This window comes from Misgurnus anguillicaudatus, chromosome 24, assembly GCF_027580225.2.
Source record: "Misgurnus anguillicaudatus chromosome 24, ASM2758022v2, whole genome shotgun sequence".
NCBI classification, from domain to species: Eukaryota; Metazoa; Chordata; class Actinopteri; order Cypriniformes; family Cobitidae; genus Misgurnus; species Misgurnus anguillicaudatus.
In genome coordinates, this window is record NC_073360.2 from 20,922,595 (window position 1) to 21,997,500 (window position 1,074,906).

At 38.1% G+C, this 1,074,906-nt stretch overlaps 41 protein-coding genes and 3 long non-coding RNA genes across 86 annotated transcripts; 20 read left to right on the forward strand and 24 right to left on the reverse strand.

Annotated features, from left to right (window-relative positions):
* Nucleotides 1–864: 864 nt before the first annotated feature.
* On the reverse strand, nt 865–3,000 carry rad1 (RAD1 homolog (S. pombe)). Of its 3 annotated transcripts, none has more exons than XM_055196520.2 (6): nt 2,882–3,000; nt 2,125–2,341; nt 1,932–2,040; nt 1,596–1,854; nt 1,307–1,405; nt 865–1,199 (listed from the first exon to the last, which is right to left on the reverse strand). In XM_055196520.2, the coding sequence occupies exons 2-6, from the start codon at nt 2,317–2,319 to the stop codon at nt 1,022–1,024; spliced, it is 840 nt and encodes a 279-aa protein (XP_055052495.1). In that variant the 5' UTR covers nt 2,320–2,341; nt 2,882–3,000; the 3' UTR covers nt 865–1,021. The 3 variants fall into 3 exon arrangements, with proteins under 3 accessions (XP_055052495.1, XP_055052493.1, XP_055052494.1); XM_055196518.2 differs by lacking the exon at nt 2,882–3,000 and adding an exon at nt 2,512–2,666; XM_055196519.2 differs by lacking the exon at nt 2,882–3,000 and adding an exon at nt 2,566–2,662.
* On the forward strand, nt 2,882–5,460 carry ift20 (intraflagellar transport 20 homolog (Chlamydomonas)). 2 transcript variants are annotated; one of them, XM_055196521.2, is made up of 5 exons: nt 2,882–2,999; nt 3,517–3,661; nt 4,320–4,405; nt 4,478–4,581; nt 4,717–5,460. In XM_055196521.2, the coding sequence occupies exons 2-5, from the start codon at nt 3,535–3,537 to the stop codon at nt 4,796–4,798; spliced, it is 399 nt and encodes a 132-aa protein (XP_055052496.1). In that variant the 5' UTR covers nt 2,882–2,999; nt 3,517–3,534; the 3' UTR covers nt 4,799–5,460. The 2 variants fall into 2 exon arrangements, with proteins under 2 accessions (XP_055052496.1, XP_055052497.1); XM_055196522.2 differs by having other exon boundaries at nt 2,893–2,999; nt 3,520–3,661.
* Nucleotides 5,242–6,914, reverse strand: tmem97 (transmembrane protein 97). The gene is made up of 3 exons (XM_055196523.2): nt 6,527–6,914; nt 6,281–6,425; nt 5,242–5,941 (listed from the first exon to the last, which is right to left on the reverse strand). The coding sequence occupies exons 1-3, from the start codon at nt 6,638–6,640 to the stop codon at nt 5,667–5,669; spliced, it is 534 nt and encodes a 177-aa protein (XP_055052498.1). The 5' UTR covers nt 6,641–6,914; the 3' UTR covers nt 5,242–5,666.
* Nucleotides 6,915–7,376: 462 nt separating this feature from the next.
* On the reverse strand, nt 7,377–12,828 carry LOC129438022 (tyrosine kinase receptor Cad96Ca). 3 transcript variants are annotated; one of them, XM_055196514.2, is made up of 12 exons: nt 11,975–12,828; nt 11,771–11,829; nt 11,529–11,616; nt 10,816–11,014; nt 10,583–10,721; nt 10,378–10,476; nt 8,855–9,015; nt 8,613–8,750; nt 8,418–8,529; nt 8,243–8,342; nt 8,040–8,139; nt 7,377–7,949 (listed from the first exon to the last, which is right to left on the reverse strand). In XM_055196514.2, exons 2-12 carry the CDS (start codon nt 11,787–11,789, stop codon nt 7,893–7,895), a joined length of 1,212 nt encoding a protein of 403 aa, XP_055052489.2. In that variant the 5' UTR covers nt 11,790–11,829; nt 11,975–12,828; the 3' UTR covers nt 7,377–7,892. The 3 variants fall into 3 exon arrangements, with proteins under 3 accessions (XP_055052489.2, XP_055052488.2, XP_055052490.1); XM_055196513.2 differs by having other exon boundaries at nt 7,378–7,949; nt 11,771–11,843; XM_055196515.2 differs by lacking the exon at nt 11,975–12,828 and having other exon boundaries at nt 7,379–7,949; nt 11,575–11,616; nt 11,771–11,807.
* A 149-nt stretch (nt 12,829–12,977) lies between these two features.
* On the reverse strand, nt 12,978–64,192 carry usp32 (ubiquitin specific peptidase 32). 3 transcript variants are annotated; one of them, XM_055196511.2, is made up of 34 exons: nt 63,974–64,192; nt 54,643–54,770; nt 46,233–46,338; nt 44,448–44,566; nt 43,429–43,588; nt 34,057–34,188; nt 33,840–33,947; nt 33,367–33,482; nt 31,362–31,424; nt 31,190–31,273; nt 30,993–31,054; nt 30,439–30,541; nt 30,175–30,358; nt 28,036–28,214; nt 27,590–27,730; nt 26,833–26,992; nt 25,223–25,377; nt 24,959–25,040; nt 24,776–24,850; nt 23,841–23,979; nt 21,492–21,597; nt 21,228–21,401; nt 20,948–21,122; nt 20,720–20,871; nt 20,523–20,634; nt 20,252–20,448; nt 19,988–20,172; nt 19,789–19,875; nt 19,572–19,692; nt 18,844–19,035; nt 17,361–17,619; nt 16,849–17,276; nt 14,692–14,784; nt 12,978–14,582 (listed from the first exon to the last, which is right to left on the reverse strand). In XM_055196511.2, exons 1-34 carry the CDS (start codon nt 64,029–64,031, stop codon nt 14,409–14,411), a joined length of 4,809 nt encoding a protein of 1,602 aa, XP_055052486.2. In that variant the 5' UTR covers nt 64,032–64,192; the 3' UTR covers nt 12,978–14,408. The 3 variants fall into 3 exon arrangements, with proteins under 3 accessions (XP_055052486.2, XP_055052487.2, XP_055052485.2); XM_055196512.2 differs by having other exon boundaries at nt 26,875–26,992; nt 30,169–30,358; XM_055196510.2 differs by having other exon boundaries at nt 30,169–30,358.
* Nucleotides 64,193–64,699: 507 nt separating this feature from the next.
* On the forward strand, nt 64,700–68,407 carry LOC129438027 (uncharacterized). Its single transcript, XM_055196526.2, has 6 exons — nt 64,700–64,978; nt 65,121–65,216; nt 66,207–66,319; nt 66,407–66,530; nt 66,628–66,800; nt 66,900–68,407. The coding sequence occupies exons 1-6, from the start codon at nt 64,939–64,941 to the stop codon at nt 66,963–66,965; spliced, it is 612 nt and encodes a 203-aa protein (XP_055052501.1). The 5' UTR covers nt 64,700–64,938; the 3' UTR covers nt 66,966–68,407.
* A 1,182-nt stretch (nt 68,408–69,589) lies between these two features.
* appbp2 (amyloid beta precursor protein (cytoplasmic tail) binding protein 2) lies at nt 69,590–79,059 on the reverse strand. Its single transcript, XM_055196524.2, has 13 exons — nt 78,676–79,059; nt 77,184–77,272; nt 76,670–76,821; nt 76,466–76,589; nt 76,216–76,384; nt 76,051–76,140; nt 75,698–75,765; nt 75,489–75,594; nt 75,262–75,386; nt 73,399–73,484; nt 72,369–72,559; nt 71,788–71,953; nt 69,590–71,645 (listed from the first exon to the last, which is right to left on the reverse strand). The coding sequence occupies exons 1-13, from the start codon at nt 78,811–78,813 to the stop codon at nt 71,383–71,385; spliced, it is 1,767 nt and encodes a 588-aa protein (XP_055052499.1). The 5' UTR covers nt 78,814–79,059; the 3' UTR covers nt 69,590–71,382.
* A 1,436-nt stretch (nt 79,060–80,495) lies between these two features.
* myo18ab (myosin XVIIIA b) lies at nt 80,496–208,593 on the forward strand. Its single transcript, XM_073862804.1, has 44 exons — nt 80,496–80,653; nt 82,112–83,263; nt 124,730–124,852; nt 125,760–125,822; nt 126,864–126,951; nt 127,129–127,235; nt 129,887–130,063; nt 131,518–131,728; nt 132,167–132,309; nt 133,359–133,459; nt 133,612–133,675; nt 133,846–133,990; nt 137,295–137,306; nt 138,842–139,015; nt 139,150–139,240; nt 140,712–140,904; nt 141,360–141,446; nt 144,748–144,889; nt 144,988–145,159; nt 146,064–146,238; nt 146,406–146,646; nt 147,788–147,897; nt 148,934–148,999; nt 155,824–155,952; nt 164,592–164,735; nt 165,634–165,723; nt 166,981–167,100; nt 167,945–168,056; nt 172,081–172,208; nt 172,797–172,947; nt 174,393–174,520; nt 174,606–174,806; nt 175,237–175,347; nt 178,084–178,188; nt 178,520–178,666; nt 178,756–178,869; nt 184,744–184,860; nt 187,866–187,949; nt 189,266–189,403; nt 192,191–192,376; nt 193,986–194,125; nt 203,440–203,562; nt 204,362–205,834; nt 208,453–208,593. Exons 2-43 carry the CDS (start codon nt 82,232–82,234, stop codon nt 205,824–205,826), a joined length of 7,650 nt encoding a protein of 2,549 aa, XP_073718905.1. The 5' UTR covers nt 80,496–80,653; nt 82,112–82,231; the 3' UTR covers nt 205,827–205,834; nt 208,453–208,593.
* A 15,084-nt stretch (nt 208,594–223,677) lies between these two features.
* Nucleotides 223,678–244,423, reverse strand: pipox (pipecolic acid oxidase). Of its 4 annotated transcripts, none has more exons than XM_073862813.1 (8): nt 244,279–244,423; nt 239,275–239,423; nt 238,179–238,392; nt 234,270–234,452; nt 233,215–233,367; nt 231,983–232,132; nt 228,210–228,285; nt 223,678–224,391 (listed from the first exon to the last, which is right to left on the reverse strand). In XM_073862813.1, the coding sequence occupies exons 2-8, from the start codon at nt 239,337–239,339 to the stop codon at nt 224,261–224,263; spliced, it is 972 nt and encodes a 323-aa protein (XP_073718914.1). In that variant the 5' UTR covers nt 239,340–239,423; nt 244,279–244,423; the 3' UTR covers nt 223,678–224,260. The 4 variants fall into 4 exon arrangements, 3 of the variants coding, with proteins under 3 accessions (XP_073718914.1, XP_055052517.1, XP_055052518.1); XM_055196542.2 differs by lacking the exon at nt 244,279–244,423 and adding an exon at nt 240,552–240,815; XM_055196543.2 differs by lacking the exon at nt 244,279–244,423 and adding an exon at nt 240,421–240,442.
* sez6b (seizure related 6 homolog b) lies at nt 241,687–528,881 on the forward strand. Of its 8 annotated transcripts, XM_055196551.2 has the most exons (20): nt 241,687–241,923; nt 242,666–242,733; nt 243,441–243,543; nt 404,723–405,406; nt 407,739–407,872; nt 444,366–444,555; nt 490,808–490,993; nt 496,745–496,913; nt 497,439–497,605; nt 500,724–500,918; nt 503,977–504,115; nt 512,958–513,154; nt 517,321–517,515; nt 519,909–520,100; nt 520,181–520,375; nt 520,503–520,559; nt 520,652–520,760; nt 522,544–522,640; nt 526,062–526,174; nt 527,452–528,881. In XM_055196551.2, exons 4-19 carry the CDS (start codon nt 404,731–404,733, stop codon nt 526,137–526,139), a joined length of 2,976 nt encoding a protein of 991 aa, XP_055052526.2. In that variant the 5' UTR covers nt 241,687–241,923; nt 242,666–242,733; nt 243,441–243,543; nt 404,723–404,730; the 3' UTR covers nt 526,140–526,174; nt 527,452–528,881. The 8 variants fall into 8 exon arrangements, 6 of the variants coding, with proteins under 6 accessions (XP_055052526.2, XP_055052523.2, XP_055052520.2 ...); XR_008642430.2 differs by lacking the exons at nt 241,687–241,923; nt 242,666–242,733; nt 243,441–243,543 and adding an exon at nt 263,746–264,090 and having other exon boundaries at nt 526,062–526,236; XR_008642429.2 differs by lacking the exons at nt 241,687–241,923; nt 242,666–242,733; nt 243,441–243,543 and adding an exon at nt 263,746–264,090 and having other exon boundaries at nt 526,062–526,189.
* Nucleotides 528,882–529,056: 175 nt separating this feature from the next.
* phf12b (PHD finger protein 12b) lies at nt 529,057–538,459 on the forward strand. Its single transcript, XM_055196552.2, has 15 exons — nt 529,057–529,778; nt 530,245–530,423; nt 532,031–532,103; nt 532,464–532,881; nt 532,959–533,079; nt 533,186–533,318; nt 533,497–533,661; nt 533,753–533,905; nt 534,104–534,635; nt 535,492–535,599; nt 535,721–535,876; nt 536,473–536,571; nt 536,656–536,738; nt 536,832–536,970; nt 537,043–538,459. The coding sequence occupies exons 1-15, from the start codon at nt 529,713–529,715 to the stop codon at nt 537,405–537,407; spliced, it is 2,790 nt and encodes a 929-aa protein (XP_055052527.2). The 5' UTR covers nt 529,057–529,712; the 3' UTR covers nt 537,408–538,459.
* A 672-nt stretch (nt 538,460–539,131) lies between these two features.
* dhrs13b.1 (dehydrogenase/reductase (SDR family) member 13b.1) lies at nt 539,132–542,786 on the forward strand. The gene is made up of 5 exons (XM_055196557.2): nt 539,132–539,568; nt 539,693–539,811; nt 539,917–540,040; nt 540,663–540,989; nt 541,122–542,786. Exons 1-5 carry the CDS (start codon nt 539,445–539,447, stop codon nt 541,382–541,384), a joined length of 957 nt encoding a protein of 318 aa, XP_055052532.2. The 5' UTR covers nt 539,132–539,444; the 3' UTR covers nt 541,385–542,786.
* Nucleotides 542,787–543,499: 713 nt separating this feature from the next.
* gemin4 (gem (nuclear organelle) associated protein 4) lies at nt 543,500–548,156 on the reverse strand. Its single transcript, XM_055196544.2, has 2 exons — nt 547,924–548,156; nt 543,500–546,793 (listed from the first exon to the last, which is right to left on the reverse strand). The coding sequence occupies exons 1-2, from the start codon at nt 547,931–547,933 to the stop codon at nt 543,612–543,614; spliced, it is 3,192 nt and encodes a 1,063-aa protein (XP_055052519.2). The 5' UTR covers nt 547,934–548,156; the 3' UTR covers nt 543,500–543,611.
* A 178-nt stretch (nt 548,157–548,334) lies between these two features.
* dhrs13b.2 (dehydrogenase/reductase (SDR family) member 13b.2) lies at nt 548,335–558,277 on the forward strand. Of its 4 annotated transcripts, none has more exons than XM_055196556.2 (8): nt 548,335–548,540; nt 548,813–548,986; nt 549,084–549,359; nt 549,786–550,118; nt 550,203–550,532; nt 551,023–551,058; nt 551,174–551,193; nt 551,414–552,989. In XM_055196556.2, exons 1-8 carry the CDS (start codon nt 548,495–548,497, stop codon nt 551,420–551,422), a joined length of 1,224 nt encoding a protein of 407 aa, XP_055052531.2. In that variant the 5' UTR covers nt 548,335–548,494; the 3' UTR covers nt 551,423–552,989. The 4 variants fall into 4 exon arrangements, with proteins under 4 accessions (XP_055052531.2, XP_055052529.2, XP_073718913.1 ...); XM_055196554.2 differs by having other exon boundaries at nt 548,341–548,540; nt 550,966–551,058; XM_073862812.1 differs by lacking the exon at nt 551,414–552,989 and adding an exon at nt 557,759–558,277 and having other exon boundaries at nt 548,342–548,540; nt 550,966–551,058.
* Nucleotides 558,278–559,269: 992 nt separating this feature from the next.
* LOC129438046 (tapasin-related protein) lies at nt 559,270–571,213 on the forward strand. 4 transcript variants are annotated; one of them, XM_055196565.2, is made up of 9 exons: nt 559,271–559,599; nt 559,875–560,057; nt 560,138–560,416; nt 562,819–563,151; nt 563,235–563,564; nt 563,731–563,823; nt 563,934–563,953; nt 567,687–567,764; nt 570,680–571,213. In XM_055196565.2, the coding sequence occupies exons 1-8, from the start codon at nt 559,542–559,544 to the stop codon at nt 567,720–567,722; spliced, it is 1,332 nt and encodes a 443-aa protein (XP_055052540.2). In that variant the 5' UTR covers nt 559,271–559,541; the 3' UTR covers nt 567,723–567,764; nt 570,680–571,213. The 4 variants fall into 4 exon arrangements, with proteins under 4 accessions (XP_055052538.2, XP_055052540.2, XP_055052541.2 ...); XM_055196563.2 differs by lacking the exons at nt 567,687–567,764; nt 570,680–571,213 and adding an exon at nt 564,203–564,925 and having other exon boundaries at nt 559,270–559,599; XM_055196566.2 differs by lacking the exons at nt 563,731–563,823; nt 567,687–567,764; nt 570,680–571,213 and adding an exon at nt 564,203–564,925.
* Nucleotides 571,214–577,100: 5,887 nt separating this feature from the next.
* Nucleotides 577,101–583,318, reverse strand: LOC141361464 (uncharacterized). The gene is made up of 4 exons (XR_012367560.1): nt 582,846–583,318; nt 578,874–578,971; nt 578,516–578,626; nt 577,101–577,354 (listed from the first exon to the last, which is right to left on the reverse strand). It is a non-coding gene; the product is annotated as an uncharacterized lncRNA (long non-coding RNA).
* Nucleotides 583,319–583,885: 567 nt separating this feature from the next.
* smtnl (smoothelin, like) lies at nt 583,886–609,410 on the forward strand. Of its 2 annotated transcripts, none has more exons than XM_055196561.2 (10): nt 583,886–584,019; nt 584,302–584,929; nt 603,212–603,293; nt 603,376–603,633; nt 603,705–603,767; nt 603,890–603,953; nt 604,962–605,105; nt 605,359–605,482; nt 607,715–607,866; nt 608,996–609,410. In XM_055196561.2, the coding sequence occupies exons 2-10, from the start codon at nt 584,441–584,443 to the stop codon at nt 609,120–609,122; spliced, it is 1,503 nt and encodes a 500-aa protein (XP_055052536.1). In that variant the 5' UTR covers nt 583,886–584,019; nt 584,302–584,440; the 3' UTR covers nt 609,123–609,410. The 2 variants fall into 2 exon arrangements, with proteins under 2 accessions (XP_055052536.1, XP_055052537.1); XM_055196562.2 differs by lacking the exon at nt 583,886–584,019 and adding an exon at nt 584,167–584,190.
* A 570-nt stretch (nt 609,411–609,980) lies between these two features.
* On the reverse strand, nt 609,981–611,973 carry vma12 (vacuolar ATPase assembly factor VMA12). Its single transcript, XM_055196570.2, has 6 exons — nt 611,468–611,973; nt 611,307–611,380; nt 611,138–611,227; nt 610,616–610,658; nt 610,378–610,490; nt 609,981–610,281 (listed from the first exon to the last, which is right to left on the reverse strand). Exons 1-6 carry the CDS (start codon nt 611,637–611,639, stop codon nt 610,186–610,188), a joined length of 588 nt encoding a protein of 195 aa, XP_055052545.2. The 5' UTR covers nt 611,640–611,973; the 3' UTR covers nt 609,981–610,185.
* A 189-nt stretch (nt 611,974–612,162) lies between these two features.
* poldip2 (polymerase (DNA-directed), delta interacting protein 2) lies at nt 612,163–618,239 on the forward strand. Of its 2 annotated transcripts, none has more exons than XM_055196568.2 (11): nt 612,163–612,509; nt 613,200–613,281; nt 613,382–613,479; nt 613,563–613,659; nt 614,098–614,173; nt 614,273–614,380; nt 616,366–616,502; nt 616,608–616,634; nt 616,723–616,848; nt 616,954–617,033; nt 617,401–618,239. In XM_055196568.2, the coding sequence occupies exons 1-11, from the start codon at nt 612,325–612,327 to the stop codon at nt 617,513–617,515; spliced, it is 1,131 nt and encodes a 376-aa protein (XP_055052543.1). In that variant the 5' UTR covers nt 612,163–612,324; the 3' UTR covers nt 617,516–618,239. The 2 variants fall into 2 exon arrangements, with proteins under 2 accessions (XP_055052543.1, XP_055052544.1); XM_055196569.2 differs by having other exon boundaries at nt 613,206–613,281.
* Nucleotides 618,240–618,556: 317 nt separating this feature from the next.
* lrrc75a (leucine rich repeat containing 75A) lies at nt 618,557–642,779 on the forward strand. 2 transcript variants are annotated; one of them, XM_073862810.1, is made up of 5 exons: nt 618,557–620,092; nt 623,369–623,497; nt 627,176–627,231; nt 628,340–628,453; nt 640,053–642,779. In XM_073862810.1, the coding sequence occupies exons 1-5, from the start codon at nt 619,838–619,840 to the stop codon at nt 640,876–640,878; spliced, it is 1,380 nt and encodes a 459-aa protein (XP_073718911.1). In that variant the 5' UTR covers nt 618,557–619,837; the 3' UTR covers nt 640,879–642,779. The 2 variants fall into 2 exon arrangements, with proteins under 2 accessions (XP_073718911.1, XP_055052546.1); XM_055196571.2 differs by lacking the exon at nt 627,176–627,231 and having other exon boundaries at nt 618,559–620,092; nt 628,341–628,453.
* A 584-nt stretch (nt 642,780–643,363) lies between these two features.
* crk (v-crk avian sarcoma virus CT10 oncogene homolog) lies at nt 643,364–647,576 on the forward strand. The gene is made up of 3 exons (XM_055196572.2): nt 643,364–643,913; nt 644,498–645,075; nt 645,243–647,576. The coding sequence occupies exons 1-3, from the start codon at nt 643,694–643,696 to the stop codon at nt 645,378–645,380; spliced, it is 936 nt and encodes a 311-aa protein (XP_055052547.1). The 5' UTR covers nt 643,364–643,693; the 3' UTR covers nt 645,381–647,576.
* Nucleotides 647,577–648,294: 718 nt separating this feature from the next.
* On the forward strand, nt 648,295–652,805 carry ywhae1 (tyrosine 3-monooxygenase/tryptophan 5-monooxygenase activation protein, epsilon polypeptide 1). Of its 2 annotated transcripts, XM_073862468.1 has the most exons (7): nt 648,295–648,500; nt 649,684–649,880; nt 649,963–650,072; nt 650,184–650,390; nt 650,579–650,715; nt 651,110–651,149; nt 651,750–652,805. In XM_073862468.1, exons 1-6 carry the CDS (start codon nt 648,437–648,439, stop codon nt 651,115–651,117), a joined length of 723 nt encoding a protein of 240 aa, XP_073718569.1. In that variant the 5' UTR covers nt 648,295–648,436; the 3' UTR covers nt 651,118–651,149; nt 651,750–652,805. The 2 variants fall into 2 exon arrangements, with proteins under 2 accessions (XP_073718569.1, XP_073718568.1); XM_073862467.1 differs by lacking the exon at nt 651,110–651,149 and having other exon boundaries at nt 648,296–648,500.
* A 1,248-nt stretch (nt 652,806–654,053) lies between these two features.
* Nucleotides 654,054–670,281, forward strand: cpda (carboxypeptidase D, a). 2 transcript variants are annotated; one of them, XM_073863283.1, is made up of 22 exons: nt 654,054–654,804; nt 654,903–655,150; nt 659,651–659,793; nt 659,946–660,115; nt 660,247–660,384; nt 660,439–660,722; nt 660,799–660,990; nt 662,261–662,428; nt 662,509–662,618; nt 663,449–663,557; nt 663,734–663,876; nt 663,975–664,144; nt 664,553–664,855; nt 666,527–666,721; nt 666,800–666,936; nt 667,029–667,175; nt 667,273–667,368; nt 667,455–667,519; nt 667,601–667,732; nt 667,806–667,991; nt 668,063–668,165; nt 668,249–670,281. In XM_073863283.1, the coding sequence occupies exons 1-22, from the start codon at nt 654,170–654,172 to the stop codon at nt 668,473–668,475; spliced, it is 4,101 nt and encodes a 1,366-aa protein (XP_073719384.1). In that variant the 5' UTR covers nt 654,054–654,169; the 3' UTR covers nt 668,476–670,281. The 2 variants fall into 2 exon arrangements, with proteins under 2 accessions (XP_073719384.1, XP_073719383.1); XM_073863282.1 differs by having other exon boundaries at nt 660,247–660,722.
* Nucleotides 670,282–671,323: 1,042 nt separating this feature from the next.
* Nucleotides 671,324–694,092, forward strand: gosr1 (golgi SNAP receptor complex member 1). The gene is made up of 9 exons (XM_073862668.1): nt 671,324–671,481; nt 672,501–672,610; nt 672,698–672,787; nt 673,482–673,589; nt 673,883–673,974; nt 675,986–676,060; nt 688,737–688,766; nt 691,170–691,252; nt 693,489–694,092. The coding sequence occupies exons 1-9, from the start codon at nt 671,451–671,453 to the stop codon at nt 693,611–693,613; spliced, it is 744 nt and encodes a 247-aa protein (XP_073718769.1). The 5' UTR covers nt 671,324–671,450; the 3' UTR covers nt 693,614–694,092.
* Nucleotides 694,093–700,777: 6,685 nt separating this feature from the next.
* trarg1a (trafficking regulator of GLUT4 (SLC2A4) 1a) lies at nt 700,778–710,960 on the reverse strand. Its single transcript, XM_055196579.2, has 3 exons — nt 709,942–710,960; nt 701,241–701,367; nt 700,778–700,894 (listed from the first exon to the last, which is right to left on the reverse strand). Exons 1-3 carry the CDS (start codon nt 710,332–710,334, stop codon nt 700,884–700,886), a joined length of 531 nt encoding a protein of 176 aa, XP_055052554.1. The 5' UTR covers nt 710,335–710,960; the 3' UTR covers nt 700,778–700,883.
* A 2,667-nt stretch (nt 710,961–713,627) lies between these two features.
* Nucleotides 713,628–746,006, reverse strand: aipl1 (aryl hydrocarbon receptor interacting protein-like 1). Its single transcript, XM_073862811.1, has 9 exons — nt 745,298–746,006; nt 744,741–744,824; nt 744,554–744,636; nt 718,820–718,948; nt 717,695–717,874; nt 715,776–715,964; nt 715,330–715,510; nt 715,087–715,224; nt 713,628–714,254 (listed from the first exon to the last, which is right to left on the reverse strand). Exons 3-9 carry the CDS (start codon nt 744,575–744,577, stop codon nt 713,719–713,721), a joined length of 1,377 nt encoding a protein of 458 aa, XP_073718912.1. The 5' UTR covers nt 744,578–744,636; nt 744,741–744,824; nt 745,298–746,006; the 3' UTR covers nt 713,628–713,718.
* Nucleotides 731,582–733,772, reverse strand: LOC141361465 (uncharacterized). Its single transcript, XR_012367561.1, has 2 exons — nt 732,310–733,772; nt 731,582–731,718 (listed from the first exon to the last, which is right to left on the reverse strand). It is a non-coding gene; the product is annotated as an uncharacterized lncRNA (long non-coding RNA).
* A 15,597-nt stretch (nt 746,007–761,603) lies between the features above and the next one.
* Nucleotides 761,604–767,596, reverse strand: abhd15a (abhydrolase domain containing 15a). Its single transcript, XM_055196580.2, has 3 exons — nt 766,520–767,596; nt 762,743–763,095; nt 761,604–762,555 (listed from the first exon to the last, which is right to left on the reverse strand). The coding sequence occupies exons 1-3, from the start codon at nt 767,036–767,038 to the stop codon at nt 762,000–762,002; spliced, it is 1,428 nt and encodes a 475-aa protein (XP_055052555.2). The 5' UTR covers nt 767,039–767,596; the 3' UTR covers nt 761,604–761,999.
* exo5 (exonuclease 5) lies at nt 762,972–800,145 on the reverse strand. The gene is made up of 8 exons (XM_055196590.2): nt 799,817–800,145; nt 799,362–799,452; nt 799,017–799,270; nt 798,807–798,911; nt 798,542–798,714; nt 797,023–797,433; nt 792,093–792,308; nt 762,972–763,095 (listed from the first exon to the last, which is right to left on the reverse strand). The coding sequence occupies exons 1-7, from the start codon at nt 799,926–799,928 to the stop codon at nt 792,120–792,122; spliced, it is 1,335 nt and encodes a 444-aa protein (XP_055052565.2). The 5' UTR covers nt 799,929–800,145; the 3' UTR covers nt 762,972–763,095; nt 792,093–792,119.
* On the reverse strand, nt 780,108–783,302 carry LOC129451824 (uncharacterized). The gene is made up of 4 exons (XR_012367763.1): nt 783,120–783,302; nt 782,552–782,616; nt 782,335–782,432; nt 780,108–780,462 (listed from the first exon to the last, which is right to left on the reverse strand). It is a non-coding gene; the product is annotated as an uncharacterized lncRNA (long non-coding RNA).
* Nucleotides 800,146–801,603: 1,458 nt separating the features above from the next.
* Nucleotides 801,604–803,953, reverse strand: rflnb (refilin B). Its single transcript, XM_055196591.2, has 3 exons — nt 803,366–803,953; nt 803,180–803,253; nt 801,604–803,091 (listed from the first exon to the last, which is right to left on the reverse strand). The coding sequence occupies exons 1-3, from the start codon at nt 803,552–803,554 to the stop codon at nt 802,776–802,778; spliced, it is 579 nt and encodes a 192-aa protein (XP_055052566.2). The 5' UTR covers nt 803,555–803,953; the 3' UTR covers nt 801,604–802,775.
* A 2,800-nt stretch (nt 803,954–806,753) lies between these two features.
* vps53 (VPS53 subunit of GARP complex) lies at nt 806,754–836,726 on the reverse strand. The gene is made up of 22 exons (XM_055196592.2): nt 836,552–836,726; nt 835,928–836,008; nt 834,769–834,818; nt 834,623–834,689; nt 826,798–826,884; nt 826,364–826,479; nt 826,131–826,250; nt 823,656–823,734; nt 823,419–823,562; nt 823,188–823,330; nt 822,520–822,661; nt 822,199–822,297; nt 820,497–820,591; nt 817,674–817,916; nt 817,152–817,299; nt 816,993–817,075; nt 816,802–816,880; nt 816,519–816,667; nt 815,824–815,893; nt 815,100–815,237; nt 810,387–810,491; nt 806,754–807,378 (listed from the first exon to the last, which is right to left on the reverse strand). The coding sequence occupies exons 1-22, from the start codon at nt 836,636–836,638 to the stop codon at nt 807,205–807,207; spliced, it is 2,499 nt and encodes an 832-aa protein (XP_055052567.2). The 5' UTR covers nt 836,639–836,726; the 3' UTR covers nt 806,754–807,204.
* On the forward strand, nt 836,717–842,520 carry slc35f2l (info solute carrier family 35 member F2, like). 2 transcript variants are annotated; one of them, XM_055196595.2, is made up of 9 exons: nt 836,717–836,841; nt 837,135–837,241; nt 837,334–837,509; nt 837,837–837,964; nt 839,716–839,875; nt 839,995–840,151; nt 840,308–840,360; nt 841,716–841,870; nt 841,976–842,520. In XM_055196595.2, the coding sequence occupies exons 1-9, from the start codon at nt 836,776–836,778 to the stop codon at nt 842,216–842,218; spliced, it is 1,245 nt and encodes a 414-aa protein (XP_055052570.2). In that variant the 5' UTR covers nt 836,717–836,775; the 3' UTR covers nt 842,219–842,520. The 2 variants fall into 2 exon arrangements, with proteins under 2 accessions (XP_055052570.2, XP_055052571.2); XM_055196596.2 differs by having other exon boundaries at nt 836,748–836,784.
* A 2,883-nt stretch (nt 842,521–845,403) lies between these two features.
* On the reverse strand, nt 845,404–872,963 carry mnta (MAX network transcriptional repressor a). Of its 2 annotated transcripts, none has more exons than XM_055196597.2 (7): nt 872,945–872,963; nt 871,166–871,234; nt 863,152–863,710; nt 862,987–863,028; nt 862,668–862,779; nt 846,480–846,672; nt 845,404–846,391 (listed from the first exon to the last, which is right to left on the reverse strand). In XM_055196597.2, the coding sequence occupies exons 1-7, from the start codon at nt 872,946–872,948 to the stop codon at nt 845,613–845,615; spliced, it is 1,758 nt and encodes a 585-aa protein (XP_055052572.2). In that variant the 5' UTR covers nt 872,949–872,963; the 3' UTR covers nt 845,404–845,612. The 2 variants fall into 2 exon arrangements, with proteins under 2 accessions (XP_055052572.2, XP_073719334.1); XM_073863233.1 differs by lacking the exons at nt 871,166–871,234; nt 872,945–872,963 and adding exons at nt 864,604–864,606; nt 870,172–870,584.
* Nucleotides 872,964–873,458: 495 nt separating this feature from the next.
* Nucleotides 873,459–906,583, reverse strand: mettl16 (methyltransferase 16, N6-methyladenosine). Of its 2 annotated transcripts, none has more exons than XM_073863234.1 (10): nt 906,455–906,583; nt 905,945–906,085; nt 888,762–888,949; nt 884,550–884,690; nt 884,317–884,429; nt 884,032–884,174; nt 881,267–881,336; nt 880,187–880,276; nt 876,223–876,396; nt 873,459–874,161 (listed from the first exon to the last, which is right to left on the reverse strand). In XM_073863234.1, exons 2-10 carry the CDS (start codon nt 906,070–906,072, stop codon nt 873,646–873,648), a joined length of 1,563 nt encoding a protein of 520 aa, XP_073719335.1. In that variant the 5' UTR covers nt 906,073–906,085; nt 906,455–906,583; the 3' UTR covers nt 873,459–873,645. The 2 variants fall into 2 exon arrangements, with proteins under 2 accessions (XP_073719335.1, XP_055052574.2); XM_055196599.2 differs by having other exon boundaries at nt 906,404–906,559.
* Nucleotides 906,584–908,319: 1,736 nt separating this feature from the next.
* Nucleotides 908,320–942,950, reverse strand: pafah1b1a (platelet-activating factor acetylhydrolase 1b, regulatory subunit 1a). Its single transcript, XM_055196600.2, has 11 exons — nt 942,757–942,950; nt 934,672–934,910; nt 925,899–925,983; nt 924,605–924,679; nt 922,734–922,940; nt 917,752–917,920; nt 916,428–916,530; nt 914,279–914,507; nt 913,016–913,117; nt 912,760–912,916; nt 908,320–911,295 (listed from the first exon to the last, which is right to left on the reverse strand). The coding sequence occupies exons 2-11, from the start codon at nt 934,701–934,703 to the stop codon at nt 911,222–911,224; spliced, it is 1,233 nt and encodes a 410-aa protein (XP_055052575.1). The 5' UTR covers nt 934,704–934,910; nt 942,757–942,950; the 3' UTR covers nt 908,320–911,221.
* Nucleotides 942,951–944,694: 1,744 nt separating this feature from the next.
* Nucleotides 944,695–965,770, reverse strand: cluha (clustered mitochondria (cluA/CLU1) homolog a). 3 transcript variants are annotated; one of them, XM_055196603.2, is made up of 26 exons: nt 965,423–965,770; nt 960,042–960,235; nt 959,781–959,952; nt 958,436–958,579; nt 958,220–958,347; nt 956,659–956,813; nt 956,413–956,538; nt 956,187–956,334; nt 956,020–956,112; nt 955,248–955,942; nt 954,810–955,135; nt 954,121–954,222; nt 953,920–954,020; nt 953,026–953,178; nt 952,878–952,940; nt 952,406–952,650; nt 952,087–952,171; nt 951,847–952,000; nt 951,627–951,766; nt 951,467–951,547; nt 951,196–951,321; nt 950,965–951,086; nt 950,756–950,849; nt 946,683–946,817; nt 946,415–946,488; nt 944,695–946,333 (listed from the first exon to the last, which is right to left on the reverse strand). In XM_055196603.2, exons 1-26 carry the CDS (start codon nt 965,550–965,552, stop codon nt 946,207–946,209), a joined length of 4,113 nt encoding a protein of 1,370 aa, XP_055052578.1. In that variant the 5' UTR covers nt 965,553–965,770; the 3' UTR covers nt 944,695–946,206. The 3 variants fall into 3 exon arrangements, with proteins under 3 accessions (XP_055052578.1, XP_055052576.1, XP_055052579.1); XM_055196601.2 differs by having other exon boundaries at nt 954,723–955,135; XM_055196604.2 differs by lacking the exon at nt 965,423–965,770 and adding an exon at nt 964,278–964,404 and having other exon boundaries at nt 954,723–955,135.
* A 2,296-nt stretch (nt 965,771–968,066) lies between these two features.
* On the reverse strand, nt 968,067–980,385 carry ccdc92ba (coiled-coil domain containing 92Ba). The gene is made up of 4 exons (XM_055196605.2): nt 980,031–980,385; nt 978,311–978,443; nt 977,143–977,190; nt 968,067–970,705 (listed from the first exon to the last, which is right to left on the reverse strand). Exons 1-4 carry the CDS (start codon nt 980,040–980,042, stop codon nt 970,017–970,019), a joined length of 882 nt encoding a protein of 293 aa, XP_055052580.2. The 5' UTR covers nt 980,043–980,385; the 3' UTR covers nt 968,067–970,016.
* A 636-nt stretch (nt 980,386–981,021) lies between these two features.
* Nucleotides 981,022–1,001,757, reverse strand: tlcd2 (TLC domain containing 2). Its single transcript, XM_073862801.1, has 4 exons — nt 1,001,168–1,001,757; nt 1,000,866–1,000,950; nt 999,686–999,766; nt 981,022–983,459 (listed from the first exon to the last, which is right to left on the reverse strand). Exons 1-4 carry the CDS (start codon nt 1,001,344–1,001,346, stop codon nt 983,076–983,078), a joined length of 729 nt encoding a protein of 242 aa, XP_073718902.1. The 5' UTR covers nt 1,001,347–1,001,757; the 3' UTR covers nt 981,022–983,075.
* On the forward strand, nt 1,000,484–1,009,678 carry aifm4 (apoptosis inducing factor mitochondria associated 4). 3 transcript variants are annotated; one of them, XM_073862800.1, is made up of 18 exons: nt 1,000,484–1,000,548; nt 1,003,677–1,003,758; nt 1,003,892–1,004,001; nt 1,004,210–1,004,319; nt 1,004,430–1,004,474; nt 1,004,554–1,004,629; nt 1,004,767–1,004,879; nt 1,004,955–1,005,041; nt 1,005,151–1,005,242; nt 1,006,081–1,006,342; nt 1,006,422–1,006,493; nt 1,006,584–1,006,647; nt 1,006,746–1,006,822; nt 1,006,907–1,007,024; nt 1,007,114–1,007,212; nt 1,007,302–1,007,377; nt 1,007,487–1,007,591; nt 1,009,031–1,009,678. In XM_073862800.1, exons 2-18 carry the CDS (start codon nt 1,003,688–1,003,690, stop codon nt 1,009,062–1,009,064), a joined length of 1,611 nt encoding a protein of 536 aa, XP_073718901.1. In that variant the 5' UTR covers nt 1,000,484–1,000,548; nt 1,003,677–1,003,687; the 3' UTR covers nt 1,009,065–1,009,678. The 3 variants fall into 3 exon arrangements, with proteins under 3 accessions (XP_073718901.1, XP_073718899.1, XP_073718900.1); XM_073862798.1 differs by lacking the exon at nt 1,000,484–1,000,548 and adding an exon at nt 1,002,757–1,003,308; XM_073862799.1 differs by lacking the exon at nt 1,000,484–1,000,548 and adding an exon at nt 1,002,757–1,003,200.
* Nucleotides 1,009,679–1,009,858: 180 nt separating this feature from the next.
* Nucleotides 1,009,859–1,032,080, forward strand: pak4 (p21 protein (Cdc42/Rac)-activated kinase 4). 2 transcript variants are annotated; one of them, XM_055196607.2, is made up of 10 exons: nt 1,009,859–1,010,053; nt 1,020,508–1,020,729; nt 1,023,314–1,023,498; nt 1,023,588–1,024,017; nt 1,024,303–1,024,758; nt 1,024,982–1,025,115; nt 1,026,603–1,026,729; nt 1,028,575–1,028,700; nt 1,028,801–1,028,935; nt 1,029,069–1,032,080. In XM_055196607.2, the coding sequence occupies exons 2-10, from the start codon at nt 1,020,529–1,020,531 to the stop codon at nt 1,029,222–1,029,224; spliced, it is 1,950 nt and encodes a 649-aa protein (XP_055052582.2). In that variant the 5' UTR covers nt 1,009,859–1,010,053; nt 1,020,508–1,020,528; the 3' UTR covers nt 1,029,225–1,032,080. The 2 variants fall into 2 exon arrangements, with proteins under 2 accessions (XP_055052582.2, XP_055052581.2); XM_055196606.2 differs by having other exon boundaries at nt 1,009,861–1,010,053; nt 1,023,311–1,023,498.
* Nucleotides 1,032,081–1,032,943: 863 nt separating this feature from the next.
* On the forward strand, nt 1,032,944–1,038,874 carry LOC129438837 (sushi domain-containing protein 6). Its single transcript, XM_055197745.2, has 5 exons — nt 1,032,944–1,033,123; nt 1,034,610–1,034,716; nt 1,034,851–1,035,048; nt 1,037,423–1,037,558; nt 1,037,650–1,038,874. Exons 2-5 carry the CDS (start codon nt 1,034,623–1,034,625, stop codon nt 1,037,975–1,037,977), a joined length of 756 nt encoding a protein of 251 aa, XP_055053720.2. The 5' UTR covers nt 1,032,944–1,033,123; nt 1,034,610–1,034,622; the 3' UTR covers nt 1,037,978–1,038,874.
* Nucleotides 1,038,875–1,040,674: 1,800 nt separating this feature from the next.
* hif1al (hypoxia inducible factor 1 subunit alpha, like) lies at nt 1,040,675–1,055,695 on the reverse strand. 7 transcript variants are annotated; one of them, XM_055196616.2, is made up of 15 exons: nt 1,055,539–1,055,695; nt 1,050,987–1,051,177; nt 1,050,576–1,050,727; nt 1,048,164–1,048,248; nt 1,047,963–1,048,075; nt 1,047,055–1,047,242; nt 1,046,446–1,046,552; nt 1,046,210–1,046,357; nt 1,045,918–1,046,126; nt 1,043,755–1,043,891; nt 1,043,583–1,043,678; nt 1,043,343–1,043,479; nt 1,042,679–1,042,790; nt 1,042,484–1,042,592; nt 1,040,675–1,042,131 (listed from the first exon to the last, which is right to left on the reverse strand). In XM_055196616.2, the coding sequence occupies exons 1-15, from the start codon at nt 1,055,559–1,055,561 to the stop codon at nt 1,042,052–1,042,054; spliced, it is 1,887 nt and encodes a 628-aa protein (XP_055052591.1). In that variant the 5' UTR covers nt 1,055,562–1,055,695; the 3' UTR covers nt 1,040,675–1,042,051. The 7 variants fall into 7 exon arrangements, 6 of the variants coding, with proteins under 6 accessions (XP_055052591.1, XP_055052588.1, XP_055052590.1 ...); XM_055196613.2 differs by having other exon boundaries at nt 1,045,906–1,046,126; XM_055196615.2 differs by having other exon boundaries at nt 1,050,576–1,050,730.
* A 771-nt stretch (nt 1,055,696–1,056,466) lies between these two features.
* npat (nuclear protein, ataxia-telangiectasia locus) lies at nt 1,056,467–1,066,636 on the forward strand. Its single transcript, XM_055196619.2, has 17 exons — nt 1,056,467–1,056,676; nt 1,056,998–1,057,116; nt 1,057,385–1,057,445; nt 1,057,545–1,057,623; nt 1,057,721–1,057,761; nt 1,057,935–1,058,135; nt 1,058,230–1,058,305; nt 1,058,724–1,058,850; nt 1,058,931–1,059,022; nt 1,059,122–1,059,203; nt 1,059,311–1,059,407; nt 1,059,488–1,059,592; nt 1,061,099–1,062,349; nt 1,062,857–1,062,966; nt 1,063,073–1,063,163; nt 1,064,907–1,066,192; nt 1,066,288–1,066,636. Exons 1-17 carry the CDS (start codon nt 1,056,640–1,056,642, stop codon nt 1,066,366–1,066,368), a joined length of 3,936 nt encoding a protein of 1,311 aa, XP_055052594.2. The 5' UTR covers nt 1,056,467–1,056,639; the 3' UTR covers nt 1,066,369–1,066,636.
* The last annotated feature ends 8,270 nt before the right edge of the window (nt 1,066,637–1,074,906 follow it).

Sequence of the window (1,074,906 nt, forward strand, 5' to 3'; positions counted from 1 at the left end):
TTAAATTGTGTTTAAAAACCAGTTATAGCACTAGACTGATAATAAGATCTTCAGTTGTTATTTAGTGAGCTTTGCCGCAGGCTCTATAAGCAGCTTGCATGTGGCACATTGACGCGCATGATGAGGGCAGTGTTACCCGCTGAGAGGAGCATGATGAAGCTCAGCTCAGAGACACCGACTGAAGTGCTGTTGTTTTGCTGAAATGTTCTCCTCTGCCCGGAAACAGTGTTGCCTCGACAGCTGCGAATGGCGAAGCGATTGGTCGCGAGGCCGCAGTTCAAGCGTCGCGCGCTGTTCTGGGACTTTCTGTCAGAAGTGCGCGCGTCAACCAGCATCAACATCAAGCTGCTGCGCTCAGCTACATGTTTGCCTCGCAACGCGCTCGTGTACACAAATGAACACGCATTAAAGATTTAAATGTTTCTGACAAGTGCCTTAGTCTTACATTGTCTTAGGAGTAATTGTAAAACGTCAATTGCACACCAAATACAAGTTAGGCAGTTGTTTTGCGGATAAATTATTAATTTCAAATAAAATATTATTTAGTATTAATCTTTTAATAACTAGTACCCTATAGTAGTAACTCTTATAATAAGAATAAGAGTGATTTTGAACAGTTTAAATCAGAATCAAAAATAGTTATAATGTTTATCATATATATACACATTTATACATAATTTAAACATGATCCACCTTACACGGCACTTAGTGTAATAGTTAGCATTTATCTGTCGCCCTCTTCCGACCACCTACAGTACTGCTTTAAACTTTATGCTGTGTGCAGTGGCAAAAAATGTAAATATTTAGGTCTCACTATCGTTAACCTGTATTTAACTACAGAAAAATGTATTGTTCAATACAAACTAATTGACATATCAATTTAATATCAAACTGATAAGCTCACTTAATAGATTTACAAAGAGCATCAGGTCAGAGCACACTTAATAACAAACTACACAAAAACATTTGAAAAACATAACTGAACATATTAATAAAATGACCTCAATTTCATACATCCAAACTATTCTTCATCCACTTCTTCATCCGGGCAGCAATAGTATTCCACAAAACATATCTGACCATCATCGTTCCTCACAAGATACTGCAGAGAGAGGAAGCCTCGACTGTCAGTTCTCACAGAGACTTTACAGGAAAGGGCCAATGCCTTCGTAGAGGGTTTTAACAGGGACATCTTATACCTTTAAAAATCAGCACATCAAGAGAAAAACTCACATAGGAGAAATAATAATAAATAACAGATTTTTGGATGATGAGAATCATACTAAAACGGACCCTGTGCTCTTACCTGTTTGTCTGTGTTTTAGTACACTGAAAAAGCTCCATCATGTCAGAGTCTTTGGGATAATCATAATGGGCATTTCCAGAATTTCCGAATGTGGATAATCTAGGGTGTGAACAGGAGCTGAATTAAACCCAGAGAATTTAACTACTGACATCACTGTCCCCTTATAATGCAGACAATACATGTTAAAATAACCTTAAATAAATAACACATCTATGAGATAATATCTTAATTCGGCAGTTTATACATATATGTTTGTTTGTTTGTTTGTGAGTGTGTATTATAACTATACCTGAAGTAAGGATGGCTTGGTGACATAGTAATCTGCAGAACCTCACTGGTCATATCAAGCTCAGAAAAAGCCTCTTTCAGACTGTCTGACTGCAAAATCACCTTGTTGGTTACATTTGTGCTGCAAAAATCAAAGTCAATGGGCTCCTCTGGCTCTTCTGTATTAATCTTGCAGACGGTGACCACACCACCTTCCTCCAGGAACAAGGTCAGCGGATGTCCATAGCCATTATAGCACATTCTCAGGGCAGTACACACACCTTAAAAGTTCATAATGAGAATGATTAACAACAGCATAATGTATAAAGGCTGAATCACCAAAGCTATGTATGCACACCTGGGACTGTGCTTCCCCCAAAGATGGTCAGGCAATCCAGGAGCACAGTTAAGTTAACTTGAAACCCAACTGCATCCTCTTTTATAGTGTATTCTTGAAAGATGTCAGCCTAAAGTGAAAGTCAATAAATACACGAATCAATCCAACTTCTATTACATACAAAATAAATTGTGTTAAAGACTGTTAGCCCAACCTGAATAAATGCATTGGCTTGGAGACACTTGGAGTCCTCTACCGTGACTTTTAACCCATTCTGTGTTGCATTAAATATGGCATGGTCCTTGAAAGAGATGGCTTTTAGGATATTCGACAGATTCCTCGCGTTATCCAAACTGGCTATCAGAATGTACTGCTCATCGTCTGTTTGGGATTCAGTTGACAGTGGCATGTTGCTACAATGTCAACAACATCTGCAAAAACAGTAAAAATACGAAATTTTTATGAACTCACAAGCTCCTACTAGCTGATAAAATAGATATCATACGAAAACAATGTTTTAGTAAATTATATTTTAAGCACTAAATGCTGGCAACTTAGCATTCAAAATGAGCTAAAGCGATTTTATATATGCCAAACCTACCGATTATACATAGGAAACATGTACATTTAAACCGTTTACGCAGATATAACTGACTTTTTGGAGAATTTGGCGCCCATTGAGTTTTTGCCACTAAACCTTCTTCTGCTGTTTTTACCGTTTTCTCCACTTCCCACTCATACTCCCTAGTGTTCTGGCGTAGAATTGCACGCAATAAAATTACGGAATCTTCCAATATCAGGAAAAGGGGGAGTGTGGTGTATGGAGTAAAATGTAAAACACTTTAAATAAAAATAAATGAATAGTTTGAATTTTGTATGATTATTTAACATATCATGAATTAAAAATGTACTTTCTGTTATTTAAATAAAACGAAACGTCACATATAAGTATTTTAAATGTGCTTGTTCACCCCTGTTATTCATCGTGAGGTGGACCAGCTGTCGCCTGGCAGCCGAGAGCAGACAGATGCGAGGACGGAGACGGCCAGTCGGTCCAACAGAAGTGCCACATATTCAAACTAAACTAAGGTAGGCGTAAGACAATCGTTCGTTTATTTTAATGTAATTAATCTTATTCCTAATAGTTTTAGAAAGTGTTTATAGCCAGTAACGTTATAGTTTTTACCAAGCTAACTTCCCAGTTGGTCAAGGTCTGTTTGTTTTGCTCAAGTTAGCTTAATATCAACCAGGCGGCAGCGATATTTGTATTATTTTTACTTCATATTCATAAACTATGACAGTCTATGTGGTTTACGATGTCGTAAATTGTTGTGTTAATGACAGGGCAGTCATGGTTAAGTTACATGGTTTATAAAACAGATAAGTTACATTTAACCGGCTAACTAGCTAGCTAGCTTATTGTGATTGATGACACCTAAGTTAGATCAATACTAATTTTTAAAACCTATTGGGATAATTATAGGTTTGCTGGACAGAAATAGCTTTAGGGTTTGAATGGAATGAAAATAACGTTACGCTTCCACATTTGTCGTCATAGCTGTCGTGTGTGTTTGTGGTGATGACGTCAGATTTCTTTTATTCTTAGCAGAGCCAGGTTTGGGTCATGGCTAAAGACCCGCTGGCAGAGGCTGGCCTTCATTTCGATGAACTCAACAAATTACGGGTACTTGAGCCCGACGTAAGCCAGAAAACCACAGAACTCAAGGAAGAATGCGAAGATTTTGTTGACAGTGAGTTAAATTAACTTTTCTGTGTTATAGGACTGCATTGTACACTCACCTAAAGGATTATTAGGAACACCTGTTCAATTTCTCATTTGTGTAATGGTGTGGGGGATGTTTTCTTGGCACACTTTAGGCCCCTTAGTGCCAATTGGGCATCGTTTAAATGCCACAGCCTACCTGAGCATTGTTTCTGACCATGTCCATCCCTTTATGACCACCATGTACCCATCCTCTGATGGCTACTATAATGCACCATCTCACAAAGCTCGAATCATTTCAAATTGGTTTCTTGAACATGACAATAAGTTCACTGAACTAAAATGGCCCCCACAGTCACCAGATCTCAACCCAATAGAGCATTTTTGGGATGTGGTGGAATGGGAGCTTCGTGCCCTGGATGTGCATCCCACAAATCTCCATCAACTTCAAATATGCTATCCTATCAATATGGGCCAACATTTCTAAAGATTGCTTTCAGCACCTTGTTGAATCAATGCCACGTAGAATTAAGGCAGTTCTGAAGGCGAAAGGGGGTCAACACAGTATTAATACGGTGTTCCTAATAATCCTTTAGATGAGTGTATGTAAAGAAAACATGTACCATCTTTCTGTGTTTCACAGTTGAGGTTGATAACTTGCTTCTGTCATGTTTCTAAAAAAACAGAGATTGGTCAGTTTCAGAAAATCGTAGGTGGCCTTATTGAACTCGTAGATGAGCTAGCAAAAGAAGCCGAATCCGAGAAGATGAAGGTTGGTACTTCTATTTAAAATAAATGTCAGATGCAAATTTAATTCATTCATATGACCTGAATGATTCCTTAGGCCATAGGTGCAAGAAATTTGTTAAAATCTGTTGAAAAGCAACGAGAAGCTCAACAGCAACAGCTTCAAGCTCTGATCGCAGAGAAGAAAATGCAGCTAGAAAGGTATGAGCTAACGTTTTACCTGGAAGGGGACACATTTCATGTATGTAAATACTTTATCATCACGTCACTTTCTCTTTTTCTAATTGGGTGATGAATAACCTATTTGTGCGACTGTGTTTGAATATTGTTTTGCAGGTATCGAATAGAATATGAAGCTCTTCAGAAGGTTGAAGCTGAGCAGAATGAATTCATTGACCAGTTTATACTGCAAAAATAAGATCCCACTTATCTACAACATCCTGTCTATTAAACAAGAAAATGATGCTGTGCATCTGATTCACAAAGACTGGGTCCCAAACTACTGTAGGTTAATTAAATCAACCAGTTAAAGGTGACAACAGATTTACAGTTTTCAACATCACTTCAATCTCCGTCTCTCTATTGTTAACATTAGTGCTTTTGCTTGGCCACATCCTCCTAAAGGCGCAGTTGTAATCTTTCCAACCTTAGATGAATACTATTTATATATATGTTATTTATACTATTTATACATAAATGTACTTAATTTGTACATTTGATCTTTTTTACGATAGTAAAAATACAGTATTTGCATGTTACTGTAAATAATTCCATCTTGGTACACATTACTGTAAATGTTGTTTTTTCCGTATGATTTGCATTTTACTGCTGTTTGTGACTTGAACCCAGCAACAGTTTAACTTGATTATACCTTCATGGCATTTTTATTGTTTGTTCAAGGGACCACACCAAAAAATATTTTGCATAGTACATGCAAAATTTCTTAACTTTGTACAACCAAACAGTGCTTTCATGTATTATTCGTTTACATTTACCTGATTAGATCATTAGGTGTGTCTCAAATTTTGGCACTTCATAAATATGTGAAGTACATTTGAATAAAAATATGTTTTGAATTTATACATGACTTTGACTTTAAGTGTAAACAATTACTATTTTAGCGCAAAAAGTAAAATAAAACATCTATGAGCCACAGATATAAACCATGTGCAAAGGTTACATACAATTATAAATGCAGCTGACAGCTTTATTTCAAAATTTAAACAATAATAACCCTGTTGGGTTATATGCCCATTTTTCAAACATTCATCCGATTAAACTGGCATCTATCTTTGTTTCTTGGACTTTGAGGAAGCTTTTCCACTCGGAGAGGTTGAGTTATACGTCGAGCTGAAGAGCATGGTCAACAAAATCATGACAGGGATGATAAGGTATGGAGCATATATAGACACGAGTGTCAGACGTTCCTTTAATGTCTGCGGACCTGGATGTGGCGTCAGTGGAAAATCATGGAAAATGATGTGGCTTAAGATAGGGATTAGAGTAGTGGCCACATGGACAGAATAGATGATTGCTGGAGTTCTGATCCACTTGCAGCCACCTATTGAACAAGTAGAAATAATATAATTAAATTGATTCAAAAACAACCGTGAGACTGTCTGTGAAGTCATGTTTTGCCATTTACTGTTTTTTTTTCTACATAAAATCATTTTTCAGAAAATTCTGTGAAAAATAACACTGATCTCTTTAATATTGACTGAGTAAGGTCATGTCAAAGATATAAATCAGTGACTGAAATCAAATAGGACTTTAGCCTGGATTTTGGAGTCAGGGTCACAAATGCTACGCATCACTTCACCACTAGATGTCACCACTATGCAATACAAAACTCGTCATTAAAAAAAGAACACAATTGATTTAATTTAAGCACATAACTAACCTTTAAGGAAAGCGTATGCTGCAACTGTGAAGAAGGGAAGCTGAACAAGAGCCTCGCAGAACACAAAAGATCGGAACCACACAGGTGGATCCAACATCATCGGATCCTTGAACTCACTAGCATACCATTGCAATAGGTTTTTTAGCTGTAAACCATAAACATACATATTAAGTGAACAAAACTGACTTCTGAACAATCCGACAACAGTAACGCGCACAGCAGCGCAAAGTTCAGGTTCAAACTCACCTCAGGTGGATAGACTTGTTCAGGAAGCAACGCTTGAAAATCAATCAGCAGTGTTATTGGAATGTGCGATGCGAAGTAAATGAAATACAGAATTTCTAAGACGCGTAGGAACATTTCGATATTTTATAAAAGTCACTTGTTTATCGTACTTAAGAGTTGCAGCTACAGACATGGACAACAACAGTGGTAGTCAGTGTAGTAGATTCATAGCGTGTTGCCTCAACGTATCTCATTGGTCCTTCCGTTCGGTTATTCCAAACATCCGTCGTCTTATTGGTCCATGCGCTCAGTTGATTCTCTAAGTGGGTGGGTTCCTTATTGCTCATTGGCTAATATGCATGGAGCGTAGTAACCCATGTAAAGAGTGAAACGGTAACTATAGTTTCAGACTTTTTTTACTAGTAACAGCAATTGTGGTAATTATGGTTAACCATGGTAATTATTGTGTTAAGTGTTGCTCTTTTACACATTTAACAATGGTTACATTATAAAGAATTTAAATACATTTTTAAAATTAATTTTTTTTATTTAAAAATTTGTTAAAATAGTTTAAAGATATAATACAATGTTTATATTGTTAATCAAGATTAACATAATATTTTTGCGAAGTTTTACTTTAGTTAGTCATTAGAGTTGAGTATTGTCCAGCTTGTATTAAAGGGATAGTTCACCCAAAAATGAAAACTCTGTCATCCTTTTTCATCACTCTCATGTTACAAAACCTTGCTCTGATTAACACAAAGAAAAATACCTTGAGAAATGCCTGTAACCAATCCATTAGTGGACCCCATTTACTTCCATAGTATTCTTTTTTTCCTACTATGGAAGTGAATGGGGTCCCCGAATGGTTTGTTTACAAACAAAGAGTTTCGTTGCAAAACGAGATAAATCCATTTTTTAACATTTTTGTCAAAACATGTTTATTATTATGTTATCATGTTATTATTTTGTTTTATGGCGCTACTTAGCTGTATTTTTTAAGTTATGAAGGTTTAAAATCAAAACAAACCAACTGCAGTTGAATTTAAATTAATTGGAATGCAAAACCAAAAAACGTGATTTCTGAAGAATTAAAAAAACGGTGGTTATCTCGTTTTGCAACGAAACTCTTCAAACATTTCTCAAAATATCTTCCTTCGCTTCCATCAGAACAAAGTAACAACATGACAGTGAGTAAATGACGACAGAATTTTCATTTCTGGGCGAACCATCCCTCCAAACAGCATATGAATAGAACCGACACAAAATCCAGTCCTTAGATACACGCCTGCGTGTATGACTGCACAAAACAATAAAGTGTTACATGATAAAATATGTTAAAAATATTGCTACAAAATGTTTTAAGTTAATCGTGCACGTTATGTTTTTAAATTCCTTTTTCTTCAGCATTCATGATTCTTTGGTTGTCAACCTCCACATAATCCTGTAACACATTAATACCATCTTATCAGCACTTATCTGTAGTTCAAAGGTATGAAGATTTCAAAATGAATCGAGGCATGAGATAACTCACTCCGTCACTTTCCACAATGTTCTCCAAGATCCTGACAATGTCTGTAAATGATGGTCTGGAGGTGTATGGGTCCGACCAGCAGTTCTGCATGATCTGTTCTCTACATTTAAAAATGACACAATAAATCACTAAAACACCAAGTATTATTGTTAAATACTGTTAGACTACTATAAAAACTGAGCAAAGTTCATATTGTCACTTACATCTCTGGACGGCACGTGCTGGGAACTGTATTCTTATATCCGGCACACACATTATATACAACTTGCTCAGATGTGGTCAGATCCGAATACGGCAAGGTTCCTTTAAAATAAAAGATCAATAATTATTTATTCATCCATTTTATTAATTAAAGCCTCTTTTTCAATTCCTTCTTACCAAACGTCTGCATCTCCCACAGCACGATACCAAATGCCCAGACGTCGCCCTTAAAGCTATAGTAGTTGTTTCGGAAATATTCTGGAGGGTACCAGCGCAGGGGCACTCGCTCCTAAGAGATCACATTAACATTGAGAAAGGTTTAGGTGGGTGACTGATGAGGAGGACGACACTAGTGATAGATTATGAGTTCACCCTGTGGTGCTTTTTTCTGCTGCTGCGTCTGCTCCTCATGCGGGTCAAATCCCTGGCTAGGCCGAACTCTGCCACCTTCACCTCCCATGGGAAACGGCTCACCAGAATGTTCCTCAAAGCAAGGTCACAGTGCACCACCTGGATGATTCACAGAAAGTAGCTTTGCATGCTGAAATGACTTTTTTGTGTTTATGTACTAAACAGATGATGGTAAATATAAAGATATGTGTTCATGTGTGTACCATTTTTGAGCGCAAATGTTCCATGGCCAGAGCTATGTGGTAGGACGCGATGGTGAATTGGCTTTGTAGTTCAGGGTCAGCACTCAGTTGCTCTTTGTTTTTTTGAACAAAACTGCGCAGCGTGCCATAGCTCATAAACTCCATGATCAGCATATACGGCTCTGAGAAAACAGACAATGTTTTGGTTACATAATGGAAATAACAACATTATTAGTTTGATCAGTAGAGCATGCACTTGTCAAAAATAAGGTCAAATATGTACCCCATCCGTGACTGGGGCAGTACTCTTTCAAAAAGTACAGCTATGCACCGGAAGAGTTTATATGGTACATACTGGTAGCAAAGAGGGCATATTAGCACCTTAGAGGTACATGTTGATACCACCAAATGTATACATATCTGCACACAATGGTACATATAAGGACCTTTTTAAAGGTTACTGCCCCAGTGACAGGAGCTCAATGCAAACGCCTTTAAACGTCACCACAAATGAGAAAATGACATTAACCGAATGCTTTCGACACGTACTATACGTTTATCAAATACTTTTGATAAAAATCTGCTTATTCCTGATCTCTGGCCTATTAGAAATACTGGTTTGTTGGCAGAATCCATTAAGAGTCTAATACCAAAAATGCTAATTTACAAGAAAACATGTCAGACACACTTTAAAAAGTCAAGCTCTTCATATATTGATTTTTTGACTAGATATTGTTTCTAATAGGGTGGTGCTAGCTGGGTTCAAATCTGAACATAATGATAAAATTTATATCCAGCATATGAACTGTTTAAGTCACTTTAGCTAAGTGTTTGCCAATAGTCAATATTTAAATGTTTAGCACAGTGGTTCTTTGCTCCCTTGTGCGGGGTGCATTTCTTTGTGGCCTCCTCAAAGAAAATTCATAACAATCTCAAACTTAGAATAGAATTAAACAACACATTTAAATTTTATAGTGCTGTTGGTTGGTAGCAATATTTCTCTGAAGTTAAATTACACAGAATTTATGATAAATTAGTATATTTAAAAAAAAATGCCATAAAACTGGGGCCCCCGACATCATCTCGCACCCCCCCCCCCACACACAGTTCGAGAACAACTGTTAGCTACAAAAATATTAATAATAATTAGTTTTTAAAATAAACAATTTATTTAAGTTACATAATCTTTCCTAAACATTTCATCTTACTACACTTTAAGAAAGGATGTGTTCATTTTAACACACTGTTTTGTGTTATCCTGTTTAACACATTAGGTGTTACTTTAACACATTATGTGTCATTTCATGTTGATTTTGAGTTCAAATAAATAGAAGGGAAAACACAAGATGTGTTAAAACAACACAAAGTATGTTGTTTCAAAAATAACACAAAGATGTGTTAAGGACAACACATTGGATGTGTTAGACACAAGGTGTGTTATTTTAACACATTCGTTTTAAGAGTGTAGGGGCTTAAGAGATGCATTTTTTGTAAAATATAAATGTATTTAATGTGTAATATGCTTTACAAATGTAAAGTCCCACCTTCAGTTGTATTCCAGTCAAGCAGCTGCATCACATTATGATGATACGCCAGCTTTCTCATAATAGACACCTCATTTTCCATCTGCTTACTGGTGATACCTACAAATTATAGTTAATATTTAAACAACCGCATGCTTCACACACCTTGTTATAAACAATATCTATGTTTTAGTATGCATGAGATGTAAAATATTTGTTGTTCTACCTTCTTTGCCAATTTTGCAAGTTATCAGCGAGTGGCCTTTACAGTTTCCCCTGGTTATCCTTGCTTTGTAGAAAACTCCCTCTCTCCCGGCCTTTATGAGCTGAAAAAGGCTCAGGTCGGCTTTTTTGAACTGTGGAACCTGAAAATAAAGTTATTTCTTTGAATGACAAGACATTTTTGCTTTAACTCTACAGTTAAATGTTTAATATTGGGTCATTTAAAGAAAAAAGCACCTGCTGTAAGGGCTTCCAGGGTAATCTGCAGCTTGTCGTGGTTTGTGGAGGCCTTACTGGATCTTCTGTAGGATAGTTGGAGATGATGGATGTTTCTGGGATGGTTTGAGATTGAGGAGAATCTGGGAAAGGAACTGGAAAGTTCGCATCTGGTCTCCTCTGGCTAAGGACCCGAATGGTTTTCTTCATTGATCGATACCTAAACCATACACAATAAACAAACCATAAATATGGTACTCGTCTACATTTAATTATTATTATTACTACATTTAACTATATATGAAGAGTTTCGTTGCAAAACGAGATACATCCGTTTTTTAATTGTTCAGAAATTGTTCTCGTTTTTTGGTTGTGCATTCCAATTAATATAAATTCAACTGCAGTTGGTTTGTTTTGATTTAAACCTTCATAACTTAAAAAATACAGCTAAGTTGCACCATAAAACAAAATAATAGCATGATAACATAATAATAAACATGTTTTGACAAAAATGTTAAAAATTGGATTTATCTCGTTTTGCAACAAAACTCTTCTCATATTTTATATATATATATATATATATATATATATATATATATATATATATATATATATATATGGCTTCATTTGACCCAACATTTGGGTTTGACCTAATTTTGGGTTGAAAATAAGCCAGCATTTTAGAGTGTATATATAAAAGAAAGACCATTTATTAAATAAATGAATAAAAATACTTTTTTAGTGCAATGCATCCAAACAGTATGATGAAGAAGATGGTACCAGCATAAACAGCGATTAGTACGATGAGTTCAGTGTTCAGATCTGTAAAAAGAGAGATTTTATAGACAATGCGTGTCTATGTGACACGCTACACAACTAAAATATTATATTCAATTTAAAAAAGCATACTTTTGTCAACAAATTTGATAAAAACAATGTAGAAGATTATGTAGATAATATGTATACAAATACTCACTTGCTACATTGTCTCCCATAATGATAAAAAAGCTTGTTGTTCAAAGTCATCTGAGTGATCTATTGTATCAGTACTAAATGTAAAAAAACAGACAATTTTTTTTTCGTTTTACACTAACAACTTATTATTATTAATTGCAAATATGTTAGACTGCAAAACAAAACAAAAAGACCTGAAAGCAAATATGAAATATATTTTGCTCACCTCTAATAGTAACAGATTGTGTCCTTTCGACCCTACATTTAAATCAGTGTGCGATGCAAACTATTTTCAAACCTTCTCTTGTATGACAAGTCCATCATATGAGCATGCATGAAGACCACTGAAGGTGTTCATTAAAACAACAAGCCACAGTTCTAGACTCTAGCACTTGTGGTTTCTATAAGTAGCACAGCATGCAAGCTTGTGCACTTCCTGAGTAAAGCATGCTAGCCTTTCACATACAATAGCTATGAATCCCACCCAAAATAAACCAGCAAATAAACAGGTGACCATAATTCTTAGTAGTTTAGTTTGCATATGTCAATCAAGGGGGAAAAAATCCAATGGAAAAAATGAGTTAACAATCAAGAGGGGGAAGTGTTCAAATGTCAAATATGGCCTGATTTCAAGCAAGTATGTCAAACTGGCACTGGACGTTAAAGACAATAAAGGGAGGTGGTGTGGTTTCCTTTTCTTGTTCAAGGAAACAAATCATTCACTAGCAAGCCATGCACACGAAATCGAAAAGAGCACACACGGTCGCATTTGGCTGCATTTAATTGGTTTCTCGAATAACTGTTACAGCTCAACAGTATCACTCGATATACAACTACAAGTACATTTGTACAGATCCTTTTCAAATACATCATTTTCATAGGCTTATTTACAAAACGTTTATGTACATTTGTCAGTGCAATGTCGATTTTATTCTTTAAACAACACTTTATAAAATAAAGTTCATTAAATTAATACATCTCTAGCAGTACATCAGAATTAATTTAACAAAATGATGATTTACAACATAGACGAAGACATACATCAGTAGTTGATTGCACCACTACATTTTGCCAGATTCATAAATTATCCCTGTATCAAGAAAAATCTGTGAAATTAAAATATAGCAGTATGTTTGTAAGCTTCCAGTTAAACTAAAAGCAAATCCCAAGAGAAGCCAAATTACAAATTGTGAATCGTGTATCATTTTTTCTAGCTTACAGTCCATTTGCATTGACGTTTTAACTGCCTCCCAGTAATATAGTTGTCGATTTCACAAACATTTATTTCATACAGGGATAAACCTTTCGTCGATGGCAAACATTTAGTTAATATATCCGTGAGATGGAAAATTTAAAGTACAGCAGCAAAATGAGTATGGGCACATAATTCCCAAGGGTGTAATTCCCCATTTACGAGAAGCTCATTCAGTTGATGAGTTGCTTAGAAATAAGAGCAATATTTCATACATATTTTCACAGTGGTAATAAGAGGTTTAGCTCTAAGAGACACTAAACAAATGCTACTAATAATCGGGAACTCCAGAATGCCATTCATTGACATTTTTGTGGTCGCTTTCGGATAACACTGTTCATACAACCCTGTCCTTTCGCTTTAACGGTATTCAAAGGTTCCCCGACGACTATGTACATGACCGGTTTAAACTTTGGCTTGGACATGTGAAGTCTCTTCTGTGAGGAAACATCGAGAGATATGTATCTGTAAGCCGTCAACTGTGGAGCCAGAAATACAGTGCTAACAGGAAAGCGATGTAAAAGCTATGCATGTTGAGAAGACTTTGAGATTTGTTTAGACAGTAAATGTGGTATAAGCCCCTGTGAGCTATTGCATTAAAAAATATCAATGATAAAAAAGAACTTGTTATAAAAATAAAAATTAAAACAAAAAAATATATGAAGATACATTTATACTCTTTGAAAAAGAGGAAATGAAAACAGTTTAAATAAAACCTATTAATGAATAAAGCATATGCATGATTTGGCAGTGGAGCGGGATGATTTTGTATTTTTTAAATGTACGTTTACATATTTTAAAAAATGAATGAACTGTTTGGAAATTGATTAAGGAAAGATATAATACTGTCACATTAATATTCTATTAACAGTTGGCTGAACTGCAAAGATGTGAGGTAGTGTATAAAAATGACTGGATAAATTACTGGAAACAAAGTCGAAAGATAATAAATGACAAAAACGAAACATTTAGGGCTCTTTGACACAACTATAATTTAGATGGATGCAGTTTCCTAATTAAAATATTAGGTTCTCCCCATGAGCTCACTCTTCATGTGGTTTACCCATCCGGTTTTGCCTGCCTGGTTAAGGTGATATGAAGGGCTTTCAGTCTTTCAGTACTAAGTTATATGTTTGCTTGGCAACAATGACTCGCTACTGTTCTCTCTCTCTCTCTGATTCACTCATTCAGACGAGATGCTTCACTCTCCCCTTCACTCGTTTAACTGAAGCGACAGGTACCTTTATTCTGAAAGCGCAGTCGGTGGTGGACTCACACCGTTCCACTAACTCATATTTTGTGCTGTCAAAATGACGGTCCTCCGGGGGAGTGTTGGCGTTTTAGTCCTCGCTGCACTGGCACACTGAAGGACCCCTAGTGTCTTTTAAGAGCATGGAAGAGCGTGACATCACTGCAGCACACAGTACTTCTTATAGTCAGATTCAAAGTCTTCGTCCATGCTCGTGGTGTCTGCCATCTTTTTTCCCTCTGTTTTCGGCAGAAACTGCGAGTAGTCCACTCCCTGCTGCTCGTAGAACAGGATGTAAGCTGAATCGGTGTCGATCTCGTCCGAGTGAACTTCCTGAGGAGAGGAGACATGAAACGTTCGTTTTAAGTGTTGCTCGATACGCAATGTTTTTCTGCAGTGCTTATGAAAGAGTCTCAGATGTCACAGCAGGCTGGGATCTTACCTTGCAGCTGCTGTCGTTGTAACAGTACCATTTTTCATTGGGGTTTTTGGCATAAGTCACATAGTGGCCCCCTCCCATTATTCCCGAATGACACTGAAACAAAAAAAGAATGATTTGCGTCAGAGACACTTAACAACAATTCTGAACAATTCAAGCTAAGTTGTTTGTTGGTTTTTAATAGCATGCATGATGAAAGAAAAACAATGAACACGAACATTTTACTTTTTAACCGCATTCACACAGCAATAGTCAGAGGGGCTTCTGTGTGAACACAAACGCGTCCCGTAAATGTTTTGGGATTGCTCCCGTAAACAGGACCTAGTAACATTGCCGTAACATTAGGGCTGGTCTGAATACCATTTTTGGAGCGTCAAAGCTTTGGTAGTAATTAACACTGAATATTTGAAGCTTCGGAGGGAGGGGGCAGAATATATTCTTCTCTTTAATAAAGGCAGGAATCTCGGTGTGTCTGTCTGTTTGCATTGTTATTATGTTGAGAACCATTCATCATATCGACTTCATGCGTGGGGGGGTGTTGCTGCGAAACCAAGGGAGTGCAGTGTCGTATTTTGTGCCATATAGACACACGACACGTTCACAATTACTTTTAATAGACTACAAAACATACAAAGCATCGCGCCTCAAAGAAAATCGATCAGATTTTGTGTGAAACTGAAGATTATTTACAACATTATTTGCATTAATGCATAGCACCTGCCAACAGCCTTTGGCCAAACATGAGTGCGATCTCTCAGCGCCACGCTGCCACCTATAGAGGGCGAACGTAAAGCGCACTTTCTGCTTGGCAGGTACTCTGCATTAACGCTAATAATGTATAAAAAAGAATATTCGAATCTCGTAGGGCTGTGAAAAAATATCGATAGTTAGCAAACGATCGTGATACTTTTTCCACGATTGTGTATCAATATTTCAATCTCTACTATTGGTATTTTACACATTTAATAAGCCCTCTGTGTGCGTCAAACACCCTCCTCCACCGCTGCTGTAGTTGTTGATATCCAGTTGTCTGTCATATACAACCAATGTCTCAGAAGTAAGCGGGAGTGAAAAAATGGCAGAAAATTTAAAAACACCTGCAGCTTTCGTGTACGTACTTTGGCTTAAAAAAAAATAAAAAAAATCAGCTTTATTTTTTACATTTTTAATAAAAAAAGAAAAAGCATTGCAATGTATCGCAACAAGCAACGTATTGTATTGTATCGTGATACATTGTAGCATGACCCATGTATCGTGATTCGTATCGTACCGTGAGGCCCTTTATATTTGACAAATAGTCAAATAATCGAATATGCTGGTCCAGCCCTACGTAACATACACGAAAAGCATTCTGTGTGAAGAAAACGCAGAAACAGTGCCATAAGGTGGACGCGCGTGTCATCGCAACCAGAAGTTATGGTTCTGCTCTTTGACACAAGGATTTAAATGCAGATCAACATTCACTTCGAGAAATGTCGACAAACTGGACTGAAGCAGAGATCATTGAGTTTGTTACTATCTGCGCTGAAGCGGAGATCATTCACCAGCATGACAGAACAGCGCAACATTCGCGCTTTATGATCTTGTCATAAACTAAAATGCACGCGCGTGGTTTCTCGAGAAAGAAATTGCGGATAATTAGCAAACTTAAGACGCTGTGGAAAAATATGTCACGTGTCTTTACAGGATCTTTACGATATGTGTGTAGATGCATTCACAGATTCCAAAAAGTCATTGGCAGTGAACCAAAAATCAAATGATCCTGGACGTATTTTCCGCAATTACTGTGTGAAAAGGGCTTTTGAGAACAACACAGTCACACTATTTTAATTTGGTGTTAAATTTGGTGCATACTGTCGCTGCATCCGAAATCGCCTACTTCCATACTATATAGTAGGCTATGCGAAATATGCAAGGCGAGTGGTAGGTCTGAATCAGTGGAGGCTGGTGATTTCTTTTTCAGTAAAATAAAAATAAAAATACGAATAAAAATGTAACATCCTGCTACTTCTCCTAAACTTAAAAAAAGAAAACATTAGCTGAAATGTGACCATGAAAACCCACTGTCATTTACTGTTTTCTACATAAAATAATCCTGCATAATGTAAAGAACATTCTGTAAAAATATAACCTTGATATCTTTAATGTTGATGCACTTACTGAGATTGCATATAAATTGTAAAAGGGTTCCAGGCAGATGTCATTTCTTTGGTGAGGTGTGTCCAGATCAGTGCTGACTTCTGAGTGTCCGTTACTCTGACTGCTGTCTTGTCCCAATCCATTCACCATGATGACATCACAATCAGTGCTTGAGGCATCCAGCGACCAGGAGTCCTGCATGTTTGCATCAGACGCCCCCTGATTCTCCCCGTCTGTCACTATGCCCTGCTCAGGCTCCATCTCGCTCTCCTTGCTGTTGCTCATGGCACTGCTGTCCAGGTTTTCTTTACTGTTTGAGAGTCGATGTCTGCTGCCCAGCTGGGGCAGACGCAGGCGGCCCTGTTTCCGTCCCGTGTTCCTAGGGCTGTTACCGGGACTGCTGTTTCTGCTCAGTGGGCTGCCCACCCTTCTGATGGAGGATGGTGTACCTGAAATGACCAAAATGATCTAATGTAATGTTTACCTGTACAAAGAAAAAGAGAAGGATAGAGAGATATGAGAGAAAGACATACCTTTCCCAGATGTTGGAGGACTGGCTACGGTAGTAGTGGAGATGGTGGATACAGAAGAGTCTCCTCTCTCCAGTCTTTGGAGCTCCTCTACCAGGCACTCGCTTTGGCTCTGTAGGCTCTGAAGGCTGCCCAGGCTCTGAGAAATCTCCCTTGGGGCCAGAAACGCACTGGGGTCAAAGCTTTCTCGTGGAAACTTTACAATCTTCTGAGATTTGATCCAACGGCCGTTGACAAACTGGAAGCGTTTTAGATGAACAATCTGAAATAGGAGACAGACAAACCATTTTAACCAATTTTAGATATACACAGTCACAGTAACAGATGACATCAACCACAGTCTGTTTACTACATATTGCACACATATCTGTAAACCACTCGATACCATTTGATCTGATAAACTTTACATAACAATGTACAGTACTGTGCAAAAGTCTTTAGTTGTTTTTGCAATGTTATAGTGATCATATATAATTGTGTCTCTTTAAAAATACAGGAAATGTGTATATAGTATTAAAAATAGTGCTGGGCAAAGATTAATCGTGATTAACCGCATACAAAATAAAAGTTAATTTTTAATTTTAATTATATTTAAACACACACATATACGTGTATACATTTCAGATTTTATATATATATTTTAAATGTATATAGAATATATAAAAATATAAATAAATATATATAAATATATATACACACATGTAAATGTTTCTTATATATATACACATGAATATGTGTGTATTTATATATACATAATAATAACACACACTTGTATATTATGTTACAAATCACAAATTATATTTTGCATGCGATTAATCACAATTAATATTTGCCCAGCACCAATTAAAAACTGTATAAAAATGTAAACTGATGTGTCAAGTTTTTAGGGTAAACTCCCCTTCCACTTGAGCAATAGCAGGAAACTGCAGGATCTCTTAAACCTAAATAAAATTAAATCCTAATTTTAAAGAAATTAGTCTTTTTACTTCATTCTGCTCAAAAACGCTCAAGATGTGTTTAGTGCCAAGAGAGGTCACACTAAACACAGACGATGCCTAAAGAAGACATTATGTCCTGAAAAGTAATGGTTTTTTTTTTGTACATATTTCCTGTATTTTTTGTTTGTATCTTAATAAATAGATTGAAAAATAAATATGGATGGACATTAAAACTTCTAAAACAACAAGTCTGGTTGTGGTGGCCTAAGACTTTTACACAGTAATGTACAATGAACACTTATGAAGATTAAATAATACATACATTTGAAAAACCGCCAAGTTAGTGGCATCAAAAATATCAGTCTTTTTGTTTATCTAGCTAGTTATCTGAAATTTAAGGTCTTACTACACAATACAAAGTGCTCTATACAAAACTGCAATTCAATAAAACATCCAAAAAAAAATTTTTTTTGAAACAATTACACCAAATACAGGTATAAATTGCATATGAAAAAATCAGAAAATAGGAACTAAGGGGTTTTTCTGACCAGTACAGGGGGCAACCTCCACAGGTCCAGCTTCTTGGTGGCCAGGCGATGGGTTTTACACTTGGAGCAATAATAGAGCTCATCCTCTCCCAGCTCTTCTTCACTGGTGAAGGCTTTCAGACAGCTGTCCAAACTTATGGGTTCTGCCTGAGCCCTTCGACTTTGTTCAACACTGGGATGTTCTTCGACTATCTGTTCATGCACACATATTAGAAATGAGCTAGAGGACAAACATCAACAACTATGCCTCTACAACTATACCAAAAACTGGACTAAGTAAAACTATTTAAATGGAACATATCATGAAAAATCTGACTTTTTCCATGTTTAAGTGCTATAATTGGATTCTGCCAACCTAGAAAATGTGAAACAGATCAACCCAGTAATTTTGTTTTGGTAAACCATTCTCTGCAGGCATGTGATAGGTCATTGAAATTTGCCTCCCCTTGTGATGTCAGAAGGGGATAATACCGCCCCTTAAGCTGATCTCTGCACTAAATGGCAAATGACACACCCAAAATGGCAATTTTAACACGCTATAATCAATTATCTACAAGGTATTTTGAGCTAAAACATACGTACTCTAGAGACAACTAAGATTTATTTTACATCTTAAAAAAGTCTTGTGAAATGTCCCCTTTAAAAAAATGTCCAGTTTCACTATGGAGTATGCCACATTATAGAAGCAATCATTTCTGTACAGTCCCGACTAAATTCCTGGCACTCACCCTTTCTTGAGATGTCTGGTAACGGAGGTGCAGGGCAGTGGGGTCCCAGTCTACAGCAATGTAGGCGTTTCCTAAAGACGCTCTGTCCTCGCTACACTCCACCGTGCAGCCTCTGCAGAACCTGGCAAAGTCAGCGACATCCCTTATCAGTCACAAAAAGCCAAAGTAAAATGCAAGATGCATGAACAACAGCATGTACAACTGTTGTACAACTTACCTGTACCAGGGACACCAGGCGCAGGAATTACCGTCTTTCTGCACCACACGGAGGGTAAAGGGGTACTGATAGCCCATGCTGTCATCACTGAAAGAGGATCGCAAATATTATAGATTCTACATTATGCATGTAGACAAATGTGAAAAACAACTTTATTTGAGAATGAATCCTGTGAGACTTTGATTTTGATAGAACTGACCAGTCCTGAGCGTGGTTACTGGCTTCCTGTGGGGGCAGAGGACTGGCGAGACGGGACACCTGGATCCACACGGCATCATATAGATCCTTAGTACTGGTGTGTACTGTACATGGCACAATCAGTGGCATACCAAACAGACTAGGCCTGTTCTTCTGGGAGGACAGGAAGTACAGCTCCGTCCGCATCTGAGGTGACAAAACTCGCACTTACAATTCGAAAGACCACCACATGTATCCAACTGTGACATCAAACTGCGCTACTCACCATTTTTCTGTGCATGGCAATGATGTACCCGATGAAGGGGCTGTCTGGCACTGGAACAGCATGACCATTTGGGATACCATTGGCGAGGGGCTTCTCCGGGGTGCATGGAACCACTGTGCTCGGCATACCATTGGGAATCAAGTTAGACTTTCCAATGTGATTTGTTCCTGCTGTCCCATTGGCCATAGGTGGAGATTCTATAAAATAAAAAACATTTATTACTCAATGTGCAAAACTTTAAAAATGTAAAGAAGAAATCAATCGTTGTTACCCGTTTGAACAAGAGTAGTGACTGAGGTGGGTGAGCCAGGAACAGGGATCTCAAACGCACATAAGAAGCCGTTCACAGAGTGTCGCACCTTTTGGTTGTCCTGAGGAAAGTTCTAAACCCAAGCAAATATTTATAAAAAGGTCAATATGGCAATCAACATTATGTGGCACCAGTATCATGTGTGAAGGTGAACGGACCTTGATGTTGGAGGTGTGGACTTCAGCCAGCAGAATCTGCTCAGGTTTCAGACTGCACAACTCGCTCAGTTGTTTCTTCAGGCCCATGTACTTCTCATCCATGTTGAGACGGAGCCCGTACCGCACCGGAGTGGAGCCGTCGAGTTTAATAACTGTCAATCACAACAGGTTGCAAGTGAGCCTGTTGTCTCTGATGACTAAGTACATTTCCAATCGGCTTAAACTTACCTGTAATTTCTAAGTGCATTGAGCTGTCCATGGGCAGCGGTAGCGAAAGGAAGTTAAAGGGGTCGAAGCGGGCGCTGATGTGACCGCAAGTCTTGCACTTCACCTGGGACCTGAGCTGCCCATGGAAGAGATCCACTACGATAGAGCGATTCCTTCGTAAATGGTTTTCCCAGGCCTATAAAGAGAGATGAATACGCAAATAACGTTAAGTTAGTCACATTTAACATCCTGTTGCTGTTTTTCAAGTGGATGTTGGAAATTACAGGAGTCTGAAACTGACCTCTGTGGCCACTTCATGGTCTGGTCGTCCATCACTGTCCTTCAGCTCCACATAAGGTTTCTCATGCACACGATTCAAGTCTTCATGAAGCCCATCTAACAGGAAGGCCAGGAGCTCCTGGGAATCTTGCTGCTGAAAGCCGTTGAATCTCGGAGCATATTTTGCTATCGTCCACTAAAATGATTGGGACACGAATGTCAGATTGACAATTTTTATGGTAACAAATATTTGGTTTCTGTGATTGCAGTGATGTTAATTACCCACCCTTAATTTTAGAGGTGCAACATTCTTCTGGGTTCCGCTCCAGAGTTCTTGTACCAAATCCCCATAGCATTTGGCCATATGACCACGCATTCCAATGGGATTGGTTCTGTCAATTCAATGCACAGCTCAATGGTCAAGAGGTATGATGCATTGAAATTTACTTCCCAGTTTAGTATATACTGAATTTCATTTAATCAAATAGTGGTAAAAATAACTGAACACTATAACTATAATACTATAATAACTGAAAAATTGCATTTGGTAATATTAGTTAATGCTTTAGCTAACATGAACTAACAGTGAGCAATACTTCAGTATTTATTCTTGCTAGTTCATGTTAATTTCAACATTTACTAATTGTCAGGGTTAGCAAGACAAGAACCCAGGCGCAGATGGATGTATACAAAAAACACTCTAATTAACTGACTTTAATTAAAGAGACAAAAACAGAAAAACAAAACCCACGAGGGGGCAAAACATCACAAATACAAGATAACTAAACACTGACTAAACTAGAACAACTTACAAACAAACTCTACTAAATAACAATAAACTAAACAGGATACTTTCAGGACACGATACTCACAATAAGAAAGAAAAAACGCACAAGCAAAGAACATCAAGCACAAGGACTTTAAATAGGGACAAAATAAATTACATACACCTGGAAATCATTACAAGTAAGGGATCGGGGAAAAAGTGACGAGACCCGGGAAATGCGTGGTCAGAATAAACCAATACTAAAACCACGCATCTCCCACATAAAACATGGTACTGCCAGGACCCTGTCACAAAGACTAGAAATAATTTAAGACATGATTCTGACAGGATCCTGACACTGGCTGCGTCCGAAAACTCAAGGCAGTGACTCGCTGCCTCGCTGCCTCATGAGGAAATGACTTCGGAGGCATGAAGGCAGCTCAGAGAAAGACTTTCGGACACTTCAAAGGCAGCGTGTTTGAAATATAAACAGAGAGTGCCTTTGTGATAACTAATCACATATTTGAAAACTACAATACTAATTTCTCGCTAGAAATGCAATTAAAGGTGTAAAAAGTGAACATCTACCTTTATTTACACTAAATTTGTGCTCCAGTCACTTTCCTTGGCCGCCATTTAATTTTTTCGAACTCGACCAGGCTCGACCAATCACATGCTTATTGTACGCCCACGCATAGGTATCTCAGGAGACAGGAAGTAAACCTAACGTTGAATTCGGACATGCCTTGATGCCTTCCTGCCTTGGAAAGCTGCCTCAGGAGGCAGCAATTTAGAGTTTTCGGACGCAGCAACTAATTAGGGATGCATAACTATTCATTGCGATTAATCTATAGCAGAATAAAAGTTTTTGTTTACATCATATATATGTGTGAACTGTGTATAATAATTATGTATATATAAATATGCACACATGCATGTATAATTTTAAGAATATATATATATATATATATATATATATATATATATATATATATATATATATATATATATATATATATATTTATATATAAATGATACATAAATATTAGTGCTGGGCAGGGATTGATCGCGATTGATCGCATACAGAATAGAAGTGATTTTTTGCATGGTATGTGTGGTTGTGCTGTGTCTAATTATTATGTGTATTTAACCACACACACATTCATATATTCATTTCAGAATTGTTTTATTTATATATCATTTTTTAAAATTTATATTTAATATAGATTATATAAAAATATAAATAAATATATATAAACAATGTGTATTTATCCACACACACATTCATATATTCATTTCAAAATTGTTTTATTTATATATCTTTTTTTTTAAATTTATATTTAATATAGATTATATAAAATATAAATAAATATATATAAACATGTAAATGTTTCTTAAATACATACATGAATGTGTGTGTATATATTTATACATAATAATTAGACACAGCACACACTCATATATTATACCAATAATTACTTTTATTTTGTATGCGATTATTCGTGATTAATCTTTGCCCAGCACTAATAAATATACAAATCTGTATATAAGTTATTATACACAGTTCACACACATATATGATGTAAACAAAAACTTTTATTCTGTTATAGATTAATCATGATTAATTTTTATGTATCGCTATTACGAATATTTTTTTTATTCAAAGTTGGAACTGTAAACATTAGTTAATGCAATTAACAAACAAACAAGAACAGCTGTATTGCCATTAACTAACATTAACGAAGATGATTAAATGCTGAGAAACTATATTGCTCATTGCTACTTCAGGTAAGCTAATGCATACACTAATGTTAACAAATAAAGCCTTATTGTAAAGTGATACCAAAACCACAAATTTTGCTCCCTTACCTGTTAAGCTCATATAGGTGTCGCCCTGAGATGAAGTACTCAGTGAGGGGCTTGGTATTGCTAACACACTGAATACTGGAGTTCATGAAGCACGTGTTACCCAAGTTGCTCAAACCTGTGGCACCTTTCTCAGTTGGAACTGCAACAGAAATAAGCCAATATTTATATGCAATTAGTTTATTTGGTTAGTGGATGTTTAAGCCATAACCACATGAGTGAAGTCTCTGTGATGGTCAATTACACATATCTTATTGTCTGGTAGGTTAATCCAGGACTAGGTCTTAGTTATTTTAAGAAATGCAAGAAGTTTTTACAAACAAACCTTACATAAAACAATACATCTGTGCAACCCTTACGAAAATTAACCATGGTTTTATTGTGGTAAAAGTGTAGTAACCATGGTTTTTTGGTGTATTGATTACTATGAGCAAAACCATGGTTTTAATACACTAACTATGGTTTAACTTTGGTTTTTGAAAACCATGGTTGTCAAAACCATGGTTATTTTGTGGTTACCATGGTTTTACTACAGTAACCATGGTTTTTTGGTTTTAACTGTAGTAAAACCATGGTTAATTTTCGTAAGGGAAAACAATGGCACTGATATATGTTTTAAAAAAAATGTAAATAAAAGGTGTTTTTAAATGAATGCAGCTCCAACATGCATTTTAGTCTGGGACTAGGATAAGCCCTGTCCGGGAAACTGCCACAGAGAGTTTGTTTCTTCAATTGCAACATAGTAAATGTCTTTAAATGTCAAATCTGATGTTTGTTTACATATGATTTGATATTGCTTTGTTATGTAATTTTTTTATGGACTATTGCTACTTCTTCACTTGTGTGTTAATAATCGACTTGGATATGGGCTTTATTGCAGAAGAATTTAAACTCTGATAAACATTTTGATTTTTGTGGAAGTCTTTTTTAAGAATTACCTTTGTGTCTGTCAATTTTGCTGCTGTTCGCAATGAAAGACATTTCCTCTGGCCAGCTCATATCTTTGTTTCGAACTGGAGGGAAACAAAATGCTATTATTGTCTCAGTTTTTATCGGATTTTGCATGGTTACAACTTTCTTCACATTGTCCAGTAAATGCGAAAATAAATTTACAAACATACCCTCAATGACTAAGTGCTGTTCGTCTTGAATTTTCAAACTTTCTAAAGTGTGATCTTCATCGTCCAGGAGCGTGAGGTAATTCTGATTAAATGACGAAAGCAACATAAAAAAGATTAATACAAATGTCTAACAAACTCTCTCAACCTCGCAAAGCCTTAGTATAGTTGTGACACCTTTGTCAGAGCTCTTGCATTAACTGTCTTTAATCAGAGTACAATATTGCTACATGTAAAATTTGTTTATCCAATATCTGAGGTCCCCACCTCGCTGTTGTATAGCCACAGGCGCATGTCCTCGTCTTTGATGCGTAACCTCTGGGACAGGTACTCGTGAATGTCTTTAATCGTCCCCATCCTGCTGAAACAGCCTGTGTATGCCAGCACTCGCTTCAGGGGGGCGTTAGGAGAAGGAACATTTCCTGTATTGGGAATGGAGCGGTCTTTAGCATTCTCTAACATGCAATACAACACTTATCTGTCTTAAACACTTACCTGTCTAAAATAACCTATAGCTACCCTGCTGTGTTATACTGTACAATAACAATGAATGTACACAAGAAATTCAAGCGTAAAGTGATTGAGCAAGATCACAGGTACATTGTGATCACAGTGAAGTTAGGTTACTGTGTTTATTAATCAGCTGACAGGTAGTTGTAATAATACATAGCATGTAATATATTTAGGGATGGTCCGATAAATTGGCAGATGATGCTTGCTATGCTTCTCAATGAATTACGGTGAAATGTCGTTACATCCAAAAGCCAGAGGGCGCACTCGTGCAGAAACTCAATATGAAGAAGAACCATTAACACACGCAGCTCCAGGAAATGGCTTAAGGATATATTTATATTGATGTTCTTCAAACCTTTTCAAGTATTTTCATGATTATAAAGAATATGTATAATGATTATGTTTTCAAATGCATGTTATAAACGATTCAAACTAACAGTGATTTCAGATCGATAAGGACTTACTGATTAAAAGCCGTAGTACATGAAAGAGCTGTGAATAATATCGGCTGTGCGAGTCAGAATTATTAGTGTATATCCGCATTTATCTTCCCATCCGTAAATATAATATAATATAATATAATATAATATAATATAATATAATATAATATAATATAATATAATATAATACAATTTGAGACAACAATGAAAAATGTGAAGATCCAGTTCATTCATATATCCTAGTATGCATGCTATTAAATCAAGTCACAAGGATCACACAAATCAAACACACACACACACACATGCACGCACGCACACATAATCTGATTGACTCAATTGAGGATTAGTTGTAAGGTAGCAGCAAGAAAGGGCAAAGGGCATTTTTAAGGGGACATTCATTAATTCATTAGTCTGGGTGATCTGAATAAAAATCAAGCCAAATGCCAAACACATTTAATTTTCCAAAGAGGATTATTGATTTCACAGAAGACAAAATTGATTTGATTTGTATGATTGCAAAAGGAATATTTCAAGGAAATTAAGCAGGGAGAAGTGATTTGTACCCACACCAAACCCACAGTCAGTCTGGCAGAGCCATGATTGAGTGGCATATATCTCTATTTGTAATCTCACTATACTATCAGTGTTGAACCTCACTTTAAATCAAGTTAACACCGAGTTCACTGCCTCTTTCCACTCTGGCATTTAGGTAAACCTGATAGTAGACACAAAAGCTCCCATCTTTCACACCAACACTATGACTGCAGCCCTGACTTAGAGCTCGGAGCTGGAATCATGATTCGGCGCGTTAGTGTGTTCAATCAGTAATCCAGAAATCTGGTTTGCCGAGATCGGGTTTAGGAGATTAGGGGAGGTGGTCTAGGCAGAAGAAGGAGCCTCTCTCTTGCTGCAGGCTTACGTTACCTCGGGGCATGTTTGGAGGGAACATTCGCAGACTGGTCATACCCATATTGACCCAGATGTTGGACTGAGGGGTGCGTGTGGCCGGCTGCTGTCGCAGGAAGAGAAGGTACCGTGGGAAAAGCTCTAGTTCTGGTTGATTGGTGAGTGTAGACATAATAACCTAAGGGAGGAAGGGATAGTGTTAGCGGCACAGAATAAACACAATGACAAAATATATACCGTTACCTATATGAGCTAACTTTGGTTAATTTAAACGAAGTTTACAGCCCTATGACTTTAACTTTAGTTAATTGAAGTAAATTAATTGTTAATTCTATTGTTACTGTTCTCTTAAAGGGGACATAGCATGAAAATCTGACTTTTTCAATGTTTAAGTGCTATAATTGGGTCCACAGGGCTTCTATCAACCTAGAAAATCTGAAAAAGATCAACCTAGTAACTTAGTTTTGGTAAACCATTTTCTGCAAGCATGTAAAAAATAGGTAATTGAAATTTGGCTCTCCTTGTGATGTCAGAAGGGGATAATATCACCCCTTAATCTACACTATCCAACCACGGCACTGCCATTCAGTGCAGACAGCTCATTTGCATTTAAGAGGACATTTTTGCTCACACCTTCAAAGTGGCAATTTTAAAATGCAATAATAAATGATCTATATGGTATTTTGAGCTAGAACTTCACATACGTACTCTGGGGAGACATAAGATTTTTAAAAAAGTCTTGTGAAATGTCCCCTTTTATATTTGATATACGTACCGGACGAGGTAGGCCAAGATTGGCCCCATACCAGTGGTAAAGTGCCCTCCATACCGGCTCTGGCACGGTCTCAAAGTCCCGGCCATCTACCAACTGCTGGGATTTCTTTATCCGACCTCCCTCCATAGTCAGCGTGGGTGCCTGGACAGAAAAAATAAAGACAAACACTTAAGGACAGGACAGATAACAGCTTATTTGGACTCAGATACTACAATCTATTGTGTTGAGCAAAGAAAGATTTATCTGATAATATAGGATGTTACATTAATACAAGTGTGCAAAAATGCGTTTGTGACAAGATATTGCTCAAGCTTACAATTCCATGGAATCAAAGAAAACTATTTAAAGGTGTTATTTTTCCTGCAGATTTACTGAATGCCCTTCGGGAGTCGGTTTTATGGACAAGAAAGTTGTGAATATCCTGCCATCAGCACATTCATAATCACCTTTATAGACTCAGTGGTCACCAGAGGCTGGTTGTCTATTGCACCGGGTCTCTGTGCAGCCATGCTGTTGGGCAAATGGCCATTGGCACTGGAAAAGCACTGGTTGTTGTTGTCTGAAACGTTGTGCTGTCGAGCAAAGCAGACATCTGTGGCAGAGGAACTCATGTGGGGGGTCAGGCCTGAGAAAGGAAACACATTTATATAAAGAAAACCTTAATTTGTATTTTGGGCCTTTTTGCTACTTTTTGTTTATGTTTATAAGGTGAAGAATAAAAAAGGGAATAGGACATGACAGATCCTACATGAAATGGTACAAGTCACAGTTTTAAACATGTGAACATTACCCACTAGACCACTGTTTAGTTACACTGTACAGAAAATGGCGAGATGGGAAAACTGTTTACAGGGTTCCCACACATTAGTTAACTTTAAATTTAAAGACCTTTCAAGGACTTTCCAGGTCCAATACCCTCAAATTCAAGGACTAAATGTGGGGACACATTTCAAGTGAGAGCAAGGTTACATCGTGTTACCTTTTAAGATACATTGTTACCAGAGCTGGCGCCAGACCATAACTAACAGGGGGGCACGCGGCTTCCAAGGGGGGCACGAAATTAGCAATAATAACTTGCAAAAACAAGGCATTAAAACAACAAATACAGTGCACGCACACATTCATACAATTGGTACAGACTGTCAGCTCATTTCCCGTATAAAGTGCAGAAAATCACAAACTAATTAGTATTACCATAATCACGTCCCAATGCTGTTTAACGGTCTATAGCCACACTTCACATTTAGGCTTACGTAAATTAAAACAACGCTAACTTACCTTACCAAAAAAAGCTGATGGTGGCTTGTACGAACATTAAACTCTCTTAAAACAGTGTCCTGTAGATTTGAAAATTCCACCTCGACCTCTTATCTCCGAGTTTGAGCCAGATGGAGCAGGCGGTGCTGGTTCGTTCTAAATGTTCTAATATCCATATTTTACACGATCCATAAAATGCCGCGAAAAAACACGTTGCTAGTATCAAGTCACATTAATATGCAAAGACGTAAAGACGCATGAGACGCCGCAATACAACCAATCAGAGAAACGGGTCTATTTTAATTAAAAAAACATATATCAACTATATTTTCTTCATTTTATTACATTAAAAGTCATGAAACATTCAATTTTTAATTATTCTTGATATATATTAAACTAATAAAAAACTGTGTGGGGGCACAACAACGTGGTTGGGGGGGCACGGCCCGTGAATGCCCCCTCTTGATGCCGGCCCTGATTGTTACTGTTCCCTTTCGAGGGAACTCACGCTGCGTCACTGCGGTGACACTTTAGGGACGCCTCCAGGGGTATGTGTGTCTGAATATGTGTATCAAATTCAACCAATGGTGAGGCTTAACGACAAAGACAGGGTGAAATGGGAGCCAGGAAGTATATCACTATCTGAAATATTGCTAAAGACGGCATTACAGGGACGCAGAAAGTATGGCAAGGGTGACGCAGCGTCTCGTTCACTTCTCAGGGAACAACAGTTACATACGTAAGCCGAGACGTTTTCATGTGTCAAACACAACTATGCAAAAAAGCATTTTGGTATGAATCAACATTCGCATACAGAAGATATAAGCATTTAAAGCCAACATTTTAGCAAATGTGCTTAAAAGTCTAGAATTTTTATGATATTATCCTACACTACACAGGGTAGGTACCAAAGATATTGGATATTGAACAAGATTGAGCACTCCTATTAATATAAATAGGGGACAATGCAACATTCAATATGGTCGCCCTGGCAACAAAAGTCCACCTTCCAGTTAAAAGAACCAATCATCAATCGATACAGACTGATGATTCTCTGGAGGACAGGGCTCTATACACAGTAGCTAAAAAAGGACTCAAAAAAGATGTGCAATTTCAGCTTAAGAAACAAAAGTTATGGTACAGTTGATGTTAGGTTTAATTGTTAGTCTATGAATGTCTTTCCCAATTCAAGTAGATAGGACTTTAGTCTCGCATTACTTCAGACTGCAAACGTGGCCACCTAGTCCTATTTCCCTAATGGGACTTTGACAATATGTTTATTACATTAGTATGCTATGAAGAAAGGATGAGCATGTACTCACTATTACCAATACTCTCAGATGCCTCTGATGAGCTGGAGATATTGTCAGGAAATCTCTCCTCTGGGGAACTTGGGGAACGGACCACTATTCCAACTCTGTTTTGGACGGACTCCACAAGAGCTGTGGACTGTGAACTTTTCATGCCACTACCCTGCATTAACGGCTGGTCAACAACAATGGATGTGTTATCCTGTTAAAATAAATAAAAAATCATCATCATGCTCCAGTTATTTCACTGCTATGTATCCTGTAGATATATTGTTCACTCACATATCTGACATAATCTTTCCACTGTTGCCACCACTGCATTGAGATCAAGAACCAGTTTTGGCCTAGCTGCAGTCCATGCCTGCTTTCCCTCTCCAGCCAACCCCTGTAACACCACACACACACACACACACACACACACACACACACAAAATAACAGTCAGCCAAAGAACGCATTCATATTTCATCTTACTTACACACAGGAATCAAAATAATCCCACATAACAATCTTTCTATACTTGCCAAACTAAGGCATTAATAATAAACTTCCAAATCAATAAAACAGACAATGATTTGTTGGTTCAGCATTAATAGTATCTTTTGTGCACATCAGTGCTGCTTGAAAATTCAATTTGGCTGTGAAATTGTGTTCTCAATCTCTGTCTGCTCTTAAACAGAAAAAGATAAAGGTTATAAACAGGTTATAAACTGATAAAGCTCAACCATAAGACTCTTGACGTGAAGTGAAATGCAATACAGAATTATTTACAAGCTTGATGTTTTGAGAAAGAGAGATTAGTTGCAAAGTGTTATTAAGTGTCGTGTCCTACACTCACCTAATGATCTGGCCTTCTTCTTCAGGGGTAGCTGGACGCAGACCCAAAACGATATGACACACCTGTCAAAGAGCCAATTAAACCCATAAGCACAATATACAGATTACACTGGATTCAAATCTATATGTCCAGATTACAAAACCATCCTAGCACTTACAGTATGTATATAGACCATAATAGTGTATGCAGAATTTTACCTGAAACAGTAGGTTGAGGAACTCATTGGCGAGAGCACTTTTCACGCTCCATATCTGGTAGTCCTCCAAGGTTAAGTGCCCTTGCTGTGAGCGTGACACAGGACAAATATAAGTGCACAAAAAAAATCAAAGGGATGCCAAATCGTTCAACAAAGAAAATGATAGTACTTACTTTTGTTGTGTCATGCATTTTCAGTATGTCTTCTACAATGTCTGACACGCTGGAGTTAAACTCCTGAAACGTACAGAAGGACAAACCAGAAAACATCATTAAGAAATCTATAAATAGCAATTATATACTACGTTACATCAAAGGAATGCATTAGGTTCAAGCTTGCACTTACACCGCAAAGCTTAATGCAGTTTATCTGACTCTGACATATTATATTTTTTGTTCTGCCTGTTTACAAGCACTTAAGACATAAGCCACCATACGTAACAACATGATATTCGTTTATTTTAAGAAGGCATTTATTTTGCAGAGAAAATCAACAACACTGTAAAAAATAATAATTTATATATTTCCAAAGGATAAAATGTGCACAAAATAAGCTTCAAGTGTACTGCCAAACTTATAAGAGTCAGTGGGCAAATAACAAGTATTTGAAGAGTTTGGTTACAAAACGCGATAAACTCCATTTAAGTTAGTTACCACCAAAATCAGTATTGTATCTGGTCAGCATTAAAAAGTAAATTCTTAATTTTACCCAAAATTCGATATCCGCCGTGTTATTCTGTCATCTTTTCTCTCTTTTTTCCAAAACGCGATAAACGCCATAATATCCGCAATAATCCTTCTCTGCAGAATGCAATAAATCCGCTCAACAAATCACAACGCACCATTCCACACATTTTAAGCAACAATGGCGGCGCGTTGAATACACACAGAATCCTATTTTTACTCATCTACTTTGTACTTCCTGATCAACAACCAAACAAAAACAAAATAATACTTTTGATGGCACTGATAAACCTGTGGTGGTTGTCTGTGGCGGAAAAGAAACGTAAGCCACTCGGGACCTGCGACGGAAAAATGCCGGCTGTTGCTTGTTCTCAGATGACAACATCAAGCTTCTGTCATGCTAACACATTGACCTCAGGGGATCTTATGAAAAACTTTCCATTATTTTACTTGAAGTCAACGAAAATCGAGCAAAAACAAAACATTTTACAGCTGATCGCGGTCAAAAAAGTTCAGCGACGACGTCCCAAGGATGACAGCAGCAATGAAAGTGTTTTTTTTAATAATGCCATTTAAATCGGTGCATACCACTAGTCAACTAAATGAATATAACATGGCAAGATGAATGCACATTCTTATATTGATTTAATATATTTATAGCATTTAAAAAAAACTTTTCATGGATTTATTTCATTTTGCGGAAAAAATATATTTGTTATAATAAATCTTTGAAAATCAAATAATGGATTTAAATGTTTAATGTTATTATAACCTAAAGATGCTATGTGAAAATTTGTAATAGAAAATAGTGGTTTTCATCTTGTCACTTTCTTGGTATAGAAAACACGTTTTTAACGAAATTAGTCAAAATGAATTTATTGCGTTTTGGAATCAAACTCTTCATTTACAAAAAATATGTCTGCTTGCTGCAACATACTTGACTATTCACAACTTTACAGTCTGTATCTCAAGAGGTATTTAGTTGACACATGCAAATACAAAGAAAAGTCTGTTATAGTGGATTTTAATGTCATTTTTACAAATAGAAGTGTTCAGAACTGCATATAAAAGTGTCTCAAATCAGATTTGCAAAAATCTGATCAGATGTGCTTTTGCATTTAACACCCCCAGCCAAAACTCCTTCCTATCAGTGCCAGATATTTGCTGATAGAACCGGTTGACAGTACAAATGTGGCTGAAGACTCAGTGACAGTTCAGGCTACACAAACCAATAATAAATCCAGAGGGAGTTTAAATTAAATGCATAAATTGAACTCAAGCCTGCAACCCCATGATTGGATTTTATTTGCATTAATTGCCTCACACAGGCATTTGCAGGACACACAAACTGTATATTGAAATAACATCACCACAGTCGTCTGTGGCCGTAGTGCTGCAAAGCAAAATGTTTTAGTTGCAAACTGTTAGGCAGATCTAAACTACATACGCTTCTTCCTGTGGATATTTATCTAGCGATCAGCTGATCTGAACTTACAGGCAGGGTGTCTGTACGGTTGTCCTTCCACACCTCCAGCAGCGCCACCACCATCTCATGGATCTCATCCCTGGACAAAACTCCATCCCGGTCTACATCAAACACTTTAAAACAAACTGCAAGAGACAGAAATGAATAGCTTTAGATAAACAGTATTCAAAGACCAAACTGCCTTTTTCATTAATGTAAAATTATGTGAGTTATGTTGATATGCTAAGGATGGGTTTTTAGGGATGGGTTATGAAAAACTCATTACAGAAGTAGACAATAGCTGTTGATAAAGTTGACTAAATTTTTCGTTAATATTTCACCAGTGGCGGCCGGTGACTTCTTTTTCGAGTGCGCACGAATGCAAAGCTCGACAAAACATTTATTTAGCCCATCATGTGTTTGTGTGTGAGCGTCTCTTTTATCATAAACCCTTTCGACGCGTGTGCAGCAGGCACGTATTTTGTCAATAATAAAACACTCACACTTTTGCCGCTCAGCTACAGGACCCCGACAACACGCTGAGAGTCCACATGATATCTCCTTAAAGTCAATGTGATTGTCCCGATTCTCATCAAAGGCATGAAACAAACCTGAGACATAAAAGAAGATGGTAATGTCCAGATGAGCCATGTAAAAAAATCTTTTTCAGCACATAGACTTAATCCACTAGAAACAACTGAATAAATTTAAATGTCTTACCTTCACTTAAGGATGCATGAATAGGGGGTGAGACCAAGGGGAGAAAGGTTTCTAAATCAAAGCGACCTGTCCTTGACTGGGCTTTTAGCAGCCAGTAGCGCTTTTCCAAGTCAATAATGTCAGATTCTTCTACTGCAAGAACACAGACAAAAAAAAAATCAGACTTACTGTGAAATTATTTCTTATTATGTGCATCACGAACCCTCAGTTAACCACGTGCTAATTGCCTGTCAGTGATACAATTTGGGCCACCCCAATTCAATATTTATGCCTGTAGCTGAATTGGTAGAGCATTGCTTTAGCAGCACAAAGGTCCTGGGTTTGATCCCAGGGAACACAAATACTGATAAAAATATGTTGTATGTTTCAGATGCACTGCAAGTCATTTAAAAAAAAAAAGAATCTGCCAAATCTGTACATTTTGGGGTGAACTATTCCTCTAAATAGACATAAACATGTTTCCATAACATTTATACATTAGAAAGCACACCTGTTGCAGATTATGTTGGGGTATAAATTTAATTAGTTGATTTACATTAAGGCAACACATAACAACTAAGTGAAAGCATGAATCATCCTAATGAACTGAAAAGACTGGAGTATATATATGGCATTAGTTTGGTGGTTAAGAGGCTCTTGCTTTGCCATAATCTCTAGCTCAGGCTAATAGGCTTGGGGTTGCCCAACCCACACCTGACCATCACATACAGCAAGGCAAGTGTCAAATCACAAAAATACAATAATCTTTCTATCTAGTGCAATGTTTAGATCAAAACACAACATTTAAAAAAAAATACATTATAAAAAATAAATAAATAAAAATAAACAATCCTACATGGGTTGTTTCCCCAAGGGTTTCTGTGTAGAGACTGTGTACAATCTTAACGATTAGACTCTGTCTGAATTGTCCTTGTTTGACAGAAAGTGAGTCAATAGTCATCATTCCCATAATGCATTGGGAGAACAGGTCTACTACAGCCAAAGCTTGAAAGACAGCAGAGACCAAGAACACATAAATGAGTCTAAGGATTTATAGGTTTGTATACCCGCCCACCAATTCTCTCGATCAATGATTCAGTGTCATTTCAGGGTCTTTTGTGAATGAAAATTCATGCAGTAACAAAAGCAGTATTCGGATAGGATTCATCTTCTGTCTATCTAAACGTATGAGTTACAATTATAAACACTAGATGCCTTTTAAACCTCTATAACGGCCACATCCATATAACGTTAGTAAAAACTACACAGATCCCCATCTCTAATGTACATTGCAAAAAAAACCAATGCATTTATGAGAGCATTATAACAATACATAATTCAATACATAATTTTCAATACAATACAATACATAATCATTTCTGCTACTACGACGGGTATTTTAAGCAGACTATGACTGGATTTTCTTGATTTTATTCTGTTCTTACTGTGGATGGGATTAAGGGTGTCACGATTATGAAATTTGGCTGATAGTTAATTGTTTAATAAATTGTGACGGTTAATTGCCTGTTTTATTGCTTTGACATTTAATTCTCATAATGTTTTTGTTTGTTCATTAAATAATCTTCGCCCATTGTTGTGATTATTTAAATTAAATCTTTTGCAAGGTTTATGAGGCAGTTCATATTAATACACATAACACATATTTAATAGTAATTATTTAAAGAATATATCTATCAAAAACTGAAAATTCTTCATAAGAAATAAACAATACAGTGTCTGAAAAATAAATGAAAATAAAAATGCAATCAAAACAAACTGACTATACCAGAACAGGCCTTAAATAGTAGCCAACTAAGGTCATATTTAGTACTGAACCACATGTATGTAGTGGCTGCAAAAAAATCTATTCCTTACAGATCCCTAAGAATGGCATCCTTCACTTCCCTAAATTTGGAATTGTTGTTTTAAAAATGTATGTTTTACCCGGCAGTTCATACTGCTTATCAAAGTTTTGCAGCATTTCTTTAAATGCCATTTTTTCCCACTGTACTGAATGGCTTGGACATGTGACACTGTTAGTTAAGGAGCGCTATCTGATACAGTCTCGTTAATGCAGGCGCTGCAGCCCCCCCTTGTGTTCTTAGAGAGATGTGCAATCATTGCGGTGATCTGAAATCATCGCGATGAGGTCAAACAATCGCAATGAGACAATATTTTAATCATTGTGACAGCCCTAGATGGGATGTCAACTTATTAGTAACTTCTTGTTTGTGTTTCATTACCCAGAAAGTTAGCAAAAGGGCTAAATCCATGTGCACAAGGCAGTGCACAATTAGCTGTAGTTGCTGCATTTTACAAAGGTTCAAATAAATGAAAAGTGTTAAGTAAGGGATCATGTTTAAGCAGAAAAAAGCCCTGACAATGTGAAGCTGAAAGTCTTGTATCACAGTGCAGGGGTTTATTTTGCGACTACAAACGAGATCCTGCTTTTTACACAGGTATTTAACTCATAAGTAAGGTAAGAAACATTTAATATTGATTTGAAATACTTTATTTGCTAATTTTTAACAAATGCAGACCTCCAAGAGGAAAACCCCGTTTACTTTCGGTTTTAAGATAAGGCGGCATTTACATGTTCAAATGTCACGAACACACTATTTGGTTTAATCATTTGTATATGTAATGTCATATTATGTTATTAAAATACATATATTTAATTTTTGTGCAACATTAAACTGTACTTGTTAAAATGATTTGCAACATTTGGTTTACAGTGTGTTGTTTTTATCTGGGAATAGAAACCTACAAATGTCGCGACTGGCCAATCAGAATCAAGCATTCCAACAAGCTGTGTAATAAAAATAATATTCATAGACACAGACTAATACACCCCCAATGTAGTCGAAAAATGGATGGTAACAAAAAGAATCCCAAAATACATCTATATGAAACATCTCTGTCTGAGTAAGGGCTAAAGAAACACAAGCCTGAATAAATATTTAACATCCAAGGTGCATTTATTGCATGGCCAAACAACATTTAACGCAAATCCCCTGATGGTTTCATGGTTATTACAGCAGACCAGCGAGCTCATGGAGTGACAAAGAATTATCATTATTTAAAGCAAAGTTATTACTACTGAGAGCAATCATGGGTTTATCATTTAGGCATAGCTGGAGAGAACCGATTGTTATGAACCGTTTTTTTGTCAGACACCGACTGTTAATCTATAAACACTTTAATATGAGGCATGATAAGTAGTTTATTTTATGACCTATGATGTCCTTGCAATTTATTGTAACAGGATGACAGGCGTTATTTGATGCTGTCAGTCTTTCAAGCCATCAAAACCCATTTCAGCCATTACTTATGCCACGTTACCATTACTTTCACTATTGTCCTCCACAGGCTGCGTTTAGCCCATGACAGCAACAATTACAGGTTTGATCTGAGACACATGAATACACCTTTGTATTCAACAGCAAAAACATTAGCAACCTCTCGGGGACAGATCTAATATATCCAGATATTCGGACCTGACACATCAAAACTGAATATCTGAAAAGTGCTCATCATGTAAATCTCTCTAAATCTTTCTCATGCAAATAAGAGTGACTAAATTATATGCTTGGTTGTTGACGACAATATCAAAATGCAAATGCCATATTTATTCTATTTTCTTCTTTCATGACCATTATTTAAGAAACGGTGGCATTTTAACCTCTAACAAAACATGCATACCTGTCATTTGCCAAATAACCACCTACAAACGCCAAATACTCACCTAAAGGAGCAACTCTATCAGAATGGCAACAGAAGAACCATATCATATTCCACTGTACTGACCCTTAGATGTGGCATGTAGTCCATACAAACTATCGGCTATGTTGGCAAAATGTAGTAACTCGTCATCTTCATACACAATCCGTCTCTCTCTCTTATAGATTATGTTCACCAACTCTTATTTAGGCCTTTTGGCTGCTCACATCGGGCCTTGTGTTGGTTCGAGGCATATTCTGGATGATGCATGCTAACATAGATCACACAGATCATGACTGCTTCACAATGCAAGCATTCGCAGTCCTGTCATTGCGCTAAGAGGATAATCTGATTACCGTGTGTTGTTCAGGTAGCTTCTCTGATTGGCCGGAGATGGAGACACAGCTCAGGTTTATTTCAGAGCTGTCCTTGATTGACAAAGCAAACTTTTTCTAATTTTACTGAGCCATTTAATAAGTTGCTCAGTCTTAGAAGAAACAGTCATGGTGACCACTGTATAAAAAATAGGACAAGCTCTGTACATTCATTGTGTCATAGAGGAATATGCTATAGACAGAATTGATTGCGGTCATACTAATAGACAAAAAGGCTCATAAATTGACAATCCAATAATGACTGTACAGTCAGCTGATTAATGATAAAGACAAACTACTGCTGTGTCTGCAGTCTGAAGCAATCACTTGGCTTCTGTATTAAATCATAACAGAACCGGTCAGTCTATATTAGTATGCTCATGCCCAGTACTTAAAAAACAATGGCTGGGTTATAAAATTAATACTAATACTATAAAAAAAATTATTATTATTGTCATTATTATAAAACAGATTGTTGTCTATTGGTTATTACTAGAGATGCATCAATATAAAATTTTCCCACCGTTACGATAGCTGATTATTCAGACTGATATCTGCAGATACAAAAAGTTTGGTGGTTATATTAACTTTCATGCATTCTGACTTATTGACACAGTTTAAGAGTTGGTTTCCTCATGCTAAACAAATGCAAAGTGTCAAAAAAGCAGAGTATTTCTGTGCTAAATGCACTTCGGTAGGGTTCTTACAAGTTTCGAAACGTTTTTTCGAATACGGGTCCAGCTGACGTTTCAGGGGTAAGCCATACGTATCACTACTTTTTATAGGTACTTTCCCCCGGAAAAACACGGCCACACGTCAATCAGCAGGTGATCGAGAACCGAGGACGCCAAGTCACAGGCATCACTTCACGCGACAGCTTTGTTTTTTATCAACACTAAACAATGGCACGAAAGAAGAAGTGTGTTTTTTGATGTAAGGAGAAGAAAGCCAACATTATGGAAACAATGAATATAGTTTGTTTATCCAGGGTAGCAGCGGAGTTTTGCATGTGTTTGTTTAACGCTGGATTTTATTGAAAAGTCCTAACCGGGTCATGAGTTGAATGCGATAAGTAATGCAGGGTTCACACCAGACGCGGTAGAGGTGGCAAGCGCGAGTGATTTACATGTTTAGTCAATGCAAAGACGCGATTAGGCATCCTAATCGCGAATTAAGCGTAGGCATCCTTATCGCGAATTAAGCTTTGCCGCGGGAAACGCGCGAGTTGAAAAATCGTAACTTCGGCGGATTTCTGCGGCGCATTAACCAATCAGGACCTTGCTGTGCCGAGTAGTGACGTGATTACAGGAAGCGAGCAGAGTCTCAGCGGAGTCGCAGAAGCCCCTCCCATGACACAAATTTCCGTGTGAATGCCTCGAATGACTAGAATTTCACCCCCGAATGAAGCGAGTAAACTAAGCGAGTGTCCAACTACGCATGAATAGCACGTTTTTGCAGCCTCTACTGTGGCTGGTGTGAATGCACCATTAGACTTCTGTGTTATGTTGGAAATAGGTGCATATAATTAAACGACACGAACATAAAGTGAATCATAAGTCATCCAGTTAATGTTGCATGACTTGTGAGTCGCTCCTCCCGCAGCAAGTAACTCCTCCTTCCAAATTTTTTCATATGTTATTGGATCTGTCTTTTATAAATCTGATAAAACTAAAGACTCTTCGGAGATATGAAGAATGTAATACTACTCTATAGCCCTATTCGACGGGATTAGTTTAACATGAGAAAATCGTGCTTCTCAGAGGTCCTCTGTGTTTTTAATCCCGTCCGAATCGGCCATGTCTGTGTTTTTCTCTGAAGACCTCCGTAAGAATTCCAGAGCAATTTACCTACTGTTTTTCGCCAAACTAAGAGGTTCTCTAGGAAATGTAATCCCGTCCGGATACAAATGTCTGTTTCCCCACAATATCTTTTGAAAACGCGGTTCATTTAGTGTTTTAGCCAATATGATCTGCTGTAAGGTCTTACTAAGGCACGTATATTGTATTTCCTGAGTCCCATTCATTCAGATATGGACGTTTTTTCCCTTTCGGCGAAATAAAATGAATAAATCAAGACGAGCTGAATATCAAACACTGTTAAGACTGGCAACTGTAATATCCGTAACGTTATAAGGTAAGAACTCCGTTCAAAAGTGTTCAACTCTGGAATGGTAATGTTAATTAATAAAGATAATAAATTGTTTTTAATCATTATTTCTTAATGTCTTTTGGTTTATTATAAGCAGACAGTATATTTTATTTTGTTTTGTTAAAATTAAATTAATAAATGACATGTTCTGTAATATTGCAAAATATTAAACATTACAAACACACGTATCCAGAGCACATGATCTTCTGCAACGCCCAAATGCAAGAAACAGACACTCACATCTCTGGAATAGCCTGAGAATTTTAATCCTGTCCGAATCGGTACATAAAATCACAGACGTCCTGGGGGACACGTTGAAACTCAAACATTGTTTGGAAAACTAATCCCGTCCGAATAGTGCTTATAGGTATTCCAGATTAACATAAGATACACAGAAACAGAGTGTGTTATGGGAGCTTTAACTAAATTCTGAAGATTACATTTCCTGAATGTTATTCATTCATATAAAAGCCATTAATATTGATCATTAAATTGGTGATGTTTCTTTACATTTTCTATACACAGAGCTTAAATTCATTGCATTTTCCTGTTCTCTTTTTATAGGATACATCGACCATGACTATCGTCTGTTTTAAAACTATTGGTTGATAGCCGATTGTAAGGAAATTGGTTTTATTTACCTATAGAGATAACTGAAAATAACTTTAATTGACAGATCTTAAAATAAGCCATTGCCATTCATTTGTCAAAAGATACACACGTCTTTTTCTAAGGGATGTTTATAAAAGATGCTTAATTTAACTAAGTCCTAGTTCTTGCTTTAGCGAAGCCTTGTCTGTGAAACCAGGCCATAATCATACACAAATATGATTTTTTCGTATATTGATCGTAAACTATTTCTATTTGATTTTCTGCAATCTTATTATTTTAAATGACACTGAACGGGGAATAGGCTAACTATACAAATAAAAAAAGGTAGAAATGGGTCACAAAAAACATTCACTAATGTAAAACAAAATCATGTCTGTCACTTTTGAACAGGGGTCAACAGAGCAATGCTGCACATCCAGCACTGAATTCATTACAGTCTTCCCACATTACCACTTCATAAAAGTAAATGCACTGAGTGACTGACTCGATGGGACATCTTCATCACCTAAATAAATCATCATTTCTATGAAAAGAGTCTGGGCATCTGTGAGCCAGCGTGCTGATATTCAGTCACTGTACAGGCTCAGGGTCTCAGAGCACAGATGAGAGGACAGTGAATGCTGCCACTTCCTCCAGCGTGTCAGTTTGGTTTTAAAAGCAGGGTGGCATTGACAGCTGCAGTCGGGCCGAGTGTGTGCATGTGTTCACTGAGTGGGAAGTGTTGCCTGTCGCATGCCATTATCTCACACAGATGCCCTTCTCCCGGTGGAGGGGAGCAGACTGATTTGCCGATGTCTCTTGTCTGTCCAGGAAAGCGGTTGAAGGGAAGTGTATGGAGTAAGATTTGCAACTTGTTCAGACATCTGCAGCGTCGACGGTTTACCGAAGAGCGGATTAACGTCAGTTACTGTGACATACAACCTCTCTGGTGCGTTTATGTGATAACCTTTACGAGTTAATGTTGATTTTTCACTTAAACACAGCTTTCTAAATCTACAGGCATTCCTGCAAATAAAGCTCATAGTATAGTACACTCATAAAAATAAAAGGTGCTTCATGATGCCATAGAAGATCCATTTTGGGCTGAAGGGTTCCATAAAGAACCTTTAACAACTGAAAACCCTTTCTGATTCACAAAAGGTTTTTGTAGTAAAAAAGGTATAAAGAGAACTTTTGACTAAATGGTTCTTGAGGAACCAAAAATTGCATCGCTCTGCCTCTTTCATTTTTGCTAGCGTGTGAAAGTTGCGCAAGATCATTTCATCGTATGATCTTAAATCTTAAATATGTAAAAAAAGCTCTTACATATGCATGTACAAAACGTTGTGAGGCATGTTTACTAACAACACAAGCAGCTGTACTCTGACATAATATAAGTGTGCGTCAAAATTAAACACGTCATTTCTCCAGCTCATGTTTTAATGACTCGCCCATAGACCATCCCCTCAAAGTAATCAGGACAGAAGCGGTCCAAACTGAACAAAAACACAAGGTGTAAATGGACAATTGTCCCTCTTGTCCACCTGTGATCCAAACGACCAAAATGCATCTTAAAGGATTATTCAATTTTCTTAAAAAAATCAAGATAATTTATTCACCACCATGTCATCCAAAATGTTGATGTCTTTCTTTGTTCAGTCGAGAAGAAATTATGTTTTTTGAGGAAAACATTCCAGGATTTTTCTCATTTTAATGGACTTTACTGGACCCCAACACACAACAGCTTCAATGCAGTTTAAAATTGCAGTTTCAACGCAGCTTCAAAGGGCTCTAAACGATCTCAAATGAGGCACAAGGGTCTCATCCAGCGAAACGATTGTCATTTTTGGCCAGAAAAATAACAAATATGCACTTTTAATCCACAACTTATCTTCTTCCTCCAGCTGTGTGACGAGCCAGCGCGACCTCACGAAATTGCGTTATGACCTGGAAAGGTCACGTGTTACATATATAAAACGCACACTTGCGGACCATTTTAAACAATAAACTGACACAAAGACATTAATTAGTATCATTTGACATACAACAACGTCGAAACGGTCCTCTTTCTCCACACTTGTAAACACTGGGGCGTACGTCATCCGTGACGTACTTTCGCATACGTCATCCGTGATGGGATGACGTATTACGTGAGGTCGCGCTGGCGTGCACAGGACCGGGGGAAGACGAGAAGCTGCGGTCCAAAAGTGCATATTTTTGACAAAAATGACAACCGTTTCGCTAGACAAGACCCTTGTGCCTCGTTTGGGATTGTTTAGAGTCCTTTGGAGCTGCAATTTTGGACTGCATTGCAGCTGTTAAGTGTTGGGGTCCAATTAAAATGAGAAAAATCCTGGAATGCTCTCCTCAAAAAACACGACCTCCTCTCGACTGAACAAAGAAAGACATCAACACTTTGGATGAGATGGTGGGGAGTAAATTATCTGCATTTTTTTAAGAAAATTGACCAATCCTTTAATACTAGGTGTAAACAAGCTCTTAGAGTATGGAGAGTGTATTTAGAAAGTACTGAAAGGGCATTTAGAGTAATGACACTTACAGTGAGTAACACCTGCCAAGGTTTGGTAGAAGGTTGGCGTGTCACTGTCATCAGTCAAGGTGACACACACACCACCTGACAGCAGCCAGCGGGAGAATGTGAAAGCCTCTTTATTCTGCAGCAGCCAGCTCTTAAACTTCTCGTAATTCACCTTCTCTCCCTGTACAGACAGAGACAGTAAATATACAACAAATAGCGTAATGCTCCAATGAGCGTGTGACCAATATAAAAAGCATGACAACACAGAACTGTACAAATGAGTCAGATTGTGCGCTACAATAGTTGCTTCCTTTGTTCATTGAAGGAATGCTGCTGTGTGCTGATATATTTGTGGAAGTGGGTTGGGTGATGTGATAAGCAAAAAGTCTCAGCCGAAGGATAACTAACAAAAGTGCCGCACTGGGTAGTTTTCTCCTAAATCAAAAAATGAGGCTGCAGTAGAAAGAAAGAGGGGCGAGATGAAAGTGCAGCTCAGAGAGCTAATGCTGGGTTAGTTTTAATTAAATATTGGACAGAACACACGTTGGGTTAAAAAAATAAACCTATGCTGGGTTGTTTCAACTCATGGTTGGGTTAATAACAATCCAGCATAGGTTTATTTATAACCCAACATGTGTTCATGAACATCTGTTCTGTTTAATATTTACCCAGCAATGGGCTAAAAATAACCCAGCAGAATTTAGAGTTTGGGAAAGGCAGTTTGTGTCAAAGCTGTTTTAAAAGATCTATCCATCTATCTATCTATCTATCTAGCTATCTATCTAGCTATCTATATCTGTATATATATATTGTTTGTAGTTAAACTGTCAGAAACAAACCCATACTATGTTTAGTTGTTTGTAAATTGCTGAGATGTGCAAGTGCTAAAAATGTTTTCTGATGACACTGTATAATAACCCTTTTGGTTAAAAAGTGGTTGAATTTCCTTACGGTGGCCTGACCATTATGAGTATCATTAGCATCATTAACAGACAGGTGACACTACAGTGAATCTGGCAGGTAAGTCTTCGCGGACTGACCTCAGTAAAGCACTTCCTAATAGAGGGCGGGACCTCCCCATCCACGGAACGCAGCATGTTCTCCACATCCTCTCGGACCACGCATGTGCCGGAGTCACTGGCGAACAAGCTGAAGATGTCTGTGAATACAGAGGTGCAGAGGACATGGTGGTTAATCCACACACACGTACACACATTCACAGTCCTTATCAGAGTCTAGCAGGCAATGTGTCTTGCACCCTCACATCAATCACGGCTGCCATAGCCGGAGTGTGACTGGCACAGAGGATACATCCATTGGGATTATGCGATGGGAAACCTGTGGTGACTGGAGAGGGATGTGTATGAGGCTAAAAGTTGTGTTTTGATGTTAGGCAAACAGCACAGACCAAAGCTAAATTACGGTAGATGACTGAACCTGTATATGCTGTTTGTAATGGAATTAGCTTGGCACCTTCTGTGAACTAAATAGACGCGTGAAGCTATTTAAAACTGACGATTGATGTTTATGGAGGACAATACCTGAAGAAATTAAAATGAAATACATTTAATGGGGAAAAATAAAGAAATAATTAATTTGATAAAACAAATGAAGAGTTCAGATGCAAAACCCTTAAAGGGATAGTTCGGCCAAAAATTATATTAAACCCATGATTTACTCACCCCCAAGCTGTCCGAGCTGCATATGTCCATCGTTTTTCAGACAAACACATTTTCTGATATTTTAGAAAATGTTTTAGATCTTTCAGTTAATTAAATGTGAAGTTACGGGGTCCACGACCTTCAAGTCCAAAAAAAGTGCGTCCATCCTTCACAAAATAAATCCAAACGGCTCCAGGATGATAAACAAAGGCCTTCTAAGGGTAATCCGCGCGGTGTTGTTGTAGAAATATTCATATTTAAAACTTTATAAACCAAAATTACTACCTTCCGGTAGCGCCTCCATCTTAGACTCCTCTGTATTCAGGAGAGAGTATCAGCGTAGTGTACACACTTTTCTTAGTGACGTATGACAAATTCGGAGGGCGGGGGCACAGAGCAGCAGCAGAGTAGCCTCTGTAGGCTGCGTAAGCTCTCATCCTGAATGCGGACGCGACTAAGATGGCGGCCCTACCGGAAGGTAGTTATTTTCGATAATAAAGTTTTAAATATGGATATTTCTACAACAACACCGCGCAGATTACCCTCAGAAGGCCTTTGTTTATCATCCTGGAGCCGTCTGGATTTATTTTGTGAAGGATGGACCCACTTTTTTTGGACTTGAAGGTCGTGCACCCCGTAACTTCACATTTAATCAACTGAAAGATCTAAAACATTTTCCAAAATATCCGAAAATGTGTTAGTTTGAAAAACGATGGACATATGCAACTCGGACAGCTTGGGGGTGAGTAAATCATGGGTTTAGTATCATTTTTGGCCGAACTATCCCTTCAGACAATGCGCTTTGATCGTTAAAATAGGGCCCTAAGTGCGTCTGATATGTTTTTGTGTCGTTTAATGGATTCTGCCGGATTTCTGTAATAAGCGGAGGTGAAGAGAAGGTATTTGGTGAACATAAAATACATGCCGAGAATGTTCGGTTAACATCATCATCTCATTTTCGACTAGGGTGCCATTTAGCGGCTTTTGCATCTAAGCTATTCATAATCATTAAAAATTTTGTCCAATGTGGTCCTCAGTAGAACTTCTGAGAATAAATGAACTAAAATGAGAGTGACTAATCTATGAAGTACAGTAAACAAAAATCATAAAACATGTGTTTCAGCACATGCGTGTACTGTAGTCAAAGCCCCTTGGCACACATACATTTGGCTTTCTCTTCATCGCGTCCTCTTGTTAAAAGAACCAGCCCGACGATCAGGTAGTTGAAGTGAAGCCCTTTAGATGTGCCACCAAAGGAACTGTAGATCACCTACAACAGATGAGAGAGGAAGAAAGGGTGATCATTAAAGGGATGGTTCACCAAAAAATTATATACTGATACAACGTAAAATAAACATCATTGATTGGTATTAAATTCTTTGAATGGCATTGTCTGTTACAGAAGACAGGAAATGTGGTTTATCATGCTTGCATACACTCTAATGCACATAAAAGGTCATAAAAAGGTCATTAAATGGCATTCATATTTAATATATAATTACATGGCACTCTAGAATAATTGGTTTTGATTGGTCAATCATGATAACAAATGTTGCTGTTGATGTTGCTGTCAAATATTTTCTCTAATATGCTTTACTGTAATTGACTGTTGTCCCTGGCAAGCACTTACCTGTGCCGGTTTCAATATGTCTCATAGCACCGTGAAGTCTAATCACATTCAACAACTCATTTTGAAACTCATAATTAGTAAGCAAGCAGTTTTAAAAAAGGCCTACTTCATCAAGGTCCTATCAAGGGTTATTTTGTGGCAACACTGTTTAACTACCCAATATCCTTTACATAATATATCAGAAACTTTATTATTCCTTTATTTAACCAGGATATCAAATTGAGATATTGCTATCTCTTCTTCCATGTAGACCTGTCAAAGTATTATGTAGTAAAGAATAAATAATAAAACCAACAAATATTGCAAAACAAGTGAATAAAACTCTTTAGCTGGAAGCACAATGCAGGCACATAGAGTACAGAACCAACAAACGTTAGTTTGTTATGCAAACTTGGACTAAAACGTGTCTCATTTAAATTTCACTAAAGTTACGTAACAAAGAAAGTCATTATTTCCCAGCAGCACGCCATTACTAAATCTACTGGGTGTTGGGTGCTTAAGGTAAGATAGCCTGGTGTTAACTGTCATTGCAGACTTTTGATTTCCTCAGAGATTCAGAGAAACATTAGACTCTTAATGATAATGCTCCCTGGCTACATATCTTCGATAAATCAGCTGACAACATTTGGTTTAAAACAGAGAACACATTTAGCTCTCTCTCTCTACACATATGGCGCTTTTCCATTGCAGTAGTACCCCACGGTTTGGTTTGGGTCAGCTTACTTTTGGGAGCTTTTCCACTGGGTACACAAAATTTTTTTTAGTACCACCTTGGTTGGGGTTTCAAGTGACCCGAACTGATACCAAAATGTGATGCAATAACACTGTAGATCACTGATTGGTCTGAGAGAATCGTCACTACCAGCGTCATCGCTATAATGTAAAAGATTAGCTTTACCCTCATGCTAGCTTGCGCTGTCTCGAGCAAACCTGTTGTCATCTGCCTTTGCTGTAAATTCCCAAACGCCCTTTTAGCGATGAAAAACATCCACAGGTTGAGAATAAGGAACACCATAACATTTTTTCCAGGCTTGCTGTTTGTGGCGGCACATTCGCGACACGCACGTCCGCATATATGCCTTAATGCAACTTAAATGAGGCTCAGCAGAGCGCATCGACCGACGCCACGGGTGTTTGTACAGAAACTGTCATGTGCGACAGAGGTAGTGATACATGTAATGTGCAAACATCTATTTGTGGTGGTTAATTTTAATTTTGTGGCTGACTGAGATATCAATGAACTTATGGGAATGTACTAAGACGCTCTCTTACATTATGTCACATCAGTAGGCAGCGCACATATAACGACACCTATAATCCCTCCATCTCCGAAGTGTTACTAAACTCGATGGAAAAGCTAACCAAGCCAAAGTGAGGTGAGCTGGCCCGGCCTGACCCGGACCGGACCGTGGGGTACTATGCAATTGAAAAGCGCCAATGGTGCCAGGGAACATTTATGCTGCAACACACTATATGTAAAACTCTCTGACCCAGCAGGAAATTCTCTAGTAAAACATTTTTGTAAAGACAGCTTTTGATCAGTCTATTAAATTCACTTTTATGTTTGGTGTGACACCATGTTTTGCCCATAACACTACAGGGTAACTAAAATCTTCACACCCCTAGGCGTCTGCTTCACAGTCTAGCATTCTGCAGTGTACAAAACAAACATTTACTAGAAAAAACACAAGAGGAACAATGTCACACAGTTCAGAACAAGTTTGTGGATGTAGTGAGATCCCTCAGTAGGGCTCTAGTGTGCTTGTGTCATGGATTCTCCACACATCGACACTGACAGGTCTTCTGCCCTATGGTGCCAGTCTTGATCTTGAGTAATATGGAGAACCTGGTGCAGGTTTTGTATTGTGAACACGGAGTTCAAAGAGTGCAAGTAAATCTTGACTGACACATTGAAAGAAGCAAAGCTTGACAGGTGAGCAATTCACTTTTGGCACACTTCACAATGAACGGAAATCATTTACTAAAAACAGTATTGTTCAATCATTTCTTAAAAAAAAAAATTCAGTCTGTATGACATGGGGGTCCATTCCTATTTGGGTGTCCATAAACCAAGAAAAATGTAAGTAATCCTGAAGATCTTTGATAAGGCGTTTCAGATTTTTTTAAACAGGGCTGGATCTAAACTCAGGAGGACAGTGGCCCTTCAGGATGAGCACTAGACATCTCTTTCCTATGACAACAAATTATTCAAAGTATAGTTTGTCTCTTACATATCGGCAACAAATAATTCAGATAGTTTTGAGTGCCATTATAATTTGGCATTTTCCCACTGCATATTACAGCTCAGTATGCCTTGATACGGCTCAATTTCTGTTTTATTCACCTTGTATAGTACCTAGTACTAGGTACTTTTTTATACCGCTTTATGGCGCTTTTCCTGTATGTGGTACATTACATTGATATGCTCTTATGTTGTGTGTTTGTTTGGTTCATGTGTAGAATTATGTCATGCAGTAGAGGCAGCGCACCTATAATGATATAAGTCTATAATCCCAACCATGTTAAAGCAGTACTAAACTACAGTGGAAAGGCGAACTGACTTAAAGTAAAGCGAGATGAGAAGCATCAAGCTGAGCCTCCTTAGAATTAAAATACTGAGGCCCGTTACAGCTGTGTTCCTTGTGCCTGTCTGAGACCAACAAGTTCTGCTTTGTGCATGCCAAAAAGTATTTTTGTTCTTGCATCTTAGGGTGTTTTCACATATAGTTCATTTTAAAAGAACCAAACCCAGTTCACTTAAAGTGAACCAGAAAAGGAACTAGCTAAATGTGACCTCAGTCCTTTTGGTGTTCACAATATAGTGGACTCAAAAGAGGACCCAGTTCTTTTTTTGGTCCTCTTCAGAACTGAAGTGATCTCAGACCTCACATCACAACTAACTCAGATCCCAGCTTTCTGTGCAGCAGTTGATTTTGATACAATGTCCAAACGACACGCAAAGCGGACCGGGACCTCATTGATTTCACATATCAAAAAGAAATCGAACCACAAAAGAACCCAAAAGCGAACCGTACTCAGACCACCTCCTGACGTGGTCTGAGTTAGGTTAACTTCTGGGTCCTTTTAGGGGGGTCTGAGATCACTTGATTTGTTTACATATACACCTTGAACTGATCTGAGAGCGTTTGGAGGGATCAAACGAACTAGGTGTGAAAACACCCTTAATTGTGCACTAGCTGTCAAGTGTAAATGAAGTTAAAGTCTAGTTAATGAACACTGTCACCCATCTCCACAGTATCACGTGGAGTCACCTGAATGCGGCCGGATGCAGTTTTGGCCAGAGGACATGTCAGAGCTCTGGTTAAGACTCACACCATGTCCTAATCAGATGCGATCGTTATGATTCCAGCAAATTGTCTGTCCATACTGAATGCGAAAAAAGGACGTGGGGTGACCCAATCAATCACAAAACACAGCCAATCGGAACAGTTTTCCTCTGTGCCTTCTCGCAATGCAGCTAGAGCGCACACAAATGCAGATACGTATACCTATACTTTTTAGGGATTTTCTTATGCAACTTGACACATTTCTGCTTTTAAACATTGAATCATTCTCTCCTCATCCATGTTTGATTAATATTCATAATGCGCAGAACTTTCATCAAATGAGATCTCTGTGTAGGCGGAGCTGTCAGTTGCGACGTCACAGAAATAAAAAGCATTTCTAAAATATAGTCCACTGGCGCTTGTCGCAGTATCATGTTGTGGCTGGTTAAGATGAAAATTCTGATTAAAGGGATAGTTCACCCAAAAATGTAAATTTGTTCATCATTTTGTTCGGCAACCGTGAGTGTTTAGTTATTTTTCAATAGGAGTCGCTTTAGTTTTAGCAATGAAAGTTGAAAAACGCATGTTAGTGCCAAGTGTAAACAAGTACTCCGGCCCTCCAGGGTAAGATTTGAGGACCTAAAGTCTCTGTGTCGGGTGTATACTAGTATATGTGAGTCTATTCACTACAGATTGGATGAATAAACATTTGACAAAAAAGTCACTTTGTACATGTGATGATAAAAACACACTGTAAAAAAATTCAGTAGAAATTAAAATGTTATTGCGCAATTTACCGTAGATTTAAATTTATGTTATTTACTGGCAAGAGTTTGTTCAAAGTTTTGCTTCAGATTTTGTTTATCAGAATGTTTTGCTTGATGCTGTTTTTTTAGTTTTACTCTGTAAAGACAAAGACTTGTAAATGTTTAATGTTCATTTAACTTTGAACAAAATGTTGCCAGTAAAAAACATACATTTAAATCTACGGTAAGTTACCGGCAAACCAGCTGCAATTTCTACTGAATTTTTTTACAGTGCATGTTACTGTACTGTAAACGGTGTACTTGACAGCCTCTCAAATATCTGACACACTCTGTTAAAACCCAGTTAATTTTTTTTCTACATAAAATCTTCCTACAATGATTTTTCATCATTGAAAGAACTCCACACATTCACACCTCTATTTCTAATATTTGAAAGAAGGAAGTGCAAGGAAGTGCAACACTGAAATTTGTATTTATCCTGCATCAGTGGCAACTGAGGAAATGATGCACGGCCATTCAAAAACATGACTGGGGTTCTAACTATACAAAGATTAATGCAAATGGGTGAAGTGTCCCTTTAACCTGCATTTCACATGCTTTGTGAGAGTAAAGCAAATGAAGAAAATGTTTCAGAGAGTTCATTCCAGTTCATAGCCAGAATAAACACACACACACAAAACACTATTGAAAGTGATTTGAATTTGCTTTAATAATGAATAATGTTACATGCTTCCGTAGCGTGTAATCATTCCCCTTTGATGCACTACAAACACTGAGTGACTAAAGGTGGAGGTAATAATCAACTGGAGCATCCCAGACACTGACACGTGTGCAGAAGGGAAGTGGGAGGAAAAGATGGGGGAAGCGTGCAATGCTGCGAGGGATTTAATGAAGCAGGGTGCTAAAGATCAGCGTGAGGTGTTGGGCAGCTGCGGGCTGAGTTCAAGCGAACTCATTTACTTATCATGCTGATGAAATGAGCAGAAGGGTGTTTGGGGGTTCCTTCTGAAGACAGACGTAGCATGAGATATCACCTGCAGCCTGCAGGCTGTAGATTAATCATCCAAGAGACCGGCGCAGACGCTCACAACCGCAGTGTGAGCGTGTTTATACTAATGCGCGTGCGTGAAGGGTCAAGTGAATGAAATATTGCAGGACTTGACAACTCCAGGAAATGTTAAAAAATTGTGTAATGATTTTGAGAGGTGAATTAAGCGATATTAGAAATAGAGGTGTGAATGTGTGGAGTGCCAGAAACCACTCGATAAAACCATCACAAGCTGCTTGGCAAGAAACAGGATTACTCTCATAACACCACTGTTGGAAAGCACTAAAAATAACCCATTACTACACAATCTCTCTGTCATTTCCTGGACAGGTTTTGTTGTTGTGGATGAATGGCATTTTCAATCTTTTTTTGGACCAGAGCCATGACTGAAAGTTTATAACAATCACTCCATCGGGTTAAAGGACTTCTTTTAATTACACTAAAATCAATGTCTAATGCCCTCATTTACAATGAACTACAAACGGTTTTGACAAATACATTACTCTGGCATAATAACTTTGTGTAACACACACACACGCACAAAAAAAATGATTGAGAAATACACAGAAACAAGCCAAACCAAAATAACTAGCCAAGTTGGCTTGCAAAAACTAGTTCCTATGACAACAAGTGAAACTAGATACAGACAGGTTTTTGCTGGAATAGATGGGTATTTTGTGATTTATCTCAGAGATAACTTTTAAAAAAACGATAACCGAAGACTGACTGTTAAAATACAACATGCAGGTAAAGGGCCACATGAACTTAATGTTACACATGTGGTCAAGTTATGGGGAAGTCTTTAAATGTTGGAAGTAGGATGTGGACAAACGTGTCAGCGAGTGATACCATCAAGCCCCGCCCATTTAGTGCTTTTCTGGGTTACAACTGGAAACCACATGACTGTATTTAGAACATCAGCAAACCAACCAGAAATACACACGAATAGGGAAATAATCGTATCAAATGGCAGCTATGTAAACACCATATAATTAACATAGCAGACCTGCATTTTATCACACAAAACATTTGTTGCTAGAAACCAATGTTATGTATCTCTTTATGACCATTATGAAGCCTTTAAGATTTTTTTTAAGGGGGGGGGGTAACTTTCATGTTGTATTTCATGCATTCTGACTTATTAAAACAGTTTAAGAGTTTGTTTCCTTATGCTAAACATATTCAAAGTGTCAAAAAAGCAGTGTGACAGAGTATGTGCCAAATTCACTTCCCCAGTTTTTTTAGAACATGGCTACATCTTACGTACCATGGGTAGAAGTTACGTATCATATTTCTTTCATGGGCACTTCCCCGAAAAAGCAAGCCTACGTCAATAAACATGAGAGCGAGATCGTGGACGCTAGAAGTCACAGGCTTCACTTCACACAACAGCTTTGTGTTATATCAAGACTCAACAATGGCACGAAAGAAGAAGTGTGTTTTTGGATGAAAAGAGAAGAAAGCCTTGTTCAGCTTTCCAAGCCAGCCTTATGGAAACAATGCATATAGTTTGTTTATCCTGGGTAGCAGTGGAGTTTTGCTTGTGTGTTTGTTTAATTACAATTTTATTATTTTAAAAATAAAGTTTATGAGGTTCTTAATTGCCATTTTTACAACTGGCTCTTTAATGCAATTAATAATGCAATATGGGGATGTTTCAACATGGATCTTAAAAAAAAAAATCACAATTCAGATCGTGGATTGTGATTCTCTGTTATAATAAAGATCTTTTTTTTAAGGAAGATCGCCCAACCCTAATTATTATTTAGGCTAAAATATGTTTCACTATTGTAGATTAAAGGCGGAGTCCACGATGTTTGAAAAACGGTTTGGAAAAGGAGACGGGCCGACTACCAAAACACACTTATAGCCAATCAAATCAAATTAAATGCGGGTTGCGTATGTGTGTGTGTGTGGGGGGGGGGGGGGGTCTATCAACAGAAGGTCCAGATTCTATTGGGGTAGGGGCGTGTTTGTTTAGGTGATTTCAAATATCAACATTGGCTTTCAAACATCATGGACTCCGCCTTTAATATAGTAGAGATAGATAACTATAAGTGACTATAGACGGTTTCAGCAGCAACAACATAAACAAGCGGCTGTTGCGATCCGCACGTAACTTCCGGTACACTCCGCTAATAATAAATAACAACAAAGTACTTTAAACGTAGTTTATTTATATAACAAGCAAAAAATCTACACATAGATTACCTAGGAAACCAAAACATTTGTTATTTTTGACGAGGCATTTGTTAAAGAGATCAGTTTAGCAACTAGTCAGACCATTAAAAAAACGAAACCGGAAGTAAAGTTCGGATCCAGACGTGTATCACGTGCGTCCGATGAAACCGTCTATAGATAACAATGGGAAGTAAACTATGGTAAGGTGATTTACACAGCTCACCTAAAAAGAGGAATTTCCCATTTAAATTTCCCATGCGAACCCACTTTTAACATTGTTTAAATGAGTGCAATTTAATTCTATATCTTAATTTGCCATTGACACCACACAAAATTCATCTTAATTTGAATTTATCTAAGGCACAGTAAATAACCCTTCATATGAATATTGATTCAAAATGAATATAAACAGTCCACAGCTGTTTCTAGCTAAGAGGCAAACCACAAAACTGTCTGAACAGTATGAAGCATTTCAAACATACATCAGGCTTAATGCGCCTTTGGGAAACAGCCCAATGACTCAGCCACACACAGAGATGCTAAAACATGAGCACATAATCTAGTATGTCCCAAAACATGAGCAACAACCAGAGGGAGGTTAGACGTGTGTATTTATTATATTGCTGCAGGGTGTTTTATGGTGGATTAAAGCTTTGCTCACCTCTGCAACCTTTGGTGGAACGCCATCGCCAAGTACTTCCCTGTAGAAGCATTGTTGGGTCATATAGACGGACAGGCCACTGGTCCTCTTGAAGGCATCTCGCAGACGTTTGAGCTCCACATCCGTGACTGTGAACATGAAAGAGAGTGGTCAAATAGTTGTATAGGATATTAAAAGGTTATCAATAAAAAAATCTTTTCAGTTTGAACTCATGAGCAAAACTGATGTAGTTACTGAATCATTCATTTTTCATTGCTTTATTCATTTTAATTATAGTTCTTTGCTTCAACATATGGAAGAGCAGAGAATAGACCGCTGTGTGAACCAGACTGGAACTTTTTGTTTCATTTAGTTGTATGCCGGAGAAAGCTAGTTCTTTCTTGTGAGCAACTTTTTCAAAGCAATTATGGTATAATGGTGTAGATATATGGTATATAATGGTATAGAAGGACTACATCCAATGATCCAATGCTTTTTTATCTCTCAGACACACATCTTTTTTAAACCACCCCTGCAGCTACTGTATTTAACCCAGACACTTGTGCGAGGCCACTGTGAATTTTCTCTACTCATAGCCTTGTACTGCCATCATCGGTACATCAGAGATCTAGTCATAAACCACAGCATCTGACCCATCCATAACAGGGTCAGAGCCAAAAGCAAAGACCCCCAATTAGAAAACAAAGACAAACTGCTCTCTCTATAAATGGAACATTCTCAGACACATGCTGTTGAAATGTCCAAATTCCACTCCAGGACAACAAATAAACATCCAAATAAACTTGACAATGCTTGGAATTATGCGGCACACAGTATATACCAAAAACAAAAAATGCAGCAGGTGCCACATCATCATTGCAGTTCTTGGTAATTTACTTAAGTGTCTGAGTTGTTGCCCTCTGATTTTGCCTGTTTTTCATACCGTATCTATAGACCCTTTTACTGTTTGTAAACAATCATGACATGGCAACGTATGCACCACATTTTGGCTATGGAAGTATGGCAAGGATCAGCAGTGAAGCAACACAGACAAGAGAAAGTTATTTTAAAAAGTTGACTTTATCAACTTTTTCAACACAGCTTCAGATCCGTGTACTATAGTGGAGTGGATAGAAGACGTTAGTAGATGGCCAAATATATATATACGTATATTAGTATATTATATTAGTGCAACCAAACGCAACAACCAGACATAAACTTTCTGAGTAGCTAACACGTTAGAACCACTGAGGAACAACACCACTTCTGTTGCCTAAATGCGCACGCAGGCTATTTGATCATGTGGGCTGTAAAACTACCTGTCCTTTTTTAAACATAAAATGATAGATATACACACACACACATTTTTATATTTATTTTCTGAAGACCCCAGTTGGAAAAGTTATCGGAGCAGTGCTGTAGTGCAAGTAATAAGCTAAAATACTCTTGTCTTTTATTTATTTTGGAGCAATGGCCACATTTAAAAAATACCGAACCTCTCACTCAACACACTCAAAAAAATGTTGGGTTATTTTCAACCAAGTGCAGGGTCATTTTAACCAAGTGCTGGTTCAAAAAGGGATGACCCCAACCCATTAAGTTGTAATATTAACCTATGCTGGAATGTTTAAATGCAAAATGATGGGTTGTTTTAACCCATTGTTGGGTCAAATATAAACATTTTACAGGTTAATTTAACCCAGCAGCTGGGTTTGTCCCTTTTTGACCCAAGACCGCATTATGCATGCACTCTAAAATTATTATCTTTTCAAATAGTGAAATAACAACTCCACAAAAAGTCGACAAATTCACACACACCTAAAGTTCTGCTCTTTGTTATGCACCCGTGTTAATTTCACCTATGGTCAATTCCTATTGATGTCAGAATGATGTGTCTTCCAAATAACACAACGTTCTTAAAAATAACAACCCTCGTAAGAAAACTTTAACAAAACAAGACAAAGACTTTAAGCCAGGATGCTGTCAAGATATAGTATGTATGGTTCAGTAACATTCATACTCATTTAAATAACCAAATGAAGCACTTGGCTTCTCAGGATTTTAATGATTATTTTTGCATCAAATCAATTTTAAAATCAAGAAAATTTAACTGCACCGTGCACCCTGTATTTTTATTCATTAACTTCAAACAGAAGCTTTTATGGCTTCATTAATAAACAGACTACATATGTGTATATTAATCATTCATTGACCAGGCAGACTTAATCAAAGGAAAACATTCATATGGCAAGACTATAGGCTTTTCAACATCAGGCAACTCTTAATAAGGTTAACAATTCATAGCTCATGCAGTGGCTTTAGATATGAATCTATAATGAACATGACAGTCTTGAACTGTACCATGTGACATAGCAATGTGACACTGTGTTTTCCATAATGTCCTGTTTTTTCACTACAGTATCCTATTGAACCCAAAACCAATATATCTCTTATGTGAATAAGGAACAGAAACCACTAGTCCACTGACTAGTTGATCTGACAGTGCATAGTTAAGCTGTTACAGTTTATAACAGAAACACAACAGCCATTTAAGCCCTGTCACAGTCTTCATAATACCAGGAAGAAAAGGGTTATTTTGTGCTGTTAAGATATGAAGAGAGGAAACAGACTGTGAATATTCATAGATGTGACACACTGTGAACCATAAAATACCACCTGAGAAAGCAGTTTACAGCTCTGAGGGTCATAAAAATTCCTTAGGACTAAAGGAAGGTTCCTAATTTTTTTTACAAAGTAGGAGAAAACCTTAATCCCCAAATTTTCCTAGGTTACAATCTTTATAGAAATTTAAAGCAGAGGCAAAACATGAAGGTCCTCTCTCTTCATGCCATGGTGATACAGAATGGACATACAAAACAGTAGGCCACTATGTCTGAGATGTTTTAAAGCTGACATGTTGGTAGAAATGATTGTTCAACAATCTCTGATGAGATTATGTTTTAATACACCTGGAGGGGGAATCGCAATTATTCTGCTTAATGTTTTATAAAAGATGAAGATTAAAAGGGAGTGACAACCATCCAAATTCATAAACACTATCATGGCACCAGCTGCTCCACAGTAAAGACGATGATTTAATGGCAGCTTAATGCTGCAGATATTTTTTGTGTACTCTGCACATTTGCTGAACTAAATAACAGTTCTCGGGTCATTACTGCAGAATTAACTGGGTCGAATTTGCAAATCTCAAACTGCTCTTTTCGAAGGTGCTAAAGCGATATCTGCAAATCATAAGATGGTTTCCCGCAGGATATTATTCAGAGTGAAAGCACGAGAGTAGAGCTATTAAAACATGCATTAAATGGATGAACAATTTCCATCTATTCAATCAGTAAACTACATTTAGGGTATTATTTTATTGGTTGATAAGTCCCTGGGTGCAAGGCAAAGATATAAAAAAACATTTTGCAATTCCTTGCAAAATCCAGAGTTAAGCCCGTAAGTGCAGCTTTTGAGAATTGTTACATCCACAATGGAGAAATGTCACATCCATAACGTTGTTTTTTTTCTCATAAATAGGCACATGAAATTTAAATCATTAAAAATAAATATGATTTGTTCTCTATTTGTTGGGTAGTACTGCTTTTAGTTTGTGCATTTTAAATCACAGAATTCCTACAAAGCATGCTGTATCCTAAAAACTTGTCCTATTATGTCACATCCGTACCACATGTTTATTTCCCTTTTCTAAAATAGAAAACACAAGCATAGACTGGAATTTTTCTTTTGTTTGGAATCTATCATCTGGGGTTTAGGAAAATGTAAACAGATGGTTCAGTATTGGTAAATTGGTAATTTTTGACTTAATATTTCACCTTTATAACATTTAACTGCTCTGCTGTTGTATATGAATTTGCCCTTGATAGTAAAAAGTTAAGAAAGTATCCTTCTCTTCAAAGGCTGATTAAAAATCTGAGTGCTTACATTGAGGCAGAGTAACCTAAATTCTTATAAGGTATTTTTCCAGTAACATAGCTCTTCACTAAAACAGCATTGAGTATAAAACAATAATTATATACACTAATATACACAAGTCTTCATCTAATAAGGGGGAACAGATTCAACTGATGGTCTTATTACCATAATCAAAACAGGAAAAGAGAAAATGCAGATATCTTTTAGCTCTGGGGAATTCAGTGACATATCCCCTCTTTGAAATTGCACAGCAACAGACCGATAAAGCATTCACAGTCTCTTTGATTTTCACTTCTTTGACCAGTCATAGTGCTTTACCTCAGACAAGAGAGAGAGAATCGGATCCAAAACATTCCCAGTTACTCTATGATGGAATCCTGCAGGATACACCATAAAACTCATTTGAGTGCTACTACCTAGAAACATGACCTACTTTAAGTTCCCTGTAGTTCCTCAAGTGTGGGTCTGTAGGTGGAGGCAACCTTTCATTCTAGACAGAGCTCTCCAAAGACAGCCTGGGAGCATAAAAGACGACTCCGACCCTTACATGTAAGCAGCATAAATAAACATGAATTCCTAAGGATGAGACTTAATTATCATAGCTGGATTCGATTGGCCTGTATCTCTCAGAGGACCCTCACTCAGTCAAGCTGACAGGGTTGTGCTGAGATTCATTGACACTGGAGGCTATAGATAACATGGTTGAGACACTAGAAGCTCCTTCATAATACAGAACAGTATTGTATGTTCAGTCTTGGAAGAAAGTCACTGAAAAACACTGGCATGTAACCACATACAGCTGAATCTAATTTATGGATGTTTCCGCGCCTTTTTAAGAATGACACAGCTGATTTCAAAACAGCCACACGACATACAACGACATGGTGGATTTTAAAGGAATAGCTTTGTTGTCATATATGTTATTTTGTGTTCCCAGAAAGAAAGTCACACAGGTTTGTAAATGAGGACTGAATTTGAGCTTTGGGTGAACTGTGCCTTTTAGAATAACTATTACACTGCGATTAAGATCAATTCTTTAATAAAACAATGACATGAAACCCATTTTATGGCTGCGAACGAAACCGAAGGCAGCTGACTTGCTGCCTCGCTGCCTCATGAGGCAAAAGGTGTGTTCGACTTCATGCGGCGCCGCGCAGATCGATCAATGGCTGACTTGAAGCAGTGCATGCCGGTAAGAAATGTTATCTGACTTGAGACAGCGCTGATGCCATGTGACTGTGACGTATGGCTTTAACGTACCGCGAGAGCAATTCGAGATCAGCTGCCTGAATCAGCCACCGCAGTTCGCCAAGAGCATAGATATATATAAAGGCTAGATGTGTTATGGCGGAGTCTCTAACATCATCACCTGGCGGCCACCTTACCACAGGCAGCTCGCTCACTCGTAGCATTGAGTTTTAATAGTGCAGGTAATTCTGGATGCTTTAACATGATTCATGCATTTTTTTTCCTTTTTTTAGTATAAGTATGCAGTGTCATAGGTAGGGTTGTAACGGTATACTGGTATGGCGGTATACCTTGATATTAACTTTTACGATTATCATACTGTAAACATTTGCTTATACACGGTTTTGGCAAAAAATAAAGCAGATCTCACCTGCGCTACTACGCACATGCAACTTCATTCGGCGTGACTGCTAGACTCCACTCGTTTATGTACAGCAGAGAAAATGTCAGAGAAATACAAATTCTATTCTCTATCCCCCACCAGAAAAAAAGTTAAAATCTACAGTATGGGAATACTTTGGGTATACAAAAAACGAACGCGGGGTTGTCCTTGAAGATGGATATCCAGTTTACAAGTAAAGTGGGCGCAGAGTGGCTGCAAAAAGAGGCACTAAAGCCCATTTAAGTGATTTATTACAGATCAATTTAAGTTGATTATACTTAGGCCATATAATAAAAACTATACATTTCACTCACTATATGACGATGTGAACAAATGAATATATCCAGAGCAGCTCTGAGAGAATTTAATGAGTATTTTATCATTTTATTTAAAAGAATAAAATTAAAAGAATCAAAAAAGATTAAGAATCAAAGTTTACTTTTTTTGAAAGTGTATTTTTACATAAAAAAGTTTAATATAATAAACCATATGTTCAACCCAAAACCCCTATCTGTTTTTTTTTTATTAATTTAAGGGTAATTGTAGCTAATGATAATAATAATAATAAGTGTTTACTACCGGCAAAGCGTGAAACCGTGATAGTTTCTGAGACGATTATCATACCGTGGAAATCTCATACCGTTACAACCCTAGTCATAGGTACATCTTTGACGTTTATAACAAACCAAACCGTTTGAAAATCGATAGAAGATTAAGCAAGTTATGGTCATTTAAAAGTACCTGCACCATTAAAACTCAATGCTACAGATGAGCGAGCTGTCTGTGGTAAAGATGGCTGCCAAATGCAGACGTTCCACTCAATTGGCCAGCAGCGCGGGCGAGACGTCTAGCCTTTATACATATCTATGGCCAAGAGGAGCTGCACGGGCTGTAATGACGACACAGCTCTTTCACGATTGGTCAGATTCACCGCATGACAACGATCACGTGTGTTTTGTGTTTATTTTCACACCCTCAGTTCCACGAATGCTCACAAATCTGTATTTTTATAACAGTTAAAGCTCTTTTCCTGTAGTCACGAGGTTATATTGTGTCATGTTCATCAAAATAAAATGCATAAAAAAACTTAGACCCCACTACACTGGTATTTAAATAATATATGCTTATGTTGAACTTTATTCTTGTAAAAACAAATGCTGTAAGCCCCTTCAGTTTTACCCATTCTCATACATGGACATTCAAAACAGTATAATTCACTTTTTATGTTGTTTACTTCTTACAAATCACGTTTACTGCGATAAAGCAAGCCTGACATAAATGCAGCAAACTACGGGAACCACAGCGTGTCCGACTTCACATCTCCGTTTTCAGCTCCTGCACGCGGCTAATCTCGCCGATCGGTTACATCCAGACGCAGCCGATGTTGAACGAACCTAATGACTTCGGCGGCATGAAGGCTGCTCTGGGAAATGCATTGGGACAGCCTTCATAGGTAGCGTAACGGAATTCTGTTTGAAATATAAACAGAGAGCATCTTTGTGATAATTAATCACATATCTGAAAATATCTGAAACTTTATTTGTGTAACTAAATGTTAGGGCTATCACAATTATGAAATTTGGCTGACGGTTAATTGTTTAATAAATTGTGACGATTAATTGCCTGTTTATTGCTTTGACATTTAATTCTCATACATTTTTTTTGTTTATGAAATAATTTTTACAGATTGTTGTGATTATTTAAATTAAATCTTTTGCAAGGTTTTTCTGGCAGTGAATATTTATACTAAAAGTAATCTGATACTGTCTCAATTATAAAGGCGCTGCGGCTCCCCTTTGTGTTTTTTAAAGAGATGTGCAATCATTGCGGTGATCTGAAATCATCGCAATGAGGTCAAACAATTGTGATGGGACGATTATTTAATCATTGTGACAGCCCTACTAAATGTGTGATCCAGCCACTTTCTTGCCTGCCATTTTATTTTTTTTTAAACTTGACCAGCCTTGACCAATCACATTCCCAGCGCACGTCCATGCATAGAATTGTGGGACAAGACGCTAAAGGTATCTCAGGAGTCAGGAAGTAAACCTAACATTGGTTTCAGACATGCCTTGATGCCTTCCTGCCTTGGAATGCTGCCTCTGAAGGCAGCATTTTAGATCTTTCGGACGCAGCCTATCTTAACAGTATGTTATTGTGATGATGTGATGTCAGCAACACTGGCTCCTGGGCAGCATGGCACAAAAGCTGCTATAAATACGCTACCATAATGTGGATGCAGCTGCAACAATTAGGGTAATTCTACCTCCCCTCATGGCCAGCTATCCCCTTATGCCCACCAACACACTCACGCATGTGTATGCACATGCCCACACACTAAGACACACAAACCACTGACTGTTTTGAAGCAAAATAATATCAGTGTTTTACTCTTCAACACTCAGGCTTTTTTGGGGTGATTCACACCTTTTTACCCTGTGACAATCATTTAAATTCTTATATCTGTTAAAGTTGGGCGAAAATGTAAAATCCTGGTCTGTGGTTTCCTGGTAAGAGAAACAAAGATGCAAATAGCGCTTATGCAAAGCTACAGCTAAATTCTGCTTATTCATCAAGGTGGAGAAACATAAACAATGTTGACATGCTCTGGCTCAGGTGCTATGTGTGTGTGTCTGCTATCTGCCACCTCTAAATACATCACTCATTGCTTACACAATAAACATACCGGCATTATGGTCTGTCAGCCTGTCTACGCTATTCAGATTTTAGTATCGGAAATCTAAATTTGCTAACATCAATGTGCAGAAACCTGAAACCAAACTTGTGGTCATGTTATGGTCACACCTGGAGGTGATGATGTAACTGGCAGAAAAGATAATGTTACAATACATACTTATACAGTAAATGCTATTTATCAAACCAACGTACCCATGGGAATGACAAAATATGTTATCTTACGCAATCATTCGCATACACAGATGTACAGTCTTGGTATTGAGAAAGCTAAAGGGTTTACAACATGTCACCTGTGAATTTATTTACACAATGTCATTATGCAGTCTAATGTGCGAACGAAGGCAGTGTTGGTGTCAGATAAAGGCAGCTGACATGTCAATGGTCATTTATCAACGGATGTTGTTGACTTATCACATGAAGGAGTCTTCAATTACCTTATCACTCTTAAAGCACATATACACTTGCAAAAAGTAAACATAATCCTTTGGCATATCTGAACGCAAAAACAATAAGGGCACAAATCATAGCGTGTCAGGGTGTATCAGGTAAAGCAGTTGCGCGTAAGAGAGAGTTGACAAACTACAATCTTTGGATAGGACATACATTTCTAGGGGGGTGTTGAGAAATGTTGACAGATTAGTGAAATCTGTATATCAGAGCGGATGGTGTCCACTGCACCACCCAGATTAACAACACTTCAAATCGACTGCTCGTTAGACATTGGCTCCGTCTCAAAACCTAGCACAGAGCTGTCTATTTACACCGTTTAGAGACATTATAGGCGCGTGCAAAGGCTTGGATTTCAATGTTGTCCTAAAATCTGTCCAAACAGACAGCTCACTATGTTTTGGAAAACAGCCCCTGACAATACCTCAATAACACAAAGACAAGTCCAAACAGCCCCACCTTCACCCCCTAGCCCTTTACTACCCCTACTTAAGCGTCTGTGGAGTGACAGGTTGTGTCTTGTTAGCTCACGGGAAGAGTTAATATGTGGTCTTAACTAGCTGGCTAACGCTGCTAACGCTAGCTTAGCGCAACCGCGTAACTGAGCGACCGCCGATAATCGTTAAAGCTCAAAGCTCTTACCTCTTTTAACGGCCTCGTCATACGACAGGAAGCCTATCCGTGACTCTTTGGCGCCCATGGTGCCCTCATTTCATGGCAATGGCAGAAATATTAGGAGTGACCGGTGCCTGTTGCCTTGTTTTCGGTTGTTTTTCTATTTTTTTGGTATGGTGTTCGTATCAAGTCCAGCAGCGGAGTTTTGCGTTATCAACGAGTGACGCGTCTCAGTGCCTACGCCTCCATACTTGGTCAGGTGACTTTTGTCCAATCAGAACACGGGGGCGTACGCGCGTCAGTTTATCGCTAGAAACGCAGCACTGACACCGTTTCGGCCTGTCATGCTGTCAAATATTAGTGTGATTGTGAGGTGTCAGTTGAAGCAGAATCATATAAACACACAAGCATGTCAATCAGCAATTTAAATGTGACAGTTTTATGTTTATGTAGTTATTATGGAGGTTTACGTTATTTTGTTTTATGTGGAATTGACAGGTATTGAATTAAAATAGCGTTTCTTTATGGTCTACATTTATAGCGATGATGATGAGTGGGTCTCTCATTTAACACGTTATGTGAGTCACATAATTCAATTGACCTGATATTTGGCCCTGCGCAACATTTCTTATGATCCACTCAAAAACAGTTCTGGGAAGCTATTATGCAAATGTAACATGCGTTTGGTTTTGACATGTCACTATATTAAAAATGTTTTAGACGCTTATTATTTGGCGCCCTCCTATGACCTCTGGTGCCTATTGCAATGTAAATGGCGCGTGCTGCAATAAAACCGGAAGAGACGTTTCTGTTTACTGGTTATGCCGTTGCATAAATGTAATTCACAGAAAGAAAACCCTTGCGCTAAGAGCAATGTTACGGATCCTTCTTGAATTACTTTTTGTTGTAGGTGCCCATACGAACTCAGATTAAAATAGGAGAGAAGAGGAGGGACACGCGGATGACACACGCGGGTGCTGCATCTGTGCAATATGGGACTTTATGTCTGTCTGTATGCGCCCAATGTAATCGGTGAGTTAGGGTAATCATTACACAGGATATCAGTCACATCAATATTAGATGACATGTCATCCAGCTATGATCTCTGCGTTCATCAGTAAAGTTTGCACTTATAATACAATTTGTTGTGATTTTTATTTCCTTCATTTCATAGGTTACATTCGAATTCTTCTTGTACTCACCGCCTGGACTGTATATAGTGACCCAGTGAGATTTCTACCCTTGTATGTGGCATCAGTAATATTGGATGGTGGGTAGCTATTGACATAAAGCAGGGTATTCTATTCTATTCTATATTCTATTCTATTCTATTCTATACACAATACAATATATAATACTACAATGTACTGATAATGTACACTATAATATAAAAGGTTCAAAAACACTACAGCATTAAAGAAATTTACCACCACAGTATACTATACTAGTGGTCTCCAACATGGTGCCCACTGGCACCAGGTTGCCCGCATGGAGTCTGTGAGATTACCCGCCAAAGCACATTCTATTAATAGCCTCCATTTTAAAATGTATTTATTACATATTTTGATATTAGCTAATAGCTTGGCTTCTTTTATGTATGTTAACATTTTAAACAATGATAAAACATATCAACAAGTAAAATAAAATAAAATCAACAAGCAAAAGATAATTTTTTGAGTAGACTTTATCAAAAAAGTAGCCCCCCAGATTGTTTTATCCATTGTGGTAGCCCTCGCTCACAAAAAGGTCGGAGACCCCTATACTATAATATTTTTTATGTGCAATGTTATATATTACATGATATAAACTATTTATTGAATTTTTCTGTGAATACTTCTGATTTGGTCATCCAAAGCGACTGCAAAAAGTGATGTGAGTTACTTTTCAGTTTAATTCATTTGCTTTATAAAAATAGTATACTGAATGAAAACATATTAACGAGGGCAGATCTTGACATTTTTGCGATGGAAATAAGCAATTTCTAAATGCACATCTTCTCAGTCATAAAAAACACTTGCAGGGCCTGAAAGAGATCAAGCCTCAGCCAAGTAAGAAAAAGTAACTTAAAAGTAATGTAGTATTAGTTTCCATGGAAAGTAAATAAGTAACGTAATTAGTTACTTTTTTGGGGAGTAACTTTATATTTTAATGCATTACTTTTAAAAGAACCTTTCCCCAACACAGCCTATGGTAGGCTATAATAAAAATGCCTTAGTGGTCAACCTAAAGTCTTAAACTGAGTATTTTATGTTTGTATCAGGGCTGGATGGATGGGTGGCACGTCGGCTGCAGCAGACTTCTAGGTTCGGGGCTTGGCTGGATGTGGTTGTGGACAACATAGGACGTGGTATGCTCTGGAATATACTTTATGACGTAAGTTTAATGAGTCAGTTGGATTTCTGCTGTATTTTTATCTCCATTTGTCATATATGACTGACTTTGTGCTTTATGCATATAAAGTGGGGCTGGTTGGTGTCCTCAGTAGAGTGGTGTGCGTTTGTGTGCAACCACAGTGCTCGAGGAGCCCAATGGAAGAACTCTTTCACGGGGAGCCCGGTCTGGGTTCAAGCAGTGATGGCAAAAGGTATGCTAAGATACCAGTTGTTGATTTAAATAAATATTGTGACATCAGCATGACAGAAGTCAGCACTGATATTCACATTGAATGCTTCATTGTGCAGGCTTTAAGACTCCACTGGGCATTTTGACAATCGCAGGGATCCATGTTTTGCCTGTGTGGCTGTATGCCTATCAGTATGAGGTGCTGTCACAGGCTCTCTATATCCCACACTGCCTTCAGATTCTTGGGATTCTGGTGCTGGCAGCTGGACGCTTACTGGGCTTAGCAGTTGAGGTGAGGACAGAGCATAACGCTGCATTATTTTGTTGCTGAGTCACACCAGTGGCATCCACTTTAATATGAACTCCACTGGTCTTGTGTGTCTTTCTGCAGATGTGGTGCATCTTAAACCATGTGAGATTGTTAGTGTTGGATGAAGAAGAGGAGAAGAAGAGCTAGGACGAATGTAAAATCAATGTTACATGTTTGTGTTTTGGGTTACTGGGTTTGAGATTGAATTGATGTTTGAAGCAAGCAAAAGGGAAAATTGGTCTTTTTTGAGGGTATTGATCCAAAAAGCAGTTGCAAAAATTGCAGTTATGAGCATGTTGAATGTAGAATTTTTCAGGGCTTTATTTGCTGTATATTCTCTTGATATATACATGTATTATACTATATAATATACTTAAAGGGATAGTTCACCCAAAAATGAAAAATCATTTACTCACTCTCATGTTGTTACAAACCTGTATAAATGTCTTTGTTCTGATGACCACAAAAAAAGATATTTTGAAGAATGTTTGTAACCAAGCTAATCATAAGCCCCATTGACGTCCTTATTATTTTTCCTATTATGAAAGTCAATGGTGCTCAATGATCGGGTTGGTTTCAAACATTTCTCAAAATATGAAGAGTTGGTTCCAAAACAAGATAACTCAGTTTTGTTTTGAAAAAAAAAGTTTGATTTTCATTTCAATTAATATCAATCAAACTGCAGTTGGGTTTGCTTTGATTTAAGCAAAAAATAACAAAAAATACAGCCATCGGAGCTGATGGTGTAGTGGGCAGTGCTCTGGCATGGGGTGCTTTCGCACTTTCGGTGACCCGAGTTCGATTCCTGGCTCATGGTCACTTGCCGATCCCATACCCCCTCTCTCCTTCCTGTACTTTCCTGTCCTCTCCTAAACTCACTATTAAATAAAGGCAAAAAAATACAGCCAATTAGCACAATAAAAAGATAATAATAAACATGTTTGACAAAAATTATTTTGTTATTTCTTTTTGGAACCAAATTCTTCATATCCTTTCCTTTGTGGTCACCAGACAAATAATTTTTTGGGTGGATTATCCCTTTAAACACAAAGCTTTTTGCACTGTATTTGTAACATGCTTTTGATGTGCCAGATTTGACAATAATATTATATTTAATTTCTAATTTATTGTTTTGGACAGTTCTATTTATTACACTAGGGATTACATTTTTGTTTTACCACTAGTGATTGGTATGGTTCATCAGTTTTCATTTGTTATTAAGTCATTCGTGCTATATAAATGGCTTAAAAGTTTTTCAAGATGGACAAAGTGTTACATTAATAATAGGACTAGTTTATTTATTTAGCTTAGTTTCATTTTATTCTTCATATAAACTGCTTGTTGCCACAATGTGAATGTAAAAGATTGATCATAATATCATTTTCAGTCTATTATATGACTATTGAGGTATAACAGTAAAATATCTTCCAAAGGTACTTATTCTGTATACAGTCATTTATTCTCAATTTTTTTGTTCAGTCACCAATCCACCCAAAAGAGAGGGGTGCATATCCAAACATATTTTCAGATTTCAGAAACAAATGAAGAAAAATCACTTAAAGGCAAAAATAAAGCATTTTAATACTTAAAAGCAATATTGCTCATTGTAATCTGTAAGACATCTGTATATTGTTCTTTCTGTGCGTGTTAAAATTACTTACAAATTTTCACAATGGTGGATACAATTGAGTTTAATAATGATTTGGTGGTTACAGATGTACAGCAGGCTCTACGGAGGTGTGAGTAACATATAGCCAATGACTGAACCCTACGTGTATCAAAAGCAGAGGTTCATTGTGGCACAGGTCACTGACGTTTCAATAGTAACAGTCAGTATTAATGTTAACACAATCACTTTCCTCATCTTTGTCATTGGAGAAAACACTGCATTCTAGCATGTCTCAAATGAGTAGAGATGAAAATGAACCGAAAACAAAACCAAGAGAAGTCACTTCTGTTTTGTTTTTAGCTTAAAGGGTCCCAGTACCCTACCTGATGCTCAGGGTACCACCGCGATGCAAGAGCTGAAAATTCAGAAAAGCACTTTGCTAAATAGCTAAATCACAATCATTGCAGAAATGAATCCGAGGATTTTATAAAGATTATTTAGCGTTGTTGCCCTTCTATATCAGTAATGAATGTGATGAGCGCGGCCTCATGCAGTAAGCATTCATTCTTCACGGTAATCAGTCCCTTTTATAAACCTGTTATTTATTACACACTTCAACTCCCAGGGGGCACATTTCTAAGAAACATGCAAGGTTGTAGCGACATCATAAGCTTTTGCTTTATGTGTTTACTGTGTATATAACCATGCCAAGATTGTGTGAAATATAGGATATTCTCTCACATCATTGTCAGGGGATGTTAAAAATTTCTGTGATCAACACTTTAGAACTGCAAAGTATTTTTTTTCTGTTTATGTCACTATGGAGTTCACTGGGACAATACCAATTGTAGCTATACATTTATATATATGTACACATAATTACTTAAACATGCAAAGAAAAGAACATGTGACCCAGAAGCACCTATGGGGGCCGTGACCCATTCTGGAATTTGGTGGCTATTTGACATCACACTGAATGATCTTTCTTATTGGTTGACAAATGAGCCCTTAAATGCACATTCAGAAGCAATCAGAGCTACATTGTGAATTCATTCGATGCATTATGCTTGTTGTTTATAGTTTAGAAACTCCTAAATCCTCTTATATAAGAACTTCACGTAATCCATTTACTACATTTAACAGTCAATGGAAATGCACTTAAAACGTTTTCAAGATCACAGTTTATTTGTTACAATATTCCATATCTCTCTGACCAAGGCATGTTCAATTCCTTCCGGAAACCCGGCTCTGATTCCCCTGCTATCTGTGTGATAGAGAGAACTCCAAAAAATCTAATTCTTCAACATTTAACCATTACACAAAACAACGAAGGGATTTCTAAGGAGTGAAAGTGGCTGTAATACAAAGTGCCTCGCATGTGATCTCGGTTTACAGGTGGGGCAGTGCTGGAAAGCCGCAGGTGGAGGTCTGGTTTAAACAAGCTATTTGAAAAGACTGAGAGTCCTTTAAGACTAAGGCTGGGACTTCAGCTTGAGATGCAAGACATTAACATCACGCAATTTTTCGGTCCACAACAGCACTTGCATCAAGGCTCTGTTTCTGCAATGCAAAAAATAATAAAAATAAGTGACTGCTGACTGAAACAAAATGCGTTTTGGATACCCTAAAGTCATTTTTGGATTCTGGTGACTTGACAATTCTCAATCAGTAAACTTTAATTAGAGCAAACCTATTGTTACGGAGTTGTGTAGATTTTGGACTCATTGAAAGCAGGAGTGGTCGGAAAGGCAGTGATACGAGGAAAGTTGATCCTCACTGTAATATTGCATGGTCAGAAACTCCCGCTATACAAACAGGCATTGAATTACACCCCTCGCATGCAATATCCACAAACCTATCCGCTTCACCTGCGGGGTGCCTATACACAAAGACAAGCGCTGCGCTCGGCCCTTTTCTCAGTGTGTCCAGTCAGCTGCCCATGGGTGTTAATCCACGCCTGAGCGCTGAATGGAAACCTGGTCCCATAACTACCACCACTCCAGCTTATTGTGTGTGTGTTTATGCGAATGAGTAAAGCCAGCATTATATACTTTTCTCCCACACTGTTGATTTGTTATGGCAAAAGACGTTTAACTATGGTTTCACACAGAAGTTATTTTGGCTCATCCATTTGCAATGTTATTTGCATACCTTGCATATAAATTATTGGCAGTTTAAAATAAGCTATGTCAGTACTAAAGGAATACAAAACCAGAAAACTTAAAACATGGTATCTAGAGGAGTAATAAACCCACTGGTCCATAGATTCCACACTTGACATGAATCATTAAAAAAGCAAAAAACAAAACATAATGGTCCATAATGTAACATGGCTGGTCTCATTTTCCAAAGAGCACACAGGTAATCCTCAATGCAAAGCTTTGCATTACACGAAGTCAAGCTCTTATCCTCAGGTTAAGCGGGACATGCATCTCTACGGCTTCACTCATTTATAGGAACGATAGGGATTTTCCCTTCCTTTCGAATCTCATTCGGTGGGTGCTGCACCAAGCATTTCCTCCACAAATGATAATGCAGTGATAACAAACAAACTATTCCTGTAGTGTGTAGCACCTCTCCTTCAGATACAAAACATAAAATGGTGACACAAAAATGAAAACGCGCAAAAGTTGTCGATGAGCAAAGCTCTTTTTTCTCATCGAAGTCAAAGAAACGGTTTATGTGAAAAACTTCAACAAATGGTTGCTCGTTCATCATATGAGTGTTAGCATGGTTGGACAGATGTCATTGTTTTTGTCCCATCGTAAGGAAAAGAACAGGGCAAGGGGAGTTGCTGGTAAACGTTGAACTGACGGTCCGATCGGAGCTCGAGAAACTCAAGGTCATAATCAAACCCCCGCCATATCTCGACTACATGTGAATAAATCGCTTTGAACTTGTGTGAAAATGGGGGCGTGTGTGCATGTTTTCTTTGAGTTGAGAGGTGGTGGGCCATTAGCCTAAGCAGGGGCGTCCAGCTCCGTGGCTCTGGGATAACAGGAAGGACTGCACCACCTGGTCCGTGGCCTGGGGGCTCGTGTTGACGTCCTCCAGCGCGTTCGCTACTGCAAACTGCCTGTCCCTTAACCGGTTCCAGTTGGACAGAATATTGTGGTACTCAAAGACCTTCTCATAGTTTCCAACCGAGTTGTACAGTTTTATGAGGCCTCTGTAGTCATACTCCAGTCCACTGTAACCCTCCCCGAACAGCTTCTTGCCTGAGTCAAATGAAATGGGGCTGTTTTAGCTTTTTTTTTTTTTTGGCATAACTTGTGTACAAGGGTGTTGAGCCATTATGTAAATTACACACAATTCATTACCAATAAAAAACAACAACAACAGAATAACAGCATTCCTTACCAATGGCGATGGAGCGCAAGTAGAGGCGCTCTGCATCATCATACTGATTCATGTCGTAGTTGTAGAGTGAGGCCAAGTGTCCCACTGACAGAGCCACCTCATAGTCCTCTTGCCCCAAAAGCTGCTCCTTGATCTGAATGGCCTTGATGTGCATATCCTCTGCCTCCTGCATGCCAACACCATGGAAAGGTCAGTTAACACAACAGTGACCTTAAAGCACTCCGTCTTAAGTTTTGTATTGGTTTACATTACATAGTAAATATAACACATGCTTGCACAATGATCAACTGGTCCTAAAATTATATTATCCCTCTCAGGTATAAAATTCTACCATTAACAATCTGATCATAATATACTGGTTCACTTCAAAACCTCTTCTTTGGTGAAACACCAAAACCTGTTGAAGACTGTGTTGGTTTGTCTTTTCGTATATAAAAACAAATACATAAAATGTGGACAGGAGCTTTTATATGGCTTTAGAAGACATATCACTTCAACATTTCATCAAACTTATACTAGTTTGGAAAGCGATGAAAGGGAGCTAATAAAGACAAAAATGTTATCTAAATTAGTATTACAACCTTGAACTTGCGCATGGATTGGTAGAGGCGGCCCAAGTTGCCGTAGTGTTTTGCCGTCTGAACGTTAAACTCCCCAAAGGCTTTTTTGGCCAACTGGAGAGAGGAAAGGTGCAGATCATGAGCCTCCTGGAGTAGGCGTTCCTCGGTTTCCTTGTTATGGCAATCAATGGCAATCTCTTCCAGGATAAGTGCTAGAGATGAAAATATCCCAAATGCAAATGTTTAAGCAAAAAGAACTGAAATAACAAAATCACCTTTGTGTTGTCATTGCAGAAATGTAGCAGGCAGTTATAAAACGTTATTACACGGCTCTCTGGAATGCTTGATTCTGATGGTCAGTTGAGACATTTGCAGGTTCGTTCTTTTCAAATAATAACCGCTTCAAAGTAATAACGCATAGCCGGTACTACTTGTACGATTAAAATCGCTCCGGGCCAATAAAGACCAATAAAGATTACTGTTTGGCGCCATCTTGTGACAAACACTGGACAACCACAATTAAGAATGGAAAATTTTGACATTAATTTTAACATGTACGGAAAAAACAAAACATTTAAACAGTGGATAGAAGAATGAACAACGACAAGACACAGAGAGCTTACTGAGACTGAACTTGACAAAATAGAGCATGCCAGCTTCGAAGCCAACACACAAAAAAATACAGAATGGGCATTAAAACTTCTCAAAGACTGGCTAAAAGACAAAAAATGGAGACAGACAAGTATGAAGCAGAGGATCTTAATAAGGTATTACGATCATTTAATGCATCTGTGCAAAGTTTCGCGGAAGGATAAAAATGTTAATTTAAAACAAATATGCCAATAAAATGTTTCAAATTCATATTCATGTCCGTTTTTTTTCTTATGTGACAAGTAGCCGTGTAATAAGCGGGATAATGTAGAGGCAGCCGATAGTTATCGGGAAAATAAGCCCCTTCAGTGTGATACCTGATCAGACTGTCGGGGCTTATTTCCCGATAACTACCGGCTGCCTCTACATTATCCCTTACTTTAAAAAGTGCTAGCCTCACCTTTCACTCTTTTGGATGAGGCCAACAGCAGATGGTCTTCAGGGAGAATATGAGTTATGATGTCTATGGCACGTTCTGCATGAAATCTACCAGCAAAATTCAAAGTATGACATGGGTACATGTTATTCAGAAAACACTTCTGTGAAAAAACACAACAAAACATTCTAAAAGAACAGCTCAACCGTGATAAAGGTCAGGACAGTTACTGGGCATCTTGAAATGTACTCATATTTTTAAGAATCAGCAACCTCTCAGGGGACAAATAAAATAGTATAAAAGTTCATATGGTATTAGTTGCAATCCAAAATACTGTTCTGTCTTGGAATGAATATACCACCAAGTGGCACCCCCAAGAAATAACTCATGGCACCAATTAAATAAATCATTTTTTATAGTGAGCCTAATAAGAGGAATGTTTGTTTTTGAGACTGTTACTTTATAATAAAAACAGATTCTTTGCCTATGACCTATTATGTATCGTCCACCATCCACATGACACAGATGTAACTTTTCAAAGTGAAATTAAAGGGATAGTTCACCCAAAAATCAAATAATTTGTGAGTCCCATTCACTTGCATAATAGGATAAAAGAACAGCGTTGGGGAAAGTTACTTTTAAAAGTAATGAATTACAATATCAAGTTACTCCCCCAAAAAGTAACTAATTGCATTACTTAGTAACTTTTCATGGAAAGTAATGCTTACGTTACTTTTTAGTTACTTTTGCGTTACTTTTTCTTACTTGGCTGAGGCTTGATCTCTTTCAGGCCTTGCAGGTGATTTTTATGATAGCAAAAATGTCAAGCTCTGGCCTGCCATCTACGTTTCTGACCCAAACTGTTCCCGCTCAGGCCACAGAGTGCGTAATTCTACGTTAATATGTTCAGTTTAATTCAGTACATTATTTTATTTTTAAAATGAATTAATTAAACTGAAAAGAAACTCGCATTACATTTTTAAAAAGTAACTCAAATATTAATGTGTACATTTATAAAGTAATGCGTTAACTCGTTACTTCAAAAAAGTAATATTATTACCTAATGCGCGTTACTTGTAATGCGTTACACCAAACACTGTAAAAGAATGGAAGTGAATGTGGCTCACAAACTGATTACAAATATTCTTCAAAATATCTTCCTTCGTGTTCATCAGAGCAAAGACATTTATACAGGTTTATAACAACATGAGAGTGAGTAAATGATGACTATCCCTTTAAACTTTAGAGTCTTCCTGTAACCGATAAATGTATCACCTAAAACTTATCTTTGAGCTTAATAATAGCATATGTAAAAGTTTTTCCTGTGACAATATTTTCTACATGTTTTAAAAAGGCTTGAATGCAATTTCCTCATTTAGTGTATGCAGATCTATGAATATGCAAATTAGTATCAACCTCTACTTAACTGCACAGCTCAGACCATAGAACTAAATATAGGAATAAGTTCCCGCCTCCATCCTATGATACGTGTAAATAGATGCTAATTTCAGTAGCTTTAGACACATAACTGCCAAGTCCGGTTTTATAATGCATACGTGAACTGCGCATTTGCAGCACAAATTGTTTATAGCGCTAATGTTAGCAGGTTACACACTGCATGGGAGTTCAGCACGTGTGAGTTCAAATGTGATCAGTTACGTGTGTTTTTGACGTAGCAAACCAATGTGATTTCAAACCGCGGGAATGAGATGTCTTTGGAAAACACAAATATTATGGATAAAATACTTAGCAACGGTGTTGAATTTGAAAATGGTGTCTTAAGTCGTATTAAAAACGCCACATAGACATATAAACAACAATAACTTGATTTTCACCACAGTGGAAATATCTGAATATTTAATTAATGGACAGGACAGAGATACTCACAGTGCGTTGTCGAATTTACCAGAGCTGTACTGATGGACATAAGACGAGTATGCCAGGTCTTCATGTGCAGTGGCAACATGGATGTTTTTTCCTCCAAACACTGACTGCCGAATATCCAATGCAGTCTAAAGTGCAGAGCACACCAATACGTTTTTTAATTTCTCATTGTTCAAGTAATGAAACAGATCAGTTTAAAGATTTGCAAGCTTATGTGATTTTTAGCTCACCTGGTAAATGATCACTGATTGACAGATGTTATCCACATTTAAGAGATAAAACCCATAATCTAGTAACGTATCGGAATATTTGGGGTGCTTGTGTCCAAAATGTTCCCTGAGAATAAAATGTGGTAATACACAAGCGTTTCATCATTTTCAAGCTGAACATTTTAACATAATCCCATACTTTTGATAGAAATACATGACTGATATCTTACCGTGCCAAAAACACTGCATGTTTTATCAGTTGTTCAGCTTTCCTGAATTCCCGTTTTACGACACAAGCCTGTCGGAATGAATGTGGACATTTCAGATTCATTATTTATTAACACAATGGATCATAAGTTGAAACATTTACAAAAACTAAAACATGCATGAGCTCTGGCAAGGTACAAGCACTAATTTTGATTTAGATTTTTCCAAGCAGCAGATTCGATTCCGATTCCAATTTGGCATCAGTTCATTTGGGAACACTTTTGTGAGTTACTATGTAAACAAGTTTCTTTTAATTATTATAAATCGATAGTTCTAACCAGAACTACCTCTGACACATAATGAAGCTGACACAAGCCTTTGAGGCTTGTCTGAGAACATCAACTACTACTTTCACAGGTAAGCCAACTGTTATCTCCCTCATAGCTTCTATACACCACCTATATGCCTGAAACACACAAGAAACACACAGGTTACCAAATGAAAAGCAGTGATTCTCCAAACAGCTTTACCAGGTACTTACCTCATCATAGTGGCTTTTGGCAAAGAGCAGGGCGCAAAGTTCTCCATACAGGGCAGCCTTATTGGCCTGATGGCCATGTTTGGCCAGTTTATCCATGTAAGACTGGGCCAGTTTAAAGGTTTCTTCTCCGAGGTGGTATTTGCAATTGCCATTACGCACGTGAAGTAACCTGGCTCCGAAATAAGAACACCGTGAGCACATTTATTTACAGTTTATGAAAAGAAGCATCACAAAAATCAATAGACCGCACCTGACGCAGCACTCCACTGCACGGTACCAGTGAAGAACCTCATCGTGTAGTGTGCACAGTTGGAGACACGACAGAAAGACCTTCTCTGCGTCTCCATACCATCCGGCATCAGATAAGAAGCCACCTGAGGCAAAAGAAAGCATTCCGACATCAAGCAAAACAAGCAGAAGTTGCAGATATTAAGAGTGAAGCACACTTGCATACCTAGAACAAACCCGAATTGTATAGCTTTCTCTTTGACATGCGCATCTGACTCTGCAATGTACGAACATCTGCGACTGAAGGAGTTGGCCAGGACTGAAGCAACCTTCACACCGTGGTCCATCAGAGCCTGGAAGCAGTGATGCAAGAGGTGCCTGGGAAAAATATACATCAATACATTACAATAAATAAAGACATATTCCGAAATCCAAATCATGAATTTTGAATTGTAGGTCAAGGGTTTGAAATGTACAATATTATGGATAAAACCAGTATCTACTTGACATAAAGAATAAAATAAAGTTATTAAAACATAAAACCAACCAATTATTGATGTCAAAATAGCAGCTTGGTGATATCAAACAAATATCTACAAAATTTATTAAGAGTGCCAAGTAAGGCGTGAACCACGCAGCAACGTGTGACATTTGAATCATCAGCCAAAAATATATACACACTCAATCTCATACAGTAAACGTAAACAACATATGCTGTGCTAACAGTGGATGTCAAATACCTTTTGTCGGAGGCCCGGAGGACTTTTGCAAAGACCTCCAGCTCACAGAACTCCCCTCCCAGCTGGCAGAGCCGGCCCTGCTGGTAAAGCTGGAATACATGAAGAAATGTGAGCTTGCTGACCCCTATTGTACATGTGACACAACAAAGACAACTCAGCTTTTCTCTCGGGAGTGCTAAGACGACACAGAAAACCATATTAGACATAATGAAAAATCAGGAAGAGTTTGTTCAAGACCAACACGTGTGCCAACCTTTGTTTTTCCACCGACTAAATATTCAGTTTGTTACATCTGGCATCAAACACCAAATTTAAGCATGTGACTTTACTTGATGTGACTTCTGGCCTAAAATTTCAGCAGCAATGTAAGATATAGCATAATGATTTAAGAGTGCTTTCAATATGCAATTTACCCCAATATGCACTCTCATCCCCAAAAAGATGTGAAAGTAACAAGTATAGGAAGAGTTTACAAACCATTCAGAAAAAAGATCATAACAACCCTTATGTTGTTGTGGTCTTATGAAGTCAACCTTGACTTTAGACATTTACACATCAGCTATTACAACGATTCAACTAAAATTCATCTAATAAAACATACTTCAGTCTTTAATTTTAGCTGGCAATGAAATAAATGCAGATATATTTCTGACCTTGTTATAAGAGACATTACAAACTTTATTTTTTTACGTCACAGTCTCACAGCATTGTACACAAAACAGTGGGATCGGTCTAACCACATGCCATACATGTGTCACCCTAAATATAAATAAATAAATAAATAAATAAAGCGTTCGTGTTTACCACGGTGCAGCAAATTCCTCAAAATATAAAAAAAATTATATATATTATTTAGTAGTGGTTTATAGTGCTAACAACTTGGGACAAGTATAATACTTCAAACGCAGGATTATGAGATTTGACATAATTAATTGGGTAGCTCCATACATAACTGTAGCCATAATACACAATGACGTTACTCATTGCCATTCAAAGCATATGTGTATACGTCAGCTGCCTGCCATAGCAAATAGATGTTGCAAATGACCGTTATAATTTAAAAACTCACATGCTATTAAATTAAGCGTGTTCTGCAGAGTTAAAGTAAAACTTAAATATTGAAACTGTGAACTGTTAAGGTGTTTATGGTTAACTAGTCCTGGCAAAGTGAGTTTCATCTCGCCCGCTTTACAGCATAAGATAAGCTATGCTAAACTGGAACATATTGTCCACCCAAATCGATTTTATTAAACCATTTCAGTTATGTCATGAGGTAAAAACTATTTTACTATTGGAACAGGAACGCTTCTAAAAAGCTGTCATGAACATGTGTTGTCAAACACAACGGTTAAATACTCTTTTAGTTAGAGTCTCTCGCGAACAGCAGTTTTCCATTGGGCTGGTTCAGTTTTTGTTAGCCGACCTGCTAGTAAAGAGTGTCAACTACTTTAAACGTTTGTCCTGCGTCGGATTCATTCTCAGTCTCTCTTACCTTGTAGTAGACATCAAACTGTATATTTTCAGGCAGAGAGCGTATGTCCCGTCTGGATCGGCCGTAGTTATCGACCACGGCTGAGATAGCGGTGTTGTACAGGGTCTCAGGGATCCATTCCAGCTCCACCGCGGCCATATTGTTTTCTTTCACTAAATCCAACCACAGCCCCCTTCTTCGACTCCTGCTCTCACCTCCTTCGCTACCTAATCGAGGTAAAACTCTTTACTCTGTCGCTCCTCATGCACCCTTGCAGCTGGAAGCGCTTTTTGAAGTCGAAACGAACTATTATTATTGAGAACACAACCCTAGGTTATGTTCTCATGTTTAAAGCTCATCCCCGATCCAGATGCCCCGCCCCTTCTATGACACTTTGGGGAATGACGTAGAACTAGGCTAGTGCGTGAGCGCGCTTGAGCGACTGCAGTTCAAAATAACGGCCACGGGGACGGCGATGGAATAAAATCCTTTTGAATTAATTCTACTGTTGTAAATAAAAAAAAACATGTATTTTTAAATATGAATAAAGAATACACTTTTACATTAATATAATATAATCCAAAACATAATAAATGAAATAAAATAAAATATGGCTTTTGAATGCTTTATTCTGATTGGTTAAGAATAACAAACTGGTTTTATGTCCTTTATTCAATTACACAATTACACGTGATAGTTTGATTTTATGTTAATGTAAAACATACTTTTTCAAAATTTTCAAGAATTACTGTACAAGAATAAAACGCGTATGATGTGTGACGTCATCCTGGCATACTACAGTAACTTTTTTACAGTAACCAGTTTTATTATTATTACAATTTACAGAACCAGTAATGACCACCAAAAGCAATTTCTTACACATTTCAGTCTGTTTGATAATGTTTTTGCTTTATCGTTGATTAGAATGTGATTAATGTTTTTATGGGACCTCATGTCAGAAATCTGAAAAACAAAACCACATAATAAATCCTGCTCTAGTTTCTAACCTGTATTGCTTGAAGTTTTATAATTATAATCAAACTGGCTTATTTCTTTTAAACTTAGAATTTTAAATCTTGACTGGTGATGATTTTTTGTAACTTTTAGCTTATAGTAAATTTAACATCACCTGACTTGTAAGTTGTAAAACCAACATGTTAAATTGATCACATTAATTGGTACAAATCAAAGCCCAAATTTAATAAGTTTAATAGGAAAAATATTTTGGAAGTATTGTGATAAATGATGAAGAAAATATTTTGATAAATGATGGTATAAGCACACAGTTGACGGTACCCATTAAATTCCATCATATTTTTTTATTCCTACTATGGAAGTCAATGGTCACTATCTGCTGTGTTTTTACCATCATTTCTCAAAATATCTTTTTTTGTGTTCATCAGAAAAAAGAAATTCATACAGGTTTAGAACAACATTAGAGTAAACGATGACAGAATTTTCATTTTAAGGTGAACTATCCCTTTAAATAAGGTTAAACTTATATAAAAATCTTTATAATTGGTTAATAATAAAAAAGCTAAAATACTTATCGATGATTACAAGCTAATTTGAGTAAGCCCCGCTTAAGTGTTTTTGTGATGTTATTATTAATTTTATTTATTTATTTATTTTTTACAATAATTGTTCAATGTTGAGTTTGTGCTTTTATTTTGTATTTTTGTAATTTCCAATTACTGGTATGCTCAACCGTAGGCTTAGGCGAATCGTTACTTATATATTCCTTCTTGTAATTAATTTCTTGATTGTTTATAGAGAATCGAAGTAATAAAAACATTTTACGGTGTCGTTTAAATGTATCCAGCAGGTGTCGCAGTTTCTCCTCACTGGAACAATAAGCAGCACGAGAGGCCAACCTACCGCCTTTATCACTACATATTTACAACACTGCTTGCCTGCTCACGTTCAGCTGCGCCCATCTAGAGGATAGACCGAGCAGAAACAATACCGTTCCCTGCCAAAAACTGGATATCTTACAACGGTGAGTATATCACACCATCACATACATTTATCTTAGTTGTAATTCCGCAAACAGGGAAACATTCAGTTATTTTCAGGTGGGAAAATCCCATGTCAGGGATGTGAGCATGGGATCAACAGCAGTCTGCTACTGGAATAAAGGACCCTTATCAGACACTTACTCATGCTAACTTACCTGCTAACTGTAGCCAGAGGATCGTTACGTTCACTATTTATTAGTTACATACGGATTAATAAGCCAGATAGAGCCATGGCTTAAGTTAAATACGCTAAAATGTGTCTTGTATTTAACCGTTTCTTGCCATGTCCAGCTAATTTAACAGCTTAGCGGCTGATCTTGAGCTTTAGCGTTTGGCTTTTCTGCAGCAGATGATTGACTCTGTGGTGGAATGACCGGGCAAATATATACAGGAGGAGGATTTATAACCTATTTTTTTGAAGTTACATTATTATATTTTAGAAAGCCTTGTTTCGTTGCATTGTGTTACATCGTAAAACATAGTACTAGATGATGTAAAAGAGTACAGTGCTCACTGGTCATTCAGACTTGACTCTCACCTTCAGCACTGAAACACGAGCAATTCACAGATGTTTCTCTACTGTATGCTTAATAGTTAGTGTATTTCTTATTTGATGTAGATTATCATTTTAATCAGCCATTAGCATTTGAAAATTTTGCATCTGTAGTTAACTTGCGTTGTCCTGCAGCATTATAAACAAATAAGTTAGTTAGTTTTCATTCTTTCAGTTATGAAGACATTAATGCTTGTCTCTGCTTATGGAAATAAGAATAATTTTAATATTACAGAGTTATAAATCTGCAGAATGCCATCTTTTTCTTTTGCTCAACCTTAGCCTTCATCTTGGTCTTGGTCAGTCATATGTCCACTAATATGTATGATCATATGGACAGTGCATTTATTATTATCAATATTATTATAATAAATTTTACTATTATGATTATGTTTATGATGTATATGTATGATTTGAGGTTAAACATGATGCTTATTGTAAACCGTAGTAAAACTAGTAGGGTTGGTAGGATGACACAAGTAGTGTCATGTTGCATGAAGCCAACATTCAGCCTTTTATGGGCGCAGAAGAGTTACCTCGATTGCCTTAATGTATTATGGGGGAAAAATCGGCCCCTTGGTAATGGAACTTGTTTGGATGATGAAATCTCCCGCTGGTGGGAAAATAGGAATGTTAGAGGCCCATGGCTTTCACAGCACCTCCCTAATGCCTTAAATCCTGTTTAACATGCATATAGTCTCATAATAAAATATGGCGTCTTCATTCTGCTAAAACAAGAGTTAGTGTAAAGGTCAATAGCAGTGTCAGTGTTTATGTATTGTTGATGATGATGGAATGTTATTGTGGCACAGAAAATAATGTCAGTGTACATTTGAAATGTACTACATATTTACCTTTTAACGCCAAATGATGTTTCTCTCTCCAGGGAGCAACGATTAATCCTTTCTGGATTTACCAAACGCTACTGTTTCTGCATGGAAAAATCCCTCACTTGTGAAAACATTGGTGCTTCTGTAGTGGAACGTAGACGACTTTTGGGGACAGCATGTTCAACTTGATCAAAAAAGACAAGGAGAAGGATGGGGTTAGGAAGGAGAAGAAAGAAAAGAGAGACCGGAGGGAAAGAATGTCTGCTGCTGAGCTCAGAAGCCTTGATGAGATGAGCATGAGACGAGGCTTTTTCAACCTCAACCGGAGCTCAAAGCGTGACTCCAAAAACAAGCTGGAGATCTCGAACCCAATCCCTATTAAAGTTGCCAGCAGCACCGAGCTCAATCTAACCGACATCGAGTCTGATGGCCTTAGTAACCGCAGCAGCGTGGTTCTGGATGCGGATCAGCTCAGTGCCGCAAGCTCCAACGATGACCTGAAGGGAGAGTATGGCCAAGATGTCCACCGGAGTTCTGTTAAGGAAAGGGCAGCTAGGTTTGGTTCCCTTGCCATGCAGAACTCACAAATGGGTTCGATCATGAAGCGCTTCTCTTTTTCTCAAAGGAATAAAGATGAGAGTCAATCTGATGGCTCTACACCCTCTGGGCAGAACTCAGCTGCCCCATCTCCACAGGTTGAGTCTAAGGTCTTTGACCCCCATCGTAAACAAAGCCTTCAACAGCAGCTGCCTCCTCCTCCTCCTCCTCCTGGGAAGAAGGTGCACATTCCTGAGATCGTGGATAAGACGTTCCCTGCGGATCTTCGCCTGCCTACCGTCGTGCCGCCGCAGACGCCCGAAGTTCGGGAGCTGGTGCTCCAAAGGCGGAACACTGGAGATTTTGGGTTTTCTCTGCGGCGCACCACCATGTTGGACCGTGGGACGGACGGAGGAGTGTATCGGCGAGTGGTTCACTTTGCGGAGCCAGGTGCTGGCACTAAAGACCTTGCCCTTGGGCTGGTACCCGGAGACAGGCTGGTAGAGATCAACGGGCGCAATGTGGAAAACAAGAACAGGGATGAGATTGTGGAGATGATTCGGCAATCAGGCGACACGGTTCAGCTGAAAGTACAGCCTATCCTGGAACTCAGCGAGCTGAGCCGATGTTGGCTGAGGAACACAGAAGGGTTGCGGCGGGAAGCTTTTGACGTAAGTCCACTTTCTCTCTCTTGATTTTTTTCCCTAAGTCATGATCATGGTCTTTCCAGGCAACTCCCAACAATCCTCCCCAGCTCTCACACGTGTAGCCAACTGGCTCTTCTTGTGACTACAAGCACTTTATTTAAAATGAACATGTAGTTGTGGAACAGGAAGCAGATTTCTTTCCAGGACGAACATCTGTCTCAATGTGTCTAACTAAATCTTTTGCTTCTCCAGCTTTCCACAAGCGACAACTTTAATGACGGCTTTCGAAATTATGTGTTTGTGTCCAAGTTTGTATTCTTCACAGTTTGTTGTGCAGTAGTTGTGTAAGTAAAATCTGAGTCGCCCTCATGAACATTTCCATTGCAACAGCACAAAGTTAGCAATAATTTCTTTCCAAGTTTTGTAGTACATTCCTGTTGCCGAAGATCTGGGCCTAGTTGCAACAAATCCCTAAACTCTTAATGATAAATGTGAGGCTGTTATTTTAAGGATTTTCTTAACCTAAGGAGTTTATTGTACATGGCTGCTGTTCGGTAAAATCTAATCCATAGACAAAGCTACTTGCGTTAAAAAAGTACATCTTGAGCAGCTTGTCAGAAGGAAACCATTGAAGGTTATCTTTCATGTTATGCACTTCTTCCTTGTTGGAGAACCGATAAGAATGGCACTTTGGCCTAAATGTTGATTTAGTTTACTGTAGAATGGGTGGCGGGTGTGTCTGTGCATGCGCGTGCCTTAAGCATGTTTCTGCATACAGAGACTACTGTACTGGAGCATATCTGGCATGCTGACCTGCTGGGTTACACATGTTGATGCTCACAAAGCCATTCCTACAGTAACTGCTGAAGGCTTGGTAACTGCATTCATTGAATTCTTCACATTTAATAATGTTGTTTACTTGAGGAACCGTACACTTAATGAATGTGCCCTTTTGCTGAGTAACATCCAGTTATTTTGATGCTGAGTGATGAACCGCCTGTGAATGTTAGCTGGTTGAAGCAGATGAGAAAACAGGATTCATTGGTTTGACTTCGTGAATCAGAATGTATCTGAATCATCCAGTCATGTCTGTGTTGGTTGGTTTATAATTGTTTGGTCATGAATGGCATATTTAAATGGTCCCTTTGCAACTATTACTGTATGTTTTCATTAGCCTAAACCATGGCATCCCAGCTGGGGTTTACAAACCTTTTGGAGTTAATGTTAGTTGTGCAGAGGGTTTGTAAGATTGTATTAGACCTTCTGGTGACAAATTTGATAAAAGCAATTGTATAGATGGTTTCAACAGTAACAAGTTGTTACTTTGTTGGACCCTGTTGTTATTGATTCTTTGCAGAGTTTACAGGAAGTTAAGTTTGCTTCACGAAAGCCATATATGTTGTTACTAACGACATGAACATTGTAAGTAACAACATAAACAAATGGCTGCGGAACATCATTATGTGATAACAAAAATCAGCATTACTTACTGGTAGTTGCATGCACACATTACTAGGAACTTGTAGATGAGTACACAGACACAATCTTGTATTATTTATAAAATAAAACTGCACAACTGCGCTCTCTTCCAAGCTTTTCGAAACCAAAACTTAATCTTTCTGCTTCCGCGAGCCGCAGAGCGCAGTGACGCTCCTGATTGGTTGATTCTCAAGCAGCCAGTTTTATCTGCCTGAAAAGGGTCGTCCTTTGTCACAAAGAGTTCTGTTCATGGTAATGACATATCGTGAGCCTCAAACACGATTGTTTCCTCCTTATGTACACCTTGTGCATGCAAAGACGGCTGAAAAACAGGCAAATCTCAACATAACACCAACTGTGATATTACAGTCACGATGTACGCCTTCAATATTAATTAATTACAAGTTGTTAAAATGCTAAAAACAAAGTTTTGACTGCTGAGTTAGCGCTATATGCTAGCGTTTAGGCTGAAGTTCTACTATCGACGTTACAGTTACGTTTTGCATACTGAAAAAACATAAACAAACTTGCCACTCAGAAACGTCCATTTCCAAAGTCCAAACAACTGGTTGTTCCTCAAAATCTGTATCTTCATCTGATAAAGGCTCAAAGTTGTGTGAACTTGTGTTTTTTAGTGCAATTTGAGCTTTAGAAACAAAAGTCATGCTGCAATTGATGTCTGGTTCAATTGTTGAGCAAAAATATGTTGTTTAATTGTGATTTCAGGACACGATTTTAGAGAGATCCTTCTTTTTCCCATTTAAATAGATAGGACTTTGGTCTTGCATTACTGAAATAACTGCCCAGAGGTGTTGGAAAAATGTCTGCCTAGTGGTGCGAAAAGTCCCCCCCCAAAGTGACTTTACTCGCAGGACATTAGATAAGGAACACAGGGGTTTTCGTTTTATATTTCCTTGTGAGCTACGTGTTTAAACTGAACCTGTCTCTTTGTACTAAGTAATTGCCTAGAGCAGGTGAAGATCAGGTGTACTCCTCCAGGCTTAGCGGTCTGCCAGGTGCCCAACAGCAGTCTCCCTCCCCTTTCTCATTGTTACATGTACATGATGATCCTAAATGAGATCTGCAGCCTGCAGTGATGAAAGCCGCAACATATGTGTCCTTCAAGATAAATCTCAACCCAAGCTCTAATGTCAAGAAATGTTGGATTTATGTTTATGTTTGTTGAGGGGTTCGTTTAAGTTTTTCCCTCATCGATGGGTTAGATTTGGCCCACAAGGTCATTAAAGCACCATAAATAAAGCTCCTCATGGGAAGGCAGGATATGCTGTATGTACTTGATATGCTTGACTAAATCTAGGCCTGTTCAGTAGCCAAATGTCTCATGCCAATTAAAACCAACCGCTTTGATTTTTACCTCCCGTAGCCTTTCCCGCAAATTAGCGGCGAGCACCCCATCTCCCTTCTATTTTGGGTTTTTCCAACAAACGAGAGGCTTACAGTGCTGCATAGCTGTAAGTCAACCTCCCTCTGTACTGATTAGGATTCATTACATGACCTCACATCTGTGGGAGTTTTGTGCACTCTGTCTTACTCTCTGACGACGATCATAATCTCTTCTGGTTTTTGGCACGCTATGCTATAGTCATTGTCTACTCTAGAATATCGTCTTTCCTCTGAGAGCATTATTTTGGATCTCTTTTGTTGTGGAGCCATTTCAAAATAGCACTAGTAAGGGTAGGGATGAGCAATTATGTCTAAAAATAAAAATCAATAGTTGCTTAATTTTATATGGCTATCAAAATAACCACCTGTAGCCCAAGACGCGTGGAAAAGCTCCTCCTGTGACCTTTCAGAGGACAAATGGGTTCAGAGGATGGATCAAAATAACCACCGTTTTGGCACAGGCAGGGAGCTACACTGCGACCAAAATGGTCGCATATGCGACCTTTTGAACTGTCGTTGCGACCCGAATTTTAAATGGGTCGCAAATGTGCTACCTAATGTTTTAGACAATATGCTATGATTTACTATGAGCATTTATTAAAACAGAAATGTGGATTTTAAGAATACGTTTTATAACGTGCTCTGAGCCATCAACACGTTGGCTTCATTTTGGGTGAAAGCACATCATGTCTCTCCCCATCAGTGTGCGTTTGCGTGCTCAGCTGTTTCTCAATGAATTAGGTGCGACGCGACGCAAGCGCAGTGTCTTCCATGTTTCTGAACTTGAGCAGAGGTCTTTCTTCACTGAGGACGCGGGACCCGTATGGTTCCGGGTTTATATTAAGTGGTCTGTCGGGTCCGGTTAGGTCCTAGTTTAATTACTTTGGGTCCCAAGTCTGATTAATGTTGTGTTTATAACCCGAGTCGATCGAAAAACGGCCATGAGCGCTACCGCGCTAAAGCTCGAGTGAAGTTTCAGCGTGCCTCCGGTTACTATGGCGATGGTTCTTTTTACGACCACGCGCTGCATTTGCTTTCTCACATTTTTTTAATAATCTTATTATTAATAAACCATATCTTTTCTAAAACCATATCCATATTAAGTTTGGACAGAGATTGTAGCAAAGAGCAATGCTAATGTCAAGCCAATTGCACTGAACGAGCAAAGCAATGTAAAGTCTGTCACCGGGACAGCAAGTAGACTTTTAAATCTGAAATAATGAGTGGATTAAGCTTTTTAAATCGGCAAGAGAGAAATAGAAAGATAGGCACTTTTACTGCTTCTGCTCTATCTAATAGTAATTATTACCATTATAACATCAGTCATAACATCAGTCACATTTATAATCTATAGACCTGCACTGTCTATTAATATACGATACATCGTATTGTATTATATTGAGTTTGATAAAAGGGGTCTAATTGCTTCATATATCAGTGCAAAATAAGTAAGTGTTTTCGTGGTGCTTTGACAAACAGTGTCAGCTTTGTTAATGGCAAAGAAAGTTTGGGGTGGTTAGATTAATGAAATATAATGTGAAATTAATATTAATTTTCAATAAATCAAAGTATTGTGTTGTGTCACACATTAGTTCTACGTCACATGTATAGTAGACCATTATTTGTCAGTGGGTAATAATTGCCCTTTTCACCACCAAGTAAATTTCAGATCTGTGGGAAACACGACTGCAACGTTTAAGAAAACAAGAAGGCATGTGGTTTAAAAGATGGCAAGTAAAATAAAAAGCATATCTGTATGCAATACAGTTTCATTATTGTTCATTATTATCCAGAGCACCTTAATATAACTTGAAAAAAATATGTGCGACCAAATCATATTTTGCGCCAGTAACTGAAAAAGTTGGTAGCGCAAGTGCCACCAGTGGAAAAGGTTAGTGTAGTTCCCTGACAGGGAACGATGTTTGAAACAGAACGTGACACAAAGAGGAAACAGGTAGCTGGACCTTTGCTCATCGTGGACTTTGTCACAGGTAGTTGTTGTTTTTTAGCACGAGTCTGTCGAGGACTCGTGTTTGCTCTTGTGACGTCTGGAGTGCTGCACTGATTTGTGGACCTGACTGAACAGTGGGTGACATTCTCAGGTCTATTGTCTCTGAAAACAAACAGCAACAGTTTAATCATCAATTCAAATAAAGACGAGCCGTAAAACGATCATGTCCCACTGCAAACAAAGGGTGAACAGAGGGAATTCATGGCTGTCTCAGCCAGCATGCATACTTTATAAAGACAACCACAGCTGGGCCCTGCTGCTTCACTGAGATTGCAATTTTCTTTACTGACCTTTTGCTTTTTACTTTTTGATGGCACTGCTGGCTATTTTCCAAATTGCCTGAGATACATAAACTAGATTTGTACATTTTCTGTAAATTGTGAGTGGTTTACATTTATCCATTAAGCACATGCAAAAGCGACTTGGGACGGATCACATTTCACGTCTAAAACTACGCGGAGCCCGCGCCACTTCCACTCCTTTTTCCAAATCACTTTCGAAGCGGCATTCTGAAAAGTTGAAGTATTTTCAACTGGCTGCGGCGCTGTCTATTTAAGTGCTTGCTATGCGGCTGCATTCAAAATAACATATACGTGTACGCAAAAGAGGCAAAATGTAAATCGCCCCTTACAAATAAGAAACCATTTAACGTTTTGTCCAAGTGGCTCTATCTGCCTTAAAGGTAGGGTAACAGATTTGATCCTGAAACATTTTTAGTTATGCTGGTTAAAAGTCTCCTCACATCCTGATAGCAATCACTAGGTGCGTTCCATTCAACAGGGTCCCTACGGAGTGTTCACTGCTCCCTACTCCCTGAGCACGGTATATCAGTTGATGTGGACTTCACGGACAACAACCGCTCATTTGGAACGGCGTGACTTTGGATGGCGATTTGACTTGAGGGCGGGATCGTGATTTCATTGCTAGGCGGCTACCGTTAGCATTTTTCAAAATGTGTTAACCTACCTTTAATGTGGTTACATTTACATTATAGCAGACGCTTTTATCCGAAGCAATGGCGCATTACAAGTTATACATAACATTTTACCAGTATGTGTATTCCCTAGGATCAAACCCATGACCTTTTGCATTAGAATGTTAGAATGCTCTACTAATTGAGTTACACATGTTGCTAAGATTTATTGAGTGGCTTAAAGTGTGTTGCATTATAATTGCTTGGGTGTTGCTAGCTAAAAGAACAATACTTTGTTTTTTAATAGCTTGACAGTAACAACCACGGGTGATGCAAAGTATTGGATTTGGATCAGTCCCATTCGGTATCGGATCATTGCATCCCTACTAGGGCTGTCACAGTTATAAAATTTGGCTGACGGTTAATTGTCTAATAAATTGTGACGATTATGACAATTAATTGCCTGTTTTAGTGCTTTGACGATTATGACAATTAATTGTCTGTTTATTGTTTTTGACATTTTAATTCTCATAAAAAAATTTGTTTGTTTATGAGAGAATTTTCACACATTGTTGTGATTATTCAAATATTTTGCAAGGTTTACCTGGAAGTAAATATTAACACGCATAACACATATTTAAAGTAATCTGATCATTTCTAATTCATACAGACGCTGCAGCTCCCCCTTGTGATTTTTAGAGAGATGTGCAATCATTGCGGTGATCTAAAATCATTGCGATGAGGTCCAACAATCGCGATGAGATGATTATTTAATCATTGTCACGGCCTTAAACACTACAAAACAGTAAATCTTAAAAAAAACTTTAGCTGGGTTTTCTCAGGCAGGTTCAGAAATGGTCAAAATATGTACCCCAGTTGTCACTAGGCCTGTACCTCTTTTTTTAAGTTATATTTTTTGGCCAATTTTGCATTTATTTGACAGTGATTAAGGGGAACACCGGAGTGTACAGGGAGGAGAGGGGGATATGGGATCAGCAAATCGAACTTGGGTCGCCGAAAGTGCGAAAGCACCACCTGTCGAAGCGCTGCCCACTACACCATCGGCTCCGACAGGCCTTTACAAGGTCCCTATATATATATACCACTAGGTACATATACAGTATGTACTATATTAGCACCTTTGAGACATTAATAAGCTGTTTTTGGTACTACTGAGCTACTAATTGACCCTCGACCACAAAACCAGTCATAAGGGTAATTTTTGTAATTGAGATTTATACATCATCCAAAAGCTAAATAAGCTTTTCATTGATAGTATGGTTTGTTAGGATGGTACAATATTCGGCCGAGATACAACGATTTGAAAATCTGGAACTTGAGAGTGCCCAAAAATCTAAATATTGAGAAAATCGCATTTAAAGTCCAAATTAAGTCTTTACCACGCATATTAATAATGAAAATGTTTGTTTTAGCGCTCTCTACTGGCTCTCTATTGGTTGACTGAATGGGGGAAGTTGCAAGCATTTAGATAATCCAAACTTGAAATTCCCTAGAAACGGGTAGCATAGCGAAGTTTGCCGGTGATTTTCTGGGCAATTTGATTGTGGTTTTACTCCATCCACTCACAAAATAAAGTTTTAATATATTTACTGTAGGAAATATACAAAATATATTCATGGAATAATGATAAGAAAATCGATAATTTTGTATTTCTTTGCTTTTTCTACAAATATACCCGGGCGTCTACAAATATTTCGGACGCCCTATTGTAATCGACTTCTGCGGAAAGCACAAATAGGATTTTTTTTCCCATGATTGAGGAATGTCTGAAGGGTGGCTCAGGAATGGTACACTATTCTCGTTGTTCCCTATCCCTACAAGAAAACATGCAGGAAATTCCCCATTCTTCGAGGCACCCAGCAGCATAGTCAGGATGTCCTGAGATGGCCGTGAGGAAGCCGGAATGGAAACAATACAAACCCTGCTGAAGCAAACAGGTAAACGCAGCCTATTTTCAGTGCACTGTCTAGTCAAATTGTCTCTGTTAAGAGCAAACCACAAACCCTCCCAGCCAAAGCTTATCTGTCATGATCATGATGACATTAAATAGGACAGCATTCCAAATGAAACAACAAACAGCTATGAAACCATAAAAATGTTCATTGTGTCTTCATGATGGATGGATATGGCTGGTTTTAGTAAAGCTATCTCATCATCTGCAAGATTATGACTCTTCCGTGGATGCATCGCTATGGGTGGCAGTTCATTATTCCTGACCTCCTGTGGAATAGATTGGACTCTGTGACACTGTTTGCAAAGGGGGTTCCTACAGCTGTGCACCAGATGCCCCCAGTCCTGTACGCATGCATTTGCATCCCCATGAAGGAGGATGATGCAGACGATCTAATAGCCTGCTTCAATGTCCCATTGTGCTGTTTTACAAGCACTGTGAAAGCATGACTTAGCAGTTAACCAACCTCAGAGGTCCAACATTATGAGTGCACTGTGGAGGTGGTATGCAGAACCACAAAAATGCTTTGCTTAGCGTAACAGGCAGTTTCTTATGAGAATCTGTTAAAGTCCTTATATACACAATTTGAAAAGAATTAAGCGTTTTGCTAATTACTTAATGAGGAAAATTTGGTTGATCGCAATAGCCAAGTGGACATTGAGTGTCCGGGCTCCTGGTCCTTTCCTGACACCTGTACCCCTCTTTCTCAGCCTGCATGCTTTTCTGCCCTTTATTATGTCCTATTAAAAAAAGCTATAAAGGCACAGATACCTTTAAAAAAAAGGAAATACTATTTTTTTTAACTATTTAGTCAGCCAAGGTCATTTGCTTCATCTCTGCTGCAGTTCTGGCCCATGGCACCCTTGGGATCTTCTGCACCATGCTGCTCTACCTTCCTTCATCTTTCCTTTAGCAGATGCATAAGTTAAAAAGACATCCAAACACAATAAAGAGCGAATTGAACAGTGGCGGCAGTTGCGTGAAGTATTTCTGCTTTTTATAGATAAACAGATACTGTCTGCGCTAGTACAGCCCTGCCTTGCACTATGCATGTTTAGATTAAGTATCTGTAACTCTTGTCTTTTTGTAAATGTTGTAAAGTGATGTTTTTTGTACAGTCTGGGGAAGCAGGTGGTACATTGCATTTTATTTAGAGATGTCATGGCAGAAAGCATTTATCAAATGATGAAGAAAAGGCATACATTCAGTTTTAGTATAGTTAGGCACACTAAGCATTTTAATGGGCAAATTCAGGAAGGGGGATGTTGCACGGTGCCAGCAGAATATGCCAGATCTGACCAGTACACATCTTTGTGTGTCTATTATTATATACAGCTCTATCTGCGCCTGTGATTGATTCTTTGTGTTATTCCAAATAATCCGCCCAGCCTCCATATAGACAGTCAGGCCACATTGTGTGCTATCAGATAAAGTTGCATAACGCAAACACACTCATTGAAGTTTTTAAAGGTCAGATTTGTGGGAGCGCTCAGGTTCAGCCTCTTTATCGCTTACTAGTATGTGCTAAAAATAGACCCTTTGACAAGTGGATGATTTGGATTGAGTGTTATACTTTAAAGGATCCATTTGTGATGAATTGAAAGGGCTAGGATACTCTTTCATCCATCATTTACGAACATCCATTCTAACTCGATGTCATTTTAAGAAATCTTTCTTCAGCTGAAACGTTCACTTGGTGACCTCGCGCTCTGTTTCTTTTTCTCTCTCCTTCTCGCCGCCTGTGGGTTCTGGTACTTCTGTTGCCTTGGCATCTCTTCTGAACAGTCTGGGAGCAATTTTACCATGCAAGGTTTTTCGTATGCAAGTGTATGTAAAATAACAACCACAGAAATTCTAGAGTCTGGAAATCTTCGTCTTTGCACTGGCTTTCAAACAGTAATGATAGTTAACGCCTTATGGATTAGATGACTACACCTTTTCTGGTATGTGAACACTATTAGGGAGATTAAAAGTAGATTTAGTGCTTCATCTTTGCATGCATCAGCTTTCTGTTTAATGTACTATATTGTAGAACTGCATGTACACTGTTTCCTGTTGTTTAAATGGACTAGCCATGCGGGGAAAAATCAATTGCTGTCATTACTTGTTCCCATATGGGCTTTGGTCTCTTTAAGGATACAGTCAATTGTATATGCAGGGTCTGGTAAAGAAATAAACCATGTGAAGCCATGCACTACAGTGATTTGTACCACTGTTATGGGGTATGTAAACTGTGGTAGATTTACCGTTATGGACCATTGCTTAAAGGGATAGTACACCCGCAAATTCTGTCATTATTTACTCACTTTCATGTTGTTACAAACCTGTATTAATTTCTCTGTCTGTTCTGATAAACTCAAAGGAAGATATTTTGAGAAATGTTTGTAACCAAACTGATCAGAAGCCCCATTGACTCCCATGGTAGAATACTATGAAAGTCAATGGGGCTTCTGATCTATTCGGGTAGTTCATTTTTGGGTGAACTATCCCTTTAGTATACTTAGTATAACATTGTTTAAAATTAATAATTACAATAATGTGTTTCTGGTTACTATGTTTATGGTAGCCAAGCAATTAAAATGGTGCATATTTGTGACCCTGTCTGTGAAGTATTCGCATCAAAGTTTGATTTCACTCATTGATTTTACATTGATTTAAATTGTTGACATGACCTTACTCTGTAAATACTAAAGATATCAAGGTTATATTTTCACAGAATGTTCTTTACAATACATAGGATAAATTTATGTAGAAAACAGTAAATCAGAAATGACTTTAGCTGGGTTTTAGTTACAGACTGGATCACATATAAACAGATTTACAATGGCTTCCATTCAGATTTTAGAGGCAGAACTTTAATTTATGACTATATATCTGTTTTATGCTGACACACACACTTCATGAGTAAGATTCTTCTTCAGAGTGTATAGGCACTGAAGTTGTTACTCTTGGCCATTGTTGTTGTATTTTTTTCCACAAGACCATGAGCTCGGTTCAGGAAGCAAACCTGATGTGATTGGCTCTTTATCTTAACATTTTTAACATTTCAGGTTTCTTAACCTAAACACTTTTGTGTTTTTGGGGTTCAATGACAATTGATATTCTCTTATTTATCCTGAATTCAGAAACCCATCTTTTAACTCTTTCCCCGCCAGCATTTTTTTAAAAAATAAGTTGCCAGCTAGTGTCAGCATTTTTCATGATTTTCACAAAAGTTTGATGCCTTCCAGAAAATGTTCTTCTTTAAATATACAAACATAACATATATGAAATGAAAGAAAAGACCCTCTGCTTTTAAAAAACAACAACCCAAAAAACGTTTCATCCTACCTTCATTAGTTCTCTTTGTATAACCTCTCAAATATGGGTATTTTCTTTAAAAACACCTAATTTTGAGCCAAAAATATGAGATCATTCTATTTTTGTGAAGGACGTTTGATAGAGATCAGATACAGAGCGATCAATAAAACATACAAAGACTTTTCCAAAAGACCAATGGGTCTCATTCACTAAGCATACATATGCACAAATTTGTGCGTGAGATGTGCGTACGGATGTTTTCACAAACAAATCGCAATTCAACAAAAACTTAAAATGTATTCTATTTGTACGCAAAAATTATAATTATATTATAATAATGTTGGTATATAAAATGTACATGATTATATTTTATATTATATTTTTTCTGTATTATATATTATTAAACATAATCTATATTATTATTATTATTATTATTATTATTACATTATATGATATATTATAATTATTATAGCCTACTTATTTTTTCTAAATATATAAAGAAGGTGTGCGTAATGACAAATCTTCATGCTTTCCTTTCTCACTTTTTAAATCTCTATTTGAAAGTGTCTGTTTAATGCCTAATGTAAAGATCATGTAAATGTAATGAGAATTCCAAATGTCAATCACTTGATCTCCTGTCTGTTTTATTTTAGATACAGATGCGCGTCTCTGTCATATTAATGAATTGTCCTAATTGTTAACGCATCCAATACTTCTTTAAGTTACTCTTTGCGTTGAACAGCACTGGCTTCCTCCAGTGACAGCAAAACCTCCCAAATAAAAAATGCAAAGCAAAACAGCACTTTACCCATATAAATATGATCATGGATTTCTTTTCGAGCTCTAAAATTTGCACTAAAATTGTCTGTGGACCAGTGCTGTGCTGTGGAAAGCCCTTTTATGGAGCTGGTTTGGGCGTGTTTTATGCAAATTACCAACCTCGTGTACGCGGCCGCTCATGCAGAACACTTCAAATTCACTAACGTAAGAACGAGTATAAGAACACACTCATGTGCATACGCACATGTTGTAAATTAGGCGGAAAGTTTTCGTGAAAAGTTCAAGTGTTCGTATAAATTCGAAAAACATACGCAATTATTAGTAAATGAGACCTAATATTTTTAGTGCCCTTTACAGTCCTCTAGGAAATGAACAACTGTTTATGTTGGTCTGGGAAGCAGCATAGTCAAATACAGTGGCTGTTTCTCATCTCGTGAGTGTGAAAGTTAAAGTCTTAAATGTAATTTTTTTTTTACATGGTTTTAGCATGCGTTTTCTTTCTGATTTTGTTTTATCTGTTCATCAGGGCAGCTGATGTTTCACACCCCTGTGTCCTTCTCGGTCCTGTAGTAATTTCACAGCTGACCTTTAGGGCATAGTGCCGTGTGTTATAATGCTGGGTGTGCCAGGCAGGAGTGTGATATGAGGGAAGTAATTGAGCGTGCTCAGGAAGCCCTAGCACAGGAACTGGCAAAGAGATTGACTACGTGCTGCGCCAGCTACGTCACCGAAGAAAAGCTTATAAGTGCTTAATACCACAGTTCTTTTGTGAATAAATGTGTGTTTTGTTGCTTTGACATTGGTTTACAGTAGTCATTGTGTTTTCCAATGGCTTTTCTTTAAAGCTTTGTCATCTTTTCTAAAAGCTTTCTTTTGAAGCTCTGTTAGTCTTTCTAGTAAACTGATGTTGCTAGTCAAGGTTATTCAAGCTCTGGAGGCTAAAAAACTAAGGTATCACTGTATAGTTGTTTGATACAGAATGGTGTGATTCTGATGATAAATGAAGAAGATATAGAACGATAGATAAAAGAGTTTCTTTCTGAGAAGTAGAAATAGAAAGTGGTGACAAGACATCCACTTTAAAGTACAATAGTTGAATCTTTCTCTTTGAGAGCTACGCCTTTAGGAAAGGGGGTCATGATTAATTTGCACAGTGGTCTGCTTTCACTGCTTGTTTCTGTGACCGGCTGGGAAACGTTTCCTCCCTAAAGTTTCATTCTTGGTATTTTTGGAATTTGCTGTGGAACAAACATGACACTTCCCGACCGGGTCTCTGGAGAAAGCCGAGCAGAGGTGGGGTCTAAATCAGATTGAATGGGAAATGTTCACTGCCGGGGATGTGAAATATAGTTGGCTATAGATTATATAACATCATCTGAGGCAGATGTGTCTCTACATTCAGTTAAAACGTGGACCGTACACCAACAATGAACATTTCCGTTTTAAAGAACTTGCTCTTATTCCATCACTTACGTTTTTGCGATTTGCATTGTCTGTGATCTTTTCTGTCCATGCCACCTGGTTTTTCACTCGGCACAATCACAATTAGACAGGAAGTCTCCAAAGGAAGGGAATAGGGCAGACAAGATGAGCGGTGCAACATTGGGCCGGGGCTCATTAGAGTTGGGATACTTCCTGTCAGGATGGACCTTTCATCGATGTCATGAGAAAGTGGTCTCTTAGTGGTCTGTCGCTGTAAATCCCTCCCATGCGGTCGACAGTCTTTCCTTAGACTGAAAAATGACAATATGATGCACTACAGACAGTATTTGAGGTCTTCCAGTATTCGTTCTCTTAGTTACAAATCACTACAAAAACAACAATATAAAGTCTGCAAGTAATTTAATCAGTCTATATATAGCAAAAGCAACATGATTTATTTAAACTGCATTGCATGCTGGGAGCTTCAGCAACTTTGTTTGATAGGAAATTGTTATGTAGATTCAAAGTAAATTAGTTTTATTTACATCTCTGATTTAAAGCTCTCTGTATGCTACATGACATATTTAACAGTAAACTTTTCCCATCTCACTGCAACCTTGGGTTCGCTGTCCTGTTTGTCATGCCTGAGTATGTGAGGAAAACACAACTGTTTTTCAATATTTTACTATGTTCTTACCTCAACTTAGATGAATTAATACATAGCTATCTTTTTGCAATGCATGCACTTTTAATCTTTGTACAGCGTTTCTTGAATGTGTTAGCATTTAGCCTAGCCCCATTCATTTTTATGGTTCCAAACAAAAGCTTTATTTTGTGCCACCATACTTACTTGTTTAACTCCTTATATAATATATCTTTAAATAGGGATAACATGGAAGTGTTTGGTGGCTTACAAATTCATCACTGTTTGGATCCTAAGGAAGGAATGGGGCTAGGCTAAATGCTAACACATTCAGGATACGCTGTACAAAGATTAAAAGTGCACGCATCGAAAAAGTAAGGTATGTATTAATTCATCTAAGTTGAGGTAAAAACATAGTAAAATATTGAAAAACTGTGGTGTTTTCCTTTAAATGCCACAGAGAGCTCTATTGAAAGCCCACTTTATACATTTTGCATGTGCTGCACGGGCCTTGCTGAAACTTCTCTGTTTGGCTGTGACCCCAGCCCAGAGAAAGGCCTCTCTGTATGGCTCGCTGAGGAGAATTCCCCTTTTCCTTTCCTTTCCTTTCACATCCCACAGCCTCTCGCATATCAGCCGGGCTGTTTTTACTGCAGACTGGATTTAGCCGAGGCTGCCGAATCATAATGTTCCTGTTATTTTCTCGTCTCAAAAAGCTCTGGGATTTATCCAGCAGCACGCCATACGTGTGTTTTCGTTCGGTCACGAATGGATCATTATTGACAGGACATGTGTTTAGCAATCTTATATAGGAATCAAACTTCATGTGGTCACAACTTAATATGTTATGAAAAGCAACGTGTATTTGTAATTGATGCCTTGTTCTATAAATTGTAATTTATAACCCTCTGGTAATAAAAGCGTTTGAGGAGCTCGTAAGGATTGGAATGCTCATTGCTCCAAGCTTATTCTTTCGCTCGCAGTCCAGCGTGGTTGCGGTCTGGACAGAAATACCATTGATTCCTGATGGCTCATAGTTTATTGTTTCTCCCTGGATGTACTTCCAGGACCCATATGCCCGAGTATGTTAGTTAAAACAATGTCAGCCATGTCCTATGCAGACTTTTGCCTAATCGGATGCCGCGCGCTACATCACTACCCTCCTGCTCATCACAGGACCGAAGAGGCCTGAAAAGGCCCTTTTATCTGATTGTCCACCCGAGGGAGGGGTGATGTGAGTCTTGGCATCTCTCTCACACCATTCACCACCAGTCTACCCCAGTAACTGGTTTTTATCATCACAGTTGGAAAATGACTCCGTCTGTAAACAAGACCCCCCCCCCATTAGAGATAAGCTGCTTTTAAGCAGTATAATGCAGAAACGAGCTTAATTTGGATTATCAGCCAGATGTTCCTCTAACCGTGACAGTCACTGTGAGTTGGGAATCCGAGATTAAAATGATACACCCTGATTAAGTTAATAGTCCTGACTAAGCAACAATATATTTTGATTTTACATGCCCAACACACCTATTTCAAACTGGAACCTGCTCATTCCTGACTAAAATTATGCAACAAAATACTGCTAGACAATTTCCACTCATTTCAATCCCAAAGGATGTCTGTAGGCTGTTTGAGAGGATGTGTTATTGTGCCGGGGTGTGTTTTATACTATACTGTGAATAGTCACAGCCGAAGGGCTTTGTTAGTCACAAGTGGAAGTCATAGGAATAAAGCAAAGCTATTGGCCAATCGGCATCCAGGACTATTTGTTTTAAAACAAAAAAATTTGTACATCACCTGACAATGATTGTAATCTTCTACGGCAAACATTTTATGGTTTGCCATAAGTCTCCTCACACCCATTATTTACAGTTAAAGTCGTTGGTGTTTGAACTTGGAGTGCACAAACATCCTGCTCCTGATCGTCATTATAGAAGCTGCCAATCCCACAATTCCCTGTACTTACTTTCACGTTCACCAGAATTAACTAAATACACCCACTTGGTTCTGCTTCTGTTGCACCGGTGATCACATAACTGGTACTAACTGCAAACTTCACTGTATTAACGGTCTGATCTATTGCACTGCTGCTTTAACCCTGTACCCACTCAATGCCAATTCTGCTGTTCTGTTACTTCTGGTTGTTGCTCTTCTTCTTTTAAATCTCAGGGACCGGGTTGCCCATCATCATGTGCATGTGCATATTCATGTCCAAATGAGGCTGTGTTTGGTTTCTTACGGCACTGCATCTGAGGCTACTGTGGCTGGGAGATAATTTCGGGTGTGGGTGGGGCTCGTGGCCTGGTTGTCCTGGGTTTACTCTACCGCTGTGCCTCCATCCTCACAGCTGTCAATTATTTAAAGAGACCTGCTACAGGCAAACTGAATAATGAAAGAGTGCAGACATGCTGCACATAAAGACTGGCAGGGTCTGAGAATTAGGATCAATGATAGGACTGGGTGTGTAATTATTCACAGGGTTCCCACAGGTCCTTGAAATCCTTGAAAGTTTGTGAATCTGGAGGGAAAAATTCAAGGCCCTGGGAAGTTTTTGAAAATATACATGCATAGTTACAGGTCATTGAAAGTGCTTGAATCTATTTTATGCAAGAAGTTTTCTGGAAAAAAAATCCATATTATTCCCTGTGTAGTGTATCATAAAAAAATTCTAGACTTTTTAAGCACAAGTGCTAAACTGTTCACTTTAAGGGCGTTTTCACATTAGCACTTTTGGTGCGCACCCGGGTTCGACTGACATCAGAGTTCGGTACATTTGGATGATGTGAACGCTGTCTTCCGCGAAACGTACTCGAGTCCGCTTAAAAAGTGTGGTCTGGGGTCCGGTTAATGTGAACTCCAGATCGGTTCGCTGCTAATGTGAGCTCAATAGTACCAAATCGCGGAAGTGAACCGCTGTTAATTACGTATTATATGGAATGTCCCACCAAAACAGACGTGTGTGTTTGTGTGCGTGCACTTACCTTGACAACAAAATGCATAGAATGCTTGCTTGACTTTTGTTCTTATTTTTTTAAACCTTTGGTTTTGTTTTCAAAGGAATAATACAGAAACACACTTGCGTCTGTCTGCCCCAAACATACTAAAGTCGTTTCGATGACAACGGGCTGTCCGCCGACGTCAATTTTTGCGGCATTCAGAAATCATCTCTCTGCTTGCAGTTAGTCAATCACGCTTGTCGTCTTCTCGTTTACAGCGGTTGCCAAGCAACATGAGAACGCGCCGGCTGCAGCTTGATGATGCAAGTGTACCGCGGTTCGGATGCAAAAATAATATGTGAAAACAGTCCATGGGGGGCATGGGGAGGGGGGAGCAATCGAACTCTGGTTCGGACCAGGCAATCGCACCAAATGTGAAACCGCCCTAAATGCTTGGATCTTCTTTATGCGAATGTTGATTCATACCAAAATGCTTTTTTGCATAGTTGTGTTTGACACATGAAAACGTCTCAGGTTACGTATGTAACTGTTGTTCCCTGAGAAGGGAACGAGACGCTGGGTCTCCCTTGCCATACTTTCTGCGTCCCTGTAACGCTGTCTTTGGCAATATCTCAGATAGCGATATAGTTCCTGGCTCCTGTGTCACCCTGTCTTGGTCGTTAAGCCTCACCATTGGTTGAATTTGATATACACATTCAGACGCACTTACCCCTGGAGGCGTCCCCAAAGTGTCACCGCAGTGACGCAGCGCGAGTTCCCTCAAAAGGGAACTGTAACAATGTATTTTAAAAGTAACACAATGTAACCTTGCACTCACTTAAACTGTGTCCCCACATTAGTCCTTGATTTTGAGGGTATTGGACCTGGAAAGTCCTTGAAAATCTCCTTGAATTTGAAGTTAACTAAGGTGTGGGAACCCTGTATTCACTTATTGTGGATTGTGGAACCATCCAACAACAGTGCTATCGCGTTCATTGTACTAAAGGTACAAGCAGTTTCCTACCTGCTGATACACGTGTACAATAATGAAACTGACTGCCAAAACACAAACGCACAGACCTTGTGTGCTATTTCAAGCGTGCTCAGGTTAATAGTTTTTCTTCTCAATATGTTTTTTTACTGGTTTAACAGTTGGTAATAAAGTTCTTGATGTGTCATCAGATTGAGTTACCATTCAGAAAATGGCTCTTAGTTGTCAGACCAAAGTACCTTTTATTGGATAGAGCGATAGGCTAGTTACATAATTGGGACTACTATTTTCTATTTCTCGAATTTAAGGAAAGAAGCTGAGGAGGGTAGATGTGTTTATGTGACTGGCCCAAGTATGAAATGAAGCATGCTGTGACCGGCTCTCTTCCAGCTCAGCTCGGGCAGGAAGTTCCTCCGTTCTGGCAGGGATGTTTGTCATCTTAGGATTGAGAAACCGGCAGGTGTCCTTCCTGTTTGCCACTTAAACATAACCTGGCATGTTCGTGAAGCAGGACTCCTAATAGCACCTTAAGGTCACATGGGGCAACTACAAATGGAGCAATATAGAGCACACTGTTTCACTTTCTTGCTCTAGTGAAAAGAAAATAAAGTTCCTCTTGATCTGGTTTATGCTGAAGTTTCAGGGATCAGGCTGGGATTTGATGTTGATAGCTTATAGCAGTATGTTGCAGGTTGGTGTAGCGGGTCATGCCAATCAACAATGCCTGATGGCCTATTTCACAGGCCTGCAGCAATCAGATTTTACATTCACATCAGAGAATGTAATAATTGAGTTGTTTTTGTTATTCTGTTTGAATTATACATACTTGAGCTTTGATTAAGTGCTACAACCGTAGCTCGTGCAAATGGTGTCTGATTAAAGACTTGTATGGCGTCTGATGCACTTACTGAGTGTTATGGTAGGATTGTATGCCAGCGTCTCTGCGTACGAGCAGAAGCTGGCATGAGACCGGCATCCATGAATGCCAGATGGTGATTATGTGAGTCAGTTTCATGTGGACAAAAGGCTGTCATTGACTGAGAAAGAAGAGTGTGTCATCTTACCAATAGATTAAAGCATATAACTACCGTCGTGCTGGGGTGAGGCAAGGGTCTGTCTCTCTAATAGTCTCGTGTTGGTTACATAATCATGTGGTGGCCTTCAGATAAAGGCATGCTTTTTATCCGAGACTATTCACAGAAATAAGCAGATGGTTGGTGTCCGTGTGGTGGCAAAATGCAATTATGATGGTAATTGTGTCTTTGTTTACTCAGTGCGATTTAAGGTTCAATGCGTGTGCACAAATGCTTCGCAAAGTTCGTGCAGACCCGTGCAGATGAAGATTGATCCTGCGTCAGGGCAGAGGGAGATTTCTGTATTGTTGTGCGGGTTTGTGTGCATTTCATTTCCTCTCAAGCTTCCAGCACAATATAGCAAAGGAAATCCAAACATTTAACTGGCAATGACAGACAGCAGCTTTTAATCAGAGTACATAATACAAATAAAGACACACAAGGCCAAGAAACATCTGGTCTGCTACCAAATGCTGCTTACAAATGCAACAGGGATGTTTTAAATATAAAATTAAAAATGAATTGCTGACTATTTATTACTATTTATTTATTTAATTATTACTACATTTTCATTTATGCCTTTGGCAGATGCTTTTATCCAAAGTGACTTGTGCATCCAAGAGTGTACAGTACAGTTTTCATCAGTTTCCTGGGAGTCAAAGCCTTGTTTGCACTGATAAAGCAATGTTTTACCAATTGAGCTACAGGAACACTTACTACTTAAAATGCTAATTTTCCAGCTCCCCTAGAGTTAAACATTTGATTTTCACCGTTTTGAAATCCATTCAGCTGATCTCTGGGTCTGGTGCTACCACTTTTAGCATAGCTTAGCATAATCCATTGAATCTGATTAGACCATTAGCATCGCGCTAAAAAAATCACCAAAGAGTTTCGATATTTTTCCTGTTTAAAACTTGACTCTTCTGTACATCGTGTACTAAGACCGACAGAAAATTAAAAGCTGCGATTTTTCTAGGCAGATATGGCTAGGAACTATACTCTTAAACTGGCGTAATAATCAAGGACTTTGCTGATGTAACATGGCTGCAGCAGGCGTAGTGATATTACGCAGCAGCCGAAAATAGTATTTTAAACTTTATAAACTATAATAACTAGCTTCCGGTAATGACACCATCTTGGTTTCTCGATTCACAAGTGTCAAAGCGCAACGTACCCGAGTACCCAATACTTTTTTTAGTACCACCTCGGTCAGGGTTCCAAGCGACCCGAGCTGATACCAAAACGTGACGCGAAAACACTGTAGATCACTGATTGGTCTGAGAGAATCGTCACTACAAGCGTCATCGCTACAATGTAAAAGATTAGCTATACCTTTATGCTAGCTTGTGCTGTCTCGAGTAAACCTATTGTCATCTGTGCTTTGCTTTAAGTTCCCAAACTACAATTTAGCAATGAAAAACATCCACAGGTTGAGAATCAGGAACACCATACCAGTTTTTCCAGACTTGCAGTTTGTGGGGGCACATTCGCAATGCACACGTCCGCATATATGCTTAAATGCAACTTGTACAGAAACTGTCATGTGAGACAGAGGTAGTGATAAACGTGATGTGTAAACATCTATTTGTGGTGGTCAATTTTTAATTTTGTGGTGGACTGAGAAATAAATTAATGTATGGGAATGTACAACGACGCTCTCACATGTATGATGTAAAAGCAGTAGACAGCGAAATATAACGACACGCCTATAATCCCTCCGACTCTGAAGTGTTACTCGATGGAAAAGCTAACCAAGCCAAAGTGAGGTGAGCTGACACGACCTGACCCAAACCAAACCGTGGGGTACTATGCAATGGAGAGCGCCATTAGTTTATAAAGTTTGAAATCTGGATATTTTTCTTACAAAATCGCACCGATACCTGCTGAAGATCTTTATTAACCCATTGGAGCCGTGTGCATAACCTCTGTAAAGGATGATCCCTGTTTTCTAATATTAAAATGTTTGGAAGAGCAAATATATTTACTAAAATAACTTAAAATGTGTTTGTCTGAAAGATGATGGACATTTGTATCTCGGATTGCTTGAGGATGAGTAAATCATGGGGTGACTTTGATATTTAGCTGAAGCATCCATTTAATTCTCATGCTAATAAAGTTTTATCTTAGCTAAATATAAATGTTTGTTCAATACTGATGATACTATCAGTGCAACAAATGAGTATGATTTGAGAATTATTTTGTGTTTGATTTAGAGAATCACTTGTGTTGTATGCCATGTCTGGCGAATTTGACTTCTAAGAGTTCTGCAATGTCTCACACTATTACTGTAACCACAGCTATGCGCAGCAGTGCTGTCCCAGAATGCATTGGGCTCCCAGCACAAGACACTGGGCAGATTGTGCGGTTTAGCATCAGAGCGGAACTGACCCTGGCCACAAAAACAGTGTTGTCATTTGGATACCAGTGCGGGGTCAGATCCTGGCATTTAACGTCCTGCCACAATGGTTCAAATGCGCTTTATTCATCTGTGGGTACGTTGAGAGCAAAGGCTGCCCAGTAACAAAAGTGGCCTTTTTGAATGAATATGCTGTGATATATAAACATCATAATACAATTATTCTTTGTTATTCAAACATGGAAAGAGTTACTCCGCTCGGCTAGGAAAAATCTTTTCGAGGAGGAAGTTTCCTGAGAGCTTTTGAGCTGAAGTGCACATGTTTTAGCATGCTTCATGGAGAACTGCTGGTTCAGAGGCGTTTATGTAATACCACAATACTTTTCCGGCCTATGGGCTGTCAATTTAATACAGCGTTTGCTACTTCAGCGAAGCCATTACAGGCAGAACACACCCACGCTTTACGTAACTTTTCATTGGACTCTGATGCGCTAACGGTCATTGGTTTCATTTCGGACCTTTGACCCGGCACAGGGGCGAAAGGGCAGCTGCATTCCTTAGTTGTTTAAATGCACCCGTATTTCCCCAGCATTCCATGAAGATTAGGAAAGACAGACCGAATTAAACTGGCTGCTAAACAGATGCTGATTGTGGCAGATACAAGCCAGTGACTGAATTTTTAGACCTCCAAAATAAGAACATATCTTGGTTACATTATTTATTTTGATTAAGATGCCTTTATGTTGTGGCAGAGTATTTTTGACTCTCTGACCTTTGTGGTAGTTTCTAAATGTCTTACACAGCTCTTTTCTCCAGCTGTAATGGCTGCTGTTATGCCAACTCTACACGGATCTGCTTTTCATCACCTAATCCACACTTTACACGCATGCGTAAAACTGCACAGGAAGAGAGTCTGGCACTCATCATAGGGCCGTCTGAGAGCCATAGACACATGTTTTATACACCCTATACCAGAAGAGGGCACATTGATCTGTTTCTTCATATATGTTTCTTTATGTAGCTAATGCCGAATGATATCAACCTCAGAGTAATTGTATTTTTAGCACATAGGTGACGTGTTTGTCAATGAATTGAGATGCATGTGGGTGATTCTCACGAAACCATTGAAACACCACGGCACTAATGATTTTAGCTTTAAAATGTGTAATATAGTAACATTAAAAAGCATCAGAATTAACACAATACTGTGTTCTACCTTGCACAATGTGTGATTTCAACATAAGAATTTATAATTGGAAATTTTATCTCATTTTCTGCTGAAATTCTCATTACCGCAATGTGTCCGGCTGTGGTTGAACATGCGTTATGTTGTAATTTAATCAAATTAACACAAAAATATTAAGAAAAAAAAATAAATGGATGTTTTGCTAGACTACTTTAGATAACAGAAAAAATATTTACTGAATATTCATGTATAGTAATAATGAAGAAAAATGAGGAAAATGATGTGTCCATGCCTGATGTTCTCATCCTCCGCAACACTTTTTGAGAACAGTTTAAGCACACATACAGAATTTTAATAAAGTTTGATTTTGAGTGACCAAGCACATGGACCATTTACTTCAAGATGGCTACCAGGTAAGATCATTTTTTTTACAGTTAATTTGAAATATTGTCTTGTCAGAATGCTTACACGACATTTTGATTATCATTACCGCAACAGATGCTTATTAAATGTTAATTTAATTAATAGAAGAATAATACTTTGATTTTAAATGCATGTGCAGAATCTCCAAATTATGTTCTTTCAGGTTTGTCATGTCATTTTGAAAATATGTCAGTGTTGATGTTTTCTGACTGTTGCGGTAATGAGATTTTTTAGGACAAATGTTTTAAATTATGTTACAAAAAGTGTAAAACGATAAGTAAAAGTTTTTAAATTAATGTTCCCATTTACTCCAGACTTTGTTTTTCAATGTCTGGTGGGAAAAAAAAGTAAATTTAAGCAATTTTTACATTTTCATGCTTGACATTTTTAAAACGAAGTTTTCGTGAGAATCACCCATGTGTGTGTGCGTGTGTGTATAAGGCATCCAAGATCTTGACTCACATCCTCTGTCTGTAATAGTGACCCAGATGTGGCATCCAGTGCCCTTGAGCAAAGGCAATGCCAATGTGTAACTAGCTTGACCCTGCCAGCACATTAACAGTCATACTGTACAGCTCACCCTATTCTTATGCATTATTCATACAGGCTTGTCTAGATCTGGACGTATTGCACATTTTCTGTGTTTAATAAAAGGATAAGCATATCTGCTACTTCACTTACTGTACATTTAGGTCAGGCTTACTGTAGTTTCCTTACTGTAGTTACATTCCTGTGTACTGTATTGTGCTTCTTTCAAACCTTATGAATGGTGAGGGATGTAAGGTTTCATAGAGTAAGGGAAATTATGAAAAGAATAGGGAGAAATGTGTTTGGGAAATGGCATTGTTTGAGAGCACATGCCCTAAGAACCAAAACACAGCTTTGTAAATGTGTTGTTTAGCTTTGCAGCTGATTAAATCTTTAATGGTGTTATAGTCCATTCTACGTGCCTGTGCTAATGCTTTTGCAATGGGTTAAAGTAAATGTACCAGGAAACGGTTGTATTTATGCAATAAAGAGCACTTTGGCTTCATTTGGTAAATAAAGTGAATCACAGTTATTCTGGGAAACGTGCATTGTCCTGGTCATGTGGTTTTGGACATGGTTAAACATTTAACAACTTAAATTTTTCTGCACAACAGTTTATTCTGTGCCACATTACAGGACAAGGGATAAACTGAGAGTGTCTGGACAAATGCCTTGTGTACTTTACACCTGTTCTTATACATCACCTAAAGATTAGAAAATGATGATTAGACATTCACCATGTAATGTTACTCTCAGTGTAATGTTGAATGTAGGTCTGTGCCTTGTTTTTGCCAGCAGCATTGTTTCTCCCACCTGAGTTGGTTTAGGTGTCAGGTTGCGGCTGTGGTGACAGAAGAAGAGAAGTGTTTGTGTGTGTCATTTTGTTGTCTTGTTATGAGGTCACCTCCTGCAGGAGACTTCTGGTAATGACAAAAGTCCAGCAGAAGAGGGTTGGCATTGGTTCTGTTATGTGGTGAGGCTATAGTGCTGGAACGGAACGCAGTTGATCCGTGATCCTTATGGATCACAACCCATGGTTCGGTTCACATGTGATTTGCGGATTAATACGCAAATTTAAATAGGGAAAGTTTTAATTTGCACGTGTTTCAAAGGTTTGCAAATGTTAACATTTAAGTGATTTTAAACAATTAAACCACAAAAAGGCACTAAAGTGAGCAGTTTACTTATTCATTTGATTCGATTTTTGTACCTAATGATAATTTTAGACCTTACTTAATGTGCAACTTTATTTTTTTTTATAAATGTTTGCAATTTCTTGTTATTAGATTTCCAATCCTTTTTTTTTGCTGATCCGAAAAATGATCCGATCCGTGGCTCAAAAACCGCAATGTGATCCAATCGTGAGTTTTGTGATCCGTTGCACCCCTAATAGGCTATGTGTGTTTTGATTGTATGTGTGCATTTTCTATGAATTGTCTCTAGATGGATAGATTTGTTTTTTCAAATATTGTAATTTTTTATCTTTTTTCATCATTATTGACTGCAAGATTGAAGTTAAAAATGCTCAACATTTTTGCTCACCATTATAAAATGTTTTGCATAACAAAAACATAATGTTATAAGTAACACCAAACGTATAACATAAACATATCTTTGCATTTGTTCATGTACAGTGGTGTAAAAAAGTGTTGGCCCACTTCCTGATTTTTTTATTAATGTTTCAGATCATGAAACAAATTTAAATATTAATCCAAGATAACACAACATGCATTTTTTAAATAATGGTTTTCATTATAAAGGGAAAACAAAATCCAAACACACATGGCCCTGTGTGAAAAAGTGCCGTTTATCATATCAGTCTAGCTGTAGGGCTGTGCAATTAATACATTTTTATTTTCAATTTCAATTTTTGATTCAAACAATTGCAAAACAAGATAATTGTGGTAAAACAATCATTGTGTGATTAAAATATAAAAAAATAAATCGCATGTTGCTGGACCAATCAGATGTGTTATAAGGTACTTCTGAAGGAACCACTGAATTGATATGCATATAGCCTATCACAACACTTGCTTTATAAAAAGGTTAAACAAATGCATGTTTTCAAAGTCACTGAGTAATCGTGTTAAATAATCTTGATTATGATTTTTACCAAAATAATCATGATTTTACCCATAATCGAGTAGCGGTTTTGATGCTATTTCTCATGGTTCAAAACAACTACATGCAAATCTTTCTTCTCTGCTGCAGCATGTACTCACATTTTAATGTTAGTTTCATAATTTGCCCAAATTCTGTCATCTTTTGTCCCTTTAGTAGCCCATCACTGCGATAAACACCATCCTATACCTTGTTCCCACACAGGACCTTTGCTGATCTTGGTTTATTGAGTTATTTTGGGCTTTAAGCAGCTCTTGCATGTATCAGGTGATGTCAGGGTTTTGGATGAGGTCTGCTGAGTTCCCTGTGGTCACACCCACTGCACAAGCCATCACATCATTGACTTAATAGTCACTGACTCAGTTTTCTTAATCAGACAACCACTATTAAGAGTTTATCTTGTGTGGACACGTGCTGTCTTGCATTACAGTGCATGGGAATGTTGCTCTTGAGGATTGTTTATGTGGGCTGTGATTAATGCATTTATCTCATTTTCTAGAGACAGGAAGACGATTTGCATTTATGATATAGAGGATTTGTCTGGGTGTGGTGGAGTTTGGGTACAGCTGTGTGTATGTGTACGTGTTAGGGTTGTGGTTTTTACAAGTGGCGTTGTAATTGCCCTGGATGTTGTTTGCCAGTAAAATTGTTTCTTATGACGCCCAGAATTCACTCTCAGTTCTTATCCTAGAAAATGTATGTGCTTTCAGATCCTCTTTCTCTTTCACCCGATTTCACAAACAAGGCTTAAGGCTAGTCCTAGACTAAATCACGTTTGAGCTGTCTCAATTGAAAATAACTTGAACTGATAGATCTTAAAATATGCCAGTGCCATTGATTTGTCTCAAGATACACACCAGTAATGTCATGGCTAGTCTGACTTTAGCTAAGCACGGACTGCCTGGTCTGTATTTTCATTTTTGGGATATTTGATTGTAAAGTTATTACAGTGTACGGTATATATTTTCCTCCCATTTGCGAACAGCGGTATGCAAAATTTTATGCCAAACCTACGGTGGCCTCGAGGTGCAAAATAAATTACAATGGTAAATTACTTATTTACAAGATTAAAAACAAATTTACAAGGTTTTTTAACAAATTTACCAGTTTTTTAACAAATTTACAATGAGTGAATAAATGTACCAGTTTTTTAACAAATTTACAATGAGTGAACAAATTTACAAGTTTTTTTTTAAACAAATGTACAAGTTTTTTAACAAATTTTCAATGAGTGAATAAATGAACAAGTTTTTTTTTAACAAATTTTAGGGCTGGGTAAAAATATCGATTCATCAATGCATTGCAATTATTTGTTTCTCAATTCAATATCGATTAATCAAATCCTATAAATCGATTCAGCCCCCCGGCCAGTGGCGGCGCTGTGGGCAACCCTCTAGTGAGAGCGTTCAGCGTTGTACAAGACTTTATCAAAACAGAAAGATCAAAGATGGCAAACAGCAGCACTTCTTTTAAGCCTGCACCATCAACGTGATCAAACATTAGTAATACTACACACATTATTTAAAAATATACTCAGCTACTTAATTGCTTGTGTATTTACTTATTATTGAATCGATACCGAAGCAAGGAAATCAACATCGAATCGAATCGAATTGAACCGAAGCCTCAAGAACCGAAATCGAATCGAATTGTGAAATTCCCAAATTTACAAGTTTTTTAACAAATTTACAATGAGTGAACAAATTTACAAGTTTTTTAACAAATTTACAATGAGTGAACAAATTTACACGTTTTTTTAACAAATTTACAATGAGTGAACAAATTTACAAGTTTTTTTAACAAATTTACAATGAGTGAATAAATATACAAGTTTTTTTAAACAAATTTACACGTTTTTTTAAAAAAAATTTTTACAATGGGTGAACAAATTTACCAGTTTTTTAACAAATTTACAATGAGTGAACAAATTTACAAGTTTTTTAACAAATTTACAATGAGTGAACAAATTTACAAGTTTTTTTTTGAGTTTGTTCACATGGTGCTGTAACGTAAATTTGTTTTAAAACTTGTAATTTTGTTCGCTCATTGTAAATTTGTTTAAACACTTGTAAATTTGTTTTAAAACTTGTAATTGTGTTCGCTCATTGAAAATTTGTTAAAAAACTTGTACTTTTGTTCGCTCATTGTAAATTTGTTTAAACACTTGTAAATTTGTTAAAAAAATTAAATTGATTCACTCATTGTAAATTTGTTGAAAAACTTGTACATTTGTTAAAAAACTTGTAAATTTGTTTAAAAAAACGTGTAAATTTGTTTTTAATCTTGTAAATAAGTAATTTACATTGTAATTTATTTTTGCCTTTCCAGGCCACGGTACTACCCTGAAAGCCAGTATTTCTACAAAAATACCAGTTGTCGTTTTTCCCCAATTTTACGTCAAACTTCAGTTTTAATGTTTGGATTCCACAGTTCTGCCTTCATTGTTTGCATTTTGGAAATTACTCAAGATTCCCGGTCAAATTCCAGTGTTTCCAGTGTTTAGACAAACAATCCTGATAAATGAAACATGCCACTTCCTACATTCCAATGTGAATTATTATGATACGTAGAAACAAATAACTTACATCATACTGAAGTAAAATGAAGTAAAATTTGAAACATTATTTATGTATTTCCCAATTTAAAATTGTAAACTCATCAAAACACAATATGTGTTATAACACAAATGTGAATTATGTTACTAAATATTGTGAATTATGTGATTTAAAAGCACAAAATAAATCAAAGTCATGTTATATAGACTGTTTTTATTTCTGATAACAACGGAAATAAATGACAAGTAAATTACCTTCGTTCATATATCATATCTAACGCATATCAACTATTACACTGAGCTAACGTTCATATGTAAAATGAATGTATACAATGTTAGCTACAGGTCCTTAAATTCCTGCCTTGCAGCCAAACCTCTTTGGACATGCTCGTCATCTCCCCTCTTCTTTAACAAACCCAAACATTTTATTTTCGACGAGGTATTTGTTTCAGAGATCCGTTTAGCCACTTACCAGACCAATAAATAAATACAGACATGAAGTTCAGTTCAGGTGCGTAACCGCGACAACTTGCATACTCCAGATGAAACTGTATATAGTCCTGCATCTTTAAAGTAGTCACCATTTGCATAGATTTTGGAAAATTTAACTCTTAACATTTTTTTATGAACAATATTGAAGGAATTTCCATCTGTTAATATGGAATCATACTGGCTGCTTTTCTTTATTTTTATGTAATACATTTCAAAAATGTTTTTTTTATACAAATTTTGCTTTCTAATGAAAGAAATGGATATGTTGGGACAATTTTAATTTTTGTCTGCAAAAGTAATTTCAAAAAATCTTCAGATAAATATATTTTTAGAGATCCCAAGAAACATTTTAGTCAAGTATATGTCTATACAGATGACTTGATAATACTTACATTATAAACAGAAATGTGTGGGTTACATAAAGAATCCCGGGTTAGGACAAACCGCAAAAAAATCAAGTGTTAGGTCTGTACTGGAATCAGTATATCAGTTGTTAACAGTATAGAGAATGTTCTTGTTTGTTCCTGACTCTTCTGTGTTGTAAACTCTTGTCATTATCCACAGCTGACAGCTGCATACCTCACATTCCTCCCAAATCCAAAAGCCATTTCTCTCTCTGATCATCTTGCAGCGTCAGCTCAGCCTCTGTCTAAACTCAGTCTCTCACTTTATCCCCCAAACGGCCCTTCATGCTGCCACAGGGGTCTTTTCATCCTTCGGGACATGTCGCTACACACACTCTTACGCCACACCCGAGCCGCCGCTGGCTTATAGCAGCATCATCTGCAGTAGCTGTGCTATCGCCTCATGCATCTCCAGACCAGTTTCTACACAACAGTCAGGATCCACCAGATTCTCCAGACTGTTATCAGCATTAGCAGGAAAGTGGAGGTGAAAAGTAAAACGGTGTTGTTAATAGAGGATGTGTTGGTGAGTTCAGGCCACTTTTAAGAAAGGTTACAGTGCCCTCTTGTGCTTGCAGGAGTAAATGACAATGCAAAGAATTGCAACAGGAAGTTGTGCCACCTAGTGGTCGGTTGTGGGGTTACGGTCATTACAAGACCCTCCAACTTTTTTCCAGATTGATTTTGGACTGATACTTGACTGTGGACTATGCATGTCAGGCTCCTGTTGCTTTACTGGAAAATAGTTTGAATCTTATACATGCTCATAAATGTTTGTCATGGCAGAAAAATAAGTCACTATCCACTTCACATTAGCATCATTCACCTTAAGAGGCAATCTTTTTGTCTAAACTTAAGGCATTGGCAATACTTATGGGGGTGGTTTCCCGGACGGGGCTTATCCTAGTCCCAGACTAAAATGCATTTTTGAGCTGCCTTAATTTAAAAACACCTTTGTGCCATTGTTTTGTCTAAAGATGCACACCTGTAGTGTTTTTTGTTAGGTATGTGGGTGATTCTCATGAAATCCAGACTTAAAAGGTGTCCAGCATCATATATTTTTTTAAAAGCCCTTGAAGCCAATTTTTTTTGCACGTATAAGATTAAGGTCTGAACTTATAACCATTATTTTTAGAGGATTTAAAAAGTATTTCCTATAGAATTATTTAAATGTTTTTAGATTATCATTATCAAAAATTATCATTACCGCAACATGATATTACATTAAATATATGCATTTACAAACTCATGTTTCGGTAATGAGAACTAAAAAGTTGTCTAGGTACTATGACAAACTAAATTTCAACTTTTATCTGGAGAGAAAAAATAAGAACTGCTTACCTGGTAGCCATCTTGGGTGTCACAGTCAATTATGTCCCTTCCAACAAATGTTTTTTGAAAATGTTAGTTCATTGAGGGTTTAAACAATAATTGAAAATTGTTGCGGAGGATGAGAAAATTGGTCTTGGACACATTTATATTCTTTATTATTGTCTCTACATTTACTAATGATCACTAAATACCACATGTTTCTTTAACATGCACTGAAGCTTTTTTTTTTAGATTTTTTAATAATAAATATTTCCATGTCAAAGAACCCAAATCCAGTCATGTACACATTGCGGTAATGAAAAATTTTCCCTTAAATGTGGAAAAAAATACAAAATTGGTTTATATGATGTTATTTGAAATGATGTGCAAAATAGTACATGAAGAGATGTTTGTAACTGTATGCTTCTTATTTTAATACTCTTACTTTGCATTTACTTTTTTTATCAAAAGGTTTCATGACACCTCATAAGTGTAATTGCCCGAGAATCACCCATGTTTGAAAAAACTTCTTAAATGACCTAATATTAATAAGGCCTAGTCCTGGATTAACCTAAACCCTGTCCGGGAAACCACCTTATGATGTTAAAAGAATAGTTCAGCCAAATATGAAAATGCTGTATTTATTTGCCTTGACATCATTCCACATAGGTGTGTTCACTGTGTTGTTAACCCAAAAAGTGAATTTTAAATCTTAATTCTGTACATTGCCTGTTTAATCGTGACAATGTCTGTCAAACTCCACAAAAAGAATATGGTACTATATTCCAAGTCTTCAAAGTCTATCTATCCAGGTCTTTTGGTTTTGTATGAAACCATTTATTTTTGCACAAAAAAATAGTGCAGCTTAGATCTGTGACATGATAGTTAGTAAATTAGTTAGAGAGTTAAGATACAAAAGTTTGTGACACACATCACAAGTTTGAATTCCAACATGCTCTGCACTTTTGCAATCGCTCGGTGTAGGAAGTGCCAATGCCTTGCGTCATTTCCTCAGCCTCTTCTCTCACCGTTTCTGTTTTTCTTTTTTATTTCCCTCCCCGCCCAAAAAGCACAAACCCGACGCTCGATGCATTGATGCCCGCCAACAGTCTCCAAGTCCTCAACGCGCTTCAAAGTTTAAGAAGCTCTGCACCAACTGTGCTTTTTTGGCAGATAGCAGTGCTGTGTTCTTCGAAACCTGGACCAACGTTTGCTCTGAGCAGCTGAGCAGGAGAACCAACTGCAGAGAAAGAGAGCGAGGAGCTGTCCATCTCCTGACCGGCATTCTTGGGGGTGGGGTGACAGAAGGACTGCTGGCCTGTGATGGTACTTGGTACTTTATTTTTAGCTTCTTCACAACTCTCTACCACCGCAGCTGTCCTCCTCCTCCCTTTCATAGTGCAATGTCAGGAATAGCGACTCTGTCCCCCGGCCTCAGATCTGAGGCTGCCGGTTAGCGTGACGTGAGTTCTGTGGTTCTCAAAGCTGTTAGTCGGTGTAAACACATATTTTGCAGTTAGCTTAGCTCTGGTTTGATGGTGGTAGGAGAGCATCACTGACACTGTGAATCTGCTGAAGATCTCAGGTAAGACGTTGGCGTTACTCATGGCCTGGCCTGGACAGAGACTCGTAGAGGGGTCTATGGGTTTGCAATACTGGACTCGGGCCTGTTCAGTCACCTATTTTTAGGGTTTAGGCATGCTGAGCTCAATGACCCGACTGGCCAGTGATAATGCTGAATCCAGCCAGCTTTGCCATTACTCTTGACAATAAAGCATTGGAATGGTAATTACTGTATAGCGTAATGTAATGTGCGATGGTGGCTGGTTTGTTTTGACTGTGCTGTATAATATAACATTTTAAAGCTGGCAGCTGTATCATGCTGAATGGAGGCTTTTGTTTGAGATTTGATTGTTTTGTGGAAAAAGCTTGCGAATTGTGGCGTTTCAGATGTTGTTTGTACCATGATTGATGGTTTTATATTAGACGTGAGATGAAGGTTTTAAATGAGCCTTATCTTTGGACATTTGTGGTTATTTTCAAATGCTTTTGAACCGTTCTATTCGGCGACTGTCAAGGGTTTGATGGATGAAGTCAGTAGGTTATTTTGTGTATACAGTCATATGCTTCACAAGTCTGCTGATAGGTTCATTTTAAAAAATAACCTTTGGCTGTTTTTTTGTTTATAAGGTTTTATTTCACTTTTGCTGATCAGACTTTTTTTTGAAAGTATAAGACACTTCTGGTTGATGGCTTTTGGTTTTGATCTATTTCTGGCATTATTGCTCAGACAAACTTCACTGATTTTTAAAGAAATGAATTGAATTCATTGGTTGGATTAAATGAATCTCCGTACAGTAACTGCCTAAATTGGCAATGGTGTTAAGTTCATCCCTGGTGCAACTGTATAATTATGTGTCCTTAAGGAACCTCTAGTATTAGTGCTTTATAAATTGCTCTGTGTATAACACTTTTGAACATAGATCTAATGTGTTAATCTATTAACATTAACACCATATACCATAAATATCTCCAGTTCTGGTAAAAGTAGAGCCCTTTGTTTTGTTTATGGATTTGTGGTTCACTAATGCAGTCTATAACCAATGTGACTTAAAATTTGTAACATTGAAATCTTGCTTATTGGGAGTATTATTCCAAGGAATCCAAATTGTATCCATTACAAACAGATTTGTTTATCTAAAATCACGTGATCTAATTCTGATGCAAAACCTGCTAAATGCCACGTCTATTAAAAATGAGATGATGATATTGACCAAATGCTCTCGGCGCACATTATATGGTCATCAAATACTTTTACTTCAAATCCACTTAATCCCAATCCCAGGCTATTCAGAAATAATGGTTTGTTGGCAGAATCCATTAAATGCCATAAAGTTCTCCGTCACAATGCGGAGAAAAAAGTTTTTTACCCTGTTAAAGGGGTTTACCAAATATATCTATGTCTATTTATTTTTTATTTTTGTTAGACTTTTACCTTTATTCAGACATGACATTAAAGAGTGACTGAAAACTTTTTTATTTGAAGTGGAATTTTTTGCATGCACTTAGGGGGTTTTGCAGCGAAAGATACTTTGTTAAATGCCAATGAAATGACTAAAGGCATTTTAGCTGCTGACTACTAGCCTTTTCAGTACCATTAATGAAACCATTAATGCCATAGAATGTAAAACTGTTTTAGCTAGGCATAGATGAATAATAAAAGTTACATTTGCATGGTAATGATGACATGTCATGAGCCTCAAACACGATTGTTTCCTCCTCCTGATCTAAAACTTGTGCATGCAAAAAGCCGTTGGAAAACAGGCAAATCTCAACATAACACAGACTGTGACGTTACAGTTGCGATGTACGCCCCAACATCAAATTACACATTAAATTAAGTACAATGTTGTTACAAAGTTGTGACTGCTGAGTTAGCGTTATATGCTAGTTAATGCTATATGCTAGCGGTATAGAAGTTCTACTATTGACGTTACAATTACGTTTTGCAGGTCCTTACTAAAGAAACACAAACTTCCCACTCAGAAACGTCCATTTCCTATCTCTGAATAATTGATTATTCCTCAAAATCTGTATCTTCGTCTGATACAGGCTCAAACATAAGGTCTGTTTACACACGCACACACACAGAGCTACTGAAATGAGCCGCTCTGAGAACAGCCAATCAGAGCAGATCTCAACAATATTATTTATGACCCTTTCAAATAAGATAAGTAATAATAGACCATTTCATTCTGGAGACAAATCCTAGGGTTGTAAATGGGCATGTAAACAGTCTCTGGATCATTTTTCACTTATAATAAAGCCACTTATCTTGTATGTAGATCAGAGAACAATTTAACAGATTATATCAATGCATTCTTTGGCACATTTAAAGTGAAATTACTGAACCTAAACATAAGAGCCTGATAAAAATACTAATTTACAAGAAAACATGTCAGATGTACTTGGAGGGTTTTGCATCTCATCTTCATTTTTCTTCAATTCAATTCTCTCTTTCTGGTTATGTGTCCATTTGCTATTTGTGTAACTGGCATGTGTGTAGTTAAATGTGAGCTCCTTTACCATGGACTACTTCATCTTTATAAAGGTCTGTGCCGTCAGTATCACAGTTCTCTGTTATCAGAAAAGAATGTGTTTTTTATAGCTGCAGTGTGTCTGACGGCTAAAAGTATTGGTGACAGGTCTGTGGTGGTGTGGGGGGCTTTAGAGGAGAGAATGGTCTGGGATCTGTGTGTAGGGGTTAAGGGAAAAGACTCTGGCAGGCTGGAATAGTGGAGGATCCCAGAGTAATCCATGCAGCTGATGTCAGACAGTGAATTGGCATGAGCTACTTTTTGTGTTTACAAACAAAAGCTGTGTGTAAGTCATAGAAACTCTTTTTTTTTGCCTTGGTTTTAAAAATAAATTGCACATGTAGAAGAAGTGTAGTTTTTGTTGTCTTTATATGTACAGTATGTTTTCCATAGCAAGTTGTTGAAACAGGAATATTTTGGTTAAAAGTTGAGATGTGCAGCTTTGCCATCAACCACCTTTATGTCCCACCCAGGTCTCATTTTTAATCTATAACATTTGTATGCATTGCAACATGGACCCTTTATTAAAGCACGTGTGTCTTCCAGGCAATTTGTGTATAGTCATGGAAAGTCGATCCCGTTGTGTTTAATCACTTCTTTCTATCCAACAGCACCAGGAACCTCTTTCCAGCATTGTGGGTCTTATTTACCTGACGCTTGTGACCTCGTAGCATAACTGTGAGGATCGGCATCCATTGTGCCAGCATCTTGTCTGCTGGTCCCTCCATCTGTCACTCATCCTTTCACCCTGTCCTCCCTCATCTCTCTCCGCCCTCAAACCCTTACCCGGCCCAGCCCATGACAGCAGCGCTGCCAGCATGGCATTCTCATCACGCTTTTCCTTCTGGGAGCAAAAGGAAAGTGATGTTCCATTCTCCATTTTCATCTCTCTGCACTGTGTGACATCAGCTCGGTGTTGTGCATGCAATGCACCGATGCTCGCACTTTTATATCTATCTGTAGCAATGCACTGGGGTGCCGCTTGCACGGTTCATGAGCACACAGCTGCTAACGGCCTCTATTCAGGGCACGGCTGGATATACGTGTGTGTGTGTGCGTGTAAGGTAGCAGATGGAAAACACAAGTCACTGTTTGAAAATGACCAGCGTGCTTTTATAGTCATGGGAGACTGTAGTTTGTCAGCTCCCTGCCATAGCTCATTTGATTACGTTTTGAAAGGCTGCCACTGGCCTGAACACAGCGGTAAAGTGATGCCACTGCTTTGTAAAGGGCAAGCACTGGAAATTTTGGTGACTTTTTAGGCTTCTGTATTTTTCATTAATTTAAGTTTCTCAGTCTAACTTGGTCTTTAAAATGTTAGAAATGATTTTGAAGTGCATGCATGAAAAGTGTGCAAAATAAGTGACTCCTTTTTATGTAAATGCTAATTGCCTTTTTACATGGACCCCTATAGATCAAAGAGGAGAACAAGCCAAAGAATTCAAAAGAAAATGTAAGTCCACAACTATTCTGTACATTAACTTGTTACAGTGTAACTCCTCTTTTATAGTGCAGATACATTTTGACATTCATTTTTTTAAATATATGTATTGAATAGTTATATATTTAATTGAAAAGCACCCATTCATTTGTCTTAGTGGTGTTTATAGATTTGCAGTTCTTATTTCTTGACACAGGATGTAGAATTGTCATCACAGGAAGTCTGGTTCAGTGTCTGTTTCAACAAATACTGTAATAAAGGGTATTAAAGAATAGCCAATTATTTTGCCAAATTTACAAAAACATCTTTTGTATTGACACCTGCTACATGGTCATTTGAAGATAGAGACAGTTTGCTTGGTTTGTTTTTCTTGGTTGATGTGCAGCTGTCGTGTCTTACACGCGTCGCGTTGTGTGAGTGGAGGTGGGTGGTTAAATAAAATGCTCTGCATACACATACTTAATCAATAGCAAATAGTATACGCTTATTGTCCCTTTAAAGGGACAGTCATCCGAAAATGAGAAGTTCTGTCATCATTTACTCACCCTCACTTTGTTTTTAACATGTTTCTTCATATTGTTGAACAACACAAAAGATATTTTGATATATGATAGTAGGGCCACAGTTGGCGGTACCAATGACCTTGCATAGTATTGTTTTTTCCTACGATGGAAGTCAGTGGGTACAGTCAATTGTATGTTTGCTATTTATTGTCAAATATTTTTTCGAGTTCAATAAAGAAACAATGAAGGTGAGTGAATTATGACAGAATTTTCATTTTTGGGTGAAACATCCCTTTTGTAGAAGCCACAATGATACATTACACCTTAACATCTTTTAATAGAAAACTGAGACATGGTAATGCATATTTTTTGTAAATAGTGAGTTTACATAGTCAGGTTATATAGTATTGTATATACAGTAGATGAACTATGTGGAAAAACAGTGGTGTTTAGATTGTGTATATCTGTTAATACAGTAAGTCTGCTGCATATGTGTGTGGGAGTTAAACTATGACACTGTAGAGAGAGCTAGCGACGCATCTCAGAAGAGTGGTGTACTTTCATTCTGAGTGTACAAAAGCATGCGTGGAGAGGTGCTTAATGCAGCCATTTTCAAAATGTGCAAAAAGTCCTATTAAACATCTGTTATTGTAGGCATTTAGGTTATAGTTTACCACCTGTTATTTTTGGCAATTCTCTTATTACATAGCTGAATAACATCCTGCTTCCCTTTTACCATCTTTGTGTTCGATTGTTAAATTATGTTTTTGCATGTCATTTTGAGAGATATTTATAGAATCAACTTTGCTTTTGAAAGACGGGCATCTTTGGAATTTACGGGTGTCTGAGATCTGTTTACCAATTTCAGTTGGCCAAGTTGAACCATAACATAACAGATGAGTCACAAATATGTAGACCAAGGGCACTGACGTGAATGAAACGACATTGCACGGTGTTTTGTTTAGGGAATTGATTTTCAAACCTTATCTAATAGTTATTATTCATGCTTCGCATTCTACATGTTCTCAATCAATATGTTTTTTACCTTCTTTTTCATCTACTGTATCTGCCGTGTGAGTAGTATTACAGTGATGGCAGCCTAAGTAGCCGCTCCCAGTCAGTGCCCTGCCTGGAGCCTGGCAGAGGTCTGCTGCGTGCCAAGAGCCCATCTCCTGTTCAGGACACGCCTGCCCAGGTCCAGTATCAGCCTCACCTGAGGGTCAAAAGCCCTTCACCAAACAGAAACAGGGTGGCGGCCAACAGGAACTCGGATGTGCCAAAGATGTCAGAGCGGTTCAAAAGCCCCGAACCTCCTCGATCTCCCTGGAGTCCTGTACCTGTTCTAAATGGCGATAGCGAAATCAATGGAGTAATCAATGGCAAAGCCAAACCTTCTGTTGGTGTCAGCCAGCCAGAACTCACACAGGACTTACAGGGTGGGACCAATAACAAGGTAGTGAAGGTGGTGCGCAGAGTGGTTAGGAGAGTAGTCCCAGCTGAAGAAGAAACATCAACAACCCCTGCAGCCATGTCCCCTGAACCCCCTAAACCTGAACCGCTCTCTGTTCCAAAAGCCATGAAGATGCCTGTGTTTTCCTTCAAACATGACACTATAAAGAAGGAAGACAAAGATGATCTCTCCACTGGGCTGACTAGCTTGATGACTCGAGGCAGGACCAGAGAACCTCGACCACGCTTTCGAAAGGAAAGAGACGACCCTCACGAAAAAGAGGATGTGAAACCTGTTGAGAAAGTGTCAGACATTTCTGGACCAGCATGTGATAAAACTGTACTGAAAGTAGAGGTCAACCAGCCTCTAAAACAAGAGGAACAGACTACTACCAACGTAATTCCATCCAAGCCTCCTCTTTCACCTCCACCAGTCTCCAAACCCAACCCACTCTCTCCCCCACCAGGATTCGTTCCTGCACCGAAACCCTCAGGGTTTGTTTCCACCCCAAAACGCTCTGTTCTTTCCCCTCCACCTGGCTTTGTCCCTGCTCCAAAACCTGTGACTCCCTCTCCAACTATTTCTCCAGTCTCAGCTCCCATTCCAAGTCCCAAAACAGTGCCTATTTCCCCCAGTTCTACACCTGCCATCCCTAAAGCAGCTGCTGCTTCGGCACCTGCTAGATCCAACACTCCTAACCTTCAAGTCCCCAAGACGGACCCATTTGCCCCTCCTTCAGGGTTTATACCGACTCCCAAACAGTTGGCTTTGAAGAAACCAGAGGTATTGATCACATTGATTACCCGACGGCATGGGTTGTTGAGGAGTGCACTAACCTGTGTACCACTTGTACTAACAGTGTGTAAAACAAAGTTTCTCTGTCTGCCTCTTAGTTGCCTTAAGATCATTTTGTCTCAAACAAACAAGACAGATACTTCTAGTGTCTAACAAGTCCCCTGGAAATCCAGCTTTGTTTTGCTGATCTTGCAAGTCAATGAGGGGCTTTTAGGCTCAATAAGTGGATTAAGCCATCTCAGAGAACATCATCAAGATTATTGATAGTGTTTTTTTTTGGGGTTCTTTTTTGTAATTCTCTGGCTGATGTCTCTGTGCTTTTTGTTGACAAAAGCACCGAGAGTACAGTGCATTTATATGAATTACAGTGATTATGCTGTATTTTACCTCGCAGCTGGATGCTGGTTTTAAGGCAGTTTGGTTTTGTGCATGGTGTTTAAGACTGAAAGAAAATAAATCTGCACTAATCCATGATTGCATGGTTTTCACTACAATCACTTCAGTGATTTAACTTTACTTTCATACTCTGTGTGGTTTGGACCTGATATTTTAAGGTGAAGGCAACTGTCCGTACAGCACCAGCCCCACCATGGAGAGCTTCTCCTGTGAACCTTTCTAAACCCAGTATCCCAACTGTGGCTAAAAAGGTGTGTGTGTGTGTGTGTGTGTGTTTGTGTTGTTGTGAGTTCACCTCCTGCAGCAGTTAGATGACTTGCTCTTTAGGAGGGGAATGCTGCATGGCTAACATACACACTTGAGACTTTGCTTTTAACCAGGATCTGTGTAGCGCTTTTACAATTTATTATTTGAATAAATAGATTATCACTACTTTAAAAACATGCCACTCTCAATAACAAAGATGATCATAGTCTGAAATAGACTCACCTCCTCTTGGTGGTCTTGACCTATAGGAGAGTCCTCCACTGAGTCCCACTGAAGAAGCACAGAGACGCTTGGAGAGGATCTTCGCTACATCTGTAATGCCCCTTCATTCCTCCTCTTCCTCTCCTAAGTTCTTTCTCATTTCTGCATCGTCATCATCTATTTTCTCTCTCTCTCTCTCTCTCTCTCTCTCTCTCTCTCTCTGTCTCTCTCTCTCTCTCTCTTTCTCTTTTCTCTGATGCTAAAATGTATTATTCAGACTGTCCTACATGACACTAACTGCACTGGCTGTTGCACTATAAATGAAGCACTTTAGAGCCTGACAGCACTTGTGCTTATTGGAAACTCATGAGATAATCATTTTTAAACGCTACATTGATAATGAGGGAGGGATTTTAGGGACAGTAATGTGAGTAGAATGACTGCTTGGCTCACTCCCATCTCATGGTAATGAATTCAGTCATTTTATAAGTGAATTATAGCTCCGTTCTATACCCAAGAACTATCTGTATGTTTTGCTTGACTATTTATTTAGAAATGATTCGCTAGGATGCTACAGTACTTTCAAGAGCATCTAAACAGCAAGGCAACTCTCCAGGTTTCGAAACAGAGCTTTTGTATTATGTGCTGTTCTTTTAAATAAAAGATCTGCATACGGTACTCCAAACTTTTTATTTTTTTCTTCCCTCAATCACAGTAGACATGTCTCTTAATTAGGGATGCATAGCGATTAATCGTGATTAAACTATAGCAGAATAAAAGTTTTTGTTTACATCATATATGTCTGCGAACTGTGTATAATAACTTTGTATAGATAAATACACACACACACACGTGCATTTATATATTTAAAAATGTTTACGTGTGTATATACATTTGTATATTTATTAGGCCAGGGTATCGATTCAGATGTTCCGGATCAATTCGATTTCGATTCATAAGCTATCGATTTGATTCTCGGTTCGATTCCGATTCTCGTACCGATTTTTATACTCGATTCTTGATGAATATAGATTTAATACAAATACTTTATTTATAAAAAAAAACTGTGAACACAAGTTTTTACAAGTGAGTAATTAATAAAAAGAAATTAAGAGCCACCAACCTGTATATTACACTTTTTTTATTTTAGGTACACTTGGGTACATGAAAACAGAACCCAACTCTAATTTTCAAATGCATACAATTATGTTAAATACAATTTTTGATGCAAGATGAAAAATGTATGCTGAAAATGTCAAAACAATCGCATTCCTTGATTAAACAGGATCAGGTTATTTCATAAAAACAAATTGATTCGTGGCCTTTGAGAATCGATTTTTAATCGACCACATTTATAAAAACGATTAATCGAAAAATCTATTTTTTTTTGCCCAGCCCTAATATTTATGTATAATTTATATTACATAAATTTTACATCCAGTCGCCTATGTGCGACCAGTAAATTTGACCTTTTTTTGTGATGTGATACTGAATTTGAAAACAGCACATTGTACTTTCTGCATCTATCATTAAAGTATTTATTAGTAATACATTGGAAATTAGTAGAAATGTGAATATTTGGTTAGCATATTAATTTACGGTGTGTGCCCCTAAATTTTCTGGTTGCGCCCCTAAAATTTTCAGTTTGGAGCCACTGTGCTCCTAGTGAAAAAGTTAGTCTGGAGCCCTGTATTATATATAAATACTTAATATATATATTAATATTCACAGTTCACATTCATATATGATGTAAACATAAACTTTTATTCTGCTATAGAATAACAGTTATGCATCCCTACCCTTAATCCTCATGTGTCTCCAATACCTCATCTTGATTCTTTTAAGCATGATCTCATGCCATTCTTCTTTGCTATCTGCTTCAGTAACACTTTATGATCTAACAAACATGCTGTCACTCATTGGTTCATTTCCATCTCATCTCTCATGTGCCTGCTGTCCTGTCATCTGTGGATACATGTCTCATGTCTACCTCTCTTTCTCATCCACCGCGGTCTCTGTGCTTGTTTGGCTGGCGTAGCTGGAACCTGTGTCCAACGCCTCTGCGTCGTCTCAGGTACAGAGCCCTTCTGGTGACACATCTGCCCCCACCGCGCCCCTCCATGGTCTGGCTGGAGTGTGCGCTCGTGTGGCCTGCTGGAGTGTAAGCTCTCTGTTCCTCTACCAACTCATACCCTCATCCTCATATGTCACTTTTTATGCTTGTTTTAGCCATTTCACATTTATTATTTAGCCAAAAAAAAGATGATTAGCATCAGTATTATCAGCACATAAAAGTCAATCTTAAATCAGGTGGGATTGTTTGCATCTACCCACTCTGATATAAGTTTGCTTGTTTATTGCTTGTGAATCATTTTTAGGAAAGTGTTGTTATTGTAGTCATTGCATGGTGACTATTGGTTAGCTGTAACTGCATGAAGCCCTTTGTGTGGGAATTTGTTAGTGCCCTACCTGAACTTGCCCACAGGGTAGCTCGTAAGTGGATGCTCTTGTTTGGTTAAATCTTTGATTTATGAGTATCACCTGTTGCCTTATGCCTAAGGCTTTAAACATTTTCTCTTTATTGCATTACCTCATATTACCAATATAGGCTTTGTCCGAAACCTGAAACTGGTTACTAGCGTTAAATTGTGCAATGTCATTAAAAGTGCAGCATATTGCTATAATACTTAAAAATCACCAAATGAACGTGTCATTTTAGACTTCAACCATTGTATTTGGACAATGCATCCACTACCTGTGTGAAGGCAGCATTATTTTCAGCTTTTGGACATAGCCATGGTGTCTCACATACCCTAGTCATCACTTTAAATGTTGTATTTTTCCATGTATTTAATAAATCAAAGCAAACCAAGACCATAGTGCCTTAAACCGAAGATATCGCATAATCAATAACCTATTTTATTCACAGGATGTTTTAGATACTCCACGTGGAGCCGAAGCAGGCTATTGAATTCATAAATGAGTGTGTGTTTGAGACTCGTACATTATGTAGTATTGTGGTGTGTAATGATGTTTTCGCCCCTACATGCTGACCTGCTGTTTCACAGGGGCAGGTGGAGGAGGATCCTGTGGCAATTCTAAAGGCAGACCATTCTGCTGCCCAACCTAAGGTCTGCTGTGTGTATATGTGTAGTTCACCTGCACCAATCCCACCCTTTCCCTGTCGTGTCAAACATTCGTGTTGTGTTGTGTTGTGGAGTGCTGTGTTCTCACCCATCCCATTTCATTGACAACACAGACCTCAGCTGTACTGCTGCTGTTACTGTATACTTGCTGAGTGACACCAAAATCATTATAATGGCAGGGGATGGTTATGTAATAAGTTATTAATTATATATACCTGCCCTGAAGAGACTTTTTGGTGACACTCAGATGAAAATAGGTAAACAGACAATCGTGTTTGTTAAAACAGAAAGTATGCTGTTTTGCTATGGGGCTGTTGGGTAAATGTGTGACTTAACTTTTAAATCCAATTCAGTGGTTATCAATAAGAGTGATCCACTCGGCACAAGTCTCATTACCACCATGCAAATGTTGGTTTAGTGTATTTAACGTTAATAATAATAATTGGATTGTTATTTAATTGCACTAACACCCTCACCATATATTGTGGATGTAGTGCTGTGTGGAGTAAACCAACTGACCTACAGTAATGCAATGTTACTAACATATGTTACCATCCGTGGATCGCTGATACACAATCTCTATATGTAAGCCTACCACAGCAATGAAGAAGGTCAAGAGTAAGTGCCGTAAAATCAGACATGCCCATACAACCAGAACATTCAACATGTAATCTGACCCTGTTTATCAGTTTACCTCATCTACACCTCCAGTAAAACTCTCACTGGCTTGCATGACAGCCTGCACAGTTATAAAGATAATTTCTCTCCATTGACGTTGGTAAACGTTGGCTTATCTTATTGCTGATCTGGATCCTGTTTCTAACTTAATCTGCATTTAGTCAAAAGAAAAATCGCAGATCAAGGTCAAAAGATCATTATAGTCCAATAATTAAAAGTGTTTTCTCTATGCACCCATCCCATAAATGTGCACCAATGCATGGAGTGGATTTGAAGCATGTCGTTGATATTTTGAATAAATAAAAAAGGACCTGAATAGGTCTGACTGGTGTTTTTTTTCTTCTGCAGGTGAAGACAGAGGAGCAGATAGCTGCGGAGCAGGCATGGTATGGCTCAGAGAAAGTGTGGCTGGTCCACAAGGATGGATTTTCTCTTGGTAAGTGCGACGCTGAATGTTTGTCATGTGAAGGCCATTACTTTATGACAACGTGAAACAATATTCCTCGCTAATTAAAAGCCCAAATGTGTAATTCCTGTGCTAATGGTATTGCTATCGCAGCAATTTGCAATTTGTTGTCAAAAATATTGACAATATTCTCTGGTGTCCTCACAGCCACAGTGCTGAAGACAGAGGCTGGCAGTCTACCGGAGGGGAAAGTGAAAATCAAACTGGAGCATGATGGGACAGTACTGGATGTGGATGAGGATGATGTGGAAAAGGTCAGTCTTGTATTCAACTCTTTAATGCAGTGTTAAGGGGGTCGCACACCGGCAGTCTAGAACAACTCATAGGTATTGTAAACCGGAAGTGCACATTAAATAGCGCGAGCTTCGTCAGATAGCGTCTACTTCAAAATGCAAAATATACGTTAGCAGCCAATATTAATCGTTAATAATTTGGGACAAATATGATGTTATTTAATGTTAAACTATGTGAGTGGCGCTCTGTGGCATGACAGAGATTTGAGCAACTTCCTGAGTCATAGCTGGGCGGCGTGGACAGGCGCCACCTGACGGCGCCGGTGTGCATATACTCATAAAAAACAATGTGTTTGATTTTTTTAGAGCACCGTGGCGCTGAGCTGCGACCCTCTTTATAGGAATTATTTCACTTCCATAAAAATAAAATCAGCTAATTTACTCACCCCCATGTCATTCAAGTTGTTTATGTCTTTTTTTTATTTGAAAAGAAATAAAAAAAATTTGAGGAAAACATTCCAGGATTTTTCTCAATTTAATAGACTTTGTTGGACCCCAACAGTTTACAGTTTAAATGCAGTTTCAATGCAGTTTCAATGCAATGCAAAGGGCTCTAAATCAGTGGTCACCAATCCTGGTCCTGGAGGGCCGGTATCTCTGCAGAGTTTAGCTCCAACCCTAATCAAACACACCTGAAGCACCTTAATTATCTGTTTCAGGTGTGTTTGATTAGGGTTGGAGCTAAACTCTGCAGAGACACCGGCCCTCCAGGACCACGATTGGTGACTACTGCTCTAAATGATCTTAAACGAGGGATAAGTGTTTTATTTTGCAAAACGATCAACATTTTTGACAAGGAAAATAAAAAATAAACACTTTAAAAAACACCTTCTTGTTTTGCACTTGCTGTGTGACCTTGCGTATTTGCGTAAGCACATCAAAAGGTCAAACGTCACATATGTGAAATGCAAACTTGCGGACCATTTTAAACAATAAACTGACACAAAAAAATTAACAAGTATCATTCCACATACAACAACGTCGAACGGCCCTTTTTCTCCACACTTGTAAACACTGGGGCGGTAGTTTCGCATACATCATATATGACCTTTCGACGTGCTTATGCAATACATGAGGTCACGCTGGCCCATCACATGGCTAGTGCAGGATGAGAAGTTGTGGTTTAAAAGTGCTTATTTTTTATTTTTCTTGCCGAAAATGACAATTGTTTTACTAGGTAAGACCCTTATGTTTTATGACATTTTATGAAATACATTCATTTATCATAAATTCTGTGTAATTAAACCTAAAAAAATAAGGCTACTTACCAAAAGCACTACTTTTTTGTATAATTTAATGTGGGCTTTTTATTAAAATGTTGAGTTTTAGAACAGTTTTTGTCACAAATTTTTTTTGGGGGGCTGCAAAGGAATGCACCATGCACAAGGGGGGCCGCATGCTGAAAAAGTTTGGGAACCACTGGTTTAGAGCCTTTTGAAGCTGCGTTGAAACTGCAATTTTAAACTGTTGAGGTTCAATAAAGTCTATTACTTTGAGAAAAATCCCTCAATTGCAGGAAACGACAGGATCTCTTAAACCTAAATAAAATTAAATCCTAATTTCTTTTTACTTCATTCTGCTCAAAAACGATTAAGCTGTGTTTAGTGCCAAGAGAGGTCACACTAAACACAGACGATGCCTAAAGAAGACATTTAGTCCTAAAATTTTTTTTATTTTATTTTTTTTTTACATATTTCCTGTATTTTTTGTTTGTATCTTAATAAAATAGGTTGAAAAATTAATATGGATAAAACAAGAAGTCTGGTGGTGGTGGCTTTGACTTTTGCATAGTACTGCACAGTATATAACTTTAACTTATATTATCACTTCAATTCTTGCCTAGTGCAGTCAGTTAATTTGTATCCCTCTTGTTGAAGGGCAGTTTTAAACTGATGATTTTTAATAATGTCAAGTTTTTAACCATCTGTCGATTAGGGAATTGCACAGCTGCATCCACTATATTGAAGTTGACAAGCTTAAATTCTATTAAAAACTTGGCAAGTCCTGAGATTATTATGTCTGTGGCACATCAATTTAAAATCTCTCTCTCTTCCTTTCACCTCTCCCTGCCAACTCGGATTAAACCTGTTGACGTCACATTTGTGGCATTATCATCATAGTGTGTGCAATGCATACTTAACTCAAATATGTGATCCTGGATGAGGGTCATGAGTAGCACGGGTATATTGTAGCAATAGCAACAATAATTGTATGGGTCAAAATGATCTTTTTTATGCCGAAAATCATTAACATTTTAATTAAAGATCATATTCACGAGGATATTAAGTTAATTTCCTACCATAAATATATAAAAATGTATTTATAATTAGTAATATGCGTCGCTAAGGACTTCATTTGGACAACTTTAAAGGGGATTTTTCACTTTTTTACACCCTTATATTCCCAATTTTCAAATAGTTGTATTTCGGCCAAATATTGTCTTAACCCAACTAACCATACATCACCATCAAGCTTATTTGTTTAGCTTTCAGATGATATCGGTTTCAAAAAATGTATGACTGGTTTTGTGGTCCAGGGTCACATGTTTATTTTCAATGGGTTTTTTATCCTGCTTTTGTTCAGTGTTTAACATTTTTAACCTCACACTCCAGGCAAACCCGCCATCGTATGACCGCTGCGAGGACTTGGCGACTCTTCTCTATCTGAATGAGTCCAGTGTAATGCACTCGATGAGGCAACGCTATGGAGGAAACCTCATCCATACATACGCAGGGCCCAACATGGTCATCATTAACCCTATCAGTGCTCCCTCGATGTACTCTGAGAAGGTGAGTCCACGTTCACACTAATGGCGCTTTTCCATCGCATTGTACCCAACGGTTTGGTTTGAGTCAGGTCGGGTCAGCTCCCCTCACTTTGGTTTGGTTAGCTTTTCCATCGAGCCCAGTAACACTTCGCAGTGGGAGGGATTATAGTCGTGTAGTTATATTTGCGCTGCCTACTGCTGTGACGAGAGCTTCGTTGTACATCCCCATACATTCATTTATTTCTCAGTCCGTCACAAAATAAAAATTGGCCACCTCAAATAGATGTTTGCACATCGCGTTTGTAACTACCTCTGTCTCACATGACAGTTTTTGTACAAACACCCGTGGTGTCAGTCGATGTGCTCCGCTGGGCCTCGTTTAAGTTGCATTTAAGCATATATGCTGCTGACGTACTCGTCGCAAATGTTCCGTCACAAACTGCTGGAAAAAACTGTTGTTGTGTTTCTGATTCTCAATCTGTGGATGTTTTTCATTGCTAAAAGGGAGTTTGGGAAAGTATAGCGGAGCACAGATGATAACATGTTTGCTCAAGACAGCGCAAGCTAGCATGAAGGTAAAGCTAATCTTTTACATTATAGCGATGATGCTGGTAGTGACGATTCTCTCAGACCAATCAGTGATCTACAGTGTTTTCGCGTCACTTTGGTATCAGCTCGGGTCGCTTGGAACCCAACCGAGGTAGTACGAAAAAAGTATCGGGTACTATGTACTGCACCCAATGGAAAAGCCCCCAAAAGTAAGCTGACCCCGTCGGGTATTATGCAATGGAAATGCGCCATAATGTCCTGTTTGAAGAGATTTATCTTTTATACTCACTGTGGCTGCAGTGAAATGCCTTATGGGTACCATACCATATTTAAAGCAAACTGTCCCTTCATCAGTTAAACGCTATAGGAAATAAGCAACTGAATTGTGCTAATGAGCTGTATTGGATTTCATGCCATATAAAACACTGCCCATAAAATGTAATTACAAACCAGACGATTTCTCTTGGCCATAGGTCCTAATCAAGTGATTTATAGACCAGACTGATTATGAGCAGCAGTGAGTGTTTAAACTATGAATATGTTATTGCACCTGTGCCAGAGCTGCGGTTTATTGCAGATGCTCTTTCAAATTAACAGTTTTATTGACTGTTCCTACGTTGGAAAAATAATGTTTATGGGTTTACATTTTGCTTGAGGTTTTCGTTATTGACTTCCTGTTGTACGGAAAATAAAAGATCTGTAATGCATTGCGGTTATTCGATTGTGAGCTTGGGATGTAAAGTTTGTTTTTCTATAATGATCTCATATCTAATTCAACATGATTTAGACACTAGTGCATGAGGTTCCTTATCAGGTCACAAGTTTGATTCCCAGGAACACAGACACTGATATAATGTATTCCTTGTTAATTAGTTATAAGGTTTTCAGAAGGTAATGACCTACATTTCTCTTCATGTGTGCCTTTAGGTGATGCACATGTTTAAAGGTTGCCGGCGAGAGGACACGGCCCCTCACATATATGCGGTGGCCCAGACGGCATACAGAAACCTTCTGACCACACGGCAGGACCAGTCCATCGTGCTGCTGGGAAAGAGCGGTAGCGGCAAAACCACAAACTGCCAGCATCTAGTCCAGTACCTGGTGTCAATCGCCGGCAGCACTGGAAAGATCTTCACTGGTACGGAGTTACTGAAAAAAAACTTTTATTTCAAAAATGACATAATCAAAAATGCTAATGTTGAATATTATCTCATCATGTAGTTGAAAGCCTGTGGTTAAGGCTAAATAGAAAGGTGCCATGCGGTCTGTGAAAATGTGCTTGTATAGTGTGAATAGAGAGAGAGAGAGAGAGTTGAGAAGATGGTGATCGATGAGAGCTGTGCTAATGACGCCCACTAAAGCGCCCTGATAATTAGCCATCATCAAAAACTGCTCAGCCTCTGCTTAGCCCATAATGACCTAATGAAGACTACAGCGGTCATCAACTATACTATTAAAGAGGCCAGGATGTTATCAGCATATGTTCACCTCTGTCTTTTTTCTTCTGATGCTGTTAGTGTGAACCTGTTTAAAGTATATTAGTGATTTAAATATTACTGTACTGTGTGTTGTTCAGTTGAGAAATGGCAAGCGGTGTACACGATCTTAGAGGCTTTTGGAAACAGTTCCACCTCCATGAACACCAACGCCAGTCGTTTCTCGCAGATCGTCTCGCTGGATTTTGACCAGGCTGGTCAGGTGGCGTCTGCTTCCATTCAGGTTTGTGGATGTTGACATATGTGGCCCTGTCTGTGAAATCCATGTTAAAATATCATAATCTAATAAGGCCACTTTCACTTATTTACATAGCACAGTATAGGCCTACACGTGATAGAAAAATCTGCTGCAGCTGACATCGTTTTATATACGAGATAGACATTGTATAAAGTAAAAGTTGAATCTACGTAAAAATGACTTCAATTGGTAACACCTAGCAATTTTAAAGGGCACCTGTGGTCCGATTCACGTTTTTGCATTTCCTTTGGTGAGTAAGTGTGTATTAGTTCATGTTAACGATAAGCAAAAGGTACAAACCCCAAAGTAAATGATGACGCAAGTTATCATCTCCAACGTAAATCTCTTTTCTTGGACTACAACAAATACACGGATTGTAGGCAACAGTTTACTTCCTGGGATTGGTTATGTAGACAAGACCGACATTATCGTAATTCCTTCCACTTTAGACTCAGTCTGAAAGTTAACTCCTGTTAGCACTGCGTGCAAATCTTTCAAACATGGTAAAAAGCGTCACATTTCCGGTTGACGTCTGAGGTCTTCAGGCAAATCACAACATACAGATTAGCTGACCAATCAGGGACAGAGCTTTTCAAATCCGTGTGTTTTAGGAAGAGAGTGAAATCTGGAGCTACAAAAATAATAATTTGTTTTTTAACCATAAACCACGCGAACACATTGTGTTATACCAAATACACAAAACTGGTGTAATACAATTGTTTTTTTAGCAATGAAATGGGTGCCCTTTAAGCTTTATTAACAAATTTTTCACTTAAAAGTTAACTTAAATTTATTTACATTTTTTAGCCACTACTAATTGAAGTAATGTTTTAAGTTAATCTAACTTTCACTTTTTCTAGTGCATTACAGTTGTACTGTGATATAAGTAAAGCCTACTAGCTATTTAAATTAAGGAGATGCTTTGTGATATTCCCTCCCAAACTGTTTCAGTAGTTCCCATATCAGGGAAAACTGAATTTTTTGTTCAATTAATTCACTTTAATCACTCTTTTCTTTTGTTGTGACTGCTGTAGACTATGCTGCTGGAGAAGTTGAGGGTGGTGAAGCGACCCGAGACCGAATCAACATTTAATGTCTTTTACTACATGATGACTGGAGCAGACAGCACTTTAAGGTGAACTCAGTATAATCATACTATATGCTGACTGAAACCACTGTACAATTTCTGAATTTCCTATTTAATATTTGTGGAATTAAACTTCTCTGCTCTCAATACGCTTACACTCTTGAGGACCCTCATTTGACTTTAACTTGACTTTATTTCAGAACGGAGTTGCATTTTAACCACTTTGCAGAGAACAGTGTTTTTGGTATTGTGCCTCCATCTAAGGTTAGTTTACCACAAAGGTCCCACGAGGTAGACGTGTTTTACTTTTATTAGATGCTCGAGTAGAAGCCTTGCAAGAAAATGAATAAATCTTGATGGCAAATATCACTTCTGTATTATTTAATGAAAACACATGCTGATATATTTCCATCTCATATATTTTGTGTTTGTAGTCTGAGGACAAGCAGAGGTCATCACAGCAGTTTACTAAACTGCAGGCAGCCATGAAGGTTTTGGGCATCTCCTCTGAGGAGCAGAAAGCTCTGTGGCTCATTCTTGGGGCCATATACCATCTTGGAGCTGCAGGGGCCACGAAAGGTAAGAAAATCCCAGACTTCGAGTGTATAGTACAGTCACTGGTGTGTGTTTTTCTGTGTTCTCATCAGGCCCAAATAGACCACTGTGAGAAACTTAACTGGAGATTTTTGGTTGTGGCTAGAAGGGATACAGCTGCGACCAAAATCTCGTGAAATCTCACCGGATAGCGCTGTTTTCATCCTAATCTTACCCCAAACCCAGCATCTCGTGAGATTTGGCTATAACTGTATGCCATCTAGCCAGAACCACCCACTTTTGTATTTGTTTACTAAATATGTAATTAATTTGCTTTCAGCAGTTCAATTCACATTTCTTTGCTTTTCACAGTTGACACTGTTGCAAAGCAGCTTCACAAAAGGACACAATGTAGAATACACATAAGACAAAATATATAGATCAGTTTATAGTCCAAAGCTGGTGTCGTCTGACGTTTTTGTAAGGGCTGGTGTCACCTTTTCATATACTGTATATGTGTTATCTGATGGAGGCAGAATTCAGAATGGAGCTAGCATAATCGCTAATAAAAACAGAAGAGCAAATAGAGAAAATTAGCGTAGCTGCTGTTCATAGCTTTTTAGGTAGCAGTGTTTTGTTATCTTAAGGAGCATGATGAGTTGTAGCATATTAAAAGTTTTGTTAAATATACAGTATGGGGTTTCTAGCGGCATCTATCAGTGAGATTGCAAATTGCAACCAACCTTAATTTCGGAACGCAAAGAGAAGCTACAGTAGCTGCCACTGGACAAACATGCTCTGTAGAAAAGTTTGTCCATTTAGTTTGACCATGTAAGGAGACCCGCTGTGTATGTAGATAAGTACGGCTCAATGTAAGGTAATAAAATAATACAGTTCAATATGTAAAGTCTTTATACGCCACTAATAATATAGTTATGTATATTATACAGTATTGCATTTCTGTCAAGAGATCCTTTTTAAAATTACACATTGCACCTTTAAATACGTAGGAGCTAAACCGTTTAGGGCTTCAATAGCATTATAATAGCCTACTCTTAACTCATTTTAGCACATTTTCCATATTTTTTCACAAATATCAAATGGGATCATGTAAAAATGGTTAGCATAATTCATCTCAGCTTTATCCTGGATGAGCTAGGACAGTACATCGTGTTTTTTCATATGAATTTAGTTCAGCAAAGCCTATTTAAATACTTCAATAGCTTCCTTTGATAATGTGTCTCTCAATAAAGCCCTGCATTGGTGTCTTCATGCTAAATGAGCTCACCAGAGACTTGAACAGCTTTTTCTTTACAAATCAGAGCTGAGAGCTTCAAAAACTGCCTTAATGAGATAAAGAGCTCAAAACTCCCAACAAACTCAAAAACAGACGTATTTATTAATGTTGAGTTTGCAGAAAGAGCTGAGGAACATTTTGATATGGAAGAGTTTTGTGATAAATGGGATTGTTTTTAGTTATCTAATGAAGGTGGATGGCTTTGTTTTCAAACTCTGTGATTTCTCTGTGCTGTCACTTATTGTATTATGAAGGAATAGTTCACCCAAAATAGCGCACAGACATTTTAAGAAGAATTTTAACTTTCTGTGAGATGGGAATATGATATCATTATAATAACAACATATGTTTTCATTGTTGAAGTTTAATAGACGTTGTCACAATGAATGGTCGTTGTATACAGAGCTATGTGCTTTAAAGCTCTCCTTAGGTTTTCTATGGAACGAAACAACAACGTATGAGTTTAGAAGGGCATGGGGTGAAGTAAATAATGATTTTAATGCGAGTCAGTAGCTTTCATACTCTGAGATGTTATTGTTAAAGTAAGTCTAAAACTCATTCTTCTGCATGCTACAGACAAATGCATTTGAAAGTATATTTTTCATAGGGAATCCTGAGATTTAAGATTCTCTGACAGATCAGATTATTGATTATTAAAAGTACTTGAATTTTAGTAAGAAAATCAATGGTTTTAGCAACCATCAGAAGTCAGGACATCTGTATTTAGTAAAGATCTTATTCTATTTCCCAGTTGTACCTGGCAGTCTTTACAGTAGGGGGCAGTATTGTTCTGTCATAAGTTAAAGATTTTCCACGAACAAAGCATAATGTGGCATAAAAGCAGAGGCGGCCACTACTTGAGTACTTTGAGTACATTTTCCGAAACATCTGTGTTTGTCTTGGGACAAAAATTTACTTTACTTTACTAAAAAATGTTCACTACATTCTAAAGCATAGAATCATACTGTGTATTCCTTTTATGTTGCATATTAAAATAGATTTTATACCTAATTACATAAAAATTGTGTACTTTTACTTTCTTTTGTACAAAAGTACAAAAAGTACTTTTTACTTAAGTAAAAGTAAAAAAAAAACTAGATGTTTAATGAACTTAAATATTAAATATAAACCCAAAAATTAAAACTTGAAATTATGAAATGTAGTGGAATAAAAATTATAATAATATGCTTTTGAATGTAAGTTTTCCAAAGAAAAACACAAATAAAATACGAATACGTGAAAATTTACTTTTATGTAGAAAGTAAAAATACTTAAGTAGTGTCCGCCTCGGCATAAAAGAAATGAGAGCAGTGCAACTGATCAGAGATGTGTAACAAAAATAGCAAAAAAATACTGCATTAAAAATGTCTCATTGCAGTTGACCATAGTTAATATAACATGCATATCTACACAGTTTGTGTGTGTGTGTGTGTGTGTGTGTGTGTGTGTGTGTGTGTGTGTGTTTGTGTGTGTGTGTGCGTGCATGTGTGTGTGCATCTAAATAGCATTTGTTATTGAATACAGATGTGACTCTTTCTGTGAAATCTAGGCTACGGTCTCAATCTAATTTTGAGATTAGGAGCATCAATGTTTGATTTTCGCTCATTGATTTCACACACATTAGATTTTTTTTACCTTAATCAATCAGTATTAAAGATATCAAGGTTATATTTTCACAGTATGTTCTTTACACTGGAGGATTTTATGTAATAAAAAAGCTGGGTTATCACAGACTGAGTCACATATAATAATATTACTTTTTTAAATCTGTTAATGGCTCCAACACATGTCATAATACCGCTCTGTCATTACCATACGAAAACCCCATATTGGTTTTCTACTAATCAAAGTAATTGGTTGAACTAATGAATGACTAAAAATGTGCAACATTATGTAAATTAGAAAACGCATGAAATATCCAACCATAAATGTGTGAACGTTGTGCTAACAAGTATATATTGAGTGCCCTGTTTGTACAACACTGAAGGATGTGTCATGTTTTAACCTCTTCTTCTCTACTTGCATGTTGCATGCTGTTCCGTTACAAAGCAGAGGCTGATGAAGGTAAAGAGCATAAATATTACATACAAGTACAAGCAAACCCCTCATATATATATGTGTGTGTGTGTGTGTGGTTTAATGCTGTTATCGTCATTCCCAGGCATTTCCATTTGCATTCTTGTTGTATGCTTGCTTTCTTTCTTTAATTTCTCTTTTGGGCTTCTTTACTTTCAGTGGTTTATAAAACCATGTCTAAGACAGCTCAGGTAAAACTTTGGCAGGAGCTTGTTAGGCATGGGAGGGAGCGTCATAACTTTGTTGTGTTTTAAAGCAGAGACTCTCTGATGTTTCTCCATGTTGTAGACTTTGCATTTCAGCAGTGCTTTTCTGACGCATACACAAATAAAAGCCTGTTTGCACTGAGTTCTTGTTTACTTTCAACATTCATCTATTTCACCGGAGGCCTGCATTGTTTTTTCACTTTTCATCTGTGACCTTTTTTGGTTGAGGAGCTGTACGGTGGCTTGTGTGTCACTCTTTTTGGTTGTCTGTGGTTTGCGCTGTGGTCAGTCTGAGCAAAATCCACTACAAGCATTTGAAAATTTCTCAAAGGAAAGTGAAATATGTAAACCTGTCTGTGACCCAACTAAAGTCATATTTTTTGATTTACAGTTTTCTACATAAAATCATCCTTACATAATGTAAAGAAAAATTTTGTGAACATCTAACCTTGATATCTATTGACTGAGTAAATGTAAAACCAAACTTTGATTCCTCCTAATCTCATACTTAAATTATGAGACATTAAAATGGATTTCACACACAGGGTCACATATTTTTCTGTGGTAGCTTAACATTAAAACTTGCATCCCTCATTAAACTGCTTTTGAAATTTTTTAGCCAACGTCTGTTACCCTTCAGAGCTATTTTTGTAATTTAAATTCTATATTTATAATTTATATTATTATAATTAAAATTAGTATTAACGGAGAACACCACCATTTTTCAATATTTGACTATGTTCTTACCTCAACTTAGATGAATTAATACATACCTATCATTTTTCAATGCGTGCACTTTTAATCTTACAGTGCTTTTTGAATGTGTTAGCATTTAGCCTGGCTCCATTCATTCCTATGGCTCCAAACAGAAGTTTTATTTTGTGCCGCCATACTTACTTGTGTAACTACTCATGTAACAGTCTTTAAATAGGGATAAACATGGAAGTGTTTGGTGGCTTCTAAATTTATCCCTGTTTGGATCCTAGGGAATGAGTGGGGCTAGGCTAAATGCTAACACATTCACAAGGTGCTGTACAAAGATTAAGTGCACGCATTGAAAAAAAAGATATGTATTAATTTGTCTAAGAACATAGTAAAATATTGAAAAACGGTGGTGTTTTCCTTTAAATTAATATAAAATAATTACTATTCTTTTACTATAATAATTAACTATTTCAATATTCTATAGAAAAGTTAAATCATATAAAAGTTACATAGATATTGGTAGTGGATCTGAGCGGACGACCACATGAGCCCACAGCTAACAATGCTGTCTCACTATTCCTGGTGCTCACGCTGTCCCTGTGTGTTTAACAGCGGGCCGAAAGCAATTTGCACGTCACGAATGGGCCCAAAAGGCAGCTTACCTCTTGGGCTGCTCTCTGGAAGAGCTCTCATCCGCTATCTTTAAATACCAGCCCAAAGGATCCATGCAGAGATCAACCTCCTTTCGCCAGGGACCTGATGATGTTGGAGCAGGAGACAACTCGGGTAAAGATCTTTCTTGATATGAAATAAAGGATGGGTGGGTGTGTATCATGGGCGGTTTGGTGAATTATATAACTGTGTCTGCATGCTTATGCAATATTAAGATTGAAAATGGTATTGGGTGTTTTGTCCCGCAGCTCCAAAGATCACGGCCCTGGAGTGTTTGGAGGCCATGGCTGCTGGGCTGTACTCTGAGCTATTTACACTAGTCATCTCACTTGTTAACCGGTAAATCCAATTTCCCACTGTTATATGGACATTAAAGGGGACATTTCACAAGCCTTTTTTTAGGTTTAAAATGAATCTATGGTGATTCAAATGAGCTGATGAAATGCAAACACTGATCGCCATAATGGTGGTTTGAATTGAAACTCAGTTGTGCTGTCAATTAGTTTATTTTTGCAGTGCCGTAGTGCAGATTAAGGGGTGGTATTATTATAATAAGGTTCCCTTATGACATCACAAGGGCAGCCAAATTTCAATGACCTATTTTTTACATGCTTGGAGACAATGGTTTACCAAAACTAAGTTACTGGGTTGATCTTGTTTACATTTTCTAGGTTGATAAAAGCACCAGGGACCCAATTATAGCACTTAAAACATTGAAAAAGTCAGATTTTCATGATATGTCCCCTTTAATTCCCTTTTTATGAATGTACTGTATGAACTGTTTGCTCTGTTTAGTTGCAAATCAGGGATTTTTTTTTTTCAAGGTGTACAATGTAATATTTTGAAATGGAAACACTTTCACCTATATTAGCTTAACCTCTTAAGACCTGGTGTGTCCACATACGTGGACATCAAATTTTTTGTTGTTTGCACTAGGGATGCACTGATAGGATTTTTTTGGGCCGATACCAATACCGATTTAAACAGACAACTTCTGGCCGATAGCGATGCCGATACCGATATTAAACACTTCTATACAATACTATACAGTTGGTCTATTAGCTAGTTTATTTCTGCATCAAATTACTTTTACTGAACATGGATTGTATCTAATTAACATTCAACTGACCAACATAATAAGAGAGGCACAAATTAAGCTAAAACAAATATAATAAAACAGCATGATAACCTTCAAAGGTGTTTTTTTGCTATTCAGCATTTATTTTATTAACAACATTAACTTTTTTTTTACATATAATGGATTTCTTTATGCAGTTAATTAATAAACAATTGGTATCGGCCTTTCTCGTGCTATTGCCGATATGCCAATGGTTTCAAATTCATAAAAAAACTGCCGATAAATATCGGCGGCCGATACATCGGTGCATCACTAGTTTGCACCGTAATGCTTAATTCTGTGTAACTGGAACCTGTTGTACAAAAACGTAGACAATCACACTGCTTCATGTTCAAAGAAAAATATTTGGTTATTATATTTCTTGGTTTTTCCTAACCCCAAATAGTTGGAAGAAACCTAAAATGCAAGCCAACCCAAAGCTCAGGTTTTAGGAGGTTAAAGGCACAATATGTAAGATTTTAGCATTAACATATTTAAAAATCACTATCACAGTGTATATTTTGTTCACTTGTATATATACATTATCTTAAATGTTTCCAACAATGTTTAAATCAAGAGAAATAAGCAATTTGTGTAACACCCTTCCTCATTGCCTTGCTTGTCAGTGGTTTCAGCTTAATTCTGACCTACATTAATTATGTATTTATTGTTGTGTTTTTTTGGCCGGTTTAGAGCTTTGAAGTCAAGTCAACACTCCTTGTGTTCTCTGCTTATTGTCGACACACCGGGATTCCAGAACCCAAAGTTAACCAAGCGTGACCGCGGCGCCACCTTCGAAGAGCTGTGCCATAATTACGCCCAGGAGCGACTCCAGACGCTTTTCCATGAACGCACTTTTGTACAGGAGATGGAGCGTTATAAGGAGGTGCAATAATCCTGAACCGATGCAGACATCTGCCTTGTCACCCCATCATCAACCCATGTCAAATTATTCCTCTGAAAATTATAATTGGTTTTCAATACATTTGGGCTTTGTCTAGCTGAGTTAATTGAATGCTGATTGAATTACAACCTATTTTGGGAATTGTTTACTGTGCAGTGATAACATTTGTATGAGCAGTCATAATCAAATTAAACTTGCCTTATTACCAAAATCAATATTCATGGTCAGGACTTGGGCCAATCTTAAATCTTGTTTAATCAAAGTTTAAGCACTTTTGATAAATTTTATTTTTAAGATCACTACCTGCAAATGTTTTTATTGGAGAGCTGTAAAATCATTGAATAATAATGAAAAATGATTATTAACATTGGACATAACTTTAACATGAAATCAGATCATAATGGTAGCTGACTAATATCCCCTCTGTCCTTGTGTAGGAAAACATAGAGCTTGCATTAGATGACATAGAGTCCAGTACATCTCTCTCTGTAGCAGCTATAGACCAAACCTCAGCTCAAGCATTGGTAAGCAAATCTCCCATCTCGGCAATATTTAACCAGGTTTTGTCTGCTTTCATGACAATCCCAAATGGGACCTTGTATGAAGTACTGTATGCTTGCTTTTTGGACTTCTTTAATTGAATCTTTGCCTTAGTTTTTATCAGTAATGCCTTGTTATATGGACCTATGTGGATGTTGTCAGCTGAAGCAGTGTGTCAGTTTTAGTGTGTGTTTTTTGCTAATAATATAAGCAGAAAGGTTTTTGTTTTTCTTTGTGTAGTTGTGGGTGTTAAGAAGCAGAGCGTTCAGCCTCTGTATTAATAAAAAGACAGTTGATGATGTCCTTAGTAAAAAAAAATGTGCGATTGATGCTTGGTTGTCACATCAAGTCTGTATAAAGTTTTGAAATAACATGCATGTAGTCATCCAGGGATTCAATGCGTAATGAAATATTTGCATAGAGTACATACTTTATACTGAAGTTAGTAGGGATGCACTGATGGCCTATAATTGATATTCTCACTATCTTGACATGATGATCAGTACAGATTATTTCCTTGCAATCAAAATGGGCATCAGGACTCATACTGTCTGATTATTTTAAATTGAATTGTGTTAAAAATAGCTATGTTTCCATCCAAAGTTGCATATGAAACTTATGTGCATAATTGTAATTTCTCATTAAACATTTGCAAATAATTGCAAATTTTCCATCCAGTGAGCTGAAGAGAGCAAAATTGTCACTTCCTGATAAATTGGTACTAAATATCAGTAAGAAAAGCGCAAAACCGCTGTATTTAACCATTTTTGTGTATAATCGCCTCAGAGCGTGCAGACAAAACACTATACACCTGTTATCTGCTTTCGGTTGTGGATTCCTGCTGTTTGAGTTGATAGTCAAGTAAGACAGTCCTGTCAAGTAAAATGACCAAGCCATTAAGATGATAGACTTTACCTATTCATTTCAGAACTTCCAAAACCGCATTTTAGATGCAGTGCAATGCAGTGTTGGGGCTTATGCATTACAAGTATTGTGCATTACGTTATAATATTACTTTTCTGAAGTAACGTGTAAAGTAACGCATTACTTTTTATGCTTTTATGCTTATGCTTACTTAATAAACTAATAAAAAATAATGCAAACTTTTAAGTTTAATTAATTTGATTTAAATGAATAATGTACTCATTTAAACTAAACGTAGTCACATAGAATAACGCACTACATCCGTGCGTGTCTGAGTGGGAAACGTTTGAGCCAGAAACGGAGAGGGCAGGCCAGAGCTTTAGCAAAAGTAATGCAAAAAAAGTAACTTAAAAGTAACATAGGTATTACTTTCCATGAAAAGTAACTAATTAACGCAATTAGTTACTTTTTTGGGGAGTAACTTAATATTGTAATGCATTACTTTTAAAAGTAACTTTTCCCAACACTGGTGCATTGAGTTCTGTAAGCTGGTTAGTCCAGTTATGCCGTCCAACGCGCAAAGTCACGTAACTTTTTTGATGTGCATCTAGGGATTTATTCAGTTAAAACGTTTTCATTGTAGTTCATGTGCATGTTTTGTTATTGGATAAGAAATTTGTCAAACTCAATTATGCACATACATTTTTTATGCATTTTCATTTATTTATGCGCATCTTGGCGTTACATTCAGTGGGTTTTTTGTGCGATAATCCAAAATGCACATAAAATAGGTTGATGGAAACATAGCTAGTGACAACAGAATTGCAGTTTGTACAATCTGCACTTTTTCAGAGCATAATAATTTGAAACGAGTAAAACGCAATCTATCGATTGCTGTCTATTGTAGGAATGTAACGATTAAATCGCATCTCCCATTAAAAATGCCTGTCTGAAATCGATTCTGAATCGCAAGGCTGCGATTCTGTGTTTCATGCACAGTTTGTGCGTGTACTACGGCATTTGGTCAGTAGCAAGTCCTTATCAATATAAAATCATTATGAGTCGGAGTCGTTTATAAAGTGCATTTAAAATAGCAACACTCTTTAAATAAAAATCATTCAAAATATTCTTTATTATAATGAAAATACCTATTTGAAGAACATTTCCTGGAATAGCATTTGTAATGCTACTTCTTCTGTGGCACAAAGGGAGTTTCTGCATGGGAGCGCCCCCTGGTGTTCGGATGTGCCTGGATTTCACCATAATTCATTAAAATTAATTCATTATGAAAACGCGCATTTGCACAATTGATCGTTACAGCCCTAGTCTATTGATATTGGCCGATGTCATTCTAAATAATTGAATCGGTATCGGCACAGGCATTTTATATGGGTGCATCCCTAACCACTATTATTTAGGGTGGCATGGAAGTATGCAGTTCCTCACAAGCTGTTTTAAACATCACTTGCCAATGTGGAAACAATTGTGCCAGTGCCACATGCTACTACAGGCATATATCCAACAATTTCTATTATGTTTATAATTTGACATTAAAATAAAAGTTTTAAGATTTCCAAGAAAGACACCCACAAATTGACAAACAGGCTGTTTAAAAATGAAGCAATTGAAAGTGCACGTTAAAACAACCCTAAAGATTTAATGAGCCACACTTTGAAGGAATTACCAGAGACAAAACGAAGACAATCTAATGAATGTGAAAAGTAATCTTCAAAGACAGATATGTGAGCACACATTCATATGCCTTCATAATTGCAGCCAGATCTTTTTAGGCGCTCCTCTCGTCCACAGTTATTCCAGCGCTCCTGCAAAGTGTCAGTGCTGTAATGTAGAACGAAGGAGAAGCCATTACTGCTATGAATTGCCTAAGCAGAAAGAAAGAGTGTATGGTTTAAAAATGCCTGCCTGACTACCCTGAAGCTCTTGTTCAATACAGGCCTTTAATGAGAAGCCCAAGACTAATAGCTCGTCTTTTTCCCCACTCGTTCTCTCCTCCTCTTTCCTATTCTATAAAGGGTAGTAATTGCTTTCGTGTAATGACTAATGTTGTGTTTAAGGTCATTATCGAAATATAAAATGAAAGTAAGTGAAACAATGCGTTGCTTTGATAAATGAATAAGGCTTAAATTAAGTATAAACAAAGTTCTCGAGAGAGATTGAGCATGTTATGGTTACAATTTGCATTAGGTCAGTCATTAGATTCGGTTGATATCATAATAGCAAAGTATCTGTATAACCTTGCAGACGGTGAGATAGATGAATGTGTAGCTCCTTTGAATATTTTAAGGGTTTAGATCTGATGTTAAGGATCCATACAGCCAGAAATGGTTCTTCTATGGCATCCAGGATTTGAACCAGCTCCTCATTTCATTATATGCACGTGTATGTAAATCTGTGGTTCAGGTACGGACCCTGGCCAGGACAGATGAGGCGAGGGGGCTTCTGTGGCTGATGGAAGAGGAAGCTCTACAGCCCGGAGGCTCGGAGGACACTTTGCTAGAAAGACTCTTCAGTTATTACAGCCCTGCAGATGGAGAGAGCAAAGGTCAGAACTCATTACTGCATATATCCTACACATACCCACCCACACAGGTTAATGTATTCAAAGTTCATCCGATATCATGCATTCAACGTCCCTTTTAGGCCCTGCTCTGCTGCTGAAAAGCGAGAAGCCGCATCACTTCCTGTTAGGTCACAGTCACGGTACTGACTGGGTGGAGTACGATGCTCGGGGCTGGTTGAGCCATGCCAAACAAAACCCCGCCTCTCAGAATGCTGCTATTCTCCTGCAAGACTCTCAGAAGAAGACTCAAGAGTAACAACTGATACATGTGTGTAGTACTGATGGAGATTTCGTACTCATTTGGGTGATTCTCACGAAATCCAGATTTAGGTGGAGTCCAGCATTAGATTTTTTTAAAAGCCCTTGAAGCCAATTTTTTTGCACGTATAAGATTAAGGTCTGAACTTACTATAACCATTATTTTAGATTTTAGATGATCATTATCAAAAATTATCATTACCGCAATATGATATTACATTAAATATATGCATTTACAAACTCATGTTTCGGTAATGACTAAAAAGTTGTCTAGGTACTATGACAAACAAAATTTCAACTTTTATCTGGAGAGAAAAAATACGAACTGCTTACCTGGTAGCCATCTTGAGTGTCAAAGTCAATTATGTCCCTTCCAACCATTTTTTTTTAAATGTTAGTTCCTTGAGGGTTTAAACAATGATTAAAAATTGTTGCGGAGGATGAGAAAATTTTTCTTGGACGCATTTATATTCCTTATTATAGTCTCTACATTTACCAATGATCACCAAATACAACATGTTTCTTTACTGAAAATTGTTATAGTATAACATGCACTGAAGCTTTTTATTTTTTTATATTTTTGTAATTATATATATTTCCATGTCAAGAACCCAAATCCAGTCATGGACATGTTGCGGTAATGAAAATTTTCCCCTTAAATGTGGAAAAAAACAACAAAATTTGTTTATTTGATGTTCTTTGAAATCGTGTGCAAAATAGTACGTGAAGAGATGTTTGTAACTGTATGCTTCTTATTTTGATACTCTTACTTTGCATTTACTTTTTTATCAAAATGTTTCATGACACCTCATAAGTCTAATTTCGTGAGAGTGTACATGTTTAACAAACGGAGGCTCATTCTGTAAGTACTTTTGTGCTCCTGCAGGAAGAATATCAGTGGTTTGTTTATGGGACGTTCTGGAGGGGCCACCGTATTATCAGGATCCATCGCCGGGCTTGAGGGTGGCTCACAGTTGGCTTTGCGTAGGGCCACAAGCATGAGAAAAACCTTTACCACTGGTATGGCTGCTGTCAAAAAGAAGTCCCTCTGCATCCAGATTAAACTTCAAGTGGTCAGTATTAAAGATCCGTTAAAAATGTGACTCAGTCTGTGAAAACCCAGCTCAAGTAATTTCTTCCTATATAATGGATTTCTGGATTTCACAGACATGGTCACAAATATTCCTAATAATGTTAATGTGTAGAGCCATTGTGTAAAGATGTGGTTGTTATCTTGCAGGACGCACTGATTGACACAGTAAGGAGGTCCAGGGTGCACTTTGTGCATTGCCTGCTCCCCAAGGCAGAGGCTCTGACTGGAGATTTAAAGGTGCTGGGAGGACCTTCACCTCGCTCTGGGGAAACAACAGAGTCTCAGGGAGATAGCTGTGAAACAGGACTCATGCAGCTGGATATCTGCTTGCTCCGTGCACAGTTACGAGGATCCAAACTGCTCGATGCTCTCCGAATCTACCGCCAAGGTAAGAGACACGAAATACTGGGTGTAGGCAGACGACAGCGAACGACTATCGATTCATACCTATTATTTGCGTGCCAAATGTCACATCAGGGCCCTTGAAATCCATGAAAGTTTGTGAATCTGGGGGGAAAAATTCAAGGCCCTGGGAAGTTTTGGAAAATATACATACATAGATACAGGTCATTGAAAGTGCTTGAATCAATTTTATGCAAGAAGTTTTCTGGAAAAAAACTATTATTCCCTGTGTAGTGTAGGATAATATCATAAAAATTCTAGACTTTTTAAGCATACATGCTAAACTGTTCGCTTTAAATGCTTATATCTTCTGTATGTGAATGTTGATTCATACCAAAATGCTTTTTTGCATAGTTGTGTTTGACAAATGAAAATGTCTCGGGTTATGTATGTAACTGTTTTTCCCTGAGAAGGGAACGAGACGCTGCGTCTCCCTTGTCATAGTGCCTGCGTCCCTGTAACGCCGTCTTTGGCAATATTTCACATATCGATATACTTCCTGGCTCCCGCGTCACCCTGTCATTGTTGTTAAGCCTCACCATTGGTTGAATATGATATACACATTCAGACGCACTTGCCCTTGGAGGCCTCCCCAGAGTTTCACTCGCAGTGACACAGCACGAGTTCCCTTTGAAAGGGAACTGTAACAATATATCTTAAAAAGGTAACACGATGTAACCTTGCTCTCACTTGAAATATGTCCCCACATTTAGTCCTTGAATTTGAGGGTATTGGACCTGGAAAGTCCTTGAAAGGTCCTTGAATTTAAAGTTAACCAAGGTGTGGGAACCCTGTGAAATGCAATGGGGGGAAGATTTGAAATGACCACTTTTCCATGTGGGCCTAACTTTTTTCCTTTTTCTCGCAGAGTTTGTTGACCTTTTAAAGCTTTCTAGGCCTGCAAACTACATTTAGTGTTTATAGTGACATTGTCTATTTGTTAAATGATCTTTCTAAACATTGCATAAAATTTGTCACAGTTCATAACCCAAATGCCCAAATCGTTTTCTCCTGATTTATCTGGAGACCATTCTCAAGATAAGTGATTGGCCGATGGTCAGCAGATCCTGTAGTTTCTTGAATCTCTCAGTTTCAACTCCTGTTGTTTGACTCTCCTTTTCCTCAAGGTTATCCCGATCATCTGGTGTTTTCTGAGTTTCGCCGTCGCTTTGACGTACTGACCCCCCACCTGACGAAGAAACATGGGCGGAACTACATAGTAACTGATGAGAAAAGGGTAAGCGTTGAATTATGTGCGTGTTTATGAGTGTGTTGTTGTACTTGGCTCCTCCTCCGTAAGCTGTTCCTCTGTGTAATTGATTATGACAGTGCTGAGGGCAGAGAGCTGTGTTGTTGATTAATGGGCTGCACTAGACATCTTTTTCCTCTTAATCTCAGCACGACTCTGGTGACAGGGCAATAAAGGCTTTAATCAGAGACCAGAGTGACGACTCTATCAGCAGCATCCTGTCCTATCACTGACCCTGTTTCTGTTACTGAGTCTTAAACCATTCAGACTTTCATTATGGTGAAGATTTAAACTTAAAACTAAACTACACAGAGCCGCAGTATCGCGTTCATAATCGAGGAAAATCGACTCCGATAATCTATGCAATTTTGCTTAGCTTCTCGGTAAACTACAGCTCTGTGTAGTAAATGGCGATTTTATACTAATCAAGGAACAGGATTTACTGATGAAACATGCATGAGAATGGGAGACGATTTTTTGCACAGCCCTACAAAATACACAGTATACAAAATGAGAACTGTTCTTTGAATTATTGGCTAATAGAAATGTAAGTATTTAAAATGAACCTCCTTTGACCACACGTTGCTTTAGCTAAGTCTTGCCATCCAAACATCAGTGGATTCCCCCTTAGACCCGTGATCTATCTATAGTTGTTCAGGCCGAGACGTGGCCTTTCGTTCGTCTCTCTCCACTGAACCTGTTCACCAGTCATCCCCTGTGCCCCTACAGAGAGCACTCAATACCTTCCAATGCCTTCAGCTCAAACTCTAGCCATTATTCATCAGTCCGCCGAGATTTTTTTAATCCCCTGCCATGTTGTTATTTGCCTGTCAGGAAGAAAGCACTTTTGAGGGTGAATGGTGGAGAGGGGTCAGACATTAAGACAGTTGTTGGTGACCCCGCTTTTGGAAAGAGAGCACGATTCTGTCAGCATGGAGCCCTACTGGGGGTTTGCTTTGTGCACTGAGGTGGATAGCAGACTGGGTCTTTATGTCTGTCTCACAGATTTATGTGTGTGTTTCAGGCTGTCGAAGAGCTTCTGGAGTCTCTCGAGCTGGAAAAAAGCAGCTATCACATGGGCTTAAGCAGGGTAAGTAACGTGTCACATGTAACACAAACTTTAAATGATCTTTAATTAAAATGATCTCTGGCCAACTGCGGTTTAATCTGAATCTCAAAGTATCTGGCATCGTATATTTCATTACTGTTATGTGGAAATTAACCAAGGCTAAAATGTCCCCTCTGAGAATGTGCTTTATATGCATGCGCTGTCTTCGTTGTTTTATTGCCAGATTTTCTGAAGGAATTATGCAAGTGCATTTGCAAATTTACACTGGGCGCTTGGATAAATGCCCAGTAATAAAGCTCCGCTATCATTTGGTGAACATTTGATGATTAACTGCTGTAGAGATCAAAAGAAAATGTACTGAAATGCCTCGTACACGTTAAATTACAATTATTGCATGTTTTTCATGAGTGTGAGTAACATGATGTTAATTGCATCAGGCAAACGATGGCAAGCATTTGTCATATATAGTGAGGTTGCAACCAGGAAATGCGTTTACGTTTGGCAGGATATGGCAGTTGCCATACCCTAGCATTCAGACAAAACGGCAGAAATGAACAGCTTATGATGATGCGTATTAAAGATCATTTTAAATATTTTTAGTAGAACATATCTGAACATTGGTACATTACTAATAGTGATAATTTACATTTGTGTTCGACTTAATACTAAACCACAGGAACCGACATGCTTTCGAATCGACAAGATTGATTCGAAAGCAAATTCTTTCGTATAATTTCTTAAATCGCCCTCGCAGTACTTTAATGTCATCCGCCTGTTCTGTTTTCGCAAGTAAAACCTTAAAACTTTTTTGTTTTAACATTTAAACAGACCACACTTGAGCTATTATTGATTATTCCAGAAGTAATATTATTTGTTTTCTGTGGATAAATAAACATTCCTTACCGTTCAGCTGGGAATGTTTAGCGCATTTTTAGTCACAGGGAAATGTATTAACTATTTGCGTGCTTTTTGAATACGGCCACTTGTGCAATAAAAACTGCACAACGACAAATGGTAAGACCTGTTTTTACATTTACCCGTTTTACTGAGAATTTTATTTAATATTTTAGTATTAGTTGGTTAACTCATGTGCTTTATCACATTTAAAACTCTGTTTATTGCTGAAAAAGTACGTTTTTATTTGAAGTATCTTAAAAAGGGATTTTTTCATACACTGTAAAAAATTCTTGTTGCACTTAAATGTTTAAGTGGGCGTGCACTCACAAGCTTTTACGCCGCGGCCAGCGTATGTTTTCAATTGTTTCCAAGTGAAGCTCTGCGTTTTTCAAATAAGCTGGCAGTTAGCGGTTTTCTTCCGCGCTGAAAACCGGCACTTGCCGTTTTTTCCGCGCTCGGCGCTTAGCATCGAGAGTTGGAAGAGATTCAACTTTGGGTGAAAAGCTCTGCTCGTCAATGTCCGTTCTCACACGGCTGTCAAGTATCACAACAACCAACCGGCTCACAGCTCAAGTATCACAGCTACCAAAGCGCTCGGCTGAGGAAAGCGGGCGCTCAGCTGAAAAAAACAGCTGGCGATCGGTGTCCTCCAGGCGTTTTCAGCCGCGTTTAAACGTTTTGGTGTGCATAAACCCTAAGTTTAAACAATTTTAATTTAGTTGTCATTTCAACTTTCTTGATTTGTGAGGAGTTGGTATAAATTAAAAAAAGTTGAATGGACTTAAGTTATTACAACTTTATTTGTAAAATTTATCTACTAAGTTTTAGTAAATAAACTGTAAAAAGTTAGATACTTAAAAATTACTTTAATTGGTAACTCCTACATTTTTTTTTAACTTAAAGTGAAACTAAAGTAAACATTTTAAGTTGAATAAACTTAAATTCGTTAGGTGTTACCAATTTAAGTATTTTCTTTAAGTTGAACCAACTTTTTACAATGTAGTCAAAAAAGTAAATGACTTGTTAATTCAAGTTGTTAACACTTTCAGAACATTTCAGTGCAACAAGGAATTTTTACAGTGTATGATTTTTGATTATTGCGAACAATAAGCTCTTTGATCAACAAAAGGTTATGTTTTGTCCATCAAAGTAATCTTCAGAATTGAACAAAAAAAAATTGTCTATAAGTGAACGACACCATGATCGATGGACTCCAACATTTCCACCACCAAGCTTCTGACAACTTTGTCAAACTCTATATTAAATCAGTTTAAAACATATTCCCTGCTAAGGAAATACTCTGTTGATGATGTAGTATTGTTTTTGAGATTTTTCATGCATGATGACGTTTAAAATCTGTAGTCCCATATAGCAACTTGTTAGCAACTGCTCTTTTTATGACACAGAAAACATTTTTCAAATACTGTTTTGTATTATAGAATAAGGATCTTTGCACAGAAATATTCATCCAAAATTTTTGCATGTTAAAAATAGATATGACCTTGTGTTGTGTGAAAAGGAAGTGCTACAAAAATATGTCATGCATGCAGCTCTCTATTCAGCACCTTTGGCACCTGGTTAAACTAGGTTGCAGGTAGTAAGCATGATGCTGTTTTATTTTTATACGAGACACAAACATGGCACAACTGTCATGTGAATTTAACCCTAAAAATGTCAAATAAAATGTTTTTTATATTGTCATTTCGTCTATGTCATGGATCGGTGCATTGAGTCAGTTTGTAGCATACAGATTCGGCCTAAGTCATGAGGATCAGTTCCAAACAGATGGCATGATTTCCATTTAGATTGCAGAAACGTTCGGTTCTTTTACACCTCTTAGACACAGACAGACTTTAATCCGCTCTGCCACCGTGCTCACATCTGGATGAAAGCGTGGCAGGGTGGGCCGTGGCCAAAAGGACTCGTCTCCTTCTCTCCCGTCACGAAACATTCGGCGCTCTGGGACAACGCTTTACCCAGAATGCTAAGCTGCAGATGGGACATGGCTGCCACTCTTGGCAGGCCTCATTGGCGGGCGTGTTGGAGCGAGAAAGACAATTATTCTCCGTTTTCTCCCTAGAATAACCAGGCATAACTTTAAGCCAGGCTGTAGGGTGGCTGTCCGTTTCTGGGTCTTTCCCGGCACTTCGTATGATGAAAGCAGAATTCAAGCTGTTTTTGTGCAACTTCTGCACAGAAGTGATTGATTCTGGCAGGCACAGGGTTTCTTTGTTTAGTGTAGTCTGGCTTGGCACACGCCGATAATTCACTACAAACACCAATCAGTGCAGCAAGATATTGCGCTTTCAGACAAAGCACAGCAGTTTGGAGGGTGAGCCAAAATAATGACATTCTGATAAATAGCTGATTACACGAATGGAAATGGGGAAAAACGCTTCCAAGAAATGCACAAATGGTTTGTTGACAACCATAATTTTGGAATGCAGATGATGTATAGAGATTTAGCCAGGGCTCTGTGTAAAAATGCGGTTTTGAAAATCGGTTTAATATAGAGAGTTATTTAAAGACCCTGTCATATCAAAAAAAAATTTTTTTGGGTCTTTAAAGGACAAGTTTGGTATTTTACACTTAAAGCCCTAATTTCAGATTGTTTATGATGAAATAGAACGGTTTTGACTGAAATTTCGACATATGCGGCTGCCCCGAGAATTTTCGGGTGTTTGTTGTTTCATCTCCTACGTCTACAATGGGTGTATAGGTGCACAGGAACAATCCTTCCTAAAATGCATTAAACTTTCATTTACAAAGACGTGAAACTCACCGAGTGGTCAGGTGTGTTCACTGATATGCTCACACAAAAATCGCTGCGAAATATGCTTTCCAACAGCTGTTTTAGGATTCGTTGTAAACTTGTGGACCTATTTTTCCAAACGCCTCACATCCGTACATTCTTCCGCTGAGAGCTGGAATAATAGACACTCCAGCCCAGTTGGTGGCGATAATCCACCTTTGCCAATTGCAAGAATACAAACAACGTTCCCGGCGCGGAGTAATACCGTACCTCACAAAACATCTAATACAAGTCAATGGAATTGGCAAAAACTACGATAAAACCTGTTGGAATGCGATTTTTGTGTGAGCATATCAGTAAACATTTCTGACCACTCGGTGAGTTTCACGTCTTTGTAAAACGAAAGTTTAATGCATTTTAGGAAGGATTGTTTCTGTGCACCTATAAACCCATTATAGAGGTGGGAGGTGATACAAGAAACACCCGAAAATTCTCGGGCCAGCATCATATGTTCAAATTTCAGTCAAAACCGTTCTATTTCATCATAAACAATCTGAAAACAGGGCTTTAAGTGTAAAATCCCGAACTTGTCCTTTAAGCTATGTAAATGGTCTGAAATGCGAGTAAATGAGATCAAGAAACTTAAACAGCGTCCACTTCGAGTCCTTACTGAAAACCTTCATTGTACAGTTGCCACCTCAGTGTACAATACATCCATCTAAATCACTCTCCCACAGACTTCCAAACAAGCTCCTTTCTTTGCCCTCCTCTGTTACCATTTCTTTCTTTTTTTACTTCACGAGGAATGCCATTCTCTTGGTCTCCATGGGAAACGCTGTCTTTTGACCTCTTTCCACTCAAGTGACCTTTGGTGTCCTCATGAGGAAAGAATTGGCCAATCACAGGCCCCACTGGAGCTTCCCCATGGCATGCTATTGGTGAATGTCACAGTGTGACATGGCTAATAAGCACCCCAGAAGCCACACACAATAGAGACATTTCTAAACAATATCATCATGGACTTCAAATTAAAGCACTGTTGAACAGACCGTGGAGTCTCGGAGGATGATGTCATTCTCTACAGTAGCATGCTGCATATGCTGCGAGATGGCGTGGATAATGTAGTTGTGAACATTTTGGCATCTTTACCTAATCTTACATTTGACTCGGGAGAACCTGGAATGAATTGCTCGTTCACGTGATAACAGGTCTTTTTTGTAGCACATCTTCACTGACATTGAGAAATGAAACTCAATTTTCTCTTGCTGCTCTCTTGAGATGGAGAGGTCCCACTTTGATATTACACCTGCCTGAAAGCAGATACATCTGTGTGTGTGTGTGTATGTATATCTGTGTTGGCACCTGATGTTCTCATTTGGGTTGTGGGGAGTGATGAAGGTTAATGTATCATCCTTTATTTTTATTTGCGGCACTGCTGGCTCGGCAGCCCTGCGCCACGGGGTCCGATTGCTGTCGAACTTAACATGAATATGGAATCATTTCATAATACTCCATTCTCCTCCATGATCTGATGCTTGTGGCTCCTGTAAAGAGATTACAATAACCGAGGCTCTACATCACCGAAAGGCTCTGCCTGTCTTTGATGTGAAATGGAAGATTATGCTGGCAAGCAGCTCCAGATAAAGGCTCAATCAAAAGGCATTTGATGCCATTCCCTCCGATGCGTAGTAATTGCGGCAGTGGACCATCAGCCTCCCATTTCGCTTCCCATTTCGTCTCTCCATACACAATATATGTGTGTACTGTATGTGTAATTATTCAATGCGGCATTTCCTTTCAGTGCAGATTTTTGGGTATCCTGCCAATCCAGTGAGGTTTTGGTTTCTGTTCTGCGCTGTCAGAAAAAAATACAAAAGCTGTCACTGGAAGGTTACCCTTTAAAAGATCCCATTCACGAACAGATATTTACCATTGAGGTACCAATTTGTAACTTTGAAGTACTAATATGTACCCTGAAAATGTGTACTTTTCGAAAGGGTATCACCCCTGTGACAGGTTTTCGGAGAGTGTAGATGAATCTATTTTCAACATTAATAGTATGCTATTGCAGTTTGACCATGTTCAGACTTTGATGAATGTAAATCTGAAAAAAATCATCTGATTAAATGGCATTAATAGAGGAGATTTGTGAAGTGTTAATCCAACTTGGCCTCTACCACGGAGGAGAAAATTACAAGCAAACAGAGCAGGGGTTTAGAGGAGGCTCTCTGTAAATGTTTTAAAGCAGCTTTACATTAAAAGAAGCAGGGGAAACAGAAAAAATTACAGACAATAAAAGTAGCAAAATACAGCGGGTATGAATAAACTTTACAAGCGAGCGTATTAATAATATCTCGTGTACAAGAGGGTGCTAAGTTAAGCCAATGTCAGCTGACTCCCTGGGGTTAAAAACAACCCTAGGAGAAAAATCTTAGGGAGAAACAAAAAGTCCTAGGAGGAAAAAACCTTATTATAAGTGTTGCCTGCACAACATCTTCCCTTGACAAAATAAAAAAACTACAATACGACTAAAATATTCAGTGTATATTTCATATTGTGGCCAGTGGCCAATATATACATAATACATTTTAAAGATGACAACATAAGCCCTGAGTATCGTAAATTTTTTACGTGTTCGCAAGGAGGTGTGCACGACGCAATTTTCGTCAAAAGAGCGTGCACGTTTTGTACGCGTTTCATGCTGAATTTTTTTAACCAAGCGTACGTTGTACACGTAGGTGGCGAATATACGCCTACAGGACACTGTAGGAGATGCATTGCATTTTGTCGCAATGCGTTGAACGTCTGCCTACACGTACGAGTCAAATAAACTATGCTTTCGACCATCGGCGTACATTCTCATACACGTAAAAAAAACATTATACTACTGTATTTGATTCGATTTGTTTTAATTGTATCAACCCCAATGTCTTACACATGACCACAAAAGACATAAAATACAATTGAGGATAAAAACGCAAAGTCCAAGACTTATTTCCATTTTGGTCCTCAGGACAAGACAGATAAACAATAACATAACATAAAAACATTTCTCATTTATGTGCTTTAGACATACACAAATTCAACTATATGCTTTATTCGAATCCAACAAAATATATGCTTGCTTTTGCCATAGCTATACAAATGTACATCTTTAAATAATGCATGTTTGCTGATAGTGGTGCTCTGTGTGCAGGTTTTCTTCAGGGCAGGTGTTCTGGCTAAACTGGAAGAGCAGAGAGACATCCAGACCAGACGCAACATCACCCTGTTTCAGGCTGCCTGCAGGGGCTTTCTGGCACGACAGGCGTTTAAGAAAAGAAAGGTAAGCCTTGCTTTCTTCATGAAAGAGAACATGTATGGAGCGTGTAATCTGTAATTGTAGCTTTAAGTAAAACAGGAAGTGTCACTGACACCCTGCAAGTTCTTTTTTCTTGAAATGCAAGCAGAATGTTTCGAGTCTCATTTTAGCAGAGCTGTTTAGTATTTAAGCTGCAGTGACTCTTCCGGCGAGAGCGAGTTCATCAGAAAGTCATTGCCGTCTTGAGTAAAGCCCTTCGGCTCTGGCCTCTGCTGACAGATAGCATTCAATCAGCAGATCTCTGGGAAAAAAGCCACCTGCCCCACTGCCCTCCATCACAGGCCTATCGATTCATCCGCCATCGCGTGCCCTTCACTCTCGCCCGTGCCCTCTCTGTCCATTAATTTCTGTTTTGCCACTCACCCCGTCTCTCTTCTGGGTTTAAGCCCTTCTGTTTCCTGCGGCTCGATGTCCTGCCCCCACGTCTGCGTCGTTCTCTTTTATTCACTTCTGTCTCTTTCACTTCCTTTGAATCTCTGATCCTTTGTGCACCTCTGTTCCTTCAGTCTGCCTCTGTGGGATGGGCTCAGTTACTGCGAGTCGGTTCTACCCTTGCCTTTATAGTTCGTTGAGCACTTTAATATCTGAGCATATATAATATAACAATAGAAATATAATATAATAGAAATGCCATTAATGAAACTCAAAGGTTTTCCACTTTAAATAGCGTGATGAATTGTTTTTTAGTGTCAGTTTACATTTAGTTGCATTTGTTAACATTAGCAGTGTTGGGGAAGTTACATTGAAACTGTAGTTAGATAAGCTACAGGCTACTTATCCGTAAAACTAGTTAAACTACAGCCAAGTTACCAATCTAAAAAAGTAGTTTGCTACACTACAAGTTACTTTCAAAAAGTAGCTAGCTACATTAAAACTACACTCTCAGAAATTAAGGTACAAAAGTTGTCACTGGGACAGTACCCTTTAAAAAGGTACACATTTGTACCCAAAAAGTGCATATTAGTACTTCAAAGGTACTTATTGGCAGTTCAAAGATGTATATTTGTACCTAAATGGTACATATTAGTACCTTTTTTAAAGGGTACTGCCCCAGTGACAGCTATGTACCTTTATTTTTGACTATGTACTTTTACAATCACATTATATTACAAATAACTGAATATAATTTTTAATGAAAATGTTTTAATAAAAGGATTTGGGGTTTAAAAAAAAATTGTAATGTAATACAATTATGATTTTTGTATCATTTTAGTTTGTGAACTACACAATATGCTACTCAAATATTTATATCAAACTGAAAATTGACAATGAATAGGCATAAAAAAGAAAAATGGAGAGCCTAAAAATGCTTTAAATGACTTAAAAATACATTTATTTCAGCTCTTTATAATAATAAATATGAATCGTTATTAATAATTCTAAACAAATTAGGTATATAATTACATCAAATGGTTTGATAAATGCTGTATATAATATAAGTTACATCTGGATTTCTTTTTCTGTTTGATTGATGCTAAAGCAGTGGCGCAAACACAACATTAGTGTTCTAATAGGTTTGTTACAACAGTGTGGCAGGACAGATTCGATTTTAAAATAATGTGAAACACAAATTCATCACTGCACTTAAAATATAAATAGACATAGAAGCAATAAAGCAGAAGATTAATTTTTAAAATGGCTGTTACTCACTTGTATGTGCCTGAAGTTTTCGATGCATACAGACAAATTTTTGGATTGCAGAAATTACATACGAACGTATAAGCTTTAATGTTTGTTTCTTTATAAGACATGAACTTGGGGAAATATGGCCATGGGCAATTAATCTTTATATCTTCAAAATCTGTCGTCATGCCGCTCCTTCACGGACATTATAATAGGAGTGTTTTGACTTTACCCCTTATTTTCTGTACGCAATTATCAGACGATCTCCGTAAAGACGTGTGACAGAACAATAGATGGCAGTAATGAACAATTTGACTTTGAAATCTAAGAAGAGAAGACGCTGCTGCACTCAGTCAGTGCGCTGCTAAAAGGCACTGCAGAGGCACGGCGTAATGTAGAGTCTGGTCACGGTACACAAATACTTGCTGGAAAAAGTATTAACCTACTGTTAAAGCTACATTGTTAAAAAGGAACTAAACTACAGGAAAGTGTAGTTAAGTTAGTAGCGTCGCTACTTGTAGTTAACTACTCCCCAACACTGAACATTAGTGAGTGCATTAGCTAGTAACAATGAGCATTATAGATTATGTGTTAATGTTAGTTAATGCCAATACAATTGTTTAACATTAGTTAATGCACAGTGAACTAACATAAAGTCACAATGAAATGGAAGTAGCGATCGCCTTATTTTCCCTGTCGTGACGTATCTCTCTCGTAAGTGAAACGCTTCTGAAAAAAAAAAAAAGTGAGGGCAGGACTTGAATATGTCCATCATGAATTGAATGGATCATTGAAAGTTGGGTCATGTTGCTATTTGATAATCACTGCAACATTTTTCCAGGTCCCGCCATCGCGCCATTCCTTGTAACTGGAAGTAAAGAGAGAGAGAGTTTGCAGGATAGGAGAAGATTAGCGTTTTGAAGGGCACATTAATTTGTCAAAAACAGTGTAGATCACAGATCAGTCATTTATATAAAATAATAAATTATTCCCCCCAAAATTTAAGGGGACATACCATGAAAATCTGACTTTTCCATGTTTAAGTGCTACAATTGGGTCCCCAGTGCTTCTATCAACCTAGAAAATATGAAAAAGCACAACCCAGTATCTTTTGATGAACCATTTTCTGCAAGCACGTAAAATATTAGGTCATTGAAATTTGGCTCCTCTTGTGATGTCAGAAGGGGATCTTCTTATAGTAATATTGCCCCTCAATCCAACCACGGCACTGCCATTTAGTGCAGAGGGAAAGAGAGAGAGAAAAAAATTATTGACGGCACAATTGAGTTTTAATTTAAACCAACTACCATTGTTGTGATCAGTGTTTGCATTTCATCAGCTCATTTGCATTTTAAAGGACACAACCAAAACGGCACATTTTTGCTCACACCTACAAAGTGGCAATTTTAACATGTTATAATAAATGATCTATATGGTGTTTTAAGCTAAAACTTCACATATGTACTCTGGGGACACAAAAGATTTATTTTACATCTTAAAAAATTCTTGTGACATGGCCCCTTTAAGTTTTTAACTTCAGTTTCATTTTGACTTAAATATTTACAACTTTTGAATTTAAAAATGTATTAATAAATGCTGAAATTAACATGAACTAGAATTAATAAGTTAGTTAAATACTTAGTCTAAATTACAGTAGTACTGTTCATTGTTAGTTCATGTTAGCTAATGCATTTACCAGTGTTAACAAACACAACCTTATTGTTTAAGTGTTGCCCTTTTTTTGTGTTATTACCATACCAACTGCATAAGATAGGTTTGACAGTTGTGGAAACAAAAAGAGAAATATTATAAACAATTGCAAATCATTTTTATATTTAAAGCAACAATAAAGAGTTTTTGCTCTTTGCTCCCCCTACAGGTTAGAAGCGTAATTGTCCATTACCACTGTCATAAATATTGCAGCATAGCTGGCTCTGATTGGATTGTAGGTCTGCCGTAAAGCAAGTTTTTGTAGTTTTCACTCGAACTACAGGACCACGACCCGACGCTTGGAAACTTCTTTAGTGCAGTTTTAGCCAATAGAGGGCTGCAAAGCGACTGTGAAAGTGCCATTCACCCTGTTTCGAGTGGATGAACGACTGAAACTTTTTTGGAAACATTATTTTAATGTAGAAAAAAACTCTTTAGTGTTGCTTTAAAAATCATATTCAAAAGAAACACATTTTGACATTTTCAAATATTATTAAAATGTTCTACACCTATGCCAGATTAATTATAAAGGAATTATAAATTACAAAGGAATCTATATGATTCCAGGTTCAATCTAGAAACAATTTGCAAGGCTCACACTGTACTGTAAGTGACATTACAAAACAAAACACAATTATTTGTCAGTCCCAAAGGGTTTGTGCCCAGCTGCACTGCTTCCTGACCTTCGGCCGGCGCCCTGTTTCCTGTCTGCCATTGTTGGACGGGCTGATTGGTCCAGGTGTGTCTGATTATTGTTGTTGTGACTACTGAGGTCGGGCACACCTGGATTAATCAGTTTGTCCAATAAGGGCAGACAGGAAACAAGGAGCTGGCTGAAGTTCAGGAAGTAGTGCAGCTGGGCATAAAGCCTATTGTGTGAGCATTGCATTACCAGCACAAACGTTTGTAGGTTCGATTCCCATAAGTACAAATGCATAACTCGAATGCACTGCCACTCACTTTGGATTAAAGCGTGTGCCCAATGCGTAAATTTAAAAGAACTCTCTTTCTGTCTGTGTGAGAAGAGCGGCCCATGCCTCCCTAAAGTTCATGTGAAGGGGGGAGGGCTCAAACTGCAGACTGAACTCCTCGTGCTACCGTTGGCCCTCTGTGGTCAGCTGTCTTGGCATTACAGCTTCATCAACATACTCTTTCACACTAGCACACAAACTGAGAGTGTTTCCTTGGCGAGACTTTGTTGTCGGTCTACCGCAGAGCTCCCGACAGGAGTCAACACTGTTGCCTGGATGTTTCGCTGCAAGTAAAAGAAGTTCGAATGAGCTTTTTGTCCTTCTAGGCTTTTGTTGGTATCATCAAGACATTAGCAGGGCTTCTGTTTACTTCCCTCAGCTCCCGTTCGGAGTGATTTTACCTTTAACAGTGCCGCTTGTAATGCGTCTTTTAGGTGAGTTGCTTTGTAGATGTCACCGTAAATGTTTTTCAATATACTTCTAGTTCAGTTTGACTTCTCTAAGTTCCGGAATCTTGTTGTTTGTCGAAGCATTCGCTGATATTTTACTTGCAGTTATCGTCCTCCACGAAAGGTCTTTATTGCTTTGAATCGAAGCTAAATATTTGGTAAAGCACATGTCTGGGCTTCACGAGAGATCAGACTGGATTTTAGGTACTCTAGGTAAGCCTCAGATACCACATAGTCTGATTGTTTACAGTCTGATGCATATGTAAACAAAAGTGACAAGCACTTTCTCAATCTGACAAGCTCAAATCTGTCTGGCTTTATTTTCTGATGTATGGGTTTTTACATAAACGATGTGTTTACAAAGTAGTAGAAGTGCAAGGGCAGAAATGTACCATCGAGTCATTTGTATGCTGAATGGTGTATTTAACAATGTCAAGACATGAAATGTTGAATTGAGTCATTACAGCAGCTCCCAGAGAGAAAGACACGTGGGTCCTGACTTCCTCTCCCAAACCACAGTTGCCACATTGCAAAATCAATTTGCTTGTTTCTCTCTAAAAATCGATAACGGAGGGATCTCAACACCTTGAAGTCTGTTCCAGTTTTAGACTACCCAAGAAGAGTGTTTCAAAGCCCTTATTCCCACCAGATTCTCTTTCTCTCAGATCCAAAACCACGCTGGCTCCTTTGAAGCACACTGGACTGCTCCTCCCTCTGACATTAAGTCAAAACGACACTAGAGGGAGCTGGGAATTTTGCCGAACGCCAATCGTATCTAATTAACACATCGCCTAAAGACCCGAGAAACGCATGTGCGCCTGCGCATCCTAACCTTCTGGCAGTCGAACCTGCAGATCTGTATTCAAGTTTGTGCTGCACACACCTGACATGAGACACCTGTTGGAGAGGTCGCAGCTGACCTTGTTTACAGCATCCGTTCATACGTGACGTTCGCATCCTCCTGCCAGGCTTCGGGGCTCGAAGGCACCATTTCCTCCAGACGCTCATTTTAATTAGGGAGCTCATCTTTATTTCACCCTCTTACAAGCTGTTTAGATGGCAGTTTGTGACATTTGTTGTGGTCGAAGCGTGGCAAATGAGTTACGGTGCATATGTCGGGCCATCTCCGTTCTCGGGTGCTTTAAAGCTTCCTCGCTGTGACAAATTAGACATCGCCCGGACCCAACACTTATACGGACTCGGTCCCTTAAACTTGCTGAATGCGGCCCATCTAATTAGGTTTCCAGATAATCCTTCATTATTTGAAATGTTCCTGCAGCATGTAAATCTTGTGCAGGGTTTAAATCTGCTGGCAAGTAGTATTGAAGTTTAATTGAATTACTCAAAGGAGCTCGGGGTTTCTGCTGCAGTTGGTACGACTCCAAAATCACTGTCTAATGGTCTCATTGAAGAAAATGCGTTTGTTCCCCGAATGTGTTTATTCTGCCTGTGATTGACTCCGGGAGCAGTTATATTGCTGAGGGTGAATATGTAAGCTGTGGTAATTTCCCTTTGATGGGGAAGAGAGTCTTGCCCCGAGCTTATAGTGGATGCCGCTGTAGACTTTTTACTGGAGCTGAAAGGGACTCATTTAGTGCAGGTTTACCCCTGGGGAAGCTCTTGGGCAGCGGTGCACTGGACATTCAAACATAGACTTGCAATTGTCCGTGCAGGCTTTGCTTGTTTTAAGCTTACTGTACATCTCGACTGTAAGATGAATGATAATTTCTCACTTTACCTCTCTAGTCACGCTTACCACACACACCATCTGCTATAAGACAATTAAACACACATCAATGTGTAATAACGGACACTTTAAAATTTAATCTCGTCACTTATTGTCTAGCCATTAATATATATTTTTTGTGTAGATTTCATTTTTATTTTTGTAAATTAGAATGTTGTCATATTCAGTCTAGTATGTGGAAAAGCATTTAACTCTTTCCCCGCCAGCGTTTTTAAAACGTTGCCAGGCAGTGCCAGCATTTTTTTCACAAAAGTTTAAAGAGCACCTATTTCATTGCTAAAAATCAATGTTTTTTTGTGTATTTGGTACAAGCGTGCCGCACAAGCCCTGAAAAGTGAAGCCAAGACGTCTCGATCGCCCCCCAGTGACCGGTCCCAGTATAGGTCATAAAGCCCGCCTCCCCATGTTATTCAATGGGACTTGAGACCAACTAAAAAAATTTATTACACTTCAATTATCTTTTTTCCGAAGCTGGTTTCTGTCATTTACTGTAGTTTTTATCACGCTGATGTAAAGTCAAATGTTTGTTTTTAAAATAGGTTTGTGTTTAGTTAGTTATTTAATGATATAAAAATGGTGCTTTCACGTCATGATTGACAACTGTGATATCGTGTGATATGCGCATTCTACACGAGCGAGGGCGGGGTTTTGACTTCGCGCCTTCCCTTCCTGCTCACTACTGCGCATGACTGGTTCCGAAATCGCTATAGCGCAGACTCAAGACTCAAGATGTCAGTGTCAGATCGGGCAACTGGCGGCTTCACTTTTCACCAATGGAAGAGAGCGAACAAGCGTTGTCCATCTTTTTTACAGTCTATGATTTGGTATAATAGAATGTGTTTGCGTGGTTTATGGTTGAAAAAACACATTATTTTCCACATACCGTACATTTTTGTAGCTCTAGATTTCACTCACTTCCTGAAAAAGTACAGATTTGAAAAGCTCTGTGTCCCTGATTGGCCAGCTAATCTGTATGTTATGATTGGCCTGAATACCTCTGACATCGGCAGGAAATGTGACGCTCCTTACCATGTTTAAAAGATTCGGTTGCTAACTGTCAACTTACAGGCTGTGAGAACGAAGCGGGAGGAATTATGATAATGTCAGTCTTGACTACATAACCAATCCCAGGAAGTAAACTGTTGCCTACAATCCGTGTGTTTGTTGTAGTTCATGAAAAGAGATTTACGTTGGAGATGATAACTCGCGTCATCGTTTACTTTGGGGTATGTACCTTTTGCATATCGTTAACATGTACTAATACACACTTACACACCAAAGGAAATTTAAAAACATGAATCGGACAATATGTGCTCTTTAATGCCTTCCAGAACTTTAAATATATAAACATACAATATATCAAATGACAGAACATACAAATATTGGTAGGTTTTTTAAAAATTACCAAATTTTGGGCAAAAAGCTGAGATAATTGCTTTTTTGTAAAGGATAGATAGATTTAGAACGACAATCAAAACATGCACAGAGTTTTTACTGTTTTTGTGCCAGTGGGTGCTTTAGTGTTTTAAAAATTGTGTAAAGGGGGTCGCACACCGGCCGCACAGCTCAGTGTTGCGTCTAGGACAACTCTGAGGTATCGTAAACTGGATGTGCACATTAAATTGCGCGAGCTTCAGCAGATAGCGTCTACTTCAAAATGCAAAATATACGTTAGCAGCCGATGTTAATCGTTAAAGATTTGGGACAAATATGATGTTATTTAATGTTAAAGTACGTGAGTGGCGCTCTGTGGCGTGACAGGGATTTGAGCAACTTCCTGAGTCGTAGCTGGGAGGCGCGGACAGGCGCCACCTGTCGGTGCCGGTGTGCGTATACTCTTAGAAAGCAACGTGTTCGAGTTTTTCAGAAACGTTGCGGCGCTGCGCGTTCTGTGTGCGACCCTCTTAAGAGTGGCACGTAGTGGAATAGCGGAAATATGGATTGCAATAAAATCTCTTTATTGGCAGGAAAGCGTTTTCTCTTAATTGACGAGATAACTCGTCAATGGCAGGGAAAGGGTTAAGAAAGTTTGTCATTCTAAATGCACTCATTTTGAGATTTGAGCACATCCTGATTTATTTTGCATGTCTCCTTGCCTTACAGATCCAGAACCTGGCAATCCGCTGCATCCAGAAGAACATTAAGAAGAACCGGGGTGTGAAGGGATGGCCGTGGTGGAAGGTCTTCACCACCGTTCGTCCTCTGATTGAGGTCCAGCTCACGGAGGAACAGATCCGTGGAAAGGACGTAAGCACACGTCATCTATCTCCGAACATACCTCTCTTGCTTTCTCTTTGTTTTCCTTTTACTCATTCTATCTCTCTTTTTCCCCATCAAAGGTTGCCCATCCTCACTAACAACTTAAAATTCTCTAAACTGGCATGTCATGTACAGATTTTGACTTTTGACAATAGCACAGCAAAACTTAAAGCCAATCTGTGTGACTGTTTAATGCTCCTAGTCTCGCCGCCCCAGGGGTCCCTCTCGAATTCAACAGCAGCCCTCATTCGCACCCAATAGTATACGCCCGTCACTTTGATTACCGCCTTTGCGGCTTTGACTCAATTCGAGTTGTGTGTGTGTGTTTGTGTGCACAAAGAGCGTAAGCTCTGTGTGTATGCATACATTACCTATGTAGTTGCCTGGATCAAAAACAAGCGTGGTCCCTGCGGGGGAAGCGCATTAGCAAGTCACAGAGTTTGCGCGTGCGAGTTGGGCGCGCGTGTTTGTGTGCGTTGCGTCCGCTGGGCCGGATCCCGCTGAGTGTTGTGTAGCCATGCAGTCAGGCGTGCTCCTGCGAGTGACAGACGGGTGCTGACGCTGCCTCCAAACAGCCTGCCTTGAAAAAACCAAACACGAAGTCTGTCTCTTCTGCAAAAAAACTGCCTGCAGAGCTGCGGCCCTTGGCTGTTTCTTGCAGTTTTCTCAAGTTAGCAAAGAAAGTTTGGGGAAAGTGTTTGCGGTAATGGAGTCGCTGGGGTTCAAAACAGGGCAGGTTTTCTTTCTCATTGCTCGTTGTGTTAATGTTACTAATTTATCTTACCCATCTGTCTCTCTATTTTATGTCACTGTCTGTGTTTTATATTTGCGTCTCTCTTTGTTTTTGTCCATCTTACAATTTGTTTCTCTTACTGCCTTGTCTCAGGAGGAGATACAACAGCTCAAGTTGAGGCTGGAGAAAGTGGAGAAAGAGAGGAATGAATTGAGACTCAATAGTGATCGTTTGGAAAGCAAGGTAAGTACCTTCTCACCTCATTCTTTCACATTTACACATTTTCAAGAAAGCTTTGTTGAAATCATAAACAAAAAAATATCACATGGCCCAAAACATGGACATTTCTGTCTAATTCATGGGTTTTACCACCAAATGTTGTCACATAAAGACAAATCCTACAGTAAAAATATAGTAAACCTGTGGGAGGTCCCTTTTACTGCTCCAGCTTGACAATAACATTATCCATACAGCAGTGGTTTACTGGGTTTGGTGTCAAAGAACCTGATTGGCTTGCACAAAGCCCAGACCTGACCCCTATTTAACACTTTTGGGATGAATGGGAGAGCTGACTACGAGCCAGAACCCATTGCCAAACATCATGGCCTGACCTCACTGATATTCTTGTGTCTAATTGGGATCCTGCAACCATTTTTAAACTTTTTGAGTAAAGCGTATACCTTTAAAAGGGACACTTTTTGAAAATATGCAAATTTTTCAGCTCCCCTAGAGGTAAATATTTGATTCTTACCGTTTTGGAAATCCATTCAGCTGATCTCTGGGTCTGGCGCTACCACTTTTAGCATAGCTTAGCACAATCCATTGAATCTGATTAGACCATTAGCATCGCACTTAAAAAAAAACAAAGAGTTTCGATATTTTTCCTATTTAAAACTTCACTCTTTTGTAGTTACATCGTGTACTAAGACCGACAGAAAATTAAAAGTTGTGATCCTCCAGGCACACATGACCAGGAACCATACTCTCATTCTGGCGTAATAATAAAGGACTTTGCTGCCGTACTACTGCCGTATTACTGCTGCGTAATATCGAAACTCTTTGGTTATTTTTGAGCGCGATGCTAATGGTCTAATCCGATTCAATGGATTATGCTAAGCTATGATAAAAGTGGTAGCGCAAGACCCGGAGATCAGCTGAATGGATTCCAAAACTGTAAGAATCAAATGTTTAACTCATGGGGAGCTGGAAAATGATCATATTTTTTTAAAAAGTGGAGTGTTCCTTTAAAGTAAAAAAACCAAAAGGCACATAAACGTAAGGTCTACAAAGTTTGCCCTAAGGCATCAATTATAGAATTAATATGAATATAAAGTTGCATACCCACCTTTCACAAACTGTCACATTATCACCCAAGAAGCAGCATCACTGTGTGAAATATGCAGTTGAGGATATAGGCGTGAAGTGGAGATGAGCTCATACATTGAGTACGTGCGCTCTGTATTGCACACGCGTTTCACGCCTGCATGTCATACATTTCAGATCACAGAACTGTCCTCTGAGCTCACCGATGAGAGAAACACGGGCGAGTCTGCATCTCAGCTGCTGGAGACTGAGACCTCAGAGAGGCTGAGGCTAGAGAAAGACATGAAAGATCTGCAGGTACCACACATACATACACATCCTGCTTCACTTGATGGTTTTCTGTAAGGAAACTCCTCATGCCTGAAATGGATTTTCTTGACGTAAATGCACAGACAGTGCTGCTGTTTATGCAGCAAAGCATCAGCCGCTTACAAATTGTGTCGTTTCTTATTAAATATCTGTGGATGTTTGAAAGACTAGGTGTACGGGTGCGTAAAGCATGTTAAGAGTTACTTGTTCTAGCCAAATCCATGATGGCATCTTTTGTATTCTTACATAGACGTCCCAGAATGTATTGTATTATAATTTAAGATGGTGGTTATATTTTGGGGGAAAATTTGTATCCAAAAGTGAACAAAACCTCCATTTAGGGACCCTATAAAAATATGGTACTTTTTTGTAAAAATACAGAAAGTTTAGGATAGGGTTAGGTCAGTGCTTTCCAATCCTGGTCCTCGAGGACCCCCTCTCAAAAAGTTTTAGATGTCTCCTTATTTAACACACCTGATTTAACTCAACTCAGCTTGTTAGTTGAATCAGGTGTTTTAAATAAAGGAGACATCTAAAACTTTTTGGAAGGGGGGTCCCTTGAGGACCAGGATTGGGAAGCACCAGGTTAGGTTATAGTATTTATAAATAGTGCTCTATGATAAAAGTCTATGAAATGTCCTCATTTAGAAATTATAATTAAACGTGTGTGTGTGTGTGTGTGTGTGTGTGTGTGTGTGTTCACACGTATACAGATATTTATTTATAAATGCCTTGTATTATAATGCGTCTCTTACATTTTGGGTTGCCTGTCTGAGCAGATGTTCTTGGTATTTCCCTGAAGAACTGAGAGTTGATGTGCTGTGTGTTTCAGGCTAAATATGATGCTATGAAGAAGCAGACGGAGTCTATGGAAATGGAAGTGATGGAGGCACGACTCATACGTGCATCAGAGCTCAACGGGGAAATGGATGATGATGACACGGGTGAGTTTGTACCATTTCTTCCTGGTCCGAATGTTTCAAGTATAATAGTACGTACATAATGCACATTTTTTCGTCTATTCATGAATATCAGCTGACGTCACTCACATCTCAAACTTGTCTTTTGCCATTTTGAGTACCTGAAGTGGTCACAAAGAACTAGAAGCTATGCCTTCAATGAGCATCAAAATTGCTATTTTTACAACACTAAGAAGGCTCGACACAACATCATACTTTGCTCGAAGTATCATCTGTGTCTCTACACGTGAACTCGAGCATTGAGAACATTGTTTGTGTACACAGAGTTTACTAAAAAGAAGGTTTTGAACAACTGACTTTGGTTGTTTTGGTGTCCGCTCGCTGCCATCTTGCCAGTCAAGGTGTATCGATCTCCTGATGCGACGTAAGGAGGGAGGAGAGTAAAGATGGATAGCTTCTAAAGCATACTGTAGTTCCATATAAATGCACTGATAATTTGTTGTTTTGTCGCAAGTGAAAAACAATATTGACTAGCTGAAAAAGGAGCCTTGTATGAGATTCATTCAGTCGGAAATCGATTCTTTAAGTCTGGCAAAGATGGGAAGCGGACAACATAACAGCCAAAGTCAGTTGTTCAAAACTTTTCTTTTTAGTAAACTCTGTGTACACAATGTTCTCAATGCTCGAGTTCACGTGTAAAGATCCAGGTGATACTTCGAGCAAAGTTTCATGTTGTGTCACGCCTTCTTTTGTTGTAAAATAGTGGTAGTTTGGTAGCAGCGGACAGCGTCTGGAAGAACGCATCAGGATCAAGTAGGCATCACACCCTAACCAAGATATTTTTATATAAGTAGTGTTTCTTTTCATGACAGTCGAGGTGCGAAATTTTGTCTTTTGTAGCCATTTCCCGTATCCGTAAGAACCATAGACAGTAAAATATGAGAAATCTGTAAATCGGAGCAAGCTAGCCAATGCTTGTCAGTAGCCTACTGGTACTTGGTCGGTACTCAAGATGGCGGCAGGCAACTGGAACGCAAAAGGTCACATGACTGATATTCATCAGTCAAACCATTTATCAAACCATCCCACCTTTGTGGAACACAAGGCTCATCATAATGATCACACAGCAACGTTTTTAGATGCATTTCTGTGTTTTTGCGGATTTCACGCTTCACACTAATGCTGTGCTCAGGCTTTTTGCCAGTCGGTGCGTGTAATCGCTGTCACTTCCGCCGATGGTGACATCACGCGCATACCCTCTATTATCAAACATTTAATAGATTCTCAGTGAATGGACCCCACCATGATGACTGAGCTTAGAGCAACGACTCAAAACTATCAGGCATCTCCTCCATCATTTTGGAGGAATTGAAGGGCCATCTGTGGGGATTCCTGTTGTGTGACAGCCCAAAGCTCTTTGGCGAACAGCAGAGCTTCAGGTGTGCCGAACGTCCTCAGCGTGATTCCTCCAGACAAATGAGAAAATAATCTGTGGCATCAGGGTGGCTGCTCCTCATTAAGCTGTTTATATGGAAATGCCGGGGGGCACTGAAAACTTCCAACATACGCTTTCTCTTTTTTTTTAATTGCTCACCCACTTTTTTCTTTCTCTCATATGGGGACATGACTAAAAGACCAATTCAGTGAGCTGTTAACTCGAAAGCTGCTGCAACCACAAATTGTTCGAGCAGAATTGTGAACCGGTTTTAGGCTCTTCCTCTTCCTGTATCCCTGTCTCATACTATCAATGGCCGCCTTGTTCTCGATTAAGTCTGATGTAGGTCAAGCTCAGCATTGCTCTTCTGAAAGTCAAATTCATGAATAGGCAATGTATATGTCAGTCAGGTGATGACTTGTTCACATCTCTGGCCTTAATGTCATGCGTTTAATCTCTCAGGCTTAATTCTAAGACATGAAAGTTTGATTTATTCAATTTTTTAGCAGTCACGTTCTCTTTCAATGGTGTCATGGCCTACACCACCTACATCTGCACACATCTCATAGATCTGCATTGATTTATTTAGTGTGTCTTAATTCTCTCCAAGTATTTACAGAAATTCAATGTAATGTAAGCATCACTAAAACTGCCTAGCTTTCTGTTTCTTATGAAATATTTATTTTTGCTCTTATATTTAGAGAAATAAATTAAGAGTTTGGTTCCAAAACGCAAATTTTGATTAATTTGGGTAAAAATGTGTTTTCTATACCAAGAAAGTGACAAGATGAAAACCACTATTTTCCGTTACAAACTTTCACATAGCATCTTTAGGTTATAATAACATTAAAAATTCAAATCCATAATTTGATTTTCAAAGATTTATTATAAAAACTGATTATTTTTTCCGCAAAATGCTATAAATACATGACCATTTTTTGTCAAAATGCTATAAATCTATTGAATCAATATATAAATGTGCATTCATCTTTGCCATGTTATATTCATTAAGTTGACTAGTGGTATATACTGATTAAAAATAAACATTAATGGCATTAATCAAAACACTTACTTTGTCATATTAAGAACACTGTCATTGCTGCTGTCATCCTTGGGATGTCGCGGAACTGTTTTTGACAGCGATCAGCTGTAAAATGTTTTGGTCCTGCTCGATTTTTTTTGACTTGGAGTTAAATAATGGAAAGTTTTTCATAAGATCCACTGGGGTCAATGTGTTAGCATGACAGAAGCTTCATGCTGTCGGGAAAACAAGCAGCAGCCGGCATTTTTCCTTCGCCGAGTGCCTCTCACGTAAATTATTTGATTTTGATGGCTTACGTTTCTTCCCCGCCACAGAATACCACCACAGATTTATCAATGCCATCAAAGTATTATTTTGTTTTTGTTTGTTTGTTGATCACGAAGTACAAAGTAGATAAAAAAAAAATAGAACCAAAACATGAGCGGACGTCAGTGTTCACTCGCCCCGCTGACCACCGCCCTCTCTGGGCTACATCTCTGACATGGATTCCCTGGCTCTGATATTCGCCTTGTTTGTTTTTGATGGTCAAAATGAGATCAAATCAGCAGTATTTGGTGTCATGATAAAACTATTACTTGTTTTCTTATTCATATTTAGTGTCTTTTGTGTTGTTATTGTTTTGGTGCGAGGTAAAAGTTAATAAAACTATACTTATATAATGTTACTATTGCTTTCCCATTTACTCTTAACGCGATACGAGCACTCGATTATTATTAAACTTTGTTCTTGTCAGTACTATATAAAACTGTTTTTATAAGTGTCAGAGAGATGTTTTTACATGCTGCTTATAAATATACCAGTGGCGATATTCTCATAACATGTTTTAATAGTCACGTCGCGATTAAATAAATGATCAATGTCCACATTTAAAAGCTGTGGTGCTTACCTGCAGTTCCACGGTGTTTTCGTGTTCTGATAAGAGATATAGCTCAAGAAGAAAAACCGAGTGTTTAGATTCCTCTTTCCAAGTGTCCACACGATGTGACAAGACATTAATCCCATTAAGTTTAACGTAACATCCAAGAGCGCTGATCTTTAACGTAATAATAACTTACGATTGGGATTCACCGACTGATTTACGAGCTAGTGAACTAATGAGACACACGGAGAGTGTTTAAAAACAGGGCGTCTGTGTTTTTCCATTCAGAGATGAGCCTGTTTAGGACCTCCATTCACTAGGTGGCGGAATGATACGAAAGGTGAAGCGGTTACAGTGCCGCTATCAGTACAATATTGCATAGCTCTTAGCCAATCAGATTCGAGAACCAGAAAGAACTGTTGTATAAAAATACATAAATCTATATAAATCACAGTGGCCATTGTGCTGTAACACAATAAAATCACATTCAGTAAGCAGCAGTGGCTCAGCTATTTCGTGATTTCATCTGAGTTGTTTTTGTTTTGGCCACAATCAACAGGATTGTAGTTCTCACATGCACTAGTTCAGAGTTTAAACCTGTGGTTTAAAAAAAACCACTAACTACAGACAATCTGGAGGTTTAAGAGAGGGTAGTGATTAAAGTGTGATCATCACTGACTGTGTGTCTGTGTGTTTGTGTGTGAATGTGCAGGAGGAGAATGGAGATTGAAGTATGAGCGAGCCATCCGAGAGATTGAGTTCACCAAAAAGAGACTCCAGCAAGAGTTTGATGATAAACTAGAGGTGGAACAGCAAAACAAGAGGCAGTTGGAAAGAAAGGTAAGCACTTATACAAACAAATTGGTTTCACATTTTATTGCTAACAACTCCGGCCGTATTTCCAGATTTTGGCACCTTCATAAATGTTTTGTCTTTATTCCATCAAACTAAGCCAAATGGAAAGACACACACGGTTTAATCATCTTTTTCAGGTTTATGTGAATGGAAATGTTGTAATTATGGGTGCATTGTGAGACACTGTGCATATATAAATGATACAGATTTTGTTAAAATCAAGCAGTTTTCACATTTGTACAAGAGAAAAACTGATGTTGCTGGCATTTGTTAATTTAGTTTATTTTGACTTCATTGCTGTTTCTGACGTTTTTCTGAACGTTTCATGACATGCCCTCGGATGCCTAAATGTATTTTTTTGCATCGCTGTGCAAATGTCCAAAACCGTAAACGTTCAGTACAATACCTCATAGAGACTCAGTCTGCCGGCGTGGACTAGCACAACAGCATGTGCTGTCTCAAACATGTACGTACTGACTGAAACTCACACATCTAGACAAGACTGGTTTGGATCTCATCTAGATGGACAAATGCATCTCTACAGACTGACTAATAATCTGTTTGCGTGTGCAGCTGACAGACCTGCAGGCGGACAATGAGGAAGTTCAGCGTGTGGTGCAGCAGCTGAAGAAGAAATGTCAGAGACTGACAGCTGAGCTGCAGGACACCAAACTGCACCTGGAGGGTCAACAGAGCCGCAACCACGACCTGGAGAAGAAACAACGCAAGTGAGTCAGCACAGAAAATGCATGCTTACAAAGCCTTGTTTGGTATTAGGTTATCATTATCCTGGTCAAGAGGATCCTAAGTTGTAGAGTCGGCTTTGGGTCCCCACGTATGTCACGTGTGATGGGTATCCTAACCAGGCACAATGTGATAAAGCAACAAGCGAGAAATCCTCCCTCATCCGTGTTAATCTGATTTGGTGTTGACCAGCCGTGGCCTCAACAAGCAACAGTGTGACGAGACGTTCAGTCAGTTATCTGGATCCTGTTCGGTGACGTGATTTTGTAAAGCATCTACTGCTGCGAAATCTCACTGCTTTAAAATATGTAACATCACTTTTGGCTATATATGCACAATTACTAGCCTGGATGAGTGAAAATGCATTTGTTTAAAAGAGTGTAAGCCATTTGCCCCAACTTCAGTGTTTCAGCTGTAAATGAAACATCTGTATCCACTCAAAAAACACTATCTGCTGTAGCATAACCCACTTAAAAAATGTCCCAAATTTAAACCAATACCTGCATGTCACAGAACTGCCCACTTCCTCTTCTGCCCGGGGTGAGATAACTTCATAAATCTGAATGTGTGACTTTCATTACTCGGGGCGGCAGGCCGTAAGCAAAGGGCTTGCGGTTAATGCGTGAAGGGGCAGCTAAGCCTCTCTAGGCTGAATAAACAGGCGGAGGCTGCAGGGGGAATGTGTGAAAGTCCACTTTAAATGTAATGATCAGCCAGCTGCCACAGGGCAGATTTAGTCGAGGGGAGGGGTTTTAGAGGAACACTCCATCTCACTGTGGGGCTCGGATTAACAGCGAGAGTTGCATAAGACTCATTTACGGGATCATAACAGGGCCTTAGAAAGGGGGAGAGAGAGTGAGATCTAGGAAATAATGGAAAAGAAAGAACTGGTTTGCCCCACAAGTACCCCCACCCCGTGCATTGTCACCCACTTATGCGTTAACCCAATCAGAAAGCTTTCCCTTAATGCCCCCCCTCCAATAATACATACGTCATACTCAACAGTGTAAGGCTTAGATGAGTTTTACCATTTCCCTACGCTCTGCTATGCTTGGCTACTACAGAAAAAGCAGGTAGGTTATATTTAAATGGTTAAACTATATTTCTGTAGCTACAGTAGCTCATTTGGTAGAGCATTGCGATAGCAGCAGAAAGGTCATGGGTTCGATTCCCAGGGAACATACACTGATAAAACATGTATACTTTGTATACACTGTACTGTAAGTCACTTTGGATGAATGCATCTGCTAAATTTTTAAATGTAAATATTTTTGCATCTGTGTTTTGTCTTCGGTGCCGAAAATTGCACACTTCTGCTTTAAACTCTGTTAAAAACCTAATATGTTTTTTAAAAATCTATTCATCTGCTATAAGAAATCTATTTTAAACCGATTTAGGTTTGAGGACTGAAGTTGTTGTGTCTGTGCAAGTTTGACTCCGAGCAAACCCAGGCTCAGGAGGAGGTGCAGAGAGAGAGGAGCCAGCGGGAGAAATTGGGCAGAGAGAAGGACATGCTGACCGGGGAGGTGTTCAGCCTCAGACAGCAACTGGAGGTCTGCATCTTTGATATTTCATTCACACAGGCTTTAACCAGCTGTGACGTACATGTGCCCATAAGCTTACCTTTCTTCTTTTTAGGATAAAGATCTGGAGATATGTGCTGTCAATCTGAAGCTGGAGCAGATGGAGGCGGAGCTTCAAGATCTGAACTCGCAGGAGTCGAAAGATGAGGCATCGTTGGCCAAGGTCAAAAAGCAGCTTCGCGACCTTGAGGCTAAGGTCAAAGATCAGGAGGAGGAGCTCGACGAGCAGGCGGGCACCATTCAGATGCTGGAGCAGGTAAACAAAGCCAGTTCAGAAAGATTTACAGTATTTTCTTACTGTATGTACTATATACTATCAAGCAAGTTAGACTAACTCAACATTTAGTATTTTTTGATGAGCATCAGGCATGTAAAGAGAATCTAGGTTTTATTATTAGATTGTGTTATACGTTATATTCAGCTAGCTGATGTTTAATGGATCATTGCTTGGAATAACGCAGACAGTCCATCCACACAATTTTCACCCTTCATGCATAATATGCTAATGTATGTAGATTCTGCTGATGTGTCAGTATGAAGAAACCGTCAATACTCTCAGACTGTATATATTATAATAATTACTAAGAAACGGTTTATTGGCCCGCACGGCTGGACTGCTTTGCATATGCATCTGTATGCACGTAACGCGAATCACGACGCTGTGGTGTTGATGTTGTGACCTGCAGGCCAAGTTGCGTCTGGAGATGGAGATGGAGAGACTGAGACAGACACACTCAAAGGAGATCGAGGGCAAAGATGATGAGGTGGAGGAGATCAGACAGTCATGCAGTAAGAAGGTATGATACATTAAACCAGACACCATACAATTGTACCATACACTATAATGATTTCAGCTGTTCATACTGTAGTTTCTTGATTGTATTCACTCGTTTTTCTTAGTAACTTGTTTTATTCTGTTGATACTTTTGGCAAAGATTTCAATCAAGTCAAAATGTAGTTTTATTGTTTTTAGAAAAATGAATCTTCTACAATTTATTTTGTTTTATTGTGTTAACAATTAAACCTGGCTCTTGCCATGATCATAGCCATAGATGCTGACGTGTTTTAAAATTAAGAAAAATTAAAAGAGAATTGTAAATTTAAATTTTTTTGCTAAAGTATTTACATTTTATGCTAAAAAATACGTTATTTTATTTTTCTAGTGTATACATGGAAATTAATAATATTAATTAATAATGTGTAATATGAAATTAATAATATGCAGATTTTTTTATATTTTGTGCTATTTTATATGGAGGACCACAAGAGTCATGCAAAATGTAATAAAGAATTTCAATATTTAATAACTACCTGGACAATAAAAATTGCAATTAATAGATTTGTTTAAAAATTCATTAATTAATCTATAAATAAATAGACAAAGTCTAAAAAAAAATCATCATGTAACATTTTATTAGGCAATAAAAAGTGAGTTATAAAAATAACGTAGAAATGAAATATTAATCTATTAATAAATAGTTCAAAGTAATATAACAATTTAAAAAACAACATAAAACACTCGATAAGTTAATCATTTTAAATTGCATTTATAAATTCTTAATTAAATAATGGAATTTCAAAATGTATTTCAAAAAGCGATTTAAAAAGAGAAATAAATAACTGGATTTATAAATTGATCTACAAATACAGGTTTAAATTAGGCATTTAAAAGGGCATTTCCATTTAACATTTCTGTTTTCATTTCCCAATGGTTCTCCTTATTCTTTTCGCTATTCGATTTGCTTTTCGTTTTAGCCTCTCTATTTAGCTTTTCTGTGACTCTTTGGGTCCTTGCAAATGGTCAAATGAGAAATGCAAATTAGCTATGGCCAGGTGGATGTAACAAGCTCGCTGATTGGCTCTGATTGTACGTCATGTGCAGATTTATAGATCTCGGATGAGGATCTCGGATGAGGACCCAAAGAGTTTTATATTTTAGTAGATTCATAATGTTACTATATATTAAACACAAGTCAGTATAAGCAAATCACCAGCCAACACTCCCTAAAACCGCAGTCACACTAGACTTTCGTCATGCAAACGTTTTACGCAGACCCCTGAGAAACTAGATATGACATTTGTCTGTACAAACTCATTTAAAAAATATTCGTTTAAATGTTAAAATATACTATAGCTAACAGCTGCATGCATTTTTGCCGATAGCTGATTGTTCCACCAATGAACTATCGGTACCGATTAATTGGCAAAACCGATTAATCGGTCTTTCCTAATATGAATTCGATAGTCAGAGTTTACAAACGTTTAACTTTGGAATGCATTATATGCTAATTATTTTTCGCAGGACCTTGTGTTTCTGGTCTATGTGTATGATATGAAGTCAATAAAAAAGTCTGTAGTGTGATTGCGGCATTATTCAAACAGAATTATGAGTACACACAAAATTCCATGTTGCACTTAAGTTAAAATAACTTGAGCTAATCCTACTTTATTTTTATAACTTCTCACTATGAATTGTAAATTCAAGTTGATTAAACTAAAAAATAGCAATTTTTACACTGTAGTTACATAATAGTTTGTTTTTCATTTAAATTGCTGATGTTTGGTAGCCTGGCTAACACCAGACCAGTCTCATAGAGAATGAGATGTGGTCTGGGAACCACTATGCTAATTTTCTCGTATTTGAGGCGTGGTTTACGAATGCCCAGAGCAGTTTATTGGGCGCTACGAATGTTTATCAAATGCGTCTGTACGTAGCTCATAGCCATTCGTTTCAATTATACCAGATGACATATGTAGAGCAACATAAATTCCAGAGTCAACAACTTTTATCGATACGTGTGCACACAGCTGAAAGCTATGCAACTAAACCGGTAGCTGTATATTGTATTGAAAAGCAACACCATAGCTGTTAAACTACACCATAAACTACTTTGAACACTATCTAAGGCTGCATTGAAAAGTAACTTTGCGTCTGTTTGCGTGTTATAACAAATAACAAAACTGCTTCGGTTCCCTATTTCAGGGGCAAAAAAGGGCCAGAGTTTCCATGCTAGATTTCCAGCGTGAATTAATTTGCAGCATGGGAAAACCCAGGCTAGATGTTTGGTTTTAACATAAATAAACATGACATATTCAGCCATGCATTGAATAGAAATGTTCATTCGGGGTTGTTGTAAACATGTAGCGCAGCTTTCGTCACAGATAATGGCGGCACGCTTTTATGGAGCATCTTCAGCGCGGAGGGGTAGATAAGCCGAGCTCATTGAGTCTTATTCTGATGTATAATTCATAGGACCTCTTTTTATTTTTCTCAAGTATTTTTCACCCTTACCTCCCCTCCACTTAACCAATCACACCGACAGTGCAGTACATCCCATAATCACCCTCCTTCTCACGACCGAGTCTCCTTATTGACACTTGAAGGTGCTCTGAATGGTCAAAAAACACATTTAGCCAACGTGTTTGTATGTCTGAAATAATAGTAAATAATTCAATTGACTCTTTTGAACACACTCACCTCACAAAGACCTCCATAATGTCATTTTGTTCTGGTTGTGTCTGTGTGTGCGTAGCTCAAGCAGATGGAGGTGCAGCTGGAGGAAGAGTATGAAGACAAACAGAAGGTCTTGAGGGAGAGAAGAGACCTCGAAGCTAAGCTTATAAGCGCTAAAGAGCAGGTACACCTCAACACACACTAGGCCTTTATGCCCACACTGTAGGTGGAGAATAAGTCCTCCTGCTTCAGTATATATATATATGTGTGTGTGTGTGTGTGTGTGTACTATATACAAAGTTTAGCAACTGCATTTCCTATGTTAGCAAAATGTGACATTAGGAAATGTTGACCAATGCTGGTTTATCCATGGGAATTAATCCATGACTGTGGCATTGCTAAAACCAAATTTTGCTCTGAAACTACAATATTTGAGAAAGGTTATATTGATATATTGGTACTTAATATCTGTAGTGCTCCTACTAAAGCTCGAGTGTATCTTTGCGTTTTTTCAGGTGAGCCACAGAGATGTGGAGACAGAGAAGCGTTTGAGGAAGGACCTAAAGCGCACAAAGGCCTTATTGGCTGATGCTCAGATCATGCTGGATCATCTGAAAAACAACGCTCCCAGCAAGAGAGAGATCGCCCAACTCAAAAACCAGGTTTGATCTCAGTTCCTCAGATGTGATTTCCAGTAGTAAAACAATCTCTACATGTTATTCATGAGTGTGTGCGTGTGGGGTCTTCACAGCTTGAGGAGTCTGAATTCACATGCGCTGCTGCAGTCAAAGCCCGAAAGTCTATGGAAGTGGAGATCGAAGACCTCCATGTCCAAATGGATGACATATCTAAATCCAAGCAGGCGGTAAGTGTAAAACCTGTCTCTTTTCAAAAGAATTTAATTTGTTCTCTTTTAGTCAGACTGAGACCATCACACACACATCCACCTTCACTTGCAGACAGGATTTTAATTATTTACCGCTGGGAAATGATTTCCACCCATTCCGATTCGAATTTGAATAGGATGTGTTGTTGTAAAATACATTAGCTTTTAATAATTCTGTCACTGATTTAGTATTATTTGTGCGGAGCAATATGATTGTGCTCTCCCTGTATCATATTATGAAATGATGTCAGGAGAGATGAATGCAGCCAAATGTTACAGATGCTGTTGTCTTAAAAACTGCCTATAATTTGGTCTCTCTTTATTATTCTGGTCCGTCATGTTTTTTAAGCTTTTTGAAGCAAGAGACAGTTTTGACAGGATAGCGCGGCAAGCATTTTTAATTTTCTATAAAGGCCGCAGCCGTGCCGAAACACTGTTTTTTGGGGGGTAAAGCTAATCCTGGTTTCTCATCTGAATATTGTCATATTGATTAGCAAGCACATGATAAATGGTGTGGTCATGAACAGCCTTTGATCTGCTAAAGGACCTGTCTGTCGTCCTCCCGGGAGCTCATGGATTTCCACTAGAGGATTAGCAGATGATGCTTCGCTTTGATATAAAAAAAACCTGCCAGCAAGTGTTTAAGGGTGTTTTCAAACCTGAGCCTTTGTTTCGCAACCTGGTAGTGATGGGGACGAGGCCACCTATGCCGGGCTGAGTCAAGGCCGAGTCTTTGAGGAAGCAAGTTCGAGTCGAGACCAGGTCCTTTAGGAGTAGAGACCGAGTCGAGACCAAGATCATAAAAACATGTCAGTTTTCATATTCGTGATTTAATATCACCCCAGTTAATAATCAACAGTTAGGCCTACAGACTAAGCTAGATTGGGAATTGTTTAGAGGAGCAGTCTTAACGTCTTAAAGGGATAGTTCACTTTAAAATAAAAATCCTGTCATCATTTACTCATCCTCATGTTGTTCTAAACCTGTATGAATTTCTTTTTTCTGATGAACACAAAAGAAGATATTTTAAGAAATGATGGTAAACACACAGCAGTAAGTAACCATCTTTAGGTCTGAAAACACCCTAAATCTCTCACTGTGCCGTACAGGAAGAGGGGAATATCTTGATTTATTTCGGTCCGCATGGACTTTTAATGGAAACTAGCTACAAAAATAGGTCACCCAGAAATCCTCATGTCATCAACTAGGATTAACATATGAATGCACATGATTACATATCAACACCTATTGAGTGTATTCAGCTACAGTACTTTGCTAATGAGTGAAAGTGTGAACTAGGATGGTACGCTGAGGATAGCCAATCATAACTGAGATTATTTGCATATGTTTTAAATGTACAGTAAAAGAAACTGACTGTATAATTCTTAATGCAGAGAGACGTTGGGCGATGATCATGTTATGATGAATTCAACTTATTTTTTAAAGAAAATGTGACTCAAATCAAATCACTTATATTGTCACATCACCAGTCACATTAAACATAGTCACATACTTTCTACAGACATTCACAATATACATAAATACACAATATATGAAAAACTATACATATACAGTACTGTGCAAATTCTTGGGCCACCACCTCCAGACTTGTTGTTTTAGAAGTTTTAATGTCCATCCATATTTATTTTTTTATTTTATAAAGATACAAACAGAAAATACAGGAAATATGTACAAAAAAATAAAATCTTCTATAGGCATCGTCTGTGTTTAGTGTGACCTCTCTTGTCACTAAACACAATTAGGATTTAATTTTATTTAGGTTTAAGAGATCCTGCAGTTTCCTGCTATTGCTCAAGGAAAAGGGGAGTTTACCCTAAATACTTGACACATCAGTTTACATTTTTATACAGTTTTTAATACTACATACACATTTGCTGTATTTTCTGGATGTATTTTATTAAAGAGACTGAGAAATAATTATATATGATCACTATAACATTGCAAAAACAACAAATCTAATTCTGGCATGGTGGCCTAAGACTTTTACACAGTACTGTATTTCTATATACTGTACACATGTATTGTACACGTTTTAGTGCGAATTAATGATGCATTGTAGATTATTATATTAAGGTGTGTGTGCTATACAAGTTAAGTTGTTTTATCTTATAATAATCTGATTATGATTTTAAAGCATCAACGTTTTATTTCAATTATTGATTTCACTTTAATTTCAATCTTTGACATGGCCTTACTCGGTCAATATTAAAGATTTCAAGGTAATATTCACAGAATGTACTTTACATGATGTAGGATGATTTTATGTAAAAAAAATGACTTTAGCTGGGTTTTCACAGACTGGATTACAAATAGTCAAGATACTGGATAACATTGTAAGTGGACTTTAGGGGGAAAACTAGAATGCTACAAAAGCAAAATGTTTGACCTTTAATATTACTGCATTTTGATATGTGACAAAGAGAGAGAGAGAGAGAGAGAGAGAGAGAGAAAAGAAAGGTTGTTTTACTGAACTTCTTAAATGGAAACTTGGTCTTGCTTCATTGCTCGTAGAAGATGGATTGAAAGTTCAGAAGGAATTGTTTTTTATAGATTTGCACTTTCTGCTTGTGGTAATTTTAAAGATTTCTGTTTTATTCTCATTTGAGACTCATAATTTTTTACACATGGGAATTTGAGCTGCAGAAATAAAGGAGTGAATAGCAGTCTAATAAACAGATCACTGCGAAATACAAATTTCTGTCATGTTAATAAAAGTCTCTTCCTTGACTGAAAATAAATAGGTGGAGATTCTCAAGTGTGTACATGATAAAAAAGAAATTCATTTTCGGCTTTTACCCTCACAAATTCATTAGCAGCCTGTGATGTCTACATTTTTCGCTTCTCTTCCTCAGAGATGAGCTCACTGTATTGTTGAGGTAATTATAGGAGACCTCTGATACTATGTGATAGAGCAGGCAGTCAAGTGTTGCTCTGTAATTGGTAGATCTGTAATTGTGTGGAACTGTGCTGTTTTCTTCTGAAAGGTTTGTGAAATTCAAGCAGCTACTGTTTAGTAAGGATGTGACAGCAAAATCATCTGTTTAGGGGGTCAGGCTTGTTGTTTGAAAACAATAATGAGGGCTGAAGTTAAGAGCTTTGGCTTTGTGGCTTGCCACACATCACATTGTATAAGAGGTGCAGGATTAGGTCTTTTTTCCTGTCTGTAATATAAAATTCAGTCAATATCATCAAGCATTATTTCAAAAGTCGTTAACAGTCTTACCTATACACTGTAAAAAATCCAACTTTTAAATGTTCATTCAACAAAGAAAAGTAAGTAACTTAAACAAAGATTTCTTTGTTGAAGGGTGTCAATTCATTATTTTGTGTTTACTGAATGAAAAAAAGCATAATCATTCAGCTAACAAATATTATTTTGTTGACTGGACTAAAGATATATACGTTTTTGTCCAATTCGTTCACCCAACTTGCCAAACTGAGTAATCTGAACAAGCAATTAAAAAAAAACAATGGTCTGAATTAGTTGAATTTTGATATACTAAATTACTCTTTACCCAACTTAGTCACTAGTTAGAAATTTGTTTATTACCTAATCAGTTTAAGTTGGTTCAACTTGTTGGTTTAAGTTGACATTACTCAGTAAATTGAGTTAGGTGAACTACATCATCCAAGAGTTGAGTAAACTCAAAAAAGCTGTGCAGAAAGTTGCCTTGAAATTTTAAGTTGAGTCAACTTTTTATTTTTTACAGTGTAGGATCCATATGTATGTGATTCATCACATCGTATTTATTTGCGCGTTTATGGATTTGGCAGGCACTTTCATTTTAAAGTGTCTTGCCGTGCAATCAAGCTATATCAGTGGTGCAAACTTGTCACCTTCCAGCGAAATTTGCCATTTTTGATCCAAAATAGGTCATTCTTGTGATTCAAGTTTTTGAAAATGAGGGGTGAAGGGGGTCTGCAACAGGGTTGCAGTAAATGAAATTATAAAATGTCCAGCTATTGTGGCAAAAATGTCAAATGCATAGCGAGTTTGGCGGTTTATGTTTTGCATTTCATAGTTACCTTATTTGCAGATTGAGCGCACACACTTAACTCGTAGTATTTTTTCATCCGAGGTTACGTGCCACTTCACGTTGCTGTGCGCGTCGCGGTCACAAAAGCTTAACATTGTACACGTATTTAAGCACCCAGTTTTAAATGAAGTGATTTTAAGCCGTTGAAACACAAACAACAGTGCTATATATGCAATCTTTTTTGCGGCTGTATTAGCACATGTCAAAATTCCCGGCTTTTGCAAGTATCTTCATAAACGTGAAAATTTAGGTCTTAAGAGAAAGTAAACAGCAAAAAGAGAAAACGCATGTGTAACAGTACATTAGATCCGGACTATGGTCTTAAAGGGGAAGTTACCTAATTTTGCTCCTGTCTGTCACTCGTGTTAATTAAACAGAACTGAGCGAAAATCTCTCACTGCTCTTAACTAAATCACTTTTCTACCCTTTTTACGTCGAATTAGTATGTTCGAGTTGCTCGTTCAGGGTTCATATTCATACTGTATTAGAGCTATGACAAACCCTGAAAGAAATATTCCATTTTCTTAAAAGAAAGATTTGTCTCATTTTAATGGACTTTAATAGAGGCCAACATTTAATACTTAACTCAACAATTAACAGTTTTTTTCAACGAAGTTTCAAAGGACTATAAACGATCCCAAACGAGGCATAAGGGTCTTATCTAGCGAAACAATTGTCATTTTTGACAAGAAAAATAAAAAATATGCTCTTTTAAACCACAACTTTTCGTCTAGATCCAATCCAGCGCGACCTAACGTTAATGCGTAGTGACGTAGGGAGGTCACGTGTTACATATATAAAAACGACCATTGTAAACAATAAACTGACACAAAGACATTAATTAGTATCAGTTGACATACAACAACGTAGGAACGGTCCTCTTTCAACACATTTGTAAACACTGGGGTGGAGTTTCGCATTTGTCCTCTGTGACCTCTTGACGTCATGACGTATTGCGTGAAGACGAGAAGTTGTGGTTTGAAAGTGGATATTTTTTATTTTTCTTGTCAAAAATGACAATCGTTTCGCTAGATAAGACCCTTATGCCTCGTTTGGGATCATTTATAGTCCTTTGAAACTCCGTTGAAAAAAACTCTTACGTGTTGAGTTAAGTGTTAATTTTTGGGCTCTATTAAAGTCCATTAAAATGAGAAAAATCCTGCAATGTTTTCCTCAAAAAACATAATTTCTTCTCGACTGAACAAAGAAAGACATCAACATTTTGGATGACAGTAAATTAGTAAATTATCTGGATTTTTCTTTTAAGAAAATTGAATATTCCTTGAATGATTTGTTTATGTGTACTGAATAATATGAAATACAATTTCTGTAACACTTTACAAAAACGTTGTATTTATTCACATTAGTAAATATGAACAAAAAAATAAACAATATATTGTATATAAGCATTTATTGATTCTTGTTTATGTAATTACAGATGTTAGTTTGAGGTGCATTAATTATTGTTAACAGTTTCAATTTTGATTTAAAAATTAAAATGCTAAAATTAATAATATTTAAAATTATAAATAAATAAATAAAATAAAATCAGAATTGATATATAAACTGTGATATATATATGAATGCTTGTGTCACCTTTTTCACCCCTTATGAGTTTGCACCCTGCTATATATTTTGTCAGTATGTGTGCAATACTCCAACCTCAAAAATATTTTGACTTTAATTAAGTGAGGATGTCAAAATGTCAGACAGATGAAAATTTTTCTAACATTGTTTAATTTCAACATGAAATTCTGTACATTTTAATCTGGTCTAATGTTTGTTTCTTCTGCAGCTTGAGGAGCAGCTAAGCCGTTTGCAAAGGGAGAAGAATGACCTGCAGTCTCGCATGGAGGAGGACCAAGAGGACATGAACGAACTCATGAAGAAACACAAAGCCGCCGTTGCCCAGGTAACCCTCTCCTTCTCTTAGGCCCTTGCTTGCGCCTGGTCGACAATCGTACACAAAAGACACGTACACAGGCCCATGCTCCATTCTCAACACATTTATCTGAAGAACATAGACTCTTTACAGCCTTTTTAAAGATTATTTTGAGAGCTTGTTTGCGCAAAAAAATCAAAGTATGTTTTATGGAAAAGTAGGGATGCGTGATTGTGTAAAAGACCATAATTGCCTTTTAGTTTTCTATGAAAAAAATCACCATGGATACGCTTGTCGATTATAATTAGCATTTCAGTTTTGGCTCATAACTAATTTAGTCACGCTACTCGTGTGCAGTCTAAATTGGGTGTTACATCATCTACACAGTTAGTAATAATTTCAAATAACCGCTTGATGCTTTGTACTTTTTGGTACTTTTTTTTGAAGTTTTTTCACTACTTGTTTTTATGTGTTCACATTAGCAGTAAGCTTGTGGACTAATTTAACCATTTGTTTGGTCACAATGCTCAACTGCAATGCACGTAAGAAACATTTTAGCTTGCAATTGTGAATTGTATTCTCATGCAGCACAAACACACATCTGCCATATGATTTATTAATTAATTTATTTTCTGCCACATGCCTCCATCATTCAAATTAATCGTCAGTGTATTTTATAGCATGTGTGCATATAACACCCGGACCACTTCCTATTCCTCCCTTTTCATCTGATGATGATGTCACAGGAACGATTGACATTCGAGCGTGTGGGTTGATCACCATTAGAAATGTTTTAAACACAGCGCGGCACTGCGGCAGTGATGTGGATGTGAGTGATGTGTCTCCAAAGACCCTGAGTAAACACATCCTCCCCTTGGTTTACTTCACCGGCTCCATGCTTCATTTACAGGAGCGTTTGTGGCACAGGTTTCGAAACACTTTACATCAGTCACATTCATGCTCTGTGCGTTCAGACCATCTCACAATTTCGCTCTCCTATCTCCATTTCACCCACGCTTCTGTTAACATGCTATTTATCGCTGCTGTTTTCTGCGCGGCGTCATTAGCAGGCCATAAGACTGTTTGTGTGTCAGAGACTAAGTGGTTTGTTATGTGCTGTTATATATATCTTCGATACCTGTTTCTTCAGTACTGTAGGTGCTGTGTACTGTATGCTATTTGTGTAATGCAATACAGGACAGTATGCAGCAATACAATATAGGATGCACACACATGTTTTGAAATACAGTCTGCTTTTAAGATAAAATGGACAATGAGCTACTAAGCTGTATATTGCATTTTTTGGTATTAGCTTTACAGTAAACACATGTCCCCGCACATGACACGGCTTGCTTTACTTTGGCTAATTTGGTTTGTTTTTCAACTACACCGTGGTACCGCTTCAAAGTGGGTGGGACTTATGCCGTGTACACACCAAGTACGAAGCATCGTGTTCCTCCCTAGATTATTCGCAGGATTAAACTTTGTGTCATGCAAATTTTTAGCTTGAGTTGAATATTTTTGAGGTGAATTTTTGCGACAATCTCGCTGGCCAATTTGCGTTTTTCACATTGGCCTGTGCGAGTTCATGTCTATTCATGTCTTTGCGTTGACTTTGTATGTAATCTATTCGCAAAAATCATTGAATTTGCATTTGGTGTGTACGGCCCATTATTTTTATAGTTGCCTCACTTCTACTGTCGTGACATCATCGTAAATGCAACAAATGCACAACACAGGGGCGCAATGGAGGATATTGATGAAGTGGTGTTGTTGATTCTTGGCATGTGGATGTTTATCACCACTAAAAACTGAGTTTGAGACTCGTACGACAAAGATGACGACATCTCTTGGTTTGCGCAATGGCGCACGAGGGTAAGCTAATCTTGCATTTAGCAATAACGCTGGTAGTGAAGATTCTCTCTGACCAATCAATGATCTGCGGTTTTTAAGTTTTTTGCGATTCAGAAACGATTTCAGGCAGGTTTTTTGTAATGGGGAAGGCGATGTATCGGCACAGCCCTACTATACACAGTGGGAAAACGCCCCAAAAGTGAGCCATACCAAGCCGTACTGAGCTGTACTATGCAGTGGAAAAACCTCAACAGTGATCACTTTTATTACTGCTTATTAAATGAACACATGTAAATGCTGCTTGAGGTGATGAAAGAGATTTCTATTGGAACTGTCTTGGCACACCTTGCAGATGACGGTATTTTGTTTAGTATTTTCAGAAAACCAAACCATTCCCATATTACAGTGCATTCTTTTTGGGGAATAATGCATGATTTAAGGGCTCGTTATAGTCGTGCGTAGGTCCTACGGCGTAGCAGCGACGGCGTAGGTTCCGCGTCGGTTTTCATTTATACTTTTGCGTCGTTGTCCGCGTCGACGTGCAAACACACGCGCGACCGCTGGTAGGCAGTATCCACGCGTGTAACCACAGTAGCAGCACAAACGTGAAAGAAGAAGAAGCTTAGCAGGTTAACCCACAAACGAAGAAGAAACAGCAACTTGTTGTGTATAATTTGAGAAGACCAGCAATGATGGAAGTAAATAAACAGTGACTTTTGATGCAGTTTGAGTTAAATCACTCCTCAACTTGGCTCATCTTTGTTTTCACCGTCACAAACGGAAATACCTATGACGCAGTTTTTTTTACCTGACGGGAGGGGTTCTGGTGGACCAATCACAGCGCTTGCGGTCCGCGTAGATCTGACGCGCTGTTACATTTTTTGTGAGGTGCGCGTCAGGCTACGCAGAGCTACGCACAGGCTACGGATACCCTACGCCGTAGCTACGGCGTAGAACCTACGTACGACTATAAATCGCCCTTTACTCCTGTATCTCTTTCCACATGTGCCACTGGGCACGTGAATCTTTATTTTTAGCAACATTCACGAAATGAGTCATTGTATATCCTCAGCACAGTTATCTTGTTCATATCTAAATTCAATAAATCACCCAGTTCTAGTTAGTGAGATATGTGTAGTAGTAGACAGAATCTGACAGTTGTGATCCATGCTTTTGTGTAGTCCACACAGAACCTGGCCCAGATCAGTGACCTGCAGGCCCAGCTGGAGGAGGCCATGAAGGAGAAACAGGACGTGCAGGAGAAGGTGAGTAGAGGACACCTGGCATCCACACAGAAATTCATGTCTGCAAAGCCAACATACTTGTTTTCGGTCACAGGGGACACATCTTAAGTGGTTTGAATAATTAAAGTGTAGTTTATCTTATTCAAGCATCACTTTACTAAGTGCTCCTGTTATCTTGCTGGTTTGTTTAGTAGTTTGGCATACAGCAATTAATTAAACAACAATTAAGGTACAGAGCTTATCTTATTTCCGCTTAAGGTGAGATAAGGCGAGGATACAGAAGATTTGTGTCTTACAGATTCACTTCACATCTACAATGTTAAGATAATCAGACTCATGCACTCTCGAGTAATTGACTCTTTCAGAAGATCAAAATCTGACTCCGCCCCCTCAACAAATTTAAGCTTCAACTTTATTTGTTATATAATAATATAGTAATTTAAAAAGGAAAACACCACCGTTTTTCAATATTTGACTCTTTTCTTACATCAACTTAGACGAATTAATACATACATATCTGTTTTTAATGCAAGGCTTTAATCTTTGTACAGCGCATCGTGAATGTGTTAGCATTTAACCTAGCACCATTCATTCCTTAGGATCCAAACACGGAGGAATTTGGAAGCCATCAAACACTTCCATGTTTTCCCTATTTAAAGACTGTTACATGAGTAGTTACACGAGTAAGTGGTGACTTTTTAAGCAGCTAAAAAATGAACTATATTGTATAGCTTCTAAATTCATCCCTGTTTGGATCCTAAGGAATGAATGGGGCTAGGTTAAATGCTAACACATTCACGACGAGCTGTACAAAGATGTAGTGCACGCATTGATAAAAGATAGGGATGTATTAATTTGTCTAGGTTGAGGTAAGAACATAGTAAAATATTGAAAAATTTTGATGTTTTCCTTTAACTTAAAATTGGGTATATCTGGACTGTATCTGGCCACCAGTGTACACAATAAAAATTATTATTACCAGCACAAAATATTTTGCTTCTGAAACAAGCAAGGCTGTATGTATGCATGAAAACCAAAAATTCAGAGGTACAGAGATAGGCTTTGAATAATGGATAAGACTTCTGTGCAACTGACTAAGTAACTAAATCTCTGTTCCTGTCTGAACTAGGTTTGACTTAACGGTCGATGTAAATCAGTACACTGGTTTAAAAGCTGATAAAGCTGCTGGTAGATTCCTATGGTGGCATAGGAGCTTTATCACTTAGTCAAAGCTCTGCTGTTAAATCCAGGCCTTCAAGTTAGGATCTCAATGGAATACCGATTACTTGTTTTTCCTCTTTGTGTTTGACTTCAGTGTATATAAATGTGTTTGACAGCTCACGGCTTTGCAAAGTCAATTGGAGTTCCAAGAGCAGTCCATGGTGGAGAAGTCTCTGGTCAGTCGGCAAGAGGCCAAGATTCGTGAGCTGGAGACCAAGTTGGAGTTTGAGAAGACTCAGGTCAAACGCTTGGAGGTGAGTTGGCGGGGTGTATGCGCTTACTGATGTGGTCTGAACAGGCTGAGAGCTGGATGGGTTGAGGGGTCAGCGCTCGGGCACTGAAGAATCGGATAGGAGTGAAATTAATCTACACACCCACCAGTATTTAATGCTTTTTCACGCACTATATTGTACCATGCCTTGTCCTCTTTATAGACCTCTAACCTTGGAAATATGTATTTTTGTACATATGTATAAAAAAAATTAGTAATTAAAATAAGGAAAACATGCTATGTTATTATGAGTTATAAGTGGAGCTTTTTTACTTAAGTTAATCCTCCAATATTAATTAATAATTATTACAATTCAAGATGTAAAACCCTCTAATTGTTTCTGACGTTTTCTTGTAAATAAGCATTTTGTTCAGGCTCTTGTGTTTAGGGTCAGTAATTTCTCTTTAATGGCAATGAAAAGGTTATTAGTCAGTAATTGAAATACCTTATTTTCACAAATGTCACTCTAGTTGTTTCATTGGTATTTAACAAATTTGACTCTCTTTCACTGCAAAAACCTCTAAGTGCATGCAAGCATTTTTGACAAAAAACTTAAAGGATTAGTAAATTTTCTTTAAAAAATCCAGATAATTTACTCACCACCATGTCATCCAAAATGTTGATGTCTTTCTTTGTTTAATCGAGGAGAAATTATGTTTTTTGAGGAAAACATTACAGGATTTTTATCATTTTAATGGACCCCAACACTAAACAGATTTAATGCAGTTTCTAAATGATCCCAAACGAGGCATAAGGGTCTTATCTAGCGAAACGATTATCATTTATGGCAATGAAAAGCACTTTTAAACCACAACTTCTCGTCTTCCTCCGGTCCTGTGACGCGTCAGCGCGACCTCACGTAATTGCGACATGACGTAGGAAGGTCACGTGTTACATATATGAAACGCACATTTGCGCACCATTTTAAACAATAAACTGACACAAAAACATTAATTAGTATTATTCAACATACAACAACGTCGGAATGGTTTTCTTTCTCCACACTTGTAAACACTGGGGTGTAATTTCGCATACGTCATCCGTTACCTCTTGACGTGATGACGTATTACGTGAGGTCGCGCTGGCGGGTCACACGACTGAAGGAAGATGAGAAGTTGTGGTTTAAAAGTGGATTTATTTTTCTTGCAAAAATTACAATTGTTTCGCTAGATAAGACCCTTATGCTCGTTTGAGATCGTTTAGAGTCCATTGAAAATGCAATTTTAAACTGCATTAAAACTGTTAATTGTTGGGGTCCATTAAAGTCCATTAAAATGAGAAAAATCCTGGAATGTTTTCCTCAAAAAACATAATTTCTCCTCGACTGAACAAAGAAATACATTAACATTTTGGATGACATGGTGGTGAGTAAATTATTGGGATTTTTTTAAGAAAATTGACTAATCCTTTAATACTACTTCTTTGGACAATTGTAAACAGTTACAAAATCACTGAATATGCAACTAGAAATATTGCAAATGATTAAATTCAAAAGATTTTTGAATTCTGAATTCAAAAGATAAAAAAAAATAGAACCACACACTAGGTGGCACTGTGATGCATGTTGCTGCCACTTTGAGGTTGTATTCAGGTCCAAGTACTCATAAGGGACCAAAGTCTGAAAGTGATCCACGGCTGTTTAGCACTTAGAGGACTGTTAAAAAAATTAACATGGCGTTCAGCAGATACTGTCAGCAAACCGGTACTTCTGAATGGCCTGAGGCCGAGATTAAGCAGATTTGAAGTGAAAGTGTTTGATGAACATATAGTACATGCCCAGAGCATTCGGTTAATGTCATTATCTCACTTAGGTTTTTTGACATTTGGTGGCATTTGCATCTGAGCTCTTCAAATATGCACAGACTTTTCCTCTTCATTACAATTGGCCTATTTTACCCTTTAACAAAAACTTGGCAGTACAAATTAAAACTGGAGTATGTTCCTTTTCATTTCTTGAGACTCTTAGTGCCCTTTTAGAAATAATATGTACATTTAATTTGAATTTTAATAATATATTGTGCTGCTTCAGGCAAAAGATCATGTTTTTTTTTCATTGTACACAGCTTGTATAATTAAAATGAGTTCTGTTTACTAATGCAGATTATTTGAATGTTTTGTTTCGCTTGATTTGTTTGATTTGCTTCATTGTTTTATTTTTGCTGAAGTGACATTTCCCAGTAGCGTGGTCTCTTCATCATTCATCTCTGTTAGTCGCTTGATGACTTCACCTGCAGAATTACAATGCGCGCACTGCACAAATTATAAATGTCTGCCGTGCCCGAAAGCAAAATCTGCAAAAAAATATGCTTTGAAAGTGTTATTACTGTTCTTTTGGACGTATAGCTCACTACAGACCTTAGAGATGTGATCTCTAGGGGTAACTTTTCCAAAACTATGAAGATCCATAGAACCTTTGAATTTATAATCTGAAGTTATTTTTGTATGTGTGTTTTTAACACAACCCACCATAGGTGTGAATTATCACACAAAAGTTGCCTTGAAGTTATTTGGAGTTTCACACCTTATGGATAGTTTCACAGTCTTGCATATTTTAAAAGCAAACTTTCAGAAAGTGGCACATACAATAGTCACAGTAAGATCAGAACTGCAAACTTTAGAAGTGAATGATGTGTAGTGAGTTAGTTGTTGGCTCTTTATGATTGAATTGTTTGCTACTGTAGTTTAGATGACGCAGTGACTTACCGTTCACTCTTCACTGGTGCTCCATAACTATGCCAAGTGATTGAGTTGTTGCATCTTGATTTCACAGGGTCTAGTGGCGAGGCTGAAGGAGAACCTTGAGAAGTTGACCGAGGAACGAGATCAACGCAGCGCCAGCGAGAACCGGGAGAAGGAGCAGAACAAGCGTTTGTTAAGGCAGATTCGAGACATCAAGGAGGAGATGGGTGAGCTGGCCAAGAAGGAATCGGAGGCCAGCCGTAAGAAACATGAGCTGGTGAGACGCTTGCTCTGTTGATCTTTGAGTGATCTTCTGATGTATCTTAAGGATGTGATAAAAGAAGAAATGTTACATTGACTATAGTACATGTCTAACAGTATGGGGTGCCTCCTTTGTAATTGATGAGTCTGACAGGGCCTTGATTTCACTGGGAAAAAGTCTTTAAGAACCTATAAAAGGTTTTTAGTCACTGCGTGTTAGTTTTGAAGCCATTTTTATGATGGTGTACTCTTAAAATGTATTTATCTATCTTCAGGAAAAATGGTGAGAAATATCGTTCATACAAGTTTTTGTCCAATCAATATCCATCTATTATGGCATGCAAAGAATGAAATCACATATAAGGATATTGTAAGGATCAGGACATGATTTAAACTTTTGCGTTGAACTAACAGCATAGCTACATCATAGGCTGTGCATTGGTCCCGTACACACTGCATATTAATTTGGTTGTCACTTCACCTTTTAACGGTTAATCCTGTTCTGTACACACACAGTTCAGTAATTTACGGCACTGACAACCGCATTCTACAACCAAATTAACTCCCGCAAAATGCAGGTAGTGACAACCGCATTTACAGAAACTCTGCATAGTTAGTACATAACCGAACAACTAGTAGTTAATAAAGTGTTTAAACATGCATCATGGACATGACGGGTCTCTCTTCTTAAAATAAAAATAAATGCCTTGAAGGGGAAAAAGTCTTCTGTATGCACGGTGCAGAAAATGACAGAGGCACGAGCATTTGCTGACTAGTGTTGTCAGATCTTGCGCGAAAAAAACAGCGAACAAGAAAAATCAATTAAATAAACCAAAATAAATCCAAATGATTTACCTCAAAGATCAAAATATTGGGACCGGCATCTTTACACTTGAATAACACCAAAACTTGATCGCTTCATGAGCCAAGAGCCATAATTGGTTAGGTGTCAAAATGATATGCAAGTACAAAAAAGACGAGGACCTGGCAACAATGTAATGCTAAATACACACCAAACGCGGGGCATCGCGTTACTCGATCTAGATTACTCGCGGGATTTTACTTAGTGTCGTGCAAATTTTTCGCTCAAGTTGAATAATGATTAACTTGGGTGAAGACGCGTTTAAGGCGAATAGCATCTGTTTTAACGGCAAATGCACCGCCCATATCGCATCATTCGCATCGCCCCACGCGAGGACGCGTCTGATCGCGTCTTTGCATTGACTTTGTATGTAATCTACTCTCGCAAATCGTTGAACTGGCATCTGGTGTGAACCTACAGTAACACTGTGCGTTGTGGAGCAACCTCATAAATGCGTACAATACACAACGCCAAAACGGAGGTTTATTGCAAAACATAACGCTGTTAAATTATTTTGGTCAAAGCTGTGAGTGATAAGCACATGAGACGGCAGAACGTTGCTATGGTTATCTCTGTCTCAATCATCACATTTTCGGAGTGAGTCTTCTTCCATAGAGACGTAAAACAAACATTTAGGGGATTCACTCCTGCGTTTAAATGCGGTTGTCACTCTCGAAAGTTTGCAGTGTGTACGAGGCCATAATTGACCAAGTTTATGTGCACAACCTTATCAAAGCTAAGAAGCATAATTCTGTCTATTTAGGACATGGATATTGAGAGTTTGGAAGCCGCAAACCAGAGTCTCCAGGCGGACCTCAAGCTGGCCTTCAAGAGGATCGGAGACCTCCAGGCTGCTATCGAGGATGAGATGGAAAGTGACGACAATGAAGATCTGATCAACAGGTAACATTTATTCCTTGGGAAACTCTTTATTTTATGCAGACCACATTTCAGTGTAAATGACCAGATATAAAAAACAAAAGGAGAAAAAAAGAAAGCAAATGAGATGAAGAGATATGAGGCAGTTTGGATTAATGTTATGTTTACTAAGATTTTGGAGAATGTAATCATTGAGCAAACCTCGGTCTCAGTCATCTCTTATTCACACATATAAAATATTTATGCCGGGAAAACTGCCGCACATAATTCGGCGCTTCTTTTTTATGTACCCGGCCTCATCAGTCAGAGGAATCATCTCCATTCTGCCTCATGCTGCAATGCTCAGAATCTCTTTCAGTGACCTGCGTCTCACCGCGCAGAGCAGAGTTCATTTGCTTGTTTATGCGCACAGAAGTATTCCAGTCATTATAATAACAGTAAATAGCACTGCGCTTCACACTCTGAAAATGGTGCCTGAAGTGCAAAAGTCAGTGAAAGGTCAGCCTTTTCTTGTGAGAACCTTTACACTGGGCATGATAAATATTCAACCATTCAATGATTTTCTTTTAGCATCTGCACTTTTTACATCATGACTTTTTCTGTACTCCAGCCATTGTTCTATCTGGTTTATTTTGTTTTTATTTCCCTCCCACTTCTAGTTTACAAGACATGGTGACTAAGTATCAGAAACGAAAGAATAAAATGTGAGGAACTCGAGTTTGAACTTATTTTAACATGGTTTTGAATTTGCTCCGTACAGGAAGATGATGCAGTATACAGTACACACCTTATCCAACCATAATACAGAATGTGTATTATTATTCTTTATTTAAAACCAACAAATAAGTTTCTAATTGATACTGCATCACACTTCCGGGCTTGACAACTAACATCATAAGTTTTTCCTTTGTATGCACAAAGTCACAGATTTAATGTATGCATTCGGCAGACTGCATGCTTTTACAAGCCGAGCATGTTCCCTATTGAGTTACCCTACCCAGAAGCATTTCCCTGAAACCGATCCCTGCTTTTTACCATTGAACTTTTGAATAACTCATCCTTTACCTTTGGGATTAGCATCCAGTAGACGGTGAGTACCATTTGGAGTGGGGCCAAACTGTAGGGCCAGAGGGCCCTCTGCAGACTTGTTGGATGCTACAGGACCCATGTACAAACATCTACTTTCTCTCTCTCTCTCTCTTGAATAATTCACAGTTCTGTTCTTAGGACCCTTTAGACTCTTAAGGCGAGAGACGAAAGCATGTTCCTCATCAATCTTTTAACCACAAGGGCTAAATAATGAATAACCCTCAAATGTCCTACAAAAAGCCCCCTGACATATTTGGCAACGGCCTACACCGAACCACCGGCCCTTGGCACCGAGCCTTTTCATTTCCCTGTCAATAGTTGTGGGTTCACTCTGTACACCACTTTTCTAGTTTTAAAACTCGTGAGCTGTAAGCACCACTTATTACATCATGTGAGAAAGTATTGAAAGCTAATGGATAGTGCATTACTGGTTAGATTTAGATGAATATGCTGTGGCAGAATGTTGGTTTAGAATAGTTAATAGATGGTTGTTGACCCTTCTGGTCTAATTGTTTAATTCGGGAGTATATATTGCGTTGTTTAAAATGAACCTGTCTGTAATGGATTTGTTAGCTGAATTCAAACATTAGTGGAAAACAGCATTAGTGGAAAAGCTGTTATTGGGTTTTCTGAACATATGAGGGAGTTACACAGGACATTACAAATACAGTAGCAAGTGAAATAAATAGACATTTTGGAAAAAAGTATAATTAGGGGTAAATCATCTGTCATTGCATGTTAATTCTGTGGTCCTGTTCCTGTATAAAGATGAATAATTTTACATATTTACAACTTTCCTTAGCGACTTGAAAGTTCAATGATTTAATTAGCAACTATAAGTGTTTGTGCGCTTAAAAATATTTAGAGTAAAATGTGCAGGATGCTTTCTAATTGAATACAAGGCTTTTTGAAGTGAAAGTGCTCTATTAACCTTTGCACTGTCGATTCAGTGCAGACCTTTAAAGGCATTTTGAAGTGAAAGGTTATTTGAATTATTAATATGCATTCAGTTATCCAACATACCATGTGCTTCAGTTGTGTTCATTTCCTCTATTTCCCTTTATATAGTTGACCAAAAAATGAAAATTGTGAATTTGAAAATTTTAAATTTTTTCCCATAATCTTGCATGCTTTATTCCATACAATTACTGTATATAGACCCCTTAAAAGTTTGTAAACATTGCACCGTCTCCGGGTGGGCAGGGCTTAGCTGGAGGCAAAAAGAGCAGTGGAGGCAATGTTTACAAGCGTAAGCTAGCACGTTTTAGGAGAGATTTATTAAACATGGATGCAAAAGAAGTTTAGGAACTGTCCGAATATGTACAGTCACTGATTCCGCTATTTTTGTAAATTAACTCTCGCGATTTTAACCAGGTTTTGGATATTTCCTAGACAACATATGAATTATTTTCTGGTGGTTTGGGGTATTTTGTCAAGGCTTATTGTCTGTAACCTATCGCTGGGATAACTATGATTAGCAATGTGGATTATTTTAAGAGACCATTCAAAGGATGGCACACACATCTATCGGTGTATGTTTATTTAACATTTAAGCTAAACAATAGCGCGGTTGGCGACTTTTCACCTATAAAACAGAAACTTGCTGATTTGTACTAGATAAAACCAACACACCAGCATATGCATAGATTATTTTACCTGATATGAAAGGGTGCACTGCAAACACAAGAATTGTTTATGATCGTCTCCGTCCAGTCTGTACGCCACCATACCGCATTCAATTGTCGTCTTGATTTCTGTGAAGGAATGTCTGTCGTGATCCGGTAAAACTTTAGTTTTGAACCAAAAGTGCTGTTCCTTCTATTCTGTCAGCCAAAAACACATCAAGATGACATTTTAAAGTGGGCGATTAAGGGGTCTATAGTGCCCTTGTTATTTTATTTATGGATTAACTATTCCTTTAACTCATTCCCCGCCAGCCTTTTTCTTTTTTAAAGTTGCCGCCAGCATTTTTTGTGATTTTCACAAAAGTTTTACAAATTGCCTTCCAGGAAAATTTTCATCTATAAAAATATAAACATACAAATATATCAAATGAAAGAAAAGACCCTCTGCTTTCAAACAAACAAAACTGTAAAATAGTTTCATCCTATCTTCATTTGTTCTCTTTTTATAACCTCTTAAATATTGGAAGGTTTCTTCAAAAATACCAAATTTTGAGCAAAAGGTGAAATAATAAACATACACAGATTTTAAACTGTTGTTGAATATGTTTTTGCTTCAGTTTTTTTTAAAATTGGCCTACTAGTGGATAATAGTGGAATTACAGATTACCATAACAACTTGTCAGGGAAGCGTCATTGCCAGGGAAATGTTTTCCGTTAATTGACGAGATAACTCGTCAATGGCGGGGAAAGAGTTAAAGGTCACCTAATATGGCAGTTTTTTAGTATGTAATATTAGTCTCAGGTGTCTCCAGAATGTGCCTGTGAAGTTTCAGATCCAAAAACCCTATAGATCATTTATTTTACCACATTGAAAAGGCTCATTTTTGGGTGTGCAGGAAGTAGTGTTGTTTTTGTATGCGTCACTTTAAATGCAAATGAGCTGCTGCTTCGATCCGTGTACCTTTAGGTAATTTGTTAATTAGTTTTTTTAACCATTAATTTATCACACATTCTACTCTATTTGGGAACATAAAAAGTTTTAGAGCTGTTTTGGGTTTGTTTTTGTCCGAATTGAATCAAATAAATATACAATAAAACCAAAATGCATTTTATGATCAAAACACGTTTTGGTCCACCGGAGGTTTAGCCTCTTGTTCTGACACTTGCAACCATCAGAGGCATATTGTAGCATCTTAACTCATTCCCGCCAGCCATTTTTTGAAAAGTTGCCTGCCAGCATTTTTTTAGAATTTCTTCTAAAAATATATAAACATACAAATATATCAAATGAAAGAACAGAACATTTCATCCTATCTATATATTTTTTCTCTCCTCATAAACTCTTAAATATGGGTATTTTTCTTAAAAAAACATTTTTAGCAAAAAGCTGAAATAATTGCATTTTTGTGAAGGTTTTTTAGAGATTAGATTCGGAATGATTATCACAACATACACAGAGTTTAAAAGTAGTAAATAACGTTTTGGCTTCAGCTTTTTCATAAAGTCATTATCCATCTAATGGATAATCGCGGTATTGCAGATTAATATAAAAATTTAACAGAAACACGTTTTTTATGCAAATGTTTTCTCTTAATTAACGGGATAACTTGTCAACGGCAGCACAAATCAGTATATCTGATCTGCTTCCCTCCCTCTTCACTGTTATCTATTCCGAAAACATACAGCATTACTGTACCTTATTGTGAATGTGCATTAGGCTTGCCGCGATAGTCGGTGAAACGGTGATAACCGGTGCTTCAGCCTCTCCCCGGTTAGATCACTTGCCCACCGCGACACCGTCTTTTTGATATTTTCGTGTAATTAAATCATTTAATTTCGTTAGAGAGAGCAAACACACTAACAACTGAATGTGTCTGCTGCCTGAATTCAGCGGAGCTGAACGCGCGTCACGTCACAGAGCAGCAGGTGTCAGATTTCATTTATTTCTGTAACGAGAGCGAGCCAGGCTGACTGACCAGACGATGGCAGAAGCCGCGTGCTTACTTGTTTTTGTTATAATATACATATATGATGTTTAATATAAGCGAGATCGTTTTGTTGTTGTGTTTTTCATCCAGAAAAATAATAAACCCATCATTCAAGCAGTGCTTTATGGAGAAGTAGCAGGTTGCTCTGCTTGGGACTGGTGGGTTCTGTGAGAATTACCTGCGCACATTGACTCAAGCACTTAATTACCAGCTGTTGCACTCGCATTGCAAGCAAATTCATACGCGATTTAACGCAGCGTACGCAAGCACTGCATTTAAACAGTTGCATAATTCAAACGTCAAAGTAAAATGTGCACGCCTGCATGTGCATTTATAAGCCCCTCCCACCCGGTGATACCGGGATCACCGGGTTTGTGACGCACTGATTAACCGGTGGGAAAATTCTGTCACCGCGGCAACCCTAATGTGCATTAATGAATTATGTAAATAAAAGGATCAAAATAGTAATTATGACCTAACTGTGTTCTTTGGATGATTGTGGGCGGAGCCTGCACAGAGTGACGTCAGTTTGCTCAGAAAACGCCAACAGCTTTTCCCATGATACTGTTTAGGTTTTACGGGAATTTAAAAAGAATTCCCGTAATTTCCCGATGGTTGTGTACACACACAGTCGACACACAGTTAAACTCAAATAACATCTAAAAGTACATTTCTCATATTAGGTGACCTTTAAATTAGTGCAACAGATTCTTTTTATTTGCTATTTAATAAAAAAGGACAAAGCCTACCGCATTTAACAGTCATGGCTGATAAGCATGCGGGGAGTGGAGAGGAAAATAGAGGGGTTGAGAGTTCTGTAGGTGCTAATGATAAATTTAATAGCCTGTAACAGAGATGTACAACCAATGGAGGCACGTTGTCACAGACAATTAATGTCTCTTCTCTCTCACCGTGTTGTTTGTTTGTTCCCCTGGGCTTAGGTGCAGCTTAACTAATGGTATATGGTCAAGGACATAAATTGTGTGTGACATTTTGCATTAGCGCTTCATTACAAAGACCCTGCTGTCGTACTGTTTAGCGTTGTGCAGGCTAGCAAAGCTCAGGGCTTATTCACACAACGTTCTCACCTCAGTTTACCTGAAGGCACCGGGGCTTACACAATAGCCAAAAGGGCTCTTGAAGAAATACAGTTTCTGACGGCACACAGGAAACTTGAGGGTGCTACAGAACGAGATTCACCGACACTGAATTCTTTTGCCCCGAGTGTATTCACTTGAGTGTATCGGATCTTGTAATTTACACCCTCTTCAGCACACCGACTGTGAGCGTACGGTTTGTGTTTAGTGACATCTGTGCTATCTCACGAGTCCATGCATATATAATGTTCTCATATGCATAATACCACACACGGAGAGCCGAGCGGACCAGAACCATAATGTCAGAGAAAACCAGCTACTGATTCAAAGTTAACCTTCTCTCTGTGCCTGAGATAATGAGACACAGCATATTATTTCATTTTATTGGTGGCGTTTGACTAAAAAGCTTTTCACTATGTGCTTAACCCTGGGTTAACGTCTTACTAAACCCTAGATTCAAGTCACATTTAACCCCCATAATTATTCACATGTGAAAATAAGCACTGTTTAACCTTTGTTAATAAAGCCCGGCTCCAGAGAAGAGTTAGGGGCCAGTCACACCAAAAGCGCTTTAAACGCTTGCAAACGCAAGGCGCGACGCAGCTTTTCATATTGCCAAGCAACCACCGAGTCAGCTGTCTTGTCAATCAAATATTAAGGCGTGAGCACTCTTTTGCTATTAACTGTCATATTAGCAGAAACTTTAAAAAGAGGGCGCTTGCTCTGACCTTGTTTGAGGGTGAGAGGTGCACAAACACGCAGAAGAGAGTGAGCGAGTGGAGTCCGGTTCTTCAAAGCAACTGTAAACTTCCCTCACCACAACGTAAGGCCCGCCTCTCCCCTCATTCGATTGGACAATGAAAGACGCGAATGACGTCGGGCGCTTCTCCGCTCTCAGCGTTCCTTCAAAAACACGTGCGCGGCAGGCGGCAAAAAACCGCAAGGCGCTCAGCGCGCATAAACAGCGCACAAACGCGCCCTGCCCATAGAATATCATTCAAAAAAGGCGCCTGCAACTGCCAAAAAACGCTTTTGGTGTGACTGGCCCCTTAGTCCTGCTTTTTGCGGTGCAAAGAGCAGTGTTGGGGGTAACGCATTACAAGTAATGCGCATTACGTAATAATATTACTTTTCTGAAGTAACGAGTAAAGTGACACATTACTTTATAAATGTACACATTAATATTTGACTTACTTTTAAAAAATGTAATGCGAGTTACTTTTCAGTTTAATTAATTCAATTTAAAAATAAAATTATGTACTAAATTAAACATAGAATTACGCACTCTGTGCGCCTGAGCGGGAACAGTTTGAGTCAGAAACAGAGATGGCAGGCCAGAGCTTGACATTTTTGCGATCATAAAAAACACCTGCAAGGCCTGAAAGAGATCAAGCCTCAGCCAAGTATAAAAAGTAACGCAAAAGTAACTTAAAAGTAATGTAAGCATTACATTCCATGAAAAGTAACTAAGTAACGCAATTAGTTACTTTTTTGGGAGTAACTTAATATTGTAATGCATTACTTTTAAAAGTAACTTTCCCCAACACTGGCAAAGAGTATAAAGTTGACTGTAAAAGCAACAAATAACCAATCTAAAACTGCTTAAGGGTCGGTTCACATTTCAGGTCAAAAACCGTACGGAAAACCGCACTGCTTTCCTCCTTCTTTCCAGTGAGCTTTCCAATGCAGCATTTTGAAAACTTTAACTATTTTCGTATGGACACGGCTGGAAAAATTTGCGCGGCGCACCATGTACGTGTAGCGACCGTGTCACTATCCATTTCAGCGTGCTTGCCGCGCGTCTGCTTTCAAAATTACTTATTTGCACGCAAAAAATACGCGAAATGTAATATCATTTTTATGTTCACTGTACAGTTGCAGAAACGTCTCTATCTTTAGTTTTAGTATCACAATTAAAAAGTTAAAAATGTCAAGCAGTGACTGAAAATACTGCACTAAGGAGGCATATAAATATTATTAGCAATAATATTTCTGTTGTACGATACGCCGGTTGGATGTTGTGGTATTTGTCCAACCCCTCCTCCACTGTGATTGGATGGCTGAGTGAAAAGTGACATTGACGAGCTGAAAGTTTCACCCAAAGTTTTAAAAATTTCAACTCTGGGCACCAGCTGCTAGCGCTTTAAAAAAATCGCAGTACTTTCTTGTAAACACCTCGCAGGGGTAGACACCTTGGTGTACACACCGCATAAGAGATATTTGTGTCTTATTAAAAGATGGATGAGGAGTTATTAAAAAGGCTTGCGTGCTTTATATATACAGTATTTATAATCAGTGTTATTAACCTGATAAATATGCAAATAAGCAAACCGAAATATGCAATGTGAAGTCTCGAAACCCGACTGCATGGCATTAATGAGTAATTTAGTTTAATGTACGAACAATGTGGAACTTGGGAACAGGATACCTCAGGATTGCATTAACCCCAGGTTACCATAGTATCAAAAGTGTAAAAAGTCATTCAAAATTTAAATTGAATGTCCGGTTCATCATCAGTCTTCATAAAATAATCTCTGAAAGTGCATTTCGGAAGACATTAAATTCCCCGGGTTTTTGAAGGGCGATTCATAGTTATGCAGTACAGCGTGCCGTGCGATAAGTGAAGGATAACACTAATCTAAAGAGGCAGGGAAGCATTGACTTGCAAATCCAGCCAAACATAAATCCAATGGTTTTATCTGGTCCAGAGAACCGAGCAAACAGGACCGGGATTCATAGTGCTGCTTTTTCTCTCGGGAACTTTCTGTCTGTGTTTACTCGTTCTTATTGGCAGCGTAACACTTCCACACCCAACCATTTGTATCCAGAGACGCATGCCGAGTCAAATTAATTATAGCTCCACAATGGCCTTTTCCTTCAGGCTCCCTTATAGCAGGGTAGTCCAATGCTAAATTAGTCTGAAGTCTCTAGAATATGCTTCTATTTGAAGATCTATCGCTGTCGTTTTATGCGACTATACGTCATAACATTTTGTAATAAAATAGGACTGTCAGTGAAATGAAAATTTATTTTCATAAATGGATTACTTGTGCCGCCTAATTAATCGTAATTACTTGCATATCGATGTCAGATGTCATAAGTATAATTGAATGAGATTAGCATTGAATTAACACTGGCAGATTAGAGCGTTGAATAAACACTACTGTAAATAATAAAAATTGGCTTTTGAATTAATATAATGATTTCTTTATGTACATAAATTGATAACCCTAAATAAAACGCAACAAATCTGTTTAAGCCACTGTCTGAATTATAATCTCCTTTCTTCTGGTTTGGCTTTGAGTTGTACTGACCTCACCCTTTTGGATGCCTCACGCATTACACAGTGCCAACTAGCTGCAAGAGACTCCTGCTGGACCGGCAGTCTGGCTTACTAACATGTTGGCTTTTTCCATGTAGCCAATAATCGGATGCATGAGTTTGTGAAGTTGTTTGTTCCTCTTTCGTTCTACTAACTGTGTATTTTCTGCATATTTCCCTGTTTACCCATATTTCTCCCTTTACTCCCTCCTGCACAGCGATGGCGCCTCCGATACTGATTCTGAGGTTGAAGATCGTGTCGATGGGGTGAAGTCATGGCTGTCGAAAAACAAAGGCTCTGCCAAGAACCTGTCAGATGATGGAAGCTTAAAAAGCTCAAGGTCAGTTACAATCTTATTCATCCCTGTTAATGTACATTTACAGAATGGTTTAACTCAAACCTATTGTAGGCGACTATAATAGTATATTTACAAAAGCAAATTAGCTAGTGATGGGGACTTTTGTCTCTACCTACTTTACTATTCCCTACCCATTCTCAATAGCTTGATAACAGAGGCATATATTAAAGGGAATAGACTCACAGGCAGATTAATAGATATACCAATTGGCCTGTTGGCACGCCTGCCTTGGCGTTTCTTCAAGAGATGAATAGGTCTTTCCACTGGAAGACACTTTCGATTTGCCCTGTTTTATGCTTTTTAGAAGAAGATTTAAGTTTGGCTTGCACCTTTTAAGAAACTTCAAAACCTTTGAGTAATCTTAAGGTGTTCTCTCATTGTAAGTTGGCTTTAGATCTTACTCTACTTGATCATTTCTGACTATAAATCAATTTTGTTGGAATTATAGTCAAGGAAATACCCGTTTTTGCACGATTACCTAAATGATTTCTGTCTAAAAAGATGTTTTATGTCTACATTTATATGTAGATGCCCAGAGAGTCCGGCACATTTTCTACTTTCTATTTTAAGTGCTTTCCATTTCCTGCCATCACATCAGACTTTTCATCTAAAATCTCCCCTGTCTGCGTAGATAAACCTCTGCTATTATTTCTCACCTCGCCTGTCTATCGTCCTTTAAGTTTCTATTCATGTATTTTCTCATTTCCATCTTTATCCTTTTCTTCCCTTTGTTTCCTTTTCTATGCTGTCCGCATTCCCTTTCTGCCCCTCCTTCATCTAGATATGCTGTAAATCTTGATGGAAAAGAAGGAAAAGAGTGGGAAGAAGGTAAAGAGTGGAAAGACAATGTCAAAGGTAAAGAGTTAGAACCCAGCAGGCCCGTGTCTGTCATGAGTTCCCTTAGCTACAGGAAACGCTCCAACATGAAGGACTCCATTGGAGGCAAGGGAGATGAACATTCTCTCCTCAACACTCTGAAAGACCAATCCGATTCCCAGGATCTTTCTTCGTTCCGCAAGAGCAAATCCAAGCAGGAAATCGAAGATGACTCCTACTCTGTCACCTCCTGGAGGAAGGTTGCAGATGATCCCAACGATAGGGGTTCTGTTATTTCTCAAGCCTACTCGGAGGCTGCTAGTCGGGCCAGGAAGGGTATGGACAGCCGCTGGTCGGAGTTCGATAAAGAGTCGGTCGTTTCCTCCGTAGCCCCGAGCCGGGTTTCCACCCGCCGCTCTGCAATGGATATGGATGATGATGCAATTTCAAGCGTGAGTCGTATAAGTCCGTTGAGCCGCCGTAGAAGCATGTCTCGTCTCGATGACCGCCAGAGCGAATACGGTTCAGCCGTAAGCCCCAGCCTGAGTCATCGCAGCCCTGGCAGCGTGAGCCGTGCCGACTCCCGCATGTCTCTGTCGCGCAGCTGCCGCCTCAGCGAATTTGATGTGGATGATGACGGTCGCAGCATAGCTTTCAGCGAAGCTCGCTCAAGCGCTTACAGCCCTCACTCCACCTCCGGCCGCAGCTTTTCCATGCCACCGCAAGCCAGAACTACCGACTCCAGTCCACCCGATGTTTCTGACGTCAAGCCCGTAAGTCACCGCAACTACCTGGACCCCGACTTGGAGGCTGCCATTAACGAAGTATTGAGCTTCAAACCCATCAAGTTCAAACGCTCCAGCTTGGAAGATTCAGAAGTGGAGAAGGACAAGCAAGTAGAAGAAGAAGATGAGAGGAAGAGCGTCAGTAGCTCCAGGACAGGCAGAGACAGCGGACGTTCCTCCAGCCTGAGGCGTTCAGCATCGGCTGTGGACTTCATGCGGTCCAGCAGCAGTCTCAGCACACGCAGCAGCCGAAGCAAGAAGGGTAAGGCCAAAAAGAAGAAGAAGAGGAGCCAAAGCTCTGAATCCGACAGCTCAGAGAGCTCTGACGATGGACGCAAGAAGAAGAGCTCCAAGAAAAAGGGCAAGAAGTCCAAGAGGAAATCTAAGAAGGAATCTTCGTCTTCATCCTCAGAGTCCGAGTCTAGCACTGAGTCAGATAGTTCGGGAGCGTCCACTATTTCTTACAGAAGCTCTAGCAGTATCAAGAAAGCCCCTGGCAAACAGGCCTCAGACTCTGAGGGGGAGCAAGAGCCCGAAGTCCCCTCGGAGGAAGCTCCAAAACTGTCTAAGAAAGATCAGAAGAACAGGAAGAAGAAAGTAGACAATCTTATGATGAAATACCTGTACAGACCAGACAGTGATTAAAGATGCCAGTAGGTGATTCTTGGTTTGGAGTAAAGGACTGCATGGCGTTAGACTAATCCTCAAAATACTCAAAAACCTTCTTATATTGCATTCTTTCTTAAAAAAAAAACAAATTCACCCACTTTTTGTCAAGAAGTTGTGAAAGCATGACACACAATAGATCCCAATGAAGAACATGGTTAAATCAGTGCATGTGAACATATGATTTACTAAAATACCTGTGATGTGTTATCTTAACAAATGATTGGGTGTCTAAGTAGGGTCAGTTTTATTTATTTTCGGTCTTGAATCTGATTAAAATAGAAAATCGATTAGCGCTACTGACCAACAATGAACCTTAGGTTAATATTATAATGACAATATGATAATAAGACTCAGTGATGTGAAAAGTTAACATTGAGTTTTTGAAGAGAAAGCCGTATTACTTTATACATAATACTGTCTCTACTCCATTTGCACTCATATAATTAGAGTACACAGTTCATTTATATGCTAATTCAATGATAAGATTCAGAGTAGCCATCAAGAATGTTACAAGTTGTCTTATGAAGGATATATATATATATATATATGTGCAGCATTGAGTTTTAATAGATAGTTTAATTCGTTTTATCTTCAAGGGGTATAGAACTTAAAGGGACACTAGGCGCAATGATATTACGCAGTGCCCTGAAAGTTACTTAGTGGACTATTTTCGGCTGCTGCAGCCATGTTACAACAGTAAAGTCCTTGATTATTACGCCAGAATAAGAGTATAGTTCATAGCCATATCTGCCTAGAAAATCCCAACTTTTAATTTTCCGTCTGTCTTAGTACACAATGTAACTACAGAAGAGGCAAGTTTTAAATAGGAAAAATATCCAAACTCTTTGGTTATTTTAAGCGCAATGCTAATGTTCTAATCAGATTCAATGGATTATGCTAAGCTATGCTAAAAGTGGTAGCGCCAGACCTGGAGATCAGCTGAATGGATCTCAAAACTGTAAAAATCAAATGTTTAACTCTAGGGGAGCTGAGCATATTTTTTTTAAAGTGGCAACAAATAAAGAGCTCAGATTCAAAACCCTCTAAGTTCGCCTGACATGTTTTCTTGTAATTATCAGGCTCAGGCTTTTATGTTTAGGTTCAATAATTTCACTTTGATGCCAATGAAAAGGTTATTAGTCAATAACTGAAATGCCTTATTTTCAATGCCTTTCGCCGCAAAACCCTTTAAGTGCATGCAAGCTTTTTTGGCAAAAATGTCCACTTTTAAAAATCCACTTTGGACAAGACAGAGTAAACCATTGCAAAATCATTAAAGATGCAACTAGAAACATTGCAAAGAGTTAAAATTAAGTAACTGAACCACACATTAGGGGGCGCTGTGATGCATGTGGCTGCCACATTCGGGTTGTATTCCAGTGCAAGTACTCAAAAGAAACCAAGTTTAGAGGGATAGTTCGGCCAAAGGTGATATTAAACCCATGATTTACTCACCCCGAAGCCGTCCGAGATGCATATGTCTATCATTTTCAGACGAACACATTTTCAGTTATTTTAGAAAATGTTTTGGATCTTTCATATAATCAAATGTGAAGTTATGGGGCCCATGTCCTTCAGGTCCAAAGGGTGTGCATCTATCCTTCAGAAAATAAATCCAAACGGCTCCACGATGAAAAAAAGCCTTCTGAGGGTAATCCGTGCCGTTTTGGTGTAGAAATATCGACATTTAAAACTTAATAAACGAAAATAACTCGCTTCCGGTAATGCCGCCATCTTAGTCGCATCCGCATTCAAGATGAGAGCTTACGCAGCTTACAGAGGTTTTTTCTGCTGCTCTGTGTCCCCGCTCTTTGCATTTGTCATACGTCACTAAGAAAAGTGTGTACACTACGCTGCTACTCTCTCCTGAATGCGGAGGAGTCTAGGATGGCGGTGCTACTGGAGGCTGGTTGTTTTCGTTTATGGAGTTTTGGGTGTGGATTTTCTGCAACATCACCGCGCGGATTACCCTCAGAAGACCTTTATTTATCATCCTGGAGCCATTTGGATTTCTTTGGGGAGGCATTTATGCGCAATTTTCGGACTTGAAGGACGTGGACCCCGTAACGTTACTGTTTGGCAGCTGGAATATATAAGACATTTTCTGGAATGACTGAGGATGTGTTTGTCTGAGGGATGGGGGACGTGTGCATCTCGGACGGCTTCGCGGTGGGTGGGTCATGGGTTTGATATCATTTTTGGCCGAACTATCCCTTTAAGTGTGATCCACAGTTGTTTTACATTCATCTTTCATGCACTTAGAGGGCTTTGATGTGCATTTAATGGATTCTGCCAACAAAGCGATATTTCTGAATGTTTTTATTTAGTTATTGTTACATGCTTTTCATTTAGTATTGTCAATGATGTAATTAAAGTGCCATTTGTTTGAATTGTACTAACAGCTAGCCAATATGGTGTTATTATTTCAGACCACTGCTGTTGAAGTGTGATTTGCATGCGATTTGTGTGATATTGCACCTTAATGCATCAGCAATGATATTGAATATGTTCCCTTTTAAATAATGTCACCCCACATTTTTTCTCTTTGGTCCTTTCTCACCCACCTGATCCTAATCAAAGTGTCTCCATCTCCTCCCTCCAGCCCACCCTCCAGCCGTAGACGCTTCTGCCTTGACAGATCAGACGAAGAAGAGGAGGAAGAAAAAGAGGAAGGGGGCGCGGGCCGAAGCTCCTACCGCTCGCGCTACAAACGCAGCGCGTACCTGAACGACAGCGATGGCTAGAGCAAGCTGTACGAGACCACGTCGCAAAGCCCCCGCATGCACACACATTCACACGTTTGATCCTTAGCGTCTGCCTCTTCCTCAAACTCGGATCCAGAAGAGCTGGGAGGATGTCAGCGAGAGAGATGCATGATGCGTTCTTGGGAAGATCAAGCCCTCATTTCTATAGACTTTTGTTATTATTAGTGTTATTCCTGTCCGTTTGTGTGTCAAGCTTAAAAGGGTTACAAATTACAGCGCTGTTTTCGTGCTCGTACTTCTGACGATATTCCGCCTCTTTTCTAAAGAAGCAGTGACTCAAAACTGCACTTCTTACTCCGGTCAAGGTCCAGTATTGAATATTGCTCGGAGGATCGCGCGGCAGTCTTTTGCATGGTCAAGGCTGAGTCATAAAAGCCTTTGTGTTTCTTAGTGTAAACTATTGGGTTTTTGTTGTATTAGATTAAAAGAAAACCAAGAGAAAATATTGTATTACCAAAAATGCTTTGGGTATGTGAATAGATTTGATTAGTTTTTCCTATTTGAGTTTGCATCAACATAGAGGATGAAGTCGAGAAAGGAGGTGCCCACCCTTCACCTCTCCAAGTGTACACTTTGTTTTGATGTTTATGCAGCGATGATAAAAGTTTTCAGGTCAGTGATATAAGTGCAGCGTTTTGCTGAATTCAGCATTGGGATTTCTTTATATATTCCTTGTATCAGACTGTTTTCACTGAATTGAGTGCTTTCTGCAATGCCCAAAGTAGTCATCTATGACTGTTGCCTTTTGGCATTGTGGTTATTTATCATCTTGTTCCACTCGTACTGGAAAAACAAACGAATGCTTACGCCGATATGATACAGCCAACCGTGTAAATACGGAGACAGAACCGATACTGTGAAATCCTTGCTTCTTTAAAGCACGTCGTCACATTGGATTCGTCAGTATTTTAGGCCTTACATTATGAGTAGTTGGAGGTGCACTTGCACCAGTATGAACAAGCACCCCGCTGATTTCCATCGTTGCCTCCTTTTGTTGTTTGTTTTCATTGTAGTATTTATGAACTAGCATTGATAGGATGAGCGAATGAGCTGCCGAAACAAACCATCCACAGCACAGGGATGAAAGTCTCTCATTGCTTCTCTTTGATTTTTAAAGGGAGACATTGCGTGTTTTTTACGTGGTTTTATAAAACCTCCGCAAGATCAATAACTTCAACCTCTTTTCTATGCAGTCATGATTGATTTTTAAAAGAAAGGCGAGTGTGTTTTTGGCTGATTAAAACACATTGCTACAAGATACATAACATTTGCTTGCTGAACACATTAATATAAAGGTATATAAATATCTGTATGATTCATTCTAGCTTTCGAAATAGTTCATGTTTATTTTCTTTATTGAATAAATGACCACTTGATATAAGTAATTTTGCATTACAGCTTAATATATTGTAAATAAATGATGGTGATTGTTTTAGACCTGTTGCATTATGCTTATTTTATAACATGTTTTTTTTATTTATAATCTCCCCCCCCCCACCTTGAATATTAAAGGAACAGTATGTAGGATTGTGGCTAAAACTGGTACTGCAATCACACAACTGGTGGCCAATACACAAAATGACAACATAAACATCAGTTGAGGGCTGCAACTCCTGGCCAGACCACTGTTGTCAGTGATATAAGTATTTGAAATTAAAATTATTTCTTAATGTAAAAAAAAATCTTACATACTGTTACTTTAAGACTGTGATTTTGTGTGCTGCTAAAGGTACCAAAGGGAATTTTAAAAACAACAATTTTTCAATTGCTTTCCACTCAAATAGGTAACATCACGCCAAATTCACACCACTGCTGTTGCAGCAATCGAATAAATAACATTCAAAGTGCCACATATTCACCTTTAAATGGGTTACTCAGTGTTTGCGCTGCACATTAAAATGATTTTAAATTAACAAATTAACACTGAAAACTTTTTATTCATCTCATGAAATATGTATAAACTGTCAAAAAATAATGATCCGAGTGCTACCCTTTAAAAAAGTTCACCTTTGCACCTAAAGAGCTCATATTAGTACCTGATATCTGTACCTAATGATGCATGTTAAAGGGATAGTTCACCCAAAAATGACAATTCTGTCATCAATTACTCGCCCTCATGTTGTTCTTAACCTAAACATGAGTTTTTTTTTTCTGATGAACATATAAGATGATATTTTGATAAGTTATGGTAATCAAACAACTGCTGGTACCCATTGACTTCCATAGTAGGATAAACAAAGTAGTAGGATGACTACCTCATATTCCTTTAAGATCATTTAAAACATGGAGCCTTGAGTTTTATCATTTAAATAAAAATATGCAGTCCAATGCCATAATAGAAAAGCTCGATTTATGTTTTACATTCAGCAAGCTTTTTTGATGTTGACTAGATGTTCCACTGCACAATAGGAAGCCTTGCTGTAATTCTATAAGCTAACAATAAGAAAGGCGGCTTACTGTGCACAGTTTGAGCTTGCCATTGGCTTTTATCAGAGCAGTCAATGCCGAGACTTTAATAAGCTGGCGGCATCTCTTACTGTCCGTTATCTTACTGTGCCAAATAATACCTTAATAAACCGTCATTTTATCTTAATTATAAATAATTGCTGCCATACCTCACAATTCTGTCACCAAAAATAAGCTTAATGGTTCAGTTATTATGACCTGTATCTGCATTACCTATTTAATAAATAATTATTGCCGTCAATGTACCTTTTAATGGACATCTGCATGCGTTTCAAACATGCAAATGTGTTGAGCCACTTAAACTAAATGTCATGCTGAGATCTATATAATAATATAATGTAATATAATGTAATATAAATTCAGAAATGTTATGTTGCTCGGCTTTTGTGCGTTCTTTTGCATTCTGTAAGAGAAACACCTGCTGTGCAGATAAAGTGAATATTTAAAAATGAAATGGCATTATCTGAAGAGGTACAGGACATGTGTATTTCAAAAGCATTTTCTTTTGAATTTTGCAAAATAATTATGACTTTCATGCAGCCTACAATTAATGCAACACACGAAAACCTCAAGGGTTGTAGCTGGACCATATTACTTTCTTAGTATTTTTGTCTTGTTTTCAGTAGACTGTCTAAAAAATTCTTAAATTAAGATGCTTTTTCTTGATAAACAAAATGACCTTAGTAAATAAGTCTAGTTTTAAGACAAATAATATACAATTTAAGTGAAATTGTCCTTAAAACAAGCAAAATTATCTGCCAATGGGGTGAGAAAAAAAATTGTGAAATAAGATTTCTTTTTTCTTAAACACTTAATTCAAGTAAAAAAAATTCACCCCATTGGCAGATATTTTTGCTTGTTTTAAGCACAAATTCACTTAAATTGTATATTTTTTGTCAAAAAAACTAGTATTGTTTTCTTGGGTCATTTTGCTCATCAGGAGGGTGCATCTTGATTTGAGAGTTTTTGGATGTTTCTACTGAAGACAAGACAGGAATGCTAGGTGAGAAAGTCATTTTTTGCAGTGTTATTGAAGTTACTTTTAAAGGAACTAACAAATAATAGATATTTGTACAAGAAAAGTTGTAGTTCTTACACAAACTTCACCAGAAACTATACACGTAGCTATTGTATATCAATCTACAGGCTTAGTTTAACAATTGCACCTTAATAAATACAATGATTTATAATGACAAACTTTTGAAAAGTTATGAAAAAATCTTTGGTCTAAATGTGTAGAAAGTACCTACTAAAGCATCTTTAAAAAAAGTTTAAAAAAGGTAACAATGCTACCAATTACACCTCAGTTTTTTGCTCTTTGTAGCCTGAACAAACATCAGCTGTCAGTCTCTTCCCACTCATAACCTACAGGCTTTATAAACATGAACGCTAACTCAAAGAGTTACACGGCCTGCAGCCATCCTGGGGCATTGCTTCACGTGTGTGTGTGTGTTCCAATTATGGCATGCAAGCAGAGCTGAGGATATAATTCGCCGTCTGTATCTGTGTGTAACGGTGTGAGGGATAGTGCACATCTCTGTTTCTAGGTCAAGTTTTGCCCAAGACTGAAAAATGATGTTGATTTCCCAATTTTAAAATAATAGCATGAAGTTTAAACAACTTAATTATGCCATTCAATTCTACCTTAAAAAAGTTTTTTATTGGAATAGATAAGACATATATACATATTTATTTTAACACAAAATCAACACAAATATTTTTATTAATACAATATTTCCATAAGGGAGAGCGGGGCACAACCTCACGCTTTTTGACTTTGGCTCTATTGTTCAAAAAAATATTTAAGTTAGATAAATAATGTTTTACGCAATCCCCCATTAACAACTAAGGGTGGACACAAACATGAACAATCCCAACCCTCAGTGGACACCAGTCCCCACCCACCCTGAAAGGGGCAGAATAAATATATATTTAAATTGGAAAGACAAATAAATAAATGAATAAATAATAAAAAGGAATAAAAACTAGATAGTGCAAAGATAAATGGATGAATCTGTGGAATGATGATTAAACAAACATGGATCAGCAAAAGTAAATGATGTATTTTTAACGAAAGTAAGTAGAGGACCCCCTCATTAAAACTTGTCAATAGAACCTCTTAAAGCAAACTTAATTTTTTCAATATATAGAAAAGATAACAAATCTTCCAGCCATGAAAAAGTGGGAGGAGATTTAGAAGATTTCCAGTGTAATAAAATTCATCTGCGAGGCAAAGGCAAGAATATTGGCATACTTTTTGTGTTTGTATTCAGAGCTGATGCACCAAAAAAAGCAATCAGAGGACACGGATCAAGTTGAATATTTAAAACTTTAGAAAAAGTATCAAATATTTGGTTAACTTAAAGCAACACTATGTCGTTGTTGACCTTTAAAGAGTAACTAAACCCTAAACCAACTTTTTTTAGTTAATGATCTGTAAGAATGATGCTTTATTAGTGCTGTTCATTGATTTTAGTAAGTTTTTTGACATTTGGATATAAAGTGTTTCAATACTACAATATATGGTGTAAAAACGTCTGAGTGCTGCCCTCTTCAGGTTGAACGGTGGCTACTGCAGTTGAATTTTCCTATTGGATGTTGGGTCCAAAAAAGAACTCGTGACGTAAGCAGGTTCAAGATCACCACGCCCTTGTTACGATCTCACCACACGCTCAGTTCGTCCCCTCTATCTCCGTTGGGAACTGCCCACTTTCTTGCATTTTTCAAATATTGCCGGTGGGTGGAGTCAGGCTCTGAGCAGGGGTTTAGTTACGCTTTAAATAATGTCTCTAAAATTATTTCAGTGATAGAACAACTTTTAACTGGACAAATTGTACTGTTGCTGCAACCTGAGCAGCCTCCTAGCTGCTACAAGTACACTCTGAAAGTGGCAGTGGAGGGTAGGAAACACAGCCCCGCCCCTCCCCCTGCCTGCAGAAGAGTGTCTGATACCAGGCACTGTTGCACTTTTCAACCACATGGGGGAGCTGTAAGTCATTTTTACATGGAAACTACATAGTGTTGCTTTAAAGTAACATAATATATATAAAGAGTGTGGTTCCAAAACAAGATAACTCAAAACATGTTTATTATTATGTTATCATGTTTTAATTGTGTTACTTAGCTGTATTTTTTTTTAGTTACGAAGGCTTAAATCAAAACAAATCAACCGCAGTTTGATTGATATTAAAGGGGCAATGGCATGAAAATCTGACTTGTTCCGTGTTTAAGTGCTATGATTGGGTCCCCAGTGCTTCTATCAACCTAAAAAATGTGAAAAAGATCAACTTATTTTTGGTAAACCAAACAAGCACATGAAAAAATAGGTTGTTGAAATGTGGCTCTCCTTATGATGTCATAAGGAGCTCTTATTATAATAATACCACCCCTTAATCTACACTATCCAACCACAGCACTGCCATTTAGTGCAGAGAAAGCACAATTGAGTTTTAATTGCAACAAACCACCATCATTGCGATCAGTGTTTGAATTTCATCAGCTCATTTGCCTTTAAAAGGACGCCACATTTTTGCACACACCTACAAAGTGGCAATTTTAACATGCTATTATAAATTATTTATATGGTATTTTGAGCTAAAACTTCACGTATGTGCTCTGGGGACACCAAAGATTTATTTGACATCTTAAAAAAGTCTTGTGCCATGGCCCCTTTAACTGAAATGCACAATCAAAAAACAAGATTTCTGAAAAGTTTAAAAAAACAATTAAATTGTTTTTGAAAAATCTCGTTTTGGAACAAACTCTTCATATGTTGATATGATATATTTTTTTACAGTGTATGTATTCAGTCAGATTTAAGGGTCTGATCTATTCATTTATAATGTAGCCCACAGTTGTAGTTCTCCACAGAGCTCACTTTTGGATGCTGATATCTGCTGGTCAGAAGGAGTGATGTAATATTCATAGGTGGCGGTATCACCCTGCTGAGCTGAATGTGTTTTTATAGAGGTGGAGGTGATAGACACAGGGTAAGTTTTGCCTCTCCTCAGAGAACGTGTGACAAGGAAAGGTTAGAAAACCATTTGATACCTTCGGCGTTCCTCTTAACCGCGACACCGAGCTCATTACAATACCAAATGCAGCTGACACATCTTCTAACCTCTTTCCAGATCCCTGATGACAGCATCCCTCCTGTCTGACTGAATGATGCTTACGGTCATCAGTCAGTGTGCTAATGTTGCCCGAAAACAAAGGCTATCTGAGGGACTAAAATGTAGCTAACATCATATTGCACAAAGTGATGCATGTTATCTGACTCACGCAGGTCAGGGTTTAAATATTTAAAGACAATTTTAGAGCAAAACAAAGACATTGGCATCCACATCCCAGAAAAGGTTTTAATGAGCTGCACTATTTTTACTATTTCATTTTACAGGGATCTCACCAAAAAATGCCATTGAGTTAAGTCCTTGCATGACCACTTTTGCCATTTTTTCGATTAAATGGTGACTCCAAGTTTTTACACGGTTATTACATTTTAACAACTAGCAAATTAGCAGATTTTAACAAAGACTGGCTGCACTTTAAATAAAGCCCGTTGCATACTGTCAGGTACAAAAACAACAACAACTAACAGTACACTGGGACGCTACCCTTCAAAAGGGTCCAAATATGTACCATTTAATTACATATATTTACCTTTAAGGTACCAATATGTGTCTTTAAAATACCACATACTGTACATATTACCTTTGAGGTACTAACATGCACCCTATAGGTACAAAGATGTAATTTTTGAAAGGGTACTGCTTCATTGACAGCTTTTGTACCTTAATTATGAATGTTGATTTAAAGGTGCAGTGTGTAATTTTTAGAAGGATCTCTTGACAGAAATGCTAAATAATATACAAAACTATATTATCAGTGGTGAATAAAGATCTTTCATAATGAACCGTTATGTTTTTATTACCTTAGAATGAGAAGTTTTTATCTACATACACCGGGGGTTCCCTTACATGGAAGTCGCCATTTTGTGCCGCCATTTTTCGACAGAAGCCCTTAACGGACAACTAAGTTGTCTCCGACAATGACATGTTTGTCCGGTGGCGGCTACCGTAGCTTCTCTATGTGTTTCAAAAGCAAGGGGTGAGCAGTGGACTAAGCCGTTGGTTGCAATTCGCAACCTCACCACTAGATGCACCTAAAATTTACACATTGCCTAAAGTTAGACAAATTATTACATACCTATCTTTTTTTAATGCATGGACTTAATCTTTGTACTGCACGTTGTGAATGTGTTAGCATTTAGCCTAGCCCCATTCATTCCTTAGGATCCATTCAGGGATGAATTTAAAAGCCACCATACACTTCCATGTTTTCCCTATTTAAAGACTGTTACATGAGTTACACAAGTAAGTATGGTAGCACAAAATAAAACGTGCCGATTTTTTAAGCGAATAAAAAAGAGAACTATATTATATGGCGGAAGAGCACTTAGTTTGCACTTTGACCTCTGGCGCAGTAATATTGACTGAAGTTTGAGCGAGAGGATGAGTCCTTTATATCTGAAACAAAGCAGTATTTAGGCTTAAAACATGGTTTGGTTTGTCCATATTCGATTGTTTTTAAAGTGTACAGTACAATTCTTTTCACCAGTTAAACCTAAAAGGCAAACTCTGTCAAAAAACCCATCCCCAAGAGTCTCATATGCTGGTCTGGTGTGTCATAACCCTGAGATATTGATCTTTGCTGGTACTGTCATCGCCGTCTGCACTTCCATGTTCTGTGATCTCCCTGCTGGATCGAATCCTGACCCTTGACGATGTCCCGCAAAGAGCTCCGTCGGGATTTAGGCAGGCAGTTGGAGAAAATGATCAGCTCGGGGAGGAAGCATTTGTTCGAGTCTGAAGCAGTGAGTGTTTTTGGTAGATGGCCACTAATTATTGCCCGTCTCCTGTGGTAGGGTGTGCAGTGTTAGATAAACCTTGCGGTTTGACTGGCAGTGGCAGGGGTCAGGAAAGCTTGACCTCCTCTTTATTAAACACTCGCGTGTGAAAAAAAATCACAGAAACCCCCAAAACCATCAAAGCTTATGAGACTCGATTTAAAGCACCATAGCAGATGCAAGGTCATGGATTTAAAATGAATGGGATGTTTGAGCTGTAAACATCATTTGCTCTGGAATCCACAGTGAAAATGACTGACGACAAAGAGATCAGATGAAAAATTGTTCTGGGATTTTTGTGTATACTTTGTGTGATATGGATTTTCGGTAAGGAGACCACAGCTACAAGTAATGGTAATACAGTGGTATTATTTGAATATTAAAGTACTTGTGATCCTGTCTGTAAAACCTCAAAAGTTATATTTTGGGATTAAGATAATGTAAAGAACATTTTGTGAATATATAATCTTGATATCTTTAATATTCATCACTGTAGCTTAGTACTGTATTGTGGTGCTGCCAGTACCTCTTCACATGTAATTTAATATAGCTTTCCCACTTTTGTTAAAGCAATTAGCCATTTCCCATTAGAAAACTTTGCCTTTATGCCAACATGGATCTAAAATAATTTTTCTCACAAAAGTGTAGGAGTGTTGTTCTCACTTTAATGCAAAAAATCTGCTCATTAGCTCTGTGCGCAGAAGTGTAATGTGGCATTATTCATTAACATCAGTATATCAGAGTTTGCCGACTCACAAAAAGTAACACAATGCTTTCTCCAAAGTTAAATTTTTTTGTTCAATTGATGGAATATTTGTATCTTCCTATGCATCAAGCTAAGAAAGTACCAGATTTTGAGTCCAGTCTGTATTTGCACGAGTCCAATCTGCCCAAATCTTCACATCTGGTAAACATCACTTGTAACCATAGCAACCAGGCCTTTCTCTGTCTCCGCTATCTGTCGAGAGCTTCTTTTCTGCGCGGCTGTCAACTCAAAATTGACATCGTCAGGAAGGCCAATTCTGAAAATAGGAAGGGTTCATATTTGAGAAAAACAAAGAGAAAGATAAAAAAGAGAGCAGCGGTAGAAAGATGCTCCTGAAACTTCTTCCTCAGCAGATATCCGTCTCTTATTTCAGAAAGATTTGAAGATTGCCTGCATGTCCTGTTAGAAGTCAGCTAGGAAATTTGAACTGACGGCAATAAACATGCATGATACTTGGTATGTTCTGAACCATTCCTTCCATTCCTATTTTTAGTAGTCATGGTTGGTTTAATAAATACACCAATGCTAAATAAAAATATAGCAAATTGCCACAAGTACCATGTCAGTGCAGTGGTCACCATTAACTGCCAGTATGTGCAGTGATTCATAAAATAAAGTCAAGTCAAGTCAAGGTTTATTTATTTATCACAGATTTAACACAAAGTTGATCCAAAGTGCTTTACAATAAAACAGTTAAAAATAAAAGAAATAGAAAGGAAGAGAAAACAAGAATAAGGATAAAATCAAATATCACAACAATCAGACAAAGTTGTATATACATAGTTGGAAGTGCCAACTATAAAGAGATTTGTACATGCACACAATTAGGTACCCATACACATATACACACACACAAACATATACACAGAGCTTACCTCAGGATCCACCTAAGACAGATATACAAAAATAATAAGTAATTCTGCTATTACACGTAAATGTGCCACAAGATCACAAACACAATCTCCAAAATGTTTAAACAATAAATCACTATTATTTTAATGTCAGCATTGAAAAAACATGCATACATCACCTTTAAAAACAGGATGTGTCTCTCATATCAAGCGGTCACGCACTGCCTTCACTTCCAGCAAGATTACCTCACATACGAAAACTCTGAAATATCAATAAAAAAAACCTAAACACATGTTGTACTACATTCTTTTGATATTAAGTTTAAATACACTTCATATACATGTATTAGCTTTTTAACACTTTAACAAATCATTATCCTTCTGAAAGCAGAGTCCTTTAAATATAGCATTTAAAACAGTAGGAAGCTTACCTGTTATAAAGGGAATGAAGCTTACAGTATAAAGTTAACCTGTTATAAACGATATAAAGTACAATAAGAACACACAAAACTTTAGTTTTTAAAATGTTTTTAAAAGTAAATGATGATCATTTTACTCTCTTACCTGTTTGTGTTGTTAGTCTGCATGCGGTTCAGCAGGACTGATGATTCAGGGCTTTTACAGGTGAAAATAATCAGGAGGCAGCTTGAAAATAACTGACTAAATTTAAAATCAAGAAAGGCGGGAACTGAAGAACCCTTTTTGTCAAGACAAAGAACCATTTCAGCAAAAAAAGGGGTTCTTCAGTAAGATATGGTTCTATATAGAACCTTTACCATCGTTTCAGAACCTTTGAAGAACCATTTTTCTTAAGAGTGTAGTTTTAAAAACACCCAGTGTTGGAGAGGTCCCAATACTTTTTTGATTTGCAGTGAGATTGAGGGACAGATAAAAGTGACTGATCACAAGATCTTAATGATCTGACAGCTGTGTATGGTTAATTAAGATCAGAAATATAATCTGGGGCCATGTTGTGCAATGCTTTGTATGTGAATAGAAGAACCTTAAAATCGACTTTTTTGCAATGAGGCAAGGATAGGGGAGATATGGTCACTTTTTCTAGTTCCTGTCAGCAATCTAGCTGCCAAGTTTTGAACCATCTGCAACCGAGGCAATGTGGATTGTGGTAGACCAACTGCAACCAATTGCAGTAGTCCAATTGTGAAGAAATTTGTGCATGGATCAACATTTCAAGGTCTTTACTAGAAAGAAAACGTTTTACTTTTGTCACAGATCTACTTTGAAAAAAGCTACTCTTTTATGTGCTTGTCAAATTGGAGATGAGGGTCAAATTAAACACCAAGATTTTTTGTGTGATTATGCAGGTTTTTACTTAAAGAACCTAATTGCTTTTTAACCCAGTTGTCGGTAGCAGCAGGACCCAGAAGAAGCACTTCAGGGTTTTTTGCATTTAGTTGCAGTGAGTTGTTTGTCATCCAGGACTTGACTTCATTTAAACATGAAAACAGACGGTCTAATGAAGAGTCATTGCCTAGTTTAATTGGAAGATATAGTTGAAGGACATCGGCTTAAAAGTGATAATTTTTATTATATTTCTGAAATATTGAGCCTAAGTACAGCAGAGTTAAAGGGAGAATAGTAGAGGGCCAAAGATGGAACCCTGTGGAATACCACAATGAATAGGCATAGGTGGTGATGTGAAGGACCCAATATTTACAGAAAAAGTTCTCCTGGACTCCAACAACACACTAAAGGCGTTTCAAAAGAATGTCGTGATCAATAGTGTCAAATGCGGCACTCAGATCTAAAAGAGTCAGGATTGCAGAAGACCTGGAATCAATAGACAACAAGATGTCATTTGTGACTTTCAGCAATCCTGATTCAGTGCTATGCAACGCTGTAAAGCCGGACTGAAATGGATCTAGAATTTAAAAAGAATCCAAGTACTGAGTAAACTTTAAAAGTACAACTTTTTCCAAAACATTTTAAACAGAAATACACAGGAAAAAAACAGGTGGGTATAAACAAACCTTTTCTCTCAAAGCAAATCATTTTATTTGAATTGTAAAATCTTGAAGTCCTTTTCTCTGAATTATTAAAAAAGTAATCGTCAATGAGTGCTATAAATGAAAAATTACAGAAAAAAAACTGTATTTTTGGAATAATTTCTGTAATTTATTGTGCCCGTTATTTTGCCCGATGTTTTTCCCCAGCTGCCAGAATTTTACTGTATACAGATTTTTTTTACAGTGTACCTATGTTATCATCAGATCAATATGGGCTATTTCATTAAAATAAAGACAAACTAAATAATTAGATTTTTATAAAGTCAAATTCCCCCGTAACATTTTCTTCAAAATGCATCGCAAGAACTTCTTACCAGGGTCTATATGTTTTGAATCCCTCTTTTCCTACCATCAAAATGCATTATGATCCTTTATAAGAACTATTTTTGACGTTTGGCGAAAAAGCTCCAGTATAAAGCCACAGAAATGACCCTTAGCTTTGAGATCCAAAGAGTCCAGATCCTAAAGCAGCATTTATTAGATCTCTCTGCAATGAATCATCCGTCTCCATGCTTTTCACAATAACTCCTAATGCTTTTGGTTAAAAAGCTCTCTTCACATCAGGTTTCCTCTCCAGCCTCTCATCAAGAGAGGTAAATATTAGCTTCTACATGTTTGATGGTATTTTAATACGGCCATCAATACACTTATACCATCTATGCACATTTACCTCTAGCCGGCAGGATGAATGGGCTGCTGGTAAGCTCTTGTCACATTGTATAATTTCCTCATTCCCTCTAACGGTGCTGGTGGACGTCGATTGTAAAAGGCCGAGCGATTAGTGATTAACATGTTTACTAGGGAAAATGGGTCCAGGCAGCAAGGTAACAAATGAAGTTGACTTCTCAAGACAAATAACACAACGGTTGCTGTCTTATACAAACAATATGCTTCATTTTCCATCCAGACTCCACTCTCCAGAGCACAGAGGAGTAATGCATAAAATCACCAAAACTGACAAGTGTGCACTTTAATTTTAATATTGTTGGCCACAGATGAATGCCTTTAAAATCTGACAATATTAGACGATGCTGTTGGAAAGTCATTGCCGGAGCCTAATGGCTCCCTTGTCAGTTTAGCAGAAGTTTAAACATGGCAGTATCTGTGCTGGAGTTACTCTTGTGATCAGCATTAGATGTTATTGATTTGTCATTCTTCTCCTAACCTCTCTAAAGCATTTGGCACTCAGCGCATTAGATACATGAGAAGCAGGCTTTTGATACAAACTTTAATGGTGAGGACTGTTTTTTTAAAACAATCAAATAGTTCATTTTTAATGATTGTAATAGAAATGCTTTGTAAAACTGCCAATGATTTAAATATTAAACTTTTTTTGGCTGCAGGATATTCATAAATTAACCAAGAAGTTGTTTAATTATAAAAAAAACTTCAATGCAGCCCAATTTTCAATAATCAGGATTGTTAAACATTTAAAAATAAAGCAAGCAAGAAAAGAAGTTTACACAATCATCCTATATTGGAATAAACAACCCAAGGCATTATTTTTTACTTTAACTAACGTTCAAAGGAAATCTGACGTTTTCCTCCCACATTGCAATTTCCCTAGTTTTGTAAGCCTTATTCTTTGCTACAAAAATCATTTTCTTGGAATGATTGGTTTTCTCTTTGTCAGTGCCTCAGAGGGTCTAAGAAATTTGGCCCCACTTCCAGTTTTTTACTGTGACCAATGCAATATTTATTCTTGCATTTGGATGCAAAGCTCACATTAATATTAGTTAAACCACTGCTTTCCACAAACCACGTGACAACTAGACAAAATGTACCATGAAGATCTGTTTATTGACAATTAAACATCCCACCCTGCAAAAACTCATTTCAGGAAGGTTGCTCACTGACACCCCCAAAAACAGTTATTTACATGTTATTATAATTTATACATTGTTAAAGGTCATTAAATCCTAGTTAGTGTGTAATGTTGCTATAATAGCATAATATAGGCGATATATTTTCTTTAATTGAATTCGGCTTTCACTAGAACAATTTTTGACTAAACTCCGCCCACAGGAATACGTCAGTCGCCAGCTAAGCTAAAGGCAAGCTAAGCTGCTATCGAATCATGACACACTAAACAAACTACACAATCAGAACTCGATACGTATTTCTGAAGGAGAAACTTCATAGAACATGGAAGACATCAGCCTATTTTTAGGACAGTGAACACAGCGCTATAGAGATAAGTCAATTGTGTGAAAAATACAGTGTTTTTTACACGTGAAACATGAACACATGTTATATTGTGCACTGTAAACACAATCAAAGCATCAAAAACACAGAAAGAATGGGTCCTTTAATAGGGTTGTTTTCCCCAAAACTAGTCAGCTTTGCTATTGAAACAAATGCCACCTAAAAGTATATTTTTAACCCTTGTTAAGCAGGGATACACTTTAATGTACTTACAATGTAATTCATGTAGTATTTTCCTGTTTTTAATTTTTGGATACTGTCATTTAAACCAGGGGTTTTCATACTGGGAAAACCTAGGTCGTCTCCAGAAAATTTCAGAGAAATAAGGACGTGATTAAATTGTAAACGTTGACTATGTGGCCATCAGTGGTGGCTCATGACTGCTCATCCGAGGGGCGCAAATTCAAAATAAGTGTTCGGAGTGTCGTGTGTTGCTGGTGTTTTCAAAATATGTGTTTGTTGCGTCATGTGAACAATGTGCATCACATGTTCTGTCAAAACAAGTGCCTGCTGCACACGCGTCAAAACTGTTCATGACAAAAGAGACGCTCACGTTCACAAAATACACGTAAGACACACTTAACAGTAAACTCTGATTACACATGAGATTATACGCGAGCGTCTCTTTTATCACAAACTCCCTAGAGGCGTCTGCAGCAGGCACCCACCTTGACAAGACACATGATGCACACAGGATCTCCCAAGGTGCAGAACGCATATTTTGAAAAATGTGTTAATGTTTCTTTGTGTAAAAAAATAGGGCTGAACTTTTTTTTGGGGTTTGCATAATATATGTGTGTGTGTGTGTGTGTGTGTGTGTGTGTGTACATATTATGACAAACATACATGTATGAATTTAAGAAAAATGTTATTTAGGTATATTTTGTATTGATATTTATAATTTAAAATATATCAATATCTATCTATCCGTCCATCCATACACATGTAAATGTTTCTTAAATACAAAGATTAATGTGTATGTATTTATATATATAAAATAATTACACATAGTGCACACACATAAATTATGCAAAAAACGTTTATTTTGTATGCGATTAATTACATCTAATCTTTTGACAGCCCTAAAAAAATACATTTTTATATATAAATGGAAAGGGGGTCCCAAGCAAAAGGTTTATCATATTTGGGGGTCCCTGCCATCATAGAGTTTGAAAACCCCTGATTTACATTACAGTGTAAATCAACTACAGTGGTATACTAAACTGAAGAGAGTAAAAAGTTGATAATAAGTCCAATCAGGATAAGTTCGTTTAGTGTTGGTCGCTATGTCAGTCTCTTCAGATCTTGTAAAAAAATTTAACCTGACCTCTCTATCTCGCACCTTCTCAAATAACTGATTGTAAATTATTGTCGGGCATTCCTGGAACGTCCGGCAGAGGTGGACTGAGGTCTGAGGTCCCTGACTTAAAGAGATGATCTGGCATTGGACTGGAAACGATGGATGCTGAATGGTGAGAGGTCATGAGAGGGAATCTGTCCCATGGCCAACTGAGAGAGCACCTTACCCACTACAGGGCTGAACTTGAAACCATGACCTGTGAGAAAGAAAAATCAGAGAGGTAAAGAGTTTACATTCATCCAATACACCCGGGTGAACAAACTGCATCACAATGACCCTCTTTAAACAGCCATTAGCAGAAAGCATATTGAAAAAAAGTCATGCTGGCACAATCGCGCCCGCCGTCACAAGACATTTGTTTATTTATTTGTTTATTATTCTAGTCAAATGTTGAATTAAGAAAATGTGTTTCCTCGTTGAAGAGGTTAGGTTATCAGAATGATTTGTGTTAAAGAGACAATTCTCTCAAAAATGAAATTCTGATGTTGTTCCAATCATGCACTGGAAAAAATGATTTTCAAGAAAAAAAAATCTTAGTATTTTTGTCTTGTTTCAGTAAAATTATCTAATAATTCTTAAATTAAGATGTTTTTTCTTGATGAGCAAAATGACCCAAGAAAATAAGTCTAGTTTTTAGACCAAAAATATCAAATTTAAGTGATTTTGTGCATAAAACAAGCAAAAAAATGCCAATGCGGTAAGCAAATTTTTCTTGAATTAAGTGTTTAAAAAAGATTTTTTGCTTACCCCATTGGCAGATTATTTTGCTTGTTTTATGCACAAAAGACTTATTTTCATGGGTTGTTTTGCTCATCAAGAAAAAGCATCTTTATTTAAGAATTTTTAGATATTTTTACTTAAAACAAGACAAAAATACTGCGATTTTTTTTCTTGAAAATCTTTTTTTGCAGTGTGTACACTCCAAAAAATGACTCTTACTTAGTACTTTTGTTTTATTTTTAGTAAAAATATAAAAAAAATCTTAAATTAATATGTATTTACTTAATGAGCAAAAAGACTTATAAAAATAAGTATAGTTTTTAGACAAAAAATATAAAATTTAAGCGAATTTGGTCTTAAAACAAGCAAAGAATCTGCCAATGTAATAAGAAAATTTTTCTTGAATTAAGTGTTCATGAAAAAAGTAAACTTAGATTTTTTTTTACTTTGTTTTAAGCACTAATTTACTTAAAGTTTATATTTTTGTCTAAAAACTAGGGATGCACCGAATCCAGATTTTTTAGGTTCGTCCAAATCCCGAATCCACCGTTTAAGATTCGGCTGAATCCGAAACCGAATCCTACTTGCATCCTTATTCCATTAACACAGTACAGCACATTAATGAAGTAAACAACGTCCACAGCAGTGTATTTTTCATTTTATTTAACTGTACATTATGCCAGGATGACAAGTTGGAAAACTATTTTGACAATTACCATAAGCCTATGCATAATAAAAGCGATGCGTTGCGACACGCTCGTTTTTCCAATAAGCAAGCAGCTCCGCGCTGAAAACTATATACTTTGAGTTAGAAGCTCCGCTCGTCAATGTCACAGTCTTCACACGGCCGTCCAATTACAGTGGAAGGGGCTGGACACACCAAAACTTTTAAACGCGGCTGAAAAAGCCTTGAGTACGCTGAATGCCAGCTGTTTTTCAGCTGAGCGCTTTGGTAGCTGTGATACTTCAGCTCTGAGCCGGTTGGTTGCTGTGGTAATGTCCCGCCCCTCCTCCACTGTGATTGGGCGGCCGTGTGAAAACTGACATTGACGAGCGGAGCTTGTCTTCCAAAGTTGAACATCTTTCAACTCTCGGTGCTCAGCGCTGGGCGCGGAAAAACCGCCGGGCGCCGGTTTTCAGCGCGGAAGAAAACCGCTAGCTGCTGGCTTATTTGAAAAACGCAGAGTTTCCATTGAAATGAATTGAAAACATGCGCTGGCCGCTGGCGAAAAAGCGTTGGTGTGCACGCCCCCTAAGGGGCTGGACACACCAAAACTTTTAAACGTGGCTGAAAACGCCTTGAGGACGCCGAATGCCAGCTGTGTGCCAGCTTTCTTCAGCTGAGCGCTTTGGTATCTGTGCTGCGAGCCGGTTGGTTGCTGTGGTAATGTCCCGCCCCTCCTCCACTGTGATTGGGCGGCCGTGTGAAAACTGACATTGACGAGCGGAGCTTCTCTCCCAAAGTTGAATCTCTTTCAACTCTGGACGCTCAGCGTCGAGCGCGGAAAAACCGTCGAGCGCCGGTTTTCAGGGCGGAAAAAACCCGCTAGCTGCTGGCTAATTTGAAAAACGCTGAGCTTCCATTGGAAACAATTGAAAACATGCGCCGGCAGTGGGCGTAAAAGCGTTGGTGTGCACGCCCCCTAAGGCTCACCGAAAGAAAAAGCTCATCTCCACGTCAGCACCCGATGTGTGTAATCAACGGCCGCGTGACGTCGACCGGCGTAGCGCAAGCCTAGGGTTCGGTGGAAAAAAATCTAGGATTCGGCCGAACCCGAACCCCGTCAAAAAGCCCAGTATTCGGCCGAATCCGGGATTCGGTGCATCCCTACTAAAAACTAGACTTATGTTAGGTAATTTTTTTCTCATCAAGAAAATACATCTTAATTTAAGAATTTTTAGATATTTTTACTGAAAACAAGAAAAAAATACTAAGTAGAAAGTCATTTTTTTGCATTGTATGACTTTCTATATTCTGTTGATGACCCTGCCTGTGAAAACCCATCTAGTGTCATATTTTGTGATTTACTGTTTTCTCCATAAAATCATCCGACAATACATAATGTAAAGAACATTCTGTGAAAATATAACCTTGATATTTTATGTCAAAGATGTACATGTGCAAGTCCCTATTCAGTTTCACTGCATGGAAATGATAAGAGCAGCAACATTTCTCTCCTTGTGTCAAACAGGACGGTGAGAAGTACAACAGAATTTTCAAGGGTGTGCTGTCTCTTTAAGAGCAAACTGGGTAGAGTGTTTAAAATGCACTACATTCTCCGACACCCTCAGCTCTTTGCTTTATTGCATTGGGTGGTCGTTTGAAGTCTCGAAGGCCCTGACTATGAGCGGATATGGCTTTGAGCGTCAGACGTGTGCTTGCGCGGAGGTTCTTCTGTTCTGCTTAAACCCCGCTGATGTGCCCGGGTATCCATGGCAACCGCAGGGCCTTGCGCTCCGAGCTTGGCTTGAGACAAATCCTGAATGGAAGAGGGGCAACTTTCCATCAGCGTATTTGCCCCTGAAATAGATCCAATTTGCACCCCCTTAGTTTCTCCGGAGCTACCAATACAACAGCTGCACATAGGGCATGCAGGAGAGCTGCGGGGAAGCCAACGGCTATCATTACAGCAGACAATAAAGGAAAAAAGGCAGGGAGAGGTTAATAGTGAGCATTCCTCTGCTCCTATCAGAGTTGTAATGTATTATTAAGGTAGAAGAATATGTGTCATAAATCATTAGCGCGCCATGTGTCAGAATATGAGGACGGCACACAATGCTTTCTATGACATCTCCAGAGCAGCTTCTTAAACCAGGAACAATGCATCACATGATGAATAGCCATGCGGTGATGCCGCTAAACCGCTCTGCCGGCTGTATTGTACCGTATATCTCCTCCTAACCCATTCCCGCGGAACCAGGTCTTCGTATCCTGGGTCGCCAGCCACTGCTTCTCAGAAGTGATTAACAGAGGAATTTAATTAGCCCTATAATTAGCCTAAGGAGAAGGTGATGGAAGCAGATGGAACAAATGCCAGGTGAGTCCTCTTGCCCCTGAGAGGCGGGCATGAGACGACACCTGAGCACACAGGAACCCGGGGAGCCGAGTTTAATTAGAGGATAAAAGGCGCTTGCACTGTGGGCTTTACTCTCCGTTCTTCACCAGGACCCAGCTTCATTCCCTCATTAACAAGTTAAGACTCTCTATGAGCTGGCGTGACTGTGTGTGTGTGTGTTTTAGAGGCGTTGTGAAAGATGGGAGTACGTATAGACTTAATAAGTGTTCACACTGACCTGAAAATCCAGCACCGATGATGATGTTGCTGTAGGTCGGGTGGCAATCAAGAATGAAGTGATGGTCTGGTGTGACCTGCGAACAGTGATGATTGAAGCGAAGGAATGTTAAACATGAGGATTGTAATTATTTCTGCAAATATTTGACATTTTCATATCCTGAATATACATGAATTATGTGCGGTGTTTGAACTGAACTTAAATATTAAAAAGCAATCTTAAAAATTAATAAGATGTCTAAGTGATATGCTGAGGCATGCTTGAAATTTCCTAGTAAATTCTGTTAAAGTCCATGTAAAGCCAATCTTGAAAATAGTTTCTAAACACATTATAAATGTTAGAAATCTATTGCTGAAACACATTACAAAGACTGTAAACTATGTGGTACTGAATTGCAGAGCTAGGTTAAACAGTGTTTCACAATTTGTGTGTTTAGGATTATTTGCGCAGGGTTGAAACGGTAGCTCAATGACGCACTTGATCCAATCGCGAGCATCCATTCAGGTTGTACTGTATCTGTATTTGAAAGTTAAAGGGACAGTCCAGTCCGCCTAGAGTTAAACATTTTATCCCCACCCTTCCGGAACCCACCCAACTGATCTCCGGGTCCGACGGCACCCATTTTAGCATAGCCCCGCACAACACATGGAACCCGACCAGACCATTAGCATCGCGCTAAAAAATAAACAAAGAGTTTCGATATGTTTCCTATTTAAAACTTCACTCTTCTGTAGTTACTTTGTGTACTAAGACCGACAGAAAATTAAAAGTTGCGATTTTCTAGGCAGGTATGATTAGGAACTATACTCTCATTCTGGCGTAATAATCAAGGACTTTGCTGCCGCAACACTACTGCAGGAGGAGCAACGACACCACGCAGCAGCCGAAAATAGCCCCCTTCGTATCTTTCAATAGCAGGGGACTATTTTCGGGCACTACGTAATATCATTGCGCTGCCTGCAGCCATGTTACTGCAGCAAAGTCCTTGATTGATAAGCGTGATGCTAATGGTCTAATCAGATTCAATGGATTATGCTAAGCTAAGTGGTACCGCCAGACCCGGAGATCAGCTGAATGGATTCCAAAACTGTAAGAATCAAATGTTTAACTCTAGGGGAGCTCGAAAATGAGCATATTTTCAAAAAAGTGGAGTGTCCCTATAAAAAAAGACGGCAGCTTTCCCGCAAATGAGCGTGGTTTTAGCGCTAAAGTGGACACACCCCCATCACTTGAAAGTGCAGAATGCTGCCTATTTTTCTAAGATTTTGATAACTTATTTTATGTATTTGCTGTTTTTCCATCATTCAAATTTGGTTGGGTGGTTAATAACACATTTTCTGTGGTGTGACAAACTCAGAACACAAGTGATTTAGGGACTTTTTCAACATTTTATAGAGGTTAAACAAACTGTTGTGCTTCTCAAAATGCCTTTTACTGTTCCTTACAAAAATGGTATTGCATACTTCTCCAAAAAGAAACCTATTCAAGCAAAATGACTCTTTTTAAGACCGTTGGGAAGCATTTAAAGGCCTGTGTACATTGCTAGGGTCTTTTCTTGGTGTGAAGGATGAAATAATCAATACTGTGGATGGCTGACTGAGACATCGCTCTGTAGAGGCTATCAAAAAAGACAGCTCTATGCAGCAGGCTACTACAGTAGGTGCTTTTCATATGGTGTTCTCCAGCGTTTTGGGCTTCTGACAGGACAGTGGAGGGTTTAGTCAAGGACTGTTTATAAAGGATTAAGGTTGCATTGCTTCATAACTGCAGTTTTTTATGATGCATGTGCATTGACCTTGCATTTGAAACCTGCGTTTGTATTATTTATCTGTATGAGAGACTTTAATTCGGAAGTTTACTCAGTAGGTGAAAACCTCTGAGAAAAGGTCATTTTTTTGTCAATGTTTATTTAAAAGTTGCCTGGTACATTTATCAAGGTGATCATGCTACAATACAGCATTTTGCAAAATCAAAATAATAAATTTTGTATAGGTATAAAGTCTCCATGAAGAGTCCCCCCTTGGCTAGTATGTTCACGAGTTCGCATTAACATGTAATCGATTGGGAATAAGATAAAGCATATTTGGCATGCTGTCCGAGAGGAGGACTCCAAGCTCGGAATTTTAGCCCCCGAACCCAGAGTACCCCCCCCCCCTTAAACTGGGATAGATTAAACTAGCTGAGATTGAGGTGATGGGTTGGAGGAGGGATGCTGCAAAAGACTGTCATGAGACAGAGGCACCTCTTCGCACTGATTGGTTGAAGTACAGGTCTCTGTGGAACAAAAAAGGGGCGTTTCCCAATTTTAGGGCGTTTTCAAACTGGGATTAAGCGTTTTAACCATCCAATCAAGCCATACATCATTATTTTTTAACACCTATTTCAGTTTGAAAATGCCCCAAAATCGGGAAACACCTCTTTTGTTTCACAGAGTCTTGCTTCTCAAAAATGCATTAGGGAATCGCCCATTCAATTTGAGCCAATCAGACAAAGAGGTGGAAAAACACCTATTTTAGTTTGAAAACGGCCCAAAATTGTAAAACTCTTTTGTTCTGCAGAGACCCCAGTCTCGATTGGTTGGATCACATGTCCATAGTCTTATTTCCACTAATCTGAATTGATGATTTTGATGACATCATTCTGCACCTGGGCTTCAGATCAGATTCCAGGCTGTAACGGTGCATTCACACGGGGCGTCAGCGTTAACGCTTAACGGAAGGCTTGTCTGAAGCGTGGCCAACAGCCAATCACAGTGGCCGCTACACATGCTCCGGTCTTCCATAAATGTAATTGGCTGGCTCTGCCTAGGTTATTTGCAATGGCAATCTGATTGGGTGACGCACACGTTGCCGCTTAAAAAGTTGAGAAATGTTCAACTTCTGCCGTGAGCAACGGCAGTGACGCGGCGCCGACGGATCCACAATTCAGTTCAGCAACGCATGACGTCACCCATTAAAAAAGTGAATAGGAAGCGTTAACGCTGACGCCCCGTGTGAATGCGCCATAAGGTTAACTAAACACAACTGGCTACTTCAAAAGGGGGAGGAGCTATTCAAATACCCCACCCTAACTTCCTGTTTTATTGGAAATTTCGTCATCGCTCAAGTTGTACCAATAGACAGTTTAATCGGACGCACGCATGTTTTCGCGGTTACGCATCTGGACAGAACTTAACTTGCGGTCTCTGTTTGTTTAATGGTCTGGTTAGTGGCTAAACTGAACTCTGAAACAATATCTTGTCGCTTTAGCTATGATTTGAACTAATTGTTATTTATTTTGCTTGTTATAAGAATAAACTAATCTAAAAGGACTTTATTGTTATTGATTCTTTATGAGTTTATCTGAAGTTACATTTGTTCCAAGAAATGCGTTTGTTTATATTGTAACGTCTATAAATTACTTAGTTTTGTAAACACAAAGAAAGATATTTTGAAGAATGTACACTTCTGACTTCAATAGTAGGAAAAAATAATACTATGGAAGTGAAGGGTGCTCCTGATCTGTCTGTTTGGTTACAAATATTCATCAAAATATCTTCCTTTGTTTTCAGGAAAACAAAGAGATTTATACCCCATTGGAGTAATTTTTACTTCATAAATTGAAGATTCAGGATTTCGCATTTAAATGACACATGAATACAGAATCTATATAGACACATGAACTCAATCATTTCCCCCCTCTCCTCAAGTGAGAGAGTCAAAGGAAAGTTTCAGGACACAGTGGTAGATCTTAACTAGTGACAGCACCTGAGGATGAGCAATGAACTGACTCACTGTGTACATGCAGCTCTCCACTACAGCAGGCACCGGCACCAGCCCGGGGAGACAGCGGGTGATGTATCGCGCGAGTATATCGATGTCCCCTCTATCCTTCTGTTTATCTCTCTCATCCGGTTCGGTCTCGCTGCCCATGTGGTAACACACCTGCTCAGACACATGCACGCACCCTATGATTTATTAAAAAAATCTGACCCATGATACATCACAGATCTGTGAGCCATCGCTCGGTATGCTTGGGGAAACAGCAGATATACGTGCTGAAGCTGGGCTCCTGCGACTGAAGCAGATATAATGCATCTAACATGACACAGCCATCTGTGCTCGCCCATTCAGGCTATGCTAAGTGTGATGAGACTGAAGATCCCTGCTGGGCCTTGCCACGTTCTCAAACCGAGCCATTAGTACTAAGAGAATACAGACCAGAGGAAAGTGCTAAAGGCATCAAGAATTGTGCATTGTGTTTACATCTAACGAATTATATAACAAAGAAGGAAACTTCTCATGAGATATTGGCAATAGGCTTTATGCCCAGCCGCACCACCTCCCGAATCCCAGCCAGCTCCCCGTTCCCCGTCCGACACCACCGGACAAACTGATTAATCCAGGTGCGCCCGATTATTGTTGTTGTGACTACTGAGGTCAGGCACACCTGGATTAATCAGCCCGTCCAACAATGGCAGACGGGAAACAAGGAGCCGGCTGAAGCCCAGGAAGCACTGCAGCTGGGCACAAAGCCCATTATGTATGTGATGGTCTGCTGTATCTAGATTAAACTATATCTATAGTTACCATGGAAAATATCCTTATAATAGGCATAGTGGTGGCTTCCCGAACAGGGCTTACCCAGTCCTTGATTAAAATGCATGTTTGAGTTGCCTTCATTTAAAGACACCTTGCACTGAGATATCTTAACATATTTAACTACAAATGTTTGGCTCAAGATGCACACCATTATTGCTTTTTGTAAGGTTTGTTTGTAAAAACTACCTTAATGTCCAAATATAACCAAGTCCTTGTCCTGGATTAATCTAAACCTTGCCCCATAGTGTTGTTGTGACACTAAATAAAAAAATGATATGCCTCAATTGTTTTCTATGTTTGACCTTTTTACCAAGAGTAGGAAGATGATCCAGAGATTATGCAAGACTTATGAGCACCATGGATCAATACACCGTAACTGCTTCAACCAAACGTTCATTTTTCTTAACAATCCTCCCGTCACTCACCTTCATAAGTCCTGGATACTCATTGGACGGGAGGCCGTAAATGTCATATTCCCCCTCCTTCGGCTCCATTTGAATAAAACACGGGAACTGATGGTCGACACTGTAGGTGCCTGGGATCTTCTCTTCCCAGTAGCATACATTAATCTTTACAACCTGCCCAGAAAGTAACATTGATACACAAATTTTCACAAAGATAAGACTTCACATCGGTTCCACCTGGAATTTTTCTAAATGATAGTTAAACAGCAGCATGGCTGAACTGGATTATTACATTTTAATATATACATTAATACAACTTACAAAGTAAATTTAATAAAGAGGAAGAAATTGCTAGTTCTAACTTTAAGGAACGGCTCAGCCTGCCGTCTCATTCAGAAACCATAAAAATTCAACAGTGCACAAATTTATTGCTCATATAGTGTGCTGGTCACCCAAGCGTAGACTTTCAAGCCTATGCAATCCAGAAAAATGCAATTCCAATTCTGGGTCCAATTTTAACTTTAACTAACCCAGAATACTTTTCCATCACTTCTCTTGTGGTGTATGATGACACATATAAGCTGTCTGTGGTCTGGAGACCAGGAGCTGTTTATTGGCCTGGGAGGTGAATATTGGATTTGTTTACATTCACCAATGACTCGCTTTTTATTCTGCCAAGGTCTATAATCCACATCAATCTACAGTATGTTGCTTTGTTTCACAAACTATAACCCACAGATAATATTCTGTACTATATTCCTACAATTTTCCCAGAAGGTTTTCAACTCTAGACATTTCACTCTATTCATAATTCATTCATGAAAGAAATCAGAAGAAAGAAAGAAGAAAGAAAATAAATAAATAAATGTGACAGTCTTTTCTACATAAAATCATCCTACATAAACATACTTAAATAAAGAATATTCTGTGAAAAATAACCTTGATATCTTTGAGTTGTTAAAGATTCAAATCAATGTAAAATCAATCTGAAAGTGTGATGCTCCTATTCTCTTTAGCCTGATATTTACAGGCAGTGTCACAAATTTGTTGAATAAGGAAAGCATGCGGTCCATTACCTTCAGTGGAAGCTGTAGTCCAGCACATGTCATTAGTTTGTTGGCCCAGGGACCCGCTGTGATCACCAGGCTCCTCCCTCTATACAGTCCAGATCCAGTTGTTACAGTGACCACATCACCAGGCTTAATGTCAATCACTTTCTCCCCATCCTTAATCACGCCCCCATTAGTCTGATAAAGCCCCTAAAACAATGAGAAGAGAAATACAATGCAATAAAAGCATAAGACGTTTTAATCAGAACAGTAAAAAAATTTAACAGGGCTGCGTTTGACTTTAGGGATCAGTTTAAACTGGAAAAAAAACTGTTCAGGAAAAGTTGTTCAGATTCAGGCAACACAAATAATGAAAGAGTTTTCTTTAGTGAGAGCCAACAGGGAGCGTATGACTGTACACTGTATCTGCTGTAGACAGAGCATGTTGAGTCGAAAAGGGACACTGTGGACCAAAGTGCACGGTCATATTCCCTGGGTAGGATGTAAGGAGGATTTAACAAGCTAGTCTGTGGACTGCAGCCATATTTTAACTTGATGTGCTTTTAATAAAAGTGAGGTTAAGGCAACAGTAAAGTACAGTTACATGAAGAACAAACCTTTAAAACATTGAGTTTTAAAGAAAATGGCAAGGTAAGAGATTGTAAACTACACTAACCTAAAGGATTATTAGGAACACTTGTTCAATTTCTCATTAATGCAATTATCTTATCATCCAATCACATGGCAGTTGCTTCAATGCATTTAGGGGTGTGGTCCTGGTCAAGACAATCTCCTGAACTTCAAACTGAATGTCAGAATGGGAAAGAAAGGTGATTTAAGCAAATTTGAGCGTGGCATGGTTGTTGGTGCCAGATGGGTCGGTCTAAGTATCTACTCAGTTAATGGATTTTCATGCACAATCATTTCTAGGGTTTACAAAGAATGGTGTGAAAAGGGAAAAACAGAGTATGCGGCAGTCCTGTGGGCGAAAATGCCGTGTTGATGCTAGAGGTCAGAGGAGAATGAGCCGACTGATTCAAGCTGATAGAAGAGCAACTTTGACTGAAATAACCATTTGTTACAACCGAGGTATGCAGCAAACCATTTCTGAAGCCACAACACGCAAAACCTTGAGGCGGATTGGCTACAACAGCAGAAGACCCCAACGGGTACCACAAGAAGCTACAATTTGCACGAGCTCACCAAAATTGGACAGTTGAAGACTGGAAAAATGTTGCCTGGTCTGATGAGTCTCCATTTCTGTTGAGACATTCAGATGGTAGAGTCAGAATTTGGTGTAAACAGAATGAGAACATGGATCCATCATGCCTTGTTACCACTGTGCAGGCTGGTGGTGGTGGTGTAATTGTGTGGGGGATGTTTTATTGGCACACTTTAGGCTTTTTAGAGCAGACTGGGCATCGTTTACATGCCACGGCCTACCTGAGCATTGTTTCTGATAATGTCCATCCCTTTATGACCACCATGTACCCATCCTCTGATGGCTACTTTTAGCAGGATAATGCACCATGTCACAAAACTCGAAACATTTCAAAATGGTTTCTTGAACATGACAAAAAGTTCACTGTACTAAAATGGCCCCCACAGTCACCAGATCTCAACCCAATAGAGCATCTTTGGGATGTGGTGGAACGGGAGCTTCGTGCCCTGGATGTGCATCCCACAAATCTTTATCAACTGCAAGATGCTATCCTATCAATATGGACCAACATTTCTAAAGAATGCTTTCAGCACCTTGTTGAATCAATGCCATGTAGAATTAAGGCAGTTCTATGGTGTTCCTAATAATCCTTTAGGTAAGTGTATGTTCATTGTATTCTCTAAATATTTTTTCAGCAATAAAACGTATAATGGAATAATTATAACATGCTTGATTGAAAACTAGAAAAGAGCAGTATTTTTTGTTTTCTTATTTCTTTGTTAAAATGTATTAACATTGCTTAATTTAATGTCTCTGTCTCACAGGTGGGACGTTTGGCATTACATATTTAAAATGATAATTGCACTAATCTTGACAAACTAATCTTGACATATTGTTGGGAAGCTCTCAGATTGAGGTCTTCATATTTCAAAACTATTTTGCAAAATGATATATGATGATAATGATATAGTACGAGTAATTTTCTAAAATGTCACTGGCCAACCTGAAACCTGAAATTATCTTGACAAACTATATATTGTTGGAAAGCTCTAAGAATTTAGTTTTCATATTTCGTGACAGTCATTTTGTTAAATGTCACTCACCCCATTGGAATACATATGAATTATTATATATTTATAATTCTTATATCCTATTATAAATCTTGACAAACTATATATTGTTGGAAAGCTCTAAGAATTTAGTTTTCATATTTCAAACCTTTTGATTAATAATGATGCAATGACAGTAATTTATTAATTATAAGTGATTTGTGAGACCTGTATGTAGCAAACGTTAACACCTACACTGTAAAAAAATTCCTTAGAAATTACAATGTTATTGCAGCTGGGTTGCCGGTAATTTACCGTAGATTTAAATTTATGTTATTTACTGGCAAGAGCTTGTTCAAAGTTAAATACATTTTAAATATTAACAAGTCTTTATCTCCACAGAACAAAACCACACAATAACAGCCCCATGCAAAGCATTCTGGGAACCAGAAATCATCATCAACCTTTTTCTGTTTTTTGCTTCAGATTTTGTTTCACAAAATGTTTTGCTTGATGCCGTTATTTTAGTTTTACTCTGTAAAGACAAAGGCTTGTAAATGTTAAATGTTGCCAGTAAATAAAATATATTTAAATCTACGGTAAGTTACCGGCAACCCAGCTGCAATTTCTACGGATTTTTTTTACAGTGTAGCCTTGGTTAGTAAAACCACTAAAAGTGTGACAAAAACCTTATTGTTCATGATTTTAACTTGAAATTTAGATCAGAACTAACTGGCCTTATTTTTAAAGCATTTTGGGAGTAAACATTTTCATTTCTATTGTTTTGTAATATAAAATATATAGTTTATTGCATTATTTTTATTTTTAAAAATAAACCTAAACTGCTATAATAACAATTGTTTTATTTATTATTCACAACTCCAGACACCCCAGTGAAAAACTTTAAAGTGTCTTCTTTAAAAAGAGACCAAGCTTTCTCTTAAATGAATTGAGTTAAATTCATTTGAAGGTGCACATCACCTTTTGACAGTTAAAGGGTTAAAGGTGTAATGAGTTTTTAGCGACATCTAGTGGTGAGATTGCAAACTGCAACCAATCTCAATTTCAAAACGCAATGAGAAGCTACATTAGCTGCCACAGGACAAACATGTTGTCGTCTGAGACAACGTAGGGACGAAACACGGTTTGTAGAAGTTTGTCCGTTTAGGGCTACTGTAGAAACATGACGCCAACTTCCACGTAAGGAGACCCACGATGCATGTTGATAAAAACGGCTCATTCTAAGGTAATAAAAACAATACAGTTCATTATGTAAGGTCTTTATATACTATTCATAATATAGTTATGTATATTATATTGCATTTCTGTCAAGAGATCCTTCTCAAGTTAAAATTCCATTATTTAAGGCTTTAACGTAATTTGCACTAAAATAGGGCATGGGGCGGGTCATATTGAGTGGCTCCTCCCCATTTTAAAATAGCATTTCGTTTACCCTACAGCCTGGAATCTGATAAGAAGCTGAAATGCAAAATGATGTCAGAAAAATCATTGATCTGTATTGGTGAAAGTAAGAGACTTTACGTTTTGAATGCTTCTAATTGTGAATTTTGTCAATTGTTTTGAGCATACTAGTTGTAGTTTATAGATATTACTCCACATTTATATATAATAAGTAGTATACAAATATTAACTATAAAAACTAAATAAATAAATGTACTGAACATATTGCTAGCAACATGCTTCACTGTAAAGGACAAAGCTCACCTGAACAGCTCTGAGCGATCTATCAGCATACAGGACTCCAGCAGTGGTGTCCACAAGAGCCCCGTTCCCATCAGTCAGATTCACATTAGGAATGTGCTGGTTGAACTCTTTCTTCTCCAAAAACTCTACTGGAATTTTATTTTTTTCCATTGTGGCCTTCAGTTGTGAGAAACCCTTTCTGTTCTCTGGACCCATAACCAGGAGCCCTGTGCGTCTGCAGGAGAATGTTTTTAAGATGGCTTGTGTTTAACTTTAATTTATAACACTGAGAATTGTGCCCTAATTTAGGTACAAGTGCTGTGCAAGAGCATTAAGGCTCTGTATGTGTAAATCGTGTGAAGTGCCACCTGTGCAGCTGTAGCTGCTTGCGATGCAGGTGTCTTAATGCGAGGAGGAGTTATGGCACTGTGGATGAGAGGTTGGGAACACAGACCTTAAATCAACAGTGTGTGTGTGTTATACTGTAGATTGTTGTGCTGCTTTAGGATACTTCGTTCCAAGGCCCACTCCATCTGCCAGCCACAATGATGCATGGACAGCACCAGTTCACAGGTCCGAATCATTTATCAGAGATTTTTATGACTTTGGGTGTGTGTGTTTGTCTGGTACAATGATATAAGAACTCTATGTTGCTATGTCGCCATGTCACCGCCCTTGTTCCTAATAGGAAAGAAGGCAGGTCACATGACGGCAGGGCCTGTCCTGGTGCTTATTAAGGACAATCTAAAGACAGGAGAGAGAATAAAAGCATAATTCTTCAAGACATTCCACACATTTTTCATTCGACTCAGGGGCACAGGTGGCCTCTCATCAGGATCCATCCATCATAGGGCTGAGATGGATAAAGGCGAGAAAAAGGAAGATGACTGTGTGATTCTGCATCAAGGCTGAGTGGGCTTGACCCACTTGTGATCCATTACAACCTCTCAGAGACTGTAAAAACAAGGGCTCCTCACAGTCTGTGGATGATTCTTGGAAACCAGAATGCTCCTTAAAAGTTTTAAGGAAAGATATAACAAGTGCTGCTATGGTGTCTGCATGCAAAGAAAATCTTTCTTGCAATACAAAAGAACTTTTTACTATTTTTCTCACACACCTGTATAGCTGCACACCTGCTTCCCTCTCAAGCTGGGCCCACAGCTCATAGCTTTCTTGCATCATCTGTGTATAGAAGTCTTCCTCATATGCTTTCCTTATGATCCTGGTCTGGCCATGAGAGCTCCCTCTGGAGTGGGGCAGTAAAAACTGGGGAGGGGTTGAAAACATAAAGTGTTAGCATAGAGACAGAGCGCAGTTATGCAAATTTGAAAACCACGCCCACCGGGGGGGAAAGCGATCCAACAGTCTCCATTGACTTTGTATTGCGAGAAGCCGCCTCCTTGTCATTTCTGGCGTATAACAAAAAACTGAATAATGCCTAAAAGCTGCTGTGTGACAATATGTACAGCTAACAAGCCAAAGAACCCAGAAATAAGTTTTTATAAGCTGTCGAGCCGTAAAACCCAGTCTTTAAAGAGAATAAAGTGGATCGCCGACTGCGTTTCCCCCTAGTGGACGCAGTTCTACTGGTGGTATTGCTGTGGGGGGTTGCCTGTGTCCATTTCTGTGTCTTTGAACGCTCGTTTTTTGGGGTCGACAGCTTATAAAAACTTATTTACAGATTAAACTTAAAAACAGATTAATACATAAAAGCTGCTGTGTGACAAGGTGTACATCTAACAACCCAAAAAAACCAAATACGTTTTTATAAGCTTTCAACTTCAAAAAAACGAGCGTTTAAAGATACAGAAATGGAAACAGGCAACTTTTCATAGTACTCCTATTAGTAAAACTGCGTCCAATAGGGGGAAACGTAGTCGGCGATCCACTTTATTCTCTTTAAAGACTGGGTTTTACGGCTCGACAGCTTATAAAAACTTATTTCTGGGTTATTTGGCTTGTTAGCTGTACATATTGTCACACAGCAGCTTTTAGGCATTATTCAGTTTTTTGTTATAAGCCAGAAATGACAAGGAGGCGGCTTCTCGCAATACAAAGTCAATAGAGACTTTTGGATTGCTTTCCCCCCCGGTGGGCGTGGTTTTCAGGTTATGACGCGCTGCGCTCTGTCTCTATGGCTGTTACTCTTTTTATGCAGGATTTTAGATTAAAAGTAACATTTCCAGTCAATAAACAACAACTTCACCATTCATTCATTCATTTTCATTACATGATGAAGTGTCACGGATATCACCAAAATTACCTTTATGTTACACTAAAAAAGGAAGGTGGAACAACATGTTCGACTATACAGGACATTTTGGGTGAACTGTTCCTTTAAGAGAAATCACTGTTCCTTTAAGAGAAATCATTTGCTAAAGTTATGCTACCGACCTGCTCCAGCAGTAATGTTTTCTGTTTGTTTTTAGCCAGATGATAGGCTGTACACGAACCCTGGATCCCTGCTCCAATGACGATGCAGTCGTACACTTCAGTTGACATTTTACAGTTTTAATTTTCTCTTATTACATTCCAATGAACCTCTGCAGCGATGAAGTTGTAGTGACCTACTTTCCGTTGAAAGTTGAAAGTTCTCCGGTTACAGTTATGTAATCTGGACGGACGTGCGCGGCATTCTGAGCAAAGATTCAAGGTTAAAACCCGCCCACTGGAAATACTGTGATATTTCTGGATACATCTTATCGAAAAATACAACGCGTATATAAGTTAAGTTATAGCATGATGGGTTGGAGTGAAGAAACAACTATTAAATCTCGTCTCTAAAAAAAATTATGTAGCAGGATCCAGGCGAATTGTGTTAAGTTAGTGAAATATTGGTTATTCAGATAATTTTTTTATACACAAAATTGAATTTGCCATGTTACCAAAGAGGAAGTGTGAACTGTTAATTGTGTGGAGTCTCTTAAAAAGGGTACTTTCTTCGACTATATTTTTGTTAGGGTTTTGATTCAACTAATTTGCCTATTAGGAGCAATGAACAACAACGTATCAAATTTATAGTCTTGTTCGACTTTATATGGCGCTGCAAGAACTGACAAGCAGATGACATCAAAGCACCGCGAGAGCGTTTCGAAATTAGTCTTCTCCGTATGATTTCTCGAATCGCTCTCGCGGTACCTTGACGTCATCCGCCTGTCAGTTGATCCGGCGCAGCATAAAGTCGAACACACATCTTCTGTAGCATTCCCTTCCCGACGTGCCCTACAAGAGTGCAAAAATGACATCGTCAAGGCTTACAAGAGATATCAACCTTCGGTATTCTACCATGGAAAATCCGTAACGGTCAACTTGGCTAACCTCAGCCAATTAATAATGATCAGTGACATTGCGGCGAGTGTTGCGACAGTCAGGAACAGTTTACGTTTTGTTTCTTGCAAGAATTTAAGGTTACGTTTTAATCTGTTCATTGGAAATGCCTCTGGTCTCCTTTCAGTAAAGCAGTTACGCGTTTTGCATTGCAAGCTTCCCTAAAGGTGCCTTGTACGCATGCTCTCCAGTTGGATTGAAGCGTACTCACACAACCTGAAGCTACTGCAGTTATTGGTTAATATATTATACTGCACCACTTCTCAATATGGTTGTTCAAGTTGTTTTGTTGCTCAACCCGCTAACGTTACTTTTATTTAACCAGTCATCTGTCACACCTTGACCTTTGACCCAGATAACATAAATTGTGACAGAAACATTTAGGCAGAAAGTTGTTTGTCTGGCATTGATGAACCATGCAATTAATACAATATAAAAGGTAAGGAAATATATAGATATATTCAATTAATATTCCAAACAAAAAAATCTGGCATGTTTACAGTTTTTTTGCAAAATCTTAATGATGGTGTAATTGCTGAACTTTTTGTGTGAGAAGTGAAAAATTGTTAATGTAACTTATTTAATATTATCACTTTTAAATATTTAGCTTGTTTATTGTTACACGGTTTTTTAACATTTTAAAAAAAATTCGCTTCAGTTGCTCAACTTTCTTAGGCTATACACCTGTACACTGTCAGAAAAGGTCCAAAGAAGTCACTGGGGCAGAACCTAATGCCATTTACAGTACAGATATGTATACATATAGAACAAGTACTGTATGTACCTTTGAGGTACCAATATGCACCTCTTGGGTTCTAATATGAACTCAGCATTGGTTTTCTCCATGTACTCTGGTTTCCTCCTTAAAACATGCAGGTTAAGGTGACTGGAGAAACGTGTGTATACATTAGATCAACTTGTGTATAGATTAACTGATTCTCACCATGAATATAGCCAAAGATGCTAAAATAGTGTTAAGAATAAAAAAAATGAATAAATAAATAATAAATATGAATTATTTTGGTGCAAAAGTGTACTTTTTGAAAGTGTACTGCCCTAGTGACAGCTAGGGACTTTTTTTGACCATTTCTTCTGACAGTGTATTTACTTAGTTAGTACTTTTATTAGTACTTAATTACTTTGATAATTTTATGATTAATAAGTGTTTACCCTCCAACCAGATATAAAATGGAGAGAGATCTGGCAGATGGTACCAGAGAAAGAGTGACAGATGATTGAGGTGCGTGAGGTAAGAGTTGGTACTGAATGTTAAAGGGATAACTTGTCTAAGGGGCTGATCACACCAAAAGCATTTATGGCAGTTGCAGGCGCCTTTTTTGAATGATATTCTATGGGCAGGGAGCATTTGCGCGCTGTTTATGCGCGCCGAGCGCCTTGCGGTTTTTGCCGCCATCCGCAGCTTTTGAAGGAGCGCTGAGAGCAGAGAAGCGCCCGATGTCATTCGGGTCTTTCCATTGTCCAATCAAATGAGGGGAGAGGCGGGCCTTACGTTGTCGTGAGGGAAGTTTACAGTTGCTTTGAAGAACCGGACTCCACTCGCTCACTCTCTTCTGCTTGTTTGTGCACCTCTCACCCTCAAACAAGGTCAGAGCAAGCGTCCTCTTTTTAAAGTTTCTGCTAATATGACAGTTAACAGCAAAAGAGCGCTCACGCTTCAATATTTGATTGACAAGACAGCTGACTCGGTGGTTGCCTAGCAATATAAAAAGCCGCGTCACACTGCTCTTTTTTTTTAAAAAAAGGCAGTGCACTGCGCCCTGCGTTTCCAAGCGTTTAAAACGCTTTTGGTGTGATTAGCCACTAAAAGTGGTGCAGCTCTCTTTCAGTCTCTTTTAGGCAGTTATTTGACAAAATCCAAAGTGACTTGCATTGTTCTTTTCACAGAGACAGCCTCTCTTGGTAATTTGTGTTTTCTATGCCACTTATTCTTTACAGGCATTAAAACTGCAACCTTCTAGTTAACCACCCTGATCCTACACCACTACTTCACAACACCCATGCTTTTGCAAGTATGACTAAACGTCCCTCATGTAATGAGGTAATTTACTGGAGGTATAACTACATTTAATGGTTTTGGCATCCGCCATTCAAAGTTAAAACATATGTTAGAAAAAGCCCTATAACCCACATTCTGAATATGTACTGTAGTTAAAGCCTTGGTACAGTATAAATACTGTAAACGGGTCATTCTACAGAAAAGGTGGAATTTGGGTGATGGAAATCATCTGCTTAAATAAACTTCTTTTAACATACCCAATACTTCTTTAATAGCATTAATTAACTTGTCAAATCTATGAATCCACAAAACGGGGAGCTTAATCTAGGTTTAACTTTTTAAATACATTTTAATAAAGAATCCATAACATTGTATCTTCAATACCTGACAAAATGAGAATATAATAAAAGATAATGAATATGATAAAACTCATAAACTTAAAAATTTTTCCATCTTGTTTTGTTTTTAATGCTTTTGTGTTGGTCAGTTAACGGAATAGTGTACTCATTAAAGAAGTAACACCAATGACGGTAACACCAATTGCAATTTACAGAAAAAAATAATATTTTAGAAAAATGGCTGCCATTAACCATGTGCTATTTTAACAGAGATGTAACAATCACATACTTATTCAGTATAATGTATTTTTATGTAAAGATCTTAACTCTCCCAGCTATAAAAAAAAGAGTAACACTAATGACATCCAAAAAATCTTATCTCAAAATTATTAGATATATCATGATATTTTAGACAAATAAGGTAAGACATCTCAAAAACCTTTTGCCTTCCTCCACTTCTTCCACTGACCTCTTGACCCAGGAAAAACTTCAAAGAGCTTAGGCCTCATTTATAAAACTTTGCGTAGGATTTGCGTCAGAAGTGGCGTACGGATAAAACATAGGACGGGCGTACGCACAAAAATATTCGGATTTATAAAACCATGCGCACGCACATCCTACGCATTTTTCCCTTGATAAATCACAATCAATTCTAAATGTAGCGCAGCTTTTGCGGCTTCATGACACGCCCATAGTTGCCCATAAATATTCCGTGAAACGCCCACAAGTTAATATGCATTGATTGCGAAATCATGGCAAACACATAGAGGAAATAAAAAAAAAACGTAAAGTAGAAGTTAAAGTAGAAGTTATCGTTGGCGAGGGGGAAAAGAGGAGAAAAAAGTTGTTTGGAGGGCACAGTGTGGGCATTACGCATTGTGATGGGGCATTTTATTTCCATTCATTTAATTGCATCTGACAAGCTACAGATGTCGGTAATAATCGACGTGGAAATGGGACATTGTTCAGCGCAAATGTAATTTCTTGTTGCTTCCTGAATGTTTGAGACATACGCCATACATTGTTTTATCAAAAATAAAACACACTAAAGGCATATGCATGAATACCATTCCATAGATTATGAAGATATGGTTTACTATGAAAACAACTTTCCCCAGTGGACAATTAATACATCTATCTATTTATTTATCTATCTATCTATCTAACTATATATCTCCTTAATTATCTATCTATCTGTCTATGTAATTGCATCTATATCTGCTCCGCCAGACGGACACATTGACGAGAATATCAGTTTTGTACATTATTTCGTTCTGTTAACTATATTCTTTATGAGGATGAATTGCACAACATGCCAATATTATTGCAGAACAAATTTCACTTTTCTTTTAGCAAATATGTGTTCATTTGAATTTTTGTTGTAATTTTCGATTTATTTATTTATTTATTTTGTTTCACTGCTAATCGATCAAATGGGTGTTCGTGTAGGCTGTTAATTGTAAGACTTGCTTTGTGAAATCTTCATGTTATTTATGAGAGGTAGTGTTGTCATTTTTACTTTCACTTTCACGTGTTTCTTCCATCTGCCGACGGTGTCGCCATTTCTCATTTCACCCGTTTTTGTGCGTACGCCTGGGTCAGAGCTTGCGTGACGGACAGCACATTTTCCCGTCAAGTTTGCTTTTTATTAATAACAACTATTGCGTAGAGAGTGGCGTACGCCTTCTTTTGTGCGTACGCAACGTTTATAAATGAGGCCCCAGACATTTAAAAAAAGTTTAAAAAAGAAAAAAAAATGAAACAAATAAACTCTCTCATCATTTTAAGGACAGTCTATATTTATTAAATATATATCATTATGGAATTATTAGGTCAAATTAAATGATTAAGGGGTCTGCAAAAGCAAGGGACAAGCATTTCCACCTTTTTTGTAGAATGACCAATACTTGTGATGTTGAAATGTAAGAGAGATCAGGCTGATGCAGCATGAGGAAGTGATGTGTCTAGCAGGGTTGTGTCTGGGTATCTCTGTGTGTGACATGGCACTGTGGAGTCAGTAGCAGGCTGAACAGATGGATCCTGTGGATGGTTGGTCTGGAGAGGGTCAGATGGTCCTGCCCCTCCCGCTGCTGAGGCCTGTCATGGACAGATGTAGTCTGATCTTCCCCATAGATAATCTGGAAGAGTATGCTTTGTGATTTCCACTTTAGTACTGCATGCAAACAGGTTTTGAAAATGCCGTTTTCTTTGTTTTTGTCTGTAGTCATATTACTTTTATGTTAAAAAAAAATGTAGCATGCAGGTCACATACCGTACTTTCAGCCATTGCAGTAAACACAGTTTTAGTCCACCCCGAAGCAGTCCATCAGTTCATAATTGTTAGTAACAACATAAACAGACTGCTTTTGTGGACTAGACTCCCACTTAGAATCAATAACAACAGAGTCCTTTTACAGTAGTTTATTTCTGATACCAAGGGAAATAAATAACAAGTAAATTACCTTCATTTATATATCGTATCCAACGTGTATCAACTATTATACTGCGCTAACGTTACAGTGTAAAATTAATGTATACAATGTTTGCTACAGGTCCTTAAATTCTTGCCTGGCTTAGGGACCAGAAGTTCACTAACCGTCTATTAAAGAAACTGATTTAATTTAGCAATATTTATTTGGCCTATATACTTAGAATTGTTAAATCTTAACTGGCATGACCCGTGTCTGAGAGAGTTATGATGTTTTAATGTTGTTTGTGTACTATCAAGATTCCTCTCTTTCATCTGTAGTTGATACAGTTCATTTTCCATCTTTTGAAGGATGGCTCCAACATTCCAATTAACCCCTCTCTTCCCCTTCAGCTTGTTAGGCTGGATTTGTGTGCCATCAGACCGGCACTCTCGCCGAGATCTATCAGCCTTCTGAGACATATCTGGAAGCGTATTGATTTTGGCATATTATTTTATGAGTGGGAGTTGGGAGGCTGTAAACGGTGAACAGGCTGTTTCATTGTTCGAGCTGCTAAGCTGCTGTATAATTACATCTGTGACTGTAAAGCTCGCTGACTGAGCACACAGCTGGGCAGAAACGCAGCTAGTGAAAAAATACGACGCCTCGTGTTCTTTATGAGCCAGACCCTTGCTGGGACCCCAGAACCAGCATCTGCAGGCAGTGAAAGTTTATTTCCTGAAAGGCCCTTTGTGGTGTGGGCACGTACAGTCTTCCTCTGACATGATGTATCACAAGCCTCTTAAGCATTTTTAGGGTTTACTGCCTTGCCGTACAGCAGCGTTTAAACTGCAGTGTCAGGACAATCTCATGAACATCACCATGTCTCAACATCAATAACTATTTGAGTGCAGAAAATGATGCTGATGCTGATTTTACTGCCTGAGGGATAAAGGTGCTGTCACATTGCTACTTGATAGTTGATATGCACACTCATCAGGAATTGCTGTGTGTTTTTAGCTCGGTGGAAGAAGTAAAGCAAATAACAAGGGAGCGACAGGAAAACAGTTTTGTTGGATTATTTCTTTCTAAGGAAAGATAATTATGTTATTTGTGTGACTATCCAACTTTTTTACCCATTATGCTTTGCTTGTTCGCATAAGCAGAATTGCAGCTTTTAATGCATTACCGAGTGACCTGGATAGCTCTTACGGAGGTGGTAATCTGTTACAAATACTAAACGGAAGTGCAGAGCATCCCACATGGGGTCCTTGATGGCACGGGATGGCCGTGATGGAACAAGGAGAAATTGGGAAAAAGTGGATAGACTTGGCCTTATTATACTTTGAGTGTGGAAAATTACAGTATTCTTTCTATTTCTACTCTATTTTTTTTAGTTTTTATTTTAAAGGTGTCGTAGAATGTAAAACTGTATTTAGCTTGGCATAGATACGATAAATAAGAGTTCTGTACATAATGGTGAGCCTAAAACGCGATTGTTATGACATATGGTAATGACATATGGTGATCCTAAAACGCAATTGTTTCCTCCTTCTTATGTAAACCTTGTGCATGCAAAAGCCAATCTCAACATAACACCGACTGTGACGTTACAATCGTGATGTACACCCCAACATTAAATTACACATTAAAATTAAGTACAATGTTGTGACATTGCTAAAAACAAAGTTGTGAGTGCTAAGTTAGCGTTATATGCTAGTTATTGCTATATGCTAGATCAGTGGTTCTCAAACTGGGGCCCGCGAGATGGTGCCAGGGGGGCCCCAGTTTTATGACATTTTATAAAATAAATTAATTTATCATGAATTCTTTGCAATTAAGCCAAAAAAAATAATAAGACTACTAACCAACAGCACTACTTCGTATCATTTAATATGTTTTGTTTAATCAAAAGTTGAGTTTTAAAACAGTTTCTTGTCATAAATTTTCTTTGGGGGGCCGCGAAGGAATGCGCCATACAAAAGGGGGGCCGCACGCTGAAAAAGTTTGAGAACCACTGTGCTAGATTTTAGGTTCTACTATTGACGTTACAGTTACATTTGCAGGTCCATACTGAAAAAACACGAACTTACCACTCAGAAACATCCATTTCCAATTATAGAATAATTGGTTATTCCTCAAAATCTGTATCTTCGTCTGATACAGGCTCAAACATGAGGTCTGTTTGCACACACACAGAGCTACTGAAATGAGCCGTTCCGAGAAACAGCCAATCAGAGCAGAGCTCAACATTATTATTCATGACTTTTTCTTTTTTTAAATAAGGTAATAATAGACCATTTCATTCTGGGGACAAATCCTAGGGTTGTTAATGGACATGTAAAATATCAGAAAACATTGTAACACATTGTATGGATTCTTATCACCTTTAATTCAGTAATTTATAATGTAACTTTTAAAATGTTCAAAAACCGAAAGCAAAGAAACTGGCATTCTTCCAATGGAAAGGTCATGCTTCAGAATAACAAGAGGCATGATGCAAGACCTGGCACGCTTTAACTAACGCGCTGTGCTATTCACTTGGCATTTACTCCCACCGATTTATTCCACGCCATGTTTAAATATCAAATCTCCCTTGTTAATATTCATGGTCTTCCACGCCTACAGAATGGGATTGTCCCCAATCGTGTCTAATGAATAACTTAAGACCTATAAATAATGCATTAGGAGTGGCTTGCATTACTGCGAGTTCTTCGGGTCGTCCAGGTTTCTTTTGGAGCATAAACAAAATTGAATTTGGGGTTCATGTGTGGAAGATCACAGTCTAAGAGTTAATGCTTCTCTGAGCTCTTACGTTCATTTGTAATTGGCTTCCCTGCTATTAATGCAGAGCTAATGACTTAATTTGGCTGTGTGTTGTGTATGAATTGACGTGGGATTAAACTGTTTAATCTCCTCGTGGCCTCGTTGATGCCAGTTGAAATGGCTGTTCTTTTGTAAGAAAATGTTGTGTTGGGGATCACCCACGGAGAATGGGATTACCTTGAATCTTTAAGGAGAGGCATTCTCTCTCTCTTTCGTTCTATCTCTCTCTCCCCAAAATAGAAAAGTATATTTTAGTACCTTCAAAGTAGCTTTAAACCTGTTTAAACTGTATTGAAGGAGTTTCCAACTGTGGCTGTTTTATAGATTCTTTAGGCAAAGTCATCTATTTAAAACAAATTATTTATTAGTAATGAAATTAAATAATATGTAAATATGTTGGCACAAATATAAAGGTCACATAACACACTGTCATAGTCTGGACTTTATTTAATCATTATATTAATCTTTCATCATCATTACCTACCCTCATTTGTTTAATTGCTGTTGTCACCTGTTGTCATTATCACTGTGTATTTAAGCCTCGTATTTTCCCTTTGTCTCGGTTGGATCTCGTCTATGTATTTTCTTAGTAATGTTTGTATACCCCAAGTTAGTTCTGTATTTAAACCTGTTTATGTTGTTAAAACGACTTCCTTGTACTTCTTTGTACTGCCTTGTACTCCTTGTCTCTCGTGTGTGGCAATCGTGACACACACAGTGTTTTTGCTAATCTAATGTTAATCTTGAATACCTATAGAGTAGTATTGCATCCTTCATATCTCAGATCAGCTGGACTGCCTTTTTCCCAGAAAATACCAAGCCAAGGCATACTACGAGTGGAGCGAGTCACGAGCAAGCAACACACAAAACATTATCCAACTATCGGACACTTTATGATTCCCTACATGTTTATGTTGTTTACATTATATGCACTTACACAATAATAGCCAACGAAACACAGACATTTGGTGCAGTTTTTCTTAAGGCCTGCGACTCATGAACGTTGGGATTGCCCATTTCAACAAAATCCAGCTTTGAATAAACACACTTGCACAACCCCCGGATAAACAAATTATACATTTTTCCATAATGCTGGCTTTATTAGGATGCTGAACAACTTAAATTTCCCCACAAACAAAAACATTTCTTTGTTGACGTTAATTTTTTGTCTGCTCTTGGTGAAGTGCCCATATTAGGTCTTCTACTGTTCTTCCAGCACTGAAATTGCCCATAAAAGAAATAAAGCAAGATTGTTACATACAAATCTCTCGTGTTCGGAAAAAAACGTCCCGAAAAACTTGTACGCACCCTAGCGAAGTGCATTCGGCACAGAAATACTTCATTATACGGCCAACTGCTTTTTGCCTAGAGTGAGAATGCATGAAATGGTTTTAGACACACGCTTTAATTTCTGTAAATACAGTGCTTAATATAATAAAATTAGTTTGGAATATAAACAAATTTTGCTTTTAGGTTTTTAAGATCATGCATTTTAGTCAAACGATCCTTTACCGATAGTGTGTATCTCTTTCTCTCATTGCATTTTTATTAGTATTTTCTCCACAAACACCTATGCACATTCACATGTATTTATGTATATATGCATGTAAATGTATATCAAGTGCACTCACGGAAGACTTAAACTTACTGTATATTTACAGTATACATGAGTTGAAGTGCAGGCAGCAGAATCCCCCATACTGTGCTGCAAAATCCCAAAATGAAATGCGTGAGTGTCTTCAATTATTTAGATACAGACCATCACCACATGCACCGTTTAGAAACATCTCAGGGGTAAAATCACTACCACTCACACTACTGCACATACTGTACAGAGGGGAGCAAGAGTCCCAGATGGGGAGGGAGGTCAAACTGAAACATGGTTGGAGGTGTATTTAAGCTTCCTTTAGTTTTTTCCAGGAGGCATGAAGTGTTACCAGACTAACATTAACTCTGAGGTCTCACTACTCAAAGCTTTGTGGTCCTTTATCAATTCCCTGCATTATCTTTATCATACTGTGCCAATGCTTCTTTCACATTTTTGTTTCAGATGTTTGTGGTATAGATGTACCTGTTGCTTGTTTGGATGTACAGTAACAGGTTGGATCTCTAATGTAAATCGGATTTTTTTTCTAACCAGGACAGAATATTTAGTTGGTAACCCCACTAGTCATAATTGTGTTTAAACCATCAATCATCTTCTGATTTTTATGCTTCTTTGGCTGTACCACTGTTGATCAGTCTTTAAAAGGTCAGGTTTTCCCAGCATTTTCAAATGCTGCAGTAGATCCAACACTGACTGACCCCAATTGGCCGAGGCTCGTGAGGATGGTCCGAAGCTCTGTCTCCTGTACAATATGACCACAACATTGTAGTGTGTAGAGAAAGAGCAGGTCCCTTCACCCGAGGCACTCCTATATCTGCTCTGCTGAGCGTTGCCCTTTACCTTTTGATGTGAGGTTTATGTATGTCTGTGCACTGCCGACTGCAGCTTAGGGTCACTATCTGCTCACAGATGCATTTCTGGAATAACCAGAGACTTCTGACAGCAAAAAATGGTCTTCTGACAGTTCAGCACTGTAGTCTGTGAGTGCACTGGGTTGAGAAATACAGTTATGTAGTTTATGCGCTGTCTTCTTATTGGAGCCTGAGGGATTTTGGTCTGAATTCATTTCACTCCAATTTAAAAAAAAAATTGTGGCTTTGGAAATAAATCTGTTGTTATTTTAGGTTGGGGTAACAAACTCTGCTTCTTGAGAGCTGCCTTTCTGTAGAGATGAACTCCAACCCAAATCTAAACCAGTTCATCAGGGTGTATTAAAGTGGTTTAGAGCTGCAGTAAGGTACAGTAACTCCCCAAAAGCTGAGTCGGCAACCCTAGTTTTAGATTTTGTTTAATGTCCATAGAGGTATATATTGGAGCATGATGGTTTGTGTTTCTAGAGTTTGTAACTTTCTGCTTGGTGTATTGATGTATTGATGTACTGAATAAGACCTCTGTAAGACTGTGACACGCTGGTGCAGTAAAGTTGCAGATTCATTGTTTTTTATTTCTGCCCAAACTATCTTAAGTTTAATTTTCTGCTTGCTTTTGTTTGTGTTGATCTTTTTTTAAACAGGTCAGAAAACACAAAAATGCCAATTGTGACAATTTTTCTTCAAGACAGATGTCGCCACGGTGCAAGGCTTTCATTTCCCCTCAAGCTAGATGCTTTATGCTTGCCCCTGCATTTATGCGTGAGACCAGCCACGCAGACAGACTGCTTGATACTAGATCCCAGTGGCGGCCCGTGACTGCTCATCCGAGGGGTGCAAATTTAAAATAAGTGTTTTTGAGTGTCATGTGTGTTGCTCCTGTTTTCAACATATGTGTTTGTTGCGTCATATGAACCATGTGCATTACTTGTTTTGTCAAAATAAGTGCCTGTTGCACACGCGTCAAAACCGTTTATGATAAAAGAGACGCTCACGTTTATAAAATACATGCAAGACACTCACTTAACAGTAAACTCTGATTACGCATGAGATTATGCCAGTATAAACGCGAGCATCTCTTTTATCATAAACCCTTTAGACGCGTCTGCAGCAGACACTTATTTTGACAAGACACGTGATGCATGTAGGTTCACTCGATGCGCAGAACACATATTTTGAAATTACGAACCAAACACATGATGGGCATACATGTTGTGACAAACTTCGCGTTTAAAAATGAACCCAGAAAATGTTAATATTTTACCCAACAATGGATTAAAACAACCCAGCATTTTGGGTTGAAATAACCCAGCATCGGTTAAATTACAACCCATTGGGTTCAGCTTGGGTTCATTCCTTTTAACCCAACGCTTGGTTTAAAATAACCCAGCTTTCTTTTAGAGTGCATCCATCTTTTTCAGATAGTAACCAGTGTTTCAGCAAAATATTTTTAATTTTTAATGATGCATTGATGTTGTTAAGATTACTAATGGAGGCTTGCTGGGCATTTTGAAAGTGTGCGTGAATAGGATTTTCTGGACACTCCAAGCCTATATACCCACTTTCCATTATTCGTTAAAATGTTGTATATAAAAGCAATATCACACTCCCAATGGTGCTGCTACGGTCACATATATGCCTGCTGAGATCACCTGTGGCCTCGTGCCTGCAGTCGAATCACAGCTGGGCTGATATATGGTCTCTTTGGTTGTGTGATATTGCTTTAGTAGCCACTGGGATTATTATTTCCAAATGTTTCGGTCATGAGTCATTCTCTCTGCCTCAGGATTCACAAGACAACAAATACAGAATGCAGATATACTCCTTGTATGTCATAAACAATAAAAGGAAGGCCATTTGCTTATGACATGTACAATGCAGAGACGTACATAAAAAACATACTGTATGATGTAGCACATTGTGAAATGAGCTCTTGGATAGCAAGGGTGTTGTTTGTATTTGGTTTTGTTGCTTTGCCAGATGGCTCTTTCAGACGGAATTACCTCATCAAGAACAAGCATGCGAACTGCTCAGTTTGTGGTTTGGCCACAAGGACCTACTGTACACTCTTAGAAAAAAATGGTCCCAAGCTGTCACTGGGGCAATACCCTTTAGTTCCTAAAATGTTCCATTTAGGTTCAGATATTTATTTGGTGACACTATATGAAGAGTTCTGTTTCAAAACGCATTAAATCCATTTTGACTAATTTGGGTAAAAATGTGTTTTCTATACCAAGAAAGTGACAAGATGAAAACCACTATTTTCGGTTACAAACTTTCACATTGCCTCTTTAGGTTATAATTACATAAAAAATTCTAATTCATAATTTGATTTTCAAAGATTTATTATAAAAACTTTTTTTTGCAAAATGCAATACATTTATTGAATCAATATATAAATCTGCATTTATCTTCGCTATGTTATATTAATTTAGTTGAGAAGTGGTATACACTGATTAAAAAAAATTAACATTATTGGCATTAATCAAAACACTTACTTTGTCATATAAAGAACACCGTCATTGCTGCTGTCATCCTTTGGACGTCGTCGCTGAACTTTATTGACAGCGATCAGCTGTAAAATATTTTGGTCCTGCTCGATTTTCGTTGACTTGGAGTAAAATAATGGAAAGTTTTTATAAGATCCTCTGGGGTCAATGTGTTAGTATGACAGAAGCTTGATGTCGGGAGAACAAGCAACATCCGGCATTTTTCCCTCGCCTGAGTGCGATGGAAAATGTCAATTATTCGATTTTGATGGCTTAGGTTTCTTCAACGCCACAGAAAACCACCACAGGTTTATCAATGCCATCAAATTATTATAGTGTTTTTGTTTGTTTGTTGATCACAAAGTACAAAGTAGATGAGGAAAACTAGGATTATGTGTGTATTCAAAGCACCGCCACTGTTGTTTACAATGCGTGGAATGATGCGCTGTGATTTGTTGAGCAGATTTATTGCATTCTGCAGAGAAGGAAGACTGCCGTTCATCGCGGTTTGGAAAAAAGAGAGAAACTATGACAGGATAAACCGGCGGATTTTGCATAAAATTAAGAATTTACTTTTTAATACTGACCAGATACAATACTGATTTTGGCAGCAACTATTTTTTTTTTAAATGGCGTTTATCGCGTTTTGGAACCAAACTCTTCATATGTACCTTTGATGTACTAATATGAACTCTTTAGCTGCAAATTTTTACTGTTTGAATAGGTGTGCCCCTTTGGACCATTTTTTTGACCATTTGTTTGACATTACACAAAAATATGTCCTGCAGAACCAAAGCTAAAACAAATCTCTGCTTTTTGCATGACATCTAGTGTTTGAAGATGATTGTCTTTTGTGTAGCTATTTGATGTAAAGTACACGGAATTTCAATTATTCAAATAGCATTTAGTTGAAAGAAGTTGAACAGAAGAGATGGAGCGGTGATGCTTGATGAGAGTTGATTGCTCGGGTGAATAAGGACGCCTGACGGTGATGAGATCCTATAGCACGGATGTTGAAAGAACTGCGGAGTCTTGACAGTTAGAAATTCTGTTCTCAATTATTGTGGAGAGATCAGAAATGCAGATTTCATTACGGTTCGAGTAGAAAGTGTATTATTGCCTTTCTTAGCGCTGCTGATAAAAGGATGATGGAGGTTTTGTTTTTGAGGCATGTTAAGACAAGCTTTGTTGAACACGAATGAGACTAGATACACTATCTGTGCTAGAGGACTGCTCTCGAGTTGTTCTGTAAGTAATTTAAAATGTTCACAGTATTGCAGTTTCAGACATTTAAATGTTCATAAGAGAATTGTCGGCTGGGTTTTGTTGCTTTTGTTGCAGCTCGTCTCAAGTGCAAACAGTATTTAAACTTTATTCACAACGCTTGCCACTCAGTGACAGTGTGATTGGCAGGCTATGAGCAGGCAGGAAATGAGTGCCGCATCCTATCTGGGTTGGCTCAGCCGTGTAGAAAGGACTCTTATTAAACCCGTTTAAACCCTGGACTCTCCAGTTTGTTTGGCCATAGCCTCAAAAAGCAAGAGAATGGAAATATTGTTTTGTAACATCAAGTGACGCAGCTATTAAAAATAAATCACTCACACTCATGCAATCAAAAAATTACCACCTTTAAAGCAGACTGTGTCCCTGAAAAAGGCATGTTTGCAGAGGATAGGAATTCCTCTGAAATGGCACATATGAGGTCTTGAAATACAGGAGATGTCTGAACCATTTCTTGCCATTAGTCTCTCGCTAACAGCAGGCAAAGCCAATTACTGTACATCTAAGGAATTCACATCTCAAACATGTGCTGAATAAGTCACAGACTACTCATGTTAGTTGGGCATTTTATGTAGCTTTAGCCATATTCTGTAATGCACTGTACACTGAAAAAAATTATTCATTGAATTCAATCAATTTTTTCAAGGTAAGTGGTTGCAACCAATCCATCCAAGCTACATCTAAACAAAAGTTTTATATTTTATTTTACTTTACTAATCTTTTTTGTTTAAATGTAGCTTAAACAAATTGACTGCAACCACCCACCCCAAAAAAATTCATTAAATTCAATGAATAATTTTTTTCAGTGTATACATACCCCACTGATTGAAATTGAAAGGAAATAAACAATACCAACTTTTAGGGGCTACTATGGTCCTCTTAAGGCATCCAAATTTCAACTCATAAAGAATGACCTTTTTCTTTCCTTCTAGCTGCGTGAAACCCAGAATTGCATTCCTTTGATGACCTTAACATTTAATTTTGCATGCATTATTGTTTAAAGTGGAGATTAATGTGGCTGCATGTGATGTTTAATTAATTTAGATAAATGTGGAATGGTGGTCATGATTTATTACAGAAATTAATCGCTACATAGGAAAATGGTTTTCATTATGTCGGCTTGACTTTGATGATTTTTCTTATACGCAGCAGGTGGTTTAATATATATATATATATATATATATATATATATATATATATATATATATATATATATACAGTACTGTGTAAAAAGTCTTGGGCCACCATGCCAGAATTAGATTTGTTGTTATTACAATGTTATAGTGATCATATATAATTATTTTTCAGTGTTTTTAATAGAATATATCCAGAAAATACAGGAAATGTGTATAGTATTAAAAACTGTATAAAATGTAAACTGATGTTTTTAGGGTAAACTCCCTTACACTTGAGCAATAGCAGGAAACTGCAGGATCTCTTAAACCTAAATAAAATTAAATCCTAATTTCTAATTTTAAAGAAATTTGTCTTTTTACTTCATTTAAAAACAATTTAACAATTGTGTTTGTGCCAAGAGAGGTCACACTAAACACATATGATGCTTATTGAAAGACATTTAGTCCTGAAAGTTACGTGTTTTATTATTTTTTGAACATATTTCCTGTATTTTCTGTTTGTATCTTAAAAAAATAGAGTAAAAAAATAAATATGGATTAAAACTTCTAAAGCAACAAGTCTGGTGGTTGTGGCTTAAAGGGCGTGCAGGTTAACCACCACTATCGATTAATGGGTACTTAAATTACTCAAGATATCTATATCATTTTTAAAATGTCTCAAAAATTGACAATTTTTTTACGTTTTGGTATTAACGTTTTTTTACGCAATTCGCCGATGACGTCACGTTGAGGAGAAGTGGAGAAAGCCTCAGCCAGAGCCATAGAAATAGATGAGACATTTATTGCTGTTTAATACTTACCTATATAATATGGAAATCATATATACATAGTAGGAAATATATAATGTGGTATACTGCAAAGTTACCATGCTAATTATTATTTATGATCTATGTGGAGATAAATAAAACTTCGCAAATCTGCTGATTTGATCCATTCATGTCCTGACCACCATACATCCTTTATCCACACTTACTAGTCTATCAAATAAAATCTAAAATATATTGTTTTGTGAAATAAAAGGATGCTTTGATATATTGTTTATGCGATCATCAACGAATCACACGATCATTTTATACACAGAAGCAGCGGTCAGCAACTGCAGCACCCTCTGATCTGACCACATGCATACTGCAATAAACAGGCGTTCGGCGGCTTTTTACATCAGATAAGAGGACGACAGTCTATGCCATTTGAGGAAGAACTGCTCATTGATCACCTTATTTTTATAAATCCTTTACATGGTTACACCTGCCGAACGGGTTGAGCACTTTTATATACTTTGTTGAGCAGAGAGGCTGCACAGTTTGACCAGCGGGCTGCGGGAACCGGCCGCACATCACGCTGCCAGACGGTGTTGCTAATATAACTCGAAATGTATAACCAGGGTGCGATTTGTGAAAAAAACAGAGGGGGGGATGTTTTCATAGGCGTCGATTTCGGCGACAGTGGGTACCCACCATATTTCGTCATGAGTCATTTTGTACCCACCACTAATTTTAACTTTTTTGACTGTTTTCAGTGGTTATGAAGAGCAATATGAGAGAGAAATTTGGTAATCATTGTCCGACCTAAACAAAAATTTATATTATAATATTATTATTATTTTTTATATATTTCTAATTAAAATATTTCTAATATTCAGAAATGCTCTCTCCGCTCACGAGCTCTGATTGGAACAAACCCGAACCTCACTGTCTGCTTAACTTGCGCAGAAACATAAAAATATAACCAGCTTTTCAAAATGGTTTTAAAACTAAACATTTATACTATTTTAGCACAAATTATGAGCTTATTGACGATTTTTTATAATTCTTGACATAATGCGTCTCTGTCCACAGCACATTTCAAAACATTTTAATTCATAAAAATAAATCATGAGAACATGAACTCATCACTGCATTTGCAGGAATTGTAAAATCTTTTTTCATATTAACTCATGAAGCAGCCTAACACAATATTTTTACTCTAATAGTTTATCTTTCCCCACACATATGAGCTGTGATCATGCACAACGAAAAAACACGCAAGAATTAAATCTTGAATGGCAAAACTATATGTTAAACATTAAACATAAATATGAACAATGTATTGATTGCAAAGTTAAACCATTACAGTAGAAACTGTTTTAATGCTGCTTTTAAAGTAATAACATTAACTTTACACCGCGATGCTGAGCTACAGTGAAATGATAGAAAAGTCAGATGCATTATGTGTTAGTCACTTATTCTCATTTGCGCAAACTGGACGCGCCCGCGCCTCGCTAAACGCCTCATCGGCATTTATCATGTGTAACTTCGGCCATTCTCAGTGGTGTGACTGGGACACTAACTCTGCTTGTCATCATAAACAGATAATCAGATTTTGATCTTTATTCCTGCTCTATTAATATGCGGCTGAATATGCTGCATTTCATCGTTTCGACACACAGCTCCATAACCATCTCGCAAGTGTTGATAGGCTGGTGTAACCGGATCTGTAACCAATCAGATAGCGCCGTGGGCGGGACATTGATCAAGTCTTCAGAGTGGTGAATACAGAGAGGCTGCGCGGCAGCTATATCAGAGCCAGCCAAAGTAGCGCATTTTAAAACAAAATTGACTTTAATCAAACCACGGATCCGTGATAAGTTTTGTGATCCGTCTCGCCACTAGTGTAGTAGCACTGATTACTTTGAGGGGGGGATAAATTTATCCCCACCGGGGATAAAAATAATTAAGCAGAGGCAGGGATACATTGACCAGAAAGGGGGAAATCCCACGCATCCCCCCCGGCAAATCGCACCCTGTGTATAACTATTATCAGACCGGCCCACCGGGAAAAGTCCTGACTCTCCCGATTGCCATTCCGCTACTGGCTGTAAGGAAATAAGTGTGTTTTGGTCACTGGTTGAGAAGCTTAAAGCGAACAGATGTGACGTGCCTCACTCAGCTTCCAGGCCTGCCTGAATCCGTTTGTGCTGAAGATCGCATACACCCATTTCAGGCAGGATCATGGTCCCCCTCAAGCCAGCACGCACGAGTATGTTAATTGTTTGTTTACTTTCTACACAAAGTTATGCTAATGTTATGCTGTCTGCCTATCTCTCTATACTAGCCTGTCTGTCTGTCTGTGTATTTATCCATAATCTGCACTATCAGAACTGTACTTTACTCGTTTCTCTAGTCACTCTCAATGCTCTCAAAGCGGCTTTGGTAAATTCTCTCCCCAACATGACGTAATACAGTGCGTTGTGGGGGAAAGGTGAATCGTTGCAAACCGCTGTACTTTTTCGTATTATATTCCTTTTTGTGATACCCAACAGCATAAAATACAATGGATAACAGTTTAAGGTAAATGTTTATTATCAACAAGCAAATTGCACAAATTCGTTGAAAATTTTAACCTGCAACACGCCCTTTAAGACTTTTGCACAGTACTGTATGTGTGTATATATATAAATAAAAGTTTTTTACTAGTGCAATTTATATTGTAGTCCGACAAAGTGATTTAGACGTTATTACATTGTTTTAAACGTGGCCTGCAGTAAATTTGAAATAAAGTGTTGTGGTGTTATATTTATATTCTCATGTACCTCTTGTCATCAGTAATGCTTTTAATGGCCATGATTTGCTGCACCAGTTTTGCACAGTTTGTTTCTGGGTTCAACTGATTGTTGGTTTAAGCGCTGACACATAGCTCTTAGCAAGATAATTTAACCTCAGGATACTGGCTTGTAGACACAGGCCTTAACGCTTCAGTGAACTGCGGGCTCAGTCGTTCTTCAGGGGAATAGCTCTGTTCTTGCAAAACGTATGCATGTGAATAGACAAGCAACAGTATAACTAGTTACCACCAAACAGCTGCAATCAAGAAATCAATCATTTTCTCCTTGTTAAGTTTATGTCTAAACAGGTCGTAAATTGAGCATTCTTACTTTTGCAGCGTGCAATCATAATTACCGGTTTCTGTTTCACCACTGAGCTTGAAATAGTAATTATTACACAGAGAGAACATTTCCACATAAACATAAGCGGGCTCAGAGGGAAATATGAGGGAATGAAAAGGTGATGATGGCTTCACATAATTCCAATAATGGCCTGCAGATGAGGACTGCATTAACATTTGGTGGGTAGCGTTCATAACTTCTAAGCACTGCGGCATCACTTAACATTTCTATATTATTACCACAAGTCCACTGACTTGTCTCATGTATATTTCATGAGTGTTTCTTCTTTCCTTAACATTTAGCTCTATGTGGAGTGCAAATAATTGAAACTGATGAGCAGGTCATTGTATAGGTCATTTTAGTAGAGCTATATTTTCAGGTTTTTATTTTTCCCTTCTCTTGTTTGTGGATGATGGTTTACTTATAATTAGAAATTATTATTCACCAAAATGACACATTCCTGAGGGAGACGCAGACTGCCACAAAGCAATCTAAAGTATTTACAAGTGGCTCTTTTGCAGAAGCCATATAATTAAAAAGTTATTATTTTGAAAAATGCTGTCAGTAACAAATTACACAAAATGTTTTATATTATTTTATATCATTTGCTACCAATATGTAGCTTTGAGGTGCTAATATGGACTCTTAGGTACAAAAGACTACTTTCGAGTGTGTAAATATGTACACTGTAAAAAAATACAACTTCAGAATGCAGAAAGAATAAAGTAACTTGAACAAAGATTTTTTATTTTTGTTGAAGGGGGTGAATTGTTTTTGTGTTTACTGAATGAAATAAGCATAATCATCCTGTTTGCAAAGATACATTTTGAAATTTGGCTCCCCTTGTGATGTCAGAAGGGGATAATATCGCCCCTTAATCTGCACTATCCAACCACAACACTGCCATTTAGTGCAGAGATCAGCTCATTTGCATTTAAAAGGTCACACCCAAAACAGCACATTTTTGCTCACACATATAAAGTGGCAATTTTAACATGTTATAATAAATTATCTATTTGGTATTTTGAGCTAGAACTTCACATAGATACTCTGGGGACACCGAAGATTTATTTGACATCTTAAAAAAGTCTTGTGAAATGCCCCCTTTAACTCAACAACAGTAACTCTTGTTTAAGTTGCTGTGACGGTTGCACAACCCGTGACAAGAATACTTGTATTAGCAAAACACAACAATCAACATTGCATGAACAAACAAATTTATGTTTACTAAAAAGGCTAAATTTATCTTTACTAAAAAATATTTTTTGAGATAACTCAAAAGTCTTACTGCATCGAGTTGCCGTACTTTTTTTTACATTTTCTCAACTATTTTTGCACAGTGTGTAATGTTTCTGTAGCTCAATTGTTACAGTTCTGACGTATGCGCAAAGGTCATGGGTTCGGTGCCCATGGAAAACACACATGCTAATAAAATGTATACTTTGTCACTTTGGATAAAAGTGTCTGTTAGATTTGTAAATGTAAAAAGTGCACTTTTAAGGTCTTTAAACTATACAATATTTTAGATTGAGTAACATTTTTAATTAATATGTTAATCAACAAAAGATTTGGTGATATTGCATAGGAAATAATAGCAGTTTCTGCATTCTACACTCAGTAGTTGAAAATGTACTGTAATCAGAGCCGGTCCTCCCTATACGCAGAGTACGCAAGGTGCGTAGGGCCCTGAACAACTAGGGGGCCCCCTTGCTCTTAGCGTCATCCGGCACTGCACAAACCAGATGGCGAGTGACATCATTGTGCCGCAAGTGTGACGACTCAGGCAAGTGTGGATCCATTTGCAATACTTAATTGTTCAGCGATAGCAATGAACAGAAAACAAGCCAAAGGCACAACAGCAGTAAATCATAAACGTTAATACAGTCCGTGGTCGAGGCAGGCAGAGCACGATCATAAGCAATAAACCAATCCGAGATCGGCAGGCAGAGAACAATCGTAAATGGTAATTCAATCCAAAGTCAGGGACAGGCGGCAAACAACAGTAATCCACAAGACAGTCCGAAATAAACACCAGGAAAGCAAACACGAGAAAATACCAGAAAACGCTCAGTAATGTTGCGAGGCAAACAAGTCTTCGCAAAGTTAGTGTACTAGAGTCCCAGTTTAAATAGCCGCTGACCCGGAACAGGAACCGCGGGAACAACGGCCGCGGGGAATGATGGGAAAGGTAGTCCAGTTAATAATCGGGTGAATGTGAGGGTTGCGTACCGGGGGCGTTAATGCTGACATCCATCACAGCGAGAGCCATTCAAAAGCATAACAAGCAGTACAGTCTCACTTTAATTCAAGTTGTCAGTCAGTCTGTGCAGCTCTGCATGCAGTTAATGTGCCTATAGACATGCGTCTTGATATACGGATTTGGGTTAAATATATCCGCCCGGTGCAGAAAAAAACAAAAAGCGCCATGAAGGTGAAGTGAAAAGATTTTAGAACACATGATTCAAATTCCTATAATTTAGTCTTGACTAACCATGCAATGATTTATTACACTCACTCCAAATCCCAAGATTCAACATTAGTCCGGTGTGTTTTGTTAGGAATGTACGCATGAATAATCAAAATCTTTCATACGCGTTAAAGAAATAAGCACATTCATTCATGCAAGCTGTTTTGTGGCTCCTGTTAGCATTTTAGATGCACATTACATCTAAAGTTTACATAATTATAGAATTATTGATGTATTTTAGTATGTTTATCTTTGGAGTTTGATCATACCTTAGTTTATAAACAAATTGGAAAATCTGGTGAGTTGTTTATTATCGTTTTCTGACAGCTGTTTTGGTTTTATTTTATCCGTACTCTTTAATTTGCTTAAGATAATATAATAGCCTACAACATGTTTTTAGTTAACATTTTGTTTATATCTACATTTAAGCAGAGACAGTGAATGGGTTTTAAGGCGCTGACAGGGCCCCCTAACAAAGTTGTTTAGGGCCCCCAGCATCTAGCATTGACTGTAATATCCAGTGCATTTAATTGGGAGAACTTTTACAGTGTTTTTCAATCATGGGGCTGGGGTCCAATAGGGGGCCTCAACAAACTTTCAAGGGGACCTAAAAATCACTTAAAATTGTTTAGAATAATGCAAAACAAGAATGAAAGAGAAAACAAATACATATCAAGATATTTCTTAGTGTTTGTTTATTTTTTTTTAACATATACATCTTTTAAATTATCTTTAAATATTTTATTGGGGTTAAATTGTGAGGGAAGGGGCTTCGTGGAAAATTGAAAGACTTTGAAGTGAGAAAGATAGAGATGCACCCTGCACAGTACTATTAGATTATGTACGGTAGAAAGTTTGCGTTTAGTTGTTCCAGTGTCTGACGCTAGGAGCTGTCCGCGGTGCTGAAACACAGCTCAGTCTGAGAGCTGCTGACAGAACATCGAGCGAGCGAGAGCGCGCGCACAAATTTAACATTCTCTCCCTCCGTTTACAATTACAAATCTCATCCGAGCACCCCGTCTCGCGCGGCCAGCTTCTTCCTCGCAGCGCGTGCAGCGGAGGTCTCGCGGCTCATTCGTGTCCCGCTCCTCTGTAATTATTCGCAAAGTGTTTTAATACAAGGACATATTCTCTTCTGTGAGAGGAACCCGTTGCCGAGAGCATGAACTCGAGAATTTACAAAGCAAACATGATGGTTCTTATTCTGGCTGTATTTGGCGGTGTGGTGAACGCACGAGGGCAAGGTAAGAACTGATATTAATTTGGAATTTGTAGCAAATACTTATTGTACCGTCCGCGAGAATAACGGACGAGGGTGCGCGCGGCTCCACAGACCCCGACGGTTAGATGGTGTGAGCGCGAAACAAATTGCTCATAGTGTACATTAATTGTACATTTAATCATGGATTTGAAGAAGCGGATTTGTATTGAGGAGGTTAAGATGTTTCACTTTGGTTTTACGGGAGTAAAAATGTAGTCTCATACAACGTATACAGTAGCACAACAGATGGACTCGTAAGTCATAAAGTCAGCAGCTGAATTGTGATAAAGCACACAGAGAATGGACGTCAAAGCAACGATTTTTCTTTTTACTGTAAGCTCTGATTTCACGTTTATTTATAGCAGTAAATATTTTGATTCTATTTAAAGCTGGCAGCTTTCTAGATCTAGAATTTACTTCTATCAGTAACTTCTTTCATTTAGTTAATATCAGATCACTGAATCTTTAAGCAGATTTTAAAATAGATATTTCAGTATATCAAAAATGTGATAATGTCTGCTGAGGTGAAAACCTTAAGGTTCAACAGGTTTCATAATTTCCAATCACAGTGTGATTGAAGTAAAGGCTCTCATTTATCAGCTATGATTTTAAAGTAAAATATACTGTGAATTTTTCAGATCTGCTGCTCTGTTTTCATATTTTCCTTTTACTTATGTTATATGTGGGGTCAAGCATGCAGCAACAGTTTCATGCCCTACTCTTTTTTTCTTTAAAAAAAAAATTTAAATAGATTTATCACACGTAAATGTTAAACATTTGCAATATGGTTTTAATAGACAAAGGTGCTAAAATATTTATGGTAATCTTGTGTTAACGTTAGACCTATTTTATACTAAACCTTTTCTTTAAATCACACACCATTACCAGGATAAGTTCTTCAGTGCAGTTTTGATTACTTTTACCTTTAGTTAAAGATTTACTTGCCTGAATGTAACGTATACTTACCCATGATTTATTAAAACTACTGTACTAATTTAAAACAAACTATATTACTAAATGCTTAAATATGCCATACGCGCCACATCGTATGGACCACAAACGTGCCATAGTCAGCAACATTTTTAAGATGCACTATTGTCTGTTTTGCATATCTCAGGGCTCTTTGTTTTAATCATATACCTGTAAATCACAGACATTTTTTTCATCTGTGAGCAAAACAAAGGATAATCCGTTGTTTGTGAAGCATTACTATGTCTTACATACTGTAGTATAAATACTGTATGTGGGATGCACAGCACTCAGTTTTACTATTGTAATTCTATTTTATCCTATCAAGTGACATTTTTCTTCAAAAAGAAATCTTCTGTACGATTGACTAGAATTTTGTACATCAGTGTTTTTTTATTGATAGGCATGGCTCATATTTACACAGTTTTACATGTAGGCGTTATTTTCACAATGTGTTACACCAGTCTTGATTCTCATTCTTTAATAATAAAATTCTCATCTGTCAAATTCGGTATTACATTTCGTCGCAATCATGTCACAATCCCCTCATAATTCTGAAAAAAAAAAATTATTTGCAAATGCAAAGTCCTTCATCGTTTTAGTTGACAGCATTTAAATTGCTCCTCATTAACTGATTGAATTAGGCAAAGCTTTCTTGTTTTCCCTTTTCCTTTGTCTCAGATGCATATAATCTGTCTTTACTAATTGCAACTTTTCCTTCATTGGTTATTGATTATGTACTGTATTGATAAATAGATTTTTTTGACCTTTTGCTTTGAGAGATGCACGAGAAATTGATTTCTAATAAGTCACCTTCAGGGCATGTGTGTTAAAGATCCATGGCTGCGTTGGTTCTTTACCTTGAAAAGCACTCTAACTAATGCGCAGCTCCATCATTTGCACCATGCATAAACAACATGCTAAAAGCAGTGCCCACCACCCACAAATAAATGATATCATATGCAAGAAACAGATGAAGGTCAATGGGTAATTTTGACTTGGCCCTGCTGTGATACACACAGATAAGTACATTTACTGTGTACAGTACACTCTTAAAAATAAAGGCGCTTTGCAATGCCATAGAAGAACCTTTTCTGTCTACAGGGTTCCCATGGGTCTTTGAAATTCTTGAAAGTTTGTGATTTGGGGGGGATTCAAGGCCCTGGGGAAGTTTTTGAAAATATACATGCATACACACGTCATTGAAAGTGCTTGAATCTATTTTATGTAAGAAGTTTTCTGGAAAAAACATCAATATTCCCTGTGTAGTGTAGGATAATATCATAAAAATTCTAGACTTTTTAAGCACACGTGCTAAACTGTTCGCTTTAAATGCTGATATCTTCTGTATGCAAATGTTGTTTTATACCAAAATGTTTTTTTGCATAGTTGTGTTTGACACATGAAAACGTCTCGGGTTACGTATGTTACTGTTGTTCCCTGAGAAGGGAACGAGACGCTGCGTCTCCTTTGCCATACTTCCTGCGTCCCTGTAACGCTGTCTTTGGCAATATTTCAGATAGCGCTATACTTCCTGGCTCCAACATCACTCAGTTGCTGTAGTTAAGCCTCACCATTGGTTGAATTTGATATACACATTCAGATGCTTCCCCAAAGTGTCACCGCAGTGACGCAGCGCGAGTTCCCTCAGAAGGGAAATGTAACAATGTATCTTAAAAGGTAAACGATGTAACCTTGCTCTCACTTAAAATGTGTCCTATCTATCCATCTATCTATCTATCTAGTACCTACCTACCTATCTATCCTCAGGCAGTGTGTGCATTCAGACATCTCCCACCATTACTGAGAGCATGAAAGTGTCAGTGACGGCTTGACTTTACCACCACGCCATTCAACTCAATGGAGATCAGCCCTAGAAGTGGGTGAATTCCACAGTTTGACTCCATTACCTGAAGCACCATAGAGGCGGGGTCATTCCCATTTCCTCCCACTCCAGCTTATCCTGCCCGGAAAAACCATCACAGTAGCACCCTGTCTTTTAGTATCAATAATATCACTCAATAAGCAGTTCATCAGTGCCCTATTACCCTTGTGTGTCAAGCTCGACTGTGCTTGAGAAGAAAGATGGAGAGGGAGGGTGATTGTCAGCTTGACCCCTTGACCGCTATGCACAGACACTCCGTTGGCTGTGGTTCTGGCGGGGCTATGAGGCCTATGCTCTCCTAGTCTTTATTACGGACCTGATAAATGAGTCGGGCACTGGGCTGGATGGCCTTCCAGAGACACACTGGCAGGCCCGGTACTTCTGTAATGCTGATGAATGGTCAACTGGGACGCCGCACAGCAGACGAGCACTGTTGGGAGAAATCTGGATGCTGCCAGGATGCCCCCTCACCTCCCACCATAAAACTGGCACGCTCAGGCTTGTATGCTTGTCCACAGACCATTTTAAAATCTCAACTAAAAAAACTGTTCACTTTGTGCTACATTGCTCACTCTTATCGTGATACAGTAACTAAGCTACTTCAAGATCATTTGAAGTTTTTTCATGGCCGCCGTATCTGAACATCTGTGTAATCGAGATGATCAATGACTTTGTCAGGCACCCAGAGGCCAGATGGTAAAGATGGAAAAATACAGAGTTAAGATGCAGAGATGAGATTAAAACAACATGATTAGGCAATATATGGATGATGTGAGGGCAAACTGTAGCCCTGCGAATGTCTAATTATAAAACTCGTATTTTATTTGAAAATCCTTAGCCGTTCTTAGTCTAGTCTTTATGTTTGCTCTTGACCTGAATATGTCATAGTCTATATCGTCCTCCAATTATTCTCCATGCTGTTTTGTAGAGCAACATCTCACACACACATGCGCACACACACTGAAGCATCCTAAAATATTTAAGGAAGGAATAATGTTTTTAATCATTAAAAAAAATCCCCATTAGCTTTAAAAAAAAGGGAGACCTTGTTGTAGTGCTCACATCCTTTAAATCGCAGTGTATATATGTTTGTCTTTATGGTCAGTTTTATTCACTGCCCAAGGCAGGAGCGTCGGGTGTAATGTTGCTTTATGTGCTTGTCTTGTCCCTTCATAACTCAGCCAGCCCTGTTTTTAAATCACATTCTAAAGAATTCTAGGAAGCACATTAAAGTCCACAATTTAATTCAGTCTTGTCCTTCTACAGAAAATGAATGGGTAGAAATTGTCGATGAGAGCATGTTTTATAGATTAAACCTCTTATTAAATAAATCCAGAGTCCCATCGGAGCTGATTGAATCCTCAAAGCACCTCCCCTCTCCCACCTTATCTTCGTATTCACAAGGATTATGTTTGTATAGTTTAACTACACATGGTTTATTTGAAAAACAGAAATTACAAATTTATTACAAGGCTGATTTTTCATAATTTAAAAAGAAGAAGGATACATAAAACGTTCAGCTCCCACATCAGATACACTGTCAGACAAAAATGGTCCATAGCTGTCACTAGGGTGGTACCCTTTCAAAAAGTACATTTTGCACCTAAAAAGTTCATATTAGTAGAGGTGCGCGGGGCACAAACTAACGCGGGGTTAGTTGTAACACGGACTGTTTACATTGTTGCACAAGGTTGAGCGTTTTGTTTTACCGTTTTTTTCACGCTGCCAAAAGATGCTCTTGCGCAAATTATTGGAAATTTATAATGTTTTCCAGCAAGTTATTGATGAAAGAGTGTTTTGGTGGCATATATGTAAATATGTTTTGTTTGGTTTCTAAGTTGGGTGTGTAAGATACCAAATCCAATGCTATGTGATATTAATCAGTGTCTTGTTGACTAAAACAAAGCATCGTTTTGAAATATGTCTGCAGATCTTAGCAACTTTTTTGGTGGGCTTGAAATTTTTTTGACCCAGCGGGGTTCATTGTAACGCTGTGTTACAACAAACCCTTCAGCACTTACGATATGAAAACCGCCAACGTTAGCGTAATTCTTGCCGTTGTTTTAAATAGGCTACACACAAATGATTGCTGGCTGCCAACAAAATAAATGTGCCTGTCTCATCAAAAATCGTGTGTCAAATGTATTTTTGTTCATATCTTTAATATTGATTGAATAAGGTCACGTCAAAGATTGAAATCATAATGAAATGAAAGGCTAAAATCAAACTTTGATGCTCATTATCTCAGAATTTGATTTTGAAACTGTAGTATGATTATTACAGACTGGGTCACATATAAAAACATTTTTTGTCATAATTGTGCTGCTTTTTCTCACACATTTAGACATTTGTATCCATTTACAATTGAACTATGGTTAGATGAGGGATAAATAGTGTAGAGACCTGTCCAGGGCTCCAGACTGCCACCAAATGGGGGCATTTTGCCACCAAAATTTGAGAATGTGCCACTGAATTTTACATCCAGTCGCACATGTGCGACCAGTAAATTTCACCTTTTTTTGTGATGTGACAATGAATTAGAAACAGCTCATTGTACTTTCTGCATCTATCATTCAAGCATTTATTAGTAATACAGTGGAAATTAGTAGAAATGTGAATATTTGGTTAGCATGTTGATTTACGGTGTGTGCCCCTAAATTTTCTGGTTGCGCCCCTAAAATTTCCAGTTGGGGCCACTGTGCTCCTAGTGAAAAAAGTTAGTCTGGAGCCCTGCTGTCTATAATAGACAGATATATAAACAATATCCACTTCAAGTATATAGACAAAATAGTATTGAAATATTTGCCTGCAAACTCAATTTTTAGCAAGTGTTACAACTAACCCCCTGCCTGTTACAATTAACCCCATCTATGGGGTAAGTAACTTTTGCACTTTTGTCACGTATTCATATTGGTACCATATATATACATATCTGTACATAAAATTAAGACCTTTTCAAAGGGTACTACCCCAACAGCTAGGGTCAATTTTTTGTGTACTGTATCATGTTAGATACTGATGTTATGATGCTGATGCAACTCTTACTTTGAGGAGAAGTGACCTTCGAGTGAGTTCAGGCCTAGACATAAAGTGCGTCTTTACTGCTTTTTCAGACCGAGCTGAATAGCCCCAAATGTTTTGAGCTACTGATAAACGACAAAGTCCCTCTATTCCTCCCCCTCCTCCACCTCTCCCTGTCTCCTCTGCCGAGGAAAAGCAATTTGCTCTTGGTGATCCGATGCAATCAGTTTTGCTTCATGGCTTTTGGAAAAAAGTGAGGGGAAAAAACAAACAAAAAGGAAAAAACTTGCGAAAGAGGACATTACTATTAATTAAACCTCACGCTCCCGAGTACCGACGAGCGTGCGCCAGAACCGAAAAATATTCAGCACCTGTTTTGTGATTACCAGTGATTAACCTATTGCAGTGTGCGTTAGACTCTCATCAAGGGCTATTCAGCGCACACAGACCTTCCTTCAACCCTCCTTTTCAGAACACTTGCCTGAAAATGAGTGTTATTGTGTCTGCGCCTCTGCCCCTCCTTTAGGACAGAAGTTGTGAAGCATGCTTTGACAGTTCCCAGGTGCGGAGGGGATGGTAAAGCTGTAACATTTTCCCTCTCTCTTTTTCTCTCTCTCTGCCAAAACAGTCTCTGAGGCATGGCTGATGTTTCCACAACCCTGTGAAGTGTGCATCCCAATCGTTTTTTTCTGGAGCGCCGCTCCTCTCGGGTTCTGTTCTTTCTCTTCACAAAACCTTTTCCGTTTTGCCATGTGTATATTCGCCTTTTCGCCTCTCGCGCTCGCTCTTCATCTCGCACGAGAGCTCGTCTGATGCGCTAAACATCTGCGGCGCTCAAAGGCACCTGCTTGCCCCCTCAGCCTTTATATTCCGACAAGCCTCCACTTCCATTGCTGTTTTTTTAAAGCTGTTATTGAACCGAAAGCTCATGTCATCACATGATTATGCAGTTCACCAGCAGGGCAGGTTATGATTGGCTACCTCCCATCCCTACTACCCTGAGCCTTTTTTTGCATTTATATTTCTCTCCATAAGCAATGCACAGCTAGGGTTCTACCTAAGTGAGCCAGACAATGTTGGTGATGTCCGTAAATGGGATGTGGGACGTTAGCAGCACGCTGTTGATGTGTAACTCATGAGGCTATACAATAAAGGCTTTCAACCGACTTGTGCACACAAGGGCTGGGAGTGGATGGAAGAACGCTGGTGGATATTCATTACAAATCAATGGACCAATCTCTCGTGCCATCGGCTGGTGTTCACCTCTTTAGAGCTGTTGTCTGGCCATCTCCATTTAACTTATGGGGTGATCTATAACGTTCTTAAAATTTGCAACGTTTCTCACTGCAGCAAATTTACTGTAACAGCAGGGTTGCGTTGTGCTGACACTACTAGTGTTTCTCATGTGTAACAAATCAGTGCCTTTGTCGTGATTACATTGAAGCGTAAGAGACCATATTGAGAATTTCTTTTAAAGTTCTCGTTCTTTTTGTGTTTTTTAAGCTTTGATTGTGTTTACAGTGCGCAATATAACATGTGTTCATGTTTCATGTGTAAAAAACGCAGTATTTTTTCATACAATTTATCTGTTTCACTGTCCTGAAAACGCGCTGATGTCTTCCTTGTTCTATGAAGTCCTTCCTTCAGAATTACGTAACGAGTTCTGATTGTGTAGTTTGTTTAGTGTGTTGTGATTCGACAGCAGCTTAGCTTGCCTTTAGCCTAGCTGGCGACTGACATATTCCTGTGGGCGGAGTTTAGTCAAAAAAACTGTTCTAGTGACGTCATTAAAGCAGGAAGTAGGGGGCTGTAGTCCAAACCGGCCTTTCGCTGTAGGCTTTGAAAGGTGAATTCTGTTAAAGAAAATATATCGCCTGGCAGTGAACTTTGAGCTTTATCATTTTACAGCTATTATTTATGCTCTAACAGCAACATTACACACTAGAGTTTAAAAAATGGGATCAGAATGAATGTGGCCTTTAATATCAGCCATAAATTGTAAAATTATATTTTTGGAGAATTATTTCTACTTTAATCATAATCTGAAAAAATTTGCATATTTAAGGAAATCACTTTTATATCTAATTTATTTGTATTAATATTTATTCATATTATTTCAATCTCAAACCTCAGTGTGTAGTTTTAAATAGTTTAAATGTTAACCTGTTCAAATGGTCTCGCTTTTGGAAGTTAAAAAAAGGTTGATGCAGGTCGGACTTGATGCAAACAATAAATAAGTAACTGGTTCAGCATTTGACAAGAGCGATTCCAGTGATATGTTGGTGACATTTTTTGTCAAAAGTGAAAATATAGAGAAAGTATTTATTACTAATATATTGACCCATCTGTTAACCCTAACCCTACATTTTCCTAAACCCCTGATGATAGAGTCCAGACATCAGAAAAATATCAGTCTATGTTTTCTATTTTAAATAAGGGAAATATACATGCGTTATGAATGTGACATGTGAAGTTTTTGGGGACAACATACTTTGTAGGAATTATGTGAATCAAAATTCACAAGCACAAAAGCAATACAACGAAGAAGGGACGGCTTTTCAAATAAAAAATAATATACAGTACGGCGCAAAAGTCTTAGGCCACCATGCTACCGTTAGATTTGTTGTTTTTGCAATTTTATAGTGATTATATATAATTATTTCTCAGTCTCTTTATTAGAATACAACCAGAAAATACAGGAAATTTGTATGTATTAAAAACAGTATAAAAGTATAAGCTGAAGTGCTAAATATTTAGGGTAAACTCATCTTCCACTTGAGAAATAGAAGGAAAAGGCAGGATCTCTTAAACATAAATGAAATTAAATCCTAATTTCTAATTCTAATAAAATTACTTCAGGACTTCGGTCACCTCAAAAAAGCTCAAGATGTGTTTATGCCAAAAGAGGTCACACTAAATACTGACTGATGCCTGAAGAAGACATTTAGTCCTGAAATTTTTTTTGTGTGTGTACACATTTCCTGTATTTTCTGTTTGTATCTTAAAAAAGAGTGAAAAATAAATATGGATGCACATTAAAACTTTGCTAAAACAATGGTGATGGTGGCTTAAGACTTTTGCACAGTACTATATATATGTGACAATTCTGCACTTACCTAACTAAAACAGTTGCAAACCTAAACAGAGATGGTTCCCATGCTAGGTAAATATACACTGTCAGAAATAAAGGTACAAAACTGTACCTTTTCTGTCACTGGGGCTGTACCCTAAGTTTCCGTTTGGCACCTTTACAGGAATACAAAACAGAATACAATTTTGGGTAGATTACTGTACCTTAAGGACCTACATTGTTAGAAAAAAGTCAAAATATGTACCCTAGCTTTCAGTGGGGCAGCACCCTTTAAAAAGGTACACTGTAAAAAATAATATGCCCCATCTACTCAATAAAATTGTGGCAACAGATTACAAGCAATATCATTAATTACATTCAACAAATCAAAATTGATTTAGATTTACTCTATAAAGTCCTTAATATTTACATATTCAAAAAGCCAAACTGCAATTTGCAATTAAAATTTTTATTAAAATTTAAACAAAAATATTGTGTATACTAGACAAAGATCTAGCACTATACAATAAAAAATATTATCCCATATCTACTCAATAAAAGTGTGGCAACAGATTACAAGCAATATCATTAATTAAATTCCACAAATAAAAATTGTGTTAGAATCACTACATAAACTCCTTAATAGTAACCCATTCAAAAAGGTAATCTGCAAATTGCAATTAGAAATTAATTTATATTTAAACAAAATATTGGGTATACAGGACAAAGACCTAGCACTATACAATAAATACTATTCAATTATACTATTTTAATTTAACATCATCCATTAATATTTTTATTAGTAATGAGTATTATATCTGATATCAGAATGACAGACAAAGATGAATCAATTCTTATTTTATTGCAGTCAAAAGAACAGGAAAGCATCTCATTTTAATTATGTATTTGTAACAGTGTAAACTTCAAAAAGTATTTTACAGTCTTTAAAGAAAACCGTCCACATTTCCCGTCCACAAGGTTCCATGTTTGTGTTCTGTTACATTGATTCACACCCAGAAAATCAGACAGCAGTTTAGACTTACTGTACTGTAATCAGTTTATAAACTTTGAAGAATCCAGCTCCAAGAAAAGTTTCTGAAACACCTGAAAAGATGCCTGGGATACTGGAGATTCAATGCATAGATCCAAGGATAAAGCATGCCCTGTGAACACCTTTAAGGCCTCAATAACAATCCCAGCATCCTTTGGGCTTCCACTCCTAGAAGATCCATTCTTTACAATTACAGCCATCACAAGCTGCTCAAGTCCCGCCTCTTCAACTTTATCCTGCAACATTAAACAGCAAATATGTCTTAAAACCTTTATAAATGTATACAGCTTGAATATTGAAATAATCCACACATTAAACTTGTATATTAAAATGTTTTAAAGAAAACGGGAAGATATGTGCAATGGAGTTCATCTGAGTTTGTGGCTTATTAGGTATGTTTGAAACAGGGGCGGCGTTTGCGTATGGCAGGGTATGGCAGTTGCCATACCCTAGCATTCAGACAAAACACCAGAAATCAACAGGATATAATGATGCTCATTAAAGATCATTTTAAATATTTTCAGTAGAACATATCTGAACATTGGTACATCACTTATATGGATAATTTACACGTGTGTTCGACTTCATGCTATAACACTGGAACCGACATGTGGATGACATCAACGTGCCGCGAGAGCTGTTTGAAAGCAAACTCTTCTGATGATTTCTCGCCTCACCCTCGCGGAACTTTGATGTCATCAGCCTGTCGTTCTTGCAGCGCAGCTTGAAGTCCCTGCAGGAGGTCTCATGATGAACGCTGCTGTTATAATCTTTATTTTCGCTAGTAAAATCCTTTTTTTGTTTTAACATTCAAACAGACTCGTTCTCCCCCACACTCGCGCAATGCATATTGCATACATTATTCCAGAAGTAATATGATTTGTTCTCTGTGGATAAATAAACAGGTTCTCTTCCACTGGGAAATTGTAGCACAGTCGAAGTGAATTGTATTAATTATTTTCGCGCATTTTTTAATATGGCCACTTGTGGAATAAAAACTGCACGACGACAAAAGGTAAGACTTGTTTTTGCATTTAGCCCTGTTTTACTAAGAGTTTTATTTAGTGTTTTAGTCTTATTTGGTTAAATACGTGTGCTCTATCACATCATTTAAAAGTCTTTATTGTGTTTTTATAAGTGTTTATTGGCGGTTGTCATGACAAGCTTTGTGAAGGGTATGTTTTGATATTATCTTGTTTAAGTTTATCTGTTGCTGGAGTTGCACTTAGTTAAGAATAACAACATTTGAAAAGCATTTTAAACAACCATGATTTCTATTTTTGTTTTTATTTGTATTGCCTCTGTATTGTTGTCAGTAAGTGTACATCCGTGCAATCGTAGAATGATTTTATACAGATTGGTGGAGTATGTACACATATAATGTGGTTTCATAGATTAGTTATTTGAATGGCCTTCTTGTACGAAGAATTTTTGCCATACCCTAGGTTTTCGTGAAACGCCGCCACTGGTTTGAAATGTGCAATAATATTGAAAACTGATAAAAAAAATTCTCATTGGAATTACAAATAATATCAAAAAATGTTTGAAAATATATATAATCTATATTTATAATTAGGGCAAATCTTTTCCCTACATTTTTTTCTGTCACACGACAGTCACATTTTTATTTGTTAGCCAAGTTACTCACATGTGTATATACACACACACATACACTATATACACAATATAATATGTACAATATATTCATTTAATAATATTCCTCACCTTTTGTTGTGAATAAAGTTCTCCCTCAGCAATGTTTCACGTTGCCTGCAGGAAGCTGCAGTACGTTACAGGCCTTCATGAACACACAATTTAGATAATAGGTCGCGAAATTAATAATAATAATAATAAACGTTCAATTTACATAATGTAGAAAGCTTAAACATTTTAAAAAGACAACTTATACATTTAATATCTTACTCACCTTTTGTGGAATTAAATGAATAATGTTATATTTCCCCTCAGTAATGATACTGTACTCGCGGGAAAATTCAACACAGGGCGTCGCAATTGAGCACACAATTAATTTACAGCGAAGAATAGTTTTATATTACCAATTTATTCGAATACTTTGTGGATATAGTTAACACAAAACTAAATAAAGCGAAAAAGACCGCAGTAAAGTCACATTTATTTTTATAACACGAACCAAGCGAGCGAGCGAGCAGAATTTGTCATAATAGATACATAGATGATACATATCTATGAGAGTTAGTGATAAGAGAACCCACCCATTCAGAGGAACAGTATGATTGGTCAGTTTTTCTGTCACTCAAAATGAGTTGCATCTGGACCACCAATCGCAGCATGCGAATCGACGAATGCATCCTAGATATGCGCCCTCCTGGGTCCTAAAGCTGAAGTTACGTACAAACCCAGTTCATATTAATCCTTATTGTAATTAATATTTACAAATTACAAACAAATTATACAAAGAAACCCTGCTTATAGACTTATAAGACTAAAGATTGCCCGTTAAATTTACCCGAAATGAATTTTATCCACAGTTTAAACACTACATTGACGTCACAGCCAGCGGAGATTTTCAGAGACTGGCCGAGGTGAGGCGACGTTGACCGGTATATTTACGCGCGGAGCGCCGGCTGATTATCTGGAGCTCCCATCGCCACAAAACTCGAAGGAAATGTTTAAATAGGCGATATCTTTATGAACCTACTGCAGATTCTTGTTTAAAAAACATACATTCTCGACTGAAATGCTTTCAAAACTTTGAATGTTGGCACAATAACAGAAATATTTCCTAAATCCGTCTCCTCAGCGCTCACGACCTGCAATACAACCCGGAATGGTTTTTGATTTAAAACAGCTGATTAATATTACGTTGGATTTATTCAGTATTCGCTACATGCGCAGATACACAATAAGAATAGCTAAATCCTTCACAAAAACAATAAGTTGTTTTTATTCCAGTCATTTTTAAAGAATTTGAACACAAAAAAAATAACAAACTACATGAAATTAATTTTATTAAATAAAGTTTACATATTCAATTTCATAAAATCTACAAGCCTGCAGAATGACTTTTTACAGTGTAATTGTATGGGCTATTAGGATATCATTTAGTACCAATATGTACCTTTGAGATACTAATATGTATTTTTGAGGTACTAATAGGCTCTCTTTGGTCCCAGTATGTACCTCTGAGGTACTAAAATGAAATCCTTAGGTGCAAAGCTGTACTTTTTGAAAGGGTACAGCCCCAGTGACAGAAACGGTGCAGTTTTGTACCTTTATTTCTGACAGTGTAGGACAGAACACACTGCTGGGTTAAAAATTACCCAATGCTGGGATGTTGTTACCCATCCATGGGTTGTAATTCAGTTTGGTTAAAACTGACATTTGCATAGAATTGCTCACAAGCAGCAAAAATAAGAGCAGTGCCTTCTAGCACGGCTGCATTGTGCCGTGCTATGACCGGTTAACAAGGGTGCTGATATCCAGGTGCAGGCGGTGTAAAAAACAGTTTTTTGGATGGAATAGCGCTGCTCTCTTCATTGCCTCTGATATCTGCAGGATTGACCCAAACCTCTACTTCACCTTGCCTTGCCTCATCACTGTAATTATTCACACTGATGTGCGCTGAATGAGGTTATTCTCCAGCCAGTGTAAAATTATGCAAAAACTAGCAGTTGATTTAACATGCATGCAGTGACGCTGTGATCATTTCTCACGTTGTTGGCATTAGGTGATGTCTCAGCAATGCATCATGGCCGCCAGACTCTGTACCAGCGGTCAGATGCGTACGTATATGTCTCCCAGACCTGACTTTAAATCGATCCGTTAATCAAAGGAAAAGTAAACGGTGAATCAGCCGCTTCTCGTACCTCATGGATTGGCAGATCTGTATGCCTGGTTAATTGGTCCTGGCGTCTGTGGCGCTTGCAGAACCACAGGCTCTACCCTACGGCACAATTAGGCCTCAGACAACCTTCCAGTCCCTTCCTTGCGTTTGAAGTGCCAGCTCCCATCTAGAAGCTACTTAATCTAGAGCGTTCCTCAGCAGGGTGCAGCAGTCGGAAAGATGGCAGGTAATCACCACCGGAACGCTTGGAGCGGAGCAGGAGTGCATCCTTGGTTTCTACATCAAAGCTTTGTGCAGAATGTCTCATGTCATACAATGTATTTACGTGCAAGGTGCCTGAAGAATAGCAATCGATATTGTGATGATCCAAATCAAACTATAATTTTGGGAGACGTCTTATAGAATATGCCGACACAAATTTCCATAAGTTGTCATTCACTGGGATTTCAAAATGTTGGATCATCTGTGCCGCATGAATGATACATTATTTGTCGCATTTTACTTGAGGGAGGATTAGGGAGGGGGGATTTGCATTAAGATAGCATTGGCGACGACAGACCTTGGAGTAATTTCTCTCCCATCACATTTAGCATTTACCATAAAGTCTCTCATTCTCCATAAAACACAGATTGATGGCTTGCCAGGGATTGAGCCTAGCATGCACCCCCAGTGCTTAAGGATATTCAAATTGCACAGTGGCCTTGCTTTTACGGGCCTAGCACAAGCAGGATGATTTAAAGGTGGTAGCAAGATGTGCTTCAAGGCACAAAATATTGAACACCATCAATGATGGAGCAACTAAACAAAATGACTGTCAGTTAAAGCAAGTTATTATACAAGCTAAACCCTTCTACTTGTGCATGTAAATGGTCACTGCTCCTATCTGCATCATTTTAGTGAATCAAATCTCTGAATGTGCCACTCTTTAAGTGTTTAAATATTCTGTATAGTTTAGTGTTTTAACTTTTGCCAGGGTGGAAAATGGATGCTAGCACAAGTCTGCTTAGGTTTTGATTAGGACTAGATTTAAAATTAAATGTTTTTACCAGATACCTCTAATGGGAATAGCTGCGTGATGAAGTGAACTAATGTTAAAGGGTTAATAAACACAAACTGAAGCAGATGTTGTAGAAGGTCTGGCGAACGATGATAGATAGTGCGAAGATTGTAAAAACTGACGGACTAGACTACATCTTTCTATCAATTCGGCCGCATGGCATCCGTGCACACTCGCGGTGTGAAGCACGTCCGGGATATTCTCTGAGAGGTTTTAGCAACTGGCTAGTTATCCTCCAGACAGTGACTGACCACGTCTTTCACTTATTTCGTCCGTGTGTCGCGCGTCCACGCTATTCTTCGAGATGCACTTGATGGCCTTTTGTGCAGCAATTTTTTTTGACGAGCTAGTTTAGGTGGTAGGGTTTCCCAGCTTAGGCGGGCAGCCCAAACTGCAAAGTGCTGCGGGAAACCCTGTACATGTCGTCTTCTGAAACAACTTACTAATGAACAGTTTGTCCGTTGTAACATGGACCGTTTACATTGTGCACAGGGTAGAGCGAGTTGTTTTTACTGAATAGTTTTTACGCTGCCAAAAGATGCACTTGCGAAAATGTATGGAAAGGTTTAATGTTTAGTTATTGATAAAAAGAGTGTTTTGGTGACATGTAGGTAAATTTTTTCATCTAAAAATGGTAAGTAATAGAAACAAACTTTAAATGTTCATTTGTAGCAGAGATGTGTTGTGTAAAAATATAATTAATCAAACTCAAATATTTTTTGAATATCATACATCTCGAAAGTTATTCTAGCAAAAGCGACATGTAACCAAATTTACGTTTATTTTGGCTAGAAGTTGTTAGTTACAATTAATTAGTTACAGTTAAATTTATTCATTGTCTTTACAGAATAAAACTACAGAAATTGTTTACAGTGTAGCCCACCACACAAACTTAGTCAGGGATGGTTTATGTCATAAATATTAATGTAACATTCCCCCTTACTGATTTGCTGACAGGTGGATTATAGTTTATTGCTTGCACATTTCTTCAACCCCCTGCTAAACAATTTTTTTGGCCTGTGCTTAGCAAAATAAACAATTTAAAAATCAGCGATCAGATTAAAAAAAAAGTGATCAGTTATAAGTAAAAGAGTGATTTGTGTCCCTTCCAAGTTGTAATAATTGCTACAGTACGTTCCTGCCTTAACTGATGTGAAAGATGATTCATCTGCACAGAGACTGTGTTCACAACCCTTTAAAACTAGCTCATTGTAAATAACTTCCAATGTCTATTTTTGTTCTTCTGTAACTCAGAGCTCTTTTCTCCAGACAATGTAATGAGCATCCTATTGCAGATTGTGCGGTGGAGAGAACCGGTCCTGCGGTGCTCCAGTCCAGTTAATAAACTTAGCAAATGTGCAAACCTCACGTCCGGCCCTTAAGAGTCGCAGACCTCGGCATAATCAGGATGAATCATGCAAATCCGGTGTATCCGCGCAGAACTCGTTCGCGGCGAATCACTCTGCTCATTATTTACCTTTTATTGACCATTATTTCTGCTGTTGGAAACCATGCCACGTCACATCGAAAGCTTAATAGATGGTTTGTAGGGTTTAGAGAAGCTAAAGTAAGACAAATACCCTGATATTTTGTTTCAACATTAATCACAACCAAACTATTACCTTTAAAGTGCAGTTTGTGTAATAAAAAAACAAAAAAAAAAGCTTTTAGGCGTTTAAATAAAGATAGCCTGGATTTATGCTGCAATTGGCTTTAATCTCACGATTTTTCACTGGTTTTCTTCCTCCGAGGCACTGTGTGCTAACAGGCCTGGCCAAAGCGTTCTGTCTGCTAGTTATGATTTTAATGATTAAAGCTGAACGTGGCTTTTGCTTGCAAACCCTGCCAGAGTTTTTTTTGCCGGAAATATGCTGCGCTCAGAATAGCATGGTTTTCATGCTATTTAGGAGATTGCAGGAAATGGGTGAATGGCATTATTTGCCCCTTACTGAGGGCACATTAGCTCGACAGGCAGTGAAGTTTGTGAAGGAGCAGATGCCAGACTGGAATCGAGTAAATGCACTGCAATGTACAGCAGCTGCAAGCCCTGATTGAAGCCCTTTTCGCTTTTGAGCACTTATTCATTAATTGATTGATGCATTCAAACGCAGCCTTTCATTTCGAGCCCCTTTTCCGCTTCCACTGTGCGGATCCAGCAGTCAGACATTGGAGCGTTAGGAAGTAGGTATATATTTTTACATAAAAAATCTAAGGAAAAATGGCAATTTAAAAGCGGAATAGGAACTATTTGCTCTATTTTGTTTTGTGATAATAAGCGCATTAAAAGCAAACCCTCTTGTATTCTGGGAAACCAAGACCCTTTCATTCAAAGTAAAAAACAAAATGGCCGATGCTTTGTGCAGCGCTGACAGATCCGGATTGCACATCACAGCTCCTACAGGCTTTTAATGAATCGAGGGAGACCAGTGATGGTCACATTGATTACCTTTGTCATCCCATTCTGTTCACATTTCATTGTGTTAGTGGCCGGCAGCTCTGGGTTTTCATCTCGCATGTAATGACATACAGTTTGAAGACTTGCCAATCAATGTTCTCGCTCTGCTTTTCAGAACCCACCAATATTTCTCACTGTTAGTTGTTATAGGTCATTGAAAAACTGTGAAATGACATTTGGTATAGCTGTGTGATGAAGTGGCGTTGACACTAATCACTGCATTAATATTAATCCCAGTGTTTGCCATTTATATTTCATATTTTTTGCCTTGGCGAAGGTGTAATTAATGCCTGGCTGGGAAACAGCAGGCTTTGGTGGTATTTCCTGTGGGTGTATTTGCCCTTATGTGGGAGCCATTCATGTGCCACTGAAATTTGTGCTTTTTTGCCCTTGGGAAGTTCAACGTCGAGGCAGACGTATAGACGGTGCATATTATTGATAGACCCAAACTGGCTCTTGTGTACTGTGCTGTTCTAGCGGCTGATCAGATTATACTGTACCTGGAAGGTTGATTTAAATAAGAATCAATATCTAGGGTCCAGATAATCCGTTCAGAGTTGTATGAATGGTTTGGTTTCATAATATGCGGGCTCGTGATTGAATTTAAGGGGGAAAATGGGAAAATCTGAAAAGCGGGTTGGCATCTATTTGCACTTTGTTTTGTATTTGCTGATGCAATAATATTGAACAGTGTGCAATGTGTCAGGATGACAGCAATGAAAGCGATCCACTTAGTTCTAGGGACATTCCTCTTAATAAAATCGGCGAGGGTGATGCATCTTTTCACACAACATGCCACAACTGACACAAAAATATAGAGAGGCATTATTAAAAATGACGCTATTAAAAAACAAGAGAGAGAACGGCTGTGCAGTCGGGAGAGATGAGAAAATAGTTTTGTGTTTTTGAAATGTCCTTGAGTCGGCATGCTTTCTCGATTTTTTCCAGAGCTTATAATTGGCCGCTATTTTGAAAAATGTCCCCAGACACAAAAGACTAATCAAAGATTTCTTTGAAATGGAAATGTCACAAGTCATATATTGATCCGAGTAACCTATTATTTCTTGTTTGTTTCAGCTACAATTTTTGATGGGTGCCCTCATTTTTGTCATGGGTGACGAATCTTATGAAACTCATGTCTGAGTCATATTGCATTCCAAAATAAAAATTTTTGCTTATAGAAATAAAAAGCTGTTTTTATGACCGTTCAGCCAGATCTTATGAGAATTTGTACCTATTTTATGGGATGGCTCCTATGAATTATGCAAAATTACGAATTAATGCGAAATATCCACCTCGTAAAATATATGTACGAATTGTAATGAGATAGCATTGGACATGTTAGTAGTTTACTGATACTGTATTCATAACACTCTACACAATACAAAAACTGTCAATCTGATTAAAATGCACTTTATATAGATGTACTGTACATAGTGTCAAGGAGGGTAACACGAAATACTTACTGTAAGGGACCATTTAAAATACTGCATTTATGTTTCTAAAGTAAAAAGCAAGTATGGATTAGGTAATGAATTATTGAATACATCTGTGTCATTTTTTTTTTGTTATTTAATTTATTTCGTATCTCGACTGTTTTTGATGTACCTTGAACGCAACCAGAAATTCGCTAGCAATTGTGCTGAAATTGTCCTCCTCAGACACCATAGCGGTCAGATGCACGAGTAAGCTTCAGATGGTTGGCGGATCTGCATGTTAGACGCCGGTTCTTTGAGTCTATATATTTTAATGTGGATTTTATACTTTGCAACATTTGAACTGAAGTGTATGCACATTTAGATTTTCTTATGAAAGAATGATCATATCCGGTTTTGCACTCCTTGGGGACATACCTGTCAAGTTTTCATTTATGAAGAGCATTTATTTGGCTTATTTGCATATTTTCTGTTCATTTAACATTGCTTGTCTTTACATTACATTTTATTTTCATTCCACACATTCTTTTCATTTCACATAACTTTTCTTTAGTCTTTTATGAGTTGTTGTACAAATTTGTTGCAGACTTTGTATTATTTAAAGCCTGGAATACACTGCAGGATTTTTGCCCTCTTATAAGATCATTAACTTATCACACTGTGCGACTGCGTCACATGTTAGCGCAACATCACCAGCATGTGCTCTTGGTAAACAAATACCAGTACGCAGGTCGTAGCAGCAGACACACTGTGCAGTGATCATGCTGAATTTCTGACACTGTAAGAAAACTATCGTAGGCTATCTTTGGGCGCAAGACCGGAAAAAGGTCCGTCTTTGAACCTCTCTCACTGTACGACATAGGATCACAGATGAAGAGCCACAATAACAGAAATCGCAGCGATTGTTTCACGATGGCAATCTTTCGTCTGGGACAGCCAATAATCGTGCAGTGTATCCCGGGGCTTAAGAAGGAGTGTATTTGTGGGCTGGGCTAGAGTGGTTAATTTTACATGAGAGTAGAGCGCAAACAGTTCTGAGATGCTAAAATTGCAGTTACAAAACTTACGTGACTGTCCCCCACCCTGACATTTATCGCGAGGCTAATGACAGAGCTCGGATTGGGAATTTATTTTTTTCTCCGCCCGGGTCTGGGCTATTATTATTTTTTAATAACGTAGGTTAAAATACGGGAGATTTATGGAAAAAAATACAGGTACTTGACAGGTACGCTTGGAGAGCGTAGCGAGGTATGTTAAACAACTAATGAAATACATGTATCAATGAATGTTTGTTGTGCAATGTAGTGTTTGTGATGCTTATGCAATTGGATGTGTTTGCGAGTTTGTTTGAATGCAAATTTTTGTTCTTATATAGTTTTCACAGTGCTGTGTGGTGTCGCAACTAAGTCTATGCATGATATACAGTACAGTGCAAAAGTCTTAGGCGACCACCACCAGACTTGTTGTTTTAGAAGTTTTAATGTCCATCCATATTTATTTTTTAATCTATAATCTAAAGATACAAACAGAAAATACAGGAAATATGTACAAAAAAAGAAAAAATTCAGGATTAATTGTCGTCTTTAGGCATCGTCTGTGTTTAGTGTGACCTCTCTCGACATCTTGAGTGTTTGTGAGCAGAATGAAGTAAAAAGACTAATTTCTTTAAAATTAGAGATTAGGATTTAATTTTATTTAGGTTTAAGAGATCCTGCAGTTTCCTGCTATTGCTCAAGTGGAAGGGGAGTTTACCATAAAAACTTTTTACATTTTTATACAGTTTTTAATACTATATACACATTTTCTGGATGTATTCTATTAAAGAGACTGAGAAACGATTATATATGATCACTATATGTATTATATTATATCACAACATTGCAAAAACAACTAATCTAATTCTAGCATGGTGGCCTCAGACCTTTGCACAATACTGTATAAAAAATAAAGATGCTGTTTGGATACATTGCTTTGTCTTGCATGGTAAATTAACGAAAACTTCACGCATCAGTTGAGGCCCTCGGATCCAATGGGTTGCTATGCTTACTTTTGCCCGAAGAAGACATTTTGTTCTGATATTTTCTACAATTTCTTATTTTGGGAAGAATTGTGACATTGGCATGTTTTTGAAAGGCTCTTGTAAATCTTTATACATGGATTTGCATAACACTGCACTCAAACCAGCAAATTTCTCTTACTCTAAAAATTGTGCAATTTTGGCTTATTTGGCAAGAGCATGCCAGCAACAATATACCTAATGTATTTTCCAACACAAACCAAAGAAAGAAAGTCACATCCCTGTGTCTAAATAAATCAGCCATATTCCAGCAGTGTTATGCATTTTGACTGACATGCCATCACTCATGAGTTAAATAAAGAAAGACATTCAGGGTATGAAGGCGCAGTATGTGCAAACCCCTCACACAATGTTCTTTTCCACTCATTCCTTCCACATCATGACGCTGCATTAGATTTGAATGTTTTCATATTAACATTAACGAGATGCCCAAAATATTCAATGCATGAACAAGTACGGTTCATGTCTGGAGCGCCTCGCTGCTCTGTGCTCTGTGTTTTTTAAAATCCTATTACTGTCGGGTACGGCTTTTCCGTACGTCAGCTTAAATATGACTCAATTTGACAGGGTGGTGTAGCAGAAATGTAGAAATCTTTACAGCACAAAGCGCTTGATGAAAATGCTCAGATTGGGAGAGTGTAATGTGTGTGATTTCTGTTTGCCGATGAGGAGCGCTGGGATTGTAACACCGGGAGTAAAAGAGGCTTGAAGCTGACCCCCAGGCAGTCTGTGGAAATGCAGTGGCTGAACAGTTCAGCTCACAGGGAAATTGGCCAGCTCGCTTCAGACCCCCCCCGGCCTGCCCCAGTACAACCTCCATTAAACAATGTGTCCGTTGTCAAGCCATCTCCAGCTCGACCCCCACCAAACCTAATCTAGTCTGGTGAAGCCCTGCCCCCCTCATACGGGCTTAACCAGTAAGAAAGGGAAGGTGATGCTATGGGCAGTACTGTACAGTAGTTCTGCCAAGTGTACAGTATATACTGGATGAAGTCTTGTCAGTTTTGTGGTTGGGATTATTGACGCAGTTAGCTTTATTGCTGTCTCAAGGGTTTGTTCTGGAAGGCGAGGTTTAGTAAATCTCATGCTCACCGATCTGGACTCTCTATAGAGATGTCTAGTCTACTCACAGGGTATTAAATTGGCCATTACAGTTGGTCATTAGACAATTTGTGCCTGCGGAATTCCGCAGGAAACTCAGCAGATTTCCACGGAATCCGAACGTCCATCATTCCCAAAGTGCTGTACTGTATGTCGGCTGCATCCTGTTTGTTTGATTGTGAAGCGTTTTTGCCAATTTCAATGATAGTTTTATCTGCCAATATGAGTGTAGTTCTTTCCGTTCTACCATTAAATCCTTCCTTCAGATTTTCCCTCGCAGTCATTTGTTATTTTTTTAGCTGCTTTAATGAAAGAAGAGAATGAAATTCTTCAGAGTTTGTAAAGCTCTGTGGCTCAGGAAAGGAACGGGCCATTACAGTACGATGTCAGTGTGGCTGGATTTGAGGATTAATACGAGATCTGACCAGCGCTGAAATCGGAAAGACTAGGAATAAAGCCGTATCACGTGTGAGAAACAGGCAAGGCTGAGGAAGACAGGACTAGTTTTGATAGACCATTTTAAAAAACATTAAAGGGGCTGAATGGTCATGAATCTCTCTATACTGGGGTTAGATATTAAACCCTGTTAGTAATGTTACAGTATTTTGAGGGTTGCTTACCGCGGCAGTACCACCACACACAGATACAGTATACTGTACCATATAAACGTGCTGGTATGATTTTTAAAAAGATTGTGGTTGTTAACCATCAGTTACAATATGCTGCATCATAATATGGAGTTTACTTAAGGTAAAAATCTAGCAGAACACCCCCGTAGCATAACCTTCAGAATAACACCACAACATAAGTTTAAAACCTTCTGCTTGGACTCAAAAGAATGAGTCAGAGAAAGTAAAATACTGCTTTTCTTTAAATATTTCATACCTTTTGCTTTCTGCATTGTCCTCCCAGGCACACGGTCTCTGCACGCTTGGTAAAGTTGAGTTGCCCAGGCTGTGTTTAAAAACACTCAGAAGCTGTCACTAAGTGTTTTGCCTTTGTACTTGCACACATTCGCTTGTGTGAAGCGTCCCCCGGTGTGCTCTGTCCTTGTACCAGCGCGAGGACGAGACAAAGCTCGTCTTTCACATAAACTGATGTTGAGGTGGTCTGGAGCATATGGCTTTCAATTGACTAGAATAGCATGGAGAGAATAAGGCGACCCCTTCACCTTCAAGAGTTTGCTCAGAGGGCCAGAATGTCTGTCACTAAATAAAACTGTGAAGAATATTCTGCATTGGCTGTGTCTTATGTTTTATACATTATGTACAGTATCAGGAATTCAGATACAAAATGCGTCAGGCTTTTACTGTATGTTTAGGTTCGGTAATAATAAAAATGCCTTACTTTCACAAGTCCCTTTTTGTTTTTTTGCTGCAAAACCCTCTAAGTGCATGCAAGCTTTTTTGGCAAAAATTAACTTCTTTTGGACAAGACATAGTAAACAGTTGCTTGATCCCTAAAGGTGCAACTATTGCAAATCAGAATGTAAAAATGAAGAAACTGTACCACACACTAGGGGACGCTGTGATGCATGTGACCGCCACATTTGGATTATATTCAGGTTCAAGTACTCACAAGGGAAACAAGTTTCAATGTGATGTCAAGTAGTTTCTCGCGCCATCGTTCATTCAATTCGTCTTCTGTCCACTTAGAAGACGAATTGAATGAGAAAAATTGACGTGGTGTTAACTGATTCTGCCAAACCGGTATTTCTAAATGGCCTGTTGCTGGGATTAATCGGACTTGAAGTTAAGGTGTTTGATGAACGTAAAATACGTGCCAAGAGCATTCAGTTAATATCATTATATCAGCAGCTTTTGCATCTGAGTTCTTCATATTTATGCACAGTGTTGGGGGTAGCGCAATACAAGTAACGTGCATTATGTAATAATATTACTTTTCTGAAGTAACGAGTAAAGTAATGCATTACTTTATAAATGTACACATTAATATTTGAGTTACCTTTTGGAAAAAGTAATGCAAGTTACTTTTCAGAATGTAGAATTACGCAGTCTATGTGCGCCTTAGCAGGAACCGTCAGAATGTCTCGGTCATAAAAACACCTGCAAGGCCTGAAAGTGATCAAGCCTTAGCCAAGTAAGAAAAAGTAACGCAGAATTAACTTAAAAGTACCAACACTGTTTATGCACATGTTCTATGCAGCCAAGTTAGTGTTCACTGTCAACACAATTTACAGGTATGCAAAAAATCTGTCCACAATGAGCCCACAATTGTTGTGTGACACAATATAGCCAGTAGGCAGATATATACTAGGGAGATATTATTAATAATATTAATATGTGAAGTGGGATTTTAGGTTAGAATTTGTAGTGGGTGGCATCACAGACATATACATTCTTTGTTCATGGCATGTTAAGTAAAATATTTGGAATTACACGGGAAACTTTGCTTGTCATTGTATAGCATCTGGTTAGGACACAGTGTGTGAATAACCCACTTTATCATTCTACTGTCTGTATGTCAAACAGGAGAAGAGAATAAACATTGAAATTATTGCACAGTGATTTTTACTGTTATGTGAGAAAATAAATAGTGCACCCAAAATGAAATTTCTCTCTCTCATGTTGTTACAAACCTGCATAAATTTCTTTATTCTGATGAACACAAAGATATTTTGAGGAATGTTTGTAACCAAACCGATCATGAGCCCCATTCACTTTCATAGTAGAAAAGAAATAATACTAGGGAAGTGCTACCCATTCTCATCAAGATGCGTACAAATGACACGCAGTGTGATTATCGTGCAATAGATACGCCATATTCCGCTTTTACGTGCATATGATACGCCAGTCACTTTTATTTATTGTTTTCTCATTTGTTTTCTGTTTTTTTCCCATTGTCGCTTGGGTTTAGGGTTAGATTTCAGATTTGTTTAAGCAGGTTATTTAATATACAGGTTTCTCTATGCTTTTGTCTATATTCAAGCCATGGTCGCTTGGAGTTGGGGTTAGAGTTGGGGTTTGGGTTAGGATGTCATTTTTTTTATAACAAAAAGTTGTTCTAACCCTTAACCCAAGCGACAACGAGAAAAAAACAGAAAACAAATGAAAAAATAATAAATAAAATGACACAAAACTATTCGCCATATAAGTAAATGGGAAGGACTGGCGTATCATATGCACGCAAAAGCGGTATTTGGCATATTTTTTGCACAATAATCACACTGCGTGTCATTTGTACACTTTTTGGTGAGAATGGGTTTGGAAGTGAATGGGGCTCTGAAATGATTTGGTTACAAACATTCCTCAAAATATCTTCCCTTCTTGGGTTGAATTTCTGGGTGAACTATCCCTTTAAGTCAAGTACAAACCTTGCAGTTAAATGTCTCTTCATGCATGTTTAAAATAATATGATTTTAAATGACAATTTAACAGCTGTGAACCGAAAGCAGAAAAATGAAGCACAAATCCTAATTTAATAATAGTAATTGCCCCCATCATGCTTCTCTGTATCGAAAGACAAAGGAAATTGCAGGACTGCCCTTCTTGAGTGGGCAGGTTTTAATCAATTTGTGAAAGGCCAAGAGCAATCTTACGGAGGAGAATGAAGCACTGCCTCCTACATAGCAGAAGGTCAATGCAAGAGGAAAAAGAGCTGAATGTATTTCTGAGGTAACTTTGTAACAGCTCAGCTTTTTATAAAATCATCCTTATTTTATGTGGCATATATGTGACATATCAAATACACTTACCATAGTACACGAGATGACCCAGAAAATTGTCCTTGCCCTCTTCTATATCACTTGTGTTTCAAAGTACTGCATCTTAATTATGAAACACGTCTATGTTTTACCTAAAGGAGGGATTTCTTGGTGAGACAAACGGCTTGAGCCGTAGAGCAGCTTGGATGGACATCAGCCATTCACATTCAATTAACAACCTCCTACGTTTGTCAAATCTGCCATTCTTACAAATCCTATCACAAGAAGACTGGCACTTGCTCATTTTTTAATGCTGCCTTTCTTTCAATTTTGCTTGTTGTCACTTTCTGTTGGCATCTCTCCACCATCTTCCTCATACATTATGCATGCACCTGTCTTTTTAATTTATAAGTCGCTGTATGCTGTTTCGGACCAGCGTTTGGGAATTGAATTTCGGAGTCACCTAAAAAATACATTGTTCAAATTCATTAAAATGTTCAGCCTGGTTCTTTGTCGAATCTTTGGAGAACGGATGTGCTCATGAGAGATAAGTAAGCTTGATGAAGTGTATACTACCTGCTGAGCTGCTTTTGGCCCTGGACCAGCAGCTTCTTGTTTTTCTGCAGGGAGCTTTAGGTGAAGCAGACGAGACAGCTGTGTGTTGGTCTCTCTCTCTTTCGCTCTCTCTGTTTCTGTCTCTTTTTGCCCTCCATGAGCTCCTCTCAGACAGGGTGAGTACAAATCTCCTCAGCTTGGCTTAATCCAGCAGTGTTGACAGTACGAGTAAATAAAAAGATACGTTCAAACCCAGTACATCCTCTTCTGAGCTTTGTCTGCTCTTTACTTTATATTCCTCCGAGAAGCAACTCCGTTCGCTCTGTGTGTTTAAATCTTTAAGCGATCTAAGTGATTTTACAATTGAAAGTAAAGCACATTATGCAACTCCGGTGGCATCAAACAGAATTGCGGAAGTATGTTTTTCAGACAGACTTTTGTCTACACCTCATTTCACCCCTCATGGCCCGTTCGCTTCTGAAGCATAGTGTCTCACTAATTTATTCGTAGCATGATTGTAAGAGCCAACTTGTGTAGTAATGGTTGAGCACACCTGTCAAGAAAATAAGTCCAGGAGCTCCATTGAATCCCAACCGTTGAAAATGTTCTTGTAAATTGCATCTTGTAAATGCAATTGCAATGTTCACTTTAATGTGATGCCTTTGCCTTTCCATTTGTTTAGGACACACAATATCTATCTATCTATTTATCTATCTGTCTGTCTTTCTGTCTATCTATCTATTCAGAGCATGTTTTAACTCTTCAGCTTAACTTCTCCATCCCCTCCTCTCTTGACCTCATCACCTCTCTTCCGTGGCCTTCAAACGCAAGCATGTGAAGCTGCAGACAATTTGGAGCGGCATTAGCAGTTCCCTGGCCTCTGGCCTAGCCTTGCTGCTCTTAAGCCTGTGTAGTCCAGGCTGTATTGGTTCGTCCCGTAGCCCTGCCTCTGCACCCTACACAACCATTTCACCCTTTGACCCCATCCAGAGTGAAGGATTATTGCGGCGCGTGGAGGGAATACCAGAGCGAGCCGCTGACCTTGTGTGCAAAACTTTGTTGCACTCCTTACTGTTGATTTCTTCTGCATGTGGGCTTATATTGATGCTGAAGCTTGTATTTTTAAAGTAGTTAATATTCTAAAGGCTAACAGCTGCCAGAGATGCGGATTAACGCTTCTTTGCCGGGCTGTAGTTTATCCCATCCTGATAGTGGTCCAGTCTCCGCCCCTGCTGTGGTGTGCGCTGTGTGTTCCAACAATGGACAAGTAAATACATCTAACATGGGTTTAGGTTGTAGATGAACTACGTGAATGCATAATAGCCTGATGGTTTTTAGCATGGTTGAGACTTTAATACAGTGGCGCGGTCTTCTATCTCTTGCTTCTTCGGCTCTAAAAGCACTTCATAATGAAAGAAAGAGGCGCGCAACGCTTACTCAGCTTGCCAACGGTGTCCTCATAACGTCATTTAAATTAATGGCTTCTTGCTGAATTAAGGTAGTAATGTCAAGAGGCACCAAACATTGCAGGTTAGTATGTATAGCGGTTAGCCAGACAGTGTCCAGGGTGTTTTAGTTTTAAATAAATCTCAGACCCTCTCACCTAAGCCAGTTGCCCAATTGTAAATGAAAAAAAAAAATGTCGGCAGAGCAGAGGAAAGGCGCCCTTAGTGAGCAGAATAAAGAACTATGCTGATACAAATATTGCATCCGGCCGGGATGGTATAGAGTTTATGAGAGTCAAATGCGGTGATGTGCGAGTTCCAGACGGTAATGATAACAGAACAATGAGAAAGGCACAATGAAACTAATGAACTGGAGGTTTGTGTTATTGTCTGGAAAGCCATGTGGTCCTGTGATCTGTAGCTACTGTAAGAATGCTTCTGTGCTATCAGCAGTTTCCCAGAGCGTCCGTTCCTGACCTTTAAGCTGAATCTGAGCAGCTGTTAATTCCAGTGGAGTGTCGGAGAGCCGTAAGTGCAACTTTAGAGATGAAGCGAGGGCCTGAAAACCAGTGAGGGCTAACTGCATTATTTTAGCATTTACTAGAAGCGGGTAATTAAAAAAAGATGAAATTTCGTCTGCCGCGTACAAGTTTCGGCTGCAGTCAGAGGATATGAGTTTATCTTATTTATTTATTAGAATTTACATATAGGAAAGCTTCCCCACCTGGCCTGATTTTACACTGTAAACCAAATTTGGTTGTCACTCCACAAAAATGGTCAAAATATGCATTCACACAGACCTTTGGTCCCCGAAAATACCTGTAAAATTGCCAGACAAGCTTCTGTGTGAACGCAAACACGTCCCGAAAACACGTCTTCTGGGATTGTTGCCGAAATGTAAACCTAGTAAGATACCCGGAAAACCCTCTGTGTGAACAAGAAGCCGAAACAATGCCGTAAGGTGTGTTCTAGTGAGGACACACGCATCATCACAACAAAAGTTATGGTTCAGCTCTTTAAAACGAGAAATTTACATGCAGATCAATATTCACAATGAGAAATGTCGCAAACTAGACTGAAGAAAAATCCAGGGTGCATTTTCGGTGTATTTTCCGGAATGTCTGTGTGAAAAAGGCTATAGTTGTCCTTGGGGCAGTTCCCCCTATAAGGGTCATAATACGTACCATTTAGTACAGATATGTATACAGTACACCTAAATAAACTCTATAGGTCCAAAGCTGTATTATTTAAAAGGGTACCACCCCAATGACAGCTGGGGAACATAATTTTGACCATTTTTCTGACAGTGTAGGGTGACAATTGAATGTAAATTTGGTAGTGATTCTACTGGAGTATCAACATTGTCGGATCCTAAATGCACCTACTGTATGGCAATTTGCTAGAAATTGCAAAACGACAACACTTGTAGCTTGAAGATTAGCGGTCGACAATGTTTTTTTTTTAATGGCCGGTGCCGATACCGCAACCCAGTCTCACCCCATGGCGTCAATATTTGACGACACTTGACCATGCGTCAATATGTTGACGCGGAGGGTATGCCTTTCGCGTCATTTTTTGACGAGCTGGGGACTTCAATACTATTAAGTCCGTTGCATTCTCTTTCCTATTTTCTTACCATTTTCTACCATTTTCGCGTCGGTTTAGGGTTAGATTTACATAATGACATCCCTACCCAAACCTAACCCTAACCCCAATGCCAGGTGACAACTGTTTAATTTCGCGTACCTAGTGGTGTTGAAGTCCCCAGTTCGTCAAAAAATGACGCGAAAGGTATACCCTCCGCGTCAACATATTGACGCATGGTCAAGTGTCGTCAAATATTGACGCCATGGGTGTGAGACTGTGTTAGATACCGTTCTAAGAAAGCGGTATGGCCGATTGGCCGATATGAGGTTGATATAACACAATGAGAGAAACAGAAAATTGGTGAAACTAAAAATTTGTTATGCATCATATTTACAAATATTATAATTAAAAGAACAGTATGTAATATATTTATATCAATTAATCATAAAATGGCCCTGATATGTCACTAGAAATTAAGAAATGATGTTCATTTCAAATACTTATATTACTGACAATAGTGGTCCGGCCAGGATATTGGCATTTAAAAAGTGGAGTTGCAGCCCTCAACTGATGTTTATGTTGTCATGTTGTGTATTGGCCACCAGCTTTGTGATTGCAGTACCAGTTTTAGCCACAAGTTTTGTGATTGCAATTCCGGTTTTGGCTACAATCCTACATACTTTTCCTTTAAATATTTTATTAATAATTTATTAATATTAAAGTACTTAAAGGGATAGTTCACCCAAAAATAAAAATTGTGTCATTTACTCACTCTCATGTTGTTACAAACCTGTATAAATTTTTTTTGTTATGATGAACACAAAGGAAGATATTTTGAGGAATGTTTGTAGCGTTTATTTTATTTTTCTTACTATGGAAGTGAGTGGGGCTCATGATCGGTTTGGTTATTTTACTGCCTATCAGACTTTGGCTCTACATCTGAGCGTCGTTTCATTACAAACAACAAATTTAAGAAATATTTACTGGTTGATTGAAAAGATTTATTGACCAATGTCGATAATAATACAAAAAACCCTCCAAATATCGGCCCATATACCAGCCACGGCAATATATCGGTCTATCACTATTGAAAATGGAATGATAGGAACTGTAGTCTTTATCTCCACTGCCGGTGTAAATCAATCCAAAGGAAATCACAAATCATGTTTATGGAAGATGTTCGTGTAATGAAATAAAGTTTTATATCCGTTCAGCGTATGTCTGATATCAAAGTACGGCGAGAGTGATTTAAAAATTCAGTACTGTCAACTCACTCTTGCGATACTTGTCATACACAGATCAATCTTCGGTCACTTTTGTCACTGTAAATATCCTGTGTGTACAGAACTGAAAAATAGCGACAGCTGTATTATCTGCAGTGTGTACGTGGCCTTTATAAACACAAACCCAAAAGTTTTGCTTTGAGCTCTCAAACTGCATCAAATCTTTGGTCTTTCAGGGTCTGAAGGCAGAATCTATCTTGTGGGCTTTGCCGCCTGACTCCACTTATATTTACAGTGGCTGCCATAAGAGCGAAAAGGTATTATGAAAACAGCTGGAGTCTATATGGGTGTGAATGCAGAGGCTGGATTTTGTTTTTTTTACATTAAAACAACTGTGAATTTCCCGACTGCCATGGGCCTATAAATACATCTCCCCAAGGTACTCCATATGCAAAGCACAGACCAGGTATTTTTTCAAGGGATGGCATAGAAATATTTGCAAATTGGACATGGGAAGGCATACAAGTTTAAGAATGCTGATGCAGTGTGTTTGTAAAAAATATAGCCTGTTTGTAGTTTCTAGATTTATTATCTACTAGTGTCTACAAGATGTTTAGGGTCAGAACATAAGGATGCACTCATTTTATAACACAAACTGACACTTCTCTGGTACTTTTAATGTTATGCTGAAGAAAAGGGATTCATGAGACACAAGCAGAACAAGATTTCTTATAAATTGCTCATGGAGCCATTCTTACTTAAACGGTTGCGTTAAATTGAATATGACAATTGTCGAAGAATGGTTTTACAAATGATTTAGGCAGAAATTCGAATAAGGCCAACACTGTCTGTGTGTATAAACTGTATTTATTGTACTGAATTTGCTTGTAAACCTGTCTAAAAAATTGATGTTGGAGAGTACCGTTTGTACATTCTTACTATCGATTTCATAGTAAAATGAAATACATGTGACTTTTGCGCTTTTACATTACGGTTGATTTATAGGACATCACAAATGTGTATGTGTGTGTGTTTTGTAAAGTGCTATTACGAACGTATTTCATACATAAATGTTTTACCGATGGTGTTGGTTCATTCGAGGTTTGAGGGCCAAGTTGTATTTCATGCTACATTTCTTGTCATCTGGCACACAGCACATTTAACCCTCAGCCGAGTGCTAAAGGGAGGACAGAGCGGAATAATGGCTGTTTTTACACACTCGCATCCAAACGGCAATTAGCCTGCATTTCACGCCACATTGGCTTTGTGCTTACACAAAAGTGGAGGGTTCAGGGAACACCCAGTCCACGCAGACTCTGGTGGGGGGGTAACGGTGCCATCATTTCTCCATTACAATGTAATTTGTCCGAAAACGCGTCTCTGCCTTATTTTTATCTGTTACACCTAACAAGGAAATGGAGGGCTGGTAGTCTGCAGTAATGTTTTCTTTCATAAGGTCTGATAGGCATTCAGACATCATTTGCTGGAGTTTTGGTCATGGTTTGCTCTATTTCATATGATTCGTCCTCTTCTCTTGTTTTCTATTCAACTGGGTGATTTTGGAATGGTGGTACCTTAATGTGATCAATACAGTGTCAACACAAGCTCTTCACAGCTGTCAGCATATTTACTTTTAAGTCCCGGTTATTACCTGTGACCTCCAAGAACAAGATTGTCATCTGATACTGACTATCCTAAGATTTAGATTTATCCTAAGATTTTAGCGCTTTTGATTATGGCTCAAACTGGCTGAAAGCGTTCCAGGATGGAGATCAGGTCCTGACAAAGTGCACAGGGATTGGCCTATGGTCTCAGAGGCTTCTGTGCAGTTCAGTGACTTTCAAGGTAAAGCTGGCTCTTGATCTCCATTTGCCATGCTGGCCTCGATGTGAAAGGATCAAGTTGGCTGTTAGATCAAAGCGTGTGGTTTCAGAGCAGCTGTGCATTGGGCGAATAGAAAAGGGAGGAGGTTCTGGGATAGAAGGGAGAAATAGAAATTACTTAAACCTTTAAATAACCCGTGTATAACCCAACCCTTTGAACTGGGGCCCTGATCAATTAGGGCGCACTCACACTATCCAAACATGCCCCGGCGCAATTGTCCCCCCTTTCTACTCCCCCAGAAGCATGAACTCACACTGTTCTGCATGCTTTCGTCATAAGGATGCGATTGTTTTGAAGAAAGCAGGACGTAAAGTGCTCTCTTAACACTGGAGCCCATTGTAAAGTTAAGTCTGATTTTTTATTTGGAGTCGTTTGATGTGCGATGACACACAGCCCTCTCACACATGCCATCATAATGCTTATTTGGTTTGTCGCGTTTGCAGCTCAGACATTCACGTAACCCTGCTGTGCGCATCAGAAGGTTTTTACGAAGGCAGATAAAAGTGAGTGGGCGCGCAATTGACATCTCTCCTTTTAAATCTCGCTCTGACCCGATTTGCGATCACATTGCGCATTCCGCGCCTGAGCCCAGACGAACCAGGCTTTAGGGGTCAAACATGCCCCGACGCGGTTTGGTTTGAATAGCGTGAGTAAGCCCTTATGCTGCGTTCACACCAGCCACGGTAGAGTTATTTCAATGTTAATTCAATGTGAAGACGCGTTGATGCTCGTCTGGAGGTCTCACGGCGCGAATGAGGCAATTAGGGTGGGGCGGTAAACACGATTCCAGCATATTCGCTCGTCTCGTTCGCGCGAAATGAGCGTTGCCGCCGGAAATGTGCGAGTTTAAAAATGTAAACTTTGTTGGAAAATGTGCCGCGTTAACCAATCAGGAGCTTGCTCTAGTAGTGAAGTGATTCGCAGAAGCCCCTCCCATGACGAGAATTTCCGCTTGAATGTCTCGATGACTAGAATTTCACACGTTTCACGTGCAAATGAAGCGAGTAAACTCAAAATGTTCAAGCGACAAACTAGATACGGTAGACGCGAATTTGACGCCTCAAACGTGGCTGGTGCGAACCCACGGTTAGAGGCGGTCATGTAATGTGTGCATTTGATCATACACCATCATTGTCATTTGTGCATCAGGAATGAAAGGTGGGTTGCACTTTAAGAACCCATGAAATCATATTAAAGAGCACCTATGGTCCGATTCACGTTTTACATTGTCTTTGGTGTGTTAGTATGTATTAGTACTTGTTAGCGATATGCAAAAGGTAAAAACCCCAAAGTAAACGATGACGTGAGTTATCGTCTCCAACGTTAATCTCTTTTCTTGGACTTCAACAAACACACGGATTGTAGGCAACAGTTTTCTTCATGGGATTGGTGATGTAGACTTGACCGACATTATCATAATTCCTCCCGCTTTGGACTTACAGCCTGTAAGTTAACTACTGTTAGCAACCGAATCTTTCAAACATGGTAAGGAGCGTCACGTTTTCGGCTGATGTCAGTGGTATTCAGGCCAATCGCAACGTACAGATTAGCTTTCCAATGAGGAACCGTTTCAGATCCGTGTGTTTCAGGAAGAGAGTCTGGAGCTACCAAAATGTGGAAAATAATGTGTTTTTTGAACCATAAACCACGCAAACGCATTGTATTATACCAAATACACAAAAAAGCGTTGTTTTTAGCAATGAAATAGATTCTTTAGTGGTATTGAAACAAAAAGTGTGGGCAGAACATAGTAGGTCCTGTTTTTCCAAATAGCTTTACCAGAGCCAAAATTGGATGAAACGATGTGGAACAATGTGGAGTGGGAACAAAAGTTAAAAAAACGTAAAACTTTTTTTACTCTGTTTTATTGTGTGTGTGTGTGTGTGTGTGTGTGTGTGTGTGTCTATTTATGTTGTATGTTTTATGTTCACCTCTCTTGTGATATTAAGCTGTGATTTAGGATTTTTTTAAAGAAAATAATTATATATGCTGTATGTAAAGTTTGTATCTATTACTGTGCATTTTGGGGCATTTCATTGGACAAAAATGTAGTGCAAAATGAGTCATCAATAACTTTGCTCTGTTTTCCCATAAGAAAAGGTTAAATCAATAAATATGCTGAAAGTATAATTTTTTTGAGTAGACTAGTACTGTATGGCTTCAAAGATAATAGACATGGACTAAATTTCATTGGGTTTTCCAACTTGTTCACTGGCCCACTGAATTTCTATTCCCCCGTGCCAGACGTCTAAATTATTAACTGCAGATCATGGAAGTGCTTTTGGCTACAATTTAATGTATGAGGTGTGAGAAGATACCACTGAATATATGAGACAGCTGACAGATCCATAGCGGCACCTGAGGTGCAGAGCGAGTTTGTCAACAGCAGCAATCAGCCAGTGCTCAACATTCCTCCAAGGGTCTTGTATACGCGTTGTCAGCCATCTGCAGGCTGCCCCCTTATGGCCTTCCATTGACACTGCCTGTCTTCTGGGACCTAATTTAAGGTCAGTCGCTTATTGTCTGCTATGATAAATAAAACATCTCCCATTGACTTAAGGCCCCTCAGTTGTGGTGTGGTCCCTTAGGTCAGCTACTGAACATTTGTCAGCACTAAAACAGACTCCTTTGTAAGGAAACTAAACAACAAACCTTTGCTACAAAGGACACTTACTTAATGTACTGTAAGGAAAGTTACAGTACAGTAATACGATCCTGTAAAGTGGTCTAGTACAGTTTTAGATGTGTATATCGATAGAATAAATAGCCTAAGCTAAATCCTATTTTGTGGGATTCTGTTCAGTATATAGAATAAAAATCAGATTGCTTATGTGCTTTGTGGGAAATATAAATGATTTGCTATGATGTGTAGCTCATGTTAGTGCATTGCGTTAGAGCAGCGCAAAAGGTCATGGGTTCGATTTTCTTGGGAACACACTGTGATAAAATGTATAGCTTGAATGCAAATCGCTTTGGATAAAAGCGTTTGCCAAATGCAAATGTAATGTAAATGAAACAGATATATCTGATCCTGATTGGTCAATATGCCAGTCAGGCTAAAATGCATGATATAGTAACACATCTGACTCGATATGTTCATGCTGCAGTACCCATAGAGGTCACCCATCAATCCTACACTATTGTTTTTACCTGTTAGGGACAATATAATGTAGCATCCACTCTTAAAAATAAAGTTGCTTAAGAGGTTCTTGACAGCAGTGCTATTGAACAGGGGTCTCCAACCCTGTTCCTGGTATGCTAGCGTTCTGAAGATTTTAGCTCCAACCCCAATCAAACACAGCTGAAGCAGCTAATCAATGGCGGTTTCTCAATACCAAGAATGCAAAGTTCAGATTTAGAAGAATGAATATTGCATAATTGAACAGCAGAGTACTTGCGGTCGTCATTCAGTACAATACGTGCAGCCCTTGCTATTCTTATTTTAATGTAATTTTACAATAAAACAAAATATATCAAATGAAAAATATTCTCTCTGAGAATATGATTATGTGGTTCAGGCAGCGTGCGCTGATTAGCTTGAATGTATTTATTGCAAAATGAAATATGATATAAAACACAACCATTTATTTTAATACTACAAAATAGGAATGGGCGATAATTTGCATGCGCATTTCGTCAGTAAAGCCAGTTCCTTAAGTAGAAGTGAATCGCCATGAGCTGCTTTTAGATGGAGCGGCATTTACTACACAAAGCAGTAGTAGTTCACTGACAAGCTGGGCCATATCGCAGGTGGTACGTCCGCGATAATTAATGCAAAATTGCACCGATTATAAGTAAACTACCGCTTTGTGTAGTAAATGGCGCTGCATCTGATGCCGATTTACTTCTAATCAAGGAACCGGCTTTACTGACGAGATGCGCAATGACAATCACATGCAAATTTTCGCCCATCCCTACTACAAAACATGAAATAAACAGAAGAAAAAATCCAGTTAAAGTACAAAGGCAGTGATTTACTACAGTATTAAGATTTTATAGAAAATATATGTGATTTAAGTTATGAAACGTAAAGGAACTGTATGTAGGATTGTGGCCAAAACTGGTATTGCAATCACAAAACTTGTGGCTAAAACTGGTACTGCAATCACACAGATGGTGGCCAATACACAACATGACAACATAAACATCAGTTGAGGGCTGCAACTCCACTTTTTAAATGACCATATCCTGGACAGACCACTGTTGTCAGTGTTATAAGTATTTGAAATGAAAATGATTTCTTAATGTCTAGTGACATATCAGAGCCATTTTATGGTTAATTGAAATAAATTTCTTACATACTGTTCCTTTAACTTTAACATCAGTTAAAACGATAATAACAAATAACACGCTTTATATAAATAATAAAGAAAAAATAAATTGATGAGACCAAAAACTGCCAATTAAATATATCCAAAGGGAATATTTCATGTTTGACCATCAGACACCAAAAGGCAGAGCAGCTGCACTGAGCCAGCGGCAATTTTCAGAAGCTGCCCTTGGCAGTGTTCATGGTGCTGACCACCTGCTGATCACCTGGAACTCACATATCCAAAATAATTGGAGGAAATTTTAATATAGGCACTAACTTTACTAACTGACCACATATTTGAAGTTTAATCATCTATTTGCTCTTAAAACTACATTTTATCACACAGAAAGAGTAATATGTCAAATAGTGTGCTGGTTTTAAGCTTTATTGCCACTGACGCGAAATGCATTCTGGGACACTTGGCTGTCTTAAGGTTCATTCTAGCGACTAGCAGTAGCAGAGCGACACGACCTCATTGATTTCAATGGAAGCTCGGCGGCATCCGTCTACACGTGCAACAGTGACCGTTGGCAACTGGATTGGGCATGTCCAGTCGTGCAAAAACATAGTTGTGAAATGTTTAGCTTTATGCAAATTATTAGCGACTTTTGGGAGCGACTACCAATGAGAACGAAGCAGTGGAGTCACGTCATCAGTCTCTGGTCAGTTACTGGAGTGGATGTTACTTATTTGTTTATGACAACCAGATATAGAAACACCTCTTTTGAAAGAGACGAGCGACACAAAAATCGCCTATAATGTGAATGTACCATTTAAAGGTGCATTCAGACTAGCAGCGACTAGCAGTAGTAGAGCGACGCAATCTCATTGATTTCAATGGAAGCTTGGAGACTTCTGGCGACACGAGTGGCAGTGACCGTTGGCAACTGAATGGGGCGTGTCCAATCGCGCGACAAAGTTGAGAAATGTTTAACTTTATGCAAATTATGAGCGACATTCGGCAGTGAAAGCAGTGAAGTTCATGTCATCCGCCTCTCGTCAGTTACTAGAGGGGATGTTACTCATTTGTTAAGGACAACCAGATTTAGAAACGCCTCTTTTAAAAGAGATGAGCGACACACAGCGACAAAATAGCTTATAATGTGAATGTACCTAAAGTCCTTACAAGTCACCTTCTGATAAAATCACCGAACCCTAACCATCCTCGATAAAATGGGCGGATCAAGAGCACATCCAGGGATGTGGACTTGATGCGAACTTGAATTTGGAACAGAACTTGGGCCACGACTGTTGACAGTCCACAAGAACGCATATTGATAAACGGCGAAGGTGTTCAGGGTTGCTTGAAAATTACAGACAGGTGTGTTGGAGCTGGGTTGAAACTGAACGGTTCCTAACCAGGAGCCGGGTTTGAGATACACCTGCCATAGAAGAACCATTTTTTTTGGTTCCCCAAAGAAGCATTTAGTTAAAGGATCTTTAAATAACCTATTCTTGAATTATAACCTTCTTTTAATATGAATAACCTTTTTGTGAAACAGAAAAAGTTCTTCAGATGTTAAAGTTTCTTTATAGAACCATTTGGTTCTTCTATGGCATCACAAAGCACTTTTTTTCTAACTTAAAGCCATTTGGTGAAGAGTTTGATCACAGGTTTAGAAGGGGCTTAGTAATATCTGATATTACAAATTGATTGTGAGATTTATTTTGATCTTTAAAAATATTCTGCTGCCTTTATAAAATCTAGTCATCATACCTGTATATGGGATAATTTAAGTCATTTATCCAATTATGTATAATTGCACTTAAATTGAAAAAAGCATCAAATTAAGTGATGTAAGTGAATTACTTTTGATTAATTCAAGCAAGTGAATGCACTCGAGCTATACGTAATGAAGAGATATGTAATTATACAGCATTATTCTATTTAGACATATAAATACATAACACCTTCAGTGCTATAATTAAACTGTCATTATTTTACATGCCCACACATTGTCAACTCCTCCATGAGTCTCAATTAAACCGAAACGCGTTAAAAAACTGACCTTGTACATTTGGAAAGGTGTTCACTTATCACTACAATTTAACTAGTGATGCTTTGACAATGCACATATTATTTCTAGTAATATCCTGGTTCATTTTACATTTTTAATCGCTGTGGTCATTATAGCATGACCAACTACACCACCAATTGAAGGACTTTCCCGAGTCCAGTGGCTTGTAAGCAAGATTCTTGTTTGTTATAAACCAATGCTATAACTTTGAACAATACCTTCCTAGAGCTAATTCAATCTGCTGTGGCTGAATGGACTGTGTTGACTGCTCTCGCAGGAGTAAAGCATTAGGCTTAAACACACACTTGAGGAGAAATAAAGAGGACATACCTAATCTTTTTTTTGACAGAATCATTGCCGTTGATCACCGAGCATGGCGAAGATGTGCCAGCACAGCGCGATTGTGCTAATGTAGCAGATTAATGTAGCATCACCTTTTAGTATATGTTTTTACAGCCTTTTTCTCCTCTCTGGTTCAGTGTTCGGTGTGATGTTCGACTTAGGGTTTGGTGAGGAATGCAACACAACCGTAATGTTAACACCGCTGAATAACCCCTCTATCGCTCTGAGAGGGCAGCAGTCTGGGACTGATTAAAGTCAAGGTGCCCATCTTTGCAAACAAGGGAGGCAGCTTTCCCTAGCACTTATCTATAATAAGAAAACCTTTTTAGACAAAATGACAGAGATGAAGATAATGGCTTTTATAATTCAATGTGGCCAGTTCAACCCGGTCAAGCATGCTGGCCACATGATTGTTTTTTAGTTCACGTTATTCATTCAGTTATGATTCTTATAGTATAAATGATGTAATGTGGTGCAAGTACTACTAGAGCTCATTTTTTCAGGTTGGCAATGAAATTAGTTTTTTTTTTTTTTTTGAGCATGCTTGTCCTCAGTTTATGAATTCGCATCTTATGGTTGACAGTTGTGTCCTTTGAAGTTAGAACAGAGCATTTGTCTTTGCCTGATGCTTAATATAGCAGCGAACAGCATGATTACAGAGAAGAATAGATGTGAGCAATGACATCCTTGCAGCATATTGTTTGTCTTTACAGTGTAGACTAGAGAGTATATGCGTCCATGCATTTGCTAATTAATGAGTCTTATAATAACTGTACAACAACCCCTGATTTAATCTTCGCTTATGTATTGACAGCTTAATGTTGTTAGTGGTTACTTTAATGAGCTTTGTCCATTAATTCTGGCATGGAATTGAATCCATATGACATGGAAAGTCAATTCAAAGTCAGAATGTCGAAGGCCGTCTAGTTGGCATTCATCATTAACATGAAAGCATAGTCATGCTGCCCAATCTACTGTAGCTCTTTAGAGGCTATATTTCCATTTGTCTACACATGGGAAGAGACATTTACATTACATTATTGAACAGATACAGTAGATATAGTACTCAGATCTGTTTGGATAAGAGGGGTTTCAAGAGTGGTGAACGTATTTAATCCCATAAGTGACATCCAGGTATCATTTTCATTATAGAAAGTATAATAGACAGTGTACTTTCTATTAAGTACACTGTCTATTATACTTTCTATTATGAAAATGATACCTTGATGTCACTTATGGGATTAAATATGTTCACCACTCTTGAAATAAACTGGCCATCTTTTCACATGCTTGGGTTTGCAAGTCAATCGAACCTACTGTTTGACTGGTGATAAGTTAACATAACTTTAAATGTTAGAATTTGTTAAGTTAAAGTAACATAAAATAGATGTTGATTCGATATCATTATTTTACAGTGCAGAAAAAAACAACCACCTACTGACAGTAGGTTCTGCCCAATATTTAGCCAACCATGGGTTAAAGTCTCCCTGTAGTGAAGAATTGAATCAGTTAAAACTCATCTTTGAGCATCATACATTGTGAACAGGGCCGGACTAACCATACGGGCAACTGGGCAATTGCCCAGGGGCCCAAGACCTCCAAAGGGCCCAGGGCAGCAAGGGCATGAGCAAAATACTGTATCTGGTAATCTCCCGCTGGCCGCTTTAAATTAAACAAACTGTCAACGCGGGAATTTGCACTGCAAAGAGAGACGCTGCGCTGCCTATTACTTTGAACGTGAGTTGAGAGCGGTTGAGTCTCATGCGGCCTGAACAATGAAGAGAGGGCCTCAGGTTAAGACCCTCTCCTCATTGGTCAGTCCGCGTGAGGTGGGTGAGTCAAAGGTTCGCCATTACGTGACGCAAGGCGTTAGTAAAATTAAAAAAGGAAAAGGACATCAGAAACGCAGAAAATGTAAAGTATAAACAGTGGTGTAGTCTACGTGATACGCAGGTATCTGCGCGATCCTATCGGTGTATGAAATCAAATTACTATAGCGGCGCGAAAGTGACTGGGGAGTAGAGAAATACAGGCGAGTGACAGCTAAGTAGCGCGAGAGCGATTCCAGTTATCACATGGAGAAATCTGCTTTGAATCGCTCTCGCGGTACTTTGACATCATCAAGAGGTCTGCTTAGCGCCAAATGAAGTCAAACCTGCAGTGTAGCTGCTCACGCGACACTGTAAACAAACCAACCATGAGGAGTAGTGAACGAGTGAAGCAGTGCACAACATAAAATCCGGAGAGTTAACAACGCACATGTGAGTAAACAACATTTAAGTCATCAATCCAGTTTATTACTTTTTCTGGAGGTAAGGCTCCAATAAAATAAAATAAGCTGGTGTATATGTCCTGATGGTTTTTAGCTGCCTTCCAGCATGTTTGCTTGTGCTTCACAGTGTTAAACTTACTTTCTCTGTGTACTGAGATTGATCCTGACAATAATTTTCTCTCTTCGATTATCAAAAACTGCAATTACTTTACCCAAGAACAATATGAAAACAGTGTAAAATCAAAAGATTACTTGTCAATAATACATTTTAATAGTCGGAGTATGTATACTAATTTTGAGGCTATCAAAGACTACTTGGGACATTTTTCTCATTCATTTAGCATTATTGCAATTTCTGAAACCTGGCTTAATGAGGATAAAGGTATTGATTTTTGTCTTGATGGCTATGATTTAAGATTTACAAATAGAACAAACAAAATAGGAGGTGGGGTTGCTTTGTACCTACATAAATCTGTTAAATTTAATGTTTTACCTGAAATGACCATAGTTGTGGATGGTTTATTTGAATGTATAACAGTGGAAATTCAAAATGATAAAAAGACAAATATACTTGTAAGCTGTGTATACCGGGCACCTAGTTCAAGTATAGATAACTTTAATGAGTGGATGGGTAAACTGTTTTCTACTGTGACCCAAAAGAATATATTTATCTGTGGTGACTTTAACATTGATTTATTGAATCCAACCAAACAAAAAAATGTTGATGACTTCACTGACACAATGTATAGCTTGTCTTTGTATCCAACTATAACAAAACCGAGCAGAATAACGTCACATAGTGCCACAATTATTGACAACATTTTTACAAACATTATGGGAAATCAAATCAGCAGTGGCCTATTCATATGTGATATCACTGATCACTTACCTGTTTTTACCTTGTATGACTGTAATTTTAAGAAAACAAATGACACTATGACAAAAATCTCTAAGCGAAAAATTACAGAGGACACGATTCGTGCCCTAAACAATAGTTTAGAGCTCCAGGATTGGACTACAGTTTACAGAGAACTTAATGTGGACAATGCTTATTGTTATTTTTTAGATATCTTTATTTCCTTGTATAATAAACACTGCCCTGTGAAAGAACATTTTATAAAGGAAAAACATAAGAAAAGCCTCTGGATTACGAAAGGAATAATTAATGCCTGTAAAAAGAAAAATAACCTCTATAAATTGTTTATTAAAGTAAAAACCAAAGAAGCAGAACAAAGATATAAGAAGTACAAAAATAAATTAACTGACATTATAAGAACAAGTAAACAGTTATATTATCAAAAAAAACTATGTGAACATAAAAACAATATAAAAGGAACTTGGGATGTGTTAAATAGCTTAATTAAACAAGGATCCTCAAAGCTGACATATCCTGATCATTTTATTGATGAAAATGGTGAAGATTACAATATGAGGAATGTAGTAAATAAGTTCAACAATTTTTTTGTAAATGTTGGCCCTAAGTTGGCTGCTGATATTTCAGGAAGCGGGGTCGAAAAATCAACTATTGAACGGAATCCCTTGTCATTTTTCCTCTCAGCTACAAATGAGCAGGAAGTGACAAATATTGTGTGGAAATGTAAAAGTAAGTCCTCCACTGACTGTCATGATATCAGCATGACATTGATTAAAAAAGTTATATTGAATATTGTAAAACCATTAACCTATATTTGTAATTTGTCATTCCAGACTGGCTGTTTCCCACGCAAAATGAAAATTGCTAAAGTAATTCCACTTTTTAAAAATGATAATACACATGCTTTTACTAATTATAGACCAATCTCTCTCTTGCCCCAATTCTCAAAAATTTTAGAGAAACTCTTCAATTCTAGAATTGAAGAGTTTCTCGAGAAACATCATGTAATTAATGATGGTCAGTATGGCTTTAGGACAAAGAGAACTACCTCTATGGCAATAATTGAAGCTATTGAAGAAGTCACTAATGCATTGGAGCAAAAGAAGTATGCAGTTGGTATTTTTATTGATCTAAAAAAAGCCTTTGACACTATTGATCATTCAATTCTATTAACAAAGATGGAAAGATATGGAATTAGGGGGCTGGCTGGAAATTGGTTAAAAAGTTATTTAACTGGAAGGTCACAGTTTGTTAAAATGGGTCAGTATTTATCAGATACTCTTGGCATTTCTTGTGGTGTACCCCAGGGGTCAGTATTGGGGCCAAAACTGTTCAATGTGTACATAAATGATATGTTTGATGTATCAAAGGTACTTAAATTAATTTTATTTGCAGACGACACAAATATATTTTATAGTAATGATGATTATAATGAGCTCGTAAATACGGTAAACAGGGAACTAAAGATAATAAAAAAGTGGATGGACGCAAATAAATTATCCCTGAACATAAATAAAACTAAGGTAATGATGTTTGGGAGTTGCAGAAAAATGTATGAACAGAAAATAAGTATTGATGGTACCCAAATTGATCTAGTGAATGAGAATAAATTTTTAGGAGTAATAATTGATAGTAAATTGTCATGGAAACCCCATGTAAGATATATAAAAACAAAAATCTCTAAAAGCTTATCAATTATAAATAAAGCAAAACTCTATCTTGATAAAAATGCACTCCGTATTTTATATTGTACCTTGGTATTACCGTATTTTACTTATTGTGTTGAAGTGTGGGGAAATACTTATCAGAACACAATAAACCCTTTGATTATATTGCAGAAAAGAGCTGTGAGGATCATTCATAAGGTTGGTTTTATAGAACATACTCACAATCTGTTTACGCAGTCAAAGTTGTTAAAATTTGATGATCTTGTACAATATAATACAGCAATGGTCTTATACAAAGCATTTAATAAATTATTACCCCCTAACTTACAACGTTTTTTTAAAACTCCAGTGCGAACTCATAATTTGAGAGGTTTTGGACATGTTTCCATACCGAGAGCCCAAACCACACGTAAATGTCACTGTGTGTCTGTATGTGGAGTGAAACTTTGGAACAGACTGGACTTGCTATTAAAGCAATGCAAAACTATTCATCAATTCAAATTCTTATATAAACACTGGATCTGGTCAAAATATAGAGATGAGGGTCTTTAACTTAGATTGTTGTTGTACTCTGTCTCATAGTGTGAACATGTGCTCAGTGTTTCCTTACCATCGTTGCTATATTGTCCATTACATTGTTGGCATTGTTTACTTCTATTTAGGGATGCACCGAAATGAAAATTCTTGGCCGAAACCGAAAACCGAAAAAGAGGAAACCAAGGCCGAAAACCGAAAGCCGAAACACCGAAAGAAATTATGCCAATTATTAGTACTACCATTGCACTTATGGTATTTTTGTGTGTAATAGAAATGGAGTCAACACACACAATTTGAGAAGAAAAATAAGCCAAACAGCATGTGCCATAAACAAACCCAACTTCAGTTATATAGGCTGAAGGATTTGTTTGATTAATCCTTTGGTGCTTGTTTGCCATGCAGTATACATTTAAAAACTGAGATGTGCTAGTTGTGGTTTTGTTTTAACGTTAATGTTACAAAATGCTGGTAAAAAAATGATGGCATTTTAATGCACTTTAAAACCCCGAATGGGTCGAAGGCTCAGTCAAATATGAATATCTTCTTTATTTAGTCTGACATGTTTTTGTTTAAAAAGAAAATCATATTTAGCTGCCCTCTCCGGTGAAACCCGTTTTTCTCATTAATGCCAGCTGCAGAAAAAACTCTGCTCTGTTGTTATCCAGTGAGAACAACAAACGGATCTAACAAATATATCTGAATTTAATATTATGTTACAAATAACGCAAGCTGGCTTGATACATTATTGCTGAGGGTGCAAAGTTACGAGCTTAATTTAACAACACTTCACAAAACGGAGCTATTGTTTGCTGTTACGGCATTTGCAGTTATCGGGTTTGTTATATATTGTTATATCGGGTCGTTTTAACAAAATAAACTAGGCTATATAAGGAAGCGAACAAATCTCTCATCATGCACGCTGATGCGGCGGCGGCGAAGCACGTCTAACACCCGGCATTAAAACTCTAAACACTTAAATGAGTCTGCAATCTGAATTACCAAAACAATCAGAAATACATACATATTAATTTTCATGTATATTTTATATTAAAGTCTGTAAAAGACCGTACAGGTGAAGTGAAAAAGGATTCAATGAGCAGTAGCCGTAATGCTGCGGTGGCGGATTAAAAACATTTGAATATCATTTTTTTCCCCATTCTAATTATTATTGCAGATCGAATATTTGACCATTCGTGCACATCCCTAATTTTAAAAACAATCATGTTAAATGTCTGTTATTTTGGATGTTAATCTGAACGAATGTTTAGTCAGAGCTTGTGAAAACTGTACACAAATGCCCAGAGAAACTCCGCGGGTTTGGACACAAACAGTACGGTCGTGGGCGGGAGTGGAACTCACAGGTTGCGGAGATCCTGTTCAGAAATTCGGCGGACGCGGGTTTGAGAGAAACCTACTCCACACCGCAGATATGTTACTTCAGACAAGCACGTGCAGGTCGTGGTTTCTGTTTGCGTCATCACATTATTTCGGCCGTGTTTTTTCGGTGATAAAAGTCTTTCGGCCGAAAACCGAAAAACCACTTTTGGGCCATTTTCGGCCGAAAATTTTCGGTGGCCGAATATTCGGTGCATCCCTACTTCTATTATATTGTGTCATGTGTCTTATAGTGTTAACATGTGCTCAGTACCATTTACCATCATTAGTATATTGTCTTTTATCATTGTTGGTATATTGTCTATTATTATCGTTGGATATTATCCGTTAATCATGGTTTGGATTGTATGTTTATTATTTTGTTGGAAACAATTGCTGTTATATAAACTAATTTGTTATTGTGGTAACGCCACCGTGATATATATTTTTTTTTTATTTTTTTCAATCTGAGAGCACAGTAAATATGAAGCCTAATATTAATTACAAATGGTGACGTAGGGGTGGGATTAAATAAGTTGTCTTCTTCCCACTCCCTTTCAGGCAGAATATGATTATTATATCTGTATATTTGAATATTGTATATTTGTTTGATTGTTATTTTTTTTTTCTCTCGTCGTTTTTTTGCACTATATGATTTAACATATTTTCTAATGGCGGGTATAAAAAAATCTAAAAAAAAAAAAAAAAAAAAAATTTATATATCTACGTTCAAGATGTAGCCTATATGATCTTAAACTTCTGTGAGGAAAATCATGTCTGCGTTGATGTTCAGTTCAGACTTGCAAATTAAAGAGCATTTTCTTCACTTTGGTTTGGGTGTCTAATATTAGGCTATATGATGGTCTTGTAATAATAATTAATAAAAGCCTATTTTCATTTTTAGACAATGCTTGTTTATGCAAAAAATAAGCTTTTTATATCAATGACTATGTAAATTAGAGTTAATCCATGGTCATCTTAAATGTTTATTAATTAAAAAGTTCTGTCAAAGTGAGCTTCGGTCAACGACGAGGACAACTCAGCTAAGTTAGCCAGGACTTTTCTACACCGCCAGTTTACTTTTACAGCCCGGAGATTATACAGATGCTGATGTGTTTAGTTTTCATAGCATTATATGTGAGTGAATGTCTTTGATAGGGGACATAGTAGTGCATTTGTATGAGCATTTAAATATTTGTAAATCAAAATACACCTGATGACAGTTAGAATTTGAAGTATTGAGTATATGTACTGTATAATACAGTAATATATTCTGTATATGACCTTATTATGGTGATCCTGGGGTCGTGATGATGGGGCCCTTGAATATTGTTGCCCAGGGTATAACAAAGTGTTAATCTGGCCCTGATTGTGAAGAATGTCAAATCAACGTATATTTTTATGTTACTTTAACTTAAAAGCGGGGTGCATGATATCTGAAAACCAGTATTGACATTTGAAATCACCTAAACAAACACGCCCGTACACCAATAGAATCTGAACCTTCTTCTGATAGACCCGCCCCACACATACGTAACCCAGGCAACGATGTTGGTTAGTAGACACGCCCCTTACTGCTGATTGGCTACAAGTGTGTTTTGGTACTCGCTCGATTCCCTTTTCCAAAGCGTTTCTCAAAAATTGTGCACCCTGCCTTTAACAAATTAAAGGCGGAGTCCATGATGTTTGAAAGCCAATGTTGATATTTGAAATCACCTAAACAAACACGCCCCTACCCCTATAGAATCTGGACCTTCTGTTTATAGACCCGCCCCACACATACGCAACCCGGCAAGTATGTATACACACTCCTTAATGCTGATTGGCTATTATTGTGTTTTGGTAGTCCTTTTCCATAGCGTTTTTCAAACATCATGGACTCCGCCTTTAAGTTAAACAATTTCAACTTGTTTTTTATAAGTTATGTCAACTTATCACAAGTCAAAACATAAACAGTAGGTTGAATTGACTTGCAAAAACAAGTTGCTTTAACTTCATGCACCTGTCACAGTAAAAGTTTTCTCAACTTAAATTTTTCACTTGAACACATAAGTTGAAAAAAAATTTAAGTAATTTTTTAAGTTGATCCAAGTTTTTACCTTTTATAGTGCACACCCTTGCCTTATTAAGTATACACGTCTCCGCTACTCAAGCGCACAGCTTGGACCATAAATATGAATATGCAAATTAGTCTTTACTTCCACTCTTACACCACCATAGATTACCATATGGTGCCAGGTAAAAAAAAATTACACTTCCAAAGTGTACCTAAAGTGCTCTATTTTTGTGCACTAATTTTGTACGTAATATACTAAAAATTCTTCTTTAGTTTTTGAGATCTTAAAAACATCTAAGTGTACTTCACTGTGCTATTTTGAGACACCATAAATATGAACTAAAATGTATTTAAAAAGTGTTTTTAGGTAACACTTGTACTGAACTTAAACCCGTCTTTGTATGAAAGTTGAGTTCAGGTTTAATACAAGTGTTAACTATATACATTTTTTAATACAAAGATAGTATGTTAAAAGTGCATTTTAGTTCACATTCATGGTTGGTGTCTCAAAATAGCACAAATAAGTCAAGAAGTACTAAAGATGAAGTTTTAGTATATTAAGTACAAAATTAGGGCCTGTTTACACGAGAAAGCTCGAGGGTGAAAACGTAAAAATGTTTTATTGGATGTACCTTTCGTTTACACAGTGACAGCGTTTTTGGGGCTTAAAGGCAGGATAGGCAGGAATTATCTAAAAAAAACTTTTTTTACAAATTTGTTTAAACTGTCTTTATATATCAATACATAAGTAAAATGTATGTACTCTGAAAAAGAGAGTATAAAAATCGAGTGTCTGTAAACCTTTCACCACTGTTTTAAACACAGCTCATTTTTTCCATTCACTCCACCCCCTCCCTTCTGGGTTTATTCTAAAGCCACGCCCCCAAAACACATGAACGCGAGACACCGACAGCTTTGCTGGGAGAAGGATTTACCTCAGACAAGCGGAGAGGAAGGAGCGCGGTGCATGTTATAACATCATGTCACAATCACATGTAATAATACACCTAACTTTATCACTAGGAATATAAACAGATAGGATGCCTTCTAGTACTCACTATTAAGCCAGTTTTTTGCATGGAAGAGTTTCCGTGATGAAAGCATTGTTGACTCTGATGAGGACTACACTCCGCAGACAATACCGCTACGTCGCATTGTCGACTCGAGGAAAAGACACGTGATATTAACTCTCGTTCGATTGCTTTGTTTATTCCCTTTTTGCCTTGTTTGCCTTCGCTGACTGGATATGCAGGTACTGTGACTTCTGAATTCACTTTCTGTGAGTTCTGAATGCAATTTCTCTGCCATGCTTGTGCTCTTTCTAGAGTGCCTCGTGTACGTTCAAATCAATCGGGTGTGCGCATGTCTGGGCAGATTCCATAGCAACGGGTGGTGATATTGATATTCGCGCAAGCTAATCATTTGTTTCGTCCCCAATGGAAATAATTAGCTGTGTTTAAAACAGTCGTGAGAGGGCTACAGACACTTGAGTTTTATACTCTCTTTTTCAGAGTACTTACATTTTAATTATGTATTTGTATATAAAGACAGTTTAAACAAATTTGTAAAAAAGTTTTTTAGATAATTCCTGCCTACCCTGCCTTTAAAAACGCAAAAAAGTGAAACCAGAGTGGAAATCTTAAAAACTATCTACCCTTGCATTCCCGTCTAAAGGGTAATAAAAACGCAAAAGTCTGCTCACAGTGGCTCTCGTTACATGTCGGATTATTTCCATACGTCGGACCTTCAAGTTGCCATAGCAGCTCTGATAAATATACATGTCTTTCCAGCAGTTGTACGAAATATTCACAGCTAGTATTTCTGATCAGAGAAGGCGCATTAATTACCTCTATCAAATTGTTGATGCGCAAATTCGTCTGAGGCAAACCAGACAGCTTTTGACGAGACCTGGGAGAACAAGGAAGAAGGTTGTACACAGGCGCGCAGGCTTGGTGTTGTTGTGTGTCAGGGCTTCACATTGCCACCTAGCCGCCTGGAGTGCATACTACATCGAATATTACACATTTTCGCGTTACCATATGCACGCAGATTTCCCCATCAAAACGCTCTTATAAACTAGGAATAAAAAGTGATAACGCAACCCCACTTTTGCGTTTTCTTTTCAGATCGTTTCAGTGTAAGCGTAGCCTAAGTGTGCGAAAATAAAGTATTTTAAGTACAGTACTACTTTTTCACCTGGGGTCCCCATAGATAAATATGTAAATATTTAGCAAACTGCTAAGTTTGGTTTCACACAATGCATATTTAAACTGCGCGTTTGCACCACAAATCTTTAAGCGCTGACATTAAAAGGTTACAACAATCACCCTGCATGTGTGATCAGCACAGAAGCAGTTAGGGTTAGGGTTATGTGGCATCCATACATGATATCTATGACTCGAACTAACTGCATTAACTATGTTGATATGATTGGTTACATGTTCGTGACATTGGAAACCAAGGCTTTGGTCTCCAAATTTACAGAGCAAATACTCAGCAATTGTGTTGAATGATGAATTTGCACATGGCTTGTCTTAAAGCATTTTAAAAAACACCACATAGACATATTAACAACAATAAAAACCTGATTTCCCCACAGTGGGACTTTAAAACAACCCAACATTTTTAAAGTGTGTCAAAATTAGCTTTCATTGCAAACCTATATCCTTTCAAACTGCTTCAGGTGTGACTTCCTGGCAAGCATGTGCCTTTAAACTATCTATTTTTGCCCCGAGCAAATAAACCAAACTCTGATGTCAAACAGACTGTGGTCTGCAGCACATGCTCCAAGTGTGAATGTGCTCTAAAACAGCTTCAGTGAAATTCAGTGGAGCTATCATACTCTAAACCATTAAGTTAAGTCTTCCGGTTCGCTCTGCTGGGCAATGATTTCCCTTAATTAAACAACCTCTGGAGCAGTCCACGGCTCTCTGGGGAGGACAGTCGTTCCCGCCTCACACAGACGCATGAAGCAGAGATCTCTTAAACTTTATGAATACAGCCGAGTCATTTTCTAAACTCCCTGAGGGCTATTAGGATTTAGCTCAACTTATTTTCCTCCCAGGCTCATTCAGCTTGAGGGTAATCCGACAGGAAACACATCCCTGGCCCTCATGACTATACAAAGGAGAGCTTATGGTGTCAGCGACAATGATCCAGAATGTGATCAGATATCAGCCTCCGAGAGGACTATTAAAATTCTCAAACTGAGATTATGTGAGGAGACAGGAGGTTCGTGTTTAAATGGTGATACATCTTCCTCTAATCAAGTATGGGCTGTGTTATACATCATTCCTCGGGGCAGTTGGACAGCTCAGCTCCACCATACAGACACCTGAATGTCTGACCCGCCCTCTCTAAAGCTCCTATCAAACCTCCAAACAGCTGTCAGGGGCTGTTCCAGAGGGCACTCGTAACAACTGACCTTGAGACGGCAACTTCGACTAATGTGCAGAGAGATCGACGAGATTCCCCTCCCATAAACCTCCTCTCAAGGTCTATTTCCGACAACCCTCTGCATACGCTTTTGGAAAATCAATGAAATATCGTCTATGTTGACACACCTGGGGATTTTGAAGAATAATGTAAACACAGGAATTGTAAAGTATAAACAATGTTTTTGATAATTTTGCTGAATTTTCGAATGCGCTCCTATGTAACAATTGAAAGTCCTTGAAAGTTTGTGAATCTGGGGGGAAATTTAAGGCCCTGGGAAGTTTAAAAAAAATATACATACATAGATACAGGTCATTAAAAGTGCTTAAATCTATTTTATGCAAGATGTTTTATGGGAAAAAAATCCATATAATTCACTGTGTTGTGTAGGATAATATCATACAATTCTAGACAATTCTTTTAAGCACACGTGCTAAACTGTTCGCTTTAAATGCTTATATCTTCTCTATGCGAATGTTGATTCATACCAAAATGCTTTTTTGCACAGTTGTGTTTGACACATGAAAACGTCTCAGGTTACACATGTAACTGTTGTTCACTGAGAAGGGAACGAGACGCTGCGTCTCCCTTGCCATACTTCCTGCGTCCCTCAGTCTAACGCCATCTTTGGCAATATTTCAGATAGCGATATACTTCCTGGCTCCCGCGTCACCCTGTCTTTGTTGTTAAGCCTCACCATTGATTGAATTTGATATACACATTCAGACGCACTTATCCCTGGAGGCGTCCCCAAAGTGTCACCACAGTGACGCAGCGCGAGTTCCCTCGAAAGGGAACTGTAACAATGTATCTTAAAAAAATAACACAATGTAACATTGCTCTCACTTGAAATGTGTCCCCACATTTAATCCTTGAATTTGAGGCTATTGGACCTGGAAAGTCCTTGAATGGTCCTTGAATTTAAAGTTAACTAAGGTGTGGGAACCTTAGTTAATAAATTCACACATGTGAATCATGTTCCATGTTTCAGAAGATGACCAAAAGTAACAAATTTCTCATGGTCCTAAAAATACTTTTTTATTTTACACACATTTAGTTTGATTAGATTATTAATGGCTGGTAATTTAACCATTCAGAAGATAATAATGTGGCAAATTATTTTTAAAGAAAAAGCTTTGTAGGCAAAGGGAACAAAGTGGCTATTAAGAATCCCAAGTTTTTGCTATGAAAAGGACTAAACGTATCCACATCAGAACCAAATCCATCTGGAAGAAATTGTTCTAATAAATCTAATTCGTTTCATTTGATTCGATTTCGAAGCAGCGGTGCAGAGACGGCAAACTGATGCTGTAAGACTTGGACAATTTTCACATATCAAAAGATCTTCAAATTTAAATCCAATTCAAATCACTGTCTCCATAATTGTTCTTCCACGGCACCCACAGCGTGCAAAAGAATTTAATTGCCTGCGGAGAAAGCAAAATACGGCTCCATTCCTCACTCAGCTCGTGCGCACGTCCCAGCTTGCAGCCACTCGTGTATCACCATGATGGAAACAAATGTTGTCGCGTGGCGCTCGCATCCTCAGCGCAAATTGGAACCCCCCTGCCGTTATTAATGAAATTCCCCGCAAATATGCAGCATTACTTATGCTCAACATATCATAATCAGGATGATGCTGATTAAGAATGCTCCTTGTGAAATGAGGTCCTTAGGATTGCATGAAAATAAAATACTTGCTGAGTGTCGAAATGCAATTATATTTGTTGTGACTCTTTTAGCTTTTCACAGTTTAATGACTTCTGTGAAATTGCAATTAGTTTTAAGTTCCTCCGATGTAATTTCCCCAGACTGACCCTCTATGCTGTAGCAAAACACGTGCCTTCTCTATACCATTCTTATTTATGTCCTACAATAAAGTAAACAGCACATATGCTGTACAATAAGCAATGCGCACGATCACTATCATTGTTATTATATCTAAATATATTTGCAAATTAAACTGATTCTCCAATCCCTTAATCTCTACGGATATATTTATCAAACAAGAGTTTCTATCCTGTAAGCACATGCGTGACTTTACAAGTGCTTCAGCTTAGACAAAAGTAGACAAAAGCCTCCGCTGTCGTAGGCACAATACAGTCACCGTGAAGTGGGTGGCATACCACACTCTACTGTAAGTGTGTCAGATCCCTGCAATAAAATCCAATTATATACCCGTGCGGATGCATACACACGTGAACAAACTGTGTGTGTGTGTGTGAATGAATGTCATTAACACAGATGTGCCTTCAATGCCAGGAGCATGTCTCGGTGGGACGCGGCCTACTGAAGGCGTTTTGATAAACGGCCTGTGTTCTGGGCATCCGTATCTCTGCAGGGGACTCAGGGGACCGTCTGTGTCTCAAGGGGTGCGTAGAGACATCTGTGTGGAGGAAGGGAGGGGGGCGTATCTGCGGCACCACACCACGCCTTTTCCCTGATTACAGCTGTAAGAGAGAAATTACTCTGCAGTATGTGGGAGGAGTGAATCAGTCTCGTATTCAGCGAAAGAATCTCATTTGCAAATTCAAGTGTAATGTGCCACTACTCATGTCAATGGCTCTTTAAGTTTGTCTCTGCCTCTCAACGTATGATCTAGTCATTCACTTGCTGCGCCAGCACAAAAACTCAAAATTTCAGGGTAGAAGCACACTGCGTTTTGATTACCATACTACTCATACTATATACTGCAGAAACTGTATGTATAGGGTTACTGTGTATGGTATAGTATGCAATTTTTTGTATGCAAGGAATATTAGGAATGGCTTGTTACAGAGAATACAGTTTCACTGCGGGGGCACCTTGTTCATCTTATTATTTTTTGTTAGTAGTATATTATTATTATTATATGGCACTGTAAAATGCTTGGTACTGAGTGGCCAGTAGCAACATTCAAGGTATTTTATTCCTTGAACAACCGCCTGAAACACAGCCTCACCCGGGTACTGCAAGCGAGTCACGTTAACAGGGACAGTTTAATACCTACGAATGAATACAGAATAAATATGCATATTTAATAACGTATATGATATTGTATTTAAAATGATTTAACCGAATGTTCGTCTTTTGACTTTTAACTTGTTGTCGGAAATAAATCCCTCAATATAGTAAAACCATAACTTATGACGCTAGAGTGCAAGACTGGATAACTTATGCAAATTATAATGTCCAGTACATAACCAAATAATATGAAAAGAATAAAACGGCACTGAAATATCTAACACCCGAATGAACTATGCATTTTACCTTCAGAAGAGCTGCAGGCAATAAACCACTTTTAGTGCTATTTAGCACCGTTTTTTTTTTTTAGTGTTTTAATTGTATTGGCAGAATATTGTTTTGTATTTGACCTTATTGTGTTTTTAAGAGGGATGCACCGGTATATCGGGCAATAATCTGTATCGGCAGATAAAAGCATATTTTTTACACTGTAAAAATTCCTTGTTGTGCTTATTTTTTTTTAAGTTGAATCAACTTGAATTAACAATTTGTCAGGGGGAGTTGCTATAAATTATAAAAATAATTTTAAAATAATTTAATTCAACCTTATTTTTTATAATTTGTAGCAACTCCTTACTAGTCATGCAAGTTGAAATGAATTGTAAAGTTGATTAAACTTAAAAATTTAAGTGCAACAATTATTTTTTTAACAGTGTGTGGTGATGCGGGTTCATTCAAGGTTATAATGCAGATAATACTGAAAATTATTGCCTTATATTCTTTAGTTCATGCTTGTATGACGGTGGCAGATAAATGCTGTCTTTACTGTTATGATTTATCATGTTTAGCTGAGGTATGTCAAGAACTTGTTGTTTACCAAAAGCATACCGGTGACTTACAAAAAGGACAGTAATAAATGATCAAAATGTATCTGTATGTTTTATTCGGCTGTGTTTTATTGAAATTAAACTGCGAGGACAGTGTAAGTCGCTTAGGCATGTCGTCCGTTTGCGCCCATAGGACCATAAATAAGTACAAATTGCCCAAATCTACTTAAAAAGTGGAGCAGGTTTTCATTTGTGTGCAATATGTGTCTGCTTTGTATAACTTTTAATAAACCCTCATCAAAATGAATTTAAACCAAATGCCTCTAGTAAACATTACATTGAAAGATGCAGCGAAATAGCTGGAGCAACGTATTTAGGGACATGCAGAAATGTAGATCTTGCAGTACAACCAAAACAGAACAGACTGACATGAGCGTTTTGGGTGGTAAATCCAAAGAGATGAAGATGTTAAGTCAAGAGACTTCAGTTTGTTTGGTTTTTCACAATACACATCTTTTCGCAGCTTGACAGAAAATCATACTGTATTGGCATTTATGCTGCTCAAAGATGCCATATGCAAATACAATATGATATATGTTATAATATTCATGTTTGTTTTTGTATTCTGAAATACAAAATTGTGAAAATGTTGTTTTATAATAGTTTTTTGAAGTCATAATTGAAAAAGTAATACAATAGTATTCTTATCTTAAATAAATTTGAAGATTATACTACTACCATTACAGCAAAACGTTATTGTTGTAATGAGAGTAAAATATATTTGCATTTATATTTAGGCATTCACTTTAATCCAAAAACAACTTACAGAAGTCAGGGTAAACAATAGAGGGATTTGTCTTACACTGACAAATAGTACAAACTATTTTTATCTTCAAGGTGTTACCTGCCTGCCGTGTTATTTGGGTCAATGACGTGACTTTAATTATTTTGCGTCCGTACGGTTCAATTAAATGTAAAAGGGTTAAAATTTCAAAATACATCTGCAGATTTCTTGCATACATTCTATTTTTTTGAGGACCAAGTCTAAAATTTCTGGTTTTATTTCATTTTGAAAGAATATTTGGGGGATAATTGCAAAAATGTCAATGTTTTGTAACCGGTCTGTGTCAATTGGTGTAACTAGTATTTTTTTTAAATGAAAATATAAATATATTTATAAAAAATGTGGAATAAAATATAATCATCTAGTTCAGTGTAATATGATTTTTTTACGTACATTTTACATCATTTGTCAAAGACTATTTAGAAAACAGAGCTGTTTTCAGCACATGTCAGGACAAATTTTTTTTTTTGATGATGCCATCAAGGTGGATAAAATATTTAATGTTTCTCATTCTTTGGCACAATTGGCGGTTACACCATTTGACATTTTCAGGTCCATTCAGTCTTAACTTTCATAAAAATGGTGCACATGTCATTTTTTATTGCATAAAATCAACATAAATACACTATGTGCATTGAAAAAAACCTGATGCATGCTTTTAAAACAAGTTTTTGTGAAAGGTTTTTGAATTTCTCATCTTGCCAAACCATTTTTGTCACTGACCCATTTGCAACTTCTTCTTTTACTTTGATGGTACAGCAATCGTGTATTTAAATCATAGATCAGACACAAAAACAAACTTTGAAAAGAAACTGGCAGGGGCTGGCTGAAGGAGAGGGATGGAATCGATCTCCGTTCAAACCAACCAAAAACAACCTGCTTTGGACAAAGAGAGATGCTTTCAGTCACAGGAGTGAGAAAAGGGCAACAGAGACAAGAATGATGGACACTAATGTTGTGAGTGAGATGTAGCTTTGCTAAAATTAATCCACTCTCAGTGATGAATCGTTACAGATCTGTAGCCATGCGCACTTTAACACTCGCATCTGCTGTTCAATGCATCTTTATGCTCAGTCACTTCCCCCATCCGCTGAATTTAATCATCAGCAAAGGCTGACGATATGAGTAAGTCATCTTACCCCCCGACCAGCAAAGCCGATTGAGAAATCTGCCTCTATTAGGAGTATCTCTCAGCAGCCCCGCTTCTAATCTGCCTCTCTGGTATCGCTCGTGGTGAATGACAAAAAGCACCTCTGGAAAACGAAATGGATGGGTATTACAGTGGGAGGAAAAGCAAATGGCAACTGAATGTAGGCCCCCGATTACAGCTGGTGCCATTGACAGGCTAGAACATAATGATTAATAATTTTCCTACAAAAAGGCCCAGGCTCCCAGGGCTCGGTTGAGAATGGGGAGCGGTATTAAAATGTCAACAGGATTCAGCTGCAGAAGCCGGCCACTTGAGCCCATTCTGGGAAATAATGACTCTCCGATAATCCCAGTGAGAAGTAGAGATGTCAGTGGGCCTCATGATCTGCATCGGTACCTGAAAATAATGGATCATATATCATAATGTCTACGTATTTCAGCATTCTGTTTTTACATTTGTATGCCCTCTAGGCTTCGGTTTTATGCTGCGATTATTGCTAATATTTGAATTGTATTTGATTACATTTGTTCCTAATTATTTTTAGTTAGTTACTCTTTTAATATAATTTTTTTTTCATTGAAAAGGTAACTTGAGCATTTAAATTAATCTACAAATAATGATTCATAAACAGCTGAATATGCAAATAAGTTTGGCATTTCATTGGATATTTACTGAACAATCTGTTGTAAATTAAGTAATAGCCATTTCTTAAAGGCGGGGTGCACAATAAACACTTTGGAGTCTGGCTGAGTACCAAAACACACTTGTAGCCAATCAGCAGTAAGGAGCATGTCTACTAACCGACATCGCTGCCTGGGTTGCGTATGTGTGGGGCGGGTCTATCAAAAGAAGGTCCAGATTCTATTGGGGTAGGGGCGTGTTTGTTTACGTGATTTTAAATGTCAACATTGGCTTTCAGAGATCATGCACCCTGCCTTTAATTAAGGAGAATGGTCACGTAAACTTGATAGAGGAGAAATCTCTACCAGTTGACAAATTTCTAGAGGTTTATCATAGCTACCGGTTTATCGCCCACCCCTAGTTACTACTATATGGCCTCATTATATTATTATAATATGTGATTTTGATTCTGATCAGATCTTGATTAGCATGAGCTGGATTGCGCAGTACAGCGCAACAAAAAATTGAGACGGCGTGATAACTGACCGGACCATGACGGGGAAAAACGCTTCAAAAAGCGCTCTCTCAAAGTTTTATTTCTTTTTTAAATATAATCGAGTTTGTCATTGGACTATTTTATTGGTTCTAGAAAACTTTTTACCCACTGTTATCGCTCCATAAAGCAATAAGCATGTCGTCTTTGTTTGTTTGGCTCTCTTCCGGCTAACTTGCGTATGACATACTTACGTTTGTTAGGAGTAAAGCACTGACATATGTGGCTCCGATGGAATTTAAATCAGTCTTGGAAACGTTTTTACACCTGGTCTTTTTACGATAGGATAACTATCCGATCAGAGAAGACGCATGAAGTGACCAGGTGTAAAAAGCCCCATAGATACAGTATAGATATATTGGGTGGCACAATGGCTCAAGATGGTCCCCGGTTCAAGTCTCAGATGGCTCGAGCGGCCTTTTTGTGTGGAGTTTGTCAGCATGGGCTTAATCTGGGTAATCCCACAGTCCAAAGACATGCAGATTTAGGTGATTTGGAGATGCCAAATGTGTCTTTCCCCAACTTGTGTGTAGATTAAATTGACTTGTTTGGGGATTAACCCATTAATACAGCCATAGAAGCTGTAACGGCACTAAATAAATACCCAACTACTGTATATTTACTGTCATCAATGAAAAGCCCATTAAGGTTATGTTCAACATTCTGCATCTTGACTTATTGATGGAAAGTAAGCTACTATGATTTCATAGAAATGTAAAACATGCAGATATGTTATATACTGAAGGATTATTCTCAGTCTTTAAATTGCTCACAGTAATAATATTGTGTGAATTATGTATCACAATAAACTGTATTATTGAACAACAGCACAAGTTTAATATACTCATGGAGGCAGAAGCTCAGTGCCATTTTTTTTTAGAAATGTTAGGCAAACAGACAGAGGAGGTAGTGGAACCCTGTTGGACTTTATATATACATAATGAGATGAGACTCTGCTGGAGTGGATATCCTGAAGTCATGCTTTAATGCTTTCATTAGCATAGCCAAGCAGAGATGCCCAACAAACAGAGAAAATCCAGTCATTCCCACAGCTACAGTACTTATTTTGTGTGAGTAAGCATAGATGTGAATGTTTATGATCGAAATGCTGGGACTCTAAAATAATAACAATTTTAAAACTATGAGTCATAACGAAACCAGACGAAATCTCCAAGTGTTGTGAATATTAAACAGTTGATTATAGTTCAATGAATGGCTGCACTCTAAAGCTCACTGAATGAGGAATTGATTTTTTCTTGTGTTGAGATATTCTTCTCTGTAGCCTCCCGGGATCAATGATGATGAATTATGCTGTTATTCTAAAAATTACACACTTGTAATGACTCATAATGAGCGTAATGTTGGCATAAAGTATATAGCCGAACGTTAGCTTTTGGTCTCGGCATCTGTTTAGGCGCAGATGTGGTGGGCCTTTGAATGTCATTGGAGTATCTCTTCAGTCATTATCATTTGGGGCTTGCCGCAGGGGCGTGGAGAAGATTTGCAGTTTGTACCCTGAGAGGAGAACCATAAAATCACATTAAGCCACTTATATTTCCTCAGACAAAACACTTTCCTAAGTTAACGTTGTGCTCTGTTTAGTCTCAGACCCTTCAAGTCTTTAGTAAGTTGTTAACACTGCTATGAAAGATGCAGAAATTCATGCACTGTCAGAAAAAATGGTCCCTAGTTGTCGCTGGGGCAGTACTCTTTAAAAGGTTCTTATACTGTATGTACCATTTAGGTACAGATATGTATATATTTTGTACCAAAATGTACCTTTAAAGCTCACGTAACACACGCTGTTTCTGCATTACTGATGTTAATCTGAAGTACCTATAGAGTAGTATGACATACTTTATATCTCTGAAGAGTCTTTAGTTTAATCAGATTTATAAAAGAAAGATTAGCTTTACCGTATTTTTACGATAACGTACGAAAAAATGAAGGAGGAGTTACTACCGCGGGTGGAGCGAGTACGAGTCATGCAACACTACAACACTTTTAACTTATGATTCACTACATGTTCATGTTATTTATATAATGTGCACGCGACTATTTCCAACATAAGACAGAAGTCTTACTTACCGCATGCAACTCGTGACCCGGTTGGGAAAATCCAGTGCATCAAACACACACGCAAAACTCCACTGCTACCCCGGATAATAAACTATATCCATTGTTTTCATAAGGCTGGATTTCTTCTCCTTACATCCAAAAACACACTTCTTCTTTCGTGCCATTGTTGACTTTTGAAATTAAACAGAGCTGAGTGGCGTGATAAGATGTTTGCAAGCTCTAGCGTCTCCCGCTGATTGATGGGTGGGCGGGGTTTTCCAGGGGGAAGTGCCCATATAAAGAAGTGATACTTATCGAAAACCCCTGAAACGTCAGTTGGACCTGTAATCGGAAAAAACTTTCCGAGACTTGTACGAACCCTGACGAAGTGCATTCGGCACAGAAATACTCTGTAACATGTCCAACTGCTGTTTTGACACTTTGTCTACGTTTAGCATGAGGAAACAACTCTATAACTGTGTTAATAAGTCAGAATGCTTGAAATACCATTGAACCACCCCTTTAAGGTACTAATATGCACTCTACGGTACCACACTGTAAACAAAATCATAAAATGGTCAAATGACTGGCAGCAGTAGTTTCCAAACAAAAATTGTAAAATTAAAGTATAATTTCTTAATTCCAATAATGTCCAAAACCCAGCAACGTCTGGGTTACAATCAAGTCTTTCTAACCACTAGGCCACGTTGTCTATAAATAAGAGACTTTATTGTAACCCAGAGGTTGCTGATTCGATTCCCATAGCTGGCAGGAAGTGACTGAAGTGTTTTGGTGTTGCAGTGATAGTTGACCAGTGTTTGTGTCTTTATGTGTTTATGACTGGCATTGGATGGGTAAAATACTGAGACAATTATATATCTTTCATTTTTTCTTTTATTGGTCACTTTACGTTTGATCATAATAATCAGTAAAATAACAGTATGTGGCTGCAAAACTTTTAAAGAAAAAATCGTTATAATTAATGGGGTCTCATTCATTAAGCGTACGTACGCACAAATTTGTTCGTAAAATGTGCGTACATAATGGCATGAATTGATCATTCATGCCAACGTCCAATGATCACAGGTGGGTTGACAAGTTGCTAGGGTCATTATTATGAAGGAGAAGTTTTACTTTAAAATATAATTTCTTTGGAAAACATACATTCCAAAGCATATTATCATAATTTTTATTCTATTACATTTCATAAATACAAGTTTTTGTTTTATATTTAATATTTAAGTACATTAACGTACTTTTACTCAAGTGAAAGTATACAATTTTAGTGTAATTAGGTATTAAATAAATGTTAATGTGCAATATTAAAGAATACCAGGCCCGGGGTGGGTAATCGGGAGAACCGGGAGAATTCCCGTTGGGCCGCTTCACTTTTGGGCCGGTCGAGTTTTTTTTTTTTTTACATTTGTCACGTTAGTGCGTCTATCTTCTCTTAAATGACACTTCACACGTTTCGCATTGACAGCGCGCAGCCTCTGCATGGGTTGTACCATGTGAGGGAGTTTTCCCCTCCCCTCCCATAGAGTTGGTTCGGTCCATAGCACGTCCCAGAAAACTTTTCTCCGGTAGGCTGGGCCGGCCCTACCGTAACAATACGCGTCGGAGAGGAGGAGGGCGTAAAAACAGGTTGAAGAAAAAGTCAATTGAAGGAGGATGCTGCCAATTGTGCCAAACTTGCAGATTAATTTTCAAGAGGACAAACAAAAGTGACAACAACAGGTAACTTAAAGAGAAATAAGCCTAGTAATGATTAGCATTAGCAACGTAATTATTTGGCTAATACCGTTGTCAAACTATTTAAAAGCCAACATTTATTTTTTTTGTTAAAATATTAGCCTTTTGTTTATACATGGCGATTCATAGACTTTGCAAATATTATGTAGTAGATAAGCCAGTTCCCTTTTGTGTTCCCAGTCAAAAATGACCAGCCGAAAAAAAGCTTATAAATCACTTGTTATGCAATATATTTACCCAATATTGGATTCAATATTTTTGTCAAATTGTTTTCTTTTTTAAATTAGGACTGGGTTTTATATTCTATTTGCATCTGATTAATCATAGTCTAATAATTTATCATCTAATAATCTCATCATAATCATCATCTAATAATTTATCAACATTTCCTTGTGGAATAGACTCCAAAAAGGGCTGGATTCTTTTTGACCCATAATGGGTAAATATTGGACAGAACACGCTGCTTGGTTAAAATTGACCCAATGCTGGGTTGTTTTAACCCAACTGTTGGGTTATTATTAATCCATGGTTGCATAACAACAACAACAACCCAACATTGGGTTATTTTTAACCCAGCATGTGTTCTGTCCAATATTTACCCATTATGGGTCAAAAATAACACAGCCTTTTTAGAGTGCAGAGGAATATTTTTGTTAACTTCTCATCTTAAGTGAAATATTATTTAACTTTTACCTTATTTGTTTAAACATGATATTAATAAAAACTATAGTAAGAGCTGAACTGTTGCTTTATTTGTCCAATTTGATTTTTTTTAATAACACTATGGAAAAAGTGGGCCGGTCTTGGGCCTGAAACTCCCGGGCTGAAAAGTGGCCCCACTCCGGCCCTGAAGAATACACAGTATGATTCTATGCTTTAGAATGTAGTGAAGTAAATTTTTTACAAACACCCTATTAAAGCACAGATGCTTGGAAAATATAACTAATGTAAGTATTGTCCACCTCAAGTCCAACTAAATTCAATTTAAGCTGATAATAGTCAGTTTTACTGGCATTTTCGCAGCCTCCGCTATGAAAACCAGCCTTTTCGTCGAACCTTTGCCACTCAACAGGGCGAGTTCCGGCGTGGTTATGTGGAGAAGTGACGTCAATGCATACCCTTTATTGCGTACGTGTGTAAGTTGTTCTTACGTTTTTGCATACATTTAAAAAAAATTTAGTATAAAAGTTTTTGTTAAATCATGATTTGTAAGTTAAAACGTCCATACGCACATTTTACGAACACATTTGTGCGTATGCATGGTTAGTGAATGAGACCCATTGTTTTTGGACATTATTGGAATTAAGAAATTTTACTTTCAGTTTATGTTTGGAAACCGCTGCTGCCAGTCATTTGACATTGCTTTTTTATTAAATATTTTTTTGTTAATTGAATATGTAGTTATTTTGGTACAAAGGTGTACATTTTGAAAGGGTACTGCCCCAGTGACAGCTTAGGGACCATTTATTGACCATGTACTGAATCTAGTATTGTGCATTGTGCTTTGTTTTCGTTCTTCTAAGTAGCATTTTAATAAAGTGTATTGGCTTCACCTTAGTTTGACAGGCCCAGCCTACGCCTCATATGTTGTTACATGGAAAGCTGTATTAAATTGCCTGTTGTTGACTTCAACCTTTCAGTCTTTGAGAAATTGGAGGCCAGTTACAGAGGAAAGAAATTCTATGCATTAATTCACCAGCTGTTTTTCAGTCTGAATGCAGTATTTACTCAAACAGATAATATTTTTGCTTCTGGACTGGCTAATAATTGAAATAATCACTGGAAGTGGAAGGGATTTTCAAGATATAAGATTTCCACTCTAAAATAAATTGGTGCTAAATAGCACTAAAAGCTCATAATCATAGGGGAACCATTTTTAGTGCTATATAGCACCTATAAAAAACCTATGAAGAACCATGCGTGGTATAGCACCACTATAGCACCAGATATGGTTCTATATAGCACAATAGGGTTCTACACAGGTGCTACATACTATAGGTGCTATATTGCACTTAAAATGGTTCCCCTATGATTACGAGCCAGTGAACCACTTTTAGTGCTATTAGCACCATTTGTTTTTAGGAAGCATTCAGAGCTGTGGATCATTCAGATTAGTAGTATAAATGAATTCTACATTAACCCTCCCGATAGCTCCTCTTCAGTCAACAGCCTCCAGCCCCTTTCCCTAACCGCTCTGTTTTATCTTGGGGTGATACTTCTGTGTATTCATCAGTTTTGAAGGCAAATCTTGTAGCGGCCTGGATTAAGAGCTGAATGCCAGAAAGGCTGTTATTATGATTGTGAGTGTGTTGAAAGCGCAAAGAGAGAATTTTCTCCCTCTATAAAGGCTCTCAGCAAGTTTCAAACATGATCTGATACACACACTACAATAGAAAACTAATGCGTTTAAGCATACCGTAAGTTTAGATCTGAAACTGTATTGTGACATCACCTGTTGTTGCTTCGTCTTGATTGCAGTGCTTGGTTCCCTTAAAGACCCTGATGATCAATCAATCTTCTTGAGAAAGCATTTGATCTGCTGGTAAATTGGAAGTAATTAGGTCACTTTAGACCTCACTGCATTTTAATCTTTGAGGATTTTAATCTTGATCACGAATTTACTGACATGAAAGCTCCTAATGCTTTTTCAATATAGATAAGGACAAGCAGCCTGATCTCTGCTTTTTCCATGCGTATCTTTTAGGCAGAAATTTATAACAAAAGAAGGGCAACAGCTTAGTGATTTTTTTTCTTTAAAATATATCCCACAGTTTTAGCTGTCAGACTTGAATTTGCAACTAAATGTATGTCTTTGATGTTTGTGTATACAGTATTGCTTAGTATATACTGTATACAGTATACCAGGGATAACAAGCTTATCCTGCATTTCCCTCTGTTATCCAAGACATGAGGATTTAAAAAGGGATGATGGTCGGCTGTCTGGGAATGTGCTGATGAGTAGCTTTGAGTCAAGCTGCATTACATATTAAAAGGTGAAAGTTGTTGTGGTGAAGGTGAGTGACATTTAAAGGTGCAGTGTGTATTTTTTAGAAGGATCTCTTGATAGAAATGCAAAATAATATACAAAACTAGTGTATAAAGACCTGTCATAATGAACCATTATGTGTTTATTACCTTAAAACGAGACCTTTTTATCTTCATACAAAAAGGGTCCCCTTACATGGAAGTCGCCATTTTGTGCCGCCATTTTTCTACAGAAGCCCTTAACGGACAAACTTTTTTACTAAGTTGTCTCCGACGATTACATGTTTGTCCGGTGGCAGCTATCGTAGCTTCTATATGTGTTTCAAATTCATATTGTTGGTTGCAATTTGCATCCTCACCACTAGATGCCACTAAAATTTACACACTGCACCTTTAAAGGTATAATTCATCCAAATATAAAACTCTAAGAAAGAGCTGAGATCCAAGAGACGCTAAAAATGTCAAAAATGACATAATGATATTGACCGAATGCTTTTGACACGTATTATACAGTATCTAAGGGTTTTCTCTATGTAGACATTTGTAAAAAATAAGGAATTTTATATACTAAAAGTTAAAATACTGAACCTAAACATAAGAAATTCTCATTTAAAGAAAACATGTCAGATGCACTTAGAGGGTTTTGCATCTAAACTCTGTACTCACTGTAATTTCATTCTGAAGCCGTGTGACTTTATTCCTGCAGTGAACACAAAAGAAGTCATTTAGCAGACTGAAATTGAATCTTTTGAGTTTTAAAGCAGCAGTCTCTAAGCAATAACATTTCCGCTACACTGAAAAAACGAACTTTTTGGTGTAGTAATATTTATTAGATTAACTCTCATAATTTCTACATAATAATATTAACATTTATTGAGAACTAGATTTTCCTAGGTAAAATGATGATAAATACACAATTAATTAATGTAAAAACTGAACTGTGTGGGAATAGTAAGTCTTATTAGATATTTTCTTGTATTATTTAAGTAAAATTTACTTACATTTATTTGCACATGTTGTAAGGAATACCCACAATTCTTTGCGCCTGAATATTTTTATTTTTAAACTTTATCACAGAATAAGAACTGATAAGAACTACTTAAATATTTGTTAGCAAATGTCAAAAAAGTTTAAGCTCTTATATTATTGATGTTGTTTTGTTGTAAATAATAATTTTGTGAAGTCACCGTTCAGGTGATCAGTGTTTCTTTACATGAACCCTGTTCAGAACAGTGTATTGTAATTCTTTCCACAGTGCTGATAATGCATGTCAGAAACACAGTTTGTGTGCGTTTCTGTTCCGAATCAAGTTTATTCAATGACTGACTTGTTGTCAGTCATGAATTGTGTGTTATAATGCCATTTATAACACTTAAAAGAACTATGTCCATATTAATATGTTAAAGAAAATAACAAACAGAAAATACGATTTATTTAATATTATTAGGACAGCAATGCTTCAATTGAAAAAAAAAACCTAATAGACTCTACCTAAACGATTAAAATAAATCTAGCTTCTAAATAAAATAATTAAGTAACATTTAATTAATTATTTAACATATGTTTTATCATGCAATTTTAAGTAAATTTTATTTGATTTTAGTAGGTAAGTTTTACTTTTAAAAAAGCTGTAAATTTTACTTAAAAAAAGTTCATGCAAATTGTTACGAGGATTTTTTAAAGTAAATTTTACTAGTTGTTTTTTTCAGTGTAGGTTGTTTCCGGTCTCCATCATCTTTTATTGGAGGTATAAAAGCTGCTTGGCTTCTATGCAATGTATTTCCTTTTGTGTTGCACAGAAGTAATAGTCAGGTCTGCAACAACGTGAAGATTAGTAAATGACACGCATGAGTACATGATGACAGATATTACGTTTAAATCATCCATCATCTCATTTACAAACACATCTACACCTAAAGAATGACCGCAATTTGCTCACCGTTTTGTAGTGAACAAGCGTTTTATGTCAAGTGCACTGGATGGGGCCATCATTTCTCATTGATGGAATTCTGCTTCATACTTATGGAGGTGCAGGCAGGCACTAGACATCAGGAGGCTTATTGTGCATGCAGAAAGTGGGCAAACCAAGGTCAGAGGTGTGCTGGAGGGCAGAGATGTGGATAATCAAAACCACAATGTGACATCTCTGTGTGTCAGGTGCAATTGAAATGAAGATGAGCTCTGAATGAAATTCTGTCTTTTAAGGGAATGATTTGTTATATTTAACAAGATTCCAGGAATATCAAGACTGGTTGACCTGTTCAACCAGTGAATGATAATTTATCTTACTTGACGTTTTAGGAAATGCTTTAACATTTACTCAGTAGATGTTTTTAGCAAAGTCTCTCTGACTACAAATGTGTACAAATGTGTGAGTCATTCACTTGCACAGATGGTACAAAATGCAGCTGCAAGGCTGTTGACTAAGACAAAGATATCTGACCTTGTTACCCTAATTTTAGCATCCCTTCATTGGCTCCTAGTCCATTTAAAAATGTTGTTGTTTGTAGAGCTGCAAATTTCGACTATTTTTTCAACCGATTAGTCTATCGATTATTTTTTCGATTAATCGAATAGTCTAAAGATTTTTTTACAAATAATAAATGTAACATCTGCTATTAATGCCAACATTTTATTGGAGCATTTTCTCAATTAAACAAATACACAAACAGTGCCAGTGCCAAGGAATATATAACAAATCACATAAAAACAAGTCCAACATTAATTCAGCCTAACATAAACAGTGCAAAAGGGGCATTATTCACCTTAAACAAATAAAATATATTAATATTAAAGAAGTAAAATAAAAATAAATCAAACTGAATAATAACTCCTTATTAATATAAAAACATGTCCTGCTCTTTATTGTTCCAGCCCTAGTGCTAATCATAAACTAATGAAAAGTCTTCATTAACTACAAAATGACTCACATGAAATCATTGTTTATTAATACATTAACTAAAAAACATGTCAAGTTGTACTTAATGATGACTCTTCATTAGTTTATGATTAGTACATGCATTTACTCAGCATTAGTTCAGACTGAAGTAAAAATAAGTTCATTGTGATTCATGAACCCTTATAATAAAATGTAACCATTATATTATTACTGTTAATATTATTACTATCAGTAGTAACGTTACTGCATTCTCATTTAGCATCAACTTTAACATTTAACTTTTCTTAAGTCTCGGGTAAATACAAATTTAGTTAGCATGATCTTCTAATATTTTATAAACGGCGTTTACGCTGCTGTTACTTTAAATAAACGCATGTCAGGAATACCCAACGAGACGAGCTTTTATAATATCTGTGCACATAGCAAAAAAACAAGCTATGGGAACTCCGCGCTGCCAGCTGGCTTTCAGTGCACGCGGGCACATGCCTATCTCAGTGTAACAGTAACTTATTATTTCATAACTTCTTAATATAAAAAGTTAAACATGTCCCGCTCTTTATTTACTGTTTCAAAATACTGCCCAGACGCGATGCAATGTCGTGTCTGTCGGGCGTCTCGCAGCTCGTATTAAACTAAGATGTAAACACAGCTGTATTAAGCACCATATATGCCTGCATTGATTCTATTGTTGTATAAAAACTTACTGTAAAAATTCAAATACTTACGCTGCCGTCGTGTCATTCTAAGGTCGGAGAGCTCCAGGTTGTTTTCTTTTTAAGATGATCATGCACAGATGTTGCGCTGCTGTGGTATGCCATTTCAGTTTTACACAGTATGTGTTTTATTTGGTCTCTGCTTTAAGTATTCCCACGCTTTTGATCACGTTCTGGCTGTTTGGTATAACACTTGTATTATCCGGTCGGAGCTGAAGCCGCCTTCATTTGAAAACGTAAACAATGCGACGCATCGACGCATTTCCGGCAAATCGACGTAATTACGTAATCGACGTAATCGACTACGTCGACGCGTCGTTCCAGCCCTAGTTGTTTGTTTTTAAAACTTTTAATGATCAAGCCCCATCTTATATTCTTAATTCACCCTTATTTGTCCCTCATTCACGTTTAAAAAAAAAAGTGGCTGCATGCAGTTGCCGTCCCCCACCTTTGGAATCAACTGCCACTGGACATCCGCCTTGCACTTTACCATTTTTAAAGGATGTTGAAAACATATCTCTACTCCCAAGCATTTTTATCCTGATTCTAGTTGTTTTATCGCCTGTGTTTTATTGTCTGTGTTGTTTGATTTTATGTTGTTTAACTCTCTTTTTCTCTGTTCAGCACCTTGGCCATAAATGTGTAAATCAAATTGACTTACTTAAAAATATGTGCTGAAGCAAACCTTTACACGCTGATAAATCTCAACATGAGACCTGCATAAAATTAGTATAATTATCAAGCTTTAAATTCTCTTTAGATTCTAACATGATGGTGTTTTGTGGCCTCTGTTTTGTGATGCAACAAACCGATATAATTGCTGTGATTCTCAAACAAAGAGGGTTGAGGAGTGCATGAGGGCGGAAGGCAGTCGACTCGCTATCTCGCAAGCAGATTAGCACGCTGTCATCGATCACAGTGTGACTTCATACATTATCTCAGCCAGCATCACTGATCCCACTCACAGACTTCACTGGATATGATGTGCGTTACCTCGGTGAGGCCTTGACAGCCCCATTGACACCCAGCACTGCCTCAATCTCAGAGGATTATGGTGTTTCGTGGATGATGGAAAGTGTCCTGAACAAAATGTGATGTGATTGGACTAAATAAATAGATACTTTACTGTACCTTGAAAATATTTTTCAGCATTGCAGCGAAGCAAGTACTTTTTCCTGTAATAAAATACTTTAGATTTCTCTACATCTTAAACTAATAAAGGAGACATTTGTAGGTTTTTCCATTAAAGGGGACATCAGATGAAAATCAGCCTTTTTTTCATGTTTAAGTGCTATAATTGGCTCCCCAGTGCTTCTAACAACCTAGAAAACGTGAAAAAGATCAACCCAGTAACTTATTTTTGGTAAACCATTCTCTGCAAGCATGTGGAAAAAAGAGGTTATTGAGATTTGGCTCCCCTTGTGATGTCAGAAGGGGATAATACCACCCCTTAATCCACACTATTCAACCACGGCACTGCCATTTAGTGCAGAAATAAGCTTATGTGCATTTTAAAGGACACACCTTCAAAGTGGCAATTTTAACATGTTATAATTAGGTCCGGGACTCGATTAAAAAAATTAATCTAATTAATTAGAAGCTTTGTAATTAATTAATCAAAATTAATCACATTTTAATCACATATAAATATTTGACCTGAGAACATTGAGAAGTTATTTTTTCACATGGATTTTTAGTATACCATGAATAATGACTGAATACATAAGTTTAAGCAACAAACCATTGTTTATTTTTGTTCAACCAAGTGGTTGTACTCGGAGTCGGGCTAACGTCCACGCTAGCTGCTATATGTTTTGCATTGAGATGATACTTGAGGCTCGATGTGCTGCGTAGATATGCGAATTCCTTGTTGCATAGCTTAAACACAACCATGCTCTTATTGACGTTTCCATCCGTTCGTTTTTTATTTAAAGGAGCGGTGAATCAAAAACTCAATTTTAACTTGATAATTTGTTATATAAGAGGTCATCATACTTAAATGAACATCCTGCAAGTTTCAGAACTGAAAACGTCCATGCTACTGAAATATAACCGTCTTTGGCACCAAGCCAGCTAAACACTCCAGTGAAAAATTCGGAAATCTATGACGTCAAAGTAGAATTGAAACACCTCCCCATAACCAAAAGGACAAGTCTACTTTTGTATCCCCGCCCACAGCTTCGCGTGACACGTGTGTCTCAGTAAGTAAACATGTCTTTAAAAATTGACAAATTTAACCAAAATGACTTTTTAATACATTTTTTTCTGAGAGACTTTTATTTTGACGCGGTGATCTGTTATGATACCATGGAAACGCATTTTCGGTTCTGAAAGAACCGCGTGGGAACAACCATGGGAACAACACAGAAGCTAAATACTTCAATTCGGAGGCTTGGAACTTAACATTAGCAATATGCTTGGATAAAGTTTGCTTTTGAAGAAGTTCCAGCTCGTGTGGGGAGCGTTTGTTAACGTTGTGGACATGGATTCATTTGTAAAGAAGTCGATGCTGGATTTGCAGAGAGACTCAGAAGCACCACTTATATTGGATCTGACAACAATGACACAGCAGTATAATTCACAGTAAGACATTTTACTTTATTTAAGTTACTGCGTTTCACTATTGCTTTGTTAAAAGAGATTGCTTGATGTCCTGTTGTAACATCCGTGTCTAAATACGTTTGTTGACTGTTTTAATTTACTAAAAACATTAAACGATTAATAAAGGTACAACACTTAACAATACGACTGTAATTTAAAGGTAGAAATATACAAAGTTAGTTATAAGGAAGGATTTATCAACCGCAGTTTAGATTCTGATGCCCGTTTACTGTGTTGTATACGGTAATTTAGGCAAGTTGCGTTTGAAAGGTCAAACACTCAACAAAGCTTATTTATTATCATATAACTGTGGTATTTAACATTACGTGAATGTAAAAGCAACCTCACAAGCACAATAGAAATATACAAAGTTATTGATAAGGATTTATTAGACGCAGTTTAGATTCGGATGCACGCTTACTGTGTTTTATACGGTAATTTAGTCACGTCGAGTTTTGTTTCTACTTTAATATACGTATTGTCATTTATGTGTATCATCTTTAGCACCCAGAATCTTTTGTGTCTCAAACATATTTGTGTTCGGCTATTTTTATCACATTAATGTTTTTAAAACATTTCCCTACATGTAATGATGGGGAACGAAGCTGTCCAATCATAGCAGTGGGTGTTTACGTTCAGGTCTTCAATGCGGCCCACCCCTTTAAACGAACCATTTCTCAAGACAGCCACTAATCCATGTTACAAAATAGCGTATTACTTATTGCTTTTGATGTTTTTGAATGTAAAAACAACGCGAAATGCATAAGTAGACATCAATCAACGTCATAAAGCAATAAAATCGACCAATTCACGGCCCCTTTAAAAAATCCCATCCACGGGGCCAACCAAAGCGATCTCATCAGCTTCTTTATTCATGTTCACTGTGGTTTGTTGTTGTCTGAAATCATGATGAACGCTAGTTGGTGCTCCAGTATATTCGGTCCGCCGAAACACATCCAATGAGAAATGTTCCGCGGTGCAAAAATAAGTGTGATTAAAATGCATTAAATGTTTAACGCGCTATTTTTTGTGTAATTGATTAATCTTAATTAACACGTTAAAGTCCCTGCCCTAGTTATAATAAATTATTTATATGATATTTTGAGCTAAAACTTCACATACGTACTCTGGGGACACCAAAGATTTATTTCACATCTTAAAAAGTCAGGTGAAATGTCCCCCTTAAAGTATGTGCATTGTTGGTTTGTGGTGCTAAAATATTGCTGTTTGAGCAATCTGATGCAACAACTTTGGCTTAGCCAATGGTGTGACTTTGGGGCAAGACTCTGCTCAGCAAGCTATTTTGCATTTTAAAGACCTCTGATGCTGCTTCACACCAGCCGCGGTAGAGGCGTCAAGTGCAAGTGATTTCAATGTTAAGGCAATGTAAAGACGCGTTGACGCGCGAATGAGTCATTTAGCGCGGTGCGGTACACGCGATTTCGCCTCATTCATGTTTCAAGTTCGCGCGAATTGAGCGTTGCCGCGGCAAACACGCAACTTTAAAAATTTGAACTTTGGCAGAAAAATCAGGAGCTTGCTCTAGTAGTGACGTGATTACAGGAAGCAAGCGGAGCAGTGTTGCCAGATAGAGTTGATGGTTTCCAGCCCAAAAGTGTTCCAAAACCCGCCCAAACGCACAAAAAACCGCCCAAAATATTTAAATCAACATTTTAGTTTAATTTGATTAGCATTTAGTTATTTTAACTTACACAATTAATGCAACATACTATAGCTAGCGACACCAGAACAGAACCACACTAGCAAAATGACATAACTTGTTCACAACAGCTACATTATGCTCCCTCGCCCACACGCACAATGCACTTTTACAGCGTATATTTAAGTGTTTTATGATTATTCAAATACCCAATTCGTTAATAACGTTTTTTATCTATTTATATTATTATTAATAATGTATTTTTAATCTTGATAAATAGGTGTGTGTGAGAGAGAGATCGTAAATAGGCTTACCTTAAGCAGTAAATGCAGAACAATAATAATGGGCTGTTGGTTGTGCGTTAACTTGCAAGGAAGCTGAAGAACACTGTGAACATCTGAACTTTTCAGAACTATGTACAGTCTGGCTGAAGTTCATGGGAGCCTGCGGAGGTCGCGTATGCAGGGTGCATACGTCATCAAGCCTGGTTTATTTTATTTAACTGACCATTACATTCGCAAGGTATAAGCATATTACAACAATTTACTATTAACTAAGAATAAAAGTCAACTTTATAACTGTTAATATTCTAAAACAAGACAGTCGATGACGTATATGGAGCCTAGAAATGCGACCTCCGGAGGCTGCAGCATTCGCATTGGGACACGGCCGATGTGTGACAAGCAACTTATACGTTGCAATCCGGAGTCCGTGTTGCAGAATTTGCAGTGCTATTTTCCGATTTAAAAGGCATTATCCATTTGCTTCAGGCACGGGTCACTCTCCAACTCCTATCTGTAACATCTTGATTTCCCGCTGAGAGAGCTGGCTGGCTGCTATCACTTGTGATTGGCTAAACGCGGACTTATCATCGGCGTGGCGTCAACACAAACACATGCAGTGGGCGTGTGTTTAGTAACGTCATGAAATACATGCACATTTGGGTTTTTTGTTAAATAATAAGCCTATAAAATGCACGTTTCAAACCCGCCCAACTGATCCCAAACCAGCCCAATTTTTGCACAACCGCCCAAGCCAATTTTTACCCGCACAATCAAATTCAAAACCGCCCAATTGGGCGGGAACCCGCCCAATCTGGCAACACTGAAGCGGAGTCGCAGAAGCCCCTCCCATGACACGAATTGCTGCGTGAATGTCTCGATAACTATAATTTCACGCGCGAATGAAGCAAGTAAACTTAAACTGTTCAAGTGGCAAACTAGGCACGGTAGACACAATTTTGACGCCTCAAATGTGGCTGATGTGAACCCACGGTAATAGCTAGGGCTGGATATCGATTCAGATGTTCCAGATCGATTCGATTTCGATTCACAAGCTATCAAATCGATCTCGGGTCGGTTTTTATACTTGATTCTCGATTCAACTCATGAATATAGATTTAATACAAACACTATATTAATAAAAAAGAACAGTGAACAGCAGTTTACAAGTGGGTAACTAATAAAAAGAAAGTAAAAGCCACAACACTAACGTCGTCGTCTTTCTTGTGAAATTTAAAATGCTTCCATGCCTCTGACTTTTTATGTGAAGGTGGCATCAACGTCGATGAAGCATATGAAACCGCCATTTTAAGCACTGAATGAATGAATGACAGGCTCACCTCTCGCTCCTTGCTAACATTGCGCAAGGCAAAAAAAAGAGGGTGACATCTAGTGAAGAAGACTAGTAATTAGATTAACGTTAATCTTACGTTCAATGTTTGCAGAAATAAATATGAAAGAAAAAATCGATTCTGCTCTATTTTGAATCGACCACGTTTAAAAAACGATTAATCGAAAAATCGTTTTTTTTTGCCCAGCCCTAGTAATAGCCATCCAAACACATCCCAGTAGTCTAAGCTGAAACAAAACAAAAAATTTGAAATAGCCAAAAAAAGTAAATAAAATAAAATGAATAAATAAATTAAACCTAACATTTTGTAATCACGGTTGACTTTGCGTACATGATGCACTATCATACAAGTTATTTCGGCAAATATGACTAATGCAAGTTTATTTTGGTTAGAAGTGGGTTACTTTAAGCTGGACTATATTGGGATCTATAGTTAACCTAGATGGTGAAATGAAAGCTATTCTTTGTTGGGTGTTTGGCAGACCTATTGCTAAAGTAGGCTGTAACACCTATTTAAAAAATTATTTTAAGTCTAAAAGTGTTTAGTTTCATACAATATTTAATTTTGTACAAGTTCAATAGAGCCCTCAAAAGATAAAAACTATTTTCTCAGGGCTTTACTTTTAGAACAAAAAAACTCTGACATTTTGATGGCATTCCATGAAATTAAGGGGGTGTGAAAAAGTGCCCAAAACTGTCACAAATTGTTACTTCATTGAGGCCTGCCTTCAGACGCACATCTCTGTAGAATTCTGAACAGCTAGAGGAAAACTGCCTTAGGTCAGCTTCCTTTCTTTTTAATGGTTTTGAAACAGCAATGTCATTTTCAGATGTCTCTCACTGAAGAATTGAGAAACAATATTAGCTGACTGAGAAATAAGTGGGCCCACACAGAGTCTGCGCTTGAAGAACTCTATACAAATTGCCTCACAGACTTTCACAGAATTGAAAAGCTCACGTAGGCAAACTGCAGTGCACAAAGCCCAATATTTTGGAAACAGAACTTGAGTATAAAACAAAAGATTATTGTGAGCACTTATTGCTTCAACCGCATGACACTTGACTCACCAGCCGGTTGTTTTCTAGACACTCAACACAGAAATTAGTTAATAATGTTGGTTTAGTACGAATAAAGCCATAGTGCAGAAGAACAGATTTATTTGAAACAAATCGAATTGCATTGCGTCTGTAATACAAGTGGACATTTGGGGCTTTATTTTTTATTTACAGCTGGTTTTCATTTTGGCAGGGCTTCAGAAACTTCTGTTTGCTTGCTCAGTCCTGGTAAATTATGGTAAACCCAGACTAGGACACAACTTAGGTCATGCGTGTCAATAAATGAATGATCTGTGATTGTGAACAGCCAGGTACTGAGTCTCAAGGCTTCCTTGTGACAAAAATAAATTGACCACCATACTATATGGGTGATTCTCACGAAAACTTGGTTTTAAAAATGTCAAGCATGAAAATGTAAAAATTGCTTAAATTTACTTTTTTCCCACCAGACATTAAAAAACAAAGTTTGGAGTAAACGGGAACATTACTTTAAAAACTTTTACTTATCATTTAACACTTTTTGTAACATAATTTAAAAAATTTGTCCTAAAAAATCTCATTACCGCAACAGTCAGAAAACATCAACACTGACATATTTTCAAAATGACATGACAAACCTGAAAGACAGTGGCGGTTCTAGACAAATTTCACTAGGGGGGCCAAGGAGGGGCCAGTGTTTTTCCAGAGGGGCACATAAAAAAATGGCAAGAAATTATATTTAAAGATTATAGGGGTTACAGGAATAAGGTTACAGGAAAAAGTTTAAGATAGAACTAGGCCTTAGTTTAATTAGGAAATATAACTAGTTTTAACAAACATGCCTTACTAAATACATTACTTGTGCATTTTGAAGCAAAACAAAGGGCACTAGTATATTTTAAGATATGGCATTGCAAGTTGTTTTCAGTTTGGACAGCTCTTAAATTTATTTTAGACTAGGACTTTCCGGGAAACTGCCCCGTAAACGTTATTTTACTTTACAATCATATAAATATTTATTTAATACAAGAGTGAGTGCAGGTGCAAAAGGGGAGCTGGGCTCTTTTCTAAAGCCCCTCAACCGAAAAGCATGCGAGCCTACTCAATAAACTTTATGAAATGCTAACTTTTATAAAGACAAACGTTTGTTTTAGTTTACTTATAAACACACATTGCTAGACAGTTAGGGACCATAATCTAATCAATATTTAAAATAATATTTATTTTAAACTGTAAAAATTTTTATATGTAACATTTAATTATATTCCTCCAATTTTATGCACGTATATGTAAGAGCATAATTACAGCGCTTTTTACATTGTGTAAACTTTAAAAAGTTAGCGAGATGTTGGTTTTGCCGGTTGTTGATGAGTAACAGCTGTGAATGATCACAACGCGCCTCAGCAGCCACGCCACAGGAGAACAAGTGAACAGTGTCCCAATGTCAAGTGAGCTAGAGTCCTTACCAGTGCCCAAACCTGCATGCACATTCAAAACATCGGGAGATTGGGAACGAATTGAGACACTCGCCGAGCAGTACCCGCAGCCAGCTACAGTGGTTGGGTGCGCCGCTTTAATTTGCCTGTGAAGAACGTTGCGTCGCATTAGTTCCGCTTTTGGCGCTCGCGTGTAAAATCAAAATAAATTTATACTTTTTTATTTGGTCAGCACGGGGTGGCCACAGGGGTGGCCAGGGACATGTCTACAGAGGCACGGGCCACCCTTGGCCTCCGTGTAGAACCGCCACTGCTGAAAGAACATAATTTGGAGATTCTGCACATGCATTTAAAATCAAAGTATTATGCTTCTATTAATTAAATTAACATTTAATAAGCATCTGTTGCGGTAATGATAATCAAAATGTTGTGTAAGCATTCTGACAAGACAATATTTCAAATTAACTGTAAAAAAATGATCTTACCTGGTAGCCATGTTGAAGTAACTGGTCCATGTGCTTGGTCACTCAAAATCAAACTTTATTAAAATTCTGTATGTGTGCTTAAACTGTTCTCAAAAAGTGTTGCGGAGGATGAGAACATCAGGCATGGACACATCATTTTCCTAATTGTTCTTCATTATTATTATACATGAATATTCAGTAAAAAAAAATTCTGTCATCTAAAGTAGTCTAGCAAAACATCCATTTATTTTTTTTCTTAATATTTTTGTGTTAATTTGATAAAATTACAGCATAACGCATGTTCAAACACAGCCGGACACATTGCGGTAATGAAAATTTCAGCAGAAAATGAGATAAAATTTACAATGATAAATTCTTATGTTGAAATCACACATTGTGCAAGGTAGAACACAGTATTGTGTTAATTCTGATGCTTTTTAATGTTACTATATTACACATTTTAAAGCTAAAATCATTAGTGCCGTGGTGTTTCAATGGTTTCGTGAGAATCACCCATATATTAGATCTGTTCTGGAAAAGGCTGATTTGGTGTGTACAGATAGACCTATCATTTATAAATGCTGTTATAGTGAAGAGGTTAGCTTGAGCAAATGAAGACATCTCATGGGATCATTTAAATAGGGATGTATGACATTCGTAAATGAGCCAGACCATTACTCACTGTAATGTCTCCTTTAGGACCTTGAGGACAACATCCTGGTGGAGGGACAGCATCGCCAAATTTAGGCTTTCTATCACGATGAATATCTTTTGGTAGACACTTGAGACAAGGCCACTTTAGCCAAAGTGGAAACGAAAAAGTGAAGGGCTGTATTTATGAAACGTTTGTACAGTAATATAGTCTATTTTGCAAAATTAATGTTGGTGATCCTGACATGAAGTTGTGAATGACTCCCGACATGGCTACTTAGCAAATACATAATAAATAGACACAAAATATAGTTAAAATTATTTTTAAGATGTGACAAGAAATTGAAAACTTTACTCTATAGCAGATTTACAAACTGGTGATCAAATATTCAGTCTAGTGATCGTTATACAATATATGTAACAACTATAAAACTGACCAATCTGAATTAAGTATTCCAGAGAGGCTTTGAAAAATCAGATATTTCAAGAGACAAACCATTTTCCTTTATTAGTGAATTAAATGGGAGTTTGTAATGACTTGAGCTTTCACTGGTGTAAAGCCTCAGTGCCTCACATCAGCATAGAAATGGCAGAGCAACTACATGTTAATTAATTTCACTTCTCGCTACGGCTTCTTGCCTCAAGACCCACATTGCTGTCTCTGAGCCTTTACCGGGTTGTGGGTTAATACGAGAGATAATTGCTTCAAGCCGAGGAGAGGGAATCTGTTTACAAATCAGTGAGAGAAATTAAAATCATTGGAAGGGGGAAGACGGCTAGAGAAGCTGATGCACCACTCATATCCTCCAAAATTCGGATTTGATCTCGGAGTAAACAAATTGAGGAAAGGCATTGTTCTGTACTTAAGACTGCATTGGCATCAGAAATGAAGCACTAAATTCAGCTTAATGAAAATGAAACAAGATTTTTATTTTGTTCATAAACCTGCAGGTAGATTATCTTATCTCAAAATAAGCTATTAAATGCAAAATATAAATGTATTAGCCTCTAATATTTTTCATTAGCTAAAGTGACAAAGAGACATTTTTTGTCTACAATACATGAGTCTTTATTTTTTGTAATGTACCTGTAGTTTCAGCTGAGAAAAAAAGGAAAGCAGTGTAAAGCGAAGGTTCAGCAGATCATTATTAAATTATTTCCTCTCTACATAACACAATATAACAGTAGCATCTAATTAAGCTGTTCTGGACAATCAGAGACCATTATAGACTCCACTTGATGGTTTTTAGACACATCGGAGGGAGAATTAAAACAATTATTTTTATTGACTATACATGAAGTTTGATCCTGCACAATCTCTCAACTGTGCCCACAGAGTACACAAAGTATCACACTTAAGCCCTTTTCACACAGACATTCCGTAAAATACACGGGAAAGGCATCCGGGATTTTTCCGGGATCCTTAGATTTTTTGTTCATTCACACTGCCATGATTACTCGGCATCTGATGGTCCCGGAAAGACACGTGACCTTTTGAAAGTCCCGCCCTCTCTTCTACGCAGCGTCTGAAGTTTGCATATTATTTATTATTTTTCTCTCCAAGAACCACTTATCATAAATTTTTGTTTATGATAAGACTATAAAGGAGCGTGTGACGCACCGTTCTAATGCTGGTGAATGATCTCAGCTTCTGAGTGGATATTTGACGAGCTCCCTGATCTCTGCTTTAATACAGTTTTCAGACATTTCTCATCGTGATTGTTTATATGGATTTAAAACCCACATTTTGAGGAATTGAACGATATATCTTGTTGGGATGACGCATGGGAATTTTCGTTTATTATAGCTCAAATGAGCACGTGACGCGATATTCTTTAATGCTGCTGAATGATCTCCGTTTCAACGCAGTAAGTGACGAGCTAACTTACCTGATATCTGCTTCAGTCCAGTTTGCTGACATTTCTTGTCGTGAATGTTGTAAATCCCTCATTTTAAAGAGTTGAACCAACTTCATGTTGCCAAGACACGCGCGTCCACACTACGGCACATGCGTCATTGTTTATGCGTCTCATTTATCATTTCCTGATAACTGCATCAATATAGTTTGCAACATTTCTCGTGGTGAATGTTTATATGAATGTTATCTCTCGTTTTAAGGAGCTGATCCATAACTTTTGTTGTGATGATGCGCGCATCCTCACTACGACACGCCCATTACGGCATTGTTTCGGCTTCTTGTTCAACCCAGAGGGTTATCCGTGTATCTGACTAGGTCCTCTTTCCGGCAACGATCCCAGAAGATTAACGGGACGAGTTTGTGTTCACACAGACGCTTGTCTGTCAATTTTACGGGTATTTTCTGGGACCAAATGTCTGTGTGAATGGGGTTTTACTGTAGCATATACTGTATAAAGCTTTTTCTCTAAAAAACCCACAAAATGCTTTAAAGGGGACATGTCACAAGACTTTTTTTAAGCTGTAAACTAAATCTTTGGTGTCCCCAGAGAACATATGTGATTTTTTAGCCCAAAATATCATATAGATAATTTATTATAACACGTTAAAATTGTCACTTTGTAGGTGCAAGCAAAAATGTGCCGTTTTGGGTGTTTCCGCAAAAATGCTGCGTTCAGAACAGCCGCGGTCAATATTAAGTCAATGTGTAGATTCCGGCTCATTTGCGCGTCTAGTTTGCACGAGTTGAGCGTTGCAAACACGCAAGTTTAAAAATTTTAACTTTGGCAGAACCACACCGCGTTAACCAATCAGGAGCTTGCTCTAGTAGTGACGTGATTAAAGAAAGCGAGCGGAGCAGCAGAAGCCTAGCCTGGTTCTACCAGACTCTCGTACATTTCATTTGTACAGAGAGTCTGGCCTCTCTCCATTGAGAAACGTTTACTTCCTTGTAGGCGTGTTCTCTGTTAAAGTTCAACACTATTGGATTTGCCCAGAGTCACTCAGGATCTGCCATAGCCAATCGCTAACGTGTGGTCGAAACAACAAGTCGAATGATCAGACCAACAAAACTTAGCAAACATTGTTTGTGCTCCGGCTTTAACTTCTGTATATTCAGCAGTTTTGCAACAACGGACTGAATAGCTTTACTCACGTCTTTCTCCACTGCCATTACTGAACTACAACTCAAACTGGCGCACAACATCAACGTCATTGTTCTCAGACACTCCCTCTGTTCGCTGATTGGTCCTACAAAAATTTTATTTCTCGAAACGCTAGAATAGACCGAAATCCCAGAGGTAGTACTGAAGGAAAATGAAATTAAGCGGAAGTGTGTAGGAGGCCGCAGCCAGGCTAGCAGAAGCGAATTTCTGCATGAATGTCTCAATGACTAGAATTTCACGCGCGGCTTTCACACGTGAATGAAGCGAGTAAACTCAAAATGTTCAAGCGGCAAACTAGACACGGTAGACGAAAATTTTACGCCTCAAACGCGGCTGGTGTGAACCCACGGTAATAGTGGTTTGTTGAAACTAAAACTCAATTTTGCTGTCAATAATTTTTTCCTCTCTCTCTTTGCACTAAATGGCAGTGCCATGGTTGGATAGATTAAGGGGCGGTATTATAATATAATGACATCATAAGGGGAGCCAAATTTCAATGACCTAATTTTTCATGTGCTTGCAGAGGATGGTTTACCCAAACTAAGTTACTGGGTTGTTCTTTTTCACATTTTCTAGATTGATAGAAGCACTGGGGACCCAATTATATACTTAAACATAGAAAAAGTTTTTATGCTATGGCCCCTTTAAAGTGAGTTTGGCTGAAATAAAAAAAATCTGAAAAATAAATTTTAGCATTTCAGAGTGCATGCGCACTGTCCTCGAAAACCGTCCCTGTTTTGTATCGTTGCTTGTTTGCTTCCAGACTGACTCTGTGTGTCAGGGTTATTTTCATCAGGAACCTTGAAAATCCAATACGTTAGTTATCAAATCACATCACTCAAGGGCATCTGCCGGTCAGTGTATCTGGGGAATCGATCAGCTTATCAGTTCAGCCACTTTCATTTGCTTCAAGCTTAACACATCTGCACCTTCTTGGGCTTCACATTTGAACACCTCACATGCGAGATTATCTCATGCTTTTTGGTTTCATCTCACACTTTGAAATGTCACTGCTTCAGTAGGGTAAGGATTTTTCAAAAAGATTTCTGATTTGTTTGAAAATCTGAATAATTTCAGTTTGATTTAGTTTGGCATGTAGTTTCTGCTCACCTAGCAGTTTGTGGTAGACATCATTAAGACAAACTTTGCTGTATAATAGCTTTTAAATACTTCAGCAACAGCTTTTAAATACTTCAGTATTTCCCTCCCTTTCGGCCATAATATGTCCAATTATTTGGTCTATTTTTGCTCCACCAATGAAAATGATTCAAAATGAACTCAAAGCAGTATCAAGCATTGTGTGTTGCCTAGCAACGCAGAGATTGACAGCCTGTCTGGAGTGCTGTGAACCCAGACAATCAAAGTGATTTTAACAGTGAAGCGTCCCAGTGCTGTTATACTAAATATAATATCAGCGCATTAGGGACTGCTTGTCCAGTCAGATGTCAGAATGCCTTTATTTTATAGCTCTGCATATAATGAAATTAAGAGCGCTGCTTCTGCTGGTGTCAAAACAAAAATATAACAACAATAGAAAACAAACTTTACATTAACCAGAAAAATAAAAGTAAAAATTATAAAAAATTGTAAGAGAAATAGGATAAAAGTTGAAAAAGTGTAAGAAAAATAAGATATTTCAAAAGCTCAAATGCAAACCGGACTTTATTCGAAAGTTCTTTATTCAAACTTTAACCGAAACATTATTTTGGTCAGAGCAGTGAATAATAACCACACGAGATGGCAGAGCGTTGCTATGGTTACCTCTGTGTCAATCATGGCATTTTTGGGAGCGAGTTTTGTTCTTTAAAGACATGGAACGTTCATTTATGGAATTTGGCAGATGTCACTCCCGAACGTTTGCAGTGTGTATGGGGCCTATGTGCGTCTGACATGTTTTCTTGTAAATGATCATTTTTTCTCAGGCTTTTATGTTTAGGTTTTAGTAATTTCACTTTAATGGCAATGTCAGTAATTAAAATTCCTTATTTTCACAAATGTCACTTTAGTCATTTCATTGGTATTTAACCAATTTGCCTGTATTTTGCTGCAAAAATATATTCCGTAAACCTCCCTTGTAGTCGTCATCCAATTCTTCTTCTGTGCACTTAGAGGACTTTGCTAAAAAAGTTGTGGCAGTTAACGGATTCTGAATTTCTGGGGACCTGAGGGGCCAGAGGATGGGATTAAGCAGATTTTAAGCAGAAGTATATATTTGATAAACATATAATACGCACCGGAGACATTCGTTCAATATACCATTATCTTATTCTTGATGGAGGTGCACATGAAATTTGCTGTAGTTATGCAGCTGTTTGCCAGTAACTTATTGTAGATTTATTTTATTTACTGCTTACAGTTTGTTCAAAGTTAAATAAACATTTAACATTAACAAGTCTGTGTCTTTACAAAATAAAACTATAAAATAACAGCCTCGTGCATTCTGGGAACCAGAACTCTCATCAACCTTTTTCTGATTTTGGTTCCCGCAATGCTTTGCATGATGCTGTTATTTTAGTTTTACTCTGTAAAGATAAAGACTTTTCATTTAACTTTAAACAAACTGTTGCCAGTTAATATTTAAATCTACAGTAAGTTACTGGCAAACAGCTGCTAGTAATACTGAGTAATTTCTACAGATTTTTTTTTACAGTGTGGCATTTAGAGGCTTTTGCATATAAGCTCTTTATTTGTTTTCTCATGTGGCAATCCTATAAGTTGACTCTCTTACCCCGTATAAACACAATGTCAGCCTGTATGGCTGCTAAGGTGCCTCCTGCCTGCCCTTATGCACTGATATACATTTATTCATATGAAAGAGGCATATGGGATTATGCAGACATAAGAAAAACTTCCAGCCCCAGAGGCATAGAGCATTTCTCCAGCGATCTCTTTTCAAAAGTCTTAAATCAAAGGAGGGATCTCACGCCCATGCATTTTTCATGCGTGTGTGCTAAAGTTCTTCACTTGAAGATGGCACTCCTTAGAACAGCGTGCCAGACACAATGAAAGCTCTGCCATAGACAGACACACCTCCTGACCGCGATTCAATTGTGCTTTTGCTCTTTGTACCTCTTTGACTCAGCATGGCTGGGCCCTCAGCATCACCAATGATGATAATTGTGCTTGAATGCTCAATATGAGATGATTTATGGGAGAGTTAAATATAATTCAGGTCTGTTGTCTCTTCGACTGAGGCTGATGTGAGCATCACACTTATATTTTTCGGGTGGATTAAGCACCATTTTCTTTGTTTAAATATAAACCCTGTTTCAATTTTTGACTTAAGCCAGTATTCAGGAATCTAATGAAATCTCTCTCTTTCGCTCTATTGCATGACTGCCCGCGGACACAACTCGGCAGGTGAGTGAATTTTTACCTTCATTACAAATTCTTTTGAATTTCACCTTTCACACATCGTCTTGCAAGAACATTGTAATGTACGCTTTCTTATTATGTGAATGCCAGGATGTCATATTGCCCTGTAATTTAAAAGTCTACATGCTGCCTTTTTCAGATTCGTCATGTTGATGTTACATCATGCCATTAGTTGAAAATAGCACTTTTACTTTGTAATTATTTTATGTTTGTTCACCTTTGAATTTAATTGCTTCTCTCATTATCTACAAATTGAGCTACAGGAACATATCAAGGTCACATAAACTCAAGTTTTACACATTTTGTGTGGTACTTTTTAAAACAGATCCTATAGGTACCAGCATCCGAAAATTGCTAATGTAATGAAATTGTAAGTTTTTCTGTTGTGAAAATTACTTACAAAACTATACAGTAGTCTTAATTAAATTATTAAAGTCCCCCTGTAGTAAATAATTTTATCACTTAAAACTCATCTTTAATAGCATTTGTAAAAGTGTTTCCTGTGATGACAATGATTTCTTCATGTTTTAAAATAGTTTGAAAGTACCTCTATGCCTCATTAAGTATACGCAGATCTATGAATATGCAAATTAGTCCCAGTCTTTACTCAATCTTACCAACTATGTAAATAGATATGACTATGCAAATTAGTCCCCGCCTCTATTACATCGCACAAGCTTGAAACATAGATATGAATATGCAAATTAGTCCCCGTGTTCACTGAGATGCACCAGCTTGGACCATAGATATACATGTTTATAGATGCTACATCCAACAGTTACAGACACGGTTTCATAAATCATACAATGGGTGATTCTTGCGAAATTAGACTTATGAGTCTAGTCTAGAGTATCAAAATAAGAAGCATACAGTTACAAACATGTCTTCATGTACTATTTTGCACATGATTTCAAATGACATCATACGAACCAATGTTGTTGTTTTTTTCACATTTAAGAGGAAAATTTTCATTACGGCAACGTGTCCATGACTGGATTTGGATTCTTGGAAATATTTATAATTAAAAAATCTAAAAAATAAAAAGCTTCAGTGCATGTTATACTATAAACATTTACAGTAAAGAAATGTGGTATTTGGTAATTATTGGTAAATGTAGAGACAATAATAAGGAATATAAATGTGTCCAAGACCAATTTTTCATCCTCCGCAACAATTTTCAATCATTGTTTAAGCCCTCAATGAACTAACATTTTCAAAAAATTTGTTGGAAGGGACATAATTGACTGTGACACTCAAGATGGCTACCAGGTAAGCAGTTCTTATTTTTTCTCCCCAGATAAGAGTTGAAATTTTGTTTGTCATAGTACCTACACAGCTTTTTAGTTCTCATTACTGAAACATGAGTTTGTAAATGCATATATTTAATGTAATATCATGTTGCGGTAATGATAATTTTTGCTAATGCTAATCTAAAAAATTTAAAAAATTCTATAGGAAATATTTTTTAAATCCTCCAAAAATAATGGTTATAGTAAGTTCAGACCTTAATCTTATATGTGCAAAAATTTGGCTTCAAGGGCTTTTTAAAAAAAATCTGATGCTGGACACCTTCTAAATCTGGATTTCGTGAGAATCACCAACATGAGTTGCGGTGATGTTAACAGGTTAGAGCATTCACACTGCTAATGACATGTTTCACAGAAGTAGAGCTGAACCAGCAGTGCTGCAATCTTTTCAATGCAGAATCTATGCACAATCAATACATATCTATGTGTCAAACCGCTGATCCACTTGTGTTGATATTATTGGATTTATTTTTGTCATGTAGAAAACTGAGACAGTTTCAAACTGCGGTTTTAAATCTGTCTTTAGGAAACAATTTATGGAGAAATTACATGAATGATGAACATTTGCACATTGTTTGTCTTTAAGCATATAAAAAACACAATAATATAAACAACAATAAAAACTTTAATTGAAATCAATGTAAGATTTGTCAATACTCTTAGTATTTACATATACAATTGTGAGTAACAGCCGAAGAAAAACAAATTTTGTGAAAACATGGAAGACGCTGGACTTAAGCAAAAGTAATTACCTGGTACCATATTATTTTTGTAGCTTGTTTATTCCTAGTACTTAAACACATCAAGGGCAAATTTAATAAAGTGTTTGCCACAGCGTTTGCTGTTCTTTCCTAAAGTATCCCATTTCAGTCCCCAGTAAAATTTCCTCCCGTGTAGCCCAAATCCCTACCTCACCTTCAGCCGGCAGCTCACGGCTAACACTGACAGCTAAGGACAGCGCTGCACATGCAACAACAATTTAATCTCAAAACTAAACTCCTTCTGAACACACGATCAACATGCTACCAATTCTACCGAGCAGAAAGAGGCTTGCGGTAGAAAGAAATGTTTTATACCAGCACGTCTGCATGGCTCTCGCAGCAGGTTCTGCTTTTGTTTGTCTGTCCTTGACAGTCTATCTCTGCCTTTCATAGTTTTCTATGAAAATATGAAAAGTACAGTCTTGTAAGTCTGCTTTGTACTGTAGATGTCAGATGATTTAGAGAGGCTTTATACAGTGTTAAAGGTGTGTATATAATGAGTCAACATTTAGGCACAGAGCCAAGGCTGTGCACCTGTAATGCCAACAAACTCGAAAGTGCCATCTGCAAGGCAGAACTTAGAAAAAAAAAACATTTTTTTCATAAAAGGGTAGAACTGTGTAATTACGAATTAAAGCTAATCGAAGTAAGTTAATGGATTTGTTTGCTTTCCTTTCATAAGCCTTGAGATCACAGCATGTTCATCTCTTTACTGCTGTTTTCAAAAGGATAAACAAAACATAAATATATCCAAAACTTCAGCACCAAAGTTTAAGATCTCTATTCAAAAGATGTCTCACTTAGTATTTTTTTTAAGTTACTGTGTGTATCAAAGCCATCAGTTTTGTGTTTGAGCAATAGTTTTTCTTCGAGAAATCTGTGTCATTTACATCCAATGAACAACACACTGTGAAGATAATAGTTTATGAGTTTGAATTATCATCACAGTATGTTGTTTATTAGCTCTTAATGACTTCGAGTTATGAAAATAGCGTTCTTCCATTCGCAAAGATCATTATAGTAATGAGCACTTTTTTGAGCTCATCAGCGTATCACCTGTGTATAACATTTCAAGTTCATTATCATATTACAGCAAGTCTTTTGTGCAAAACGCATAGAGAGCAATAGTGTCTCTACTTAACACCTTGCTGTTTGTGCCCATAATAACAAGTACATTCACATGGGGCGAAAGCATTAACGCTTCTCATTTACTTTTAATGGGTGACGTTCAGTGTTGGGGAAAGTTACTTTTAAAAGTAAGCATTACAATATTAAGTTACTCCCAAAAAAGTAACTAATTGCGTTACTTAGTTACTTTTCATGGAAAGTAAGCTTACATTACTTTTAAGTTACTTTTGCGTTACTTTTTTCTTGGCTGGGGCTTGATCTCTTTCAGGCCTTGCAGGGTTTTTTATGACTGAAACGTTATTGAAACGAAATTGCATATTTCATCACAAATATATGTCAAGTTATGGCCTACCATCTCAGTTTCTGACTCAAACGGTTCCCACATAGGCGTGTACGCATAAAGTGCATAATGTGACTACGTGTAGTTTAATTCAGGACATCATTTTTTAATCAAATTAATTAAACTATAAAAGTAACGTCTCGGTTACGGATGTAACCCTCGTTCCCTGAAGGAGGGAACGGAGACGTCACGTCGTGACCGACGAATTGGGAACTCGCTTAGAGAGACCAATCTGCTTCGAATACTACAAAAAACGCCAATGAACTTGGCATTGAGATATTTGCATAATGCTGGCGCCGCCCCGCCAGGTGCGTATATAAGGCGCACGTGCAAACAAGGAAATCAGCTTCCGTTCGCTGAGAAAGCCGGAAGGTGACCGGCCTAAACAGCAGGTGGCAGCACCTGTGGCGACGGGACGTGACGTCTCCGTTCCCTCCTTCAGGGAACGAGGGTTACATCCGTAACCGAGACGTTCCCTTTCAGTCGGTCACTACGACGTCACGTCGTGACCGACGAATTGGGAATCCCTACCAAAACGCCACTAGGGGCTGACCTCTTCCAGTGTCTGCGTAAAGCCCTCCGGTTCCACTTAAGGATAAGGAGAATTAGGTTTTAAGGCAGAAGGCCGGGCACTAGATGTTCCTTTAACCCACAGTAGTGCCAGCGACTGGGAAGCGCCCTATCTGAGCGGTATAGGGACGCTGCGGAAGCCACCGCCCCGTTAAGGGCTATTGGTGGGCGAAAGTCAACCGTAGTTGAGGTCTAAATGACAGCCGTGGCTGTGTAAGCAAAGCAGTGCTCTGCTAAGGGAAACGTGGGCTAGTAGGATTAACCCCACGGAATAATACTCACAAAGGAACCCGTTGGGACGCAATGTGGGGCCCTGGCCAAACACGTAGGTTCGTAAGAATACAACTAGTGAAAGGCTGACAGCCAATGCTCCGCAACAAAGGCTGTCAAGGCAGTGGAGGGAGCAAATCAAACCATTACGCATTTTTGCTCTGTTAGCCTTCCATACTGAAAACTCAATTTGGAGCCTCAGTCGGAGGCTGCAAGCCGACTTGCGAGTCTGCTCTCCGTGCCCTCCCTGGTGAGGAAAGAACACGAGAGGATACAGGCTCGATACGAACATTGTAAAATCTAATGAACGTATTAGGTGTCGCCCAACCAGCAGCTCTACAGATGTCTGTTAGCGAGGAACCACGAGCTAAAGCCCAAGATGAGGCAACACTCCGTGTGGAATGCGCTCTCAAATTAAAGGGCAAGGAATGCCCTGCAAATTGTAAGCTAGGGCGATAGTATGAACTATCCAATGAGACATCCTCTGCTTAGTGACAGCTTTCCCTTTCTGCTGGCCACCATAACAAACAAAGAGCTGGTCTGAGGTCCTGAAGCTTTGCGTGCGGACCACGTAGAATCGCAGTGCGCGTACGGGGCACAACAAAGCCTCGGTTGGGTTTGCCTGCTCCAAAGGCAACGCTTGCAAAGCTCACCACCTTATCTCTGAAGGGAGTGGTGGGAACTTTGGGCACGTAGCCTGGTCTGGGTCCTCAGTGAGACAGCAGGACCAAACTAAAGGCACGAATCGTCAACAGAGAATGCATGTAAATCTCCTACTCTCTTCATGGAGGCCAATGCTAGCAGGGTCAGAGTTTTCATTGATAAAAACTTCAGACTCGCAAACTGCAAAGGCTAAATCGGAGACCTGAAGGCTTCAGCACCATGGACAGGTCTCAGGAAAAAGAGGGAGGGCGCGAGGGGTTTAGCCTGCGAGCGCCTCTTTAAAATGTAATAATTAAATCATGCTGGCCAACTGATCTGCCGTAGATAAGTGAGTGATGAGCAGAAATAGCGGCGATATCAACTTTAATGGCGGAGGGACAGCCTACCATCTAACCCATGTTAAAGATATAAAAGCATAATGTTAAAGGGCATTCTCTGGGTCCTCGCGTTGCGAAGAGCACCGGGTGACGAAAAGGTTTCATTAAGCGCGTAAGCCCATCCTGTGGACGGTGCTCGAACCGCGTCGATGGTGTTAGATACCGCTTGCGATAAATCACCTAAACCTTGCGCGCGTTTAACGACCATACATGGACAGGTCGGGACGCGAGTGCCAAATGTGCCCCTTCCTAAGAAAGAAAGTCCTTCCTCAGGGGAATCCGCCAGGGAGGGCTGTCGCGAGAAGCATTAACTATGAAAACCAATTCTTGGTCGTCCAGTACGGACGATTAATAAAAGGCTCTCCTCGTCCTGCCTGACTTTGCACAGTGTCTGCGCAATAAAGCTCACTGGAAGGAATGCGTATTTACGCACCCCCCGCGGCCAGCTGTGTGCCAACGCATCCACGCAGAGGCTGCCCTCGTTAGTGAATAAAATAGGCGACAGTGGGTATCATCCGGCGACGCAAACAGATCTATCTACGCACAACCGAACTTCTTCCAAATTAGCTGGACCGTCTGGGGGTGGAGTCGCCATTCGCCGGGGGCGCAGCTCGGGAAGCGCGTACCGCTGTATTGAGCGATCCCGGGATGTAAATGGCACGAAGGGACCTCAGATGCTTCTGACTCCAAAGGAGGAGATGACGAGCGAGATGCGACAGGTGACGAGAGCGCAAAACCGCCTTAACGGTAAATAACGCAACAGTCGCAAAGTTATCGGTGTCTACTAATACATCCTTCCCTCGCATCTCCATAGCGGAGCGTACAAGTCCCAGATATACAGCGCACCGCTCGCGGCAGTTGGGGTGCTATGCACACCCCAGACTGCAAGCCCGTCATACGTGGCTGAACATCCCGTGCTTAGGGCATCGTATGCTACAGAATGCCAGGAGACCCCTCAAAGGCATATCTTGCTATCAGAAATGCTGGGTCTACTACGGGGAAATTTAAATGACACGCAGGTGCAGTGTTTACACAATGCATGCCGGTGCGCCACGCTCTCCTCGAGACTCGATCGTAAAGCCAATGCTGAAGCGGTCTCATATGACGCAGCTCGAGCAGCGTCACAGCTGCAGCATGCTGTCATATGTCCAGGGCTTCTGAAATTGTTTCAGAGGGACCGCGTACTTCCCTCGAATTAAACCGAGGCAAGTCAGAACTGACTAGTTGCGCGCTCTTGTAAAACACGCCAATTAGTTGATCGAGTCTAATTCCAACTGAGAAAAAGGATCCTCTGCACGGGGCAAAGTTGCTCTTACCCAGTCGACCTGATGACTTAAACGAGCGAGATGCCGAAGCATTAACTCTCTGTGTTCGCGCACGTCTGCCAAGAACGGGCTATTATAAGTCAACGTAAATAAAAGCAGAATGCAAACAACGCTCTCTCTCTGATATTTTAATGTCGTGACTAGCACTTTCATGGAGACACGGAGAAAGAGAGACAGCTCGAATGATGTACTTAATATTAATATGCCCACCCCACGACGCAGAGCGAAAAACGGTCTAAGGCGAGGGAGATGGACACAAAAAGTACACGTCTTACAGGTCTAAGGCTGCAAACCGATCTGAATATTGAAATACGAGCCTCGGCGTTATCGTCAAAAAAGACCACCTTTGTGGAGCCGGTGCGTAAATCAAATCGATCGTAACCCACCGCGTATTTTGGGTACTATGAGATAAAGGCTGGAAAAACCCTATCATCATATCATCATCTCGGTAAGAGGGACCGGCTCGATAATCCTTCGCCAGCAGGACATCGACTTATGCACGCAGTACATGTGCATCGGACACTTTCACTATAGTGAAAACGAAAGCCCGAGAATTTTGGGGTTGTGCCGGTAATTGTACTTCGTAACCGAGGCGGATCGTGCGTAAAACCCAACGAACGGGCTGGGAACTGAAGCCAAGCACCCAGGCACCGTACGAGGAGAATTAACGACACTACCGAAGTACCCGCGGTGGGGCAGCGAAGCGAGACAGGTGAGACTGCCGGTGCGTCTGCTGTGACAGCATAAGCATCTACAGTATGTGTGTGTGTGTGTGTGTGTGTGACACACTGACCTGAGCCCGCTGAAGGTGACGGTCGTCTGGTCTCCTCTGCGGAGAGCACAGACTCCGATGAGGGTGATGGTTGTCCGGTCTCTTCAGTGGAGGGCTCGGACTCCTCAGAACACCCGCTGGCGATAGAGGAGAGGTAGGGTGAGCTGGTGTGTGCCCGCTCACGGCTCTCTCGATCCTCTGGAGACCTGGAGAGGGAAGAGGAATGCACTCTATGTGTGGTTAAGTGGGTACCGGCTAAACAGCCGGTGGAACATATGCAAACCAAGAATTTTCCACCCGACCCTCTATCGGGGGAAGGAGCGAATCACCGTCTCCTGAAGAGTGATCCTCTGCCAATCCGGGTCGCCCGCTTACTGGCCACTTAAACTCCCGATTTCACGGGAAGCGGCTAAGCGGGCGGGGCGAGCTGCTGACGACCGGTTCCACCGCGCTGCCGAGATGGGGTCCGAGGAGGGGAACGAAGGTGGTCGCCGCAGCACGCCGACGGCGAGAGGCAGACTGAGGAGCCGGCGTGGTGGTTTTTACCAAGGGCAGCTCTCCTTCGCCGGGGCATGACCTAAGAGATCGCCTCAGTCTGCGCAGTGGAGCTGTACGACTCCACGGCCTCGCCGAAGAGGCCGGTCTGTGAGACAGGAGCATTCAAGAAGTTGTTCTCGCCTGCGTCCGTCAGCCAGACACAGCCAAAGGTGGCGATCTTGAACCACTGTGGTGAACATCGCACGACTGAAGGTCGCGGCTTCCCTCGTAAATCCTTGGTGAACCTGTAGCAACGTTATTGCGTGCAGGGCTGAAGCCGCCTCTCCGCATGCCTGACAGACAGCGCCCGTAACCGGACGACTGTCAACAAACACGGGAGGGAAGGGTTGGGTGGTCCCTCCAGGAACGCAGCTGCATCGCAACCCCCCGCTCCACTGAAGGGGTCCCCGCCCTTAGCGGCTCCCCTGGTGAGGGAGATGAGGGGTGAAAGCTGAAGCTGAACGACCGGATGGCCGCAAATCACGTCAGCTCTTCGTGCCGTCGGGAAGAAAGGCACAGGAGCAGAGGACTGAGAGGCCCGAGCAGCTCCGAAATACCAATCACGTGGGCAGTACGGTTCGGGCGGAGAGGGGTTAACCTCTCCAACTCTACCGTTTCCGCCGCTCGAGCGGGCACGGCCGCCATCTCCGGAACGACTCCACTTCGGAGGAAATTGGACACCCCTCTGATGCTGCAGAAGTGAACGGGACCAGGAGGAGGTCCAATGGATCGGCAGAAATCGTAGAACACGACTCTGCCGTCTCCACCGGAGCCTCAACCGGCTGAGGATGAAAGGCCGGTAGGTGGAGGACGTATCCTCCGTCCTACTCAGCGTAGTGATGCGAAGAGCGTCATGCGAGCGCTTGACAGCCGCACCATGGCGGTGTCAGCACTGCAAAGGCGCGGACAGCATTCCCGTAGAAACGTCAGTCGTCTCCGCAATCCAAGAGGGTTATGCTCTCACAGAGAGAACAAAAACTCCCCACGAGCGCAGCCTCAGAGTGCTTGATGCCCAAGCATGAAGACAGCGCTCGTGACCGAAACTGGAACCCTTATACCTCTCACATCCAAGATCGCACGGACGAAAAGCAATCCTGAAAAGGACGCCGATCTCCGAATATACGAGAGAGTGGCTGTCTTTAAAAAGACACAGAGCTCTCACGTATCACTCTTTAGGGAAATCACTCTTTAGGTGCTCAGCTGATGATGCGCACAGGGAAAGGCAACGCACACACTAAACTCAAAACAAAAAATATGCAGAGCAGTGGAATACTGCGAGCGTCCGCTGTGTTAGTACTGCTTGTCAATCAACTTCAGCAACCGTTCCCAGAAGAGCAGAGAGTAGCTTCTCAGTCAGATAAAGCCGGCTTTCGAAGCGAAAAAAGCTGATTTCCTTATTTGCACGTGCGCCTTATATACGCACCTGGCGGGGCGGCGCCAGCATTATGCAAATATCTCAATGCCAAGTTCATTGGCGTTTTTTGTAGTATTCGAAGCAGATTGGTCTCTCTAAGCGAGTTCCCAATTCGTCGGTCACGACGTGACGTCGTAGTGACCGACTGAAAGGGAACTTGCAATACTGAAAAAGTAACTCAAATATACATGTGTACACTCTAAAAAAGGATGTGTTAATTTTAACACATTGTTTTGTGTTAAACTATTTAACACATTATGTGTTATTTTAACACATTGTGTGTCATTTCATGTAGAATGTGAGCTTAAATAAATGAAATGGACAACACAAGATGTGTTAAAACAACACAAAGTGTGTTATTCCAAAAATAACACAGAGATGTGTTAAGTTAAGGACAACACACTAGATGTGTTGTCCTTGACTAGACACAAGATGTGTTGATTTGACACATTCATTTTAAGAGTGTACATTAAAAAAAAAGTAATGCGTTACTTTCAGGACTTTGAACTAGAATTTTTTCCCAATTGGTTCGTTCCGAACAGAAACAGTATTTTAATGTTTCCAGTTTTCAGTTCAACCCTAAAGTTGACGTTAATAAACCAGTTACAGTAGAACAAAAAAAAAATTCTAGAACCGGTTAATAACGTTCCAGGTCAGCTGTGGGACATACAAATAAGTAGGCTGATCATTAGGACATTAAACTTAAAATATTAGTCTACATAATTTTCCTTAAGTCTCTATCTTGTCATCAAACATTAAAAAAGGCTACATTATGTAAGCGGCATAACTGTAATTCTGACATGCCTACATTTGTTGAATGCACTTAAACACGCAAACACACACAGACGGAGGACGAATTCCAAATGGTGCTTCGGGAAGAAGATGCAGCATAAACATGGAGTTGGACCGGACACATTCAAACGCATGTTCGTCTGTGGGTACAGAAAATTGTTCACTTTAGCACCTTTTTGCGGTTAAATTGTTTAAAATCACTTAAGTGTTAACATTTGCAAGCCTTTGAAACACATGCAAATGATCAACTTTCACCCTATTCAAATTTGCGTACTAATCCGCGAATCGCATGCAAGCCGAACCGTGGGTCGTGATCTGTACGAATCAGGGATCAACTGCGATCCGTTACACCACTAATTAGTATAAAAAAAAAACACACATCTTGAGATACTTGGTAGCCTACAATATTTACCTCTTATGATTGAGCATTAGAGACTTGGGCTCGAGGAGGCTACTTGCTGGTTGCAAGCTTCAAATTTCTCGGATGAGTCAACGATGACCGGAAGTGAACTTCACCTAGTCATATTGCACAGAAATTTTGTCAAAAAACAGTTACCATTATTTAAAATAAACGGATCTGGAACATATATTTTTGGAAAGTTTCTGGTATCGTTTCTGTTTCCATGCAAAACATCAAAAGTTTCTGGTTTTCATTCCGTGAACCGGTTCAAAGCCTTGGTTACTTTACTCGTTACTTCAGAAAAGTTATATTATTACATAATGCACGTTATTTGTAATGCGTTACCCCCAACACTGGTGACGTTATGCGTTGCCGATCTGAATTGTGGATCCGTCAACGTCTTGTCACTACCGTTGCTCGCGGCAGAAGTTAAACATTTCTCAACTTTTCAACCGCCAACGCGTGCGTCAGCCAGTCAGATCACCTTACGCAAATAACCAAGTGTGAATTACGTTTCATTACAGCCAATTACGTTTATGCAAGACCGTAGCAAGACATCCTTAACAAGACTTCTGTTAACGCTTTTGCCCCGTGTGAATGTACCGTTACAGTATTCATACTCTGTATGAAAGCATTGCAGTGTACTGCACTACATATAGAGCCTTTTGTTGATGGTTGCATGCCATAAAGCGACACAAAATAGCAGTCACACCTTGAAAGAATATTTGTGCAGCCAGATGTTTTGAAATTGGGTTTGTGCTCCATGTAAATTAATTACATTATATGTGACCCGGTCTGTGAAAACCATGCTAAAGTCATTTATTGTGATGTTTTAGTGATTTACATTCTACATAATAAAAATATAACCTGGAAATCTTTAATATTGGCTGAATAAGCGCATATCAAAGATTGAAATCAATCTTTCATTGTCCTAATCTCATAATTAAATTATATATTTTACAGACAAGGCCACATTTTTTGCTTTATTAGGTGGCAATTTATAATAACCGTTTTATAATTTATGCCTTTCAGCACTAGCTTTCATGTAGCTCGACTGCGAGGGCATAGTACTGACAACATCAGGTTCATGGGCTTGATTCTCAATAGATGTACAGTGCAAGTCATTCATATTTATAATACACACATTCTTAGTGGAAAAAACGAATACACACCAATAATACATCCAAAAGCGAGATAATCCTCCTAACAACGACACAGATCCAGCTGAAGAAAACGGCTGTCCCACAATACCAGAGCGTTACCATTACCTGAGGTATTCTTTACATGTGTGTAAACGAAAATGAGGTTAAATTTAAAGAATCGTTGCACCGAAAATTAACCTGGCATAACAATCAATTATGTTGTATATTTTATTTATTTTAAAAAATACAGAGTATGATAGAGCAACAATATTATTCTATAACGATTCTAAAAGCAAGAGATCCTGTCTTAAACACGTCACAATCCAGCTTGAGAAAATGGCGGTCTGCGCTCTGAGCTTTATTCCAGAACCCAAACTCAAACTAATTGTGTTATTGCTATTAAAAAGAAATCAAGAATTTATAGTACATATATATTTTGTGTTAGACTAATTAAAACAATATACAGCGGGGAAAATAAGTATTTGACACATCAGCATTTTTATCAGTTAGGGGATTTCTAAGTGGGCTATTGAAACAAAATTTCATACCAGATGTAGCCATCAAGCCAAATATTGAATCCATACAAAGAAATCAGAACATTTAAGTATACAAGTTGAGTCATAATAAATAAAGTGAAATGACACAGGGAATAAGTATTGAACATATTGCTCTTAATAAGATAATTTAAATTAAGTGAACACAATTTTAATGTGTCATTTCTAAGAAGGGCTTGAATTGACAATTTTTGGGGTGTATAATAGCGTCTGTTAAATGCGCAAATGTAAATGCAAAAGAAAAACCCACAGATTACTTAATTGAATGTTCGGTATAGAGCAGCCAAACCTCAGTTCTGCTACACTGTAATATTGCAGTTTGTATGAAATCTGTTGATGCCCAACACTCACCTGTTGCAAATAGAGGGCGTGTGATGCAGGCATGAGGGTTAAGTGTGCGGGCCATAATAAAGTGTGGAGGTGCGACCCATGCGCTCCTATTCTGGAATAACCTCCTCTGCCTGGACATCTTGACATTTCTATTGGCGCGAGGGAGAGGCCAGCTGAGGAAGTGCCACTGGGGGCTGCAGATCATGTTTATTATTTCCTGGGAAGTGATTTCTTCTCTCTGCTGCTTCTGGAGAGTAAACCACACATCACTTACTGTCAGCGCTCCGCCGCACCTCCATCGCCCTTCTACCTCTGTTTATTTATTCTCTGCCGCCTTCTTCCCGCTCCATCCGTGATGTTTGGAGCAATCCCGCAGAGAGTTTCCCCTCCGTCGCTTTTAATTGAGGCCGTGGGTAAGGGCACATGCGCAAACAGGAGGTGACGCCTAATCTTTCCTGTGAAATAGGCCTTTGTCCATGTGTGAGAAGTGTTTGTGCTCGCGTAATCTCTAGTTTACGGCTTTTTCTGTCTGTCTGTCTATTCTATATCTTTTTATATCACTGCAAATTGGTTATTACAGATGTGATTTGCATTTATGCAAGTGACTTTAAGCTATGCATTCGATTAATTCATGCAATATTAAACCTATGAGCTTCATGCGCCAACTTCGATTAGTTGCTGTTATTGAATTGGAGTGCAAGTTAAATCAAATTCATATAAGCATTATATTAAAGCTAATCATTTTGCACAGCATTATCATCATGCACGCACAGATGCAGAACAAATGCTTTTTTTGACATTTCTACAAATCTCGTTTGGTTCATTTTCAGGAGAATACCTTGTGTTATAATACGTTTCTCATTAAAGAAGTGTGCTCAACTGCAATGGTACTTCAGTTTTATGCTTTCCCATTAGCATAATTACCTATAGATAGAAAACCCCAGCACTTTCATTAAAAAACAAGATTACTTCAGTTATTGCTCTTGACATTTGTAGGAAACATTTACGGTTGAGTGGCTTTATAGAAAGGTTGGTAAAACTTTTTTAGTGGAAGTTTTATTCCACAGAGAAACTGGATGAATTTGTGTAAAACATCTGTATCGACATAATGAATATGTGTATGGTAAAGAAATGCATTGCATCTGGCAGAACAGGGATGCATGAGACAATTTATTCTTCAGTTTCGCTCTTAAATGCGAGAATCTTTCCCGGGTGACTGTACATGCTTGCGGTACGAGCAGACTGAACCATTGATCTCCCATTGATGACATTTGGATTACGTCCAGGTGGGACCCTTTAGTGAACGTCACTAAAGGCTTTTGCTTTTCGCAACTCTCTTATTTGAGAAATTGTCCCTAGAGTTTCATTTGTGTCAAATTAACAGCGAGCTCGAAGAAAATCCATAAAGATGAGTGGCAGTCTGCCAAAGCCAGGTGACAAATTAAACCTTGGCCAAATTGAACAGCTTAATGTATATTGTTGTTTTGACACTTTAATGGATTGGCACTCAAAAACAGGTGCACAATTGTGCGCTGTTCCCCAGCGTCCTGACTAAGAGACATCATGCCGGTTTTTATTTTTCAGCCGCAGCGTGTATAAAAAAAGTTTCCACCAAAAGCTCAGAGCTCCCTTGCCAGCAGGTGTTTTGCCACCCATGGGTGTGCAGACGTGTAGAGGAATATGAGATTGAATCAGTCCCAGGATTGTCTTGGTTATCTGGATGTGTCTGGGAAATGGGCTGTCTCTCCTCGCAAGTGTCACTTGTCCCGCACGTCTTTCTGCCAGATAAACTATGGCTGCCTGCCACACGACACTATTACACCTCTGTGGTTGAACACCACATCGATGGGACCCTGTCACGACTGTGACTTTCCATCATCTTCAGACTTTAAACAGTGATGATATTAAAGTCTTCGATATGAATACTTTATAAAAAATTATAAACCTTCAGACTATGTAAAAACTCTTAAAGGTCCCGTTCTTCCTGTGTTTTTGAAGCTTTGATTGTGTTTACAGTGCGCAATATAACATGTGTTGATGTTTCACAGTATTTTTCACACAATTTACTTATCTGTATACCGCTGTGTTCACGGTCCTAAAAACGGGCTGATGTCTTCCTTGTTCTATGAAGTCCCTCCTTCAGAAATACGTATCGAGTTCTGATTGTGTGGTTTGTTTAGTGTGTTGTGATTCAGTAGCAGCTTAGCTTAGCAAAGCCGTTTGAGCCAAAGCTGGCGACTGACGTATTCCTGCACTGTTAGATTTTTAATTGTATATATGCGGTAACTCACTGGCAACGTGTTGTAACTGTAACTGCCCCATTACAGTACCATAACTGTACATGTTTTTTACAGTATGATACCTTTACCGCAGTTCCATTTTACAGTATAATACCCTTACTGTAACCTAGTTTAAAAAATTATTGTCTTGAGGGGAAATCAAACCCAGGTCACCCATGTCATGGGTCTGTTACACTACCACAGTGCTACAGAGTCACTTGAGGGAAGTTACTCGCTATACTCCTCAAGTAGCCTCTTCTGTCACTCTCCCGACACTTCGAGGAGTGAAATCTTTGCGTCACTAGTGTTTTGAAGTCTTGAGGTCAAATTCAAATCTGACGGTCAAGCATTTATCCATAATCCCTTTCTTGTTTCTATCTACAATTCTCAATAAATGATTTGCACTGCTGAAAAACAATTCACATTTTGAAATTTGCTTCCCTGCTAAAAGCATAACAAATAAAATGTATTTCATTTCTTAGATACATTTAATTTTTCCATTTTATATGCTTTTGTAACACTATTTTATTCACCTACAGTAGCACTACTGCTGTTGTTTTACAGCAGTCTACCGCAAATTCAAAACATACAGTAAATCACTGTAAATTAAATGTTAATACCCATAATGCAATGCATGCTACAGTAATGAACTGGAAAAGAAAATTATGGTATTTTACTGGGCATTTTGTGGTAAGTTACTGTAGAAATTACAGTTAAGTCTAACAGTGTGTGGGCGGAGTTTAGTCAAAAACTTTTTTATTGACGTCATTCAATCGGGAAATAGAGGGGTGTAGTCCAAATCGGCCGTTCGTTGTAGGCTTTGAAAGGAGAATTCTGTTAAAGAAAATATATCACCTGGCAGTGAATTTTCAGCTTTATCATTTTGCAGGTATTATTTATGCTCTAACAGCAACATAACGCACTAACTAGAGTTTAAAAAATGGGATCCGGAAGAATGTGACCTTTAAGATATCACAATAAAAAATAGTAGTCATGTTAAAAGGTCCTAATATGTACTATTGGGTACAGATATGTACTGTATACATTTGATACTAATATATCTTTGAGATACTAATAAGCTCTCTTTAGGTGCAAAGCTGTACTTTTTGAAAGGGTACAGCCCAAGTGACGGACCATTTTTGGGGTATTTTGAAAAAAATTTTAGGCAGTACAGGCATGAATAAGTTCATGGGAAGATTTTTTCAAAATTTAGTTTGCAATATTTGGTCTTCAGAAATAAGCCTTTAATCGGTTTATTTTGTGATTTTGAGGAATGTAAAAATGAATCCATGTAAATAACAGGCATGGTCATGCTGAAAATAGTAGTAATGCACGCCTAAGGCCTTGCACTCTCTCTGCTATTTTTTGTTACTTGGCTCATATTTCTGATGCACGGCAGACTTTGATTGGAAAGTTTAATCACATTAATGGAATAATTTCCTGTTTCGTACTGCATTTATTTTTTTTACTTCTAATCATCAGCCTTTCATAAAAGTGCTGTCAGACATTGTGCTTTGTTGGGAGGGAGGGTGTGTGCGGTTATTGCATTATTCCCATGGTCAATTTTGCTTTCTTCACACTGTACTGATTAAACTGTCACTTGGGAAATCAAGAGAAATCAAAACTGTGACAGAGGAAAAACAAAACAAAAAGTACCTTCTCTCTCTCTCTCTCTCTCTCTCTCTCATTCTTTCTTTCTTCCTTAAAGCTTTTGTATTCTGTATACTTGCTGAAGTTCAAAGGTTGTTTTCCTGCTTATATTTAAAGACTGTGGACTGTCTTCTTGTCATTTCATTTGACACGTCAATGATTTTTTCTTCTTGCACTCCACTGCACACACCGATTTCGCACCTGCCACCCCTGTAAGGTGGACACAGAGTGCTAACACATCTTACTGCCTCCCTGTGTGACCAGCCATGTATAAAGAGGCTGGAAAAAGGTTGATTGGCATGCGACAAACCATAACTATGGGCCATTCTATGGCTCACGTTGAAATATAAATTGGTTGTACATTCAGCATGGCACGAATTAGACATATAATAAATGTTCGTAGCTTAAGGCTATTAACAAATTAATATTTCCTGTATTGCAATTTATAAAAGATACAGGCTTATTAGTTAAAATGTCCAGAAGGGTTTTCCCGGGAAACTCAAAATGATTTACTACTGTACTGATATGATTAACAAAATACAAAGTCACATTGATTGATAGTTATTCATGTAATGCCACATAATTTAAAATAACCTTTGCATTTTAATGGAATTAAAAAATACAATATAATCCATATGAAACATTAGTAAAATCATTTGTTGGTCCGCATCCGATGAAAAAAATGATTAATTAAATTTACTCAATTTTTTAAAGGTACGTGGTCGCAATCAATTTATTTAAGCTACATTTAAACAAAAGTTTTTTGTTTTTCTAATTTTTTTTTGTTTGTTTAAATGTAGCTTAAATGGATTGGTATCGACCACTTACCTTAAAAAAATTGAGTACATTTGAATTAATATTTTTTCAGTGTGAGGAAACAAGCTTGTTTTTAAATCTAAAATAGCAGAAAGTTTTCTGTTAGGGTTAGGTTTAGGGGTGTAGGGGAAGGGAATAGAATATAAAGTTTGTAAATAAGTCCATAAAAAATGAAAATGCGTGTGTGTGTACACACATATATTTTCCATTGAAACCTTTTAGCAAAGATGGCACTTTTCCTGGGAATGACCCAAAATACATTTTTGTTCACATTTTTATATCCCACTCCTCTTTGATATCTACTGCTGGAATGCAGAGACCCATCTGCAGGTTTTATCTCACCTCCGCCTGGAGCAGTAAATTTTCATTTTCCCGGCTGTCAGTTTTCTGTAGGCAGGCCATCACATGGCACATGGCCGTATCTGCTACACCTTCAGCGTTGAAAGCAGGGCAGCATCCACAGGATTTAAATTTGCCTTCAGAGCTGCACACGTTTCTCAGACTGTAAGCTATATCGATCTAGTGATTATATTATGAGTATTTTAGTGTTGTTTGTTTGTTTTTCTCATACGCCGTGTACAGTTTGATCAATGGAACTTCAAAGAAATTCACTGTATTGTCACTAATATTTGATTTAGTTTTCACTCTTTACACGAAACAAAGCCTCCCATTCCTTTTCCTGCTTTCAGTCTGTTGCTGGGCCTGAGGAAAATTGTGCTGCCGCCGAATAGAGCTCTGTCCTCTTTTATATCAGCAGCACTTAAATTCAGGTGGTCTTCCAGCACAGGAGCAAATTACACCGTCGGCAGATTTGAAAAACAAACTGGCAAAGACATTTATGTTGTTTAGTCAAAAGTGCTGGTTATTCTATTTAGGAATGTTTATTCGTATAAGTAGACAATTGACGTGTTTAAAAAGATGAAAATGTAAATACTTTACAGCCTTTTTCTACAATCTGTCCCCCAAAGAATGAATGGCAGACTGAAGTATGAGGCTCCACCGTCTTTCGGTTTCAAACTTTTACATTGCAAGTCCTCTAGTCCAGCTCTTCATCCAAACTAAAGTGGCTCATCCGTCCAAGCTCTCCTCACGCCCCTTTCACAACCTGACCGCTGCAAACACAGACTATAGATGCACTCCAGCGGACCCTGCCTCGCCGAAAGCCTCCATTCCATTCCCTAATGGCAGGGAGAAATTGCTTTCTGTGGCACAGAGATGCTATCTCTTGGGTCTGCGCCAGTCAGGAGAGACTCTTTGGACGGGGAGCAGGTGAGGAGAGGAACGATGGCCACTTTGTCCTGCTCTCATCTCCACCTCTTTCTTGGAAATTAATGACTCTTGTGCTATCACACTACGGTATATGTGAAGAGAGACAGACGGTGCACAGTAGCCCGATATTGAATTTTTTTCGACACTTGTGGAGAATCCATTCCATGCACTTACTTGAGCAGTTAAAGGTTATGTTCTGCTGTTCTCATCTAGTGTGAAACCTTTCAGTGTTACGGCGCTGGTGCATTGTACAGTACCACCAGGATTTCACAGTTTTTTGAGGTGATTTTTGATCAAAAGTGGTGGTAATTTTTAGAAATTTGCAAAAATGTACGACATTATTAAATTAGGATACCATGAATGCTTGACAGTCAGTAATAAAATGAAAACAAGAAAAAGGTGAAAATAGGACAATTAAATACATAAAGAAAGATTCAGTGCTTTAAGTTTAGATACTGAATTTTTTTATTTACATTAAGGACAGACAGCAGTGGATATGTTACCGTCACTTTAAAGTCCTGACAAAGTCATGACAATTCTTTTTTTTAAGGAATATTGCAGTGTTCATTATAAATAATTTATAAATATAAAATTCATGTGTTCTCATAAGCTTTAAGCAAATCTGAAAATTCACTTCTGCCCTCTTATGGCTATCATTTTATGATGACTTCAGCTAGACACCTTGGACAGGAGCATCTGTTAACCCCACCCCCTCCACATCTGTCTGCTGCAAAAAATGCATTACTGCATAAAAGCATACTTTTCTATATCTACTCATATAGACGGTTTCATCGGATGCACGTGATACACGTCTGGATCCGAACCTTACTTCCGGTTTTGTTTTTTTAATGGTCTGACTAGTTGCTAAACTGATCTCTTGAACAAATGCCTCGTCGAAAATAACAAATGTTTTGGTTTCCTAGGTATGCGTTGTTTTTTTTGCTTGTTATATAAATAAACTACGTTTAAAGAACTTTGTTGTTATTTATTCTTAGCGGACTTTACCGGAAGTTACGTGCGTATCGCGACAGCCGCTTGTTTATGTTGTTACTGCTGAAACGGTCTATAAACAGTGGAAACACAAGCCACGCCCCCTTTTTTCCTCATGTGACATTCTGTTTCACTCGGAAATACGTCACAGTACAGAAGTTGATTGCGATATAAAAATGACCCAAAAAAGTCCCAAAAAATATTTGTTGTTTTAACTTTAAAAAGTAAGTACTCATGCTGTTTTAACATTTTTAGTTAGTTCAACTTAAACATATTAGTTGACTCAATTTCTTTTAAAATTAACTAATATTCTTATATGGTGTATTTGGTATCTGAAGCAGAATCATGATAATGTCGGTCTTTATTATGTTACCAATCCCAGGATGTGTGTTTGTTGTAGTCCAAGAAAAGAGATTTACATTGGAGACGATTATTCGTGTCATCGTTTACTTTGGGGTTTGTACCTTTTGCATATCTTTAACATGTACTTATACACACCTGCACACCAAAGGAAATGTAAAATCATGATTCGGACCATTGGTGCTCTTTAAGTTAAATTAACTCAACATTTTCAAGCAGCACTAAAACATCCTTTTTTAAGTTAAAACAACAACTTTTTTACACTGTGTTTATTCACAAAACGGACTGATTGTGCTTATATAAATACTTGACAAGCTGGACATTTTTTGTGAGACATTGATTTTTTTTTTTTAAGTAATGCCAAATTAGGGAGAATTGCAAAAACTGTGACATTTAGTTGTTAGATTTTGTGTTTTCACAAAAAACTGGAGGGACTGACTGTATACTGTAAACTAACATCTAGCATCTTTTTGATGTAATAAAGCAAGTTTATTTAAAGTGGAAGTGTGTGATTTCTTCACTATAGAAGGTCTGACCTGAACTGTAAAGATAATCTTTTCGAGCAGGTTTGCCAAAACACTTCCCTCTATTGTGTGGAAAAACAGGTAATCGCACCCAGTGCTATTGAGTTGTTTTTTTAAGTGGCACAGAACCACAACATTTACTCTCTTTGGGAAAATGACTTTCTCTGCGCACTAACCTGAAATAGAAGTATTTTAACATTAAAAATATTACACACATCAATCACCTTTTCAAAACCTGTTTAAGATATGCACACACACGTACAACATTTCAGCAATGCACAGAGTCTGATTGAGTCTGGGATCTAATACCGCTCTGATATGACAAGCTTGTGTCAGTTGACAGCAATGCAGTGCATTTTAGCAAAATAGAGTGGCTGCTTTAGACAATTCATCAATCGGCCCGATGTGGAGGGGCGGGGACGGCTGGCGAAGGGAGCTATGGCTGCTTGATCTTCCGTGAAGCTGCCAGCCACTGCTGCATCTCCATTCTCTTACCTCCATATTTCTTCATTTAATAGGATTGCGGCTTGTCAGGATCCAATTTGTAGCCCAGACAATCTCCCCCAGAGCCAGTCCTGAGGTAGCCCGTTTTTTAGCATTGCAGAGGCCATTTTTGCTTTCTATGTGTATGTAGTTCTTCGTGGACACAGCCCAGTGGTGCTGCCACATCCTGCCAGCTCTGTCCATTTATTGAGGCATGTAAACCTGCTGATGGGTCTCTGTCATTATGGGATGTCCCTCTGGAGAGCAGTGATAAGGGGAGCTGTATTGAAGCTGACAGAATGACTCAAGATAGGCTGTGCTGGTATTTATGCATGACCCACTGTTTTTCCACTGACTCAGTTACAGACAGTAGATCATCTCCGCTATATAGTGTCAGTTTTTGTAGCTTGACAGAAGCACCTTACTTGATAGGATGTTATAGTTCTCTCTAGCGGGAATGGAATTTTGCTTAAATTATTTATTTGGATTTGCAGATGTCTTTATTCAAAACGAATTGCACAGCATTCAAACTATACTTTAGGAATTTAACCTGCAACCTTGCCATGTTCCCTTGATTCATTTTAATAATAAAATGCATGTTAATAGGGACATTTTTTACTTTAAGTACAAAATAAGTCTTTGGTTGGATGTGCTATCAGTAAGCATCTAATGTAGCACAAGCTTCACAATGCAGTTTTAGTATACATTTTTTCATATTAGGAGCGTTTTCTGCTGATCTGACCTAAAATTTCGAATGCCTCTGATATTAATCTCCAGTCATCTGAGTACATTAACATTATTACAACTTCAACACCAGTCACCTTCTTTAAACTTATGAAAAAGTTACTGATGATAACCAGGAGATTGAGAAATCTTCTGAGCTTTCTTCTTGTGGAATAAAGCTCCTTTGTTAGCATGCATCGTTCCAAATCCCAGATTGAAATTCAGGTTCGTTGCAGTTGAAGTCAAGTTTTTGAAAAGTTGTCAAGAGTTTTGTGATCATGCTCAAAAATGTTTCATTTTTTTCACGCCTGCTTCTTTCCTTTGACTGATTTTTGCTCACCCAAAATGTCTTTTTGTGATTTACCGTTTTAATATTAAATCATCCTACATAATGTAAAGAACATTCTGTAAAAAACAACCTTGATATCTCTAATATTGATTGAGTAAAATCATGGTAAAGGGACAATAAGTAGGATTTACTCCATCTAGTGAAGTAGTTGTATTTTGCATTCAAACGAATAGTGCTCTCTAGCGCCTTGCTTTTCCAAATGCGTGTTGTAACTACGGTAGCCGTTATGTAATCACTGATTTCCTTGTCCGTTTCAGCTAGTTCACGTGTTCTGAATGAAAACGCGTTGTGGAAACGTGTTGGTATGTTAGTGCTTTTTGTCCCTCTCTACTATTATAGTTTATCAATACGGCGGAACGACATGGAAGCCTCCTTGGACTTACCCGTTCAATATACACTAACCTAAAGGATTATTAGGAACACCTGTTCAATTTCTCATTAATGCAATTATCTAATCAACCAATCACATGGCAGTAGCTTCAATAAATTAAGGGGTGTGGTCCTGGTCAAGACAATCTCCTGAACTCCAAACTGAATGTCAGAATGGGAAAGAAAGGTGATTTAAGCAATTTTGAGAGTGGCATGGTTGTTGGTGCCAGACGGGCCGGTCTGAGTATTTCACAATCTGCTCAGTTACTGGGATTTTCACGCACAACCATTTCTAGGGTTTACAAAGAATGGTGTGAAAATTTAAAAAAAATCCAGTATGTGGCAGTCCTGTGGGCGAAAATGCCTTGTTGATGCTAGAGGTCAGAGGAGAATGGGCCGACTGATTCAAGCTGATAGAAAAGGAACTTTGACTGAAATAAACACTCGTTACAACCGAGGTATGCAGCAAAGCATTTGTGAAGCCACAACACGCACAACCTTGAGGGGATGGGCTACAACAGCAGAAGACCCCACCGGTTACCACTCATCTCCACTACAAATAGGAAAAAGAGGCTACAATTTGCACAAGCTCGCCAAAATTGGACAGCTGAAGACTGGAAAAAATGTTGCCTGGTCTGATGAGTCTCGATTTCTGTTGAGACATTCAGATGGTAGAGTCAAAATTTGGTGTAAACAGAATGAGAACATGAATCCATCATGTCTTGTTACCACTGTGCAGGCTGGTGGTGTTGGTGTAATGGTGTGGGGGATGTTTTCTTGGCACACTTTAGGCCCCTTAGTGCCAATTGGGCATCGTTTAAATGCCACGGCCTACCTGAGCATTGTTTCTGGCCATGTCCATCCCTTTATTACCACCGTGTACCCATTCTCTGATGGCTCCTTCCAGCAGGATAATGCACCATGTCACAAAGCATGAATCATTTCAAATTGGTTTCTTGAACATGACAATGAGTTCACTGTATTAAAATGGCCCCCACAGTCACCAAATCTCAACCCAATAGAGCTTCTTTGGGATGTGGTGGAACGGGAGCTTCTTGCCCTGGATGTGCATCCCACAAATCTCCATCAACTGCAAGATGCTGTCTTATCAATATGGGCCAACATTTCTAAAGAATGCTTTCAGCACCTTGTTGAATGCCACACATTTCCTTAAGGCGAAAGTGGGTCAATCAGTATGGTGTTCCTAATAATCCTTTAGGTGAGTGTAAGTAAAGAGAATAAATTCTAAGCTTACAAAGAAAGTCAGATCACTGGCAGAGGTCATTTGACAGCAACAAGGACATATTTATGAATAAAGATTTTGATTTAATATTAATAAAACACTTAAAACCCTACTATCTGTTCCTTTAAAGATTTAAATCTCATTACATTGTAAAACTTTAGCCTGGATTTCACAGATGAGAGTGACAAATTATTGGTCCTGCTTCATTCTACCGAAACTGCCTATCTACTGTATATTTAACTGTGATGTTAATTCCCTGTGCTTAAAAAAGCCCCGTTTAAGCAACCGCAGATGTATTTTTAGCAAGCTAGCATCCTGGTGAAAGCTAATATTAGGCAAATAAAAGATCACACAACCTAGACATTTTGGTAAGCAGTGCACACGGTTTTTGTGCAGTGACAATAATGTGATTTTGATGCTCCTAAACTCTTTTCACAGCACATTACCTCAGACGTTATTTACCAGTGAATTGCTCTTTCAGGAGACATGAAAACGTCAAAGCAAAATGCAGCAGTTTAACTTGACTACTTTTAAAACAAACCATTACAATAACTTTGAATAACCATCGGGGTAATTTCCCTTTTAAATTGACAGCGTGCATATTTTCCTCTCTTCTGTCTTCGTTGTGCCGTTGTGTGTTTACGATGCCAGCGTTGCGTGGGTAAGAGCGAGGGAGCTTGTGTAGCGTGATATGTGAGTTGTGTAGTAATTTTGACAGGCGGCAGCATTGTGCTGCAGTTACCTCCAGCATCCCACACCTTCGCTGACACTTTCCATCTGTCGTCTGTTTGGCTGTGTTTCAGCCGCGCTAGAAGCTCATGCTAACGTGTTTATCTGCATTAAAGTGTCTGGGCATACGTCATAAGTAATGAGCTTTCAAAGAGAGGGAAGGAATCGTTTTTTAAGGCCCTGCTGATAGGATCCTTCTCTATAAGAGAAGTGAGAGAATAACAACCTTATCTCAAAGGAAAACATATCTATTTATGGAGTACTGATTTTTGTATACATCTGTACAGTGTGAATTGTACAAAAATGTATAATTATCCATATATGTTTATTTATTTGTGGGCTATGGTTAAATGTATGTGGGTTAATTTTCACTGATAGACCAAATATTGCTTCGTTTTAGCCTAGAAGTCTCGGCCGCATTTTTAATTGCAAAATTGCTCGCTGGGATGGGGCGACAGCAGATCGTACTAAAACGTACATATGACATTGTACAAATTGTGTTTTAGAATTGATGTTAAATAGTAGAGATGCACCGATATATCATCCAATAATCGTTCGATAAAAGCAATATTTTGAAAACAGACGATAGTCATGGCCGATATATCCTGTCAATCAAAAGAGAACAGGAAATGCAATAAATTTGAGAACTGTCTATGGAAAATGTAAAGAAACATCACAACTTTAATCTTCAATATTAACCCTTTCCTCGCCAGCGTTTAAAAATTTTTTACCAGCCAGCACCTGCATTTTTTATGATTTTCACAAATGTTAAATGCCTTCCAGAAAATGTTTTTTTAATATATAAACATACTATCGTATTTTCCGTACTATTAAGGCACTTTTTTTCATAGTTTGTCTGGTCCTGCGACTTATAGTCAGGCGTGACTTGTAAGTTTGAATTAATTTTGACATATATGAACCAAGAGGCAACATAACCGTCTACAGCCGTGAGAGTCCGCTATATGCTGCTCCTGTATTTATGTAATCCAATGGATTCAGTAATGTGGATTGACGAGCCTGCGAACTTGATGCTCGTTGACTTGTTCCGTTCATTTATCCTATTCAGCCTTCCAGGTATGTTCTGTATGATATTGTGTATCATCTAAATAACTGATTATGTTATGTTAACGTGCGGACATCTATTCAGCCTGCTGTTCTGTCTGCTATTGTTTAGTTGAATAACTTGCCTTTCCAAATTAAATGTCTGTTCTTCGACTAGAATTTTGTGAAATCATGCAACTTATATTTGTTTTTCCTCTTCATGACGCATTTTTGATTGATGCGACTTATACTCCTGAGAAACTTATACTCCCCTACAAAGGCTAAGTGCAGTAACTACGCAAAAACTGAAACTGAGAAAAATGTCCTTAAACTTTTTTACACCAACCAGTCAAACATGTTACTGCAATTTTGGCACACACGTTTCTGTGAAATGGGACAAAATTGAACCAGGAGACATTAGTCCCTTTCACACATACAGTCTTTACTGGTAATTTACTGGTAAATTGCCGTTAACATGTCATGTGTGAACAGAACCTTTCCGGTAAATCAGTGCTCCCAATTTACCAGTAAGACAGGTTGTAAGATTACCAGTAATTTACCAGTAAGCGCTGTGTGTGAACGAAAATTATAGCATAACCGGCATTTAGAACGGACGACGTCAGACCGTGCTGACAGCTTCGGGCCAATCATAGCGTTTTAATACAGATGACGTGTTTATCCCCGCAGTGTTTACTGACGTTTCCACACACATGCTGCTTGAAAGTTGAGCACACCTAAAGTTTACGTCCACATTTCTTCACCAAAATTGTTTAAAACAGCTTACCGCCGAATTGCCGACGTCCTTAGCACGCCCTCTGTGAAGCCTAAAATGCAAACAGTACTGTTGTTAAAAACGCATTTTCGGTTTGACGTCGTCTCATTCAATGTTGATAGGTCATGAGCAACTTCGCGACTGTTTACCACAGACGTGAAAACAACAAAATACGGACCGTGGATATGAACGACGTGGATTGTTTACAAATACAACACTGAGCTCGCCGCATGCTACAGGTACTTCCGCTTTCTCAACGAATTTACCAGTATTTTGATACTGATGTGTGAATGATGTCTTACTGGTAAAATAACGGAACGCCACTGCGTGTGTGAACAGCACATTTTTGTATTTACTGGTAAATTAATTCTGGTAAATTCATGGTAATTTACCAGAATTACTGTGTGAAAGAGGCTTTTGTCACAAGACACATCAGATCTCACAAAGCCCATTTCAACCCTTAACTCAATTTTAACCATATGCGTAGTTACTGCGCTTTGACTTTATAGGGCAGTATAGTCCAGAAAATATAGTATATATCAAATAAAAGAACATACCCTCCGCTTTCAAACAACAACAAAAAAATTCATCCTACCTTCATGTCTTCTCTTGTTATCACCTCTCATAGGTTTCTTAAAAAATACCAAATTTTGAGCAAAATGCTGAGATAATTGCATTTTTGTGATGGACTTTTGATATAGATATCAGATTCAGAGTGATGATCAAACCATACACAGAGTTTGAACTGTTTGATCTAAGGGGTTGCTTACAGGTTTTATAAGTGGGCTAGAGCACCACTTGGTGGATAATAGCGGAAATATGGATTGCCGGAAAAACTTGTCATTGGCAGGAAAGCGTTTTCTGTTAATTGCTACTTATCAATTAACATTTGGTATCTGCAAAGTTATTGGCACATACTGTATATGAATAATCGGTTACTGGTATCAGTGGAGAAACGTAACATCGGTGCATCTCTATTAAATAGTAAACAAGGCAGCCCACACAATAATATATCAATATGGCTGCCTGTAGAGACGGTGTCCAATGTTAGTAGCAGATGTTATGATGTATAAGTGGCTGTTTTTTGTAAAAGGATTGCTAGTTTTTGGTAATTGTCTCCATATGTCATAAAAAACTACCCTTTTTCCTTTAATGAAACTAAAAATAATATAATCTGGGCTGTGAGTACTACCATTTTATAGTTATAATATATATCTTATCATAAAATTTGCCAAACTATTAAACCCAAGAGGTGAATCTGGAGAGCAATTTGTAGAGGTATGTGTGGTAGTGGGTATACATTTGACCCATGCCTGAAAAAAATCAAATTGGGTTACGTTTCTAAAATCAATGAGAAAACACAACCTAAACTATCCTTCCAGAGAGATTCATTGTTCTAAAATGGGCCTCTAAGTGCAAAGCTCTGTATCCCAGTGAGCCGTCTAGCAAATATGTCTGTCGTGGGTTGGGCGGGGGAATGAGCTTCTGAGAGGAAGCCAGTGAGAGAGTAATGAAGTGTAAAGAGACCGATTAATAAAAAATCAGTGCAAGAGCCCATGCCACTGTTAATCCTGATTAAAACATAAATGCTGTTTTGGCAGCCCTCTCTGAATAAACTCATTAACTTTTACAGTGCCGATGATTGAAGCGGAGACACAGAGAGAGATATCCACAAGGTTGATGGCTGATCTCTGTGGCCTGGCCGTTGGGCTATGACACAAATGGAAGAGAGAGGAGAACACGATGTGCCAGTGACTGTTGAGTCTGATGAATAAATGTAACTCAGCCAAACTGGGCTTTTGTTCGGTGTTTGTGAATAATGTGCTAGACATTTGGAAACCAGAGCTGTGTTGTTCTATAGTAAAGTTAATACGGCTGGGAAAAGCAAGTGAGATCACTTAGCATCTGTTGAGCTTTGACATGCTATCAAAAATTTGATTGAATTTTTACAGCCATATTTATTCTTTCCATTAATTGACACAATGGCAAAAAAAGGTCAATATGTATCCTTAGGTATTAATCTGCACTCTTTGGTACCATTAGGTCTACTTCTGTGGTACTCACCGCTATGTCTCTGCTTATCACCTCCTTAAAGTTAAACTTGAAATAGCGGATAATCTTAAAATGGACACAAGAACTGTGCTGTTCCCAGCTTGAGAAGATGATATTTAGTAGGACATCTACATTAGCGACAGCAGTGAAAGCTAGTCCATAGGGATGGACATTTGGCAGGCTTTAAAAGGTAGCAGTGGCGAAGACTTGCATCATGCTAATGTGCGTTTAGGAGGCGGTTTTCTGGCATTAACAAAAGGTCATGTGATACGAGCACACTGGAACCATTAGGAGGCAGTTATTTTTCAGTCCCAGAAGAGTCGCGCTAGTGAGCCAGATTGAGGAGCGCGGAGGCACGGAGCGTAAAGTGCTGTTTTAGCAGCTGTTAATGAAGGAAAATGAACGTGCTGACTGAGAAAACATGGCGTCAGGTGGCACAGTCTAGCCACCTGGCAAAATCTAAAGATCTTTGGAAAACAGGTGAGGGAAGGATGAGTTATTACCCCTCGTGTGGTAGATGATGGGTTTTCTTGAAACCATTTTAAATCCAAAAGACAGACCTATTTTCTAAACCTGGGCTGTATTTGTTTTGTTTGTTTATTTACATGTGCTGCATATGCTATATTGTTTTAGCACCTGATTCACTGGATAAAACATATGGAAAGAAGTAATAGCACAAACATGCAACATAATTTAGTGCTGAAGGCATTTTGCATGATGCAGGCCTGCTTCAGGGGGTGCGAATATTATTGGACTTGGACATAATGCTAACCCACTGCACCAAAGAAAAGAGGCACCCTGTAATATGTCGTAATATTATATGATATTTAATAAGATACAATTACTTCATTTAAACAGTGCAGTACTATTTTAGCACCTGGTTAAACTGGATGGCAGGTGGTTAGTGAATAAGACACAAGTGAAGTCCACAGAAAGTGCAGCAGGGCTATACAAGAGATTATGTTGCATTCCTAATCCTGGTTTGAAGAGAAATTGGATCTTGTTTTTCTGTTTTGCCTTCTCGGAGTAATGAGATAATGATGGTTGGAAATTAGAGTCTAATGTCATTCAACGTCTCCTCCTGTGTATTGCCTGAAGAGGCTGATTAGCCTGTTTTCCATCGCAAAGTGTTTCAACACTCAATTGATATGCTGCTAGTGTTTTGTGAAAACCTACTGGGCAAGAATGCAGAGATATTGTTAATGTGGTTATTGTTAAACCCCAGTAATAATCATGAACACCAGATATCATTTTAAAAGTTTCTTTAAAGTAAAAACAAAATTAACACGTAGATAATATGAAGAGTTTGGTTCCAAAACGCGATAAACGCTGTTTTTGAAAAAAAATGAGTTACTGACAAAATCAGTATCAGGTCAGTAGTTAAAAGTAAATTCTTAATTTTACGCAAAATCCAATATACGCCCTGTTATTCTGTCATCTTTTCTCCCTTTTTTCCCAAAATGCGATAAATGCCACTCCTCCTTCTCCTCCACAGAACGCAATAAATCCATTCCTGATATTACAGCCCACCAGTCACGTAATGTAAACAAACAATGGCGGAGCGCTAAGTACACAGAGTCCTAGTTTTCCTCATCTACTTTGTACTTCGTGATCAACAAACAAAACAAAATAATACTTTAATGGCATTGATAAACCTGTGATGGTTTTCTGTGACGGGAAAGAAACGTAACCCATCAACATCTAATAATTTCCGCGAGAGGCACTCGGGTGTTTGTTCCCCAGACAGCATCAAGCTTCTCATGCTAACACATTGACCCCAGAGGATTATTTTACTCAAAGTCAATGAAAATCAAGCAGGACCAAACATTTTACAGCTGATCGCTGTGAAAAATGTAAAGAGATGACTTCAAGTATAACCGCAGCAATGACAGTGTTCTTAATATAACAAAGTAAGTGTTTTGGTTAATGCCATTAATGTTTATTTTTTAATCAGTAGCCTCTTTCACACAGTAATTCTGGTAAATTACCATGAATTTACCAGAATGAATTTACCAGTAAATACAAAAATGTGCTGTTCACACACGCAGTGGCGTTCCGTTATTTTACCAGTTAGACATCATTCACACATCAGTATCAAAATACCGGTAAATTCGTTGAGAAAGCGGAAGTACCTGTAGCACGCGGCGGGCTCAGTGTTGTATTTGTAAACAATCCACGTCGTTCATATCCACAGTCCGTATTTTGCTGTTTTCACGTCTCGAAGTTGCTCATGACCAAACAACATTGAATGAGACGAAGTCAAACCGAAAATGCGTTTTTAACAACACTACTGTTTGCACGTTAGGCTTCACAGAGGACGTGCTAAGGACGTCGGCAATTAGGCGGTAAGCTGTTTTAAACAACTTTTGTGAAGAAATGTGGACGTAAACTTCAGGTGTGCTCAACTTTCAAGCAGCATGTGTGTGGAAAACGTCCGTAAACAGTGCAGGGGTAAACGCGTCATCTGTATTAAAGCGCTATGATTGGCCCGAAGCTGTCAGCACGGTCTGACGTCGTCCTTTCTAAATGCCGGTAATCCTATAATTTTCGTTCACACACAGCGTTTACCGGTAAATTACTGGTAATCTTACAACCTGTCTTACTGGTAAATTGGGAGCACTGATTTACCGGAAAGGTTCTGTTCACACATGATCTGTTAACTGCAATTTACCAGTAAATTACCAGTAAAGACTGTATGTGTGAAAGGGACTAGTGTATACTCATTTTTAGTCAACTAAATAAATATAAAATAGTAAAAATGAATGCACATTTATACATTGATTTAATAGATTTATAGCATTTTGAAAAAAAATTGTCATGGATTTATTGCATTTTGTGGAAAAAATGTATAATAAATCTTTGAAAATCAAGTTATGGATTTGAATTTTTTATGTTTTTATAACGTAAATATGCTATGTGAAAATTTGTAACAGAAAATACTGGTTTTCATCTTGTCACTTTCTTAGTATAGGAAACACGTTTTTACCGAAATTTGTCAAAATGGATTTATTGCGTTTTGGAACCAAACTCTTCATATGTACAGTATCAGAAAAAATGGTAAAAAATGGTCCCAAGCTGTCACTAGGATGGTAACCTTTGCACCTAAAGAGTTCGTATTAGTACCTTATGGCACTTTTCTATTGCATAGTACCTCACGGTTTGGTTTGGGTCAGCTTACTTTTTGATACCAAATTGTGACGCGAAAATACTGTAGATCACCGATTGTTCTGAGCGAATCGTCACTACCAGCGTCATCGCTATAATGTAAAAGATTAGCTTTCCCTTAGTGCTATCTTGCGCTTTCTCGAGTAAACCTGTTGTCATCTGTGCTTTGCTGTAACTTTCCAAACTCCCTTTTAGCGATGAAAAACATCCACAGATTGAGAATCAGGAACACCATACCAGTTTTTCCAGACTTGCAGTTTGTGGCGACACATTCGCGACGCACGTGCGCATATATGCTTAAATGCAACTTAAATGTGGCTCAGCGGAATGTACATCGGCACTCTCACTTGTATGATTTCACAGCTGTAGGCAGTGCAAATATAACGACACGCATATAATCCCTCCCACTCCAAAGTGTTACTAAACTCGATGGAAAGCTAAACATGACAAAGTGAGGTGAGCTGACCTGACCCAACCAAACTGTGGCGTACTATGCGATGAAAAAGCGCCATTAGAGGTGCCTACAGTACCACGTCATGAAATCAGATGCTTTGTTAATGCAGTGCAATACAGCAATATTACTTAATGTGAATGACATGGATTTAGGAGCTGCGATCGGCCCCGTACTGTAAATGAAGCACAGGGGAGTAGCTCTCGGTCTTGCTGGCACAAGTAGAGAAAGATGAAAAGAAAGCATGTCTGGATTAAAGCTTGTTAAGAGAAAGAAGAGCCTTAATTGCTCTGGCTTTGTACAGCCACACAAAGAGCCAGCATTTCTAATCTGTTGCTCAAGGGTGAATGTTTTCTGCATCCAAACATGTTTTTAAAGAGGAAAACAAAAAGACCTGCTTTCCAGGAAGAGTCTAAATAAATTGGAGCAAAAATTCTCTTGGGTGTTACAGGAGATGCACAACTGAGTGAATGAGGGTGAGGAAGAGTTTTTAGGGGTCCTGCTAATTGGAAACAGGGGGGATTAATCACTGCTGTTATTTTTTTTTTGAATGCTTACTCTTTGAGTGGTCATGCTGTTGTAAATGGGGCATTTTGATTGTTAGGAAGCATGTTTAGAGCTTTTTAAACCCAAAGGCGTCAGAATCAGGGGCCATTTACACAACATTTTCAACTGAAACTGGCAAATTTGTTTACACATCAACAGTGTTTTCAGGTTCGGAAAGCACACATTTTTGAAGATGGGTTTTATACCAACACCTTGTCTTCTCTGTGTAAACTATGAATGTTGAATGAACTATTATGAATGAATTAAGTGCATGTTAAGTATAATATATTGTATAGGGAGCCAGTTGTTATCACAGAAATCAGCCCTGACTGTTTGATCGGGACCCGATGCGAAATGGAGGCCTTCACACTGAAGGGGGTTATTTTGCGATAACAATTGGCTGCCTGAACATTATCCCGCTTATTACACGGCTATTTATTTAGCTTTAAGTCAAGTAAGGAACATTAAATATTCATGAAATATTTTATTAGCAATTTTTTTACGAATGCAGACCTTCCATGAGGAAAACCTTCTTTCGGTTTTAAGATACTGTAAGATGATTTAATCATTTTTATTTAAATAAATATTTATATTTAATTTTTGTGTAATATTTAACTGTACCTGTCAAAATGATTTGCAGCATCTGGGTTACTGTGTGTTATTAGTTTTAAAGGGGACATATAAAAAATTGACTTTTTTCATGTTTAAGTGCTATATTTGGGTCCCCAGTGCTTATATCAACCTAGATAATGTGAAAAAGATCAATCCAGCAGCCCAGTTTTCATAAATCATTCTCTGTAAGCATGTGAAAAAATAGGTCAATGAAATTGGTCTCCCCTTGTGATGTCAGAAGGGGATAATACCGCCCGCCCCTTAATCTGCACTATCCAACCACGGCACTGCCATTTAGTGCAGAAATAAAAGGACACAGACAAAAATGGCACATTTTTGCTCACACCTACAAAGTGGCAATTTTAAAGTCGCCATGAAACGAAAATAAAAAGTTTTTTTTTTTAAATATAGTGGTTTTTTTTTTTTACAAATGTCTTATCTGTAAGCTTCATTATTTAAAAAAAAATGAATGTGCCCTCTTAATCTTTAATCAAAAATGCAAATATCACCTCCTCAAAACAATCTCTCTTTACTTCCAGTCATATGGTATGGCAGGTGGGTGGGGTCTGGGAGAAGGTCGCTGCGATTAGCGATTAGCAATTAGCAACACGACTTCAAATGATCGAATCAGATCTCGATGGACAAATTCAAATCCAGCCCTGCCTTATTTCATTTCAGAAGCTGTTTTACTCAGATATACGTCTACATGTGGAAATTTAGGCAATCGCTACTTCCGTTTCATGGCGACATGTTATAACAAATGATCTACATAGTACTTTGAGCTAGAACTTCACATACGTAGTCTGGGAACACCAAAGTCTTGTGAAATGTCCCCTTTAAGCGGTTGTTATCTGGGAATAACAAATCTGCAAACGTTGCGACTGGCCAATCAGAATCAAGCATTTCAATGAGCCGTGTAATAATTCAATCTAAACCATTTTAATCAAAACAACAATTGCATCTTATAGGATTGTGTTTGTGCTTCTCAAGGTATTGTTTTTATCAACCCATACATTCCCTTGGAATCAAATCAATCACTGAAATTAAAATATTCTGACTAAGCATTTACAAAACTGTAAGCTTTTCTAAAAGCCTTAAGTTGATCTTCCAGTTTTAACATTCTTCAGTTCTTGCAGCAGCTTCACTTTTGCCTTCATGGCTGCCTCTAGAGGACTTCATATTTAAATGATGCATGAGGAGAGCAAACTCAGTTTTGAGTGTTCCCCCCAGTCTGACCTTACGAATATCCACCAGTCGGATTATGTCTGAAATCTCCATTCCCTCTGAGCTTTCTCACAGTTGTTTGTTTTAAAAGGTAGAGATGCTCAGTGACTGAAGTTTCTGCATGAACATAGTTTGTGGTATTATCAGGTCAGTGAGCTTCTCAACTCTGTGAGTTTGTTTGTTTTTTCCTATTTATGCAGCATGTCAAGTTTTCTCATCTCAGTGATCTCTTTAAGACTGCCATGTTCAAAAATGTGACATATTGAGGTCTTGTAACTCAAAATGATTTTTGATGCTGATTTCTTCAGATATCCTGGTTACTGTGCTGTATCAGTTACTAGGTATATGTGACCCAGTCTGTGAATGTAGTTATGAGATTAGGAGCGTCATAAAAGTTTGATTTCAGTCACCACAGATTTTCATGACCTTCCTCGGTCAATATTAAAGATATGAAGGTTAAATTATTTTCACAGAATGTTCTTTATAATATGTAGGATGATTTTATGTAGAAAACAGTAAAACATGACTTTAGCTTGGTTTTCACAGAATGGGTCACAAAGGCAGTATGGGTTGCCATTGGTAACTAGTGTTAATAAAGTTTAAAGGCCTGTCTATATACTGTAGAGTCTGATGGTCTGTATCCAGTCCTTTATGTTTTACTGTTAGGGATGCTCACATTGACCGTTTAACCGTTAACCGAAGGTAAGAATTAATGACCGATTAACATTATCAGTTAAAATAAAAAAAATATTTGTTAATACATGGTGCGTGTCGTCATGAGCCGACAGACATTTAGCCACTTTTTCTATCTTTAATTTGTGAATGTCCTGTAAATGACACAAATTATTGCTGCCCTGACGGTCTGATAAAGTAATCATTTGTATGAGAAATCATTTGTATGCGTGTTTGGAAGCTGTCTCCGCGCAAGATGACGCGGTCCGTCTCGCGCACATCCGGACAGACATTTGCTGATGGCCTCTGACCGTGACCATAAATATCTCTCTTTTTGCACAAACGGAGAAAGACGACGAAAAGCAAAACTTTCTGAAAAGCATCCTGCTTTAGAAATGACCACTGTCGTAGATGAAACGGAGACAATCTGCCCTTTTTGGATATTAATCCTCTGGACTGATCGCGTGCTTTTTAATAAGGTAATGTTGCGTGAATATCTGATAATGTATGAATCCTGGTTCTGTTGTTGATCTGTCGCTGCTGTTTGCACGTTCAATTTAAATCTTTTGTTTTTACTAGTTCACAGACAACCATCAACTGTATTTTTACTTAATGACAATTTCATATTAAAATCTTATAAGTTAACAGTTAATGTTTGGTTCAGAAGCTACGGTTGTCGGTCGGGAAAATTAACTGATATGAGCATCCCTATTTGGGTGATTCTCACGAAAACTTGGTTTTAAAAATGTCAAGCATGAAAATGTAAAAATTGCTTAAATTTACTTTTTTCCCACCAGACATTGAAAAACAAAGTTTGGAGTAAATGAGAACATTAATTTAAAAACTTTTACTTATCATTTAACACTTTTTGTAACATAATTTAAAAAATTAGTCCTAAAAAATCTCATTACCGCAACAGTCAGAAAACATCAACACTGACATATTTTCAAAATGACATGACAAACCTGAAAGAACATAATTTGGAGATTCTGCACATGCATTTAAAATCAAAGTATTATGCGTCTATTAATTAAATTAACATTTAATAAGCATCTGTTGCGGTAATGATAATCAAAATGTTGTGTAAGCATTCTGACAAGACAATATTTCAAATTAACTGTAAAAAAATTATCTTACCTGGTAGCCATCTTGAAGTAACTGGTCCATGTGCTTGGTCACTCAAAATCAAACTTTATTAAAATTCTGTATGTGTGCTTAAACTGTTCTCAAAAAGTGTTGCGGAGGATGAGAACATCAGGCATGGACACCTCATTTTCCTAATTTTTCTTCATTCTATTATACATGAATATTCAGTAAATATTTTTTCTGTCATCTAAAGTAGTCTAGCAAAACATCCATTTATTTTTTTTCTTAATATTTTTGTGTTAAATTGATTAAATTACAACATAACGCATGTTCAAACACAGCCGGACACATTGCGGTAATGAGAATTTCAGCAGAAAATGAGATAAAATTTACAATTATAAATTCTTATGTTGAAATCACACATTGTGCAAGGTAGAACACAGTATTGTGTTAATTCTGATGCTTTTTAATGTTATTACACATTTTAAAGCTAAAATCATTAGTGCCGTGGTGTTTCAATGGTTTCGTGAGAATCACCCATTTACTGTAAATCACATTTGCATGCTTAAATACATTTAGCTATTTTTTGTATCCATGTCAAAGTCTAATTTCCACAAAGGTGTGGAAAATAAAGACATGGACACATGAGACCCATCATGCAATAAATTAATGCATAAATTGTGTCTTCTGGTATATTGCACTGCCAATCAAATCTGCTTTCTTGTGCATGCATGAGTAAAAGCACAGAGGTGTTTAAGTCCCATGCACAAGCACTATTTTTCAGTGCTGTGTCTCATGTCGTAGTGAATTAAAGGAACAGACTGAGCTATGAAAGGTACATAGTAATGGGGTACGTTTTGTGGAAAAAATTGCTGTGAGCTGTTTATGAGTTCAAATAAAGAATTAAAATTTGGTCATACAAAGACAAACATACATAGTGATATAATTGTCCTCTTAGGATATTTGAATGCACTTCTCGTACTTTCTGTGCCTGTATCCAAATCAGGCATCCCTACTTAACATTGTTTGTCACATTATACCTAACCCTGTCCCATTTCTTTTTTAAACTGGTGTGTTGACTGTTTTTACACATAAAGGGAAAGCGATCGATACATTGGCTAAAGCACTGCTGTATATCTCTCTCTTTCTCTCCTTTGCTCTCATTGTTTCTCCGCTGGGACAGAGTAGGTGATGCCCGTCTGAGTGCATCACCGACTCGTCTCGGCCATCGGTCGATAAGCAGCCACTGATAGCAGGTGTCCTTGCATTGATCCGCCCAGCTTGTTCTTTGTCTCTGGTCATTATGGAGATGTGAGGGTGACCTTTCCACTGTGCCGTGCAAAATAAAATAAAGGACGAGTGCACGAGGCTTGAGGGAACCGTGCTGCTGCGCTGTACCAGGCGGCACAGCCTTTAGCCTCAGATGTAACCAGGTGAACCTTCAGATGTCTCATGAAGTCACTAGGGAGTGACAGATAAAGAGCTGAGTGCTTGTCAGTTCAGTGGTGTCTATGATTTTAAATCATGGATGAAGATGTATGACAAGAGAGTCGGATATCTATGGATTTATAGCTGAGAGGCGGATATCATTGGTGTGTGAGGGAAAGGAATCAAAACTATTCCAAGGACTTTATGAGAAAGTAGTAATTTAGTAGCTACATAGAAGTTTAGAGAGTGTAAAGTTATTGTTGCCAGGTCAACTTGTTTTTCTTTGAAACAAAATCCAAAAAAACTTCCTTAAAGGTCAGAAACCTATAAGTTTGCTTCTTTAATGCACAGATAAAAGATATAATAAAGATAAGAGTATTTAAGAACTTATTTACTATACAGTATATGAGATTATGGGCCCTATCATACCTGGCACAATGCGCAACGCAAGTGTTTTATGCTAGTTTCAGCCAGACACAGTCATAATTTTCACGTCCAGCGTCACGTTGTTTAAATATTAATGCATGTGCTGGCTTGAAAACGAGGTGTGTTCAGGCGAATTGTTGGCACGTTGCTATTTTGAGGCAACTAAAATAGACTACTACGCCACTGACCAACTAAAACCTGGTCTAAAGTAGAGGTCTTCACGGGTCCACTTAGATCCGAAAACCCGAGGTTCGGCCAATGTGCGTCAATGTTCTTTTCAAACCTCTCATCTGTTTGCCAAGAGCGCTTGCGACATTGTTTGGCTGGGGATAAGTTAATTTTCGTTGAGACAGACATGTCAGTCAATTTTAGATGTACATTTTAGCGGTTACCTTGGTGTCGTCGTCAGATAACAAAGTTAAACAAATGGAGCAGCTCGCCAAATTGGTTGCGAGGCCACCGGAGTTTCTTTCTGTCTGACTGCTGCGTGTGAGTCTGCAGAATGCACACAAGTCAGTGCCGCTTACATTCCGTCACAGCACACACGTTTTTAAATAAAAAATGAAGATTAAAAGGTTATTAAAAAGAGTATTATTGTGTCTCTTGGACATAAATTAGGACAGATTACAGTTTTTATTAGGTGTGAAGAGCTGCTTCACCTGTAGCCTGGTAAGCAAGCAGATTTTTTGCTTTTAAAAAGCGCTATTATATAATATTGCATTTATATAGTTTTTTTTAAATGCTACTCCACGGATATATTGACTTTGTACCTTTGGATATGAAGAGTTGAGAACCATTTTAAGTAATATTTTTCAAACCACTCAGTGTGCTGTCCCAGAAATGAGACTCTCATTGGTTTATTGATTGTTACGCCCAAAACTCGCCCATTACTCATTATGAGAATATGAACAACCCTTTTAGACGGTGTGCCAGGCGCATAAACCATTTTTCCTGTCGTTAAACTTGCAACAGTGAATTCGGACATGACTTAAATGCACTTGCGCCTCGCGCTTTAGACAATGCACTTAGATCATTAAAATAGGGCCCTATGTTTTTACCGCCAGCATTTTTTAAAAAAAGTTGCCAGCCAGCGCCAGCATTTTTCATGATTTTCACAAAAGTTTAATGCCTTCCAGAAAATGTTCTTCTTTAAATATATAAACAAATCATATATCAAATGAAAGAACAGAGGCTCTTTTTCATCCTACCTTCATTAGTTCTCTTTTTATCACCTCTCAGATATGGGAAGGTTTCCAAAATTTTGAGCAAAAAGCTGAGATAATTGTGTTTTTGTAAAGGACTTTTGATAGAGATCAGATTCAGAGCGATCTTTAAAACATACACGAAGTTCTTTCTCTTTCACGTGAGGCGTTACTTCCGGGTAGAGGTCTACACGGAAGACCCGAGACCCGAAGACCCGGGACCCGACCCGGGACCCGTACGGGTTCGGGTCTATATTTTAAAAGATCAGCCGGGTCCGGGTCGGGTCTCAATCTATTACTTCGGGTCCGGGTCTGTTTAACATTGTGGGTAATACCCGAGGTCGATCGGACTCGGAGAACACACACTCACATTTAAATAAAATATTTCTCCAGCAACAAAAACTTAGATGAACTGTCGCATACATTTTTTCTATGACGCTAAAGTTGCGTTAAAAAGTTTATATTTGGTTGCTCCAACCAGACAGCTAACGCGCATGCGCTCTTGTAATGTTTCTCTGGCTACCAGTCAGGAGCTTCTGCAGTGAGACGCAATGACTTTACCTTTGACAATTGGCTATTTTATTTAGAAGGCAGGACCTATTCCGCCGTACCGCGCATTTTGCACTGACGTGACTTCTATAATTTTTATAACAATATTATAAATTGACCGTCTTGCTGTTATATCTAAAGTTTTCGCGACTCTGCTCAAAGAGCAAAGAGATGATAGCAAAGTAAAGCTAACGAAAGCAGCTATTACACTGAAGGAGCAATCGTTATTATAATCCAAATGGGCAAACATTATTAAGCAAGTTGACCCGATACACAACAAAGTGGACTTTTAAAGCTGGAATAAGCATTAAACATTTCAATCGTCAAGAGAGGAATAACATGGATGGAACTTTCTTGGAAATAAGGATTGTGCATCACACACAGTCAGGTACAAGGAGGGAGAAGACAACTTCTAACGTTATGGGTAAGACAAAAAGTTTAATTTTCGCTACTTGTTTATTGACTTATTAATAACATTTAGCTAAAGAATATTTGCCGGTCGGGTCTGTGTCTTCCCGGACGGGTTCGGGTCCAGCTTTTAAATAATAGACGGGTCCGCGTCGGATCCGGGTCCAGCTTTTAAATAATAGACGGGTCCGGGTCGGTTCCGGGTCCAGCTTTCAAAACAACAGACGGGTCCGGGTCGGTTCAGTGTAGCACATTTACGGGTCTGATCGGGTTCGGGTAGGAATTTTTGGACCCGTGTAGACCTCTACTTCCGGGTTGTATAATTTGCGGAAGTGCCACCTGGTGGATAATAGCGGTATTGCGGAAAGACGGAAATTCTCGTAATTGGCAGGGAAGCATTTTCTCTTTGATAAGTTATCTCGTCAATGGCGGGGAAAATGTTAATACAGAGGTCTTTTTCAGGCCAAGGATCCCTTAATGGATAAAGAGGAAAAGCAGGGATCCCCAATGCATGTATTAAATTAAGACTAGAATTATATATTTGTTATGATGGTTATATTACAAAGATATAAAATGTGACTATACACAGTCACATACTGTTACCCCCCATTGAAGATGCAAACTTTAATATAAATGCTTGTGTTCACTTTTTGTCACAAAGAGGTCAAAGTGGGGTCTATTGACATTTTCCTCTGCACTGGAAAGAGATATACAAAATGACATTTCCCAGGAAACCTTGGTGCAAACATATAACATATAACAAGCATGTAACATGTACCGACATTTTTTCAGTGGCATAGCACCACGTTGCAGAGTAACTGATCCACACACCAAAATATTCATAATATTCATCATTATGTACAAACATAGAGGGATGGTTCAAGGCCATCTTGTTTTGCTTGTGGCCACTGAGAGAAGTTTTGTAATTCGGTACAGCAGTGGGATGTATTGTAAACGGTAGCTAAATAACTTAATAAAATAAAGAATTAATTTAACATGTTAAAAAGCAACAAACAAATTAAGTGGTTTCGATTTAAGCCCGTGTGCATTAAAACACCACAGCAATCAAGCAATTAACACACTATTAGAGCCTTGAGACGAATTGTTTGTTTTTTGTATGTTTTTTTTTAAAGTTGTCATTAGATTACAAAGATTAGAGCCATTCAGATGCACTCAAAGTTACTGGAGTGCCACAGCAATCACCATTACTTTCAGCACTCAGCCCATAACACTTTACTGCATTTTCCGATATCACAACAGGTCTTTCTTAAGGCAGAGATGAGAGCTGCCTAAAAATAATGGCTTGTTTCATCACAATTGTGAAGCAGTCTGATGTAAACTACTGGAGCAATCACAATTCTGACAGAAGCAAACATAACATACCCAACTCAAGCTTGGGAATGCCATTGATAGACACAAGCTGTTATTCACATTCCCAGTTTCAGTGTATCATACAGCTGATTCCAACCAAAGATGTGTTTTAATTCACAGATTACTTTATCGTGGTATTTTAGTTTTGCTGGGAGAACTTTGTGTTTGGCAGGTACTGCAAATTGCCTTTGTTGTCTCTGATGAATTGTGAACGATGTCAAACCAACTCAGTGTGCTTTGCTGGTTGCTTGGATTGCTCTCTGTTGTGACAGAATAGGACTGAAAGAGAATGCTTTCTCTCCCAGCTTGAAGTTTCAAAAGGCCCTTTGAATTACGTGTGACGGGGTTGAAGATAATGAAGGGTGTTGGGACGTGTCAGAACGATGCTGCAGGATTTGTGAGGCTGGTGCCGCGCCGAGAGACGTTTCACATCGTCATTATTTACTTTAGTAGATTAAATGTCTTGTGTGCTTGTGCGAGGTTTCTGCGTGTGCGTTTCTAGATGCATCCTTTGCTGGTGTTTGATAATGTGAATATGTTATCTGTTGTTTCCATGGTGTTTCTATTTTAATGGGGGTTTTTTTAGATTATTGAGCAAATAGTTGCTTGTATAAAGAGCGATATAGTGTATAAACCGACAATATCAGCTCTAAGAAGTTAATTATATGGATGGAGGTGTGATTCGTTTTAAAACTTGGGTTATGTATTTATCTATCAAGGATACGTTTCTGGGTTTCTACAACCCTTTAGTTAATTTAAAGTAACGCAAGGATTGATAGTGAAAGTACATTAAATGGTTAATTCTAACACACAGGAAGCTGCACAGTTGTGCCAAAAATTGATTTGAAGTATTTTTTCGGTGGTTATTGATGGAGAGCAATTTGAACACTATTCACCATCACTATTCAGATTTTTTTTTAAATCTTGGATGATGCTCTCTTCCCCCACAATGAAAGTGAATGGGGACTAGGGCAGGGCAAAAAAAAGATTTTTTGATTAATCCGATTCGAATTTTTCCAATTCTCAAAGGCTGACTTTTTCAGCAAACATTTTTCATTTAGCATCAAAATTGTATTGTATTTAACATAATTGTATGCATTTGAAAATTAGAGATGGGTTCTGTTTTAATGTACCCAAGTGTACCTAAAATAAAAAAAGTGTAATATACAGGTTTGTGGCTCTTAATTTCTTTTTATTAATTACTCACTTGTAAACTTATGTTCACTGTTCGTTTTTGTAAATATAGTATTTGTATTAAATCTATATTTATTGAGTTGAATCGAGAATCAAGTATAAAAATCGTCCCGAGAATTGGAACCGGAAAGCAAACCGAGAATCGAAATTAAATCGATTTGATAGCTTGTAAAACGAAATCAAATCGATCTGGAACATCTGAATCGATACCCAGTCAAATGGGGACTTTATCTGTCCCTAGTGTTTCCATTAGTCTTCAAACTACGCAAATTGATATTGCAAATTGCTATAAATTGCTAAAAAATGAGGCCAAAATTTCGGAAAAATCCAATATTTCGCATAAAAATGTAAGCAATATTAATGTTCATTTATTAATTAAAAAGTATTGCAAAAATGTGTAAAAGTCACACAATCATTTTTTTAATATGGCGCAGTATGTTTTGTTGGAGGACAAGTCAGAAGAAGTGTGTTTGACTTCATAAGGCACCACACAGACCGACAGGCGAATGAAATCAAAAAGAGCAATTTGAAAGTCGAACTGCTCTGTATGCTTTTAAATCGCTTTTGGATTGTGATATTTTAATGTTATTAGCCTGTCGGTCTGTATGGAGTAACTTGTCAAGCGCTAAACATTTTTACATTGTAGTCGCATAACATCAGTCAAAGAAGACTACATCATTTCGCAATAGTTTAAGAAGAAAGAGCTAAAGTTTTGTGCAAATCTTTAAACCAGGCTACTGATATACCGTTTTATGAGAGTGAATTGTCAATTTAAGGTAAACTGTCTTTAAAGCTTCATAAGTGGAGCTTTCCTGTCAGAAAATAGTAAAAAATATGCAACTAAATGCTGTGTAAGCGATTACTCAACCTCTCATAGCTTTTTCTGTCTTTCTCTAAACATAATTGGAGTCTGCAAGCCGCAGATGGCCAGCTCTCTGCCATCCAAATAGATTAATTATGAAGCCTTGTATGTGTGGAGTGTAAGTGGTGAACTGTGAGTGGGAAGGACACGAATCAAGGAAAATCAATTTAGGGGGCGATGTAGCCACCTCATCTCACTTTTCTCCTAATTTCCCTCATGCTCCCTAAAAGGACTCATCATAAATGAAATACAATTTTTCTGAATTTGTGAGCGTTTATGTAAATGTAAGTGCATGTATGCAGTTATTGATTATTTGTGGATTTGAGCCAGTAACACTAATTTTGAGTAATCAAAATTCTGCCATTACATATGAACATAAATGCTTAATAAAAAATTTGACAGTAGATTCTTCATTTTTATTATTGTATTATTATTATTATTATTTTATTATTATTATTATTATTTTTTTAAGTAAACTGTTCCTCTAATTATACTTTAATTCTCTGGTTCAGTATTTTAAAAGGCTTTTTAAGAACTATCAACGTGTTTTGAAAGAATAGTTTTTTGACAAAAGAAAGAGAACAATAAAAAATTTAAAGTGTTTTTAGGCCTTTCCAACAAACCCATCCTCCACTGAAAGCAGGCGCTCAGAAATGTAATCATCTCCATTTATTTTTTTATTTCGAATTCTGGGGTTTGTTCAAGATAAGCCCCATTTTAGTTGCAGTCTTTGAAACGGTCAATGATAAACATCAAAGCAGCTCTTGAGGCGGTTGTCCATCACTCCTGACATTGGCTGAAAGAAGGAGGTGGGTCATAATAGAGGGAGAGAGGAGGAAGGAGCAAAAAGAGAAAGCTCGACTGAGAGCTGGATGAATAGTGTCGTGATGAATGAGAGGAAGTTCATTTCTGTCTCTCCTGTCATTAAAACACCTTCAACACTAAAGGATGTGATTGCTAATCTAAGAAATTTGAATGAGTGATGTCACAAGATGTTTCAGACTCTTCCAGTAACTCATGGCTGAAGTGCAGTGAGATTTGTTTTGCTTCTCACTCTTGTTTTCTTTTTCATAACTTTGAGTTGGCAGTGTGCTCTTTCCCAGAGGTTTTTGTGCTTTTTTTGTTTTGTTGCGTTTTTTAGCGGAGGCCCTTGTGGAGATGCAGGGAGCTGAATCAGACGTATAGCTGTGAGGGAGGTGCTGTGTTTGTTTCCCTGGTGCATTATTGATGCTGTACACAATAGGGAGGGTAGAACTGTGCCTTGCAGTCTTTGTCTTTTTTTAACAATTTTTCTCTATACTTTGTGGCTTGTGGTCTCTCTCTCTATCTCTCTCTCTCTCTTACCATCTGTCCATCAGGATTGAGCAGAATTCTGATTATGAAGATTGGCTTCCTTTGTTTTCATGTGTCGGAATTTGAAGTGAACTGGCCACGCCTTACAGGATGCTATTTTGAAAACTAAACTGAAACAGCAGGGAAATGAATGTACAGATTTGCAGTTCAGAGAAATTCACACCTAATTCTGAATGAACATCATTTATTGTTTACTAATCATATCTATTTATATGAATAAATGTATGTGTGTGTATATATATATTGTGTGTGTGTGTGTGTGTGTGTGGGGGGGGGGGGGTAAAAGAAGTATTGAACATGTTTTACATGTATTCTTGTCAGGAATTCGAAACGAGGAAGAACCCAAAAATGACTACACTGAACACTATTACTTAAACAAAACACTAAACATAAACTGGAACATAAGATAAATATACTGCAAGACTTACTGTAAGACACTCAGACCAACCGAGTAACACAGCCGAACCCGCACTGGACAACAAACACAAGGACTCTTAAATAGGGAGAAAGTAAATGACATACACCTGGAAATAATCACAAGTAAGGGATCGGGGAAAAAGTGACGAGACCCGGGAAATGCGTGGTCAGAATAAACCAATACTAAAACCACACATCTCCCACATAAAACATTGTACTGTCAGAACCCTGCCAATTCTCAGTTATTACTGGCATGAACCCAGTCTCACAAGGTTTCGTGATATAGTCACGTAAATTTTTTAAATTCTTTTTCGTGATTGGTTACTCAACTGCTTTTTCCTATTTTCAAACCATTGTCACTTCGGTTTATGGTTAGATTTGGTGCTTGCATTAGTATGTCACTTTATGTATTGGTTTATACTATTTTTTCAGATTTTTTTTAATATGTTTTAGGGTTAGAGTTGGGTTTGGGTAGGAATGTCATTTTATGTAAATCTAACCCTAAACCGAAGCGACAATGGTAAGAAAATAGGACAAAATAGTTGAGGAACTAATACGTGATAATCACACGAAAACAGAAATTTGTTATACGATTGCGAAAAAACTTGGAAATTATTATAATAGACAAAATTCTGTCTATTAAGACTTAATCTGTTGTTATCCTCTGGGCATTTTCACTTTAACATTATTAACTTTAAATTGTCCATATTTTAAAACTGTGGTGAGCAGTTAAAAGCTATAGTGAGTGGCAAATAACTGCACATTTTTTATAATCCAAAAAACTGAAAAACATGTATACCATGAAATATACTGTTACCGTGAAATAAAATGACCCAAGGAATAGATTTTTGGTCATTCCGACTTTTTTCAAAAACACTTATCTAAATCTCGAAGATCGGATCGAATCGAATCGAATCGAACAATGATAATCGATTCAAGATCTTGAGAATCGGAATCGAATCGATTCTTGAAATTTGAATCGAAACCCAGCCCTAGCGGAAATTTGTGATAATACCACAAAAAAATTATCAAAAATTTACGTGACTATATAACGAAATTTCGTGAGACCCATGCAATACAGACATTCACAGAAATCAAACCATAGATGTCCATAAATTAAGTTATATTATATAGGTTAAAAAGATGTTAAGATTTTATCCATATATCTAACTTATATTTATATTATACACTGTCAGAAAAAAGGTACCTCAAAGGTACATATTGATATCAAATGTATATCTGTACCTAAAAATGGTACATATTAGGACCTTTTTAAAGGATACACCCCCCAGTGACAGTCCCAGTGTGGGACCATTATTCAGACAGTGTATTTTTATAAGTCTTACATATAAGCTGTGTCCCAATTCAAAGGCTTTGACATTCTGAGGATGTATTTTAAGACCGATTGCGTTACAGGCTAGTAAGGCCGTCCCAATTCAAAGGATGCTTAGAATGAAACCTCAAAATGCGTCCTTATTTCTCTGCGCTGTTGAATGTATCCTTAACAGCCGAAGCTATTCCAAGATTCATTGCGCGCCTGCAACGGCTGCATATCACAGCTGGATATTCTAAAATAAACAATTAAAACCTTTATTAAATAAAAGTGTGTAGCTATTTACTGTATCAGAAAACATTTTTTTGTCACTGTTTCAGTATTATAAGTTATGTTTTGTGTTAATATTCTGTTTATGTTGCGTACATGTCTAAGGTTGATTAACTTGATATACTGTTGAATAGTTTCATCTACATCAACGTGTCATATTTTCTAAAATAAATTAATATTGTCTGATTCCATATTTATTTTGATAAGTCAGAAGGTCAGGCGCGTGCGCGTGCAGTAGGTGTCCTCCGAAGGTTAGATTGTTTCATTTCAGTTCTTTTCGACTTCTGAGGCTGCCACCTTGAAAGACCGAGCGTTCGCCTTTTCAGGACGCATGCTTCGAAGGTCGCAGCCCTTGAATTGGGACACAGCTACAAATGATAAAATATGATTATATGTTTTATATCTAACTATTTATATACATTTTGTGATATTCCTGTAGCTCAGTTGGTTTGATCCCAGTGAACACATACTAAGGAAATTTATAGCTTGTCATGCACTTGTCAAGTCATTTTGGATAAATGCATAAAAGTAATTTTTTTATTCCTACACTTTAAAAAATGCTGGATTATTTTCAACTCAGCGTTGGGTCAAAAAGGGACGAGCACAGCACCTGGGATGAAATTAACCCAGAAAATGTTTATATTTGACCCAACAATGCGTTAAAACAATCCAACATTTTGGGTTGAAACAACCCAGCATGGGTTAAAGTAAACCCCGGCAGGCTGTGCCTGTCCCTTTTTGACCCAATTTTTAGAGTGTATTTTTTTTTACCATAAAACTTTGCTTCCCATTAATACTATAGTTCCAGTTCAGCAATTGTTTTTTTAAAGCCATTGTCTATTCTGTTCTATTCTGCACAACCTTGCTGTCAGTCTATTAAACATGATACACCAGCTTTGCTTTCAAAACTCATTTGGCACTAGGACAAAGAAGCATTACTTCAAGGTGACAGAAAAACCTTAATCAATGTAAACAGTGTCAAGGTAAAATTGAGTTGAGGATTTGCTGAGTGGGGTGTAGAAAGACATCACAGGAAAGTGTCGGTCTGCTGCCCATCAACCTTAGCTGTCAAAGTGAATCCCTCCCACTTCCAATCACGCTGCTGACACACAAGCTCTTGGAGATGAGATGAAGCAATTTCCTTCTGTGTCTTGAAAGGTTTTAGATGCTGCCATGTTTTACAGTGAATGAAATGAAGCGGATTCTATTAAGATCAAATAGAATCTGCTTTATATTAGCTGGTATATTTCAGCAAGTAGCTAAGTATAAGCAGAACATTGATATCTCTCTAGTGCCCTATTTCTTCTGCCCTGTAGACCTGCGATAAACACGTGGACCTCTTTAAACTCTGTGTGTTTGATTTCAGAATAATGATCATCTGTTACATGTTAATATAGTGAGATGGAGCCACATGAATATTATATTATGGAGTGGTGTGATGGATAAAAGGTTATTGCTTGTAATCGAAAGAAAGAAGCGTGAGTCATCATCAGGCCCACACAGAATCTGCACCCACAAAACCCGGAAAGCTCACAAGAATTTGCATACTCATCTCTTACAAAAGTTTCATCATCTTCTGCCCCTTGGGTCTTTGTTTATTAAATATTTTGGGTTATTTTAATTAAGCTTTCAGTTGCCATTTAAATCTAACACTAAGGGCCCTATTTTAACGATCTAAGCACATTGTCTAAAGCGCACAGCGCAACGTCTAATTGGGCGTGTCCAAATTCACTTTTGCTAATTTAACTACAGGAAAAATGGTTTGTGCACCGAGCGCATGGTCGAAAAGGGTTGGTCCTATTTTTTTTAATGAGTAATGGGAGTATTTTGGGGCATAACGTGTAATTAACCAATGAGAGTCTCAGCTCTCATCCCCTTTAAAAGCCTGTTGCGCTGGCGCTATGTCTAATACCTATTTAGATGACGGACTTTGTAAACTGAAAAACTAAGCGGAGGAAGAAGGCCACCAGTTTAAGAATAATGTTAAATAATTGTGTTGTTTTTCACTTGTATTGAAATTGTTATTTTTTTATCAAAACCTTTAAAACCCGTTTTCTTTTAGTCATGGAAGTAAAAAAGCAGGCTTTTAATTGCTTTAAATGTATGTCTATCTAATATCATCAAAAAGAATTTACAAGTATGTAAGAAAAGGTTTGTACTCGAAAAATACTTTATTCTATAACAAACAGGAGATAAAGAATTTACAAACGGCTCTCCGCACGTTTCAGCACTTGGACAGCGTCAGTTTTTTTTAAGCATTACTTAAAAATGTTTCTCATCTCATCATATCCACAGGTACAGAGTCATCAAATACAATAAATCCGTGAGGTAGCATTTAAAAACATTTAAAAACAGATGCATTTGTTTAAAGCAAAGCATTTATTTACTTACCAGGCTGCAGGTGAAGCAGCTCTTTGCGCTTTCTAACGTCTCATAATTAGTCCTCATTTATGTCCAAGAGACTCAATAATAATCTTTTACATTCAATCCTTTAATCTTTCATATTTAAAAAAGTTTTTGTGCTGCTGCGCATTCATGTGTGTGATAAGCAAACCCACGTTGTCATCCCGTTTATAGGCGCATATCACTAATGCGCTCTTTAAATAACAAAAAACATATTGTGCCATTGACTTTAGACTTTAGACCAGGTTTTAGTTGGTCAATGGCGTAGTCTATTTTAGTTGCCTCAAAATAGAAATGCGCCAAGAATGCGCCTGAACACACCTCGTTTTCAGACCAGAACGCCTATGGGCGCAAAAGGGGGCGCAAATGCATTTGCTATTTAAACAACGTGGCGCAAAGCGTGAAAAGTATAATTGCGCAGGATGGAAACTAGCAAAAGACACTTGCTTCGCGCATTGTGCTGCATTGCGCCGGGTGTAAGATAGAGCCCTAAATTTGTAGTATTGTTTTTAACCCATACTTGGGTGAATGATTGTGTGATTTACCGTTTTCTAAATAAAATCACCATAATGTAATAAACATTCTACGAATATAACCTTAATATCTTTTTTAAGGGACACTCCACTTTTTTAAAAAATATGCTCATTTTCCAGCTCCGCTAGAGTTAAACATTTGATTTTTACCGTTTTGGAATCCATTCAGCTGATCTCCGGGTCTGGAGCTACCACTTTTAGCAAAGCTTAGCATAATCCATTGAATCTGATTAGACCATTAGCATTGCGCTAAAAAATGTAAAACTTGGCTCTTCTGTGGTTACATTGTGTACTAAGACCAACAGAAAAGTACAATTTTCTGGGCCAACGTGGCTAGGACTGTGCTCTCATTCTGGCGTGATGATCAGGGACTTTGCTGCTGTGGCACGGCTGCGGGAGGCGTAGTGATATTGCGCACTTCCGAAAATAGTCAACTTGGTTACTTTCAATAGCAGGGGACTATTTTCACGTAATATCATTGCGCCTACTGCAGCCATGTTACAGCAGCAAAGTCACTGATTATTACGCCAGAATAAGAGTATAGTTCCTAGCCATTTCAGCCTAGAAAATCACAACTTTTAATTTTCCGTCATTTTTAGTACACAATGTAGCTACAGAAAAAATATCAAAACTCTTTGGTTATTTTTTAGCACGATGCTAATAGTCTAATAAAATTCAATGGATATGCTAAAAGTCCTAACATATATCAGGGCCATTGTTTTGTCTCAGGATGCACACCAGTATTGTTTTTTGTAAGGTTTGTTTGTAAAAACTACTTTAATGTCTTAATACAACTAAGGCCTAGTCCTGGATTAATCTAAACTCTGTCCGGGAAACCGCTCCTGAGACCAAGAGCCCAACCATTCCCAGACAGCAGACGACTCCAGGCCGGATCTGCCATGGATCCGCATTAAAGTTGACAGCTTTAGTGCGGATCTGGTGCAGATACGGCCTGGAGTCGTCTGCTGTCTGGATTAGTTTAAATGAACCTAGAATGTTAGTATTTTACTCAACCATGGGTTAAAAACAACCTAGGAGTTTATTAGTTTCATTTTATGAACTCTTTTAAAGGGTGGACCTGGAGGCAACAATATCATCAGATTGCTACTGGACAATTGTCTCATATGTTGCTTTGGGTAAAAGCGCAGTGACTCCTAAATGACATGCTATACTTTAAAGATGTGTTCTTTAGGCTCATATTTAAAAGCGGAGTGACGCCCCACTTCACTTTCCAGTTGTTATTTGCAGTTAGTTTTAGTTTTGCCCATAAAAGAGGCTATTTAAATAGGAGTTCAGTGAACGTACCTATTTGCAAGTTAAGAGAAAATGCAGTAGAGGGTAAAACAAAGCCCGCACTCCCCCGCTGGCTTGTGTAAAAGCTTCTGAGGCAGACGCATGGTCATTTAAAAGTCAAATCCAGCCATTGAAGAGCACAGCACTGAGGGACCTTTGAACAGACTGCTAAGTCTGTCTGAGAGATTCTGTTTATACTCCTCCAGCACTAATGGTGCAAATCAAACAGAGCTCACGGACACTTTTATTCAAAGCTTCAGTTGGCTGAGACTGTTTGGTCTTTTGGAGGAGCCTGAACTCTGAATTGTAGGGGTTATATAAAGCACTCCACTCTGGCACTTTCCAACTTCTTTTCGAAAATGGTTGTTCCAAGATGAAAATCCCATGACGTTTAATGTTGCATGCTTAGTTGGGATTTGATTGTCATTTTAGGAAAGATAATCACACTTTTATTGGCATCTGCTCTTTGAGTACTGTTTGCGGCTGTAACAAAGACAATGTTTTGTTATATTCAGCGCATCTGATTGAACAACCTTGAAATTTGACATTGTGTGGTACCAAGTATACCTGTAAGGTCACTGCTAATCAATAAATTGTAAAGCGTAGGGTTAAGATGCACACTTTATATAGATGTTCTCAGAATACTGTAAAATGTTTTTTATATTTAGTCTATAGAATGGAATAGATGGCAGGGATTTGGACTGTCTGCCTTGTGCTTTGTCTCTTGTGTTATTTGCATGGATCTGACCGATGCGTTTGATGTCTGTGTGATTTTGCCCTCAGAGAGGAGTCAATCTCTCATAAAACACACATCACCTCCCAGTAAAACAATGTATATCTTTGCTTCTGACACTTCATAGGATACAGAAAAAAATAGCCTGTCAGTTCTGTTCAGTTTGAGCTCTCATGCTATTTGAACGGTCTTGATTTTCTTTTTTGCTTTCAGTGGGAGCAGTGGTTGAAAAATTCGCATGCATTTTGCATAAAAATGTTAATAATTTTTTTAGTATATAAAATTAAACCATTCTATTACACTTTTAGGGAAAAAAATCAGAAAAGTTGGTCCTTTAAAAAAAGTCCTAATATGCACCATTTAGGTACAGATACAGTATGTAGGGGTGCAAACTAATGTGGGGTTAGTTGTAACACGGACCGTTTACATTGCTGCACTGGGTTGAGCGAGTTGTTTTTCCTGTATTGTTTTTACGCTGCCAAAAGATGCTTTCCTGCAAATTTATGGAAATGTATAATGTTTTTTATAGAGTTAATTGATGAAAGAGTGTTTTGGTGGCATGTATGTAAATTTTTTCATCATATGTTTTTACAGTTTCTGAGTTGGGTGTGCAAGATACCAAAACCAATGCTATGTTATATTAATCAGTGTCTTGTTGACTAAAACATAGCATCATTTTGAAATATGTCTGCAGCTCTTAGCAACTTTTTTGGTAGGATTGAAAACATTTTCACCCAGCGTAGTTAATTGTAACGCTGTGTTACAACTAACCCCTCAGCACTAACAATATGAAAACAGCTAACGTAAGCCTAAGTCTTGCCATTGTTTTAATTATGCTACACACAAATGATTGCTGGCTGCCAACAAAATAAATGTGCCTGCCTTATCAAAAATCGTGTGTCAAATGTAGTTTTGTTCATATCTTTAATATAGATTGAGTAAGGTCATGTCAAAGATTAAAATTATAATGAAATGAATGGCTAAAATCAGACTTTGATGCTCATTATCTCAGAATTAGATTTTGAGACTTTAGTATGGTTTTTACAGACTGGGTCACAAATAAACATGTTTTTTGTTATAATTGTGCTGCTTTTTCTCACATATTTAGACATTTGTATCCATTTATAATTGAACTATGGTTAGATGAGGGATGAATAGTGTAGAAATCTGTCTATAATAGACAGATATACTGTTTAAACAATATACACTTCAAGTATCCCAGCTAACACAAATACGTAACTGTTATGTAACGTCGACGTAATATGATGACCAAACTTAAATTGTGATTCGTCGCCTCAACGTAACTTCGCAACGTAATCTGTCTGTCGTGGGCACGTCGTGACAACGTAATGGATTAAAAGTTTTGTGTTGGTAAGTTTTTTGTTTGGGTCTCAGTTCAGAAAAAAAACCTGTCAGACCCACGCTCTGATTAAGTTCAGTTGATTGAGGGAGACGCGTGCTGTTTTTTGTTTCCTATGTAAAGAGCAGCTCGTATATGGTGGTTAAATATCTATTCTATTTTGACTTATTTAAGGGAAACTTTGAGACAGAAAAGTTCTAACAAGCTAACCTTAATAGAATATGAATATTTATATAATTGTAATAGCAATGAAAGTACCTCCATGGGACGTAACAGTTACATTGCCAGTAAGTTATGAAATTACCAAAATAGTACGAATGTATTACCTAACTGGAACGTACTTGGTTACCTCGCAACGTTAGGAGACCGTACTGGCGACGTAGTGATTTGGTACTGTAATGGTAATGAAATTACCTCCCTAGAACGTTACAGTTATGTTGCCAGCTGGTAAGTCATGAAATTACCAAAAATGACCAATAAATTACGTAACTAGGTTACGTAACTAGGATATAGACAAAATAGTATGGCAATATTTGCCTGCAAACTTACACTGTAAAAAATTAGCTGTAATTATGCAGCCAGTTGCCAGTAACTTACTGTAAAAGATAAAAACTGAAAATGTTTCATGTTCATTTAACTTTGAACAAACTGTTGTCAGTAAATAACAGGAATGTAAAATCTACAGTAAGTTACTGGCAGCTAGTTGCCAGTAATACCCAGTAATACTGTAATTTCTACAGAAATTCTTTACAGTGTAGCTTTTGCAATTTTTAGCAAGTGTTACAACTAACCCCCTGCCTGTTACAATTAACTCCACTTTTGCGGTAAGTTGTAACGTTTGCACTTCTGTCATGTTTGGTGTTTTGTCCAAGAATGGTAAGTAATAAAAACAAACTTCAAATGGTCATTTGTAGCAGAGATGTTTGTGTTGCTAGTTTAAAAATAATAATAAATCAAACTCAAATATTTTTTGAATGATTGAGCCAAACCCAAAAAGCGTTAGGTTATGCCCCGCTCTCCCCTACCTGTGAGGTACCATGTACCTTTGAGGTACTAATATGACGTCTTTAGGTACAAATGTGTATTTATGAAAGGGTACCACTCCAGTGACCTCTTTTGTATGAAACTATGCATTACACATTGCAGATTACTACCTCGTATCTATTCACTTCCAATCACAAATCTGTACAGAAGACTTGAATGTGCACAACCTTTAAATGACCTAAGTTTTAATTATACTGTTATTGTAAACTTTATAATATACTGTTCACATGTGCAATATATCGAATGCTTTACACTGATGACAGGTCTTAGTGTATGTTAAGTGCAATACTGTATGAGTGCAATATCTTCAGTTATACTTCATTTCGTTGTACCTTGTGCAATGACAATAAAGGATCTAATATAATCTATCTATATTCTGAGCTTGTATATCAGAATTCCCACCAAGTTTGGTTGTGGAAATTTGGTTGAAGATGGAAATTTAAGGGGACATTTCACAAGACTTTTTTTTAGATGTCAAATAAATCTTTGGTGTCCCCAGAGTATGTGAAATTTTAGCTCATAATACCATATAGATAATTTATTATAGCATGTTAAAATTGCCACTTTGTAGGTGTGAGCAAAAATGTGGTGTTTTTGGGTGTGTCCTTTAAAATGCAAATGAGCTGAACTCTGTACTAAATGGCAGTGCCCTGGTTGGATAGTGCAGATTAAGGTGCGGTATTATCCCCTGCTGACATCATAAGGGGAGCCAAATTTCAATGATCTTTTTTTCATATGCTTGTAGAGAATGGTTTACCCAAACTAAGTTACTGGTTTAATCTTTTTCAAATTTTCTAGTTTAAGAGAAGCACTGGGGACCCAATTATAGCACTTAAACATGGAATAAAGTCAGATTTTCATGATATGTCCCCTTTAAATGAAAAACAATTATATCAGGGCAAAATGTTATATTCAAAATCTGTGAACCTTCATATTTAGACTTTTCTTTTTGATGCTGGGTGATCTTTTAACTCAAGGGGTCTGAAATTTTTTTGGAAACAACCAATTTTGGCTGTGTGATTCTGCGTTCGATACACTGAGCTGCGTGTTGGAAGCAGATTGTTATTAGTCATTTGAAAAACACAGACAGCTATTAAGGTGGAACTAGCACTGTAAAATCTAAATTTCCCCCTGCACACAGCAGTCTCTTAAAGGCCGGCTGATTGCATCTCACCGGGTGCAGGTGGGAGAGATCCATTCTCCGTGCTACACTTCACAAATCCACTCATTACAACATGTTTCTCAAGAAGGTTTGGACTCATTAATTGGCAAGGGGAGGAGAGAGCATTCAAATGAACAATTATGGAGGAGTTTATCTTTTTCCCTTCACAGGTTGCACAGTGCTTTTAAAGCATGCCCAATCATAATCCATTTAGTGGATACTTTTCCATTTTGTTAATGTGCTGGAGGTTCTGACCCCGCAGTTGAAATGAATTGCAGTTTTGTATTGCTGAAACACAAAGCATCAGTAGCATTATAATGCATGCCGTTCTTTCTCCTTGTGTGGTATTGAAAAGGACAGGTGGTTTAAAAAGAGCCTGATATTTACACAAGGGAATATGACTGGTTTTGAAAAGTATTTTCGAAGGTTAAAAAGCTGTTTGAACATGAGAGTCTTAAACTGACTGTAAAGTTGACAATGAGCTCTGCTTGTTTTGAATGTAGAGTAAAAAATGTCGTGATCCTTAAAGATTTTGATCATTTGAATGAGAGACTCAACTAAACATGCAAACATTTACTTAGTCCCAAGAAGGCAACGTTTAACAACATACAGTAATGAAAAACAGTTGTTAACCAATAATGTCGCCCTCACATGTACGTTTTAATTGGAGTACATGATTAGTTTTCAATCTTCATCTCTTATTAAATGTTTCCAGGTTCTTTTATGGATGGGAGGTTAGCAGTCACCCAAAGAGGAGGTCAGCTGGAAGCAGAGGATGGGTCATATCACAGCACACAGGATCCAGAGAGAGACCTGCCGCTGTTCACCACAGCACCCCCCTTCAGTAACCTCGACCACCACCCGCCTTTCAAGCCTTTCCCGCCGTATGACCCGCGGCGCCAAAGCCACGAGCAGTACTTTCATGACAGCGGAGGGGCGTCTCACCATCCCACAATGCCATCCTCTAGATCACATCATCCCCGAGATCCGTCCACTCAGCTGGTCCCACACGAGGACGCTCCTCCGTTCTCTGATGTAGCGGCTTCTACACCCACCACTCCCGCTCCATCTGCTGCTGCCCTCACCCAGTCATACATGACCAACATCCAGCGTGGACCTTCAGCAGATACCCAAAAGAGAAGCTCAGAGGAGCCTCATGTGGCCATGACCATAGGATCGCTGACCCCCACAGATGCGCACCCTTCTTCCAAAATACCCTCCAACATCAGGCCCAAGAATGCAACTATCCAGGTGAAAAATGCCAAAGATAAAGTACAACATGATGCTACAGGAAGTGATGTCAAAGCAACGTCACCATCAGTGTCTGGGGATTTGGATGATGAGACCACCACATCCACCATAATCACAACAACAGTTATTACAACAATGCAAACGCCAGGTACCGTCTACATGATTACTGTTACTTATATATGGTATAGAATTACATAAATGTGAGACAATATTATTCAATGCATCAAAATCTGCGTTTGTTTTTATTATGTTTATGGGGTAAGAAATGACTTTAATTAAACAGGGCCCTAGTTCACTCAAAGGGAACATTAATCACCCCAACGATTACTGTGCAAACAAACTAAATGTACCAGAAGCAGTAAATAGCACTTAAACATTTATTAACGTAATGGTATTATTTCATAACGTGGTCCTGTAGCTCAACTGGTAGAGCATTGTGTTAGCAGTGAAAAGTCATGAGTTCGATCTTCAGGAATCACACATCATGATATAAATGTATACTTTGAAAGCAAAGTTGCATTAGATGTAAGTATAAATGTAAATATTAGTTACCGTGCAAATAATTTACTGTGTAGTTGCAAGGATGTATGCAAACTAAAAGTGCTTTTTCATTGCATAGTACCACACAGGTCGTGTCAGCTTACCTCACTTTGACTTGGTTGGCTTTTCATTGAGTTTAGTACCACTACAGAGTGGGAGGGATTATAGGTGCGTTGTTATATTTGCGCTGCCTACCGTTGTAACATGATACAAAAAGTGAGAGCGAGCATCGTTGGAATGCAGTGTTTCCTATACATTCATTATTTGTCAGTCCCCCACAAAATCTAAATTTACCATCACAATTAGATGTTTGCACATTGTGTTTGTCACTATACCTCACATGACAGTTTCTGTACAAACACCTGTGGCATCAGTCGCAAAAATGCAGTGCATACGTGCATTTTCCATGAAAACTGCAAGGAAAACATTGGTATGGTGTTCCTGATTCCCAACCTGTGGATGTTTTTCAATGCTAAAAGGGAGTTTGGGAACTTACAACAAAGCACAGATGACAACAGGTTTGCTCGAGACAGCGCAAGCACAAAGGTAAAGCTAAAGATGCTCGTAGTGACGATTCTCTCAGACCAATCAGTGATCTGCAGTGTTTCGCATAGACTGTAAAAAAAGATGGACGACAACCGTTCGTTCTCTTCCACTGGTGAAAAGTGAAGCCGCCATTGTCCCAATACGGCTCTGACATCTTGGGTCTTGAGTCTGCACAGTAGCGATTTTAGAACCAGTTTTGCGCAGTAGTGAGCAAGAAGGAAAGCCGCGAAATCGAGGCCCCGCACTCATTCTCGAAGAATGCGCATATCACAGCTGTCAATCATGACGTGACACCACCGTTTTTATAGCATTAAATAACTAACTAAAAAAACCTTGAATTTACATCAGCATGATAAAAACTATAGTAAATGACAGATTCGGAAAAAAAGATTTGCAGAGTAATTAAATTGTTTAGTTGGTCTCAAGTCCCATTGAATAACATGGGGGAGGCGGGGTTTATGACCTATACTGGGACCAGCCACTGGGGGGGCGATCGAGACGTTTTGGCTTCACTTTTCAGGGCTTGTGTGCAGCACGCTTGGTGTTTCATGTCACCTTTTAGTATCAGCTCAACTCGCTTGGAACTCCAACCGAGGTGGTATAAGAAAAATATTGTGTAATACGTCCTGTACCCAATGAAAAGCAACCAAAAGTAGTCTGACCCGACTTAACCCATGGGGTATATGCTACGAAAAAGCGCCATTTATTCTGCTTTAAATTACTCTCAAACATGCTCATTTATATTTGCATTTATGCATTTGACAGACACTTTTACCAAGGTGACTTGCAGTGCTGGAACTGAACCTATGACCTTTATATTGCGTTGAGTCACAGGAACAATATTTAAATCTATTTTCCAGACATCAGGGATCAATCTGAGCATGGTCAGCACTACAGGACCTTCACCGCCACACTTAACATTGTACATTTTGTTTGTTCTGTTTGAAATGGTAGCTTTGTTACGTCTCTGCCTATGCTTGTGCTGTATGTGATACTAGAATAACTTTTCTTTGTCATAGAACAGAATGATCAGTTCTTCCATAATAACTAAGCCAAGCATATGATTCTGTACGGAGTGAGTACACAGGTTCAACAGAGGCAGATATCTCATGACCAGCAGTGCTTAACTCTAGAGGGAGATAAAAGAGCCAGCAGAGCATAAAAGACCTCAAGGCTACCAGAAAAATACTCTCTCACCTGCCATTTCACCAGAATTGTCCTGCCTACACAGCAGGCCAGGACAACTGACCCTGTCGATTCAGACAGAAAATGAGAAAACCTTGAAAAACAATTAAAGATGGGACAGAATGCAATGAAGTGAGATGGAGAGAATAAGAAAAGGCTTCTACTGATGCTACTGTCTCTCTCTCTTTTTCTTTCTTTCTCTCATTCAGCTCCATGCAGCACCAATTTCACAGCACCGGGGGGCTACATCGAGACACCACAGCATGCCCGGAACTGGTACAATACAAATATGGACTGCACATACACCGTGACCGTCTACATGGGCTATGGGGTGGAAATTCAGGTGATGAATGTCACGCTGCTGTTGTTATTGACCCAAAGAACTGAGTCACTGGAAATGAACTAAATTACTGTGGTAATCCTCTTTCCCTTTTTAAGCTTTAAAGCTCAAATACTTAATGGAGCTAGTTTCGCAGATCAGAACCGCTTATAAACAGGTTTTCTGATCATTCTTCATGTTTTTCATTGGTCACACAAACAGGAAGCCTCGCCCTGAACTCACCAATCATCGAATGGTTTGAGAGATGTGACTCAGTCTGTAAAAACAGTATTTGGTATCTTTAATTGCCAGAGTAAAGCCATACCAAAGATTGAAATCAATGTGAAATCAAACTTTAATGATCCTAATCTCATAATAAGATTATGAGACTTCAGCCTGGATTTCACAGATAGGGTCACATATGGGTTGTTTATATGAAGATATAAACTCACCTAAAGGATTGTTAGGAACACCATACTAATACTGTGTTGGACCCTCTTTCACCTTCAGAACTGCCTTAATTCTATGTGGCATTGATTCAACAAGGTGCTAAAAGCATTCTTTGTACACATTGGCCCATATTGATAGGATAGCATTTTGCAGTTGATGGAGATTTGTGGGATGCACATCCAGGGCACGAAGCTCCCGTTCCACCACATCCCAAAGATGCTCTACTGGGTTGAGATCTGGTGACTGTAGGGGCCATTTTAGTACAGTGAACTCATTGTCATGTTCAAGAAAGCAATTTGAAATGATTTGAGCTTTGTGACATGCAGGTGCATTATCCTGCTGGAAGTAGCCATCAGAGGATGTGTACATGGTGGTCATAAAGGGATGGACATGGTCAGACTCAGAAACAATGCTCAGGTAGGCCTTGGCATTTAAACCCAACTGGCACTAAGGGGCCTAAAGTGTGCCAAGAAAACACCACCACCACCTGCCTGCACAGTGGTAACAAGGCATGATGGATCCATGTTCTCATTCTGTTTACGACAAATTCTGACTCTACCATCCGAATGTCTCAACAGAAATCAAGACACATAGGCAACATTTTTCCAGTCTTCAACTGTCCAATTTTGGTGAGCTCCTGCAAATTGTTGCCTCTTTTTCCTATTTGTAGTGGAGATGAGTGGTATCTGGTGGCGTCTTCTGCTGTTGTAGCCCATCCGCCTCAAGGTTGTGCGTGTTGTGGCTTCACAAATGCTTTGCTGCATACCTCGGTTGTAACGAGTGGTTATTTTAGTCAAAATTGCTTTTCAATCAGCTTGAATCAGTCGGCCCATTCTCCTCTGACCTCTAGCATCAACAAGGCATTTTTGCCCTTAATGAGAAATTGAACAGGTGTTCCTAATAATCCTTTAGGTGAGTGTATGACTGCATTAATGCTGGTCTTCACCAGATTTGTTAAAGCATCATACATAAATAGCTTTCAATGGTTTTGTCTATTCTGGGCTTAATGGCTCTGTTCCAACTCTACTGTTATGTCCTAAACAGAAAGCATTGCTACGCTCCAACAAAATTAAAATGTCTTGAAAGATACCTTGTTTTGTTCGAAACTTAAGACAGCATTGCACATTTTTTGTCTAGTATGGCAGACAGAGTTAAGAGTAATGTCCATTTTTAAATATAAATAAATAATATAACAATTTATTCTATGTAACTTTTCACCCAATGTTTTTTCATATTTTAGGTTGATTTTTTTACTTTATTACTGTATCAAGTTACTAACAGCATGTACTCAGCCCGGCACTGGGTCAAAAAGGACAAACCCAACCTGTTGGGTTGTAATTTAACCTACTGTATGCAAAATCCTGTTTTTTTTAACCTATTGTTGGGTCAAATAATTTTTGGGGGGTTAATTTAAACCAATGGCTGACCCTTTTAACAGAAAATAACCCAGCATTTTTAAGATTCTGCTTACAATTTCGATTGACATGAGTGACCGTTATTAATAATAACAGATTTTATTCGACTTTATGCAAATGATTACTGATGCGAATGCATCCGCCTGTATAGGCAGTAGACAGCAAGTCAGCTCACTCCTGCCCTCATAAGAATCACCTGCATCCGTATGATTAACTGCAGGCTCCTTTCATAAAATATACAATAGCCATTACATCTCTGCCCTTCCAGATGGCTTGGCTAATATATCTTGAATAGTAAAGACTGCGCATACCAAATCACTGTCAACCATGCAGCCCAGCTGCTGTGGCCTTTAAGCCAAGAGAAATAAGGACCGTGAGGACGGGGAGCTCTGTGTCTCATCCAATTCCTTCTCTCCTGTACAGATTTGTTAACCTGGAACAGTGCATAAATATCTCTCTGTTTTTTAGCAATTCTTCAATGTGACTGATATGTGCGGAGGCATCCTCCTCTAATTAATTGCTTATGGATTATCTGTCCACTCTATTGTTTGTTTACGGTATTCTTTTAATGCGCTGCTGTTAAACTGTCTCTCAGGCAACTCTTAACTTAATTAAAACCGCCTCATCCTTCTGCTGATGGATAAATAATCTTTAATTCGGACAATGCCATGGTCTGCTTTGCATTCACGGTGGTTATGTGGTCAAATTTATTTGATCGGTTGTGTTTTAGGGATTTCTCTGATCTGGAGTCTTCTCTGAAGGCTGCGCGATTTGGCTCTTATAGATCTAGGAGTTTGAGGCTTTAATCTCTGGATGCTCATAAACTGCATTTATGCATTTGGCATACACCAAAGCGACTTTTGTCAGTTTGTGTATTCCCTAGGAGTCTAACCTGTAATGTTTGCTTTGCTAGTTCCCTGTTCTAGCAGTTGAGCTACACAAGAAGATAAAACGCTTAAATGACGTCTATCATGCTATTTTCGTGCTGTGTGGCCATAAACCTCACCTGCTGTGCCCCTGGGAATCAGGTATTACAGGGTTTAGGATGTGGCTGACCTTGCATGTTAATGGCTGTGCATGGTCAGAGGAATCATCACCTGTACAGGAATGACCTGCTGATCCAGGCCAAATGGTTAAACCTTCATCAGTCTGAGCTTAGTGGAGGGAGTTCAGGGCTTCAATCTTCCTTTAATACCCACATACTGAACTTTAGTCTCCATGTCCCCTGAGAGGAACATCCTGCTGGAGTCTCTGTGTGATGGAGATGAGTCACATGAGCAAGTGCATCAGCTGTAAGGCAAATCCACTCCTGAATCAATTTCTTGAATGAATTATGTCCAGTTATACATTTTCATGTACCAAGTGATAATGCATTTTATGGCAGTGGTAGTATAACAATAATATGTATTCAATATTATAGAGTCACTTGTAGTTGTCTTTTCTGTATAGTTTAAAGCTTTACATTTTGTGAAAATCAATTATGTAATCCACCATTATTTTATGAGATAATACATATTAAATCAAAAGTGGCGTGCTCATTCAGATGATTTCAAATTATTTAAATTTTAGAGTGTTTTTCCTGTGGCCGACATAGGCCTATGTTTTTCAATAAAAGCGCCACGCTTTTAAAAATGTCAACAGCTGACAGATTTTGTTTATTTGAAAAATGTTCAACTTTGGCTGAAACGCTAAGCTTGTCAATAGCTGTGTCTCGTTTCAGTAGGCGGCCTTCTCCCGAGGTCACATTCGAAGGCTGCATGCATCATAAGGTTGTCTTATTTCAGAAAAGCAAGTACAGTAGGACACTCCCAACGTGACCTTCGAATGCTTTTTTCATTGGAATTTGGAGGATGCATGAGATGTATTTTTCGTTGCTGCAACCCACAATTCCTTGCGTCGCCGCGAACAATGTCTTTTCTCAACATCATTCTACACACTGCCAGCTGTTAATACTAGTAAAGATGTGGACTTTAATGTAAGAGAATTTTTAAGTAGTTTTACCTTAGTAGTAAGGTACATTTAAATTACCTTACACATATAAATAAAACGGTTTGGACTATTAACTCTTTCCCTGCCATTGACGAGTCATCTCGTCAATTAAGAGAAAACATTTGCATAAAAAAATTGTTCCTGATTAATTTTTATGTTAATCTGCAATACTGGGATTATCCACTAGATTTATCCACTTACCCAATTTATAAAAAAACTGAAGCAAAAATGTTATTTAGTAATTTTAAACTCTGTGTATGTTTTGATAATCGTTCTGAATCTAATCTCTAACAAAATTCCTTTACAAAAAATGCAATTATTTCAAAAAAAAAAAAATTAAGAAAAAAAAACATATTTAAGAGTTTATAAGCAAAAAAAATATATATAGATAGGATGAAACGTTTTTTTTCCTGTTTTGTTTGTTTGTTTGTTTGAAAGCAAAGCAGAGGGTCTGTTCTGTCATTTGATATATTTGTATGTTTATATATATATTTAGAAGAAAATTTTCCTGGAAGGTGTTTTGTGCAACTTTTTGAAAATCACAAAAAATGCTGGCGGGCAACTTTTCAAAAAATGGCTGGCGGGGAATGAGTTAATTAACTAATGCAAGTTTTTCTTTAAAAAAAAGTAATGAAGACCAATTTAAATTATGATAATATATGTCATTTGTAGCACTTTTTCAGACAGTAGGATAAACTATAATAATAAAATAATGCTGTATAGACGGTTTCAGCAAACACGCGGCTTTCGTGGTCATCATGTAACTTCTGGTAAACTCTGTGAAGAATAAGTACGAACAAAGTCCTTTAAAAGTAGTTTATTTATATAACAAGCAAAAAAAGCAACACATAGATTACATAGGAACCCAAAACATTTGTCCGATGAAACGGTCTATATAATGTACACTATAGTGATAAAAGATATATGTTGTACAGTATGTAAGCTGCAGCTCCTTAAACATTGTACATATTAAAACAACATATAAACATATTTTATTTTTAAATTACTTCAAATTTAGAAATAATTTTCTTTTATTTAACTGGTGTGAGAACACAACAACACTGTAAACTTTTCTGGTGCAGTGGATAAAACACACGCCTTTGGTGTGAGAGACCCGGGTTCGAATCCACAGTGACACAACATTTTGTCCCTGAACAAGACACTTAACCCCTAGTTTCTCCAGAGGCGTGCGCCCTCTGACGTATATAGCAATTGTAGGTCGCTTTGGATAAAACTGACAGCTTGAATAAATTAATTTTCTGTTAATTTGTCCTATGAAAGATCTCTCATTTAATTCTAGGTTGAGGACCCTCAGTCAAAGGAAGCAGCGTTCTAAAACGAGCAACACAGCTAATGTCACTTTTCATTCAGTCATCCAATCACAGTGTAGGAGGGGTGGGACACATACCAGACCACATCTTACAAAGACAAACCAGAAGTATCATAGCAACTAAATCGCTCAGCTGAAGAAAAGCTGCCAGGCGCCCACAGTCGGCATTCGTCTGCCATTCACCCGCGTTTAAAGGCTTTGGTCCTTAAACTCTGGGCCTTATGCAGGCTTTAAAAATAATACTGCTCGGCTAGTAAAGGGCCTCTTAAATAGCTGTTTGTCAGTATATCTGCTCTAAATTGTCTCTATATCCACTTTATAACGTCTCTAAATTGTAGAGAAACATAAAAAGTAGCATTACTCTTTTAAGTGGCTTGAATTTCAGATCCTCAGTGTTAGTGCATAAACCTTCAGTTTAGCGTAATGATCTTTACACTGATGTTGCCCGCAAGCAAGACATATCTTGTCTATTAGGATAGAGCCAAAATAATAGCTTACTCTCGTACTTAATTCTGTTTTGGACAGAGTAGATGTTTAATATGGCAGCCTGGTGCTTTGAGATCACTTCTGTCCGTTCAACCATGACAGTTGCCATGACTCTGAGTATTATCACTGCTTGTAAACAATTACAAAGTTAATAGGAGAGCAAGGTGCCACATTGGGAATTCAATTAATCTGAATCTTTAGGTTGGCTTGTGCTCTAAAGTACCTTAAGCTTCTCTTGCTTTTTAAAATAAAAAAATGTCTCTTAAAATAAAAAAACAGCTTGTTGTTGTTTTCTACACTTCTATAGCAAATTAGTTTTTTTGTTTTTTAAAGAGGATGGGTTGCTAGCTTGCATCCAACCCTCTTCCTTTTACATCTGGGCTTGGGACCGGCAATGTCAGAAAAAGTTTTTTTAAAGGTTCAGTGTGGTTCCATAAGGAATTTAAAAAAAAATTTGTTGTACAAAAGGCAAGCCAAGTTTATTTGTATACCATATAGATATGTAGACAATTTATTATGTTTATTTATGTTAAAATTGCCACTTTGTAGGTGTGAGCAAAAATGTGCCGTTTTGGGGGGGGGGTCCTTTAATATGTAAATGAGCCGATCTCTGCACTAAATGGCAGTGCCGTGGTTGGATAGTGCAGATTAAGGGGGGTATTATCCCCATCTGACATCACAAGGAGAGACAAATTTCAATGACCTATTTTTTCACATGCTTGCAGAGAAAAGTTTACCAAAACTAAGTTACTGGGTTGTTTTACATTTTCTAGGTTGATAGAAGCGCCGTGGACCCAATTATAGCACTTATGTCCCCTTTAAGGTCAGACTCTAAGATTACCAAGAATTCTGACTTTATTTCGTGTCTTTAAACCCCTAGAGTTAAGGTATGTGTTAACCTTGAGAGTTTCATCTTTATTTCCAAATACAATGACTTCAGTTTTGTCTTTGTTTAACTGGATAAAGTTTTGATGCGCCCAACTGTTAATTTCATCAATGTACTGACATAGAGAGTGGATGGGGCTGTAGTTATTGGAAGACAGGACAAAGTATATCTTGGTGTCATTTGCATAGCTGTGATAAGCAATGTGGTTCTTTTTCATTATTTGACCAAGTGGGAGCATATACAAATTAAACAGAAGCGGTGCAAGAATAGAGCCATGTGGGACTCCACATTTCATGGGTGTCTACTCAGATTTGTGGTTACCTATGTTCACATAGTAACCTCTCACATTTAGGTATGACTTAGGGGCTGTTTACACTTGGTATTAAGATGTGTTTTCATCGATCGGATCACAAGTGGACGAGAGAGACACATCACGTTTACACCTGGTATTTAAATCCGTCTCTTTCGTCTACTTTTGACCGCTTCTGTCCTGAATACTGTGAGGGGGTGGTCTGTCGAGATGGTGGGCGAGTGTGCTGTCATTCAAATGCGAGCGGGAGTAATGATGAGTTTATATGGACGCAAACTAATTTTATGTCAGGGTCCACTGCTTGTTTAGCAAGTAAACATGCTGCACAGTGTTTTGTACGTGTATATGTTAGAGCTTTCTCTGAATTTTCAGCGCAATTGATGAAATAGGATTGCGCAACTTTCACACGCTTTCAAAATGAAACTGCGGAGATCAGCCGCTTAGTTTTATCAATGAAAGGCTAAAAATAGCGCTGTCCATTGTGTGTTCGCGCCAGAAGTCAGAAGAGACGTAAAACATTGTGTTCAGTACCTCAGATTACATAAATGGACCGAGAGAAGGCGGTCGTGTGCGGCTGTTCGAACACATTCAACCACATGTGCGTTTACAGAACAAAAGCAATCCGATTGAAAGGGTTTTCGACTACCTCTGCATGTGGTTGAAAGTGGTTGAAAGTGGACAAACTCAAAACGTTTTGAACACCGTTTACACCTGGCATCAACATCGTCCACTTGTGATCCGATCGATGAAAACGCATGTTAATGCCAAGTGTAAACAGCCTCTTAGACCATTTGAGGACCATCCCAGAGAGACCTACACAGTGTTCAGTCTGTGTAAGAGTATGTTGTGATCTAGCGTGTCAAAGGTAGCACTAAGATCTACTAGCACAAGCAAAATGTCTCTGTGCTGTGATGCTGATGGAAACCAGATTGAAAATTGTCCAGATAGCCATTTGAGTCTAAGCATTTGTTCAGCTGATTGAAAACAATCTTTTCAATATTCTTGCCTATAAAAGGAAGATTTGAGATTGGTCTGTAGTTGCTAAGTATGGTTTTGTCTAGGTCACTTTTTTAGGACTGCTCTGTTAAGTGCCTGCAGAGAGGTATTTGGGTTATTTGTCGTTGAAAAAGGTTCTGTAAACTATTGAAGGTAAGAAAGAAATGGTTATCTTAAAAACCTTTGACAGAAAGGTTATTTGGGGAACCAAAAATGGTTCTTCTATGGCATCGCTGCAAGGAACTCTTTTACCAGCTTTATTTTTAAGATTGTATTTGGATTGTATCGACTGGAAAAAACAATTTGCACCCAATTTTGCTTTGTTTTCGGTCTCCTGTTGTGTTAATTCAACCCATTCTCACCCCATGGCGTCAATATTTGACGCACTTGACCATGCGTCAATATGTGACGAACTGGGGACTTCAATACTATTACGTCCGTTGCATTCTCTTTCCTATTTTCTTACCATTTTCGCGTCGGTTTAGGGTTAGATTTACATAATGACATCCCTACCCAAACCTAACTCTAACCCCAACGCCAGGTGACAACTGTCATACCTAACTCTAACCCCAACGCCAGGTGACAACTGTTTAATTTCGCGTAATCTAACCCTAAACCGACGCGAAAATGTTAAATAGGAAAGAGAATGCAACGGACGTAATAGTATTGAAGTCCCCAGTTCGTCAAAAAATGACGCGAAAGGTATACCCTCCGCGTCACATATTGACGCATGGTCAAGTGCATCAAATATTGACGTCATGGGGTGAGAATGTGTTGGTTGATTTCAAATTTATTTATTTTCCTCTTTATGACTGTGTGTACTAGTTGTCGACCCACCTACGTGATAAAATAAAATAAGCTGATGGCAAGTGAACAACCAGCTGTCAAATCTAAAAAACAGCATTTAAAAAAAGCTTTGGTAAACCAATGCACAACAGCAATGTTTGCTTTTAAATAATTTTGAATTATTTTAGAAAATGTCCTAGCTTTTCCAAGCTTTATAATAATTGAAAATGGGGTCAATTTCCTTCAAGCCCAAATAATGTGCATCCCTCCTTCACAAAGTAATCCAAACAGCTCCAGGGGGATAAATCAAGGCCTTTTGAGGGTAATCAATGCGATTTTGTAAGAAAAGTATCCATATTTAAAACTTTACAAACCAAAACCGTAATCATGCTGGACATTTTTTAAACTAAAAATGTGTTCTTCGGAAAAATGATGGTCATATGTATCTCGGATGGCTTAAGGGTGAGTAAATCATGGGGTAATTTTCATTTTTGGGCTAACTATCCCTTTAATATGACTTACTCATCTATAATTTGTACATATAACCCTAATATTAACATTTATAAAGCCATTAGAGATCCCACACAGGTCCCTGTAGTGGCTCTTAGTAAAGAGTGTGCCAGATTCTGAGAGATATACTTTAGTGCATTTAATGTTTTGGTTAGCTATAGTTTATTTGTCGAGGAATAGTGGTAATATTAAAGTTATTCAAATAGTGTGTCAACCATGCACTGGCCATTTCATGAGGAATGAAGTGTTTGATTTAAAATGGATGGCGTTATCTGTTTCACAGTTTGTAGATTTCCGCTTTTGTATTATTACACAAAAGTGGAAATCCCCTAGAGGTCTTTTAACTACGTTCGACTGGATCTCAACTTCATGCTGACTCATCAGTCTAGTGATAATGCATCCTGGGTCCCCATAGTTCTTACCTAAATGGACCTGCAGGCATGCCCAAGTGTGTGCAATAGCTCAGCGTGGTCAATGGGTTGATATGGATGTATGGATCGGGTGCTTAAACATCACCGCAAGGGGGTCAAAACTCAAGCAGATGTCCACTGGAGTGAGAGAGATCCATAATTTGTCTCCAGAAGCATGGTTGGCGCATGGATATCGACTGGGGGTCGATACTCTCAACTGCTCTGGATTAAGTGGGTCCTGTGTACAGTTCAATAAAATACAGTACAGTCTCCAGCCTGTCTGAGCTGATAGCTGTGATTGATCCAAGTGCATTTGTCAACCCGGACAGTTAAACACCCAGAGGTCTGTTAGGAGGGTCCTTCTGTAAAGAGTCAAGCAGATATTTGCTTCTTAGTAAAGTGTCGTCTTGGCTAACTAAGGACTGGATTTCTTTAGGTGCTCATAATTGCTGAGGATCAGAACTGATGTTGTGTCTTGTTGTTTAACATATCATTTTTTATGTAAACCTATTTTGAGTTAAATAATGTTCCAATATACATTAAGAGTGAATCTAATAAAGAAACGAATCAGATCCTCATCCACCAGATGCAATATGTGACTATAAATATCCACACCTGTGTTTTACCTTTTTAATGTGAAGCAGAGCTATTTTATTTAGTACATTTTACTAAGTTGCTCTCAGTACTGTATGTCTTCCTGAGGCTTTGAGCCAAGTCACCTCACACAGTCTGAAGTAGGGGAGAGCGGGGTAAGTTGTCACACGGGTAAGTTGTCACACTGTTCATAACTGCAACACTAGAGGCTCTATGTCAAAAATCAAATAGCCACTTTATGTGACTTCTTCTTCTATAGTCAACTTCCTGTTCACATGTGGTCAAGATCACTGTAATCTGAGGTTAGCACAATTTTCTTATTTTTCTGCTTAAAAAGTAAAAAAAAATCACTTTACATTTTATGCAATACAACTTTGTTAGGTGTGAATGTTTAAAATGATTATTTTGCACAAAATAGAGGAGACCGTAAAGTGTCTTTTGATACTTTAGCTAAAGTGATATGATGAGCTAAACTTGAGATTTAGACAACATTAGCACACAAGTAAGTATGGGGCAAGTTGTCTCAATGACTTTGGGGCAAGTCGTCACATCTGACAACTTGCCCCTGTACAAACAAACACATCGAACATGCTCAGAAAACATGATATAGAAAAGAATAAGCCTCAATCTAGCAAAAAGCTGTTTCAAAAGAAAGGGAAGCAGAAATCTGGACCTATGAAAAACAAGGCAGCTAAAAGAAGAAAAATCATGCAAGAGTCATCATCAGATGATGAAGAGTGCTTCTGCCTCGTCTGTGTAGAGCCATTTTCAAAGAGTCGTCCAAAGGAGACCTGGGTAAAATGTGTAAAATGCAACAATTGGGCCCATGATGCTTGCACCTCAGGCCAGGCAATTTATGTGTGTCAGAATTGTGATTCTGGAGATGAGTCCTATTAGTCATACAGGGCATCTGTTTTGTTCAGAGGTTAAACATGTTAAGTTAAGCAAGTTATCTGCAGCGTTCCATTCAGTTATCTGGTTTTATGTGAAAGCCATAGAACATTTGAACCAAAGTTCAAAGTAAAGTGGTCTTGCCACTTAATTGAAATGTGCATTATTTGGATTGAAATAATTGTTTTTCCAGATTCTCCAGGCACGGATGTTTATATTTCCAGTTTGGTTTGAGTTTAAAAATTAAAATCAATATTCACAATTAAGTAGTTGTGTTCTTATTTTTAGATAATCTAGTGTGACAACTTACCCGCCCTAGTGTGACAACTTACCCTCCGATGGGGCAAATTGTCACAAGTGCACAGTCACTATTCAACAGTCTACAACTCTGTAATGAGATAAGATATAAAGATGTTATGAATACAACATATGTGCCCAAGACTTCCTTCTTTCATTTGGTATGAGATTTATACCATTTTGATGTATGGTGCTCAGTAAATGTTAGACAGTGTGAAAAGTGTGACAACATACCCCGCTCTCCCCTATCATTCTCCTCCAGCATGGATCAATAACTTCAGACAGTACAATTTTATCTGCCCTCCTCCACATTTCATTTATAACTGGAGGACTAATGGTCCAACTTTATTAATAGCCTGTCACTTGTTTTTGTGAGCTCTGTCCTCGATACGGACAGAGTTTGTAATGTGGGTAGTATAAGACACTGCTCATGCCCACTAAACAACTCTTTAAGAGTAGATATGTTAAACTTAGATTCTTTGGGTTTTTTAGAGGACTAAATATAATTTCCAGTAATATTATCCCCTGCAGGGGAAATTCACTTGGGCTTAATCTTTTGTAGATTTAGCACATAAAGTAAAGACCATAACCAGCCAGGAAAGATTTGTGCTAAACTCATTTAAATTTGAACAGCACAGTTCAGCAGAGGAATGAGGTTATGACAAGTCTGCTTTACTGTTGTTCCCTTAGAGCGGCCAAGAGCCTTCACTGTTTTATGAAGGAGAACTCTTGTAAAAGTACTGCAAGAAAGTAGTGTAAAAATTATATGGAGGAAATTTTTTTATTAGTTTTTGTGTGTGTCATTTATGAATGTTATCCACAATGTAATTATCTGCACATAAACTCTCAATGACACAAATTATAATGTACACAAAAACTTGTGTTTCTTACTCATTTCACCTAAAAATGAAATAAATCTCATTGTGTGAATATTGTGAAACTTCTGTTATGCTTACACTGTCAGAAAAAAAATGGTAAAAAAAGGTCCCTACTGGGGCAGAGTTTTTTGACCATTATTTCTGACAGTGTATGTAATATTTCACATAAAAATTAGATGACAATTACAAAAATGAAGATAACAACAATTTAAAAAACATTATTCTCATTTATGTACTCCAACTCTATAATTAATGACTGTTTTGAAAAAAAAACATGAAGTTATTTTGTTTGAAACAACAATCTTTGTAAAATATTATAATTCATTGCACTATAGGTTTTTTTTTTAAAGTTGCCAGCCAGCGCCAGCATTTTTCATGATTTTCACAGAAGATTAATGCCTTACAGAAAATCTTATTCTTTAAATATATAAACAAACAATATATCAAATGAAACAACAAACCCTCTTTAAAAAAAAACACGTTTCATCCTACCTTCATTATTTCTCTTTTTATCACCTCTTAAATATGGGTAGGTTTTTTCAAAAACACCCAATTTTGAGCAAAAAGCTGAGATACAGTAATTCAATTTTTGTGAAGGACTTTTGATAGAGGTCAGATTCAGAGCGATCTTTCAAACATACACGGAGTTCTTTATCTTTCATGTCAGGTGCTACTTTCGGGTTGTATACGCTGCGGAAGTGCGCCACGTGGTGGATAATAGCAGTATTGCGGAAGACGGAAATTCTCGTCATTGGCAGGGAAGCGTTTTCTCTTAGAGTTAAAAGTTAGAGGAAAATAGTTAAAAAAAAGTTTATTGTTTAATCTGTAGTCCCCATATAAACGACACAATTAATGTTATCTCTAATTATGTGATAAAAGCAGTTGCAGATGTTTTACAAAATACATTACAATGCCGTTTGCACCAATGAAATATGTAATTTCCGTTTATTAACTTGCAATTAAAAGTTTCCGAGATATCTTGCGAGGTCTGGGCGAAAGTCTCATGATTTACATCCAGATCATGATGCATGATGGGATACACTGTAAAAAAAATCCGTAGAAATTACAATGTTATTGCAGCTGGGTTGCCGGTAATTTACTGTATATTTAAATTTATGTTATTTACTGGCAAGAGTTTGTTCAAAGTTAAATAAATTTTAAATATTAACAAGTCTTTATCTTTACAAAATAAAACTATACAATAACAGCCTCATGCAAAGCATTCTGGAAACCAGAAATCATCATCAACCTTTTTCTGTTTTTTGCTTCAGATTTTGTTTCCCTGAATGTTTTGCTTGATGCTGTTTTTTTAGTTTTAGCCTGTAAAGACAAAGACTTGAAAATGTTTAATGTTCATTTAACTTTGAACAAAATGTTGCCAGTAAAAAACATAAATTTAAATCTACGGTAAGTTACCGGCAACCCAGCTGCAATTTCTATGGATTTTTTTTTTACAGTGTATGCCTAACCTTGAATACCGCTCTAAAGCGGTGTAGGTTACGCGGCGGTTTTCATTTATACTTCATTTCATTTATATAGACTATCAACTTGTGTTTTGAGATGACCAGCAGTGATGGAAGTAAATAAACAGCGACTAATGTTGCAGTTTGACTTAAATCTTCTTCAACTTGGTCCATCTTTGTTCTCATCGTCACAATCGGAAATAGCTATGACGCAGTTTTTTTACCTAACGGTACGGGTTCTAGTGGATCAATTACAGTGCTTGCGGTCCGCGTAGAACTGGCGCGCTGTTAAATATTTGCCGAGGTGCACGTCAAGCTACACAGAGGCTACGGATAACCTACGGCGTAGACCTTACGCACAACTATAAATTGGACTTTAGTGTGTTTATATATTTTCGTGCTTTTACAGGTTAAATCAGGGAGTTTTAGTGGCATCTTGATTTGAAAACTAATGGCATTTCTCCTTTTATTTCTGTTGGTGGTTGTTTCAAAGTATAATTCCAACGCAAAAGCAAAATCACAAAGTAACAAATGCAATTACAATCCATCTTCTTCCAGAGAGTGTGTACCCAAATGAACCCTGATGAATATGATGCATGTAATTTCACTTTATTAATTATGTGCATGTAACTGCATGGATCACATTACATCCACAAGACACCCTTGAATGTTTATATCAATGTCATCTTTCATTGCCCTTCATTAATGCAGGCCGTTATTGCACAATAAGCTTCATGCATTAGAATGCACGGGCACCTGAGTGAGGGAACTCAGTTCATTTATCAGCGTCCATCAGAATTAATTACAGATCTGGAGTGTGAAAGTCAGTCCTGCTTATTCGCATGGGCACAACGTCCCGCAGCGGAGTCATTTATTAGAAGGCGAACAGCCCCCTAGCTTATCCCAAACGGGTGTTAGTGCACCACCGTGCAATTCTGTTCTTGACTAATTGTGTTTGTCCTGACGACACGCTTTGCTGTCGTACCGTTAACTTTCTGTTGCTGTTTGAAGGATGGGTTGTGTCTTTCTCATCACAGATATCTGAGCAGGAACATCGAGGTGGAGGTTGGGTCTTTTTGTATTAGTGAGGTTTGTTCAGCAAACATGGTCTGCTTTATTCACACTTTTCTGCAAGGCTTCAGAAGGCTTTCAATGGAAACTCAGCAACTTTATTTTTCGAAATTTGCTGTTTTTTCAGATAATGCAATTCTGGGTTAAGAACTGTTTAAACTGAGTGCAAATATTTACAGCTAAATTGAAAAATGCTTCACAGTGCTTTCTTCATCTTGTCAGTCCCTCCAGAAAAATGCAATTGTACGATCGGATGACTCAATGCATAATAAGCCAAAGTCAGGATATTTACCGTACACTGTAAAAAAATTCCATAGAAATTACAATGTTATCGCAGCTGGGTTGCCGGTAATTTACCGTAGATTTAAATTTATGTTATTTACTGGCAAGAGTTTGTTCAAAGTTAAATACATTTTAAATATTAACAAGTCTTTATCTTTATAGAATAAAACTAAAGTAACAGCCTCATGCAAAGCATTCTGGGAACCAGAAATCATCATCAACCTTTTTCTGTTTTTTGCTTCAGATTTTGTTTCCCAGAATTTTTTGCTTAATGCTGTTTTTTAGTTTTACTCTGTAAAGACAAAGACTTGTAAATGTTTTATGTTCATTTAACTTTGAACAAAATTTCGCCAGTAAAAAACATAAAATTAAATCTACGGTAAGTTACCGGCAACCCAGCTGCAAGTTCTACGGAATTTTTTTACAGTGTATGCAGGGGCCACATTTTTCAAATAAATTGCAGTAATTGCATAAATTGCAGATTTCGGTGTGCAAAATAAGTTTTTTTGGAAAATATGATTTCATAATCCCAGAATTTCTGTGATGTAGTGTGCTTGCTTATCATAGAAAGTAATAAGAAATGACTCTTTACATTAAGGTAGCCTAGTGAGAACAGGGTTTTGGGGCAATCACTTTTTTCTCTTTTCATCCAACCTCAGTTTTTGCAAGCTCCCGCAATTTCATAGCATAAAATTACATAATATACCGCATATTTTGTCGCATTTTTAAGAAAACGTGCTGCAAGATCAAGTTTTTTTGCCCGCAACAATCACAAAAAAAAAAAAAACTTAAGGACAGCTTCATCTTGTGACACAACTCGCAGACCAAAAAGATTTTAGATTTGTTTAATTTGCAGTCATTTTACATAATCAATTTTCAATATTTAATAAACAAGGAAAAAAATTGGGTTTTTTTGTCTTTTTGTAAAGACTTTTTTTGTAAAGTGTGTGTTGCAATCTACAGTATGTTTAGAGCTTAGCCCAGACCTCTATGGATACATATGGTGCTGTCTTTTTTTGATATATATATGTATGTATATATAAACTATTCGTTTTTTTTAATAAATATTAAAATGATACATAGATAAAAATTTAATTTTATATGAAGTTGAAATATAAATTTTTATGAAATATAATTATAAAACATTTTGATGTTTTTATTTCTATCAGACCTGCAGTGGTTCTCAAAGTCCTTTTTATTTTGTTCGTTTAAAATGTCCCCTTTTATATATTCACTTTTTCCTGCAGACCTGCGTTCTTGTTTCCATGGCATCCAGTGTGTGTCCTGATGTGTTTTTGTTAATAGGCGGGAACAGACAGTGACGGACAGATTGATGATGATTCCTCATTACACAGGGTCACTCTTGCCTCGTATCTCTGCTGCTCCGAAACAGTTTTGTAAACAGACATTCGCACCCCACATGCTCCGTGTTGTTGTCACATACGTCCTCTCAGCTCCAATGCATTCCAGAATGGTTTGTTTGTTTGTGTGTTTGTTTGAACTCCTTCCTCATTTAATAAAAATGCTGTTTTCTTTCCGTGCCCTACGACCGGGGCCTTTAGATATAATGTGCATGTAAACGGCGCAATTTTCGCTTCCGCCATCTTGTTCGTCTCATTTTATTGTCGCTCCCATTCAGCGTGCGCCTCCATGCGGAGAATGGAAAGGGCCGGAGAATGAAATTCAGGCAGTCGCTCACGACTCTGCCTTCGAGCAAATTCTCCTCAACGCCTATTAAAACCTCTCTGGCTTGGTGGATTGCGTTTGTAAGGTTAAAATTGGAAATGCATTAAATTGAAAGGGGGAGGGGGGCTGCTTTGAAACTGCGAACAGGTCTAAAGAGAATTTGATAGAATGGGCGTTATCCGCCCGCTAGCACCCATTAAAGGATTTGATGGGCTCACACCTATCGATAAATGTAAAATGGCTGCATATGGAGAATTAAATGCGAAGTGTGGAGTTGGGTGATTCATTGGAACTCGTCTTGCATATTGGGCCGCATTTTAACCATACGGAAGACTCAGCCATGTTCTTACGCTTCCACCGTCAATAGCGCCAACTTTATGATTCATGCTGCTCACCCACACGCTTTCCAACGAGGAATGGAAGTGCCAATGATTTGTTCTAAAGTGAGAACAAGCTGGCTATTTTTTGTGTAAAGTAATGGGCCAGAATTAGACGCTTTAGCATCCACACAGAGGTGAATCCTGGCATAGTAAATGTAAGAAGTGGCCTAGGGAGGCGGTGTTTTTGGGTACCAGTTCTTCATGTGGATCTCAGTCAGGCTCTGTCTGTGCTATGGTTGATTCACAAAAATTGTATTTCATCTGTTGCTTCAATCTGTTTGGTTGTTAAGGAATTCTTGTAATTTTCTGTATTGAAAAATGTGTGGATGTACTGTACATTGCAGTTTACACCAGAAAATAATTAAATCTGAAAATCAAACCATTTAGTGACTTAAGCTAGGTTCACATCGCTATGGCAAAGCAATGCAATCTCGTTCATTTCAATGGAAGCTTGGCTACTTCCGGTGACACAACCAACAGTGAACGTTGCCAAAATGAATGTGTCCAGCCATGAAACAAAGATGTTGCATGCAGCTTTATATTTACAATTTTACTTTTTAACTTTTTATTTTACTTTTATTCAAGTAAATGACTTATTTGACATCCTTGATAAATTTTAAATGTTTATCTTTATCATTTTGAATGCAATGATTTTATTCCTTTTTATTAAAGGTAGGGCTGCACGATTAATCATATTTTTATCATGATAGCGATATGTATATATATAGCGGAGGATTTTCTTTTTCCAGGTGGATCATCAAGACTATTGGTCATCCTAGTTGTCAATCATTCTGGTAATATGTTTACATAAGGCCGTCATACGTGCTCGTCCCTATGTTCGCTTTCTGCACATGCACACTTTCAGGTGTATATGTGTGGTGGGCTACGGTTTCAGCAATTCATTGAAGCTCGCATTCTTAAACATACAGGAGTTTCCGATGAAGGTCTCAGTCATTACATTTACATTTATGCATTTGGCTGGCACTTTTATCTTAAACAACTTACAGTGCATTACAATCTATAGATTTTGTATAAATATTGGTGTTTTCTAGTTTCAAACCCTTGATATTTTGCGCGGCTTTACCACTGAGCTATACAGGAGCACCTCACACATTGGGCCCTGTTTTAACGATCTGAAATGCAAGTGCGAAGCGCAAAGCGCAAGTGACTTTGTGGGCGGATCTTGGGCGCTGTTGCTATTTTCCCGGTAGGAGAAATAACTCTTGCGCCAGGCGCAAATTAATAAGGGGTTGGTCTGAAGTAGGTTCATTATTCATAGGTGTGGTTTGGGCATAACGTCAAATAAACCAATCAGAACGCTATCCAACATTCCCTTTAAACGCAAGTGCTCAAGGTCCATGGCGGGTTGCTATTATTATGAGGGATTTACCAGGCGCACGCCAGGAGCGGTTCACAGCCGAGGAGACCCACGTTCTTGTAAGAGCAGTCAAAGACAGAGAAGTTGTTTTGTATGGGGATGGGAGAAACCCGCCCAAATCAGTGTCGGTTAAACAGGCGTGAGAGGAAATTGCCACAATTGTCTCATCAGCTGGCATCCCCATCGTTGCGCCGCAAGCCCTACAATGATGTCAGGAGACGGGGGAATCCCAAGCTTGCCAGCATAAATCGGGCACGTCGTGTAACGGGAGGTGGATCTGCCTCTACACATGACCTGACGCCAGCAGAGGACATCGCTGCGTCCACCCTCACCGCTGAAAGTGTTTGGGGGCTTTGAAATCGGACCCAAGAAACGCAAGCAAGGTCCAACCCCAAAGTACACTTACAAATCAAGTTCATGTACATTAAGGTTTCTTATGAAAACATTTAAATTATTATTTACATAAAATAAACGTAATACAGCCACACAACAAACTTATGAAAATATTTTAATCGTTATTTGCATGATAATTTTTTAATGCAGCCACACAATAAATAAAAACTATCACCACAATGCTCACCACAATGATTTCCCTTATCTCATGTGTTAATATTTTTTATTGTAACAATTTATGATTTGCAAAAATAACTGTTGCATCTGTGTAGATTAGATAAGCAAAGTGTGTGCGCGTTGTGCACGCTATACATTATGGTCAAGCATGCGCCCTTAAAATAGCATAATGAACCACACGCAACGCGCCACTGACTTTAGACTAGTTTTTTTCTGGTCGGTGGCGCAATTGTTTTTTTAAACTGCAAAATAGCATCAGGGATGGTTTGCGCCGGAACACGCCTCCTTTTTTGCGCTGAACCGCCCAGGGAGCGTAAGTGCATTCCCTAGTTTGCCGACGTGTGTCTGTGGACGGAAAAACCCGCTGTGCGCCGGTGCAAAATACGAATGATACATGCGTCACTGACAAAGTCAATTGCGCTGGGTGCAAGATAGGGCCCATTGTCTCCCCTTTGTCTTTCATTATTTCTTCTCCTGTGCACTTTTCTCACGCACCCACTTTTACAAACACCACATTTAATCAATGCCACACTTCTGTTGTACTTCCTTTGTATTTTACTGCTTTTATGACGCTTCACAACAGCCCTCCAAAGGTTTGAGAGGAACTCAATTATCAAATTATAATAAGGCACTTGTAACACCCCACATGGGATGTGGAAACACAGACGCACGCTAAATAGTGCTTGTGAACCATGCTCGGCATTCATCCAGCGCACCTGCGAGATGGTGCGAAAAATGTGGAATGACGGCTATGACTGTAGCCTTCCACCTTTCCTGTCTGAGCCCGAAGGCTCTTACGTGCACGTCGTTCTCCTGAACATCAGGCCCATCTCACCCGCCCCTCCTGAAGGTCGCCGGCCACCAAGGGCGAGTTTCCCCACGTGTAATCGGTTTTGACACCGCTTCCGTGCCATTTTGGCTTGAAGAGAGAAAACTACTGTCTACCTCACTTTGCTTTAGTTGAAAGGCGTGTGCGGCAGGCATTTCTCTTATTATTGTGCGCTGGGATCTCTCGAAAGCAGATTTCTTATTCGTCTGATTGATGGATACATTAAGCAGTACAAATGTGAAATCCCAAAGCCTCATTTGATTATTTAATGAAAATTCACACATGTGCCACAAAGCAAGCAATGAGGTGAGAAGGATATCTGCACTTCTTCAGCATGTTGTTTGACATAGCATTAATAATATTGAAAGACCCATTAAGCATTAAAAGCTTCTGGGAATCAATGAAAAGCACATTTGAATTAACCTTGTTTTCTCATAGAGCATATTGACTGAACACATTACACTTTGGTGTAAGCGAGACCGATATGACCTTATCTGCTAGTCCTAAATAAGAATTGATAGTCACCGAACTCGCCTTAAGGCACGGTACATAAATCTCGCATCCAGCTCTGAAGGGTTCACTGGATTGCAGCTTCTCACCGCAGTCGTCACGCTCACCACTGACCCACTTGTCTGCTGTTTGATGATAGATTTATAGGGATGAGTTGGCAGGGGACATCGGGCGTCTGTCGTATCAGCTCAGTGTCTGGCTCAGATCTACTTTCATTAAATGGCTCAAATCTGTGCAGCCCATGAAGCAGCTGTGAGTTCTGGCACTGCTCCACACCAGCTTTACCTTGTGCCACTGGGCCATGGCACCACCTAACAAGATATATATATATATATATATATAGATTACACACACTATTAGCCAATAGTTTAAAATCACTTTATTGTTTTTTGAATAATTATGAGCTCAGCGAAATAAGACCATGGGAATAATGTAGTTATAATGCCCTAGCAATATTTTATATCTTGAGAAAGAGAGACTGAAAAATAAATAGATATAGAAAAAGTAATAAAGTACAGCTTGAATAGAAATACAGACTGATATAAGAATAATACGGAGAGAGAGAGAGAGATGAGAGAGTCCATTATTCATCATCAGACCCGCAGCTTCTCCTGAAGGTCTCTTTTGTAGCATGTTATTGTTGCGAGGGATTTGAAGTTTGTCCAGTATGGCTCAGGGAGAGTTTTTTAGATGTTGAGAGCGCACCGCTGTACTTTAGAAGCTTTTCAGGTGCGCGCGTGTTTTTCGTCTGTGCGTATGGGGGTTATTTTGCGGTGATTTGGCCTCGGCAGGTCGGCTATCAGCTCTCTGCAGATCCTCTCAGCTCGCTTTGATTTATTCTTTTGCGAGGGCTCACCTCCGGTCTCCCAGAGGTCACCTTTTGGAAGATTTCAGCCTCAATTTTCTGCACCCTTTAAAATGCACATCTAGGCATCTTCGCTCTTCTTCTTCTTGCTCAGAGAGAGAAAATTTAAATGAGAAGGACAGACGAGGGCAAGAAGAGAGAAGGGGCGTGATAGTGTGAACAGAGGAAATGGGACATTGGTTAATTATTGAATCCATTTTACGAAAAAAGAAGCTGTTGGGCTCTTGATTAATGAAAAGGAGTTGGAAAAAATGCATAATATTGAAGAAGATTGAATGTCATTTGTTACTGAGTAAATTATTACACATGAAGTTAGGATACATTTCTATTACATATGTCAGTATTATGAGGATGCAAACACAGAAAATCTATTTGTCTGTTTATATATGCATTGTATAAAAGTTACTTTTCTGATTAATAAAGATTTTGATCTGACGCCTCAGATTTTGATGGCGGTAAATTGATTGTTTTATACATTTTTATAAAAGTGTTTTTTGCTTGTTGAATTTGCACAGCTTGTCGGTTGTTGTTGTTTTTTGGATTGGGTACAACAGTGAATTGATTTCATTTTAATGAAGTTGAATGCAGAGTGTCATGCCAGATTGGAGGGATCAATGTGTAATTCTTGTTGTTCTGAGAAGTATTGCAGTGATCTCACCTGGTATTTTTATTGTCTTTCCTCTATCCACATTACTGTCTTTAAATCAACATGCCTATTGGGCCTTCCTGTTACCATTAGAAAGCCAGGCCGAACATTTGCCTCTCAATGTGAGCTTTATCTACAGCTCAGATTAATAGACCTACACTGAATGTGTGCTTTGTTTTCACACTTTATAACGTTATATGTTGTGAACTGATATTTGTTGATAACAGAAAGTGTAATTAATTAAATAAATAATTTGAAGAGTTCAAATGCAAAAAAGTGCCTCTTATGTTTAGGTTCAGTCATTTCACTTTAATGGCAATGAAATGTTATTAGTCAGTATTTGAAATGTGTTATTTTCACAAATGTCACTTTAGTCATTTCATTGGTATTTAACAAAATAACTTTCGCTGCAACCTTCGAAGTGCATGCAAGTTTTTTTGGCAAAAACCTTAACTTCTAAAAAAAATCCACTTTTTTGGACAATACCTTCTTCGATGGAGGAGGCATTTAGGGGCTTTGCATACATATAAATAAATATTTATATAATTTTATATATTATATTTTTTATACCCTCACCTAAAGGATTATATTAGGAACACTATTCTAATACTGTGTTTGACCCCCTTTCACATTCAGAACTGCCTTAATTCTATGTGGCATTGATTCAACAAGGTTTCTTTAGAAATGTTGGCCCATATTGATAAGACAGCATCTTGCAGTTGATGGAGATTTGTGGAATGCACATCCAGGGCACGAAGCTCCCGTTCCACCACATCCCAAAGATGCTTTATTGGGTTGAGATCTGGTGACTGTGGAGGCCATTTTAGTACAGTGAACTTATTGTCATGTTCAAGAAACCAATTTGAAATGATTTGAGCTTTGTGACATGGTGCATTATCCTGCTAGAAGTAGCCATCAGAGGATGAGTACATGGTGGTCATAAAGGGATGGAAATGGTCAGAAACAATGCTCAGGTAGGCCGTGGCATTTAAACGATGCCCGATTGGCACTAAGGGGCCTAAAGTGTGCCAAGAAAACATACCCACACCATTACACCACCACCACCAGCCTGCACAGTTTAGGTTGTAGTTCAAGAGATTGTCTTGACCAGGACCACACCCCTAAATGCATTGAAGCAACTGCCATGTGATTGGTTGATTAGATAATTGCATTAATAAGAAATTGAACAGGTGTTCCTAATGATCCTTTAGGTGAGTGTCTATATAATTTTGGATACTTATATTTTAAAAATATAAAACTTTACTCCGAGTAATGCTGTTACACGGAAGAAACAAACATTGTTTCAGTTTGAATTCGAGATTCTGTGCTGGCATATCCATTACTCTCTATCACATACAAATACATTATCAGTTATCTCCAGACCTAACAATATGATAGTAACCGGTCACTTTAATCAAATGAAATGACACATTTGTTTATCAGAGAGCATATGAAAAATGTCCCATCAAATTTTGAAAGAACAACAGATGACAATGTTTGTAGCTGTACCGCCTGTGTCATGATAATAAATGTTACCTTTTTGCTCAGGAAGACAAATCTAATAGAAATGAAAATCAATATTTCAGTGAAATGCCAGCTTTTACTTGTCTTCATGGGATGCACTGACCATTTCGCCGTCTCCCCCTGTCTTTAGGAAACCAAAACATTTGTTATTTTTTCCAGAATTGATTTTAAACACAAGTCGGATCATTTATCAAACAGAAACTGGAAGTAAACTTCCGACCAGACGCGTAACCGCGACAACGCACATGCGTCCGATGAAACGTCTATATAAAACGTATTGTCGTCGGTTGTTACGTGTTCTATGTAGTTTTTAATAGTTTGATAGTTTTTGACACAAATCTGTAAAATACTACATTACTGAGTAGGGCTGTAACGATTTATCGCGTGTCCCATTAAAAATGCCTGTCTGAAATCGATTCTGAATCGCAAGGCTCCTATTATGTGTTCATGCACAGCTTGTGCGTGTACTACGGCATTTGGTCAGTCGAGAGTCCTTATCAATCTAAAATCATTCTAAATATTCTTTATTATCATGAAAATACCTGAAACAATTTAAAGAATTGTATAAAAGCGATTTAAATATTCCTATGGAATAGTGTTTGTAATGCTACTTCTTCTGTGGCACAAAGGGAGTTTCTGCACAAGAGCGCCCCCTGTCTTTGAGATGTGCCGGGATTTCACCGTAATTCATTAACATTCATTCATTGAGAAAACGCACATTTGCACGATTAATCGCTACAGCCCTATTACTGAGTTTGCTTTTTTCTATATTAAAATCACAGGCAGTGAAGAACTGAGAAAAAGAGACAGAAAATGAAAATCTGTCTTTGTTTATACAGTCGAACCCTGAAACACACTGTGGTTGTTTTGACAAAATGAAACACCTGGAACCAAACGATAAGAGGATGATTAATCTTCAGGGAAACTTAACAGGAAAATTTGCTGCACGAAGTACTTTTCTTGCTGAGTAATATCTCAGGAGACTTTTTCAATGTCGGGATAGAAAACTACTTCCCCCACTAATTGAGAAGATCTTTAATGCTAAGCTCAATACTGCATCCAAATGAACTCCTACTTCATCTTTCTGTTAAAAAAAATCATTATTCAGCTTTCATAATAGACCGCTCACCCCTCACACGCCCTTACTTATTCTCTGAATGGCTGCGTTTTTTCCATAACCCTGCCCTTGTTTTCATGTTGTCAAGATTTGCAATCCTCTGCAATTTCCTCTGCGTTATTCAGCCGCATCGCATAAAACCAATTTCTGGCCGGCGTTCGGGGGGATTGTAGTGATAATGAAAAAGAAACTGGGTGAGGTGAATGTTAAAACGAGATAAGCGCAGACACAGAGAGTATGTGAATGCACCTTCAGTGGGAAGGCCAGGACCGTTTCCCCTTGTGACTCTTTGTTCCTCCCGTGTGTGGAGAACAACAGAAGGGTAATTGGATGCTGATAACGTCTGTGGCATATGTGTGTGTTGCACATATTACACACATGCAGAGATGCATATTGTCAGGGCCACACAGTTGAGGGCTATTATGCCCCATGTAGAGTTTGGGTTAATGCATTAGAATGTAATGATAGTTGGGTTGCATGTTTTTATGACTGTAGTAGTTTTATAATATAAAATGTATTGGTCAAATGTGGAACTTGGAAAACTAAATAGAGTACAAACAACATAAAAAACATTTTAGGAGAAACACAAATGGAAACATATAAAGGGAAGCAAATGGAAATCAGGGTATGAATGTAATGAGAAACTTTAAATTCTTTTACTTTTTTTATTTCCATTTGTGTATTTACAATATTTGTAATTTCTCATCAGGAGAAATAATTTAAAGGCATCTGAGATAGTGTACTGTAACATGAAGTTGCATTTAACTACACTCACCTAAAGGATTATTAGGAACACCTGTTCAATTTCTCATTAATGTAATGGTGTGGGGGATGTTTTCTTGGCACACTTTAGGCTTTTTAGAGCAGACTGGGCATCGTTCTCAACCCAATAGAGCATCTTTGGGATCTGGTGGAACGGGAGCTTCGTGCCTTGGATGTGCATCCCACAAATCTCCATCATCTCCAAGATGTTATCCTATCAATATGGGCCAACATTTCTAAAGAATGCTTTCAGTACCTTGTTGAATTAATGCCACGTAGAATAAGGCAGTTCTGAAGGCGAAAGGGGGTCAAACACAGTATTACTATGGTGTTCCTAATAATCCTTTAGGTGAGTGTATATTGCACAGCATAGCTTTTATAAAAAATTTGGCAATAATGTTTCATAACTTTAAAATAACTTTCCTGTTCTCCTCTCTCTCTCTCTCTCCGAAATGCCTGACTTCACATCACTGCTCATTTGTGATTTTTCTTTCTTATGGAAAATTAGATTCTTCTTCATTGCTCTCGTATTTAGCTCAAATTTATGACAGTTTCCTTCCTCTAAACCTGTCTGCTCATGGTTGGCCAAGCGCTGTGAAGCTCTTATGAAGAATAGCAGTATTCACATTGCCTGTTCGACGTGATTATGAAAAGAACAGAATAGAAAATGAGTGTCATCTTTTTATAGCGTAACAAAAGTTTCTCACCGCCAGCAAATGTTAATCTCTGCACACATTATTATGGAAGGTCATGTATATGACGTGTAGAGGACGTCTGACCATTTGTGGCGCAGTGGTACGTCCTGTACGAGGCTCTAATGCTCGAATGGGGAAGAGGTGAGACAGATAAGGGCCGTCAGAGCCGGAGTCCATCTGCGGATATTTTCACATTGCTGTCAGATGGATTGCCTAGGTATGGCCCCTCCAGATGGCACAGATGGGTCTCTACATCTCTCCTTCTCTGCACTTGAGGCGCTCCTAAATATAGTACCAACGCCCTGATATCTCTGAGGTTGATTCTCATTTCTAGCAGGGTGACTTTATTTCATCGCCTTCAATCTATCCACATCTATGGCCCAGATCGTGCTAAGGACAGTGCTACATTAGTTGCAGATTTTCATAATTACTCTGAATACAGCCATGCATTTTGTCTCATAACTCCTCCCCTTCCAGTCTTTGCTCATTGTCTCATGGCTCATGAGGAATGGATCCTGCTAATTACTGGAGATTTTCTTAATTCCTGTTTTTCTAGAGAATTGGAGCCATGGGATTGGATGAATAAAAAGCAGCAGGCAATAAGAGTGAAAAAAGAGTTCTCCCATAGAGGGCTTTTGGGGTTTTCTGTTTTTGCACAGTGAAGGGAGAAAGAGAATTTTCCACTTTTACATTTTTAAAGATTTGCATAAAAGAGAAACTCCTTGAGGTTTCACTAAGTAAGCTAAATACACAAGCACACGCGTCAAATTCAAACAACAATAGTCATTTCAAACCCTGTTTTTTATAGACTCTAATAGGTTAATGGTAGGGTTGTCGTTTCATTGGAGTAATTCTTTCTGTAGTCAATAATTGTATATTAGGTAAAACTCATATTTGAGCCTCATAATAGCATATGTAAAAGTTTGACCTGTCATAGTAATTTTTTCATGCTTTAAAGCAACACCAAAGAGTTTTTGCTCTTTGCTCCCCCTACAGGTTAGAAGCATAATTGTTCATTAACACTGTCATAAATACTGAGGCATAGCTGGCTCTGATTGGATTGTAGGTCTGCCGTAAAGCAAGTTTTTGTAGTTTTCACTCGAACTACAGGACAGCGACCCGACGGTTGGAAACTTCTTTAGTGCGGTTTTGGCCGATAGAGGGCTGCAAAGCGAATGTGAAAGTGCACACACACCCAGCAGAAGTACAACAACAAAAAGCAGCAGAATGACTGTCTTTTAAATCTGAGGTGTGGATTAATTATTTGCGCGTGTAGATTACATACAACATCAATGTAACTCTACATTCAATTTCTCTTGCCTCATTTAGTATACACAGATCTACGAATATGCAGATTAGTCCCCGCCTCTACTCGATAGCACAGCTCAAACCACAGATATGAATATGCAAATGAACCCCCACCTCCACTCTTTCGCTCCACCCCGGACCATAGATATATATGTAAATAGATGCTATATTCCGCAGTTCCCGGCGCTTGTGTATTTAGCACATAACTGCTAAGATTAGTTTCACACAATGCATACGTGAACTGCATCGCGTACAGTATGCAGCACTAATCTTTAAGCGCTGATGTTCATATTAAAAACACCACATAGACATAAAAACAACAATAATAACACGATTTTCCCCACAGTGGGACTGTCCCCACAATGAGCAAAAATGTTACTGGGTTGTTCTTTTACATGTTTTCTAGGTTGAGAGAAGCACTGGGGACACAATTAAAGCACTTAAACATGGAAAAAGTCAGATTTTCATGATATGTCCCCTTTAAGTTTTGACTTGTTGACAAGTTGAAATTGTACATTCTCATACAATGTTTGCATGGTATTATTTGCGATTCGATTAAAAAGTAATCCTCCTTTCCCCTAATACTTTTTCGATACATTGAAAGCCCTAGTCAATAATAAAACTCGTCTGACTATGGGAGACAGAGAAAGAGTAAGAGAGCAAAGTTGATGACAACTGTATTATATCATGATTGTCATCTGATGTCCTTCATGTTGGGAGAGCTTCAGGCGTGTGACCCATATGAGCAGTGATGTGCGTACCAGTGAATGTCATACACACTGTACTGAGACATTCAATGTTGTTATAAAACTCTCACTATGGCAATTGCATTTATTCTGAATGCGTCTGATTTGTTCTGTACACTTATCAAAAATCTAAAAATTGCTGGGTTATTTTAAACCCAGCGTCGGGTCAAAAAGGGACGAACCCAGCCCATTGGGTTGAAATCTAACCTACGCTGGGTTGTTTTTAAGCCATGTTGAGTCAAATATAAACATTATAGGTGAATTTAAGAAAATGGCTGGGCTAGCCCCTTTTTGACCCAATGCTGGGTTGAAAATAACTTGTATTGTGATGGCTTGTATTTTTACACTGAAACTCTTTAAAGTTTAAAATCATTATTTGATAATCTGTTAACATTTATTTGGAAATAAGAAATAAGTATTAAATGTATTAATATTACATGTATGAATTAAATAAGACAAAACCTGTGCTCTCATTGGATTTAAGGGTTTACCCACTAGTATAATATTTCTTTATACAGTTCTGAACGCATGCTTTACTCACTATACACCTATGAATATAATTTTTGGTCTAGTTTTGTCCACCTTTCTCTGACTCAGTTCTAAAACCAAGGTGACCCATGCAAATAAAGATCATTTATGATGACATCACCTTTACTATTAATTATTTTTTATTTCTGGAAATCTGATTCAGTTTAATGCTGGAGTTGAGAGTCCTTTTTTAAACTCGCTCATAGCTGGAGGGTTTTTTGCTAATTCTCTGTTAATGTGACTCAGCATGCATCTCTAGATTAATTACCCATCTGCCTGCTCTTAAACTGCTGATACAGTCACTGTATGTGAGTGCCTCTCTCAGAACCGGTTGTGCTTCATACATCTTGCAAAAAGTGAAGCTGCTGGCTCTTTGATCGCCCCACTGTGGCTAGCTGCAGTACAAGTCATAAACCCCGCCCTCTACATGCAAACGAACGGCACTCGGGTCTCTGAGCGGACTCTCTGAGCTTCGATGGAAGATTGAAGATTTTAATAACTATTCAGTTTTAACTTCTTTGTTATTTCACACTGACAACATGAGTTGTATTTAACTTACCTTATTTTAACAAGCCAGTCAAATGAGACGTTTAAGGGCCGTGGTTGAATTGAGCGTTTGGGCGAAAGTTTGATACCACAGCTGCACCTCTGGGTGGCGTGCGATTCCTTCTGCGCATGCCCTGGCTCCAAACTGACGTTTTTGCGTAACATGTCAGCGCTCTTCGTCGTACATTTTGCGTTTGGTTCGTTACAATGGAAGGAAGCGCCATCACGTCGTCCATCTTTTTTACAGTCTATGCTCAGAACACATAGCCTTCACTGCAGCAAAAATACAAATGTATTCCTGAGCTACTATGTTCCTGTAGCTCAACTGGTAGAGCATTGCATTAGCAAAGGTCATGGGTTTGATCCAAGGGGCAACCCTTCAACCGTTATCGTGAAGCCAAAACGGAAGTGACTTAAACTGCAATTCCAACTTCAAAAGGGAGCCAATCCCATAGATCCCCCGTGTTAAAATGCCCAACTTTACAGCAGAAATAATATGATTACAGCCTGGTACCAAAAGTGTTTTTGGTCAATACAATATAGCTAATTTTGCTGTTCGTGACAACTGTGAGGGTGATGTATTTTTTGTTGCTTACCCGTTTAAATTATACTAAGCCTTAAAGGTACACTATGTCACTATGATGATGTTCTTTTAAAAAGTACACATTTGTACCTGATATTAGTACTTCAGAGGTGCATACTATACTAGTACGTATTATGACCTTTTTGAAGGGTACTGTCCAGTGACAACTTTTGTACCATTTGTACAAACAAGTTTATTGGCAGATTGTTGTGTTGTTTGGCAGATTATTGTGTTAGCAGCTCAAAAGGTGATGGGTTCAAACCGAGGGGCAACCTTCCGATCTCTTTGATGAAGCCAAATACGGAAGTGACTTAAACTGCAATTCATCGACTGGCCGCTTGAGGCTGGCTCCAACAGGGAGTCAATTCCCATAGACCTCCATGTTAAAATGGCCAACTTTACAGTAGATAAATAATATGTTTACAGCCTGGTACAAAAAGTGTTTTTGGTCTATATAGCTAATTTTGGCCTTCATGACAACTGTGAGGGGGGTGAATTTTTTTGTAACTCATCCGTTTAAATTGTATTAAGTTTTGCATAATTAAGGGCGTGGCCACTTGAGTGAGGTGTAAACGGCCACTGCTGTCACTAGAATCGAGCTAAGCGGGCGTGGTTTCAGCAACCAGCCACCTCAGCTTCACCCATGTCCCGCCTCTTTACCCATTTTCGGTTTTCCGCGAGTGACTCACGGTGAATCACGGCCAAGATGGTGACGGCAGGCAACGCCTACTTTAAGCTTCAAAAAAATCTTCACAAACCAATGGGTGACGTCACGGACACTAGGTCCATATTTTTTACAGTCTAAGGTTCAAACCCAGGGAACACACACATACTGATAAAATTTTAAGTCACTTTGGATTAAAGCATCTGCTAAATGCATAGATGTAAATTTAGTTCTAGAAAGCATTTGATTCGACATAAATCTGCGGTATGAAGGGGCTTTGAGTGTTAGGTTGCAAAGCTAGATTTTCTTTACATATAGTTACAGTGTACTCTCTCTTTAAAGTCATTTGTGTATGAAGCATTTAACACCAGGCTTCCTGTTTTCTCCTCTTCGCTCTACAGCATATGGCACCCCTGGGTCGGCCAGGAGCACAGAGATAATCAATGTAATTTCCCTTTATTCTAAACCTGTCTGTTGTGCTCTGTGTTAAAAGCAGCAAATGTTTTAATCCACATTGACCCAGAATGACTCCACGGTTACACATTTACACACCAACCTCTGCGTTTGACTGACAGTTATGTTTATGCGAGAGATTACATGCGTGGGGTAGACGGTCGGGCCCGGTGCCAACGCAAATTGGATTACGGCGAGCAATATTCTGGAAACATTTTATTATCTGAGGGCTTTTAGTGTAATGTGATTACTTTGTAATGCACTTTTGTTTTATAGACTGCTTCAGCACATTGCAGCTCTGGCTTTATTAAGCGTGAATTTATTCCTGAAACACACATCCTCAGGTTATCACCTGTTGCTTTCAAAGCACTGCAGGGACCTTGCGTTCGATCTAAGCAAACCCTGTATAAATTATGGACCTATCATTTGGATGGATTTAAATTGGTAGCTGCAATTGTGCTTTTAGAAAATATTTTCCTGGTTGCAAACTGGAGACAGTGTTATTATTTCGTGTGCAGTGTGTCAGACTTGTCTTTCTGTTTAATGGAGCTATGTGCATCTAGATTGGGGGCGATGGGTACATGACAAGGCGGGACCTCATTAAACTGTATCTAGACAGGGTCCCTACTTGGGTCAGATTCATTTGCCTGCATCTGATTAAAGACACCTTCATTACCTGAGAAGAGGACCGGGGCACATCCCATCTGATCCCGGATCAAGCACAGTGGCACTATTTTAGAAAGTTGAACAGATCTGACTTTTTCATTCAGCACGGCTGTAATTATTGTTCAGACGCCCACTATTTTACTCTGGTCCGTGTCACGACTTCCTCCCACGCTGCTGTATCGGGTATTGGCTCATGCGGTTGTTGCATGTGTCGACTAAAGAGGGAAACAGGCGGAAAGAGAAGTAATGGGTAGCTGTGGCTTTCTATTAGTGACAGGTGAGGATATGCACAACAGACAGGAGATTGTTCGTGGTGCAATTACCATGCAGCTTGGCAGAGAGACAGGCGAACACCATTATGAGTGCGGTCGTTGTGGCAGAATATGTCAGCTAGCTGCCATCTCAGCATATTCAAAAACACGTCAGGCCGTTTTTCTGGTTTCTATTCGCGCTTGGGTATTGTCCAAACTTTTCTCCTGTGCCCCGACTCTCCTATAAACACGCTTGACAGGCTTTGTAATAGCCTGTAGGCTTTAGTTAGGACATTCTCATTCTAGAGAGCATTTAATTGGACAAATCTATGTAGTGTAACATTTTTGCTCTGTTTTCTTGTAATGCTGGGTTAAAACTACACAATATCAGCCAGACATCAGCGCAATCCGTTTTGACATAGGATGTCGTGATGATTCGTAAACAACGTTTTATGTTGTATAGTGTATTGGTGGACAAAAACCAATGGTGCGTCTGCAACACATTTCTGTCCCAACAAAAAGACTAGCATGTTTCATTTTTCGGTCTTCAATGAATGGTTCACTTATGAAAATAAGAGTAAAAAAAGCTCTTCTGTATACAGCAGCTTTCAAATATGCCGAACCGAAAGAGAGATGATGGTACTGATGCTATGGCAACAATACTCCTGGCTTTGCGATGTTTGTTTACGCTCTTGTTTCTGGTCATAAGTCGCTAGTTTTGCCTTCTCGATAACATCACACACACTGTTAATGATGGCAGATGATGACTGGTTGGGATGCAGACATGATTTTTGTCTATTAAAAAAAATGTAAAGAGTCTTATTGCATAAGTGATTATTGTAACAGACAAAAACCTAACTTTAAGGTCTAACTTGCCATGAGAAAGCCAAAACATGTACGTAACACAAATAGGCTGCGCCAGAAATCGCATACTGTGACAGTAGGTATTGAATTAGATAAAGTAGCTACTGATCAACCATTAAAGGTCCCATTCTTTCTGTTTTTTTAAGCTTTGATTGTGTTTACAGTGCGCAATATAACACGTGTTCATGTTTCACGTGTAAAAAACGCATTATTTTTCACACAATTTACTGATCTGTGTACCTCTGTGTTCACTGTCCTAAAAACGGGCTGATGTCTTGCTTTTTCTATGAAGTCCTCCTTCAGAAATACGTATTGAGTTCTGATTGTGTAGTTTGTTTAGTGTGTTGTGATTCGACAGCAGCTTAGCCTTCCGTTAGCTTAGCTGGTGACTGACGTATTCTTGTGGGCGGAGTTTAGTCAAAAAACTGTTCTAGTGTGGTCATTAAAGCAGGAAGTAGAGGACTGTAGTCCAAACCGGTTCACTGTAGGCTTTGAAAGGCGAATTTTGTTAAAGAAAATATATCGCCTGGCAGTGAACTTTGAGCTTTATCATTTTACAGCTATTATTTATGCTCTAACAGCAACATTAAACAGTAACTAATGTTTGAAAAATGGGATCAGGAAGAACATGACCTTTTAAACAGTAGGCATCGTATTAATATGGATAGTATGAATGAATTTGGATGACTACATCCGCCATGTTGATACATCACGTGGAATAAGTCATCATAACAACAAGTTAGTCGTTAACTGGAATGACGTTAAAACAGCACAATTTAACCGAGCTGTGTTGCTAGCTTTCGACATTTTTTTATAAAATAACAGTGGTGGTAAGTAACGAAGTAAAAATACTTCGTTACTTTACTTAAGTACTTTTTTCGGGGATCTGTACTTTACTTGAGTATGTTTTATTTGCATCTACTTTTACTCTTCCTCCACTACAATATTAAAGAAAAAGTTTACTTTTTACTCCGATACATTTCCCCGTGCCCGCTCCAAGTATTTATTACACTGGCTTTCCAAACCAATGAAAAACTGGGTTTTCTGTTGAAAAAAAAAGAACGTGCACGAGCTCTTTGCCAGCATATGCTAAGCAGTCAGTTCGGCGCGCATTGCGAAGTGGAAGATGACCACAGAAACAGGTGAAGGTTCAGCTCTCGCTGCCGTTCCCCTAACCAAATATTATGATATGCCTCAATGCAAATAATTAGACTAAGAATCATGTAAACAGTGTTTATTGTTCAGAAAACATGAACTGGAGCTTATTTTTAATAATAAAAAAACTCAGCATCACATATTGTTTTTAGATTACATTCATTGTATTTTATAAAATATATTAATAATAACTTCAACACAATATAGAGGACTTAAAACAGATATTTATTCACAGATAAATAAATACTTTACAGATTTTACCACTGCAGTTAGTCGCCAATCCGTTTTTAGATAAAATGTTCAAAGCTTTTCCTTAACATCATATTCTCTTTATAATACGTGTCAAATCAATTGGAAATCATTAAAATATATTTTTGTCCACACATATTTAAGTTAACGTCACTAAATGAAGAAAAAGATAAAATAATTAGCTAAAATAATGTATTCTCTGAGATAAAAAGATTTTATTCACTTTAACAAATCTTACCACAGTTTATCCGCCTAACTTTAGCTATCCCCGTTTCACATCAATCAAAAGCTTCTTTTAACATCATATTCTCCTCATATATAGACGTTACGATCGAAAACCACTAAAATATATATTTGCTCTCTCATATTTAAGTTACTAAATGACGAAAGAAAGAAAAGAAATCGGTAAAATAATGTTTGTTTCTGAGGTAAAATTAAACTACGTTCGCAAGCGCATGCTGGAGGAACAGAGTAGAGAAGCGCGTGCTGGAGTAGTGTAGCGCGCACGACTTACGCACTAATAAAGAATACAATGGATGTAATGATGTTTTCACTAAATTTCCAAAAAATGGGTGGATAGCAGCCAGCAGTAGTGAATACATACGGAACAGTGGGACTTCTCTCTAGGTTATAAAAATAAAAAATAGCATACAGGGAACATTCTCTCTAGGTTATAAAAAATAAAAATAACCTACAGGAAATGTTTTGGGAAGGTTCTCTTTAGGTTATAAAATTAAACCTAAAAATAACCTGCAGGGAATGAGCGTTCTCTATAGGTTATAAAATTAAACCTAAAAATAACCTGCAGGGACTGGGAACGTTCTTATTTGGTTCCCATAAATAACCAAATGGGAACCATATTTGAACATTAGGGGAACGGTATGTGTTTGCTTGGAGGCTAGTAAGCACAACTGGTTCTCCCTGCATGCTGCCAAAACAATTGATCTGCCTAATTATTGCTATACATTTTTTTATAATATTTACTTTTTACTTTCGATACTTAAGTACGTTTTAAATCGGATACTTTTGTACTTTTACTCAAGTGATGTTTGATTAGAGGACTTTCTACTTTTACTGGAGTCATTTTTTATTTGGGTATAAATACTTTTACTCGAGTATAACTTTTGAGTACTTTTACCACCCCTGTAAAATAACGCATCCCCTTCTTTTTCTTCTTCGTTGGATAACTCCTCTCCCGGGGGCTCACAGGACAGTAAAGTGTCCATTTAATGAACACTTTAGGATCTTGCCAGAAGTAGTAGGTCATCAAGGTACTTTTCGCATACTGTTTTTCGAATATGAATTCGGACCTAGGCCTACTACTCGCCTCGCCTACTGCTCCAGAAAAATGCGATTATGCGAAAGTCTGCATATTTATGCGGGGGCCACATTTTTTAAATACGGTGCACTTTTGCCGCATAAATTGCAGATTTCTGCTCGCAAAATATGTGGGGCTTGCATGATTTCATTATCCTCGCATTTTCGTAGCAAAAAGTCATATATATCTTAGCAGAAAGTTGAAAAATGTTGCATTTACCTCACATGTGCGCAACCAAAGCTGCAAACAGTTTTTGCAAGTTCACGCAATTTCATTGCATAAAATTGCTTAGATATCCCGCATATTTCATCGCATTTTTTAAGAAAACGTGCCGCAAGATCATTTTTGCCCGCAAAAATCACTGCATTTCTCCTACTACCGTATTTTCCGGACTATAAGCTGCACCGGAGTATAAGCTGCATCATTTAAAAATGAGTCATGAAGATGAAATAACATATATAAGTCACAGTGGACTATACGACGCGTTTATTTAGAAAATTATTTCACAAAATTCAAGCCGAAGAACCGACATTTAATCTGGAAAGGCAAGTTATTAAACTAAACAATAGCAGACAGAACAGCAAGCTGAATAGATGTCTGTACGTTAAAGTAATAGTAACAGTTTTACATGAAAAACAATAGCATACAGAACTTACTGTACCTGAAAGGTTGAATAGGCTAAATTAACTGAACAAGCCAACTAGCGTGAAGTTCGCATACTCGTCATTCCACATCACTGAATCCATGAATTACATAAATACAGAAGCAGCATATGGCAGACTCTCATGGCTGTAGACGGTAATGATGTCTCTTGCCTCATAAATGTCAAAATTAATTCATACTGACTTACAAGGCGCACCTGACTATAAGACGCAGCACCAGCCAAGTTATGGAAAAAAACAGCGCTTACCAAAAAATACGGCATATAGTATGGAAGTAGCGATTTCAGATGCAGTGATAGACTAAAAGCCACAACTCCCATTTTATCGCTTGTTCCTTTTTAATGACATCACACTTGATTGGTCTGGAAGCAACATGTAGTCTAAAACGTTTCTTTTTTTAGGACTCGGTGTCAAATTATGACATATCACTCTAGCTCTCATTTTCTTGACTATCACTCATTTTGTTGGTGTACTTAATCATGTCTCTTTCTTTTCTCTCCATCTCTCTGACTGTCCAGGTGATGAATGTTAGCCTGGTTGAAGGAGACGTGGTCAGGTTTGAAGATCTGGGTGGCCGCGAGCCTTCAGTCTTGGCTAATGAGTCCATCCTGCTGAAAGGTCTGGTGGTCCGCAGCTGGAGCAACCAAATCGCCATCCAATTCCGCAGCCAGCAACCTCAATCCAGCTTCTTACTGCTGCGTTACCAAGGTGAGTCGTCCTACGCGTTAACCTCGAAACATCTGCCTATTCCACCTCTTGCTAATTGCTCCTATGCCAGCGTCACGGGCTGGCACATATCCAAACCTGTTTATGAGTGTACACTTACTGATTAGATTGGCACGAACGATTAGGAGTCTGGGAGCCCTCAATCATTGCTTTCCATTAGGAGAGCCTCTCCTGCGCACTGAAGGGGAAACACTCCTTGTTATCGCATGTCAACATAATATGCTCATGTTAGCCTGAAAATGACAGCTGCTGTCAATAGGCCACATAATTACATCAGAAAATGACTTGGATAATTCTCTGTTAATAGTCTCCTAACAGAGTCATCAACAGGAGATTGGCTTTACAGAAAAGGTTACAGTGCGCAGATGTGTCCCGCTCCGTGCGGCAACGTTATTTATCCTCCGTAGCACGGGGTGACGCGATGACTAATGATTGTATACAGACGAATCCTTTTTGTTTCTCGGAGCTAATGAACCGTGACAGGTTTGCAGTACAGCAATAGCATTTTTGCTGATCCTTAATATGCCTGTTGAATGCGAAAGTCATTTACACTCCAACCCACAGCCTCCCCCTTGCATGTGTCTCTGTGTCTTTATGGGTGTGTAATGGATGGCGTTCGGACGGGTTCTTAATGGTTCGGGTTTGAAGCCTCACATTCCCCTATTAGACTCATGGCCAATCATCTACCGGGGCCAGACAGCACATCTTTTATAATGGCTTTCTGTTTCTTTACAAAACTTCCAATTACTTTACTCCGAAGGCCCTGCTCCCCCTGTTTCCGGTTCAATTTAATGTGATCCAGCTGCTAGACTGGGTAGATGTGCACACGCAAGAGCAGCTAATTTTGCCATTGGGTTTACACTTGCCTTGGCAATGATATAACTGGAAAGGAGGAGTGAACAGTAGAGATCTGGGATTCTGGGGTACTGTAACTGCATATTGCAGGATACTGTGGAGAGAACGAGTTATTTTCCAATTTAAACTATGAGGCAATAATGGTGTTTATTTGATTTTCTGCAATCAGTGCAAAACTTTCTCTCTTTTAATCGCTACAGCAGTGCAGTGAGATTTTGTTTGCTTAAACCACTTAACTTTTTCCCCACCATCTTAAAAAAAAAGTTGCCAGCACCAGCATTTTTTATGATATTCCTATCCTATCTATATTTCCTATCTTCATTTGTTTTCTTTTTATCACCTCTCAAATATAGGGTAGGTTTCTTCCAAAAAATACTATGGGCCCTATTTTAACGATTTAAGCGCATTGTCTTAAGCGCACGGCGCACAGTCTAAATGGCCGTGTCCAGTGCCACTTTTGCTTATTTAACGACAGGAAAAATGGGTTGTGCGCCGAGCGCACAGTCGAAAAGGGTTGTTCATATTCTTGTAATGCATAATGGGTGTGTTTTGGGTCTAACGTCCAATAAACCAATGAGAGTCTCAGCTCTCATTTCCTTTAAAAGCCAGTTTTTCTGCATGTCTAATCCCTATTTAGACGGACTTTGTAAACTGAAAAACTAAGTGGAGGAAGAAGACCCCCAGTTTAAGAATAATGTTAAAAAAAATTGTGTTGTTTTCATTTTTATTGAAATGTAAATTTTGGGATTTAAACCTTTTTTTCAGTCATAGAAGTACAAAATAGCAGGCTTTTAATTGCTGTTAATGTATTGATATCTTACATAATCATTGTAATCTCATAAAATAATTTGCAAATATGCAAGAAAAGGTTTGTACTCTAAAAATACAAACAAGAGATAAAGAATTTACAAATTTGCGGAGCACTCGGACAGCGCCATGGGATTTTTAAAAAGCATTATTTAAAAATGTTTCTCCTCTCACCATATCGACAGGTACAGTCATCATATACAATAAATCTGTGGGGAAGCAGCTCTTTGTGCCTTCTAACGTCTCATAATCGGTCCTCATTTATGTCCAAGAGACTCAATAATAATCTTTTACGTTTCAATCCTTTAATCTTTCATATTTAAAAGCGTTTTTGTGCTGCTGCGCATTCATGTGTGTGATAAGCAAACCCGCTTTGTCGTCCCGTTTATAGGCGCATATTACTAATGCGCTCTTTAAATAACAAAAAACATATTGCTATTGAATTTAGACTTTAGACCAGGTTTTAGTTGGTCAATGGCGTAGTCTATTTTGTTGCCTTAAAATAGAAACGCCTCAACAATGCGCCTGAACACACCTCGTTTTCAGACCAGAACGCCCATGGGCGCAAAATTTTGCGCAAATGCATTTGCTATTTAAACAACATGGCGCTAAACGTCTCAGCTCTCATTCTAAACGTGAAAATGATGATTGCGCCGGGTTGAAACTAGCAAAAGACACTTGCGTCGCGCATTGCGCCGGATTGCGCCGGGTGTATGATAGAGCCCTAAATGTTTTTCAAAGATCAAACGTGAAGATGATTGCGCCGGGTTGAAACTAGCAAAAGACACTTGCGTCGCGCATTGCGCCGGATTGCGCCGTTTGTATGATAGAGCCCTAAATGTTTTTCAAAGATCAAATTCAGAGCAATAATGAAAACATACACTGAGTATTTACTACTTTTGGATCCGTAGATTAATTAGTGTTTCATAAGTTGGGTAAGAGCGCCACCTAGTGGAAAAGCAGAAATTTGGATTAGCGTAAAAACTCGTCATTGTGTCGAAGTGTTTTCTCGTCTTACACCATGGGTCACCAAACTAAGGGCCGCGGGCCGACTGCTTTGACCGGCCCCTCTGCCCCCCACTTCTTGAACCGGCCCTATGAGGCAATTTTATTTTTGTAATTGTTCTTTGGAAAGTAATCATATGTTCGCATCTGGTATTTGTTGATTTTTTTAAAGTTAAAAAATGATATTTATTTATAAAATTAACAATATTTGCCAAATTTTCGTCACCTGACATGCTCATGATCAAGCAGTAACAGACAAAGCACGTTCAGATAACTGTCACAGAACTGGTAGTGTTTAGGACAGCAAAATGGCTAGCATTAAACAAAAAGTTGATAAGAGTTTTAAAAGAACAGTAGACCAACGATTATTTTTTTGGTCAGTGTAAGAACCGTGTTTGTATTATATGTAAAGAAAGTGTTGCAGTTTTTTTCACAAAACCCACCACAAAGACTATGCTAGCTAGCGAGGGCAAGCAAGAGAAGACAGGATTCAAAGGATGAAAGGCGTCCTGGCTGCACAAAAGAATGTATTCCTTTGCCAAACTCAGGTAAACCAGGCTGCTGTCCGAGCTAGCTATAAGGTAGCTCACCTACTTGCTTGGAAAGCTGTTAACTGATGGGGACTTTGGCTGTGCCAGGCTAGTAGTCTCTACTACACTGTAAAAAGTGTTTATGTGCCTTAGTAGATTTAACTAAATAAAATGAGTAAACTGTGTTACAGTTTTTTTAATTTTAATTTTTTTAATCAAAATATGAGTTAAAATTACAGAATAATTTGAGTAATTCTAAATGAACACATCGAGTAAATTCAACTTCATTTTATCATGTATAATCCACTTAAATTTGTAAGAAGGAAATTAACTTAATAATTTTGTGTTGAAACTACGTAATTTTATTATTAAACATAACTAACTACACTGAAAAAATGATTCATTGAATTTAATCATTTTTTTTAAGGTAAGCGGTTGCAATCAATTTATTTAAGCTACATTTAAACAAAAAAGATTAGTAACGTAAAATAAAATATAAAACTTTTTTTCAGTGTAGGCAGTGGACTCGTAGTTCGCAGCATGCTTTGCACGGGACTGCATTTGGAGAGTATAATTTGAATTTAATCTCTATTTTATGTGTTTTTAACTAAAAAGCAAGACTTGTTAGTGTTTAATGTTCACATATCTAGATATGGAAGAGTTTCTGTTTCTTCTTTTGAGTTTTGTAGTTACCATTGTTCAGAAGACTGCTGCTTGTAAGTATGTTGCGCTTTAAAGCTGCCCAAACAAAACTGAGTGGGTGCGTTGATTAAATAAACGTTTCGTGCCCTCATCTCCTGGAATAAAAGAACAACAACAAACCATAAATAATATAATAATAAAATTAATTAATAAATCAGAAGACATTAACTAGAATTTTTTTCGTTTAAAATTTACCTATTTTAATTAAGTTTGTGTATAATTTGCTGATATTTTTGACATTGGTTGTACTTTATTTATTTTTTTTTTCTTAAAATGCTAATTAATATTTTTGCATTCATTGAAATTTATATTAATACATATTATTAAATTGTCCTTACTAAAAATATCAGTAAGTTCAATAAACTTACAAAAATTAGTTGGAAAATGTTGCCCTAATTTTATTAAGTTAGATCTAAGTAACAGTTTTTACAGTGTACACAATGAGGCCTGCTGGTGGTTATTTTGGTCTGGGTCATACAATTCTATGTTATATAGCTGACCCGGCCCCCCATCACAGTCAGGAACGATAATGTGGCCCCCAGAGAAAAAAGTTTGGTGACCCTTGTCTTACACTGTCTATCAAATAAAGGCAAAATGGCCAAGAAAAAAGAAATGACACATCTTACCTTTAAGACTTATATATGTAATGATTGGCAGACCTTGTATGATGTAAAATATATCCAAGTCCGAAAGTCACCTTTCCACACAGCATTTAGACACAACTGTCAGTGCTAGAGCCCTCATCCTACAACTATAGTGGAATTAATAAATAAATTCAAATGAATTAAACACTAAATAGCAATGCATATATGATAAAATACCCCAATATTTTCAGAGAGAATATGGAGGCAAGATTAAAAATAATAACATATAAATATTAAAAATAATTTATTACTTATCAGTAATCAATAATTTTGTAAGGATTCAAGTGTTACTGATAAAATTAAACAAAAAAGGATGAACAATTTTTTACCTCACACGCAGTGTTTTGTTTGGAATACACTGAAATAATTCACTTACGGTCGGTGGGTTGCATGCGGTCTAGTCACTCAAGTTCAATTTTCTTAAAGCATCCAAAGCTCATACTGGATCTGAAAATTTCACATCCGCATATAATCACAACCCCACGCAGCCCTCGTGTAACTCTCGGTAGGAAAATAATGACTTTTTCGATTTATCTGCTGTTGTTTGTCATGTGCAGTGGAAAGGTGGCAAAACAAAGTCAGTCAGTACATTTCTGAATGACATATTTGTACAGCTTGGTTTTGAAAAATGTGCTTGCTGGACACCAGAAACATTTATAGCACATCAAGTTTTGATCTTATTTTACAGTATGTCTATTATAAAGGCCACACACTTCTAACACAAGGCACCTGTGCTGTCTCATCATTCAGACATTCAGTTACCTCGTGCGGTTTGAAGGATGATAGATTCTCAAAATGGGTACCTCCATCAGAGGCTCACACATTAAAGATTTAGACCTCTCAATAATTCAGATCAGAATAAAAGGCAGGCGTAGACCACTCTTGCCACCCACTTTCAAGTGTGGATAAAGGTTAAACACAAACAAGCCGGTACTGATGGAGTGAAGTTTGAAATAGAGGCTTTGGGGTCTGACTGGCCTTTCAACAGGTAATAACCCGTTTCACCACACCGATTTTGCCCCACCACTCAAATGTCACAAGCTGAGATGATGTCACACACTTTGATGTTACACAGTAATGCAGAAATGATATCCGTGTTGCACCACTGCATTAGCTCATGTCATATGTGATACACGTAGTGTGAAACTGTGTATATTTTGCTATATCAAAAGCAAATGTAGGGTTGTTTGAGATGTCAAAATTCCTTCATTACTTACAGCAAGGCAGCTTTAATCTAAGCACAACTCGTCCTCCATATTACTTTGGGTTTGTGCAGTTTCATAAACACAGAAATGGATATTTTATAATATGTCCAAAAAAATATGTAATTCGAAGACACGGTTTGTTTCAGATTTGATATCTGATTTGTTGAGTGCAAAACCACTGATCCTGTGTGTACTTGCATGTGCAGTGTTTAAAGTGATTGAGATTGGTTTAAGGGTATTATGAGCTGTGGATTGGACTTCTGCCCCAGTAAGAGCTCAGTTGTGTAGCTGAGCTGCGATAAACTCAGCTGATCCGGGCTGAGTTTAGCCGTGCGTGGCAGTCGGCTGTCCTCATTGACGGCAGAGGAAGCCACTGTAATATCCTTCACCCCGCTGCTCGCCCCTCCCAAAGGAGATTAACCCTGCGGGGCAAGGGATCACCTGTCGAGATGTACACTCTCACCCACTGACACACAACCTTACAGAAAACCTCTTTTATGCTGCTTTTTATTTGCTCTTTACCGTACTTCAAATTTTAGGATGTGGACCCTAGTTCTTTACCTAGTTCTAACCACTCGTTACAACCGAGGTATGCAGCAAAGCATTTGTGAAGCCACAACACGCACAACCTTGAGGCGAATGGGCTACAACAGCAGAAGACCCCACCGGGTACCACTCATCTCCACTACAAATAGGAAAAAGAGGCTACAGTTTGCACAAAATCACCAGAATTGGACAGTTGTAGACTAGAAAAATGATGCCTAGTCTGATGAGTCTCGATTTCTGTTGAGACATTCAGATGGTAGAGTCAGAATTTGGCGTAAACAGAATGAGAACATGGATCCATCATGCCTTGTTACCACTGTGCAGGCTGCTGCTGGTGGTGGTGTAATGGTGTGGGGATATTTTCTTGGCACACTTTAGGCCCCTTAGTGCCAATTGGGCATCATTTAAATGTTACGGCCTACCTGAGCATTGTTTCTGACCATGTCCATCCCTTTATGACCACCATGTACCCATCCTCTGATGGCTACTTCCAGCAGGATAATGCACCATGTCACAAAGCTCGAATCATTTCAAATTGGTTTCTTGAACATGACAATGAGTACACTGTACTAAAATGGCCCCCACAGTCACCAGATCTCAACCCAATAGAGCATCTTTTGCACCTTATTGAATCAATGCCACGTAGAATTAAGGCTCTTCTGAAGGCAAAAGGGGGTCCAACACAGTATTAGTATGGTGTTCCTAATAATCTTTTAGGTGAGTGTATACAAAAGAACATCTTTTGATAAATGAAGGTTTTGTAACAACACAGTTGACAGATTCCATTTACTTCCATAGTAAGGAGAAAATACTATGGAAGTCAATGGGTGCCATCAACGGTTTGGTTACTACTGTATAATTTATTTAAATATCTTCTTTTATATTCAACATAATATTCATTTTTGGGAGATCCCTTTAACCATTATACAGGTGCGTACAAATAGCTACAAAAGTGAAGTAATTATTGCACTTTTTTTCCTCAAACCTTTCACAGTTTGAAGTCAGATGTTTCTTCACTTCATTCCTGAACAATGCTTTGATATTCCATTCTGTTTAATCGCAGGGTTCACCTTGTCGGGCATGAAGAATGTGAAAACATTTTCATTAGACAGCCGTGGTGGACGAGACAGATCTGATTGTAGATGGACACGCTGTCTTTGAAAGACTACCTAATTAATTTCTTTATAATGAACTGCCTCTTTTGAAAGGTTGACAGGCTAATGAATACTGCCCTCTCATCTTAGTTACACATTGCAATCACCCAGAAAAATGACCCGGGCCTGCGCCATAACAGAAGTCATGGTGGGTCATTTTAAAGCACACAATGTTGCGAATGTGACCAGAGCCATCAAGACTGATAGATGAAAATAGATCCATTCATGAAATAAGAAATAGAGCGGAGATTTTCCAATGAACAGCCCCACAATTAAAAGCCAAGCACTCTTCCACTGCTTTGTGGAAAATTGCTTTAACATTTCAAGAGTCAGTGGGTTGACAGAGAAAGATGGTGCCATGCTGGGTCCTATACAATTCTCTGTTAGTGAAATAAAAAGCATTTCAGGGGACGCAAAGATTTCACCCTGCTAACGGCAGTAATTCTTTTCTCTCTGTTATATAAGCTTTTTATCGCCTCATCTTCCACTGTGCATCGCACGTCACCTGTCTCCCCTGATTAGGAAGTCATGACGTGTCCCGTGTTCCGATTTGCAGGTCTGAGACTCGGGACAAATATCACTCTTCTCAGTGCTAAACGTCTTGATGGATCAGTGTCTTTGACAGGCAGAGTTTCTGTAAAAGAGCTCTGACATTTAGTGGTGTCAGAGCGTTCAGCGGTTGGGGTGTCAGATCGGTTTAAGCGGTTGTGCGGCGCAGGCTGTATTTCACCTTTATGCCAGCTTCACCTCTGCCTGGGGCCGTCTCATTTCCGCTACATTAATTTTGTGCTCTGCTGCCAATAATAAAGAAGCGAACCGCCCTCATGGTCGCGTCTAGATTTATGATGAATCTTTATTTCGCTTCGTTGTTCTTTTTTGTCTCTCTGTATCTTTTCAAAAAAGAAACCATACACACATATATACACATAATCAGCAGCATGGAGACTCCGTGACCTTGGTAAAGTAAATGTGAATGCTCTTTGTAAAGGATTGGTGAAGGCATTCTCAGAGGTGGAGCAAGTACATTTTGATAAAAGGTTATAAATAATGTAAGGTTCACTTATGACTCATGCATATAAGACAATGACCGTCTTTTAGGGGTGAAGAATTAGGCTTGGTTCTGAATTCTTGACTTGTAAGGTTTTATCTACAGCCTACAGTTGTCAAACGGTCATAAGTGCAGTAATTGCATGCAAATAGCTTTTCGGCAGCAGGATAGGTTATGCTGCTATGAACATTTATTTATTCAGTCGCTCAGCTCTGCTTGCCAGCCATTCTTGGAGGCTGATCAGTAGAATTAGGCTATAAATGAGTATGAATTCAGTTGAGTAACACCCCGTCCGCTTGATGATGATTGTGATTATAATGGTCTTGCCTGGACACTTTTTGGCAGGTGTTAGTTAACCCAGTGCCAGTGTTTAAATAATACCAAAAGTTTTCAAGGGCTCAGTGTTGGAACTTGGAAGGCAGGATTATTAAAGCATAGCAAGGTCAGAGTAGCTTGTATAAAATATGCTAATATCTGTTAATACCCTGTGTTAATAAGCTTTTAATAATAATAATATTTAAATGTGCAATTTTTTCCAATGTTTTCGAAGCTTTAATGCTTTAACACAATTTACTGTCCTAAAAACGGGCTGATGTCTTCTTTGTTCTATGAAGTCCCTCCAAAAATACGTAACGTGTAGCTGGTTTAGTGTGTTGTGATTTCGCAGACAGCAGCTTAGCACATGTTGTCCGGAAAGGTCACGCCAGATTGAGGAAGCAGTCCTCAGCAAAGCGCAAACTAAGGGGATTTGACTCTGGGATGAAAATAACAGCGTCTCGATGGCATGGCGACAAAATCACTCTACTAACGCAACTCTTCCTTTTCTTCGTGGACGCGCAACAAGGTCATGCCCTTTTTTGACAGATTCCTGTTGGAGAAGATTAGTCAGAATTAGTAAAATTCAGAATTTTGTCATCTACCAGTGAAGTAGAGGGGTGTAGTCCAAACCAGCCGTTCTCTGTAGTCCTTGAAAAGCGAATTCTGTTAAATAAAATATATCGCTTGGCATTTAACTTTATACATTTGCAGGTATTATTTATGCTCTTACAGCAACCTTACACACTAACTAAAGTTTAAAAAATGGATCACGAAAAACGGCACCTTTAAAATCTGATGTTCTGAAAAATTACACATCTAGAATCTAGTTATTCTGTTTTGCCTACCTAACTGGTATTTAAGGTATTTAAGGTCCCACTGTGGGTTTTTATTGTTATTTATATGTCTGTGCGGTGTTTTTTAAATATGTTTTAAGTGCAAATTCATCATTGAATATCATTGCTGAGCATTTTCTCCATAAAATTGGAGACACTTTCATTCCCACAGTTTAAAACCGGATTGGTTTCCAATGTCACAAACTTGTAACCAGAGGCGATTCTAGGGTTAGAGCTTTAGGGGTGCTGAGCACCCAATGAGCTCCGCTGCCACCACCCGCTCTTTTTTCCTACAGAAACCAATAATATGTATATTGTAAAATAGCTTTCATTTTAACATTGGTTCAACTAACTCCAAAATAAAGATTTTTTGGAGACCTTTCAGGCATGAAAATGTGTCAGGGGTGAAAAAGATGAGAAGAATATTACCCCTAGGGTCCGGGAGCATGCTCCCCCTTAGAATTTTTTTAAAATTACATATTTTAAAGCATCAATCTGGTGAGTTTTCAGATGCATTTTTTGCCAACCTTTTTATTTCTAATTAATGGTGAGCTAGTACATTTTTGCCATTAATGCCATATTAAAGTCTCAGGACAAAAGGTGGGCTACACCAGCAGTGTGGGTATGGTTTTATGTGAATATACAGTGTATCGTTTGCCTTTGTCAAAATGACAAATCTCCTAATTTATAACTTTTATGCCTACAACATATGGTAGGTTTATTAATAGTTTGTTAATTTGCAGCTTTTCTTTTAACAGTCATTTAATTGAACCATTACCTTTACTATATGTCTAAAACAAAACACTTGTGACTCCTGCACTAAGGATTAAAGACGTTATCACCTTCATATTAGTCTACATGTGACAAACTAAAAAAAGATTTATTGTCTAGTTTGATAGTCAGACAGTTAGTGATTTCACACATAACTTACCGGTAGCCTACTGGTGGTATACAGACTGTATAATACAGTGATATGTAGTTTGTTTTCACTCTGTTCCAAACGCCATGTTTTCATGACGACTGACCAGAAAAGACGCCCGTGATGTCATGTTTACATGACTCCCGATTGTTAAAATAAGTCTCAAATTAACGATAAATCATACAAGAAACTTTAACCACGGACACACACGTATGCAACTACCCACTTAGACGCACTGCATGCGTCTTGCGGAAGAACATTGTAACCGGCGCTACTTCTCTCCGTTTAAGTCTATGGACGAGTCACCCAGGTACTGTGCTACTCCGCAGCGCGCGGGTACCCGCCGGACTTAAATAATCCGAAAATAAACACTTATTGTACGTGTACCATGGTAATTCATCATAAGACAAAAACACGACTTGAAAGATTGATTTGTGATGTACTCGCTCATTATAAACATAACGTAAACATTTTGTAAGATTTGAACAAAAAAGTTGCATCACAACACTATCTGATTCTCACTCTGCGTGTGTTTCACGCTGAAGTACGGAACTGCAGTCAAGCCAGCCGCCACTCCGAAAAAGACGGTCAAACTAGCCCCCCGTTTTTTTTCTGTGTGCACATAAATTAGACATTACGGTAAACGCATGAGAGGAATGATTTCAAAATAAAAGTTTCTCACTTAATCTGTTGATATTTCTGTTGCATTCTGTGTCTGTTTTAAGTCGTTGCTAGGGTATTATGGGTGGTTGCTAACTTGCTAGGCTGTTTCTCTTGCATTCTGTGTGGTTGCTAGGGTTCTATAAGTGGTTGCTAGGCTGTTTCTGTTGCATTCTGTTTGGTTGCTAGGCTGTTTCTGTTGCATTCTGTGTCTGTTTTAAGTCATTGCTAGGGTATTATGGGTGGTTGCTAGGCTGTTTCTCTTGCATTCTGTGTGGTTGCTAGGGTTCTATAAGTGGTTGCTAGGCTGTTTCTGTTGCATTCTGTTTGGTTGCTAGGCTGTTTCTGTTGCATTGTGTCTGTTTTAAGTCATTGCTAGGGTATTATGGGTGGTTGCTAGGTTGTTTCTCTTGCATTCTGTGTGGTTGCTAGGCTGTTACAAGGGTTTTATGCTTGGTTGCTAGGTTGTTTTTGTTGCATTCTGGGTGCTTGCTATGCTATTGCTAGGGCTTTTAAGTGGTTGCTAGGGTATAGCTTTGGTTTTCTATGTGATTGCTAGGCTGTTGCTAGGGTATATGGGTGGCTGCTAGGCTGTTTATCTTGCATTCTGTGTCTGTTAGAAGTCATTGCTAGGGTATTATGGGTGGTTGCTAGGCTGTTTCTGTTGCATTTTGCGTGGTTGCTAGGCTGTTTCTATTGCATTCTGGGTCTGTTTTAATTCATTGCTAGGGTATTATGGGCGGTTGCTAGGCTATTTCTGTTGCATTATGTGTCTAAGTAGTGGCTAGGGTATTATGGGTGGTTGCTAGGCTGTTTCTTTTGCATTCTGTGTGGTTGCTAGGGTTCTATAAGTGGTTGCTAGGGTTCTATAAGTGGTTGTTAGGCTGTTTCTGTTGCATTCTGTTTGGTTGCTAGGCTGTTTCTGTTGCATTCTGTGTCTGTTTTAAGTCGTTGCTAGGGTATTATGGGTGGTTGCTAGGCTGTTTCTCTTGCATTCTGTGTGGTTGCTAGGCTGTTACAAGGGTTTTATGCGTGGTTGCTAGGTTGTTTTTGTTGCGTTCTGGGTGCTTGCTATGCTATTGCTAGGGCTTTTAAGTGGTTGCTAGGGTATAGCTTTGGTTTTCTATGTGATTGCTAGGCTGTTGCTAGGGTATATGGGTGGCTGCTAGGCTGTTTATCTTGCATTCTGTGTCTGTTAGAAGTCATTGCTAGGGTATTATGGGTGGTTGCTAGGCTGTTTCTGTTGCATTTTGCGTGGTTGCTAGGCTGTTTCTATTGCATTCTGGGTCTATTTTAATTCATTGCTAGGGTATTATGGGCAGTTGCTAGGCTATTTCTGTTGCATTATGTGTGGTTGCTAGGGTTCTATAAGTGGTTGCTAGGCTGTTTCTGTTGCATTCTGTTTGGTTGCTAGGGTTCTATAAGTGGTTGCTAGGCTGTTTCTGTTGCATTCTGTTTGGTTGCTAGGCTGTTTCTGTTGCATTCTGTGTCTGTTTTAAGTCGTTGCTAGGGTATTATGGGTGGTTGCTAGGCTGTTTCTCTTGCATTCTGTGTGGTTGCTAGGGTTCTATAAGTGGTTGCTAGGCTGTTTCTGCTGCATTCTGTTTGGTTGCTAGGCTGTTTCTGTTGCATTTTGCGTGGTTGCTATGATGTCTGTTGCATTCTGTGTCTGTTTTAAATCATTGCTAGGGTATTGTGGGTGGTTTCTAGGCTATTTCTATTGCATTCTAAGTCGTTGCTAGGGTATTGTGGGTGGTTGCTATGCTGTTTCTATTGCATTCTGTGTCTGTTTTAAATCATTGCTAGGGTATTGTGGTTGTTTGCTAGGCTATTTCTATTGCATTATGTGTGGTTGCTAGGCTGTTACTAAGGTTTTTTAAATGGTAGCTAGGGTATAGCTTTGGTTTTCTCTGTGATTGCTAGACTGTTGCTAGGCTATATGGGTGGTTGCTAGGCTGTTGTTCTGGCGTTCTTTGTGGTTGCTAGGGAATTATGGCGGTTGCTAGGCTGTTGCTCTGGGGTTCTGTGTGGTTGCTAGGTTGTTGTTGTGGAATTCTGGTTGGTTGCTATGCTATTGCTCTTGTTTTCTGGGTGATTGCTAGACTGTTGATAGGGTTTTATTGGTTATTGCTAGGCTGTTGTTGAGATATTATGGTGGATTACTTTGAAGTTGCTAGCATATTAAGGGTGGTTGTTGCTGTAAGGGTGGCTGTTGCTGTTATATTCTATGTGATTGCTGGGCTGTTGCTAGACTACGGTATTTAAATTGGTTGCTAGGATATTGTTATGTTTTCTTGGTGATTGCGACATTGAGGCTGTAGTTTTCTAAATGATTGATAGGCCTTTGCTAGGGTATTTTAGGTGGTTTATAAAATTGCTAGGCTGTTCAGGGTAGTTAACACAGAACTGTTATGTGTATAATAGGGAGTCAGTGAGTGAATGATAGGTAGTTGCTACAGCATAATGGGTGGCTTTTAGTGTTACTAGTTGCTGGGTTGTTCAGGGGATTCCCAGAGCATTGTTATATAGTTGATAGGGTATTTAAATAAGAAGGCTCTAAAATATCAAACACATGCTGTATTTTTTATATATTTAGTTAGATGTTAAAGTGAAACGACCTGTTTCCAAAGAATCATTCCATCTCTGAATGATGGTACACCATCTCAGGTTGTCACTCATGCAGTATCATCACAGTCTGATATGCTGTTTTTAAAATAGAGACCCCTAAGATGTCCTATACACTCTGTATTTTCTACACATTCAGTTAGATATTAAAAGAAAACTACCTGTTTCCACAGAATCATTCCACCCTCTCATGTTTTCACTCATGCAGTATCAGCACAGTCTGCTATGCTGTTTTTAAATTATAATGCTCTAAAATGTCATATACACTCTGTACTTCTTACCTGTTTACACAGAATCATTCCACTTCTGAATGATAGTACACCATCTTAGTTTGTGACCCCTGCAGTATCATCATAGTCTGATATGCTGTTTTTAAAATAGAGAGTTTGAAAATGTCCTGTAGACTCTGTATTTTCTATACATTCAGTTAGATGTTAAAGGGAAACTACCTGTTTGCGCAGAATAATTTCACCTCAGAGTAACAGTATCCCACCTCAATGTGTCACTCACACAATATCAAGTCAATCTGATATGGAGTTTATACAATACAGCTCTCCAAAAATAACCTAAATAATTATTTATTTCTATATGATCAAATACATGTTTATTTCTATAAGATCAAACACATGTGCAAAGGAAACTACCCGTTTGCGCAGAATAATTTCACATCAGAGTGACAGTATACCACCTCGATGTGTCACTCACACCGTATCAGGCCAATCTGATATAGTTCGTAAAATACAGCTCTCCAAAATAACCTGAATACATGTTTATTTTTATAAGATCAAATAGGTGCTTAAAGGAAACTACCTGTTTGCACAGAATAATTTTACCTCAGAGTGACAGTATACCATCTGAGGGTGTCACTTACACCATATCAGGGCAATCTGATATGGAGTTTGTAAAATACAGCTCTCCAAAATAACCTAAATACATGTTTATTTCTATAAGATCAAATAGGTGCTTAAAGGAAACTACCTGTTTGCACAGAATAATTTCACCTCAGATTGACAGTTTACCACCTCAAGGTGTCACTCACACAATATCAAGTCAATCTGATATGGAGTTTGTAAAATACAGCTCTCCAAAATATCATAAATTCTTGATTGTTTCTATTAGATCAAATATGTATTTAAAGGAAAGTACTTGTTTGCAGAAAATAATTTCACTTCACAGTGACAGAATACCACCTCAATGTGTAACTCACACCATATCAGGCAAATCTGATATGGGGTTTGTAAAATACAGGTCTCCAAAATTACCTAAATACACGTTTATTTCTATGAGATCAAATAGATGCTTAAAGGAAACTACCTGTTTGCACAGAATGATTTTACCTCAGAATGACAGTACACCACCTCAATGTGTCACTCACACCGTATCAGGCCAATCTGATATGGAGTTCGTAAAATACAGCTCTCCAAAATATCATAAATACATGTTTATTTCTATAAGATCAAATAGGTGTGCAAAGGAAACTACCTGTTTGCGGAGAATAATTTCACCTCAAAGTGACAGTATACCATCTGAGGGTGTCACTCACACCGTATCAGGCCAATCTGATATGGAGTTTGTAAAATACAGCTCTCCAAAATAACTTCAATACATGTTTATTTCTATAAGATCAAATACATGTTTAAAGGAAACTACCTGTTTGCACAGAATGATTTTACCTCAGAGTGACAGTATACCACCTCAATGTGTCACTCACACCGTATCAAGCCAATCTGATATGGAGTTTGTAAAATACAGCTCTCCAAAATATCATAAATACATGTTTATTTCTATAAGATCAAATCGGTGTTTAAAGGAAACTACTTGTTTGCACAGAATGATTTTACCTCAAAGTGACAGTATACCACCTCAATGTGTCACTCACACAATATCAAGTCAATCTGAAATAGTTTGTAAAATACAGCTCTCCAAAATAACCTAAATACACATTTATTTTTATAAGATCAAATAACTGTTTAAAAGGAAACTACCTGTTTGCACATAATAATTTCACTTCAGAGTGACGATATATCATCTGAAGGTGTCACTCACACCATATCAGGCCAATCTGATATGGGGTTTGTAAAATACAGCTCTCCAAAATAACCTAAATACATGTTTATTTCTATGAGATCAAACAGGTGTTTAAAGGAAACTACTTGTTTGCAGAGAATGATTTTACCTCAAAGTGACAGTACACCACCTCAACGTGTCACTCACACCGTATCAAGCCAATCTGATATGGAGTTTGTAAAATACAGCTCTCCAAAATATCATAAATACATGTTTATTTCTATAAGATCAAATCGGTGTTTAAAGGAAACTACTTGTTTGCACAGAATGATTTTACCTCAAAGTGACAGTATACCACCTCAATGTGTCACTCACACAATATCAAGTCAATCTGAAATAGTTTGTAAAATACAGCTCTCCAAAATAACCTAAATACATGTTTATTTCTATAAGATCAAATAGGTGCTTAAAGGAAACTACCTGTTTGCACAGAATAATTTTACCTCAGAGTGACAGTATACCATCTGAGGGTGTCACTTACACCATATCAGGCCAATCTGATATGGAGTTCGTAAAATATAGCTCTCCAAAATATCATAAATACTTCATTGTTTCTATTAGATCAAATAGGTATTTAAAGGAAAGTACCTGTTTGCACAGAATGATTTTACCTCAAAGTGACAGTACACCACCTCAATGTGTCACTCACACCATATCAGGCCAATCTGATATGGGGTTTGTAAAATACAGCTCTCCAAAATAACCTAAATACATGTTTATTTCTATGAGATCAAACAGGTGTTTAAAGGAAACTACTTGTTTGCAGAGAATGATTTTACCTCAAAGTGACAGTACACCACCTCAATGTGTCACTCACATTGTATCAGGCCAATCTGATATGGAGTTTGTAAAATACAGCTCTCCAAAATAACCTAAATACACGTTTATTTTTATAAGATCAAATACCTGTTTAAAGGGAACTACCTGTTTGCACAGAGTGATTTTACCTCAGAGTAGCAGTATACCATCTGAGGGTGTCACTCACAACATATCAGGCCAATCTGATATGGAGTTTGTAAAATACAGCTCTCCAAAATAACCTAAATATATATTTATTTCTATAAGATCAAATACATGTTTATTTCTATAAGATCAAACAAATGTGCAAAGGAAACTACCTGTTTGCGCAGAATAATTTCACCTCAGAGTGACAGTATACCACCTCAATGTGTCACTCACACCATATCAGGCCAATCTGATATGGGGTTTGTAAAATACAGCTCTCCAAAATAACCTAAATACATGTTTATTTCTATGAGATCAAACAGGTGTTTAAAGGAAACTACTTGTTTGCAGAGAATGATTTTACCTCAAAGTGACAGTACACCACCTCAATGTGTCACTCACACCGTATCAAGCCAATCTGATATGGAGTTTGTAAAATACAGCTCTCCAAAATATCATAAATACATGTTTATTTCTATAAGATCAAATCGGTGTTTAAAGGAAACTACTTGTTTGCACAGAATGATTTTACCTCAAAGTGACAGTATACCACCTCAATGTGTCACTCACACAATATCAAGTCAATCTGAAATAGTTTGTAAAATACAGCTCTCCAAAATAGCCTAAATAAATGTTTATTTCTATAAGATCAAATAGGTGCTTAAAGGAAACTACCTGTTTGCAGAGAATAATTTTACCTCAGAGTGACAGTATACCATCTGAGGGTGTCACTTACACCATATCAGGCCAATCTGATATGGAGTTCGTAAAATATAGCTCTCCAAAATATCATAAATACTTCATTATTTCTATTAGATCAAATAGGTATTTAAAGGAAAGTACCTGTTTGCACAGAATGATTTTACCTCAAAGTGACAGTACACCACCTCAATGTGTCACTCACACCATATCAGGCCAATCTGATATGGGGTTTGTAAAATACAGCTCTCCAAAATAACCTAAATACATGTTTATTTCTATGAGATCAAACAGGTGTTTAAAGGAAACTACTTGTTTGCAGAGAATGATTTTACCTCAAAGTGACAGTACACCACCTCAATGTGTCACTCACATTGTATCAGGCCAATCTGATATGGAGTTTGTAAAATACAGCTCTCCAAAATAACCTAAATACACGTTTATTTTTATAAGATCAAATACCTGTTTAAAGGAAACTACCTGTTTGCACAGAATGATTTTACCTCAGAGTAGCAGTATACCATCTGAGGGTGTCACTCACAACATATCAGGCCAATCTGATATGGAGTTTGTAAAATACAGCTCTCCAAAATAACCTAAATATATATTTATTTCTATAAGATCAAATACATGTTTATTTCTATAAGATCAAACAAATGTGCAAAGGAAACTACCTGTTTGCGCAGAATAATTTCACCTCAGAGTGACAGTATACCACCTCAATGTGTCACTCACACCGTATCAGGCCAATCTGATATGGGGTTTGTAAAATAAAGCTCTACAAAATAACCTAAATACATGTTTATTTCTATGAGATCAAAAAGATGCTTAAAGGAAACTACCTGTTGCCACAGAATGATTTTACCTCAGAGTGACAGTACACCACCTCAATGTATCACTCACATCATATCAGGCCAATCTGATATGGAGTTTGTAAAATACAGCTCTCCAAAATAACCTACATACATGTTTATTTCTATAAAATCAAATAGATGTTTAAAGGAAACTACCTGTTTGCACAGAATAATTTCACTTCAGAGTGACAGTATACCACCTCAATGTGTCACTCACACAATATCAAGTCAATCTGATATGGAGTTTGTAAAATACAGCTCTCCAAAATATCATAAATACTTGATTGTTTCTATTAGATCAAATAGGTATTTAAAGGAAAGTACCTGTCTGCACAGAATGATTTTACCTCAAAGTGACAGTACACCACCTCAATGTGTGACTCACACCATATCAGGCCAATCTGATATGGGGTTTGTAAAATACAGCTCTCCAAAATAACCTAAATACATGTTTATTTCTATAAGATCAAACAGGTGTTTAAAGGAAACTACTTGTTTGCAGAGAATGATTTTACCTCAAAGTGACAGTACACCACCTCAATGTGTCACTCACATTGTATCAGGCCAATCTGATATGGAGTTTGTAAAAAACAGCTCTCCAAAATAACCTAAATACATGTTTATTTCTATAAGATCAAACAGGTGTTTAAAGGAAACTACCTGTTTGCGCAGAATAATTTCACCTCAGAGTGACAGTATAACACCTCAATGTGTCACTCACACCGTATCAGGCCAATCTGATATGGAGTTTGTAAAATACAGCTCTCCAAAATATCATAAATACATGTTTATTTCTATAAGATCAAACAGGTGTTTAAAGGAAACTACCTGTTTGCGCAGAATAATTTCACCTCAAAGTGACAGTATACCATCTGAGGGTGTCACTCACACCGTATCAGGCCAATCTGATATGGAGTTTGTAAAATATAGCTCGCCAAAATAGCATGAATACTCAATTATTTCAATAAGATCAAATAGATGTTTAAAGAAAACTACCTGTTTGCACAAAATAATTTCACTTCAGATTGACAGTATACCACCTCAAGGTGTCACTCACAACATATCAGGCCAATCTGATATGGAGTTTGTAAAATACAGCTCTCCAAAATAACCTAAATACATATTTATTTCTATAAGATCAAATACATGTTTATTTCTATAAGATCAAACAAATGTGCAAAGGAAACTACCTGTTTGCGCAGAATAATTTCACCTCAGAGTGACAGTATACCACCTCAATGTGTCACTCACACCGTATCAGGCCAATCTGATATGGAGTTTGTAAAATACAGCTCTCCAAAATATCATAAATACATGTTTATTTCTATAAGATCAAACAGGTGTTTAAAGGAAACTACTTGTTTGCACAGAATGATTTTACCTCAGAGTGACAGTATACCACCTCAATGTGTCACTCACATTGTTTCAGGCCAATCTGATATGGAGTTTGTAAAATACAGCTCTCCAAAATATCATAAATACATGTTTATTTCTATAAGATCAAACAGGTGTTTAAAGGAAACTACTTGTTTGCACAGAATGATTTTACCTCAGAGTGACAGTGTACGATCTGAGGGTGTCGCTTACACCATAACAGGCCAATTTGATATGGAGTTCGTAGAATTTAGCTCTCCAAAATAACCTAAATACATGTTTATTTCTATAAGATCAAATAGGCGCTTAAAAGAAACTACCTGTTTGCAGAGAATGATTTTACCACAGAGTGACAGTATACCACCTCAATGTGTCACTCACATTGTTTCAGGCCAATCTGATATGGAATTTGTAAAATACAGCTCTCCAAAATAACCTAAATACATGTTTATTTCTATAAAATCAAATAGATATTTAAAGGAAACTACTTGTTTGCACAGAATGATTTTACCCTTAGAGTGACAGTATACCACATCAATGTGTCACTCACATTGTATCAGGCCAATCTGATATGGTGCTTGTAAAATACAGCTCTCCAAAATAACCTAAATACACATTTATTTTTATAAGATCAAATACCTGTTTAAAAGGAAACTACCTGTTTGCACATAATAATTTCACTTCAGAGTGACGATATATCATCTGAAGGTGTCACTCACAACATATAAGGCCAATCTGATATGGAGTTTGTAAATTACAGCTCTCTAAAACAGCATAAATACTCAATTATTTCTATAAGATCAAATAGATGCTTAAAGGAAACTACCTGTTTGCACAGAATAATTTCACTTCAGAGTGACAGTATATCATCTGAAGGTGTCACTCACTCAAAATCAGGCCAATCTGATATAGAGTTTGTAAAATACAGCTCTCCAAAATAACCTAAATACATGTTTATTTCTATAAGATCAAATAGATTTTTAAAGGAAACTACCTGTTTGCACAGAATGATTTTACCTCAGAGTGACAGTATACCACCTCAAGGTGTCACTCACAACATATCAGGCCAATCTGATATGGAGTTTGTAAATTACAGCTCTCCAAAATAGCATAAATACCCAATTATTTCTATAAAATTAAATAGATGCTCAAAGGAACAGGCCCAGATTTTGGGAATTTAGCTTATTCATCGTATCCCCCAGAGTTAGATAAGTCCATACATACCTTTCTTATCTCTTTGCATGCTGTAACTCTGTCTGACACAGTCCCCGCTAGCTTAGCTTAGCACAAAGACTGGAAGTGAATGGCTTCAGCTAGCATACTGCTCCCCAATAAGTGACAAAATAACGTGAACATTTTGCTATTTATTTGTTGTGATTTGTATAGACACACAGTGTACAAAAAACAAGGTCATATGTGACACAGCCATCTTCAGCCATCTTTTAACAGTAAACATACTGGGAACTATATTCTCATAAGGCGACACTTATTGGGAGCAGTATGCTAGCTGAAGCTATTCACTTCTAGTCTTTGTGATAAGCTAAGCTAGCGGGGGCTGCGTCAGATACAGTTACAGCACGCATGGAGATGAGAAAGGTATGTATGGACTTATCTAACTCTGGGGGATACCGTGAATAAGCTAAATTCCCAATTCAATTCCCAATTCAATCTGATATGGCGTTTGTAAAATACAGCTCTCCAAAATAACCTAAATACATGTTTATTTCTATAAGATCAAATAGGTGCTTAAAGAAAACTACCTGTTTGCGCAGAATGATTTCACTTCAGAGTGACAGTATACCACTTCAAGGTGTCACTCACAACATATCAGGCCAATCTGATATGGAGTTTGTAAATTACAGCTCTCCAAAATAGCATAATACTCAATTATTTCTATAAGATCAAATAGATGCTTAAAGGAAACTACCTGTTTGCACAGAATAATTTCACTTAAGAGGGACAGTATCCCATCTCAGGGTATCACTTACAACATATCAGGACAATCTGATATAGAGTTTGTAAAATACAGCTCTTCAAAGGAATTAAAATACACATTGTATTTTACAAACTCTGCATCAGATTGACTTGATATTATGTGAGTGACACCTTGAGGTGGTATACTGTCATTCTGAAGTGAAATTATTCTGTGCAAACAGGTAGTTTCCTTTAAAAATCTATTTGATCATATAGAAATAAACATGTATTTAGGTTATTTTGGGGAGCTGTATTTTACAAACTCCACATCAGATTGGCCTGATTTTGTGTGAGTGACACCTTCAGATGATACACTGTCACTCTGAAGTGAAATTAATTTGTGCAAACAGGTAGTTTCCTTTAAACAGGAATTTGATCTTATAAAAATAAACGTGTATTTAGGTTATTTTGGAGAGCTGTATTTTACAAACTCCATATCAGATTGGCCTGATACAATGTGAGTGACACATTGAGGTGGTATTCTGTCACACTGAGGTAAAATCATTCTGTGCAAACAGGTAGTTTCCTTTAAGCATCTATTTGATCTTATAGAAACAATCAAGTATTTATGATAATTTGGAGAGCTGTATTTTACTAAGTCAATATCAGATTGACTTGATATTGTGTGAGTGACACCTTGAGGTGGTATACTGTCAATCTGACGTGAAATCATTCTGTGCAAACAGGTAGTTTCCTTTAAGCACCTAATTGATCTTATAAAAATAAACATGTATTTAGGTTATTTTGGAGAGCTGTATTTTACAAACTCCATATCAGATTGTCCTGATTTTGTGTGAGTGACACCTTGAGGTAATATACTGTCACTCTGAAGTGAAACTATTTTGTGCAAACAGGTAGTTTCCTTTAACCATCTATTTGATTTTATAGAAATAATTGAATATTTATGCTATGTTGGAGAGCTTTAATTCACAAACTCCATATCAGATTGGCCTGATATATTGTGAGTGACACCTTGAGGTTGTATACTGTCACTCTGAGGTAAAATCATTGTGTGCAAACAGGTAGTTTCCTTTAAGCACCTATTTGATCTTAAATAAAAAAACTATTTGATTTTATAGAAACAATCAAGTATTTATGATATTTTGGAGAGCTGTATTTTACAAACTCCATATCAGATTGGCCTCATACGGTGTGAGTGACACGTTGAGGTGGTATACTGTTACTCTGAAGTGAAATTATTTTGTGCAAACAGATAGTTTCCTTTAAGCACCTATTTGATCTTAAATAAAAAAACTATTTGATCTTATAGAAACAATCAAGTATTTATGATATTTTGGAGAGCTGTATTTTACAAACTCCATATCAGAATGGCCTGATACGGTGTGAGTGACACCTTGAGGTGGTATCCTGTTACTCTGAAGTGAAATTATTTTGTGCAAACAGGTAGTTTCCTTTAACCATCTATTTGATTTTATAGAAATAATTGAGTATTTATGCTCTTTTGGAGAGCTGTAATTTACAAACTCCATATCAGATTGGCCTGATATGTTGTGAGTGACACCTTGAGGTTGTATACTGTCACTCTGAGGTAAAATCATTCTGTGCAAACAGGTTGTTTCCTTTAAGCACCTATTTGATCTTATAGAAATAAACATGTATTTAGGTTATTTTGGAGAGCTGTATTTTACAAACTCCATATCAGATTGGCTTGATACAGTGTGAGTGACACATTGAGGTGGTATACTGTCACTCTGAGGTAAAATCATTCTGTGCAAACAGGTAGTTTTCTTTAAGCACCTATTTGATCTTATAGAAATAAACATGTATTTAGGTTATTTTGGAGAGCTGTATTTTACAAACGCCATATCAGATTGAATTGATATTGTGTGAGTGACACCTTGAGGTTGTATACTGTCACTCTGAGGTAAAATCATTCTGTGCAAACAGGTAGTTTCCTTTAAGCACCTATTTGATCTTAAATTAAAAAACTATTTGATCTTATAGAAACAATCAAGTATTTATGATATTTTGGAGAGCTGTATTTTACAAATTCCATATCAGACTGGCCTGATACGGTGTGAGTGACACCTTGAGGTGGTATACTGTTACTCTGAAGTGAAATTATTTTGTGCAAACAGGTAGTTTCCTTTAACCATCTATTTGATTTTATAGAAATAATTGAGTATTAATGCTATTTTGGAGAGCTGTAATTTACAAACTCCATATCAGATTGGCCTGATATGTTGTGAGTGACACCTTGAGGTAGGATACTGTCACTCTGAAGTGAAAGTATTCTGTGCAAACAGGTAGTTTCCTTTAAGCATCTATTTGATTTTATAGAAATAATTGAGTATTAATGCTATTTTGGAGAGCAGTAATTTACAAACTCCATATCAGATTGGCCTGATATGTTGTGAGTGACACCTTGAGGTAGGATACTGTCACTCTGAAGTGAAAGTATTCTGTGCAAACAGGTAGTTTCCTTTAAGCATCTATTTGATTTTATAGAAATAAACATGTATGTAGGTTATTTTGGAGAGCTGTATTTTACAAACTCCATATCAGATTGGCCTGATACAGTGTGAGTGACACATTGAGGTGGTATACTGTCACTCTGAGGTAAAATCATTCTGTGCAAACAGGTAGTTTTCTTTAAGCACCTATTTGATCTTATAGAAATAAACATGTATTTAGGTTATTTTGGAGAGCTGTATTTTACAAACGCCATATCAGATTGACTTGATATTGTGTGAGTGACACCTTGAGGTGGTATACTGTCACTCTGACGTAAAATCATTCTGTGCAAACAGGTAGTTTCCTTTAAGCACCTATTTGATCTTAAATTAAAAAACTATTTGATCTTATAGAAACAATCAAGTATTTATGATATTTTGGAGAGCTGTATTTTACAAATTCCATATCAGACTGGCCTGATACGGTGTGAGTGACACCTTGAGGTGGTATACTGTTACTCTGAAGTGAAATTATTTTGTGCAAACAGGTAGTTTCCTTTAACCATCTATTTGATTTTATAGAAATAATTGAGTATTAATGCTATTTTGGAGAGCTGTAATTTACAAACTCCATATCAGATTGGCCTGATATGTTGTGAGTGACACCTTGAGGTAGGATACTGTCACTCTGAAGTAAAATTATTCTGTGCAAACAGGTAGTTTCCTTTAAGCACCTATTTGATCTTATAGAAATAAACATGTATTTAGGTTATTTTGGAGAGCTGTATTTTACAAACTCCATATCAGATTGGCCTGATACAGTGTGAGTGACACATTGAGGTGGTATACTGTCACTCTGAGGTAAAATCATTCTGTGCAAACAGGTAGATTCCTTTAAACATGTATTTGATCTTATAGAAATAAACATGTATTTAGGTTATTTTGGAGAGCTGTATTTTACAAACTCCATATCAGATTGGCCTGATACGGTGTGAGTGACACCTTGAGGTGGTATGCTGTCAGTCTGAAGTGAAAGTATTCTGTGCAAACAGGTAGTTTCCTTTAAGCATCTATTTGATTTTATAGAAATAAACGTGTATGTAGGTTGTTTTGGAGAGCTGTATTTTACAAACTCCATATCAGATTGACTTTATATTGTGTGTGTGACACATTGAGGTGGGATACTGTCACTCTGAGGTGAAACTATTCTGCGCAAACAGGTAGTTTCCCTTTAACATCTAACTGAATGTATAGAAAATACAGAGTCTACAGGACATTTCAAACTCTCTATTTTAAAAACAGAATATCAGACTATGATGATACTGCAGGGGTTACAAACTAAGACGGTGTACTATCATTCAGAAGTGGAATGATTCTGTGTAAACAGGTAAGCGAATGTATAGAAAGTACAGAGTGTATATCACATTTTAGAGCATTATAATTTAAAAACAGCATATCAGACTGTGATGATACTGCAGGGGTGACAACCTGAGATGGTGTACTATCATTCAGAAGTAGAATGATTCTGTGGAAACAGGTAGTTTTCTTTTAATATCTAACTGAATGTGTAGAAAATACAGAGTGTATAGGACATCTTAGAGGTCTCTATTTTAAAAACAGCATATCAGACTGTGATGATACTGCATGAGTGACAACCTGAGATGGTGTACCATCATTCAGAGATGGAATGATTCTTTGGAAACAGGTAGTTTAACTTTAACATCTAACTAAATATATAAAAAATACAGCATGTGTTTGATATTTTAGAGCCTTCTTATTTAAATACCCTATCAACTATATAACAATGCTCTGTCAATCCCCTGAACAACCCAGCAACTAGTAACACTAAAAGCCACCCATAATGCTGTAGCAACTACCTATCATTCACTCACTGACTCCCTATTATACGCATAACAGTTCTGTGTTAACTACCCTGAACAGCCTAGCAATTTTATAAACCACCTAAAATACCCTAGCAAAGGCCTATCAATCATTAAGAAAGCCACAGCCTCAACGTCGCAATCACCAAGAAAACATAACAATATCCTAGCAACCAATTTAAATACCCTAGCCTAGCAACAGCCCAGCAATCACATAGAATGTCACAGCAACAGCCTAACAACCACCCTTAATATGCTAGCAACTTCATAGTAATCCACCATGATATCTCAACAACAGCCTAGCAATAACCAATAAAACCCTATCAACAGTCTAGCAATCACCCAGAAAACAAGAGCAATAGCATAGCAACCAACCAGAATTCCACAACAACAACCTAGCAACCACACAGAACCCCAGAACAACAGCCTAGCAACCGCCATAATTCCCTAGCAACCAGAAAGGAAGCCAGAACAACAGCCTAGCAACCACCCATATAGCCTAGCAACAGTCTAGCAATCACAGAGAAAACCAAAGCTATACCCTAGCTACCATTTAAAAAACCTTAGTAACAGCCTAGCAGCCACACACAATGCAATAGAAATAGCCTAGCAACCACCCACAATACCCTAGCAATGAATTAAAACAGACACAGAATGCAATAGAAACAGCCTAGCAATGATTTAAAACAGACACAGAATGCAATAGAAACAGCCTAGCAACCACCCATAATACCCTAGCAATGAATTAAAACAGACACAGAATGCAATAGAAACAGCCTAGCAATGATTTAAAACAGACACAGAATGCAATAGAAACATCATAGCAACCAGCCATAATACCCTAGCAACGACTTAAACAGACACAAAATGCAACAGAAATAGCCTAGCAACCACCCATAATACCCTAGCAATGAATTAAAACAGACACGGAATGCAATAGAAATACCCTAGCAATGATTCAAAACAGACACAGAATGCAATAGAAACATCATAGCAACCACCCATAATACCCTAGCAACGACTTAAACAGACACAAAATGCAACAGAAATAGCCTAGCAACCACCCATTATACCCCAGCAAGGAATTAAAACAGACACAGAATGCAATAGAAACAGCCTAGCAACCACGCAAAATGCAACAGAAACAGCCTAGCAACCACCCATAGTACCCTAGCAATGACTTTTAACAGACACAGAATGCAATAGAAACAGCCTACCAGCCACCAATAATACCCTAGCAACGATTTAAACAGACACAGAATGCAACAGAAACAGACTAGCAACAACCCATATACCCTAGCAACAGTCTAGCAATCACATAGAAAACCAAAGCTATACCCTAGCAACCACTTAAAAAGCCCTAGCAATAGCATAGCAAGCAACCAGAATGCAACAAAAACAACCTAGCAACCACGCATAAAACCCTAGTAACAGCCTAGCAACCACACAGAATGCAAGAGAAGCAACCTAGCAACCACCCATAATACCCTAGCAACAACTTAAAGAACCTTAGCAACAGCCTAGCAACCACACAGAATGCAAGAGAGACCGCCTAGCAACCCCCATAATACCCGAGCAATGACTTAAACAGACACAGAATGCAACAGAAACAGCCTAGCAACCACTTATAGAACCCTAGCAACCACACAGAATGCAAGAGAAACAGCCTAGCAACCACCCATAATACCCTAGCAACGACTTAAAACAGACACAGAATGCAACAGAAACAGCCTAGCAATCAAACAGAATGCAACAGAAACAGCCTAGCAACCAAACAGAATGCAACAGAAACAGCCTAGCAACCACTTATAGAACCCTAGCAACCACACAGAATGCAAGAGAAACAGCCTAGCAACCACCCATAATACCCTAGCAATGACTTAAAACATACACATAATGCAACAGAAACAGCCTAGCAACCAAACAGAATGCAACAGAAACAGCCTATCAACCACTTATAGAACCCTAGCAACCACACAGAATGCAAGAGAAACAGCCTAGCAACCACCCATAATACCCTAGCAACGACTTAAAACAGACACAGAATGCAACAGAAACAGCCTAGCGACCAAACAGAATGCAACAGAAACAGCCTAGCAACCAAACAAAATGCAACAGAAACAGCCTAGCAACCACTTATAGAACCCTAGCAACCACACAGAATGCAAGAGAAACAGCCTAGCAACCACCCATAATACCCTAGCAATGACTTAAAACAGACACATAATGCAACAGAAACAGCCTAGCAACCAAACAGAATGCAACAGAAACAGCCTAGCAACCACTTATAGATCCCTAGCAACCACACAGAATGCAAGAGAAACAGCCTAGCAACCACCCATAATACCCTAGCAACGACTTAAAACAGACACAGAATGCAACAGAAATATCAACAGATTAAGTGAGAAACTTTTATTTTGAAATCATTCCTCTCATGCGTTTACCGTAATGTCTAATTTATGTGCACACAGAAAAAAAACGGGGGGCTAGTTTGACCGTCTTTTTCGGAGTGGCGGCTGGCTTGACTGCAGTAATGACGGACGGGCTAAGCGATGCAGGTACAGAGAAGTAGAAGAGGATGACACCATTTGCTAAGCGGGGAGGTTTTAATTTTCTACCTTATTATATATTTTAAACCACAAACTACGGAGTATGTTTTGGACATTATTTAACCTGGTCAAAGACGAACGAACATTTTAGAATAATTAAATTTCTTGCCCCAAGTTTTAGGGGTGCTGAGCTCCTTTTTAGGGGTGCTGAAGCACCCCTAAAAAGGGGCTAGCCTCGCCCATGCTTGTAACCATATCAAACTCCCTCCAATTTTCGTGATTTCACGATTGCGGAGCGCAAAATCAACAATATGTTGCGTTATTTTGCAATCTCGCATTATTAGTTATTTTATCGCAAAATAATCGCAAATCTAAAAAAGTCATAATTTTTATAAAACGATATAATATTCTGTCATGATACAGACTAGACAACTTGGTGAAAAGTCCTGCTTTATTTTACTAATGCACACGCACATGATCTCTCTCTCTCTCTTGCACGCTGCACCCCACTACTAGCAACCCCGCGCCCCACAATTAACAGTCAATCACAATCTACTAAGTACATATCACTACATTATCTCTTCATTCATTTTAAAGTTTTTAATTATAAGCTAGTATAATGCATTATTTTCACGAGGATACATACATGAAAGGTCTGTTTGAGACCTGCTGTGTGGCACCTGCTGTCTCACATACATGTAAATGCCAGAAACTGGGTGAAGCAATGTCATAAAGCATTTCAATTTAGGGTTTGTAGTCCTTATATTAAGTTGTTGGGTACTTGGGACACAAAAGAGAGGCATGTCCACTATCATCTCATCTCACCGTTAGCAAACATGTTTATGCCGCCTGTCAGGGCGTGAGGACCGAAATCTTTTCATGCTTTGCACTTAAAAGATCATATGCATAATAAAAAACAAGTAAACACACAGTTCAGGAAAACGGTAGTTAAAGGGCCAATCTCATTTCTCTGTCTTACCCCTTCCCCTTTGTCTTCGTCTCCCCCTTGCCCCTGGAAACCGAGTGTAGGGATGGGGTGAGACAGATCGTTCGTCTAAAAAATGAGACACTACACGATTACCGTTTGCGTCACCTTCCCTTGCCGCTAACTGGCTGCTACATAAACAGCGTTGACATAAAGAAGAGGTTGTCGTCTCAGGTTGTGGTATCGATTGCCTGAGCTGAGCTCAACAAATACCGCCTAACTTAGCTGCTAGCTAGCGCCTTAACTAGCGATTCAAAACAAAAACATTACAAATAAAACCGCTTGAAAATTTTATTAAAAGTATCATAAAACATGAGTGTCATAATATAATATCAATTAAACTGCTGAAAATATTGTTACTTTCATTTGTGCGTCTCCATTTCTACGTTAACGTTTACCCCTCTTTTTCAAGTGTGGTCCTTATCACATTTTGTTTCAAGGACTATGAATTAAGACGCCACTTCGCTTTACATGAACGCGCAAAACCGAGGGGTAGGGGTAAGACAGAGAAATGAGACGCACCCTGTGGCTATTTGCATTGTTGTAGGTTAGTCATTTTTTAACTTTTTAAGAGCGACCGTAAAAAAAAACAAGATTACGCGACATTACCTCTCTCATTGTTGGCGATAAGGGTTGATTCATATGTTCTTATTAATATTAAATAATTTTTAAACATTTATGCAGCTGAAGTGGTTAATTATTTTAAGAACATTTCCCATCCTGGCAACCCAGTTTTTAAAACCACTGTGTGACAGCTATCTATGTTAATCAAAAAACAAACAGTAGCTATATCTTGAAGTATTTATTTGTCATTTTTTCATTTACTTTCTCTGTTCTTATTATATCAATGTTTACTTAATTATTTCATTATTTATTAACTTCTTAATAAAATTTAATATTAGACAAATGGTATTATAATTGGGGATTTAAAAAAATACAATTTTCTGTACGAATTTTTGGAAATTACGGCCGAATTAGTAGATCAGTTGTTTGAGTGATAGATATTATGCATAGACTTGCCGTTGCTTCAGCTGTGCTTCTGTGATGCTCACACTCGCAGGATGAGTGCTGTAACCTGTTAAAATCAGCCCTTAAAGATTAGTATTGCAAACACACACTGCACATATGCAATGTGTAAAACTGAACTTAGCAGTTATGTGGCTGAAACTGCCGAATGTAGCATCTATTTACATTTACATATGGTCCGAGGTGGTGCGAAAGAACATCCAATCTGTTTAAAAGCAAGACGAAATTGCTATGACAGGTACAACTTTTACATGCTATTATGATGCTCAAAGATAAGTTTTAACTGATATTCCTGACTACAGGGAGACTTTAACTACTTCTATAGTTACCAGTCTGCACCAGTATCCCGGTATGTGCATAAAACAGCATTGTACAATACGCTGTTTGCTAACATAAAGTTGCATACACTTAAAAACACTACAAAGCAGATGCAACACAATGCCATAAGTGCCATTTATGAATGTCAGAAAGAAACCTTTGGCATCCGAAAAACCTTAAAGAATTTTCTTAAAAAATGTTTTTAGACAATTAAAAATAATAAAAACAAATGTACGTCCAAGCTGGTCTGCACTGATGTTGGCTGCTGGGGTCATGGAAGGTTTATAGGGAGAAAGTGAGATCTAGTATTGGGATGTGTGGTGACAAGGTTTAAAGATGTTGGTGTGACAGTAGCATAGCTCCAGACCTCCCCTCCTTTTATTTATAAGCCTTTCTTATCCTCCCTGAAACACCGACTGTGATGTTTCAGAGAAGAGGACACTGTTAAAAGCCCACATCTCTCTAGAGTATGGAGCCAGGCCTTTCTCTGATCCAACAAACTTCATGAGCCCTGCAACTGAGAAATGTATGAGGCTCACCAGCCTGCAAGCATCTGCCACGGAGATTCGATTTTATGAGGTTAAATTCAATTGTAACCCTAATTCAAAACTGGAGGCATGCACGTTATTTTGTATTTATAGATGCATGTGTCAAGTGCACGGGCAAAAGAAATAAAACCAGCGTGTTGTGCCAGACAAAAGTCCCATGATCCCTGTCCTCATTGTCTCTGAAGGCATCTGATCGGCATACAGTTTTTTTTTTATTAGTTTCGAGCATAACTCTCTTGTTCTGTTTCAGTACGGTTCCTCTAAGGCTGCCATTTGTTTGCTAGTTCAGCAAATGCAAGCCTGTCAACCCACTCATCACTCATAACAAATAAACAAAGGCTTCCTTATGCAGTGACTGACTTTGCTCAGCTCGTGCAGTTCAGCTATGCAAAGAAGACGAAGAATAGAAAAGGCGAATTTAATTAGACCCTTTGGCAGAATATGTCCTTCTCTCTGTCCCTGACAGCAGCAGATAATGAGGTTGCCGTGTCTTTTCAGGTTAGTTCATATCTGAAAAGTGCCTATTTTAGAAGCGTTTAACTTGAAATGAAATGCTGACCGCGTCTGTCCGCACAGTTCAACGGCCGAGCCTCTCAATATCTGTACGTCCTCCAGAGTCAAAAAGCACCGTGTTCTTCATCAATGTTAAATGAGCTCACACAAGAAAACCAACGATCACAGCAAACGCCCCCACTACAATCAAATCTGAAGGGCTCTCACGGCTGAAGGGTGATCTAATAAGAATGATCTGAATGTAACAAAGCGTGCACGAGATGTACGGCACACTGTGTGCTTTATTAGACAGAAATAAGAAACAACAAGGGCAGAATCCTCATAGCCAATTAGAGATGTGCGCCGTACCGACTGGATGACGGAGAACAGATCCGTACGCTTGTGCAGACAATGACTTGCAATTATTAAATATGAGCGACTTTAAGTATTGAAATGAAGTGTGTCTAACGTTTTCCATGTTCCATTTCTTATCAGTAACAGGCAGTGGTGTACATTAACAATGGCCAAGAATAAAAGAATAGAAAGAAAAGCATCACTGTTACGTTTTTTGCGCAAGTGTTGAGTTTAAATGCGAATGTCAAATTTGGCGTGTAACTAATCCTGTACTGTTGTGCTATGGACCATATATTTGAAGTATATCAAATGTGGTTTGTTGGGAAGAGGTGTTCAGGCTTACTCATAGACCAGAGGTCTCCAACCTTCAAAGATAAAACAATCCAGAGGGCCACCATTGTTTCAAATCTTAGCTTGCATAAAAGAAGCCAAGCTAATATAAAAAAAAATTATAAATAAATATTAAAATTTAAGTTATTAATATAATGTGCTTTGGGGGGCAACTTACAGACTCTGTGTGGGCAGTTTAGTGCCCGTATGCACCATGTTGGAGACCACTGTCATAGACTTACATTAAAGGAGTGATGTCAACCATTTTGACAGACCAAAAAAAAACAGATATACTGCTTGTTTCTTCTGCTCAACATACTCATTGAATGTTGAGTTTTGCAAATCAGCAGTTACCGATCAGCTGTTTTACGTTCAAACATGTACATTGCGGTACCCTGCTGAAAAAACAATAAAACCATTACAGAAAATTCTAATGGTTTTATTGGGAATTTTATTGGTTTAAATGGAATATGGCCCAAAACACACTACAGTGTATTGTTTTTTGTTGGTCTCTAATGGTATGTATTGGTTCTAGAGCTGAAGATCTTTGCCCAAACCCGACGGGAGCCGTCGGGACCCGACAGGTTCGGTCGGGTTCGGGCTTCATTTCTAACATTTTACACGGGTTTGGGCCGGGCTCGGGCTTGCTCTCCGGTAAATGAGCGGTCAAGTTCAATGCTGCTGGATGCATCAGTAAGCGCAGACCGCACTGAAGCCATTTACAGTGGATTTAATAATTTTCCTCAACCAAAACTTGTAGCCTAATCTTGGTGAGTAAAGGTTTTTCAATGTATAACTAAATATTAATTGAGTCTTAAATACATAATTTAGACAGAGGATATAGACTAATGTTGCCATTAATAAAGAGAAGTGCCGAAGCAAATCCAGCGGAGCCTTTATCTTAATTTCGTTATTGCCAAATACCCATCTTAATTCCGACTGTATTATTTTAATTTAATTAGTTAGGAAATAATTATTTTTATTGGCATGTTGGCCTATTTATAGTGGATTGAATAAGCCTATTTAGAGTGAGATGATACAGATTACTTATTTTATTTTTTTGTTTCAACTTCCAAGTGGCGTGTAGCCTAGTTAGTCATAAATAAATAATGTTAAAACCTGTGTAAATTACTCATTCTTGACAAAAGCTGTGTACGTGCGCACATTTAAATAATGTCGGGCTGTAAACGGGTTCGGGCTTTTAAAAAGCTATCAATCAAAATGTACTTTCGGGTTCGGGCCGAATTCTGTTGGGCTCCGGTCATTTCAGGCCTAACTTTTAAGGCCTGATTACAGCTCTAATTGGTTCTATGTATTGGTTCTAATGGAATATGGCCCAAAACACACTACAGTGTAGTGGTTTCAATGATTAAAGCTAATGGTTCCTATTGGTATTTAATGGAAACCATTAGAATTTTCTGTAATGGTTTAATTGTTTTTTTCAACAGGGTACATTAGGGAATTTTCGTTTTCATACGGTATTTGAAAATTGAAAAGATTATACTGGTGTTTCAGAAAATATATCCATCCACACTCTACATGACCGTAAACACAAACAACACAAAGTCTGCATTGTTTCCTAAGGTTGGCTTTCTTCTCCTTACATCCAAAAACACACTTCTTCTTTCATGCCATTGTCGAGTTTTGAAATTAAACAAAGCTGTCGCGTGATGTTATGTTTGTAAGTTCTAGCGTCTCCCGCTGATTGACGGGTGGGCGGGGTTTTCCAGAGGAAGTGTAATAAGGTAGCGAATGTGGACTCCCACACCTATATTTACTTAAGTGTCCAGTTAGTTCACACTGCAGCTGCAGCACAACCCAAATTTTTCAAACCAGTACTGGGTCTACAGCGTTTACAAAAATCTCTGTTGACGAGGGTCAAAAACTCCAGAGTAGTCTATCGTAGGAAAAGTAATGCATTTCAAAATGATTAATGTTAACATAATCCTTCAAATTCAGAAACATAATCATTGAGAGGCAACTTTAAAAGCAGTGAAATCTCTGAGGTTGTCTGGGTTACGGTTGCCATTGTTTCCCTTCCCTAAAAGCCGTTCCCTCCTACTTCAGAACCATGAATAACAGTAATGATGCAAAACTCCAGTAATTACTTTAATGATTGGCTGTGACACAGGGTGCATGTCAGTGCAGATGGTTTAACAATGGAGCGTGATGTCAGCTTGTACCGGTGGGAATGAAAAAAACATCAGGACTTTTCACACGCCGGTGTGCAGGCCGATGCGAGTGTATATGCGCCTTCATGTCGGGTGCATTCAGATGCATTTTTAATCTTCAAATTTGGTCATCGCTTATACATCCAGACATGTACTTTTAAATAGACATACACGGAGAGATCTTTTCATTCATATTTGAGTTGGAAAGCCTCCGCTTGGCAGATTCCTTTCCCCTCAGCGGTGAATGAAGTTTGACATCCGTTTTAATATGTGAATCCTATCTCAATGAGCACATGTACGGCTGTGAAGTTCACTTTTTATTCCGTGTAATTGCCTCCCTGAAACAGTTTTGTCAAGATTGATCCGCAGCTTGAAATAATCCATTGGATTTCAAATATCACCGTGCACCGTTATTTACAAAACAATCATACTGTCACAGTTGTTTACCTATTGTATGAAAAGACTGTCTTTTGTAGTCTATCTTCATCCCAAATACAATAGGCCCAAAAAAATCTGTTCAATTTTGTGCGCTACATACTGAGAAAGATGCATTCACATCACTGGGTGCAGCAGCCACTGTGTAGATAATCCATCGCTGTATTGTGAAGGTCTGATGCAGGCAGACAGAAATGAGTGAGGGAGTGAATGCAAGTGGTGCTATTAGAGCTGGCATGGGGCTGTTCTGAATTTGACTGAAAGCGCATGACTGCTATGATGACCTGTACAGCCACAGAAAGGGATTTTGGGATGCTGTGAAGACAATTGGGTGTGTCTCTTAGCTCCTCGTGTGACACACGTGACCTCCTAAATCCTTTACCAACATCAGCCAGCAAAATCCTCTTCTGGACAATCAGCACTTGTCAATGGACTTAAAAATCTGTCATTTTGTCACCCTCAGGTTGTTCCTGTATACATTTTTTGTCCTACTGATCACAAATTAAGATATTTGTGAACCAGCAGGAAACAGGAGCACCATTGACATCCATAGTAGGAAGAAATACAATGGAAGTCAGTGATGCTTCATTACAAACATTGTTCAGCAGAACAAAAAAATACAGGTTTGAAACAACATGAGTTTTCATTTTCATTTTTGGGTGAACTATCCCTTCAAGGCTGCTGTTGCGTAAAATTATATCATTTGCTGTGTAGTGAGCGGCTTGTAATTATTGCTTTGAAAATGTCATGGTAGAACGAGCAAATGCAATTGGGCAATTATTGTCATATTTTGTCCTACTTCGAAGGTGTTTGAAATAGTTTGTAATTGAAGATACTAGTTGTTAAACTCTAAAAGTCAATGTCTAGACTGAGTTTGTACAGCTGAGATGTTATTATAAACCTTTGGCAGCACTTTGATTGGGCACAGGGTACATTGTATTAAATCGTTTTAATTTAAAATTAATAAAGTCTTTGTCTTAATCGCAAATTCGCAGGAGCTGTAACTAAATTAATAAGTGTCCAAGTTGTTATTGTAATTATTTGTCAGATAATTATTAAGAGGTAATTAGTGTTGGACTTTCCCCTGCTTTCAATTATATAGCTCAGACAGACGGCTGCTCTTTCAATTCCATTAAATGGACCTGAGACACCGTGAAATCTAACAGCGGCAGGGGGAATTAAATTGAAGTCGTTTTAGGGGGTGGGCGGAGCAAATGTAATTGATTGATAGGGCAGACCACCTGCTCATCCGCCTGTTAACTATAAAACAGTTTTCATTAAGAGGACCCATAGTAATTTACGGAAATGATATTACCCATGCCAAAATGAAGATTGTAAAATAAGAAAATGAGTGAATTGGTTATACATAGTGTCTACCTGTAATAAAAGCCTGGATTTTGAGAGTAGCAGATAAAGGAATGGAAACACTTTAGTGCAGCTGATCTAAGGGACAGACCCCGAACAACTACAATGAAACCAGGACTGCTCCAAAAAACCTAAAAGCATTGGATAAATGCACATGTCACCTATTATTGAGCAACAGACAAACAAAGTGAAAAATTATGATTTTACTTTTGATAAAAATAAGTACGTTAGGCCCTCATCAATCCTAATGCTAACATCTAAAATTATCTGTATTTGTACGCTTCTGAGAGGTTTACTTTCTAAATCTTTCCTAATAGGAAGCTTGTCCATCAGAAGCAAAGCATTTGCTAGTGATGGGGACGAGACCGCCTGTGCTGAGTCTGAGTCAAGACCGAGTCTTTGAAGGGTCGAGACCGAGTTTTTGAGGAAGCAAGTCTGAGTCGAGACCGAGTCTTTGAAGGGTCGAGACCGAGTCTTTGAGAAAGCAAGTCTGATTCGAGACCGAGTCTTTGTAGGGTCGAGACCGAGTCTTTGAGGAAGCAAGTCTGATTTGAGACCGAGTCTTTGAAGGGTCGAGACAGAGTCTTTGAGGAAGCAAGTCTGAGTCGACACAGAGTCTTTGTAGAGTCGAGACCGAGTCTTTGTAGGGTCGAGACCGAGTCTTTGAGGAAGCAAGTCTGAGTCGACACAGAGTCTTTGAAGGGTCGAGACCGAGTCTTTGAGGAAGCAAGTCTGATTATAGACCGAGTCTTTGAAGGGTCGAGACCGAGTCTTTGAGGAAGCAAGTCTGATTCGAGACCGAGTCTTTGTAGGGTCGAGACCGAGTCTTTGAGGAAGCAAGTCTAGTTTGAGACCGAGTCTTTGAAGGGTCGAGACCGAGTCTTTGAGGAAACAAGTCTGAGTCGAGACCGAGTCTTTGTAGGGTCATGACCGAGTCTTTGAGGAAGCAAGTCTGAGTCGAGACCGAGTCTTTGAAGGGTCGAGACCAAATCTTTGAGGAAGCAAGTCTGATTGGAGATTGAGTCTTTGTAGGGTCATGACCAAGTCTTTGAGGAAGCAAGTCTGAGTCGAGACCGAGTCTTTGAAGGGTCGAGACAGAGTCTTTGAGGAAGAAAGTCTGAGTCGAGACCGAGTCTTTGTAGGGTCATGACCGAGCCTTTGAGGAAGCAAGTCTGAGTCGAGACCGAGTCTTTGAAGGGTCGAGACTGAGTCTTTGAAGGGTCGAGACCGAGTCTTTGAAGGGTCGAGACCGAGTCTTTGAGGAAACAAGTCTGAGTCGAGACCGAGTCTTTGTAGGGTCATGACCGAGTCTTTGAGGAAGCAAGTCTGAGTCGAGACCGAGTCTTTGAAGGGTCGAGACCAAATCTTTGAGGAAGCAAGTCTGATTGGAGATTGAGTCTTTGTAGGGTCATGACCAAGTCTTTGAGGAAGCAAGTCTGAGTCGACACAGAGTCTTTGAAGGGTCGAGACCGAGTCTTTGAGGAAGCAAGTCTGATTATAGACCGAGTCTTTGAAGGGTCGAGACCGAGTCTTTGAGGAAGCAAGTCTGATTCGAGACCGAGTCTTTGTAGGGTCGAGACAGAGTCTTTGAGGAAGCAAGTCTAGTTTGAGACCGAGTCTTTGAAGGGTCGAGACCGAGTCTTTGAGGAAGCAAGTCTGAGTCGAGACCGAGTCTTTGTAGGGTCATGACCGAGTCTTTGAGGAAGCAAGTCTGAGTCGAGACCAAATCTTTGAGGAAGCAAGTCTGATTGAAGATTGAGTCTTTGTAGGGTCATGACCAAGTCTTTGAGGAAGCAAGTCTGAGTCGCCAAAGAGTCTTTGAAGGGTCGAGACCGAGTCTTTGAGGAAGCAAGTCTGAGTCGAGACCGAGTCTTTGAAGGGTCAAGACAGAGTCTTTGAGGAAGAAAGTCTGAGTCGAGACCGAGTCTTTGTAGGGTCATGACCGAGTCTTTGAGGAAGCAAGTCTGAGTCGAGACCGAGTCCTTTAGGAGTCGAGACCAAGACCATAAATACATGTCAGTTTTCATATTCATGATTAAATATCACCCCAGTTAATAATCAACAGTTAAGCCTACAGACTAAGCTAGATTGGGAATTGTTTAGAGGAGCAGTCTTAACGTCTTAACATGGACTATGCTTTTACTATCATTAAAAAAATCCCTACCACATGCATCATCTTCTACCTATTTTTCTAGAGATATAAAAACGGCTCTGATGGCAGTATCTTTGCATTGCACCATGGAATGTCATTTTCAAATAATGCCTGTCAACATTGTATTTTATTATTATACTGTGGTCTGTGGTATCACTTTGGTCCGAGACGAGTCAGAAAAAGCAGACTCGAGTACTACATCACTAGCATTTGCCATTGATTTCAGTTTTAAAGCATGCACGAATAAGAAAATAAAGTAAGGGACTTTATAAAGGTCCTAATATGTACCATTTAGGCACATATATGTACCTCTGAGGACCCAATATGTACCACTGAGCTACTTATATGCACCGTTTAGGTACAAATGTGTACTTTTTGGAATGGTGACCGACGTTTATATATAAACGTTTTGTCTTCTTAAGAATTTTAATTATAGGCAGACAAACTGATTTATATGTGGAAAAAATAACATCTGCTTTTATTAGTATATCTCATTTGTGATCAGATTTTCAAAAGCTGAAGCCAGCTTTCCTATAGTTCAGTTAGTATAGTGTGATGCTAGCAATGCAAAGGTCACGGGTTCGATACCCAGGGAATGCATACATCGAAAAAATGTATAGCCTGAATGTATTGTAAGGCGCTTTAGATAAACGTATCAGCCAAATGCAGAAATGTCAAATGTAAATGTCAGTTACACAGCCCACCAATAGTGTTAAGAGTGACCTGGTGATCTCCCGAGATAAAATCGTTGCCAATTTAAACTAGGAAGAAAAGGTGGAGGCCAAACTCTCTCAAACTCATTCAGCAAGCATGTGTCAGTGAACAAACCTCAATCAAAACAGGCTATTATACTCACCCACCATTACTCGAAGTCATTTAATGTTTGCAGAGCCACGCTATGTTAAACTCCCAAAGTTGCACTTCAGTTCGACCGGTTAATGACTCTCTCGCTCAGCCGTGCTTTGACATACCATTGTTTTGTCATTTATTGACCCCTCTCGATGGACTCAGATCATTAGCAGGGCCGAATGAAAAACATGTCGAGCCGCCCTCTGCCACAGTTTGCTTTTATGAAATTATACACGCTGGCACTGGGTTTCAAGTGCGTGCTGGTGCAAGACATTTAGATGACATGAAATATACTTCAACACTTCTATAAAAGTGACTGTCTGACAGTGAATTCTACATTTAATGAAGCAAAGGATTTTTTACGGTCTCTGTGTTTTGTCACTTGAGGTGTCATTGCAAATACAAAAGGTGTTGGATGATTTTATTTCCATGGGAACAAGGCAGGTTTTTCCTTTGCTGGAAAAATGTCTGTTTTCTACTTTCGTGCCTCTCACTATTTAGTTTTCTGCCACCTTTGATCTCGCTGTACCTTTAAAATTGAACAAGTATAGATAAGGTATTTAAAAGGTTAAACATAAGATGTAGCTCTTCATACACAATTATATTTTTTGTACACTTAAATGTGGACGAACTGTCATTTTAATTTCATGGCAGATTATTATTTAAAGTGGAGTATTAGCGTAATATGATTTCAGTGGGATTCCCAGCATGCCTCTTCGTATCTACTTTAAGATGTTCTTTTGCAGCCGCCACATCGTCCAGGTTAATAAGAGGTTAAATCGAAGTAGATTTCCCTTGCGTCTATGTCCTCACACACTGAGCCCTTCACATGCAATCAGCCTTAATAAGACATGATGAGCTTTGCGTCCACAAATCCCTCCCTGTACTTCATAAACAAGAAGATGATGCATCTTTTATTAACTTCTGCAATACCTGCACACTTATTTTGCTTAGCGTACCAATGTATTGCTATACCACTACTGAGAAATCCGCATGACTTTAAAGTGGCATCTTTGCTGTGTGTCCCGTGTGACAATATTTATGAAAGTGCACACAGAGACATTTCACACTCAGAATCTGAGTTGCTTATCGGTGAAGTTTCGCAGTTATGTTGACCGTGAACGTGTATCAGTGATGTTAGAGTAGAAGTCCAAGCATTTATGGACGTGAACAGCTCCAGTAGTTCTTGACATGCTGTCAGAGCAGCCTGACACACAGCTGGTCACTGAGGTCTTATCAGACAGCACACAGGGTCTGGTATAAAGATAACAAATATTCACCCAGCATGTGCCTTCAGCGAGACCACTTTTGCCAGCTTATCTCAAAAGTATCTGTAAGAAGTATGAAATCCATTATGTGGCAATTACACTCATACAAATAAAGCTTGCAGTTAGAAACAAAAAAGGATTTAAAGCCTTATGTTCACTCTAAAAATAGCCGGGTCATTTTTAACCCATGCTGAGTAAATTATGGACAGAACACATGCTGGGTTAAAAATGACCCAATGCTGGATTAAAAATTAGCCAATTTTGGGTTGTTGTTATGCAGCCATGGGTTAGCAGTTGGGTTAAAACAACCCAGCATTGGGTCAATTTTAACCCAGCCGTGTGATCTGTCCAATATTTACCAGTCTCTCCAGAAAAACTTGATTATGCAATCGCATGATTCAATGCATAATTAGCCAAAGTCTGCATATTTATGCGGGGGCCACAATTTTTTCAAATACGTCGCACTTTCGCAGCATAAATTGCAGATTTTCAAGTGCAAAAAATTGCGGGGCTTGCATGATTTCAAAATCCCCGCATTTTCATAGCAAAAATCACATACCGTATTTTTCGGTCTATAAGCCGTGTTTTTTTATAACTTGGCTGGTGCTGCGTCTTATAGTCAGGTGCGCCTTGTAAGTCAGTATGAATTAATTTTGACATTTATGAGGCAAGAGACAACATTACCGTCTACAGCCGCGAGAGTCCGCCATATGCTGCTTCTGTATTTATGTAATTCAATGTATTGAGTGATGTGGAATGATGAGTATGCAAACTTCACGCTAGTTGGCTTGTTTAGTTAATTTAGCCTATTCAATCTTCCAGGTAAGTTCTGTATGCTATGGTTTATTATTTAAATAACTAATAATATTACTTTTAATGTACAGACATCTATTCAGGCTGCTGTTCATATTGTTTAGTTGAATAACTTTCCAGATTAAATGTCTGTTCTTTGGCTTGGATTTTGTGAAATAATTTTCTAAATGAACGTGACGTGTAGTCCACTGTGACTCTTAATGTCTTAATGACGCATTTTTGAATGATGCACCTTATACTCCGATCCGGCTTATAAAAGTACGGTATATCATAGCAGGAAGTTGAAAAATGTTGCATTTACTTCACACAAGCGCAGCCATGTCCCCTGTTGCCATGGGAACGTTATGAAGTGATGTGATTATGTGACGTGAACATCATTGAAAAGATGCAACAGCTGCAAACAGATTTGCAAGTTCACGCAATTTTTGCAAGTTCACGCAATTTCATCGCATAAAATTGCATAAATATCATGCATATTCCATGGCATTTTTTAAGAAAACGTGCCACAATATCAAGGAATTTGCCCGCAACAATCACAAAAAAAAATTCCCCAACAGGGGTTAAAAGTAATGCAGCCAATTTTTAGAGCGTACATTTTTAATTTTGCATACTTAAATGTGTTCATAAAATTTAAAGTAGATGAAATTGTTGTTAATTTTTTTGTAATAAATAGACTTTAAAATAATTTAAAATGTGAAGTTTGTATTAAGAATATTTGAAATGATGCAAAATCCCCTAAGTGCATCTGACATCTAGATTTTTTTTAATCAGGCTCTTATTAATGTCTTATAAAATATGTCACTTTACAAATGTCACTTTAGTCATTTCATTAGTATTTAACTAAGTCTTTCGCTGCAAACCCCACATTTTTGGACAAGACCATAGTAAATGGTTGCAAAATCACTAAAGATGCAACTAGAAACATTGCAAATAATAAACAGTAGATACAGTAGTAGGTACAGCAGAATATAACAGCATTGCTTATACAGACTTGAAGCTTATGTTGCCATAGACAACCAACCCATGGCATTGCTAATAGCCATTCTATGCATTGATCCATCTTGAAAATAATGTTTTCAGTCTTTATTCTTTAGATTGCCTCCAGAATGTGTGGATGGCTTTTATGAGCCCATTGCATACGCTCAAGGCTTTGGTTCAGTATGTTTACAGTTACAGATGCATTGAGCCACAGGCATCTCATTGAGTTCTTGACTCCAGTAGGAGTGTTCCAGTAAGCAAATGGTTTTCTGCGAAGTTATGTGCATGTAAATAACTGAAAAAGAACCGATAGATTTACCAGATCTGCCTTCATCCGTTTTACACTGTAGTCTTTTCACCTATCATTGCGTTAATAGTACTGTATTAAGTACAGTGATTTTTATAGCATTCCTAATCAACCAAACCATTATGCTCATCATGATTGCCAAGCATACATCGTCCCAGCATCACCACGTCCACGCGGGGACCTCCAGGGCTCCTAATGGATCACATTAGCAGTGCATCTGTTGCCGTCTAAGCCGTTGCCAGCTAATCGCCACCGTGCCGACTGCAACACAGTCATCTTCAGATTGCATTACAACAGTTGGGATTTATGGCCTATAGACTCGCTAGCATGTGATTTAATATCGTCCGGGCAGCTCCACATAAAACCGGCCTCTGATGCCCCCTCAGTATTAGTCTAATTGAAATAGAACCTGAGGGGTAATAATGCTATAACAACTCGGCAATGCCGGCACACGAGCCCCGCTGTGCTGAAGCAGTGCTAATAAACCATAAATAAAATAGATGGCGGAGGCAGCGGAGGGCCCCCCTATGCGCCGGCTCATTGAGCCAGTGCCCCCCTTCTCAATGTGGAGATTACACAGTCATCAGGGGCAGAGACCCTCTCCACATACCCGTCGCCGTCAGCGCTGAGCTCTTATGCATGTGCACCAGGGTGAAAAGACGGAGGGCAACGTTGAAACACTTATGAGCGGGCTATAATTACTGTGGCTTAAGATAATCTGCTTTTAGGGCTGTAAGAGATAAAACATGCAACTGACTCATCAAATACTGCGGCACAGGGTGCAATATTAGTGCTAAATAAAATAACGGTAGATGAAACTGCAGTGGAGAAACTAAATGAGAAAATGTGATTTAATAGTATGACTGTTGGAGATGTTAAAGCAGTGTTTCTCAAACTTTTTCTGCCATTCCCCACTTTGGAGGTGGAGAAAGTGTTTCGAGCCCCACTTGTCCCTAATTGAAATTTATTTAATCACTGCATTTTTAAAACATAACAGCATTAAACACTTTCTTTTTGGCTGGCTTTTTGCTTGATTAGGTCCACTGTTTGTCCGCCGCGGTTGTGCGGTGGTTATGACAGCCGTCACATGGGCACAGAAATGACCAAAATTTCCTCTCGTTTGTCACACCCCACTTGTAATGTTACCATTCCCCACCAGTGGGGCGCGCCCCACACATTGAGAAATGCTGTGTTAAAGGGACAGTTCACCAAAAAATTTAAAACACTGAATGTTGCTCAAACCAGACTTTCCAACACACTCTTGGCAGTGTGCATACCTAATGCAAAACACACAAAGCGCTAGTCTGAAATTTGGGCGTTTTAAAATAGCCTTAACGGCGCTGCCGATGTCAGCTGCTCCGTACAACCGCGTTTACTTGCTCCTATATTGTTGTTGAAGTGCACCAGCCCATTACGCAGCTCCTCTCCGCTCGGTGAAGGAAAAGAATTGCAGTGATTTATCAAACTGAGGCTTTCTTAGACACAGGAATCCAACCTGAGCCAGCGGAGGAAAAAAAACTTAAACAAAAACATTAATTCTGTTTGACAAGGCCCTCCACCTCTCTAAACAGCACCATTGGATCACGGAGCGGAGCCGAGTGATTCTTTCATGAAACGTGGCGGTAATTCACTGTTGCTATTGGTTTAGGATCAGATAAGGAGAAACTGAGCTATGAAAGCAATACTGGAGGTCATTGAGAGAGGCAGCACAGTTTAATTAATGCCTGACACCTGAAAAATTGCTGTAATATTTCAGAAAAGACTCGTTCGTAACAGGCTCTATGGCCGGTAATGCGAGATAACGTTTCTTTTGGGAAAATAACCATCTTGATCATGGTGTCGGTGGTGTACTTGACACCTGCTATTTAAAGAACGTAATTGAAGACCTTATGTTAGCTGTGAGCCCTTGGAGAGCCTCTACTTGTTTTGTACATTTCGTCTTTAAAGACTTAGTGGCCGAAATGACAGGGACGTGAGGTGCTGGCTGTATCTCCGGTATAACAATTTTGTGCTCAGTCTATTGCCAGTCTGCATGAGTGACATGGATCTGAGCCAGGTCAAAGGTTATAATGCATCGCCCTGTGCATATTTTTTGGCCTCCGGCTAAGTTTTGTCATTCTTGACATTGTCAATGCCCACGCTCAGCTCTGAATTTCCACAGCTAACAATAAGGCTGCCAGATTCATACTGAGACAGGAAGAAATGAGCACTGGAATTTGTCATAAATTGCAAAAATCATAAAACTCTGAATGAAGCAAAAAAAATCATGCTGGGAAACAATTCGACACGTTGCATTTGGTGCAACCTGGATTTATTTCCCTCTAAGGCTTTCCTGGACTTTTGTAAAGAGAGAAAAGATGGTCACTTGCTTATCAAAGCCTTATGTATGACTGCCATTGAAATTCTCAGCAGCCTTGAATTCCGACTCGTTTCATTTCAGAGAAAAGGTCTATGGCTTTCATGCCTTATTCAGTTTCTGTATTCACACTGCTGGCTTGTTGATTTTCATACGGGTTGAAAGTCCAGCACACTGCTGTAGCTTGCAAATCTTTATTAAATGTAACATTTTATCTCAAGACCTTTTCAGGTATTTAGAAATGAAGGAATGGGACTTGCAAGCCGGTAGTGACAACCTGTGAAAAGTCTTTTGTGGCCATTCCTTGAGAAAGTATTGACAGTGGTTTAGCACTGAGAGCCAGGAAATACAATGGTCAATAAAGACTCACTTTACGGCCCAACTAAATGACCAAATCCTATCTTAGAAGCCATTTCAAGGATGTTATTTGAGCTTGGGTCACGGGGTGAGCAGATATTAAAAGCATTAATATAAGAATTGTTAAAGACTCAGACATAGTTTTCAAAGTCCATACCGTCAGATGTCTGGAGTCTGTCTGGTGAGCCGTGTTCAGAAAGTTGGCTCATTTATGATTTCATCGTATCATATTCATTGGATAAATTTGACTTCGGTCTGCTGGGCTTGGGGAGAACAGACATGCATTGGGCACAGACCCTCAGAGACCGTATTAAACTGAGAGAAAGAAAGACAAATGGACTTTGTTGAGATAATAAGTCTTTTGAAATAAGTTGGAGTCACCATAATGCAATATTCATAGATTCCCAAAAGACAATCGTCTCAGTACAGATACAAGTTAATGATAGTGTTAGAAAAAATGCAGTGCTGCAGTTTTAATCGTTTGCTTGATCATTTATTCTTTTTTCTCTCATCTCTATTCCAGCGTTTGTATTGAGTTGTAACTTCCCTGATAGACCGGCTTACGGGGATGTTTCTGTGACCAGCCTGCATGCAGGAGGAGAGGCTTACTTCTACTGCTTTAATGGATACCAACTGCAGGGTTCCTCCACCCTGATGTGTCGCAATGCTACCACACCCTACTGGAATGGAAAGGTGCCCCGCTGTCTCGGTGAGTCTTAGCCATATTCAAACAGACAGCTCAATTTACTGTCTGTAATCATATCCTAATCATTATGTAATGGATATGGACTGCTTATATAGTGACAATAAAAAAATATGTGTACATTTAGGGGCATTTCACATTTCGTGTCTAAAACCGAGGGGAAAACGCGACCGTTGGTTATTTCTTGTTACATGACCTGCGGTGCGCTTGCGGCATTCTGAAAAGTTTAGATGTTTTTAACTTGAGCGCATCGCGACCACACCGCTTCCGTTATGAGCACGCATACCACACGCCTACATTTGAAATTACGAACTTGAGCGTGCAAAAGATGCGATGTGTGAACCGGCATCTAGTGGGGAGATTCAGGGTTCCCATGGGTCCTTAAAATCCTTGAAAGTTTGTGAATCTGGGAAAAATTCAAGGCCCTGAGAAGTTTTTGAAAATGTACATATATAAATAAAGGTAATTGAAAGTGCTTGAATCTATTTTATGCAAGAAGTTTTCTGGGAAAAAATCCATATTATCTCCTGTGTATCATAGGATAATACTGTAAAATTTGTAGACTTTTGTAACCTGATAAGGAACACTGTGCCGTACACGGTACACCCCCTCCCTTGCACGTGAGGCTGCATTACGTCATTGTAACTATGAAGCATTAAATCTTCAAAATATACGGTCATGCGGCACATCGTTGTAAAGCTTAGACTTTCGGGATTCCATTAAGGGCACACAAAGCATCATATGATTTTTAGCAGTCATAAAACTGTAATCTAGTTGTTAGTTACCTGAACCGGGCGGCGCCGATTTAGAATATTTACTTACCTTCAAAATCTTCCCTTTATCCGCTTCGGTGAAATTGTCCAAAACAAATTGTTCATAAATCCCCAAAAGTCCAAGGAAATGGAATATCCAAGCCTTTTAATCCAAAACTATTTGTTCATCTCACTATCTTAACGTTTCTGACCGAATTACGATATAAATAGTGTATACAATTAGTTCACTAACGGACATTCGTTCGAATCTCACTTTCATACACGATTTATATGAATATATTCGGATGTCACGTTTATTGTGCAACGTCTGAGGAACAAATATGCCCCCTAGTGGAATTTCAGCCGTTTCCACACGTGCTAAACTGTTCGCTTTAAATGCTTATATCTTCCGTATTTGAATGTTGATTCATACCAAAGTGCTTTTTTGCATAGTTGTGTTTGACACATGAATACGTCTCGGGTTACGTATGTAACTGTTGTTCCCTGAGAAGGGAACGAGACGCTGTGTCTCCCTTGCCATACTTCCTGCATCCCTGTAACTCCGTCTTTTGCAATATTTCAGATAGCGATATACTTCCTGGCTCCCGCTTCACCCTGTGTTTGTCGTTAAGCCTCACCATTGGTTGAATTTGATATACACATATAGACGCACTTACCCTTGGATGCGTTCCCAAAGTGTCACTCCAGTGACGCAGCGCGAGTTCCCTCGAAAGGAAATTGTTACAATGTATCTTAAAAGGTAAAACGATGTAACCTTGCTCTCACTTGAAATGTGTCCCGATATTTAGTCCTTGAATTTGAGGGTATTGGACCTGGAAAGTCCTTGAAAGGTCCTTGAATTTGAAGTTAACTAAGGTGTGGGAACCCAGGAGATTGCGAATTGCATTCCATCAACCCATCTCTCAATTTCAAAACGCATATTGTAGACGCTACAGGACAAACATGTCGACGTCTCAGACAATGTATGAAAGAAAAGCGCTCTGTAAAACAGTTTGTCTGTTTAGGGCTACTGTAGAAACATGACTGTGTCCCGTAGTTATGTATATTATATTGAATTTCTGTCAAGAGATCCATATAAAAGTTACACAATGCACCTTTAAGTGTATTATTATTTGAAGTTAATAAATGCACGTACAGTAAAAACAAAACAATCGCAGTCTCCTTCTTTCTAAATGGGCTGTCCAGAGCATGAATAAATAGCAAGACCAGATTCTTTTCCGCAAGTTAAACATCTAGTTATACGAGACCACACCTGCCCATCAGCATCTGGTTTACAGCTAGACTTTTAATCGTGTGTTAGCCCAGAGGTTTTCTCCAAGTATTGGGTGCACTGTAACAAAAGCATCAGCTAAATGACAGTTAATTACCAAATCTGCAGTGTTTGATCTCTACCCCCAAGAAATTCAATTATGAAGCAGTCCCACAGCAGCATTAAGTAGCACTGCTATCTTTAGAAGTATATGAAAATCTCAAGTCCACACGAGTGTATAAAATAGTACCTTCAACTTTAAATGAACCTTATTTCATTTGCATATAGATGGCGCGGTAAATGTTGGGTTTTGCCACAAAGCCGCCTGCCAATCAGAAACACAGCCATCTTACGCGAGCTGATTTGCATCATTGTGAATCCGCCCTGGACCTGCTCCTTAGCAATTATCCTCCCTATTCTCTGCTTCTCACCAGAAACATACACCCACAAGTCATCATGTCATTCAAACATACTCTGCTTAGCACCCGACGCAAAACAAATCTCACGCCTGTGTAAATATTTTGTCCACACAGGTGTGATTTAACTCGACTGAGGCGAATCTCCCGGCGCGCTCGGTTGCTCCTTTCTCCTTTCGAGTTAATTGGGGTTTGATCATTGATTTTGCTTAGAATGTTTGTATCTGATGTGTTTGTGCCGCAAGAATATTAACAGCCGTAGCCCCTCAAGGCAGCCCGACGTGACAGCCTGATTGACAAGCTCGCCCTCCTCTGCATAAATAAGGACTCTCCGTGCCTCAATCTCTTCGGAGTGCCGAATCCCTGAGCTGGAGAGCTTTTCCACTTGCATGACAAACAGAGAAAGATCTGTGATTCCAAACAAGGCTGAGCTCCCTGAAGGAGGGCTGTTTTGATGAAGGATCTCATTTAGCGGTTCGGAGGCGCGGTTGCCGTGTGAATCATGAGGAGGTTTGGATAGCTCGCGGCTGCCAGGCGCTGCCTACAAAACCTAGGGTTTCTTAGTCACTGCATTGATTCGTAGTGAAATAGCATAAATGTGCCATTTAAGAAGCGTGTCCCTGCCATGCTGATGCGGAGCTGAAGCAGACCTTCAGAGTCTGATTACTGATCAGCATGGGCAGGCTGCCAGAGAGTCCATTTTAATTACACTCTGCCCGCCTGGCTAACCTTCAGCCGCCGAGCTCAGAAACCATCCACCCCTTTTCTTCTTCGGTGCCTCTCCTTTTCATTTTCTATTGCTTTTAACAAAGATAACTTACACTTCATGTCATTCCATGTATAAATCCTCTGTGCCGTGACCCCAGAGGTTCTTATTATCTAAAATGTTTGCCCGCAAATTCTTTCATAATTGAGTGTGTCTATTCTGTTATTATATCGTTCAATTATTCTGATTGTGTCAAATATCTACCTGTAGAGAAAATCAGTGACAAAATCATTTGAGATATGTGCGGTTGGCCAAACGTCTCTATTTGCTCTCAATTTTAAACATTGTTGATGTCTGCTGCTGAAACTGTAAATGTGGGCTTTTTCTCATGAGTATGTTGAAGTATGAATATGGAGTAAGTCTTCTGTTTATCAGATGTTTTTCCTGAGTCCCAGTAATCTTACATGTGTCTCCTCTAGAGATCTCAGCTGTGTCTTAAAATGTGCTCAGATTTATCAAGATACCTGGGTCTTAATCCATACAGAAATCTTTAGAATTAATTTCTCATCCGTTTTTTTATGTGAGTCCCTAAGGGGACATGCGAACGTTTCACGTGAGCACGTGAAACTAAACTTTAGATTTTTTTTACTCCAATGTCACCTTAGGGGCTCGGTAGAAATCTACATAATATAAGGTTTATATTATTTTTGCATGTCAGTTATTGTCCCGTTTGAATCTTTTTCTTGAATTAATTAATGCATTACTTGTTAAATATACAGAATAAAATCAGATGTTTCCAAACGTCCCAGCAAGCAATAGCGTCACTTCACTGTAAACTACAGACCTGATATAGTCCGGCTATGAGTAACCCCCTTTTAGCCAAAATAAACTTGAATTTGGTAACATGCCAAAATAACTTGCGAGATGTATGATGTAAGTCAACAGTGATAAAAAGATGTTTGGTTTCATTTATTTATTTTATTTTTGGGCTATGGTTAGACATCTATTAAATCTTCACTGACAGCGTTGTTTAAGCCTATATGTCTGGGCTGTGTTTGGATGCCTATTAATTGATTCTCACAAGTTCGCATTTACATAATCAAAAGGGAATGAGATAAAGCATATTTGGCGTGCTGTTCGGGTGGAGGGCTCTGAGTTTGGAATTTTAGCGCTAACCCAGAGTACTCCCCCCTCTTTTACTGGGATAGATGTACTAGCTTAGAGTAGGGGTGTCACGATTTTCCAAATCCTCGATTCGATTACATTTTCGCATCTAAGGTCACAATTCGATTCTATTCTCGATTTTTACTTTTTTTGAAAGCACAAAAAAATGCCATGCCATTTTTAGACTAGACTTTTATGACATATAATATCTGACCTTGAACCCGGAGATGCCCTGCCATGTTAGTCGTGCTGCCAGTGGAAAAATATGGTACACGCACATACCTGATAAAATAAAAACTTCCTGTCAGTACTTTGCACCTGAAAAACGCTCATTTATTACCTTCAGACTATAGATATTGTGAGACTATACCCCAATAAGTCATGTTTAAATGCTGTTTTCATAACTCTTAAGCAACTGAAATAAGTTTTTGGGAAACTTAAACGGACCTGTCACAGATGGTGCTCTGCTGTGCACGCGCGTCCCATGGAAAGAGCAGCTTGTGAGGTTGACTCGCAGAACTCGACACGTGTTTTTTCCGCTTTGCAAGATGACTGGACATGACATTGGTGTGGCAGCATCGACGATTCCATTTTTTAATTCGAAGTTCGAAGTTGTGACTTCATTTTAATCGATTATGATTTTAAATCGATTCGATTCGAAATCGTGACACCCTTAGCTTAGAGTAAGGTGATGGGGTGGATAAGGAATGCTGCAAAAACTGTCACGTGTCAGAGATAAAGGTTGGCTATTAGGCTATAGGCACGCTATTTCAGAGTCTTTGTGCTGATTGGTTGGATCTAGGGATGCATAACGATTAATCGCGATTAATCTATAGCAGAATAAAAGTTTACATCATTTATGTGTGTGAACTGTGTATAATAACTTTGTATAAATAAATAAACACACATGCATGTATATATTTAAGAAATGTTTACATGTGTATATACATTTGTATATTTATGTATCATTTATATTATATATATAATATATATATATATATATATTCTTAAAATTATACATGCATGTTTGCATATTTATATATACATAATTATTATACACAGTTCACACACATATATGATGTAAACAAAAACTTTTATTCTGTTATAGAGTAATCGCGATTAATCATTAAGCATCCCTAGATGGATCACATGACCATGCTCCTCCCGAACTTAAATCAATAACTTAAGAAATAAACTTAATTTAATTTATTTACCCATGCAATCTTCCTTCACCATTTAGGGCTCATATTGAACACTTCACTTTCCATAAAAAGTAATATGTATGTCATAATAATGATATTATAATGTGTTACTTTTAAAAGTAAAATTACCTGTTTACAAGTTCTCTTGTGTCATGCTGTTTTCTGCAGCTCTGTTATGTCACTCCACCCCTAAACTCTCTCTTACCTTCTTAACATCACCTGTCTCCTTTTATCTCCAACTTCACAGTGTCCTGCGGGGGGATGCTAAAGAATGCCACTCTCGGTCGCATCGTGTCCCCTGGTTTCCCTGGCAACTACAGCAACAATCTGACCTGCCATTGGATCCTTGAGGCGCCCGAGGGCGAACGGCTCCACATGCACTTTGAGAAGGTGGCCCTTGCCGAAGACGATGACAGGTCTGTGCATGAAATCTGTCTCTCTGCATTCAGATTTTTACATTCATTCATTATCTGACGTTCAAAAACAAACAGTGTCTTTTCTCCAAGCAGTCACACTCCAAATGTGTTGCCGCTTACAAGGGCATTATCTGGCACGGGGAGAGCGAGGCATGATACGAACAGCTGCGCGAGCGCGGGTGAAAGTAGATGAAAGTTTTGAGATCAGACACTTGCTTCCCTTTAAAATAATTTAGAATAATCAAATCCCCTCGTGCAGGCGCGGAGAGAGCGATTAGAGCGCACTCCCGGGCCTCAGGAGGGGGATTAAGTTATTTTTATTAGCTGTATCCGCTTTTTCTGCAGGCTTTGCTAACAAATGGACTTTTAATGAGGTCACTTGCTGCTCAGCTATTCAAAATCATATCAGGCAATTATTATGCAAACTGCCAAAAGACAGTACGAGAATTCTGAGGAACGTTACGTCTGCTGCCAAACAGATCTCTTCATAGATATTTACTGCCTATGTGCTGTTTACATCCACAGGTTCCTCATCAAAGATGGAAACCACATTGATTCGACTATACTGTATGACTCATACGAGGTGGAATATCTGCCGAACGAAGGTATCGTCAGCACCTCCAGGCATCTTTTTGTGGAGTTTACGACGGATGGCATTGGCACCAACACCGGGGTTGCCATCAGATATGAAGGTACAGAGCAACACAGGTGCAGATAGTAAATGCTTTTTACATTTTCATCTGCGTAAACCAGCCTGCAGCATGTGAACCAGCACTCCGCTGTGATTCTGTGCAGGAGGCTGATTGGTCCGTTCTTTAGATGATTGTTACAGCAGGGAGCATCTGAAATCAAAATCACATTTTGGGGTCATAAGACATTATGGCACTGAATTTACCAGCCAATGTCTCATCCTACGTTGCATTATCTCTAAGCAGGACAATAGATGGTAACGATTACAGAGTTCAAACTTTGTTTGAAGAACACATTTCCTGTTCAAAGCCTCTGGGTTCTGGGTGGAGACAACGTTTGTACCTTCGATTCACGCCGAAGATCATTTCTCCCCTGTGCTTCCCTTGAAATAAGATTTATTCAGATAAAATGAAATGGAAATCGAATGAACCAGGCAAATGCATTTCAGCAAGGTCATTATGATGAATTTTAACTGGAAAAACGCATTATTGTTTTTTTTGTACAAGCATCGTATTCCTATCCCCTTGACAGGTCAGTGCAATGCACGCAGTTGCTTTTTGTTCACAGGGATGTCATGCACACCTCAGTAACTTGTGATTATTATCCAGTGAGATCAATGTAATCTCATTTACCGTGGCACAATCGGATTACGCTATCAACAATATACTAATGTGCCTTCACTGCAACCCGTAACAATGCATCTTGTCTGCTTGGGTTCATGATACCTCTCTGAATTTCACACCAGGCAGAGCGTTCAGATCTTAATAGTTTTTCTAAGTAAAAATTCATTAACAAAATTCTTGATTTCAGTACGCTGGTGAGCAACTTCACTCTTGTGTTCCAGAAAAGACACAAAGACTTTTAAAAGTCTCTTTCAACTTAAAAAGAAATTGCATAAATCTGTGTAATGAATAAATATGAATACAAATAGATAACTTCTGTCTTCTCAAGAAGAATTTATGCATTGATTCTACAATTAGAGATGCTTGATTGTGCGTCATCATAAATATTGCCAGCTTGATCTTGCATGTATTTTACAAGTTGACTAATTCATATGAATTCTTACGAAGTGAATGGTATAAATAAAAACTTACGATTATTAGAAAAAGCAATAATGAAACCCCACCCCTAACCACAACATCACAGGGGTGAATACAAATGATATAAAACGAACAAATATGGGAGTACGTATTAGCCACCTCGTAAAACATATATGAGCTGCCATGTGTTTTTATTGCCAATACTTTAGATTGTAGGTTTGTTTTGTCATATCTAAGGACTTGCACCTCCCTAACATTTGATAAGCACCCACAAGACTATAAACTATTGCCACCAATTTTGTATTTGAGAGGCAATGCTTACATTTTCTTTAGAGGATGTAAAATGTAGTTGAATGACATTAGTCAAATGTAATGGTCAAATTTCCATTATGGTTTTCCTCATGGCAACAACAGAAGATGCACATTCAGTTATTGACTGCATATTTCCATATCAATCTTACGTTCATGTTGAAGGCATCTAAACTATGATTAATACTGTTGTTATGTCGGAGATAATGAAAGTATGATTAAAATAGCTAAATTTTACTTATAGAGAATGTACCCAAGCTGAATAATACATCTGGGTGATTCTCACAAAATCCAGATTTAGAAGGTGTCCAGCATCAGAATTTTTAAAAAGCCCTTGAAGCTATTTTTTTGTTGCACATATAAGATTAAGTTCTGAACTTACTATAACCATTATTTTTAGAGGATTTAAAACATATTTCCTTTAGAATTATTTACATTTTTTAGATTATCATTATCAAAAATGATCATTACCGCAACATGATATTACATTAAATATATGCATTTACAAACTCATGTTTCGGTAATGAAAACTAAAAAGTTGTCTAGGTACTATGACAAACAAAATGTAACTTTTATCTGGAGAGAAAAAATAAGAACTGCTTACCTGGTAGCCATCTTGAGTGTCACAGTCAATTATGTCCCTTCCAACTTTTTTTTTTTTTTTTTGAAAATATTTGTACCTTGAGGGCTTAAACAATGAATGAAAATTGTTGCGGAGGATGAGAAAATTGGTCTTGGACACATTTATATTCCTTATTATTTTCTCTACATTTACCAATGATCACCAAATACCACATGTTTCTTTACTGTAAATGTTTATAGTATAACATACACTGAAGCTTTTTATTTTTAAGATTTTTTAATTATAAATATTTCCATGTCAAAGAACCCAAATATAGTCATGGACACGTTGCGGTAATGAAAATTTTCCCCTTAAATGTGGAAAAAACAACAAAATTTGTTTGTATGATGTCATTTGAAATCATGTGCAAAATATTACATGAAGAGATGTTTGTAACTGTATGCTTCTTATTTTGATAGCATTTACTTTTTTATCAAAATGTTTCATGACACCTCATAAGTCTAATTTCGCGAGAATCACCCACCCGTTTGTGGATATTGAGGAATGGGGGATCATTGGTAATTGGCAGAATTGCTTTGTTTACTTAAAGAAAAGCAGAGCTGAATGTAAGGCTCAATAAGGGCTGAATAAGGCCAGACCCTGAGGGACATCAAAGCCAGCGTTGACTCATGTCTGAACGTTGTCATCTAAAGTCTCCTCCCTTCCTTCTAATCTCTATTCTACATTCTCAAACAAACACGACCACCAATAACGGTTCAGTCAGGCGAATCAGTTTGTTGTTTCCCTTTGTGGATTTATCCATTCGCATTTATTCATATTGTCAGGCCGCCTCTATTTCTGTATGCCAGTAAGTGGCCTTGCAAGTCTGGCTAAGGTTGATTAACTAACAATCTTCTTCAAGGACAACCGAAACCTAAGATTTGCCTCCAGGAGGATTTCGATTGGTGCAAATGTAAAAGCACCGAACGGGGCTCAGGCAAATTGCGTCGGACCGCTGCCTCCAATCGCTTTAAAATTCAGATTTTGCAGTCTTGTCTGTATTTCTGACAGATTATTACGTGAAGCGTTTCTTGACTAATCTAAGCGGACCGGTTGTCTTTTTGTTTCAAATGGTTGGTGATAGTGTTTGGACCGTGATGTGCATCTCAGGGAAAATGATTTATAGTGTTGTCCGTGTGTTTCTCTCAGCTTTTGCGGCAGGGCACTGTTACGAGCCGTTCGTCAAGTACGGCAACTTCACCGCCACTGACAGCACCTACGCTGTGGACGCAGTTGTGGAGTTCACCTGTGACCCTGGCTACACCCTGGAGCAAGGCTCCGTCATCATCGAGTGCATGGATCCCAGCAACCCGCAATGGAATGAGACTGAGCCCGCCTGCAGGGGTGTGTATGTGTGTTTACACATGGATGCACTTAACAAGAGAAAAAAATTAGAGAAATATGTGTTATGATTAAAGTTAAAGGTCATAAATAAGTTTTATTATTAATCCAAATCGAGTGCCTGGGTTTGGTTCAAAAGTCGTATGATACATTAGCAGTATCAGATTGCAGCATCATGTAAGAGAAATAACAGATGGCATATTTTTAATATCTAAATAATTTCTTTAAAACGTCAAGAGATTAAAAGGAGCCCAAATGGAAACATTATCGCATATTTCTTTTTGAGAAAAACACACAGAAATCTTAAAAATGTCTCCACTAGAGTTTTAGAAAATGTCACAAACTGAGCTTAGTTTTGCCAAGTCTGCAATCCAAAGTCAACAAAAATTTGCTGGGGCATTTTAAACCCAGCCGTTGGGTTAAATTAACTCAGAAAATGTTTATGTTTAAACAAACAATGGGTTAAAAATAACCCAGCATTTTAGGTTAAAACTACAGAGCCCCTAAGGGGACATGGAGCAAAAAGTAAATAAAGTTTAGTTTTGCGTGCACACGTAAAACTATCGCATGCGAAACTATCTAGTGCAGTATGGCGTGCGTACGTGAAACTATCATGTTGTGCACACATGAAACTTTCGCTTGGACACATGAAACTTTCGCTTTCACGTGCGCACACGAAACTTTCACGTGCGCACTTGAAACTATCGCATGCGCATGTGAAACTACCTAGTATAGTATCGCGTGCGCACGTGAAACTATTGCATGCGCATGTGAAACTACCTAGTGTAGTATCGCGTGCGTACGTGAAAATATCGTGTGCGCAAATGAAACTTTCGCTTGCGCACATTAAACTTTCACTTTCACGTGTGCACATGAAAGTTTCACAAACTAAACTTTAAAAAAAATTCCGCACATGAAGGTTTCGCGTGAGCACATGAAACCAAACTCTAGATTTTTTTTACTCCAATGTCACCTTAGGGGCTCAGTATAAAACAACCCAGCATAGGTTAAATTATAACCCAGGGGGTTGGGTTTGTCACTTTTTGACCCAACACTTGAATATATTCTATTATTTTTTTCTAAATAACATCTGATCATATTTATATGAAACATAACTGAGAACTCCTGAGCTACAACATATGAAAGATCAACCTTTGAGCAGTAACATATTCTCTGAGATCTTTTGCAACCTAGCACACAGAGCCCTGCACAATGGGAGATTTTGTGTGCAAATTACATTCACCATTCATTTTGTGGGTGTGTTGTCTTATTTGCATAATTTCTTTAGTGAATTAGGCATTATAACAGTGAGCACTACTATGTGAGTTCGCCTTCGCCTTTGTGTGTGTGTGTGTGTGTGTGTGTGTGTGTGTGTGTGTGTGTGTGTGTGTGTGTGTGTGTGTGTGTGTGTGTGTGTGTGTGTGTGTGTGTGTGTGTGTGTGTGTCAGTGTCAATAGGTGTTAATATAACATCGTGCACATTTCACTGCATTAGTCAGAGCTGAAGGGCTCTACAGGCAGCATGTGCAGATACAGTACAAGCACCTCACATCCCTTTAGTGCCTTTTCTATGTAATCCACTACATCCTGTGTCACCTGGATGAGTTTCAGACACTCTTAGTCGCATTCACACGCCTAAAGCAGAGCTAAAAGCGTTAAGCCATGGCGGTTGGAATCAGGAGCACAAGCTACAAGAATGTGAGAGAATACCTCACTTATAAAGCATTGATCCACACACACACACACACACACACACACACACACACACACACACACACACACACACACACACACACACACACACACACACACACACACACACACACATGGTGGCATCTTATCTGACCCTGTGCCCAAGTATATTTCTCCAGCTTCACAATAGAGTCAGGATTGAAAGGATTTAATCATATCGGCTGCAGCAGAGGGTCAAGACAACAGCTTTTCTTTTTGCAGCCGTACTTACGTCCAGTTAAGCCAGTGTACTGGTGCGGAAAGAGGGAAAACAAAAACAGAAAGCCGAGATTATTAATGCGGGCAGAATTGGGTTCCGGTTCTGAGACTCTGTGTCACAAAACACTATAACAAGAATAAATGTGTTTTCGTTTACCTTTGTTCGTTTTATTTATGTTTCATCATTAATGATTGTGGTCTTTAACTATTAATATTTTAAACAAATACAGATGTGATGAGAATTAGGGCCTGTTTACACGAGAACGCTCGAGGGTGAAAACGTAAAAATATTTTATCGGATGTGCCTTTCGTTTACACGGCGACGGCGTTTTGGGGGCTTAAAAACGCAAAAAAGTGAAACCACCCTCGAGAGTGGAAATCTTAAAAACGATCTACCGTCACGTTCTCGTCTAAAGAGTAAAAACGCAAAAGTCTGCTCACGGTGGCTCTCGTTGCCTACGCGTTTACGTCACAGGCATGCGCCAGTTCAGGAAAATAACAACAAACATGCCGAATTATTTCCATACATCGGACCTTCAAGTTGCCATAGCAGCTCTGATAAATATACAAGTCTTTCCAGCAGTTGTACGAAATATTCACAGCTAGTATTACTGATCAGAGAAAGCGCATTAATTACCTCAGTGAAACCAATTTGTCGGAGGCAAACCAGACGGCTTTTGACGAGACCTGGAAGAACCAGGAAGAAGGTTGTACGCAGGCACACGGACTTGGTGTTGGTGCTTCACATTGCCACCTAGCCGCCTGGAGTGCATACTACATCGAATATCACACACTTTTGCATCACCATATGCACGCAGATTTCCCCCTCAAAACGATCGTATAAACACGGAATATAAAGGGATAACGCAACACCACTTTTGCAGTTTCTTTTCAGATCATTTCCATGTAAACGTAGCTTTAGATCACCATAGGTCCAGATCAACAATAAAAAAACAGCAATTGCAGATGAAGATTTGCATCAAGTTCAAGTGTTGCTTTATGCATTTAGTAAATGCTTATACCCAAAGTGATTTTCAAATTATTTATATACAGTGTATTTATATAGAGTAGTATTACATGACCTCTTTTGTCTGTCTATGGTTGTTTTGCAGCTGTATGCAGTGGAGAGATCACAGATTCAGCGGGTGTGGTGTTGTCCCCTAACTGGCCTGAAGCCTATGATAAGGGCCAGGACTGCATCTGGGGGATCCACGTAGAAGAAGACAAGAGGATCATGTTGGACATCCAAGTGTAAGCCAATCAAAGAGTAGTTGCTGTTATACTATATACAGTACAAGCCATTAAAAACAATGAACTGAATACATTTATATTCCCCCAAAATCCTGCAGTTTGTCCTCCTCACAGTTTTTTTGCAGCCTTAGCTAACTTTAAAGGAAAACACCACCTTTTTTTAATATTTTACTGTGTTCTTACTTCAACTTAGACAAATTAATAAATACCTATCTTCTTTCAATGCGAACACTTAATTTTTGTACAGCGCGTCGTGAATGTGTTAGCATTTAGACTAGCCCCATTCATTCCTTAGGATCCAAACAGGGATGAATTTAGAAGCTACCAAACACTTCCATGTTTTCCTTATTTAAAGACTGTTACATGAGAGGTTATACGAGTAAGTATGGTGGCATAAAATAAACGTGGGAATTTTTTAAGCGGATAAAAATGAGAACTATATTGTATGGCGGAAGAACACTTAGTTTGCAGCACTTGGACCTTGGGCGCAGTAATATTGACGGATGTTTGAGCGAGAGGAGGACTAGTCAGGAGTGATGATGTTACTGCGCGCCGAGGTCGAAGTGCTCCAAACTTAGTGCTCTTCCGCCATACAATATACTTCTCATTTTTATCCGCTTAAAAAATCACCACCTTTTATTTTGTGCCACCATACTTACTCGTGTAACTACTCATGTAACAGTCTTTAAATAGGGAAAACATTGAAGTGTTTGGTGGCTTATAAATTCATCACTGTTTGGATTCTAAGGAATGAATGGGGCTAGGCTAAATGCTGACACATTCATGACGCGCTGTACAAAGATAAAGTGCATGCATCAAAAACAGACAGGAATGTATTAATTCATCTAAGTTGAGGTAAGAACATAGTAAAATATTGAAAAACGGTGGTGTTTGCTTTAATGTATCTTTCCAAGTGAATGCAGTTGATACGCATACTTACTTATACTGCAATAACAATAATAGTCCTCATTCACCCATCACACGCTGACTCTGTTTTTACAGCCTCAAACATGTGTTAGCAGCAGAGGACTGACATTCACTAGTTAGTTGGGTTTGTCCTTGGTGTGGCTATGATTGCATCTTATCTTCTGGTTCTTTGCATCATCTTCTCCCCGCTGACCGATTCGCCTTCATTCTGCTCTCATTCACGAGAAACATCCGTCACCGCTTTGGGCATTTTCTAAAATTGAACTGCGTAACCTACAAGTCAAAGACCTTCAATGGCTTTTTGAAGATGTCCCACAACGTACATCAGTAAAACTGACAGCCTGAAGCTTCTGACTAAACCCAAAAAAACTATTTGAAATTTCGCTCTGTTGCATCAATTATTACTGCGATACGTGTGGCACCGCTGGTCCACTGCGGCTCAGAGACAAGATGGTGTTTTGTAGGGACTGTTGTGTCGAAACTCTTTACTGAAGGGTCATGGAAGAGGTGGAGTGTTTCTGTTGTTTGTGCTGAACATACCCGATCAGGCTTGCTAAATTCGCGCACTTTGAAAAAGCTTGGGCAGTGTAACAGTGCTGGCAAGGAGATCGAAAGACAGCAAGCTAGAGTGAGTTATTTTCTCTACAGTTCCTTATGGGGGATAAGAGACTCAAAGTGCTTGGAGACATAAGATAGATTATAATCCTCCGCTCTTACAGTGAAACTGAGAGTCCCTTTTGAAACAAAGTGCCGAACAGGGAATTGAGAGTGAAAGTTAAAGAGATGGGAGATAAAGAAGTGCGATGCTGAATCACACCTTGTAATTTTCAGAACAGAAACATAATTGCATATTGCTTTTTTATAAATAATATTAAATGTAGCTGTTTATTCAAAGCCAAAAGCACCAGGTGATAGAAATCCCAGTACTGTTATACCAAATATTAGCACTCTTGGGAATGCCGCCCAATCAAAATAATGGAGCGCGACTAACTACTGAATAAAGGTTAATAAACCGAACTGCATAACAATTTATTGGATGTTTTTTTAAATGTGAAATCAATTATGTGAGGAGAAAAACAAGTGTTGAGTGCGATTGCTTCGTCAGGTGAGGCACAAAACACGAGACCTTGCTTTGTTAGACCCAGATAGATTATTCATGCATTTAATAATTTGGCTTCCTTAATTAAGATTCGCTCATTTGCATATGGCTCCTTTTGCATTTGTCATATTTTCTCTCTCCCTCATTCCGAGTGTCCCAACTGCAGCGCTACATTGTGTGACTGTGTAATAAATTACGTCTTGAATGTTTGGCTGGAGATGCAGTCAACATAATTAATTTTCCATTTAGTTTGTGGTGGAGGTAATGGAGGGAGATGGCAAACAAAATTTGAGATTGCTGGATGTTCTTTGCCAGCAATAAACGCTACAGAGGCCGCGTGATTTTACATAATATACTCATCTCACGTCTTACTATGTACAGTAGATAGGGAATTAATGATGGAGGTGCCAAAAGGTGGATTGTCCCAGGTGTGGCTGTGATCATTCTGGTTCACTGTAAAGCCTCCACCCTTATAATCTTTAAACGACCGCATTTGTCAAAGCACATATGGGACATGATCAACCAGGCGAGTCAAATGAGATGTATAGACAGGAAAAATGAGCCAGGAAGGAGGTGGGGACAGCTGTTAAGCCCAGTGAGAGAGAAAAATAGAGATCTGGCACTCCTGCAGCCGATTTAATTATTAAGCAAAATGGGGTTTGTCCTTATATGCATGCATGCATCTAAAATGCGATCATTGACTCACAAGTCTTTATAGCTATGGAGGTGCTTTTTGAATAAAATCAGGGTCTCGTCCACTGCTGGAAGCTCATTACAAGGCTGTAAGAACATTTTAGCCAGGTAATGAATTTGCATCCAGTCCTCTGTAATCATTCATCAATGTACAGCGCACTCCCAATTACCTGAGAACGTAGGGCGTAATGAAGGCTGATGAATTCATTTAACAGGAGGGTTTCTCACTCTGTTGTGCCGTACGGTGAGGAGGGGGAGGACGGTGCACAGGTGACAGCTGGCACACCTGCATACAGCCATTGGTAGACTTAGAGCAGTGCTTTCCAATCCTGGTCCACGAGCACCCCCTCCCAGAAAGTTTTAGATGTCTCCTTATTTAAAACACCTGATTCGACTTATCAGCCTCCTTCCAAAATTGTAAACATGTCTCCATAACAAGCTGATGAGTTAAATCAGGTGTGTTAAATAAGGAACATCTAAAACTTTCTGGGGGTGCTGGAAGACCAGGATTGGGAAGCACTGACCTAGAGAATTTTGGGTATATGAGACCACATCAATAAGTCCTGGCATTGTATGAGTGCCTTCTACTGCCCCCTGCTGGAAGTCTAGTGCACAACTTTAGCCTACTAGGTTGTTCCTGTACCAGCATCCCATACTGTATATCAGAATGTTGCTTTAGTAAAATTTTGGTAAAACATTTAGAAAGTGCACCTATTTCATTGCTAAAAAAACAACGTAATTTTGTGTATTTGGTTAAATACAATGTGTTCTTGTGGTTTATGGTTAAAACACACAAGTTAACTTACAGGCTGTGAGTCCAAACGGGAGGAATTATGATAATGTCGGTCTTGTCTACATCACCAATCCCAGGAAGTAAACTGTTGCCTACAATCCGTGTTTGTTGTAGTCCAAGAAAAGAGATTTACATTGGAGACGCGTCATCGTGTACTTTGGGGTTTGTACCTTTTGCATATCGTTATATCGTTACTAATACACACTTAAACATCAAAGAAAATGAAAAATCGTGAATCGGAACATAGTTGCTCTTTAACATAATGCCACAATGATAAAAAGTGACTTTATTTGGCAAAGATGTACATAGTTTTACTAGTAACAGTTTATTAAAGGATTAGTCCGTTTTCTTAAAAAAAATTTACTCACCACCATGTCATCCAAAATGTTGATGTTTTTTTGTTCAGTCAAAAAGAAATTATGTTTTTTTATAGAAAACATTCCAGGATTTTTCTCATTTTAATGGACTTTAATGGACCCCAACACTTAACAGTTTTAATGCAGTTTAAAAGTGCAGTTTCAAGAACTCTAAACGATCCCAAAAGAGGCATAAGGGTCTTATTTAGCGAAACGATTGTCATTTTTGGCATGAAAAATAAAAAATATGCACTTTTAAACCACAACTTCTCATCTTCCCCTGGTTCTGTGACTCGCCAGCACGACCTCAAGTAATACGTCATCACGCCAAGAGGTCACGGATGATGTATGAGAAACTACGCCCAAGTGTGGAGAAAGAGGACCGTTCCGACGTTGTTGTATGTCGAATGATACTAATTAATGTCGTTGTGTCAGTTTATTGTTTAAAATGGTTCCCAAATGTGCATTTCATATATGTAATACGTGACCTTTTGACGTCATTACGCAATTACGTGAGGTCGCGCTGAATCATCACACAGCCGGAGGAAGACGAGAAGTTGTGGTTTTAAAGTGCATATTTTCTATCGTTTCGTTAGATAAGACCCTTGTGCCTCATTTGAGATCGTTTAGATTATTTTGAAACTGCAATTTTAAACTGCATTAAAACTGTTAAGTATTAGGGTCCATTAAAATCCATTAAAATGAGAAAATTCCTGGAATATTTTCCCCAAAAAACATAATTTCTTCTCGACTGAACAAAGACAGACATCAACATTTTGGATGACATGGTGGTGTGTAAATTATCTGGATTTTTTTTTTTTTTTAAGAAAATTGACTAATCCTTTAAGATGATTCCTTATCCCTAAAATCTGACTTATGGCAGGACTGATGCAAATTTTGTTCCATGTCAATGGGGTCATGTTTGAAGAAGCTATGCAGTGCATAAGAATACATCGTAGATTGAACATCCAACAATGTAACGTCTTGCATCTGTTATGAAATTCATTCAAATGAGATACAGTCGTAATTGACCGTGAGGTCTTGATTGTGTATTCTGTTTATATTTCTTCCATTGCACATATATTTCTTTGTTTGTTTGTTTTTTGGCATTGGTCTGCTCTTGGCTGGACTGCGTGGCTCTGTATTGTGCTTGTGTGCACTGTCCCTCAGAGAGTCACAGGCATTAACAGGCTGGTAATAAATCAAGGCCGTTTCATCCCCTCAGGCACCGAGCCAGAACCCAGACCAATATTTAACTTTCTAATTAAGAAGAACTGTGCAAAAACCGAAGAACTCATTTTCCTTCTTTATTTGTAGAAATCCTCATCTTCTGCAAGTCTCTCTGAAAATGTTTACAATCCAAATGAAAGTTTAGCCTTCTCTGTTTGTCTGTCTTACCCCAGAGCCAACACTGTATGGCTTTTCATACCAAAGCAACTGATGCTTATCCGCTTTCATTTCAGAAAAGCCCCGTGTTAATTTGCTGCTTTTGTCCTGAGTCTATTTTAAACAAATGGATGTGGACCAAAGGCCAACCTGTGGTCTCCTGTGGCTCTGCAGTGGGTTTTATACCATGTGGAGTCACTCATACATATTATTGCTATAGTCTGTAAGCCCACTGCATGTTGGAAATATTAGATTCTCAGCTTCGTGAGATAGATGCTTACAGGGCTTTTATAAATTAGGGGTGTGTATTGACACACACCCCTGTACCTGCATATTTACTTTAGGGTGCAAATACTATTTCGTGAAAGTGAAGCTTCAGTTGGTATGTTATGTCAGGCTCACCGTTCCCAGCTTTCAGAAGAGGGGATTTGATTTGAAATATTTTTCCAGCATTGCAGTCATACATTCAGGTAGTTAAATATAAGTGGAGGGGGAAGGAGAAGAGCTTTTCTATGCGGTTTAAAGTTTGTTCACTGTGACGCATACTGTTGTTCTCAGTTATGCCCATGTATATCAGTCAACCATGTGAATTACAGATAGGTACAGATAGGCTTGGATTGCTTGACAGATAATGGTTCATTATGGGTTATTTTTCCAATAAAACACAACAGATGGAAAATACTTGTATTTATCTTTCCTGCAAACAGAATCAAATGCATCCTTATGCCTACACACTGTGAAACCAGCTAAAATATATCAAGACATTGTGTAGGACAGTTTAAGAAGCCATAGGGTAAATCTGACTCAAACTTTGGTTGCCCACTCACAAGCTTCGACATGCACAGACAACTGCCTGCAAAAATATGTTTTTTATCAACTTTAAAGGTATAGTTTACAGAAAAATTCTAATTCTGTCATCATTTACTTACCCTTATATAATCTCTTTGTTCTGCTAAACACAAAGGGATGGATTTTGAAGAATGTTTGTTTTTTAATTCAAAACTGAGGCACCATTGACTTTCACAGTAGGAAAAAATAATACTGTGGAAGTGAATGGTTCCCCTTATCTGTTAGGTTACGAAGATTCTTCAGAATATCTCGCTTTGTGTTCGGCAGAACAGATAGATTGTGTGAGGGTGAGTAAATGATTACATTTTTATTTTTGGGTGTCTTTCCCGTTAAGATTCAGAGAGTGTAAACCCAAATGAAAATTATTTGTTGCTTCCTTTTTAATAGGCCCGCATTTGTCCTTTCCCTCTCGTTGTGCTTAGTTGTGAACGATGTGACTGTGAGCTCTATATGAGACTTTAATGCATTCTGATGGCAGCTGTGTTGTTGGCCAAGTCAAGCTGAGCCTGTTTTTGTGATTAAACAAAATGAAATTACTGCCAGCAAATGGAAAGCATGATTGATTTTTCTCGGCAGATACGGTGTGCTGCTACGCAAAGGCTTGTTTAACTTTATCACAACAAATCCAATAAGGGCTGACACAGTTTCACTCTCCTGTGTCAAGGGCTGTTTTGGTTCAGATCCATCTGCAAGCAAAAGAAGATGCGCGGGGTCTCCAGCGGCCAGAGGCAAACCGCATTACAGGGTTGTTGACACTTGAATAATATACATCCAATCCGTTTGGCTCATGCATGTAGGCATATGTGTGTGCGTGCGCTATAACCTAAACTTGCTGTCTTCATTTTGCCTGAATGTAATCGTTCTGCCTCTTGCTATAGCAGAACAGAGATGATGAATTATTCCCCTCACTTCAGTAATGACTTCCATTACTGTTCACTTGTGATTAATTAGTGACAAGATAGACTGTGTATGTCTGACTGAATCACACTCACGATTGGCCACACCGTCTGGTTCTGTTAGATGTCAGCCAGAATACAGAACCACACAGTCACATAGAGATATAATTGTATGCATTGTGGTATAGCTCTATATATCTCAAAAGCCGGCCCCCTTCTAATATGGGGCAATTATTTGTGGCACATTCTGGTACTGCGGTGTGGAAGATGATGGGAATTGAACGTGCCAAGGTAACACTTTTCATTTGATGACAGTTCTATTGTAGTCCAAGCTCTTTTGTCACTTTTATGCAAGGTTGTCAGGTTTCTTGAAGGAATTTCAAATAGTTCTTGAAGGTCATATTGTATTGGCCAGACTTTAAAACATCACATTTTTGTTTCATGCAATCTGAAATATATTGATCAAAAAGAAAATTGTGATTAATTTTATTGATTACAGTTAGGCGGGTGCTGGAAAACTGGCAATGTTTCTGGCGATCACAGTTGTATTGAATGTAAGTGCTGTGTGTTTGTGTGACACGTTTATAATCCCGAAATGAAAGGGTTTATCAATATGAATACAATTTTCAGTGATGCTTTCTAGCACACATAAACAAGGCTTTATTCTGCTCACAGATCTCTATTGCTAAAAACCCTGCAAGCAAAAGCTGACATTTTACTGTGTAGGTAAACTTTAGACCCGATATAGTCCGGCTATGACTAATCCACTTTTAACCAAAATAACCTTGAATTTGGTTACATGTCATTTTTGCCAAAATAACTTGTGAGATGTATGATAATCCATCATGTAAGCAAATTTATTTTTCATTTATTTTTGGGCTATGGTTAGATGTCTGTTAAAGGAAAACTCCACCGTTTTTCAATATTTTACTATGTTCTTACCTCAACTTAGACAAATTAATACATACATATCTTTTTCCAATGCGTGCACTTAATCTTTGAACAGCACGTTGTGGATGTGTTAGCATTTAGCCTAGCCCCATTCATTTCTATGGCTCCAAACTGGGATGAATTTAGAAGCCATCAAACACTTCCATGTTTTTCCTATTTAAAGACTGTTACATGAGTAGTTACACAAGTAAGTATGGTGGCACAAAATAAAACTTTTGTTTGGAGCCATAGGAATGAATGGGGCTAGGCTAAATGCTAACACATTCACGACACGCTGTACAAAGATTAAAAGTGCATGCATTGAAAAAAGAGGTATGTATTAATTCATCGAAGTTGAGGTAAGAACATAGTAAAATGTTGAAAAACTGTGGTGTTTTCCTTTAAATTTTTACTGATAGCCCAAATTTTGCCTTATTTTAGTCCGGGTTGTGTTTGGAAGGCTATTAGTCATCATTAAATTGCTTGCTGTGAGGTGGGAATATAAAAGAGTTAAATCTATGACTTTACAAAGCAAATGTGAAGCATAAACCTTATAAAGATTCTCTTGAATATGCCACGAAGAAATTGTGGATTTCCTCTCACTGGCTTTTTCAGATATAAAAGAGGAGACAAGGTAATAGTTTTATCTACTGCTTAATATCTTAATCTTATACTCATAGTAAGTTGAATGTGTTTTTTGATTGTACACATCAAACTATGTCTAAACAGTTTAACCAAAACAGTATTAAAGCATTAAAACAGAAATTGTTTCTTTAAAGACAGTTAGACAAGAAGAGAAGACCTAAAAAGAGGGTCAGAGATCTGTCAGGAGTCCTGATACTTCAAAGAGACCTGAATGTCTGTGCTAAAGGTTTATACTAAAATGGACCATTTTTGTTTTATCTGCACACAGTCTCCACTTAGGAAAGAATGACCTGCTGACCTTCTATGATGGTGACGACCTGACTGCAAAGATATTGGGCCAGTACAGTGGCTCCCGTCCTCGGTTCAAACTCTACACCTCCATGGCTGATGTCACCATTCAGTTCCAGTCAGACCCTGCAACCAATATCTACGGCTACAACAACGGATTTGTGGTGCACTTTTTCGGTAATGCCCAGTTTAACTTTATCTCATCCCTTTTACTGCATCTCTTGGGGGGGGGGGGTAATGTTTCATCCTATGTTTAATTTTCCAGATAGACTCTATGTCAAATGACTGCCAAATGCATAATGATTTAAAGGGATAGATAGTTCATCCAAAAAATGTACATTTCGTCATTATTTACTCGACCTTATGTCATTTAAACCCCCAGATATTTTCAAAAGGGTTGTTTGAGGTTTACTATGGAAGTGTATGGTAAGCACCTTGGTTTCAGAATGACCCAAAAGTGTTGAATAAATAACCACTCGACTTGTGTCTCATATATTTTCACATAGTGTCCTCAATATATTCACTCTACTTTCTTGTTGTGGATATCGCTGTTGTTTCAGTTGTTACACACAGTAAGGATCTTAAAACAACTATTTGGGCATATGGGATGTGCACTGAAAGAAAGCTGGCAATTTCACAAAAAAAAATCTGTTTGGGTTCTGATAAACAAAGACATTGGGGTTTCAAACAACATGTTCATTTTTGGGTAAACTATTAAAGGAGCATTTCACCCGTGGAAACATTAATCTTTATTAAAAGTGGATCATATTTGTAGTCGAAATGTAACATAAATTTCGAATTTGGTGCCTATTTAACCAGGAAAAGGAGTGTTTGTAGTCTTACCCCCTCTACAAAGATATAGGACTTCCTTCTTTCAATGATGCAAAATGATGATTTTTACATCATTGAAAGAAGGAAGTGCAACACTGAAATCCATATTTCTCCTGTCTCAGGGGAAACAGAGGGAATGATGCACGACCATTCAAAAACATGATTGGGTTTCTAACTATACAAAGCTTAATGCAAATGGGTGAAGTGTCCCTTTAAAGGATTAGTCCATTTTCCTAAAAAAAATCCTGATAATGAAGAAATTATGTCTTTCTTTTTCAGTCGAGAAGAAATTATGTTTTTTGAGGAAAATATTCCAGGATTTTTCTCATTTTAATGGCCTTTAATGGACCCCAACACTTAACAGTTTTAATGCAGTTTAAAATTGCAGTTTCAAAGGACTCTAAACGATTTCAAACAAGACATAAGGGTCTTATCTAGCAACTTGGCAAGAAAAATAAAAAATATGCACTTTTAAACCACAACTTCTCGTGTTCCTCCGCCTGTGTGACGAGCCAGTGCGACCTCACGTAATTGTGTAATGACGTCGTAAATTATCTGGATTTTATATCATTTATAGAAAATAGACTAATCCTTTAATGCACCTGATTGAACCGCACGGCAGGTGCTCTTGGATTTACACAGCAAATCTTGATGCCCAATTCTGATTTGTTGCCTGTATCCGATTTGTATTATTTATTTTTTTTTGACGACCCGCTTACATCATCATTTAAAAGCGACTCGGATTCAATGTCAGCATTTACACTTGGAAAAACAATTCAAGGTAGACATACTGACCCAGAACAGCTTAAACCACAGAGAAAGTAAAATGTCGTAATATATTGCAGTAATGCTGCATTTACATTGCATGTTTAAAGTGAACCAATTCCGAGTTTTTTCCCTCATGTAGCACAGATTGCATATGTCCCATGAAAATGTAAGCAGGAAAAAGCACATAGATTCCGATATTCTCCAATCGGTTTTCAGGCCTCATTCGTATGGATATGAATCGGACACATGCGTTCGTGTCCGCGAAGTAAGAAGACAGATTGGATATTCCCATGTTAACATGCGTCATGTGTCATTGAAATTGTGACGTTGGCAAATGCTGTAAACTCAGGTGGACACCACCCACGATCACATGACTCTCCTTAGCAGCGTAATGGGCCCTGTCCCAAATGGCGCACTTTATGTGGACTTTTGGTCTCGTGGCCTTTGTGCGTGCTTGCCTAGTCTAGTAGAGTGTCCCATCTGTCATTTTTACACTGTTCCGGGTCGGTGTGTCTTGTACCTTGTATTGTTTTGCTAAGTGTTTAGTGAAAATGTTGATATCGGATACGAGTTGCTTTTGAAGGATGATGTAAGCGAGTTGTCAAAAAATCAGATACAGGCAACAAATCGAAATTGGGCATCAAGATTTGCCATGTAAATCCAGCCTAAATGCAGACATATGACGCAGGTCGCTAAAATATACTATTTTCAAGAGAGGTGCAGCAGTTTAGTGAATCCCCTCCTATGTGTGTTAAGGGAACAGTAATTTCAAGAGCTCCAAGCATGCACGCTAACCTCCATCTCATTATTCTGAAATGTTGTTGAATGAAGCTCATTAATTAGCCGCTCGTGAGATTTATATGAAATGCCGCAGGGATCTCCAATCTCAACCCACAGTGTGATGGAAGAACATAAAACACACACAGTCTCAGTTATTAGATCGTGGACATGGGAAAAGGTGTTGAAGAGATTGAAACCGAAAGAGAGAGAAAGAGTTATAGTAAGTGAGACACAGCTGGTTTCGTCCTTTCTCACCTTTCCCAGGGATGAAGGGAAGGTCGTTCACCAGGTTCTCTTGCTGGCCAACCAGCGCACAAGATCAGATAAAATATAATGAGTTCTATACAGAACGAAGATGAGGCTGCGGGAATGCAAACTGAAGTCGAATGTTTGCATTTGTTTCACGTAGCACAGAAAGAAAAAAACCCAGCCAGCTTTCGCAGGTGCAGGGGTTTGGCCCGGCAACGGCACTGACAATTACAGTGCATGTTTGTACTCATTAGCCGCATTTGCCGGGTGTCGTGCCCTCCCCAGCTTTGCTGCGCTAAGAACGGACATCAGCGAAAAGCCTGCCAGCTGTCTGTTCTCCTCTGTTCACATTTTTAATCACAGCCGCGTTGAGTCCTACCATTTGATTTATCAGTCAATAGATGCAACACCTGTGGTTTGTTTAGGGACGTGGTGAGAAACAAAGAAATTGTTTGCATGCGTTATTGAACGTTCTGTCTCTCCCTCTCTTTTTATTCTCTCTCTTTCTCTCGGTGTAGTAATTAAACTAATTGGGATCTTTGTAGGTAAGATAAAACATGTAAGATCTCTTTAGTTTCTCCTAGAAAGCAGTGAGAATGAATCAAGACTTGAAAATGGTTTACCAAAAAATAAAAATGTATTTAAATTTTTTATTATTTATTCTTCCTCAAGTTATTCTAAACCTGTTTATAATGCTTTCTTCTGTTGAACACAAAAGAAGATATTTTGAGAAATGTCTTTGCTTTTATGTGCATATAATGGAAGTCAATGGGGCCCGATGTTATTGGGTTATCAGCCCTCTTCAAAATATATTTTGTTGTGTTCTGCAAAGGAAAGAAAGTCAAACAAGTTTAGATTTAGATTTAGTCCGAGAGCTTGTTGACCCTTCATTGAAAATCTACGTACGGTATACTGTCCATGTCCAGAAAGGTAATAAAAACATCATCAAAGTAGTCCATGTGACATCAGTGGGTCAGTTAGAATGTGTTGAAGCATCGAAAAAAAATTTTGGTCCAAAAATAACAAAAATTATGATTTTATTCTCTTCCGGTTCTGTTGTAAAGCGCATGCGCAAGACTAAAGTCACATGACTGCAGTGATGCGGCTGACTTGTTATCCTCAGTTATCCTTTTTTTCAAACTTACAGCATGCGTCTCCTCAGACTGTAAACGAAGCTCAGGCGCACAAAAAAACAGCTGGGGCGCACCAGATAACACGTCAGCCGCGTCGTACGTCATCCGCGTCACTGCAGTCACGTGACTTTAGTCTCACGCATGCGCTTTAAAACAGACGCCGAAGAGAAGACAATGCTGAATAAAGTCGTAATTTTTTTTATTTTTGGACCAAAATGTATTTTCGATGCTTCAACACATTCTAACTGAACCACAGATGTCACATGGACTACTTTAATGATGTTTTTATTACCTTTCTGGACATATACAATATACAGTACATAGATTTTTTTTAATGAAGGGTCAACAAGCTCTTGGACTAAATCTAAAACATCTTAAACTGTTTCCGAAGATGAACGAATGGTCTTGCGAGTTTGGAACGACATGAGGGTGAGTAATTAATGACATTATTTTTGGGTGAACTATCCCTTTAAGTCTCCTGATTCTCACATTTTGCACTTGAGAAAATAACCCCTCATTTGAACCATCATTTGGATCATCTACAAATAATTTCAATAAAAATTCATCTCTGGCTCTTTGCAGAGGTTCCCAGAAACGACACCTGTCCAGAGCTTCCTGAGATCTCTAATGGCTGGAAGACAACATCTCATCCTGATCTGGTGCATGGCACAGTGGTGACATATCAGTGTTACCCGGGCTTTGAGGTGGTGGGCACTGAAATGCTTATGTGCCAGTGGGACCTAACCTGGAGTGGGGATCTGCCCAGCTGTGAAAGAGGTAAACTACACATACACAAAATCACACTCTTGCCAGTAACTATCCTTCGTAAAAATCCATTTGAACCCTACTTCCAAAGCAGTTATTGATCAAGAGAGATGCTTTGCAGAAGAACTAGATAAGCTTTTAAATTCTATTTGTGTGCCTGTTCTCCTCTCCGACTCGTTCCCGTTCCAGAAGAGACGTGAAGTGAAGAAGTGCTTTTATTTTAAGTGCGACCAAACGGGTGAAGCAGATGCCGTTTCAATTTACAGCCTCTCTGCTTGCACCTCGTGAACTTATTTTGCAATCATTTTCATTTCGCTGACAACATCCAGCTGATGCAGTGAGTGTTTGATCTAAGGTGCAATCAGGACACCACAACTTTCCTTTGTTGTTGCCAAAGTGTTTGGAATTAAATCTTTTCACCTGGCTATTGTGTTGTCTGGAGTTGCTCTGTGTGAAGGTCTACAGCTGCAGTAAAAGTCTGGGCCTGTCTTCTCGGACTCCTGTTGCTTAAAGCCGGGGGACTCTGTGACCCTGAGCCCGGTTCCCAGCACTGTCCCTTGCAAAACAGCGGGGATCTTTGCCTGGTTCAACGCTCTCACCTACAATTCAAACATCATTAACTCACTCTCCTCTCTTATATCGCTATCCTGCACCTCTACTGCTGGGGAGAGAATTGGGTTTGGAGCTTGGTGGAGCGGAGCGTAGTAATCTTTTCATTATATTTCACTGTGTGCCCGTACGCTGGCCTGAGATCAAAGTCACATGTTTATATCTTCCCACTGGCTCTAATGCCACTTGCCTTACTCTGTACAAATACATTGTGGGCTGTCTTTATTTGTGGAAGCACATGCATGATGTGAGAAGTCAAAAACAGGGAACAAAACAGAAAGCACATTTAATAAAATGAAATGATGGTCCATATGCCGCAGATGTGTTCAGATTGGGAATTTCTTGCAATGGCTTAGTCAATCATGTATGGACTATTACATCATGCACATGCTTGTATTATAATTGTATGTTATACTATAATACAGGAATGATACCGATTACTGCTAGAAATCCACACCAAGGTCATACTGTTAGTTTAATTCAAAGAGAACATGAATACCTACACAATGTTTACCTTAATGTATTTTGACCTACCTTTGGTTAAAGGCTTCTACTAAATGCATTAATTAATAATTACAAATAATAATAATAATAGTGTCAATGTGTGGTAAATGCATGCACAAGGTAAATAATTCTGATACCAGTATTTCTACTTTAAAGCATTGGCGCCACCCAGAGGTGGAAGTGAGAACTACAAGTCAACTTGTTAATAGTCACATAAAATATCTTTCTTAAAAGGATAGTTTACCCAAAAATGAAAATTCTGTCATCATATACTAACTTTTATGTTGTAACAAACCTGTATAAATGTATTTGTATTCTTCAAGTAATCCTATTAAGGAAGTGAATGGGGCTCATGATCGGTTTGGGTACAAACATTCCTCAAAATATCTTCTCTTGTGTTCATCAGAACAAAGAAATGTATACAGGTTTGTGACAACATAAAAGTGAGTAGATGATGATGACATTTTCATTTTGGGGTGAACCAACCCTGTAAATTACTAAAATATCTAAAGCAGGGATGGGTAACTTCGGTCCTGGAGGGCCGGTTGTCCTGCAGAGTTTAGCTCCAACCATAATTAAACACACCTGAAGCAGCAAATTAAGGTCTTACTAGGAATAGGCCCTGTCCCAAATGGCACACTCCGGACTTGTGGTCCTCCTCAGAGTCCACACTTTGATGACATCATGTAGTGCAGACTTAAGGGACCCTTTTTGCAAGTCCACGTGAGTGCACCGGAGTCGTATTTTGGGACAGATTTGAGCGGCACGCTGGAAATAGAAAGAGAATTTGCCGTCAGTGAACTCCTCCCTTCTGTCGTCTGATTGGTCTGACTGCTCTTTCGCAAGGACTTCTGAGTTGGTAAAGTGCGCAAAGCCTGCTGCAGTGCGTGCTTCGCCGAAGACCACATCAAGGGTGCAAAGGGGGCGCTGATGAGTACACTTCGGAGCGAGAAAATGACAGACGGGACACCCTTACGGACTAAGCTAGTTTGCGCAATTTAAGGCCACGACACTGAAAAACCACATAAAGTGTGCCATTTGGGACAGGGCCATACTAGAAACTTTAAGGCAGGTGTGCTGAGGCAAGTTGGAGCTAAACTCCAGGACCGAAGTTGCCCATTCCTGAGCTAAAGTATGCCTAAATAACAAAAAATCTATTGGCCTACTTAAAAACAACTCAAATGTATGTCCCAGAATCAATCTGCATCACAGTAGAGACCAAACAAGACAGATGTTGTATACAATTCAAGAGGATGAACAATAATGTGTGATATTTGTTTTGGCTGGGCCAGTTCTGTCATGTCCAGACCCAGGCACAGTGGAGCACAGTCGCAGGGTGATGTCAGGGCCGCGTCTCATCGTTGGCTCTACCGTACAGTACATCTGTAACAAAGGCTACTCGCTGTCAGGTAACAGCCTCCTCTCCTGCTACCACCGCGACTCCACCGGCCCCAAATGGAGTGAGAGACTGCCTAAATGCATTGGTGAGCACACACACAATATTTAGATTATGTATCCTTATTCTATGTCTGATTCATATTTGTAAATGTAATTTGTGTTGTAGCCGATACGTATGAGCCATGTAGGAACCCTGGCAGACCTGCCTACAGCATCCAGAGCTCAGACAAACACATGTATCAGGCAGGGGAGACTGTACGCTTTTCCTGTCTCAGTGGATATGAGCTCCAGGGTGAGCCTGCTCTCCGTTGCGTCCCCGGGCACCCATCCAAATGGAGCCGCGCGCCCCCTGTGTGTAAAGGTACTGTCCTCCAGTGTCCATTGTGTTTGATACATAGTATATAGGCTACTAGCTTGTTTGTAGTGGATGTTTAGTTATTTCTATGTTGTTTTGGTATGACAAACAGCCTTTTCTCGTGTGTTTAAAGCTCTCCCTTTTCTCCCAGCTGGAACACTGGAGTACATAAATGAACGCAGGATAGATGGTAAGAACTTTTAACCTTTGTATTTTGGGTATCCTCATATACATGTTAAACAAAATGTTTATGTATATACTGTAATGTGTGACTTTTTATAGTGGCCAGCGCAGACTTTAGTATTGAGGGAGCAAGTGTGGCTGTTTCCATCTTCATCCCAGTGGCCGTAATCCTTATTATCATCATGTCAATATATTTCTACTTTTCAAGGTAAGTTACCAAAAAAATCTGTCTTTTCCATGTTTAAAGGATTAGTCAATTTTCTTTAAAAAAAATTCAGATAATTTACTCACCACCATGTCATCCAAAATGTTGATGTCTTTCTTTGTTCTGTCAAGAAGAAATTATGTTTTTTGAGGAAAACATTCCAGGATTTTTCTCATTTTAATGGACCCCAACACTTAACACTTAACTCAACACTGAACAGTTTTTTTCAACGGAGTTTCAAAGGACTTAAACGATCTCAATCAAGGCATAAGGATCTTATCTAGCGAAACGATTGTCATTTTTGACAAGAAAAATAAAAAATATGCACTTTTAAACCACAACTTCTCTTCTTTCTCTGGTCCGGTGATGCGCCAGCGCGACCTCATGCAATACGTTACCACGTCAAGAGGTCACGGATGATTTATGTGAAACTACACCCCAGTGTTTACAAGTGTGGAGAAAGAGGGCCGTTCCAAAGTTATTGTATGTGGAATGATACTAATTAATGTCTTTGTGTCAGTTTATTGTTTAAAATGGTCCGCAAATGTGCGTTTCATATATGTAACACGTGACCTTTCCACGGCATTACGCAATTACGTGAGGTCGCGCTGGCTCGTCACACAGCCGGAGGAAGACGAGAAGTTGTGGTTTAAAAGTGCATATTTTTTGTGTTTCTTGTCAAAAATGACAATCGTTTCGCTAGATAAGACCCTTATGCTCGTTTGAGATCGTTTAGAGTCCTTTGCCATTTTAAACTGCATTAAAACTGTTAAGTGTTGGGGTCCATTAAAGTCCATTAAAACGAGAGAAATCCTGAAATGTTTTCCTTAAAAACATAATTTCTTCTCGACTGAACAAAGACATCAACATTTTGGATGACATGGTGGTGAGTAAATTATCTGGATTTTTTTAAAGAAAATTGACTAATCCTTTAAGTGCTATAATTGGGTCCCCAGTGCTTGTACCAACCTAGAAAATGTGAAAAAGATCAACTCAGTAACTTAGTTTTGGTAAACCATTCTCTGTAAACATGTGAAAAATAGGTCATTGAAATTTGGCTCCCCTGGTGATGTCAGAAGGGGATAATACCGCCCCTTAATCTGCATTATCCAAACACGACACAGCCATTTAGTGCAGAGATCAGCTCTTTTGCAATTTAAAAGACACACCCCAAAACGGTACATTTTTGCTCACACCTACAAAGTGTCAATTTTAACATGTTATAATAAACTATATGATATTGTGAGCTAAAACTTCACATATGTACTCTGGGGACTGGGATTTATTTGACATCTTAAAAAAGTCTTATGAAATGTCCCCTTTAAGTGTCCAAACACATTTTGGGGTTATGAAAACTGATCTATGGGTTGAAATTAGACCTACACATTTTTTCTGTGAACTAGATGCACGTTAAAAATGTTTTACTATCCATAAGCAAATGTCTTGAGATTTGAATTTGTGAATTCAGAATTTATCAGAATGAATGTGTATCGATTTGTACAAATGGAGACATATATGTAAATAAATTTTTTTATTTTGTATTCAAATATCAAAATCAAAAAAGCAGATGTGCATTTGTGGATCAGGTGACACGCCTGAGTTTATCCCGTTCTGTTTATTTGGATTTCAAGACTTTATTTTCGCTGTTTAAAGCATTTTATGAACCAAATACAAACAACTATCAATGAATGAACGCACATAGCGATCCCACTGAATGATGATTTCAAACACCTCTTCTCTGACTTCTCTGAAAATGAATAATTGATAGTTGTCTGTTTCATCTCAGGGTGCAGGGGAAATCGCTACGCCTATCCATGTCAACATCACCACAATACGATCACATCCGAGGAGAGGCTTTCGAAAACCCCATTTATGAGAATGCGGTAAGTACAGTGTTTGATCCCCGAGAGGCTGGCAGACAATTTCTATAAATGAATCTACATCCTCCTCATTACCGCTAATAGAATCTTCTCACACATATCACATCTATTTATGGTGATTTGGGTGGCAGGACTGAGAGGTACTCAGGTGTAAAGTCACATCTGCACTTTGAACACCATCTGTGTTCCCATATTGCGGGTTCATTTCTGTTATCTAATTAGCTGTAAAGTGCCATTCTGGAGTTGAAATGAAGAGCCACACCCTCATCATCTCTTCATCTCATCATTAGTGTAGTGTTCACAGGCTTTTATTTTCACTGAGCCGGAACGCAGAAGAGAAAGTGAGATATTAACCTCATCATTGCAGATTCTGTTGGCGCATCATCGCCTCTGCTTCACCTGCGCTCGTTGTTTAGTATTCACTTTCAACTTAAAGGGTTAGTTCACCCAACAAAGAAAATCCTGTTTTGGTTTACTTTCTCTGCATAGACGGTTTCATCAGACCCACGCCTGTCTGAACTGACCTCTGGATAGCTTGTGTAAAATAAAAATGTTTTGGTTTCCAAAGGCGAGGGGAGACCGTGAGCATGGGTCTCCGCTGTGTGGATTTGTGAGCAAGGCAAAAATTTAAGGATTTGTAGTAGGGCTGCACGATTTGGGTAATTTTTCCCATTGCGGTTATTGATGCTAATATTGCGATGTGCGATTTCGCTTATAATAAATGGTATCATGAGTCAACTTGATGGGTTTTAAGGACAATCCACACACAGTTTAGTGATAATGCTAAAATGTGTAGAAATGTTTTCGTATTGCCACGTGATGTAGCAACTGCTCAGTGTCAGTAATCCTAAATCCAAAATACCGCCATACAACAGACGTAGAGTTTTTTTTTTTAGCTACCAGATCACTGTCAATCTCCTCTGCATCCATCTTCGCTCTGGTATTTCCGCGCAGCGCACACACAAGTGACGACGCACACCACACACGTGCATGTCACACATACACTACTTTTTTGTTTGTTTTTCTTTCTTTTTTTTAAACAGCATGGAAAATCATCAAACTGTTATCAGAAAGTTTGTGTTAACAAGTCCACACATTTATTTATTTAATATAATTGCAACATTTTGCTGTCATATAATCGCACAGGCTGACATCGCGATTGCGATGCGATTAATTGTGCAGCACTAATTTGTAGCTAACATTGTATACATTAATTTAACACAGTAAGGTTAGGACCGTGTAATGGTTGATACGCTTTAGCTATGATTTAAACTAAGGTCATTTACTGGTTATTTATTTTGCTAGTTACTAATTATATCTTCAATCATGTAATTAGATTACTGTACAATTTACTTTCTCCAAAAAGTATTTAATTTCTTATTACTAATTACTTTCTAAATCCTATTTAGTAAGTGATACAAAGTTAGGCTTGAAACGGCTCGAATAAATCATATAAAAATACATAACTGGTCCAATTCTCACTATTAATTACTTTTGCCTCAATATAGTCCTAATTACTGCTTATTAATACTTAGTAAAGTAGTTGTTAAGTTTAAGTATTGGTAGGAAGTGGGTAGGATTATATGGAGGACCACAAGAGTCATGCAAAATGTAATAAAGAACTTCAATATTATACCTGGACAATAAAAAATAGCAATTAATAGATTTGTTCAAAATTTCATTAATTAATCTATAAATAAATAGACAAAGTTACAAAAAAATCATTATGTAACATTTTATTAGGCAATAAAAAGTGAGATTATAAAAATAACGTAGAAATGAAATATTAATCCATTAATAAATAGTTCAAAGTAATATAACAATTTACAAAAACAACATAAAACACTCTGTAAGTGCATCATTTTAAATTGCATTTATGAATTCTTAATTAAATGGAATTTCAAAATGTATTTAAAATAAATAAAATAAAAGAAAACTAAATAACTGGATTTATAAATTGAACTACAAATACAGGTTTAAATTAGGCATTTAAAAGGGCATTTCCGTTTAACATTTCTGTTTTCATTTCACGATGGTTCTCCTTATTCTTTTCGCTATTCAATTTGCTTTTCGTTTTAGCCTCTCTATTTAGTACACCGCACTAAAAAATAACCAAAGAGTTTCAATATTTGTCCTATTTAAAACTTGACTCTTCTGTAGTTACATCGTGTACTAAGACCGACGGAAAATTAAAAGTTGTGATTTTCTAGGCAGATATGGTTAGGAACTATACTCTCATTCTGGCGTAATAATCAAGGACTTTGCTGCACTACCATGGCTGCGGGAGGCGCAATGATATTGCACACTGCCTGAAAATAGTCCCCTGCTACTGAAAGTTACTAAGGGGACTGTTTTCGCTGCTGTGTGGTGTCATTGCACCTTCTGCAGCCATGTTATATAACCTCGATGTCTTGACTATTAACTAAGAATGAAATCAAACGTTGATGCTCTTAACCTTATAGTTAGATTATGTGGCTTTAGCCTGGTTTTCACTGACAGGTTCACGTATGACCTCATTGGTTTCTTTCATCGCCATCAACCATTAAAACCCACATCAGTCGACAATTTCACACAAAAGCTTTGTTTGAGGGAAAAGAAACATCTTATAAGTTCCTTATGAGAGTAAACAATGCCAAAATATTGACATTTTTATGTAAACTGTTCTTTAACTCACATTGAAGATAATCTTCTGATATTTTGCTCTCTGTTAAGTTGCTCAATCACATTATTTTTCTCTCTTTGTTCCTGCATGCCTAAAGAACAATGAGGTGAGTATTTCTGTCAGTAACACTGAACTCATATAAAAATCTATTTCTTTCTGAACCTGCTGCTTCTGGCCTGTAGACTGCAGGTTATTCGCACCTCTTATGTACTGTGCTAGTGTCTCTCCAGACCTTTATATAGCACTCATAACACAGTCCCAGAAGCACTCACTGCCTGTATATACTAAACAGCTCGATAACAGCCTCTAGCCCTGAGGGCCTGGTCTGTGTTTCACTGTATGTAAGTGTGTAGCTGGGAATGTTAGTGTGTATGTGTGACTGTTTGTCTGCACTAAAGCCCTGAAGTCATGTACATTAAGTGTTTCAGTAAGTACACATGATGCAAACTGAAGCTCGTGAGTTGCTTTCTCATCATGACTGTCTTGTGTTTATTTTTACAAAATTAAATCTGTTATATCCGTCATCTGCACCTCTTGTGTTGTTTAATGTAATTTTTAGGATTATTTTGTGTTGCGTTTCAATTGTGTTTACGTTTTACGTTTCAATACTTATCACAGTCATCACAATGTCATTTATTTTTAAAATTACATTATTTTTCCAACAAAGTTACTCTGTACTTCCTCCACCTTACATCATGTTTTCATTATTATTTTTTAAGTTAATTTCATGCTTAAGTTGCATGGTATTTTTGATTTGTACAGAGACCTATGATTCAAACCAGCCACCAGAAGTACTCTCTAGGATTCTGTTGTAAAGAAAAACCCTGTAAGGAGAGTTGATATTGGAATAGCATCACATGGACAACGCCATGAAGGTTTGAAACACTGGTGTAGGCTGTCTCCATCCTCAGTGTCTGTCTGTTAAGTTATAGATCAAGTTACGGCTTGGATTTGTTACATGTCCCAACCCTCACACAAGTTTGTAAACTGCTTTTTTATGTATATAAATGTGACCCTGCATCACAAAATCAGTCATAAGGGTCATTTTTTTAAAGATTTATACATCATCTGAACGCTGAATAAATAAGCTTTCCATTAAAGTATGGTTAGCCGAGACACAACTATTACTGTGGGTTCACACCAGACGCGTTTGAGGTGTCAAATTTGCGTCTACCGCGCGTAGTTGGACGCTTGAACATTTTGACTTTGGGTTTACACCAGATGCAAGTTGACCGATTTGCGCAAGATAACATACAAAGTCAATGCAAAGACGCGATCAGACGTGTCCTTGCGTGGAGCGATGCGAATGATGCGATAAGGGCGTTGCGTTTGCCGCAAAAACACGTGCTATTCTTCGCCCAAGTTGAAAATATTCAACTCGAGCGAAAAATTTGCATGACACGAAGTTAAATCCCACGAGTAATCTAGAGCGATGCCCCGCGTTTGGTGTGTACATAGCATAAGTGTATTCGCTTCATTTGCGCATAAAAAAAACGTGCGTGAAATTCTAGTTATCGAGACATTCACGTGGAAATTCACGTCATGGGAGGGGCTTCTGCGACTCCGCTCGCTTCCTGTAATCACGCCACTACTAGAGCAAGCTCCTGATTGGTTAACGCAGTGTGTTTTTCCGCCAAAGTAACTTGCGCGTTTCCCGCGGCAACGCTCAATTCGCGTCATTTGCGCGAACTAGACACGCGAATGAACCGCGGCACGCTAAACGCTCCATTTGCACCGCGAGACCTCCAGACGCTCGTCAACGCATCTTTACATTGACTTAACATTGAAATCACTCATGCTTGATGCCTCTAGCCCTGCTGGTGTGAAAGCAGCATTAGAAAATCTGGAATCTGAGGGTGCAAAAAATCTAAATATTGAGAAAGTTTTCCAAATAAAGTCCCTAGAAACTGCGTCCACTCACAAAAAGACACTTTTGATATATTAAGGGTAGGAAATTTACAAAATATCTTCATGGAACATGATTTTTACATAATATACTAATGATTTTTTGCATTAAAAAAATATATAATTTTGACCCATTCAATGTATTGTTATAAATTTACCTGTGACTTATGACTGGTTTTGTGGTCCAGGGTCAAAATGTATAAGGTATATTTATATAATTTGTTGTTTTTGTTTGTTTGCTCTACAGGATACGAGAGAATATGAAGTCTCCATTTAAATCAATCAATGGTCATTTAGCATGGAGGACCGCAAGCCTTTCTCTGCCTTGTGGAAGATTTCCTCTCACATCTTGTGTAGCCACCTCTGCTCTTAATCTTCCTTCCTTCTCATCCTTTCCCACCTGCTGTAAATACCATCTTTGCTTCGGAGGACTTTCACAAGCGAAGAGTGCGGACAACATGATATTATTTTTGTAGAGCTTCGATAGCCATGGCCTAGCAGAATCGCTTGTACAGTTTTTACCCGAACCGAGCCAAATTCAATAAGTAATTACAAATGAATGAAGTTGTGTCATTAAAGTGATTAATGTCTCTCTAAACTGATGGATTTATTTATTTACTTTATCAATTGTGTTATCTATCTCACAACCAAAATAACTCGAAATAATTCATGATCTACACGGGCAGCAGTAAAGCATCTGGATTATAAATAAAAAATGTTTGTGGCCTAATGAAATGAATAAAATTCACAACTGAATAAAAAAATCGTAAGCAACTTATGCATGGGTTACAGCTTATTCATTACTATTTTAATTTCCCACGCATCATGAAAATGTTTTATTAGAAGACCTGTGAGTATCAACCTTCACAATTTCACAAAATCTAGTGCTGTGCATGGGAACGTGTACATGGTTCTGTATCCAATGTGAAGTGGTTCCCTGTTTCTTAAAGGTTGTCTCAAGCTTATCCTTAATTCTGAGCAGCCTGTGTGTGTACAATGTCAGACTAAGACTGTTGGGTACAATAAGTGATGTCTACCTGCTCTAAATGTTTGGATATATAAGCCAAAAGTTCAACTACATGTACAGGAAATAGGCCTATGTGTAATTCATCCCTGTTCACCTTATAAATTGGCTCTAATTTTTTGGTTTTGTTTATTTTTGTATGTTTTTATACACATGACAAAACAATTGACTCTTTCACTCTTAATCTATAAATATCTAAGAATGTACATACAAATTTGTATTAGATATGGCTTAAATGTGTGTATATATGAGGTTTATCTATTATAGAATAGATAATTGTTTATTATTTGATACTGTCTGGATCATCTATGACGATTAAGTACCTGTTCTCCATATGAATGTTGTCTCTACTGATAAAAAACACTTTGTGTAATTAGCAAAAGCTGCCAAAAACACATGACTTGCATCGTGGGTGTATGTTTCAATGTTTCACTGTCTCTCTGAACATCAGAGTTTAAGGAAGCTAAGAACGAACATTACATGTATGAATGGTTTAAGAGTCTTGATTAACTCTGTACTTAATACAGAAGTGTTAAATAAACCCCTTGACAGTCTTCACTTTGAAATAATCATATTTTTGCTTTACTGTACTGTACTGTAATTATTTACTACACCATTGTCAAAGCATACGTTCAATTAAAAATGATATCCCATCGAACTTTAATGTTGGATTTATTTAACACATTACTTTATTGTTTGTTTTTGTAAGGGAAACATGACATGTTAGGTTTTAAGATATCAACAAAGAGCTTGAACTGCATTTTAAATATTGTAACTTCACATATTTTGTGTCGTTCTGCCAGACTAACGCTAGAGGGAACAGTCTCCCGCTTTACCTCAATGCGCATGCGCAGACTTCATTCCATCCCGCTTGAGTCGAGCCAGAGAGGAGGGTAACGCCAGGCAGTTAGCATAGCTACTAGCAATGGCTCTTCAAAACAACACCTTTGCTCTTTACTGCTGTCATTTGAACACAATCCACGAGTGTTTTTGCACATGAGGAACTAACAGCTGCAGAACAACCCGGTAGACGTTTTGAGACGGAAAGCGCTTTATTTGTCGCTATGCGATGGGGACAGAGAGCTGTGGATTTTTGCACGCATCTTTGCAGGCGGCTGCTGCCCAAGCAGAGGATGCTACTAGGCTAGCGGGCTAAGGCCTTTGCATTCAACAGGAAAGCTTTAATTTTGCACTACACAGCAACGTGAATTCAAAACCGGAACGATATTTGCACTTAAACCAGAGCTTTGGGCGATATCCTGGTTTAAATCAAATCTCTGGTGACCTGTGTGCTTTTGTTTGTTGATACTGATTGCTGCTAGCTAGCTGAAGATCGAGCAGCCACTGCATTTCTTAGATTGCTGACCGGTGTCGTTTAAATTCTTTAACGCGACATAAAGGCAGCAGGTAGAGGCGATCGGATCGGACAGATTCGAGCAGTGTTGACGGTTCGTGCGTGTTGATGCTGCACGTTAGCAGTGTGAATGTGGGACAAAATGGAGACCCCGAAGATTCTGTACGATTTGGACACGTCTGGGGGCCTAATGGAGGTAAGCCTGTCTGCCCTTCAGCTGTGCCACATATTCAATGCTTTAAACGTCACGTAATTGTATATACATGAGATAAATGTTTAAATGGGGATGGTGTAACTTAACTGTTAAATGTTTCAGAATGGATGTACGTTAAGTTGCATAGTGTAAATCATTTGCTGGCTGTGGTGAGTTTTCACAGTTCTGGAATCAGCGCCAACTCAAGTGGGCCTGTTTCTGAGTGCTACTGGGCTGGAGGGTGTAAACGACAAATATATCAATAATATTGTAGTGAGATGAGCTGAACAGTTCTCACAAGATTAGATTCAATGCATGTCTGACATGCAATAACGTTTAATGACCTTCTAACACAAGCAATCGCATATGAAGTTGTCCACACGCCTGTGACATTATAGTCAGTTTTTTTACTAACATGTAACTATATACATATTAAAAAGCCTGACCAATGTTTTTCAACATGTTGCAGCAAATTCAACAGCTTCTTGCTCCTCCGCGCTCCGAGGATGGAGAGAAGCGACGGAAACCGGAAAGGGAGACACGAAGAGGAGGTCGAGCCACAAACCACGACACCTGCGATAGCTGTCGTGAGGGAGGAGATCTCCTCTGCTGCGATCACTGTCCGGCAGCTTTTCATCTGCAGTGCTGGTATGTTTATTGTGCTTTTCTTGTCCTGTATGTTCTGCATATTGGATCGCACGACTGCAAACGTGGCGTGTTGTTTTTACGCACGCGAGCATCACCACTTCCTCACGCAACTTCTACCAGCATTGATACGGACTTTAAAAAGTCATTCGCTCCATTTTTTTATACAACATTGTTGTGCAACATATTCACTAACAAATTTAAGCAAATGTTAATCTTCTCCATGAGCCCACGGTTTATTTTCTGCTTACCACCCACCTCATTCTTACAGCTGTATTTAGGTGAAACCACAGCTTTTCGTTTGAATGTCTTGGTTTGTTTTATGTGTAGTCCATGCACAATATTGTTTCATGTCTGTTTAATGTTTGTTTCCTTTAGCTCAATTGACTCCATTGCAAGTCACTTTGGATAAAAGTGTCTGCTGGTTGCATTAAAGGAATGTAAATGATTCCTGTAATGCATTTGGCATTACAGCTTACTGCTGTTCTTCTGTACCATTATTTCCCCTTAACACTGAATGAATGTCTTTCTCTCTAAAACTGATGAGCTATGCAAATATACAAACTATTGCATAGGAATAAATATATAATAATGAGTTCTGTATGATAATGACATATGGTGAGTAGGAATGCATATCAATTAATCGCGATTAATCTATAGCAGAATAAAAGTTTTTGTTTACATCATATATGTGTGTGAACTGTGTATAATAATTATGTATATATAAATATGCACACATGCATGTATAATTTTAAGAAAAAAATATATTTATATATTAAGTATTTATATTTATATATAATATAAATTATACATAAATATACAAATGTATATACACATGTAAACATTGCTTAAATATATACATGCATGTGTGTGCATTTAACTATACAAAGTTATTATACACAGTACACACACATAAATGATGTAAACAAAAACTTTTATTCTGCTATAGATTAATCGCGATTAATTGATATGCATCCCTAATGGTGAGCCTCAAACACAATTGTTTCTTCATTCTTATGTAAATCTCATGCATGCAAAAAGACCACTGAAAAACGGCCAATCTCAACATAACACCAACTGTGACGTAACAGTCGTGATGTACACCCCCAACATTAAATTAGCATTATTAATTTAACATTATTATTCATGACCCTTCCAATAAGTCAAAGTTACACCAATTTATTCTAAGGGCAAATCCTAGGGTTGTAAATGGACATGTAAAAACGTTTCTGGATAATATTTTCAACCTTAAAAGCCACATACCTGCTATGTAAAAATATCAGCATGCACTTTAACATATTATTTCAATGCGTTCTTCGGCACCTTTTAAGGAAATGTCCTAATTTTCTGAGTACTCCGTGACTTTTGCATCATGTAGACCGCCTTTATATTTTAATATAACACGTGTGGTTGAGCCTGTTGTAAAATTGTGGATTTCGTATCACACTGAATATATATATAGTGTTGGTTTCACTGTATTTTTCATGACAAAATTTAGCTTCTGGGTTTTTGTATCAGTGCAGGCATGTAAAATAAAATGTGTAAAAGAGATATTGTGCTTTAAAAACAGAAAGATTTGTTAAAAACTTGAAATATATGTCGCTTTACAGTAATCCACCATTGAGCAGAGAAATGCTGCCCCCTGGTGACTGGATGTGTCATCGCTGCAGTGTCCGCAAGAAGGTCAGTCTTGAATATTTACTTTTTTATTAACTTGATTTAATAAACTGGGTGGCGTGAGTTTTATGACATTAAAAACAATAAATTTTCATTAAATTATGTGTAATTAAACCTCAGAAAACAAGGCTACTAACCAACAGCACTACGTTGTATAATTCATATTTTTGGTTTAATCCAAATTCTAAGTTTGAGATTTTGTTTCATGACATTAATTATAATTTTTTTTTTTAAGTTTGAAAACCACTGATTTAATGACAATTATTTTTATTGATATGTTTACTGTGTTTAAAACTTTATACAAAAGAAACATTTCATTGTACATGTTTTAGTTTAGTTAGAGTTTGTTGTTATTCTGCTTTCCAGAAGCGTGAGCAGAAGTCGGAGCAGGTGAATGGGACGTTAGAGCGGCAGCTATCCAAACGCTCGTCCTCCCCTGCAGCGGAGCTCGAGCTTGGCACGCTGCGTCTTGATGGCCTTCCTTCGGCCGCATCAGGCGGTCTGAGGCTGGCCGTTGCGCAGGTCCGCCTTCTCGAGCGCCGTGCGAGCAGCCGCCCGGGAACGCCCACCTCCAACGCCTCCACTGAGACACCCACGCCGTCGGAACACAACGATGTGGACGATGACCTGATGGACGTCGACGAGGAGGTGCAGGGCTCTGAGCCCGAGAGCGCCACGCCTCACCTGAAGAAACCTTTCCAGCTCCTGATCGCCGCAGCCATGGAGAGAAATCCCACACAGTTCCAGTTGCCCACCGAGCTCACCTGCACCACTTCACTGCCTGGTGAGACCTCGCGCACGCATTGCACAATTGAGGGGTGAAAAATATGTCGGTTCCATTATTTGTGCATGTGTCTACAGGCAGCAGTAAGCGCAGGAGGAAGGAGGAGGCGTTCGGCAAAAATGTCAAGAGGCCGCAACATGAACTGGATCCCAGTGGGCTGGTCCCTCTGCCGGTGAAAGTCTGCTTCACCTGTGGAAGGTAATAGTCGCACAGATAAATTTGTACAGTGACTCTTATGTATCCCAGTTTGGTCTGTTGGTGTTTATGGTTGCACATCAGGTTTGTCTTTTTTCTTTCTCCTCAGGAGCTGCCGGGTAGCTCCTCTGATCCAGTGTGATTACTGCATGCTCCTCTTCCACATGGACTGCCTGGATCCTCCTCTCACTGCCATGCCTGCTGGGAGATGGATGTGTCCCAACCACGTCGAGCATATGGTGGTGAGGCTCTTTGTCTGTCGACATTAGATGATGTTGCAGAAACTGTATAATCGCAACTTCTGCTGTATGAGTGTGATGATGTGAAACATGATAGTTGTGTCGCATAAGTAATATTACTCTACATAGATCAAAACTTAATGGTTATATTATGCAATATATACATTTCTTGTCATTTCAGCTAAACCAAAAGAATATGACACTCAGTACGCGTTGCCAGCTCTTTGATCAGTTTCAAGACCGACTATCCCAGCATGCTGTAAAAGTGGACTTCCTGCGGTGGGTTCATCGCCAAAATCACCCTAATCGCAGAGGTGCTCGCCACATCAAAAAGAAGACATTGAAGGTCAGAAAAACATCATAATCTCTTTTTCAAAGACATGCTTTTGCAAATACAACAGCTGTGAATAACAGGTCTGTCGCGGATGTCTTCATAGGTCCCCGTTGCCATTAAATGTCACTACCAAAACCCCCCTGTTTTGATGAATCAACTGGGCCTTCGAAATGGAGAGCTGCTCTCGAATGGCTTCACGGTGCAAGACTATTGTTCATCCACCCAGCATCTAACTAGCGAAGAGGAACAAGAGGAGGTAAACCATCCGAACATTATGTAAAAAAATAATCTTGATATATTAAATATTGACTGAGTAATAAGTGTGAAATTAAATTTTGATGTGTTTAATCTCATAATTAGATTATAAGATGGATTTCACAGACAGGGTCACATATATGCTTTAATATAAATATGATTCCAAGAGGTTTCTTCATCGTTTATTTTTTATCCACAGTGGCTTCGTCACGTCATTGCACTTCAGTGCAGTATTATGAAACATTTATCTGCTAAGCAGATGTCGTCATCATCCCACCGGGACTCGGAGCGAACGGATATAGTGGACATAAAGACACAAGAGTGTTTGGAGACGCAGGAGCTCAGCTCTCATACTGCACTACCTGCTGGCTGCCTTCATTCCAGCGATGCACCGGTTGGCCCCCAGGGGGCCCCTGTGCTGCCCTCTAAACAGCCTGAAGACTGTAAAGAAAGCCCTTGTCAGGGTGACGTTGGCAGTACGGTGGAAAAAAATCATGGAGTGAACGGGCCAGTGGTGGGTGAGGATCAAACCTTTGCGACGCCCAGGGGTCCCTCCGGACTACAAATTCCACCAGTCTCAGTACCAGCCCTGTCCAATCATGTAGACATAAAGACTGAGAGCAGTAGTCCCATCAGCTCCTGTATGCAGAGAGATGCTTCATCTGCTAGCCTTGGCTCAGCTGTAGGGAATCGCGCTGGGCTGAACAGCAGCTTGACAGCTCAAACTAAAGGTAAACACCCCTACATAAACATTTTATGCATAAATCTGAATTTAAAGGGATACTCCATTTTTTTCTGAAAATATGGTCATTTTTCAGCTACCCTAGAGATAAACATGTGATTTTTACCGTTTTGGAATCCACTCAGCTGATCTCCGGGTCTGGCACTAGCACTTTTAGCATAGCTTAGCACCATCCATTGAATCTGATTAGTCCATTAGCATCACGCCCTAAAATGACCAATATTTTTCCTATTTAAAACGTGACTCTTCTGTAATTACATCATGTACTTAGACCGACAGAAAATCAAAAGCTGCGATTTTCTAGGCAGATAAGACTAGGACTATACTCTCATTCTGGCGTAATAATCAAGGACTTTGCTGCCGTAACATGGCTGCAGGAGGATATTATGCGGTGCCCAAAAATAGTCCCCTGCCATTGAAAGTTACTAAGGGTACTATTTTCAGGCACTGCATAATATAATTGCGCCTCCTGCAGCCATGTTACGGCAGCAAAGTCCTTGATTATTACACAGGAATGAGAGTTTAGCCATATCTGAAAATCGCAACTTTAAATTTTCTGTCGGTCTCAATACACGATGTATCTACAGAAGAGTCAAGTTTTAAATATGAAAAATATCGAAACTCTTTGGTTATTTTTTGGCGCAATGATAATGGTCTAGTCTGATTCAATGGATTATGCTAAGCTATGTTAAAAGTGGTACCGCCAGACCCGGAGATCAAAATGGTAAAAATCAAATGTTTCTCTCTAGGGGAGCTGGAAAATTAGCATATTTTCAAAAAAGTGGAGTGTCCCTTTAAGGTACCATGTTACTTAATCTAAGCCTACTTATGTCTTTCTATTTTAGAGAGCAAAATGAACCCTGATGTAATGTCTGCTGGAAATGGCTCTGCGCTCCCCTCTTCTATAGGTAGTTTATATAGCTACATCAAGAATGCAGTTCAAGGTGATGGAGGTACGTTAATGTACCTGAAACCTGTACCCCCAAAATGTTTGCTAATTGCTCTTCAAGCTATAAAATAAAAACATTCAGGTATGTGTGATCACCATTCGCTCATGTTTTTTTTTTTTTTTAGAAGTGGAGTTGAATAAGCTGGATGAGGAGTTGATCAGACTCCTGGCCTGGCAGAGAATCCAACAGCTGCTTTCTCCCAAAACGCTTTCACCCTCCAGTAAATGTGGGAATTCTCCCGTCACGGCCGATCTACCCAAACCATCCCTTCAGCCTGACATTCAGAGCACAGCACCATGGCACAAGACTTTTTAAAGATGTCAAATAAATCTTTGGTGTCCCCAGATATGTGAAGTCTTAGCTCAAAATACCATATAAATAATTTATTATAGCATGTTAAAATTGCCACTTTGTAGGTCTGTGCAAAAATGTGCCGTTTTGGGTGTGTCCTTTAAAATGCAAATGAGCTGATGAAATTCAAACACTGATCACAATAATGGTGGTTTGTTGCAATTAAAACTCAGTTGTGCTTATCTCTGCACTAAATGGCAGTGCTGTGGTTGGATAGTGCAGATTAAGGGGTGGTATTATTATAATAAGAGCTTCTTATGACATCATAAGGAGAGCCAAATTTCAACAACCTATTTTTTAATGTGCTTGTAGAGAATGGTTTACCAAAACTAAGTTACTGGGTTGATCTTTTTCACATTTTTTAGGTTGATAGAAGCACTGGGGACCCAATTATAGCACTTAAACATAGAAAAGTCAGATTTTCATGCCATGGACCCTTTAAATTCCTATCATACTGACCCTGCTCGTTTCCAACAGTGCTAATGCCTTCTTTGCTTATAATGCAATACATTTTTGCTCTTTCAGTTCAGAAAAAGGACGTGCAAGCTCGGGCAGTACTGTGTCCTTTAACAGGAAAGGGATCGGGTGTCAGTATGTGCTATAGGACTCTGTACATAGGAACAGGTACGGTTTGGCACAGTGATGAAGAGAGATTGTATTGTTTTAAATACTTCAATACTTTGAAACATAATGGGTCTTGTCATTCAGGTGCTGATATGGATGTGTGCCTTACAAAATATGGTCATTGTAATTATGTTTCTGGGAAACATGCCTGCATCTTTTATGATGAAGTGAGTTGAATCCAATAATAAATAAAAGCATTTTGTGTAATAATGCAGAATAATTATGCATTACTTGATGTGTTTTTCAACATAATTTTGCAGAACACCAAGCATTATGAGCTTTTAAACTACAGCGAGCACGGGACGACGGTAGATAATGTGCTGTACTCGTGCGACTTCTCTGACAAACCAAACATTTCTTCACCCGGTGCACTTGCGTCCAAAGTACAAAACAGCATTAGTAAGTATCACCACTAAATATTGCTTTTGTAATGCTATAGTACCTTTGTCTTAATGCACTTAAAATCTGCAGAAGGTAATAGGTCAAAGAAACCGCTGGGGGAGGTGTGTGCTGAAACGGTGCTGATGCCTGCTGGTGCTATGATGAGCAGTCAGGCTCAAGGAGGACCGAAGTCACCCTGCAGCTGCAAAGCCAGCAGCTCCAGTCTGATAGGGGGCAGCGGCGCGGGATGGGAGGGCACTGCGTTACTCCACCATAGCAGCTGCATCAAAGTGGGCTGCATGCAGTTTCTGTTCAGCATCACAGAGTTTTCTAACAACCAGCCTAAGAAGGAAGAGACGCCCTCCACCGCTATCCAAGAAGAGACTGAAGTGGTTGAAATACAGACAATTAAACTTCACCAAATCCCAGTGGTACAGTCCAAGTCTGTATCATAACCCTTTATCCTAAAAACTAATGGACAATAAACAGTTGGACTAGAGGGAAAAGAACTTTAAATTGATACTGAGGTATTTTGAGGTCTGGGATTTACGAACAGTGTTTGCACATTTACATTTCTACCATTTTTTTTTGTATGCAAAACCTTTTGCTGAGGATCAGATGTTTAAAGATTTCCCCCGACAACAACACACCCTGTATACTTTTGTGTTCGTACAAGTTTTTATGTACTTTGAACAGTGTATTTACTCAGAATATTTTATTTTGTTATAAGAATGTATTGTTCTTTTTTCTGCAGTTTTTGCACCTTAGGCAACTATATGCAGAGATGCATACATGTGCAAAAGACCTTTGTAGGATTTACTAGCAGGATCTTTGACGTTCTCGTTTTCATCTGTAACCGTTCGTTTATAGTTTTAGAGCCTCTGCGACCTTAGTTGTGAAGTTCATTTGTGTATAAATCTAATTGTCCAACTCTAAATTTAGTCTCTTGTGTATATGAGACTGAAGTTATATCGAGTCAGTAAGATGACCTCTGACGTGTGTCATTACATTGTAAATATATAAAGATTTTTAAAGAAGAGTATTTTATGGTGTTTGTATGCAAAAACGTGAATTCATGTTCCCGTCATTTTGTATCATTCCATAATTAACCGCAGGGATGACGTAAATTTGTAGGCTAACCCGGAAGTTAGCGGTTCTTTGCAAAAAGCCCCTTTTGTGTTTTTTTTTAAACGACTTTTGGATTATCGCAAAAATAAGATCTGTGTTTAACATAAGTTTATGAATTTACACGTTTTGTCCAACAAGTTATTCTTCACAGGTGGACACATCTTTTATACATTTTTAATTTAAAATTCAGCTTTATGTATTTCTAGTAACGCACTTCAAAATTTGTATTAATATGTGAAGATTATCTTTTTATGTTTTCAAAATTGAAGTATATTAAAATGCCTGTTCCTAAAGCACTCAGATGTAAACTTTATAAAGCTAAAAAGAGCTGGAATAATATTTAATAAAAGTCTGACTGTATTTGGCTGTAAGAAGAAAATCGTACACCTATAGTTTGAGTGCGAATAAAAATATCGGCCAATTTTTATTTTTTTAAGTAACTAATTTATAACATTTAAGGTTAATTTCTTTGGTGAACTGGTGCTAAATTAATCTGAAATTATTCTTCACAGTCTTCTGTAATAAATACACTAGGAACGATCCTTGCCTAGCCTGTAAACTCGAAAAAATAGGTGTATTTAGCAACATGACACTATGACATCAAAGTACCGCGAGAGTCTTTTGAAAAAGCAGCTTTTAAATCGCTCTCGCGGTACTTGAATGTCATACGTGGATCTGAAACCCTTTTACAGCTCACGTGATCAAATAGCCTGCGTGCGCATTTAGGCAACAGAAGTGGTGTTATTCCTCATTGGTTCTAACGTGTAAGCAACTCAGAAAGTTTATTAAAACGCTTTCCCAGCTTCAAAATGTCTGGTTGTTGCACTAATATAATATCTGGCAACTTTATTTTTGGCCATAACGTCTTCTATCCACTCCAGTGTATTACAATGATCTGGTAGCTGTGTTGGAAAAAGTCAACTTTTTAAAGTAACTTTGTCTGTGTTGCTTCACTGCTGATTCTTGCCATACTTCCGTTGCCTAAATGCGCGCGCATACGCTGCCACGTCATCGTTGTGTACAAACAGTAAAAGGGTCAAACGGAAGGCTGCCTGCGTCCCATTTGTAGGATGCATACGTCATCATGACGGTCATATTTCAAAATATTAACAATTATAAAGTTAACTCTTATTCTTAGTTAATCGTAAACTCTTGTAATTTGTTTATGACCTGCGAATGTGGTGCTCGGTTAACAGAAGTAAACCAGGCTTAATGACGTATGCGACGTCAGGAGGATTTTTTTTAACCTCAGGAGGATGCAGCCTTCCGATTGAGAAACGGCCATAGTGTAAACGAGTTATGTAGATATTGCGAATCGTTACTTCCGTGTTTTTGTGTCTTCTGCTGTGTGTTCCACGTGAATCATGACAGAGCTTTTGTTGATCGCGGGTATTTGCATTGCTGTGCTGATAATATTTCGACAATTTGTAATTGGGGCAAAATGTAAAAGCAAGACAAAACTCCATGGCAAAACTGTAATCGTAACAGGTATGCGGATTTAATTATGTAACTATTTAAATCATAATCTACTTTTAGATTTAATAAGCTTGCAGCAGTATTATTATGTATTTAATGTCCTTATTAAAGTACTACTTGTTGTTGTTGTGTGCAGGCAGTAACACGGGTATAGGTAAAGCGACAGCAGTGGAGCTAGCAAAGAGAGGAGCCAGAGTCATTTTAGCCTGCCGAAACCAAGTGCGCGGAGAGGTTGCTGCTACAGTTGTTAAACGAGTAAGATTATTAAACCAAATTTCTTATAACAATATATCTATATGTATATAATTAACAATATGTATGTCGTTTGAATACCGCATCGCATGTTTTTGTTTCTTTCAGGAAAGTGGAAGTAAAAATGTGGCGTTCATGCAGCTGGATTTGGCCAGTTTGAAATCCGTGCGCTCCTTTGCAGAAGCTTTTCTTAAAACAGAGGATAGACTGGATATTCTCATCAACAATGCAGGTTAAACGTTTGTTTAAAGCTCATCTAAATTTGAAGTCATGTCTTGAGCATGTTGTTTTTCCACAGTTTATTCCTAACATACAAACCCTGCTGAAATTACAACAATTAGAAACATTGATCTACTGTATTTGGTTATAATGGGGTTGTATTGCTTTTATTGGTCTCTGCTGGTAGTGTTTTGGCCTCTATATTCTTGGGATGTCATCTGTCAAATGTAAACCAACAAAACACCATAAAAACTAGAATAAGAGCCAAAACACCCTACATAAAGGAATTGTAAAGGTTTTAATGTTAAACAGCTGATGGTTCACAATGGTATTTAGGATACCTTTACCATGGTGTTACCATGCATTTACCATTTTGCAACTTTGCATTTTTCTTTTCTATTTTCCAAGACACTTTAGATAAAAGCATCTGTCAAATGTGTAAATGTACATTTTTGGGCATGCACCTTGATATTATCATATTATTGTTTAAAGTACTTTAGAAGTATGGTATATTAATATGCTCATAATTCACTACCATAGTATATTTTCAAGTCCCATGGTACTTATTTTGTGAGATATTTAATAAGAAATCAATGCTGGATACATAATTAACGCCTATCAAATTCATATTTCAGGAATCTCTTTGCAGGGAACTACAGAGGATGGTCTTGGTCTCATGTTTGGTGTCAATCATATTGGTCATTTCCTCCTGACTAATTTACTGCTGGATAGATTGAAAGAATGTGCACCAAGCCGCATTGTCACAGTAGCTTCGTATATGCACAATTTTGGTAAACTGGACTTTGACTGTCTTCACAAACACAAGGAGTTTGGGGTGGGGGAGAGTTACCTTGATACCATAAAGATCTATTCGCACAGCAAACTGTGCAATGTGTTGTTCACACATGAGCTTGCAAAGAAGCTACAAGGAAGCAATGTGACCTGTTACAGCCTTCATCCAGGTCTGTCTTTTCAAAACACTATTCTATAACTTGGTGCATTTGTCATTATAATCAATGAAAATGCATATACATGTAAACCTAAATAACTAGAACAAACTCTGCATTGTCTAACCACTGCATGTGTTTCACCAGGTGCCGTAGACACGGATTTGGCTCGTTATATGAATAAAACGTTAAGGAGGTTTGTATACAGGCCCATCGCAGCTCTGTTTTTTAAGGATGTGGAAGCCGGTTCCCAGACGACACTACACTGTGCCCTGCAGGAGGGCATTGAATCCCTGAGCGGCAGGTATTTCTCCAATTGTGCCGTGCAGAAGGGAACGGACAAAGCTCAGGATGATGCTGTGGCCAAGAAGTTATGGGAAGTGAGTGAGACTTTAAGTGGCTTGTCATGAAGTTACAACAGTTACAGTACAACATCCGATCTACAGCTATTATGACAGCTATGCAAAGTCTCGTTCTTAAACATGATTAAAAATTCTTGTTCAATCACATTTAGCAAATATCATTTTCTGTCTAATTTTTGTAATGGAAAAGAACTATGATCGATCTGAACAGTTACATAGTGCTTAGCTTATTTTAAAGCACATCAGTTTATATAGATGGTCCACATAATTTTACATCTGAATTGAATTTGTGATCTTCATGTGGAATAAATGTATTTGGAAACATTTAGAATGGTGATATTTTATATGATTTTGTTTTTATATACATTTGGTGGTGTAATTATATTATAGTAATTTCTGTTTTGAAAGCATTTCAACCTTTGGCTCAGTTGCAGTGAAACTGGTAATGTGAGGCAGTGTTTAGACAATGATTAATTAGCATAGTTTATAACATTATCTCAGCAATTCAGATTTGTTTCACTTTCTTTTATACACTACTGTCACATAATGTATTTTAATACAGCTGAGAGATCAATTCAGTTTTTACATTTCTGACATTGGAAGTATGAAATTACTAAACGTGACCCTTAAATACTGTGTTAACAAGCGGTCACATCCACTAAACTGATAAATTCATGATTTATAGCCACAACGTGGTGGGGTGGTTTCAGGCTCACTGTAAGTAACGGATGCTTTACACAAACAGAAACCGTAAAACACATCTTTGTTAACAGGAAGTGTAAAAATATTTTGTTTATTTTGAAACTGGTGAAAAGCAGTCTGGGTAATTAATGGTAAACAATGCAAGGTGTGTTTCGGTTTAAAGAACAATAGAGGTGAATCTGTATATAGCTAATAGCACCTTTGTGGGTTTTGGTTTCGTTTTTATTTAATATAACCGTCATAACGCTATATTTGAAATACATAAAAAAAAACTTTACATTATGTATCTTTTATATTTTTTCCTTAATTACTCTATTTATTAAAAAACTTTCCTCTAATTAAAACACTTACTTTTTCAGTAACACCGGATGGCAATTACATGTAATTTCAGTGTTTGTATTTCACTGCTTGCATAGGCTAAAATCTTTAAACCAATAATGTTACAAATGTAACCTCTTAAGTTGTAAATTTAATCATGTTAAAAATTATATTGTGCAAAGATGCATGTGGTTACAGACCAATCTGACCATGCTATAAGGAAAAGACAAAGTAAGAGATAGACAAGGGGACCTGGCCGGGTTTATGTGAAAAAAATGAAGAAAAAATGCTTCGTTAGGCTCATTCAGTTCTTTGTTTGTGGATGTGTGTGTGGGTCACATTAAGGATGTTGTTCTTCTTTTATGTGCACGATATTCATTGTGTTGAATTTATTGATGGTTTTCAAACAAATAAAACAAAAATGGCTCTAGATCATAGTTTCGCCCATTCATTTCCTGTGTGAGCCCAACAGGACAAGGAGGGTTTTTTTAATTTCACCAACCTAACCTTGAATCAATTACTTTTTTGAATCAAAAACTTTTTTGGGTGTGCTTGGGTGGCAAATTTAGGAAAAGTAGCCCAGTTTTGTACTGATCAGATTAAGGTGAAAGGTATTAAAAACAAATTTTTTCCACATTTGTCCCTATGATAATTTTAGGGTTAAAACCACTGTCCGAGTCGTAGCTGATGGCATAGTGGGCAGTGCTGCACCATATGGTGGAGATGCTCAAGGTTCTTACCCCTCTCTCTCTCCACCCTGCATTTTCTTGTCCTCTCCATTCATTCTGTCTATCAAATACAGGCAGACATAGACCAAAAAAACTTAAACCTGGACAACCCAGCCTCTCTGAGCATTAATTAACATTGGCCAAATTTGACCCTTGGGTTCTCTAGGGTTAAAAAAAACACTGTCCCAGATGTAATCTCATGAGGGACCATTGTTGCCTTTGTCAATGTATGGAAATTCTGACATAAATTGAAAAGTAATTAAACTGTAAATAAAAACCTTACCCAATTTTATTGTTAACGTATATCATTTAATAACATGTAGCAAAACAGAAAAGTGCTTTTTGTTCAAATCTAAGAGCTTCTTTTTATATTTTATTTACTGCTGCACAAATATAAACGAATAAACGGCATAACTTATGCATTCATTATTTATTTACTGTATTCTGTAATGAACAAAAGGAAAACACAGAAATCAAACTCATAGTTTCAAAGTCAAAGCTCACTGTTCAGAGTTCCTTGTATGATCTCATAACTGAGCTATCTTCTGGTGGAGAACAGCTTTCATGTCTGCACACTGTAAATTGTCGGCGATAGTGGTGAAGAAGTGTCGCGTGTTGAGTCCCTGCAGAGCAGTGCAGCTGTCGGGATAGGAGGAGAGCACGGTTTCATAGTGGGTCAGAATCTCAAGGGCACACAGGAATAGAGACTCTGGCTGGCCTGGTATCATCACCTGTACGTGCAGCACGTGACAGAAGAGTTGACTCAACACAAACAAGACTTCTTGACTGCAAAGTCCACTTTTATCCTCTGAGCTTGTTGGGGATTCTGTAATGGATGGCAAAGACAACTTTTCACTGACTGTGTTGATAATGCCCCTCATTGCGGTGGCATAAAGTCGCCCTGTATGCGCCCAACCTTGAGGTGACAGCCAATCAGAGCAGCTGGAACTACAGAGCAGCTGAAAGATTCGCAAAAGGAACACTGATAGACGCAACTCGCTGGAAAATGGTCTGAGGTCAAGTAATGGCAGAAAGTCAACATACTCTAAAGAGTATGGCACATAAAGCTTACTGGTCCGCAGGAGCTCTTGTAATACTTTCAATAGCCTTTCCCATTCACCAGCAGTGCACCAGGGGAGGATTTGAGACACTGCCACCAACAAGCCTTTGCTAAACATGTTAACATCATCTGGTTTCAGCAGGTTCAAAGAAAGAGACTCCATCAGTGTCTCATAAGCATGGTCTGACAGAGTACAGCACTCCAGCCATGCTAAAAGTCCAGTGCCTTGTCCATACTGAGCCAACTGCAGGCCGGACCACTCGTGTTCAGGAAGCTCACACACAGCCAACAAAGAGCTTGGGACTTCATACTTGAAATGGTCTCCCCAAACTGCCTTCAGACAAAAACGCACTGTCCAATCCAGATCCTCGACTTTACTGTACAGCCAAAACAGAGCTCTGGACCAGACGTCTGGTGCATTGGCCACCTCCTCCCCAACAATTGTCCCCAATTTGTGCAGGACAGACAAAAGCAGCTCTTTCGATTCCATAGAAACAAGTGTGTCACCCTCTACTGGCTGTTCCCAGCACCTACAACATTCATTCAAGAGCTGAGCTAGACAATATATGAGTGGAAATGGAGAGCAGCTCATTACCCAATGTATGGAGTCATTCTTGCTATCCTGAGTCAGGGCGGACTGCAGAAGACGCAGACACAACTCTAAGTTGCATGAGCTGGGAGCCGAAAAGAGGTGTGGTTGGACGAATGCACGCAAGACTTCTTCAGGAGGAAGGAAACTCTGCATTTCTCCTGATGATCCAGTAACGTTACACTTCATCATCTCAGTTAGGAACTGTAAAAACTGGTTCTCCTCTTGAGTCGAGGACAACTTGCTCCACACTGTTTCTTGTAGACATCTACACAGCAAGTTATCTGTGGTGTTTTTGTGAATCCCTGGTGAAGACATGAGACCTGGGAGCTGCTGAAGAATCTTAGCTATTAAAGTGTGAGTTTTAAGGTTGACCACAGCCATGTGGCAGCATCGGCGCAGGGCAGCTTCAGGGTTTTGGAAAGCTACTTGGGCCACGGCAGAGACGGCTGCATCAAGGGTGCTGTTTGTATTGCTCTGAATGATGCTGTTAAAGGACAAATTGAGCTCATCGGTGAAGCCTACAGTCAAAGAACTGGGCAGGAATCCATGAAGGCCTTTTCTGGATATAGAGAGTATTTGTGAAAGAGTTGCATTTTTTTCAGGTAAGGAAAGCTGGCAGAATATGTCCACAATAACATCCTTCAGCTGTTTGCAGTGCTGCATATCAGCATCGCTTTGACATTTGGCTATAAACGTGGAGATCAATGTCATCACGAGATCTTTTGTCCGAAACACACTCTTATTTCTCTCAAGGCACTTGATCCATTCAACCACACTGAAATCTTGGCTTAGTTTGGAGGCAAACAGTTTAGGAAGGCCTTGAAATCCCTTAAGATTATTGTCTATGATGATCATTGAAATATTTGCTAATTCTGAGACATAGCTCTCAGGGAGAGTAAACGATAAAGTAGCAAGTACTCCTTTCAAGCTTACTCTCAAATTATTCAGAGTTTGGCCATTTCCAACCAGGTCCTTAGCATGTGACGGCTGCTCCAGTGAGGCTAAAACTCTACATAGGCTCTCCTTCAGACGGATTGCCATGGGACTCGGATCATTGGTGGGCATCTTCAGAAGCCCCATAACATCCCAGGAGCAAATAGTCTCAAGCGTAACCTGCATGGCTTGGATGAACGTCATTCCACACGGCTTGGTTTCAGCAGGAGTGAGAGCAGCAGTGAGGTCTCTCTCTGCCTCACGTATGACTTCAACCAAGTCACAACCATTCATCGATTCATTTTTCTTTTTAAGGTTTACTGTGCGAGAGACATGTTGGAGTTTCATTTCTATTGGGAGGTCTGTAGCACCGCTTAACAGATAGTTGGTATACAGTGTGTCCAGGCAATTTGATAAGGCATGGTAACATATGTCAGGGGAAGTCATACACTCTTTGATTTTCCTTAGCCCTTCAAACAGTATATTTACCATACACATGGAGGTGAATTCTGGATCAGGTTTGAATCGTTTTGATGCCAACGGTGATGGCTCGGTTGCGGATGTCATCAAGTGTGAACACTGAGCTGTAAAGACCTGGTCCAAGGTATCGGGATTTCCTCTCCTCCCCTTCAATAGTTCCCACCACACCTCCAACAGTAGCTTAACATCTTCTTCAGTGCTGTTGCCTGTCACGTGATTTACCATCAGCTCAAGCTCCTTGCACCTTTCAAAGGGTTGAAAGCACAACAGCAGCTCCACATAAATAGAGGAGAAGCTCATTGACTTCACCAGCTCAAACAGGACAGTATGATTTATCTCAGGAAGACTGTTCTGTACAGCAAATAACGGGTCATTCTTCCATCTAATATCAATGTCCTCACTGTCTCTCATTTCCAGGACTTTACTCCACACGATACAGAGAATCTTCTTTTTCCAGTATAGTCGGTCTTTGGAGTTTTCCAGAGAATTTCCGCATATCTCTTTTACTGCGTTAATGATTGGACGTCCGATCTGCTCCCAGTCCTCTTTTTTCAGGGAGGACAGAGGCTCGGGTTGACATATCTGATTAGCCAATAAGAACCCACCCTGCAGGACAGCAGTCTTCTCACAACTCAGCCATGATTCTAAAAACAGAGCAGGTTCATCAGATTACGCTTCTTTCAGGTATGACAAATAACTATCACATATAAGCTGTGTCCCAATTCAAAGGCTGGATCCTAAGAAGGATGCGACCTTCGAAGATGAGGACTTGGTCTTCGAAGGACGCAGCCAACGTTGGGATAAAATACAAGCAACAGAACATATAAAACTGAGTCAAAAAGTTAAACCAACATCTTAAAGATAATGATATATGTGTGAAATAAAAAAGTCACAAACTGAAACAGGAAGTGTTTCTGGACCAGTGTTGTTTCCATCTTTTGAAATGGCCTATACAAAATTATGAATTCATATTTCAACTAAGAAATACAAATGGAAGCATGGTTGTTTATTGGGACCAAACGTTTTTACATTTGCATAAAAATTATTTCAATAATAATCTTTATATTAAAACGTTTTCCAGATAACAACATACATTTATTCAAGTCTATGCAAACTTTTCACTGGAAAATGTGTAATGTGTTACCTTTCCACATGAAATAATACTGTAGTTTACTTTTGCCTTTACTATAGTAAATTGTGGTAAAAATTCCCTGATACTAGTGTTTATAGCCTTACAATAGTAAAGTATACAGTTTCAATTCAGTTCACTACAACATAATACAGTAGTAGGTAGTAGTAGTGACAAATAGTAATTAAGTTACTATAATATCCTTCAGTGTGTACTACAATTTACTACAAGTCACTATAGTAAACATGAATGCATATTACAGTATTTTTCATGTGGGCTTATAAACCGTTACCAAGGTAACAAGTTACATTGATACAGCCAAATTAAAACTGATCAATGTTGTGAATATATCTAAAAAAAACATGCTAGATCCGTTTTGTCATTTGTGGTCGGATGTAACTTTACATTTACTTTCCATCACGTGCATATTTAATACAATGGTTTGATTGTAATAATAATAATCATGATTACCATTTTTCATTGGTAAGGAGATAGCATTTCACATAAAGTTATAACATTTCACATAAAGTTATACAATTTTACCACGTAACGTTACCCTAAAAGACTGAAAACATATAGTAAAAACTAAATTCACATACGTATTGCATGCTTTATTAAGACTGTTACTGTTTATTACTGTCTTACCTTGGTCCATTATTGCTTTGTTTGAAGTAGTGTCACCAGTTCAAGTAATTCATCTCCAATTCATTGAATGACCAGGCCAACAAAGTATTACGACCGTTACGATGCGCTACAAAATATGATGTCTTCAATTATTAGATGTTTCTTACGTATTATTTCCGCGAATTTTGTTCAAACATTACTTTTAAGTGTTAATGTCTTACACGTTTCTCCTCATACATGAATTTAAATGAAGAGCGTGCGTTTGCTTCCGTGTCAACGTGCACAGATGAAGAGAGAAAAACGTGCCCCCGTTTCTCTGGCGCCATCACGCGGTCAATGACTTGTAGTTTCAAAATGTTTATGTTACTGTCTTACATTGTGTATTTTAATGTCTAATATATTGAGCTTTATCAATTTACTTTATTATCTATTTGCAGTGATTTAATTTTAACTGAATGTGTAATCTCATTTAAAGGCGTTGGTGTCGTTACTGGTGCAGTACGGTTAACGTACCGTGAAACAGAAACAGAAAGTGCGTTTGTATGGTGCTTTTAAGAAAGTTCAAGCTGTCCTAAGGACGACAATAAACATTATGGTTTGGAGTTTGGGGCCTTTTATTATTGCGATTTTATGCTTAGGTATTGATATAAGGTTAAATTGTTGTCGTCAAAACATTTTCTCTTTGCTTCTTGTTACTGTGTAATGATTCCTCAAAGTTCAGTCGTAGCTAACAAGGTTATAAAATTGTATTAGCCTATAAATGTAAAATTATCAAGTTACACAGTGACTTTATTTATAGTATTTTAAAACAACTACGAAAATCCTATTAATCCTATTTCCTGTTTATATTACTTCTTTTTTTACATATTTGTTTACATTTGCGATTAATTACGAGCTCTTTCTTTCTTAGGTGTAAATGGATCTGTTGATGTTCAGTGGCTTCCTTGTGAGTTTGTGGATGAAAAAGTGCACGTGAATGAGAAGGGCCACATTGAGACTCAATATATCTACAGAAAGGCGGTGATTCAGTTTGGTAATGTTGGTGACAGCCCTTTATACCCCACTATAACCTTTCTTGTTACTGGTAAGTAAAGATTCCCATACATTGTTTAACCTATAAATTCTTTGTTCTTTAAATAATGAGATCTATAACTCTATATTTGTGATTGTCTCTTGTGCAGCTTCTAAAGTAGACATGAGGCGTTATGTGGAGGGAGCCGAGGACGCATTAAACTGTGAGATCCGTAGATACAGCACAGCAGATAAAGGGCATGTAAAGCGATGGCCTACTATGGGAGCACAAGAGTATGATGTCTGGTTCAGCTGTACTTTACGTCATAAAGGCGAGTTCATCATCACCACTTTCCTCAGACACACACCTTCTGATCCTGCAAAAGGACAGGTGGACTATCTACAATGGCTACCAGTTAATGATAAAGATCTCCTGACAACATCAAGTAAACATAATGTCTCCACATTTGTTTGTTAGTAACAATTAAATTAGAGGGGTGCTGTAATGCTTTTTCAATGCTTTTGACAGTGTGTCCCTGGTTATTTCAAGGCACTGTAAACTTATGTCACCACAACGGAAGGCCCGCCTCTCCCGTCATTCATTTGGACAATGGAAAAAACGTGAATCAAGTCAGGTGCTTATCGTTCAGAGTTTACCAAAAACTGTGTGATCCGTCCCTTAGTGTGTAATGTTGCTGTTTGAGCATGAAAAAGATCTACAAATCACTTTTTTAATACCTTTTATAAACTGCAATAAATAGCTCATGGGGCCTTCAACATGCTTCCAAGCATCCAACACACCCTATACCATTACCAGCAGTGCTGGTTTTCTCATCAGGTTTATCAGCATATGTGTCTTATGTGTCTTCCAGCTGCGATGGTTGTCCTGACAAGGACCCCTTCTGTAGAAGTGGGGTTTCTGAAGGTGCCGACTCTAGACTGTCAGTTTGCAGTGGATCACAAGAATGCCAACATAACAGTGGATTGGAAACTTCAGAGAAGTCACGGGAAACGCAGCCAGCTGTTTAGCTACACCAGCCGTACAGGGACATCTGATGGTACAGGAGTGTCCGTCAAAGCCATCGGTGTCGGAAACGCCTCCTTTAAACTTTCACCCACCAGAAAAAATTCAGAGGGCACTTACATCTGCTCCATTCTCGTCCCTCCTCTTCATGGCAGCCATAATATACTTCTTCATCTAAGAGGTGAGATGTCAACACTTTTTTTTTAATCGAAGACAATATTTGAGTTTAGGTTTAGTGTTACTTATTTCTGTATTACCTTCACAGAACAACCCCGTGTGTCTTTGAATGTGGGCTCTACGTTGTCTCTGACACTTGGTGAGGGGCATAAGGTTGCGTGTGATGCAGAAGGATACTATCCAATGGATGTGAACATTGAATGGTTACGAGAACAAGTCAGCGACAGCCCCTCACCTGTGTTCCTGAAAAATGCTTGGCACTCCAGTCATCGGTTTCACCACAATGGCACATACTCGCTCTCAGCCTTTCTTCAATTACAGCCTGGCCTGGAGGACTCAGGATATAAGTACACTTGCGAAGTATCCCATACGTCTTTGCTTGTTCCCATTCGAAAAAGCTTCATCCTCTCAGTCACAGGTAAATAAAATGCAACACAAAATTTGAAATTATTGAAGAAATTATATAATCTTTGTATTCACATCCAAATTTGCTAAAGTATTTAGGAATTAAAGCCGTCTAATATGTAGCTCCCACTTTTTTAAGGGGTCAAAAGTAATAAGACAGTTGACTTTAAAGTTGTTTTATGGACAGGTATTGTCTGTTTGTTAAATAATTTCCTCATAAATGACGGATGTTAAAGGTCCGGAGTTAATTTTAAGCGTGACATTTGCATTTGGAAGCTGTGGCTGTGAACCCACATCGTGTGGTTTAGTGAGATCTCCATGCAAGTGATACAGACCATATTTAAGTTTCAATAACACAACAAATCCACCAGAGAGATAGCAGGAATATATATATATGTAACAACAATATGTATAAGAACTTTTCAATGCCCTTCTTTTGATCACAGAACCTGATTTGACTATGTGGTATATCGAAATCATTGGACTTAATGGTGTAATTTTAGGAATTGTGTTTAAGCTGCTGTGTCACTTCATTCCTTGTAAGTCATTTTTTCTTTATAACTTCTGGTGATTTATTGCACATCCCTCAATTTTATTCTTCATATACAGCATGCTGCAAACTCTAATGCTCATAACATTTTCTCTTTTTTTTAGCTCGAAAAGGTGCCTTTAGGGTGAGAAATTACTATAGAAAAAAATGATACCAGCATAATTTGTGCAAATTATTTAAATGATCTTTAATTTGAATAAGATGAATGGGGTGATGTTTGTTAATGTGCACCAGTATGTGAATGTATTGGCATGTGTGAAAGTATGATGTAAGTGTACAAGTGTTTATTTGCCATATGTACAGCGACACATACTGTATGTTTAGACTGTGCGTCTTGTGTGCAGAGGTTCTGAGAGCACATGCCTGAAGATTGGAAACCGAGAGCACCTCCTCTTCTCTCTCACTGCTTGTGTTATAAGATCAGGTCAAATCTTATGGTTTGTGATGTTTACAATAGCCTGTTAAAACCCTAACTATTTTTATAGGCTCCCATGACAGAAATAAGACCTTTCTGTGTGTAAATTTAGAAGATTCACTGCTTTGAATGCACTTTAACACAATTATGAAATCATTCACTTTTTAAGTTAATTTAATTTATTTAAAAAAATATGCATTTGTTTTCAAACACGAATGAGATACACACTATAAATCGTGAATTTCCATGCTAATTTATGCAAGATATAAAAACTTTTTGTGTGGTTAACAAAATTGATTTAATAAAAAGAAAACTTGGTAAGACTTTACAATAAGGTTGCATTTGTTAACAATAAGTTAATGTGTTACCTAACATAAATTTAGCATTTACTAATATATTATTAAAATCAAACATTTAAACTGTTAACATTAGTTAATGCACCATGAACTAACATGAACAACTGGATTGACATTAACTAATATTGACAAGAAGGAATAAATGCTGAAAAACGGCATTGCTCATTGTTTGTTCATGTTAGTTAAAGGTGCAGTGTGTAATTTTTAAAAGGATCTTTTGACAGAAATGCAAAACAATATACAAAACCATATTATCAGTGGTGTATAAAGACGTTTTTATAATGACCCGTTATGTTTTATTACCTTAGAATGAGATGTTTTTATCTACATACACCGAGGGTCCCCTTACGTGTAAGTCGCCATTTTGTGCCGCCATGTTTCTACAGAAGCCCTTAACGGACAAAGTTTTTTTTTGCTAAGTTGTCTCCGTCAATTACATGTTTTTCCGGTGGCGGCTACTGTAGCTTCTCTATGCGTTTCAAAAGCGAGGGGTGAGCAGTGGACTGAGCTGTTGGTTGCAATTCGCAACCTCACCACTAGATGCCGCTAAAATTTACACACTGCACCTTTAATGCATTTACTAATGTTTACTACAACCTTATCGTAAAGTGTTACCTAAAATCTTTGAAGGAACATCATGTATGAACTTTAATTTTTTTATTTTTGTCAATATGTTGAGCAATAAAATATGTGTGTTGAAAACACTTTTACACTCTCAGGATCGTTCTGTCATTTTTCTGTTTTAATTTATTTTTACACTGTTTATTGTTATGATCTTGTCAGCTTTTATGTGTTTCGTGTGACAGGGTCATGGCAGCCCTCACTGTTGTCTTGTTTTGTGTGGAGAGTCACGTGGCCTGTTTATGTTTTGTGTACCTCGTGCTCTCCTGTCTTAAGTCTTGACCCTGCCCTCTCGTTTCCTTGTTAATTATTCATTATTAGTTTGCGCCCTTTACCTGTGTGTCCTTGTAGTTCTACCCTATTTTAAGCCATTGTGTGCGATGTCCCGTGTCGGATCATTGTGTGTATGTGTCACGTTTGACACCGTCATGGGTCCTGTCTTGGTTTGCCTTGTTTTATGTAATCATTTATATTCATGTCTTGTTTACCCCCTTGAGGGTGTTTCTGTTATATAATAAAAGTCTTTTTGGTTGAGAGCTGTCTCCACTTTTTTTTCCCACATTTTTATTTAGTGGCATTTATATGATAACATGATACATTGTTGTTAAGGCCGACTACATCTAGTAAAAAGTTTTCGGACCCATGAAGCGGACCGGGACCTCATTGCTTTCAATCTCAAAAAGAAATCAAACTACAAAAGAACCCAAAACCGAACTGTGGTCTGAGTACGTTTCGCTTTTGGTTCCTAGAGCATTTGGAGGGCTCAAACGAACTAGGTGTGAAAACACCCTCAGAGTTGGTTGAACCTCCTAATTGAAACGGGCCCCCTCGTCTGAGGTTATCGAGATTTCCTCTTCTCAGAAAACTGAAATGAAAACAAACTATCTTACAGGGAAACCATAGTTGCGTCACCTGCTGTTCCCTCTCAATGTACTTGTCAGCAGGTCACATCAGAGACATTTCTGACTTGTTTAAATAAAAATGGAATCAGAATTAAAGAGAAAGAAGGATGCGTTTTGAGGCTACATTTTAAGGATCCTTCGAATTGGGACGGCCTTACTAGCCTTCAGTCGTGCTGCTGTGATGCAAACAGTCCAGGAATGCAGCCTACGAACTGGGACACAGCCATACAGTAGTAGCATGTAAACCCTAACGAAATTTAACCATGGTTTTACTACAGTTAAAACTAAAAACATGGTTAGTATAGTAAAACCATGGTAACCGCAAAATAACCATGATTTTGACAAACATGGTTTTTAAAAAACATAGTTAAACTATGGTTAGTATAGTAAAACCATGTTTTGCTGATAGTAATCAATAGACCAAAAAAACATTTACTACACTTTTACCACAATAAAACCATGGTTTATTTTCATAAGGTAAAGTTTGGATGCACAACTCAATGTTTTTTTACTTACAAAGTTATGAATTCATATTTCAACTATGAAACACAAATGGAAGCATGTTTGTTTATTGGGACTAAAAATTACTTGTATGTAAACACAATTAACATTCGCATAAAAATTATCATAATCAATCATAATCTTTTAATATTAAACGTTTTCCAGATAACAATTTATTCAGGAGTATACAAACTTTTCACTGGAAAATGTGTAATGTGTTACCTTCCCACATGAAATAATACTGTAGTATACTTTTGTCTTTACTGGGAAATTCCTTGATAGTGTTTATAAACTTAAAATAGTCAAGTATACTACAGCGTTCACTACAACAGAATACAGTAGTAGGCAGCTGACAAAATATAGTAATTACTATAATATCCTACAGTTTAAGTATATACAGTTGGCTAAAGTTCACTAAAGTAAACATTAATGTATATTACAGTATTTTTCATATGGACTTATAAAATGTTATAGGCAGCTAACTAAAACTGAGCATTTAATGAATATTGGATCTAAAAACATCCGTTCTGTCCTTTATGTTTTGATGTAGGCCTAACTTTAATTTTAATGACGTATGTAAACCCAAGAGAAATTCCCAATTCAAATTAATCCATACAATGTATTTCAAATATTTTCCAAGATCTCTGTTAACAAGCTAAATACTATTTTTCTTTTCCCATAATTCCTAAAGCCAAGCAAGTACACTTTAAAAACTTGAATGATATTTACTCATCCTTAGAATTGCTGTGATTCTGAGATTGAATCAACAGTACATTTGTTTTATGTCTGTTCATATAGTAGTGCTTTATGGTCTGGTATGTATGAGTGATTAAAGATACAATTGTCCCTATATCTTAATTCTCTAAAATGATATTTTTGGTACACTAACAGGAGATAAACAAATTCAATTTCTATTGAACAATTTGTTTGTAATGGGGAAATTTAACATTCATGTAAGTATATAAAAATGAAGCCACTGTTTTCTGTTTTTCAAAAATAATTTTTGATTTACTGTAAATCTTTAAATAGAGTAAAACTGGAAAGTGAAATTATGTTAACCTGTTGAAAGACTTTTATGCCTAAATGTACTTATTTATTTATTTTAAATTATTCTTATTTTGGTTTTTATCTGTCTTTAAGTTACTCCTTTCTTTAAATTGTGCTTTGTTCGTTGAGACTCTTAACCATATGCATAATATTTTTTTGCTTCCGTGTTACGTCCACGGTTTCTCTGGCGCCATCTCGCGGTCAATGACTTATAGATTTAAGAATGTTTATGTTATTGTCGTTCATTGCGTATTTTAATGTCTAATATCTTCTTAAGCCTTATTAATTTACTCTATTCTCTATTTGCAGCAATTTAACTTTAACTGTGATCCCATTTAAAGACGTCCGGGTCTAGGATTTCACTGGTGCAGTACCCGGTTACAATGAAACGAAACAGAAAGTGCAGCTTGCTTGCATGGCGGTTTTAGGAAAGTGGAATGACTGTCCTAAGGACGACAATAAACATTATGGTTTGGAGTTTGTGGGCTTTTATCATTGCGCTTCTATGCTCAGGTATTTAAGGTTAAATTATTGTCGTCAAAACCTTTTCTCTTTGCTTCTTACTGTGCAATAAGTTCAGTCGTAGCTAACAAGGTTATACAATTGTATTGCAAATGTAAAATGACCGAGTTACACCGTGCCTATATTTATACTATTTTATAATAACACGAAAATCCAATTAATTTCATGAAGCTCGCGTGTTTGTATTACTTATTTTGTTAAGCGTTGGTTTTACATATTTGTTTACATTTGCGATTAATTACGAGCTCTTTCTTTCTTCAGGTGTAAATGGATCTGTTGATGTTCAGTGGCTTCCTTGTCAGTTTGTGGATGAGAAAGTGCACGTGAATGAGGAGGGTCACACAGAGACCCAGTATGTCCACAGAGAGGCTGTCATTCAGTTTGGTAATGTTGGTGACAGCCCTTTATACCCCACTATAACCTTTCTTGTTACTGGTGAGTGAAGGTTAACCCATTTTCATAGTATTCAAATTCTTTACATTTAATGAGATCTATAACTGTGTGGTTATTTGTTGTCTCTCGTGCAGCTTCTAAAGTAGACATGAGGCGTTATGTGGAGGGAGCCGAGGACGCATTAAACTGTGAGATCCGTAGATACAGCACAGGAGGGATTGTAATGCGTTGGCCTACTATGGGAGCACAAGAGTATGATGTCTGGTTCAGCTGTACTTTACGTCATAAAGGCGAGTTCATCATCACCACTTTCCTCAGACACACACCTTCTGATCCTGCAAAAGGACAGGTGGACTATCTACAATGGCTACCAGTTAATGATAAAGATCTCCTGACAACATCAGGTAATAGTCAAGCAACATAATGCATTCACATTGCTTATTAGCTACTGTATTGTGCTTTAATGTATACCAGCAATAGTGTATCATCGGCATATGTGTTTTCCAGCTGCGATGGTTGTCCTGACACGGACCCCTTCTGTAGAAGTGGGGTTTCTTAAGGAGCCGACTCTACACTGTCAGTTTGCAGTGGATCACAAGAATCCCAATGTAACAGTGGAATGGAAACTTCAAAAACACGGAGAACGCAGCAAGCTGTTTAGCTACACCAGCCGTACAGGGACATCTGAGGGTACAGGAGTGTCCGTCAAAGCCATCGGTGTCGGAAACGCCTCCTTTAAACTTCCACCCACCAGAAAAAATTCAGAGGGCACTTACATCTGCTCCGTTCTCGTCCCTCCTCTTTATGGCAGCCATGATATACCTCTTAGCCTAAGCGGTGAGAAGTCAAACCTTTTTTTATTTAAAGAGAATATTTGAGTTTAGGTTTAATGTTACTTGTTTCTGTATTAACTCCACAGATCAACCCCGCGTGTCTTTGAATGTGGGCTCTACGTTGTCTCTGACTCTTGGTGGGGAGCAAAAGGTTATGTGTGATGCAGAGGGATACTATCCATTGGATGTAAACATTGAATGGTTACGAGAACCGGTCGGCGGCAGCCCCACACCTGAGTTTTTAAAGAATGTTCTGTATTCCAGTCATCGGGTTCACCAAGATGGGACATACTCGCTCTCAGCCTTCTTTCTTTTGCAGCCTGGCCTGGAGGACTCGGGTTATAAATACACCTGCAGAGTAACCCACAAGTCCTTGCTCACTCCTATTCGCAAAAGCTTTATCCTCTCAGTCACAGGTAAATCGAATGTATTACAAACATTCTCACAAAAGCTCTTTTATGGATAATACAAGTATCCTATAAATTAAATATTATATTAATAACGACCACTAGGTGGCATGTGTGATGTTGGATATGTAACACTTTCTATATGCACTTTTTTGACCACAGAACCTGACTCGACTATGTGGTATATCACAGTCTTTGGATTTATAATTGTCATGTTGGTGGTTTTGGTTTGGCTGCTGCCTCAGTTCTTAGCTGGTAAGTAATTTGTTCAAAACTTTGATTTATTGCCCATCTCTCATTTTGCTCATTTATTATTTATATTCTATAGTTTTCTTACGCAATATTCTCTTTGCAAATAAATGCAATTTCATAATTTTACTTTCTTGTGCAAAGTCTAATGCTCATAATGTTTTCTGTCTTTTCTCTGTCTCAGGTCGAAAAGCTGCAAAAAAGGTAATTACTATGAAAAATAATAACTGTGCTACAAGCATCCTTTGTGCAATTATTTGAGCAAATGACCTCAACTGTACATGATTTAATGTGAATAAGATGAATGGGCTCTCTGTGATGTTTGTGCACCAGTATGTGAATGTATTGGCATGTGTGAAAGTATGATGTAAGTGTATAAGTGTTTATTTGCCATATGTACAGCGACACATACTGTATGTTTAGACTGTGTGTCTTGTGTGCAGAGGTTCTGAGAGCACATGCCTGAAGATTTCAAGAGCGACGCCATGGAAACCGAGAGCACCTCCTCTTCTCTCTCACTGCTTGTGTTATAAGATCAGGTGTTTTGAAACTGGGAAGTGTGATGTTTACAAATGCCTGTTAAAGTTATTTTTTAGGCTCTTTTGACAGAATTTATTAAGGCCTTTCTGTGTGCAAATGTGAAAGATTCACTGCTTTGGAAATACAATTATAAAATCATTGAAAATCAAAATAATTTTTTAAAGTTATTGTTTTCAGACACGAATGTAAATGTAAAAATGTAAGAAATAACGTAACGAAGAAAAATCATGAATTTCCATGCTAATTTATGCAAGATATAAAAACTTTTTGTGTGGTTAACTTGATTTAATAAAAAGAAAACTTGTATCATTTACAAATATAAAAACTTTTTCTAATCTTTGAAGAAACGGCATACTTGAACTTTCATTTTATTATTTGACTTTGAGAATATGTTGGGCAATAAAATACATGTGTTGAAAACACTTCTACACTCTCTGGATCGTTTCCACATTTATTTTCTATTTATATAAGATAAATCTTAACCAAAGTTGTTTTATCTTTGACAACATCACACGCATTCACACCTTTCTCTCATACATCTCTCCATAGGCCACCTTTATATAAATATAATAATTAAAAAATAATAATAATAAGCCAGATTTAAAGAGATAGTTCACCCAAAAATGAAAATTCTGTCATCATTTACTCGTCCTCATGTTGTTTTGAATTTGATGAATTTGTATTTTTATTTTGATGAACACAAAAGAAGATAATTATAAATGATGGTAAGCACACAAATGATTGCAGCCATTGCAGTAAAACAAATATTGTGGAAGTCAGCTGTGTTCATACCATCATTTATTAAAATATCTTCTTTTGTGATCATCAGAACAAAGAAATTCATACAGATTTACAACAATATGAGGATGAGAAAATGATAACAGAATTTTCATTTTTGGGTGAACTTTCTCTTTAAATCTGGTTTATTTTTATTTATTATTATATTTGTAGAATTTTGTAACCAAAATTTTTGGGTGAACTATCCCTTAAATCTCAAAAACACTGTTTTACTGGGTAAATTTCATATTCATAAAGCCAGAACCATTCATTCTAATTTTATTATTATTAATTAATTATTTTTTTCATTTAATTTTCAGAATTTTTTGGGGGGAGGGTGAACTATCCCTTAAATGTCCAGACTTATCGACCTGGAGCAGGGCAGATGGGCCTCAGTTTGCAATACATTAAAAAAAATGTAATAAATAAATAAATTACGGCCTCAGTTTTACGCCCCTGATGTTCCTGATGCGTCCTGTAGGGGGAGAAGAATATGCATACGTACGGCAAAACAACAACATTATGATAATGCGAACTCACTGTACACCCTACTGGGCGCATCAGGAAGGGAACAACAGGGGGAATATACTATTGGCGTAAACACTTGCTCCAGGTCTGCACCCTCTCCCTACTCTTTTAAGCAGGTTTTACCTGCAGATCTCTAGCGCCGACATGCGTCCAATGACTTACAGATTCCCGAACTGTTATAGTATTTATTTATTGTCCTGTTTGATGTTTGACTATGTATTTGCTTAATTCTTATTAACTGGGTGCTTCCAATTGAAAGGCGCTGATGTCTGATGATGTCACAGTTGGCTCGTACACTTAGCTGCAGTGATATGAAAGAGGAAGTAGGCTACATTGATTGCATGGCGGTTTTAGGAAAGTGGATTGATTGTCCTAAGGACGATGTTCAGTATTATGATGTGGGGTTTTAGGATTCTTATCCTTTTGCTTTTATGCTCAGGTATTTATATATAGTTATATCGTTGTTTATGTTGCTTACTATACAATTTGCTCAGTTCATTTGTATCATGGCAATTTATCCGACTATATAAAATTTTGCAGCATTACTAATCTAGTTACAACGTGTTGTCTGTGTTTATAATATTTTTGAAGAAACTTAAACGACACACAAACACTAAGATAGTAATTCTTTTTTTTTATTGTCAAGTTTACGTCTTAATTTGTTAAGCTCCACATTTATTTACATTTGCAATTACAATTTTCTGTTTTTTTCAGGTTTAAATGGATTTAAATCTTTTCATGATGTTCAGTGGCTTCCTTGTCAGTTTGTGGATGAGAAAGTGCACGTGAATGAGGAGGGTCACATAGAGACCCAGTATATTTATAGAAAAGCGGCGATTCAGTTTGGTAATATTGGTGACAGCCCTTTATACCCCACTATAACCTTTCTTGTTACTGGTGAGTATAGTTTCTCGTATAAATTCTTTGTTCTTTAAATAATGAGATCTATAATTTGTAGTTATTTGTCTCTTGTGCAGCTTCTAAAGTAGACATGAGGCGTTATGTGGAGGGAGGTGTTGATGACAGATTAAACTGTGAGATCCGTAGATACAGCACAGCAGATAAAGGGCATGTAAAGCGGTGGCCTACTATGGGAGCACAAGAGTATGATGTCTGGTTCAGCTGTACTTTACGTCATAAAGGCGAGTTCATCATCACCACTTTCCTCAGACACACACCTTCTGATCCTGCCAAAGGAAAGGTGGACTATCTTCAATGGTTAACAGTTAATGATAAGGATCTTCTGACAACATCAGGTAAACATAATGTCTCCAAATTTGTTTATTAGCTACTGTATTTTACTCAAACATTAAAGGGGTGCTATCATACTTTTTCAACATTTTAACCCTAGTTACGTGTAATGTTGCTGTTTTAGCTTGAAAACGATCTGCAAATCAATTGGTCCTACAACATGCTTGTTGCATAGATTGTTTGTGACATCCCAATGTTGCTTTTTTAATAATTCTTGCCCAAAGAATATATGCAAAAAACTGTATTGTTATTGCCTTTTATTTCATGGCTCGTTGGAATGCTTGATTCTGATTGGCCAATCGCAGCATTTGTAGGTTTCTTATTCCCAGATACTAAACTAATAACACATGGTAACCAGTATGTTTCAAATAATTTTGGCAGGTACAGTTTAATATTACACAAAAATTAAATTTGAAAAATTAAATAGTGTCTTTTAATAACATATATGACATTATATTTACAAATGATAAAACCAAATAGTCTTAATGACATTTTGAACATCTTGTCTTATCTTAAAACCGAAAGTAAACAGGGTTTCCTCACGGCAGGTCTGCATTTGAAATGAACAAATAAAATATGAACAAATAAAATGAAACAAATGAACAAATAAAATATTTCAAATCAATATTTAATGTTGCTAACCTTACTTATGAGGTAAATGGCTGTGGGATGATGTGCAGGCATCAGGTTGTTGTCGCGGAATAATCCCATTCAGCATGATACAACTGATCACACTGTCAGGGGTTATTTCTGCAATAGCAACCGGCTGCCTGTACATTATCCTTTACACCAAGGGTCTCCAACCTTTTTGTGAGCAAGGGCTACCACAATAGATAAAACAATCTGGAGGGCTACTTTTGATATAGTCTACTTAAACCTTTTTTCTTTTACTTGTTTGTTTGTTTTATTTGTTTAAATGTTAACATGCATAAAAGAAGCCAAGCTAATATAAAAAATATGAAATACATAATATTAAAATTGAGGCTATTAATAGAATGTGCTTTGGCGTGCAACCTTGAGACCACAGGCACCATGTTAGAGACCAGTGCTTTACACTTTAAAGCAACACTATGTAGTTTCCATGTAAAAATGACTTACAGCTCCCCCATGTGGTTGAAAAGCGCAAGAGTGCCTGGTATCAGACACTCTTCTGCAGGCAGGGGGAGGGGCGGGGCTGTGTTTCCTACCCTCCACCGCCACATTCAGAGTGTGCTTGTAGCAGCTAGGAGGCTGCTCAGGTTGCAGCAACAGTACAATTTGTCCAGTTAAAAGTTGTTCTATCACTGAAATAATTTTAGAGACATTATTTAAATGTAAAAAAACTACATAGTGTTGCTTTAAAATAATTGGTGGTAATTAACACTAAAAGCTCATAGGGGAACTATTTTAATGCTATATAACACCTGTATAGCAGCTATATACAAGGTGATATAGCACCACTTATGGTTCTACAGAACACTATATGGTTCTACACAGACAGGTGCTACATAGTAGCATCTCTGCGCTCTGCCACCGAGCGACGGCTTGTGGTGCCATCTCAAAAAGGGAAAAACACTAGCACGTACCTTCTCAGGAGCTGTTCCACAACTGTGGAATGATCTGCCGGTCGTGACACGATCTGCTGACACTGTAGCTGTCTTTAAAGGAACAGTATGTAGGATTGTGGCCAAAACTGGTATTGCAATCACAAAACTTGTGGCTAAAACTGGTACTGCAATCACACAACTGGTGGCCAATACACAAAATGACAACATAAACATCAGTTGAGGGCTGCAACTCCACTTTTTAAATGACAATATCCTGGCCAGACCACTGTTGTCAGTGATATAAGTATTTAAAATGAAAATGATTTCTTAATGTCTAGTGACATATCAGGGCCATTTTATGATTAATTTGATATAAATTTCTTACATACTGTTCATTTAAGACTCGGCTAAAAACCCATCTTTTCCGCCATTACCTCACTTCCTAATAACAGACTTACTATCTTTCTTTAGTTATCTTTCTCTTTATCTCTTTCTCTATTTACCTTACTCTTTATCTAAAAAAAAAAATTACTAACAAACCCTTGGCTATGTATATTGTGTTGGACTTGATGAGACTATTTCCAGTGCACTTATGTACTGCTGTTCTTGTGTTGCCATAAATTGCTTCTATTGTTTTACCTCACTTGTAAGTCGCTTTGGACAAAAGCGTCTGCTAAATGACAAAATGTAAATGTAAACCCAAAAACAAAATCAAGGCTTCTTAAAAAGGGCATAATTGGACCCCTTTAACCTACTAGCTGGACCAGTTTAGGCCAGCCTGAATTTTCATGCTGGTCCAGGACGATTTATGCTGGTACCAGCATACCGTTACCAGCAATGCTGGTTTTCTCATCAGGGTTATCAGCATATGTGTCTTCCAGCTGCGATGGTTGTCCTGACACGGACCCCTTCTGTAGAAGTGGGGTTTCTGAAGGAGCCGACCCTACACTGTCAGTTTGCAGTGGATCACAAGAATCCCAATGTAACCGTGTATTGGAAACTTCAGAGAAGTCACGGGAAACGCAGCCAGCTGTTTAGCTACACCAGCCGTACAGGGACATCTGATGGTACGGGAGTGTCTGTCAAGGCCATTGGTGTTGGAAACGCCTCCTTTAAACTTTCACCCACAAGAAAACATTCAGAGGGCACTTACATCTGCTCCATTCTCGTCCCTCCTCTTAGTTGCAGCCATAATATACTTCTTCATCTAAGAGGTGAGATCAAATCTTTTTTTTTCAATCAAATAAAATATTTGAGTTTAAGTTTAATGTTACTTGTATCTGTATTAACTCAACAGAACAACCCCGTGTGTCTTTGAATGTGGGCTCTACGTTGTCTCTGACACTTGGTGAGGGGCATAAGGTTGCGTGTGATGCAGAAGGATACTATCCAATGGATGTGAACATTGAATGGTTACGAGAACCAGTCAGCGACAGCCCCTCACCTGTGTTACTGAAAAATGTTTGGCACTCCAGTCATCGGTTTCATCACAATGGCACATACTCTCTCTCAGCCTTTCTTCAATTACGGCCTGGCCTGGGGGACTCAGGATATAAGTACACTTGCAAAGTATCCCATACGTCTTTGCTTGTACCCATTCGAAAAAGCTTCATGCTTACAGTCATAGGTAAATAACATGCATAAAAAATATTCTTGTATGTAACGCACACATCACACACGCAGATATATTCTAGAAATTAAATATTAACAATGACCACTAGATGGCATGCATGATATATTGTCAGAAACAGCTTTCATGTGTAACACTTTCAATGCACTTTTTTTGACCACAGTACCTGACTTGACTATGTGGTATATCAAAGTCATTGGACTTAATGGTGTCATTTTAGGAATTGTTTTTAAGCTGCTGCGTCAATTAATTGCTTGTAAGTCATTTTTTCTTCATAACTTCTTGCACATCCCTCCATTTGCTTGTTTATTCTTCATATACAGCATTGTGCAAACTTTAATGCTCGTAACGTTTTTTCTCTTTTAGCTCGAAAAGCTCCCTTTAAGGTGAGAAATTACTATAAAAAATAACTGTAAATATGCTAAAGCATCATTTGTGCAAATGACCTCAACTGTACACGATTTAATGTGAATAAGATGAATGGGCTCTCTGTGATGTTTGTTATGTGCATGTGCACCAGTATGTGAATGTATTGGCATGTGTGAAAGTATGATGTAAGTGTATAAGTGTTTATTTGCCATATGTACAGCGACACATACTGTATGTTTAGACTGTGTGTCTTGTGTGCACATGAGGGCACATGCTTGAAGATTTCAAGAGCGACGCCATGGAAACCGAGAGCACCTCCTCTCCTTTCTCACTGCTTGTGTTATAAGATCAGATGTTCTTCATGGGAAAACTGGGAAGTGTGATGTGAAGTATAATTCCAGATCTCATGGTATAAAATGTTTACAAATGCCAAGCCATTACTGTTATCTTTTAGCATCTCTTGATGGAAAGAACTGAAACTTTTCTGTGTTGTATAATATTTATCTTTATATAATTATAAATGTAAATTTAGACAGGAAAGAAACGATGAGTTCCAAATGCTTTTGCACTTTAAAAAATGCTGCATGAATTTAAAACAACTTGGTTATGCAAGTCAATTCAACATACTTTTTAAAGTTTTGACTTGTGATAAGTTGACATAACTTATAAAACAGGTTGAAATTGTTTAAAGTAATTTGTAATGTTGATCTGATTTTGAGTGTGGAAAAAAATTATATAAAGATTAATTCATAATTAAGCTTTTACATAATTTTAATTTTCTATTCCAAACACAAATAAGATACAAACCATAAATCGTGAATTTACATGCTGCATATTAAAACTTCATAAGAAAACTTTAATTTACAAATACAAAATCTACCTCTGTGTTTAAAAAAAACCCTTGAACTTTGAGTATATGCTGTACAATTAAATATAATGCTTTGCCTTGCCTTGCCTTGCCTACAATAAAATATGTTTGTTTAATTCTGTATTCGTGCTCATGTAGCATCATTTTCGAATATATCAATCTTCAGGGAACACATGCTGGGTGTGATGTTCGCGAGGTGGTCGTTGTTTTCGGCTTACGTTGAAAGGCAACACCAGTGTGGCCATGAGGCCTGTCGAGTTTTGAAGTATTCTTGGCTAAACACTCGTCTCTGGTCCACATGTAGCTTCTGTTAGGCATCTCCCTGACTCCCAGTTAGCTACACTATAAACACTTCACACAGGAATGGCAGCTGTTCCCAAATGGCACTGGGTACATTTCCCCCTTACCCTCGCTCGTTCTAGTTCCTCTCAGATACCCATTAGAGACAGTTTGATTTCTTTAGTGAGATTAGGTGGAGGAAAAGAGCCATTTTTGCTCAATTTCTCAATCTGTGGAGGTCAGACGTCTGTCTTTAGCATTTTAGTTTTAGATTGTATTTATGTCACTTATCCTGCAGAGATCTTAGCAGTGTTCAAGTCTACAGTCAAAAGTTTGTGATTTCCATTCTCATATCTCAATTTTTTTTTTTAAGCAAATTATCCAAAGTTTGCTCACCATATAAAGTTTTATAAAGCAATAAAGTTTTCTGCACAATGGAGACCTCATAAATAATTGTATGTGTGCATTGCAAGTGGAGGCTTTTTTAAATATTAATACTCAAACCTACTTTATTGCGTTTGCATTACTATCATATGTTTCAGATGTTTACTCTGATGTGATGCTGGGGGTGGGGTTTGGCCAAAGGGACTCAGTGGAAACTAACATGCCTGGTAGGTCAGCAGCCAGTGGAAGGTCAATACCCAGCCAAGCTTTGCAGTTCTGAAACAGCTGCCCAGGGACCATGTGAGGCTTATGCCTTGAGAAATCAAGAGTCTCTATTACACCAAATGTACTGAAGAGAGGCTGCCTGGTCTGTTATTAGCCCCGTCAGTTTCCATTCGACCCAATGACATTTTGGCCAACATACTACCCTAACTTGTTTTAGTTTTGCTAATGCGTCGTGAGAGAAAAATTGAGGCTCTTGGTACACATTTAAATGCCATTAATGAGCCCAGCTGAGGTTGGGGAATTATTTGAGTTTATTAACCCTCTCCATACCATGTGGACCAGGCTGCAGCACAGATGGGATTTAAAAAACAAACAGGCCTGGTCACATTGGGTGGTGGGGAAATTTGATTCAAAGAGAACGGGGAGAAAGCTTATTTTGTTTCCGAAGTCCAGAAACGCAGAACCAGGTGCCCGGATATACACCTGTAAATCTGTTGAGGGTGGTCAGTGCTCTGGGGAAATCAATAATGGCTGAATAGATTATTCATAATTGATGTGTAAATGTTTTTCTAAGGGATTTTCACTGTAAAAGTTCCTTGTAGCACTTAAATGTTTAAGTTTAAACGACTTAAATTGTTAAATGCTGATTCCCAATTCGCCTTCTTATACTACGACCTAAAAGTATGTACTGTTTTTGTGAGGAAAATGTACATACTTTTGAGTGTGCAGCAAAAGAGTATGCACGTTCTGGGACGTACTTCGATGACGTCATGCAACGTGAACGAAAACGTGGTTGCCTAGTTACACACACCATTACTGTTAACAATATTTCATTTATTCTTATAACTTATGTCAAATATAATTTTATTTACTATTCCCATCTTTTTTCTCGTCGTTTTTTTCACAATACATTGTGTTCTACCAAGTTGAGGAGTGAAGCAGAGCGTCATTAGAACCAAACGCATGCCGGTCATTTGTGAGGCAGCTGGCTCTGACGTTCATGTGCAATGTGTGTAACGAAAGCTACTTATTTTAAAGTCAAAATATTAAAAAGTTAATTTATACTTAATTTTATACTTATATATAACTCAAAAATACCCAGATGAAAATGAACCATGCTTTTACTACAGTAAAAGTGTAGTAACCATGTTTTTTTCGTTGGACTAATAAAGTTAACATTTGTACAGCCACAGTATTACTACAAATAAGCAAGAGGGTCAGTGTGGTTAAGCTCCTCCCTCCCGCACAGAATGGGTTGTGGGCAATATTAGCCGTTGGGACGTACTTATGCATTGATCTGCACTTCGAATTCTAACCGGAAATAGTAGACCATCCGGGTATCTTTGGGATACTCATTTCAACATACTACGATTTGGGACGTACTTATTCTAGTTTCGAATACTATATAGGATGGATAGTATGCGAATTGGGACTCAGCAAAAAAGTCATTTCAACTTTTTGGCTATAGTTGCAATAAATTACTAAAATGAAGTTGTGATAACTTAAGACTATTCAACTTTATCTTTAATTTATACTCTCACATACAACAATAATTTTTTTTACAGTGCAACACAAAAAATGCATTAAATTTTCAAGCAGTGAAATCAATGAAACTGCTCTTAAGAAAACAGACCACATTGTATTACCTCTAGATGTCAAGGTGGATTATGCTTAATTTTGCCTTATTCCTACCATAAGGAGTTAAGCTGCGGTTAAGTGTTTGTATTCACAGCGAATTTGTTTTCCTGACTGTCCCAGATGGTTTAATACTTTACTCAAAGTATCTGCTCAGCATTTGTCTCAGCAGACTTTACGTCTGTCACATAAACTTGCACGGCATTTGTCTCCAATAAAATTCCAACTTTCCACTAAATGTTTCAGCAGAAGGCTTTTTCTTATGCCTTATTCATCAAGCTCATTTCAGCGTTTCTCTTTATACTCCCTTATTTCCTACGTCTGTGTGTTTCGTGTGCGTGTATTTTGCTTTCTTCCAGTTTCCCGACCCTTTGGCCTGTGTGGCCTGCGTTTGAAGTCTAGCTGTGGCGGTGCAAAGATGCAAACGAGAGACTCTGGTGAGACCTCGGCCTCAATGAGAGACCTCACTTTTAATCAGCGGTATGAAAAATAGCATGGAAAGATTTCTGTGTTTGCGTTTGCCTCCCTAACCTGCATTAATCTGTCTGTGGTTTCTGACGTTAAATTGGAACCTCTCTTCCCAACTGTCTTTCCGTTCTCCTTGCGTCTCGATGCTCGGATTTCTTAACCTGGCCAGCATTGCCGTGACATGGACGCTATGACTTGTATTATTTTTAGAGTGTGAGATAGTTGGTTGATACGTGATACATCATCTCACCGCACCTAAGGACACCATTAAAGAACATCGATATGTGCGTAGTAAAGATCTTGATGGCTAAATGCTATACATCACTGTCATGACCCCTCTAACTTGTGGAATAAAGGGGTTTGCCAAATTTATTCTTGGCCACGTCGGATTGAAAGTTCCTTAAAATTAACAGCGAGCGAAGTTTAACATTACAGATGCTGGGGTTAAGGTGGCGCTGAATGTTGGTAGGGGCAATTAAAAACTTGGTATTTAAATACTGCAAAGATTAAAAACAAGTTCATGACATGTAATTAAGCGTGATTTATACTAATTTGAGGTCTTTCAGACACTGAATCAGAGGTTATAGAAAATGTTTTCACGTAGCCATTGCTATAAATTGAATTTGTTTTTGATGTAAATGAGTTTAATGACAAGTCCCTGAAAAGTCAATCTTGAAAATTGTTTCAAATTACAATTACAAATGTTACAGATTGCTGAAACATACCACAAAGACTGTAAACTGAATTGCAGCGTTGGATCGCTAAACAGTTTTCACCATTCTGAGTTTTTTAGGTGGGCCTAAAACTGTGGCTCGCTGATGCACTTTCTGCCTAGAGGGGATAGAGCTACGGCCAAATCTCGCGAGATGTTGGGTCTAGGTTTAGATTTGGGATTAAGATGAAAAACAGCGTTTCTGGCTAGATAGTATACAGCTATGGCCTAAATCCCTTGAAAAGTTGGGTTTACGGTTAGGTTTGAAAACAACACTCATCCGGCGGGATTTCACTAGATTTTGACCATAGCTGTATCCCTTCTAGCCACAACCACTGGTAGGGAGTGGGCGTGGTTTCAGAGATGACAGCGAACATGCCCCCACCGCTAGAGAACAGAGAATGTTGCCTATTTTTCCAAGATTTTGATCAGTGGCAGCCGATGACTTCTTTTTCGAGAGCGAAGATTTCAAGATGCGAAGCTCTTCACAACCATAGACTGTAAAAAATATGGATGTAGTGTCCATGACGTCACCCATCCGTTTGTGAAGAGCTTTTTTGGAACCAATAGTAGGCGGTTCCTGCCACCGCCGTCTTGACTGCACGTCAACGATAACCAAAAATGGGTAAAGAGGCTGTACGTGGGTGAAGCTGAGGTGGCTGGTTGCTGAAACCACGCCAGCCTATCTTGACTCTAGTGATAGCAGTGGCAGTTCACCTGTCACTCAAGTGGCCACGCCCTTAATTTTGCTAAACTTTAAGACTTAATATAATTTAAACGGATGAGTTTCAAAAAAAAATCCCCCCCCACACACAGTTGTCATGAAGGGAACACTTTTTGTACCAGGCTTTAAACATATTTATTTTATTTATTTTTTGATGTAATGTTGGGCATTTTAACACGGAAGTCTCCCTTTTGGAGCCAGCCTCTAGTGGCCAGTCAATGAATTGCAGTTTAAATCACTTCCGTGTTGGGTTCATGATAGAGATCGGAAGGTTGCCTGTCAGTCACAACGTGTATTTAGGCTCCCATGTGTGGCTTGTCACGTCAAAATATGTGTTCGGTGCGTCATGTAAACCCATGTGCATCACCCGTCATGTCAAAATAAGTGCCTGCTGCAGATATTTCAAAGGGGATAAAAGAGATTACTTCCATCATTCAGATTTGGATGGGTGGTTAATAACATTTAATATCTGACTTACAGGAGCTTTCATTTTGAAATTACTTTCTAATATTATCTAAATTACTATGAACAGGCTAGGACTTTGTCTTACAGAGGATACAACACATCAACACATCGAACTGTTTCAATGAAATGAATGTAAGCTATGGGACATACTGTAATAAGCTCTGGGGGGATTGAGCTAAAAGCTGATGATAATAGTTTACTGTATCTTAGCAACTAGTGTTTATCAGTTAACGTCAGTAAGCATACAAACACATATCCAGAATCACATTGCCCGAGGCTGCTTTTGTTGTGAAGCGTATCACAGACAGCGAACAGAGAGGGTTATTGTTCTGTGCCGTCTGTGTGAAGAACAAACCTGTGGGTCCATTTTAATTCAGTGCCAACGAACAAAACAAAACCTGATGAAAGTGTTTAGCTGAAACAAAAACACACCATTGAAACATTTAAAAGGGTGCATAAAAGATAAGAGAAACAGTCATGCACTGCTACACACATGAAACCGCACTACTCACAGCCGTTTTGCTTTCTTATTCGAAAATTTGGCTGTTGCACATGTGTTTGTGTACGTGCACGTTGAGTTATGATGTCATGCGGCAGCCATACTAGAATGCTTAGCAAATCATTAAAAGCTTTAGACCATATATGATTATGTTCTCAGTGTATTGCCAGGAAATGTTGCCAGGTTTTTCCTTTCAGTTATTTGGCTTTCGCAGATGAAGCTGTCTGCTGAAAGTGAGCTTTAGATGAATTTGATGCTACAAACTGAGTGACAGGTCTAATATTCACAAGGTTTGCTTATACGCTGCAGGACTGTATTTTAAAGAAAACCATCTTTGTTATATATTTCATAGCCGTCTGCAGTGGCTAGAGATATACCATTAAACTAAAATCCCAAAAATGTTCTCTCCTAAATTCCATTAATAATTCCATATAATGACTCAGGACCAGCATTCTGCTTTTGATGTTTTTCTTTTTCTCTGCAGATGTAATCTGATTCCAAAGATGTGGTTTGATTTGCGTAAAAAGTCTCAAAAAGTGGATTCCTCTTGGTAGAGAAGACCAGCTGAGGGTGCAGAGGTCAGGATCAGACACCCTTCCCTCCAGGGCTACACGAGAAGGGTCAGAAGGCCAGATTCCCAGCCTTTAAAAACAGTGGAAATGGAAAAGCATTGCTGGCCACCGCCTTCCCCTGAACCCCCTCGTCAGCCTGCTGTCTTCTCGGACGCCCTCTGGACCAAAGTAATGTGGGAAGTGACGTCAACCACACCGTTTTATCAGGTCCATTGAAGGGAGCCGTAATTTTCTCTATCTCTTTAACTTGTCCATCTTTTCTGCCTCTGTTTATCTTTCTCACATTAGTCACTTGTGTCTATGACCCTCTCATCTAAACTGTCAACTCAATCATGTGTGTTTGTACAAGAGCAAGACTTGTCGATAGCTTTGGTGCCATTGCAGCACTCTATGTCCTTTCTTTTCATTTAATAAGGGATGGTATGAATTATATAAATCAAATCATATTTGGTGTCTCTCAAATGATTTAATTTTTTGACAAGGCCTTAGATATCAAGGTTTTATTGTTACAGAATGTTCTTTACATTATGTAGGGTGATTTTATGTTGTAAAAAAATACATTAGCTGGGTTTGGGAGTCACATCCCTGCCAAAAAAAAACATCACAGAAATTCTATTGGTTTTATTGGGAATTTTATTGGTTCTAATGGAATATGGCCCAAAACACACTACAGAGTATTGGTTTTTGTTGGTCTCTAATGGTATGTATTGGTTCTATTGGTTCTATGTATTGGTTCTAATGGAATATAGCCCAAAACACACTACAGTGTAGTGGTCTTAATGGTAAAATTTAATGGTTCCTATTGGTATTTTAATGGAAACCATTAGAATTTTCTGTGATGGTTTTATTGGGTTTTTTTTCAGCAGGGATGTCTTCTGATGGGAAGCGATACGTTTGTGAGAGAAAAGAGTTTTAAACATAGACTGTAAAAAAGATGGACGATGCAACGTCGCCTCCCTCCATTGTAATGAATTGAATCCAAAAATGTCCGACCATGGTCTGCGCCATGTTACGTAAAAACTTCAGTTAGTAGCCAAGGCATGAACAGAAGGAATAATCCCTGGAGACAGATTCGGAGCCGCAGTATCAAGCTTCCGCCAAAACGCTCAGCGTTCCCAACTTAACCATGCCAATCATAACGACACGCCCCGTTTCTGTAGGATCAAAAAAGTAGCTAAAATTAAACTTATCACAAAAATGAACAATTGAACATATATTAGCGTGATAACAACTACTTATAAGGACCAAAACCATCTTTCAGAAACTTTTATTGGAAGTGTAAATCATTTTTTTTAGAGCAGAGTCCCATTCGTTTGAATGGAGAGGGCGGGGTTTATGACTTGTACTGCAGCCAGCCACCAGGGGGCGATCAAAGAGCCAGCGGCTTCACTTTTCAAGACTTATGAGGCACACCCGGTTTTAAAGCAATCATTACAGTACTTTGTGGATTATTGCGAGAGGCGGAGTAGTCAGTAGAGCCCGACCGATACAAATGTTTGTTGGTTTTAAAATCCGATATATCGGGCGATATATTTTTTCCAGAAACGCGCAAACAAATTATTTGTAGTTATTTATAAGTTTTAACTAAAATAATATAAGCATTTTAAAAAGAAACTTTTTTCTTTTATTGTCACAACAGAACAGAGGAACATAAAAAATTATTGACAGTAATAATTAAAAAAATAATGATGATGATAGTAATAATGTATTACGTAATAAGAATTACATTATCATTAAACAAGATAAAGTTCACTCCTAAATGTTTGTGTGCGTGTGTAATAATTATTCCCTATATTGCCCTATAAGCTACCTTATAATTACCGTATATACCCGAATATAAGACGACCCCCCCCATTTTCCAAACTTATTTTTGGGTTTTCACCAGAAAATAATTTAATTTGAATTTTTTTATTATCTCTCTCTCTCGCTCTCTCTCTCTCTCTCTCTCTGCGTCTCTGTGTTTCGTCCGTTTTTTCATAAAATATCATCATTATGAATGCCGATAGTTTGGAAAATGCCTAATATCGGCCTATAATATCGGCCTGACGATAAATCAGTCGGGCTCTTATAGTTAGGAGTGATGATGTTACTGCGTGCCAAGGTCAAAGTGCTGCAAACGAAGTGCTCTTTCGCCATACAATATAGTTCTCATTTTTTATCCGCTTAAAAATCTCCATGTTTTATTTTGAACACCATACTTACTCATGCAACTACTCATGTAACAGTCTTTAAATAGGGAAAACATGGAAGTGTTTGGTGGCTTCTAAATTCATCCCTGTTTGGATCCTAAGGAATGAATGGGGCTAGGCTAAATGCTAACACATTCACAACATGCTGTACAAAGATTAAATGCACAGACTGAAAAAAGATTGGTATGTATTAATTTGTCTAAGTTGAGATAAGAACATAGTAAAATATTGAAAAAACGGTTGTGTTTTCCTTTAACAAATCAAGTTAAACAATTTAAACTTGTTTTTATACGTTATGTCAAGTCAAAACGTAAAATAGCATGTTGACTTTTATAACCAAGTTGCTTAAATTTCAGGCTGCATTTTTTTTACAGTGTACAACAGCTGGCGTGTGTCAGTATGCATTCTTACACCGTCGCTGTCAATCCCACAATCCATCTTGAGAGTGTCCTGCCAGAATTTGAAAAGTGTACTTCATATAACCAAACAGGACCACAGGTATCCATAGTCAAAAGACACACTGGGGGGAACTGAGGCAAATCCACCTCATTTATCAATCTCACATTTTTGATTGATTCTCATCCCCACAGTATGATTTATATGTTGCAACTTGCTTAACTAAGCATCCCGATGCTTACCCCCGGGTCAGAGTTAATGCACATCCAACAGCGTCTACACTTCACTCACAACAGTGACTTGTTTGGGAATGTATGAAGCGGACATAATTGACCATTGTACAGTTTTGAGTTGTGTGTGCCAGAACTGATAATCATTCACTTTCTTTCCGCACAGAACACAAAGGGACTATTATTCTTACAGTAAAAGACATCATCTTTTAACAGCACATATGGAGTCAGCTTTTTACTGATCTAAGATCAGGGACATGTAGCAACAGCTGAATTTATCTGTTCAGTCTAAACATCTGCCTGCACATTTTCATATCTCTGTTCAGTATTTAAATTATGTCAGATTTCATGTGCTTCTGCAGTGAGCCAGACTCCTCCACAGGGCTTATCATCAAAAGTGACAGACGCCCAGCAGTCGTCCCATCACTTCCAGTAGATCCCCTTATCTCTCTGACCTTTCTTTCCCAGCATGGATCACCAGTCTTTTACTTTAATCTGTATACATACATTACTTGTGTATTCTTTATATTTTACCAGGTTGCACTGCTGCTAATGAGCCGCAAAGTGTTAACTCTCTGTTAGTGCATATGCATGTGCAGGTGTATGCGTGATTACATACGTTTGGCTCAGATCCCATTTGCAGGTGAGCACATGCACGTATGCCACGTAAAATTCTCTGATTGCAAAAACCTGTCACACTTTCGTTATGAGCTCACAGATCCACAGTGAAACAGACGGGCGGGCTTCATGTTAATAGTGTTTATGCTCACTCTGTGCTCATTAAAATGTCTGTTTGTGGTCAGACAATTACGCACTGACACACACACATATACAGTATAGTGTAATACACCTGCAGGGGTGTCTGTGTATAGAGCCTGTAAAGAACTGCTCAAAGAAACACATTTGAAAAACATGGTAAAAACAAGGTATGGTTAAAAGTTTTAATATGACTTTCATATAAGAAAAAATAAATACATGACAATCTATAGGGACATAAATGTGACCACAGTTTAAGAGACACCTGTATTTAATTAAAATTTGCACTATGAAACCAGTCAAATGTGACGAGTTTATAAACGCATGTCAGTAAGGGTACGGATACATTTTCATTTTTCTCTTCAATTTCTTATTTTCTCTTCCATTTTAGACCGCTATCGTACGAGCTGACATCAACCACTAATAGAAAAAATATGTTTTTCTTCTCCCAGTCGAGAAACCAAAATGGACATTGCGAGCACAGCTCATGAAACTCACATCAGGAAGACCAGCACCAGGTCAAATAATCCCATGATTATGATGTTCAATCCACCCCTGAGGAGCACAACCATCCGAACTCATCATTCTCGGCATGGTAACACTATGAGCAGTTATAATCTTATAAATGTATAGCTGTGTGTGAGTGTGTGTGTATGAGGAGTTAGTGGCCTCGCGTTCAAGCGCTCAAAGGAAAAGGATGATGTCATGTTGTATGAGGCAGCTGTGGGGCAGAGGAATCTGGGAGGGTTTAGCTGAGTTTCTGTACAGCAGATTGCAGAAACAATAGATGGATATGACAGAAATGTGTTTTGGCAAATTTCCCTCTATTACATCACTTTTGCTTCCTAGAAAATCTATCACTGCTAGTGTTAGTCTTGGCATGGGTACAGACTGATAATTCCTGGTTCTCAGGAAATGACTTCTCGGGGCAATTTTTTGCTTTTGTTGTTTATAGTTGTTACTTTTACAAGCATTAGTACAAACATTGCACACAGTATGATGTACAAGACAGTGTGAAAATGCTTGTATTTTGCAAATGTTCTAATTATATGCAAAATGGTCATTAAAAATTCGTTATCGACATAAAATTTGACTGAAATTGAATAAAAAATGTACATATTTTTTAATCATCTGGGGTCTCATTTATAAAGCTTGCGTACGCACAAAACAGGTCTGGAAACGTGCGTACGCCTATTCCCACAGAATGGGCTTTAAGGGTGGGATCTGAGGATGATTCATGTATGCACACTTGCAGGTGATCTGTGATTTATAAAGGGAAAATTGCTTTGTTTTAAATGTCTTTAAATTTTTTGGCTATCCCATTTTTGGCTTTTGTGCGTACGTATACTTTTACAGGGTTCCCACGGGTCCTTGAAATCCTTGAAAGTTTGTGAATCTGGGGGAAAAAATTCAAGGCCCTGGGAAGTTTTTGAAAATATACATATATAGATACAGGTCATTTAAAGTGCTTGAATCTATTTAAGGCAAGAAGTTTTCTGGAAAAAAGTCCATATTATTCCCTGTGTAGTGTAGGATAATATCAAAATTCTAGACTTTTTAAGCAGATGTACTAAACTGTTCACTTTAAATGCTTATATCTTCGGTATGCGAATGTTGATTCATACCAAAATGCTTTTTTGCATAGTTGTGTTTGACAAATGAAAACGCCTCTGGTTACGTATGTAATTGTTGTTCCCTGAGAAGGGAACGAGACGCTGCATCTCCCTTGCCATACTTCCTGCGTCCCTGTAACGCCGTCTTTTGCATTATTTCAGATAGCGATATACTTCCTGGCTCCCGCGTCACCCTGTCTTTATCGTTAAGCCTCACCATTGGTTGAATTTGATATACACATTCAGATGCACTTGGAGGCGTCCCCAAAGTGTCACCGCAGTGACGCAGCGCGAGTTCCCTCAAAAGGGAACTGTAACAATTTATCTTAAAAGGTAACACGATGTAACCTTGCTCTCACTTAAAATGTGTCCCCCCATTTAGTCCTTAAATTTGAGGGTATTGGACCTGGAAAGTCTTTGAAAGGTCCTTGAATTTGAAGTTAACTAAGGTGTGGGAAGCTTTTAGTAAGGATCCTATGTTTTATAAATGAGACCCCAGCATTTGGTTTGTGCCACTTTATGGCTGGGCTAAAAGTTTGCACATCCTCTGATGATGCATCACTTCCTGCTGCTGAATATTTGTGGTTGACTCTTAACATTTGTTGAAATCGACAATGAGCTGACCCACTTTCCCAGATGCTTCGAGTATTGTCATTTCCCCATTGTTCTTCTTAAACTTGGAGCAGTGCACACTGCAGACCGTCTAGCATTATGTGTCATTAAAATGGATATTGTGGTTTTTAGGCCATCATTAAGGAAAGCAATAGTAAAAAACACCAACCTAAATCCAAATGTGACGCTGTGGTAATAATTACATTACACTTCTTGCAGCAAACTGTGTACTTTATTATTGATTGAAGACAAATCCCACATACGAAAGCCAATTTCGTGGATGACGCTTTCTTTAAGTGAAAAAGAGATTCCAGTGGACCATTTTTCTACAGAGGATTAACTACAATGTTGATCATAGGGTTTAAATAAACTTTAATGAATCAGGCAGCAATTGTGTTGTGGTGAGTACAGATGTGGTATGGCCGTAATCTCATACTGCGGTCTTTATAGGCACGCTTACTCAGCGGAAAATATTTCTCCTCAAATTCCTTATAGGAGAAGAAAGAGACAGAAATTAAACAATTGATCATACAGTATATAGTGCACTCTTATAAAATAGGTACAAAAATTGTCACCCTTAAAAAAAGCACACCTTTGTACCTAAATTAGTACCTCAAAAAATGTGCATTGCTTTTGGGCAGTCATGGCCTTATGGTTCCAAAGTCTGGCTTCTAACCCAAAGGTCGCCCATTCGAGTCTCATGGCCGGCAGGTCGCGACCGAGCTGCCCCTATCTGTCCACTGCTCCGGGTGTGTGTTGTCCCAATTTGCAGTGCGTGTGTTCGCTACCCGCTGGGATGGGTTAACGGACCTGGAAAAGGTACTTGATAAAATTTCAAGTACTGGCTACTAGTGTTGGAGGTAACACATTACAAGTAACATGCATTACTTAATAATATTACTTTTCTAAAGTAACGAGTAAAGTAACGCATTCCTTCATAAATGCAGTGTTGTGCCTGAACGAGTTCATTAAACGAAAGTTCATGAACGCGTTCATATTTTGAGCGAACGTTAACTGAACGTACTGTATTACTGCCTGATGAACTTATTGTGAACTCGTTCATTCTGGTGCTTGTGAACGGCACTCGCTCTTAGTTCAATAGGGTGCCAGATTTCTATAGAGTCTTCCAGGCAAAAACCCGCTTAAAACACATTGTAAACAGGCCTTAATGTGTAGCGGAAAAAACACCCAATCTGGCAACACCGCCACCAGTCTGCATGCGTCATCAATACAACCCTGACTGGACGCTGCTGAAATCCAAATCCCTGCCGCGTCACTCACATAGTTTAACATTAAATAGCATTATATTTGTCCTAAACGGTTAACGATTAACATAAGTTAGGCTGCTAACGCATATTCTGGATCTTGAAATAAACTTTGACTAAGCTCACGCTATTTAACGTGCACGTGCGGTTGTCCTATACGCGATGCCTCGCAGCGCTTTTCGCCCGGAAAACCCCATTGAAGCACCGGCTAGCCTTTCAAGGTATGTGCAAGCAAATACAAAAATTAAAAGACAGTCAATGCTAATGTAAAACCTGGTTGGATAAGGATTTAAAGTTGGATATGAAGATCAAATCTGACGCATTTAGCTTCAGTGTTAAAACTGATAAAATAATTTCTGTCTGTGGTTATATGGGCTATAATGGCAATCATCTTTTTTAATAATATGGGAAAAAAGAACTATAAATTAGTTCATTTTTGAAACTGTGAACTAGTTCAAAATGTTGAAATATGAACTATGAACTGAACTAGTTCATTTTAAAATTTGTGAACTGTGAACTGAACTAGTTCATGTAGAAAGTGAACTTTCCCAAAACTGCATAAATGTACACATTAATATTTGAGTTACTTTTTTTAAAAGTAATGCCGGTTACTTTTCAGTTTAATTAATTAGATGTAAAAAAAAATGTACTGCATTAAACTGAACGTATTAACGTAGAATTACACACTCTATGCGTAAACCGTTTCAGTCAGAAATGGAGATGGCGGACCAGAGCTTGACATTTTTGCGATGGAAATATGCAATTTCTGAATGCAGAACTTCTCAGTCATAAAAACACCTGCAAAGTAAGAAAAAGTAACGCAAAAGTAACTTTAAAGTAACGTAAGCATTACTTTCCATGAAAAGTAACTAAGTAACGCCATTAGTTACTTTTTTGGGGAGCAATTTAATATTGTAATGCATTACTTCTAAAAGTAACTTTCCCTAACACTGTTGGTGACCATACTCAACCATCACGTTACTTCTTTTAAAAATTATTAGGGTGTTTTAAAGGGATAGATAAGAAGTTTTTGACTTCTGAATACCGACTACTGAAGTCTGTGATCTCTTCTGGCAGCCACACTGAGATTCCTATGGTTTCAGCAGAAGTCCCCATTTGCTCTCCATCAAATCCCATTGCTGTCTAGAAGAAACAATTAAGCTATTTAAGAAATCTCATTCACGGTTTATCTTTCCTTTGGGTGTATGTGTGTATATATTTGTATACGTTGTGTGGTTTGAGTGATGAAAGACTCTTTATTTGTGTTTGCTGTGATGGAGTCCAGCACAGCAGTGAAGTATGGCTCAGTCAGCCCATCCTGGCTGCAAAAGGAAAGCTGGGTTGTAATTATTCGGAGCCAGGCATCTCAGGAGGTCGGCTGGGGTTTAGGGAATGTGTCCCCCTCCTCCACACCTCTGTTCTGGTTTATTCCCAGCATAAAAGCTGCGGCGGTCTTTGGAAATCTGCATCCTCACACTTTCACACCAGGGTCAAGACGGACTGCTTAGTATTTTTGTACGTATAGTTCATCGCAGTGACGCGTGTCAGTGTGTGAATGCTTCACGTGAGCGTAAAATAAACCTATATAATTTAATCACTTTCAACCGTAACTCACATCCCAGTTTAGCTTGCCAAATCTCCTCAGTGCTTGGGAGACGATGCCAAGGATATTTAAAAAACCACTTGAAATCAGTTGTATTGTTCGCTCTTCTGCTTTAAGAGAGCTCCACGTCTCTTATTTGGCACAACATGTGCTTAATTAAATTGACTTTAAAACAACTATGAGATCATCATCAGCCTGTTATTCTTTTGAACGTGTTTGGACTTCAACGTTCCCATGGAAACTTTGATGTAATGGCCACGCAGACTTGTTTTCTGGAAAACCACAGCTGGCACGTGGTGAAGTAAATGGAGTTTTGTTTTTCAGAGGGATCAATTTGTCAACACCTATCTTGTAGATGAAGGCCAGACGGGATCAAATCCTCGAACGTTCGAGCTGAGAATTGAAACGTCACCATTAAGACTGATAGTTTGACATTTTCTCAGGGTGATGAGATGTTTTGGTCTGTAAGCTGCATGGTTGCATGTGGTTGGGAAACCATGTGCTCTGCAGCCTTAGTGGTTTAAACTTAGTGTGCGTTTTAAAGTGTGGTGACAAAGAATGCACAATTTGCGGCTAACTTAGTTACTCTCATTTGTGTTTACTACATGCTTCCCAGCATGCCTCATTCTTCTGAATGAGAAAAGCTTAGTTATTTTGAAAGGGATCAACAAATGTTGAAATACTTGATAGGACACTAAGACCAAGGTGTGTAGTAATAACTGTCGAAAAACTCCAACATACTTATAAAGTTACAAACATGTGTTATATTAATTTTGTTACACTTTCAGAAAAATGGTCCCTAGCTGTCACTCGAGCAGTACTTTTCAAAAAGTACACATTTGCACCTAAAAGTTTATATTAGTACCTCAAAGTTACACACTGGTACAATACATATCATACCTAAATGGTTAACACAATCTCAAGGCAAGTCGTGGTATAGTCACGAAATAATTGACTCATCTATTCGTGTTCATGGACACGATTCTCTGTCTCTTCGTGCCATTGAGCACGAATGTCTTTATCTAGACTGATCTCACGGAAAGTCGTGTTATAGTCACGCAAAATTGTATTAGTGAATTCTGTCCACGGCATGAAATTCAGCTTTTTTCGTGCCTTGAGCACGAATGTCTTATTCGTGACACTCGAAATTTCTATAAATCGTTTTTCGTGTCTGTTGCACTTACTTTTTTGTTTTATTTTATGTATTGTTTTCTCATTGTTTTCTCCTATTTTCTTACTATTGTCACTTGGGGTTGGTGTTAGAATCACTTTCTGTTATATTTTTAGACATCCTAACCCAAACCCCAACTCAAACCCCCAACCCAAAGTGACAATTATTTTAAAATAGGTAAAAACAAAGAGAAAAAATATATAAAATTAAAAGAAAAAGAAAGTCTTAACACGGACACGAAAAAATGTATAAAATTTTGAGTTACTATAAAAACTTTCTTTGAGATCATGTTGCTTTTTTCTACAAATTTCTATAAATAGTTTTTCATGTCTGTTGCACGACTTTCTTTTTCGTTTCATTTGATGTATTGTTTTCTCATAGTATTTTCTTATTTTGTTAGCATTTTTGCTTGGGGTGTTAGAATCACTCTCTGTTACATTTTTAGACATCCAAACCCCAACTCCAGGACGAGAATAGTTTTAAAAGTGGAAGAAAAACATGTAAAAACCAATACATAGAAGTACATCTTAACCCAAACCACAAATCCAACCCCAAGCGGCAATGATTTAAAAATAGGGGGAGAAAATGAGAAAACGATACATAAAATGACACGAAAAAGAAAGTCGTGCCACGGAAACAAAAAAAGCTGAATTTTGTGCCATGGACATGAATAAATTAATCAAATTTTGCGTGACTAACACAACTTTCCATGAGATCAGGTTGCTTTTTTTGTGTCACTCAGCACGAATTTCTATAAATAGTTTTTCGTGTTCGTACACCAGAAAAAATTATTCATTGAATTTAATCAATCTTCCAAGGTAAGTGGCTGCAATCAATCCATCTATGCTACATTCAAACAAAAAAGATTAGTAAAATAGTAAAATAAAATATAAAACTTTTGTTTAAATGTGGCTTAAATAAATTGATTGCAACCACTTACCTTAAAAAATTGATTAAATTCAATGAATCATTTTTTTCAGTGTAGCACAACTCATAGTTTTTTCCTATTTTTAAATCATTGTTGCTTGGATTTGAGGTCTGGGTTAGGATGTCATTTTATGTATTGGTTTCTACATGTTTTTCTTCCGATTTTAAAACTATTTTCGCTTGGGGTTGGGATTAAAGTTGGGGTTTGGGTCAGGATGTCTGAAATGCAACAGAAAGTAGTTCTAACCCCAAGCTACAAGATTAAAAAATAGGAAAATACAATGATAAAACCATACATGAAATGACACAAAAAAGAAAGTCGCGCTATAGACGGTTTCAGCAGTAACAACATAAACAAGTGGCTGTCGTGGCCCGCACGTAACTTCCGGTAAACTCCGCTAAGAATAAATAACAACAAAGTTCTTTACACGTAGTGTAACAAGCAAAAAACAACACGTAGATTACCTAGGAAACCAAAACATTTGTTATTTTCGTCGAGGCATTTGTTCAAGAGATCAGTTTAGCAACTAGTCAGACCATTAAATAAACAAAACCGGAAGTAAAGTTCGGATCCAGACGTGTATCGTGTCAGCGCACGTGCGTCTGATAAAACCGTCTATAGACACAAAAAAATATTTATAGAAATTCATACTGAGTGACGCGAAAAAGACATTCGTGCTGAATGGCACGACAAAGCAGAAACTTTTGTTCATGAACACGAATAAATGAACCAAATATTTTGTGACTATACCACGACTTGCCTTGAGATTGGGTTGAAATGGTACATATTAGGACCTTTTTAAAGGGTACTTCCCCATTCTATTGACCATTTTTCTGACAGTGTAGTGATAAGCAGACACGGTTGTTTATCTTAATGGTTGTTTGTCTTACCAAAACAGTCTTGTATGAATATGTCGCAATGACCGCATACATGACTGTGTTTAAATCAGACAGTGTTGGGGTTTTTTTTTGGTGAGTCATGTCAAGATCATATGTCAACTGTCATTGCCTAATATCCACAGGTCCCAGGAGAACCGTTAGAGTTGTGTCATAGTTTTGTATTATTCACATCCTCCTCTGTTGCAATACCTGCGGACCAGGTTATCAGTATCACCGAGATCTCCTCTCAGATAAGAGGCCTTGCGTGAGCAAGTGAGGTCTTGCGCTGGTCCATCTCGGCGCACTTGATCCAAGGAGCGTGTCTGATGCATTCCGCTCGGCTTGCCCGAAATCACCACCATCATCACAGGATCAGATAACGGTACATGTGAAGGAAAAGACATGCTGGCTGTTTTTAGATACAATAACAAACTTACAGGGATATGTGCGCCTTTGTGCCATTCCTCCTTGTGATCTCGAGAGACGTTTACAACCCGTGCATGACGCAAGAGTCTGACATCATCGTATTTGGAGGGCTGATGTGGAATATAAAAACAGATGTGAACTTGCCGAGTTCGCTTTATGAAGTACCTCGTGGAGAGATTTACAGATAACTTGTTCCCCAGCATGGCGTCTTGCTCTTTGCCTCAAGTGTGCGGCGTTCACACGCGGCTTTGTTATGTAAAGCCGTCGAGCACATGTCCACTGTGTACAGCTGTAAATCACCTCCGCTCTCCGGCGGCTTCCAGTGTTTACAGTAAACAGCCAAGTGGAATGTAAAGTTATTTCAGTCCGTTGGCTTGCACTCATTGTAGTGGTCGTACCATAGGCTGTTGCTGGTTAGTCTCCAAACCCCAGCACAACCCGGAGCCCCCCTGTGCTTCATTATCTGATTATTAGGCCTGTTTGTTCTGCCTGGGTCCTGCTGCTCCCCTGCACCCACAGAAGGCAAACACAACATCCTACTTCCTTTAAGTCCATTATGTCCTTCTTTTTACTCTAAACAGTACGCTGTTAAAATCTAATCAGTCGTCTGTTTCATTGTCTATAGACTGATTGATCATGATAGAAAGACATTGACCTTTTAGGAAGAACCTGAATTCTTTTTAATGATTAAAGGGATTGATTGTAAACATGAGAATGAGTTTTAGCTTTTTAGTTTTACAATGCAAACAGGTGGATTTAAAAAAGGGGAAGCAAAATGTGTGTCTGTTCGTCTGTGATATAGGACATGACAGCAGCAGTAAGGCTGCAAGACGGTCTGTGATCTGCTTGAGCTAGAGTAACACAAGCGCTGGCCTTTATCTGTCAGAAAAAAGCTGAGGCTGAATGAGTGAGCGAGAGCAGAGACAGAGCACTGTTGTGAAAGTGGAGATTAATACAAATACAGTGAAGTGCAGGCGGGTGAGCTGGGGTAAATGGAGCTCTATCTCTCCTCCTTTTTTCTCCTTTGTTCCCTCCCTCTCTCTCTCTCTGTTCCCTCCCCCGGACTGCAGAAGTTGTAGGAGTTTTACGTGACTGTGAGATCTGTACTTTTAATCGGCACGCCGGGTGAAGCTGCAACACAGCTGGGAAATATTGAAAGACTCGTTCTGAATCACAGCTTAACAGGTCTGTAAACATACAGTATTGCTTTTTTTAAAAAGGTGGTGAGGGGCATCTACTCTTCTTTTTATGTTAGTTGAGCTTTTAAAGACAGTTAACAATATTCAAACCAGGGCCAGGCATATTTTTAGAGAAGTTTGTGAGGTTTATGCCAAAAACAAGAAAGTGGGTATGAAGGTGTGTGGTTGAATTGTATTGAATTGAATTTCTTTGTTTAAGCATAAATCTCATTACATTTCTCTAAATACATTTCTGTTTTTAATACATGACTGAGTCTTACTTCAACAGGTCTTTATGCTTAATCCCACTGGATTTCTATGGATCTGGGATTGTAAACGATTTCAAAAAGAGGGATAACGTAGTCCGAGACCCCATTTGGGTAAGGAAACACACAGGGAAGGTGTTAGTACCTGGGCTCAAGGTGGAGATGGACGCGGGTCCTCTGGCGTCGGTGGCCGAGGGTTCTCCGGATGGAGAGACGGTGTGTGCTGCTTTGGCCCGCTACGAAACCACATTGCGGGATGCCGTGCGTGAGATCCACGTGGACGTCAGCGCTTTCAAGCTGGGCATTGAGCGGAGGCTGGAGGAGGCCATTCATATGAGCGGACCTCTCGGGCAAGCCGTGGCCCAATTGCAGCAGGAGAATCGGCAGCTCAGGGGCCAGTTGGAGGCCCTGACCCGACAGGTAGAGATGCTGACCGGTTCGGTCTGTGACAGAAGCCCCCTTCTTGCTGGAGGATCTGCACCGCCACCAACTAACAGCAGCACAGCAGGGCATCAGTCTCCGACCTCTCCGAACGGCTCTGCGGCCCCCAGCGTGACCGCCCTGACGGGTTCGGCGAGCGGATCTGCCTCCAGCCCCACCGCCACGCGCTTCTCCAGCAGAGCCACCTTTGCAGTCACCGGAAAAACTAATGTGAGTAATGCCGAGCCGCTGTAATGTGTGTGCGTGAAATGTGAGAATGTGTGGAAGGTGAAGCATGACTTGGAGTGAGGTCATTCTGTACTTCCAGGAACGGCGTGATGTGATGGGGTGAGAGGGGCTATGTTTGAAAGACAAATATTTAGACATAAAGAGGAGTAAAACCCTGAAACATATATACAGACCCACTAAATGTTTTTGTGAAGACATCACTGCCAGGCTTCCTGCACACACACTGTGTTTTATGGCTGTGGGATGACGTTAATGGTTTTTATGGTAAACTACAGAAGCGATTAGGTCCTTTAATATTAGTTTAATATGTTCGTCTGCCAAATTTAACCCTTTAACTGGCGCAGCCCTTTTTGAGTGGGGGGTTGGTGAAAAGGTGATATACACCTTTAAATTAATATAACTCTGGCTTTTTTTTTTTTTTTGGTCTAGAAGCCTAATTTTGGTTTTAATTTTGGTAATTTTTTGTTTTAAAGAAGACACTTCAACGTTTTTTAGGGAAGTGTCTAGAGGTGAAAATATTAATTTTTTTAAAGCAGTTTACATTTATTTGTAATAAATAATAATGCAATATAGTATAATTTTTAATACATCAAATTGTCAAAAAACTGAGGTTTGTGCTGGTTTGCTTTGAGGTTTGCTGCATACTTGTGTCACAAATGAATAAATTACAGTTACTGCATTATTATTACTGCTAAAAGGTTTTGAAATATGAAAACTACATTCTTAGACCTTTCTAACAATATATAGTTTGTTGTGATAGATAGAAAATATTGAAATAAACGTAGGTGTCCCGCTCACGGGACAGCGCCAATTAACGGGTTTTAATTAAATTGCTCGTGTCTTTATTGATTACTATTTATTGATAACTAAATCTGGATATGTATACTATGTGCATGGTGCAGTTTTTCAACAGTATGGCTAATAATGGCTCAATAAAGCCAATAAGAGCTAAGCTACAGCTTTGAGATTATGTCTGTTGTCCTGAGCAGTTCAACCTGTCAGTCTTTAACAGCTGCTGTCTGTAGTAGAAGTAAAACTCGGATAAACTTAACTTCTGCTGTTATTACTCATGACTTTACGTCTTGCCTGTCTTATATTTCTTCACAGAAACATACTTGAATGTGCACTGCACAATATAACGTTTTATTGATGTGTCATGTTTAAATGTGCTATCTATTACATCTACATTTTGCATTCGGCAGATACTTTTATTCAAAGCGACTTTCAAACGCATTTTGTCAGTATGTGTGTTCTCTAAATGTATTTTAAGCCATCATAATTTGGATAGCTGGGAGTGCAGTTAACTTTGACTGTGAGTGAGAGTCAGTAAACACAGGTAACACAAGGCTGTTATCTTCTCTGCCACATCCACACCTGTCAACCACATAATGAGAGAGAGAGAGCTGGATTCTGGGATTGTAAAGCATTTAGAGACTGTTGTGGCAGGTCTGTAAAGCACTCCCTCTGCTTCACAGCCTGAAGGGAGAAAGAGAGAGAGACTGTGTTGGCTTGTCTCCATGTGGCTGGGCTGTGAGCACCTGCAGATATCATGAGTCTCAGACTTTATCTTCCTTCCAGCTCCATGTCTCTGATTCCCTAAGTCTGCAGTACTTTCTGTTCCTGAGAAGTCACAGTTTATCCGTGTGTTCAATCTCAGACTGCCGCCACTGTATCTGTGACGCTGTTTGTTAATCTCTTAAAGTCTCAAGTGGACTTTCATTCCGTCTTACACGAAACACTGTGGCAGATGCTTTTATATAGTGTGTTTCTTTCTTTGTAGATCTACACTCTGCCCCTCTTATAACAGTCAGTCTCATTAGTACCACAGGTATTTAAAGTCACAGAGTGGCACATTTTATTGGATTTCTAATAATATTATTATACTTACATGTATGCATTTGGCAGATGCTTTTATTCAAAGTGGCTTGCAGTGCTTTACAAGGTAGATATTTTTATCTAGGTTCAAACCCATGATGTTTGCACTGCTATACTATATGGAGAAGATTTAATTTAGTTACTTTTGAGTAAGCTTTGTGAAGCTAGAACCACTGTGACAGCACACACACACACACACACACACACACACATACAGACAAATCTGTAGATAACACACTTTATTACACGGCTCATTGGAATGTTTGATGTTGGCCAGTCGCAAAATGTGCAGGTTTTTTATTCACAGAAACAACTGTTCAAAACTAATAACACACGGTAACCCGGATGCTGCAAATTGTTTTGACAGGTACAGTTTAATATTACACAAAAATTAAATATAAATATGTATTTTAATAACATATATGACATTGTATTTACAAACGATTAAACCAAATAGTGTGGTCGTGACATTTGAATGTTTCCTTGCGGAAGGTCTAAATCCGCTTTGCGTTGGTTCCTGATCACACTGCAGGGGCGCCGTAAAGGGGGGAAAAGTTAGGACGATTCTAAGGGCCCATGAACTTTTGAGGGCCCCAGCCAAGGACTGCGCCGTAAACGCAACCCCCTTGAGCTGAGCCCTCTTAGCTCCGCCCCCGTCTTTACTCTGCGTGTTAGCGCCTTCTTCAATCCACGGTCTCACAGTGCGCGTGAACTTCACAAGAGAGCAAGGTGTGTGTGTTTACTGCTATTTGCTATGATATATGCATATGTGCACTTCCTTACTATAAATGCAGTTTACACAATGTGACGCTGGAGCAATACAATGCAGTTTTCTTTCCACTGTAAAGTCTTCGCTCTGTTCACCTCAGTTTAAAAATAAACAAGGTGATTTACGTTCCCTGTTTTATGTTATGATTCTAATGCGAAGTCAGCCCTTATAAGCTGTTTTAATTAACGTAGCCCGTATAAGCTAATTAACAAACTAGAAATGCGATCGGTTACACACGTGTTTTGCAACGCAATATGCCAAAGAAGGATTTTTATGCAGTCGTGAATCGAGTTGATTGTGATCAAACTGAAATGCAAGGCTAAACTAGTCCAGTTATGTATATTAAAGCTTCTGACCTTGCAACAACAGGTTTAAGAAATCAATGGAAATCTATGTTGTAATCTGCTATAGTTGTCATTCATTTCATTTTAGAGCCCCATTGATTAAAAAAACAGTCTGAATCATTTAATAACAGTATAGCTGTTTTCTCAAATTCACAGTTTTAATGATCTGTCGTTATTTTTGCTTTACTGAAGCTGCTGGTGTGTGAAACTTGTTCTTTACCTTATAAATAATGCTAATAATTATAATACAGGCTTTGGTCAGGCATTTTTGACCCATTTTTGAGGCATAAGGTAACTGTATAGAAAAGATGCATTGTTGTTGTTAGCCATTTTTAAATGTTACAATGTTATTGGTGTGTGTAACAGCTCAAGTATGTCACGGAGACTGCATGTGAAAATCAGACTAAAGTCTCAAATCTTATTGTGAAATAAAAAGCATCACAGTTTAATTACAAGCATTAATTTCACTATGATTTTAATCGCTGACATGACATTACTCAGTCAATATTAAAGATATCAAGTTTATATTTTCACAAAATGTTCTTTACATTATGTAGGATGAATTTATGTGGAAAACATTAAATCACAAAGAAATACTTCAGCTGGGTTTTCACAGGCATGGTCACATTAATCTTTAATTTAAGAACGTTGCATTTTCTCTGAATATTCGATTAATGTACTGTATTTTTCAATTAAATTTACATTGGACAATAAATTATCTTAGCTGCAGACATTGTAGGTGTCTATAAATACTGATAATTGTGGTCATAACAATAGCAAAATAAATAGTTCTGTATTATTAAATTACAGACAAAGATTTTGAATAGCTACAGTATGTTGGATTGTATGTTCGGTGGGAAATGGGTATGGTGGGGGCCTGACCCCCTATTCTTTCATAGGGCCCAAAATTGCTAGCGGCGCCCCTGTCACACTGTATAATAACAACCGGGTGGCTATATCTGTTTCATAATTTTTCAGAGTTTTCCCGGACTGGGATAAATTTGAGCCAGGACTAAGTCATTTTTAAAAGCATAATTTATAAATAAACATTACTGGTGTGCATCTTGAGACACAACACTCGCACTGATATATAGATATATTAAAGTGCACCTATTTCATTGCTAAAAACTTTATTTCCTGTATTTGGTACAATACAATGTGTTCGCGTGGTTTATGGTTCAAAAAACACATTATTTTCCACATATCGTACATTTTTGTAGCTCACTCTCTTCCTGAAACACACTGATTTTGTACAAAACTCATTTATTTGAAAAACGCTGTGTCCCTGATTGGCTGGCTAATCTGTACGTTGTGATTGGCCTGAATACCTCTGACGTCAGCCGGAAATGTGACACTCCTTACCATGTTTGAAAGATTTACGTTGCAGACGATAACTCAGGTCATCGTTTACTTTGGTGTTTGTACCTTTTGCATATCGTTAACATGTACTAATACACACTTACACACCAAAAACAATGTAAAATTGTAATATGTGCTCTTTAAGATATGTCAGTTGTTTCTGATCAAGACAACACCAACATTTAAGTTTGTCTGGGCTTACGGCTTAAGTCATGTCTGGGAAACTTCCCCATAAATGTAACTTTTTCAAAACACCAAAAACTTGGTTAATATACTTTTGATACATTCTACAGAAATGCAGCATTGGATCAAAAAGCGTCAGTCCTAGCCGTTGTGTTAAATTAATGCAGAGAATGTTTATATTTAACCAAACAATGTGGTAAAACAACCCAGCATTTTGGGTTAAAACAACCCATCATATATACAGTAGGTTAAATTACAACCCAATGGGTTGGGTTCGTCCCTTTTTGACCCAACGCAGCATTTTTTATAGTATATAATAAAACCATGGTTAATTTTTGCAAGGTTCCCACCGGTCCTTGAAGTCCTTGAAACTTTGTGAATCTGAGGGGGAAAATGTAAGGCCCTGGGAAGTTTTTGAAAATATACATCTATAGATACAGGTCATTGAAAGTGCTTGAAACTATAGTTTATGCAAGAAGTTTTCTGGAAAAAAAAACATATTTCCTGTGTAGTGTAGGATAATATCATAAAAATATCTAGACTTTTTAAGCACACATGCTAAACTGTTCGCTTTAAATGCTTATATATTCTGTATGCGAATGTTGATTCATACCAAAATGATTTTTTGCATAGTTGTGTTTGGCAATTGAAAACGTCTCGGGTTACGTTTGTAACTGTTGTTCCCTGAGAAGGGAATGAGACGCTGCGTCTCCCTTGCCATACTTCCTGCGTCCCTGTAACACCGTCTTTGGCAATATTTTAGATAGCGATATACTTCCTGGCTCCCGCGTCACCCTTTCTTTGTCATTAAGCCTCACCATTGGTTGAATTTGATATACACATTCAGGCGCACTTACACCTAGAGGCGTCCCTAAAGTGTCACCGCAGTGACGCAGCGCGAGTTCCCTCGAAAGGGAACGGTAACAATGTATCTTTAAAGGTAACACAATGTAACCTTCCTCTCACTTGAAATGTGTCCCCACATTTAGTCCTTGAATTTGAGAGTATTGGACCTGGAAAGTCCTTGAAAGGTCCTTGAATTTGAAGTAAACTAAGGTGTGGGAACCCTGTGTTTAATATTATATGCCTCAATGTTTACCTAAATGTACAAAACCCTTACACTTTACGTACGCATAGCTATAAAACAAATCTTCACAGTTATATGGTTTCTCAAGTAAAATGCTTTCCGCTTTCCCGTTATCCCAGTTTTCTACTGGGAGCATCTTATGTTCATCTTTCAGAGTTCAGGAGAACAGCAGAATGCCTTTGCTCCGCCCCTTCTCTGCGGAGGAGTCCTGTGCCGCTGTTGCCAATTACCACAGCATTTCTGCGGTTTCAATAGACCATTGTGTCGACATTCTGCCTCATTTGAAGTACATGGGGTGAGTTGGCATTTTAAGAACACCCAGGAAACCCTCCCCCTGTCCTTCTCTATTGGGATTTGGCGTAGACGTAGCACTCCTGGGCCCCTTTGGACGTTTTCAATATTTGCTCACAGTGGACAGGTGCATGACTGGGAACCACACCTGTGTAGCATGGTCTCATCACACGTTCGCCACCTAAGCCCCTGAGGAGAAAGGAGACTTTGCCCTTCATTATTGCTGATGTGGATAAATGGTCTGAGGGTCAGTGGGTTATCTGTCACTCGACTGTGCCTCAATATGGTGCTGTATTGTAAAAGTCAGACACTTTAATTTCTGCCGGAGCATGTGTATATGTGTGCGAGCTGTGCGTTTTCTGGTAAGGGCAAAAGATAAGATTTGCACGTCTGTTATCTGTTATCTAACATGCACAGATTTCAATTCAGTTTTGATGTAAGTTATCTGGATTTGGTTTGTCTGCCAGCTAGTCAAGCATGCATCACAAGGCTTAAAGGCATATATATGTCAAGGCAACCCTGCCTGGTTGTATCTGCAGGGTCAAAGGTGCTCACTTGAACATGTTTTGAACATGTGTACGTGTATTTGTGTGAGATATGTTTAACATTTGTAGGTCAGCGCTGGCCGTACGCCAGAGTTCTCACAATGGAACAGATCGTTTAATCTTCTCCTATGTCCAGCACGGATTCCTGGCAGGGGAGAAGGAGTACAACAAAAACCTTTGCAGGGCTATTAATACAGTGGAGTGCAGAAGAGAGAGTGAATAAAGAGTGATGGTGAGAAAGCAAAGGAGTGAGAGAATGTGTGAGGGAGGGTGGGAAAGAAGGAACGGATCGAGGAGCTAAGGAAAGGCATCCAGCCGCTCCCATGATGCCCCTGGCTCTCCTAATTACTTCCAGACAATGCCATGTATTTTCATCTCCGTGGTTACAGGTTAATAATTCCCTGTGTACGGGATGACCTCACTGCCCTTCAGGAAACATTGTCCCGCCTAAAAGGAATGCCTATTCACCGGTACAGGGACTGGTAGAGGTCAGGTGAGGAATTCCGGCTTTGTGAACTGTCTAGTGCAGTCCTTTCGGGTATCTGCGCTTAAAGCCTTGCCCTGTCTACTATGCACGGAGTCGTATTACCACTTGTGTTAGTTTGCCCATGTGTTTGTGACTGGAGCAAGGTACAAGGATATCTCAGCTGGCGGTGAGAATGGCTAAACCAAGGCTAAGCTTTTAAATATTGGGTGGAAACTGCTGTGAAGTCCTGGAACGGTCAAGCCTGTGGTTTTATGGCCTGGGGCGGTACGTTTGACCATTGCCCAGGTCTGTATTCTCAGTGTGCAGGTGGGGCTGTAGATATAAGGTGTCCCTTTGGGCTACAGGTCATTACTCATGCCGCAGCAAATCATGCTGAAGACGGTTGCATGGTCACGTAGTTTTAGTCTGAAGTGGTTCTAGGAATTGCTGCGGTAATTCATTTAGACATATGCATTTCTTCATAGATATAATGTATAGGATTGTGTAGGGGTGGGTGGTATGTCTAAAAAAACCTGTTTCATGGTATGCCTTATATTATTTTTACAGTAACAGTATATTCTATGTTATAATTATATAGTTAAATATATATATAGAAACCCAAAACCAATACCATGTCCACACCACGGTGTCACACCTCTTTTAATAATAAACTCCTCCTCCGGCTCGGGATTCATTCATGTTGATCTTTCTTTGTGTTTCTTTCTTACAATCCGACTCAACAGAGATATGCCTCAACTGTTGGGTTTAAATTAACTTGTGCTTGGTTATTGCATTGTTGGCTGTAATATGGACATTTTCTAGGTTAATTTAAACCAGTGGTTGGGTTTGTCCATATTTTGCCTAACCATGAGATAAAACAACCCAGCATTTGTACCGTGTACCTTTTGTACCGTCCAGCCCAACTATAGTGTAACATCCTGCTGTTAGTATGAGGTTGTAAACCAAAAGGTGACGTATCAATACACTTATATCGAAACAACTGGTTTTATTCAAACAGGATAGGAAAACAGGATAGAAATGAACTGAATATTATGCTTTTTGATGTAAAAATCTTACCAACATTATAAGTGGACCTATAATATACACTCACCTAAAGGATTATTAGGAACACCATACTAATACTGTGTTTGACCCCCTTTCGCCTTCAGAACTGCCTTAATTCTACATGGCATTGATTCAACAAGGTGCTGTAAGCATTCTTTAGAAATGTTAGCCCATATTGATAGGATAGCATCTTGCAGTTGACATCCAGGGCACGAAGCGCAAAAGATGCTCTATTGGGTTGAGATCTGATGACTGTGGGGACCATTTTAGTACAGTGAACTCATTGTCATGTTCAAGAAACCAATTTGAAATTATTCAAACTTTGTGACATGATGCATTATTTTGCTGGAAGTAACCATCAGAGGATGAATACATGGTGGTCATAAAGGGATGGACATGGTCAGAAACAATGCTCTGGTAGGCCGTAGTATTTAAACGATGCCCAATTGGCACTAAGGGGCCTAAAGTGTGCCAAGAAAACATCCCCCACACCATTACACCACCACCACCAGCCTGCACAGTGGTAACAAGGCATGATGGATCCATGTTCTAATTCTGTTTACGCCAAATTCTGACTCTACCATCTGAATGTCTCAACAGAAATCGAGACTCATCAGACCAGGGAATATTTTTCCAGTCTTCAACTGTCCAATTTTTGTAAGCTCGTGTAGCCTCTTTTCCTATTTGTAGTGGAGATGAGTGGTACCCGGTGGGGTCTTCTGCTGTTGTAGCCCATCCGCCTCAAGGTTGTGCGTGTTGTGGCTTCACAAATGCTTTGCTGCATACCTCAGTTGTAACGAGTGGTTATTTCAGTCAAAGTTGCTCTTCTATCAGCTTGAATCAGTCGGCCCATTCTCCTCTGACCTCGAGCATCAACAAGGCATTTTCGCCCACAGGACTGCCGCATACTGGATGTTTTTCCCTTTTCACAACATTCTTTGTAAACCCTAGAAATGGTTGTGCGTGAAAATCCCAGTAACTGAGCAGATTAGACCGGCCAGTCTGGCACCAACTACCATGCCACGCTCAAAATTGCTTAAATCATCTTTCTTTCTCATTCTGACATTCAGTTTGGAGTTCAGGAGATTGCCTTGTCCAGGACTACACCCCTAAATGCTTTGAAGCAACTGCCATGTGATTGGTTGATTAGATAATTGCATTAATGAGAAATTGAACAGGTGTTCCTAATAATCCTTTAGGTGAGTGTATATAAAAAATGCAGTTCATTACACCTTCAAGGATCAGATCCCAGGCCATCACAAGGTCTTTATGTGTGTATGTTACATTATACAGGTAGATTTGCATTATTGGTGTTAATTATACAGACCCCATACACTCAGAGGTTTAAAGGGATAGTTCACCCCGAAATTAAAATTTTATCATAAATCCTCTGTGTCATTCTAAACCACAAATTTTCCAAATGTCTTCAGAACACATTTTTAGATATTTTTGACGAAAATCTGTAGGCTTCTGTCACAGTTATTTTCCCAGAAAAGAATGAAAGGCATCGCCAAAAAGGCCCATGTTCCATCAGTAGTTCAATAATAATATTATGAAGCGAGCGGACTGCGGCGCATGATGCTGACGTCACCTGCTGACGTAGTTACCAACGTTTGTATTTTTTTTATTTAAGCCATTATGCAAACATTGTAAACAATACTTAAATAGCCCGTATAAATGCACAAATTACTTGCCAGCGTAATCTGTGTCTTTACACTGGTAAAGGCTGCAGCAGGTGACGTCAGCAGCATGCGCCGTAGTCTGCTCGTGAACGCGCACTGAATGATCAAATTTTTGAATAAAATAGTTTGTTTTGTTTTCCTTGCACACACAAGTGTTCTCGTCGCTTCATAATATTATTATTGAACTACTGATGGAACATGGTAGCCTGGTTAAAATCAGACCATTAGTAACTGAGTTATGGTCTGGCAAAGCTTCATAGACAAATTATTTCCAAAGGGGCGTCACCAACGGACGTCACTCAAATGCCTCTGGGCGCAATTGGATAGACCTAAAACCAACCAGAGCGATGAAGGAAATGACGTATGCAGAGCTATATCAGATTTTTGCCGAATCCAGGCGGTAAAACAGACCAAGATTAGATATTGAATCTTTTTTAGATATGAAGGCTTTGAGTGTTGTTCTTTTCTCGGGCTTTAAAGAAAAGAAAGTTTAAATCGCTTAAACAGACGGGATAGCTGATTTGAACGAGTGATGTTCCACGGCGGCATCCATCTTTGTAATGAATAAAATCTGCTTGACCGTCGCTGCGCTGTCGTCATTGTGTAAAGCCCGCCCCAACGTTTCTGATTGGTGCCGCGATTTCGACCGATTAGAAATGGGCTTGAATGGCCTCTTTGCCAGACTACTTGCAGAGCAAATCTAAATTTGCCGGAAGTTGTCTGAATTTTCCCAGGCTAGGAACATGGACCTTTTTGGCTATGCCTTTTATTCTTTTTTGGGGAAAGAATACTGAAGTCTATGGGACAGTCACAAGCCTCCTGGTTTTCGTCAAAAATATAAAAAAATGTGTTCTGAAGACAATAAACTTGGTGGTTTAGAACGACACAGGGGTAAGTGATTTATGATAAAATTGTGAACTAACCTTTTAAGAATGCTTGAACCATTATTTTAGATCCTATGAAGTTCCAGGTTGTGTCTTATTGATGACAGCTTTAAAAAGTTCAGTTTACGTTAATAACTGCACATTTTGTACAATGCAGATCTATGATTTTGCATGTATGTGGGTGTGGAATTGAACTGAAGCACAACCAGCTTCCTGAGGGATCATCAGGAATGCTTGTAGTCAGGTCTCCAACATGTGAACGTTCAAAAGACTCCCACTGTGTCTCTCCCGACACAGGTTTTCCTTCCATTTGAAAGAAATTGCAGGCTTTGTGTGCATTGAAAAACAGGTGTTTGGGCCACATTCACCATGCATTTGCGGAGGAAATTACAGATCTCCGATTTAAAAACCATCCATCTCTGCAGTGCAGACTTTTCAATACTGGCAAAAAAGGAAAAACAACCCTTAAATCACATTGTGGGACAAGCATTTCACTTTAGTAACAGGTCAATTTGTCTCTTTTTTATGGATGAAAAAGGTCTCACGCTCTTTCTGCTTTCCCAAAAGATCAAAAGCTTCCAGCTCCTAAACTGGGCCTAGCTATTTGTATTTTGTATATAAATATAAATAGCCCTATCAGCATGGTTTATTAATACCAGAAAGGCCTTGTAAGAGCTGCCTATCAGTGGGATTTGAATGACAGAGGCTGGAATTAGCCCACCGAACTCTCTATTGTTGTTTATGTTCCATTCCATCCCCCACGGCACCACAGCGGTCCAAGAATCTCAAATGTCATCGAGAGGCAAAAATATATCCTTTCAAAAATGGTTCAAACCACACACACACACAATAGTGTTTCATCAAAACCGGCATTCATCTTCTGAACATACAACTCACATTTTCCCATGCATAAACAATGCACGGGCCGCCACATTTTGCTTTTATTTTTCACTGCATTTTTGTTTTCCCTCACTATCAAGATTATATACAATAGTACCTTGTGATTTTCTTCTTTTTTTGCACCCCAGCATTGCTCAGTCAGGCTCGCTGGGAAATTCTTCATTTAGCTGTGGAGGCCAAACATGAGACATTCAGACATGAAAGGCTTCATTCATTGTCTGTACATTCAGTACATAATGGAGTGTACATGGTAACCACATTTGACGGTATTCGGTTTATGTACGCCTTTTGTTGATGTAGGACTAAAGACTCCTCAAAGCCATTTCTTGTCTCCTCTTCACCTGTAAGAGTGTTTAAATTGTCTCTGAAGGGTTTCCATATTAGGTATCTATTTTGTCTAGTCTGGGAGACAACGGTGCTCTCCACAGGAGTTGCATTGTTTTCCACGTCCTCAGTTGTGGAGGGACAGCACGTACAGTAGACGGGTGACCCATTGTGAAGACAAAGGGATGCACTGTCCTGGTTTTGTGTGGCTGGAAAACTTCCATGTGGCTTTTTAACATTTTGAATTTCACCACTCGTTTTATTGCACTACTCTGGTAATGCAATGACGCCATCTCTGGGTTAAATAATTAGTTGTTCCTGGAAGAAAAACATGTAACTGATGTAAGTGTGTGAGTGTGCATGCAGTTCACTGAAAATAAGAGATGGGTGTGGTTGGGTTCCCACTACACCTCTTAATTTCGCATGTGGACCGTGCAGTAGGTGACCACTTTCCTGCACCAATGCATTTTGGCAGGAATTTCAAATGCAAACTGAATGACGGATTAAAAAAAGCTTTTGAAGACAAAGCCGACAGAGAAATTGACTTGATGGTGGTTCTGCATTCTTGCATGGCCACGTGTCTCCAGATATCCCCTTGAGGACAGGCACATGACATAGTACAGCACCATAAAGTGCTACAGCTTTAAGATTGGACTGAGCTGACAACCTGTGTGTTCAGCCAACAAATCAAATGTTGGATGCATTTCACGGCTGGGGTGCATTTCATGTTTCCCTATCTCCTGTTTTCCGTAGGACAGACAGCTGCTCACGGCTAACTTCTCCCATATGCACGCCCCTTTAGCATTCTTTTGATGTGATGTCACCTGCTGTTTTCCTCAGCAGTTTAATAACGCTTTGCATCTCAGGATGTTTGTACTCTTGTAAAATTGCACACTGTATTAAACTTAGCAGTGTTTCCCTGATTTGCACGCTTGTATTTGCGCTCATAAACGTGCATGCCTGCACATATAACCTCAACAAAAGGGTAAACACTTCCTTATAGGCTTTACCTCAAAGGACATTTTGTTTAGATAACTCAATAGTGGTGTATGCGCCTGTACATATTAGCATGTATTTGCATGTGCCAGGCCACTTGAACAAAGGAGCTTTTTAAATCCAATAGATGGGCTGCTGGGTAACAGATGATGACAGCTCTTGAGATAGTTAAACATGCACCGTCATTCTTTTGGCAGCTTAATTCCAAACATATGTATCCTTAAAACTATTTAATGGTTGGTGTCTAAATGTATTGAACTACATGGGTCCAAATCTGACCCTCCCTGTGCAAACCTAGCTATGGTCATTTTTTTGTGGTTCTTCTTGAAATCGTGACATAATGTAAAGAACATTTTGTGAAATATACCCTTGATATCTTTAATATTGACTAAGGCGAAGATTGAAATCAAACGTCGATGCTCCTAATCTCATAATTAGATTGAGACAGGGTCACAAATTAACAACTAAATGCACATAAAAATTGGCTTTACCAAGTTAACAAAGAATGGTAACTTCATAAATCGCTCCTACATGATAAATCTGAATCTAATAATCTGAATCACGCTGATGTAAGTAATTCAAACCGTCTACTAAATCAGCCAGCTATTGCAACATGCATATCTTCCTATCATCATCAGTCTGTTTTTGCAAGGTGGTCCGCGTCATGCGTTCTTGTATATAGGTCACGCAGAAGAGTGAGCAAGAGTGGCTATTAAAGATTAAAATAGTCCAGCAAAGCAACCATATCTATATTAATGACCCACAGCTTCGGAATTTTTACGGGGTCATTTGATTTTTGGTTCATTCACACTGCCAAAGATTTTCCCAAATCTGTGCGTGCATTGGTAGGTTTTCAGAAGTTAGCTAATTCTCTCTTGAGAAACCTCGCACATGCATTTTGGTTTATGAGAAGATCATTAAGAAGCGTGTGATGAGCTGTTCGGTCATGCTGGTGAATGATCTCAGCTTCAGAGCGGATAGCGAAGAGCTCTTGAATGTTGATCTGTGTTTAAATCCCTTTGTCAATGAGCTGAACCATAAACGTCTTGGGCAAACCCCTTACGGCATTGTTTTTGGCTCTTCACACAGGATGTGTTCTGTAAATGTTACGGCAATGTTACTAGGTCTCCTTTACGGGAGCAATCCCAGAACATTTACAGGACGTGTTTGTGTTTGCACAGAAGCCTATGACAATTTACAGAAATTTTCTGGGACCAAAGTGCTGTGTGAAGGGGGTTTTAGTCTCCTTCAAACATTACAAGACCCCATAGTGAGTCTGATAGTAAAGCCATCAGTCAGATTGTATCAGGACTCTTTGATTAGATTACATCACTCATTGTCCGAATGTGCCCTCCTGAGGAACTCATTTGGAGCCACTGTGGAATGTCAGGCTCTTTCATCTTTCTGATCAAAGTTTATTGGATAATCACATCAGTTGTCTTGTGTTCCTTATCCTGGCGTGGGTGCTTAACCAAAACAGGATCCCAATTAAGCTTTTACAGTGTACAGTGTCTTTATAAGAGATTACATTTACATTTACAGATTAGGCAGATGCTTTTATCCAAAACAGTATATTTTATTAGTACCTGTTTGTGTGTTTCCTGGGATCGAACCGACTAATGTTTGCACTGCTAATATTGAGCTACAGGAATACTTACTTTTTTCAGAGGCAACATATAGCATGGATGATACTGGGCACATTTATAAAAATTTTGTTCCCCATTTTTGTGCACTTAAGAGACGTATGCTGATAGTTCTTTGTGGAACCATACTGCCTGACAAAAACATTTTAGTGACCTTTAACCATTTGAGGACATATGAAGAGTTTGGTTCCTTTTTTTTGGTCAAAACATGTTTATTATTATGTTATCATGTTTTTATTGTGCTACTTAGCTGTATTTTTTGTTATGATGGTTTAAATCAAAACAGAATGCATGTGAATTAAATCGGAAAGCACAGTAAAAAGATGAGAATTTTGAAAAATTAAAAAAGTTTCTAATTTTTTGGAACCAAACTCTTTATATAATACTTAAATATTTCACAGCGCTCTAGAATGCTTGATTCTGATTGGCCAGTAGCGACATTCCAAGATTAGTCATTCCCAGATAACAACTACCTGAAACTAATAACACGGACTCATCCAAGTACTGCCATTTTGACAGGTGCAATTTAAAGCTTAAAATAAATCAAATTAAACATAAGCTATTATAAATAAATAAATTTATTTATTTATTTATTTATTTTTATTTAGAAATTATTAAACTAAATGCATGTTTGTCTTGTTTGAACTTTGAACTTGTTTGAACTCATCTTGACATAAAGCATTGGGATCTTGATCACCCTGTCAGGGTTTATTAAAGCAATAAGCCCCAAGAATCAGTGGGTTACCAGTGCATTTTATAACAGCTAACCCCCTTAGCTGTTATAAAATGCACTGTAACCCCACTGCTTCGCGGGACTTATTGCTTTTATAAAACGGTTACTTCATATACATAGCAGGATTTCATAAAATAAAACACAAATAAGTTGTAATTATATTAGTACAAATATGACTTTTCCGCCAAACAAAGTAGTTCCTCAGAATCAAGAGTGGCTGCAACAGAGTGCAGTTCACAACCAACACAGACTCAGCAAAGACACAATGAAAATATAATTTAAGACTGTGGTGTTTATTTTTATATATCAACATTCATCTAAAATATACATTAACATTTATATCGTGCAACTGTTGAAGTGATGATCAAATATGCTTGGAAGCATGCTGAACTCTTTCCCCGTCAGCGTTTTTTTTTTAAAGGAATAGTCTACTCATTTTCAATATTAAAATATGTTATTACCTTAACTAAGAACTGTTGAATCATCCCTCTGTCATCTGTGTGTGTGCACGTAAGCACTGGAGCGCGCTGCGACGCTACGATAGCATTTAGCTTAGCCCCATTCATTCAATGGTACCATTTAGAGATAAAGTTAGAAGTGACCAAACACATCAACGTTTTTCCTATTTAAGACGAGTAGTTATACGAGCAAGTTTGGTGGTACAAAATAAAACATAGCGCTTTTCTAAGCGGATTTAAAAGAGTAACTATATTTTATGGCGTAATAGCACTTTTGGGAGTACTTCGACTCGCCTGAAAAGTCTGCTCCCCTTCTCACTCTCATAATGGGAGAGGGAGGGTGTTACTGCGCCGAGTCGAACTACTCCCAAAAGTGCTATTACGCCATAAAATATAGTTACTCTTTTAAATCCGCTTAGAAAAGCGCTATGTTTTATTTTGTACCACCAAACTTGCTCGTATAACTACTCGTCTTAAATAGGAAAAACGTTGATGTGTTTGGTCACTTCTAACTTTATCTCTAAATGGTACCATTGAATGAATGGGGCCAAGCCAAACGCCACCACAGCGTCGCAACGCGCTCCAGCGCCCACGTGCACACACACAGATGACAGAGGGACGACCCAACAGCTCCCAGCCAAGGCAACAACATACTTTAATATTGAAAATGAGTAGACTATTCCTTTAAGTTGCCACCCAGTTTTAGTTTAATGCCTTACAGAAAAATTATCTTCTTTAAATAAACATTAAATATCAAATGAAAGAACAGACCATCCGATTTCAAACAACAACAACAAAAAAAAACTTTTCATCCTACCTTCATTTGTTCTCTTATCAGTTATCACCTCTCAGCTAAAAGCGGAGATAATTCCATCAAACTTTTGTAAGAGATCAGATTCAGCCATCAAAACTTACACGTCACGCTAAATCCACCACAACGCTGTTGTGTCGAGTGAATGCGTCTGTGTTTAAGTTGGGTAAGATTGCCATCGAGTGGATAATAGCAGAAATATCAATTTAAGACAAAAACAACTCAGAGAACGTTTTCTCTTTATTGATGAAATGACTCAACAATATTTATTGACATTTATCTGGATATCGCCATAATTGTGCAAATGTAGAAAAATTAAAAATATGATTAAAGACTGAGGTGTTTATTTTCATAGATCAGTATGTAGCAACATTGGCGCAGTGATACTTCTGTAAAGCGGTCTGAACCGTGGGGTTACCGGGGTATTTTATCACGGCTTAGAACGCGTTTCAACCAATCAGAATGAAGAACCAGAACGAGCCGTTTTATAATCTGTGTTAACAACCAGCTGGCTGTGTTACCCGTACTTAAAGGAATAGTCTACTCATTTTCAATATTAAAATATGTTATTACCTTAACTAAGAATTGTTGATACATCCCTCTATCATCTGTGTGCGTGCACGTAAGCGCTGGAGCGCGCTGCAACGCTTCGATAGCATTTAGCTTAGCCCCATTCATTCAATTGTACCATTAAGAGATAAAGTTAGAAGTGACCAAACACATCAACGTTTTTCCTATTTAAGACGAGTAGTTATACGAGCAAGTTTGGTGGTACAAAATAAAACGTAGTGCTTTTCTAAGTGGATTTAAAAGATGAACTATATTTTATGGCGTAATAGCACTTTTGGGAGTACTTCGACTCGCCTGAAAAGTCCGCTCCCCTTCTCACTCTCATAATGGGAGAGGGAGGGTGTTACTGCGCCGAGTCAAAGTACTCCCATAAGTGCTATTACGCCATACAGTATAGTTCCTTTTTTAAATCCGCTTAGAAAAGCGCTACGTTTTATTTTGTACCACCAAACTTGCTCGTATAACTACTCGTCTTAAATAGGAAAAACGTTGATGTGTTTGGTCACTTCTAACTTTATCTCTAAATGGTACCATTGAATGAATGGGGCTAAGCTAAATGCTGTCGAAGCGTCGCGGCGCGCTCCGGCGCTTGCGTGCGCGCGCACAGATGATGGAGGGATGTGTCAACAGTTCTTGGTTGGGGTAATAACATATTTTAATATTGAAAATGAGTAGACTATTCCTTTAAGGAATAATTTACCAAAAACTGAAAATTTTGCCTTTATTCACTAACCATCGAGTCATGTTTGTCAAGTGATCACAGGACAGTTTATAGGGGTTAGGGTCATAGGACAAAAATGCCATAGCACTGCTAAACCATCACTAATGTATGTGAAACGGTTTCTAAAGCCATATGCATATGTAAAAAAACAGATTGAAAATAATGTGTTCGTTTACAGGATTTAAAGGTGGCATGTCAAGAAATGACAGAAATTTTACTTTCTAGTGAACTATTCCTTTAACACTAACACAGCACTTAAATAGTTGACACTGAATAGTTGCTTTGAAATAATTTTTTTAAGAAATATGTTTTAATAACCATTTAATGTTTGTGTCCGTCAACTGTGAGACATAGCCAAGAGAAGCTGCTGTCAGCTGTTTTGGTTTGTTATTGTCACTGCAACAGGTGATGAGCAGAGAGGAAGCTGTTAAAGCAGGATAGGAAAATAAACGTCACACAGAGCAAAGGCATTAGTTAAATAAGCCTGGAAACCATTGCCTTATTTGGATTTGTTTTAATGTTGTAAGCAAATGAATAATTGCTGTTTCTCTTTACCAGAGCACTGAGCGAGATGAACCTATTGAAGTGGATCCAGCACCCATTACTCAAGGATTGGAGAATGGACATTTGCCTTCAGCAGGTATTTGTCATGATTCCTTTTGAATGAATTATTGGATATTCATTTAAACATGAACCCTACTAACCTCCTTTTATTTTATCAGAAAACTCCAATGTGCCTTTAAGAGGAAACTCAGCACCTAATGGTGTGTCACAAGAACACACAGCACCTGTATCTATGGCAATGCCGCACCTGCCCATCACGGCAACTACCAAAGTAGCCGATTCTGCAGTAATGAAGAGTCCAGAGTCACCCGGTAGCCCGATGCAAGCAACTCCCTCCACTATAACAGATTCACTAACAAACAGTCAGCCGCTCACCAGAGGCAAACAGCCACAACTTGAGTCGCCTGTTAATGCAGGTATGAGACGTGAGCCTGTAGACACACAAATCAGTTTTAATGTGCTGTTTTAACTGTTTGTTTGGTTACAGCATCATCTGTGAAAACATGGGCTCCAACTCCTGCAAGGACTATGGGATCTCCACGGCTTACTGGTAAGACCGGTTTTATTTCAAACTTTATTTTGTGACTCATATACTCAAGACAGGTTTATATCATACTGTCTGTCTTATTGTTTTTGCTTTACTTCATGTTATGTCTGGTGTGTCATTCAAAGAGAAAACATCTGCACAAGCAAAGTCAGTGACCTACTCTGGGCTTTACTCACACAATTCAGACAGGTGAGTCAATTAGTCAATATTCTACTACTGAGTGTCTTAAAGGGTTGGTCCACTTTCTTTTAAAAAATCCAGATAATTTACTCACCACCATGTCATCTAAAATGTTGATGTCTTTCTTTGTTCAGTCGAGAAGAAATTATATTTTTTTAGAAAAACATTTCAGGATTTTTCTCATTTTAATGGACTTTAATGGACCCCAACACTTAACAGTTTTAATGCAGTTTAAAATTGCAGTTTCAAAGGACTTTAAATGATCTCAAACGAGGCATAAGGGACTTATCTAGCGAAACCATTGTCATTTTTGGCAAGAAAAATAAAAAATATGCATTTTTAAACCACAACTTATCATCTTCCGCCAGCGCGACCTCACGTAATTTGTGTAATGACGTCGAAAGGTCACGTGTTATATATATGAAACGCACATCTGCGGACCATTTTAAACAATAAACTGACACAAACCCATTAATTAGTATCATTCGACATACAACAACGTTGGAACGGTCCTCTTTCTCCACACTTGTAAACACTGGGGCGTAGTTTCTCATACGTCATCCGTGACCTCTTGACGTGATGACGTATGACGTGAGGCGCATCACACGACCGGTGGATGACAAGAAGTTGTGGTTTAAAAGTGCATATTTTTTATTTTTCTTGCCAAAAATGGCAATCGTTTCGCTAGATGGGACTCTTATGCCTCATTTGGGATCATTTAGAGTCCTTTGAAACTGCAATTTTAAACTGCATTAAAACTGTTAAGTGTTGGGGTTCATTAAAGTTCATTAGGATGTGAGAAATCCTGGAATGTTTTCCTCGGGAAGCATAGTTTCTTCTCGACTGAGCGGAGAGGGACATCGGCATTTTGGATGACATGGTGGTGAGTAAATTATCTGCATTTTTTTTTAAGAAAATTGACTAATCCTTTATCAGCAATACCACAGTATACTGCTATATGGGGCAATCATGCATCACAGGAAATGTTCATCTGCCCTTTTTATCCCTGTGTATCAGGAATGTGGATATGCCAGGAGATTTATCCTTTGGTAAAGGCATTGATCGCAGACGGGAGCTTTTCAGGTCCCAAACTCTACCTCGAAGCCTTGGAGCCCAAGCACGCAGATCCATTTTTGAGAGGCTGGACACTGAGAACAACAAGTAATGGGATCTTCTGATCTAAATGCAGTGGGGTTAAAAAAAATCAGAGACAGCATTGCAAATTTGTAAATTCAAACCTGGAAATAGAACAACAAATGTAGTTTTAAGTACACTTAAATGCTGGTAATATAGTGAAATAGAAGAATTTTTACTTGTAGTATTATAAGCCCCATTGTGTCTTCTAATCTACACTTGCATATCCATTAAAACCTGAATTTCTAATTCCATCCTACTTTGATCTTTCCCATCTCAGTCGACCCAAGCCTGTGGATTCCAAACCAAAGCTAAAACGCTCTCAGAGTTTTGGAGTCTCCAGTGCCAGCAGTATCAAGCAAATCCTCCTGGAGTGGTGCAGGTCCAAGACCATTGGATATCAGGTAAAAAATTCAGATATCTTAGAGCTAAGGACAGCAGCAAAAAGTGAAATGACACAATCTTCACATAGCAAACAGACCCGGCCAGCGCAATAAGACTATGAAAGATCCACAAACCATTACCATGCTTCACTGGGCTATAATGTTGTTTTAAGATTAGCTGCATTACAAAGTGTTATTCTGTTGATTGGCTTTAACTTGCACCGTTATTAACAAGTTATTAACTCATATGAACAGTATATGGTTTAAGTTAAGCTGGATTTATACTCGGCTCTAGTGCAGCTTTGCAATCATTCCATGTGGCTCAGGGATGGTAATGTAATGGTCAAGGCTGAGTCAGAATTAAGAGTGACGCTATGTAAACATGAGAACCAGAGCTGCTAGCTCACAACACGCATGACGATTTCCGTGAGTGACCCAGACATGCTTTCATTTGTCAGCTATGGATGAGGAGTGAACAGTGATAAATGATGAGGTGTTGAGAGAGATTCAGCTGATGATGATGATAAGAGCCAGATAGCAATAAAACATTCCCCATCTGTTCTTACTACAAAAAAGCAGTGGAAAAATAAGGAAGGAAGCAAAAAATATGTCAAGATTTGAACTTTGTTGGTTTGTGCATTGCCATACTATGTTCTGTGCCTGTCTAAAATCTATTTTAAATCCATTATTTGTTAAGGCAACATCATTCAAAACACATTTTGCAGCAGTAACGTGAGAAACCTTAAAGGGACAGTATAGGGTTTTAAGTGTTTTATTAATCAAAATCAATGTCTTTATTTATAAATAAGTCCTCGTTGGTGTCAAATGACCTCTGCCAGTGATCTGACTTTTCTTTGTAAGCTTATAATGTCTTCTGTTTTCTTACATTGGACGGGTAAGTGCAAGGAGGCTTCCATGTCGTTCCGCCGTATTGATAAACTATAATAGCAGAGAGGGACAAAAAGCACTAGCCTACCAACGCGTTTCCATTCAGAACACGTAAACCAGCTGCAACGGACAAGGAGATCAGTGATTACATAACGGTTACCGTAGTTGCAACACGCATTTGGAAAGGCGAGGTGCTAGAGAGCACTATTCGTTTGAATGCAAAATACAATTTCACCACTAGATGGGGGTAAATCCTACTTATTCCCCCTTTAAATGCGACATTTCACAAGACTTTTTTTAAGATGTAAAATGAATCTTTGGTTTCCCCAGAGTATACATATGTAAAGTTTTAGCTCCAAATACCATTATTTCATTTTAAAATTGCTTTCCTTTATAGTTGTGAGCAAAATGTGCCGTTTTTGGGTGTGTCTTTTTAAATGCAAATGAGCTAATGTAATGCAAATACTGATCGCTAGAATGGTTGTTTGTGTAAATAGAAACTGAAAGTTGGGCTGTCAATTATTCTCTCTGCACTATTAAGGGGTGGTATAATTAGAATAAGATCCCCTTATGACATCACAAGGGAAGCCAAATTACAATGACCTATTTTTCACGTGCTTTCAGAGAATGGTTTACCAAAACTAAGTTACTGGGTTAATCTTTTTCACATTTTCTAGGTTGATAGAAGCACTGGGGATCCAATAATAGCACTTAAACATAAAAAAGTCAGATTTTTGTGATATGTCGCCTTTAAAGGAATAGTTCACCCAAAAATTGTATACATTATATTGAACACAAAAGAAGATATTTTGATAAATGATGTCAAGCACACCCACTTTGACCGTACCCACTGACTTCCATAGTATTAGTTTTCCTACTATGGAAGTCAATATCTTCTTTGTGTTCAACAGAATAAAGAAATGAATACAAGTTTGGAACAAAACAAGGGGGAGTAAAGGATGACAGAATTAAAATTTTGGGGTGAATCTCTGTAATAATGTGAAACAGAAATTACAGTATTACTGGCAGCTGTTTGCCAGTAGATTTAAATGTATGTTATTTTCTGGCAACAGTTTGTTTAAAGTTAAATGAACATTAAACATTAAGAAGTCTTTATCTTTACAGAATAAAACTAAAATAACAGCCTCGTGCAAAGCATTCTGGGAACCAAAATCTGAAGGAAAAAACAGAAAAGGTTGGAGAGGATTTCTGGTTCCCAGAAGTATTTTTAAATACTTTCATAAACAATATGACCAGCAATACGTATTACTGAAGTACATGAGATTTCATTTTAACTTTAAGATAGAGGTGGGAACATCAGTATGTTACAAAATATAATACCCTCTGTCTCTTCTCAATCCGCAGAACATCGACATTCAAAACTTCTCAGCCAGTTGGAGTGACGGGATGGCATTCTGTGCCCTGGTCCATTCATTCTTTCCCACAGAGTTTGACTACAACGCACTTTCTCCTGTTGAACGCAAACATAACTTCGAGTTGGCATTCAGCACCGCAGAGTAAGTCATTGCAATAGGATATTCTGTGTCAATGGCAACACAGTTTATATTGTCTTAACTGTTAAAAGTTGAGTAGTACAACTACTGTACTGGGTGTTAATGGAACAGTTCATGCAAATTAATGTTGTTACCTTATTGCCCTCATGTCATCATACCTATAGGGTAATAATTTTCCATTGAACAGACAAAGAAAAACGTTTGATAAATCTTCCCTAAGCTCTTTTCCTTTACAATGACCGTTTAAGGTGATCAAAGCAATGTCAAGCCTTATAAAAGGTAAACAGCACCATAAACATAACCCATTTAAGGAAAGATGATCAGCGTTGTTCCTTACAGTGACCGTTTAAGGTGATCACACTGTCAAGCTTCAAAAAGAAAGACAGCATCATAAACATAACCCATTTAAGGTAAGAGTATAAGTGTAGGTCCTAACAATGACTGTTTATGGTGATCACGCCGTCACACTTAATCGAAAAGGAAAAAGCAGATGACTTGGAATATAGCACAGAGGTTACATGGCATCTCTGTTGTGTTTACATGAAAATTGTTTTTGTACTTTTGGAGCTTGTCAGTTGTGGTCGCTGCGTAAACAACCCTGTTCCACTGAGAACATAACCGCATATGGGTTTGAGATGACCGTCGGACCCAAGGGAATAATAACAGTAGGGACAAATCCTTTAAAGGAGCTAATAAATTATTTAAAGTCTTTTAATAAGAACAGATTGGACAGATGATATGTGAACAACTTAAAGTGACCTGCTGAACTTTATGACTAAGTTCTCACAAATCATCGAGCAGTTGTGCATCTCATCACCTTACACAAAAACATGCGAGATAAAGTTACTTAGTTTCCGATAGATTTGAGGGTAGGATGTCAGTAATCCTCACTTTAAACCAGAATAGCATGCCAACAAATCAGTGCTGAGTGTGAAGAAAACTCCCCTTACCCTCAACCGGTTCCTTGGACCTTCTGCAAGATGATGTCATGGGACTTAGTCCTCATATGCCCCAATTCCCACAACTTGAAATATCCACTTACGTTTAAAACTGGACCATGAACATGATCTATACGTATATATATATACATTTATATGCATCCAGTTAATTTCTCTCTGGTCTCTCTTTACAGGAAGAAAGCTGGCTGTGATAGGCTCATTGAAGTGGAGGACATGATGGTGATGGGCAGAAAGCCAGACCCTATGTGTGTTTTCACCTACGTCCAATCGCTATACAACCACTTGCGCAAGTTTGAATAAGATCACGGTCACTTCAGCCCCGGTTGACAATGCTGCACTGTCCCCTGGTGGACACAATTGAACTCTTATACAGTAGCAATGGTTTGGGGTTGCAAAAAGTCCATAGGAACCAATGTTAGTCGCTTCTGTGATTGCTTTTGGCATCAGCTATTTATACAATTGTGTAAGACTGACATGGCTTTATGTATGGCACACTCTTTGTTTTTTAAATTGTGAGACAAAACAACTTGAAGGAAGTGGATTATGGAGCCATTTTATAGACTGCAGAAATAAAGATATATAAGTCTATTAGTGGATTATGCATTTAACAATGAAAGGCAGAGATATATAAAAATGTACAGGAGGTAAAGGTACATGATATATTTTGTTCTCACATAGATTGGCACATTTTTATAATTGTTAGCCATTTTACTAGTGTCACAAAAGCATGGTTCCACTTTTCAGCGTGAATGCCATTTGTTACAGGTTTCTTGATGTCCTTCATGTTGTGTCTGTAGATTTGCCAAAGCTTAAAATACACAGGTGCACAAGTGTGTATAACTTTGTGTGTTCCCGTACAATAGGCACTGGATACGTGTTACCTTGAAATGCTGTAATTTTAAATAAAGGTGCACCCTCAGCAGTGGCCACACATCACCAGAGAGCGTGACGTACAGTTATACGTTCTCCTTTTAAATGCTTTTGACTCAAAGCTGCTTTTGGATGTATTTTATTATTTTCTAGAAAAAAAATGATGGTTCTACACTAGTGTTTGTGAGTTTACAATCACATTAAACAACAAAATACAACAAAGTGTTTTGGTCATTTATAATCGTGTCTCTTAACACCTCTGTGGATAACACAAAGACTAACAAAACATTTGAAATGTACCTTACAGTGCCTTTTAATTGAAAAAGTGGATTCATTTTATTTGATAGAAATTCAATTTAAACTGGAGCTTATGTATTATAATGCTCAATGAACAGCAGAACATATAAATAAATAACACATCTTCAGTTACAGTCACAACAATCTGTACAATAATACACAGAAAGGCACGAAAACATTTCATCATATTCTGATTTTATGGCTCTCCAAGTTCTCCTTCCATAGTCCGTACCAGAACATAAAGCTCTGCTAGACCAACAACAGAGGCGGCAATCACTGCCGCTATTACTCTCTGAAAAAAGAAAGAAAGAAAGAACAGAGATATTAGAAATGATGCAAGGAAATTTTGTACAATGAACGGTGTAAATGGTGTGCGCTGTGCACTTACCGCTGTTGTCTCAGTGAATATATATTGGCTGCCCAGATATGAACAAGCAAATGCAGCAATAACAGTTACCAGGAAGTTGAATACAGTAATGACAACTGCCTTCACTGAACGCACTGTGGAAAACAAAAGACAAGTAAGGTACAACAAGAAGACACGGTTTGACAGATTGATAAAACTAAATAATGAGCAGAATTTGACAATGAAACAAAATGAACATAAAAATGAAGAAGAGCTTGACCTTGATGTCCAAAATCTGCTAAGGTTCCATGATGACCAACTTCCTGTTAAGGGAAACAGACATTTTAATGTATGTTATATTAGCTTAATTTATTACCACTTACTTATATGGGACCTTGGACCACAAAACCAGTCATAAGTCGCATGGGAATTTTTGTAGCAAATTTTTCAATTTGTTATGCCATGAATTATTAGGATATTAAGCAAAAATCATGTTCCATGAAGATTTTTGTAAATTTCCTACCATTAAAATATTTATTAGTAATATGTCCCGCTAAGCACTTCATGTATACAACTTTAAAGGCGATTTTCTTAATATTTGTATTTTTTGCACCTCCAGATTCCAGATTCCAAATAGCTGTATCTCAGCCAAATATTTTCCTATCCTAACCAACCATACATCAATTGAAAGCTTATTTATTAAAAAGAAATTGACCTTTAAGACTGTTTTTCTGGTCCATGGTCACATATTACAAATCTTTAGAGCATGTGTTTCTTATAGGGAGTGCAGTAAAGAGTTCACCTGTGGATTCACATTCCGTGTAATTCTCTTATATTCTTCATTGGCTAATTTTGCTTTAATCTTTTCCAGCCTGGCCACCAGCTCGGGGTTCTGTAGAAAAACATAAATACTATTAGAGAACAGGCTTTTAGACGATGGAAAAAATATATGGATAGTGACGTTTCATTACTCTTGGAGGTGTTATGACTTCTGGTAGATAAAGTGTGCTATCCTCCAACAGCTCATGTAGGTACACTGGATGTCCTACAGAAGATAACATCAATTTAATATCATAATATAGGAATATTTATGCATAGGCAAGACTTTATATGATTAGCCTGATTCTCTTACCGTTTGCCTGAAGAAGCTTATGAAGTTTTCTTACAGTCTTGAAAGGTATGATGGACTCATCTTTTAAGTTTTCCAGTTCTTCCCTCAGATCCTCTGATATGGAAGAGTCATTCTTCAGTAAATCTCTTGCTTTCTCGTGAAAATTCTCGCCGATTTTAAACGAAGAAGTCATGCTAACAATAATGTAGAGTCTGTGGACTATAAAGTGTGGTTGTTTGTATATAAAGCTGCAATTTATGTGGACCCTAAACTGAAAATGATACCTGGCAAAGTATAACCTGCCAAGAGAGTAAAGCTCTTTGCTAATGCTAACAACGCAACGCCCTGAACTGTATGAATTAAAAACAGAAAAATATATCCAGCATTGCTAAAATATACAGTAATTGCAATTGAAACAGCGACATAAGCAGTATATTTAACAGTTTATCTTAAATAAAACATGCTTCCGGTTTTCTTCTGCACATCATATGACTGCTGTGTCGTCCGCTTTGGTGACGTATTAGGAGAGACCGCCCCTTTGTCATAATTGACCAAGAAACATTTTTTAATCTCTTTATATTACTATAGAATTATTTGTTTTTCTTTCAGATTTTTCTTGGGGTTTTTTCGTATATTTTCTTTACATTTATATTTCCCATAAAACTTACAACGTTTTCCGGTCGCAATGCATGATGGGAAATGCGGTGCCGCAGTAGTTCCCGATTTTTCGTGATAACTGTAAAACTAAATGAAGAGTCACAACGGTGTTGTCTTTTTAACAATCATGAATTTCACAACCTTTAAATGCCAGCTTTGAATTTAACTTGAATTATATTAACTTTATGTGTTTGTGTTCACGTGTGGGTGGCTAAAGCAAGATGGCAGCGTGCGCAATACGTCGGGCTTTATTGTCCACCGCTAGTAAATATAACAATCAGAATTGCACTCGCAGATTACTGAGTGCAGTTGAATACAACAGTGGATTAGATCGGAAAAGACCTCAGGCGTTATGTTCAGCGTGTGGACTGGCCAGTTTTCAGCAGACGAGGTTCATGTCGTCCAGGTAATGGCTAGAACGCTGTCTTACTACGTACTTATGTTGCATAACTGCGCACAGTTCAAATTCTTAACAAACTGTTGTAACTACAATACTTTACAATGTATTAATGAAATGTTGATTATTAATATGAAGCCTTCACTATCAGCTGTCAGGTGTTTGATGTAAGCTGTTACTGATTCACATGCTTACATAGTAGCAGCACTGCCTCCATAAGGTTTCAATGCTCAACGTTTAACAACTTGTGATAACATTGGATTTTTTTTTGCTAAATGTAACATTGCTTTAAGTTGCTTTTAAAATGTCCTTAAAATGTTCATTCTGTAATTCTTATATGAGGCAGGTAGCAACACACCACAAATGAGGCCTACAAAAGGGTCAAACCTCACCCTTGCTTTTAAACCCCCAAAGCCAGTCTTCTTAGTTACATAAGTGATGGTCTGTGTCTGTGTAAACAAGTCCTGTTACTGTGAGCGTGTTGTATAGTGGTCAGTTCAACGCATGCTAACCTGGAACAATTTGGTCTGGTCTGAGTCCAACCCTTAACTTTTTACAGACATTGCACAATAATTAAACTTGCTGACCAGTTACTGACTGAGATCAGTTGAGTTTGGTCATAAAAAACCCATCCAGACGAAATTCTTCTAGGTGTGTAATTTTACAACTGATTTATTCTACGAGTACATTTTTCGGCAGAAACAGGCCTGAGGGGAAAATACTAGAACCTGTCGGTGTGTTTGAGGCCCTAAAGCAACATGGAAAATATGAAACAGGCCAGGTGAGATTAATTCTTGTTCCTTAAATGCATTTTATTCTAATTGCTTTGATGTCGTCATTTAAAATACTTTTAAACTTATGTTTACAATTGCAATCTGCAGCTTTTCCTGCACAGCATATTTGGTTACAGGGGAATAGTATTATTCCCCTGGCATGCTCGCCTCTATGATCGAGATGTGAGCCCTGCTACAGCTGACAGGTATGTGCTACAGCTCTTCTGGGCTTAAGATGATTTAGTGTGTGCTACATCTTAAAAGTTCTGTTTGTCCTGTTCCTGTTTAGTAAGCCAGACTCTGTGGGCAATGGGTCCAAAGAGGTGAAAGGGAAAATGCATACATATTACCAGGTCCTCATAGACACCAGAGATTGCCCACACATAGTAAGTGTCATCAAATTACAAATGTAAATGTCATTTGGAATTTAGATTTTTTCAATGTAGTTATTTTACCGAATGATTAAAATAGCTGATATGCGCCTTATTCAGCCTGCCACAATGTTGATTCCAAAACGAGGCTGTGAGGAATGGACATCCAGAGCGTGGGCTTTAAATGTATTGTTTTGTATCGGGATGCTGGTCATTTAGCCATCATAACACAGAAAATATATCGTTTAACAAATTTCCACACAGGATAAAAATGTCAGAAATCATGGATTGTTAAAATTAAAAGGGATCACATATGGACATATCCTTGTGAGTTCTGATTGTGTCGGGATCACAAAAACGTCACCTTGAAACACTAATGGTGGCAGGCTGAATTGTGTTTTGATGTAGCGAGTTGTCCTATGATTGATCTAATTGTGTTTTTGTCACTCTTAGTCCCAGCGATCTCAGACTGAAGCTGTTACATTTTTGGCCAATCATGACGATAGCAGAGCCCTGTATGCTATCCCAGGTAAAATATAAGCATTTTATTGTACAAAAGGTGGTATGGTTACAATCAAGAAAATGCTGCCCATTGTGTCAGGTACTTATTTTTGTGTGCTTTATTTAGGTCTGGATTATGTGAGTCATGAAGACATCCTGCCTTACAACTCCACTGAGCAAGTTCCTATTCAGCATGAACTGTTTGAGCGCTTTCTCATGTTCAACCCCTCCAAAAGTAACTAAACTCCTAAATTACTATCTTAATTGTTTTAAACTGTTAATCCTGGAGTAAAGAGAATTTTTTATGGTTACTTGAGAGTTGGCTCAGAGTCAAAGGTGCAGCCTCAGACCGCGGGGCAACCTTCTGATCTCCCTGATGAAGCCAATACGGAAGTAACTTAAACTGCAACTCATCAACTGACCAGGCTGGCTCCAAAAGGGAGTCAATTCCCATAGACCCCCATGTTAAAATGTCCAACTTTACAGCAGAAAATAATGTTTACAGCCTGGTACAAAAATTTTGTTTAATTTTGCCTTTTATGGCAACTGTGAGGGGGGTGAATTTTTTGTAACTCGTACATTTAAATTATATTAAAGGAATAGTAAATTTTCTTAAAAAACAATCCAGATAATTTACTCACCACGATGTCATCCAAAATGTTGATGTCTGTCTTTGTTCAGTCGAGAAGAAATTATGTTTTTTGAGGAAAACATTTCAGGATTTTTCTCATTTTAATGGACCCCAACCCTTATTAGTTTTAATGCAGTTTAAAATTGCAGTTTCAAAGGACTCCCAAACGAGGCATAAGGGTCTTATCTAGCGAAACAATTGTCATTTATGACAAGAAAAAAGCACTTTTAAACCACAACTTCTCGTCTTCCTTCGGTCGTGTGACATGCCAGCGCAACCTCACGTAATTGCGTAATGCCGTGGAAAGGTCACGTGTTACATATATGAAACGCACATTTGTGAACCATTTTAAACTATAGACCCCTTCAAGGTTTGTAAACATTGAATGACTATCGGGTGCATGCGCAGCATGGGGTCAAACTGTTCATACCATCCAGGCTTTATAATTTAATCTAACAGGGCTGAAAAATGATGACTTACCTCAAATGAAGTGAGCACTACAAACACAAGCCTCTTTGATATTTGCATTGTCTTAGTCTGCACGTTAATTGCTTGCAGCCGCAGATGTTGTATTTTTTTGTTTTTGAGATTCTGCATGAATCGCGAAAACTTAATGGAAGACCTGGTGTGATTTTCACGGCCCACGACGTAAGTAGGCATTTTTGACGATACCGAATAATACGCAACTCAATCTGCTGTAATGGCTTTTCTGACCCCCACATGCGCAGTGGGAACCGCCTGTGACGTGAACCGTGAAGGGGTCTATAAACTGACACAAAGACATTAATTAGTATCATTTCACATACAACGTCGGAACGGTTCTTTTTCTCCACACTTGTAAACACTGGGGCCAAAAATGATTTTTTTTCGCTAGATAAGACCCTTATGCCTCCTTTGGGATAGTTTAGGACCTTTAAAACGGCAATTTTAAACTGCATTAAAACTGTTAAGTGTTGGGGTCCATTAAAGTCCATTAAATTGTGAAAAATCCTGAAATGTTTTCCCTTAAAAAACATAATTTCTTCTCAACTGAAAAAAGAAAGACATCAACATTTTGAATGACATGGTGGTGAGTAAATTATCTGGATTTTTAAAGAAAATTTACTAATCCTTTAAGCCTTAAAAGCTCTGCATAATTAAGGGCGTGGCCACTTGAGTGATGGGTGAACTGCCACTGCTGTCGCTAGAGTCGAGCTAGGCAGGCATGGTTTCAGCAACCAGCCACCTCAGCTTCACCCATGTCCCGCCTCTACGCATTTTTGGTTATCCGCTAGTGACGCGGTGCGAAGATGATGACGGCAAGCCCCGCCAACAATTGGCTTTAAAAAGCTATTCATAAACCTATGGGTGACGTCACGGACACTATGTCCATATTTTTTACAGTCTCAGTTGCAATACCTGTCCTGGCCTATATACTGCATACTTCTGTACGCGCATGCACAACCTACACATACTATTCTAATGATAAAATTTGTGTCACACGCAATGTACGCTTACCCTAGCTTACGTGTAAAAACTGAACTGTACTTCAGGCTTTACACCTCTTGATTAAAAGTTTCTGATGGATTCTATTACTATTGTTTATTTAGATCCCCCATTCACTGCCAGAGATACATTACGGGCCTGGCAGGAGAAGAATCATCCCTGGTTGGAGCTCTCAGACGTGCACAGGGAAACCACAGAGAACATTCGTGTCACTGTCATCCCCTTCTACATGGGCATGAGAGTAAGATCAGAAAGCTTAAATGTAATCGGCAGGCTGAATGTTGTAGTGAATGTATGAAAAACATGATTATGATCATAATTCAGATTATCTTTTTGTATTTTACAGGAAGCTCAAAATTCACATGTGTATTGGGTAAGCAAATTTATAAAATGCTATTTAAGAGATTTTTTTTAAAGAATATAAGAGCTTTTGTAGACAATTGGCTAATGTTTTCCCTTAGTGGCGATACTGCATTCGTCTGGAGAACCTGGGCAACGAGATAGTTCAACTTAGGGAAAGACACTGGAGGATCTTCAGTCTATCAGGGACTCTGGAAACAGTTCGTGGGAGAGGAGTGGTGGGCAAGGTGACCCCTTAGATCTTGACTGTTATTAATGCATGACATGACTATAAACACCAATACAGGACTACGGAAATATTTGTTAAATGCAAACCTGTAATATCTTATCAGGAGCCGGTTTTATCAAGAGAACAGCCAGCTTTTCAGTACAGCAGTCATGTTTCACTTCAAGCACCCAGTGGACACATGTGGTGAGTTTATTATTGAATGAGTAACTATCATATTATAAATATTTCCCACACAAGTTAATGGATGTGACAGTTGTATGCCACTAAAACGGATAGTTCACCCATGAACATAATGGAAGATATTTTGAGGAATGTTTCTAACCAAACCAATTATGAGGCTCATGAACCTCTTCCTTCGTGTTCATCAGAACAAAGAAACATATTAAGGTTTCTAACAACATGAGAGCAAGTAAATGATGGCAGAATTTTTGGGTGAACTATCCCTTTAAGCATCTTTCTCCACATCAAACATGTATTTTTTCATTTTGCATTAGTTTATTTCGTGGTAATGAGCAATGAAAATCATATGTTGTACTCTTTCCTTGTTTAGGGGGACATTCTGTTTCGAGAGAACAGATGGCTCACACTTCGACGTGCGCATTCCACCTTTTTCACTAGAGAGCAATAAGTATGACAAAGCTCCCCCTACTGGTTATCCATTGTAATAAACCTGCTCCAATACTTCTACCATCACAGATCGGCTTTCCACCAGGCCATTCCTTTGAAGAGATCCAGTTTTTATTTTCCTTTAGTGCTGCTTACATTTATGATGGTTTTAGTAAAACATCCTTGAGTTTGATTCTTACTGCAGCACCAGAGATGTGTAGCATCTGCGTATTTAAGTGAAAATGCAAAGTTGAAGGAAGCAGTTGATCAAATAATGCAAGTGGTGTGGTAAGTAGAGGCATGGCCAGTTTTTGGTCTGAATCCCCAGAACCTCAACAGGCAGTATATTGGGTTTAAATGTGATTTTTTTTCTATTTATTTGAACAGTTGTATTCCTCTGTTAAATAAGCTTAAGGATTGTTGTCCATTCGTTTCTGTTTGTACCCCTGTAGTGTATGTAATTCCCTTACTTGTTTAGCTTGAGCTCCAGTGAAATCTGGTTTGGGGCACTCTACGTTTTGGAGATGACTGTTTTTCCCTGGGGTGTTGAATGTTTTTGCCTGGTTAATGGAATGCTGCACAGCTTATCCAGATGTCATGCCAAAGTCAGCTACTAAAATGTGGTTTGACTACGGATGTCTATTGAGCTATGGCTGCATTAAGATCATCACCTTGAAATCATCATTTGATTATGCATTTGGATTAAAATGGATAATGAACTGCTTCATTATTTACTGTAAATAAGTTTGTTAAAGCATAAATAAAACAATGTTTTCAAGTTGATTTTGTCTTTTTTTGTGTGTGAAATAATGCAATAACAGCTGACATTCTTTACGAAGAAACTGACCTTTAAAGCGGATCAATATGATGTCATGTCTAGCTCTACGTCAGTTTCATAAGTGCAACATCTACACTATTTCAAAAACTTCTCTGTTGTGTAACTGTTTTGTCAAAATTTCCAAAGGAAAGTGCAACATTCTTGGCAGCAAACTACTGAGATCCCACTTTCCAATAGGTGACATGCCGTGTGCTAACACCAGATGTCAGCAAAGAAATGCTTAATAAAAACGTAGAATCAATAATTTTGTAAATACTAAATCTGTGACGACGCACACAATGTGCGGCATCTAGCATAGCCCACATGTTTACCTAATTTGTGTAATTTGCTCTAAAGTGTTATAAATTGTTTGTATTATTCTGCGCGTTGCGAAACTGGACTAGTCCCGATGGCAACCATCTGCTCCACTTGGTTAACTGTACATGGCAGTGGTGCATTCTGGACTATAGATTGAAACACAAGTGAAAGATGTTGCAGACCGCTCCACCCCTCCCGCCGACCCTGTATCAAGACCCAGCGCTACATATGAGTGAAGAAAGATCGGGAAAAAATCTCCCATGAACACACCCAGCTCTCAGACGGGACACACCTGGGGAGAGGTCATATCAAAGGATACATGAGGATTTAATTCGCCGTGTGAACACTGAGATATCTGCGTGCTACGAGGAAATACTAGGATGACTTGTGCTGGGAGGAAACCACTCACGGACGACGTAAATATTTACGTCCTCGCGCACAGTAGTGCTGCTCGCCATCGGCTAAACTCGTAAACGTACATCGCGTGGACGGAGTGCGGAGGAACTGCGATCTTAACGCGGTCCGAAAAGGGATGAAATTGTAATACGGGAGAAAATAACATGTCCGTTTGTAGCATCGTGCTGTAATTGTTTGTTAAAGCGGACTGTCAGAGTTTCTGGAGGTTTACGGGACTGTTCTTCTCTCATCTGCGGTCATGCCGCAGGCATCATATGATCTCTTCCCTACCTGAGGGGATTAAATAGTTTTTCCACACAATAAATCAATCATGGAGATTTCACCTAATTGCCATTAGGCACATTTGATATAAAATACGTATTATTGTTATTTTTATTCGCTGTTTTACAATAGCAAATTATTTGGGGCATGCGAAACGTATTATTTTTTTAAGCAAACAACTGACGTTACACGAGGCGACCGCTGATGATGTAAAGTTGAACGTACTGGCGGTTTGTAAATGTGATGTTTGCTATAAAAATATCGATTAACTTTCAATCTCACAGGCTGCTTTGTAACGCAAATTGCGACTTTGCAAAATATGATTTTGCTGAAACATCACTATTTTATAACTTACTTAAATTATGGCAGGTGTGAGATGAGCAGCTGGTCCTAAGCAGTGCCACGAGACTCGAAACAATTCGCCCAACAAACTTTTCTGTTTTTCGTTACGGAATCGTTCAAAAATGTAAAAAGTTGGCCTCATTTTTGTTCCTGATTAATGTGAACACATTCTGAAAATATGTCCAGTCTGGAGGGCCTTTACCACGGCGAGACTCTATAACCAAATATGGGAGCGAAGCAGACGAAGGCCACAGGACACGAGGCTGGCGCGAGTCCTCAGAGCGCGGGATTGAGACGGACCCCGAGCAAAGAGCGCAGTGACATCCTCGCATCCCTAATGTTGAGGCCAGGGGATAGACTGAGAGGCAGCGGGACACCCCCTCCCTACCAACGACGTATCGGGATGATACAAGAGATGATGCTGCTGGCAAAGCAAGGGAAACACGATGAGGCGACAGAGATGCTGAAGACCCTGCGCCAGGTACAAATAATAATATATCAGTCTGTGTTTCTTATAAGCTAGAAGTTTTATCTCACCCACACCTGTCAACTCCTCCTCCAAATATCAATGTTCGTACAGTATGTATTTAGTTGTGCATAGAAAGTTACATACTAGTGCCTAAAGTAATTCTGGGGCAACTATTGAGCTACACACAATAAACAAGTATGTGTATTGAGAAACATCTCACAAAAATGTAAAACACGTGTGATATTTTGTGAAAGAGTTCAAACATCATAATCTCTGTGCAAATAGTTGTTGAAAGGCACAAACTCCAAAACACCACATCATGATGTAACGTTTTTGTAGCGCTGGTTGCCTACTATAAAAGTAGCCTGTCAGAGATACAGGACAAGCAGTGCTTATGCAATAACAACAAGGGTGAGAAAATCAACCCTTAAATTTCATTTATAAACAAACAGACATACAAACCGGCAACATCTTATTAATGCTACTTAACCCTAATAAGTCCCTTGGGGTCAATCTTACCCCCAAGCCACTTTTATTTAGTTAAAAACATGGTTCCCTTCATCTCAGTGGAATAAGATTTTGTGACTTTTCCAGATTATCTGTCAAGATTCATATAAAAAAACTGGGCTTGATTCGGTTGTTCTAAAGAGGTGTACAAATAATCACCAAAAGAGGCCCTTTGGGGGTTAAAATGACCCCAATGGAAATGAATGGGAAATGCAAATAAAATCAATGCATTCAGAATAAATCTGAAAATTTTGACACAGAAAGGAAGGCCTGGTACTGGAGCACAAATGCAATATAGGAAAGACATGCTTAATCACACACACACACACACACACACACACACACACACACACACACACACACACACACACACACACACACACACACACAAAGGTATGACTGCCACAGAGAGCATTTTTTACAGAATTTGGCAAAAAACAGCCAAAGATGCAAAACAAAGATGTAAAATGCTCACACAGGTGTGTGCGTGCCCACACACATACACACACACACACACGCACAAACACAGACTCACACACAAAGACACAGTAAAACTTACAAACACATAAAGACACAGACACACACACACACACACACAGACAAACACCCTTTACCTTTAGTCAAATTTCTGTGGCATTTTGCAAAAACAGACATTTCAAAATGCATCAAAAACTACAAAGAATTCTACTATTCAAAATAATATTTATTTTTAATGACCTTTCTAATGTTTATATAAACATAAATTCACAAAATGTTTCACTAAAGTATTGATGTTGAGCAGTTGGCCACATTCAGTGAAATGAATGGTTCTCTATGGGCATCTGCTGGTCAAATTATTTATTTCTGTAACCTGTAAACATAAACTGTTTTTTTCTAAACACCAAATGGTCGAATTCAACAAACAACATCTAGATCAATATCTAAAAACAATTTAAATCAAATTAAGATAATAATTTATGTGAATTTTTCATAAAAATTTGATATTTTACAGACAAGCTAATGGTGTAGTTGAGGAATTGACTGGTAAACAGGTACAAAAGTACTTTATATCTCCCAAAACACAGCATTATTGTATAGATGGGAAGTAAAAAAAAGATATATTATTTGTATCATTAAAAATGTATATATTTTTTGTATTCACCCTTTTGGGGGTCATTTTTACCCCCAGGGAACTCTAACGTATACTGGAAAATAGGGGCATATGAGGGTTGAGGTGACTCGTTTCTTCTTGAATAAACAAAAATTTTATATTTTACTATCAAAAATGCATGCAATGCAAACCACTAAACATGTTTTTAATAGCATTTTCTACGTTCAAATTTACAGTACAGTAATACTTCTACAGCTTTTCATAGTGAAATTTGTCATTTTACAGAATTCCTTGCTTTTGAGAGAGATTTCTGTTTTGTTATTGTAATGTGAAGCCACTCGGCTAAAATGAACCTGTGAGCGCAGACACACTAAATACTGCACTGCATAAATACCAACTGTTTACTTATGAATCTTGTCGATAAACACGATTCTCGGCTTTATACCAAACGCCTGTGTCAGTTTTCGTCGGTTGCAGTAAGATCAAGTCAGTGTAGATTATCTGTATGCTACACAAATTCTTGCTTCTATGTAAATATTTTGATCAACGTGTCCTTAAGACTGTTTATCATGTTATGCACTAAAATGTCATTTTATCAGATTCATAAATCTATGGAGGATTTTCTGCATATGAAACTGGGATCATCAAAGCATGAGTTGATTAGGATTTCATATTAAATTTATTTAAAAAAAATATTGGTGACAAAGCAACAGGTGCATGCTTCCTTGCAAGCAAGCTTTGCTCTCAAAAGGAACCTTTTCTCAACTAACAGACATTTTTACTGGATTTGTGCATCCTGCAATGGGGGATAAAGCACATAATCAGGTTGAAAGAGAGTCAAAGGAAGAGCGTCGCTTGTCCAGTGGTTACCAAGCGCATCTTGTTGCCCGGAAACCATGAAAATGGATGGGCATTTGATTAAATGGAAATCGATTAATCAAGATTCTGCTCCATAAACGAATGATGATTACACAAAAGGTTTCCTCTCTATTTACACAATTTAAGCCAGTGTTTTATTGAGAGAGGGTCTGGTGAAATTCATTACTGAGTAGAAGCTCAGTCACCTCCTAGTAACACAAGACTTTTTTAGTGCGTAGTGAGTGACTTCATAAATATTTCATAAGTAACATCATAAATAACAAAGTGAAATATTTTCTCGGCTCATTTACTTTCTCACTAATGAAGATTTGCTTTTATTCGCGCAGACTGTTTTTGCATTTGTTTTGTGTTGATTGGTTGGCTCTGACTGCACAGCCTGCAGCCCAAACGACATTTGCAATTTTTTAAATTGCTGATCCCTCTGCCTGTTATGCTGCTGTGTTGACTGCCAGTGTTCAATATTGTAGATTAACTTTTTTTATTAGGTTTTACTTGATTTGTTTTCACTTATAAAGTGCTGACAATTGTGTTTTCTCTTATTAGGGCTATATCAATGATTTTAGGCAAACACTGACTTTCAGATATTATTAGTCTTCACAAAAAAGACTTGGCCTTCAAGTTTATATTGATGTATAACTATAGGTTTCATGTGTGGTTCGTACAAGTATTTTGCCAGCAAAATGTTTATTTGCAAAACAAAATTGGTACATTGTGCAGCATTTAAGTGGGATTTTCTTGCAATTATTCTTACAGTTTAAATCCATAGTGCCCATTCCAATGATTGTGCATTCCCATATTGTGCTCTTTTTCAGGATCTGGGAATGGAGTCGACCTCTCTGGATGATGTTCTCTATCGCTATGCCAGTTTTCGAAACCTGGTGGATCCCATTACCCATGACCTCATCATTAGCCTGGCCAAATATGTTCACTGCCCAAAAACGGTATAGTGCTTGGCAACTTTGCAGACATAGAAACACACACTCTTTGCCATTTCTGTATGCCGTTACATTAAAATTTGATGAAAATATTTATAGTACTACTAACCCATAGGTACAGCAAAAAGACACACACACACAATTAAATCGTACCATGCCAGTACAGTGAGCATTGGAGTGGATTGAATATAGCATTGTAGGCTTATGTGAGAGAGACATAGAGAGACGAGGGAGGTGAGCTTGTGGATGAGTCACACTCACTAAAGACCAGTCAGCCTTCTTTCAAGAACGCTGCTGCTGGACTTAATGAAGCAAGTCAGGCACTATATCACAGCAATACCACCAGCTCAGCTTCTATAGAGACCTCCCCAAAACATCCTGATCTGATCATGACTAAATGTGCTTGGGTTGAATCTCATGAGTCTCTACAAAAAAAAAAGAAAATGGTAATCAATATAACATTTGGCCTGGTATTTATAGGACTATTAAAGGATTAGTCAATTTTCTTAAAAAATAAATCAAGATAATTTACTCACCACCATGTCATCCAAAATGTTGATGTCTTTCTTTGTTCAGTTGAGAAGAAATTATGTTTTTTGAGGAAAACATTCCAGGATTTTTCACATTTTAATGTACTTTAATTGACCCCCAACAATTAACAGTTTAAAACTGCAGTTTCCAAGGACACTAAATGATCTCAAACGAGGCATAAGGGTCTTTTCTAGTGAAATGATTGTCATTTTTGACAAGAAAAGAAATGCATTTTTAATAAACTACAGCTTTTCGTCCATCTCCGGTCCTGTGACGCGCAATCGCAACCTCACGTAAATACGTAATGCCGTGGAAAGATCACATGTTACATATATGAAACCTACATTTGAGGGCAATTTTAAAACAATAAACTGACATAAAGACATTATTAGTATCATTCCACATACAACAACGTTGAAACGGTCTCTTTCTCCACACTTGTAAACACTGGGGCGTAATTTCGATATGTCATCTGTGACTCTTTGGCGTGATGACGTATTACATGAGGTCACGCTGGCAAGTCACATGACCGGAGATAGACGAGAAGTTGTAGTTTAAAAGTTCACATTTTTTATTTTTCTTAGATAAGACCCTTATGCCTCATTTGGAATTGTTTAGAGTCTTTTGAAACTCTGTTGATACTGCAATTTTAAACTGTTATGTGTTGGGGTCCATTAAAGTCCATTAAAATTTCCTCAAAAAACATAATTTCTTCTCGACTGAACAAAGAAAGACATCAACATTTTGAATGACATGGTGATGAGTAAATTATCTGGATTTTTTTTTTAAAGAAAATTGATGAATCCTTAAAGATTTTGGCATTATGACATTATTTCCTTAAGAAGTAAACATTTGTTTACTGAAAGATGAAAATAAAATATTTTTTAATGTAAGTATTTAACATAATGCTAATATTTGATATACTGCCTTTTATTTTGCTTTTTCCAAAAACAAACACTGTATTATTATTTTTTTTAATTTTCATTACAATCTAATATGAATCACTATTAGATATAATAGGATTTATTAAGTCTTAAAGTAAACTTTCCAAATGCATAACAGTATTGACAAATGTGATTGAATGTCATGAAAATAATGTTACAATCCAAAATTCTCTTTATGCAAAAATGTCTCATTTTCGACTGTAAAAGAAAATGTGTCACCCAAACATGTTTTTGTGAGATTCACCTCGTCATATAATTGCTAAAGAAAAAGGAAACTAGCCTTAGAAATACATATGTGCATTAACCTTAACAATCTGAATTTAATTAAATGTCAGCTAATGGTGGGCGAATGAGAGTTCAGGATGTTGACATTTCCTGTAAATTATGTTATTGTAAGTAGAGACGAACACTGAAGGGACAGAAAGAAGAGATGAGCTCAGTTACGTGGAGTAGGTTACTGCACATTGCGTACAGGATTACATTGCCAGGGGACCCACTGTCTGTAGGGGCTACACACCAGAACTGACCGGCCATGTGACATTGCTAATCTTATCGTCAGCAGCCTACTGTGTACACCTCTCAGTAATATCCACAGATGCAATTTATTTCTGACCCACAGAGATCAAGGCCTGGTGCAGTGGGGAGATACAATCGCTGGATTGATTTACATACTAGTGTATAGCATACATTTAGATATTGACTAATACATATGTATAAATTTCATCATATCATAATATTCACAACAATAAATACAGAAATTTCCACAGAACATACCCGAAGACAATTTTCAGATAGTTATATATTTTTCAGGGATTTCCTCCGTTTGAAAATACATGCAAGCTGGTTAAAAAGCTTATGTATGTCTGACCTTAGTGTACATTTCCGGCATAGCTTCTGTTGCAAAGAAGGAGGCTCATATCAGGTCATATAGACTATATTCTTTCATTTCGTATCCCACTGGGAAATAATACTGATATGTTACCAAAACTTGATGTACCGCCCAGCCCTACTGAGCAGTATATCCATCTGGTTTTCATTCTTTGCATCATTAACTTGTGCTAAGCATTTATATTTTTTGATTGTTTTCTTTTTTATATATTTTAAATTCCATCTAACATTTATGCATTTAAGATATACATTTTTATCAGTACATGTGTTCCCTGGAAATGGAACCCACAACCTTACAGGAACTTTAAACTTTCAGAACAGTGCTTGTGATATTCATTGTATTTGTCTACAAGTACACAGATCTCTATTTTAAAGTTGTAATAATTAATTATGTGATTCTGACCAGTGCATTGAACCGTCTTTATTACCTTAGCTAAATCAATGTTATTACAGTAATAAATCTCTTAACAATTCTATTGTGATTAATGTGATGACAAAATTACTATTAGACTGAATCCCCTGTAAATAATATATAAATAAGAGAGGAAGAGTTTAGGAAGTTTCATTCTTTGGTTAACCGAGAACTTTGGAGATTCTAAATAGAAAAGCTAAAAACAAATAATTTCATCTTTACAAGTTTTTAATATAAAATGGGTAGGTATCCCAGCATGTGGATTCAGATTTAATTACCATTACAATTAAGTCCTGCAAGATTAACCTATAAAAAATGTATTACTCGATGATGTGTTAAATATGAACAGAAATGGTATTTTGTGGAAATGAGAAATGGAAATGAGATATTGTTACAGTTACAGTGTGTACGAGTGAATTTGGTTTTGATAACTCTGAGTGAAAAAATACATCAATGTCACTTTTCTATTTGCTAATACACTATTGGCTTGTACACACTGCAACTAAATTTGGTTTTCACTTCACCTTTTAATGCTTAATCCTTGTTTTGTACACAAAAACAGTGCAGTAATTTACAGGAGTGACAACCGCATTCTACTTCCGAATTAACTCCTGCAAAATGCAGGATATATGTTGGCCCATATTGATAGGATAGCATCTTGCAGTTGATGGAAATTTGTGGGATGCACATCCATGGCACGAAGCTGACATGGTCAGAAACAATGCTCAGGCAGGCTGTGGCATTTAAACAATGCCCAATTGGCACTAAGGGGCCTAAAGTGTGCCAAGAAAACATCCCCCACACCATTACACCACCACCAGCCTGCACAGTGGTAACAAGGCATGATGGATCCATGTTCTCATTCTGTTTATGCTAAATTCTGCCTCTACCATCTGAATGTCTCAATAGAAATCGAGACTCATCAGACCAGGCAACATTTTTCCAGTCTTCAACTGTCCAATTTTGGAGAGCTTGTGCAAATTGTAGCCTCTTTTTCCTATTTGTAGTGAAGATAAGTGGTACCCGGTGGGGTCTTCTGCTGTTGTAGCCCATCCGCCTCAAGGTTGTGCGTGTTGTGGCTTCACAAATGCTTTGCTGCATACCTCGGTTGTAACGAGTGGTTATTCCAGTCAAAGTTGCTCTTCTATCAGCTTAAATCAGTCGGCCCATTCTCCTCTGACATCTAGCATCAACAAGGCATTTTCACCCACAGGACTGCCACATACTGGCTGTTTTTCTCTTTTCACACACTTCTTTGTAAACCCTAGAAATGGTTGTGCGTGAAAATCCCAGTAACTGAGCAGATTGTGAAATACTCAGACCGGCCCGTTTGGCACCAACAACCATGTCACGCTCAAAATGGCTTAAATCACCTTTCTTCCCATTCTGACATTCAGTTTGGAGTTCAGGAGATTGTCTTGACCAGGACCACACCCCTAAATGCATTGAAGCAACTGCCATGTGATTAGTTGATTAGATAATTGCATTAATGAGAAATTGAACAGGTGTTTCTAATAATCCTTTAGGTGAGTGTAAATCCAAATGCTTTACCTCAAAGACCAAAATATTGGCACTGGCACTTTCCCACTTTAGTAGTTTATTAAAATTGCAGAACATAACACTGTGAATTGTAACCACGCTAGACAGCAGAAAGTTGCTATGGTTACCACTGTGTCAATCATCGCATTTTCAGGAGTGAGTTCGTACAGAGGTGGAATGAACATTTAGGGAATTCACTCCCACATTAAATGTGGTTGTCACTCTTAAAATGTTGAAGTGTGTACAGGGCCGATATGCCAGTTGATTTCACCCTGGACCCTAAAACGCACACTCGCAGAGCTTTAGTCAGTCTAATGATTGAGGTAATGATAGAGTGACATGTCATTCGGTCCATATAGTTTTGCTCATCTTTCATCACAAATGTCAAATAAATTAGATTTTTACCTAGAGAACTCAAAGTTCCTGATCTTCTGCCAGTTCCCATTAACCTCCTGTATTTTACAGCTTGAGTAATTCTCTCTCTCTCTCTCTCTCTCTCTCTCTCTCTCTTTCTTTTTCTCTGTCTCTGGTTTAGGAGGGAGATGCTTTGGGTTCCATGGAGAAGGTGTGCCGTCAGCTGACCTACCACCTGAGCCCACACTCCCAGTGGAGACGGCAGGGGCTGCTGAAGAGGAAGCCACAGTCCTGGTGAGAAGCAGAACAGATAGACAGAGAGGGGTGGCAGATTTAGGCAGTGAGGGCATCTGCTGCCATGAGTCATTCATGCCCTTATCAGTGTCTCACATCACCTCATCTACAGTATAGTGGCCAAAAGTGTGTGGTGGGGGTGTGAGTACATTATTGGCTTTAAATGCCCCCTCAGGTTATATTAAACCAAAATTTGAGGTGTATGGTACAAAACAGACAAAAGACTCATTTTTGGGAGTATTTATAAAACAAATTAATTTTGCAAAAATGCAAATGACAGTATTCAAAAAATAAATAAATAAAAAGCTCACAGTTAATAAAGCATACGTAACATACGTTGACTACAATTTTATCTGTTATGAATATTTGTTAACTCTCTTTTGTGGTAATATATGGTGTTAGTCATTATCTATGTCTTTATAGACCTTGTACATTGGTATAATTTTTTGCCAAGCCTTCTTAAAGTCTTTTTTAATCTGAGTCTTAATTTATACTCTAAACACACAGTGCAACATGCCTACACATTTTTTATGCAGCTTTAATCAAATATTTAAATAAAGAGCAAATATGTCAATTATTTACAATATTAAATACAAGTCTCAGGTGTGCCTAGATTGTTTCTGTGGGGCTGGTTACACTTGTCCAAAATTCCCCTATAGGAGTAGGAGCAAAAGTGCGCAATTTTAATCTTTGTACCTTTATATGCAAATGAGCTACTGTTCCTCACTACCTTACCACAAGAGACGGTGAGCACTTTTAGTTAAAATAGAACTGATTCCTGTGAATACAGTCTGAGATATGGCGAACAGCATGCCTCACTGAGGAAGGAAACTATGGTAATGCAAAACTGTCAGTCAGTGGCTGTGGGTGGGGCTTTATCAGTGTGACATCACATTAACAAAAGCATCGAAACCACATGTCGAATTAGAATGCTTTGGCTTAATAAGGATTAAAAAAGAAGCACTTGTTGGATTTTTTTTCATTGTAGGGTGTTTGTGTTCACACACTGCCAACACACATTTATGTCCAAACACCTTGTAAAAGTGGATTTTGTATAATAGGTGCCCTCTAAAGTAGGACATCGCTTTTGGCTACTGCTGTATTTTTGTCTCTTCTCTTCCTTCCTCTTCTCGTCTCTTGTTTCATCTCACCTATTCCTGCCTTGACTCACATTTTTGACTTGTCACTTCTCGGGTCCTTGAAATCCTTGAAAGTTTGTGAATCTGGGGGGGAAATTAAAGGCCCTGGGAAGATACAGGGTAGTGTAGGATAATATAATACAAATTCTAACTGTTAGTGTGAGGAACTGGTGACGAGGAACAAGAGAACCCAAGTGCAGACGATATCGGGGAGTGAACATAGAACATTTATTAAATATAAAACATGAAAACAAAAAGCCCGCGAGGGGGCAACACAACATTAAACATGAATTAACAACACTCACTTGACATAAACACTCTGATAAAACATTAAACTGAATGAACACAAAAGACTGCATAACATGACATAATTTCAACACAATGATCCAGCACAAGACAAGAGACAAGAGGAGATTAAATAGGGGAAACTAAACAAGATAACAAGGGCAACACAGGTAAGAGGGATGAACTGATAATGAATAATTAACAGGGAGAACAAGGGGTGGGGACTAGAGACGAGACACCAGAGGCACATGCCACAATAAACAAGGCATGAGCCTCCACATGAAACAAGAGACTGTCAGAACCCTGCCACCACTATAAAACATAAATATAAAACAGACTCTCGTGGCAGAGTCCTGACAGTTAGCTTTCAATGCTTATATATTCTGTATTTGAATGTTGATTCAAATCAAATGCTTTTTTGCATAGTTGTGTTTAACACATGAAAACGTCTCGGGTTATGTATGTAACTGTTGTTCCCTGAAAAGGGAACGAGACGCTGCGTCTCCCTTGCCATATTTCCTACGTCCCTGTAATGCTGTCTTTGGCAATATTTCACATATACTTACTGGCTCCCGCGTAACCCTATCTTTATCATTAAGCCATTGGTTGAATTCGATATACACATTCAGGCGCACTTACCCCTGGAGCGTCCCCAAAGTGTCACCGCAGTGACGTCGTGCGAGTTCTTTTAAAAGGGAACTGTAACAATGTATCTTAAAAGGTAACATGATGTAACCTTGCTCTCACTTGAAATGTGTCCCCACATTTAGTCCTTGAATTTGAGGGTAATGGACCTGGAAAGTCCTTGAAAGGTCCTTGGATTTGAAGTTAACTAAGATGTGGGAACCCTGAAACATTGATTTTTAAGCTATATTATAAATTATTTGATGGGCATTTCATTTAGTCCCTACACAGTACCCATGTGAATCACAAGAGCCTTGTGTTGTTCATTAAAGTGATTAGTTGGTTTTAAAAATAAAGGTTCCCCCGGCTTTGCAGAGCAATCAAAATAAATTATCATTGTGCCAGTTGTTCGACTGTACAGATTCGTCAGCACTTAGGGATTAATGATGTTTTAAAAGCTATTTCGCTAATGGATCGTCTCGTTTAAGATTTGGGTTCAGTACTCCTAATATCCCCCAAATTGTTAGACAACATCTAATATATTTTTAGAGCAGCTGTGTACATCGGCCAAACATCATCACCTGTGAATTGTCTTTTTAGTATTTTCCAGTTTTTCAATTGATGATGAGAACGGTGTTTACTCTGCTGAATGAGCCAGTGAACAAAAGCTGTTTGCCTCCTACTGCGTGCCACGTGCACCCAGACTTATATGGATCCCTTCCTGTTATCATTAATATAGTCAAAACACAGACTGTGTGTGTGTAATGTGTAAATGAGGATATACTAGGCTCCATGCATTGTCTCTGTCAACAGGATGGAGTCGTTTAGTTAGTGCTTAACATATGCAGGGATAAAACGTCTGAAATCTCATACAAGAGTGCATTCATTGCATTGGCTGCTTTTGATAGCAAATTGCGCTTTAACTGGAATATCGAGACATGTGCTCTCTTTAAGCTGGATTTGATCACTTTCTCATTTGTGTTTAAAGGGACAGTTCACCCAAAAATGATAATTTCTTTGTTCTGATGAAAACAAAGGAAGATATTTGTATGATGTTTGTAACCAAACCGTTCATGAGCTCCATTCACTTTAATAGTAGGAGAAAAGAATACTATGGAAGTGAATGGATTAATAATTCCTCAAAATATCTACATAAGAACAAATAAATGTATACAGGTTTGTAACGACATGAGAGTGAGTAAATGATGAGACAATTTTCATTTTTGAATGAACTATCCCTTTAATCCTTATTGGGTGTTTTTTTTTGCCTGACTGTGCTCTGCTGTTCCGCTGAGTCACACCACACGCGGCTCTGCATTTGTTAGTCTAAATAGTGAACTGTTGTTGTTGTTTACAGGTTATCACTGCAGATGTGAATGCAGCTGTTGGAGTTTAAAAAGGGAAAGATTTCTTGTCTTTCTCCATTTAAATTTCTCAAGAGACTTTGTTTGTTCTGCCTGAACTCTGTGTGAATTTATTTTCAACAAGAAATAGGTATTCACAAATATGAGTTTAAATTCATCATACACTAAAGATGTCTGCAAAAACAATATCACAAATGAGTGCCAATAAAGCTATAATATTACACTTTCAGAAAAAAAGGTACAAAAGTTGTCACTGGGACAGTACCCAAAGAGTGCATATTAGTACTTCAAATGTACATATTGGTAGTTCAAAGATACATATTTGTACCTAAATGTTCCATGTTAGGACATTTTTAAAGGGTCCTGCCCCAGTGACAGCTTTGTACCTTTATTTTTATATTATATTATATTGTGTATAAATCAAATGTAACTGAAAGCTCCACTAAGCAATGAAACAACAAACATAGAGCTCTTTCAAACTCTAATCATTTTATCTCTCTTTCATTTACCAACCCCCTCCCATAATGCACCTGCCCATCCAATCTAATGTTTGCTAAGTGCTAGCATGACCTTAACCTTCTCCATCGGTTATTAGAAAGACACCATCTAACCAACACGAGTCCCATTTTCTCACGGAGGTTTTAGTGTGGCTCCTGTGTGTTTACTTATGCATTGCATTACTCATGGTGTGTGAACAATTTTATCGATTTGGCTCCACACAAATATTTACATTTAAGCTATGTTAAATATTCTAAATGTAACCAAAGAAAATCATCTGCTACAAATAGTGTTTACCAAATAGCATGCATGTAGAAACTGAAGTGTAAGTGCATACTATGTTGGTAGAAAATAGTGTTTATTTAATGGTATACAGGTGTTCAGTAGTGACGGATAAGTCAAAGTACACTGAAAAAAAGAATGATTAGATTTACGTAATACAAATATGGACACCGGTTCCAAATACAGGTGGGATTCAAAAAGACCCACAGACGATTTTGAAAGTGTTTTCAGCATGTTTGCATTAGTTTTGAATGTCTTTAAAAGGGTTTTGCGAGTGGTGGCAAGGAAGAGAAAACTAAGGCATCTGATCATTATGTGACCCTGTCTGTAAAATACAGGATAAAGTCCCATACTCGGATTATTAAATTAATATTTTCACAGAATGTTCTTTACATTATGTAGGATGGGCATGGTCACATATGGGCTTCTCTGTGATGAGAATTAAATAATTGAAACAGGTCAAATTGCTGTGAATTAAACAAAATTAACAGCTCTTCACAAGCATAAGATTGGCTATAGTATCAGCCTAAGACCATTGGATGCATATGGCACACTTATCTGGAAACACTTCAGTAGCTTTGAAGTTGTCCTCTGATTGGTTGAATTATACAGGATTACCAGGAGACGTGTGCCTGGAAACAACACAAAGCTGAAAAGTATGCAAGGTTTATGGCATGAAGTCTTTAAAGCAACACTACGTAGTTTCCATGTAAAAATGACTTACAGCTCCCCCATGTGGTTGAAAAGCGCAACAGTGCCTGGTATCAGACACTCTTCTGCAGGCAGGGGGAGGGGCGGGGCTGTGTGCTCTACCCTCCACTGCCACTTTCAGAGTGTGCTTGTAGCAGCTAGGAGGCTGCTCAGGTTGCAGCAACAGTACAATTTGTCCAATTAAAAGTTGTTTTATCACTGAAATAATTTTATAGACATTATTTCAAGGTCAAAAAACTACAAAGTGTTGCTTTAAAAGACATCCAAGGGTTTATCCTGACACAGTTAGTGGAATCTAAAAGAGATATTTGCCATTGTTGTTGTGAGCTTCAGAGATGTTTGTGAATATATGATTAACTGATTGCACGTGTCTGTTATTGTGGAGACATTTCCTCGCCCCTAAACATGATGCAGCACAAAGTGAAAGTGATTGGTTGCTTTACGTGTCAGTTATATGGCCTCTTGGGCACTCCTTGGCCATTTAATACGTCCATGGTTCCTAGACCCTCAGTATCCGAGACTATGTTGGCTGAAAATAGTGTGAAAACAAAACCTGTTTAATGGAATCTGATGTCATAAACATGTCCTACTATATTGTTTTGGGAGTGTGGACTTAAATGTGAAATGCATGGCATTTGTCTGGTCTGCATGTGGTCCACTGGAGACTTGTAGTCTATAGCAACCAGCCTACAGCTGTCAGAAACTGGTGAAAAATGTCTTCCTGCAGCTTTGGAGCTTTCTGGACGATCATGTCCAAATGTGACAAATATGGCTTTTATAACACATTATTAAGAAGACGTGGATGGAAAATGGCTTAATTGTGGGAAGAGAGTAAAATAAAATGTTTTTGTGTTTTGGAAAAAGTTTGAGAATAAAAAAAAGGAGAGATTGGAGGGCGTGGAATGCAGCTATTGTGAAATCATGGTGTCATCTCATAGGCATGTCTCTGACTCTCTCAGTTCCTCTCCTAAAATTTTCCCCACACCTCCTTATGTTTCTTACCCCCCCCCCCCATATTTTCTTATTATGTGATCTTCTGGGTTGTTCTTGTAATTCTGCCTGTCCTTGACAGATTGCCTCAAAGTTGTCCAATTTGCTTGATTTTCACACGGTAGTTCACAATCCTGCATGACCTTTTTTCTCTGAAAAATAAAAGGCAGAACATTGTGTTCCACAGAAGAAAGAAACTCATACAGTTTTGGAATAACATGCCAATAAGTGCATAATTTCTTATAGATTTTTTCTATGTACTATCCCTTTAAGCCAGTGGTTCTCAAACTGAGGGGCAGGAGATGGTGCCTGGGGGGCAGCTTTGACATTTTTAAAATAGATTAATTCATCATAAATTCTGTGCAGATAAACTTCAGAAAGCAACAGCACTACATTGTATAATTCATGTGTCTCCGACGTTGTTCCTGGTGGGCACCTATCCTGCATATTTTAGTGCCTCTAATTTTAAGGTAGCCCTGAACAACTTGTTTAGCAGGTTCAGGTTTGATTGGGGATGGAAATGAAATTTGCAGGACGGGTTCCTTTTAGGAACAGGGTCGGAGACCATGATATAAGTAATATGTTTTGTTTAATTCAAATTCTAAGCCTGAGATTGTTTTTGACATTAATTTTCCCTGGGGGGACCCTACGCAAGGGGAGCACATAGCGAAACGTTTGAGAACCACTGCTTTAAAGGACAAGTTCGGTATTTTACACTTAAAGCCCTGTTTTCAGATTGTTTATGATGAAATAGAACGGTTTTGACTGAAATTTCGACGTATGCGGCTGCCGTGAGAATTTTTGGGTGTTTGTTGTTTTACTTCCCACCTCTACTGGAACAATCCTTCCTAAAATGCATTAAACTTTCGTTTACAAAGACGTGAAACTCACCGAGTGGTCGGGGGTGTTCACTGGTGTGCTCGCACGGGAATCGCTGCAAAAGATGCTTTCCAACAAGTTTTATCGTAGTTTTGACCAACTCCATTGACTTGTATTAGATGTGCTGTGAGGTACAGTATTACTCCGTGCCGGGAACGTTGTTTGTATTCTTGCAATTGGCAAAGGTGGATTATCGCCACCAACTGGGCTGGAGTGTTTATTATTCAAGCTCTCAACGGAAGAATATACGGGTATGAGGCGTTTGGAAAAATAGGTCCACAAGTTTACAACAAATGCTAAAACACCTGTTGGAAAGCATCTTTTGCAGCGATTTTTGTGTTAGCATATCAGTGAACACCCCTGACCACTCGGTGAGTTTCACGTCTTTGTAAACGAAAGTTTAATGCATTTTAGGAAGGATTGTTCCAGTGCACCTATGCAGCCATTGTAGAGGTGAGAGGAGAAACAACAAACACCCGAAAATTCTCAGGGCAGTCGCATATGTCTAAATTTCAGTCAAAACCGTTCTATTTCATCATAAACAATCTGAAAACAGGGCTTTAAGTGTAAAATACCGAACTTGTCCTTTAAGCTCTTCATGTCATGCCTATCTCTATTGGTATGAGATTTCTGTATTCTTGCCCTCTTTCGTTCTACCTCCAGAGAGCCAAAACCGGTTCAGAATGCTACATGCTGATAAAGCTTCCCTGTTGCTTACGGCTTCTGTATCTCTGACTCTACTCATTGAGTCATCCTCTGTCTTATACTGCAGCATTTATCACCAACTTCCCAATTAGTGGTGTCGTAGCATTGATGCTTCTGTATTGATTTCATTCAGACAGCTGTCACCTCAGGGTCATTGATGCAGAAGGGGTTGAAGAAGAGAGTTGTTTGGAAAGAGGCATTAAACACTACATCCTTGCATGCATTGCAAAACAAATATTATTTTGCTGCCCATATTTCCACATTTAGAATTTAGTCTTATATAAGTTGATTTTCATACGACAGATATATTTGATCTAAATTGCATGTTTGATCTGAATCTTAATCTGCTTTTATGTTTGATCTGATATCATTTCCTTCACTGGCATTCCATTAACCCTTGTATGTGGTATGGCTGACTGATAGGGTCACCTCAAGCCGAGGAGAGAGATTTTAATTAGAAAGTGACCACAGACTGACACAATCACTTTGTTATTAGTGGTTGGTTTTGTTCCTCTTTTCCTTCCCAAAAAATTTGAAGAAATTGTAACAATGCATACAATATAGCTCATCATCTCCCACACCCACTCACCCTCCTGCTACTCAAAGTCTTCATTTTTTTGTTTGTAATGCTAACAAAGGTGAGATACTTTAATTATCTTAAGACTAACCTTTGTTCAACTTCAGATATTTCACACTGAGGAAATCACCTTGTTTCGTTGACTTTCACAGGATTGGCATTGTAACACAAATAATATTTCATAGCATACACCTGCTGTCAGGTTGATGAATCCAGTTTCAAGCAGAACTGCTGATGTGACGTAAAATGGCAATTTCTTTTAATTTTAATCAAATGAGTCATTTCAATATCAGATACATTAACTAAATTAAACATTAAGTAGATTGCAAAATCTCTGATTATAACAGCCTTGTATATCTTTTACTGCCTAAATAAACAATATTATAGCTGCTTTGTGATCATAAAGTTTTGAACACAAAAAACAGGTGCTTTGAATACATAGCCGTTACTATATTACTGTATTGGCCAATCAGCATCCAGATCCAGAACAATCTATTTAAAAAGAACACTATAAAACCTATAATATGTAAAGTTTAATAAATTCTTCATGTTAGTACGGTTTACACAGTTGACTTTATTATGCATGATAGATTTGATTAATGTAAGTCCTTGTACAATATTTCAAACTGATAAAAATTGAAAACAAAACTTAAATGGGTCAGATGCGTTTGGGGTGAGGTTGCTGAGGGAGGGAAAGGCATTTTCTCTGAAAGAGCGTGGGATTCGGGATCCTAGCCAGTAACATCAGGAGTCCTGATATCCTGTCCTGGTTTAGCCATTTCCTCAACACTACTGCTGCTTTATTTGCTGGTTCAGAGACAGAATCTGAGGAGGATGGTTAATATATTATTCAGAATGGGATTGCATATCAAAGCAGGATATTTGCCTGTTCAAAGAAATATATGCTAGTCCTGGTGTGAATTAACGATGGTCACATTATGAATTAGTATTCACACTGTTACTTCTCTCACTTTAATTCCTCCTCTCGTAGCCTGTTCACTGGCAAGCTGTGATGGCACACTGAGCTCATTGTGAGTCTGCTACATGTACAGCGGTTCCTGCAACACACTGTTTCTTTCGCTTAATTATTTCACAATACAAACACCAGATTCTCTACACTCCACTTATCTCTTATAGGTTCTTAAGCTGCATTTACATTGCAATAACAAATTACATAATTAAATTAGCTGTTTAATTATATTATCTGTTTATATATCAAAGGTCTATGTTTATAGAAAATGAGATGTTGGTTACCCTCTGTTTTCAGTTCACATGATTCTTTGATAGATCATAATCGTTCAGGTTTTAATCAAATAAGCTGCATAGTCTCCACTTTTATTAAAACATTCAATCGCTTGTTTTTATTACACACCTTTTACTCTTAAGGGACTGGACAATTTGGTCACTAGATCACTAGAAAGATTCAGGGTGCCCCCCTCCCAACATGTCTTCTAGCATGACATTACTGTATTGTTTATACTGAATTCAAGTACCTCCATTTGCATGAATAATTTTTAGAAGCCATACGCGTGATATTTGGGAAAAAAATGATTTAACAGCACTGTTAGAAAACATTTGTAGGTGTCATATCAAATGGCCACACTTAAACTGTCATACAGAATAGCTTCATGGAGGAAGCTTTTAGTGGTAGAGCACTGCGTTAGCCATGCAAAAGGTGGTGAGATCAATCCCAGGGAAAACACATACTGATTAAAAATGTATACTTTGTAATGCACTGTAAGTTGCTTTGTCAAATGCATAAATATAAATGTTTTAAAAGTGTGACTGCAATTGTTAATTCACAATTGAAGCTTTATTTGCCAAGTATGCCATGTTTAACAAAAACTTTTTGACACTTTTTTTGCTTATTATTGACTCTCAAACGGTCCTCGTTTTCTGTTTAAACCAATGGCCCATGGGGTCTATATGACCACAAATTTGAAAGCATAATTGTAAGTAAAATATACATTTTCAAGAATACAATGAAGCTGTGTTTTGAGAGATTTCAAGTACTTTTGTATCCATTTACCACAAAATTCTCAATTACACGGTAACTTGCATGTGAAATTTAGATTTTTTTTATAAAAAAATCACTTAAATGATTATCTAAATTTAATTTAAATTGTTTCTGGATATTGATCTAGGTGTTAGGTGTAGAATTCCACCTTTTGTTGGTTAGAGATAAACCTAAAGGAATTACAGTTTATGAAAGAAATAGCTTTGACCAGCAGAGGGCCGTAGAAAGCCATTTCATTTTACTGGATATGGGCAACTGCTCACATCACTACTTTAGTGATACATTTTGTGAATTTATGCATATAGAAACATTAGAAATGACATTAAAAATAAATATTATTTCAATAGTAGAATGTTTGTAGTTTTTGATGCATTTTGAAATGTCTGTTTTTACAAAATGCCACAGAAATTTGACTGAATGTAAGTGTGTGTGTGTGTGTGTGTGTGTGTGTGTGTGTGTGTGTGTGTGTGCGCGTGCGTGCGTGCGTGCGTGCGTGCGTGCGTGCGTGAGAGAGATAGTGTGTGCCTGAGAGGGAGAGACAGCACATGTGTGTGTGTGTGTGTGTGTGTGCATGTTTCAGTGATGCGCAGGTCAATGTATAAACAACCTGCACCCAGCTGACGTTTTCAACTAACCCGCCCGCAACTCGGACGGCAAAAAAATAAATATTGTACCCGACCTGCTCCCTGGTCCACATTTTTTAAAAGTAGTAATTGTTTAAAATAGTTAATTGGCATCTTTATTTCCGACAACTTGACCGACCGCAACCCAAATATCATCACAAATATTTTCGGATCACTCGTAACCACGGATGACCGCAAGCACCCGGGCATTTCGGATCAACCCGCGCATCACTGGTGTGTGTGTGTTTTCTGCATTGCATTTGTGCACAAGTACCAGGCCTTTACTTCGGTGTCAAAATTTTCAGATTTATGCTGGATTTATAGATTTTTTTGACAAATTGAAAAAAATTACATTTTTTGGCATTTCCCATTCATTTTCAATTGACCCCAAGGGACACATTAAATGAGCATTTCACCCGTGGAAACATTAATCTTTATTAAAAGTGGATCATATTTGTAGTAGAAATGTAACATAAATTTAGAATTTGGTGCCTATTTGACCGAGAAAAGGGGTGTTTGTAGTCTCACCCCCTTAACAAAGATATAGCACTTCCGTCTTTCAATGATGCAAAATGATGATTTTTACATCATTGAAATAAGGAAGTTCAACTCTGAAATCTTTATTTCTCCTGTCTCAGTGAAAAAAGAGGGAATGATGCATGACCATTCAAAAACATGACTGGGTTTCTAACTATATAAAGCTTAATGCAAATGGGTGAAGTGTCCCTTTAACATTTATGCATTGGCAGAAGCTTTTATCCAAAGCGACTTGCAGTGCATTACAAGGTATATATTTTTTATCAGTATGTGTGTTCCCTGCATGGGTTCAAACCCATGATCTTTTGCGCTCTTAAGAGCTATACACATATTTATACTCTCTTCCTTCTGCTGTTTCTCTTTCCCAGTATAAAATCTGTCCTGTCCGGCCCCCCATCCAGTGGGGCATTGGACCTCTCCGGCATCCCTCTTGGAGTTAAAGACATGGAGCGTCTCTGTGCTTACCTGCATCACCACGCATCCCGCATCGGCAGCCTGGAGCTGGGATTCACCGAGCTGACGGATGAGGCCTTTCTTCTGCTCCTCCCTACACTGGCATCTCTTCCCCGTCTAGAGACTCTGGCCCTCAACGGCAACAGGCTAACCCGTGCGGTGCTCAAAGAGCTCACGGACACTCTGAAGGACCCAGACAGCTTCCCCAGCGTCACTTGGATCGACCTGGGAAACAATGTTGACATATTCTCCCTCCCACAGCCCTTTCTGGTTAGCTTGCGCAAGAGATGCCCCAAACAGGGCAATCTCCCTACAATCCTGGAGTTTGGCGAGAGCCAGGCTAGTGAGCCCGAGGGCAGAGTAGATGAGGATGACGCGGATGATACAAACAGGACAGAGAGCATGGGAGAGCTCAGGTCTGAGGTGGAGGAAGGGATCGACGGTGAAATGGAGATTGAGGACATGATGGAGGAGTTGCTAGACTTTGACAGGGAGGTGCAAGGAAAGGATGAGGATGACAGTATGTGGACCTTAGAGGAGCAACGGTTGGTGAAAGATCCACCTGCCGGACGGAGGAAAGAGAAGGTGGTGTCTAAAGCAGAGGGCGAAGAGGACTTGCCTAGTCAGTCTTCCCCTGTGTCCTGCTCCAGCCAATCACAGCACTCATCTGGAGCCATTGAGCCTTTGAGAGAGGATTCTGTCCCGTACCAGTTAGCATGTCATTCAGACAACCCTACCTGATTAAAACCGCTGTATAATTTGTAACCTTTATCCCTTTAAGCAAAGCTTTGACTAGAAGCTAAGAAATGCCTGTCAGGCTTTTGATTGTTTTCAGATCGGTGCCTAAACTGAGAGAGGGTTGTCCATGTGCTCATGGAAATCAACAGGATTTGTGGGATTGACAATCAGAGCTGTGATATAACAAAATATATCACAGTGATTTACTACTTTCAATGATTGTCTGTTGTTGCAAAATTAAAAAAAATTAAACTACACTACTTTTTATGTAGAAAACATTATATTCTATACCTTATTAAACTCAGTTTTTAAGGTTTTGGTTTAGGTTTCCCCCTCAATGTCATATCCATAAAGCTCTGCCTGTGTGCCTGTTCAACACCCTGCTGGAAAGAAACACGTGTGTGTGTTTAGGGACTGGGTGTAGGTGCTCATCTGGGTGTGATTATTTTTGCTTATTGTAAAGAGATGAACATGAATGTAAAAGTCGGCTGGTTTGGGCACCACATCTTGCATGAATCACTGTGTTCATCTATGCATTTAATTTCCATTCAGTATTGTCTATTCGATATGCATATCCCAGGTGGGATGCCGCTGGACCCATATTAAGTGCCCCTAATTTATACAGTAGAAAACCAAAATCCCTGGTCATAGTTTGCCCCTAACCTGTTTGTGTAATACATAGCAGTGCTTTAAAAGACTGTGAAGCCAAAGAGAAACAAAGCAGAACAAAGTGTTGTTTGGCTACACAATAGCATACTAATATGCTGTTGTTGCTACTTGAGATGGATTTTGAAGCCTGTGTAAATTTTCCCAGCGTTGTACTTTAGCATAGTTATTTAAACCACTGAAATTAGATTGAGTTTTTACTTCTATTTATCCATTGATATTTAAAGATAAAAGTATTTCATAGTATAAACATCTATTTAGTGCCTAAACATAAATGAAATTTGACTAAAATTGTAATTTGATATTACTCAAATGTAGAAAAAGCTTTAATTTCTCAGTTTGTAATTTTAAAGATGTTGTTTAAAGGTGCAGTGTGTAAATTTTAGTGGCATCTAGTGGTGAGGTTGCGAATTGCAACCAAAGGCTCAGTCCACTGCTCACCCCTTGCTTTTGAAACACATAGAGAAGCTACGGTAGCCGCCACCGGACAAACATGTCATCATTGGAGACAACTTAGTAAAAAAGTTTGTCCGTAAAGGGCTTCTGTAGAAACATGGGTGCACAAAATGGCGACTTCCATGTAAGGGGACCCTCGGTGTATGTAGATAAAAACGTCTCATTCTAATGTAATAAACACATAATGGTTCATTATGAAAGATCTTTATACCCCCCTGATAATAAAGTTTTTTATATTATTTTGCATTTCTGTCAAGAGATCCTTCTAAAAATTACACACTGCACCTTTAAATAACAGTGTATATTAAATGGTATTTGCCACATATCTTATTTTAGCATTTAAATCCTATTGAAAATTAGGATTTATACTATACCCATTTATACTTAATATATAATCTTTTCATTTTCCTAAATGGGAATTTAGTTTTTTCCCTAAAAAAAATAAGTTGTCACGACATAATCTTTTGTTTCCAGAGCACGTATACTTTAATGCTCACCAGGTAGCCTCGAAATATCCTGCTGTTTCAAAGCCATATTTTTTGGCAAATTCTGCCATTACGAAAAGGGAAATATATTGAACAATGCATTATAAAACTGTGACCAGAGAAATAATTTAGTTTTGTCAGTATTTCTGTCAGCTTGTGTTTCCACAATTAATTGTTGATTAAACAATGTTAGTACAACAAATTACATACAGGAACAGCAATATGTGAATTTCATTTGTAAACAAACTAAATGTATTTGACTGTTGGCATCAAAAACCAATAAACCTTTAACAAATATATACTGGATTACTGTGTAATACAGCACATAAAATGTGCACATGTACGATAAACGTGTAAAATAAAATGGTGCAGCAAATATTCAACCTAAATTGAAGATGACATTTGTTAAATTTAGGTTGAATATTTTGTAGGCCTATAAACTGAGTAATCGTTGTCGACATCTAGTGGTTGATCATATTTGTACAGTTTCATTAGTTTTACGTTAACCACGATGTTTACGTACTTCCGCCACACCAGAAAGAAATAAGAATTTAGTTTTTTTTTTCATCATTAAAAATGAAATGTATTTTTAAATGTAGATCTGGGGCCACTGTATTTCTTATTTTTCTTTTGACGGTGGGAATATTACACCCATTTAGATTTAGAAATATTATGTAATACATATGAGTTAATAACACAATAAATAAATAAATAAACAAATAAATCCAGACATTTTAAATGTAAAGCAAAATACTTAAACATACCATAAAAGTACAAATAAGCGTCATGGCCTCATTTCAATATTGACCGCATCAATATGGCGACACATAGGCACCACCCGATTTGACCGTGCTATTGCGTCACATCCGGGAAGTAAGGTCAAAAATTGTTTCCCTTGTCCGCCATTTGAAATATTTGAACTTCCTTGTGATAACTTCCAATGTACGTTTTGGTTTACACCGAACAATTATCAGAGGATCTGGGCGAATAGTCGTCGTTTTCGCGTCTAATGTCCGTCGAGACCCCAGCGGCAGCGCTTTTCTGGCCCGATTGAAGCGATAAAGGTAGAAAACTGTGCGAATGGTGCGCGTATTCGAAACGTGTTCAACAACGGAACGCGGTAAAGTTTTTGCATGAGTTGAACGCTGCTTGCGGATAAGGAGAGGCGAAGGGAAGGCCTGTGAAGCCTCGGCTGTTTTCTTGTGCTAGTCATGGCCGGAAATTTTGATTCGGAGGACCGAGGAAGCTGGTATTGGGGGAGATTAAGCCGGCAGGAGGCGGTTTCGCTGCTCCAAGGGCAGAGGCACGGGGTGTTCCTGGTGCGGGACTCGATCACTATTCCCGGGGACTACGTGCTGTCTGTTTCCGAGAACTCCAAAGTCTCTCATTACATAATAAACAGCATCAGCAGCAATCGGCAGTCTGGACCGGGTGAGTGGTGCCTGCAAAGTAAAGGTTTCATTCTTGGCATCAAGTAAACGAAGAAATAGCGTCGTAGCAACACGTTTAGTTACTTAATGTGAATCTTGCATACATTGATTGTTTACTCTGCAACATATAGTTGAGGGTAATGTAACGGTGAGCCATCGTACATAAAAGGTGGTTTATAATAATTTCATATCATTTTGGATTTAAGTAATGATTTGTGATTTAATTTAGGATGTGTACAAATACAGGACAAATTAATTGCAAAGTTATTCTTTTATATAAACTGTTATTTTACTTATGAATATGATAACTAATAGTTTTTAAAGAGATCAAAAACATCCATTCTTAGATATCAGGGGTGGCACATTTGTTTTAGATGCTTGGGACATGTTGCAGCTTGATGTTCAGCAGTGCTGTAACTATTACTTGGTCGTTTTCCAAGTTATAAGGGTGTCATTTTCAAATGATAAAAAACATTTTTTTTTAAAGTAGACAAATATCCCACTTTATAGTCATGGTTTCATAAAGTAAATGCAAATCAGTGTTAATCACATTTATTTATGTGCATTTCTGTTGTCGTTGCTTAGGAATCGCTCCTCCTCGGTTCCGTATCGGAGATCAGGAATTTGATGCCTTACCTGCCCTTTTGGAATTCTATAAGATCCACTACCTGGATACCACCACTCTAATTGAGCCCATCAGTAAAGCCAAGCACTCTTCCTTCATCAGTGTCAACGCGGGAACAGGAGGAGCGCCCCAGAGGCTGGAAGAGGAATACGTGCGTGCGCTGTTCGACTTCCCGGGGAACGACGACGAGGACCTTCCGTTTAGAAAGGGCGATGTTCTTCGTGTGCTGGAGAAGCCGGAGGAGCAGTGGTGGAACGCTCAAAATTCAGAAGGTCGCATCGGGATGATCCCTGTGCCCTACGTGGAAAAGTATCGGCCAGCCTCGCCAACATCAGGGGGTCCTGGGGGATCTGGTGGAGGACCTGGTGCTCATGGCAACTCAGACGGCCACAGTTCTCAGTCGCCCCCTCTGCTTGGTGAGCCAGGCCAGTATGCCCAGCCCACGTCTTTACCCAATCTACAGAATGGTCCGGTATTCGCCCGGGCCATTCAGAAGAGAGTTCCCAATGCTTATGACAAGACTGCTCTTGCTTTAGAGGTAATATGGTTTACACTGAATAAAAAAATAGATGCATAAGGATTTAACATCTCTCAGTGGATCTGTGCTAATCTGTGTTTAAGATTGCTTCTTTCATTTCTGACACTATTGTTGTTATATGTCCATCTTACGTGCTCTCATATTCACAATATTATGCTTCACTTCAGGTTGGCGACATGGTAAAGGTGACCAAGATCAACGTAAACGGGCAGTGGGAGGGTGAGTGCAAGGGAAAGCATGGCCATTTTCCCTTTACCCACGTCCGCTTGCTGGACCAGCACAATCCAGAGGATGAATTGAGCTGAAAGAACAGACTGTCTTCCCTAGCAGCCCTTAGATGTACACACATGCGCGCACACACACACACTCCAGCTCCTCACATCCTCACAGCTCCTTTTCCTGTCATTACCTTGTGCCATTGTGTCAGTCATGCCACCATACGCGGTATCTGCGACGATTCCCTTGTTAGGTTTTATGCAATAATCGAAGATTATTATTATTATTATTATAACACTAAATTCACACACGCAACGCCATATGCTATGGAGAGAGAGAGGGGGGGGAATTTCAGTGTGTGGCTACTAAAAAAAACAAAATGAAAAGATGCCTGCTTGGACTTAAACATGAGCAGTTTGGTGTCTTAAAGGACTGTTCTTTGCTTATCTGAATGCGGTAGCACACACGACTAGTGTTTAGTACACAACAGCTTTCACAGGAATTAATAAGGCCTCTTCCACACTACAGATCATCTAGCACATATTCAGCGTCTAAGAAAGTAATTGCGAAATTGTTAGCCATTGGCTTGTTAGTCACTACTCGCTCTTCATTGGTCAGATGGGCTGACTGGGGTGGTACACTCTGAAAAAGAGCCTGGAAAAAAATGTACAAGATGGAGCAGCCCAAGCCCTCACTGTATTTCATTTTATTTATGCACAACAGTTGTAATGTATACATGACGGGCCACCGGTCATTTGGACACACGGTCCCTCGTTCAGCATTATTCACTACCGCTAATAACTATCAATTTTACTACATTATTATCAGGAAACGCTAATTGCTCATTTTACCATTATTGCTGTATTTGTAAGTATTACACTAAATGCAGATTTGTCGAATGTGTAACCCTAATTCTAGTATCAGCTTCACAAAAATGTCAACGGAAGACTAAGTTTCTGTTTTTTAAATAAAAAGCCAACATCAATACTTTTCCACTCAATTTTGCTAGTTTGTTTCTGCCAAAACATCCCTCGCTACGGTTGAAAATACAGTAAGCCTTCTTGCGCCCCAAACACTATTATAATATTAGATAGGGATATTTCAAGATCAGCCCAGTTATATTTACAACACTACAATTTTAGGAAGTGTCACATTACTGTGCAAAGCCTAACCTGATGCCTCAAATGTATCCTCAGAAGGGATTTTGCACAGGCGGAGCCTTTATTTACAATTGGTTTAATGTATCTGTAATCGGGTTATTGATTTTTGTTTTTAAACGTAAATCTACGTATTATTATATTCTCTCTTAATACAGAAGTATAGTGTATATACCTGTAATACCCAAATAATCTGTACCATGTCAGATGAAGATAATTTCTCAGACAGCAGACGACCTGTAGGCCAGATCCGCGCCAAAGTCAGCAGCTCCAGTGGTGCAGATCCGGCCCGGAGTCGTCTGCCGTCTGCGTTCCTAATTCGCTGCCTGCCTTAATTGCAGATTGTTTAATCAGCAATGTGTTTAGTCAAATTAATGAAATAATAAAAAGGGGGAAAGGGTACATTTTCTATAACCTTGCAGGATGCAAGTACTTCCGTTACCATATTAGTTAGGGAATAACTTGAATGTCTGTGGAGAAATGTATAAATTATAACACTAATAGACAGGCAACCAGAACAACACTATGAAATGTTGATGTTTTTACCCTTTGTTGTTACTTTTAAGTTGACTAACTTTGTTCAGTAACAATGACAATCACCTGGAAATCCTTCTCACTTCTGTCGTCACATCTAAATGTTAGAAAGCTATGTTGTCTATATGTGTAGGTTAGCAAATTGTTGTCATGATGTGACAGCAAGTCAGCCATGTTATACAATATTCACTAAAGTCATAACAATTATGAAGGACTTTGATGTTCATTATGTGTCTTAATAACTGTTTCAATCAGAAATGAAATATATCTCTAATATCAGTCACAAAGCAACACTCACGTTTGTTCATACCTTGCTTATTTCTTTGTCTTGTGAGAATGAAAACATTGCTTTCATCGATGACTGGGTTGACTGAATAACCCCCAAGTTATGTCTGTACATTTTATCGTACCCAAAGTATTATGTTTAGAACGTAAATATCAACACAGTAATTTTGTGGAATTAATCTTTGTGTTTATCCTTTATGTGCATCCAAGTCTGTCAGAACAGTGTTTAAGCCACACAAAAACACCCACATTTTTTGTTACGGTTTTATTCCTGTACATGAAATAAAGTTGACCCCTATAGTAATGCTACTTAATTCTTTTATTTTGTCTCTGTCTGTAAGTTTTGACATGTAAAGCACTCGTATAACTCTGTATTTAAGAGGAAGTGATATTTTGGGAATTTTTAATAGTAGTTCTGTCATAGTACCAGGTTTGTTGCTATTTACAAATTGGGAGGAGCTCCTAAAAAAAAGACATGACACAATTACAAAAACTTACTGTAGTAGCAGCAGCAGCATAGTGTTAGTATTAGGTAATATAGCATTGTATGTTAATACTGTGAACTCATATTTCAAATTTTTTATATATATATAAAACATATAATATTACAGTCATTTCTTTTTAGTATTTATATCCCACATTAAATACTAATGTATTTTTCTTATGGTAAGCTCGCTGTAATAAAATTCCTACATACTACATACTATTTTTAAACTTATAGTAAATACTACGACAGTAGTACTGTAGTAATTATACTATAACACAGTATACAGCTTACTGCATTATACTATTAATTTTTAATTTGTTAAAATTAATGATTTAAATTCGTGGGTTTACAAGGTTTTTTACAGCCTATGTCAGTTTGCTTACAAAAAGCAATCCCACACAACCGTGCCACTTTAATACGCAATGTTTGCTGACCCAAACGGTGAACATAAGCACAAAATTATTTCTCTGAAATAACGAGGGTTGCAGAAATCCAGCATTGGAAAAGGGAGAGAGGGAGTGTGTGAAGATGCTCTGTGTAAGTTCCCGGATGAAGGTGTAACGCCATCTTTACTCCACCATTCAAGCCGCAGCTGTTGCTCACGCAAGGGCCTGCCGGTTACACACACCCCACCTATACCTCCAAATCGCTCGCAAAACACGCTCGCCGCGCGCTCTACATCATGGGTGATCGGGACGATTTGGTGTATCAAGCCAAACTGGCTGAACAGGCGGAGAGATATGATGGTAAGAGACACTGAGAGGTAACGGTAACGTTATTTTTGCAAAGCGAGTGTGTCAGGCAGGCTAGCTGACGGTCAGGCTAGCAGGCTTATTTAGCTATTAAAAGATCGCGCAGTCTAAACATGACAACATCGTCTTATTTTACATTTTTATAGGGTTATTTTTTATATCTAACGATTCTTGTAACGATACGATATTTGGGTAACTGCAGAATGGTTTATGAAGATGGAGACGTTTTTTTTGAGGAGACAAAATGGCGGAGAGTTAGTGGGTGAGGCAAGCTGTTGCTAGCCATGGCGGAGGGGGTGGCTGCAGTCTTAAAGCCTCATGTAGACGAAGGAGGCTTTGTATGTTAGTTAACAACTGTCTCAATCGACACGAATAACTAGGGAAAATATTTATTTCGCGATCACTACTGTCCTTTTTTGCCTTAACGTCCGCAACACATTATAAACGGTGGTGTCTCAAAAACCTAGCGAGCAGCCTACTTAGCATTTTTGGGTGTTATTGGCGCGATGAACTATAATTCCCAAAAATGCTGTCATGTTTTGAGACACCGTCACTTTAAGGGTTAAGTTAGCAGCTGTACTACAGTAAAGCAACGAATGCTTAGTAAGCGGAGATACAGTAGCTTTGCAGTGAGATTTCATTACCGACTAGCGTGTGTGTGCTCCAGAGATTTTTCATGATTTATTTTAACAATCACAGCAATTTGCTCAAGTAGGTTAGTAGATCAGTTAGATATAGGTTGTACGTTAAAACCCAACCTCTATAATTGTCTTGTTTTTTAATAAACATCTTATGACATCAGCTATTAACCCTATGTATGGTCTCTTAAGAGTTAATTGCCTCATGTACAACAGACAATAATGTGGTGCACTGTAATGCCTTACCTAGTACGAGCATTACAAAAGTACACGCACAGTGTTTGTAAATTGGATATTGACTCCATGAACCGAATGTTAATGGACAGTTTTATTATCTGTATGACTTAATGAATAAATCAAACAGTTGCATAGATCCTTTACTTTGTGACTTGATGATGTAACACACCTTATCATCCATTGTTGGCATGTACTCAAACTGCTCTCCGGCCACTTATTAATGCAGTTCTTGCCATGATTGCATTCATGATTCGATCTCAATTTAACCGCATTTATGATTCGATCTCAATTTAACTTTCCAGAAATGGTTGACTCCATGAAAAAGGTGGCCGGGATGGATGTCGAACTAACGGTTGAAGAGAGAAACCTGCTGTCGGTGGCCTACAAGAATGTAATCGGAGCGAGAAGAGCATCATGGAGGATAATCAGTAGTATCGAGCAGAAAGAGGAAAATAAAGGTGGAGAGGACAAATTGAAAATGATTCGGGAATATAGGCAAATGGTAACGTGTGACACAAACTCATACTCTCTAAAACGTAATGATTGAATTTGTTCAGTGCTTAACTTACATTGTCATGTACATGGTTGAGACCGAGTTGAAGTCAATCTGCAATGACATCCTCGACGTATTGGACAAGCATTTAATTCCTGCCGCAAGTTCAGGAGAGTCGAAAGTCTTCTACTACAAAATGTATGAACCAGTTTTTCCCACTGAATATTTACCATTGCATCATATGCGGTGTGTTGAGGTTACAAGTTTATTTCTGAGTGTGAACAGACCTTATCCCCTTTGATGCTACAGGAAGGGTGACTACCACAGGTATCTTGCTGAGTTTGCCACAGGAAACGACAGGAAGGAGGCTGCAGAAAACAGTTTGGTTGCTTACAAAGCTGCTAGTGATATTGCAATGACAGATCTTCAGCCCACACACCCCATTCGCTTGGGTCTTGCTCTTAACTTCTCTGTATTCTACTATGAAATTCTCAATTCTCCTGACCGTGCATGCAGGTTTGTCCAGTTTTATAATGATGATTCAATAAAAATATATCAGGTTCTATGCATTTTTTCTTTCCAAAGCTTGTATTTTAGTTTGTAATGTTTAGCAACTGACTAATGTCATGTCACAGGTGTATTTTTGTTCGGTGTACCCTGATATGTTGAAATTGATTAATGGTTTACTTGGTTGTTAATTGCAGGTTGGCAAAGGCAGCATTTGACGATGCTATTGCTGAACTGGACACATTGAGTGAAGAAAGCTACAAGGACTCTACGCTCATCATGCAATTGTTACGCGATAACCTGACACTATGGACTTCAGATATGCAGGGAGATGGTAAGGCGCATCATAGGTCTTGTAGTTTGAGAAAAAATTGCAAATAAACAAGTCACTGGTTTATGCAGGAACTTTTGAAGCGGCCACCTTGCTATACCAAAGATATTTTTAGAGTGATCGTTTCAGAGTGTCCCTATTTAGAGATTGTACGGCATAGTCTGATACCTGTCTGAGGATAGTTAAAATGCAAGTTTAAAATAGCTACTTTTCTGGCAAAGCCATGACAGAACGCTTGTCACTGATAAAAGCTTAATTTATTTTAGACCCGGTGCACAATGCCAAAATATACAATATAGACTTTCTGTACTACATTTCATTTCATCTTGTAATGTGTCCAAAAACTCATGACATCCAGTTTAACCCATCTTGCCTTTTTTCCATTCCAACTATTTAGATTCCTAAAGGAAAATGTTAATTGCCCACAAACTTTATTTGTAAGTGAGGCCACTCTTTCCCGCTCTTGCCCTTTTGTCCACAAATTGCATCATCACTCACCCGTTTGTAAGCTTTGTGTTGCGATCTTTGTAGCCACCAGAGTGCTATATGTGCAGCATGTGTGAAACAGAGTTTCTGCATGATCACTGCCAGATCCTCTGTGTCCAATTGGAATGACTGTGTTTTAGAAAATATTATAGTTTGCCCTCCTTGAGAAATGTACAGTAAAGGTGTCTATTGTGAAATGTATTTTTGTTTGGTAATAGAATTATGTGTGTGAGAATTAAATCACCACGTGAGATAACACCGCATTCAAATTAGACTTAATGCCAATTTTGTTTTATTTGAGCTTGAATATTACGTGGGAATTATATCTTCTTGATAACATGATAAATGATTTTTTCCCTCACAGCATGTGTTCAGTCCTTCACTATTGAGTTCTGTTTTTTTGCTTTTTATATAGATTTTAATTTGACAAACTCTTAATGCACAAATCTTGCAAGGGTTGCAAATTTGATGTGCGGAAAAACGCATCGATTGCAATAACGGACGTTGTATAACATCAAAATAACAATGGCCTTGTTTTTCTCTGCTCACAGGTGAGGAACCGAATAAAGAGGCGCTGGAAGATGTGGAGGATGCAAACCAATGAGACAACACAGCCAATATGAGACTCCACCCCACTCCCCCATCCCCCCTACCCCTCCCTAGACCCCACTCACAAAGGGAGCCACCAAGCCCAACCTTATGAGTGGCACGCAACAGCTTGATGCCTCCAGTTTTTTTCTCTCCCTTTGTTTGATTTTTAATATTATTCTGTTTTATTAGCCATTAAATTGAAATAAAATATACCACTTATGAAACAAACTTCAATTATGATTTTTGAATAATCAGAACCTAACTTGGAGTATTTTTTGTCCTGGTACAATATTATTATTTTTTCTTTTTTTTTTTTAAATGTTCATTTGCTTTATTTCTCAACATTTTTATCAGTTGCTGGATATATTTTGAGTTTTTCTTAATGTAATTACAGAAATTAACTTTTATTACTATTACTGATATGTCTACTATTAGTGGTTTGAGCTGTAATATTTCTGTGTTAGTGCAATTATCAAATGCAGTAAAAAACAAAAAACGATTAAACCTTTAAAAGGGCAAGTCTAAACAAGTGCTCTTTTTGTTAATTTAGTTTTTCAGAGAAAGTTGAAGCAAATTTCTTGATATCCATGTGGAGCAAAATGCTTAACATCAAGTAGTAGTTATGTAGTAACATTTACCAGTGGTCTGGACTGTAATTTGTGCTAAAATACTGTATTGCTCACATAGGCTGATGGTGGGTCGATAGCTGCAAATCTATAAATTTGAAGGAGCCTTGTTGCTTTTAGAACAAAAAGCAGGTCTCCATTGGCTGTCTCTAAAAGAAAAAAGCACTAATAAAGTTGATTTTAAGCCTGCATGAGTATATGAAACAGTCTATTTTTCTTCTTCCCCCAAATCTATAGAATGCATAGAATTTCTTCTGTACTTTATGTTAACTTGAAACTAGTTTGTACTACTGGATATCTTGACTGGAACCACAAACCTAGAATCTGTATTACAAAGAAACAGCATGGAATTAACAATTAACTTAAAATAAAACTGCCTCAAGAAAAATATTTAACCTGCTCTTCTGCACTCACAATGTTTTCCTTATTTCTACTCTGTGTCTACTTTTCCTTTTATAAGAAATGATAATCCATATTTGTTGTGTAGTAGGGAAACATTTACCTTGCGAGGTTAGATGAAATGTTCAGTCCTATGTTTTATGTAAGAGACTTAATTTGTGTTGCATTAAAAGATTCCCTTTAGGGAAAATATACATAAATGTATGCTTTTGACAAGCGGTATTTGGGATTATAAGACGGATAAATATACAAGTTTTTAAATAGTCACTGATATCATTCTTTATTATATGTAATATGTTACATGTATATTAATATTAATAAATGACATATAGCCTACATCAATGACTTCAAAGACATTTAGAGGATGTGCATGAAATTCAGATTTATCTGATTGAGTAAACATCAGACCAACTTTATATTAATAAAATGAACTCTGGAAATACTTACTGTTTCCTTATAAAATATGGGAAGTAAACATTTAGGAAAAAAATCACTCAACACTGTACAGCAATTACTATTGAGTTAATCTGATCCTATCTGTTACAAAACGGTCATACAATTGCCCTCATAACATCCATAATGCCACAAAGATGCATTTTACATGAGTTAATCAAATTCTTGCCTTGATATAATTACATTTCAGTGATTGTTTTTTATGATTCTAATTTGGTGTCTATTTATTTTATTTTTTTAACATTGATCTGTAGGCCTTACAGGATAAAGAAAGACAGGATAAAAGATTAAAAAAATAAATACCCTGCTAAAAAAACAATAGACACTATTCTATTGGTTTTATTGGGAATTTTATTGGTTCTAATGGAATATGGCCCATAACACACTACAGTGTAGTGGTTTTAATGGTAAAAGCTAATGGTTCCAATTGGTATTTTAATGGAAACCATTAAAAATTTCTGTAATGGTTTTATTGTTTTTTTAGCAGGGTATAGATACAACGATAAAAATATGCAACGATAAATCAGGAATAATGCACAATAAACAAAGATTAGACAATACAGTATGAACAACAAAGGACGTATAGAATAAAAACAATACCTTTTAAAAAAAATCACAGTACAATGGTGTAGTCCAAGTAGCGATATAATGAAGATTAGTGTAAATTTACTATTTGTTTGTTTATCTATTTATTTATTTATTTTCTATTTATCCGTCTGCTCTCTTGTATTCGCGACTTTTATTTTGAAACCTCTTCGGCTGTCATAGAAACTCCACCCTTTGTAAAGGGTTAGCAGGAAGTTCCTACTAAAAATACCCCGATGTCAGGCAGAAGAAAGGACGTGGTTCGAGGCGGATAAATTTAGGGATTTCATGCATAAGTCAAAGAAGTCCTCGGAAACATGTCGAGACAGAGGGCAAACGACTTATGTTTAGTGTTTAAACATCCGCTGTCGGTTTTCTTTCTTCTTTTTGTTTTAATCAGCTCTATCAACTCAGTTTCCTTCACCGAGCAGCCAGGGAAGGAGGCAGAGACTTATGACAAATACTACAATTACGACGAACTTACTGTCCTTCTTAAAAGTCTCGCTCAGAAATACACAAACATCGCAAATCTGACCAGCATTGGGAGATCTGTTGAAGGCAGAGAGCTATGGGTGATGAGGATCACCAGGGACCCCACTGCTGATACACCAGGAAAGCCCAAATTTAAATACGTGGGCAACATGCACGGAGACGAGACCGTGTCCCGACAGGTTCTCATTTACCTGCTGGAGTACCTGCTGCATGGGTATGGCGACGACCAGCGGGTCACTGAGCTGGTGAACACCACAGATATTTACATCATGCCTAGCATGAACCCTGATGGATTTGAGAAGTCTGTCGAGGGGGATTGTGTGGGCAAATATGATGGTCGGTCTAACGCCAAAAACATTGACCTTAATAGAAGTTTTCCAGACCAGTTTGATAACATAGAAGTTAAACAAGATGACATCCCTGAAGGTATTGCTGTCATGAGATGGATAGTGGAGAACAAGTAAGAGCATTCACAAAGCAAAAATGAAAACGTAATTTAAGTTTACGTGTAGTAGTTGATGCTGTTTTGATGCTTGATTTTGTCTGAATCTTTTCCAGATTTGTTCTGTCTGGGAATCTGCATGGTGGTACTGTGGTGGCCAGTTATCCCTATGATGACTCGCCGTCCCATGATTCTGAAGGCTTCTACAGCAGGTCGCCCGATGATGCTCTCTTCAAATACTTAGCGCGGGTTTACGCAGAGAATAATCCTGTCATGAAAACAGGTCAGCCAAAATGCGAGGAAAACCCAGATGAGACCTTCAAGGATGGCATCACTAACGGGGCGAGCTGGTATGATGTGTCAGGTACGTTTCCAACCCTCGGTTTAACCCCCTGTTCAAAATCTCCTTATTTTTTACAGTGCACCACTTTCATAAACTTTGTTTGGTTCTGGCCACATCCTCATTCGTTTGAGACATTCCTTTACTGATTTCCTATTATGATTGCTTATAATGGATTATAAACAAACAAACAAAATCACCTGACCAATATATTTCAAGATATTGACCCTCAATGCAGCCACATTGTTGTTTATGAAAGTATTGTGGAATGCTGGAAAGTCATTTGCATTGCAAACGTATCCAAAATCCAATGTTCCCAAGCAGTTCTCATCAAACAGAAAATACCAGCAAGTAATCTAAAACCAGGACTGTTATAAGCAATAGATCCTTGTGGTTCTCTGATTACTTTCTATACAAGCGGTTGTAACCTCAGTCTGAACAACTTCATACCATCACTGCCAGAAACCTGATCCACAATGTGCATTAAAACCTGGAAGTTTGTTCCTATTAAGGATGTATCTTAAGACTTGCATAACCAGTCTTATGCTTGTAAAAATATATGCTTTTAAACTTATGGCACAGGTGTTTAAGCTTTCTCGACATGTTTGTTGCTGATGTTGCTTCGTACAGATTATAGTTATGTACTTTTTTCTTGGGAATATGAAATTGTGATTTGAGACAAAACTTAAAAGGTGCCATAGAAGGTTACCTACATATTTTGAGGAACAATTTATTGTTTGGAGATTGTTAAAGGAAGTTTCTGCTCAGTTTTCACTGTAATGGGGCAAAGTGGTGGAGTAGTACAACGCATTGAGGAGTAAACAAGTTCTTGCATGATTAAATTGCTTATACAAAGCACAGGCACTCCAAAACCCATTTAATCCTAATCAAATATTATAGGACCTTTACTTGTTTGTTTTATGATGTGTTTTAAGTAAATGTCATTTAAATGATATCTTTGAAGGTGAGGGTGAGTGAGTCATACAGTGCTTATAAGTTTTATCTGGGTGTAGGGTATGAAATTATTATTTTTTTGAGTATCTTGGGGTCGTTTTTGGATTGTATTTTCTAGATACAAAGGTTCTACAGTAACATAATTGTATAGACAAGTTACTAACATCAAAGATCGTTGAATGATGTGTATTGAGGTGAATCATGTCAATGATAGTACATTTGAGTGAAATGATCTACAGACCACCATCTGTGTCTTTTAAGTTAATATTCAAACATTTACTTGCAAACTCAAGCTGTACTTAATGCCCCGGATCGAACGCTTCATTGCGCTTTTATTAACTGTGACACATTTTAAAGAGATCTCAAACAGGATCTCTCTTCTGGTTCTAACCAGGATGCCCTGAATAAATATGTTTGTTTTCTGCGCACCCGTATAAAACTCATATCAAGGATGTGTGTTGGCAAACAGGAACTAGGTGTCTGAAATCTTCTTTAAACAAAGTCTCAACAGGAAGCCCATAGTATGACATATAAAAGAATGTCTGGAAATATAGAGACAAAGTAAGATAACCTTACTTGGCGTAAATTGCAAGATTATTTGCTTTATTAGGTCTATGTTTTTTCTCCAGAATGTGCATGTGTTGGACCAATCTGAAATAAATAGTACAGTTTTGATCCACGTTAACATGAAGAGGCACGTTAGAAGTAATTGAGACAAGATTTTGGCAACAGGTCTGGAAATTTTGGTCTTTCAAGTCAATTGGAGTTGAATTGTGTGATTGGAAATAGTTGGCTGGGGCATTGCCACCATGGCCAACTCCTTTTGCATTGTCTCTGCAAATATTTTGACCTCTGTCTGCATAGGTCAAAGGAGCGATAGTAATAACATTTGTAGTGCCAATTTCCAAACGTCAGTTTTGCAAATAGAGAAACTTAATCTGTTTTACAATAAAGGGGTATGGGAAACACATTTTGCACAGTTATAACCAGTTTGTGAATCACACTGACTGCATAAAGGCTGAAGTATGGTCAGTTTTTTTACATGTACGCGAGGTTGTGCTTGCAGTGTTTGTGATGCAATTTTTGTCATCAGAAAAGGGCGCGTTGGCAATGCGCATGCGTCGAATGTCTGTGTACGTGTATGAATTAAAATAAACTATATTTTGAAAGGCTGACTGTTCGACCATGCGCGTACGTTTGCATACACATAAAAAGCAGACTATGGTCTAAAGACCAAATTATTATGGTACAATTTTTACCCGTACATGAGGGCCTATGTACAGTGCGTGTAATGCAATTTTGTAATCAGAAGAGGGCACGCATACTGTATGCTAGGGGTGACCCCAAATAGTCAAAGATTCGATGCATCAATAGGAGAAGCCTGATTCGACTACCAATCTCATAGTTAAATCGTCACAGATGTGTTATAAAAATGAGGATCATTCAATTTTGGCCGTATATGGGTGCACATTATCTGATTTCACATATAACAGTTTTCTCTAAATATATATTAATGTACAGCCTATTATGATAATGCTATGCAAATAATATGTGGAGAAGTAGCTTTAATTGATATTTTTAAAATTTGTTAATAAATCCAACAACCCCCGTGACAGGGCTACTCATCCATATGCTAATTCAATTCAATTTTATTTATATAGCGCTTTTCACAATTGTTAATTCTTTCAAAGCAGCTTTACATTATTGAATGTAGGAAAAGCATAGAAAAGCGGGCGTAGTAATAATGTAACATATACAGTAAAGTAGTAAGTTAAGCCAAAGGTGACTCTTCAAGGGATGAAAAAAACCCCTAGGAGAAAAACCCTCCTGGCTAGTCCAGTGGGAAAACTTCTAGGAGGGAAAAAACCCTTGAGAGAGATACATATTTATTTATTTATTTATTAAGAGGTAAGAGGTTTCCATGCATTGCAAAGCAGTGGTCTCTTTGTTACGGTAGTTAAAAAGACAAAGCTGGCAATTCTGGCTATACTTTCATTATTTTAACAAATTTTTTTTTGTTACATTTTATTTATAAATCACTCGGGGTTATCTGATTTAACTATTTGGCTTGTGTTTTGTTTCCGTGCACTTCAGGCATGTTACACACATTTGTTCTGCACCTTGTTACTTCTGACCTTATTTTATTATTTTTATTTATTTATTATAAACGTACATTTTGGATTTTGAATGCATTTTATCCTTTTTTTGTCTTCGTTCATCATTGAAAGATAGTTTTGGTCACTTTATCAGAAATGTATTTCTGAAAGAAAATAAAAGTTAACCATTTGTTGACTACCTGGTGCCCATCCCAACCCATGCGCACACACATAGATGATTTGGCTATCAGTCGACTATACAAAGATTCAACAATTTTGATTCGAATATGTAAATTCTTAGTCGAGGACACCCCTAGTACGCACGCACACAGTCGAATTTTTGAAACCCCTCATATGTGTGTACACGTACGAGTTCTAATAAACTGTACTCTGCAAGGCTGTGCGTTCGACTGTGCACACATGTTGGCATACATGTAAAAAAAGACTATAGTCTGGGCCAAGAACAAAGAGGTATGGTCAATTTTTACACGTATGCAGAGCCTGCATACACATTTTTTGTCATCGGTCCGATTTTTGAAGCCCCACATACATTGTACGCGTTGGTCGCGCATCCGCTTACAGAAGAACGTAGTATGTAGCCTAAAAGATGCATTGCACGTACGAATTCAAATTTACTGTACTACTGTATACGTTTGCGTACACATAAAAAAACAGACTGTAATCCAGTCTTTAAGCTGCTTTAGTCCTGATTATGTTTTAGACTGCTCCTCTAGTAGGAAATTAGAGATGATGGGCTTCTTACAGCACATATCTTCATGCTCTATGCGCAAATGACAACTCATTTGTATACTTATTTAAACGCAAGTCTCAAAAGGTTAATTTATAAATCAGTACAAAATGATTGTAAGGCTAATTTAAACCAAATCTTACACAATAACTTTAATGTGATCTTTTCTTTTTAAGTCATTTTTATGCCAAGGTGTGCATTATGCCTTTGTGCCATTATTCAAATGTATTTTAGCTATATATAGCTAATTTATGCATTACTAGTCTAAGATGCTTTCTTGCAACCTTTGTGGCTTGAAACAAATAGGACACAGTTTGTTTGAAGGTTTTCAGTGAGTGTTTTAAAAGCTTCCAGCACCCATGGTAACCTCTTCAGAAGCATCTGAGGGAGCGTTATTATGTGGCGGGCGGGTGGCATACTTCCCATAAGTACGGCCCTTCTGTTCTCCATAAAACAGACATGACCACTTGTGCCCTAGCCCATATCTGTCAGCACTTTGTGGAACGGAATCAATCTTAAAATGGGTTGGCGCTATCTTTAAAGTAGGTTAGTTTAGGGTAAAGTCCCAACGTTAGAGCCTAATCAAACATTTTGTGGGTCACACCTTTTGGAATTAGTTGTCCAAGGTTAAATGTTTGCAGACCTCATTGTTTCAGGAGTGACAATCCCACCATGGCGCTTCACCCCACACCTTTGGTACATAGTTTGTCCTTTATTTTCACACAGGAGGAATGCAGGATTTCAATTACCTCAAAGGGAACTGTTTGGAAATCACCATGGAGCTCAGCTGCTGCAAATACCCACCCGCATCGCGACTGAAAACTGAATGGGAGAACAATCGGGAATCCCTGCTGGCTTACATGGAAAAGGTACCATCCGATCTCAGAGAGTATATTTGCACTAAAGCACAGATGGTTTATGAGTAACTAGATGTGCAAGTAATGACAAGCATGCCACGTTATTAAGAAGCCATACAGGAATGTCGGTGTGGTTTGAATATGTGCCATATTTGTGTGTTAAGATTCACATCGGAGTACGTGGCTTTGTCAATGCGGCCAGGAATGGAGCTCCTCTTGCAGAAGCAGTGATAATGGTTGCAGGCGTTAATCACAATGTGAGCACTGCACGTTTTGGTGACTACTATCGGCTGTTGCTCCCCGGCACCTACAACATCACAGCCGTAGCCCCAGGGTTAGTACCAGGTTATCTCCAAGGGTTATGCAAAATTGAAATTACAATTGGCTCCCAGTTGTTGGAGTTGAATTGCTACATTCTCAAATGCATTACACATTGTATAATCTTTTCCCTATGTGTTTATGTAGCTACATTCCCATTACTGTTAATGTGACTGTAAAAGAAGGCAAAGCCACCGAACTGAACTTTACCCTCAAGGCAGAGGGTGATGACAATCCAACCACCCCATTATCCACAGACTACTCTACTGCCACCACCATAAACACCGCCAGTGCAGACAGCAGCGCCAGTGCAGACAGCAGCACCAGTGCAGACAGCAGCGCCAGTGCAGACAGCAGCGCCAGTGCAGACAGCAGCACCAGTGCAGACAGCAGCGCTAGTGCAGACAGCAACACTAGTGAGGGATCAGTGGACCAAGAGTCAAGCCTCCCGGTTCAGCCCCAGGACTTCCGCCATCACACCTTAAGTGACATGGAGCTATTCCTAAAGAAGTTCAACTCTACATACAAGTCCATCACACGCCTCTATGACATTGGCAAGTCTGTGCAGGGGCGTCTCCTGTGGGTCATGGAGATCTCTGACAACCCTGGTGTCCATGAGTTAGGTACTTCCCACATGCCTTGCATGGTTTAATTCACACTAAGTCAAATTTAATCTGACCTCCTGTTTACCATTCTCAGGTGAACCCGAGTTTAAATACATTGGCAATATGCACGGCAATGAGGTGGTTGGTCGGGAGCTGCTGCTTAACCTCATCGAGTACCTGTGCCTTAACTATGGCAGAGACCCCGAGGTCACAGAACTGGTCAATTCCACCCGCATCCACATCATGCCTTCCATGAACCCGGACGGATATGAAATTTCTAAGGAGGGTAAGGCCTTGCCAAATCTTCAGATTTAATTGACCCGTTGAATTATTCGAAAATAATGCACACCCAAGGTGGTAATACAAATACCTGTGGCACATTTCTCAACCAATCAGAATAAAGCATTCAACAACCCTGTGGTATAAGTATCATAATACAGTAGGGGCCACAAGTGATGTCCAACTTTGAACCATTGAAATCTTTGCTCTTTATTCAGATAGTAAAGAGGCAGTAAAGTTGCATTGGTGTGTTTGGATTATAAACTGAAGCTCAGCTTTATTTAAAGGGACACTCCACTTTTTTTGAAAATATGCTCATTTTTTAGGTCCACTAGAGTTAAACATTTGATTTTTACCGTTTTGAAATCCATTCAGCTGATCTCCAGGTCTGGTACTAGCACTATTAGCATAGCTTAGCATAATTCATTAAATCTGATTAGACCATTAGCATCGCACTCAAAAATAACCAAACAGTTTCGATATTTTTCTTATTTAAAACTTCACTCTTCTGTAGTTACATCGTGTACTAAGACCGACGGAAAATGGAAAGTTTTTCTATGCTGATTTTCTATGCCGATATGGCTAGGAACAATACTCTCATTCTTGCGTAATAATCAAGGACTTTGTTGCCGTAACATGGCTGCTGGAGACGCAATGATATTACACAGCAGCTGAAAATAGTCCCCTTAGTATCTTTCAATAGCAGGGGACTATTTTCGAGCACTGCGTAATGTCGTTGCGCGTCCTGAAGCCAGGAGCTGGAAAAAGTGCAGTGTCCCTTTAAGGATGCTTGGTTACACACAACACATAATCACAGAATATATGAAGACATAGCCCAGGACATTGCTACAGTATTACCACAAAGAGGATCAACAAACATTAATAACAGATAAAACTGTCAATGTATGCTTTATTAAATGTGAGTTATTTGTTTTGCTTTGCATTTTTTGTATGTTTGTAATTGCACTCAGATTTATTCATGTTTATGGTTTGCAATTTTGCCAGATTATGTTTTCCAATAAATACTGTTTTGTCCATTTTGTACCATATAGCTCATATTTTGATTGTTTAATTTAAGATGAGGGGGCATTAAAAGCAAATATTGTACAAATTTCCCCCATACATCACTTTTTGCCACTTCTGTGGCTTCATTTTGCACCTATGTTTGCCGCCACTATGGAATTAATATCTGCAGTCCTCTTGTACACAAATCGGCACTACAAGACTCCTTACAGCTCCTTATGTCCATTTGATCATGTCCATTTACCTTTCTGCAGGAGATGTCAGTGGCATCCAGGGTCGTAACAACAGTAACAATTTTGACTTGAACCGTAACTTTCCTGATCGCTTCAAATTAGTCACGGACCCTCTTCAGCCAGAGACCATTGCAGTTATGAACTGGGCGAAGAACTACCCTTTTGTGCTGTCTGCCAACCTTCATGGAGGTAAATCCTAATTTTTAGCAATAGCCTACTGTTTGTTTAGGAGCATGCATGGATAATCTTCCTTCCCTTTTGTCTGTCAGGCTCTTTGGTGGTGAATTATCCATATGATGATAATCTAGAGGATGGTATTCAGTACAGCAGGTCCCCAGATGATGATGTATTTAAAATGGTGGCTCTCGCATACTCCAAGGTAAAAATGCGTCTCGGGTTCCAAGCTGTGTAGTTTAGCAAGTTATTTTCTGTGTAGGTGATGGGGATGCAAGTATAACTTAATGGGATGGTCTCCCGGACAGGGTTTAGAGTAATCCATAGCCTTGGTTATATTAGGGCATTTAAGTAGTTTTTACAAAGGCTGTTTCTCAATATGCGTTCTTCAGCGATCTTGCGTTCTCGTGTCCTTGGTCCACTTCATCTTTAACAGTCGAAGTTCATTCCAATTCTCAAGAAAGCAAGTACAGAGGACGCATGAAAATACCCGGATGTTTTCTTGATATCGAGGATGCACCGAGTGTAGACTTGCGCGCTGAAATCGCTTCACGCCCCATAAGTCATTGCAGCAAAACAATGGCGGAGGTCAGGTGACCAACAGGAAGATCGCACACATCTCAATTCTCATAAATGCGTTCTGTGTTCTCGCGACCTTCTGAGTTCGTTCTTCTGAGGTCGCCTGGCAAGTTCGATCTCCACGAGTACGCAAGTCCGTTCTTTGCGTTCTTGGAATTGAGAAACAGCCAAACAAATCTTACAAAAAGCCGTTGTGCATCTTGAGACAAAACAAAGGATATGATCAAGCATTTTAGTCTTGGACTAGACTTAAGATCTGTCTGGGAAATCGTTCCAAAGTGTACTTGGAATGGGAGAGGACAACTTTCTAAGGCCAATTATATGACTGGTGTTTTCACTTTTGTATACGTTTCAAAAAAAGGTTTTTTTTTTTAATAAAGATTTCTTATTAAATAAATCATCAAACCAGTTTATCGAAAGCAAGTCAGTTTATTGTGTTTTTTTTTTTTTTTTTAGGAAAACGCTAAAATGCATAGCGGTCACCCTTGTGAAGAAATGAATCTTGGATACCAAGATTATTTTAAAGATGGTATCACCAATGGAGCTGAATGGTACAACGTCCATGGTAAGCACTAAATATTTATGCTAATATTTTGACATGGTGACATAATGCATAATCCAGGACTAGGCCTTAGTTATATTAAGGTAATGTAAGGCCTGTCCAGGAAACCTCCACTATAAAATGTAAATTGAGGGGCTGTAAATGTGAACTAAAGCGTGTATTGTGTGTTGTTTTGTCAGGAGGGATGCAGGACTGGAACTATCTCAACACTAACTGCTTTGAGGTGACCATTGAACTGGGCTGTTGTAAGTATCCAGTAGCGGCAGATCTGCCAAAGTACTGGAATGAAAACCGCAGATCACTTCTACAGTTCATCCATCAGGTCAGCTTTGATTGACAGTCACTCTCTGCCTGCCTTTCTTGCACTTCTTTCGCCAGTATTGTGCAACTCACCGTATATCATTTTATCTGGACGTGCAGGTACACAGAGGGGTTAAGGGGATGGTGATTGACAGCAAGGATGGGTCTGGCATACCCAATGCGACCATCATCGTGGACGGCATTGATCACCCCATCACAACCAATATCGCAGGGGACTATTGGCGCTTGCTAGTCCCAAAATCATACCACCTGACTGCCTCTGCCCAAGGGTAAGAGGACTTCTTTTCATTTCTGCAGTTAATTTGGCGTGTGTCAAAAGCTGATGCTAAAATAAATGTAATGGCTTTCTTTAGTAATAGTGGTAATTTATTCAGATTTAATTTCTAAATGAAACTAAATGAAATAACAAAAAGCTCAGCTTTTGTTTCTTATTTCATTATTCATGATGACTGATTGCTTAAGTAAGTACTTGATAGAGTTTTTACTGATAAGTACACACCATGTCTTTTGTAATTTAATTAGTTAATATTTGACTTTTAATAATTAATTGTTATGTTAGTTGCTATTGTACGCTGCTGTGGTATTGAAGTTGGTAAACGCTTCATGTCTTTATCACATTCCATTGAAATGATGTCACTTGTTGTAAATTACTTACACTTGCTTTTTGATATTCTCAGCTACAAGTCAGTTAGCACCTATGCCTCTGTACCCAACGAAGGGGTAGAGATTGTTAACTTCACACTGACCCGAATTAGCACCAACGTTAACGGGAAGATGACAGATGATTCCTCGCCGGTTCAGGATCCTAGCATGAAGGAGTTCCAGAATCTCATTAAGCAGCTTTCAGGAGAATCTGGTCTGGACGAGCTGATCGAGAACACTTCTACCCAAAGCAGTTTCAGTTACCGGCAAAACAAGGACGTTTCCGAATTCCTGAGGGGCCTCAACCTGAACTTCCCAAAAATCACCGTAGTTCACAAGTACAGTACCTACCACACTTCTTTTATTACATTCTCTGAGAAGTAACTACCAAATATTGATTTGTTCGAATAATTTTTTTTTTTAAATCCAGCTTTCATGAAAGATTTGTTTTTGTTATTTACTGTTTTCTACATAAAATTTATCCATGCATCATTGTGTGCGTGTGTGTGTGTGTGTGTGTGTGTGTGTGTAGATTGACAGGTGTGTAGATGGATGAGTTGACAGGTGTGTAGATGGATGAGTTGACAGGTGTGTAGATGGATGAGTTGACAGGTGTGTAGATGGATGAGTTGACAGGTGTGTAGATGGATGAGTTGACAGGTGTGTAGATGGATGAGTTGACAGGTGTGTAGATGGATGAGTTGACAGGTGCGTAGATGGATAGATTGACAGGTGCGTAGATGGATGAGTTGACAGGTGCGTAGATGGATGAGTTGACAGGTGCGTAGATGGATGAGTTGACAGGTGCGTAGATGGATAAGTTGACAGGTGCGTAGATGGATAAGTTGACAGGTGCGTAGATGGATAGCTTGACAGGTGCGTAGATGGATAGATTGACAGGTGCGTAGATGGATAGATTGACAGGTGCGTAGATGGATAGATTGACAGGTGTGTAGATGGATGAGTTGACAGGTGTGTAGATGGATGAGTTGACAGGTGTGTAGATGGATGAGTTGACGGGTGCGTAGATGGATGGGTTGACGGGTGCGTAGATGGATGGGTTGACGGGTGCGTAGATGGATGGGTTGACGGGTGCGTAGATGGATGGGTTGGCGGGTGCGTAGATGGATGGGTTGGCGGGTGCGTAGATGGATGGGTTATAATGAGAATAATGACAGCGTTTTTCACAATGTACTCTTTAAAATTAAGTCAGGAGAGATGTTGGTTTTGCCGGTTGTTGATGAGTAATAGCTGTGAGTGATCACAATGCGCTTAAGCAGCCACGTGACAGAAAAATAAGTGAACCGTGTCCCAATGTCAAGCGAGCTAGGGTCCTTACCAGTGCCCAAACCTGTGTACACAATATACTGATTCACGACCTTGGGAGCTAGGGAACGTATTGAAACACAGGGATAGAGAGATCTAGATATATAGAGAGATATAGATTTTGAAATTATGTGTATTTATATATACATAATAATTACACACAATACACACACACACATATATATTATGCATACATAAACTTTTATTTTGTATGCAATTAATCGTGATTAATCTTTTGACGGCCCTAATATAATGTAGATCTTTCTGTAATAATCCTGTTATATTTAATATTGAGTAAGGCCATGTCAAAGATTTAAATTAAAGTGAAATCAAACCTTGATGCTTGTAATCTCTTTGATTTGAGCCTGGATTTTACGAACAGATTTGCAAATATGTTGATTTCTTATTTTGTTTCTGTGCTGAAATTTAAACGCATTGCCTCTCGCTCAAGAAAACCACACCTCAGGAACACACAATGGACCACACAATGACGTTTTTGAGCGAACTCTGTTATTTGTCCCGCTGCTTAGTGCCAGAACCTATTATGAGAAATTATAGTGTGTCCTGAACCAAGTGTCACCAAGTTTAAATTACAAGAGCAGAGGAAAACATATCCAGCAGCTGCTGTTTTTATGGTGATATGTCTCGTTTGACCTAAAATCTTTTTGTTTCCCTCTGTCCAGTCTTGGCCACAGTGTGGAGTATAGAATTATACAGGCTCTGGAGATCTCCAACAACCCTGAAGTCCAAGAACCATCCAAGCCCAAGATCCGCTTTGTGACAGGCATTCATGGCAATGCCCCAGTGGGCACAGAGCTGCTTCTGGAGTTTGCTGCCAGTCTCTGCATCAACTATGGAAAAAATGCAGCCATCACCAGGCTAAGATTGTTTTGGTCTTTAACTAAAGTTTAATGTTTTGTCTTCAGGTCTTCTTAACATTGCTCTCTTTCTATTTAGCTAATCAATGAGACCAGAATTTTTATCCTACCCAGCATCAACCCAGATGGCCGTACGCTGGCAGTGGAAAAAGACTGCACCTCCACTGTTGGCATGACCAACGTTCGTGGCATAGATCTCGACAATGACTTCTTTGGTATGATCATATTCTATTCACATTTGTGTTGATGACAGCAATCTACTACTTATTCAACGAGACGTGCTGACCATTCATGTGATATTATTCAGGTAATACATCTCAACATGCTGGAGATCTTCAGCCAGAGACACAAGCTGTGATGAACCTTATTCAAGAAAGGGGCTTTACCCTCTCTGTGGCTCTGGATGGAGGCTCTTTATTGGCCACATACCCATATGACAAACCAGTGCAACCTGGTACGCTCTGACTCATGCTTTCCATTGGATATAATGTGTATCTTTTATGTCATCAATGCCCTAATTTAGAGTTTTATACAATACTACTTGATTTAAGTTGAATATGAAGAGACACTGAGATATTTGGCTACTGTGTATGCCAACCACCATCCCACAATGCACTTAGGCAATGGGTGTCCAAACAATGGCCAAGGTACTACTTCCTCTTTATAGTTGAAATAAAAAATAGCATGTGATCTATTAAATATTTATATATTTTTAATTTCTCATCTTTCCCAGTGGGCAACATCCCTAATGGTGTACTGCGAGCAGCAGAGTGGCACAGTCATATGGGAAGCATGAAGGTAGATGTCCAACCAAAACCTCTTAAATTTAACTTTAATATTTCCCTTTTAAGACTCTATCCTTGTTTCTCCATGTTTCAGGACTTCAGTGTGGACTTTGGGCACTGTCCTGAAATCACTGTCTACACCAGCTGCTGCCTGTTCCCTTCGATCGAAATGCTGCCCACGCTTTGGAAAGAGAACAGGAAGTCACTGCTGAGAATGCTGGTGGAGGTCAGTCTGTTTACTGCTGTGCCACCTTCCACTGGAACTCAGCTCTTTCATGCTAAAGCTTTTTCTGCTCTAGGTACACAAAGGGGTTCGTGGGATGGTCATGGATAAGAAAGGTAAGCCCATTGCGGGCGCTGTGATAGTGCTGAACGGTGGTTTGAGACTCTTAAGCAGTGAGGGAGGGTTCTTCCACGCCGTTCTGGCCCCAGGTATACACAACATTGAAGTGGTAGCTGACGGCTACCAGCAGCAATCCCTAAAGGTGAGCATAGTAGTTAAATTATGTAAAAACATATCTATGTATGTATTTTACAGTTACTCTTGTCTTTGCAGGTGTCGGTGTCACAGTTTGAAGCAGCAAGCAAGATTATTATTCGGTTTGACATGGAGAACAATATATTTGGCCTTCCAAGAGAATTAGTTGTGGCAAGTGCAGGTAGGTTGACGATGAGCTCACTTTATAACTTCCTGATATATTTTAGCTTTTCAAATGCACTCATTTGTATCATTGATCTTCAGCCGCAGCAATGACGGCCCTGGTTATCACTGCCTGCATCATCTGGTGCGTCTGCTCAGTCAAGTCAAACAGACAAAAGGACGGATTCCATCGGCTGCGGCAGCACCGCGACGACTATGACGATGAGGTCCGTCTCATGTCCATGGGCTCCAAAAAGTCTCTTCTGAACCACGAATTTCAAGATGAGAGTGAAAGTGATGAAGATACGTTGTACACCAACAAACTTTGAGAGAGATTTCTCTTCCCAGAGTCTGTCCACTGCCCGCCGGACCACTAGAGGGCGCTCACTTTATGAGCCAGCAGCTTTATGATCCAAACAGTCCAAACTTTTAAGGACCACCACACGATGCACCTTTTAGTGTATGCAACTTATGCTCTCGACCAGACTGTTTGTATATCTGGGTCTACTAAGTTATACTGGTCTTTACCCTTTAAGTGGAAATTGAACACCTAGAGTCCATTAATGCATAAATCTCAACAGGATTATGAAACACTGTGCCTTGTTAGGTTAAAGGTTGCTTGATGGGTGAGATAGGAGGATAAGTATTTTGAAGTGTACGTTTTTTGCAACATCAGGATGAATGAATCCATATGGAATCTGGTTTAGCTTTATTTTATTACACAAATCAGATGCAGAATGCTGTGTGTTGTTTTCAGTATGTGTAGTTGTATATATCCAGCTGAATGGTTCAAAACATTTCACATTACGCTGTTGTTCACCCAATCAAGATATTTCATACATTTTAGCAGTAAAGCATTGCACTTCTCTGACTAAGATGTTTAGCTTGCTGATGTCAACAGCGAATATAGAGCATTTAGTTAAGAATTGCATTTAAGCAGCCTCTCATTATGGTTTCTATTTATACAGCTGCACATTAGTCGCATAAATGATGTGTTAGGTTGGCAGACAAGCATGATCACTGCCTTGTTGTTTCTCAATATACCAAGGACTTGATAGTGTTTAGGAAGTGCATCTGAACGTTTTTGTCTTTAATTTGCACTCTTACAAACATGGTCCCTGTTTCATTTATTTTAAGGAATGTATTTATTTTTATTTTAGCATTCATCCTGACTCTCAGGCATCCCAAAAAGATCACAAATGTCAGAACAGTATAAAACTTAATTTATGCAGAAATGTTATTTCCAATTGAGGAAATGGGAAATTTGAGTTTTGTGTTTAAGAATCTGTGAAGGTGGAAAGTGTGCTCTGTATTAATTCTTCATTTTTTCTTTTATCCTCCTCTCTTACACTTTAATGTAATGATTGGGATAAAGAAGATAAGAAGTGTCTGGTATTGATCAACCACATGTGTTAAAGTTCAGCCAAAAATGAAAATTCTGTCATTTACTCACTCTCATGTTGTTACAAACCGAAATACAGTTTTTCGTCATGATGAACACGAAGGAAGATATTTTAAGGACTTTTTCCTACTATGGAAGTAAGGATGATGAATGGTTTGATTGCAAACATTCCTTAAAATATCTTTCTTTGTGTTCATCAGAACAAGGAAGTGTGTACAGGTTTGTAACAACATGAGAGTAAATGTTGACAGAATTTTCATTTTTTTGGTGAAATATCCCTTTAATTTATAACATTAAAAATATGTGTTTTGATTTCATGCTTTTAAAGTAGAAAACACCTCATTACACACATATCATGTTTGAATAATTCACATAATTTTTGTATCAGATTGATTTCTCTAATAAATCATATGATGATAATTAGGTCTGTTTGATTAGTTGCAGATCCTATTACCAACTACGTCTTAATCTGATTGGCTTGATGTTGATTTTCATGCTTGAATGTAAATTCCAGGTTGTGTTTGAACAAATATGTCTCACTTTTCTATGTCTGTGCTGATGTTTTTTTCTATACAATAATGATTGTAAATACTACATTGTTGCCAACTATATGTAAATTACACAAGTGCAATTTCTGTTGAGTGAAAGAACTGCGCAAATTAATCTGCCTTTAGTTCTGAAATGAATGGTGTCTAATGAAATGAAATGTAAATAAAACAGTCAATGTTCTCAATATTTGATGATAACAGTTATATTCTTGCTATTTCTAACTATTTTTTTCCACTTAAAAAAGAAAAAGTGGAAACAATGTTACTACAGAAGTCTGATAAATACTGATATGTAAAAGAGAGACTGCTCACTGATCCAACTAAGGGCTTTCATTCATGTTAAATTTACTAGGTCCACACAGGTGGAGCTGGACTACGTCAGGCCCCGTCCACTACTATTTTTTTTTTTTATTATTATTTGCAAGAACTTACAGAACATACATACAAAAAATATAGACATACAATATTGAGACAATATACAGAAAATAATTATAATAATAAATAAATAAAATAAAGAAATAAATTAATAGAAATAAAGGGGCTATCACCTAACAGTATCAGATGAAGAGGTCAAAAGTAGAACAGATCCTAACTGTACTTATGGCTTTCTTATTAGTGGAGGCTGATATTACATTCAAGTAATTTTACAGATCTTTCAGGAAGACAAAGAATACAGGTTTAGAATTAGAGAATTTACATTTGTGGATGTAAAATTTGCTTAGAAAAATAATTAAATTAATAATAAAGCAAATATTTGTTTGTTTCTTTGGGTCAGTGTCATAAAACCCAAATATAACGTTTCTCAAACGTACTGCAAATCCTGGCAAAATCTTACACTTAACAAACACATCAATATCTTTCCAAAACTTTTGTACCGTCCACTACTAGGTCAAAAGAGGTGGTAGACTGGTGATAGATTTGTTCGACTTCACGCAGCGCCGCAAAAGAAGAGAGCAGCGGATGACATCAAAGTACCGCGAGAGCGATTCGAGAAATAACACGGAGCAGTCTCCTCTCGCGGTACTGTGATATCAACACATCAAGTTCGACCTAAAAGAGGCGGGCGTAGACTTTTGATCAAGCTCCACCCACTAGATCCAGAGAGGTGCCAGGTGTAGAAATGTTATAAATAATAATTAAATTTAGGGACGTTCTGTGTCTCTGGGCTAGCTTTATTTTTGCTGGCATAAATATGTGCAAAATGATCCAAAAGAGCTAAATCGGTTAAATGTAAGATGTTTAAGCACGCGGGGGCGCTGTGATGAGCGGGCAGCGTGCAGAGTGGAGACTGAAGTCCTCTTGCTCTTGACTCCGCCTCTGCCAGCAACACCGCGGATGACGTGCAACAACAAAGATGGCAGGAGGAAACAGCAACTACTGGGAAGGTGAGGTGGCAAAGCTTAACAAATTTATCTCGACCGAAACGTGTGTTGTACTTTGTGACAACTCATTCCAATTTATCGTCTTGATGGATTTTGATAACATGTTCATGGTAACGCGATCAAATTACTTCAGTAACGTACACCGTTAGCATTAGCTAGCTAGTCCGCAAAGACGCCAATGCAGTCGGTTCGGCCAAAAACGGAGTAATATTAAAATAAATATTTTCTGTTGGCCTTAATCTAGATCATGTTTTTCAGTTTGTACAGATTTTGGGAACGTAAATGTATTATGAACTAAAATGAGGCGTGTAAAAAAGTTGTCTCCACTCTTCTCCATAAGAACCTCAAAACGTTTACACTAAAGTAAAATGCGTTCATATGATGTGTTTTAAAATAGTGTGAGTCCCCTAACACATTTGGGGTTTATAGACGCGCATACGATTCCCTAAACCAAATGATATCACAAAGAGTAATGACAGTAAATCTGAACTGTCAAGGCCCAGAGGCACAAAGTTTAGATGGCTGGCTTTATATATTGTGTCTTATATAAGTAATAATGCCATGTTGCCAATATATATTAAGTTACAATAACACCTCTGTCCTATCTGCTGAATGGTGTTGGGCAAATGCCATGATGTGTGTTATCTAATTTTATTGAGTCATGTTATGGCTAAACATATTTTATTTTATTTTAGTCCAGCTAGGGCACTAGTTGGCTTTTAAAGTTTTAACAGATATATATATTTTTTCAAATGTAGCCACAAAATAACAATAACATCTGTAAAATGCACAAATACTTCAAAATTGTTCCTGGAGGACACCTGTCCTGCATATTTTAGTTCCAACCTTACTCCAAATACACCTGCTTGTAATTTTTAGGTAGCCCTGAACAACTTGATTAACAGGTTCAGGTGTGTTTGATCGGGGTTGGAACTCAAATCTGGACATGGCCCCTTCGGGAACAGGGTTGAAGACCCATGGTTTAAATCATCATTGTTTTCTTTTTGTGTTGCACTGGGAAGATCTGCGAAAGCAGGCGAGGCAGCTGGAGAATGAGCTGGACATGAAGCTGGTGTCCTTCAGTAAACTGTGCACCAGTTACAACAGCTCACGTGATGGACGCAGAGGAGACAGTTCTGACAGAGAAGAGTTTATTTATATAAACCCAAATTATTTTTAATGATGTTAAACAAAGTTGTATTCTTTCTCCGTTATTCATAGTTCTGACACACAACCTCTCCTGTCCAACTCGACTCAGGACAGAATGTTTGAGACCATGTCAGTGGAGATTGAGCAGCTACTTGCGAAAGTAAGACTTCTGGGTGTCACAGTTCATATGTGACCCTATCTGTGAATACAAGTCCAAAAATCCAGCTTTGATGACAAATCACTTTAGATCTAGTGATTACTAGCAGTGATTTTTAAGAGATTTTATAGATGTGACCCTGGCTTAGAAAAACCAGCTAAAGTCACTTTTAACGATTTGCTGTTGTCTACATAAAATCATCTTGTGTAATGTAAAGATGATTCTGTGAAAATATAACCTTGAGATCTTTAATGCTGACCGAGTAATACCATGTCAAAGATTGAAATTAAAGTGAGATCAATGACCGAAAAAAATTCCTTGGCATATCAGTAATTTTTCTTTTTAATTTGGTTTCATTTTTTTTTTCGTGTTTTAGTACTATTTTTCTCTCTGTATTATATTGTTTAATGTGTATTTTTACTTTGGTCAGTCCTATGGCTGTTTTAAATGTGGTGTATAAATAAAGTGAATTTGAACTTTGATGCTCCTAATCTCAGAATAAGATTATGAAACTTAAGACTGAATTTCACGGACAGGGTCACACATTTTTAGCATTTTGCTGTTTGTAGTGAAATAATTATTACTGTATTACATTACTTAATTAATGGATACTGTTTTGCAAACAAAAGATTCAAAATATTTCAAGATATTTGAGTCTAAAAACAGCTTTGTTTCACTTTTCTCCATCTTTTTGTAGCTTACTGGGGTAAACGACAAGATGGCGGAGTACACAAGCACACCGGGAGTAACGTCTCTTAATGCTGCTCTGATGCACACTCTCCAGAGGCACAGAGATATCCTCCAGGTGAGTTTCTTATCATTTAAAGTCTTCTCTTTGTTCATAAGCTCAGCTCTATGATTTACCAAAGTTTTCCACTAAAGGGATAGTTCACCCAAAAACTTTTAAAATCCCTTCAATTTTATTTATATGGATGTGATGTCCATATTGTCAAAATTAAATTGAGATCTTACAACCAGATGTTAACATATAGAAGTCAATATTTTTTTGACAAGCTTGAAATGTTGTATTTGCTATCACCAAAACTGATTTTTTTTTGTAGTAAAGCTTGTTATTTCTACTCATATTTCCTTCTCCAGGACTACACACATGAATTTCATAAAACCAAATCAAACTTCATGGTAATCAGGGAGAGAGAGGATCTGTTGGGGTCTGTCAGAAAGGATATCGAGTAAGTGTTCTCATTAAAATGATCAATGCAACAGTTATCAATGCATCTGCACACAGGATGAAAGTTGAAGTCATGACCTGGGAGATCTCAATCACATTTCCCCTGTGTTCCTCTAAAATGACAATGATTAAATACTTTAAAGGAATAGGGCACCCAAAAATGAAAATTCTGTCATAATTTTCTCCTTTTTTGCGATTAAAAAGTTAAACAAACTTTTATTACACTGGATTTGACATACAGGGTCACATTTGTATTTTTATAACTATAAGGCTAACTACCATAGTGGTTCCCAACCTTTTTCCTTGGGGCCCCCCATGTACAATCCGAGACCCCCCATATATATATATGAAGAGTTTCGTAGCAAAACGAGATAACTCCATTTTTAAAAATCTTTTGTCAAAACATGTTTATTATTATGTTATCATGTTATTATTTTGTTCTATGGTGCTACTTAGCTGTATTTTTTAAGTTATGAAGGTTTAAATGAAAACAAACCAACTGCAGTTGAATTGATATTAATTTGACTGCACAACCAAAAAACGAGATTTCTGAAAAATTTAATTTTGCAAAAAAAAGAAAAATTTAATTTTGCCAAAACTTTGCAACGAAACTCTTTATATAAATATTAATGCTATGCACATAAACACCCACACACTATATATAGTAACAAAATGTAGTTTTAAGTATTTAATGACATTTTATTACATGAATACACAGGAAATTTTCCTTTCAACTTCAAATGTTTCCTTTTAGCCTAATATTTTCATTTTTACACAACTAGTAAAACGCAGTTTATCTTTTTTCGGGATTTTGTGTATGAACATAGAATACTGAATGTTTCCTTTTGATTTTGCCGTTACGATGACCACAAGCACATGATTGAACAAGTGATGTGTGCGCGCAAAATTTAAATAATTATTTTATATAAGAGATATTTTTTGACTATCTTGGCATTGTAAGCATATGCTTTTTGAAAAACTTTAAAAAAATATATATTTTTATATAAAACTATTAGTGGAACATTTTATGCATCTTTATTCACCTCAAAGCATATCTGCCCCCGTGCCCTCCCTGTGATGGGCGCGGACCCCAGGTTGGGAACCACTGCCATAGTCATTGACGATAGTATTGTATAATGAGAAAGTTATGAAATATTTGGGCATCTTAAAAGATCTTTTAAATACACCACCAGGGGGCGTTAATGTGCCTTGTAAATGTGATCAGGAGGTTTAGCCCAGCATTTGCATATCTCTTGCATCCAGTGTCTATTGTGAGTTTTTCTTTTTTTAGCAGAGCTTCTGCTTTACCTGCCCCTCCACTCCCTGATTCGTGCCAAACGTGCTGTGTTACCTGCCCACCCCACACCCCCCGACAGGACTCCACAGCACAGCACTATGTAAATGTCAGCAAAAATGACAAAGCCCTCATTTAGTGCCCTGGCCTTTAAAACCTTGTTGAATTGATTAAGTTGCCTGTCAGTTGCTTTGATTGGTCTGGACTGACAGTTAATTCTCTCCGATCTGCTTTTATAATCATTATACATCAGTCGGTTTGCAATGGAGCAGAAAAAAACACCAGGGCTTGGAGCCTAGATTAACTCAAGTCTTGCTTGTATTGCCATTCCTTGTACTTTCAGCAGTCCCATGTCTCCCCCCTCAAAAGCTCGCCCATCTGACATGAATATTTGCGTTGTCAGGTCGGCCTCTGGGTGTCTTGTAGAACCGGCTGGTGTTGAACAACGCTTTTTCTTTCATTTCCTTGTTGAACTCTTGGGAAAGGGCTGCACTTCCCAGCACCGTGCTCATTTATTATTAACACTAAATGTTCTTTGCGAGAGAGCGAGGCTGTGTGACACACAGGATGGAGAAAGGCCTCAATATTAGCCTGGTCCCCCAACCCCCTACCCATCTAAAGGGCCAAGCCCTCCATATAATAATATTTATGAATTGAGCTGTCTGGGATAGTGCATGTTTCTGATGAATTGTTAATTAAGGCTCTTTTCTCTTGTCAGGTCATATAAGAGCGGATCAGGGGTGAATAACAGACGGACGGAGCTTTTCCTGAAAGAGCATGAGCACCTGAGAAAGTAAGATGCTTTTTTCTTTGACCTCAATTTTATTGAAATAGTGTGAAGCAAAGTTGCGTCGCTTTTGTGTGGCATTTAACCAGGTGCTGGGGTAATGTTGTGCAAAGTATGGGTTAATCTACAGCAGGTGTCTCCAACCCTGCTTCTGGTGAGCTACCGTCTCGCAGACTTCAGTTCCAACACACCTGTCTGTAATTATGAAGCAACCCTCAACACCCTAGTTGGTTCACCTGTGTTTGATTGGGGTTGAAGCTAAAATCTGCAGGACGGCAGAGTTGTTGAATAGAGTCAGTAGTGACCGACTTCATGTACAGTACATACTATACTGCTTAGTACTTGGTTACTTGCCAGTTAAATAACTGGTAACACTTCATTTACCTTCCAGTTACTGAAAATTTTTAAATTTGAGATTAAGTATTACGTTTAAGCATCTACATAGCACAGATTTTGTAGCCCGGATGGGCGGTCCAATATCACTCAGGCAATATCTCCGAATGTACAGTTGTTATCGTAAATTGCATGGAGCATAACGTTTTTTGCCCTTTGAGCAGCGATTGAAACACAATTCCATTAGTAAATGAGTTTGTGGTAAAGCTAAAGTCAATGCACTTTGCACATGCAAATAAATGATGCTATCAGCAGGCATAATACTTTCCAAGTGTTTGACCCCTTTGTACAAATAGTTTTTAATTTTTCAGTGTTGTTCAGTGCACAAAAAAGTTGTTAAATATAATCTCAATCTGTGGTTTATTAAATATTGTTTTAGATTATTAATAAGTTTCAGAATAAATTATTATTATTATTTTGGCCACTGCAGTGAATTTTAGAGATCAAAATCTTTCAAACTGAAAAGCACACGTGGTACTGCATCTGTCTCAAGTCTACCCTATCTCATAAGATCAACCAAATGGTTGCTAAATGGTAAAGAGAGAAGAACCATAGATCAGTAGTTCTCAAAAGTTTTTGGCGTGCCCCCCCTTGCGTACAGTGCATCCCTTCAAGCCCCCCAAATAATTCCAAAACTTAAAATTACAATTAAACAAAACGTATTGTTCAATTAAAAATGTAGTGGTGTTGGTTGGTAGCCTTATTTTTCTGAGGTTTAAATGCACAGAATTTATAATAAATACATATATAATATAAAATGTCATTAATTTGGGGCCCCTGGCACCATCTCAGGGTCCTCAGTGGGCCACGGCCCCCAGTTTGAGAACCACTGCCATAGATGCTAGTAAAGTAAAATGTCACATTTGGATAAACTGGAATGATGACTCTGTCATGTGCTCACACTGTCATAGTCACTTAACCTGAGAAATGACTCTTTCAATCAGAAGGTTACCTGTAACAGATTTGCTCCTACTCATCAGTAACTCTGCAAGGCCGCTTGTCTGTGTAAAACGAATGGCTTAAATTCATGGAGTCATTGTAGGTGACTGCCTGGCTGCTTGTGTAGACACAAGGTGATTCTGTATAACAAAGTATAGTTGTAAAACATCCTCTGGCTATCCCTTTTAAAACATTACATTGAACCGACGGACCGTGGTAAAGAATTTGACAAAGTATTTGATCGGGGTCATTTGTTTTAAAGCAAAGTGTTAGTGTGTCAGATTAAAAGAAGTAGCCCAAGTGAAGAGAGTAAAGTTTTAAAAGAGACCCGAGAATATGTGACCTGTGCTTTGATTGTTATCTTAGGAAAACTTGTAATATATGAGGTCTTAAATGAAGTCTAGTATTAATTTGGCTCGTTCTATATGATTAAGACACTTTAATTACACCGTTAAAATGCGTAGTAAAGACAGAGTTTCTGTTAAGGTACTTTTTCTTTCCTATACAACTTATTAAAACATTTACTCATAGATTAAACACACACTGATAAATATTATCAGTTATTTTACAACAACTGACTGTAAAAGTATAAAACATGAACTGCTTTTAGTTGTCTGTGTTTTGTTCTTTTACTCTTTGTAAGGCTGGCACCTAGCCTCATCCTATTAAAGGGGACATTTTACAAAAAAATTTTAGGATGTAAAATAAGTCTTTGGTCTCCCCAGAGTACGTATGTGAAGTTTTAGCTCCAAATACCATATAGATAATTTATTATAACATGTTAAAATATTCACTTTGTCGGTGTGAGCAGAAATGTGCAGTGTTGTGGTTGGATAGTGCAGATTAAACGGCCATATTATCCCCTTCTGACATCACAGAGGGAGCCAAATTTAGGTAACCTATTTTTTCACATGCTTGCAGAGAATGGGTTACCCAAAGTTACTGGGTTGATTTTGTTCACAATTTCTAGGTTGATTGAAGCACTGGGGACTGAATTATAGCACTTAAACATGAAAAAAGTCAGATTTTCACGATATGTCCCATTAAAAAGCAAAGTTTGCCCTGAAACAAACACCCAGTAGTGGCCATGACTGTCAAGAAGTATATGATAATATGTGAAAGCTCAGATGCAAAAGCTGCTAAACGCCACTCTGTCAAAAATGGGATAATGATATTGACTGAATGCTTTCAGCACGTATTAAACGTTCATCAAATACTTTTGCTCTAAATCCGCTTAATCCCAGCCTCAGACCATTCAGAAATACTAGTTTGCTGGCATAATTTGTTAAACGCCGCAACGATTTTTCAGCAAAGTGCACGGAAGCAGAATCGGATGAACGATGGAACGCATATTTCAAGGCGCAAGACATTTTTTACCCTGTTAAAGGAGATTGTTAGAATAAGTTAGGATATTGACCGAATTTTTGTGCCTTTTATCTTTATTCAGAAAGGATAGTGAAGAGTGACTGAAGAATTTTTTCGAAGTGGAGATTTTCATGTACTAAGAGGGTTTTGCAGTAAAGGACAATTTAATTTGTTTAATACCAATGAAATGACTAAAGTGAAATTTGTGAAAATAATGGATTTCAATTACTGAATAAACCGTACCCAAACAAGTCAAATAAAAAATTGCTCATTTGTAAAAAAAATTTGAATGTACTTGAGCTCTTCATCTAGTATTATAATTATGAAATGTATAGTAACAGACATTTTGATTTTGTCGTTTTACTATTTTCTTAAATACCTTTTACATTAAGTTTTCCATCCAATTTGGGCCAGCATCATCGTGTGAGGGGTTACATAAAGTCTCGCCTTTGTTCTGGTCCTTGTGCAAAGATTGGTAATTGGCACAGTTGAGACTGTAAGCCGACTGAATGCTGAGTGTGTACTGTATGCGAACCTCTCCCTGCAGTCCTGGCCAAATGCCCACTTTGTTTCTCAGCATCACTGTGCCCTTCCTTCTCACATCTCAGTGCCTCACATCAGACTCTGCTCTCTTTATCTGCAGGGCATAGGCATTTCACATTCAACTGACTCTACCTTTTGCACTCGTCTTTAGTTTTTCTTTTTTTTCAAACAAATAATGTTGACATATATTACAATTGGTTGTAAACGTTTGGAGATGAGATGTGGACTGTGCCGGTCGCCTCAATTTCCGTTAACACATGCTGCTCTGCTCTCAGAGAGGAAGTAATCTCTGGTGTTATGGCTTGATCCCATTCCAGTGTAAACAGTAATTGAAGACAATGCCATTTAAAGACATTAACAGCTATGACAGTCTGACTCATAGATTACATTGAGCACTCAGAGAAAAATGAGGAGGGAGACATTGTGGAAACAAATCGCAGACAATTACTCGATTAAATAAGAAAAGGGACTTTTTCCAGGAACTGAGGCTTTCCCAAAGAGCTTTAGCATCCTCAGGACAGATGTTTTGCTCTCATTGAAAGATTGTTTCTAGGTTTTATTTAGCTTTATTTTTTACAAAAATCATTTGTTTTTATAAAAAATCATTTAGTACCCATGTTTACATCTGCTAACTCTAATTATTTCTGCTCTTGAAACAGAAGTTGAGTTGTCAGGATTTTTGGCTAGTCGACTGCTACATTTGGACTCCGATGCAAAAACAATGCATCACCTTGTATTTTGACATTTATAGTTATTTAAAGAGTTTGGATCCATAACGCAATAAATCAATTTTTACTAATTTGGGTAAAATGTGTTTTCTATACCAAGAAACTGACAAGATGAAAGCCACTACTATTTTCTGTTACAAACTTTCACTTGGCATCTTTAGGTTATAATAACATTAAAAATTCAAATCCATAATTTGATTTTTAAAGATTTATTATAAAAACGGATTATTTTATTCCGCAAAATGCAATAAATCAAAGTTTTTTTGTTTTTTTTTAAATACTATAAATCTGTTTAATCAATATAAAAACTATTTTTTAAGTAACAAAGTAAGTTGGTCGACATATGACAGCCTTTGAACTTGGTCAATACTAATACCATATATACAGGCACTGGACCAAAAATACATTCAATCAGTCATCGCTCCCAAAATGAATTCAAGTCATCTTGTTGATGCTATAAATTAATTACAACAACAACATAATGTCATCATAAACAAGAACATGAAAAACAATATCACATTAGATTACAGAATGTTCAAAATGACATTTCCCTTACATTAAACTTCCAAATGTGCATTCATCTCTGCCATGTCATATTCATTTAGATGACTAGTGGTATACAATTGATTAATGCCATTAATGTTTAATTTTTTAATCGAACACAAATTTAGTCATATTAAGAACACTGTCATTGCTGCTGTCATCCTTGGACCGTCGTCGCTGAATTTTTTTGACAGCGATCAGCTGTAAAATGTTTTGGTCCTGCTCGATTTACGTTGACTTTGAGTAAAATAATGGAAAGTTTTTCACAAGATCCCCTGGGATTAAAGTGTTAGCATGACAGAAGCTTGATGCTGTTGTGTGAGAACAAGCAACAGTTGGTATTTTTCCGTCTCCCGAGTGCCCTTCGCGTAAATTATTAGATGTTGATGGCTTACGTTTTTTCCCCACCACAGAAAACCTCCACAGGTTTATTGATGCCATCAAAATAACTATTTTTGTTTTGTTTGTTTGTTAATCACGAAGTACAAAGTAGGAAAACTAGGATTCTGTGTGTATTCAAATCACCACCATTGTTGTTTACAATGTGTGGAATGGTGCGCTGTTATTGATTAAGTTTATTAATTGCATTCTGCAGAGAACGAAGACTGGCATTTGTCGCAGTTTGGAAAAAAAGGAAGAAAATATGACAGAATAACATGGCGGAAATCAGATTTTGCGTAAAAATTAAGAATTTACTTTTTTAATACTTACCAGATACAATACTGATTTTGGTGGTAAAAAATGGTGTTTTGCGTTTTGGAACCAAACTCTTAATTTGTAGTTTGGTTGATGATTACTTTGAACCTGTATTTTTTCATAAGAATAACTTTTAGGTTTTATTGCTGTCCAAAATAGATTTTTAAAAGCAAACCTAGTTTTATCATCTGAGATTACAAAAGCTTTAAGCCCGGGATACACTGCACGATTTTTGGCTGTTCCAGACGAACGGTTGCCATCGCATCTGTTTTTACCTGTAGTGCATGCTGATGATGTTGCGCTAATGTGTTGCAGCCATCACCGCCTACGATTCAATAGGTGTCATCATTGTACAGTCTACATGCTTGTCGTACCCAAGTTTAAATGCTCCATGTTGCACAGGATGGCAAAAATCTTGCAGTGTATCCCTGGCTTTAGATGTTTCCAAGGTTTTAAGTATCTTAAAAGGAATGGTCACCCAAAAATGTCTTCATTTCATCACCCTCATGTTGTTACAAACTTGTATAAATTTCTTTGTTCTGATGAACACAAAGGAAGATATTTATTTTGTTATTTTGATCAGAAGCCCAACTGACAACCATAAAGGAAGAAGAATACTTTGGATGTCAATGAGCTTCTGATGGGTTTGGTTACAAACATTTCTCAAAATATCTTGTGTCTGATGTGCTGAGCTCATTTTCTTGAACATCTGGCAATCAGGGAGATTTTCATTTACAACTGTGCGTGCGTGCGTGCGTATGTGTGGAGGCAGAAGGGTTTCGCAGTCATGGCTGTGTGCTTTGGCATATCTTCTTTCTTATCTGATACATCAAGCACTTTCAAGGTTAATGGGAGTTTTTGAAAGTCATATTAGACAACATAAGAGACAACAGAAATACAGATATGCGCAGGAGGGTTAGCTTCTCAATTTTTTTGTCTTTTTGACACAATCTTCTTTTAACCACTGTGCCATTTATCTCCCTTACTATTTATAAACATTATACTACGTGAAATATGAAACGGTATATGTATAGTATAAAAGTAATTTTTACATTATTTGCAATTCAAATGCTGCTAAGAGCAAAAAGCAAGAAATTAAAGCTGGCGTACATCGCTGCTGTAGCCCTGGTGTGTGTGCAGCAACTAAACCGCAATGAAATTGATCTTCCCTTTAGTTGATGGTTGTCGTTAATTTTATTTGTGCAGTTCACTTGCACATTTTCATTCTTAAAGTTCAATTTAAATCACGTTTTATTTTTGTACTGAAAAATAAAATTACAGTGAGGTAATATTCTTTTTTTAGATAGTCATATTATTTCTATTCCCTTGATTCCATTTTTAGAGCTATTATATTGTATATTTGGCATCTTGGCAGTGGTTATTGTACTTAAGGTGGACACTTTGGCATCACCGCATTGTAAGGTTGCCAAGATGTCCATTTATTTATTGCACCGAAGATGCATTTGAATCGAGTCTGTAGAGCTGCAGCTTGACTCAAAGAGAAACTTTCAATGTTTAAAATATCCCATCAGTGTCTACTCCCTGTTTTTAATGTAGTTGGGAGGTTTCAAAGTCTAGACAATAAGCTAAGTCCTAGTTAGGCCAGTGCATGCCGAACGCCTATTTTTTTACTTTACTGGTTGTCAGTTTCTTTCTTTAATCAAAATTTTTTAGCATAGGTTGTCTGTGTCAAGGGTAACCTATGTGCCTGTAGTTCCATAAGAGCTGGGAAGTGGATCCGGCAGATGGAGCTCAGCAGCCCGGACTCTCACACTGTCTTTGTGTTAGCTCTGTTGAGCTGGAACATAAATCTTTTTGCATAGTCCAGCCTATAACAATAAAGCAGCATTTCTGATGAGGCAGCAAGATTGCTCTCACTGCCAGCTTCAGGGGTAAAGGAGAGAGACCAACTTCATTACTGGTGATGAGAATCTCATTTGAGTGCATGCCTTGATTTTGAATCTGTTAATGTCCTAGCTCCAGCTTTTTTAAGCAGTCATTAGAGGGATAAATGCTTTAAATAATTTTGTGTATATAAATACATATTAGGCCGATGTATTCATTTCTTTATGAAAACATTTTAAAACAGACATCAATGCTCAGCATACATGCACACTTTAAGTTTAAGTTTAGCTGAAATAAAAATAAATTAAAATAGATATAATTGTAAATAAGCTTTTGAAATTGTTCATAAACTTCATTATGTCTGCAGAGGCTGATATTTTAAGGTTTCTTTCTCCACCGGTGGAGCTTTTGTATCTGATATGTTGCATCAAACCCTGACATCTCTCTATTGCCCTTATGTCTCAGAGGCGATAAAAGGCTATAGTAAATCCTTCAGCGTGGGCTTGCCTATAAAAACAGCATGAATTGGAGCTTGACGCTCCTCCCCAAATGCAGCAATGCGCATTTTATAGCGCAACCCCGGGGACAGATGGGTAGAATTGACTGTGGTTACCCCATGATATCTTTCAGCTGTTTATGACTACATACACTCAGTGGTGTTAATATAGATGTTGGTCAAACTAGGTGAGCTTAGTTGATGGCATGCATTTAGTGAACCTTATGTTTTGTCTTTTGTTTGTTTCCTAGGAAGTATAAAGTATTTAAGTATTGGTCCCAAAAAACGTCAAGTTTTACCTATAGGGATGCACCCATATATCGTCTTAAAATCAGTATTGGCAGATAAAAACAGCCAATGACGAGGCTAAATAATATCCTAGCAATCAAAAAGATTGGAAAACGCATCAGAACTCATAATGTGTGATTATATCAGCAGATTTAAATCTAGGTGTTCGAATATATGGGTATCAGCACAGAAATTTCATGCATTATCAGTGCATGCCTAGTTTTAACCATAGTTGATGTTATGATTGGGCTGTGATATTTATTTATGCACATCCCCAAAACAAATAAGATATTTTTTTACAATGGAGATCTACAAATTGTCTTTACTTACAGACTTTTGTGTGGACAAAGGGATGTCCATTAGACTGTAGAGTTTTTGTTATCCATACTGATATCTTTTAGCATTGACTTGTATGGATTGAATTCCTTCACTGTGTTATTGTATGAAATAGTGATGTTCGTTGTTCACTACACATTTCTTTCCAAATAAAAGAATACAGACAATGTATATTTTCTAAGTCTATTATCGTGTGTATATGTGGAATATGTAAAGATCCTCGGATGTGGAAATCCCTTCCATAAATGTATTTTTAAGCAGGTACATTTTTCAGGGAAAGTCATGTAAGGTCAGTTTTGTTTTTCAACCTTGAAATGAATTCATACTTAAACCCAGGAGATGCTGAACTAATAGCTTGGCCACTTTTTGTTTTTCTTCTGCTGAAACATTATCACTATCAGTCCAAATTGGCAGGTAAATTGCTGAGTGTATTGTTTGCGATGAGCACCGTTTGAAACATAAGCCTCTGGAGGACAGTGGGCAGTGGCACTTGTTTTTATGCACGTGTGATTGGTTATTGGGCCCTGTGGGATAGGGCGGTACACCAAGGCATTCACAGATCTCTTGTGTATTTCTAGCATATGTTTGTTTCTCAGATGAAACAGTGGGGATTATTGTAGCCTTATTGTCAAACAACACTGTCCCTGGACAAGTTCTCATACTATGATTGTATTTAAAGGGACATTTGAAAATATGCACATTTTCCAGCTCCCCTAGAGTTACATATTTGATTCTTACAGTTTTGGAATCCATTCAGCTGATCTCCATGTCTGGCGGTACCACTTTTAGCACAGCTTAGCACAATCCATTGAATCTGATTAGACCATTAGCATTGTGCTAAAAAGTAACCAAAGAATTTCGATATTTTTCCTATTTAAAACTTGACTCTTCTGTAGTTGCATCGTGTACTAAGACCGACAGAAAATTAAAAGTGCAATTTTCTAGGCAGATATGGCTAGGAACTATACTCTCATTCTGGCGTAATAATCAAGGACTTTGCTGATGTAACATGGCTGCAGCAGGCGTAGTGATATTACGCACTGCCCGAAAATAGTCCCCATGGTTACTTTCAAATATCGAAACTCTTTGGTTATTTTTTTGCGCGATGCTGGTTGTCTGGTCAGATTCAGTGGATTGTGCTGAGCTATGCTGGGGTGCTGGCGCCGGACCCGGAGATCAGCTGAATGGATTTGAAAACGGTAAGAATCAAATGTTTAACTCTAGGGGAGCTGGAAAATGAGCATAATGTGGAGTGTCCCCTTAATAGAATATGTGCCATAGACTCTCTGTAAATTGCTTTGTAGACTTTGTGTAATTACGTTACCTGTTTTTGCAATCCACAATTCAATATTTCTGTCTCCAAACTTCCATTTAAACTTTTAACTCCATATTTTGTTATATAAATCTAAAAACACTGTTAAAAGTTCCTTTAACTGTAGTTGCCCTTGGAACATAAAGGTCGATTTTATCTTGGTGTAAACTCTGCCGGCTTAGGTCATATAATAAATTCAATCACCATTTAAAATACAATGGGATTTTACATATCATATCTTGAGTGTTGTCTTCTCCACAGACATCCTAGCAGATCATGTCACCAAAAAGATTACATAACAAAGATTACTATTCACAGCATTCTTAAATTTGGCTTTCATGCGTGTAATTGAAGACACCCCAGAGCTTATATTTGTGCAGCAAACCAGCTCCAGATGTGCTTTGCTAAAAGCCTTTGTGGACCTAAATTGTATCGCAGTCATTTTCAGACTTGCAGTCAGGTGTGATACCAGCTAATGTAATTGAACTAATAGCCCTGCTGTTGAGTTTAAAATGGATGAGGTTTAATTAGGAGACAGACCACATTGCTAAAAGTCTGTGACTTTTACGACTCCTCATCGTCCTTGAGCTCACTTTAATTCTTAGTTTCAGCATTTTTTTAATTTACTTTCATTTTGAATCTGCTGTGTTTACTGTGACATTGCACGAAACCAAATAGCTATATGTCTGATCCAAATATTGTGATAAATGAGTCTAACGGTAGCCTTTTTAATTATTTCTCGGGATAAAAAGCAGATCATTGAAGAACCCAAGTCCCAAAGGATGCAAAATATTTGCCCTGTTAATTGCAATCTAAACAGTACAAAATCAGCTTCATCAGCACCCACTGGGACGATTTATAATGATTAGTCTGAATGAGAGTCTGCCTTTGCCAATGGATGGTTTTGGCTTTTAGATCAATCAAAGCCAAAAGCTCTTAAGATGACAGCCGTTTGACTCGACAATGCTTCTCAGATCACTTTTGCTGCGCCTACCTTTCTATAAGAAGAAAAACGATTGGGATATGATGAATTATCACACTTGATAGCGTGATGTGCCGTTAAGGCACTCCTATACAGCTGTACAGATTCAGGCAGATGACGTCAGACTTTGTTTCGTGCACTGCCTGTTACGAGCAATGCATTTTTTAAGATGCCGTATCAAGTTAAAAATAGTTCACCTTTTAAAACTTGACACTCTCTTCTGTTCTGTTTGGCTCCATTATTGGTGTTATTTAGGTGAAGATATGTATGCATTTACCTTTTGAGGTACTAATCAACAGCAGTGTACTTTTTTAAAGGGTACCACCCCAGTGACAGCTTTGTACCTTTATTTCTAGGAGTGTACCATAAGACCGATTAGTAAACTCACCAAGTTAATTGAAGACAAAATAAAGCCTTGCACATTCTTAATATGTATTTTGCGTGTGTGTGCATATAAAGACAGAGCCCTATACTGCAGTAATAGAAGTAAATCAGATTATTTACTCTTGGCTGCTCTTCTACAGTGCCAGAATTCGCTCGGTGCTTTCTAACAGACCATGCAGACAGACAGAAAGAGTTCAGCGGCATCTAAATTTTCAATCTGGTTTTTGCTTGTGTAATCAAAATCTGAGCTTCTTGTCAGACCAAAACCAATTTGTTTGGGAATTGAAGACTTTCTATCCGCTAAGGTCTTTCTGGCCTTGGGACTTTGTCATCTACATTGATGGAGGAGGCAGTTTTTATGTCGACATGGAATTTCATTCTTATCCTGCAGGGCTGTATCTCCTTTTCAGGGAGAAAAATGACAGTAACATGTGGATTTGAGAGATTCCAGACTGTAATGGGTTATCTGAATGATTTTTTCTGCTGTGTGTGTGTGTGTGTGTGTGTGTGTGTGTGTGTGTGTGTGTGTGTGGTCATGGGGCCCTAAGCAGCCACTTAGTTTGCTTGATGCCTTGAGCCGGCTCTTGACAAAAGTATGTCGAGTCGTTGACAAACTATTCTTCTTAACTGGTTTCAGCTGCACCTATTTCTAACAGGTGCATAAACAGCCATGCAATTTCCTTACGCAAACATTTTTAGTAAAATGATGCCCTTTTCTGTTGTAACCTAATTGTGCCTCTGTGAGGTCCATGGAGTCTGCACAAAGCGTATACCTGAACTCCACTGAACGCTTTTGGGATTAATTGGCACGCACACTGCAAGCCCCAGCTTATGGTTAATGTGGTGCTCTGGTTTCTGAATGGCTGCTAATACATGCAGCCTATTACTTTGAATAATGTCAACAGGTCTGTGTGGGTTTAGGTGACAGAATTTGGCAATAGATTAAGACTAATTAGACTAATTCATGAGACTCAAGACATTAGACCAATATATTAACACTAAAGGGGGTCGCACACCGGCCGCGCAGCTCAGCGTCGCGCCGAGTCGCGTCTAGGACAATTCGGAGGTATCGTAAACCAGAAGTGCACATTAAATAGCGCGAGCTTCGTCAGATAGCGCCTACTTCAAAATGCAAAATATACGTTAGCAGCCAATATTAATCGTTAATGATTTGGGACAAATATGATGTTATTTAATGTTAAACTATGTGAGTGGAGCTTTGTGGCGCGACAGGGATTTGAGCAACTTTCTGAGTAGTAGCTGGGCGGCGCCGGTGTGCGTATACTCATAGAAAACAATGTGTTTTTTTTTTTTTTTTTTAGAACAGCGCGGCGCTGAGTGGCCGGTGTGCGATCCTCTTTAGGGGCGATTTCCTGAACAGGGATTAGACTCATTTTATACTAAAATAAATATAAGAGCTGTTCAAACTGAAAACAACTTGCACTGACATATCTTAAAATACATCATTGCCCTTTGTTTTGCCTCAAAATGCAAACAAGTGATGTTTTTAGTTAGACATGTTTGTTAAAACTAGTTACATTTCCTAATTAAACTAAGGCCTAGTCCTGGTTTAAGCTAATCCCTGTCTGGGAAACCACCCCTTAAGGTTTAAGAAGTGTCCTCATTTATACAGACTTAAATGTATGTGGACAATAGCGATGTAGATTCATATTTCTTATTGTTTGTTAAAGTAATTAATTCTACATACTCATCACATTTCCGCAAGAGAACGTGATCAGCATTCACTGCATGTTTGTCATCAATGTTTATTTCAACCTGATCCTCAAGGATTATCATCGTCTAACAGCTTTTCTTTTTTTATCTTCCTGCAGCTCAGATCGACTTATTGATGACACAATAAGGTAAGTCTGATTTTCTATTAACTGCTTAAACACATGCTCAGATTATCAGATTATTTACACTTATAAATGACAACAGTTTACATACTTATGTCATTGCAATATCTAGGCACAATAAGTAATTTTTGCCACACTTTAGGGCTGTCACAATGATTAAATAATCGTCTCATTGTGATTGTTTGACCTCACCGTGATGATTTCAGATCACCGCAATGATTGCACATCTTTCTAAAAAACACAAGGGGGAGCTGCAGTGCCTGTATAAACAAGACAGTATCAGATGGCGCTCCTTAACTGACATTACAAAATGATACAATGTGTACTAATATGACCTTAGTAGGATTGGCTATTATTTAAGGCCTGTTCTGGTATAGTCAGTTTATTTTAATTTCATTTTTATTTTTAGTTATTTTTTAGACACTTTATTGTGTTTATTCCTTATGAAGAATTTTCAGTTTTTAAAAGATATATTTGTTTGAAAAACAAGAAAAAAATGTATGAGAATTAAATCTCAAAGCAATTACCACAGATCTCTGCTAAAACAATAACCTGCCATTGACAATTTCCTCAAGCAAAATCTTAACCGATGAAAAATTGCAAACCACTAATCCATTGCTCTTCCAATCAATTGATACCTTGTATAGTGTCACAAAAGATTGGAAAGTGAATCCTGATCCTTAAGGGAATCTTACCGATATGCTTGGTGTGTGGTTCTTGTCTGGATTGTCGAATCTCCAGACATGATATTCCCACTGGTGCCCCCTCCTGACGCACTGCAGCAGTGAATATCTCACCGTACTGATCTCAATGCAGATCTGTGTTACATGTGCCTTTCCATCACTTTCAATGATGCACCTGCGATAGGGGAAGCCCACAGCCATCGACAGGCGTATAATTAAGCCTGTGTTATTCAGACCAAAATGATGCTGCATTAGCTTCTTGAAATCGTTACGTTTTTTGCATAGCTCGGAGTAAAATAAGAAACTATTTAAGATTTCATTATAGAGTCACTAAGGTGTGTTAGTGGGCAGTTATTTGTGGTTGATGTCAAGTTCAACTTTTAAAGATGTTGTCTGTCATAGATGAGACATTACATACATCCTATACTCACCCATCTATCTCTAAATGAGACTTAATATGAGATGCGTGCATACACATGGTTTGTGAATAAGATGTGTGTTGGTAGAAAGCTCCATTTGGAAATTTGAAAAATAATACCTTGTCTTAACTAGACTTGATATATACTCCAGCTATAGGCAGTTTGTCTGTCCATACTGAATGCCAAAAATGGGCGTGGCTTGACGCGATCAATCACAGGACACAGCCAATTGGAACAAACTATGTAGTTTGGACACAGTTTTAGGCTTATGATAATCTTCAGATTCTGGAGCAGATGCTAAGGAACGTGGCCTGAAACCAGAACCTAAAAAATAAAAATACCCTTGGCATGCCTGTTGTCACAACTCTCTGGCTAATGCAAAATAACTAAGTTTGTGACTGAGGGCACCTGAGGGTGAAAAGCTCCAGGGAAGTCATTGCCCTCAGGGTGCACTGTCATGTTTTATTTGCGTTATACTTTTTTGTATGAGTGGGGTGTAGCTACTGCCTAATTCAGTACCTCATTTTTTGGACTGGCTTTAGTGACTGGCACATGCTTTATAGATTTGGCTTAATTATGCATTATATTCATAACTTATCAACGTGTTCCTTAATCACATCCTAGATGGAATTTAGGTGTTATAAAAAGTTTTATAGATAATATCAACTGTCTTTCATAAGCGAAGGCTCGGATTCAGCATTTAAGGTGAAAATATTTGATTGCTTTTACTTTGCAGAGTAGGGCAGACCGGAGCATTAATGGGTGCTAGGCTATAGTTTACACTCGCAAACCTGCTGAGCTGAAGATGGAGCCGTACAGGAACACGTAGCAATTTAATTTTCTCCAATAGGAACAAGAAAGCAATACTCAGCTGAAGAAAACAAATAAGTGCTGGTGCTCGAGTTCTTCCTATGAGTTTTTGCGTGCAGTAGGGTCGTGAGTTTCAAACAATTGCACTTTGAGAGCTCTGCTTAATTGAAACGCATTAAGCTTAGAGCCGATGATGGCAGAATGGCGGTTGCAGGAAAACCACTCATTAGTTGAGAAAATATGAGATATTCACTTTCTGCAGCGTCGAGGGAAATGGATATGTAATGGTCGGTCACTTCTGCATGTTCCTCCCTTCCTGTCTGAAATCAAAACTGCTGGAAGAGAAATTTGTTGTTTTTAATGCTATCTGCTCCTGCGTTTGCAGTACTGACAGCTCCTGTGTCAAGGGCACCACTATGGGTGCTTTATGAGTACAAATTTGCAATGAAGGCCAGGGCCAATTAAATCCACTCTTATGGTTGTTGTTTTTTCCACAGCATTGCCATGGCAACCAAGGAGAATATGACCTCCCAACGTGGAATGCTAAAGTCTATACAGAGCAGGGTCAACACCCTGGCCAGTATCCTTAATTTCCAACTGGGGTGTATGGGTACACTCAAGAATGCTCACAGGGCTTTCTCTAAGTCTCATGTTTATATATTTCCAATTTAGTGGGAGTAATATAATGAATCTAACGTTGTTTTAATATTTGTGACCCTGTTTGTGAAGTCTCATAACCTAAATATGAGATTAGGAGCATCAAAGTTTGATTTCACTTCAAATTCTGTCTTTGACATGGCCTTAGTCAATATTAAAGATGTTATTTTCTAGGGGTGCACCAATATATCGGCCGATGATGCTTGCTATGCTTCTCAATGAATTGCGAAAAATGCCATTACATCTAAAAGCCAGAGGGGGCGCTCTCGTTCAGAAACTCAATATGTGCTGTAGACAAAGAACCATACACGTGCAGCTCCAACAAATGGTTTAAGCATATATTTATATTGCGGTTCTTCAAACCTTTTCATGTATTTTCGTGATAATAAAGAATATGTATAATGATTATGATTGCCGAGTGTTGCTTTTTCAAATGCATGTTATAAACGACTTAAACTAACAGTGATTTCAGATCGATAAGGACTTACTGATCAAAAGTCGTAGTACATGAAATAGCTGTGAATAATATCGTCTGTACGATTCAGAATAGTTATCGGCCATGTATTATTAGTATATATATCTGCATTTATCGGTGCACCCCTATTATTTTCTTTAATTATGTAAGATGATCTTCTGTAGAAAACAGTTAATCACAAAAAATTACTTTAGGTGTCGCCATATTTTAATCACTGATGTACTGTTAAGGGGGCATACACACCAAACGCAAATTCATCGATTTTCGCTTGTAGATTACATACAAAGTCAGTGCATGCAAATGAGGCTAATTGGGTGGTGCGATTGTTGCGAAAACACACAATATTTGCCTTAAACGCGCCTTCGCGCAAAATTGAAAATCTTCAGTGTATATAGAGCAGTGGTTTTCGAACTGGGGGCTGCGAGATGGTGCCAGGGGGGCCCCAGTTTTATGACATTTTATGAAATACATTAATTTATCATGAATTCTGTGTAATTAAACCTAAAAAAATAAGGCTACTAACCAACAGCAGTACTTTTTTGTATAATTTAATGTTTTTTTTAATTAAAATGTTGAGTTTTAGATCAGTTTTTTGTCACAAATTTTCTTGGGGGTGCCGCAAAGGAATGCACCGTACACAAGGGGGCCCGCACGCTGAAAAAGTTTGGGAACCACTGCTATAGAGCAGGGGTTTTCAAACGTTTTTGTCAGCCGAACCCTCCTTGATCTAAGTTATTTATTTGAAGTCCCCCTGAGATTTTTTTGTAAATATTTCAAAAATATAAAAATTGCTTTTTTAACCTTAAACCATTTATTTTTTACTTGTTTTAAATTTTTTAACAGTAGTATTTTACACAGTTATTGTTATCTGTTATTGGACCCCCATCTGGTAATTTTATTTTATTTGTACATAAAATGTATCTGTCCATTTTGCATGAGTTCTCAGCTTTCGGATATATTGAAGTGTTGTGTAATGGTCACTATATGCAGATAAATAATATCAAATATTAGTGTTTTATTTAGATTTTTATCCTAAAATTATTTATTTACATTAAATGATTTGATTCTAATTGCTATTTTTTCATCAAATCATGAACCCCTGCAATTCCCTCACAAACCACCAGGGGTTTCCTAACCCCAGTTTTGGAAACCTTGGTCTAGAGCAGGGGTGGGGAACCCTGGTCCTGGAGGGCCACTGTCCTGCAGAGTTTAGTTCCAACCCTAATTAAACACACCTGAAAAATCAATTTAAAGTCTTCAGGATTACTTGGAAATGAATTTCAGGTGTGTTTGATTAGAGTTGGAACTAAATCTGCATGACCGTGGGCGTGGCCCTCCAGGACCAGGGTTCCCCACTCCTAGTATAGAGCAGTGGCCCCCAACATGGTGCCAGCTGGCACCAGTTTGCCCGCACAGAGTCTGAGGTGCCCGCCAAGGCAAATTTTATTAATAGTCTCAGTTTAAACAATGATAAAACATATCAACAAGTAAAACAAAAATGTTTTGAGTCACCTATATCAAAAAGTAGCCCTCCTGATTGTTTTATCCATTTTGGTAGCATTTGCTTACAAAAAGGTTGGAGGCGCCTGGTCTAGAGCAAGGTCACAATCTGAACTGATATACGACTATAGGAAAAGAAACTTGCTGTTTTTGTGCTGTCCTTAACTTTAAACCCCTCCTTCAGACCGTTTCCCTGCCATCAATAACCTAATACAGCGAATCAACTTGAGGAAGAGGCGGGATTCGTTAATTCTGGGAGGAGTCATCGGCATCTGCACCATCCTTTTACTTCTGTATGCATTTCACTGATGAACATGGATGCTTACCAACTTTTTTTGGGGGTGTTCTGCAGAACAGTGGTCAAGCCTTGAGAACGGGCTCCATGAGAGGTGGACAATTGGAGCCACAAAGCAGATACCCACTTGGCCTAGTCTGGTAACAGGATTGATTGCGGCCAGCATGGACCTTATTTGTATTTAGCAATGGGAGGGGTTTAGCTCTAACAGCGTTTTCTTTGATTCTGTACTACAAATAATGCGCTGTTCAGACGTGGACTGGAGACCAAAGTACTAACAGGAATAGATCATTATAACACAGTGGCTTTGAGAAAAGCGAGATGCTTTGAAGCATCAACCTGGCATTGTGCTCGTTCCTGTATATTATTATTAATCGGAAAAGGGTTTTAATTTGAAGGTCCTTTTAGCGAGAGGGTTTCTCATCATGCTGTGTACTTTGTGAATTAATAAATTATTCATATACAGGATATTAAAAATGTGTGTCAAACACTAGAGGCCCGTCCTCTACAGCTTCAATTTTTTAGATATTTCTAAACTCTCTTAACGGGGATGCTTTACACTGGAGAGGGGAGTGTTGGGATAAAGGAGTCTAAAAATAAATGTCTATGCTTCAATTATAAGGGGCTGTCACTTTATGCTTCTGCTCATGTTTGTTAAAGTTGCCAAAACTGCTTTATGTTTGTCTGTTGTTGCTTGGCATACCAGCTGCTTCCTTTATCTGACAGGAGCTGAAAGCAGCGTTCCTCGCAGTTTACTGACTTGCATCTGCACAGCAGCACCTCTTTACAAACTGGAGCGTGAGAGACGGAAGCAGGCCAGAGCTGTATACATGATAAATATATACAAGGTAAAAAAAATCAATCCAGGAAAATGAAAAAATATAGCACTGCAATTGTATGTAGAGTGAGGACAGTCGTACTGTGATATATAGAGAGTATGGGAAGCCCACATCAATCTATTTTTATCTGTTAAAATGTTTTTTTTTTGCTGAGCCAGCCAGCTGAGCGTCTTCTCTTATTGACATCAGTCTATTTTTTGATGCATCTGCCTCAGCTGGCGCAGTCAAACTTTTGACGGTGACAGAACTCCAAAGATGTATAGAGATTGTAAGGTTCACACCGCTCGGCACAACCCCTCAATGGAGACATCAGCTCCCAAACCACAATAAACTAGTGCTGTCTGCAGCTAAATTGTTTTTCTTTCTTTCCTCTGCTCCCTATTGGCCCATTATCTAAAGGTCACATCAGTCTCCTTTCGTTCTATCTAGCATTGACCGGGTACCCTGAGCTAAGTAGAAATGTTTGGGTGCTTTAAGGGCCTTTGTGTACCCAAAGGTATCTGATATGCTTTATAGAGGAAGCTCTATTTTTTTAAGGCATTTATTTCATTAGAAATAGATTCGATTTCTTTAAAATCTATAGACGGTTTCAGCAGTAACAACAAAAACACGCAGCTTTCGTGGTCATCACGTAACTTCCGGTAAACTCTGCGAATAATAAGTAACAACAAAGTCCTTTTAAAGTAGTTTATTTATATAACAAGCAAAATAAACAAAACGTAGATTGCATAGGAACCCAAAACATTTGTAATTTTTCGATGAGGTATTTGTTTTAAGAGTTCTGCTTCAGCAACTAGTCAGACCATTAAACAAACAGAAACCGAACGTAAAGTTCGGACCAGACGCTTATTGCGTCACGGCACGTGCGCCCGATGAAACGGTCTATAGATTAGAGACTTTAGACATTTCAATCATTGCTGTATACGGTACAGGTACAATAATATAGAGTTTGCACTTTTCCCTGAAAATATGCACACTGTATTAAAGGTCCCGTTCTTCCTGATCCTATGTATTTAAACTCTATTTCCTAATTGATTGATGTCAATAAAACGTTTTTGACTAAACTCCACCCACAGGAATACGTCAGTCCCAGCTTAGGCTCAAACGGCTCTGCTAAGCTAAGCTGCTGTCGAATCACAATACACTAAAAAAGCGACACAATCAGAACTCGTTACGTATTTCTGAAAGAGGGACTTCATAGAACAAGGAAGACATCAGCCCGTTTTTAGGACAGTGAAAACAGCGGTATACCTACAAGTAAATTGTGTGAAAAATACCGCTTTTTTTTTTACACGGGACACATGAATACATGTTATATTGCAGTTCTTTTCAAACTGGGGGCCGCTAGATGGTGCCGGGGGGCCCCAGTTTTATGACATTTTATAAAATACATTCATTTATCATGAATTCTGTGTAATTAAACTTAAAAAATAATAAGCCAACTAACCAACAGCACTACTAGGTATAATTTTATATTTTTTGTTTAATTAAAATATTACATTTTAAAACTGTTTTTGTCATAAATTTTCTTTCGGGGGCTGCGAAAAAGTGCACTGTACATAAGGGGGGTCGCATGCTGAAAAAGTTTGGGAACTACTGTTATATGCACACTTTAAACACAATTAAAGCTTCAAATACACAGGAAGAACGGGACCTTTAACAGATAAGTATGCATAAAATGGGGATTTAAATTGTAAGGAATGTATTTATGGTACACTGTAAAAAATTTGCTGTAATTATGCAGCTGGTTGCCAGTAACTTACTGTAGAAGATAAAAACTGAAAATGTTTCATGTTCATTTAACTTTGAACGAACTCTTGCCAGTAAATAACATAAATGTAAAATCTACAGTAAGTTACTGGCAGGTAGTTGCCAGAAAATACCCAGTAATACTGTAATTTCTACAGAATTTTTTTACAGTGTATATTATATGGTAAAGACAGAATATTTATTCCGAGTCCAGTCATTAAACTCTTCCATGTCACAGATTGGTTCTCATATAGCTGGCAGCGCAGCCAATCAACCTCCCCTTCCTTTTAACGTTACCTATTTCCGGTTCATCTCAATGCAGCGTGCCACGGGATCATTCCTAGCCCCCGTCTCTGGCAGCACCACCTCTTTAGATCTGCTTTGAGGGTTCTCCCTTTTTTCTTGCAGTTATATGTGAAACCATTTTGTTCCAGCTTCCAAACTGTGTACCTCTTCAACAGAAAGTAATCTCTGCTTACTTGTATAAATAACCAGGTTGAAAAGCATGAGCTGTGCACATAAGTAGAGTCACGTAATATTTTGATTTTTATGCTGTTTTTCAAAAAGTTAGATGATGGATATAGCCAAATGAATCTGAAACTAGAGACTTGCAGAGATCTTGCTCTGTCACCATTGTCCTTAAGCAGCGCACATAACCCAACACATCTCCAGGTTGATTCAAAGTCTTAACTGATGTTAAGGGGCCTCCAAAAAATATGGGATTTCTTTGAACGGTTCTTAATTGAGAAAGATGCAGTGAAATAGTGTGGTTATGACATTTGGACACAGCACTGAGTGGTTGATAAAGGTGTTATTGCTAAAACCAAAGGATGTTGTTCCATGTTGTTAAATCATTAAACGTTGTTGAAGCTAGCCACTTCACTGACGTAGATATGGAGATATGGAAATGCTTTAGAGTGTATGCAAAGCCACACTAGCTGGGTTAGAGCTGAGCTACTAACTAAATAGCAAGGCTCTTTAGACAGGTGCATCGTTTGTTTAGTTTACAAATACTGTATACTTGATTTAATTGTAATAAATCTTTGTTTTTCCCCTGTTAATAGGTGCCGTAGAATGTAAAACTGTATTTAGCTTGGCATAGATGAATAATAAGAGTTCTGTACATGGTAATGACGTATGGTGAGCCTCAAACACGATTGTTTCCTCCTCCTTATCTAAACCTCATTCATGCAAAAGACCGCTAGAAAACAGGCCAATCTCAACATAAAACAGACTGTGACGCCCCAGCATTAAATTACACATTAAGGGGCGGTTTCCCGGACAAGGATTAGACTAGTCCTAGACTAAAATAAATATAAGAGCTGTCCAAACTTGCTTAAATCTTAAAATACATCAGTGCCCTTTGTTTTGCCTAAAAATGTACACCAGTGATGTTTTTGGTAAGCCATGTTTGTTAAAACTAGTTATATTTCCTAATTAAACTAAGGCCTAGTCCTGGCTTAAGATAATCCCTGTCTGCGAAACCACCCCTAAATGAATTACAATGTTGTTGCTAAAAACAAACTTTTGACTGCTGAGTTAGCGCTATATGCTAGTTAGCGTTTAGGCTAAAGTTCTACTATTGGCGTTACAGTTACACTGCAAAAAATGACTTGTATCTAAAAATTCTTGAATCGGGATGCAATTTCTTGATGAGCAAAATGGCCTAAGAGGGTAAGTCTGGTTTTTAGAAAAAGTATATCAAATTTAAATGAATTTGGGCATAAAACAAGCAAAAAATCTGCCAATGAGTCAGCAAAAAATCTTGAACTTTTTTCTTAAACACAATTTGACATATTTTGTCGAAAAACTAGACGACTTGTGTAGTTTTGCTCGTCAAGAAAGTGTATCTTGATTTGGGAATTTTTAGATATTTGTACTTAAAACGAGACAAAAAATACTAAGTAAGAAAGTCATTTTATACGTTTTCCATACTGAAACACAAACTTACTCTGAAAAGTCCAATTCCAATCTCCAAAAATGTATGGTTCCTCAAAATCTGTATCTTCGTCTGATACAGGCTCAAACATAAGTTCAGTTAGCACACACACAGAGCTACTGAAATAAGCTGCTCTGTGAAGCAGCCAATCAGAGCAGAGCTCAACATTAGTGCTTCCTCACGATTGGTCGTGACTAATCATTTGCAGAATAAAAGTTTTTGTTTACATAATAAATGTGTGTGTGTACTGTGTATAATAATTATGTATAAACACACACACGTATATAATTAAGAAACATTTGCATGTTTATATTCATAATTTATATTTTATATAAATATATATTTTTCTTAAAATTATACATGTATGTGTGTGTATTTATATATACATAATTATTATATACATTACGCACACACATGTTATGTAAACAAAAATGTTTTTTTCTGCAAATAATTAGTCGCGACTAATCGTGAGGCAGCACTCAACATTATTATTCATTCAAAAATGAATCAAAGTTGTGTTCATCTGTAAAGATTATATTGTTGGACAAAATCTGTAAGTGTCATAAACTTTTATAAAACACTGAGCTTATTTTTGCAATAATCCAAAATGTGTTTTTTGGCAAGGGAACCAGTGTCCCGATAACTTCCTTATTGGCCTACAAAAATACTTCATTCCTCTGGAAGTTGTGTTTAGATTTGTGTAGGATTTAAACACTGTGTCACCGTGAGAGCTGTTAGTTCTGAGTGCTCGTGTGTTACTGGGCAGAGGGCCATACTTAGAGATCAGAGACCCAGGGAAGTGCGAAATCCGTCAGTAGATCTTGTGCCATTTCCTTAGTCATACATTATTTACAACAGCAATAGTCAGGGGCATGAAAAATGAAGCGTATATATGTGTGGTCGAGGCAAGGCGGCTTTGAAAGAGAATGCTTTTGTCCTCCGTGTTTCTTCACTTTTGTACCATTGTTGCTAATGTAATAATTTCCTCTTTGTTTCTACACCACTGTACAAAATCAATAACTGCAAGCTTAATTGTGGACCATGCATGATAATGTTTATTTTGCACTTGCAAAGGTACACAATAACTATGAAAAAGATATACAAGTGAACTAAATTTCCAAAAATTGTACATAATAAATCAGTTTAAACGACACGTAGCAGCATTTTTGCATCTCATTCATATTGGCATAATGATTATCATGAACAACATACAGTGTAAAATTGAATCCCCTTAAATAGTTACAGTCAAAAAAAATAGCAATGATAACAAGCATATATTACAGGACTGAGACCGGTTGAAAATGCTAACTACAAAGACAACCATCTTAAATGTTCAAGAGCCAGCAGTCTGTTTGTGGGACAAAATGCAATGCAAAACGCACAAAGTTATACAAAATAACAAAGTTGTGAACAACAGTATTGACGTGAGATTGGTGCTGACCACCATCAGAATATTGATGAAAAATATGTGATAAAGTGCTTTGCAATAAACAATGGGTGTGTAGAAATACTTCATTCAGTATAAAGAAAGCAGATCAACAAGATTCCTGCTGTGTCCGAATATCCTCAGTCGCTCTACCTAACCAAGTAGCCAGATAAGTGCTGTTATGTAATCCTCTTAATATTAGCATATCAGTGATGTATGAGCGATCGTAGAGATGCAATAAACACTGTCCGGTGTCTCGAAAACTAAGTTTTACACACGTCATTCTACGTGAAGAGAAGAAAGTGTTGTATTGTCCACCCACAGCATGCCTAAATATTTCTATAAATATGTTGATATATAGCCTATCTCATATTTATATGGTTTAAGTAGGAAATTTGATGACTGGCATTCTATCCTGGAAAAATTATAGTTCTGTGATTTGTTTAGCATATTGATGGGATAATCTTGGCACATAGGCTAGAAAGGTGCTGGCCCTTGCATGCCTGTAGATGAATGTCCATGCACCAGCAGTTCTGTTAGGTAGGAGAGGCCCGGCATGCTTAACATTACAGTCCCACCTAGTACAATACACTAGTACTGGACGTGGAGTCTGGTGACCAGGCAGAGCTCTATGTTTACATCGAGAGTATGGTAAAGATTAGCATTCGACACACAATGGACAACAACATACATTCCAATCTTTACTCTCAGTGTATCTAAAAAAAAAGTTGTAAAAAGGGCTGTTGGCTATTCGTGTACAAGATCTGGCATGCAAGTGGTCAAATTTTATAATCAAAATCTACAAAATAAATAACTAAAAATTTTCCATTGACCGTTTCTTTTCAAATCTGTCAAGGCCTTTTAGCCAGCAGTTTTGTTTTCTGCAGTTCATACATATAAATCTTTTTTTTTATAAAACATACATCAGTAGGTATATTGCAAATATATCTGTGCATAATTTTAAATGCATGATCATCTAAGATTAATATAGGGTTAAAATACAGTTGGGCACACCCATGATTCTGTCTTTTCGAAGAAAAGTCTTGTCGTTCCTGGAGCGAAACTTCACCGCATCTCATTTACAATATGCAAGCCATCATTCTTCTTGTATGGGGTTTTTTGTTTTCTTTTTCATTGAGCATGCTAACCTATCGCATGCAGTTTTGCTATTTAATTCGATCTTATCTGGTTGCTACACTCTTGTTTCTTTTTTCAACATCAGAGGCATTATTTTAATGAGGGAGATCTTATTTCAATGATTTCATTGGAGAGGTTTTTTGCAGTACTGTAGATTCTTGGCTGTTTCTCATCCTCACCGTGTCCCCACTTTATTATCCAGTTACTGAGGATAGAGCAGGAAAAAAACAATTAGATTTTAATTTGTGCAAGCAGAGCTGCAGGTAACACTGAATAGAAAAATGCATGCAACCTATTACACTTATTATTACACAACTGTGTAAAATGCCTTATTTTGATCGGATGATCAACTGCGTAATGCTGAACGAAAAGTATATTGGACTTGTCCCTGGCATCCAATTGCAGTCGCTCTTAAACATTTAGTTGGCTTCTCCGTAATCAAATTTAAAACAATATTTCATTTCCATTTTGCTACATAGTTATAATCTGAATAATGTGCTGGTCGTGATCACAAAATTAAGTCTTCCAGAATGATATAAATATAAAGATACCTGTAACCACCACGTAGATTATGATAACCAAGAGGCCGAGAATGATAGAAACACAGCTGAGCAGGCGAGCCAAGCGTCCCAAGCGCCTCGCCCCATCCATATCACCCTGCTGTAGACTGTTTCTTGACTGTAGCAAAACATAAAAAGAAAATTGTGACGATAAACTACAATGCTTAATCTCACAAATAACTTCTTATTAGCTCTACACATTTCCGAATAAGTTGAAAATTCAGATAAAGGAGGAATGCATGTATAGGTCAGAGGTCACTTGTCAATTTTCTAAGTGATTCGGATACAAGATGGGGTGAGCTGATAACCACGTTTTTCTTATTAGTGCAGCCCTATGCCACAGCCACCCATTAGGCTGTCAGTGTACCCTAGGGAGAGCCTCTCCAGTAGACTGCATTAAAGTAATCAATAATGAGCAATAGATCCTGCTGGAAAAAGCATCTGACACGCAGTGGCCAACCACACTCAAATGCTAATTCCATTCTCCATCACATCAGCTTGATTTTTTTTGTCTTGTGATGTGACGTAATATTGCCGGTACACCCTGGAGTCCCATAAGCTGCTTTTTATTAGGGCGGTGCTGTCCAAGGTGCTGAACGGACTTCGGTTGGGTTTCCTTAAGCGTTAACATAAGTAGCTTGCACATTTCCCAAAAGCACTGTTATGTTTGTATTGCGTAAGCCTTTTACCAAAGTGGAGAACACTGCTGGTTCTGGCAATAGACATTGCTTATTTGTAAAATAAGAGTTACATTTAATCTTAAGTGTAGTGGAAACTAGGCCTTTGTATAAATAAATTACACTGCAAAAAATGATTTTCAAGAAAAAAAATCTTAGCATTTTTGTCCCGTTTTCAGCAAGAACATCCAAAAATTCTTAAATTGAGATTTTTTCTTGATGAGCAAAACGACCCAATAAAATAAGTCTAGTTTTATCAATATAAAATTTAAGTGATTTTGTGCCTAAAACAAGCAAAAACTTCTGCCAATGGGGTACACTCTCAGAAATAAAGGTCCAAAAGTTGTCACTGGGACAGTACCCTTTCAAAAAGGTACACCTTTGTACCCAAAGAGTTAACACGGTCTCACACCCATGGCGTCAATATTTGACGACACTTGACCATGCGTCAATATGTTGACGCGGAGGGTATACCTTTCGCGTCATTTTTTGACGAACTGGGGACTTCAACACCACTAGGTACGCGAAATTAAACAGTTGTCGCCTGGCATTGGGGTTAGGGAAATGTTTGGGTAGGGATGTCATTATGTAAATCTAACCCTAAACCGACGCGAAAATGGTAGAAAATGGTAAGAAAATAGGAAAGAGAATGCAACGGACTTAATAGTATTGAAGTCCCCAGCTCGTCAAAAAATGACGCGAAAGGTACACCCTCCGCGCCAACACACCGACGCATGGTCAAGTGTCGTCAAACATTGACGCCATGGGGTGAGACTGGGTTGAAAGAGTGCATTTGAACTGCCAATATGTACCTTTAAAGGTACCTAAATGGTACATATTAGGACATTTTTTAAAGGGTACTGCCCCAGTGACAACTTTGTACCTTTATTTTTGACAGTGTAAGCAAAAAACACTAAATTCAAGAAAAATTTGCTTACCCCACTTACTTAAATTCGATATTTTGGTCTGAAAACTAGACTTATTTTATTGGGTTGTTTTGCTCATCAAGAGAAAGCATCTTGATTTGGGAATTTTTGGATATTTTTGCTGAGAACAAGACAAAAATACCAAGAATGTTTTTCTTGAAAATCCCTTTTTGCAGTGTAGAAAAAGATTAATGGTACAGAGACACTCAGCTATAACACTCAAATGGACTATTAAAATGCTAATATGGTAAATTGGCATTGGTGAATGCTAAACACACACTGTAAAAAAGAAATTTCTGCCTTAATTTTTTTGTTTAATAAACTCATTTTATCAACTTAAATAATCACTTGTAAATTAGTTATCTTGACTAGAGATGAGTTGTTATAACTTATAATAATAGGAATAAAATTAACTAAAATAGTTAATAAAATGAGTTGATTAAACCAAGAATTTAAGGCAGAAAATTATTTTTACAATGCATTACAATAAAAAATACTAAGCACAGTAGGAACTCATTTTTTGTTCTTTCATGGTGCACACGAGATGTAAAATGATAGTCTTTCACCGTATTAGATAAAACCCCCAATGTTGCAGATTCGTGACTCCAGTAGTGGATAGGATTACTGCACTGTTACACTCGTCTTGTTGGAAACTGAAGAGCTTTTTCTAATCTCTCACACACACTAAATTTTCCACTAATCCACAGGGAAGCTCAGTTTACAATGTCAAGCTGCAGTGTTATACCTGTTGATTACAGATCTACACTACACTTATTGCTATTGAATGTTTCTCTGGGTATTTCTGGTGTAGGGACATTATCTTAAAGTCTTGGCTACAAAAAGCTATTAAACATTTCATAATTTCACAGGAAATTAGATTAATTAAGCATTTTATACCCTACACTGTAAAGGAAAACACCACCTTTTTTCAATATTTTACTATTTTCTTACCTCAACTTAGACAATTTAACATACCTATTTTTTTCCATTCGTGCATTTAATCTTTGCACAGCACGTCGTGACTGTGTTATCATTTAGCTTAGCCCCATTCATTCCTTAGGATCCAAACAGGGATGAATTTAAAAACCACCAAATACGTATGTTTTCCCTATTTAAAGACTGTTACATGAGTAGTTACACGAGTAAGTATGGTGGCACAAAATAAAACATGGCAATTTTTTAAGTGTATAAACAATGAGAACTATATTGTATGGCGGAAGAGAACTTAGTTTGCAGCGCTTCGGCCTTGGGCGCAGTAATATTGACGGAAGTTTGAGCAAAAGTAGGAGCAGTCAGGATTGATGATGTTACTGCGCCCGAGGTCGAAGTGCTGCAAACTAAATGCTAAAGTTTTAAACCATAGTTGAGTGAAATATGTACAAACCCAACTGTTGGGTTTAAATTGACCTACGCTGGGTCAAATATGGACATTTTCTGCACTCGAATAAAAGGTACAAAAGCTTTCACTGAAGGAGTACCTTTTCGAAAGTACACCTTTGTACCTAAAGAGTGCATATTAGTAGCTCAAAGTGGTTCATTGGTACCACAGAGGTATACACTCACCTAAAGGATTATTAGGAACACCTGTTCAATTTCTCATTAATGCAATGGTGTGGGGGATGTTTTCTTGGCACACTTTAGGCCCCTTAGTGCCAATTGGGCATCGTTTAAATGCCACAGCCTACCTGAGCATTGTTTCTGACCATGTCCATCCCTTTATGACCACCATGTACCCATCCTCTGATGGCTACTTCCAGCAGGATAATGCAACATGTCACAAAGCTTGAATCGTTTCAAATTGGTTTCTTGAACATGACAATGAGTTCACTGTACTAAAATGGCCCCCACAGTCACCAGCTCTCAACCCAATAGAGCATCTTTGAGATGTGGTGGAACAGGAGCTTCGTGCCCTGGATGTCAGTTGCAAGATACTATCCTATCAATATGGGCCAACATTTCTAAAGAATGCTTTCAGCACCTTGTTGAATCAATGCCACGTAGAATTAAGGCAGGGGGTCAAACACAGTATTAGTATGGTGTTCCTAATAATCCTTTAGGTGAGGGTATATCTGTACCTAAATGCTACATAGGACCTTTTATAGGATAGTGACAGCTTTTGTACCTGTGTGGGTTAATATAACCCAACGGCCATATTTTGTGTTATTCCATATCTATATTATTCCCAACCATGGTTGAAACCATCCATCATTTATAGTAGTGTAGTTTACAGAGCTTATAGCAAAATTAATGAATTTTTGTTTGAAGGAACTATATTCACTATATTTTTGGAAATCCACTGCTAGAAAAAAATACAAATTTATCTTATCAGACCATTGACATAAAAGCCTCACACTGAGCTATATATGTATAAGGGACTGTATACAAACCAATATATCATTTAAATCGTGCCCCATGACCTGTACCCCTCCTTCTCTGCTACCTTACCCAACCTTTCTCGGTTCAAATACTGCAGACTGGCTCTGACATCTTAGCTGGGGTATAATATGTGGCCAGAGCAGCAAAATGTTATTGATCTCTTAGTCTTATCACGGGCGAAAAGCCGTATCAGCGCTTTCAATCAGTGAGTGTCTTTAAAAAGTACTGTGTAGTAAAATGTCACCTCTTGCATCTCAATCTCACGTCTGTACTCTATTCCCTGATTTTACTTTAGCACAATGACGATGCAGTGTGGATTGGTTTGTTTCATCTATTGTGGTGAAGCTGCAGTGCTACATAACAGCATATGGCCACACAAATGGCTTCCGGCTCTTTGTGTTTAAGGTGCATTGTGCTTGACTGCGGTTTTGAGAAGCTGCAGTGGATTTTAATGGCCTGTGTGGGCTTTTCCGAGTAAGGGGGGTGTGGTTATATGACACGGCAAATGGACAACATTGATTCCCCAAGAGGTTTGCCCCAGTAATATTTTTCTTGTGAACTGGAAACTCTCCTGGGCCATTTGTTTGACTCATTTGACAGATTCGATGACCCACCTTTCTCCTTAGTCCACCCCCCCATTCGATTTCATAGATGCGCACACACAGGAAACCTCCCACCACATCCCCTCTCTCGCTGTCTCCCACTGCAGTCTGGAAGTGAACAAGGGCTCTCAGTGTTCCCTCAAAAGCCTGAAGCATTAATTATAAACAGCCATGCCAGCACAGCAAATTATGACTGTATGGATAACTGTAGAAAGCTGTGCAAAAAAATGCGGGTGTCCCGGATTCACGTTTATAACACATAAACTAATGTAATGTACAAGACATCGAATTTACTTTCTGTGAGTTGCTTTTATGCTAAAGGCATAAATGTACATGCAGTTAGTCCATGGAAAGCACGCTTCTATTGTGGGTGCATGAGCAGGTGCGCCTGAAACGTGATCACACTGCTTGTTTGCTCTCATGATGTTATGTTTCATGATGCCAGGTGAAAACACGATGACAGCGTATTACCAAAAAGGGCTTGCCATTCCCTGCGCCAGAGTTTATTTAAATGTTTTGCGCACCATCTGTAATCTCCTATTCCCGTTGTAGTGTAATGCAACAGATGCATTTACTGACACGAAAGCATAGATGTCTGTCCGCTGCAGTTCTGCTTACCATATTTCCTCAGCTAAACCTGCCGAGTATGCAGTTGCTGGTTTATTGGCCCACCCATTGCACTGAGAGATCGCTCGGTCCTATAAAATGTTATGACTCCACCTCCACTTTCCAGCTGCCGGCTCCTTTCTGCCTGCATGAGCGTCAACTTACAAGAACATTTTATTTGAATCTGTTAGCTGCTGTATTGCCTCATTGATTTCAGAGCTCCTTATGGTATACTGTACCTTCAACACCTTAATAATATTTTGTCAGTTGCAATTGCTTTCTAGATCAGTGGTTCTCAACAGGTTTTGGTTCATGACCCAGATTTTATAGTGGACATCAATTGGTAACCCAATACAGTGCCTTCAAATCAAATATTGATGGGCGTTACTGTACATAGCACAGTGGATCCAGGTGATTGGAGAGGATGGGTTGAAAAATAAGAGGATGATTTGGGTAGACATTTCTCTTTTTTGTGCAAAATATGACCAGAAATGTGCATTAAGATAAATACTAGGGACATTTTTCTTTTTGGACTCAAATGTAGCCAAGGTCATTGGTTTTGTTGAGATGAAGAAATCTCATGCAGCCTGTCGGTGTTGGCACCTGCCCAACTTGGCATCTCTATCAAGTTGTATCAGACAACAAGAAGTACTCTATGGGTATAGCATTTTAAAAAACTGTAAACTGTTGCATTTATTATTTCCCTTTTAGCATTGTTTTTCTATGCTGCCCATTTTGTGGTCTATTTTTGGCTCTATACATTTCAAAATAAAGAAAGTAAAAAGGTTCACCAGTGCCATAGAAGAAAAATTAATAGTTTCACAAAGAACTTTTTTGTCAAAGCTTCTTAAAAGATGCTTTTTTCTTACCTTTTTGTACACTGTCAGAAAAAATGGTCAACATATGTGCTACAGTAGCTGCCAGTTCCCTTTTTAAAAGTACCCCTTTACACCTAAAGAGTTAAAGGGACACTCCACTTTTTTTGAAAATATGCTCATTTTCCAGCTACCCTAGAGTTAAACATTTGATTTTTACCGTTTTGGAATCCATTCAGATCTCTGGATCTAGCGGTACCACTTTTAGCATAGCTTAGCGTAATCTATTGAATCTAATTAGACCATTAGCATCACGCTCAAAAATAACCAAAGAGTTTGGATATTTTTCCTATTTAAAACTTGACTCTTCTGTAGTTACATCGTGTACTAAGATAACGGAAAATTAAAAGTTGCGAAATTGCAGTCATGTTACATCCGCAAAGTCTTTGACTATTACGCCAGAATGAGAGTATAGTTCTAGCCATATCTGCCTAGAAAATCACAACTTTTAATTTTCCGTCAGTCTTAGTACACGATTTAACTACCGAGGAGTCAAGTTTAAAAAAATAAAAATATCGAAACACTTTGGTTATTTTTGAGCGCGATGCTAATGGTCTAATCAGATTCAATGGATTATGCTAAGCTATGCTAAAAGTGGTACCGCCACCCGGAGATCGGCTGAATGGATTCCAAAACTGTAAAAATTAAATGTTTAACTCTAGGGGAGCTGGAAAATTAACATACTTGCAAAAAAAGTGATGTGTCCCTTTAATATATTAGTACCACAGAGGTACATATTGGTACTAAATGTATTCATGTCTGTACCTTATGATACATAATAGTACCTTTTTAAAGGGCACCGCCCCAGTAACAGTAGCATTACATGTTTTGACCATTTTATTTCCAACAGTGTAGCCATTGGAAAGGTTCTGGATATTTAACTTTCTTCATAAAAACCATACAGCTTTAAAAATCATTTTAGGAACCTATATTTTTTAAGAATGTAGCAACTGAGAACCGCTGATTTGTAGTTTGGTCTCAGTTAAGAGGAACCGCAGTTGTCTCTGTCTGGGGGCCTTTAAGTCTGAACAAATCCTAAAGGAAGTTTATTCCAAAACAAGTGAAATTCCAAACAAAAGTCAGATCTCCCATTTATGTTCCATTGTGTCTATACTCTCAATAAAGGTACAAAAGTTGTCACTGGGATTGTACCTTTCAAAAAGGTCCTTAAATGAACCATTTTGAGGTACAAGTATGCACGTTTTTATACTTTTTGAAAAGGTCCCGCCCAATTGACAACTTTTGTATCTTTTTTCCCCTAAGACAGTATGTTCTTGTTTCTCTTTTGTCTGAAATTAAATTGCAAGTATTTTGTTTCTGTTTGCTTTCAGTGGATTTCTAGAAATCCTCATTCTAAAAAATATGCATATGAATATTATAAAAATATATGTTAAAATGTCTATATATAAAATATATAGGTTAATATATTCTATAATAGAAACTAAGGCAAATAATATTAAAACAATGCATACAAATAATTATTTAAATAATTTAATAATTAAATATCTAAAAATTGATTATAGAAATAAATTCTTATATCCAAGTAAAAAATGCCATCTTTTGAATTGTTTGCATTGTATTGCTGGCATGGACGAATGGAAGCAAGGATAATTTGAATTTGGACTAATGATGCAGACGGGTACTATTTGCATGAGTGTGGTAAATAGCACAGGTGTTTGAAGCAGAATATTGGTACAGTGTACCCACAGATTTTAGTGAAAAGCTGCATCCTCATCCACTCTCCTAATGGAAATGTGCTCCTAGTGTTTCATTGTATTTCTCGAATAGCTTCTGTCCCGCTGAAACACTTAGAAAGTTGTCTAAGCGCAGAGTAGACAATGGTTTAGATTTCACTTAGGGCTGAATCTGACAATGCCCTTATTAAATTTGCCAAAATGATGTGTTCGAAATCCGGTCTCCTGTGACTATGCTGGAAGTCATAATATTTGCATCCTGCTGAGGTTATGGCTTCAAATGCAGAACCTTTCAGACAGAAGATAAGGAAAACGATGCCTAACAGCCAGACCTCCCTACTTACGAGATTATTTATTTATTATATATTTAGTAATCTTATGTGGGACAATGAGTGCAAACACAAATCAATTATCTGAATGGTACCACGCCCTGCATGTGTATACACCCTCACAATGCACTACAGCACATAGTGAATGAGTGAGGTACGACCTAATACAATGTATTCGTTTCATAAACGTCTAATAATTATTTTAAGGCACATAATCTTAGTTAGGGAAGCAAATGAGCAGATGTTAATAATGATAATAAATTCAAAGCAACCTCTCCTAAATATTGAAGTTTAACTCGCCACCTTTGTGCTTATATAACAGCGTGCAGAGTTTTCACTGTAAGTGAAGGAGCTTCATTACTGTGGTGACAGTTTGCACCAATGTTCAGCCCGTTTACAATGAGCATATGCAGGGCTGTAAATCACACCTGTCAGTGGGATACTGGAGCTCGTCTGCGGCTCTGCGCGCATGCAAATATATTTGCAAGAAGTGAAAAACAAGGGTGCACAATTTAAGCACAAATGTGTGTCAATATGTGTACTTCGAGGAAAGAAACCAGACCTAATTTGTTTTTAAAAAGTGTCAAATTTATCTCTGATCACTCACCATAATTGAATAGACCAAAGCAACGATGCTTATCGGCCACACGGGACAAAAGCAGGATAAAATGACCAATATGAGGTAGTCTTTTGGTCTCTGCTGCTCTTGGACGGTGTTGCCGGTGGATGACGTGCGGCTCAGGCTGACCCTGGACGGCGAGAGGGGAGCCGTTCCGAGCTGCCCCGTCGATCCGGATCTTAGCGGCAAACTGTGGCCGTTTTGATCCGCATCGAGATCCTTGTCGCCGCCGACGCTAACTGTGAACGAGGTGGAGGTCTTGACCCCGGTCATCTCGGTGGTCGTGAGAAGTTTCTCGGTCTCCTGAGACTCGGTCAATTGTGTCCCGCCGCGCTCCCCAAGGTTGGTTTTGGCAAACTCCGTATCTGTGTTTATTGCCATATTCTCCAAATCCAAAGTGAAGGTGTATAAAAAATCCCGCGGGTGAATGAAATAAGCGTTAAGTATTCGCAAATCGATCAGACGGCCATAATTTAGGCTACTGCTGGACGAGCAGCTCGATTTCTCCAACTTCAAATAAAGCTTACGATATGTATTATGTCATTCATAAGGTTAGTATGCTTTTTAACGACGAATAGGTAAAAAGTCCGGGATATTTTCCGACGTGTGACTAAACTAAAAAAGTCAAAGAGGCGCTGAGAAATTAACGAATAAAGTATCCTCCCATTTCCATACGGTCATCCTCTTTCCTTTGATGGTGTTTAATGAATTTGGCTCAGTTCCGCGCGTCTTTTTTTCAGTCCGGATGAGAATGCTCCCGATCTCCTCGTGAGCGTGCACGCGTGTGCTAAACCACAGACACACACACAGTCATCTAGAGTTCAGCATCTCCACAACACAATAACAGCATTGCCCGAAACCTCTTGAAGCGAGCAGAAAACCACCAGTCACGTGCAAACAATGAAACACCCAGGTAGGCTTTGCGTTGTGTTGATGTAGGTACAGTGTGATGTTTCTCTCTCACCTGACTCTGAATCAGTGCGCGGCTCCTGCAGGACTCCTCATGCAATGCAATACTGACACTGGTCATCCCCAGGGGATGCTGCAATACCTTCATGTATCTCTGACATCCATTTAAGTCTTAAATATGTCATTACTAATATATATTGTATTATAGGCCTTGATACATATAAAATGCACCATATCAATATGAAAAATGTGTTTTTAGTTAAAAATCTTTTTTACTAAGCCTAGTAGTAAAAATGCTGTTATCATTTAGGCCTACTTATTTATATATTTAGATGTGTTGGTACTGTTTTTTTCTGTACACTATTTGAAACAAAGGTAGCCTACTTAAGAATATACCAACTGAGAGCCTCCAAGGTATTGTTCCTAAAATGTGTGTACGGACATTTTAAAGGTGCAGTGTGTAATTTTTAGAAGGATCTCTTGACATAAATGCAAAATGTTATACAAAACTATATTATCAGGGGTGTATAAATACCTTTCATAATGAACCTTTCGTTATGTGTTTATTATCTTAGAATGAGATGTTTTTATCTACATACATCGAGGGTCCCCTTACATGGAAATCACCATTTTGTGCCACCATGTTTCTACAGAAGCCCTTAACGGACACATTTTTTTTACTAAATTGTCTCCGACGATTACATGTTTGTCCGGTGGTGGCCAACGTAGCTTCTCTATGCGTTTCAAAAGCGAGGGGTGAGCAGTGGACTGAGCCGTTGGTTGCAATGCGTAACCTCACCACTAGATGCAGCAAAAATTTGCACACTGCACCTTTAACTAACAAATCATGATTAAACAAAAAGTTTCATACTAAAATGTATTTTAAATGTATGCAAAAACGTAAGAACAACTTAGACCACCACATGTACGCAATAATCATAAACAAGGAAAAATATATAAAATATAAAACAGATATATATTATAGGGTTCTTTATCCTTGGTCGAAGTTGTTTTTACATTTTTGCAAACATTTAGAAGACATTTTAGAAAGTTTTTGCTGATTCATGATTTATAAGTTAAAATGCCCGAACGCACATTTCACGAACAAATTCGTGCGTACGCATGCTTAGTGAATGAGACCCACTGTGCTTTGTAATGTAGTGAAGTAAACTTTTTCAAAAGAGAAACACTCAGATAAAGTATGCATTACTTGAAAAATTTACTTGAGTAAAAAATACTTTACTCCACCTTATTTTTAAGTGTAGCTCTCTGCTAAAGAATGTATTTGTGGTTAATATCTATTACCTAAATGTTGTGTCAGATAGACTAGTTTTGTTGTGCTTCTTTTACAGTTTATTGCCTTGTAGGGAAAAGGAAGCCATTTTTTTTGTGTTCAGCAGAAAATAAGTGTTTTGCACCATCAATTTTAACATCCATGTACAAATGTATAGTATGAGGTTATACGATGAAAAAGACAAATCGCATGCATGCAGTATTCTCTGCTGAACTTGAAGATGTAAACAAATCTGGCATATGCTGCGATATTATTCTTGCTTACTGTACAGTATATACAGTACAAAAGTAACCCCCTAATAAGCAAATTTACACATTTACTTTATGTAAACCAGCGGATGATTCTTGTTGTTTGAATTGTCCATGTAGGCGTTTTCTTTTTATTCACTGATACTGTACAAGAAGCATGTGAAGCATAGAAAAGATGTTGACAGTATCACAAGGGAATCCCCTTGAAGTAATATCATATGATGTAATGGCATTGATCCAGTCTTCGGCTCTCTTGCGTTTCTCAACAGATCTCTTTGCAAGCTGTTTCAAAAGCACTACAGCATTACTCATTCTGTCCTGACAACACACATTCCAAATATTGTGTGTGTGTGCGCATGTGTGTGTATTATGAATTCTTAAAAGTGCAATGCAGATAATTTTATATACAAAAAATATTTGTTTTTTTGCCTACCCTAGTTTAATATGCTGCGTCAATTGTAAACCATTAGTCGAATTTATTAAAAATTTGTAAAATGTGTGGATCATAAATATTGCAGTTTGTTTGACTCTATAGCTACGTTCACACTGCATGCGAAAGTGGCCCAAATTTGACTTTTTTACCCAAATGTGACCCATATCTATTTTCTTAATAGAAGCACAAATCTGATACACATCTGATGTATTGCAATGCGGCTTCAGTCTGAACGGCCGTGTCACATTCGACTTTTACAAGCAGCATCCATGTTTATTTCTGCAAACACAGTGCGCTGCGTCTGACGTCACGTCTTCTTATGCACATGCGGGTCACTTTAGGGCCGTATACTGTTCACACATGAGACTGATGGCAGTCGCATTTAAATGATAATTTAGACCTGCAGTGTGAACTAAGCCTATGACCCTTTGTTAGATTAATGACTAGCTCAAAATACAGCAGAACCAGTATGTTGTTAACCATAACTGTCTAATATATTCTTCCTTTCATATTTTTTAACTGTTCAGAGTTGGCAATAGAAACCTTACAGTTACTTTTGTGAAATAAAGACACTATATGAGACACTAAATAGGGGCATTTTGGACATGCTATAATAAATGATCGGTGGGGTATTTTCAGCTGAAACTTCACAGACGCATTCTGGGCACACCTGAGACAAATATTACATCTTGTACAAATGAGCATAATAGGTGCCCCATAAAGTAATACAAAGTATTTGTTGATTTGCTATCATTTTTTACAGTGCATGGTTTATTTTTGTTAATATCCAAAAGCATCATTGTTGCACCTCTCTTAAGATTCTTCAAATAGTGTTGTCAGATTTGGAGTCATTTGTATTGAAGATATTGGTCCCAGGGATGCTAGTTTTGCTCTGGAGTTGTTTGTTCAGAAGGTGACTGCTCCAGATTCATGTGACTCAGATTTGTTTCTTCTAGAATAGCTTGTTCTGTAGTATTTGGTTCTGGAGTCACATCTTCTGCTGGTTGTTCCACAATAATTTCTGAAGGTTTTGTTGGAGATAAACTTGCTTGTTCTAGATTTGTTTGTTCTTCAGATGTTTTTTCCAGAGATTCTCTGTCTGGATTCTTTTGTTCTTGAGTTGTTCCAGCAGAAGTTTCTTCTTCTGGAGATGATCGCTCGGGAATCTCTCGCTCTGCAGTCTCTAACTCCAGAGTTTCTTCCACCCCTGATATTTTTGTGAACATTCCCTTGTATCTCAGTCTGTCCTCCTCGTTTTTTAACTCCATACGCATTTTGAGCACTGCTAGCTCCTTCTTAATAGCCTTTTTCATTCGTGGATCCAGATCCAGCACTCTCAGGAAATCCGCTCTTGCCTCTGCTTCATTCCACACTTCCATGTGCGCTTTGCCACGGAGATAAAAGGCTTTCATCGTGCCTACAAAAAAAAACAGAGAATGCTTTTAGCTCATGTACACACCTTAAAAATAAAGATGCTAAAAGGGGTTTTCACAGCGATGCCATAAAAAACACATTTTTGGTCGCATGCGGCAAAAACATATATAATAGATTTTCAACTAAGAATCTTATGCTCTCCATTACAAGCTCCAATCTTAACTTTTAGCCTATTTATGCATTTTTGTCTGATCTTGAGTAAAAAAAATATATGTATATGTATATATGAAGAGTTTTGTTGCAAAACGAGATAACTCCTTTTTTATATTTCAGAAATCTCGTTTTTGGTTATGCATTCCAATTAATATCAATTCAACTGCATTTGCTTTGTTTTGATTTAAACCTTCATAACTTAAAAAATACAGCTAAGTAGCACCATGAAACAAAATAATAACATGATAACATAATAATAAACATGTTTTAACAAAAATGTTAAAAAATGGATTTATCTTGTCTTGCAACGAAACTTTTCATATATATATCAAAAACAGACAAAAATGAAAGAATAGTCTAAACATAAAAATCAAAACCTGTAATGGAGAGCATAAGATTCTTAGTTGAAAATCTATTCAGTAAAATTAAAAATGTTATGTAGTATGTTAACAGTATGTGACAATGTATAAAAAGTAATATCTTTTAAAATAATCATAACAAAATATATAAATCCAATCTTAATTTGATACATGTACTGGATGTCCCTGTGCCTCCTCTCTATACATTAAGGGGTCCTTGGCCTGAAAAAAAAAGACCTCTGGTGTAGTTTTTTATGTAAATTTATGTAAATAAAGCCTCTGTTACTCATATACTGTACACACCGGGGTGTTGGTTGATGATGTCAGACGTGTGTTCAATGACCTCGTAGTACTCCTCCATGCGCAGGAGACACTGACAGTAATTTAAAGTGAGAGTATTGGCCATTTTCTCCAATTTTAGCCAGGGAGCTTCCCATGCCTTCTCCTGAAGAAACAATTTTGATGTTATTGATGCATTCATAAATATTTTAGATGATAATAATGTTTTAGGCTAGTTATAGTTCATCAAGTACACATGTCTGTATCTCTCCTTTGACTGCACATTCTTGATACAAACAATGGCTTCTTTATATTTCATAGTGGCGTCTTCAATGCGGCCCTGTTTGAATAGTTTGTTTCCTTGACCGTGGAGCACAGGTACTGCCTTAAGACGCTCTTCGTCATTTAGAGCCCATGACTCTCTGTCATATTCATTGGGCTGCTGTACCTAAACACGTGAATATTTAATTTTGAATTATTGTATGTACAGTCAGGACAATATCTGTAAAAATGTTCCTCTGTGCTTTTCATTTTGAAAAATAACAATCTAGCGCAACCTAGTGGTATATTTTGTGTACTGTTGGAGCATTGTAGCCCTGCAAATAAAGTACCATGTCTGTTGCAAAGAAATTATATCAAAAGATCTTCATGCAATCGGTAACTTATTTCCAAACTGTCTCAAGATATCTGTAGTACAAGATAATAATTCAAACCTTTAGTAGTTCCATTACAAAGTAAAGAGGTTGTGGTTCTTTCTGAAGTTCATCCAGATCGTCATAGCCCAGACTGTGATATGCAAACATATTTGCCATTCCACAGGTATGAATATGCCAGTCCACCGGATCCTTTCCCTCGGCAATGCGCCTCAGGCTCTTTGCCACTATGGGGTACAACCCTGTGTGCTGGTCGCAGAGGAAAAACAGTAAACACTGACTTCTTAGTTATACACAACATCATTTTCTCTGGCATAAAGTACTAGTTATGCATGTATTGGATTAAGTACAAAGATTTCCACTTGCACACAAGAGTTGGCACAGTATGTACTGTAATGCGTCCATAAATGTGTTTGTAGTAACAAGCTTGGCATTCCTATAATTCTCCAGACTGTTATCCACAGTAATCTATTTCAGATGGTGGGCTTGGATGGCAGTAGTAAATGATGATTATGTAATCTTAAACATATTTGGATTAATCCTAGGACTTACAGTGAAGACAGCTTTTACTCACTGTGATATTTGAACGTTTCCAGCTTGTAGCTAACCGTAAAGGTCACTGATTTTAATGTCAGTCATTGGGTCTCCACTGGAAGTATTTACTCTGTGCAAATGGTTATCTGTTGACTTTAGCTGTGACGTGAGTTTTGTTGTGTCATGGGGTCTGGATATGAAAACGCCTGATGTGTTTGTGTTTGTGACTCACTGTATGTAAAAGTGAAGTGGATGGTAAAATAATTTATTTCAGATTAATGCGCAAACAGCTACAAGCCATTTGTATTGGTTCGTTCACGTGAAATTGTAAACAATGACACTATCACAACATTGACTTGTTTGAGCATCCTGAAAGGATTAGTCCAGTTTCCTAAAAAAAAAAAAAATCCAGATAATTTACTCACCACCATGTCACCCAAAATGCCGATGTCCTTCCTTGCTCAGTCGAGAAGAAACTACGTTTCCTGAGGAAAACATTCCAGGATTTTACTCATTTTAACAGACATAATGGACGCCAACACTTAACAGTTTTGATGCAGTTCAAAATTGCAGCCTCAAAGGACCCAAAACGACCCCAAACGAGACACAAGGGTCCCACCCAGCGAAACGACTGTCATATTTGGCAAGAAAAACAAAAAATATGCACTTTTAAACCAAAACTTCTCTTCTTTCTCCGGTCCTGTGATGCCCCAGCGCGACCTCACGTAATACGTCATCACGTCAAGAGGTCACGAATGACGTATGTGAAACTATGTCCCAGTGTTTACAAGTGTGGAGAAAGAGGACCGTTCAGACATTGTTGTATGTTGAATAATACTAATTAATGTCTTTGTGTCAGTTTATTGTTTAAAATGTTCTGCAAATGTGCGTTTCATAAATGTAACACGTGACCTTTCAATGTTATTACACAATTACGTGAGGTTACGCTGGCTCATCACACAGCCGGAGGAAGACGAGAAGTTGTGGTTTAAAAGTGCATATTTGTTATTTTTCTTGCCAAAAATGACAATTGTTTCGCTAGATAAGACCCTTATGCCCTGTTTGGGATCGTTTAGAGTCCTTTGAAACTGCATTAAAACTGTTAAGTGTTGGGGTCCATTAAAGACCATTAAAATAAGAAAAATCCTGAAATGTTTTCCCCAAAAAACACAACCTCTTCCCGACTGAACAAAGAAAGACATCAACAGTCTGGATGACATGGTGGTGAGTAAATTATCTGGATTTTTTAAAAAGAAAATGGACTAATCCTTGAACAAGTTATCGCACCACATTGGATCAATGACAAGAGAGATCATTTCGTTTGTATAGCTCATTTTACAATACACAATGTTTTAAAGCAGCTTTACAGATAATGTAAAACTCTTCCACTTCACTTTTTTTTGAAAATAGGCTCATTTATTAGCTTAAAGGATTGCAATACTTACAATGACATCACACCAGAACTCAGCCACCTCCCCTATGCGCATGGACGTCAGCAGAGTTTCCCAGACATCCAGTTTAAACATGTTCCCAATTACCATTTCCATGGGTGTACCTGCCTTCTTACTGTCATCTATTACGGTGCGCTCATCATTACAGAGCTGGGTACAGAAGTGAAAAGTCACCTGTCAGGAACACACAAGAGTTAGTGTTTTGTTAGTATTTATACAGTACTGTGCAAAAGTCTTAGGCACCATGCCAGAATAGATTTGTTGTTATTGCAATGTTATAGTGATCATATATAATTGTTTCTCAGTCTCTTTAATAGAATACATCCAGAAAATACAGGAAATGGGTGTATAGTATTAAAAACTGTATAAAATGTAAACTGATGTGTCAAGTTTTTAGGATAAACTCCCTTTCCACTTGAGCAATAGCAGGAAACTGCAGGATCTTTTAAACCTTAATAAAATTAAAACTTAAAATTAAAAAAAATAAATTAAATTAAAAATTAAATAAATAATTTCCAATTTTAAAGAAATTAGTTTTTTACTTCAGTCTGCTCAAAAACGCTCAAGATGTGTTTAGTGCCAATAGAGGTCACACTAAACACTGACGATGCCTAAAGAAGACATTTAGTCCTGAATTAAAAAAAAAGACATATTTCCTGTATTTTCTGTTTGTATCTTAATAAAATAGATTAAAAAATAAATATGAATGTACATTAAAACTTCTTAAACAACAAGTCTGGTGGTAGTGGCCTAAGACTTTTGCACAGTACTGTATGTTTTGTTAAAGTATATACTTTTAAGTGCAGAAAGCAGATACTCATCAAACTGTACATGAATATCATATTTCATATCTCTTAAAACCCATTTATGTCTTTTTAAAAGTATATTATGCACAACATGCTTTATGTGCAGAACTGAAGCCAGACACTTCCTACTGTCATGATAAACGTCAGCGTTTACACTGAAAAAGACCATATGGCCCTATGAGAATAACAATTTGATTAATGAAAAGTGACCCCTAGATTTACATAGAGAGAACAGTTGCTAAAAGTTTTTTAGATGGCAGATACAGTACAGCATTGCAGTTGACAGCTGTATGTATCATATCTGTAAGAGTACCTTAGTTCCTGTGACAAATCTGGGCATCTCACCGGTTCCTCCATGCAAGATGGTCTTCCTGATCCCTTCAAGCCCTAGCTTTATGCTATCCTCCATGTTGTCAAGTATATAGTTGGAGATCTGTATATACTGGAAGGTACAGTATGTAATGTGTTTGTTGGCACAGCAGGTGGTTGAAAAGCTATAAAGACCGACTGGCTCTTTTGGATTAAGAAGCCTGGAATAACAGGATTAGGCTCATCCACAGAAGGGCTTTCCTCAGCATTTTTACACCACAACCAACCAGAAGTCTCTAGAAGCTTCTAGGAAGCATTGATGAACAAGCCATCAATATGTATGTTCATCTCAGATAAACCATCACGGTGGTCTGCAGGCATCTCCCAGAATGGGATGTAGAGTTTGGACTCTGTGACCCTATTGCAAACATGTGGCAGACAGATGGATCTCTAGGGGTGTGTTCAAGCATTTGTTGCCTGAGCTCCAGCAGAGAAAAAAGCTTGGAATGACCCTTTTGCTTTATAGTTTTGTAAGATTGCTCTGGATTACAGAAGAGAGCCATTCGATTACATGCAATTATAGTTTTTACAAGCCATGTGAGAACATTGCGTACATATCAGAACCCCAATTAGACTGTTCAATATGTGTTTTGTAACCTTCTGAAAAATATTGGCCACAGTTGTCTCGCTGGTATCCTGCATTTCCTGTGACAATAACATAATATATTACTTTGCATTCCTCATATCATGTGGTCAATACTGTTGCACAACTTTGTAGTCTATTCAAGACTGTGTATTGCCCTCTGCTGGACACAAGCAGAGCTTTATTTTGCTCAGTTGAACTGTTTTCAGAGGCAAAATGGCAATGTTCCAGATTAAGTCTTTATTAAAATGAAGAAGGTTTAAGTATAGTCTGTAATTATGCAATGAACATCTTGAGTTATGATCCCAGTTATAAAGGCAAGTGTAGCTTACATTTATACTTATGCATATGGCATCCAAAGGGATTTACAGTGCATTTAAGGTACAATATACATTTGATGTTTCTTCTGCAATTGAACCCACAACTTTTGTGCTTGCCAATTAAATAATGGTGAAAAAATGGTCCCAAGGTGTCACTGGCACCGGTACAGATATATGTATACATTACCAGTAAGTACTTTTGATGTACTAACATGCACTCTGGTACAAATATACCTCTGGTGTACTAATATGAACTCTTTAGGTGCACAGGTGTTGCTCCAGTGACAGCTAGGGATTATTTTTCTGGCAGAGTAGCTAGTAATTATTAAAGCTTTCTCATTGATTTTTTTCAGTGAGCTTTTATCTGTCTCTTAGAGATGTCTACACTGCAAAAATGACTTTCTTACTTAGTATTTTTGTCTTGTTTTAAGTACAAATATCTTCTTGAATCAAGATGCATTTTCTTGATGAGCAAATTACCTTAGAAAATAAGTGTAGTTTTAGACAAAACAAATCAAATTTAAGTAAAGTTGTGCATAAAACAAGCAACAAAATTAAAAGTAAAAACACTTAATTCAAGAAAAATTCACATTGGCAGATTTTTTTGCTTGTTTTATGCACTAAAACAGTGGTTCTCAAACTTTTTCAGCGTGCGCCCCCCTTTGTGTACGGTGCATTCCTTCGCGGCCCTCCCAAAGAAAATTTATGACAAAAAAACAGTGCTAAAACTTCACATTTTAATTAAACAAAACATTAAATTATACAAAGTAGTGCTGCCTTTTTTTAGGTTTAATTTCACAGAATTCATGATAAATTAATGTATTTTATAAAATGTCATAAAACTGGGGCCCCCCTGGCACCATCTCGCGGCCCCCCTGGGGGCCCCGGACCCCAGTTTGAGAACCACTGCACTAAAACACACCCATTATTTTCTTAGGTCGTTTCACTGAAAAAAAAATTTCAAGACATTTTTTTTGTCTTGTTTTCAGTAAAAATATCAAAGAATTCTGATGATGAGCAACGACCCAAGAAAATAAGTCTAGTTTTTAGACCCAAAACTTCAAATTTAAGTGATTTTGTGCATAAATCACGAAAAAAAAAAAAAATCTGCCAATGGGGTAAGCAAATTTTTCTTGAATTTAGTGTTTAAGAAAAATGTTTTGACAGATTTTTTTGCTTGTTTTATGCACAAATTCACTTACATTTTATATATTTTGCCTTAAACTACAACCCATTATTTTCTTAGGTCGTTTTACTGCAAAAAATTATTTTCAAGAAAACATTTTTTTCTTGTTTTCAGTAAAAATATCAAAAAATTCTTAAATTAAGATGATGAGCAAAACGACCCAAAAATAAGTCTACACTCTAAAAAAACAAACGGTTCTATATAGCACCAAAACTGTTGCTTTCAATCGTAACGATAGAAGAACCATTTAGTGCCATATAGCACCGGTGAAGAACCAGTGAAGCACCAGTGAAGAACCAGTGAAGCACCAGTGAAGCACCAGTGTAGAACCATATAGGGGCCATATAGCACCACATATGGTTCTACATAGCACTATATGGTTCTACACAGGTGCTTCACTGGTGCTTCACTGGTTCTTCACTGGTTCTATATGGCACTAAAAATGGTTCTTCTATCGTTACGATCCAAAGCAACAGTTTTGGTGCTATATAGAACCTTTTTTTTTTTAGAGTGTAGTTTTTAGACCAAACATTTCTAATATAAGTGATTTTGTGCATAAATCACACAAAAAAATCTGCCAATGGGGTAAGCAAATGTTTCTTGAATTTAGTGTTTAAGAAAAATGTTCAAGATTTTTTTGCTTACCCCATTGGCAGATTTTTTTTTTGTTTGTTTTATGCACAAAATCACTTAAATTTGATATTTTTGGTCTAAAAACTAGACTTATTTTCTTAGGTCATTTTGCTCATCAAGAAAATACATCTTAATTTAAGAATTTATAGATATTTTACTGAAAACAAGACAAAAATACTAAGATTTTTTTTCTTGAAAATAATTTTTTGCAGTGTTTGCTCATCAAGAAAATGCATCTTGATTTAAGAATGTTAACTTGTACTAAAAACAAGACAAAAATATGAAGAAAGTCATTTTTTTTCAGTGTAGAGAGGTCCATTTTAAACCCCTTTCACAGGCAAAGATGAAAGTTTCTCCAAATGACCTCGAAAAGCTAAATTATGAGTCTGTTGCCATGGGTACAGGCATACAATTTATCATAAAAGCATTATGACATTTCTTGTTTTTTTTCTGAATTGAGCATGCATGTACTGTATATCAGAAGGTTAACATCTAAAAAGTAAATCTCATATATTATGAAAGTATTCCCATCAAAAAAGATCTCAATACTAAGGCCGGCCGAACTGACACTGAATTAAATTGAATTCAGTGTCGGCCTTTTGAGCGTGGTGATTCCTCACCTGTCGCAGACGTAAAACAACATTAATGATGCTGTAAGTGAGGACTGTTGTCAGAGTGACTCATGGAGACTGCGTCAGTTCACCCACGCATGCTGCGCAGTTCGCGTGTGCCTGCCTGGAGAACGCATCATCAAAATGATGCAAACCTGAATAATGAAAAGTGGATCAGTGATCTGCTCATGTAATGTGACACTCGCTGCTGGGCACAGAATTGAGTTGAAGTATTCATAAAGAGAGAGGACGACACTTAAAAACAGACAGGTGTTGGTTTGTCAGTGTTCCCCATTATATGTGTATCCATGCGTCACCTCAAACTCTAGTTGTCCCTTTCTCCCACCTTTTCATAAGGTGACAGCGTGCTGATCTGATGAAATACGAAACTGTGGGACACTTCCTGTGTGAGGAGAGGAAGTGGTTTCAGTAGTTTTCAAGGAGCCCGATGGCCTTTTCTCACATCCTGTGTTCTGCTTTCAGACAGCAGGACACGCTTCAGTCACCCATGACTTAGTGAGCCTGCGTCACTGTTGCTTTACAATGGACACGACAGGTTCTTCAGCCCCAGTGTGACAAGTCTGTGTGCTTGTGTGGACAAGCCACAGCATTTCTGGAGCTAACCTTAAAATGGTTCGACAGGGATGGACGGGCTTGGGGTTGGTCGTGCAACAAGACTGGGGGAGTGGAGTAGAAATTAAAGGCCCCCTTACTGTATGTTGCTTTGGTCTCTTTGCATCAATTTTGTTGTGTATGGAAGGCATTTTTATTTATTTACGATTGTAAATACATTACGATTGTAGAGCAATTACGATTGTAGAGCAATTACGATTGTAGAGCTCTCTAATAGAGCTCTGCAATTGTATTCTTACTAGTAACAATTGAATTTTAGAGCTCTTTAACTTTCCCCGCCATTAATGAGTTAACTCGTCAGATGAGAAAACGCTTCTTTGCCAATGACAAGTTTTTCCGGCAATTGTATGTTAATGCAGAAAAAAATTTAAAAAATAAAAAGTTTTTCCGGCAATCCGTATTTCCGCTATTATCCACTTATAAAGCCCAGAAGTATCCCCTTAGGGCAAACAGTTCAAACTCTGTGTATGTTTTGATGATTGCTCTGAATCTGATCTCTATCAAAAGTCCTTCACAAAAGTAAAAAGTATCTCAGCTTTTTGCTAAAAATTTGGTATTTTGGAAGAAACCTACCCATATTTGAGAAGTGATAAAAAAGAACAAATAAATGTAGGATTGGATCATTTGATTTATTGTATGTTTATATATTTAAAGAACATTTTCTGGAAGGCATTAAACTTTTGTGCAAATTATAAAAATGCTGGCGCTGGCTGGCAACTTAAAAAAAAAGAGTAAATTTAATTCTTAGGAGTAAAAATATAATTACGACGAGTAACGCTGGAAGCTAAAAATGCCTTTCATAGTTGTGGGCACCCTATGTCTTTGATCCACCTCTCTACATTGTTGCTATCCCATCGTGACTTGAAATGTATATTTATATTACATTTGGTAGATGCTTTTAACCAAAGCGACTTGTATGTTCCCTGCGAATCGTACGCATGGCATTTGTGCTGCTAGCGCAATGCTACCATTGGAGCTAAATATAAACAGCAAGGCACTGTTATTCAAAGCAAACATCACTGTAACCGTTTACAGAAAGGTCCACAATACTCTAAAATCACGTAACATCATAAGTGTGAATGTAATACCTGTATGTTTCAGCAAGAGGGCATCTGTTTAAAAAGTAGATAAGAGCTGCCTAGGCCTGCAAAAGCAGACACACCTGTACAATCAAACACTCTCCTAGAAATGAACTGAAACTCAAAGGTGTGCTGTGAATCTCTGACAGGTTTAATGCTCTGAAAATTCAATAAAAATAATAAAGACTGCTAAAATAAAGGTGACCCATAAACTGCAGTGTTATTGGGGATCACACATGCACCTGATATGTTACTCTCAAGCAACACCAGAATTTACCTGTAGTTTTTAGGTGTATTGTAAACTACTTAAAAAGTCATTTCATACATTCTTTCTTTCTTTATTCTACATGCCATTCCAGCATCTATGTCTATATTCATGGCGAGAACTGGTTAATCCATACACAAGTTGATCCACATATGTTAATCCATACACTAGGATGACCACATACGTCATCAAGGTTTATTATTTCAGGTTCTATTTCAGAAAACCAAGCGTTACATGTCAAGGTTTTTAACTAAAATGTGAGAACCTCGATGACATATACGAATTTCAGAAGGTGCACCCGAAATCCTGGCCAGAAAAATGGCATGTATTGTCACCCTACCATACACAGGTTGGGGGAAGGGCAATTTTGTATCTCCAATTCACCTAACTTACATGTTTTTGGCCTGTGGGATGAGTACTCAGAGTAAACCCACGTTGACACAGGAAGAACATGCAAACTCATCACAGAAAGGCCACCTGACCCACACTGTCAACAATAAAGGTACACAGCTGTCACTGGGGCAGTACTCTTTAAAAAAAGGTCCTAATATGTACCATTTTGGAAAAAATATGTATCTTTGATCTGCCAATATGTACCTTTGAAGTACTAATATGCACTCTTTGGGTATAAGGTGTACCTTTTTGAAAGGGTACTGTCCCAGTGACAACTTTTTTACCTCTATTTCTGAGAGTGTAACCGAAGCTCAAACCAGGCTACCCTTTATAAGTCTCAGTTTTATTTCTTGAGAACTCATGTTTGATTTAAATTAGGGCTGTCAAAAGATTAATTGCGATTAATCACATACAAAATAAAAGTTTGTGTCTGCATAATATATGCAAACACAGTATGTGTGTACTGTGTGTGTGTATATATTCTGTATATATAAATACACACATACATGTATGATTTAAGAAAAATGTTATTTAGTTATATTTTTTATTTATTTGTAATATAAAATATATCAATATATATATATATATATGTTTCTTAAATACACACATTAACGTGTGTGTATTCATTGAAGAGTTTCGTTGCAAAACGAGATAACTCCGTTTTTAAAAATTTTGTCAAAACATGTTTATTATTATGTTATTATTTTGTTTTATGGTGCTACTTAGCTGTATTTTTAAGTTAAGAAGGTTTAAATCAAAACAAACCAACTGCAGTTGAATTGATAGTAATTGGAATGCACAAACAAAAAACAAGATTTTTGAAAAATAAAAAAAATGGAGTTATCTCGTTTTGCAACAAAACTCTTCATATATATAAAATAATTACAGTGCACACACATAAATAATGCAAAAAACGTATGTGATTAATTGCGATGATTAATTGTAATGCAACCTATGCTGGGTTGTTTTAACCCTTCATTGGGTCAAAAATCCTGTAGTCAACATTTGAAGTGGATCAAAATAGTTAATCAAAGTTGTCCTAAGACAAGAACGGGTAATGGGTATTGGTTTTAAGAAAACGTTTATGAAAGGTTTAAATGTTGACTACTGTACATTAGGAAGGCTCCGATCGATCGGCCAATAACAGCATTAAATGACTCAATCTGTACTCGCTAAATTTGCCAATCTCATGAACTGATCTTTGTATCAATGTATATTTAATTCATACAGTAAAGACTGTGAAGTGTTATATTTTCATTACTTCTTGTGCTTATTTATTTGATTCTCTATTAAATTGCATATCAGCTTAAAGAATCGGTATAGGCATTGGAATCGGCCAATCACGAAGACAACAAATCGGTAATCAGTATCGGCTGCAAAATACCTGATCGGAACATCCTGTACATACATTTTCTAAGTTAAGGTAACCAAAAGACAGGGTTTGTCCCTTTTTGACCCAACTCTAGGTTAAAAATATCCCAGCTTTTTTAAAATTAATAGCAAACAAGCTAAATCATAGCTCTGAAGATTTGATAAAAGTTGCATTTATTTTGAATATAATTTGGTATCAAGGCAAGTTTTTGACCTCAGTAGTGATCTCCTCTGAAACTCTAAAAGAGACGCATGTGAAAGTACAGTACTGCAGGTGATAAAGCAGGAGAATTTTGCTCCATACAGTAGCTCTAAATACACTGTTGGGAAATAAGTGCGACATTAAAGACATCTAATTTGTGATTGCATGTTAAGGTATGGCAGTATTCTGTTCTAGATAAAACGCAGTAACTCATGTCAGTATAATTAATTTCAATTTGACAGCGTCGTGCTGGCCTTTGGGACCCAGGGCGACGAGTGCCCAGATCTCTCCCCACTGGAGCCTCACGTACCTCACCATGACCTTTAGATACATACCACTGCACATAGCAGACAGTACAAAGGGCACATGAGTGAACGCTCACACACTGAGCGCCTGCTGACACAGCCACCTTCCCAGCGTCACGTGGGATGAGCTATTCTATAAGCTCCGTCACTCAGGGAGACCAGCTGACCGGGATATTCTGGGATGGCCTGTAGAATCAGACAGCCCAGATCTGAACCCTAAATGCTCTTTAACCTCTTCAGAGAGTCTTCAAGTTCAACAGCAAGATCATTCCACAAGCCAAAGACTTAACACTAAAGATACTGGAAGTAATACTGTCCAAGTGTGGCATTACTTAGCAGACAAACAGGTCACCTTATACTGCCACAAACCTATTAGTCATCTACAAGTGTTACAAGTTAGACACGAAATGCCTTGCGTTTTGTCCTTAATAATCGCCGAAACAGATCAAATGGAGTTATGTGAATAAAGAACTGGCAGTGCTTTCTTAACCATTACTCAGAGAGCTTTTAAGTTTTTCTTTTTTTTAAGAAATCAGAACCAAAGCTATCCTTGCTCGGTAGAACTAATTTGTAGTAAGCAAGGCCCTTTGACCTTCTCAAAAGTAAAATTTAGAAATTGTTCCCTCCCGGGCCCCTAGAATCGTTTCCACCTTTCACCCAACAAGCTACCCCATGTTTGTTAGTCATATCCTAATGTCCCAAATGCAAATCCTCTTCATATAAATCACCAACATTTCATTACTGCAGTATAAACTCCACCTCAAAGACACCCATCCAGGCCTTTTTTGACAGTTGGATGAGCAGAGCATTCATATACGCAGCTGTTAGCTCAATGTACCACAAGAGTAACAGTAGAGAGGAGTTGTCTCGGGGGAGCACGCAGCGTGTGGTGTGCCGGGGTCCCGCTGGTCTCTGGGGGGAGCCGTGTGGAACCGAGTCAGAGCCAGACACGTGTTCGGAGACCAGAGACTGAAGCAGCCGGCCGCAGGGCTAAGCCAAAGCTGGGATGCATTATCACTCTCCTCCATGCGGAGAGCCAAAGCAAAAGGTCCACTAAACAGCCCACTCTTCAGAATCTAGGCAGCGGGGTAGTTGTCTTCAGTGTTTATGTAGCAGTGTTACAGAGGTATGTGAACCATGTGACTCCAGTTATTGCAAAACACGTGAACTCCACCTTTGGATACCCTGACTGGGAAACAGAAAAAGGTTTTTCCTCCACCAAAACTTCATTTAATGATGATGTCAAAATTTACTCATGGCCACTTAATAGTACTTGATGGTTATCTTTGGTTGAAACAGGGATTAGTGGATAGTTTCTTAGAAGGAGAGCACGTTTCTCCTTTTGTCTATACACTCCTAAAAATAAAAGTGGTTGCAAAAAAGAACCACTTTTGGTTCCTCAAAGAACCTTTCAGTCCTTAAAGGAAAACACCACCGTTTTTCAATATTTGACTATGTTCTTACCTCAACTTAGATGAATTAATACATACCTATTTTTTTTTAATGCGTGCACTTAATCTAAGTACAGCGCGTCGTGAATGTGTTAGCATTTAGCCTAGCCCCATTCATTCCTTAGGATCCAAACAGGGATGAATTTAGAAGCCACCAAACACTTCCATGTTTTTCCTATTTACAATGCACCAGTGGCTCTATATGGTGTTAAATATGGTTATGTCATCAAGTAAATCTTTATAAATGAATGGGGCAAGTACACACAGATCTCTGACGTTAATACCGTGAGCTGTAGGGTGTGGATGCAGACGAAGAGCACGTGACAGCTCAGGTAAGACCCAAGAGGAGTTTCTTGCACTGAAATCTCATCAGACCCACCCAGTCGCACTCACTGACCTCCACCAAAGCAAGCACAGCCTTTCCCATTGAAAAATAGGTCAATTAGCCACAAGAAAGAGAAAGAGCGTGAGAGAGTTTGAGGGAGCGTGAGTACACACAGGAATGCCAGAGAGTTTAAGAAAATGATAAAAACCTTTGCATCTTTTCTGGGGCTTTTGACAATTTACCCAAGTATGCAGGTAACTGGCTCATAAAGATTTTAAAAGGTGGTTCCTAACAGAAATGGTTACCCTTAAGAAATGAATCAGGTGTGTGACGAAAAAGCAAAACAACGCCATTAAAAGTAAGTTCATGTTGCAAACTTGACTGAAGCATGCATAACATTTTATTCGTTTTTTTCTCGACTCAGAGGACCTTTCCAGCCCGATTTAAGCTGTAAATACTACAAAATAGCTTTCCATAACTAAACATTATATAACTTTATAACCGACCACTGTCTGCCAAGACAGAACAACTGTCAAGAGAGCAGCAGTGGGTCAGTGTGGGAAACATCGCTGTTCTTTCATTAAACAATAATGCTAAGCCTCATACCATCCTGCTGTTGCCATGTCACCCTGTTCACATGGACACACTGTACTCTTTACATGTGTGTATCTGAGTGCCAGTTATGAGGTACAATGAAAGTGCGTTTAGCTATAAATTAGCGTGGTATAGTGACATGGTACAAATATGGTAAAAGATTGCGACACCATGGTACTTTGAATGATGACCATATTGAGTAATCATTACACTGTTAGACTTAACTGTAATTTCTACAGTTACTTACCACAAAATGCCCAGTAAAATACCATAATTTTATTTTCCAGTTCATTACTGTAATGTGCATTGCATTATGGGTGTTAACATTTAATTTACAGTGATTTACTGTATTTTTTTAATTTGCAGTAGACTGCTGTAAAACAACAGCGGTAGTGCTACTGTAGGTGAATAAAACAGTGTTATAGAAGCATATAAAATGGAAAAATAAAATATCTCTATGAAATGAAATACATTTTATTTGTTATGCTTTTAACTAAGAAAAAGAAACCCAAGGTTAGACCAGAAAGAGAAAACGGGAGAGTGGCAGAATAAAAGGAAGGATGAGGATCAATATTGGGCCAGTGTTCGCTCGCGGGCGTGAACTAGAGGAGGAGGGTGCAATCTTTTTTTTATGTGAATTTTGCTGGAGGCTACAAGTGGGTTTGATTCCCCTTTAAGGCAATTTATTTTTTTAAACTAGGTTACAGTATTATACTGTATTATACTGTAAAATGGAACTGCGGTAAGGGGCAAAGTTGCCAGTGAGTTACCGCATACAATAAAAAGTCTAACAGTGTACCATATTAATTACAAATAAATATAATACCTGTCATATTTTATTTTAATTGGTTAAATGTTTCAGGAACAGTACACTGTAAAAAAATTCAGTAGAAATTACAATGTTATTGGAGCTGGGTTGCCGGTAATTTACCGTAGATTTAAATTTATGTTATCTTCTAGCAAGAGTTTGTTCAAAGTTAAATACATTTTAAATATTAACAAGTCTTTATCTTTACAGAATAAAACTATACAATAACAGCCTCATGCAAAGCATTCTGGGAACCAGAAATCATCATCAACCTTTTTCTGTTTTTTGCTTCAGATTTTGTTTCCCAGAATGTTTTTGACTTGTAAATGTTTAATGTTCATTTTACTTTGAACAAAATGTTGCCAGTAAATAACATAAATTTAAATCTACGGTAAGTTACCGGCAACCCAGCTGCAATTTCTACGGAATTTTTTTACAGTGTAGATACTGTTTTTATTTGGCTAATTTATTGTATATTTTTTATCTGAATATTTTCTTAATCTAGTAATATAACGTTCCAAATACAGCCTACAAAAAAATATTTTTACTGTTAGTAGCACTTATATACTAAAATGTGACCCTGGACCACAAAACCAGTCATAAGTCGCATGGGTATATTTTAGCAATAGCCAACAATAATTGTATGGGTCAAAATTATCAATTTTTTATTGACAAAATCATTAGGGTATTAAGTAAAGATTATGTTCCTTGAAGGTATTTAGTAAATTTCCTAGCGTAAATATATCTTAAATTAATTAATCATTCGTAATATGTCGCTAAGGAGTTAATTTGGACAACTTTAAAGGCCCCCCTTAAATTCCAGATTTTCAAATAGTTGTATCTAGGCCAAATATTGTCATAACAAACCATACATCATTAGAAAGCATACTTATTCAGCTTTAGATGGTCTATAAATCTCAATTTACAAAATTTACCCTTATGGTCCAAGGTCACACATATACTGTTTATATGACAATCTCAGACTTTTTTGCTTATCTTAAATCCTACAGTTTTTACTGTTATGGTTCGGTTGTTTTTGCAGTTGGTACTGTTAATATTCCTGTACTTTTTAATAATACCATAAATCTTATTTCAGTGGTTCTCAAACTTTTTCACCATTCGGCTCACCTTTTGTTGGATGCATCCCTTTATGTCCCACTCAAACTTTAATTTGAATAAAAATTCATACTAATTTCTACAATAAAGTTCATATTTCTCTAAAGTTTAATTTATGATAGCTTAATATTTCATAAAATTTCATAAAATTGTCCCCCAGTTTGAGAATTACTATTCTATATTTATACATACACCTCTTTTATTTGCATGTACTACTCTGTATTTGGCTACTGTGAAGCTGCTTTGCTACGATGGCAAAATTGTAAAAAAAAAAACTTGAGTTAAATTGTACATAGCTTAACCCTGGAGAACCCAAGAACCCTTCTCTTAGCATCAATTAACAAATTTGACCCGTGGGTTCTCCAGGGTTAAAAACAAAAGATAAAATAAAAATATGAATAGTTCAGGTGACCAAAAGCTTTTTATTTTTAGTTTACCCTTAATCTATATAAATCCTATAATTATTTGTACCGTTTAAAAGCGTATTTTGGAAGCTACTGTGGTGTATTTTCATATAAACAGCATGTCAAACCAGACTGTGGTTAGTTGCTTTACATATCGGTCAGACAATCTCTTCCTGTGTAGGATAACGAGCTGCAATGTCCAGACCTTTTTACTCAAATGTCTGGTTATGTGAGACTAGACTAACCCTGACTGACAGGACCGTAACCACGGTAATCAAATGGGGAGGTAAGACGGCAGTTGCAATAAGAGTTTTATCATTCAAGCAACTGTACTACGCATTCAAGCTCTTTAACAGAGTGACATAAAAGGCACAGTGAAAGCAGGGAGCAGCTCGCCAGTAAAGGAGGGAATAAAGAGGAGACGTGCACCGAGGCATCATGTCCATTTAATGAGATTGTCTAGCTTGTGCAGTTCCCCGGTCAGACTTTCCATGGAATTACATAACCAGACTTTAAGCGGAGAAGGGAATCATCTGGTGGACAGGTCCTGGGATGATGTCACTGCTGGGATTAGGCATGAAAGTACATGGAAGAATGATGATTAAAAAAATAACTGTGACCCTCTAATACACTAATAAAAATGGTAGGTTGTTTAAACCCATGGTTGGGTCAAGTACGGGCACTTAATTGAACCCAATAGTTAGGTTTGCCATTATTTACCCAACTACACTCCAATCCAGCCATGGCTCAAAAAGAGACGAACCCAGATGGTTGGATTGTAATTTACATACCCTGTACACAATTGGCTGTAATTATGCAGCTGGTTGCCAGTAACATGTAGAAGATAAAGACTGAAAATATTTCATGTTCATTTAACTTTCAACAAACTGTTGCCAGTAAATAACATAAATGTAAAATTTACAGTAAGTTACTGGCAGCTAGTTGCCAGTAATACTGTAATTTCTACAGATTTTTTTTACGGTGTATGCAGAGTTGTTTTAACCCATTGTTATGTCAAATACAAACATTTTCTGGGTCAATTTAACCCAAAAGCAGGGTCCAATGCTAGGTTGAAAGTACTCCAGCAATGAATATGATATTGACAATTTGGTTATTGTAGTATTTTACTTTATATATTCAAGGAACACCACTGACCTTATTTAACCCATTTCCTAATATTCCTCCCATCTATTTCTGGATCTGCCGGCTACATCGTACCATATGCATCACAGTGCTTCATTTAACCAAGAGGCTAGTTAGTCATACATTGGTGGGTGTACATATGCTCTGAGTCATCAGGTCCACAGACACACGACAACATATGGGATTTTCCAGCAGTATCTAATGAATTCACCAGACTGTGGGGAGCGGCTAAACTGTAGTCAAAGGAACTGGACATAAACCTTTTGAGAGGGCTGTTAGTTCATTTTTTTTTTTTTTTAGGGGAAATGGAAGTCCTAACATATTTATGGGAATAGGGGCAACATAATACTAAGGGCTTTAGTGCTTATATATGCATATATTTGTGTTAAATTATAATAGCTCTGCGTTCATTAAAAATGCACCAGATAGCATTGACATGGCCTCCTCACTGTAAGAAATACTTTGCTGCCTTAAAATTTTTTGTTGAATCAACTCGGATTTTCAAGTCATTTCAACTTACAATTATTTATCTTGACTATATGAGTTGTTATAACTACAGGTGAGTTGTTATAACTTATAAAATTAAGTTTTGACTTTTCTCAACTATATTTTATAAGTTGTGACAACTCATCTCTCTGTTGACATGACTTGTAAATCTGAGTTAATTTAACAAGGACAGCACATGAAGTTTTGGCACTTAGCCCGAACCATTGTATTTTTGCTGTGAAGTTTGTTGTAAAAAGCAAGACACATAATTTTGGAAAATAGCAAATACCATTGACAGCGTCAACCTTGAAGATAAAAAGCAAAGTACATACTTCAATCCTCACCAACACATGACTGTTTCTCAATACTAAAATTATATTTTCTAAGCAGCTTAACAACGCCTATATGACAGTAAACATCATAACCGTTGAATGTTTTTTTCTAAACTATGATTTTCTTTCTGCTGCCTCAATTCATGAAGAACAAGCAGTCACATGTCTCAAGACGTTGTACAGTACCGCATTGACAAGCGGCACAGTGTGTAATCAAACTGGTTACATGATATCCACTAGGCAACAGGTAGACTGTGGTACATTGACCTGGTGAAAAAGGCACCACCACAAGCCTACGGGCAAAGGTCGGGCAGGATTGTGGGATGCTGGAACAGTGTTGCAACACGGATGTTTCGTCAGGTGAATGATCTCCTGCTTGCCGAGAACTCAAGATAATCCGTTTAAGCAGCTTTCACCCTGTGTAGAGGGGAATTTGGATGATTGAAAAACCCCTTCGCACCACATTTAGGACTGTTCTCTTTCACCGTCCAGGCAGCCCATGTGGTCTCATCAGTGCATCCAAATGGACTTCGGTTTCAGGAACAGATTTTTGTATGATAGTGGAACGCAGTGTGCGAAACATGCTGTAACAATGAATTTAAATTTTCCAAATTCATGCCAATATTCAAATCCGAAGTCGTTCCAGATGCATTCGCCTTTGCAAAACAATGAATTGAAACAACAAATAGAAAGTTAAAAAGCAAACATGTGACTCATATTGATTGCAGAACCATCACTGCATGTGTGCTTTCAGCTTCAGTTTAATATATTTGTTAAAGGGCTAATGCACCCATCAACCTGTTGCAGTCACTTTAATGTATACTTAACTTTTGCCATTTGGTTTAGATTTTGCACTTGAGGCTTTGCTGCAACTTTCAAACTTGGGCTCCACATTTATATTTGTGCATGCCTGTTTTTTTTTGTAAAAATATAAAAAATATTGTGTTTTGACTGATCGTGATTTCAATTAGGACCTCTATAAAAAGTGGTGGGAAAGAAGATCAGAAGGTGACTTTTTTTGAATATGAGCTATGAGTAATGTAGCTCAAACGGCAAAAGATTATCGGCACTAATATGAGACGCTGCCTACAGTTTCAGGAACTGTGACTCGAGACAAACCAGGATGTACTCTTGCTCGCCTTTGTTGAATCATCAATGAACATTAAACATTCATTAAGAACTTAAGCTCGAGCAAACTATTAATAAAATACATCGCAAATAAACCACAGGAGGCGAATTTCCCCAAAGCCTTTTTATTTCACTCTCTGATCTGCATTACATCATTAAATCACATATCACATTGATATCCACTATAAAAAAAATAGTAAATGAGTTGGAATGGGAAGTTCTGACAATAAAATACTTTCCAAAGCCTAAGTGCACCTGCACAGACAGACAGAGCTTAAGAAGAGCCGAGACAACGACCCTCAACAATCTTTTAATGCACTTGTGGAGAGATTGACATTAGACTAGAGCGGATCACGTAGGCAATCTTCTCCTATGACCTGAAGAAGCCCTTGCGTGGAGGTCAGAGCCATACGTAAGGTACAGTCACATGTAAAACATGTGGTGTGCTCTTATCTAAGTTTATAAAATTAAAGGTCAAGAACAGATGAATTCCTGATGGAGAGAGAAAAGACGAACCATATTTCCGTAGCGCAGCATCTGGTTCTCCTAAATTGCGAGAATATTCTCATTTTTCATCTGGCGGGGAGGATTTAGAAAGCACACATTTTCATATCCTGTTTTCGGCATCGAAGCTATAGCCTTGGGGTAATGTTTATGGCTCGTCTAGGGTCAAGCGATGTGCCGAGGGTGTACTGTATGGAGGTCTGTATGTGTATACGAAGTTTGACCAAGGTCAGATCTGTACATAATGTGCACAGCCAGAACAAACAAACTGAAAATCATATTTGTGTCACAAAACAGTCTGAAGGCAAAAGGAAGTTACATACGCACTGCAAGCTTTTATCAGTCATTCCCTGGAGGAACTATGAAACTTTCAACACGCAAACCTGGGCGTGTATCCAGAATACATAGATTACATGTACTGTATGAGAACAGTTCATTTAGTATTTGCTAAGAATGTTAAAACAAAACTAGTGTCGTCTTCATCCATCTTCCTTATCTTGTGCTAAAGCAGCACAGTAAGATGGCCACTTCTTTCAGCTCTGAATGCCACTCCCTTCAAGCTCCACTCCCAAATAAGGGCAAGGGAACCACACCGGTCCAGGAATGTTGCTGAGTCAGCACGGACCCGCTCAGTATCCTTTTGTTTACGCCTGAGATGAATGAATAGCCAAGCTTACGTGAGCTGAGGTTGGGGGAAGATTGCTGGAGACAAATGTGGAATCCCGTTCAATCCGGGATTGCTGGAAAAAGGAAGGCATGAGCCCACAACGCCTTTACCTTTGGATTGCCACCTCTGATGTGCCAGGAAATAGCCAACCACAACAGTTCTTCAGCTGGCAGCTTTAGCTGGTATACAAGGACATAAAGCTTGCCAGTGAAGAACTGCTGCAGGTCAGCCAAGAGGCTCCTCAGAGTTCCCGGTACTCCACAAAAAAATGTAGACACAAGGCGTGGCAGGACCTGCGTGGATAAAAAGAAAGAACAAGAAAATGTGTGAGGTCCACAAAGCCAAATTAAGACAAACTTCATCTAGGCAAGAATCAAATGGTGATTTTACAAGTAAAACATTTTGAGTATCATCTCCCACGACCCTTATCAAACTGCTTTAAACAGTTTGAAAGCTAAAAACAGACAAGAGTGGAAAAACTGAAACATGCTGTGACTGATAAGAGGATATTTGGATAAAAGTTAAAACAGTGGCTTTCCAATTTTTACTGGCACAACCATGCAGACGATAGAGACAGAGAGAGCAGTTGAGTCATGTGCCTTCTGCCCCAGAGGTATTGCAGTCCTGCTACCGCTTCAGCATCCATTCACTCAGCTCAGCTCCTGTCTATAATTGAGTACAGATAGATCCACTCCCTGTGCACCGGACCAAAGCTTTTGATCATGCTAACACTGTTATGTAGAGAGGCTATGCATGGCAATAAAACTCTCTCTTTATTCCAGTGACTTAACATTTACTTTCAAACACATTGTTACATTTTACCACAATAAGAAATCTCTTGTGCAGCCAAAAGTCAAGCCATTCATTCTCCTCTTAGGGAAGTACGTGAAGTATGGTTTCATTTCCTCTGAATGTTTCTTCTTTCACAGACAGACAGTCTCCAGGTCTTGCTGTCCCATTGATCTGCACTGCCCTAAAGGTAGCTGTAAAGCTCTGCGCTTTGTCGGCAGTTTAAGGATGAGCGCTAGACGCGCACAGCCTTGTGAACCCAATGACCCTGCTGAACGATGGTAAAAGGGCCAACTGGATTTGGACTCGACACTCCCTACACAAGAACACAAACATTGAACTTTCCTTCCTCTTTCTTTCACTCCCTCTCTCACACATAGAAACACCCAGGGTGCATGGAACGGGGGGCTCGGGACAGGTCTTAAAAGTTCATATACACAGGGTTTTCACACAAGTTAAGGTCCATATTTTAAGGTCATTGCATAATTTGCTCACACACGTGATTTTGACGCAACAAGAGTAATCTGCTCATAGCTGCCCTATAAAGAAACAAAGGCAATGGAGTGACCGAGAAAAACAAACGGTCAATGACGAAAATCACATTCGGGAGCATCTCCCCCCTTCTGCTGGGTCTTAAGCGTGTTGTTATCAGACACCAAGGCGGCTGAATCGTCCTTTGTCTGAAGCCAGAGATAAGATCCTTCTATGTCCAGGACACTGCAGACAGGGAGGGCTGACGGCTTTGGTTACAAGACTTAAACACAATCACAAACCACCGTCTAGAATCACTTCTATATAATCATACTATAATGTGCGACACCCATGCATTTAGCCCAACGAATGAATGGCACAGGCAAAACTGCTGGGTAACATGTATTTATGGAAAAGTCAAACACTCTCCAACCTGCTTTATTCTATTGGGACAAAAAAATCCTTATTATATGTTGCTGTGTGGATTTTCAGTGGCCGTTGCATGGCCTTTGATGTCTTCACCCAGTCAAGACACTTAAAGGAATATTCCGCTTTTATAAATAATTTATAAATAATTTCTAATAATTTACTCACCCATGTCATTCTAAATGTTTGTCGAGAACGCACAGTAACATGTGACCTTTCGCCCATGATTATGTAATACGCAAGGTCACACTGACGCATTACATGGCTAGTGCAAGGCGAGTTGTTGTTTAAAAGTATTTTTTTTGCTGAAAATGACAATCGTTTCGATAGTATGGTACATTCATACAGGGCGAAAGCGTTAACGCTTGACGGAAGGCTTGTCTGAACCGTGGCCAACAGCCAATCACAGTGGCCGCAACACATGCTCAGGTCTTGCTTAAACATAATTGGCTAGCTCACAATAGGTAATTTGGCTAGCTCACAAAAGGCGATCTGATTGGCTGACACACGCATTGGCCCTTGAAAAGTTGAGAAATGTTCAACTTCTGCCGCGAGCATCGGCAGTGACGTGACGGCAACAGATCCACAATTCAGTTCGGCATCGCTTGACGTCACCCATTAAAAGTAAATGAGAAGTGTTAATACTTATCCCTCGTGTGAATGTACCCTTATGCCTCGCCTGGGATCGTTTAGAGCCCTTTGAAGTTGCATTGAAACTGTAAACTGTTGAGGTCCACTAAAATCCATTATGGAGAAAAATCCTGGAATGTTTTCCTCACAAAAACTTAATTTCTTCTTGACAAAGAAAAACATAAACCTTGGATGACATGGGGGTGAGTAAATTATCAGGATTTTTCCATGAAAGTAGAGTATTCCTTTAAGGCTTGGTACCGAGTGGTCAGCACTGAACACAATTGAGCATACAATATATAAACTCTCACTGTCTAACATACACTCTGACTCACTGACATACACAAACACACAATGCCTGAAAATCCTGTCACGCAGAACACTGTGTTCCCAAGGAGTGATTGATCGTAAAGCCGTGGAACCTTCCCAAACAATTACAGTCAGGCCGCTCCAGAAGCCAAGGGAAACCGAAGAGGCATGCGCTCCTCTCGTGTGTTTCCATCCTACAGACTCTACACAACTGCAATAACCTACCATGAAACCATTTCATATGAACCACTTATTTAAAGAGTGGAGGTAAAACACCTTTCTTTTTATCTCCGCATCTTCAATGCACTCAAATTCTTGCGTCTGAGACTTCAGCTGTCTAACAATTGCGTCCAAGGACGGCAGCTTGCTCACGTCACCAGGAGATATTAAACAGCTTGAGTGCCAGATGAGTGCCTTTCAATCCAATTGGCAAAGGCACAGAGTTCAGAGTTGAGTCCTGTGTTACCCAACATCTAAAAGACAACTGGACGTCACATTTTCAAAGTGAGCATACACCCTTTGTCTAAACAGAAGCTGGGCGGATACATGCAGATCCTTCAACAAACATCCCACTCATAAATTGTTACCGAAGTGAGCTGCGGATCAATGCATTAGTCATGCCCTTCAGCAATAATCGAGACGTGACTAATGGGCAGGGTGGAAGAGAGATCTTTAATTAAAGTCTCCAAACAGAAACCCCGCAAGGTCATTTCTGAGCTGAGATAATGATTATTAAGGAACACCGGCTTTAAAGGTGCAAATGGCACTAGTTGGAGGTCGGTGGTGCAGATGTTACATTCCTGTCATGCCTGTCCTGTCAAGAGGGAGTACAGTCGAGAAAATGAGAGGAGAACGAGTGAACCACACCCAGCGGTTGAAACGCAGGAAGGTCTCTCGTCTTTCTGCTACAGCGAAAAAATGTGAGGTTGGAACCATAAACTGGCTGAACGCAGTAAGAATCTCTGGAAGGAAACCGCTAAAGCCCTGAGGGATAAGGGAATCCATTTTAGTTATGAAATGCCACATGACACAGCATGCAAACGGATCATCTGCATGTGGGGAGAACGTCCCGTCCTTTACAACTACGGCTTCAGAACCTGTAGCACGGTTATATGAACCCGATGCGCCTTTGCGAGCATGCTGCATATTTTATTGGAAGACTTTGCCACGTCAAGCTGGTTCTTGAGCGGAGAAACACAAAAGATTACATCTAAATGGAAATGGCCAAATTTCACAGATGCAATGGAGGTGAATACACTTTTTCTGTGTGTCACACAACCTGTGCATTATTCACCATCCTTTACATGTGCATTGAGCAGCACGTCCACTTGCGTCTCGGTTCCATCTTTAATCAAACATAGCTGTGCATGCGCCTGGCTCTTTGAAAAGCCCAGCAATCAGAGCAGGCCGCCATTCCAACAGCGATGCTTCAAATGCTGAGACGGCTTCTGTAATTCTGCCATGAATCACCGCATGAGTCAATCGGCAGGCAGGCGACAGTAAAAAAAAATGGAGTGTGCCGACATTGAGAAATTGATGCCATTCACTAATGCACAGATGAAAAGACTGAAAACCTCCAGATGTCAGGAAGAGTAAGAGATGGAAATAAATGCACCTGTACCTAAGGGCTTTTTGATGAAGCTGGTTTGTTTGTGAAGAAAAGGTAATAAACAGGAAGACTTACCAAGGGCTCGTCCGGTTCACAGACGTCACACATACATCCTGCCCCTCCGTTTGTGAAGACACAACCCCCATTAGCCTCCCAGACTTCATGGCGGTACGTGGGAATGCGTCCTGCCAACCCAGAAATTATGAAGTGAGCATGATAGTGTGTGTTTACAGGTCAAGACACACCAATCTTTATATATAACACAATCAAAAAGAGCACAGCCACACTAAACAAGTCAAGTAAAGCGCTTAAGGACAGTAATTTAAGCTTTAAATGTCTAGCCAAGGAATGACTATAAAAGTACATGCAGAAAGATCGTAATAATTCATCAGAAAAGAAAAGGGGTGTCGTCACATTTGCATACAAGCCCCACCTATTCACCCCAGAACCAGGAATCTACGTGATCAAAGATGCCAGTAACACAAGAGGCCAGAAATTATTAGATTTTGTTTAACGTGAGAGCCGCATCTCACTCTTGCTTTTGACATCCAAGACGGACTTCATACCTAAAACCGCTGCTCAACTTCCTCCAAAACCGTTTGATATACAAGAGGAAATTCCAGCTGGTTTATACAATGGAAATGACTGTGGGGCAATGCGAAAGCACAGCAGCAAAGCCATTTCAAGAATTCAGCAATGAGAGGCGGGGTTTCTATAAATCTCTAAAGGGAGCTCCATAGACCCACATGTAGCCAGAGGAAATAGTGGGAGCACTGAGAGACTTTACCAGGATGAAGAGCATCCCACACATATGCTTATAGGGACTCGACTGACCAGCATGAATGGAGTTTGCCAACACCACACAACACATACACAAAAACACGCTCTATATGTGCATATCTGAACTGCAATGGCTGCCATATGCTACGAGGACATGAGGGAAGAAACTGAGGGAAGTTCTTGCGTTCTTTAACTTGTTCTTCTGAAATGCAGATTGCTGCAGCAAAGAATGCTGAACATCTGTACAAGATTAAAGAGGCTTCAGGTTTATAAAGCTAAGAAAAAAACATTTAACCAAATTCTGTGACAGAGAGAGAGAGATATGACAGATTACTATTAGGGTCAAAGAAACATAATGAAATCAACTACGAAGTGCAACACTCCTTGCATATGTGTGCATCTTCCTCCTCGCTGTCATAGTTCTGACAAGAGTCACAATTTTATGTAGGAACATTCTGCATTAGAAGCAAAGAGAAAATTGCCATGTAATGAAAAAGGAAACCCAGGCACGATGGCAGCTGGTAAACCATGAATAAGCACAAACTAAAATGAAGCTTCTTTCATTACGTTGGCCGTTGTAATGACAAAGCATTGCCTGTTCCCCCACCCCACCCTCCACGCTCTGAATCTCAGCTCACAATGTTAGCAGCGATCACGGACCGGCAGCTGCCTCTCCCAGCACAGCAAAAAGCAAGCATGTCAGTCATGCTTAACAGTGTGCCATGAGACAACATTCATTTAATACTGCGCGATTGTTATTAGATAACACTGCAAAAGATTGGTTACTCATTACCCAAGCGCAACTGATTTGGCAACAGGATGCAGTATCGCAATCAAAAGTGACGCAAAGCGCAGCGCAAAAACTGCGATTTCGACTGTTTATATTTACACACAGACGCAGTTCATCGCCGGCACTTACTGAAAGACAAAATATTTCCTAAGGAAACAGTGATGGAATTATGCTCAACAGGTTTATCCCTCCCCCTCTCTCCCTCACACACACACACACATTTTTGTTCTCGCTTGCCCCTTTCCATTGCATTTTCAGGAGTACTTTCCGTTGGTCTAGTCTCTGTGCCACGCATTCTTGGGATGCCTGGTACATATGGTATAAATTCCATTCTGTCTGCAGAGGCCCTCCATGCTGTCTGAGATACGCTGTGCTGGACTGACTCCACCCTCCGATGGAGCCGGGCCAGCTCACACTCTGTGCTGCTGATGTGAACTGATCGGCTGCCTCGAGAGAGAGAAAGAGCTGCAACAGGTTTTAAAATGAACCGTTTTCATGCAGACTTTAAATAACATGCTCAGTCGGTATACCCATGTGTGCTTTCTTGTATGTTCGCTGTGCACCAGGGACAGAAATTCAATGAAGAACAATAGCACGAAACCCCAAAGTGGGTCACAGTGTGGAACATAAATACCTGCAGCCTATTTAATCAAAGAAAGCTTATATAGGTCCAACAGGGTAGACATCATGACTAAACTCACTCTGGGAGTCTGCAATACGTCGACAGTGCCGAAGCTATGGTATTGCCAAAGTAAAATAAAATGACAGAATTGCATGCACGAAAGTAAATCGAACACATTATCTATAACGTTACCGACGCCGGGTCAGTAAATAAGCCGTGCTTTGCTCGAAGATAGCGACAAAAATGCATACCAAAGCTCTGCAGGCTTATTTCCAGAGACCTGAGTGGACAGCATTTGGTCCCACAGGACTGCGGGGCTGCACAGACGGGAAGCTCCACTGTCCTTGAGACAACAGCAGACCTTCTTCTGAGATCCTTTCCTCCCACACTCAAGACAACTACAGCCACCTGCCAAACAGGCAAATCACTGTCGCAGCCGAGCAAAAATCCTACTCACAGTCTGTGCGCCACAATTGCCGCAACAAATACGGATGCAATGGGGGAATGTATGCCAAAAATCCTGAAAATGCTCTCGAATCCCCAAATGATAAAGACAAAACGTAATGTCAAAGAGACAGAACAGCAATAAGCGTGTAAAATTAAGGGTGTGGCTTATGTCTCAATGCCATGACATTACTTTACGTCCACGCATACAGTTGTCCAAGCTCTATGCTCTCAGCACCGCTCTTACAAAATCCCTCTAACTGATCATGCAAGTCTAGGTACTCTAGGGTCAAGGTTAAACAGGAAGTAAAACATTACAACAAACAATTACAAAGTTTCATAGTTAAAACAGCACTGATAAAATGCCAAAAACCACAAAGAGGAAGCAAAAACCTTTAGTAATCAAAGCCTCTCTACTGATTTCTTCGTTCAGTAGACGGGTAGTATCAGACACTATTGTTAAATTTCTGTATCAGTCTTCTCGGCTAAGATTTAGATTAGGAAAAAATTTGCAGAGCAAAACACTTCACTGACGTTTAGATGCACAAGCATTTATCAGAGTCATTGCATAATAAAAAAACACAAATCATTTGACTTGAAAAGACAATTTCTGCCTTACATTGATCCAAAATATCCACCATTCCTTTGGATGGTGATTTTTCCGTAAACTGCACTGTGCTACTTTCTTATCTGAATGTGTTTATAGAATTTAAAATTGTTTGCAAATTACAAGGACCCTATGTTCTAGTCCTTACATAACTTCTAGTTAAGGAATGTACGCAGGCATAGACAAATTAATGCTTAAAATGCTTAATTTTAAATAAAGCCAGTAAATTTAAAAAACAGTTATTAATTAAATAAAAGTCAAAGTTGTTTAGATGTAATGTTAAACTAATGTAAAAAAATTTATTATAGTCACTATGCATTTAAGTGAGTTTTGGTTTGATATTAGAAAGTGACGCATTACATTATGTAATCATGATCATATTTAGTCAGGTGACAATTATATTGTGTTTTATCAAGATGATCAATACATCATACAGTCAATACATAACTCTTCTGGGGAAAAAGGACAAAAAAGGAAAATAGATATTCTTTAAAATCTGTCATAAAAGCCAAAGCAAAATAAGGATGACTAAAAAAATTGGTTTTAAGAATCTCAGTTCCTAGCATAATTCTGGTGCATAAACATGCTTAAACAAGTAATTTCTTATAAAATTGAAGTTTTCAGAGAGTCTAATTCCTGCAGTAAAATTGCCTTAGTTTCCTACGTTACAAACATGTAACAAATCACAGTTGAACGAGTGGATCAGTAGTTCGAGCCACAGATATTATATATGAATGCTGCATAAACTCGGCACTAAAATTGGCACAGCTGCTTCAGCTCTGCTTCACGTGCGGTGTGAATCATCTGACCTGTTAACATCAGTACTAAAAAAATAGTGCTGCAAACACACATTTTTATTCTCTTTCTTTTTTGTGGTTTGTGTGTGTTTAAATCTATATGTTTATGTGTTGTGAGCCACCATGTAAACTTAAATTAATTGCCCTAAGGGGATCAATAAAGCTCTAAACTAAAAAAAAAAAACTAAAAAAAAATGCACGTATTCGTTTTGTGTCCAAAACGGCTAAATATAGATGGCATCTATTGTATTTTCATATATGGTCCGATGTGGCGCAAAAGAGTGGAGGTGGGGACTTATCCACATAGTCATATTTATGTTTTGTGTTGTGCGGTTGAGTAAAGGCGGGGACTAATTTCCATATTCATCCACGTATAATAAATAAGACAAAAGTGTAGATTTACATTCAAGCAGTTTTAAAGCATTTTCAAGCAGAATTTTATTGTCACGTGAAAAACTTTTTAATTTTTGATCATTCTCAAAGATGAGTTTTAAGTAATAAAATTATCGACTACAGGGAGACTTTAACTTAAAACGAATGATAAAATCCATTCAAAACCATTACATAAATGCAAGTTAAGGCTCCTTGTCAACAGCTGATTCCTTAGATAATTCCATCCATAATTTCAAGAGAGAAAGTACACAGTCATCTGCTGATGATGAAACTGATATGGAAAATACAGTGAAGCCAGCACGTTGTTTGCTTAGTCATTTTATAACCAACAACCTGAATAATTACGTAAAAGAACATTTCACAACATCTAAACAGTCTCCTAGATTAAAAAATGAGGTGAAAAGGATTTGCTCTGTTAGTTTTGACACATAGCCCTGCCCTAGCTAGTTGTCACCTATATTTCACAACTTACCTTCAACAGCTGGACGAAATCCATTCAATGACATAAGTTACTGATGGCACTGAAACTGAGGTCTTCTCTCCAGATGTTAGACTCTGTGTAAAAGAAAAAAGAAAAAAAGTGAGGCCAGGCGGACAGCAAAATGAAACACGTAATCTGGAGAGAAAAAGAAAAGAAACGTGTATATATGGCAGTGTACAGGGTGGGGTCTTGAGGAATGTGCCATGCTGCTCTCGCCTCACAAAAATCAATGGCGATGTATACGGATAACCTTATAAGCGCACTGTCAGTAACAAAAAAACTATTTAAAATGTTAAAAGTACGCAATTTCAACTATTAGTTTGATAATCACCATTTCTCCTGTTGCAATTACTCTTTTAAATGACGTAGACTATACTTCGTATATTAGGCTACGCTTAGGGCCCATTTCTCTTTTACGTCCAGTGAAGAAAGTTACAAGGAGAAAACATGTAATACAACAAGCTAGCAAACCAAACAAAAATCAATACATATTTAAAGATTTGTACAAAGTACGCCAGCATTTAGCAGAGTAAGTTGAGCTAAAGGTAGAGCAACGCCCACTGTATATCAGTAGTCTAGCGTTTGTAAACCTGCTCGAGTTTGATCAAATAAATCCAATTAATAAAAGTGCAGTGTTGACTCTTTAAAGCATGTTTTATATGAAACATTTAAGTTTTTCGTTAAACACCATCTGTGTGAAAACTTCTGAATGAAGAATGTCCAACGCCTACTTACTTCAACTGGCAGAAGTCTCGGTTTTTAGAAGATCGATTCGTATGTCGTGACTCGTGATGGTAACCGGTGCGACTTCCAGATATCATCTTACATACGCACGACATCCTTCATTTCGCGATGAGTTTTCCCCTCACACAGACTAAAGGACGGCTCACGCCCTGTGCGGCTCAACTCTGAACTGTGCGCTTTCCCTGCTGACCGCGTCGCGAGCTCTTCTGTTAAAATCTATTAACACAGTTCTCATTCGTTCCTATGTAACGGATTCAAATCACATTGGATTTTCACACTTGCTAAAAGTTACAATGAACGTTACAACGGATTAAATTCCGCTTCGTAACATTTTCAGGTCGATCAGAGGTTCCGTTGTGGAATCAAACGCTTCCTGGGTTTAAATATCTCTCTCAATCCAACCAATGACAGACAAATTCTCGCGAATACCATAAAGCAGCCTGCATTTTAAGTTCTGGCACACTAAATTGCCTTTTTGCCGAAAGCCACACCTTAACCCCAAATCACTCCTGACATCAAAGCTAAAGCTTGACTCTTAAAGCTTAAAAGCGAGTCACTTCAGCAAGTTAAAAGAGTGCTAAAGGAATAACGAATTATGTCGTTACATAACTATAACACGACACTATAAAACCCTGTCGATGTTAAATTTGACAGTCTAGCCGACACATCGCTGCGTCCCGAGGCTCTGCTTCAACTCCCCTCATACCGGCTTCTCCTCCCGATCAGCTGGCAGCGCAGTGACGCCAAAAGCAACAGCTGACCAATCAAACAGTAACGTCAAAGAACAGAAGTAACGCCCACTTATGATAGACCTTGAGTGGCAGGTCTGCAAACCAATGGCATGCTCAGAATCAGACGGGTGTAAAACATTTCGTCCAATGACGTTCTTTCTCTCTGACAGGCGTTTCAGGGTTCTTCTAAAGAGCAAATCTGTAAGCAGGACACTGTGTAACTGTTTCCCTTTAAATATTACTTAACTTACATTTTAGACAAACCACATCTCCTACGTAATGTTTTCATGTTCATATTAACATACATTACCCCGTTTGATGCTGTACAGTAAAATAAAAATGAACCAAAGGTTAACATAATAAGAATAAATTCAAGAGCATGGATCAGGTGAAGAGAGCTCCATTTCATTTTCTATTAAAAAAAAAATGATTCCTGAGGTTTCTGGTGAAACATTTACGATATTGCTCATTTCGTGGACGGGAACTTTAATTGTTGGCTTGCTAAATCATAAGGGATTCTGAACAAAAATGCAAATTCCTGCCACGAAGGCGAAAAAGAGCTGAAAAGTACAGGCCTTAAGTCTTTAAGAGGAATTTAAGCAATTGTCTTTGTGCTTGTGGCCAAAGTGTGAACAAAAATGCTCACATAGAAGAGAAATAAGAAACATTGTTCTGGAATTGTGTGGAATTCATAAAAGAGGATAATTATTACTTTGTAGTATTATTAAAGATACAGTATGAGTTTCAGAAACTGAAAAAAACAACATCATAAATGTGCTGCATTTATAATAAATAATTTGCTTATGTATATAATATCACTATCATGGTATTTCCAACTTTACCTACATACACACAAACAGTAATTTCCCTATGGCTGCATGAGAGGGTGTTTCTTACATCACTATACATGTAGTACATCTTGTAAAGGCATTGTCCCTTTATTTCACATCACAAATGCCCATGTTACTTAATTTTAAATGTAAGAAATAAAACCAAGTTATAAGAAACTAATTACATTTCAACTTTAAAAAGTCCCAAAGGAGCATAAACATCACAACCGTGCAATTTCCTTCCATCGGGATCCACAAGCATAACATTTCCTGAAGAATTCCCACAACTATTGATGACTAACAGGAAGCCTAAATAAAATCTTACCATCAACTAGCCATTTGAAAGAGGAGATAATTAAAACCCTAATTTAATGTCATGCAAATTCTCTTTATCTCCCTGAGCAGATCCTACATCCTGTTTGTTTAAAGACTGGAGATTTTGGTAATATCTGGTGTAAGTCCTAGAGGGCACGATCGCTGCTTGATCCTGATTAGGTCAGATACTCGAATGCAAGCTCAGGCCCACTGTCTGGGCATGCCCTTATTTAATAGAAACATCATAGTGCTGGGGACTAGAAAAAACCTCATCAATTTAATTACTAAATGTCATTCACTTTGCCTCCCTGGAAACACATGAGACATTTTTGGTTAATGTTGTGTTAATATACCTGGTGCACAGAACCAGTCCCTCACATTAATCCATCTTAAATGGATTCCAGGAATCTATCGGCCCACTCCCAGGCAAGTGCTTTCCTGCATGAGTACAGCAAAACACCTCCATGATCAGAACATATTTAATTAATTACCTTCTAAGGATCTTATTTCCCTCTCTATGGGGCACCTTCTCTTAATATATAAATTCTATAAACTGTACCATAACTAAAATGTGATATTATCTACTCATCAAATAAAAAACATTATGACTGTTTATAAAACATTTAGTCATTGCTTCTCATTGGCCAATAGCTGTGTTTTATTTATGATAAAATAAAGCTATGACTGCTAACAATGTATCAATTCAGAGCACAGCAACCACAGTCGGTCAGGGACTATTTTTACCAGCGAAAGAAAGGGTTTTAATGATTTTACTTTATGAAAGTTGCATTGATATTAGTTTACTTTATTATTTGTATTGTATGGTACCCATTTTATAAAAGCAATGAGGTACTCAAGGCTGTGCTGTATCATAAATAAGTCCCAACTAAAGGGGTTGCTTCGCGTCGTGCCTAAACTTATTCCACGATACACCACAGCCTCGAGTACCTTAATGGTTAAGTAACTCATACATAACGTATTGGTTTATATGCATGTAAGTTTTTTGAGAACAATGACTTGTTTTTGTCATAGTAGTTATTATGGTACCAATCAATTCGTAAAAACCATTTAAAATGAGTTTTATCGAAGAAATTGATACTGTAAGGTTATGCAATAATCTTATGCAATCAGATTATACATTTTTATCTTTAGTGATTTTTACAAATCACTATCTTTATAAATAAATACTGTAAATTCATCAATTCTATTTACCTTTTATGGACCCTTAAGGTATCCATAATTTGGTTAATCTGCCTAATACTTTATTCTAATCATTTATTGTCCAAAAATTGTTTTACAGTATAGCGTATTATTAAAAAACAAATTCTAATAAAAAGACATGTGCTGCATCCTAATTATTTAATAATGCCCTTATGTGCTTCTTTTGTTTTGTAAAAATATTCACATTTGAGTGTGTAGCAAAAGAGTATGCATAACAGAAATAAATGTAACAGAAATTAATATAAATAAAATAAATTAATTCAGTGTAGCGTCACTAAACTCCTTCCTCTTGCAATGACTTGTGGGTAATATTAGTCGTTAGAGTGTGCATGGATATAAACTTAAAAATTTCACTGGAAAGCAGACCATCTAGTAAGGATACTCATTTCGACATACTACAACAAATTTACAGTACAATATTACTGTTGACAATTGGGATACATGGATTATGCTGTGATTTCCACTTATCTTCAAATACCACAATAAATTATATATACACATCTATATTTACAAACATTTAAATTGTATATGGTAATGTACAGTTTTCTTTCTCATGTAACTCCAAATGTTTTCTGACTCCTCCCTGTTAAACGTGAAGCAGCACCCAGAGGAATCCGAGTAACTGTAACTTTAAGAGCTGCCTTTTGCAAAAGAGAACTGATTAGTGGTCCCGGCAGCCAACCACGCAAGCGGCTGAGCGAGGACTTAAGCCAATGAGCCGTCCTGCTGGGCGGAGGTTACAAAACCAGCCTGAACCCAATGACTCAGCACAAGCAAGTGCGTGCGAGATGACACTTAACAGCATTTTAAAGAGCCAATGCTCACCATGTAAAAGTAGGTAGGGGTAGAAATATGCACCCTCGAACCTCAAAAGCTGTTTTCTTCCCTCCGATGGAGAATGTAAACATTGTCCAAAGTGACACTACAAAATGCAACTTACAGTTTTTGCCCTTTTCCAGTAGGGACCACACCTACATACTCATGATAGACGCAGCATGACTCAGCACCGGTCATCATGTTACAATGCCCCACATGACTGATGGGAGCTCTGACTAAACACAATAAATAAGCATTTGTGACATACAACAAACATGCAAAGATGAACATTGCAAGCCGTGTCATTCATTACCATGAAAAGTATATATACAGTGCATATGTGGGATCATGCAATAGCAATACCTCAGTGACAAAGCCCTATATTAACACCATGTGCTGTTAACCACAGAGTACACACTTCTCAAGCTGGCAGCCGGGAATCTAGAACCGGCTCTTTGTTTAAAGGTATACGTTGAACTTTTCAGGTTCCTGATATACGACAGTGAGGCGTACAAGATGTGATAATAAGATACTTTAAATGCTTCCTTTTTTGATGAAATTAGTTGTGTGAAAGGCCAAACATTTACCTAAGAGATATATGATCGTTTTAAGACAGTCATGCATTTTACTATCATGTGTTTCAAATGTATTTAAATGGTTTTGCAATGGGTGTTGATAATCGAGTCACAGCTAAAGAAATGCACAGTGTGACCTGATTTTGTTTAAACTGAATTATTAAGCACTCTGTCAGGCTCCATTACCACGAGCTAGTCCTAAAGCGCAGTGCTAGGCAGAACTGCACAAGAGAGAAAACATTGAAATAATACTACATTTATTCGTTTGTCAGACAATTTTATCTGTAGAGACTTACAGTGCATTACAAGATATAGATTTTATCAGTAGGTGGGTTCCCTGGGGATCGAACAAATGAAGGGAATGAATAAATCACATTATGTGTTGCAATTGAAACAATCAGTTAGATTAATTATTAATTAAAGAGATTATGTAAGATGCATTATTGCAATTAGACATATTTATAAAAACAAATCTTCTGCAAGTAATATATTAAATACAGGGTATATTTTACCTTTTAATTTTAAACTTGTACCTATTTTTCAAAGTGGTGGTAAAGGAAAAATCTAATGATCTCATTATTATTTACCCTTGTTGCCTGTGTTATCATATAGATGTCTTATTATCATATCATCCGTGCAAGCTTTAGTGGACTCTGGCCTTGTGCATGTGGCCTGAACAGGGCAGCATCAGTGAAAGTTTGGGAGGAATTTATCTCCCTTTCCACATGCAAGGCCAAGGCCTACTTACAGATATGACTAGCCTTGTGCATGCAATATAACACGCTCTCCTTGAATAGCTGATCTGTGAGAGTTTCAAAACAGACAAACTTTGCATGAAACCAACATCCTGCTCCCAACCTTTATTTTATCAGAATTGTTTAAATGTTCTGCAATCAAATATAAAAAAAATAAAATAACAAAAGAATGTAACCAATATGAAATCTGACAGCAAATAAATCACAGCATGATAACTAGGTTATATAATGATATAGTGGAACAAAAAACCTCTGGCAATGCATAGCAACAGTTTCAACAGCGCAACTTATACCTTCTGAAATATTAAGACTAAGCTGGTAGTTAGTGAATCAGTACTGTGTTTTCCCCGAGCACCGTGGAATCAACAGCATGTTACATAACAGCCCTGGGGTCTGGAGGTGCGATATGAGCTAGTTAAGCATGTGACAGTGATTTGGGTGTATCTGACCCACATTCACTTCCCAGCAACCATTGCCCACTAGGTCACATCACCCTGTCGTCCTGTATAATATTCTGTGCCTTGTTCTTATTTAAAGGGACACATCACCCTAAAATGAAAATTCAAGCATCTTTAATTCTGTATTCATGACTTTATTTTTTAGAAAAATGCATTTTATTTTTGTGCAAACTAAATTTGGACCTTGGAAGAATGTTATGTGATTGTGTCAACTGACAACAGTTTTTGTTGTGCATGGCTTCACTGAGGTCACCCTGCAGTCAAGTAAGACTTTCCTCCTTTCCCTCCCACAAGGGAAAATAGCTTAGCCTGTCCTAATACATGTGCACCTGTCTAAAAACCCAGCCCCCCTCGCACCGCACCTGCCAATCCTACAGTCTGACACAGATCCAGCAGTTTGCCCAGCTGATTTTCCACAAATAGAGCTCAGTGTTCCAACTATAGAACAGTGCTCTGCTCAGCACTGCACATTTATATAACTTGGCAGGGAGGCGAGGAAGTGCCACAGTGCCAAGTGGCAACACCGCACGCCCACAGACCCGTGTACCCATATCAGCCTGTTTCTATGAAGCCCCTATGCCCTCAAAACAGCATAGACACCTATGAATACCCATATGCCTCATCAGCCTTGTGACAAAGCATGTGTCATTCATGTCTACGGGAATCTTTTAATTCTTCTATAACCTGCAATATGTGTTTTAGCATATCTCTGGTGTAATCGAAGGAGGTTATACCTATCCTTGAATGACATGTAAATGTTCATCCCTTAAGAAAGGAATCCAGTTGACCAGGAATGTAAATAATTTCTCACATAGATGCTGATTTGCTGGTTTCATTTGAACTTTGGTCTTACTGGTGCCACCTCCTGTTCATTCCATTTTTGTATAGAAAGCTTGACATTTTTGCTGAGTCACATCATGTGAGTTTGTTCAAACACATTACTGGTTTAATCTGTAACACTGTGGACAGGATAGGTCTCATAAAATGGCATTACGAAATAATTAGTTCATACGTAAAAAAATACTGGGTTATTTTTAACTCAGCATTGGGTCAAAGAGAGACAAACCCAACCCGATTAAATTTTTAATTGTTTTAACCCAAAATGTTGGGTTGTTTTAATCCATTGTTAAATCAAATATAAACATTTTCTAGGTTAGTTTAACCCAACTAACAAATTGTCCCTTTTGATTCAAAAATAACTCAGCACTTTTAACTGTATAGATTTTTGAATATAGATTTTCTTAACCCATAATTACACACATGTAAAAAATATGTAATCCATAAGTCAAAGCAACATACAGTATATTTTTCTGCTACTTTAACTCATCAAAAGTTAAGCAATTACAACTTTTTCGCAACTTTTTTTACAGCAGCTCATCAGTCAAGATTTAAAATAGTTGTAAACACTGTGAAGATGGGATGTCAAATATTTTTGTTACTTTACTTTAACAAATTCAGTTAAACAATTTCAAATTGTTTTTCTAAATTATCACAAGTCAAAACATAGAAAAATAGGTTGAATTGACCCCCGCACAATTAAAGGTGGGGTGCACGATTTGTGAAAAACGCATTGGAAAAGGGCAGAGTACCAAAACACACTTGTAGCCAATCAGCAGTGAGGGGCGTGTCCAGGGGCGTAGGCAGAAATTGTATTTTGGGCGGGCCGTGGCAAAAGTGAGTGGGCCAATAGTTTATCTTAGAATAAAATGACTTAAATATTAAATCTTAGAGTAGAAAAAAGAATAGACAATCTGCAAAAACAGTGACATCTTTCCTTTGCAATTTTCGGCGAAGGCAATAATAAAACACTGTTTAAACATGTTCAACCAACACAGATAGCTCAATAAAGGCTGGACAAGGCAGTCTTATTTAGGCTAGTCAGTAGTGCAAAAACAGTTCACCTGAAATAAAGTAGGCTAAAAGTAACAGGAAATTGAAATAATGAAAACTCTCAGCAGAGCACGGTTTGAAATAAATAACAACACACTGCCTAATTTATATTAAATCAACCATATACAGTGCAATCAGCCTGGTGGAAATTAAGCTTTTGTGCCAAAAAATAGCAACTCGTTTAAATTAAACAATGTAACTTAGCATATAAGGCATACATATACACAACACACCACTTAGTTAAATCACTTCCCGAGCAAAAATTAAGGAAATGAGTTAAACAACAGGCTTACCTTTGTTGTTTTCATTCTACAAAACAAGACGCAAACGCCTGGGTTTAATGTTGAAAACAGAACTGATCTCATTATAGTCCAAAGAGTCACAGAGTTATTTTTCAAAAAACAAAAGGCACAGGTTTTTGAGGCGAGTAGTACTCGTGGATTCAAATTGGGTTGTACGTGGTTCATGCCGTTAGATCGGCGGGTCAACCTGTGTCAGTCTGACCGGAGAGCGCACTGGAACTGCCGCCAGGGAGCAAGCGGCAACCGGCAACCGGCGCCACAAGCGCGCCTGACTAGCCGCCTTGTGGGTTGATGAGTCTGAAGAACTGGGCTGGTAGGACTCGGCAGATGGAGGCAGCGGCGTCTTCCTCAACTCTTGCTTTTTTATATAACACATTAAAGAAACTTTAGCCATTATTGTGGCAATTTTAATATTAGCTAAAAAAGCAGTTAGCAAAGTTAGCTGGCTGGCTGCCAGAGCCCGTCGCTCCCCACAGAGTCTACCTGTCAGAACCCCTAGCAACCAATTACGTTCCGGAGGCGAATTCCTACAACTTGCTTTAACAACTCCATTTTATTTAGAAAGCAAATTATACACACATCGGTCAACAATAAATCAGGATTATATTCATATATTTTCTTAAATACATTTGAATAATAAAATAAACAAAAAATTTATTTTGATTAAACCTGCCTGGGCGGGCCAGGGAGTTATGTGGGCGGGCCAGTGCCGCCCTGGCCCATTACTGGCTACGCCCCTGGGCGTGTCTACTAACCAACATTGTTGCCTGGGTTGCATATGTGTGGGCGGGTCTTTTAAAAGAAGGTCCAGATTCTATTGGGGGTCTGTTTGTTTAGGTGATTTCAAATGTCAACATTTTGTTCAAAGTTAAATGAACATGAAACATTATCAGTCTTTATCTTCTACAGTAAGTTACCGGCAACCAGCTGCATAATTACAGCAATTTTTTTTACAGTGATAATTTTTTACAGTGTGCATATGGTCCAACCAATAAAGATTCTGTAAGACTTGTGCGAATGAAAACTATTGAGGAAATTAATTTTATTAAGACATTAGGTCAGTTTTTCTGAATTTTCGTGTAACGTTTATTAAAGTGATAGTTCACCTGTCATTATTTACTAACTCTCAAGTTGTTACAAACCTGTATTATTTTTTTGCTGAACACAAAAGAAGAGATTTGTATTTAAGCAGGAAACAGGAGCACTATTGACTTCCATAGTAGAAAAGAAAAAATAGTTGATGGTCCCGAAAACAATTTGGTTACAAACATTGCTCAAACGTATCTTCCTTTGTATTCAGCAGAAAAAATAAATTTATACAGGTTTAGACCAAAATGAGGTAAGTAAATGATGTAAGAATTTTTATTTTTAAATGAACTATCCATGGGTGTCGGAACCTTGATGATATGTGGGACATATAGAGATGAGTTATAACTTATAAAATATAGTTAAAAAGAAAGCGATTTAATTTTATAAGATGCAGCAACTCATCACTTGTCAAGATAAATAATAGTAAGTTGACATGACTTGTAAATCTGAGTTGATTCAATAAAATTTTTAAAATGTTGATATTTGAAATCACCTAAACAAACACACCCCTTTCCCAATAGAATCTGGACCTTCTTTTGATAGGCCCGCCCCACACATACGCAACCCAGGCAATGATGTCGGTTAGTAGACACGCACCTTACTGCTGATTGGCTACAAGTGTGATTTGGTACTCAGCCCGACTCCCTTTTGCAAAGCTTTTTTCCAAATTCATGCACCCCGCCTTTAAGGCAGCAAAGAATTTTTTACAGTGTAGTGGAAAGAATACACTATGCTCATGTTTTCTTGTAAGCAGCATGCAAATTATCGTCAACTATTGCGCAACGTAATTTTTAGGGCGTAAGGTTCATCGGAACTTGTAAAACAGCCAAATGTAATTTTAAATAAAATATTTTTAACCTCCTAAGACCTGAATGTCCACATACGTAGACATCACAATTTTTTGTTGTTTGCACCAGAAATAATTAATTCTGTGTAACTGGAACCTGTTGTACACATCATGGACAAATACACTGCTTCATGTTCTAAGAAAAATATTTGGTTATTATATTTATTGGTTCTTCTTAACCCCAAAATAGCTGGTAGAAATCTGAAATAAGACAAACCAAAGCTGGGGTCTTAAGAGGTTCCATAAAATCCTGCAGTTTTTAATGATATACAGTACTTAAAAAAAATCACATGATTATAACTCTTATTATTCTTGTGTTTATCTTAAATTAAAAACTTTTTTAAAATTAAAAATTGCTTTTGTAATACAGTATGTAAAAACTAATATAGCGTAAAAACTAGTACATTTTTAAGACCCAATATTACAGGAGCATCTTGTGACCTCTGCCTCTTATGAACTTTCTTTCTGTTTCCTAGAGGATTTTTGCAAGTGGAGAGATAGAAATTGTGCAGGGAGACATCCGGCCAAATCCATTTATGTGAAGATGATGAGATCCAGCATTTAATAAGCTGGGAGACAAGTGCTGTACCTTTCCAAAAGCAATGCCCTGATGGCCCAGTGAGCGAGAGGCCTGGCCCACCCCAGCCTGCTACATTGCTTTGTTATGAGGAAAATGAATGTGGAAAGGTGCTGCCCTGCAAACAGAGGACACAGATGTCTAATGTACTCAGGGTACCCAACACCCGCCTGTGTTCTCTCAAGCCAAAGGCTGACATCCCAAGGACAGAAACCAGGAGCTGTACAGTTCCTGCATGTTTCCAATAAATCAGACAGATTAATTACAGAGCAAGGCATGTGACTGCTTTAGGTTGTATCTACACAGAGGACAGCACTATAATTGGCCGTGCACATAACAGTGTAATACCTTCCAAGCAAATGCATGACGTATACATTTGGCAAACGCTTTAACTCAAAGCATTTTGCATTGGCATTGCAAGATCCATCTACTACCGGCTGAGTCACAGAAACATGACACACACATAGACGAAAAATAAAAATTTGAAGGCCATAACGACTTCCTAAATATCTTTATAAATTATGATGATAGTCATGGATTGCTTGAATATTTTTCATTGTTTAACGCTGAAATAATGTGGAAACTAATGTTCCCCACAGGGCCTCGTATATCTGATGACAGTCAGCAGTCCAATGCCCTCAGATCATGCTACACAGGCGTGAAGTTGCACAATGGAAAACCCCCCAAATGCATGTCCCCACCAGAAAGAGCAATACCACCATGCAGCTGCATGCACGGCAGGCAGCGGAGATGTTTAATTGCGGCAAACTGATGTTTCTTCCTCCTCAACCAGCTGTAAAGATTACAAAATGTGTAGTTCAGACACAGCAAACTCAAAAATGAAGGAATGCAAGATCCTGACACAATTTTTTCAAATGATCCGGCCCCCCTTAGATGAGTCAGACAACCTGTCACACTACATTACATCTCTAACCATCAGTAGTTCTCTGGTCTCTGCCCAGGGGAGAGGCGTGAACAAGCCTTTTTCTTAGTCACAGCAAGTGCCAAACATATTCAGAGAGATTAAAACAGATTTAGCAGGAAAAAGAAATAGATTGCATATATTTTATGTATATGATTTGGTAATATAAAAAGTTTGTCATGCCATTCTTGAAGTGCATCATTCTCTATCCCACATCTTCTACATTCCTGTCCTCTCCTGTTAAAATTTTTTGTGTATTTAAATAAATTTAGTGCACAAAACACAAACATTTAGGGGAATAAGGAGCAGGAAAGAGAGAGACGCACAACCATTTCTAGGGTTTACAAAGAATGGTGTGAAAAGGGAAAAACATCCAGTATGCGGCAGTCCTGTGGGTGAAAATGCCTTTTTGATGCTAGAGGTCAGAGGAGAATGGGCCAACTGATTCAAGCTGATAGAAGAGCAACTTTGACTGAAATAACCACTTGTTACAACCGAGGTATGCAGCAAAGCATTTGTGAAGCCACAACACGCACAACCTTGATGCAGATGGGCTACAACAGCAGAAGACCCCACCGGGTACCACTCATCTCCACTACAAATACGAAAAAAAGAGGCTAGGGTTTGCACGAGCTCACCAAAATTGGACAGTTGAAGACTGGAAAAATGTTGACTGGTCTGATGAGTCTCGATTTCTGACACTCAGATGTTAGAGTCAGAATTTGGCGTAAACAGAATGAGAACATGGATCCATCATATCTTGTTAGCACTGTGCAGGCTGGTGGTAGTGGTGTAATGGTGTGGGGGATGTTTTCTTGGCACACTTTAGGCCCCTTAGTGGTAATTGGGCATCGTTTAAATGCCACAGCCTACCTGAACATTGTTTCTGACCATGTCCATCCCTTTATGACCACCATGTACCCATCATCTGAGGCTACTTCCAGCAGGATAATGCACCATGTCACAAAGCTCGAATTATTTCAAGTTGGTTTCTTGAACATGACAATGAGTTCACTGTACTAAAATGGCCTCCACAGTCACCAGATCTCAACCCAATAGAGCATCTTTGGGATGTGGTGGATCGGGAGCTTCGTGCACTGGATGTGCATCCCACAAATCTCCATCAACTGCAAGAGGCTATCCTATCAATATCGGCCAACATTTCTAAAGAATGGTTTCAGCACCTTGTTGAATAAGTGCCATGTAGAATTAAAGCAGTTCTGAAGTCAAAAGGGGGTCAAACACATAGTATGGTGTTTCTTAATAATCCTTTAGGTGAGTGTGCAACGATGTATAACACCATCCCATTGAATTTGATAAAAGTATAAGAGAGTAGTACCCACCTTGTACATCTGCATCATGTATACGTGAAGAATTTGCCAAAGGCTTTTGCAAATATTTGCTGCTTAAGTTCAGTAATGGTCACACCTGGGTAGCAGCAACAGAGGGCAGTTCATATAACACAGGTGTTGAATCTTTCGCAACTGAAAAGTCAAAACAAAACATATAAAACATCAGGCAGGATCAGACTCATCTAGTTTTGGGGACTTAACATTTTATTAGATTACTAAACTGATCTGGAACAAATCAATCTCAACATGTAAGGTATTTAATGGTGGCATTTCATTAATGTGAAACATGCAGATGTAACCCTTTTACATTGCCTTTAGGGACTGGCAACAGTAGCTCAATGCTGGACTGCCCACTGATCCCTACCGCTCCGGTTATTCATTATGTCGTCTATACTGCCGTTAGAGTATACTCCTCTGAAACATGAACTTTAATGACATGAACTTTCATTGTCTGATCTGTGAATGCTTGTTCTGAAATGTTAGGACAAGAGCATTGCATGAATTTCAATGTATTGTTGTACAAGTTTTTTTAGGCTACATGTGTCATGTTTCAGCGTAAAAATATAGGTGCTAAATATAAACTCAGTTTTCCAAGCCAAAAAGAGTATGATGTGCGTCATAGTAACCGTCACTTATGTCTACACTGCTTTGCCATTTTCTCAGGCTGTTTCCCATACTGCCACCTGCTGCACACTTCTCAAGCAGAACCTCTGAATCTTCACACATTACGAATAGTGCAAGCTTGCCAGCCTACATGGTTTTATTAACTTTCATTTTAAACATGAATAGAAATATGAAAAGTAAAAAAATAACATTCTGGGATCATTTCATCACCTTATCATAAGCCATATAATTGTTTCTCATCCATGGAACACAATTTTATTAAATTCAAATTCAAATTAAAAAGCTTTATTGTCTAGCCCCACAGGGGTAGAAAATTGTCTTTAGACAGAGGCTCAAAAAAACCCCACACAACATTAATTTAAAAGTAAACTTCATAACAACAACCTCATCTTTAAATCCTATTTAAAATATGAATGGCTGTCGGAACAAATGTCCTCTTATACTTAGCCTTTTTAATCAGTGGTCTACCTGATGGAAGTAGGCTACTGGAAATGAACTATAAAGATCGTAAGAGGTAATTGTCAAGATAGTGGAGGTTTTTCTTTGTACTGCAACTGTGTAGAGATCAGAGAAAGATGCTTGTTTCACACCAATAATTTTTCACAAGGATAAGATGATGCATTTATGCAATTTACAAATACCATAAAAGTAGTTGTGAGTCGTGCAAGACATTGTTTGTAAGCCATCCAATTAATTCATAAAGACACATAGGCAAGCCAGGCAACGATGTCGGCTAGTAGACAAGCCCTTTAATGCTGATTGGCTATAAGTGTGTTTTGGTAGTCGCCTCGACTCCCTTTTCCAAAGTGTTGGAAAAAAATCAGCCACCCCGCCTTTAAATGACCATATAGATAGTGTTGTGAGAAAATAGACAGAACCTTGCCATCCCATTTTAACCTTGTTCATATTATCCAATGGAGTACATTTTTGTGTAGCACACTGACTGCTCAACGCATTAGAAGGTGACACATATGACTCTTGTAGGTGATACATACAAGCTGCTTTTATTTTTAATCATTATTAAGACATGATATTAGTCATAACGTAGTCTATAATCTCAATTTTAAATCTCTTTTCTTGCACTACAACAAACACACGGAATGTAGGCAACAGTTTACTTCCTGGGCCGGTTAACATGGACACAACGTCAATTTTGTGCCGAAGGTGATTAATCAAGCAGGACTGCATTTATTCACTAAACACCTATGGGGCAGTTTCCCGACAGGGATTAGATTAATCCAGGATTAGGCCTTAGTTACATTGCAACATTTAGTTTGTACAAATGTATTCACTTAGCTGAACACTTTTATCCAAAGCGACTTACAATGCTATACATGTCAGAGGTCGCACGCCTCTGGAGCAACTAGGGTGTCTTGCCAGGGACATAATGGTGTGTCACAGTTTTCAGTTAAGACAGCTCAAACGAAACATGCATTTTAGTCTTGTACTAGACTAGCCCCTTACCTCGCGTCTTAGCTCCACCCCATTAGGATGCCAGGAAAGGATACACTTGTGCATCCCCCTCGCTCATCATGACTCCACAGGAAGCTTCCTCGCCAACTTGTTGTGCTACAATTATATAAATGTCCTTCGAGATAGTTTCTAGGTCACAGACTAGAGGATGGAGATGCGAGGAAACATAAAGCATTGAATTGACTAGCATTTATTAAGTTAACAATCATTTCTTTAAAAAAATAAAACCTTGATAGAAAGACGTACAAGGCTGTGCATAGTGAGGCCTGATTGTGAGGTCATCCACTAGATGGCGCCATAAGACAGTGCTGTAAAGATGCACGAGATATTGTAGGTAGGCCTACTTCTTTTAAATCTATACATTCGTATACTTTCTAAACATTATTGCACATACATTCACGTACAGTCTGCACATAATCACCCATGTATTTGTTTTATTTATCACAATACAAACTCGAATCACCATCACTGGCAAACAAGGTAAGCAATCATGTCATATTAAGAGCTTAACATTGTAACGTTAACGATTATTAAAACTGATTAAGGACTATATAAACAATTATCTAAACAAATGCTGTTTGGGATCTTGAAAGGGCAATAGAAATTAAATTAGGGCTCAGACTGAAATGCTCTGTTATCTCAAGGGCCCCTTGAATAGGATGAAGACATGTTGATGGCCACATAATCATTAAAACTATGTGCCCAAAGAGTGTAAAAATGGTAGCGAGGTTGATACTGGCTAGCCACTAATTCAAACAGCCGAATAGCTTGGATGTATCAATTAGTTATTAAAAAAATAAACCTATATAAAGAGACTATATTCTTTATAGCTTTCTATCTGCTTTAATGCCATCTCTCAGCATGATCATCTAAGCTGCAGTCTGCCGACAGTGTCTCTTTTAATCAGATACCCCCTCTCTCTGACATCACGCTCCCGGCTGATGCTATATTTGGGGTTGTCACATATAAAAGTCTGGTCATGCATAAACAAACTGTGTGAAAACCGGATCAGACACTGTGGAGTTTCATGACAACATCCATGTGCAAATTCTAGCAATTAGCTTGGAGATGTCCGGCGTCCTCTTAAATTAGCAAGACATACTGGAACAGCACTGGAAATACAAATTAATCTCAAGAGCATTTCATGTATACATATATTTCTGACATCATATAAAATTCATTTGACTCAAACGCATCAATGTGTTAAGGTGAAACCCTTTAATTAAAGCTCCTGTGTTTACAGATAATTTAACATACAAACATGGGGTTTTATACCAGAAAGACATTACAAATTTGAGTAAAAGGGTAGAAAAGAAAAAGAGACTTAGAAAAACAAGAGTGTTAAATGTAAAAAACAGCAGAGAAAGCTCCACCCATGCCAATGGAGACAAGCTTCCCCGAAACCTCAGAATGACGCCATACAAAAACCCCAGCACTGCTATTTCACAGACTCCCTTTTAAATACAACAGAGACCATTCAAAATAAACTCTCATAGAAGAATAATATTACATCGAGAAAATTACAGAATGTCACTTTTTATTATTGTATGCACAGAATATACTATGCATACAGTTCTGCAAACCTATTAAAGTACATCTGAGGGAGATGCCGAAATGTAGACGCAGAGCTGCTTTACATAATGCTTCTCTAAAATGAAGTAATAAAACATTCAAGAGGTACAGAATTAACATTTCGACCAATCACTTTGAAACAGACCAAGGCCAGTTTACGCTTATGCCATTTAGTGCCGAGATCTCTGACATTTCCGACAACAGCATTAAATATTTAGCTGGTTTTCATAGCTACAGTTGGGAGCAGCGATACAATGTGCAAATTCTGACAGTGTCTGGATCCCAAAAGCAGGCAGTCTCTCCATGTCCCCAAAAAATGTGAGGAAATGATGGGACCCACATCATCATCTGGTATAGGACCTCTGCCAATTGTAAATGGCGTGAATGTTATGCGAGCAAACTGGCAGTCTCCTGCACGTGCTCACGCTGCGATGGCGGAAATTCTTGCCAGCCCCGCTGAGCCCCCTACGCCTTGCCGCCAACTTGGCACGCTCCTCTGCAGCGAAAAAATCGGTGGTGGCCCGAAAAAACTCCAGCAAAGCTTGGTGGCTCCAGATATACGCACCTTCGTCTGGCGTGGAGAAGCCGCAGTGGCCTCCGTGCCCGGTCAACAGCAGAAAGAAATGGGGGTTGCTCTCAAAAAGCTCCAAAGGCAGCGTGGCCCGGGCTTCCCCTCGGATGGGGTCGTCTTGGCTGCACACGCACAGTACAGGGATGGCCACTTCATCAATGTCTCTTAGAGGGTCGTTGCATTCCCAGTACGCCTCCCAGCTACCTGCTACCTCCATTGATGACCCCTTTGTGCCGGACTGACAAAACAGGGCTTCCTCCATCGCCCTCAAGGAACAGCTGGAGAACAAGCTGTCTGTGTGGATGTGCTCCCCAAGAACAGTTTTATACCTGTGAATGAGATTTTCAATCATTAAAAACTACAAAGTGAGGAGCTGCATTGTTATCATTATTGATCTCAAAGCTGTTTAGTCAATCAATAGCACTGGGTATGAATAGCAAGTCGCTATGGCAACAGCATTGTATTTTAATTAAGATCACCCTAAAGTAGTTTGAAATGTGTCCTCCAAAGCCCTACCTGCTGAGGCAGACTTTTTGATAGAGCAGAAGAGCCCAGTGGAAAGGCCAGGCTGGGCCGTTCTCAAACCAGTTCTGGCAGCGGAAAATCGGAGACAGGCAAGCCGCAGCAGTCACGTAACTGGATGAGCCGCACTCTCCCAGGTAAGAAAGCAGAAGTCCTGAACCGGTGCTCTCACTTACTGCATAGATCTGACCCGCTGGCTGTCGGTACCGAATGTATCGCACCGCTTCCCGTAGGTCGGTCGGGTTACCGAACTGCTGCAGTTTAACAGTACTAAGCGGTGTCCCATTCTGGCTCCGTCGGTTAAAGACCACGGGGAGGTATCCGTGAGCCAGACCTGCCTCACAGAGCTGAGGAGGAAAAACAAAAAATATTAAACATTCGCTAATTTTAGCACAGTGGGGTCGTACTTACATCTGTCATGTAAACAAAGATGTTTTACCTGAATCTTCTCCACACATGTAATAAGCAGTGTTGGGTCAGAGTAAAATAAGTATTTTAAAGTATACAGTTCACCGTTCTAAAACTCCATCGGTTGAAAAAAAATTATAACCGTAATGTGGCCATTGCTACTCGACTAGTTTGGTCTGTCACTGTATTGTGTTAACCTCAGGGCTGTGTCAATTCTGTCACAAGAACTCAAGGACAGGACCAGAAAGCCTGCCGCCGAATTCCTCAAGTTTGGCAAGCTTGACGAATCTTCATAACCAACAATCCACCAGTGTGCAAAAACATTTTGCAAGTTTAAATTTTCATATTCCTTGAGATATTTAATTTGCTGTCCATGTTGGGGAACTCGACCTTCCAGACTTTATATCTTGCTAGCAAGATCATAAGGAATTAATTATATATAAATAATCTTATACATTAAGATTATGTTACAAGAGATGCAGTTGGGGTAGCAGAGGAGAATTAAAGAATTGTCACATGTATGTATGTGGCTATTTAAATATACTTGATTTGTTATTGACAGCATTAGATTCATTGCTTAGTCTAAAACCGTAAAAACGTATTAAAAATGTAACTTTTTTTGTGATATGACTTCCTTTACATTGTTTTTATATCGTAAATAGAGCAGAACTCAACCTAACTGGTTGTTAGCACAGATGCACCAGACACATAACACTTAAGGGGATCGCACACCGGCCGCCCAGCTCAGCGCCGCTCTAAAAAAAAATCAAACACATTGTTTTCTATGAGTATACGCACACCGGCGCCGCCCAGCTGTGCTCAAATCCCTGTCGCGCCACACAGCGCCACTCACATAGTTTAACATTAAATAATATAATATTTGTCCCAAATCATTAACGATTAACATTGGCTGCTAACATATATTTTGCATTTTGAAGTAGATGCTATCTGACGAAGCTTGCGCTATTTAATAACAATACCTCTGAGTTGTCCTAGACGCGACTCAACGCGGCGCTGAGCTGCGCGGCCGGTGTGCGATCCCCTTTAGTGCTTCTTCTTTTTCATTTATTTCTGCACGCCATTCCAGCATCTATGGCTATATTCATGGCAAGAACAAGTTAATCAATCCATACACAAGTTTTATTCAGACTCAAATGAATTTGACTTTCTGTCGAAATACGAATAAGTTCTGCCTCTAACCACAGGATTTACATGTCTCTTATCTACGTCAATTCTCTGAACTGTCAACAAACAGCTGTTGATGCAGTCCATTGCTGTTTTCTGATGTGCAAACTTGAAGCAACCTTTCTTCTAGTCAAGTGCGACCAGTGAAAACAACATCCATGTACACACACGCAAGTCATTTAGTGTGCATCAGCACATCAGAGGTGTGAACTGTTGGGAAGGGGAACTTTGTAATCTACAGTACACATGGGTAAACCACACAAACCTGTTACTACCTTAAAAATCTGCAAGACTTTCTTTAAAAGAATAGTTCACCCTTAAATGTAAATAAGCACCCTCATCCTTCTTTCAGCCGAACACAGTCAGAGTTATATTAAATAATATCCTGACCTGGGCTGGCTCTTCTCAGCTTTATAGGGGCGGTTTCCCAGACAGGGATTAGACTAGTCCTAGACTAAAATAAATGTAAGAGCTGTCCAAACTAAAAACAACTTGCACTGACAAATCAATAAATACATCAGTGCCCTTTGTTTTACCTCAAAATGCACACAAGTGATGTTGTATTTGTTGAATTTGTCGACTGCATACGTCATAGAGGATTATTATTATTATTACAGAAAAGCAACCGTTACATTTTAAGGTAAGAATGAAACTACGATTGTATGTCTAATGTTTTTAACTGAATGGCGTATGCGGTCAACAAATGCGACTTCCGGAAGACGCACCAAATCCTGGACAGGACGTGTCCAGTAAAAATGGCACATATGGTCACCCTAGCTAAAACTAGTTATATTTCCTAATTAAACTAAGGATGAGTCCTGGTTTAATCCCTGTCCGGGAAACCACCCTGTAATGTCTTTGGATAGTACCCCACTTTTTAATCCATCCAACAAAAACTAATCCATACGACTCTTCTGAAGTGAAACGATGAGTTTTGTAAGTTAGGTTTTTATATATTTTAAACTTTATAAACTATGATCACTGCCTTATAGCAATACACATGTTCGAGTTGAAAATATGTTGCTTACAAAAACCCATTGCTTCATTTAGGAAAACATACATTATGTTCTGCTGAAAGAAAAAAAGTCATATACATCTTCTTCAGGGTGAGTAAAATATAGGCCAATTTTCATTTTAGGGTGAACTATTCCTTTAAGCACATGATGACGCACTACATAAATAAATCTCTCTATCTATCTCACTTAAATTGAATTATTTTTTGGCTTGACGTTTGGGCTACAATTACACAAGCATACAACAGAGATGACCAAAGCTCTAAAAATAACGGAGAACCACCAATTGAAGAACTACTTATCTACAGTAAGCAAAGAAACATTTGACAGATATATCTTAATTTTTCTGTGACTTTCAGGGCTGGGGTGAGTCTTAATGCCATCTGTGCGCAAAGATAACTTCCCCATCACTGCTCTCAGTCGTGCCCGAAACGAAGAACAGCGTCAAGTAGAGGTGCCAGCTACCACACTGAATCAGCTCTCTACAGTGCACAGTTAAACAAATTGCTGGAGCACAGAGCACATTTCTCATAGAGTCAACCTAGTTTGTTTACATAGAGTTGCCTGGAGCTTTAGGTCTCAAATATAGAGTGAGCTTCAAATGGTGTGTGTGTGAGAGAGTAAATGAATGAGAAAATCCTAAACAGGATGACTCACTTCTATCTTTTCATCATGCGTCTAAAAATGTACAATTGAAATGCATTGTTTATTATGGACAACGGTAACCTAAATCTACTTTGATGCAAAACAGTCAAACATCACTTTGCATATTTCCATTTTCCTCAGACAACGTTATTTTAAATGCAAAACTGATTTGCAAACGAACCGGAATTAATAACTTTGTTTTGTTTTGCTTCTCAGGATATGAATTTTAAGCAGTTTTGATTCCGGCTGCCAAGCTTGAACTACTTTGTGAATGTTTATCAGTCAAGGTAACTCTTATCTTTTAACAACAAAGCAAGAATTGGACATTTAAGTGGCATCTTAACGTCATGGGTTCGACTTACAGGAATACAAAATGCATGCAAGTCGCTTTAGATCATGCATGCAACACTGTAACAATGTTTCTTTGTCAAGATAACTCTTATCTATTAACAACAAAGCAAGCACTGAACATTCACCAATAATCTAGGACTTTACATTTGTTTGTAGGCACATATTTTACCTTTAACACATTCCTGGTGATTTTGCCAAAAGAGTTGGGTATAATGAGCAGGATGGGACTTGTGGAGTTACTGGAAGTCCTGCGTCTCTTGTGATGTGCTGCACCAACAACAGCCCAGTCTAACGCCACCAATCCATCATCACTCAATTGCAAATGATCTCGGATAAAATGAACAGGACAGTCAAAGGGCCAGACAGCGCCGAATATCGTCTGTAAAGATGCACTCATTCGCCAGTTCAATGTTGGTATCCGTAACTGCTTGCAAAAACTCATGCAATGTTTCAGGAGGTAGTTTGCCAAGGTCGAGGGTTTGCATATCAAGGCGACCGTGGGCGATTCGTCCTGCCCCGTGCCACAGTTTGACTCGCATCTCTCCGTGGATCTCTTGCGCTCGCGCCGCGGAATTTCAAGCCCCTGAAAGTGCAACGTTGAGTGACTCCCATCTCCAAAACACTTCAGCAGTGGCCACAGCATGGCCATTAAAAGCAAAATACAAACAACACCAATCCATCCCAGCATTTGAACGGCTGCGGTTGTGTGCCAAAAATGCTTCTAAAAAGAGTCCGATGTTGATTTCTTATTTTTTAAAAATCACACAAAATATCGACAATTGCGAGTGTGCACGCGAGTAAATGCTAGTATCTCTTATCTGCTCAACCTTCAAAGTTTGGAGGCGGGATGCTTTTTATCGTCATGTCCAATAATTCGACATAACCTGAAATTAAACGTTAAAGTCCATGCGACACATATTAAGACTTATCTGGTAGCAGTCATAGTTTAAAAAAAGCGCTCGTGCTGTCTCTTTGTGTGCTCGAGATTATGCAATGATCCACTCTCCCCGCAGTCAACTCTTCAAAGTCACCTGCATCCGTCTGACTGATACATGCCGCGCGTCTTCTTGTGACGTGTTTGTGCTCATTTCGGTGTCCTGCACAGAGAGTAGCTCTTGTTAATGGTGTGTAGGACAGTTTGTAAAGACTCATCATCACACACGAGCTGTAGACAATAAATCCTGCTGTAGACAAGGAACGCCCTTCACACGAGATATTATTCCTCCGCCTGATACTTTCAGAATAATGCTATCATAAATGGGCTTGTCTACCAGAATACCCTTTTGAGGCATGGGCTCATAGATGTGCCAATCATTTTTTACCCTGATCACTTACATTAAAGCAAATTTAGGTTTTCAACAATCAACTGAACTGCACACTATATATACGTCATTGACATGACCTTTTGGTTGCATTACAGTATGTATAAAAATAACATGATACATTTATGACATTTGTCACTTTATTCTATAAACCTATTTAGTTTAAATGCATTTTCAGTATTTTGTAATAATAAATACTAATTTTTGTTTTGGTATCTCAAACTTAGTGGCGCAATGTACAAATTAAAACTGTTTAAAATTGTGTTTAAATTAAATAATTGTAATAAGTATAAACCAAATTATAAAAATATATTTCAAAAATAAGATACTTTAGCATTATTTTTGTTGAAACTTTTCCTATAAACAAATTTCACAAATATAGTAGAGGTCAACCAATATGTTTTTTATGGCTGATGCCGATACCAATATTAAGAAAGCTGTATGGCCGATATAAGGCCAATATAATGTTATCACAGTAAATAAGAGATAAACAAAAAATTGGTCAAACTAAAAAAACATTAGTTACTAGAGCTGGGCATAGACTAATCCAGATTAATCTCATACAAAATAAAAGTAGTTTTTGCATACCATATGATTTTGTGCTGTGTGTAATTATTATGTATATATAAATACACACACATTCATATTTAAGAAACATTTAGACTGCACGATTTGGGTAAGTTTTCCCATTGCGGTTATTGATGCTAATATTGCGATGTGCGATTGCGGTTAGAATAAATGGTATCATAAGTCAACTTGATGGGTTTTAAGGAAAATTCACACACAGTTTAGTGATAATGCTAAAATGTGTATTTGTAAAACTAGAAATGTTTTCGTATTGCCACGTGATGTAGCAACTGCTCAGTGTCAGTAATCCTAAATCCAAAATACCGCCATACAACAGACATAGAGTTTTTTTTTAGCTACCAGATCACTGTCAACCTCCTCTGCATCCATCTTCGCTCTGGTATTTCCGCGCTGCGCACACACAAGTGACGACGCACACCACACACGTTCATGCCACACATGCACTACTTTTTTGTTCGTTTTTCTTTCTTTTTTTAAACAGCAAGGAAAATCATCAAACTGTTATCAGAAAGTTTGTGTTAACAAATCCACACATTTATTTATTTAATATAATTGCAAAATTTTGCTGTCATATAATCACACAGGCTGACATCGCGATTGCGATGCGATTAATTGTGCAGCACTACTATATATATATATTTATATTTAATTATTTTGTATATATTTATATATATTCTAAATTATATGCAAATAAAAAAACAATGTGTATATATATGTATGTGTATGTGTGTTTAAAAATATATAATATTTAGATTAATCTATGCCCAGCTGTATTAGTTATGCATAACATTTCTAAATATACCCTTTTAAAGTACTTAAAACATATTTACAAGACATAATTAATGTGGATCTGACATCGTATGGTACTGTTTGAATAAGTGTGTTAAACTAGTGTGGTTTTATGTGTGACACAACATAAGGTCATTTTAAAAAGTGAATAATGATTGGTCATTTTACTGTCTGTCAGACTTTGACTTTACATTGAGTGACACTGAGTGTCTTTTTATTACAAACAACAAATGTAAGTAATAAAATAAAAAAAATCAAAATATCACCTGATATATTGGCCTCTGCAATATATTGTCCTATCACTAATCAGTAGTTGTTGGGATGATAGGATAATTGAAAACCATTTGTCAAATTTCAATGTAGTACAACCACAGGGTTAACTCTGCCAACATTGTGTTTTGAAGGCTTCCGACGTCAGACATTACCGCTGTACCAGTGGGGGCCATCTTCATGATCTTGCCTAGGCCCTTACAACCCCTAGGCGCATTAAAACTTGCCTTGCAAATAGACAATGATTGGTTGTACCCCAATTTTTGAATTTTTAATCAAATGTACTGACATTTTGTTCAATAAACAAAACTTTAAAAACACATTGTTCCTGATTAAAAATATGCATTACATTTATTTTTAAAAGATCTGAGACTATCTGAAATCACTAAATTAAATCAAATTTAGATAGATGCTCCTAATCTCATTATTAGATTATAGCATAGATTTCACTGGCAGGATCATACTGTCAATACTGTATATGGCACGGCTCCATCTGGGTGTGTTGCCTACTCAGACTGCTGGCACCAGTAAAGCTTTTGTTCTCAGTGTATTCTTAATGCCTTAAGAATGGACAGTCCGTGGTCAAATTAATGCCATTGTGTTTTATATAAAGTGCATCAGGTTTACAGGAGAGCTTTTTTTACAGGTACGCTGTTTTTCTGATTGGGTTGTGGATGGTAAGAAAACATTGCTATAAAATAATGCATTTCATAAGATAAATATTAACTAAATAACTAAATAAATAGATGCATTGACTTTCAAAAAAGGGGCAAAAGGCTGGGGTTTTAAATTAAAACCAATGGTGTTAATACAGCTAATACTAACATAATATTTAGCTCCACATTGTTTGCTCCTGCTGTTACTTGTGTATTTAAGTTGTCGCTTTTCCTGTTCAGTCTGTCATCTGCATATTCTTTGGTACATGCTGTTCACTGTAATTTTGATACATTTAAATGTAAGGACAACTACGTTTACTTTTGTAATAAACAATTTTTCTACTCTGTTGAATCGCCATTTTACTCTCAATGTACATTGTAAAATCTGACCCGTGTAGCAACCACTGGTATAGACATCAATGGAGTCTAAACAGGATATATAAAAACAACTACTAACTACCTGTATTGTATTTTAGGAATGTGGCTATTTTGTAAAACAAGGTTTCCACAAGTGTCACACCCACGCAGGATTCAATGACAATGAAAGTGACTTTTTGCTATGCAGGAAGTGAGTGTCCCAGAATAATCCTTGAAAAAGACAGGACCACCTCTGATAGCCTTGGGTGGACAGTGAGAAAACAAAGGGTCTGCATGACAAATGCATGACAGATTTTTGTGCTGACGTGACCTTTAAGCATGAATCTAACCATCACTGTACATAGTTTTTGTGCCCATGTGCCCTTATTTGTGATTGAGTGATTGTGGTAGTATTGTGATGATATAAATGTGATAAAAGCATGTTACACGTGTGCTTTTAACTGCTCATGCTCATTAATGAAGCTCAGAGAGGATTGTCTATATCTGTCTCCTTCCCCTGAGTGCTGATTCCAACTGAAATACTAAAATTGAAACCGAGCTCACATAACGGCTTGAGTTAGAGCGAGTACCACTGCATGCATTATAAATGAGAAATCTCCTGCACAGCCAGCTCCTGCCCATTCAGCAAAAGTCATGCACATTTTATTCACCGTGGGTTAAAAATGAACTAAAGAAACATCTGAAATTAAATTAAAACATTTTTCCGTCAACAATCAAAATGGACTACGGACAGGGCCTATCAATATCAAAATATGACGGAAATAACTTTAAACACTTACATAACTTTACTATCTTTAAAAACAATCACTGTGGTAACCCCTCTGAGGTCACAACCCACCCATGCATAAATACTATAAATCAGAACTGAACAAGTAAATGTCTTAGCACCAGAATCACAGCAAACACTGTGCTGGATTCCCCATTCCTGCATGCATTCATCGCACGTATAACACGCTAAACCCGTTTCTACATGTTACTATGCTCGTAAATTGACGATAATGTAGAGAAACATCTGCTGTTTTCCGTCCTTCAGATAGCATAGATGGACTGTGACATCAACCCTACATGGCTGTTTTACAGGAATTAAAATAAACATCTTTATATGATAAGCACATGCTTAGACTGCCGCCAGCTTTTATAAATCTATGTGGGAGCAAAGGTCTGGTTATGGCAATGCTGTAAAAACATAAGCAGGGCCTGGGCCTGCACTGTTGCAGTGGGTTTGCAGACACATTGCACCATTAACTGGCTCTAGATGATGGTTTGCTGTTTGAGGAACCCTTGACCACATCCTGTTGCCTTCCTTTACATTTACATGTATGCACTGGCAGATACTTCCTCAGACATTTCCTGTTGTAAGGGGCTAAGTTAAATTTACCAAGTTCGGTCAGGTGCATTGGTATTTTAAGCACTCTTTTATCTCATTGTTTGGGTGTGATGTCGGTGAACGAGATGCCGTTTGATCAAAGCTCTGCCTTTGTTTTGTTTACTCTTCTTTGTTTACTCATTGATAGAGTTTCATAATTCCACCTGCAGATTTAGGTCAAATTTAATGTCATGATGTTTAACCTTTTAAGCGTCACCCCACCCTATTGAGTTAAATCTGCACTCTTGGAGCTTTCAAACAATATACAGTTTGTCATGATTAGATAAGAATTCATATGCAAACATTGAAGTAAATGTAGTCGTCCTGCTGGTGGTACAGTGACATTTAGCAGAAAATGTTTTGAGGCACACTCTCTTCATAAATGAATCAATTACTCTCCCTACATAATTTATTTTATAAAACACTGTTAAAATGTCTATTCTGGAGGCTTAGACCTTTCCAACGATATATAGTTTGTAGTGATAGATTAAAATTTACATCAACAATATTAATGTAGTAAAGATCAATAAAATGTTCAAACGTTTCTGTACATTTGGCTGAGCATCTATAAACTGAAATTCTTAGGCTGACCCGCTCTTCTGTTTTACAGAGTTCACATGAGGAGACAAACTGGATCACAGCCACTGGATGTCTAATAAAGTTGGCCACGGCACTGAAAGCGACTGGTTTGTGAAGGTACTACGGTACAGATATCCATGGTGACAGACATTTAGCAACAGCATGCGATTCATGTATTCATAGAGGATTTTAACACAAAATCACAAAATTCCAACCGTCCCTGGCTCAGAGAGTAATGTGAGTTATTTAAAAAGTGTTTATTTCATAGTCCTGTGTTGCATTTTTGCCCCTTCACCTGACTCTGGTTGTGTTTTTGTGGTTGTGCATTTGTTTAGCTGTTCTCTCTCTCTCTCTTTCATTTAAATATTTTTGTAATTAAAAGAGTTAATATCTCTCTCTCTCTCTCTCTCTCTCTCAGTTCCTAAAGAGAGTATTAAAGGGATAGTTCACCCAAAAATAAAAATTCTGTCATCATTTACTCACCCACATGTTGCTCTAAACCAGTATGAGTGTAAGATATTTTGAGAAATGATGGTAACCACACAGTTGACAGTACCTATTGACTTCCATAGTAGGAAGAACAAATACTATAGAAGTCAATGGGTACCATCAACTGTATGCTTACCATCATTTTTATAAAAGTATCTTTGTTTGTGTTAATTAAAATAAAGAAACCCATACAGGTTTAGACACACTTGAGGGTGAGTAAATTGAAGAGTTTGGTTCCAAAACACATCCATTTTGACTAATTTGGGTAAAAATGTGTTTTCTATATCAAGAAAGTGACAAAATGAAAACCACTATTTAACCATAAAAATCCATACTTTGATTTTCAAAGATTTACTTTTTCTGCAAAATGCTCTAATTGCAAAACTCTATTGAATCAATATATAAATGTGCATTCATATTTGCCATGATATATTCATTTAGTTGACAAGTGGTATACACTGATAAAAAAAACAAACATTAATGGCATTAATCAAAACACCTAAGGGGATCGCACACTGGCCGCGCAGCTCAGCGTCGCGCCGCCTCGCGTCTAGAATAGATATGTATAAAGGCTAGATGTCTCGCCCACGCTGCTGGCCAATTGAGTGGAACGTCCGCATTTTGGCGGCCAACTTACCACAAGGCGCTCGCTCACTCGTAGCATTAAGCATTTTAATGATGCAGGTACTTTTAAATGACCATAACTTGCTTAATTTTTTACCGATTTTTAAACGGTTTGGTTTGTTATAAACATCAAAGATGTATCTACGACACTGCATACTTATACTAAAAATAAATAAAAAATTCATGAAACATGTTAAAGCATCCAGAATTATAGCCACGTTAATAACATTTGTAAAAAACCAAACCGTTTGAAAATCGGTAGAAAATTGAGCAAGTTATGGTCAATTAAAAGTAACTGCACCATTAAACTCAATGCTTGAGCGAGCTGTCTGAGGTAAGATGGCCGCCAGGTGATGCCGTTAGAGACTCCGCCGTAAGACATCTAGCCTTTATACATATCTATGGCGTCTAGGACAACTTGGGGGTATCGTAAACCGGAAGTGCACATTAAATAGCGCAAGCTTAGTTAGATAGCGTCTACTTTAAAATGCAAAATATATGCTAGCAGCTAATGTTAATCGCTAAAGATTTGGAACAAATATAATGTTATTTAATGTTAAACTATGTGAGTGGCACTATGTGGCGAGACAGGGATTTGACAGGCAACTTCTTGAGTCAAAGCTGGGCGGCGCGGACAGGCGCCACCTGGCAGCGCCGGTGTGCGTATACTCATAGAAAACAATGTGTTTGATTTTTTTTAGAACAGCGCGGCGCTGCGTGGTGCTGAGCTGCGCGGCCGGTGTGCGATCCCCTTTACTTTATCATACTAAGAACACTGTCATATCCTTGACACGTCGTCGCTGAACTTTTTTGATATTTTGGTCCTGCTCGATTTTTGTTGGCTTCGAGTAAAATAATGGAAAAATTTTCATAAGATCCTCTGGGGTCAATGTGTTAGCATGACAGAAGCTCAATGCTGTCGTGTGAGAACAAGCAATAGCCATAATTTTTCCTTCGCCCGAGTGCCTATCACGTAATTTATTCGATTTTCACCACAGGTTTATCAATGCCATCAAAAATACAATTTTGTTTGTTTGTTGATCACAAAGTATAAAATAGATGAGGAAAACTATAGGATTCCGTGTGTACTCAAGCGTCATCATTAATGTTTACAATGCGTGAAATGGTGGGCTGTGATTTTTTGAGCGGATTTATTGCATTCTGCAGAGGAGGAGGAGTGCCGTTTATCGCGTTTTGGAGAAAAGGGAGAAAAGATGACAGAATAACACAGCAGATATTGGATTTTGCGTAAAATGAAGAATTTACTTTTTAAAACTGACCAAATACAAGACTTTTGGGTTTTTTTTCTGAAGTTTATCGCGTTTTAGAACCAAATGACAAATGGGTGAGTTATCCCTTTAATCCACATCAGAGTGATGAATGTGTCTGATTAGCCAGAAAACAGAAAGTCACACATCAGGTCCACTGCCCTCCAGGGACCCGACACCCCTCACTGGTAAATGGATTCAACTGTTGCAGCTGTTTATTGAAAGCAGTACTTTTAAACTGGTGAATTTTGCATTGGAAGTCTGCACCCAATGAATTGCAAACAGCAGAGCAAAAACCTAACCATAATACCACATGCATAGTTAAGATGCTACTTTCAAAAAGGAGAAAACATTTGCTATTGAAAACAAACGCATCCAACCGAGCTCTATTTTGGCTGAAATATAGATTATATATTAGGTCACAAAAGTGGCCCATACATTAAACATGGAAGGAAGCAAAAAAGAAGCAGAATTATGTTAATCCATTACAAAAAAATACAGTTTTGTTAAAATGGTTTATCTTTTAAAAATGTAGCTCAGACCAAGTGCAAAAATGATGGCATCTGCCCTTTCTTTTAATGGCCAAGGCAAGTGCACAATAAATGAACAGTCTGAAACGATTCCTGTTTGTTGTGTGACTCTGGGCAAAAGCTATAGTGGTTAAGGGTTGTACGAATCAAGTGCTCACAGAACACACATTTACTGTACATGAATGTTGAAAATGAGAGGATGAAGCTTTTCCTCTTTCCATTTATGTGCTTGTTTGTTCCTGTAGCTGTAGCTGATAGAGCATTGCACCGACAACACCAAGGTCATGTTTTTCCCCAGAAGATGCAAATATCAAAAGAATGCACATTTTTAAGATAAAAGTGTCTGCTATGTAAATGCATCTATTTGTTCCTCTAAAACCAAGAACAACATTACAGAACAACAATCAAATCCAACAGGATCTTTAAACATGTCCAGTACCCTCCCACAAATGTTATGTAAACCTTGTTAATGCTGTTAAGCATTGACGCTTTGTTTAAAGTCGACAGTGATTTGCAATACAACCCTCTACCAAATCACTGGCCCTGTTGTCAGCCTGAAGTAAACCAGCATAAAGATCCCTGCTGTATTCTTTAGAGTTATAATGGGTTGTGTTTCATCAAAGCAGGATCCAGAAGTTCTGATACTTGTTTGCTTCAATGTATTATGTGTGTGACTGGTTACATAAACCAACTCAAAACTGAACAACACAAAACTATACTGTACGAGCACAAGCAATCTTTCATTATTCTCTTTGATCCTCCTTTAAAGGGTGTCAGCGCATTGTGGGTTAGCTCAACCCTTAACTCATAAAAGCAGACAGATAAAAAGAAAGTTATGAAACTAAATCTGATTTAAAGGAATAGTTTTTGTCTTAAATAGGCTGATTTTAGCTGGTCTACCAGGTTTTAGATGGTTTAATCTGGTTTTAAAGAGGATTTGACCTACACCAGCTTGACCAGTTTTGCCAGGCTTGAGGGACCAGCTTAAACCAGCTGCTTCCAGCTTAAACCAGAAAAGAGCAGCCAACCATCTTAGGCAGGCTTTAGAAGTGGTTTCAGCCGGGCAAATGAAAAATCATCATTAACTCAACCTTATTATTTTTCAGTCACCCACATGACTTATGCCCAGATTATTTGTGTGTATAAGATTGTGTATTTATGTTTTGGACATTTTTGTGGGGTAATGACTCAATAACAATTTCAGTTGTGTCAGGAGCTTTGTTTCTCTACGTGGAAAGCTTAAATAAATCTCTCTGGACTTCAACATCAGTGTAAAATGTGTGCGGGGCGATAAAAGGATCTGAAATGAGCTGTGACTGATTGCATGTGCATGTGCTTAACTCTACAACCTCAAATAAACTGTCTGCCCTTTAGTTGGCATGTGGAAACTTTCTTTTTTAACACAATCTCCTGCTGCTATGTATCAGATTATGTAGGATTCAGGTGGCAAGGAGACTGTTTATCCAAAAATGATAATGATATACACATATAAACCAGAATGACTATGGTGTTTTTCAATATAGTGTAAGTGGATAGTGATTTATCATGCCTTTATCAACATCGTAAGCTAAATTCTATGATCATGACATTTTGGGTAAGTTGATCTAGGAAAAACGTTCCTGCTCATTTTTTCTATATCTCCTGGCTCATGGGAAATTATTATAATTTTTCACTGTGGTGGAAATCTCACACACGCTGGGACTGGCAGAAAAATGAAAGAATTAAAGAAATGATTAAAGTATTGTTTTAAAGGGAGGATTTAGGGGACGTTTTCATAAAGTTTTCAACCAAAACGGAAATCTTTTTTTATCCGTTTTGGCTGTCCGAAGTGCAGGTTTTTAAAAATAAATGCATTATCATATTCATGTAAATGACAAAAACACAAATATGTTAAAACAGTTAAGTCATGCACATGCATAATCGTATGTTTACATGCATAAATTCTTGACAACCATAACAACAATGGTGGTCTACAGATGCTTTCATCTGGTCCGAAGTTAACTTCCTGTCTCTGTTTGCTTATCGGCCTGACTAGTGGCTAATCTGACCTCTGCAACAAATACTCTGTCAACAATAAAAATGTGATGGCAGTTTATTAACTCTTTTCCAACAAAGTTTACAAAAAAGCTTCAAAGTCCAGGGTCCCTTGTGGTAATAAATCTACCTCATCATCCATTCACACAAAATTGTTTGATGCTTTTGCAGTCTTGACAGTTTGTATTTATTGCTCTGTATAAGAATGTGTGTGTGTGCAGGCACATCGTCCTTCTTTACAAAGTAACATTGCCATCTACTGACCTGACACGCATAATAAAAAAAATGTTGGCCTTTATTTCGATCCCATAGACTTAAAAAAAGATGGACAATAGACGGCACTTTCTTCAATTGTAATGAACTGAACGTAAAATGTACGACGATGGGCACTGCCATGTTATGTGAGACTATCGGTTTGGTGCCAGAGCATGCGCAGAATGAATCCTCCGTGGAGCCCGGAGGCGAAGCTGCGGTATCAAACTTCTGCGGTATCAAACGTTTGCGTGCCCAATTCAACCCTTGAACTTCTTATTTGACTGGCTTGCTAAAATAAGGTAAGTTAAATACAACTCATGTTGTCAGTGTAAAATAACACAGAAATCTGAGAATCCGATCAGAGAAGCTGTCAATCACAAATTTCAATCGTAACGACACGCCCTGTTTCTATAGCATCAAATTACTAGCTAAAATGAAACTTATCACAAAAATGAACAATTAAACATATATCAGCCTGAACGCAAAGGTAAACTTTTCAGTTTTTAGTACAATCGTTGCCATGTAAATGTGCCCTTAATATCTTGTGCTCCAAAACAGCCTGGCACAGAATAAATAACAGATCCAACTCCCTTTCTTACTATAACACAATGACCAAGATCAAAGCATAACCACAAACAACAGTAACAAACCTTAAAAGAATACGTCACCCAATATTAAAAATTCTGTCACTTTTAACTCATCCTCATGTCTTTCAAAGCTTTCTTCTGTCAAACACAAAATAAGTCACGTGGACTATTATGATTCAGGTCACCATTCACTTGCACTGTATTGAAAAGAGGAGTGTAAACCTTCTCCTATTTTGATAAACTTAAGAAAGAACGTCATATAGGTTTATAACTACAGTACAGAGGGAGTAAATAAAAAATGAATGCTTATTTTGGGGTCAACTGTTTTTGCCAGTTCAGAAATCACTTTGCATTAAGGGGGCGTGTACACCAAAGGGGGCGTGTACACCAAAGCTTTTACGCCCGCGGCCGGTGTATGTTTTTAATTATTTCCAATGGAAGCTCTGCGTTTTTCAAAAAAGCCAGCATCTAACGTTTTTTTCTTGCACTTAGGGTTTGTGCACACCAAAACTTTTAAACGCAGTTGAAAACGCCTGGAGGACGCTGAATGCCAGCTGTTTTTCAGCTAAGTGCCAGCTTTCTTCAGCTGAGCACTTTGGTAGCTCTGATACTTCAGCTGTGAGCCGGTTGATTGCTGTGGTAATGTCTCGCCCCTCTTTCACTGTGACTGGACGGCCATGTGAGAACTGACATTGACGAGCTGAGCTTTTCAACCAAAGTTGAGTATTTTTCTACTCTCGGCGCTTAGCACTGAGCGCAGAAAAACCACAGAACAATATTTTCAGCGCAGAAGAAAACCGCTATCTGCTGGCTTTTTAGAAAAATATGAGCTTCCATTGGAAACAATTGAAAAAATGCGCCGGCCGCAGGCTTAAAAGCTTTGGTGTGCATGCCCCCTTAAAGCCAGCGCACGTTGGTTTTTCCACGCTCGGCGCTATGCGCCAAGAATTACAAAATATTCAACTTTGGGTGAAAAGCTCAGCTCGTCAATGTAATTTCTCACACGGCCGTCCAATCAAAGAGGGGTGGGATAAACATCACAACAACCAAGCGGTTGTTCAGCGACTGATAAACTAAGCATTAGTATCATAGCAACCAAAGCGCTCAGCTGAAGAAAGTTGGCAGTCGGCTAAAAAAAAAGCTGGCGGTCGGCGTTTGCTGGACGTTTTCAGCCGAGTTTAAAAGCTTTGGTGTGCATACACTTTAAAGAGAATGTGCTTGGGAAGATCTGTCTGTTCTCTGCTGACAACTTTTCTAAATTATTTCTTGGTGTTTTCTCTGTAGTCACGTACACATCATTCACATCAGCCTCAAATCAAGGACGGAAAGCACGTATCAAAGAATGGAAAAGCATATCTCTAACATGATCGATTCTTAAACGGACATAGATCCACAAATGCCTCAGATACCACCACATTCTCCTTGAATTTATGATCTGCTGTCATGAAATGATGAGTTTGTTTTCTTAAATACTTTTTGTGGGATTGGACTTTTGTGCTGTATGACTTTCCCGTGTAACTAAGACGTTCTGATCTAGGATCTGTCTCCCTAGAGTCGCAGTCTGTCTTATCTGGTAAAAGCCAAAAGAAACACAGACCTCTGGGAAACTCGTGGTAAGGCTTTCCCTTGCTGTTTTTGTCCCCACACACTAAGGACAAAAAAATACATTGTGACACAGTACAGGTACCCAGCAAGCAATTTTGCGTCTAATAGACGTCTAGTAGCCGTCTAAACACCCCCCTGACGTCTAGGCTAAAACAAGGCTAATTTTGGGCTGTCAGTGAAAATCTAGTAGACGTCTATCATAGCCCAATAATAGACTAGCCGTTAAATAGACGACTATTAAACGTCTACATATATACGTCTAATAGACGGTGAATGTGGGTCTAGGCTAAAACAAGGCTAATTTTGGGCTGTCAGTGAAAATCTAGTAGACGTCTATCATAGCCCAAAAATAGACTAGCCGTTAAATAGAAGGCTATTAAATGACTACACATATGTGTCTAATAAACAACAAAAGAATGGCTAAAGAATTCTTTTTAATCCATTAAAACAGGTTCTCATAAACATACAATCATGCAATTTATTACAAAAAATATTGTTAATACAATAGAAATTCAGATAAGACAAAATGATAAGAAAAACTACTTTTAACAAAAAGAATAAAACAGTAACAAAATAAAGGAATAAATAACAAAATACAATTTTAAAAATGAAATAACATCTAAACATTAACAAACTATCTTCAGTTCACTTCAACTTATTAATTGTACTAATTTCTATACACCACGTCCTCCCTGGTGCCTGTTTGAAATGCCCCCATTGGCATCCTTCACTTCCAGTTCTGTTGCTGCTGGAAAGTTGTTCAACACAGCATCTGCCAAATATGAAAAGAATGCATGAGACAAGTATTTTGCTTTATATTAAATGTGATAGTCATTCTCTTTCGAAGAAGTCATATATAAATATTGACAGGCAACAGTAATCATACCGTTCTCATTACTACAAACACAAGTGCATGTTTCTCTGTGTGTGTTTAATGACAATTTGGAACTAGCAAAAGAGGCTTAAAGGCAGGGTATCTGATTTTGATCCAGAAACATTTTAGTTATGCTGGTTGAAAGTCTCCTCAAGTCTTGATAGCAATCACTATGTTAAGTTGTCTAATGTGTATTTTTATATATTTGTGTCATCTGTAAAAGGCGTAGGACCAAAAAACGTTCAACAAATCATTGAACCCCGACCCAATGCAATATTTGGACATGGGCCAGTTACCAGTTTAAAGGTATACCGAGATTTTCAGAGTCAAGGTTTTAAAAACCACAAAAAATTTCTGTGATACCGTTTTCAATGTATGAACTGTGTTTACACAAAGTGAATTAAATCATGTAATTGAATTCATGTTTACATTTACAACTGAAAGAATATTATCATTTAAAGGCTTTATTTTATACTGGCATAAACGTTGTTTGTTGTTTAAAAATAAAATGTATTGTGTCCAGTTGAAAAGTTGATGTTTTAATATGCAGACATTTGAAAATAACACATTTTAGTGTCACAATGGCAATACCGCAACACCGTGGTATTTTTGCTTATGGTTATCATCCAGAATCTCATTCCGGCCCATGCCTAATTGGACGCATTAAATTTTTGCCCCTCTTCTGTGAACGTGTTTTGCATGCCACTTCACACCCTGTTCAAACATTTTGAAACAACAAAAAAAAAACATCTGGATGAGCAAAGAGCAAAAACCCAAATTAACATTGGTAACTTCACTGCTCTTCTGCAAGATGGAAACAGCTACAGGTCTGAAAGGGTCGTTGCAGTGTTTCTTTTGGAAAGGTAGGTATACAGTGTGATTCTATTTTGATGGATTCAGATTGTATTTTAATGAAACGTGTTGCTTATGTAGTTTGTGTTCCTTTACGAATTAGTGCAATGATATTTATCTTTTCAAATTTCTAAACGTGCTGTTTTTAATTTGGTTATTTTGGTAATGTTATTCACTTTGTCAGTCTTACTGGTTAATGAGATAGGAGTGTGCTTCTGGTTGGTGCGTGTAGGCTAAAGTTAGTATTTTTCAAAATCAAATACCCTGCCCTTTAAAGGAATAGTCTACCCTTTTGCCATATTAAACTATGTTATTACCTCAACTTAGACAAATTAATACATATCTATCTTTTTTTAGTGCGTGCACTGTGCCGCGCGTCGTGAATGTGTTGGCATTTGGCCTGGACCCATTCATTCCTATGGTACCAAACAGGGAAGCCACCAAACACTTGCGTGTTTTCCCTATTTAAGGACTGTTACATGAGGAGTTATACCAGTAAGTATGGTGCCACAAAATAAAACTTTTTTTGGTACCATAGGAATGAATGGGGCTAGACTAAATGCTAACACATTAACAACACACTGTACAGTGCACGCATTGAAAAAGATAGGTTAATTCGTCTAGGTTGAGGTAATAACATAGTTTAATATGGCAAAAGGGTAGACTATTCCTTTAAGATGCCAAGCATAAAATATTCACAATACAATCTTATGGACATAAAACATCTAAACAATATTGTATGGGTGAGTTAACTGTTGTATCGGCAAAGAGTCATTTAATCTGGGGCTTTTAATATTTAGAAAATATTAAGGCAGTACCGGACTGTTGTCAATTACTCCTCACATGGCCTAATGTCATATTAAAAGTATTATTTTGTGAAACACCATTCAGCCTAAAACTACATACAAACACACTTACCTTTAATAACTGAGAACTGATGTTATTCAAATGCTTGCTTCTGCAGTGGACCACCACCATTCATGTTGAACTTTGAAATTAATGAATCTTAGTGAACTCTAAAATACAAAAGATAATGTCGTTAACAGTTGCAGACTGACATATTTTTTTGAGACCACATGAAAGACTGCGTTGACACCACAATGTCTGATTAATATTGCATGTTTATAGAATTTACCTGTCCAGCATTCTTCCGGCACGGTCTCTCAAGTTTCTCCCTCCAGTTTCACACAGCTTTGACACCTGAATAGCACATGCATATGTCAGTAATTGTACAGTAATGTATGCTTCAGTGTACAAGTGTTTACCAACCTTAAAGGTTAATGCCCACTGACCTGCAAGTTTTCCCTCACTAACACAATAAAACTCTTTTTTCCAACAAACTGAAGGCCTGTAAGTTAAATCCATATGGAAAAATAGCTTTCCCCCACAATCTCTCTCTGTATGCATAATTGTAAAGCACAACTGCCCACATTACTGTAAGCAACACAGTAATAACTTAGCTAAGTTACTGCTGTTACTAAAAAGCAGCCTACAAATCACTCATGTTAATCTTCAGTGTAACGTTACATAGACTCATTTACCTCCACTATTTTATTACATTGCAGGTTGTACTGTTTAGGTTTTATAAAACATGGGTTACTTACTCTAACGTTAAGTTACCCGCAAGAATGTCGCGATTCCAACAACAAATAAAGTAAATACATTTTAAACACATGTAAAATAAAATAATAAAAAACACTTACAAGATCAAACGCGTGTGGAAGATTGCTTTCCTCCTGGCTGCTCGCTGTTGATTTTCAAACAGCGGAAATCTTTCTCGCGAGATTTGGCCTCGTGTTTGTGTACTGCAGCTGCCATCTAGCGGTTCGGAGTTGTAACTGGATTTTGTTTATCAATAATGAATGTTATGCGTGACAGCAGATATTCAGATAAGATAAATAAAACCCAAACATCTTGAATTCACTGGTGTCTTTGCATGCCTGATGAAATATCATACATCTTGCAAGTTATTTTGGCAAAAACAAAATTTTATTAAATTCAAGGTTATTCTGGGCTAAACATGGTTTGTTCGTAGTCGGTCTATTTATGAGCTAAATAGTGGCTATGTACGACGGTGCATAAAACACTTTAAAGAAATTAAACAAACCTTGTAATCGCTGTTAACTTTGCTTACACAATGAAATACCATACATCTCACAAGTTATTTGGCAAAAACCACATGTAATTAAATTAATGGTTATTTCTGGGCTAAACGTGGGTTTTTCGTAGTCGGTCTATTTGTAAGCTAAATAGTGGCTAAGTACAGACGGTGCATAAAACACTTTAAAGAAATGAAACAAAATACCGTAATCGCTTTGAACTTTGTTTACATGATTAAATATCATACATCTCACAAATCATTTTGGAAAAACAACATGTAATTAAATTCATGGTTATTTCTGGGCTAAACCTGGTTTATTCGTAGTCGGTCTATTTATGAGCTAAATTGTGACTACGTACAGACGATGCATAAAACACTTTATAGAAATGAAACGAAATACCTTGTAATCGCTGTTAACTTTTCTTACATGATGAAATAGCATACATCTCACAAATTTTTTTGTCAAAAACCACATGTAACCAAATTAAAGTTTATTTGGGCTAGATATGGGCTAGGCACAGCCCGGCTATATCGGGTCTATACTGAAACGAGACGTTGAAATGACGGCTATTGCTTGCTGGGTAGTAGCAGCTTGACTTTTAGGACTTTTTATTGAGATTGGGATGCCCTATAGCAGCCACTAAGCAACCTCCAAGGAACTACCTAGCAACCATCCAGAGCACCTTAGCAAATTCTGAAAATAGTCATGCTAGCTCCAACACTAGCCATGTTTCCATCACCATGCTTTTATGCGCATTTTGAAGTATCACATCAAAAACGAGTGATCGAAACGGCAAATTTTTATTAAAAATCCCTGAATTCGGAAAAAAAAATTTACGCTCACTTGAGGTGGTTTTTGACTTGCGCGAAAAAGAGTAAATGGGAATAATGGGGGATGAAAACGCACTCTGACATAGCGAACACTAAACCCACGTGACTGACCGTCTAGCTGTTTATGCTGTCGTTGTCTGTACCATATATGCGGCTCGACCTCGTGGCAATGTCCTGCTAGTTCCTTCATCAAAAATTCAGCATTTCTTTTCTGTGCGCAACATTTAGTTTGGCAATTAAGCTGCACTGCTAATAATTTAATAACTTACCCCATTATGACTACATCTGTCTCCATATTCCAAGCGTGCCTTGTTTTGTTTACTGTTGGTTACTAGGTTACCAATAACACTGACATTCACTCTAACAACTTGATGGAAACGCACCTAATTCGCATTTGTTTGTTTTTCTTTTCTTGCTAAATTTGAAAACATTTGCTTCACGTTTGGATGGAAGAAAATGTAAAACTCTAACTGATGAGAGCTCAGATTGTCAAAAAATAGCTAATGATATTGACTGAATGTTTTTGGCATGTAACGTTATATTTAACAAATATCTTCACCTTAAATCCATGTAATCACAAGCCATGTTTCCATCCCCATGCTTTTATGCCAAATTTCTATTAAAAATCCCTTAATTCGAAAAATAGTTTTTACGCTCGCTTGAGGTGGTTTTTGATTTATGCCAAAAAAGAGTAAATGCGAATAATGGGAGATGAAAACGCATTCTTACATAGCGAACATTAACCCCACGTGACTGACCGTCTAGCTTTTCATGCTGTTGTTGCCTTTACCATACACAGTATATGAAGCTCGACGTTGTGGCAATGTCCTGCTAGTTCCTTCATCAAAAATTCAGCATTTCTTTTCTGTGCGCAACATTTAGTTCGGCAATTAAGCTGCACTGCTAACAATAAAGCCCCATTATGACTACATCTGTCTCCATATTCCAAGCGTGCCTTGTTTTGTTTACTGTTAGTTACTAGGTTACCACCTTCATTAGCTGGAACAACTTAATTGAAACGTACGCACGCACGCATTTGTTTGTTTTTCTTTTCTTGCTAATTTTGTAAAGATTCGCTTCATGTTTTGATGGAAGAAAATGTAAAACTCTAACTGATAAGAGTTTTTGGCATGCATATTGCTTCACCTTAAATCCGCGTAATCAAATTCACAAGCCATGTTTCCATCGCCATAATGTACTGCGCATTTTGAAGTATCGCATAAACGAGTGATCGAAACGCCAAATTTCTATTAAAAAGCTCTTAATTTGCAAACACGTTTAGGCTTGCTTGAGGTGGTTTTTGCCAAATTAATTTTGACGTAGCGAATATTAAATCCACGTTACTGACCGTCTAGCTGTTTCCGCTGGAGTTGTCTTTGCCATATATATGGGGCTCAACGTCGTCCCAATGTCCTTGCTGTGCCATAAAAAAATCCTCCATTTCTTCTTCTGTGCACAGCATTCAGTTTGGCAATTAGTAAACTGCACTGCTAATCAATTAATAACTTGCCCCATTGTGACTACATCTGTCTCCATGAAGTTTACTGTTTTGTTTACTGTTGGTTACTAGGTAACAAATACCACCGTCATTCCCTCGAACAACTTCATGGAAACGCAGCTAATTCGCATTTGTTTGTATTTGTATTTTTTTGCGAATTTTAAAAAGATTGGCTTCACGTTTGGATGGAAACCCAGCTAAGTTACTGTAGTTAGTTAGAAAATGTAGAACTCTTACTCATGAGAGCTCAGACGTAAAAAGCCGCTAAACATACCCACACACACACTTTTAGTCGAAAATGAGCTAATGATATAGACCGAATGTTTTTGACATGTATTATTATGTTAAACAAACACCCTCACCTTAAATCCGCGTAATCACAGTCTGCCACTCAGAAATACCGCGTTGTTTTCAGATTTCGCTGTCTCGTCGATTTGTTGTCAGTCTCCGCTTCGTGCATACAACCCGTGGCAGTCACGTGGACAACAGCTCCACCAAAAATGTGTAGTTTACTTTCTTTTATGGTTTCTTCATTTTTATATTCTGACTTTTATTATTTGCAAAGTTTCTAGTTGCATCTTTAGTGATTTTGCATGTCTTGTAGAATTTTTGGCGAATTTTTTTGCAGCTAAAGAGAGTCAAATTCGTTAATTAACAATAAAAATGACTAAAGTGACATTTGTGAAAATAAGGCATTTTAATTACTGACTAAAAACATTTTCATTGGCTTAAAAAATTACTTATTCTTTTTAAAATAGTTTAATTTAAACAGTTCATTTTACATTCTAATACATCGATTTTCACTAGGAAAATTATACATTTTTACAGCTGCTTTACAGAAAATGCAGTCCGTGAAGTATGCTGATATACAATCCAACACTATAGTCTACAGAAGATCTCAGTTTATCTCAGTCCGCACTTATATTGAGGAGAAAAACAAAATCAAAAGCTTTTAACTTGATTTAACAGACTATCAAAGTTCAGTAGTTTCCCAGTATTGTAAGAAGGAAGCTACAGGACTTACGTTAAACGGCATGGTGCCTGCCAAAAAAATAATACATCCATCTCCCTGCCTTTCTACCAAGAAACTGACGTCACTTGAAATATTCTATTCCCTCATCTGACAGTGAAGTGGATTTCTAAAAATACCCTCAATGAAGACATCCCCATGTATACAACATGTACAACACTGCATACGTGAAGTACAACACGCTTAGATTTCCAGTACAGTACATCCTAATCTCACTCTCCCTATCTGAGACAAAATCCTTTGTCTGTGTAATGTGCTTGTCTACATGAAGGTGTGACACGGTGAGCCTCTTATATTTTTATGATGCTCACACAAACAGTGACATAAAGATTGCTACACAATATTAGAGGAAATCTAAAAAAGTCCCACATAAAACCATCTGTAAAGAACATTCTGTGAAAATAACCTTAATATTGTCTGAGTAAGATCATGTTAAAGACTGAAATTGATGATTAAAATCAAACTTTAATGCTCCTAACCTCATAATTTGAAGACTTTCCCTCTGATTTCACAGATATGGTCTCATTTTTTTTTTTTTTTTGCTACATTTGACATGTTTAAAAAAAATCTGTCCCTCACAAATGTAACCAACCTCATGCATACAAACACAACCTTCCGGTAAGACTTGTTATGGGAAACTTTGCATGGCCATCTAAATATAAAATAGAACGCATCTATGACATCATAGTACTGATGTTAAACAACTCTCACCAGGCCACTAATACCATCTGCCCAATCCCACTAATCAGAGCTGAGATACTAACAGGTGAATTCTGTAACAGAGCTCATTAGCACCGAACACCATCTGCTTCTCTTACTTCCTGTATATTTCTGCTCAGGGAATAAATAGCAACCCCTATATAGGAAAGGGTGACAGACAAAGGCTGCTTTGACAGAGACATATGCTACGTGCACACTCATCCACATGTACTACCACATGAGATATAAACAGGTCTTTTTGTTTTAATCACAGCTGAAGGGAACATTATGTGTGATTACTGATATGGGATTTTCTGCTGCTATAGCTAGATAGCTTGCTTTGTTCCACTCAGAGGGCACTATGGAGCAAGATAGTGCATTCGATCATGGCAGTAATTGCATAAGTGCTGCTGCCACGGACTCATGCTGTTATAATGGGATGGGAAGCAGCACCTAATGCACTATAGAAAGACCGTAAAACTGCATATGAGTCTCTGTATGCAGACACTTCCCAACAACCTTAGATGAGGTGTTAATGTTTATATGCAGATGGTTACTGGGAATTGTTTTTGCCTCCTTTATTATAAAGAAATTGGCGACATGACCCAAGGTCCACAAAGAGTGCCTGCAAGTGCGTTACCCATTAAATTGCTTATGTAAACCTTTGCACTCAATCTTTTTACTGAAATTCATTAGCATTCCCAGAAACAGTGTTGTCTTTGAAAGACACAAACACTATTTCACTGTGAAATAATGGCCGTCTTTATGGTGTTTGAAAGGTCTGCATATTTGGCTCGGGTACTTGACTGGGATGCCCCCCCCCCTTTTTATTGTTAAGTGCTATAGCAACTGCATAATAAATATTTAAACCGTGATCTGTGTCTTTACTGTAGAGTATTTGTGAATCTCTGATGCAAAATCTGCTAACTCAACCTCCATCAAAATGATGGTATTGACCGAATGCTCTTGCTCTTGTATCAAATACCATCGCTTCAAATGTGCTTAATCTCGGCCTTGGTCCCTATTGAATTGTTAAGTTTCTTTATTTTTACACTTTGACTTTAAAGGATTAGTCTATTTTCTTAAAAAAAATCTAGATAATTTACTCACCACCATGTCATCCAAAATGTTGATGTCTTTCTTTGTTCAGTCGAGAAGAAATTATGTTTTTTGAGGAAAACATTCCAGGATTTTTCTCATTTTAATGGACTTTAATGGACCCCAATACTTAACAGTTTTAATGCAGTTTAAAATTGCAGTTTCAAAGGACTCGACGATCCCAAACAAGGAGGCATAAGGGTCTTATCTAGCGAAACGATTGTCATTTTTGGCAAGAAAAATAAAAAATATGCACTTTTAAACCACAACTTCTCTTCTTCCTCTGGCTGTGTGACGAGCCAGCGCGACCTTCTTACGTTATTGCATAATGACGTCGAAAGGTCACGTGTTACATATATTAAACGCACATTTGCGGACCATTTTAAACAATAAACTGACACAAAGACATTAATTAGTATCATTCGACATACAACAAAGTCCTCTTTCTCCACACTTGTAAACACTGGGGCGTAGATTCGCATACGTTATCCGTGACATCTTGACGTGATGCCGTACGTGAGGTCGCGCTGGCGCATCACAGGACTGGAGGAAGACAAGAAGTTGTGGTTTAAAATGCATATTTTTTTTTCTTGCCAAAAATGACGGTCGTTTTGCTGGGTGGGACCCTTATGCCTCGTTTGGGATTGTTTAGAGTCCTTTAAAACTGCAATTCTGCAATTGTAAACTGGATAAAAACTATTAAGTGTTGGGGTCCATAAAAGTCCTTTAAAATGAGTAAAATCCTGGAATGTTTTCCTCAAAAAACATAATTTCTTCTCGACTGAATTTCTTTCTTCTGAACAAAGAAAGACATCAACATTTTGGAAGACATGGTGGTGAGTAAATATCTGAATTTTTTTAAGAAAATGGACTAATCCTTTAATTATTTGCAATGTTTTAAGTTACATCTTTAGTGATTTTAAATTGTTTACTATGTTTTGTCCAAAGAAGTGGATTTTTTAAAAATGCATGCACTTAGAGGGTTTTGCAGCGAAAGACAATCAAATGTGTTAAATACCAATAAAATGACCAAAGTGACATTTGTGAAAATAAGACATTTCAAGACTTATAACCTTTTTAATGCCATTAAAGGGAAATTACTGAACCCAAACATAAGAGCCTGATATCAAAAAAACATATTTTACAAGAAAACATGTCAGAAGCAGGGTTTTGGCTGGCTTCATATGTTTTTTCAACTGTTCTTACATGAAATGCCAAATTTGTTGAATTGACAGAGCATGGACCTCTATATAAACAGCATGCTAAATATAGCAAATTAATTCATATCTGCTTATCTTGTGGGAATAAGCAAATGCCAAAAAATATATGCGTCTGTGTGTTGACCTCAGGATAAATTGCACTTGCCACTGCTAAAAGGAGCATTAGACAATATTGCTAAACATTGCACTAATAGCAAATATAAATGTATTTTTGGTCTTTAAATGAGAGATTAGCTGTTCATAAGGTGACTCAAATTTTTAATATTACAGTTCTGTCCTGGCTTTTTTATCATATTATGCAGTGAGTGACCTACTTAATGAGCTACGCTGTACGTCTTTCTGTACTGTGTGAGATAAGGCACTGTTACATGGCTTTCTGCCCAGCAGGTCACTGTCAACTGCCATTTCATTAACCAAACGCATTCTGAACAGCTCAATGAATCACTTTAAAGCACACAAGCTTGCATCAGCACGCACACATGTGTGCACTAATGTGTGCATACTCACTCACTTGCTTTCTCTTACCAAAACACACCCTCAATATGCTCTTTTCTCTGTTATTGCTTCCTACGCTGTTTAAATTTGACTTAATTCAGTTATTTTTTACATTAGCAAAAAGATGCTTCAAAGCAGGCCACTGCTTTTCTACAGGCTGCACTATCTCTCCCTTATTTCACTTTACAGAAAGAGAGAAAAATTATTCTAGGACAACATGTGCACCCAATCAGATCTGCAGTGTTTAAAGAGCTCTTGCATGAACCTTAATGCCAGTAATGGCCCTTGCCTTCTGCCAAAAAATGTGAAATAGTGAATTAGGCCATTGTTTATATCCGGACACATTATAAAGGGCCTATATCAAATGACACGAATGCATTCAAAGCTCATCTTAGTGAAGTACATGTCCATGGATGGGTGAGATAGTTGAGATTTAGATCACAGGTGTCGTTTTAACCTTTCTCAAAGTAACAGGAAACGTTTGTGCTTATACAGTGAAATGAAAGTTCCCCATAAATCAAAACACGTTTTTTTGGCTTATCTATAAACTAGTGTGCTTCAAAACCTTGACAAAGTATACAGTCTCTCATTTATGCTAATACAGATAAACAATTTTTACACATAATTCTGCACTTCATCTTCTCAACAGATAGGCTTGAGGTATTAATGTACAGCATGTGATATGTCTAAAGTCAAAAGGAGAAGGAGCTACTCAATATGTCCCACACCAACTTCCTGTTTCAGTGAAAATTACGTCAATGCATTGAACAAAGCTATGCATTTCAAGGCACATCAGAGGGTCTTTTAATAACTTCATAGCTAAAAAAAAGTAGCATCTGTAAACGTATGATGTTAGACTTATGGACATTTTTACTAAGTTTGACTGAATACTTTTTGTCTTCTTTTTATATTAAGGTATATCTTATATAATATAATAAAAATAATAAACTTTATTTTATATAGTGCCTTTAAAGTTGAATCTTAAAGCACTTTACAGAAACATAGAAAATATATTGTAAAAAAAACGCATACATTCGTTAGAACATAAAATGCATTAAAAAATGGGAAAAAATCATGTATATGCTAGGCTAAAAAAATAAGTTTTAAGTGAAGATTTAAATCTCAATGGGAAGAGCATTCCAGAGCCTGGGAACAAACAAAGTAAAAGCCCGGTCACCCATAGAATGTAAATGCAGGAACGAAGCATGCAGTTAAAAGTTCAGACAGATGTTGTGGCACTAAACCATTCAAGCCCTTGTAGGTGAGCATGAGGATTTTAAAATAATATTTTGTTATCTAATGCAAAGACATTCGTATATTTTTTATTGGTTGCATAATTATATTTTAACTTCAACTGGCCTGTGGCTTGATTGAAAGTTATGAGTGATAAAGATAATGTTATATAATTGACATTACCACAGCAGTTTTGCAACGCTTGGCCATATAGAGATTATCTGTGACAACTTGGTATTACTGCAATTATGTGGTTTTGAAGCCGTTGCTTTAGTTCACAGTAAAATCACATAATTGTTAAAAGATGACAAATGGTTTGGTTTGCACAGACTTCATATTTCATAGCAACACTTGAATCATCACATTACACTCTTTAGCTTTAGAGGTGCACACATTTCCAAACACAGAGCAATATTTTGCTATCAAAAAAAAAAGAAAAAAAAAGATGACGTCAGTGTTATTGGATCCTACCTCCCAGTTTGGAGTGGGCCTCTGAGATCACGGCACATTCCAGAACTCTGAGTCCAGCCGCAGTGTAGCAGAGATCCATGGGATTAAAGAGTCAGAGCAGGAGACTTTTTGACTGATGATGACACTGATTTTGGGGTTGTTGACAGCTGGTGGTACTGTTAAAGAACTTCCTCCTGTTTTGCTTCGGTTTGGTAAAGGGGCCCATTTGTTCCAGACCTGGATAATGTGACCACAAGGCCATCCACAATGGAAAGGGTGGAGATCCATTTTAGATCAGTTACACTCTTGCAGCAATGCTGTCGCTCGTACCTTATAATGTTTATTTGTAAAAACCAGCAGTTCCTTACACTGTCAAAAAAATTGTCAAAAATGGTCCCAAGCTGTCACATAAAAACCCTCTGATGTTCCATTTAGGTGCAGATATGTTTTCATTTGGTACCTTGGCATTACTATGCACTCTTTGGTGCGAATATGTACCTGAGGTACAGTACTTATACAGTATGAACTATTTAGGTGCAAAGATGTACATTTTTAAAGGGTATTGCCCCAGTGACAGCTAGGGACTATTTTACCATTTTTCTAACATTGTACGAAAATAGATGTAGTGGATCTTGTGTACAGATAAAACTTAAGAACATGCCCGTGTCATACTTTTTACAGTATCTTAAAAAAACCATGATAATTTACTCACCCCCATGTCATCCAAAATGTTGACGTCTTTCTTTGTTCAGTCGAGAAGAAATTCTTTTCTTTTTTTTGAGGAAAACATTCAAGGATTTTTTTCAATTTAATAGACTTTATTGGACCCCAACAGCTTAAAATTGCAGTTTCAACACCGCTTCAAGGGGCTCTAAACGATCCCAAATGAGGCATTAGGGTCTTATCTTGCAAAACGATTGTCATTCTTGGCAAGAAAAATAAAAGTGACGCGCCAGAGCGATTTAAGTAACTGCATAAGCACATCGAAAGGTCAAGCGTCACATTTATGAAAAGCACATTTGCAGACCATTTTAAACAATAGACTGACACTAAGACATTCATTAGTATAATTTCACATACAACAACGTCGAAACGGTCCTTTTTCGGCACACTTGCTAACACTGGGGCGGTAGTTTCGCATACTTCATGCGTGACCTTTTGACGTGATGACTCATTTAGGTGAGGTCGCGGTGGCCCCTCACACGGCTGGTGCAAGACGAGAAGTTGTGGTTTAAAAGTACATCTTTTTTATTTTTCTAGTCGAAAATGAAAATCATTTTGCCAAACAAGACCATCATGCCCAAGCCGGGATCATTTGAAGCTGCGCTGAGACCGCAACTTTAAACTGTATTTAAAATGTAAACTGTTGGTGTCCAATAAATTTGAGAAAAATGTTTTTTCCTAAAAACATAATTTCTTCTCGACTGACCAAGACAAACATCAACATTTTAAAGGGGCCATGGCACAAGACTTTTTTAAGATGTCAAATAAATCTTTGGTGTCCCCAGAGCACATATTTGAAGTTTTAGCTCAAAATACCATATAAATAATTTATTATAGCATGTTAAAATTGCTACTTTGTAGGTGTGAGCAAAAATGTGGCGTTTTGGGTGTGTCCTTTAAAATGCAAATGAGCTGATGAAATTCAAACACTGATCACAATGATGGTGGTTTGTTGCAATGAAATCTCAATTGTGCTTTTCTCTGCACTAAATGGCAGTGCTGTGGTTGGATAGTGCAGATTAAGGGGTGGTATTATTATAATAAGAGCTCCTTATGACATCATAAGGAGAGCCCAATTCCAACGACCTATTTTTTCATGTGCTTATAGAGAATGGTTTACCAAAACTTAGTTACTGGGTTGATCTTTTTCACATTTTCTAGGTTGATAGAAGCACTGGGGACCCAATCATAGCACTTAAACATAGAAAAAGTCAGATTTCCATGCCATGGCCCCTTTAAAAGACATAGAGGTGAGTAAATTATCTGGATTATTATTATTTTATTTTTTTAAGAAAATGGAGTAATCCTTTAAGCTTTTATTGCATTATTGTGACATTACTTTTATAACAGTTGAGAGATAATGTAAAAAGATTTTCATCAAAGTGGGGCTGTTTCCTGGAAAGGCTTTAGATTAATCCAAGACTAGGCCTTGGCTATATTCGGACATTTAAATAGCTTTTAGAATCAAACTTTACAAAAAAACAATACTGACGTGCAACTTAAGACAAAACAATGGCACTGATATATGTTAGGATTTATCAGTACAAGGTGTTTAAAAAATTAAGGGAGCTCAAAAATGCATTTTATTTTAGGATAAGCCCTGTCCGGGAAACCATCCCAGTATGTTTTGCATAATACAAAAATCTCATAGAGAGGTTACATGCTTAGTTGTCATAAAATTGCAAATACTTTTTTTTCGCACGACTTTAGGAGTACAATGTAACATGGACATGTTTTCATGAGATCTAACTGCGTATTATAATGCAAGGATGATTTACCTATTGGAAATAATGTAATTCAATATAATGACATTTATTAAAATCTTCCTTGGAAAATAATTCCAAAGTCCTGACAATGTTGAAACAACATATTATTATTTGCACTGGCTTTCATGTTTTGTTCCCTCACGCAAGCATTGATTAAATCTTCCTATTTTGGAGTTTACACTTAATCTCACACATAATTTCACCCGTTTTCTCACCTGAAAGGTAAAGAAGAGAGGCTTTTAACATAATGTTTGCACCTTAATGCAATCACTGTGCAGGGCCCCTTTACTGTGCTTCTATTGATCAGGGCAAAGAAGGACTGAATTTGGAAACCAGCGAGCAAGACAAACAGAGCATAAGGCACATTACTATTGCATGGCCACTCTGAGAGGTGAAAGTTTGCAGATGCTGAAGTTAAGTGCTGTAGCATTTTACCGGCTGTGTGGGAGTGCTTTTAAGAGCCTTGAATGAGGATCATTAGCACCCGAGCGACTTCATCAGACGGACTGGATTGCAGGTTTGTACGGTCATGCTGTTAAGATGGCACGCTTTAATGCAACAATGAGCAAATACTGTACAGTGGACAGCGCTTATCGACCCGCAGACCGCTGCAGACCTTTACAATCTAATAACAGTCTGCCTCACTGGTTTATGATGCATGAATATGGGGAAAACATTACAGCAGTTTTTTTACAGTGAAGTTAACTTCATCAGTTTCCATCATGTCAATTCATTATTGAAATAAACATGCCTCTTTCACCACAGAGACACCTATACTTGCATACATAAGGGATGACTCTATCTAGCAGTATAAGAAGTTTAATAATTTGTGCATTGCAGAACTAAGGATGCTGTATTTGTGTGTGCGTGCATGTGATATGACGTCAGATGGGAGGACCCTGAGGGAGTGTGTGGTCTCTTTTAAATGCCAGATGTGTCATTGTACAATACTGATAACAAGAACACATTTAAGAGGTCTGTGGTCTTACTGTGAGTGCTTTAAACCCCATACTCCAGATTAAATGTAAAAGCCCAAATAAACAGGATATGGTTTTTGCCTCTAAATATCAACACAAGCTGATCATTAAGAAATATCAGCAAATCAAAACGTGTCATTTACAGCCTTGGGTAAACATTATCGCTTTTATGATTGAATTTTTAAATGTTTGAAAGAGTTGTAAGAAAGAGCAAAGCTGATATTGTATCAGTATATTTATTATACTGGTTATCATATTAAGCTACGAGCCAAAAGTGGCTCAATAGCGCCGTCTTATGGACAAATATTATAATGTAATTTACAAACGATTGTAAGACTTGCTATCAGCTAAGGACACATGTAGTGTATTAAAATTATGACCCTATCTGTAAAATTCAGGCTCAATGTAATATCACTGAGCATTAAAGTTGATTTCAGTCATTAAATTCAATTTGGTCTAACCAACATTTCATAATATAAAAATATAAAACTTTACAATGCTAATATATCACACATAAAAATTAGGGGTGCACCGATATTGTAGCAGACACATCTAAATATTTTCTTTATTTTAGATTTAATTTGTTTAAATAATATTTTGACATATTTTGAGTTATTGGAGCTATATGATGATGTTCCAGTTTGGTATAAAGGTGGGACTCTTATTTTGAAAAGCGGCACCACATTGCAGTCACGGTTGTGAAAAAGCATATCTGCACAACGGTTTATCAGCTCCTTAAGTTTTATATTTTGTTAGCAACCCCCTAAAGGGCATAAGGTGTATGGTTCATATATTTAAACTATTGATTTAAGTAAATGCTGTGTTATATTTTTCACGATAATGCAGTCAAAGTGTTTATCAATATAAAGGCTGATACGCATTTTCTACTTGTTTGTTAGCTCTTACGGTGATCTGTTGGAGTTATCAAGGCTCAATAAAACTTCATTAAGACCATCAGTAAAGTTTTGGCAGTTATTAGGATGGGGTCCCCTACAGATATATCGGCTGATGATGCTTCTCAATTAATTACGTTGAAATGCCTCTACATCCAAAAGTCAGAGGGCGCTCTCGTGCAGAAACTCAATATGCGCTGCAGACGAAGAACCATACACACGCAGCTTCAGGAAATGATTTAAGGATATATTTATATTGCTGTTCTTCAAACCTTTTCAGGTATTTTCATGATAATAAAGAATAGTATAATGATTATGTGTGACGAGTGTTGCTTTTTCAAATGCATGTTATAAATGACTCAAACTAACAGTGATTTCAGTTTGATAAGGACTTACTGATCAAAAGCCGTAGTAGATGAAATAGCTGTGAATAATCTCGGCTGTGCGATTCGGAATAGTTATCGGCCACGCATTATTAGTATATATCGGCATTTATCGGTGCACCCCTAATAAAAATATTAATAATATTAATTTATCAAGAGCATCGGTTAACACCGGCTTGTTGATTAGATATTTGTAATTTATTCTTTACCCAATCACAGGTCTGCTCATAATGGCATGATCTACATTTCCAGGCCTCCTCTATGTCGACCCCTTTGGGTTCCCTCTGGCCCGTCCAGTATTCCAGATAACCCTTTAGATCCACCCGCAGTTGAGCTTCGTCGAAAGAAACGACTCTGGTTCCGATGGGTCCCTTAGAACCTTGATGGAAGTATTCCAGCTGAAGCAAGTCAATGCATGGAAGATCACAGCATGTCATAGTTAATAAAAAGGCATCCAACGCATCCTCAAAAGTAGCCACATGATACCCAATCCTTTTAGCATGGGCCTGGACTCCTGCTGCGAGGGCCTGGTGTGAACGTAGTTTGAGGTGATCTAGAATGTGATCTTTCTTCACTTCTCCTCTGACCAATCCATCGAATAGTAATTTATACAGGCCAACCTGAATAACAAATATGCATTCATACGCATTAATTAATATATGTATAAAGAACATAAATTCACCTTTGTAGATACAATGTATACCCAAAAGTATGAGGACTGTTTTAATATAAGTAAAGACAAATCTAATGCAATGAGCCCTATTATCAAACAGTAGTTTCTAAATAAAAGAAATTTAACATCTAGTTAAGACTTGAAGCTGTTTTAACAAACACATGGGGTGATTCTCGCGAAATTAGACTCATGAGGTGTCATGAAACATTCTGATCAAAAAAGTAAGAGTATCAAAATAAGAAGCATACAGTTACAAACATCTCTTCACATACTATTTTGCACATGATTTTAAATGACATCATACAAATTTTGTTGTTTATTCCACATTTAAGGGGGAAATTTTCATTACCGCAACGTGTCCGTGACTGGATTTGGATTCTTTGACATGAAAATATTTATCATTAAAAAATCTAAAAAAATAAAAAGCTTCAGTGCATGTTATACTATAAACATTTACAGCAAAGAAACAATGGTGATCATTGGTAAATGTAAAGACAATAATAAGGAATATAAATGTGTCCAAGACTAATTTTCTCATCCTCCGCAACAATTTTCATTCATTGTTTAAGCCCTTAAGGAACTAACATTTAAAAAAATTTGTTGGAAGGGACATCATTGACTGTGACACTCAAGATGGCTACCAGGTAAGCAGTTTTTATTTTTTCTCTCCAGATAAAATTTAATTTGGTTTGTCATAGTACCTAGACAACTTTTTAGTTCTCATTACCGAAACATGAGTTTGTAAATGCATATATTTAAAATAATATCATGTTGCGGTAATGATCATTTTTGATAATGCTAATCTAAAAAATTTAAATAATTCTATAGGAAATATTTTTTAAATCCTCTAAAAATAATGGCTATAGTAAGTTCAGACCTTAATCTTATATGTGCAAAAAAAATTGGTTTTAACGGCTTTTAAAAAAAATCTGATGCTGGACACCTTCGAAGTCTGGATTTCGTGAGAATCCCCCATGGGTGCTGTGATCAGATGACCAAATAAATATTAAAGAGAAAATGAACAAATCCAGCCTTTAAATATCTCACAAGCTCACCTGAAAGCAGTTGACTTTATCTTGTGCTGAACTAGGCATGGAATGCTGTTTGCGAGTTTTAAGCTCATTTAGGACAAGCTCCCCCTTCTGGTTATACATTAGCTCATCAATGACCCCCATTATAAAGACACCTTCCTGAACACCAAACACAGGGAACTCTCGCACACATTTTCCTGACAAGCAAAACAGGACAAAAATCATTACAAATGAATGTTTATAGCTTATGATAAGAAACTAAAATGTTTTTCACACTCGATCAACACACCTGTTTCTAATACTGGAATCATGTTTAACATGTTGAGAAGTTTGAGAGCTTCTGCATCTTCTCTGGTCCGGATATCTACATGGGTAACATCCTGTATCTCAAGTTCTGAGGAGTAGAATGGCATGAAATGTGGATTAGTGAATATACACACATATATTGTGTTGCACTATGCACCATTAAATAAGGAAAACCGTTTATTAATAAATCTACCTCTTGACAAATGAATGTCCTTTCCCATCTGGACCTCAGCACATTGCATTTCTTTTCTCTTTACATGTGGCTTCAAAATGTTATATACGGTCTTCATCTCACACCATGACTGGTCACACAGGAGGGTCACACTTAGATGTCGTTTTAAAAAGCGTTGCATTGGATTCAAGCTGTCTTCATGAAGACTCTTTCTCTTTAAACCCCTCACATCACCAGTTTGTACAGTTTGATGCCCTGAAGACTCTTTAGTACAGCTATGAAACATCAAAGTATGTGACGAAAATGTATAAATGTCCCATTGAACAGTTTTGCATGTCATGTATGTACACCACAACAAGGACTTACTTGTGCATTGATGTGGAAGAAACACATGGGCTGTCATAATCCACAATGGATTGTTTATCATCAGCTTTGTCAACAAGGGCCCGTTGAGACTCTTTGAAAAAATACAACATAACATCCCACATGAAAAATAGTGAAGTACACATTTACTATATTAACTGTGGTAAATTGTAGTGTACTGTACACTTTAATGTATGTATATTATTAAGCAGTAGCTATTAACTACAGTTAATTAATAAAGTTTAACCATAGTAAACATTAAGTGTTTTAATAATATTTGCTATGGTAAGGTTTAAACAGTACACTATTTAGGCATTTTACTGTGGTTTACTATACTAAATATAATCGTTAAAAACAAATATATTTATGATGGTGCTATCTTGTGTCAGGAATTACATAAATAAGCACACACAGACTCCGTTGAATTCTGTTTACAATGAAAATAACACAATCTTTACCGATGCTTTGTAGCTCGGTTGAAACATCAAGAAGTTCAGAGTCACTGAAATCATCCCAATCATCATCGAGCTGCTGCTGCTGCTGCTGTTGCTGTGATCCAGACGCATCCATCTCGAAACGAAACTCACGACCAGAATCTTTCAACTCATTCTTATCTTCATGCAAATAATTCGGAAAATGCTGTCGTCATGTTCATATCATAAACACGCCCGTAGTTTAATCAGCTGTTTACAGCACCATTTAATGCATTTCGTAATATTTCATAGTACGACATGCTCGAAGATAACACAGCGATGCTCCGCCCCCTTTAACGTCTTAACTATAATGTATTTGATTGGCTGATGTGATGCCCACCAAAGACCCGCCTATTTTAACATTACTTTTTACTCTCTTATCGGCTCAGAATCATTAGACAATCGTTAAATGATATTTACACTTTTACAAAAAATTTACATATTTAAAATTAAGAATATTTATAATTTGATGAGTTATTCAAATTCTATATTTTTTTAAGTTAGTATCTAGTTTGTGATTTTGTTTCTCCTTACGTCTCTACCAGTGATGGGAGAAACTAGTTACTAAGTAATTAGCTACTGTAATTTAATTACTTTTTCCTAAAAAGTAAGGCATTACTCTTATCTTTCCAGTAGTTTAATTACAGTTACCTCTGATGTAATTTAACTAAATACAGTGTATATGGACTGTAGAACAGTTATGTGTAATACAATAGTGGATTTAACATCAAAATTTAAAGTGCATGTTTTTATGTATCCTTCTCACTTTAAATACTGGGTGAGTTAATAGGAATAATGGTAACATTGTGTAGTTTACAATTCTCTCCATTAACTGGTTGGTTATTAGCATTGACATTATTGGCTGTTTATAAATACCTAAAAAAGCACATATTAATGCCTGATTCTGCAAAACCTTATTCTACATCCTTAATCCTACCCAAACTTAACAACTACTTTACTAAGTATTAATAGGCAGTAATTAGGACTACATTGGAGGGAAAGTAGTTAATAGTTTGTTAATAATGAGAATTGGTATATTTTTAATGTTCTTTTATATAATTTATTTGAGCCGTTTTCAGCCTAACTTTGTATCATTACTAAATAGGATTTAGAAAGTAATTAATACGTATTGGTAATTAATTATAATAAGTAATTAAATACTGTTTGAAGAGAGTAATTTGTACAGTAATCTAATTACAGCATTGAAGATGTAATTAGTAACTAGCAATTAATTACTAGTAATTAATTACTTTGAGTAACTTACCCAACACTGCTCTCTAAAATGTTTAAAATCTGTAAAGTTGATTTGCAACAATGTAAAATTGTGAAAGCACCCCTGACATCAATTTGAATTCAACTGAACAATACAATTGTAAATTAAACTTGCTTTTTTAATGTATTATTAATAATTAATCAGTTAATTTATTTTACTACAGCAATTTTACGATGAAAGATGAATAAAGACGAGGCCAATTGACAATGACGAACATTTTAGGATCTCTTCACACCTAGAAGCATCTTAAGCACACCAAAAAAAATATGTGCAAATAATGTCTATGTCTGTAGCCAAACCCAATAATCACTCAAAAAAGATGTCAAATCCACGAACAAGTCACAGAGGTGGGTGGAAGTGCTGACTCAGTAGATTGATTATTTTATTATCCGTGATTTCAGACAGTACTGAACTCAAACCTCTAAGGGGCGCTCGAGAACAATGAAAATTTGGGAACATAACTGTTCACACACACTTAAAATAAATCCAACACTTTAAATCCAATTACGAATCACCAATCATGAATTTATTTCATTTTAAAAGTTACTTGCTGTCTTAATTATTCTCACTGCGATAATTTTCATTAAAACAATATAAAACAATTTAAATAATTATCCTATATTGTTTTAAAATAACAACAGCACAACTACAAAAACAGTTGCAACGATTATGCCTCCCTAACAATGACGCAGATGAAAATTAATAACAAATAAAAACAAACAGGAAATAAATAGTAGAATAAAAGTCCCACTGATAAAACATACATTTAGACTGAAGTGCTGTTTGAAAGTTATTTACATTATAATTTATTTCAAATACTGGTCTACAAAACCTCAGTCTGCAGTATTGGGTTAATCTCTAATGCTAACCCAACTATTTAGCTTTCCTTCACAAGTAAATGATAAAGATGAAATCTTTACAACTTCCTAAAACCAAGTAGAGACACTGAAGTTAAGCATAAATATGTCCAAAAAAAGACTTACAGTAGTAAAAATATGCAGATAAGGTTAGGTTCAGATGAAGTTAATGATTCAAATATTTCTACATGGATATACCCATTAACCTTGTGCAAACAAACCCAAATACCCTGTCCGTTAAGAAAAATACATGTCAATTCTTTCATATACTGTAGGTCTCAGTGAAATACAACCATTTAATTTGTGAAAAAATTAGTATAAAAAGCTCCACCTTCGTAACTAAACCCAAATATGCTTTATTATTCTAGAACTGAATTAATGAAGGGGTCTGCTTTCCCACATCCCTCTGTGACAACCTATGTGTGAGCAATAAATCTAACCTTTCAAAGCAGTGATGGTCCAAGATCAGCAACATCTGAAATCTAACCATTAAATAACCAACCACACTAGTACATACAATTAAAAACCATACTATTAACCACGTTATACCACTACAGAGCATTGATGAAGCAAACCATCTGCGTGTCACTCTTAAAAACCTCTTAAAAACAAAAGCAACACAGTTGCTTACTTTCCTTCAACCTTAAAAAAAACCTTTAAAAAATGCAAGTCTTTCTTGGGAACCCCTTTCCAACTGGCAACAATTTAAGTCCAAGTTTCCTTTTTTGTCTCCTGGGACTCACAATGAATGCAGGCGGTGGTTTATAATTGGTACATATGGGCGTAATGTCAGGCACAAATACCCGTCTGTCTTTCAAAGACCAGCCTTGCAGTCAGACGCCTGCAGCTCTACAGCAGAAAAGAAGCGCTTGGCCAGCTTGTGCCCATCATAGTTGAGCTGGGTGGTGTAGAAGGTCCGGGTGTGTTTGGGGTACACAATAGTGGTGCTTTGGTAGCGCTGCACCCTCTGACGGGGCTGAAACTCGAGCTGGGTCTTGTAATGTCTCCAGGTGCTTTGTGGCAGGGCCAAAATTGTCTGGCTGCACATCTCCAACCCCAGACCTCTGGGTTGCAGGGTCACATCCTGGATGAAGTGTCGATCTGAGTCATAACGCACTGATGATGTATATCTGTAACAACACATGTAACACGTTAATAAATAACCCATCACCAAAAGTGAAACACTTAAATCATGTGGCAGAGTAAAAAAAAAATCACCTTATTTCTTTTGATGGAAGAGGATCTAGTTCAATGCCCTCTCCAAAGGACAATGCATGCAATTTAACTGGAACCTGCAATATTTGGATGCAATATACGCAGTTATGGCATAAATGTTTTCCTAAAGCAAGGTCAGACCACAGTCAAAGTTAAAAAGGTGCTTGAATAAATAAGATTTTCACATACCACAGCTGACTCTCTGCTTTCATCCTCAGTAATGGGGGTGACAGTCCCGGTGCCCTGCAGTAACCAAACACTTGGACTCGGGCTCGGAGGCAAACCAGAGTCCGGACTGTCAAGAGGCCGATCAGCTTTGAAATTCATATCCAGCGGATCGTCATCAGACACATGCTGTAAATTAAGCCTCCCCACCATTGCTTTTTAAAGTCGCTCCACAAAAAAACGGCAAACTTGAGGCACGTTCCAAACACAAACGTATCTATTGAAATATAATAATGTACAAATCTTGGGGTCCAACAGTGATCCAAATGTTTTGTATAAAGCAAAACAGCTGTGAGGTGCCGTGTCGATAATCCGTGTCGTGGCGCTCCCGTTTCCTCCTCGAGACTTGCAGAAATGCAGACCTGAAGAAGCTGCTGAGTGTGACCGTTGTCTTCAAGTTCAAATAGGTTTATAAAAAGTAAAGTGGAGGAAATCTCCTTTACTTTACATTTCAGCGTTTTCAGTCATCAGAGAAGAAAATGTGGGTCTCAACACTTGCCAGCCTACTTGCATTCACAACTGTTCACTCTCAAAGTCGTTCATTGTTTTACAAGCAACCGCACGTAGGGGAACGCCTACCAAACTGCCTCTCGCTGCTGATTGGAGGACCAATTAGAGAGAACCACAAGCCCCGCCCTTTCAAGTGTCAAACATGTTTAAAATCAAACATATAATTACAGTCCCAGTATGTTACTTTCTGAATATGTTGGTGGTGTTAAGAATATATAACCTGCAGTGTGTTCCAAGCATTTAAAACTTATAGCCTCTCACTTCCACCACATACTGATCGATGATTTTTATGACATCGTTTTGCACTTCTCATCAGATTCCAGCCTGACACTCACCAATAAGGTTAACGTTAACCTATTAAATTGCTTCATTTAATTTGTCCAGTGAAACAAGGAGTCTTCAAATTCGTTAGAGATATGGAGGTTACTTGGATTTTTTGCAAATTAGAAGTAGAATTCATAAAACATTTATTTAATATTAATGTATATTTACTCAGTCTTTTTGGATTGATGTGGACCATAGTTTTATTGTGGTAAAAGTGTAGTAACCATGTTTTTTGGTGTATTGATTACTATAAGCAAAACCATGGTTTTACTACACTAGCCATGGTTTAACTATGGTTTTTGAAAACAATGGTTATTTTGCGGTTACCTTGGTTTTACTACAGTAACCATGTTTTTTGTTTTTAACTTTAGTAAAACCATGGTTAATTTCTTGATATTCAAAAAAGTTAAAATTAAATAAAAAATTAGCTGGTAAGGATATTTTTTGTATTATAAAAGTAACTGTGTGAAGAAAGACTTACATACAAAACAGGTAAACAACAAACCCAACAGCACTTCATTTAAAACAGAAAACAACAGATTTAGAACAAAACTAAAGAATTATGTTGAAAATATTAAAAATCTTAGAAATAAAAGCAAAATTAATGTATACAATTTTTGAAACCTTTTCTTTTATTGATTTATTATAAAATATCCCCATGTTGTTTTTTATTTTATTTTAATTCTTCCTTTGATTTTATCCATTGGTAGATATTTTGAATGTAATAATAAACACATTGTGATCCTCTTATATGTACGCAATGTTCTTGTTCTTAAATAACAAAAAAATTCCAGGCTGACGATGATGATTGTTATTACTTTTAAAGCATTTAATAAAAAGGGTTGAGAAGTAAACTAATTGCTATTTTTAAGTTGGCTTTAAAGTCACAATTAAGAAATTAAAAACAAAATTTTTTGGAATAATGTGGTATTTTTACAAAGTGCCCATCTGTGAGCTTCATTATTTTTAAAACATTCAAGTGCCCACATAATCTTTAATTAAAAACGCAAATCTCCTCCCCTCCTCGAAATGATCTCTCTTCCAGTCACGAGGAATGACGGAAGGACAGGGCAGAGGAAAAGATCACAGCGATTAGCAAATAGCAGTGACCCAACTTCAAACGATCCAATTAATTCTCAATAGACAAAAGTCCCGCACTACCTTTTTTCTACTTCTATTTCATTATGATTTTAATAAAATATTGGCTATTTTGAAAGAAGAAGGACCCACTCAATGTCCAAATTCTGTTTGAGCAGAAAGTCAGTAATTGGTAACACTACGATAAGGTTTCATATGTGATTTTTGAAAAACACTTTGAAAAGGGAGTCAGGCCGAGTACCAAAACACACTTGTGGCCAATCAGCAGTAAGGGGCCAACATCGTTGCCTGGGTTGCGCTTGTGTGGGGTGGGTCTATCAAAAGAAAATCCAGATTCTATTGGGGTATAGGGGTGTTTGTTTAGGTGATTTCAAATATCAACATTGGCTTTTAGAAATCATGCACTCCGCCTTTAACATCATTTCTTACTCGTACATTTTTCATCTTTTATCAAATAACTGAAATAACCAACAAAATCGTTGTCAGACTTTTATTGACAAGAATTTGTTTCTGCAGTGGTTTTAAAAAAGTTAATAAGGCAGGAATGTTTGCATTAAAAGCAGTTAACAACATTAATCATCAAACTTATTGTTAAAGTGATAGTTCACCCAAAAATGAAAATACTGTCATCATTACTTAACTGCAATTCCTTGTAACCAGTTTTGGAGCACCACTGACTTTCATATTTTTTCCTCCTAGGTTTTTCTTCGAACAAACATTCATTAAAATATTTACCTTTGTGTTCAGCAAAACAAAAACTTTGGGGCAACTTGAGGGTGAGTAAATGATGAGTTTTTATATTTGGGTGAACTATTCCTTTAATATAATTGCAATCTTATTAACCCATTCTCAACATATAAATCATACATTCATTCAATGTTCTGGCTGTAAAAAGCACAGCAGGTGAGGCCTGTTAACAAATACAAAAACAAGTGCAGAGAAGCAACAATTATCAAGAACAAACTTATAAGAACAAAATCAAAGATTCCAATATTCATAGAAATATGTTATTATAAAGACTATATAATAAATTATGCCAAGCACTTATGACAAAACAAACAATTGGACAGAAGATGACTTAAATAAAAAAAATTGATCATCATCTTATACTTCTGCATTTCAATATTTTCCAATAAACTACAGTTATTGTTAGCAAAGAAAATCTCTCTGCTTCAGGAAAGCGCGACTGGTAAATATTTCTTCTTTACAGCTCCTGCAGGGTTACAACATCTACAACATACTTCTTTTGACGCAAACCTGGGAAAGCATTTTAAAAGCCAAAACAACTGGTTTGTCATTTTAGCGGGAGACAGGAAATCCCAGGCTCCTTGTTGTGAAGTCCCCAAGACTTAACCTGGAGACCTTGTAATATGTGAACTCCCATTTCACTTGCGCACAGTGAGTGGACAATTACACAACGTTGGTTTTAAATCACTTTTTAATGTTTGGAAATCCCTCTCCAGAAGACTTTGTGCTGGAGAACCAGCAGGTTATTTATCCGGCCCACCCTGTCCTTTGTATTAGCTTCAAGTGCAAACATAAAACAAAGTTATTGACGTACACTATGAAAGGCTTTTAGTGTTGTAAAATGGAGCAGAGAAAGGCATAATCGCTCATTCATGCCACCAATATGCTGCAGTTAGAGGAAATATCATAATGCATTGAAGGCTCACAGTAACTCACGTCATAAAAACGTATACCTCCAAAACTACACACTGATCATCAGTAAGAGAACATAAATACAAACAGGAGACACATAGTAATATTTACACCTTATTTCCATGTTTAGCATTAAAGTGTACACATTTTCTCACACCTTAGCAGAAATGTAGAAGGGTGTGCAAATTAAAGTGAATAAAGCTCACGCTGATTCATTGAATTCTATTTTTGATGAGCTTTTCCAATCTGCGGATGCGTGAGGATTCTTGTTCAGGGGTTGGGGCACTGAAAGACATTGATGGACCACCATCCGATCCTGATGGGGGAGTGGGCAACCTCTGTCTGAAAAGCTCCAGCATACTACTCTGCTCGCTCCGTTTCAGGCCCTATACACAAAAGTAGAGAGATTAGATACTTTCTGCGTCCAAAATCGCATACTGTCACAGTATGTTCTGAATTAGATGAATTGCCAACTGCTTTATCATTAAAACTGTACATTCTACACTCACCTAAAGGATTATTAGGAACACCTGTGCAATTTCTCATTAATGCAATGGTGTAATGGAGTGGGGGATGTTTTCTTGGCACACTTTAGGCCCCTCCTTAGTGTCAATTGGGCATCGTTTTAATGCCACGGCCTACCTGAGCATTGTTTCCGACCATGTCCATCCCTTTATGACCCATCCTCTGATGAGTACTCCCAAAAGGATAATGCACCATGTCACAAAGCTCGAATCATTTCAAATTGGTTTCTTGAACATGAAAATGAATTCACTGTGCTAAAATGGCCCCCACAGTCACCAGATCTCAACCCAATAGAGCATCTTTGGGATGTGGTGGAACGGGAGCTTCGTGCCCTGGATGTGTATCCCACAAATCTCCATCAACTGCAAGATGCTGTCTTATCAATATGGGCCAACATTTCTAAAGAATGCTTTCAGCACCTTGTTGTATCAATGCCACGTAGAATGCAGAATGCGATTTACTACTAATCACAAAATTGGCTTTACACATGAGAATCGCAGGCAATTTAATCGCTGACCCCTACTATGAACTAAGGTAATCTATTTGTTTATTTTGCTTGTTATCAGAAATAAACTACTCTAAAAGGACTTTGTTGTTATTGATTCTTAGTGCAGTTTACTAAAAGTTATGTTTGTTCCACGAAAGCCATTTGTTTTTGTTGTTAGTGCTGAAACCATCTATAGACGGTATTGCTCAGAAAAAGAACCGGTATATTGCCATAGGTCGATTAGCCGCTCATAATTATTATATTATGGGCGTAGGTGATTACGAACGCAGCTACTTTTATCAGGGTACCCACAATCCCCATTACACTGTTTGTGATCACTGCAGGATTTTTAAAAATCATACTGGTTTGGTTTAATCATACTGAACTAGTTCAACACAATTCCTTGAAATTAACCTATTCAAAAGAACAATTCACTCCATTATTTAACATTATTTAGGCCATTTACATTAGAGCATTTGCGTTTTAAAACGGCATTTTAAAATGAAAACGATCCTCGTTTATACTGGCATTTTAAAAAGAATCTTCATCCACACTATACACCACCATAAACGCATGAAACATGACCAATCATGTAACTGGGCATGCGCATAAAAGTGTAAAATAACTTATTACTTTTACACAGCCTAGGGGTGTGCGATATTGACAAAAAGTCATACCTGGGTCCTTTGCTGGCAACTATAACAGACACTATTTTTGAATCTATAAAAATGTGTTTGGGAAAGTCTTATACTCTTCTATCTCCCCCCTACAACATATTAATATGATTAATAGGTTAATTTTGATTTTATAACTTAACAGAAAGGTCTTCTTCATGATTTAAAAAGAAAGCATTCAAGTACTAAACAGTAGCGAACTTGAAGCAAAAATAAATTTCAGCAAATGCAAACTTCAATCAAACATAGTAAGAGGTGAAGTACTGCTTTAGCCTACCAGAAATGCTTATTGCATTAATTTTTAAAAGTGTGCGAGGTCCGTGCACGTCCTCCGCTAGCAACACAGAATAGCTAAAAGCGCAACGCCTAAACGAGCATTATATATTAATGACGTTGAGTTTATTGTTTTTATTAATTTATATTCACAAAACTTATCAACAAAACATCGATTAAAATTAAGAGACAAATTATCTGAAACGAAATTCATTTTAAAGTAGCAAACAAAACTTACATTAAACTGGAAAATAATGTATGACCCATTACAATTCTCCCTTCATATTGGCCTTTACAACGCCTATATGGCGTTTAAAATCTATCTTTCGTAAGCTAACTAAATTTAAACAAAACATAAACACTTATACTGTTCTAGCTCCCCCCTACAACATATTAATATGATTAATAGGTTAATTTTGATTTTATAACTAAACAGAAAGGTCTTTATGATTTAAAAAGGAAGCATTCAAGTGAAAAGTACTAAAGAGCAGCGAACTTGAAGCAAAAATAAATTTCAGCAAATGCAAACTTCAATCAAACATAGTAAGAGGTGAAGTATTGCTTTAGCCTACCAGAAATGCTTATTGCATTAATTTTTAAAAGTGTGCGAGGTCCATGCACGTCCTCCGCTATCAACACACAAATAGCTAAAAGCGCAAACACCTAAACGAGCATTATATATTAATGACGTTGAGTTTATTGTTTTTATTAATTTATATTCACAAAACTTATCAACAAAACATCGATTAAAATTAAGAGACAAATTATCTGAAACGAAATTCATTTTAAAGTAGCAAACAAAACTTACATTAAACTGGAAAATAATGTCTGACCCATTACAATTCTCCCTTCCTATTGGCCTTTGCAACGCCTATATGCGTTTAAAATTACAGTCTATCTTTCGTAAGCTAACTTAATTTAAACAAAACATAAACACATTAAACCCAACAATACTCAAATATTAATATAAAACAGACATTATCTATAAGGATACATGTTAAAACAATCCGATATAGCGTTTATAATAGCTGGTTGGTAGATGTTTACTATTTTTGGCAAAACCTCCGTTGCAAACCAACATTTACATTAATAAAATAATGTTTACTTTGAAAATGATGCGCTGTCACGTTAACATCACCTGTTCGTTTACATAAGACTCCGTCTACGTTCATTTACACTCAGAGCAACGTCTGAGTTCTCAAACTAAAACAGGGTCTTCAGCGTTTGCGAACGAATCCGTTTATGAGGGTAGAAAACGGTGATGTAGTGTAGATGAAAGGCGTAAACGTAGCAAAAGTAACGCGTTTTAAAGGATAAACGCATTAATGTAAACATAGCCATAGTATATTCCAGATTTTAGAGAAGCGCATAATTAGAAAAATTTGCTAAATTCTCTGAAAACTCCAAATGTCAAGAAAATGTAAACCAGGCTCACCTTCATATCCAAAATCTTCTGGAAAGTCTCAGGATTGCTGTCAGCAAGAAGCTTGATGTAGTTGTCCACAAAGACCACTGACGGCTCATGAGGGGCCATGACGACCTGAGAGGTGAAGAGAAATAAGTTTGATAATCTATAGTTGGGCTCTCTGAACATCTAAACATTCCCAAATGAGTCCCACTGTGGAACGTACCATAAACTAAGACCAAAACTTGAAGTGTCTATTTAAAGGAATATTCCATTTTCTTAAAAGAAAAATCCAGATAATTTACTCACCACCATGTCATCCAAAATGTTGATGTCTTTCTTTGTTTAGTCGAGAAGAAATTATGTTTTTTGAGGAAAACATTGCAGGATTTTTCTCATTTTAATGGACTTTAATAGAGCCCAACATTTAATACTTAACTCAACACTTAACAGTTTTTTTCAACAGAGTTTCAAAGGACTACAAAACGATCCCAAACGAGGCATAAGGGTCTTATCTAGCGAAACGATTGTCATTTTTGACAAGAAAACTCAAAAATATCCACTTTTAAACCACAACTTCTCGTCTAGATCCGGTCCAGCGCAACCTAACGTAAATGCATAGTGACGTAGGGAGGCCACGTGTTACATATATAAAACACACATTTGCGAACCATTGTAAACAATAAACTGCCACAAAGACATTAATTAGTATCAGTTGACATACAACAACGTCGGAACGGTCCTCTTTCTCCACACTTGTAAACACTGGGGCGGAGTTTCGCGTTCATCCTCTGTGACCTCTTGACGTCATGATGTATTGCGTGGGGTCACGCTGACGCATCACGACCGGATCTAGACGAGAAGTTGTTTTTTATTTTTCTTGACAAAAATGACAATCGTTTCGCTAGATAAGACCCTTATGCCTCGTTTGGGATCGTTTATAGTCCTTTGAAACTCCGTTGAAAAAAACTGTTAAGTGTTGAGTTAAGCATTAAATGTTGGGCTCTATCAAAGTCCACCAAAACTAGAAAAATCCTGCAATGTTTCCCCCAAAAAACACAATTTCTTCTCGACTGAACAAAGAAAGACATCAACATTTTGGATGACATGGTGGTGAGTAAATTATCTGGATTTTTCTTTTAAGAAAATGGAATATTCCTTTAAGGCCCACATTTAACAGCGCAAGTACGGCAGGCTTGAATGAATCTGAATTAGCCTCACCGGTAATTTTTCGGGTCTATAATAAGAGACTCTCGAGTGAGCAGTAAAAAGAGGTTAAATAGGCAACAGACCTGCACTGTGAATCAATTTTGTTTCGATCCAAGGGCGGGAGAATTGTGACTATTTAGATTTGTAACAAGGCAGAGGACCACATGGTTGACAGATACGTTTGGGAAATTAAAAGTCAACCTAAACGGCATTTCTTCATACAATACTCATTAACCTTTGCTGTTTTCTCTCTATACTTGCCATGATATGTAAGGGCTAAAATGAAGATGGACGTGGAACACTTTGGATCGTCTTGAATTCTGAACGTTCCTTCATTACCACAGACTGATTTATTTAGCGACTGTCCTGGAGACAGTCCAAAGAAAAACCTTGAAGAGGCTTGTTGCAGTTACCTCATAAATGAGAAAAAGAAAATATTTAGAGAGAGGGAGACCGAGAGAATGAAAAGGGGATAAGGGGAAGAAAGTCTGTCTTTCCGTTCACTTCCAAAAAAGAGCCACAATGGGGGTGGGGGGTTTAAGAGTGTGTGGAAAACAGCCACGTCTCACAGGCAGCAGCAGCATGCTTGGCTAGAACTACCTCTTCCAGCTTCACATCTCTCTGAGGTTTGGGCCCTAAGATGGGCAGGAATCCATTCCCAGCTAAAATAAAGCCATCTTTAACAAATTACGCTCCATGTTTACCCTGTAACGAGCATCATGTGGACAACCAATCCGCCACCAGCAATGAAGGTCACATTTCGACCATAAACTTGCTATTCACTGATGTAAGAAAAAAACGATGACACAGCGGGACTGAGGTCGCAAACGACTATGCTTTTGTTCACACTATGAATACAACCGAAAATAATATACCAATAATCAGAACCCAGAATGTTAGTTAATTTCTCATTTTTAATTTGATTTGGACAAAAGTGTCTCCTAAATGAATAATGATGTAAATGATGCTGAAGCAAAAGAACATGTTGAAATATAGCTGATTTGTCTTTGAACTGCTTTACCAAGAACTGCTGATATAGATGGAAGTAATTACCTTTGAAGCACCTGAAGCCCTTGAAACAGAGTCATTAAATGCTAACCAGATTTTATATGCAGGTCAAGATCAAAGCCGGGTTCATGTTATGCAGCCCTTCAACTGTCCAAAAACAGGCAATGCATGTAAACATGCATTTTAGGTCATTGGCCATGAGCTTGTACAGTATGTAAAGAGTTCAGATGCAAAACCCTCTAAGTGATTCTGACATGTTTATTCGTTTCGTAAATTAGCATTTTAGCAATAGGCTCTTATGTTTAGGTTCAGTAATTTCAATGCATTGATATAATATGTTAAATTGTTTTCCGATATCTACATACTGGACTATGTGGCTTTATTAAGTGCAAAACATTTTCAGATTTTTAACATGTCCATTTACAATCCTAGGATTTGTCCCTAGAATGAAATGGATCAGCGCAATTGATGCAATAAGATCGCACAACTTTCACACGCTTACAAAATGAAACTGCGGAGATCAGCCGCTTTAGTTTTATCAATGAAAGTTATAGCGCTGTACATTGCGAAAAGACAAAAAGACGTAAAACATTGTGTTCAATACCTCAGATTAGAGCTGAAATGGGCGGAGAGAAGGCGGTCGCGTGTGGCTGTTCGAACACATTCAATCACATGTGCGTTTACACTACAAAAGCAATCTGATCGAAAGGGGTTTCGACTACCTCTGAATGTGGTTGAAAGTGGACAAGCTAAAAACATTTTGAACACCATTTACACATGGCGTCCACTTGTGATCCGATCGATGAAAACGCATGTTAATGCCAAGTGTAAACAGCCTCTTTGAGTTTACTCGCTTCATTCACGCGTGAAATTATAGTCATCGAGACATTTACGTGGAAATTTACGTCATGGGAGTGGCTTCACTACTACAGCAAGCTCCTGATTGCTTAACGCGGTGCGTTTTTCCGCCAAAGTTCAAAATTTTCAACTCGCGCGTTTGTCACGCCAACGCTCAATTCGCGCGAACTGTACCTGCGACTGAGGCGGAATCACGTCTTCCGCGCCAGGCTAAACGCCTCAATCGAGCCACGAGACCTCCAGAAGCGCATCAGTGCGTCTTCACATTGACTTAACATTGAAATCACCTGCACTTGACGCCTCTACCGCGGCTGGTGTAAACGCAGCATAAGTCATTAAATTAAATGCCTTATTTTTACAAATGTCATTTCATTGGTATTCAACAAATCTAAATGTCTTTCACTGCAAAACCACCTAAGTACATGCACAAATCTACATTTCAGTCAGTCACTCTTTACTGACCTTTCTGAATAAAAATAAAAGGCTCAAAAAATGTTTCAATATCCTAATATAAACTTCCTTTAGACTTTGTTCATTCAATTCTTCCTCCGTGCACTTTGCTGAAAAATTATTGTGGCATTTAACAGATTCTGCCAACAAACTGGTATTTCTGAATAGCCTTAGGCCGGGGTTAAGCAGATTTGAAACAAAATTATTCGATGAATGACTGTATAAAACGTGCTGAGCGTATTTGGTCAATATAAATATCTCATTTTTGAAGCCGTTTATCGACTTTTGCATCTAAGCTCTTCGTATACATGTCCAATGTCTTATATTCAGCTGATGTGTTTGTGATCAACAAATGCCTATTTTGAGAGTCCACATACTGTAAGACTACATTGCTCAACATACTCCATAAATCAGGTCATGAGGTGTTACTGACTGGCCCCGGTTTTCCTATTGTGTTTTCTCTTGTTGTAAATGGCCCTTGCATGATCTTGCACAATTAGAACTGATCCCATGTTGAACATTAGGGGGATTACAGAAGAATTCCAGGCAGTTAAAAGACCAGGAGCAGGAAAGCCCTGGAGAGGCTAATAAAAGCCTGTGGAGCATGGGTAGGGCTGGAGACAAGGGTCAGGGAGAATAAGGTGGGTCTGGAGATCGGGGAGAGGAAGATTCACAAAGGCACACGCCATTGTATTCTACATTCCTTACTGCTTAGTATCAATCCAGTCATCACATTAACAGGGACCTATCATTAAACAGGATTTTCTCTCATAAAAGATGCATGTAGACATACTCAGATATTTCCATAACTCCTCAGTTCTCCCCAACTAACCTGTATGTGGTCTTAAAATTTGGGATTTATTGAGAAAGTTTAATTTAAAGGAACACATATGTCACAATTCTAAATGCATATATAAAGCTGTTGGCAGGGAATATTAAAGTGTGGTTTCCATGTAAGCAGCAGTACTCTGCTAGGGCTTCAGGCAGGACAGCCAAGGCATGTGAACACTTCCTGTCTCTGGGAGAACGCTCATTAAACCAGACGCACACAGCTCGGTAAATAACTCCAACCGAGCGCTGGACCATGCAAAGCTTTATGAGCAGATGATCATTAAAGACTTTCCTATATTGAACTTCTCAACAGGCAAACCTGCTTAAAATATAATCCGAGAGAATTCTCCGACATTTAAGGGCCGTGAATGCACACGAGGTTCCCACCTTGAGGATCATCTCTGCCCGAGTCATTCCCTTAACCACTATCTTGGTGTAGCTTGCCGGGGCTTTACGGACCACCTGAGAGCCGATGGAAGGGAGGTCTAGCAAAACTGTCTTAAGTGAATGAGTGTCCAGTAAAAGCTATTTGGGACAACAAAAGGACATATATTAATATATTGCATATTTCATCCAAAATTATCTATAGTCATGCAAGTCCTTATAAGGACACTCCACTATTTTTTAAAACAAGCACATTTTATAGCTCCCCTAGAGTAAAACATTTGATTTTTACCGTTTTGGAATCCATTCATCTGATCCCCGTGGCTGGCGGTACCACTTTTAGCATAGCTTAGCATAATCTATTGAATCGAATTAGACCATTAGCATCGCGCAAAAAATAACCAAAGAGTTTCAATATTTTTCCTATTTAAAACTTGACTCTTCTGTAGTTATATCGTGTACTAAGACCGACGGAAAATTAAAAGTTTTAGTTTTAAATAGCAAAAATATCGAAACTATTTGGTCATTTTTTGAGTGCGATGCTAATGGTCTAATGAGATTCAATGGATTATGCTAAGCTATGCTAAAAGTGGTACCGCCAGACCCGAAGATCAGCTGAATGGATTCCAAAACAGTAAAAATCACATTTTCAACTCTAGGGAAATGAACCTATTTCCAAAAAAAGTGGAGTGTCCCTTTAAGACCACCAAGATGAATCTTCAGGTACCTGCTCTGCTCCAACCATGCTTATGGGCTTACACCTAAACAGGTGGTTGATGAACTTTGGAATGAAGGAGCTGAAATGAATGAATAAAAACAGTCAGCAAGAGTTTGAATTAAAAAAATAATAATACACAATGCCATGCTGAACTCATGTATTTAAAGGAACAGTAAGTAGGATTGTGGCCAAAACTGGTATTGCAATCACAAAACTTGTGGCTAAAACTGGTACTGCAATCACACAACTGGTGATCAATGCACAAAATGACAACATAAACATCAGTTGAGGGCTGCAACTCCACTTTTTAAATGACAATATCCTGGCCGGACCACTGTTGTCAGTGATATAAGTATTTGAAATGAAAATGATTTCTTAATGTCTACTAAACATATCAGGGCCATTTTATGATTAATTCATATACATTTCTTACATACTGTTCCTTTAAATATATAAATTCATATGTAAAACACAAGCAAAAGATTTTTCCCCCAACCTCACATTCACACTACACAGCATCACTTTAGAAAAAGATGTCCTTCATATACAATTTGATCAGATATTTCATAATATTAGCCTTTTTATTTTATCATTAATTTTTCCTCATCAATTGTTTATAGCACCTAGCCTGGAAATGCACCCGTCAAACATCAAACACCAAACAATTTGGCTTATGCCGATGAGCTAGTAGCAGAGATACTGACTTGGTAAATTTAATGCAGAACTGGGTGAAGTATTTGCGTGTGGAAGCCAGGTTGTCTCTGATGATGGGCACGTTTTGTTTGATGTGCATGATTACAGAGGTCACATAAGGGCTTTGGTCTCCCACATGTTCCACACTCTGCCACGGCATCTGCACAAACATACAAACGAAACCGAGTTCAAAGTCTGGTTGGAGCCCATGTATATTAAAAGACGCAACACTTTGAGCTTTATGGCAGTTTAACAGGATCACGTGTGTCTATTCTGGGCGGTTTTAAAGGTTACCTTGCTCATAGCTGTGAGGGCTGGATCACACGCAGCATCCAGGTCCTGAACCAAGAGCTGGATACTATTGGAGATAACGCTGCCAAACAGACAGTATCATGGTAAAATTACAAACAGACCGTTTTTAAGTTCAGTAAATAGGTTTTAAATTAGCCTTTGGGGTTCATGTTAAAGGTGCTACTGGTATTTACGTGCTAAAGGTATCCATCTCCCCAGTTAAGTTGATTCTCTCTATTAGAGATGCGTCCACCTTCTCTTTAAGTTTCTCCTCCAGCTGTGGACATACACATTTAGCGTCTACATTTATGGATTGATTTGTGAAACGTGGTGAGTGCGTCTTTCATGCGAACCTGTTGCGTGGTAGCCAGGCAGTATTCGGCTGTGCTGAGGATACTGCAGATGAGGCAGAGCTCCTCTGTGGTGAACTTAGCCACTTCTGAGCCTTCTTTCTCCTTAAGCAAGCTGGTGATGGTCAGACCACCGCTATTTGTGCTGGTCCTGCACGCAAACACACACAAACACGGTTACCAAAGCACCCCGACTCACCCTGCGGCCCTCAACCACCCTCCCTGTTTAAAGAGTGCATGGAAACCACAAGACAACTTCTCCTAAACAAAGCCCCTTTTTTAAACTCCCAAAGACAATACTGAGTAAACTACACAAGGCGACGGGTGGGGATTTTTCTTCCTTTGAAGAGCGGCACAGGGAAACTTCACAAATGTTCATACGGAGACGACCACTCTCTCTCTCCTCTCCACAGTTTTAACAACCCCAGCGTTTGGGTGGATCAAAAATCCAACCATAACAAGGGAGGAAGAGGAAAAGAGCCACGTGAGACACAGTCAGGTGGCCCGCCGCAGGCCTCGACTTACTTGGGTAGGTTTCCAGAGAGGATCTTCCAGGCGTATTCACGCAGATACTTTTGGAAGATGGTGGTCAGAGCGATCATGGGTTCCCCGGTGCTCAGTTGTGAACACTGGACCATGCACTTCTTGTAGTACACAAACAGATCAGCACAGCTGGGAAGCACAGCACCACCCTCATCTGTGCCCGATTTAGGGGGACCCTGCGACCGGAAATCTGCTACAAAACGATCTATCAGCTCTCCAAGATTCCTAAGATGGGGAACAGAAACATTTGTGATAGTTTGTCTATCAGGGAGAGAGAAAGCATGGAGCTGATAATATTACTATATATTAAAGGATTAGTACATTTTCTTTAAAAAAATCCAGATAATTTACTCACCACCATGTCATCCAAAATGTTGATGTCTTTCTCTGTTCAGTTGAGAAGAAATTATGTTTTTTTGAGGAAAACATTCCAGGATTTTTTTGTTCATTTTAATGGACCCCAACACTTATTCGTTTTAATGCAGTTTAAAATTGCAGTTTCAAAGGACTATAAACGATCCCAAACGAGGCATAAGGGTCTTATCTAGCGAAACGATTGTCAATTTTGGCAAGAAAAAAAATGCACTTTTAAACCACAACTTTTCGTCTTCCTCAGGTCGTGTGACATGCCAGCGCGACCTCACGTCATACATCATCACGCCTAGAGGTCACGGATGACGTATGCGAAACTACGCCCCAGTGTTTACAAGTGTGGAGAAAGAGGGCCGCGCCAAAGTTGTTGTATGTCGAATGAAACTAATTAATGTCATTGTGTCAGTTTCATATATGCAACATTCCTCAAAAAACATAATTTCTTCTCGACTGAACAAAGAAAGACATCAACATTTTGGACGACATGGTGGTGAGTCAATTATCTGGATTAATTTTTAAGAAAATGGACTAATCCTTTAAAAGGTCACGTTCTTTCTGATCCCATTTTTTAAATCCTAGTTAGTGTGTAATGTTGCTATAATAGCAAAAATAATACCTGTATAATGATAACGCTTAAAGTTCACTGCCAGGCGATATATTTTCTTTAACAGAATTCACCTTTCAAAGCCTACAGCGAATGGCCTACAGCCCTCTACTTCCTGCTTTAATGACGTCAGTAAAATTTCAGTTTTTTACTAAACTCCGCCCACAGGAATACGTCAGGCGCTAGCTAAGCTAACGGTAAGCTAAGCTGTTATCGAATCACAACACACTAAACAAACGACACAATCAGAACAAGGAAGACATCAGCCTGTTTTGAGGACAGTGAAAATAGCGCTATACAGATAAGTAAACTGTGTGAAAAATACCGCATTTTTTGCACATAAAACATGAACACACGTTATCTTGCGCACTGTAAACACAATCAAAGCTTTAAAAACACAGAAAGAACAGGACCTTTAAATATTCACAAAGATAATATAGTGCAACTTTTTCAAAATAGTTCCTGCCATATAACCAAATGTGAACAGAATCCTAAAGAAAAGTTAAACTCTCTCGGTACACAGAATCACGGTAAACAGTGTGTCTCTCAGTGATGAGTAATCAGATAGACACTAAACCCAAGAGAAGAATGTGGACACTTTCATGCCAGACAGGTCAGTCTGGAGTGGTATAATGGCAGTCATTGTTAACAGAAATGTCACTCTGCTTTGGGCCGTGCCAACAGTGCATTACACGGGCCAGAGAAGGGCCTAAACAAAAAGTTAATTATTTGGGAGTCCCATGGGTAAAAAAGGAGGACAAGAGGAAAGACCCAGAAAATAAGAAACAAGTGTAAAGAAGGTGCAGAGCCCTTTGATGTTGTCTGCAGTATCTGTGGTTAAAAGCTAATGTGAAGCGTTTCTGCCTCAGTGGCGAGGAGAGACACAAGAGAACTGCTGTAAAGGGGGCACAGAAAAGGGAACCTCACAAACCAAGTGCATCAGAGCATCACTATCCCAAGTATCTAAAGAGGGTTGGGTGTGGACTCCCTCAAGGGCACTTAAAGGACACTTATGATATATTAAACCTCCTTAGCAACGTTACCTTTAACTGAATGGGCTCCAACATTGCTTTGTTCCAAAACCTAGTGACCTTCCTATACAGGATATTTTAAAAGCTTAAAGGAAAACACCGCCGTTTTTTAATATTTTACTATGTTCTTACCTCAGCTTAGACAAATAAATAGAAACCCATCTTTTTTCAATGTGTGCACTTTGTCTTTGTACAGTGCGTTGTGAGTGTGTTGGCATTTGGCCTAGCCCCATTCATTCCTTAGGATCCAAACAGGCATGACTTTAGAAGCCACCAAACACTTCCATGTTTTCCCTATTTAAAGACTTTTACATGAGTAGTTACACGAGTAAGAATGGTGACACAAAATAAAACGTGTAAAAATGAGAACTATAATTTATGGCGGAGGAGCACTTGGTTTGCAGCGCTTCGACCTCGGCGGGCAGTAACGTCATCAATCCTGACTACTACCCCTCTTGCTTAAACTTCCAGCAATATTACTGCGCCATACTTACTTGTGTAACTACTCATGTAACAGTCTTTAAATAGGGAAAACATGGACGTGTTTGGTGGCTTCTAAATTCATCCCTGTTTGGATCCTAAGGAATGAATGGGGCTAGGCTAAATGCTAACACATTCACGAGGCGCTGTGCAAAGATTAAGTGCACGCATTGAAAAAAGATAGGTATGTATTAAATCGTCTAAGTTGAGGTAAGAACATAGTAAAAAATTGAAAAATGGTGGTGTTTTCCTTTAAGAGGTTTTGAAATAGGGTGTTTGTGTGATACATTCTATCAGGTGTTAATAGATTTCACTCACTTATCCTGCGATTCGATGTAAACGTAAAGGTGAGGTTCAAAGCACTTGGACACAATGCCGTGGAATGGGTTATCTGGAGCCTTGGGCTTCTTTGGCTGTGAAGAGAAAAGCATTTAATTTATGAATTTATTTTACATGTGTTACAACAGCAACAGGAAAAAACCTTCAGCTTTATCGTCACTGTGAACTTCTGACGAACCCGAAAAGCACCAGAAAGTTTCTTACGACACCTGATACCAAGAACATCTTCTTTAGAAATGTAAAGAGATAAAAGCACACAATCTGCAAGCAATAAATAAAGGAACTTAAAGGCGGAGTCCACGATGTTTGAAAAACGCTTTGGAAAAGAAGACGGGCCGACTACCAAAACACACTTATAGCCAATCAAATCAAATCAAATGCCGGGTTGCGTATGTGTGGGGCGGGTCTATCAACAGAAGGTCCAGATTCTATTGGGGGGTAGGGGCGTGTTTGTTTAGGTGATTTCAAATATCAACATTGGCTTTCAAACATCATGGACTCCGCCTTTAAGCAGAGACAAACTCTCATATTAGACTAAACTTAAAAAGGTAACACATATTTTTTAAGCACGCGGAACCTTGAATGTTTTCATAACACATCAATTAGAAAAAATTTGCTTCTGACCCGGGCCGGAGTTCAAATGCAAGTCAAATCAAACCACATTAGAAAAAAAATGTAAATTGCACACTGGAATGGTAACAAATGCAATATCGAGTTTTATCAAACAATGGGTGTGGTATGCTGCATAATGGCGCTTTTCCATAGCATAGTACCCCACGGTTTAGGACGGGTCAGCTCACCTCACTTTGGCTTGGTTAGCTTTTCCATCAAGTTTAGTAACACTGTGGGAGGGATTATATGCGTGTCGTTATATTTGCGCTGCCTACTGCTGTGACATCATACAAGTGAGAGCGCCGTTGTACATTCCCATACATTCATTTATTTCTCAGTCCGCCACAAAATTAAAATTGACCACCACAAATAGATGTGTGCACATCGAGTTTATCACTACCTCTGTCTCACATGACAGTTTCTGTACAAACACCCGTGGCATCAGTCGACGCGCTCCGCTGAGCCTCATTTAAGTTGCACTTATGCATATATGCGATTGTGAAAAAAATGTGATAAAACTGGTATGATGTTCCTGATTCTCAACCTGTGAATGTTTTTCAGCGCCTAAAGGGAGTTTGGAAACTTACAGCAAAGCACAGATGACAACAGGTTTACTCGTGACAGTGCGAGCTAGCACGAAGGTAAAGTAAATCTTTTACATTAAAGCGATGACGCTGGTAGTGAAGATTCCCTCAGACCAATCGGTGATCTACTGTGTCACGTTTTGGTATCAGCTCAGCTCGCTTGAAACCCCAACAGTGGTGGTACAAAAAAAGTAGAAAAGTATCGGTACTACGTACTGCACCCAGTAGAAAAGCCCCCAAAAGTAAGCTGACCCGACCCAAACCGTGGGGTAGAATGCAATGGAAAAGCGCCATAAGGTACAATGAGGTCATGAGCTGCAAAACACCACCTTCCAATACTGCATGTACCTCACTAGGAACTAAAATGCTTTTCCTTACTAGAGATTAAGAGTTACTGAAGTCAGTAAAAAGCAAGTTAACATCTTTTCATGACACATTGAAGTTAACTAGTATGGGTATCGACTAGTAATTTCGGCACTGCTCACTCTGTCAAAATCTCCATCTTTTTCTGACACGTTGTCCTCTCCAGACTCATCCTCCAGAAATGGGTTTGTTGGTTCTAGAGGTGTCTCTGTTTTTTTATGCTGAAACAAAAAGAAATGAAACAGAACCAGTCATTCACGTCCCAGTAAATGTATGTATGTGTATGTGTGTACATGTGTGTGTGTGTGTGTAATTTGTATGTATAATATATAAATAAAAAATGTATCTAGAAACTTTTATCTAAATATACAAATTATGCAAACACATTTTTTGTATGCAATTAATTACGACCAAAACAAAGAACAAGCGAGAGATGGTCTTACCCCGGGCCCGTTGTTCAAGGTGCAGCCTGAGAAACGCTTAGCCAGCAGTCCTTCGAAATTGGTGGTCCTCTGAATAGCAAAGAGCAAAAGTTTGACCTCAATCTCCCTGGCACGGGTTCTCATCAGCTTAGCCAGTTCGGTTCTGGTGGAACAAACGAAAAACAGACACACGGTAGTGAACGAAACATTACGGGCCAAGTAGGACTAAGGCTTCAGGTCAGTGCTTTTATGGGCCGGCATGCGCAGATGCCTGGTTTGGCTGTTAAACGAAACCACAGCAGACCACTGTTGTATTCGAAGGACAGATCCGGTTACAGCGCGCTTAAAAAGTGCTTCATTGCAAGAAAAAGTCGATCGAAATGGGCAAAATATGGTGGTGCTGTGTATGCGCTCTTATGTAAAGATTTGTCAAAAGGAGTAATATTTAGGATCGGATTACAATAGACCTCAAGCGTTCTTTCCAGACACTGAGGGTTTATAATGTCTCTCTTGAGAGGAATCTGACTGAAAACACACACACAGTCTACTTCAGACTCGGTTCAAAGCTGCTACTGAAATTCCAGACGTCTTCTGCTCATCTACTACTGTATGTATAATCTTAAGTCTAAATAGATACATTTAATCTTCTGTACAGAGGTGCATACAAGCATTGTTGTGAGGTGCTGTACCTGGTTATGTGACAGAACTCTACTGCGATGCGTTCTGTCATGCACCACTCCTCGGGAAACATTCGCCCATACTTCTCTTCATAGTCTACTAGCTGGCGTTTAATCCATGCATAGCGGCGGTCTATCTTGTCAAGCCATGCCACCTGTACCCAAGATAAACAGATAATACACCTTCAGCGCACAGCATACAGAATACAAGATTAAGAATACAAGGTGAAAGGTCACACACACATCCTGGTTCTCCTGGAAGAGCACTAGGTATTCAGAAAGGTGTTGTCTGATGAACTTTTTGATGATCTCTTGCTTAATACGAGGATCCAGGACATTTGCTACCAAGCAGGCATCTCGGAGAACAATGCTAGGACCTCCAGATTTCTGTAAACGACAAATCAAATGATTTACATTAAATCAGTTGCAGAACCTTTAGGATTAATGTATTAATGTAAGGAATGCATTGCAGGGATGTACCTTTGACCCCTGTGCAGGAAAAGTCTCCTCAAAATCAGCCAATATCTGTGTACCAAGCTCGCTTTGTGCTGCTTTAACCCTGAGGAGAGGCAAACAGATGGGTGAGATTGTTTTACAAGACACCTGGTAGCAACAAAACGACCTGATGCCCATTGAGGTTTTAAAAGCTACCCCATTGTGTTATTCCTAGCATACCATGTCTCAAAAATCAGAGACTTATCCCATAAAACCAATCCCAAGAGTTTGGATGACCCACAATTTGATGAGTAAAAGATACTCTTTTCATTTCTGGATCAGTTGTTGGCATGAACCAGACTGCATACACGTGCCATCCAAAGTAAACAAGAAGATAGACTAAGAGAGTGAAAGGGATGGAGACACATGCGCTTGCCAGTCAGCTACCAGTCTGTTCCCTCACAATACTGTCTGAACCGCAGCACATCCTTCAGCTGCTGTCCTTGATCAAACATCTTTGCCACACCTTTAAACCATCCAGACATATCCATTTAGGGACAGTTGGGCTTGGAACGTAAACGTCACATTTTTCCATATTTGTCCAGAACTTATATCCAATTAGACTGTACCGTCACTTCCTCACTCCATAAATGTGTTAAAAAAATATATGATCTTATTGTGCACTAAAAACAAATGCGAGCTAATATTATTCACAGTACACAATAAATACCAAGGTCTAATCCTTCATCAACTCCAATCTTTTTGTAAGCCAAACAATAAATGAAAATAGTCACGCTGCAGACTACAGAGGCACTTAAATGTACCACGGATACATGCTTTTCCAGATAAACATGGAAAATGAAACTGGAACAATCAGAGGAATCGTTTTTCCACATCAAACACACCCTTCCTTGCCATCTGCTTATGAACCAATAGCTTTAGCAAAGCATCCAAAATAAACAAGCAATGGGAAGCAGAGAATCACAAGGACTATAGAGGCCTTCTTTCCTAACAAAAGGGCCCAGTCTCTGGGCCAGCAGGGGATGGGGATCGCACCACCCAGCCAGAGAGAGCTCCACCTCCGAGAAGGGCCTGAAAGAAAGAGCTGCTTTCCGCTGGGAGAAAAGGCCAAAGTGGAAAAAGTAAATAAAGAGACACTGTGGAACAGATTTCCTTCCTGCGCTGCATCTCTGGTAAACATAAACAGGATCCAAAGAGACTCAGCGCCACTGAATTACAACAGGCATTCAGTCATATAAACAACAGTGTCCGTTTATCACTGGGTCGGGTGATCTGATTTTAAGTGGTCAGATGGGACGGATCGCTATTTACACCTGGTAGTAACAGGAGTCTTAAATGTGACCACTCATAATTTGATGTTGTTAAGGAGGGGAAATATATTCCATTTTAAAAACACAAATGTGGTCCAAATGATTTTTGTTATTGTAGTTCAGTACTAACTACTAGTTATCTAGTCAATTAAAAGAAAACGCTTCCCTGCCAATGACGAGTTTTTACGGCAATCCATATTTCCGCTATTATCCAATAGGTGGCACTTTTACCCAACTTTTAAAGCACTAAATCATCTACGGATCCAAAAGCAGTAAATAATATGTATGTTTTGATAATCTTTGTGAATTTGATCTCTAAAAAAGTCCTTTAAAAAAATGCAATTTTCACAGCGTTTTGTTCAAAGTGTGGTATTTTTGAAGAAACCTACTAATATTTGAGAGTTGATAAAAAAGAACAAAAAAATGAAGATAGGATGAAACTTCTTTGGTTTAAAAACAGAATGTATGTTCTTTCATTTGAAAAGATGTCTCATTTGATGGAAAATTTTCTGGAAAGCATTCAACTTTTGTGAAAATCATAAAAGTGTGCTTACTGACGACTTTTTTAAAAACACTGGAGAGAAAAGAGTTAAAGGGACACTCCACTTTTTTGAAGATACGCTAATTTTCCAGCTCCCCTAGAGTTAAACATTTGATTCTTACTGTTTTGGAATCCATTCAGCTGATCTCCGGGTCTGGCGCTAGCACTTTTAGCATAGCTTAGCATAATCCATTGAATCTGATTAGACCATTAGCATCCTGCTAAAAAGAGTTTCAATATTTTTCCTATTTAAACTTGACTTTTCTGTAGTAACATCGTGTACTAAGACCGATAGAAAATTATAAGTTGCAATTTTTAGGCAGATATGGCTAGGAACTATACTCTCATTCTGGCGTAATAATCAAGGACTTTGCTGATGTAACATGGCTGCAGCAGGTGTAGTAATATTGCGCACTGCCCGAAAATAGTCCCCTTGGTTACCTTCAATGGGAGGGGACTATTTTCGTGCAGTGTGTAATGTCACATAATAACTGCATGATGATATCAGACATGAACAAATTCACATGTATGTACATAAGCACTGTATGTATGTTCTTTTTGTTTAAGGCCACATGTACTACCTGTAAAGTTTAAAATTCATGTCTGAACACAAAGGTGGATTGATAGGACGAGTCTATAAGTCCTCACCTCTCTGAAAGCTGGCGTATCTGCGGGATGCCCATGTACTTTTGAAAGTGCTCCAGTACATTGACCACACCCTGAAGGAGGTTGGCCACCTCCCCATACTGCCTCTTTCGAGTCATGGCTCTGCAAAGAAACAAACAAATAAACAAACAAGGTGCAAGACTACTACTAACCAGAAGCACTAAACCAGCAGCAACTACTGTTACGCTTGGGTCATAAACCTAGTCTACACATACTCAAGGGAGTCCACACCGCCGGCCAGCATGTGCAGGTGATTGAGGGTAGTTATAGAGGTTGTCAGGTGACGCTTTGCATGGTCCAACTGCTTGATGTCCCGTGTGATCTCCTTGACCTGGAGGAGAGCAACGTTTTAGTTACCTTTACATTTTTCCAACATGTTTAGAATGAGGACAAAGCTTTGCTATTGTTCCCCATCTCATACTGCAAGCCAATCCCTGCCCTTCCTCTGACCTGCACTGCATTACTTTCACAGATGGCCACTACATTACCATGGACTCCAAGAGAGCTGTGGATAAAACCACAGGATGTCACAGTGCCTTAGTTACCCACCCTGCTAGGGTTAGGGTGGGGGTGAACGGCTATTTACTGTGGGTCGACTTTCAGGCCTTAAACGACTAGGCTCCTGTCTGGAGGGCTTATTTTTACTCACCATTTGCTCCGATTTCTCCGCTTTGTCTTTGATGTCTTTGATTTTGCCAAAGAGCTGCTGGATGGCTTTCTGCGCCTCCTCCAGCGCCTGAAAGAAAAGACAAAGATCTAAAATGACCCAAACGGCACGGCAGTAGCATTACAGCTGGCTGTCAGGGCCAATGTTTTCCGAGTCTGCTGTATCAGCAACCCGAAGTTCACTGGCATGAGTTGAGTTTATGTTGGGTTAGGTTCATCTCTTTCAAACTAGTTGATTAGAAAAACAGACTCTCAACCTAAATCCCTCCTCCACATCAAAAGCAATTATTAATTGAGCTCATATTTAATAGAAAAACACGAGCCGGATCCAAGGGTGAACTGAGATGAAGATTTAATGTACATGCTAACTGCCTGGCCTCCTGACCCTATATTATTTTTAGTGGGAAGATGTATGTGCTTCAGATGGGTGGGGACCTAACCGCACAGCCTGTTGAAACCATTGCATTTTACTCTACATTCTTGTTGGCCAAGCGGATGCACTCTTGGCCCTTTCACATGTTCCCCACCTGATCCCACCACTTCACAAGGTTCCTGATGGGGTCTGATTTTCCCGGTCACAGAGTCACAGCCAATGGCATATCCCTCAAACAGGCAGTGTATGGACTATGACTATGCATAATTGCTACCATGCAGTTTTATTGCACTAGATGAGTGGGAACACTGGCTGCTGCCAATGTAAGAAAGATGTGCCTGTGTGAAAAGTGAAGAGACTTTGGCCTCCTCCCTTCCTTCTCTCTTTCGCAGGCAGATGGAATGCTAACAGCCGGCACCAGCTGCCCCCTGGAATTTACCACTTTTACAAGTCTCCTCAAAAACACAGAGACACTCTCTGAGTTTCACACACACAGACACAGTGTTGAAAACGACGCATCCCTCTTTGAGCAAAATAATTCTTTGAATTGCACTATTGTGAGAATGGTCCAAGGTCATGCCAAGACTTTCACCACTTTGGATGAAGTCCTCGAACTCAGGCCACATCTACTCAGGCTGGCCTCCAGCTGAAAAGATTCACATTAAATGAGAGGAAGCAGGTTTCTGAGGTTGTAAGCACTGCTTGTTGGAGGACAGTCCTGGATCTCCTTATCTCCTGATACTCTCTGATCGGAGAGTTTATTTGGCTCTGGCAGGAAGCAGAGCAGCTGCCACGCATGTGGACTCTATTTGCAGTTTGGGGATGTTTTTCCCCAGATGGTTTAGGACGATGTGCATCTTGGAATGCCTGCTACATTTCCCTATAGTGTAAAAAAAATCAACTACACAATGCTGTAGATGCTTTGAGAAAAATGGTGAATGAAAACACGTCGATCATAATGACAGTTTAATGGCTGTTGACAGGCAGGAATGAGACTGTATGATTATTTCATCTGTGAATATGCCGTCAATCACGTACAGCATTCCCCACATGCACAATTGCTGATTATCCTACTGATTATCTAGGATATAATTGTTTCCTAAAAGGCAGGAGAGAGATAGTGAAGTTAAAAGCCTCATTGTCCCCTTCTAAACTTAACCCTTTATTGCACAGTGTTCGCTCAGGGTTACCAATTTTCTTTCATTTGTACATACTGGACACATCCTTAATGTCACTGTTAGATTAAAAAAAGTTAAAAATATGTACCACAGTTGTCACTGAGGCAGTACCCTTTAAAAAGGTCCTAATATTAGGTACAGATATGTATACATTTGGTAGCAATATGTGCCATTAAGATACTAATATGAACTCTTTGGGTGTGTCGAATAATCCAGGACTATCCCTAGTTATATTATGACATTTAAGTAGTTTTTAGAAGCAACCCTTGGAAAAAAACAATACTGTTGTGCATCTTGAGACAAAACAATGGCACTGATATATTTTAAGATGTACTGTATGTAATTTTGAAATTAAGGCAGCTCAAACATGCATTTTAGGGGTAAATATTCTGACTAGGATAATGCTTGCTATGCTTTTTAATGAATTACAGTGAAATGCCGCAACATTCAAAAGCCAGAGGGCGCTCTTGTGCAGAAACTCAATATGGGCCGCAGAAGAAGAACCATACACACTCCAGCCCTGCGTTCTAGTTCGTTTTTTTTATTACCTTTCCTCCCTAACTTCCCTCAGTCTCGTTCACTCGGATGTACGTCATTGCTTACGTTGTACGAGTGCCCACTACTGCTAGAACACTTGAAGTGGGTTCAAATGGATCGCCCTAAGCCCTTGATCACTTGGAAAGTGGAGACCGCCCCCTCCATGTGCAAAGCGCGAGTTGCTGAAGTGATGTCACAATCGTGTTGCATTGTGGGATATGAAGCTGCATGAAGTGTACATATGAAGCAGATTCGCTCTCTCGGTCAAAATCGAGGGAGCGAGGGTCTGTCCATACAAATTTCCCTCGTCCACTTAGGCATATATTGCTGTTCTTCAAACCTTTTCAGGTATTTTCATGATAATAAAGAACATAATGATTATGTTTGACAAGTGTTGTTTTTTCAAATGCATGTTATAAACGACTCAAATTAACAGTGATTTCAGATCGAAAAGGACTTACTGATCAAAAGCCGTAGTACATGAAATACCTGTAAAAAATATCGGCTGTGCTATTCAGAATAGTTATTGTATTTTTTGTGTATTATGAGTGTGGCAGCAACACAGTCTCATGTAGATGCGTATAAATAGCACAAAGAGTGAAAATCGTGCAATACATACGCCAAATTCCAATTTGGCGCGCACATGACACGCCAGTCCCTCCCATTGACTTAAATGGTTCTTTTTTGTCATTTTATTTATTGGTTTCTCATTTTTTTCTGTTTTTAAAGCCATTTTCACTTGGGTTTAGGGTTAGATTTGCGATTTGCAGCTTAAGGAGGTTATTTAATATATGGGTTTTCCATGTTTTTGTCTATTTTTAAGCCTTGGTCGCTTGAAGTTGGGGTTAGAATTGGGATTTGGGTTATGATGTCATTTTTATGTAACAAAAAGTTGTCCTAACCCTAAACCCAAGCGACAATGGTTAAAAAATATCAAAAAAAAATTGAGAAACCAATAAATAAAATGACAAAAAAGATGCGCCATTTAAGTCAATGGGAGGGACTGGAATATCATATGCATGGCAAAGGGGAATTTGGTGTATGCATTGCACGTTTTTCACACTTCGTGCCATTTATACGCAACTCCGTGAGACTGGGGTGGTATATCGGTATTTATCGGAGCACCCCTAATTCTGACCATATTTTCTGACAGTGTATAGCATTTAAGAAAATTTTTTAAGTTCTTTGTATACAGTTCCTGTGCATATAACATGACTTTTATATTACATGAGAATAAAGTGGTTCATTGTGACAAGAAGACTTTGATTCAAGAAATGTGAACCAGACTGTAAAATCCAGGCTAAAGTCTCATAATCTTATTATGAGATTAGTAGCATCAAAGTTTGATGTCACTTATTGCCTGCACTTTAAATCCAGTCTTTGACATGCCCTTACTTAGTCAATATTAAAATATCAAGGTTATATTTTCACAGAATGTCCTTTATGTAGGATGATTTTATCTAGAAAACAGTCACAAAAAAGACAGCACAAATGTAATGAATCAATCTATAAGGACTGATACATGCAGTAAACCTTCCATCCTGTGTTTAGATTAAATATTTATACTACATTCTTGAGGAGGATCCTTCTCGGCATTCCTAATAAGCAACTCCAGACGCCAAAAACTACATGAGACATCCTGATCCCATCTGGCTCCCTGACAGCTATAAACTCTCATCTAAATGCTCCATCTGGAATCACAACATGGCAAAGTTTTTATATGGAACTTTCTACGGCATATACGGAAAATATACATTTATGTAAGACGTAAGGAATAGCGAAAGGAGAGACTCACCAAATCTGCACTAAATGCTTTGGCCTATTAATGACTTTCCTTTCAAGTTTCCCTGCATTGTGAAATGCTTTTCCACTTCAGAAAAAATATATAATAGGCTGTTGTCAGTGAGTTAACAATGTTGTGGAATAGCCATTTCCTCACACTGTAATGGATCTGATAAGCAGAAATTCCTTTTAGGAAAATTGGATACTTGACTATATTTTCTAGCTGACAAAGCCAGCCGTATAGTGTAAACAGTGATGAGCAAATCTGATTTTTATAGTAAAAGAGTAAATATAGAAAGCAGGCCAAAAGAGGAGTTTTTGGCCCAAAGGGTTTTAAACAGCGTGAACATCTGTCGAGTGTCTAATCTTTAAAAAAACTACATATCAGGCCCTCAGCTTCATTCACACTTCAAAGGCTCTGCCTTAGATGAGACTTACTGAAATGCCCAGTTTAACTTTGGCAATTTCTGCATCAGACGAGTACCTGAAAATACTCTCAGGACATACGCACATCCTTCCACACGACTCGTCCAGACAGCTAGAAATGTCATCAAGCAGACCCCAGAGATCCCGTTCCAGACGGGGATGTCTCCATCTCGCTGATAAATACTGCATAGACTAAACAAAAAAATGCTGCAGTGGGTCTTTCCAGTCCACTCCCTCCATCTCCACCATCACTCCCAGCCTCGAGATACATGTGTAATCCACACCTCCCAGTCGTTCCATCTGTTTAAAAAGGATTTTCCTCTGTTCCGTGGAAACATCTCAAAAGGTTACGGGCCATGAGACTCGCGACCCCGTGTTCATGGACAATCAATTTCCATGTGAAGTGCATCATGGGTAATTCAGGGCCAGCTGACCCCACTCACAGGTCTAAGCCACGCTCCCCGGCCCGCTCTACATCTTAATCAAGGGTCACATTTCACCTCAAGCCTGCCGTGCTGATTAGGAACAGATCTGTGTTGAATCAAGGTTTCCAAACCTTGTCCAAGAAATAGCAAAACACCAAACCACAATGTGGAATGGAATTGCTGCTGAGAAAAGGGAAATTCGGGGTAAAATGCACTTTCGTTTCCAGGAAGTGACAGCATTTGGGACTGGAAATGTGATGGCTGTTACTTCCAGATTTGTGAGATGGAAGAGATGCACAGGCTGGCCGTGGTGTTAAATGTCAAATTAAAGTGGAGACCGGTTTACCTCAGAAGAACAGTCAAGTGCTAATGCTGCACTTACCACTATAATTATTTAGTCATAGATGTACCAAAACTCAAAATAACTGAGGTAACACACTGAGACCAAAAGGAATCACCCTTCATAGCTTTTGGGTCTGTGTGAAGCTTGTTTCACAAAAATGCTTGTACATCTTGGATCCTAAGACTCCCAAAAAGCCAAATACGTCACAAATAGCAGAATACATTAGAAATCTGTTAAAGCCCATTAAAGTTGAGCTTTATCATCACAGCATTTTTGGCATAATGTTAATTACGCAGAAAAAAATATTAAACACAACTTGATTACTTTAATACCGAGCCCCTAAGGTGACATTTGAGTAAAAAAAAATCTAAAGTTTAGTTTCATGTGCGATAGTTTCACGAAACTAAACTTTATTTAATTTTTGCTCCATGTCTCCTTAGGGGCTTCGTACTTTAAAGTAATTACAGGGCTACACAAAAAAATAATTTCATTAAAGGGAACATATCATGAAAATCTGACATTTTCCATGTTTAAGTGCTATAATTGGGTCCCTGGTGCTTCTATCAACCTAGAAAATGTGAAAAATAACAACCCAGTAACTTAGTTTTGGTAAACAAATCTCTGCAAGCATGTAAAAAAATAGGTCAATGAAATTTGGCTCCCCCTGTGATGTCAGAAGGGGATAATACCGCCCCTTAATCTGCACTATCCAACCACTATCCAACTTGATCTCTGCACTAAATGGCAGTGCCGTGGTTGGATAGTGCAGAGATCAGCTCATTTGCATTTAAAAGGACACACCCAAAAATTGCAAATTTTTGCTTACACCCACAAAGTGGCGAATTTAACAGGTTATAATAAATTATCTTTATGGTATTTTAAGCTAAAACTTCACATATGTACTCTAGGGACACCGACAATTTATTTCACATCTTAAATAAGTCTTGTGAAATGTCCCCTTTAATTGTCAGTGTATATAGCCCTATTCGGACGGGATTAGTTTTACAGGGGGACCTCGGAGAAGCACGATCGTGCTTCTCAGAGGTCCTCTGTGTTTTTAGTCCCGTCCGAATCGGCCATGTCTGTGTTTTTCTCTGACGACCTCCGTAAGAATTCCAGAGCAATTTACCTACTGGTCCTCTGAGAAATTTAATCCCGTCCGGAAGCAAATGTCTGTGTTTGTTTGCCTGCAATATCTTTTGAAAACGCGGTTCATTTCGTGTTTTGGCCAACGTGATCTGCCGTAAGGTCTTACTAATGCGCGTATATTGTATTTATTGAGTCCCATTCATTCAGATATGGATATTATTTCGCATTCTGCAAAATAAAATAATTAAATCAAGATGACCTGAATATCAAACACTGTAATATCATTAACAATATAAGAAACTCCGTTCAAAGTTGCTCAACTCCGGAATCGTAATGTTAATTAATAAAGATAATAAATTGTTATTAATAATTATTTCTTTATTTCTTTGGGTTTATTATAAGCAGACATAAACGTGTTTATATAAAACACGTAAACTAACGTTTCTTTAGTAGGATTTGTATATTTTATTTTGATTTGTTAAAATTAAATTAATAAATTACATGTTCTGTCATAATTTTACATTTAAAGCTAAATATTAAACATTACAAACACGCGTATCCAGAGCACGTGCTCTTCTGCAACGCCCAAATGCATGAAACAGACACTCCCATCTCTGGAATAGCCTGCATCATTTTAATCCCGTCCGAATCGGTACATAAAATAACAGACGTCCTGGGGGACACATTGAAACCCAAACGTTGTTTGGAAAACTAATCCCGTCCGAATAGTGCTTTAGTGTAACAGTTTTTAAAAAGCTAAAGGACAACTTTAAATAACTTTCTGTAGTACATGACAAATGCCATAAATGCACATATCAATAGTACTTGTATTGGAGATTATGTATTAACCTGGAATGCTACTTTATTGTCAATTATCAGACTCCCAGATGTCCCAAACACATTCAAGCCTTAAAAAACATTAAATTCCTAAAATTTAGGGCAGTGCAAAAATCGTCTGGGATTCTCATGCGTGTTTCATCAGTAAAGCCGGTTCCTTGATTAGTATTAAATCACCATCAGCTGCTTTCAGATGGAGCGGCATTTACTACACAGAGCAATAGTTCACAGAGAAGCTAAATCGGGTTCGTAATCGAGGAAATTCGACTTCGATAATCTAAGCGATTTTGCCTAGCGTCTCAGTGAACTATGGCTCTGTGTAGTAAATGCCGCTCCATCTGAAAGCAGCTGATGGTGATTTAATACTAATAAGGGAACCGGCTTTACTGATGAAACACGCATGAGAATCACAGGCGATTTTTTCCACAGCCCTGTTAAAACTCATGGGGAAAAAGAGCTTTTATGTGTATTCTACTAGACTTAAAAGATTCACTTGAGTTATGATTAATTTATTAAAGGCGGAGTGCACAATTTCTGAAAAACGCTTTGGAAAAGGGAGTCGGGCCGACTACCAAGACACACTTGTAGCCAATCAACAGGTAGGGTTTGTGTCTACTAAACGACATCGTTGCCATGGTTGCATATGTGTGGGGCGGGTCTATCAAAAGAAGGTCCAGATTCTATTGGGGTAGGGGCGTGTTTGTTTAGGTGATTTAAAATGTCAACATTGGCTTTCAGAGATCATGGCCTTTAAGTCTCAACAGAACAGGTGATTAAACATGGATCTTACACAGTAAATAATTAACTAAATGACTCACCTGTCTGCCATCCTGTCCCACATTAGTCTGTCCCCTCACCACTGTCCTAATGTTGTCATCCAATCGTCTACAAAAATCAACAACAATTAGGAACTAATAACATCTCTTATATAAAAACAGTAAACAGTATACGGTCTAAAACTCACCTGATTTTAAGGCGTATGTTATTCACCACATCGTCTATATTCGCCAATGACTAAAAAAAACATAAGAATCATAATTATTTTTACACAATCATTATTCTCAATCATTACTACTTTATATTGTCAATATGAGTGACTCCGATTACAGAGAGAAAGTAGCGCTCTCTAGTGGTCAACAGAGAGCAAAGAAATGGGATCACACTAATTATTATATTATATTATATTTTTAATTATTATATTTCAGCATTTTAGAAAAACATATACATATATAAAGCATAATAAAATAGAAATGAGTATAATAAACTCGTTGAAACTAATACATGCACTGCAAAAAATGATTTTCAAGAAAAAAAAATATTTTTGTCTTGTTTTCAGTAAAAATATCTTTACATTTTTTTAAATTAAGATGCTTTTTCTTGATGAGCAAAATGACTCAAGAAAATAAGTCTAGTTTTAGACCAAAAATATCAAATTTAAGTGATTGTGCCAATGGGGAAAGCAAATTTTTTATTGATTTTTTCGTGAATTTAGTGTTCAAGAAAAATTTTCAAGATTTTTTGCTTACCCCATTGGCAGATTTTTTTGCCTAAAAATATTGATATTTTCGGTCTAAAAACTAGACTTATTTTCTTGGGTCGTTTTGCTCATGAAGAAAAATGATCTTAATTTAAGAATTTGTAGATATTTTTACTGAAAACAAGACAAAAATACTAAGAAATTTTTTTCTTGAAAATATTTTTTTGCTGTGTGACACGACTTAAAAAAATCTAAAATAAATAATGTAAACTGTTTTCTGTTGGCATCTCTATTAGCCACCTCTTGCCTAGAATTGCATTAATTTTCTACAGGGATTTTATTAAGCAGCTTCTAGATGTATAACCCTAGAATGCTTTTCAAACAGTGCAAACTTTATTTTTGATATAAGAAACATCTCAGCAATTCTAATCATTTAAATGGTAGTAAATCCTCAAACATCATCACTATATCAATGTGCACTGGCCTTGTTATGGTGATCTACAGATAAAGACACAGACCATGATCTGTAATATAATGGCAACACTAATAATGATCAGAACTAAAGCTTTCACTTTCTTAAACACACAAAATGACTCAAAAATGTTTTGACAATTACGCATACAATATTATTCAGTTCAAGATTCACCTGTTCTGTTGGGAACAAGGTATTAATGTATTCAACAGCATTGAAATCAGCTCGATCCAAGGGGTCTTGGCTTGGGAAAACCTGGGAAAAAAACAGAAGGCTCAGGTACTTCAAGGTTGCTAAAGGTCTGTCTACACCTGAATAAATGAATCAAGATCATCAGCTGTATTATAAATTAACAAGAATACAGAAGACATAGCCATTACAGAGACATTTACATATCACCTGTTTCTTTACAGTCTTCTGTCTCTGCCTCTCAGGATAAACACTCGGGCGTTTAAATGTTATGATGACTAACATAGTGTTAGTTAATTTTTGTCTATATGTACGTCAAGTTGTTTTTTTACAAGTCCAGCCACCTTCCTATCAAAAAGCAAGTTAGCAAAAACAGATCTGCATTTTCTGTTTAGAACTGCTTGTTGAATCGCGGTGTGTTTTTACCGCAGCCATTCACAAAAAAATAAATGAATAAATAAGCAAAACATAAATAACACCTTACATTTTATTCGCGGTCTGTCAAACTGCTGTTAGGATCTGAGGAGTGGATGACAGCAGCAGCTGATAGCTTGTCTGCGCTGACTGGCCATTACAAATGAACATAAAACCAAACAAACAACGTTTTACCTGCTCAATCGCCAACTGCACTTCTGGAGTAAGGTGTAATATCGCCTCCAAATCTTCCACAAACTCTAATTCCTCATCTTCCATCATTTTGGACGGTAAAGAGTTGATTTATTTCCCTGTATCCGGTGCTGCTGACGTGAATACTTCTTTACCTGTGACGATGTGTAGAGACATGTGATTTATTAGCGCCCTCTATCGCACTGGAGAGTCAACACAAGCATTGAATGATCTTAGTAAGACGTTTGTTTATGGCAATCATTAGCACAAAGAGATTGTCAGATTACGAAGAAGTATGATATTTATATTCTTAAAATAAGATCAGTTTAAAAAAGCTGTTTTATTGCTTATATTTTCGTTGGCCATACATCTGTGCTACATTTGTTTGTGTTTGTATGGCCATTTGGAGTACACAATTTATTCTAGACATACGGTAGTTTATAATGTGACCTCTGTTCGCTAGCACTTCAGCTTAAAGATCAAGATTATTATAACTGCCAGGGCACCAAGACCCTGGCTGCTTTGTACTTTGTTTCTCAGATTGTAAATTATTAATCTTGTTACTCACTGAAATTACTTCTCAAAGCTCTCAGAAATAAATGCCACGAGACAGAAGATGCCTCAAGGGTGGTTAAACACTCTCTGCTTTAAAATGAGAGAGGGGTTGCCAAAGGCGAAAGATATTTTCACATGGTGAGTGAATGCAATCTTACACACATCTTACACTGTATGTACCACGAGTCAAACCGAATACAGCCAATGTTCACAGTCTGTCTTAATCACAGGCAACTTTTCAAGATTCTGCTTATGGGACAAAGCCTCTCAGCAATGATTTGTGGAACTGCTGTGACATCTCAGTATCTGGCTACCATTTACTACATGAATGCACCCATGCTCCAGAGCTTTATCAACTACACACTTCTTTGCATCACATATACTGTAGCATTGATGTTCAGGAAAGGTATGTTTAAAAAACCTAAAAATGTATATTTTATGTGAACTAAATTTTCTGCCTATAAAAAACAAACTAAAGCTAACTTTGTATAGCACTCATTGTATAATTGCCTCTCTAAGATTAATTGCTTTGTTGTTGTTTTCAACAATCTTTGGATAAAAATATAAATGAAGGCCTAAATTTATGTGAATGAATTCATCAGAAATTTTTATTTACTTATCTCAGTAGCATCTGTAGCCAATTCTGTTCTTTGTGTATTATATGATTAAAAAAACTGTGGTGATACAATTTTCTTTGGGATGTCATTTTCAAAATATCTCTCTTTAAATGTAGGTGATGGCAATATTTTGCAGATATTAAAGACTAAATGGTGGAAATATTTATTGTTGGGACTCATCGATGTTGAGGCAAATTATGCAGTTGTGAAAGCATACCAGTACACTACAATAACCAGCATACAGGTGACCGCTTTTTATCACAAAATAAATGTCTGTATACAGTACTCAAACAACTTGCAAGTACAACAAGGAAAAAAAGTATTGGAACGCCCTGCTATTTTGCAAGTTCTCCCATGCACTTAGAAATCATGGAGGGGTCTGAAATTGTCATCGTAGGTGCATGTCCACTGTGAGAAACATTATCTAAAAAAAATCACAATATATGATTTTTTTAAACTATTTATTTGTATGATACAGCTGCAAATAAGTATTTGAACACCTGCCTATTCGCCAGAATTCTGACCCTCAAAGACCTGTTAGTCTGCGTTTAAAATGTCCACCTCCACTTCATTTATTATCCTAAATTAGATGCACCGGTTTGAGGTTGTTAGCTGCATAAAGACACCTGTCCACCCCATACAATCAGTAAGAATCCAACTACTAACATGGCCAAGATCAAAGAGATGTACAAAGACCCTAGAGACAAAATTGTACACCTCCACAAGGCTGGAAAGAGCTACAGGGAAATTGCCAAGCAGCTTGGTGAAAAAAGGTCCACTGTTAGAGCAATCATTAGAAAATGGAAGAAGCTAAACATGATTGTCGATCTCCCTCGTACTGGGACTGCATGCAAGATCTCACCTTGTGGGGTCTCAATGATCCTAAGAAAGGTGAGAAATCAGCCCATAACTACACGGGAGGAGCTGGTCAATGACCTAAAAGAGCTGGGACCACCGTTTCCAAGGTTACTGTTGGTAATACACTAAGACGTCATGGTTTTAAATCATGCATGGCACGGAAGGTTCCCCTGCTTAAACCAGCACATGTCCAGGCCCGTCTTAAGTTTGCCAATGACCATTTGGATGATCCAGAGGAGTCATGGGAGAAAGTCATGTAGTCAGATGAGACCAAAATAGAACTTTTTGGTCATAATTCCACTAAAATGTTTGGAGGAAGAAGAATGATGAGTACCATCCCAAGAACACCATCCCTACTGTGAAGCATGGGGGCTGTAGCATCATGCTTTGGGGGGTTTTTCTGCACATGGGACAGGGCGACTGCACTGTATTAAGGAGAGGAAGATCGGGACCATGTATTGCGAGATTTTGGGGAACAACCTCCTTCCCTCAGTTACAGCATTGAAGATGGGTCAAGGCTCAGTCTTCCAACATGACAATGACCCGAAGCACACCGCCAGGATAACTTAGGAGTGGCTCTGTAAGAAGCATATCAAGGTTCTAGCGTGGCCTAGCCAGCCTCCAGACCTAAACCCAATAGAGAATCTTTGGTGGGAGCTCAAACTCCGTGTTTCTCAGCGACAGACCAGAAACCTGACTGATCTAGATCTGTGTGGAGGAGTGGGACAAAATCCCTCCTGCAGTGTGTGCAAACCTGGTGAAAAACTACCGGAAATGTTTGACCTCTGTATGTAATTGCAAACAAAGGCTACTGTACCAAATATTAACATTGACTTTCTCAGGTTTTCAAATGCTTATTTGCAGCTGTATCATATAAATGAATAGTTAAAGAGGATCATACATTGTGATTTCTGGATTTTTTTGGATTGTGTCTCTCACGGTGGACATGCACCTACTACGATGACCATTTCAGACCCCTCCATGATTTCTAAGTGGGAGAACTTGCAAAATAGCACGGTGTTCAAATACTTATTTTCCTCACTGTATATTTTGTTGCATGCATGTTTGGTCTTGCAACACACTGATTTTATTTCTAACATCTAACTTGAGTAACTGGTCTCATTCACTGTATTTCAGCTTCTGGACTGCTTTGTTATCCCAGTTCTGATGGTCTTATCCTGGTTCATTTTAAAGACTCGCTATAAGGCCATTCACTATGTGTCTGTGTGCGTTTGTCTGGCTGGTGTGGGAGCCATGGCCGGAGCTGACATCCTCAGTGGTCAGGACCAGGGATCTTGTAAGAACCCAGCTTGAAAGGCCAGCATCATATCAAATGATGTTTTTTTAGCACTGCTGTCTTTGGAGCATAGCATGTAATGTGTAAAACCTCATCATTATTCATTTCTGTCTCAACAGCAAGTCACATTCTTCTTGGAGATGGTCTGATTCTTATCAGTTCTACTCTGTATGCCATTTCTAATGTGTGCCAGGAGTACACAGTGAAGAATTTGAGCAGGGTTGAGTTTCTGGGCATGGTGGGACTCTTTGGAACCATCATCAGTGGAATTCAACTGTAAGATATGTTGGTTTGATAATTGCAGCAGGCGTATTTATTTGCAATACACACTTATAAGTAACAGTATATGGTGTATAATGTATATGTTTTTAAGAGTGTAGTTCTAAGTGAGCTACTTGCATCATACACACCCCTGCTCTTCTTCTTTTGCAGAGGCATTGTTGAACATATAAACGTGTCTAAAATTCAATGGACATGGGAAATCGGTAAAGTATGCCAATGAATGATTTATTTACAGTTATTACATGGCTCGTTGGAATGCTTGATTCTGATTGGTCTGCCACGACATTTGCAGGTTTAGTTTATTATTACACAAAATAAAATAAAAAATAGTGCGTTCGTGACATTTGAACTTTTTGTTTTATCCTAAAACCAGATTATAAAATTTGTTAAAAATGAGCAGATAAAATATTTAAATCAATATTTAATGTTTCTTAACTTACTTTTAAGGTAAATAAATGTGTGATAAGCTGGATAATGTACAGACAACCGGTTCCCAAATAGCAAGCAACCATTAGCAACCATAAAAAAATGTTAAAATTGTTGATATGTAAATGTTAATTCCATTGAATCAATATCACATTTCCATTAATGTTGGGAAAGTATTGAGATTTCAACAAACCACAGTTGTGGTGATCAGTGTTTGCTTTAGTTGGGCCCTTGACTCTTGTGTTTAAAGCACAAGATCTAATGTGATCAAGTAATTTAATTGTTGTAGATTTAACTAAATAATATTTTTTTGTTTGTGTGCTGTGTTTGTAATGTGTAAAAATTGAATGATACATTGCTAGTTGGAAATAGTGTCGGTCTGTTATTTTCGGAATCATAAAAACACACTTAGAAGATTAAACTACTACTACTGAATCAATCTCCGACATCATGAATCAGTCTATGAAACTCATGAGTGGTGACAATCAACAAAAGAAAGCTTCATGCTGCAATGCATGATTTTCATTGTTGAGATTTGTAGGATGAGGATAATTTTCAGTTTACTTTGTCACAGTGCATTTACAAACCAGAACAATTATAAGAGTTACAAAAGAATCAAATTTATAATGTAAAGCAGCTTAATTTGATCTCATCTTGACGTCTTCCTAAAAAACAACAAACTTTAACCTAACTTTGAAATGCATCTTTCTTTTCCAATGCACACGTGTTTCTACTTAAACACATATGAATCCTGAAGAATGAAAAGAACGATTTAACTGCACAAAAGTCAAGAATCAAGCACCTAACTAAAGCAAACACTGATCACCATAATGGTGGTTTATTGAAATCTCAATATGTTTTCAGTATTAATAAAGGGTGCAAACGTGATATTTATTCACTTGGGATTAACGTTGACAAATCAACCATTTATAAAATTATTAAAATGGTTGCTTACTATCTGGGTTGTTATCACGAAGGCCCTTGATACAAGACCACTTCGGGGCATATTTATTCGATAACAACTGGCTACCTTTTACGTTATCCCTAATTTAAACAGGTCAGTGACATACAGAAGTTGTACTCATCATGCATTTGAAAACTTTATAAAGATGTGCTTCAACTCTCTCCTCAGCTCTTGTCTTGGCTGGATATTCACTATGCATGTATGGCTTTTATAGCATGATGCCTGTGGCGGTAGAGCTGTCCAGCGCCACAGCGGTCAATCTATCCCTGCTCACTGGAGACATCTTCAGTCTGTTTTTTGGAATCTTTTTGTTTCAATATAATGTAAGTAAAAACTTTATTTATATAGGCTACTAGATAGAAAGCGAGGATAGTTATTTCAACAGAGGTCTCTGGAATGTGCTCACCTTCTGTTTTCATCCTCCTCAGTTTTCCGGACTATATGTTGTATCACTGGTGGTGATCCTATTTGGTTTCATCGCGTTCAATGTCGTCCCAGTGTCTTATCTGGAAGGATCTGACAATCCCACCACTGGGCCTGATAATGGGAACACTCAGGAATGTGTGGATGAGATGACATGTGAACATACAGATCTGGAGAAAGATCAGATCAAGAACAGGCCTGATGAAATACAGTCAGAGTGTGTTGTTATAAACAGTGCTAAAATGTAGTGTAGCTTTAATAAACTATGTACATAAACAGGCAATAGAGTTTTTTTTATAGTTTATTTACCCTTATAAATTACCAGCAGTCCTTTAGGAACTAACAATGGTGTTTTGTTACGAGATTGTTTTATTGCATTTTGTATTATTAGCTAAATTACATCTTTCATCTAACATTATTGTTATAGTAGATGTGTGGATGCTATTGTTGTCAACTAATATATATACTGATAGTAGAGTGAAGTGTTTGGTGAAATGTAATCCCTAATAAAACACAATTTGTTATTCTTCTTTTAAACTAGTATGAACAAGCTATGTCGTCATACATTAGTATTACAGTACAGTAGATAAGGAAAGTACAATTTCCCATACAAGATATTTAGTTTGATGTATGAGGTGAGTGTCATTAGTCCTGAATATCAATGACTGAAATGTTCTTTATTGTCACATTTATAAATATCATAAATATATCATTAATATATTCTTGTTTTTATATGTGAAGTACACATATAAACATTTGGTGACCTAATATCCATGCGTGATACTAACCAAACCCTCTCTGCAGCCCTACACTCAGAAATAAAGGTAAAAAAAGTTGTCCTTGGGACAGTACTATTTTGGTGTACCTTTGAGGTACAAGCATCTACCCTTTTACAAATCAATGTATACTTTTGAGGTACCATTATGCAGCTTTTAGGTACAGAAGTGTCTACCCCAGGGACAATTTTGTACCTTTTTTATGAGAGGGTACAAGGTATCTTTTAGGACCCTTAATTTTTAAGACCCTTAAGGCCTGGTTTTACAGACAAGGCTTAGCTAAAGCCAGGACTAGGCCAGTTAAATTAAGATGTTTAAGCATTTTCTATTAACATGCCTTAGATAGACGTTACTTGTGTTTATCTTGAGACAAATCAATGGCACTGACATATTTTAAGATTTATTTATTTTCAGTAGCACAGCTCAAACATGTTTTTTTTTTAGTCTAGGCTTAGCCTTAAGCCTTGTCTGTGAAAACGAGGATAAAAAACACAAGACAATAAGTAAAGGTATTAAGATTTATTTTTATTTAGCATTTGTCTTCTTATTTACTTTAATCTCCTTTATCTTTATAACATATTAGACGGTTATTGTCAGACCTATATGCAGCCCCAAATTTACAGGCTATATATACAACTTAAACTTTCTCCATAGGGAAAAACACTAAATATATATATGCAAATATATATTTATAATATCAGTGTGGAAAGAGGTCTGAAAAGTTGCCCCGACATAGTACTGTACATGGTCCCATAGATCTAAAAGAACATATATTCCACTAAAAGAGAAATCATCCATCTACATGCGAACAACAGCCACGTCAATTCTGAACATACACCTAAGAAATCATATAAAGACGTTTACAGTCTACTGTGTAAATTCACGAAAATAAAATCTCTCAAACAGAAAAAGGTTTATGTTTTTACTTACACATACTGCACACACTCGTGAACGCAAAACAAATGCAGGGACTTTACTTGCACTATAAAACACTAGGTGGATTTGTAAACCTGATTCGCTCATAAGGGACAGCTGAACTACATCACAGTGTTGTTCATCTTAAATCTCTTTGTACACACAGTATGCTTTACCTACAGATGTGTAGCAGCCACTCAATGTGATTAAAAAGTCTGCCTTGTAACCCAAAAATATTCAACATACATCCACCTTCCAGCTCCAAAGAAACATTAGTCAAATGCTGCCCGTGTTAGTTTTTTAACTAAAAATTAATACCAGTACATTTGCTACTGAGAAAGAGAGAGAAAATAAACACTCATGACATCTGCTACATGTATCCTAAAGTAAAAAAAACTGCCCAGAACAAACCAACATTTATCAGCAGTGGCAAGCTGAGACATTGACGTCTCACTTCTGAATGCTGGAATACATTCGTATTGACATCGAGAATTTCTTTTCAACATTTCCTTGCAACTGGAAACACAATTAAAATACAATTTATTTAGATTTAAATAGATTTGTTACGAAATAACTTAGAAATCAGAAACGTCTTCTGAATGAGTGCAGTTCCAAACGGAGAACACAAGGGGGCGGTGCAGCATTAAACAGGACTGCTGATTGAAATCGTCAAAGGCACAGCTGTCAGACTTCCTCTCAATTACACAACATGGCTCAACATCAGCTAAAGTACTACAACCAAATGATGTAAACTCTGCAAAATTATAATTTCATAGAGAAGCAGACTACTGATAATGATGCTGTAGAGTTTGGTATCGACTACATAGTTTTCAAACATGGTGAAAGCTGAACAGGTGCTGTGATATCAAAGAAACAGTTCATTAACACAGTGGTTCTCAAACTTTTTTGGCGTGCGGCCCACCTCGTGTAAGAATTCCCCAAAGAAAATTTATGGCATAAAACATTTAAAAAAATATCATTTGAATTAAACAAAACATATTAAATGATACAATGTAGTGGTGTTGGTTAGCAGCCTTATTTTTCTGAGGTTTAAATACACAGAATTTATGATAAATTAATGTTTTTTATAAAATTAAATTAAGTTTGAGAACCACTGCATTAAAAAGTAAAGTAGAATAAAAATAAATCTTCACATTGATCTTTTTCCTACAAGAACAGGTAATAGTGACCACGGTGATCTCCAAAAAGCACTACAGAGGCATCATATATGTGATCCATAAAGGTAGTGCACTATATATTTAACATTTTCTGAAGCCATGTGATACTTTGTGTAGAACAGACCAAAATACAAATCATTCACTGATATTCATCACTTCTCCAGTGCCTCGTATCTTCACCATATTTATATTTGAGAGCAACATAGGGGATGCGAAATGATTGGCTCTTTTTACTGGAAGGCGGGACTTATTGACCGGTGCAATCTCCCCCATTCAAAGCAAAAGCAGTGACGCATCTCGAGTAAAATATCTCTGTTTATGCTAGACAACATTTTACACCTGCTTTACCAGCAGACTCTGAGAAAGATATGAGGTGTCCTGTTAGCTGAAGAGTTCATTGTGAGGTATTATTTAAACCAGCAGTCGGACCGTTAAGTCGCTTTTAACTGGGATCGGACCATGAAATATTCTTCATAATTCACCCTACTAGTCTAATACGTACACTAAGCAGCACACAAGCACTCTAGACATCAAGCTCTGGCTTAATCCACACATAAAGAGTCATTCTTTTTGTCTTTTATTATATATATCATTATATAGCAATAGACATTCAATAAATTTCTTTCTTTTGAGTCTTTATAGAGTCTTTATATACTTTGTTGTCATTTGGAATGTACTGAGTCCTGTAAGTTTATAGTTCATTTGATTGCAATGCAGCTTGTGGCTGCATAAGGGAGGGGGGCATCGCCTTTCGACCACAAGTCCATTTCGCTTCAGGCCAGCTTTAGCGTGCCGACTGGGAACGAGGGCATGGTCACCATGGTGACCGGGTTAAGGACAGTCTGGCCGACCAGTTGAGGGTGATGTGCGACCACTTGAGCACCGACCGGCGTCTGCTTGCTAACCATGGCGGCCGGTGTGCTGGGGGCAGACGTGCCGTTCATCTGGCCGTGAGAGAACGTGTGTGCGATGTGGCCCATGACGGTGGGCTGTGTGACAGCCACGGGCTGAGGGTAGATGGCAGGTAGGTGGGCCACAGGGTGTACTGTGATGTGGCTTATAGTCTGAGGTCCAGGTGTCAGCTGCACAGAACTGGAGGTGGAGGGGGCAATATGAGCCACGTGCTTGGAGCCCGGCTGAAGGACATGGTTGACAGTTTGTATGACGGAGGCGTGCGATGCCGATCCCGCGTGAGCGATTACGGTAGGCTGGAGGCTGGGCGCTGTCATGATGTGGGTGTGGGCCGCAGGTATGGTCACCGCATGTGGCTGCTGGATGGCCGGAATGGAGGTTGGACCGTTGGCAGCCTGCGCCGGTGTTGGGGACAAAGCAGGAGCCGTGATTGGGCCGGCAGGGGACAGCTGAGCTGGAGAAATGGGGGGTAATGTCAAAGACGGCTTTTGTTGGATTGAAATGTGCTGTGTTAGGAAGGAAGAGGCAGGCCGGGGCTTTTTTAACTCTGGCTGGAATGCAGAAGGCACTTTGGGTAAGGCATTTGGCGTGGCTGACAAGCTCTCGTCTTCGATGTCATCATCAAAGTTGTCTTCGCCTTCTGCAGAAATGAAGATAATAAATGGTGATGACTTCCATTAAAGGTTCATTTCTGTTCACAAACTTTGCAAAGTGTATGAAGTACTCACCCGAAGCAGTGGAGGTAGAGGCCTGGTCATCATCAGGTTGGACAGTCTGTCGAAGGACACGGTCGATCTCAATCACATCCAATCTCTGACTCAGCTCATTTTTCAATTCGGCCAATCTCTGCTGCAGTGCGATCTTCTCCCGCGCCAGCCGCTCCATTTCGTGCTCGTAATCTTTCTCCTTCCTTTTCAGAGTCTACAGAAGAGAAGTAAACACATCAGCATTCTGATAAGCAACCAACAAGCACTTACAGTGGAGGTTTCCTTGTAATTTCTTAAAATATGTGGCTATTAATAGCTTTATAAAATAAGCCAGGCAATTATATGGGGTGAGGAAGAGAATAACAGGTGTCGGTTAAGCATCACAAACTCTGGTCTCCTGAAGCGCTTTATGTACACACTTTATGCTGATGTGTTTGAATCTTTTTCATCAATTGTGTCACATTTGTGTATCCACGGGAACATTTTGACAACCACTTAATATCTTGCTTTTTAATTTGACACAATTGTGCCATATTGCAACTAAAAATGTACAGCATTTGACTGTAATGGCCTCCTTCGCTAGCTGTCTCAAGAGTTCTAGGTTAAGCAAAGAAAATCTTAATCCTGTTCAGAAAAAAATATTAGGAGGTGAACACAAATGGCAGAGATAACATTGCAAGATTACTTTACGGAAAGCATTCGGAGAAACAATGTCGTAAGGGGCATGCTGTAGTGTGGACGCGTGGCATCGCAACCACAAGTTATGGTTTAGCTCTTTGACAGAGAGATTTTAACGCAGATCCACATTTACGACGAAATGTCGGTAATCTGGACTGAAGTAGAGATCAGGGAGCTCGTCACTCTCTGCGCTGAAGCTGAAATCATTCACCAAAATGACAGAAAAGCGCATAACACGTTCCTTATGATCTTGTAATAAACAAATATGCACACGTGTGGTTTCCTGAGAAAGAAATCATGAATAATTAGCAAACATCAGACGCTGTGGAAAAAACCACTAAGTGCAGGACCTTAAATGGGTCAATGATGTCAATTATTTTGTGTCCGTAGGGTCTAAAAAGTCTAAAAAGGTTTAAAATTTCAAAATAAATTTGCAGATTACTTACATACATTCTCTTTTTTGAGGACCAAATCTAAAATCTCTGTTTTTTTATTTCATTTTGAAATAATATTTGGGGGATAATTGCAAAAATTGTCAATGAGGTATAACCAATCTGTGTAAATTGGTGTAACCAGTGTTTTTTTAAAGAAAATATAAATATATTCTTAAAAAAAATGTGGAATAAAATATAATCATCTAGTTTAATGTAATATGATTTTTTAAACATACATTTTTACATAATTTGTCAAAGATTATTTAGAAAACAGGGCTGTTTTTAATGTCAGGACAAATATTACAAAAACGCATTAAAATTTACATTTAGAAATAACTAATAAAATGATATTTTCATGTGATATCTTAAAATTATTTTTTTTATCATTACACTTACATGCCATCAGGGTGGATAAAATATTTAATATTTCTCATTATTTGGCACAGTTGGCGGTCACATTATTTGACATTTTCAGGTCCATTCAGTCTTAACTTCATAAAAATGGTGCAAATGTAATTTTTTATTGCATAAAATCAACATAAATACACTATGTGCATTAAAATATACCTGATGCATGCTTTTAAAACAAGTTTTTTTTTAAAAGAGATTTTTGAATTTATCATCTTGCCAAACCGTTTTTGTCGCTGATCTAAATACGTCACGTGTCTTTATGGGATCTTTACGGTATGTGTGTGAAGGCAAAACTCAAATGATCCCAAAAAAATCCCAAACGCATTTTCTGTGGATATTCCGTAATCTCTGTCTGAAATGGGCTATAGAGGAGAATGTTACACACTGTATCTAAATATGTAAGAAAGTCATTTCAACTTACTATTTTAAATTTTGACCAATGGTGAGTTGCTGTAACTTATAAAAATAAGTTGAAAATATTCTGATGAATTAAAGTAATGAAAAACATAAACAAGTGGCAATTTTATTGTACCAAAACATTTTTAAACTCAAATCAGAGACATAATCAAGAGTCATTAATGGAATACAGAAGCAACCTGTTTTCCAGACAGGTAGATGTCATGTGCTTCTGCGTAAGCGTGTATGTAATCTCATAAACATCCTCTATAGGCGTAGACACAGGTTCCTGTTTCTTCCTGGATGTCTCTCCAGAGTTCACCTCCCCCCACGCTCTGTTTTGCTTTCAACAAATTGCCGCCCTCTTACTAGCACATAAACATGTGGATTACCCAAGGCATGGCAGCCCCTCCCAATTCTGGGAAGGCATATGCTTTGTGTGCACGAGTGCACAAGATCGGTGGGAGGAGCCTACGATAGTGAAGCTCGGCCAATCACCAGTTGACATTTGGGTAGAGAGAGACTTTTCATGGCAAATGAGTGACTACATCTTTATCTACACGCATAAACACACACGCACGCTGGTTTGATTTCACAAACATGAGCCATACAGCAGATTAAAACCCACAGTGAGAGAGGAGGCGAGAGGAGCAAGACACTGCAGACACTGGGCCGGGCCTAAGCGACCCAGTTTCTCATCTCTGTCAGCTGACGCAGGAGAAACGAACGGGCACAAGGACACAACAACAGCTTAAGTGGATGGATAGAGAAAGATTCAAGTGTCTTTATAGAGAGTTGAACTCCATGAAACTCAAAGCTCATGCTGCGCTGTCATATGCATGAGAACAGATGGGATCGATTATGCCAAATACACACAGACTGTGCATGAAGAGAAATGAACTCATGTGACCTTCAGTGAATGTTTCTGAGGTTTTTTAAGGCAAAGCGTAAGAGTGGTGTCGAACACGAGTGAAGAGCAAATGCTTTTATTATATTAATAAAAAAGTAAAGTGGCTTGGATATAATCTTGTAAGGATAACGAATATATTTAAAGCCATGGAAAATTATTATAATAACATTTTAATTGTGTTTCCTGTAGCTTAATTGGTAAAGAATTGCACTAGCACTAGAATGGGCTGGTATGATAAAGCAAAAAAAATGATGGTTACGGTGTTGCGGTATTGTCATTGCAACACTAATGTGTTTTTTATGAAATATATGAAGAGTTTGGTTCCAAAACGCGATAAACGCCATTTTTGAAAAAAAAATTGTTACTGCCAAAATCAGAATTATATCAGGTCAGTAGTTAAAAGTAAATTCTTAATTTTACGCCAAATCCAATATACGCCGTGTTATTCTGTCATCTTTTCTCCCTTTTTTCCCAAAATGCGATAAACGCCACTCCTCCTTTTTTACAGAACGCAATAAATCCATTCCTGAAATTACAGCGCACCATTCCACGCAATGTAACAAACAATGGCGGCGCGCTGAGTACACAGAGTCCTAGTTTTCCTCTTCTACTTTGTACTTCGGGATCAACAAACAAAAACAAAATAATACTTTAATTGCATTGATAGACCTTTGATAGTTTTCTGTGACGGGAAAGAAACGTAAGCCATCAACATCTAATAATTTACGCGAGAGGCACTCGGGTGCTTGTTCTCCCAACAGCATCAAGTTTCTCATGCTAACACATTAATCCCAGGGGATCTTATGAAAAACTTTCCATTATTTTACTCAAAGTCAACGAAAATCGAGCAGGACCAAAACATTTTACAGCTGATCGCTGTGAAAAATGCTAAGCGACGATGTCAAGTAAAACCGCAGCAATGACAGTGTTCTTAATATGACAAAGTAAGTGTTTTTATTAATGCCATTAATGTTTATTTTGTTTAATTAGTGTGTACAACTGTTCAACTAAATGAATGTAAAATGGCAAAGATGAATGCACATTTGATTGAATAGATTTCTAGCATTTGGAAAAAAAAACTGTCATGGATTTATTGCATTTTATGGAAAAAAGAATTAGTTTTTATAATAAATCTTTGAAAATCAAGTTATGGATTTGAATTTTTTATGTTTTTATAACCTAAAGATGTCATGTGAAAGTTTGTAACAGAAAATAGTGGTTTTCATCTTGTCACTTTCTTGGTATAGAAAACAAGTTTTTACCGAAATTTGTCAAAATGGATTTATTGCGTTTTGGAACCAAACTCTTCATATATTAAATGTAAACATCAAAATAATTAGACTATATATGATGATTTAATTAAATTTGTGTAAACACAGCTCATATCTTGGAAACAGCATCACAGAAAATTTTTGTGATTTTGAAACCTTGACTCTTTAAAAAGAAAACGCCACTGTTTTTCAATATTTTACTATGTTCTTACCTCAACTTAGATGAATTAATACATACCTATCTTTTTTCAATGCGTGCATTATTAATATTTGTACCGCGCTTCTTGAATGTATTAGCATTTAGCCTAGCCCCATTCATTCTTATGGCTCCAAACTAAAGTTTTATTTTGTGCCACCATACTTACTGGTGTAACTACTCATGTAACTGGCTTTAAATAGGGAAAACATGAAAGTGTTTGGTAGCTTCTAAATTCATCCCTGTTTGGATCCTAAGGAATGAATGGGGCTAGGCTAAATGCTAACACATTCACGACACGCTGTACAAAGATTAAAAGTGCACACATTGAAAAAAAGATAGGCATGTTTTAATTAGTTTACATAGTAAAATTTTGAAAAACGGCTGTGTTTTCCTTTAAAACCTTGGTATACCTTGAAACCAACTCATGCCTTGCTATAACTCATTAAAAAAAGTAACAGATTGTATTCACTGTATGTCGCTATGGTTAACAGCATATGCCAAATACATTAATATAAAACGATCTGGCGGCAAAATTTATTTTAAACTTGACCTGTGCCAGCACACTACTATACTACAATTTTTAAAGTCTGAGACAAATTTAGGCAACAATTTAGCAGTCCACAAATTCATGGAGCCACGACACACTGAACTCAACAAACATTGTCAACGTTAGCACAAAGGGCTTGTTCGAGTTTGTCCAAAACCCTTTACATTTTCTGTGTAAATGATTGTCAGAACGTACAGTACTGTGCAAACGTCTTAGGCCACCATAACCAGCTTTGTTTTTTTAGCAAAGTTTTAACGTCAATCCATATTTTTTTCACTCTTTTTTTAAGATACAAACAGAAAATATGTACACAGAATTAAAAACAAAACAACTTTCAGAACTAAATGTCTTCTTCAGGCATCAGTCAGTATTTAGTGTGACCTCTCTTGGCATGAAACACATCTTGAGCTTTTTTGAGGAGACTGAAGTCCTGAAGATATTTGATTAGAATTAGAATTTAGGATTTAATTTTATTTAGGTTTAAGAGATCCTGCAGCTGCCTGCTATTGCTCAAGTGGAAGGGGAGTTTACCCTAAAACTTGACATTTCAGTTTACATTTTTAATACTATATACACTTTTCCTGTATTTTCTGGTTGTATTCTAATAAAGTGTCTGAGAAATAATTATATATGATCACTATAACAATGCAAAAACAACAAATCTAATGGTAGCATGGTGGCCTAAGACTTTTGCACATTACTGTACATCAAAGTGTCTTTAGGGAAGTCACACCACTAGGCGGCCATGTTTGCAACGCTTCTAGGCAGTTATTTCAGTCATGCAAGACTAAAGTCCTATCTATTAGAATGAGGAACAGCACGTTTCTCTTAAATCATGTGATGAATTCACAATTAAACAACATATTTCTGACCAACAATTAAACCTGTTAACAACTCCACCTTAACTTTTGTTTCTTAAGCTCAAATTGTGCTAAAAACACCCGTTTCAGGGTAGTTTAGCTACTGCGCAGTTTGTCAAGTGCAGATCGCGCAACGCTGTATAAAGCCCCTCCCCTAGAGAAACCGCAGTCTTTTACCTATTGATGATTGGTTAGTTTAACCGGAAAGCAGGACTTTTGTTGCCAAAGTGGTCATATAAAGTACAGAAAGGATAACATTTTTGTAGGCCAACCCCAGAAGTTAGTGCCCTTGCTAAAAAGCCCATTCAAAGACTTGTGAATTATTGCAAAAAATAAGCTCTGTGTTTAACAAAAGTTTATAACACTTACATGTTTTGTCCAACAAGATAATCTTTACAGATAAACATAACTTTTATGAATTTTGAAATCTAATTGTGCTTACAAAAAATTTTGTGTTTTTAAAATTCATAAAAGCTGTGTTCATCTGTGAAGATTTTTTTTAAAGTAAAGAGGAGAAGCAAGGACCCCAAGTGTGTATCAAATTAAGGACTAGATTTATATACTTCGTTATGATGGTTATGTAAAATTACCATTTTATATACACACATGCATACTGTTAACATACTAACATTTTAGATTTACTGACTAGATTTTAACGGGGGATTTTAACTTTTAATCAAGTTTTTAATTTCTATTAGCCTACGAATGCATTTTGTTTGATGCCTAATTTTTTCCCAAATTTTTTTATTCAAATCATATTTGGAGGACCCCCACAAATACCACCACAAACCCCCAAGGGGTCCCGGACCCATGCATTAACCGATTGCACACAGGCTTCACTACTGTAAAATTCCTACTAATGAGTTTAAATGTCATTCTTGTGACGTGACGATGTGCAATGTGTTGCCTTTTAAACTTGCTACCCCAGTAATATTTTCTGCTTCGGTGCTATTATTTATAAACAATACACAAGATGTGTACAGACTTAATGCACAATAAACATTTATAATTACACCGAAATTATGATTAACATCAATTAGCTTCTGACCCAATTCTTTAATTTATAAACTAAAACTGATTAAACTCAAAGTTTTCAACCAGTAAACAAGACAATGTGGGGACGTTCATCTCATAACTACAATTAGTTTATTAGTTTTTGGGATTTAATGATCCACTGGATAAGAGCTGAGGCCTGTACATACAACTCACTACAATAGGGATGAACTATACTTTTCTCCAGAGGTCAGACGTTGCGTCTGAATGAAACACACCTGAACCAGATATTCAAGGCCTTCGGGTTCATAAGAAAATTATGGGCAGGTGTGTTAGAAGAGCAGCATGGCATGTGTCCCTTTAGCTCAACTGGTTGAGCATTATGATAACAGAGCAAAGGTCATGGGTTCGATCCTGAGGGAACACACAAGGTTTAGGTTTGAACAGTGGCGGCTCGTGACTTCTCATCCGAGGGGCGTAATTCAAAATAAGTGTTCGGAGTATCATGTGTGTGGTTCCCTTTTCCAAAATGTGTGTCCTGCATGTCGAGAGATCCTGTGTGCATCACGTGTTTTGTCAAAATAAGTGCATGCTGCACATGCGTCAAAACCGTTTATGATAAAAGAGACGCTCACGTCACAAAATACACGCAAGAAAATCCCTTAACATTAAAATCTGATTACGCATGAGATTATGAGAGTATCTGGCAAACGCCAGCGTCTCTTTTCTCATAAACCCTTTAGACGCGTCTGCAGCAGACACTTATTTTGACAAGACATGTGATGCACACACAAATCTCTCAAAGCGCAGAACACATATTTTGAAATTGCGAACCACACACATGACGGGCTACATACATACGAACTTCGCAAAAAAAAAAGAAGTCACCGGCCGCCACTGGCTTTAAAGTCTATAAAAACAAATGGACCCTGGTTTACATGCTTTTGGTCCTCGTCTTGTAATATAACTACAGATTCAGAAATGCATTACAGATTGTTATGATTTTTTCTGTAGGCTGAGCACTATTTGTTAAATATATCTTTTTTCTATAATCTATAAATATCTATTAAGACACACTAAGGCCCTTTAATCACAAATAGGACACATTTATACAGACCCACAACTTTACTGGCATACTAACCCTCGAACAATGAGCCCCAATGCTGCACACACACACAGCTCATCGACCTCTCACACCACGTGCGCTGGACAAGCATGGCCCTGAAGAAACAATAACAGCGTAGAAAGCAGATCCGGGCTGGTCATTTGATATGGGTGCAGGTGTGCGTAGACTGGAGATTAAGAGGAACGTGCAGCTTGGGGTGGATAAGGAGAACTGCGTCTCGTGTGGGGTCGTGGATAGTGGCGGTTCACATAACCAATCAATACTCGACACTTCCTTTGTCTTAACAAATCAGATGCTGGGGTACCCTATCGTTGTCAAGGCAACAGTGGGAAACAGGCACTGTTTCCAAGGTAACGGGAATGGAGAGTGGGCAGCAGGGTGCGACAGTGTGTGCTGCCTGCATTGGGCAATAGTATAAAAGGTTGTTTGATTGAGCACCTCTCAGAGACAGTGTTTCCCATATACATTGATTTATTTGTGGTGGCCCACCACAGAATCAACACTGCCCCCACAAATTGAATTTTCATGATTCCCATTTACATTTTTATTTCACTATTTAAAACAGCTTAATTCGGCTTAAAATATAATTTGATATATAATACAGATCAAATACAGATACAGATCAAAGAGTAGAAGTGAAACATATTTCAGGTGCCAACACTAGATCAAACACAAACACGACATGATGACGTCACATATATGCTAATTAGCGGGTACAACCACCTGTATACAATCATTTCAAATAATAAATCCTTAAAACCTTTATAAAGTGTATTGTAAATAGTAGAACTGTGCATAGTTCTGGTCCTGGATGCTCACTGGTCTGTATTATAGCTGTGGTGAAATGTACAATATCGTGGCAAGTTAACAGCAAAACTAACATACTTAATGTGTTGGCTTCAGCAAACAAACTTTAGCTTGCCACAGATCTAATTCTGAATTTCAATAGAAACATTCCCTTTCCTCTGCCTATAAAAGACAATTACACAAGAGTGGTGAGCCCTCCTCTCCCTGGAGGGCAGGCACATTCCTTCCTGGCTGTCTTTACCAGACCCTCGTCGACCCACCCCCTTTACTGATGGGACCTGTTGACAGCTCCAGCCCACAGCTGTGCATGCCCACCTCTGACAGTCACACACAGAGCCGGGCCTGCTCCACAAACACCCAAACCCAGTGAACCCCTGCTCTGCAGAGCACGGCCAGAGTAAAGGAGAAAGGGATGTGGAGTAGTTAAATGCCTGTGATGCACTAACTAACCAACTAGTTGGTTTTTACAACAGGGCCTGTTGCATTTTTAATGGCGCATGACACGTCTTGACAAGGGAATATCCGACCTGTCCGCTTACATTGCGAATGCATGCATCAGATTCATATTTACGATTTATTTCCAACATATGAGGCCTAAAACCGTTCTGGAGAATATCCTAATCTATGCGCTTTTTTACACGTTCGTGGGTCGTATACGATCTGTGCCACGAGGGGAAAAAAATCGGAAGCGAGTCATTTCAAACATGCAATGTAAATGCAACATAAGGGTCAAGTAAAGAAAATCCTCTTGGTGTCTCACAAGCCAAACACATGCTGCACTGTCCCAGTTTGTCATCTTTAATGGCGCTTTCCATTGCATAGTACCCCATGGTGCAGCATGAAATGTATAAAATACATGTTTTTATAATACATGATTATAGATGGTTTCATTGGACGCAGGTGCGTTGTCGCAGTTACGCATCTGGGCGGAACTTAACTTCAGGTCTCTGTTTGTTTAATGGTCTGACTAGTGTCTAAACTGAATTCTGCAACAAATACCTCGTCAAAAAATAAATGTTTTGATTTCCTAAAGATAAGGGGAGACGGCGATCATCGATCACCACTATGTAAAGGGAGATTTGGCAGCCGATCTGTACTTAACATCGTATTCATTATAGTACACATTTTACACAGTAACGGTAGCTCAGTGTAGTGTTTGATACGCTTTAGCAATGATTTGAACTAAGGTAATGTAATTCTTGTTTATTTTGCTTGTTATCAGAAATGAACTACTCTAAAAGGATTTTGTTTTTATTGATTCTTAGCAGAGTTTACCGGAAGTTACATTTATTCCACGAAAGCCGCTTGTTTCTGTTGTTACTGTCTATATTCATTACATTAAAAAAATTCTAAACATTTAACCACCATGGGCCCCCCTCTGCCGCCCGCCACATCTAAAAAATATCCTAGAGAAAACACTGTATGCATATCTATATCTATATGCATAGGATGAGTCCTGAAATTGGACAATGTCACATTCCGTGTAAATGGAGGAGGGGCAGTTCTGCTGAACAAAGAAGGGGGGGAGAAAGAGCCACGTTGCACCCATGCGCTTGCTCATAAACAACACTGCTGTGAAGGATATCCCGTGACTCCAGTTTGAGGCATTTGGTCTATTCAAGCACAGCTGGGTCTCTGGTTTGTCGTGGGTCTGAGAAAGAGGAACTCTTTCACTTCAGTGAATATTTGTTTAAGTGCAGAGATAGCTCAACCAAAAACATGCATTTCCTTAAACTGCCAACCTTTGTGACTCACCTTTTTAACTATCCGCTCTGTTTAGTCAAATGCCAAATATGCGCCTACGTCATTGATATGGATTAAATATTATACTATGACGAAATTCATGATGAAACTGACAAAGAGATGTAACATTTACTATTCAGTCCACTGAAATATTAAACTTAGTTAACATTATAAAATAACAATATCGCATATATTTTTTGGAAGGGGACACTAGTGGCAGTATTGGCTTTGATGCCCTACACAAGATAAGACCAAATGGAAAACATGCAGTAACAACTTCCTTTAACAACAACATACATGTGCAATGATAAGAAAGCATTAGCACGCAGGATTCGGACAGCAATATGAATTATATTGTAATTCATTCTTTTTTTAATTATAACTTAATTTACCATGTATAAAAAAGAACAGCATTAACATTTTGATAATAACTCATGGGAAAGTCTCAAAAATTAACGACCATGATGCTTCTCCTCTTAAATTAATTTAAAACATTACTTTACATTTTGGAAACTAATGCTGTGTTCCAGACACCTCAGATTTAGGATATTTCCCACCTCAACCCATAAATAATGTCTGAAATGGAGCTATTATAGGGACAGCTTCCAGTCAGGCTTTAGATTAACTCATTCCTTGCCAGTGTTTTTTAAAAAAGTTGCCAGCCAGCACCAGTATTTTTTATGATTTTCACAAAAGTTTAATGCCTTCCAGAAAGTTTCTTCTATAAATATATAAACATACAATATATCAATCAAAAGAACAGACCTTCTGCTTTCAAACAAACAAAAAATGTATCCTCTCTTTATTTGTTCTTTTTTATCACCTCTCAAATATGGGTAGGTTTCTTCAAAGATACAAAAGTTTGAGCAAAATGCTTAGATAATTGCATTTTTGCAAAGGACTTTGGATAGAGATCAGATTCATGATCAAAACATACACAGAGTTTGAAATAAAGGGATACTTCTTTTATATGTTGGGTAAGAGATAATATCGAAAATATGGATTGCCGGAAAAACAGGCAGGGAAGGTTTTCTCTTAATTGACGAGTTAACTCATCAATGGCGGGGAAAGAGTTAATCCAGGACTATGCCTTTGGTAAATTAGGACATTTAAGTAGTTTTTACAAACATACCTTATAAAAAACAATACTGGCGTGCATTTGGAGACAAAGCTATGGTACTAGAGCTTTGATCGTATCACAAAACTCACAGTTCGGATCACATTACGGCTTTTGAAGCACGGATCGGATCATTTTTCGGATCAGAAAAAAAAATGGGTGGCAAAAATCTAATAACAAATAAAGAAATTACAAACGTTTATAAAAAAGAACGAAGTTGCACATTAAGTAAGGTCTAAAATTAGCATTAGGTACAGAAATCGAATTAAATAAAAAATTTCACTGTCTTTATTGTACGAATGAAATATTTTTATTACTTTTTTTAGAGCCACAGAAGTGATTTTCTCGAATCCAGGGGGAATTCCAAACGGCGTTTCAAGAAGAAGATGCAGCATAACCAGTCGTTTCACATAAAAACGTACGCTGTTTTCTATTGTTCTGTTCAGTATGTTAATGTACTACAATATAAAGGGGGTCGCACACCAGCGTCGGGCCGAGTCGCATCTAGGACAACTCGGAGGTATTGTAGAACCAGAAGTGCACATTAAATAGCACGAGCTTAGTCAGATAGCGTCTACTTCAAAATGCAAAATATACGTTAGCAGCCAATGTTAATCATTAATGATTTGGGACAAATATGATGTTATTTAATGTTAAACTATGTGAGTGTCGCGACAGGGATTTGAGCAACTTCCAGAGTCACAGCTGGGCGATGCGGACAGGCGCCACCGGTGTACGTATACTCATAGAAAAACGAAGTGTTAGATTTTTTTAGAATGGCGCGGCACTGCCGGTGTGCGATCCCCTTAAGACACAGTAGCTCAACTCTCTATAGTTTACACATGTGGAGTTCTGATCTTTGAAGTGAATTACGTCTGACTGGAGCTGGACCGGACACATTTAACCGCATGTGCGTACAGAAATCTGCTCACTTTAGCACCATTATGCTGTTTAATTATTTTAAACCACTTTAATGAGCCTTAGAAACACGTGCAAATTAAAAACTTCCCTATTTTAATTTGCATATTATTTCGCGAATCGCATGCAAGCCGAACCGCAGGTTGTAAAAACAAACTGGCAGAAAGCACAACAGCTTTAAGGGCAGCTGGGATGAGACGAACATTAAATCTTTTATATTAAAATAGCATGGCAAAAAGAGCCTTTTCAAACCACTAGGAACCACATGATCCCACCCGAAAGGACGAGACACTGCTTTCTGAGGAGTATAATGTAGATAACCAACTGACCCACATTGCCCTTGTCTCTGCTGCTGACACACAACACTGCACAAAGACAGGACATGAATCAGCGCTTCAATGTGACTCTGTTCATCTCTCAGGAATGATCTAAGTTCTTGATTTAATCATAATCTTGTGATTGCAAGGACTGATGGCAACTTAAGTCTAAGGGACATTGGATAAATAATTGTTTTGTTATTTCTGTACAGCAATATTTAGCTCAGTGAGTAGTGCATTGCATTAGCAGGACAAACGCAATGGGTTTAATTCCCAGTGAACACACACATATTGATTAAATATGCACTGTAAAGTAAATGTAAAATGCAAAGCATTCACATTAGATACAAGACCAGATATGTTCAAAACAAATAACCCAAAAATATAAACTAACAATTAAATAGTTAACAATACACCTTAAACCTGTCATAATCCCATCAGCTGATTTATACAAAACATAAGTTTTACGTCACACAGTCAGCAAGATACAGTCAATTAGGCAATAACAGGTTCTCCAAGATTTCTTTATAAAGAGGCAGCAGCTATTTCACGGTTTTAAGGAAGTGGCTAAGCTAAGATTGAGCTGTAGTACGAGCGTGCCGAGCTGTGATAGGAACAGCAACAAGGGCAGCGGGCCAAGAAGGGGGGGGTCAGTCACGGGGGGTGACGTCACGAGGCTCTGTGTAGCCATGTGCTCGCTACTCATGTGGCAGAGAACAGGAACGAGTGGAGAGACAGGGAGGCAGCAGAAAACTAGCACAGGAGGAGGAGCTTTAACTGCAAGCAATGACACAGCCAGTATTACAGGGAAACTCCTGAGAGAGTTTTTTCATGCTTTACAGAAACTGCGGTACAACTATGGTGGAATGAGTTTCCTTGGCAAGCAAACGAATAGTTAGGGAAATGAAACGAAGAGATTTTCTCAGTCGCACTGAAAAACCGGAGTAAATAGATTCGCACTAAACATAATATCAATGTCAATCGTTCAAGTAATCACTGCAATAACAAATCAATTGGGCACAACAGGACTGACGTCCCAGGTAAATCAGGTGCCATAAAGAGAAACAAAATGAAAGCAGTCTTATCAAATAATCCTCTTATTTAAGAAAAGCTGATTGATTGGTGAGTGAAGAATAGTGGGAGGAGCCACAGACCAAAGCATGCAAAAGCTGGCATATGGAGGTGAGGGGCGCATGCCTGCTATCTCCCATGGCCCAGCAAACCTTGACACACGCTGGGCCCATCGCAAAAGACACATACAAACAAACATAGCTCTAATCATTAGGAGAAGCCTCGTGACCTACAAGCACATGCACTAATCTCTGAGCAGGAACACAATGATAAGACAGAAAACAGCTACTGATGGGATCCAGCTGGAATCATTGACTAACTGTATTCTATATACATTTAATGGTAACTACACAAGCGTCCACAAACCCGTCCTACAAGATAAACAAATGAATGGAAATTGATAGTGTCTAGCACCAGGAATAGGAACAACACTGACAACATTTTTCTTTAGCGTGACAGTTTTTTCCAATGGTGTATCTGTTCCAGTAACAATCGACTTATTCCAACAAACGTTGCGTAATTTACACTTGCGAAAAAAATATTTTAGTCAGTTACTTGGATGTTTCAATCAAATTAACCCAGTCAAACTTAAGGTTTCACAAATGTATTTGAAATAATTTAAAGAGTTTTGCCTTCTGTATTCTTGTCAATTTTTTCACTATATTTTCTTAAGTAAGCTTTTTTTACTATAATGTCACAGTAAAATTTAAATAAAAACTTGTTTTGAAATATTCTGGTATTTTTTTACAAATGACTTCTCAGGGTTCCCACACCTTAGTTGCCTTTAAAATCAAGGACCTTTCAAGGACTTTCCAGGTCCAATACCCTCAAATTCAAGGACTAAATGTGGGGACACATTTCAAGTGAGTGCAAGGTTACATCGTGTTACCTTTTAAGATACATTGTTACAGTTCCCTTTCGGGGAAACTCATGCTGCGTCACTGCGGTGACACTTTGGGGACGCCTCCAGGGGTAAGTGTGTCTGAATGTGTATATTAAATTCAACCAATGGTGAGGCTTAATGACAAAGACAGGGTGACGCAGGAGCCAGAAAATATATCGCTATCTGAAATATTGCCAAAGACGGCGTTACAGGGACGCAGGAAATATGGCAAGGGAGACGCACCGTCTCGTTCCCTTCTCCGGGGAACAACAGTTACATACGTAACCTGAGACGTTTTCATGTGTCAAACACAACTATGCAAAAAAGCATTTTAGTATGAATCAACATTCACATACAGAAAATATGAGCATTTAAAGCGAACAGTTTAGCACGTATACTTAAAGTCTAAAATCTTTATGATATTATCCTACACTACACAGGGAATAATATGGATTTTTCCAGAAAACTTCTCGCATAAAATAGATTCAAGCACTTTCAATGACCTGTATCTATGTAAGTATATTTTCAAAAACTTCCCAGGGCATTGAATTTTTTTCCCCAGATTCACAAACTTTCAAGGATTTCAAGGACCTGTGGGAAACCTGTTATCTGTGAGCTTCATTATTTAAAAAAAATGTATGTGCCCTTATAATCTTTAATCAAAATCTTTAATCTCTTTACTTCCGGTCACGAGGAATGGCGAGAGGGCGGTGCCCGGGAAAAGATCAGCGCGATTAGCAACATGACCCAACTTGCAACGATCCAATCAGTTCTTGATGGACAAATTCAAGTCCCGCCCCACTCTTTGAAAGCTGCAGGTGTTTTTACATTTTCTGCCATTTTCTCACTCCCTCTAACTTCTGAGGAATGGGGATGTTAGCTGTATCGGTATTTTTGCACAGCCCTAATTTTAATAGTATGCGTGTTCCCTGGAAATCAAACCCCTGATGTTTGGATTGCCAATGCAGTTGAGCTACAGGAAATTAATCACGTCAAGTTTATTAAAAAATTCATCACACCGCCATCCTAATCACAAATATGATTTTCCTGAAAAAACAAACAATGCAGAAGTACATATTCAATACAAGTCTTGCACGTCTCAGTACGCTATTGACTCAATCAAAGCAAAGCTGTTTTTGACAGGCCATGTGCTTTAAATAAATAAGCCACAGTAAGCCTGGTTGAGCAACAGGGTGGCCAAAAGAGGAAAAAACAGATAATGTTGTGGGCTGGACCGCTTTGTCAAATCTAGCAAGCTGCTTAAATCCACACTGCCCCAGATCCCTGCATGTCTCGCACCTCGGCTCAAATCCTTTGATTTGATTGGACTTCTTTCTGCTGTACAGGCGTGCACATGTTTGCTTGCTTTTATCAGATAGAGCACAGCTTATGATCTCGGTTTACACGAGCCGAATGAGGGCGATGGTTCAGAGAAGGTGCTCTGCATATACTTAAGGAGAGCAACTATGATCAAGCAATGCGATCAAATCAGATACATATCTAGCCCAAAAAGACTCGCTTATCTTACCTGAATGTATCTCAGAGCACTTCTCAGAACGCTTAGGTTAGACGTCTTCTTTTCATCAACATTTGGGATATTCTTCTTAAGGGTCTCAAAACACTCCTTTAAATGAGCCCGTCTGAGAAAAAGAGGGAGTTCAGCTAAGTCTTATTTTTTTATTGCGTAAAAATTAGGTATAAACCTGCGTATGCGCTATGATAAATCTCTTTAAGACTGTACTTTTCTTTTAAATGTGTACACACTTTTAAACATCTATAAGGGGCCTGTATGTGAATTCTTCCCACAGAGCAAATAAAGCAACCAATGGGATAAAAGATCAACTTACCTGTTCTTTTCAAGTTTGTTATGTACTTCTCTTGTTCCTGCCCTGTAAACATAGGTCACAAGGACTTTTATACTCGTCTCCCAAACATAATAGCTAACAAACATGCAGCCATTAACCAGCTATAAAACATTAGCTCATATACGATAGCTTCCAGTCTTGACTCACCCTCCAGGTCTTTTTTTCCCATCCAAATTACGGTGGTCATCAGGTGAGCTGCCACTGGCTGCAGGACTGGTTTGGGCTGAAGAGAGCCCAGGCTGCGGGAGAAGTGGATGCTGGGAAGCTGTGATGATGGAGCCGGGGTAGGTCTGAAGCGGCTGGGGTGGGGAAGGTTTGGTGCCATTGGACTGACAGGGTGATGTGGGCTCTGCCTTCACCTGAGACGAGATGAGGTTGTGCTGGTGAAGTGTCTGCTGGTTTAGGAGTGTGTGGACATCTTTTCTAGGTGGAGTCAGGTGGGATGCTGTCGTGGGGCTGATAGCTGTGGTGGGGGGCGTGGGGAGGGCCGAGGGTGTGGAGGATACCACTGTGATGGGAATGACGGTGAAAGGCATGGTGGGAGGAGGAGGGGGAGCCGGCGCTGTTACAAGGCGATGCTCTGGACCCGAGTCCTCAACTCGGGTCATGTGGTTAATTCGTACAGGTTGACCATAAGAGTTCACTTCTACTTTTCGTTTCTCCGCCTCTTGTTCACAACGCCGCTTTTCCTGAAGCTCATTTTCTTCTGTTAAATAAAAAAAAACAAAGATTGTGTTTACTAGTGATCAACTGATATGTCTTTGATACAATGAATTATTTTAAAGGGACACTTCATTTTTTTTGAAAATATGCTCATTTTCCAGCTCCCCTAGAGTTTAACATTTGACTTTTACAGTTTTGGAATCCATTCAGCTGATCTCCGGGTCTGGCGGTACCACTCTTAGCATAGCTTAGCATAATCTATTGAATCTGATTCGACTATTAGCATTGTGCTAAAAATAACCAAAGAGAAAATTAAAAGTTGCAATTTTCTAGGCAGATATGGCTAGGAACTACACTCTCATTCTGACTTTGCTGCTGTAACATGGCTGGAGCAGGCGCAATGATATTAAACAATGCCTGAAAATAGTCCCCTGCTATTGACAGTAACCTATTTTTGGGCATTATCAGCAGACTTTTTAACACAGAATGAAGCTTTCTGTTAATGGCCGTATACCTAGATACAGCTATTGGCTAATACATTGGCTAATTAATAAGAAACATATTTTCAGTATAATAAAAAAAATGGCCAAATACCAGCAGATCAATACACGTACTGCTTGATGAAATGCATATTGGGTGTGCATATGTAAATTTTAACTTCAAATGTATGAGTATGACATGATAACGTCCCATTGAAACTGGGGCATAAGATGAAGTTAGGACAAACACAGATCAATGTGGGTCAAAGGCCCAGTCTAGGTACAGAATAGATTATATTCACCTTAGAGTGAAATCCCATATTGTGTGCTTACAGACAAACGCGTGTTACTCGTTACCATTTAGGAATAAATTGTACTCTGAGCAGCGAGCACATCATGTACAAACCACCACTACGCTGCCTCCTTCTGCAGGACAATTTCAAAACATCAAGAGGACCACCTGATGGACCTTTCCAAACCCTCAGCATCAACTGCATCTTATTCAATACAGTTTTAACAGTGAAATTAGAGATGGGTTATACTTGTGCTACTAAATAGTAGGGGTGTAACGGTACGCAAAAATCACGGTTCGGTGCGAACCCCGGTTTTGAAGCCACGGTTCGGTTCATTTTCGGTACAGTAAGGGAGAAAAGCAAACATTAAACTGCAGGTTGTTTATTACTATAAACTTTTTTTTACAATTTGTTTACACTTTTTTAAACACTTTTTATTAAAATATAACATATAAAATATATATAAAATGAAAAAATAATAAATAAAATACTACTGCAAAGTTCATTTTTACATTATTTTATAACACAATGTAACTCTTTTCTTAACCTTCTCTTAAACTTTTTCTACTAAAACCTTGAACTAACAAATTCAATTCCTGAATACATTTATGAACTATTAGCCTACATTTTTGCCACCAAAAATTTTCTGTTTTGATTTATTTTGGATTGTTTAACTCACAGTATTGAATTGGCTATGTACCATCTCTGTATAAAAATAATATAACTGCTCTATGTGTAACTGCATAGCAAGCAACATGATGATATACTCATTATACACTCATTTTGAGATTAGTGAGCTGCATACATAGCCATCTTTGATCTTTTGCACGTTTCTCCTAATCTTTGCTTGTGTCGTCAATGTAAGCTGTGACTGTACTTACGAACCCCTCCGCAGCTGAGTAACAGCTGAGTAAGCCCGGGTTACAGCTCTTCTCTGTCCCGACCAGCTGATCGCATTGTGACAATGATATGATTGACATGATGTACAGATGAAAAATCTGATCACGCATTCCGTATTCTCGCTGTCACAGAAAGCGCGTCTCATGAATGCGTAGCAACGAAAGACGTGCATCCTCTCACGCACTGTTGAAAGAACAAAGCAGCGCGTTGACACGCGTTTAACATGCGCTGTTAGATACGACACGTAAACGTTTACATCAATAATCAAACGGATATACAACTAAGTAAATAAAAATCTTTCTGCGGGCCGAATTATGTTATATGTTTGACAGAAGACTTGCGCTGAACGCGGAGACGTCCGCCACTTAATCGGGTCGTGCGGAAACGCACGTATTATGTTCCGCACAGGCGCACACAAAATGCATTCGGCCTTTCGGTGCACGTGTGCACCGTGCCGAAAGCCCTGAACCGAAACGGTCCGGTTCGAATACACGTACCGTTACACCCCTACTAAATAGTATTGGTCTCATAAAGATGATTGAATGCTCCAAAAAGGGTAAATGTTTGGCAGAAGCCCTTTTCACACAGAGATTACGGAAAACACACAAAAAATGTGTCCGGGATCTGTCCGGAATCATTTGAATTGTGGTTCATTCACACTGCCACTGATTTTCCGGAATCTGTGCATGCATTTACACACATACTATAAAGATCCCGTAAAGACGCATGACATTTTTTCCACAACGCCTGAAGTTTGCTAATTATCCGTGATTTCTCTCTCTAGAAACCACACTTGTGCATTTTAGTTTAAGAACAGAGATCATAAGGAGTGCGAGATGTGCTGTTCTGTCATGCTCGGATAGTGACAAACTCAACGGTCTCTGCTTACAGTTTACAGTTCTCACTATTAACTGGTTGATTATTATTAGCATTAATATTAATGAGATGATGGCTGTTTATTAATACTTAATAGCACATATTAATGCCTGATTCTGCAAAACCTTATTCTACATCTTTAACCCTCCCCATTTCTACCAATACTTAAATTAACAATTTCTATAGTATTAATAAGCAGTAGTTGGATATTAAGGCAAAAGTAGTTAATAATTAGTTAATAAAGATAATTGAACCCTAAAGTGGGACAAGAATAATTGATGTACTTTTATATATTATTTCTTCGAGCCGTTTCAAGCCTATCCTTGTATCATATACTAAATAGGATTTAGAAAGTAATTAGTAATAAGTAATTATATACTTTTTGGAGAGAGTAATTTGTAAAGTAATCTAATTACATGATTGAAGATGTAATTAGTAACTAGTAATTAATTACTTTTTTTGAGTAACTTACCCAACACTGGTCCTCACTATGACACACCCCTTACGGCATTGTTTTTGCGTCTTGTTCACACAGAAAAGATGCTTTTTGTGTATGTTACGACAATGTTACTAGGTCCGCTTTATTGGAGCGATCCTAGAACATTTACAGGAAGGCGTTTGCGTTTACGCAGAAGCCTCTCTGCCAATTTTATAGGGGTGTCACAATTCTCCAAATCGTAAATTTTGGATTCTAAGGTCGCGATTCGATTCTTGATTTTTACCTTTTTTGAAAGCACAAAAAAATGCTACGCCATTTTTAGACTAGACTTTTATGAAGTATAATATCTGACCTTGAAACCAGAGATGCCCTGCCATGTTAGTTGTGCTGCCAGTGGGAAAATATGGTACACGCTACTGCTGCACAATTAATCGCATCGCAATCGCGATGTCAGCCTGTGCGATTATATGACAGCAAAATGTTGCAATTATATTAAAAAAATAAATGTGTGGACTTGTTAACACAAACGTTCTGATAACAATTTGATGATTTTCCTTGCTGTTTAAAAAAAGAAAGAAAAACGAACAAAAAAGGCAGTGCACGTGTGGCATGCACGTGTGTGGTGTGCGTCGTCACTTATACCAGAGCGAAGATGGATGCAGAGGAGGTTGACAGTGATCTGGTAGCTAAAAAAAAACAATGTCTGTTGTATGGCGGTATTTTGGATTTAGGTTTACTGACACTGAGCAGTTGCTACATCAAGTGGCAATACGAAAACATTTCTAGTTTTACAAATACACATTTTAGCTAAACTGTGTGTGGATTTTCCTTAAAACCCATCAAGTTGACACATGATACCATTTAGTATAATCGCAATCGCAATATTAGCATCAATAACCGCAATGGGAAAAATTACCCAAATCGTGCAGCCCTAGTACACGCACATACCTGATAAAACAAAACTTCCTGTCAGATGAACATTCCTGTTAGTACTTGGCACCTTGTCATTTAAACACAAGCGGGAGTAATGACGAGTTTATATGGACGCGAAATAATAATATGTCGAGGTCCGCTGCTTTTGTTGTAAGTAAACATGCTGCACAGTGTTTTGTACGTGTATGTTAGAGCTTTCTCTGAATTTTCAGCGCAATTGATGAAATAAGATCACGCAACTTTCACACGCTTTTAGCAAAGGCTAAAAATAGCGCCATGTGTTTGAACCAGAAGTCAGAAAAGACGTAAAACATTGTGTTCAGTACCTCAGATTAGATAAATGGGCGGAAAAACGTTCGAAATTTGAGGCTGTGACTTAATTTCGATAGATTTTGACACGCTTACAATTTTACAGAAATTTTCTTGGACCAAAGAGCTGTGTAAATGAGGTTAGAGTGTCACATCACTGTGCTTGTTTAAGGAGCTTCAAAAAACAAATCTCAACAAACGGCTTACTTTGGGGAAAATACCCGTTTGTCAGAAATTAAGAGGGGAGTGCTTGGGAAATCTTTGGGTAAGGTTAACCCAAAACGGTTTATGGGTGTAGTACTAACAAGACACAAATGAATTGCTTCCTCATATTATTTAATTACTGTCATGAAGCAACCAAGACAGCAATTAATTACTACATAGTCTAATGGTACCTATTAACACACCACAATAGGTATTAAAGAGGGCATGTGTGTGTGGTGACCTAGTAATAATATACAGTGGAAAAAAACACATAAGCGTGCCTTTGTATGTGCTTGGAATGTCATTAGAGGTAAAAGTCGGCTAGCGTCACATCATGTGCACACGGGGAATAACGAGACTTTTATCATGTGTGTCTGCAAAGGGGGTGGTTCGAGTCTTCCGCCTCCACCGACTTAATCTTAGCCAATAGCAGTACAGAAATCCTCCCCCAACCAGTCTCCATCATGCACGAACAACGCTAGCATCATACTGCTGTGAAGACCAGGTGCAGGGGGGTAGATGTGTGTACTTACTATTGAATTAACAACCAATTAGCAGAATACACAAGAAACGATGGTCAACATGACTGAAACGTTCAATTCTTTTAAAATCAGAGTTTCCTTTCAACATAATGGCTAGATAATAGGCAAGACATTATAAAAACCACACTTACTAAATAAATTGTATCTATGTTTCCTATATGTGTGTTCGAGTGTGTCTATTCTGTATGTGCGTGTAAAGGTGAAGAAAATCAAAAGATCTCCTTGAGATAATTAAACATTTCAGGTTGTGCTAAGTTTAATAGTGAAGCACTACAGAAGTAGGCTTCTATTAACCAACATTATACCGAAAACATCAGTCATGTCTATATAATACTAATTACACTGGGTGACACCAAATTGTCCAATAACTTTTACCGATAAAAAAACGTATGAGTTATGAGAATTGCTGTACATAAAATGAGAGTTAATATGCACCAAAGTGCAGTGCACTTTATAACCGCACTGCAAAACATGCTGCCTAAATGCTATTACACAGTCACATGCTGCTGAGTAATAACCACAAAGTCAGCAAACAGGGAAAATAGAGTGAAACTGATTGAGGACACAATGCAATTATTTGTTGAAACACACATTTGGATAAAACTAATCATGTTTTACTTAGTTACTTGCACATTTATTATATAAATTGTCATGAATTATTGCTAAATTATAAAAACGGTGTTCCAATAATGTGTTATATAACTGCAGTACATTTTGGAAAAGCAAGCAGGGGGTTACTGTCCTACTTTTACGCTGGTTGTAAGCCCCCTCCCCACACAGAGCAGCGCTCTGGCGCGCACATGGAGAAAATGGGTTGGGTTTAGTTCACGTGGATTCTACAAGAAGGCGTGGCTGAGACAGAGACGTCACGGGGCGTATCTAAAACGGACACGTCACTGCTCGAGAAAGCGCCAGTCGTGGAAGCGTGTAGCGCGGGAGGGAAAAACAATAGTCAATACTGCTTATCTGAAATAAATAAACCATTAAATCACTTCATTTAAGAACACTCCGAGAGTGTCAATAAAGACCTATTTTCATTCACACTATAGAAAGAATGCAGATGTTAGTGCGTAATGTGATATTCCGGTAATGTTAGCTCATTATGTACAGAGCAACTGGCACTCGCGCACGTACTTGTAAGCCACCGCCCTTGCAAGCAAGCAGGTATGTTTTACATAGACACCATAGCAATAGAGAGTTCAGTCACGAACTACCACAACACTCAACGAAAATATAAACAACCTTCATTTCAAAGAATGGCTGTCACTTGGGGAAATACTAATTTATAACTTACTACTGCAAATAGGCGAAAGATACATTTCTGCAGTCATGTGTTATGATCAGGTTTAACGTTACTATATGTCGTGCCACTTTGACATATTTTACGTAGGCTACAAGCGTTATTGCATCCAATGCAACAAAGTATCACATTAAACGGAAAGGACATTTGAAAAAGGATCGATTCATGTTGACAAGTCATCATGTATCACTCAAAAAGGTTTGTGTCCCAAATTGTTCATTTTCTTCACGTGTTTTCTGTTGTTGCTGGGCTTGCAATTCCAAAAACTTCGCCGCCTCTAACAGCGTTTCGATGCTCATCTCTGTTCCTTGTATCGTCGAGTCCAGAAACAACGGCGGAAATTAATAAAAAAAATACTAACTAGCCAGATTCAACTCGGGATCCAACCTCTTCACTTATCTAAAAAATAATAATAAAATAAAGAAAATACGTGACTGGATCCCCTTTGAAGTCACTCTTCCACGCACGTAGAGGAGTTACGACAAGATGGCGGGTTATGCTATTCAGTCAACATATCGGGCCATTGTACATGCAACCGGACCCCGCCCCTTCCACGTAGCCACGCCCACGCGTTGAGTTTTTTAAGACACGGAGTTAGCCCGTTATTAATATTCGTGTTTGTTTGACTAATTACGTTACAGCCGTAATGTAAGAACACGAGAGAAATGTCTAATGTCAAGATTATATAAGGTGGTTAAACACGCTTACCACAAACCTTAAAAACATACTAGTTGCAATATCCAGGTTTTTCGCAATAGACAAAGCAACGCCCATCCTTAATTATTAAAACATGAGATTAGAGTAGCCAATAGGAAAGCGGAAACAGAAGGCATGGTGTCTGCTCACATGGGTGTCATTCTGCGCGTGTTGCACGCCAACTCAAAACGAAAATGCAACGTGCAGATCGACCTGCTGTCACTGTGCAAACAGACTTCACAAACAGTGTTATTGAAGCGCATTGTCACCATGTTTTGCCTGCGATCAAAACATTTATTATTTCTGGGGCATAATGTAATGTGAGGATTAGCCAAGGTACGCATTACTAATCAGGTTTTTGGAGCTTAACAATAGGGCTATTTATCATACAACTTTATTTGATTGTTGTATGCACGACATGACTACGTTGAATTAAAAATGTCATCGTTAGAGACCCCACAGTATTTTTTCCCTTGCTGCTATGATACATGCACTGACTGAATAAAGGGGTGTCATGTGACTGTTACCATGGAAACTTGTGAGGCAGTGTCCTGCAGGACAGTAGGGAGTCTTGAGGACTGGAGTCAGAGGACGGTCTGGTGACAACACGAAAGAGAATTGCTGCAATGATTTGATATGTCATACTTGATATATCATAATTTATCTCAAGTGTAAAGTTGTAAATGTCTATAAATATACGCTTTATTACTAATAAAACAAGTGTTTAAGGAAACTTCCAGAAAGGTGAGTAAAAGTGACCTCTTATAATAGGTAAACAAAAGTCACATGACCAACAACTGCCACGTGATACAACTGAGAAGTTGAAGAAATGGATTCTTAATTTGAAATGAAATCTAAGTAAAAATCATTTAAGATAGTCATTTGTCTTTTGGTATGTCAGATCAATGCTTTATTTATTATTAAACATTCATAGCTAAGGTACAGTATGATGGGTTCTGTTGTGGGTTGACAGGAAGCTCCCTCTAGCTGAGGTGGGTGGATAAGACAGCTACTGGTAAAAAAATAAGTTCCCATTCCACCCACTAAGCATAATTTGAATTTCCAAACATATTATTTTTCAGTAACTTTCCATCTATCCGACAATGCTTTGTATATTTAAAAAAAAAAATGCATTGAAAACAAAACACATTAGTGCAGTGGCATGATGTTAATTTCTATAAGGAGTAACTTTTTGTTTGATTCTGGTAGAATAAATAGCCTTAAGATTCAAATGTGACCCTGCCTGTGAAATCCAGGATAAAGTCTCATAATAAGGAGCATCAAAGTTTAATTTCATTCATTGATTTGCCTTTAATTTTAAATCTTTGACATGGCCTTAGTTATTTTCCATAGAAAATATAATATACAGTACAGGCCAAAGGTTTGGACACACTTAGCTAAAATGTTAGCTATGATTTTAAAAATCTTTTAATCTGAAGGTGTATGGTTAAATGCATGAAATTACGTTTGTAGAAAAAACTATACCTGTGCCAAACAGATTAATTTCTGTTATTAGAAAACTAAAATTTTATTTTAAAATTGTATTTTTGAAATAGATGACTTGCACTGAATATTACAGAAAAAGCTGTCAATAAGAGCCCAGATTAAATGTGAAGTCCTTCAATATTCTTTAAAATTCAGTCTAAAGTAAAACTTCAAGAAGCTTCTTGATAAAATGACGCAAGTATGGTTTCTAGGCAAAGGATGACTGCACTTCAGATGATAAAATATAACAGAGTTTTGATTTATTTTGGATACTTTCAGTCACCAACATAATTTCCCCAGTTGCATTTGTGTTATGCCATAGTTTGGATGAGTTTATTATTATTGTGCTATGTGGAAAAATATATAAATAAAGAATGAGTGTATCCAAACTTTTGGCCTGTACTGTATATATTCCTTCTTGCCAGTGGTGGAAATGTCCATGATTCACTGGTGGGACTCTAGTTGTGGACATATTTTAAAACCAATAAATCCCACTATATTTATGTAATTTGCATACGTTTATAGAGTCTAATATGGGGATAAAGATGGAAATCCTCTAAATTTTGAACTGGAACTCCATCCCTAATTACATTTCCTGGACCCCTAAATTCCCCCATTTTCAGTCTTGCTTGTAGCTGTCTATACTATGCATGATTCTTCATTTCATTTTAATCACAAAAGTCAAAGCAAAGTGCATGCAAACACTTATAAACCTGCTCTATCATCATACCCTTATATGACTCTCACATGGCATTGCAGATAGTGAATAAAATCCTGTGAATTGCTTCAGTGCAATTAAAGTGCAACAGAAGCCTGTTTACCCATAGGAATTTTCACGTGATTGTCCACACGTTATCTCCTCGTGGGCTGCCAGCGCCTTCCTGTTATAAAGTCCAGCTCCACACAGGACACAAGATGTTTGTACTCAAACTCAAAAGGCTCAAACTTCCTGCGAAACATCCAAAAAGAAATTTCAAAGAGAGGAAATGCAAAAAACAACAACTGTTTTTGGACTACTATTTCTGGAGGCAGACCGCTATTCCAAATACTTTTTTGTCTGGGGAGTCAAAGAGGACCTTTTTTCCTGAATGTGTAAAAGCAGGATGCTGTTTCCTCTTTTTTAGGCTCAAAAGCTTAAAAAGGTCAAGCGAATTTTTTAAATGCTAAAGGTACTTGAGAATGCAATGCATAAATAAAACTTCAGCAAAGTAGTTGCAGTAAGGTTATGCAAACTCCTAATAAGTTGTAATTAAAAAAATCTACTGATTATCATTAATGAAGTAAAATATCTAAATAGTGGATACACTTTTAGGCAAAAAAGACACTAAACAGACATACTTAAAACAAGTTTATTACAAACGTAGCAAAATGTTAAACTTGGCTGAAAACAGCATTGTTCGTGGCAAATAAAAAAATATCTGTGGGTTTTGGAACTTAGCAGCTTTAGCAGTAATATTGTTCACAGCAGAATGGCTGGGGTTATATGTGGTGAAGGTTTAACAGAACACAGCCCATAGGGAGGTTAGGTGGGCTTGGCTACCTGTCTGAAGAGGGAGTTCTTCAAGCATGTGCAGAGCTGATTCATCAGATCTTTATTTCGCCCCTCAACCCAATGCATCTCCACCACCACATCATTCTCCTCCACCTTCACGTTCACCAAGCACTTAAAGAGGAATTGTTGTACCGCCTCAGTGTTTTGAGGACAGCTAATGGGCGCCTCCTCTTTGGAGGTTGATTCCATTGGGACACCAGCATGTTTCTCTGGTTGGTGCTGTTCATCAGTTTCTTTCCCGTTGCTGTGTTGAGGATCAGTGCTGTTCTCTGCTGATGTTTCCTCTGGGGTTGGTGGCAGAGTGTCTGTGCTGGAGGCAGATGGAGCAGTGGTATCCCTGCTGGAGGGAGGTTGCGCTCTGGGGAGCTCCCGGAGGTGCCGACCCTGTTCTCGTCTCTTCTGCCGTGCATGGACCCAGGTGTTCTCCACCGCTGTCAGGAAGAGGCTAAGCTCCGCCTCTCCGCAAGGTACACGCTTATGAAGCACCTGCAGACAAGAGCACAAAAGAGAGTCGGTTGCATTTTTTTTGTAAATGTTCTTAACTCTTTCCCCGCCATAGACGAGTTAAAGGAATAGTCTACTCATTTTCAACATTAAAATATGTTATTACCCTAACCAAGAACTGTTGATACATCCCTCTATCATCTGTGTGCGTGCACGTAAGCGCCGGAGCGCGCTGCGACGCTTCGATAGCATTTAGCTTAGCCCCATTCATTCAATTGTACCATTTGGGGATGGGGTTGGAAGTGACCAAACACATCAACGTTTTTCCTGTTTAGAGGAGTGGTTGTGCGGGCAAGTTTGGTGGTACAAAATAAAACGTAGCGCTTTTCTAAGCGGATTTAAAAGAGGAACTATATTTTATGGCATAATAGCACTTTTGGGAGTACTTCGACTCGGCGCAGTAACACCCTCCCTCTCCCATTATAAGAGTGAGAAGGGGAGCGGACTTTTTAGGTGAGTTGAAGTACTCCCAAAAGCGCTATTACGCCACAAAATGTAGCCCCTCCCTTAAATCCGCTTAGAAAAGCGCTACGTTTTATTTTGTACCACCAAACTTGCTCGTATAACTACTCGTCTTAAATAGGAAAAACGTTGATGTGTTTGGTCACTTCTAACTTTATGTCTGATTGGTACCATTGAATGAATGGGGCTAAGCTAAATGCTATCGAAGCGTTGCAGCGCGCTCCAGCGCTTACGTGCACGCACACAGATGATAGAGGGATGTATCAACAGTTCTTAGTTAAGGTAATAACATATTTTAATATTGAAAATAAGTAGACTATTCCTTTAACTTGCCAATTAAAGGCGGAGTCCACGATGTTTGAAAAACGCTTTGGAAAATTAGACGGGCCGTCTACCAAAACACACTTATAGCCAATCAAATCAAATAAAATGCCGGATTGCGTATGTGTGGGGCGGATCTATCAACAGAAGGTCCAGATTCTATTGGGGTAGGGGCGTGTTTGTTTAGGTGATTTCAAATATCAACATTGGCTTTCAAACATCATGGACTCCGCCTTTAAGACAAAACATTTGTATAAAAAAACGTGTTCCTGATTAATTTTTATGTTAAAGGTGTAGCGGAGGATTTTCTCAAATTTTAGAAAAGAACTGCCTTCTCCACTTTTAAAAAAAAAAATGCAATTGCGCAACACTCCTGATTGACAACTAGGAGGACCAATAGTCTTGATGATCCACCCGGGAAAAAGAAAATCCATCCGCAATACCTTTAATCTGCAATACCGCACTTACCCAATTTATGAAAAAAACTGAAGCCAAAACGTTATTTACTCATTTTAAACTCTGTGTATGTTTTGATAATCGTTCTGAATCTGATCTTTAACAAAATTCCTTCACAAAAATGCAATTATTTGAGCTTTTTGCTAAAAAAAATATTTTTTAAAGAAAAATACCCATATTTCAGAGTTTATAAGCATAGAAAAAAAATATAAATAGGATGAAAAATTTTTTCCCATTTTTTTTGTTTGTTTGTTTATTGTTTGTTTAAAGGCAGAGGGTCTGTTCTTTCATTTGATATATTTGTAGGCTAATATTTTTATATTTTTTTAAAGAAAATTTTCATGAAAGGCACTTTGTGAAAATCACAAAAAATGCTGGAGGGCAACTTTTCAAAAAATGGCTGGCGGTGCATGAGTTAAAGGGATAGAAAAAAAAATGTTGTATGAGTTCCTTTATTCTTTTGAACACAAAATAAGATATTTGGATAATTGATTGTAAGCACACAGTTAATGGTACCCACTGACTTTCATAGTATTTGTTTGATCTACTACGGGTACCATCAACTAAATGGCTAACATCATTTATCAAAATATCTTTTTTGTGTGTTCAACAGAATAAAGTCTCTCAACATGAGGGTGAATAAATGACAGAATAATTTTTGGGTGAACCTTTAACCCAGATCTGACTACTTGCATGTGCTGTGTGCCATTTGGGCTAAAAAGCTTTTTATAAGAGCCGTTTCTATTTTACTTCACCAAGCTGTGTGAAACTATATAAAAGTGTCAATTTTTCCATTCTGCTCACCTTCAGGTCTGTCAATATCTTTTCCAGCCAGGCACAGACACTTTCTGTGGGGCTGGGGTCTGTGCAGCCAATACTGGATGCCTGGGTCTGCAGTTCTGCCACAGTGGGCTTCAGCACAGTGAAGGTGAGGGGCTTACGGGCCTTCTCCAGTTTCCTCTTCTTACATGGGGGAGACTAAAAGAGATCCAGCAAGTGATTACTTTCTATGGAGTGACAACACTTCTTAGGTTGCAATACTGCACGTTAGCAGCCTGTGTGTATACTTTAATATTAAACATAATAAAATTGTTACAAAACAAGGGTTACCCACATATGGGCAATAGAGGGCAGCAACGCATAATGCAACCAGATGCTGTCTATCCTTCTGTGACAAAGCATCTGTTGTTAGGCCAGATAAACATAAGTCATCCAGAACCAACGGATTGAAAAACACAGCACATCCAAACCATATTTGCACCCCAGCAGTCTAATAGAACAAGGCTTAGTCTAATACATATCATTTAGTCTAGTGTAAACCATTAAATTTGCTAAAACTACATATATACCTCTATAGGTAACTATGTTGAGTAATTTAACCATGCATAGTTATCGTGTCAAAACAACTGCTTCTTTGAATGTGTAATGTCTGAGCAGCAAGCAATACATTAACAGATGTAACATTAAGGCAGCTCCTTGTGCATCTGATTCTGCTCCAACACAAGAGGGCACAATTTTCTAACTTTGAGCTCCACATACTCTGCCCAATACATTTCATTTACATTTTTTCATTTGGCAAATGCGTTTATCTAAAGAAACCTACAGTGCATTACAAGATATACATTTTATCATTGTGTGTGTTCCCATGGATCTAATTTGTGACCTTTTGCGCTCTTACTCACATTGAGATGAATAGTACAGAATATTGTGGTTTGTGACAAACAATGTGATGAATTGGCGAAACTATAGTGTATTGTCTCAGTGTTTATCAGATCAAGTTGTGCTACAACAAGGCTTAAAGCACTTCTGCCCATTGTGTGTATTTGTGTTGAGCACATAATGAGTGAAGACAGACAGGTGGGGATCTGTACTCTCAATTAATTTCGATCAGTTTTAATTAGATAAATGCATTGCTGCCAGCCCCTCCTCACACTGAATTATAACCCTCTCCTCTGTCCATTATTTATCGAAGACACATTTGCTCGAAACCATCCAAGTACATTCATAAAACAGCATCTTTGTGCATCTAGAGTGTCCTGCTTTTAAACACTTAAATCAAGAGAGATTTTCACCACACCGAGACTAAGCTGAAAGGTCATTATTCAATTATTGAACACAAGCAGATGAGTGGGAGAATGTTCAGCGGTTGTCCTTGGATGCTGGGCTTATTCCGTTCCCCATTCCTGCTTCCTGTCAGCACTGCAGCCTCCTGACTTTTGACCTTTCAGTCTCCGCCCCCTACTGTAAATCCAGTTTCATGTCTCAGACGTGCTTTTGATACAGTAGTCCCTTTTCAAAAGCCTTTTTTCTTTTGAGAGCTCTCGTCTCCCCCCCGCCTCTCCTGCAACACGTTTCATGTCTAGATTGAAGACCTAACTGTCAAAAAGATTGATCTGGCTTCTGTTAATGGGGCTCAGCTGGCTTCAGGGGGACAAAATGGACACACAAAGCAGGAGAAAAGCCTGGGTAGTACAGAGACAGCAAAATAGAGTAAATAGAAAAGCTAAAGCAATATGAAGATGCGGACATGCGCCAATACCAGCCCAACCTAGACATGTTCACACAGCTCCAGACCTGCATGTGAGATATCTGCAGCATGCTGGCAGAGGGGTGGAAGGGAGGTGGAGTGGCTCGCAGACAGATATGTAGGGCAATCTTTCTGCTCAAGTGCTTGTTAGGAGAAAAGCATCAGGGACCTGGGGGTTTCTCCTAAAAGACCATAACAAATCAACTCACCTCCCCATTTTCTATCCCACAAACCTATCATTCTTTTCACCTCCTTTGCTTTTGCTCGTTTTTCTTTATGCCTTTAAAATGTCTGACTATGTCTCACTTTTACCCTGCCCGGGCAACTGTTGCTACGAAACGCCGTCTGAAGGAGGTGCCTGTGCCTCTGGAAGCAGGTCAACTGAGTCTAATGGAATGAGCTGAAGATGCATTATTTACAAGAGGCCAAAGCCCAGTGAATATTCAGCAGGTGTTGCTTTCCCTGTGTGAATCCATACACAAACACATCAAACAGACTGTCTCTGCTGCCAAGGGTACATGGGTTACAGGATTCACTGACTTTAAATTAAGGCAGACGCTCTCCTCTGACTGTAAACTAAGGCAGGCACTTTCCTACGACTGTAAACTAGCGCAGACCCTGTCCTCTGACTGCAAACCAAGGCAGAGACTCCTCCAACTGTAAACCCAGACAGATGCTCTCTTTGGAGTATAAACCATATCAGACACTCCCCTCCAACTGTAAATCCAGACAGACGCTCTCCTCCGACTGTAAACCCAGGCAGACGCTCTCCTCCGACTGTAAGCCAAGGCAGGGGCTCTCATCTGATTGTAAACCAAGGCAGACGCTCTCATCTGACTGTAAACCAAGGTAGATGCTTGGTTCCTCTGACTGTAAACCCAGGCAGACGCTTTCCTCCCACTGTAAACCCAGGCAGACGCTCTCATCTGACTGTAAACCAAGGCAGACGCTCTCATCTGACTGTAAACCAATGCAGAGACTTTCCTCTGACTGTTAACCAATGTAGACGCTTGGTTCCTCTAACTCTCATCCGACTGTAAACCAAGGCAGACGCTCTCATCTGACTGTAAACCAATGCAGAGACTTTCCTCTGACTGTTAACCAATGTAGACGCTTGGTTCCTCTAACTCTCATCCGACTGTAAACCAAGGCAGACGCTCTCATCTGACTGTAAACCAATGCAGAGACTTTCCTCTGACTGTAAACCAAGGTAGACACTTGGTTCCTCTCAGACTGTAAACCAAGGCAGACCCTCTCATCCGACTGTAAACCAAGGCAGACGCTCTCATCCGACTGTAAACCGAGGCAGACGCTCTCATCCGACTGTAAACCAAGGCAGACGCTCTCATCCGACTGTAAACCGAGGCAGATGCTCTCATCCGACTGTAAACCAATGCAGACACTTTCCTCCAACTGTAAACCAAGGTAGACGCTTGGTTCCTCTGACTGTAAACCCAGGCAGACACTTTCCTCCCACTGTAAACCCAGGTAGATGCTTGCATCCGACTGTAAACCAAAGCAAATGCTCTCATCTGACTGTAAACCCAGGCAGACACTTTCCTCCCACTGTAAACCCAGGTAGATGCTTTTCCCCCCGACTGTAAACCCAGGCAGACACTCTCCTTCGACTGTAAACCCAGGTAAAGTTCTCCTCCGACTGTAAACGAAGGCAGACACTCTCTTTTAATTTTAAATTCAAGAAGATGCTCTTTTCCGACTATAAACCCAGACAGACCCTCCTCCGACTGTAAACCCAGAAATACGCTCTCCTTCGACTGTAAGCCAAGGCAGATGCTCTCATCTGACTGTAAACCAATGCAGACGCTTTCCTCTGACTGTAAACACAGGCAGATGCTTTCCTTCGATTGTAAACCCGGACAGACGCTTTCCCCCTACTGTAAACCCAGACAGATGCTCTCCTCTGACTGTAAGCCAAGGCAAACTCTCTCATCTGACTGTAAACCAAGGTAGACGCTTGGTTCCTTTTGACTGTAAATCAAGGTAGATGCTTGGTTCCTCTGACTGTAAACCCAGGCAGACGCTTTCCTCCCACTGTCAAAACAGGCAGACACTCTTCTCCGACTGTAAACCCAGACAGATGCTTTCATCTGACTGTAAACCAAATCAGACACTCTCCTTTGACTGTAAACCCAGGTAAAGTTCTCCTCTGACTGCAGGCAAACTTTACTCCCTCTAAGGCAGAGCACATCTTAGTTTGGTCACACCATGCTCATAGCTTACAGGCACAGGTACGTCGTCATAGAAACTCCATGCCAGGGCCCAGCGCATGGTCCGACCTTGACAGAACTCTGTATGTGTGACTTTGGACACCTACAAGAGAGCAAAAGATAAACAAATGTGTTAGGTGATTCAAAATGCCATATAAAAAGATTACAATTAGTATTTAATATTCAAAGCACAACAAATGCTACAATAATGAATATTTGACAAAAATAGGCTACTGTATAAATTATCTTTATAATGCTTTAAATCTATAGAGACAAAAAAATGAAGGGAATGAGGGCTTTTTAGAAAATAATGGCAAATTACAGAGATTACATGTAAAACTGTATATGTGCACTGTGTATAACCGACATGTGACCCTCCCTGGGGTCTAAACAGACACAAACCTGCCATTCACACAGCAGAAGGTGTGTCTAAACACAGATACATCATACATGGGCACTGGAGGTGAACAACACATAACCACCGCACCCTTCCAATGCCCTGCTCCTCAAATAAATAACTCAAGTTTGACCTCTGCAGCCTCAGGGCAGTCAAACAACAGATGAAAGGAGAGAAAACACGAGGGAAAAGTGAGGGGACGGTTGCAAATGAGAATGTAAGAATCTCATTAGCATAATAATTACAACCATAGTGGTGAGAAGAGGAAGGAGCCCTTTGTGCTGATCATAAGCCAGGAGCACAATGAATCTAATGAGGGGTGACAGCACTCTGACACCTTCAGATGAGAAGAGCGACACATCGGGACTGAGACTGACATCAGACTAATAACCTGTGAGCAAAGCGAATGTCTTTCATTCACAGATATCAGAGTTTTGACTGTCCAGATGCAGGCAAAGGTAATCGAGATGGGCCGGGGGAAAATCGCAGCATGGATGGGTGATGGTAAGCTAATGATGTCTAATGAGCTAATGAAATCTTCTCCATTAGTGCTCCCTGTCGTGGGGCATTTTTTAGGCCATGCTAGTGAAACTAGTTAGGACCAATTAACCTGGAGTCTCAGGGCAACGCCCACTCATTTATCTGTTGAAATCTTTGGGGCAATCACACACACACAATGGTGGAAGCAAAACTCACCCCTTGTTTCCGCAGCTCGTCTTTCAAAGGCGCCAGGCTGCACTTCTTTCCCAGCATGCAACTGTACCACCTGTAATCGTGATAAAAGTGGTTGTGAAACCAAACCTATTGGAAAACATCAAATAAGCTGCAGGGTTATAGAACTATGAACTGATTATGGCCACTCTCTGTGAAAACAGCCGGTATGGCTACTTGCTTTTCAATGAAGAAATTTAAGGCTGAATCTTTGATTTAAAACCCACTTTGACAGGGAGCTTTGAAGTTACACTTGATACAAAAATCAATGCCTATCCGCCATCATAAAAAAAGATGAGCCCTCATTAGGCAGCGAGAACACAGCAAGAGGAAAATCTATAATTGATTGGTGCCCAAGCCCAATTTTACAGTCCTGGATTTTCAGATACAATCAACATAAAACTCCATTTGTAACCCATTTTAATTCTGTGATGTCCTTCCACATTAAACAGAATATTCAACAATTTTATCCATCAAGTATTAAATGACGTTTTGACAGGGATGTGGTCAATTTAAACGCACCCCAGTCGTACCGCAGGAGCAACGAAGTGCAGATGAACACACATCTGATGGCATATGGAGCCTCAGGGGCCTGACAATCATTTCCTTTTGTAATATAAAATATTAAAGAACCTAATATCCACACATGTTCTTTAATGCTCAGTCTGTACAGCCCAGCACATGGCAAGTTCAGCTAGTACCGTGGTGCTCCATTACCCATCAAACCTAAAAGGGGGTCTTTACAGATTCTTTTTATTCATCAGGCCCTTACTTAGAAGGAAGTTGTAACAATTAGGATTTCAATAGCACAGACTGTTTGGCACAAGGAGAAATCAGAGTTTTATTTAGGATGAGTGTGAGAAAGGAGGGGCCGGAGAAAGACTGGCACTAATTACAGATCTGTAGAGGAAGAGAGTATCTCGGAGGACCAATCAGAATGCCTGGCTGACTCTGCGGGCTCCTGCCGAATCACACACACAGTGAAATGCTTTTGGGACGGTCTGCTTGCATAGACTAAACCCATGAGGAGCTGGTAACACAGCGAGATGGAACAGTGCCCAGCTTCCCCTGTGGAAACCAGTCAATTCTCAACACAAGCAGAAGACACACAAAACCCCCTCAAAGATTTAACAATACATCTGTAAAAATAATAAAAATCTTCCAATCTGCCCCGTTACCCTTTTCTATCCACATGTACACACACACACAGAGACCACCAACCAGTCCTTCCTCTTGGGGTTTATCGCATGACATGGTTAATCAGGCCTAATGTTGGCTGCTTTGTTGCCCCTCCCACACGACTCACTCCAGTGCTCTACTGACAGTCCTGGCACGGGGGGCTTACCGTCTGCCCCACACATACACAGCTGCTCCCGTCGGGCGGCCCGGATACTGCCCGGGGTAATTATTTACTTTGCCTGTCAATTAATTACAAAAACTCTGGGTGACAGATCCATCGTAACATCCATCTGCCCTGCCCCTTTTATTAGCATGGCCGTTTTACTCTCCGTGGCTCTCAGCACCAAACACTTCCAGCAAATATGGACACACAGATCTGTGTATTCCTTTCTCATTAGACTGATCATAGATTCTCAAGTGGCGAACCAATAATTTGGCCAAAATACAGTTTTGAGATTAACAGTATCGGCCCATAACTGTGCTTGATTGGCTAAACTTACACATTTCCTGTGAATAAATTAAGGTTTGACATATGAAAATGTAATGAATACAACATATGTGCCCAAGACTACCTTTTCATTTCGTATTTATACCATTGTGATTTATGGTGCTCAGTAAATGTTAAACAGTGTGACAACGTACCCCACTCTCCCATAAATGATGCAGGGTTTCCCGCAGCACATTTCAGTTAAGGCGGCCCGCCTAAGCTTGGAAACCCTACCGCCTTAAATAGGTCATCCCAAAAAAAACGCTGCACAAAAGGCCGTCAAGTGCATCTCGGAGAATAGCACGTACGTGCATCACACCGCGAGCGGGGACACAGCCGAAATGAGGAAGACGTGGTCCGGACCATCACTGTCTGAAAGATAACTAGCCAGTTGATAAAACATCCTTGAGAATAGCGTGGACGTGCTTCACACCGCAAGCGTGCACCACACGGCCAAAATGAGATAAGACGTGCTCCGTCATGTCTGGAGGATAGCCAGTTGATAAAACGCGTGTCCGTGAGAACTGTAAGTGAACTTGTTTTGGGGTTTAAGCCTGTTATTGTATTAGTCTATAGTTCTTGCAATTTTAAAGTAAGTTAGCTGGTGATTTTGTTGTTTGAGCAACCTGCTAGCAAGGTTTCACATGCCTGTTGATTAGATATAATTGTTGAGCGCTCTTGCTCACTTTATTTATGTGCATTATTTACATGCTACAGTAGTTACACTCCATTAAGATAATGTGATCAATAATGGGAAATTATCAGTTTTTAAAATTTTTGCGCTATCTATCATCATTCGCCAGACGTCCTACAACATCTCCTTTAGTTTGTGTTTATTAACCCTTTAGTTTCACTTCATCACGCAGCTATTCCCCTTAGAGGTAAAAACATGTAGTTCATTAATAATCTAGTATGTGTTCATTTTTGTCATAGTTTCTTCAAAATTACGTTTTATAACCCTACCACCTTAACTAAGAAATTTTCTGAGGGAAACCCTGATGATGACAAATTACTAACACTATTCCTAAAATATACTGCATATAAATTCATTTGCATGGTCTTTAATGTATTTTATGTGTATGACCTAAGCCTTTTCTTTAGCTGCAGACTGTCATGGATGATCCTTTTCACGAACTCCAATTCTCCACCCTCAGCCATGATCTCAGTCACCCCCCCTGTGTTGACGGAGCTGGGCGGAGGTCTGCGGGAGTTTCTCGAATTCACCCCCTGATGGAGGAACCAGAAAAGATTGGAGAAAACAAATAACAGCTATTGTCATGTGCACAAAGACAGATATCGCTGGAAAACAGCCCGGGGGCTGTATAGCTCCTGTTTAGACTGTCTGTTTAAAGACTAGCTCTCAATATACCTTTGCTTCCAACTGGTTAGCGAAGAAAGGAGGGTTGCACATGCAGAAATCATAAACGATGCACTCTTCCTTTAGTGCATCCATTAGCAGAGTCTTCTGGGGCACCTTCACCACTGCAACACACACACATACATTTATGTGACATTAATAGGTTAAATATAGCATATATATTAGATTACTGTCAAGCTATCTACCTGTATTGCATTAATGCACAAACAGACACACGTACGCACCTTTAATGAGCTCAGCCAGGTGGTTTTGCTCAACGTTTTTCTTTGCATAATTAAAGCAGATGTCATCTACCTCTGTGGCGAGGAAGAACCAGCCATTCATAGTGGCTCCCAAGAGGGGGTAAATACAGGAGGCGCCGGTACCTGCACACAGCCAAAACCTGTCACATCACACCATGAGACATCAGTGTTTAAATACAAATGAAATACAATCCGCCTTCATTACCAAAACGAGCCTTTATATCAACATATGCATTACGCAGTGAGGAACATCATTTTAGGTCTACAGAGTTTTGGAATTGGGTTAAAAGAATCATCAATGTGTAAGGGATAATGTATAGGCAGCAGGTTGTTATTTCAGAAATTAGCCCCGACAGTGTGATCAGGACCCGATGTGAAGCGAAGGATCTTGTTTTACACTGAAGGGTCATTATCCCGCTTATTACACGGCTATTTACCTCATAAGTAAGGTAAAGAACATTAAATATGAATTTAAAAGTGTTATTTGCTCATTTATAAAGAACGCAGACATTCTGCGAGAAATACGCATTTACTTTTGGTTTTAAGACAACATGTTCAAAAGTCACGAACACACTATTTGGTTTAATAATTTGTAAATATTATATCATATATGTTTTTAAATACAAATTTAGATTGAATTATTGTGTTATATCAAACTTTACCTGTCAAAATGATGTGTACCATCTGGGTTTTCGTGTGTTATTAGTTTAAGACTCGCAATAACGATTCCAGTCGGAATGTCGCAACTAGCCAATCAGAATCAAGCATTTTAGAGTGCCGTGTAATAATGTATTTTACTATATGTTTATCAATTCAAGGTTCATCTTTATCCAAATAATGTATGTGGTTTCTACATTAGCAATTGCATGATATTGCTGGGCACAGTATAAAGGTATATACATCATTGTGGAAGGAAAACATTGCAGATTGTTCTATTATGTGTATACCAAGCAGGGGTAAGCCAATATATCGGCCGATGATGCCTGGTTTGCTTCTCAGTGAATTATGGTGAAATGACGCCACTTCCAAAAACTAGAGGGCGCTCTCGTGCAGAAACTCAATATGGGCCGCAGAAGAAGAACCATTACACACGCAGCTCCAGGAAATGGCTTAAGCATTTTTTTATTGCTGTTCTTCGGACTTTTTCAGGTATTTTCATGATAATAGGGATTATGTATAGTGATTGTGTGTGATGAGTGTTGCTTTTTCGAATGCATGTTATAAATGACTCAAACTAACAGTGATTTCAGATCGATAAGGACTTACTGATCAAAAGCCGTAGTATGTGAAATAGCTGTGAATAATATCGGCTGTGCTATTCAGAATCGTTACCGGTCAGGTATTATTAGTGTATATCACCATTTATCATCGCATCTCTAATACCAAGGTAACTCACTGAAAGTGAAGAAACAACACACAGAAAAATAAAACACAAAGATCAAAAGGACCAACAAACAAATCCCGAGAAGGTGGGGCACCTGTGGTGTGGACATGGTTTTGGTTTCTATATACCTATATCATTGTAAATACAGTATTTAATTACCATGAAGTAGAATTACTTATGTTGTGAAAACAGCTTTTTGGTCATACCGCCAACACCTACCCAATATACAGCCGCCGAAAAAATATTTATTAATTTCAATGGCCCTTTCAGTTTATCCAGATTTACTATTTATAGGTGTGTGTTAAGTAAAATTCTCATTTTTGTTTCATTCTGTCAACTACCAACAACATTTCTGCCAAATTCATAATAAAAATTATGTTTTTAATGCATTTATTTACTGAAAATTGGAAAACATGTCAAAATAACAAAAAAGATGCAGTGTTTTCTGTTCAAATTCAATTTGCAACAACAAAATAAATAATGTTTTACATGTATTTTAGGAAAAACCCTGATTTTTAGTCAAATTTTTCATGGGACTTGTCATGCTCTTTTACATTTCCTGTTGGGTGAATTATGTCACTCCCGAGGTTTGATTTTGTTGAAATTCAACAGACACTGGACTGAAATGGTCACAATACATCTAGAAATTCTTAAGCCAAAATTTGATTGGTCTCTTAGTTTTTATGAGTGTATGGATAATTTAGCTTTAACATAAGTCATTTTGCCATTTTCAAGAGCTGCACGGTATTGACAACAAACTCGATGCGCGATAACTTGCTAAATGATACAATATACGGTATGTGCTACAATAATGCTTTAAGTTTGTAAAATCAATTTGCATAATAATACTAATAATAAATGATTAATATTATTAATTCATAATAATTTATTTTGATGGGTTTACTAGGAGTGCACCGATAAATGCCAATATACACTAATAATACGTGGCCAATAAATATTCTTAATCACACAGCCGATATTATTCACAGCTATTTCACAAACTACGGCTTTTGATCAGTAAGTCCATATCGATCTAAAACCACTGTTAGTTTGAGTCGTTTATAACATGCATTTGAAAAAAACAAAACACTCCTCAAACATAATCCATTACACATATTCTTTATTATCATGAAAATGCCTGAAAAGGTTAGAGGAACAGCAATATAATTATATCCTTTAGCCATTTCTTGGAGCTGTGTGGGTACATAGATATATACACTAGAGCCGTTTCTCAATATGCGTTCTTGTCTGTACTTGCGTTCTTGTGGACTTGTGAAACGTCATCAGTCGCGGCCCAAGTACTGTTCCAATTCAAAGTTCGCATCAAGCCCAAGTTCACATAAAATCCCCGGATGTGTTCTTGATCCGCCCATTTTGTCGAGGATGCATCAGAGGAGACTTGTGTGGACTTATGACAGCGAAGTTTCCCAGAATGCATTTCGCGTCAGAAGTTCGTTCTTCCGAGTCTGAACTTGCAAGTCCGAACTAGGAAGGACACAAGTCCGAACTTGGCGTACTTGGTATTGAGAAACGGCTTAGATGTCGCCTTGAGATTCTAAGTATGCGCCAAAACCGCCGCCATCTTGGAACAGGGGTCTTGTCATGGGAAGTAGCTAGGTAATGCTGCTATCTCCACCTGAACTTCGAGTTCATGGACGATGCCGGACTTTGGTGCTGCGTATGGATGTTAGGCCTACTAGCACTATGCATTATAGTTAGAAAAAGTAGATTTTCATAATATCAAAAATTCAAATTTTTTCTGGACTCAATGCTAAATGCATGTCTGACTGTTGGAACGAACCAAAAGAAAACCTAGAAAATCGCATTCATGACGATTTTATTTCCGTTACACTGTTGCCTACAATGACGCTGATGTAGTGCTCCCCTGTTTCAAGATGGCGGCTCTATTTGACGCATTCATTCCAATGAACTGCCGTAGCCAATGCGACATCTAGTGTACATATCCATGGTGTGTGTATAGTTACTCGTCTGCAGCGCACATTAAGCCTCTGCAAGAGAGCGCCCTCTGGCTTTTGGATGTAGCGGCATTTCACCATAATTTATTGAGAAGCATAGCAAGCATCATCAACCGATATATCGGTGCACCCCTAGGCTTTACTATTTACAAAAAAATGAAAGAACATAACAAATTGTATTTCACTTATAAACAGAATTGGTTTACTAACATAATATTCCAAGGAAACACTGTGACACTATAAGCAAATATTAATATATGTTAATCTGAAGTGCAGCTGACTGCTTGACAGAGTGACGTACAGCTTTTATAATGCGTTTAGACTGAAGCAAGACAGCTACGCTCATCCATTATCCAGTCAGCCAGCCTTAAAACCGGCCTGAAATTTAGCAGAACTAAACAAAGATGATCCCCACGCCTACTGAATGAAAGAGAAGATTTAAAGCTATTTATCATGCGCGTGACACTAACACAGTTAATCTCATCCCGAAACTGGCAAAGGTCTTCAATCTATGATCTAACCCAATAAGAAGAAGCACAACTATATCACTCACACACTCTGGTAACAACGGTAAACATGGACAGTTGTTGATGTTTTTAGAGTTCCCTTTGAAATAAGACAAACAACCATCTGCATTTAGGGAAGGATTTCCACGTGATGGTGCTGGAAGGGGACAGAGTGCTCGTATCTCAAGGATTTGGTGGCCAACACTATCCTAATGGTCTACCAGTCTGTGTGTGTATATGTAAAGTACAGCAAAGCTCTGCCAAGCACTGTGCCACTGGCCCTAAATGGCTTTAACAGGATAATACCATCAAGTGTTTTCTGCCATACCAATGTCGATGCCTCTCCGTGGGTTCCCCTGGCCCCCAATCAGGTCCTCCACCCAGTGAATATAGTTAAGGCGGAGCGGGACGGTAGGAATGAGCCGTTCCAAAGGGATCTCGATGGTCAAGCCGAAGTCCTCTTTTAGCAAAGTGCAGGTGAGGGCTCGCACCGCCTCTGGGTCCTTGAAGTTCAACCTGTAAGAGGGATGAGGTTTAGATGGAGGGAGATAACAGTGAAAGAATGAATAGGAGGGGTCAGCTAATATTCATCACACCACATACCCTCTCTCAATTCATTAGGGCTCATCGTAATAAAAGTCCATGCCGAGACGCAATAAAGGACCAGCTGTCACTAGTAAAAAAATGTTCTATTAAATAGAAGCCTCATTATCAATGGGGGAAAATCTTTCCCACCAATGTGAACCTTAAAGCATTTTGCAGCACAAATGTCACGTTTCTGCTATTAGAAAAAAGCGAAGCGGGCGAGATGGGTGTAATTAGGGTGTCTTTGTATGTTCACACTTCTATAGATGTAATTAAACGCTCTGTGCTGCAGATCGTGTCTTGCACCTCCGAAGGAAAGCAAGGTGTGCAAGTGAGACACAAGGCTATGGTGCCATGGAAGAAGCCATGGTGTGTAAAATGCTATTTGCGGGGAGCTTAAAAACACCTGCACCCCACCTCAAGCCTAAGAGCCCTAGACTACAAAAGGGCTTTCTGACATTATCGAGAGCATGTGCTCTCTAAATAATGGGCATAATGGGTTGAAATGGTCATGTATGCATAACCGGGTAAAGGAGAAAGTACTTCAAACTAGACTTCCATTTTCTGTGATATTCAATTTGAAGATATAAGCGATACATTTTGATATCAATGCACATTGATGTCTAGTATTCCCATAAAGATGCTAGTGAATGCTAAAAATTACAGAAACTGAATTGCACTGCCACAAAAGGAAAGATTTTTTTTCAGCAAAACAGCAACACATTGTCTGTATCTTGTACAGTAGTACACCAAAGTGATGTACAACTTTGAACAATTTGCTCTTTATGCATTATTGTATTAAAGATGCATTAAAAATTTGATATGCATGTTGCATTGGTGTGTTTGAGTTATAACCTAAAGCTCAGGCTTAGAGAAAAATTTAAGGAGGCTTGGCAAAAAATTACACACAGCACATGTGCAAAGTTTATAGAGACAGCCCAGGGAAAAGAATACAAAATATATTACCAGAAAAGAGTATCAACAAATATTAAAAACGTTTAAATTAAATGCTTTGTTACCTATAACCTTTTTCGTTTTTTATACATTTAGTTTTGTATATTCAAATAAACCATGGATTCCCTAATACACTTTGGTTTACCTTTTTTTCATATTATTTTGTCCAATAAATACCCTACAAGTAGTGTTTTGTCTATTTTGCACTATACACCTCATATTTTCATAGTTTAATTTAACCTGAGAGAGCATGAAAAAGCAAATAGTTTCTTTTAAAGAGCACCTATTTCCTTGCTAAAAAAAAAACAATTTGGTATAATACAATTTGTTTGCATGGTTTATTGTTAAAAAACACATTAGTGTCCACATACCGTACATTTTTGTAGCTCCAGATTTCACTCAGTTCCAAAAAACGCACGGATTTGAAAAGCATTGCAGGGTTTCCCGCAGCATATTTCAGTTAAGGCGGCCCGCCTAAGCTTGGAAACCCTACCGCCTTAACTAGGTCGTCAAAAAAAAAAAATGTGCACAAAAGGCCGTCAAGTGCATCTCGGAGAATAGCGCATACCCGCATCACACCTCGAGCGGGGACGCGCCACACGGCCAAAATGACAAAAACGTGAAAACCCTGCATTGTGTCCCTGATTGGCCAGCTAATCGGTATGTTGTTATTGGCCTGAATACCTCTGATGTCAGCAGAAAATGTGACACTCCTTACTCTGTTTGAAAGATTCGCTCACAATGCAATGCTAACAGGAGTTAACTTACAGGCTGTGAGTCAAAGCGTGAGGAAGTATGATAATGTCGGTCTTGTCTACATCACCAATCTCAGGAAGTAAACTGTTGCCTACAATCTGTGCATTTATGTAGTCCACGAAAAGAGATTTACGTTGGAGGCGATAACTCGCGTCATCGTTTACTTTGGGGTATGTACCTTTTGCATATCGTTAACATGTACTAATACACACCTACACACCAAAGGAAATGAAAAAATGTCAATCGGACAATAGGTGCACTTTAATATACTACTTTTGGCTACTACTGTATGTGACAATTCCAGAAATGGTAGCAGCGAGTCTATGTTGTAATAATACCACATCACAAAAAGTATAATTCTAGCACTTCCAGTCGTATTGTGGTTGCACTCAAGGGAATGTATGTCAGATGTTGGTGGCCCGAAGGGAGTTCATAGTCCATGGTCAAGCTGAGCATTGGTTTAGAAAGAGCTGTACAAGAGCAATCCTCATAACGTCTGAGAAAAATAGATGTCAGTGGATGCTAAGAACACAGTGTGTCCTTGTCATGTTATTCAGGAATGAATCTAAAGACACGTGGCCGGGGCCAACGTGAAACTACTGACAGACTAATATATCATGCATATATCATACTTAATCTAACAAATGTTGTGTCAAAAGTGTCAAAAATGTGAAGAATTGACAGAAACCAGAGTCATTATTCACAAATCTTCCCCTGTCATAGCACCCAGATCAAAATATGTATATGTATGTCAAGTAAGAGATAATGTACAGACAGGCTGTTGTTATAGCAGAAATAAGCCCCGACAGTGTGATCAGGACACAATGTTATTCGTGAAGCCGAGGGTCTTGTATCAAACTGAAGGGGTTTATTATAACAACGGCCTGTCTGTACATTATTCCGCTTATTTCACAGCAATTTACCTCATAAGTAAGGTACGGAGAAATAATTAACAACTGAAAACCTTTCGCAATAAAACCTCTACCACTAGAAAATGTATAAATAAAGTATTTAAGTGTTATATACATAAAAAATTGTATATACATACAGTACTGTGCAAACATCTTAGGCCACCATGCCAGAATTAGATTTGTTGTTTTTGCAATGTTATAGTGATCATATATAATTATTTCTCAGTCTCTTTAAAAGAATACATTCAGAAAATACAGGAAATGTGTATGTAGTATTAAAAACTGTATAAAAATGTAAACTGACTGATGTGTCAAGTTCTTATGGTAAACTCCCCTTCCACTTGAGCAATAGCAGGAAACTGCAGGATCTCTTAAACCTAAATAAAATTAAATCCCATCTTATTTTAAAGAAATAAGTCTCTTTACTTCATTCTGCTCAAAAACGCTCAAGATGTGTTTAGTGCCAAGAGAGGTGACACTAAACACAGACGACGCCTAAAGAAGACATTTAGTCCTGAAAATTTATTTTTTTTGTACATATTTCCTGTATTTTCTGTTTGTATCCTAATAAAATCGATTGAAAAATAAATATGGATGGACATTAAAACTTCTAAAACAACAAGTCTGGTGGTGGTGCACAGTACTGTATATTCCATCTACATTGACTAATGCTTGCTGACAACAGAAAACTGAGCCCAAAACAAGACAAAATTTTTTTTTGTGATATCACTCATGTGAAAAATCCAATTTAACTCTATTACTATATAATTTATTAACACATTATCTCAAATTAATCAAATGTTTCGATGCAGTCTATTAATCTTGAAAATGTGACCTTGGGCATTAAATATGAATATGGATGTAATGGACGGTTCCCATAGCAACCACTTAAAAGGATTACCTGATGAAGCCCACACACAAAAGTAGCTAGTAAATACACAGAGCTCCTTAAAGAGTATAGTGTGGACTTTACGAAGAGGAGAAAATGTGGCATAATGGAGACCCAGCAGTTTATCCTCTTTACAGTGCGTGTAAATGATGCCGGGTGACCTTGCACCCGTCAGGCCATAATCGGTGTGCAGAGGACAAAGCAGCGAGCTGTTATCCTGCACTCTATTTTTAGCCTTACATTTGAATCACTCAACTCACAGAACGAAGCCCGAGAGCGGCAGCCCGGAGTTACGCCCGCCGTCTCCACGGCAACAGCTCTCATGCATGTGGGTGTGATCGTGAAGCATCAGTGATGGGGATGTATGCGTGTTAGTGGACATGGATGCTGACATGAGATGTGTCTGTAGGGATTGAATTTTTTGCAACCCAAGGACATACATTTATGCATTGGCAGATGCTTTTATTCGAAGTGAGTAACAGTGCATTCATAGGGATCCTAACGCAATGCTCTACCACGGATTTATACAGAAGCAATGTATCGCAAATTAACAAAATCCAGCCAAGTTAAAGAGATTCATAGCAGAATAGCTCCAACCAGTCAAAAAAATAAATAAAAATAGCACACAGCATGAGTCTACCCATCATCAGCATTACAAGGTCACATCTACAGCTCTGTTAAACCGCGTTTTAATCCCCTGAACTCAGACCATGGCATTATCAAGCAATGCATGGATGCTCAACACACTCCACGGCTCCACCATAGGCACAATAAAAGCAGATCATGTGACATGATATGAAGCAATAGAAGAATTTAGTGTGTGGAACAGACTATGAATATCCGAAAATTCACTGTCATGGTCACCATATACACTCACCTAAAGGATTATTAGGAACACCATACTAATACTGTGTTTGACCCCCTTTCGGCTTCAGAACTGCCTTAATTCTATGTGGCATTGATTTAACAAGGTGCTGAAAGCATTCTTTAGAAATGTTGGCCCATATTGATAGGATAGCATCTTGCAGTTGATGGAGATTTGTCATGTTCAAGAAACTAATTTGAAATGATTCGAGCTTTGTGACACAGTGCATTATCCTACTGGAAGTAGCCATTAGAGGATGGGTACATGGTGATCATAAAGGGATGGACATGGTCAGAAACAATGCTCAGGTAGGCCGTGGCATTTAAACAATGCCCAATTGGCACTAAGGGGCCTAAAGTGTGCCAAGAAAACATCCCCCACACCATTACACCACCACCAGCTTGCACAGTGATAACAAGGCATGATGGATCCATGTTCTCATTCTGTTTACGCCATTCTGACTATACCATCTGAATGTCTCAACAGAAATTGAGACTCACGAGACCAGTCAACATTTTTCCAGTCTTCAACTGTCCAATGTTTGTGAGCTTGTGCAAATTGTAGCCTCTTTTTCCTATTTGTAGTGGAGATGAGTGGTACCCGGTGGGGTCTTCTGCTGTTGTAGCCCATCCGCCTCAAGGTTGTGCGTGTTGTGGCTTCACAAATGCTTTGCTGCATACCTCAGTTGTAACGACTTATTTCAGTCAAAGTTGCTCTTCTATCAGCTTGAATCAGTCGGCCCATTCTCCTCTGACCTCTAGCATCAACAAGGCATTTTCGCCCACAGGACTGCCACATACTGGATGTTTTTCCCTTTTCACACCATTCTTTGTAAACCCTAGAAATGGCTGTATATGAAAATCCCAGTAACTGAGCAGATTGTGAAATACTCAGACCGGCCCGTCTGGCACCAGCAACCATGCCACAATTAAAATTGCTTAATTCACCTTTCTTTGAATTTGGAGTTCAGGAGATTGTCTTGACCAGGACTACACCCTAAATGCATTGAAGCAACTGCCATGTGATTAGTTGATTAGATAATTGCATTAATGAGAAATCGAGCAGGTGTTCCTAATAATTCTTTAGGTGAGTGTATGACAGTACATAAAAGAGAAACTTGGGACATTCTGCATTCCTTTATTCCATGAAATAAAGAACTAACATATCAGATACATTTCAAACCTGCAAGAAACACTGATAACAAATAATGTTTTAAGTCAAACCAATGGAAAATACTACAAATCTATGTTTGACACATAATAACAGGGGATAATAGTGTGATCTTAAAATTAGGATTTGTCCTATTATAGCAGAGGTGATGTGAGATGTCCTTGCATCTCATTTGCAAGTAAGCTGAGCCTGAACCCCCAATTACACCCATCATTTAGGTAAAGAGCTCTAACCCAGGACAGCCCCTCCATCGCATCAATAATGCAACTCACTGCCAGCCAGATTAATGCTAGCTCTTACTGCATCAAGAAACATCTTAAAGATCCTATTCATTCATCCTTTTACCACAAAATCAACACTGAACGTCACACTGTAGCCTAAATTTTTAATGCTTCTCGGATCCTTCCCAGGTCGTCCGCAAACCACTGATGTATGTCATTTCTCTGGTTCATGCCTTCTAATTCAATCTCTCTCTGGATGACATCTGAGCCCAAAATCTTTCCTCTTTTTTAATATATTTTTTTTCCAGTGGCAGTAGAGGAAGAAGGATGGCAGAGAGGATTCAATCCATATCCGTATCATACCCAAGTCTCTTTCCAGATTAACCCTGTCTTCCATACTGTGGCACGATAGACTTAGAAAAACACAGAAGCTTAACTAACAAGCAGGGGAATGTGCCTAAAATCTGTAAAGACGAAAAGGAGAAGCGAATGGTAATTTGTATATGAAAAAGACTTAACATTTTGCCAAATCCAACGTTAAATAATAAAACGAGAGAGAGAGCGCATTCAGCGCAAGCATATGTGGTCTTGGACAGTGGCTGATGGTAACTGTGCTATAACTCACACCTGCTGCAGATGGCAGGAGGATTTACATACTTCTTCAAAAAAAAAAATACAAATATGCCAAAAATGCAAATATGTGTGATACACTAACACCTGCTGCAGAATTCATCTACATTTACACAATGCAATTTACTCCACTTACAGGAGGAAATTTTCAGACCACATACGAGACATAGTACGTACGAAATCTCTAAAAACTTCCTAGTGGCCACAAAATCATGTTTAGTAATACTCTGACAACTACACAATTTATGAACAAAATATTACAATCCATGAATAATGAAGGAGAAAAACATACATGCTGTTGCAGCTGAAAATCTTTTTTTAGTTCTGTCATCATCTCATTCTCATGTTGCTCCAAATCAAATTGAAATACTTGAATGAAACGCAAAAGGTCTTGTGCAGAAAGTTAGTTCATATGTATAAAAAAAAACTTTGTATGAATGTTTGTCCTTTGATTGTCTTCGAAATACATTTTTTTATATTTTTGATGAACATTGGTAGACTGCTATTCAAAAGTCATTATTTAAGCCTAGAAAATAGCCGTCGCCAAAATAAGTCCATGTGCCATCCGTGGTTCAATAAGAATATTATAAAGCGACAAATATACTTTTGTGCAAAAAAAAAAACAAAAAAACGAATGACTTGTTTTTCTCGTTGGCGCTTCTTGTTCTTGTTGCTTCCTAATATTCGGATTAAAGGAACACTTTTTTTGAAAATAGGCACATTTTCTAGCTCCCCTAGAGTTAAACATTTGATTTTTACTGTTTTGGAATCCATTCAGCAGATCTCTGGGTCTGAAAATACCACTTTTAGCATAGCTTAGCATAATCCATTGAATCTGATTAGACCATTAGCATTAGGGATGCTCCGATCATTGCCGATCTCCACTAAAAAAATGTGACCGATCACTATTCTGAATCGGACAGCCGATCTTATTCACAGCTATTTCATGTACTACAGCTTTTGATCAGTAAGTCCTTATCGATCTGAAATCACTGTTAGTTTGAGTCGTTTATAACATGCATTTAAAAAAGCAACACTCGTCAAACATAATCCATTTTACATATTCTTTATTATCATGAAAATACCTGCAATATAAATATATCCTTAAGCCATTTCCTGGAGCTGCGTGTCATCATAGCTGGGTGTGTATTGTTCTTCGTCTACAGCGCATTCTGAGTTTCTGCACGAGAGTGCCCTCTGGCTTTTGGATGTAGCGGCATTTCGCCGTAATTTATTGAGAAGCATAGCAAGCATTATCGGCCAATCGATTGGAGCATCCCTAATTAGCATCGTGCTCAAAAACATATTTTTCCTATTAAACTTGACTCTTCTGTAGCTACATTGTGTACTAAGACCTACAGAAAATTAAAAGTTGCGATTTTCTAGGCCGATATGGCTAGGAACTATTCTCATTCTGGTGTAATAATCAAGGACCATGGCTGCAGCAAGCGCAATGATATTACGCAGTGCCCATAAATAGTCCCCCCCTTGGTAACAATAACAGGGGACTATTTTCGGGCACAGCATAATATCATTGCGCGTGCTTCAGGGGTTATTTTTGAGTGCGATGCTAATGGTCTAATCAGATTCAATGGATTGTGCTAAGCTATGCTAAAAGTAGTGATGCACCGAAATGAAAATTCTTGGCCGAAACCGAAAACCGAAAAAAGCAAACCAAGGCCGAAACACCGAAATAAATTATTATGCCAATTATAAGTACAAATGCATTTATGGCTATCACTGTGTACTAACTAGGGGTGTGTGACGGATCAAAAAACTCACAGTTCGGATCACATTACAGTTTTTGAGGCACAGATCAGATTATTTTTCCGATCAGCAAAAAGCGAGTGGGAAAAATCAAATAAACAATAAAGAAATTGCAAACATTTATAAAAAAGAACAAAGTTGTACATTAATAAGTAGTCTAGTAGCCATCCCATAGAGCGCCATTATGAACCCGGAAATCTTGAGTACACCAAAGTTTTATTGCATGAATGTGAAGTATGGGTCCCCAACATACAGAAACTACCGGATGCTAATTTGCATATGTTGAGCAATTTGCATAATTAGCAGAATTAGCAATATTAGCTTAATTGTCCATTTTGGCCACATATTTTGCACTATATGGCCAATTTCTACAATAAGTGAGTGGTTTTAGAGGATGCTGATTTCATTTCTGGCATTTTTAGATTTCAAAATGGTAATTCTATAACAGATTTGGATTAATTTAGACACTTTTTTATTAATTCCGAACAGAATTTTAGGTTATTTTTATGGTAAAAACTATATTCTTACATTTCAGAATCACAAGAACTCATGCTCTTTGATGTGAATGTTGATAACCTCAATATTTTTACATTTCTTGAGGTCTGGTCATGTTTTTATGCAAATAAGCTGTTGCAGTGAGCTGTTGTATATACAATAAGTATGTTGTGAAGCAAAGGAGCATAGTCTATTTTTAAAGTCGAAATTATCCTTGCCGATATTTTTATATTCTTATATCATATTTATGTTTTTCACATTAAGATAAAAGGTTATAATGACTTATAATGACAGTTTTGTTCAGTACATTGTGAATTTCTATTCAGATCCATTTTGTGAGTGAATCTGGTGTTCAAAAATTAGTTACCATTATTAAAAAAATGTGTATTATTCTTTTTTTAAATTCAGACTTCTTGTGATTTGATCAGGAATGGATTAAAAACATTTGATATTCAGTGTTCTTGCTGCTTTCTCAAGTTGTCGTGTAGTATTAATTTAACCATTCGGATCTAGGTTTAAAGGACAAGTTTGGTATTTTACACTTAAAGCCCTGTTTTCAGATTGTTTATGATGAAATAGAACGATTTTGGCTGAAATTTCGACATATGCGGCTGCCCTGAGAATTTTTGGGTGTTTGTGTTTCCTCACACCTCTACAATGGTGCACTGGAACAATCCTTTCCAAAATGCATTAAACTTTCGTCTACAAAGACGTGAAACTCACCGAGTGGTCAGGGGTGTTCACTGGTATGCTCACACAAAAATCGCTGCAAAAGATGCTATTTCACTATTTCATCATAAACAATCTGAAAACAGGGCTTTAAGTGTAAAATACCGAACTTGTCCTTTAAGTACTTTCAAAACAAAGAGAAACGTTTTGATCAAGTCGAAATGTCAGGAAAGAAGTGTCTGTTTGCACCATGCAGTGGCAAAAATAGCGACTTTAAAATATCTTTACAATCAGAGGAACTCTGTAACCTTGGATGGAGCCCGTATGAAATTTACCGAAAGCGCAAAAGGCCCCCAGCAGTGAAAGCACTACCTCCTACACAACGTAATATGCGCCTTCATGGAAGACGTGCCCACCTACAGGTGCTACTATGAAAATCAGCTGACCAGCCTGATCCACCGGTTGTGGATATCACCTTGTTTGGATGGGACAAGAAGATGGGTCTAAAGGAAGGAGAGGAACTGCTTATGCCCACACAGGATTCAAGTCCAGCTGCTCCTCCTGCTTTGTTAGATGTTGTCAACTGTGGTTTCAAAGCTGTGTTGAAACCTTGTACATCAGCAAAGTGCAGCTGTGTAGCTGCAGGTCTGGGCTGTACCAGAATTGTTCCTGCAAAGGCAATGATGGTATATACTGCAACATACTTACACAACACCAAGAACACAAAGAAAGAGATGAAGGGTCTGGAGAAGATGATGACAGAACAGAAGAGAATAGTGAAGATGATGAGGCTGCCTTTTTATTAATTGTGAGGCATAGCAGTTTGCCTGAAGGTGGTAGCCAGTGTGTGCTTTGTGTGGTGCGGAGGTAAGGCCCTCTTGGTTAGCCTTCCGTCTAGCGGGCTGACCCGGGTTGCCCAGACTCAGTTTTAACTCTTCCGTTTGGCGGAGTTTTAACTGGGTCCTCGTTTGATTTTGCGACTTGCGGACCAACCTGGAAAGCACATCTGCCATTCTGGCATGGCCCTAGTGACTTGCGGGGCCTGTCTTGTATGGCATGTGTATGTTGTATATTTACATGTTTGCCTTGGTGCAGAGGTGAAGCCCTCTTGGTTAGCCTTGCATTTGGCGAGCTGACCCGGGTTGCCCAGACTCAGTTTTAACTCTTGCGTCTGGCGAAGTTTTAGTTTACCCGATTACTATGTATCATACAGTTCCAGGATCCAAGTTATGTCAAATACCCGCATTGCTTTTTCATCCAGAAATGCATAACATTCAGCCTAACAAAGATTCATTGTTTATCCAAAAAGCTATTTTGAATCTTCAAAAGTGTCAAGAGGGGATTCAGCCTCACTATACCCTGTAAACAATGAATCAACATTTATAAGTGCACTCATGATTCTGAAATGTTAGATTATTTTATTTACCATAAAATCACCTAATTATGACTGAAAGTAATAAAAATTAGAATAAATAAATCAAAATTTGCAATAAAATTAGCTCTTTAAAATCTGAAAATGCCAGAAATGAAATCAGCATCATCCAAAACCTCCAAAACCACTCACACACCGCAGAAATCGGCCACCCAGTGCAAAATATGTGGTCAAAATGGACGATTAAGTTAATATTGCTAATTATGCAAACTATGCAAATCGCTCAACATACGCAAATCAGCATCCCGCAGCCTCTGCATGCTGGGGACCCACACTTCACATCTCTGCAACAAAACCCTGGTGCACTCAACACTTCCGGGTTCACCTAGTTGGCTACTAGACTAAAGGTCTGAAATTAGCATTACAGAAATCAAATTAAATGAATCATAACACTGTCTTTATTGTATAAATTAAATATATTATTAATTTTAGAGCTATTTGTCTCTTTGTCATGGGTTGTTTGATCAACATTAATGACACAGACTTAAGTAGGTTAATCTGACTGTAATCTATACATACACTTAAGACATAAACACATTTTTTATTAGAAAAAGAATACTGTGGAGATCATTTTGTTTATATGTGCCCTGTCAATAACAGCGAGATTTTATGTTTGCTTGTTTTTTTTTAACGCGTCTCTCTAGTATGTGCACTACTGAGGGCACTTAAACGCGCACGCACAAACAGAGAAGGAGGGTGAACCTCAAACAGCGCAACAGTCGCTCCACATAAAAACGTTACGTTGTGTTTCATTGCTTTATTCGCCAAATGTATGTTAATGGATTACAGTATGAGACACATTAGCGCGACTCTCTCTAAAGTTTACACATCAAGACATGCTTAATCTTTGCAGACGCGTGCAAACGGCTCGACCCTGAGGGAAACCTGCTTGAGCACGGAGAGGAGGTGTGTGTGACGACTGATCACCGTGTGTGAAACCGAAGCGCACAGATGGGAGGGACGCGGTTGACATTCATTTTCGGCTGGATTTTTTATTTTGGGCCGAAACCGATAATGCGGCAACCGAAATTTCGGTGCACCCCTAGCTAAAAGTGCTAGCGTCAGACCTGGAGACCAGCTGAATGGATACTAAAACTGTAAAAATCAAATTTTTAACTCTAGGGGAGCTGAAAAATTAGCATATTTTCAAAAAAGTGGAGTGTCCCTTTAAACCACTGATGGCACATTGACTTTTTTGGAATGACACGGGGGTGATTATGATTACATTTTAATTTTGGAGTGAACTATAACTCCCTTTAACTATCCCTATAAAACCAGTGTGGGAATTTAAAATGTCCCTGTAATCGTGCATCTGACATCACCCGGATCTGGGTTAACTAAATCGATCTGGACTTCAAACCTGGCCAAGGTTGGTGTTATCTGAATTTAGTCATGCATAAGTCACGGGGAACAAATGAGGACTTTGAGATGATCAAGTGATTATGCACCACCTGTCTGTGCCACAAATGATAAAAAGTGCTGACTTTGGTACTTTTCTCATTGGCTCAATCACTAACCCAAAGCTGTATTATCATGTCCAAGTACAACAAAGTCGGTTCTGTGAATCTGTCCTAAGAAAAGATGCTAACAGAGAAACTCAAAAGTCTGTGCTGGCCAACCCTCCTGATTAAACCACAGAGCCGGCTAGCTCCAGGGGCGTTGTTTGAATTTTCAGGACCATCATTAGGATTCAAAAGATGAGGAATCATGGGTCTCTTTTCAACCTGCATCAAAAAGACCTTCCACGGCCAGACCTGACAGCACACCTGAGAAAAAAGATGGCTTAAAGATGGACACAACAATGCTATCAGCTGAGCCTCTCCAGGTGCACAGACGTCAATAGAGTCTGGGTTTGTGAAATCAGGCCCCTGTAGCGCAGCTTTCTTTTGTTCTGCTGCTAGCTCTGAAGCATAGATCTCTTCCTCTGTCATGCTATAATGACTTATCCTGCTGAGGAAATGTGATGTGACCAGACAGGATCAGCAACGAGGGACACACAAGCTACAATTCCCATTGTGATATTATGAGACATCACATACAGGACATTCCACAATTCAGACAATAATGCATAAAGCCGTGTCTGACACCTCATTTAAAGATATTCACTGAAAAGTTGAAATCGCAAAATTTGCTACATTTTCAATTTTTAATTCAATAACCAGAGACGACACAACTAAAAAACTGATACTATGCCCACACATGTTTTTTTTTTTTTTAGTTTCCCATCACAAGCTCCTGCCCTCAGCTTTCAAACACTTCAAGCATTCTGTCACTCCAGGGTATTTTTGCCACTTTCACATCTGCAGCGCTTTCCAACAGATACCGGCAGGAAATCTGAAAATCCTCCCTTCTTTCATGCATGCATAATGAGCTGCTTCTTTCCCCTGCCAAACCAGAGCCCAAACATCCAAAAATAATGATGAAGGCTGAGCCTGCAAAAACTGTTGGTTGGAGGAGAGACACAAACCCTTAGGCTTTATTAATACTAAATCTTGTGAAGGACCGTGGAGTTCCACAGACATGAACCTGGAAAGTAGAAACGCCCCTGTGATTTTAAATATTGCCTTCGGGCACCTTAACATCGAAAATCCCAGAGGCTGAGATCTTTGCTCTAGACAGGATTCGATCAAGCCAAAAATGAAAAACACTGCAGGCATGGGTTGATTTGCATGATCTCAAAAACCATCGGGAATCTTCCCTGTATAGTGAGACGATGTGCACCTCTTGGCAAGGTCAACAGAACCCATGCACAACTAAGCAAGACTCACTGGAAATATTAAACTAATTCAGCCTCAGACGTTACTTTAAGGCATTTGCACAAGATTAATTCCCATTAGACAAAAAACTAATTGTGCATCCAAGAAAAGAAAAATGGAGATGAAAAATTACAGACACTTTTTCTAAAGAAAAGCATTGCTTGTCAAGTTAATGTTTTGACAAGAGCCTGAAATCCTCCCCTCCCCTGGAGCTCTCACTGTTCTGCTGTATATCGACAGTCACAGCGGGAAGCTCATCCAGTCATCGAAGCCGTTTCAATAGATCACGACAGGCTTAAAATACAGTTCCAGTTTGATTATTGATCGCCCAAACTCATCAAGCCAAACTAGAAATCAGAAAAAAAAACATTTTAAAGCAGGCTCTTGACTATAATACCAGATGTAAGAATTAATATAATGATTAAAAGTGTGTTCAATTATAGGAATGATCCAGCACAGCTAGACAGATGTGGTCTCTATGTGACAGGTGGCTGGTGAGAAAAATAGGGTTGAGTGTACGGATGCCAACCCATCTCATAAAATATTAATTAACGAAATTATGTGTCCCATATCCAATCAACACAAACTGTCCTGTATTTTATGTCCATATAATTTAAAGGTGCCGTAGAAAGTAAAACTGTATTTACCTAGGAACAGATGAATATTAAGAGTTCTCTACATGGTAATGAGTCTCAAACATGATTATTTCTTCCTTCTTATGTAAACCTTGTGAATGCAAAAGAATGCCGCTGGAAAACAGGCCAATCACAACATAACACCCACTCTGACATTACATTCAAGACCCCCAACATTAAATTACACATTACATTAAGTACAATGTTGTTACAATGCTAAAAACAACTAACCTGCTTCTACCAGACTATCGTACATTTCATTTGTACAGAATGCCTGGCCTCTCACCATTGAGAAACGTTTACTTCCTTGTAGGCGGGTCCTCTGTTAAAGTTCAACACTACAGGATCTGCCATAGGCAATCGCTAACGTGTGGTCGTGACGTATATCTTGCGCCGAAACCGGCCGGAAACAACAAGTCCGAATGATTAGACCAACAAAATTTAGCAAACATTGTTCTCGCTCCGGCTTTAACTTCTGTATATTCGGCAGTTTTGCAACAACGGACCGAATAGCTTTTCTCACGTCTTTCTCCACTGCCATTACTGAACTACAACTCAAACTGACGCACGACCTCAATGTCATCGTTTTTAGCCACTATAGAGACAGATTAATCTCTTTAATAATTCACGCAAAAACATGATTCACACATGCATAGACAATTTCACATGCATGCAATCTAATTCACATACACAAAAATATAAATATTCGCAAAAAAACGATGTACATACACAAAATAAAAATACATATTCATAAATTTCACAATTCACACACGAAAATGACGATTCGTACATTCACAGTCATGATAAACTCAAAATTTAAATTTTCGTACACAGTTCTACATTTGTGAATTGTTTTTTTCGTTTGTAAAACGTATTTTATGAATATGTATTTTTATTTTGTGTATGTACATCGTTTTTTTTGCGAATATATATATTTTTGTGTATGTGAATTAGATTTCATGCATGTGAAATTGTCTAAGCATGTGTGTGAATCATATTTTTTTTTGCGTGAATTATTAATGAGATTAATCTATCTCCATAGCCACTCCCTCTGTTCGCTGATTGGTCCTACAAAAATTTTATTTCTCGAAACACTAGAATAGACCGAAATCCCAGACGTAATACTGAAGGAAAATGAAATTGAGTGGAAGTGCGTAGGAGGATGCAGCCAGGCTAAAAAACAACAGGGTTTCCCGCAGAAAATGTGTTAGTTAAGGTGGCAGGGTTGGGCGGGTTGGCGTGGCAATCTAATGGCGGGGCATACGCGTCATGTTGAAAATGAAAATATTTTTTATTTAAAACACTCAAATAAAACTTAATTTTTAAGAAACTATGACAGAAAATGAACACATACTAGATTATTAATGAATTAAAATTTTTTAACAGATACCTCTAACGAAAATAGCTGTGTAATGAAGTGAAACTAAAGGGTTAATAAACACAAACTGAAGCAGATGTTGTAGAACGTCTGGCGAACGATGATAAGTAGCGCGAAAATTGTAAAAACTGATTATTTCCCACTATTGATTACATTATTTTAAAGGAGTGTAACTACTGTAGCATGTAAATAATGCACATAAATAATGTGCAAGAACGCTCAACAATTATATCTAATCAACAGGCACGTGCAACCTAGCTAGCAGGTTGCTCAAACAACAAAAATCACCAACTAACTTACTTTAAATTTGCAAGAACTATAGACTAATACAATACAAACAAGCTTAAATAAACCCAAAATATAATTCCACTTACAGTTCTCACAGACACACGTTTTATCAACTATCCTTCAGACAGTTGATGGACATTTTGGCTGTGTGGCGCTTCCATACAGTGATGAACCATGTCTTTTTCTCATTTGGCCGTGTGGCGCGCGTGCCCGCTTGCAGTGTGAAGTGCGTCCGCGCTATTCTCAGAGATGCACTTGCTGGCTTTTTGTGCAGCAAATTATTATTTTCTTTGATGACTTAGTTAAGGCGGTAGGTTGTGAACAAAGTTGTCACTGCTGACTGACTTAGTGCTATATGCTAGTAGTTAATGCTACACAAACTTACTACTCAGAAACGTACATTGACAATCTCGGAATAATTGATTGTTCCTCAAATTCTGTACCTTTACTTCAAAGTCAAAGTTTATTTATAAAGCACTTAAAAAAAAGAAGTTGTTAAAATAGCAAATGCATTTGCGGCCATTTTTTGCACACATGGGCATTCTGGTCTAAAAACGAGGTGTGTTCAGGCACTTTGAACTTACTCAAATGAGCTGCTCTGAGAAACAGCCAATCAGAGCAGAGCTCAACCTTATTATTCATGACCTTTTTAAATAAGCTAATAATAGACCATTTCATTCTAGGGACAAATCATAGGGTTGTAAAATGGACATGTAAAACCGTCTCTGGGTCATTTTTGCACTTAATAAAGCCACATACTTCCTATGTAGATATATATTAAACATATTTAACATATTATTTTAATGCATTCTTTGGCACCTTAAACACATAATAAGGACCCTATTTTTTGGGATTAACATGCTGAAATTAATCATGCACAGCAAAACCAGCAACATGCATACAAAATGTAAACTTTAAAAGTAAAACTTACAGTTGAAAAAAAAAATAAAGGCAAATCTAAGTCAAAACAACAGTGGCAACTGCAACTTACAGCAGAGTGTTTAAAATCCACCTTGTATCATTTGAGACCAGAACAAAACAACACTTCACCAATGCGTCTAAATGCAATTTATGAAAGGTTAAAAAATGTAAACACACACTGCTACTTACGTCACTCTCCCGGTCAACGTAGTTTCCACGTGCTTTTGAAATTCTGGATATTTTGAGGCTAGATAGACAAAGTCTGGAGGTTTATCCTTATAACGGTTTCGGGGATGCATGGATTTATTCAGCGCCATCCTTTCAACTACACTGCAAATGGAAATTACAGACGCCATTAAAAACTATCAAAAGATTTGTATTGTTTATTATACGGTGTACAATTATTTATTTGGGTCTTATTATCTACGTGCATACATTAAACGGAAAAAAAACCGCGGTCTATTCATAGATTAATCATATTACACCTATATATCAAGTGTATATAACGTTAGTTGAAATATATATCGACTCTTTTTAGTTGTTTACGTCTGACTGTCCTGAGATGTGCTAAGACAGTATCCAAACAAATTGACCATATAACACACGGCAAACATGCAAACCTAGCGATTACAGGACGTGACACTTTACCGTTTTAATAGATCGTTAAATTAAACGAATGACGATGAGTAAAAACTTTACTAGTATCTCAGTGTTCAGCAGACTCTGCTGTCAGACACATATCACGTTGTCCCAACGTTCAATTGTTGCTTCCGCTTTAGTCACAAAACGTGCGCCGGCGCACAAATATGACGTCAGATGTCTGCTTGTTTACTGTATTTTCTATCTACAATATCCTCTCAAATGATCAATTCAGGACTGGATGATACAAAAAAAGAGGTGGTTAATGATAATTTTGTTTTTGCATTACATCATATTTTATTTGGAGTACCTAAAGAATGTTGTGTTCATTCTTTTTGCTTAATAACATTGTAATATTAGCAAAATATTTCATTCATAAATGTAGATTCTTTACCCCCCACCCACTACTTATTATATTCAAAAATGACTTAAAATGCTTTTCCAAAGCCCTTAATAAGATGAGAGGTCAGAGTGCTTGAAGCTGCTTTATTTACTGACATAATTTAATTTATTGAGATACTGCCCCTAATATTTATCTTTTATTAGTTTTTTTTCTTTTACTCACTATTTAAGTTCATGTAAATTATAATTTCAGATTTCTATCTATTTTTTTGCTTTATTTTTTCAAAACAATTTCTTAGTTATAGTGTGTGTACTGTGTTGAGCATGTAATACTTATCTACACTGTAAATGTATATTTGCCTTTGTTGTTTATATACTTTTGTATTCGATAAAAAAATCCTCTCAAATGAACTCTTTGTAACCACATCTACTTTAATATTTTATTGAAATGTAATGTATTTATTTTATTCATATATATATATATTCATATTCATATTCATATATATATATATATTCATATATATATATATATATATATATATATATATATATATATATATATATATATAATATACATATATATACATATACATATATACACACATATATATACATATACATCATATATATATATATATACATCATATATACATTATATATATATATATATATATATATATATACATTATATATATATATATATATATATATATATATATATATATATATATATATATACACATACATTTAATTTCCTTATAATCTCATAATTGAATTATGGCTGTTGACAATACAATAGGTTTGCCTTCGACAAATGCAATTTTATATCTGTTCAAAGCCTATTTTGTATGTACATTTGTTAACTTTCAATAAAAAAAATACATTTAAATCTCCAATAAAGATATCATATGAAAGTGTGCAATTTTACCTATTTATGTACTTTATGAAGGAGTCGGTGAACAAAGTTTACAAATCCTACTTCTTTATCAGTCTGTATCAGAAAAATGCTTTTCAGTGTCATGTAATGGATATTTGTTATTCACATCTTTAGATTTCAAGTGTTAACTTTGGTTTTTTTTTTTCATTGTAAAAATGACATTTTTATTTGTCTCAATTGCCCAATATCAACTTCCCCAGCTGCAACTTATTTAAAACTTTATGAGAGTATCATCTTTAGATGTTTTTTAAACTCGAGTTTGCTGCAAGTACATTCAGGCACTTAAAATAGTTTTACAGCGTACTTTATGTACTTAAATCCTAAATAGAATCGTTCACAGGCAAGCTTTTCGAAAAGATTACACTTCTATACATACCATCCTCATATTTTAAGAACATTATATCAGAATAAAATGTAATTATTAGGATTTTGCTAAAGCTTGACAATCTTAGGGTGTGTGCAAAGAAAAGTGAATAGACAAGTACATTAATACAATAATTTAAATAACATGGTTCTAATTATAAGCCATTCAACTGAAAAATAACCTAACTATTGATGATGATCCTTGCGGAGTATGTGTTAAAAACAAACATGTTATCTTATTGATTCCATTAATATAGCATAACTAGTACCAACAGACACAACATTCATTATTTTTCTTTAATTATGTTGCAAACAATAATAACATCCAGATATATTGTTAACAATTGGCTGTGTGAACAGTGATACCATAAAAAGCAAAGAGTCCCATTTAAGCTGTGAAGTCTGTAGCCTCCAATCTATTCAGAAGTCATTAGCTCATGATAGATCTGTGGCTGGAGGACGGACCTACAGACAGATTCTCAAGTCTGTCTGTATATTAACCCATCCACCATGCACAGCAGCGGGATTGCTTGGGACCTGCGAATGGCAAACTTTCTCTTTGCTTTACACGTCAGGACGTCTCATGCACAGTTCGGTCAAACCAAGAAAGACTGATCTGTTTTACAAAGGCGAGTCCAGTTTTAAGATAGTCCTTAGTATCAGACTTTAGCCCTGGAAGTCTTGAAGAATGCCAATTATAAGAGAGTAGTGCTTTTCAGGAATTTCTTCAAATATGGAATCTGTGGAAACGTGCATGTGACTGAAATACAAATGATTAAGTAATAATATTTCATGTCACCCACTTTTTTACAGCATATAGCTACTGATTATAGCAACTACCCACTTTGGTGTATTCCGAATCCCCTTTGCTTCATACCACAGCAAAGCCTCAGTCCATTAAGTGACCGAGGGACCAATATTAATCTTTTCCAAATTATGAAAGTACAACAGGTTTCGCCTGTTACGGGCACTTTTCTACCTTGCATTGCTCAGTCTGCCACAATCCCATAGCATATTGAATAAACAAAGTGATTATCTTCCTTCATATAAGCACACAGATCAGCCTTTACAACCACATACTGAGCTATACACAGTTTGCATGCCAGCTGACCTATCTGGTAGGGTGTCGATCTTCATTAAACTATTAATGATCAAGGCAAGTATGTTAATTCCCTTTAGAGAACATTAGAGAATTTTTGTCCGGTTTTCGAACGTAATAAACCGTGCCCCACCAGACAGCTCATTCTTCAGTACTGTTACATGATGCAGCAGTGCTATGTCAACAGGTACAGATCTCAGACTAGACACTATCAGATTTTCAGCAGCAACAGGTACATCCAGTACACACATAACAGGAAATCGCTTGATAATAGCATGGTTAAGCAGTGAAATTCTTTATTATATAATTGCATTGGAATGAAAGGCGAATTTAAATGATATCTGTTTTTATGCATTTTTTTAAACAAGTCTTACATTGCTTAAACCTTCAGGATTTGACCGAAGATCTAATAATAGCAGGGATGTGCAAGTTTATTGAATTCCTTTTTTCCTACCACACTGTCAAAAGCAAGTTTATTTTTCCTTAAAAGATACGGAATGACTCGTCTCCATGTTTAGGTCTTATCAAATCATTTCCCATTGTGTATTTATTTGCACATTTATTAACAGATCGCAAGATAAATAGAGAATACATCGCTCAATAATGGCTTGAGCACCCTTGTGGTGTTTCGGATATTCAAAGGACCTGCCTCCGGCACTTAGCTCTTTAGGAACCTGACATAAACTAAGAACTTCTGCTATGATTCAAAGTTTTAAGATCCTTTTACAATACAGTTCATCTATAGAGAGAAACCAGACTGGGATTAGTCGTTAGCTCTATATTCACTTATAGGTATATACGATTGAGCTTCCCACAGTAGCGAGTGTACTTTTTATTTCATTTTAAACCCAAAAGTCGCCATGGTTATTTTGCATCCACTCTTTTAAGACTGATTTTTGCACATCCCCTAAAAAGAGAAACTTTGAGCCCTTGTCATGCTTTGTATCTTAGGTCCAACTGAGGGTTTGTGATTTTAGTCTCAAATGTATTTCTGAACTTGACTCATAGCACAATTGCCGTAAGGGCGACATGAATTAAACGTCCATCTAACATGATATAATCAAATACAAATCAACTCAAAAAAGTATCAGGACATCTCTCCACCCGGGAAAAAAACAACCTTGCTCATTTGCGCTGTACTTGTACCAACAAATGTCAAATCAAGTGCTAAGTAGAGGCAATATTAACGGTGCTTTATAGTTTGAAGTGCTCCTGAGTGACAACCATTAAGGTCAAAATCTTACTAAAGCTATGCTCACCTCTGATTTTGGGCAAAAAAGAAAACTTTTGCTGCCCACTACGCAGAATGGCTTTTTTTGGATGCAAATTCACTCCAATCATTAAGCATAATTCTCTCTTACAGTGTAAAGTCGTGTCTCTGGGATTGTACTTCTCAGTAGGACGTGCCATGACAAGCGTACAAAGATTTATTCCCAACGGTTTCTAGACAAAACATTTGAAACGTTCTTTAGATGCAACCATTAAATGTTATCTAAATCCACAATAAGAGAATGGCAAGTACACTCCAGAAGTGATGTAACGAAGCTACAGGATATTTCTGATGACGCCCCATAGACAAAGCAACTTCCACTTCTATATTATGTTTTTTCTCTGCCCTTAAAAGGTCTCCAAGCTAGGCACAAACAGACTAAGACAGTGGAAGGAAAATATATATATATATAACTAAATAAAAAAATAGACAAAAATAAATCAAGACAAATAATAAATGACACTGTCATTAAATTATCAGTTTAGTGCCCTACATTAACCCAGTCAGCTTCTGCCTTCGATAGGCCAGGCTGAGTGAAAGATCAGCCCATGTTAAACCTATGGTACTTCTAGACAACATTATGCAAATTTACAGTATACAGTTTTGGATTCACCATGCAAGAATACTTTTTCATTTAATAGCTCAATCTACATCCAGAATAATTTACATAAAAGGACACGTTATTGAACCAGAGCTCAGTGGGTGATAACCGTGGTGTCTGAGTGCATCCAGAAGAGCAAGAGGAAGCTGAGGGGGTGGAATGGATTGGAGGTGGAGGGGAGCGTGGAGGTGTTGTGAATGGTCCTGCAGGTTCGATCAGCGACACTCCCACACTTTTACTGTTTGATCTACGCTTCCAGTGACAACATATGGAGCAGTCTTGTGGAAATCTGTGGAAAGATGAGACATTATTATAATAAACTTATAGGGAAACAACCTCATTTGCACTCTATGACGACATTAATTTTACATGGACACAATGAGCTCATTAGAAATATAATATGGTAACAACTGTATATTAAATATAATTTGTGTTTTGAAAAAAAATTAAAAGGTTAAAAATACAATGCATTTAAAGGATTAGTCCATTTTCTTTAAAAAAATCCAGATAATTTACACATCACCATGTCATCCTAAATGTTGATGTCTTTCTTTGTTCAGTCGAGAAGAAATTATGTTTTTTGAGGAAAACATTCCAGTATTTTTCTCATTTTAATGGACTTTAATGGACCCTAACACGTAACAGTTTTAATGCAGTTTAAAATTGCAGTTTCAAAAGACTCTAAACGATCTCAAACGAGGCATAAGGGTCTTATCTAGCGAAATGAGTGTAATTTTTGGCAAGAAAAATAAAAAATATGCACTTTTAAACCACAACTTCTCTTCTTCCTCTGGTCCTGTGACGCACCAGCGCGACCTCACACAATACGTCATCACGTCAAGAGGTCAAAGATGACGTATGCGAAACTACGCCCCAGTGTTTACAAGTGTTGAGAAAGAGGACCGTTCCGAAGTTGTTGTATGTCGAATGATACTAATTATTGTCTTTCATATATGTAACACATGACCTTTCAAAGTCATTACAGAGGAAGGTTTAAAAGTGCATATTTTTTATTTTTCTTGCCAAAAATGACAATTGTTTCACTAGATAAGACCCTTATGCCTCATTTGAGATCATTTAGAGTCCTTAAAAACTGCAATTTTAAACTGCATTAAAACTGTTAAGTGTTGGGTTCCATTAAAGTCCATTAAAATGAGAAAAATCCTGGAATGTTTTCCTCAAAAAAAACAACAAAAAAAAACACATAATTTCTTCTCGATTGAACAAAGAAAGACATCAACATTTTGGATGACATGGTGGTGAGTAAATCTGGATTTTTTTTAAGAAAATTGACTAATCCTTTAACCTTTAATCCTTCAGGAGCTTCAAAGAAACACCCAAGAAACAAAGACCAGCTGTCTATTCACACCAACCATCACTTCAATCAATAGTGTGGAAAAACCGCATTTAAAAGAAAGAAAGTCTGCATCTGGGGAGCTGGCCGAATAACACAAAGTATCTCTAGAGGCCTTCAGTGCCTTGATCTACAGAAAAGATGTGGACTCAAGCAGGTAAAACACTTGAGGGTTTGCACTTCCTCCCAAAAATATGCTGCCTGCACCTGTCAGGTAGTCCCTATTGTGTTTGTGATAAAAGAAATCCCTTTTTGGAGGAATGAGAATATAACACTTGCATTAGACATCTTCGCTCACCCCAGGTGATCAAAACAACCACCAAGCATTTCAGACAACATCAGGAACCAAGTAACGCAATCTAGTGTGAAAACAAATCTAGCAAATATAAGGCCGCTTACCCAGAGAGGTAACAAAATGTTCATGGGCACTCAAGGTCTTCATGCACCGCTTGTTTTTGTAGTCCCAGATCCTTAAAGTTTTGTCATCAGCGCAGCTCACAATGAACTTCCCTCCAGGGTGCACAAGTACTCCGCGCACCCAGTTATCGTGGCCAACCTAAGAGACACATCAAACCAAGAAACGCTTTAGACAAAAACGGCATCATAGATGCAGACAAGCAGTCATATTCTACATCATTTTACTGAACCTACTCACCAGGGTCATAAGACACATGCCAGTGCTCACGTCCCACATCTTAATGGTCTTGTCTCGAGAACCAGACAGCAGGAAAGGTCCAGGTTTCCCACTTTTCTTGGTCTGGCAAGAATGAACAGATACGAAGCATTTTAACACGTCTCACACACAGCCTGTCAATATTTATGAGAAATGTAGCGTGGGCAAGTCTCTCACACACAATAGGGTTATGAGAATGACTCTATTAAGACTAATGCACCATAAACAACATCAATAGAGTCTCTACTGGATGTGCATATATTAAAGACACCCAATAATAATACCATTTTGATAAATGACCATGCATACTGCACATAAACAAAATCTCTATTAAATATTTTCAGCATAATCAATCAAAAGAATACTATTAAAATATGATCAATATGAATGTAAAAAAAAGAGCAGAGGTGTTTGGGGTTATAATGCATTTAAAAAGTTATGCAAAGATTGCTTGATATCAGTTTTTTTCTATTATGAAATAGGAGTATAAAACAAGAAGGCTAAATGAAAAACAAAATTACTCATGTGGAGAGGCTGGCATGCTCAGACAAGTACGTTCAAGCACAGAGCTATTGTAAATGACATACAAGGTTTGTAATTAACATTAATGATATCAAGAGATTCGGTTTTAAATTCTAGCTGAACTGGTTTAACAAATAACTAACCAAATTTTTAGTAGGGGAAGTTCCCTTTACACAACAATAGTAATTACTGTCAGGGTTTAAAGGCATCCTACATGCTGTGAGGGGTAATACATTATCAGATAAACATGAAATTGGACACGGTTGATCATAAGACTGGCAAATATTAAAATGGTACAGTCTTTACCTTAGGCCACACCAAGTGCTAATCCCTCCAATGTCATTTCATGGTCGAGAACTATTTTACATTACAATTTTAGAAAAGGGTACATCATATGTTTACAGAGCACTGCCAAAAACAGACTATTATAAAATAGTTAATACTACATCTTTTGTTCAAAAAATATCCATAAAACCAGATTTTTACATAAAATTGAACTGAATTACTCAATGCTGCCAAAAATAGTAATATCGAGATTTGCCTCATAACAAAAACAAAATGAAGAAAGCACCAGGTCTTTGGTGCCATTAAAATCTGATTGATCAGCTGAACGGTTGCCATTAGCAAGGTTAAAGTCTAGCAAAAACATTCTAAGGCTAATTACAGGATAACATCTTTTCTATAATTATACCTATAATTGCCTTACAAATGAAATGTTCTCACCTCAGAGCCGGTGGCCTCCAAGATAGTGGGATGGGCGCTTTCAGGAGCCCAGGCAATGCACTCCACCACATGCTCATGCTCCCTTAGCTCTGCCTTGCATTCTTTTGTTGCAACCACCCAAACACGCACCGTCTGGTCATTAGAACTACTTGCGATCAGAGTCCCGTCTTGGTTGGGCCGCACCATACGCACCCACTCTCTGTGGCCGGTGAATGTCTTCACACAGTACCTGTTTGCAGTGTCGACAAGAACAGATTTAAAATCTAGCATTTAGCTGAGAAATTTCATTCAACGAAAGATAAATAAAATCAAATTCATCACAAATGTGTTTGCAGATTTTTTTTACTATTGCTACATGTAAAAAAAATTCTAGGAACAAAGGCTTTGAGTGCTTTTAATACAAAGTAATTTAACAGCCCAGATGCACTAATAACACTCCAGCCAAATTTCAAAATTACCCCATGATTCACTCACATTCAAGCCATCCGATATACACATGTCCATCATCTCTCAGACGAACACATTTGGAGTTATTTTAGAAAAAGCTTCACAACGGTAGAAAACAGGGATCAGGGAACAACTTCTGACTTTAAACCCCCCAAAAAGTGCATTAACCCTCCACACAGCTCCAAAGGGTTAATAATTAGGGATGGGCCGATACCACCTTTTCATGTCTGATACCGATGTCGATACCACAACCTTGAGTATCTGTCAATACTGATCCAATACCATCTCTATCGCCCTTTTAATCAATTAAGCTGCAAACAACACATTTGTTAGCCGTACAAAAAGCTTAAACAGAGCTACAGAACTCAAACATTTTACTGTGCAACAAATGACTTTGCAAGACTCAATGAAACATTGTGCAATGCTGCTGCTTCATTTTTATTTAAATGTTTCAAACAGACTAGTCACAACATTTTTAGTTAGTCAGCACAAAAATTCAAAATGAAATTTAAGGTGCAACTTTGGACAATTTAAAGGGCAACTTTGTGCAAATTCATGTTGCTCAGCGCTTTACCCCAAGTTGCCATGACAAGGTCCGTGTTGGTATTGGATCGGATTGTACTCCCTGGCCATTTTCGCCAATTTCGGGCTAATATCGATACGGAATATCGTATCGGGCCACCCCTATTAATAATGATCTTATGCGGGTAATAGATTCTTTAAAGGTGCAGTGTGTAAATTTTAGCAGCATCTAGTGGTGAGGTTGCGAATTGCAACCAACGGCTCAGTCCACTGCTCACCCCTCGCTTTTAAAACACATAGAGAAGCTACTGTAGCCGCCACCAGAACAACATGTCATCGTCGGAGACAACTTAGTAAAAAAGTTTGTCCGTTAAGGGCTTCTGTAGAAACATGGCTGCACAAAATGGCGACTTCCATGTAAGGGGACCCTCTCTGTATGTAGATAAAACGACTCATTCTAAGGTAATAAACACATAACGGTTCATTATAAAAAGGTCTTTATACACCACTGATAATAAAGATTTGTATATTATTTTGCATTTCTGTCAAGAGATCCTTCTAAAAATTACACACTGAACTTTTAAGAAAAAGATTCATATTTCAAACTTTATAAAATATAATAACTAGCTTCCAGTAACGCTATTATTATACCAGAGCCCGCTTGGGTCGGACTTCAGGTTTTAGGGCCTAATTGGACCCGTGAAGACCTCTACAGCAACTCTCCTGAATTGCGTGAGTCCAAGTTGGTGCTGCTACCATTAGTTAGTAATTATAGTATATAAACCTTTATTAACCCCTTGGAGTCGTGTGGATTACTTCTCTGAAGGATAGACGCACATTTTTGGAGTCTAAAGCCGTTCCCCTGATTCCAGTTTTTTATCGTTGTAAAGCGTGGAAGGGCACGAACATTTACCAAAATAACTCCACATGTATGTCTGAAAGATGATGGACAGATGTGTATCTGATTGCTTGAGGGTAAAAACATCATGGGGTAATTTTGATATTTGGATAAAGCATCCCTTTAATTCCAGTTTTTAGATTACTGCTTAAAACTGTCCCTGATACTTTTTAATTTAGGAAACAAATGTGCTTTACTATTAGCTTGCCAATATGTCCATCTTAAGAAATATTAAACTAAAAGAAAGTCAAGCCTGCATACAGAATTTGCTAAAGGACTTACCCAGTGGCCACCTCCCACATTTTAATGGTTTTATCTCTTGAGGCAGAAACTATATGATCACCATTGGGCATAATAGCTACAGATGAAACATTATGGTCATGTCCTAAAAAAATAAGAAACAATTTTAAAAAAGGTATAAAATTAAAATGATCAACGACATCCAAAATCAGATCCAAAAATGCACTGATTGTCTGAGACAGATACATTTAAATAATATTGCAATACAGCACAAAACACACACACACACACACATTTCTGCCATACAAATCAGACTGTCATGCACATTAATGTTTGACAATGACTGGTTAAGCTTTTCAACATATTGAACAATTTAATGGAGAATAAGAAGCTGCTAATTTGCTTTGGGCTGCTTTGTTCTCAGTGTAAGGGGGAAAGAAAAGAGCTAATTACACAGAACGCCATTTTAATGCCGCTGCAAAGATGATGAAACTAAGTAGCCTGAAAAAAGCAGTCTTAAATATGAGGGGAGAAACGTTATCTCGTCTTCAAGAGGATAATTAAACTGCTGTCTAAATCTCCTAATCTTCTGCTAAAGCGGCCAACCCACGAAGCGAGACGAAGAGCTACCAGGAAGACGGGGGGACTTGCAAACAGAAGGAAGGGGGTCCCTTTTAAATCTGTTCTAGAACGGTCTACCCTAAGTCTCAGGGCAATATGCCAGCTACAGTAATGGAGTGTAAATTACAAGCATTTGGATTTGCGTACATTACAAGATGGTGCACACGTTATTTGGATTATTACCAGTCAGGGTTAACAAATTCTTGATGTGGATTACAAATTACTGAGGAAAACTCAAGACAGCGTGCATGTTTTGGAATTTTTGAGTGTTGGATATCCAGCACAGGTTACAAAAAAAATAGCTGTAGATGTAATGCAGGACCTATAAATGAAAATGCTAATTCTCTTCTAGTGTGATGTTCCTTAAGAAAAGCCTAAAGGCTTACATTTCTATAAATGCTATTCAAATTTACAAAACAATTAGGATTTTAAACAAGAGCACTGCCCTGAGTGTTTTTAGAAAGACAAAATAAAATAAATAAAAATACAAAATAAACATGAAAAGGAAAGAAATATAATTGAATTGCTAATATTTTATATCATGTTGCTTCTTTATATTATCTATAAGCATACATCTGCTCCTATTCTCTCCGAGTCTCTCTTATGGATTTGTTGGCAAGCTGGCACTTTAATGAGCTGCATTCAACACCTGCCTCCTGACCCTCTATTCTCCCTTGAGACGGCTGTCCGCTCCTAACAGTTCCCAGAACCAATGAAAACATTTGATACTAGACACTAGGCTTACCATGCATGGTCCTGATGCACTCGAACCCCTGGAAATCCCAAAGCTTAATGGTCATGTCTGCTGAACATGAGGCTAGCAGCTTTCCAGTATGGTCAAAGGAGATGTCCTGCACGGAGTCCGTGTGGCCCTTAAGGGTGCGCTCAAAGTCCCCTGTTTCATAGTCCCATACCTGGATAAGATGTAGACTGTGTTTCAGCCAAATTAATCCACATCAAAATGAATTTTTTTTTTATTAAAAACTAATCACTGTGTGATAAGAATCTTAACAAGTTAAAGCACAAATAAGGCAAGTTTGTGCTTGTAGCCATTTCCAGTAAAGCACCTGGGTAACATTTTACTATGTTAATAACCATTAGTTAATGCAATTAATATTTTTTGCACCATTTTACAGTCTTGGATGACGCATATTACATATAAATTTTTTCACAAGTCATAAATATTTCTATTTATTGACTACTAATGTAAACATAAATTTACTAAATATAAACAAATAATACACATATGGGCGGTTTCCCAGACAGGGCTTATCCTAGTCCCAGTCTAAAATGCATATATGAACTGCGTTAATTTAAAAACACACCTTGTACTGAAATCTTAAAATATATCAATGCCATTGTTTTGTCTCACTGCGCACACCAGTATTGGTTTTTGTAAAATGACTAGTGGCTAAAATGCAGAAATAAACTACTCTAAAATGACTTTGTTGTTATTTATTCTTAGCAGAGTTTACCGGAAGTTATGCGTGTTCCACGAAAGCCGTTTGTTTATGTTGTTACTGCTGAAACCGTCTAAACACAGACAAGTATATTTGACTACAAAGGGAGGTGGGTGTGTGATGATCATGATGCCTTGTAATTTCGACAAAGTGCAGTTGAACAATGAAAATGGTACCAAATGAAAGAATTCTGTAATTTTGCGGATGGAGAAATTGATAATGTTATTGGTATCAATGAAAAGATACATTTATAATGATTGGTGTGGCACCATTTTCATTGCAATACCACATTTTGCATAAACATTATAAAGCATAATCAGAATGAATGAATTATTGTGATGCAATTTTGACCTGAGATGTATCTTGGAAACTGGAGTCAATTAACAATCAGGACTTAATTTTCCTAACCCAATTCTGGTCAAATTTAGCTTCTTTCATTTCCAAGGCGTCCTCCTTGTAGTGCTTTTTAATGTTTTTTATCATTACAGCATTCTGGTAAAGTGATGTGAATGTTATCTGCTTGTTCGCCTGTATGCAGCAGTATAATAAACAGCCTCAGGGCTTAATGTAAAGATCAGGTTTCAGCAGTTTCCAGACTGCAGACACACAGGGATAAGCTCTGTCTGCTGCACAGGGGGCCGGTGACAGAAGCCCCTCCACCTGCTTATCAGACTACTGCTTCCAAACTGCCCAACCCAGCCGTGTGCTTGCATTAAACATGTACACAAAAAACCTGATGTTGCACACCTTGGTTAGTCAAGCAAGTAAGGAGCATGCTTCAACCATTGCTGAGACTGCAATACTATTATACTACATCAAACTTGTATTTGCCTTCACAAACCATTTTTATGCATAGGTTCAGTGTCACATTAAAAATGTGCAAAATTAAAAAATGTTTAGTGCTGGGCAAAGATTAATCACGATTAATCGCATACAAAATAAAAGTGACCTTTGGCATAATATATGAGTGTGTGCTGGGTGTAATTATTATGTATATATAACCATTTAGGATACAAGTATAATCCTTTAGGGGAGTCTATTTATAAAATTGATAAATAAATAAAAAATATCTGAAATTAATATATGTATGTGTGTGTGAATAAATATACATAGTAATTAGACACAGTACACACACATATATTATGCAAAAAAAAAAACGCTTTTTGTATGCGATTAATCTTTGCCCAGCACAAATGTTTACGTAATTAACCTGTTTACTAAATTCGTTATTAAGAAACATAGCAAAAATATAGCAAAATATTATCTTTTTTCTCAAACAAAGAAATTGCGAAAACATGCATCTTATTATAAGCACCTTTTGTACTATTGCCTTCCTATGACACATCACTTTTATTGTTTTCTACTCTTTGTAAGTCGCTTTAGACAAGAGCATCTGCTAAATGTAAATGCAAAATGACAATACATCTACAACTTGTAATGGTGCATTTACACCAACCGCGGTAGAGGCGTGAAGCGCGAGTGATTTCAATGTTAAGTCAAATGTGCAGACGCGTTGACCAGGAGGTCCCGCGGCGCGGAAGAGGCGTTCGGCGCGGAAGACGCGTTTCCGCCTCATTCGCGCGTGAAGCTCGCGCGAAAGGCGCGAATTGAGCGTTGTGCGCGCGAATGGTGCTTTTGTACATTTTGCGGTTCAAACGAATTTGCGGCTGACGCCAGAGTTGAAAAATTTGAACTTTGGCGGAATTTCGCGCCGCGTTAACCAATCAGGAGCCTGCCTGCTGCTGTGGTGGCAGCCCCGCCCGGAGTCACTCAGGCTATGTTTACACGTGGACGGCTATTTTCATAAACGGACATTTCAACCTCGCCGGTATCAAAAATAATATCGTGCACACATGTCAGTTTTCAGAAAAGTGTTTATTTACACGTACCCGTGCATATTTGCTGTCAAGAGACGCTCAAGCCCACGTAAGCCAATCACCGGCAGCGCTGGTGGTGACGTGAACTGGTTCTTCATGCTGGAGGGATTAGTTGTTGCAGTAGGTGACTGATGACGTCAACGCACCGCGAGAGCGAGCCGAGGAATCACACGCAGAGGTCTAATTTCGAATCGCTCTCGCGGTACTTTGACATCATCCGTCCGTCGGTTCTTGCACCGCCGCATGAAGTCAAACACGCGTAAAATTGCTGACCTCCGAGCACTCGTCTCTGCTCCTCGACATAATGGAGCAGCTGTATTTGCAAATACAAACACACGAAACGAGTTTGCACAAACATAAATGTGATCTTGGAAGCATTCAGAGTAGCAGTCACATGTAAACATGGGTCGCACTGTTGACGTAGGTGCGAGCTCTGGCGCATACTTTGTGACGTTGCCTGCTTAAACATCCGTTTGTCTCACTTTACATGCAACCGTGCAACCGAAGATTTTCAAGATCTCCACTCTGGCCGGAGTTTTTAGAAACAATCGGTTTCAGAGGCGAGTTCTCCGTTTGCGTGTAAACAAGGGGCACAAACGAAGGTAAATCTCTCAGTTTTTAAAAATAACCATGTACGTGTAAACAGAGGCTCACTCAAGCAGTCACTCGAAGCTATATGACACAAGTTGTTATTTCTATAGAGGAGTCAGGAATAAAAAGGACCTCGCTTGGAAGAGTGTCAGTAAGGACTTTGGGCAACCTGGTAAGTTGTAATACACACTTCACTTTTGAGTCACGTGACGTTTATGGACCCGTGCCGTTTATTTTTCCCCAATAGTAAGGTTACCCAATACAAACTGGTAACTCTCTTGATAAATGCACAAGTAACAACAGTCATCTTGCAAACAGACACTCGCACAGCAGTTGCCCCTCCCACAAGAAGCGGATTTTGCTTCGGACGCGCGTCAAATCCTTGCTTTTTCCACGCGTCTACTCTGCTTTACACGCGCGAATGCATTCAAAGTGTTCAAGCGGCAAACTAGGCGCGGTAGACGCGATTTTGACGCCCAAAACGCGTTTGGTGTAAACTCAGCATTATTCAACAAGTAACATACTTACCTTTACAATCAGAAGGACAACAAACCATAAATTAAATAACGCATTGATTTTTCAGTTTACTTGTATAAGATGGAGAGACAGAGCCTGATCGAAGAACCAAAGTGTAAATGAGTAGAGTTTTACAGCATGGGAGGGAAAAATAAAAGGCCATGCTAAAATCAACCATGCAGTTCAGCATAAACCAATAGAGCTTATTTTAGATAAGCCTGCTGACATTTCAGATAAATTTGTGAAAGTTAGAACTATGTGAGCAGTCATATGTTCATGCGCATGTATAAAATATCCATGTCTGGAAAACCCTCTGCAAGCCATTTAGCTGATTTTATAACCAGGCTAAGAACCACAACTGTTCTATCAAGAGGCAAAAGCTGTTAAACTACTGATTAGCATAAAACATTTTTAGGGAAAATTTAAAAAAGGTCAACCAGACATGAGGCTGCATAGCTTTAGGGCTCTCTGAAAACTAGCTATGAATGTGGATGTAGGGAATGGGGCTGAATATATTTTATTTGCTCTAGCTAAGTGCAGCCCATGTTAAAATGGGGAAGGCTAGTGATTTTTAGGGAAGAATTTAATAGCACAGTGTAGGAAACTAGGACACAGTAGGAGGGGGCCGCAGCCCAGTCATGCCAGGTTGGTGCCCATAGCTGCCGGCAGTGAGGTGAAGAATGAATTGCTTCCGAAAAACAAGAGTTCGGAAAAGCAGAGAAATCCTTTGTAGCAGAACAAAACGTTGATGAGGGGGTGTCTTGAATATATTATACCACTAAAAGTCCAAACTGAAGTGCCAAAACCATTTCAGTCCTGGCTTTATAAGCAGACAGAAAAAACCTCTAATAAGTGGCTGTTTCAATGGTTTGAGCTCAATACGATAGGGACATCCATTAAGAGACATTATTGGGGTTGTGGAGGGAGTGCTCGGCTCTGATACAGACAGCAGAGGCAGAAATGGGGCATGTCTAGAAGCAATGCTTATTGTCATGGGAATGCTATACTGCTTGTGCAGACCTGTGTATTTAATGTGTCTCAAGGCTGTGGTATGAGCCCAGTGAATGCTCACAGTCAAACAAAAAACACACCATTTATGTCAGCCAGCTTAACCTATATTTCATGATTCATTTTCATAGTGTAATCAACACTTGAGGACAAAAACCTCAGAGTCATACATTTTTATTTTCAAAAACAGAAACGCAGGGCAGATGTTACATTATGAGACAAAGCAGTTAAAAAAGATGATGTCATATTACAAATAAAACAAAGGACTATCTCACCTTTATTGTTGCGTCCTCTGAGGCAGAAACCATGACACTGAAGACTGGATGGAAAATAACTTTGGTGACAGGACTCCTATGGCCGCTGAGGGCATATCGCTCAGGGGGACGAGGGATCCATTCTTTGGGGTCTCGCTTCTGTCCAATTGGCCCACCTAAAGTGATCTCTTCTTTCGCCTCATTCAGTTTCGATTCTAATTCCATCACCTAGTAGGACACACAATGTGTATAGATTGCATGTTTGTTATTTTGATTTTTGATAACAATTGCTGCATAGGCGGTATAGGCATTGGGTCTCATTCACTAAGCATGCGTACGCACAAATTTGTGCGTGAGATGTGCGTACGAATGTTTTCACGAACAAATTCAATAAAAACTTACGAAATGTCTTCTAAATGTACTCAAAAATTAAAGAAAACCCAAAACCACACGTACGCAAAAATCACCTATACTATGCTATAATCAAATACTAGGCTATAATTATAACTTTTAGCCTAATAATGTTGATATATAAAATGTTTATTATATGATGATGATTATATTAAAATATTTTCTTTATCATATATTATTATACATGATCTATATTATTATTGGATACATTATATTATACATTATTAGGCCTACTTATTTTTTCAACACATATAAAGAAGATGCACGTAATGACAAATCTTCACGATTTCCTTCTTCACTTTTTAAATCTCTATATAAAAGCTTGTGCTAAATGCCTAAAGTAAACATCATGTAAATGAAATGAGAAGTCCAAACATCAATCACTTGATCTCCTGTCTATTTTATTTTAGATACAGATGCGCATCTGTCATGTTAACTCTTTCGCCGCCAGCGTTTTTAAAAAAAGTTGCAAGCCAGCACCAGCGTTTTTCATGATTTTCACTAAAGTTTAATGCCTTCCAGAAAATGTTCTTCTTTATATATATAAACATACAATATACCAAATGAAAGAACAGACCCTCTGCTTTCAAAAAAAAAAAAAAAAAAACGTTTCATCCTACCTTCAGTAATTCGTTTGTAATCAGCTTTTGAATACGAGTAGGTTTCTGCAAAAGCACCACATTTTGGAGCAAAAAGCAGAGATAATTCCATTTTTGTGACGGACTTTTCATAGAGATCCCATTCAGAGCGATCTTTAAAACAGACACGGACATGCAGCCGCTTGCCATAGAGCAATACGTCCGGGTTTAAAAAGTTGCACCTAGTGGATAATAGTGGTATTGCGGAAAGACGGAAATACTCGTCATTGGCAGGGAAACATTTCTCTTGATTGACGAGATATCTCGTCAATGGCGGCGAAAGAGTTAATGAATTGTCATTTGTTAATGCATCCAATACTTCTTTAAATGTTACTCTGGTGGGTGGACAGCACTGGCTTCCTCCAGCGACAGCAAAACCTCCCAAATAAACAAATGCAAACCAAAACATAACTTTACCGATAATAAATATGATCATGGATTTCTTTTCAAGCTATTTTGCTTCTATGACAAACTGCACAAAAATTTTCTGTGGATCAGCGCTGACCAAAACCCTTTTATGGAGCTGGTTTGGGCGTGTTTTATGCAAATTACCAACCTCATGCACGCGGCCGCTCATGTAGAACACTTTAAATTCACCAACGTAAGAACAAGTATAAGAACAAATGAATGCGCATACGCACGTGTTGTGAATTAGGCGGAAAGTTTTCCGAGGGAAGTTTAAGTGTGCGTATAAATACGAAAAATTTACGCAATTATTAGTGAATGAGACCTACTGTTTATAAAGCATGATCCATACATTTTGCATTTGTAAATAGTGGATGAGTCAGCACCGCCTCAATGTCCTGATGGGATTTTAATCAAATATAAAAAGAAAGCACAAACCTTTTTCTGCAATCTGATGACTGAGGTCCATTTCTTTTCCAAAAGGCCTGCATACTTCTTATCTAATTCCTCATTCTGGTGACAAAAGATGACAGAAACATTACACCCATGCAGTAAAGTAACATTTACACACAACCTTTAGCAAAACGGGAAGCCCACATCTAACATCAACTCTAAATCCCTTCACATGGGTAAATCTCCTGCAGACAAAGAAAGCTCACAAGATTACAATTACACAAATACCCTCCGCGAAAAATTAATTTCAGGGTGCCTGGCGCAAACTCAAAGTCACAATCAGCTCTCAGTCTCAAATGTAAAGCATGTCAACGTTAAAATACAAGCAGTTCTGATATTCTGTCAAGCATCTAGTTTTCTTGTTCCTTTGATTCTAAATATTTGTAAATAAATATAACTACACTACAAAAAAATATTTGTATTGTCCTATTGCTGGAATCCAGCCAGTGTGTAAAATATCTGAATAGGGGAACTAAGAGGTCTCCAGCAGAACAGGTGCTTTCTTTGTGACGCAAAGTGAAGTGAGAGGGGTTGTGTCATTCGTCTTTTAGGGAAAGGGGCATTTCAAACCCTCGATGAGGTCTGAGCCGCCATCTGTCTGTACCCTCTGCCACTGTGGCAGCCAATGGGTAAAAACCAAACTCATCAGCAGTGCCAGTCACTAATCACTGCAGACTGACAGTCCATCAGCTCACTCAAGCCCTCCAAGAGCCTTCCTTCCTCTCTAGTTAACCCCTGCTACATCTCAGAACAGCTGGAGGGATCGATGATGAGCTTTTTTCTGCCAAATGGACCCGTGTTAATAGCATCACATTTAATTAAAGAGAGCTTTTAGCAGCCCGCATCACCCTCAGCCCACCTCACTATTTTCAAATCTAATCAATAATTCATCCTCTTTCTTCCCTTTACGAAGAAAATAAATGTTTATTTTCTGTCCAACAAGGAGTGTTTTCAGACAACAGCTTGTGTGCGCCAAAGCGTTCTTGCATTTCCAAAACGAGACCCAGACAGTATACTACTAGGGCGTTTTCTGCTGAATCTATTCTGTGATATTGGAGAGACACCATTCAGTAAGTCCCCCTATCAGTGTCAACCATCGCTGAGACAACAGGGTCTTTACATCTGCCACAAATCATAATTATCTCTGTACCGCTTTAATTCAGCACATGTGCCGTCAGTCGCAACCTCGTACAGAGGCGCCAATTAAACGGGGAATACTTCAAATTAAGAAATTTTTGGCTTGGCTGGTGTTTAAACGGAGGGGGGTTCCTATACTCACCATGTCTAGTTCCGCCTCCTTTTTGAAAACTGAATAGGCCTCTTCATATCCATTGGAACGAAGATAATCAGCTATCGCTCGGTTTCTGAAACACAAAAAGCTTAATTAGTTCTCTTGATAACTGGGCTATATGACTGGTGGTTAGAGCTTTTAAACCAACTGAAAAAAACATGGTTAGAATTTAAGAAGGTACATTCTGGTGTGCCTAGAACATGTCTGTGAAGTTTCAGCTCAAATACCACACGGATCATTTATTATAGCATGTCCAAAATGCCCCTATTTGGGCTGGAGCAAAAAACGTGCTGTTTTCATACCTTTAAATAAAAATGAGTTATTGCTTTCAGTTAAAAAAAATCTGATTTCTGTGAATACAGTCTTGAACAAAAGTATATTTAGCTGCATTATCGCTACAACATGCTAACAAACATATTTAGAAAAGCATTTGGGTAAAGTCAATCAGTGGCTATGGGCGGGGCTTTGTCAGTGTGACATCACACATTAACAAGAGATTCAAAACAGCATATAGAATTAGACTGCGCTGATTCAATGGGGATTAAAAACGGGGTTCCCACACCTTGGATAACTTAAAACTCAAGGAACTTTCAAGGACATTCCAGGTCCACCCAAATTCAAGGACTAAATGTGGGGACACATTTCAAGTGAGAGCAATGTTACATTGTTTTACCTTTTAAGATACATTGTTACAGTTCCCTTTCAAGGGAACTCCCGCTATGTCACTGCGGTGACACTTTGGGGACGCCTCCAGGGGTAAGTGCGTATAAATGTGTATATCAAATTCAACCAATGGTGAGGCTTAACGACAAAGATAGGGTGACGCGGGAGCCAGGAAGTTTATCGCTATCTGAAATATTGCCAGGAAGTATGGCAAGGAAGATGCAGTGTCTCGTTCCCTTCTTAGGGAACAACAGTTACATACGTAACCCGAGACGTTTTCATGTGTCAAACAAACTAAGCAAAAAAACATTTTGGTATGAATCAACATTCGCATACAGAAGATATAAGGATTTAAAGTGAACAGTTTAGCATGTGTGCACTTTCAATGACCTGTATCTATGCATGTATATTTAAAACAAGTACATTTTCCATAATATGCACCCTTAAAGTCTGAGGGTGAAGATGTGTCCAGGTAATTTTCAGAAATACCCTCAACCCGTAAACTTCAATATTAGCCCTAAACTGTATTTGTATAAATATATTGCTTCCTTAAGAATAACTCTACCCCAATGAAAATTTACCAATTATTTACTCAACCCTATATCATACAAGATGTTTGTCTTTCATCTGACATAATTGAAGTTATACTGAATAATATCCTGGCTCTTCCTTTCTTTATTTTTGAAGCATTGCCCAGGCTTCAAAACAAATGACATAGGGGTGAATAAATAATAGTACACATTCATTTTGGGGGTGGAGTTATCATTTATGAGACATTTGTATCAGTATATATAAATTCGGGCTATTACAGTATTTATGTCTATTGTAACAATGTGACAATGAACTAGAAATTACTAGTAATGATATACCAGAATCAAAAGCATGTAAACACTTCCTCTATTTGAACAACTGCCAGCATTGACGTAAAAATTATGCAGGTTGTCAAACTGACGAGGGAGCTTCTCGCCTATTCTCCAAGGATTTAACAGAGGCAAAGAAGTGCTATTTCTTCACATGCCTGGGAAGCCATCACGATCTGTTACAGCCCAAACAAAATGTGCAAATAACAAAGAATACTTTAAAAGCGCTGTCTATTTTCACACATGAAGTATCTGTCAAACCTACGTTTTAGCACATTCAATGAGCTACTGAAGAGTCAGCAGGACTGTATTGAGCAGAGATATTGCGATAGCGAGGACAAAGACAGCTGTCTGAGACGTCAGTCTGCTGTCCGAACTATTCCTGGCATTGTGATGTCCACAAGGAACCCAGTGTGAAAATGCTGCTTCAGCATGACAGCCATATTGTGCACGTATACACTTAAACCAAGATTAGATAAAAATCAAAATAGAATTATACTAGCAATAGACCAGACAACAAAAAAGACACATTTTGATTAAAGTCAAGGTCAGTGCAGGGTTATCTCTCACGTGACAAGCGGCAGAAAGATTGTACACACTGCATAATGCTGCAGGGCATCTGCGTGTGCGCGTCTCATCTCTGCTTTGTTGTCTTTGTATGTTCAACAGACACCTTAGCCAGAGATTCGACTCAAGAACAATAAACAGTACATTGTGTATCAAAACTAGTGAGGTGAATTTACTCCAGCATGCAAAATTAAGGTCATGCATAAAAAGTGTTCAGGATATCAATAAGTTGGCTTTTAGTTTTTTATTATTGGCTATGGAGTAACAAGACAGCAGTGTGTCTTAATGACAAATTACAGTCAATTCCGTCCCACTATGAGGTATTGTACTATAAAAAAAGACATCTGGTGCATTTTGTGCTAGTCTACATATACCTGATTTTTGTAAGTGCTTTTGACCACACAGCAACTAAGCACAAGATGCCAATTACAGCCATCCACAAGATCTATTTTTGTGTTACTGTTTAATTTACTGCCAAAATCCAAAATTTTGAACTGCAGCATCAGGTACCAAAGTCCATTTTGGTCTCTGAAAAACAGCTCATGAGGACACAAAGTACTATAGATGGCAAAGAAAACATTGTGAATAAACAAGAGTGCTCATAGCTTTGGGCAGGTATCCATGGAAACCAAGGAGCAGGAAAAGAAGTGAAGCAGCAATGAACACGAGTGGGCAGAGATGCTGAAGACAAGGAGACAAAAGACGCTCACTTCATCAGACTATGCTATTAAGAGGTGGCTTAAACAAAAATAGCTGTGTCTTAACACCTATACAGATGCCTACCTAAACATTCGAGAGCAACATTTGAATGTTTGGGGCAGCTCAATGGGATTTAAAGACACATGCCATGATGCATTAATCTATATCTATTTATAAATAATAACATTTACACAGACACTGGAGTACAGTGAGGAATTGTAGAAGCTTCCAAAATCATGTGACTATCTATAACTGAAGACGCAGTTTTCAGCGAACATCAAATATAAATCTCAGGCAGAGGGTGTTTTCATGTGCCAAAGAGAGCACGAGGTGAAAGCGAGCGCACCATAGTGGGCTGCAGGAGAAATATGAGCAGCATTACCTCACTCTTTCTGGAGGAGCATCATCTCACTCACATCATTTCCGGCAAACGCTCGCTTCCGCATCCACATCACCACTGCCAGCCAGACAGCATCCCGCACCCCTCCCATCCAGACTCCACATACCCAGTGCATCTCTCCTCGGTAAACAAACGCAGCCTTATCAGACTCTGATGGGCCCTTGTGGGTATATCTTATTTTATGACTGCCTCTGGCATGTTGATTTGCTTTGCTTGTTATCCAGCTGCCATCATGCATCATAACTCTGCATCACAGGACTGCAGAACAAGTCCCTTTGTGATGTTTGGGAGATGGTGACCTTTGTGCAAACAGAGGTAACGTATGATCTCCCCTGCAGCTAGTGAGAACATGAAACAACAGGGTTGGCAGAAAGTGGCTTTCGAAGCCAGCACTTTCTATGTGCAGCTCTATCCAGGGATTTTGTAGAAGAGCTGATTATTCCTCGACAAAAAACACCTGATCGAAGGTCGATGCACCTCTGCTGAATAAGCATATATGCAGTTAGTGGAATTTACACTGGTTTCCAGTAAGCAGTTAGCACCCTGCTGTTTAAAACTATTTTTTTTAATAATACAAAACAATGGCTTGATGGTTCTGTTAAAAATGTAAACAGGCTGTTGTTAACATACATTTGCATAAAGCATCTATATATCAAGAGTTTCGTGGCAAAACGAGATAACCACCGTTTTTTTAATTGTTCAGAAATCGCGTTTTTTGGTTGTGCATTGCAATTAATTTCAATGCAACTGCAGTTGGTTTGTTTTGATTTAAAACCTTCATAACTTAAAAAATACAGCTAAGTAGCACAAATAAAACAAAATAACAACATGATAACATGATATTAAACATGTTTTGACAAAAATGTTAAAAAATTTATTTATCTCGTTTTGCAACGAAACTCTTCATATGTATATATGATTAGAGTATTAAAAACCTGAAAAGTGTTAAATTAGGGTAAATTTAGAACGGATAAAAATGTGCGATTAATTTGCGATTAATCGCGAGTTAACTCATGAAATCATGCGATTAATCTAGATTAATTTTTTTTAATCTATTGACAGTCCTAGTCTGAATGTGTATATCAAATTCAACCAATGGTGAGGCTTAAAGACAAAGAAAGGGTGACGTGGGAGCCAGGAAGTACATCGCTATCTGAAATATTGCCAAAGATGCCGTTAAAGGGACGCGGGAAGTATGGCAAGGGAGAAGCAGCGTCTCGTTCCCTTCTGTTACATACATAACCAGAGACGTTTTCATGTGTCAAACACAACTATGCAAAAAAGCATTCTGGTATGAACCAACATTCGCATACAAAAGATATAAGCATTTAAAGTGAACAGTTAAGCACGTGTGCTTAAAGTCTAGAATTTTTTTTATATTATCCTACACTACACAGGGAATAATATGGATTTTTCCAGAAATAATAAAATAGATTCAAGCACTTTCAATTACCTGTATCTTTGTATGTATATTTTCAAAAACTTCCCAGGGCCTAGAATTTTTCACCCAGATTTACAAACTTTCAAGGATTTCAAGGACCTGTGGGAACCCTGGTTCATGGTTATAAAAGCATGGTTAAAATGCTTTCATACTTATACTGAAGTGCTTCTGAGTTCGTTTGCAATCGAGACGCAGTGTCGGAGCAGTTGTTTTGGTGCAGATCAGAGCATGATTGCCGTGTTTACATATGCCTAAACAAACCAAACCAAGGAAGAAAACACACCACGCTCCGAAACAAAGGCTCAGGTCTGAAAACACCCCAAGATACTTAAAGAATGACTGCCTATAAATAAGAACCGTAAATCCTGAGCTGTGCAGGAGTGTGACAGCAGGGTGTGTGTGTGTGCTCTATTAGCGCTCTCAGGATGTGTCAAAGCGAAGTAAAAGCTGATCCACAGTACCCAAACCTTTGAATCTGAATAAAACAAATACAGATCTTATTTTAGTGATCTGGCATTTATGTAGGTTAATTGAACAAGCTTCATATCTGGCAGTTCAGAGACACAAGACCTTGTGTGTAGAGGGCACTCAGAATTGGATGTGTATAAGTACGCAGCATGAGTGTTAAGCCAGCTGTCTCACACACACACACACTAGCATCCCCTTTGACAGCAACGTTAATGAGATTTGGGCTGCTCTGCAGAGGCCACACCCCTTCTAATGACTAGCAGGGTCTTAGCATTAAAGCCGTGTTGTTTTTGTAGTAATTTGAATAAAGACCTGAGCCACAACACAATCCACGAGCGATTTCCACATTCATGAAAGAGGAAGCTTTAGATTAGACATTTATGGAGTTTGGGGTGGCGGCTGACACGGTAATCTCTAGTCACATGTGGCACTAATGCATGTATTATGCCTGTAAAGCTTTGCTCAGCCTCTCCTTAAGAATTTCTTAATTATAAACAACTACTAAACTACAAACCTTACATTAAATTGCATGCAAATGCCACCTCATGTCATTCATAAGCCATTTCAACACCTTTTTCAAAATGTTTCAAATTAGCCTATGTCAGCTGCCTACACCACAAAAAACCTAAGTATGGGGTCTAGACTGATTCTAGGGATGCTGAGGTAGCATTTAAGCCAATGAATGAAGCCCCAAAGGCAGCAGAAGGGCCATTGCCTCCACCATGTGCCAGTCTACAGATTAAACCCATACTGCTGATGGGATCCCTGCTGATTGGTTGGCAGCAGCTTTATCAGAGCACGCCAGGGACTGGCAATAGCAGCTCAAAGCTTAAAAAAGGTAGAAAGGTGGTCCATAGAGCCCAGGCCTGCATACACCTGCCACACCTACAGCATGAAACTATGTTTGGCATGTCTGTCATGATTATAAATGTTTGCTTTGTGATGGTTGGTTTCCCTCATTGATAACATTTGTTGATCTTGGAAAATAATTAAAGGTTTATTCCCAATATTTTTCAAAATACCAAACATAAAAAAATCTTCTACATTCCAAAATGTAGAGAATGCTTTTAAAATTATCTTTTTTAAATGAATTAACTTTGTACAGCATGTAACAACCAGACATGATTGGAATGGAATTAGCCAAGCACTGCATTTATTTTTAAAACATACCAAACGTCACTCAGTGCAGGAACACTGTGTGATCTATTTGTTACCCATTTCATATTATTTGTAACTTAATATAGCCATTTTCAAGATGTTGTGCAACCATATGACCAAGATAAACATCATCTGGTGTGCTACAGTTTCCTTAGAAAATTAAGCCAAAATAATAAACAACCATCACTTTTATACATCTACACATGATGACAGTTAGACACAGCGTAACAAATGAGTGAGCCTATTTACTGTCAGTTAAGTGACAGAAAGAGCTGAAAAGCTACACAAAAATGATGTAAAAAGTGGGCCAAAACCCTACAATGCACAAACTCGTCTTTGCGTGACCTAGTAACGAATTTGAAAGGATTCAAGTAACTTCTATATGGCCAGCAGCTGTGATCCATGTATTATGAATGGCCTGAATAACATTTCTATTCTATTCATATATTCTTTTTGAAAGCCATAGGAAGAAAATAAACTATTGAAGGATGCAGTCAGCTTTTCACTGTCTCCAATTTCCTCTTCACTATTGTCCTGATGAATTAAGCAGGACTGCATCAAGATCCCCCCTGGTTTTTACTAGCATTCACATAAACTGTCTAGTATTGGCTGGGAAGCAAGAAAATAACAATTTACATTCATATCAGTGAATCTATGCTGGATGGGAAGTTAAAGGAGTTGTCCACTCTAAAGATGGGGTCCATTGACTTTTAATAGTAGGAAAAAAATACTATGGTAAGTCAATGTGCCCCATCTTTAAAGCGAACTACTCCTTTAACCATCTAAAACAATCAACTCTTTTTCAACTCTGTCTCTTTTTAAAACAAATTAACACATTACATTTTCAAGCACAAAATACCCACATTGATCAAGGACTGTTTTTTTAATTAAGACTTAAATTAGGATCAAAATATGACACAGTTGTTTAAAGAGATAGTTCACCTAAAAATTAAAATTCTGTCATCATTTTCTCACTCTCTTGTTGTTAAAAACCTGTAAAATTGTCTTTGTTCGGATGAACACAAAGGAAGATATTTTGAGAAAAAACATTCATGGGATTGAGTAAATGATGAGAGCATTTTCATTTTTGAGTGAACTATCCCTTTAAAGGCCGTGAAATAGAGAAACAGTATCCCCAAAAAAGAACTGGATGCATTTGTACATCTGTCATCATCACAAAAGATTAGCTTGTACACTCTGTTCATCTTAATCTTTTCCTTCATTACCTCATACCTCCAACCACCGAGCAGATTAAAAGCTCTTATCTGTCCGACTCTCTCCACGTTCGAAGGTTAATTATACTGTGTACAGGACCTTAGAGAGTATCTATCCTCATATACATATAAAGAACGGAATCTATCTTTTAGCCAAAAACCAATAACCAGCCCAACAACACATCTAGGCATGGTTTCACAGACAAGACTTAGCCAGGAATAAGGGGGCATGCAAACCAAAGCTTTTTACAATGTGACAGGTTGGTTGTTGTGATATTTGTCCCACCCCTCCTCCACTGTGATTGGACGGCTGTGTGAGAGCTGACATGGACAAGCTGAGCTTTTCACCCAAAGTTGAATATTGTTCAACTCTCTGCGTTCAGCGTGGAAAAACCGCAGTGTGCCGGCATTCAGCATGGAAAAAACGTCCAGCTGCTGGCTTTTTTTTAAAACACCACGCTTCCATTGGAAACAATTGAAAACATATGCCATATGTTCGAAAAAGACGCTACTGGTGTGTATCTTAAGACAAATCAATGGGACTGGCATATTTAAGATGTGTCAGTGCAAATTATTTTCAATTGAGACAGTTTAAACGTGTGTTTTAGTCAAAGACTAGCCTTAAGCATTGTCTGTAAAACGGGGGCTAGAGTCAGCATATTTTTTACCCTGATTTAATGAAAAATCTCCAGAATTGACTTTAAAATAATAAAATTGTAAAAAAAAAAGAACAGAATGCAACATTTTAATTAGTGTCTAAAATCATAAACAAATTAGCCAAAATATACACGAAGCATATATGCATAAGATGGCTAGGAAATGGTACAACAGTGTATAACTGTATGATAGACATTACAAATCTGTGAAAATGTATGTGTGTATCTGTGATTAATCTGGGTTATCTGTGAAGTTCACAGCTCACAAAATGTGTGTAAGCCTGCTGATACATAAAGGGTGAAGGAGGTCTTTGTCTAAGCTTCCTGTACTTGCCTACACATTGATTCCTCATGACATTGAACCAGTGATCTTTTCAACTGTCAATGTCTCTGACAAATCTATACCTTCCTTCAATATAAATCAAGAGTTTAATAAGGGTATTAGCTCTTGTGGGTAGTAGTGATTATGATATCGATCAAAGATGAGCAAACTCATTTAACAGCACATTTTCCCATGCATACATTTGTTTTGAATTCCTGAGGAGCAAAGCCACTTTATACTCAGATAAGTATTTGTAATGGAGCACATTCACAGTTCGGTCTATGTAAAGAGATCAAGAGGATTGTGAACTTACAGCTCGTCACGTTGCCTCTGTGACAGCACCATGGTGGCGGTGGGGATGGGGTGGGGGGGTCAGGTGAAGCGTGTACAGCAACTGCCGTCTCCCTGGCAGGAGATCAGAGATAGGACGCAGGGTCCGGCTCACAGGGTGGTCAGCAGGTCACACCAAAACAAGTCTCCTTAAAAAACTGTCTCCGGGAACGCCACACATTGACTGCCTGCAGGCATCTACCGACCAGACGGTCACTGCATCTGTGGAGGAATAAAACACATTTGTCATTCAGCCAGTCTGGAGAATGATCTCAAACACATACACAATAATAAGGGTGGTCTATAAACTGGTAGGTATGATAAACCAGTAAAATGTCTCAACCAGTAGAGATTTTGGACTATTGTCTCTATTGAGGTTACACATTAAATGTGTTGTCCTTAACCAGACACAAAATGTGTTATTATGGGAACAACACATTTTGTGTTGTTTTAGCACACCCTGTGTTGTCTCCTTTAACTATTTGAACACCTTGTTTTGTGTTATGCAATTTAACACATTGTCTAAAAAAATGACACATCCTTTCCCACCGTGGGTTCACAACAGCCGCATTTACCGCGTCTAGTTTGCCACTTGAACATTTTGAGTTTACTCGCTTCATTCGAGCGTCTAGTCATCGAGACATTCACGTGGAAATTTGCATCATGGGAGGGGCTTCTGCGACTCCGCTCACTTCCTGTAATCACGTCACTACTAGGGCAAGCTCATGATTGGTTAACGCGGCGGGTTTTTTCGCCAAAGTTAAATTTTTTTAAACTTGTGCGTTTGCCACGGCAATGCTCAATTTGCTCCATTTGAGTGAACTAGACGCACAAATCGCGCCCGGAGACCTCCAGACGTGTGTCAACGCATCTTTACATTGACTTAACATTGAAATCACTCGCGCTTGACACCCCTACTGCGGCTGGTCTGAACGCACCATTAGAGATTACATGCTAGGGTTGTTGAGGTGACAGAATTTTCCCACCGGTTAATCAGCGCGTGACAAACCCGGTGATACCGGTTTCACCGGGTGGGAGGGGCTTATAAATGCACATATAGACATGCGCATTTTACTTTCACTTTTGAATTAGATGCAACTGTTGTTTAAATCCGTACGCTGTGTTAAATCGCGTATGAATTTGCGTGCAAATGCGAGTGCAACAGCTGGTTTAAGTGCTTGAGTCAATGTGCGCAGGTACTTTTGACAGAAACCCACCAGTCCCAAGCAGAGCAACCTGCTATTCCTCCATAAAACACTGCTTGAATGATGGGTTTATTATTATTCTTAATGAAAAACACAACAACAAAATGATCTTGCTTATATTAAATGTCATATATGTATATCATAACAGAAACGAGTAAGCATGCGGCTTCTGCCATTGTCTGGTCGGTCAGCTCGCCGCAGTCTGATAGGAATAAATGAAATCTGACACCCGCAGCCGCTGCTCTGTGATGACGCGCATTCAGCTCCGCTGAATTTAGGCAGCAGACACATTTAGTTGTTAGTATTTGCTCTCTCTAACGAAACGACGGTGAAAGACGGTGTCGCGGTGGGCAAGTGATCTAACCGGTGAGAGGCTGAAGCACCGGTAATATCCGTTTCACCGACTATCGCAACAAGCCTATTACATGCCCACGTCACATTGCTGTGCGCGCGGTTAGGAAACCGTAAAGTGCGTACATGTATACTATTTTAGCATCGCAGCTTAAATTCAAGTGATACTAAGGGTGTTTTTTAAGACCTGTAGACTGATTGCTTAGTACCAAAACCAGGGGTTAAATGGTTCATCAAATTTCATCTTGGTTCAAGGCTATATTTCCAAACAAAACAAGAATTAAAAAAATTCTAGTCTTAAAGATTTTAATAACATAAAAAACCTTAAATAAAAAAATTAAAATAAAAAGGTACCTCTATCGAGGTCCATATTGTTATCATGATATAAAATTAATCCTATATCATGATATAAGATTTTGGTCATAACGCCCACTCCCAACACAATAATAACAAACATCTATGTCGAATACAGAATGTAAATAGGAGCTGCATAGTTGAGTTGTTGTTATCCAGACTTGAGGCAAAAGAAAAAACATTACTCAACCTGTTCCTCGTTTGATGGTAGGTAGCTTAGGGGGTCTAGATATTTTTCATCAAGTGTTTAATCTGCACTATTTCCCCAGCACACATATCTCTCTAGTTTGATCTCTGTCTACTCTATCTGCTGCCACGTGGAGCGTTTTGTTATGGACTCCTGCTGCCCCTGTCTGGAGCTCAAAACACATGTAAAAGGGACCACTGACCCAGATTTTAGCATCAACCTATTTCAACACTCCAGTGAGATACACAGCTTGACAGCAACAAGCAGATCTCTGAGGCTATTTACACTTGGTATTAAGAAGCGCTTTGGTCCACTTATGACTGCTGTTGTCCTGATTGCTTCGAGGGGATGGTCGAGTCTAAATGGGCGAGTCAATAAAATACAAGCTGGAGAAATGACAATTTAAAGTTGATGCGCACTAATATTATCCAGAGTACAACTGCTTGTGATGCAGGTAAACATGCTGCACAACGTTTTGTACATGCATATCTAAGTAAGCTTACACAGCTTTAAGAGGCTTGCAAAATGAAACAAATTAAAGAGGCAGAGCATTACAACAAAATGCAATGCATCTCCTGGGCTACATACTACATTCTCCTATACGGGCATACACGACCTACGCGTACAAAGTACTATGCACAGGTACGAAAATCCGGCAGTGCGCATACTATTCTGATGATGACATTTCCGCCTTGTGCACTATACGCAGACCCTCACGTATGCGTAAGAACAGGACTTAACTTTCTACTTGTGATCCAATCGACCAAAACGCATCTTAAAACCAGGTGTAAACAGGGCCACTGAATTTGAAAGGAAATATCACTTGGTTGTAGGGCTGCCCCCTAATAGTCGACTGATCATTAATCGATTAAGAAAGTTCTAATAAATTTAGTATAGAATACAATGTTACCCATGCACGCTAACATTAACTAACATGTGCCATTTTGTTAAAAGAGGTTTACAGTATTAGTCATGTCAAACAAGAGGTCAGCAAACTGCATTAATAACTCAAGCAGGCAGCAAAAACACACAACAACCAAAGACATTCCACATTTCTAACTAAACATAAACCTGACAAGTTCAGCCACAGAGACCCAGAATGGAGAAAAAGAAACAACAGATGTGGAGTATAAATTATGCACATTCAGACTGACTATTAAAAATCTAATTCCGCTTTCTGAATGCATAGCACCCCACGAGTTGAGCCGGGTCAGCTTACTTTTGGAGGCTTTCCACTGTATATAGTATGTAGTACCCAATACTTTTTTTTAGAACCACCTCGGTTGGGGTTCCAAGCGAGCTGAGCTGATACCAAAACATGATGTGAAAACTGTAGATCACTGATTGGTCTGAGAGAATCGTCACTACCAGCGTCACGCTAAACGCAAGATTAGATTTACCTTCGTGCTTGTGCTGTCTTGAGCAAACCTCAAGTCCGAGATGGCCTTTTGTGCAGCCAAATTTTTTTTGGACGACCTACCTAGTTAAGGCAGTAGGGTTTTCACCTTAGGCGGGTGCCTGAACTGCAAAGTGCTGGGGGAAACCCTGTTAATGTATGGGAAACAATGCATTCCAACGATGCTCGCTCTCACTTTTTGTATGATGTCACAGCAGTAGAAAGGGTAAATATAACGACACACCTATAATCCCTCCCAATCTGAAGTGGTACTAAACTCAATGGAAAAGCTAACCAAGCCAAAGTAAGGTGAGCGGACACGACCTGACCTGTGGGGTCCTATGCAATGGAAAAGTGCTAAAAAAATCAGAACCGCCTTAATCAAAAGTCAACCTGAACTGGATGAACATTTATCTGTAGCTGATAAACTGCCAGATCCTAAACACCAAATGAACTATGAACGACTAGAGAGGCTATGATATGCTGCACCCATTTCTGACAGACCTGTCACTACGTATGCTAAACCAGTGTTTCTCAATCCTGGTCCTCAAGGACCCCCTCCCAGAAAGTTTGATGTCTCCTTATTTAAAACACCAGAAACAACTCATCCACCCCCATCCAGAATGTCTCCCTAACAAGCTAATAAGCTAAATCAGGTGTGTTAATTAAGAAAGCATCTAAAACATTCTGGGAGGGGGTCCTCGAGGACCAGGATAGAGAAACACGGTGCTAGACAATCATTGAAAACTACATAGAAGCAAAAATCTTGTGTCATGACAGTAGCTTGCCATCGTCAGCAGTGTGTGATGTGTACCAATCCTACTTTCTGTACAAAAACTTTACCCTTTAAACTGAATGGTTTAACGGTGAGGGCAGCAGGAGATCATGCCAGGAATGTGAATTAGAAATGCAAAGAGGAAGAAGGACTCTTAATTCTACATCTCGTCCTTTTCAATTTCACCCTTCTATTGAAATGGGACTTGTAATGAAATAGCAGCTCTTTCACCGAGTCCTTTGCCATACTAAGCATTAACAATGGCTGAAGTTACAGAGAGGAATCCAATTCAAGCAAACAATTTACCCAGGTCTTTTACATTTGTTGCTTTAACAAACCCAAGAACAATCCCAGCATGCAGAAGTGATATGGGATTTCTTCAAAGCAACATCTCAAAAATCAGATTAGCATCTATAAAAGTAAGGTAGGCCCACAAAAACACTAATCAGCACATTTATAAGCTATAACATGTCCTGGTCTAAGCCACACTTTGAAACAAAATGAGCCATAGCTTTCATCATGCCTAGCTTTTTAGCATATAACCACATTTAGTCAGCACATAAAAACAGTGACATAATCCTGTTGATATAATAACCACCATCTTAAAATTTACATCTAGCACATCAAACACCAGCGCTTTTAGTTGCCATGGTGACGCATTACCGATGCCCATTGGCCTAAACATGCAGTATGACCTTTTCTCTACAACTAGCAAGTAGAAAAGCAAACAAACTTTCAAATAAAAGGTTTCACAAAACAGTACTTTCTCCCATGCCGTCTCTGTCCCAAACTGCCTGTTGGAATCCCACAAACATACAATTACAATAACCTGAGCGCTGCATTATTTTAGCCAAGAGCTTGGATGGGTCTCTTAGCAACTGCCTGTGTGCAGCAGAACCACAAAGCTGAGGCAAAGAGAGTCCAGTAGTGATTATCCATTACTGCTATAAAAAGACCAACAGTGAGTGCTAACACGCGGATTAAGAGAAAGAATGAGACAAAAGAAATCTAGCATCTGCTGCATGTTACCTCTTAACTGTTGGTTAGTGCAAGGGTGCCAGATGAAGCAACATATTTAGCAAGGGAATGGATAATAAAACACACATAAATTCTAACAGAAATACGAAATCTGTTACAAGCATTCCCAGTGCATCCAAAACTGCTGGTATCTTACTGCTTTTGTTAACTCAAGATGTTAGGACCAAATGTAAATATCCCACTTAGTGCAATTGTGCAAGCTGGCAAAGATAGCTGGCCAATAAATCTTGGGGTAATAACCACTTGTCAGGCTCTTCTTGACAGAGTTGGCAAGATTACCAGATCACAGTACATTTCCGCTGAGCGAATGCTGAATAGCAGCCCTGACTGGCATTAAGTCCAAAGATGACCAGGTCCAGAGCTGCATATCACTAAATTGAGACCACATGAAATTAATATGAAATTTTGACGTTGTTTGTTTGATGCCACACCAGCTCATTCTCATGCTGAATTTAAATTTGTTAAAGGGATAGTTCTCCCAAAAATGAAAATTCTGTCATGATTTTCTCAAACCGCATTCAGACAGCCGGCGATGTTATCGCTGTGTGTCGCTCGTCTCTTTCAATGAGGCGTTTCTAAATCTGCTTGTTATAAACAAATGAGTATTATCCACGCCAGTAACTGACAAGAGAAGGATGACGTGAACTCCACTGCTTCGTTCTCATTGGTAGTCGGTCCCGAAATTCACTCTAGATTTGCATGAAGTTAAACTTTTCTCAACTTTCTCGCGTCGCTGGGCACGCCCATACGATCACCAACGGTCACTTTCGCTTGTGCCGGCAGAAGTTGCCCGGTTTCCATTGAAATGAATGAGATTGCGTCGCTCTGCTACTGCTGGTCGCCTGTATGGGGCATCACTCTTATGCTGTGTTTACACCAGCCGCGGTAGAGGCGGCAAGCCAGGTAATTTACATGTTTAAGTCAATGCAAAGATGCGATTAGGCATCCTGCGGCGCAAATGGTGCCAAAACGCACGAATTGAGCATTGCCGCGGGGAACGCGCGAGTTGAAAAATCTGAACTTCGGCAGGTTTCCGTGCCGCGTTAACCAATCAGGACCTTGCTGTAGTAGTGACGTTATTACAGAAAGCGAGCTGAGTCTCAGTAGAGTCGCAGAAGCCCCTCCCATGACGTGAATTTCCACGTAAATGTCTTGAATGACTAGAATTTCACGTGCGAATGAAACGAGTAAACTCAAATGTTCAAGCGTCCAACTACGCGCGAATAGCGCGTTTTTGCCACCTCCACTGCAGCTGGTGTAAATGCAGCATTATGTTGTTACAAACCTGTATACATTTCTTTGTTCTGATAAACAAGAAATATATTTTGTTGAATGTTTGTAACCAAACCAATTATGAGCCCCATTCACTTCTATAGATGGCAAAAGATAACAATGTAAGTGAATGGTGCTCATGATTATACAGGTTTGTAACAACATAAGAGTGAGTAAATGATGACAAAATTTTCATTTTTGGGTGAACTATCCATTGAAAATGTCTCGAAAATCTCTTGTTCAAAAACAATTAACCATGTTCAACCAATAAACATACAAGACTGCCTGTGTGAACATGCTTGCGGTCACCTGACAAACATCTACAGGGAGAGTACACCAAACTTGAAAAACATGAGCAGAGTAGTTCAGAAGCACACAAGGTACCACGCTTGTTCATAACATCCACATGTTAGATAAACAAGCACATATTTGCCTCGTTAGCATCATACACATTATACTGGAATTGGTCTGAAGAGCAAAATACAATTTCCATGGTCCACTACTCTGTATGTTCTATGGCAACTTATGACTGCTATTGTTATATACACACACCTATGCAGTAAAATGCAGGGTATGGCTTTTCTGCTCCCACATCCTTCAGGCATCTCTCCTTCTTAAAAAACTGGAAAGATTACTAAATAATGTGTAACGTGTTAGTATGAAGATCAACCATAGTAATGTCCCATTGAAAACACACGGAATAATATTCGCTGGTCTGCATGGCAATCACCTGACCTACATTTGGATCGGACCACTAACGTTAGTAAAAACAACCTATTTCAGGTACCCATCAAACTGCTCAGCAGTCACATTTACTAATATATATAGGCAAGTAAGCTTAATAAATGTCAAACACCTCAGTTGTGTTTTATTACCTCGAATTAAACATTCAAACGCCTAAAATGCTGTCTAGGTTGGACTTGCACATGTCAAGTAAGCAGATATAAATTCCAACGTTTCCTAATGATGGCCAAAATGCTATGCAAGTTAGAAAGTTCAGCTTTTAAAATACAGCCCTGACCGCCTGACAAGGTACACCACAAACATGACCATTTGACTTGTTTTGCAATGATTGCTAGGACAGAAAGGGACACGGCAAGGTCAAGTTTGATTTTAGTGTTTGGAAACCATAAAAATAGAGATTTTGTTGACACGGGCGTTAGCCAACTGTTGCTAGCTAACGTGACATTGATGAAGCGACGTGTTGATACGCCGACTATACATCTCTAACGAGCTGCGTAAACAACAAATCTGAACTGCTTCAATTATTTCGTTTACAGCCGTAATGTTCACACAACATATACCAAAAGGCATCCTGAAATATAAACGACTAGTGAGAAAAAACAGAAGCTGAAGTATTTCTCCAACGGCCGCGTCCGCCATTTTGAGACTGAGAAAAGGAGGCGCAAAATTATTTCCACAACAGCTCTTTGACCGGCGATTTTTCTCTAACAACACCGCAAAGACTAATGCAAACGGGCTATTCTTACCATACAGCGTCAGCGCTGAATGTTAATCCTCGGGTGGCGCTTGTTAAGGACGAAGGAAATGTTATTTTCGTCTTGAAAAGAGGGGCACAAGTCTCGGGGTCTGCCTGCTCCTTGCAGCGCCGCATTCGCCTCTACATGGCACGGAAGCGCGCATGTATGGGCTGACTTCAGCAGGCGGAGGCGCGCACGCCCTTCAATCTCACACTCACACCCTCCTTTCAAACGTTTAGTCTGGGCGTTACTTTAATAAATATTCCCATATTACATAGCGTATCGATTTTATTGCAAACAACTACAAAAGATAAACCATGACGAAATGTTAATTATATACTACATAACAGTAGCTTAATGTGAAAACAATTAGTGCACTGTTGTCTTAGGTGCAGTCACTACAGCAATAGCATCCCAGATTAATAACACATTAGCTTATGCACCAGTTTACTTAAAAATTATTTAAATATATTTTACAGACACCTCTCTCACACACACACACATATATAGGATATATTATACATATTGTTTAAATAAACACGGTAATGTTGTTTTCCAGATTTTTATTCATTTTAATACAAAAGAATACTCAGACCAAAAATAATTAAATTGTTATTTAACTCATTAAAGAAACAATGCAGACACACAAAGGGCATGACAAATAGTTCATGTCAAGAACAAAGAGATCAAACCAAATAGCAAATGAAAATCAACATTGGTTAAAAAAAAGAAAAGAAAGGAAACAAAGGTGTAAAGCTGCTAGACACAAGATGGCATTAAGGTGGTGGTGACTGACAGAAGACTATATCTTTCCCTAAATAATTTTTTTCAGATAAACAGTTCACATTTTATTTTTGGCCTATTTATTTATGTGTTAGCTTAGACTGTGTTTGAACAGGTCGTTTTTCATTTAAGTGAAAGCAAAAGTGAGAAACAATGTGCAATAGATTAATGATGCTTGGCATGTGTCATTGTGGTATTTCACATTATGGTATTGACTGGTGTACAGCAACTCCTTTGATGGGAAACGAGACCTTTAAATTAAATAGGAGCTTTTTAGAATTTCATTCATAAAATTAAAGGTCCAATAAAGAACTTATTTGTTGTACATGTAAACTTTCACACAGAAATAACAAATAAATTGTATTATTGGCTATATTATGAATATTATACCCAGAAAGACGTATACTTGGAATTTAGTTTTGTAATTCTGAAAAAGCACATTGTCTGGTCTTTTGTGTTCCTTTTTCACATAGTCCAATAATGTTTAAACTTGTGTATTTCATTAAATAGGTTGATCATGCAAGTTGTTATTGAAATAACCTTGAAAATTGTTATACTGGCCTGTTTGGTACACAACATAAACACTTTACACATTTGTTTAGCAGTTTTAAGATCCCTCTTAACAGTGTAGACTGATTGTTATTTATTTTCATTCAAAATGTTCAGCATTTGCAGGACACAGTCGTCTCAATAACCTTCCAGTTTAAATGTCATCCTTGCTCAAAACTCAACCTGTAATACATGTTACCATATACATGTCACAAGCCTAAAGCTTTAACAACAAGACTACCAGCAACACCTCATTGTTGGAGTTCTTGAAAGCACTGAACTACCATTAGGCCTTTGAGCTACATACTGTACTAACCCCCAGTCTTGTTATAAGAGCTTATTATGGCATACGGTTTCCTAAATTGCAACTTCAGCGATTGAATTTATTCTGTTCAGTTTTACAAATTCAATGTCATGAAGTGAATTTATGTCCATTAACAGTCAGTATTAAACATGTTGACTACAGCACATCCATGTGGTACCTAAGGGTACTGCAGCAGAGTTTCAATGCAGTCTCAATGAGACCTAATATTAAAACCATCAACTGCTGCTTCAAGGCTTAATACATATTTGTGAAGTTATACAAGTAATCCCCCCCATGTTTTAGAGACAAACCATTTTTTAAAGAATTTTACTTTGTTTTATAAGGAAAATACAATCAGGCTAGCAGTTTCTTGCATCCATGTGCATTAACCAAGATGCACTTAATTCCAGCATATTGCTTCGTACACAGTTTCAGCACAGCAACATTTTTAACATTTGCAGGACACACACAAAGCATGTATACAAGCAAACACATCTTCCTCAGTCTTTTTTGGTATGTTACATGAAGCAGCCCATCTTTTCCTCATTTGGGTGGTGCCGTACAACACCATGCAAACACTGGAAAGTGCAATAAATACTGCTAGAGAGGAAACAAACAAGGACCTCTTAAACCACAGAGCATTAATGATACGTTCCTGAATATTGTGCTAAATTATTTTCATCCAAGATGACAGAAGCTGGAGATTCAAAATACACAAAAACCATTATGTTTACCATCTTGCTAGTCAGATTGCATGAGTCCATCATTGCTGTATGTATAAAAAATATCATTGTGATATTCTGTTGCAGCAGTTTTTGAGAAATCCTCCAAATCTATTTTTGCATCTTTGCACTAGGGCGGACAATCACAGGTTTACATACTTACATACATACATGAACAAACACACACACACATACGCACAAAGTGAAAAATAGTTTGAACACAATCTACCTCAAGCTGGAAATCAGTATTTCAATCAACATCAATTAAGTACCTGTCTAACCCCATTGATAAAGCTTTACACACACAGCCATTCACATTCAATGTATTTCTATAAAACAAACATGGCTTAAATTAACATGTACATGAATGATCTAATGGCTTTTTTACCCATCCCAAATACTAAATACTCAACCAATCGAAAATGATTGTTTGAGAACACACATCTGTAAAGTTGTAAGGTTTTGTCTATGGACAACATCCACAGCGACCGTAGAAACACGATATGGGACACGACGTGACCATTCGGCCCTCAGGCTAGACATTAAAAATGTATATTCTTAAGCCCAAGATTATTGTCTATCTCTGTGAATCGAATGGTGTCTCACGCAGGGTAGAAATCACCTGAGTTTTCAGATAAGCTATGTGTATGTGGGGTGCAGGTGTGTATCGCTCTACACTCATTGGTTCATTTGGGACGGACTGTGGTAATCCTAGGCTCAGGTGAGAAAGTAATGGATGGAAGCATAAAAAATAGATAAATCGATGAATAAGGCTCTGGTTTAAAATGTCATGGTCGTCCATGGCCACCTCCAGCCTCATCCGTGTAAGCTCACAGACAACTGTTACATATTTTCTCAGATTCCTCCTCTGGTAGACCTCGAGGGGTCATTCTGTTGAATTGCACATGTTAAACATCTGCTTTCATTCCTTTCGCAGCTACAAACTACATTCTGTACATATTTTTCACCTGTTCCTGCTCCTCCCCTTCCCATTATGCTCAAATTTGATTGGTTAAATTAGACAGCTCAGTTCTCAGGTCCACAGGTTCAAACAGATGGTCGCAGCATCATGTCCTCCTCATGTGGAGAGGATGGGGGTTGTTAATCATCCACGGGCAACTTATCATCCAGCTCTAAATGGTTGCCTTGCTGTTCCTCGTTTTTCCCAGAATCTTGCATCAGCTGTCGCCTCTGCACCTCCGCCTTGAGATTCTCCAGGTCCTTTTGGCTGAATGAAAATCAAGGATTTAAGTTTGGTTTGGTTTAAAAAAAAACACGTTAAAACACCTATCATTACTACATCTCTCACCTGAGAGGAATAAAAATGATGCCGTTTATTATGTTGAGCTGCTCCAAAACACTGGCCATGCTTGGTGCAGTGAACTGCGGAGAGAAATCAAATAAATCAATCATAGGTAAACATCACAGGATCATAGATCTCATGACATATGCTATTGGCATGGCAAGTACAGTATAAATGAAAGGATAAATAGTTTTATATGTGCCACCCAGATGTCCCATTTCAACTGGCAGTACAGCAAAGCATCTCTCCTAAGATCTGTAAAGGTATGACTGACCTTCAGTGGCATTATGCTGGCATTAGATCCATTCTTGTAAATCTCATTCATGGTTCTCTGCAGTGCCACCGCCTGCTGTGTGAGGTACTTCAGATACTCCGAGCTCTCTTTAGTCTTCTCATGTGTTTCACCAACCTAAAAACACATGTATTGCGGATTTAAAGTAACATGCATTGCATTCATCATTGTAGATTTCAGAAGGTTGATTAGGGCACCTTACAGTCATACCCAGGCCCAAACGAAATCCACGCCCGCAGATTTTCTGCAGATTTAATGCCCATCATTGACAAGCACACATATCTCACGCTTGAGTGTGTTATTGACAAGGAACCGTCATTGACAACAAGCACATACATAACAAGTACATTAACTCTGTTGCTTTGACCGTTTTTAATGATAGAGAGCACGAACCCTTTGATATTTGAGATTAAATAAAAATTACCGCTGAGTTAAGCAGATCTCACTTGAGTCTGTCGTCTATGTGATGCGCGACGGTATACACATGATCATTTCAAATCCAATTACAAGACAAATGCTCTTGCATTGAAATGATCTTCATACGTGCTAAATTCATAATTAGAACGTATTAACACAAGCTTTTTTTATTCTGTTATAATATATAACACTATAAACAATAATATATGTCATTTTATATACAAGCTATAATTCTATCTTGACATGCACATTGTCTGGTTCATGTTGGTCCAGTTAAATTCAGAGGACTCATTGTTTTGGTTCTACTCATTTTCATTGTAAGCCTTATAAAGTAATTATTTTAGATGCAATTTTATAATATTTGCAGCTTAAATTCTCTAATATATTTTTGAAAACATTTAAAATCCGCAAATAATTTAAAAAAGAAAATTCCATAGAAAAAGCAAAAAAAATCAGCAGATTCTGTCTGACCCTGGTCATTCCCACAGTAATATAGCAGACTATTATGCAACAGATATCATATAGACCGTTTCATCGGACGCACGTGATACATGTCTGGATCCGAACTTTACTTCCGGTTTTGTTTTTTTAATGGTCTGACTAGTTGCTAAACTGATCTCTTAAACAAATGCCTCGTCGAAAATAACAAATGTTTTGGTTTCCTTGGTAATCTATGTGTTGTTTTTTTGCTTGTTATATAAATAAACTACGTTTAAAGTACTTTGTTGTTATTTATTATTTGCGGAGTTTACCGGAAGTTACGTGCGGACCACGACAGCCGCTTGTTTATGTTGTTACTGCTGAAACCGTCTTTAGATGAAATTAAAACTGCTGACATAAACAGTCTTTATGCACAAACGTATTACTGCATGTCAGCGGTTCTCCAACTAAAGGCTGCCAGGGGGCGGTGTATATAAAATACATTAATTTTGTGTAATTAAACCTCAGAAAAATAAGGCTACAAACCAACAGCAATACGTTTAATTTACTATGTTTAGTTTCATAAAAATGTTACGTTTTATGTCATACATTTTCTTTGGGAGGGCCGCGAAGGTATGCACCGTACACGATAGGGGCCGCATGCCGAAACATTTGAAAACCACTGCTGTATGTTATTATACATTTTTTAAATGATTATGTTGTCTTCATAATCATTTATTTAAATGTTATAACTTTCTCCATCTCTTAAATTACTTTAAAGCAAACAAAGCCAGGGTAGTTTTTCAAACTTATCCACATCTCATAGAGACAGAGAGAAGCTCCTATAAATTAATTTAGAATAAAATCAAGTTCTGCCATACAATTATTTTCTTAATGAATATCCAGTTTCACTCTGAAATGTCATTATAAAAATAAAACCGTTTTTAAACCGAGCATGTTTATGTTCTATGCATCACTGATTTACAACAATAAGGAAGGTTCCCATTGATGTATGGTTTGTTAAGATATGGCAAAATATTGTCCTCATACAACTATTTGAAAATCTGGAATCTGAATCTGCAAAAAATCCTAAATATTGAGAAAATCGCATTTAATAGTTCAGTACGATATGCACATATAAATACATACATATTACTATTGATAAATACATTTTTGACATACAGTATTTAGAAACTTGCAAAATATCTTCATGGAACATGATCTTTACTTCATATCCTAATTATTTTTGGCATAAAAACACAATAATTTTGACCCATACAATGGCTATTTCCAGTGTTGGGGGTAACGCATTACAAGTAATGTGCATTACGTAATAATAATAGTCTTAAGAAATTAATAAAGTAAAGCAATTTTTAAATGTACACATTAATATTTAAAGGTGCAGTGTGTAAATTTTGGCGGCAAAGTTTGCCCATTAAGGGCTTCTGTAGAAACATGGCTGCACAAAATGGCGGCTTCCATGTAAGGGGACCCTCTGTGTATGTAGATAAAACGTCTCATTCTAAGGCAATAAACACATAACGGTTGATTATGAAAGGTCTTTATACACCCTTGATAATTTAGTTTTGTATATTATTTTGCATTTCTGTCAAAAGATCCTTCTAAAAATTACACATTGCACCTTTAAGTTACTTTTTCAATAAAGTAATGCAAATTACTTTTTAGCTTAATTCAATAAAAAAATTATGTACAGAATTAAATAGTGTTGGGCGATATGCCCTATTTTCAGATCGTCCTATCGTCAGCCGGTGAGATCGGCTATACACGATATTATCGGGGGGCGTGGCAGTAGTTTACTCTTTTTTATTTGTTAATTTTTACTCATTATAACAAGTCACTTGATGGGTGGACAAAAAAAACAAGACCGTAACACCGTCATGACCGCAACCTTCTTAAAACTGATGCCATTAAAGCGAGCGCGTCATTAAAACCCTATCATGATTACTTCATAACTGTAAAAACATGCATCTGCGCACGCACACACACGTGCGCGCACATACAAACTATTCAATGCATTTATTTAGTGCTGTTGCAGAAGACTAGACGTGTCAAGCAGTGGTGCTCTCATGAGGTGCCTTTTTAAACGCATCGGCCCAGCGGAACGCAATCATATTTTAAACACAATCATATATTAAACACGAGGGACGTGTTGCTACAACTCATCAAATGCATATCATAAACAGGATTAATACCTAGTGATCTGACTTCAGAGAGAGCGCAGCTCTCTGCACGTACGCGAGAGTGAGAGAGAGGCGCTAATATGCAGCGGGTCATATTTTAAACAAAAAGTAAAGTTTGCATCAGCTCGCATGAAACGCATAAAACTGAACAAATAAGGGTTACTACTTTAGTTTATGTTTAGAATGCGGACAGACGCGAGAGCGCGTGCACGTGAGAAGCGCAGCTGCTCATGACGCGGCGCGCTGGATTTAGTGGTAGAAGGAGACCAAGACGCGCGCATAAAGTGCAGGTACGTGCAAGAAGGAATACTCTCTTTACAAGCTCTCCGCGTAAAGTGAAGCCCACAAACCCTCCTGTGAGGAAAAGCATGCATTGTCGGTGTTAATATAAAACTATGATGATAATAATAATAACCATTCGCCAACTATCGTCTTGACTATCGCCATGAAAGCCTGCCATTGGCGATATGTCTGAAGATCGTCGATACACGATACTATCGTCTATCGGCACAACCCTAGAATTAAATTAAACATAGGTCACATTATGCACTCTATGCGTACACGCCTGTGTGGAACACTTTTGAGTCAGAAACTGAGATGGAAGGCCAGAGCTCGACGTTTTTGTGATGAATTTGCAAATTTCTGCAACTTTTTAGTCATAAAAAACACCTGTAAAGGCCTGAAAGAGATCAAGCCTCAGCCAAGAAAAAGTAACGCAAAAGTAACTAAAAAGTAACGTAAGCATTACTTTCCATGAAAAGTAACTAGTAACTAAGTAATACGTTACTTTTTTTGGAGTAACTTAATATTGTAATGCATTACTTTTAAAAGTAACTTTCCCCAACACTGGCTATTTATACAAATATACCCATGCAACTTATGACTGGTTTTGTGATCCAGGGTCACAATTAATCACATAGGTTTGTAAAACTCATTGTAAGACACTAGTAGATAGTAATGTATCCTTCAAAGCTATAATCAGTTATTTTCATTGCACATGTGATTGGTTGGGTGTACCTGGTTCTTGTAAATAGTGTAACCTTCCTTCTCATGCTGCAATGCAGAGCGAAACTCAGCTTTGCTTTCATATACCCTGGCCACCAGGTGATGACTGCAGATGAACACAGTGAAATATTAGAGACATACAGTATAAACATATCTTTATAATCGTCTCTAAGAAGCCTGCATATACTATATAAGTGACTTTGCCTGTCCGATTTATATACCTGAGGGCTACTTTAAGGGACCGTGGCCCGTGGTATTTTGAATTGATGGCCAAAGCGTTCTCCAGGAAACGCAGAGAGAGGTCATACTCCATCACACCATGAAGTACCAGACCGATATTGCTCTACATCAAAAGCAAAAACACAGACTCAGCATAAACTATACCTTAACTATTCAAGTTACCACTGCATATTCAAAGCAAAGCAAAAGTTTTAAGTATGAATCTGGCTTACATCGAGCAGAGCCATTTCAGGATGGTCCTCTCCACACACAACAAGCATGAGGTATCGGGCGCGGTACAACAGTTTGAGGGCAGTGGACAGCTGACCATTGGCAAAGCAGTATAAGGCCAAGTGCATCTGTGAAGAACATACATAAAATATTTAGAAAAATGCAGACTTTTTTGGTTTACATTTTATGAAGAACACCAGTGGTGCTAGCTCATGATATGTTGGCACAAAGCTATGGTGTTGTTAAGTTCCTACTCAAATTATAGCTACTTACATATTCTTGAATAGTGTTGGGGTGTTCAATGCCCAGCACTCTTTCGCTCATAAGAACAGCTTTCTGCTGGTTACTCAAAGCCTAAAAATCAAAACAAGAATAATTACGTTGAGAGTTAGTTTAAATGATTACCGGTTTGTTTAAGCTAATTTGATCGTACCTCAGAGTGATCGCCCATGATGTAGTTGAGTCGAGCAAGCAGGCGCAGGCAGGCGCAGATCTCCACGTGCATGGCTCCATAGACATTATTAAAGAGGTTCAAGGCCTCATTGATGAGTTCACAGCCCTCCTTAAGGAATCCTAAAAAGGGAGAACGACATTTTGTAAGTGGTTGGGTTATTGATATAGCATCAATGAGACATTTTAGGGCATGACTCTACCTTGCTGAACCTTGGCCTGCCCGCTCTGGAAGAAATGGAAGGCATCTGAGGCTTTGGGGTTGACGTGCTTCACGACGGGGAAGATGTTCAGGATGTCTTCCTCAGTGAAGGCCGGCTTGTGACGGCTGTCAAAGTTGTACTCCTTTATCAAGATCTGCAAAGGAAGCACACAGGAAAGGCTTTTCTTAATAAAGGCCTGATGACACTATACAGACGCAGAGAGATTGATAAGAGCTTTACCTGAATCCCAGTCTTGATCGAAATCTCCCTCATCAGTGTGATCTTCTGCAAGCCGTATTTCTCTACTGCCTGGTCCACACTTTCACTGCAGAGAGACAAAAACATCATTATGAGCAGAACATAAGACAGACTATGTTAATCCTGCATTTACAGTTTTTATTTCCATTAACATTTATGCGTTTGGCAAAGGGAATCGATCCTTGAGTTTGGGCATCGCAAGTGCCATGCTTTACCAGTTGAACCACACTAGGAAACTTCACCACAGCACTTTTTTCAGGGTATATAAGCTTTAATTTACAAGTTTAATTGTAATTCTCACCATTGCAGACCAAATTGATAGTAGCTTTGTGCCTCCGAAGCAATGTTCTTCCACAGCTCACTGGGAGTCAGGCTGGCCCAGGCGGTGTTGTCCCCTCCACCGGGGACCCTGTTGCGTCTCTTCCTGCTCTTTTTGCGTGACACCAGCTCATCCGCAGGGAGGTGAGCTACAGCGTCTGGGAAGGCGCTTAATAGGCAGTTCAGGAAATGGCTCACAGCAGCAGAAAGAGCAGAGAGCTCTACACCCTGTACATGACAAACAAGCATTCATGTACAGGTTTGTGCTTTTTATTGAAATAGTCAATCACTAACAAAAAAAGGTCCAATGGTTATTTTGAATGGTGTACTTTTTAAAAAAAATACCACCATATTACCATGGTGCAATGTCAATACCGTGGATACGTACCACAGTAACTATTCAATATTACTGTGCTGCCATGCTATTGGTTTTCAAGGTAAGTCATGAAGCTTACCTGAAGATATGTCTTGAAGATATGTTTAGCACATCTGGTGATCAGCTCACAGATTCCTATTCTCTGCATGTAAAACGAAAAACAAATTTTTACATTTTGAAAAGTTAACAATGAAACATTTGAAAAATGTATATATATCTTAACTTACGTAGATGTGCTCAAGTTGTGCTTTTGCAGACATGTTGTCCATAAATTCCAGCACAGTACCAAGGTAGCGCATGTTAATGCCACGTTGATGGAGGGCTTCTGTCAGAGTTGCTCCATCCATTGGCAGAGAGCTGTGATCTAAACAGTCTTTTACCTACAGAAAGATGCAAGAACACGAATTCAGGTCATTCAATGGCACCTCAAAAACCTGATTGGATTATTTGTTAAAGGAACACTCCACTTTTTTTGAAAATATGCTCATTTTCCAGTTCCCCTAGAGTTAAACATTTGATTCTTACCATTTTGGAATCCATTCAGCAGCAAAGTCGTACGGGAGCTGGAAAATGAGCATATTTTCCAAAAAAGTGGAATGACCCTTTAAAGGAAAACACCACTGTTTTTCAAGATTTTACTTTGTTCTTACCTCAACATAGACAAATGAATACATACCTATCTCTTATCAATGCGAGCACTTATTCCCTGTATAGCATGATGCGAATGTGCTAGCATTTAGACTAGCCCCATTCATTCCTTAGGATCCAAAAAGGACTGAATCCAGAAGCCACCAAACACTTCCATGTTTTTCCTATTTAAAGACTGTTACATGAGCAATTACAAGAGCAAGTATGGTGACGCAAAATAAAACTTAGCGATTTTTTTAAGCGGATAAAAAATGAGCACCCAAGGTCGAAGTGCTGCAAACTACGTGCTCTTCCGCATACAATATAGTTCTCGTTTTTTTCAATATAGTTCCCTGTACAAAGATTAAGTGTACGCATTGAAAACAGATAGGTATGTATTAATTCATCTAAGTTGAGGTAAGAACATAGTAAAATAAAAAACGGTCGTGTTATCCTTAAATATTACAAGATGGAGTGCGAATAAGATCACTTACAAAAGATGGGATCTGGCAAGACACTAGGAAAGCTGCAGCATCTTTGAGAAGTTGTTTCTGTTTCTGGATCTCCTCAGCAATGTCTTCTGGGAAACGCACTCCTACAATGAAGATAAATAGATCAGGTCATCAACCTCGGCCATATATGATTAAATCAAAAAAATCGCAGTCTGTTTACAAAAACAAATACACGCTGAATACCTGGAGAAAAAATATCTGGGTTGAAGCGAATGTCGAAAGAGGTGTTGCTGATAGAGCCCACAGCTTTACAAGCATTGAGGACCACTTCTCTGCTTTTGGGGTCTGCAAAAAGGCAAATGTTTCACCAAATGTCAAAATTTTATTCAAACTCACAAGCAACTTCCAAATTCATGATTAATTGTGACGCAAGCATGCAAAATAATAAATCACATTGTGATTGGGTGTTTGGTTAAATCATAAGTAGCAAGTTAATCCCACACACAAAAAATTAACTCAATTTGCCAATCCCACCAATAAATAGTTAGACAGGAGTATGTAAGTATGGTGCAACATAGGAGGAAATAACCTGAAGTCCCAAAATATTAAAGCCAAGATATCACAAAACCAATCTAGGAGATAATTTTCTCCTTCCATGAGCATCAGAGGGAACAAAAGCAAATGGCACAGATGTCGAAAAAGCAAATGAAAAAGACAGCAGGACATCTAATGAGGTGATGATGGAACCAGATGGATCATTGCTAAAAAGGCATCGTTTACATGTACATGCCAACTCTTGCTTTTGTTCCCTTTAATGCTTTATTTTGGATGCACTCATGACGTACCAATACCGGATCCATCTTCTGCTGCTAAGGACTCGGCCAGCTCTTTAGCTTGGGCAAGTCCAGGTATATTTTCATCAGCTTCCTTACCCTCCAATGGACTATCACAGCCTCCGTTCTGACTCTCTGCAGCTGAGGGTTCATGAGTACCATTGGTGTTTGCCGTAGGAATCTCTGCATTCAGATTGGCCTCCTTGCTCTCTGGAGCAGAGTTTTCAGGCACGGATGCTTCTGGAGACAGAGCAGATTCAGAGGAGGATGTGGTTTCAATAACCTTGTCGGATGCTTCGAGGGCATGTGGTTTGCCTTCAGACTCCGCATCTGCCGTGCTTGAGTCTTGAAGGGCGTTTTTGCTGTCTTTGTTCGCCTTCTGCTGCATTAGCTGAAGTGCTGCCATCTTCATGAAGAGAAGATATCTGAGGTGAAAGAGGTTCACAGGTTTAGACACACTGAAAAGCAAACTTTCAGGAAGCAGAAATTGCATGCATATAATTTACATTAAATTATGATTTGAAATAGATTACATACCTGTGCTCCACAAAGGCCTCGATGAGTTCCTGGCGCAGACACGCAAGGCGATGGCGATGTTGACGTGGAAAACCCAACTTTTGGCTCTCCGGTGCAAGACCTTCTCCGTCCACTGGCAAGAAGTTGAGGTCGGGAGGGAAGGTGCGCAAAAGGTCCAGTATGTAATGGCGACCGTCATTACCGATTATACCTTTGCATTCCACAGAGGAGCAAAGCTCCACAGCAGCATCTTTCTCATTGAGCACGGCATGTTTCTGCACCTTCAATGGGCGACTGGTCTTCTCCAGAAGCTCCAGATACTTGGGGTGAGACACAACAGTCTTGCCAAAGTCAATGGATCCGTAGATGACGCTCTGCTCCTGTTCACGCTCCAAGATGCCAGGAATGATGGACTGCGCAGTTACACGGTAACCCCGGTAGTCCACCACCACCGTGCCCAGGGTGTACAGACCCTCAACGTCTACAGCGCTGTACGCTCTCACCCCGTTCAAGTCGTTGGTGGGGGCGGCATGGGCGGCAGCATCCCCGCCCAGCTCCCTGTAGTGATCACGAACGTCAAAGCCCAAGCTGAAGAAAATGTTGTTCCAGATGAACATCTGCATGCGCGTCTCCTCTCCAGGGTTGATCGCCATGACATTGCCATCGATCACCGCCATTGCACCACGTGTCGCTGCGGCGGCAAAATCGCTATGGACCTGAAAAGCAAAAGAGTGTTTAGTCAGTGTTGAAGATTAAAGCATGCTTGTTTTAAATTTGGGCTTGTTAGTCACACCTTAAATATGGCTCTTTCTCTTAGCAGACGCTCAGGGAGGTTCTTACGAGAAAGTTCTCTGGTGGTTTGGAGCTCCTCATTCCAGTCTCTAGTCTAAGGATTCAAAAGCTCTTTAATACCACAATATTCAAATTCACAGATACTTTCACAGACAGAAGTTTTTTTACTTGGCCAGGTATGTGCTCCTCATAACCCAGACGAGAGGTGTAGGCATCCTCTGCTCTCACACAATCCATGGCATGGTCGATCTGTGGTGCAGTCCAGCTGTACACTTGGAAAGGAGTGGCTATTCTCTCAAACGGATGTCTCTGAACCCTAAAAAGTGTGGATCGATGTTAGTGAAAAGACTTAATAAATAAACAAACAAACACCTGAAGAGATTAAATGCATTACCTTTTCTTCTGCAGAGAGCTGAAGTTCTTCTTAAAGGCAGGGCTTATCTGGCTAAGCAGTTCCACTAGGGAGTGGCTGAGAAAGCTGGGGTTGGCTGGCTTAGGGTTGAAGATATAAGTGGTTGACCTGCAATAGTCAACATAGATGTTAAAAACACAGACATCTTCCTCAGAGGGAGAGATCACCACATTGTTTAGCAATGTTAAGTGAATGATTGATGGCTGTGGAAGGTCATTGGTCGCTTACTGATTGAGGTAGAATCCACGTGTGGAGGCAGTGATGCTGACGTGTCTGTCCTCTACTGTCACAACGTACAGGTACATGAGGTCGCCGTGCATCTTCCTGTTGCCGGGCGGTGGGTTCCAGCCACTCATGGTCAAGACTTTTAGGCACTGCATAGGCTGCAGGTTAAAGAGGGCATCGAGATTAGGAACTCTCTGGGGCGGTTTTCCAGACAGGGCTTATCCTAGTCCCAGACTAATATGCATGTTTGAGCTGCCTTAGTTTAAACACACCTTGTACTGAAGCATCTTAACGTATGTCCGTCCCATTGTTTTGTCTTAAAGGGACAATTCACTTTTTTTGAAAATATGCTAATTTTCCAGCTCCCCTAGAGTTAAACATTTGATTCTTACCGTTTTGGAATCCATTCAGCTGATCTCCGGGTCTGGCGCTAGCACTTTTAGCATAGCTTAGCATAATCCATTGAATCTGATTAGACCATTAGCATTGCGCTAAAAAATGGTTAGGAACTATACTCTCATTCTGGCGTAATAATCAAGGACTTTGCTGCTGTAACATGGCTGCAGCAGGCATATATTACGCACTGCCTGAAAATAGTCCCCTCCTATTGAAACTAACCAAGGGGACTATTTTCGGGTACTGCGTAATATCACTACGCCTGCTGCAGCCATGTTACATCAGCAAAGTCACTTATTATTACGCCAGAATGACATTATAGTTCCTAGCCATATTTGTTTAGAAAATCGCAGCTTTTAATTTTCCGTCGTCTTAGTACACAATGTAACTACAGAAGAGTAAAAAGTTTTAAATAGGAAAAATATTGAAACTCTTTGGTTATTTTTTAGCGCAATGCTAATGGTCTAATCCGATTCAATGGATTGTGCTAAGCTATGCTAAAAGTGGTAGCGCCAGACCCGGAGATCAGCTGAATGGATTTAAAAACGGTAAGAATCAAATGTTTAACTCTAGGGAAACTGGAAAATGAGCATATTTTCAAAAAAAGTGGAATGTCCCTTTAAGATGCACACCAGTTTTGTTTTTTTGTAAAGTCTGTTTGTAAAAACTTCTTTAAAGCAACACCAAAGAGTTTTTTTACCTTAAAATAACGCTTTCAAAACAGTTTCAGTCGTTTATCCACTCTAAACAGGGTGAGCAGCACTTTCACATTCGCTTTGCAGCCCTCTATCGGCCAAAACCGCACTAAAGAAGTTTCCAACCGTTGGGTAGCGGTCCCGTAGTCCGAGTGAATACTACAAAAACTTGCTTTACGGCAGATCTACAATCCAATTAGAGCCAGCTATGCCTCAGTATTTATGACAGTGGGTAATGGACAATTACGCTTCTAACCTGTAGGGGGAGCAAAGAGCCAAAACTCTTTGGTGTTGCTTTAATGTCCCAATATAACGAACGCCTAGTACTGGATAACTCTAAACCTTATCCAGGAAACTGCCCCTACATAATATACAGGCTAAATAATAATTTGTAACATTTCAAATAGATAAAAATATCATGTTTGGATTGCAATATCAAAGTGATTTATTTTAAATTAATGACAACCGCCCACCTTCCAGTCTTTGTTCTGTGGCTGGAGGGGAACTAAAGGACGCTCTTTGCTGCCTGGCAGAATGTGCTCAGGTGGCGTGCAATCGATCTGCTCAAGTTCACTGCCCTTCTTCTTGCGTTTCCCAGTGTCTATGGAGGAAATAACAAAGCAGTCATCACAAAAACAACAACCTGAAAAACTAACAAAGACCTCACATTCTTCCTATCACACACATACCTCCAAGGTCTCCATCCGTGAACACGCTGAGGAACGAGAGGGAGTTGCAGTCCACTCCATTGTAGGCGTCTGATGGATCCAGGCTCTTCAGGAGGTCTCGGATGTGGCGAACGTGAATGCGGGCTTCACGTACAGTGTAGGGTTCTACAGAATGAAAACACATAGAGCTCAGTACCTTCTAATAAGATGCTCATTTAAGATTTAAAGGTATACTACAGCCAAATAACAAATTAGCCCATGATTTACTCACCTCAAGCAATCAGAGATACATACGTACATTATCTTTCAGACTAACACGTTCTGAATTATTTTACTAAATGTCCTTAGAAAACAGGGATCAGGGAACAATTTCTGACTTTAAATCCCCAAAAAGTGCATTCATCCTTCACAAAAGTAATCCACATGGCTTCAAGGAGTTAATAAAGGTCTTTTGCAGGTAATCGATGTGATTTTGCAAGAAAAATATCCATATTTCAAACTTATAAATTATAATAACTAACAGCATCGGTAACGACAGCATCTTGGACTCATGCAAGAGTTTATGCATATTAAGTGTTGGTTGCGTGAATTGCATGAGTCCAAGATGGAGTTGTTACCAGAAGCTAGTTATTATAGTGTATAAAATGTATAATTTTCTTACAAAATCGCATCGATTACCTACAGCAGACCTTTATTAACCCCATTGAGCCGTGTGGATTAGAGCTGTCACGGTTATGACATTTTGCTGACGGTTAATTGTCTAATAAATTGTGATGGTTATTACGATTAATTGCCTGTTTTAAGGCTTTGACGGTTATGACGATTAATTGTCTGGGTTTTTTTGCTTTGACATTTAATTCTCATACATTTTTTTACAGATTGTTCAAGAAATAATTTCACACATTGTTGTGATTATTTAAATTAAATCTTTTGCAAGGTTTACCTGGCAGTAAATATTAATACACATATTTAAAAGTAATCTGATACGGTCTCGTTTATATAGGTGATTCACTCCCCCTTGTGTGTTTAAAGAGATCTGCAATCATTGCGGTGATCTGAAATCATCGCGATGAGGTCAAACAATCGCGATGAGATGATAATTTAATCATTGTGACAGCCCTAGTGTGGATTACTTCTGTGAAGAATGGATGATCTTTTTGGGTCTCAAAGTATGAAGTTGCTCCCTGATCTCCACCATTATAAGCTTGAATGAGCAAGCACATTTCTAAAATAACTCCAATTGTGTTAGTCCGAAAGATGATGGACGTGTGTATAGATCTCAAATGGCTTGAGGGTGAGTAAATCACAGATTAAATTTGATATTTGGCTGGAGTATCGCTTTAAGTAGATGCGCATTAAATTGTACCTTCCACAACTTTGAGAAGGGAACCTTCTTGTAGGCCCTCGATGGACTTGAGCTCTGCAAAGTTGTCGAGTACATTGCCATCAAGCTGCAGGGAGAAGCAGGTGCGGTGGCAGGTATCCTCACGGTCCATCAGCACTTGGTGGATCTCCTGCACCATCTCTTGTGGTGACACCTGCATAGGAACCAAAAAGATTGTTACATTACTTACATTCCCCAGTTAGTAATTACTCAATGTAATACACACCAGCTGACATGGCTCACCTGAAGGTCAAAAGGTTCAGTTCCTGGTGCTTGAATCTTCACTGTAAAGCCGGTGTCTTGAATTACAATCACTTCTTGTTCATTGGCATCTTCACCAGAGTCTGCATCAGCATTGCCATCCTGCTTGGAGTCGGCTTCCTCAGCGTGATCATGACCACTGTCTCCGTTCATTATTGCTTTGTCACCACGGTGCCCTGAGGGTGGAGGAACAGAGGTATTAAGGTTTAGATAAGCCAGTAAGCATTCAAATATGAAACTGACGCATTGTATAACTAAAATAAATAAGACAATATTACATGCTTGATTTTGACAGGGCAGTGGTGACATTGAGGTTTTCCAACCCCCAAAACTAACAATAAAGCCTCATCTAGAGTACTACTCCCAGTCATCTTGGTGCAGTTTAAAATGTACATATACGTGTAATATAAATGATTGTGCATAATTAAAAACATATGAAAGAAACATATTACAAGCAATTAAAGGTCACCTAATATGAAAAAAATTCACTTATTTTATTTTGGGCATAACTGTGTGTCGCCCAAAAAATCTGCCCACTCCTTTCTTTTAATTCTTGTGAAACCTCAACAGTCTCATGGAACATGATTATAGTGTTTTCTGAGCAAACTGCACAAGCCCCGCCCACAACCATTCAAAGACTAGAGTTAGATCATAACTTCAATTTTAAAACTTCTTTAAATAATCCATTACCACACGGCCATTATGAACATTGAAGTAAGGTGGTCGTCTTTAAAAATGCTCTATGTTTTCGGTACAGATAACAGTAAACAAAGAGGAATGTAGTTGCTCATTTGCATTTAGAGAGACATACACAAAAACAACACCTCTTCCTGGACACACAAAGTAAGATGGTATAAATGATATATAGGGTATTTGGGCATGAAACTTTAAAGAGACACAATCTGGAAACACCTGAGACTAATATTACATCTAAAAAATTGCCAAAAAAAGGACATATTCTTACAAAATAATAAAATATCTTAAAAAAGGCTTATATGCCTCATAAACCCTTTAGGGAGGGGGTGCACTATTTTTGAAAAACGCTTTGGAAAAGGGAGTCAGGCCGACTACTAACACACTTGTGGCCAATCAGCAGTAAGGGGCGTGTCTACTAACCAACATTGTTGCTTGAGTTGTGTATGTGTGGGGCTATCAAAAGAAGATCCAGACTCTATTGGGGTAGGGGTGTGTTTGTTTAGGTGATTTCAAATGTCAACATTGGCTTTCAGAGATCGTGCACCCCGCCTTTAACTAAAAGATGTTTAACCAAACAGTAAATAAATCCTTCTAATAATAGTAAGATTGGTCACTTATCAAAATAATCCTTAATTCCAGCTTTGTATGGTTGACAAAGATGTAAAAAAGAATATAAATATTATTGTAACATTCATCTATTTCACACCATAGTACATTTTATCAGCCAGATCTATGGTCAGCTAAGCACTAAGGTACTTAGTTGCATAAAGGTTAGTGGATTTTAACCAGTAGGTCAGCCAACTAGTACACAGTACAGCTTCTGATCCCCTATAACACTTCACTTCTGCACACAATACAGCTCCCACAGCGCAATGGTGAGCTGCCATGGAAATCTCCACGGCAACAATTTAAGTCCTAGGTCTCGGGAGGGGGGCGCTCCTGGCATTTGTCTATGGCTGAATGCTGTCCGACCAGTGGTGCAATATCATATGACTTCATTGTTTAAGAAAGGTCCCCATTGCTTTGATTCAGTCATATCCCAGGCACTTATTCTGAGCTTGCACGTTTTAGCATACTGAATTGAATAACATGACAAAACTTTGATTCCTAATAAGGAAATTTTGTTTTCAGGCCCCTTCTGATGTAACAGCTGTCTCGGACGTAATTCAGCATGCAAGAGCAAAACACACTGTTTGCTTTTCGACAACTGCAGCTCGTCCTTGGCTCTCCTCAATGGCAACAAAGTGTCACGGCTATAGCAACAAACAATTGGTCTCACAGTACAGACACAGAGGGTCACAGGGGAGAGAAATCAAAAGGATTGCACAATGACCCAAGTTGAAGTCTGAATTTATATATTGTAGACTTTTGACCAAAAGTAAATAGCATGTTTAAAAAAACACTAACTTTAAAGGAATGTGGAGTTTGCTCTGCCTCTCACTGAATGTAAGGTATTTAAACAGTATTGCATTAGCTACTTACAACACCTTCCTAATTGAAGTCAACTATTCTCAGACCGAGCGGCACCATATGGCCCACTGTCATTTATTTCTTTATCTTGATCTAGGTTGCCTGTTTACACAGAGCTTTCTTGATCCATTGCAAATCTAATCATGAGCATTACGTTAAGGTGGCCTATCGGATAAAGAGCTGCCAACAGAAAGACTGTTAGGTCACAGCAGAGGTGAGAAAGTGTGTACACTAAATTGGGAGATTACCTCTAAATAGTGTAGTACTTGGTTGGGAACTTTTTTGCTTAATAAAAAACATGCATGATCAGTAACAATAAGAGAAAAGCCTTGCAAATGTGTCTCATTTCTTCTATCACTAAACTAAACATTGAAATCTAGATTTACACAAAACAAACCTCTAAACCACCTAAACCAGCCGATCCAGAGATTTGCATCTGACAAACAATCTTTTAAATAGATCAAAGTATGCATGAAGTAACTTGCAACTCAATGTTGCACAATGCAAAGTCAATTCCCTTGTCTTTAAATAGGCCCTCCCACTTTACTGGGTGAAGTCCAGCCGTACACCACATTTAGTGCATTTAAGAACTGGTATGCTAATCCTCCCGTTACGGATTTATAGCTAAACATCTACCAGCATGGTAATCTGTTTGGTGTAAGTTCATAACATGGTAAATGTGCTGCTGATTCTAATGACTTTCTTTCAGTGCTGTTTAAATATATTATCACAGAAAGAAATATGCATCATCACACAGTGCACTGCATAAGGGGAACAGTTAGGACTCAAATACAACAGTAACTAAACACTCAATTATTCATTTGCAACACTCTGTTGTGATTCTGCAGGTAAATCATTCAAGGCACAGATAAAATGCAAGTAGTTAAAAGAGCACCCCTGAGTGCTACGGTTAACCAGTTAAGAAAGCTTTTATACATTAGTGACCCTAATTTTGCTGCAAGAAAAACTTTTTTTTAACAAAACCACTTTAACAACAATCTGAAAAAGGCACCCCTACTAATTGGGAGCAGTACAAACCAGCAGTTAATCCTGAAGTCAGGCACAAGAGTACTGTGTTGTGGACAACTGTCAGACATTACAGCTGAAATCATGGTGGTCTGAGACTTGAGGACAGAAAACACAGGGCTCAAAACCTCCTGAGATTTGGGACAGCAGAATATATCTGCAAACATTTGGCCCCAGTAATGCAATGGGCCCTAATGCTTTATTAACTTGAAGTCTCTGCAGGCAATATAAAGCTACAGGGAGTGAATCTTGGCATATTATTTAAACATTAAGCAAGAGAGATGGCCATAAGTTGATGTGCTGCTAGATATCAGAGCTGTTAGAACTCTCCAACACATGGTTTGATCAGTCAATTACTACATTTACATTTATGCATTTGGCAGACGCATTTTAATCCAAAGTGAGTTACTGTGCATTACTAAGTAAGTATAAATTTACTAATGTGCCTGTTCCCTGAGATTGAACCCATGATCCTTTGTTCTGCAAACGCAATGTGAGTGTGATGAATTGTGTGATGACCAAATAAATTACAGGAAAATTTGAAGAAAATTTACAACGTGCCTTCACTTTCAAATTCCAACAAAATGGCATAATGTAATAAAACAGATTTAAATATATATTTACCAAATATGAAAATGAATCAAACAATGTCTGAGAATCCTTAAAAGATTTATTAAGCATTTATTGCATTCATCATGATGCAACTGGAACTGTCAAGTCACATCAGATGCACAGACTATATTTCTCAACCAAATATTACACAGACATCATTTTAAGCATTAAATTCAAACGATCAAACACTGTCAATGACTATCACAGTGACCCGTACTACAGCTGTCAGGTGCCCAGTCTTTTCCAAGGTCTCACAGACTGCAGCAGCTAGCACAGTGTGCACATCACCCGGCTATTTGCTCTTAACCTCATCAAATGACAACAGATCCTGCCTCGCTTTGTGGCTCGGATGTAAGTCGTACTTTACAGGACTCATCTTAGGATGTAAGCAAACTCTGTAAACCCGACACTTACCTAACAGATCCCTCTATATTTAACTGGTAGCAATAACCTTCTATCGGCATACATGCACCATGACTTTTCATGTGCGTCTACTTCCGCTTCCCGGTCGAGGAGCGAAACACCTTGCTGAATGAAAACGGGAGGGGGCTATAAAACACACGCGTACAAAACAAAGCCTTATATTTCTAACACAGTAATAACTAATCAAGTAAAACGGTTGAGCTGTTGATTAAATATTTTTTTTAATGTAAACGTATATTCAACAAAGCGAAATTTGAAATCAAACTGTGGTAAAAACAAACAGCCACCCCCATTCTGCTGAATGGTTGAGTCCCAATGAAGGTGACCTTCAGTTGAATCGCGTTCATGCGCGCTGTTAAAGAACATGTGCGTCAAGACTTCACAGCAGCTAGCGGACATGCTACTAACAACACATTGCTGTAAGATGAAAGTTAGCTAGCCTTCACAACCAGCATGCAAAACATTTAACAGATTTAAAAAAATATGCAAAGTTTATTTAAGAGCTGCATGTGATACTTAAGCAAGCAAATAGATAGTGTGAATATTGACTTGAGTTCAGCTGAGGTAGCAGCATCCAGATAGCTTTCACTCACCTTGGCTAAAGTTTAGCATCCCGCAATCCTTTTAAATTAGCCTGATGATTAACTACAACTTCTTAACATGTAACAGTACACATGGCAGTACTGGCATGGCATAGATTTTAAGTTAAACATTGATATTACAATCAATGATGCTTCAATAACCTGCAATTTGGGTTTCAGTGTATCGTTATTGGGTTTATCTGTACAAAGTACTAATGGAAAGTCCAACAGCATCAATCCATAGTTAAAGTACCAAGTAATAAAATAAGTCGCCTGTGCATTCCAAACTTTACCACAATGGTTGAATGGATGCTGGAGCCTTATACATTAACAGGTACTGACTTGTCCCATATTCACTTACGCAAGACACATGTCGTTCATTGTTAGTTAAAAGCAAATACATTTGCAAGACTGCCTGTCTCCGTCCTACTTTACTTTGACCTCTATTCAGTCAAACATAAATCAGGTTTCAACACTGATTTACTTTAAAGCCGGTCATAGGGTTTAAAACGCATTAAGGAAATAGCGCAATGAATGGCTTTGAAGTTTACATACCGCATGCACATGGATCTTTCAAGGCTGTCTTGCTCGTCTCTTTGCTGTTCGTTGTTTCGCCTTCCCGAGCCAGGTCAACGGTGTTACAGCTCGGCACTGATGCTGGGATGTCATCCGTCTTGCTAACCATGATTCGTTTTCCAGAAGATTAACTCTGTTTCAAAGCTAGCAACCAATTACCGTTGCTGAGGGTTTTTTCTGTGAGTCTGTTGTATGGCCTTCTCCGTTAGACGCAATGGCTGGCCGGTTACATGCAAAGATATTACAAAAACAATTTCACTTCCGAAGGACAGCTCTCTGCCTGGCTGTCACACGTGCTTTCTCCTCCTCTTGACCTGTTTGCCTTTGTATTTGTTCCGCCCACTAAACACACGGTCGGCTACGGCAAGCCCACAAGTCCATTTCTGGTGTAGAGAAGCGCGTTTACAGAAACGCTAACCTTTTGGTTGCAAGTTGTTATTCAGGATTTAGCCTAATTAATTGATGTTATGCAATTCATATTTGAGACTCAATGCCGGCATAAAATAGGATGCAAGGATCTAAACAATAAATTAAAAAATTTAGGTTGTTTTAATGCTGCTGCGTTGGCCTACAGAGCAATTAAGGCAGTGCTCGAATTGAGGGGGGCTGGGGGGATCCGGGACCCCCTATAAGAAGTAGAAATTATACTTAAGGGGGTCCCTCAGATATTTTTATTTTAGTAAAAATAATGCTGATAAACTCATAAGGATGTAGTACATTTTGTGAATTAATTATTTACACTAATAAATGTCGTGTCTATTTAAACATGTGAATGTCCATTGCTAAGCGCATGTTCGTTTTGTACTTGCTTAGCGCTGCTTCAGCCAAGCGCTGATGAGGGGGGGTCTAAAATACCAAGAGGGGGCGATCACTTGAATGCATATAATTCCCCCAGCTAGAAAATACATATAGCTTTGGTATGTTATGTTTTTACGCGTTTTAAACAAACATCTTAGTAATACAACCACAAAAACTGCAGCTATAGTGAGCAACGTACAGAGCTCTGAACAATACAACAACAAAAAAACTAGGGGTAACCCTGAATAGTCGAATATTCCATGCTTCCACAGTCAAATCGTCAGAGATGTGTTATGAAATGAGGATCATTCAATTTTGGCTATATAAGGGTGCATATTATCTGATTTCACATATAACAACTTTCTCCCAATATATTAATAAACAGCCTATTATCATTATGATAATAGCTTTAATTAATTGATTGCGACCACTTACCTTAAAAATTTAAGTAAATTGTTAATTATTATTAAGTTATAAAAATAATTTTTTTCAGTGTTGTTTTCAAAAAATGTGCAATATCAACTTGTAATCGTGCTTAAGAATTGGAATTAAGACAATATAACAGCATAAAGGTCATGACCCTTTTAATGAAATATTAATACGCAGTGGATTTATTTATTGCGACATTATTGTTGCACAAAGTGCCGTGAATAGTCAAGAGATCTGAATTGTGTTCAGGAATTTCCAGACGTTTGTGAAACAGGACATTGATGACATTGGCCAAATACAGCGAGTTGGCGCTATTATGCCAATTATACTATGCCAATAATATATATAAAAGTAACTTTTCATTTGTCATTTTTATCATAGATACTTTGACGTGCTAAATTTCAAAATTTTGGGTTTGCTGCTATCATGGTGGGGCCCCCCCATTAGACTTAGATTCAATTCGAGCACTGAATTAAAGTGCCCCAAATTACGAAAATTATATTCTATTAAATGGTTAATTTGTAGTAACCACGGATTAACTTTATTAACAATGTTTTTTGTTAGTTTTAATTAAAAACCCCTTAACTGTCGTGGGCCCACATGTGGGTCTAAATTGTTTACGTGACCGATAACATAACCCCATATTATAAAACCCCATAGAAATACATATACATTTTTATATATTCATAACACTAATGTCCTATAATAAATCTTCAAAAATCTTTACAAACTAAATATCATTGAATAATGTGGTTTTTATATTTCAAAACTGTTTTTTGCACTATTAATAATGCAGTGACAATAATGTATCATTTGTGACAAGCGTATGCAACAAACCAATGACACCTATTGGCTGTTGTTATTAAATCTAAGAGTGTCACAAAAAGTTTTAACTTAAAATTTGGATCAAAACTAGTTGAGATGTATGGGTTTATTTTTGGGGCATAAAACATTTAGATTTTTATAGATTTTTAATATTAAATATTAAAAAATATATATTAAAATAAACCTAAATTGATATAACTATTTATAACAAATAAAGATTTCCTTTTATGTATGGCTTAAAAAATCAGGATATTTTAAAAAAAAGACAAATTTAAATTATACATTTGTACACTGAAAAAATGATTCGTTCAATTTACTAAATTTTTTTAAGGTAAGTGGTCGCAATCAATTTATTTTAGCTAAATTTAAACAAAAAAAAATTATAGAAATACAAAACAAAACAAAAAAAATGTGTTTAAATGTAGCTTAAATTAATTGATTGCGACCACTTACCTTAAAAAATTAAGTACATTGAACAAATCATTTTTTTTCCAGTTTAGTTTGCACAAAAAATGTGCAATATCAACTTGTAATCATGCTTAAGAATTGGAATTAAGACAATATAACAGCATAAAGGTCATGACCCTTTTAATGAAATATTAATACACAGTGGATTTATTTATTGCGACAATATTGTTGCACAAAGTTCCGTGAATAGTCAAGAGATCTGAATTGTGTTCAGGAATTTCCAGATGTTTGTGAAACAAGACATTGATGACATTGGCCAAATACAGAGAGTTGGCGCTATTCAAGTTACTCACCAAAATTTGGTTCTAATCATGTATCCCATGTCAACATCCCCATCCCAAACTAAGAAAGTTGAAAATCTGACTCCCTTTGATACAATATGCAGTAACAGTCGAATAGCTTTCAAATAGTTTTAAAACCTATTAAAAACCGTTGGGAAGCACACTGTTGTTCAACCAATGAAAATGAAATCTACAAAAAAATCATAAAACTTAAATATTGCATGTTTATATACAGTTTTTGTTTAAGTTAACATGTTAGGCAGTATTGCTTATCTCTTTGAATAAAAAATGTTAGGATAATCACAATGGCATTATTAAGAAACTAACAATTAAATCATAAATGAACAACATTAATAAGTATCAATATGTTAATAAACTATTACTAGTTCATGTGACTATAGTCATATGTCACATTCTAGCTCACTTAGTCCTAAAGTCTCTATATCCCTCCACTGATGCAATACAAAAACTGGTTATAGGCCTTTTAAATAGTGTCAGGCATACGTGTACATTAGTGAAATAAAGTTTCTCAGACCCTGAGTGAAGCAGACATCACTTTGTAGGGCTTCAAATTGGTATACTGAAATAATATTAAGCTGAATAGAAAACATTTTAGGCATTCAAGTACAAGCTTTGTGACATCAAATGGGTTATATTCAATATTCATATATTCAATCTAATAAAGCAAGTAATACAACATGTAAAATTGTAAATAAGATGTTGTATATAAATTATGTGGTGTATAAGTCACACACCACAGTCAGAGAGCAAGAAATAGTGTAACGCTGTCTCAATATTTGTTTTGACTCAGTTAACACAAATTGCATAACCTGAGACATGTATATTTCATTTAAGTTAGCGTTATTACTGTCCCATCCTTTAAAGCCTGCTTTAATGACAATGCATCCTCATCACCACCATCATGAACTAGCTCTTATTATACAGAGCTCATACTTACACATCAACCATCCTTTTGTGTGATACAAACTATCAACAGATTTGAAATGTGTATTATATCGCAGTTAAAGCTTTCTTAAATTCCTAGCTACATAATATTATAAAATTAAAAGTACTCTTGACTGTAGTGTTTCATATGCAAATCATGACTAAAACATGTGAGTAGGACACTGTGTGTTAAGCAGCAAAAATGAATCAATCCTTTGGGCATCGCTAGCTCATTTGATGGCAGAACAATGATGCATTGACCCTTGAGCCCACTCTCTTCTAATCAACAAGCTTACATATAAACACACTTTGTGTACATACACTACACCAGATAAAGCACTTAAGCAAATGATTCAGGCTACATATCCTCTGTAGTGTTCAGCATTCATACTAGATTAACCATCAACCAGTATTTATGGGATCTGGAAGGCCGAAGAGTGCACTTGTGGTGACACCAGACAGACAATGGATCATTCAGCAAACCTGGCAAATAGCTGAGATGAGCAATCCAAAGCATTAAAAAACAAATTCGAACAAAGCAGTACTGGGTAAACAAGGACAGTGTCTTATGTAGGGACCTCGATTACAAAGATGCTTCATGGAAACATAAACACGAGGCGATTTTCTTTTGGTGAGAACGTAAGCGTAAATCTCAGTCCATTAATTCAACTGCAGTATGTGCAAAGTGTAAAAAAAATCAAAACTGTTTTGCAAATATAAACATTTCTGTCACCGTCATATAGAAAGCGAGGTTCTCTCAAGGTGCAATTCAGGGGTTAATATAAAAACAAGCATGTTGTTGTTGAAGTGAACCATATAAGAAATGCTCATTCAGCATTGCTCTCTGTAGTAGATGCCGTGGTTGCGGTGGCTTTAGCTACAGTCGTAGCCAGTCTGTTTACTGAAGCTCCCTGATCAAGCTCCGCTGACTCCTCCCCTCCCTCTGCCTCTTGCAGGGCGTGTCTGTGCGGTAGGCGGGGCCGCATTCTGTGTCTGTACGGGTAGAGGAAGAGGGCGGGGTCAGGCATGGCCATAGGCTCCTCCGGGCCCGTCACCCTCTCGCGTGGAACGCACTCTCTAGCGCGCTCGGTGCGGAGGTGCGAAGAGGGCCGACTCGTGCTCCGCCGTTTGGGTTTGACCACGGTCGGGCTGCTAGCATTCTCCTGGGCCGGAGGTTGGAGAGGTGGCTTGTCGTCGGTGGGCGGGGCTTGCCTCCTGCGCAGCTTTTGCTGCTGAAGTTTCTGCTTTGCGGAATGCAGCTGGAAGGAGAGATATGCAGCCGTCTCCGTCTGCTTTTGCAGTTCGGCGTTGAGCGCAGTGGTCCTGTGGCTGCGGTTTTTCAGCTCCTCCAGGAAACGACGCTCTTTGTCCTTAAGACTGGCGCGTAATGCGCCTACCAGCACCGTCTTCTGACTCAGCTCCCATCGCAAGTCACTCTGCAATTGCTGCTGTTCGTGCAGATGTTCTTCAACTTGCAAACAATGCACTTTCAGCTGCTCCTCTTCCTCCTGAACATCTGATACACACACACAAAGCATAATGAAACACTTTATGACCTATTCGCTGGGAGAACATCCAGAGTCACTTCATACTGCAGACACCGCTTATATGAAAGCATGTATTATCTATTTTGAGATATAAAACAGGCATGTTTTACATGAAATTCCCCTTCCATTAAAAGCAGACTAAGACATTAAAGACAAGTTTGGAAAAATCTGAAAGCCTATAGTAAGTAAGGGCGCACTTATCCAAATCAAACCGCGCCCAAGTGCATTTGACCCCCAAAGCCTGGTTCGTTTGACTAGTGTGTTCACTCTGTACCGTGCCTAGGTGTGGTTTTGGTTAAAGAGCCACACAGATCCAAAATCGAAAATGACCTGTATTGCAGTGTGTCATGTAGCTGTCCATCAATTTAAACAATGTGCAAAGTAGTTGAACCAAAATGTGCACGATTAATACAGTTATTGGCTTCTAAAGTAGGGAGTCGACTCCGAATCGCTGAAACGAGTCATCATATGGATTGAATCTCCTGCCTGACTTTATCCACATCACATGAACACTTTGCATAATAATCTCCGCCTACAGCCTTGCCCGGGAGAAACGAAAACTATGACCTGCCCAAAGTTAGTGAGTAAACATCATATCACGCTGTGTTTTCAGTTTGTGTTGCTTTCACTACCAAAGGATGAAGATATATATGAAGAATCAGTGGTTAAAATTACTTTTTCATTGAGGCATATATAAGCGTTTGGCTATGAAGAATCAGTGGTTTAAATTACTAGATGTTTGGCAAATGAAAGATGGTTCAGTACCACTTTATTTGGAACAACATGCGTCTCCTAACCACAACCTGTAAGTATGATTATAGCTACATACTTTCTTAAATTAGTGTAAAAATGTTAATGTCTGTGGTTGTTTTTATAACTTGGACTAGTGATTAATGATGTGTATTGATGTTGTTGTTTAAACTCTTAATAAACTGTCAGAGAGTCATGTTAGCAAGCGGCTAACGCATGCTGCACTTACAGTTTTGCTATGACCCAGTTAGCTTACATACTTGCTTAAATGAGTGTAAAAATGTTAGTGTCTGTCGTCATTTTATTGCTTGGACTAATGATGAATGATGTGTATTGATGTTGTTGTTTAAACTCTTAATATACTGTCAGGGAGTCACGTTAGCAAGCGGCTAACACATGCTGCACTTACGGTTTTGCTATGACCCAGTTAGCTTACATTCTTGCTTAAATTAGTGTAAAAATGTTAGTGCCTGTCGTCGTTTTTATTGCTTGGACTAATGATGAATGATGTGTATTGATGTTGTTGTTTAAACTCTTAATATACTGTCAGGGAGTCACGTTAGCAAGCGGCTAACGCATGCTGCACTTACGGTTTTGCTATGGCCCAGTTAGCTTACATTCTTGCTTAAATTAGTGTAAAAATGTGAGTGCCTGTCGTCGTTTTCATTGCGTGGACTAATGATGAAGGATGTGGATTGATGTTGTTTAAACTCTTAATATACTGTCAGGGAGTCACGTTAGCAAGCGGCTAACGCATGCTGCCCTTACGGTTTTGCTATGGCAAAGAGTGCTTTACTTCCTCTTTTCTTTTAAACAATCGCATCCTAAGGACGAAACCATGCTCGGGCTCAGAGCGGTCAAAGTATACCCTACTGAAAAATCCAGCTAATACCAGCACAAGCTGGTGAGCTGGTTTTAGCTGGTCTCCAGCTTGGTTTTAGCTGGTTTTGCTGGTGTAGAAAGCTGGTTTTGCTTGTGTAGCAAGCTGGTCTAGCTGTGTTTTGGTCACTTTTTAAGCGGGTCTAGCTGGACTTAACTGGCCAGGCTGGAAGACCAGCTGGCCCACCAGCATGACCAGCTTTGTTAGGGTGACCATACGTGCCATTCTCCCGGACGCATCCCATCCAGGATTTCGGTGCGTCTTCCGGAAGTCGTATTTGTTGACCGCATACGCCATTCAGTTAAAAACATAAGATATACAATCGTAGTTTCATTCTTACCTTAAAATGTAACGGTTGCTTTTCTGTAATAATAATAATAATCCTCTATGACGTATGCGGTCGACAAATACGACTTCCCGAAGACGAACACAAAATCCTGGACGGGATGCGTCCGGGAAGAATGGCACGTATGGTCACCCTAAGCTTTGTCAGGCTGGGAGGACCAGCGTAAACCACCTTAAACCAGCTAAAACCAGCTACCAGCTTATGCTGGTCTTAGCTGGATTTTTCAGCAGGGTAGTGTCAGTGCGTGCATCTATGGGAGTAGGGAACGGGAACAATCATGCTCAGGCACGGTTCGGTTGGTTTAGCTATAATATGACTGCGCCCTAAGGAAGGCAGACAAAAGGCCATTCTGTGTCCAAAGATTACATGTTCATTGAGCAAATCCACTCTGGTCTGGCTACTGTCAGGGTGTGCCATCTGTTCAAGGCTATCAGACACCATCAAATGTCTAGGACAAGACCTACCATAGTCTTTTTCATTACTGTGGCCACAAAGCACAGAACAAAATAATTGAATGCAGATAAAAATGGCGTAATGCAATATCTGGCACACATTTACACAAAATTGTATCTCTGTCTGTGAAATCCAAGCTGTAATTTTGCATCAAGGTTGATTTCACCCATCGATTTCAATATTAAAGATATCAAGGTTATATTTTCACAGAATGTTCTTTCTTTAATATGTAAAATGAGTTTAGCTGAGTTTTCACAGGTAGTGTCACAATACTAATATATACTATACTATAGTGATGAGTAGAATAATGCAGTGAACTATACTATAGGATTAGATGGAAGCAGGGAAAGAACAGTTGGCAAATTGCATGCCATTTAATTACAATCAAGCAAATGAGGGATTAAACGTGTTTTTCCAGTCCATGGCGTCTTTTATGTGTCATTAACTTCACACTGGTATAAAGTATCTCAGATAAGAGACCGGCTAAGTAGACTAAAAATGAGTTACATGAGCAGAGTCAGACACTCTACACCTGCACCATGAACTTGATGACCTCATGATGTGATCTCAACATCTCCTTTGATTAAAGTCTCTTTGTGTTTCCGAATTCTTCTTTTTACTGCCCTCAATCCCCTGCACAAGGTTCAAGTGGCCCATTTTGGGGCCATTTTGTTCAAACTGTACAGATTTCACAGACAGCCTAGTAGTCATCCATTTCGCCTATAGAATCATGGTGTGGCTATAAAAATGCTGATCCTTAATGTTATCTGATCCTTAAATCTGATCTTCTCTTTGCTTTCTCTGGCTGTTTCAATAGGGTATTAAAAAAGCTAATATTTTATTCAAAAACTAAGTAGTTAATAAAAAACAAACAATGTAAACAACAATGGCCTTGTGCAGATGAACTGGTAATTTAATACTGGCATGGTGCCAGCAATATGATCATGAATAAATACATTTTATATATACATATATTTTTCGGTTTATTTCAAGATTAAACTAAGACAAACATGACCTGCCGGTGTTCTGTCTTATACAAAAAGGGTGATAAAAGCTATTTTCTATTCTCTGCTTTTTCTGCTCTTCTTTCTCCTTGCCCAACTTTGTCTCAGCAAATAAAAAACAAGCTGTAACTGAACACCCCCCCTGGGACTGCGCAGCCAGAGCAGGCAGAAAAACCAGGGTCGATCAATTCGCTGGGCTGGGGAGGAGAAAGGAATGACCCGCAGAAATGCACAAGTCTTCAGCTTAACAATGAGTGGACTCTTAATATGATTCTGTCTTGGGGTTTAGTTCAATAATGGTCACGACACAACACTGTAAAAGAAGATTTGTTGGTTCAACTTAAAAAAGTAAGTATTCGTGCTGCCTCAGGGGGTGTGCACACCAAAGCTTTTAAAGAGCACCTATTTCATTGCTAAAAACAACGTTATTTTGTGCATTTGGTATAATACAATGTGTTTGCGTGGTTTATGGTTAACAAACACATTATTTGCCGCATACCGTACATTTTTGTAGCTCCAGATTTCAGTCTCTTCCTGAAACGCATGGTTTTGAAAAGCTCTGTGTCCCTGATTGGCCAGCTAATCTGTACAATGTGATTGGTCTGAATACCTTTAATGTCAGCTTGAAATGTGATGCTTCTTACCATATTTGAAAGATTCACTCACTGTTGCCTACAACTGTTTGTTGTAGTTCAAGAAAAGAGATTTACATTGGAGACGATAACTCACGTTGTCGTTTACTTTGAGGTTTGTATCTTTTGCATATCTTTAACATGTACTAATTCACACTTACACACCAAAGGAAATGTTAAAACGTAAATTGGACCATAGGGGCTCTTTAAGCACCTTTGAAAATGGCAGACGGACGGCGAATGCCAGATTTTTTCAGCAGACTGACAGCTTTTTTCAGCTGAGCACTTTGGTTGCTATGATACTTCTGCTTTGTTTATCAGTCGTTGAAAATGCGCCGGTTGGTTGTTGTGATGTTTATCCCACTCCTCCTCCACTGTGATTGGACGGCCGTGTGAGAACTGACAGTGACAAGCTGAGCTTTTCACCCAAAGTTTAATAACCGGCAAGCGCCAACTTTTAGGGGACGTGCACACCAAAGCTTTTAAGCCCGCGGCCGGCGCATATTTGCAATTGTTTCGAATGAAAGCTCTAAAGTTTTTCAAATAAGCCAGCAGCTAGCAATTTTCTTCCGGCCTGAAAACCGGGGCTCGATGGTTTTTCTGCGCTCAACGCTGAGCGCCAAATTGAAACATATTCAACTTTGGGTGAAAAGCTCCGCTCGTCAATGTCAGTTCTCACATGGCTGTCCGATCCCAGTGGAGGAGGGGCATTACCCAACCGGCTCACAGCTACCAAAGCGCTCAGCTGAAGAAAGCTGGCATTGTCCAGGCGTTTTCAGCCGCATTTAAAGTTTTTGTGTGCACAACCCCTTAGCGTGGAAATAAACGCCAGTTGCTGGCTTTTATGAAAAACGCCACGCTTCCATTGGAAACAATTGAAAGCATACGCCGGCCGTGGGGTAAAAGCTTTGGTGTGCATGCCCCCTTAAAATGTTGAGTTAACTTTACTTAAAAATATTAGTTAAAGGTGCGTTTGTACCTGTTAGAAGGATCTCTTGACAGAAATGCAATATAATATACAACTATATTATGAGTGGTGTATAAAGACCTTACATAATGAACTGTATTGTTTTTATTACCTTAAAATGAGCCGTTTTCATCTACATACACCACAGGTCCCCTTACACAGAAGTCACCGTCATGTTTCTACAGTAGCCCTAAACGGACAAACTGTTCTACCGAGAGCATTTCGTCCCTACGTTGTCTCAAACGACAATATCAAACTTGTTTGATGTTTATGGCACTTGCTCGGGAGGCTCCAACGCGACCGGCAAAATAATTGCAATGACACCACCTACCAGTTTTTTTTTTACAAGACAATCAGCTGCGATAAAGCACTAATCAGGTAACGCCCCCTTTCAATCGCCCAGGGGGCACATCGGGCTTAAAGTCTTCATGTGTTTGGCCCGTCCAGTCTTAGTAAAAATGTTGAGTCAACTAATATTTTTTTTAATTAAAGGGCACCTATTTCATTGCTAAAAAACAACGTTGTTTTGTGTATTTGGTATAATACAATGCGTTCGCGTGGTTTATCGTAAAAACACACACACATTATTTTCACATATCGTACATTTTTGTAGCTCCAAATTTCCCTGCCTTCCTGAAACGCACAGATTTTGTACAAAACTGTCCCTGATTGGCCAGCTAATCTGTACGTTGTGATCGTTCTGAATACCTATGATGTCAGCCAGAAATGTGACGCTCCTTACCATGTTTGAAAGATTCGGTCACAATGCAATGCTAACAGGACTTAATTTACAGGATTTAGTCCAAAGCGGGAGGAATTATGATAATGTCGGTCTTACCTTTTGCATATTGTTAACATGTACTACACACTTACACACCAAAGGAAATGTAAAAATCGTGAATTAGATAAATGGCGCTCTTTAACTGATTAAATGTTGAGGCATAATTTAAGGCAGCACGAAGACATACTTTTTTAGGTTTAACCAACAAATATTTTTTTTCAGTGAAGTATACGGCACTTAGCCGGCACTGCATGAACCTTGTGAAATCTAATCCCACGAAGTTTGCCAATAACATGGACAATAAAGAAAACTATCAAATTATCTCAATTGAATGTTTTCACAGTCGTCACATTGCTGACAAACAAAATCTAGATTTCAACAATTATATACTGTTTTAAAAAACAGTTCTTGATATCTATATATTTTGCTGTTTTACCAAAGCAACAAGATATTTGAGGCTGTGCGCTGTATTATGAATAAGTCACAGCCTAACATGAACACATGGGATGAGAAATATTAAAGACACACTAAGCTTTACAAGTACAAGAATCAATGTTTTGGCAATGTAAGTGTAAATGTGTGAGAGTCCATACCTGCTTGACTCCTGCCTGCTGGTTTTATGTTAAGTTCTTGAGTAAGTTCTGTAACATATGAGAGACAGGCTGGTAATTTTCACAAATCTTTACTTTGGTTATACACAATAACGTAGTCACATAACAGAGTAAAAAGACTTTCCTTTGTGGGTGACATTACAAATCCCTCTTACACTTCTAAAAATAAAAGTGCTTTTAACTATTATTTAACATCTGAAGAACCTTTCTGTTTAAAAAAGGTTATTTTTAGTGAAAGAAGGTTCTTTTAAAAAGGTATGAAAGAAATGGGTCTTCTAAGAACCTTTGACTGAACGATTCTTTGAGGAACCAAAAATATAAAGAACCTTTTAAGCTAAATAATATAGGGTTGCAAAATAAGACCATATAAGTCTCTATTATGCAGTGGAAACGCTTGGTTGCACTAAAGGGCACAAAGCAAAGAGATGAATATGCTGTGTGCTCCTTTGTGCCCTAGCTGGTTCAGCATATCCACAGAAATATTAAAGTATAAGGATCATGTACTATATTACTCTGGGAGGAAGCTATTGACCTGTGGTTCCCTCTAGTCTGTACCACCAAGGAGAGCAAGACAACCCTGTACAGGAGCTCAAAAGATAGAATTACAGTTCTGTATAATCCAATGCATATGCCATCACTGACATTTTGAAGGTCCACTTGGGTGTGGTTATGATGATTTAAATCTTGTTCAGATTATGGAGATGCTGTATATTTGTAGCAGATGTAATACTGACTGAGATTAGTCTACTGAAAATGTTTGGGTATCTTTATCTATATGAGATCTCAAATACAGTGTTGGTCCTAGATGCTGGGGGCCCTAAGCAACTTTGTGAGGGGGACCTGTCAGCGCCTTTATAAAACCCATTCACGGTCTCTGCTTGAATATAGATAAGCTACAAACAAAATGTTAACTAAAAACATGTTGTATTAAAGCTGTACATTTTTGCCAGATGGACATTACTGTGACACTTATAAAATACTTAATAATAATCTAAGTTTTCACTCTTGTTTATTATTGCCTCCGCATGTGTCTTAGTATTTTGTTCTGGTAATGTGTAAACTAGTGTCTGAGTTTACTTGTGAATGTAGAGTAAAAGTCTATGGGTGCATGGTGGTGTGACTGGACTGAGCGAGTGGTCATGATACAAACCTGTACAGCGTTTCTGAAGGGACAGAATCTCCAGGTGTAGTCCATGCAGCATGGTAAGCTGCTCCTGTCTCAGGAAGACAATGCTCCTCTCCACACTCTCCACCTGCTGCTCCAGCGACAACATCTGTGACCCCTTTACAAAAAAAAAAAATGCATATGACCTTGACTGAAATGTTTTCCATGTATTACCAATATTGTTCAAATCAATCTCAGGGTGAGACCTCAAGAAGCTCCTTAATTGATAAAATGCAAATTTCGCTAATTTTTTATGCTTTTAGTCATAGTCATTAGCATAATTCTTACAGTTACATTTACAAAGTTTTATTCTATAATTTTGTATGAGTTTACTATTCTTCTATAATGTGGAAAAATGTAAATAAAGAATGAAACGTTTGACTGGTACTGATTATTTAAAGGGGACATTTCACAAGACTTTTTTAAAATTTAAAATAAATCTTTGGTGTCCCCAGAATACATATGTGAAGATTTAGCTCAAAATACCATATAGATAATTTATTATAGCATGTTAAAATTGCCACTTTGTAGCTGTGAGCAAAAATGTGCCATTTTGAGTGTGTCCTTTAAATGCAAATGAGCTGATCTCTGCACTAAATTGGATAGTGCAGATTAAGGGGCGGTATTATCCCCTTCTGAAAGGGAGCGACATTTTAATGACTATTTTTTCACATGCTTGCAGAGAACGGTTTACCAAAACTAAGTTACTGTGTTGTTCTTATTCACATTTTCTAGGTTGATAAAAGCACTGGGGATCCAATTATAGCACTTAAACATGGAAAAAGTCAGATTTGTATGATATGTCCCCTTTAAAAGACTGGGCTAAGTGTTAGACAGGGTTGTTTAAATATCATTGTCTCAGTAACTAAAAGATTCTCTGAGTCAAAGTCCTAATATATAGGTGTCTAAAAACTTTTTAACTAAGGTAAAAAAGCCAAACTTAATGAGGTCGTCAAAAGGGGTCATCACAGTTAAACGGTATTTCCATGAATTAGCTAAAAAAAAGTATACATTTTATCTTTTTATATCTAACTATTAACAGTTGTGCTATATTATGATTAATTATCACAAATAAAGTCAATGTTTCTTATTTTCTTGAGCAACATTGGAAGCGCTTTGTTGTTTCTTACAGCAAAAAAATCTTTCTGTTTCAATAAGTTTCTTTTAAATACAATTATCTACAATGATCTTTTTTTTAATAAAAACATAATTAAAACAAGACACTTAAGCCACATCTTAATCAAAAGTAATAAGATTATTTTTCTTACCACCAAACAACTTTTCTCTCAAGCAACTTTACAAAATTCTGTTAAATTAATTATTTTGTTTCTCAAGTGAATAGGCTATGTCTTTTTTTTAAGGATGTTAAGATAGTTGTGTTGGAAAATAGGACGAAAAAATATTATTATAAGAAAATATTAATTTGACTATAGGTTATTTATTTATTTGATCAAATTATCTAGCAGCGATGCCTATTATCAAATAATAATCAAAATACATGTTATTTTATTATGCCTTAATAATATTTTGATCATTAATGGATCAACGCAACTAAACAACCTGCAGAAAGGCAGAAATGTCCTTTTTTACTGTTTACAGATACTTAATGTGTAGCCTAATACAACTGATTCCTCTTTCTCACATAAAGCCAATAAAAGCATGCAGGTAAACGCAAAGCATCATTACACTACAATGCATCACTTACCGTGTTCTCCATTAGCGCAGCTTATATTAATATCAAAGAGATAATCAGTAATCTTTACAACGAGAATTCATGTTCTCTCCATCATCCCTACACCCAGAGCCAGGCTGAACATACGGCATGACGACATCTTTTAAGAAGATCGATACACATCTCAAAGGAAGAATGAAGGAGGGATATATCCCACAATAACGCAAGTCAGAATTTTCAATCCGACCTATTTTGACGATGTAAGCATCCACTGTTAAAGATATCGCTTTATCCGTCAATGTCACTGTGGATTTAAGCGAGTATTTCGCCGTTGTGCTGGCAGCAGCATCAGCATCATCCTCGCGTGCTCTGCGTCTTCTGAAGATGCCGAAGAGCATCATCAGCATCATCGTGAGCGTGACCGGAACACGCGTGACATGACAACAGCACGAGCGTGATGACGGAGACGTTCTCAGAATCTTTACCAAATTCTTTAAGTAAATTGTAATATTTTTGTATTTACCGCAATATTGTATATGCTATCTTTTACATTCTTAACTATGTATAGCGATTTTCCTCACACAATATTAAACTAATAGCAAAATCGCATTATTTGTTTCAAAGCAATGTAGGCTAATACAAATGAATTAAAATTAGTCTACAATGTAAGATGCATAATAGATGTATTAGAAAATTGGTGGAGGTGCTGAAGGATGTTAAATTAGAAACCCAATCAACTCCTTTGCTTTATAGATACCTTTAGCTTCTGTCAAATAATTTTGACATCTGAACAAAGAGCAGTTATGGAGCTACATTTCGTAAAATTTACTAAAGTTTGTAATCTAAGAAAAATGCAGTTACATTTTTTTTAGTATAAAACATTGAATGGCTAATCAAAAAATTTGGAAAATCAAATAACATACTTATTTATAGCCTAAAAAATGATCAGAGATATCAAATGCTATTTTATGCTATAGGCTATTTCGGCAGATTTTTCTCATCATGCAAAAAGTAAATGTTTAAATGGTGTTAACAATATTTTATTTCACAATTACCAATATAAAGGTCATATACAGATTGTTTTTATATTAATTACAAAACTCAAAATTCATCCAAACAAAAATAAAATATTATTTACATTTTAGACACAATTGTATAAAACCCAAACTGAAATTAAACAAATTAAAACATCTAGCCAGAGACTAAAAAAAGTTAAAATTTCCTTTCATTTTGCTCTTCAGGGTCTTTGCTCATCATACAACTAGAAAGGTTTATGTGTAGTTTTGTTTTCACTTTAACACACCAATAATGTTTGGATCTAATTACATGGGGCTTTTGACACAGCAACACTTTTTGCTCAAAAATCTGATCCACAACATAACAGTAGCATATCTTTCACCAAACACAACACACAAAATATAAACATATTACTGAAATGATCCAAAAAGTTGTCACATGGTTTTCTCTCAATTTACAAACAATGACACAATTTGTATAAGCACATGCTATTTCTGTTATTTCATTCATTCGTGTTAATGAAGCTGCCAATAGTGAATTAGCTTAAAAACTGTACAACTTCAGTGCAAACCTTTTTTGAAAAGGTTTAATGCGATTAAAAGTAAGCCATTATTATTATCATCATCATCATCATCTTGCAAAACTCTGTCAATCTATAATAATTCTAAATATAAATCTGAATAAAACATCCTTATGATTAGCTATGTTGCTTTTAAAGGAATAGTTTTGTGGCACAAGTCGGTGATGCTACATGTGGTTAGTTTTCCCACTGTACAAAGAAGCCACACCTATCCAATCAAATAACGATTAGACTTTGATCTACAATCTCAACGGCATTAGAATAAGGCTATACAAATACTTCAGGCTATCTTTGTTTACCACCCACAACATAATTTTGCACAAGCCAGTGTTCTGCCATTTCTCATTGTGTTTTTAAAAGGTATCTTTTTTGCTAACCACAGCAACTTATCACAGACAATGAGTAAAAATAACTTACAAATGTACAAAACACAGGTTTATACATTTTAATTTAATATAAGTGAAGCTTTAGCCATTATCTTCATACGCTAACATGAGGTCACTGTTGTGTGTTTGTAGTGTCACCTACAGGCAGGCTAATGTAATGACAGTCATTTGCCTCTCAAAACAGACATGAGCTTTTAGATCTCAATTCTCACACTTATTATTTTATTAATGATGACCACACAAATCAACAGGAGTGTTTTTAATCCTGGTACTTATGGTGATGGCTCCAGCACCGATATTAGATCCTTCACTTGAGCATATTAACCGAAAATAAGTGATATTTATCCACAGGGCAAGATTACAGTCAAGTTGACCATATTTAGTCATACAGTACAAAAACACTGGGTACTTCCTATCCATGATCACTGCATTTAACTGTATTATTTTCTAGTAAGTAGCAAAAAAGGAATGTGTCATTTAAACAGATCCAACGTCCGCATACAGGATTATAGCTAATGATAATAACTGCCCCAAGCTACAAGTTCATGAGGTATCAGGTGTAAGTGTAATAAGGCCAAATACATCTTCAGTTTAGCTGCAATTATAATAAATAAACTTACGGTCTAACCATGGGTAAATATATTATATTTGCTTATAATCACATGCTTCTATTCCTATTCAGCTGATTCGTTGCTTATAGCATCATTTATAAATTGAGTGGGGCAGATGAGCATTAATATATAATTAGATATTACTAACAACAAGAGTAAATCCAGTTCCTTTGAATAACAGGTTTAAGACTGATGAGATCTATCCATGCAGAAGTATCCGAGCATGTAAACATGTGACAACAGCCACCATAATGTCTTAGCACAGCTTGAGGTCTGCATAAGATGGAGTCAAAATGGCTACGACTTCTGATCTAGTCAGCGAGCCAGTATATAATGACTAGGATGAGCAGAATGATATCAATATAAAGGTTTCTAAATGATAGAAAACAACAGACATCTGTCCAATCAGATGCTTGCAACCCAAAGGAAAGATAGTGAATTTGGTTGGAGCTGGGAGTAGTTGAGGAAGGCAAGACACTTCTGTCTACATCTCCTTATCCTTCTTCACTTCCTTTTCACGGCTGGACTTCATGAAGTCGCTTCTCATTAGCCGGTAAAACAGCACAATGTTTATGGCGGTCATGATGGCCAAACCCACGCTGCCGACGGTGTAGCTGATCAGGGGGATGCGTTCACGGTTTAGCACTAGCCAGCGGGTCATCCAGGCCAAAGTGTTGATGCGGAAGACCACGTACGTGCCCAGGTTTATCATGCTGTTGATGCGGTACAGGGTCGTTTTGGCCAGGTTTGCCATGCGCAGAACTTGCCTGAGGTGCAGAAAGATGGAATTGATCTCCACCAGCAGCGCCACGACTGCAAAGCCCACATACTGACAGCTTAGCACCGAGATCCCGAAACAGGTGATCACCTACAAAGAGAAGAAAGAGAGATGTCTTTCATGAACAAGGCTTTTGTTGCTAAAGAACCTGCCACTTTTCCTGGAAAAATGAATATATGAATTTTATACTTTATCTTTTCTTGTGTATTATTAGACACTGTTAGATGTGCTTACATTTAGTTTTAGATTTATTTATTTTTAGCAGCTCAGTAAAGTCAGTACCCTTTTCTGTCATAGTGTGTTTAAAAAAAGGCAATGTGTTAGTTTGGAGTAGACTTTAAAAGTTGTTTCAAGATCAAGAACAAACATTCATAACTGCACTTTTTATTTACATTTTATTAGGGCTGGGCATGGATTAATCTAGATACAAAATAAAAGTATTTTTTGCATAATATATGAGTTTGTGCTGTGTATAAATATTATGTATATTTAAACACACACATTTAGGATTTTTTTTATTTATATATTGTTTTTTTAATATATAATATATAAAAATATAAATAAATATATATACGCATGTAAATGTTTCTTGAATACATGAATGTGTGTGTATTTATATATACATAATAATTACACACAGGACAAACCCATATGTTATGCAAAAAATTACTTTTATTTTGTATGAGATTAATCTAGATTAATCTATGCCCAGCCCTACTTTTTATAAATGCAGGACCCTACATGTAATAGAAGTAATGCCATCTGATCAACATGTGTAATCACACATAAAAACATTGATATATAAATAGCATTTGTGGTCAATATTTGATTTATTGCACTTACTACCTATTACTTAAGCATATATCAAATAGTTGGCTTTAAAATTAAACATCCGTCTTAAGTCAATAGGCTCATAAACAGCCTTAATGTTCTCATGCCGTTCATCTACAGTGGCAGCTCATTTCTTTAAATGCTAATGTGCAAAGAGGTGACAAAGACAGATGAATGCATGCATCTTGTGGATGTGAAGTGTTTAATAACAGCACAGAGTGACGGAGGACAAAAATGCAAAAAAGCCAGCAAAGTGATTGACTTTAATCCTGCTGAAGTTTTAGTTGAATCAAACCATGGCACTAGCTTTAGTTATGGCATAAAGTGCCTTTTTATTATAGATCTGAAAGAAATAAAATAAATTTAAAGGCGGGGTGCATAACCTCTGAAATCCAATGTTGACATATGAAATCACTTAAACACGCCCCTACCCCAATAGAATCTGGACCTTCTTTTGATAGACCCGCCCCACACATACGCAACCCAGGCAACAATGTCATTTAGGAGACAGCCCCCTTACTGTTGATTGGCTACAAGTGTGTTTTGGTACTCGGCCCGACTCCCTTTTCCTAAGTGTTTATCAAAAATCATGCACCCCGCCTTTAAACTGCTTAAATCTGTTTATTAAAAAAATTCAGGCCACATGAAATGATAATTTCATGATCATCCACTAGGTGGCAGTCTGTGCCTATTATGAAGAAGCACTAGTGTGAACTCCAATAAGAACATTCTGTTCCTAACTTTTGTGTTTCATTCCAGTTTGCATACTAGCTGTTTGAAATAGTATTTGAAATCATGAAATCATAGTATACAAGAAATTGTCTATTAATCATGGTGCAATGCGCACTCTTACAGCTAATATTACCTACAGACACAACACATTGTGAAAGGCAGACGTTCAGTGATGCAACACTGAATTAATAAGTTCAATAAGTGATGTTTCAATTTATTTAAAATAATAATATTATGTGAAAACACATAAAGCATATTTTGTAATTTACTAGTTTACTCCATTAAATCACCATAGTGTGTAAAGAACATTTTGTAAAACCTATAAAACCTTGATGTGTTTAATATTGACTGAGAAAAGTCATGCCAAGGATTGAAATTATTGCGAAATCAATATTCTAATCTTATAATACGATTTCACAGACAGGGTCATAGTAAACATTAGCTTACTTAAGAAATAATGAATGAAAAAAGCTGAAATGCAAGGAAGGGGGTATTGTCAAGGGTCACAATGTACATCCAGGCAATAACAGTCACTTTTGTTAGATGTTAGTATGTCCCAGTACTTCTTTTGTTATGCACGATAATGTATGTACTTTCCCATCAGAAAAGAAGCACATGGTTTTAGTGCATGCGAGGAAAAACTGAGACCCAGACACCCAGTTTCATTGGTTTTAATAAGCATGGTAATCAACAAGTGGTCATTTTAAACAGCATATAAAATGCAGTAGTATTACCTAATGCCAAATCTAAAAAAGTAAATGCTAATCTTTCATCTATAAAACATTTTACAGTTGGTTATATGATATGTAACCACTTGTAAGTGTCGGGTATGATGAGTACAGCATAGAGGACAAAGGTGCAGGTGTTATAAGTCAGTACAATAACTCCTTTCGTAAGAAGACAAACCCATTGGTTGCACTTGGTCCGATAAATCTCTATGTAAATCAGTCCTGTACACAACACATGCCCTGTCCATACATTCAAATAAAGGTACAGAAGTTGTCACTGGGACGATACCTTTTAAAACGGTCTTAATATATACCATTTTGGTACAGATATGTACCTTTGAGGAACCAGTATGTACCTCTTGCACCTTTTTTCTGAGAATGTATCAAAAAAAAAAACATAAAACATTGATGTATAATTGTAAACACTTTTGTAGAGGCCTCTCGTAAAGAAATACACTACACGTTATCAATGTCTATACATTTGGATAAAATGACATTACAATAGTTAAGTGTGTGTGTGTGTGTGTGTGAGTGTGAGAGAGCGCACAGTCAAGTGAAAGAAGTGAGAAAACAAAACTTCATAGTTCCCCTCATGCTACTCGTTTACGAATGGTAAATTAAATCAAACATGGTGGCTAAATATACACCATGACCAACATTTTACGACTCAGTCTGTCAGATGATGATAATTTGTAGCGCAGCCTCTGGTCCTTACGGTCAGGAATGTCACAGCAGTAGTTCACATGAACACCCCCCACCAGATCACATTTTAGCACAGGGTCAGCTATTCCTCATATACATGTGCCATTGGTTGTGTTTCGGGAGGTATGTAATGTATGGGGGTGTTTAATTGTCTAAACATTTCTTTTTATAGAAATACTCGTCATGCATCATGCATGCTTAAAGGGACATTCCATTTTTTTTTTTAAATATGCTCATTTTCCAGCTCCCCATGGCTGCAGCAGGTGTAGTGATATTACGCAATGCCCGAAAATAGTCCCCTTGGTTACTTTTAATAGCAGGGGACTATTTTCGGTCAGTGCGTAATATCACTACGCCTGCTGCAGCCATGTTACATCAGCAAAGTCCTTGATTATTACGCCAGAATGAGAGTGAAGTTCCTAACCATATCTGCCTAGAAAATCACAACTTCTAATTTTCCGTCGATCTTAGTACATGGTGTAACTACAGAAGAGTCACGTTTTATACAGGAAAAATATCAAAACTCTTTGGTTATTTTTAGCGTGATGCTAATGGTCTAATCAGATTCAATGGATTGTGCTAAGCTATGCTAAAAGTGCTAGCGCCAGACCTGGAAATCAGCTGAATGGATTCCAAAACGGTAAAAATCAAATGTTTAACTCTAGGGGCGCTGGAAAATGAGCATATTTTCAAAAAAAGTGGAGTGTCCCTTCAACGACTGCTAAAAGTATGCATGGCAAACTTTCAAGCCATGTGGAGTGGACTGTAAGGCCAAGTTTGCCATCAGCAGTGACAATCTGTTCCCCAACTACAGACTATACTAAACAATAGTGGCTTTGAATTTTGATTTTTTTTTATAAAGCCATCCAACATCCTAAATAAGTATAGCTTCCCAGGTTATTGGGACTGCTAGCTATTATGTATAATTCCTATGCACAACCTTCAACGACCTTCTCTGATCACAGTAAAGAGGTGGATTTATTGTAGTCCCTGCAATAAAATTATATATTCAACCTTGTGTTATGAAAGGGAGGATGTTGACCTTTGCTTCTTCTCTTGCTGAGGTCAACACGGCCCCTTACACAAGCTTTACGCTATAGGATAACATTACAATTTAACCTGATATCTTCATGAAACCTTCATGAAGTATCCAAAATGTAAACAGAAGAATGTAATAAAAGTCAGATAAGGATGTGTGAATTCATTCTTATGTATGAAAGGTGGACTTTGTATCTATACTGCTTTCAACAGCTATAAAAATCTTATGTGCTCCTTTGCTAACAAAAGTGGTCAGCTAGGTCTGTCACAAAGTCAATGACATCAAAAACAAACACTTGCTATTGTGCAATTTGTAATATTTGAATAGCACCGCAATAAATAGATAATAAACAATGTCCTCATCCACCTTCACAAAGACAAAAGGGTAATCGTTGACAGGAAAATAACCAAATCTGCATTTTGATACACTTTGATACACATTATACAACGGACTGTTGAATACTTTATTCTGATTGGTTGAGAAATGCTCCATGGGTATGCATTATTTTTTGTTTAACGCACACGTAACCTGTCAAATGTCTCAAAATAACCTCAAGAGCAGCGGAAAAATTGACTCCGGTCCATTGAATTGTTTGGAAAATAATGCACACTCCGCTTTGCGTCATGCAATGCCGTATTACCACTTTGGTTGATCCATTATTTTCAAATAACGGCCCGTCGTCAATTATTCTTTACGCAAAGAGTTAGTTTGTTGATTTTCTTCTGATAAAACATCTCAAACCATATGAAACTAAGATGAAAACCATTGATAAAACCAATTATGACTAAACAACGCCAGGCTGGAGGTTACAGAGGCGGCAAACACCTGTAGCACATTTTGCCACCAAGTCAAAAAACAAAACAATCGCACACACAAATAAAAGCAAATCTGCATTGGCAAGCTCATTCCTGTAATCCATATGCAGTCATGCTGATATAATCCTATTCACTCGAACACAACACATACAAATATCCATGATGATAAGCCAAAGGATAAGAATGAGCAATGCTAGAAAAGTATATGCTTATCACAGCTAAATAGTGTTGGTTTAAAGCAGTGTTTCTCAAACTTTTTTAGCCCAAGGACCACTTTATCTTCCAAATTTTTTCTGAAGACCACCTAACAGAATCCCACTCTAACACGCCCCCAAAAAACAACATAAAAAGGAAGGATGAGCTAAATTTAAGTTTAACATGCAACTGTTTCAAGTCAAAAACTATTTTTTTAAAACACAAATGCAATGCTATGTTCAGAAATTATTGAAAAAATAAATGTGAAATGATTTGCAGCTTAACATGAACAACAAATTGCACATGTGGAAAAAAAACTGCAATTAAACATACTGTAACAGCCTAGGTCCCCCTTACGGCGCATTCACACGGGGCGTCAGCGTGAACGCTTTCCATTCACTTTTAATGGGTGACGTCATGCGTTGCTGAACTGAATTGTGGATCCGTCGGCGCCGCGTCAGTGCCGTTGCTCGCGGCAGAAGTTGAACATTTCTCAACTTTTCAGGCGGCGACGCGTGCATCAGCCAATCAGATCGCCTTTTGCAAATTACCTAGACAGAGCCAGCCAATTACGTTTATGGAAGAACGGAGCATGTGTAGCGGCCAGTGTGATTGGCTGTTGGCCACGATTCAGACAAGCCTTATGTTAGGCGTTAACGCTTTGCCCCGTGTGAATGCACCGTTAATGTCATTCCAAAGAGCCATTAGTTTAAGACTGAGGTGGTGGGTATATGAAGTCTATGGTTGTAACTGTGGTAACAATAAAATGCTGAAAAAAAGTTCCCCTTAATGTCCAAAATCACTGAAATTACAGGGATTTTACACATGAAACATAAACTACATTACAAAACTAATAGATCTGTGGATTTTAGCTGCTTTCAGTTGACGCTTGATCTATTCTTTTGACTGCTCTTTGGTTAAGCCACCAATCCATTTTTACGTTATTAAAACAGAATGGCAAGAACTGATAACAGAGTTTCGCAAGTGCATTAAAAAACTACTTAAATAAGTGATGATTTAAAACACTTGCCTAGTTTAGGTTATCTTTTGGCGGACCACTGGGGGGGTTTGGCGAACCACACTTTAAGAATAACTGGTTTAGACCAAAGCAATATTTTTTTATTTTGAATAAAATGATGCATTGATGATGTAATAACAACATTGCATTAGCAAAGGCCATTACGCATTAGTTGTTATAAAAATCCCATGTTGTTCAGTTAGACACACACAAACAAAATAAAAACTTAGTGTTTGGTTTCATAATGTCTCTCTATACCCTAAGGGGTCAATTAACACTGCTAAATTGTATTTCTACATGGAAAAAGAACCTTCGGAGACATACAACCAACAACTGGCATGAGATTTAAACGTTCCTCCTGGGCATTCAATGGAGGTGGCAGTAGAAACCTCCTAAGCCAGTTAACCTGGTTACAGGTGAAATTCACCTCAAAGCCTTTACCAGATTTTAAAGAGGTTTGTGATGAATATTGCAGCTTGGTGAGAAACACACCAGAGACTCTGACGCTTAAGGGTCACATGACATGATGAGAGGATAGCAGACAATTGGACACGTGCTCTGTAATATACAAAAACACACACACAAGTGAAAGTAATCTTCCCTTTTACCATATTAGCTTAGCATATATTTTCAGATTTGGTTTTGTTAATGGCACAAGGGCAGGGAATTTCAGTGTGCTTTCCACCTTCAGAAGTCTCTAATGCAGAGTCATATTTACACAAGAACTAATATAAATCGTGTGGAGTTTTACGATCCTTCACAGCATGGAAAAAGCAGCACTGGCGAAAGAACTTCATAGGAAAAAGAGCATAAAAATATAGCTAATGGAAAGGAATATCTAGGTCAAGTATTTCTTTAAGTAGATTTTATATAAACAAACACAGCACTTGCTGTGCAGAACATCCTTCAGATTCCAATCACAGTAAAACAGACGCTCCCATATGAAGGCATACGAGACAGATTGTGTGTAAGTGAGTGCCTAAACTGGGCTGGGAGATGATGGTGGAGCTGGTGTATGTGGAAATGTGTTCATGGAACTAAAGGGGTGTGGTAAGACTTTAGTGTCATGGAGCAAACAGACACAAAACTGTGAATAAGTTCCAAGAAATTATGATGAAGCTTTACTATGTATAAATAAAATGCCCATATATAAAGACAAAGTTATAAATGGGTGTGGATCACATGTGAATGAAATAATCTCTATGACTTCAGATGATCCAGTCACAAAAAAATGTTTGGAAACAAAACCATAGCAACAATCATTTCGTAGTATTTAATACAAGCCAGAATTAATACATCTTGGGTTAGGTCACAAAACTAATCTTATCTTTTAAAATTTTAAACATCATTTGTGGATCACAAGATTTAAAACAATTTTAAATGATTGAAACCAACAAAATAACTGCTGGACCTTAATATGAGAAGAACTAAATATAAAAGTTTAGATGTCTGATAAAATTCATTATTCTGGTGAAACAAATGGGTCAATAAATTGGTTTAATGAGAAGGTCCAAAATTAGAAGCTGGTAATCGTACTGAAAACTGAACCTGAGGGGCAGTTCAGGGTAATACTCGTTTTCACCATCCGCCCATTTTGTAAATGATAAAGAAGAATAAAAGAGATGTTTACCCAGTCATGGTCAGACTCAGGACAAAGTCCACACACTGGGTTATAACACCTACCTGACTTAACAAGTTAGAGAAGACTGATAAAGGTCAGTCAAACACTCACATAATGTAAAACAACAAAATAACCTAAATAAAAAGCAAATCTAATGAACCTCAGGATGCTAGAAACAACACACATTACGTGAAAATATTGATAGACATAATTTGTAGCCAATTAGATAACGAATCCAACGATCTTTGTGTGACGTTTTTTTTCCTGGTGTGGAAACGGCAGTTTATACGCTTACATAAGGATAAACAATAATAAGAACGAACGTGTATGCATGTAAACAAAAGACTTTTACTCAAACGTGAAACATAACTTCTTCAGACTTGTGGCTTTTGCATCATTGCATTTCTGGGTTTCACACACATATTTAACATATTTAGATTTTTAGTAATAAAAAAGATGTTATGCAAAAAAAAAGTATTACTCTCTAGCCTCTCTAACTTTTTTTCATTTTTATCTTAAAATAATTTTGAAACCTGGAAAATTAAGCTCAAAGTGTCTTCTTTCTAATGATACCACAGTTATGCTTACACTCTAAATGGTTTAGTAATAACAGCCCTTTTAGTGAAAGTAGATCTTTTCATGGTTTGGGCCAGAGTGGGGGTGCTTTTCAAGAGGTTAAGTGCTCTAATTGGGTCCCCAGTGCTTTTATCAACCTCGAAAATGTGAAAAAGATCAACCCAATAACTGAGTTGATGTAGACAACTCTCTGTAAGCATGTGAAAAAATAGGTTATTGAAATTTGACTCCCTTTGTGATGTCAGAAGGGGATCTTATAATAATACCACCCTTTAATCTGCACTATCCAACCATGGTGGCACTGCAATTTAGTGCAGATATCAACTCATTTGCATTTAAAAAGACTCACCAAACAAAATGGCAATTTTAACATGCTATAATAAATTACCAATATTGTATTTTGAGCTTGAACTTCACATACATACTCTGGGGACACCAAATATTTATTTGACATCTTAAAAAAGTCTTGTGAAATGTCCCCTTTAAAACCAGCTTGCACATTCTACTTTAGATTTCTTTTGTGATTTCCAAAACCAAATAAATAACCATGGGCGCAGGAAGTGACAACATTTCCATTTTGGAGGAACGTTTCATTTAATATTTTCTAAGAGCTTACAGTGCTTTATACCAAAATCGTCTGACTCAAAAGACAACACAAAGAGCCTCATAGTCAATTTGGATCTAAAAATAAACTCTATTATGCTTACACACTACTGAATTAAAAATCTGAAAAACTGTGTTTTGGACACAAAGAACAACAAGTATACCAAGTATATTCTTTACCCTTCATGGTAATCAACAATGAATTATAAATGCCAGCATTTATCATTTAGTAACTATGCCTAGCATCATGCACACACACATGCGCACTACAGTTTCCGTGGCAACTGGTCATATGGGTGTTTACACATATAGCGTAATCTACTGTTTGTACTCAAGAGTCACTTTGTGGGAAAGAAGAGCAGGAATTTTAACGCTCAATAAACATTAATAATGCACAGAGCATTAACGGTAGCCATATCATACATTTACAATTTATTGCTTTTGTCTCAGTCTCAGTAAAGACTAACATGATTACTATTAAAGCAGACCTATTATGAAAATTCACAATGCGTTAGAACATCAATGTGTGTCTGCAATGTGTGTTAACAACCACTCTTTCCCCGCCAGCATTTTTTATGATTTTCACAAAAGTTTATTGCCATCCAGAAAATGTTTAACTTTAAATAAATAAACAAACAAACAAACAATATATAAAAAGAAAGAACAGACACTCTGCTTTCAAAAAACCAAACATTTAATCCTTCTTTATTTGTTCTCTTTTATAACCTCTCAAATATGGTTAGATTTCTTCACAAATATATTGTGATAATTGCATTTTGTGAAGGACTTTTGATAGAGATCAGATTTAGAGCGATGATCAAAACATACACAGAGTTTAACTGTTTGCCCTAAGGGGCTACATCTGGGTTTTATAAGTTGGGTAAGAGCGGCACCTGGTTTTAATAGCGGAAATGCTTGTCAATTAAGAGCAAACGGTTCCCTGTCATTGACAAGTTAACTCGTCAATGGCGGGGAAAGTGTTAAATATTCAAATAACTTAAAACGTGTGTAGAAATGCATGGATTGAGATTCTCCCCAGTAAACAGTGTGTTTTTCTTAAGTTTAATTGTTTTTTTTATTATTGTCACTGTTTAAAACATTAACTTTATAGCACGTGAAGGCAGCATGAAACGTGAAGGCTACATGTCTTTACTTTTATACCGCAATGCTCACCGTATGCTAATTCATAAATACGCATTTAATATGCACAGTACAGACAGATGATTGATTTTTCAAACTGGTTCAAACATTTAAGGCTAAACAACGCTACTGACTTGTTGTGTGATTTTCTCCTGATTTGCTGTGGCTGTTTGCCGCAGCCCGAGTTCTTGAAACTCCGCCCTCCTCTGGAAAGCTCATTTGCATTTAAAGGGACACACAAAAACATGAAATTTTTGCTCACACCTAAAAAGTGCCAATTTTACAATGCTTAATTATCAATGGGGTATTTTGAACTAAAACGTCACATACACATAGTCTGATGACTCCAATGACTTTTTTAAAACTGGGACACAACCTTATTGTGTTACTGAATAATAGGGATACTTCACCCAAAAATCTACTCACCCTTATGTTGTTCCAAACCTGTAAGAGTTTATTTATTCTGTTGAACACAAAAGAAGATATTTTGATAAATGAGGGTATGTGCACAGTTGACGGCAACCATTGACTTCCATAGTAGGGGAAACATCATTTATTAGGGGAATACTTTTGCAGGAAAAAATGAGTTTCTTCAAAGTAGATATTTTGATAAATGCTGATAACCACACAGTTGACAGCACCCATTGACTTTTTAAAGCATTTTTTTCCTACTAAATGATAATGTGTTTCTCTATTGAGGAAGTCATGGGTGCCATCGACAGTGTGGTTACCAGTGGCGGCTCATGACTGCTCTTCTGCAAATTCAAAATAAGTGTTCAGAGTGTCATGTGTGTTGCTCGTGTTTTCAAAATATGCGCTTGTTGCGTCATGCGAACCATGTGCATCACGTGTTCTGTCAAAACAAGTGCCTGCTGCACATGTGTCAAACCAGTTTATGATAAAAGAGACACTCACGTTCACAAAATACATGCAAGACACTCCCTTAACAGTAAACTCTGATTACACATGAGATTATGTGAGTTTCTGGCAAACGCCAGCGTGTATTTTATCATAAACCCTTTAGATGCGTCTGCAGAAAGGACTTATTTTACAAGACACGTGATGCACACAGGTCCACTCGACACGCCAACCACATATTTTGAAATTACGAACCACACACATGACGGACTACATACATGTTGTGACGAACTTCGCATTGTGCGCCCTCAAAAAAAGACGTCAACGGCTGCCACTGGTGGTTACCATCAATGTATGATAATATCTTCTCATGTTTATCAGAAGAAAGAAACTCATATGCTATTCAATAATGTTTTAAGTTTGTAAAATCTATTTGAATAATAATAAAATGTTTAAAAACTGAAAATTATACGACATCATACATTTAAATTTTTTTCTAGGAAAAGAAACCATCACTCTCCATCATGACAGTCTCTTTACTATCCGCACTGACTATAGACGGTTTAACCAAAGATATTTAATATTAACAAGATGCGTCACTGGTATTGATATGAATGGGGGGAGATCGCAATGGTCAGAATAGCCTTCCAGGAAAAAAAAGAAAATCGTCAATAGGAATCCTCTGGGAGATGGACGTCGCGCTTACGCAGAAACGACAGGTCTTGTTTGTCTTATTCTCACAAGACCTGAGGCCTATACCATAAAGCCGGTTTAGTTGGTTAGCCAGGTGTGTTTAGGATTAGTTTGAGCAAATCCTGGGTCTTGGGTACCGTGAAAATAGCTTGCACTAACAAGGCCTGATCACATTGGCTTGGTTGAAACTAATCCTGCAAACCTGAGTTTGTTAAACCATTTTCATGGTACAGGCCACATGGCAGCAGAGTGACGAGACTTCCTTAAAAGGACTTAACCGGATGTACACGCGTTGCCACGGTTACATGGCTGGCCCGAAGTTAACTTCCGGTCTGGCTAGTGACTGATCTGACCTCTGGGACAAATTCCTTGTGGAAAAAAGTTTTGGTTTTCAAAAAAATGAGGTGAGACAGTAAGCATGGATCACCGTTGTGTGTATTTTTGCAGCCAGGCAGGAATTTCAGGATCTGTAGCTAACATTGTTCAATTCAATTTTATTTATATAGCGCTTTTCACAATTGTTAATTGTTGCAAAGCAGCTTTACATGAGTAGATGTAGAGGAGAACACAGAAAATCAATAGATAATATAAGATGTAGAATATAGCGGCTAAGGTTAAACCGTACAAGCGAGTGTATTAATAATGTCACGTATACAGTAAAAACCCCCTAGGAGAAAACCCAGTGGGAAAAACTCCTAGAAGGACAAAAACCCTTGGGAGAAATTATATATATATTATATATATATATATATATATATATATATATATATATATATATATATATATATATATATATATATATATATATATATATATATATATATATATATATATATATACATATATATATATATATATATATATATATATATATATATAGATATATAGATATATAGAGAGAGAGAGAGAGAGAGAGAGAGAGAGAGAGAGAGAGAGAGAGAGAGAGAGAGAGAGAGACGGTAGGTATAGGAAGCGGGTAAGCGGATTAAACTGGTTCAGCCGGTGGTCGTTGGTCGCGCATCGGCTAGGCATCACGTTGAAGGACACGTTGATTGTATACATTAATTTTACACAGTAAAGTTAGCTCAGTGTAATGGTTGATATGCTTTTGCTATGATTTGAAAGGTAATTTACTGGGTATTTTTAGCTTGTTATTAAAAATAATCTCCTCTGTTGTTGATTCTATGCACAGATCTACCAGAAGTTAAGTTTGGGCCACAACGCTGTTTGTTTATGTTGTTGCAGTTAAAGTATTAAAATCATTTAGTTATTGCCACGTCTGTATTGCAGTGTGCGCATTTGTGAAATGTCAATGATTTGGGTACCTAGTTACCAACTGCATCTGTTCCTTTTTTTTTTACAACAAATGCCTACTGTATTAAAGAGTGAACCCACCATTTAAACAATAAAAGGTGTTACCAGGCCAGCAACATTCCTACTCTCATTCCATACGTCACTGTCAAATTCATGTACACTGAAGCTCAAGCTATCATATTTAAAACAATAAACAAGCAAGTGAAGCTATCACACTATAGATCTTCAAGGAAACTGCATTCAAAAACAAGTCAATCCATTCTAAGAATATAAATGCCATGTCTATTTGTTACTAGGAGACATCAGGTCCGATTTACAACTGTGTTGTTTAGTACAAGACAAAATGTTGTTTTGTAGTATGTGGGTGGTGATGGTGCGATTACAAATGGAGGATATCTTGTGATATGGGGAGGGGTCTGTATAATAGAGAGTGAAAGGAGGTCTGGGTGTGAGTGGATTCTTGGTTTACAGAATTAAGTGGAGATTTATAGGCTTGTTTTTAATGGGGTTCCTCCTATAGTGTCATGGCGCTTGTGTGAAACATGTGTGGAACAGATGTCTGGAAAAATGCTGAATGCATGATGAAAAAGAAGCAGAGATCCAGACGCAAATACAGCCAAATGTGCTTCCCCCGTTCACACACATTCTTTCCCTCTCGTTCTTCCGCCTCTCATCTCTCTCTCATACTCTTTATTTTACTCTAAACAGAACAATGCATGCTGGTAACCTTTGACCTACTATATTATAACCTTTGACCCACTTTGACCTACTATTATTATTTACACACATTTATTTCCTAAAAACATTTATTTCCTATTCGCTGTTCAATTTTTGTAAAATCATTAAAATTTCAAATAATAAATTTTGCCTAATAGACAAACTTGCTTGTACAATTGACTTGTTTACAACACATAGCAATGAAAGCTTTCAAGGAAAGTCCGTGGATTAACAAAGCAGATCTGGATTATCAGGTTTTACAGAAATGCAAGAGTTTTTCTGGCATGGAACTACTTGACAGCATCACTTCAATCATTGAGCAAAATCTGTCATTGAGCAAATGCCGTCCAAACAGGTTTCTGTGATTAGGTGACTCCTGATACCTCCCTAACCAACAGGCTCTTCATCCAGCACAACCTGTTTATTTATTTTTGCCACCTAATGAATGAATCACTTATACTGTAGCGCATTACTGTTTAAGGAGTATGGGGCGTGTCTTAAACAAGCGCTGAAACAGATGGATTATGTCAGCCTCCTCTGAAGCCAACAGACTTTAATTGAATGAGGGATGAGAGACATTTGCTCTTGAGCCTAAACAGATTTAAAGACTGGTTGAGATATAATACCAAAAAAAAAATGTTATTGGGTTAGTCTGATGCTTTCCACAGAATCACTTCTGGAAATTTCAGCATTCCCAAATGCATTAGCCAAGTAGACCACAAAGTTGTTCTTTTCCCATTAACTGCACATATAATGATGACGCTGTTGGATTGACTGGGCGTTTCATCATTCCTCTGTTATTTACGCATGCACGTTTTTCCGCCACAGATGGCCGAAGTGGAGACGTTTGGCAAGATGCAGATTTTTTGATATTGTAAAAAATCAGTATAACATTCAGTTAAGCTTCTGCTTCTGTATTCCACAGGATTTTCCTATTCATTTTACTATTTACATACATAGACTTCCACTATTTAAAAACAAGCCCATCCCTATGTAAACACACTAAAGCAACGGATCATTTTGCTATTTCAAGAAGGGAGATACAACAAGTCTGAAAGATTGCTGATCCGGTAGGTTTAGGATCGAAGCATTCCATATACACGTACAGACTTTTCAGTTGTTTCTCAAACAACATATTTAGATATTAAAGAAAACATTGCAATGTTATTTTTGATGTACCATGACACATGCTAGGTCAAACCAGAACCACAACCAAAAAGTCATCTGCTGACAAGCCACATTCCTCTGACAACTAAGGGGATGTTCACACAACAACAATTTTCAACCATAAATACCAAAGTTTTTAAGCAGTTTGACTGTTCGTTTACACAACGACGCGTTTGGGGGTCCTGAAAAGCAAAGTTTTCAAATTGAAAGTTTTTGATATTCTTGTCGTCTCAGTGATATTGGTGTGCATACTGTATGTTGATTCAGTCTATAAGCATGTGCAAGTATAACAACAATGGCGGCCTGTTTTAAGGACCGTTCACATTATAACGTTAACTATAACGTTAACTATAACGATAACTATATTAGTGTTCACATCACCGAATTATAGCGATACATTTATGCTAATTCGCTCACGCGTACCGCACTTGCGCAAATCACTTGCCTTTAATATTGCATATTTCTTGTAATAAAAACTTTTGCAATTGTTTGCATGTCACTGAATATGTAAATATGCTGTTTGTGTTGCATCTCTTGCCTTTTTGGTGTAGTTAATATAATAGAATAAAAAGCATTACGTAGTCAATTTCACATCAGCGCTGGATATCTGAGGTAATTTTATGTTATAGACCTCAACAATTAGCTAAAATAGATTTGATTGGCTGGTTTATCGTTCATCAGGTGAAAAAAAAATTGCCCAAAAAGTGATCCCAACGATATTGTTCATTGTATCTTTATCGTTATAGTGTGAATTTTTAAAACTATATTTTTTATAGTTATATTTATCGTTATACTGTGAACGGCCCTTAAGAGTTGGATTCATCATGCTTAACAAAGGCAAATGTTTATTGTGCGTGTGTGTTTGTTTAACGGTGGATTTCGTTAAAATGGGGCGGTCCCAACCAGGTCGCAGGCTGTAAGTACAACTGTATCAAATGTCTGTGTTTTGTTGTGCTTATAATGTAAACAACATGAACATGTAGTGAATCATACGTTATCCAGAGAAAGTGGGATAATGTTTTGTCAGGAGAGAGAAGTGGGGGGCAGAGGGTCTGACAGATTCTCACATTGCTTTTAGAAATCTGGCAGCAAGCTTGCCCCTACCACTTCAATGAATAAAACCCCAATAAAAGAGGGAACACAACAACACTAGCTCAGAATGAATCTGGTCACTTTTCCTTAAACACAACTCCAGCAGAACCAAAGCTGTGCGGTTCACACACAGCAGTATCCTACAAAGCCCAGAAAACCTACACTGTTGTCCAGCAGATACTGGTTGCACATGTCTGTATACCCATCAAAAGTAACTGATCTGTTTGAAGGTGCTACATGTACATTCCTATGGATTTGTTTATTTTTATTTAACCTTGGGGACTGACACTCTATTGAAAGATCAGGTGGTCAAACAGGTTATTTGGATACATCAAAAAGGTGGCGCATCAAGTCTGTGTAGTTTTGGTGACAGGTGAGTAATACAAAAACAGCTTTTGGAATGATGTTACGGTTAAACACCAAACCTCATTCTTGCTTAACTATGTCAGTGGTACTACGTTATGCGTCTACTTACCACTACATGATGGAAAAGTAGCTCCCATGATTGACCTATCTTCTGATTCAGGACCATATCGAAAAAGTCATAAATAAAATACCCTGAAACACAAACGAATACATTAATATCTATCAAACAGTGAAACTCTTAACAAAACAGACCTTTCAAGTTTTACGAGGAGCAGACATCATGTTAAACAATTGCATTGGATAACAAGATGTCAGATCCAGAGGGCTATTTATATCCGCTCCCAATATGAAGGTATCCATGGAGACCGCATTATGGAATGGTGGAGGTTCAACACGGCAAATGAAGTACAACATATGAGACTACATTAATTTAAACTGATTGGGAATTTCATTATACACACCTATTTTCATCCAATATGTTTGCTTGGTTCAAGTAGTAGGTTTATATGGCATTGATTAAAACACAAACAACCACAAAACACAATGAGAATCTTCAAAAGTGTTTTCTAAACATATTGGCAAATGCTTGAAACAAGAAAATAGTGTAACTTAACAAATAAACCTAATGTGGTACATAATAATCTGGAATCTAGACAAACACCCTTGTCAATAATTTTACACAAGATTAGAAGATTCTGAAAATTTAAGTGCATGACTATATAAGTGCATTGCTCAAACTGAGACACATTCATGAAAAATACCATAAAAAGTATAAAAAAAGAAGTATATAGTAAAGGCCTTTTATTGAAAAGTCATGTGACTAAGGGTAGAACTAGTGCCTGGGACGGATCATAAAGCCAGCCATTGATTCTGTAGCTACAGCTACATCTTTGCCAACGCATGTGGGATTCCTCAGAGTATCTGAAATATCTCTGGAATTTGGCTATTTAAATAAAATTTATGTGCTTGAAGGTAGGAATAAGCATTCCAGTATTAAAATGATAAGATGCATACATAATACTAATAATTTAGTGGAGCACGTGGTGCTTGTAAGCTTCAAATATTTCAGATTTGTCGATTTGAAGACACAACATGACAAAAAGTACAAAAAAGGTTTTTTATATATATTAGGTAACATATATTTTCTGATTATGGGTGTTACATTTGAACGGATTAAGCTTTTTTGAGATTGACATTAGACACCTGTAGGCTGACAGTGCTTGCACATGACAGAGTGGCCACGCCCCCTCGAAAACAGCACATTAAATAACACTGTTATGCTTTATACTCCCGATTGATACAGCTACTAAGGCGTGTGATAAAACGGAGTGTGTCTCTATCAAATCCTCAGCCATCTTGGGGTGTATGAAAAAACTAGGAGAACACACAAAATATAATGGACGACGTTGAAACCAAACACATTTGAATGGAATCAAATGTCTGAATTTTAATTATTTTAATAAAACTGCACGTTTATATAAATAGGAATGACAAAAGATTCAACTACATCTGTTTATTAGCTGAAGTTATATTTTTGATATATTATAAAGAAATCAATAACAGGCACGTGTGGCGGAATTCTGACACTCACCAGAGCACAGACAACACTCCAGTAATGATGCTGTGTACAAAAGACGTTAAGATGTTTCTCCATTTCCAAGTGTTTCTCTGAGCCGTCTCTGGTACTGGAAGTTTGCCGAACCCATAGTTTACTAATTTAAAAAATCCCACAGATGCTCCAGTGGTGAAAATCACAGAATTCAACTCCATATTTACAATGCGCGCCCCTCTTTTGTAGTCACTACAAGTACCAGAACCGCGCGCGCGTCTAGACGTTTGGTGAAAAATCCGATGCGCTTTTATCTACTTACTTCATTAAAATGAAATCCTGCTTGTTTTATTTAATTTTCATGATGGGCTGACCTCATTTCAACGAGTATGTCGTCTGTCGTCGTAGCGCAATTTACAAGAAAAATACCTCGATTAATTTCTTTTCAGATAAAAATAATGTTTCAGTGCTCGGTTTGTTCAGTCCAATAAAATCTAAGATGACATGAGTGAGTCAATAAAGCGAGCAGCAATCAAACTGAATATAATGCATGCGTTACAAAACCGTGAAATGTTTGTGTAACTTTTAAGTACTATTACCAAACAACAGATCCCCGCCCAATCATCGTGATACGCGGCTGAGCAAATGAGCGTCATAGGCGTCTTACGTCTATAAGACCCGCCCTCTCTAGGGCAGGATCTATGGGCAGGATTGTGGGGGAATAACATCGATTTCGTAAGTTATTGTTTAAGAAAGAAAGAAAGAAAGAAAAAAAGAAAGAAAAACAATATTTCTACATCATTTATTAATCTAAGTTCATATTCATAAATTTGAGGAATCTTTGTAATAAAACCGTTCATGAGCTCCATTCACTTCCATAGTAGGAAAAAAGCAAAGCAAACCTCCAAGGGGCCCTTAAAATGATTAAAAATTATGTTCATGCATTTGGCAGACACTTATAATTTACTTACAGTGGAAATTTATACATTTTCATTAGCATGTGTGTTCCTTGGTTTCAAACCCATGACCTTTTGTGCTGCTAACGCAAAGCTCTATGACTTAACTATGCATGAACACAAAATTAGATAAAATTAAAATAAGCTAAAACAACATAAAAAAAAACGACATTTATCAGGGTTCGGTTAATTTATAACATTATTTATACATTAACATTATTAGTTATACCAAGCTTTGGATATTTTATTTGGTAGAAGTGGGGGTAAAAAGCTGACATCCACTTCCCATACTGATGAATCTAAATAGTGTCGTATAGCGACATCTTCTGGCATTTGAATAGCAGTACTTATAGTCATTTTACATAAGCCATCTTTTAAGAGTTTCACAATACGTTGTGTCACGTGAAAAAAAATTATGTTGAGTAACGTGTGTAACGCTGTTGACAATTTAGGAAAGTCAAAGAAACACTTTATAGAAATCAGCTTGGATACTGTTAAAAAAATGTACTTCATTAAATAAGTGACGTTACTATGTATATTAAATATACAGTTACGATAAGTAAATTGTTAATTATCCTTATGTCATCTTTATTTATAATATACTATTTGACTTTGATGTCACCGCCGCTTTCTCTGATTGGCTTACGGCATTTGCGCTGCTTTGTCATGACAACTCTTTCTGTAATCTAAATGGCGGCGTATAGCGACATCTCCTGGCATTTGAATAATATAGTCATCTTTACATATGCCATATTTTAACAGATTCACGTTGATTCACGTGGGGAAAAACAGGAAAATACTTCGAGTCACGTTTGTGACGCTGTTAACAATTCAGGAAAGTCAGGGGTTTTAAACACTTAGATATCCGCTTTTGATGAGGAACTAAAAGTTTACATCATTAAATAAGTGATGTTGTTTAAGCGTTAATAAATTCTTTATTAAATACACAGTTACGTTACGACAAGTACATCGTTAACTGTCCCTATAAGGCTTATTGTGTCATCTTTATTAACAATGCACTATTTGGCTTTGATGTCACCGTCGCTTTCTCTGATTGGCTCATAGCATCTCCGGTGTTTTGTCATGAAGCGTCAGCAATTTTCATAGTTTGTGTTGAAGGTACTAAGAAGCAAACACATAACATACAAGTCTATACGAGAAGCGCAGGATCTCTATCAACATCACAATTTTTCATCTAGACTAGTGAGAAACGGGGAACGTGCAGAAGTAAGTGAGGGAGATACGAAAGATGCCTTAAACACTGTATCGTAATATTATAGTATCATCTGGTGTTACAAGTGTCATCGCAGACTGTATGGTCTCGTATATAATTTAACACACGAAACTGCGTGTTTGAATATACATTACAGGTATTCTACCTTCAAGTTAAATATCTGTTAAAGTTTATTGACCATACATAAAATACAGCATATAGGTAGTTTTTTTTTGGGGGGGGGGCTGTCAGATATTGAAACATGATAGATTTTGGAACATTGAAAGAATGAATGAAAGAATAAAGCAACTGGACTATTAGTAGATGAAAATTTTTGAAATATTGCTTTAACAATAAATGGTTTCTTTTTCTTAAACGGCAGATAAACCAACAATGGAGTCGACAAACAAGTCTGAGGAGATCACAGAGATGGTGTGTTTACAATCTGATCTGCAAGATGGACAGTAAGATCACTAAACACATTAAACTTTTCATAGTAGCATAAACAAAATATAAATCTGTTGACAATATGCTTAGTGTTTGACTCATTATTTAAGACATCTACAATTATTTCTCTATGCCACTTGTGTCCTACAGAATGAAGCAGGTTGTTGTGGACAATCATAAAATCTTGTTGGTGCGTAATAAGGGAGAATTTACCGCTGTGGGTGGTCTTTGCACCCATTATGGTGTACCACTTATCAAAGGTAAACTATTGCTTTACATTCAATCACATAAGCAAGAACACATAATAAATGCTGTTAGTTTAATGTAAAAGGCGAAGCAGGTTATATTTCCTGAAATTCATCTTTGTTATTATGACTTATTAGGTTACACCAACCTTTAAATCTACTGTAGTATTATGTTTTAAACAATCAAACAATCAGCTATAAATGAGGTCATCTTAATGCACAGGTGCGCTGCTTGGAGAACGAGTTCGGTGCCCATTACATGGGGCGTGTTTCAATACTAAAACTGGAGATATTGAGGAATTTCCTGGGCTGGACTGTCTGCCTACGTACAAGGTACTGTAGTAATTTATACAGTAACTTCACTTCAGGAATTTCGTTCTGCCAAATACAGCTTGTAATCTATTTCCTGAATGGCACTTATCCGTTTCCATTATCCTGTTAAGGTCAAAGTTGAGGATGGGAAAGTTTACATCACTGCTGGTAAAGAGGTTAGTCTGTTAGCAGTTTTTCTGTAACATACTGCTTTTGCATTTGAATAAATGTTATGTCACATTCACTTAATCTCAGATGCAGAACAAGCGAGTTAAGGAAATGAGTGTTAGAGTCCCTGGGGTCAGTCATACTTTTGTGATAATTGGAGGAGGTGAGCATAAGACACGGAGGTCGGATTACCAGTACATGCCCTTATATTGTTCATTTGCATATTTAATGTAAATGTACTTAGTATAAATAGTCTGTCATGGTGGTAATGCAAAATATGTTTTTTTTGCACGTTCGCAGGTCCAGCTTCTTTGCAGTGCGCAGAAACCCTTCGACAGAATCCTTACGAAGGGAGAATTATAATAATTAGCAAAGATGAGCAGTTACCGCTGGATAAGACCAAGCTCAGCAAGGTTGGAACTCTTTAAGCATTGATGAAATAAAACCGATGTGTTTATGTTTTTTGCTGACCACTATTTTTATTCTAGGCAATGAATATTGAAATTGAAAAGATACTGCTTCGGCAGCGGGACTTCTTTCAAAAGTATGGGATCGAAGTATGGACTAAGAAGGAGGTGAGTGTTTCATATTTCATTAATTTACTGTATATCTTTTTAAATAAAAATCCTGGAGATGAATTAACATGTCTTTATTTATGGACCTAAACAATATTTTCCTTCAAAGGTAATGTCTGTTGACACAGAGGCAAAAACGGTTACTCTCAATGATGGCACTAATCAACACTATGACCAGCTCTTGATTTCTACAGGTGCCAGGTTAGATTATGTATTGTTTTCTAATGGAGCAAAAGTTACAAAAAGGCAAATTGAGGAGCTTAACTTAACAAAATTCTTAAAGCGGTACTTCAGACAAATATCAAAATTACCCCATGATGTACTCCCCCTTAAGCATATGTCCGTCGTCTTTTGGACCAGCACATTTGGAGTTGTTTTGGTAAATGTCCTTGCTTTTCCAAGCTTATAATGGGAGAAAACAAGGATCAGGGAACAACTTCTGACCTTGAAGCCCCAAAAAGTGCATTCATCCTTCACAAAGGTAATCCACACGACTCCAAGGGGTTAATAAAGGTCTTTTGGGGGTATTCAATGCTATATTTAAAAAAAAATCCATATTTTAAACTTTATAAACTAATAACTAGCTTCCGGTAACAACGGCGTCTTGAACAGATGCGATTCAAGAAAGTCACTGTGCAACGTTCTAATGGCAATGAATGCTCACTACGCTACAACTGGTGGTGTTACAGGAAGCTGGTTATTACAGTTTATAAAGTTTGAAATATGAATATTTTTCTTACAAAATTGCATCTTGCATCCTGCAGAAGACCTTTATTAACCCATTAGAGCCGTGTGGATTACCTCTATGAAGGATTGTTGCACTTTTAGGGGTTTATAAATTGTTCCCAGAGCAAGGACATTTACTAAAATAACTCCAAATGTGCTTGTCTGAAAGATGATGGACATGTGTGTATCTGGGATTGCTTGATGGTGAGTAAATCATTGGGTAATTTTGATATTTAGCTGGAGCATCCCTTGAACATTGGCACATTTTAACAGGATGCTTGATGGGTAATGTTGGATTGTGTACTTTCTTTAGACCCAGACCACTGCAATGCCCTGGCGCTGAGCTAAAAAATGTGAAATTGCTGCAGAGCTATAAGGATGCCATTGAAATTCATCAGATCAGCGTGGGGAAAAGAGCAGTAATTGTTGGAACTTCATTTATAGGTATTAAAACAAAAGGAATGGAGGTTGCAGCTTATTTGTCAGACAAGGCATCCAGTGTCACTGTTATTGGAAACAGCAAGTTTCCTTTCAAGTCATCCCTGGGTCCAGATATTGGAAAAGTGACAATGCAGGTCAGTAGACGTTGCAGTAGTCTCCTCATCATTGGTTTATTACTGTACGAATGCTGGAACAATAATGATTCCCTTACAGATGTTGGAGGAAAAAAATGTGAAGTTTTACATGAGCAATGGTGTGACTGAAATTCGTGGTGAAAATGGAAAGGTAAGTCGAAGCATAAAAATAACATAAATAATGAAACAAAACATATGTGACTACAACATCATAATAAATACATCATACACAATTATTTAGGTCAAGGAAGTTGTTTTGAAAAATGGTGAAGTCCTTCCAGCAGACATTGTAATTGTGGGCATTGGTATGTGTACACATATTTTTTTAAATGTACAGCGTTTTTATGAATCCATCAGAGAGAAGCTGTAAATATTTTACTATTTCACCGTTATTCCTTTTAAGGCGTCATACCCAACACAGATTTCCTTAAGGGAACATCGGTGGAAATTGATTCCCAGAAGGCTGTTGTCGTTGATAAGGTAACAGGCCTCACATCCCATAAAGCATACACAACAGTTTAATTCTCAAATGTAGTCATTGTTTATGAGGTCTGTGTTTTTCAGTTCATGAGAACTAACATTCCTGATATCTTTGGTGCTGGAGATGTGGTGTCCTTTCCACTTCCTCTGGTCGGGGATAGGAGGGTCAATATTGGACACTGGCAGCTGGCACAAGCTCATGGTAAATGATTTCATAATGATATTTTAGGGTTATCACCTAAAAATAAAACTGTGAAATGAGTGTAAATATGTGGTTATGGTTCAACACAGGACGAATTGCTGGCCTAAGTATGCTGAACCAACAGGTCCCAATAAACACTGTACCATACTTCTGGACCATGTTGTTAGGGAAAGGAATCCGATATGCAGGTGACCAAGATACATTTCTCATCTCTGTGCAAAATATATGAAAATATAAACAGATTTGAACTTCAAGCACGATTTATTGATTCTTTAAGGCTATGGAGAGGGATACACTGAAATTGTTTTCAAAGGAAGTACTGAAGAGAGAAAGTTTTTGGCGTTTTATATAAAGTAGGCTAAGAGTTTCTTAACACTCAAGATACTTTGAAAGGTAAAATATTTTACTCATTAAAAATATAATAGCTTTTCGTTCATCACCCTGTTTATTAACATAATTTAGAGATGATCAAGTTGTTGCAGCTGCCAGCATGAACTTTGACCCTGCCGTCTCGAGGGTGGCAGAAATGTTATTGATGGGGAAGAAAATCACTAAGACTCAAGCACAGTGAGTATTAATAGGTTGAAAACATAAAACAACCATGTATCTACATGTAATCAGAATCATTACCATAAGTATATCTTTTGAATGTAGCCTATATGGTTCAATGACATGTCATGCATGTCTGGGTGCATTATAATATGTACTATAAAAATAACTTAATATATTTATAATGACTTATAATGTCAAAGATACTTTGGTATTATTTTATGTTCGAAACCTATAAACTAATTTCACAATTATCAGTATTTGATGGGATGTTAGGATCATCCACAATCCTGGGTCTTTTATTAACAAGTATAAACAGTAAACACAAATCATTCAGTAATTTTTTTTATTTTGATGTAATAAATAGGCTTCTACACTTTTTGTGTCAGGTAGGAAAAAATGCTATTTTATCAAACATTTTAATTTTGTACTTAAAAAGTGTATTTATGAATTCGATATCACAGGCAAAGCTTTTACCAGCATCCAAGTAGAAATATGTTTAATGTAAACTCATATCAGAGGACAGGTGGTGCAACCAGAAAGTCAAAGGGCACAACTGCTATGAAAGCCCCTAAGAAATAAAAAAAAAACATTACGCTAAACTATTTAAATAAGCTAGAAAATTTGGTAATAATTTTAGTTTTTAAAAATGTGAATACATTTTTTTAATTATTATTACATTTATAATTCTCAAATGTTATTTTAATGGTAAAGTTGTTTTACACTTTCAAACTTATTATAAGAGCACCTATCGTCTGATTTTAAATTTCCTTTGGTGTGTAAATGTGTATCAGTACATGTTAACGATACGCAAAAGGTATAAACCCCAATCGCCTCCAACGTAAATCTCTTTTCTTGGACTAAAACAAACACACTGATTGTTTATTTCCTGAAATTTGTGACCAACAATGTCATAATTCCGCATGCTTCGGACTCAGCATGTAAGTAAAAACTCGATAGCATTGCATTGTGAGCGAATCTTTCAAACATGGCAAGGAGCTGACGTTTCCGGTTGATGTCAGAGGTATTAAGGCCAATCAAAACGTACAGATTAGCTGGCCAATCAGGGAGCTTTTCAAATTCGTACATTTCAGGAAGATAGTGAAATCTGGAGCTACATAAATGTACGGTATGTGGAAAATAATGTGTTTTTTTACCATAAACCACGTGAACACATTGTATTATACCAAATACACAAAATATGTTGTTTTTTAGCAATGAAATCTGTGCACTTTAAAACGAATCAGCATGACACAGGTTATTCTCCATATAGACAATAATTGGTTGTACCACCTGTCATTTTTTATGGGTATATAAGAAATATAGTTGAAAAAAAACATGAAATGTTGTTCAATAAACATGAACTTGATTTGTCATTGAACCATATACTGTTATACACTTATATATTTTAAAAAAGCAAAGCTTGTTACAATACAAGATTTTTTCTCCTGTCATAGATCCGATGACCTTAGCTGGTTGCAGCTCCCATAGAAGACCTAAGCAGCCATTTCTGTGTTGTTTGGAGTTTGTCTGCCTATTGTTTTATTTAAATGTGTAACCTGTATCTTATCTTCAGTACAAAATATAACTTTTAAGTACTGTTTCCCACTATCAAATGTTGTTTTGTGCTATGAAAACTTATATGTTGGCCAGAAAGAGTCTTGAGTTCAGGTGCAGCTGTTCTTAAAAACAGCTGAAGAGCCACTGCAGCACATGTCGTGTCATCAGTGTGACATTTGTCTGTGGAGATGATTTAAAACACAGGACATTTTTGTTACCTGTTCTCTGCTTATTATATGTAGGATAAGTAGAGATGATAGAAAAAACAGAAAAATCACTATGCAGGTCTACCTGGCACTATTACTTGTCCAGCATGTATTTTAATTTAATTAATTATGATTCATTTTACTACTAAAATGTACTAATATTTAATGGTTTGATATGTAGATTAAGTACATTTCTAAATGCTAAATATTGTAAAATTGTTTTTATTGGTGAAAAAGTGCAAACAACAAAATGAACAGATAACCCAAAACTTTAAACAGAAGCTGTCAGGACAGATCTGTAAATATTTACAAAACCAATGTTATAAATCAGTATAAGATAAAAAAAAATCTTCTATTGTCATTTTTTTGTGTATTTTGTCCTTTCTCGGTCATAAAAATATTTATAATTATGTATTTAATTACAAAAGCTTATTTAAAATAAATATAAATTCAAAAGTACACATACATTAAAAAAACAGTTCATATTTACTGTGACTGGATTGTAGTAGACAGACTGGGGGCAGTGCTCAAAGCGTCCAGTTTCCCGGATGAAGGTTCAGTCAGCGTGAATATGGCGCAGAGAGCACGAGCAGTGCGCTCGTGAAGGGATCTGTGACGGCTACGCGCATTTAGCTAGTTTAAGCTAAATTCGTAAAAGAAACTTTTACCGACTCTATGAAGTTATTTTCTCAGCGGACACACTTTACACTACAGGTAGGACTTTTTTAAAGGGACATAATGTGTAAACGTGTTCAGTTTGTGTTCCAACGCAGGTTGTTTTTGAGTCAGACAGTAGTTTCGGTGAGTTTGTTCGTCGTGCTAATTCAGCTAATTCCTCACAGCTAGCCGAGTAGCTTAATGCTGCTGGGTGTTTTGACAAAAATGAATTAACGTCGTAAAAGAGATAAACTAGATCGACATTATACTACTAAAGCAGTCCGGTAGCTGTCGTTAAAGTGCTCATGTGTTTCTTTGCTTAGTTAAACGGAAATTAATATTTAAAGCTTAGTAGATCGCAATCTTACTAACTTAGCCACTTACCGACACTGTTTCATTCAGGCTTCGTTTAAGCGAGAGATTTGCGAGCAATAACTGAACTGCTTACTAAAACGCTTATAAATTGTACAGTATATTAGTGTAAACTACTTTAAAGTTTTTGCCCGTACTGCCCATGCGTTACAGTTAGAGTTAATGAAGCAGCTATTACATAAACCCAAATACATCATCTAATTGTCGCCAATTATTTAAAAAATAAACAAACTAGACTTGCCTTCGTCATTATTGTTAATCCTCAAAATCAGGAACGGTCTCTCTTAGGGCAGCGAAGGCGTTCATGCTGACAGTGTCCAAACAGCTGTTTCAATAAACGTATGTGGGATACAAATCTTATTTTTAAGCTACTGTAATCTAATTTAAGAGTACAAATCTTACACATTAATTCATTTGTATGTGATAAACAGAAATTTGTCGATAGTTGACTCTTGTTTTGTGATATAATGTTTGGTATCGGTGCTTTTGAGTGTGCATTACATGGCTGCACCTGTAGTATCGATACGAGTTGATTCAGCATGTGTGTCCTGTACATTACACCATTTTACTATCTTTAAGATAGTAGCTTCCTCTTAAAATAATTATATTTAATTGTTTAGTCATCTGTCAAAATGTCCAGACTGTCACCAAATGTTTCATTTAATCTTAATTATGCACCATCTTCCCTAATAATGGTTTATCTATCAGATATGTAATTCAGTATCTCTCGTACCCATGTCTTACCTTACGGTCCTGTTTGTTGGCTTTAGTTTCCTTCTATGTATGCTTCTAGCAGCTGTACATATCTCAGTTTAGGCTTTCAGAAGGTGTGATGGGAAATTCAGACATGGGTGAAGTCTGTACCGGGCACTCCAAACATTCCTTAAATACTTTAGTGCTGGACAGAGTCACACATAATGTGCAATCTTCCATGCTATTGCTTACTTTAGCCCAGCATTAACTTTGTCTTTCAGTTTTCACAAATAATTGATTTAATCCTTTATTTTAAGCAGAAGCTTGTTGTAAAATATTGCATTCTGGGTTTTTTTCTGTTCTTTTTAGTTATATTTAAGTGTTTTCTGGAAAATTGGTGCTGTTTGATTAGTTTATTGTTGCGTAATAAATGACTTCATTGCAATGGGAATTTGGTTTTTCTTTTGGTTCCTATTATTCAGTGTTTCGGTGCTTTCTCGTTCTTTCCTTCTCAGTGAATAAACTAAGGATAGTTTGTAACTGGTTTTGTATGACGACTTACTTTTGTAGACTGAATGCAAGTCATTTTGTAATGCATTACCCAATTACCCGTCATCTGCAAAGTGATGCCACTGTTAAACTTGCATGCTTTTTTTGTGAGTAGTTGTACTAAACACTGTACTGTTGTCTTTGGTGAGAGTAATGTGTAATCCGTTCCATCAGATGGCCCTCTATCATCTAAGGACCTGTGTTCATTTGTGCATAAAGACCTTGTGTACGTAGACCATGCAAAGCATTGTGGGGTGTCATCACATTACAGTTACTGCGTTGACTGAAAAACTGAGTAATTGTTGTAGAAAACAAGCAAAGTGCTGTTGTTGTTGCATTATTTATGGACTTACCTGGAACATTCAGGAGTCGTAACAATGGGCTGATGAAAGATTAAAAACATTTGTTTATTCCAAATGTGAAAACTTTGAAGACTCCCCGGTCATATAAAGTAGTTAACTGTTAGTTCATCACAGTAGTGTATATTTTTTTGAAAAACAAAGGGGTTTGAGTAGATATGTCAGTAATGGAAAATAATGAAAACATAAAAAATGCTACAGGGCCATTGTACTGTCTGACTTCTCAATGTTTTTATTGTTCTTCAACTGGAAAAATTGCTCTGATAGTGATCCCAGCTGTATGAGTCCTGTGTGTTATTATTATAGCTGTGGTTTGTATTTGTAAAACGTTATTGTTCTTGGTGTGAACCGCTTTTAGAGGCTCATCGTTTGATGGTTCTTCACAGAAAAATATTTCTATTCATGTTTTAAACAGAAAGGAAATGCTCTTTGAGCAATGACCCAAAATAGGGGAACAACTTGCTTGCCTTCTGTATGTAAGTACTGTATGGTTCTAGGTGTGTGAGTATGTGAGTATTGTTATATTTTTGTTTGCTGATACTGTATCGATTCTGAAATATGCAATATTTTCAAAAATTATATATTTATAAAAGATTTGTGGCAGTTTTTGCATTTGAGTTCATTATGTTTGCCGACTACCAGACAGCATTTTTCTTTTCTCTGAACTCATACAGTGACAGGAAGTACTAACATAGGGGGTCGTTTGCATATGGTGGTGTGTTCTCAATGACAGCTTTCCTAAAATTGTATCCTATCATATTCCTAAAAGAGGAAATATCCCAATATATTTCCTCGCTTTACAGTATTGCAATGTAGCGCAACATATTCAGGGCTCAACGCAAATAATGTTTTATACTGGCCCGATCGGGCCAGTGGTTCACGTTTTCACTTGCCCTGCCAAAATTTTCACTGGCACTAATAAAAAAGTCGTGTCAGATATTTAAAAAGAATAATTCAAAAGTCAAATATAATTGTATACATATACAACTTTTCTGCTTTACCTATAAAGTGACAGCAAACTGTGCAAAATATTGCATCGTTTCTTTCGTCGTGTTTTAACCAAGTAAATGCAGGGAACTACACTAACCTTTTCCACTGGTGGCACTTGCGCTACCAACTTTTTCAGTTAAGGCGGGCGTACACGGTGCGATTTTTGTTGTCGTAGGAGCTCGCATGCGATTTTTTTTTCTCGGGACCAAATCGTTCATGCTCGTATGGTCGCGGCTCGCACCGTGTGAGAGGAATTACGAGCCGAGCCGAGCAGGTTACGAGCACCTTACGACCTCCCGATAATTTTTAAACATGTCAAAAAAGTTCGGGAGCTGTCGGTATAAATTCGTAGTGTTGGTGCGGGTGAACGAGACGATCTGGCAAAGCACTTGAAGTTGACCAATCAGAATGTACAAAACACAGAAGAAGAAAGACAAATGTGGCACTGCTACCTCAAATCTGGACGACAACTCTATAGCTGGCTATATGTTTCGCGCACACACACACTCCGGTGACCGGACATCATGACAATATGACAGGTCCTTTCAGTGACGACCTCTTGATCAGCTTCTTTGCCTGAAAAACCTGTCATACGTGTTTTTGTGATGTCCGGTCACAGCTTTGGATGTGTGCGGAAACAGGAGAGAGTGTAGATTAAGCTATAAAACGAGGGCTACTTTTTGATATTAAAACTTTTTTGTTTTACTTTGTAATACTGTTGATTTTTCTTTACTTGTTGATATGTTTGTTGTACAATCTAAACATAAAATAAGCCAACTAAAATATGTAATAAATAAATATAAAAATTATTAGACTCCGTGCAGAGACCACTGGTTTAAAAAGATGGACAAAGAATGTCGCAATTTTGTGTGATCCAAGCTGTGCCAAAGTCGCTGTAGTACAGTTTCATAAATGAATGGATATTAAAAGGGCTGGCGTGACAGAGAATAAAAAGCAACGGAATCCATGTTTAATAGGCTATAAGATATGCATTTATTGTTTTACACTATTTACTCATATAATAAATGCAAAATAAATTGTCAATGAACAAGAGACTATATTAAACATGATGATCATACGCGGAGACGACGTTTTCCAGATTATTATGGAGCTTCTGCTTTAACAAGAGCTTAAACGTTTTTGTTCGGTGTTTTTTACCCATTTTTTTTTACATATTTTCGACCAAAGGAACACATGATATAGCCCAATGTACGTTGTTATGGTAGCCTAAGCTTGTTCTGAAATGATGAGAATATTTAAATGACTAAAAATGTAGGCTATCTCTGAAACTTTATTTAAATAATGATTAATTTGTTTTCATACTATATTGGTATTGCTATGTATTAATTTACATAGGCCTACTGAAAAAATGGCATATATTAATATGCAATGCCTTCTGTATGGCATTTATTTTGTACATTTACATGATCACAAATGCTGCGTGCTCACTTTTACTTCAAGACCCCGCATTGACCGAGGGTCCGCGTACATATGCACTAGACAATGCAAACAAGCCTAGACAATGTGCTTAATATAACATTAAATAATTTTCGTTTTACAAATTAATATTTGGCTGTAGATGTATTGTCTAAATAATTTAATCATAAAGGGAAAGACATGTTACGTTTTACCTCAATTGCTCCTCATTCTGCATTTTCCAATAAATAAATATGTCCACTGAATTTGTTTTTAAACGTCATATTTATAAAAAAGCAACAATATATGTAACATTAATAATACCAATATAGATATTTACTTGGCACTACAATCATGATATATTAAGAAGATAAAACCGCATATGCGCTAGCAAGAAAAAACACTGCCAGAGAAATTCCTTCACCGCCACAGCACTAGACCTATATTGCAATTTCGGAATGCATAAACAGAAATACAAAAAAACAGAAACAGTTTTCTGCACAAAGCCAATATCTTTGCCGTATTCTTCTTGATTTATTTTTTGTACATTCTGCCACTCACAGGTGCGAAATTGCTTACGTCAGAATTCCTCAAGTCCTACAGTAAAATCTTGTCGTGTGTGACTGCGTACGAATTATTTTCGCATAAACTCACTCGTGTCGTGTGCGAGAGCTCACGACGTTCCGACCGTCAGAATTCGCACCGTGTACGCCCAGCTTTACTGGCGCAAAATATGATTTGATCGCACATATTTTTTTCAAGTTGTATTAAGGCGCTCTGGATAATAATGAACAATAATGAAACTGTATTGCATACAAATATGCTTTTTATTTTACTTGCCATCTTTTAAACCACATGCCGCCTTGTTTTCTTAAACGTTGCAGTGTTTCCCAAAGATCTGAAATTTACTTGGTGGTGGTAGCCGGTGAAAAGGACAATTATTACCCACTGACAAATTATGGTCTACTATACATGTGACGAAGAACTAATAATGTGTGACACAACACAATACTTTGATTTATTGAAAATTAATATTAATTTCATATTATATTTCATCAATCTAACCACCCCAAACTTTCTTTGCCATTAACAAAGCTGACACTGTTTGTCAAAGCACCACGAAAACACTTACTGTTTTTGCACTGATATATGAAGCAATTAGACCCCTTTTATCAAACTCAATATAATACAATACTATGTATAGTATATTAATAGACAGTGCAGGTCTATAGATTATAAATGTGACTGGTGTTATGACTGATGTTATAATGTTAATAATTTCTATTAGATAGGCACTTTTCCTGCTTCTGCTCTCTTTCTATTTCTCTCTTGCCGATTTAAAAAGCTTAATCCACTCATTATTTCAGATTTAAAAGTCTACTTGCTGTCCCGGTGACATACTTTACATTGCTTTGCTCGTTCAGTGCAATTGGCTTGACATTAGCTTTGCTTTTTGCTACAATCTCTGTCCAAACTTAATATGGATATGGTTTTAGAAAAGATATGGTTTATTAATAATAAGATTATTAAAAAAAAATGTGAGAAAGAAAATGCAGCGCATGTTCGTAACAAGAACCATCGCCATAGTAACCGGAGGCACGCTGAAAATGCACTCGAGCTTTAGCGCGGTAGCGCTCATGGCCGTTTTCCGATCGACTCGGGTTATAAACACAACATTGATCAGACTTGGGACCCAAAGTAATTAAATTAGGACCTAACCGGACCCGACAGACCATTTAAAATATAAACCCGGAACCATACGGGTCCCGCGTAGCCTAGAAATCTAGACGCACCCTAGCGGCCGCAAAATATATTTGCTGCCAGGGTTTACATCTTGATGTAGGCTAGGTCCCGCGTCCTCAGTGAAGAAAGACCTCTGCTCAAGTTCAGAAACATGGAAGACAGTGCGCTTGCTTTGTGTCCCACCCAATTCATTGAGAAACAGCTGAGCACGCAAACGCACACTGATAGGGAGAGACACGACGTGCTTTCACGCAAAATGAAGCCAACGTGTTGATGGCTCAGAGCACGTTATAAAACATATTCTTAAAATCCACATTTCTGTTTTAATAAATGCTCACAGTAAATCATAGCATATTGTCTAAAACATTAGGTAGCACATTTGCGACCCATTAAAAATTAGGGTCGCAACGGCAGTTCAAAAGGTCGCATATGCGACCATTTTGGTCGCAGTGTAGCTCCCTGAAATGTCTGCTTCCAAGATGTTAAATAATTTACATTGATGAAAATATATTTTAGTGACTAAGGGTGAAGCACCTGATCGGGCAAGTGACAATACTTTTTACTGGCCCCGGACGTTCCTCACGCTTGCCCTGGGCCACCGGGCAGTCCTTTTATGTTGAGTCTGGATATTGCATTGCAACCTTTGTATGATTCTTTGTATTGTATCGTGAGATTATTGCTATTCCTTAACCTAACGTACGTATTTCCACCAAAACGCTTTTTTTATTTTATTTTTATCTGCTAGCGTCAGCAAGTGAGGGCAGTGCAGCAACAAACCGATTGTAGCAGCGAAAGAGACAGAAGCCGAGCGTGTCTTTAGCACTGCAGGTGATATTGTCCATGCAAAATGCAGTGTCCTCTCTCTCTCATGTCCTCTCTCACATGTTGATCGTTGTTTTTTAAATACTGAAAGACTTTGACTGTTGCCATCATGAGCATCATAAGCTTGTTTTATGTGGCATTTATTTTTGCTCTCATTATAAATTTTACTTAATTTAAAAAAAGTGTATTTTTTTTAGTTTGTTGTTGTAAATGTTCCAATTGGGACAGAGATTGTGCCATTTTCAAAAAGTTTAATTAAATGTTCATGTCATTTTGGTTGCATTTGTAAGTAAAAATGTAACTGCTTAACTAGGCATGTAATATAAAAATATGGATAAATTAATGTCCAAGCGGTTGATGTATCGGCACACATTGCTGGCGGAGAAAATTGATATTGTATCACATTGTAATAATCTGTCCGATTTACAACCCTACTCCCTGGTCAGTGATCTTTTTAAAAAAAAAATTCTGCTAAGCTAGCTGTATCTTTTAGGTTAAAAAGTCTTACAGAAGTATTACAAACTATTTGATTGGCTGTTATAAGCTGGGCATCAAAAAGTCAATATGGTTGCTTATTTTAATGCTTAACTGCATAGACAAACTTCTGGCCAGGGCCTATCTCTGCAACATTGACCACAGGGATGTCTTTCTCACTGTTCACCAGTGCATAATGGTATGTGGCTGGTATGCCAGATTCAACCGTTTCACCGTTCATGTTTAAATGCTTTACACTTAATTGATTAAAATGCTTTTCTGCAGTAGCTAACATCCGCTGTTATCCACACAAGGCTGTTAATTATTAATTTACAAGTATTGGAGTTTGTTTATATAAGATGCAAGTAATAAAGCCTGTAGCTATATATTTTGGTTAAAGCTATTACCATTGTAAAATTATCTAATACTTGATTATGATCTAATAATGATTATGGCTGTCATACCACCGTACTAATTTTAGTGTTAGAGAAAAAAGAATTTGTCCACTTTCCATACATGGCACAAGCACATCATATATCATTAACATACTTCATGTTTGGATTTGTACTTCAAATGGGCATGCAACAAAATCAGGATTATTTATAATGATTAAATAATTCAATTTAGTCTGTCATCTTAGTTAAACACTGGATATTTAAAAAGTGCTGTTATGATTTGCGAGTTCCTTTTTTCAGTGATTAAAGACAACTGTGTTGTTTCTGATGTGAAATGCTCCCACGCAGTCGCTTATTCTCGTCATTTTTGCATGGACCCTTACCTGTCCACTACCGCACAAAACAGGAAATTGCAATTACAGTTCTCAAACAAAGTAATTTAAGTAATCGTGACATGCCTATGTCTGATTGTAAGACATATGACGCAAACACTGATGAAAATAATTTCATGAAAGGTGGTAAACATGAAAGGAGGAAAATCTTCAGCAGGGGCCGGTTGCACCAGCTGTGCGTAAGTTACAACGTAGCTTAGTTACGACGTAAATGGGCACTAAGTTACAACTTACGCACTACTAAATGTTTTTGCATTGCACCATTAAACATAGTTTAAACGTAACAATACGTTGTAACTAAATATTTACGGAAGCCTCTGTCCATGAATAACGATTGGAATAAGATGTCAGCCAGATTATATTAGATCGATGAGCTCGTATAAGTTATGAAGAGCCGCAAATTCGTCAACGAGTTTTCAAGAACCGTTTAATGTTCTGTGTATCCATCAATTAAAATAAGATTTAAAATTTCTTCCTGTTTATTTTCTCCTCCACGTGTGGGATAGATATTTTCAATTAAAAGTGTAATGTTTTGAGTTCGATAACGTTTGCTTTAACGTCTTTTTTAACTTTCAGTTTAGGCGAGACAAATGAGTTTGAAATAACGTAGTGTTTAGACTATTTCCTATTGACCCATTATAAGGCTTGTGATTGGGTTAAGAAAAATAGACGTCATTCCATGCGACAACGCATTACTTTACGGAGAGCTTACGACCTACTAGCTACGTCTGCCTTAAGAACAAATAGTGCAACCGAATTAAGTAAAGAGTTAGTTATAAACTAGCTAGTAGTTACTAAGCCTCTAGTTTGGACTTTATGTCCCAGTTTAAGTAAGAACTTACGAACGACTGATGCAACCCTACCCAGGCATTCAAATTGTGAGGTAAATGTGGTATATTATTGCATTTATGTATGTGCGTGTTAAAATGCTGCTATACAGTAGATTTTTACTGGAGCATTTGCTTCTGTCACTCATGTATCATCCTCACCTAATAAACATGTTCACAGGTGCAAGTAATTGCAAGCCTAATTTTTGTCCTTCTGTTTGGCTTGTCATCTTTCTATATGCCTGATTTAATCTTATTAAAGGTATTATTAAAACAAGTAGTATAAATGCTTATCAATGCCATCCCGATCAATAGTGGGTAGGAAGCTAGTGAATTAACCGGATCTGTCACTATTTATGCCCTTGAAAAAAAATCACTCACCGCTGGATTGCGACCGGGTGTGTTGTGTTGGTGCACACAAATTACTACAGCCGAGTGACACGTGTTTCCAGTTCACTACAGGGCTAAGTGAAACTATTTGTTTTGTTATTTGTTGTACTATCAAAATGAATTCTCATTGCTCATTAAAGTGTGTAAGAGGATTGCTGTAAGAGGATTGTTTGAAGTGGTTCAAATAAACACTTAAATAGCCTTATTATCTTAACACACATATACATGGAAGCATTGATAAACAAACAAGTACACAAAATGGAAAAATAAATAATAAAAATCATCATTCATTTTAAAAATTGAACATGTCTTCCAGTCCGAACATGCATTCCCCAACATCGAATGCTGTTTCATGCATCAGATAGTTATTTTTGTGATTACGATAGCATAATCCTCCAAACTTCACCCGTCTAAGCCTAGAAAGTCACATAGCTGTGTCCATGTGGAAATCAGTTCACATCAGCACTTGAAAAAATACTTTGTTCACACTGGTTTCAAAGCACCTAACGCTCACCTCATGCCTCCACTGACATCATCACAAATAATCAAATTATGCTTCAAACATTCCAACACTTTTACAAAATACGGTTCGCTGTTTCATCGTCCCAGGAAGCAGCTGACTTTTCCCAGGATTAGTCAGACTCCGGTATGGGAGGGGGTTTCGGCCAGCACGTATCTGAGTCCAGTCAGTGTTTGGCTTCAGGGAGTGTCTCTGATACCCAGGGAGAGAACGGGCAGGGCTTTTGGAAAGCGTTTGGAAAGCTGGACTGCATTGTTTTGGACTATAAAGACAGTGTTGTTGAAATGCTCAATGTGAGAAGGTGCACACTTTCACTTGAAAAGCTAACCGTGGGGCTCATCTGCTTGAATAAACAAGGCAGTCTTGTTCTTGTCAGTCTGTAATGCTGATTGTTAAAAAGCAGATATTAATCCAAACATTCACATAAAAAAAACTCTCATTAGTTTTGCTTTCTGATTATATTATTTTATAGACATTTTTTAATACATGTCCCTCTTTCCCTTGTTTTCATGAATGTAAATGGCCATTTTAAATTAATAATAAAATCTCAATATCTTCTATTCTTCTAGGTCTGATGCTCTGCTGCAGTCATGTTCAGCAAGAAGAAAAAGCAACGCATCCAGATCTCAGCTCCCTCTAACTTTGAGCATCGCGTTCACACTGATTTTGATGAGCATGAGCAGAAGTTTGTGGGGCTTCCGCGTCAATGGCAGAGCCTCATTGAGGACACGGCCAAGAGGCCGAAACCCTTTATCGATGCCTCCGTTATTACTACTGTAGAGCCACGAAAGGTAAGAAAGATGTGATCTGCACTGTTTTTGTGTCACTGTGTCTTTGTGTTACTGTTGGCTGGTTAGTTTATGAATGTGAGAAAGCAGCAAGTTTTAGATTTACTGTGACAATTATCAAATGATTGATAATAAACAGAGATTTTTGTGGCTGAGTGTCTTGGCACAGAAGCCGTTGGAATGAAAAACCGGTTCTCAGCTACTTGTAAACATTCCTAAGAAACGCATGCACAAACATTTAGTACGGCTTTGTTTGGAAAATGCCTACGTTGGGTTTTGATAATATTTTTGAACCATCTGCTTTTTTTATTCTGCGGTGAACTGTATTTAAAACAATGCAAGGTTGATTAAACATTATAAAAAAGGAAACTAAAGAATAATGCAATGAAAAGTAAGCTGCTCTAATTAGTAATGTCCTTCAAAACTACATTTAAGAATGCGTTTTTACCTATAAGGGCTGTTTACACTTCGATCGATCACAAGTGGACGAGAGAGACACATCACATTTACACCTGGTATTTAAATTCGTCTCTTTTGTCCACTTTCGACCGCTTCTGTCCTGAATACTGTGAGGGGGTGGTCTGTGGGCGAGTCTCTCTGTTGTCATTTAAATGCAAGCGGGAGTAATGGCAAGTTTATATGGATGCAAACTAATATTATGTCAGAATCTGCTGCTTGTGTTATAAGTAAACATGCTGCACAGTGTTTTGTACATGTATATGTTAGAGCTTTCTTTGAATTTTCAGCGCAATTGATGAAATACGATCGCGCAACTTTCACATGCTTGCAAAATGAAACTGCGGAGATCAGCTGTTTTAGTTTTATCAATGAAAGGCTAAAAATAGCGCTGTACACGGTGTGTTTGTGCCAGAAGTCAGAAAAGACGTAAAACATTGTGTTCAGTACCTCAGATTAGATAAATGGGCGGAGAGACTCATGGTCTCAACCACATGTGCATTTACACTACAAAAGCAATCCGATCGAAAGGGTTTTCGACTACCTCTGCATGTGGTTGAAAGTGGACGAGCTCAAAACGTTTTGAACACCGTTTACACCTGGCATTAACATTGTCCACTTGTGATCCGATTGACGAAAACGTAAACGGCCTCATAAGCCCTATTCGGACGGGATTCGTTTTACAGGGGTAGATGGCGTAATGTAATTTTACCACAGGACGTCTGTAGTATTAGTGGTCAATTCGGACGTTATTAGACATCTCAGTAAAACATTCAGATGTGGGAGGGGTAACTCGTTTGCGCAGCGCGTCACCTCTCGTCTTCACGTGCACACTACCTTGCTTCCTGATATCAGATGTGCAAACAACATTGCACAGACGAGGAAAACACGAAACACTGTGTGTAATTTTAGTTTGGGGAAAAAGTCAGTTTCATAAACAGTTCAGTGCCTCTGAGAAGTAAATTTGACTTTTTTTTAAGTTTGTGTCGTGTTATTCAGGAACTGACTTGCAACTGACTTGTTTTTCCGCCTAGAACGCAAGTAAATGCTTCTTTAAGCGCTTTTATATTTAAAGGAAACCCGCAAATTAAAAGGAAATGATGCGATTTACGTGTATATTTACAGCTGGTCTATTCGCACTGGATTAGTATTACAAGAGGTAATTTCTCCGGACCTTTTTACAGAAGGTAAAGGTCGCCGTAATCTTTACTGACATTGTCCGTAATGATTACTGACATGGAGCATTCGGACGGGACTAAAATCACTGAGAAGCTCTGATAAAAATTGCTTTACCCCACCTCCCTATGTAAAACTAATCCCGTCCGAATAGTACTTAAGATCTAGACTACCGGTAGATGGATGGATAAGAACCCTTAGTTTATTACAAGTACACCTTAGGCCAAGTGAACATAATGTATTTTGTGTTCACCTAGCAGTACGAAAATACAAGTATCAGATCAGGACTGTATCGGCAGATAAATTAAATGACTCTTATTGCATTGGGGGCACAGAAATGTGATTTGGACATTCACTCTTAATACATCTTTCTGCTTTGTTGCCCATGATGTTTACATGCAGCAAGCCTACACCACTTTAGCCTGCTATTTTAAAAAGGAAAACACCACTGTTTTTCAATATTTTACTATGTTCTTTCCTCAACTTAGATGAATTAATACATACCTATCTTTTTTCAATGCGTGCACTTTTAATCTCTGTACAGCGCTTAATGAATGTGTTAGCATTTAGCCTAGCCCCATTCATTCCTATGGCTCCAAACTAAAATTTTGTTTTGTGCCACCATACTTATTTGTGTAACAGTCTTAAAAAGGGAAAACATGGAAGTGTTTGGTGGATTCTAAATTCATCCCTGTTTGGATCCTAAGGAATGAATAGGGCTAGGCTAAATGCTAACACATTCACAATGCGCTGTACAAAGATTAAAAGTGCACGTATTAAAAAAGGTATTAATTAATATTATTAATTTGTTGAGGTAAGAACATAGTAAAATATTGAAAAACAGTGATGTGTTTTCCTTTAATAAAACTGCATGGATCAAAAACCTTCATACCTTTCACCCACACCATCCAAACCTAAATACCCCATAATGTTTCTGTATGTTTGTGTGTAGCAGGCAATCGTACGGGGTCGTAAGATCGGTGATGATGGCTCACTCACGTGGCTGCTGGATGAGTTTGAGACCATGTCGGTAATCCGTTCAAACTCTTTAAGGAGAGACAGTCCACCACTGCAGCCCCGTCGAGACTCCGGTTCATCAGGAGGAGGTCAAGAAAACGGAGAGCACCCCCACCAGCAAAGGTACGAAGTGCCTCTTATTGCGAAGTGAATGTGTGATTTCTGCAAGCTACAATGACAGTGTTGACACTGTTTCCTTTCTGTCTGTACAGGCTCAGACAGCAACAGGAGCAGCCAGGTATTGATCACAGACAGGCCCAACATCCATCCCGTTCATCCAGAGAGGACGGACGCCCTTACCAGCAGCCTCGTGGTCAAGAGCCCAGCAGACACAAAGATATCGATTGGTCAGGAGGGCCACCCGTGCCCAAGCCGAGGGAACGAGATCGAGAACCCCGGGAATATCACGATCAGGTTGTCAGAAGAGAGGGGGCCAATGATAAGAGACCCAAATCCAGCTACACAGGCCGAGACACCAGCCCACAGTCGCCCCGTGACAAGAGACCACTCTCTGGGCCAAACATTCGCACCCCCAATCTACCCGTTACGGATGGAGTGATAAAAACCGCACAGCAGGCAAGCCGACCTTTCAACACGTACCCACGATCTGAAAGCGATTCTGGGAGAAGCCCCAGTGGCCAGGTACATAAAGAAAGATCAAAAGATGATACTCATGTTATGAAATATTATTTAATATTTATAATGTTAAATAGGATGGATGGTAAAAACATGGTTCCCACGGTCATGGAAAGCCTAAAATTGGATTTTTGTGTATACAATCAGTATTAAATTAATCATTTACTAGTTATCACAAAAACTAGAGGTGTGGGAACCATGTAAATATTTGCTTATGTTTTAGGTGAATATTTCTGAAAACATTTACTTTCTACTCTCATAGGTTTTTATCTATCCATTTAATATTTACAGGATTTAAAAGCAGGCAAATCTCATGAGTCTCCCCATCACAACGGCCCCTCCACCGGTCCAGTCCGAGCTGGCAGCATTGGAGGTAAACCTGCCTCTCAAGGCCAGCCCAGAGCAGAACCCCAGCATCATGCTTCCCACCCAGCTTTAGGTCCTGAGCCCCCTCATGGCCAGCATATACCCCCTCCACCAAAACCGCAGGCCCCGGCAGCACCTCCCCAGCAGGCCCGCTCACCTCAAAGGGAGCCGCAGCGGGTTTCCCACGAGCAGTTCAGGGCCGCTCTGCAGATGGTGGTTGACCCCGGGGACCCACGCACTTACCTAGACCACTACATCAAGATCGGTGAAGGTTCCACTGGTATTGTGTGTATCGCAACAGTGAAGCCCACAGGCAAGCTGGTGGCTGTGAAGAAGATGGACCTGAGAAAACAGCAGCGACGAGAATTGCTCTTTAATGAGGTGGGCACCCACAAGAGAATTACACAGAGTTGTTTTTTCCCTGTACTGACATTGCATTCGAGAAGAATGGTAATGGTCTGATAAACAATGTATTTGTGTTTACACCTTTTAAGGTTGTAAGTGAAGACATTGTGAGATTATTACTCCCTCAAACATTTCTCCTCAACCACTTAATGTGAATAAAAATAGGAACTCTCTGCTGACTTCGTTTCTTGTTTCCAAGGTGGTGATCATGCGGGACTATCACCATGAGAACGTGGTAGACATGTACAACAGTTACTTAGTAGGGGATGAGCTTTGGGTCGTCATGGAGTTCCTTGAGGGCGGAGCTTTGACTGACATTGTTACACATACTAGGCAAGTATTTCTTTTATATGAGCATAATTTGAGTGACATGTTGAATTAAAATGTAATTTGGATTTGGCAGCTACTTTTTGGCTTTAATCAATGTTAGCTGGAACGAATAGGACAGTATTGCACAACTTCTTGCTGTCCCAACATGGATTGAGCTTCACATTTTTGAAAAGAGAAAACTTGTGTGCCTTTTGGAAACTTTGATAAGGAGGAGTTAAAATGTTTAATCTTAAATATTAATTTTGCATCATAAAGGGGTGGTTTCCCGGACTTATCCTAGTCCCAGACTAAAATGCATATTTGAGCTGCCTGAATTTAAAAACACCTTGTACTGACATATCTTAACGTACAGTGCACAGTATAAATGAGTACACCCCTTTGAAAATTAAGATTTTTTCCGTTTGTTGGTAAATATGAGACCAATTTGCTTTCTTCTTTCCAAAACAGTTTTATTAAACATTTATTTTTATTTACAAAACAGTGAAAGTCACTGACCATTTTTAGGATACAAAAATAACTAATTTAAATCAAATAAGGTGATGCAAAAATGAGTATACCCTGATGAATATGTTAGTAAAAAATTTAATAAAGTGGTATATAAAGCGCCACTGTTTTGTCTCAAAATGCATATCTGTAATGTTTTTTTTTATATTTGTCTGTAAAAACTACTTGAATGCCCTAATATAACTAAGGCCTAGTCCTAGATTAATCTAAACCCTGTCCGGGAAACCACCCCATAAAGTTTATCATAAAAAGCCCCTCTTTAAATTACAATTGTATTACTAAAACATACTAATTTAAAGAGAATCTATCTTATTTGTTTAATATTATTATTATTGAAGTTTTGGTCCGATTTAATCCATTAAACGTGTCAGATCTTAATTTAAGATATTAAATGAAAGCACCAATTTTTCGGTAATTTTATATGTTCTTACCTCAATTTGGACTAAGTAATACATACCTATCTTTTTTCAATTTGTGCACTTTTTATCTTTGTTCAGTGCCTCGTGAATGTGTTGGCATTTAGCCTAGTGCCCCCATTCATTACTTAGGATCTAAACAGGGATGAATTTAGAAGCCACCAACCACTTCCACGTTTTTCCTATTTAAGGACTGTTACATAAGTAGTTACACAAGTAAGTATGGTGGCACAAAATAAAACTTTTGTTTGGAGTCATAGGAATGAATGGGGCTAGGCTAAATGCTAACACATTCAAGAAGGGCTGTACAAAGATTAAAAATGAAAAAGATAGGTATGTATTAATTCATTTAAGTTGAGGTAAGAACATACGATGGTGTTTCCCAGACAGGGTCACACATGTGCTGCATAGAAAATAAGATGTAGCCTTAACCACCTGTTACTTGACAACGGCGCCCTACCACTAGGTGGCATAGCATTACAGCACTCCACTGTAATGTGGCATTCACAGTGTATGATTATTTTATCATTTGCTCATCATTAACAGTTTTTATTGTCTTGTGCTTTTCAGGATGAATGAAGAGCAGATTGCCACAGTCTGTTTGTCTGTACTGAAGGCGCTCTCAGTGCTTCACTCTCAGGGAGTCATTCACAGAGACATCAAGAGCGATTCAATTCTCCTCACTCATGATGGCAGGGTAAGTCCCTCACCTTTGTGGAAAAACTAGATTTGCTTTATTGTCTGAAATGATGGCCCTGCAGTCGAGCTGAAGCCTTGCATGTATTAGATGTGTTAAATTATATTATGAGCCCAGGAAAACTATCCCTGCTGTTTGCTATTATATCTTTGTTTCCTTCAAGAAAAACAGGTTTTGCAGACTTAATCTTTTGTGTGCCTAGACCTGTATTTCCACTAGTGCTTAGAGATGATCCAAGGGTGCCATCCTGTGGTGCATGTGTAGTGTGTTAAAATAGGCAAGATTGCAGAGCAAGTACTGAAACCTTAAAGGGACACTTTTTTTGAAAAATATGCTCATTTACCAGCTCCCCTAACATATTTTTACAGTTTTGGAATCCATTCAGCCGATCTCTGGGTTTGTTTGTACCACTTTTAGCATAGCTTAGCATAATCCATTGAATCTGATTAGACCATTAGCATCGATATTTTTCGGCATAATAAAGGACTTTGCTGCCATACCATGGCTGCAGCAGGTGCAATGATATTACACAGTGACCGAAATTGTCCCCTGCTATTGAAAGTACCTATCGGGTGCTGCGTAATATCATTGCGCCTGCTGCAGCCATGGTAGGGCAGCAAAGTCCTTGATTATTACACCTGAATAAGAGTATAGTTCTTTGCCATATCTGCCTAGAAAATCGCAACTTTTAATTTTCAGTCGGTCTAAGTACACGATGTAACTACAGAAGAGTCAAGTTTTAAATAGAAAAAATATTGAAACTCTTTGGTCATTTTTTAGTGTGATGCTAATGGTCTAATCAGATTCTATGGATTGTGCTAAGCTATGCCAAAAGTGGCACCGCCAGATGCGGAGATCGACTGAATAGATTCCAAAACTGCAAAAATCAAATGTTAAACTCTAGGGAAGCTGAAAAATGAGCCCATTTACAAAAATAGTGGTGTCCCTTTAAGAGTTATTATTAGTGTCATCACACGCGCCTTTAAAATAGCAACGTATACTCGACTTTAAAGAGATCTTGGTAAAAACTACATTGTTTTTATATTTTGGTTAGTACTTCTTGAATTCTCAGAAATGTAAACCACCTTTCCGCTTGTGATACCAAGCCCTGATCCTCTTTTGGTGCTGCTGCCACAGCTTTTAGCCAGGGTTTGTCTTTGACATTGTTTGTGGTTAATATGGCGGAAGCTCTTTTAGTCACCCTCAGCTGTTTCTCGGCAGGGGCTTCATGTGAGGTCAAACACACATACACAGTCATGTTTCATTTCCTCTTGCCATGTTACTAACACTGGTTGTCAAGCAGGAACCCAGAAGCATATAATTGTATAGTTAATCATCCAAGGGGCAGTTTCTCAGACAGGGTTTAGTTTAATCCAAAACTAGGCCTTAGTTATACTAGGATATTTAAGTAGTTTTTACAAACATACATAAAACAAAAAAGGTGTGTATCTTGAGACACAACAACAGCACTGATATATGTTAAGATACTGCAAGATGTTTTTAAATTAAGGCAGCTCAAACATACATTTTAGTCTCGGACTGGGATAAGCCCTGTCCGGGAAACCACCTTTAAGTGTTGCAAAGCATTCACAGAAAATTTGATTAGCTTCATTGAAGTTGAATGAAGTAATCATTTGTGAAGCAAAAGAGGACTTTCACACGCTTTCTGCTTTGTAATTTGATGTAGCAATCGATGTGTCAAATGTCAAACAAGTACGATTTGCTGTATTTGGCCTCCACTGTGCCTAATTCATTATGGAACATGCTAAAAGACACATTAATCACATCTATGCAATTTTTGCTACAATTAAAAAATAATCCCTGTTCTCTCCTCTTCTTTTGCAGATAAAGCTATCAGACTTTGGCTTCTGTGCCCAGGTATCGAAAGAGGTGCAACGCAGGAAGTCTCTTGTAGGAACGCCCTATTGGATGGCCCCTGAGCTCATCTCAAGACTCCCATATGGCCCAGAGGCAAGACACATCTCCCTTTACCGATGAAATCATGCTGCAATATTGCTGTCTCCCCTGCAAAAATGTTGTATGTCACAGTCAACTAATACCTTTCTCAGAGGTGGATATTTGGTCACTTGGAATAATGGTGATTGAAATGGTGGACGGAGAGCCGCCGTACTTTAATGAGCCTCCGCTCAAGGCTATGAAGATGATCAGAGACAACCTTCCACCTAAACTCAAAAATCTCCACAAGGTAACCACACAGTGTCCCCCTGGTTATTCATAAGGGCAAAAACCGAATTAATATTTAAACAAGCGTGCACTGACCTGTTTAGTCACATTTAGCGTGTTTTGCACTTTCACAAGGTGTTTTTCTCTATCCCCAGGTCTCGCCACTTCTCAAGGGATTTTTAGATAGGATGCTTGTACGAGATCCTGCCCAGAGAGCTACAGCTCAAGAGCTGTTAAAGCATCCCTTCATGACTAAAGCAGGTCCTCCTTCTTGCATTGTCCCTCTCATGAGGCAGAATCGCATGAGATGAGAGGACAAATCAGGGCGGGATCTGACGCAAGCCCTCTGCTAAGCGCAAAGCAAAATGGAGGTCTACTCCGCACGTTTAACCATTCTATGATTGTACAGGCCATAGATACTGAAGACGCTACATTGAGAGGGCTTTTTACCATCTCATAAAACACACAGATGTGGTGACATGAAATAGACATGATTGGAGGTCCCTACAGTGTTCTGCTTAAAGAATGGCCTTTTTGATCCTTCGGCTTTCTGGTTTCTTCCCAGAAATGCCGGGAAACATCTCAGTGGGCTTGACTTTAAAGACTGCGCTTTTGAATGAACTGAGTATGTTGAGGTTTAAACATTGTGAAAATGAACCACTTGGATATTCTAATCTGCCAAAAACGTAACGCAACAGATTTTCACGGATTTTCCTAAACCTCTCCGCACTTCATCTTTTGCACCAGGAACACACTACTCGATTGGTTTTTGAACGGGAAAACAACTACTGAAGAAGAGTCTTTAATTTAAAAAAAAAAAAACGAAAAAGAGAGAGAAAATATACGTTCCTGTTATGACACTAAACGATGGTAAACACTGGAGGTGTTTTGTTTCTTAATTTTGTTTTTAATGAGCTATATCAAATAGTTTCCATGCTGTTTTACAAAGATTTTTTTTAATGATTTGAAAGATTGCGCTGCACTCCAAATGATTTTCACACAGAAACTTCCTCCTTTAATTCATTGTTCCACTTTTTTTACATAATAAAGGGGGGAGGTGTGGGTGTGGGACTTCTTTTCCAACCGATTCAAAAACTTTCATTAGCACATCAGTTTAAGTTGTTTTTCCTGCAGTCTGCCCTACATTTGAATTTCGATCTCTTGCATATTTAAAGTATCAGAGATTTTCTCTGAAGGATTCATCTGTGGTATATTCTCCAGGAACGATGAACGGAAAGTTTTACTATACTTCTGTATAGTTTATAGTTGAGCATTCTGTATGCTTTCGTGTATTAGAGTTTTTTAGAAACTGAAATGAACACTATAGCTATAGATTTTGTTGATCCCACCATGTGACAGCTGCTAGAACTGCTACAAAAAGCACACAATATACAAGCAAACGTGTTTTTATGTTTAAATACTGATATATAAATGGTCATTTACACTACTGCTCTCCACGTCTAGAACCCAATGTCATCATTTAGGATTTAAAGAGGCATAGTACTTTATTAGTTTGCATCTAGAGAGCAACCAAAGACAGGATTATAATATCAGTTAGTCCAAACATATTTCTGTGTATTTGGTACACTGACTGTCCTAGTACACTACAAACTACACTACACATCACATCACATTAAGATTGCTTATATTTGTTTTATGGTCTGTCACTAACTTGGTTCACAAAAGTTTAACCAATACATGAGAGACTGCTTAAAAATTATTTAGATTTGGTATTTGTTGTAATGAAAATTGTTGGACCGTTCATGCGAATCAGGTCACTGGATGGTTGTCTAAAGCTGTGAGGGCAAACTGTACAATTTGCAGTTTATTGATCATCAATAAATTGATTAAGATGTAATGTAGAGAGAGATTAATCCTAGACTGAAGCAGTGGCCAATGTATATATGTTTGGTTATTTAAACAAAAATGAATTATTTGCCTAAACTTGTAACACAGCAAGCATAACTCTAATCTTAGATGTGAAGTCATAAAAAATTAATGATTGACAGACCGTAATTTTATTTTTACCCACCAGGATTTTATTTTATTTTTTATTGTGGACTGTTACTTTTTCAAGAAGTATGACAATCAGGCATTTGAACAAAGTATGTTTTACAGTAATAGCATTAATACTTTTTCAATTAGGAGGAAGTAGCATGTATAGGGTCACATTAATGTTTATCTGTGGTTTTAGGCATAATTTGTGATTTAACAAACTGCACTGACACAAACTTTGAGTAGCATTCTAACAAAACAATAACAACCTTAATGCATGAAGATCTTTTATTGCAACAGAACATGTGCCCTTTTCCTTTTAGTCATTTCTTTTAATACACCTGCAAATTTCGACTGTTAGCTTTTGAAACTGGAGACCTCTCTATAACCTGAAGCCTTATTTGTTTGGATGCGTGAATGGAAAATGCTGTACTGTGAGCAAAACGGTTTGCATGATGCGTATTTGCCATTTTCTCTTCATTCACAGGTTTAAGATGTATTACATTCCCAGACAATATGTGAGCATGATCTGTTTGAAGATATGAACTGTTTTTTGTGTTTGTTTTCGAATGTTGTCCTTGCATAACTTTGGTAACGTTAGCAAATGCTCTCTGGAAGGGTACATTGTTTTATAATATGGCTTTCTTTTATACAGTTACATCCTAGATTGCCTCTGCATTTACACTAAACGGATATTCCGTATTCTGCTGTTGTCATGTATTTTTTTTAAAGCCTAATAGGTTTCTAATTTCTAATCTTGCACTGTAAACAAATTTAGTTTTGTTTTAAAGTCTGTAACCATAATAGACTGTTGTGTCAGCATGTACATATTTGAACAAAAACCCTTTTGTCTGAGATATTGAATAGAAGAACTGAAGACTCGAACATTCTGACATAATCTAGATGACCGATTGATTATTTTGGATTTATGTGTTAAAGTAATCCTCAAAAACCTTTTGGATTCACAACTGCTACTGACAGACCAACATATTTGTGAAATGTAAACTGGTTCATACCGTTTCCCTTGTTCTTTGTTCATTTAATTTTTTAAGTGTTGACATTTTTGATTGACAGCCTATGTCAGTTTCCTCTATCATATGTGAAATTTAACTGGTGGTAAAATGGACTTCAAACTGATTTTTGAGATTTTTCAAATACAGTTTTTAAACCTATTCACCTTTCATTCATTAACTTCCTTGATCTCAAAGTTGTATTTTACTTGGAAATGTCACAGTCATGTCTTGCTGATGTTTAAATTCTTGTCAACGTGCAAGAAATGCAATGTATGTTGCATGTACACTTGTTACACTTGACGCAACATGAAAAAAGCGAAGTTTGGAAATCCTGAGTAAACTTTAAAATTGTAGTCTGTTTCAGCAACATATACAAACGACTTTTGTGGAACAAACGTAACTTCCGGTGAACTTCCACAAAGAGTTCATAAGAATTTTTAAAGTATTTAATTTATGATAACGAGGAAAATTACATTAGTTCAAATAGCTAAAGCGTATCAAAATCTACCATGACCCAGCGTGTTACTGTTTACTATGTATATTATTAGTACATATATAGCCTACTGTGTCTATAAGTTGCTTAGATAATATTATGTATTTGTGGCACACAATAATGTAAAAAATGACTTCACAAAACATCCATTAAAACCCCAAAAGCTTTTTATGCAAGCAGCTCGCTAAAATTTGCGTCAGTCTGATTTGCCTGATTGATATTTTTAGCTCGCTCACAGATTATCGATACATTTCATAATATTTTTTTACGTCTGCCGCTCCCTTTTCCTCTTCTTTCACAACAAATGGGGAAGCGGTTTCTACTTAGGTGGGGTCGTAAAGAAACATTTGTATAAATAACATTTGTATAAATTACAACTACTGTACCATTTTCCACGAATCGCTTTCGGTTTCCAGAATATGATGACGGTCTGCGTGGGCGGCGCGCTCTCGTCGCTCTGGGCGTGAGCGCGCTGCTAGGGCGACCAATCAGAACTCGAGCCGCGCGTGTTAACTCAGCTGTGCGGTGAGTCATCTGACAGCTGCTCTGTAATACATGCACTTGTTGATTTAGGTCCCATTGAGCGAGAGGGGACAGGTCGCGTGCTAAATCATCTAAAATCAGTCCCCTTGTTCAACGAATACACACTAAAGAAGCGACTGGATTATATCTTTGATAAAGATTTTATTAACGCGAGCTTCCTTGTCGGGTAAGTTTCATTTTGATTCAATAAGCTTTTCTCATTATTACTGTTTTAATTTTAGAGAATTTAATGCAGGTATGGGCGTCATGAAAGAGGTTTTGTGCAGAAGCTTTGTGCTTTAAACGCACGCGGTCGTGAATCATGAATGACATAATAGTGTGTGTATGTAGTATATATAGTATTATATAATACTTACATTTATATATATAAATAAATTACAGCCTGTTGCATTTTTCTGCACTTGTCATTTATATCTCAATGCAATGGAAAACAGAATCATCATTGTTAATTAATGGGATTTTAACATTGCAGATCAAATGAATTAAATACCTCTTATCTGTTTGGCCACCATTTAAACTCGCAAAACATGTCAAACATGTTAAATAAGGATTTTTCAGTAATGTGGACCCAGTTCTCTTTTCTTTTGTGATAATGTTTCCCATCACATTAATTGTTCATCTTACTGGCAGTCAAAATTCAAATGCATATTGCACCACTTTAACTTTATCATTTGTATGCTGTTTCTTTTAATAAAGCTCAATGTTGCATTTTCAGCACAAACGTCATACACGCTTAAAACGAATGTGTAAAAATAACACCTCTAATACGTTGCCTTTAACTCAACACATCTGTGTTATTTTTGGAACGACACACTTTCTGGTGTTTTAACACATCTTGTGTCGTCCCTTGTATTTATTTAAACTCAAAATCAACATGAAATGACACCTAATGTGTCAAATAGGTTAACACAAAACAATGTGTTTAAATGGGTTTAATCCCTAAGGAATCCACTTAGTAATAAAATGTATAGCTTGCCATGCAATGTAAAAATAAATGTTAATGCATAAAGACAGTTTGCATGCCATTTACATTTCACAAAGCGCACCTAATGTTGACATTTAAAGAGTATGATCTCTTACGTTTTACAATTTCTTACTGTTTTAACTAAATGTGGTCACGGCAAGCCACCCACACTGTGGTCTGTTCTTTGCCAAGATAAAGTGTTAAAATGTCACGCAGCCAAGAAGGGACAATCCCACATCTACACAAATGACTGTAACGTTGCAACAATCAAAGCAGGCATTACTGTTTATGTTTTATAAGCCCCTTGGTGAACCTTTGCACCTGTTTATGAAGGGCTGCCAGTCATTTTTTGACCACTACCGATCACCACCTTGACATTTAGTTAAAGCACAATGCTGCTGTAAGGTTGGTGAAGGTCATGTTATTCTAGTGTCAGGTGCTGGGTGTGGTGTTTTTGCACACTTACAGCTTTAGATGTATCCCTCCTTTATCTGTTAAGCCAACATGCGGTTAATGGTTTTTAACACCCTGATAGTCACACCATAATGCATCTTCCGATCATTTACCAAATCAACTGTGTGTCATGTGCATCAGTGTATGTGGCTGTGGTCGTTTCCCAAGACTGTACGAGTAATAGACATATTTTTTAAACTGCTGATATGAATTTTTTTGCTTTTTGGGCCAACAGGACAGGTGTTTTGATGTCTGCACAGCGATTGTCTCTCTTGCCATGTCTGCACGCTGCCCTAAGTTACGGGTTTCTCATGTTGGCTGCTCTGCCAGACTTAACCACAGGTATGTTTCCTCTTTAGCACACCACATCTTCCTCTTCCAGATAACTAGCCACCAGTTTCCTCAAAACTTAGTAATAGAAGTTGTTGAATTCTCTTATCAGTATCCGTAATCACTCATCGTGCTTTTCTTTTAAGGCCGGAATTGCTCCCATCCGCTCGTACCAGAGCACGGAGGTTTCCGCTGTGATCCTTCTCCCTGCCGAGGTTTTCCTCAGAAGAGCATCATTTACTTCTTTTGCGAGCCAGGCTACGTTCTTCCAGCCCGCCAACATCGGGCTCGATGTCAGCATGGACAATGGATGCCACCTGTGCCTACCTGTATACCCCGACCAGGTAAGAGAAGAACCAGCATAGCTTATAGGGACTCTATAGTGAGAGTTTTCTGCATAAAATTAAATAAATAAACATTCTGTGAAAAATATAACTTTGATATCTTAAATATTTATTGCGCGAGGCCTTGTCAAAGATTGTAATCGATGTGAAACTAATGATTTAAATCAAACTTTGATGGTCTTAGATTACGAGACTTTAGTTTGGATTTTACACACAGGTGTGAGACTTAAATTTGAATCTGCCCCACATCTCAAGTCTTTCTACTTCTTTGTCAATCAATGAAAAATCCCCAAATTAGTCATTCATGTATGGCCAAACGCATGCCACATTGCATAAATGCTGGAACATGATGTATTTTGTCGCATCCAATCGACATCGCAATGCAAAAATTTATTACAGTGTTGCGAAGTACAAGATTGACATGAAAGACTCAAACAACATGCAGGAACAGCGTTTTATTGCATAAGCATCAAACACTTCTGAATTTAGACTAAGCGTGTTGTGCCGGTGGCATCAAACAATAAGAACCAATAATTAATGACCTAAAAAACTTGAGGCCCAGTAGTGAACCAAAATCTTAAGGCTATCAGAGGAAAAAACCCTGATGACTTCTCCAAGCTGCTGACTTCTTCCGTTGATCTAGAACATGTCACGAGAGGAAACCAGCAGATTGGTGCAGGAAGTGAGCAAAGTCACCAAACTAACCAGCATGCTAATGTTTCTGTGATGCATTTAAAGCCTTCGGAAAACGTCGGCGTCATAGAATCCGAATCAAAGGATGTAAACCACTTACTCAACCGCTGATTCCATTAAACCTGTTTACCTTTTGGCATTAATGTGTAGTTTAGTCATTGGTGTTACTTTTTCTTTTAAAGCGTCCATAAAACAGGTTGTTTCTGCATAACTGATGTTAATCTGGAGTACATATAGAGTAGTATTTCATCCTTTATATCTCCGAAGAGTCTTTAGTTTATCAGATTTATAAAAGACAGATTAGATTTAGCGATACTTTCCGATAACATACGAAGAAATCGGAAGGTGGAGTTACGAACAGTGGGAGGAGCGAGTCACAAGTCATGCAGCACTTTATACAACACTGTTTAACTTATGATTCACTACATGTTCGTGTCATTTATATAATAATCAACATAACACAGAAGTCTTACTTACCGCCTGCAACTCATGACCCGTTTGGGACTTTTCAACAAAATCCATCTTTAAAAAAACACACGCAAAATTCTGCTGCTGCCCCGTATAAACAAACTATATCCATTGTTTCCATAATGCTGGCTTTCTTTTCCTTACATCCAAAAACACACTTTTTCTTTCGTGCCACTGTTGAGTCTTGATATAAAACAAAGCTGTCGCGTGAAGTGATGCCTGTAACTTGGCATCCTCGGCTGATTGATGTGTGGCCGCGGTTTTCCGGGTGAAGTGCCCATATAAAGAAGTGATGCGTATGGCTTACCTCTAAAACGTCAACTGGACCCGTAATCGAAAAAACTTCCCGAACTCGTACGAACCCTGGCAAAGTGCATTCGGCACAGAAATACTCTGTAACACGTACAACTGCTTTTTTGACTCTTTGCATTTGTTTAGCATGAGGAAACCAACTCTTAAACTGTGTTAAGTCAGAATGCATGAAATACCATTGAACCACCCCTTTAATGCTTTTATCCTAAGCAATTTATAGGCTGCATCTGAAAAATAAGGCAACTGCCTTGTTGCCTCGCTGCCTAATATGAGACAATAACTTTGGCGGCATGAAGGCAGCTCCAGGAAATGCATTCAGACAGCCTTTATACGCAGCGCAACGGAATTCTGTTGGAAAATAAACCGAGGCCGGCTTTGTGATAACTAATCCCATATTTGAAAACAACAATACTAATTTCTCGCTAGAAATGCAATGAAAAGGTGTAAAAAGTAAAAATATAACCTTATTTACACAAAATTTGAGCTTCAGGCGCATGCATTTATTCGCTAATTATTACGTTTGCGTGTTTTTTTATCCGCTGGTGTGAAATCAATCTGTGGCTCATATCGGAGGTTGCGTCCAATGCCGGTCACATTTATGAGCTATTGCGGTCTCATTTTTTAAATCTGTGATAACTGGCAACCAAGCTGTCGAAAAATACACATTTGGGGATAAATTGGCAGTGGGCAGGACCACACAGACCAAAACAAAAACAGACATTCTGGACCGAATGGCACATTTAAAAAAAGTGAATAACTGGCTTTGCATTTTTAGGGAAACGGATACAAGCATGTTTCCTAAATATCTACAAATATATATTATAGTATTTTAAATGAGTACAGTCAAAAACCTACATAGAGCAAGTCTTTAAACAGTGTGCATGTTTTTATTTTGTAACAGATGCTGAACAACATGAGAAAATGGTCAGCTCTATCCCAAGTGTGGCTACAACTGCTATTGGAGTCTCCATTTTTCTGCTTACCACAACGGCCTGTTTGGTGATCAAGTCCCGACTGTTCTCATGTCGTGCGCACAGGTAAGCAGTTTCACCAGCCTTATCCCCCCCAAAAATTTCAGGAGCTATGCATCTATATGTCGACTAATGATGCATCTTGCCGTCTCAACAGGAGGTCTTCCGATCAGTTGGACCTGGTTGTGGATGGATTACCTGTTTCTCTTCCCACATACGAGGAAGCGATCTACGGTAGTTGGGGTCAACGACTTCCACCTTTCTGTGGACCCACGCAGCTTCTGTTAGCACAGGACACATCGGAGCATAGTCCACTGACATCACTCATGCGACCAGATTCAAACCGTTGCACGGACACGGCCAATCAGAGCACAGAGACTCTGCCGCCACCTTACGAAGAGGTCCAATCACAATCCAGAGATCGTGGAAGCGATATTGAGGAACGGGCCACGCAAAGTGCACTTTCTGTTGATAAAACAAACTAAATACTTGACTTTAACTCACCTTTAGCCTTTTGATTGTTAATATCCTTGCACAGGATCACGAATCGAAAACATGTACAGGTCACTTACTTTGGCTTAAAACTCCATGTGTTTGAGTAAAGTCATAAAAAGGTACAGATGTTTCGCAATGATCGTATTGGTCAGATATAGCCATCTTTAATTTCTAGGTGAAGTGCTGCAATGTCGATTTTGTGGATGTTTTCAGTGACAATCTGGAGACTTGGCTATCATCTCTCCTCAATGAGGGGATATAGATCATGGTGTTCAAGGGTGATGAATGACTTTTATTTAATAATGTAGGTATTATATTAGGAGATGAGAAACAGACTTTTAATTTAAACATCTATGAAGATGAAATGCTGGGTAGTTAAATCTTCAGGGGTGACATCACTTCCCAAAATCCCTCATGTCACCTTGAGCAGGCTCAAGGAAAGTGGTTTTGGCCTGCATGAGAATAATATATTACACTTAACCTTTAGACCTGAAAGAGATTGAATTTCTTAAAACAGTCTAGCTGTTTGGACTCAGACCTTTACTCTGTTCAGTGTTTTGCGAAGCATTTAGATTGAATGTGTTATTGTAGTAAGGCCTATATATGATTTTAAACGCAATCCTTCCACCAGAACATATACATAAATGCATATAAAGCTGTTAAATATATTGCATTAACATGTAGTACTACAGACTTGAAGTGTACTTTCTGAATGGACAATGAATGTTTTTGTGTATTTGTTTATATATTTTTTAATTTTATGATATGTAACATTTACGTTACATTGTGTATATAATGCTGCACAAATGGTATGTCTATATATTATTGCTAAAATTTATAATCTTTATGAATGGAATGTTTGCTATTAAAATATATTTTAAATCTGATCTCAAGTCTGTGAATGGTGTTTAATTTTGGATTATATTCCTGTAAGGGATCATGTAGACCTATACTTTAAGGTTATTAAACGTGTTTTTTACATAATGCAAAAAATATAACCTTGATATCTAAAGTCATGTCAAAGATTATTGAGATTGAGACTTTAGCCTCACAAACAGGGTCACAAATGTTCTGCGCATCAGGGCTGATCTATAATTAAACAGTGTTAAGTTGTTTTACATTAAGTTAAATAGGCATCAAGTCTTCAACCTTGAGACTATTTTGTGAGTTAGTTTCCATGGAGGTAGAAATAGAGAACATGTCGCCTACACACCAACACTTGACCTACATCTTATTTCATTGGCAAAGGTTCAACTGGTTTCCTGACTTACAAAGTCGATACTCAAGTATGTTTTAAACATATTAACTATAGGAATAAGTAACTTACCGTATCATACAAAACATCAAGCGGTAGTTTGAATAGCACGATTTCATCCTTTACTGTAGTAATATTGTACGTTTAGATGAAAAACCTGTTCTGCTAAAATGGCCAAAATGTGCAATGCACACCGTGTTAGGTGCATTATCCCACAATCCAATGCATTTGACTTTACCATTTCCAGGTTTTAGGGGTTCTAGCTACAGGGGATACAGCGTCGGCCAGTTCCAGGTTTTAGGAGTTCTAACGTTAGCTAGAGGGGATACAGCGTCGGCCAGTTCTCGCGAGATGTTGGGTTAGGTTTAGGGCTAGGTAAAAACAGCGGTCATGGCTTGGAAAGGATACAGCTACGACCTAAATCCCGTTAAATGCTGGGTTCAGGATTAGGTTTAAGGGTGCTTAAGGTTTTAGCTTTATGAAGAAAACAGCGCTCATACAGCGAGATTTTAGCCGTACCTGTATCCTTTCTAGCCACAAGGGCTCCTCAAGTGTGACAAATGCTGTGTAGACCATTTTAACAGCACTGACCATTTTAACAGCACTGCCCCACCTAGTGGATAGTTTCAGTACTTTACAGTCTGTGAGGATGCGCGCACGCATAGAAATCAGACATGGGATGTTTTTTTCTTTAAATGCTATATCAACAAAAAAACTGATTTTTGATTGTTAAATATGCATTATATGTTTGTATTTGAATCATGTAAAAAATGGGCCGTTTCTCATACCGAAGACTGCAGCCTCCAGAGGTCCCTGCTGAAAGAAACAGCATCAAACCAGCATGGGAATTATGCTGGTTGGATGCTGGTGGTCACCAGCATACCAGCACCAAAACACAACATATGCTGGTCTTGCTGGTATGAACAGGTGCTAATGTTGGTTTAGCTGGTGCTAATGCTGGTTTAGCTGGTGTTCACTAACAAACCAGCACCAAAACGCAACATATGCTGGTCTTGTTGGTATGCTGTTTTTTCAGCAGGGGTCGCATTTGTAAGCGTGCATACGTCATCAATACTGTCTTATTTCACTGTAGTGTGTTTTGGGTCATATTCCATTAGAACCAATAAAATTCCCAATAAAACTATTAGAATTTTATTTAATGGTTTTGTTGCTTTTTTCAGCAGGGTGAGAAACAGCCATAATTTATAGAAAGCATGTTCTCATTGAATGGTTGGTATTTGATTGCTTTTGATGATAACGATTAAATAACGATGGTAAGTGATGACACAATTAACCTATTTTGTTTCCCAACAATGTCATCTGTATTGAAAAACAAGTAAAGCTTTTAAATGAGGCTTAGACCATCACTATCCTCAACAACAGCCGCTGTGATGTCACTCACCACTGTGCGGTTAAAAAGCAAACACGACTCTTTTGGTATGCATTGAACGTGTTTTATTTCTTTACCTGTCGATGCAAGATAAAGGTACGTTGAAAATAAATGATGCAAAAATACACAAGTAATATACACAGTCTGGAGTATTTAAAGAACTTATCCATATGTAAAAAGGCAAGTCTTCATAGTTCATACCATCTGAATAAGGCCCCTTGAATCACGTCTGTACAAGCTACACTGTACAGAAATTAGGGGAACAGAACAGATTCACAGTAAAATGGAAAAGCACCACAACTAACCTTGTGCACCACTATTTAAAAACTGATCGCTGATGTGTAAGGATGATCCAGAACTTGTAATATCAACATAAAACAAGATCAGATTTTGCCAAAGATGATCACTGTGAAAGTTTTCTTTTTAAACAACTGATTAGCAAATTGGTTGTTATATCATCTTAGGGTTTAAAAAGACAAAAGATGTTCAGTCAATTAAACTGCAGTGCGACACCACCACAGTCTCTTTGAAAACAGTTATATGTGTAATTTTAATCTTAGACACAACAGAAAACAATATTTGTAGTTAAACACCAAAGATACATAAGTATAGCTTCACAAGACTGAATTGCAAAAGTATATAAAATGCTTTATAAAAAGATGTCACTCGAGAGTATTTGTTGCGTTTGTCAGCCATGGCCTCAGTGAATTATCTGTTACATGAAGAGCATGATTATATCCATTGAAAAGAAGCCTTTTTCCATTCGATCCCATAATTCCATCACAAAACGGTCCTTTAATTATAAAACCGGTGTAGCAGAGGATTGCTGTGTGTAATACAATAAAGCCTCGATATGGCGATGTTATGCTTGAAATTGTGAGATTTACAGATTTAGATTAAGGCTAAATACGGTATAACAGATGAGCCTACTACTACTATTCCTAATATATTCTCATTTTTGAATAATTACGAACACCTGTGGCCCAATTTGTGCTTGAACGAATTTGGAGTGACCGGCACAAAACTCAGGTATTCAGAGCACCAATGTTTTTGTGGACATGTCTTTTCTCTCATTTCTACAATCAAGGTCTCTAATGCAAATGGACATACCAAATTTGACTACACCACACTAAATCTATTTGGTCTATAAACCAATATTGACTAAAATAACTAAAATTTTTCCTATGGTATACCAACAAAAAAGAAAAAAGAAAAGAAAAACGGTACAAATTTAGGTGAAAGAATATAATTGACAGCCAATTATCCTCCAAATGTTGTGCGTAAAACATCGCTTTCTGTAATGTGTTACATTGATGCTTGTTGAGTATATTAAGAGGATGCTGACTATTTATTTATAACCCTCCCTGTAACCGGTTGCTTTTCACGCTGACAGCTGTGATCTTCTTTGTCATCATTCTTTCAAGTGAGTGATGACAGTGTGTCAGCAAGTGGTTTCATTAAGTCAGGAGGACGGGTGATAAAGTTATCCCTCATCAGAGCTGTTAACAAAATAAGAACACATGGTCAATAAAAAGGCTGACGTGCATTTAAAGGGATAGTTCACACAAAAATTACAATTATGTCAGCGTTAACTCACTTGCATGTTGCTACAAACCTGTACTAATATCTTTGTTCTGATGAAAACGAAGAAAGATTATTTTTTAGGAATGTTTGTAACCAAACCAATCAGAGGCCCCATTCACTACCATAGTATTCTTCCTTCCTACTATGGAAGACAATGGGGCCTCTCAACGGTTTGGAACAAAATACATTTATACCGGTTTGTAACAACATAAGAGTGAGTAAATGATGACATAAGTACAAAATGTAATAGATTTTATGTGAGCGTACCTGCTGTATCACACAAAGCCTGATGCTCGCCCAGCAAAGGATCTCGATCAGTCAAAAGGTGAGTTCGCTTTTGAGGAGGCAACTCGAATTCCTCCGAAACATAGTTTTTCTGCAAATTTAATGAATTAATAATCAAGACATTTTTGAGGTCCTAAGAAAATGAGTTTGAAATGACTGCAAATGAATCCTCCTTACCAGTATGTTGTGGCTGAGCAGGAGGTCTTCCTCTATGGAGCTGCTCAATTGTCTTGTCTCCCATCTGATAGCCAGAACAGGAATGTCATCCTCTTCATCATCTTCCAAACTTCTGTGATAAAGAATTACACAGAGATATTAAATATCTTCCCCTTTGTGTGGTGTTTGAATCCAACTCACATGTGAACAGTTTTCATATGAGAAGCTCAGATGCAAAACCCAGTAAGTGCGTCTGGAATGATTTCTTGTTAAAGGCGGGGTGGACGATCTCTGAAAGCCAATGTTGACATTTGAAATCACCTAAACAAACATGCCCCTATCCCAACAGAATTTGGACCTTCTTTTGATAGACCTGCCCCACACATATGCAACCCAGGCAATGATGTCAGTTAGTAGATCATGCACCCCGCCTTTAATTAGCATTTTTAATCAGACTCTTAATGGATTCTGCCTAAAAAAAAACTGTATTTCTGAATGGCCTGATTAAGCGCATTTGAGCAGATGAACGTAATATGTACGTGTTGCAAGAATTCAGTTACAATCATTATTTAATTTTTGATGCAGGTGGCGTTTAACAGCTTTTGCATCTGAACTCTTCATATATTAAAAGATAGAGACCCTAAATCAAAACGATCTTATATCTAAAACTTATTTATCAGCCTACCGTTTTCTTGAAGTCCCGCTTAGCATTTCTGGAGATGATGTGGCCGTCTCGGAGCACTGGGGCAGGAAGGTCAATTGGAAGTCATCATCCATTGAGATATATGGAGCTAGCATGTCCAGATCAAGCTCATCTATGTTCTGTCACAGATCGAGAGAGAGTCATGCGTGATCTTTGTGAGAAAAAATCAGTTTAGAGTTCAATTAAAAAACATATCTCTCGAAAAACACTGCACTGCGTTACCTCTGTCAGTCCTTTAACAGGTACGCTCTCCTCAGGTTTAATGGCGAAGAACCTCTCCACCCCATCCGTCTCCATAGGTAGCTCTTCATCGGGGCTCTGATAAACAGAGATTTGAAGTCAGCAAACATTCAATCTAACAAGGATCAACCAAATCAAATGCTCTCATACATACCGCAGCAGGTGGGGATTTGGATGGCTTGTCGAATATCGGTGAGAGGAGTTTGCGGAGTTCGGGAGTACAGAAGTCCTGAGGGCATTCTGGGACACTGTTGGGACTTGGTGGACGGCAGAAGGACAACTCCACACCTTCTGCAAAAAAACAAACAAAAAAACATAACACTAATAATCAGATCTGATTGATGCAAGCATCAACTTTGATTTTGGAGAAAGTTCAAACTTTAAGGAGAAGCATATAATTTGGAGTCACTAAAAGCAATACTTAAGCCAAATATCAAAATCACCCCATGATTCACTCCCCCCCACACAACCCGAGATTCACATGTCCATCATCCTTCAGACCAACACACCCGGAGTTACCCCAGCAAATGTCATTGCTCTTCAAAGCCTAATAGTGGTAGAAACAGGGATCAGAGAACAGCTGACTTTAATACCCCAAAAAGTGCACAGCTCCAAGGGGTTAAAGGATTAGTCCATTTTCTTTAAAAAATCCAGATAATTTACTCACCACCATGTCATCTAAAATGTTGATGTCTTTCTTAGTTTAGTCAAGAAGAAACTATGTTTTTTGAGGAAAACATTCCAGGATTTTTCTCATTTTAATGGACTTTAATGGACCCCAACACTCAACAGCCCCAATGCAGTTCAAAACTGCAGTTTCATAGGACTCTAAACAATCCCAAACGAGGCACAAGGGTCCCATCTAGTGAAACGATTGTCATTTTTGGCAAGAAAAATAAAAAATATGCACTTTTAAACCACAACTTCTCGTCTTCCTCCGGCTGTGTGACGAACCAGCGCGACCTCACGTAATTGCGTAATGCCGTGGAAAGGTCACGTGTTTCATATATAAAATGCACATTTGCGGACCATTTTAAACAATAAACTGACACAAAGACATTAATTAGTATCATTCCACATACAACAATGTCGGAACGGTCCTCTTTCTCCACACTTGTTAACACTGGGGTGTAGTTTCGATACGTCATCCTCGTCATGCTCACGCCTCGCTTTTGAAACACATAGAGAAGCTACGGTAGCCACCAATGGACAAATATGTCATCGTTGGAGACAACTTAGTAAAAAATTTGTCCATTAAGGGCTTCTGTAGAAAAATGGCAGCAGAAAATGGCGACTTCCATGTAAGGAGACCCTTGGTGTATGTAGATAAAAAGGTCTCGTTCCAAGTTAATAAACACATAACGTTCATTATTAAAGGTCTTTATACATCCCTGATCATATAGTTTTGTATATTATTTTGCATTTCTGTCAAGAGATCCTTCTAAAAATTACACACTGCACCTTTAATAAAGTTTGAAATATGGATATGTTTCTAAAAAATTAAATGCATCGATTACCCGCATAAGACCTTTATTAACCCCTTGAAGACCCGCGTGGATTACTTCTATGAAGAATGGGTGTACTTTTTAAGGATTTTATGTTGTTCCCTGATCCTGTTTTCTACAGCAGTGGTTCTCAAACTGGGGGCCGCGAGATGGTGCCAGGGGGGCCCTAGTTTTATGACATTTTATAAAATACATTATCATGAATTCTGTAAAATTAACCCTAAAAAAATAAGGCATCACTACTTTGTGTAATTTAATGTTTTGTTTAATTACAATGTGAAGTTTTAGAACTGTTTTTCTTGGGGGGGGGGCCGCGAAGGAACGCATCCTACACACAGGGGGGCCGCACGCTGAAAAAGTTTGAGAACCACTGTCCTACGATTTTAAAGCTTGGAAGAGCAAAGACACTCACAAAAATACCTCCAAATGTACCGGTCTGAAAGATGATGGACATGTCCATCTCATATGGCTTGAGGGTGAGTAAATCAAGGGTAATTTTGACATTTGACTAGAGTATCGCTTTTACTAAATTGCAGTAATGACTGCATTTAAGACTAACAGTCTGACATTGGTTGGTCGAATGGATGGACCCACCCCAAACCTGTACAATTGGTTAAGCCAATAATGCAGTCAATCTGGTTTTTATAGCACTAAGGAGTTTACAGTTCTCAGGGGAACCAGTCTAAAAATGTCTTGACAAAAATTGTTGTCTTTGCATATTATAAACATTTATAAAAAGTGACAGTTCCCCTTTAAGAATGACAGAAAGTTTAAACAGTCTACTGAGCTAAAACAAGCACCTGTGAAGCCACCTGTTAGGGAAATAATGGCGTCTCCAGAGTGAGGTGCCAGCTGCATTAACTCCTCAGGGTTCTCCTTCATCTGGAAGTAAAGCTTGGCAGTGCTGCTCTCCTCCATATCCGAGTCCTCTTCTTCCATTATGCTCAGCTTCTCAATTTTGACTTTTGGTTTATCACAGGTCTGTTCTAAAGAAAAGACCACGTCTGCTTGCTCCACCCCACTGCCAAAAAGACAAAAATGAGCCCTTGCTTATTTCAACTACCACACAACATTAATGCAAACTTAAAATGCCTGACCAGTTACCTAAGGATAAAGTTTAGGCAGACCACAGCTTCAGGTTGAGAGGTCCTGCTGTTGTAGAGGACGGTGGCTTGGGTCTTGGTCCAAACGTAACCACCATTCTTAGCCAAAAAGCGGTAGTGATTGGTGTACACCTGGCCCTTCGAGAACACTGAGTAAAAAGCGCATTATGATTAAGTTGGGCTAAAATTGATGGTTTAATTATGTCACACAAAAGAATAGAGTAGGAACCAACTTACAGATGTGTAAACTCCTGGTCACATGATCAAAATCAAGAGCGTGGAAGAACTCATAAGCCGACCGCCCAATCAGATCATCTGGTTGGTATCCAACAAGCTCAGTGACACTGTGGCACAAAAAGTTTAGTTCATTTATATTTGCATACTTTTAAAATTTCCATTTTCTGTTTTTGTGCGTCAAAGCTGAGCGGTGTCACACTATAAATAGCATATCCTACAGAGCTCCTATTACAAGCGGATAGTAAACCAGAGGAAATCCGAGACACAGTCTTTCTCACGCTGTGAATGAGGCAGTCACGTACATGCACGCACATGCACAAGCCACAATAACAATCCAAACAGCCTGAAGCCTACAGGCTTTTGTGTTTGAAGAAAGATTGTGTAATTCACTTATCTGAGTAACTGTGGTTAGATTTAACAAATCCGGTAGGCGGCTGAATTTGGATTTCTTCCAAAGAGGTGAACAGAGCTCAATGTGTCACAGAAAAACAAAGCTGACCTGTTTTGTCTGTGCCATCTTAAGATTCACTTAAACCTTTACAACCATTTAGGGCGTGGGAGTAAACTATGTTGTGATGCATTTAAACTCGTATGAACTTCTGCTCTTACCGTCCGTCACACTGTGTGAAAGTCAGATCCATATTATGGCGTGTGAGGAAGGTGCTGCTGTCCAGTGGGAATTCAACACTTGATGGGTGAGGAATGGGCTCGCAGAGCAATGTCAAGAAGCTGACAGCAGGGGGCGAGCTTTCATCTTCGCTGCTGAGAGTCTGCATGTGTCCTGTGCAATGAAGAACCTAGAAAAAAAGAGACGAGGGCTTTTATAAGAATGTACTTTTAGATCCTTGGTTTAAATTACTTTAAAACGAAATGCCAGAAACTGATTGGCGCCCATGTGGAGACTGTTTGTTAATTTCTCAACATAATACCGACGCAAACGCAGGATTGTGAAACGTGCAAAATACTCTGGACTGGTGCCTTCCGTCAGGGAACAAAATACAACTGGACGTCTGCCTTGTGTGTATTTGAGTCTTGTTTTATGTACTCTTGGCTACAATTCAACAAAGACCAAGCTGATGTGAAGTGGTAATGCTGATACAGTCCTGCATGCACCTCAGTGCTATCTACACCCTTTAAATAGAAACTAACAGGTGTTATATGTATATAAAAAAGCTAAGGAAGTACACCAGTATTGATTCAACTTAATCACTTGTCAAAACGTACTTATAACATATATGTGACCTTGTGTTTGAAATCCAGGCTCATAACTGTGATTGTATCATCAAAGTTTGCTTTCAATATTGTACACGACCCTACTCAGTTAATATTAAAGGTTATATGTTCTTTACATTATGCATAATGATGATTTATGTAGAAAGCTGTGTTTTCACAGACTAGATCACAAATATGCTCATTAGATGTTGGCTCCTTTGATAAAGTTAAATGTTCACATATTTGTGGATAAAGCATCTGTTGAATAAATACATATAGCATCCGTGGATGTAGCTTATATGTACCTTCCAGGTTGCAGCCTTGATATTCACTGTTCGTCCCGTGTGGGTAAGAGTGCTCTTCATTCGAAGGAAAAAATTGTGTTCGATCAACTTCTCTGGGTTTTTCTTAGTGAGACCTGAGGATGAAAAATGACATTTTGAAACATTGTACACGTGAGGATAAACAGTAGGACATTTATTTTAAATCCAAATACAATTGTTTACCTGGTCTGCTGGTGAGGATGTCTCTCACTTCATCTTGATCACACGGATGAACAAATTCATACACACTCTGTCCAAGCAGCTCCAGCTGTAAATCACAATAATCAGGATTTAAAACAAGACATAAGCATAACATGGAGATTTGACAGGTGATGGGCAAGAATAGTAAAGAATGTCCTACATGTGACCAGCTATTTAGTGTCAAAGTTCAAAGCCTTTGGCCTATATTAATATCTGTACCAGAGTATCTTTAGTGTACTCTTAAAAAATATTCATCGGTAGATCCATTTGTTTTAATTGCTAGGAATGAATCACCTGAACATCATGAGTCGTACAGCCTAAACTAGAATAGATATATCATCTATTTATATTTGCAATTCAAAGAACGTTAATGTAGGGCATGTGTGTGGGATTTCATTCCCCGTCCCTCATATAACCTACTATCACTGCGACATTGCTTTCCTGTAACATTAAAGGGGTCATGACATTAAGAATCAATTTTGCCTTGATCTATTGGCAAGGCAGGTCTTGTCTCATTAATACACCCTTTAAGTTTTATAATTTAAAACGCCCTCATCAATAACTAAAGCATTTATGTAATTGTTCTCTGGAAAATACTTTGAATTTAAAAATGACATATAGATATATTCCTTTTTTATGTGACCTTCCTACTCCAGATCTGCAGACTCCCACATTATCGTATCTGATGTACAGTGTTGCGGTGTTTGTGCACACTAGCTGAGAACGACTGTGATTCGTTTATATGCTTTCTTTAGTGTTAAAAACTTTTATCGTTGTGCGATTGTTTGTCTGTGACATGAATAAACACACAATGCGTTTGATAGACCATTTGAGAAGCTGTATTTGTCGTAAAACTGTGTGGTAGCCGCAGCATGTAGGCTGTCAATCATAGTGGTGGGCAGGACATCGAACCAGGCCAAACGCTCTTAAAGGGGAAACACACAAATCAGACCGTTTCAGTCAGAGGATGATAAATTATGTTTTTCTGCAAAAAACTTGAGTAATATTAGAAGTACACCTCAGAGAACGCAATAAAATAATTAAATGAAACATGTCATGACCCCTTTAAAATGATCCAGAAAACCAAAAACATAATAAATAGATGCGTTTCAGCCAATTAAAAAGTTTCAAACAGATAAAAAAGTTCAAAGGCGTAGAAATTTAGCACAAAGCAATCCATCAATCTGCGCATGTCTTAGCATTAATCAAAGCTAAATTTAGGGATGCACCGATTTATCATCGGAAAGCCAGAGGGCGCTCTCGTGCAGAAACTCAATATGCGCTGCAGACGAAGAACCATACATACGCAGCTATGACACGCAGCTCCAGGAAATGGCTTAAGGATATATTTATATTGTTGTTCAGGTATTTTCATGATAATAAAGAATATTATGTATAATGATTATGTTTGACGAGTGTTGCTGCATGTTATAAACCACTCAAACTATGATTTCAGATCGATAAGGACTTACTGATCAAAAGCCGTATTACATGCAAAGCTGTCAATAATATCAGCTGTGCGATTAAGAATAGTTATCAGCCACGTATTATTAGTGTATATCGCCATTTTTCGGTGCACCCCTAGCTAAATTACAGACATAAATGTTCAGTCATCAGCCCGGACGAAAAGGCAACACATATGAGGAGCTCAGATGCAAAAGCAGCTAAACGCCACCTCCATGAAAATGAGATAATGATGACATTAACCGAATGCACTAAAAAAAAGCACGTATCATACATTCACTGAATACTTTTGCTTTACATCTGCTTAATCCTGGCCTCAAGCCATTCAGAAATACTGGTTTGTTGGCAGAATCCATTAAAAAATGTATATTTACAAAAAAACAAGAGGGATTTGCATCTGACCTCTTCATATGATATGTTCCTTAGGAACTGACTTATTCTGAGATGGTCCTGTCACACACGTAACATGAACATGCCATACCATACAGAGAGAACACAGAAGAGTTAAGTTACTGCCCTACAATCAACTGCAATGTTTAGATGTTAACTCCGTTTCATTGGCTCTCTATTTGTGTAATGCACAAAATTAAATCAAATACGTTGAGCAGTTTTTAAATCCACCAGTTAAAATCTCACAGTGAAAAACATAACCGCAATATCACAAGACCATAAAAAATGTTGTGATATAAAAATATTTACAATACAAATGTTCGAAATGCACACCCAAGGTGGTATTGAGTCATGACGCGAAGCGTTAGGTGTGCATTTATCAAAATATAATGCACACCCATGGAACATTTCTCAACCAATCAGAATAAAGCATTCAACAGCCTTGTGCTATAAATATTAAATATTTAATATATCACCGACCCTTAATTCACATTGCGTATGAATGAATGAAGTACTGCAATACGAAGGGGCTGCACTCACCTGCGTTATGCCGATATATTTGCTGACGCTGTCTGAGAGGAAGACCATGTCTCCTTCTTCTGTCAGGACCAGAACGAAGCCTGCCAGTGCCTGCTGATAAAACCCATCAGTGGGATCCTCTACCTCCTCATGAGCCTGTGTTTTGGTGGACCCTGCTGTAGGTCACATTAACCAAAAATCAAATCAGAATAGGGCAACTGAGACAAATCTGACACAGAACAATTTCACAATTGGCCAATGGACCCCAAAGAGCCCTAAAGGTGTTCGAGGAAGATAGTAGAGATGTACAGACAATTTAAAAGTCTATTGGAAATGTTGATTATTAACCAATAACTTTGTAACTAATTATTTGTTAAACATTATTCCATAAATTATGTTCATGTTTTAAAGCTTTTATTTTGTTACACGCACTGGATTGGATTAGACGGTTCATGCGCAGATAGCTGAGTGCCACCCTCATGATGGCAGCTTTGTCCAGGTGGGATGCGATACGTCGTGGAAGCGGCAGAGAGTGAGCCAGCTCATAAAACACCTCTGTTTCCTGACTCCTCCTACATCGCGCCGCATCCCGCGAACGCACCTTCCGCTGCTCCAAACTGGGCCTAAATAAGGTAAAAACAAACCAGTTTAGGAGAATTAAATCAAACATTTGCCAGGACATCATTGTTTTGAGGACAGAAGCCAAAAGTGGGAAGACCATCTTTTTTTTTTAAGTAATCCACTGTTGCTCAACACAGTTAGAAACACATATTTTTTTCCTCCTCTTACATGTTGCCTTTGTTCCTTTAAAACATTTGTCCCAGCTGTTACCGTGTTATTACGCTGTCTCTTGCCAGAGAGAGTGCCAGATAAACTTTTGGAAAAAAGGTGGGGGTCTTGTTCCCTTCCTCCACTTGCCTGAAGCATTCAGCAAAGGCATTTCGAGGTGCTTTGTTGCATTTATAACAGTAAAGCCCGTCTTGCGGCCCTCCCCCATGTTTCCTGATCAGATAAAGTCTCCTCCCAGCCCTTCGGAGTCTGTGACCTCCTCCTTTGCTTTGAACAGAACTGAACTTTGATGACCCCTGACATTCCAAGATGCCCCACCAAACATTTGACATACTTTTTACTAAAACGTTTTTTTTTTTTTTTTGCCAGGGTACACAATACAGGATAAACTCAGATTGTAATATGCAGGTTAAACAGGATTGATTTATTGCCTATTGTATAACACGATACATGGGTAGGATCTAGTAAACAGGACAGAAAGTGCATCTGACAAGCTGTGTAACAGCCACACGCTTTTGTAAACATTTAGTTTGTGTTCGGTCAAACCGGCCTTTGTGCACTTTGGCGAAGAAAAAACCCCACATCATGTTTGTATAATCTGCAGCATACCAAAAAACATAATGTTTGTACACAGAAACCAAGTATGAGGACAAGATACACAAAAATAGTGTCATGCATCACCTCCCTGGGTCAAATGACTATTTGTAACCACATGACTTAAATTTAACAACAGATTTTTTTTTTTGTGAAAAAAGCCAGTAGATTTGGTACACAAACCTTCTGTATAATTATACCTTTTGTGTGCTAAGTCAATATCAAAAACCAGTAAAACAACCCGAATGAAGGCAAAGTCCTGAGAAAGAACACTGAATGGAAAACTGCCAAAGCAAACTGTTTATGGGTACATGAAATTACTTTGCAATTATTTACACATAAAACTTCTGCAACCAGTAAAGACCTGAGAATTTAATGAAACGATAAAATAAACTAAGAATTAGTTGGCAAGGAAGCTGCACGATTATAACCAAAATCATAATTGCAGATTAGTCACCTTGACATTGTAATTGCGATTATTATTGAAAATTTATAGATTTTACATTAAAAATTTTAATGCAGCTGCATGGTATGTAAATGACATAATTATGGGCGTGACGTTGTTAGTACAAAATCCGCAACGAATGGCTAAAGGAGATGTCAAATTATCAATTTTAAAATCTCTGATTCACCACTGTGTTTGGTGCCAAAACATACTGCTGAAACGCACCAAAATGACCACAAATGGACAGCTGTAATTGAGGCTTTCGGTGATGATGTAATTGTTTCACCCGTAATTGTAAATACTGATTAGATTTTCGATTTATGCAGCCCTAACTTAAATTAACTAACTTAGTATAAACAACTAACCAAATAGGATGTAGTCATATAACATCTTAAATGAGAAAAAAGCTGAATATAAGATGAAGCAAAAACCAGCATCCTATTTCAAGCCCCAGGCGACCACCTCAAATTGCACAATAATCCGCTAACAGCCGGTGGTCATTGTGGGAGAAACCAGTGTAGGATGACCATTACAAACACATTCCACAATCCGTACTAAAAATAATACACAGAAAAAGCACATCATGCACTTTTCACATGTTATTTACTTCTCTTTTTAGGGTGATATTTGAGAGTTCTTGTTTTAGGGAACGATAGGAAGAAAATTGTTTCTTATATATAAGCTTTGGTTATATTGTAACTAAACACAGTCATGGCAATAAATTACTTGGGGGAGGGAGAGAGAGAGAGAGAGAGGGAGAGAGAGGGAGAGAGAGAGAGAGAGAGAGAGAGAGAGAGAGAGAGAGAGAGAGAGACCACAAAATGCAACTACTTTAATGACTTAATAGCTTTTGTATCTGATAGCTTTAATAGCTTTTACTGCAATATAACATAAGGGCATACTATTTGTACTCCATTACTAAGGCAATGAGTTAAATAATATGTAAAATGAGAAATTAGTTTAGACAGGTAAATAAGACTGGTAAGTCTTTAAATAAATTTAATTAGTCCTAAAGTACGATATAAAACCAGAACAGGACGCAATGCAAATAATGGCTTCATTTTGACAGATTTATATAAATATGCCCACACTTCAAATGTCCCTTTCTTACACACTCATAGCTTAATTAATATCTTAAAATGTCTATATGAAGCTTGATATGAACACTTGACGTAAATTGCTTTTCAAATGTAAGGCGCGCAGCCTCATGACGCACTTGCATTACAGCAAACAGGAACATCGTGTCCTTGAGACGTCACGCCCAACTTTCGCACTGTTTTCATTGCTGTGGATTGACTAAGAGTATAAAGTTTTCTGGCTAAATGTCAACACTTTATTGTAGGACGGTCTATGTAGTGTAACCCACTCTCTCTCCCAACCCAAACGAACTTATCTGAACCTCGCCCCATAAAGGCGGCATAGCAGGCTGTGAGGAATGTTCAAGTGAAGACATATAGCCTGCGGACTGAGCTAAAGAATTAGACTGAGATGAATAAATCGCAAAATTAAACAACTCAATTGGTTGGGATTCCCCCTTTAGGTTTCTCGTTTTAATTGTTTATAAGGCAAAAACAGCGCATAGATTCACTTCAAATAAGCTTCGTTTGACGTTAAACAGTGGACAGATCGCACTCGCTATTTAAAGGTCTCGTGAGTTCCGCACGCTCATACAATCAGCGCGATCAGTCGGAAGCCGTTGTTAAGGAACAGCGTGTTCTCCTCGCACCGGACACATACGATAAATACATTTACTTTATTTTGCGTCAGTGTAGACACGCAGGTTTAGGTCAGGCGAATGTCACGGTACGTTTGCTTTCAATAGGTATAACACTCGACGCGTACACAGGTCGTGCTCGCGCCAGGGTTGTGCATATAGGACCACTGTGTGATTTGTGGTTCAGCGAAGTTCGTTTGCACGGCGATGGGAGGGGGAGACTGTAGGAAGTGTGCCAACAAAAGCTTCAACACAAGGCAGTAGTTACTGCTATATCCAGCCGAAAGAGAACATAATGTACTCTGACCTGTTTACTTGGTTTAGGAAGCTTGCACTTCATATATTTCTGATATGCACTGTAGGTATATCGCTATTGTTTGTAGATAGGATATAATGACCTGACTAGGACAAAAATCAACAATTTTGTCTTAAGCAAGCCATATGCAAATTTAGAATTAAAAAAACTAATGAGCTTACAGGCTGGTGCATAACAAAGTGAAGAATAACTTCAATGTAAGCATGCCTGGTGAAAGACTGTGGGGATATCTGATGTTTTGTGGTTGCAATACTTTACTGATATACGACCAATATGTATCATTGTGGGTCATATGTAAAGCTGTGCAAATTGTAAAAGCCCAATATACACGTATAACCGTTTATCAGCAAATTAAATGTTTATATGGTTTGTCAGTAAAACTAATGGAAGTATTCATTGTAGTTGAACAGTAAATGGTTGTATATTCATCTACTTGGAGACTTTTTATAATTCATAATTCATTGACCAGCACGACAATGTGCAAGTGTCCCCAAACAAACAAAACAACAATAGCTGTAAACAGTCGATACAAAGATTATGTAAGCTTAAAGACACTAGAAATAAAGGAACAGGAACATAACAAGAAAGCATTATCGTGAATTCTCCTGAATCAGGCAAACACATCCAAGGACATTTACTTCAAGTTGTTTTACTGCCCATGTGGTCAAGGGATCACCTGATCTAAACAATAGTTACTGGTATAATTTCTTGAAGATTTTAAGTTGCACTTATTGAATGATTACATGGTTATCCACATCGGGCATGGTAAGATTTTGTTTCATGATGCACTTTTTTGTAAATGGGATGTTTTCAGGCTGTATACAATGCAATTTATATACATGGCCTATTGTCTTTTTACAAAGGTATTAAAAATTGTCTTGCCAAATCACAAACAAAACCATACAAACACCTTATATCAACATAGGCACGAATAAGAAACAATAGAATGATAAACGAAAGTTATTGCTAATGGACAAATCAATGGATCAATCACCGCATGCACATAAGAAGGCCATACCATACGTCGACATCTAAGGATCTTGTCCCCCACCCTCTTTACCAACCTCTTTTGCAATTTTCACATTTAATGTCTCTTACAACCACTCGTAGACACAAAATGCCTTACCTTTTGTTAGCAGAGTTCACCATGGTTCCAATGAAACCTCTGCAAAGCAAGTTTTAAAACATTCAATCTTTGAATTGACTGCAGACGCGACTGCTCGCTAGTTGTTTATCTCTCAGCTCTAAAGGGGCTCGAGTCGAGTGTAGTCTGCGAAACGGTCGATGTCAAAATAAAAGCCACTGCAGGTATATCAATCAAAATATAGACTGCATTTTTTTGGGTTGTGTATGATATTAAAATAGTTCAAAACAAGTAGTATAGTGTGTTGATTTATATTTTAAAAAATACTGGAATGTTTTAGCTTTTCTGTGGTCTGCATATTATATAGGTATACTTAATATATAATTGAATTACAATAATATATATTAAATAAGGTCAATACATAAACTCGTCAGTAAAAAGAAGTAAAAACAATTAAAAATTATTTTATATAACATGTTATATATAACACAGAAAATTGGTAAATAAATCAATGACTAAACCCATGTCGTAAGACATTTTCTATACCCCATGCTAAATATAACAATTTGTATTTTCAGGTTTTGTACCATGTAAGCAGACACTGTAAGATAAGAAAGATTTGTAAATAAGATGTGTGTCTGAAGACAAAAAAATGTAATATATATGTATATGTACAGACCAAAGTAGGAGTATGAATAATTGTGAGTGACAGAGGCGAAAGTATACGTATTTATTCATTAAAATATAACGTTACATGCATTTGGTCATACCATTTTATTTTTAAAAAGAAAATATGTGACTTTTTCGTTTCAATTTGAGTTAATGCTTAATATTCTATTTATTATCATTTGTTTAACAGCATTAACAATTAATGTTATTGGAAAGTAGCTTTTATTGGGAAAAAAACGTTATCTACAGTCCTTAGGAAAAAAACTACATTTCCCTTCATTTCCTCTCGCGTATTACGTAAACAATATCCGGGTTAGAGGAAGAGAATTTCCGCGCCTTTTCGCTGTTGCGATGGATGTGAGATTGAAACAATCTGCAATATTTTAACGGCTCTGACAAATTATGGACTAAATTAGAACTTTATCTTTACAGATCAAATGCAGTAGATTTGGTCACAACGGATAACATAGAAATATGTTGCTTCCGTCTGACGTCGCCAGACTTGTCCTAGGTAACGCTTTTCAGACTCTTGTTTTTATTTTCTCCAGCAGCTAGCGAGCTAATAGTCTATAAAACATAGACATGTAACGTTAGTTATGTGATGTCTGTCATAAACTGCTTTGTAGTCCTAATTTTGTAGACCATTAACTTACAAGACACCTGTCTCATAAATACGTCTAAACTGAAAAAATGAGGAGTGTAACGTAATGTCAAAGTGATCGGATGTAACGTTACCTGCTGGATTTAAGTGCTAACGTACTGTACTACTGTACTTTACTGTACTGTAAGTGTATGTAAATCTGAAATCATTCGTTACTGTCTATGAATTTAGGTTATCTGCAACAAGAAGGTCTCACTGCTACAAGTCGAGCCTTAATTTTTGAAAGCCCAAACCTGAAGGAGTATGCAGAGCATAGTTCAGAGGACGGAGTCATCCCTGCCTGCGTGTTTGTATGTGCACTTCATAATAGATATATAGAAATGATAGTTTACTTAAAGCAGCAGGAGCACTTTGTGAATAACTGAATCACTGAAGTGTATTAAAAAGGAAGGCTGTTTTAACTTATAACCGAAGAGATATAATGGATTCAGTGGATTTATTGAATAATATTTATGCTCTCTGTAATATTAATTGTAATATGTGTTACTTCTGTCCTTCTTGTTTTTATTATAGTTACTACTTCGTTGTTGTATTCATGTGTGTATTTTTCTTTACCAGTCTCTTTTTGGGAAAAACCTGATCACGATATTAAACGAATATGTTGCCATTAAAGCTAAAGGTAAGTGCCATACAGAGACAGTAAAATACAAGTAACTTTACATTATAATGCAGAATTGTAATGAACGTAAAATAACATTATAATGCATTTCTGCTGCAGAAACAAGTCAAGAAAATCAAATACCGATTGTGTTGACATCCTTATGGAAAAAGCTTGACTTCACGCTCAACCAAATCAAGTAAATGCATTTATTTACACTTTTACACTACATGCTTTAAATGTTTTAGCTTTAAAATAAAGCCATCTTTATTAAAACCATGCTTTATTGTTTGCAGGTCTTTGCAAAACTCTCCAGCTATCCAACAGAATCAGCGATGTAAGCTTTTTTAAACACTTAATTTTAAAGAGGTGTGTGTTAAAAACATAAATTTAGGAAAATTAACCAAATAGGAAGTAATAATAAAAAATAATGACAGCCTAAACACACAAATAACAAGTGCTAATAGCTAAAATACATTTATCCTTATTTGTGTTTTTAATCATTTAAAGTGCGCACCAAGAATAGTATTCAGTACATGGCACGCCAGCAGAGACCGCTCGCCGTGTTTCAGTCTCCAATAACTCCCAGTGTGACAGGCCAGTGTGTCCCCAGCTCTGTGTCAACCCCTCAAGGGATGCTGGGACATTCCACACCAGTGTCTTATACATCTCAGCTTACCAGACCCTCCACTCTCTGCCTTAGCCAGCCAGGCGAGTCCTAAATTTCGTAATTGAATCTCTATTTGATTTCTATGTAATAATTGTAAGTGCAATCTTTAGACTCTGAAATCTTGCACCTTTATAGGCGAGTCGCCATTGCAGATATTAGTGCCTGATCACAGACTGAATCCAGGACCTTTGTCCCCTGCACGCAGAAAATGGTAAGACTTGCAGTGTTGCTGTCAGTGGAAATGTTACCCTGTATGTTTATTACGTGTACGTGAACATGCGTGCACGGTCGAAAGCACAGCCTTGTAAAGCACAGTTTATTTGACTTGTACGTGTACACAGATGTTTGACGCATGCGCATTGGAACAAAATGCAACGTATCTCCTGGGCTATATACTACATTGTCCTGTACGTGCATACAATGTACGGTGGGTTTCAAAAATCCAGCAGTGCACATACAGTACGCCTGTACACAGACCCTCGCATATACGTAAAAATGGACCATACTTCTGCCTTTATGTAATTTCCTCCTTTATTCCTCAGGGAATTGTCACAGACATATAGTTAGACATGGACAGATAGTTTGTATCAATAACCATTCATTCTAAACAGTGAATTTTTATGTTGTAGTGATTCACCGAGGCGGAGGGGAGGCGGTCAGTTGGGCAGCACTGGGACCAGTCGAACCACATTAGTGTCTAGCAGCACTCTTGTTGTGGAAACCCCTAGTGAAGAAAACATGGCGGAAAACTTATCTGTAAGTGCCAAGTCTCTTCTAAGTTGGTCATTTTTATGCTCCCGTATAATTTAAAGATCGTGTCAATTTTCTTTCTGTAGCAAATAGTCATAGAAAATGCCAGAGAAAAAATTCTTAATGATAGATCCTTACAAGAAAAACTGGCTGAAAACATCAACAAAATCTTGGGAAGGTAAATAGATTTCTTAACAGTCAATCAACCACTTAAATAACCGTTAAACTAGGAAACTATATGATAGTTAAGTTTATCATTTTGTATGATTATTTTAAGTGAGAATAGTCCTCAAACATCAAAAGCTGTCTGCACAACAGCGGAACAAGAACAGTCGATCGATGAAATCCTGGGCCTCCAGGTGTGTTTATTTTTAATGTTTGTTTATGTGCGTGTTAAAATCTTGACAACCTTGTTTCATGTATTAAACTTAATACCCCTAACACAACATTGTAAATTTGTTTTCAGGGAGAAATTCATATGACGGATGATGCCATCCAAGACATACTGACACAGACTGAGTCAGACCCTGCGTTTCAGGCGCTCTTTGACCTCTTCGATTGTGGTAGGTTTAGGTTGTAGATCAAATAAAGTCCTTTTTGTGATTTATTGTTTTCTACATAAAGTTTTTTTTTTTTTTTTAAGGGAAAAGCAAAACGGGTGAAGGCAGTGAACAGGCGGATGGCAGTTTGATCACTAGTGCACAGGAGAGTGATGAGACCGACCACATTGACAGTGCCTCAGAGACAGGTGATATATGACTTAACATCTTAAGGACATTGATCAATTTAGATGCTAATAATTTCTTTTTTACAAAAAATAATAAACAAATGAAAAATAAAGTATTTACAAACCCCATCCTAACATTGTGACAATGCGATGCATTAAGATATAGTAATATTTCTATCCACATTTAAAGGACTGTGGCTGAAAATACAGCTACTGAGAACATGCAGGGATGTGATTTTTCGATTTTCTGACCTCTGTGGGATGACTTGTCTGTGCATGCATTTGTAAGACGTGTGCTTTCATCCAATATGGATCCCTGACATTCAAAGCAGTTCAACATGCCAGGTGGATTCAGCATTTTATTTGCTAAGCGCTTTGGCTTGGTGTGATGCTGCTATTTTGTTTATCAGTCCTTGTATGATTCACCAGTTTGGTAGTTGTGGTTTTTGTCCCGCCCCCTTTTCACCGATTTAATGTTTGATACGTCAGAATTTATGCATTTCCATATCCCATTATTCACATTTACTCTTTTTCGCATAAGTCAAAGCCACCAAAAGTGATTGTATAAACCTTTTTTGCGAATTAAAGGGTTCACCCAAAAATGAAAATTCTGTCATCATTTACATCATTTTACTGTGAAACATTTATTTTTTCTGATGAACACGGAAGAAAGATATTTTGAGGGATGTTTGTAACCCATAAGCGGTTTGGTTACACTACTGTAAATACATAAATGTAAATATGTAAAAAAATATTGCATCAAATATACTGTTAATACATATGAATTAATGTTGTCAGTGCTGTATGAATTAGTGGAGCCCACAGTATTTTTCAGTTTTACGTGTACAGATTAATCATAAATTAATAATTGCAGAATTGAAGTTGTGAGGGGATGCCACTTGTGACAACTTTTATCAGCACATTAAATAAAACGTTTAGGTTACTAGTAAATTGCTAAAATGTTGAATTTATAGTCTAAAATTGCCAATCATAATTCAATAATTCTAATGGTTTGTACATTTGTACATGTGTCATTGTGTGCATATTGGTTTTGCATGGGGTGTTGGGTTGGTTCTTCCTTTTTTTTCTTCTTGGCCGGTCACATGCTTGAACAAGTTATTTTGTTAGCACACCCTCTTGTGTTGCGGCTAAAGTGTGTACACATACAGAGAGACACTTGATATCATCCGTTCTCATTAATTATGTGATGCTGCACCAAATGTCATGCTTTTTATGGCTTTCCAAAACTTTTATAATCAATCTTTCCTCATGCATGTTTAATTATTAATATTCATGATGCACAGAATGTTCATTGAGTGATATCTCTGTGTGGGTGGAGCTGTCAGCTGCAACGTCACACCAATATCAACTGATGTGCATTGTGTGCGTTGTGGTTGGTTAGGATGAAGACTCTGATAAACAAAGAAAAGATGCCTTTTATCATGTGTTGCCATGTCATGTATGTTTGCGAAACAATGTAATGTTAATTTTGATTTTAATGATTTTATTATTTTTGTTTACTACAAGGCACCGGACAGGAGGATACCACATCACTGGGAGAAAGTAGCGTAGGAAACAGCCAGATCACTTCGGAGTCAAAAAGCAAAAAGAAATCACTGGCCTGTCATAGTGTGTCTAAATCTTCTTCCACTGCTTCACACACACAAACAGCCACTGGACGAGCACCCACACCCTCAAAAAGAGGGCTGATCAGGTCCAGAGTATCTACCAATGCCCATACAAGAGGTGCCACAAAGTCGAACAATAAAGTGGATTCCCGTCCACCTGACCAAACCGTCTCAAGCTCCTCTTTCCCAGAGGAAACAGTTGCCATGGAGATGGATGATCCACAAAATGAATCCTCCGAGACTCCTGTGAATATTCAGAATCCATTGCTGGTATCTCAGGAGAACTCTATGAATATCAACAGCCGCAGTGATCAAATTAATCAAGTCCCAGTGTCGAATGAACCACCGCAACCAGTTTCCATTGCATCTGTTAAGGAGACTGGGATTTTAATCGAAAATCCTGGACAGAATGTGTCTGGTGAGGCTTCTCCGCACTCCTTAAACAAAACAACCCCTTCCTACACACAGCAGACAGACTCAACCTACAAAGAAACTCAGGTGTGCGGTTTAAGGTGTGTTGCACCTACAGCAGGTTTAGTAAACCCGTTAGCCCTTGCTTTATGTGCCACCACCGTTGCACCGCCTGCCTCAACATGCGTTTCTGACACCCAGGCTAAGGAGACTGATCCCAATAAAGTTGTGTCTCTGAAAATCATAATTAGTGATGAACAAAATGAGCAATCTACTGATGCGGCGCTAAACCAGGCTGTCTCCAGCATTACCGGTGACAGACTTCCCACCATCTACCTATCATCTCCTGCCAAATCTCCTGCCAAGACCCTGCCCACGGCCTCCGCGGTGATAACGCAGGAGGAAACGGTGCAGGCTGTTAGCAGCTTACAAGGGGTGGAGGGTGTTGGAACGTTCGGAACACCGACAAGGAACTTTCTGAGCAATGCACAGACTACGGTTGCACGTTCCACAGGTCACGAAACCGGTTTCATTCAGCTGTTGCCTGCTAACCCGTCTTCAGGCAGTTATTTTGTCGTGACTGATCCAGCCACTGCAGAGCAACGATCAAATGTAGTGTTGCTGTCGAGTAACATGCCTCAAGGGACGGTGTCATCTATCCCAAATGTGGTAGCGACACCTCCTCGTCAAAGGACAGTTGTGTCTGTGGGTCAAAATATCTCTCAGACCTATTCGCCTGGTGAGTAAAGAGTCTGATTATATAAGACATTGTATACCTCTATATTAGATTAATGTTTAGTTTAGTTTAGTTATGTTAAAGGATTAGTCCATTTTTTTTAAATCCAGATAATTTACTCACCACCATGTCACCCAAAATGTTGATGTATTTCTTTGTTCAGTCGAGAAGAAATTTATGTTTTTTTGAGGAAAACATTCCAGGATTTTTCTCATTTTAATGGACCCCAACACTAAACAGTTTTAAAATTTCAGTTTCAAAGGACTCTAAACAATCTCAAACAAGGCATAAGGGTCTTATCTAGTGAAACGATTGTCATTTTTGACAAGAAAAATTGTCCAGTGACGCTCCAGCGCGACCTCACATAATATGTCATCATATCAAGAAGTCACAGATGATGTATAAGTTAATTATCTGGATTTTTGGACTAATCCTTTAAGGCACTCATTACGTGAGTCTTCCTCTGTGACTTTGAATTATATTTCTGTTTCAAATACATTTTCTTTTTAGGGTCCACTATCATTATATCCTCACCAGTTCAGTCCTTGCTACAAAATGTAATGGTTCCTGTGTCTGTTGTGGGCCAAAACACTGGAAAACTCACGGTCCTTCCCAATCAGGTTAAAACGTAGTCCTTTTCTTAGTGTACCCATCCTTAAAACTTTAACAAAACAAATGAATTTTATATATCACTTTTTTAATATGTGTACATATTTATTTATACAGATGGTGTCTTTGCCGTGTTCAACCGCTGTAAGGCAACCTCCTAAAGTAACATCTCAACCTAAACTGGTACCCAAAGAAAACACTGACATGGGTAAGACATTTTTTTCTTTTATTCATCTGGATGTTTAAATTTTTTACTTTATTTGGTACATCTTAAAGGCAAATTGTATGATTTCTGCACCGCAAACAGATTTTTAGTTAGTGCTGCTTTAGGCTGGGAGATATTGGCCAAATTGGCGATGTATGATAACTATGTATTTTCTACTGTGGAATAAATGTTTACGTGCAAGTCTAATCCTCATGTGAGATGTCATAATTAACATAATTAAATAATGTTTTCCTCCCTGTTTGAAAATATACAGTTGCACAGCGAAAAGCTTAAAATGTCGAAAGCTTACATCTGACCGCAGTGTACATTTCTGGCAGAGCCTCTATTGCAATGGAGGGTCATATCAAACTATATAATAGTTAAATAGTTTCCTGGACAGGGCTTAAGCCTTGTGCCAGACTAGTATCTGTGTCTATGATGTCTTAACTGAAAACAGCATGCAGCTTTTCAATGATGTTCACGTCATTTCATAACGTTCAAATGGCAACAGGGGACATGGCTGCGCTTGTGTGAAGTAAATGCAACATTTTCAACTTTATGCTAAGATATGTATGGGTGATTCTCACGAAATCCAGACTTAAAAGGTGTCCAGCATCAGATTTTTTTTAAAAGCCGTTGAAACCAATTTTTTTTTGCACATATAAGATTAAGGTCTGAACTTACTATAATCATTATTTTTAGAGGATTTAAAAAATATTTCCTATAGAATTATTTACATTTTTTTAGATTTTATAAAAAATTATCAGTACCGGAACATGATAGTACATTAAATATATGCATTTACAAACTCGGTAATGAGAACTAAAAAGTTGTCTAGATACTATGACAAACAAAATTTTATCTGGAGAGAAAAATAAGAACTGCTTACCTGGTAGCCATCTTAGTGTCACAGTAAATTATGTCCCTTCCAACAATAAAAAAAAAAGTTAGTTCCTTGAGAGCTTAAACAATGATTGAAAATTGTTGCGGAGGATGAGAAAATTTTTCTAGGACACATTTATATTCCTTATTATTGTCTCTATTTACCAATGATCACCAAATAGCACATGTTTCTTTACTGTAAATGTTTATAGTATAACATGCACTGAAGCTTTTTATTTTTTAGATTTTTAATTATAAATATTTCCATGTCAAAGAACCCAAATACAGTCATGGACACGTTGCGGTAATGAAAATGTTCTTCTTAAATGTGAATTTTTTTTGTTTGTGTTTATGATGTCATTTGAAATCATGTGCAAAATAGAACATGAAGAGATGTTTGTAACTGAATGCTTCTTATTTTTGATACTCTTACTTTGCATTTACTTTTTTTATCACAATATTTCCTGACACCTCATAAGTCTAATTTGCGAGAATCACCCATATGTGATTTTTGCTACGAAAATGCAGGGATTATGAAATCATGCAAGCCCAGCATATTTTGCATAAAAATCTGCAATTTATGCTGTGAAAGTGCGGCGTATTTGAAAAAAATGCAGCCCACGCATAAATATGCGGACTTTGGCTGATTATGCATTGAATCATGCAATCTCATGATCACGTTTTTCTGGAGGGACTGGATATTGCAAACTATATTGTTTCATGTTATGAAAATATGAAACAATATGAAGATATGATGAGTGCATATTTGTTTCTCTGGAGGTTAATCTTATTGTAATATATTTGTTTGTGTATTATGCAATTGTGTATTTAGTAATTGATTTGAAATGCTTTTCTGAATTTCAGTCAAAATCTGCAAATCTGGACCTGGCCAGGTATCAAAAGGGCTTCCTCAGACCTCTCAGATCTCCGACCAGCAAAAGGATGCCAGTGGCATGAGCCCCAGCCATCGGAGGATACTGCGCTTTGACGTCACACCCGAAAACACTACAGCTGGTCAGAGTTCAACACAGACAACCACACTCACATCCACCATTTCATCTTCTCCAACACAACAAGTTCATAAGGATAACAAACGGACCGAACCAAAGCAGCACTTAAATTCCGACAACGTCAAAAGAAGGATCGAACCGATCAGACTGCCTGAAGTAAATCACAATGCAGCTAAAAGGGACTCTGAAAAAGCTGCCGTTCCTCAGCAACAAATAGAAACCCAGAAAAGTAAAAGGACTGAAAAGAGAACGGATCTAACCGCTACAAGCAACAGATCTTCCAACAAAACTCCCAACGAGCCTGAGTCTTTAGTAAGATTACAATCACAAAAAAAATCACAACTATCAAACAAGGATGACGGTGGAGCGGTTTCACAGAGTGCAAAATCACCTGCTCAAGTGCAAAAACCTAAACCAGCAGGCAACGCAAAAACCAGTTCACTGGAAGAAGCAAAAGTGTCAAAACCAGCAGACAAAACATTACAGGACTCTCCAGGTATCACTGCAAACAAGGAAAACGAATTGGAAAGCAATCAAAAAGAGCAGCGTCCAACAGCTACACGGCCCTCGGAGGACCTTACGGTTTCTACGGTAAAACCTGCAACGCCAATATTGAGCAATTCCAGTAAAATGTTGTGCAAGACGAGCCCTCTGACTAAACAGGCGGCTGAGATGCTTCATGACATACAGGGTCAGGCTCCTGTGGCAACTCCATTGAAAAGACAAGGATCATCTAGCTGTCCAGATCTCTTGCTCCCAAGAACACCTGGACCAGTATGTATACAGGAGGAGAAGATGGATGGGTTGAGAACCCCGTCTCGGGTGAGGCACGTGCGGGAGGGTGAAAGCACACCGAAGAACCTCCCCCCACCTGCCACACCAGATATCATTCCCTCTTGCAGTCCTGCCAGTGAGGCGGGCAGTGAGAACAGCATCAACATGGCCGCCCATACGCTCATGATTTTGTCACGAGCTGCCAGGACGGGAGGTCCACTGAAAGACAGTTTGCGTCAAGAAGAGGCCAGCGCTGGGAAATCTTCCACTCCTAAAAGCAAGAAACGAAAGCACATTGAAACCAGTCCTCCAGCAAAAAAAGAGCTACAGCTTTCTGGCTCCTCGGGTAGTAAAAAGAAATCTAAGGTGGGCACATATTATAAAGCTCTTTTATTATTTGTGCACTTTCCAAAAATTGTCAGTAGGCATTACTATTTATGTTGGTATTGTTTTTTTTACAGAAACAGAAGAAACTGTTAGACTCTTTTCCAGATGACCTGGATGTGGATAAATTCCTGTCATCTCTGCACTATGATGAATAATGACGCTAAAGAACAGCCGCATGCATTTCAGGGACGTATCGAGCCATGTGTTCATAATGTGAAATATTGTATATATACTCCGTATTAGCCTAGTAATCATATTCATACTGAAAGTTTCACCTTGCAGTATGATAAACAGGCCAAGATCAATTTAGCACTCTTCAAAACAAACAAAAAAAAGAGATAATTTAGGATAAACTGTTATTTTGACTGTGTGAGAGTGTGAGTTCAGCTGCTACATTAAAACTATTACTTTTATATTCTCTCAGATGCACCATGTGATTATTTTTTGGTTTCAAGAGATGACTCTCTGTTGCTCACCTCTAGGGGGCATTGCTTTACAAGAAGACTGGAGTTAAACAAGATTCCTCTATATGTCCTTTATATTTTATGACTTATTTTAATAAATCAATGTTTGATTTAATGATTATTGTATTTTAGTCAGTTGTGCACTTAAGACTAATACACTTGGCAGTTTACTAGGTTTTTGCTATACAAATTATATTAAAAGCTTGAGCATATGCTGAGCGATAAAAGCGGGTTGCAATTAGATTTACGTTGATAACTATGATTTACTCTGGACGTTTTTACTTGATATGGATAAAACTAACAGCCTATCACACAGCAGAAATAAACAAAGCAGTCAGTCGGCAGTTTTGTTTTCACGTCAAAGCACACAGCGCAACATTTAAGCTACAGGGGAAGAAACAAAGTATAAATGGAACCGGATAAAAGTCACAAAACTTAAGTTGTGTTATTAGAGCTAAAAAAATATATTTTGTTGACGATTTAACTCAACCTCAGTTATATGTAAGGATTTGGAAATTTTACATGCAACGAAGCATATACCAAGAATGTAAATGCAATAAATCTTTATCATCACCTGAACTGATATCAGACCAACGAGATTAATGAGCCAGATCCTTTGTGATCCAGTTGTTTAAATTTTGGTTATATTTCTTGGGATGTAATATAGTAACCGCTAGTGTTGTAGTCAAGACCACCTAAACCGAGACCAAGTCATGACCGAGACCAAGACATGCCGAGACCGAGACAAGACCAGTGCGAGTCACTGCATTAAAACACTTATGATAAAATGTAAATATGTGCATATGATTAGGCACTTCTTGTTTGTGCGTGTATGTGTGCCATTAGAGAAGTTGATAAAATAATCAAAGGCATTGCAGATATGTGGGAATTTATCTTTGTCTATAAGCAAATAAAAGTGAACAAATACTAAAGAGCTGAAATCAACTTAACCATTTCATCTGAACTGTCTTTCCATGGCGTACCATCCACTTAACACAATGCAGGTGTTTTTAGTAATAAAATTAAAAAAATTGTCATTGGTAGAAACTTAAACAATGCCAACATCATATGCCAAACCTGAATAAACTGCGTAAAATTAATGATAAAAAATAAATTTGTGATGTGCCATCAGTTGTGGTCTTGACCGGTTTTGAAATAAAATTCAGAGTCCTCTTTGTCTGAGACAGAGTAAAAATGCGGTCGATTCCAAGAACTACAACACTAGTCACAGCTTTTTTACACTATTTAATTAAGTTAAAAGTTATCTAACTTGCCCGGTAAAGGGAGGAAAACAAGTTTACATTTGCTTTGTTTTTTTATGTTAATAAACTAGGCCTACGTTTTAAAATGCAGTTAATGAACCATCTGTTTCCTACAGGCTTCAGTCATTGTTTACAGTAGCTGGCAGAGGTGTGCATGTTTATATCGTGCTAAAATGTCATTATTTGATATGTAAGACACATGTAATGATTAACTCAACTGCTTAAGTGGCACGGGACGGTAGATCGTATAGCTCGTGGAAGTTTTACCAACTTTGCTTTTCTTTCTTTTCCTATCAGATGGAAAAGGCATTTGTTTCCTAAAAAATAATGTTTGAAGAAAAAGTGCCTAACTGGTGTTTAAGTAAAAATAAAAGGTTTTAGTCGGAGCCGATGGTGTAGTGGACGGTGCTCCGACACACAGTGCAGACGCACTTCTGGCAACCCGAGTTCGAATCCCGGCTCGAGGTCCTTTGCCAATCCCATACCCCTCTCTCCACCCTATACTTTCCTGTCGTCTCCTTAATCACTGTCTATCTAATAAAGGCAAAATGGCCCAAAAATATAACTTAAAAAAAAAAAAAAATAAATATAGCTGCAAGCAGCGATGGCGGGCCCTCGCACGTTATTTTTCCGCTACACGGTGCGTCCGAGAAAACGATGCACGGTGGGCAAGGGCCTCAAGTGGGTAAATATCAGTGGGCTATTTAATGTTGTTACTGACCCATTTGGGGACTGTAGGTAAAAGAAACCCCACATTTTAGACAAACGGGGGGGGGGGTGGGGGGGGGGGCTAGTCAGCCACTAAATAGACACGCCTTTATCTGACCTTTTTGTCAACACTTAACTGCCAACAACTCTGATGTGTGTGCCAAATTTAAAGTTAATCCAAACACGCCAAGAGCCTTAAAAAAGCCTTAAATAAAAGTAAAGTTTGACGCGTTGCCATGGGAACAGCGTTCGAGATGTCAAAAATTCCTTCGCAATTTAGCATCTCCAATGTCTCAGCATCATGTTGACCACTTCTGGTGTCAATCGAATGAATATTCTAGAAGGAGTATTTAAAAGTTCACTGCATGGAACTGAAAGGCTTCAATATGCCTTTAAAATGAAAGTAAAGTTTGACACGTTGCCATGGGAACAGCATTCGAGATATCAAAAATCCCTTCGCAATTTATCATCTACAATGTCTCAGCATCATGTTGACCACTTTTGGTGTCAATCGAATGAATATCCTAGAAGGAGTATTTAAAAGAACATCGGATGGAACTGTCAAAAAAATCCACCTTTGTGACTGACACACTTCCTGGCGCCTGGTGGTGGCGCTATACCCGAGACTCACAATAGGCACATTGATGCGATCGGAATCTTCGGACGAACAAACACCCCGCGTGTCATCACAATAAGACATTTTTTGCCTTAGATATTAGACACTTCCTGTTTCTCTGATTTTGCCATGACTTTGTCGCTTCGCCATGGCAGAACCGTTCGAGATATCAAAAATCCCTTCGCAATTTAGCAAGTACAATGTCTCGACATCATGATCACCACATTTGGTGTCAATCCCATGAATCCCCTAGAAGGAGTATTCAAAAGTTCACCGCATGCATTTTTTAAACAATCCGAAATAGCCGACTTCCTGTTGGGCGGAGCTTAAATGTTAGAGGGCGAAAGTTGTTCGGGTCGATGAGATCTATATGTGTACCAACTCTCGTACATGTGCGTACATTTTTGCCCGATCTGTGCCCCAATGTTTGTTTTTGAATTACAGGGGGCGCTACAGAGCTCCCTTGCCACGCCCGTATTCCAGCCTTTGCATGAGCCTAGTGGCACGCGACTCTGACGTGTGTGCCAAATTTCAAGACTTTTCGAGTATGTTAAGGCTCCCAAATTAGCACAAGTGTTGAAAAAAAAAATAAAAAAAATAATAAATATAGCTGCAAGCAGCAATGGCGGGCCCTCGCACATTTTTTTACCGCCACACGGTGTGTCCGAGAAAACGATGCACGGTGGGCAAGGGCATCAAGTGGGTAAATATCAGTTGGCTATTTAATGTTGTTACTGAGCCATTTGGGGACTGTAGGTAAAAGAAACCCCACATTTTAGACAAACGGGGGCACTAGTGAGCCACTCAAGAGACACGCCTATATCTGACGTTTTTGTGCATACTTAACAGTCGACAACTCTGATCTATGTGCCAACTTTTAGGTTAATCTAAGCACGCCAAGAGCCCTAAATATGCCTGAAATAAAAGTAACGTTTGCGGCATTGCCATGGGAACAGCGTTCGAGATATCAAAAATACCTTCGCAATTTATCATCTACAATGTCTCAGCATCATGTTGACCACTTCTCGTGTCAATCGCATGAAAATCCTAGAAGGAGTATTTAAAAGAACATTGCATGGAACTGTCAAAAAAATCCAGCTTCGTGACTGACACACTTCCTGGCGCCTGGTGGTGGCGCTATACCCGAGACTCACAATAGGCACATCGATGCGATCGGAATCTTCAGATGAACAAACACCCCGCGTGTCATTACAATAAGACATTTTTTGCCTTAGATATTAGACACTTCCTGTTTCTCTGATTTCGCCATGACTTTGTCGCTTCACCATGGCAGAACCGTTCGAGATATCAAAAATCCCTTCGCAATTTAGCAAGTACAATGTCTCGACATCATGATCACCACGTTTGGTGTCAATCCCATGAATCCCCTTGAAGGAGTATTAAAAAGTTCAACGCATGCATTTTTTAAACAATCCAAAATAGCCGACTTCCTGTTGGGCGGAGCTTAAATGTTAGAGGGCGAAAGTTGTTCGGGTCGATGAGATCTATATGTGTACCAACTCTCGTACATGTGCGTACATTTTTGCCCGATCTGTGCCCCAATGTTTGTTTTTGAATTACAGGGGGCGCTACAGAGCCCCCGTGCCACGCTCGTGTTCCAGCCTTTGGATTTCTGCGATGACGGACGACTCTGACGTCTGTGCCAAATTTCAAGAGTTTTCGAGTATGTTAAGGCACTCAAAAAGTCCAAAAGTGTTGAAAAAAAAAAATAAATATAGCTGCAAGCAGCGATGGCGGGCCCTCGCACGTATTTTTACCGCTACACGGTGCCTCCGAGAAAACAATGCACGGTGGGCAAGTGCATCAAATGGGTAAATATCGGTGGGCTATTTATGTTGTTACTGACCCATTTGGGGACTGTAGGTAAAAGAAACCCCACATTTTGGACAAACGGGGGCGCTAGTGAGCGACTTAAGAGACACGCCTATGTCTGACCTGTTTGTCAACACTTAACAGTTGACAACTCTGATGTGTGTGCCAAATTTGAAGTTAATCTAAGCATGCCAAGAGGCTTAAATATTCCTGAAATAAAAGTAAACTTTGATCCGTTGCCATGGCGACAGCGTTCGAAATGTCAAAAATCCCTTCGCATTTTATCATCTCCAATGTCTCGGCATCATGTTGACCACGTTTGGTGTCAATCGCATGAATGTCCTAGAAGGAGTATTGAAAAGTTCACTGCATGTAACTGTAAGCCTTAAATATGCCGGAAAATGAAAGCAAAGTTTGACACGTTGCCATAGGAACACCGTTTGAGATATCAAAATTCCTTTCGCAATTTATCATCTACAATGTCTCGGCATCATGGTCATCATGTTTGGTGTCAATCGCATGAATATTCTTGAAGGAGTATTGAAAAGTTCACTGGATGCAACTGAAGGGCTTAAATATGCCTTTAAAATGAAAGTAAAGTTTGACGCGTTGCCATGGGAACAACGTTCGAGATATCAAAAATCCCTTCGCAATTTATCATCTACAATGTCTTCGCATCATGTTGACCACTTTTGGTGTCAATCGCATAAACATTCTAGGAGGAGTATTTAAAAGAACATCACATGGAAATGTAAAAAAAATCAACCTTTGTGACTGCAACACTTCCTGGCGCCTGGTGGTGGCGCTATACCCGAGATTTACAATAGGCACATCGATGCGATCGGAATCTTCAGACGAACAAACACCCAGCGTGTCATCACAATAAGACATTTTTTGCCTTAGATATTAGACACTTCCTGTTTCTCTGATTTCGCCATGAATTTGTCGCCTCGCCATGACAAAACCGTTCGAGATATCAAAAATCCCTTCGCAATTTAGCAAGTACAATGTCTCAGCTTCATGATCACCACGTTTGGTGTCAATCCCATTAATCCACTAGGAGGAGTATTTAAAAGTTCACCGCATGCATTTTTTAAACAATCCAAAATGGCCGACTTCCTGTTGGGCGGAGCTAATATGTTAGAGTACGAAAGTTGTTCAGGTCGATGAGATCTATATGCGTACCAGCTTTCGTACATGTGCGTACATGTTTGTCCGATCTGTGCACCAATGTTTTTTTTTTCATTACAGGGGGCGCTACAGAGCCCCCCTGCCACGCCCGTGTTCCAGCCTTTGGTTTTCTGCGATGACGGACGACTCTGACGTCTGTGCCAAATTTCAAGAGTTTTCGAGTATGTTAAGGCACTCAAAATTCCCAAAAGTGTTGAAAAAAATAATAAAAAAAAAAAAAAAAAAAAAAAAAAAATAATAAAAATAATAATCCGAGCAAAATCAATAGGGCTTCGCACCTTTCGGTGCAGGCCATTCTGGCCTGCTCCTCGGTGCTCGGGCCCTAATAATAAATATAGCTGCAAGCAGCGATGGCGGGCCCTCGCACGTTATTTTACCGCTATACGATGCCTCGGAGGAAACGATGCACGGTGGGCAAGTGCATCAAGTGGGTAAATATCAGTGGGCTATTTAATGTTGTTACTGACCCATTTGGGGACTGTAGGTAAAAGAACCCCACATTTTAGACAAACGGGGGCGCTAGTGAGCCACTTAAGAGACACGCCTTTATCTGACCTTTTTGTGCACACTTAACAGCCGACAACTCTAATGTGTGTGCCAAGTTTTAGGTTAATCTAAGCATGCCAAGAGCCCTAAATATGCCTGAAATAAAAGTAAAATTTGACGCATTGCCATGGGAACAGCGTTGGAGATATCAAAAATCCCTTCGCAATTTATCATCTACTATGCCTCGGCATCATGTTAACCACTTTTGGTGTCAATCGCATGAAAATCCTGGAAGGAGTATTTAAAAGAACATCGCATGGAACTGTCAAAAAAATCCACCTTTGTGACTGACACACTTCCTGGCGCCTGGTGGTGGCGCTTTACCCGAGACTCACAATAGGCACATCGATGCGTTCGGAATCTTCAGACAAACAAACGTCCTGCGTATCATTACAATAAGACATTTTTTGCCTTAGATATTAGACACTTCCTGTTTCTCTGATTTCGCCATGACTTTCTCGCTTCGCCATGGCAGAACCGTTCGAGATATCAAAAATCCCTTCGCAATTTAGCAAGTACAATGTCTCGACATCATGTTCACCGCGTTTGGTGTCAATCGCATAAATTCCCTAGGAGGAGTATTTAAAAGTTCATCACATGCGTTTTTGAAACAATCAAAAATGGCCGACTTCCTGTTGGGCGGAGCTAATAGGTTTAAGGGCGAAAGTTGTTCGGGTCGATGAGTTCTATATGTGTACCAACTCTCGTACATGTGCGTACATTTTTGCCCGATCTGTGCCCCAATGTTTGTTTTTGAATTACAGGGGGCGCTACAGAGCTCCCTTGCCACGCCCGTGGTCCGGCCTTTGCCCGGACCTGATGGCCGATGACTCTGATGTCTGTGCAAAATTTCAAGAGTTTTTGAGTATGTTAAGGCCCCCAAATTGCCCCGAAACGTAAAAAAAAAATAAAAAAATAAATAATAATAATAATAAATATAGCTGCAAGCAGCGATGGCGGGCCCTCGCACGTTTTTTTACCGCTACACGGTGCCTCCGAGAAAACGATACACGGTGAGCATGTGCATCAAGTGGGTAAATATCAGTGGAATATTTCATGTTGCTACTGATCCATTTAGGTACTGTAGGTAAAAGAAACCCCACATTTTAGACAAATGTGGGCGCTAGTGAGACACTATATAGACACGCCTTTATCTGACGTTTTTGTCAACACTTAACAGCCGACAACTCTGATGTGTTTGCCAAAATTTAAATTTAATCTAAGCACGCCAAGAGCCTTAAATATGCCTGAAATAAAAGTAAAGTTTGACGTGTTGCCATGGGAACAGCGTTCGAGATGTCAAAAAATTCCTTCGCATTTTAGCATCTACAATGTCTCAGCATCATGTTGACCACTTCTGGTGTCAATAACATTATTTACCTAGAAGGAGTATTTAAAAGAACATCGCATGCGACTGTCAGGCTTAAATAAGCCTTTAAAATGAAAGTAAAATTTGTCGCGTTGCCATAGGAACAACATTCGAGATATCAAAAATCCCTTCGCAATTTATCATCTACAATGTCTCAGCATCATGTTGACCACTTTTGGTGTCAATCGCATGAATATCCTAGAAGGAGTATTTAAAAGTTCACTGCATGAAACTGTAAGGCTTAAATATGCCTTTAAAATGAAAGTAAAGTTTGACACGTTGCCATGGGAACAGCGTTCGAGATATCAAAAATCCCTTCGCAATTTATCATCTACTATGCCTCGGCATCATGTTGACCACTTTTGGTGTCAATTGCATGATTTTTCTAGAAGGAGTATTTAAAAGAACATTGCATGGAACTGTCAAAAAAATCCAGCTTTGTAACTGACACATTTCCTGCCGCCTGGTGGTGGCGCTATACCCGAGACTTACAATAGGCACATCGATGCGATCGGAATCTTCAGACGAACAAACACCCCGCGTGTCATCACTATAAGACATTTTTTGCCTCAGATATTCGACACTTTCTGTTTCTCTGATTTCGCCATGACTTTGCCGCTTCGCCATTGCAACACCGTTCGAGATATCAAAAATCCCTTCGCAATTTAGCAAGTCCAATGTCTTGACATCATGATCACCACGTT

Bases quoted from the DNA above. Each gene is read 5' to 3' on its own strand.
- rad1 (XM_055196520.2), bottom strand. From the start codon at position 2,319: ATGCCACTGTCAACTGAATCCCAAACAGACGATGAGCAGTACATTCTG. The intron at 2,041-2,124 runs GTTGGGCTAACA...CTTTCACTTTAG, and splicing joins AAGCCAATGCATTTATTCAG to GCTGACATCTTTCAAGAATA. The intron at 1,200-1,306 runs GTAAGAGCACAG...TGATTTTTAAAG, and splicing joins ACTAAAACACAGACAAACAG to GTATAAGATGTCCCTGTTAA.
- ift20 (XM_055196521.2), top strand. From the start codon at position 3,535: ATGGCTAAAGACCCGCTGGCAGAGGCTGGCCTTCATTTCGATGAACTC. The intron at 4,406-4,477 runs GTTGGTACTTCT...ATGATTCCTTAG, and splicing joins CCGAATCCGAGAAGATGAAG to GCCATAGGTGCAAGAAATTT. The intron at 4,582-4,716 runs GTATGAGCTAAC...ATTGTTTTGCAG, and splicing joins AAGAAAATGCAGCTAGAAAG to GTATCGAATAGAATATGAAG.
- tmem97 (XM_055196523.2), bottom strand. From the start codon at position 6,640: ATGTTCCTACGCGTCTTAGAAATTCTGTATTTCATTTACTTCGCATCG. The intron at 6,426-6,526 runs GTGAGTTTGAAC...TATGGTTTACAG, and splicing joins AACAAGTCTATCCACCTGAG to CTAAAAAACCTATTGCAATG. The intron at 5,942-6,280 runs GTTAGTTATGTG...CTTGTTCAATAG, and splicing joins AGCATACGCTTTCCTTAAAG to GTGGCTGCAAGTGGATCAGA.
- LOC129438022 (XM_055196514.2), bottom strand. The intron at 11,015-11,528 runs GTATTTTTATTC...TGTATGGTTTAG, and splicing joins GGATGCATTGCACTAAAAAA to GTATCGATCAATGAAGAAAA. The intron at 8,343-8,417 runs GTAAGAAGGAAT...TTTATTTTAAAG, and splicing joins GTGGGAGATGCAGACGTTTG to GAACCTTGCCGTATTCGGAT.
- usp32 (XM_055196510.2), bottom strand. From the start codon at position 64,031: ATGGGCGCCAAAGAGTCACGGATAGGCTTCCTGTCGTATGACGAGGCC. The intron at 43,589-44,447 runs GTCAGTCCGCGA...CTGTCTGTACAG, and splicing joins TTAGGAAGTGCTTTACTGAG to GGAGAGAAGGTGAATTACGA. The intron at 26,993-27,589 runs GTACGTATATCA...TTCCTCCCTTAG, and splicing joins ATCTTGGCCTACCTCGTCCG to GTTATTATGTCTACACTCAC.
- LOC129438027 (XM_055196526.2), top strand. From the start codon at position 64,939: ATGGGACTTTATGTCTGTCTGTATGCGCCCAATGTAATCG. The intron at 64,979-65,120 runs GTGAGTTAGGGT...TTCATTTCATAG, and splicing joins GTATGCGCCCAATGTAATCG to GTTACATTCGAATTCTTCTT. The intron at 66,531-66,627 runs GTATGCTAAGAT...TTCATTGTGCAG, and splicing joins TCAAGCAGTGATGGCAAAAG to GCTTTAAGACTCCACTGGGC.
- appbp2 (XM_055196524.2), bottom strand. From the start codon at position 78,813: ATGGCCGCGGTGGAGCTGGAATGGATCCCTGAGACCCTGTACAACACC. The intron at 76,385-76,465 runs GTGCGGTCTATT...TTTCGGAGCCAG, and splicing joins GCAGTGGAGTGCTGCGTCAG to GTTACTTCACGTGCGTAATG. The intron at 75,387-75,488 runs GTGAGCTAAAAA...TCTGCACTTTAG, and splicing joins AATCAGTGATCATTTACCAG to ACTGCATTGGATATTCGGCA.
- myo18ab (XM_073862804.1), top strand. From the start codon at position 82,232: ATGTTCAACTTGATCAAAAAAGACAAGGAGAAGGATGGGGTTAGGAAG. The intron at 139,016-139,149 runs GTAAAGATCTTT...TTTGTCCCGCAG, and splicing joins TGGAGCAGGAGACAACTCGG to CTCCAAAGATCACGGCCCTG. The intron at 174,807-175,236 runs GTAAACAAAGCC...TGTGACCTGCAG, and splicing joins CCATTCAGATGCTGGAGCAG to GCCAAGTTGCGTCTGGAGAT.
- pipox (XM_055196542.2), bottom strand. From the start codon at position 240,659: ATGTCAACTGAAGTGTACGACTGCATCGTCATTGGAGCAGGGATCCAG. The intron at 233,368-234,269 runs GTAATGGACCGC...CTTTCTGGGCAG, and splicing joins GACTACAGCTTCCACTGAAG to GTTGTAAAGATTAATGTATG. The intron at 224,392-228,209 runs GTCAGTGTGAAC...TCTTTCTCACAG, and splicing joins CATCGGTGCTGGATTTTCAG to GTCATGGTTTCAAGTTCAGC.
- sez6b (XM_055196545.2), top strand. From the start codon at position 264,009: ATGAACTCGAGAATTTACAAAGCAAACATGATGGTTCTTATTCTGGCT. The intron at 407,873-444,365 runs GTGATGAATGTC...CTGACTGTCCAG, and splicing joins GCTATGGGGTGGAAATTCAG to GTGATGAATGTTAGCCTGGT. The intron at 504,116-512,957 runs GTAAGCCAATCA...ATCTGCACACAG, and splicing joins ATCATGTTGGACATCCAAGT to TCTCCACTTAGGAAAGAATG.
- phf12b (XM_055196552.2), top strand. From the start codon at position 529,713: ATGTGGGACAAAATGGAGACCCCGAAGATTCTGTACGATTTGGACACG. The intron at 533,080-533,185 runs GTAATAGTCGCA...CTTTCTCCTCAG, and splicing joins GTCTGCTTCACCTGTGGAAG to GAGCTGCCGGGTAGCTCCTC. The intron at 536,971-537,042 runs GTAAGTATCACC...TAAAATCTGCAG, and splicing joins CAAAGTACAAAACAGCATTA to AAGGTAATAGGTCAAAGAAA.
- dhrs13b.1 (XM_055196557.2), top strand. From the start codon at position 539,445: ATGACAGAGCTTTTGTTGATCGCGGGTATTTGCATTGCTGTGCTGATA. The intron at 539,812-539,916 runs GTAAGATTATTA...TGTTTCTTTCAG, and splicing joins CTGCTACAGTTGTTAAACGA to GAAAGTGGAAGTAAAAATGT. The intron at 540,041-540,662 runs GTTAAACGTTTG...TTCATATTTCAG, and splicing joins TATTCTCATCAACAATGCAG to GAATCTCTTTGCAGGGAACT.
- dhrs13b.2 (XM_055196560.2), top strand. From the start codon at position 555,349: ATGACTGTCCTAAGGACGACAATAAACATTATGGTTTGGAGTTTGTGG. The intron at 555,425-555,694 runs GTATTTAAGGTT...TTCTTTCTTCAG, and splicing joins CATTGCGCTTCTATGCTCAG to GTGTAAATGGATCTGTTGAT. The intron at 557,322-557,499 runs GTAAGTAATTTG...TCTCTGTCTCAG, and splicing joins GCTGCCTCAGTTCTTAGCTG to GTCGAAAAGCTGCAAAAAAG.
- LOC129438046 (XM_055196563.2), top strand. From the start codon at position 559,542: ATGTTCAGTATTATGATGTGGGGTTTTAGGATTCTTATCCTTTTGCTT. The intron at 559,600-559,874 runs GTATTTATATAT...TGTTTTTTTCAG, and splicing joins CCTTTTGCTTTTATGCTCAG to GTTTAAATGGATTTAAATCT. The intron at 563,824-563,933 runs GTAAGTCATTTT...TTTCTCTTTTAG, and splicing joins GCTGCGTCAATTAATTGCTT to CTCGAAAAGCTCCCTTTAAG.
- smtnl (XM_055196561.2), top strand. From the start codon at position 584,441: ATGGACGCGGGTCCTCTGGCGTCGGTGGCCGAGGGTTCTCCGGATGGA. The intron at 584,930-603,211 runs GTGAGTAATGCC...TCTCTTTACCAG, and splicing joins CAGTCACCGGAAAAACTAAT to AGCACTGAGCGAGATGAACC. The intron at 603,954-604,961 runs GTGAGTCAATTA...CCTGTGTATCAG, and splicing joins TACTCACACAATTCAGACAG to GAATGTGGATATGCCAGGAG.
- vma12 (XM_055196570.2), bottom strand. From the start codon at position 611,639: ATGACTTCTTCGTTTAAAATCGGCGAGAATTTTCACGAGAAAGCAAGA. The intron at 611,381-611,467 runs GTAAGAGAATCA...TATCTTCTGTAG, and splicing joins TAAGCTTCTTCAGGCAAACG to GACATCCAGTGTACCTACAT. The intron at 611,228-611,306 runs GTAATGAAACGT...GTTTTTCTACAG, and splicing joins AAGTCATAACACCTCCAAGA to AACCCCGAGCTGGTGGCCAG.
- poldip2 (XM_055196568.2), top strand. From the start codon at position 612,325: ATGGCAGCGTGCGCAATACGTCGGGCTTTATTGTCCACCGCTAGTAAA. The intron at 612,510-613,199 runs GTAATGGCTAGA...ATTTTTCGGCAG, and splicing joins ACGAGGTTCATGTCGTCCAG to AAACAGGCCTGAGGGGAAAA. The intron at 617,034-617,400 runs GTGAGTTTATTA...TTCCTTGTTTAG, and splicing joins GCACCCAGTGGACACATGTG to GGGGACATTCTGTTTCGAGA.
- lrrc75a (XM_073862810.1), top strand. From the start codon at position 619,838: ATGGGAGCGAAGCAGACGAAGGCCACAGGACACGAGGCTGGCGCGAGT. The intron at 623,498-627,175 runs GTATAGTGCTTG...ATGTCTCAATAG, and splicing joins ATGTTCACTGCCCAAAAACG to AAATCGAGACTCATCAGACC. The intron at 627,232-628,339 runs GGAGAGCTTGTG...GTCTCTGGTTTA, and splicing joins GTCTTCAACTGTCCAATTTT to GGAGGGAGATGCTTTGGGTT.
- crk (XM_055196572.2), top strand. From the start codon at position 643,694: ATGGCCGGAAATTTTGATTCGGAGGACCGAGGAAGCTGGTATTGGGGG. The intron at 643,914-644,497 runs GTGAGTGGTGCC...GTCGTTGCTTAG, and splicing joins CAATCGGCAGTCTGGACCGG to GAATCGCTCCTCCTCGGTTC. The intron at 645,076-645,242 runs GTAATATGGTTT...GCTTCACTTCAG, and splicing joins AGACTGCTCTTGCTTTAGAG to GTTGGCGACATGGTAAAGGT.
- ywhae1 (XM_073862467.1), top strand. From the start codon at position 648,437: ATGGGTGATCGGGACGATTTGGTGTATCAAGCCAAACTGGCTGAACAG. The intron at 648,501-649,683 runs GTAAGAGACACT...TTAACTTTCCAG, and splicing joins ACAGGCGGAGAGATATGATG to AAATGGTTGACTCCATGAAA. The intron at 650,716-651,749 runs GTAAGGCGCATC...CTCTGCTCACAG, and splicing joins TTCAGATATGCAGGGAGATG to GTGAGGAACCGAATAAAGAG.
- cpda (XM_073863282.1), top strand. From the start codon at position 654,170: ATGTCGAGACAGAGGGCAAACGACTTATGTTTAGTGTTTAAACATCCG. The intron at 666,937-667,028 runs GTATGATCATAT...GATATTATTCAG, and splicing joins TCTCGACAATGACTTCTTTG to GTAATACATCTCAACATGCT. The intron at 667,733-667,805 runs GTCAGTCTGTTT...TTTCTGCTCTAG, and splicing joins TGCTGAGAATGCTGGTGGAG to GTACACAAAGGGGTTCGTGG.
- gosr1 (XM_073862668.1), top strand. From the start codon at position 671,451: ATGGCAGGAGGAAACAGCAACTACTGGGAAG. The intron at 671,482-672,500 runs GTGAGGTGGCAA...TGCACTGGGAAG, and splicing joins AAACAGCAACTACTGGGAAG to ATCTGCGAAAGCAGGCGAGG. The intron at 676,061-688,736 runs GTAAGATGCTTT...ATCTTCCTGCAG, and splicing joins GAGCATGAGCACCTGAGAAA to CTCAGATCGACTTATTGATG.
- trarg1a (XM_055196579.2), bottom strand. From the start codon at position 710,334: ATGGCAATAAACACAGATACGGAGTTTGCCAAAACCAACCTTGGGGAG. The intron at 701,368-709,941 runs GTGAGTGATCAG...GTTTTGCTACAG, and splicing joins CTTTGGTCTATTCAATTATG to TCAAGAAACAGTCTACAGCA.
- aipl1 (XM_073862811.1), bottom strand. From the start codon at position 744,577: ATGGATTTCGTCCAGCTGTTGAAG. The intron at 715,965-717,694 runs GTAAGTATTGCA...CTCTGCGACCAG, and splicing joins AGTTCTGGTGTGATGTCATT to CACACAGGGTTGTACCCCAT. The intron at 715,225-715,329 runs GATACAGACATG...TTCTTCAGGAGA, and splicing joins GAATGTGCAGTCAAAGGAGA to AGGCATGGGAAGCTCCCTGG.
- abhd15a (XM_055196580.2), bottom strand. From the start codon at position 767,038: ATGCTGGGATGGATTGGTGTTGTTTGTATTTTGCTTTTAATGGCCATG. The intron at 763,096-766,519 runs GTAAAATATGTG...TTTCCTCCTCAG, and splicing joins TCACCAGGAATGTGTTAAAG to CTCTGTGAGGCAGGTCTGGC. The intron at 762,556-762,742 runs GTAGGGCTTTGG...TCTCATTCACAG, and splicing joins CAAAAAGTCTGCCTCAGCAG to GTATAAAACTGTTCTTGGGG.
- exo5 (XM_055196590.2), bottom strand. From the start codon at position 799,928: ATGGATGCGTCTGGATCACAGCAACAGCAGCAGCAGCAGCAGCTCGAT. The intron at 798,912-799,016 runs GTAGATTTATTA...TCTACTCCTCAG, and splicing joins GGACATTCATTTGTCAAGAG to AACTTGAGATACAGGATGTT. The intron at 798,715-798,806 runs GTGTGTTGATCG...TTTGCTTGTCAG, and splicing joins GATTCCAGTATTAGAAACAG to GAAAATGTGTGCGAGAGTTC.
- rflnb (XM_055196591.2), bottom strand. From the start codon at position 803,554: ATGGTGGGGAGGCTTAATTTACAGCATGTGTCTGATGACGATCCGCTG. The intron at 803,254-803,365 runs GTATGTGAAAAT...CAAATATTGCAG, and splicing joins AAAGCAGAGAGTCAGCTGTG to GTTCCAGTTAAATTGCATGC. The intron at 803,092-803,179 runs GTGATTTTTTTT...GTGTTGTTACAG, and splicing joins CTTCCATCAAAAGAAATAAG to ATATACATCATCAGTGCGTT.
- vps53 (XM_055196592.2), bottom strand. From the start codon at position 836,638: ATGATGGAAGATGAGGAATTAGAGTTTGTGGAAGATTTGGAGGCGATA. The intron at 834,819-835,927 runs GTGAATCTTGAA...TGTTTTTTTTAG, and splicing joins CCTTGTTCCCAACAGAACAG to TCATTGGCGAATATAGACGA. The intron at 817,076-817,151 runs GTTCGCATGAAA...GTATGTCCACAG, and splicing joins GCCTGGCTACCACGCAACAG to CTGGAGGAGAAACTTAAAGA.
- slc35f2l (XM_055196595.2), top strand. From the start codon at position 836,776: ATGATCTTAGTAAGACGTTTGTTTATGGCAATCATTAGCACAAAGAGA. The intron at 837,242-837,333 runs GTGAGTGAATGC...TCTTAATCACAG, and splicing joins GCGAAAGATATTTTCACATG to GCAACTTTTCAAGATTCTGC. The intron at 841,871-841,975 runs GTAAGTAAAAAC...CATCCTCCTCAG, and splicing joins TCTTTTTGTTTCAATATAAT to TTTTCCGGACTATATGTTGT.
- mnta (XM_055196597.2), bottom strand. The intron at 846,673-862,667 runs GTAAGATAAGCG...TCTCTTCTGTAG, and splicing joins GTGCTCTGAGATACATTCAG to ACTCTGAAAAGGAAGGAGAA. The intron at 846,392-846,479 runs GTGAGTACTTCA...TCATTTCTGCAG, and splicing joins CTCTACCTCCACTGCTTCGG to AAGGCGAAGACAACTTTGAT.
- mettl16 (XM_073863234.1), bottom strand. From the start codon at position 906,072: ATGGCGCTGAATAAATCCATGCATCCCCGAAACCGTTATAAGGATAAA. The intron at 888,950-905,944 runs GTAAGTAGCAGT...TCCCTCTTACAG, and splicing joins ACGTTGACCGGGAGAGTGAC to GTTGAACTTCAAGGACCCAG. The intron at 884,430-884,549 runs GTGCGTACGTGT...TGTGTGTTGCAG, and splicing joins CCTGGCTGAGCTCATTAAAG to TGGTGAAGGTGCCCCAGAAG.
- pafah1b1a (XM_055196600.2), bottom strand. From the start codon at position 934,703: ATGGTGCTGTCACAGAGGCAACGTGACGAGCT. The intron at 914,508-916,427 runs GTAAGTCCTTTA...CACTGCAAACAG, and splicing joins ATGTGGGAGGTGGCCACTGG to GTACTGTGTGAAGACATTCA. The intron at 912,917-913,015 runs GTGAGTAGGTTC...TGTGTCTCTTAG, and splicing joins GCATGTGTCTTATGACCCTG to GTTGGCCACGATAACTGGGT.
- cluha (XM_055196601.2), bottom strand. From the start codon at position 965,552: ATGGTTAGCAAGACGGATGACATCCCAGCATCAGTGCCGAGCTGTAAC. The intron at 958,580-959,780 runs GTACAATTTAAT...TTCATTCTGTAG, and splicing joins CCTTCTCAAAGTTGTGGAAG to AACCCTACACTGTACGTGAA. The intron at 958,348-958,435 runs GTATGTGTGTGA...TTTCCTCCATAG, and splicing joins CACGGATGGAGACCTTGGAG to ACACTGGGAAACGCAAGAAG.
- ccdc92ba (XM_055196605.2), bottom strand. The intron at 977,191-978,310 runs GTTTGTATCATG...CATATGTTACAG, and splicing joins CCTTCAGAAACGCTGTACAG to AACTTACTCAAGAACTTAAC. The intron at 970,706-977,142 runs GTATGGACTCTC...TGTGTGTATCAG, and splicing joins AGCAGGCAGGAGTCAAGCAG to ATGTTCAGGAGGAAGAGGAG.
- tlcd2 (XM_073862801.1), bottom strand. From the start codon at position 1,001,346: ATGGAGTTGAATTCTGTGATTTTCACCACTGGAGCATCTGTGGGATTT. The intron at 999,767-1,000,865 runs AGTATAAAGCAT...TGTGTTTCAGGG, and splicing joins TAGTAGCTGTATCAATCGGG to TATTTTATTTATGACTTTTT. The intron at 983,460-999,685 runs GTAAGTAGACGC...TTCTCTTTGTAG, and splicing joins TACTTTTCCATCATGTAGTG to GTGATCACCTGTTTCGGGAT.
- aifm4 (XM_073862800.1), top strand. From the start codon at position 1,003,688: ATGGAGTCGACAAACAAGTCTGAGGAGATCACAGAGATGGTGTGTTTA. The intron at 1,004,880-1,004,954 runs GTTGGAACTCTT...TTTTTATTCTAG, and splicing joins ATAAGACCAAGCTCAGCAAG to GCAATGAATATTGAAATTGA. The intron at 1,005,243-1,006,080 runs GTTAGATTATGT...TACTTTCTTTAG, and splicing joins TTGATTTCTACAGGTGCCAG to ACCCAGACCACTGCAATGCC.
- pak4 (XM_055196606.2), top strand. From the start codon at position 1,020,529: ATGTTCAGCAAGAAGAAAAAGCAACGCATCCAGATCTCAGCTCCCTCT. The intron at 1,020,730-1,023,310 runs GTAAGAAAGATG...GTTTGTGTGTAG, and splicing joins CTACTGTAGAGCCACGAAAG to CAGGCAATCGTACGGGGTCG. The intron at 1,024,759-1,024,981 runs GTGGGCACCCAC...CTTGTTTCCAAG, and splicing joins GAGAATTGCTCTTTAATGAG to GTGGTGATCATGCGGGACTA.
- LOC129438837 (XM_055197745.2), top strand. From the start codon at position 1,034,623: ATGTCTGCACAGCGATTGTCTCTCTTGCCATGTCTGCACGCTGCCCTA. The intron at 1,034,717-1,034,850 runs GTATGTTTCCTC...TTTTCTTTTAAG, and splicing joins TCTGCCAGACTTAACCACAG to GCCGGAATTGCTCCCATCCG. The intron at 1,035,049-1,037,422 runs GTAAGAGAAGAA...ATTTTGTAACAG, and splicing joins TACCTGTATACCCCGACCAG to ATGCTGAACAACATGAGAAA.
- hif1al (XM_055196612.2), bottom strand. From the start codon at position 1,055,561: ATGGTGAACTCTGCTAACAAAAG. The intron at 1,048,076-1,048,163 runs GTAAACAATTGT...TTTCATCCTCAG, and splicing joins CATCCTCACCAGCAGACCAG to GTCTCACTAAGAAAAACCCA. The intron at 1,046,127-1,046,209 runs GTAACTGGTCAG...TCTTTTTGGCAG, and splicing joins TGCCTAAACTTTATCCTTAG to TGGGGTGGAGCAAGCAGACG.
- npat (XM_055196619.2), top strand. From the start codon at position 1,056,640: ATGTTGCTTCCGTCTGACGTCGCCAGACTTGTCCTAG. The intron at 1,057,624-1,057,720 runs GTAAATGCATTT...TATTGTTTGCAG, and splicing joins TTCACGCTCAACCAAATCAA to GTCTTTGCAAAACTCTCCAG. The intron at 1,062,350-1,062,856 runs GTGAGTAAAGAG...TTTTCTTTTTAG, and splicing joins CTCTCAGACCTATTCGCCTG to GGTCCACTATCATTATATCC.